This window comes from Eurosta solidaginis, chromosome 3 (assembly GCF_040869045.1).
Source record: "Eurosta solidaginis isolate ZX-2024a chromosome 3, ASM4086904v1, whole genome shotgun sequence".
NCBI lineage: Eukaryota > Metazoa > Arthropoda > Insecta > Diptera > Tephritidae > Eurosta > Eurosta solidaginis.
This window is the reverse complement of record NC_090321.1, coordinates 89,424,004-90,577,436: the sequence shown is the minus strand read 5'-3', so window position 1 is coordinate 90,577,436 and position 1,153,433 is coordinate 89,424,004. Positions and strand designations below refer to the sequence as shown.

The 1,153,433-nt window shown below is 39.0% G+C and overlaps 13 protein-coding genes, 5 long non-coding RNA genes, 20 other non-coding genes and 3 pseudogenes across 89 annotated transcripts; 10 read left to right on the top strand and 31 right to left on the bottom strand.

The window, feature by feature from the left end:
* The first annotated feature begins 84,627 nt into the window (after positions 1-84,627).
* LOC137246527 (uncharacterized) lies at positions 84,628-85,777 on the top strand. The gene is made up of 2 exons (XR_010951535.1): positions 84,628-85,232; positions 85,287-85,777. It is a non-coding gene; the product is annotated as an uncharacterized lncRNA (long non-coding RNA).
* A 2,246-nt stretch (positions 85,778-88,023) lies between these two features.
* ocm (over compensating males) lies at positions 88,024-247,022 on the bottom strand. Of its 7 annotated transcripts, none has more exons than XM_067772736.1 (9): positions 246,917-247,022; positions 130,665-133,245; positions 125,183-125,241; positions 121,086-121,246; positions 115,928-117,161; positions 106,266-108,136; positions 102,094-104,492; positions 101,896-102,016; positions 88,024-89,635 (listed from the first exon to the last, which is right to left on the bottom strand). In XM_067772736.1, the coding sequence occupies exons 2-9, from the start codon at positions 133,202-133,204 to the stop codon at positions 89,468-89,470; spliced, it is 8,553 nt and encodes a 2,850-aa protein (XP_067628837.1). In that variant the 5' UTR covers positions 133,205-133,245; positions 246,917-247,022; the 3' UTR covers positions 88,024-89,467. The 7 variants fall into 7 exon arrangements, with proteins under 7 accessions (XP_067628837.1, XP_067628834.1, XP_067628836.1 ...); XM_067772733.1 differs by lacking the exon at positions 246,917-247,022 and adding an exon at positions 246,534-246,840; XM_067772735.1 differs by lacking the exon at positions 246,917-247,022 and adding an exon at positions 179,813-179,888.
* Positions 146,916-149,241, bottom strand: LOC137246526 (uncharacterized). The gene is made up of 3 exons (XM_067777628.1): positions 148,072-149,241; positions 147,841-147,987; positions 146,916-147,596 (listed from the first exon to the last, which is right to left on the bottom strand). Exons 1-3 carry the CDS (start codon positions 148,118-148,120, stop codon positions 147,469-147,471), a joined length of 324 nt encoding a protein of 107 aa, XP_067633729.1. The 5' UTR covers positions 148,121-149,241; the 3' UTR covers positions 146,916-147,468.
* Positions 247,023-257,020: 9,998 nt separating the features above from the next.
* On the top strand, positions 257,021-260,572 carry LOC137245926 (T-complex protein 1 subunit eta-like; annotated as a pseudogene).
* A 13,368-nt stretch (positions 260,573-273,940) lies between these two features.
* Positions 273,941-356,645, top strand: LOC137244145 (uncharacterized). Of its 2 annotated transcripts, XR_010950823.1 has the most exons (4): positions 273,941-274,056; positions 355,356-355,754; positions 355,820-355,964; positions 356,018-356,645. It is a non-coding gene; the product is annotated as an uncharacterized lncRNA (long non-coding RNA). The 2 variants fall into 2 exon arrangements; XR_010950822.1 differs by having other exon boundaries at positions 355,820-356,645.
* Positions 298,752-299,774, top strand: LOC137246525 (uncharacterized). The gene is made up of 3 exons (XR_010951534.1): positions 298,752-299,224; positions 299,325-299,494; positions 299,549-299,774. It is a non-coding gene; the product is annotated as an uncharacterized lncRNA (long non-coding RNA).
* On the bottom strand, positions 306,906-346,166 carry LOC137244142 (uncharacterized). 7 transcript variants are annotated; one of them, XM_067772729.1, is made up of 4 exons: positions 344,956-346,166; positions 344,729-344,900; positions 312,273-312,329; positions 306,906-307,636 (listed from the first exon to the last, which is right to left on the bottom strand). In XM_067772729.1, exons 1-4 carry the CDS (start codon positions 345,063-345,065, stop codon positions 307,508-307,510), a joined length of 468 nt encoding a protein of 155 aa, XP_067628830.1. In that variant the 5' UTR covers positions 345,066-346,166; the 3' UTR covers positions 306,906-307,507. The 7 variants fall into 7 exon arrangements, 1 of the variants encoding a protein (XP_067628830.1); XR_010950818.1 differs by lacking the exons at positions 306,906-307,636; positions 344,729-344,900; positions 344,956-346,166 and adding exons at positions 309,274-310,176; positions 311,996-312,071; positions 313,414-314,588; XR_010950816.1 differs by lacking the exons at positions 306,906-307,636; positions 344,729-344,900; positions 344,956-346,166 and adding exons at positions 309,274-310,176; positions 311,996-312,071; positions 313,151-313,326.
* Positions 312,144-312,229, bottom strand: LOC137247361 (small nucleolar RNA Me28S-Gm1083). The gene has a single exon (XR_010951826.1). It is a non-coding gene; the product is annotated as a small nucleolar RNA Me28S-Gm1083 (small nucleolar RNA).
* On the bottom strand, positions 312,399-312,487 carry LOC137247369 (small nucleolar RNA Me28S-Gm1083). Its single transcript, XR_010951834.1, has one exon. It is a non-coding gene; the product is annotated as a small nucleolar RNA Me28S-Gm1083 (small nucleolar RNA).
* Positions 343,251-344,348, bottom strand: LOC137244146 (uncharacterized). The gene is made up of 2 exons (XR_010950824.1): positions 343,525-344,348; positions 343,251-343,470 (listed from the first exon to the last, which is right to left on the bottom strand). It is a non-coding gene; the product is annotated as an uncharacterized lncRNA (long non-coding RNA).
* Positions 346,910-442,130, bottom strand: LOC137244138 (uncharacterized). Of its 10 annotated transcripts, XR_010950802.1 has the most exons (22): positions 441,837-442,130; positions 428,093-428,149; positions 427,828-427,892; positions 420,298-420,386; positions 418,426-418,840; positions 416,600-416,655; positions 416,349-416,404; positions 402,730-402,818; positions 400,969-401,376; positions 399,764-399,819; positions 399,513-399,568; positions 387,683-387,805; positions 383,854-383,942; positions 382,086-382,501; positions 380,881-380,936; positions 380,630-380,685; positions 365,073-365,161; positions 363,306-363,721; positions 362,132-362,187; positions 361,881-361,936; positions 348,262-348,350; positions 346,910-347,325 (listed from the first exon to the last, which is right to left on the bottom strand). XR_010950802.1 is itself a non-coding variant. In XM_067772710.1 (18 exons), exons 16-18 carry the CDS (start codon positions 373,731-373,733, stop codon positions 372,731-372,733), a joined length of 876 nt encoding a protein of 291 aa, XP_067628811.1. In that variant the 5' UTR covers positions 373,734-376,549; positions 380,630-380,685; positions 380,881-380,936; positions 382,086-382,501; positions 383,854-383,942; positions 399,513-399,568; positions 399,764-399,819; positions 400,969-401,376; positions 402,730-402,818; positions 416,349-416,404; positions 416,600-416,655; positions 418,426-418,840; positions 420,298-420,386; positions 427,828-427,892; positions 428,093-428,149; positions 441,837-442,130; the 3' UTR covers positions 371,130-372,730. The 10 variants fall into 10 exon arrangements, 4 of the variants coding, with proteins under 4 accessions (XP_067628811.1, XP_067628813.1, XP_067628815.1 ...); XR_010950800.1 differs by lacking the exons at positions 399,513-399,568; positions 399,764-399,819 and adding an exon at positions 406,440-406,563; XR_010950801.1 differs by lacking the exon at positions 387,683-387,805.
* LOC137247350 (small nucleolar RNA snoR639/H1) lies at positions 347,423-347,561 on the bottom strand. The gene has a single exon (XR_010951816.1). It is a non-coding gene; the product is annotated as a small nucleolar RNA snoR639/H1 (small nucleolar RNA).
* LOC137247347 (small nucleolar RNA snoR639/H1) lies at positions 347,676-347,810 on the bottom strand. The gene has a single exon (XR_010951813.1). It is a non-coding gene; the product is annotated as a small nucleolar RNA snoR639/H1 (small nucleolar RNA).
* Positions 362,002-362,085, bottom strand: LOC137247364 (small nucleolar RNA Me28S-Gm1083). The gene has a single exon (XR_010951829.1). It is a non-coding gene; the product is annotated as a small nucleolar RNA Me28S-Gm1083 (small nucleolar RNA).
* On the bottom strand, positions 363,820-363,960 carry LOC137247353 (small nucleolar RNA snoR639/H1). The gene has a single exon (XR_010951819.1). It is a non-coding gene; the product is annotated as a small nucleolar RNA snoR639/H1 (small nucleolar RNA).
* Positions 364,075-364,207, bottom strand: LOC137247358 (small nucleolar RNA snoR639/H1). The gene has a single exon (XR_010951823.1). It is a non-coding gene; the product is annotated as a small nucleolar RNA snoR639/H1 (small nucleolar RNA).
* On the bottom strand, positions 380,751-380,834 carry LOC137247363 (small nucleolar RNA Me28S-Gm1083). Its single transcript, XR_010951828.1, has one exon. It is a non-coding gene; the product is annotated as a small nucleolar RNA Me28S-Gm1083 (small nucleolar RNA).
* LOC137247352 (small nucleolar RNA snoR639/H1) lies at positions 382,600-382,740 on the bottom strand. Its single transcript, XR_010951818.1, has one exon. It is a non-coding gene; the product is annotated as a small nucleolar RNA snoR639/H1 (small nucleolar RNA).
* LOC137247357 (small nucleolar RNA snoR639/H1) lies at positions 382,855-382,987 on the bottom strand. The gene has a single exon (XR_010951822.1). It is a non-coding gene; the product is annotated as a small nucleolar RNA snoR639/H1 (small nucleolar RNA).
* LOC137247366 (small nucleolar RNA Me28S-Gm1083) lies at positions 399,634-399,717 on the bottom strand. The gene has a single exon (XR_010951831.1). It is a non-coding gene; the product is annotated as a small nucleolar RNA Me28S-Gm1083 (small nucleolar RNA).
* LOC137247351 (small nucleolar RNA snoR639/H1) lies at positions 401,475-401,615 on the bottom strand. The gene has a single exon (XR_010951817.1). It is a non-coding gene; the product is annotated as a small nucleolar RNA snoR639/H1 (small nucleolar RNA).
* Positions 401,730-401,862, bottom strand: LOC137247356 (small nucleolar RNA snoR639/H1). The gene has a single exon (XR_010951821.1). It is a non-coding gene; the product is annotated as a small nucleolar RNA snoR639/H1 (small nucleolar RNA).
* Positions 416,470-416,553, bottom strand: LOC137247362 (small nucleolar RNA Me28S-Gm1083). The gene has a single exon (XR_010951827.1). It is a non-coding gene; the product is annotated as a small nucleolar RNA Me28S-Gm1083 (small nucleolar RNA).
* LOC137247348 (small nucleolar RNA snoR639/H1) lies at positions 418,939-419,079 on the bottom strand. Its single transcript, XR_010951814.1, has one exon. It is a non-coding gene; the product is annotated as a small nucleolar RNA snoR639/H1 (small nucleolar RNA).
* LOC137247355 (small nucleolar RNA snoR639/H1) lies at positions 419,194-419,317 on the bottom strand (annotated as a pseudogene).
* Positions 427,964-428,049, bottom strand: LOC137247360 (small nucleolar RNA Me28S-Gm1083). Its single transcript, XR_010951825.1, has one exon. It is a non-coding gene; the product is annotated as a small nucleolar RNA Me28S-Gm1083 (small nucleolar RNA).
* LOC137247368 (small nucleolar RNA Me28S-Gm1083) lies at positions 428,217-428,305 on the bottom strand. The gene has a single exon (XR_010951833.1). It is a non-coding gene; the product is annotated as a small nucleolar RNA Me28S-Gm1083 (small nucleolar RNA).
* LOC137247367 (small nucleolar RNA Me28S-Gm1083) lies at positions 441,707-441,790 on the bottom strand. Its single transcript, XR_010951832.1, has one exon. It is a non-coding gene; the product is annotated as a small nucleolar RNA Me28S-Gm1083 (small nucleolar RNA).
* Positions 442,131-442,281: 151 nt separating the features above from the next.
* Nop60B (dyskerin pseudouridine synthase 1 Nop60B) lies at positions 442,282-470,213 on the bottom strand. Of its 2 annotated transcripts, XM_067772708.1 has the most exons (6): positions 470,078-470,212; positions 469,569-469,937; positions 469,249-469,500; positions 468,742-469,016; positions 443,090-443,512; positions 442,282-442,859 (listed from the first exon to the last, which is right to left on the bottom strand). In XM_067772708.1, exons 1-6 carry the CDS (start codon positions 470,088-470,090, stop codon positions 442,632-442,634), a joined length of 1,560 nt encoding a protein of 519 aa, XP_067628809.1. In that variant the 5' UTR covers positions 470,091-470,212; the 3' UTR covers positions 442,282-442,631. The 2 variants fall into 2 exon arrangements, with proteins under 2 accessions (XP_067628809.1, XP_067628810.1); XM_067772709.1 differs by lacking the exons at positions 442,282-442,859; positions 443,090-443,512 and having other exon boundaries at positions 468,806-469,000; positions 470,078-470,213.
* On the bottom strand, positions 443,610-443,750 carry LOC137247349 (small nucleolar RNA snoR639/H1). The gene has a single exon (XR_010951815.1). It is a non-coding gene; the product is annotated as a small nucleolar RNA snoR639/H1 (small nucleolar RNA).
* LOC137247346 (small nucleolar RNA snoR639/H1) lies at positions 443,861-443,998 on the bottom strand. Its single transcript, XR_010951812.1, has one exon. It is a non-coding gene; the product is annotated as a small nucleolar RNA snoR639/H1 (small nucleolar RNA).
* A 4,610-nt stretch (positions 470,214-474,823) lies between the features above and the next one.
* On the top strand, positions 474,824-482,254 carry LOC137244144 (uncharacterized). 2 transcript variants are annotated; one of them, XR_010950821.1, is made up of 5 exons: positions 474,824-474,994; positions 475,915-476,053; positions 476,115-476,203; positions 480,163-480,547; positions 480,607-482,254. It is a non-coding gene; the product is annotated as an uncharacterized lncRNA (long non-coding RNA). The 2 variants fall into 2 exon arrangements; XR_010950820.1 differs by having other exon boundaries at positions 474,835-476,053; positions 480,607-482,252.
* On the bottom strand, positions 482,064-1,107,451 carry LOC137244139 (protein transport protein Sec24C-like). 19 transcript variants are annotated; one of them, XM_067772726.1, is made up of 12 exons: positions 825,165-826,273; positions 824,895-825,084; positions 824,604-824,822; positions 489,416-489,642; positions 489,139-489,355; positions 488,940-489,025; positions 488,726-488,833; positions 488,402-488,672; positions 488,166-488,349; positions 487,977-488,110; positions 484,144-484,529; positions 482,064-484,084 (listed from the first exon to the last, which is right to left on the bottom strand). In XM_067772726.1, the coding sequence occupies exons 4-6, from the start codon at positions 489,559-489,561 to the stop codon at positions 488,969-488,971; spliced, it is 420 nt and encodes a 139-aa protein (XP_067628827.1). In that variant the 5' UTR covers positions 489,562-489,642; positions 824,604-824,822; positions 824,895-825,084; positions 825,165-826,273; the 3' UTR covers positions 482,064-484,084; positions 484,144-484,529; positions 487,977-488,110; positions 488,166-488,349; positions 488,402-488,672; positions 488,726-488,833; positions 488,940-488,968. The 19 variants fall into 19 exon arrangements, 11 of the variants coding, with proteins under 11 accessions (XP_067628827.1, XP_067628819.1, XP_067628824.1 ...); XM_067772718.1 differs by adding an exon at positions 486,752-486,831 and having other exon boundaries at positions 488,726-489,355; positions 825,165-826,274; XM_067772723.1 differs by having other exon boundaries at positions 488,940-489,355; positions 825,165-826,274.
* Positions 580,992-670,327, top strand: lolal (lola like). Of its 2 annotated transcripts, XM_067772703.1 has the most exons (5): positions 580,992-581,371; positions 581,440-581,503; positions 652,603-653,432; positions 669,900-669,986; positions 670,044-670,327. In XM_067772703.1, the coding sequence occupies exons 3-5, from the start codon at positions 653,331-653,333 to the stop codon at positions 670,236-670,238; spliced, it is 384 nt and encodes a 127-aa protein (XP_067628804.1). In that variant the 5' UTR covers positions 580,992-581,371; positions 581,440-581,503; positions 652,603-653,330; the 3' UTR covers positions 670,239-670,327. The 2 variants fall into 2 exon arrangements, with proteins under 2 accessions (XP_067628804.1, XP_067628803.1); XM_067772702.1 differs by lacking the exon at positions 581,440-581,503.
* adp (adipose) lies at positions 755,830-796,731 on the bottom strand. Its single transcript, XM_067772699.1, has 3 exons — positions 796,449-796,731; positions 795,486-796,334; positions 755,830-757,254 (listed from the first exon to the last, which is right to left on the bottom strand). Exons 2-3 carry the CDS (start codon positions 796,249-796,251, stop codon positions 756,026-756,028), a joined length of 1,995 nt encoding a protein of 664 aa, XP_067628800.1. The 5' UTR covers positions 796,252-796,334; positions 796,449-796,731; the 3' UTR covers positions 755,830-756,025.
* Positions 833,573-899,885, bottom strand: LOC137244134 (sterol O-acyltransferase 1). 4 transcript variants are annotated; one of them, XM_067772707.1, is made up of 4 exons: positions 867,625-867,962; positions 847,305-847,791; positions 847,089-847,237; positions 833,573-833,813 (listed from the first exon to the last, which is right to left on the bottom strand). In XM_067772707.1, the coding sequence occupies exons 1-4, from the start codon at positions 867,686-867,688 to the stop codon at positions 833,806-833,808; spliced, it is 708 nt and encodes a 235-aa protein (XP_067628808.1). In that variant the 5' UTR covers positions 867,689-867,962; the 3' UTR covers positions 833,573-833,805. The 4 variants fall into 4 exon arrangements, with proteins under 4 accessions (XP_067628808.1, XP_067628806.1, XP_067628805.1 ...); XM_067772705.1 differs by lacking the exons at positions 833,573-833,813; positions 867,625-867,962 and adding exons at positions 843,828-844,974; positions 899,810-899,885; XM_067772704.1 differs by lacking the exon at positions 833,573-833,813 and adding an exon at positions 843,828-844,974.
* On the top strand, positions 898,751-900,381 carry LOC137244137 (histone acetyltransferase type B catalytic subunit-like; annotated as a pseudogene).
* On the top strand, positions 918,676-1,005,121 carry Mdr50 (Multi drug resistance 50). 2 transcript variants are annotated; one of them, XM_067772696.1, is made up of 15 exons: positions 918,676-918,878; positions 959,066-959,297; positions 968,385-968,635; positions 983,348-983,519; positions 986,740-987,060; positions 988,796-989,350; positions 989,414-989,584; positions 990,041-990,577; positions 990,644-990,805; positions 994,119-994,322; positions 1,002,148-1,002,249; positions 1,002,324-1,002,463; positions 1,002,564-1,003,125; positions 1,004,225-1,004,371; positions 1,004,446-1,005,121. In XM_067772696.1, the coding sequence occupies exons 1-15, from the start codon at positions 918,769-918,771 to the stop codon at positions 1,004,641-1,004,643; spliced, it is 3,864 nt and encodes a 1,287-aa protein (XP_067628797.1). In that variant the 5' UTR covers positions 918,676-918,768; the 3' UTR covers positions 1,004,644-1,005,121. The 2 variants fall into 2 exon arrangements, with proteins under 2 accessions (XP_067628797.1, XP_067628798.1); XM_067772697.1 differs by lacking the exon at positions 1,002,564-1,003,125 and having other exon boundaries at positions 1,004,446-1,004,603.
* On the top strand, positions 1,008,839-1,013,435 carry LOC137244130 (phosphatidylcholine translocator ABCB4-like). The gene is made up of 6 exons (XM_067772698.1): positions 1,008,839-1,010,037; positions 1,010,317-1,010,418; positions 1,010,493-1,010,632; positions 1,010,733-1,011,294; positions 1,012,394-1,012,540; positions 1,012,615-1,013,435. Exons 1-6 carry the CDS (start codon positions 1,009,831-1,009,833, stop codon positions 1,012,810-1,012,812), a joined length of 1,356 nt encoding a protein of 451 aa, XP_067628799.1. The 5' UTR covers positions 1,008,839-1,009,830; the 3' UTR covers positions 1,012,813-1,013,435.
* Positions 1,107,452-1,107,870: 419 nt separating the features above from the next.
* LOC137244141 (protein RER1) lies at positions 1,107,871-1,132,762 on the top strand. Of its 3 annotated transcripts, none has more exons than XR_010950813.1 (5): positions 1,107,871-1,108,570; positions 1,108,637-1,108,847; positions 1,130,028-1,130,242; positions 1,130,301-1,130,635; positions 1,131,257-1,132,762. XR_010950813.1 is itself a non-coding variant. In XM_067772728.1 (5 exons), the coding sequence occupies exons 1-5, from the start codon at positions 1,108,502-1,108,504 to the stop codon at positions 1,131,259-1,131,261; spliced, it is 561 nt and encodes a 186-aa protein (XP_067628829.1). In that variant the 5' UTR covers positions 1,107,871-1,108,501; the 3' UTR covers positions 1,131,262-1,132,762. The 3 variants fall into 3 exon arrangements, 2 of the variants coding, with proteins under 2 accessions (XP_067628829.1, XP_067628828.1); XM_067772728.1 differs by having other exon boundaries at positions 1,130,301-1,130,361; XM_067772727.1 differs by having other exon boundaries at positions 1,130,301-1,132,762.
* Positions 1,132,763-1,141,473: 8,711 nt separating this feature from the next.
* Positions 1,141,474-1,148,977, bottom strand: LOC137244127 (protein transport protein Sec24C-like). 3 transcript variants are annotated; one of them, XM_067772693.1, is made up of 10 exons: positions 1,148,781-1,148,977; positions 1,148,242-1,148,719; positions 1,147,951-1,148,177; positions 1,147,661-1,147,890; positions 1,147,264-1,147,603; positions 1,146,922-1,147,210; positions 1,146,683-1,146,856; positions 1,146,506-1,146,623; positions 1,142,722-1,142,983; positions 1,141,474-1,142,662 (listed from the first exon to the last, which is right to left on the bottom strand). In XM_067772693.1, exons 3-4 carry the CDS (start codon positions 1,148,094-1,148,096, stop codon positions 1,147,719-1,147,721), a joined length of 318 nt encoding a protein of 105 aa, XP_067628794.1. In that variant the 5' UTR covers positions 1,148,097-1,148,177; positions 1,148,242-1,148,719; positions 1,148,781-1,148,977; the 3' UTR covers positions 1,141,474-1,142,662; positions 1,142,722-1,142,983; positions 1,146,506-1,146,623; positions 1,146,683-1,146,856; positions 1,146,922-1,147,210; positions 1,147,264-1,147,603; positions 1,147,661-1,147,718. The 3 variants fall into 3 exon arrangements, with proteins under 3 accessions (XP_067628794.1, XP_067628796.1, XP_067628795.1); XM_067772695.1 differs by having other exon boundaries at positions 1,146,506-1,146,596; XM_067772694.1 differs by having other exon boundaries at positions 1,146,506-1,146,656; positions 1,146,714-1,146,856.
* Between the last annotated feature and the right edge of the window lie 4,456 nt (positions 1,148,978-1,153,433).

Genomic DNA, 1,153,433 nt, shown 5'->3' with positions numbered 1-1,153,433 from the left:
TTGATAAGATTGCTGTCGGAATTAGATTTTAAACCAATCAATACTCCTGCTAAGGGTTGCAGAATTATTGTTTGAATGATTAGATTTATAACAATGATAAGTCTGACTCAATTAATAGTCGTACATTTTTAAGTTCTTCAATTACGACAGCAATCGGATCCACGACACCTTTGAATATTCTTGATCTGAATTTCTACTAAGCTTTAAGTTGTAGATTATTCAAATAATTGGAGTTTTTTCTAAAGCTTAATATTATTTTTTTGCTCGCTTAGAAGAAGAGATTTCAATTGGAAAACAAAAACCAACTAAGCGAGTTTATTTATTATTAAAGTTCTTCTGTTTTATATGAACTGGATAAATATAAGTTCCAATTTCATGTACATATATAATAATATTGAAAATAATAAATATTGAAAATTCAATTTTTTTGGTTCATATTTTATTCATATGGCTGCTCCAGGTAAAGTAAATCTGCAGGTAAAATTCACGTTATATGGCGGTTATATAAATGGGAAAACCGCAGTAAAATTGATTGTCAAATTACTCGAAAATGTAGAGTGAAATGACGGAAAAATTACCGCCATTTGACGAGCATTGTGACGTGTGTGAGCAGCACAGTACTATGGTCACATCCTATAGGTGGGAGCGGAATGCACGATCACATTAATAGGAACGAAACGGAAAATTTGGTCACAAAACCTAATCCGCCCATGCAAAAATGACTATGAATATAACCGCTGCAGAAAGTCACAATGACCGTAAAATGACTAGTAAAACGACGTGGAGCTTGTAGGGTAGCTTCCCAGCAAAAATCTAGTGACCAAAGATGCCCTGCAAAAACGCTCCACGTCATTTGACTAGTCATTTTACGGTCATTGTGACTTTTCCCAGCGGTTATATTCATAGTCACATTTGTATGGGCGTGATTAGGTTTTGTGACCAAATTTTCCGTTTCGTTCCTATTAATGTGATCGTGCATTCCGCTCCCACCTACAGGATGTGAGCATAGTACTGTGCTGCTCACACACGTCACAATGCTCGTCAAATGGCGGTCATTTCTCCGTCATTTCACTCTACATTTTCGAGTCATTTGACAATCAATTTTACTGCGGTTTTCCCATTTATATAACCGCCATATAACGTGAATTTTACCTGCAGATTTACTTTACCTGGAGCAGCCATATGAATAAAATATGAAACAAAAAAATTTAATTTTCAATATTTATTATTTTCAATATTATTATATATGTACATGATATTGGAACTTATATTAATAGTTCATATAAAAGAGAAGAACTTTAATAATAAACAAACTCGCTTAGTTGGTTTTTGTTTTCCATTTGAAATCTCTTCTAAGCGAGCAAAAAAATAATATTAAGCTTTAGAAAAAACTCCAATTATTTGAATAATCTACAACTTAAAGCTTAGTAGAAATTCAGATCAAGAATATTCAAAGGTGTCTTGGAATCCGATTGCTGTCGTAATTGAAGAACTTAAAAATGTACGACTATTGAGTCAGACTTATTATTGTTCTAAATCTAATCATTCAAGCAATAATTCTGCAACCCTTAGCAGGAGTATTGATTGGTTTCAAATATAATTCCGACAGCAATCGTATCACATCCCTTATTATATATGTACGTGATATTGCAACTTAAATTAATACAGTTCATATAAAGAAAATTAAGTATTTTGATAACAAATAAACTCGCTTAATTGGTTTTCGTTTTCCAATTTAAATCCTTTCCAAGCGAACAGAAAATAATTTTAAGCTTTAGAAAAACTCCAATTATTTGAATAATCTTCAACTTAAATCTTAGTAGAAATTCAGATTAGGTTTACTCCTTTTTCAGATCAAGAATATTCAATTCAAGCAATAATTCTGCAACTCTTAGCAGGAGTATTGATTGGTTTCAAGTCTAATTCCGACAGCAATAGGATCCCGTCATACCTTATTATATATATACATGAATTTGCAACTTAAATTGATACAGTTGATATAAAGAAAAGTAAGTATTTTAATAATAAATAAACTCGCTTAATTGGTTTTTGTTTTCCAATTGAAATCTTTTCTAAGCGAGCAGAAAATAATTTTAAGCTTTAGAAAAAACTCCAATTATTTGAATAATCTACAACTTAAAGCTTAGTAGAAATTCAGATTAGGTTTACTCTTTTTTCAGATCAAGATTATTCAAAGTTGTCGTGGAATCCAATTGCTGTCGTAATTGATGAACTTAAAAATGTACGACTTGTAATTAAGTCAGACTTATTATTGTTCTAAATCTAATTACTCAAGCAATAATTCTGCAACCCTTAGCAGGAGTATTGATTGGTTTCAAATCTAATTCCGACAGCAATCGTATCACATCCCTTATTACATATGTACGTGATATTGCAACTTAAATTAATACTGTTGATATAAAGAAAAGTAAATACTTTAATAATAAATAAACTCTCTTAATTGGTTTTTGTTTTCCAATTGAAATATTTTCCTGTGCAAGCACATCGCTAACCTGTGTTGGCAAAAGATATAATTATACTGTCTTCGATAGATAGTCGGACGAGCCGCTACTCGGCGAAGTAGAGATGACCGTTGTGTCGGTGGCAGCTGTTACAACAGCAGTTTCTAACTTTACACCATCCGTACAGTGTGATGAATGCTTCACTGCCTTTCCAATTGCTTGGCGCCAGCAATTTTTGCTGTTTGTAAAGCTTTAGCTGTATTGCAAATATATAGATGGGTTAAAGTGGTTTTCGTATGTTATTCAACAACTCACCCTATACCATCATCACAGCCTCCTCATCGATTTTGAATATGTGTACTGTTTCAGTATTCACACCCAGTTCGTTTGGTGCAATATTTTCGATTTGATGAATATGTATACTATCCGTTAGGCAGACAATTAGGTGCAATCGATTCATTCATATACTGTGGGTATTTGAGCCGTAGACGCAATGGCAGATATTTTGCTTCTTTTTGAAGTGTAACATTTGTAAACAGTTGGGTTTCTCTGCTGTCACCATCACCACTAGAGAGCTATTGAAGAAACGCTCGACCAAGATAATATGTGAGATTTACACGCATAGATTTCTTCCACCTTTTCACAGTTATTGATGGAGAAAATGCGAAAGCCATATTTACCATCCAATACCGAAAAGAACTGTACAGGAAGAAAAATTTTATAAAATTTAATAAAATCAAAAAATGATAGTTGTGCTGAAATGGGGTAACGTATTGTATGTTAAAGTATAGCGAAGTCGAAATTGAGTTTGAATAGGTTTTATTCTTCATTCTTAGAAACATGTACGAAGGTACCTGGTAAGATATTAAAAATCCTCAACGCTTTTTTTGCTATAACTTAAAAAAACTCATATTCAAACTTCTGCTTAACTTCTACATATCAATAGCTACTTTTACCACCAGGAGTCGCTATTGCTTCTACGCCTATGCTATTGTTTCCTACATCGATGAGCTTTGTAATAAAATAAACAGCTATCTCCCCAATCTCCCCAGTTTTGTCGCCTCGCGAAACCTGATATTGTCACCAACCAAATCATCGGTGACCTTATTTAAAACATGACCGCGCCAAATGTCGACCATATGGCATTACCCTACCGACTGTCTTACACCCTAAAATTTTGGGTGTGACTTTCGATCAGGATCTACATCTTGGAGAGCATGCACTAGCAATTGTAACGAAAATCGTTGTTTGTGTGAGGGCTTAGCCGATCTCCATAGCGCCCGACTATGAGGAGGAGCTGTTTAGGACTGGCATCTATGCCGTTTCGCCTCATAGGAGGGCGGCGGGATGTCGGTGACCAAGAACTGCCAACCCCCTAATCCAGGGTGTTATGCGGACCGTGCCTATTGGACGATTTGTAGCCAGGGGATAAATTCGGCTGTATTCGAACGGAGCCTTCCCGATACCGGACCACCTCGGGAAGTATTGATGGCCTTACCACAGTAAGGGGCGCTGCTGTAGCTGACGGTTCTTTCCCCGTATATAATACTGGACCGCTGAGCCCGCCTTTTCGGGCTGGTGGTCGTACGACCAAGATGAACGACTCATTACCTAATTTTCATAAGGACGATGATAAGAAGAGGACTGAGCCCCAAGCCAAGGACGACAAATATGCATTAAGCGATGCGTCGGACTCGGGGAGCGAGAGTAGTGCTAATTCAATGAACTCCGTGTTGGAGAAGCACACAAATGAAAAAGGAGTAGAAGAGTGGAGAAGGGTACGGAGCAAAGAGCTCTCTCGATGTACCGTGCAGTACTAAGAATTTTACAACGCTTGGGAGCAGTGGTGGACCCAACAGAAGAGGATATCGAGCGCTTGGCATGGGCTCATGAGGCGGTAGAAGTAGGTCGAAGGCAGTTCAAAAGGTTTGCTGCGAGAAACCCTCGTTTCTGCAACCGGTATGAAGAGGAAGAAGCGTCGAATGGCAGAATGAAAAGGCAACGTTCGGCGGAAGGCGACAAGCCTGCTTTCAAGAGGCAGAAAGGGCCCAGTCCCAGAGCCGCGACGCAGGGCAGTCCCATAGACAAGACAAGTAGGCCCAAAGCTGTAAGACTGATGGGCCCCAATAGCGAGGTAGCAACTACCTCGAAGGCTGCGAGTCAGAGGGAAGTTCCAACTATGGAAGTAGGAGATAAGCCAAAGGGAGATAACGCTAAGACTCCGACTTTCTCGGAGGTGCTAGAGGGAGCTAAGACTCCGGCTTTCTCGGAGGTGCCAAAGGGAAATAACACTAAGACGCCGGCTTTTCCCGAGAAGATGAGTGATGTGGCAAAGCAGTCACTGTCTGTGGCGCTGGTTGATCGTAGCAGTCCTTTCGAACAGATGACTAGTGAAAGGTGGAGATCTGTAGAAAAGGAGCTTATTAGCTTAATGCTTAAGATGATGCGGGAATAACCAAGTAAGCTCCTTCCAACCTTTGATTCGGGGGATGGTATAATGGTGTGAAGATGATAGCGTGCGACAACATCGCGAGCTTGCGGTGGCTGGAGGAAGTGGTTCCAAACCTCCAAAGGCAGGGCACGAACGCGCGTTTTGAGATGGTGGATAAAGCGCAAATCCCCAAGGTACCAAAAGTTAAGGTATGGATACCATGCGTGATGAAGTCGGAGGATACACTGCGACTTTTGCAGAATCAGAATCCGAACATACCGACACAGGATTGGAAGGTACTTATTTTATCTCGGCCTACGGAGGAAGGTCAGTTATACATTTTCCAAATAAACAAGCAGGCGGAGGATATATTGTACGCGCAGCTTGGAAAAATGTCCTTAGGTACAGGCAAAATTTATATGCGACTCAGGAAAAGAAGTCGCGTGTATTCCTAACACGCTGGACGTGGGTGAAGTCGAAAAGGACCTTAAAAGCTTAAGGGAAAAAAGACAGGTGGAGGTAGCCCACGTCACCCCGAATGTGTTAGAAGGGGACCAACAGCCAGATGGTGCTGTGAGTCGCACAGAGGAACACACGGCACAACAGGTACAAGAAGGGGGATTCGATCACTCTAAACCAAAAGGGCTAGGGGAGGACTACGACGTCACGATGAAGGTGCTGGAGGGGGACAAGCAGCCCATTGGTGCTGCGAGTCCTACAGATAAACCTCCAACACAGTAAAGTGGCGCCGAGCGAACTCCTCCTCCTAACGCGCTGATCCAGGAGCCGTGGCTTCCATCGGGAGGAAAGGTTTCTGGACTTAGCGCGCGCGGATTTGGCGTTTACTATGCGCAACGGAAGGACGGGTGCGAGCTGTAGTAATGGTAAGGAAACAGCTGCATTCATATATGCTGCCTAATTACACTACTGAGGATCTCGTAGTGGTGGTGAAATCGCCGGGCTCAGATGGTACATGTCCGGCCATGCTACAAGTTTCAAGTAGGGCGGTCGTGGGATGGCTTAAAATAATATTCGATGGGTGCATAAACTGAATCATGTACCGCACTCTTGGAGAACTGCTCGTGTAGCTTTCCTACCAAAGGCGGGGAAGATCGGTCACGTGTATCCCAAAGATTATAGACCCAATAGCTTAACATCATTTCTGCTCAAAACCTTTGAGAGGCTGATAGATGTGTACATATCGTCCAACGTGGATGAAAATCTGCTCTCCACAACACAACAGTCGTACACCAAAGGCAAGTCAGTAGACACCGCATTGCATAGGGTGGGAATAAGCATAGAAAAAGCCCTGGAATATAAGGAATATGCTCTAGAAGTCTTTTTAAGCATTGCCGGGGCTTTCTACATGGGCGATTATTGATGGTCTTAATTACGTTAAAGTACATCCAGCCTTCCCAGATGGATCGACTGCATGTTAAACTGCAGTAAGATTACATCGCAATGGGGATTGTACGCGGCCACGAAATTAGTGGACAGGGGCACTCCGCAGGGAGGGGTGCTATCACCTCTGCTGTGGACGCTGGTCATTAACCAACTACTTAGGGGATTCTACGAGGGACCAGAAAAACTTACGGTTTACGCAGATGACGTTGCATATGGTCTTGTTTACAAAGAGGTACAAGGTCCCTAATTGGACCAGGCCTAAGTTAGGAGGGGCGACCCTACGTGAGAAATCTGCACAAAATATCTAGGAATGATCCTAGACAGTAAGCTGTCATGGAAGCTCAACGTGGAGGAGAGGGTGAGGAAGGCTTCAACGGCACTTTATGCATGTAAAATAATGCAAAAGAACCGGCATATACGATCAGAAGGAACTCGATGACGATGCCTCAGAACTAAAAACCAAAAGCAATAATTATCATTTCACTGACACAAATTTTATAGTTTTTTTTTCGGGATTTGGACACAATGTTGTTGTTGTTTTTGTAGCGATAAGGTTGCTTCCCGAAGGCTTTGGGGAGTGTTATCGATGTGATGGTCCTTGTTACGCTCCGGTAACACAGCACCATTAAAGTGCCAGCCCGACCATCTCGGGAACGATTTATGTGGCCAAATTAAACCTTCAGGCCATCCCTCCCTTTTTTAATTTGTATTTTGACTTACCAGCAACAACAGAATCATGTTTAATTGTACGCCGCACAAGCATTATAGCATCATGTAACGAAGCTCAGTTTCTTCCAAAAATTGTTCAACACTGCCACGTAAAATCAATGTACTTGTTCTAGCATTAACGCAACCTTTAAATAATTATAAACTATAAAAATGAAATTAATCCCAAACCTTGGAAAATGTTGAAACGTTCACCACCAACAAAATGCAAAAACTTTTCACCCTCCTCCCGTGACCATTCTGTCTTTACCCCAGCGGGTAAGGGGGTCAGAATATACCCGCGGTAGGTATGCCTGTCGTAAGAGGCGACTAAAATACCAGATTCAAGGGGTGTGTAGCGCAACCCTTCAGGTTGCCAGCGCAATATATAGCTTCTCCAAATCCAATTGTCAACCTCACCTATCCGCGGCGAATCCTGTTTCACTAACAGACGAGGCTCTGGCGACCCCAAGCTCCTCATGGATCTTGGGGGTGAGGAGGGAGGGGATGGCCTGAAGGTTTAATGTGGCCACATAAATCGTTCCCGAGATGGTCGGGCTAGCACCTTATTGGTGCTGTGGTACCGGAGCGTACCGGATCTGCATCCGGCAAAGGACCATCACATCGATAACACTCCCCAAAGCCTTCGGGGAGCAACCTTATCGCTACAACAACAACAACAACAACAACCATTCTGTCTTCTTTATGATAGGATCAAGCCATTCATACCAGCGTGCCTTACATTGCTTGGCAGATTTGCGGTGCAGCAGTGATGCAATACGTGACCACTGGTTTTTGCCATATTTCATTACAGCTGCTTTGAGGATTTCATCCTAAAAGTTATCAATTTAGTTAATAAATGGCCAAGAGTAACCAGTCGCGTCAAATGCTTACCTCAGTGTTTCTACACACACCACCTTTTATCATAATTCGCGGCATGGTGCTATATAATTGTGAATTCGGGAAAATTTTAGAATAGCACCCCCGAGTTCGGGGTAAAACTTGGTATCAAATGAAAGAGGGAGTTCTCCCGATCACAAATATATATATATTAAAGTGCGAAAACTTATTATTTAAAAGTTATTTGTTGTTAAAGTTTGCAAATTTCTATAGCACTTTAAATTACAATTTACACATCTTTCAAAACCTTAATCCACATACATATCTATATAAATTGGCAACGATAAACTTAAATTGCATTTTTGTATTTTTCACATTTCGCTTTTGCATTGTTTTCACTTATTATAAATGTTTTTATTAAATCATTCGCGCTTTTGTAGCAACATGCACATATATATATACATATATTTTATTGATGGCATTACAAAGCTGTGCTGCCACATATATATACGTATACACATATAAAATTTGTATAGAAATTTGCAAACTTTAACACCAAATAACTTTTAAATTATAAGTTTGCGCACTTTAAAATATATATATATATGTGATCTGGAGAACTCCCTCTTAATTTTAAATCTTTCCGGAGATATTCCATTTAAAACTCTCAAAATTGAAAAAATTTTCGACCGCCAAATGTTTTGCTGTCTCTGCTGAATTAGAAATGGTGGATTTTTTTGCACGCAAAAATGACGTATTTTGCTATCCCTATAAAAATAATAGGTGCGAGAGAGCACGATACATTGTGGGAAAGCTAAATTTGTCAACATGCTATTTCATTTGGAGAATTTTTCATTCCAAATCGTCACCCCTGTCAAAAATTCGTGTGTCTGTGTGCGTTTTTGGTCACACGATTTTTGCAGGGTGGCGACCAACAACAAAATATCCCACATTGTTCCACAATTGTTAGTATGGCAGAATGAGATGGCCTAATTGAAATGCCCGATACATATATGCTTGCCTTTTCTTACATGCTATGTACCCTCAAATACGTCACAAAAATTTTCTGCGAATCAGCCATTCCGTTTACCATAGTTGCACGCAACATCAAATCTTCCAAAAATTGTATGCATAAATTGTACAGATAATTTGCAAGCAGCATATAATTTCAAACAAGTAAATTGTACAGATAATTTGCAGGCAGCATATAATTTCAAACAAGTAGCTCGTCGTTCAGATGAAGAATTTAAGAAATTGTCGGCTACGCAGAAAGTGGAGACAAAATTAATTTATGCTTCTGCTGAGACTTCTAATGCTTTGCAGGTAAGTTTGCTAAGGAATTTCTTTCTTGCAAAAAAATGCTCTAATTAAAATAATACTCGAATTTCAGAACCTGCCTGAATATTCAACAATCGCACAAAGTTTGCAAAGATTTTTAAAGCAATCTAATTGCAACGAATTTGTCAATAATTTTTAACCAAAATTTATAAAATAGATGTATAACAAAAAAATATTTTGAATATAAATAATTGCTGATGAATTTAACTGACAGTACCAATACCATCAACTAAATAGTCCTTATAAATATTGTAATCACATAATTCAAAACAAAAAATTACTATGAGTACCTACGTTTATTATTGCAAAATCACGAAGAAAGAAAATTGCATGAAGTACATTCAATCTAAAATTATGCCACAGAATGCATATATCGCATTTTAAACTAAAAAATATGAAAACTTAAAAAAATTTCAGATCGGTATTTAAGTGTAAATCGATCCATGAAAACATCGTGAAATACCTTTTTTTTTTGGTAGTTAACGTTATCGTTTAGCCTGGTTTTGTTACCAATTTAGTTATTTTCGTGGTATAAATCAACATTCAACACAAATCTTCTCTGATTATGAGTTGAAATACTTTTTGGTTTAGGTTGTGATATGTAAAATTACATATTTTTGTACACAGTTCTAAAATGTAAAGGGAAAAAATTTATATTTGTGTATTAATTGAATTATTAAAAAGATATTGTTATATTAATGATATAGAGAAGCGCCAATACGAATGTAAGTGGTTTCAAACCACTGGTAGGCAATTCACCAATTTAACTGTCAAAAAAATGTTAAATTGTTCATTTTATGTAAAAAAAATTTGAAAGTTGCAATTGAAGTTCTGAAAGCTCGGAAATTTCAATTGAAGTTCAAATAATTACAATTGAAGTTCACAATTTTCAATAGAAGTTCAGTAAATTATAATTGAAGCTCAGGAATTTCAACTGCAGTTCAGCAAATTACAACTGAAGTTCAGAAAATAACAATTTAAGTTCAATTATAATTTTCTGAACTACAAACAGAAATTCTGAACTTCAATTTTAATTTTCTGAACTACAAATTGAAATTCTGAGCTTGAATTTAATTTTCTGAACTTGAATTGAAATTTTTGAACTTCAATTGTAACTTTCGAACCTCAATTGCAGCTTTCTGAACTAAAATAAAAAAGTTATAGCATTAAAATTGGCGAATTACAAGTCAACTTACCCAAATTGTGAATTGCCTACTCACGATTTGATGGTTTACTGCAACAAATAGTTCTGTTAGTTCTTTTCTTTTGTTTTCTATATCATTAATTAATTTATTTAAGTTTCCCTTAACTTTGTATGCATACAATCGCATACAATCGCATACAATAAAATTTGTATTTATGGGTCACCAACAAGACTGAAAAACTATTCCTTAAGACTTATAGTTAATAATTTACAACTATTATAAATAATGTAATATATTGTAAAAATGTTTAATAAAAGAAATGTTAATAGATTTGAATTAAAGAAATATTTTATTTATATAGCAGTATAATCCAAGTAAAAAAACGGTCATAACACTAGTAAAAAGACGGTCATATTAACGTAAAAATACTCGTAAAGTTACAGGTATATAACTCAAAAAATGATTGCCAGAACGTGAATGTAAGAACAGTACAGCACTATAGTTTGTTTACTTTTCGATAACCTAAAACCGTATATGTGTGAGCAGTATGGACAATCACATAAATAGGTACGACGGAATGGACTGGTCACAAATGTTACTGCTGCCCTGTACAAATGCTACTTAGCGATTTACGTGTTCCATCGACACAGCTGTTAGTCATTTTCCTAGTCAATTTACGGGCACATTTTTGCTGGGTTGTCACTCACGATGAGGAGCTACCAGATCTTTCTCAACACTCTCCCCTGGTGACCAGGTTCCACCAACTCCTTTTCCTCAATAACGGCTAACTTGGTTGCCGGTGTCTCATATATCCCGGCAGTTCCAAGCAGTTCTTAAAATTTTTCTTGCTAACTCTTGTTGCATTCCGTGTTTTATTTAACGCTTTCTTTTAAGAGTAATTCGCAAATGTAAAAGGGAATAGAAGACACAAAAGAAAATGCCAGTAGAATTGAATTCAAGAATTCTGTAATGTAATTCAATAATTAAAAGTCGGAAATAAGAAATTGTTCTTTTATTAATAGATATTCACAAAAAACTGAATAATTACCCTCAAACGGCTGCGAAACTGGTGAAAATTCTATTAGCGCAAAACGCCTTTTTAGTTAATTCTTTTCTGAGTACAACAATATCACCAAAATTACATCAACCACATGAAAGTCTTAAACTTTTTTTTTGCAAAAATATCTTGACAGAGTAAAAGTACTACTTTGCCGCCTTCGGATTATTGCTTCCGAAATTAAAACGCGTCATTTGACACAAATTTTTATTTAAACAATAATATACATATATGACATCCCCTCAAAAACGCGAGTACTCCATAAATAATGTAAGGAATACTCCTTTGGGAGTATAGGAGTATTCCAAAACTAATCTGTATTCATACAAAAAATGTGCTCCAATTAACATTGCGATGTCCTAGGAGAGGAGTAGGTGATCCCACTCTCGCTTTGTTTGTGAGTATCCATAGAGTACATACGTGAGAGTACTTTCCAAAGTACTTTCACTGTAGTACTCCATGGAGCACCCACAGAGGATCATATGCCAAAGTACTAAAGAGGAATTGTGTCGGAAAGAATTATCGGAGTGAATTTAATTTAAAATTAAAGTAAATGAAAAGTGGCAATACAACTTTTATATTTTTACTACGAATATTCTTATGTTATTTAGCATTTGCGTGAATAAAGAAACTAATATTTCTCTATACATACTATAGTATTTATACATAAAACCAGTGCGCTGTTGTATTTTATCAGAGTTGCCAAAGTAAAATTTTATTATTAGTTACTTGCAGGCAATATTTTACTTTTGGTAACTCTGTTCGATCGTCATCGTGTTGTGAACACTGTCGTTAAAAACGAGCTATGATCGGCTGATGGTGGTCCGCAAACGCTTCGCAAAGGAGTATTGTTAGAGTACTCCAACATGAAGAAAATGGAACACGTAATCCAACAATTTTTGCAGGGTATGTATACATAAAACCAGTGCGCGGTGGAATTTTATCAGCGTTGCCATAGTAAAATTATATTATCAGTTATTTGTATGCAATATTTTACTTTTGGCAACTCTGTTCGATCGTCATCGTGTCGTGATCACGGTCGTTAAAAAACGAGCAATGATCGGCTGATGGTGGTCCGCAAACGCATTGCAAAGGACTATTGTTAGAGTACTCCAACATGAAGAAAATGGAACACCCCTGCAAAAATTGTTGGATTACGTGTTCCATTTTCTTCATGTTGGAGTACTCTAACAATACTCCTTTGCAATGCGTTTGCGGACCACCATCAGCCGATCATTGCTCGTTTTTTAACGACCGTGATCACGACACGATGACGATCGAACCGAGTTGCCAAAAGTGAAATATTGCATACAAATAACTGATAATAAAATTTTACTTTGGCAACTCTGATAAAATGCAACAGCGCACTGGTTTTATGTATACATACTATAGTATAGAGAAATATTAGTTTCTTTATTCACGCGAATGCTAAATAACATAAGAATATTCGTAGTATAAAATATAAAAGTTGTATTGCCCCTCTTCATTTACTTTCATTTTAAATTAAATTCACTCCGATAATTCTTTCCGACAACACAATTCCTCTTTAGTACTTTGGCATATGATCCTCTGTGAGTGCTCCATGGAGTACTACAGTGAAAGTACTTTGGAATGTACTTTCACGTATGTACTCTAGGAATACTCACAAACAAAGCGAGAGTGGGATCACCTACTCCTCTCCTAGGACATCGCAATGTTAATTGGAGCACATTTTTTGTATGAATACAGATTAGATTTGGAGCAGTCTTATACTCCCAAAGGAGTATTCCTTACATTATTTATAGAGTACTCGCGTTTTTTGAAGGAGCGCACTAGCCTTTCCCAAACACCACCTATGTGCGACGATGCTGGTGAGATGAATTTCCAACTCATAGCTGGACCAGTAAACTCCTTGATGATCTTATCTTAATCCATTAAATCGAATATGGTACGTAGCTCCCTTTCTGCTCCTTTAAAATTGGTGCCGTTGTCACTATAAATCTCCACTGGATTACATCGTCGTGCTATGAAATTCCTTATTGCGATTATACAGGAATCAGTCGAGAGGCTGTGAGCGATTTCAATATGAACTGCCCTTGTCGTAAGGCACGTAAAAAATGCACCATAACGCTTCTCTTGGCTTCTTCTAATGGATACCGCCAGTGGTCCAAAGTAGTCTACTCCAACGTCATAGGGAAGTGGGTGGGGTGGGCTATAGGGCCAATCTAGGCAGGGTAGGGCTGAGAGAGAATCCAGCCTGTGGAGTCCGAAGGCCGGTACCTCTCGGGGAGGGGCCACCGGCCGGGAGGCCTTTGGGACGGCTGACGCCCATCCCGTATCCCCCACCAGCATGGCTGTCACTCAGCATCAAGTGTCTGGTGGGTTGGCTGTTGGGGGTTCCAGGGATGTGAGGGTGGCCGGCTCTAGGGCCAAGGGACTAAAAAAGCCCAGTCACCAAGACAAGCGCTGGGCTTCCCGGATCCTGCTCAGGAATGCCTCCTCGCCGATAAGGGAGGGGGAAGTGTCTGCGGACGACTGGGCGAAGGCCCAGCGTGATCGTGGTTGGGCGACACAAATGTTGCCGGACTTCAGGCTGGACTGGGTCGAGAGTGATGAAACTTCGAAACGCCAGCGGTCCATGGATGAATCCAACCCCACCGAAAGGGCCAAGAAGCAGGGAGGCTGGACGCGGTCCTTCGGCGAAATTTCCAAAGGTCGCCAGATCATTGCCATTATTGATGAGAGCAGCGAAGATGGCAGGATCCCGAAACAACAGTGGAAATGGATCGAGGCCGCGCTCGCTACGGTAAAAAAGACAACCCTGGTCCACCGCCATCTTACACCGATGCAGGGTGGTTTCAGGGCAATGTCAAGCTAATTGCCTGTGACGACGCCAGGTCGGTAAACCTCTATAGAGCCGCCGTCACGCTGATAGGGGAGATATATCCGGGCGCGCGCCTCAAGGTAGTGGAGGCGCGTGATATCCCCTCACGACCAAGGGATATAGCCTGGGTTCCAGTGACACCAACGGACCCAGCTGACATTCTGGAGATGCTCCAGGAGTACAACCCGGGTCTACCGACCAAGAGTTGGAAGGTGGTCAACGTGGAGAAATCTGAACGGGCCATGATGCAGATAGTCCTGTTGCTCGACAGCGCTAGCGTCGAAGCGCTGAAAAGGCAGGACTTCAAAGTAAGCTACGGCTTCAAAACTATAAGCCTTAAGGTTTATAAGGCTGACGTCGAAGCCTTGGTCAACCTTCAGTCTCGCACGGAGGTGGCTGAACTCCCCCCAGTGAAGACGAGATGGAGGTAGGCGAGGGCGAGAAAGGTAGTGGCTACGCTTCGTCAGGCTCGGCTGGAAGCTTGGCTCTCAGGAGGTTGTACTCTGAGGGTCAGCTTCTTGGGGATGGCGACTCGGATGCAACGCTCACGGAGGAAAGCGCAAACATTCTATGATCAGGGTCCTCCAAATTAACCTGCATCATTGTAAAGAAGCATCAGCTGCACTCCTACTGCACCTGTCATCAGGTGCGGTAGACATCGTACTAGTCCAGGAGCCGTGGATCACTGGCAATAGGATCTGTGGCCTCGGACGCTAGCGTATAAGCTCTGTAGCGTTCAGGAAAAGGGTAAGCCTCGCACATGTATATTGGCTAAGTCTACTGAAATATTTAAATTTATAAAACGAAAATGTTCGTGGTTTAAATGTCTGAACATCAATCTTATTTATTAAACAAATTCTTTCTCTTTTATAGATACATTCTTAACCTACACATTCATAATTACCTTAATACTTAAAATATGTACATTTGTATTAACACTAATCATACATGTAAATTTGTATACACGGTATGCATACATGTAGATTTGTAAGCATGGTATGCTTACCTGTAGATTTGTATGCATAGTCTGCATACATGTAGATTTGTATGTACGCATGCATATATGTATATTTGTATGCATAGTCTGAATGCATGTAGATTTGTATGCATGCTATGCATATAAGTAAATATGTATGCATTCTCCAGCAAATCGATATTCTGTCGGTCAATTCTCATGATTGGTTGTATGTAGAAATTTTGGCGAGAAACTAAAATTGATAATAAGCAGAATTTATTATTTGTGAACAGACAAGAGTTTCATATTCGGCATTCCATTGATGTTAGGTAACCGCTGTGTTAGGTCAATAATTTGTATAATATGGTAATATGATTGAGCTGTTAAAAATGTATTGCATAGGAGTTCATGATGCGCAATGCCGCAAAATGTATTGCATAGGTGGGCATAGAAGCTTAATGATACACTAATCCTAATGTTTTTCTTCTACCCAATTTTAGCGACGGGGATCTGACAGCGGTTATCGTCGAGGTGCTAAGGAGAAGCTTCAAACTGGCTTCTTTCTACCTAGCGCACGATCACCAAGGCTCACTACCACCGCATAATTTCAGGGAGGTCGTGAGAGCAGCAAATCCACGAAATGATTTCATCCTACTAGGAGGCGATGCCAATGCTCACCATGCCCAGTGGGGCAGCAGTGATACAAATGACCGAGGTGAGTCTTTATTTAACTATATTTTAGGCACTGATCTAAGTATATGTAATAGGGGAAATAACCCCACCTTCATTACGAGGACCCGCGAAGAGGTCCTTGACATAACCCTGGTCACAGACTCTGTGATGAAATGACCACCGGAACAAACCTTGTCATGAATTGTTATAAATTGTGAATGTGAAACCCCCGGTTTTCTTGCCTTCTGCCATTCTTCATTCTTCTACTATTTATATGCCAATCATGTGCCAACAATGGCCAATCATATTTTGGCGCCTAGTTTGACAGTCAATCACATTTATTTATCATTTGCAAGAAGGAGGTCGAGAAAGCTGCGGTGATTTAAAATGTTTAAATGTATATGTATTTTGTACTTATAATGTGTTTTTATAGAAATAAATTAAACCTTAACTCTGTCTCTACGGCTCACACTCTATCGATTGTTATACTAAAGTATTTAGTGTATTTCCTGTTTGCGCCATATATGAACAGAGGAGTTAGATTCGCAAGACCCCTGGCAAATGCCAATCTTTATTTCGCACTTTGTAAGACAATTCTAAAGTGCATATATGCCGCCATTTTGTGACTGCCGTTCAATTTGCAACTAAATTGTGCCATTTGTGTTCGATCTGCTGTTGCTTTGTGGATGTCTTAATGCAGCGCACTCCACCTCGCCGGAGCGCCAGAAATAAGTCGTCAAGCAATAAAAATTTGTTATGGATACGCATTTTCGGTGGAAGCAGTAAGGAAGACGGTCGGCATGATGTGGTGGTGCACAGTGGCTAGTCATTGTCGGCTGGGGCGGGTCGCTTCCCAAGGCAGTCGGTTCTATGTACCGGAGCGACTCGGGATTTTTCCCGACCAAGGACTGTCATCTCAGTGTGACCCCATTTAATTTGTTTCGTCCCTCCCACAAATTTTCATCCTCCCAGCAGCTCCTTGCAGCAGGACTGCTACATATTCTCTTACTCCGGGAAGGTATCGAACCCAATCCGGGTCCGTCTCCTGACCCCGGTCCTGAGAAATGGTTTTGCTGCATTTGCCAGAAAATAATCTTTTTAGGACGGTCATACTCTGTTCAGTGTGTCTCGTGCAAGGGATGGTTGCATCGGACAGGTTGTTCTGGGCTTGATCCCAAAACCCGACGTCCACGTAACTTTTATAAATCTTTTGTGGCTCCTTGCTGCTCACGCCCAAGGGCGTCCCGTAGTCTACGCCTAAGCGCCCCCACTACCTTCCAGCAGCCTCGCTGCTCAGCAAGCCACAACAAGTACCCGCTGCTGCTCACGCCCCACGGCGCCAACAACTCAAACAGCTGATACCACTCATAACTACTACCTTCGTAGTAGAGTTGGTAGCAATGCTGAGCATCAGCCCCTGCCCCCGTCTTCTTCTCCCCCCTCTTTTCTGGCAGCAATCGTGCAGGTCAGGGAAACAGACTCTTAGTCCCTACCTCCGTTTGCACCGTCTTCCAGCACAAAATATATAGGTTTGCGACATACGCTCAATGCAGCTGCTGCCTTGGGTGGTGCCACTTTCCTAGATGTTCTGGTATCCGCGACGGCAACCCCTCGACGGGTTTCATCGCGCCATGTTGCCAGGTGGCAAACCCAAATCATCCGGGTACCCCAATGCTTGCCCAAGGGCGCCCAGTCCCAAGGCCACAACAGCAATTGCGTCCTGGCCTTCCACAACCTAGGCGTAGTCACCCGTCACTTACCCCTAGAGTGGCGGCGTCACCCCTCATGCACTTCAGAATTCTGAAGTTAAACTGTAATGGACTAACTGGGAAGATTACGGAGATAGTCGATTTCATGAAGCGGCACAACATCCGCATTGCTGCGATTCAAGAGACTAAACTCACAGCAAGATCTGCATTGCAGACCTGCTCTGGATATAATGTCCACAGGAAAGACCGCGGGACAATGTCTTAGAACGTCAAGGCCTATCTGTTCGGTCAGGCGATGCAAATCTAGAAATCATCAACATCTACATCCCTCCTGTCACCTGTTGCCCCAGTGGATACCGCCCTAATATAGAGGCCTTACTCACTGGCAACAATCGCATTATCTTAGGCGATTTCAATGCCCATCACGACCTATGGCATTCAAACTTGCGGGCGGACAGTAGGGGTGAGATGTTGGCGGATCAAATAGAAGAAACGACGTTCTGCACAATAAACGGAGACGCCCCCACACGTATGGTAGGAAGCTGTCATAGCTCGCCAGATATCTCAATCGTGAGCGCAGAACTTGTAAACTGCGTCAACTGGCAGCCGATGGTAACATTGGCATCCGACCACCTGCCCATACTTATTTCGTTCGAGCGTACCGCCGACTTCATCGTCACCGAAAAACGCACTTTCATAAACTTCAAAAAAGGAAAGTGGGAAGAATATAAATCTGCAACAGACAGCAGCTTTGCTGCCCTCCCTATCGCGACTGATGCCCGCCAAGGGGAGCGTGCCTTCCGTAAGGTCATTGAATCCGCCTCGGCACATTTCATTCCCGCCGGGAGAATTCCCGAAATCCGGCCCACTTCCCGGCGGAGGCCGCGAGCTTAGCGAGGGAACGCGACCTTATAAGACAGCTTGATCCAGGCGACCCCCAAATAAGGGATATAAACCAACGCATCAGATTGCTTGTGGACGAACACAAGCGGGCGAAATGGGAAGAGCACCTAAGAGGTTGTAACCTCTCTACCGGTGTAGGTAAACTTTGGTCCACCGTAAAGTCCCTATCGAATCCGACTAAGCACAAAGACAAAGTTTCCATCGCCTTGGCGATAAGGTGCTGTCGGATGCGAAAAAATGCGCGAGCGCTTTCTGCCGACAATATATAATGCATCCTACGGTTGACAAAGATAGACGGAGAGCCAATAGACACGCACATAAACACAAATTCAGCGCGTCACCAATCACCATCACCGCTAGAGAGGTTGAGGACGCCATTGGTCGCGCTAAACCATCCAAAGCAGTGGGCCCAGACGGCATAGCCATGCCGATGCTTGAAAACCTAGGGAAAGAGGGTTTCAAATATTTAGCGCATGTTTTTAACCTGTCTCTTTCCACCTTTGTCATACCCGAGAAATGGAAAATGGCCAAGGTGGTCCCGCTACTAAAGCCTGGGAAACCAGCTAACATAGGTGAGTCATATCGTCCGATATCTCTCCTATCGCCAGTGGCAAAGACGTTTGAAGCCATTTTGCTCCCTTATTTCCAAGCACATTTGCAGCTAGCACCTCATCAGCATGGCTTCAGAAAACTCCATAGCACTACCTCCGCGCTAAATGTCATTGGCACCCAGATAAATTGCGGTTTGAATCAATACCCCCACCATAGAACAGTACTCGTAGCGCTAGACCTATCAAAAGCCTTTGATACGGTCAACCATGGCTCGTTACTGCAAGACCTGGAAGGGTCTACCCTTCCCCCATGTCTTAAAAGGTGGACCGCAAATTATCTGGGTGGTCGGCAGGCATCGGTGCAATTCAGAAACGAAACATCAAAACCAAGGAGAATTAAACAAGGGGTGCCACAGGGTGGTGTCCTATCCCCACTTTTGTTTAATTTCTACATATCCAAGCTACCTTCACCACCGGAAGGAGTCACAATCGTTTCCTACGCCGATGACTGCACAATAATGGCCACAGGCCCAGGCCCAGAGATCGATGAGCTATGCAATAAAATAAACGGCTATCTCCCTGATCTCTCCAGTTTTTTCGCCTAGCGAAACCTGGCATTGTCACCGACTAAATCTTCCGCGACCTTATTTACAACATGGACGCCCCAAATGTCGACCATATTGAACATCCACGTCGATGGCACTACGCTACCGACTGTCCTACACCCCAAAATCTTGGGTGTGACGTTTGATCAGGATCTACATTTTGGTGCGCACGCAACCGCAATTGTTCCGAGAATTCAGAGCCGTAATAAAATCCTCAAATCCCTTGCTGGCAGTACCTGGGGAAAAGATAAAGAAACGCTCATGACCACATACAAAGCAATTAGCCAGCCGATTACGTGCTACGCGTCACCCATATGGTCGCCAAGCCTAAAAACTACCCACTGGAAGAAACTACAGGCCTGCCAAAATACTGCTCTCAGAATCGCCACGGGCTGTCTTCTTATGTCCCCAGAACACCATCTGCATAATGAGACGAGAATACTCCCCATCAGGGAGAGAAATGAGATGCTGACCAAACAGTTTCTGTTGAATACCCAGAAACCTGGGCATTCCAACAGACATCTGATCGACGAACCAGCACCGCTTAGGGGCCTAAGGAGTCATCTCCGTAAGCATTTTGAGGAAATACGGCACCTGAGAACCCAACCGTATGAAGGGAAAAAACACAAGCAGGTCCTTGGTGAACTCCATAGACAGGCGTCGGACCTTTATGTCGGGAATTGCCCGGTGAATCCAGTACTTGAAGAAAAATATCCAGAACTCGCGGAAGAGGAACGCATACTCCCCAGGGAAACGCGTGTCACTCTTGCTCAACTTCGTTCTGGATACTGTAACAGGTTAAACTCTTACCTATCCAGAATCAACCCCGACATACAAAATGTATGCCCCGCTTGCAATGTGTCCCCACATGACACCAACCATCTCTTTAATTGTAATGTGGAACCAACGCCTCTAACACCCCTTTCCTTATGGTCCACCCCTGTTGAAACGGCAAGTTTCCTTGGACTCCCGTTAGAGGATATTGATGACAATTTGTGATCGGTCGCGGCTATTAGGTGGGGCGAGCATTGCTACAACAACAACAACAACAGCTGGGGCGGGTTCTTGCCAACCTTACTGTTCCTGCGTCATAAACAGAAAAAAAATTTCATATCATGCCTTAAAAAAAACTCAGCTGTCAATTTCAAAAAAAACCGACAGAAGCGCAGAGACCGACTCAAAACGTTTATAAATTCAAAATAAAACAACATCCGGCCGAACCGGATGTCACGGACAGACCGTTAACATTCAAAAATTTTAATTCAAATTCAAAAAAGGCTGACGCAAAAAAAATTACCGAACCGGACACGGCCGGTTACTAAAGCTGAAATTCAAAAGGACAAAAAATAGCTGAAAAGTAAAAGAAAGGGAAAAGGGACGAATATATAGAGGGGCGCCGCGGGTGTTGTTACGACGCCCGGTGCTTAGCCCACCCTCAAAAACCATGGCCACCGACGCACCTAAATTTCGGTGGCCCCTTACCTGGTAACCCTACGTGCCTTCTAAATAAATGGCGACGCCAGCATTCCCATATTATTTACAAGTTTATTCAAATTTCATTTTTACTAACGTATGTTTGCTATAAAAGAAATATTTAAAGCTATACCTATATTTATGTCACCCCCTTTTTTCTTGACAAGGGTTATAAGCGCTTGGTGTGAAAAAAAAATTGTAAACAAATGTGCTTATGAATAGTAGATATATTACATACAAAGTAAGAATTTGGTTAAATGCCCGTTTTCGTTTCATTCACAAACCTATTCTAGGGCTATACAGTTTGGATACAAATTCCGATAACTGGGGATAATATGTTGTTGTAGTAGAACTTATTTTGAGTTTAACAAAATATCAAATTGGTATAACGCATAGTATAATGACACTAATATGTAATATGTACTAAGAAAATTTGTTATAAAAGCAATTAAGATTAAATTCATAGTAAATCATACTCGTCAACGAAATCGTTTTACATATTCGAGTAAAACGTAAACTTTTAAATTTATAGTAAAATTAACGGAATCGTTTTACATGCTCAGGTAAAACGTGAACTTTTAAATTTATAGTAAAATTAACGAAATCGTTTTACATGTTCAAGTAAAACGTGAACTTTTAAATTTATAGTAAAATTAACGAAATCGTTTTACATGTTCAAGTAAAACGTAAACTGTTTTGCATTTACCAGTCAGTGCTGGTATTGTTTTTTTTTTTTTCTTGCTTCTAAGTTAATTAAACCTCTTTAACTTAACATTACGCTACGTCTACTTTTTTAACTTTACTACAAGTGGATGCTGCTTGCTCTCTTTACTTAGGTATATGCATGTATGTATGTATTACATGTTAAGATTCTATACTAGGGTTGTAGCCTTAAATTTGAATATGTTGGTATATTAATACTATATGTTGTTGCAGAGTCATAAAAAAAAATGAAAGCACAAGGTTGAGGCTACAAATACGTATATTTAGTCAGCATCGGAACGAACTCACCGCTTTAACCGCTGATATTCGTTGTCGTAATCGGGATGGCCGCAGGCCTAGGTTCGCTGCCCTGCGGTTGTTGTTGTAGCTGGTATTGTTACGCTGGTATCGTTGTAGCCTGAATGGTCGTGGCTGATAATGTTGTAGCCTGCTGTTGGTGTTAACATTAGTGGCCGCAGGCCTATGGTCGCGGCCCCGCTACGTGCGTTGCAACTGGTGGTGGCGGTACGTCTGGTGGTTGTTGCGCCCGTGGCTGGCGCTAATGAAGGGGTTGGGGGAGGTACTACCGATGGTGATGCCCGTGGTAATAGTAGGCGCCGTTGGTGGTGGTTGGCGCTTTGGTCCGAGGTAACCGAATGACCCTGGTGGCGATAAAGCTTCGTGCTGGCCTTTACGAGCCGGATGACTTGGCCATTTCGACGTTAGTTGTATTACGCCGCAGCGTACTGCTGACCCTGGAGGCGGAGGTGGTGTCGGACGCTTTTCCGCAGGTGGTAGTGTTCTTCGTAAACGTAGAGGAAGGGGTTTACCTCACTAGGTGTGACTGTGAACACCGACCTACATTCAACTGGATCTTGTGTCAACACAACACAACCGGTGTAAGGTTTATTACCACACAAAATAGACGCGTAGAAACGAGATTTGTCGGGATGAACGGTTTCGGTACTTTGCGCTATCGACTCCTTCCTAGTTTCTGGGCATTTACCTGTTTTTTTCTTGCCGGAAACTCGTGGCAATTTTCGCTAGCGATCGCAGATCGGTCCTTTTCTTGTTTTCGATATTTTTGTATCGCAACTTTCGCCCCATCACCAGTCACTAGGTGTGTTCGCACGAAAATGCTCCCAAGTGGATCGTAACCGTAGACCATAACAGCAGACCGTAACAAACCTGTTTCGCTTCGAAGACCTGACGATGAAGCGAACAGGAAACCGGATCCGCTGTGGGAAGCCACTGTCAGGGATCTCCGACGACAAGCAACGTGGGGCACGATTCACCCCTGAGATAAGAGTCTCAAAGTCCTACTACGAAGCTAGCCGGGCAACATAGGGCCATCAAAAAAATTTAGTCAAGTTGGGAACTAATTCTGTCTCCTAGTTTAAAAGGGCTTTGCGGCAATTAGACATTTGTTATGGAGAACTCGTCAAAACTACGAAAAATGATTTCTAGTGGGTATCGCCCCCACAGAAAGGCAAAGCAAAAAAAAAGGTGTAGACATCTTGATATGGAGAACTCGTCCAAACTCCGAAAGGCTAGTGGTTATCGCCCCCACAGAAGGCCAAAAAAAAATTTGGGTAGACATTTTGATAAAGGAGAACTCGTCCAAACTCCGAAAGGCTAGTGGTCATCGCCCCCACAGAAGGCCAAACAAAAAAATTTGGATACTAAATGGAACGCTGACATCTCCTGTTTCCCGAAGGCACTCGGCTCCAAAAAATATATAAAAAAAACACAAACTCATTCATTCTTGTCCCTAGTGCTCCCAACCGCAACGCATAAGGGGGTCTTAAGGACCGGCCTCTGGGACTGGTTGGGCCCACTAGGGTCAATTTCCTACACACTCAGGTTGGTCCCAAGCCACCCAGCCGCAACGCAGAGGCGATCTCCAAGGACGCGCTAGTGGGACTGGCTGGGGGTGTTGAGGTCTCCCGTCATTCACCCTGGACACCCCTCCTGCCTCCACCGCTATGGGTGGAGCGGCTTCAATGCCCGCTCCCCAGACTGGTGGGACAGGTAAGGGTGCCGCTTGGGATACCAGCTCAACCCGTCATAATCCAGGTGGTATTCTGTGGTACAACCTGAGACGTGGGCTGAGCTGGGGTCCTACGATTCGCTCACACACTCACACTAACATCACAAATTCGGCTAAAGAAAAGTTATATAAAAAAAAATTAAACCTTACAAAAAAAAATATAAAAATCCCAATTAGCGGACAAAATTATACCTAGCCGACTATGGACAACATTCCGGCAACATAAAAACCCCTAATCTACAAAAAAAAATTAAAGTGCGTGCAGCACTGCCTCATCGGGTGAATACAAAAATCCGGATAACTTGACGTAAAGTCCGTGGATCCCTCAGCTACCGGAGACGATGATCACTCCGGACACCCTGATCCGTCTAACCATCACACCGCAACGTAGGTGGCAGCTCCTGTGGCTGCTCACTCGGACTGGTGGGATGGTCAACTTCACAATTTGACCTGGAGTGACCCTCGCACCCGGCGCCTCAGGAACCACGTTGGGCGCCATCTGTTATGGCGCCCTCAGCAACTGTCAACGATGATCATTCTGGACAACTTGATCCGTCCAACCATCCCACCGCAACGCAGGTGACTGCTCCTGCGGCTGCGCACCTCGGACTGATGGGATGGTCAACTTCACAAGTTGACCAAAATGACCAGCGCGATAGCGCCTCGGGCACCAAGCCACGTTGGGCGCCATCTGTTATGGGTACGCATTTTCGGTGGAAGCAGTAAGGAAGGCGGTCGGCATGATGTGGTGGTGCACAGTGGCTAGTCATTGTCGGCTGGGGCGGGTCCTTGCCAACCTTACTGTTCCTGCTCCATAAACAGAAAAAAAATGTCATATCATGCCTTAAAAAAAACTCAGCTGTCAATTTCAAAAGAGACCGACTCAAAACGCTTATAAATTCAAAATAAAACAACATCCGGCCGAACCGGACGTCACGGACAGACTGTTAACATTCAAAAATTTAAATTCAAATTCAAAAAGGCTGACGAAAAAAAAATTACCGAACCGGACACGGCCGGTTACTAAAGCTGAAATTCAAAAGAACAAAAAAATAGCTGAAAAGTAAAAGAAAGGGAAAAGGGCCGAATATATAGAGGGGCGCCGCGGGTGTTGTTGCGACGCCCGGTGCTTAGCCCCCCTCAAAAACCATGGCCACCGACGCACCTAAATTTCGGTGGCCCCTTACCTGGTAACCCTACGTGCCTTCTAAATAGATGGCAACGCCAGCATTCCCATATTATTTACAAGTTTATTCAAATTTCATTTTTACTAACGTATGTTTGCTATAAAAGAAATATTTAAAGCTATACCTATATTTATGTCACCCCCTTTTTTCTTGACAAGGGTTATAAGCGCTTGGTGTGAAAAAAAATTGTAAACAAATGTGCTTATGAATAGTAAATATATTACATACAAAGTAAAAATTTGGTTAAATGCCCGTTTTCGTTTCATTCACAAACCTATTCTAGGGCTATACAGTTTGGGTACAAATTCCGATAATTGGGGCCCCCTTACAAAATTAATATTTCGTTGTAGTAGAACTTATTTTGAGTTTAACAAAATATCAAATTGGTATAACGCATAGTATAATGACACTAATATGTAACATGTACTAAGAAAATTTGTTATAAAAGCAATTAAGATTAAATTAGGGGTAAATCATACTCCTCGAAGAAATCGTTTCACATATTCAAGAAAAACGTAAACCTTTAAATTCATAGTAAATCATACTCGTCAACGAAATCGTTTTACATATTCGAGTAAAACGTAAACTTTTAAATTTATAGTAAAATTAACGGAATCGTTTTACATGCTCAGGTAAAACGTGAACTTTTAAATTTATAGTAAAATTAACGAAATCGTTTTACATGTTCAAGTAAAACGTGAACTTTTAAATTTATAGTAAAATTAACGAAATCGTTTTACATGTTCAAGTAAAACGTAAAATGTTTTGCATTTACCAGTCAGTGCTGGTATTGTTTTTTTTTTTCTTGCTTCTAAGTCAATTAAACCTCTTTAAGCCGGAGTCATTGGTGCCGTATGTCGTATCGCTGTATCCGTATCCCTAACGTAATCAGCTGTTTATCGTTACGACAAAACACAATTGGTTGGCTACGATACGGTTACGACCTTAGCGGCACCAATAATCGATTGCATTGATTCTCATAAGATTGGTCGAATCAGCTGTTATAAGTTTACCGATACGGTTACCGATAAAGCACCAATGTCTCCAGCTTTAACTTAACATTACGTTACGTCTACTTTTTTAACTTTACTACAAGTGGATGCTGCTTGCTCTCTTTACTTAGGTATATGCATGTATGTATGTATTACATGTTAAGATTCTATACTAGGGTTGTATCCTTAAATTTGAATATGTTGGTATATTAATACTATATGTTGTTGCAGAGTCATAAAAAAAAATGAAAGAACAAGGTTGAGGCTACAAATACGTATATTTAGTCAGCATCGGAACGAACTCACCGCTTTAACCGCTGATATGCGTTGTCGTAATCGGGATGGCCGCAGGCCTAGGTTCGCTGCCCTGCGGTTGTTGTTGTAGCTGGTATTGTTACGCTGGTATCGTTGTAGCCTGAATGGTCGTGGCTGATAATGTTGCGGCTAGTATTGCTGTAGCCGGTATGGTCGTAGCTGATAAGGTTGCGGCTAGTATTGTTGTCGGTGGTACCGCCTGCTGTTGGTGTTAACATTAGTGGCCGCAGGCCTATGGTCGCGGCCCCGCTACGTGCGTTGCAACTGGTGGTGGCGGTACGTCTGGTGGTTGTTGCGCCCGTGGCTGGCGCTAATGAAGGGGTTGGGGGAAGTACTACCGATGGTGATGCCCGTGGTAATAGTAGGCGCCGTTGGTGGTTGGCGCTTTGGTCCGAGGTAACCGAATGACCAGGGTGGCGATAAAGCTTCGTGCTGGCCTTTACGAGCCGGATGACTTGGCCATTTCGACGTTAGTTGTATTACGCGGCAGCATACTACTGGCCGTGGAGGCGGAGGTGGTGTCGGACGCTTTTCCGCAGGTGGTAGTGTTCTTCGTAAACGTAGAGGAAAGGGTTTATCTCACTAGGTGTGACTGTGAACACCGACCTACATTCAACTGTATCTTGTGTCAACACAACACAACCGGTGTAAGGTTTATTACCACACAAAATAGACGCGTAGAAACGAGATTTGTCGGGATGAACGGTTTCGGTACTTCGCGCTATCGACTCCTTCCTAGTTTCTGGGCATTTACCTGTTTACGCGCACAGCCGGCGAGGGTGTTTCGTGATTAGTTGAGTATCGTTGGCAGGCGCAGTTGAAGAGAGCAATAAAGTTACTGAAGCAGTATATTAACTGAGCTTGACGCCTTTGCTGTTGAAGTTGTGTCCCTTCCTCCTTTTTTTCTTGCCGGAAACTCGTGGCAATTTTCGCTAGTGATCGCAGATCGGTCCTTTTCTTGTTTTCGATACTTTTGTATCGCAACTTTCGCCCCATCACCAGTCACTAGGTGTGTTCGCACGAAAATGCTCCCAAGTGGACCGTAACCGTAGACCATAACAGCAGACCGTAACAAACCTGTTTCGCTTCGAAGACCTGACGATGAAGCGAACAGGAAACCGGATCCGCTGTGGGAAGCCACTGTCAGGGACCTCCGACGACAAGCAACGTGGGGCACGACTCACCCCTGAGATAAGAGTCTCAAAGTCCTACTACGAAGCTAGCCGGGCAACATAGGGCCATCAAAAAAATTGAGTCAAGTTTGGGAACTAATTCTGTTTCCTAGTTTAAAAGGGTTTTGCGGCAATTAGACATTTGTTATGGAGAACTCGTCAAAACTCCGAAAAATGATTTCTAGTGGGTATCGCCCCCACAGAAAGGCAAAGCAAAAAAAAAAAGGTGTAGACATCTTGATATGGAGAACTCGTCCAAACTCCGAAAGGCTAGTGGTTATCGCCCCCACAGAAGGCCAAAAAAAAATTTGGGTAGACATTTTGATAAAGGAGAACTCGTCCAAACTCCGAAAGGCTAGTGGTCATCGCCCCCACAGAAGGCCAAACAAAAAAATTTGAATACTAAATGGGAACGCTGACATCTCCTGTTCCCCGAAGGCACTCGGGCTCCAAAAAAAATATAAAAAAAACACAAACTCATTCATTCTTGTCCCTAGTGCTCCCAACCGCAACGCATAAGGGGGTCTTAAGGACCGGCCTCTGGGACTGGTTGGGGCCACTAGGGTCAATTTCCTACACACTCAGGTTGGTCCCAACCCACCCAGCCGCAACGCAGAGGCGGTCTCCAAGGACGCGCTAGTGGGACTGGCTGGGGGTGTTGAGGTCTCCCGTCATTCACCCTGGACACCCCTCCTGCCTCCACCGCTATGGGTGGAGCGGCTTCAATGCCCGCTCCCCAGACTGGTGGGACAGGTAAGGGTGCCGCTTGGGATACCAGCTCAACCCGTCACAATCCAGGTGGTATTCTGTGGTACCACCTGAGACGTGGGCTGAGCTGGGGTCCTACCATTCGCTCACACACTCACACTAACATCACAAGTTCGGCTAAAGAAAAGTTATATAAAAAAAAATTTAACCTTACAAAAAAAATTATAAAAATCCCAATTAGCGGACAAAATTATACCTAGCTGACTATTGACAACATTCCGGCAACATAAAAACCCCTAATCTACAAAAAAAAAATTAAAGTGCGTGCAGCACTGCCTCATCGGGTGAATACAAAAATCCGGATAACTTGACGTAAAGTCCGTGGATCCCTCAGCTACCGGAGACGATGATCACTCCGGACACCCTGATCCGTCTAACCATCACACCGCAACGTAGGTGGCAGCTCCTGTGGCTGCTCACTCGGACTGGTGGGATGGTCAACTTCACAATTTGACCTGGAGTGACCCTCGCACCCGGCGCCTCAGGAACCACGTTGGGCGCCATCTGTTATGGCGCCCTCAGCAACTGTCAACGATGATCATTCTGGACAACTTGATCCGTCCAACCATCCCACCGCAACGCAGGTGGCTGCTCCTGCGGCTGCGCACCTCGGACTGATGGGATGGTCAACTTCACAAGTTGACCAAAATGACCAGCGCCTCGGGCACCAAGCCACGTTGGGCGCCATCTGTTATGGATACGCATTTTCGGTGGAAGCAGTAGGGAAGGCGGTTGGCATGATGTGGTGGTGCACAGTGGCTAGTCATTGTCGGCTGGGGCGGGTCCTTGCCAACCTTACTGTTCCTGCGCCATAAACAGAAAAAAAATGTCATATCATGCCTTAAAAAAAACTCAGCTGTCAATTTCAAAAGAGACCGACTCAAAACGCTTATAAATTCAAAATAAAACAACATCCGGCCGAACCGGATGTCACGGACAGACCGTTAACATTCAAAAATTTAAATTCAAATTCAAAAAGGCTGACACAAAAAAAATTACCGAACCGGACACGGCCGGTTATTAAAGCTGAAATTCAAAAGAACAAAAAAATAGCTGAAAAGTAAAAGAAAGGGAAAAGGCCAATATATAGAGGGGCGCCGCGGGTGTTGTTGCGACGGCCGGTGCTTAGCCCCCCTCAAAAACCATGGCCACCGACGCACCTAAATTTCGGTGGCCCCTTACCTGGTAACCCTACGTGCCTTCTAAATAAATGGCGACGCCAGCATTCCCATATTATTTACAAGTTTATTCAAATTTCATTTTTACTAACGTATGTTTGCTATAAAAGAAATATTTAAAGCTATACCTATATTTATGTCACCCCCTTTTTTCTTGACAAGGGTTATAAGCGCTTGGTGTGAAAAAAAAATTGTAAACAAATGTGCTTATGAATAGTAGATATATTACATACAAAGTAAAAATTTGGTTAAATGCCCGTTTTCGTTTCATTCACAAACCTATTCTAGGGCTATACAGTTTGGATACAAATTCCGATAATTGGGGCCCCCTTACAAAATTAATATGTTGTTGTAGTAGAACTTATTTTGAGTTTAACAAAATATCAAATTGGTATAACGCATAGTATAATGACACTAACATGTAACATGTACTAAGAAAATTTGTTATAAAAGCAATTAAGATTAAATTAGGGGTAAATCATACTCCTCGAAGAAATCGTTTCACATATTCAAGAAAAACGTAAACCTTTAAATTCATAGTAAATCATACTCGTCAACGAAATCGTTTTACATATTCGAGTAAAACGTAAACTTTTAAATTTATAGTAAAATTAACGGAATCGTTTTACATGCTCAGGTAAAACGTGAACTTTTAAATTTATAGTAAAATTAACGAAATCGTTTTACATGTTCAAGTAAAACGTGAACTTTTAAATTTATAGTAAAATTAACGAAACCGTTTTACATGTTCAAGTAAAACGTAAACTGTTTTGCATTTACTAGTCAGTGCTGGTATTGTTTTTTTTTTTTCTTCCTTCTAAGTCAATTAAACCTCTTTAACTTAACATTACGTTACGTCTACTTTTTTAACTTTACTACAAGTGGATGCTGCTTGCTCTTTTTACTTAGGTATATGCATGTATGTATGTATTACATGTTAAGATTCTATACTAGGGTTGTAGCCTTAAATTTGAATATGTTGGTATATTAATACTATATGTTGAGTCATAAAAAAAAAAATGAAAGAACAAGGTTGAGGCTACAAATACGTATATTTAGTCAGCATCGGAACGAACTCACCGCTTTAACCGCTGATATTCGTTGTCGTAATCGGGATGACCGCAGGCCTAGGTTCGCTGCCCTGCGGTTGTTGTTGTAGCTGGTATTGTTACGCTGGTATCGTTGTAGCCTGAATGGTCGTGGCTGATAATGCTGCGGCTAGTATTGCTGTAGCCGGTATGGTCGTAGCTGATAAGGTTGCGGCTAGTATTGTTGTCGGTGGTACCGCCTGCTGTTGGTGTTAACATTAGTGGCCGCAGGCCTATGATCGCGGCCCCGCTACGTGCGTTGCAACTGGTGGTGGCGGTACGTCTGGTGGTTGTTGCGCCCATGGCTGGCGCTAATGAAGGGGTTGGGGGAAGTACTACCGATGGTGATGCCCGTGGTAATAGTAGGCGCCGTTGGTGGTTGGCGCTTTGGTCCGAGGTAACCGAATGACCAGGGTGGCGATAAAGCTTCGTGCTGGCCTTTACGAGCCGGATGACTTGGCCATTTCGACGTTAGTTGTATTACGCGGCAGCATACTGCTGGCCCTGGAGGCGGAGGTGGTGTCGGACGCTTTTCCGTAGGTGGTAGTGTTCTTCGTAAACGTAGAGGAAGGGGTTTATCTCACTAGGTGTGACTGTGAACACCGACCTACATTCAACTGTATCTTGTGTCAACACAACACAACCGGTGTAAGGTTTATTACCACACAAAATAGACGCGTAGAAACGAGATTTGTCGGGATGAATGGTTTCGGTACTTTGCGCTATCGACTCCTTCCTAGTTTCTGGGCATTTACCTGTTTACGCGCACAGCCGGCGAGGGTGTTTCGTGATTAGTTGAGTATCGTTTGGAGGCGCAGTTGAAGTGAGCAATAAAGTTACTGAAGCAGTATATTAACTGAGCTTGGCGCCTTTGCTGTTGAAGTTGTGTCCCTTCCTCCTTTTTTTCTTGTCGGAAACTCGTGGCAATTTTCGCTAGTGATCGCAGATCGGTCCTTTTCTTGTTTTCGATACTTTTGTATCGCAACTTTCGCCCCATCACCAGTCACTAGGTGTGTTCGCACGAAAACGCTCCCAAGTGGACCGTAACCGTAGACCATAACAGCAGACCGTAACAAATTCAACTGCCGCCATGCCTCAAAGTGGGGATTCTGCCTCAGAACACAAGACCACAACTGCCAGCACTAGCATCACAACCACAAGCAGTGCTATTACCGCTGTTGCTGCGCAGCTACCGTCGACTTGCCAGGTAAGCCTTGAACATACTTTGTACATTCCCCCTGCCACCACCACAACGGCCCCTAGCCAACAGTCAGTTAACAACAATTTTATGAATTTTCGCCCGCAACAAAATTGTCCCGCTCAGTCATTGCACAAAGCGGAGAACTGAATGCCCGCTTAACAGATATCACTACCGCCGATAAATTAGTAGAAATTTTACTTATGCCAGCCACTGAAATCGCCGCCGGCAATCCACAATCAGCACCACCAATAGTGCATGCAAGCATACCGTCTTCGTCGAATAAAACTGCGCTAATTTCAATGCAGAATCAAATTGCCATTCTGCAACGCCAACTTAAAGAAGCTGAGGTTAGGTTAGGCAAATCAGATTCAGGGAAAAATAAAGAAGTACCAACTAGGTCAACTAATGCTTTGTCAGTTGGGCAAGCAACATCGGTGGGCAGTGATACCATATCAACCATGCCAATATCGATGTCAAGGGAATCGCATGTAGGTTCGTACGCGTATCTGACAAGTCAAACCAGCAACATGTTGCCGAATGTATAGCAACATCCGATGTACCTACCAAGTCAAACCAGCAACATTTTGCCGAATGCGCGGCAACATTCGATGCATCAACAAGTCAAACACATGCCAGTGCATTTACACAACAGCGTGATGCCAGCAACATGTTCTTAAACTCGTTGCAACCGCCAATTAATACAGTAAGGAGTCAAGCACATCTCGTGATAGTAATATAACGTCGTATGCATTGCAACAAAGTGCGCTTCCGCAACCAGTGTATATGCACCCGACGACATTTGCATTGAACTCTAACAATCGCGCTTCATCGTACACCAATTTGCCGGCACGCAATTCAGTAGACCCAGCTATACAGCTGCAAAGAGCAGCGATGAATGATTTAAATGCCCTTGGTTCTACAATGTCGCGTAAAAAACTGATTGATCTTCACCTATGTCGAGTCGACAGTTGCCTACGGGTATACGAAATTTGAAAATAATCAACGTTTATATAGGTTAGGTTAGGTTAGAGTGGCTGCCTCCGCTGTCCGAGCGGAGACTCGTGTAGGCCGTTGTGGCCCGTTGTGCTACCACGCGGGGGGCCCCTATTTCCCATTACCCTACTTTCGAAGAAGAGGAGAGTTTAGACCCCAGTGAGGCTAAACCAGCGCGTTTGCCTAATGAAACGCAAGATATCGTTTGGGTTTATAGATTCAAGCTCCGCAAGGCACCCAAAAGAGTGTCTGTGGAGGCATTGGCACCTGGTTTTTGACAGTGCGGGACAGTGGCACAGATAGTGCTCAACGCTTTCTATCTCCTCCTCGTCCCTACAGCTGCGGCAGAAGTCATTTGTCTGCAGGCCCATATAGGCACCGTGAGTGCCCATGAGACAGTGACCTGTAAGAAGGCCCACTAGTGGGCTTATAGAGATACGGTTTAACAATATCACCGATCGCGATCTCTTTTCATCCAGCTTAGGCCAGATTTGCTTGGATATACTACATGTAGGTTCCCTCGCCCATCTGGCGTTTGCCTGATCCGTGAAAAGAGATCGCAGGTGGTATTTGCAAGTGTTTAGAGGAGGGCTGGCCCAATCAGCGGAGGTTGTTGTTTGCAAGTTGGTGCCTTCCCTAGCTAGCTCATCCGCAGCGTAGTTTCCTGAGATGTCACAGTGGCCAGGAACCCATATTATGCTTAGGTTTCAATTTTCAGCTAGTTTGTTGAAGGTTTCTCTGCACTTCAATGCCACTAGTGACGAGGTGTTACTGCATTGCAGGGATTTTATGGCAGCTTGGCTGTCAGAGAAAATTGAAATAGAATTGGTTACCTGCAGGTTAGCAAGATAGCGGGCTGCTTCCCAGATAGCTATGAGTTCAGCCTGAAAAACACTGCAGTGATCAGGTAGGCGAAAGCTCTCGCTTAGATTGAGCTTCTCCGAGAATATCCCGCTGCCGACTCTGTTGTTTAGTTTAGAGCCATCTGTAAAAACGGATATTTCGTGTGATCCCGGCTCTACGCCGTTTGCCCACTCGTTCCTCTCTGGGATTCTTGTGGAAAATTTGTTGTCCCAGCAAGGGAGCGATGTTGTATGGTCCAATTTCAAGAAGGTTTCAGGGACTTGCTTCAGGATCCGGGTGTGACCAAACCTGCAATCCCTCCATGGTTCGATAGCGTTGAGCCTCGCCGCGTTGCAGGAGGCACAGTATCTACCATATAGATCAGTTGGGAGAAGGAATAATATGGTTTCAAGAGCTTTGGTGGGAGTGGAGGGAAGGGCACCGCTGGTGAGCATTGCCGCCATCTTCTGCACTCTCGTTACTTTACTCCTGTTAGATTCGATATCGAGTGCCGTCCACCATACGGTGACGGCGTAGAAGAGTATGGGTCTCACCACTGCCGTATAGATCCAATGGACTATGCGTGGCTGGAGACCCCACCTTTTTCCGATTGCCGACTTACAAGCGTAGAGAGCCATTGTGGCTTTCCTGGATCGTTCCTCCACATTTCGCTTCCAGTCAAGCTTCCTGTCTAGAATAACTCCGAGATATTTAACCTCGGTAGAGAGTTTGATTTCCTTCCCGTTTAGGGATGGGAGGGTAAATTCCGGTATACTGCGTTTGCGGGTAAAAAGCACCATCTCAGTTTTTCACTGCTGATGCTGAGTCCGCATTCCATAGACCATGTGTTTGTTAGATTAAGAGCATTTTGCAGGAGTTCGCCAAGCACCGGAAGGTGTTTGCCGGTAACTGTCAAGGCTATGTCGTCGGCATATGCAATGACTTGCCATCCGGTGGGCTGTAGTATAGATAACAGAGCGTTCACCGTCAGGTTCCATAGTAGAGGAGAAAGAACGCCCCCTGGGGGGTTCCTCTGTTGGTATACCTTATTAACGATGAGCTGCCCAGCTCAGAGATAATGATTCTCTTGTTTAGAAGGAGCTCGACGAACTTCACAAGAGGCTCTTCCACCCCTAAAGAACGTAGAGATTTTGTGACCGCTGCTGGGAGAACGTTGTTGAAGGCTCCTTCTATGTCGAGAAAGATACCCAGCGTAAATTCTTTAAAGGCAAGACCCTTCTCTATCTTAGTAGTGATAGCATGTAGAGCTGTCTCTACGGATTTGCCCTTAGAGTAGGCGTGTTGGTTGTTGGAGATGAGTGCCTTATTTGCCGATCGTCTAATGTAGGCGTCCAGCAATCGTTCTAGAACTTTTAGGAGGAAGGAGGTCAGACTTATTGGTCTGAAATCCTTTGGACTGTTGCCCGATATCCTGCCTCCTTTGGGTATGAAGACTACCTTTGCCTTGGTCCATTCCGTGGGGATATAGACCAGGTTGAGGCAAGCCTTGTAGATTTTAGCTAGCAGCGGGCTTAAAAAATCGCTTGCAGGACTTGATTGCACAGATAACTCCTTTTTCACTTACAATGTGGTCCAGGGGTTGAAATGGCTCTGGGTTAGATTGTGTGTTTAAGATGTATGGTTGAGATCTGCAGCCCGGAAAGTGAGTGCTGATCAGGGTTTCGAGAATTTCCGTACTAGAAGTGGCCCATTCTCCGCTCGTTGTGCGAATGCAGCTTGGAGGTATGGGGTTTTTGGAGAGGACCTTTCGTAGGCGATTGGCCTCTGAGACTTCTTCGATGTCATTAGTGAAGTTCTTCCAGGAGTCCCTTTTGGCCTTCTGGATTAACTTCTTAAAAGATTTTAAAGGCGTCCCTATAATGGGACCAGAATCCCGTACGCTTAGCCTCGTTAAAGAGTTTTCTGCTGTTTTCCCTCTGCTCGGAGATTTCTTGGTTCCACCAATAGGGTTTCTTCTTACCCCTCACCTTAATATCCGGGCAGGCTACTGTGAAGGCAGCGTTACAAGATTTGGTGATAATATCTACTGCTTTTTCTATTTTTGACGATGAGTCTAGCTCACCGAGAGAAGCAAATGTCGTGTCTAAAGGAGGCGGTTCATCAGTTTTTAGCGGTAGGCTCGGCCTACCGTAAGAAGCGTTCTTTAGGAGAGTAGAGCATAGCGCTTCCCAAGGCAGTCGGTTCTATGTACCGGAGCGACTCGGGATTTTTCCCGACCAAGGACTGTCATTTCAGTGTAACCCCATTTAATTTGTTTCGTCCCTCCCACAAATTGTCATCCTCCCAGCAGCTCCTTGCAGCAGGACTGCTCCATATTCTCTTGCTCCGGGAAGGTATCGAATCCAATCCGGGTCCGTCTCCTGACCTCGGTCCTGAGAAATGGTTTTGCTGCATCTGCCGGAAAAGAATCTTTTTAGGACGGTCATACTCTGTTCAGTGTGTCTCGTGTAAGGGATGGTTGCATCGGACAGGTTGTTCTGGGCTTGATCCCAAAACCCGACGTCCACGTAACTTTTATAAATCTTTTGTGGCTCCTTGCTGTTCACGCCCAAGGGCGTCCCGTAGTCTACGTCTAAGCGCCCCCCCATTACCTGCCATCAGCCCCGCTGCTCAGCAAGCCACAACAAGTACCCGCTGCTGCTCGCGCCTTACGGCGCCAACAACTCAAACAGCTGCTACCACTCATAACTACAATCTTCGTAGTAGAGTCGGAAGCAATGCTGAGCAACAGCCCCTGCCCCCGTCTTCTCCCCCCCTCTTTTCCGGCAGCAATCGTGTAGGTCAGGGAAACAGACTCTTAGTCCCTACCTCCGTTTGCACCGTTTGCCAGCACAGAATATATATGTTTGCGACATCCGCCCAATGCAGCTCCTGCCTCGGGTGGTGCCACTTTCCTAGATGTTCTGGTCTCCGCGACGGCAACCCCTCGGCGGGTTTCATCGCGCCATGTTGCCAGGTCGCAAACCCAAATCATCCGGGTACCCCAATGCTTGCCCAAGGACGCCCAGTCCCAGGGCCACAACAGCAATTGCGTCCTGGCCTTCCTGAACCCAGGCGTAGTCACCCGTCACTTACCCCCAGAGTGGCGACGTCTCCCCTCATGCACTTCAGAATTCTGCAGTTAAACTGTAATGGACTAACTGGGAAGATTACGGAGATAGTCAATTTCATGAAGCGGCACAACATCCGCATTGCTGCGATTCAAGAGACTAAACTCACAGCACGATCTGCATTGTAGTCCTGCTCTGGGTATAATGTCCACAGAAAAGATCGCGAGAGCGGAAATGGAGGCGGCCTCGCGTTTATAATACACCACTCTGTGCAATATCACATATTTGATCCTGGCATCGACCGAAGGCCTATCTGTCCGGTCAGGTGATGCAAACCTAGAAATCATCAACATCTACATCCCCCCTGCCACCTGTTGCCCCGGTGGATACCACCCTAATATTAGAGCCTTACGCACTGGAAACAATCGCATTATTTTAGGCGACTTCAATGCCCATCATGATCTATGGCATTCAAATTTGCGGGCGGACAGTAGGGGCGAGATGTTGGCGGATCAAATAGAAGAAACGACGTTCTGCACAATAAACGGAGACGCCCCCACACGTATGGTAGGAAGCTGTCACAGTTCGCCAGATATCTCAATCGTGAGCGCAGAACTCGTAAACTGCGTCAACTGGCAGCTGATGGTATCATTGGCATCCGACCACCTGCCTATACTTGTTTCGCTCGAGCGTACCGCCGACTTCATCGTCACCGAAAAACGCACTTTCATAAACTTTAAAAAAGGAAAGTGGGGAGAATATAAATCCTTTACAGACAACCTCTTTGCTGCCCTCCCTATCCCGACTGATGCCCGCCAAGGGGAGCGTGCCTTTCGCAAGGTCATTGAATCCGCCTCGGCACGTTTCATTCCCGCCGGGAGAATTCCCGAAATCCGGCCCCACTTCCCGGCGGAGGCCGCAAACTTAGCGAGAGAACGTGACCTTATAAGGCAGCTTGATCCAGGCGACCCCCAAATAAGGGATATAAACCAACGCATCAGATTGCTTGTGGATGAACACAAGCGGGCGAAATGGGAGGAGCACCTAAGAGGTTGTAACCTCTCTACCGGTGTGGGTAAACTTTGGTCCACCGTAAAGTCCCTATCGAATCCGACTAAGCACAAAGACAAAGTTTCCATCGCCTTTGGCGACAAAGTGCTGTCGGATGCGAAAAAATGCGCGAGCGCTTTCTGCCGACAATATATAATGCATTCTACGGTTGACAAAGTTAGACGGAGGGCCAACAGACACGCACATAAACACAAATTCAGCGCGTCACCAATCACCATCACCGCTAAAGAGGTTGAGGACGCCATTGGTCGCGCTAAACCATCCAAAGCAGTGGGCCCAGACGGCATAGCCATGCCGATGCTTAAAAGCCTAGGGAAAGTGGGTTTCAAATATTTAGCGCAGGTCTTCAACCTGTCTCTTTCCACCTTTGTCATACCCGAGAAATGGAGAATGGCCAAGGTGGTCCCGCTACTAAAGCCTGGTAAACCAGCTAACATAGGAGAGTCGTATCGTCCGATATCTCTCCTATCGCCAGTAGCAAAGACGCTCGAAGCCATTTTGCTCCCTTATTTCCAAGCAAATTTGCAACTAGCCTCCCATCAGCATGGCTTCAGAAAACTCCATAGCACTACCTCCGCGCTAAATGCCATTAGTACCCAGATAAATTGCGGTGTAAATCAAAACCCCCACCATAGAACAGTACTCGTAGCGCTAGACCTATCAAAAGCTTTTGATACGGTCAACCACGGCTCGTTACTGCAAGACCTGGAAGGGTCTACCCTTCCCCCATGTCTTAAAAGGTGGACCGCAAATTATCTGGGTGGTCGGCAGGCATCGGTGCTATTTAGAAACGAAACATCAAAGCCAAGGAGAATTAAACAAGGGGTGCCACAGGGTGGTGTCCTATCCCCACTTTTGTTTAATTTCTACATATCTAAACTACCTTCACCACCGGAAGGAGTCACAATCGTTTCCTACGCCGATGACTGCACAGTAATGGCCACAGGCCCAGGCCCACAGATCGATGAGCTATGCAATAAAATAAACGGCTACCTCCCTGATCTCTCCAGTTTTTTCGCCTCGCGAAACCTGGCATTATAACCGACTAAATCTTCCGCGACCTTATTTACAACATGGACGTCCCAAATGTCGACCATTTTGAACATCCACGTCGATGGCTCTACGCTACCGACTGTCCTACACCCCAAAATCTTGGGTGTGACGTTTGATCAGGATCTACATTTTGGTGAGCACGCAGCCGCAATTGTTCCGAGAATTCAGAGCCGTAACAAAATCCTCAAATCCCTTGCTGGCAGTACCTGGGGAAAAGATAAAGAAACGCTCATGACTACATACAAAGCAATTAGCCAGCCGATTACGTGCTACGCGTCACCCATATGGTCGCCAAGCCTAAAAATTACCCACTGGAAGAAGCTACAGGCCTGCCAAAATAATGCTCTCAGAATTGCCACGGGCTGTCTTCTTATGTCCCCAGAACACCATCTACATAATGAGGCGAGAATACTCCCCATCAGGGAAAGAAACGAGATGCTGACCAAACAGTTCCTGTTGAATACCCAGAAACCTGGGCATCCCAACAGACATCTGATTGACGAGCCAGCACCGCCTAGGGGCTTAAGGAGTCATCTCCGTAAGCATTTTGAGGAAATACGGCATCTGAGAACACAGCCGTATGAAGCGAAAAAACACAAGCAGGTCCTTGGTGAACTCCACAAACAGGCGTCGGACCTTTATGCCGGGAATTGCCCGGTGAACCCAGTACTCAAATTAAAGTATCCAAAACTTGCGGAAGAGGAACGCATACTCCCCAGGGAAACGCGTGTCACTCTGGCTCAACTTCGTTCTGGATACTGTAACAGGTTAAACTCTTACCTATCCAGAATCAACCCCGACATACAAAATGTATGCCCCGCTTGCAATCTGTCCCCACATGACACCAACCATCTCTTTAATTGTAATGTGGAACCAACGCCTCTAACACCCCTTTCCCTATGGTCCACCCCTGTTGAAACAGCAAGTTTCCTTGGACTCCCGTTAGAGGATATTGATGACAGTTTGTGATCGGTCGCGTCTGTTAGGTGGGGCGAAGCACTGCTACAACAACAACAACAAGAGTAGAGCATAGGACTTTTTTTATAAAGGTTCCAGTCCATACGTCTCCTATTCCTGTAAGCCACCCTAGGCGGTGTACGCAAGAGCAGAGTGAAAATGATATACATATGATCAGAGTAGGAGTTTTCGTTGGAAACTCTCCATTTTTTGACAAGGTCAGATAATGTCCCAGAAACTAGAGTAACATCTAGAACTCCTTCCTATTTGAGGTGATGAAAGCTGGTTTGTCTCCAGAGTTGAAGTATATGTTACTTATAATAGAATCAAAAAGAGACTCACCCCTACTGTTAATGTCGGTAGAGCCCCAAGCAGTGTGATGTGCATTGGCATCGGCCACAATTATTATCGGGAACCCTTTACTGTGGGCCTCCCGTACCGCTTTGCAGAGCCGGTCCTGCACAGAAGTTGGGCGATCGTGAGATAGATATGCGGGCATCAGCCAGATTGTTTGCCCCTGTAGCTCGAGGCTAATACAGGTAAAGTCCTCGTCGCTAAAAAGAGATAGTAAAATAAATACTAGATTTTTCTTTACTAGAATACAAGATCTGATTCTACCTGTCACGGGCGGTGTCACCAGCCGGTAGTCCTTAGAAAAGAGTCCACAGACCTTGCTGTCAACGACCCAAGGCTCCTGGACTAGAACGACGTCCTCATACGTAGTGCTGAGGCGTAATATTAGGGCAGCCGAGGCTGCCTTAGAATGGTGCAGTTTTATCTGTAGTACCTGCGCGCCCGTTACGATTCGTTTGTGGCATCGACGTCCATCCTCTGCTGATCCGCATCGTCGGATGCCTCCTCTACGATTGTATCGTCGAATTCGGCATCCGACGGGTCGGATTCCAGCAAAAGCTGCTCGTCCATGCCCGTAAAGAACTGGCCCGTAAACTCAGATACCGAGAGTGTATCGCTCTCGGCATCCGGAGTGCTGCGTGCCAGTTCGATATCGGCCGCACGTCCACTCAAGGTGTTGCATGGGTCCGTGACGTTTATATAAGTGCCTTAAAGGTGAAGCGCGGGATGTAGTCAAGTCTCTTTTGATTCATCCAAATAATGTTAATGATACTGTTGAGCATCTGCGTACACGTTTCAGTCGACCTGAATTTTTAATTCGTAGCCAATTAAAGCTAATCCGAGAAGTTTCCCGATTTCAGAAAATAGCGTAGGTAAACTTGTGCAGTTCGCAACAACAACAAAAAATCGTGCCATATTTTTGCAATCCATTAATGAGGAGCACCATATAGCTAATCCAACTTTATTAGGGCACAAAATATATGTATGTAAGCAATTTTTAGATGCAAACGTAACCGATCGTTGGTCTATAGTAAAACGACATAAACTTTGTTTCAGCTGTCTTAACTATGGTCACTCTACACGAGATTGCCACAGACGAAAGGCATGTTCAATAAATAATTGTGGAAAGAAGCATAATAAGCTTTTACATGAAACCCATTATGCCAAGCAGCGAAGTGGAGATAGTCCCACGACAAATCCCTCAAACCAGGTTTCGAAATCAACCAATGACGCGGTCCTTAGCTGCAATGTTAGTATAAGTTCAAGCAACAAATTACTTTTTCGAGTAGTTCCCGTGACACTTCATGGTCCAACCAAAAGTGCGGATGCCTACGCATTACTGTATGAGGGCTCGTCGGTAACAATGGTCGACTGGGACTTATTGGAGAAGTTAGGTGTCAGCGATCAATGGAAGGGACTCGATATGCAATGGTTTGGAGGCAGAGCGGTTCAGGAGTCGACAGTATTGGTCGACCTCTACATAAATGGTCGCGGGATGAAGAAGAAGCATATTGTAACGAATTTACTGCAAATCCTCTTATTTGCAACCTTCTGCTAAGTTCGAATCACTAAACTGTTGAATAAATAACTGCAATATTTAATAATGCAAAATGGCATTTATTAAAGTACTTCAATATAAAAACTCTACTATTGCCCGACAGATAGCGTGCTTAATCGAAACTGATTGTAGCGCCTCTACGGTTGCTGCCTTATATACTCTGATTTCCTCGTTTCATCTTCTAGGCGCTTCTGTTCTAGAATCTACTAGTTGGTTATCTGCTATAATTATAACTACAGATGTACGTATATAGATCTCACATGCGCGTGTGTTTGTGAGCGACACTTCCACAATTATAATTGCATAGCTCAGATAAGATATGTGCATGTGTTTGTGCGTTGCTTCTCCGCTGCGTGTACGTACATATGTGTAGACATCATGATTGATTCGTTTATGTAGATACATAATGACGGATTTATGGATGTGCATACAATCACTGCTTAGCATCGGCTTAGAGATGGCAGTACTCCTTAGTGTTGCTAATATTCGTAATAATATGTTGCGTAATATTTATGGCGTAAATAATCTCAATCTACCCACGCAAACCTTGTCAGGGAAAGATGTGGATAATTTGAAATTTGGTAAAAAATTCACACAGCCGCTATATTCTAACGCTACGCCGAATGTGCTTATTGGATTAGATCACTGCCATCTGGGGTTACCTTCGAAAATCATGGGACGAAATGGAAACGGGCCATATGCAGCACATACTGAGCTTGGTTGGGTGATTTTCGGACAGATTAATAGGGCGTATAAGCCAAACGCTACATGTTTACTAACACGTTCGCTAAATGATTCGGAGCTTCACGATATCGTATCTGACTATTTTAAAACAGAAAACTTTGGAGTGAAATCTGTGCCACCTGTATTAAGTGACGATGACGAACGAGCTAACGCAATGTTGGAAGCCAATACTATAGAGATCAACGGGAGGTTCCAAGTAGGTTTGTTATGGAAGTCCAATGATAGTGTTCTGCCCGAAAGTTATTCAATGGCACTCAAGCGGTTAGTTGGTATTGAACGAAAGATGAAACGCAATGAGGAATTCGCCGAAGCATATAGTTGAATCATCGACAGTTACGTGCAGAAGGGATACGCTCGTAAGGTTAACGCTGACGAAATAGCCTCTTATCATCCAAAGACTTGGTACTTGCCGCACTTCGCCGTGGGGAACCCAAATAACCCGATGAAATTGCGCCTTGTCTTCAATGCAGCAGCTTGCTCGAATGGGACCTCACTCAATTCGCATTTGTTAAAAGGGCCTCAGCAGTATCGCCCGCTGGCCGCAATATTATTTCACTTTCGCGAGGGTCAGGTTGCAGTATGCGGCGATATAATGGAAATGTTTCACCAGGTGGTGGTGCAACCTAGCGATCGATGCGCACAACGATTCCTTTGACGAGGAGGCAATAAGACAAAACCACCCGACGTATATGAAACGATAGTAATGACTTTTGGGGCAGCTTGTTCACCATGCTTAGCTCATCATGTGAAGACAGTGAACGGTTTGAGACACCGTCAAGAGGATAACTTACGAGCAGTAAAGGCCATACTCGAGTACCACTATATGGATGAAGCCATTAAGGTCACTAATTATAAAATTATATCGAATTCGCCCGAAGTAATGAAGTCGCTGGGTGCTAAAAGTGTTGCGCTGGGCATTAATCGCAAGGAAACATTCGCTTCCGAAAAGGTTTTAGGGATGTATTGGCAACCTAGTACTGATGATTTTAATTTCGAAGTAAAGTTTAATTACACTGATAAAATCGTCCTGGATGGATTAAGATGTCCAACAAAAAGAGAGATTCTTAGTATCGTTGTGTCTATATTTGATCCTATAGGTTTTTTATCCCACTTTACTATAAGCGCCAAACTCTTGCTGAGAGAAGTCTGGAGACGCCAGATTAGATGGGATGAACAAATTCCAGCCGAAGTGAACGCAGCCTGGGTGAGGTTCCGCCAGCAACTTACCAATGTTACACAATGCCATATCCCGCGCCATTATTTTAATAATACAACTATGAAACAATTGCAGCTACATGTATTTGTCGACGCAGTGAGGACGCGTTCGCAGCAGCCTACTGGAGGTCCATCACAGTTCATGATGTGATTGGAGTTTCATTTGTTTGCGCGAAGACCAGAACCGCTCCGTTGAAGCCTCTTACGATGCCGCGCCTTGAACTGCAGGCAGCAGTTCTGGGAACGAGGTTGATGAATACTATTTTAAATGAACATTCTTTCAAAATTAATGACTTTTTTATATGAAGCGCTTCAAGTACCGTGTTACATTAGATCAATAGTAAGAATCGCCGGTACAAGCCCTTCATTGCGTATAGGATTGCGGAAATTCTGGACGGATCAAAGCTATTGGAGGTGGGTGTCTACGAAAGACAATGTAGCAGATGAAGCCACTCGTGCTAAGTGTCCTACAGATTTCTCGCCATCATCGCGCTGGTTCAACGGTCCGCATTTTCTTAAAACTCCACAGGACAACTGGCATGACGGAAACTCTCTTGGAAAAAAATCGACATGAATCGTTTGATGAAGAAGAAATTAAACCAAAGTTCGGGTTAATGGTTGCACGTAAAATATTTATTGACTTTAGTCGTTTTTCATCCTTTGCCAAACTTAAACGCACTATCGCTTGGATTCTTAGATTTATCTCAGCATGCAGAAAACGGAAGACGTCCGAGCAAATGTATGGCTTAACAGCAGAGGAACTCGAGAGATCACAGTTAACATTATGCCGTCTAATCCAAGAAGAAAAATACGTTGCTGAGATGAAAGATATTGCTGACAAGGAACCTTTTTTTTCTTTTTTGCGGGGAGGCTGAAAAATGCCTAATGCACCATAATTGCTGCCGTCGCAGCAACCGTGTGTCCGTAGACTAAAAAACAGCCCAGTTCTGGAAGCGTCGCCCACCCCGGCACCACTTTCTCATTACTTCAGGGTGGCGTTCCATATTTCTCATGTTTTAAGAGCCTACTGTTGTCCCTGCGTCCAGGTTCCCGCTATTTGCTCTGAGTGGTCATTTAATCGCCACTGCTTCGCATGCGCATTTCCCTGCGCTCCCTCTCAGCATCCATCAGGCGTGTCATTACTATAAATGCCATTTTGATCACTGCAGTCCAGCAATCTTTCCTGTTGCACATATGTGATACTAAATTTCTCGTGGTAGGTTCCTCCCCAAAGACTCCATGCAAGGTGAGTCTTTCTTCGTGGAAACGGGGGCAGTGGAACATGACGTGTTCTGCGTTTTCTAACTCCGTGGTACACATTGGGCAATGAGAATCTTCCTCTATCCTACGCTTCCATAAATACTCTTTGAAACCGCCACGTCCACTCATTATCTGCGTGAGATAGTAGTTCAGTTCGCCGTGCTTCCGCTCATTCCATTGAGCTACGTTCCAAACTAGTGTGAAAGTCCAACGCCCTTTACTCGAGGCCTCCCACCGTTCTTGCCCCTTAGCTATTGTTTGTGTCCTTGCTCTTTTCTTGTCTTCTTCAGATGGTCGCTCGATATTAGTGTTATACAGATCGGCCATTTCGCCTGCCAGTAAGTCCACCGGGATTTTCCGGGTTAGAACCAGGATCGCGTCGTCGGACACCGTCCGATAAGCACTTGCTATTCTTAAAGAAGCAAGTCGGTACGCTGCTAATATATATTTTTGATGGGTCGGTTTAGATCCATACCACACTGGTGCTGCGTATAGTATTATTGAGCTGGTTACTGTGGACAATAGCTGACGTGTAGCTTCGCTCGGACCACCAATGTTAGGCATTATTCGCATAAGTGATCCATTAACTTTGGTAATTTTCTCCCCCACCGCTCTGAAGTGCTCTTTGAAAGTTAACTTAGAGTCAATGTGCACTCCTAAGTATTTTAAGGAATCCTTTGAGGTGATTTGGTGATCCCCGACAGTTAAGACTAACTCGTTCGCCGACCGTTTGGAGCTTACTAACACCACTTCCGTCTTTTGGCTAGCCAACTGCAGTCCCGTATAGGTCAGCCATTCCTTTATTCTTGCTACGGCGTCATTACATAATGCTTGAAGCAGGTCCAGTTTCTTGGCCACTACTACCACTGCAATATCATCAGCATATCCCACAATTTGCGTGTTTTCTGGTAAATCAATCCCTGTGGGACGCCTCCTGTGATTTTGTACTCTTTTGCTCCTTGGTCCGTGTCAAAAAGAAGTACTCTGTCTTTCAGATAGCTACCTATTATTCTGCGTAGGTAAGCTGGAATGTCGAAGCTTTGCAGTGCTGCCATTATCTGCATCCAGTTCGCAGTGTTAAAAGCATTCTTGATGTCCAACATAATCAGTGCACAGAACCTCCTTTTATTTTGGCCTCCGGAGATAGCTTCTCTAGCTATATTGACGACTGTTTGTATTGCATCTACTGTGGATCTTGATTTGCGAAATCCATATTGACTATTCGATAAGCCACCTGGTCTTTCTAGAGTCAGCTGTAGGCGCTCACTAATTATACGCTCGAAAATCTTCCCTAGGGAATCCAGCATACAAAGTTGCCTATATGAGGATGGTTGGTCCGGCTGTTTACCACGTTTCACAATAGGACAAGTCTTTGTCGCTTCCACGGGCGAGGGAACACGCCTTCTTGCATACAGGCATTAAAAAGATCATTAAATAATGTAGCCCTAGTTGTAATCGCGGCTTTAAGAGCTATGTTCGGTACTTCGTCGGGTCCTGGGGATTTGTTATCAGCAACTCTTTTTGCAGCGTCCAGCACCTCTTGCTCTGTAATTTCCGTACTTTCTATATCCTCGCTTGGATAAACCCAGCGATCTTGCGCCGGGAAAAGTGTTTCAACAATAATATTCATCAATATCGGGTACGTAGGTTGCTGTGATATCGGTCCTTTAACTTTGGCCATCACAGTTCTGTAGGCTGATCCCCAAGGATCTAGGTCGATACTATCCAGCAGTTCCCTAAAGCATAACTTCTTGCTCTTTTTTATGGCATTTTTAAGTGCCTTTCTTCGTGCGACATAGGTGCTGTGTAGCTCCGCATATCGTGGTGATGATCGTGCCCCCTGCGCTATTCTTCGTGCTTTGTGACATTTTCTACGCTCTTCCGCAATTTCGTCATTCCACCAATATACCGGAGTGCGCTGTGCTTTTCCGCGACTTCTGGGCATGGCAGCATCACATGCCATACATAGCAACTTAGTGATTTGAACCGACTGGTCTTCCGCGTGCGATTCTCGTACTATGGCGTCCTTCCAGATAATGTCAAATATTTGTGGGTCGAAAAGGTGCTGTTTCCATTTCCTACTTTGTCGATGTCTTGCTGCTACCGTTCGTGGAGTTTCGAGCAGCTCTACGCTAATAGCTTTATGGTCGCTGTGTGTGTAGACGTTGCTTATGGACCATTTTGCTCGTCTTGATATTTCGCTGCTAGCGAAGGTGAGATCTATAATGGATCGTCTGGTACCTGTATCGAAGGTATGTATCCCTGGTTCATTTAGGAGTTCTAGCCTCAAAGAAGTAAGGCTTTCGAGAACTCTTCCTCTTTCGTTGGTTCGTCTACTTCCCCACACAGATGACCATGCATTGAAGTCTCCACACACTAAAAGCGGGTGTTTACCTCGTGCTTCAATGGTGATCCCGTATATCATATCTTCCAACTTGGCGATGGTCATGCTCGGAGGGGCCTAGCAACTGAAGACGTATATACCGTTGATTTTTGCCCACGTGAATCCTGCTACCGTTGGCGTCATAATTTCCTGTGGGAGAAATTTCCCTGGTGCCCAAATTGAGGCTTTCCCTGCTGAATCTGAGAGCCAACCCTGCTCCTGGCGATTTTTGTATTGTTCAGAGAGTACCACTATGTCATATCCTCCTTCATAGACTGTTTGGGATAATAGCTCTTGGGCTGCCTCGCAATGGTTTAAATTGAGCTGCAATACCCTCATGAGACAGTCATTTTGCTGCCCTCTCGTTGTGGGCATTTAAAACTGCCTGCTGAATGTTGTCCCCCACATAGCGCGCATTTCGGTGCGTTTTCGCAACTTGCAGCCTTATGACCTTCCTGGCCGCATTTCCTGCATAGGCTAGACCTATGTACAGTCTCCTTACATTTCTGAGCTATATGCCCGTAGCACCTATAACAGCGTTTCTCTTGCTTGAGCTCTCTAATTCGGCAGGAAACCCATCCTACCCGGATTCTTTGCGTATTAAGAACCGCCTTGGCATCATCCGCTGTAAGGCTTATAAGTGCCGACTTCGTGCCACTGTACCCTGTGCGTATGCTTTTTATGGCAGCCACATCAGGAAGTTTGATGTTGCATTGCTGGTGGAGGGCGTTGCAAATCTCCTCGGGCGTAGTAATCTCATCGAGATCTCTGCACTGTAGTGTGACCATTTGGGACTTTGTTTTAACTTTAGCCGAGTCCTTTAGTGCCGCTTCAATTTCTGCTTAGTACGTGCTTGTTTTCCCATCTTGCGATTTTTTCAGCTCTAGTAACAGCTCTCCTTTCGCCGTTCTTCTAATAGTTTTGACGTCGTCACCCAGGGATTTTAATTCGTCGCATCTTCTCACTTTACGCAATATGTCGGCGTACGTCGCATCCCCCGCCTTGGAAATGATGATTGCATCCGGCCTAGCCCTAAGTGTTTTTTCTTGCTCTTCTTTTTAGCTAACTGCCACTCTCCCGTCTTTTGGGCTGCAGTTTCCTCTTTCCGCTCCGTCTTCTCTTGCGTTTCTTGCCGTCGTTTGTGACCACCCACGTGCCCTGGCAAGACGTCTTTTAGTTTAGTAGTGGGTTTTACCACGTTGTTCTCCTTGGTCGAATACGAATTATTCCTCGGTCGCTTTCCTGGGGGTGATGGACTTCTATCCTTGGCACATTCGCTTGCACGCAATTTATGTTCTAAATTCTTTACCTCTAGGGCCGACTCGATGTACAACACTTTTATTACGGAGGCAAAGCGCTTGATTTCCGCGTGTATATTATTACGCCCTATGAAGAACTGCATCAAGTCCTCAATCGCCTTGCCTAGCTGGGTCATATTTTTTTCTCCAGGGGGGTTTTGCTGATTTAACGCAGCTGACGCCTGCTTAATTAGCTCACTTAATAATTGTGTGCCCGTTTGAGCCTTGCTGTCGGAGTTCTTTATGCAAAGCTTCGGTGTAGCACCCGGCGACAATGCTCCTTGCTTGCTTTCGGCCTCCGCTCCTTTGGGTTTCGTTACAACTTGCGAAGAATTGTTAAGGCCCCCAGCCGATGGGCCACGCCCTCCTGGAGAGCGAGCTAGCTTCCTTCCTACGAATGGATTGAACGCCATTTCATTCTCCTGTGTTTGGTTTTTTATTTTAGTATTGTTGTTGCTCATCATTTATTTAATTGGGTCCCCACTTGAGGCCGCTATCTTGGTCCGAGTGTGCAGTTACCTATATAGATCCCGTGGTTGTCTATGCGAAGCCAGGGAGGCCACGTGAAGGTTGACGCAGTCCCTCATGAAGACTGCGTTCAGAGCCAGATCAGTATTAATCGGGAGGATCTCAACCGAACCTGCACCACCAACTTAATGATGACAGACTTTGAACGTACCCCAAGGCCTGCCAAGGTTTTAACGGGACGGAGACGAATGGGACATTAACCGGAAAGTCATTTCGACGGTGTGTCAAGCCGTGTACTGAGATTTCCGAATGCCATATTCGCCAGCCCTTAACAAACATATCCGAGTCGTTGATTCCAGTATATCTTAATTAAGACCTTACTGGGCTCAGTCTTAATGTGACAATCACCTTAAATTTACAAATAATTTACCTCTTTACCTTCCTGAGTGTGTATCCCACGTCGTATAGTTGCCTCCCTATCTTGGGTAGGTATTCCCTCGAAGCAACCCCGTACTAGGCTGTGGATGCTTAATTCAGGGCGGCATCTACTCGCCCTGCCACTGGAGGTTCTCAGGGTGCTTTAGGCCTTTTAAGCCAAACCCTCCTCACCAGCCGCCCTTGGTCGAGGGCTGCTTATTTGATATTCGCAGCTAACCTAATTAATAGGCCGTTCACTGTCCGCCAGCAGTGGCCCCCTTGGCCTGAGCTCAGCCAAAAACAAGCAACCTATTGCCGCAACAGTGAGCTATACCAACTCTGTCCTTATATGGATGAAAACGGGTTACTAAGAGTTTACGGAAGATTCGATGCTGCGGTTTGCTTTCCATATGATGCCAAACCTTCGATTATTCTGCCAGCCGGTCACATCGTAACAAAATTAGTAGTTGCCGATAAACACGGCAAGATGATGCATCAAAATATTGAAGCAACTATCACGGAGATTCGGCGTAAATTTTGAATTCCGCGTCTTCGTCAAATTTTGCGCGCAGTCGTGTCCAGTTGCTCTGTTTGTAAAATTTTAAAGGCGAAGCCGGTTGTCCCATTGATGGGCTCTCTTCCGCGAGACCGTCTGACGCGAGTTATCCCTTTTTTTAAATTAACTGTGTCTTTTAAATATTTCCACATAAGCTTATTATTTTGTCTATTAGCTAAGATTTTACTTTCCAGGTACCTGTTTTCCTTAATCTTAATTAGTTTTTTGTAGTGTCTGTTAATGCGTTTGTACTGCCTCCAGTCACCACTCATTTGACTACTTTTATAGAGACCATTTTTGCGTCTGTTTAGATCAGTTAACTCGCGATCATACCATTTATTCATTAGTTTCACTTCAATTTGTTTTTCAAACTTTAGAACTTTCACTGCTTGAACCATAACATAATTTAAAGCTTTGATTTTATCTTCAAGTGATAAATTGTTTAATATACTCAAGTTATAGTACCTAAAGATATGAAGAAAGTTTTCAGCATTGTAGCACTCCCAAGAAGTTATAGTTTTTGTTACACGCATGTGGTACTCTTTCTCTGATTCTAAATTAAACCCAATTGTTTCATGGTGAGAGATTTTATTTTCTTCAAGCCTCATACAGTTAATTTTATCACTATTTGAGTAAAGTAAATCAATTCTTGTTTGAGAAGTTTCTGTTATACGGGTATTGAAATCGATTTCCTGAGTCACATACATTTGCCATAATGTCATTTAACTGATTTCGGATGGAAGTGTTCCTGTTCATGTCTATATTGAAATTGTAAGGTTGGCTTTTCATCGCCAACCATTTTGCAATTTTTATACCCACGCTTGTGGATTGGATACTCGCCCTAGCGGGTATGCAGCCCATTTGTTGAACTGGACACACAAACCTTGTTTCCTTTTTTGCTTATTTCCAATAATAGTACACTTAGTTTAGTTCTTTTAATTTTTGTCTTTATTTACGTGTAACTTTAGTCTTTTTAATTTTTTTCAATAAATTCGCTATCGTTTCATTTCTTTATGTTTCAGCCGTAAAATATAGTTACACTTTAATTTCTCAACTCAGTTACTTAGACTTTTAACTTTTTAGTTACAACCGCACAACCACCACATAGTTTTGTTCAATTTACTTTTTTCTCTTTTTTGGTTTTTAATCACTAGCGCGTTCTGATGGCTTGGCCGGTTACTTTGCTTGTCCTCACGAAAAAACCGTCGGGCTCGTTTTTTTGGCCCAGCTCAGCGGCCATCATTTTTTACCGCTGATGATTGGTTCTGCTGAGTGCAATTGGCATTGCTGTTCAGCAACAGCTGACGGCGATGCCACTTGCACGCAGGGGTGTGTTTTGTTGCGTAAAGCGGGTAACGCAGTGCGGTTATAAAATCCCCCATAAGTAAGTTATTATTGCTTGGTTCAAACTTATGTAGAACATTTTCAAACAAGTAATTTATAAAATCGCTGTCATTACTATTAGGTGAATGATATAAGAGTCCCATACACCATTTGTTTTAATTTTAATAATTATACACCACATATTTTGGTCAAAGTTGTTGTTGTAAATCACTTTATACTCAATTGTTTCGTGAACATATATTAACACACTGCCTGTGTGACGGCTATGTGAATCACATCTTATACTGTTTTCACACAGAAACTTAATGATCTCATTTCACCTTCTGATGAAATCGTAAATTTTTTGCTTTCACACAGAAGTAACTGCTCGATTAGTCTGAAGGATGAAATGTCAAGCGAATAAAATGACAATGCTATATGACAGACAATCATGGCGGAACGATACAAGGTGGCAGCATGGTGACATCTACATACATAAATAAGAATTCCATGTACTTTGTTTTTGTAAATTCGATGGACAAATGTCAAAATCGTACTGCGCCGGAAGTTGATGTATCAAATCAAATAAAAAAAGGTTATAATCAGCTGTTCGATGCGGCCACCTTGTATCGTTCCGCCAAGCAGACAATGACATTTACTTTGACAAATAACATTTTTAAGCACTGAACACACCAAAAACTAAGAAATTGAACGCTCCCAACGGAGTTGCATTGTGCTTTTGACTTCATTAGGCATTCGATTAGCTACTAATGAAATAATTATAGATTCGAATATTGTAGGGAAGATTGAGCTCAATAAGCGTGCACATAGTGTACAAGTACAAGTGTGTTGACTTCTTTCTGACAGGCACTCGCTTAAGTGAGCATACCGGGAAAATCTGGGTTGCCATTGTTGTCTCGGTTGAAAACGGTCAATTAGGGTTCTGTGCAGAGACGTAAAAGATTGAAACAGGGTTTATGTAGTCACAAAAGTGCTCCTGTTCCACAGCATTTTAATTTTATATCATGGCGAAAAATGTTCAGTTCAGAGTTATTGATTTTCATTAAAAGTTTAATTTATTACGGAGGGTTACTGCTTTAAGTGTAAAAAGCAGAGAAAACGTAGAGTTTTTCAAATTATTGTGAAAAACTTTTTAATTTGAATTTCTGTACCCAAGTTCACTATATTTGTATAACACAAGAATCTGGAGGTCAATTCCTTAACTACGAAAAACTGAAAAATGTACACTTATCGAAAACTCATATGCACACACAATTTACACTTTGTATTTAGTTGTGTTTTTATGGACGAAATTTCGAAACTAAAAACAAAAGTTTCATTTGTCAGAAAAAATAAAGAAAAAACGGCCTAATGTTAAAAAAGCCTATCGAAATACAAACTAGCTTGTCTTTAATCATTGTTTACTATATAGTTTGGCAGCTTAAATTGAGGTTATGTTGCGAATAGAGTGGAAGGCACTCGAATTCAGTGAAAGAAGGCAAATGGAGTGGAATGAAGAACAGTAGGAAGAGCAGAGTTGCATTGGATTAATATACCTTCAATCATTGTATCAATATTAAAGATAAATTTAGAAAAAATAATTAAATACTTGAGTATAAGCAAACATTTTCTTTCAATTACTACAATTAAGGTGTCCTAGATGCTATATATTCCAAAATTATAAAATTGTATGTCTGTTTAAAAATGTAACTTGAATTTCTCTAAAGATTTCCGTAATATCGCCATTAGTGATGTTTGTGTGTGTGTGCTAATTTTGAGCTATCAGATGTTAGTTGCGCTACTTGGGAAGATTTACAATATTTTTAATGAACTACGTTGTATTTTTCTTTTATTTCGTTAGTTTTTTTTAAATATAGTCCACACACTTACACCATTACTGAAACCTTATTGGCTCCCTCGACAAAAAATAAAGAGAAAATACAAGAAAAATTCATGGAAAATAAAATAGGGTCATATAGGAGTTTGATTTGTTTGCACTTACAGCACCATTTTATTTGCAGGAGACTTTCACAGCTACAAAAATTAAGGCGGATTTACACAGACTCTTTTATTGTTTTGCATTCATTAATTCATCTGTGGGGCGAAGTATCAAAAAATTTACATAAATGCTTTGGTTGCGTGTCTACGCTTTGACAACGCCATACGAAAAACAATGAAACGTCGTACTTTATCTTAGCTTTGAAGCGACCAAAGCGTTTATATAATTTCGCCCTTATGCATGTGTGTAAACAGCCTTAGAAGTGCAATTTTTCCATGTTACACGTGCGGTGCTTTATATTTTGACTCTAATTTAAACAAAATTTGCTTTCCGTATGTTTCCGCATTGTTGCAGGCTATAAATCTTCTAGTATTCTTATTTCCGCGGAAATATATGCAACTATTTCATCTGTAAATACTACAAAGTTTTATTAAACTAACAAATGCAACTTAGCTTGAAGTACCAAAAATGCAACTCTAGACCTGAGATTTGCATCAGGTGAGCGAGGCTGTTTGTAGTTTTGACGTTTATCGCTTAGTTGACACACTTGTATAGGTACACTATGCTAGTGCATTGCCGTCGACGCACCCAACAATTATACCGCCACTGTTTATTGCTCTCACTTCACTTATTAAACCTTCTGTCGGCTCTATCACTGATTTATGAGCATTTTTTTTCTCTATTATTTTTGTTTACATTCGCCTTTGGTTTAATCACTACTTTGTTCGCATTTTTTTTTTGCTGCTTGTGCATATGTTGGCTTTTTATTTGGATTATTTGCATTCACTTTAGCACTGTTATGGTCATGCGATACACTAATTTTTGCAATATTATTGCTTAGTTCTTTCGTTACTTCTTCAACTATTTGCTTTTTCATTTCCTCATACTTCGTTTGTAATTGTTGGTCTAAAACAACACTTAGTTCATCTACAATGTCTTTCTTAAATTTTTGATACTTCTTTGTAAAGATATCGTCCATAACCTCTCTAACCTCACTCTTCTTCAATTTATTCTGTTCTGCATTTTGAATTATGTATTTAATTTCCAAAAACTTCATATTTGTACTTGATACATGTACATTCATTACAAAACCAATTAATGTTTATATTTCCATTTATGACTTTCAAATCGCTCTTCCAATTTTACTGCTTTTAAGGCAGTAGCTTTTACCACATCCCCCCTTACACTCCACCGTCTCTTCTATAATCGTCAATTTCGCTGTGCATTCGCAGCACTCAGAGGGCATTTTAAACCGGAATTCTGGTGACTTTTTTATTTTTTTAACTTTTATATATAAATTTCCACTGATTTTATAAGGTTACCACTTTAAATTCGAGTCAAGGTCTCATTATACACTTTGTTTGATTGATTATGCATGCATTTGTTATAGCCATAGTAGTATAGTGTCATCAATCACAAGACGAACAGACTACCTAATTCTCTATTTGCGCTTCGAGGGAGGCCACAATAGAGGTGGACGGTTGGTGCATGGGTGCGCAAATGGCGGACGAGGCGATAAGTGTGTACACAGATGGTTCCAAAGTAGTGGAAGGAGTAGGGTCTGCTGTATACTGTGCTGATCCGGAAATAAGCAGATCCTAAGGGCTGCGGTATTACTGTAGCGTTTTCCAAGCGGAAATATTAGCCGTAACCAAAGCAGTAGAAACCCTGGAAGAGAATAGCTTACGCTGCAACCGTGTTAACTTTTATATTGACAGTCAAGCAGCAATTAAGGCAATAATCTCGCATAGCACAGCATCTAAATGCGTGTTAGAGTTTAAGCAGTCTCTGGAGAGAATCGGTACAGGGAGAAGCATACATCTGTATTGGGTCCCAGGGCATATGGGAATAGATGGGAATGAAAAAGCGGACGAACTAGCTAAAATGGGCGCATTCCCTGAAGCTTGCTCCGTAGACGTCCCAATTAGACTAGACGAGATTAAACGAAGGCGAGAGGTGCATATGATCGACCAAGCGGGAAAGGCGTGGGTTCAAGCGCGGTCTTACAACCTTAGACTAACAAAGCTTCTATCATTAAAAAGAAAGGACTGTAGAATCATGACGGGTATTCTGACTGGACACAGCCTCCTGGCGTCACATGCCTTTAAATTAGGCTTGGTCAGTGATAGCAGATGTAGGAAGTGCGAGCTAGATGAGGAAACGATCGAGCACGTTCTGTGCCCGTGCCCTGCACTTTCCAGGCTAAGACTCCAGCTATTAGGAGTGATACAGCTGTCAGATCTAGAAGCAGCAAATGGCTTAAGTCCTAGGAAGCTTCTAGTATTTTCCAAGAGGACGGAGTAATTTTATAACATGTGTCCTGTTTTTTGATAGGGTTTTTCAGTTTGGTCGTTAAAACAAACTTCTGGTAACACTACGGACTCAATCAGTCTATGTGAGGTCCTCATGGGCCGGCCAGTTCAACCTAACCTAACCTAAGTATAGATGAATGGATTTGTTCTTTGTTTCGAGAGAGCGCTGTCAAAATGCACATTTTTGTGAATGATGCCGCTCCAAACAAAAATTAATAGATCTGAATATGGGGATTTGTGACATACATTTCGGCGAATTTATAGTTTCAATCTCTAATAAAATCATAGTCGAAAAATGTTCATTTATTTAAACTTATTGGGCTTATCTTATATGTCTGACGTTCCAGGTTTTGTGATCAAAATGGACTGCCTGCACCGGGACTTCATATTTACAAAACCTGTTTTTAGTGATAACTTTTTAATGGGAAATAATATTTACCCTCTGCCTTCGAAATAATAATATTTACACTAAAACAAGTATTTTTATCTTTTTTCCCATAATTTGTGGACCTTTTCTACAGTTGTAGGTCAAACTAAAGTTAACCGAAATTTTTGGTCCGTTTTTCGTTTTAGCTGGCACATTTTTTGCTGATCGAACCTACCTTATGGAAATCAATGTAATCGATTAATGCTGCCATACCATAACGCTAACGCCATAACCATACCATAGCCAACCACCCTGAAAAAATCGCGAGTACTCCATGTATGCATGTATGGAGTACTCGCTATGGACCAAGCGAGTGCTCCAAAATTAACCACAATCCATACAAAAAATATGGTCCAATTAACATTGAGATGTCCTAGGACTGGACCATATACTCCAGCTCCGCATTACATTAGAGTAATCCATGGAGTACCCACAGTCCATTAAACATCGTGTAGTTATTACAATCGTTAAAAACGAGCAATGATCGGCTTACAATATGTCCGTGTAGAAGCATGAGTTGGTCCATTGCTGCATTACAGTGGAGTATAATTGTAAGTACTCCAGTATAACACAAGTGGACCACATCATCCAACGATTTTTGCAGGGCAATTCGTTTTTGGTTTCTCGCCATATCGTTATGACTAAGAGACTTATTTTTTGTGGAATGTGGTCGCATTTTTTTTGCGTTTTCTTCATTTTTATGAAATTTTTAAGATTTTTAGGTTAAGGCACCATTAATCGATCACATTGGAGAAGGTTATGGATGTGGCTATGGCTACGACTATGGCGTTAGGGTTAAGGAAGTTTAATTAGCCCTTCCCTGCAAAAATCGTTGGATCATGTGGTCCACTGGAGTACTTACCATTATACTCCACTGTAATGCAGCAATGGACCAACTCAAGTTTCTACACGAACATATTGTAAGCCGATCATTGCTCGTTTTTGACGATTGTAATCACTACACGATGTTTATTGGACTGTGGGTACTCCATGGATTATTCTGATGTAATGCGGAGCTGGAGTATATGGTCCAGTCCTAGGACATCGCAATGTTAAATGGGCCATATTTTTTGTATGAATTGTGGTTAATTTTGGAGCACTCGCTTGGTCCATAGCAATTTTTGCAGGGTTATAGTTCGCGAAAGTAAAAGTAGAAGAAGTGATGATAGAAAATAATCGGAACTAGTAGTTTAAAGTTCTTCTTAGCCTAGTGTTGCCGTGTCAATGGAATATAAAAGTACCATTTCTCAAGACGCCTCCTACGATTATATTCCCTGTATACATATACAATCATTTCGTATCTTAGTTCATATAAACTTATTATAATAAGATATCTCTAAATTTAATAAACTTAACTGTTCCCAATGCTTTTGTAAAAATGTCTGCATCATCGTTCTCAGATGCAATTTTTACAATTTCAATAGTTCCATTTTTTACATTTTCGTGAACATAATGGTAATGCACTTCAATGTGCTTTGAGTTTTTTTGTAAATTTTCCATACTTCGCTATAGTCAAAGCCCCTGCGTTATCTTTATATATTTTTATAGGTTTATAAACTTTTATGAATATATCACTCGTTACACTAAGCAGAAAAATAATATCTGTTACAGCTTCTCACATAGCAATATATTCGGCAAATGTTGACTTTGTTACATTATTTTGTTTCTTATACTTCCAATATATTACGTTTCCAAATAATCGAATAACAAGACCTGAGGTTGACTTCCTGTCCACAATATCTCCTGCAAAGTCTGCGTCTGCATAGCAGTCCATTACATCAGCATTACTATTTTTACTATACGTTAATTGAAGTGTTTTGGTTAGGTATAAATATTTAAGAACTCGCAATGCATACTTAAAATGTGTCATTGTAACAATTATGAAATCTACTTAAAAAATTCACACTGTAAGCAATATCAGATCTAGTACCGGAGCTTATGTACAATAGTGCACCCATTAAGTTCCCATACCTTACACCTTCATTTAGCTCAGATTGTTCTAATTTCAAATTTATTTCCATTGGTGTCTTATACAATTTTGCTTCTTGAATGTTATACCGTTTAGCCCATGATTCTATATAACGCTCCTGGCTTAAAAACATTTTATTACGTATTCCATATTCATATTCAATGTCAATTCCTATATAGGTTTTAACTTTTCCCTAATCTTACATTTTAAATTTTTTACTTAGTTCGTTTTTAATATTAATGATTTCTTGTATATCTTCGCAATAGTAAATATGTATTAAAGTTATTTCCGGTTTTAACATAAAGACAGTAATCATATTTGTTACGGTCTGCTGTTATGGTCTACGGTTACGGTCCACTTGGAAGCGTTTTCGTGCGAACACATCTAGTGACTAGTGATGGGACCAAAAAGTTGCGATGCAAAAGTATTGAAAACAAGAAAAAAAAGATCTGCGATCACTAGCAAAAAAATTTGCCACAAGTTTCCGGGAAAACGTCGAAAAGAAGGCCGCTGCAAAAAGGGCTGATAGGAGAAAGAATTGCCACGAGTTTCTGGAAAAATTTGGAGGAAGAAGGCCGCTGCAAAACGGGCGTAAAAAAACACCAACTGAAATTAAAACGCGAGGGTAACCAAAAGGGAACCATAAAGTCGCCGCTAAAACGTTTATATGCAGCACAACCTTTTGATGAAGACAAATTCAATGCTACTGTAAACGACGATAACATAAGGAAATTGCAAAGGGTCTTAAGAATACTTCTTAAATGTGGCTGGCTTTAAAATCCCCAATGTACCCAAACGAGTTGTAAAGCCAAACTTGAAGCATTCTTCGGTGGATAAAGACGATGACGCAGCTGTAATTGTATCCGATCTGCAACGTGGCGCCAAAGTTGATTATGGTCCCACAATTCAACATTATGAGGATATATTCCGTGAAGCCGGCATTGAAGGCCTAACTATTATACCATTCAGTAAGTTGCAAAATGAGTGCAAGCTGTTTGAAACTGTACGCAAATTTGGCAATACATATGACTACTTTGTTGTGGCGGTCGTTTGGTAGGACATGCATCCGGTTTTTGTGGCAAGGTATTCCAAAAAACCACGCACCTCCTTCCACACAGTTCGCATGGAAAGTCAGAAATTTTGAAACGCGAAATTGAGAAATCCTTAAGTCTTACTGCTCATAAACAATTGCAAAAGGGAAAGAATCTCCAATAACTGGCGACCACAATAACCACCCGCTGCGCAATAACCACCAGCGCGCCACCTCGCGCACGCTACCATACTTGTTGGGCGCCATCTGATATGGAATCGCATTTACAATGGAAGCAGTAAGGAAGGCGGTCGGCATGATGTGGTGGTGCACAGTGGCTAGTCATTGTCGGCTGGGGCGGGTCCTTGCCAACCTTACTGTTCCTGCGCCATAAACAGAAAAAAAGTCATATCATGCCTATCAAACTAACAGCTGTCAAATTCAAAAAAAACCGACAGAAGCGCAGACACCGACTCAAAACGCTTATAAATTCAAACTAAAACGACATCCGGTCGAACCGGATGCCACGTAAAGACCGTTGACACTCAAAAATTTTGAATTTCAAAAAAAAAACGTTAATTAAAAAAAAAAAACTGTTCAAAAAAAAAAAACTAACCGAACCGGAAACGAACGGTTACTAACTCGGAAATCAAAATCAAAAAAAAAACTCCTGAAAATTAAAAGAAAACAAAAAGGAAAATAACAAAGAGGGCCGAATATATATAGGGGGCGCCGCGGGTGTTGTTGCGACGCCCGGTGCTTGTCTCACCCTCAAATCCATGGCCACCGACGCACCTAATTTTCGGTGGCCCCTTACCTGATTTACCTAGTGCCTTCTAAATCAGAAAGACTGTCAGTATTCCCATTTTAGAATACACAATTTATTGACAATTCATTTCTATTAACGTATGTATTCAACTAAAAAAATAAGATAGTGCAAGGTTCTTAGCCAGGGGGCTACAGCATAGGCTCCAAAGCCAAAACAAGGCTGCTTATAGCATCGTCCCAAGACAAATTCAGACCGAGAAAAAAAAATGTTGAACTACGAATAGCTATCTACACTATGAAAATGTATGTAAGTGTGTGTAGTGTATAAAGTGAGAGAAAAAAAATGATCCAACAGTTCACACTTTATTAGGCCGAAATCGAAAACGATATCTAATATGAATACTTAAGTCTGGCTAAGCTTGTTCTGTTGGGGTTCTTTTCTTTTCCTTACTTTTGCTCGTAATATTTCAAATTATACATATATTTATGTCTCTTTTTTTTTTTGATAATCGTTATAAACGCTTTGTGTGAGAAAAATTATGTAAATAAATGTGCTTATGTATAGTAAATATACTACATACAAAGTAAGAATTTGGTTGAATTTTTTTTCCATTCACAAAACATATTTTAGGACTATAAAGTTTGGATACAAATTTCGATAATTGGGGCTCTCTTACAAAATTATTATGTCGTTGTAGTAGAACTTATTTTTGAGTGTAACAAAATATCAATTTGTATAATGCGCATAGTATAATGATAATAATATGTAATATGTACTAAGAAAATTTGTCACAAAAGCAGTAAAGATGAAATTGCGATAGCAATATACATGCACGTATATTGGTTTCTTCTTGTTGTTCGAAAGATATTGCAAGCAATAGTGATTCATATGTATATATATATATATATATATATATATATATATTGTATTTGTATGATATAAGAAAAAAGTTGAAATCCTTTTAACCAATTCGTGCATAATCGACCAATGGCTGCTGTCGCAAAATTTATTTTTTTTTTAAATTTATGGTTGAGCTCCAAAAATGGAACACTAAAACTTTTCATATGATACAGACAGCTTTTTTATGACTAAAAACTTATCGAGCTAACTTCAATCATTTTAAAGCAAAAAATATAAATATTATTAAAATGATAAAAAAAATGTATGCCCCTTGTTGTAAAGCTAACAATTTCAAGTATTCAATAATACACCGTGGTGTGATGGTAGCGTGCTCCGCCTACCACACCAGATGCCCTGGGTTCAAACCCCGGGCAAAGCAACATCAAAAATTTTAGAAATAAGGTTTTTCAATTAGAAGAAAATTTTTCTAAGCGAGGTCGCCCCTCGGCAGTGTTTGGCAAGCGCTCCGGGTGTATTTCTGCCATGAAAAGCTCTCAGTGAAAATGCATCTGCCTTGCAGATGCCGTTCGGAGTCGGCATAAAATCATGTAGGTCCCGTCCGGCCAATTTGTAGGGGAAATCAAGAGGAGCACGACGCAAATTGGAAGAGAAGCTCGGCCTTAGATCTCTTCGGAGGTTATCGCGCCTTATATTTATTTATTTATTTTGTTAAATAGTTCAACCGGACTGTATAAAACCCTCTAAGTACCAGTTAGAAGCTTCTTTGACTAATTATATCTAAGTTTATACATTGCTGGTACTTACATAGCCGCCAGAGTACGTACCATGGGCCTCTGTCAGCGTGGTTACTGGTGATGTTGTGGATGCTGGTGAAGTTGTCGCTGTTGTTGGTTATAGCGTGCGGTCTTGGGCGCGCTGTATTGGTACTGTTGGTGGTTGTTGCGCTCTGGTCCGAGGTGATCGAGTGAACCTGGTGGCAATAAACTTCGTGTTGACCTTTACGATCTGGATGACTTGGTGCTAATTTTGGCGTCGTTGTATTACGCTGCAGCGTACTGCTGGCCCTGGAGGTGGAGGTAGTGTTGGACGCTTTTCCAAAGGTGGTGGTGTACTTCGTAAACGTAGAGAAAGGGGTTTATCTTCGGATACCAAGGGTTTTTCATCCACAATTAGTTTAGTGCCGTCCGAATCGGAATCGGAATCACTAGAACTTTCCTCACTAGGTGTGACTGTGAAACGCCGACCTACTTCAACTGGATATTCTTTACGTTGAGCTTGTGTCAACACGACACCACCGTTGTAAGGTTTATTACCACCCAAAATAGACGAGTAGAAACGAGGTTTGTCGGAATGAACTATGTCGGTACTTTGCGCTATCGACTCTTTCCTAGTTTCTGGGCATTTCCCTGTTTGTTCTTTTGGTAGTTGGGTTAAGGAATCGGCCTGCGATTCCTCGTTGCAGTCTTTTGGTTCTTCAACAATACTGTCTTGAATATGTGCACAGCACGGCGAGGGTGTTTTGCGATGAGTTGAATATAGTTGGGGACGTGCAGTTAATGTAAGTAATAGTGCTAATGAAGCAGTATCTCAGCTTGACGCCTTTGCTGTTGAAGTTGTGTCACTAGATGTTATACGATCCTTTTGTATAATCGAAGGGCCGCCAAAATCAAATCACAAATCTTCTCGTTGGTATAACGCCTTAAAGGACTAGTTTTACGATAAACCTTTTTGGTTTTATAAAAATTTCCGATTAACTGCGCAAAAAAAGCCAATTCTTGCTTTTTTTCCCGGCCGGAAACTCGTGGCTATCTTTTTCTAAATTTTTCCACTCCTTGGTGTTTCTACGGCCGGAAACTCGTGGCAAATTTTTCGCTAGTGATCGCAGATCTTTTCTTTCTTCTTTTCGATACTTTTGCATCGCAACTTTTGGTTCCCATCACTAGTCACTAGGTGTGTTCGCACGAAAACGCTTCCAAGTGGACCGTAACCGTAGACCATAACAGCAGACCGTAACAAACCTGCTTCGCTTTGAAGACCTGACGATGAAGCGAACAGGAAACCGGATCATCTGTGGGAAGCCACTGCCAGGAACCTCCGATGCCAATCAACGTGGGGCACGACTCACCCCTGAGATAAGAGTCTCAAAGTCCTACTACGAAGCTAGCCGGGCAACATAGGTCCATCAAAAAAAAAAGTTAAGTCAAATTTGGGAATTAATTCTGGTTCCTAGTTTAAAAGGGCTTTGCGGCAATTAGACATTTGTTATGGAGAACTCGTCAAAACTCCGAAAGATGATTCCTAGTGGTTATCGCCCCCACAGAAAGGCAAAACAAAAAAAGGTGTAGACATTTTGATAAGGAGAACTCGTCAAAACTCCCCCACAGAAGGCAAAAGAAAAATATGGGTGTAGACATTTTGATAAGGAGAACTCGTCCAAACTCCAAAAGGCTCGTCCACCCCAAGCGTGGACTGCCAGGGTGTTCACGGTCCTCGGTGAGTACGCGTGTGAACATCCTGTGAGGTCAGTGCTCGGGGAGAATACTGGGCGAGAGGTCCCCGACCGGCAAAGCGCCCAGACAAAAAAAAAGTCCGATTGGTAGGTAGATATAAAAAAAATCAAATTGTAATTTGGCAAAGACACGTTCTTTCTGGTTCATTGCGGACGGATATCCGAAGCGTGGAAGAGACCTATCAATTTCTCGTTTAGGTCTTCGAGATCATACAATGCATTGCCTATTTTTCGAAGCACGCGACACTTCAGGTATTTTGGCAGGAATTTGGCGTTAATGCCCTGTTTGAAGTTACTTAAGGCAAAGTTTTTCCGAAAAACTTCCCGACCTTCCTTATAGTTGACTTGCCTAGAGCGCTTGTTATAGGTGGTTACTCCCCTATCCTTGGCCTGATCTAAATTTCTACGGATCTGCTCACGAATATTAGTCAACTTGTCAGTTCTGCTTACTATCGTAACCTGGTATTCCCGAAGGCTGCCGAGTTTCTCTAAAATTTTGTACGTTGAGGCATGTTGAACCATATTTTGGCCATATTATGCAAAGTATGGAGAGCACTGAATCGCCGTATGGAAATCACTTCTCAAAACAGATAAAATCTCGGGTATATGCTTATCCCAATCGGTATGGTCAGGTTAATCTTTCAGGAAAATCCTAATCTTCGAAACAATTTCTCTATTAACGCGCTCGGATGCGTTTGCTTGAGGAGAATATAACCCCGTCCTCACGTGCGTCACCCCGTAATTTGAAAAAAAAAAAAAAAAATGGTTCATTTCCTTCGAGATAAACTGCTTACCATTGTCACTGTGAATAAATTCAGGGACCCCTACAGCTGGAAAAATTTCGGAAGCGAAGTAATTTATAACGTTAACAGTGGTGGCTCTCTGCATGGGCTTTAGCCAAACGTATTTTGAAATATGGTCTAATACTATAAAAAGAAATTGATTGCGCCGTTTAGATCTTGAATAAGGCCATAGGAAATCACAATATAATCGCTGAAATGGCCTTTCGGATGCAAAGGTATTTTCTATAGGCGGTCTCGACTGCTGATTAGTGGGTTTTACCGCTTTGCAGGTGTCACAACGCTGGACATAGTCCCTGACGTCCTTAGCCTGCTGCGGCCAGAAGTACTTCTGCCTAACACGTTCTAAGGTTTTCTGCCACCCGCCATGGTAACTCCGGTTAGCGTCATGTGCTAATCTCACTGCTTCCTCAGTCAACCCTTTCGGCAACCATAATCGCCACAGCGAGTCTTCTTCCCCTTCCACTCCCTTACGAAATTTAACTCGTTTGAAAATTACCCCGTCCACCACTCGTAAATCCGGAAGCGATTCCTCGTTTTCGGTGACGGTCCGAATCAAGTCTAAATACTCGTTGCTGCTAAATTCGGGAGAGACTAAATCTATTTCCCCGGGTGTGGTAGTGAAAGTCAACTCATCGGCATCAAACCATTCCATTTTAAAGTCGTATCTTTGCAGTAAGAGCGACCACCTCGCCAACCTCCCGCTCAAGTCCTTTTGTTTCATTAACCACTTGAGACTGGAGTGGTCCGTGATAATCCGAAACGGTAATCCCTCACCATAGGGTCGGAAACGCTTCACACTGATTATGGCGGCGAGACATTCCAGCTCGGTTACCGTGTAATTGCGTTGAGCATTATTCAGCCTTTTCGACACAAACGCGATTGGATGCTCAGCGCCCTCGTCATCGACCTGGAACAACACTCCGCCAACACCTATTTTAGACGCGTCGTATTGGATTACGAATTCTCGGGAAAAATCAAGTTGGGCCAAGACAGGAGCGGAACTCAAAGCTACTTTTAGTTTTTCGAAGGCCTCTATAGCTTCAGAGGTAAGCTTGAACGGGCCTGCTGACTTGCGGAGACAGTCGGTCAAGGGACCTGCCAAGTCAGCAAAATTGGTAATAAACGCCCTGTGCCAATTCGCCATGCCCACAAACCTACGCACTTGCCGAGGGGATTTAGGGATCGGGAAGTTTTGCATTGCTTCTATTTTTCCCGGATCCACTTTCAAACACCCGCTGCCTATCAAGTACCCTAAGTAGCGTATTTCCTTCTGACAAAATTTACTTTTCTTCACGTTTATTGTCAGCCCTGCGTCTCTCAAACATTGGGCCACTTCCGCTAGCAATTTCAGGTGGTCTTCAAAATTAGTGCTGCATACCATCAGGTCGTCCAGGTAGACAAAGACGTTTTCTCGCAGACGCGAAGGGATGGCCTTGTCCATCAGCCTACTCATAGTCTGCGGTCCGTTGCACAGACCAAATGACATTACCTTGAAGTGGTACAGAGGCCTCCCCGGAACTGCGAATGCTGTTTTTTCCTTGGAGGACTCTGTCAATTTGATCTGGAAGAACGCGTCCTTCAGATCAATGCCACTAATAAAATGCGTATCTTTCAGTCTGCTCAATAAGCCGTTGATATGAGGCAGGGGGTATGAGTCCTTCTTAGTCACCGCGTTGACCTTCCTGGAATCTATGCACAGCCTAGCTTTGCCTGGTTTCCGAACCAGTACCACAGGACTACACCACGGAGAGTTTGATTCTTCTATTACTCCTAATTCGAGTAACCTGTCTAGTTCGTTAAAGGCTTCGGCTTGCCTCGGTGGCGAAAGAGGGAAATGTTTGCTTTTTATGGGAACTGCATCACCGGTGTCAATGTGATGCTCCACTAATTTAGTTTGCCCTAGGCCTAACTTCTCGTACGAAGGACGTCTCGATGACCTTTTGCAATTCTAATTTCCGGTCTGGTGACAATTCATGGAGGTTAAGTTCTTCTTCCTTTTCAGGTCTAATCTCTATGCACTCTACGCTTGGGAATATTTCGGGAGCTAGCGCAAATGCTCTACAAAAATCTACCCCGAAGTACGCCTCTTGGAGCAGTGAGGGAACAAGGTAAAAACGAATATCCTTTGTGATATTTTTGAAGGTGACCGGCAGATATACTGAGCCTAAAATTGTTTGCTTGTTGCCGCCCGCTGTATATACGAACGCATGTAAGGGCTGATAATCGAAGCCGTTATCCTCTAGGAATTCTAATCCATTTTTCCCTAAGATGGAGATGTTGGCTCCCGAGTCCAACAACCCTACGAGAAAACTATCCTTAATCTTAGCCTTTACGAGGGGCCTTTCATCCTCTGTAAGCGTTAACGTGGTGGCTTGCAGTAGTATACGCTCCTGTACTCTCCTGTGGTATCTCTTCCTGCACTTCAAAATATTGTCCGATACCGGGTATTGTTCAAAAATGGTATGTCTTATTTGTTCATACCTATGATCCCTTTCTTCTAGGTTTGGTGAAAATTGCGTTTGGCAAGCGACATCCCTGTGCTGGCGTCGCAGAATCTTGATCGGCTCGCCCATCGCGGATGAGGACGTTTGACTCTCGGATTCAGAACTTCTCGAATTGTCCGTACTGTCAGGGTAAGTTATTATCACGTTTGAGGGTTCTTCTGCCAGGGTAGTACTGCACCTCGGAAGCTCGCCACCTCCATGCAGAGATTCACCCTCTGGCTCAGTGCACGGGACGACGCCTCGAGCACTGGCTGGTGTGGGAGCTATGATGCCGAACGAGGTTCCCCGCCTTCTCGCTCGGGTACTGGTTTCCCTGCCTGCGATGGTCCCTATGGCATTTTGGAGTTAATACTCCCCTCTGGCCACATTTAATACAAAAAGGATTCCTAATGGGTTCCTCGCAGTATATGTATGAGTGGCCCATTGCCTGGCAATTCCAGCACTGGATTCCCGAATAGTCCGATCTCCTGTTGCGTCGATATTCCAGCGTCTCTATCTGCGTATCCATTTCGCAATCCTCGCCTTCCATCCTCATGTCCGGGGTTGTCACGCGTGCTTCGTTTACATGCCGTCCTGGGTAAGTGGCTCCCAACAGTTTGTTTTCTTTCAGCACTTGTTCACCTCTGCGTGCTACATCGCGTAGATCATGAAGGGTCCTTACATCTGCGTTGAAAAGCATCAGCTTAAGGCTACTGTTGACGTTTCTTTTTATTATGGCAATCAGTAGAACCTCCGACATGGGTTCTCTTAAGCGCGCGTTCAAAGAAATGATGTCCGTGTGGAACACGTCATAGCACTCGCTTTCTTTCTGCTTGCGCATGGAGATCTCCATCATGATCTCGTGGTCAGTTTTCAAATTACCGAACTCTCTTTTTAATGAGTAGCACAAAAAGGCGTATGTCGCATTTGGGTTTTCTTTCGTGAACAGCCAGTACCATTCTTCGGCCCGCCCGGAAAGAAACAGGTGGAAACTAGGCATTATTTGTTCGTCCGTGCATTGTGTGCGCTCACACAAGGTGTTCAGCTTAAAAAGGAAATCTGTTACGCTCCCAGTGCCGTCGAACGAGATTTTCCACTCCTGCGGTTTCACTACTATGCTGCTCGGAGCCGGGTACATTGGTGGTATTACTGTTGGAAGTGGGTTACGGTCCATCCTATTTGCGTTCCGGTTCTGATGAATTGATTGCTGCGCAGATTCGAGAGCGGCGTTGAGCTGGTCCGTATTGTTTCTGATTGACCCCATCTCCCTCCGCATTTCCTCCTGCGAAGCCTGGAACAGTCGGTGTAGCACTTCCACCCACGAGTCTCCACGAGTAGCTTCGTTCTGTATTCCTGGGGTATTCGCCCGGTCACCTGCAGCTTCTCTAAAGTTTCCAACTCCTTGGTGTAATGGTAAGGCACCAGCTCCATCCGGTGCGTAGGTCGACACATTGGTCATTAGCCCCGAGATATCATGCGCGTTTAATAGGGGCGCATCAAGATTACTGGTGCTTACAGGTCTGTCCATTTTATCGCGAGGGTCATTCAGGTCCGAGCCCATGTTCATTCCCGCGGGATTTCCGTATTGCCCCCCTACTGGGGTGTGCACCACCAAGGGACGCCTGGCCTTGAGGAAAGCCCCCCTATTATTACCGCCCAGGTGCTGGCTTCCCCGGAAACTCCCCGCACTTCCAAACGGAGTATTCCGGCCCGGTTGGCCGTACGACTGCTCGCGCGACATAGTCAGAGAAAAAAGTTGGTCAAGTAGTAGATAACAAAAACTTTTGCCACGTAAGGCAGTTAGGGACTAGGAAAAAAAGTTAAAATACACCCCCTTTCCCCTATACCCTAAACGTTGAAGGGTAAAAAAAATGGTTATACAAAAAAAAGTTTGCAAAAAAAATTCGCGAGAATAACTGCTGTAGAAAAAAAAGTAAAAAATCAGCAGAAAAAAAAATAATTATCGGTTATGTGTATATCTTGGGTACTCAATGGGAACGCTGACATCCCATTCCCCGAAGGCACTCGGGCTACAGAAGAAAAAAAATCACACAGATACATTCATACATGTCCCTAGTGCTCCAAACCGCAATGCGAGGGGGCCTTAAGACCCCTTCCGAGACTGGTTGGAGCCACTAGGGTCAGTTCCAGACACTCACGGGTTGGTCTCAACACGCCCAGCCGCAACGCAGGGGCAGTCTCCAGGGGCTCGCCCCTGCGACTGGCTGGGGGTGCTGAGGCCTCCCGTCCATTCTCTCTGCACACCCCTCCTGCCACCGCCGAAATGGGTGTAGCGGTTTCGGAGCCGCTCCCCCAGTCTGGTGGGACAGGAAGGAGTGTCACTTTGAATCCCGGCTCACCCCGTCACAGTCCAGGTGGTATTCTAAACTACCACCTGGGACGTGGGATGAGCTGGGGTTCTTTCACCACATACACCCACGCACTCACACTAACAACACAAATTCGGCTAAAAAAAAAATTTTACATTAAAATAAAAAATCCCAATTAGGGGACAAAATTATTCCTAGCCGACTACGGACAACATCCGGCAAACTAAAATCCCACTTACAAAAAAGGTAAGTGCGTTCAGCACTGCCTCATCGGGTGAATATAAAAATCCGGAGGACTTGACGTGTAGTCCGTAGCTCCGTCAGCCACTGCCCCCGATGACCAGCCCGGACAACCTGATCCGTCCAACCATCCCACCGCAACGTAGGTGGCAGCTTCTGTGGCTGCTCACTCGGACTGGTGGGATGGCCAACTTCACAGGTTGACCCGACTGACCCTCGCGACCAGCGCCTCAGGTGCCACGTTGGGCGCCATCTGTTATGGATACGCATTTTCTGTGGAAGCAGTAAGGAAGGCGGTCGGCATGATGTTGTGGTGCACAGTGGCTAGTCATTGTCGGCTGGGGCGGGTCCTTGCCAACCTTACTGTTCCTGCGCCATAATCAGAAAAAAAGCCATATCATGCCTTAAAAAACTCAGCTGTCAGATTAAAAAAAAAACTGACAGAAGCGCAGAGACCGACTCAAAACGCTTATAATTCAAAATAAAACAACATCCGGCAGAACCGGATGTCACGGACAGACCGTTACAACATTCAAAATTTAAATTCAAAAAAAAATAACTTCAAAAAAAAACTAAACGCAACAAAAATTACCGAACCGGATATGACCGGTTACTAACTCTGAAATAAAAATAAAAAACCGCTGAAAATTAAATTAAAACAAAAAGCTGAAAATGGAAGAAAAAAACAAAGGCCGAATATATATAGGGGGCGCCGCGGGTGTTGTTGCGACGCTCGGTGCTTGTTCCACCCTCAAATCCATGGCCACCGACGCACCTAATTTTCGGTGGCCCCTTACCTGATTTACCTAGTGCCTTTTAAATCAGAAAGACTATCAGCATTCCCATTTTAGAATGCACAATTTATTGACAATTCATTTTTATTAACGTATGTATGCAACTAAAAAAATAAGATAGTGCAAGGTTCTTAGCCAGGGGGCTACAGCATAGGCTCCAAAGCCAAAACAAGGCTGCTTATCGCATCGTCCCAAGACAAATTCAGAACGAGAAAAAAATGTTGAACTACGAATAGCTAGGGTAGGCACCTTGTCGTTGGTGTGAGGGCTTAGCCGAACTCCATAGCGCCCGACTATGAGGCGGAGCTGTTTAGGACTGACATCTACGCCGTTTCGCCTCATAGGAGGCGGCGGGATGTCGGTGACCAAGAACTGCCAACCCCTAATCCAGGGTGTTATGCGGACCGTGCCTATTGGACGATTTGCAGCCAGGGGATAAATTCGGCTGTATTCGAACGGAGCCTTCCCGATACCGGGCCATCTCGGGAAGTATTTATGGCCTTACCGCAGTAAGGGGCGCTGCTGTGGCGGACGGTTCTTTCCCCGTATATAATACTGGACCGCTGAGCCCGCCTTGTCGGGCAGGTGGTCGTACGACCAAGATGAACAACTCATTACCTGAACGTAATAAGGAGGATGTAAAGAGGAGGACTGCGTCGCAATCCAGGGACGACAAATACGAATTAAGCGATGCGTCGGACTCGGGGAGCGAGAGTAGTGCTGATTCAATGAACTCCGTGTTGGAGAAGCACACAAATGAAAACGGAGTAGAAGAGTGGAGAAGGGTACGGAAGGGCAGAGGAAGTAAAAGAGCTCTCTCGCAGTACCGTGCAGCACTAAGAATTGTACAACGCTTGGGAGCAGTGGTCGACCCAACAGAAGTGGAGATCGAGCGCTTGGAATGGGCCCATGAAGCGGTAGAAGTAGGTCGAAGGCAGTTCAAAAGGTTTGCTGCGAGAAACCCTCGGTTCTGCAACCGGTACGAGGAGGAAGAAGCGTCGAATGGCAGAATGAAGAGGCAACGTTCGGCAGAAGGCGACAAGCCTGCTTTCAAGAGGCAGAAAGGACCCAGTCCTAGAGCCGCGAGGCAGGGCAGTCGCATAGACAAGACAAGTAGGCCCAAAGCTGTAAGACAGATGGGTTCCAATAGCGAGGTAGCAACTACCTCGAAAGCTGCCAGTCAGAGGGAAGTTCCAACTACGGAAGTAGGAGATAAGCCAAAGGGAGATAACGCTAAGACTCCGGCTTTCTCGGAGGCGCTAAAGGGAGTTAACGCGAAGACTCCGGTGTTCTCGGAGGTTCCAAAGGGAGATAACACTAAGACTCCTGCTTTTCCCGAGAAGATGAGTGATGTGGCAAAGCAGTCACTGACTGTGGCGCTGGTTGATCGTAGCAGTCCGTTCGGACAAATGACTACTGAAAGGTGGAGATCTGTGGAAAGGGAGCTTATTAGCTTAATGCTTAAGATGATGCGGGAACAACCAAGTAAGCCCCTTCCAACCTTTGATTCGGGGGGATGGTATAATGGTGTGAAGATGATAGCGTGCGACAACATCGCGAGCTTGCGGTGGCTAGAGGAAGTCGTTCCAAACCTCCAAAGGCAAGGCACGAACGCGCGGTTTGAGGTGGTGGATAAAGCGCAAATCCCCACGGTACCAAAAGTTAAGGTATGGATACCATGCGTGATGAAGTCGGAGGATACACTGCGACTTCTGCAGAATCAGAATCCGAACATACCGACACAGGATTGGAAGGTACTTACTGTATCTCGGCCTACCGAGGATGGTCAGTTCTACATCTTCCAAATAAACAAGCAGGCGGAGGATATTTTGTACACGCAGCTTGGCAAAATGTCCTTTGGCACTGGCAAAATTTACATGCGACTCAGGAAAAGAAGTCCCGAGGATAAAAATCCTAACACGCTGGAAGTGGGCGAAGTCGAAAAGGACCTCAGAAGCCTAAGGGAAAAAAGACAGGTCACCACGAACGTGCTAGAAGAGGACCAAACGCTAAATGGTGCTGTGACTCGCACAGAGGAACACACGGCACAACATTCACGAGGGGCTGAAGGGCGCCTCGAATACTCTAAACCAAAAGGGCAAGAGGAGGACGACGACGTCAAGACGAAGGTGCTGGAGGGGGACAAACAGCCCAATGGTGCTGCGAGTCCTACAGATAAACCTCCAACACAGTAAAGTGGCGTCGAGCGAACTCCTCCTAACCCTTGAGGAGGGTTCGTTTGACGTGGCGCTGATCCAGGAGCCGTGGCTCTCATCGGGAGGAAAGGTTTCTGGACTTAGCGCGCGCGGGTTTGGCGTTTACTACGCACAAACGGAAGGACGGGTGCGAGCTGTAGTAATGGTAAGGAAACAGCTGCATTCATATATGCTGCCTAATTACACCACCGAGGATCTCGTAGCGGTGGCCGTTGAGCAAAAGAATAAGCAGGCATTTATCCTGGCGTCCTGCTACATGGCCCATGCTGCGGAGGTTCCACCGATGGAGTGCAAAAGGCTAGTACAGGAGGAAGGGCGCAAAGGGCGGTTGGTCATAGGCGCAGATGCAAATGCGCACCACAATGTGTGGGGAGGAGCAGATACGAACGAGAGAGGCGAATCTCTATTTTGTTACATCCTGCAAACCAATTTGCAGATAGCCAACAGGGGAAATGTTCCTACATACATTGGTCCAACATCCAGCAATGTTCTGGATATTACATTGAGCTCCGAGCGTGATATATCAAGGTATGATTGGATGGTTCTCGATAGACCATCCTTCTCCGACCATGCGTATATAAGCTTCAGCATCCCACTAAAGAGGGTAGAGAAGGGAGGAACCTTTAGAAACCCTAGGGCAACGAATTGGACTAAATTCCAGTAACATGTAGAAACGAAACTGGGACAACCCAAAGAGGTTGCTAATGTAGAGGAACTGGAGGAGTCAAATGAATTCCTAACAAGGACGCTTATGACTGCGTATAACAAAGCTTGCCCTCTAAGAAGATTCAGAGGAAAAGCAAAGCCGCCATGGTGGAGCAATGAGCTGAGTCTTCTAAGAAGACAGGTAAAAGAAATGTTTAAACTCGCAAAGACCGCGGAAAGCGAAGCGTGTCGGGACGAGTACAGGGATCTACTGAGGATCTACAAGCGTGAAATTACCAGGGCGAAGAGAAACTCATGGAAAAGTTTCTGTACGGACATAGAGTGCTCCAGTGAAATAGCACGGTTGAAAAAAGTCCTAGCAAAGGGAAACATAGTCCAGGGACTAATAAAGAAAGAGAACGGGGAATGGTCACGTGATAGTGAGGAATCCCTTGAGGTGCTTCTCGATACACATTTCCCATCGGGAGACGGTTTAGAAGAACCAGCAGACATCACTCACACTTCGATCACGGAGCTAGTGGTGCCGGGCTTGGTGACCGATACCAAGATCGAGTGGGCAGTGAAGACGTTTTCTAAGTTTAAATCGCCGGGCCCAGATGGTATATTCCCGGCCATGCTACAAGTCTCAAGTAGGGCGGTCGTGGAATGGCTTCAAATAATATTCGATGGGTGCATAAGACTGAATCATGTACCGCACTCTTGGAGAACTGCTCGTGTAGCTTTTATACCAAAGGCGGGGAAGATCGGTCACGTGTATCCCAAAGACTATAGACCCATTAGCTTAACATCATTTCTGCTCAAAACCTTTGAGAGGCTGATAGATGTGTACATAAAGTCCAACGTGGATGAAAAGCTGCTCTCCACAACACAGCATGCGTACACCAAAGGCAAGTCGGTAGACACCGCATTGCATAGGGTGGTAATAAGCATAGAGAAATCCCTGGAATATAAGGAGTATGCTCTAGAAGTCTTCTTGGACATTACCGGGGCTTTCAATAATGTTGCAAAATGGGCGATTATGGATGGTCTTAATTACATTAAAGTACATCCTGCCATAATCAGATGGATCGGCTGCATGTTAAATTGCAGGAAGATTACATCACAATGGGGATTGTACGAGGCCACGAAATCAGTGGACAGGGGCACGCCGCAGGGAGGGGTGCTATCACCTCTGCTGTGGACACTGGTCATCAACCAACTGCTCAGGCAATTCGATGAGGGACCCGTAAAACTTACGGCTTACGCAGATGACGTTGCAATTGTCATAAGTGGAAAATGCCTTCCAACGATTAGTTCTTTGATGGATCCGGCGCTTCGGGATATTCATACCTGGGCATCTAATGTCGGGCTGAAAGTCAATGCGGAGAAGACGGATATGGTCTTGTTTACAAAGAGGTACAAGGTCCCAAATTGGACCAGGCCTAAGTTAGGAGCGGTGACCTTACAGGAGAAACCTTGCACAAAATATCTAGGAATCATCCTAGACAGTAAGCTGTCATGGAAGCTCAACGTGGAGGAGAGGGTCAAGAAGGCCTCAACGGCACTCTATGCATGTAAAAGAATGCTGGGGTGTACGTGGGGCCTATCGCCCTCTCTTTCTCATTGGGTTTTTACAGCGATTGTAAGCCCTATTCTATACTATGGAGTTCTTGTTTGGTGGAAAGCCACACAAAAAACAACATACCTCAAAAAATTAGAGGGGGTATGCAGACTATCGATGCTTTGCATTACGGGAGCCCTGAAAACAACCCCGACGGCTGCACTGTATGCCATTCTGCACATTCCACCTGTAGACCTGGTAGCAAAGAACAAAGCGTTAACGACCGCAACCAGGCTCGATGCTTCGGGGCAGCTTGAGCGCCGACCATATGGCCATAGTAGTATAGCGTCCTCAGTCACAAGACGAACAGACTACATGATTCCCTACCTGCACTTTGAGGGAGATCTTAAGGCCACAATAGAGGTGGACGGTTGGCGCAAGGGTGCGCAAATGGCGGACGAGGCGATACATGTGTACACCGATGGTTCCAAAATAGTGGAAGGAGTAGGGTCTGCGGTATACTGCGCTGATCCGGAATTAAGCAGATCCTACAGGCTGCCGGATTCCTGTAGCGTTTTCCAAGCGGAAATATTAGCCGTAACCAAAGCAGTAGAAACCCTGGAAGAGAATAGCTTAAGCTGCAACCGTGTTAACTTTTATATTGACAGTCAAGCAGCAATTAAGGCAATAATCTCGCATAGCACAGCATCTAAATGCGTGTTAGAGTGTAAGCAGTCTCTGGAGAGAATCGGGACAGGGAGAAGCATACATCTATATTGGGTCCCAGGGCATATGGGAATAGATGGGAATGAAAAAGCGGACGAATTAGCTAAAAAGGGCGCATCCCTTGAAGCTTGCTCCGTAGACGTCCCAATTAGATTGGGCGAGATTAAGCGAAGGCGAGAGGTGCACATGATCGACCAAGCAGGAAAGGCGTGGGTTTAAGCGCGGGGCTGTAAAGTGTCGAAGATTATGTGTAGGTCTTACAACCTTAGACTAACACAGTTGCTTCTATCATTAAAAAGAGAGGACTGTAGACTCATGACGGGTATTCTGACTGGACACTGCCTTCTGGCGTCACATGCCTTTAAATTAGGCTTGGTCAGTGATAGCAGGTGTAGGAAGTGCGGGTTGGAGGAGGAAACGATCGAGCACGTTCTGTGCTCGTGCCCTGCACTTGCCAGGCTAAGACTCCAGCTATTAGGAGTGATACAGCTGTCAGATCTAGAAGCAGCAAGTGGCTTAAGTCCTAGGAAGCTTCTAGTATTTGCCAAGAGGACGGAGTTATTTTATAACATAGGTCCTGGTTTTTGATAGGGTTTTTCAGTTTGGTCGTTAAAACAAACTTCTGGTAACACTACGGACTCAATCAGTCTATGTGAGGTCCTCATGTACCGGCCAGTTCAACCTACCTACCTACCTACGAATAGCTATCTACACTATGAAAATGTATGTAAGTGTGTGTAGTGTATAAAGTGAGAGAAAAAAATGATCCAACAGTTCACACTTTATTGGGCCGAAATCGAAAACGAAACCTAATATGAATACTTAAGTCTGGCTAAGGTTGTTCTGTTGGGGGTTCTTTTCTTTTCTCTTACTTTTGCTCGTAATATTTCAAATTATACATATATTTGTCTCGTTTTTTTTTTTGATAATCGTTATAAACGCTTTGTGTGAGAAAAATTATGTAAATAAATGTGCTTATGTATAGTAAATATACTACATACAAAGTAAGAATTTGGTTGAATTTTTTTTCCATTCACAAAACATATTTTAGGACTATAAAGTTTGGATACAAATTTCGATAATTGGGGCTCTCTTACAAAATTATTATGTTGTTGTAGTAGAACTTATTTTTGAGTGTAACAAAATATCAATTTGGTATAATGCGCATGTATAATGATAATAATATGTAATATGTACTAAGAAAATTTGTCACAAAAGCAATAACGATGAAATTGCGATAGCAATATGTATTACATGCACGTATATTATTTTCTTCTTGTTGTTCGAAAGATGTTGCAAGCAATAGTGATTCATATATATATATATATATATATATATATATATATATATATTGTATTTGTATGATATAAGAAAAAAGTTGAAATCCTTTTAGCCAATTCGTGCATAATCGACCAATGGCTGCTGTCGCAAAAATTTTTTTTTTTTTTAAATTGATGGTTGAGCTCCAAAAATGGAACACTAAAACTTTTCAAATGATACAGACATCTTTTTTATGACTAAAAACTTATCGAGCTAACTTCAATCATTTTAAAGCAAAAAAAAAAAAATATTATTAAAATGATAAAAACAAATGTATGCCCCTTGTTGTAAAGCTAACAATTTCAAGTATTCAATAATAAAATTTGACAAAAAAAAATCGACCCTTGTTAAATAGTTCAACCGGACTGTATAAAACCCTCTAAGTACCACTTAGAAACTTCTTTGACTAATTATATCTAAGTTTATACATTGCTGGTACTTACATAGCCGCCAGAGTACGTACCATGGGCCTCTGCCGGCGTGGTTACTGGTGATGTTGTGGATGCTGGTGAAGTTGTCGCTGTTGTTGGTTATAGCGCGCTGTGTTGGTACTGTTGGTGGTTGTTGCGCTCTGGTCCGAGGTGATCGAGTGAACCTGGTGGCAATAAACTTCGTGTTGACCTTTACGATCTGGATGACTTGGTGCTAATTTTGGCGTCGTTGTATTACGCTGCAGCGTACTGCTGGCCCTGGAGGCAGAGGTGGTGTTGGACGCTTTTCCAAAGGTGGTGGTGTACTTCGTAAACGTAGAGAAAGGGGTTTATCTTCGGATACCAAGGGTTTTTCATCCACAATTAGTTTAGTGCCCGTCCGAATCCGAATTGGAATCACTAGAACTTTGCTCACTAGGTGTGACTGTGAAACGCCAACCTACTTCAACTGGATATTCTTTACGTTGAGCTTGTGTCAACACGACACTACCGTTGTAAGGTTTATTACCACCCAAAATAGACGAGTAGAAACGAGGTTTGTCGGAATGAACAATGTCGGTACTTTGCGCTATCGACTCTTTCCTAGTTTCTGGGCATTTCCCTGTTTGTTCTTTTGGTACTTGGGTTAAGGAATCGGCCGGCGATTCCTCGTTGCAGTCTTTTGGTTCTTCAACAATACTCTCTTGAATATGTGCACAGCACGGCGAGGGTGTTTTGCGATGAGTTGAATATAGTTGGGGACGTGCAGTTGATGTAAGCAATAGTGCTAATGAAGCAGTATCTGAGCTTAACGCCTTTGCTGTTGAAGTTGTGTCACTAGATGTTATACGATCCTTTTGTATAATCGCAGGGCCGCCAAAGTTTTGGCTGAAGCAAATCACAAATCTTCTCGGTATAACGCCTTAAAGGACTAGTTTTACGATAAACCTTTTTGGTTTTATAAAAATTTCCGATTAACTGCGCAAAAAAAAGGCCAATGCTTGCTTTTTTTCCCGGCCGGAAACTCGTGGCTATCTTTTTCTTTCTTTTTCTAAATTTTTCCACTCCTTCTTGGTGTTTCTACGGCCGGAAACTCGTGGCAAATTTTTCGCTAGTGATAGCAGATCTTTTCTTTCTTCTTTTCGATACTTTTGCATCGCAACTTTTGGTTCCCATCACTAGTCACTAGGTGTGTTCGCACGAAAACGCTACCAAGTGGACCGTAACCGTAGACCATAACAGCAGACCGTAACATATTCTATGTGTGTCCACAATTCATCGGAACTGATTCAGCTATATGTTATACCCTATGGCCATCAGATGGTTGCGTCTCCGCTTTCGGTACACCCTGTGCTGTAGCTGTAGTTATTTAACCACTGCCGCTAGATGGGTCTCCTAAGCATTATCTAAGCGAGGATAGGCGTTTTTTTTTCACGCGCAAACGTAAACGTATACGCGTGTAAAAAAAAAAACGGTTATTATAAAATTACGAAGAAATATCCTTATTTACTTTCAAACGAGCACTTAATTAAATCTCTCTTTAAAATCCATATGTTTTGGACAATTTTAATTAACAAATTGTGATACTTGATACGAGAGATATTAATATACCTCTACCGATGGTTTTGGTCGTGTTTTAGCAATCGTCCCCGGTAATAAAGTATCACAATTTGTTAATTAAAATTGTCCAAAACATATGGATTTTAAAGAGAGATTTAATTAAGTGCTCGTTTGAAAGGAAATAAGGATATTTCTTCGTAATTTTATAATAGCCGTTTTTTTTTACACGCGTATACGTTTACGTTTGCGCGTGAAAAAAACGCGTTTTTGTCTCGCTTACAATAATTCGAATACTTTTTCGCCTTTGGACTATTGATAACAGGACAAAACGCGTCTTTTCATATCTCTTTCCACATTTTTGGACGGGTTATTGCAGTCGACCTCCGTTTCAAACTGTTTTTCGCGGAAAACGTTTGAACGGGTAGAAAAACTTAGCACCCGTGTTTGTATTATTAATGCTGAATAACTACGCGTCCTCAGATACCCCAATTCAAGACTTTTGTATAATTTTCTGTAGGACCCATATAGGTGCACTACATTTTCTCATACTAAATTCGTTCAAAAAAATTTACCATCACAGCAACTCTTTTCTGATATTCCGCTCCTTTTTTTGTTTCCCTGACCGAAGTGTCAAACGGCAATTTTAACGGCAAATTACATCAGGAACATATGTCATCGCTAAGCTTAGATGGACAAATACCATACACATTATGGACAGGTCGCAGTCCTGTGGTTACTTTCCTTGATGACCAAGGAAATTGTTAACAGGCAAGCGGGGTAGACCAAGGAAGTTATTTAACATGGTTACAACAAACGAAGAAGCGGATTGGGTTGATTTTAATTTTGCTGGTTTAGCAGAAGACAATGAGTTGTTGACTGTAAAAAAAGCAATTTCTGGGAACGATGCATACGAATGGAAGAAAGCAATACGAAAAGAATTTGATGCACTGAAAAAGAACGAAGCTTGGGAAATTATTGATCGACCTAAAGCAAAGAAGACTGCAAAATGTAAGTGGGTTTTACGTACAAAATTTAAAGCTGATGGGTCAATTGAATGAAGCTCGATTAGTTGCAAAAGGTTTTACCCTAAAACCAGGTATAGATTATAACGAAACGTTTTCCCCTGTAGCTAGAATAGGTTTGATTCGAATGTTAAGGGCACTGGCAGTGGAATTGGGACTACATGTACACCAATTGGATTTTGTTTGCGCATATTTAAACGGGGAAATCGGAGAAGAAATTTTCATGGAAATACCAGAGAATTTAAATGAAATCCTTGACCAAAAAGAGAAGATTGAGTACTCGGGAAATAAGGTTTGTAAAATTAAAATGGCATTGTATGGACTCAAACAATCAGGAAGACAATGGTAAAAGAAGTTGAACGAAAAACTTAAAGAACTTAGCTTGAGCCCAATGAAAAAAGATCCTTGTGTTTATATTAGGAAAACAATATTATTATCTTAACAATCTACGTAGACGATCTTATATTGGCGTCAGATAATTTGTATGAATTAGATAAATTAAAATTCGAACTTGCCAAATCATTTGAAATGAAAGATCTGGGAATTTTAGACTACTGTTTAGGAATTGAATTTAAAGGGCCTATTACCATAGTACAGGTTTACAAGTATGATATGTATGAGAGGGAAGCAATTCCTTTCTCTTTCTAACACATTGCAGTTTGACACTTCGGTCAGTGTCAAACTATTGTGGAACTCAGTGAAACCTGCGTGGAACATGCGTTTGACACTGAACGAAGTGTCAAAATTACCGGGGTTGCTGTCGTTGGAAGCGACGCAGGGAAACAAAAAAAGGAGCGGAATATCAGATATGGGTTGCTGTGATGGTAAATTTTTTGAACGAATTTAGTATGAAAATGTAGTGCACCTATATGTGCCCTACAGAAAATTATACAAAAGTCTTGAATTGGTATATCTGAGGACGCGTAGTTATTCCAGTATTAAGAATACAAACACGGGTGCTAAGTTTTTCTACCCGTTCAAAAGTTCTCCGAGAAAAACTGTTTGAAACCGAGGTTGACTGCATTAACCCGTCCAAAAATGTGGAAAGAGAAATGAAAAGACGCGTTTTGTTCTCTTATCAATAGTCCAAAGGCGAAAAAGTATTCGAATTATTGGAAGCGAGGCAAAAACGCGTCTATTAATATCTCCCCCCCCCCCCCCCCCCACGGTTTTGGTCGTGTTTTAGCAATCGTCCCCGGTAATAAAGTATCACAATTTGTTAATTAAAATTGTCCAAAACATATGGATTTTAAAGAGGGATGTAATTAAGTGCTCGTTCGAAAGTAAATAAGGGCATTTATTTGTAATTTTACGATAAAAGTTTTACGCATTTTTCGTTAGCAGCTACTACACTTTTCTTGGACCTAAGAAGTACAACAGTGCCAAATAGCATCCACAAAAAAAACGAACAAGCATTTTATCAGGTGAGCGTGGCTGTGTACATTGTACAGGTTTACAAGTATGATATGTATGAGAGGGAAACAATTTCTTTCCCTTTCTAACACACGGCAGTTTGACACTTCGGTCAGTGTCAAACTAGCGTGGAACCCAGTGGAACCTGCGTGGAACATGAGTTTTGACACTGAACGAAGTGTCAAAATTTCCGGGGTTGCTTCGTCGAAAGCGACACAGGGAAGCACAAAAGGGATCGGAATATCAGATATGGGTTGCTGTGATGGTAAATTTCTTTTAACGAATTTAGTAGGAAATTTTAAGTGCACCCATGTGGGTCCTTCAGAAAATTATAAAAAAGTCTTCAATTGGGGTATCTGAGGACGCGTAGTTATTTCAGTATTAAGAATACAAACACGGGAGTTAAGTTTTTCTACCCGTTCAAAAGTTCTCCGCGAAAAACAGTTTGAAACCGAGGTCGACTGCAATAACCCGTCCAAAAAAGCGGAAAGAAAAATGAATAGACGCGTTTTGTCCTGTTGTCAATAGTCCGAAGATAAAAAGTATTCGAATTATTAGAAGCGAGGCAAAAACGCGTCTATTAATACCTCCCCCGACGGTTTTGGTCGTGTTTTAGCAATCGTCCCCGTAAAAAAGTATCACAATTTGTTAATTAAAATTGTCCAAAATATATGGTTATTAAAGAGAGATGTAATTAAGTGCTCGTTTGAAAGTAAATAAGTATATTTCTTTGTAATATAAGAAAAAAAAATTTTAAGCAGTTTTCGATAGCAGCTACTAAACTTTGTTTGGTCCTAAGAAGTACAACAGTGACAAATAGCATCCACAAAAAAAACGAACAAGAACAAGCATTTTATCAGGTGAGCGTGGCTGTGTATGTGCGTGCTGCTACATATCCTACTTGTAGACCTGTACTATGCCTATTACGATATACAACTCAACTTAGTTGGGTTGTAATTAAAACAACTCAACTTTCAGACAACTCAACTCCTGTTTGGTATTACGAATTACAACTTATTTCAGTTGAAGTTGAAATGGTGCTGCCAAGCTAAGAAAGTGATGATTTGACAGATAAATGAACAGCTGATCAATTTGTGGCAAAAATTTAAGCATTTTCAAATGTGATTTTTTTTATTAATATTATATGAAATCTATTTTATAATGGCGAAAATGTTTGTGATTGACATGTCGCGAATACGGAAAACATTCGCGTGATCATTCCAATCCCTTGGAACTACCAAGCACCAAGTAAGAAAATGTTTAAGTGACAAATAATGAGCTTCATATGAAGTTATTTTGCAGATTTGAAAGGAAGCATTTTACTCAGTACTAAACAAAATTAAGGACTATTTCCGCATACGCCTTCGTATTTTAAAATTATGCGCCACACTCCGATTCCTTGCTGACGGCAGCTATCAAATATGCTGTGGAAATGATTTTGGTGTTGGACTGGTATTAAATATTATTGAGGAGCGTATTTGTGCGAAGTAGATTAAAACCCAAACAGAAAAAACTGTATTTTACTCAAATAGGATTCCCAGGAGTAGTGATTAGTATCAATGGGACTCGCATAATTTCACCTATTTTGGCTGCATCCGAACTGCGACCAGCCTCGTACAACTATGGAATGTGGCTACATAAAGTCAAAAAGATATTCAATGTAATTCGTTTAAACATTGTTTTTTCTAGAAATGTGTACAAAATTGTTAATTATTGTTTGATTAAAAAAGGTTTAACTACGGGCTTTAAATTTTTTGTTTTTTTGTAACGTTTTATAAGCCCGTGCACCATATAACTCTTATCAAAGGTGGTATCAAAAGACGGGTTTCCACCTACGTTTTTAGGATTCGAAAGCGGAAATTAAAAATTTTATTTCTTTCGAAAGATATTTACAAAGACCCACAAAATGGCCCGAGAGGGTCAGAAATATGAGGCCAACTTCAACTGAAAATATCTCCGGACAGAGATAAACAGACCAATTCTAAATATTCTCGCGGAATTTTGTTCTCGCGGATTTTTTTATTCCCGCGGAAAAATTCCTCCAATTCTGTTCTCCTAGGGAGAACAATAATTGGGGAATAGGAATTTCGAATTTTCGAAGTCAGCTGTTTTGTCAATTGAAATTTCGTTGCACATTTCTTATTTTGTTTAAAAAATTGAAAAGTTTAATTATTGTTGCAAATTTGTTGGAAATTAAGAAATAAAATATAAACATTGCACAGTATTTATTGCATTTCATGTGGTATTCACTGAAATGAGTAATGAATTGGTGCCACAGCAACATCAACAGCGGAACATAAGAAGAAGACGGCCGCACACAAATCTGCCGGAGATGCCTGCTTTCATTCAGCAAAGCAATTTTCTGGCGGCCAAGTTGAGTTGAATTCGTCCTTCATCATATGCCAAAATCTATTTAAGCCTTATTAAAAAATCCTTGCGCAATTTCTGGATGGCTGCATCAAATTTGTATACCAAGAGCTCTACCATTGCTTATGATATACTTTTCAACTTAAAATAAAGAATATTGTGGTTGTAGTTGTTGTTGTATTAGAAGTGAGAATATTGTGGTAGAATATAAATACATCTTTTAGCACAAATTTGTACAAATAAGTGTTCTTTCTTAAAATAACCAATTTCCTTTAACTATTTTGATGCATTCCCTTTAATTTAACAAGTGAAAAAACTCCTATGAAATGGCAGAGAAATCTCCCTCCCCTCACATTCATAATACCTACTTTTCTCCCATAACCGGTTTCCGCTTTTTTGAACATTGTTCAGAATAGGAGGAAAGGGAGAAGTGAAAAAACTCACAAGGAATTTTTATTTAGAATACGAGGAATGGGAGAAGGGAGAAAACTCGCACGGAATTTTCGTTTAGAATTGGGCTGAAAATGTTTCTTTTCCTTCTAATCCTTCGGATTATTGTTCTCGAGATTAATACGCGTCCTTTGACACCTCTCTCGATATTTTTGGACGCGTATTAGCAGTGTCATGCTGTCGTAAAGAATTACAATTTTTGATTTCGGATTCTTTAATCGGAGGTCGAAACGTGTCTTTTGATACCAACTTCGAAAATTTTTGTTAAAAATTAGGTGGTGAACCGTCTTCTAAAACGTAACATTTTTTCAAAACAACTGCAAAATTGTATGAGACAACTGCTAGTAAGCAGTTGTTAGATTTTGACGTCTTTGACAACTACACCAACACAAGGTTGTAAACGGCAATGCCACAAAAAGTTGTAAGACTAGACAACTCAACCGAAATTTTTTTTGACAGGTTGAGTTGTAATCTGTATACCAAAGTGCGAAATTTCAACCCAACCAGAGTTGTTGTAAACGGTAATAGGGGCATAAATGTAATTTTAAGCGAAGCCAGATTTTAATGACGCAAACTAAATATATTACAAGATATATTGAATCATTTTAGCATGAATGACTGCAAGGCCGTTAGTACTCCAATGAATATAGATGAAAATCTTTCGAAGAATATGTGTCCAAAAAGTGATCAAGAGGAGGAAGAAGTTGAAAAATTACCTTATCAAAATCTAATCGGATGTCTAATGTACTTACTCTGCAAAAATTGTTGGATTACGTGTTCCATTTTCTTCATGTTGGAGTACTCTAACAATACTCCTTTGCAATGCGTTTGCGGACCACCATCAGCCGATCATTGCTCGGTTTTTAACGACCGTGATCACGACACGATGACGTTTGAACAGAGTTGCGAAAAGTAAAATATTGCATGCAAATAACTGATAATAAAATTTTACTATGGCAACTCTGATAAAATGCAACCGCGCACTGGTTGTATGTATACATACTCACCCCTATTCTGCACTTCAGATACGTTCCCGTTCTACGCTCCGCTTTAAACGAAGTTGGGTATTCTGCATTACGACAGAATCGTAACGAGAAGAGGAAGAGCAAATGATTTTTCGAAATCAGCTGTTTGTACGGAATGTATGAACATCGGAACAAAATAAATTAAAGACAATTTGTAAAAAACCTTGATAAACGTTTATATTTTATTATCCACGCCATTTTGTACAAAAAAAAGTAATAGGATATATTGCCGCAGTGTTATATTTTTTTTGAGTGAAGTGCTTTCATAATTGTGTGTTTTTGTCGTTCTTTTGGCGAATTCCCTGCCGTGGCCACCAAGTTTTGTTACAACGGATTTCTGCACGAATATAGTTAACATTTTCTGAATTTTATGGATGCTAATTTCATTGCACTGGCGTAGAATACTTTATAAAAATTTATTTATTCTTTCCACAAGAATTGTTTACGTTTTCACTTCATCTTCCTCTACACCGGCAGCTTGCTTTGGCATATAACTGGACCCAACGAACAGACCCAAATTATAGCTGTCTATTATAATGGAATCAATAGCCGCGACATTATTTGTGGAGTTGGAAAGCAACGCATACGAAAACGGCCAGGCGATAATGGAAAGACAAATATTGCGAGATTTGTGTAATCTATTTGAGATGAATGACGAATTGTAAGAAATTGAACTTAAAAGTGGTAAAGTTTAACGACTTATTTTCTTATTTAGGTTCAAAAAAAACTTTCGACTTAATAAGGATGCTTTCAAGTATGTGTTAGATACTTTTGCGGGGCAAATTCGTCCAAGGACTTCGGCATCGACATCTGCCTTTAATATTGTAGTAGCTGCTTTGAGATTTTTTGCAGAAGGCAGTTACCAGCATAGAATATGGGCGGATTATATTGTAGGAATGGGAGAGTCAAAGTCACTGTCTACGTTTCTGGATGTAATATAACCAAATTTATGCCCTCAGTGGATAAAATTTGGACAAAGTGAGAGGAGAAAATACAAGCGAAGAAAGAATTTTATGCGAAGGATGGCTTCCCAGGAGTCATCATGTCTCGCTGTGTTACCATTAAATTAGCCAACGTCTCATACTGCACTTGTGTTGGAAACTTATAAAAACAACCACCATCAAGCCTTTTGCGTTTCTCAACAAGCTTTACTTACATTTTTGTTAAAATTCTGTTATAAATTAATAAAAAAAAATAAAAATAAAATATTTTTCCGCCAACAAATTTGCAACGTAGAAAAACGGAACTACGATCGAAATGCAGAATACATAAAATCGAACGATTCGAAGTTGGATCGAAACAGATTGGAGCACAGAATACCAAAGTTGCCAAATCGAAAAAATTCAATCCAAGTCGAAATGCAGAATAGGGGTGATCAACTTTCATTGGATAACGGTTGGTTGTACAGGTATAAAGGAATCGAGATAGATATATACTTCCATATATCAAAATCATCAGTATCGAAAACAAATTTGATTGAGCCATGTCCGTCCGTCCGTTCGTCCGTCCGTCTGTCCGTTAACACGACAACTTGAGTAAATTTTTAGGTATCTTGATGAAATTTGGTATGAAGGTTCCTGGCCACTCATCTCAGATCGCTATTTAAAATGAACGATATCGGACTATCGCCCACTTTTTCGATATCGAAAAACCGAAAAAGTGCGATAATTCATTACCAAAGAGGGATAAAGCGATGAAACTTGGTAGGTGAGTTGAACTTATGACGCAGAATAGAAAATTAGTAAAATTTTGGACAATGGGTGTGGCACCGCCCACTTTTAAAAGAAGGTAATTTAAAGGTTTTGCAAGCTGTAATTTGGCAGTCGTTGAAGATATCATGATGAAATTTGGCAGGAACGTTACTCCTTTTACTATATGTATGCTTAATAAAAATTAGCAAAATCAGAGAACGACCACGCCCACTTAAAAAAAAAAAAAATTTTTTTTAAGTCAAATTTTAACAAAAAATGTAATATATTTACAGTATATAAGTAAATTATGTCAACATTCGACTCCAGTAATGATATGGTGCAATAAAATACAAAAATAAAAGAAAATTTCAAAATGGGCGTGGCTCCGCCCTTTTCATTTATTTGTCTAGGATACTTTTAATGCCATAAGTCGAACAAAAATTTACCACTCCTTGTGAAATTTGGTAGGGGCTTAGATTCTAGGACGATAACTGTTTTCTGTGAAAAAGGGCGAAATCGGTTGAAGCCACGCCCAGTTTTTATACACAGTCGACCGTCTGTCCTTCCGCTCGGCCGTTAACACGATAACTTGAGCAAAAATCGATATATCTTTACTAAACTTATAATTCTATACCAAATACGAAAGAAGGGATGAAACATGGTAATTGGATTGGTTTATTGACGCAAAATATAACTTTAGAAAAAAAATTTGTAAAATGGGTGTGACTCCTACCATATGAAGTAGAAGAAAATGAAAAAGTTCTGCATGCGAATTCAAAAGACCTTGGAATCTTGGCAGGAATACTCTTCGTGGTATTACATATATAAATAAATTAGCGGTACCTGACAGATGATGTTCTGGGTCACCCTGGTCCACATTTTGGTCACTATCTCGAAAACGACTTCACATATACAACTGCCACCACTCCACACTTTTAAAATACTCATTAACACTTTTCGTTTGATACCCATATTGTACAAACGCATTCTAGAGTCACCCCTGGTCCACCTTTATGGCGATATCTCGAAAAGGCGTCCACCTGTAGAGCCAAGGCCCACTCACTTTTAATATACTCATTAACACTTTTCATTTGATACCCATATCGTACAAACAAATTCTAGAGTCACCCCTGGTCCACCTTTATGGCGATATCTCGAAAAGGCACCACCTATAGAACTAAGGCCCACGCCCTTTTAATATACTCCTTAACACCTTTCATTTAATACCCATATCGTACAAACAAATTCTAGAGTCAGCCCTGGTCCACCTTTATGGCGATATCTCTAAATGGCGTCCACCCATTGAACTATGGCCTACTCCCTCTTAAAATACTCTTTAATACCTTCCATTTGATACACATGTCATACAATCACATTCCAGGGCTACCCTAGGTTCAATTTCCTACATGGTGATTTTCCCTTATTTTGTCCCCATAGCTCTCAGCTGAGTATGTAATGTTCGGTAGCACCCGAACTTAGCCTTCCTTACTTGAATTTATTTAAAATTTTTGTAACTGACTATATATTTCAATTATCAGAGTTTAGATTAAAATTTCCGCGCCTACGCCTGCAGTGCTGCCAACGGAAAAATCATTTACAGTTTTGTGTACGTTGGTCAACCCAATAACACACAAATGATATTGATAATTCTGTATTTTTATCTACTCGATTCCTTATTTGGGCGTCTTCGCCAAAAACTTTATAAATTTTACATCTACATATGTATGTATATATCAAACAAATTAAAAAAAAAACTAGACCTCAATTTATATTCATTTAAAATATACTTTATTTTATTATTTCACAAGCGCCTCTCTCTCTGTTTGGTACACGTTTCCACATGTACTCAATTTTAAAAGAACAAAATAAGGACACCAACAATCAGGGCTGTCATGGAATCCAATTATTGTCGGAATCGGATTTAAAACGACAAAATAATTACTTTGGTGTCATGAAATCCAATGTTATCGGTTTAATGTTCGAATTGGAATTAATGTCGGTTTTAGGTGTCACAGAATCCGATAATATCGATTTTGCTATCGGAAACAATCCAATCAGTTAAATGCTGTTGGATTTCATTTTTTCCTAGTTGTATTTCTCTTGCAGTTGAGTATTTTCTAATAATGTAAGTAAATAAAGGTTTGTTTTATAAAAATAAAAGTAAATTTACATATATTTTCATACATAATAGGGGAAAACATAAAAATTCAATGCAAAACAGTATTTTGACTGAATTTGTGGAGAAACATCCAGATATTGCGAAGGGCTTCACGAAGCACATCATCTAAAATCGTTGACACCATGCTCCTACCTACACTCATGCTAGAATCCCTGCCAACTGATCCTTGTTGGGATCATTCAGCTAAAAATCGTAACGTAGCTGCTAGTTGCAGCCGTGGCAGAACTTTCGACCCAGTTAAGCGTCCTTCAATGGTGTCCAATACCATTCGGATAGCCTCTTTGTTTATGCGATAGTATGCAATGTAACTGCAAATGCACTATAAATATTTAGAAACTCACTATAAGAAATATTTTTAATTACGCTGTCTCTGGCAACTTAAATGGATTGCTGCGATCTCGCAAAATTTTCCTTTTGACCCTCTCGCAACTTCTTCCAATAATATAAATGCTACAACTGCTGATGCCATTTTGATATCAATGAATTAGTTTATTTCTGATTAAATGCACAAAACTACTATTTTATAAAATTTTGCCAAAAGAATTACCATCAAAATTGCCGGTGCATCGCAAAACAGCTGATTCGAACATCGCTTTTATTTACATTCGAAAAGAGCAAAACCAATACGGTTTTATGACACCAATTTAAATCAATATTGGTTTGTAATTCCGCCAAAACCGACTTGGATTCCATGACAGCCCTGAATGATTCATAAAAATAATCTATAATATTCAGAGCGAAACACAGCTTGTATTAAAAAGAAGATTAACAAAAGAAACACTAAGTTTTCGAGTTTATTAATTTTAACAAATCATACCAATATACTTTAAACAGCATAAGGCGACTATAATTATTTTCACGCCTAACCTAATTTAAATACTATTTTATGTTTAATTTTACTCAAATAATTTATAAAAAAAAATATAATAATGAGATGCTATTTTTTTCGAAAGTAGATAAAATTCATTAAAATTAATTATTAATGTGCATATTTAGCTACTTTAATACAAAATTACATCATTTTATTTAATCTTCAATTAAAATTGTTTCGCTACAATTTTTATCCGTCCTTTGATTTGAAGCAATCGGATCATCTTTTAGGAAGTTACCAGCAGTGCTATTTGATGATGATGCAGGCGCGGTAGATGTACTACTTCCTTGTGCTTTGAAACGCCCAATCAAAATTTTCTCGGACTAAAAAAATTAAATATGAATATTTTTACTAGAAGCGCTTCTTGCTGGAGTTACACTCCAGGAGTAAATCGGAGAATGTATTTTTGTGATATCATCATGGCATTTAGATAAGTGAATTAAACCGATTCAGACTAAAAAACAAAAGGGGTGTGTGCTATCAGGAAGTTTAACCGTAGCTTTCATTGAACCGATAATTATAGAAATATATAAATTGTATAAAACCGCTTGCAGTGTTCTCTGCGTTCACCTAACAAAAGCTACGGAAGAGAGTCGGTTTAACCATAATTTAACATCTTTTCTGGAGACCCAAGATTTGTTGTTGCTTTGTTGTTGTTGTTGTAGCAGTGCTTCTCCCTATCCAATAGGTGCGACCAATCACAAATTGTCATCAATGTCCTCTAACGGAAGTTCAAGGAAACTTGCTGTTTCAACAGGGGTGGACCGTAGTGTGAGGGGTGTTAGTGGCGTTGGTTCCACATTACAATTGAAAAGATGGTTGGTGTCATGTGAGGATACATTGCAAGCAGGACATACATTTTGTATGTCGGGGTTGATTCTGGAGAGGTAAGAGTTTAACCTATTACAGTACCCAGATCGAAGTTGAGCTAGAGTGGCGCGCGTTTCCCTAGGGAGAGTGCGTTCCTCTTCTGCTAGTTCTGAGTATTTTTCTTTAAGTACTGGATTCGCTGGACAATTCATGGCATAGAGGTCCGACGCCTGTTGGGGATATACATAACTGAGCACCTGCTTCTGCTTTTTTGCTTCATACGGCTGTGTTCTCAGGTGCCGTATTGCCTCAAATTGCTTACGGAGATGACCCCTTAAGCCGCCGGGAGGTGTAGCCTGTTGGGATGCCCAGGTTTCTGGGTATTCAACAGAACCTGTTTGGTTAGCATTTCATTTCTCTCCCTAATGGGGAGTATTCTCGCCTCATTATGTAGATGGTGTTCTGGGTACATAAGAAGACAGCCCGTAGTGATTATGAGAGCAGTATTTTGGCGTGCCTGTATTTCATTCCAGTGAGTAACCTTTAGGCTTGGCGACCATATCGGGGACGCGTAGCATGCAATCGGACGGTCAATTGCTTTATAAGTAGTAATGAGCATTTCTTTGTGTTTACCCCAAGTGCTACCGGCAAGAGATTTAAGGATTTTATTATGGCTCTGGATTTTCGGTACAATTGCGGTTGTATGCTATCCAAAATTAAGATCCGGATCGAACGTCACATCCAAGATTTTGGGGTGTAAGACAGTCGATAGCGGGATGCCATCGACGTGGATGTTCAATACAGTCGACATTTGGCGCGTCCAGTTGCAAATAAGGTCGCCGATGATTTGGTCGGTGACAATAGCTGTGTTTTTTTTACATCTATCTACGTTTACGCTTAAACTTTATGTGGACTGCTAAGCGTGAAACTATATCTGCTCTTCTAAAATTGCTGTGCATAAAATTGGTACTCCCAAATTTCAATACGCATTGTACTCAGATGCAACTGAAATATGTGTCTATGTTTCACCTTTACAAATGGTGTGTGCCCACTATTCATCCCAACCATTTAGCTATATGTTATACACTATGACCACTAGAGGTTTGTGTCTGCGCTTTTCGGTACAACATTTTTTGTAGCTAGTTGCCGCTAGATGGGTCTCCTAAGCATTATCTAAGCTAGGATAAGCGTTTTTCTACGCGCAATCGTAAACGTATACGTATGTAAAAAAACCCGGCTAATGTCAGGTTTCGCGAGGCGAAAAAACTGGAGAGATCAGGAAGATAGCTGTTTGTTTTGTTACAAAGCTCATCGATCTGTTGGCCTGGACCTGTGGCCATTATTTGGCAGCCATCGGCGTAGGAAGCGATAGTAAGTCCTTCTGGAGGTGAAGGTAGCTTTGATATGTGGAAATTAAACAGAAGTGGGGATAGGACACCACCCTGTGGGCACCCCTTGTTTAATTCTTCTTGGTTTGGATGTTATGTTATTGAATTGCACCGATGCTTGCCGACCAGACAGATGTTGTTGTAGCAGTGCTTCGCCCCACCTAATAGCCGCGACCGATCACAGATTGTCATCAATATCCTCTAACGGGAGTCTAAGGAAACTTGCTGTTTCAACATGGGTGGACCATAAGGAAAGGGGTGTTAGAGGCGTTGGTTCCACATTACAATTAAAGAGATGGTTGGTGTCATGTGGGGACACATTGCAAGCGGGGCATACATTTTGTATGTCGGGGTTGATTCTGGATAGGTAAGAGTTTAACCTGTTACAGTATCCAGAACGAAGTTGAGCCAGAGTGACACGCGTTTCCCTCGGGAGTATGCGTTCCTCTTCCGCGAGTTTTGGATACTTTTATTTGAGTACTGGATTCACCGGGCAATTCCCGGCATAAAGGTCCGACGCCTGAGGTCGCGGAAGATTTAGTCGGTGATAATGCCAGGTTTCGCGAGGCGAAAAAACTGGAGAGATCAGGGAGGTAGCCGTTTATTTTATTGCATAGCTCATCGATCTGTGGGCCTGGACCTGTGGCCATTACTGTGCAGTCATCGGCGTAGGAAACGATTGTGACTCTTTCCGGTGGTGAAGGTAGCTTAGATATGTAGAAATTAAACAAAAGTGGGGATAGGACACCACCCTGTGGCACCCCTTGTTTAATTCTCCTTGGTTTTGATGTTTCGTTTCTAAATTGCACCGATGCCTGCCGACCACCCAGATAATTTGCGGTCCATCTTTTAAGACATGGGGGAAGGGTAGACCCTTCCAGGTCTTGCAATAACGAGCCATGGTTGACCGTATCAAAAGCTTTTGATAGGTCTAGCGCTACGAGTACTGTTCTATGGTGGGGGTTTTGATTTAAACCGCAATTTATCTGGGTGCTAATGGCATTTAGCGCGGAGGTAGTGCTATGGAGATTTCTGAGTGTAACCCTACCAGACAGATAATTGGCGGTTGTGGTTGACCGTATCAAAAGTTTTTGACAGGTCTAACGCAACGAGTACTGTCCTATGGTGGGGGTTTTGATTCAATCCGTAATTTATCTGTGTGCTTATGGCTTTTAGCGCGGTGGTAGTGCTATGTAATTTTCGGAAGCCATGCTGATGATTGGCAAGACGCAAATTTGCATTGAAATAGGGAAGCAGAATGGCTTCAAATGTCTTGGCTTCTGACGATAAGAGAGATATCGGACGATAAAAATCTCCTATGTTAGCTGGTTTCCCAGGTTTAATAGCGAAACCACCTTGGTCATTTTCCATTTTTCGGATATGACGAAGATGGATAGGTACAAGTTGAAGACATGCGCTAGATAATTAAATCCCTCTTTGCTTAGATTTTTAAGCATCGGCATGGCTATGCCGTCTGGGCCTACTGATTTAGATGGTTTAGCATGAACGATGGCATATTCAACCTCTTTGGCGGTGATGGTAATTGGGACGTGCTGTGTTTATGCTTGTGTACGCATCAGTTGGCATTACATATTACCGGCAAAAAGCTCTGGCGCATTTTTTAGCATTCGACAGCACTTTATCGCCAAAGGTGATGGAGATTTTGTCATTGCGCTTAGACGGATTCGATGGGGACTTTACGGTGAACCAATGCTCACCCACACCGACAGACAGGTTAAAATTCTTTAAATGCTCCTCCCATTTCGCCCGCTTGTGTCATCCACAAGCAATCTGTTGCGTTGGTTGCTATCCCTTATTTGGGGGTCGGCGCGTCGTGCTGTCTTATAAGGTCACGTTCTCTCTAAATTTGTGGCCTCCGCCGGAAAATGTGGCCGGATTTCCGGAATTCTTCCGGCGGAAATAAAACGAGCCGAAGCGGATTCGATGACCTTGCGGAAAGCACGCTCCCCTTGAGGGGCGTTAGTCGGGATAGGGAGGGCAGCAAAGCGATTGTCGATATCCCACTTTCCTTTCTTAAAATTGATGAAAGTTCGTTTTTCAGTTGTGATGAAGTCGGCAGATCGCTCGAGCGAAAGGAGTATGGGTAGGTGGTCAGATGACAATGTTACCATCGGTTGCCAGTTGGCGCAGTTTACTAGACCTACGATCACGATGGATAGATCTGGCGAGCTGTGACAGCTTCCTACCATACGAGTGGGGGCGTATCCATTTATTGTGTAGAGCGTCGTTTCCTCTATTTGGTCCACCAACATCTTACCCCTGCTGCCTATAGGTTAGAATGCCATAGATTGTGGTGGGCATTGAAATCGCCTAAGATAATGCGATTATCGCCAGCGAGTAGTGCTCTGATATCAGGGCAGTGTCCACTGGGGCGACAGGTGACAGGAGGCATGTAGATGTTGATAATTTCTAAGTTTACATCGCCTGACCGGACAGATATGCCTTGGCGTTTCAGGACACTGTCCCTGCGGCCGGTGTCGGGATCAAATATACTATATTGCACTGAGTGGTGGCTGATAAACGCCGCCTCCATTTCCGCTCTCGCGATCTTTTCTGTGGACGTTATACCCAGAGCAGGTCTGCGGAGCAGATCTTGCTGTGAGTTTGGTCTGGATCGCTGGAATGCGGATGTTATGTCGCTCCATGAAATCAACTATCTCCGTGATCTTCGCAGTTAACACATCACAGTTTAACTGCAGAATTCTGAGGTGCACCGGGGGAGACGTCGTCACTCTGGGGTAACCACGCCTGCGTTGAGGGAGGCCAGGACACAATAGCATTGGGATATCCGGAGTAGTTGAGTTTGCGGCCTGGCAGCATGGCGTAATGAAACCCGTCGGGGGGTTGCCGTCGCTGAGACCAGAACATCTATGAAAGTGAGGGGGATGAGGGTGGGGGGGAGGGGGTGGTCCGATACAACCATCCCTTGCACGTGACACTGACAAGAGTGTGACCGTCCTAAAAATATTCTTTTCCGTCAAACCCATTTCTCTGGACCGGGGCCATTGGGTTCGATACCTTCTCGGAGCTGCAGGGATCTGCTGGGAGGATGAAAATTTGTGGGAGGGACGCAACAAATTAAATGGGGTTACCCTTAAATGACAGCCCGACAGAAAAATTCCGAGTCGCTCCGGTACATAGAAACGGCTGCCTTGGGAAGCGTCCAGGCTTTGTTAAACTCAACTCGTATCAGAGCACAACATCCAGCGCTTTCTTAGCTCTTAATGTAAAAATTAACACGATCGCTTCCTATCTAGAAGTATTCCAAGACACCCAGCCTTCAATTAAAGAGCGCTATATCTAAGATTCAAGCAGTTGTGTAGCGCAACCCTTTCAGGTTGCCAGCGCAATATATAGCTTCTCTGAAACCAATTGTCAACCTCACCTATCCGTGGAGAATTATGTTACATTAACAACTGAGGATCTGGCGACCCCGAACTCCTTATAGATCTCGAGGGTGGGAGGGCGGTATGGCCTAGAAGGTCGTATGTGGTCATAGCAATTCGATCCCGAGATGGTCGGGCTTGGTACCGGAACGTACCGGATCTGTATCCGGCAAAAGACCATCAACATCGATAACACTCCCCAAGACCTTCGGGGAGTGTCCTTATCGCTACAATAAAAACAAAAAAATACCTATAGGATTCAAGGAGTTATATGGCTTCTCCAACTCAATTTTCAGCCTGCCACGGCGAATGCTGTTTCTTTAGCAGGCAAGGATTCCGCTACCCCAAGGTCCTCATAGAACAAGGCAGTCGGTTCTATGTACCGGAGCGACTCGGGATTTTTCCCGACCAAGGACTGTCATTTCAGTGTGACCCCATTTAATTTGTTTCGTCCCTCCCACAAATTGTCATCCTCCCAGCAGCTCCTTGCAGCAGGACTGCTACATATTCTCTTAGTCCGGGAAGGTATTGAACCCAATCCGGGTCCGTCTCCTGACCCCGGTCTTGAGAAATGGTTTTGCTGCATTTGCCAGAAAAGAATCTTTTTAGGACGGTCATACTCTGTTCAGTGTGTCTCGTGCAAGGGATGGTTGCATCGGACAGGTTGTTCTGGGCTTGATCCCAAAACCCGACGTCCAAGTAACTTTTATAAATCTTTTGTGGCTCCTTGCTGCTCACGCCCAAGGGCGTCCCGTAGTCTACGCCTAAGCACCCCCCCCCCCCCCCCCCCCCCCTAACTTCCAGCAGCCTCTCTGCTCAGCAAGCCACAACAAGTACCCGCTGCTGCTCGCGCCCCACGGCGCCAACAACTCAAACAGCTGATACCACTCATAACTACTACCTTCGTAGTAGAGCTGGTAGCATTGCTGAGCATCAGCCCCTGCCCCCGTCTTCTTCTCCCCCCTCTTTTCTGGCAGCAATCGTGCAGGTCAGGGAAACAGACTCTTAGTCCCTACCTCCGTTTGCACCGTCTTCCAGCACAAAATATATAGGTTTGCGACATACGCTCAATGCAGCTGCTGCCTTGGGTGGTGCCACTTTCCTAGATGTTCTGGTATCCGCGACGGCAACCCCTCGACGGGTTCCATCGCGCCATGTTGCCAGGTGGCAAACCCAAATCATCCGGGTACCCCAATGCTTGACCAAGGGCGCCCAGTCCCAAGGCCACAACAGCAATTGCGTCCTGGCCTTCCACAACCTAGGCGTAGTCACCCGTCACTTACCCCTAGATTGGCGGCGTCACCCCTCATGCACTTCAGAATTCTGCAGTTAAACTGTAATGGACTAACTGGGAAGATTATGGAGATAGTCGATTTCATGAAGCGGCACAACATCCGCATTGCTGCGATTCAAGAGACTAAACTCATAGCAAGATCTGCATTGCAGACCTGCTCTGGGTATAATGTCCACAGGAAAGACCGCGAGAGCAGAAATGGAGGCGGCCTCGCGTTTATTATACACCACTCTGTGCAATATTATATATTTGATCCTGGCATCGACCGCAGGGACAATGTCTTAGAACGTCAAGGCCTATCTGTCCGGTCAGGCGATGCAAATCTAGAAATCATCAACATCTACATCCCTCCTGTCACCTGTTGCCCCAGTGGATACCGCCCTAATATCGAGGCCTTACTCACTGGCAACAATCGCATTATCTTAGGCGATTTCAATGCCCATCACGACCTATGGCATTCAAACTTGCGGGCGGACAGTAGGGGTGAGATGTTGGCGTATCAAATAGAAGAAACGACGTTCTGCACAATAAACGGAGATGCCCCCACACGTATGGTAGGAAGCTGTCATAGCTCGCCAGATATCTCAATCGTGAGCGCAGAACTCGTAAACTGCGTCAACTGGCAGCCGATGGTAACATTGGCATCCGACCACCTGCCCATACTTGTTTCGTTCGAGCGTACCGCCGACTACATCGTCACCGAAAAACGCACTTTCATAAACTTCAAAAAAGGAAAGTGGGAAGAATATAAATCTGCAACAGACAGCAGCTTTGCTGCCCTCCCTATCCCGACTGATGCCCGCCAAGGGGAGCGTGCCTTCCGTAAGGTCATTGATTCCGCCTCGGCACATTTCATTCCCGCCGGGAGAATTCCCGAAATTCGGCCCCACTTCCCGGCGGAGGCCGCGAGCTTAGCGAGGGAACGCGACCTTATAAGACAGCTTGATCCAGGCGACCCCCAAATAAGGGATATAAACCAACGCATCAGATTGCTTGTGGACGAACACAAACGGGCGAAATGGGAAGAGCACCTAAGAGGTTGTAACCTCTCTACCGGTGTAGGTAAACTTTGGTCCACCGTAAATTCCCTATCGAATCCGACTAAGCACAAAGACAAAGTTTCCATCGCCTTTGGCGACAAAGTGCTGTCGGACGCGAAAAAACGCGCGAGCGCTTTCTGCCGACAATATATAATGCATCCTACGGTCGACAAAGATAGACGGAGAGTCACTAGACGCGCACATAAACACAAATTCAGCGCGTCACCAATCACCATCACCTAAAGAGGTTGAGGACGCCATTGGTCGTGCTAAACCATCCAAAGCAGTGGGCCCAGACGGCATAGCCATGGCGATGCTTAAAAACCTAGGGAAAGAGGGGTTCAAATATTTAGCACATGTCTTCAATCTGTCTCTTTCCACCTTTGTCATACCTGAGAAATGGAAAATGGCCTATCGCCAGTGGCAAAGACGCTTGAAGCCATTCTGCTCCCTTATTTCCAAGCAAATTTGCAGCTAGCCCCTCATCAGCATGGCTTCAGAAAACTCCATAGCACTACCACCGCGCTGAATGTCATTAGCACCCAGATAAATTGCGGTTTAAATCAAAACCCGCACCATAGAACAGTACTCGTAGCGCTAGACCTATCAAAAGCTTTTGATACGGTTCAACCATGCCTCGTTACTGCAGGACCTGGAAGGGTTTACCCTTCCCCCATGTCTTAAAAGGTGGACCGCAAATTATCTGGGTGGTCGGCAGGCATCGGTGCAATTTAGAAACGAAACATCAAAACCAAGGAGAATTAAAGAGGGGGTGCCACAGGGTGGTGTCCTATCCCCACTTTTGTTTAATTTCTACATATCTAGGCTACCTTCACCACCGGAAGGAGTCACAATCGTTTCCTACGCCGATGACTGCACAATAATGGCCACAGGCCCAGGCCCGAAGATCGATGCGCTATGCAATAAAATAAACAGCTACCTCCCTGATCTCTCCAGTTTTTTCGCCTCGCGAAACCTGGCATTATCAAAGACTAAATCTTCCGCGACCTTATTTACAACATGGACGCCCCAAATGTCGACCATTTTGAACATCCACGTCGATGGCACTACGCTTCCGACTGTCCGACACCCCAAAATCTTGGGTGTGACGTTTGATCAGGATCAACATTTTGGTGAGCACACAGCCGCAATTGTTCCGAGAATTCAGAGCCGTAACAAAATCCTCAAATCCCTCGCTGGCAGTACTTGGGGAAAAGATAAAGAAACGCTCATGACTACATACAAAGCAATTAGCCAGCCGATTACGTGCTACGCGTCACCCATATGGTGGCCAAGCCTAAAAATCACCCACTGGAAGAAACTACAGGCCTGCCAAAATACTGCTCTCAGAATCGCCACGGGCTGTCTTCTTATGTCCCCAGAACACCATCTTCATAATGAGGCGAGAATACTCCCCATAAGGGAGAGAAATGAGATGTTGACCAAACAGTTCCTGTTGAATACCCAGAAACCTGGGCATCCCAACAGACATCTGATTGATGAACCAGCTTCGCCTAGGGGCTTAAGGAGTCATCTCCGTAAGCATTTTGAGGAAATACGGCACCTGAGAACACAGCCGTATGAAGTGAAAAAACACAAGCAGGTCCTTGGTGAACTCCATAAACAGGCGTCGGACCTTTATGCCGGGAATTGCCCGGTGAATCCAGTACTTAACGAAAATTATCCAAAACTTGCGGAAGAGGAACGCATACTCCCCAGGGAAACGCGTGTCACTCTTGCTCAACTTCGTTCTGGATACTGTAACAGGTTAAACTCTTACCTATCCAGAATCAACCCTGACATACAAAATGTATGCCCCGCTTGCAATGTGTCCCCACATGACACCAACCATCTCTCCAATTGTAATGTGGAACCAACGCCTCTAACACCCCTTTCCTTATAGTCCACCCCTGTTGAAACGGCAAGTTTCCTTGGACTCCCGTTAGAGGATATTGATGACAATTTGTGATCGGTCGCGGCTATTAGGAGGGCGAGCATTGCTACAACAACAACAACAACAAAGTTTCCATCGCCTTTGGCGATAAGGTGCTGTCGGATGCGAAAAAATGCGCGAGCGCTTTCTGCCGACAATATATAATGCATCCTACGGTCGACAGAGATAGACGGAGAGCCAATAGACACGCACATAAACACAAATTCAGCGCGCCACCAATCACCATCACCGCTAGAGAGGTTGAGGACGCCATTGGTCGCGCTAAACCATCCAAAGCAGTGGGCCCAGACGGCATAGCCATGCCGATGCTTAAAAATCTAGGGAAAGAGGGTTTCAAATATTTAGCGCATGTCTTCAACCTGTCTCTTTCTACCTTTGTCATACCCGAGAAATGGAAAATGGCCAAGGTGGTTCCGCTACTAAAGCCTGGGAAACCAGCTAACGTAGGTGAGTCATATCGTCCGATATCTCTCCTATCGCCAGTGGCAACGACGCTTGAAGCCATTTTGCTCCCTTATTTCCAAGCACATTTGCAGCTAGCCCCTCATCTGCATGGCTTCAGAAAACTCCATAGCACTACCTCCGCGCTAAATGTCATTAGCACCCAGATAAATTGGGGTTTGAATCAATACCCCCACCATAGAACAGTACTCGTTGGGCTAGACCTATCAAAAGCCTTTGATACGGTCAACCATGGCTCGTTACTGCAAGACCTGGAAGGGTCTACCCTTCCCCCATGTGTTAAAAGGTGGACCGCAAATTATCTGGGTGGTCGGCAGGCATCGGTGCAATTCAGAAACGAAACATCAAAACCAAGGAGAATTAAACAAGGGGTGCCACGGGGTGGTGTCCTATCCCCACTTTTGTTTAATTTCTACATATCTAAGCTACCTTCACCACGGGAAGGAGTCACAATCGTTTCCTACGCCGATGACTGCGCCCAGGCCCAGAGATCGATGAGCTATGCAATAAAATAAACGGCTATCTCCCTGATCTCTCCAGTTTTTTCGCCTCGCAAAACCTGGCATTGTCACCGACTAAATCTTCCGCGACCTTGTTTATAACATGGACGCCCCAAATGTCGACCATTTTGAACATCCACGTCGATGGCACTACGCTACCGACTGTCCTACACCCCAAAATCTTGGGTGTGACGTTCGATCAGGATCTACATTTTGGTGCGCACGCAACCGCAATTGTTCCGAGAATTCAGAGCCGTAAAAAAATCCTCAAATCCCTTGCTGGCAGTACCTGGGGAAAAGATAAAGAAACGCTCATGACCACATACAAAGCAATTAGCCAGCCGATTACGTGCTACGCGTCACCCATATGGTAGCCAAGCCTAAAAACTACCCACTGGAAGAAACTACAGGCCTGCCAAAATACTGCTCTCAGAATCGCCACGGGCTGTCTTCTTATGTCCCCAGAACACCATCTGCGTAATGAGGCGAGAATACTCCCCATCAGGGAGAGAAATGAGATGCTGACCAAACAGTTTCTGTTGAATACCCAGAAACCTGGGCATCCCAACAGACATCTGATTGACGAACCAGCACCGCCTAGGGGCCTAAGGAGTCATCTCCGTAAGCATTTTGAGGAAATACGGCACCTGAGAACCCAGCCGTATGAAGCGAAAAAACACAAGCAGGTCCTTGGTGAACTCCATAGACAGGCGTCGGACCTTTATGTCGGGAATTGCCCGGTGAATCCAGTACTTGAAGAAAAATATCCAGAACTCGCGGAAGAGGAACGCATACTCCCCAGGGAAACGCGTGTCACTCTTGCTCAACATCGTTCTGGATATTGTAACAGGTTAAACTCTTACCTATCCAGAATCAATCCCGACATACAAAATGTATGCCCCGCTTGCAATGTGTCCCCACATGACACCAACCATCTCTTTAATTGTAATATGGAACCAACGCCTCTAACACCCCTTTCCTTATGGTCCACCCCTGTTGAAACGGCAAGTTTCCTTGGACTCCCGGTAGAGGATATTGATGACAATTTGTGATCGGTCGCGGCTATTAGGTGGGGCGAGCATTGCTACAACAACAACAAGGGGGTGTTCCCGAGACGCCCAGGCTTGTATATATATGAATCTATATCCGGCAAAGGATCCTCAACATCAATCACTCCCTAAACCCTTCGGGGAGAGTCTTTATCGCTACATGAACAAAAAGAAAAATCAACGTGTGCTATTATGCGTCACGTAAGTGATGGCCGATGTAGATTGTGGGAAGAAACTGTAAAGCACGTTCAGTGCTCGTATCCTGCGCTCGGCAGATTGCGCTGCTACTATTCGCCAAGAGAACACTTTAGAACATAAATCCTGATTCTTAACAAACTTTCAGTTTGGTAATTAACTAATCAACTGTATACTACAGCTTTTAATGGCCTTAGCAGCGTCCAGTTCCACCAAGAAGTATACTACTTGAATTTTCAGCTTCTTTTCTACAGGCAAATTGCATGTAAATGCTTCGACATCAAATTTATGCTATAATAAAACTAAAATAAGCGTCTTTCTCGCATTATCTATGAACTATCGGTATAGCATTCATTGCATACAACGGATAAAATACGATCCTACCACGCTTACAATAAATCTAGTTTTGCACTCCCAGAACTTGTTAGCGTGTGCGAAAGTTCTAAGAAGCATGACTTCTGCCTATGAAGCTTTTTATACTTACAGTGCTGCCATCGTGGTTCGCTTTTAACATTTTGATTGGCAAATTTAATTGATCAGATGGCACGAACTTCCATTTAATTGGAAGCTTTGATTTCATGGCGGGACTTTGAGACATAAGATGCCTTTAAAAAAATATATATAACAATTGTAAGTTCAGTAGTCAAGTAGACATATTAATAAATAAAGCAACATTACTCACTGATTTAAATATGTACCGACACTTTCCAAATCGGCACGATGCACAACGCTGCTTAAGCCCGGGACCTTCACAATATATGAATTTTTCACACGTTTCGCCCAAAATCTAGGCGAACTATCGCTCGCGCTAGAACAAAAAACTCCATACTGCTCGTCGAAATTCTTAGCTGATTTTGTTATGCCCATTTTTAAGGTAGTATTGTTGTTGTTAGTATTTGCACTTGGCGTCGATGTGGTAACAGCTAACTGCGGGCGTGAGGCAAATGACGTTGTAACTGTTGTAGATTTGTTTGGAACAACAGAAGCAGTAGTTGCTGTAGTGCCACCACCACAACTACTTACTCTGCTATTGCCTAGAGACGATGCCAAAAGTGCAGAGTCGCTATAGCGTTTTGTTACTGGATTTGCTGGACTTATACGTTGTGGGATTGGAATTGCTGGCCTAACATTTATTAAAGGCTTGGGGGGTGTCGCTGCAACACCACCAGTCACACTTGCTATCGTTAAATTTGATGTAATGTTTGTAGCGGTGGCAGATGTTGAAGTCGCCAAAGATGGCATTGATAAACGTGGTGCACTAAATGGTTTCATCGTAAATGGCCTTAACGGCTGTGGTGGCGCTTTAAGCCGCTGCACTAAAGATTGATTCGTGGCTTTAGCATTTGTGAACGTAATACGCGTTGAAGTAGGTAATGCCGCAGCTGTATTTGTTGTTAGTTTAACTGTATTATTTGTAACGATTGTTGTTGTTGTTGTAGCAGTGGTTCGCCCCATCCAATAGGTGCGACCGGTACTTGATGTTGAGCTATATGGCAGTGTCGTTGATTTAGCTTTAGTAACAGCTTTTACTATTAATTTATTTGATTCATTGCTAGGCGCTATCTTTCGATACGGCAAGGTCATAACTTGTGCCTTTGTCGACATATAGGGGGTTTTTTGAACAACAGTGGACGCCTCTGGCGCCAGGGAAAAAGGTTGTGACAATACCATTGGTGTAGATGGTTTCATGCTCTTACTCTTAGCGGTTATTGTAGTAGTCGCTGCCGCTGTTGTTGCTGTATGTATTACAGATATTTTATCATTCAATGTTGCGTGATATTGATGAGTCACATCGACTGACGATGCGGTTTGTGATTCATTTGGCATATTAGCTGTGGAAACTGCCGCCTTAGGTTTAAAAACGATTGATGCTGCTGGCTCAAATTCAGTTTCTTGAATGGTTAAAGGTATTTGCAAATCACTCACAGATATGCCGTTAACAGCACATTCCAGGTTTTCTACCATTTTGGTTATTGTTGTAGCGCCTATAGTTGATGTTTTTGACTTTTCATCCATCAGAAAACGTTTCCAATCGTCCGGAATTTGCGCGTTTGCCTGCTCCGTCTTTGTTATTGTACCCGTTGTATCAGGTGCAGGTAACGACTGACTTGATGATATGGCAATGTTGGTTGTAACATTTTCTTGTTGAGTTGTTGAAGATGCACATTTGATTGAACTGCTTACAGTTTTTTGCGTAGCTGTGGTGAGCGAATCGGAGGCACCTGTAGCTGTCACTCGTACATCTGGTGTAATGTAACGAATAGTGGGTGTACCAACAACGACCGTTGAATCAGCGTTGCTATTACAGTTTGCGTCTGTACTGGAAATTATTGAAGCGGTGGCGGGTGATATGAATGCTAATGAATTTGAGGTTGTAACATTTGCAACTAGATTTGGCGGCAATTGTGAGCCATTAACGTCTGTTGCATTTGTTGTTGGTAGACTGGAAATAAATATTGTGGTTCCGTAAGAGGCGTCTTGTGGCGCAGGTGCTACACCTGTAATAACGGCATTCTGTGGAATGCCACATAAAATAGAATTCGACTCTTTTTCCGTCAAAGGTATTATTTGAGTTTGAGATGACGTATTAGGTGAAACTGGTACCAATTGGGTACTCAATGGCAAACTTAATGGTATTACTGACATTTGTGTTCCCGCTAGTATATCATTATCATTAGAGTTTGTTATCATTTGAAATTGCGTGGCGGGTGTCTCTGTTGGTGTGGAATTATTATTGTTTGAGTTAGGTGTAGTTCCTAGGTTTGTTATTTGCAAACGGTTCGATTTACTGCTCGTTTGTATTGTAAAATTGGTGCGAGAAACTGGCAATGCTGATTGACTGGTTTGTGGTTGTAATTCAGCTAAGGGTTTTACTGTAATATTTGGCTGAGATTGTGGTACAAGTGGTGCAAATGTAGACCGAGTTTCGTTATTCTCTACAATCATGCAATCATCATCATCGGATTCGGAATTGTTGAATTTTTGTGTGGTTTGTATTGGCAATCGGTTACCCATCACGGTTTCATTATCAGGTGCACTACTTGCTGTACCAACGTCAGTTATATCAAAATCAAAATGAACCTGGTAAAATAGGGAAGAGGAATTCATGACTTATCTTAGAAATAACAAATAACTACAAACAAGGAAAATAATTTACCAGACCTGTTAAATAATAATTACTAACGTAAAGATTATCCTTTAAATTGATTATTTTCTTTAATGATTACTTTCAAATTGATTAAAAAAATATGTTTTTTTCTAATGGTAATCAATTAGTATTTCCTTTTTTTATCAATTGTTTACTAATGCTAATTCAAATTTAACAGTTCTGCTCTGCACTTAGTTTATTGGTACAAATTAACCTCATCATCATTAAATGCCACTTAACCGCCTAAGAGATTTTGGTTGTTGCACAACAATTCACGCCTGCTATCCCAGTCGATAACTGACGCCCTTTGGGAGCACCAGGGGAGATCAAGTCTTCTTCCACCTGCCTCTCCCTACTCAGTGAAGGTACTCGCCTTCCTCTCCTTCCTAATACGGGTGTCGATAGAAATACTTTCTAAGCCGGATCGTCTTCATTTATTCGTATAACATGACCTTCCTAACGAAGCCCTTGGGATTTTATTTGTTGTATTATCTGCGTAAAGATCATACATACAGCACTGCGTAAAGCTCATACCTCCTTCCAGACAAGCCATCGGCATCACCGATATAACCATAATTCTACCTAATTTTTTGAAGTACGACTTGTAGACCATAATTTTCGTTCGCCGAGAGGATTTTGCTGTTGGTCCTTTTGATTTCTAAGCTGACATTGCTTTCCATTTTGGCACTTCGAATTTCGGGGATTACATTTATTAAAATCCCTGGATATCTGGATTTCTTCGGGGTCTCATATTGCAAATTTAAATAACCTTGATTGGTGAATGGTGTCCTTTTTTTATATTTTTATAATTATCAATTTCAATCCCCCTTTCCTGGTAAAGTTCAGCCTTCTTTAGACGTTACAAATCTCAATGATCCGATTTCGAAGGAAACAAAATTTTTTCTATCCGATGGATCACTAAATGTATACTCAACTGTCGGTTATGTATGTAACAAGGATCTAACATTTCAAGGATATTTTTTTTAATAAAGAAGTATTTTGAACTGGCTGAAGTTTCTATGTAACACATGTGTAAAAGTGTACACAACAAATTTTTGATGTTTGTTTAAAACGAAACAAATTTTTTATTTGTTTATAAAATTTGTTTTGAATTCATTTGGAAACATATGATATAGATAAATATTTTTTGGTAAGCTACTCATATTTTTATACATTTACAAAAAGTCGAGGAATTCTCATTGCAAAAGATCTTCGGGATTTGATGCCTTGGTGGCTATCGACGCGCGGGTGCGTCGATTTTTTCTTGTAGCAAACTCTTGTCTCATTAACATCAAGACCCACAAATGAAAGGCGCGATAACACCCGAAGAGAATTAAGGCCGAGCTTCTCTTACAATTTGCGTCATAATCCTTTATAAGTTACCTACGAATTGGCGGGACGGGACGGGACCTACATGTTTTATGCCGATTTTGAACGGCATCTGCATGGCAGATGAGTTTTCATGGCAGAAATACCGTCACAGCACTTCCCAGGAGCGACAACGCTCAGAAAACCTTTTTTTTTCAATTGAAAAAACTTGTTTCTAAATTTTTGATGTTTGCCCGGAACTTGAAACCAGGATCTTCATATGAGGAGTAGGCAATGCTGGTTGTGCATTAAGGTATCTATGTACATAAATTTTTGAAATGTCGACATTGATGTTCGCGTAGGAACGAGGAGGAATGAGTAAATATTAAATTAATTACCTGTCCATTCTTTCGCACCATCCAAAACGCTGTAGTACTCTCATTTGTGTCACTTTGTATATTATGCATTTGTTGATACACTTCTCGCAGCATCATTTTTCCATCGACACTTTGTAACAATATCAATGAAGGCGGTGGTAAATTTAGCTTCAAAGGTCCGAAGTAAAGTTTACTTTCAGAAACGGGTGTAACAAAGGCATCATATGCTGCATTTTGGAAGAATTGTAATTTAACAATCTTTTGCTTTTGCCTACTAAATGCCATTACTTTCTGAATACGATCAAGAGATACTAGTTCTTGAAAATCTGGAACATATATATGGGAAAAGTCTTTACAAAGATCCAGCACCAGCCAACGATGCGGCTCTGCTTTTACATCAAGACCATGCAACTCTTCAATATCAGCTGGATTGACTTTACGAAAAGCAATGTTTGTTTTCATTTGCGTATATAAGCTGTTATTCTCAACCAATTCTTGCAGTAATGAAGCGGTGGAACTTGATTTTGATTTATCCACATTACTAGTTGTGCTATCACGAATCATACTGGACGCATTGGTACTTTTACCCTGTATTTTAGATTCACTAGTACCTCTATTCAACTTGTGTATCTTAAGAATACTTTTATTCTTGCTTTGACCGTTCTTCGCTGCCATTATTTTTGGTCCACGATGAATTAGTGGCGGTGGCTTATGTTTCAATTGAGGTTGATTTGTTGAATTAGCGTTTTGAGTTAATACTTCTGTGCCTTCCTTTATCTCTATCGTATCTGGCAATGACTCGTTTTGTTTTTGCGCTGCCTTTTTATTAAGCTCCCGAATATGTTGTTTGGCCAGCAAACTTGATAACACATTAATTTTACGTGTAAGCAATGGATGTGATTTTGGTGTTGGCTTTGCACATGCACTAGATTTGTCTGCCCGTAGGAAACCCTTAACGAGCCAATACTTTGTACGACCCTGCATTACAATAGCCAAATCGCTTGTTTCCTGATTTCGACATCTTTCCATAAGCATTCGACCCAGCAATGGGAGTTGTTTAATTGGTAATGCTTCTATATTCACCACACCAACTGCATTCAATACCATTGGCATTACATTACTTATGGTGGCAGCATAGAATGATTGATCGTCACGAAGTTTTACTTGCCAAATAAAAACAAATCCTTCAACAAACGCGTCCAAAAAATTTGACCATTTAATAATACATAATATTTCGTTGTTCGGTGCCGGAATTACTTTACTTTCACGTTTCAATGCTAAACCAATATCTTGCATTTTTTTATTCACCAAACTGTTCATGCTACGTACTACATCTCTAAAGAAATCCATTCTTGTACTTGAAAGTGTAGATGACGATTGAATATTATTTAGAGACAGTGCAGCCGAACATTCCGTGTCAGCCGTACTAATATCTGCTGTGGCACTATCTGTTCCACCTTTACTTGCGGAAGCAGGTAATGCTGAGGGTTCAGCATCATCGCTTAAAGTTATTTCATTATCGGATTTTTGAATTTCAGATAATTTCGCTTCTTGTATTAAATTTTGAACAGTTTGTTCGTTCATCTCGATATTGGTTAAGTTGCCAGGAGCTGTGATTGTATTTGATAAATTACTATTTTCCTCAACAACTGAGTGACGCTTATCAAATTCATTTGCATGCTTCTCGTTGGTTTGGCTACTAACTAAGCTTCGCTTTTGCCGACGACTTTTCTTCTTCAACTTTTTGCTAAATGTTGGTTTCGCTGATGATGTTGAATGCAGCGAGGAAAGTGAGGATTGGCATGACTCTTCATCAGCTAAATCAACAATTTTGTGTTCTTTTTCACTTAACGATTTCTTTTGCACTGGCTCGTTTTGCTCTTTGCAGGATTCTAAAGGGAATAAAAAAAGATTAAGATATGTTTATATTGGACTTAGAAATCATGACTACATTTATAGGGAGAAATAGCGCGTGAAGGTGGGATTGTGAATGATAAATAAATAAATATTATAGGAATATTTATGAATCCTTTTGTTTTAGGGCTTTGAGTGTAATGGCAGGAGCCAGAGTATCCCCCTTCTTTTATGAGTTAAATTCTAGATACAAGAATTAGGAGGACAATGGTTTCTCAACAGGTTGTTCCTCTTAAATGTTGTATTCCAATCTTGACATTCCAATTAATGTATATGTGACCCGGTCTATGAAAAGGTGGCTTAAGTCTAAAAAAAAACAGCTGTTTAAAGCTGTTTCTCGCAAAAAAACAGCTGTTAACAGCTGTTTCTCGCAACTTCTTTTTTGAGTCATAAGCCACCTTTTCATATGTTGCTTCGCGATTAAACAGATGGTAATGATATAGAGGCGAGAGCTGAGTGTGACAGCTTTGTACCTACATACGTATTTACGTATAATTTGTGTGTCTAACTTTTTATTTTGTGTTTTTTATCGAATGACTACGTTTCAATAAGTCGTTATATATAGTCGTTTGATGTATAACCAACAAGTGTGATATCTTATCCGTCAACTGTCCGACAGGAAGTTCAAGATGGCAACTTTTTAGCGTTTTGACAGGATGTTCAATAGGGTCGGCTATATTCAGCGGGTGATAGAACGAGATGCAGGTTGAGACCACGATAGTCAATTTAAAAATTAGGCGATCGGTTCCATTTCTTATTTTGGACGTACATGCAGAAGTTATCAGACTTGTCTTATCCACCATGTGTATAGCGACAAAATGTTTGTAACAAAAATGAAAGAGCGTGGTGGACGATATGAAAACCAAGAATAAACAAAAGAACTAAATTTGTAAAAACTTTTTGTTTTAAAATTTTGCTTTAATTTATTTATATAGAAACTTGGATTGTTGTGTGATTTTGTTTATATATCAAAGTTTTCAAACCATTGGCTTAGGTTAGTGTTGTCAGTTGGGATTTTGAAATCTTTTCGATTGTTGTTATGTATGTTGCATTGAAATATTTGATGATTGAAATTGAGTATTCTGTATCATATGTGTATCCGGTGAGGATTCTAAGTGTGCATTTGTGAAACCATGGATGTAGGGGTCTATTTTTAAACGTTTCTATGAAGACATATCTGTGGTTATACTGTTCGATAAAGAACGTGTATCATTTGTCTTTTATTTCATTTCGAATGTGTCTTAACTCTTTTTCAGGTGATAATTTAATATGTATGCATTCGTCTAGGTTGAGCCCGCCTTTTGCCAGTACGTGAGCTTTTTCATTTCCTGAAATACCTTTGTAACTACGGTCTTTAAATGAGGTTAAAAGGTGGACCGCAAATTATCTGGGTGGTCGGCAGGCATCGTTGCAATTTAGAAACGAAACATCAAAACCAAGAAGAATTAAACAAGGGGCGCCACAGGGTGGTGTCCTATCCCCAATTTTGTTTAATTTCTACATATCTAAGCTACCTTCGCCACCAGAAGGCCTTACTATCGTTTCCTACGCCGATGACTGCACAATAATGGCTACAGGCCCAGGCCCACAGATCGATGAGCTTTGCAACAGAATAAACGGCTACCTCCCTGATCTCTCCAGTTTTTTCGCCTCGCGAAACCTGGCATTATCACCGACTAAATCCTCCGCGACCTTATTTACAACATGGAAGTCCCAAATGTCGACCATTTTGAACATCCACGTCGATGGCACTACGCTACCGACTGTCCTACACCCCAAAACCTTGAGTGTGACGTTTGATCAGGATCTACATTTTGGTGAGCATGCAGCCGCAATTGTACCGAAAATCCAGAGCCGTAATAAATTCCTCAAATCCCTTGCTGGCAGTACTTGGGGAAAAGACAAAGAAACGCTCATTACCACAAACAAAGCAATTGGCCAGCCGATTGCATGCTACGCGTCCCCTATATGGTCGCCAAGCCTAAAAACTACCCACTGGAAGAAGCTACAGGCCTGCCAAAATACTGCTCTCAGAACCGCCACGGGCTGTCTTCTTATGTCCCCAGAACCCCATCTACATAATGAGGCGAGAATACTCCCCATCAGGGAGAGAAATGAGATGCTAACCAAACAGTTCCTGTTGAATACCCAGAAACCTGGGCATCCCAACAGACATCTGATTGATGAGCCAACACCGCCTAGGGGCCTAAGGAGTCATATCCGTAAGCATTTTGAGGAAATACGGCACCTGAGAACTCAGCCGTATGAAGAAAAAAAACACAGGCAGGTCCTTGGTGAACTCCACAATCAGGCGTCGGACCTCTATGTCAGGAATTGCCCGGTGAATCGAGTACTCAAAGAACAGTACCCAAAACTTGCGGAAGAGGAATGCATAATCCCCAGGGAATCGCGAGTCACTCTAGCTCAACTTCGTTCTGGATACTGTAACAGATTATACTCTTACTTATCCAGAATCAACCCCGACATACAAAATGTATGCCCGCTTGCAATGTGTCCCCACATTACACCAACCATCTCTTTAATTGTAAATGTGTATAGTTCTTCTTCAGTAATTGGCAAGTGACAAGGCTATCTGTAAAAATAGAAACTTTACTCTAAGAGACTTTGCGCCATATACATTTATGGCTTGATAGATGGTATCAGTTTCGCCAAAGCATCCGCTTTAAACAATTTTTTGTATGCCTTTTTAATGGGAGTGACCAAAGTGGGTAGGTTTCGACCCTGGACATCTGGCGCAAGGTAAAGTTCCAAAAATTATACCAGAGCAGAAGAGAAATATTATCCGAAGTAAGGTACTTATATGCAATTCGGGGCTAAACGGGTTGAATCCTTTTTTTTACTTTTTGAGTGATCGGGCTTATTCCGCGACACAAAGCATTGTTGCAGGGGCTATCCAAAGCTTCTTAAAAATAAAATACTTGGCTTTTCTTCCAATTTGCGACGTGATTTTTTTAATTTTTCCTACAATTTGTCGGGACGGGATCTACATGTTTTATGCCGACCCCGAGGCAGATGAGTTTTCACTGTGAAGCTTTTCATGGCAGAAATATCTACACTTGGGTGTTTGCCGAATCTCTGCCGAGGCGACCCCGCTTAGATAAACTTTTCAGGATCTTTGGCGGAGCAGTAACAAAAATTCAAAATAAAATAAATCGTGTGAAAATTTGTGTGCAATATATGTAATGTTTGACAATATTGAGATCACCAACACGTAATGAGAGTATGGTGGATCATGAACAGATCGTGCCAGGTCTTTCGCCTTTAACACCAACTCAAACTGTATCATCCGCAGATAGTCCTGTATCATTCTGAATATTAACACCTTTTAAGTGGTCAAGTTATGGGTGATCAACAACCTTCACATTTTTTGCGAACGATGCCGAGCTTAGGTCGTGGACAAGTTGATTAAACGCCCTAAAACTGCTATTTTTAGAACAAATGGTAACCAAATTAAAACTTATGGTACTAAAATATATCGAATACCTGTCCTGCTATATAGTGCAGAAGCATGCACTATAACACCATCAGATGAAGCGGCTCTGGGAGTGTTCGAGAGAAAAGTTCTTCGAAAGATTTACGGACCTCTACGCATTGGCGACGGCGAGTACCGAATGCGGTTTCAATGCAAATTTGTGTCTTGCCAATCATCAGCATGGCTTCCGAAAATTACATAGCACTACCAACGCGCTAAACGCCATTAACAAACGGATAACTTACGGATTAAATCAAAACCCCCACCATAGAGCAGTACTCGTTGCGTTAGACCTGTCAAAAGCTTTTGATACGGTCAACCACGGCACGTTACTGCAAGGCCTGGAAGGGTTACCCCTTCCCCACGTCTCAGCCGCAAATTATCTGCCTGGTCGGCAAGCATCGGTGCAGTTCAGGAACATAATATCCAAACCAAGAAGAATTAAACAAGGAGTGACACAGGGTGGTGTCCTATCCCCACTTCTGTTTAACTTCTACATATCAAAGTTACCTTCACCACCAGAAAGAGTCACTGTCGTTTCGTACCCCGATGACTACACAATAATGGCCACAGGCCCAGGCCCACATATCGATGAACTTTGTAACAAAATAAACAGCTATCTCCCCGATAACTCCAGTTTCTTCGCCTCGCGAAACCTGCCATTGTCACTCACCAAATCATCGGCGACCTTATTTACAACATGGACGCGCTAAATGTCGACCATATTGAACATCCACGTCGATGGCATCACTCTGCAGACTGTCTTACACCCTAAAATCCTGGGTGTGACGTTCGATCAGGATCTACATTTTGGAGAGCATGCAGCCGCAATTGTACCGAAAATCCAGAGCCGTAATAAAATCATCAAATCTCTTTCCGGAAGCACTTGGAGTAAAGATAAAGAAACGCTCATTACTACTTATAAAGCAATTGGCCGGCCGATTGCATGCTACGCGGACCCCATATGGTCGCCAAGCCTAAAGGTTACTCACTGGAAGAAAATTAAGGCCTGCCAAAATCCGGCCCTCGGAACCGCTACGGACTGTCTTCTTATGTCCGCAGAACACCACCTGCACAATGATGCGAGAGTACTCCCCATTATGGAGAATAATGAAATGCTAAACAGTTTCTGTTGAATACTCAGAAACCTGGGCATCCCAAAAGGCATCTGATTGAAGAGGCTACACCTCCCAGGGGCTTAAGGGGTCATCTCCATAACCATTATGAGGAAATACGGCACCAGAGAACACAGCCGTATGAAGGAAAAAAGCACAGCAGGTCCTCAGTGATATCCACAAACAGGCGTCGGCCAGCAGAACTAGCAGAGGAGGAACACACTCTCTTGGGTTCCGGTTAGAGGACATTGATGACAATTCGTGATTGGTCGCACCTATTGGATGGGGCGAAGCACTGCTACAACAACAACAACAACAGTACCGAATGAGATTTAATGATGAGCTGTACGAGCTTTACGCAGACATCAGCTAATTAAAACGCAGCGGCTGCGCTGGCTAGGCCATGTTATGCGAATGAAAGACAACGCTTCGGCTAAGAAAGTGTTTCTATCGGAACCCGCCTATGGAAGCAGATGGAGAGGGCAGCCGCCACTCCGCTGGAAGAACCAGGTGGAAAACGATTTACGACGGCCCTAACCGTTTAAATGGTTAAGCGCCAATTAAGTAAGTAAGTGTCTATCATAAATTATTAGAATTTCCTGATATTCACAATGTAGCACTTTCGCAGTGGAGCAAGAATAATAATGTTTTTATCATATGAAAACTTCAGGTCCTCCAGTTCGGACAAAAGTAGACCAAATTGTTTAGCCATTGCAAAAATGGAGTTTGAATATATGTAAGACAATCATATTATTCGATCATCAAAAAGCAAATGGAGAGTTGAGTCCCTGTGGAGACTGTGGATTGTTTTATAAAATAACCTTTCCAGATCGGTACCCTATTGCCGTCATCACACTGCCTTCCCAGACGCAAAGTTTTCTCGAAGTTATATCTTATACGGGCGTACCATCAAGGGAATGTTAATCGACAGGATATAAAAAAAACGGCAATTATTAACCTGTTCTGTTTGAGTTTCTCAAAAACTCCTTCGGATTGAGGAATGCTACACGTAGTTTCGAACGCCTGATGGATGAGGTATGTCGGGGGTTAGATTTCGTTATTGACGATGTCTTAATTGCATGAACAACGAAGGTCAAATTTACCACACGTGCGAATACTTTATGAGCGATTTCATGAGTTTGAGATGATCATTAACTCTTCAAAGTGTAAATTTAAAGTACAGGAAATCTACTTTCTTCGTTTTTACAGTATATCTTTAGGCAGTCCGCCACCGGTAAACAAAGCGCAACACATTGCCAACTTTCAAAATCTCCATACAATTTTCGTATTGCGTCCGTTCATTTGTATGCTGAGTTTTTATCGGCGTTTCCTACCTCATGGTTTACTAAGTAAAAGAAGTGAAAACGTCCGATCGGTGAACTTCCGTATAGGTAAAATGCGATCTTTGGCCAACAATTGGCATCGCTACAAAAGTCAAACTGTTATAGTCCCCGATACTTCTTTATGAATCATTAACACAACATTTGTATGTATATAGTTTTCATAAGGCCATATTATATTTTACTGGATACGCTGTAGAAATCGAATTTTGCATTTTTTTGTTTTTCATGACATATTGAAATTTACTTTTGACTGCACTAGTTATTTCATTAGCCCTCTGTGAAATTGGCATAAATGTAGAAAACTTTACTAATTATTTCGTTAACTCTTGGTATGAAATTGGCATAAAATGCTTCAAGTAAACATCAAATTTAAAACCTTGTTCTATCTTTCAATGTCAATTTTAAATAAGTATTTGTTATTTAGTAAGTTCTAACAGCAGAAATTTATTGACATTAAAATTCCTAAAACGTTGTAAGTGAATTTTACTGCCTTTTTACTACGGACGCACGGTGGGGTATTTGATCAATCTAGCTGGCCAAAAGTCGATTTTTCAAAGTATTCCAATTTTTTTTTTTAATATACTCCTAGGCGTTCCTAGAGGTCCACTGAATAGTATACATACCCCAAAACCCATCTGCAACGTCAACGGGAGCTAACCGCGCACATCTAACGTTGTATAAAAATTGTGTGCAGTTCGATGTATTTTTGGATTAAAAACCAATATACCCTTCTAACCTAAATACTTGTTCACTTGTTTAGCCTTAATCAAATCTAGTTACATTTTATTTTAGGACAGGTAAATGTTTTTTTAATTCATATGTTAGAGTTTTTATACCACATGTTTTAACTGAGTTATTTTACTTGTAAGACTACTACTTTTCAATATTAATTTGTTTAAAAACCATGCAAATAAAAAGATATATCTTTTTTCATGGCATATCGTGTCAATAATTTTTTGGCAATACATAAACTTGTGCCCGCGATTTTTTGAGTGGTGACGAATTTTGTAAGAGACTGATACCCTTATTGGCAAAAGGTGGCAACCTTGTGAAAACATCCTCAGTGGCAACAGCTAGGTGAAAAGTCTTGAAATGTAATGCTATATCGATGTACCAAATTTGATTCAAATCGCTTAAGCCGTTACCGAGATGGTAGTGGATATACAAAGAAATATAAAAAAGGTGAGGTGACAACCCTTCTTAAAAATGTCAATAGAAATGCGGAGTAAAATACTTTTCGTTTGATGCCCATATTGACATATCTCATGTAATGCCAAAAAATTACCCCAGGTCCATCCGAAATCGGGGGCCCGATCCATAGTAATTCTGCGCGGAATACCGTGCATTTACTGTCAAATATTTCCTTTCATAACAATGAAGTCAGACAACCACTTTTTGAACAGAAATAACTGCTGTTTTAATTTTGGCCAGTTAGATTGATCAAATACCCCACCGTGGGACGGTAGTATTGACCGTGTCCATACACTGAAACTCTACCTCGGCAACAGATTGCTTATTCGCCGATCACTAGATGAGAGGGCGACAATGAAAGGTGATAGGTACCAACTTGCCCATACTCATTTCCTTTTTTCAAGGCTCTCTCGCCCATATATCCGTAAAAGTAGTTGGGATGCTTTCAAATTTTTACTGGGGTTGTACTTTAATATACTTATTATTCCAAAATCTGGGAAAAATGCAGTTTCGAAAAATCTGTTGGTTAGAGTCTTTGGGAATTGAGCTAACGATATATGCATTAATATCTAATTTATAGCTACGAATAGATAATTTGTTTAAGGACATTACGATTTTAAATAATACCTTTCTTTGACACGTTCTCTACTTCGGAGTTTTCTGCGTCTCTTAATTTCCGTTTATTTCGTGACAACAATGAATCCTGTGCCTCTTCTTTCCGTTGTTTTTCCAACTCGTTTTTGTGATAATAAACTGAGCGTAAAATGTGTTCATTTAACAACAACATGCTTTGTTTGTTTTCATGCTTAGCAATATATTCGTGAATTTGTTTACGCCGTTTGCGGTTAAGTCGCAGATAAGTTTTACGTGGAACCGCAACTATTCTGCGGCAACCATTCGGATTTGCCTTAAAATACTTATTTATAAAAGTCATCTCAGATGGACGACCACGCGTTTCTTGACGTTCAGCATTAGTAATTTTCGGCCTCTTTGGCAGGTAACGTTCACCATCATAATCTGAATCTGTTAAGTCATCATTATTATGATCTTCATCATCGTCACTCTCACTTTTTTCATCATCTGTGCTGGCATATATCAAAGCACCACCATGAGATTTGTGATCAGTACTTTTCCGTTTTTTAACATTTGCATATTTCCCTCGAGTTTCTTCTTTGCCTCTTTCTTCGTCACTATTATCATCATCCTCGTCTTCATCTGCTATATCAATTTCTGCTTCCACTTTATCAAACGAGTATCGTGCTTTAGTTGAGGGAATTACAAATTCTCTCTCAATAGATGCAGTTTTAGTGCTAACTAAGTTATTTGATTGATCGCTTGAAGTTGTATTATTGTCCTTTTCGATAATGAGCGGTTTACCTTCGATTGCACGACCACCACAATAACATTTATATAATTCATGTACCATACACCAAACAGCCATATTTTGAACGCCTTCGAAACGAACTAATGGGACAGTAGAATGTTTTAGTTTTTCCAAAACTTTATCCATAACATATATGGGTTCACGTAGTTCTGTAGTTGTTTCTGAAAACCCAGAGTTTAATGCGGTATCCGTTGGTGTGGCAGTTTCAATAGCAACAACTGCAGTATTTTGCGTTTTCTGTGGTGAGATACTAGCTGTGGATCGACCTGCAAAGTCATCGTCGGTATCACCACGGTCTTCGTAACGTTTTGGTGCTTTCGTGCAACGACGCTTCTTATCATATTGTGATTCGTTGATGAGTAAAGTTTCATTTTCTGTCAAAACGATTGTAGATGTAAACTCTTTCTCCATACGTGCCAGCCGTGCTGTAGCTTGTCTACGTAGCATAAATGCATCTTCCGTGGTAATTGAACGACCCTAATTATTTATAATAAACGAACATATACAATATGATTTAAATATGATAACTATTAAGAATGCATACATTCTGCGAAATACCATTAATGGATTGCTACTTTTTTCAGATAACAATTTAAAAATATATAATTTTGGCATATTAGACTGGACATATTTTGTATGAAAAAAATTTTAGTTAATGAAAAAGCTGTAGCCATATTATTCCTTTGTATGTAGGTAATTAATTTCCAAACTCTTGGGTAGATAACTTCAGGTTAAGGTATGGGACATTTCCATGCCCATAATCGGGTCTTTTGTAATTTTCGGGAGTCATGCTCCACAAAACCTTATCAAAAGGTGTTAATATGCTATTTCTCTTCTTAGGCGTATTTACAAAAATTAAATGAATGTAAATTTTTTTTAATGGGTGTGGCACCGGCTCTTATTTAATCTTGCATTGGTTACCGTTTCTGCAGCCAGAACTCGAAGACCGATTGACGTAACTTAAAACATTTGAAATGGTTGTGACAACCTCTTTTGACCAATAAGACGAAGAATTGAACTGCTGTGAAGAAAGTTTCGAAAATACTTAGGGCCATAAAGAACTAAATGAACTATACTATAGATCTCTAGCTGAGTAAATGATGTTCGTTTACACCTGAACTTAAACAACCTTTCTTGTTTTTCTACCATGTTTGTTAAATCTGGGCCGGTATCGTGTGTAACGATTCGTATCGGAATCAATTCTTCACCCAATTTTTAAATATGAACCTGCCAAACTATTTATACAAATTATGATAAATTATAAATCTAACTAGTACGCGAAGCCTCTAGTTCACATATGTAGTTTTCGGACTCACGATTTCAAAGCTATTTTGATTTAATGTTTGAGTACAAAACTTGATTTCGATACGATTTAACACGCGGGCCCTGTATCATGGTTCTCCATTAATTTAAAAAAAAAACACTCATTTGCATCAGGTTAATTCTTAACAGCATTTATTTCTCTTTTTGATCCAACTTTCGAGAAATAAGTGGGAGTTGAAAATCTTTTTTTTTCGTTTTAGAAATATGAAATAAATTTTTGCTCAACTATATTTTTCTCCTCTTCAAGATCTGCATATGTATATTCGTATCTAAAGATAAAAGAGGTGCTTCGGGTGGCAGGTCCCACAAGTGTCTATAAAACTCGTTCGTTATTTCCATGTTGTTGTTGTTGTAGCAATAATGACACTCCCTGAAGGCCTTGGGGCGTGTCGATGTCGATGATCTTTTGCCGGATGCAGATCCGGTACGTTTCGGTAGCAAGCACCATAAAGGTACTAGACAGACCATCTCGGGAACGATTTGGTATGACTACATGAAACCTTCTAGGCCCCTAGATCCATGAGGAGCTCGGGGTCGCCACAGCCTCGGCTGTGAATGAAAATTGGATTGGAGAAGCTATATATTGCGCTGGCAACCCCTTGAGAGGGTTGCGCTACACAACCCCTTGAATCAATTTGGTACTTTAGTCGCCTCTTACGATAGGCATACCTACCGCGGGTATATTCTAAGCCCCCTTACTCGCTGGGGTTCCGTTATTTCCATAGGTATTTCTTACATTTATTCAAATAATAAACTTTAAATCACAAGACGTTCCCGAGATGGTCGGGCCAGCACCTTAATGGTGCTGTGGTACCGGAGCGTACCGGATCTGTATCCGGCAAAGGACCATCACATCGATAACACTCCCCAAAGCCTTCGGGGAGCAACCTTATCGCTACAACAACAACAACAACAACGCGCCAGTCGCTCCTTCTGGTCGTAAACTAGTGAAATAATTATTCGCGCTCAATTCACACATATTAGCAATCATCCAGTGAATTTTCTAGCTCCGTATCAAGCTCAATTCTCCCGGGAATGCTCAGATTCATTGGGAGACTGGAGAAACAGGGGTCGTTATATTTTTGTACAAATGAGTTGTGATGTTGCCGTTGTGTTTCATTTAACACATACAGCTAAAAGCCAATCGGCGACATCAATTTTTGAAAAAATTGGTTTATTATAGGCAGCGTGACCAAACTAAAGACAAGAAATTAAAATTGCTCACAAATTGAACCGGACTTCTATCTGAATTTATCTGGTTCAAATCGTTGTTGTTGCATTTACATGCAAAATAATTTATCTAGCTCAGAATCCTTGCGACGGGATGATGGCAATTATTATACTCTGTCGTTTAGTCGTCGCTGAACAATCAGAGTAGCAACATCAGAGGAGGCTATTATTTATTTGCGCATTTCCGAAAAGATATTTTGCAAACAGGCGTTCATGCGCAGATTGTTTTCATAGTTTAATGTTAACAATTTATTTTGTTTAAAGTTTTAGTTAGACTCAAGCAATAAAATAGTATTTGTATGTGCATATTTTTCGAATTATTTTTTGAGTGTTAACAGACATGAGCGCATTTCGTCCTACCTCAACAACTTAACCACTACCACTACGATGATTTAAGTCTTACTAACACAGCCACAGTTTCAATTTTGGTGACCACTGGTCTTAAGTAAATTTTTATAATAAATAGTAAAATAACAAATTGTTCTGATAACATAGAGATTTTCAACGTGTATATTACTTTAGCCAATAAATATAAGGACGTTGGTGGAAACAGTTATCCGCGAAATCGACTTGTTTACCTTGTTCAGCAACGCTAAACGCTATACCACTTTTAAAATATTTCCTAATTCAGATTAGGCCAAGATGGCTAGTGTCGGTCCACTTGAGTGCAAGATTTCGTGAACCAAAAAAGGAATTTCGTTTTTCGAAAGATTTTTTAGTCCCACCAATTTTTTGAAAATTTACCTATCCAAATGGCATAATGAGTCTGGATTTAAAATAGGAATTCTTGTTTTTGAGAATTACCTGTTGTAAATGATTCCGAAGACCGGTTTAGTTTCAGTTTTTGACACTAAGTGTTGTCAAAAGGGGGGTGTTTATTAAATGATCTTGGCCGATTTTATAAGAAATGTTCATATTAATAAAAAAAGCATATAGACATTCTTCACAATAGTTTAATTCTTCTTCCAGTAATGGATATCGAAACGCAGAATAATGAATGATCGAAATACGATTGATATAAAAATATTTTTCACAAAGATAATGCCCTTTACATGGTCTATGATGTTTTATTGAAAAAGAAAAAGGTTTATAAAAAGGGCGTGGTTCTTAACCAATGTGGGAGATATATGTGTACTGAATTTTGACTTGATACGTCAATTAGTCTCCCGAAACGTTGGAAAATGCTTGATTGAAAAAACTATAAGTAAAACAGCATAATTACAATAATAGGATTTTGTCGGGTATTATTCTTGAAAATTGAAAAAAATGGTTTTGGGCATTGTGAATGGGAATGTGCCACGTCTTAAGCTGGTGTAATCTGCCTAAGAGTTGTGATACTTATTAATTATATGCAAAGGAATAATATGTCGGGTCGGTACAGTTTTTTTTTGCGGAAAAGAAATTTTTAAGACCACTCTAATGTACATGCTACATTGTTACTATTTTTTTATTTTAAGCTAATTAATAATTAAGGGAGTTCAGGATTTTGTGCAAATAGTCTAGCATAATTGCATTTCAAACTTATGATTTAAGTCTGTTCAAAGTTTTGTGCATTTGATACTGCAAACGTTGCCATACCAAAGAGAAGCTACGGACCATTAACAACTTTTTTCATTTTCAATTTTTTCTTTGCACATTTTGTTCTGTATTGAGAACTGCTGAATTTCTATTCTATGTTGGAAAATATGCTACAGTTTTATTTGCTTCAGGATACGTTTCCTCTACACATGCACAAAACTCTGAACTCCCTTATTTTTTATATATATTGGTACAACAAACTTAAAGGAATTTTTGGGCTTGTTATTCAATTTCGCAAAGTGTATGCGTATGTTTGTCTATATAACCTACATCGGTTTCTAGGCGCATAATACGCGACTGATTTGTCCCTTTGCACGTACATTCAATGACGCATTTCGATTTACCACAGTGTTGGCGTAAAGGATAATCAGCTGCAAGACTTTGGCATACACAACCAAGCGCACAGAATTCCTTTGTACATGGTTTCGTTCCTAGAATTCGCAAATAAATACGTAAATAAAAAAGGTCAAATAAACTAACGACCTTTTCTTTTCTGAAAATAATGACGCCCTGTTGCGTTTTCTAAGATCTCGCGTAAGTTTGCATGTCAATTTCACTTAATATTTCCCATGGACTAAGAAAAGGAGTATTATTACCTACAAGTACTGCCATTTTGAAAAGCGCTTGCTGACCTTGTTCAATAGTTACAATTTAAAAGTGCAACAAGGAGGTAACATTTTTTCCAGAAAAGAAAAAGCCATAAGAAACGAATATCAGATTGATTAAGGAGTTGTGTGCAAGAAACTGTCAAGGTGCAATATTCCCTATATGCGTAAAACGGCTTAACTGAAAGACTGGGCCCAGTTTAATGGCCACGCAAATTATTAATCTAATATCTCTTAAACAGAATTCGTGGCTACAAAAAATGTTAAGCGTTATGCTAGTTTTTTGCTTTGTTTTTCAAAATAATTTTAAGTGACTCATACTGTAGTACGGTGTATTTTCCCATATAACTATGTAGTTCTGCAGGTCTGCCACAAGGCATGATAAATCTTATACCCTTTGTAGCAGGGGGAACCCCCACTTTATAAGCCCATTTAACTTTGGCTTGTCATTGGAAGCCCTGCCACATACTACTGACTTTAGGGTATACTTTTTCTCAACATTCCCCAAATTGTAAACCAAATTGCTTGAGAAATATCCACCGAAAAAGCTAGATATTGGGCTTGATAATACCAGAAACGATATAATATAGAGACATTGCATAGACGAAAAATCGTGTGAGGCAAGCTTCACAAAATTCTAGTAGGTCACATTCACCACTTACCACAGCAGAATTTGTTAAACTACCACTGTCTGTATTTGTTATTTAATAATTATTTGTACACTTTTTTTCAGCTAATGTGTTCAGAATTTTAACTTTTACTCACTAAAACTCCAATCAGTGTATTTCTGTGCTTAAATTATGTTAAAAATTGTGTTAAATTTTTTGGTGTGGTGAAAGTGACCTACTAGAATTTTTTTACGCTCCGCTGCTTTCCATCGAAGTTCGCGCATGCAATAACTTTATATTCCAAAATTTTTGATAATACCGTCATGAGAAAGTGCTTGTCGAATTCGTTGATAAACATCAAAGCAAGCTGCCACACATGCATGTAAACTGCTAAGCTAACTGCAAAGAGAATATTTCACATACATATATGTAGTCTGCAGCTAAGAACAGCAGTTCTCACTCACGCATACACACGCATATAACTAGAAGAGAAACGCAGATATCAGATACATAAATAAGTAGCTATTCACGAAAAGTCTGTTCGCGAAAAGTGCACATTTTGCTGTACTGAATATTAGTTAGTTACTATTCAACAGTTCAACTTTAAATGTTTAAAACACGAATTTCTCAAAGAAGTTTCCATTTTTGGACGCAACTCATCTATTTTCTTTATCGACTTCGAGTCAGTAATGTCGCCTTTGATCCCAACTCACCGTGGCCAGTTGCAGGCAGTAATTTTGACATTAAGCATTCACCCTTATCGCGAGTTTTTTTTTCACCCGAAAATATTCTCCTTTTTTGTTCACCCTATCGCAGAGGGTGGCGAAATAATTTTTTGTGTTCGATAAAGATTTCGCCTTATTGGCAACTCTTTGTTCGGGCGAAATGAAAAGCGGGGAAACACAAATTTATTCACTTACATATATTTTACAGACGAACGAGAGAAAAACAAAATATAAGTAATTTTTTGTTTAGAAATTTGATATTCTTATAATTACATGTACTTTTATTATTAGGAGTACATCAATAAATAATGCACAATCGGAAATGCTGCTTGACAAGATGATCGGGGAAAAGTGCCGGACTTTTCCAAGCAACTTACTTTATGTTTAAATATCCCTGGTTAAGAGTGAAGCTGAGTGGAAAAAAGTAAAATTCTCTTATTGCTAAGTAAGTAAATTCAATTTTTTATGAAAAAGTATCTTTTTCTAGTTATGGAATGACCAAAAAAGATATGTACGAAAGAAGGCGTCCAAAAATCCAATTAATGCGAAGGGGACAGGAGCCGGGTCCAACTCTTACAACTCCTGGTATTCCGAACTTTGTATAAAAATCGTGTGCAGTTTGACGTTGCTCTTCTAAAGTCGGTCAAGTTATCCATTGTGGACAAAGCAACGGTTCCAAAATGTTCAGAACCTCTGAAAGTACCTTACTGAAACAATATTGGCTAAGACCCACCTCATGGACCTTTCCAACGCCTTTTTCATTTCCTCCCTCTGCGAAAAAACGAAGACTTTTGGTGGAACTCCAAATTTTTGCTTCAATGGTGGCAAGGAGTTGGTAAGAATATCTAGCAAATATTTGAATGCTTAGCATGTAATATTGCCGAAAACTAATTGAAAAAAATTAACTTTTTATTCAAAAGTGCTGAAAATAGTAATTTTTAACTTACAGTGAATCACTTAGCTCCAAAGTGTTAGAACTGTCCCTTAATTGCCTCCGACTCGCTTTCACATTTATATTCTCCTCGCGCTCAATCAATACCAACCTAAGTGCAATACTAAACATTTTTTATGCATTTTTAATCTCTATTTTTGCTGTATTTTAAAGAAATATGTACTTGGTTACAAAACTTACACAGTTGCAAGTAAATTATTTGTTCACTGCTAATTCACAATAGAGCATCAGCTGTTTTGAAGTTCACCCGAACAAAAAAAGTGAAGGCGAACACTTTTCCGTGTGTACTTTGCGATAAGGGTGATTATATAATATTAAAGTGAAAAGTTGATACAAAAACGCTCAAGAGATCCTCAAGAAATGTTCCGTTTGCCAAATGGTATCCACCGGCCAAGAAAACGCTTTCTACTACCTTTTTCTAAAGATTTTCTAGAAAAAGTGCACAGGAGAGCCGTTGATTTTTTTGAATGGGTTTTGCAATTCTATTTGAGCAGAAGTGTTTTTTATTGACATTGAGTGTGCTGGAAGATAAAGGAAATACACAATTCATGCAAGAGAAGGTTAGGTTAGGTTAGGTGGTAGCTGCCCTGATAAGGATAGCTCACTTCGCTAACACGAAGGTCCATTTTGATACCACATACACCACAAATAACGGTGACTTAGATCTAGTTACTTAGAGGATCGTTGTGTAGCAACGATAAAGCTCCGAATGATACCCATCTCAACTTTCTATAAATCCTCGGGAGATCCAAGTGAGTCGCGACCGAAGTACTTTCGCCTAGTTCTGGCAAAAGCTGGGCAATCAAGCATAAAGTGATTTGGTCATCATCCTCCATACAGCTGCAGCATGATGGAGTTTCCAGTATATTGAGACGTACCGCATGGATACCCATGGGACAGTGCTCTGTCAAAACCCCAATGACCATTTATAAGTGAGCCTTAGTGAACCCAATTATTTCGGCAGACCTGCCATCCACTTTCGGCCAGAAAGATCTTGCTACCCTGCAAGACGTGGTGTCCGCCCAACGTTTGCTGAGCTGACTCGAGGCCCAGCTATGGAGGAGCAAACCACAGTGGCCAGCGGGATCACGAAATCCCTACAGCCATCTTCATCCGGTTCAGTTGCACCGATGCGGGCTAAGAAATCCGCTTGACAGTTACCCGTGATATCACTATGGCCCGGGACCCAGATAATCTTAATTGTAAAATAATTCGATGCAATTGCAAGCGAGGTCAGGCACTCCCAGACCCATGCAAGAGAAAGGGCACACAATTTTTTCTTGAACTTTTTCTATAGATGTGGATACTTAGCTTAAAAATGTAACAATTTGGTACTAAAACCTTCACTTTTTTTTATAGAGTTCAGTGATCATAATGATTTTCCTAGTATTTTTCAGACAGGTAGTTTTAAATTGACAGTTTCCACGTGCATTAATCATTGGACCTTCTTTTCACTGAACGAGTTCAAATACTTTACCTTTTTCCGCTTTTACAGCCGCATCAATTATTGTTGCATTTAGGCGACGTAGCTCTAATCTGTGTACGAAAAAGAAATTACAGTTATTCAATAAAGAGAAAATTTCGGTTCATTAAGAATGACGGGCATCATTTTAAGTATCGGAAGGCTGCCCAGGGGCTTCAAAGTATATCGAACTATCCTAATTTGAATTGATGAGGAAGGTAGTTAAAATAGCCTTTGGAACTTCCCACCTATTAAACGTAATTTAATTAGATTTGCAATGTTTAATAAATACATACATTTAGCTCAGTTTTGCAAACAACGTTACACTGTTCTGAGACTAAAATTTCATGACTTAAGTTTATCTAAAAGATAATTTTTTTTATCGTATGAACTTTACGAAGACATCGCCGTTGCTCCGAATTCTTATCACCTTTCAAAAAGAACTGTTCCACCAAAGCGAAAGACATTTAGAAACTATTTCAATGGGAATGGAAGTCGAGAAAGACAGTATTTTTGTATGATAGTAACAATTTCGATAGGAAATTTTAGGGACGCTGAAATGGGACAAGGTAATTCATACTGACGTGAGAGAATCTTTTGAAAATAATGGACAGAAACCTAGGAAGCTATTTGTGAGACAGAGGGAGAAATAATTGCCAATGTCTTGGGAAGTCAAGTAATCTAAATGTTTTTGGGAGATTATAAGGTACAGTTAAATGTAGGGTTTATCTCAATTGATGAAACTTTAGTGGGTTGCCTTCATGCCGAAAAGAATAAGTTTAGAAACAGTTTGAAAAATGTGTGCGGCATCGCCCACGTTTATAAGAAGAAAGTTTAAATCTTTTGCAAGCCGTAAATCAATATAAAATAGTCGTGGCGCCGCCCACAGTCAGAATAAGAAATTTCTCAAGTTCTGCAAGTCGTAAATCAAAAGCCGTTGATGATATCATGTTGAAATTTGGCATGGAGTTTTCCTTGCTAATATATATACACTTTTTTCTAACTAACAAAATGGGTTGGCAATTACGCCCACTTAAAAAAAATGTGTTTCAAAGTCTTACGGTAAAAAAATCCAATTATTTGTGCTTTCTTACTAAATTATTAAGATATTTCAGCTTGGTAGTGCTGAGCGGGTTGTGTGCCGGGCTTGGGAACCGGCACGTCAAGCCACACTCCTATGAAAACCAACAAAGGGCATCGGATAAAAAGACAACCCTTTACTGATGACGACCTCTGCAAACGTTTACAGGACTATGATTTGAGGACATGAACCTGGAATGTCCGTTTCCTTAATGGGATTGGTGCAGATACCCGGCTGGTTGATGTCCTCGTGGAGGGAAAAGCTGACGTCTGAAATGCGATGGACAAAGAGTGGCAAGAAAACTATCAATAAATGTGGCATATACTGGAGTGGTTTTGAAAAAAGCCCAATTTCGGTGTTGTAGCCAAGTACTGACGTCAACGCCTCAGGCAGGGTGGACAAAAAAGTTGGGGTCAGGTCGGAAAGTTCAGCATCCACAATGAAACCTCGCCTAATGGAAACTGAGGCTGATGTTGTTGTTGTAGCGACAACAGGCATACCTTCGGCGGGTATATTCTAAGCCCCCTAACCCGCTGAGGCTGATCGACTTCGCGGGTGCTCGAAACATGATCATATCCGGCACGAGGTAAGTACATGCATAACAATATACATCAAGGTACAAAGCTGTCCCCCGATCGAAATACACGCAAACAAGAAGCAAAAAACACAAGGAAAGCTAGACGCCGAAAGGCTGCAAGCGCAACAGATACTCAATGATTTCGCAACTCGACGATCACACTTGCTCTCTAAGAGCACAACTCAACCCGACATAATGCAGAAACCGTGGGAGCATATCGCTAAAGCACTTCGTACCGCCGCCGAGGAAAAAAATTGGTTACCGCTGAGCGAGAAAAAGCAACTGGTACGGTGAAGAATGCTACCGAAAAAAAAGTCGCATACCTAAAATAAATAAATACAAGGCGCGATAAACTACGAAGAGATTTTAGGCTGATCTTCTCTTCCAATATGTTTTGTGTCCTTTTTAATTTTTCCCACAAATTGGCGGGACGGGACCTACCTGTTTTATGCCGACTCCGAACGGCATCTGCAAGGCAGAGGAATTTTCACAGAGAAACTTTTCATGGCAGATATACACTCGGAGTGTTTGCCAAATCATCACCGAGGGGCGACCCCGCTTAGAAATACTTTTTTCTAAATGAAAAAACTTCTTTCTAAATTTTCGATGTTGCTTTGCCCGGGGCTTCAATCCAGAATCTTTGGTGTGGTAGCCAGAGCACGCTACTACTACACGACGGCGGCCACCTTTCCTACCGCGGGTAAGTTCTAAGCCCCCTTATCCACAGGATAATAACCTTGTATGTGCGCACGGATTTAGACCTGGTTTTTCAGCGCGAGTTAAAGTTAACTAGAGTTTAGTCCTGCCACTGCGGGCGCTTAAACTGAGAGCAGTGAAATTTTATGTAAACCACCAAAGCCAGAAGGTTAAACTGAGCTCAGCTTTAACTGCAGCTTAGACCCGCGCAGAAAGTCTAATCATTTAAACTTCCACTGAAAACCCGGCCTTCGAGTAAACGATGGTTTAAATCACTTTGGATAGGACAAGTGTGATATAGCATTTTCAGGTCAAATGAAACTTTTTTCATTTTAAATGAAACTTTTTTCATTTCAAATGAAACTTTTTCAAGTCAAATGAAAATTTTTTCATTTCAAATGAAACTTTTTTCATTTCAAATGAAACTTTTTTCATTTCAAATCAACCTTTTTTTCGTTTTAAATGAAACTTTTTTCATTTTAAATGAAGCTTTCTTCTTTTTAAATGAAACTTTTTTCATTTCAAATGAAACTTTTTTCAAGTCAAATGAAACCATACTACTAAGGTAATTGTCAATATATTTATATCGTACTTTATAACACTATTTATCAAATTTTTCTTTAATAAAACTATTTCTAATTAGCCACATTGAAGGCAAAATTTTTGCTTAAATTTTCTTTGTGAATTTAAGCTGCAGTTAAGGTCGGCTTAGTTTAACCTTGCCGTTTGATCATTTCAATTTTTTAATAGATAAAGTAGCAAGGTTATACGCTAGGCAACTTATATACTACAGTTTAACCACACACTGAAAACAAGCACCTATATTTTTTACTTGTATCTACTCCTCTTATATATAAAGCACATTCTTCTTCTACATATACTTCGTTAATAACGCAGGAATAAAGCAACGTAGAGAACAAAGAGAAGGAACCAAAGAGCATGATGTAAGCGTATTTCCTATTCACTGTCTGACACCAACTAACACATCGGTTGAATCCTCTGTATCATGCTTTTCTCTTTGACCAACGTCTTACCAAACAACATAGAACGATAGCAAGGTATTGAGAGAAACATTACTTTTACCAACTATATAGTAGAGCATGTGGACTGTGGAGAGATCTTTTTTAGCTATGCTGAAAAACATAACCGTAAAAAGTGATCTTTTCTACTCTATGGCGCGGTTACATTGCACTTCACTCGTTTGGGCCTTTGAGAACATATATATTTGTTTTTATTCCATTATTTTTCATTGTATATTGTATTTAAATGTAATACTTAGAATATATATATTAGAATGGTTCGATTTATTAACTGATATCGCGCCATCGATTTTTCGAGGGGATTTGGGGTCAGGAAAAAAGTCACTACGCATACACAAAAAAATAATATTCGAGCCTGCGAGATTTAATTTTTTTTTTTTTTTTTACTTTGATTTTTAAGGGTTTTTTCATGACCTACTAAAAAAAAATTTCGGAGATTAAGTTTCCTTTAAACTATTCTGATCTATTTCGTTGTAGTGCGAATAAAAACAAAGTTTATTCCACCTTACGGCCCAACGTTTCGCCAAATTACCTTGGCATCAGCAGAGTCGTAATATTTTTAGATGTGGCGGTTGACAAAATTACAAATGAAAAATAAATAAAATTTACAAAAATTACACCATTAATTACATAGAAAATCGGTACCATCGATTTGTAGTACACTTTGTCACATTAAACACTATGAACACTATAAAATTTTCATTTGATTGTATAATTTTCATGTATATCAACGTTTTTAGCAGATGTTTTTGGGTCGGACAGGGTATCATATGAAAATTTTTTTAGTAGGTCATGAAAAAACCCTTAAAAATCAAAGTCAAAAAAAGTAAAAAAAAAAATGAAATCTCGCAGGCTCGAAAATTATTTTTTTGGGTATGCGTAGTGAAACTTTTTTTCCTGACCCCAAATCCTATCGAAAAATCGATGGCGCGATATCGGTTAATAAATCGAACCATTCTAATATATATATTCTAAGTATTACATTTAAATACAATATACAATGAAAAATAATGGAATAAAAACAAATATATATGTTTTCAAAGGCCCAAACGAGTGAAGTGCAATGTAACCGCGCCATAGAGTAGAAAAGATCACTTTTTACGGTTATGTTTTTCAGCATAGTTAAAAAAGATATCTCCACAGTCCACATGCTCTACTATATAGTTGGTAAAAGTAATGTTTCTCTCAATACCTTGCTATCGTTCTATGTTGTTTGGTAAGACGTTGGTCAAAGAGAAAAGCGTAATACAGAGGATTCAACCGATGTGTTAGTTGGTGTCACACAGTGAATAGGTAATAAGCTCACATCATGCACTTTGGTTCCTTCTCTTTGTTCTCTACGTTGCTTTATTCCTACGTTATTAACGAAGTATATGTAGAAGAAGAATGTGCTTTATATATAAGAGGAGTAGATACAAGTAAAAAATATAGGTGCTTATTTTCAGTGGGTGGTTAAACTGTAGTATATAAGTTGCCTAGCGTATAACCCTGCTACTTTATCTATTAAAAAATTGAAACGATCAAACGGCAAGGTTAAACTAAGCCGACCTTAACTCCAGCTTAAATTCACAAAGAAAATTTAAGCAAAAATTTTGCCTTCAATGTGGCTAATTAGAAATAGTTTTATTAAAGAAAAATTTGATAAATAGCGTTATAAAGCACGATATAAATATATTGACAATTACCTTAGTAGTATGGTTTCATTTGACTTGAAAAAAGTTTCATTTAAAAAGAAAAAAGTTTCATTTAAAATGAAAAAAGGTTAATTTGAAATGAAAAAAGATTCATTTGAAATGAAAAAAGTTTCATTTGACTTGAAAAAAGTTTCATTTGAAATGAAAAAAGTTTCATTTAAAATGAAAAAAGTTTCATTTGACCTGAAAATGCTATATCTTCAACATAGACGTCAAACTAATAAACTCTTTCTATCACCCGCTGAAGATAGCCGACCCGTATTGAACATCCTGTCAAAACGCTGCCAAAACGCTAAAAAGTTGCGATCTTCAACATCCTGCCAGGCAGTTGACGGATAAGATATCACACATGTTTTGTACACAATGATTTATACATATATCATTCATATTTTATTTTATTTTTACTTACAGAAGACGATTCTGCTTTTTATTCGCCGTAGCTTGACTGCCCAATTTCGCGTCGTCGCCTGTTATTTTACTTTTTTCATCTTTAAGAACTTTTTCATTTTTAGTCTCAGCATAATCACTTTCGTTCTGCAGACCATCTGGATCTACCTTAATGAATGAGTTCTCGCTGCAACTGATAGCGACACTATTTATTATCTCACCAAGCACATCTGCACATTCCACTAACACATTATCGTTCTCATTGATGTCTTTACGAAAGGAAAAATCAGCTGTGGGCGATGTCGTCGCCGTCTCGAACGTTTCGTCAAGTTTTTCTGAACGATCAACAACGCGACGTACCAAGATATGACTACGATCATTAAGATATGGAATTGGAAATGCATATGATTCATTTGTTGGGGCGCAAGTTGAATTTATTTTATCATTCGGTGGTGCATTTGATGAATTTTCCTTTTTATTACAATCCGCAGATTTTTGCAGTGTAGACACACTAAATTCCGCCCATTCACGTGTAATATCACCATGTGGTAGTATGCACTCTAAATAACGTTTAGCTACTTCATGCAGAGGTTTACCAAGAGCTGGAAAAACTTCCAATTCTACAATTGGCATACGCACCACTGCCATACTGCCACCTGCAAGCAACAATGGCGCTGTTTCATCGTCCAAAGGCTTTTGAAAAGGTTTATGAGATAGTGGGCAAGGTTTGAACACAGTTGGTAGCGGTGACTCATTTAGTCTTTTCTTATCGGGTTCCGTTTTCAGAGGTTTGAAGTCACGCCATACTAAAGCATCACCACAAATTTCGGCATCACATTGATTTGATAGAGCATTTTTTGGTACACGGCTTAAGTATGGTTGCTTATTACGTTCGTCATTGTTACCGCGTACACCTGGTAGACGTACAAGCTCCTGTTCGTTGCCATCATTAACTTTTAATGTTTGATAATAGTAATGATTGAATTCTGTAGTAACAAATGATGCCGCTTTCCAGCCTTGACGTGTGAATGGCATTTGTGAATTTGGCGCTTGTAATACTTGCTGTGATACGCTTTTCGACTTTCGATGTCGCATTTTTCTTTGTAACTCACGACAAATGGCTGCTTCATTATTAATGATTGCCAATTTATGGTTCTTATTAAATTTCTGCAAATATTGACGTCGCTCGGCAACTGTACGCAATTTTTGTAAACTTTCTGGTACTAATGGCATTTCAATTCGTGGTGGTACACAATCGGGTGTAACCAGACCGTCCAATGTAGTCTGTCGATGTCTACGCCCAGTCGTACTTTCAGCTACATAATTATTATTTTCCAGCGAATTTTCACGCATAAACTCATTTAACGATTCACTAATAAATGCACCATTTGCCCCGCCTTTCGATTGCGCCGAAAATGGTACGATTGGTGTAAGCATCATACCAGGTAAACGCTCAGTCTCATCGAAACCGAAAAATTCTTCACCAGAATCGGTGAGGTGTTCGTTATCATGGGTTTTATCTATATGCCTATCAGGGGTTATAGCCCTTTCGGATGAAGGCTTGTGAACACTTTTTACATTACCGGATATTTCAGTCAATATGCTCTTACCCCCACGTACCTTATTCATAAGCATATCCAAGAAATTGCTTTTATTGCTTGGAGTCTTCTTCGTTGCTTCACTACTATTTGATATTTCCGACCGAGACGATATGGCTTTTGAACCAGTTACAATTTTATTATTATTATCGATGGGAGGTAATTCAACAGTCTCACCATCAGCATATATGTTTTTATCGGCTTTGTAATTATGTTTTGGCTGCTCTGATCGGGTTTCAACGCTACCCATTATTTGTTTTTCTGGGGTCGTTTCTATTGATTTCCGTACGGCACTTTCAGTCTTATCTAATACTGCTGATGGTGTAATATCACACATTTTTGTAACAGTCACATTTCCTTTAGCGCTTTGGGTGTTACTAACTGATTTAGATGTTGTTGGTATTTCCTCTTCTGTCTTATTCTGTCTCGATACTCCATCAATCGACTCAGTTTCATTGAAACTGTTTTCCGCTGATTTATTCTCATTTTCTATGAGTGGTACAGTACGCTTTCCAGTACGCAATAATTCCAATTGCTCTTTGAGTTGTTTGCTTACATCTTCCGATGCCGAATTACTACAAATAGGTGTATTCTCCTCTGATTTGTCTTTCGCATCTGTATTATCATTAAACGAGGTTATTTCTATACGTTCTTTGATACCATATTTTTTACGCAAATATGAAACCATCTGTCGGGACCATTGTTGTACATTTCGCCTGCGCGTTTTTATAACCTTACGTTCCGCTTTATCGAATAAAACTCTCCTCAAGTGGTAGTAGTTTAAGATAACACGCTGTTTGCTACCTTTGCGTATAGCGACTCGCTTAATGACAAGACGAGGACTCAAAGCATACCACAGAAACTTTTCTATGTTTGGCAAATTTGACTTTAAAAATTCGATAGATACATTATATTTCCGTCGAATACGTGGAATTATCTTTATCTGATGTTTAGACAACCTCATTGCGAAAGTGTAGCGATGTAACTTTTATCCTTCAAAGTAAACTGAAATGGAAGTATATAAAAATATATTAATACCTATATGTGTTTGAAAGGACATTTATGCTCAAAAACATGTACATATATAATACTCCTTACACATATACTAAAAAACCTATTTTTTAACATGTGGCTCATTCTACATTGAGGTGTGACATTACAGTTTACGTTCTAAGATTTATTAAGTAATTCTTAAACAATCAGACATGTTTTACAAATCGTTTGCGGCTGATATTTTCGAATTTTCTCTTTTTCTCCACATGTTCTTCAAATCCTATCGTTTGTATGGTTTGAACGCGGGCAAATCGGGTTATATACTTGTCCATGATTCAATCACAAGAGGTTTGCTTGGTTGAGAAAATTCTTGACAAATCGAATTGCCCTCACCCCCAACTGTGTGGTTTCTTTGGGAATTAACAGTAGAAGTAGGTCAAAATTGACAACTGCCTACTTTGTACTAAACTGCATAATTCCGTAGTATTAATTTCCTGATTCTATGGTAAATTTATTAAACATACTAATGTGTCTGCAAAGTGGAAAGTTTACGAAGACTGGGCTTCATGAACACTGACACCAAGGAACGATGCATTCTCTACTGATAAATTTTTCCGTAAAGCTACCATTGGAAAAGTTTACAAGTAAGATATATATCAGATATTCTCTCACAGCTGCGCTCTCCTGACCATAATGCTTGTTCTATCTTCTGTAGGAGTAGCTGTAGAACTGTTTTTCGCGGATAATCAAGGTTCGATTCGAGCTCAAGGCCAGAACAATAATTTTTTTCTAATGATAATTATTTTATTTTTTAATTTTTCTAAATTTGAAAAATTGTATTTTGTTTTTGGAATAGTAAGTTGACAATTTTTCAGACAACCTGCCATAGCTGCGCAGATAGATCAATTTCGAAGGGTGCTAAGCTTTACGCACGCTGCGCTAATCATTTAACAAAATCAATTGTTTCGCGGATAACTTTTGAATGGATGGAAAAACTTTACTTGGTACAACTTGGTACAACTACGCGTCTTTGGATACCCCATTCTACGACTTTTGTAAAATTTTCAGTAGGTTCCATTAAATGCATTACATGTTTCATACAAAATTTGTCCAAAAGAATTTACAACGAAACCAACCCATATCTGAAATTCCGCTCCTTTTGCGCTAATTATTGCATCCCTAGGTCGATTCCGACGGCAGCAGCCCCGGTAATTTTGACACTTCAGTCAGTGCCAAACCAAGACGAATTCAGTACCAGGTGTTGTTATCCCAACAACAATATGCCAGTTATCGAAATCAATGAGAATTTTCCTTTGACTTGACATTCTTCTGCACGACGAATTGGTTGAATTTACTTTGCCAGTACGTTAGTATAGATTCGCCTTGGATCTAAACAAATGCAGAGTCGCAGAAAAGAAAATTAAATGACTTCAAAAGCTGGTTGCCTACCAACTTTTTTGTACGTAATTATCGCACGCCCGTTTACACGATTCAATTTTCAGATATTGGCTTGGACATTATCGATGGAAACGCTTTTTAAATTGTAATATTTCGAGATGATTTTGTCTTTTGTTTAAGTTAACCAACGATTGGCAAAAAATGCACTATCGGCAGCTTAGTGGCAGCTGTTAAGAATGGATTAACTTTATTCTTCCGTTTTACGACCTATAAACTAAGATTGCACCTAAGCAGTACATTGAACTCTTCGGCCGAAATCAAATTCTAAATTTAAAGTTCCATGAAAATCGGCAATTTTTTCATTTTTTGTGAGATCTAGCACGGTTTTATTATTTTCAAAATAGAAAGGCAATATAACTTAAAATGATAAATACGAATTTGACCCATTATAGTATCCATATCGAAGTTTAGCTAGAGTGGCGTGCGTCGCGGAAGATTGCTCTCTTCAACTGCGAGTTTATAGTATTTGTCTTCAAGAACCGTGCAATCCCTGACATAGCAGTCGACGCCTTTTTTAGGATGCCTCTGAGGGCCTTAAAATTCTTATTTTTTTCATACGCCTGAATTCTTAATTGCCGGATTTCTTCATAGTGCTTACAGAGATTACTTCTTAAGTTCTTGGAAGTCATCAACCTGATGTCTGTAGGGATGCACAGGTTTCTTGGTATTCAGCAGAAACTGTTATGGGAAGAACTTTCGCCTCACTGTGTAGATGATGTTGTGGAGACATAACAAGACAGCCCATGGGAGTTCTGAGCGCGTTGGTTGACAGGCCAGCCGTTTCCTCCAGTGTGTTTCTTTCAAGCTCGGCGACCTACATTCAGTTTCAATCGTGTTTTGTTTTTATCTGTTGTTTGTGAGCATCGACTAATATTGCATCAAATTTACGCGTAATTTTGATAAAATATTACGTTTATATCTAAGTGCCTTTGATTTTCTATAGAAAATTATTATTCTTATACTGGTAAGTGGAAATACATACTTTTATAGGTGTTTTGTGAAAAATATTCAGTGAAAATGAGTTTTGGGACGTATTTGTCCCAATAAGGTTTTATATCTGGGCATATATGTCCCAGCAGTATGTTACACACAATGTTTAATACAGTTATATTTTTCCTTTTGCTACGTTATAGACTGCAATAATGTCGAATTTATATTGCGACGAAATAAGTGCACTTCTTCAAGAAGAAGACGATGAGGCCAGTGAATCAGGAACTGATTTCAGTGACGGTGGTGATGGTATTTATAGTCCTTCGTCAGCTAAAACCACTCACAGTGACGATACTCCCAGTAATGCTGAGGATAGCCAGTTGAGTGACGAGGAGTCTATTGATGTCATACCCGATCAACCTGCACGCGGAAACGCTACATGTGAGCAGCTTGTAGCCACGTTTCTTTGAGGCACACCGGATGTATCGTTTATTCCAAAATAATCGGTTAGTAACCATCGCGAATGCAATATCTCAGAAAGTATTACGCGTCACTCAACACCCTATCAAAATTTTCGCAAATTGTTTTCAAGAAGCATGCCTTCGTACATCGCTCAATGCACTAACGAACAAACAAAAAATTCCTCAAACAGACTCCGAAGAAATCGATATAATACTTGGATGCATGTTTATAATGTCATATAACCATGTGCCATCAATAAAACACTACTACAACGTAAAGACGTACCGCGCTATAATGGGTGGTGTGGACTAGGGTCGTCTGGATTGTATGATATTAAGAAAAAATCAAGCAAATGGTGGAAAAAAGTATTTTATCGTGGAATGATAATAGCTGCCATAGAAGAGAATCGGCTTAACATTCATATTGCACGGCGAATTGGTTGAATTCGCTTTTCCACCACCTGGTATGGATTCTCCTTGGTTTAGAGCTTAAAATATTTCAAATTATCGGTACACATAAGTTTAATTCAAAAATGTCAAACGTCTTTATGCGGTAGAAGTTTTTGACGTTTACGATTTGTAAGCTACATTCACTGAACTCACAATCAGTGTTGCGTTTTAGCTTTTTTCAAGCTAGATTTAGGTTTTTTTTCTCCGTTTAGCTTGAAAAGCTCCGATTTAGCTTTAAGCTTTTTTTCAGCTTCTTTCAGAAATTGTTTACATAGCTCTTTTTCAAAATTTTAGAAAATCTCGATAAACAGTTTGACGTAGATTCAATTTTAAGAACAAATTTGATGAATTTCGGCTAGATGTTAAAAATTCGAGGGGCTAAGGAACAGATAATGCTGGCATTATGGTAGGCAGAAATCGAGGCGTAGTAACTTTATTAAGGCAACATTGAATTTTTGATTTCAGAAACATTTATGTAACTGGCTTTCTAAGTCTACATGTAGACAAAAGAGCTATGAAATGATACGCAGCCTTAAACGACGGTATCGACCTTTTTGCAAATCGCATCCACGCGAATGGGAAAATTACTTGTTTTCTGTATTTATGTCAACAGGCATAACATTTATTTCAAATATACCGTTCTGTGAAATACCTAAATGACTCGACTTTATTTTGTCTTGGATTCCAAGCTAAAAAAACTGACGAAACTTTATCCGAACTTTAAAATACAAAAAAAAAATGTCTACCATGAGAAGCGAGATCATTATTCCCCCAAAATTAGTGAGTTTGAGATGTTTTTGTTTATGTTTTTAATTATATTTTTACATTTATATTTTTAACAATTTTTGTTGTTATATCGGCCTACTGACTTGTAGAATCGCGGGTTCGAATGGAGCTCAAGGGCTAACAATAATTATTTTATCTTATTATTGTTATCGATACACTTTTTCTTAAATGAAAACATTTTTTAATTAGAATAGAAGGAAGGAAAAATTTATCATAACAATAATAAGATAAAATAATTATTGTTAGGCCTGGAGCTCGACTCCAACCCGCGATTAATATTTTTAACAATAAAAACAATGCAAATAACACGGGGAAAATTATTCCGGTCTCAGATGGTTCACTTTTTTCACAAGAAAGTTGGTTTTAATGGTGTTTTTATGCACAAAATTGTCAAACTAAAAACCAAATAAAAAATAAAACCTATCGAAATAAAAACTGGCTCGTTTGTTTTTAATGAACGAGGTTGTATCTTTCTTATGTTTCGTTAGTTGAGAGAAAATAAAGTAGTGTCATATATAAACAAAATAAGCCTAACATAAGGAATTATTATAAGCCATAAGGTAGAATATAACAACTTATGGACCAACAAAAATAAGGCTTACTTACATAAGGCCTTATCAAAAAACCACTTAAGGCTTATATATAGCCCTCCCAAAATCAGGCTTACATAAGCTGTTATAGTAACGAGGTTGAATAAGGATTAGTGCACCATAGTATTACCTTATTATAAATTTTATTGCACATATTAAATTTGCTTGGACTTATAATAACACACCATCTGACTTCAAATTCCTGTATTCATATTCTTGTTTTTGTAGCGATAAGGGCACTCCCCGAAGGCCTTGGGGAGTGTTATCGATGCTGTGGTCCTTTTCCGGATGCAGATCCGATTTGTTTTATATGGGTATTGTTAGAACGGTTTATGCAATGAATGGTCCCCTTAGGAGGACACTTTCTCAATTTAATGCTTATTCCCATTCCTTGGCGTTTGATTTTAGTTGTAGTAAATTTACATTTAAGCACCTAATCATTAGACACTTGTCATAAAGTTAACTATACTTTTTATATAAGCTATATAAACTTGAAGTTTTGTACACTGACAGTCTGTAAACATCTTGTTTGTTGATTAATTAAATAAATAAATAAATAAAGAAACAGGATTCGCCACGGGTAGGGGGGGTTGACAATTGGGTTGAAGAAGCTATACATATATTGCGCTGGCAACCTCTTGAAAGGGTTGCGCTACACAACCCCTTGAATCAATTTGGTTTTTTAGTCGCCCTTTGGGACAGGCATATCTGCCGCGGGTATATTCTAAGCCCCCTAACCTACTGAGATGATTCATATTCTTAATAACCCATTTCAAAACTTTATTTAAACGGGGGTCACTCATCACCTGTGGTTCGGCCAGCCCTGAAAGTGTCATGAAAATATTCCCTCCAAAAATGCATTTGCTAGATGTCATTTCCGAGATATCGTTTGGAGTCGGTGTAAAACACATACCAAAAACTTGAAAAAGAGCTATTCAGACAGTGTAGAATGTAGTATTTACATTTTTCATGTGTTCTTTGAAAGGACAAAAAGTAGATTTCTTTATTAAAAATAGTTGTATCGGCCTCAAACATATTACGAAAACTTATAGACTAGTTATAGTGGAGTTTTATTTATGTTGTTGTTGTTGCAGCGATCCAATAGGTGCGACCGATCACAAATTGTCATCAATATCCTCTAACGGGAGTCCAAGGAAAGTTGCTGTTTCAACAGGGGTGGACCATAATGAGAGGGGTCTTAGAGACGTTGGTCCACAACTATATTTATTATTTATTATGAAATTGGAGTAAAAATTAATTTAAATTGTTTATTCTGCTATGTCTTTTATTAAAAAAATTAATAAAACACATAGAAAGTTGCCTTAAACTTTTAGCTTTTTTTCTTAGCCTTAAAAATTTTTATTTAGCCTTTTTTAGCTTTTTATTTTTGTCAATCTAGCCTTTCTTCTGGAAAAGTTCTGGCAACATTGCTCATAATGCCGAAGAACGATAGCAGCTATTTTTTTTAATTTGAATACTCCTCGGTGCGGAGCCATTGTATAGGTTTACGAGTAAGATATGTAGCTTCCTTCCATTGCGTACCATATTAGGTGTGTCAACTGAGCGACAAACGTCAATATTACAAACAGCGTCGCTCACCTGATGCGAATCTCAGGTCTAAAGTTGCATTTTTTTTTTTGCGTAAGACTATTTTAAGCTGAGTTGCATTTGATAGTTGTAAGGTATTGGACAGCAATATATTTAACATGAGTGTACACATAGGTATACCAGAAAACACATACAGTGTAACTATTAACTATGCTCTCTCTTATACTATATACTGTAGGCTCGTACTCACTGGAATATATACATAAAATCACATTTGGAGCACTGCTCAATTACTTGAAGTTTAGTCGTAAGTTTAGTCTGTAAGCAACGTGAAATGAATAAAGATCATTACAGTGGCGACGAGGCAAAGCAGAACTCACAAAATCATACGACAGCAAGTAAAATGGCCGTTCAAATTATTGGTAGTGTACCACATTATAGGCACGAGGATAATAATTGGAATGTATTCCGTCAACAATTGAACCAATTCTTTATCGCAAATGAAATTACGGACGATAAAAGAAAAAAAAGCAATCTTTCTAACGTCAATCGGTGAGGGATCTTATATTCTCCTGCAAAATTTAATGTGCCCACAAAAGGTAGACGATGCAGCGACGACGTTTAAAAGTTGCGTAGAGGTTATGGATGCGCATTTTAAGCCACCGGCGTCAGCGTTTGCAGAGCGTTATAAATTCTATGAGGCAAAGAAAATGACAACAGAGTCCATAAACGAGTGGGCCGTCCGGGTAAGGTCGTTATCATTAAATTGTGAATTTGGTGCATGTTTGAGCGACGCACTGAGAGACAAATTTATCATGGGGTTGGAGAAAGGTCCAGCGCGTGACAAAATTTTCATGGAAACGATAGCGTGTGATTTTAAGAAGGCGGTGGACATTGCAAACACCACCGAGTATATATATACTCAACGCCTCGGTGACTCGATTAAGCAAGAACCGCAAGAAGCATTGAACTATGTACAAAGCAAGGGCAAAAAGGTACAGCAGCAGCAACAGCCACCGCAGCAGAGCAACGAACAGCGACGGCAACAGAAACAGCCGCAGTCAGCGAACAAAGGCAGCAAAGAAAAACGCGTACAGCAAAGACAAGGGAAGCAGTGCACGGTATGTGGAAAATCGAACCATGTAAGCAGAGAATGCAGGTATAAAAACTTTAAGTGTCATAACTGTAAGCGAATAGGGCATTTAAAAAAGGTGTGTACGGTTAGGGAAACACAACTAAAATTTGCGGAGGATTGCGAAATGAATTTGTTCGCACTGCAATCTGCAAACGATGGTCCACACGGTTCACAACCTTAGTTAGCAGAAGTGAGCTTGTAAGTACAAACGTTATATTAAAAACGTATAATGGCGTAGCAATATACCCTGTTGGTAGTTATGACGGACTGGTGGAGTTTAAAGGCAAACGCGAAGTGGTAAAATTCTTAGTAGTTGATAATGGGGGACCACCATTACTAGGCAGGAATTTTTTAAGAGCGTTTGGGTTAAATATCGCTAATTTAAACTTCACACTGCCCAGCGAAAGTATAGGAGTGCCTAGGGTGGTGGAAAAATTTCCGTTACTGTTCGATGGAACTTTAGGTTGTTTCAACAAGGGCCAAGCGAGGTTGCAGTTGATCGAAAAAGCGACACCAAGGTTTTTTAAGCCAAGGCCGGTACCGCTGGCGATCCAAGCAAAGGTGGAGAAAGAAATCAACAACCTAGTACAATTAAAAGTCCTTGAGCCAGTGGTGTTCTCCGAGTGGGCTACACCGATAGTGCCTATTCTCAAAAAAGATGGGGGGGTTAGAATCTGTGGAGATTTCAAAGTGTCGGTTAATCCAAATTTAGTAGTAGAACAGTACCCGTTACCGAAGATTGAAGATCTCTTTGCGAAACTTCATGGGGGCGAAGAGTTTACGAAACTCGACTTATCTACGGCTTATCAACAAATTGAACTTAACCCCGAATCACGCAAGTTGACTACAATCGCGACAACAAAAGGGCTTTTTCAGTACACGAGGCTAGTGTATGGGCTGGCATCGGCCCCAGCAATTTTTCAAAGAATGATAGAAGGTCTTTTGATGCATTTAGAGGGTGTAGTAATCTTCTTGGATGACATATTAATCACGGCTCCGAATAGGGCAACACATATGAAAAGGCTTGAGGGAGTTTTGAAAATACTAGAAAATGCCGGATTAAAATTAGCTAAAAATAAATGCCAGTTTTGCTGCAAACGGGTAGAGTACTTAGGGCACATAATAGACAAAGAAGGTTTACATCCAAATCCGGCAAAGACGCGCGAAATAGATGGCATGCCGTACCCAAAATCAGTTAAGGAACTTCAAGCATTTCTAGGCGTGGTTAATTTTTATCGTCGCTTCTTACCCGATGTAGCAAAGACATGTGCCCCGCTGTATGACTTGCTCAAGGCAAACACCAAATTCCTTTGGTCCAAGCAATGTGAGAGTGCGATAGACATGTTAAAGGCAGGGTTAAAAAAGGAAACGTGCTTGGCACATTTTAACCCACAGCTTGAAACCAAGCTAACTGTAGATGCTAGCCCGGTAGGAGTTGGGGCAGTATTGTCACAAATTACGTCCGATGGCATTGAAAGACCTATAGAATTTGCATCGCGTAGGTTATCTGAAACAGAACAGAGATATTCGCAACTTGATCGGGAGGCTGTGGCAATTCTATACGGTGTAAAGAAATTTCACCATTTTCTCTACGGGCGCCATTTCACTTTGGTGACGGACAATAAACCGTTGCATCATATTTTCGACCCAAAAAAGGGTATCCCAATAATGGCGGCTAATAGACTGCAGAGGATAGCATTGACGCTATCTGGGTATTCCTTCGATATAGTCAACATTAAGTCGAAGACCAACATCGCGGACTATTTTTCTAGAAACCCTTCGGCAAAGGAAACCGAGGAGGAACACTGTCCGGATGGAGTATTTTTAAATTACGTTCAACAAAATAGTGTGGTGCCCTTGAATATTGAAAAAATTCGGACAGAAACCCAAAACGATAAACTGTCACAGCTAGTGTGCGAATCCATAAAGTCTGGGTGGCCCAGCTGTTGTACCGATACGGCCATGCGCCCGTTCTTTGACAGAAGGCTGGACTTGTCTTCAGATTCCGGATGTGTGTTCTGGGGACATAGGGTGCTAATACCTAGAGCGCTGCAACCTGATGTCATGCAATATCTTCATGCTTCCCATCTGGGGGTTGCTAAAATGAAAGCGATGGCTCGAGAGTGTTGCTGGTGGCCAACCCAAAGTGCAGACATTGAGAAAGAGGCGAAGTCCTGTGAGGCATGCCTAATGTCACGACCAGAACCGGCGAAGCAAACTCTTAAGTCTTGGCAGTGGCCAGAAAAACCGTGGACTAGGGTGCATATAGACTTTTTCGGACCTTTTATGAAGCGTTGGTGTCTAATTGTAGTGGACAGCTATAGCAAATGGGTTGAGTGTGTTGACATGGGCAAAAACACCACGAGCAAAGCGACAATAGGGGTGTTAAAGCAAATTTTTGCTCCGTTTGGATTGCCGGAAACCTTAGTCTCGGATAATGGGACAGCTTTCGTATCACGAGAATTTAAAGTTTTTTTTAGAAAGAAATGCAATTAAGCACATAACTTCGCCAGTCGGTCATCCTGCCAGCAACGGTCAAGCCGAAAATTGTGTAAAACTAATAAAAACGGCGTTAAGGAGAGGCTTGTATAAAACTACGGAAACCAATTTCCATGTTTTGAATAGATTTCTATTGGACTATCGTAATGCAGTGCACAGTACTACAGGCATATCTCCAGCCCAGCTTATGTTTGGCAGACAACTGCGTACTCGCTTAGACGTACTGAACCCCAAAAGAAAAACTGATAGCAATTCATATCAGTCAGTAAGAAATAAAGTAAGAGATCAGCAAAATAAGCAGAGGAGATATTATTGTGGAAATAGGGAAAACCAATTTAGAAAAGGCGACAAAGTTATTGTTAGAGATTACTCCATACCGGGGAAGGTTAGTTGGACCAAGGCTGAAATTTTAGAAAAACTAGGCCAACAGACCTTCAAGGTAAAAATCATAGCTTCGGATAAAATTTGGAAGCGTCACGCAAATCAAATCATAGCATGTAACGCCTCAAACGAAGGCGATACATACAATTCTAATGATTCGCGTGATCTGCTACCGCATCAAAGCTTAGATTCCAATAAAGGTATAACCGTTGGAAGCTATGGAAATTCAGTAGACACACATGAAGCCGAAAAAGAGCTAGAAACGAAAAATTCTGAAAATGTACCAACCACGGAAAACGAAAACCCAGATTATAAATATAAGCTGAGAAGTAGAGTAATTCACTAAGAAAATGATAAGGAATAAAACTAAATTATCACTGATAAATGGAAACTTTATAATACAAATGTAAATTATTAAATATGGGAAGGCATATTTAAGTTAAGAAGGGGGTATTGTAGGTATTGGACAGCAATATATTTAACATGAGTGTACACATAGGTATACCAGAAAACACATACAGTGTAACTATTAACTATGCCCTCTCTTATACTATATACTGTGGGCTCGTACTCACTGGAATATATACATAAAATCACATTTGGAGCACTGCTCAATTACTTGAAGTTTAGTCGTAAGTTTAGTCTGTAAGCAACGTGAAATGAATAAAGATCATTACAATAGTTAAATAAAACTTAGTAATATTTACAAATGAAATAAATAAATGTATGGCGCGATAACCTCCGAAGAGATTTTAGGCAGAGCTTATCTTCCTGTTTGCGTCGAACACGCTACCATCACACCACGGCGGCTGCGAAAACATAGGAAAAGCAAAATTTATTTAATTAGAGTCAAAAAAGTCAAGAGAAACTTAACGAAATATAAAACGCCACACGTGTAAAATGTTTCCCTCATAAAAAATTTCACTTCTATGGCTGTTTTCACAAATGCATATATACATATGTAGAAGAGGAAATCCTAAAATGGGTTTTCCAACAGGATAACGACCCACAACATACGAGCAAGCGAGCAAAGGATTTCTTTCGGGAGAACAAAATTGCAGTAATGGCGTGGCCAGCTTAATCCTCGGACTTGAACCCCATTGAAAACTTATGGGGGGATATAAAGCACGCCGTTGATGAAAAAAATGCAAAGTTATTGTGGGAAGTAGTGAAATCAGCTTGGGCCTTACTTTACTTTAGATATATCCACTTTTTAGGGTTCTAAGAAAGCACTGCTATTAATATGAACATAACTGTATATTATAGGGTTATCTACTTTATTTAAATATACTATATTTTTGTAAATTATTTTTGAATTACTTTATATTGATTGTATTAAATCATCAACTAATTTATTTTTTTTTTTATTATTTTATATTTACATTTTTAAATATTAATATTCACATTGAAAATTTATAAACACTGAGAAGAAAATTTTCTTTTTGAAATAATATTCAAAATAAAGTAATTCAAAAATAATTTACAAAAATAGATAACCCTATAACGCCCCCTCCAGTGAAACGAATAAATAGTTGTTTTTAATTTTAATGTTAATTTATATTGTATATTGATTATTATAAGTTTTTGTTGTAATTAAAAAGAAGTTAGACTTTTGTTGTATATATTCTATAAAATTTGGAAATGTATTTTTGTGTTAATTGCGTTCAAAATTTATGTTGGTATTGATGTAAGTACATCTGTTGCAGAATGGATGTTAAAATTGGACTTGTTTGATGGCAGTGCTGCCATAGCGTCATATTTTATTGACACTTTTTTCCCCGTGCTCTGGGATGTATTAACAATTTTTGTTGTTATATCGGCCTACTGATTTTAAGATCGCGGGTTCGAATCGAGCTCAAGGCCTAACAATAATTTTTTATTATTATTATTATGATAAATTTTTTCTTAATTGAAAAAATTTTTAAATTAGAATAGAAGAAAGAAAAAATTTAGACAACTGGCAAAGCTCGTTGTATAGATCCATTTCGGGAACTGCTAAATTCCTTCATCGGCAACGTTTAGGCACCGCTGCTATAACCATTCAGCCATCACAGCGGTGTTTTGTTTGTCTTCATTAATCCTACTTCTATTCTGGTTCGTGCCAATTGATATTCACAACACTGCGACATCTGTTGCAGAATGGATGTTAAAATTGGACTTGTTTGATGACAATGCTGCCAATTAAGAAAAATTTTATCATAATAATAATGATAAAAAATTATTGTTAGGCCTTGAGCTCGATTCGAACCCGCGATCTTAAAATCAGTAGGCCGATATAACAACAAAAATTTTTATAATTAATTTTAGAGACATAAATCTTAGTATCTATTGTTTGTAAGGTGAATTGTCATAAAAGTAGTGACAAGCTGAAGGAATTACATGTTTCAATTCTTGTAAGTGCTGTATTTAGATTTTTGTATTGGTATACGAGACAAATAAAGAGCGTGAGGGTTGTTTTTATTCCATTTACGTTTAGGTCGGTGTGGAAGCTCTAGAAAAGTGCTTTCGAAAGACAACTTATAATTGATTGATGCATCGGAAGAGTATTTCAAGACACGTAAATCGAAAACGACTTTATCCCCTTTTTTGCGACCTGGGCGTATGGATTCATATAATTGATATTCTTTATTATCATAGTCTTTACAAAATGTGTAGTCCAACTCTCGTGCGATATATGGAAACGGATTGCGTCTGGATTTCTGTGTTGCCGAAATACATTGGCTAGGTAAATATATTTTCCGATTCTTTAATTTTCGCTCAATTACAGAGTGAACCGAATCTACCTCAATCTGTGTATGCCCCTCTACTAAAAATTTTTGAGTTATGTCAACAATGTATTCAATGGCAAGTTTAAGGAGTGCATTGTCGACAACAGAAATTCGATTCTGATATGTGCAACCATCGGAATAAATCACCACAGGTTTTACATCTTTACGAAGTATTGATGATATATAGTCCACATAAAAGTTGGCAAACGTTGAAGACTTTAAGTCGGCTGCGGTTTCATCAAACCAATAGCAAACAACTTCTTTAGTAACTAAGTTGTAAGCTGTGAAGTTATTAGTTAGTTAGTTAGTTTTATAATAAGCAGCGCTGGCGCTTAATTTTGGGCATAGTTTAACAGCCTGTAGGTCAACGGTAATTAAATGAATTTCTCCAGAATTGGCAAGAATGGTATCATTCTTTTTTTATATTCCACTTCGGATATATTTCCGGTCTTAAAAGCAATGCAAGTATCGCACTCATCTTTTTTAGGTTTAAAAAGAGATATATTTTCTTCGGAGAAGATATTATCAAAATAACATCTTGAGACTACGGGTAGAGAAAGTTCGAGAGTGTTATTCTTATAAAGAGAGTACAACTGTGATTTTGTTTCAATGACTGGCTCTAAATAGAATTTGCCTGATGTTGACGTGCAGTAGGTAATGTGACGGGAGCTTTGGCAAAGATGCCAAAAAATTTTTTACACGTTTTTTTTGAAATTTTTCTTGGAATTGCGTTTCTTTTTAGAGCTGCACGAAACCTGTGTATTAGTGAGCCACGAACGTACAGTCCATGCCTTTAGTCCTAAGTTCGATAAAAACATATTTTTGCAAACCCTTCGGCTTTCGGCACCCTATTTGAGAAAATACGCTAAAGAATTTGATTTATTTAATTTGCTGCGCTTAGTTGCTTTTGTATTTTGAACGTGAACCAGCGAGCAAACATATTTTTGTTTTTGTCGCCAATTAATGTTTTTCCAAAAGTTTGCAAAAATGTGTTCCCTTTGCTGCTCACTAAACTTTTTACAATCAAATGTTTTACTCTTTTTGCAAGCTTTAGCAAAAGTTGACTTATTAAGCACTCTCTTCATTCGTGGCACATATTGGACTATTTTGTTTTGTGTTTTGCGAAACCCTATGTACTCTTCTCCAAGCATTCTTTTCTTTTTGTTGATCTCTCTTTTCCAATTGTCTGTGTTCCGTTTTCGTCATTTATTTTTGTTTTCTTCCAAAATTTATATTTCTGGAAGGTCTTCATTGCTGGGGGAAGTATGAATATCACAGTCACCTTTGATAGAATCGTTGCTGTGTTTTTTTGATTCCGCCGTATTGTTATCTGTGTCGCTCTTCGCTCTTGCCGTAGCTGGAAAAAACACATACAACATTTCTTTACATGTAACCAAATAGCAAAGAGGCTAGAATATAAGAGGATCTAATGCAATTCAGCACCTCGCGGGTAAAGAATTCGCCGCATAGTGTATTTCTTATGGAGGTGGAGGAATTTTCTTACCACGCGGTGAATTCCTTACCCGCGACCTTCTGAATTGCGTAGGTTCCTCTTATGTATATTCTGGACTCTTTGCAACTAGTTTTGGTTTTGGTTATACCTTTCTTAACAGGAGAATTGAACATACTGGGAAAATTGAAAAATTCTTCATCATTCTCTATTGAGATGCGCATCCCATGCGTGTACGGCGGCAAATCCAACTCTGAATAGGAAGTTCCAGGAGAACTTGGTGGAGTCGCCCAAGCATCTAAATTTATATTTTAATGTACATACATGCAAACACTTTGATATTATATATGTATATAAAGCATATTATTTCTTTTTTTGTTACCTTTCAAAAACTTTTCCATAATTATAACAGATCCTTCATTTGAAGCCATTTCTGGTATGTATGTACATATATTATATTCACAAAAAGTTAAAATTTGAAGGAAATTGAAAAGCAAAGAACACAAAGAAATTAGCCCACTCTCCGTCCGTAGTATTGACACTTGGTTGATCAACTTGCTGAGCAGGGCTAAATGATGGTTGGTTTTGCAAATAAAATTTGACTACACACTTTACATGCGGGTTTGCATTTACCGTTTTTTAATGGAATTTTCTGTTGGAATACGAAATTTTTTATTTTTATAGATGAAACTCGATGCCTGGAATGCAGGGTTACCAAATCTAATTTTTGCCACTTTGTCAGTTGGGAGGTTTTGCAGTTGGTTGTTGTTGTTGTTGTAGCGATTAGTTACTCCCCGAAGGCTTTGGGGAGTGTTATCGATGTGATGGTCCTTTGTCGGATACAGATCCGATACGCTCCGGTAACACAGCACCATTAAGGTGCTGGCCCGACCATCTCGGGAACGATTTATATGGCCACATTAAACCTTCAGGCCATCCCTCCCTCCCCACCTCCAAGTTCCATGAGGAGCTTGGGGTCGCCAGAGCCTCGTCTGTTAGTGAAACGGGATTCGCCGCTCGAAGGTGAGGTTGACAATTGGGTTGGAGAAGCTATATATTGCGCTACACAACCCCTTGAATCCCGTTTTGCAGTTGGTAGATGGTGGTATTGCATATGCATCAACGAGAGGTTTTTATTGGTTGTTTTATTTTTGTTGTCACTATTATGATACAATTTTAAGAATCTTAATTTAGTGTTGTATTAATGGGGCTTTTACAACTCTGATCATATATTCGATATGTATCTTGCTGTATTTTCATTTATTTAGTTCATTGTTCAAATTTGTTTAAAAGTTGATTTGTATTTATTTGTTTCACTAATTTGTATGCGTTCTTAGTTAAGAGGAACAATTATTTGTCGTTGAAAATATGTTTACAACTATGATTTTTTTTGTATGCACATTCCTCTCTTATTTTTCTTCTGTAGTTCATATTGTCTAATAGGGAATTCCAGATAAGATGCAGGATCGCCAAATGTATTAAATCATCAACTAATTTATTTTAAAAAAATTGTATTTTATATTTATTTAAATTTTTAAATATTAATATTCACATTGAAAATTTATAAAAACTGACAAGAAAATTTTCTTTTTGAAATAATATTCAAAATAAAGTAATTCAAAAATAATTTACAAAAATATAGTATATAAATAGTATATGTAAATAAAGTAGATAACCCTATATATATGTCCACATAGAGCTTTAACTGTGAAGAATTATTAAATCTCATATTTTAACCTGCAATGTCTCAACCAGGGATGCACCTTAACGTTAAGCTAATCGTTTATCAACAAATTTCCACCGTTTCCGTTGAAACACTTCGAAATATTATCGATAAGGAAATTATCAAGATAAATTGTATCTCGTTTTTAACCGAAACGAAAAGCTTTCGTTAACGTTAAAAACGTTAACAAAAACGTGATACTTTATGTTTGAATTGTGCTGGCAATGCTATAGCCATGTTGAAGCCGTAAGGTGGTAACAGCGAGCGGACATACACACAAACTCCGTGTAATTTGTTTGTGTAATTCGTTGGTGGTAATGTCAAAAATACTCTGAGAAATGTTCGTACTGTCAAAATTCATGAGAAAAGTTGCAATCAGCTTGGCTAATGCTTTCACCTTTAATGACTCCGCCATCAATCAGCTTTACCAGCATAGTTTGAAATTAATAATCAACTTAAACGATTTGATTTCGTTTTGATATGGCAGAAAACGAAACAAAATCATTTCGTTAATTTGACGTTCTTAACGTTATTAAACGAAACGAAATGACTTTGTTTCGTTTATTAACGTTAATTATCGTAACGAAATGATATCGTTTCGTTGGTTAAGCATGCCTGGTCTCAACTATAGTTTTATTCATGATGTAATAATAAAGGTGATGTCAACAGCACAACCTCACATTTTCGGTAGCTCTATTTTCCAGTATTTACTTGTATTACAAAAGTATTAAATTTTGATTGGTTAATTTTTCGTACAAAATTCCCCAAAAAATTTGTTTTCTACAAACATTTTTCTATATTCTTTTGGGAAACACAAAGTTATGTTAATCTTTTTGGCTAAAGAATTCAATTAGCGGCTAATATAATTATAATATTTCTAAACGTATAGTAAAATCTACTCCGCTGGTCTAGACGGTTTCACCTTCTAGAACTGTTGTATATCCTGCTTGCTGATTTAGCTATATGCGTGTGTATGTGTGAGTACAACTTCTGCACTTAGCTTATGACTACATGTGTGTATGTCAGCGGTCCTCATTTAGTGAACTAATTATTGGCGCCACTTCACACGTATTATTATTCTCTTTCGCCTTTAGTTGTCGTCGAACAAGCAGAGTAGCAACGTCGGCTGAGGTTATTGTTTATTTGCGCATTTGCGAACGGATATTTTGCAAAAAAACGATCATGCGCAGAATGTTTTCATGGTTTAATGCTAGGATAGGATAGTATAGGTTAGGTGGTAGCTGCCCTGATAAGGATAGCTCTCTTGGACAACACGAAGGTCCGTTGTGATACCACATACACCAAAAATAACGGTGACCTAGATCCAGCTACTTAGAGAATCGTTGGGTAGCAACGATAAAGCTCCGAATGATACCGATCTCAACTTTGGATATATCCTCGGGAGATCCAAGTGAGTCGCGACCGAAGTACTTTCGCCTAATTCTGGCAAAAGCTGCACAATCAAGCATAAAGTGATTTGGTGATTCCACCTCATCATCCTCCATACAGCTGCAGCAGGATGGAGTTTCCAGTATATTGAGACGTACCGCATGGATACCCATGGGACAGTGCCCTGTCAAAACCCCAATGACCATTGATAGGTGAGCCTTAGTGAACCCAATTATTTCAGCAGACCTCCTGCCATCCACTTTCGGCCAGAAAGATCTTGCTTTAATGCTAACAATTTATTTTGTTTAAATTTTTCCTTAGACTCAAGCAATAGCGTAGTATTTATATGGCATATTTACGAATTACTTTTTGTGTGTTAACAAGCATGCGTGCATACGTTCTACCTCATTGATTTGTCATCAACAACTAAACCACTACCAATAAGATTATTTTAGTTTTACTCACACAACCACAGTTTTGATTTTGGGGACCACTGGTCTAGACCTTAGGAGAAATATGCAGACAAGGCAACAGAGAGTAAAAAAAACAGCTCAAGCTGAGGAATGACGAATCAGTTTGATTTAAACACGGTTTTGTGAAGTACGTGATATTGAAGTATCATTGTACTGCTCCCAAAGTAGTCTAAATAAAGACCATTTTGCAATACTGAATATTGGAGTTATTTATTCGACAGTTCAGCGATTCGAACGTTAGCAGAAGGTGCATAATATCAGGAACTCCCAAAATTCGTTACAATATGCATGCCGAACTTGTCAGAATAAGGAAAACGTTAACGGTATGCATGATTCAATTACTAGAGGTTTGTTCTCCAACGATGACAGAGCTTTGACACTCCCAAATTTAGAAATCTGGACCGGTTCCTTTTACGAATTAAGGAAAACGGGGAATAATTCAATCACCTTCAGCAAAAATTGTAGTAGAAAAGTACCTTTAGTAGTATATTAGTAATGATAATAAATTTGTAAATTCCAACAGGTTTTGGGGAAATAATTCATTTTCTAATTAATATTTCGTGAATTGGTAGTTATGTTAGTTTGGTCACTCTTTCAGAATTTGTTGGAAGAATGTCGTACGTTAGAATTTTATTCAAAAATACAAAATTTGTTTTAAAAAACTCCCTATTCTGCGATAAGGCGTTCTTCAATCTAATTCTAATATAGGGCGTTTTTATGACAAATTAAATGGGAAATTTTTGAAAAATATTTTGGAGATTCGACGATTTTGAACAGGCAGCCGACATGGGGTGATACTCTACGCAGCAGCCGCAATGAAAAAAAGAAATTGGCTTATTGTCTTAGAACTTTATATGCCGGCCTTGACTTGGCTACACAGGGAGTATTCACCTTTTTATTCTGAAATTTCGGAAAGCTCTTTTCTGAAGTATATACAAAATATTCCAAATATAAACCGATTACAAATATGGAGATGAATTGTTCCGAACATACGGAATGAATAAATTAGCATGCTGAATGAGTACATTTCGTTATGGCATCTCCATTATTTAATAATGACATTTTTACGTGAATCGATTTACTAGTCCAGTTTGTGACGTTGAACGATGAATTTTGAATTGGTTTAGGTTTCGTATGTTAATAGGTATACGAATGTGTGTGGTGTCCGTACTTTTGATAAAATTACCTACATATGCTCAGTCACACTAATAGATATAGTTAATAAATTCATGATAAAATTAAAAGAATTGTAAGGTATTATGCAGTTCAGTACTTATCGGGTATTTGTTAACTGATTGCTTCCTTTAGTAGTAGAAATTAATATGTTTCGAAAACTCGCAAAGAAACCACACAGTTAACGGACGTCAATTCGATTTGGAAGCACAATGACTGCAATTGTCAAAAAATTTGTCAGCCGAGCAAACCCCTGTTGATTGAATCATGAACGTGAATTACTTACTTACTTAATTGGCGCTTAACCGTTTAAACGGTTATGACCGTCCAACAAGGCGCACCAGTCCCTCTTCTCTCTGCCAACCGGCGCCAATTGGTAACACCAAGGGAGTTTAATTCGTTTTCCACCTGGTCCTTCCAGCGGAGTGGGGGCCGCCCTCTACCTCTGCTTCCATAGGCGGGTTCCGATAGAAAGAACGTGAATTGGCTCCCAGAATATTCATTTCATCATGAGTTTTATTTGAAGTTTTATTTTTTCGTATTGAAAAAACTATAAAGTGGGGCCACTAGCACAGCTTCAACTTTTGTTAAGTTTTTCAGTCCAAAAGAATTTTACAATTTCGAGTTAAACACATACATTTCATATGTTCTACATATGAAAAACATATCTTAATATTCTTTTTTGATACATTGTTTTATTTTACTCACATTTGGCCACAAAAATCCTAACTTGAAAATCTTTAAAAAAACAATCTGTCATACATGAAAAATCAACTGAAATTCAATATTCTATGTGTATTGTGCGTTCACCATGCGTCATCAATCATTTTAAATATATTGGTTGTTCTCATTTCTATTTAAAAGAAATAAATCTAAATATTTCTTATGCGTTTACTTGAGAGCTGCGTAGGGCCCTTTAACATTTAAGTAAATGCTAAATTTTTACTTCTTTGATACTAAAATATAAATCGAATAGTTTTTTTACAAAATAAAACTCTTTCTTCCGTGGTGCATTATAATCATGCTCTGCTTCAAATAAAATAGGTCTTTTCAATCAATGGTTATATGTAGATAATTTGTTAGCACTCTGCCCGACCATTTATTTAAATTTTGTTACAAATGCATTTTATATTCGGTTATTAATAATGTTACGAATATTAGCAAAACTAAGGGGTGTTGCTATCTCTAAGCCGATGCTGAACAGTGATATTATGCACATCCATAGATCAATCATTATGTATCTACGTAAACGAAACAATAACTGCGTCTACACATATGTACCATGTACGTATACGAGCAGCGGAGAGTCAATGCACAAACACATGCATATATCTCAGATACTCCTGAAAGTATGCAATAAGAGAAGCTATAAAATCGTGCAATTGTAGTTACAGCTGAGAAGTTTGAGAGCTGATGGCAACTAGTATATTCTGGAAGCGCATAGAAGATGCGAACGTTGAAATCAGAGAGTATAAAAGGCAGCAAATGTAGAGACATTGGAATTCAGTTTGATTTGAGCTATCAAGCATTTTCGATTAAGACGCTATCTAGCGAGCCATAGCAGATTATTTTGAAAGTCAGTTTCATTTAAGCTATCAGTTTGGCTATTAAGCCAGCTAGTTGCAAAGTATAAGTGTTATTGTGAAGTACTTTAATAAAAAGGCCATTTTTCCATTATTCAATATTGGAGTGATTTATTCAACAGTTTAGTGATACGAACTTAGCAAAAGGGCAAATAAGAGGATTTGCAGTAAATTCGTTACAATTGGTGTCAGAAGAGGAATTGTTGAATAAATTCCGGAGGAAAACTTGAAAATGGCAAAATTGAGTGAGTTGAGGATCCAGCAACTGAAGAAGGAGTTGGAGAGCCGTGGATTGAATACAACCGGCAATAAGATTGAACTTCAAGCACGGCTACGAGAGGTAATGGAGTCGCAAGGAATTGATGTGGACGAGTATGTCTTTTATCCTGATGGGGACGAGACAACAACAAAAATTGAAGAGAATAACGGAAATGCGAGTCCAGTCGCAAGCAGCGAGAATAATGCGATATTGGCTTTGTTATCACAGATATCGGCAAAAATGGAAACCCAGAAAACACGCATAACAGAAATGTCATCACAAATATGCACAAATATGGCATCCCAACTGGAATCCCAAGAGACACGTATAACATCGAAGATTGAAGCATAAGAAACGCGTATGTCGGAAATGTCGACACAGATTACATCTAAGATTGAAGCACAAGAAACGCGTATGTCAGAAATGTCGACACAGATTACATCCAAGATGGAAACTCAACTGGAAGAGCAAAAGACATATATGACATCTCAGTTGGCTGAGCAGCTGCAAGCACAGGAGGCCCGCATATCCTCGCAGCTGGAGGCACAGGAGATAAGGGTAACATCAAAGCTGGAAGCACAGGATACAAAAATTGTGCAGCTCGAGGACAAAATTGATGCCGAGATAGAAGCTTTGAGAGGTCGTATATAGGAGTTGCAAATGAATCGCCCAGCTGTTTCAGCGAGTAATCCAAAGGTAAAAACACCATCCTTTGACGCTTCTGTTCCTTTCCAGGTGTTTAAGATTCAGTTTGAGAAGACCGCAGCAGTGAACAACTTGAGTGCTGAAGATAAAGTTGCTGCACTATTTGTGGCATTGAAAGGATCTGCTGCTGAAATCCTACAGACTATTCCCGAGGGAGAGCGGAACAACTACGAAACATTGATGAGCGCTAGAGAGGCGATACGGAGGCGAACACAGGAAGCAGATACACCAAATGGAGTTGCAAAACCGCTACCAAAAAGCTAATGAAACTGCCTCACTATTGAGTAAACCAGCATACAAAGCTCATCGTGTGGAAGTGGAAAGACCAGATTGGGTAGACACAAGTTTGGAAGCACTGAAGGGATCACAACAGAAGAATACCGGAGTTATTAAATGTTTCAAGTGCGGCAACCCAGGGCATATTGCACGACATTGCAGCACCGGTCCCAATAGCTCCAACAATGTGGGTGGCCGTAAACGCAGAGCTGAAGGAGATGAGCAAATCTCCAAGTCCACTCAATCGTTAAACTAAAGCGAGTCAGCCGCAAGGGGCGACAGCTGGCTCCCTCAATTGAATGCCCCATAATCTCTATCTCACAAATTGGAAGAAGGTCAAGCAATCTTACTGTCGGAGGACATGTGGATGGAAAGGAACGTTTACTGACTGTAGAAACGGGTGCATCCCATTCCATTATTCGAGCGGATTTAGTCAACAAGAAGATAATACCATTGCATGGAGAAAGGTTGCGTACAGCCACTGGAGAAGACAGCACGGTTCTAGGAGAAGTATCATGTGAAGTCGCAATTGGGAACGTCACGGTAGTACACAATTTTATAGTGGCAGAGATTGTTGATGAAATCATAATTGGAGTGGACTTCTTAATCGACCAGGGCATTAAGATCGACATGCAAAGCAAGACGATGCGATATAAAAACATGAATGTACCACTTAATTTCGGCTACGAGAGAGGCTACAGCTGTAAACGAGTGCTGATGGGAGAGAGTCAGTAAATACCACCAAAATCAGAAGCAGCCGTCTGGGCGAAGGTTGATGGAGATTGTGGACAAACAAATTGTGGGTTGACGAAGCAGCAAACAGATCAACACCGAACGTACTTGTCGGAAAAACCCTGGCTATGACAAAACAAGATAGTCGTATTCCAGTAAGGGTACCCAACCAGTCCAAGTCACCACTCAAGCTGACGAAAGGAGCTATATTGAGAAGATGCCAAGAGGCTGAAGTAGTTACTAACTGTGACTAGCTCCAGGAAAACGTTTCAACTAGCAAGATTAATGTTTCAACTGACATCACGGCATGGACGGAGGGACTAGAGGAAGACTATCAAAGGAAAGCAAAACAATTGCTTCTAAAATACGCAAACATATTTGAGCAAGATGGTTCCAAACCAGGCCGCACCAACGTTGTGAAACATCAAATTGACACTGGAGATGCGAGGCCGATCCGTCAAGCTCCCCGTAGTGTTCCACTGGCGAAGCGGGAAGATGTGAGTCAAATCGTACAAGAAATGAGCGACAGCGGCGTCATCGAACCATCAGCAGGTATTGAAAGGACTACATTGGAAAACATGCTTGGTGTACCTGGACGACATCATCTTATTGGGCAAGAACTTTGATGAACATCTTAAAAACTTAGAGGAAGTTTTCCAGAGAATAGCTGGCGCTGTTTGGGTCACAAGGTAACGACAGAAGGCATCTGTACTGCGAATGAAAATATAGAGGCAGTAAAGGATTGGCCAAGACCACAGAATCTGCATGAATTGAGAAGTTTCCTTGGCTGTGCACATATTACCGCCGATTTGTGCCAAACTTTTGCAGCATAGCCCATAGCCGCCATGAGCTTACAAGAAAAAATAAAGCTTTTGAATGGAAGAAGGAGCAAGAAGTGGCTTTCCAAACATTGCAGGAGCGTTTGTGCACTGCCCCAATGTTGGCATATCCGATTCCAGGAACCACGTTTATTCTAGATACAGATGCGAGCGGATATGCTATAGGAGGCGTTTTATCACAACTGGTCGATGGACAGGAGAAGGTAGTTGCATATTACAGCCGTTCAATTGGAAAACCAGAGAAGAACTATTGCGTTACACGGAGAGAGCTGTTGGCATTGATAGAGTGCATTAAACATTTCCACAAATACCTCTACGGCCAGCGATTCCGCGTCAGGACAGATCACGCAGCGTTGAAATGGCTTCTGCAGTTCCGTAATCCGGAAGGACAATTGGCACGGTGGATCGAGCGACTACAAAGCTATGACTTTTCCATTGAGCATCGAAAAGGTAGTACCCATGGAAATGCTGATGCAATGTCACGAAGACCATGTAGTTTGGAATGCAAGCACTGTTCAAAGGCTGAGGCTAAAGAAGACATTATAGATGTTCGGCTAATGACTATAACAGGTACAGGTGAATGGGACAAGGAACAGCTACGAAAGTGTCAGCTAGAAGATACAGATCTGTCACGTGTTATGCAAGGGCTCGAACGAAACGAAAGACCAAACAGAGAAGAGATCTCAGCAGAGAGTCTTATTGCGTAGTCATATTGGGCACATTGGAACAGTTTAGAATTGATATCCGGTTGCCTTCATCGAGTATGGGAAAGTGAGGATGGTAAATGCAAGAAGAAACTGATAGTTGTTCCCAGAAAGAGGATTCCTGACGTGCTCAACGAGCTGCATAATGGTCCAAGTGGAGGTCATCTTGGAATCACGGAGACGCTCGAGAAAATTAAGCAGAGATTCTATTTGGTTGGTTGCCGTCAGTCGGTCACCGAGTGGATTGCCAACTGCGAAAGGGCCCAAAACACGAAGTCATGGCCAAATGAAGCAGTAGATTTCAGGTGCACCATTTGAAAGGATCGCCATGGATGTCGCAGGTCCATTTCCTACTAGCAACCACGGAAACAAATACGTACTGGTGGTTATGGATTATTTCAGTAAATGGCCAGAGGTATACCCAATCCCAAACCAAGAAGCAGAAACAGTAGCAGAAGTGTTTATAAACAATTGGGTTGCAAGGTATGGCGTACCAATGGAGTTACATTCTGACCAAGGCAGGAATTTCGAATCAGCTGTGTTCCAGAAAATGTGTAAATCATTGGACATTCGAAAAACACGGACAACTGCATTACATCCTGTAGCGGCAGCCTGTGGGTTAATGCGATGGTAAGGATGTTCAAACATTTACGTATGTATCTGTGTGCGTATACCAGCATAGCTACGTTTACATGTGTTAGTAACTGGTAGAAAGCAAACACTTGGATAGATGTTCGAACATGTTTCTGTTAATATGCGTAAAGTTAGTTCGTGAAAGTTTATGTCCCGCCAAAATAGGATTATATGTATTGGTGTCTTTCGTTCTTGAGTGAAAGTGGTGAGAAAGAAAGGCTTTCGATTTATGGGGTACGACCGCCAAACGATTGCAGAGAATGTCTCAAAAAAAGAAAAGTTGACTTAAGTGAGTGCGGAAGCAAGTTTTAATTATATATATTTTTTTTGCGAAAAAAAAAGGTTCGAAATTTTTCTTCATAAAACCGTGCTAACGGGTAATTTAGCGGAATCCCAAGGAAGAACCGGGATCCCATACCCTGCTTGACAACAGCCCCAGATTGCTGCGTAAAAATTTGAAGTTGCCACCATCACGAGCCACAAACGCTAAAACAAGGCGGGGTAGTATTAAAATTAAAGGACCTTGCCATACCAGGCACCAATACAGTCCTAAATACACAAAATCAAAAGTTGAGCAAAGGTGTGCGGACACCTTTACCCGTTTATGTAGAAAGCGTTGAAAAGAAACGGTCCGTAAGGAATACCGGTCGCCGAAGGAACCAGAGTACAGTACACAGAACTGCAGCTTTCTAGGAAACCGCCAGACATACCGCAAAGGCCTCAAAAACGCCACTACATAAATTTGCACACTGCATATACTCAAATATTTTGGGGTAGCAAACCAAAGAGGAGTAAAGGGGGAGCATAATCTTCGGTGCTAGGCTCCACGTACAAAGTCAGCCAGAGTGCCTCTGAACGCTCCTGCCACAGCAACCATCACATATCATCATACCGAAATAGTCACCAGAACTAGCCCAGAAGAACGAGAAGATATAGAAGAAAGGAGTCATCGCTGCTACTTACGATCTTTACCTTTCATTTGAATTAAATAATTTTAGCCATTTGTTTTTCCTTGCTTCGATAGTTAAATTTTCTTTGCCCTTTTTTGTTTGCATCTCAATAATCCGAGTTTTTTTGTTTCTTCGTAGTACTCTTTAATTTTCTTAGTTCATAAGTTAGTTATTTTCTTACTCGTTTTAAATTTCGATCTGCCCTAACATTAATTTTAGACTAAGTCATCGCCCTTTTCATTAACTTAGTTTCTCCTTTTCCTTAGTTATTTTCAATCCCTCATATTTTTCCAATTATTATTATTATTTTTTTTTGCTTTTTTGTGCTTAGCTCCTTTTTCTTTCTATAATCTTCCCAAACTCGATTTTCGTGCTTTTCCTTTTTGTTCGGATTTTTTCACCATAGTTATTTTTGTGTTTTCTTCAGTTTCATTTAACTAAATTTTTTTTATTCAATAGATTTGTTTTTACGAAAATTGGGAAAGACAATTTTTTTTGTAAACACTTCTTGTTATCTTACCTCAAAGTAAGTTTTTTTTTTGTCTCTTTATTTCGCACCCGATTCCCTTTCTTTTTACTTAATAGAAATTTTTTTTGTTTCCTAAATTCGGTTTGTTTCGTTTTAAATATTAAATTTTATTTTAGCCGTATTCCTGTCTAGCCTTTTGTATTCCCCTTTCCACCTCCCTTTACATTTCATCTGTTCCCTTGATCACCTCCCCCCTTTCCGTTGCATCACGCTTCGTTTTCTTCACCAGCAAAAGGTTAAACACTTTTAGCTTCATCTTCTTATTTCGCGTTTTTCTTGTTTTTATTTCCATTTCTTTTTGGTGAACTTAAATTATTAGTCTTCACTTTATTGGCCCCATTGCTTTCTTTATTTTTTTGTTGCCGCAAGACAGTCATTTTTTCTTATAATTTAGGGTACATTATTTTCCTTTGATTCGGACGGCACCCGCGTATCCGAATAACTTCCTAGTTTTGGTTAGCTCTCCCACCTTCTAGTGGGCACTGGAACAACTTCCAGCATTTAGATGTGCATATGTATGCGCGTTGTTTTTTTTTTTGTTTTCAGCAACCCTCTCTCCGCGACGCAGGCGCCTCTGTCACAGGAAAGATCGGTGAGTACTAGATGATAAGGTATATTTACCAAAACAAAAATTGCTTGCCTACGTATATAACATTGAAAGTATTGGAAGCTGAGTGCGGTAGAGAAGCTATCGGCGCACGAGGGTCGTCCGATATGCCACGGTTTTATCACTTGTCATAAATTTTTTTGCTTTTTTTATTATTTTTAATCGAGTAAATTTTACTTTTGCATTTTAGTTTATAAATTGATTTTATATTGCATTGCGCTTTAGTCCTTTTTTCATCTTTGCACATTTTTTTTATTTGTCGTTCTAGTTTTCTTTCCTTCATTTATTCCCCATTGTTTTTTTATTTTTATTTTGCATCAAAATTTCGTAGTCCACTTTAATTATTTTTTGATTTCATTGAATTCCTTTTGTTGAATTTTTGATATCATTGCTTTATTTGGGTTCCTATTAGTTTAGTTATTTAAGAGATTTTATCAAACTTTAGAGCGGTAAGATTTGTTGAAGTTATACCTACCTGAAGGTAGATTACCTTTTTGAATTCGTATATTTAAGTTTAGGTGTTTAAGTTAGATTAGACCTTGATTTTTTTTATTCCCCCTTCATCACGTTTTTTTCTTTTTCATTTTTGTATATATTATTGTCTAAAATAAATTAAGCTTGAGAAGTTTTATAACGAAACCCTCCTCACTTTGTTTACTTATTTTTTTGGTTTTTTTATGGGGTGAGAGATTAAAGCCATGTCCGGCTAGTTAAGCAACAGATTGGTGTGGGTGTTGCACTGGTACATTAGAGGGGGGGGGGGGGGGGGGGGGGGGGGTGAATGTGGGGCGACTAGGACAGACAGAACTGGATAGGAACATGGGACGATAACGGACAACAGACCAATGTCAGGCTAAGGGGACGTTGCTAAATTTAGGAGTCACAGCGACGTCCAAGGCTGCGTCTAGGTTTTACGCAGAGTGGGAGGGATGACTCCACCTGACACGGACAGACTTTTTCTTCCAGCTTTCCTTTTCATAGATTTCAGGCATGAACCTCTCTCTTGTTTGTATAACTGTAGGTAAGGCGAGTGAGCAAAAACTCACCCCGCCCGACGAGCTAGCAGGGGCTTGCCAGCATGCCAAATGCCACCTCCGCCTTACCCCAACAGTCAGTCATGCAACAATGGCGCCCAACGAAATAGCCCAGTTCGTTTTTTTTGTTTCATTTCTCCCATTTTTAATCTTAGTTTCAGTTTTTAACGCTTTTGCAATTCCCGTTTCTTTACGTCTTTCATATGCTTTAATTCTCTATTCCATTTAGCGTTTTGGTAATTCTTCCTTATATCATTTCTTTCACACCCTTCTTTATTATGACAGGACAGGCGACCGTTGTAGCAGCAGCATCGCTTGGACAAGTCCGATGCAATTTGTGTCACTACAACCAATACGAGGGGGGATACTCAGCTTACCGTGGGAGTTTCTTATAGGAGCTGCAACGCTTGTGTAAGTGGGATCCTACGGTAAAGCTAGTATGATAGGAGGTAGACGTTTTCGGTTGCAGGCCACTGTTCAAGCTACCGTGCAAATAGTCCAGCACGGTTTGCACGTGAGGTTTACAGTGCGCCTGCGCCACGGACATTTCAAGAGATTATGGCAGCCAAGTTTAGGGCCAAGGCCTGTCAACTTGATGTGCCATACTCGACTGACTTGAATTGTAGGAGAGACGTAGTTGAATTGGACTTGGACAAAGTATGGACGGACAGCTCACATTCATTACGACCTTGCCGAGGTGCAACACCAACACACACCAAGCGTATTGATACATAAAAGAAAAAAATATATATAGCAACATCAAAAAAAAAAAAAAAAAAAGGGAGAATTACACATAAGCACAAAATATCAACACATTGCTACTATACACATACATATATATACGTATATAACTTTTTTTTGCAATTTCATTTTGTTATTATTTTTGTTGTTTAACAAAGTTTGCTGAATTCGGATTACTTTCAAGATTCATATGTTTGTATTTCGGTAATATCAAACTTTGAAATTCTGAATTGTATTCTTTTTGGATCTTTCTACTTAGTTCTTAAGTTACCTTATTGAGAAAATCACTTTTGGCTTACTTCGAAATAGGATTCTAAAAAGGTTTTAATCATTAATTGTTCTTTGGTGTTATCTACTAAACAACTTTATTAGTGAATTTCTATATTTTTTTTTTTATTCCGAATTATTTTTGAAGTTTTGAAGTCGGAATTGAATTTTTATTATTTTATTTTATTGTATTTTTGAGTTCTATACCTTTTTGAGTTTTTGGAATTTTCGTACCTAAATACGGAGTTCGATCTCTACATATTCCGTTGTATTTTTTTTATATTACCATAGATTGGGAATATCTTGTGTGTTGAATTTTTAGGTTAACCCACTGAGCTTATTTTTTTTGCTAAATATTTCTGTTTTATATTAAGAAACTTTTATTTTTATTTTTTTGGGTTTTTTTACTTTATTCCCTTTCTTTCTTTTTTGGATACATTTTTTTACTCTTGAGTTTATCAACCCTTAACTGCGTAGCAACAAATTTTTTTGAAATTTCCTTTTTTGAGTTTTGTTTGAATTTTAAATCTAGGGTCCTTTCTTCGGTTTTAACCCCCCGTGGGCTGGTGTAAAGTTTTAGTTTATAAACCGTTTTCTTTTTGGATTTCTTTGTTTAATTCCTTCGATTTTTCTTTTCTCAAGGAAGAACATTATTTTTTTTTTTTTTGTGCTAACCACCCTTATTTCCCCAACCTTAACTCGCACACTAGTGGTGACTGTTGGAGTCTTTTTATAGTTAGGCTCTACCAACTCTGTATTTGGGATTTAGTTCTGTTTGGTACCACATCCCTGTAGGTCAAGAAAGTTTTCCTTTCCTGAGCGATTGTTGTCGTGTATGGAGGGGGAAGACGCACCGGAACGAGTTGCTGGTGGATTGGGGTTGTTCAACAAGAACCAGAGGGTCACAAGGAGTGTGAGCAGAGCGCTGCAGAACCAGGTGGTCGGATCAATCTTTACGCAGATCGACACGGGCGTACCCCATCCCGTAGATTTTTTGCCAACAGACTTTTTTAACAGGTGCACTTCGCGGGTTTTTAGGTCGACTAGTCGGGAGGAGGTGATACGTCCGGTTGCGATTAGGAGATCAGACAGTTTCTATTTCAGCGAGGAGGAAAAGAGTTCGAGCTTTTCCAGGAAAATAGACCAACTAGTTGAGATGACGGATACGGAGGAGCCAGGTGCTGTTGGAGGGGGCAGTCCCTAGGAGAATTGAGCCACCAGCAAACGCGGGTGCTGGGGCAGCGGAACCCCGGAGAAGCGGACCTAGTTCCACAGCCGCCAGCATCGAACAGTTAAGCCAGATGATGGCGATGATGGCACAGCAAAACCAGGTGATGGCACAATACATGAACGAGGTCCGTCATATCCGGGATAACGTGTCGAACCTCAGCAACCGCGTCGCTGATATGGAGAACTCGGCACAACCGTTAGGGCACCGGACTGAGCGCGCGTCTACACCCGAGCCTAGGGATGCGAGAAATGACACAGCCAACCAGCGTGTCAGTCCAGGCGCAGCAGGGGGGGTTTCAGGTAGCGATAGGAACACCCAGGACCCACCAAGATGGAAGAAGTTGGACCTGGATAAGTGGCATGTGAAGTTTGACGGGACGACTAAGGGAATTACGGCGGAGAGCTTCATTTTTAGGATTGAAAAGTTGAGGCAACAACACAACATATCCCACTTTCAGCTCTTCACCGATTTCCATTGCCTCGTAACGGGCTCTGCCTTGAAGTGGTACTGGCAAGTTCTTGAAGATCACGCCGACGTACCCGAGTTCGGGTATTTTGAGCTCAAAGCAGAACTGCTAGCCCACTTCAAGACTGCAGAGTCCGATTACGAGATTATAAGAGAAATTATGGAGCGCAAACAACAGCCACAAGAAGGGTTCGACGACTTCTACGGTGAGGTCCATAACCTGACATTCCGCCTGCGGAAAAAGATCCAGGAGAAGGAGCTAGTGGGGATCATTAGGGGCGACCTGAAATCCTACCTTGCGAACTTAACCTTCGCATCAAAGATTGACTCGTTGGCGGAGCTGAAGGCTGAGTGTAGGAGGGCAGAGCGGCTCATAAAGGAGAACCGAACCCGTCCCAAACCGGTCAACGAATTAGAATATCCCGAAGTGACACCTGGGGATGAGGGGATCAATAGGCAACCCGTGGAGGCGATCACGAATCCGGCCAAACCAACAACCATATCGCCCAGTGCCGGGAGCTACGAACCAACACAAACCTTTGAGCAACTCCAAACCCACCACCAATTCGTTTTGTGCGTCCCCCTTTCACCTCATGTTATGTTTTTCGTGTGGAATGCCTGTAGATTTTTTTGTCAAGAATCCGTCCGAATTGAAGAGAGATAATCGTTGTAGATCGTCCTTTCATGATATGGTATGTTTTGCGTGTGGGGGTGATATGTCTTTTTGTGTTTACAAAGCCTGTAAGGGAAACTCCCAACTGGCGGAGATTGCCGGGAAACCTCGCCAGGGAACAGACTACCCGGAGACCAACCCAGCTTCAGAATTTTAGAAAGGGCGGACGACAATGCGTGTAGAGTCAAGTTATGTGTAGGGAAAGCCGAGCCAAAAAGTCTACATCAAAGGAAGCTGGAGTACGAAGCAGCTAGGCAAAGAATTTTTTGCGAAGAGTTTCTTGCTAAGAAAAGAAATAAAAATTTTAAAAAGATAATGAAGATGCGATCAAAGAAAAAAAATATGAGAAGACTTATTAATAAAATAGTAGCGACAATTGTCACCATGAAAGGCGACAACCGTTTCTTTGCGCAGACAAAGATCGGGGATAGGGATGTCGTAGCCTTGCTGGATTCAGGTGCTGGCGCGAGTTGTCTAGGTAAAAATTATGAGAAGCTGATAGAAGGCAGGGAGGATAGCATCATCCCAACGCCAGTGGTTGGTGCTATTACTCTGTCTGTCTTCTGGGATGGAATATATAAGGACCTAGAGTTTCTCATCGTGCCAGGCCTCCAGCAAGAGGTGTATTTAGGGGTAGACTTTTGGCAGGCTTTCGATCTGCAGGTTGTTAGTCGTGGGGTTCTATCGCATCCAACTCACACTGGCGTTGCAGAACTTGTACCCGCCGAGGGCGACTTATCATTTGAAGCGGTACAGCATGTTCTGACAAGAGAGCAAAGTGTGGCGTTGGAGAAGGCCAAGGCGCAGTTTCCCTCATTTGCGGTCCTAGGTTTAGGGAAAACGAATGTGGAGGAACACGTGATAGAAGTCACAAATGAAAACCTCTCAGTCAAGCAAAGGCATTACCCCTATATCACCAGCGATCCAAAAGCTAGTTTTTGAAGAGCTCGATAGGATGCTTGGTTTAGGCGTGATAGAGGAGAGCAATAGTAGCTGGAGCTCCCCTGTGTCGCTGGTGATAAAGGGAGAAAAGAAGCGTCTGTGCCTCGACGCACGAAAAATTAATGAACGCACCATCAAAGATGCATATCCACTGCCAAATATCGACGGGATCATTAGCCGACTGCAGAACACTAGGTTCATTTCGGCCATTGATTTGAAAGATGCCTTTTGGCAGATCCCGCTCGAAAAGAAATCTAGGGAAAAGACAGCATTTACAGTGCCAGGGCGTCCCCTATACCAATACACAGTCATGCCGTTTGGACTGTGTAACGCAGCGCAAAGAATGTGTAGACTTATGGACAAGGTTATACCCGCTTCTTTACGTGATTCCGTGTTTGTGTATTTAGATGATTTGTTGGTATGTTCCGTAGATTTTTCGTCTCATTTATGGTTTTTGGAAAGGTCGCTAGATGTTTACGTGAGGCTAACCTTACCATTAACGTGGAAAAGAGTAAATTTTGTTTTAAAGAAGTTAGGTACTTAGGTTATGTAGTGGGCGATGGATGCATCCGTACCGATGCGAACAAAGTTGCTGCTGTGAGGGATTTCCCCGAGCCGAAAACACCAAAGCAGCTCCGACGGTTTCTAGGGATGTCAGGCTGGTACCGTCGTTTTATTCAAGACTACGCAACCATTGCAGCTCCGCTGCACGACTGTCTCACTAAAGACAAAATAAAAAGGTTTACGATGACTGATGAGGCTAGAGATTCGTTTGAGCAACTAAAACAAAGCCTAATTTCGGCTCCCGTACTGGTACACCCTGACTTTGACAGACGATTTTATATCCAGTGCGATGCTTCGGCAGACGGTATGGGCGGGGTACTCTTCCAGTTGGACGACGAGAACAACGAACGACCGATAGCTTACGTTTCCGCCAGACTAAATAAAGCACAGCGAAACTACAGCATAACCGAGCTGGAGTGCTACGCGGCAGTGATAAGCGTGAAGAGATTTAGGCCGTACGTCGAAGGGTTGCCGTTCACAATCATCACCGATCACGCGAGTCTCAAATGGTTGATGAACCAGAAAGATCTTTCTGGGAGACTCGCCCGATGGAGTTTGAAATTGCAGGCATACGATTTTGAAATAGAGCATAGGAAAGGAGCACTTAACGTCGTTCCAGATACACTGTCGCGAGCACACATGGACGAAATTAAGCTATCTGACAGACTAATGGACATCGACTTGGACTCACCATACTTTAAAACGGAAGAGTATGACGAACTTAAGAAAACTGTGACAAAGAATCAAGATATACTACCAGAGTTGTGCGTATCAGACGGGTATGTCTATAGACGGACGCAGTTTAACCGGGGGACGATCTTCAGCAGGACCAAGCCTGGAAACTCTGGGTGCCGTCGGAATTGCGTGCAGGATTGGTGGAAGCCTCCCACGGCTCACCTTCTGCTGGGCACGGAGGCATCCATAAAACGTTAGCCCGAATACGCGAAAAATACTACTGGCCTGGTATGGTAACAGAGGTTCAAAATTATGTCAGGGAATGCGAAGTCTGTAAGGGAAATAAAACCCAAAACTCTTTTCACAAACCACTCATGGGAAAGCGACACATAACTGAGAGACCTTTCCAACGATTGTTTATAGACTTTATGGGCCCTTATCCACGTACGAGTGATGGTAATGTGTATGTGTTTGTTTGTCTTGACCATTTTTCCAAGTTTGTCTTTTTGAAACCTATTCGTAAAGCCACGTCTGTAGATGTTATTAAGTTTTTAGAGAAAGAGGTTTTTCACATCTTTGGAGTCCCAGAATACATCCACTCAGATAATGGCAAACAGTTTGTATCCGATGTTTTTGCAAAATTTTTAGAAAAGTATGGCACAAGACATATCCGGACTGCATTCTACTCTCCACAAGGGAATGCAGCGGAGAGGGTGAATCGCTCAGTACTACAGATAGTAAGATCCTTCATTAAAGAGAATCAAAAGAGTTGGGATAGGTGCATCAGTGATGCGGCCTTTGCCCTTCGTAGCGCGATACACACATCAATAAACTGCTCGCCATATTATGCCACTTTTGGCTTACCGATGATGCAACATGGCACGTCTTATGAAGTATGCCGCAAATTAGGCACCGTGAAAGATACTGATCTACAGATAGAGGCGCGAGCAGATAGGTTGCAAGGAATTAGGGACTCGATAATGAAGGAGCTGAAGTTAGCACATGAGCGAAGCCAAAAGGTTTACAACACCAGATCCAAAGATGTGAAATTCCAAATTGGACAAGTGGTATATCGCCGAAATTTCAAACAGAGTTCACAAATAAACAACTATAATGCTAAGCTTTCTCCAAAGCAAGTAAAGTGTGTCGTTCTTAAAGCAATCGGCAACTCGATGTATGAACTCGGCGATACCAGTGGCAAGAAAGTCGGCGTATACCACGCTAAGGATATTTTTGTTGCTTAATCATATGTTGAATCTTAGTCTTGGTGACCTATGTTAAATGTAGATGTGTGCAACGTTTCTAGCTTTAGTTTTAGCTTGACCATTAGAGTAATTATTTATGCAATTATTTATTTCTTTGACCATGTTTATAGTTGACCTTATTTATTCATTTATTTATTGTTTTTTATTATTTATTTATTTTTTTTATTTTTTATTATTATTTTTATAGATTCTGTGATATTTTATTACTAACATACTAAAACCTGTGACATAGATTTAGGTAGATAGATATCTGTGATATAGGCTTAAATACTTACCAGTGATATAACTTTAGATTTAACCCGCATGCCATTCTAGTCATTAATATAAGTAGATATCTGTGATATTAGGTTAGTAGTAGAAACACTTTTTTTATTCCGCGTGCTGCCCTTATACGAGTTAACATAAACCCTACATAATCGGAAGAATAGGCAATAGCCCGGCTTTAGGTCGTGGGTCGAGGCCACACGTTAGGCGTTTGAAGGTAGCTTTAGGACAGACTGCGTATTGAATTTTTTTTTACGCCCATGCTCCATGTTGCATGCAACATCGGCGGTTGCGAGCCTGTAGCGGCAGTCTGTGGGTTAATGCGATGGTAAGGATGTTCAAACATTTACGTATGTATCTGTGTGCGTATACCAGCATAGCTACGTTTACATGTGTTAGTAACTGGTAGAAAGCAAACACTTGGATAGATGTTCGAACATGTATCTGTTAGTATGCGTGAAGTTAGTTCGTGAAAGTTTATGTCCCGCCAAAATAGGATTATATGTATTGGTGTCTTTCGTTCTTGAGTGAAAGTGGTGAGAAAGAAAGGCTTTCGATTTATGGGGTACGACCGCCAAACGATTGCAGAGAATGTCTCAAAAAAAGAAAAGTTGACTTAAGTGAGTGCGGAAGCAAGTTTTAATTATATATATTTTTTTTTGCGAAAAAAAAAGGTTCGCGATTTTTCTTCATAAAACCGTGCTAACGGGTAATTTAGCGGAATCCCAAGGAAGAACCGGGATCCCATACCCTGCTTGACAACAGCCTCAGATTGCTGCGTAAAAATTTGAAGTCGCCACCATCATGAGCCACAAACGCTAAAACAAGGCGGAGTAGTATTAAAATTAAAGGACCTTGCCATACCAGGCACCAATACAGTCCTAAATACACAAAATCAAAAGTTGAGCAAAGGAGTGCGGACACCTTTACCCGTTTATGTAGAAAGCGTTGAAAAGAAACGGTCCGTAAGGAATACCAGTCGCCGAAGGAACCAGAGTACAGTACACAGAATTGCAGCTTTCTAGGAAACCGCCAGACATACCGCAAAGGCCTCAAAAACGCCACTACATAAATTTGCACACTGCATATACTCAAATATTTTGGGGTAGCAAACCAACGAGGAGTAAAGGGGGAGCATAATCTTCGGTGCTAGGCTCCACGTACAAAGTCAGCCAGAGTGCCTCTGAACGCTCCTGCCACAGCAACCATCACATATCATCATACCTAAATAGTCACCAGAACTAGCCCAGAAGAACGAGAAGATATAGAAGAAAGGAGTCATCGCTGCTGCTTACAATCTTTACCTTTCATTTGAATTAAATAATTTTAGCCATTTGTTTTTCCTTGCTTCGATAGTTAAATTTTCTTTGCCCTTTTTTGTTTGCATCTCAATAATCCGAGTTTTTTTGTTTCTTCGTAGTACTCTTGAATTTTCTTAGTTCATAAGTTAGTTATTTTCTTACTCGTTTTAAATTTCGATCTGCCCTAACATTAATTTTAGACTAAGTCATCGCCCTTTTCATTAACTTAGTTTCTCCTTTTCCTTAGTTATTTTCAATCCCTCATATTTTTCCAATTATTTTTTTTTTTTGCTTTTTTTGTGCTTAGCTCCTTTTTATTTCTATAATCTTCCCAAACTCGATTTTCGTGCTTTTGCTTTTTATTCGGATTTTTTCACCATAGTTATTTTTGTGTTTTCTTCAGTTTGATTTAACTAAATTTTTTTTATTCAATAGATTTGTTTTTGCGAAAATTGGGAAAGACAATTTTTTTTGTAAACACTTCTTGTTATCTTACCTCAAAGTAAGTTTTTTTTGTCTCTTTATTTCGCACCCGATTCCCTTTCTTTTTACTTAATGGAAATTTTTTTTGTTTCGATTTTATTTTAGCCGTTTTCCTGTCTAGCCTTTTGTATTCCCCTTTCCACCTCCCTTTACATTTCATCTTTTCCCTTGATCACCTCCCCCCTTTCCGTTGCATCACGCTTCGTTTTCTTCACCAGCAAAAGGTTAAACACTTTTAGCTTCATCTTCTTATTTCGCGTTTTTCTTGTTTTTATTTCCATTTCTTTTTGGTGAACTTAAATTATTAGTCTTCACTTTATTGGCCCCATTGATTTCTTTATTTTTTTGTTGCCGCAAGACAGTCATTTTTTCTTATAATTTAGGGCACATTATTTTCCTTTGATTCGGACGGCAACCGACTTAAATAGCCGAATAACTTCCAACCAAGTTTTGGTTAGCTCTCCCACCTTCTAGTGGGCACTGGAACAACTTCCAGCATTTAGATGTGCATATGTATGCGCGTTGTTTTTTTTGTTTTCAGCAACCCTCTCTCCACGACGCAGGCGCCTCTGTCACAGGAAAGATCGGTGAGTACTAGATGATAAGGTATATTTACCAAAACAAAAATTGCTTGCCTACGTATATAACATTGAAAGTATTGGAAGCTGAGTGCGGTAGAGAAGCTATCGGCGCACGAGGGTCGTCCGATATACCACGGTTTTATAACTTGTCATAAATTTTTTTGCTTTTTTTATTATTTTTAATCGAGTAAATTTTACTTTTGCATTTTAGTTTATAAATTGATTTTATATTGCATTGCGCTTTAGTCCTTTTTTCATCTTTGCACATTTTTTTTATTTGTCGTTCTAGTTTTCTTTCCTTCATTTATTCCCCATTGTTTTTTTATTTTTATTTTGCATCAAAATTTGGTAGTCCACTTTAATTATTTTTTGATTTCATTGAATTCCTTTTGTTGAATTTTTGATATCATTGCTTTATTTGGGTTCCTATTAGTTTAGTTATTTAAGAGATTTTATCAAACTTTAGAGCGGTAAGATTTGTTGAAGTTATACCTACCTGAAGGTAGATTACCTTTTTGAATTCGTATATTTAAGTTTAGGTGTTTAAGTTAGATTAGACCTTGATTTTTTTTATTCCCCCTTCATCACGTTTTTTTCTTTTTCATTTTTTTTATATAATATTATTGTCGAAAATAAATTAAGCTTGAGAAGTTTTATAACGAAACCCTCCTCACCTTGTTTACTTATCTTTTTGGTTTTTTTTATGGGGTGAGAGATTAAAGCCATGTCCGGCTAGTTAAGCAACAGATTGGTGTGGGTATTTGCACTGGTACATTAGAGGGGGGGGGGGGGGGGGGGGGGTGAATGTGGGGCGACTAGGACAGACAGAACCGGATAGGAACATGGGACGATAACGGACAACAGACAAATGTCAGGCTAAGGGGACGTTGCTAAATTTAGGAGTCACAGCGACGTCCAAGGCTGCGTCAAGGTTTTACGCAGAGTGGGAGGGATGACTCCACCTGACACGGACAGACCTTTTCTTCCAGCTTTCCTTTCCTTTTCATAGATTTCAGGCATGAACCTCTCTCTTGTTTGTATAACTGTAGGTAAGGCGAGTGAGCAAAAACTCACCCCGCACGACGAGCTAGCAGGGGCTTGCCAGCATGCCAAATGCCACATCCGCCTTACCCCAACAGTCAGTCATACAACAATCCTCAATCCGATGGTATGGTAGAACGATTCAATAGAACATTGGAGGAGCACTTAAGGAAAGGAGTAGACAAGTACCATAAAGAGTGGGATACCCGCATACCATTATTATTGATGGCTTACCGATCAGCAGTGCATGAGACAACGGGCCAAACCCCTGTAAAAGTAATTTTTGGCAAAGAGAAATACATGATCTGATAAGGCAACGAACAAAGATTATGAGTGACAAGATGAAAGCCAGATACGATAAAGCAATTAATTCGGAAGGTTTTCAGGAAGGAGATTTGGTGCTGTTATACAACCCACAACGTAAAAAATGTTTGTCCCCGAAATTGCAGTGTAATTGGGAAGGCCCATACAAAGTTGTAAAACGGATCAACGATGTAGTGTACCGCATACAAACCATCGGTAAACCACGAACCAAAATGAAAGTGGTCCATTTGGAAAGGCTAGCAGCGTTTAGATCGAGAGATTTGTCTGATTGGGACGATCAGACTTAGGTGGAGGGCAGTGTTACGAATATTAGCAAAACTAAGGGGTGTTGCTATCTCTAAGCCGATGCTAAACAGTGATATCATGCACATCCATAGATCAATCATTATGTATCTACATAAACGAAACAATAATTGCGTGTACACATATGTACCATGTACGTATACGAGCAGCGGAGAGTCAATGCACAAACACATGCATATATCTCAGATACTCCTGAAAGTATGCAATGAGAGAAGCTATAAAATCGTGCAATTGTAGTTACAGCTGAGAAGTTTGAGAGCTGATGGCAACTAGTATATTCTGGAAGCGCCTAGAAGATGCGAACGTTGAAATCAGAGAGTATAAAAGGCAGCAAATGTAGAGGCACTGGAATTCAGTTTGATTCGAGCAATCAAGCATTTTCGATTAAGACGCTATCTAGCGAGCCATAGCAGTATTATTTTGAAAGTCAGTTTCATTCAAGCTATTAGTTTGGTTATTAAGCCAGCTAGTTGCAAAGTATAAGTGTTATTGTGAAGTACTTTAATAAAGCCCATTTTTCCATTATTCAATATTGGAGTTATTTATTCAACAATTTAGCGATACGAACGTTAGCAGAAGATTGCAAATAAGAGGATTTGCAAGTAAATTCGTTACAATAAAAAAGAAAATTACATTTTCATACGCATTTCCAATTATAAGAGTTTCTAAGCCAATTTTGATTTTTGTAAAAAATGTGGATAGTTTTTAACCAATCGCATCCCGTAATGCCGATTGTCCAATGTTATAAACATTTTCACTATACCAAAAAAATACTTGTTTACATCGTATATTTGTGTCGTAATCATTTGTTAAATTACAGTTTTTAACTGTGAGAAATGTTAGAAAAGTACCATCGAGTGGTAAAAATAATTTCACTTGCAAAGTGTGAAAGCACCCTAAGCAAAGGCAATTGTCATATTCTTCTTCTTATGCTTTGCTTGCAACAAAAGTTGGCAGTTGGGTACCTTTCCATTTAAGATGGCGCCAGTGCCGCTCAATCCACCGTCCTCCTCCAAAATACGTGCAATCTAGTCATGATGCATAATATTATGTTAAACGCATTTATATGAAAAACTGTACCTGGAATATGCAAACGGGAGCTAATTCCATGTATATACACCGACTTAAATAGTCACTGCGTACATTTTTCTATACGGGATGTGAGAAAACCAAAGTTTAACAACTGAATTTTGTAAGTGTCCCCTACAAACAAATTAATTAAGTAGTAGTTTTTTTTTTATATCATGAGTTGAAATTTCACCTGACTCAATGTGACCACAAAACCCTGTTATTCTTTGCTGTCCAGTACAAACGCATGTGTATTTTGGATTTTTCACGCATTGACAAATACATGATGAAATTAATATTCAAGTGTTCTCATCCCGTTGACGTTTTCCCTTATTTTGACAAGTTCGGCATGCATAATTTAGAGGGTAGTCTATCATACATAACTGCCTTTGAATTCTACTACGATCGGAGTAGATTTTACTATACGTTTAGAAATATTATAACTATATAAGCCGCTACCAGAATTTTTTAGACATACACATAAACATGACTTTGTATTCCCCAAAAGATTATAGACAAAATTTTGCAGAAAACTTAATTTTTTGAGGAAATTTTTATGAAAAATTTTGTACTTTTGTAGTACAAGTAAATACTGGCAAATAGAGCTGCCGAAAAAGTGAGGTTATGTTGTTGACATCACCTTTATTATTTCATCATGGTCAAATAATTCAAAAGCAGGTTTTTATTTTCTTTTGTCTCATGCAGCAACAGCTGATTTTTTGACAGTATTCTGACTGACTGACACTTAAATTTGTTTCCTTTTCGGGATAGTCCATGATTCAATCACAAGAGGTTTGCTCGGCTGACAAATTTTTTGCAATTACAGCCATTTTGCTCCGAAATCGATTGACATCCATTAACTGTGTTGTTTCTTTGTGTTCTTTCGCAAAATTTTATGTAGCAGAAATAGGAGAAACCAGTTTTTTTAATTTTATGATAAATTTATTAACTATGCCATGATCTATTAGTGTGGCTGAACTCCCCAGGATGTTAGGGGGCTTAGAATATACCAGCGGTAGGTATGCCTGTCGTAAGAAGCGACCAAAGTACCAAATTCGTTCAAGGGGTTGCCAGCGTAATATATAGCTTCTCCACCTAATTGTCAACTTCCTCCAGCCGAGGCTCTGGCGACCCCAAGTTTAGCCTGGATCTATCTAGGGGGTGGGAGGGCGGTTTGGCCTTGAAGGTTTCATGTGGTCATACTTTATCGTTCCCGAGATGGTCGGGCTAGTGCCTTGATGGTGCTTGTTACCGGAACGTACCGGATCTGCAGCCGGCAAAGGACAATCAGCATCGATAACACTGCCCAAGGGAGCTCAAAAGCTTAACTCCTCTGTTAAAGTCAAGGCCGGAATATAAAGTTATAAGACAATAAGCCATTTTTTTATTTTATTTTTTTTTTGTCAGTTCATTGCGGCTACCAGTTTGAAATCGTCCTATCTCAAAATGATTTTAAAAAATTTCCCATTTCAGGATTTGTCACAAAAACGCCCTATATCAAAATTAGGTCGAAGAACGCCTTATCTCAGAATTCTGTTCTTTAACTCCTTCTTACGTCAAAATGCATAGAACTTACGCTCAGATAGGCAGTTTTTGAAACAAATTTTGAGATAGTGTATTTTTGAATAAAATTCTGACGTATGGCATTCTTTGAAAAAATTCTGAAAGAATGACCAAACCAACATTTATCACTACTAATATACTACTAAAGGTACTTTTCTACTACAATTTTCCCTGAAAGGGATTGAATTATTGTCCGTTTTCCGTACTTCATAAAAGCAACCCGTCCAGATTTTTAAATTTAGGGGTGTCAAAGCTTTGTCATCATTGGAGAACAAACCTCTAGTAATTGAATTATGGTCTTTCTGTATTTTCTATTAGGAAACGGAGCTAACAATAGAAGCAAAATTTATTAGTGATACAGAGGACAAGACGCGTCTTTTGACACATTTACCGACGTACATATATGAACGGTCGGCACCTCTTGAAACCTGTTACTATAGTTTGTATTGTGAACAGTTTAGTTTCTTAAGGCCCCGTCACATGAGATTTTTTATGCAGCATTGTGCGCTGACTAACGAGTATATTGCATGTATTTGGTTGGAGAGCGAAACCACCAATGCTATCTGACGTGAAAAAGTAGCAAACTGAAAACTTTGGTTGCTAGCAAATCATAAGAATATGGGTAATTTTTTACGACCGCATGACACTGCTAATACGCATAAAAAAATATCGAGAAGTATCAAAAGACGCGTATTAATCTCGAGAACAATAATCCAAAGACGGAAACGAAAAATTTTATCTTTATCAGTTAAAGTTGGCGATTTTCATGTGGTTGTTGTAATGCTGTAGTACCCACCAAAAAAATTGTGAACATACGTATTTTGCGCGGATATACTTTTGTTTTCCAAACCGGTGTTGGACCCAGGGTAAGGTAATTGTGCAGTTTAGGGGCCCACCCTAAAATAAGGACTTTTTTTTTTGAGTGAGGTATCAAAAGACGCGTATTCACGTCTAGATCAAGAATCCGAAAGCGGAAGTTACCCTGTCAAAAGATATTAACGAAAAACCGAAAAAAGACCCGCGGGTTCTTCCGAAACCGGGGGTGGGATCCATAGTATTTTTGCGCAGAACACCTTTCTGCGTTGGCGGCCTTCGGCCGCGCTTATAAAAAATGGTAATAGTCTAGTTGAGGGGTCGACTGCTAATACGCTACCAAAAATATCGAGAGGTGTCAAAAGACGCGTATTAATCTCGAGAACAATAATCCGATGGCGGAAAAGAAAAAATTTATATCTGTCCGGAGATATTTGCAGTTGAAGTTGGCGATTTTCATGTGGTTGTTGTTTGTACCCACCAAAAAAATTGTGCATCACCGTGGCGGTAGCCACGGTTATACCACACACCCGGACTTGGCATGGCGTAGCCCAGGGTTATTTTTTATAAGCGCGGCCGAGGGCCGCCAACGCATAAAGATGTTCTGCGCAAAAATACTATGGATCCCACCCCGGTTTCGGAGGTACCCGCGGGTCTTTTTCCGGTTTTTCGTTAATATCTTTTGAACGAGTTAAAAGTTTTATTCTCCACCTTCGGATTATTAATACTGATATCAAGACGCGTCGTTTAACACCTCTCTCGATATTTTTGGTAGCGTATTAGCAGTCGACCCCTCAACTAGACTATTACCTAAAAAATAACCCTGGGTTACGCCATGCCAAGTCCGGGTGTGTGGTATAACCGTGGCTACCGCCACGGCGATACACAATTTTTTTTGTGGGTACGACACATCAACAACCACATAAAAATCGCCAACTTCAACTGCAAATATCTCCGGACAGAGATACAATTTTTCTTTTCCGCCTTCGGATTATTGTTCTCGAGATTAATGCGCGTCTTTAGATACCTCATTCGAAAATCTTAGCCCAACTTTATGGTGGGGCCCCGAAACTGCACTACTACCCCAGGGTAATTTTTTATAAGCGCGGCCGAAGGCCGCCAACGCAAAAAGGTTATTATTATTTTCCGCCTTCGGATTATTGTTGTCGAGGTCAATACGCGTCTTTTGACACCTATCGATATTTTTGGTAACGTCGACCCCTCAACTAGACTATTTATTACCATAATTACAAACAAATTAAAGAATTTGGTTATTCTTTACTTTAGCTCACAACTGTTAAAACTCGTCCATAATTATCAGGAGAGGTGTCAAAAGACGCACCCACGATCACGAATCCGAAAGCGGAAATTCCAAAATTTATTTCGTTTCGGAGTTATTTGCAAACAAAATTGAAAATTTTCAGGTGGTTGTTGTTGTTTTGATGATTTTGGTGAACCAACAAGAAATACTGTGGGTAAAACTGTTTTGCGCGGATATAGTTTTGGTCGCCAAACTTGTGTTGGACCCACCCAGGGTAATTTTTTATAAGCGCGGCCGAAGGCCGCCAATGCAGAATGGTGTTCTGCGCAAAAATACTATGAATCGCACCCCGGTTTTGGAACGTAACGGGGCCATTTTTAGGTTTTTTTGACAGAAATAAAATTTTGAATTTCTGCTCTCGGATTCGTGGTCCGGGATGTTGTTGTTGTTGTTGTAGCGATAAGGTTGCTCCCCAAAGGCTTTGGGAGTGTTATCGATGTGATGGTCCTTTGCCGGATACAGATCTGGTACGCTTCGGTACCATAGCACCATTAAGGTGCTAGCCCGACCATCTCGGGAACGATTTATGTGGCTACATTAAACCTTCAGGCCAATCCCTCCCTCCCCATCCCCAAGTACATGAGGAACTTGGGGTCGCCAGAGCCTCGTCTGTTAGTGAAACAGGATTCGCCGCGGATAGGTGAGGTTGACAATTGGGTGTGGAGAAGCTATATATTGCGCTGGCAACCTGAAGGGTTGCGCTACACAGCCCCTTGAATCTGGCATTTTAGTCGCCTCTTACGACAGGCATACCTACCGCGGGTATATTCTGATCCCTGACCCGCTGGGGGGTCCGGGATCAAAATGCGTCTTTTGACACCTCTCCCGGTATTTTTGGGAGGGTTTAGTAGTTGTGATCTAAAGTATTACCAAGAATTTGAGGTAATAGTCTAGTTGAGGGGTCGACTGCTAATACGAAAAATATCGAGAGAAGTATCAAAAGACGCGTATTAATCTCGAGAACAATAATCCGAAGGCGGAAAAGAAAAATTTTGTCTCTGTCCGGAGATATTTGGAGTTGAAGTTGGCGATTTTCATGTGGTTGTTGTTGTGTTAGTACCCTCAAAAAAAGGTAAGTCTAGTTGAGGGGTCGACTGCTAATACGCTACCAAAAATATCGAGAGAGGTGTCAAAAGACGCGTATTAATCTCGAGAACAATAATCCGATGATGGAAAAGAACAATTTTATCTATGTCCGGAGATATTTGCAGTTGAAGTTGGCGATTTTCATGTGGTTGTTGTTGTGTTTGTAGACACCAAAAAACGTGTGCATCACCGTGGCGGTAGCCATGGTTATACCACACACCCGGACTTGGCATGGCGTAGCCAGGGTTATTTTCAATAAGCGCGGCCGAAGGCCGCCAACTCAGAAAGGTGTTCTGCCCAAAAATACTATGGATCCCACCCCCGGTTTTGGAGGTACCCGCGGGTCTTTTTTCGGTTTTTTGTTAATATTTTTTGAACGCGTTAAAATTGTTATTTTCCGCCTTCGGATTATTAATACTGATGTCAAGACGCGTCGTTTGACACCTCTCTCGATATTTTTGGTAGCGTATTAGCAGTCGAGCCCTTAACTAGACTATTACCAAAATTTGTGCATCACCGTGGCGGTAGCCACGGTTATACCACACACCCGGACTTGGCATGGCGTAGCCCAGGGTTCTTTTATAAGCGCGGCCGAAGTCCGCCAACGCAGAAAGGTGTTCTGCGCAAAAATAATATGGATCCCACCCCCGGTTTCGGAGGTACCCGCGGGTCTTTTCCGGTTTTTCGTTAAGATCTTTTGACCGAGTTAAAATTATTATTTTCCGCCTTCGGATTATTAATACTGATGTCAAGACGCGTCTTTTGACACCTCCGTACCTCCGAAACCGGGGGTGGGATCCATATTATTTTTGCGCAGAACACCTTTCTGCGTTGGCGGCCTTCGGCCGCGCTTATAAAAGAACCCTGGCTACCGCCACGGTGATGCACAATTTTTTTTGGGGGACAAACACAACAACAACCACATGGAAATCGCCAACTTCAAATATCTCCGGACAGAGATAAAATTTTTCTTTTCCGGCATCGGATTATTGTTCTCGAGATTAATACGCGTCGTTTGACACCTCTCTCGATATTTTTGGTAGCGTATTAGCAGTCGACCCCTCAACTAGACTATTACCAAAATTGTATCTACCACCCACTTAGGTAAAGCAGTGCCAACAGCTGTTTAATCTAAATAAACTGGCTTTTTAGTTACAACAGATATTAGTTGTACACATGAAAATATCGATAAGGAAAACACACTCACCAACAGGGCATTGCATATGTATGGCAATGAAAGTTATACGTTCTCTGGTTAAAACCATTCAATTCAAACAATGTGAATATGACAATCGTAAACTCTGATGCTCAACTTTGCTGGTTAATTGCTAAAGAATTCAATACCGCCACCATATTTTGGTACACACACCCTCACACATACAATGCACAAACACGAATTAAAGCATTTGTATATTACCATCCACACCGGCTAATATTGCATAACTAATAATGCTCACATGAATTCAACTATTCCAACATTATTTACTTTGAAATAGTCACATGTATTTCACTAAATTAAAGGATTATCAAATAAAAAAATTACTTTTTGTGTCCAAATGAACTTTTATGTGATCGCAATGCTATGACGTTTTTTCATTTCTGTTTCAACTTTCTATCGTTTCGTGTACTGATGAAAAAAAAATCACCAAATGGACGAGCGAACGAAACATCGTGAATTGTATGTCGATACCATTGAGCTGTGCATATGTATGTATTAAAGAAAAATAATGGGAAAATATTCGATTTAAAACATTTAAAAAAATACCGTAGCGTGTGTATATAAACAATAGGAAGCAGTAACGATTTTATGTTAAAAAAGGATGTTCCTGCATTGTCAGGTATCCTTTCTCAAAATTTAAAAAGTACTGGATTCTAAATATGTACATACATATCTACTTGCGTTCCACCATTCTTCGCATGCTCATAGATTGGCGTCAAATGGGCGTTTCATTTTCTCTACCTAAACCATTTGCAACCCTGTTTAAAAATACTGGTTTTTATGAGTTGAATTGAAAATGAAACTACGGGTTTTTGATTTTTAATACAATTCTACAAACGAGTCGAGTCAAAACAATAATTTATGGGCTCGAATTAAATCCAAGGAGTTTGGATCGAGCTTCATGCACATATGTAGGATACCAAATGAATTTTTGTTGTTGAACTTTACAAGGCAGAAATAGGCTGTATTCGGCCAGCAAAAATTTTAACAAAAACATTTTAACGAGAGAGTTCATGGCATTCAATTTGGCTGGGAAGTTGCAAGTTCGTGCTCGGAATATTTCGTCTAGCATAGTAAGCACGAAAACATCAGCTGTATTGCTTTTTTGGCCTCGAAACCATGCATTTTTTTAAATTCAAATATTGCAATGGCGTTTCTATAAGTGATTTCATAGAAATAAATAAGTCAGCGAATCTCAGAAATAAGTTTATATGGTTAATTTCAATGATTTAATAATAAAAGTATCTACAAAGGAATACATTAAAGCAAACAGTGCAATAATAGAGGTGATGTCTATCACATAACCTCACTATTTCAGCAGTTCTATTTTGCCTCTGTTTACGTGTATTACAAAAGCAATAAACTGCTACATTTTTCGTACAAATTCCCTGAAAGAAAATCAGTTTTCTGCAAAATTTGTTCGAACCGTTGAGAATATAAAGTTACTTTAATATTTTTATCTAAAAAATTCTTGTACCGGCATATGTATATAGTTTATAAAAAAATTGATTGGAAAAGGCGGCAGAAGTCGATTTTTTTATTTCCTTTTTTTTTTAAGTAACCCGGCGTTCACACTTTTCTCAAATGAGAAGCTGTCAAGCAAGACGTGCCATTTGCTGCCCTTTTGATGTTGAACGTCAATGAATTTTTCTTTTTTTTAAGGATTAGAACCAAATTTGCTAGAGCTATGCAAAGATATACACTTGGAAGAAGATGTTAAAAAGTTTTTTTTAGATGCCGAATATTTTTTAGAATTAAGCATTTAAACAAAAAATTGAGGATGCAAAAACATAAAAAATTTGCATTTTAAAATAAAAAAAAAATGGCAAAGACTATTGTATAAAAAAAGAACGTTGTTTTAATCATTTTCATAAAGCTAAAATCCTTAAATCGGTACATATTTTCTAAACTAGGTCTTGGTGGCAAAAGTGGCTCCGTTAGATTTCTAGGGGACGCCTAGAAATTATTGTTTAGCCAAGAGTCTCTTGCCTGACCCAAATACTAAGGCATCAAAAAGGTAGATTCTAATTTTTTTTATACACTTTTGTCACCTCACCCTTTCGCCTTTTGCATTTTACTACCTCCAGCGCCTTTTCGAGATATCGCCATAAAGGTGGACCAGGGGCCCTATTAACTGTAACTGTGAGTTTTAAAATGTACAGTTTTTCTTCATATAATTTGTATGAAATAAAAACGTACATTTCAAAACTCATAGTTACTGAATAGGGCCCCAGGGGTGACTCTATAATTGCCGTCTTTCAGTGAGTTTTACAGCTCCGGCTCACGCTCAATTCTCACGGGAATGCTCTGGATCATTGAGAGACTTGAGAAGCAGATGTCGTGAAATTTTCGCAGACGTGAAATGTGATAGGCAGATGTCGCTGCTATTTTTCATTTAACTCATACAGCGAAAGGCAAAGCAGCGACATCTATTTTTGAAAAAGTAGGTATATTAAAGGCCGCGTTTCCAACCTAAAAAGAAGTAATTAACAAATTATCTGGCTCACAAATTGAACCAGACTTCTATCTGGATTTATCTGACTCAAATCGTTGTTGTTGCATTTACATGCAAAATTATTTATCTGGCTCAGGATTTTGCCACCGGATGATAGCTAATGTGTTTGTACGATATGGGTATCAAATTCACGGTATTAATGAGCGTTTTAAAAAGGGAGTGAACCTTAGTAGTATATGTGAAGGCGTTTTCGAAATATCGGACCAGGGTGGCCCAGAACATCATCTGTCGGGTATCGCTAATTTATTTATATATGTAATACCACGAACAGTATTCCTGTCATGATTCCAAGGACTTTGGATTTCGCCCTGCAGAACTTTTTCATTTTCTTCTATTTAATATGGTAGATGTCACACCCATTTTACAAAGTTTTTTCTAAAGTTATATTTTGCGTCACAAAAACCAATCCAATCACCATGTTTCATCCCTTTTTTCGTATTTGGTATAGAATTATGGCATTTTTTTTTCATTTTTCGAAATTTTCGATATCGAAAAAGTGGGCGTGGTCATAGTCGGATTTCGCCCATTTTTAATACCAAGATAAATTGAGTTCAGATAAGTACGTGAAATAAGTGTAGTAGAGATATATCGATTTTTGGTCAAGTTATCGTATGAACGGCCGAGCGGAAAGACAGACGGTCGACTGTGTATAAAAACTGGGCGTGGCTTCAACCGATTTCGCCCATTTTCACAGAAAACAGTTATCGTCATAGAAGCTATTATGCCCTTACCAAATTTCACAAAAATTGGTAAATTTTTGTTCGACTTATGGCATTAAAAGTATTCTAGACAAATTAAATGAAAAAGGGCGGAACCACGCCCATTTTGAAATTTTCTTTTAGTTTTGTTTTTTGCTGCACCATATCATTACTGGAGTTGAATGTTGACATAATTTACGTATATACTGTAAAGATATTCAATTTTTTGTTAAAATTTGACTTTTAAAATCATTATTTTTTTAAGTGGGCGTGTTCGTTATCCGATTTTGCTAATTTTTATTTAGTACACATATGTGACCCGATCTATGAAAAGGTGGCTATTGACCGGGTCAAATATATTAATAGGAGTAACGTTCCTGCCAAATTTCATCATGATATCTTCACCGACTGCCAAATTACAGCTTGCAAAACCTTTAAATTACCTTCTATTAAAAGTGGGCGGTGCCACACCCATTGTCCAAAATTTTAGTAATTTTCTATTCTGCGTCATAAGGTCAACCTACCTACCAAGTTTCATCGCTTTATTCGTCCTTAGTAATGAATTATCGAGTTTTTCGGTTTTTCGAAATTTTCGATATCGAAAAAGTGGGCGTGGTTATAATCCGATTTCGTCCATTTTTAATAGCGATACGGGATGAGCGCCTAGGAACGTACATACCAAATTTCATCAAGATACCTCAAAATTTACTGAAGTTATCGTGTTTACGGACGGACGGACGGACATGGCTAAATGAATTTCTTTTTTCGTCCAGATCATTTTGATATATAGAAGTCTATATATATTTGGAGGTTTGTTGAGTTTACCTCGCAAAACTCGGTAAAATGACAAAGTTTAAACGATTAAAGTTTTTACTAACTTTATTTAATTAAACAAACTTAAAACTTAAAGAAATGAATTGTTTTATATCGATGTTCAGATTTTTGTTTCAGCAAGCACGTCCGATCAGGTTGGTTGTTCGCAAGAAAAAGGAATGATGAAAATTGCTAGGGATGCCAGATCGGAATTTTTTATTTTCCAATGGTACATCTCTGAAGGGTTGTATTGAACTCGTTGGTAATCGAAGTGCTGCCACAATACTCCCCGCCTAGACGAAACTACCGGTATCGTAAAGGAAAATTTACTTGCCTGCCACAACGCGTAGATTTCGTCGATACAGGAGGCGGTGCCTCCATTCGATCATGTTCAGGAGGAACGTGGCTTGTCGTTGAGATGGGGTCCGGTGTATCCGAAAGCTCTTCTGGCTATATACTATCCCTTGCCGTAGGAATGGGCTCGGGTGTATTCGTCGATGTTTCCGTCTCATGAGTATGGCTTGAATTTTCATAGTCGTCGCTGGCTAAGAATGCGGGCTTTAGGCGATCAATGCTTATGTTGTTGTGTCGTCCTTGTATGAGGAGTTTGTAAAATTTTGGCGATCTCTTAATGACTCGGAAAGGTCCGTCGTACGGATGCGTTAGCGATGGGCGGATCGAATCGTTCCGAACGAAAACGTGAGACGCAGAATGTAATGCAGGTGACACAAACATTTTGGGCGATGAATGGTGTGTTGTTGTTGTCGGACGGATTTTTTGCATTGATGACCGAAATTGCGATACCATATCCTGAGTTACTTGTTTCGTATTAGTAGTTTGGAAAAATTCGCCTGGTAGTCGTAACGATGAACCATAAACAAGCATAGCTGGGCTTGCGTGTATGTCGGGCTTGTAAGCTGCACGAAGGCCAAGTAGAATCGATGGCAAGTGATGCACCCACCTGTTCGGGTCGAGGCAAAGTATGGCAGCTTTAAAACTTCGATGCCATCTTTCAATAATGCCGTTGGACTGCGGGTGGAATGGTGTTGTGCGAAGGTGAACGGTACCAATCGTACTCATCCACTCGGTGAAAACAGCAGAATAGAACTGCCGACCACGATCTGAAGTGATTCTTGCTGGAACGCCAAATCGCGAAATCCAATGCGAAATGAGTGCTTTGGCGACCGACTCAGCGGACATGTCTGGAATCGGTGCTGCTTCTGGCCAGCGAGTGAAGCGGTCAATCCTTGTTAGGCAATAGCGTTGTCCTTCGCATAGAGTGAACGGACCAACAATGTCAATGTTTACATGCGCAAAACGTTTTTGTGGCGGTACGTAGCTCGCTGGTGCAGATGTTGTGTGTCGATGGATTTTCGATCTTTGGCATGATTCGCAGTTTCGAACGAATATTGTTGTATCTTTCCTTATGCCTGGCCAAACAAACCTTTCAGACATGAGATTGATGGTTGAGCGAATGCCTGGTTGCGATAAGCCGTGAATCTTCGCCAACAATGGCGTACGAAATTCGTGTGGTATGTAAGGGCGAATGTTCGATGTTGAGGTATCACATGCGAGTTTCGCCGTGCTGTTAGGAATATCAAATACTTTAGTTTAAGTGAATTACTATTCGTACCTGGTTCGTTAAGAAGCGTTTGTAAATGTAAATCAGCTTGCTGCGCTGCTGCAACCTTTACGTAGTCAATCTCCTGGCCGACTAATTGTATGCGTGAGAGCAGGTCTGCTGTGGAGTTTTCAGAGCCGGGTATGTGTCGGATGTCGGTCGTGAATTGGCCGATGAAGTCCAATTGCCTTACTCGACGAGGTGAAGCTTTTTCTAGCTTTTGACGGAAAGCGTATACTAGCGGTCGATGATCGGTGACGATATGGCATTTGCGACCTTCAACCATGACACATACCTTGATATGCTGCTGTGAGCTCGCGGTCGTATGTACTATATTTGCGTTGTGAGTTCGTCAGTTTTTTGGAATAAAACCCGAGAGGTTGAAGTTCCCCGTCTACAATTTGATGTAATGCAGCTCCCACGGCTGTATCTGATGCATCAACATGGAGTGCTAATTCTGCGCTGGATGACGGATGAACTAACAGTGTCGCGTTTGCCAACTCGGATTTGCAACTATCAAACGCAGCTTCGGCTTCCTTGTTCCATTTAATAATGGTACGATCGTTTTTATTATTGCCTGTAATGAGTTGTTGCAGATGTGACTGGTACTCAATGGCGTTGGGTAAAAACTTGCGGTAGAAGTTTACCATTGCGATGAAACATTTTAGCTCTTTTGCTACTGCCGGCTTGGGATAATCGCGAATAACTACTATGCGCTCGGGTAGAGGACGGATGCCTTTCGCGTCGACGAGATGTCCCAAAAATCTGAGTTATTTTTTACCAAATTCGCACTTTGAAACGTTTATTGCCAAATTATTATCCCGAAGGCGTTTGAATACTTCGCGTAAATCTTTTTTATGTTGTTCGAGCGACGAAGAACCGATGCAGATGTCATCGATGTAAGGGAATACGTAGTCGAGGCCACGCAAGAATTCATTTATCAACCTTTGGAAGGTCTGCGCGGCGTTGCAGAGGCCGAAGGTCATAAACTTAAATTCGAACATCCCGAATGGCGTAGTGATAGCGGTCTTCGGTATATCATCCTCGTGAATCGGAACTTGGTGGAATGCACGTTGTAGGTCGATCTTCGAGAAAACTGTCTTGCCTCGTAAATTGCACATGAAATCGGTTAGAAACGGTAATGGGTACCTGTCAGGTAACGTTTGAGCATTGAGCGCGCGATAGTCGCCGCAAGGCCTCCAAGTGCCATCATTCTTTCGCACCATATGTAGCGGGCTGGACCAGTTGCTACTGGAGGGTTGACAAATGCCTGCCTTTAGCAGGAAGTTGAATTCGTAACGTGCGGCTACGAGCTTGTCGGGAGCAAGACGTCGTGGTCTAGAAAAGACTGGCTGACCTGTAGTCAAAATACGATGGACGACTGTTGATTTTGTTAAAGAACCGTGAGGTGCAAGCTTCGTGATTTGAGAAAATTCGGAGAGAAGATCAGCGAATGGGCCTGTTGTGTCGAACGTCTTAATCTCAGTAGCCTTACACAACGTTGGAGCAGTTACGGATGATTTTAATTTGGTTAAATTGTCGATGAGCCTGTTGCGGCGCATATCGATTAGCAAATCATAAAATCGAATAAAGTTAGCGCCGATTATCGGCGTTGTTACGTCAGCGATAATAAAGGACCAGGGAAAATCTCGACGCAACCCAAGGTCCAGGCTAATTCGCCTTTCTCCAAAAACCTTAATGGCAGAACCATTTGCTGCGTACAATTTTGTGGCCGTTGGTCGGATGTCGTATAATTTTGAGGTTATGGGAAGCACGGATACATCAGTACCAGTGTCAACGAGAAACTTTTTCCCGGTTTGTCGTTCGTGTACTTGTAGACGAAGTACGTTGCGTTCGATGACAGGTCCTTCGTTGCAACCTGCCACGCGCTTTGACAGTCAAGAAGATTCTGACGTTATTGATTGGGTGTGCTTGCCATGACGACAAGGACTACGACATTTTTTGGCATTGCTACCATATTTTTGGTGATACCAACAGTCTTGGGAAGTTGATGATTTTCGTGAGGTATCAGTACGGTCGCGAGCCTTTGAATTGTGTCGAGAGTGTGTTCGCCTGCGGCTACGGGATCGTGAACGTATTGTGAGTTTGTCGAATTTCTTACCAAGCTTTTTATCGCCAAGTGGTAGTTCAGATAAGACACAATTAAGCCGCCGCTGTCCACTGTCCGCAAAATGCTCGATGATTTTTTGTTTGACAAAGTCGAATCTGTCGTTTTGTGGTAGAGCTGTGATGACGTCACACAATTGGCTTAAAACATTGGGATCCAGAGCTGCTAGTACTGTTGAAGTTTTCTGCTTATCAGCAGTGATGCCCGAAGCTGTGAACCAAAATTCCATAGAGGTAGACCATGCCTCTATGTTTGTGCTTGCCATTGGTGGAATTGGCAGGCGCGCGTATACTAATGCAACGGAATTCGCCGGAGCTGTCGTTTCTGACGCATTTTGTGTTTGAGCTGGTGCAATCGCCGCTGGTACACCATTTCCCACCATTTTGAATTACTTACGTTAATATGTAGTTAAAGATGTATTCTTGCGCTGCACGTGCTTGCCGATCACGTCGGGGTCACCAGTTTGGAGGTTTGTTGAGTTTACCTCGCAAAATTCGGTAAAATGACAAAGTTTAAACGATTAAAGTTTTTACTAACTTTATTTAATTAAACAAACTTAAAACTTAAAGAAATGAATTGTTTTATATCGATGTTCAGATTTTTGTATCAGCAAGCACGTCCGATCAGGTTGGTTGTTCGCAAGAAAAAGGAATGATGAAAATTTCTAGGGATGCCAGATCGGAATTTTTTATTTTCCAATGGTACATCTCTGAAGAGTTGTATTGAACTCGTTGGTAATCGAAGTGCTGCCACATCTATCTCGATTAGTTTATGCCGTTATTACAGGGTACCGTTATGCGAACAAAATTAATATACTCTGTGAGCTCTGCTCAGCTGAGTATAAATATGGACGCCGATCTTGTCAGAGTAAGGGATCACGTCAACGGGATGAGAACACCTGGGTATTCATTGCATAATGAAAGTAAACCGCTGTTTCCGCAGGTTGCTGACAAATGTTTGCTAATTCGTGTTGAAAGCTTAGCTAGTTTCACCCTTCATGCAAGTAACTTCCTTGAGAGCACATTTTTTGTTGGACAATTCGCCCCAGAACATCTTTATATACTGGGAGGGTTTGATGCCCGGAAACAAGTAGATACGCTATTTTAAAAACTTTTTCTGAAGCATTTCTTGATGCTACATTCTTTGGGCCTTAAACCTGGCAACTTTGATGCTGTTACAACGACGTACCCAATTTTTAACTGGCGTTTAACTGCCTACGTGATTTTGGTAATTGCGTATCAAGTCATGCCAAATATCCTCATTTCGGGGCAGCTGACGCCAATCGGAAGACCAAATAAGTGTAGGTCGCCCTCTTCCTTTGCATTTCAATACGGAGTAGATAGAAATACTCTTTGATCCAAAGCTTCTTTTATCCTCATAACTTTGCCTAGCCAGCCTTTTGGTTTTTTTCCTTGCAGTATGCCCATGTCTGCGTACTATGTCCTTCACAACCACGAATTTATATCCCTCAACGTGGCTGTAACAGCGCTAATACCGATTCAATCTTTGATGACAGTAAGTACTTCGTCTTTATCCAATCCAGATAAAGCTCAAAGTGGTCCTATCCTTACGGAGCTGGGATGTTGTTCCACGTCACTTGGTAAAGCTTTATTAGCTTTGCAGTGAACTTCAAGTCAAAATATCAGTATACAAGGAGGGACTTGTGGCTTCAGCACTATCAAAACTGAGTTGAAGTCAATGAAAAGACGGTGCGTAGTGATTATCTTATCGCGAGTCTTCTCTAGGGTATGATGTATCGTGCAAGTTTGGCCGATAATACATAGATTTACCAGGTCTGATGCCGCACTATTAAAGTACAATCGGTTCGTTGACTTTGGGCTTCAATCTTTCCACAATGCGCCAGATAGTCTTAGAATCTTAGAGGACACTCAAGCATGTGCTCTTGTGACTAAATTTTGTCTTTAAACATTCTATAATTCGCCGGACTTTTTTGTAGAATTTTTGGATTTTGTTCCTATTGGTCAGCGTCTAAAGCTCCTCGCACTCAAACACCGCCTCACTTGTTTTTTTTCTAAGTAATGCCTACTTCTACTACTGCCCTCAAGAACGATGAAAACGCACCCCTTGGTTCGAATACTTAGTCCATGCAGTTTTACAAATAAAAAAAAAAGGTTTAGCATCCTGTAAGAGCAACTCAATTACCTGCACACCAACGCTAGCCAAAACCACCAATACAGCTACAACTTTCGAATACCAATATACCCTTTAAAATTTCATAAATTAAAAATTAATTGCGAAATTCACAAGAGTGTCGTATTCATGTAAAAGTTTAAGATTTGAGTGGTTTCCATGGTTTCCTATATAAGATTTCATTAAACATAGTACGGCGAATAGGAGACCTTGTGAATTGCCAAATAAGTCAAGAATGAAGTATGTCCCACCCGTTTCCGCAGAAACAGTTGTCAGAAGTGAGTAGGCATTGCTACTACGCCCTATAATCTTAATAGGACATCAACTAATAACGCCCAGCATGAATCTGAGTCAAAGTAAAAATTGTAAGGAAATAAGGCCCATGGGGAAGAAAAATGTTCGCCACAGAAGCGCCCCTTACTGTGGTCAGGACATCGTTTCTTCCCGAGGTAGCCCGGTGTCTGGGAGGCTCCGTTGGAATACAGCCGAATATATCTTATGGCTGCAAGCCATCTAATAGGGGGGTTGGCTGTTGCTGATCACGGACATCCCACCGCCCTCCTAAGAGGTTAAACCGGGTAGATGCGAGCTCCAAAGCCGCTCAGCCACAAAGATCACACCGTCGACAAGCTGCCTGGTGAGGAATAAAAGAAATGAAAATAAAAATAAATTAAGAAAACTACAATAAAAGAAAATAAAATAAATAAATTTAAATAAAAAATAACAAAACTAATAAAAATGCTTAAATTCAATCAAGATAAAAGAAGATAAGGTAAATTAAAATTAAAATAAAATAATGCTATTAAAAGAGGTAAGGTTAGGTTGAACTCGTCGTTCCGTGAGGAAAGCATGTGCGCTAGAAAGCAGTGTCCAGTCAGAGTACCCATCATACGCCTAAAGTCACCTATTTTCAATGATAAGAGTAATTTTTTTAATCTAATATTGTAAGACCTGCACATGATCCTCGACATTTTGCAGCCCAGCGGTTGGTTCCACGCCTGTTTTGCTTGGCCGATAGTGTGCAGCCCTCGCTTGTTTTAATCTCGTCCAATCTAATTGGGACGTCTACGGTACAGGCACAAAACGATCGACTCCTGAGACAAAAAAAATTTAAGGCGCGATAACCTCCGAAGAAATTTTAAGCCGAGCTTCTCTTCTAATTTGCGTCGTGTTCCTTTCAATTTGTCCTACTAATTGGCGCGATGGGACCTACATATTTTATGCCGACTTCGAACGGCATCTGCAAGGCAGATGAGTTTTCACTGAGATTATTTTCATGGCAGAAATACACTCGGAGTGCTTGCCAAATCACTGCCAAGAGGCGACCCCGCTTAGAAAAATGTTCTTTTAATTGAAAAAACTTGTTTCTAAAACTTTGATGGTGCTTTGCCGGGGCGTGAACCCAGGATCTTCCGTGTAGTAGACAGAGAAAGCTACCACCACACCACGGCGGCCGCCTAGACAATATAAATAACAAGAAAACAAATATAAGTTTAAAAACAAAATTTAGATTAAAAACTATATTAACAAGTAAGGGAGTCTAAGAAACCGAACATTACCTACCCAGCTGTACACTTGAAATGCTGTTGTTGTGTTTTGTGTGCTTAATAGCGCTACAAGGCTGCGAAATAATACATATACATATGGTTCTATTCTGAACTAATTTTCGTTTAAAAGAAGCAAAAAGGATACAGAGCCTAACACCAATGACCTTAAGCGGGTAATAATGCAGTTCTCCTTCAGATATGGGGATTTCCCTACTGTTTATTTTAAAATAAAGATATAACAGAGCAATAACAATACGATTGGTACAAAACTATTTTTCGCTAAGATTTTTGCCTACGACCCTTTTTAACCAATCTTATCCATTTTTACTAGAAATACTTCTTGCTATATGGAAAATATGTGTACCCAATTTTGTTACGATATGTAAATTTTTCTTCGAGTTATGGCTCCCGAAACAGAAAATTGCTTAGTCATAAAAGGGGCGGTGCCACACCCAGATATAACATTATTTTATTCGTCCACGACCCTTTTAAAAATCTTTTATATATTTAATCACGTTTTTTTGTTTTGCAAAATGTTATATACAAATATAAAAACTGGGCGCGGTTATCATCCGATTTCGCTCATTTTCAATACCAATCTATTCTGGGTCCAGATAAGCTCGTGTACCAAATTTGGTGAAGATATCTCAATATTTACTCAAGTTATTGTGTTAACGGACAGACGGACGGACATGGCTCAATCAAATTTTTTTTCGATACTGATGATTTTGATATATGAAAGTCTATATCTATCTCGATTCCTTTATACCTGTACAACCAACCGTTCTCCAATCAAAGTTATAATACCCTGTGTATAAGTACAGCGGCTATAAAAACAATCAAATTAAATAAAGAACTTAAATTTTAATCAATACATTTGATTGCTTATATCTTTTTTAACTAGATATTTAAAAAAGCTTGAAAAATATCATGCCAGACGCGAGAGTATTTCCTTACGGATAGTAGCAAGCGAATACTCAAAACTAATACAGCTGTACGGTTCATTATAGCGCGAGCGCTAATTGCGTAGAGGGCTATATTTCGCAAAATTTTGCAGGAGAATGGGTAAATGTAATAGTACATTGTGTCTAGAAGTTATCACAGGAACAGGAAAATTTAGTCTGCTCACAAGGTCAGTGGAATCTATCTCAGCGATAGTCAGTTTATGAAGGAACATTACCCCGAGTAATCTTCTTATATTCTCTAAAGTTGGTAAACTAATGAGAAAAAATCTCTCTCTACATGGCGGAAGATGAAGACTTGATTCTCAGTTAAGGCCACGCAATGCGAAGATTAGCTACTGCTTCTGTATAGATTAAATTCGATCTATATGATTTGTATATCCCGGAGACCAAATACACGCACATTACTCAATTATTGGGCATACAAATGATATGTTAAGGGTCTTGTTTAGATAAGGATCATCAAATTATTTAGCCCATCTTTTAATAAATCCGAGTGCACCCGGTGCTTTGTTTATGATAAATGTATATAGATGAATATTTCTCCCTATACCGATTCTTTCCAGTATTGCGTACATTCTAACACACCTTCAGACGTTGGGCCATGAGAAATGTTTATTACTTCTTAGCTGTAAATATAAAAATTGACGTGGCTACAGTTTAAGCTATTTTTCTCTAGTTTTTCTACTGCTGTAGTGACGGCTATTACTTCCGCCTGAAAAACACTTACTGGACACGTGTATCACCTCGTCTGCCAATTTAGCGCGCCTGCGCCAACCTTCCATCTTTATGGAGGCTCTTGCAGTTGTTGGCGTTCTGTTCTTCGCCACCAGGTTTACAGGTGGAATGTGCAGAATGGCATACAGTGCAGCCGTCGAGGTTGTTTTCAGGGCTCCCGTTGTTGTTGTTGTTGTTGTAGCGATAAGGTTTATCCCCGAAGGCTTTGGGGAGTGTTATCGATATGATAGTCCTTTGCCGGATACAGATCCGGTACGCTCCGGTAACACAGCACCATTAAGGTGCTAGCCCAACCATCTCGGGAACGATTTATATGGCCACATTAAACTTTCAGGCCATCCCTCCCTCCCTACCCCCAAGTTCCATGACGAGCTTGTGGTCGCCAGAGCCTAGTCTGTTAGTGAAACAGGATTCGCCACGGATAGGTGAGGTTGAAAATTGGGTTTGAAGAAGCTATATATTGCGCTGGCAACCTGAAAGGGTTGCGCTACACAGTCCCTTGAATCTGGTATTTTAGTCGCCTCTTACGACAAGCATACCTACCGCGGGTATATTCTGACCCACTAACCCGCTGGGGTCAGGGCTCCCGTAATACCTAGCATTGATAGCCGCCTGCATACCCCCACTAATTTTTGGACGAAGGCACTCTTTTGTTGCGATCGACCACCACACAAGAACTACATAGTATAGGATAGGAATTACAATCGTGGGGTGATAGACCCCACGTACACCCCAACATTCTTTTACATGCATAAAGTTTCGTCGAGGCCTTCTTCACTCTCTCCTCCACGTTGAGCTTCCACGACAACTTACTGTCTAAAATGATTCCTAGATATTTTGTACAATGTTTCTCTTGAACAGTTTCAACGCGATTGAAGTTCATCCGGCCTTAACAAATTGGATCGGATCCATGTTTAGCTACGGCTCTATATTATGCGAACCAACATAACCTGTAAACAGGGGAGCGCCACAGGGTGGGGTTTTATCATCAATGCTGTGGACGCTTGTTATCAACCAATTGCTTAGGCGGTTCAACAGCCACACAAAAGGCAATAATCTCACACAGAACTTCATCAAGAAGTGTCCTGGAAGGCAAAGAAGCATTGGAAAAACTTCGCTCAGGCGTGACAATGCATCTATACTGGGCTCCCAGTCAGAAAGAGATAGAAGGTAACGAAAAGGCCGATGAGTTGGCAAAGGAGGGTGCAGCGCTCACTAGACGTCCCAATTCGGTTGGGAGAGATCAAAGGGAGGCAGGATTTGCATATGATCTGCATTGCTCGCCAGGTCAAGGTTCCAGCTTTTAGGGGCGGTAGAGTTTCCAGATCGCGAGGCAGCAATTAAGCTAGGTCCTAGAAAATTTCTAAGTTTAGCCAAGAGGGCGGAGTTAATCTAATCTATAACATAAGTCCTGGTACCTTATTGACGTTCTTCGTTTGGTCGTCAAACGAATTCTGGTAACGCCTAGTTCAACCTAACCTCCCGAAAGGCACCGCTACTCGCCAAGGTCTAGTCTGGACCTTATGCTATGAACAGAACTGAATAATAACACAAAAGTAAAATAAAATAAATTATATGTAAATTAAAAACAGAAAAAGGCGAAGTTAAATAAGAAAATAGCTTTTACATTATGTTAGGGGTATTCTCTTTGTCTAGAAACCATAGAAAACGTAGAAAATTTTTCATTGTACAGTCAAAAGTTTTCTACACTTAACAACAAAATACATTAGTGAAAAATTTTCTACGGCTTCTACATTTGCTTTACTCAAATCCAAGGCGAATCTACAAGGCGCTGTATGGAAAATAATCAAGAAGAAGCAATCAGCTGTTGGCAAAGCGAATCCATACCAGGTGGTGGCAAAGCGAATTCAACAAATTCGTCGTGCAGAAGAATGGCAAGTCAAAAGAAAATTTTCATTGATTTCGATTAACTGACATATTGTTGTACAAGGCTTTGTATGGAAAATTATCAAGAAGAAGCAATCAGCTGTTGGGATAACACCTCCTCTACTGAATTCGCCTTGGATGTTGGGATAATAATACCTGGTACCAAGGCGAATTCAGTACCAGGTGTTGTTATCCCAACAGCTGATTGCTTCTTCTTGATTATTTTCGCTTTGACACCTCTTGGTATAGATTCGCCTTGCCTGGTACCATATATGTAATACTCCTATATTGCTACAAAAGGTTAGGTACATTCCCAAACATCAGAGTGCCGATATATTGCTGTTTAAACGTTTTTGTTTTTGTATTCAATAGTCGAATGTACCTAAATTTAAATTTTTTCTTGTCACACTTATGCTGCTACAATCACAAACATTTTATAGGCTGTATTGTTTTGATTTCGAATTCAAAACACATTGCGAGCATTTTCTATTAGCAATATAGGAGTATTACATATATGCCTGGTACTGAATTCGCCTTGCAACAAGCTGTTCGGATAACAACACCTGGTACTGAATTCGCCTTGACCCATATACATGCATATATTTGAAAAGCAAATATTGTAACGAATTTGCTGCAAATCCTCTTATTTGCAATCCTCTGCTAAGTTCGAATCACTAAACTGTTGAATAAATAACTCCAATCTGAATAATGGAAAAATGGCCTTTATTAAAATACTTCACAATAACGCTCAAACTGTGCAACGAATAGCTTAATAACCAAACTGATAGCTTAAATGAAACTGACTTTCAAAATAATACTGCTGCTATTGCTCGCTAGATATCGTCTTAGTCGTAACTGCTTGACAACTCAAATCAAACTGAATTACAGCGCCTCTACAACTGTCGCCTTTTAAACTCTTTGGTTTCCTCGTTCGAATTTTCTAGAATCTACTAGCATTGTCCATGAGCTCTCAAACTTCTCAGCTATAACTAAAATTGCACAATTTTATAGTTTTTCTCATTGCATACTTATAGGAGTATCTCAGATATATGCATGTGTTAGTGCATTGACTCTCCGCTGCTCGTATACGTACATGGTACATATATGTAGACGCAGTTATTGTTTCGTTTATGTAGATACATAATGATTGAATTATTGATGTGCATTCACGTCATTGCTTAGCATCGGCTTAGAGACGGCAGCACTCCTTAGTTTTGCTAATAGTTGTAACACTGCCCTCCACCTAAGTCTGATCGTCCCGATTAGACAAATCTCTCGATTTAACCGCTGCTAGCCTCTCCAAATGAACCACTTTCATTTTGGTTCGTGGTTTGCCAATGGTTTGCATGCGGTACACTACATCGCTGATCCGTTTTACAACTTTGTATGGGCCTTCCCAGTTACACTGCAATTTCGGGGGCAAACCCTTTTTTCGTTGTGGGTTGTATAGCAGCACCAAATCTCCTTCCTGAAGCCCTTCCGAATTAATTGCTTTATCGTACCTCGCTTTCATCTTGTCACTCATAATCTTTGCTCGTTGCCTTACCAGATCGTGTATCTCTCTCAACTCTTCTTCCAAGACACCAGTGGATTTCTTGACATTCCTCTCCGCATCGGCATCTATCCCATACTTCAAATCAGCTGGCAGTCGAAGGTCATTGCCAAAAATTACCTTTGCGGGAGTTTGGCCCGTTGTGTCATGTACTTCCGATCGGTAGGACATCAAGAATAATGATATGTGTGTACCCCAGTCCTTATGGTACTTGTCTACTACTATTGAAGCGTTCAACCATACCATCGGACTGAGGATGCAATGCAGTTGTCCGTGTTTTTCGAACGCCCAACTTCTTGCACATTTCTTGGAACACAGCTGATTCAAAATTCCTGCCTTGGTCAGAATGTAACTCCATTGGTACACCATACCTTGCAACCCATTCATTTTTAACCACTTCTGCTACTGTTTCTGCTTCTTGGTTTGGGATTGGGTATACCTCTGGCCATTTACTGAAATAATCCATAACCACCAGTACGTATTTGTTTCCGCGGTTGCTAGTAGGAAATATACCATGCTTCATCTGGCCATGACTTCGGGTTTTGGGCCCTTTCGCTCTGTTGCATACCTCGCAGTTGGCAATCCACTCGGTGACCGACTGACGGCAACCAACCCAGTAGAATCTCTGCTTAATTTTCTCGAGTGTCTTCGTGATTCCAAGATGACCTCCACTTGGACCACTGTGCAGCTCGCTGAGCACGTCAGGAATCCTCTTCCTGGGAACAACTATCAGTTTCTTCTTGCATTGACCATCCTCACTCTCCCATACTCGATTCAAGCAACCGGATATCAATTCTAAACTGTTCCACTGTGCCCAAAATGACTTCGCAATGGGACTCTCTGCTGACATCTCCTCTCTGCTTGGTCTTTCGTTTCGTTCGATCCCTTGCATAACATGTGACAGATCTGTATCTTCTAGCTGACACTTTCTTAGTTGTTCCTTGTCCCATTCATCCGTACACGTTATAGTCATTAGCCGGACATCTATAATGTCTTCTTTAGCCTCGGCCTTTGAGCAGTGCTTGCATTCCAGACTACATGGTCTTCGTGACATTGCATCAGCATTTCCATGGGTACTACCTTTTCGATGCTCAATGGAAAAGTCATAGCTTTGTAGTCGCTCGATCCACCGTGCCAATTGTCCTTCGGGATTACGGAACTGTAGAAGCCACTTCAACGCTGCGTGATCTGTCCTGACACGGAATCGCTGGCCGTAGAGGTATTTGTGAAAATGTTTAATGCACTCTACCAATGCCAACAGCTCTCTCCGTGTAACGCAATAGTTCCTCTCTGGTTTTCCAATTGAACGGCTGTAATATGCAACTACCTTCTCTTGTCCATCGACCAGTTGTGATAAAACGCCTCCTATAGCATATCCGCTCGCATCTGTATCTAGAATAAACGTTGCTCCTGGAATCGGGTATGTCAACATTGGGGCAGTGCACAACCGCTCTTTCAATGTTTGGAAAGCTACTTCTTGCTCCTTCTTCCATTCAAAAGCTTTATTTTTTCTTGTTAGCTCTTGGAGACTATGGGCTATTCTGGCAAAATTTGGTACAAATCGGCGGTAATATGTGCACAGCCCAAGGAAACTTCTCAATTCATGAAGATTCTATGGCCTTGGCCAATCCTTTACTGCCTCTATCTTTTAATTCGCTGTACAGACACCTTTTGTCGTTACCTTGTGGCCCAAATAATTTACTTCCTTTTTAAACAGCGTACGCTTTTTGGGACTTAAATTCAGACCAGCGCCAGCTATTCTCTGGAAAACTTCTTCCAAGTTCTTAAGATGTTCATCAAAACTCTTGCCCAATACGATGATGTCGTCCAGGTACACCAAGCATGTTTTCCAATGTAGTCCTTTCAGTACCTGGTCCATGAGTCTCTCAAAAGTAGCTGGTGCATTACAAAGTCCAAAAGGCATCACTGTAAATTGCCAAAGAACATCACCGACACTGAATGCTGTTTTCTCTTTATCTTCCTCCTTCACCATAACTTGCCAATAGCCGCTTTCCAGAGTGTCGTCAATTCTTGGCAATGGGTAGCTATCCTTTTTCGCAACGTTTTTCAACTTCCGGTAGTCCACGCAAAACCTTATTTTTCCATCCTTCTTCTTTACAAGTGAGCTCCATGGGCTAGTTGATGGTTCGATGACGCCGCTGTCGCTCATTTCTTGTATGATTTGACTCACAACTTCCCGCTTTGCCAGTGGAACACTACGTGGAGCTTGACGGATCGGCCTCGCATCTCCCGTGTCAATTTGATGTTTCACAACATTGGTGCGGCCTGGTTTGGAACCATCCTGGTCAAATATGTTCGCGTAATTTAGGAGCAGTTGTTTTGCCTTACTCTGATAGGCTTCCTTTAGCCCCTGCGTCCATGCCGTGATGTCATTTGAAAGATCAGTATTACTAGATGAAACGTGTTCCTGGAGCTGTTCACAGTTAATAACTATTTCGGCCTCTTGGCATCTTCCCAAAATAGCTCCTTTGGTCAAGTTGAATGGTGGCTTGAACTCATTGAGTACTCTTACCGGAATACGTCCATCTTGTTTTGTCATAGCCAGGGTTTTTCCTACAAGTATGTTCAGTGCTGATTTATTTGCTGCTTCGACAACCCACAATGTGTTTGTCCCACAATCTCCATCAACCTTTGCCCAGATGACTGCTTCTGATTTTGGTGGTATTTGCTGACTCTCTTCCACCAGCACTCGTTTACTGCTGTAGCCTCTCTCGTAGCCGAAATTAAGTGGCACATCCATGTTCTTATATCGCATCGTCTTGCTTTGCATATCGATCTTGATGCCTTGGTTGATTAAGAAGTCCACTCCAATTATGATTTCATCAACAATACCTGCCACTATAAAATTGTGTAGTACCGTGACGTTCACAATTGCTACTTCACATTCTACTTCTCCAATTACCTGGGTGTCCTCTCCCGTGGCTGTACGTAATCTTGCTCCAAGCAATGGTCTTATCTTCTTGTTGACTAAATCTGATCGAATGGTGGAATGGGATGCACCCGTATCTACAGTCAGTAAACGTTCCTTTCCATCCACATGTCCTCCGACAGTAAGATTGCTCGATCTTCTTCCAATCTGCGAGATAGAGATTATGGGGCATTCAATTGCGGGAGCCAGCTGTCGCCTCTTGCGGCTGACTCGATTTAATTTAACGATTGAGTGGTCTTGGAGATTTGCTCATCACCTTCTGCTCTGCGTTTACGGCCACCCACATTGTTGGAGCTATTGGGACCGGTGCTGCAATGTCGTGCAATATGACCTGGGTTGCCGCACTTGAAACATTTAATAACTCCGGCATTCTTCTGTTGTGATCCCTTCAGTGCTTCCAAAATTGTGTCTACCCAATCCGGTCTTTCCACTTCCACACGATGAGCTTTGTATGCTGGTTTACTCAATAGTGAGGCAGTTTCCTGAGTCAATGCATGTGATACCGCTTCTGCAAATGTTGGCTTTGGGTTTGCGTATGTGGCTCGCTTCGTTTCGACGTCCCGTATGCCATTTATAAAGCTCTGAATTTTTACCCTTTCGGTGTATTCCACGGGTGCGTCGGCATTCGCCAAATGTGCAAGCCTTTCGACATCTGACGCAAACTCCTGCAAAATCTCATTAGCTTTTTGGTAGCGGTTTTGCAACTCTATTTGGTGTATCTGCTTCCTGTGTTCGCTTCCGTATCGCCTCTCTAGAGCGCTCATCAATGTTTCGTAGTTGTTCCGCTCTCCCTCGGGACTAGTCTGTAGGATTTCAGCAACAGATCCTTTCAATGCCACGAATAGTGCAGCAACTTTATCTTCAGAACTCCAGTTGTTCACTGCTGCAGTCTTCTCAAACTGAATCTTAAACACCTGGAAAGGAACAGAACCGTCAAAGGATGGTGTTTTTACCTTTGGATTACTCGCTGAAACAGCTGGGCGATTCATTTGCAACTCCTGTATACGACCTCTCAAAGCTTCTATCTCGGCATCAATTTTGTCCTCGAGCTGCACAATTTTTGTATCCTGTGCTTCCAGCTTTGATGTTACCCTTATCTCCTGTGCCTCCTGTGCTTTCAACTGCTCAGCCAACTGAGATGTCATATATGTCTTTTGCTCTTCCAGTTGATTTTCCATCTTGGATGTAATCTGTGTCGACATTTCGGAAATACGCGTCTCCTGTGCTTCAATCTTAGATGTTATGCGTGTTTCTTGCGATTCCAGTTGAGATGCCACTGTCGATGTTTGAGCAGTTATTGCAGCCAATATCATGTTCAAGTCTGTACTCGTAACTGTCTGCGATCTTTCGGTTTTCTCTTCAATTTTTGTTGTTGCTTCGTCCCCATCAGGATAAAAGACAAGCTCGTCCACATCAATCCCTTGCGACTCCATTACCTCTCCTAGCCGTGCTTGAAGTTCGATCTTATTGCCGGTTGTATTTAATCCACAGTTCTCCAACTCCTTTTTCAGTTGCTGGATCTTCAATTCACTGAACTTTGCCATGTCCTTGTTGTCCTCTGGAATTTATTCAACAATTCCTCTTCTGACACCAATTGTAACGAATTTTCTGCAAATCCCCTTATTTGCAATCCTCTGCTAAGTTCGAAGCACTAAACTGTTGAATAAATAACTCCAATACTGAATAATGGAAAAATGCCCTTTATTAAAATACTTCATAATAACACTCAAACTGTGCAACGAATAGCTTAATAACCAAACTGATAGCTTAAATGAAATTGACTTTCAAAATAATACTGCTGCTATTGCTCGCTAGATATCGTCTTAGTCGTAACTGCTTGACAACTCAAATCAAACTGAATTACAGCGCCTCTACATCTGTCGCCTTTTAAACTCTTTGGTTTCCTCGTTCGCATTTTCTAGAATCTACTAGCATTGTCCATGAGCTCACAAACTTCTCAGCTATAACTAAAATTGCACAATTTTATAGTTTTTCTCATTGCATACTTATAGGAGTATCTCAGATATATGCATGTTAGTGCATTGACTCTCCGCTGCTCGTATACGTACATGGTACATATATGTAGACGCAGTTATTTTTCGTTTATGTAGATACATAATGATTGAATTATTGATGTGCATTCACGTCACTGCTTAGCATCGGCTTAGAGACGGCAGCACTCCTTAGTTTTGCTAATATTCGTAACCATATACTTAAGTATAAATGTGACATGAGTGTTGGAACTGAAATTTCAACGCAAAATCCAAAAATGGTGCTTTTTTTAATTCAGAAAATATGTAGACATTTTATATTTAACTTTTTGCGCTATATGCCTTATCAGATGAAAAGGATATTACAAGTGTAAGTGGTGCATTCTCTGAGCGTTGTATATTTGGTCTAGAAAACGTGGAACATTTTTAACGTTTGATACTTTTTCTAGACTGAGAGAATTGCCTTTCTGTATATAAATAAAAAACATTTTTTTAGTTATATATTTTTCTATGCGCCTTCATCTTCATTTAAATTTTTAGTTTCTGAAAGAGAAATTGAGCTGCGGTTGTAATTTCTTAATAATAGTAATAATTTCTCTCCCTTTCAAAACAAAAAAAAACGGTCGCCGACAGAAGGAAATAAAGCTTTCTGGCGTGGACTATCACTATATCTCAGCTGGCGGCAACGAAAACGCCATATTCCCCCAGCGGGTTAGGGGGTCAGAATATACCCGCGGTAAGTATGCCTGTCGTAAGAAGCGACTAAAATACCAGATTCAAGGGGCTGTGTATCACAACCCTTCAGGTTGCCAGCGCAATATATAGCTTCAAACCCAATTGTCAACCTCACCTATCCGCGGCGAATCCTGTATCACTAACATACGAGGCTCTGGCGACCCCAAGCTCCTCATGGAACTTGGGGGTGGGGAGGGAAGGGATGGTCTGAAGGTTTAATATGGCCACATAAATCGTTCCCGAGATGGTCGGGCTAGCACCTTAATGAAGCTGTGGTACCGGAGCGTACCGGATCTGTAGCCGGCAAAGGGCCATCACAGCGATAACACTCCCCAAAGCCTTCGGGGAGCAACCTTATCGCTACAACAACAACAACAAAACCCCATATCTCAGAAAATTTTGGAAACCCGCCTTAGCAGAGCATAAATGAGGAGCTGAATTTCAAAAGATTATCTTTTTATTATTTATTAGTTTTTTCAATACAAGTAAAAAATTGTTTACTTAAAGCCATGATGAAATGAATATTTAGGGAGGGCAATTCGCGTTCTATGAAGTGATAAAATGAAAAACAATTTCAAAAAAAAATTTGTTCAAATGTTTGAAAACTCATTTTCATTTTATCACTTCACAGAACGTGAATATTTTTTTTTTGTCAGCCGTGTGTCAATTTTTATTAAGCAATGTTTTTTATTCCTAAATAAATAAAAATAAATGTAAGGCGCAATAACCTCCGAAGAGATTTTAAGCCGAACTTCTTTTCCAATTTGCGTTGTGCTTCTTTTAATTTTTTCCTAGAAATTGACGGAACAGGACCTACTTGTTATAAGCCGACTTCGAACGGCAGCTGCATGGCAGATGAGTTTTCACTGAGAAGCTTTTCATGGCAGAAATACACTCGAAGTGCTTGCCAAACAGTGCCGAGGGGTGACTCCGCTTCGAAAAATTATCTGCCAACTGAAAAAACTTGTTTCTAAAATTTTGATGTTGCTTTGCCCGGGGCGTCAACCCGAATCTTCGGTGTGGTGGGCGGAGCACGCCATCATCACACCACGGCGGTCGCTGTGTGTGTCCGTGCTACTCTATTACGTCCATATATGTATGTATAATTTGTTCCAATAAAATTTAATCAGGTCTTTGTTAAAACAAACTATTTGTAATCACGTCATATCCAACTAAGGATTTTCTCCTGTGCAGCGCTACTGAAGACTTTCGAGGAATGTTTTTGTCATTCCTACAACAAGAACACCAAAACTGTCGTATTACACCATATCTATGTAAAAATTTCGCTAAAGCAATGGAATTCTAAATATAGCTTCAAAAAATTGTAACTCACTGTTGTTGTTGTTTTGGCCTAAAAATCAGACCAATAAGATAAGAGGAATGTTACAGCTATGGATTGTAATTTAGAATATACAAATCCGGCTCGATCAGATCAGCATCTGATGGTTAGGGGAGAGCGGGGTACATTTCCCCCAGCGGGTTAGGGGGGGGGGGGGGGGGGGGTCAGAATATACCCGCGGTAGGTATGCCTGTCGTAAGAGGCGACTAAAATACCAGATTCAAGGGGCTGTGTAGCGCAACCCTGCAGGTTGCCAGCGCAACATATAGCTTCTCCAAACCCAATTGTCAACCTCACCTAGCCGCGGCGAATCCTGTTTCACTAACAGACGAGGCTCTGGCGACCCTAAGCTCCTTATGGAACTTGGGGTTGGGGAGGGAGGGGATGGCCTGAAGGTTTAATGTGGCCACATAAATCGTTCCCGAGATGGTCGGGCCAGCACCTTAATGGTGCTGTGGTACCGGAGCGTACCGCATCTGTATCCGGCAAAGGACCATCACATCGATAACACTCCCCAAAGCCTTCGGGGAGCAACCTTATCGCTACAACAACAACAACAACAACAACAGCGGGGTACATTTGACACTGGGGAACATTTGACTTTACTGTCTGTAGTGTGTACGGGGGCGTTTATGAAAAATATACAGATGTGGAAAGGACCTTAAGCTGGAGACATTGGTGCTTTATCGGTAACCGTATCGGTAACCTTTTAACAGCTGATTCGACCAACCTTATGAGAATCAATGCAATCGATTATTGGTGCCGCTAAGGTCGTAACCGTATCGTAGCCAACCAATTGGGTTTTGGTTAACCGTCGTAACGATAAACAGCTGATTACGTTAGGGATACGGATACAGCGATACGACATACGGCACCAATGCGTCCGGCTTTAGTCTAATGAAAAGAAACAGCAAAAAAATTCACTATTATATTTCAACGCGTACGGAAGTAACACGTGTTTTTACATTTTCGCGATCTTTGTTGTAATTTTTCGTAGATCGGACGCTTTCTTCAAAACAATAAGAACCGGTAATTTTGTGGCATCCTTTGAAATAGGTCCCCCTGCACGGGTCTTTACAAAATTAAATAGTATTTTTTTCTGAAGTGAAATACAGTTTGCAAAATTCAAGAAAACGAAACGGTAAGTAGAATGGGGCACCTTTGACATTCGCCAAAGGGGCAAATTTGACAAATGTCAAATGTTCCCCATTAAACATATGTTGATAAATAATAATACAAATAGTTTTCTATTGCCCAGTTCTAATATAATAATGGTTCGTAACTACAAGAGAAATACCAACCGATGCCAGATAAATGAGAACGATATGAAGAAAGCATTTCAGACATTAGGCATAAGCGCGAAACAGTTACGTTCGTAGCGGCGAAGTACGAGTATAATATAAAAAGAATAACTTTGATCATGCGAATGAAGAAAGTAGATCCTTTGAGGAACGATTCGGGCTCTGGAAACGACAGTAGTTGTGATAGAATTTTAGTTATTACTCTAAAAACATAAGCCATCAAACGCTAACAAAATTTCAAGAAGAACAATTTGTTGAATATGCATAGAAGTGTGCTTTTTTTGCATATGTCTTACGACACATTGTCTTACGATACATTTCGAAGATTTGTTTATGAGTTTGTGGTCGCAATAACATATCATGTACATCTAGTTGGATAACTAAAAAGGCGGCTGGAGAAAGCAGGCCCTATGGATTTTTGAAGGGAAATCCTTGGCTTACACTAAGAAAGCCTGAAAAAAAAACAAGCCTGGCTAGGCTTGAAAAAAAAGCTTCGCTAGACATTTCAAAATTCAAGTTATTGGACGACGAGGTATTAAAGGTTGGAGAATAACTTTTGGCCGACTTCGGGAAAAATTGCAAGAAGCCATTTTATTTGAAGAGATATTTTGCGATTCCACCCACAATATAAATTATTTGCGTAGTCTATCTCCAGACAACTGATTTTTTATACAACCTGTTATAAAAGACATATCTATAACACTTAGAACCAAGATTGAGTTTAAACTTCCGATTCCAATAACCCAGCATCAATTTGTCGCAGCAGCACCAAATAATTATTTGATGTTAAATTTGACAGCTTATACATAAAATAGTTTTTCTAAACTTCAATTCTATCTTTTGTTATAATAAGTATAAATACCTACACTGAATCTAAACTTGAATTTTCTTTTTTTTATAATAAGACTAAATAGTACAAACAAACTGAGTCTTTTTTTAACAAAATATTCACAAATAAATTATTGAGAAAACAGCAGAAAATATGGTCAAATGTGACTCGAAAAAAGTCAAATGCGCCCCACTGTGGGGCACATTTGAATAATTATATAACAATTTTCAAATGCAAATAAAAATTAGCTACACTTTTTTTCTAATTTTTTATTTTCATTATTGCACATGTAAACCCCGGAGCTTCTACACATTTAACTCTTTTAAAATTATATTATATGTTATAGAAAATAAACGCCTTTTAAGTGAAAGTGTCAAACGTACCCCGTCCTCCCCTATATGCCGACTGCCGCGGGCTAGTATATCACCTGAGATACTTTGGTAAATAATAACCTGGTAACATTAGTGATACACCATGAATTCAACTGTCAGGAGTTTTTGGTGGATCTTCTGATCAAGTTTGTCAGAGGTCAGTTTACTTTAGACGCATTCATCGAATTTTACTGCTCATCACAGTTTAAGTTTTTTATGTAACCTCACACTGGTCCTGTGTATCCCTTCTGCATTAGGGTTAGGTGGCACTGATATGCCGAAAAAACACAGTCACCCCTATTCTTCATTTCGATTATGTTCCCGTTCTACGCTCCGCTTTAATCGAAGTTGGGTATTCTGTATATTCGTAACGAGAAGAGGAAGAGCAAAAGATTTTTCGAAATCAGCTGTTTGTACGGAATGTGTGAACATTGGAACAAAATAAATTAAAGAAAATTTTTAAAAAACACTGAAAAACGTTTATATTTCATTATCCACGCCATTTTGTACAAAAAAGCAGTAGAATATATTGCCGCAGTGTTATATTTTTTGGAGTGAAGTGCTTTCATAATTGTAAGTGTGTTTTTGTCGTTATTTTGGCCAATTCCCTGCCGTGGCCACCAAGTTTTGTTAAAACGGATTCCTGCACGAATATAGTTGACATTTTCTGAATTTTATGGATGCTAATATCATTGCACTGGCCTAAAATACTTTATAAAGGTTTATTTATTCTTTCCGCAAGGATTGTTTACGTTTTCGCGTCACCTTCCTCTACTCAGGCAGCTTGCTTTGGCATATAACTGAAACCAACGAACAGACACAAATTATAGCTGTCTATTATAATGGAATCAATAGCCGTGGCATTATTTGTGGAGTTGGAAAGCAACGCATACGAAAATGGCCAGGCGAGAATGGAAAGGCAAATATTGCGAGATTTGTGTAATCCATTTGAGATGAGTGACGAATTTTAAAAAATTGAACTTAAAAGTGGTAAAGTTTAATGACTTATTTTCTTATTTAGGTAAAAAAAAAACTTTCGACTTAATAAGGATGCTTTCAAGTATGCTTTAGATACTTTTGCGGGGCAAATACGTCCAAGGACTTCGACATCGACGTTGTTTTTGACCTGGAAACATATAAAAACAATCATCATCAAGCCTTCTTCGTTTCTTAACAAGTTTTACTTACATTTTTGTTAAAATCCTGTTATAAATCAATAAAAAACAGAAAAAGAAAATATTTTTCCGCCAACTAATTTTCAACTTAGAAAAGCGGAACTACGATCGAAATGCAGAATACACAAAATCGAACGATTCGTAGTTGGATCGAAATAGATTGGAACACAGAATACCAAAATTGCCAAATCGAAAAAATTCCAATCCACGAAATGCAGAATAGGGCTGAGTGTCTGTAATTCGAAGCAATATATTTATTTTTCTACTGTAACTTTTTCAAAGCGGGTAAAAATTTTACCCTGTTCTGAACGTTCCAAAGACATCAGTACCCTTTTCAGATAGCGTCCATCTTCTATATTTTATATTTACTTCACCTGGTGATGCACCATAGTAGCGGATAATGAAATACGACAAAGACACTTAACACTGAGTTACCGAACTTAGGTTAGGTTAGGTTGAACTGGCCGGTCCATGAGGCCCTCACATAGACTGATTGAGTCCGTAGTGTTACCAGAAGTTTGTTTTAACGACCAAACCGAAAAACCCTATCAAAAACCAAGACCTATGTTATAAAATAACTCCGTCCTCTTGGAAAATACTAGACTCTTCCTAGGACTTAAGCCACGTGCTGCTTCTAGATCTGACAGCTGTATCACTCCTAATAGCTGGAGTCTTAGCCTGGCAAGTGCAGGGCACGAGCACAGAACGTGCTCGATCGTTTCCTCTTCCAACCCGCACTTCCTACATCTGCTATCATTGACCAAGCCTTATTTAAAGGCATGTGACTCCAGAAGGCAGTGTCCAGTCAGAATACCCGTCATGAGTCTACAGTCCTCTCTTTTTAATGATAGAAGCAACTGTGTTAGTCTAAGGTTGTAAGACCTACACATAATCTTCGACACTTTACACCCCCGCGCTTGAACCCACGCCTTTCCCGCTTGGTCGATATGTGCACCTCTCGCCTTCGCTTAATCTCGCCCAATCTAATTGGGACGTCTACAGAGCAAGCTTCAAGGGATGCGCCCTTTTTAGCTAGTTCGTCTGCTTTTTCATTCCCATCTATTCCCATATGCCCTGGGATATAGATGGCCAATATAGATGTATGCTTCTCCCTGTCCCGATTCTCTCCAGAGACTGCTTACACTCTAACACGCATTTAGATGCTGTGCTATGCGAGATTATTGCCTTAAATGCTGCTTGACTGTCAATATAAAAGTTAACACGGTTGCAGCTTAAGCTATTCTCTTCCAGGGTTTATACTGCTTTGGTTACGGCTAATATTTCCGCTTGGAAAACGATACAGTAATCCTGCAGCCTGTAGGATCTGCTTATTACCGGATCAGCGCAGTATACCGCAGACCCTACTCCTTCCACTTCTTTGGAACCATCGGTTTACACATGTATCGCCTCGTCCGACATTTGCGCACCCTTGCGGCAACCGTCCACCTCTATTGTGGCCTTAAGATCTCCCTCGAAGCGCAGATAGGGAATCAGGTAGACTGTTCGTCTTTGACTGATGACGCTATACTACTATGGCCATATGGTCGGCGCTCAAGCTGCCCCGAAGCACCGAGCTTGGTTGCGGTCGTTAATGCTTTGTTCTTTGCTACCAGGTCTACAGGTGGAATGTGCAGAATGGTATACAATGCAGCCGTCGGGGTTGTTTTCAGGGCTCCCGTAATGCAAAGCATCGATAGTCTGCATACCCCCTCTAATTTTTTGAGGTATGTTGGTTTTTGTGTGGCTTTCCACCAAACAAGAACTCCATAGTATAGAATAGGGCTTACAATCGCTGTAAAAACCCAATGAGAAAGAGAGGGCGATAGGCCCCACGTACACCCCAGCATTCTTTTACATGCATAGTGCCGTTGAGGCCTTCTTGACCCTCTCCTCCACGTTGAGCTTCCATGACAGCTTACTGTCTAGGATGATTCCTAGATATTTTGTGCAAGGTTTCTCCTGTAAGGTCACCCCTCATAACTTAGGCCTGGTCCAATTTGGGACCTTGTACCTCTTTGTAAAGAAGACCATATCCGTCTTCTCCGCATTGACTTTCAACCCGACATTTGATGCCCAGGTATGAATATCCCGAAACGCTCCATCCATCAAAGAACTAATCGTTGGAAGGCACTTTCCACTTATGACAATTGCAACGTCATCTGCATAAGCCGTAAGTTTTACGGGTCCCTCATCGAATTGCCTGAGCAGTTGGTTGATGACCAGCGGCCCCACCAGAGGTGATAGCACCCCTCGCTGCGGTGTGCTCCTGTCCACTGATTTCGTGGCCTCGTACAATCCCCATTGTGATGTAATCTTTCTGCAATTTAACATGCAGCCGATCCATCTGATTAAGGCAGGATGTACTTTAATGTAATTTAGACCATCCATAATCCCCCATTTTGCAACATTATTGAAAGCCCCAGCAATGTCCAAGAAGACTCGTAGAGCATACTCCTTATATTCCAGGGATTTCTCTATGCTTATTGCCACCCTATGCAATGCGGTTTCTGCCGACTTGCCTTTGGTGTACGCATGCTGTTTTGTGGAGAGCAGCTTTTCATCCACGTTGGACTTTATGTACACATCTATCAGCCTCTCAAAGGTTTTGAACAGAAATGATGTTAAGCTAATGGGTCTATAGTCTTTGGGATACACGTGACCGATCTTCCCCGCCTTGGGTAGAAAAGCTACACGAGCAGTTCTCCAAGAGTGCGGTACATGATTCAGTCTTATGCACCCATCGAATATTATTTTAAGCCATTCCACGACCGCCCCACTTGAGACTTGTAGCATGGCAGGGAATATACTTCGGCGATTTAAACTTAGAAAACGTCTTCACTGCCCACTCGATTTTGGTATCGGTCGCCAAGCCCGGCACTACTAGCTCCATGATCGAAGTGTGAGTGATGTCTGCTGGCTCTTCTAAACCGTCTCCCGATGGGAAATGTGTATCGAGAAGCCCCTCAAGGGATTCCTCACTATTACGTGACCATTCCCCGTTCTCTTTCTTTATTAGTCCCTGGACTATGTTTCCCTTTGCTAGGACTTTTTTCAACAGTGCTGTTTCGCTGGAGCACTCTATGTCCGTACAGAAACTTTTCCATGAGTTTCTCTTCGCCCTGGTAATTTCATGCTTGTAGATCCTCAGTAGATCCCTGTACTCGTCCCGACACGCTTCGCTTTCCGCGGTCCTTGCGAGCTTAAACATTTCTTTTACCTGTCTTCTTAGAAGACTCAGCTCATTGCTCCACCATGGCGGCTTTGCTTTTCCTCTGAACTTTCTTAGAGGGCAAGCTTTGTTATACGCAGTCCTAAGCGTCCTTGTTAGGAATTCATTCGACTCCTCCAGTTCCTCTACATTAGCAACCTCTTTGGGTTGTCCCAGTTTTGTTTCTACATGTTTCTGGAATTTAGTCCAGTTCGTTGACCTAGGGTTTCTAAAGGTTCCTCCATTCTCTACCCTCTTTAGGGGGATGCTGAAGCTGATATACGCATGGTCGGAGAAGGATGGTCTATCAAAAACCATCCAATCATACCTTGATATATCACGCTCGGAGCCCAATGTAATATCCAGAACATTTCTGGAAGTTGGACCAATGTATGTAGGGACATTTCCCCTGTTGGCTATCTGCAAATTGGTTTGCAGGATGTAACAAAATAGAGATTCGCCTCTCTCGTTCGTATCTGCTCCTCCCCACGCATTGTGATGCGCATTTGATCTGCGCCTATTACCAACCGCCCTTTGCGCCTTCCTCCTGTACTAGCCTTTTGCACTCTATCGGTGGAACCTCCGCAGCATGGGCCATGTAGCAGGACGCCAGGATAAATGCCTGCTTATTCTTTTGCTCAACGGCCACCGCTACGAGATCCTTAGTGGTGTAATTAGGCAGCATATATGAATGCAACTGTTTCCTTATCATTACTACAGCTCGCACCCGTCCTTCCGTTTGCGCATAGTAAACGCCAAACCCGCGCGCGCTAAGTCCAGAAACCTTTCCTCCCGATGAGAGCCACGGCTCCTGGATCAGCCCCACGTCAAAAACGAACCCTTCTCAAGGGTTAGGGGGAGTTCGCTCGACGCCACTTTACTGTGTTGGAGGTTTATCTGTAGGACTCGCAGCACCATTGGGCTGTTTGTCCCCCTCCAGCACCTTCGTCTTGACGTCGTCGACCTCCCCTTGCCCTTTTGGTTTAGAGTATTCGAGGCCCCCTTCAGCCTCTCGTGACTGTTGTACCGGGTGTTCCTCTGTGCGAGTCACAGCACCATTTAGCGGTTGGTCCTCTTCTAGCACGTTCGTGGTGACGTCGGGGACCTCCACCTGTCTTTTGGTACCGTGGGGATTTGCGCTTTATGCACCACCTGAAACCGCGCGTTCGTGCCTTGCCTTTGGAGGTTTGGAACCACTTCCTCCAGCCACCGCAAGCTCGCGATGTTGTCGCACGCTATCATCTTCACACCAGTATACCATCCCCCGAATCAAAGGTTGGAAGGGGCTTACTTAGTTGTTCCCGCATCATCTTAAGCTTTAAGCTAATAAGCTCCCTATCCACAGATCTCCACCTTTCAGTAGTCATTTGTCCGAAAGGACTGCTACGATCAACCAGCACCACAGTCAGTGACTGCTTTGCCACATCACTCATCTTCTCGGGAAAAGCAGGGGTCTTAGTGTTATCTCCCTTTGGCACCTTCGAGAAAGCCGGAGTCTTAGCGTTAACTCCCTTTAGCGCCTCCGAGAAAGCCGTAGTCTTAGCGTTATCTTCATTTGGCTTATCTCCTACTTCCGTAGTTGGAACTTCCCTCTGACTCGCAGCTTTCGAGGTAGGTTCTACCTCGCTATTGGAGCCTATCTGTCTTACAGATTTGGGCCTACTTGTCTTGTCTATGCGACTGCCCTGCCTCGCGGCTCTAGGATTGGGTCCTTTCTGCCTCTTGAAAGCAGGCTTGTCGCCTTCCGCCGAACGTTGCCTCTTCATTCTGCCATTCGACGCTTCTTCCTCCTCGTACCGGTTGCAGAACCGAGGGTTTCTCGCAGCAAACCTTTTGAACTGCCTTCGACCTACTTCTACCGCTTCATGGGCCCATTCCAAGAGTTACCGAACTTACCTTTATAAGGGAAATCATGGTTTTGTGCAAAAGGCCGAGCATAACATAACTCCAACTGCGGTAGTATATTTACACAATACAAATGTCTTAAACTATAGTAAGAAAAATTTTTATCGCAGTGGAGTGAGGCAGGCTAATGACAGTAGAACGACAAGCGTTGTTATAATATATAGAAAGCTGTAAACATTATTCTTATACAACATTTTTGAAGCTGATAGTGCCAAAAACGTTTCAAGATTCTAAAATATGTATATAAAAAACAAATATTGCTTCTCTCCTAGCATGGTTTAAAGCGAGCGCTCTGCAGTCAGCCGAAGCAAATTAAATAAATAATTCGAAAGTACAGTTTACCTATAAATCTGTCTAAACACTATAGGAAGCCTGGCTCGTGTTTTATTGTTTCGATTACTCGAAAATGGCGTATGCATGTGTACGAATACGAATAAATGTGGGACAAATGCACAAGGCTATGTACATATGTATATCAATCATATGGTGAGAGGTGGAACAATAAGATATACAATTCTATGAAACGTTTGGAATATTTGGAATGTATTATTTGATACGAATTATAAAACTTCCGCATTTTTGGTACTTATGAAAAAGTTTTCTTAATTTGAAGCAAATTTCATGGCCACCTGTAAGACAATGGAGCTATGTTATAGAGAAGGAAACGAAAATCAATTGAATTGTGTGATACACACTGTATAAACCAAAGAACGTGTAACTAATATAAATTTACGTCTCTGGTATAAACATGATATGTATACATATGTACATGAATATGTACATTAGAGTGACTACAAAAAATGGAATCCTAATTTTTAGCTTTAATATGTATAATTACGGCACGTCATTGACCTTATGTTCACCAAAAAAAAGGGAGATGTGTCAACCATAGCGGAACGATACAAGGTGGCAGCATGGTGACATACCTACAAACATAAATAAAAATTTCATGAACTTTGTTTTTGTAAATTCGATGGACAAACGTCAAAATCGTACTGCGCCGTATTTTGATGTATCAAATCAAATAAAAAAAGCATAAAATCAGCTGTCCCATGCTGCCACCTTGTATCGTTCCGCCATGGTGTCAACTTACAAAAAACACATGGTTCAGAACCAGTGTGGCCAGGAAAAAAATTTCTTAAGGGCTAGAATCTAGAAAAAAGGGCTAGAAAGAGCTAAATTTCTTCAAGAAAATCCAAAACACGTTGCAAAAAGAGCTAAAAGTATATGTATATTTTTCAATATAAGATTTCACATTTAGATTGATTTGAGATCTTAAACAAAGTTATAAAAAAGGTAATGTAAAATCACAACAAAAAAATAAGGTACAATAGAGGTACATAAATAATACTGTTTTTATAGTGCATTTTATACTTTTTAACAACAAAGATACGTTTTATTTTCTAACTTTTGTTTTGCCATTTGGAGGTAAGGTATCATTAAAAAGTAGGAAGTATTTTTCACACTACTACAATCACGGCACGGCTATAGGTTCGCCAAAAATACGACTTGCCAAAATGTTGGCCGATGAAAATTAATTTAAATTTTTTCCAATTTTTTCTTAAATTTTTAACGTCCTACGGGTGATCGAATCACCATTAACATACACGTGTGCGATATTCAAGTTTATGTTGGGACGAGATATGTTTGAAGGGCCTTAGACTTCAAAATCTATGATTTCGTCCTCAGAAGATGAATTATTATTATTGCTACATTCATAAATATTTTTTGTGTTCATTAATTTTAAGAGATCGTTGTTTATTTCAAAGTCATGACAGCATTTATTCAGTCGTTTAAGCCCACTTCTTATTGTCAGAAGCGAAATCAACATAACTAAATTCATTTTGTTTCTGTGTTTGCTTTTAATTAAACTCATGTTTGAAAACATTCTTTCAACTCCAGCATTACTTATTGGCAGCAAAAAAAAAATGTAAGCACAAAATCGAAAAGCTCTTGCAAAGAGTTTTCATTTAACGCGTTCTTAAACTCTTTAACCTCAAACCAAAAACTTAAAGTTGAAGTCACATTTTTCCAATTTTGGAGATAGATATTCTTCCACTGCATTTCTAACCTAGTTATTTCATCAGTGCTATACTTGTTTTTTTCATTTGTGAAATATGAAAACAATTGAGATTCACAATTCTCAATGTGTTTTCAACTGAAAAGAAATCTATTTTGCTAAGCGTTTCTATATTTTGCGGCAAGCGTTGCCTTAAGTGCTCTATTAATTTAAGAAGTCGCGACATATATTACGTATCTTTCTTTCAATAAATTCGTCTATACATTTATCTTCTTTTTTAGTTCGTATATATTCTTCAAAGGTATAATGAAAATAAGGTACGGGAGACAAAAATTTATTATAATCTGAAGTTAAAGGGACGAAACCCTTAGAAGGTGACACTATGCTGTTGCACAAGCTGGAAAAGCAAATGTACAACCTCATGACACATTTTATTGATTAAAGTTTTGGTTATCAGTTGAGTACCGAGTTGCAACATCATACATAAAGAAACAAATAAAACAAAACTTCGACACACATAAAACACATTACAAATTTCACAATACGTATTGCCGAAATAGATTTGGAGCCAAAAAAGAGCTAGGAGCTAAACCGGAATTTTTGGAGTTAAACGCAAAAAAGGGCTAGATCTGGCTCCAAAAGCACCAAAATAGCAAACACTGTTCAGAACATGCAAAAAACAAGTGCGTTAAGTTAGCAGAGCAGGGTCAGCAGAACAAAAAACCTTTATATACAAAGTTAGGTGCTCATTAAGTGTCGCATTTGCGAATAAAGTGCTCTTATATTTTTCGAGAAATTAAGTGCTCTGCCAGCTTAACGTTAAGCTAGCCGCCACTATGCGAAAAAAGGTTAAGAGCATCTCAAAAACATCTAATTATGTATAGAAAATTAAGTGCTCTACGAATTGTCATAAATATTACAACATTTTCCTACATTTTTCCAGAAAATAAACAAATTTTATTTTCATATAAAATTCTAATTTTGTCGTAATTCGTAGAGCACTTAATTTTCCATACATAAGTTAGTATTTTGGAGGTGCCTTTAACCCTTTCTCAAACAGATTAATGTTAAGCCAGCTTACTTACTTACTTACTTAATTGACGCTTAACCGTTCCTCTGCCAACCGGCGCCAATTGGTCACACCAAGGGAGTTTAAATCGTTTTCCACCTGGTCCTTCCAGCGGAGTGGGCGCCGCCCTCTACCTCTCGAAAAATATATGAAAACTTTGGAATATTTTTGACAATTCGTAGAGCACCTAAACAGCACTTAATTTTATATACATATTTTGATGATTTTGAGGTTCTCTTAACCTTTTTCACATAGTGCGCTGCTAGGTCAACGTTAAGCTAGCAGAGCGCTTGTTTTCTCGAAAAATATAAGAGCACTTAATTTAGGAAAGCAGCACTTAATTAGCCCCTATTCAGTTCTTTATTTATCATATATAACAATCGTGTTCCTAGCATTATGTAACATGTTATATGATGAAAGGGGTTAATTTCATACAAAAAAAATAAAAATGTTTTTTCATAAAAATTTCAAATTTCCGTCATAATTCGTAGAGCACTTAATGAGCACATAATTTTCTATGCATAATTTGGTATTTTGGAGGTGTCTTTAACCTTTTCTCAAATAGTGCGCCGCTAGCTTAACGTTAAGCTGGCAGAGCACTTAATTTCTCAAAAAATATAAGATCACTTAATTCGCGAATGCGGCACTTAATGATCGCCCCATTTAGTATATAAAGGTTTTTTATTCTGCTGACCTTGCTCTGCTAACTTAACGCACCTGAAAAAACTATATAGAATATTTCGTAACAAATACATTTGAAAGATACAGGAAAAACGTATGGGTGTGCTGGAACGGTTTTGCTTAATTTGTACAACGGTTCAACTATATGGTTGGCTCATCTCTACAGCAACAACCTACCTTTGTACAGATTGTCAAAATCTGTGTGTTGGCGTTAGACGAATAGAATAGAAATAAAACATTAAACATTGCTAGTCTTATGTGTTGTGGTAAATTATAAATTAGATGCATTCACTATTATAATAACTTAAATCGATCTGAAACTACCTATTAATAAATAACTGACCTCCACAGCAGTAAATAATTTTCAACGTGTTGCGTTTGTCATTTCCTTTTGACATTCCCAACGCCAGTGCAATGAAAAAATAAAATAAGATGATGAAATGAACCAACCATATAATTGAGTCATGATTTGTACTATTTCAGTTTTTGTTTAAAATATGTTTCGGATTTTCCGCTCCTTAATCATCTGACATGTTTTGTAAATTGTGCAGTTACCATTTTTTCAGCTTGTTCTGAGAAGAAAAATAATTTTCTTTAACAATTTTGAGACTGCAATTTTCCAAACCTTTTTGTACTAATGTCAATATTTTGGCGCTCGGGAATGAAAATTGTTATAGTTTTGTTTGCATTGAAGCATTATAAATTATATGAACAGTTGAATTTTTTTATATCAATTGTCAGTCACTCAGAGCCGGCATATGGTAAAGAAATCTCGCATGTGTTTTATCTATGATCCGTCTGAAATTTTAACACAACTTAACATAAAGTTTTGAATCTTAAAACTATTTTAAATCAAACGAAACAGTTAAACAATTGAGAGAATTGAAACTTATACATATACACTTCTGGTTTTAAAACGAAACCAAAATGCATTGTGAATTCATACAAGTGAAAAATCTTTCTATTCCTCCATTGCCATACCTACCTGTCAAATAATAGCTGACAGCGAGAACGGCTGTCGCGAATGGCCAGAGAATGGAAGAAAGGTTTGTTGTATGCTCGCGGTTAATAAATTGAAATGCCATGAATTGCCCATTTGTGTTTCAAATCAGCTTTTCTTCAAAATGTGTATACAGAAAAACAGACTACATTTTAATATTTTATCTCTAAAATCTAGTTAATAGAGAATATATGAGCAGCCAGTTCAGCAAACATTTTAAAATTTGTAAATAATCCAATGTACCAATCGCTTACAAAAATGGTTGAAAAACACTATTGAGCAAATGATTTGAGGAATCGAACAGCGATTTAACAGGTGATCCAGGCTGTTTATTATTGTGAACGTTTTTGTCAAAGATTCGCCACTTGTATGAATTCACAATGCCAAAATGTTTCAACTTAAAATCTAAGAGTAAAAAAAAGTGCAAGTCGTCAGATATTCTTTCACAGCATTTTGCTATACATCTGAAGTAGAGTTGTGCTTTTTCGTTCATTTCAGAGATTCGAATCTTTCGTTCTGTTTCTGATGAACGAACAAGTTGTTCTTTTTGTTCATCTGTTCTTTTTTGTTCATGTTTTTCATAAATAGTCCATATATATATTGTTGTAGCAGTGCCACACACAAAGATGACCACACATATCTTTAGTGTAAGAGGCATCATCGACATTTGTGCTCACTGTGAATTTCTGCGAATGTATGTATGAATTTACAATGTTCGCGATCGAGAAGAGAGAAAGAATAAGATTAGATAAAACGAACTAAATGAACAAATGAACTAAAAGAACAAATAGAACCGAAATCGAAGATCTAGTTCACTTGTTCAGTTGAGAGACCCGGTCAATTGAACAAGTTCAGAACGAAACGACCCAACTCTAATCTGAAGTGTTATGATACTTATCTTTTGTTATATGTACCTCAGCGGTAGACCTCAAATTTTTTTTTTTTTAAAATACGTGCAGACTTCTCTTGTTTAAAATTGGATCATAAATGCAACACAAAGAAGATTTAAGAGCCCTATGCAGTTCTTAAGAAAACCAAATAATCAATATAAAATCGCACTCAAAAACTGCTTAAGAAACATTTGGTCTGTCAAATTTCTTTTGCAATACGCACCTATAAAGAGATTTCTTTGTATTTCACCTGGCAACTCAGGTTTTGTTAAGAAACAATTGACTGTGCATTGTTTCTTAAAGAAAAGGTGAAATTCCGAAAAGCGAGGAGACAACAAAAACTGAAGAGAAAAATGAAACATCGCAGACAGTTACGAGCACATACTTGAACACGATTTTGGCTGCAATATCTGCTCAAACATCGACAATGGCATCTCAACTAGAATCCCAGGAGACACGTATAACATCAAGATGGAAACACAACTAGAATCACAGGAGACACGTATAACATCCAAGATGGAAACTCAACTGGAATAACAAAAGATATATATAGCATCCCAACCGGAATCACAGGACGCACGTATTTCAGAAATGACGTCGCAAGTGTCATCTCAACTGGAAGACCAAAAGACATATATGGTATCTCAATTGGAAGCGCAAGAGGCAATTATATCTGAAATGTCGGCAGAAATTTTGGAACAGGTATAATCAAAACTGGAAGCGCAGGATGCAAAAATGGCTCAATTTCAGGCAGAAGTAGATGATTTAAAAGGTCGTATGGAGCAGTTACAACTAAATCGCCCAGATGTTTCAGCAAGCAATCCGAAGGTAAAAACTCCATCTTTTGACGGCTCTGTTCCATTCAAGGTCTTTAAGCTTCAATTTGAGAAGACATCAGCAGTAAACAACTGGAATACTGAAGATAAAGTTGCTGCACTGTTCGGGGCATTGAAAGCGCCTGCAGCTGAAATCTTACAGACTATTCCAGAGTACGAACGGAACAGTTATGAAACATTGATGGCCGCTGTCGAGAGACGTCACGGAAGCGAGCATAGGAAACAGATCTACCAAATATAATTGCAAAACCGCTACCAAAAATCTAACGAGACTTTGCAGGAGTTTGCTTCAGACATTGAAAGATTAGCTCATCTTGCAAATGCGGACGCACCTGTGGAATACACTGAAAGGGTAAAGATTCAGAGTTTTATAAATAGCATACGGGACGTCGAAACAAAGCGAGCTACATACGCAAGCCTAAAGCAAACATTTGCTGAAACAGTATCCCATGCACTAACTCAGGAATCTGCCTCACTTTAGAGTAAGCCAGCGTACAAAGCTCATCGCGTGGAAGTGGAAAGGCCAGACTGGGTAGACACAATTTTAGAAGCATTAAAAGGAACGCAGCAGAAAAACGATGGTGCCGTCAAATGCTTTAAGTGTGGAAAGCCAGGGCACATTGCACGTTATTGCAATACCAATCCCAATAGTTCCAACAATGTGGGTGGCCGTAAACGCAGAGCTGAAGGAGATGAGCAAATCTCCAAATCTACTCAGTCGTTAAACTAAAGCGAGTCAGCCGCAAGGGGCGACAGCTGGCTCCCTCAATTGAATGCCCCATAATCTCTATCTAGCAAATTGGAAGAAGGTCAAACAATCTTACTGTCGGAGGGCATGTGGATGGAAAGGAACGTTTATTGGCTGTAGATACGGGTGCATTTAATTCCATCATTCGAGCAGATTTAGTCAACAAGAAGATAAGACCATTGCATGGAGCAAGATTGCGTACAGCCACTGGAGAAGCACGGTTCTAGGAGAAGTGGCATGTGAAGTCACAATTGGGAAGGAACGTCACGGTAGTACACAATTTTATAGTGGCAGAGATTTTTGATGAAATCATAATTGGAGTGAACTTCTTAATCGACCAGGGCATAAAGATCGACATGCAAAGCAAGACGATGCGATATAAAAACATGAATGTACCACTTAATTTCGGCTACGAGAGAGGCTACAGCTGTAAACGAGTGCTGGTGGAAGAGAGTCAGTAAATACCACCAAAATCAGAAGCAGTCATCTGGGCGAAGGTTGATGGAGATTGTGGACAAACAAATTGTGGGTTGACGAAGCAGCAAACAGATCAACACCGAACGTATTTGACGGAAAAACCTTGGCTATGACAAAACAAGATAGTCGTATTCCAGTAAGGGTACTCAACCAGTCCAAGTCACCACTCAAGCTGACGAAAGAGGAGGCTGAAGTAGTTATTAACTGTGACTAGCTCGAGGAAAACGTTTCAACTAGCAAGATTAATCTTTCAACTGAATCACGGCATGGACGGAGGGACTAGAGGAAGACTATCAAAGGAAAGCAAAACAATTGCTTCTAAAATACGCAAACATATTTGAGCAAGATGGTTCCAAATCAGGCCGCACCAACGTTGTGAAACATCAAATTGACACTGGAGATGCGAGGCCGATCCGTCAAGCTCCCCGTAGTGTTCCACTGGCGAAGCGGGAAGTTGTGAGTCAAATCGTACAAGAAATGAGCGACAGCGGCGTCATCGAACCATCAGCAGGTATTGAAAGGACTACATTAGAAAACATGCTTGGTGTACTTGGACGACATCATCGTATTGGGCAAGAACTTCGATGAACATCTTAAAAACTTAGAGGAGGTTTTCCAGAGAATAGCTGGCGCTGTTTAGGTCACAAGGTAACGACAGAAGGCATCTGTACTGCGAATGAAAAGATAGAGGCAGTAAAGGATTGGCCAAGACCAATGAATCTGCATGAATTGAGAAATTTCCTTGGCTGTGCACATATTAGCGCCGATTTGTGCTAAACTTTTCCAGCATAGCCCATAGCCTCCATGAGCTTACAAGAAAAAATAAAGCTTTTGAATGGAAGAAGGAGCAAGAAGTGGCTTTCCAAACATTGAAGGAGCGTTTGTGCACTGCCTCAATGTTGGCATATCCGATTCCAAGAGCAACATTTATTCTAGATACATATGCGAGTGGATATGCTATATGAGGCGTTTTATCACAACTGGTCGATGGACAGGAGAAGGTAGTTGCATATTACAGCCGTTCGATTGGAAAACCTGAGAGGAACTATTGCGTTACACGGAGATAGGTGTTGGCATTGGTAGAGTGCATTAAACAGTGCCACAAATACCTCTGCGGCCAGCGATTCTGCGTCAGGACAGATCACGAAGCGTTGAAATGGCTTCTGCAGTTCCGTAATCCAGAAGGATAATTAGCACGGTGGATCGAGCGACTACAAAGCTATGCATTTTCCATTGAGCATCGAAAAGGTAGTACCCATGGAAATGCTGATGCAATGTCACGAAGACCATGTAGTTTGGAATGCAAGCACTGTTCAAAGACCGAGGTTAAAAAAGACATTATAGATGTCCGGCTAATGACTACACCGTGTACGGATGAATGGGACAAGGAACAACTAAGAAAGTGTCAGCTAGAAGATACAGATTTGTCACATGTTATGCAAGGGCTTGAACGAAACGAAAGACCAAGCAGAGAGGAGATGTCAGCAGAGAGTTCCATTGCGAAGTCATATTGGGCACAGTGGAACAGTTTAGAATTGATATCTGGTTGCTGCATCGGGTATGGGTGAGTGAGGATGGTCAATGCAAGAAGAAGCTGATAGTTGTTCCCAGAAAGAGGACTCCTGACGTGCTCAGCGCGCTGCATAATGGTCCAAGTGGAGGTCATCTTGGAATCACGAAGACGCTCGAGAAAATTAAGCAGATATTCTACTGGGTTGGTTGCGTCAGTCGGTCACCGAGTGGATTGCCAACTGCGAGATTTGCAACAGAGCGAAAGGGCCCAAAACACAAAGTCATGGCCAGATGAAGCAGTATATTTCAGGTGCACCATTTGAAAGGATCGCCATGGATGTCGCAGGTCCATTTCCTACTAGCAACCGCGGAAACAAATACGTACTGGTGGTTATCGATTATTTCAGTAAATGGGCAGATGTATACCCAATCCCAAACCAAGAAGCGTAAACAGTAGCAGAAGTGGTTACAAACGATTGGGTTGCAAGGTATGGTGTACCAATGGAGTTACATTCTGACCAAGGCAGGAATTTTGAATCAGCTGTGTTCCAAGAAATATGTAAGAAGTTGGGCATTCGAAAAACACGGACAACTGCATTGCTTCCTCAGTCCGATGGTATGGTGGAACATTTCAATAGAACATTGGAGGAGCATTTAAGGAAAGTAGTACCATACACATATCATTATTCTTGATGGCCTACCGATCGGCAGTACATGAGACAACGGGCCAAACTTCCGTAAAGGTAATTTTTGGCAATGACCTTCGACTGCCAGCTGATTTGAAGTATGGGATAGATGCCGATGGGGAGAGAAATGTCAAGAAATCCACTGGTGTCTTGGAAGAAGAGCTGAGAGAGATACACGATCTGGTAAGGCAACGAGCAAATATTATGAGTGACAAGATGAAAGCGAGGTACGATAAAGCAATTAATTCGGAAGGGTTTCAGGAAGGAGATTTGGTGCTGTTATACAACCCACAACGAAAAAAAGGTTTGTCCCCGAAATTGCAGTGTAACTGGGAAGGCCCATACAAAGCTGTAAAACGGATCAACGATGTAGTGACCGCATACAAACCATTGGCAAACCACGAATCAAAATGAAAGTGGTTCATTTGGAAAGGCTGGCAGCGTTTAGATCGAGAGATTTGTCTGATCGGGACGATCAGACTTAGGTGGAGGGCAGTGTGACGAATGTTAGCAACACCAAGGGATACTATCATCTCTAAGCCGATGCTAAGCAGTGACTTGTATGCACATCAATAAATCAATCATTATGTGTGCACATATGTACGTACACGCGGCGGAGAAGAGACGCACAAACACATGCAGATAACTTATCTGATATGCTCCCAAAAGTATGCAATTATAATTGTGCTCACATACACACGCGCATATGAGAAGCCATAAACGTAGTAATTTGATAGCTAATAACCAAATAGTAAATTCTAGAAATGGAAGCGCCTAGAAGTATGCGAACGAGAAATCACTGAGTATAAAAGGCAGCAACACTAGAGGCACGACAATCAGTTTGATTTAAGCAAGCTATTAGTTGCGACGATAAGTTTTATTGTGAAGTACATTAATAAAGGCCATTTTGCATTATTGAATAGTGGAGTTATTTATTCAACAGTTTAGTGATTCGAACGTTAGCAGAAGGTTGCAAATAAGCGGAATTTCAGTAAATTCGTTACTATATTGTGGCGAATTTTAGCATGACTAAGCTGTTAGTAAATAAAGGCAAAACAACAAAAACATTAAAGCATGCTACACTTGTGTACATAAACAAATAAATGCTCATTTACACAAATGCATAGAAGGCGACGAAGAGCTATCTCACACACACACACGTAGTCTCAGCCGAAGTAGTTACTCACGCATACACACGCATATGGCTACAAACTACAAATATACATGTATATAGCTGGTAACCAAGCATGAGGTACAACTGTTCGCGAAATTACTAGACCTTAGGAGAAATGGGTGAACGCGGAAACCGAGAGTTTAAAAGCAGCGCAAGCCGAGTAATAACTAATCAGTTTGATTTAAACATGTTGTTGCGAAGTGCAATATAAATGTACTATTCCCAAGATAATCTAAATAAAGACCAGTTTGCAATACTGAATACTGGAGTGATTTATTCAACAGTTTAGCGATTCGAACAATAGCAGAAGGTGCATAAATCCGAAATATCAGAAGAGGAATTGTTGAATAAATCCCAGAGCGCAACAAGGACATGGCCAAATTGAATGGATTGGAGATTCAGCAACTGAAAAAGGAGTTGGAAGCCCGTGGATTGAATACTACTGGCAATAAATCCGAGTTGCAAACACGACAAAGGAAAGCTATGGAATTGGATGTGGAAGAGACAACAACAAAAATGGAAGAGAAAAATGAGACATCGCAGACAGTTACGAGCACACACTTGAACATGATATTGGCTTATCTGCAGGAGACACACATAACATCAAAGATTGAAGCACAAGAAACGCGTATTTCAGAAATGTCGACACAGATTACATCCAAGATGGAAACACAACTAGAAAACCAGAAGACATATATGGCATCCAAGTTGAAAGCACAAGAAGTTCGCATATCCTCGCAGCTGTCAGAACAAGAAGGAAGAGTATCATCAAAACTGGAAGCGCAGGATGCAAAAATCGCTCAATTTCAGGCAAAAGTCGATGATTTAAAAGAACGAGTACACGCGTCGCAGCTACATCGCCCAGCAGTCTCAGCGAATAATCCAAAAGTAAAAACACCATCCTTTGACGGTTCGGTTCCTTTCCAGGTCTTTAAGCTACAGTTTGAGAAGACCTCAGCAGTGAACAACTGGCTTGCAGACGATAAAGTTTCTGCTCTATTCGTAGCATTGAAGGGGCCAGCAGCCGAAATCCTACAGACGATTCCCGAAGGAGAGCGGAATAACTAGGAGGCGTGGATGGCTGCTGTAGAACGACGTTACGAAAGCGAACACAGGAAACAAATCTACCAAATATAATTACAAAACCGCTACCAAAAATCGTACGACACCTTTCACGAGTTTGCTTCGGACATTGAAAGATTGGCTCATCTTGCAAATGCGGACGCACCCGTGGAATACACTGAAAGTGTAAAGATTCATAGCTTTATAAATGGCATACGGGCCGTCAAAACGAAGCGAGCCACATACGCGAAACCAAAGCAAACATTTTCTGAAACGGTATCCCATGTACTGACTCAGGAAACGGCGCCACTATTGAGTAAACCAGCATACAAAGCTCATCGTGTTGAAGTAGAAAGGCCAGAGTGGGTAGACACAATTTTGGAAGCACTAAAGGGATCACAACAGAAATATGCCGGAGGTATGAAATGTTTCAAGTGCGGCAACCCAGGTCACATTGCACGTCATTGCAGCACCGGTCCTAATAGTTCCATCAATGTGGCCGTAAACGCAGAGCTGAAGGAGATGAGCAAATCCCCAAGTCCACCCAATTGTTAAACTAAAGCGAGTCAGCCGCAAGGGGCGACAGCTGGCTCCCTCAATTGAATTCCCCAGAATTTCTATCCCGCAAATTGGAAGAAGGTCAAGCAATCTTACTGTCGGAGGACATGTGGACGGAAAGGAACGTTTGCTGACTGTAGATACGGGTGCATCTCATTCCATCATTCAATCAGGTTTAATCAAGAAAAAGATAAGACCATTGCTTGGATCAAGATTACGCATTTTATAGTGGAAGAGATTGTTGATGAGATCATAATTGGAGTGGACTTCTTAATCGACCAAGGCATCAAGATCAATATGCAAAGCAAGACGATGAGATATAAGAACATGGATGAGCCACTTAATTTCGGCTACGAGAGAGGCTACAGCTGTAAACGAGTGCTGCTGGAAGAGAGTCAGTAAATACCACCAAAATCAGAAGCAGGCATCTGGGCGATGGTTGAAGGAGATTGTGGACAAACAAATTGTGGGTTGACGAAGCAGCAAACAGATCAACACCGAACGTACTTGTCGGAAAAACCCTGGCTATGACAAAACAAGATAGTCGTATTCCAGTAAGGGTACTCAACCAGTCCAAGTCACCACTCAAGCTGACGAAAGGAGCTATATAGAGAAGATGCCAAGAGGCTGAAGTAGTTATTAACTGTGACTAGCTCCAGGAAAACGTTTCAACTAGCAAGATTAATCGACTAGAGGAAGACTATCAAAGGAAAGCAAAACTATTGCTTCTAAAATACGCAAACATATTTGAGCAAGATGGTTCCAAACCAGGCCGCACCAACGTTGTGAAACATCAAATTGACACTAGAGATGCGAGGTCGATCCGTAGTGTTCCACTGGCGAAGCGGGAAGTTGTGAGTCAAATCGTACAAGAAATGAGCGAGAGCGGCGTCATCGAACCATCAGCTAGTCCATGGAGCTCACCATGGAGTACCGGTGGTGAAGAAGAAGGATGGACAAATGAGGTTTTGCATGGACCACCGCAAGTTGAAAGACGTTACGGTAAAGGATAGCTGCCCATTGCCAAGAATTGACGATACTCTGGACTCGCTATCTGGTACGAAATGGTTTTCCACACTGGGTTTGAAAAGCGACTACTGGCAATTGGAGGTGAAGGAGGAAGGCAAAGAGAAAACAGCCTTCAATGTCGGAGATGGTCTTTGGCAGTTTACAGTAATGCCCTTTGGACTATGTAATGCACCAGCTACTTTTGATAGACTCATGGATCAGTTATTGAAAGGACTACATTGGAAAAAATGCTTGGTGTACCTGGACGACATCATCGTATTGGGCAAGAACTTTGATCAACATCTTAAGAACTTGGAGGAAGTTTTCCAGAGAATAGCTGGCGCTGGTCTGAAACTAAGTCCCAAAAAGTGTTCGCTGTTTAAAAAGGAATTGAATTATTTGGGTCACAAGGTAACGACAGAGGGCATCTGCACTGCGAATGAATAGATAGAAGCTGTAAAGGATTGGCCAAGACCACATAACTTGCATCAATTAAGATGTTTCCTTGGGCTGTGCACATATTACCGTCGGTTTGTACCAAACTTTGCCAGCGTAGCCCATAGCTTCCACGAGCTTACAAGAAAAAATAAAGCTTTTGAATGGAAAAGGGAGCAAGAAGTGGTTTTCCAAACATTGAAAGAGCATTTGTGCACTGCCCCAATGTTGGCATATCGGATTCCAGGAGCAACGTTTATTCTTTAGACAGATGCGAGCGGATATGCTATAGGAGGCGTTTTGTCACAACTGGTCGATGGACAGGAGAAGGTAGTTGCATATTACAGCGGTTCAATTGGAAAACCAGAGAGGAACTATTGCGTTACACGGAGAGAGCTGCTGGCATTAGTTGAGTGCATTAAACATTTTCACAAGTACCTCTACGGGCAGCGATTCCGCGTCAGGACAGATCACGCAGCGTTGAAATAGCTCCTGCAGTTCCGTAATCCAGAAGGTCATTTGGCACGGTGGATCGAGCGACTACAAAGCTATGCCTTTTCCATTGAACATCGGAAAGGTAGTACCCATGGCCGATGCAATGTCACGAAGACCATGTAATTTGGAATGCAAGCACTGTTCGAAAGCTGAGGCTATGGAAGACATCATAGATGTCCGGCTTATGACTATAAATGTAATCTGTGCTTCGTTGCGTACAGACGTGTTTCAATTCGCTCGCACAACTCTTTTTTTCTTCTTATTTTGCTATGGCTAAGTGCATAATTTGTGACAATAAACTCTTGGAGGATACCGGTATCTCCTGTAATATTTGTTGCCAACAAGTGCATTTAAAATTTGCAAAATTAAGCTCGAACTGTTTAAAACTTTTAAAATCAAATGCAAACATTTTGTATAGTTGTGACGTTTGTGTTAACAAAACTCTACCTTTCTACATATTCAAACTTGACGAACTCTTTTCATCTTTGAGAGAAATCAAAAAAGTTTTGGTGGTGTTAATAGTGTTAGTGCAAATCTCACTCCCTCTATTGTTGAAAAGTGTGCTAACACAATCGTCACGCGCTCACAAAAAAAGGGTAATGAACCCTCTCCCACATCATCTCAGCCTAAGCGCGCTCAGCCGGACCAACTACAAACAGTTGACAATAGCGCGGCAGCACATATGCTTGTTGTTACAGACAGTGAGAATCATTCTGCTTCTGCTGGCGTCGCTTTAGCTGAAGCTACTGAGCATCAAGCCTCTGCTGATGGGTTATCGCCTATTTTGCCTACTCCTATTCGTAATCAACAAAGTATTGATACTGCACTCGCTACCTCGATGAATAACAACAACTCAATATCTAATGAAAATGTGAATAATGTAAGTGATGGGTCAAACAACAACAAACCAACGTACTCTAGGAGAAGACAAGTGAATAACCGAAAGCAAAATAAATCAGGTGTTGTATTTGGTTCGAACAACAACAATGGATCTTAATGTTGCTGTTCGCAAATCTTGGCTTCATTTATCTTCTTTCGCATCTTCTGTTACTAAGGATGATATTATTAAATACGTCTCTCAGAAAACTGACATTAGTGTGGAGGAGCTAATGTGTTTCAAACTTCTTAGAAAAGGTGAACACGAAAATAATGAGCGAAAGTTTTTCAATTTTAAACTTGGCGTACCAACAGATTATGTCGCTATGGTCCTTAATGAGTCACTATGGCCTAAACATGGAGGAGCTAATGTGTTTCAAACTTCTTAGAAAAGGTGAACACGAAAATACTGAGCGAAAGTTTTTCAATTTTAAACTTGGCGTACCAACAGATTATGTCGCTATGGTCCTTAATGAGTCACTATGGTCTAAACATGTCAGGATCAAGCCTTTTTTCCAAAAGCCAGGGCTGGGAGCAGAGAAAACCTAGCTTGTAGAGATTTTACTAATTTGCAACGTCCTACGGCCTCTATCGCTTCTTCTGGTCTTAAGATCTACTTTCAAAATATTTCCGGTTTAAGAACTAAATCCCACATTGTTAACTCATTCAGCGCCCAAATGGACTTTGATATTATTGTCATATTCGAGACGTGGTTAAACTCTGATTTTTTCGATGGTGAATTCTTCGATTTAAACGCCTACGATGTCTTCCGTAAAGACCGAGATCCTGCCAAGACTGGCTCTCGCAGAGGTGGAGGCGTTCTTATCGCGGTGAAACACAAGTACGGTGCCTGCTTAATAACTCTATTAAATATATACGAATCTTTGCTTGACCAGCTATGTGTCTGCCTAAAAGGCTCTTCCAGATCCGGATCGCTCTATATCGTAGCTTCATACATTCCTCCTAGTAGTGATTTTGAACTTTATAAAATGCATGCTGACAATATCACATCGCTTATCGAAAACAATGTATTAGATGATAACTTATGTATTTTAGGTGATTTTAACTTGAGTAACGTCCGCTGGACTGATAGTGCTTGTAACTCTTGTCTCATGCCATCTAATGTAACAGCCTCTCACGAGACTCATCTTATAGATTGTATTTTAAATGTTAATTTGAAGCAAATCAATTTATTTTTTAACGAGCTAGGCAAAATCTTAGATCTCATATTTGTGACTGATAATATTAACTACGTTATTTCTGAGTGCATGTCGCCCATGAGTCAATGTGATAAACATCATAAGGTCATAACTCTAAGCGTTTAGTCTTATGAACACCTTCCGACTTTTCTAAATACTAATGATAAAATCATTTACAAATATGATACCTGTGATTTTGTGAATCTCAATAGTTTATTATTGGATGTTAACTGGACTGCTCTAATAGCAAATTCAAGTATCGATGAGTGCTTTTCCAGCTTCAAAGCATTTATGCATGAGTTCTGTATGAATAATATATCCATTAAAAAGAAGCGACCACATAGTATTCCATGGTACACAAAAGAATTAAAAAAGCTTAAAAACCTAAGAAACAAATTTCACAAACGTTTTCTGCTCACTAATAATATATATTTTTATTATAAATATAAAAACTTTGCTGTCGAGTTCAATCGCCTAGATAAATATCTGTACAATAAATTCATTCGTAGCGCCGAGTGGAGTATTAAAAGTAATCCGAAATATTTTTGGACGTTTATCAAATCAAAAAGATCACGTTCTTTTATTCCAAAGTCAGTGTTTCTTGATGATCAGTTCGCTGATTGGCCCAATGATGTAGCTAATCTGTTTGCTAACTTTTTAAGTCTAATTTTACTACTGAAAATGATGTCCCCTCATCAAGCTTTTCTTCAAATTTCTCACACCTTAATTTTGGGTCTCTGACCCTATCTTCAGAAGACATTGGCAAAGGGCTTGCCACACTTAAGCCGTCTTCTCAAACCGATGTTGATGGCCTGTCGGCACTCCTTTTAAAAAAATGCCCTGCTCTAATTGCACCATTGAAAATTATTTTCGATAAATCTCTTGCTACAGGGACCTTCGTTATTGATTGGAAAGTTGCTCACATAATCCCAATCTTAAAATCAGGTAAGAAAAACGATGTTCGCAATTATAGACCTATCTCAAAACTCTCTACCATTTCTAAGCTTTTTGAGTGCATTGTAAAAGAAAAACTGTATTTTGCAACCAAATCCCTTATTTGCCAAGATCAACATGGGTTTGTGTCTGGGCGATCCAGAGCCACGAATTTAGCTGTATTTGTAGATTACTGTCATACTGATTTCTCAGCTGGACTACAGGTTGATTGCGTATATACAGACTTCTCGAAGGCCTTTGACAAAGCTTGCTCATATGGGTTTCCATTCCTGCTTTTTGAAATGGATACAATCATACCTCTCTAATAGACGCTGTGTTGTTACTATCGATGGTGTTTCGTCAGAACCTTTCATTGCTTCATCCGGTGTCCCGCAAGGAAGCGTTCTAGGCCCTCTACTATTTGTTCTTTTCATCAACGACATAAGTAGTTGCTTTTTATTTGCAAATTATTTACTGTATGCAGATGATCTCAAAAATTTCGCGGTAGTCAGGGATACTTCTGATGAAGCTAAGTTTCAACGTGATATTGACGCTGTTCATTCGTGGTGTCTACGTTATAGACACCCTTTAAATATTAAAAAATGCTTTAAGATGACGTTTGCTAAAATTTTGAATGTTCGTATTACGAACTATAGCATTTCGAACACTTTCTTGCGCAATGTTACTGAAGTAAAAGATCTTGGGGTTATCTTTGACCCGAAGTTGAACTTTAATAATCATGTTGACTTCATCATTGCAAAGTCCTACTCAGTACTTGGTTTTATCCGTCGGAATTCCACTAGGTTTTCTGACCCTTACACTCTGAAAATGTTATATATAACATTTTACGCTCGCGTCTTGAGTACGCAGTTTTCATATGGAGGCCCTATAGCCAAGTTTCTAAAGGAGTTTCTTAAATTCGCTCTAAGAACCTTAAAATTCGACGATCCTGTCCCTTGGTATGCTTCGCGTCTTATGCTTATTGACCTACAATCTTTGGATAGTAGTAGGTCTATGTTGTCGCTGACTTTTATATTCAATATTATTCAAGGGATCCTTGATTGCCCTTCTCTCATGGATAGGATTACTTTTAATGTTCCTAGGCGTAACCTCCGAGTCACTTACCCTTTTTACTGCAAAAAGGTTAAAACTAATTTCGCCAGCAATGCTCCTCTTGCAAGATCTATGCGAGAATTTAATATTTTGTCTCAAACAATCGTCACTGATTTTTCAATGACCACTGAAGCTTTCGTAAATCTTTTTCGCTCGTTATCTATAAATCTTTAAACTTGTTTTAAATGCTTAGCATATTAACGTCTTAAGTTTAGTATGTAACATACTTGTATTTTTATATAAAAATGTATGTACTTGTTGTTAGTAGTCTGTAAGAAACTTTGTTTCATTGACGGTATTACAATAAATATAAATATAAATATAAATATAATGTGTTCAGATGAATGGGACATGGAACAACTAAGGAAGTGTCAGCTGGAAGATACAGATCTGTCACATGTTATGCGAGGGCTCGAGCGAAACGAAAAACCAAATAAAGAAGGGATGTCAGCAAAGAGTCCTATTGCGAAGTCATACTGTAGACAGGGAACAGTTTAGAATTGATATCCGGTTGCCTGCATCGAGTATGGGAGAGTGAAGATGGTCAATGTAAGGGAAAACTGATAGTTGTTCCCAGGAAAAGGATTCCTGACGTTCTCAGTGAGCTACATAACGGTCCAAGTGGAGGTCATCTTGGAATTACGAAGACGCTCGAGAAGATTAAGCAGATATTCTATTGGGTTGGTTGCCGCCAGAAAGTCACTGAGTGGATTACCAACTGCGAGGTTTGCAGCAGAGCGAAGGGGCCCAAAACCCGAAGTCATGACCAGATGAAGCAATATAACACAATTGCACCATATGAAAGGATCGCTATAGATGTCGCAGGTCCATTTCCTAATAGCAACCGGGGAAACAAATATGTACTGGTGGTTATGGATTATTTCAGCAAGTGGCCAGAGGTATACCCAATCCCAAATCAAGAAGCGTAAACAGTAGCAGAAGTGGTTACAAACGATTGGGTTGCAAGGTATGATGTACCAATGGAGTTACATTCTGGCCAAGGGAGAAATTTTGAATCAGCTGTGTTCCAAGAAATGTGTAAGACGTTGGGCATTCGAAAAACACGGACAACTGCAGTGCATCCTCAGCCCGATGGTAAGGTGGAACGTTTTAAATGGAAATTAGTTGACAAGTTCCATAAAGAGTGGGATACACGCATATCATTATTCTTGATGGCTTACCGATCGGCAGTGCAAGAGACAACGGGCCAAACTCCCCCAAAAGTAATTTTTGGCAATGATCTTCGATTGCCAGCTGATTTGAAGTTTGGGATAAATGCCGATGCGGTGAGAAATGTCAAGAAATCCACTGGTGGCTTGAAAGAAGAGATGAGAGAAATACACGATCTTGTAAGGCAACGAACAAAGATTATGAGTGACAAGATGAAAGCCAGATACGATAAAGCAATTAATTCGGAAGGTTTTCCGGAAGGAGATTTGGTGCGGTTACACAACCCACAACGAAAAAACAGTTTGTACCCGAAATTGCAGTGTAATTGGGAAGGCCCATACAAAGTTGTAAAACTGATCAACGATGTAATTTACCGCATACAAACTATTGGCAAACCACGAAACAAAATGAAAGTGGTTCATTTGGAAAGGCTGGCAGCGTTTAGATCGAGAGATTTGTCTGATCGGGACGATGAGACTTAGGTGGAGGGCAGTGTGGCGAATGTTGACATCACTAGGCTGTTAGTAAATAATCACGCAACAACAAAAACATGAAGCAGCCACACTTGTGTACATGAATACATCAGTCATCATTTACACACATACATACAAGGCAACGAAGAGATATCTCACACACACACATGTGGTCATCAGCCGAATTAGTTACTCACACATACACACGCATATGGCTATGGGAGAGGCGTGGACTACAGATGTACATGTATATAGCTGTTTACAAAGCAGGAGATACAAGAGTTCTAGAAGGTGAACGTCTAGACCTTTGGAGAAATATGCGGACGACGAGGCAACAGAGAGTATAAAAGCAGCGCAAGCTGAGTAATAACTAAACAGTTTGATTTAAACACGCTACTAGTTGCGAAGCGAAGTTGTTAAGTATAATTGTACTACTCCCAAAGTAGTCTAATAAAGGCCATTTTGCAATACAGATATTGGAGTTATTTAGACAGTTCAGCGACACGAACGTTAGCAGAAGGTGCAATAGTAACCAGGATTTTCCCAAATTCGTTACAGTATAATAAGATGTTTTATAATTTTAATAATAGCCATATATATTGTTTTAAATATGTTTTCACAGCTTTATTTACAGGTCTTGGTGACGATAATGCTTGAGGCCAGACGTCGTGCAAACAGTCGGGCACATAAACACAAACGACGTGCCATCCATTGCCATCACCTCCACAGAGATTGGAGAGGCCATCAAAAAGGTCAAGCCCTCTAAATCCATAGGCCCAAACGTTATAGCCATGTCAGTACTAAAACACCTTTGCGATGAGAGAGTAGACTACCAACCTTTCGTTGAAATCCTTTGCCATTCCCAACAGTGGAAAATGGCAAGAGTAATGCTATACGATGCTGTCCAAAAAGGGAAGGGTGTCAAAAGACGTTTTTGGTCCCAGAATCGCTAATCCAAATTCGAAAAACAAAAATTTTCATTAGTTCAAAACATATTAACGAAAAACCGAAAAATAACCGCGGGTCCCTCCAAAACCGGGGGTGTTATTCATATTTTTTTACGCAGAACACCTTTCTTCGTTCTGCAGTCCAATGGGTTTGGATCAAAATTAAATCCGTGCAAATGCCTTTGTACAGAAAATATTTTCCTGTGTACAATATAACAACCACCACATGAAAAGTTTCAATATCTTTTGCAAATATATCCTCACGAAGCTAAATTTTAATATTCGCGATCCTATGTCCAAAACGCAATGATAATTCCACAACTAAAGCCTGGGAAGCCAGCTAATAAAGGTCAGTCATATCACTCCTTTCGCCAGTTGTAAAGACAGGGGAACCCGTCCTGCTCCTTCATTGCACAGCGAATCTTCGCTTAGCCTCTCATCAGCATGGCTTCCGCAAAATGCATCGCACTACCGCCGCGCTAAACGCCATAAACACACAGCTATACATATAACGGACTGAATTAGCAATAACCCCATCAACCACGCCACGTTACTCCAAGACACAGAACGTTCACTCCTTCCCCTTTGTCTTAAAATATGGACCGCAAATTATCTGCACAGTCAACAAGCGTCGGTTAAATTAAGGAACGAAACCTTACGGTGTTGTCCTATCCCCGCTTCTGTTTAATTTCTTCATATCAAAGCTCCCAACCCCACCCGAAGGAGTTACTATCATTTTCTACGCCGACGACTGCACGATATTGGCAACGGGATCTGACAGTCCAGTAGACGAATAAGTTTTTAGAATAAACAGCTATCTCCCGAGTTAAGTTTCTTCACCTCGCGCGGCCTGGTACTATCACCGCCCAAACCGACGGCCACTCTGCTTACGACTTTGAAGGAACAGATGACGCAAATATTGGACTATCACGTCGATGGTGTTACGCTACCGACTGTCAGTCACCCAATGATCTTAGGGGTAACGTTCAATAATACTCTCACCTTCAACGCGTATGCCACCGAATTTATATCTAAAGTACACAAGTGCAACAAAATCCTCAAATCGCTTGCGGGCTGCACTCGGGGAAGAGAGAAAGACACATTCCTAACCAGTAAGAAGCAATCGTGTGCTACGCGTCACCAGTTTGGAAGCCTGATCCTAAAGCACACACTGGAAAAGGCTGCAGACCTGCCAAAATGCTGCACTCAGAACTGCCACAGCATAACGAAATGCGGACAGTTTTTGCTTAGTTGTCACAAACTGGGCACCCTAGCAAACAACTGATTGATCTAGCCCCGCCTCAAAGAGGCTTAAGGGAACATCTCCAGCACTATGATGAAATCCGGCACCTGCCAACACAGTCGTTTGATCCAGACAGGCATAAGGAGGCCGTAGGCAAAATCCACACAGAATTGGTAAACGCTTTTGCCAGGATGCGCCCGGTGAACCACGTTATCAATATACACTATCCTACCCTTTCATAGGAAGAGAGCAGTCTACAAAGAACTTGGTTCTGGATACTGGTACAGGTTAAACTCTTACTTCTCCAGAAACAGCTCCGACATACGTAATGTATGTCCTACATGCGACGTGCCTTCACATGACACCAACCATCTTTTCAATTGTAATGGGGAGCCTACGCCTCTAACACCAACTTCCCTATGGTCCACCCTTTTTGAAACTGCTAGTTGCCTTGGATTTCCGTTAGAAGACTTTGACGACAATTTGTGAGTGGTCACACCCAACAACAACATGACGTGGGCAGTGCCTGTCCATTCCCGCGGCACCATCAGCAAGAAGGCTCTGAAGAATGAATTATGAAAGGTTAATCAGCTTTTTAAAATCAGGACGAGACTTTCGCCTCTAAATACTACAAGCGTGCGAGCGAAGTATCTTACCACAAATCTGACATAAAATCTGCACTTTTCAATTCAATGGCGATGGTGTCACTTGCAGAAAATTGATTTCTTTGAAGAATTTATACGAAAAATGAAGCAATAAAAATTTGTTATTTTTGTAATACACGTAAATACTGGCAAATAGAGCTGCCGAAAAAGTGAGGTTATGTTGTTAACATCACCTTTATTATTGCATTATGATGTATGCTGTCTGTGCCGAAGACTTTATACCTTTCATGAATGGTGCTAAGCAATAATCCCATCCTTTTCGGTCTATCCGAATAACCTTGTATGTATCCATCGTTTTTGAATCCAAGGTCAATTGACCTTATGACCACTTGAAATAAGGTCAATTTTAATTTTGCGCACGTATCAAGGTCCGATGGCAATAAAATAATTTGATGGTGAGATGACTTAAATTCAAAGGACACAATGTATGTCCTACATGCGACGACCTCATGGACACTTTTAATGGCATTAATGTCAGTCGAAACTTTACACATGCGTCAAGGACCATAACAATGCAATCACTTTATGCCGAAGTGGCATAAGGTCAACAAACATAAGATCAATCGACCTTATGACCACTTCAAATTGCCATAAGGTTAATAAAAACTTTGCACACGTATCAAAGACCGATGCAATAATTTGATGGTGGAGTGGCATAAAGTCAACCGGTATAAGGCCAATTTAGCTTATTGGAATATAAATTCTTCATTGGGACAATTAGCCATTTAAATTTAGTTTCGAGGAAAAAAAAAAACCATATTTTTAACGAATTAAGACCAGCACAGAAACAAGAACTAAAAAATTTAAAATAAATAATTGTTAGAAAAAACCTAAAGCCCTTTTATAGCTGACCGAACTAAAAATGTGAAAATAATTTTTTATCACAAATAGTTTATGTTACAGTGGGTGAAGATCGAATAAATTACCATAAATAATTAGCTCAAAATAACTTTACTTATAATAAAATTTATGTTATTAACAGAATAATTAAATTCAGACTAAAAGGGGTGGGGCTCAATTTACTCTATTTTCATCACTCTCTTCTAATGGATAGTTGCAAATAGAATAATTGTAGAATTTAGAAAGAGACCTGTGATTTGACATTAAGCAACTCTCGCCATTTTTGCGAAAAGCATTTCAGTTCAAAGGATTTTATTGACTTCTAAGCACAGGCAAGTGCTTTTAAGAAGGCGGCGTTTGCTCCCCAGTGCGGCACCTCCACCTTACCAGTCGCAAGTGTCTGAACTGTCAACAGTATTTATATGTACCGCTTCTATACGTAAATAAAGATACAAGTTGACGAGCTCCAGCAACAAAAATTTGCGATTGTAAACACCTTATGCATACTTTGAAAATGTTAACATATTTTTCCTGGTTTGTTTTTAGTTTTCACATTCAATTAAATTTTCAATATCGAATATGACCTTTTTTTGCATTTAATATCCGTATGGCACTAGTTTATTTTTGCTTGCGTTTCATGCTTGAAATACACAAGGGTGTCGTATTCATGAAAAATTATAAGATTTCAGGTGTTTCCATGGTTTCCAATATAATTTGATTAAGGTAAAGCACATACGGCGAATAGGAGACCTTGTGAATTGCCCATCTGCCTTTATAGGAAAATTTAACAAACAATTTTCCAATAGCCTAGAGCGGGACCAATAGAACCATGGCTCAATTTTATCGTTGCCTCATCTCATCAGCTGATTTTATTTTTTTCATTCCACTGCTATAGGGATTGCCAAAAGGAGATGGAAAACGCAAAATGTAACCAACACATTGATAATTATTTACTGCCGTAGTGGTAAATTTTTTATAAAAAAGTAGTTTCACAACACTTTAAGTTATTTTTTTTAGTAAATGCTTCTAATTTAGCAACTTTATTTTCTTGCAAGTATTGTTTTCTTTCCATTCCATTCGCCTAACGCCAACACGCAGATTTTGACAATCTGAACAAAGGTATGTTTTGCTGTACAGATGAGCCAACCATATAGTTGAGGAATGAATAGAACGTACAAAATAAATTATTTACTTTTAAAATTTTATTTTTCAATACATTTTTTTTACAATAAAAAGAATAAATACGGAGCGGAAAATGTATTGGATGCACTTTTCGTTGATTATTTCACTTGCACGTTGATTTTCCTAACGCACAATGCTCAAAACCCAAATTTTGATATGTCAGAGACAAACAAAGAAATAACGGCTGGACCCATAATGCAATAACAAAGGTGAAGGTCAACAACATAACCTCACTTTTGCGGCAGCTCTATTTGCGAGAATTTATGTGTATTTCAAAAGTAATATATTTTGATTGCTTAATTTTTCGTACAAATTCTTACGTTAATCTTTTTGTCTAAAAAATTCTGCTAGTGGCTTATATAGTTATTATATTTCTAAACGTATAGTAAAATCTAATCCGATCGTAGTAGAATTTAAAGGTAGTTATGTATGATAGACAACCCTCTAAAATATGCATGCCAAACATGTCAGAATAAGGGAAACCGTCAACGATTTGAGAACGCCTAAATATTAAATTCATCATGGACCGAAACATGATTCAATCGCAAGCGGTTTGCTCGGCTGACAAATTTTTTGACAATTGCAGCCATTTTGCTCCCAAATAGAATTGACATCCGTTAACTGTGTTGTTTCTTTGCGATTTTTCGGAAAATATTAGTAGAAATAGGAACCAATCAGTTTACAAATACCCGATAAGTACTGAACTGCATAATTCCTTAAAACAATTTTATTTTTTCATTTTATGATGAATTTATTAACTATGCCATGATCTATTGTGCGGCTGAATATAGGTAATTTTATGAAAATTACGGACACCAAGGAATCGTGTACTTTCGTAAACCTATGAACATGCGAAACCTAAACCAATTCAAAATTCATTTTTCAACGTCTAAAACTCGATTAGTAAACATTACATTAGTAAATAAAAAATGTAATTGGGATAAAGTTTACAACAACTAAGGCATGACGTGGCTGAATGCGTTTGTAACACTACCATCGTAGGAGTGCGGGTTCAAATCTCACTCCCGGGAGAAAAGGCTTTGAAGAGATTTAAAAGGTATAATCGAAACAGATGTCGCCTTGTCCGTCCTGATGTCACGTTGTTTAAATTTTTCCCAAATTATTAAATAAATTATAAACTAAAAATTGCTTCAAATAAATGTTTTCATCAGGGGCTGAAACTGTTATTCCTTTTATAATATAATTCGTTGCAAAACTATTAATTTTGGACTTTAAATATATTTGGATCAATATAAAAATTATTTTCGGAATTTTATTTTTTGAGTCCGATAGAACTAGTTACACTCGGACTTTTAAAAATAAAAGTCCGGAAATAAAAGTTAAATCAAGACTTTTATTTTATAAGGCCGAAATAAAAGTCCCGCTTGATAACAAAGAAACGGCTTATGGGAAATAAAATTTGTTTTTTAATTCGGATAAGCCATTTCTTTGTTACCAAGCGGGACTTTTATTTCGGCCTTAAAAAATAAAAGTCTTGATTTAACTTTTATTTCCGGACTTTTATTTTTAAAAGTCCGAGTGTAACTAGTTCTATCGGACTCAAAAAATAAAAATACAGATTTTACTTTTATATGCGGACTTTTATGGAAAAAGTTCGAAAAATAAAAAGGATTGATGATTCGACATGATATTGCTATAGAGATACCTGGAAACTCAAACATTTTCACCTAGGACATTTTTTTGACCAAGACTTTTTCGAATACGAAAAAAAAAAATTATTATTTTCCGTCCCTGGTTTTCATACTGCTACGAATATTAGCAACACTAAGGGGTACTGCCATCTCTAAGCCGATGCTAAGCAGTGATTGTATGTACATCCATAAATCAATCATTATGTATCTACATAAACGAATCAATCATTATGTCTACACACATGTACGTACACGCAGCGGAGAAGCAACGCACAAACACATGCAGATATCTTATCTGAGATATGCAATTACAATTGTGGAAGTGTCGCTCACAAACACACGCGCATATGAGAGCTATACACGTACATCTGTAGTTATAATTATAGCAGATAACCAACTAGTAGATTCGAGAACAGAAGCGCCTAGAAGATGCAACGAGGAAATCAAAGAGTATATAAGGCAGCAACCGTAGAGGCGCTACAATCAGTTTCGATTAAGCACGCTATCTGTGGGGCAATAGTAGAGTTATTTATTGTGAAGTACTTGAATAAAGGCCATTTTGCATTATTAAATATTGGAGTTATTTATTCAACAGTTATTGATTCGAACTTAGCAGAAGGTTGCAAATAAGAGGATTTGAAATAAATTCGTTACAATTGGTGTCAGAAGAGGAATTGTTGAATAAATTCCGAAGATTGGGAATACAACTTCCACATGGCAAAGTTGAGTGAATTGACGATCCAGCAACTGAAGGAGGAGTTAGAAGTCCGTGGATTGGCAACTTTTGGCAATAAATCCCAGCTAAAAAAACGACTAATGGTATTTGAAGGAATCATCAATGCTGAGGAGTATATCTTTCATTATGATAGCGACAAAACAGATTCTTACTCAAAATTACTGCGTTCTTCCTTGTCCAGTTGTTTTGTGTAGATGTTTTGTTTTCTACATTGTGCAGAAATGGTCATATATAAAATTTTTAAATTATAGGACTTATTTATAAATTTGAATAAAATTTAAAAGAAATAAGTAATAAAATGAACATAATGTAAAATTCAAACAACAAACTATATATATATGCGTATTTAACGTTTGTTGATATTTTGTCAGCCGGTTCGTGCTTGATGGACTATGTAGAGCAGCTGATGATTGTTGACATTGTTAGAAAATACACGTATAGATGTCGCTGATGTTTTTAGCTTCTACGCTTCTTTTATTAACACAGTTTTTATCAGCTTTAATAAATATTTCTTCTAATAGGATTCTTTTTCCCCAACTTTTCTCTCTAGCCAATACTTTAGTTCCTTCGAAGTCAAATCTATGTCCAAAAGTAATAGCGTGGAGGGCGAGTGCACTTTTTTCTGTTTCTTTCTTCTCAACAGTTTTTCTATGTTGATTTAGGCGTTTGTATAAATGTTGAGATGTAGTGCCTATGTAACTTTTTCTTCGCTGGCAGTCAATACAATCTATTTTGTATACAACGTTCTTTTCTTTATTTGTTGGTATTTTGTCTTTAATCTTGTTGTACATTTTCCCAACATTGTTTTTATTTTTGTACGCAAAACGGACGTTGGCAGTGAACTCTTTGAATTTGTTTGTAATACATTTTGTAATATACGGGAAATATGAAATTGTCATAGTTTTAATTTCTGCTAATTGTTGTTGAGCGTTGGTGCTCGTTAATATTGGGTCGGTGTTTTTGTTGTTGATGGATATTTTATAATGATTCATTTTATGATATTTTATAATTATTCAAATTTATAAATAAGTCCTATAATTTAAAAATTTTATATATGACCATTTCTGCACAATGCAGAAAACAAAACATCTATACAAAACAACTGGACAAGGAAGAACGCAGTAATTTTGAGTAAGAATCTGTGATTTCAATAATTGTGTTATATATGTACTTTTGTGTGTATATGTAATTAATAATTATTAACCCTCTTTTGCAATGCAAGGCCTTATATACTAAGTTTTATATTTTTTGTCATTAGGCCCTGAAGAAGACCAAAATAAAAGGTCGAAACGTTGGCGATAAAATAAAAAAGGCGTTTTTCTGATTCATTGGACTGTAAACCCGAAACCAAAAAAAACAAACATCAACAATGGCATCTCAGCTGGAGTCACAGGAGGCACGCCTTTCAGAAATGGCGTCGCAAATGTCATTTCAATTGGAAGAACAGAAGACATATATGTCATCTCAACTGGAAGCGCAAGAGGCACGTATATCTGGAATGTCGACAAAAATTTCGGAACAGGTATCATCGCAGCTCTTTGCGAAACTGGAAGAGCAGGATGCAAACATTTTACAACTCGAGGAGAAAATTGATGCCGAGATAGAAGCGTTGAAAGGTCTTATGCAACAGTTACAACTAAATCGCTCAGCTGTTCCAGCGAGCAATCCGAAGGTAAAAACTCCACCTTTTGACGGCTCTGTTCCTTTCGAGGTATTCAAGCTTCAATTTGGGAAGACGTCAGCAGTGAACAACTGGAATGCTGAAGATAAAGTTGATGCTCTATTCGTAGCATTGAAGGGGCCAGCAGCCGAAATCCTACAGACGATTCCCGAATGAGAGCGTACTAAAAATAAAAGTCCGAAAATAAAAGTTAAATCAAGACTTTTATTTTATAAGGCCGAAATAAAAGTCCCGCTTGATAACAAAGAAACGGCTTATGGGAAATAAAATTTGTTTTTTAATTCGGATAAGCCATTTCTTTGTTACCAAGCGGGACTTTTATTTCGGCCTTAAAAAATAAAAGTCTTGATTTAACTTTTATTTCCGGACTTTTATTTTTAAAAGTCCGAGTGTAACTAGTTCTATCGGACTCAAAAAATAAAAATACAGATTTTACTTTTATATGTGGACTTTTATGGAAAAAGTTCGAAAAATAAAAAGGATTGATGATTCGACATGATATTGCTATAGAGATACCTGGAAACTCAAACATTTTCACCTAGGACATTTTTTGACCAAGACTTTTTCGAATACGAAAAAAAAAAATTATTATTTTCCGTCCCTGGTTTTCATACTGCTACGAATATTAGCAACACTAAGGGGTACTGCCATCTCTAAGCCGATGCTAAGCAGTGATTGTATGTACATCCATAAATCAATCATTATGTATCTACATAAACGAATCAATCATTATGTCTACACACATGTACGTACACGCAGCGGAGAAGCAACGCACAAACACATGCAGATATCTTATCTGAGATATGCAATTACAATTGTGGAAGTGTCGCTCACAAACACACGCGCATATGAGAGCTATACACGTACATCTGTAGTTATAATTATAGCAGATAACCAACTAATAGATTCGAGAACAGAAGCGCCTAGAAGATGCAACGAGGAAATCAAAGAGTATATACGGCAGCAACCGTAGAGGCGCTACAATCAGTTTCGATTAAGCACGCTATCTGTGGGGCAATAGTAGAGTTATTTATTGTGAAGTACTTGAATAAAGGCCATTTTGCATTATTAAATATTGGAGTTATTTATTCAACAGTTTAGTGATTCGAACTTAGCAGAAGGTTGCAAATAAGAGGATTTGAAATAAATTCGTTACAATTGGTATCAGAAGAGGAATTGTTGAATAAATTCCGAAGATTGGGAATACAACTTCGACATGGCAAAGTTGAGTGAATTGACGATCCAGCAACTGAAGGAGGAGTTAGAAGTCCGTGGATTGGCAACTTTTGGCAATAAATCCCAGCTACAAAAACGACTAGTGGTATTTGAAGGAATCATCAATGCTGAGGAGTATATCTTTCATTATGATAGCGACAAAACAACAACAAAAATGGAAGAAAAAAACGAAACACCGCAGACAGTGACGAGCACAACATCTGTACAAACATCAACAATGGCATCTCAGCTGGAGTCACAGGAGGCACGCATTTCAGAAATGGCGTCGCAAATGGCTTCGCAAATGTCATTTCAATTGGAAGAACAGAAGACATATATGTCATCTCAACTGGAAGCGCAAGAGGCACGTATATCTGGAATGTCGACAAAAATTTCGGAACAGGTATCATCGCAGCTCTTTGCGAAACTGGAAGAGCAGGATGCAAACATTTTACAACTCGAGGAGAAAATTGATGCCGAGATAGAAGCGTTGAAAGGTCTTATGCAACAGTTACAACTAAATCGCTCAGCTGTTCCAGCGACAATCCGAAGGTAAAAACTCCACCTTTTGACGGCTCTGTTCCTTTCGAGGTATTCAAGCTTCAATTTGGGAAGACGTCAGCAGTGAACAACTGGAATGCTGAAGATAAAGTTGATGCTCTATTCGTAGCATTGAAGGGGCCAGCAGCCGAAATCCTACAGACGATTCCCGAATGAGAGCGGAACAACAATGAAGCATTGATGACCACTTCCCCCAGCGGGTTAGGGGGGGTCAGAATATACCCGCGGTAGGTATGCCTGTCGTAAGAGGCGACTAAAATACCAGATTCAAGGGGCTGTGTAGCGCAACCCTGCAGGTTGCCAGCGCAACATATAGCTTCTCCAAACCCAATTGTCAACCTCACCTATCCGCGGCGAATCCTGTTTCACTAACAGACGAGGCTCTGGTGACCCTAAGCTCCTTATGGAACTTGGGGTTGGGGAGGGAGGGGATGGCCTGAAGGTTTAATGTGGCCACATAAATCGTACCCGAGATGGTCGGGCCAGCACCTTAATGGTGCTGTGGTACCGGAGCGTACCGGATCTGTATCCGGCAAAGGACCATCACATCGATAACACTCCCCAAAGCCTTCGGGGAGCAACCTTATCGCTACAACAACAACAACAACACTGTCGAGAGACGTTATGGAAGCGAGCATAGAAAACAGATATACCAAATTGAGTTGCAAAATCGTTACCAAAAAGCAAATGAGACATTACAAGAGTTTGCTTCGGATGTTGAAAGATTGGCTCATCTTGCAAATGCGGACGCACCCGTAGAAAACACTGAAAGGGTAAAGATTCAGAGCTTTATTAACGGCATACGGGACGTCGAAACGAAGCGAGCTACACACGGGAACCCAAAGCCAACATTTGCTGAAACGGTAGCCCATGCACTGACTCAGGAAACAGCGTCACTTTTGAGTAAGCCCGCATACAAAGCTCATCGCGTGGAAGTGGAAAGGCCAGATTGGGTAGACACAACTTTGGAAGCACTGAAGGGATTACAGGGATTACGGAGTTATGAAGTGTTTCAAGTGCGGTAACCCAAGTCACATTGCACGTCATTGCAGCACCGGTCACCTATCTAGCAAACTGGAAGGAAATCTAGCAGTCTTACCGCCAAAAGAAATGTGGATGGCAAGGAGCGTGTACTGACTGTAGATACGGGCGCATCTCAGTCCTTAATCCGATCTGACTTGGTCAACAGGAGAGTAAAACCGTTACCTGGAGCAAGGTTGCGTACGGTCACTGGCGAGTATAATCAAGTCCAAGGCGAAGTGGTATGTGAGGTATTACTTGGAAAAGTCATGGTTCTACACAAATTCGTTGTGGCGGAGATCGTTGATGAAGTCATATTGGGAGTGGACTTCTTGGTTGACGATGACATCAAGATCGATATGCAGAGAAGGGTGATGCGTTATGAGAACCAGGATATATCACTTAACTTCAGTTTGGAGAAAGGGTTCAGCAGTAATCGAGTACTGGTGGAGAAGACTCGACAAAGACCACGAAAGTCAAAGGTAAAGGTTGATGGATCGAATGGGCCAAATAAAGCGAAATCAAAAGTACCTGCGAGAGAAACACTGGCATTGACAAAACCTAATGGACGCACTAAAACGACTGAAAGAATTTTCCAGAAAGAATGCAAGGGTGGTTTCAAGCCAGCGCGCATTTCTGTTGGGAAACGTCGGAACGATACTGAGTATATGAAGCCAATCCTTCAAGATCAAGCTCTGCGAAGTAGTTCTTCATTGATCAAACAACAGAGTGCGAGGGAACGATCCAGGATAATGAGTAGTAAGATGAAACGCAGGCACGATGAGAACAATAATTCGGAAGGTTTCTTGGTGGGAGATTTGGTACCTACTGTTATACAACCCTCACCGGCGGAAAGGTGTTCCATCCAAGATTCGGTGCAGTTGGGAAGGCCCGTGCAAAGTTGTGAAGAAGATCAGTGATACCATCTACCGCATACAAACCATTGGGAAACCACGGAGTAGAAGAGTGGTACATTTGGAGATGCTAGCGGCGTTTAGATCGGGAGATTTGTCTGATCGGGACGATCACACACAGATAATTGAAGAAAAAATACGAAGCAATACAAGAAAAAAACTTGTGTCATATTTCCTAGGAAACTTTAAAAGTTTTTCATATAATCACACAGATTAATAACTAGAGCTTATGAAAGTGAGGTTGAAATAGGTGACCGACCGAACCCCGATTTTTTATCTGACAATTCGTGTAAATTATATTCCAAGGCGAATTCATTACCAGGTGTTCAAGGCGAATCTATACTAGGTCGTAGCAAAGCGAATTCAACCAATTCGCCGTGCGGAAGAATGTCAAGTCAAAAGAAAATTTTCATTGATTTCGATTAACTGACATGTTGTAGTACAAGGCGCTGTATGGAAAATTATCAAGAAGAAGCAATCAGCTGATGGGGTAACACCACCTGTAATGAATTCACCTTGCAGGTGTTGTTATCCCAACAGCTGATTGCTTCTTCTTGATTATTTTCCATACAACGCTTTGTACAACAATCCTCGTGTTCCAATGGTACATGAACCAGATATGGATAGAGATTTAACTTGGAAATGCAACAACAATGTGAACAATGTGTTAAATCCCTATCCGTATTAATCCCTATCCGCGATTGAATTCGCTTTGCCACCACCTGGTACAGAGATAATTTTAAGATAGAGATGTTGTAGGGACGAAAAATAGTGCGAAGCAAGCTTCCTAAAATTTTAGGTCACATTCGCCACTTACCACAGCAGAATTTATTAAACTACCACTGTCTGTATTTATTATTTAACAAGTATTTGTATACTTTTTATGGTGTTCAGAATTTTAATTTTTACTCTCTAAAACTCAAATTAGGGTGTTTTGTGTCCTTAAATTATGTTAAAAATCGTGTTAAAGTTTGTGGTGTGGTGGAAGTGGCCGTCTAGAATTTTGTGAAGCTCCGCTGCTTTCCACTGAAGTTTGCGCATGCAACATCTTTATCTTCAAAAATTTTTGTCTGGCATGGATTCGCCTCGGGTATAATAAACATTGTAAAATTTCGAAATACTTACGTATGTACACACATACAACATACACACGTAGCTTCATAACATCAAAACATCCAATTTACGTAGTTACACGTAAATATTTACGTATGTAAACATGTACATACATACACATATGAATAGATATATTACGCTAAGAAACCCTTATCAGAATGGATCAGTAATTTAGGATGTCAGATTTTTAGGTAGTTTCAAGAAATGTGTTGCAAGCAATAAATAACAAAACGAGCACGACGAAGGTTCAAAATAAAAACCGATTCGACAACACACCACATATGCATTAACATCACATCCTCACATATGTACATACATTTTGTACTTGGGTATACATGCATGCAAGTAGATACGAATAGCAACGCTCGTACTACGTCACTAAACGTAAAAAATTCAATCAGCAAAACTTTTTCCTCTATGAAACACAAATCGAATGCAAACTTACCAACATAAAGTATTTTTCGATATAAATCTAAATATTTGTTGCATATATTTATATATTTTTTAAAACACAAGAGCACTTAAATTATCCATTACTATTTAATGGCCATCTCGCTTGGGCTTACACGAATGTGTGATAGGACGTTGATTTTCGAGGTGGAAAAAAAAAAACAACCACGTATCATGTGAAACGAAACGGCATGCCTTCGTTAACTGTGCATGGACTAAAAATTTTTTGGTTAGATTTGGCATTTTCAAATTCGGCAACAAACGTTCTTTTGTAAACAGCAGAATTGCTGTACCTAAATTATGTGAAATCACTTTGCTTATTTGCATATTTATTATATAGTCCTAGTATTATAGCCAATTGAGGTTGCCCGTACTTACATCAAATATTATACAACTGTATTGTACTAATATCAAATTTTCGGACGCATATTTAATGACTAGTAATACTAAATTAAATAGTTTGATTGGGTTTGGCTTCGCAATCGATCAGTATGAGGTACATAGAACACCAATCGATAACTAAAATAATGGGAAATTTAATGAAAGCGGAATGTGTGACTAACGAAACACGAAATCGAAATGCAATATTTAAAATACAAAATGGCTGCCAGTTAACCATGGCGGAACGATACAAGGTGGCATCATGGTGACATACCTACAAACATAAATAATACTGTTTTCACACAGAAACTTAATGATCTCATTTCACCTGCTAATGAAATCGTAAATTTTTTGCTTTCACACAGAAGTAACTGCTCGATTAGTATGAAGGATGAGACAGACAATCATGGCGGAACGATACAAGCAGCCCAATTCTAAACGAAAATTCCGTGCGAGTTTTCTCCCTTCTCCCATTCCTCGTATTCTAAATAAAAATTCCTTGCGAGTTTTTTCACTTCTCCCTTTCCTCCTATTCTGAACAATGTTCGAAAAAGCGGAAACCGGTTATGGGAGAAAAGTAGGTATTATGAATGTGAGGGAGAGGGAGATTTCTCTGCCATTTCATAGGAGTTTTTTCACTTGTTAAATTAAAGGGAATGCATCAAAATAGTTAAAGGAAATTGGTTATTTTAAGAAAGAACACTTATTTGTACAAATTTGTGCTAAAAGATGTATTTATATTCTACCACAATATTCTCACTTCTAATACAACAACAACTACAACCACAATATTCTTTATTTTAATTTGAAAAGTATATCATAAGCAACGGTAGAGCTCTTGGTATACAAATTTGATGCAGCCATCCAGAAATTGCGCAAGGATTTTTTAATAAGGCTTAAATAGATTTTGGCATATGATGAAGGACGAATTCAACTCAACTTGGCCGCCAGAAAATTGCTTTGCTGAATGAAAGCAGGCAACTCCGGCAGATTTGTATTATGCGGCCGTCTTCTTCTTATGTTCCGCTGTTGATGTTGCTGTGGCACCAATTCATTACTCATTTCAGTGAATACCACATGAAATGCAATAAATACTGTGCAATGTTTATATTTTATTTCTTAATTTCCAACAAATTTGCAACAATAATTAAACTTCAATTTTTTAAACAAAATAAGAAATGTGCAACGAAATTTCAATTGACAAAACAGCTGACTTCGAAAATTCGAAATTGCTATTCCCCAATTATTGTTCTCCCAAGGAGAACAGAATTGGAGGAATTTTTCCGCGGGAATAAAAAAATCCGCGAGAACAAAATTCCGCGAGAATATTTAGAATTGGTCTGAAGGTGGGAGCATGGTGACATACCTACAAACAAACAAAATTCCATGTACTTGTAAATTCGATGGACAAATGTCAAAATCGTATTGCGCCGGTAGTTGATCTATCAAATCAAATAAAAAAGGTTATAATCAGCTGTTCGATGCGGCCACCTTGTATCGTTCCGCCATGCAGACAATGACATTTGCTTTGAAAACTAAGAAACGGGAACGGAAGCGGACGCTGCCAACAGAGTTGCATTGTGCTTTTGACTTCATTAGGCATTCGATTAGCTACTAATGAAATAATAATAGATTCGAATTTTGTAGGGAAGATTGAGCTCAATAAGCATCTTAATGTAGAAAATTGCCTTTATTATTCAATAAGCCGTCTGTGTGAAATTAGTATAACAATTTCATGTACTTTGTTTTTGTAAATTCGATGGACCAATGTCAAAATCGTATTGCGCCTGAAGTTCATGTATCAAATCAAATAAAAAAAGTTTATAATCAGCTGTCCCGTGCTGCCACCTTGTATCGTTGCGCCATGCAGTTAACCCTTTGATGTCATAATTAAAGTGGGCGCGATTAAAAATATGTTTAATATATAGGGTTATTAGTTGAGCTTTGAATATGAACTGATATCTCTTTCAAGTATCTATCCCTTTTGGAATCACCGTTATAAGATGTTGCTTATAAGCAACATTGCGCCATGGTGGTTCATTTTAGAATAAAACCGAATTTTGAACTTTATATCATTTTTATTAAGTTTTATTACATTTTATGTGTGGTATGAAACAAAACAATTTGATGGTGGGTTACAACACAAGTGTACCTGACATTTTGACATTATAATGCCGGTTTGGCATAATCGGTACCTCCCTTTTGCTCCCCATTCCAGCCAATGGCGGTATCGATCTAGACGCATTGATTTTGGAGGTTTCTATATGTATGATCCGTGTTGCTGAAGATGGTGGACTTGGTGATCCAGTATTCGAAACATTAGATGGTATTGGAGAAGTTGATGGCGGTGAATCTGATTCCATACTTGAAAGGGTTGTCGACGGACGACCCGTTGTTGTTGTTGCTGTAGCAATGCTTCGCCCCATCCAATAGGTCTGACCAATCAAAAACTGTCATCAATGTCCTCTAACGGGAGTCCGAGAAAACTTGCTGTTTCAACAGGGGTGGACCATAATGAGAGAGGTGCTAGAGGCGTTGGTTCCACATTACAATTGAAGAGATGGTTGGTGTCATGTGGGGACACATTTCAAGCAGGGTATACATTTTGTATGTCGGGGTTGATTCTGGATAGGTAAGAGTTTAATCTGTTACAGTATCCAGATCGAAGTTGGGCTAGAGTGACTCGTGTTTCCATAGGGAGTGTGCGTTCCTCTTCCGCAAGTTTAGGGTATTGCTCTTTGAGTACTGGATACACCGGGCAATTCCTGACATAGAGGTTCGACGCCTCTTTGTGGAGTTCACCAAGGACCTGCTTATGTTTTTAGGCTTCATACGGCTGTGTTCTCAGGTGCCGTATTTCCTCATAGTGCTTACGGAGGTGACTCCTTAAGCCCCTGGATGGTGTTGGCTCATCAATCAGATGTCTGTTGGGATGCCCAGGTTTCTGGGTATTCAATAGAAACTGTTTGGTTAGCATTTCATTTCTTTCCCTTATTGGGAGTATTCTCGCCTCATTATGCAGATGGTGTTCTGGGGACATAAGGAGTCAACCCGTGGCGGTTCTGAGGGCAGTATTTTGGCAGGCCTGTAGCTTCTTCCAGTGGGTAATCTTTAGGCTTGGCGACCATATCGGGGACGCGTAGCATGAAATCGGCTGGCCAATTGCTTTGTAAGTGGTAATGAGCGTTTCTTTATCTTTTTCCCAAGTACTGCCAGCAAGAGATTTGACAAATTTATTACGGCTCTGGATGTTCGGTACAATTGCGGCCCTATGCTCACCAAAATGTTGATCCTGATCGAACGTCACACCCAAGATTTTGGGATGTAGGACAGTCGGTAGCGTAGTGCCATTGACGTGGACGTTCAAAATGGTTATTTGTTGGTTATTTGTTTTATTTCAGATTCTGCGAGACCTTTTGGGTGCATTTCTAAAAAAAATCTAATTGTTGATAATAGTTTCTTCCTGAGCTACTACAGACAAATGTTGCCTATAAGCAACATTGTGTTCATAAAATTCCTCACAAAACAATACACAATTTTTTAAAGTTTTGCAAACGTTATTTAATTTACTTACCTTTTATTTATAATAGTATTCAGTTTTTAAGAAAAAATTTCGAGTCTTGGCTTTTTTATATGAACTTTGGTAAAACCTTTTTTTCACTTTCTTTTGCACACGCTTGAGCCTTATTTCAACTACCTCGCAATTAAACACTTGTAAAGCTCTTCAAAATATAACTTCTTAAAGAAATACTTATACACACAAATTTCATCGGAAAAAAACCGTTAGCAAAAATAACATACCCTGTAGCAATATGCGTTAGGTAATCGAGAACAATTGACATTTTTTCAATTAAGCATGGGTTCACTTTATCAATTCTTGATATGCTGAAAACTTGTAATTGAATAAATAAATACTTATTTTAATATTATGTTTGGTTGGTTTATTTCAAACTGGACAGTCAGCAACGCCCTCACACAAATGCCTGCATGCAAACTAACTACCGGCTAATGGCAGAATTGAGCAATATGTGTTTCGAAATTTCCTTCCAGCTCCCGCTGATTAGGGGCCTAGGATATACTCGCGGCAGGTATGCCTGTCTTAAGAGGCGACTAAAATACCAAATTGTTTCAAGGGTAGCGCAACCCTTTTAGGGGTTTGCCAGCACAATTTTTGCTTCTCCAACCCAATTCTCAACCTCACCTACCCGTGTCGAATACTGCTTCTTTAACAGCCGAGGCTATGGCGACCCCAATTTCCTCAGGCATCTAGGGTGTGGGAGGGCGGTATGGCCTAGTGGTCATACTAAATCGTTCCCGAGATGGTCGGGCTAGTACCTTAATGGTGCTTGTTAACGGAATGTAGCGAGTCTGCATCCGGCAAAGGACCATCAATCCCAAAACCTTTGGGGAGTGTCCTTATCGCTACAACAACAACAAATTTCCTTCCGTCAAAAATTTCCACTTAAATTGTATCGTATGAAGAAAATCGTTGAATAATAAATAGAAAGTAGAGATTAAAATGTATGGTTTTCTTCGAAACACTTTCCAGGGCAAAGAGCAACCTTATCTGGACAGGTTTTGCCTCTGTACCAAGTTTCTCTACGAATTTTAGAATTTTACACTGGTTACACCTTAAGTAAACCTTTTTCGTTTTCTTTTATCGGAGAAGCTCCTGCAAGATGACGATTCGAAGTTGCTGATTTTTTTGCAAATCGTATAATATTAAGCAATTGAATCAAAAACCTGATTAGGATACATCGAAATTCGACGAATGATATTTTTGAATTAGACTCTTGTTTGAAAATAAAGTATGAGTTTCAAACGGCAACATCCAATGAGTGGAAGATGGCTTTTTTGTACCAGCGGATAGTCTTTCTAGGTGACGAATAGTACGCCATTTGGTCGACTCTGTCAATTCCAGTCATATAGTTGTTATAAACAACAAGCTCTTTTGTTTTGATTCTGCGACCAGTTTGATTAAGTTCAGGGCTATTTACAGTTGTTATGAAAAGTACTTCTCGCTTATCACGCCATTTCGTTACATACACTTGGTCTTGTGGACGCCATATGTAATCTCCTATAGAAAGTTTATTGCCACTAACAATCTTAGGATTACCTTTACGATTTCCTCATAAGGTGCCTGTAACATGCGTTTTGTATGATTGATAGGAGTTCTTTAGAGAGCTCGACGCTGTTGTAAAAGTTGATAAGGTGGTATCCTTGCCAACATGCGTTTTGTATGATTGATAGGAGTTCTTTAGAGAGCTCGACGCTGTTGTAAAAGTTGATAAGGTGGTATCCTTTGCATAGGTACGGGGAAATAAGCCGGTAAACGATATTTCCGACTTTTGCTTATCGTCTGCGCCTTGATATATTTCAATATTCAGAACATTTTCATCGGTTGTTGTTAGCTCGTACAAATTAATCCCATATTAAGCATTTTTTCTTTGATATATTGCCGCAAATGTAACCGTCCCAGAAGAAAGAAAGCGATTCATCTAAGGAAAGGTACTCTCCAGGACTTAAAGCATTTTGAAAGCTTTGCAGAAAACCTTCAGTAACGACTTGATTTTTCTAAGTTTGGTTTCATCTCTAGTTTCTTATGAGCAGCCTAAAAGCTGTTCAAAGCTGGAACCAGTCATCATGTGCCTAAATATAAGATGGAAATATAAAGGATCTCTCTTCAATATCAGTAGGTTTAAAAACAGCAAAACATGCATTTCCGGTATGGTGACGAGTAGCTTCACAAAGATTGGACCTGTTGTCGTTGTAGCAATATCGTCTAACGGGAGTCCAAGGAAACTTGCTGTTTCAACAGAGGTGGACCATAATGAGAGGGGTGTTAGAGGTGTTGGTTCCATAATACAATTGAAGAAATGGTTGGTGTCATGTGGGGACACATTACAAGCAGGACATATGTTATGTATGTCGGGGTTGATTCTGGATAGGTAAGAGTTTAACCTGTTACAGTATCCAGATCGAAGTGGAGCTAGAGTGACTCGTGTTTCCCTGGGGAGTGTGCGTTCCTCTTCTGCAAGTTTTGGGTATTGTTCTTTGAGAACTGGATTCACCGGGCCATTCCTGGCATAAAGGTCCGAAGCCTGTTTGTGGTGTTCACTGAGGACCTGCTGGTGTTTTTTGGCTTCATACGGCTGTGTTCTCAGGTGCCGTATTTCCTCATAATGCTTACGGAGATAACTCCTTAAGCCCCTGGACAGTATTGGCTCATCAATCATATGTCTGTTGGGATGTCCAGGCTTCTGGGTATTCAACAGGAACTGTTTGGTTAGCATCTCATTTCTCTCCCTGATGGGGAGTATTCTCGCCTCGTTATGTAGATGGTGTTCTGGGGACATAAGAAGACAACCCGTGGCGGCTCTGAGAGCAGTATTTTGGCAGGCCTGTAGCTTCTTCCAGTGAGTAGTTTCTAGGCTTGTCGACCATATAGGGACGCGTAGCATGCAATCGGCTGGCCAATTGCTTTGTAAGTGGTAATGAGCGTTTCTGTGTCTTTCCCCAAAGTACTGCAAGCAAGAGATTTGAGGATTTTATTACGGCTCTGGATTTTCGGTACAATTGCGGCTGCATGCTCACCAAAATGTAGATCCTGATAAAACGTCACACCCAAGATTTTGGGGTGTAGGACAGTCGGTAGCGTAGTGCCATGTTCAAAATGGTCGACATTTGGGACGTCCATGTTGTAAATAAGGTAGCGGATGATTTAGTCGGTGATAATGCCAGGTTTCACGATGCGAAAAAACTGGAGAAATCAGGAAGTTAGCCGTTTATTCCGTTGCAAAGCTCATCGATCTGTGGGCCTGGGCCATTTAAAGATTGGACCTCATTCCGTTCTAGTCAGTTCGTCGAAGTGGTCGTGCAGTGTCATCCTCGGCTCAACTGCAATTTTTCGGGCTTTTTTTTTGGTTGAGCTGAAAATTTAAATAGGTCTCAAGGTTGGCTTTGTACTTCCTATTGGCGTTTTGACGGGGTTGGGAGATGCAATGCTTCTCTTCTGGCGGTTTTGCACTCCCAACAGGAATCAATGAATTTATAATTGATCGCATTGCCATATAAAAACCAAATTACTATGGATATTGTGCCTGGCGTGGTGCCATTTAAAAACCAAATTACTATTGATTTTGTGCCTGGGGTGGTGCCATTTAAAAACGAAAAAATTAACATATCGAGAAATAACGGAATTTAAATATTGTTTAATAACGGCCCAGTAAAAATCTAGTGACCGAAAATGGCGACCTACAACAAAATATCCCACATTGTTCCGCAATTGTTAGTATGAAAGAATGAGATGGCCTAATTGAAATGTCCGATTCATATAATACAATTCAATTACAAATTCAATTGCGTGACTAGTGTGTTGTTGCAAATCGAAAATTGAATGGATAATAGGAAAAGAAGAAATTATAAATATTAAATGCTATTAAACAATTTTGTTAGCTGCAAATAGTGACGGAACAAACGCCATTTATGGCGTCCACCAGCAAATAATCAGCGGAAATATTGAAAAAATAACAGAAATGTCAGTGTATTAGTGCCGACTGAAAATTGTCTACATTTAATTAAAGTAAAATTAAGAAAGAAGAAGGAATTCGCAATTGGCATTGGCAGCGACGTCGGCTTCCAATTGCTCTGGTAAAGCAAGCAACAGGAATTTGGAAGTATACCATCTTTGAATAATTTAATTACAAGTGAGTACAATAGTATTAAATATACATAATATATGAAGGGATTATTGTTATTAGTACGTACGCACGCATGTTTGTACATATGTATATATGGTAATTGTTTACTTTAGCTTACAACTGCTAAAACTCGGCCAAAAATATCAGGAGGTGTCAAAAGACGAGCTTTGCACCCAGGATCAAATTCAAAATTTTATTTCGTTTCGGAGATATTTGCAAACAAAATTGAAAAATTTCATGTGGTTGTTGTTGTTTTGATGATTTTGTAGTACCCACAAGAAAAATTGTGTTTTGCGCGGATATAGTTTTGGTCTCCAAACCGGTGTTGGACCCACCCGGGGTAATTTTTTATAAGCGCGGTCGAAGACCGCCAATGCAGAAAGGTGTTCTGCGCAAAAATACCCTCGGGTTCGGAGCACTCCGGGTCATTTTTCGGTTTTTTGGAAATAACTTTTGACAGAAATAAAATTTTGAATTTCCGCTCTCGGATTCGTGGTCCTGGGTTCAAAACGCGTCTTTTGACACCTCTCCCGATATTTGGTCGGGTCTAAAATACCTAAATGATTCAATGGCTCTACAAGAATACTGACTATCATCTGATTGTCAGCAATGTCAACTTAACGATCAGCGCCTCATACAAACTTTCTATCACAAACTTAAGGGGACTTGCGCAAATGTGATGTAAACAATTGCGTACGTGTGAGTTTTTGTCTCCTTCTTATACACCAACATGGCCTACTGATTAATATATAGCCGTACTGCTCACTCTCATTCCTTTTCCTGGATCAGTGCTGGCACTCTAACTATCAAAATGTGTCATAAATGATAGTTTACTGTAGATATCAGGTTTGACTGTTATACTATCATAAATGATCATTGTTATATTCCGCCAAAAATGAAACAATGCTTTTTGCTTTTTATTTACTTTATTTCATTACGTTTTTAATTTTGTACGTGATAAAAGCATACGTGTTTCTTATTTGTTTAAAATAAATAGTTTTATAAGAATTCGAGTTCAGAATGTCCAATTTAAATTCAGAAAATAACAAAACAACAGAAGAGCGCTTTCCTCATGCGGAAACACATTTAAAAATGAATCACCACTCACCACTATTATTTTTCGCGTATCAATTTTTTGAGTGCGCCCCACACATTCCGACAGCTTTTGGTATTTTTTAATATTATTTTCTATTTTTTTTTTCTTTTAGCATGGAGCTTTGAAATGCTCTCTTTTTCATTTTTTAAAATTATTTTTTATATGGTTTTCGTCGGTTGAAAATGGCGGAATTTAAAAAATAACAAAACAACCGTGATAATTTGATTGTCATATGACAGTCAGTAGTGACAACATGATTAAATCGGATAAACTGTTCTCGCATACATAAAATTCTGTTGAGAATTATGTATCTGTCTCACATGCATAATGGTATCTGCTGTATGTTCTTTTGTTCTGTACCAGGTGTCCGAAGCTTTCCCAGTTTGAGTCCTTTTTCATGATTATAGGCTGTCGTTGGGCACATGCGGACATGCGTGAGCGAACAAAGGAACATACATAAATTTGAGTATCAATGTTTACGTCATCGCAGGATCAGCATTGTCAATTACAAGTGTGAATGTATTAGTAAAACTATCAGCGTTTCTTGTAGGGGGGTTGTGTAGCGTAAGCTTGCTCCTGCGCAATTGTGGAGGTCCACACCAAAAAGCAAAAAAATTATCTTTTAACGCAGCTCCCTTCCACTTGTTGATTTCTATCGAAATTTCGAATAGCGAATTTAAGAACGCAACCAAGTCTTCATTATGTTGACTTAAAACCATCATAAAGACTATTTCTGACTAATATTTGCAACAATCTTCCTCATTGTATGGAGATTCATATCAAAAAAAACACATTTACAAACTCGTCGCACCAAAACGTAACATTTACATTTTTCAATGTTGTTGTTGTTGTTGTAACCCCATACATTTTTCAATAGCTTATAATGGCTAAAGTGACATATTAATTTAAAATACAAGTAGCTTCTTCGTTTTGTATCCATGGTAAAATAAACAGCCCTATTCTTGAATCCATCGTATACTCGCTTTTCGTAAATTCTACGAAAGTACGTTTACTGAATCCATCGTAAGTTCGAAATTCGTAGAAAGCCTTCACTGAACACACTCGAACTGTGAAATCGTAGAGTTTCGTACAAATTTTCTAAGACGTGTATCAGTTTGCGGGAAAAAGTAAAATCATTAAAAATTCAGAATAAAAAGGGATATTAAACAAATAAAATATAAGTATATTATTAAATGTGATATGTATACTAATTTAATTACAATCTATTGTTATAAAAGGTCAAAAATTCTCACAACTCGCCAACAATGTTCCTGCTTACTTGAGCTATTGCAGCAGCACCCTGTAATGGCGCTAGGCTTTACAAAGTGCCCAACGGAGGAGGTTAAGAAATTTTTGGAAAACATTGCAAATAGTATTGCGCCACCAACAAAAGATGCAACTATCTGGAAAAAAGTAATGCTTTTGTAATACGTATGCATATCGGCAACATAGCTTCACAGATTTGGAAGAAGGCTTAAAAGAATTAAATTAAAATTAAATTACTAAAATATTTATTTTAACTTTTAAGGGTCTTATAATAATGACAATTATTGCAAAAACTATAAAAAATGATTACACCCTGAAACCTATATTTTTCATAGAACGCCCTTTTTACGCTACGTTTCTCTTCGTTGGTCATATCTAAGTATATCAATTGTGGACATAGCCGCGTTTGGAAAATTAGTAAGGCATCTTTCAAAACTTTGGAAAATGTGGTCTGACACATCGGAAAGTCAAAATTTTTTCCAACTCCGTGCTGATAGCTACCTTCCGCAAAAAAAAAAAGTTTTACTGATGCTAAGCGAATTATAGGACTCATTGAACATGACCCACCGAACGGTGTACTTCCTTCATTTATAACACCGAGCACGTAGGTAAACTCAGCCTTGTTTAGGCGGAAAGTTTTTATAAAACACAATTTTTTAAAACCTTTATAAGTTCATTAAAACAGGGATCCTTTCACATACATAGCCTCTTCTAATTTCAAGACTCCGCGCAATTTTTAAATCACGCCTTTCTTGCTCATTTTCTTCTAACAAAGCTGCAAATGATATGGAATCCATTTTAAGCCAGTGATAGCAAATTCTTCGTATTCGTAGCGGAGGGTTGTATTCGTAGATTTTCTACGATGGATTCAAGAATAGGGCTGAAACTTTGCCAATTTTATCGAAACTATTTATGATGTAAATGTTTATTTGGCAGCCGAGGCTCTGGCGACTCCAAGTTTCAAGGAACTAGGGTCGACTGCTAATACGTGTCAAAAAATATCGAGAGAGGTGTGAAAAGACGCATATTGACCTCGACAACCATAATCCGAAGGCGGAAAAGAAAAATTTTATCTCTGTCCGGAGATATTTTCAGTTGAAGTTGGCGATTTTAATGTGGTTGTTGTAATGTTGTTGTACCCACAAAAAAAATTGTGAGCATAAGTGTTTTGTGCGGATATAGTTTTGGTCTCCAAACCGGTGTTGGACCCACCCAGGGTAATTTTTTATAAGCGCGGCCGAAGGCCGCCAACGCAGAAAGGTGTTTTGCACAAAAATACTATGGATTCCACCCCCGTTACGGAGGTACCCGCGGGGCATTTTTCGGTTTTTCGTTAATATCTCTTGAACGAGTTAAAATTTTTATTTTCCGCCTTCGGATTATTAATACTGATATCAAGACGCGTCGTTTGACACCTCTCGATATTTTTGGACGCGTATTAGCAGTCGACCCCTCAACTAGACTATTACACAAATAAATACTGTTCTTCCGCCTACTTGTTTATTTGGAGGATTTCGTTCTGACTCTCCACCGCCGGCCGAGATACGCGAAGTACACCCCCAGTGGGTTAGGGGCTAAGAATATACCCACGGCAGGTATGTCTGTCGAAAGAGGCGATTAAAATACCAAATTGATTCAAGGGGTTGCCAGCGCAAAATATATAGCTTATCCAAGCTGTTGTTGTTGGTCGCCATTTTCGGTCACTCGATTTTTGCTGGGATGGTCCTTCAGGTATGCCGCCCGCATCTACTGGACCAGGTGGGGCAATGACACCACATCCAGTTATGTTAAGGTATATACCTCACCAGCAACCGGGCTGTGCAATGCCACGACAACAGCAGCAACAACCTATCTGCCAATGCCAAAACAGTCGGGCTATCCACCACAACCTTATCCACCTGGTTGTCCTCCATAACCTCAACAGCCAGGTTATCCTCTACAACAACCAGGTGCACCAGGTGGTTACATGGGTCAAATGATGCCACCAACACAACCTGGACAGGCGCCAATGCCCAGTCAGCAACCCATGCCGGGTCAACCCCCAATACCCACACGCCCTGGTTATAATGTTTGCTAATAAAACTGTAGTGACTACCCAAATTTAACCCTGCAGCATAATATAATTTGGGACTTTCCCTTTGAAGATACGACATTGTTCTTTTTAGTTTTAGTTTAAGTTTTATTTGAGTTAAGAAATATAGAATAATAAACATAACATTCTATACAACTAATATATTTCAAATATTGCTGATGATTATTTTTGTATTATTTTCTTTAGCAACCACCTGCACCTGGTACTGGTATATATCAACAGCCGCAACAGTATGACCAAGCCCAACGCCGTTTAGATCCCGATCAGATGCCAAATCCGATAAGCGTTATCATTGAAAATCAGCGCTGGTGGTGCTTTTATTACTAATCAACAAGGTTTATTGCCACAATTGGTGACCACAAAATATGTGGTACAAGATCAGGGTAACTCCTCGCCACGTTACGTTAGGTATTGATATTCCAAATTAATGTTTTGTTTGGCAATTACATTGATCTTTCTCGTTTGCAGGCCTTTTTGTATTGCATACCTGCAACAGCTGATTTATTAAAAACAACAGCTTTGGCCTTTACACTTACCATCTCACCAATGGCACGCACGGTTGAGGATGAATATGAGCCACCCATTGTAAATTTTGGTGAATTGGGTCCAATTAGATGTAATCGTTTGCAAGGCTAAAATGCAATTTGTAGATGCTGGTCGTCATTTCCAATATCTAATGTGTAAAATAACAACAGATGGTAAAAAAAAAACTTTCACTTTTACTCGTGTTCATTGATCCATATTTTTTTTCAACAGTGCCAACTGCATATTTCCAACATTTGGGCCACACCGGACAGCGTGTCGATAAATATGAACGTCCTGAACTCGTATTGGGTACATGAGTTTTTGTGTAAAAAATGTTTGGGTACCGATAGCTCTCAAGGTAAACCTCAACTCATATCCAACATCAATGCCTCGCATTCAATTGTGGACGCTGTACGCACTACATTGGGTTCACGCAGTATGGACAAGCATATTGTTGATTCCAGTGGTAAGGCTACAATTTCAAATGGGGCAACCATTATGAAACTATTGGCTATTGTGCATCCAGTCGTAAAACTCTAGTCGACATCGCCAAATCTCAAAATGCTGAGGTAAGTTTTTTTGTTATATTAGAATGTGTAGAATAAAAATGTTTCTCTTATCAGGTTAGCGATGGCACCACTTCAGTAGTACTTTAAGCATGTGAAATTTTAAAACAAGTTAAGCCATATCTTGAGGAAGGTGTGCATGCACGTATCATCATTAAAGCTATACGTAAAGAATTACAATTATGCATGATAAAATATGGCATGGCTGTACATGTCGAAGCGTCGTTCAAAGGAACAACAACGTGCTTTATTGGAAGAATGCTCTGCCACAGCAATGTCCTCCAAACTTATTCATCAAAAAAAAGATTTCTTTTCTAAAATGGTTGTGGACGCTGTACTTTCCTTTGATGGACGCAAAGTCATACAAAAAATATAAAATCGCATTATTAAATATAGAATTGGAATTGAAGGCTGGGCGTGTACCAGAAGAAGATTTGAAACGAACAATGAAAGCTGGTGGTGGTGCTGTTATGACTGCAGCTAATGATATTAATTCAAGTGTTTTGGGTTGTTGTTGTTGTAGCGATAAGGTTGCTCCCCGAAGACTTTGGGGAGTGTTATCGATGTAATGGTCCTTTGCCGGATACAGATCCGATACGCTCCGGTACCACAGCACCATTAAGGTGCTAGCCCGACCATCTCGGGAATGATTTATGCGGCCAGATTACACCTTCAGGCCATCCCCTCCCTCCCCACCCCCAAGTTCCATGAGGAGCTTGGGGTCGCCAGAGCCTCGTCTGTTAGTGAAACAGGATTCGCCGCGGATAGGTGAGGTTGACAATTGGGTTTGGAGAAGCTATATATTGCGCTGGTAACCTGAAGGGTTGCGCTACACAGCCCCTTGAATCTGGTATTTTAGTCGCCTCTTACGACAGGCATACCTACCGCGGGAATATTCTGACCACCTAACCCGCTGGGGTAAGTTTTTTGGGTCAATGTGATTACTTTGAAGAACGCCAAGTTGGTGGTGAACGTTTCAACATTTTCCAAGGTTTGATAGTGGGTTTGACATTAATTTTATTTTCATAGTTTATAATTATTTAAAGGTTGCGTTAATGCTAGAACATGTACATTGATCTTACGTGGCAGTGCCGAACAATTTTTGGAAGAAACTGAGCTTCGTTACATGATGGTATAATGATTGTGCGGCGTACAATTAAACATGATCCTGTTGTTGCTGGTAAGTCAAAATACAAATTGAAAAAAATGTCTAATCTTAACCCTTTCATTGGATTTGCCCAATATAATGGACACATCTTCTAAAAATTGTAAAAATTACTTTGCTTCATATTTTTATACTCAGTTGAGCAGAGCTCACAGAGTATATTAAGTTTGATTGGATAACGGTTGGTTGTACATATATAAAGGAATCGAGATAGATATAGACTTCCATATATCAAAATAATCAGGATCGAAAAAAAATTTGATTGAGCCATGTCCGTCCGTCCGTCCGTCCGTCCGTCCGTCCGTTAACACGATAACTTGAGTAAATTTTGAGGTATCTTGATGAAATTTGGTATGTAGGTTACTGAGCATTCATCTCAGATCGCTATTTAAAATGAACGATATCGAAATATAACCACGCCCACTTTTTCGATATCGAAAATTTCGAAAAACCGAAAAAGTGCGATAATTCATTACAAAAGACCGATAAAGCGACGAAACTTGGTAGATGAGTTGAACTTATGACGCAAAATATAAAATTAGTAAAATTTTGGACAATGGGCGTGGCACCGCCCACTTTTTAAAGAAGGTAATTTAAAACTTTTGCAAGCTGTAATTTGGCAGTCGTTGAAGATATCATGATGAAATTTGGCAGGAACGTTACTCTTATTACTGTATGTACGCTTAACTAAATTAGAAAAATCGGAGAAGGACCACGCCCACTTTTAAAAAAATTTTTTTTAAAGTAAAATTTTAACAAAAAATTTAATATCTTTACAGTATATAAGTAAATTATGTCAAGATTCAACTCCAGTAATGATATGGTGCAACAAAATACAAAAATAAATGAAAATTTAAAAATGGGCGTGGCTCCGCCCTTTTTCATTTAATTTGTCTAGGATACTTTTAATGCCATAAATCGAACAAAAATTAACCAATCCTTTTGAAATTTGGTAGGGCATAGATTTTATGGCGTTAACTGTTTTCTGTGAAAATGGGCGAAATCGGTTGATGCCACGCCCAGTTTTTATACACAGTCGTCCGTCTGTCCTTCCGCATGGCCGTTAACACGATAACTTGAGCAAAAATCGATATATCTTTACTAAAGTCAGTTCACGTACTTATCTGAACGCACTTTACCTTGGTATGAAAAATGAACGAAATCCGACTATGACCACGCCCACTTTTTCGATATCGAAAATTGCGAAAAATGAAAAAAATGCCATAATTCTATACCAAATACGAAAAAAGGGATGAAACATGGTAAGGTAATTGGATTGTTTTATTGACGCGAAATATAACTTTAGAAAAAACTTTATAAAATGGTTGTGACACCTACCATATTAAGTAGAAGAAAATGAAAAAGTTCTGCAGGGCGAAATAAAACACCCTTAAAATCTTGCCAGGTATTACATATATAAATAAATTAGCGGTATCCAACCGATAATGTTCTGGGTCACCCTAGTCCACATTTTGGTCGATATCTGGAAAACGCCTTCACATATACAACTACCACCACTCCCTTTTAAAACTCTCATTAATACCTTTAATTTGATACCCATATCGTACAAACTCATTCTAGAGTCACCCCTGGTCCACCTTTATGGCGATATCTCGAAAAGGCGTCCACCTATAGAACTAAGCCCCACACCCTTTTAAAATACTCATAAACACCTTTCTTTTGATACCCATATTGTACAAACAAATTCTAGGGTCACCCCTGCTCCACCTTTATGGCGATATCTCGAAACGGCGTCCACCTATGGAACTAAGGAATACTCCCTTTTAAAATACTCATTATCACCTTTCTTTTGATGCCCATATTGTACAAACAAATTCTAGGGTCACCCCTGGTCCACCTTTATGGCGATATCTCGAAACGGCGTCCACCTATGGAACTAAAGATTACTCCCTTTTAAAATACTCATTAATACCTTTAATTTGATATCCATATCGTACAAACGCATTCTAGAGTCACCCCTGGTCCACCTTTATGGCGATATCTCGAAACGGCGTCCACCTATGGAACTAAAGATTACTCCCTTTTAAAATACTCATTAATACCTTTAATTTGATATCCATATCGTACAAACACATTCTAGAGTCACCCCTGGTCCACCTTTGTGGTGATATTCCGAAAAGGTGTCCACCTATGGAACTAAGCCCCACACCCTTTTAAAATACTCATAAACACCTTTCTTTTGATACCCATATTGTACAAACAAATTCTAGGGTCACCCCTGCTCCAACTTTATGGCGATATCTCGAAACGGCGTCCACCTATGGAACTAAGGAATACTCCCTTTTAAAATACTCATTATCACCTTTCTTTTGATGCCCATATTGTACAAACAAATTCTAGGGTCACCCCTGGTCCACCTTTATGGCGATATCTCGAAACGGCGTCCACCTATGGAACTAAGGATTACTCCCTTTTAAAATACTCATTAACACCTTTCATTTGATACCCATATCGTACAAACGCATTCTAGAGTCACCCCTGGTCCACCTTTATGACGATATCTCGAAACGGCGTCCACCTATAGAACTAGGGCCCACTCCTTTTTAAAATACTCATTAACACCTTTCGTTTGATGCCCATATTGTGCAAACGCATTCTAGAGTCACCCCTGGTCCATCTTTACGGCGATATCTCGAAAAGGCGTCCATCTATAGAACTTAGGTCCACGCCCTTTTAAAATACTCATTAATACCTTTCATTTGATACCCATATCGTACAAACGCATTCTAGAGTCAACCCTGATCCACCTTTATGGCTATATCCCTAAATGGCGTCCACCTATAGAACTATGGCGCACTCCCTCATAAAATACTCTTTAATGCCTTTCATTTGATACACATGTCATACAAACACATTCCAGGGTTTCCCTCGATTCATTTTCCTACATGGTTATTTTCCCTTATGTTGTCACCATAGCTCTCAACTGAGTATGTAATGTTCGGTTACACCCGAACTTAACCTTCCTTACTTGTTAGAATTTGCTTTATAGCAAGCCTTGAAATAGAATGTTGTCAACGTAAAAATCGTTGATTAAAAAAAAAAGTGAAATTTTGCTAGTTTTATTTGCGGTTTTCTGGCGAGCTGAAGCGTTTTTTTGTGTGTGTTGCGATTTTAAACGTTTTATCCCAAAAAAAAAAGAGGTTAAAATTCTTTATGTGCTTTATAAATTGATCTATTTGGTAAAATATTATATAAATAACACATTTGTACCGGTATCATTCTAATACAGTGTATGGTAAGTAAACTAGGACTGCTTATGTCCTGTCCATTATAATGGACAAAAGCAATCAACGGTTGTTATTCAGTACTTTTTTTATTGATTTTTTAAAATTTGTTCGTAAGTTTTGTTGCCACTTCTATGTGTTTCAATTACATTATTTAATTTATTTATATACATATTTATAAAGTAATAAGTGTCATAAAGGAAAGTGCCTTCCAACGATTAGCTCTCTGATGGATCGGGCGCTTCGGGATATTCATACCTGTGCATCAAATGTCGGGTTGAAAGTCAACGCGGATAAGACGGATATGGTCTTGTTTACGAAGAGGTACAAGGTCCCAAATTGGATCAGGCCTAAGTTAGGAGGAGTGACCCTACAGGAGAAACCTTGCACAAGGTATCTAGGAATCATCCTAGGCTGTAAGCTGTCATGGAAGCTCAACAAGGAGGAGAGGGTGAAAAAGGCTTCAACGGCACTTTATGCATGTAAAAGAATGCTGGGGTGTACGTGGGGCTTATCGCCCTCTCTTTCTCATTGGGTTTTTACAGCGATTGTAAGCCCTATCCTATAGCATGGAGTTCTTGTTTGGTGGAAAGCCACACAAAACGCAACCTACCTCAAAAAATTAGACAGCTGCACTCTATGCCATTCTGCACATTCCACCTGTAGACCTGGTAGCAAAGAACATAGCGTTAACAACTGCAACCAGGCTCGGTGCCTCGGGGCAACTTGAGCGCCGACCATACGGCCATATTAGTATAGCGTCATCAATCACACGACGAACAAGCTACCTGATTCCCTATCTGCGCTTCGAGGGCGATCTTAAGGCCACAATAGAGATGGACGGTTGGCGCAAGGGTCCTCAAATGGCGGACGAGGCGATACATGTGTACCCAGATGGTTCCAAAGGAGCGGAAGGAGTAGGGTCTGCCGTATACTGTTCTGATCCGGAAATAAAAAGATCCTACAGGCTTACGGATTACTGTAGCATTTTCCAAGCGGAAATAATAGCCGTAACCAAAGCAGTAGAAACCCTGAAAGAAAATAGCCCAAGCTGCAATCGTGTTAACTTTTATATTGACATTCAAGCAGCAATTAAGGCAATAATCTCGCATACCACAGCATCTAAATGCGTGTTAGAGTGTAAGCAGTCCCTGGAGAGAATCGAGACAGGGAGAAGCATACATCTATATTTGGTCCCAGGGCATATGGGAATAGATGGGAATGAAAAAGCGGATGAATTAGCTAAAAAGGGCGCATCCCTTGAAGCTTGCTCCGTAGACGTCCCAATTAGACTGGGCGAAATTAAGCCAAGGCGAGAGGTGCACATGATCGCCCAAGCAGGAAAGGCGTAGGTTCAAGCGCGGGGCTATAAAGTGTCGAAGATTATGTGTAGGTATTACAACCTTACACTAACAAAGTTGCTTCTATCATTAAAAAGAGAGGACTGTAGGCTCATGACGGGTATTCTGACTGGACACTGCCTTCTGGCGTCACATACCTTTAAATTAGGCTTGGCCAGTGACAGCAGATGTAGGAAGTGCGGGCTGGAGGAGGAAACGATCGAGCACGATCTGTGCTCTTGCCCTGCGCCTGCCAGGCTAAGACTCCAGCTATTAGGAGTGATACAGCTGTCAGATCTAGAAGCAGCAAGTGGCTTAAACCTTAGGAAGCTTCTAGTATTTGCCAAGAGGTCGGAGTTATTTTATAACATAGGTCCTGGATTTTGATAGGGTTTTTCAGTTTGGTCGTTAAAACAAACTTCTAGTAGCAATACGGACTTATTCAGTCTATGTGAGGTCCTCATGGACGGGCCAGTTCAACCTAACCTAACCTTCTGTTTTGTTTACAACTAATATTTCTATATTATTATATTTATATATTTGTTTTCAATAAAAAGTCCATAAGGGCATTTACGCAGCAATCAATAACCTTATTTTCTATTATATCATCCTCCATACACTAATATTGGGCGAAAATGGGTTTGCATTAACGTTTTCTATAACATTGGATGTACATTGCTCTACAACCCTTGAATGGCTGTGTCCATTATAATGGACCACCCACAAAAAAGTAACCCGAGCAGGTAAAAATCAAATGCCATTTTTTTTATATCTTCTTAGGACCTAAGTGGTGGGAATATTGCCCTAAAAAAATTATTTCACTGCTAGTTTGGTTTAGCCATTGAAAGGGTTAAATTGTTAAGTAATATTATGAAAAGATTGTGTCCAACTCCGGAAGAAAAAACTATAAAATGTGTGTGGGTGAAATGATAATTATTACTTTTGATTGTTAGTTTTGAGGCGTCGTCTTCGGATGCCTTCTGATCGTATATGTCGTTTCTTTTGCCAACTATCTCTAAGGCGTTAAACTGATCAGTAACGTCGCCGTGGACTCGTTCAGTGTAATGTAGATGGTGTTCTGGGGACATAAGAAGACAGCCCGTGGCGGTTCTGAGCGCAGTATGTTGGCAGGCCTGTAGCTTCTTCCAGTGCGTAGTTTTTAGGCTTGGTGACCATATAGGGGACGCGTAACACGCAAACGGCTGGCCAATTGCTTTGTATGTGGTAATGAGCGTTTCTTTGTCTTTTCCCCAAGTACTGCCAGCAAGGGATTTGAGGATTTTATTACGGCTCTGGATTTTCGGAACATTTGCGGCTGCGTGCTCAACAAAATGTAGATCCTGATCAAACGTCACACCCAAGATTTTGGGGTGTAGGACAGTCGGTAGCCATCGACGTGGATGTTCAAAATGGTCGACATTTGGGACGTCCAAGTTGTAAATAGGGTCGCGGATTATTTAGTCGGTGATAATGCCAGGTTTCGCGAGGCAAAAAAACTGGAGAGATCAGGGAGGCAGCCGTTTATTCTGTTGCAAAGCTCATCGATCTTTGGGCCCGGGCCTGTGGCCATTATTGTGCAGTTATCGGCGTAAGAAACGATAGTAACTCCTTCTGGTGGCGAAGGTAGTTTTGATATGTAAAAATTAAACAAAAGTGGGGATAGGACACCACCCACCTTGTTTAATTCTTCTTGGCTTTGATATTTCGTTTCTCAATTGCACCGATGCCTGCCGACCACCCAGATAATTTGCGGTCCACCTTTCAAGACATGGGGGAAGGGTAGACCCTTCCAAGTCTTGCAGTAACGTGCCATGGTTGACCGTATCAAAAGCTTTTTTTGATAGGTCTAGCGCTACGAGTACTGCTCTATGGTGGGGCTTCTGATTTAAACCACAATTTATCTGGGTGCTAATGGCATTTAGCGCGGTGGTGGTGCTATGGAGTTTTCTAAAGCCATGCTGATGACAGGCTAGGTGCAAATTTGCTTTGATGTGGGGAGCAAAATGGCTTCAAGCGTCTTGGCTACTGGCGATAGGAGAGATATCGGGCGATATGACTCTCCTATGTTAGCTGGTTTCCCAGGCTTTAGTAGCGGGACCACCTTGGCCATTTTCCATTTCTCTGGTATGACAAAGGTGGAAAGAGACAGGTTGAAGACATGTGCTAAATATTTGAAACCCTCTTTCCCTAGGCTTTTAAGCATCGGCATGGCTATGCCGTCTGGGCCGACTGCTTTGGATGGTTTAGCATGACCGATGGCATCCTCAACCTCTTTGGCGGTGATGGTAATTGGTGACGCGCTGAATTTATATTTACGTGCGTGTATGTTGGCCCTCCGTCTATTTTTGTCGACCGTAGAATGCATTGTGTTGAATAAAAGAATGCAAAATGTTGAATAAAAGAAATGTTAATGGATTTGAATTAAAGAAATATTTTATTTATATAGCAATTTCAGATATAATCCAAGTAAAAAGACGGTCGTAATACTAGTCAAAAGGCGGTCATATTAACGTAAAAATACTCGTAAAGTTACAGGTATATAACTTAAAAAATGACGGCCATTTGCCAGTTAACGTGGATGTAAGAACAGTACAGCACTATAGTTTGTTTAAATTTCGATAACCTAATACCGTATATGTGGGAGCAGTATGGACAATCAAATAAATAGGTACGACGGAATGGACTGGTCACAAAAGTGCCCGACGCCCTGTACAAATGCTACTTAACGATTTACGTGTTCCATCGACACAGATTTTAGTCATTTACTGGTCAATTTACGGGTACATTTTTGCTTGGGGAGCTATTTTCCATCATCCGGTGGCAAAATCCTGAGCCAGATAAATAAATTTGCATGTAAATGCAACAACAACGATATGAGCCAGATAAATCCAGATAGAAGTCTGGTTCAATTTGTGAGCCAGATAATTTTTTAATTACTTCTTTTTAGTTTGGCAACGCTGCCTTTAATAAACCTACTTTTTCAAAAATAGATGTCGCTGCTTAGCCTTTCGCCGTATGAGTTCAATGAAAAACAGCGGCGGCATCTGCCTATCACATTTCAGGTTTGCAAAAATTTCACGACATCTGCTTTTCAAGTCTCTCAATGATCCAGAGCATTCCCTGAGAATTGAGCGAGCCGGAGCTGTAAAACTCACTGAAAGACGACAATTGTGAATAACGGAGGAACATGTGAAATGAAACGACAATCTAGAAAGACCATTTTGATTTTGTACCTGGCGCTATGGTCATAGAACCCTGCCATTAATCCCAAATTCCAAAATTTTTCTTCAACATTAGTTTTCACTTCACAGTTTCTAGAATCAAAATTAAATTGAGATATATCTCTAACATTTTCAAAGCACTCTTCTTCAGGGACTGTCTCAAAAAGATTAGGCTCCTCTGCTGAGTAATCATCTGAACTCTCATTGCAACTCACAACTGCGTCATCGGGGACACACAAATCAGCATCGTCCTGCCCGATTTCATTTTCACAAACGTCAGTACTTGTAGCTCTCGGTGTGCTACATTGTGGCCTATTTTCCTTATCGGACTCCTTATCTGAACTTCGAGATCTTTCGTGTTCCTTACTTGGCCCATAATCTGGATCATTGTCATGCTCTCCGTCATCGCTGAAGGGATCAACTTCAGCTTGAGCGTCAGAATCGAGTTCCTTAAAAAGCTTAAAAACTCGATCAATAACTCAACTAGGGTATAATTTTATTTCGATTTGTAAATTTTTCCTTTTCTTCATATAATTTTCACTTTACTTACGATTAAAAATTTTCCTTTTTCCCACCGAAAAACTAAACCGTTCTGGTAGGACGCAACTCCCTGAATGCATGAAAAACTGACGTGATATACCGCATGGATTTTATGAAAAAGTGCATGTTCAAATTTGCATAAAATAACTGTTACTTGTTTTCTGTATAACATATATTTCAAACAGGGGCGCACCCAGAAATAAATTTTGGGGGTGTTTAGACTAAACAGTTTTTTATTTAATAATTTGGGAAAATTTTAAACAACGTGACATCAGGACGGACAAGGCATAAATTAAAAATTGCTTCAATTAAATGTTTTCATACATTTAAAGCAATAAGAGCAACTCCCGCTTAATTAATATAAACATTTTTTTATTTATTTAGTTACAGAATATTGTCCAATCTTCTTTTATTATTTGCCTCCATATTTTTAACTCCTGTATTGGCAAAATATTTTCAACTTTTGCGAGCAAAGTGCGATGCTTCAAAAATCGTTATTGAAGTTGTTCCAGAAAATGACCCTAAACGGTATATGAACCGACCGTCGGAAGTATTCTTCGGGTTCGCCTTCGTAGATATCTCAATGATTGACGGTTGTTTCTAAACGATTTATAAACAAGAAATCAAGGTTTTGTAAGCTTACTGGTTTTTTGAGAAAACTTATTAAAAACTTACATTACGTTTACTTTGTTTGCTGGGTTGTAATCCAGACGTGTATGTTGAAAGTCAGCTGCATGGTTCAACTATATACAGGTTGGCTCATCTGTAAAGCAACAAAATATGTCTGTTCAAATTGTCAAAATCTGTGTATTGGTGTTGGTGCGAATGGTATGGAATGGAAACATAAAACTTAGCAGTTTTTGTATGTGTAAGTAAAATGTTGCCAATGTGTTGGTTTCATTTTGAGTTTGCCATCTCCTTTTGACAATCCCTTCGACCATGTAATGACATAAATAAAATCAGCTGATGAGATGAGCCAACCTGTACATAATTGAACCATGGTCAGCTGTTTGCGCAACGCAAACGCCAAAACGACGCAAAAGCCAAATGTGTACCGGCTTTAAGAAAAACTACCAAATTTATGTGTTCCCTTCAAAAAACGCGAGTACTCTATAAATAATGTAAGGAATACTCCTTTGGGAGTATAGGACTGCTCCAAATCTAATCTGTATTCATACAAAAAATGTGCTCCAATTAACATTGCGATGTCCTAGGAGAGGAGTACGTGATCCCACTCTCGCTTTGTTTGTGAGTATTCCATAGAGTACATACGTGAGAGTACATTCCAAAGTACTTTCACTGTAGTACTCCATGGAGCACCCACAGAGGATCATATGCCAAAGTACTAAAGAGGAATTGTGTTGTCGGAAAGAATTATCGGAGTGAATTTAATTTAAAACGAAAGTAAATGAAGAGGGGCAATACAACTTTTATATTTTATACTACGAATATTCTTATGTTATTTAGCATTTGCGTGAATAAAGAAACTAATATTTCTCTATACTATAGTATGTATACATAAAACCAGTGCGCTGTTGCATTTTATCAGAGTTGCCAAAGTAAAATTTTATTATCAGTTATTTGTATGCAATATTTTACTTTTGGCAACTCTGTTCGATCGTCATCGTGTTGTGATCACGGTCGTTAAAAACGAGCAATGATCGGCTGATGGTGGTCCGCAAACGCATTGCAAAGGAGTATTGTTAGAGTACTCCAACATGAAGAAAATGGAACACGTAATCCAACAATTTTTGCAGGGTTATTGTGATAACAAAATGCAAAACTCTTTTCAATGTCATTATTGCTGTTTTTTGCCTAGCAACTGGCAATTATGGCAATTAGAAAACTCGACATAACAAAATATACATGTACGTATTTTTAAAATTCCTTTTACTCAAATAATGACCAGGGATCAAATTTTGGGGGTGGGGAGAGAGGGTGGAGGCTGGGTTTAACCGCTCCCCCTGGTTGCGCGCCTGATTTCAAACGATTAAAATATATAGGAGCACATGTTTTGCGAAATTAACATCGAATTGGCTGCGGGAGCTGATACCCATATCGTACAAACTCATTCTAGAGTCACCCCTGGTCCACCTTTATGGCGATATCTCGAAAAGGCGTCCACCTATAGAACTAAGCCCCACACCCTTTTAAAATACTCATAAACACCTTTCTTTTGATACCCATATTGTACAAACAAATTCTAGGGTCACCCCTGCTCCACCTTTATGGCGATATCTCGAAACGGCGTCCACCTATGGAACTAAGGAATACTCCCTTTTAAAATACTCATTATCACCTTTCTTTTGATGCCCATATTGTACAAACAAATTCTAGGGTCACCCCTGGTCCACCTTTATGGCGATATCTCGAAACGGGTGGACGGGTGGAACTAAAGATTACTCCCTTTTAAAATACTCATTAATACCTTTAATTTGATATCCATATCGTACAAACGCATTCTAGAGTCACCCCTGGTCCACCTTTATGGCGATATCTCGAAACGGCGTCCACCTATGGAACTAAAGATTACTCCCTTTTAAAATACTCATTAATACCTTTAATTTGATATCCATATCGTACAAACACATTCTAGAGTCACCCCTGGTCCACCTTTGTGGCGATATTCCGAAAAGGTGTCCACCTATGGAACTAAGCCCCACACCCTTTTAAAATACTCATAAACACCTTTCTTTTGATACCCATATTGTACAAACAAATTCTAGGGTCACCCCTGCTCCACCTTTATGGCGATATCTCGAAACGGCGTCCACCTATGGAACTAAGGAATACTCCCTTTTAAAATACTCATTATCACCTTTCTTTTGATGCCCATATTGTACAAACAAATTCTAGGGTCACCCCTGGTCCACCTTTATGGCGATATCTCGAAAATGCGACCACCTATACAACAACCACCACTCCCTTTTAAAACCCTCATTAATACCTTTAATTTGATACCCATATCGTACAAACACATTCTAGAGTCACCCCTGGTCCACCTTTGTGGCGATATTCCGAAAAGGTGTCCACCTATGGAACTAAGCCCCACACCCTTTTAAAATACTCATTAACACCTTTCTTTTGATACCCATATTGTACAAACAAATTCTAGGGTCACCCCTGGTCCACCTTTATGGCGATATCTCGAAACGGCGTCCACCTATGGAACTAAAGATTACTCCCTTTTAAAATACTCATTAATACCTTTAATTTGATATCCATATCGTACAAACGCATTCTAGAGTCACCCGTGGTCCACCTTTATGGCGATATTTCGTAAAGGCAACCACCTATACAACAACCACCACTCCCTTTTAAAATCCTCATTAATACCTTTAATTTGATATCCATATCGTACAAACACATTCTAGAGTCACCCCTGGTCCACTTTTATGGCGATATTTCGAAACGGCATCCACCTATAGAACTAAGGCCCACTCCCTTTTAAAATACTCATTAACACCATTCGTTTGATGCCCATATTGTACAAACAGGGTCCACCTTTATGGCGATATCTCGAAACGGCGTCCACCTATGGAACTAAGGATTACTCCCTTTTAAAATACTCATTAACACCTTTCATTTGATACCCATATCGTACAAACGCATTCTAGAGTCACCCCTGGTCCACCTTTATGACGATATCTCGAAACGGCGTCCACCTATAGAACTAGGGCCCACTCCTTTTTAAAATACTCATTAACACCTTTCGTTTGATGCCCATATTGTGCAAACGCATTCTAGAGTCACCCCTGGTCCATCTTTACGGCGATATCTCGAAAAGGCGTCCATCTATAGAACTTAGGTCCACGCCCTTTTAAAATACTCATTAATACCTTTCATTTGATACCCATATCGTACAAACGCATTCTAGAGTCAACCCTGATCCACCTTTATGGCTATATCCCTAAATGGCGTCCACCTATAGAACTATGGCGCACTCCCTCATAAAATACTCTTTAATGCCTTTCATTTGATACACATGTCATACAAACACATTCCAGGGTTTCCCTCGATTCATTTTCCTACATGGTTATTTTCCCTTATGTTGTCACCATAGCTCTCAACTGAGTATGTAATGTTCGGTTACACCCGAACTTAACCTTCCTTACTTGTTAGAATTTGCTTTATAGCAAGCCTTGAAATAGAATGTTGTCAACGTAAAAATCGTTGATTAAAAAAAAAGTGAAATTTTGCTAGTTTTATTTGCGGTTTTCTGGCGAGCTGAAGCGTTTTTTTGTGTGTGTTGCGATTTTAAACGTTTTATCCCAAAAAAAAAAGAGGTTAAAATTCTTTATGTGCTTTATAAATTGATCTCTTTGGTAAAATATTATATAAATAACACATTTGTACCGGTATCATTCTAATACAGTGTATGGTAAGTAAACTAGGACTGCTTATGTCCTGTCCATTATAATGGACAAAAGCAATCAACGGTTGTTATTCAGTACTTTTTTTATTGATTTTTTAAAATTTGTTCGTAAGTTTTGTTGCCACTTCTATGTGTTTCAATTACATTATTTAATTTATTTATATACATATTTATAAAGTAATAAGTGTCATAAAGGAAAGTGCCTTCCAACGATTAGCTCTCTGATGGATCGGGCGCTTCGGGATATTCATACCTGTGCATCAAATGTCGGGTTGAAAGTCAACGCGGATAAGACGGATATGGTCTTGTTTACGAAGAGGTACAAGGTCCCAAATTGGATCAGGCCTAAGTTAGGAGGAGTGACCCTACAGGAGAAACCTTGCACAAGGTATCTAGGAATCATCCTAGGCTGTAAGCTGTCATGGAAGCTCAACAAGGAGGAGAGGGTGAAAAAGGCTTCAACGGCACTTTATGCATGTAAAAGAATGCTGGGGTGTACGTGGGGCTTATCGCCCTCTCTTTCTCATTGGGTTTTTACAGCGATTGTAAGCCCTATCCTATAGCATGGAGTTCTTGTTTGGTGGAAAGCCACACAAAACGCAACCTACCTCAAAAAATTAGACAGCTGCACTCTATGCCATTCTGCACATTCCACCTGTAGACCTGGTAGCAAAGAACATAGCGTTAACAACTGCAACCAGGCTCGGTGCCTCGGGGCAACTTGAGCGCCGACCATACGGCCATATTAGTATAGCGTCATCAATCACACGACGAACAAGCTACCTGATTCCCTATCTGCGCTTCGAGGGCGATCTTAAGGCCACAATAGAGATGGACGGTTGGCGCAAGGGTCCTCAAATGGCGGACGAGGCGATACATGTGTACACAGATGGTTCCAAAGGAGCGGAAGGAGTAGGGTCTGCGGTATACTGTTCTGATCCGGAAATAAAAAGATCCTACAGGCTTACGGATTACTGTAGCATTTTCCAAGCGGAAATAATAGCCGTAACCAAAGCAGTAGAAACCCTGAAAGAAAATAGCCCAAGCTGCAATCGTGTTAACTTTTATATTGACATTCAAGCAGCAATTAAGGCAATAATCTCGCATACCACAGCATCTAAATGCGTGTTAGAGTGTAAGCAGTCCCTGGAGAGAATCGAGACAGGGAGAAGCATACATTTATATTTGGTCCCAGGGCATATGGGAATAGATGGGAATGAAAAAGCGGATGAATTAGCTAAAAAGGGCGCATCCCTTGAAGCTTGCTTCGTAGACGTCCCAATTAGACTGGGCGAAATTAAGCCAAGGCGAGAGGTGCACATGATCGCCCAAGCAGGAAAGGCGTAGGTTCAAGCGCGGGGCTATAAAGTGTCGAAGATTATGTGTAGGTATTACAACCTTACACTAACAAAGTTGCTTCTATCATTAAAAAGAGAGGACTGTAGGCTCATGACGGGTATTCTGACTGGACACTGCCTTCTGGCGTCACATACCTTTAAATTAGGCTTGGCCAGTGACAGCAGATGTAGGAAGTGCGGGCTGGAGGAGGAAACGATCGAGCACGATCTGTGCTCTTGCCCTGCGCCTGCCAGGCTAAGACTCCAGCTATTAGGAGTGATACAGCTGTCAGATCTAGAAGCAGCAAGTGGCTTAAACCTTAGGAAGCTTCTAGTATTTGCCAAGAGGTCGGAGTTATTTTATAACATAGGTCCTGGATTTTGATAGGGTTTTTCAGTTTGGTCGTTAAAACAAACTTCTAGTAGCAATACGGACTTATTCAGTCTATGTGAGGTCCTCATGGACGGGCCAGTTCAACCTAACCTAACCTTCTGTTTTGTTTACAACTAATATTTCTATATTATTATATTTATATATTTGTTTTCAATAAAAAGTCCATAAGGGCATTTACGCAGCAATCAATAACCTTATTTTCTATTATATCATCCTCCATACACTAATATTGGGCGAAAATGGGTTTGCATTAACGTTTTCTATAACATTGGATGTACATTGCTCTACAACCCTTGACTGGCTGTGTCCATTATAATGGACCACCCACAAAAAAGTAACCCGAGCAGGTAAAAATCAAATGCCATTTTTTTTATATCTTCTTAGGACCTAAGTGGTGGGAATATTGCCCTAAAAAAATTATTTCACTGCTAGTTTGGTTTAGCCATTGAAAGGGTTAAATTGTTAAGTAATATTATGAAAAGATTGTGTCCAACTCCGGAAGAAAAAACTATAAAATGTGTGTGGGTGAAATGATAATTATTACTTTTGATTGTTAGTTTTGAGGCGTCGTCTTCGGATGCCTTCTGATCGTATATGTCGTTTCTTTTGCCAACTATCTCTAAGGCGTTAAACTGATCAGTAACGTCGCCGTGGACTCGTTCAGTGTAATGTAGATGGTGTTCTGGGGACATAAGAAGACAGCCCGTGGCGGTTCTGAGCGCAGTATGTTGGCAGGCCTGTAGCTTCTTCCAGTGCGTAGTTTTTAGGCTTGGTGACCATATAGGGGACGCGTAACACGCAAACGGCTGGCCAATTGCTTTGTATGTGGTAATGAGCGTTTCTTTGTCTTTTCCCCAAGTACTGCCAGCAAGGGATTTGAGGATTTTATTACGGCTCTGGATTTTCGGAACATTTGCGGCTGCGTGCTCAACAAAATGTAGATCCTGATCAAACGTCACACCCAAGATTTTGGGGTGTAGGACAGTCGGTAGCCATCGACGTGGATGTTCAAAATGGTCGACATTTGGGACGTCCAAGTTGTAAATAGGGTCGCGGATTATTTAGTCGGTGTAATGCCAGGTTTCGCGAGGCAAAAAAACTGGAGAGATCAGGGAGGCAGCCGTTTATTCTGTTGCAAAGCTCATCGATCTTTGGGCCCGGGCCTGTGGCCATTATTGTGCAGTCATCGGCGTAAGAAACGATAGTAACTCCTTCTGGTGGCGAAGGTAGTTTTGATATGTAAAAATTAAACAAAAGTGGGGATAGGACACCACCCACCTTGTTTAATTCTTCTTGGCTTTGATATTTCGTTTCTCAATTGCACCGATGCCTGCCGACCACCCAGATAATTTGCGGTCCACCTTTCAAGACATGGGGGAAGGGTAGACCCTTCCAAGTCTTGCAGTAACGTGCCATGGTTGACCGTATCAAAAGCTTTTTTTGATAGGTCTAGCGCTACGAGTACTGCTCTATGGTGGGGCTTCTGATTTAAACCACAATTTATCTGGGTGCTAATGGCATTTAGCGCGGTGGTGGTGCTATGGAGTTTTCTAAAGCCATGCTGATGACAGGCTAGGTGCAAATTTGCTTTGATGTGGGAAGCAAAATGGCTTCAAGCGTCTTGGCTACTGGCGATAGGAGAGATATCGGGCGATATGACTCTCCTATGTTAGCTGGTTTCCCAGGCTTTAGTAGCGGGACCACCTTGGCCATTTTCCATTTCTCTGGTATGACAAAGGTGGAAAGAGACAGGTTGAAGACATGTGCTAAATATTTGAAACCCTCTTTCCCTAGGCTTTTAAGCATCGGCATGGCTATGCCGTCTGGGCCGACTGCTTTGGATGGTTTAGCATGACCGATGGCATCCTCAACCTCTTTGGCGGTGATGGTAATTGGTGACGCGCTGAATTTATATTTACGTGCGTGTATGTTGCCCTCCGTCTATTTTTGTCGACCGTAGAATGCATTGTGTTGAATAAAAGAATGCAAAATGTTGAATAAAAGAAATGTTAATGGATTTGAATTAAAGAAATATTTTATTTATATAGCAATTTCAGATATAATCCAAGTAAAAAGACGGTCGTAATACTAGTCAAAAGGCGGTCATATTAACGTAAAAATACTCGTAAAGTTACAGGTATATAACTTAAAAAATGACGGCCATTTGCCAGTTAACGTGGATGTAAGAACAGTACAGCACTATAGTTTGTTTAAATTTCGATAACCTAATACCGTATATGTGGGAGCAGTATGGACAATCAAATAAATAGGTACGACGGAATGGACTGGTCACAAAAGTGCCCGACGCCCTGTACAAATGCTACTTAACGATTTACGTGTTCCATCGACACAGATTTTAGTCATTTACTGGTCAATTTATGGGTACATTTTTGCTTGGGGAGCTATTTTCCATCATCCGGTGGCAAAATCCTGAGCCAGATAAATAAATTTGCATGTAAATGCAACAACAACGATATGAGCCAGATAAATCCAGATAGAAGTCTGGTTCAATTTGTGAGCCAGATAATTTTTTAATTACTTCTTTTTAGTTTGGCAACGCTGTCTTTAATAAACCTATTTTTTCAAAAATAGATGTCGCTGCTTAGCCTTTCGCCGTATGAGTTCAATGAAAAACAGCGGCGGCATCTGCCTATCACATTTCAGGTTTGCAAAAATTTCACGACATCTGCTTTTCAAGTCTCTCAATGATCCAGAGCATTCCCTGAGAATTGAGCGAGCCGGAGCTGTAAAACTCACTGAAAGACGACAATTGTGAATAACGGAGGAACATGTGAAATGAAACGACAATCTAGAAAGACCATTTTGATTTTGTACCTGGCGCTATGGTCATAGAACCCTGCCATTAATTCCAAAATTTTTCTTCAACATTAGTTTTCACTTCACAGTTTCTAGAATCAAAATTAAATTGAGATATATCTCTAACATTTTCAAAGCACTCTTCTTCAGGGACTGTCTCAAAAAGATTAGGCTCCTCTGCTGAGTAATCATCTGAACTCTCATTGCAACTCACAACTGCGTCATCGGGGACACACAAATCAGCATCGTCCTGCCCGATTTCATTTTCACAAACGTCAGTACTTGTAGCTCTCGGTGTGCTACATTGTGGCCTATTTTCCTTATCGGACTCCTTATCTGAACTTCGAGATCTTTCGTGTTCCTTACTTGGCCCATAATCTGGATCATTGTCATGCTCTCCGTCATCGCTGAAGGGATCAACTTCAGCTTCAGCGTCAGAATCGAGTTCCTTAAAAAGCTTAAAAACTCGATCAATAACTCAACTAGGGTATAATTTTATTTCGATTTGTAAATTTTTCCTTTTCTTCATATAATTTTCACTTTACTTACGATTAAAAATTTTCCTTTTTCCCACCGAAAAACTAAACCGTTCTGGTAGGACGCAACTCCCTGAATGCATGAAAAACTGACGTGATATACCGCATGGATTTTATGAAAAAGTGCATGTTCAAATTTGCATAAAATAACTGTTACTTGTTTTCTGTATAACATATATTTCAAACAGGGGCGCACCCAGAAATAAATTTTGGGGGTGTTTAGACTAAACAGTTTTTTATTTAATAATTTGGGAAAATTTTAAACAACGTGACATCAGGACGGACAAGGCATAAATTAAAAATTGCTTCAATTAAATGTTTTCATACATTTAAAGCAATAAGAGCAACTCCCGCTTAATTAATATAAACATTTTTTTATTTATTTAGTTACAGAATATTGTCCAATCTTCTTTTATTATTTGCCTCCATATTTTGAACTCCTGTATTTGTTCGTCATTCAGATTTATGCATTTGTTTGGCAAAATATTTTCAACTTTTGCGAGCAAAGTGCGATGCTTCAAAAATCGTTATTGAAGTTGTTCCAGAAAATGACCCTAAACGGTATATGAACCGACCGTCGGAAGTATTCTTCGGGTTCGCCTTCGTAGATATCTCAATGATTGACGGTTGTTTCTAAACGATTTATAAACAAGAAATCAAGGTTTTGTAAGCTTACTGGTTTTTTGAGAAAACTTATTAAAAACTTACATTACGTTTACTTTGTTTGCTGGGTTGTAATCCAGACGTGTATGTTGAAAGTCAGCTGCATGGTTCAACTATATACAGGTTGGCTCATCTGTAAAGCAACAAAATATGTCTGTTCAAATTGTCAAAATCTGTGTATTGGTGTTGGTGCGAATGGTATGGAATGGAAACATAAAACTTAGCAGTTTTTGTATGTGTAAGTAAAATGTTGCCAATGTGTTGGTTTCATTTTGAGTTTGCCATCTCCTTTTGACAATCCCTTCGACCATGCAATGACATAAATAAAATCAGCTGATGAGATGAGCCAACCTGTACATAATTGAACCATGGTCAGCTGTTTGCGCAACGCAAACGCCAAAACGACGCAAAAGCCAAATGTGTACCGGCTTTAAGAAAAACTACCAAATTTATGTGTTCCCTTCAAAAAACGCGAGTACTCTATAAATAATGTAAGGAATACTCCTTTGGGAGTATAGGACTGCTCCAAATCTAATCTGTATTCATACAAAAAATGTGCTCCAATTAACATTGCGATGTCCTAGGAGAGGAGTACGTGATCCCACTCTCGCTTTGTTTGTGAGTATTCCATAGAGTACATACGTGAGAGTACATTTCAAAGTACTTTCACTGTAGTACTCCATGGAGCACCCACAGAGGATCATATGCCAAAGTACTAAAGAGGAATTGTGTTGTCGGAAAGAATTATCGGAGTGAATTTAATTTAAAACGAAAGTAAATTAAGAGGGGCAATACAACTTTTATATTTTATACTACGAATATTCTTATGTTATTTAGCATTTGCGTGAATAAAGAAACTAATATTTCTCTATACTATAGTATGTATACATAAAACCAGTGCGCTGTTGCATTTTATCAGAGTTGCCAAAGTAAAATTTTATTATCAGTTATTTGTATGCAATATTTTACTTTTGGCAACTCTGTTCGATCGTCATCGTGTTGTGATCACGGTCGTTAAAAACGAGCAATGATCGGCTGATGGTGGTCCGCAAACGCATTGCAAAGGAGTATTGTTAGAGTACTCCAACATGAAGAAAATGGAACACGTAATCCAACAATTTTTGCAGGGTTATTATGATAACAAAATGCAAAACTCTTTTCAATGTCATTATTGCTGTTTTTTGCCTAGCAACTGGCAATTATGGCAATTAGAAAACTCGACATAACAAAATATACATGTACGTATTTTTAAAATTCCTTTTACTCAAATAATGACCAGGGATCAAATTTTGGGGGTGGGGAGAGAGGGTGGAGGCTGGGTTTAACCGCTCCCCCTGGTTGCGCGCCTGATTTCAAACGATTAAAATATATAGGAGCACATGTTTTGCGAAATTAACATCGAATTGGCTGCGGGAGCTACAGGTTTGCCACATTTCCTAAAACAGTTCATGACGGCAAACCCCGTCAAGTCCCTGTATTTTTACACAAAATTGACGGTATTGGTTTTGCCCGCGAATGGGTTCAGTTTTCATTTATTATTCCTTCTTGAATTTTTTCGAAGAATATTTTTTCTTCCAATTTTTATGGGATTGTCTGAACCGTTCCCAATTTTGACAGCATTTAAGAACTTGTTATTTTAAAACGTACTATTTCGAGTTTTTGTTACTGATGTAGCCACAAAAACACTCCGCGAAGATTTTAGTGGATGATTTCCCGAACTTTCGACTCGTCTCACTTTGTGTATCTGGTATTATTTGGAGGCGTTGAGGTATGCATAGAAGTATCGATTTCGGGTTTCAGGTATGAATAAATAAATAAATTTTAGTTTTTTAGCTCCATACGCAAAATCGTTACTTTTACCTCTGTGCGACATCCTTTACCGTATCCAACCGGGACCATAACATTAATGTGACATTTTTGACCCTGTCATTACCATACAAAATCCCTTCCAAAAGAACCGGCGGATAACGAAAGGTTTCAATAACGGGGAAGACTCTTGCAGGAATGATAATGACGACCTGGTAACTGACATAAACAGTGTGTTTAATCTGTTGAGGGATCACTTCTCCTCATTGCTACCTAGCGAGGGAGAAGACGAACCCGATGCCTTTATTGTCGATGGCGCTCCGGCACCCGACTACGTTAAAGTGATATTGGCAATATCCCGGTTAAAGAATAACAAAATTCCGTTTAGCGACGGACTTCCCGTGGATCTGTTAAAGGACGGAAGCGAACAGTTGGTAAAAAGCATGCAACAACTCCCACGCTAAACAAGATCGGACGAGCGTATGCCTCCAAATTGAAATTTAAGTGTTCTCTACCCAATCCACAAGAAATGCGATAACGCAGACCGTGCTAATTATCGCGGAATCAGCCTGTCCAATAAGGCGAATAAAATTCTATCTGGCGTACTGTGCGAAGACTGAAGCCAAAAGTCAACGAACTTACTCGACCTTATCAGTGCGCTTTACACCTCGATCAGATCTTCACGATGTGCCGGCTACTGGAGAAGACTCACGATAATCGACACTCACCATTTTTTGTCGACTTCAAAGCAGCCTTCGACAGCGGTAAAAGAAGTTGCTTGCATGCTGCAATGCCTGAATTTAGGTTCCCTTCAAAGTTAATAAGGCTCTGCCAAATGACATTGTGCAACACCACCGCGCTAATACCACGGAATCAGATGTTCAATAAGGCGAATAAAATTCTATCTGGCGTACTGTGCGAAGACTCTGTTTTGTTACATCCTGCAAACCAATTTGCAGATAGCCAACAGGGGAAATGTCCCTACATACATTGGTCCAACATCCAGCAATGTTCTGGATATTACATTGAGCTCCGAGCGTGATATATCAAGGTATGATTGGATGGTTCTTGATAAACCATCCTTCTCCGACCATGCGTATATCAGCTTCAACATCCCCCTAAAGAGGGTAGAGAAGGGAGGAACCTTTAGAAACCCTAGGTCAACGAACTGGACTAAATTCCAGAAACATGTAGAAAAAAACTGGGACAACCCAAAGAGGTTGCTAATGTAGAGGAACTGGAGGAGTCGAATGAATTCCTAACAAGGACGCTTATGACTGCGTATAACAAAGCTTGCCCTCTAAAAAGATTCAGAGGAAAAGCAAAGCCGCCATGGTGGAGCAATGAGCTGAGTCTTCTAAGAAGACAGGTAAAAGAAATGTTTAAGCTCGCAACGACCGCGGAAAGCGAAGCGTGTCGGGACGAGTACAGGGATCTACAAGCGTGAAATTACCAGGGCGAAGAGAAACTCATGGAAAAGTTTCTGTACGGACATAGAGTGCTCCAGCGAAACAGCACGGTTGAAAAAAGTCCTAGCAAAGGGAAACATAGTCCAGGGACTAATAAAGAAAGAGAACGGGGAATGGTCACGTAATAGTGAGGAATCCCTTGAGGTGCTTCTCGATACACATTTCCCATCGGGAGACGGTTTAGAGGAGCCAGCAGACATCACTCACACTTCGATCACGGAGCTAGTAGTGCCGGGCTTGGTGACCGATACCAAGATCTAGTGGGCAGTGAAGACGTTTTCTAAGTTTAAATCGCCGGGCCCAGATGATATATTCCCGGCCATGCTACAAGTCTCAAGTAGGGCGGTCGTGGAATGGCTTAAAATAATATTCCATGGGTGCATACGACTGAATCATGTACCGCACTCTTGGAGAACTGCTCGTGTAGCTTTTCTACCAAAGGCGGGGAAGATCGGTCACCGCTTCCCAAAGCAGTCGGTTCTATGTACTGGAGCGACTCGGGATTTTTCCCGACCAAGGACTGTCATTTCAGTGTGACCCCATTTAATTTGTTTCGTCCCTCCCACAAATTGTCATCCTCCCAGCAGCTCCTTGCAGCAGGACTGCTACATATTCTCTTACTCCGGGAAGGTATCGAACCCAATCCGGATCCGTCTCCTGACCCCGGTCATGAGAAATGGTTTTGTTGCATTTGCCAGAAAAGAATCTTTTTAGGACGGTCATACTCTGTTCAGTGTGTCTCGTGCAAGGGATGGTTGCATCGGACAGGTTGTTCTGGGCTTGATCCCAAAACCCGACGTCCACGTAACTTTTATAAATCTTTTGTGGCTCCTTGCTGCTCACGCCCAAGGGCGTCCCGTAGTCTACGCCTAAGCGTATCCCCACTACCTTCCAGCAGCTTCGCTGCTCAGCAAGGCACAACAAGTACCCGCTGCTGCTCGCGCCCCACGGCGCCAACAACTCAAACAGCTGATACCACTCATAACTACTACCTTCGTAGTAGAGCTGGTTGCAATGCTGAGCATCAGCCCCTGCCCCCGTCTTCTTCTCCCCCCCCTCTTTTCTGGCAGCAATCGTGCAGGTCAGGGAAACAGACTCTTAGTCCCTGCCTCCGTTTGCACCGTCTGCCAGCACAGAATATATAGGTTTGCGACATCCGCTCAATGCAGCTCCTGCCTTGGGTGGTGCCACTTTCCTAGATGTTCTGGTCTCCGCGACGGCAACCCCCCGACGGGTTTCATCGCGCCATGTTGCCAGGTCGCAAACCCAAATCATCCGGGTACCCCAATGCTTGCCCAAGGGCGCCCAGTCCCAAGGCCACAACAGCAATTGCGTCCTGGCCTTCCACAACCTAGGCGTAGTCACCCCTCACTTACCCCTAGAGTGGCGGCGTCACCCCTCATGCACTTCAGAATTCTGCAGTTCAACTGTAATGGACTAACTGGGAAGATTACGGAGATAGTCGATTTCATGAAGCGGCACAACATCCGCATTGCTGCGATTCAAGAGACTAAACTCACAGCAAGATCTGCATTGCAGACCTGCTCTGGTTATAATGTCCACAGGAAAGACCGCGAGAGCGGAAATGGAGGCGGCCTCGCGTTTATTATACACCACTCTGTGCAATATCATATATTTGATCCTGGCATCGACCGCAGTGACAATGTCTTGGAACGTCAAGGCCTATCTGTCCGGTCAGGCGATGCAAATCTAGAAATCATCAACATCTACATCCCTCCTGTCAACTGTTGCCCCAGTGGATACCGCCCTAATATCGAGGCCTTACTCACTGGCAACAATCGCATTATCTTAGGCGATTTCAATGCCCATCACGACCTATGGCATTCAAACTTGCGGGCGGACAGTAGGGGTGAGATGTTGGCGAATCAAATAGACGAAACGACGTTCTGCACAATAAACGGAGACGCCCCCACACGTATGGTAGGAAGCTGTCATAGCTCGCCAGATATCTCAATCGTGAGCGCAGAACTCGTAAACTGCGTCAACTGGCAGCCGATGGTAACATTGGCATCCGACCACCTGCCCATACTTATTTCGTTCGAGCGTACCGCCGACTTCATCGTCACCGAAAAACGCACTTTCATAAACTTCAAAAAAGGAAAGTGGGAAGAATATAAATCTGCAACAGACAGCAGCTTTGCTGCCCTCCCTATCCCGACTGATGCCCGCCAAGGGGAGCGTGCCTTCCGTAAGGTCATTGAATCCGCCTCGGCACATTTCATTCCCGCCGGGAGAATTCCCGAAATCCGGCCCCACTTCCCGGCGGAGGCCGCGAGCTTAGCGAGGGAACGTGACCTTATAAGACAGCTTGATCCAGCGACCCCCAAATAAGGGATATAAACCAACGCATCAGATTGCTTGTGGACGAACACAAGCGGGCGAAATGGGAAGAGCACCTAAGAGGTTGTAACCTCTCTACCGGTGTAGGTAAACTTTGGTCCACCGTAAAGTCCCTATCGAATCCGACTAAGCACAAAGACAAAGTTTCCATCGCCTTTGGCGATAAGGTGCTGTCGGATGCGAAAAAATGCGCGAGCGCTTTCTGCCGACAATATATAATGCATCCTACGGTCGACAAAGATAGACGGAGAGCCAATAGACACGCACATAAACACAAACTCAGCGCGTCACCAATTACCATCACCGCTAGAGAGGTTGAGGACGCCATTGGTCGCGCTAAACCATCCAAAGCAGTGGGCCCAGACGGCATAGCCATGCCGATGCTTAAAAACCTAGGGAAAGAGGGTTTCAAATATTTAGCGCATGTCTTCAACCTGTCTCTTTCCACCTTTGTCATACCCGAGAAATGGAAAATGGCCAAGGTGGTCCCGCTACTAAAGCCTGGGAAACCAGCTAACGTAGGTGAGTCATATCGTCCGATATCTCTCCTATCGCCAGTGGCAAAGACGCTTGAAGCCATTTTGCTCCCTTATTTCCAAGCACATTTGCAGCTAGCCCCTCATCAGCATGACTTCAGAAAACTCCATAGCACTACCTCCGCGCTAAATGTCATTAGCACCCAGATAAATTGCGGTTTGAATCAATATCCCCACCATAGAACAGTACTCGTAGCGTTAGACCTATCAAAAGCTTTTGATACGGTCAACCATGGCTCGTTACTGCAAGACCTGGAAGGGTCCACCCTTCCCCCATGTCTTAAAAAGTGGACCGCAAATTATCTGGGTGGTCGGCAGGCATCGGTGCAATTCAGAAACGAAACATCAAAACAAAGGAGAATTAAACAAGGGGTGCCACAGGGTGGTGTCCTATCCCCGCTTTTGTTTAATTTCTACATATCTAAGCTACCTTCACCACCGGAAGGAGTCACAATCGTTTCCTACGCCGATGACTGCACAATAATGGCCACAGGCCCAGGCCCAAAGATCGATGAGCTATGCAATAAAATAAACGGCTATCTCCCTGATCTCTCCAGTTTTTTCGCCTCGCGAAACCTGGCATTGTCACCGACTAAATCTTCCGCGACCTTATTTACAACATGGACGCCCCAAATGTCGACCATATTGAACATCCACGTCGATGGCACTACGCTACCGACTGTCCTACACCCCAAAATCTTAGGTGTGACGTTTGATCAGGATCTACATTTTGGTGCGCACGCAACCGCAATTGTTCCAAGAATTCAGAGCCGTAATAAAATCCTCAAATCCCTTGCTGGCAGTACCTGGGGAAAAGATAAAGAAACGCTCTTGACCACATACAAAGCAATTAGCCAGCCGATTACGTGCTACGCGTCACCCATATGGTCGCCAAGCCTAAAAACCACCCACTGGAAGAAACTACAGGCCTGACAAAATACTGCTCTCAGAATCGCCACGGGCTGTCTTCTTATGTCCCCAGAACACCATCTGCATAATGAGGCGAGAATACTCCCCATCAGGGAGAGAAATGAGATGCTGACCAAACAGTTTCTGTTGAATACCCAGAAACCTGGGCATCCCAACAGACATCTGATTGACGAGCCAGCACCGCCTAGGGGCCTAAGGAGTCATCTCCGTAAGCATTTTGAGGAAATACGGCACCTGAGAACCCAGCCGTATGAAGCGGAAAAACACAAGCAGGTCCTTGGTGAACTCCATAGACAGGCGTCGGACCTTTATGTCGGGAATTGCCCGGTGAATCCAGTACTTGAAGAAAAATATCCAGAACTCGCAGAAGAGGAACGCATACTCCCCAGGGAAACGCGTGTCACTCTTGCTCAACTTCGTTCTGGATACTGTAACAGGTTAAACAATTACCTATCCAGAATCAACCCCGACATACAAAATGTATGCCCTGCTTGCAATGTGTCCCCACATGACACCAACCATCTCTTTAATTGTAATGTGGAACCAACGCCTCTAACACCCCTTTCCTTATGGTCCACCCCTGTTGAAACGGCAAGTTTCCTTGGACTCCCGTTAGAGGATATTGATGACAATTTGTGATCGGTCGCGACTATTAGGTGGGGCGAGCATTGCTACAACAACAACAAGATCGGTGACATGTATTCCAAAGACTATAGACCCATTAGCTTAACATAATTTCTGCTCAAAACCTTTGAGAGGCTGATAGATGTGTACATAAAGTCCAACGTGGATGAAAAGCTGCTCTCCACAACACAGCATGCGTACACCAAAGGCAAGTCGGTAGACACCGCATTGCATAGGGTGGTAATAAGCATAGAGAAATCCCTGGAATATAAGGAGTATGCTCTACGAGTCTTCTTGGACATTGCCGGGGCTTTCAATAATGTTGCAAAATGGGCGATTATGGATGGTCTTAATTACATTAAAGTACATCCTGCCTTAATCAGATGGATCGGCTGCATGTTAAATTGCAGAAAGATTACATCACAATGGGGATTGTACGAGGCCACGAAATCAGTGGACAGGGGCACACCTCAGCGAGGGGTGCTATCACCTCTGGTGGGGCCGCTGGTCATCAACCAACTGCTCAGGTAATTCGATGAGGGACCCGTAAAACTTACGGCTTACGCAGATGACGTTGCAATTGTCATAAGTCGAAAGTGCCTTCCAACGATTAGTTCTTTGATGGATGGGGCGTTTCGGGACATTCATACCTGGGCATCTAATCTCGGGTTGAAAGTCAATGCGGAGAAGACGGATATGGTCTTCTTTACAAAGAGGTACAATGTCCCAAATTGGACCAGGCCTAAGTTATGAGGGGTGACCTTACAGGAGAAACCTTGCACAAAATATCTAGGAATCATCCTAGACAGTAAGCCGTCATGGAAGCTCAACGTGGAGGAGACGGTCAAGAAGGCCTCAACGGCACTCTATGCATGTAAAAGAATGCTGGGGTGTACGTGGGGCCTATCGCCCTCTCTTTCTCATTGGGTTTTTACAGCGATTGTAAGCCCTATTCCATACTATGGAGTTCTTGTTTGGTGGAAAGCCACACAAAAACCAACATACCTCAAAAAATTAGAGGGGGTATGCAGACTATCGATGCTTTGCATTACGGGAGCCCTGAAAACAACCCCGACGGCTGCATTGTATCCACCTGTAGACCTGGTAGCAAAGAACAAAGCATTAACGACCGCAACCAGGCTCGGTGCTTCGGGGCAGCTTGAGCGTCGACCATATGGCCATAGTAGTATAGCGTCATCAATCAAAGACGAACAGTCTACCTGATTCCCTATCTGCGCTTCGAGGGAGATCTTAAGGCCACAATACAGGTGGACGGTTGGCGCAAGGGTGCGCAAATGTCGGACGAGGCGATACATCTGTAAACCGATGGTTCCAAAGTAGTGGAAGGAGTAGGGTCTGCGGTATACTGCGCTAACCCGGAAATAAGCAGATCCTACAGGCTGCAGGATTACTGTATCGTTTTCCAAGCGGAAATATTTAGCGTAAAGCGTCGAAATTTATGTGTAGGTCTTACAACCTTAGACTAACACAGTTGCTCCTATCATTAAAAAGAGAGGACTGTAGACTCATGACGCGTATTCTGACTGGACACTGCCTTCTGGCGTCACATGCCTCTAAACTAGGCTTGGTCAGTGATAGCAGATATAGGAAGTGCGGGTTGGAGGAGGAAACGATCGAGCACGTTCTGTGCTCGTGCCCTGCACTTGCCAGGCTAAGACTCCAGCTATTAGGAGTGATACAGCTGTCAGATCTAGAAGCAGCAAGTGGCTTAAGTCCTAGGAAGCTTCTAGTATTTGCCTAGAGGACGGAGTTATTTTATAACATAGGTCCTGGTTTTTGATAGGGTTTTTCAGTTTGGCCGTTAAAACAAACTTCTGGTAACACTACGGACTCAATCAGTCCGTAGGTCCTCATGGACCGGCCAGTTCAACCTACCTACCTACTGTGCGAAGACTAAAGTCAACGAACTAACTCGACCTTATCAGTGCGCTTTTGACCTGGTAAATCTACTAAAGACCAGATCTTCACGATGCGCCGGATAGTGGAGAAGATTCACGATAATCGACACTCACCATTTTTTATCGACTTGTTCTTGTGCTTTCTTCTTCTGCAAGAGTAAAGTATTGTGTATTGAAAATATGGTTCACCGGGCTAGTCCAGGCTTGTCTGGATCAAACGGCTGTGTTGGCAAGTGCCGGATCTCGTAATAGTGCTAGTGGCGGTGGGGCTAGATCAAGCAGGTATTTGCTAGGATGTCCTGGTTTGTTCAGCAAAAACTGCCTGCTCAGCATTTCGTTTTACTCTTTAGTGTTGAGCTCTTTGGCCTCACTATGTAGGTGGAGTCCGGGGGTCATAAGGAGACATCCCGTGGCAGTTCTGATTGCAGCATTTGAACAGGGCGGCAGTCTTTGCCAGTATGTGTTTCTAAGACTAGACGACCAAACTGGTGACGCGTAACGCTTGAACGGCCGGCCAATTGCTTTTTACGAGGTTTGCAAAGTTTCTTTATATATTCTCCAGGTGCTGCCGACAAGCGACTTGAGGATTTAGTTGTGGCTTTGTACCTTGAAGGTCAGAGTATTATCGCACGTACGCCTTATATCTTTGGGTGACTTACAGTCGGTAGCGTGACACTATCGACGCGAACGTCCAATATTTGCCGTCATTTGTTCCTTCCACGTCGTAAAGAGGGTGGCCGGGGATTTTTGCGGTGATAATGCCAGGTTGCGCGAGGTGAAGAAGCTTGAAAGATCGGGGAGATAGCTATTTTAGAACCTAATTCATCTATTTAAGGGCCAGGTCCCGTAGAAACTCCTTCTGGTGGGGAAGTGAGCTTTGATATGTAGAAATTAAACATAAGTGGGATAAGACACCACCCTGTGGTATCCCTTGTTTAATTTTCGGTTTGGAGATTTCATTTCTAAATTGAACCAACGCTTGCCGACTATTCAAATTATTTGCATTCCATTTATGCCTTTGAGTAGCGTTCCGTGATTGACTGTGTCAAAAGCTTTTGACAGGTCAAGTGCCCTGGCACCGTCCTATGATGAAATTTTTCGTAACATAGTCCGTAATTTAGATGAGTGTTTATGGCGTTTAGCGCGGTGATGGTGCTATACATTTTGCGGAAGCCATGTTGGTGGGTGGCTAGGCGAAGATTCGTCGTGAAATGAGGGCGCAAGACGGTTTCCAATATCTTCGCTACTGGCGAAAGGAATGATGTCGGTCGGTCCTCTTCGTTAGCTGATTTACCAAGGTTTTGTATTGAAATTATCCTTTCCATTTTCCATTGTTCGGGAACGACAAAGGACTTCAGCGACAGGTTGAAAATGCGCATGAGATGGATTATTCTCCCAGCGCCAAGGCTTTTTAGCATTGGTATGACTATTCCGTCTGGGCCTATTTATTTAGTGGGCTTGGCCTTGTGGATGGTTTCTTCAACCTCTGTGGGGGTGACGGTAATAGGAGGCACGTCGTGTTCATATTTATGTGCCCGTCTGTTTGCCCGACATCTGGCCTTGTCTACTGAAGAATGCATTATAAATTGTCGACAAAAGGCGCTCGTACATTTATTTGAATCCGCTAAAGTTTTATGGCCGAAGGCTATGGATACTTTATCATTGTGTTTTGTTGGATTGGACAAGGATTTGACGGTTGACCACAATTTACCGACACCCGCGGAGAGGTTGCAGTGTTTTAGATTTTCCTCCCATTTGGCACGTTTGTGTTCATTTCCAGGTTGTGACTCCTTATATGGGGGTCTCTAGGATCGAGTTGTCTTCCCAGGTCACGTTCTATTGCTAAGTTTGCAGCTTCAGCCGAGAAATGCGGTATGATTTCAGGTATTCTACCGTTAAAACAAACTTCTGGTAACACTACGGACTCAATCAGTCCGTAGGTCCTCATGGACCGGCCAGTTCAACCTACCTACCTACTGTGCGAAGACTAAAGTCAACGAACTAACTCGACCTTATCAGTGCGCTTTTGACCTGGTAAATCTACTAAAGACCAGATCTTCACGATGCGCCGGATAGTGGAGAAGATTCACGATAATCGACACTCACCATTTTTTATCGACTTGTTCTTGTGCTTTCTTCTTCTGCAAGAGTAAAGTATTGTGTATTGAAAATATGGTTCACCGGGCTAGTCCAGGCTTGTCTGGATCAAACGGCTGTGTTGGCAAGTGCCGGATCTCGTAATAGTGCTAGTGGCGGTGGGGCTAGATCAAGCAGGTATTTGCTAGGATGTCCTGGTTTGTTCAGCAAAAACTGCCTGCTCAGCATTTCGTTTTACTCTTTAGTGTTGAGCTCTTTGGCCTCACTATGTAGGTGGAGTCCGGGGGTCATAAGGAGACATCCCGTGGCAGTTCTGATTGCAGCATTTGAACAGGGCGGCAGTCTTTGCCAGTATGTGTTTCTAAGACTAGACGACCAAACTGGTGACGCGTAACGCTTGAACGGCCGGCCAATTGCTTTTTACGAGGTTTGCAAAGTTTCTTTATATATTCTCCAGGTGCTGCCGACAAGCGACTTGAGGATTTAGTTGTGGCTTTGTACCTTGAAGGTCAGAGTATTATCGCACGTACGCCTTATATATTTGGGTGACTTACAGTCGGTAGCGTGACACTATCGACGCGAACGTCCAATATTTGCCGTCATTTGTTCCTTCCACGTCGTAAAGAGGGTGGCCGGGGATTTTTGCGGTGATAATGCCAGGTTGCGCGAGGTGAAGAAACTTGAAAGATCGGGGAGATAGCTATTTTAGAACCTAATTCATCTATTTAAGGGCCAGGTCCCGTAGAAACTCCTTCTGGTGGGGAAGTGAGCTTTGATATGTAGAAATTAAACATAAGTGGGATAAGACACCACCCTGTGGTATCCCTTGTTTAATTTTCGGTTTGGAGATTTCATTTCTAAATTGAACCAACGCTTGCCGACTATTCAAATTATTTGCATTCCATTTATGCCTTTGAGTAGCGTTCCGTGATTGACTGTGTCAAAAGCTTTTGACAGGTCAAGTGCCCTGGCACCGTCCTATGATGAAATTTTTCGTAACATAGTCCGTAATTTAGATGAGTGTTTATGGCGTTTAGCGCGGTGATGGTGCTATACATTTTGCGGAAGCCATGTTGGTGGGTGGCTAGGCGAAGATTCGTCGTGAAATGAGGGCGCAAGACGGTTTCCAATATCTTCGCTACTGGCGAAAGGAATGATGTCGGTCGGTCCTCTTCGTTAGCTGATTTACCAAGGTTTTGTATTGAAATTATCCTTTCCATTTTCCATTGTTCTGGAACGACAAAGGACTTCAGCGACAGGTTGAAAATGCGCATGAGATGGATTATTCTCCCAGCGCCAAGGCTTTTTAGCATTGGTATGACTATTCCGTCTGGGCCTATTTATTTAGTGGGCTTGGCCTTGTGGATGGTTTCTTCAACCTCTGTGGGGGTGACGGTAATAGGAGGCACGTCGTGTTCATATTTATGTGCCCGTCTGTTTGCCCGACATCTGGCCTTGTCTACTGAAGAATGCATTATAAATTGTCGACAAAAGGCGCTCGTACATTTATTTGAATCCGCTAAAGTTTTATGGCCGAAGGCTATGGATACTTTATCATTGTGTTTTGTTGGATTGGACAAGGATTTGACGGTTGACCACAATTTACCGACACCCGCGGAGAGGTTGCAGTGTTTTAGATTTTCCTCCCATTTGGCACGTTTGTGTTCATTTCCAGGTTGTGACTCCTTATATGGGGGTCTCTAGGATCGAGTTGTCTTCCCAGGTCACGTTCTATTGCTAAGTTTGCAGCTTCAGCCGAGAAATGCGGTATGATTTCAGGTATTCTACCGTTAAAACAAACTTCTGGTAACACTACGGACTCAATCAGTCCGTAGGTCCTCATGGACCGGCCAGTTCAACCTACCTACCTACTGTGCGAAGACTAAAGTCAACGAACTAACTCGACCTTATCAGTGCGCTTTTGACCTGGTAAATCTACTAAAGACCAGATCTTCACGATGCGCCGGATAGTGGAGAAGATTCACGATAATCGACACTCACCATTTTTTATCGACTTGTTCTTGTGCTTTCTTCTTCTGCAAGAGTAAAGTATTGTGTATTGAAAATATGGTTCACCGGGCTAGTCCAGGCTTGTCTGGATCAAACGGCTGTGTTGGCAAGTGCCGGATCTCGTAATAGTGCTAGTGGCGGTGGGGCTAGATCAAGCAGGTATTTGCTAGGATGTCCTGGTTTGTTCAGCAAAAACTGCCTGCTCAGCATTTCGTTTTACTCTTTAGTGTTGAGCTCTTTGGCCTCACTATGTAGGTGGAGTCCGGGGGTCATAAGGAGACATCCCGTGGCAGTTCTGATTGCAGCATTTGAACAGGGCGGCAGTCTTTGCCAGTATGTGTTTCTAAGACTAGACGACCAAACTGGTGACGCGTAACGCTTGAACGGCCGGCCAATTGCTTTTTACGAGGTTTGCAAAGTTTCTTTATATATTCTCCAGGTGCTGCCGACAAGCGACTTGAGGATTTAGTTGTGGCTTTGTACCTTGAAGGTCAGAGTATTATCGCACGTACGCCTTATATCTTTGGGTGACTTACAGTCGGTAGCGTGACACTATCGACGCGAACGTCCAATATTTGCCGTCATTTGTTCCTTCCACGTCGTAAAGAGGGTGGCCGGGGATTTTTGCGGTGATAATGCCAGGTTGCGCGAGGTGAAGAAACTTGAAAGATCGGGGAGATAGCTATTTTAGAACCTAATTCATCTATTTAAGGGCCAGGTCCCGTAGAAACTCCTTCTGGTGGGGAAGTGAGCTTTGATATGTAGAAATTAAACATAAGTGGGATAAGACACCACCCTGTGGTATCCCTTGTTTAATTTTCGGTTTGGAGATTTCATTTCTAAATTGAACCAACGCTTGCCGACTATTCAAATTATTTGCATTCCATTTATGCCTTTGAGTAGCGTTCCGTGATTGACTGTGTCAAAAGCTTTTGACAGGTCAAGTGCCCTGGCACCGTCCTATGATGAAATTTTTCGTAACATAGTCCGTAATTTAGATGAGTGTTTATGGCGTTTAGCGCGGTGATGGTGCTATACATTTTGCGGAAGCCATGTTGGTGGGTGGCTAGGCGAAGATTCGTCGTGAAATGAGGGCGCAAGACGGTTTCCAATATCTTCGCTACTGGCGAAAGGAATGATGTCGGTCGGTCCTCTTCGTTAGCTGATTTACCAAGGTTTTGTATTGAAATTATCCTTTCCATTTTCCATTGTTCGGGAACGACAAAGGACTTCAGCGACAGGTTGAAAATGCGCATGAGATGGATTATTCTCCCAGCGCCAAGGCTTTTTAGCATTGGTATGACTATTCCGTCTGGGCCTATTTATTTAGTGGGCTTGGCCTTGTGGATGGTTTCTTCAACCTCTGTGGGGGTGACGGTAATAGGAGGCACGTCGTGTTCATATTTATGTGCCCGTCTGTTTGCCCGACATCTGGCCTTGTCTACTGAAGAATGCATTATAAATTGTCGACAAAAGGCGCTCGTACATTTATTTGAATCCGCTAAAGTTTTATGGCCGAAGGCTATGGATACTTTATCATTGTGTTTTGTTGGATTGGACAAGGATTTGACGGTTGACCACAATTTACCGACACCCGCGGAGAGGTTGCAGTGTTTTAGATTTTCCTCCCATTTGGCACGTTTGTGTTCATTTCCAGGTTGTGACTCCTTATATGGGGGTCTCTAGGATCGAGTTGTCTTCCCAGGTCACGTTCTATTGCTAAGTTTGCAGCTTCAGCCGAGAAATGCGGTATGATTTCAGGTATTCTACCGGCCGGAATAAAGCGTGCAGAAGCTGAAGCGATGACCTCGCAGAACGCATGCTCGCCTTGCCGGACATAAGTCGGAATGGGGAGAGCAGGAAAATATTGATTTGTGAAGGTTGTGTGCTTTCCCAGTTAGCTTTTTTTAAATTAATAAGTCATATTTTTCTACTCATTTAAGACTGCTTAGGTCATTTACTGTTCATGTCGAAAATTGGTCGGATATGATCGAAAGTGGTATCAACGGATGCGCATCACTGCCAGTTATAAGAAACTAATTGTGAAATTTAACTTGTCTAACTGTTCAAAAGTTACTTTAAAAAACAGGCGCTTTCGATGTCAGCTTAACACGGACTTTGCATCAACCAATTCACCAAGTTATTAAAAGAAAAGATATATAATAAATTTATATGCTCACTTTGCATATTTTTTTTTCAAAAAATTAATAATGAACAATGAATTCAAATAAAATAACCCAAACATAACATGTTTTCAAATTGTCCTCAAGTTGTTAAAAAAGCAAAATACCCAAAAAGGTGCTGATTTTTTTAAAATTTTATATTGAGATTGGCTGAAAGAATAAGCGAAATCAGTGAAGCAAAATACTTTACTAGGTTCTAGGGGCATAAACACTCCTTTGAAATGATCCTTACCACATACTTAAGTTGAGGACATATGTACGTATGGGAAGGGTTTGAAAAATCACTTGGGCTTAAATTAAACATCTGTTGTTTATTTGCGAAACTATACAATAGCGTCTGAAATGTTAATTTTTATTTTCACACTTCATCCTTCAACACCCATGTCTACCGGTTTGACATTTCCTAAAGTTGGCGGCCCTATCCAAAACTAGTCCCTTCGAGTGAACCGCATTGATTATAGCCTATCAACCAAGCCTAAATATCACCTACACGTTACAGCTCCTTTTACAAATGTGAATACGCAGGCACATATATTTACTTGTCCTTCGCAAGAACACTCAAAGTGGTGAAGCAAAAGCTTTCTTAATACAGTCGAACTCATGACCGTGTGTGCTACTACTCTAATATAGTGCACAGTCGAACTAGTCTGAAAACTGAAGCTACGCGGTCATCCATAATGAGCTATTTAGCCCTATTCTTGAATCCATCGTAGAAAATCTACGAATACAACCCTCCGCTACGAATACGAAGAATTTGCTATAACTGAACTCATGTGAAACCGAAAAGTGCTGCCAACATAAAATGACAAATTTATTCGAAGTCAGCTGAGCGATTGTAAATAAAAAATTTCAACTTAAATTTTAGTTTAAAATTGCATTATATCATTTAAAATGGATTCCATATCATTTGCAGCTTTTTTAGAAGAAAATGAGCAAGAAAGGCGTGATTTAAAAACTGCGAGAAGTCTTGAAATTAGAAGAGGCTATGTATGTGAAAGTTTCCGTGTTTTAGTGAACTTATAAAGGTTTTCAAAAATTGTGTTTTATAAAAACTTTCCACCTAAACAAGGAAGTACACCGTTGGGTGGGTCATCTTCAATGACTCCTATAATACGCTTAGCATCGGTATTACGTTTTTTTTGTTTTTTGCCGAAGGTAGCTATCAGCACGGAGTTGGAAAAAATTTTGACTCTCCGATGTGTCAGACCACATTTTCCAAAGTTTTGAAAGATGCCTTATTAATTTTCCAAACGCGGCTATGTCCACAAATGATACACTTAGATATGAGCAACGAAGAGAAACGTAGCGTAAAAAGGGATTTCTACGAAAAATATAGGTTTCAGGGTGTAATCATGTTTTATAGTTTTTGTAATAATTGTCATTATTATAAGACCCTTAAACATTTAAATAAATATTTTAGTAATTTAATTTTAATTTAATTCTTTTAAGCTTTCTTCCAAATCTGTGAAGCTCTGTTGCCGATATGCATACATGAATATATTACAAAACCATTACTTTTTTCCAAGAAGTTGCATCTTTTGTTGGTGGCGCAATACTATTTGCAATGTTTTCCCAAAATTTGTTAACCTCCTCCTTTGGGCACTTTGTAAAACCTAGCACCATTTCAGGGTGCTGCTGCAATAGGTCTAGTAAGCGGGAACATTGTTGGCGAGTTGACAATTTTTTACCTATTATAACAATAGATTGTAATTAAATTAGTATAAATATCACTTTTAATAATATAATTACATTTTATTTCTTTAATATTCCTTTTTATTCTGAATTTGAGACAATTCTACTTTTTTCCGCAAGCTGATGCGCGTCGTAGAAAATTTGTACGAAACTCTACGATTTGACAGTTCGAGTGAGTTCAGTGAAGGCTTTCTACGAATTTCGAACTTACGATGGATTCAGTGAACGGACTTTCGTAGAATCTACGAAAATCGAACATACGATGGATTCAAGAATAGGGTTGATTATATCATAAGACCGGAAAACAGCAGTTAACATCTATCAACTTAAAATAGGTCGACTTTCATTCTAAAATATCCAGGGCTGTCATGGAATCCAAGCCGGTTTTGCGTTTTGTCGGAATTACAAACCAATATTGATTTAAATTGGTGTCATAAAACCGTTTTGGTTTTGCTTCTTTCGAATGTAAATAAAACCGATGTTCGAATCAGCTGTTTTGCGGTGCACCTGCAATTTTGATGTTAATTTTTTTTGGCAAAATTTTATAAAATAGTTGTTTTGTGCATTTAAACAGCAATAAACAAATTGATTGACATCAAAATAGCATCAGCAGTTGTAGCATTTATATTATTGGAAGAAGAAAGTTGCTAGAAGGTCAAAAGGAAAATTTTGGAGAGATCGCAGCAATCCATTTGAGTTTCCAGAGAGAGCGTAAATAAACTGTTTCTGTGGGTTTCTAGATATGTATAGTGTATTTGCAGTTACATTGCATACTACCGCATAAGCAAAGAGGCTTTCCGAATGGTATTGGACACCATTGAAGGATGCGTAACTCGCTCGAAAGTTCTGCCAGTGCTGCAACTAGCAGCTACGTTACGATTTTTAGCTGAAGGACCCTATCAAAGATCAGTTAGCAAGGATTCTAGCATGAGTGTAGGTAGAAGCACGGTGTCAACGATTTTAGATGATATGCTTTGTGAAGCCCTTCGGAATATCTGGATGTTTCTCCATAGATTCAGTCGAAATACTGTTTTGCATTAAATTTTTATGTTTTCCCCTATTAAGAATGAAAATATATGTAAATTTACATTTATTTTTATAAAATAAACTTTTATTTACTTACATTTTTCGAAAATACTCAACTACAAGAGATATACAACTATGAAAAAATTAAATCCAACAGCATTTAACTGACTGGATTGTTTCCGATAGCAAAACCGATGTTATCGGATTCTGTGACACCTAAAACCCGACACTAATTCCAATTCGAATATTAAACCGATAACATTGGATTTCATGACACCAAAGTAATTATTTTCTCGTTTTTAAATCCGATTCCGACAACAATAGGATTCCATGACAGGCCTGATCGTTTTGATTTAACGAAGACTATTGAAATCAATCACCACTATTCTGCATTTCGATTACGTTCCCGTTCTACGCTCCGCTTCAATCGAAGTTTGGTATTCTGCATTACGACGGAATCGTAAAGAGAAGAGGAAGATCAAATGATTTTTCGAAATCAGCTGTTGGTACGGAATGTGTGAACATTGGAACAAAATAAATCAAAGAAAATTTGTAAAAAGCACTGAAAAACGTTCATATTTTATTATCCACGACATTTTGTACAAAAAAAAGCAATAGAATATATTGCCGCAGTGTTATATTTTTTTGAGTGAAGTGCTTTCATAATTGTGTGTTTTTGTCGTTCTTTTGGCCAATTCCCTGCCGTGGCCACCAAGTTTTGTTAAAACGGATTCCTGCGCGAATATAGTTCACATTTTCTGAATTTTAAGGATGGTAATTTCATTGCACTGGCCTAAAATACTTTATAAAGGTTTATTTATTCTTTCCGCAAGGATTGTTTACGTTTTCTCTTTACCTTCCTCTACGCCGACAGATTGCTTTGGCATATAACTGGACCCAACGAACAGACACAAATTATAGCTGTCTATTATAATGGAATCAATAGCCGCGGCATTATTTATGGAGTTGGAAAGCAACGCATGCGACAATGGAAAGGCAAATATTGCGAGATTTGTGTAATCCATTTGAGATGAGTGACGAATTGTAAGAAATTGAACTTAAAAGTGGTAAAGTTTAATGACTTATTTTCTTATTTAGGTTCAAAAAGAATTTTCGACTTAACAAGGATGCTTTCAAGTATATGTTAGATACTTTTGCGGGGCAAATACGTCCAAGGACTTCGACATCGACATGTTGTTTTTGACCTGCAAACATATAAAAAACAATCATCATCAAGCCTTCTACGTTTCTTAACAAGTTTTACTTACATTTTTGTTAAAATTCTGTTATAAATTAATAAAAAATAAAAATAAAATATTTTTCCGCCAACTAATTTGCAACTTAGAAAAACGGAACTACGATCGAAATGCAGAATACAAAAAATCGAAGGATTCGAAGTTGGATCGAAAGAGATTGGAACACAGAATACCAAAATTGCCAAATCGAAAAAATTCCAATCCAATTCGAAATGCAGAATAGGGCTGAATGTTGTGAACACAAAAGTCTGCAAACTTTGGGCCTTGTAAAATTTTAATTATGTAGATGCGCCGAGGATTATACGATTTTCACCCATGAGTTACGCAATGAAATCCACTTAGACTGCTTATGATTTCGAGGGCGGCACCCTTGGCCGAATAGTCACTCCCTAACGTTTCAAGGTGTTTCTTTGGTTGGCAGCATATCGCGACGAAAACATCCGTCTTCGGAGCTACACCTGCAGCTTCTAGGAAAGTGACGTCGACGAAGGTATGAGTTCGCAGTCCCAGTCGTATAACTTCTGTGCTGGCATATGGTGAGGGTCAACAGGCGTGGTAGCGACTGGTAGCCGGGATTGCTACTGTTCGCACATCGGGAATTGGAGCTCTTAGAAACAGCCGAAAAAACTGGAGGCGCCCTGTGCCACGAGAGTCATGAGTATTAATAGACCATTAATATCAACCGTAAGTCGCTTTTGTGCGTGACCGCCAAGGAGCCACAAATTTTTTAAAGAAATTGTGTTCGCGACGATTATTAGGAGTTAAACCCAGGTGTAAGAACGATTTGCACGAGATATACAGACAAAGGTGTGACCATTTTATGTATCTCTATTTATTTTCAGCAGGCGCAGCGGTACCAATTCCAAAGACCGGGGTTAGGTTCGAAGTCTCTCTGGAGTAAGTGAACGAGGGACAATCCCTCCGCAAGGAGCTACTCCTGAACATTTTTGAACGATCTGCGAGATTTTGAGGCAAAACCCCCGGATCTTTCCGAAATGGCAAAACGTTGATTTCCTTAAATACATACAAACAAAACCTTTCCTAAATATTAAATAGAAAAAATCAAGCTTTTTATAGTAAGAACACCGGCGCGCCGCCACCGCCGCCGATAAAGTGATCGCCGTAAAACTTTATTACATGCAGCCAGAATTTAGATTCCCTGCAAAGTTAATAAAGCTCTTCCAAATGACATTGAGCAACACCACCGCGCTAATTACCGCGAAATCAGCCAGTTCAATAAGGCGAATAAAATTCTATCTGGCGTACTGCGCGAAGACTGAATCCAAAAGGCAACAAACTTACTCGACCTTATCAGTGCACTTCTGACCTGGTAAATCTGCTATCGACGAGAACTTCACGATGTACCGGATAGTGGAAAGGCTCACGATAATCTACACTCACCATTTTTTTTTTAGACTTCAAAGCGGCCTTCGACATCGCTAAAAGAAATTGATTGCATGCTGCTATGCCTGAGTTTAGCTTCCCTGCAATGTTAATAAGGCTCTGCAAAATGACATTGAGCAACACCACCAGCTCCGAAAGAATTGGGAAGGATATCTCTGAGTCATTCGAAACCAAACGAGGCTTGAAACAAGGAACTCCTTTTCGTGCGATTTCTTTAACCTAATGCTGGAGAACATAATGCTAGCAACTAAGCTAAACCGTGATGGCATAATCTATCTACGGCGTACAATTGTTGATGATATTGTAACGAACTTGGGGATTCTGCTTATTTTGCACCTTCTGCTATCTTTCGAATCCGTAAACTGTCGAATAAATAACTAAAATATTCAGTATAGAAATATATTCTTTATTTATAACTCTACTGTAGATGCAGTATTCAAAACTGATTGATTATCGCTTGCACAGCGCGGCTTTTATACTCTCCATTAGCATCGTTCGCCTATTTCCCCCAAGGTCTAGACTTTTCACGAACATGCCTTCTGGAACAGTTGTTTCTCATACTTGGTTAATTTGCTATATGCGTGTGTATGTGTGAGTAACAACTTCTGCTCTTTGCTGATGATAACGTGATGTGTATATGAAATAATCTCTTAGATTCAAGTTACTGGTTGTGTGTATGTGTGGCTGCTTGTTTGATGTGTTCATGAACATGAGTGTGGCTGCTTGCTTAATTGCTGTTGTGCGCTTCTTTAGTAGCAGCATAGTGATGTATAAAACTGCTAATAATCGCCACAATATTTTTTGTATCTTTTTTGGTGGCGTATTTATAAAATAATACAAAGGTTTTCTCGAAAAAATACATTTTGTATAAGAAAATAGCTTAATGTTGTAGGTCATATTGGCTTGCTACGCTGTCAACTGCGTTAGTTACATATCTCAAATTGACATTTAGAGTAATTTATAAATAAGTATATGTGGTTTGTGCAAGTTTTTATAATTAACCGATAAATTAAAGATTGATTTCAAGTGAGTATGTATGTATTAAGTTATTACCTATTAAAGTGGTAACTTTTGCAGTTAATGTGTTATTCTATGGTTTACAAATCAAAATTATAATTATGTAATAGGAGAATTTTAACTTTACTCTTGAAGTCGATCATATTAACACATATCTTAACATTATAAGGCAGTTTATTAAACAATCTTACACCATAACTGCGTATAGAGTTTGTGCTTCTTTGCGTTCGGAAATACCAACTCCTTATATTCAATGTGTTTCTGAATTGATATGTTGGATTCTCTGTGAAGTTTAGGTCAAGATTATGTTTAATTAGATTATTTTTGATTTTGAAAACAAGTATCAAAGTTTGCAAGCTGCTATGCTGTTTGATATTTAGCCTATCTTCATATAGACTAATTGTAGGTGTAATTTTTTGGCAGGAATAGAATATTTTTAATTTTTATTTTGTAACATTTGTAATTCACTTATTTTGTTATCTGCGCACCGGCTCCAAATTGGGTTTAAATATTCTATTTGAGACATGAAATATGCATCGTAAAGTAACCAGAGTTGCTTTCTGGGTATATTATTTCTATTTCGATATACGGCGAAGTTTAATGGCATCAACTTAAGTTTCAGTTTGCTTATATGTTCGTTCCAATTTAAGTTAAGAGTCGAACCATACTCCTGTATATTTCAACTTATCAGCTTTTTTAATGGAAGTGTTTTCAAAGTCGAAACTAGGCAAATCACTAATGGTTGGAATCGGTTTATAGTTGTTAAAAATAATGAAATTGGCTTTTGCTAAATTTATTTTTAGCAAATTACAATCGAACCACTTGTTTATCTCATCCAAGTCCATCTTAATGTTTGCTACCAATTCCTCTAATGTACTTGCAGAGTACATAAACGTGCCACCATCAGCATAGAACCGGGGGTACCTTTAAGTTTTAGTATGTTATTTATATAGATTATAAATAATGTTGCCGCTAGTTTTATTCCTTGCGGAATACCCGTTTTAATTTCCATAGTAGAGCTTCTAATATTATTTATTTGTACGAACTGTTTTCTTTTTGTTAAAAAAGTTTCAAATATTTTTCGTTCTTTGCCTTTCAACCCTAAATCAGCCAACTTCCGAACCATTATTTCTAGATTGATTGAATCGAAAGCCTTCTATAAATCTATTGCTAATAGAGAAACATAATTCTTTTTATCGAGGTTTTCATATATGAATTCTGTGCACGACAGTCATGTTGCCATTGTATTTGAGCTTTCCACAAAGCCGAACTGGTTTTTATCAATTATCTCATTTTGAGTCAGAAATTGTTTGAGACAGTTAAGTAGCATGCTTTCAAATATTTTATCGATGGTGCTAAGCTTGGTTATGGGCTGGTAGTTTGAGCACAATTCCTTAGTTCCTCCTTTATGTACAGGAACCACTGAGTCAATCTTAAGCTCATCGGGATACTGGCCTGATCGAAAACAATCGTTAATGAATTTGCTGATCGGACCAGCAAGATTATCTTTATATTTTGTCATAAATTTCGCAGAGATTTCATCTGGACCATTGGCGGACTTTACATTCAAACTATCTATCGCTTTTGTAACTTCCAGGGTATTACACTCTGCTACAGTGAATGGATATCTTATATTATTTGATGATTTTGATTGTATCTTTCATTTCAACAACTGTGACAAAGTATTCATCAAGATTATTAGCAATCTCAATGCTATTTATAATAGTTTTTTTTATGTATAATTTGGCCTATATCAGTAATATTATCAATCTTCTTTCCATAAATAATTTCCTTTATAATTGACCACGTTTTATTTCCAGAATGTATGTTTTCTGTTATTTTATTACCATAGTATTGTTTTTTCAGATAGTTGGTCATGTTTCGAACTATGATTTTTAGGGAGTTATACTGACTATACTTTATTTTCATTTTATAATACTTACTAGCAGACCCGGCAGACGTTCTGCCCCAAATTTGGCCTATTTGCATACATTTTAATAAGCTTTTTCCGTCCAGTCCCACTCCGGGTCTCAGTCCCAGTCCTAGTCCTAATCCCAGTCCCAGTCCGTCTCTGGTCAACTTCCCGGAAAAAAAGGATCGTAAGTACTAATATAGGCAAATTTATATACCAAATTTCAGGCAAATCGAATAGGACGTATGTAAATAGGTATGTGGGTGTTATTAATTCATGTCTCTATTTCGGCTATATCCGGGTCCACGTTATGAGACCCTAGTCACCAAGCGGTATAATATATTACTCTGTACTAAAGCACTCATCAACAGATTTCATTTGATATCCATATTATATAAACACATTCTAGGAGTACCCGGGTTCACGTTTGAACAAACTCGACCGACGCATCTCTTCAAACACCGGCGACCAACTAACACACATTTTAGCCTTTCCTTTTATATATATAGATTTTTATTTTTCACATTTCACTATAATATTAACACGAAATGCAGATATTCGTTGCTTTTGTAATTCGGCTTAAAAATTGCACATGGAACAACTTAAGACTCTCCTGAATTAGAAACCCCGGGTCCGGGGATAATTCCCGGGACTGGTGATGTGCTATACTTGATATCATTCACTATAATATTTATTGATAAGCATGTTGTTTAATTAAACACGAACGTACATATATCCGCACCACCTGAAAATATGAGTGCCGGTGCGTATACGTATAATTTTATTATTACGTATAAACAAAAAAATTTGCAATATAATAATATTGCGACTATAAACTGAGATATAACCTATCCTATATTTCAAGTTAGATCAAACTACACACGGGGTGCAAAACAAATTCAAAATCGGTTCAGTAGTTTAGGAGTCCATCGCGAACAAACAATGTGACACGTGATTTTTACGTATAAAGATTTTTATCTCTAATCATGTTAGCAAGTTTTGAATTCATCCAGGGATTCCTGCAATTGATAAAGAGGCATAGAATATTGATATCCGTGCCTAACGATTCGCGACAAAACAGATGAGGATTTGAGTTTAAAAATTATAAAAAAGCAAGTTGTTACATTTCTTGTAAAAACATTTCAATTCTTGGTGCAAATTTATTCAGAATAAAATTATAAATGTTCCTTTTCCTGTTCGCACCTTGGCAACCACGTCACTATTGACAGATATAAATTTAAGACGAATAAAGGATTTCGTGTATCTGGGAACCAACGTTAACAGTGAAAACAGTGTCAGCTTTAAGGATGTGCTGACACACTATTTTTTCTTCTTTAAATTAATAAAAGTACGCTTTTCAGAAGTCAAGAAATTTTCTGATCGCTATGCAGGTGTCTAAATGCTAAGGTTGTTTTTGTTATAGCGATAAGGTTACTCCCCGAAGGCTTTTGGGAGTGTTATCGATGTGATGGTCCTTTGCCGGATACAGATCCGGTCGCTCCGGTAACACAGTTCCATTAAGGAACCGACCATCTCGGGAACGATTTATATGGCCACATTAAACCTTCAGGCCATCCCTCCCTAGCCACCCCCAAGTTCCATGAGGAGCTTGGGGTCGCCATAGCCCCGTCTGTTAGTGAAACGGGATTCGCCGCTCGAAGGTGAGGTTGACAATTGGGTTTGGAGAAGCTTTATATTGCGCTGGTAACCTGAAGATTGCGCCACTAAACCCCTTGTATCTGGTATTTTAGTCGCCTCTTACGACAGGCATACCTACCGCGGGTATATTCTAACTCCCTAACCCGCTGGGAATAAAATGCTAAGGTAAGCATCGACTGCAATTCAACGCAATTTATGAGGCGCTGGCAATATACATGTCTGGTGAGCTGTTACAATTTCATACCATTAACCGTGCATCGTATTGTCTCTTTGCTTTACCAGCTCCCTGCCTCTGGTGTCAGCTAGCAGGCTGGAATGCCAGAGATCATGGGGTGCGTTAAAATCGCGAAGAATAAAACGGGTTTCACCACTAAATAGCGCACTGATATCAGGGCGGTAGCCATTTACACAGCAGGTGGCAGTGAGGGACCTCCACCATTACCCTTCACGCGATCTTTCATATGGATGGTGTAACCCGGTCTGGCAGTTAGCTTTGTTGAATTGCGGCTACACGGATATTTATCTTTATTCATGTAATCATTTATCACCGCGATGGGGGCAGTCGTCACTTTGGGGGTTGGAGATGGGTGGACATCCCTTGAAGGATTTAGGCTTTGTCGCGCGTGCTGCGCTACTGTTGCTGGTGTTGATAGTATTTGTGTTTTGGCAGCACTGTGCAACGAATGCTCCTTCCTTGATTGTTGGGTCCATGCCAATTAGGGCTCTGAGGATGCAAAGAAACCTCTCCACAATGTCTTTTCGAATCCCAGAACTCATTTAAAATTATAAAAAATACTGAGGGCTGTCATGGAATCCAAGTCGGTTTTGCGTTTTGTCGGAATTACAAACCAATATTGATTTAAATTGGTGTCATAAAACCGTATTGGTTTTGCTCTTTTCGAATGTAAATAAAAACGCCCCTCGGCAGTGTTTGGGAAGCGCTCCGGGTGTATTTCTGCCATGAAAAGCTCTCAGTGAAAACTCATCTGCCTTGCAGATGCCGTTCGGAGTCGGCATAAAACATGTAGGTGCCGTCCGGACAATTTGTAGGGAAAATCAAGAGGAGCACGACGCAAGGTAGGTAGAAGCACGGTGTCAACGATTTTAGATGATGTGCTTCGTTAAGCCCTTCGCAATATCTGGATGTTTCTCCATAAATTCAGTCAAAATACTGTTTTGCATTGAATTTTTGTTTTTTTTATTAAGAATGAAAATATATGTAAATTTACATTTATTTTTTATAAAATAAACCTTTATTTACTTGCATTTTTAGAAAATACTTAACTGCAAGAGAAATACAACTAGGAAAAAATGAAATCCAGCAGCATTAAACTGATTGGATTGTTTCCGACAGCAAAATCGATATTATCGGATTCTGTGACACCTAAAACCTACACTAATTCCAATTCGAACATTAAAACGATAACATTGGCTTTCATGACATCCGATTCCAACAATAATTGGATTCCATAACAGCCCTGACTAACTATTCAAATAGTCGAACCTTTCACAATTGACTAAAAAATGCAAACAACTAGTCGATTAGTGATAATCGATTATTTTACTAAACAACTTTTGCCAATCAAATAGTCGATTATTAAGAGGTCTACTGCCAATATCCCACGTTGGCAACAATGAGGTAGCCGAACTTTAAGTACTAATAGTTCCACATCTGTTCTCCCATTTGCTTGCTGACGGTGATAGAAATTCCAATACTGCCGACACCGTTGGCTGATAAAGAGAAAGTTTCTTGCTTAACAGAACTCATACCATATTGGCTTACTGTACTGCTTCAGTGTTGTTGTTGTGTCAAGTGTTTTCCGATAACGATGCTAAAATATGTGGCAGAAAATCCACCGACGCTTGTTTGCCAATGATAGCTACCCTGATAATCTGCCTGCAATTAGGGCTAGCCACTTCCATGCCGGGTGATATTCCCTGAAAGGAGAAAGTAGAGGATGGATATTTCTTTCTAAGAAAAATTCACAAGGTTATCATTACAAAGTGGAAACCAAGATCGTGATGACCAATTTGGTACTTCCAATGCAAAACTGGACCTCATATACACTGAATGAGCCCATAATACGACCAAAATACCCCCTAATCTGTCATTAATTGTTTATAATGCGACTTTCAAAATAAGCGCAAATGGAATAAAAGCATAAAATTCAACATTGATCTAATCTACTGTGAAGATATCTATTTTAGTAGCTTCGGGGTGCGGAAACAAAGAAAAGAAAATTGAACATTTTTTGTTTACATTTGCTGCGAACAAATCGACCTTTGGTGGGCCAAACTTAAGTACAATTATTTCAAAGGCCAACTCCTATTCCATTTCTTCTGTGATGATTTAATATATGGCCAGAGTGTACATCAGCACAATTCATTTGTGTAGTATTCGACTGTACGATGCACAGTACAAAACACAACATAATAAAATATTGGCGGAGCTCGAATTGTTTATGTGTATTCTACCGTGCGTACACAATACTACACAAAAACTTAGTGTGCATTGACATATACAAAAAATACAACTTAGGCCGGGTTTTCCGTGCGAGTTTTTACCAGCCAAATTGCAAATATTCCCTCGGAATTTTGTTCTGCGGATTCTTTTATTCCAGCGGATATATTCCTCCAACTTTTTTCTCCTAGGGGGAACAGTAATTGGGGAATAGGAATTTCGAATTTTCGAAGTCAGCTGTTTTGCTAATTGAAATTTTGATGCTCATTTCTATTTTTGTTTAAGAAACGGAAAATTATAGTTATTGTTGCGCATATCATATGGTATTAACTGAAATTTGTAGATAATGAATTGGTTCCACAGCGACATTCACAACGGAGCGCATAAAAAGAATACGGTGCTTATTTATATACTTGTCGACTTAAAATAAAGAGTACTAGCAAATAGTATCGCCCCTGGTCGAAATTCGATCAACTTTTATTTTTTTCAGCTCACTCTATGCATCCAGTTCATTAATGCGTTATTAGTTGAGCAGTTAGTGGAAAAATAGCAGCCTCACTCAGTAGTAGTGGTGGTAGAGCTGAAAATAATTTCACTATAAGGGAGTTAAGGGTTTGCAAATGGCCTACCATCATTGCATTTGCAAACGGGTGTAGTATTTTTACACAAAACGCCAACAAATTATACGGCTTAGCATTTGCTACGTCATGGCAAATACGCAACATCAAAAACCATCAGCCTTATTGTAAACTTCATGTGAATAAATCAATCCCATGAATTTTTTTTTTCCCATGAACAAAAAATTCGTATCGTTAATTTCATGTGAATCAATCCTTATATTCGAATTTCGAATATGCTATTGTGAACATCACTCATGTTTTGCTGGAATGCGCCAGCTAACTCAGTAGGTGGGGTCGCGGTTCTGAACCCTCTTCCACCTTGATGCAGGGAGGATGTTACAATCATCTTTATTCCTACTTTATGCACACACCTCTCGATCTTAGACCGTTCGATTATTCTGCATTTCCGCAGGTCACATTTTCTTTTTCTCCAAATGACTCCCTCTTACTTACACTAAAGCCATCTTTCCCCTCCCCAGCCGATTAAATTAGTAGACCATATTTAGTTCTTTTCTCACTTCAAAATGACATTTTTAATATAAATTTATCTAACAAACTATACATGGACTAAACATTTTGTTTTTAATTAATATCTCAAATAAAGGACATACATATGTATGAGTCAAAATTTTCCATCAACAAAAATTCGCAATAAAACAAAAAATTCTGTATGGATTCTAACAATGACGAATATTACATGAAAGCAAAAATTTAAATCATCTAACATCCAAAAATTAGATCTTATTACAATATTGCGTATCTCTCGGGACAAAATTATACATACGTATATGTTAATACAACAACAACAATGAAGACTTATATGAAAAAAAATCGTATTACACACAAAATATTATTATACAAAAATCAATTTTATGAATATTCTTGGATCTTAGCGGGAAATTATGTATATGCAATAAATATCTACAAATTTTACAAAAAAAATATTTCTCTATGTAACAAAGAGTCCTATTACAAGAAACATACGTATTCACGTATTAAAATAAAAAAATTATATGTATATTTATTTACGCGTCTTTCGATCACTAAAAATTCATCCGAACGATTAAAGCTAGATTGGAGCCAGTAGTTTAATCTAAAATCACCCGTTTGTTAGTTTTTTAAGTGATCTATTATCTAGTTATTTATAAATGTATATGTAAAAAGACATAAAACGGCCTATTGTACAAAAAAGGCTTTGCTTCTGATATTTCCGCTTTTTATAGATTTCGGGTGCACTGCAGTAAAACTTCATGTAGTTGTTGCAGTCACCACTACTCGAATTCACGTTGGTGATACAAGATGATCAATAGATGAAGACAATTATTTATGGAACAGTTAAAAATTTTCCTGGAGCTCGCAAAGCTTTAGGTTACTAGAGATGACAAGATGACATTCCACTAGAGGAGAAAAATGTATAATCAGCGCGACTTTAAATTGGTTAATGTGCATTTCATGCCAATTTGGCGTTCACGCGTCTAAGACCATTACTGGTACCATGGCCAAACACAAATATTCGTAACACAAAATAAAATAATTAAATTTATCCCACAGAAATAAAATTTAAATAAAAAAAAGTTTATACAACAAAAAGAGAATTGCGTTTAGGAAAATATTAAAGAGTTGAGTGGGGATTTGAGCTCATTAAAACCAGTACCCGCATACGCATTATGCCGGTTTCGGAGTTTTCGGGAAGATTAGTGACCGAAGTCGACATTGGAAAAAACCACTTCTCGTCCCTGGCACTTATCGATTAATAATATCCCACATTCATATGCTGCGTGGTTGGGGTTTCCTTAACCCTGCGTTTCAAGCTTTGCTCTTATTTTGTCGCCCGAAACGGAATTGTGTTTGGAGGTTTTTGGCCTTATAACACTTTCTCACAAAATCTTTCAACTTATACCCTTATAACACTTTCTCACAAAATCTTTCAACTTATACGGTTCTTATTAATTTTTCGCGCCCAGGAAAAAAAATTTGGATAAACTATCTAAAATACGTTTTTCCTTTTCGGACAGCGCACTGTAGGAAGTTTAATGCAATATCACATACAACAAATCTCTTTTCAACAGTTACCCCGTTTTACAGAGAGAATCCAAAGGAGACACTGTTTTCCTGTGCTGTTTCTCATTGTCATCCTTAACATTGAACCGAAACCATTAAAACCCTATATCCATCACTTTCCTATTCACCACCGCGGGGTTTCCATCTGGCAACCCTGGGAATACACCTTTTAAAATACCCTTTGGGACTTTCCGAATTCTTACTACTGTTGGACAGTTCGCTGTTTAAATTAAATAAATTAAATTAAATAATTAAACTCCGCGTTTAGTTAAACGTTTAACGAGGCACAAGGCTCTGTAGTACCATTTGGATGTACGTTACATGTAAGTTACGCATCTGAAGTGGCTTAAAAGAAGCCACTTGAAGATATGGTTACAAGGGCAGAAACCCACAAACTACCTAAGTGTTTGCCAAGTCTAAAGCAGTGGTCGACTACGGATAGCGTTCAAAAATTTGGGGCGTGACATCAAACACGCGTATTGACCTCGGAAACGTTAATCCAAAGGTAAAAAATAGATATTTTGACAGTCAAGAAATATATTTAACTGAAGTTGACAATTTTCATGTGGGTTTTGTATCTTTATTCTACGCAGAGAAGAAATTTTTTGTTCAAAGGGATTTGACCATTGCTGGGCCAGATCATTTGATGTGTTGGTGTCTTTTACCAATTTGGAGATCCAGATGTTTGAATTTATATAACTGTGCAAAAGGTTTTATGTAATTTTATTTCGGGTCGTTACGCGATTATACGGCAAAGATATTTGAGATTCATTATAAAATTTCTTGAATGTTCTTTCAAGTTAAGAAGTATTAAAAGTGTCTGACTGGACACTGGACAATGCCTTTATAGAAAGTGTCTGGCTAGCGACTTTTTATATCTTTACGAAGAAAATATATATAAATCAGCCTTATTAAAATTACGAAAGTAAGGTCTATTTCTGTAAATTTTTAGCACGATATCTGCTAAAGCCACAATGACTCAACCTTCGTAGTGTACCAACATTCCTACTTCAGGAGTAAGTATGCACTGACGAAATTTCAACTTGTATAAAATGACGAAGGTCTGGCTGTCACGGGTTCTTACACTTTTTACAAGGGATACAAAAACTCTTACGTTTAATAGTAAATATAAATTATGATGCTAAAAAATCTTACCTATAATAAACCAAAGATAGTATCAAATCTCTTTATAACAACATTATTGAATAGGAACATTACACACACATCGTAGCTAAAACAAAATAGAAATAGTAATTATTATTCTAAGTCTTAAATTACTGATTAAAAAATTTTTGTTGGCATTCAACTTCAGTAAGACCAATCAATCGCAATCAACATTAAATGTTTTGTTTTCAGTTAGGGGCGAAAGTAATTGTTCATCATTTCGAGTTTGGTTTCACTTATTAAATTTCAATTAGCTTTGTTAACTTACATTTCCCTTTTGAGAATGCCCTGTTAAAAACAACAATCCGCTGATGTGTTTCTTCACCTGTAAAAATAAACTTTAATAAGTAATAGCAACCAAATATCAAAAAAAAAAAAACACCCAAATGTATGGAATTGGGGTTCAGTAAGACCAATCAATCGCAATCAACAGTAAACAATTTTTTTCAGTTAGGGGCGAAAGTATTTGTTCATCATGTTAAATAGAGTTGGGTCGTTTCGTTCTTAACTTGTTCACTTAACCGGGTGTTTGAACTTAATAGTAAACTAAATCTTTGATTTTGCTTCTATTTGTTCTTTAAATTTTTTGTCTGCGAGATTCTTAGTTCATAAAAATTGTATGTACATATATACGGACAAGTTAAAACTAAACATCAATGACGATGAAAAAAAAAACTCACTAATATCAACAGACGTCATAGTTAGAGGCATCCCACAAACTAGAGAAGAGAGAGTTGGAGTTCAAACACCTCCCACTCGCGCCATATTCCGAATCCCCAGCAAAAACAACAACAAAACATCGGGAATATTAATAAAACTATGTTCTGCTAGTGACCGCTCGCTCTTACTAAGCTCAGTGGCGCATTACTGCAAATTATTGAAGAGACCAATTATGCTCTTTGATATTGGGCACTTTACAAACGGTAGAGTGGATATGTACGAAAGTCTGACTCAGCGCAACAGCCAAATTCCACAATTTGCACTACAACTCAAAAGGAAGCAACAAATACAATCTGTGTTCACAATGCGCGGTTATGTGCATGTAAGAGACAAAGCGAATGAGAAATCCATCAAGGTATCAAGCGTTGAACACGTCAGTCAGGTGGCAGAAACTGACAAAATGACCTGCTAACCGCTTCAGCACACCTTCAATGAGAACCTGTCTCCGCTTCAAGAGCACGTATGCTTTTTATCTACACATGAACACATATATATATGTATACACTTTTTTATTTTTTTAAAATCAGCCTTCAGCAATCAGCAAACTTTTTTCTCTTCCACCTTCTCTTAAGAAATTGCGAGAATGCCTCCAAGCTACCATATTTATAGATTTTATTAGTACCTTCGGTCTTTTTCTTTTTTCTTTTCTTTTTCTTGGGTTTTTTCAATGCAATGATCCATGCTCTTACGTTTTTTCACCCTTTTGGCACTAGATAATTGTTGTTGGTCCAATGGCAACACATTTAACATGATTCGAGTACTATGTAAACAAAAGCAGGGACTGAAAATATGTCACATTAATGCGCAAAGCTTGCCTAAAAAAATTGATGAATTTAGAAATTTGTTTCGAGTTTTCCGAAGTCGATGTAATATGTGTCTCCGAGACATGGTTCTCTTCGTGGCATGATGATGACACGATACGAGTTCATGGTTATGAACTAGTCCGAGCAGATAGAATCGAGCGTGGTGGCGGGGTTGCTATATTTATTAAACAAGGTATCTCGTACAAAATTACGGCCAAATCACCTGAAGTGAGCCCTACCGAGTACTTCTTATTCGTTGAAATCATATCCAAAGCGGAAAGAATTTTATTAGGGTGCGTTTATAGGCCAAACAAAAATATTAAATTTGATCAGTTCATTGGCATCCTTGAAGAAATATCTCTTTACTCAAACAATATAGTTATTACCGGTGATTTCAATTCTAACCTACTTACAGATTGCAGTTTCAGGCAATGTGTGAACAACCTGGGTTTATTTTCTGTTAATTGTTCCATACCTACTCATTTTACACGGACAAACAGTTCGTTATTGTATGTTTTTTTCGTTAGTGACATTTATAAGAAGTTACTTTATGATCAACTTGCAGTTCCAGCCTTCTCTAACCATGACCTAATATTTCTGGTCTATGATTTCACCTTCATTTGCAAACCAAACAAATATTCGTACCGCGATTTCGCTCATATTGATTACGCCAAGCTTGAAGAATGTGTCGATAGAATTCACTGGGCATCTATCCGCAGTATGACGTCATCAAATGAACAAATTGATTACATTCAGGGTAATATTCTCAGTCTTTTTGATAACTTTGTTCCACTTGTGACAAAGTTTGTACGGAATAGTAAGCGTCCCTGGTTCAATAATCATATCAAGACACTGATCTCGAAAAGAAATTGGGTATACAATAACTGGAAACGAACAAGAAGAGACACTTTATATGAGGAACTAGCTTTACCAGGCGCACGTTGTAACGCCCGAGATCGAATGGATGTTGCGTTATTTTTGCTGTTTTGTTTGTTGATAATTTAATTTATTGTTCTGTAAATTGAATTGAATTTTGTACGCATATTTGGTGAAATTTTCTGTTAAAACATTTTATTCTTGTATCTTATTTTATATTATTGTATTGCTTTTACCGCTGATGATTGTTGCTTTGGTTACATTCCGAGGAAGCATGACTGGTGAACCAATTTTCAAAGTTGATATATGCGCAGGCATTCCTTTTGGTTCTAAGGAGTATAGAAATTCATTTGGATAATTCAGAATTTTATCTTCTAAAATAGTTCTTTCGCATAGCCAAAAAACAAAAACATTTAAATTTAAAATTCTTAATTCTGAAATATGAAAAACTTTCGTCTTGATTGAAGGAAGCTCGAGCCAAAATTTGGTGATGATCGAAGTATAGCAAACACGTTTTCATAGGGAACACACACACAGAATTTGATTTTTATAGAAGATGTAGATAGACTGAAGCTGAACAATTTGTTCAACAGCGGCAGATTACTAAACGTCCAAAAGGCATAATAGCTAAACTCAACAATGCAGTCAAACTTTAGGTGCTAAAATAACTTAAGTTTGTACGGCAGCCATAGTTTTTCCCCATTCCACATTTTACTGGAGGTTTTAGGACTTAACGTCACATAGCTCCTTACCAATTTTAATTATCCTACCATTACGACATCCAGATATATGCAGTATAATATATTCCATTTGTATGGGAGGTGCCACGCCCTTTTTCCCAATTCCATATTTTCTTGGTGGTGTTAAGGATTGACCTCAAATAACTCCGTACTGAATTTCAATGTTCTGGCATGTATACCTTCAAAGTTATGCAGTACCAAAGATTCCATTTGAATGGGAGGTTCCAAGCCCCTTTTTTCCCAATTCCGCCTTTTTTTGGTGGTGTTAGGGATTGACCTCATATAACTCCTTACTGAATTTCAATGTTCTGGCATGTATACCTCCAAAGTTATGCATTACTAAAGATTTCATTTGTATGGGAGGTGCCACGCCCCCTTTCTCCAAATTCCGCATTTTCTTGGTGGTGTTAGGGATTGACCTTTTATAACTCCTTACTGAATTTCAATGTTCTGGCATGTATACCTTCAAAGTTATGCAGTACCAAAGATTCCATTTGAATGCGAGGTTCCACGCCCCCTTTTTCCCAATTCCGCCTTTTCTTGGTGGTGTTAGGGATTGACCTCATATAACTCCTTACTGAATTTCAATGTTCTGGCATTTATACCTTCAAAGGTATGCAGTACCAAATATTCCATTTGTATGGGAGGTGCCACGCCCCTTTTATATATCGAAATTATTTTAAGCCTAAAACCTTCCCGTTGATCGAAGAAATCCATAACCAAAATTTGGTGATGATTGATGTGTGGGAAATACGTTTCCATAGCGAACACACACACACACATGGAGTGACAATCAAAATGTACACTTCTTTTTATATATATATAGATATTAAGACCTAAAATACGAGGTAAACAAGGAAATCAAGACCCAAAAATGTAGGTATTATGAAAACAAGTTCGGGATGGCAATAGGCTCCAAACAAACCCGACAGCGATATATCCTACGATAGATACAGTGTGGGTGCTAACGAGTCAATCCAGGGATTCGGTTTCGTGTGCATTGATGAGTGAGACGTTATCCAGTCTGTACTATCCATTAAGTCTAACGCTGTTGGGTTTGATGGCATTCATCCAAAGTTCGTCAAATGCCTCCTGCCTAAAGTTCTACCCTATATAACTTACTCTTTGAATACTATCCTAACGTCTGGCAACTTTCCAAAATGCCGGAAAGTGTACAAAATAATACCTGTCACGAAGCCCAACGGAGAATATAGACCTATATCTATACTGCCGCTTCTCTCTAAAGTTTTGGAACGGATTATGTATGATCAGATAAACAGGTATGTTCATGAAAAGTCATTACTATGTTGCCAGCAATCAGGTTTTAGACCGAGAAAGAACTGTACCACTGCTCTATTAAGAGTATCCGATGGCATACGGTTGAGTATTGATAAAAACTTTTTAACCATACTCACTCTTATTGATCATTCCAAGGCTTTTGACCTTGTGAACCACAAATTGTTGTATATCAAATTGAAAAATATTCTTGATTTCGAGTCGCCTGCCCTTAATCTTATTCGCTCTTACCTTTTGGACCGATCGCAAGCAGTTAGCTCAGAAGGCAGAGTTTCTAATTTTCTTCCTGTAACCAGGGGTGTCCCACAGGGGTCGATTCTCGGTCCTTTACTTTTTGTATTATACATTAACGATCTCCCCAAAATAATCAAGTATGTATAGTAATATCCACATCTACGCAGACGACGTCCAACTGTATATGAGCTGCCCTAAATCGACGCTAAACTCCTATATACATGAGCTTAACTATGACTTGGAACTTGTATGTGAATGGGCCAATAAAAACGGGTTGGTTATTAACCCTGGCAAATCAAAGTGCGTGGTGACCCACACAAAATATTTTAATCTTAACGAGTACGACCATATACTACTGAATAAATCTGTTATACCCTTTGTCTCCTCTGCTAAAAATCTTGGCATACTATTCAACAGAACTCTGACTTAGAGTGATCATATCATTCATACTAAGTAATGGCACGCTCCGATCGCTTTGGTGTACTCAAAATTTCACTCCACTTGATGTTCGATTACTGCTGGCTAAAACATATCTATTGCCTAAACTGTTGTATGGTTGCGAACTCTATGCAAGCTCTGGTGCTTTGTGTCATAAAAAACTCAATGTAATCTACAATAACATCGCACGTTATGTCTTTGGTAAAAGACGTAACGATCACATTTCAGAGTGGGCGCTGAAGATATCTTCGATTTCATTCGACAACGTACTAAAGCTTAAGTGCCTTACAATGTTACATAAAATTTTAACCGTAGAGGAACATCAACCGCTCAGAGAACGGCTTCAGTTTACTCATTCGACAAGATCCCGTCAGCTTTTATACATTAGACACAATAAATATATATCTGAACATCAATTTCTGGTATTTGCTGTTCGCGTTTGGAACCAACTTCAATTTCAACTCAGGAGTATAAAGGGCACATTGCATTTTAAGACTGCACTACATAGATTTTATACTAATTGAAAATAATGGTTTTGTTTCTACATATTACGCTAATCTTATTCTACGAAACCCAAGTATTTTTTTCTATTTTCGCCCTCTTTCTCATCTTTAAACCTCTAATAAAGATATTTTTATTTTCTTTGTGATAAATATGTATTAAGTTTATATTGTTAAGCTATTATATGTTCCACTGATTTACAATTTGTACTCAGAATTCTAGCACTGAAATATAACCTATGGTTGTTGTGTTAGGAATGAATAAATAAATAAAATAAATCAATAAAAAAATCAAGTTACAATAAATAAATAAGAGAATTTCCACGACAATTTGAGAGCGATAGCTTCTATTAGAAACACTGCTACAAGACGTGGAAAAAAACGACATTAATACCTAGACTACCGATGATACCTACACATTAAAAACGTTTAGGCCGGGTTTTTCAGTGCGAGTTTGAACTTCAGTTAAAGTCGACTAGAGTTTAACCCTGCCACTTCGGCCGCTTAAGCTGAGATGAGCAGCAACATTTTATGTTATCGAACAAAGTGGCAAGGTTAAACTCCAGTCAACTTTAACTAGAGTTTGAACTCGCACTAAAAAAACAGGCATAAATGTAACCGGCTTCTCGTGCTGGTCGCCTTGTCGCTGGCGAGGGGGCTTATACGACTGCCTGAGGAATCTCTCTATTAGAGAACCTCAGACGGTGGTGAACTAAGAGGAAAGCCTCTCGTGGCTTGCAACCGTGGGATTGTAAACAGATCAGTATACGTCTCCTGCGACTGTAAGCGATGGGAGGATTGCCGCACCAGCACCACCCCAATCCAAGGTGCTGAGGTCTGAAGAGGAGACGCTTCTCGCCTCTAGTCAGGAAACGATTACCAGCGCTGGCGGTAGTACCATCCACAGTACACCAAAGGCTCAATCAGTACCAACAACAACAGTAACAAAAGGTCCAGAAGGGTACCAACCACACCACCCAGGGACCAACTTGCAACCCTAAAGAGGCTGGTGGTACCAACCTCAGTACACAGGCTTTCAAAGGAAACAGAGGAAAAAAGTCAAGCACAGATTAGGCGTAACAGGTACAATCGAGCGCTGTATACTCTACGGAGAATACAAAGTGGCGAGATCGCAAGCGGTTCTGTTGACGTCGCATCTCTCACATCGGTTGTGGAGGAGTACGAACGCTTCCAAAGGAAGCATCCGACTCCTCAACAACCTAGACAACCAAGCTCGGCTCAGGACGAGAAACAGATCCGGCCATGTAAATAGCAGTGAGGCTGTTTCGAAAAAGCCCAAACGGGCGGACACGGAACAGATATCCAAGAGACACTTCAGTGAAGTCGCCAGAGACCACCTGCATGCTGCCATGCGGCACGTGCGCGACAACCCGACTGGACCTCTCCCAGTGTTTGATTTCTCCGAGACCCTGAGAGGATACAGGATAATCAGGTGCGCGGACCAGGGGGCCTACTCTGTATTGCGATGCGAAAGAAAAAATACGCGAAATCGCAAAATCGGTACTCTGTATCTTGACATTCGCATGTATATTTTGACTTTCGCATTCACATTTTGCCCATTCGCAATTTTTCTCCCTTTTCGCATTGCCGGCACTCTGTAAAGCGAAAGCGAATGTCAAATAGCATTCATTTTCGCATTTTTCTTGCTACAAGTAATAGGCATTCGCATTGTTCAAATATGTAAGTATTAATTGATGATTTTATAAATTGATATCTTTATATTCATTTAAAAATATATAGGACAACTCAAAAAATAAAACAAACACAAAAGCAAGAAATTTGTAATCCTACTGGACTTAAAATACATAAATAAATAACAATTAAATCGAAACCACTTTTTTATAAAGCATTTCTATTGGAAGTCATGTCATTTTTTATTTGTTCTCTGATACAACTAGCAATATTTCCCATTCTATGATTTTCCACGTTTTCTGTAACGTTCACTTCTTCCAGTTCAATTTCTGAACTGGGAGGATTTCTTTATTTAAATCAATCCTTTCTTCATTTAAACCGTTCCATAATGCTACAGAATCCTTTTTTTAATTTGTTCAACAAAAATTAATCGTTTGCCGAAATTGTAATCGCCTTGTTTCTTTTGTTCTCTTTCTTTGAGTTTGGTCAGTGATGCATACTCAAGCAAAAAATTTGCGAAAAATAAAAAAGCGACATTGTTAGCGATGCGATAGCGCTACAGAGTTCCAATTACCTTTCGCATCGCAATTTATTTTCGCATCGCACTGCCTTTCGCATCGCAATACAGAGTAGGCCCCCAGGTCTCGTTGGAATTTCTGACAAGGTGTGTAGCACAAATTAGCGGAGAGGTAAACAACCTCCAGCTAAGGCTAATACCTGCCTCAGAGGTTCCAAAAACACCTCGTGCGCGCATTTGGCTCTGGCCAAGGCGGACTACAAAATCGCCTTTGCTTTTCGCATGGCCAAGGTAAAAGTATTCCGCGGCGACACAATCCCTGCTGAAGACGACCCTGATGAAGTTGAAGGGGCAGGTAATCTGCTGCAGGGTGTCAATATCAGGGACGGGGACACAACTGAAGTCTAAGTGTATGCAGATTAATCTGCAGCACTCTAAAAGTGCTACTAATCTTAAAATCTTTCTCGGTGAGGAGGACATCCACATCAGCCTAATCCAAGAGCCCTGGGTCCACAATCAGGAAATCAGGGGGCTAAACATCAGCACACACAATCTGGGGGCCTACTCTGTATTGCGATGCGAAAGAAAAAATACGCGAAATCGCAAAATCGGTACTCGGTATCTTGACATTCGCATGTATATTTTGACTTTCGCATTCACATTTTGCCCATTCGCAATTTTTCTCCCTTTTCGCATTGCCGGCACTCTGTAAAGCGAAAGCGAATGTCAAACAGCATTCATTTTCGCATTTTTCTTGCTACAAGTAATAGGCATTCGCATTGTTCAAATATGTAAGTATTAATTGATGATTTTATAAATTGATATCTTTATATTAAAAATATATAGGACAACTCAAAAAACAAAACAAACACAAAAGCAACAATTTGTAATCCTAGTGGACTTAAAATACATAAATAAATAACAATTAAATCGAAACCACTTTTTTATAAAGCATTTCTATTGGAAATCATGTCATTTTTTATTTGTTCTCTGATACAACTAGCAATATTTCCCATTCTATGATTTTCCACGTTTTCTGTATTTATCACGTTCACTTCTTCCAGTTCAATTTCTGAACTGGGAGGATTTCTTCATTTAAATCAATCCTTTCTTCATTTAAATCGTTCCATAATGCTACAGAATCCTTTTTTTAATTTGTTCAACAAAAATTAATCGTTTGCCGAAATTGTAATCGCCTTGTTTCTTTTGTTCTCTTTCTTTGAGTTTGGTCAGTGATGCATACTCAAGCAAAAAATTAGCGAAAAATAAAAAAGCGACATTGTTAGCGATGCGATAGCGCTACAGAGTTCCAATTACCTTTCGCATCGCAATTTATTTTCGCATCGCAATACAGAGTAGGCCCCCTGTTCTTCAAAACGAATGCAGGTAAGCCAAGAGCAGGCATTTTAATCATAAAAGGTATAAATGCTTTCTTATGTTCAAATTACAGCACAGCAGACCTAACAGTGGTAAAGCTAGAGGGCATGTCCAAACAGGCCATCTACGTGGTAGCGGCTTACATGGCCCATGACAGGATGGCTCCACCTCCAGAGCTGGCACACTTTATAAACAATAACGGCGGGTGCAGCATAATTATCGGCTGCGACGCCAATGCAAGAAACACGATATGGGGCAGCTCCTCAACCAATGAGAGAGGTGGTCCCTTCTACACTTTATTCTTAATTCTAACCTCAATATTTGCAACAGCGGCCACAAGCCCACTTTGATATTCCCTAGTTCAGACAGGCTTCAGGGCTGGGATGAAGTCCTGGATCTAACTTTGACAACCGACGATGACCCGGCGCTAGTGGAAAACTGGAGAGTATCAGACAAAGCCTCTCTCGGACCACCGCTGGATCTTCTTCGACATCAAATTTGGATCTGGCCAGACTCACCGTTACAGAAACCCAGGAAGAACAAAGTGGGATAAATTTGTAAGGCTATCAACGCCAGCTTTAGAAATAAGCGAACCTAACATAAACTGCCCGCAAAAGCTCGATGAGCTAGTCGGCCAGGTAGAGCTAGCGTTAACTACCTCTTATAACAAGTGCACCCCATTTATGGCCGTTTTCACACTGGCGAGTTAACTCAAGTTTTACTTTAACTCAGTTGCAAGAGTTAACCTACACTTCAATAAACTTCAATTTCACAGTGAAGAGTTAACTTTCCAATGAAGTCAAATAAAATCAGCTGATTTTAGTAATAAAGTATGGCAACATTATTTATTAGTGAGAAAGAAGAATAATAATCAAAACAAAATAGCAAAATGTCTGACCAGAAGCGCGCATCAAATTTTTCCTCAGCAGAAATTGACAAATTATTATTAATTGTCGAAACAAAGAAAAGCATTATAGAATGCAAAAAAACCGACCCCGTTAGTGTCGATATGAAGGAGAAGTGTTGGGATGAAATATCCCTTCGTTTCAATGCCGAGTTTGGTACGGGACGCTCGAAGAAAGTGCTGAAGGATAAATATAGTAATTTAAAGAAATCGTTAAAAAAAAACAAATCAGAAGTGCGAAAATCCTTATATACTACTGGTGGAGGCCCAGCATCAAGCCATACATATTCTCCATCAGATGAGCATTTAATGCGTATAGTGCACGATACGCAAACAAGCGGTAGGGGATCGCAATACGATGGCGACCACACTCTGGAAGATGATAAGCATACTTAATATTCTATAGGATGAGCTGGTAATTATTTCTGTTTATTTTCAAACAGTTCATGCAAATAGTGGCGAAGATTTTGAAAACACCACACAAGTAGTGACTGAGGAAGGGATAGAGGAAGTGTTAGAGGACTGCGAAGACAAGGAAGGTATTTCTAATATTAATTTCAAATTTGACGACGATGTGACTTTTAACTATGTAATTTTTCTAGATAATGTAAACTGGAGCAAATATACTCCTAGTATGCTTAAAAGCGCTAAAAACGCCAAGCTGGCACCAAATTTAAGACAAAGCTCGAAGTCCAGCTGGGACGATTTGGCTGAAACCAAGAAAATATGCGCTGAAAAGGACTTGGAAATGCGTATAAAGGAACATGACATGAATGTTAGGCGGGAGGAAGAGGGACGTGCTCAACGGCTATTAGAGCATGAACAGCGAATGAGGCACGCAGAAGAAGAGCATCAAATCAGGATGAAGATTTTAAAAAGTGATTTGCAAGAAAAACAGCTACGTCTGCAAAGCCCAAAAAACGATTTGGAGCAGCTCTAGAGATTTTGGGAGTAGGAGGGCGTGTATGAGCGGGCACAAGAGTAGGAGTGTAAGTTGGGAGTGGGAAGTGGTAGTGGAGTGGGGAGTGTGGGGTGGAGTGGGAATTGGGGAGTGTGGAGTGGAGTGGGAATTGGGGAGTGGAGTGGGAATTGGGGAGTGTGGAGTGAAGTGGGAATTGGAGAGTGGGGAGTAGGGAGTCTGGTGGATTGTGGGGAGTGGTAGTGGAGTGGGGAGTGGGAAGTGTGTGGTGTAGTGGGAATTGGGGAGTGTGGAGTGGAGTGGGAATTGGAGAGTGTGGGGTGGGGAGTGGGGAGTCTGGTGGATTGTGGGGAGTGGTAGTGGAGTGGGGAGTGGGAATAGGGGAGTGGGGAGTGGGGGTCTGGTGGATTGTGGGGAGTGGTAGTCGAGTGGGGAGTGGGAATTGGGGAGTGTGGAGTGGAGTGGAAATTGGAGTGTGTGGAGTGGGGCTGGCGGATTGTGGGGAGTAGGGAGTGTGTGGTGTAGTGGAAATTGGGGAGTGTGGAGTGCGAAGTGGGGAGTGGTAGTGGAGTGTATTGGTGAATGTAGTGGAGTTGGGAGTGGGAGTGGAGTGGAATGGGAATGAAGAGTGGAGGGGTAGTGGAGTGTATTGGGGAATGGAGTGGAGTGGGTAGTGGGAGTGGAGTGGGAAGTGGGAGTGTGTGTGCGAATGCGAAAAATGTATAAATATATGAAAGCCAAAGTTCGGAAGGGACAAAGACGCAAATATACAACCTTGAAAATAATTTTAAATTTGTTTTATTTAACTGAATATGTTATTTTAGAGTTTAGCTCATCAGACGACTGCTCATCTGCGTAGGAATGTATCCTTCCGGCTATTCAAATAGTTGGTGGTCCACTTCTTAAGGCGCGGGGAAGCGTTGACTCTTCTATGTGCTGGAGTAGGATGCTGTGATCTACTGTGTCAACAGTTTTGACTGGTCAAGCGCTACGATTACTGTCCTATGATGCGATTCTTGCATTAGCGCTAATGGTGCTATGCAATTTACGGAACCATGATGGCTGTCCAGCAAAAGGGGTTGTTGTTGTTGTAGCGGTACTTCGCCCCGTTCAAGCGAGACCACTACCACTGTTGTTGTTGTTGTAGCAGTGCTTCGCCCCACCTAACAGCCAGTGAGTAAGGCGCTGATATTAGGGCGGTATCCACTGGGGCAACAGCTGGCAGGAGGGATGTAGATGTTGATGATTTCTAGGTTTGCATCACCTGACCGGACAGATAGGCCTTCGGTCGATGCCAGGAGCAAATATATAATATTGCACAGAGTGGTGTATGATAAACACGAGGCCGCCTCCATTTCCGCTCATGCGATCTTTTCTGTGGACATTATACCCAGAACAGGTTTGCAGTGCAGATCTTGCTGTAAGTTTAGTCTCTTGAATCGCAGCAATGCGGATTTTGTGCCGCTTCATGAAATCGACTATCTCCGTGATCTTCCCAGTTAATCCATTACAGTTTAACTGCAGAATTCTGAAGTACAGCGCGGGAGACGTCGCCACTCTGGGAGTAAGTGACGGGTGACTACGCCTGGGTTGAGGAATGCCAGCACGCAACTGCTGTCTTGGCCCTGGGACTGGGCGTCCTTGGGCAATCATTGGGGTACCCGGTAGATTGGGGTTTGCGACCTGGCAACATGGCGCAATGAAACCCGTCGGGGGGTTGCCGTCGCGGAGACCTGAACATCTAGGAAAGTGGCACCGCCCAAGGCAGGAGCTGCATTGGGCGGATGTCGCAAACATATATATTCTGTGCTGGCAAACGGTGCAAACGAGGTTAGGGACTAAGAGTCTGTTTCCCTGACCTACACGATTGCTGCCGGAAAAGAGGGGGGGAGAAGACGGGGGCAGGAGCTGATGCTCAGCATTGCTACCGACTCTACTACGAAGATAGCAGTTATGAGTGGTAGCAGCTGTTTGAGTTGTTGTCGCCGTGGGGCGCTTGCAGCAGCGGGTACTTGTTGTGGCTTGCTGAGCAGCGGGGCTGCTGGAAGGTAATGGTGGGGCGCTTAGGCATAGACTACGGGACGCCCTTGGGCGTGAACAGCAAGGAGCCACAAAAGATTTGTAAAAGTTACATGGACGTCGGGTTTTGGGGTCAAGCCCAGAACAACCTGTCCCTTACACGAGACACACTGAACAGAGTATGACCGTCCTAAAAAGATTCTTTTCCGGCAGATGCAGCAAAACCATTTCTCAGGACCGGGGTCAGGAGACGGACCCTGATTGGATTCGATACCTTCCCGGAGCAAGATATTATGGAGCAGTCCCGCTGCAAGGAGCTGCTGGGAGGATGACAATTTGTGGGAGGGACGCAACAAATTAAGTGGGGTTGCACTGAAATGACAGTCCTTGGTCGGAAAAAATCCCGAGTCGCTCCGGTACATAGAACCGACTGCCACTACCACTCATAGGTTTTCATCGAAATCATCTAACGGGAGTCGAAGGGAAACAGCTGCTTCGAAAGGGTTGGACCATACAATGTGCCATTAGATCTGTTGGCTCCACATCACAGTGAAAAAGATGGTTTGTGTCATGCGGAGACCCATCGCAGGCTGATTGATTCTGGATAAGTATGAGTTTGCTCTACTACAGTATGTATGTACATGTCATTATTTACAATAAGTTCGAAAAATGCTGATCAATTAAAGTAAGTCTCATATGATTATTTCGGCTAATGCTTGGTAAATGATTGTAAGCTGGAAATTCTAGGCTGCTTCTTATTATGTCTTCAACGCCTGGCGACAAAGGTGGAGGCTCCCAATCTCTATTCAAACAGCAAATATTGTGCAAAACTGCAGTGGCGACAACAATACTCTCAACTTTTGCTATATTTATTCGCAACCCTAGCTATAGTACTGGAAATCTACGTTTCCATACGCCATACGAATGCTCAACGCAGTTTCTTGTTCTAACTAAGGACTCGTTATAAAGATTTTCTTCTGGACTATTGCATTGTGACAAAGGTGTTAATACCCAATTTGTATTTTGATAACCACTATCAGCTACAACGATTCCATTTTGGAACTCCCCATTTTCAAGACGTGCGCATATACGAGAATTTCGAAAAATGGTTGCATCATGTGCGGATCCTGGCCACCGCGCTACAATATCCAATATCTTGAGAGTGCTATCACAAAGGGTTTGAACATTGAAAGAAAACCACCCTTTTCGATTCCGATAAAGTTCAGCCTCATCTCCTCCTGTAATAATACATTTCCAATAACTAATGAAGGAAACAATTTTCGAGTTAGTTTACCAGGTGAACTAATTTTTATATGAGTACAGTCCATAGCAGCTATAACCCGGGGGAATTTAGCTATCATATAAAACTGCTTTTGAATACTTCGAAGTTCTTCATCAGAGGGAAAACAGATGATTTCTTTGGCAAGTAGCGCTAAGTTGTGGGAGACAACTGTAACTACGCGCGAAGTTGTTGTTGTAGATACTCCACATAGATCGCCTACTGTTTGCAGAAAACTTCCAGTTGCATAAAAGCAAAGAGTAACTAGCAGCATTGTTTCAGCGGTTAAGGCACTATTCCTACGTTTATAAAAATTGGAGTGATTTCTGCAATGCTACCAAAGTAGCTGCTTACCATTTCGTTTTGTGTTCCAGTTTATCCTTAATTTTAGCTAATACAGCCCAAGCTACTTCTTTAGTCAATCTAAACCGATCACGAAAATCCTTCTCATCATAGTTTGAGAACACAGTTCTTTCGCGAATAGTTTTGCTCCTACGGACAATTATTCTTCTAGCAACACTATGATCTTCTGTATCGTTCATATCCTGCAATTCCTGATAGTCAAAACGGTCCATTTTATTCCGGGCAACGTAAAATAAAATTTGCATTTAAAATTTCTATTTCAAAGTCAACGTCAAATTAATAAATAAATAAATATGTTTTTCAAAGTCAATCAGCTGATTTCTAACTAGAGTTTAACTCGCCAACATTGGGCAGTAAACTTTTAGTTAACTCGCTACAGTGAAATTGAGAATCAATAGTTAACTGTGGAATGTAAGTTAACTTGCCACTGTGAAAATAGCCCTTAGTATTCGTAAAAAGAAGTCCCCACCCTGGTGGAGCGGAGACCTTAGGAAACTTAGAACGACAGTACGGAAGGCATTTAATGAGTGCCTCATAACCAAGGAGTGGCAGCCATATAGGGAGGCGCTCAAAGCATACAAAAAAGCTATAAGGGTAGCGCAGGCTGTGTCCTGGCAATCCTTTTGCTCCTCAATAGAAAACACTCGTGAGTCCTCCAGACTGAGTAAAATTCTGTCCAAAGAACACCACAACAATCACTTCGTAAGAAGTGAGGCAGGCCTATGGACAAACTCAGCAGAGGACTCCCTGGGCACACTCATCAATACTCACTTCCCTGGACGCGATCTAGCACCAGGAAAAGAATCTCTCTGCAGGGACTCTTAGCCCTCAGAAGGCTTACTGGACAGGATAATAGACAGTGAAATGATCAGGTCTGCCATAAATGGCTTCTCTCCATTCAAATCGCCCGGTATGGGTGGCATTATCCCGGTAATGCTACAAAAGCTAGGTGATCCAATGATCCTCTGGCTGAAAGTGATATACAGAGCGAGTATCGCCCTGACCTATATCCCACAAAGCTGGAGAAAAACAAAAGTAATCTTTCTGCCAAAAGCGGGCAAACGCACACACGAAAATGCCAAAGACTACAGGCCAACAAGCCTCACATCCTTCATCTTGATATATATATTAGATCAATAATAACAGGACCAAACCTGTCAAAGGCACAACACGCCTACATGAAGGGAAGATCTACGGAGACCGCTCTCCATGAGCTAACGGGTTTTGTGGAAAGATCACTACACTACACACAATTCACACTAGCAGCTTTCCTAGATATAGAAGGCGCCTTCAACAACATCGAAACCGGCACAATTGTGAAAGCCCTGCAAAGGGCCGGAGTTGACAACCACATTTGTGGATGGACTCAATCAATGCTGGAAAACAGAACCATACAAGCGGATATGGGCTCAGTGACAATGACCCGCAAAGTGGGTAGAGGTACACCCCAGGGCGGGGTCCTCTCGCCACTGCTCTGGGTCATTGCACTGAACGAGATACTACTCGAACTCGACAAGAATGGTGTCAAGGCAGTAGCATATGCAGACGACGTGGTCATTGCAGTCTCGGGAGCTTTTCCCTCCACGCTAAGCGACATCCTTCATGGTGCGCTAATCAGGCTACACACCTGGGCGGCATCGTGCGGCCTCAACATCAACTCTAGCAAAACAGGACTGATACTGTTCAGTAACAGAACAAAAATACCACCATTTCTACTACCCTCATTAGATGGTACGAAACTCTCGTTCAATTACCTAGGCGTCGTAATAGACAACAAGTTAAATTGAAAACCAATATCGAAAAAAGAGTAGAGAAGGCGTATATCGCATACTACTCGTGTAAGAGAATAGTCAGCAGAAATTGGGGACTAAAGCCAAAACGAATGATGTGGCTCTATGCGGCGATCATAAGGCCCATCCTGACGTACGGAGCCGTAGCATGGTGGCCTGCCCTGAACAAGCAATACAACACTAAAAAAACTAGACAAAATACAAAGGGCAGCATGCGCAGGGGTAACAGGTGCACTTAGATCGTGCCCGACGGACGCACTAAATGTTATACTTAACCTGCTGCCACTGGCCCTCCACATCAGATATACAGCGATCAGCTCAGCCATCAGGCTAAGGGAGTCTAGATGCTGGACAGAAAAACGATATGGCCACAGTAACATCCTAACAAGGCTCGCCGATGTGGATCCGACAACAGATTACCTCTCAAAAACACTGATCTTCGACAGAAATTACAAAGTGCAGATACCCTCTAGAACGGATTGGTCGGCCGGCAAATTTGGCAGGGAGGGGGTCACCTCACTCTACACTGACGGATCCAAAATGGACTGCGGCGTCGGCACAGGTGTCTTCTCCAACCAACTAAATGTCGCAATCCCCATCCGCCTTCCAACCAGAGCTGCAAGGAATAGAGAGGGCCTGCATCTTCCTGCTGCAGAACGGGATAGACGGTGAGATAGTCATATACAGTCAAGCGGCGCTAAAATCACCGTACACATCCTCAAAAGCCGTCGATAACTGTAAGAGGGTGCCACGTGAAGCAGCTAACCAGGCAGATATCACACTCAGCTGGGTACCCAGCCAAATGAACATTGACGGCAACGAAATAGCGGATGAAATAGCAAAGGAGGGAGCATCGTTAGACATCACGGAAGCAGTCGCGGTGCATCGACCACTCACATCAATTAAAAGGAACATTCTCAGCTATCTTAGGAAAATAGCAATCCGTGATTGGTATATCAACATTCAAGTTGATATTTTAAAAAAATCTTTTATTTTGATTTTAAGTATAAAAATTTATTTTTGTTTATTTTTGAGTTTAGATATTTTCCAACTAATTAGAATTTTCTTTTTTTGAAGTTATTCAAAATTTTAAGTTAACACGAAAACCCAATTAAAATTATTTTAAAAATTAAAGTAAAGAGTACAAAGTAGTTAACACTATATTTACTCCCCCTCCAAGAAAATTTGAAACAAACAAATTATTAATTAATATTAAATGTAACCTTTTTTTGTTTTTTGTTGTTTAATGTATTTGTATTTAAATTAGTGTTAATAAGTATGTTTGCTGGTTTAAGTAAATCAATTGAAATATTTTTAATAGTATTATTGTATTGAATTGTAAATGTTTTATGTTTCTTAGATATAACTTTAAAAGGTCCTTCATAAGGTGATTCTAAATTAGATTTACGAAGAACTTTAACAAAAACATACTCACAATTTTCTAATTGTTTAGGAACGAAAAAATTTTCTTTGTTATGATGAAAAACTTTAGAACGAACAAGCGAAAAATATTCTCTTATTTTATGAAGAGCGTCATTAGAAAAATCATGTTCTTTATTACTATTTGAAATAATTAATTCACCAGGTATTCTAAGTGTTTGGCCATAAACAAGTTCAGCAGATGAACATTTTAAATCTTCTTTAATAGAAGTTCGTAAACCAAGTAGAATGAATGGTAAAATGTCAGACCAGTGAACCGAGTCGTTTGATGCTATAATTGCTGCTTTTAAAGTTCGATGAAATCTCTCTATCATGCCATTTGCTTGGGGATGGTAAGGAGATGTATGAATTTTATGAGAACCTAAAAGTTTAGTTAATTCCGTAAAAAATTTTGAGGTGAATTGTGAACCTTGATCTACTGTAATATTCAATGGTATACCAAATCGTGGTATATAATTTTGAATAAAAGTTTTTACTATAGTATTTGTTGAAATATCTTTAAGCGGATAAGCTTCAGGCCAACGTGAAAATCTGTCAATAATTGTTAAAATATAAGAATTTTCATTTGAAACTGGAAGAGGTCCAACAATATCCATATGAATATGTTCAAAACGGCCTGATGGTATTTGAATTTTTTGGATAGGAGATTTAGTATGTCTTGAAATTTTGGATTTTTGACAATTGATGCAAGATGAAGTCCAATCGTTAATCTCTTTACGCATGTTAGGCCAATAATATTTATTTTGAATTAATTTTCTAGTTGTTCTTATACTTGGATGAGATAATGAGTGAATTTTGTCAAATATAATTCTTCTCATAGAATGTGGAACATAAGGTCGAAAAGGTTGTACAGAAACATCACACCATATATTTAAATTAATAACTGGAATATGAATTTCCTTTAAATTATTTTTAGAATTTTGATCAGAAATGGTTTTTTGTAAAAATGTATCAGTTTGCTGTTCTTTATATAAAGTTTCTAAATTTATATCTTGAGTTGAAATTGCATTTATTTCTGGAATACGGGAAAGTGTGTCGGCAACTATGTTGTCTTTTCAACGTATATATTGAATATCATTTGTAAATTGAGCAATATATTCAAGATGACGTAGTTGACGAGGAGATCTATCTACTTTAGAATTTAGAACATGAATTAAAGGTTTATGATCAGTATAAATTGTAAAAGTTCTACCTTCAAGAAAATGTTTAAAATGTTTAATTGAATTATAAATTGCCAAAAGTTCACGATCAAATGTTGAATATTTAGTTTCTGTTGTAGTTAATTTTCTTGAAAAATAAGCTAAAGGTTCTAGTATATTATTGCTAGTTTGTTGAAGAACTGCTCCAATAGCAACATTTGATGCATCTACTGCTAATGATAAAGTACCATTTTTGTCGAAATGTGTAAGTAAAGTATTTTTAGCAAAAAGTTTTTTAACATTTTCGAAAGCTGTTGTGGTTTCATTTGTCCAATTTAATTGTTTGAGTTTGTTTTTAATTGCATGTGTTAACATTTCATGCAGAGGACTAAGTTCTGTTGCTAACATTTTAATATATCTGTGATAGTAATTTATCATACCTAAAAATTTTTGTAATTTATTTATAGAAATTGGTTTTTCAAAATTTGTTATGATTTCAATTCTATCTAAAGATGGTTTAATACCTTCGCCTGAAATTTCGTAACTTAAAAAATTTAATTTATTTACACCGAGAGTACATTTTGAAGGTTTGATATTTAAATTATATTCTTCAAGTCTTTTGAAAACTGATTTTAAATGATTTATATGTTGATCTTCATTATCACTGGCAATAAGAATGTCATCAATGTATGTAAATACAAAATCGAAATCAGAAAATACTTCATTAATAAAGCGTTGGGAAGTTTGAGCACTGTTTCGTAAACCGAAAGGCATTCTTACGAATTCAAACATTCCAAAAGGGGTAGTTATTGCAGTTTTATGAATGTCTTCTTCTGCCATTGGAATTTGGTGGTAAGCACGCACAAGATCAATTTTGGAAAAAAATTGTTTGTTTTTTAAATAAATTGTTAAATCGTGAATATGTGGTAAAGGATACCGATCTGGTGTAGTAATAAAATTAAGTCTTCGATAGTCTCCGCAAGGTCTCCAATCATTTGGTTCTTTTTTAGGAACGAGATGAAGGGGAGATGCAATAGGAGAATTTGATGGTCTGCATATACCCGTTTTAACTAAAAATTCAAATTCAGCTTTAGCAATTTTAAGTTTGATTGGATCAAGACGTCTGGGTTTCGAAAATGGTAAAATACCTTTTGTTTCTATCCTGTGAACCGTATGGTGTTTAACTTTTTTAGTATAATCTGGTTCACAGGTAATAAATGGAAATTCAATAAGTAATTTTGAAAACTTATTTTCGACAATAGGAATTTTGAGTGAGAAAATATCAGAAAATCCAGAAGATCCAGTAACAATAATTCCGAATTTTTCTAAAAAGTTTGCTCCTAAAATTGGTGTATCAATATTCGCAATAATGAATGGAAATTCAAAATCTCTTCTTAAACCTAAATCAATTTTAAGTAGTTTTGTACCGAAAGTTTCAATTGAAGAACCGTTTGCTGCGGTCAAAGTAAGATCCGAATTTCTTTTATAAATTTTAAATTTAGAAAAAGGAATAACTGATACAACTGCGCCGGTATCGATAAGAAAATTAAGTTTATTGAATTTATCAAATATGAATAGGCGACGAGTAGGTTTAATAATAGTTCCATTATCCGTCACCGTCATAATGGATCGTTTCAGTTTAAATTTTGTTCGGAATTTGAATTATGATTTTGATTGAAATTGCATGGGGGTATACATTTAAGAGCGTTATTCTTAAATTGTGATACCAACAAATATTTGTTTGCAAATTAAAATTATGATTGTTTGAAAAATTTCTGGATCTTGAAAAATTTCGAGATTTAGATCTATTTCTATCTTTAGATCTTGAACGAATATATAATTGATTAATATCATTAGAAATTTTATTTAAATTTTGATAAATAGCCGTAGTTAATTTAGTTAAATTTTTAACGCATTGTTCTAAAATATTATTATTTATATTTGAGACTACAGGAGATTTGGAAGAATGAGGTTTATTGATTAAATCAAAAAGTTTGTCAGCTAAAATAATAATTTCATCTCTGTTTTGATTATTATTGGAAGTCAAATGAATTTGTATTTCTTGTGGTAATTTACGAATCCACAATTTAAAGAGTAATTCTTGGCTAACTATGGAGGCAGAACCTATAAGTGATTTCATAAATCTGAATAATTCAGATGGTGAACGATCATCAAGTTCAGTTTTTGAAAATAATTGTTCTAATCGTTTTTCTTCGCTAAGAGAAAATCTTTCACATAGAATTTTTTTGATTGTATCATATTTATTAAAAAGAGGAGGAGGGTTAATAACATCTAAAATTTTAGAAATAGTATCTCGTTGAAGAGTAATTAGAACATTTTGAAATTTTAAATTATCATCAGTGATATTATTAATTTCAAATTGTCCTTCAACAAGTAAAAACCAGGCATCAGGAGAATCTTGCCAAAATTGTGGTAATTTAATAGATTTAGTAGAAGGAAAATTTGTAAAGTTATCTTGTCTTGAAGTATCTTGTGTTATATTAGAGATGATGTTTTGTGTTGTATTAATGTTAGAATTTTGAGTTGTATTGTGAGTCATTGTGTTATTTGTATGGTTGATATTTTGATTTTCTGAATTTGTAAAATTACGAGTTCGTATTGGTGAACGTAGAACCATATGAAAATAAATTTAAATGAAAATTTGAAAATAAGAAAATATTTAAGATTTTTTTTGGAAAGGGAGTTAACAATTTAAATAAAATATTTAATTTTATATAAAAAATAAGTAAATTTAAATAATTGTTAAAATATAAAAATAATCTTAAAATAAATTTGAAAGTTAAAAGGTTTAAAATTTTAATTTAAATTATAATTGAACAATTTTAAATTTAATATTAGAATAAAAATTATACTTACATAAAATTAAATTTAATAAAAAAATATTAAAATTAATAAGTAGTTGATTGATGATTGTTTAAAAATATCTTGAAATTAATATCTGGATTGTTTGATATCGTAATGCTTTTAAAATATGCAATGGTTTGTTGTTTTCTTTGTAAATCTCTTAATTTTCATCGTGATGTCTTCATTTTAAATCTGTTCTTGTGTGTATTGCGTGCAAAATTGTTGTTGTGGCTTGGATAACCCAATCGTTGCTTTTAAGAGTATTAGGTTGTAAATGTTTTTATTTTGTTTACACACACGTTTTTAGAGTTTTTTATGTTTTTAATTTGATTTTCAACATTTATTCTTTGTTTTAATGTTTCGTATATATAATTTACAGCGACTTTTATATGAAATTTGCACAGAATATTGTTGTGTTGCTTCTTGTTCACAAATGTATAGGGAACACAAATATAGTTAAATTATATGCACAAGAATTTCAATAGTGCTATTTATTAAATTTTTATATAGTTAATTCTTCAGCGCGTACTGCATTATGCTATTTTAGATATAACAAATATGGAGGGATAGTTATGTACATTAATGATCCCAGTTTTCTTTAATTACATCACGTTACTATATATTGCGAAATGACATAAAAGCAAAATAAATTCGTCTATGATCCAAGTTGATTTTAGTTTTAAAGTTCGGTTTAAAGTTCGTTTTAAAGTTGTAGGATCATTGGTAGGATCGCCAATATATTAACATTCAAGTTGATATTTTAAAAAAATCTTTTATTTTGATTTTAAGTATAAAAATTTATTTTTGTTTATTTTTGAGTTTAGATATTTTCCAACTAATTAGAATTTTCTTTTTTTGAAGTTATTCAAAATTTTAAGTTAACACGAAAACTCAATTAAAATTATTTTAAAAATTGTTTTTTGTTTTTATCGGCCTGTTGATAAATGAGTCAAGGTTCGATTCGAGCTCAAGGCCAGAACAATAATTTTTTTCTAATGATAATTATTGTTATTTTTTAATTTTTCTAAATTTGAAAAATTGTATTTTTGTTTTTTGGAATAGTAAGTAGAAAATTTTTCAGACAACCTGCCATAGCTGCGCAGATAGATCCATTTCGAAGGGTGCTAAGCCTTCATCATCAGTACGCTTTAGGCATGCTGTGCTAACCATTTAGCTATACAGCGGTGGTGTGTTTGACTGGCAAATTTGCTACTTCTATTCCTTTTTACCAACCATATTTATTCAGCGTTGCGCCATCTGGTGCAAATCACTGATAATGTTGAATTTTTGTTTATTGTCAATTACTTTGTTTGACATTCCCAAGTGCTCATGGTTTATTAACAATTGTTTTTTGTTTTTATCGGCCTGTTGATAAATGAGTCAAGGTTCGATTCGAGCTCAAGGCCAGAACAATAATTTTTTTCTAATGATAATTATTGTTATTTTTTAATTTTTCTAAATTTGAAAAATTGTATTTTTGTTTTTTTAAAAAATAACAATAATTATCATTAGAAAAAAATTATTGTTCTGGCCTTGAGCTCGAATCGAACCTTGACTCATTTATCAACAGGCCGATAAAAACAAAAAACAATTGTTAATAAACCATGAGCACTTGGGAATGTCAAACAAAGTAATTGACAATAAACAAAAATCCAACATTATCAGTGATTTGCACCATTTTTTGGCGCAACGCTGAATAAATATGGTTGGTAAAAAGGAATAGAAGTAGCAAATTTGCCAGTCAAACACACCACCGCTGTATAGCTAAATGGTTAGCACAGCATGCCTAAAGCGTACTGATGATGAAGGCTTAGCACCCTTCGAAATGGATCTATCTGCGCAGCTATGGCAGGTTGTCTGAAAAATTTTCTACTTACTATTCCAAAAAACAAAAATACAATTTTTCAAATTTAGAAAAATTAAAAAATAACAATAATTATCATTAGAAAAAAATTATTGTTCTGGCCTTGAGCTCGAATCGAACCTTGACTCATTATTTTAAAAATTAAAGTAAAGAGTACAAAGTAGTTAACACTATAATTGGTACTCTAGGGACACCTGTAGAATCACCAAACTGATCTGGCCAGAGTACAACCAGAAAAGAACCGATGATCTACTAAATAGGTCTAGGCAGGAAATATACAGAATCACGGCAACTATTACAGGGCACAGGCCGTTTGGCCCGCACGCGAGTAGAATGGGTATCCCCTACAATGAGAGGTGTAGGAGCTGTAGGCAAGAGGGTGCCGAGGAATCGGTTACTCACTTCCTCTGCGAGTGCCCAGCCCTCGCGAACTTTCGGTCCCGAACTCTAGGCAACTATGTGTTTCTCGACTTAAGGGCGGTGTCAAACTGCCGCATCAAACACATCAGTAGGTTTATAGTTTTAACCAAGTGGTTTGAGTAAAGCAATACGCAGGGTACATCAGCCAACATATAATTGGTTCCAGGAGAAAGAGCATCAAATACAAAATGGCGCCTAGAGCGCTACTTGGGCCCGGCTCCATAGCCGGACAGCACAGCAACCAACCAACGTAACCGGCTTGTATCGTGTTTTTCACACGGACAACTATACGCAGCTCTGTAGCGTGTTAAATTGAAATAGACCTTATATTCTTTGATGGGGAGGTAATACACATAATATTCAACCCAATTCTAAACAAAAATTCGGTGCGAGTTTTTTCCCTTCTCCCATTCCTCGTATTCGAAATATAAATTCCTTGTGAGTTTTTTCACTTCTCCCTTTCCTCCTATTCTGAACAATGTTCGAAAAAGCGGAAACTGGTTATGGGAGGAAAGTAGGTATTATGAATATGAGTGAGAGGGAGATTTCACTGCCATTTCTTAGCAGTATTTTCACTTGTTAAATTAAAGGGAATACACCAAAATAGTTAAAGGTAAATTCGTTTCTTTAAGAAAGAACACTTATTTGTACAAAATTTGTGCTCAAATATGTACATTCTACCACAATATTCTTTATTTTAACTCGAAAAGTATATCATAAGCAACGGAAGAGCTCTTGGTATATTTGATGCAGCCATTCAGAAATTGCGCAAGGATAGATTTTGGAATATGACGAATTCAACTCGACTTTGCCGCCAGAAAATTGCTTTATTGAATGGAAGCAGGCAACTCCGGCGGATTTGTGTTATGCCGCCGTCTTCTTATTAGTATGCTCCTCTGTTGATGTTGCTGTGGCAGCAATTCATTACTCATTTAAGTGAATATCACATGAAATGCAATACTGTGCATTGTTTATGTTTTATTTCTTAATTTCAAACAAATTCGCAACAATAATTAAACTTTTCAATTTTTTAAACAAAATAAGAAATGCGTAACGAAATTTCAATTGACAAAGCAGCTGACTTCGAAAATTCGAAATTCCTATTCCCCAATTACACTGGATAACAAATTCCAATTTTTTTTCTGCACCAGAGACGCCATTCGAAAAAGTGGCCGTGGTGATAGTCGGATTTCGGCCATTTTTTATACCAATACGAAGTGAGTTTAGATAAGTACGTGAACTGAGTTTAGTAAAGATATATCGATTTTTGCTCAAGTTATCGTGTTAACGGCCGAGCGGAAGGACAGACGGTCGACTGTGTATAAAAACTGGGCGTGGCTTCAACCGATTTCGCTCTTTTTCACAGAAAACAGTTTCCGTACTAGAATCTAATACTATTTTCACACAGACGGCTTATTTAATAATAAAGGCAATTTTCTACATTAAGACGCTTATTGAGCTCAATCTTCCCTACAAAATTCGAATCTATTATTATTTCATTAGTAGCTAATCGAATGCCTAATGAAGTCAAAAGCACAATGCAACTTTGTTGGCAGCGTCCCACTTCCGTTTCCGCTTCTTAGTTTTTGGTGTGTTCAGTGCTTAAAAATGTCATTTGTCAAAGCAAATGTCATTGTCTGCATGGCGGAACGATACAAGGTGGCCGCCTCGAACAGCTGATTATAACCTTTTTTATTTGATTTGATATATCAACTACCGGCGCAGTACGATTTTGACATTTGTCCATCGAATTTACAAGTACATGGAATTTTTTTTGTTTGTAGGTATGTCACCATGCTCCCACCTTGTATCGTTCCGTCATGATTGTCTGTCTCATCCTTCATACTAATCGAGCAGTTACTTCTGTGTGAAAGCAAAAAATTTACGATTTCATTAGCGGGTGAAATGAGATCATTAAGTTTCTGTGTGAAAACAGTATTAGGCCCTACCAAATTTCACAAGGATTGGTAAATTTTTGTTCGACTTATGGCATTAAAAGGATCCTATACAAATTAAATGAAAAAGGGCGGAGCCACGCCCATTTTGAAATTTTCTTTTATTTTTGTATTTTGTTGCACCATATCATTACTGGAGTTGAATGTTGACATAATTTACTTATATACTGTAAAAATATTAACTTTTTTTTTAAATTTGACTTAATCTCTTCATGATATCTTCAACGACTGCCAAATTACAGCTTGCAAAACTTCTAAATTACCTTCTTTTAAAAGTGGGCGGTGCCACGCCCATTGTCCAAAATTTTACTCATTTTCTATTCTGCGTCATAAGTTCAACTCACCTACCAAGTTTCATCGCTTTATCCGTCTTTGGTAATGAACTATCGCACTTCTTCGATTTTTCGAAATTTTCGATATCGAAAAAGTGGGCGTGGTTATAGTCCGATATCGTTCATTTTAAATAGCGATCTGAGATGGGTACCCAGGAACCTACATATCAAATTTCATCAAGATACCTCAAAATTTACTCAAGTTATCGCGTTAACGGACGGACGGACGGACGTGGCTCAATCACATTTTTTTTCGATACTGATGATTTTGATATATGGAAGTCTATATCTATCTCGATTCCTTTATACCTGTACAACCAACCGTTATCCAATCAAAGTTAATATACTCTGTGAGCTCTGCTCAACTGAATAAAAAAATGTGGTCCACTTAATCATATATATCTCAAGAACGAATTGAGCAGTTCCAAAACGGTTTGAAGCTTTTAAAAGGTACTAAAATTTGCTATAAACTGTGCATACAACTCTTTTTGCTAGGCCGTGCAGATTCAAAGATAACGAACAATCATTACGGATTTTTCCATTTTTTTTTTTTTTGTAATAATATAAAAAAATTGTACTTTGCGAGGAAGGATCTCGAAAACTTTTTATTTTTTGCAAATTTTTTTTTCTCTCTAAGCTCTGTTTTATTACAAAAAAATAAGCTTTCATTAAACAAAATCGATGAACTAATACAATAGTTGTAAGCATTCAAGTAAATATATCCATTTAATACTTAAGTACCCTACTGGTACATATGTGTTAGTATTCGTATATCAGTTAGTTAGCAGGTAGATTTTCGAAGGGTTATTAGATACAAAAAACTGTTAGTGTCGTTTTCTCAAACCCAGGTATATTTCAAGCAAGAGCATATTTTTAAGGCAGGTAGTGTTTTCTTTGTAGAACTAGGGAAATTTTTGTGTAGGTAGGCTTGAATTTTTACTTGATCTAAGTATAAATAATAGTACATGCGACTTGTTCCTTCATAATCACCCCCATTCTGCATTTCGACTTTGATTGGAATTTTTTCGATTTGGCAACTTTGGTATTCTGTGTTCCAATCTCTTTCGATCTTCGAATCGTTCGATTTTGTTTATTCTGCATTTCCGTTTTTCTAAGTTGCAAATTTATTGGCGGAAAAACATTTTTTATTTTTTTCTTCTTTTATTTTTTTTATTAATTTATAACAGAATTTTAACAATAATGTAAGTAAAGCTTGTTGAGAAACGTAAAAGGCTTGATGATGATTGTTTTTTATATGTTTCCAACACATGTTCAGTATGAGACGTTGGCTAATTTAATGGCAACAAAGCGGGATATCATGACTTCTAGGAAGCCAGCCTTCGCATAAAATTCTTGCTTCGCTTGTATTTTCTCTTCTTCACTTTGTTCAAATGTTATCCACTGAGGGCATAATTTTGGTTGCATTACATCCAGAAACGTAGACAGTGACTTTGACACTGCTGACTCTCCCATTCCTACATTATAATCCGCCCCATTCCATGCTGGTAACTGCCTTCTGCAAAAAATCTCAAAGCAGCTACTACAATATTAAGGGCAGATGTCGATGCCGAAGTCCTTGGACGAATTTGGTCCGCAAAAGTACCTAACACATACTTGAAAGCATCCTTATTAAGTCGAAAGTTTTTTTTTGAACCTAAATAAGAAAATAAGTGATTAAACTTTACCACTTTTAAGTTCAATTTCTTATAATTCGTCACTCATCTCAAATGGATTACACAAATCTCGCAATATTTGCCTTTCCAACTCCACAAATAATGCCGCGGCTATTGATTCCATTCTAATAGACAGCTATAATTTGTGTCTGTTCGTGGGGTCCAGTTATATGCCAAAGCAAGCTGCCGGAGTAGAGGAAGGTGAAGCGAAAACGTAAACAATCCTTGCGGAAAGAATAAATAAATCTTTATAAAGTATTTAAGGCCAGTGCAATGAAATTAGCATCCATAAAATTCAGAAAATTTCAACTATATTCGTGCAGGAATGCGTTTTAACAAAACTTGGTGGCCACGGCAGGGAATTGACCAAAATAACGACAAAAACATACTTACAATTATGAAAGCACTTCACTCAAAAAAATACAACACTGCGGCAATATATTCTTTTGCTTTTTTTGTACAAAATGGCGTGGATAATAAAATATAAACGTTTATCAAGGTTTTTTTACAAATTTTCTTTAATTTATTTTGTTCCAATGTTCACACATTCCGCACAAACAGCTGATTTTCGAAAAATCATTTGCTCTTCCTCTTCTCGTTACAATTCCGTCGTAATGCAGAATACCCAACTTCGATTAAAGCGGAGCGTAGAACGGGAACGTAATAGAAATGCAGAATAAGGGTGAATATCTGCAAGGCTCGCCGGATACTGTTCAGTTTATAATTGCAGTTTAGAGTACCTGCGGGTATCGTGGTATAGGCGGGTAATGTGGTACACCAGCTTTTCTCGGAAACTATAAATGTGAACGTAACGGGACCTATCCAAATAGCTCGGCGTTCTCAGAATAAAAGCAACGCATGATGTACTCGCGCTTTGTAGGCATTGTTGTGAGTTAGTTGTAATGAATGTGCATGGTTGTGCGGTTGACTTTTTTTCTTGATCAGATAAAACGATTTTTTACAAAAAATTTAAAAATTCAACATTCGTTAAAAGGTAAGTAATGTACGAGTATTGAACTAGTGAACTGTTAATGCAATATTTTGCATATATTTGTGTTTAATTAATTATTGAAAAATGATACTCTATTTCGGCTATTGTGGTATAGATAAGGCCGGGTAAAGTGGTATAGTATACCAAATAACCCTCCCGATCACAAACATGCCGAAAAAAGGTGAAATACGAAAATGGAGAGCAGAGGATATGAAAAAAGCTATACAAAAAGTAAGAAAACGAGAACTGGGTATTCTTTTGGCTTCCAAAACGTTCAACGTCCCTCATACTACTTTGCAGCGCATCTCATGAAGTGCGAAACCCATCGACGAGTTATTGGAAACTAAACTGGGCGGGCTCCAATTTTAACTGCAGCAATTGAGGAAGACTTGGTGAAATATTTGTTAGAGATGGAAGCGAAGTATTGGGCACTAACACGTGTAGAGATCAGGTCTCTGGGCTATCAAGTTGCGAAAAAGAACAATACTCCCAATAAATTTTCTGTCATGAATGAGTATGCTGGTAAGGATTGGCTAAAAGGCTTTTGCAACCGACATCGAAACATTGTAAGCTTTCGAAAGCCAACTGGTACAAGCGCCGACCGTGTGCGCGGGTTTTCTCGATAAAATGTGGCACTTGAACAAGAAAACATGAAACATAACCAACTCGTATTTGGAACGTGGACGAAACCGGAATATCAGTAGTGTCTTCATATAAACCACAAATAATCGCTCGTAAGGGAAAAAGACAAATTGGAGCAATCACTTCAGCTGAGCGAGGCTCACTTGTAACCGTCATTACATGCATGAGCGCAGTAGGTGGGTTCGTTCCACCATTTTTTATATATCCGCGTAAAAACCACAATGCTCTTCTCATGAAGGATGCTCCTCCTGGTTCGGCCTCGGGTTGTCATTTGTCAGGATGGGTTCAGATTCTCATCTTCACAAACTGGTTCAGACATTTTTTAAGTTTCACAAAACCATCTGCTTCTGCACCTGTGCTGCTTATATTGGACGGATATTATAGTCATACTCGTAATATAGAAGTTATTGATCTAGCACGCGAACACAATGTCACCATTATTACATTGCCTCCCCATTCATCGCACAAACTTCAACCGTTAGATAAAGAATTTATGGGGCCTTTTAAAACATATTAAAATGAGGAAATAAGGAGATTTAGCGCGAACAAGGTAGAAAAGTTACATACTTTGATGTAGTCGGCCTATTTGCTAAAGCTTATTTGAAAGTTCAAAATGATCAAATCGCATTAATAGGTTTTAAGACCACGGGATGCAGATTTCATTGCTAACATTTGTTCAGTTATTAAAAAAATACTTAAATTTAAAAAAAGGACGTTTGGCACTCGGGGACTGCCGCGGTAAAGCTATTGCATATTATCACTTATGCAATTATAATATTTATGCAACATTTTTTCTTTGATATAAATTCAAGTTTTGTCTTTGATATTAATTCAAGTTACACTTTTTAAGCGTGGTGACCGATAAGAAAACAAATTTTTTACTTTTATTGAATAAATGAGAAGTTAATATTGGTTAAATAATTTTTATTATTATCTTACAAGATATGTACATATATAGGTTATTCAGGAATATTTATAATTGAAATTATGGGTTTATAGTAACTGAAATAGGAAACATACGTTTGAGATTGATATCCTCTAAATATCTTGAAAATACCGCGTCAATGGTGGTTCCATATTTTGTTATGGATTCTTTTAGATCATTATTTATCTTCAAATTGAATTTTTCAAAAAAAAAAAAAACTTGTCAACCGCTCTGATTTTTTATCAGCGAAATTGTACCAAGTATTTTTGCCCCTTCTTCAGAGTACTCCAGTAAAGTGCGATGAATAAAATGATCTACCTCGTCCAATTTTGGATTCGGAGAAATGTAAATTGCTACCATGACAATGTGTAGACCATTTCTAAGTTTGCATAAGCACGCACAAATCAGCCCTATTCTGCATTTCGACTTGGATTGGAATTTTTTCAATTTGGCAATTTTGGTATTCTGTGTTCCAATCTCTTTCGATCCAACTTCGAATCGTTCGATTTTTTGTATTCTGCATTTCGATCGTAGTTCCGTTTTTCTAAGTTGCAAATTAGTTGGCAGAAAAATATTTTCTTTTTATTTTTTTATTAATTTATAACAGAATTTTAACAAAAATGTAAGTAAAACTTGTTAAGAAACGTAGAAGGCTTGATGATGATTGTTTTTTATATGTTTGCAGGTCAAAAACAACATGTCGATGTCGAAGTCCTGGGACGTATTTGCCCCGCTAAAGTATCTAACACATACTTGAAAGCATCCTTGTTAAGTCGAAAGTTTTTTTTGAACCTAAATAAGAAAATAAGTCATTAAACTTTACCACTTTTAAGTTCAATTTCTTACAATTCGTCACTCATCTCAAATGGATTACACAAATCTCGCAATATTTGCCTTTCCATTCTCGCCTGGCAATTTTCGTATGCGTTGCTTTCCAACTCCATAAATAATGCCGCGGCTATTGATTCCATTATAATAGACAGCTATAATTTGTGTCTGTTCGTTGGGTCCAGTTATATGCCAAAGCAAGCTGCCGGTGTAGAGGAAGGTGAAGCGAAAACGTAAACAATCCTTGCGGAAAGAATAAATAAACCTTTATAAAGTATTTTAGGCCAGTGCAATGAAATTAGCATCCTTAAAATTCAGAAATGTCAACTATATTCGTACAGGAATCCGTTTTAACAAAACTTGGTGGCCACGGCAGGGAATTGGCCAAACGAACGACAAAAACACACTTACAATTAAGAAAGCACTTCACTCAAAAAAATATAACACTGCGGCAATACATATATTATATTGCTATTTTTTGTACAAAATGGCGTGGATAATAAAATATTGCCGTTTTTCAGTGTTTTTTTTACAAATTTTCTTTAATTTATTTTGTTCCAATGTTCACACATTCCGTACCAACAGCTGATTTCGAGAAATCATTTGCTCTTCCACTTATCTTTACGATTCCGTCGTAATGCAGAATACCAAACTTCGATTGAAGCGGAGCGTAGAACGGGAACGTTATCGAAATGCAGAATAGGGGTGAATATCTCCAACAAATGAGCGCCTAACATTAACATCGCTAACGTGTGCAATATTTATTTCAATATTCGGAGTCATAATATTCAGGGCTGTCATGGAATCCAATTGTTGTCGGAATCGGATTTAAAAACGACAAAATAATTACTTTGGTGTCATGAAATCCAATGTTATCGGTTTAATGTTCGAATTGGAATTAGTGTCGGCTTTAGGTGTCACAGAATCCGATAATATCGATTTTGCTATCGGAAACAATCCAATCAGTTAAATGCTGTTGGATTTCATTTTTTCCTAGTTGTATTTCTCTTGCAGTTGAGTATTTTCTAAAAATGTAAGTAAATAAAGGTTTATTTTATAAAAATAAATGTAAATTTACATATATTTTCATTCTTAATAGGGGAAAACATACAAATTTAATGCAAAACAGTATTTTGACTGAATTTATGGAGAAACATTCAGATATTGCAAAGGGCTTCACGAAGCACATCATTAAAATAGTTTACACCGTGCTTCTACTTACACTCATGCTAGAATCCTTGCTAACTGATCTTTGATAGGGTCCTTCAGCTAAAAATCGTAACGTAGCTGCTAGTTGCAGCACTGGGAGAACTTTCGAGCGACTTGAGCGTCCTTCAATGGTGTCCAATACCATTCGGAAAGCCTCTTTGTTTATGCGATAGTATGCAATGTAACTGCAAATACACTATAAATATTTATAAACCCACATTAAGAAATATATTTAATTACGCTGTCTCTGGAAACTCAAATGGATTGCTGCGATCTCTCAAAATTTTCCTTTTGACCTTCTCGCAACTTTCTTCTTCCAATAATATAAATGCTACAACTGCTGATGCCATTTTGATGTCAATAAATTTGTTTATTTCTGTTTAAAGGCACAAAACAACTATTTTATAAAATTTTGCCAAAAAAATTAACATCAAAATTGCCGGTGCACCACAAAACAGCTGATTCGAACATCGGTTTTATTTACATTCGAAAAGAGCAAAACCAATACGGTTTTATGACACCAATTTAAATCAATATTGGTTTGTAATTCCGACAAAACACAAAACCGACTTGGATTCCATGACAGCTCTGATTAGTAACCTTTAACTTTAACATTCACTTTAACTTTAACTTTATTTTTAACTTTAAATTTCACTTTAACTTTAACATTCACTTTAACTTTAACTAGACAGTAAGCTGTCATGGAAGCTCAATGTGGTGGAGAGGGTCAAGAAGGCCTCAACGGCACTCTGCATGTAAAAGAATGCTGTGGTGTACGTGAGGCTTATCATCCTCTCTTTCTCTTTGGGTTTTTACAGCGATTGTAAGCCCTATTCTATACTATGGAGTTCTTGTTTGGTGGAAAGCCACACAAAAACCAACATACCTCAAAAAATTAGAGGGGGTATGCAGACTATCGATGCTTTGCATTACGGGAGCCCTGAAAACAACCCCGACGGCTGCATTGTATACCATTCTGCACATTCCACCTGTAGACCTGGTAGCAAAGAACAAAGCATTAACGACCGCAACCAGGCCCGGTGCTTCGGGGCAGCTTGAGCGCCGACCATATGGCCATAGTAGTATAGCGTCATCAATCACAAGACGAACAGACTACCTGATTCCATATCTGCGCTTCGAGGGAGATCTTAAGGCCACAATAGAGGTGGACGGTTGGCGCAAGGGTGCGCAAATGGCGGACGAGGCGATACATGTGTACACCGATGGTTCCAAAGTAGTGGAACGAGTAGGGTCTGCGGTTTACTGCGCTGATCTGGAAATAAGCAGATCCTACAGGCTGCCGGATTACTGTAGCGTTTTCCAAGCGGAAATATTAGCCGTAACCAAAGCAGTAGAAACCCTGGAAGAGTATAGCTTAAGCTGCAACCGTGTTAACTTTCAATCTAGCAAAGCACAGCATCTAAATGCGTGTTAGAGTGTAAGCAGTCTCTGGAGAGAATCGGGACAGGGAGAAGCATACATCTATATTGGGTCACAGGGCATATGAGAATAGATGGGAATGAAAAAGCGGACGAACTAGCTAAAAAGGGCGCATCCCTTGAAGCTTGCTCCGTAGATGTCCCAATTAGATTGGGCGAGATTAAGCGAAGGCGAGAGGTGCACATGATCGACCAAGCGGGGAAGGCGTGGGTTCAAGCGCGGGGCTGTAAAGTGTCGAAGATTATGTGTAGGTCTTACAACCTTAGACTAACACAGTTGCTTCTATCATTAAAAAGAGAGGACTGTAGACTCATGACGGGTATTCTGACTGGACACTGCCTTCTGGCGTCACATGCATTTAAATTAGGCTTGGTCAGTGATAGCAGATGTAGGAAGTGCGGGTTGGAGGAGGAAACGACCGAGCACGTTCTGTGCTCGTGCCCTGCATTTGCCAGGCTAAGACTCCAGCTGTTAGGAGTGATACAGCTGTCAGATCTAGAAGCAGCAAGTGGCTTAAGTCCTAGGAAGCTAGTATTTGCCAAGAGGACGGTGTTATTTTATAACATAGGTCCTGGTTTTTGATAGGGTTTTTCAGTTTGGTCGTTAAAACAAACTTCTGGTAACACTACGGACTCAATCAGTCTGTGAGGTCCTCATGGACATGCCAGTTCAACCTAACCTAACCCAACATTCCGGACGATTAGGGACAGCCTATGTGCAAATTGAGTTAGTACTTGGGAAATCTGATTCTTACCTTTTTACCATCCTCTGTACTAGCACCATTCGTTGGTGCTGCGCTTTGTTCTGCAAGAGCTGCAGCTGGCTTCTTTGCATTGTAATCGACAAAGCCAGTCAACCACTCCTTGGCAGTGTCCTCATTAGGACGCCCATATTTGTCTAGTTTTCCTGAATCAATTAGAGCTTTCTTTGCACATGCTTTAGGCGCTAGGCCCCATTTACGTGGACAAGTATAATAATGACTCGCTTGATTTTTGCCACACCACCATGATCACTCGATGCCATTGTTGCTGTGGTCATTTGCGCTACAGCTAAACAAATTGCTTCAACCTTTGTTGTTACAATAACAATTTCTTGATCAATCTCGATACCATCTTCGTACCTCGATACACCAGGCAACATAATCTTAGCACCGTAACAAACGGCATTCACCTAGACAACAAAAAATTTAAAACAAATTGATGCAATTATAAAACAACTTAAGTTCTATAGTTAATAGCGATTTTTTTAATTTTATTTTGCATTGCAATGTACACCAAATTCAATCTTTGTAACAATCTATAAAATTATCTTGCCACACACACATCGGAGAATATTTGTGTTCCCAATCGTAGTCACAGAGAAAACTCGATAAAAAATATTTGCCCTGCCGGCTTATGTCATGGGGTATTGAGTAAATATATACATAGATAAACTTGTTTTGTTTTTTCGTGGTACATATGTATGTATAATTTTTATTGTGATGTTGATTCGGAATATTAACATTTTTAATAATAAGTAACTGTTGTCTGAATAAATCTTTATTTCAAAGCAGAGACAGCTTTTCGAAATATACACACATCGGATTAAAATTATTGTTCCCAATTATAGTCACAGAGAAAACTGAAAATGTTTATTGCCGGCTTATATCATGGGGTTGAGAACACACAAATTTATTATTTTACACGAAATAATATACATTTTTATTTTGTTCTTAATGGTATTGCTAGATAAGGGTGTTTTGGGCACCAATCTTTTGCAGTATCAAAGGAATTAATTAAAAGAATTGGAAATTGACGTGGCACCGCCCTTCAGTATTTCATACGTATATGTATGTATGTATATGTCAGTAACAATTTTTTTCGACTGGTTCTTCTAAAAAAAACAGTGAAACATTTTTTACGGAAATACATATAGTTAGCTCAATTCACGAAGTCCCTACCCAATTTTCAAAATCAAAATATCAGTCAAACAAACCACCCTGTATAGCTAAATGGTTAGCGCAGCATGCCTAAAGCGTACTGATGGTGAAGGCCCAATTATTAAAAAATATTTCTCTGCATGTCTATGCTTTAATGCAAAAAAAGATCCATGGTTATATGCACTCACCTATGACACTATCAAGTCATACAGGTCCGACTTCGAGCCTTATCGATTGTTGCATAACTGGACATTTTAATCCTTAAGTTCACTGCGCACTGCAATAAAGTAGTTTTTTTTTATTATTTCGTACAAAAAACTTTCCGATTAAATTTGTTGATATACAAATTTCAGTAGGACCTATTTTTCGAGGAAAGTGTTGTTGCGGTTAAAGCGAATCATTTCACTTAAATCAGAATCCTTTTCTCATCATTCAAATAACAAATATTTATAATAAGAGCAAAGACATACAAAAAGTTATTTAAATATTGTAAAGAATTCTGGGCAATTCGGATTATTTTGCACCTTCTGCTAACGTTCGTATCGCTGAACTGTCGAATAAAGAACTCCAATATTCAGTATTGCGATATCGTCTTTATTTAGTTTACTTTGGGAGTAGTACAATTATATTTCGATATCACGTACTTCACAAAGCGTGTTTAAATCAAACTGATTCGTCATTCCTTAGCTTGCGCTGCTTTTATACTCTCGGTTTTCTCGTTCACCCATTTCTCTTAAGGTCTAATCGTTTCGCGAACAGTTCGAGAACAATTGTATCTCATGCTTGGTTACCAGCTATATACATGTATATTTGTAGTTAATGCTTTTCTTATAGCCATATGCATGTGTATGTGTGAGTAACTACTTCGGCTGATGACATTTGTGTGCACATGTACAAATGTTCTGAACATACGGAATGAATAAGATAACACGCTCAAACAGTACAACACATCGTTATGGCATTTCTAGTATTTACTAGCAGTATTTTTGCTTGACTCGCTATTTTAGTCGGCCATGAATTTAAATTTTGATTTAGGTTTAGTTTCATAAAATATTTGCTGCATCCCCACCAGTGCATCCTGATATATCTAATAAATTTGCCATAGTCACAAAAATAATACCAAGGAATGATGCAGCACTTATCTAACAATTGTAAATTATTTCCCTGCTTCTCTACTACTATGTTTAAAGGTTTGCAAAGAAACTACACCGTTAATAGATGTCAATTCGAATTGGGAGAAAGATGGCCGCAATTGTCAAAAATGGTGTCAGCCGAGCAAACCTCTTCTGATTGAATAATGGAATAGTCCCTTATTTGAGATTCATATACAACTGTCAATCTCACTTTGTTGAATACACTTTGGTTCATATAATTGGAAATTTGTATGGTAATGTAAATTTGAAAAGCTTTATAAATCTTTTGTAGTTTTCATGAATAACGACGTAAATGTATAATAAAAAAGGTAAAAATACATTTTTAAATAAATTAACTTAATGCCCCTATTACCGTTTACAACTCAACTTAGTTGAAGTTAATTTGCAGATTTAAAGGAAGCATTTTGCTCATTACTAAACACAATTAAGGACCATTTCCGCAAACGCGTTCGAGGGAAGGCTTTATCCCTATTTTAAAATTATGCGCCACACTCAGATTCCTTGCTGATGGTAGCTATCAAAAATGCTGTAAATGATTTCGGTGTTGGACTGGTTTTAGATATTATTGAGGAGCATATTTATGCGAAGTGGATTTAAACCTAAACAGCAAAAATTGTATTTTACTCTAAAACAGGATTCCCAGGGGGTGTATACCATAATACAGAAAATCAAAATCCCGAAATTCAAAATGTCGACATTCAAAATGCAGACACATCAAAATACAGACAAATCGAAATGAAGACAAATCAAAATAAAGATAATTTAAAATACAGACAAATAAAAATGCAGACAAATCAAAATACAGACAAACCAAAATTCAGACAAATCTAAATACTGACAAATCCAAATGCAGACAAATCAAAATACAGATAAATACAGATAAAATACCGACAAACCAAAAAATAGTATCTTGTTGGTCCCAAAATCTGATTCTTCTATTAAGAACACCTTTCTGCGTATGCGGCTACGCGATCCACAAAATTTCTACCCAGAAGACCTTTCCGCGAAGGCGGCCTTCGGCCGCGCTTCAAAGAAATAACCCTTAGCCGATCCAACACCGGCTACGCGTTCCCCAGTATTTCTGCCCATAATACCTTTCCGCGTAGGCGGCCTTCGGCCGCGCTTCAAAAAAATAACCCTTAGCCGATCTAAGACCGGCTACGCGATCCGCAGTATTTCTGCCCAGAACAACTTTCCGCGTAGGTGGCCTTCGGCCGCGCTTCAAAAAAATAACCCTTAGCCGATCCAAGACCGGTTACGCGTTCCCCAGTATTTCTGCCCAGAACACCTTTCCGCGTAGGCCTTCGGCCGCGCTTCAAAAAAATAACCTTAGCCGATCCAACACCGGCTACGCGGTTCCCTCGCTGAGCATATTTAAACATACATGGGTTTATCTTCATTTATAAGATACAAAATATTAATTGAAATAAAAATCCATAGTGCTGTAATGGGTAATTCTTTACGACAGCATGACACTGCTAATACGCGTCCAAAAATATCGAGAGAGATATCAAACGACGCGTCTTGACATCAGTATTAATAATCCGAAGGCAGAAAATAAAAATTTTAACTCGTTTAAAAGATATTAACCGAAAAAAGACCCGCGGGTACCTCCGAAACCGAGGGTGGTATCCATTGTATTTTTGCGTATTTTTGATTCGTCTAAATTAAGATTTGTCTGCATTTTGATATGTCTATTTTTCGATTTGCCTTAATTTTTGTTTGTCTGTATTTTGATTTGTCTGTATTTTGACTTGTCGGAAATTTTGAATTTTGTCTGTATTTTGGTGTGTCTGGGTCTTGATTTTCGACATTGTGAATGTCTCCCATTCCCAGGAGTAGTGATTAGTATCAATGGGACTCACGTTCAATTAATTTCACCTAGTTTGGTTGCAACCGAACTGCGCCTTGCCTCGTCCAACTTCGGAATGTCGCTCCATAAAGTCAAAAAGTTATTCAATGTAATCCTTCATTTAAACGTTGTTTTTTCTATAAATGTGTACAAAATTGTTGATTATTGTTTGATTAAAAAAGGTTTAACCACCGGCTTTCAATTTTTTGTTTTTATGGAAGCAGGCAACTCCAGCGGGTTTGTGTTATCCCGCCGTCTTCTTATTATTATGCTCCTCTGTTGATGTTGCTGTGGCACCAATTCATTACTCATTTAAGTGAATACCACATGAAATGCAATACTGTGCATTGTTAATTTCAAACAAATTCGCAACAATAATTAAACTTTTCTATTTTTTAAACAAAATCAGAAATGCACAACGAAATTTCAATTGACAAAACAGCTGACTTCGAAAATTCGGAACTTCTATTCCCCAATTACACTGGATAACAAATTCCAATTTTTTTCTGCACCAGAGGCGCCATTATGAAATTCCCATGTAAAACCACCCCTGATTCCGAAAATCAATGTTATTTTTAATTCTATGGTAACACTTTTGAGATATTCACGAATTAAAGTTTAAAAAAAAAAAAAATTGGGTCCACTTAATCATATATATCTCAAGAACGAATTGAGCAATTCGAAACGGTTGGAAGCTTTTAAAAGGTAATTAAACTGTGCATACAACACTTTTACAACACTAGGACATGCAGATTCAAATATAAAGAAGAATCATTACGGATTTTTTAAATTTTTTTTGTAAAATTATAAAAAAAATTGTACTTTGCGAGGAAGGATCTCGAAAACTTTTTATTTTTTTGCAGACTTCTTTTCTCTATAAGCTCTGATTTATTACAAAAAAAATAAGCTTTCATTCAACAAAATCGATGAACTAATACAATAGTTATAAGCATTCAAGTAAATATATCCATTTAATACTTAAGTACCCTACTGGCACATATGTGTTAGTATTCGTATATCAGTTTGTTAGCAGGTAGATTTTCGAAGGGTTATTTGATGCAAAAAACTGTTAGTGTCGTTTCCTCAAACCCAGGTACATTTCAAGCAAGATCATATTTTTAAGGCAGGTAGTGTTTTCTTTGTAGAACTAGGGAACCGTTTTTTCTAGGTAGGCTTGCATTTTTACTTGATCTAAGTATAAATAATAGTACATGCGCCTTGTTCCTTCATAATATCTGCAAGGCTCGCCGGATACTGTTCGGTTTATAATTGCAGTTTATAACCCGTCATTTACTTAAAAATATAATCACCCTTATCGCGAGTTTTGTTTTCCCCCGAAAATATTCACAGTTTTTGTTCACCCTATCGCAGAGGATGGCGAAAAAATGTTTCGTGTTCGAAAAAGATTTCACCTTATCGGCAACTCTTTGTTCGGGCGAAATGAACAGCGGGAATACCCAAATTTGTTCACTTATATTTTACAGGCGAACGAGAGGAAAAGAAAATGTTAAATATTTTTTTTGTTTTGAAATTTAATACTCTTATAATTACTTTTATTATTAGAAATAAATCAATAAATAATGCACAATCGGAAGCTGAGTTGGAAGAAGTGAAATTCCTGTATTGCTACGAATGTAAATTCTATTTTTTATGACAACGTATCAGTCGGCCAAGTTATCCATTGTGGACAAAGCAACGATTCCAAAATGTTGAGCACCTCACTGAAACAAGATTGGCTAAGGCCCACTTCATGGTCCTTTCCAACGCCTTTTCCCTATGCGAAAAAACGAAGACATGTACTCAATTTTACAATTGGTGGAACTCCAAATTTTAGCTTCAATGGTGGCAAGGAGTTGGTAAGAATCTAGTAAATATTAGAATGCCGGCTTGTTTAGCCTGTAATATTGGCCAAAGCTAATTAAAAAAATTAACTTGTTATTCAAAAGTGCTGAAAATAGTAATTATTAGCTTACAGTGAATCACTTAGCTCCAAAAGGTTATAACTGTCTCTTAATTGCCTCCGAATCGCTTTCATATTTATATTCTCCTCGCGCTGAATCAATCACCCTTATCGCGAAGTTCACGCGGAAAATTTTTCGCCTTCACTTTTTTTGTTCGGGTGAACTTTTTCCGCCTATCGGCAATTTCGGGCGAACAAAAGTTCACTTCGAAACAGCTGATGCTCTATTGTGACTTAGCAGTGAACAAATAATTTATTTGCAATTGCGTAAATTTTGTAAACAAGCATATATTTCCATAAAATACAGCAAAAATAGAGATAAAAAATTTTGAAAAAAATGTTTAGTATTGCACTTAGGTTGGTGTTGATTGAGCGCGAGGAGAAAATAAATGTGAAAGCGATTCGGAGGCAATTAAGGGACAGTTCTAACCCTTTGTAGCTAAGTGACTCACTGTAAGTTAAAAATTACTATTTTCAGTACTTTTGAATAACAAATTAACTTCTCTTCAACTAGCTTTCTACAATGTTACAGGCTAAATAAGACGGCATTCAAATATTTGCTAGATATTCTTACCAACTCCTTGCCACCATTGAAGCAAAAATTTGGAGTACCGCCAATTGTAAAGTTGAGCGCATGTGTTCGTTTTTTCGCAGAGGACATCAAAAAGGCGTTAGAAAGGATCATGAGGTGGGTCTTAGCCAATCTTGTTTCAGTGAGGTATTTTCAGAGGTGCTGAACATTTTGCAACCGTTGCTTTGTCCACAATGGATAACTTGGCCGACTTTAGAAGAACAACGTCAAACTGCACACGATTTTTATGGAAAGTTCGGAATACCAGGAGTTGTAGGATGTGTTGATGGAACACACGTTAACATAGCAACCCCTTCCAAGAACGTTCACCAATTTTACAATAGAAAAGGCAAATGCAGTTTAAATGTTATGCTGGTGAGTGCTGTGCATATAACTAAAGCAAAATTAAATATAAATTATATACATAAATATTTTTCCAGGTATGTGACAGCAATCTGAGAATTCGTGCTATCGATGCTACACACCCTGGTGCTTGCCACGATGCCTTTATATGGAACATAAGCGACTTAAGATCAGAAATTGAACAAAATTATTTGCAAATTCACAGCAATGTACGTCTACTAGGTAATAGCTTAAAACCAATGAAACGAATGCAAATGAAATCAACAAGTTTTCAGGTCACGTTGGTTACCCTCTAGAGCCTTGGCTACTTACTCCATACAGAAATCCAGAAAGTGGATCACATGAGTCAAAATTTAATGAAGTTCACACGCGTTGTCGAAATATAATCGAAAGAACAAATGGTGTTCTTAAAAATCGATGGAGGTGTCTTTTAAGTGCAAGAGAGTTGTATTATTCTCCTGCAAAGGCAATAAAAATATTAACGTTTGCGCAGCTTTACATAAAATTTGCATTCATTACAAAAGTGAAGCAAATTTGCCAACGCCATCTGACAACGGATATTTGAACGAAATTCCTACATTAGAAAATCAACATATTGGCGAAGAAAACAGTACCTATATGGGGGCAGGTCAGGGTATTCGTACCGAAATCACAAACACCAGCAGTTGGTATATTGCCTCTTCTGCAGTCGAAAGCTTTTGTGTTTTGTTGGGCCCGCCTCCTGTCCCCCTCGCGTAAATAGCATTTTTTGATGCCTTCTTCCGTACATATCTTTTTTGGTCATTCCATACCTAGAAAGAGATACGTTGTGATAAAAAATTGAGTTTACTTACTTAGCAATAAAGGAGCTTTACTTTTTTCCACTCAGTTTCACTCTTAATGGGTGGACTAAGGCTATTTAAACATAAACTTAGCTGCTTCCATAAGTCCACGTCTTTTCCCCGATTTTCTTTTGAAAACCCTCTTGCAATTTCGGGATTTTGCATCATTTTTTTAAGTAGCATTTCTGATTGCGCATTATTTATTGATTTAGTCCTAATAATAAAAATACATAAAATTATAAGAATATCAATATGCAAAAAAAAACAAAATTACTCACATTTTTATTTTCTTTCGTTCGCCTGCGTTCGCCTGTAAAATATAAGTGAATAAATTTGGGGTTTCCCCGCTGTTCATTTCGCCCGAACAAAGAGTTGCCAATAAGGCGAAATCTTTTTCGAACATGAAACATTTGTTCGCCACCTTTTGCGATGGGGTGAACAAAAACTGTGAATAATTCGGGTGAAAATAAAACTCGCGATAAGGGTGAATACCAACCTAAGTGCAATACTAAACATTAATTTATACATTTTTTATCTCTATTATCTTTGTTGTATTTTAAGGAAATATATGCTTGGTTACAAAATTTACACAATTGCAAGTAAATTTTGTTCGCTGCTAATTCACAATAGAGCATCAGCTGTTTCGAAGTGAACTTTTGTTCGCCCGAAATAGCTGATAGGCGGAAAAAGTTAACCCGATCAAAAGAGAGAAGGCGAACACTTTTCCGCGTGAACTTCGCGATAAGGCTGAACATTTTGCAACCGTTGCTTTGTCCACAATGGATAACTTGGCCGACTTTAGAAGAACAACGTCAAACTGCACACGATTTTTATGGAAAGTTCGGAATACCAGGAGTTGTAGGATGTGTTGATGGAACACACGTTAACATAGCAACCCCTTCCAAGAACGTTCACCAATTTTACAATAGAAAAGGCAAATGCAGTTTAAATGTTATGCTGGTGAGTGCTGTGCATATAACTAAAGCAAAATTAAATATAAATTATATACATAAATATTTTTCCAGGTATGTGACAGCAATCTGAGAATTCGTGCTATCGATGCTACACACCCTGGTGCTTGCCACGATGCCTTTATATGGAACATAAGCGACTTAAGATCAGAAATTGAACAAAATTATTTGCAAATTCACAGCAATGTACGTCTACTAGGTAATAGCTTAAAACCAATGAAACGAATGCAAATGAAATCAACAAGTTTTCAGGTGACGTTGGTTACCCTCTAGAGCCTTGGCTACTTACTCCATACAGAAATCCAGAAAGTGGATCACATGAGTCAAAATTTAATGAAGTTCACACGCGTTGTCGAAATATAATCGAAAGAACAAATGGTGTTCTTAAAAATCGATGGAGGTGTCTTTTAAGTGCAAGAGAGTTGTATTATTCTCCTGCAAAGGCAATAAAAATATTAACGTTTGCGCAGCTTTACATAAAATTTGCATTCATTACAAAAGTGAAGCAAATTTGCCAACGCCATCTGACAACGGATATTTGAACGAAATTCCTACATTAGAAAATCAACATATTGGCGAAGAAAACAGTACCTATATGGGGGCAGGTCAGGGTATTCGTACCGAAATCACAAACACCCTTTGAATGAAAAATATTAATTTAAATTCTTTCATTATTTTTATTTTAAAGTATTAAGGTACCTTTGTTATCAAACTTATTTTTAGAAAAATCAAACATCAATACTTCATTTCATGGTACAAAAAAAGGAACACAAATACCGTATTGCACTAAACTATATACATATATATAAAAATGAAAATATTTAACTAAATAAATAACTATTTCAATCATTGAAATTTGCTTAAATAAATTGGAAAAAATTTAAAACTCAGTATTTGGTTTTTCGTCTTAGAATTTCGATTTTTAATTCTTTTAACTCTAACGTCCGTCGATTAAATTCAATTTGCTCCTCAAATTCACGTTTTCGCAACTTTTCCATTTTTAGGTTATGCTTTTTCAATTCAACAAATTGTTTTTCTTTTACATATATCGCACATACGATCCAGAGTACGGCACAATCTATCGTTATTTGGTTTAATTTCTGCTAAAATTTCGCCCAATTAGGTCTTGTTGAGTCTCTAGTTCCTTGCGAATTAACTCTGTGTTTGTCAATTTTTTGTTGGACTTAGGTCTTCTTTGCAGAACCGGCTGAGTGTTGCTATCGCTTGGTGGACATTCCCGTTCATCAGCAACAAGATCAACAGGTTCGCTGTCCGCCATGCTTATAGGCAAATCCGTACTACAACCAGGAACGTCATCGCTACTACAACCAGGACCGTCGCATAGTACAATGTTCGATACTATTTCGATTGGCGAACTAATTTTGGCCTTTTTTGAAGGAACTCCGTAGCTATGTGAGTCTTGAATACCTTCAACTGAATCTTTTAAATCCAGCAGTTGGTATATTGCCTCTTCTGCAGTCGAAAGCTTTTGTGTTTTGTTGGGCCCGCCTCCTGTCCCCCTCGCGTAAATAGCATTTTTTGATGCCTTCTTCCGTACATATCTTTTTTGGTCATTCCATACCTAGAAAGAGATACGTTGTGATAAAAAATTGAGTTTACTTACTTAGCAATAAAGGAGCTTTACTTTTTTCCACTCAGTTTCACTCTTAATGGGTGGACTAAGGCTATTTAAACATAAACTTAGCTGCTTCCATAAGTCCACGTCTTTTCCCCGATTTTCTTTTGAAAACCCTCTTGCAATTTCGGGATTTTGCATCATTTTTTTAAGTAGCATTTCTGATTGCGCATTATTTATTGATTTAGTCCTAATAATAAAAATACATAAAATTATAAGAATATCAATATGCAAAAAAAACAAAATTACTCACATTTTTATTTTCTTTCGTTCGCCTGCGTTCGCCTGTAAAATATAAGTGAATAAATTTGGGGTTTCCCCGCTGTTCATTTCGCCCGAACAAAGAGTTGCCAATAAGGCGAAATCTTTTTCGAACATGAAACATTTGTTCGCCACCTTTTGCGATGGGGTGAACAAAAACTGTGAATAATTCGGGTGAAAATAAAACTCGCGATAAGGGTGAATACCAACCTAAGTGCAATACTAAACATTAATTTATACATTTTTTATCTCTATTATCTTTGTTGTATTTTAAGGAAATATATGCTTGGTTACAAAATTTACACAATTGCAAGTAAATTTTGTTCGCTGCTAATTCACAATAGAGCATCAGCTGTTTCGAAGTGAACTTTTGTTCGCCCGAAATAGCTGATAGGCGGAAAAAGTTAACCCGATCAAAAGAGAGAAGGCGAACACTTTTCCGCGTGAACTTCGCGATAAGGGTGAATATGAATAAAAGGCGGCGAGAGTTTGAGTGTACAAATGATCCGGATATGTTGTTTCATCTGCGGTCAATTTATCGTTAAAAGGATGCGACGTGTGTTTTCAAATCCTTTGAAAGTTACATATTCACCCTTATCGCGAGTTTTATTTTCACCCGAAAATATTCACAGTTTTTGTTCACCCTATCGTAGAGGGTGGCGAAACAATTTGTCATGTTCGAAAAAGATTTCTCGTTATCGGCAACTCTTTGTTCGGGCGAAATGAACAGCGGGGAAACCAAAATTTGTTCACTTATATTTTACAGACGAACGAGAGGAAAACAAAATGTAATTAATTTTTTGTTTTGAAATTTGATACTCTTATAATTATATGTACTTCTATTATTAGAAATAAATCAATAAATAATGCACAATCGTGAGCTGGGCGGAAAAAAGTGAAATTCCTGTATTGCCAAGTATGTAAATTCTATTTTTTCACAACGTATCAGTCGGCCAAGTATCAGTGGACAAAGCAACGGTTCCAAAATATTGATTACCTCACTGAAACAAGATTACCTAAGACCCACTTCATGGTCCTTTCCAACGCTTTTTCCCTTTGCGAAAAAAACGAATTTAGCTCCAAAGGGTTAGGACTGTCCCTTAATTGTCTCCGAATCGCTTTTACATATATATTCGCCTCGCGCTCAATCAATACCAACCTAAGTGCAATACTAAACATTATTTTATTAATTTTTTATTTATATTTTTGTTGTATTTTAAGGAAATATTGTAAGTAAATTATTTGTTCACTGCCAATTCTCAATAGAGCATTAGCTGTTTCGAAGTGAACTTTTGTTCGCCCGAAATTGCCGATAGGTGGAAAAAGTTCACGCGAACAAAAGAAGTTTTTTTGGCCAGCCGTTTAGGTGCTACGCGTCACCCATATGGTCGCCAAGCCTAAACATTACCCATGGGAAGAAGCTACAGGCCTGCCAAAATACTGCTCTCAGAATCGCCACGGGCTGTCTTCTTATGTCCACAGAACACCATCTACATAATGAGGCGAGAGTACTCCCCATCAGGGAGAGAAATGAGATGCTAACCAAACAGTTCCTGTTGAATACCCAGAAACCTGGGCATCCCAACAGACATCTGATTGACGAACCAGCACCGCCTAGGGGCCTAAGGAGTCATCTCCGTAAGCATTTTGAGGAAATACGGCACCTGAGAACCCAGCTGTATGAAGCAAAAAAAAACAAGCAGGCCTTGGTGAACTCCACAAACAGGCGTCGGACCTTTATGTCAGGAATTGCCCGGTGAATCCAGTACTCAAAGAAAAGTACCCAAAACTTGTGGAAGAGGAACGCATACTCCCCAGGGAAACGCGTGTCATTCTTGCTCAACTTCCTTCTGGATACTGTAACAGGTTAAACTCTTACCTATCCAGAATCAACCCCGACATACAAAACGTATGCCCCGCTTGCGATGTGTCCCCACATGACACCAACCATCTCTTTAATTGTAATGTGGAACCAACGCCTCTAACACCCCTTTCATTATGGTCCACCCCTGTTGAAACAGCAAATTTCCTTGGACTCCCGTTAGAGGATATTGATGACAATTTGTGATCGGTCGCGGTTGTTAGGTGGGGCGAAGCACTGCTACAACAACAACAACAACGCGGCATCATGTTGTACTGGATTTCAAAAGGAAAACGAAAGAAACTCTTTGTCACAAGCACAACTCAAATTAATCAAATACGACGAACATGACTGGAAAATATGTGCCGATCTTAAAGTCGTTGGAATGCTATGTAGTCTACAAAGTGGATACACAAAATACTGTTGCTATCTATGCAAATGGGATAGCCGAGCTCGTCAAGACCACTACATCATAAAAAACTTGCCAGAACGAATCGAGTTTCAAGTTGGGGTGGATAACATAAAATACTCCCCACTTATAAAGAAGGAAAAAATAATTCTATCTCCGCTCCACATCAAGTCCGGCCTTATCAAAAACTTTATCACGGCTTTGGACAAAGAAGGCGAATCTTTTCATCATTTGAAGGCAATCTTTCCAGAGATTTCAGAAGCAAAAATAAAGGAAGGGATTTTTGTGGGACCGCAAATAAGGAAAATGATGACCAATAACTATTGTCACCAGTGGAGGCAGCAGCGTGGGTTTCTTTTGAAAAGATCGTTACCTCTTTTTTAGGCAAACACAAAAATCCTAACTACGAGATGATAGTGAAGGACTTAATCAAAAACTATAAGGAAATGGGTAAATAAAAAAACATATTTAAGACCGTTTTCTCAGTTAACTTTAAAACCTATCTGCCCGATAAACAAAAAATGTGTATGAAAATTTTTTAATTTACATGAGAATATATAGCCCTAAATCTGAATTCATCGTCCAGTTCCGAACAAACAAGAACGAGAAAAATGTAAACAAAAAATTTGTTCTGAATTGAAAGATAAATCCAGCCTAAGAAAATTATATACTAATATGTCACTTACGTAATTATCTAAAATACTTTCAGGAGTAAATATGTCTTTAAAAATTCATTTTCTACACTCCCATTTAAATTTTTTTCCGCAAAATCTTGGCGATGAAAGTGACGAGCATGGCGAAAGGTTTCACCAGCAAATGAAAATGATTGAAAGTCGGTATCAAGGATTCTGGGATGTCGCTATGAAGGGTGACTACTGTTGGTTTCTCATAAGAGAAACCGATCCTAATCTAAATAAGCGTCAAAACGAGACACATAATTTTTTCAATTATAAAATAAGATCATGGAGTTAAGACAGAATCATATGTACATATGCTATTATTTGTATGGTACTTAAGTTTTACTATATGGATATATTTATTTGAATGCTTATAACTTTTGTATTAGTTCCATCGATTTTGTTGAATGAAAGTTTATTTTTTTTTTTTTTGTAATAAAACAGAGCAAAGTACAAATTTTTTTTGTATTTTTACAAAAAAAATTTAAAAAATCCGTAATGATTGTTCGTTATCTTTGAATCTGCAGGGCCTAAAAAGTGTTGTATGCACAGTTTGTGGCAAATTTTATTACCTTTTAAAAGCTGCAAACCGTTTTGGAATTGCTCAATTCGTTCTTGAGATATATATGATTCAAGTGGACCCAATTCGTAAATATCTCAAACCCGTGACCATAGAATTAAAAATAACCTTGATTTTCGTAATCAGAAGGTGATTTTACATAGGAATTTCATAATGGCGTCTCTGGTGAGAGATCGCACCTATTGGATGGGGCACTGCTGCAAGTGTTTTTGGTGATTTTAAGAGTTTTAGTCTTAACAGAACATGTTTCTTTCCTTCTAAATAAGAAATCATTCCTTAAATAATCACAAAAGCATTACACAATTTAAGTTTACATGTAGGCAAATCGACATCTAATTTGTTACCGAACAGTATTTGTCGAAAGCTTGATAAGATTCGTCGTTTTTTGAGTTGCGGAAATTAAAAACGATAATATCACGTTCTTGCTCGATAACAAATTATTACGAACCGAAGTAAGTGATCGTAAATGAAAAACACAACTTTAATAATAAGTCCCGTTTTTTTTTTTTTCAATATCAAGATATTGTGGCTAATGTGTAATTGTACTAAGGCCACAGTAGACTTGTAAATACAGAAAATTTGACATACTGAACATTTGAGTTTTTTATTCGACAGATCAGCGATTCGAACGGTAACGGAAGGTGCACAATATCAGGAATTTCATAAAAATCGTAATATTATGATTACTTACTTTTTTAGTCATCAGTGCCCTTAGAAACACCCAACACCAATCCAAATACGCTCCGCCTAAAAATTACAATTTTATAAATTAGTAATAAATCAAAGAGAAGAAAATATGTTATTAAATAATTTCGACATCAGTAAGACCAATCAATCGCAATCAACAGTTAAATTTATTTCAGTTAGGGGCGAAAGTAATTGTTCATCATTTGGATCTGGGTTTCACTTATTTTATTAACATTATTAAGTTTTGATACTTACATTTCCCTTCTGTGAATTCCTTATCACAGCAACAATCAGCTCATGTGTTCCTCCACCTGCAAAAGTAACTCATATTAACAACAAATCAAATATAACAAGTAAGGAAGTCTAAGTTCGGGTGAAACCGAACATTACATACCCAGCTGTACACTTGATATGCTGTTGTTGTTTGCTTTGTGTGCTTAATAGTGTTACAAGGCTGCGCAATAATACATACACATATGGTTCTATTCTGAACTAATTTTTCTTCGAGTTATGGCTCCTGAACCATAGAAAATTAGCTTTTCGAAATATATACACAATTAGTCATAAAAGGGGCGGTGCCACGCCCATTTTTAAAAATTTGAAGTTTTTCCTATTTATTGTTATAAATCCACTTGGGAAATGAAATACCATTGATACATAACTCTTTTTTGCAAAGATATAGCTTATTTTATTCGTCTAGGACCCTTTTAAAAATCTTTTATATAAAAGTGGGCGTGCTCCTTAACCGATTTCGTTAATTTTATTCAAAGCATTCCTTATAGTAAAGGCAACCTCTCTGCCGAATTTTGTTACGATAGGTTAAACGACTTTTGATTTATGATTAATATTTGTAAAATTTAGCTTATCACAAGTGGGCAGTGGCACGACCATTTGAAAAAATTTTTTCAAATTTTTATCAAGAGTCTCAATATCAGTCCACACGTCAAATTTCAACATTCTAGGTGTATTATTTACTAAATAATCAGGTTTTTTGTGTTTTTCAAAATGTTATATATATAAAAAGTGGGCGTGGTTATCCGATTTCGCTCATTTTCAATATCAATCTATTCTGGGTCCAGATATGCTCGTGTACCAAATTTGGTGAAGATATCTAAATATTTACTCAAGTTATCGTGTTAACGGATAGACGGACGGGCGGACATGGCTCAATCAAATTTTTTTCGATACTGATGATTTTGATATCTATGATGATTTGATATCTATGATGATTTGATATCTTGATGAAGTCTATATCAATCTCGATACCTTTATACCTGTACAACCAACCGTTATCCAATCAAAGTTTTAATACAATGTGCAGAAGTACAGCTGGGTATAATTAATTCGGAAATTTTTTTATTGAACTTTCCGGACGATTAGGGACAGCCTATGTGTAAATCGAGTTAAACTTTGGAAATCTGATTCTTACCTTTTTAACATCCTCTGTACTAGCACCATTCGTTGGTTCTGCGCTTTGTTCTGCAAGAGCTGCAGCTGGCCTCTTTGCATTGTAATCGACAAAGCCAGTCAACCACTCCTTGGAAGTGTTCTCATTAGGACGCCCATATTTGTCTAGTTTTCCTGAAGCAATTAGAGCTTTCTTTGCAGATGCTTTATGCCCTAGGCCCCATTTTCGTGGATAAGTATAATAATGACTCGCTTGATTTTTGCCACAACACCATCATCACACGATGCCATTGTTGCTGTAGTCATTTGTGCTACAGCTAAACAAATTGCTTCACCCTTTGTTGTTACAATAACAATTTCTTGATCAATCTCAATACCATCTTCGTACCTCAATACACCAGGCAACATAATCTTAGCACCGTAACAAACGGCATTCACCTAGTCAACATAAAAGGAAAAAACCAATTGATGCAATTATAAAACAACTTAAGCTCTATAGTTAATAGCGATTTTTTTAATTTTATTTTGCATTGCAATGTACACCAAATTCAATCTTTGTAACAATCTATAAAATTATCTTGCCACATACACACATCGGAGAATATTTTTGTTCCCAATCGTAGTCACCGGGAAAACTCGATAAAAAATATTTGCACTGCCGGTTTATGTCATGGGGTATTGAGTAAATATATACATAGATAAACTTGTTTTGTGTTTTCATGGTACATATGTATGTATAATTTTTATTGTGATGTTGATTCGGAATATTAACATTTTTAATAATAAGTAACTATGGTCTGAATAAATCTTTATTTCAAAGCAGACAGCTTTTCGAAATATACACACATCAGATTAAAATTATTGTTCCCAAGTATAGTCACAGAGAAAACTGAAAATGTTTATTGCATGGTTCAACTATATGGTTGGCTCATCTGTACAATAACAAAATATGTCTGTTCAAATTGTCAAAATTTATGTATTGGGGTTGGTGCGAATGGTATGGAATGGAAACATAAAACTTAGCAGTTTTTGTATGTGTAAGAAAATGTTGCCAATGAGTTGGTTTCATTTTGAGTTTGCCATCTCCTTTTGGCAATCCCATCGACCATGCAATGAAATAAATAAAATCAACTGATGAGATGAGCCAACCATATAATTGAGCCATGGTTTATTCCCTGCCGGCTTATGTCACGGGGTTGAAAAACACAAATTTATTATTTTATAAGAAATAATATACATTATTTTGTTCTTAATGCTATTGCTAGATAAGGGTGTTTTGGGCACCAATCTTTTGCAGTATCAAAGGAATTAATTAAAAGAATTGGAAATTGACGTGTCACAGCCCGTTCAGTATTTCATAAATGTATGTCAGTAAAAAATTTTGTTTTCCACTGGTTCTTCTAAAAAAACAGTGAAACATTTTTTACGGAAATATATATAGATCGCGGGTTCGAATCGAGCTCAAGGCCTAACAATAATTTTTTATCATTATTATTGTTATGATAAATTTTTTCTTAATTGAAAAAAAAAATTTTTAATTAGAATAGAAGAAAGAAAAATTTAGACAACTGCCAAAGCTCGTTGTATAGACCCATTTCGGGAACTGCTAAATTCCTTCATCGGCAACGTTTAGGCGCCGCTGCTATAACCATTCAGCCATCACAGCGGCACACAACAATCAATTGGAAATATATATAGTTAGCTCAATTCACAAAGCCCTTAACCAATTTTCAAAATCAAAATATCAGTCAAAGAAACCACCCTGTATAGCTAAATGGTATGCACTCACCTATGACACTATCAAGTCATACAGGTCCGACTTCGAGCCTTATCGATTGTTGCATAACTGGAAATTTTAATCCTTAAGACCACTGCGCACTGCAATAAAGTAGTTTTTTTTTATTATTTCGTACAAAAAACTTTCCGATTAAATTTGTTGAGATATACAAATTTCAGTAGGACCTATTTTTCGAGGAAAGTGTTGTTGCGGTTAAAGCGAATCATTTCACTTAAATCAGAATCCTTTTCTCATCATTCAAATAACTAATATTTATAATAAGAGCAAAGACATACAAAAAGTTCTTTAAATATTGTAACGAATTCTGGGTAATTCCGATTAATTTGCACCTTCTGCTAACGTTCGTATCGCTGAACTGTCGAATAAATAACTCCAATATTCAGTATTGCGATATGGTCTTTATTTAGTTTACTTTGGGAGTAGTACAATTATACTTCGATATCACGTACTTCACAAAGCGTGTTTAAATCAAACTGATTCGTCATTCCTCAGCTTGCGCTGCTTTTATACTCTCGGTTTTCTCGTTCACCCATTTCTCCTAAGGTCTAATCGTTTCGCGAACAGTTCGAGAAAAATTGTATCTCATGCTTCGTTACCAGCTATATACATGTATATTTGTAGTTAATGCCTTTCTTATAGCCATATGCATGTGTATGTGTGAGTAACTACTTCGGCTGATGACATGTGTGTGCACATGTACAAATGTTCTGAACATACGGAATGAATAAGATAACACGCTCAAACAGTACAACACATCGTTATGGCATTTCTAGTTGTTGTTGTTGTTGTTGTAGCAATGCTCGCCCCACCTAATAGCCAAGGAAACTTGCCGTTTCAACAGGGGTGGACCATAAGGAAAGGGGTGTTAGAGGCGTTGGTTCCACATTACAATTAAAGAGATGGTTGGTGTCATGTGGGGACACATTGCAAGCAGGGCATACATTTTGTATGTCGGGGTTGATTCTGGATAGGTAAGAGTTTAACCTGTTACAGTATCCAGAACGAAGTTAAGCAAGAGTGACACGCGTTTCCCTGGGGAGTATGCGTTCCTCTTCTGCGAGTTCTGGATATTTTTCTTCAAGTACTGGATTCACCGGGCAATTCCCGACATAAAGGTCCGACGCCTGTCTATGGAGTTCACCAAGGACCTGCTTGTGTTTTTCCGCTTCATACGGCTGGGTTCTCAGGTGCCGTATTTCCTCAAAATGCTTACGGAGATGACTCTTTAGGCCCCTAGGCGGTGCTGGTTCGTCAATCAGATGTCTGTTGGGATGCCCAGGTTTCTGGGTATTCAACAGAAACTGTTTGGTCAGCATCTCATTTCTCTCCCTGATGGGGAGTATTCTCGCCTCATTATGCAGATGGTGTTCTGGGGACATAAGAAGACAGCCCGTGGCGATTCTGAGAGCAGTATTTTGGTAGGCCTGTAGTTTCTTCCAGTGGGTGGTTTTTAGGCTTGGCGACCATATGGGTGACGCGTAGCACGTAATCGGCTGGCTAATTGCTTTGTATGTGGTCAAGAGCGTTTTTTTATCTTTTCCCCAGGTACTGCCAGCAAGGGATTTGAGGATTTTATTACGGCTCTGAATTCTTGGAACAATTGCGGTTGCGTGCGCACCAAAATGTAGATCCTGATCAAACGTCACACCCAAGATTTTGGGGTGTAGGACAGTCGGTAGCGTAGTGCCATCGACGTGGATGTTCAATATGGTCGACATTTCTAGTATTTACTAGCAGTATTTTTGCTTGACTCGCTATTTTAGTCGGCCATGAATTTAAATTTTGATTTAGGTTTCGTTTCATAAAATATTTGCTGCATCCCCACCAGTGCATCCTGATATATTTAATAAATTTGCCATAGTCAGAAAAATAATACCAAGGAATGATGCAACACTTATCTAACAATTGTAAATTATTTCCCTGCTTCTCTACTACTAATATGTTTAAAGGTTTGCAAAGAAACTACACCGTTAATAGATGTCAATTCGAATTGGGAGAAAGGTGGCCGCAATTGTCAAAAATGGTGTCAGCCGAGCAAACCTCTTGTGATTGAATAATGGAATAGTCCCTTATTTCATATACAACTGGTAATCTCACTTTGTTGAATACACTTTGGTTCATATAATTGGAAATTTGTATGGTAATGTAAATTTGAAAAGCTTTATAAATCTTTTGTAGTTTTCATGAATAACGTCGTAAATGTATAATAAAAAAAGGTAAAGATACATTTTTAAATAAATTAACTTAATGCCCCTATTACCGTTTACAACTCAACTTAGTTGAAGTTAATTTGCAGATTTAAAGGAAGCATTTTGCTCATTACTAAACACAATTAAGGACCATTTCCGCAAACGCGTTCGAGGGAAGGCTTTATCCCTATTTTAAAATTATGCGCCACACTCAGGATTCCTTGCTGATGGTAGCTATCAAAAATGCTGTAAATGATTTCGGTGTTGGACTGGTTTTAGATATTATTGAGGAGCATATTTATGCGAAGTGGATTTAAACCTAAACAGCAAAAATTGTATTTTACTCTAAAACAGGATTCCCAGGGGGTGTATAACATAATACAGAAAATCAAAATCCCGAAATTCAAAATGTCGACATTCAAAATGCAGACAAATCAAAATACAGACAAATCGAAATGCAGGAAAATCAAAATAAAGATAATTTAAAATACAGACAAATAAAATTGCAGACAAATCAAAATACAGACAAATACAGACAAAATACCGACAAACCAAAAAATGGTATCTTGTTGGTCCCAAAATCTGATTCTTCTATTAAGAACACCTTTCTGCGTAGGCGGCTACGCGATCCACAAAATTTCTACCCAGAAGACCTTTCCGCGAAGGTGGCCTTTGGCCGCGCTTCAAAGAAATAACCCTTAGCCGATCCAACACCGGCTACGCGTTCTCTGCCCATAATACCTTTCCGCGTATTTTAGCCCATAATACCTTTCTGCGTAGGCGGCCTACGGTCGCGCTTCAAAAAAATAACCCTTAGACGATACCACACCGGCTACGCGATCCACAGTATTTCTGCCCAGGACAACTTTCGGCGTAGGTGGCCCTCGGCCGCGCTTCAAAAAAATAACCCTTAGCCGATCCAACACCGGCTACGCGTTCCCCAGTATTTCTGCCAAGAACACCTTTCCGCGTAGGAGGCCTTCGGCCGCGCTTCAAAAAAATAACCCTTAGCCGATCCAACACCGGCTACGCGAATCTCTCGCTGAGCATATTTAAACATACATAGGTTTATCTTCATTTATAAGATACAAAATATTAATTGAAATAAAAATCCATAGTGCTGTAATGGGTAATTCTTTACGACAGCATGACACTGCTAATACGCGCCCAAAAATATCGAGAGGTATCAAACGACGCGTCTTGACATCCGAAGGCGGAAAATAAAAATTGCAACTCGTTCAAAAGATATTAACCGAAAAGAGACCCGCGGGTACCTCCGAAACCGGGGGTGGTCTCCATAGTATTTTCGCGCATTTTTGATTCGTCTAAATTAAGATTTGTCTGCATTTTGATGTGTCTATTTTTCGATTTGTCTTATTTTTGGTTTGTCTGTATTTTGACTTGTCGGAAATTTTGAATTTTGTCTGTATTTTGGTGTGTCTGGGTCTTGATTTTCAACATTGTGAATATCTCCCATTCCCAGGAGTAGTGATTTGTATCAATGGGACTCACGTTCGCATAATTTCACCTAGTTTGGTTGCATCCGAACTGCGCCTTGCCTCGTCCAACTTCGGAATGTCGCTCCATAAAGTCAAAAGTTATTCAATGTAATCCTTCATTTGAACGTTGTTTTTTCTATAAATGTGTACAAAATTGTTGATTATTGTTTGATTAAAAAAGGTTTAACCACCGGCTTTCAATTTTTTGTTTTTATGAAGGCAGGCAACTCCAGCGAATTTGTGTTATCCCGCCGTCTTCTTATTATTATGCTCCTCTGTTGATGTTGCTGTGGCACCAATTCATTACTCATTTAAGTGAATACCACATGAAATGCAATACTGTGCATTGTTTATATTTTATTTCTTAATTTCAAACAAATTCGCAACAATAATTAAACTTTTCTATTTTTTAAACAAAATCAGAAATGCACAACGAAATTTCAATTGACAAAACAGCTGACTTCGAAAATTCGGAACTTCTATTCCCCAATTACACTGGATAACAAATTCCAATTTTTTTCTGCACCAGAGGCGCCATTATGAAATTCCCATGTAAAATCACCCCTGATTCCGAAAATCAATGTTATTTTTAATTCTATGGTAACATTTTTGAGATATTCACGAATTAAAGTTTAAAAAAAAAAAAAATAAAATAAATTGGGTCCACTTAATCATATATATCACAAGAACGAATCGAGCAATTCGAAAACGGTTGGAAGCTTTTAAAAGGTAATTAAACTGTGCATACAACACTTTTATAACACTAGGCCATGCAGATTCAAAGATAAAGAAGATTACGGATTTTTCAATTTTTTTTGTAAAATTATAAAAAAAATTGTACTTTGCGAGGAAGGATCTCGAAAACTTTTTATTTTTTTGCAGATTTCTTTTCTCTATAAGCTCTGATTTATTACAAAAAAAAATAAGCTTTCATTCAACAAAGTCGATGAACTAATACAATAGTTATAAGCATTCAAGTAAATATATCAATTTAATACTTAAGTACCCTACTGGTACATATGTGTTAGTATTCGTATATCAGTTTGTTAGCAGGTAGATTTTCGAAGGGTTATTTGATGCAAAAAACTGTTAGTGTCGTTTCCTCAAACCCAGGTACATTTCAAGCAAGATCATATTTTTAAGGCAGGTAGTGTTTTCTTTGTAGAACTAGGGAACCGTTTTTTCTAGGTAGGCTTGCATTTTTACTTGATCTAAGTATAAATAATAGTACATGCGCCTTGTTCCTTCATAATATCTGCAAGGCTCGCCGGATACTGTTCGGTTTATAATTGCAGTTTATAACCCGTCATTTACTTAAAAATATAATCACCCTTATCGCGAGTTTTGTTTTCCCCCGAAAATATTCACAGTTTTTGTTCACCCTATCGCAGAGGATGGCGAAAAAATGTTTCGTGTTCGAAAAAGATTTCACCTTATCGGCAACTCTTTGTTCGGGCGAAATGAACAGCGGGAATACCCAAATTTGTTCACTTATATTTTACAGGCGAACGAGAGGAAAAGAAAATGTTAAATATTTTTTTGTTTTGAAATTTAATACTCTTATAATTACTTTTATTATTAGAAATAAATCAATAAATAATGCACAATCGGAAGGTGAGTTGGAAGAAGTGAAATTCCTGTATTGCTACGAATGTAAATTCTATTTTTTATGACAACGTATCAGTCGGCCAAGTTATCCATTGTGGACAAAGCAACGATTCCAAAATGTTGAGCACCTCACTGAAACAAGATTGGCTAAGGCCCACTTCATGGTCCTTTCCAACGCCTTTTCCCTATGCGAAAAAACGAAGACATGTACTCAACTTTACAATTGGTGGAACTCCAAATTTTAGCTTCAATGGTGGCAAGGAGTTGGTAAGAATCTAGTAAATATTAGAATGCCGGCTTGTTTAGCCTGTAATATTGGCCAAAGCTAATTAAAAAAATTAACTTGTTATTCAAAAGTGCTGAAAATAGTAATTATTAGCTTACAGTGAATCACTTAGCTCCAAAAGGTTATAACTGTCTCTTAATTGCCTCCGAATCGCTTTCACATTTATATTCTCCTCGCGCTGAATCAATCACCCTTATCGCGAAGTTCACGCGGAAAATTTTTCGCCTTCACTTTTTTTGTTCGGGTGAACTTTTTCCGCCTATCGGCAATTTCGGGCGAACAAAAGTTCACTTCGGAACAGCTGATGCTCTATTGTGACTTAGCAGTGAACAAATAATTTATTTGCAATTGCGTACATTTTGTTAACAAGCATACATATATTTCCATAAAATACAGCAAAAATAGAGATACAAAATTTTGACAAAAATGTTTAGTATTGCACTTAGGTTGGTGTTGATTGAGCGCGAGGAGAAAATAAATGTGAAAGCGATTCGGAGGCAATTAAGGGACAGTTCTAACCCTTTGGAGCTAAGTGACTCACTGTAAGTTAAAAATTACTATTTTCAGTACTTTTGAATAACAAATTAACTTCTCTTCAACTAGCTTTCTACAATGTTACAGGCTAAATAAGACGGCATTCAAATATTTGCTAGATATTCTTACCAACTCCTTGCCACCATTGAAGCAAAAATTTGGAGTACCGCCAATTGTAAAGTTAAGCGCATGTGTTCGTTTTTTCGCAGAGGACATCAAAAAGGCGTTAGAAAGGATCATGAGGTGGGTCTTAGCCAATCTTGTTTCAGTGAGGTATTTTCAGAGGTGCTGAACATTTTGCAACCGTTGCTTTGTCCACAATGGATAACTTGGCCGACTTTAGAAGAACAACGTCAAACTGCACACGATTTTTATGGAAAGTTCGGAATACCAGGAGTTGTAGGATGTGTTGATGGAACACACGTTAACATAGCAACCCCTTCCAAGAACGTTCACCAATTTTACAATAGAAAAGGCAAATGCAGTTTAAATGTTATGCTGGTGAGTGCTGTGCATATAACTAAAGCAAAATTAAATATAAATTATATACATAAATATTTTTCCAGGTATGTGACAGCAATCTGAGAATTCGTGCTATCGATGCTACACACCCTGGTGCTTGCCACGATGCCTTTATATGGAACATAAGCGACTTAAGATCAGAAATTGAACAAAATTATTTGCAAAGTCACAGCAATGTACGTCTACTAGGCAATAGCTTAAAACCAATGAAACGAATCCAAATGAAATCAACAAGTTTTCAGGTGACGTTGGTTACCCTCTAGAGCCTTGGCTACTTACTCCATACAGAACTCCAGAAAGTGGATCACATGAGTCAAAATTTAATGAAGTTCACACGCGTTGTCGAAATATAATCGAAAGAACAAATGGTGTTCTTAAAAATCGATGGAGGTGTCTTTTAAGTGCAAGAGAGTTGTATTATTCTCCTGCAAAGGCAATAAAAATATTAACGTTTGCGCAGCTTTACATAAAATTTGCATTCATTACAAAAGTGAAGCAAATTTGCCAACGCCATCTGACAACGGATATTTGAACGAAATTCGTACATTAGAAAATCAACATATTGGCGAAGAAAACAGTACCTATATGGGGGCAGGTCAGGGTATTCGTACCGAAATCACAAACACTCTTTGAATGAAAAATATTAATTTAAATTCTTTCATTATTTTTATTTTAAAGTATTAAGGTACCTTTGTTATCAAACTTATTTCTAGAAAAATCAAACATCAATACTTCATTTCATGGTACAAAAAAAGGAACACAAATACCGCATTGAACTAAACTATATACATATATATAAAAATGAAAATATTTAACTAAATAAATAACTATTTCATTCATTGAAATTCGCTTAAATAAATTTGAAAAAATTTAAAACTCAGTCTTTTTTTTTTTCGTCTTAGAATTTCAATTTTTAATTCTTTTAACTCTAACGTCCGTCGATTAAATTCAATTTGCTCCTCAATTTCACGTTTTCGCAACTTTTCCATTTTCAGGTTATGCTTTTTCAATTCAACAAACTTTTTTTCTTTTACATAGATCGCACATACGATCCAGAGTACGGCACAATCTATCGTTATTTGGTTTAATTTCTGCTAAAATTTCGCCCAATTTAACACATAGGTCTTGTTGAGTCTCTAGTTCCTTGCGAATTAACTCTGTGTTTGTAAATTTTTTGTTGGACTTAGGTCTTCTTTGCAGAACCGGCTGAGTGTTGCTATCGCTTGGTGGACATTCCCGTTCATCAGCAACAAGATCAACAGGTTCGCTGTCCGCCATGCTTATAGGCAAATCCGTACTACAACCAGGGACGTCATCGCTACTACAACCAGGACCGTCGCAAAGTACAATGTTCGATACTATTTCGATTGGCGAACTAATTTTGGCCTTTTTTGAAGGAACTCCGTAGCTATGTGAGTCTTGAATACCTTCAACTGAATCTTTTAAATCCAGCAGTTGGTATATTGCCTCTTCTGCAGTCGAAAGCTTTTGTGTTTTGTTGGGCCCGCCTCCTGTCCCCCTCGCGTAAATAGCATTTTTTGATGCCTTCTTCCGTACATATCTTTTTTGGTCATTCCATACCTAAAAAGAGATACGTTGTCATAAAAAATTGAGTTTACTTACTTAGCAATAAAGGAGCTTTACTTTTTTCCACTCAGTTTCACTCTTAATGGGTGGACTAAGGCTATTTAAACATAAACTTAGCTGCTTCCAGAAGTCCACGTCTTTTCCCCGATTTTCTTTTGAAAACCCTCTTGCAATTTCGGGATTTTGCATCATTTTTTTAAGTAGCATTTCTGATTGCGCATTATTTATTGATTTAGTCCTAATAATAAAAATACATAAAATTATAAGAATATCAATATGCAAAAAAAAAAAAAATTACTCACATTTTTATTTTCTTTCGTTCGCCTGCGTTCGCCTGTAAAATATAAGTGAATAAATTTGGGGTTTCCCCGCTGTTCATTTCGCCCGAACAAAGAGTTGCCAATAAGGCGAAATCTTTTTCGAACATGAGACATTTGTTCGCCACCTTTTGCGATGGGGTGAACAAAAACTGTGAATAATTCGGGTGAAAATAAAACTCGCGATAAGGGTGAATACCAACCTAAGTGCAATACTAAACATTAATTTATACATTTTTTATCTCTATTATCTTTGTTGTATTTTAAGGAAATATATGCTTGGTTACAAAATTTACACAATTGCAAGTAAATTTCGTTCGCTGCTAATTCACAATAGAGCATCAGCTGTTTCGAAGTGAAGTTTGTTCGCCCGAAATTGCTGATAGGCGGAAAAAGTTAACCCGATCAAAAGAGGTGAAGGCGAACACTTTTCCGCGTGAACTTCGCGATAAGGGTGAATATGAATAAAACGCGGCGAGAGTTTGAGTGTACAAATGATCCGGATATGTTGTTTCATCTGCGGTCAATTTATCGTTAAAAGGATGCGACGTGTGTTTTCAAATCCTTTGAAAGTTACATATTCACCCTTATCGCGAGTTTTATTTTCACCCGAAAATATTCAGTTTTTGTTCACCCTATCGTAGAGGGTGGCGAAACAATTTTTCATGTTCGAAAAAGATTTCTCGTTATCGGCAACTCTTTGTTCGGGCGAAATGAATAGCGGGGAAACCAAAATTTGTTCACTTATATTTTACAGACGAACGAGAGGAAAACAAAATGTAATTAATTTTTTGTTTTGAAATTTGATACTCTTATAATTATATGTACTTCTATTATTAGAAATAAATCAATAAATAATGCACAATCGTGAGCTGGGCGGAAAAAAGTGAAATTCCTGTATTGCCAAGTATGTAAATTCTATTTTTTCACAACGTATCAGTCGGCCAAGTATCAGTGGACAAAGCAACGGTTCCAAAATATTGATTACCTCACTGAAACAAGATTACCTAAGACCCACTTCATGGTCCTTTCCAACGCTTTTTCCCTTTGCGAAAAAAACGAATTTAGCTCCAAAGGGTTAGGACTGTCCCTTAATTGAGCAAAGTTTTGAAGCGGAATTATATAAGTAAATTTGAAGACGATATTAAAGTGAATCCGAAGGCTTTTTGGCGTTATGTGAAGTCAAAGAGATCGTGTTCTAGTATTCCCTCTGCTGTATTTTACAAAGATACACAAGCGGATTCGGCTCTAGATGCTGCAAATCTTTTTGCAGATTTTTTCAGCACGAATTTCGAGGCTGACCCTGTCTTGAGTAGGGGTGGTTTTTTTAGTGCCTTGGATGCTAGTGGTTTTTCACTAAACTTTGGGGCTCTTGAACTCTCGTTAGATGATATTGAACTTGGGATTCGTCAAATCAAGATGTCGTCTCAGACTGATGTCGATGGGTTGTCGTCTCACCTTTTTAAAAACTGCGCAGCTCTCGCCTACCCGATCTGGCTGCTTTTCAATAAATCCCTTGAGCAAGGCGTCTTCATTGATGCATGGAAAATCTCCTTTATCACGCCAGTTTTTAAATCTGGCAATAAAAACGATATTTCCAATTATCGCCCTATTTCTAAAATTTCCACTGTCTCAAAACTTTTTGAATGCATAGTGAAAAATAAAATTCTTTTCTCCATTCATCGTCTCATCTCTGTTGATCAGCATGGATTCATGTCTGGGAGATCAACCACTTCTAATTTAGCAGTTTTCTCCGAATACTGCATTGAAGCCTTTAGTAACCGCGCCCAAGTTGACACAGTGTATACGGATTTTTCGAAAGCGTTTGATAAAGTTAACCATCGTATTTTGTTATCAAAGTTACAAAGTTTTGGTTTTCATTCAAATTTTTTAAATTGGATTAAATCGTATCTTTCTAATAGATCATGTGAAGTTGTAGTTGATGGGGTGTCCTCGTATTCTTTTATTGCCTCCTCTGGGGTTCCTCAGGGAAGTATATTGGGTCCGATTCTTTTTGTGATGTTCATCAATGATATTACTACTTGTTTTAAATATTCTAAATGTCTCTTGTATGCTGATGACATGAAGATTTTTAGCAAAATAACGTGTTCCTCTGACTCGACGAAACTTCAGAGTGATCTTGACAATGTTGTAGCTTGGTGTCAGAAAAATATGCTTCCCTTAAATATAAAAAAATGCTCCCATGTCTCCTATTCCAAGTCCCGTACTCTTATCCCTACTTCATATTTTATTGGTGGCTCACAACTAGACATTGTTTCTAAAATCACTGATCTTGGGGTGGTCTTTGATTCCAAGTTTACTTTTCATAGCCATCTTAACTATACCATAGCTAAGTCGTACTCTATGCTGGCTTTTGTCAGACGTTTCAGTTCAGATTTCTCCGATCCGTATACTTTAAAGACACTCTTTACTTCACTGGTACGCTCGAAACTAGAATATGCTGCTTTTATTTGGCGTCCGTATTATTCTTGTCATATTGTTCGATTGGAGAGAGTTCAGAAAATCTTTATTAAGTATGCTCTGCGACCCCTTCATTTTGAACTTCCGGTTCCCGCTTATGAGTCTAGATGTTTGCTTATCGGTCTTAATACACTAAATTGTAGGAGAACCTTCTTATCCCTAACTTTCATTTTTAATTTGATATCTGGGGTGGTGGACTGCCCCTTTTTACTTGAACGTATTTTCTTTGTTATTCCTAATATTTGTTTAAGGAATCATGCCACATTTTATGTGGGGCTGGCGAGGACTAATTATGCTGCCAATGCTCCTGTTGTCAGAGCTCTTAAAGAGTTTAATTTGCTTCCGAAATCTTCAGTTTTGGATTTCTCCTTTTGTGAAAATAGGTTTAAAATGCTACTTAATGACCAGTTAAGTTAGTTGGTATTTGCCTACATTTGTAATTAGTCTGTAAGAAATGTAACAATTTCAAGATTAAATAAATAAATAGATAGATAAATAAATAGATAGATAAATAATTGTCTCCGAATCGCTTTTACATATATATTCGCCTCGCGCTCAATCAATACCAACCTAAGTGCAATACTAAACATTATTTTATTAATTTTTTATTTATATTTTTGTTGTATTTTAAGGAAATATTGTAAGTAAATTATTTGTTCACTGCCAATTCTCAATAGAGCATTAGCTGTTTCGAAGTGAACTTTTGTTCGCCCGAAATTGCCGATAGGTGGAAAAAGTTCACGCGAACAAAAGAAGTGAAGGCGAACACTTTTCCGCGTGAACTTCGTGATAAGGGTGACTATAAGTATTTTGGAATTGAGCCTAAAAACAACGAAAAACCATGGACACCGAATACTGTGTGCACTACATGTCGAGTTGAATTGATTTTTTCGGAAACCGGAACAAAAAGGTGCGTTGTAAAAATTAGCAATTTGCTCCCTTTTAATGCATAGCTGACTAATTTCTGAAACTATCTATTTAGGCGACATATGAAATTTATTACACCAATGAAGTGGAGGGAACCAACTTGCCATTCAACGGACTGCTATATTTGTACTACAAAAGTACTTGGGGTTGGAAAGTCAAGAAAAGTAACCTATGCGAGCGTATCTACAGTGTCATTACCAGAACTAAATTCAACGGAAGCTACATTGCCAGAATCAAATTTAATTTTAGTTCCGGCTCCAGTTTCATTGTCAAAAGCAGTATCTGATTACGCGGCATCACTTTCATTTCATACGCCGATGACTGCACAATATAATGGCCACAGGCCCACAGATCGATGAGCTCTGCAACAGAATAAACGGCTACCTCCCTGATCTCTCCAGTTTTTTCGCCTCGCGAAACCTGGCATTATCACCGACTAAATCTTCCGCGACCTTATTTACAACATGGACGTCCCAAATGTCGACCATTTTGAACATCCACGTCGATGGCACTACGCTACCGACTGTCCTACACCCCAAAATCTTGGGTGTGACGTTTGATCAGGATCTACATTTTGGTGAGCACGCAGCCGCAATTGTTCCGAAAATCCAGAGCCGTAATAAAATCCTCAAATCCCTTGCTGACAGTATCTGGGGAAAAGATAAAAAAACGCTCATTACTACATACAAACCAATTGGCCAGCCGTTTAGGTGCTACGCGTCACCCATATGGTCGCCAAGCCTAAACATTACCCATTGGAAGAAGCTACAGGCCTGCCAAAATACTGCTCTCAGAATCGCCACGGGCTGTCTTCTTATGTCCACAGAACACCATCTACATAATGAGGCGAGAGTACTCCCCATCAGGGAGAGAAATGAGATGCTAACCAAACAGTTCCTGTTGAATACCCAGAAACCATCTGATTGATGAGCCAACACCGCCTAGGGGCTTAAGGAGTCATCTCCGTAAGCATTTTGAGGAAATACGGCACCTGAGAACCCAGCTGTATGAAGCAAAAAAAAACAAGCAGGCCTTGGTGAACTCCACAAACAGGCGTCGGACCTTTATGTCAGGAATTGCCCGGTGAATCCAGTACTCAAAGAAAAGTACCCAAAACTTGTGGAAGAGGAACGCATACTCCCCAGGGAAACGCGTGTCATTCTTGCTCAACTTCCTTCTGGATACTGTAACAGGTTAAACTCTTACCTATCCAGAATCAACCCCGACATACAAAACGTATGCCCCGCTTGCGATGTGTCCCCACATGACACCAACCATCCCTTAAATTGTAATGTGGAACCAACGCCTCTAACACCCCTTTCATTATGGTCCACCCCTGTTGAAACAGCAAGTTTCCTTGGACTCCCGTTAGAGGATATTGATGACAATTTGTGATCGGTAGCGGTTGTTAGGTGGGGCGAAGCACTGCTACAACAACAACAACAACGCGGCATCATGTTGTACTGGATTTCAAAAGGAAAACGAAAGAAACTCTTTGTCACAAGCACAACTCAAATTAATCAAATACGAAGAACATGACTGGAAAATATGTGCCGATCTTAAAGTCGTTGGAATGCTATGTAGTCTACAAAGTGGATACACAAAATACTGTTGCTATCTATGCAAATGGGATAGCCGAGCTCGTCAAGACCACTACATCATAAAAAAACTTGCCAGAACGAATCGAGTTTCAAGTTGGGGTGGATAACATAAAATACTCCCCACTTATAAAGAAGGAAAAAATAATTCTATCTCCGCTCCACATCAAGCCCGGCCTTATCAAAAACTTTATCACGGCTTTGGACAAAGAAGGCGAATCTTTTCATCATTTGAAGGCAATCTTTCCAGAGATTTCAGAAGCAAAAATAAAGGAAGGGATTTTTGTGGGACCGCAAATAAGGAAAATGATGACCAATAACTATTGTCACCAGTGGAGGCAGCAGCGTGGGTTTCTTTTGAAAAGATCGTTACCTCTTTTTTAGGCAAACACAAAAATCCTAACTACGAGATGATAGTGAAGGACTTAATCAAAAACTATGCGGAAATGGGTAAATAAAAAAACATATTTAAGACCGTTTTCTCAGTTAACTTTAAAACCTATCTGCCCGATAAACAAAAAATGTGTATGAAAATTTTTTAATTTACATGAGAATATATAGCCCTAAATCTGAATTCATCGTCCAGTTCCGAACAAACAAGAACGAGAAAAATGTAAACAAAAAATGTGTTCTGAATTGAAAGATAAATCCAGCCTAAGAAAATTATATACTAATATGTCACTTACGTAATTATCTAAAATACTTTCAGGAGTAAATATGTCTTTAAAAATTCATTTTCTACACTCCCATTTAAATTTTTTTCCGCAAAATCTTGGCGATGAAAGTGACGAGCATGGCGAAAGGTTTCACCAGCAAATGAAAATGATTGAAAGTCGGTATCAAGGATTCTGGGATGTCGCTATGAAGGGTGACTACTGTTGGTTTCTCATAAGAGAAACCGATCCTAATCTAAATAAGCGTCAAAACGAGACACATAATTTTTTCAATTATAAAATAAGATCATGGAGTTAAGACAGAATCATATGTACATATGCTATTATTTGTATGGTACTTAAGTTTTACTATATGGATATATTTATTTGAATGCTTATAACTTTTGTATTAGTTCCATCGATTTTGTTGAATGAAAGTTTATTTTTTTTTTTTGTAATAAAACAGAGCCTAGAGAGAAAAAAATTTGCAAAAAAATAAAAAGTTTTCGAGATCCTGCCTCGCAAAGTACAAATTTTTTTTGTATTTTTACAAACAAAATTTAAAAAATCCGTAATGATTGTTCGTTATCTTTGAATCTGCAGGGCCTAAAAAGTGTTGTATGCACAGTTTGTGGCAAATTTTATTACCTTTTAAAAGCTGCAAACCGTTTTGGAATTGCTCAATTCGTTCTTGAGATATATATGATTCAAGTGGACCCAATTCGTAAATATCTCAAACCCGTGACCATAGAATTAAAAATAACCTTGATTTTCGTAATCAGAAGGTGATTTTACATAGGAATTTCATAATGGCGTCTCTGGTGAGAGATCGCACCTATTGGATGGGGCACTGCTGCAAGTGTTTTTGGTCATTTTAAGAGTTTTAGTCTTAACAGAACATGTTTCTTTCCTTCTAAATAAGAAATCATTCCTTAAATAATCACAAAAGCATTACACAATTTAAGTTTACATGTAGGCAAATCGACATCTAATTTGTTACCGAACAGTATTTGTCGAAAGCTTGATAAGATTCGTCGTTTTTTGAGTTGCGGAAATTAAAAACGATAATATCACGTTCTTGCTCGATAACAAATTATTACGAACCGAAGTAAATGATCGTAAATGAAAAACACAACTTTAATAATAAGTCCCGTTTTTTTTTTCAATATCAAGATATTGTGGCTAATGTGTAATTGTACTAAGGCCACAGTAGACTTGTAAATACAGAAAATTTGACATACTGAACATTTGAGTTTTTTATTCGACAGATCAGCGATTCGAACGGTAACGGAAGGTGCACAATATCAGGAATTTCATAAAAATCGTAACAATATTATGATTACTTACTTTTTTAATCATCAGTGCCCTTAGAAACACCCAACACCAATCCAAATACGCTCCGCCTAAAAATTACAATTTTATAAATTAGTAATAAATCAAAGAGAAGAAAATATGTTATTAAATAATTTCGACATCAGTAAGACCAATCAATCGCAATCAACAGTTAAATTTATTTCAGTTAGGGGCGAAAGTAATTGTTCATCATTTGGATCTGGGTTTCACTTATTTTATTAACATTATTAAGTTTTGATACTTACATTTCCCTTCTGTGAATTCCTTATCACAGCAACAATCAGCTCATGTGTTCCTCCACCTGCAAAAGTAACTCATATTAACAACAAATCAAATATAACAAGTAAGGAAGTCTAAGTTCGGGTGAAACCGAACATTACATACCCAGCTGTACACTTGATATGCTGTTGTTGTTTGCTTTGTGTGCTTAATAGTGTTACAAGGCTGCGCAATAATACATACACATATGGTTCTATTCTGAACTAATTTTTCTTCGAGTTATGGCTCCTGAACCATAGAAAATTAGCTTTTCGAAATATACACACAATTAGTCATAAAAGGGGCGGTGCCACGCCCATTTTTAAAAATTTGAAGTTTTTCCTATTTATTGTTATAAATCCACTTGGGAAATGAAATACCATTGATACAAAGCTCTTTTTTGCAAAGATATAGCTTATTTTATTCGTCTAGGACCCTTTTAAAAATCTTTTATATAAAAGTGGCCGTGCTCCTTAACCGATTTCGTTAATTTTTATTCAAAGCATTCCTTATAGTAAAGGCAACCTCTCTGCCGAATTTTGTTACGATAGGTTAAACGACTTTTGATTTATGATTAATATTTGTAAAATTTTGCTTATCACAAGTGGGCAGTGGCACGACCATTTGAAAAAATTTTTTCAAATTTTTATCAAGAGTCTCAATATCAGTCCACACGTCAAATTTCAACATTCTAGGTGTATTATTTACTAAATAATCAGGTTTTTTCAAAATGTTATATATATAAAAAGTGGGCGTGGTTATTATCCGATTTCGCTCATTTTCAATACCAATCTATTCTGGGTCCAGATATGCTCGTGTACCAAATTTGGTGAAGATATCTAAATATTTACTCAAGTTATCGTGTTAACGGATAGACGGACGGGCGGACATGGCTCAATCAAATTTTTTTCGATACTGATGATTTTGATATCTATGATGATTTGATATATATGATGATTTTGATATCTATGATGATTTGATATATATGATGATTTGATATCTTGATGAAGTCTATATCAATCTCGATACCTTTATACCTGTACAACCAACCGTTATCCAATCAAAGTTTTAATACAATGTGCACAAGTACAGCTGGGTATAATTAATTCGGAAATTTTTTTATTGAACTTTCCGGACGATTAGGGACAGCCTATGTGTAAATCGAGTTAAACTTTGGAAATCTGATTCTTACCTTTTTAACATCCTCTGTACTAGCACCATTCGTTGGTTCTGCGCTTTGTTCTGCAAGAGCTGCAGCTGGCCTCTTTGCATTGTAATCGACAAAGCCAGTCAACCACTCCTTGGAAGTGTTCTCATTAGGACGCCCATATTTGTCTAGTTTTCCTGAAGCAATTAGAGCTTTCTTTGCAGATGCTTTGTGCCCTAGGCCCCATTTACGTGGATAAGTATAATAATGACTCGCTTGATTTTTGCCACAACACCATCATCACACGATGCCATTGTTGCTGTAGTCATTTGTGCTACAGCTAAACAAATTGCTTCACCCTTTGTTGTTACAATAACAATTTCTTGATCAATCTCAATACCATCTTCGTACCTCAATACACCAGGCAACATAATCTTAGCACCGTAACAAACGGCATTCACCTAGACAACAAAAAAGGAAAAAACAAATTGATGCAATTATAAAACAACTTAAGCTCTATAGTTAATAGCGATTTTTTTAATTTTATTTTGCATTGCAATGTACACCAAATTCAATCTTTGTAACAATCTATAAAATTATCTTGCCACATACACACATCGGAGAATATTTTTGTTCCCAATCGTAGTCACCGGGAAAACTCGATAAAAAATATTTGCACTGCCGGTTTATGTCATGGGGTATTGAGTAAATATATACATAGATAAACTTGTTTTGTGTTTTCATGGTACATATGTATGTATAATTTTTATTGTGATGTTGATTCGGAATATTAACATTTTTAATAATAAGTAACTATGGTCTGAATAAATCTTTATTTCAAAGCAGACAGCTTTTCGAAATATACACACATCAGATTAAAATTATTGTTCCCAAGTATAGTCACAGAGAAAACTGAAAATGTTTATTGCATGGTTCAACTATATGGTTGGCTCATCTGTACAATAACAAAATATGTCTGTTCAAATTGTCAAAATTTATCTATTGGGGTTGGTGCGAATGGTATGGAATGGAAACATAAAACTTAGCAGTTTTTGTATGTGTAAGAAAATGTTGCCAATGAGTTGGTTTCATTTTGAGTTTGCCATCTCCTTTTGGCAATCCCATCGACCATGCAATGAAATAAATAAAATCAACTGATGAGATGAGCCAACCATATAATTGAGCCATGGTTTATTCCCTGCCGGCTTATGTCACGGGGTTGAAAAACACAAATTTATTATTTTACAAGAAATAATATACATTATTTTGTTCTTAATGCTATTGCTAGATAAGGGTGTTTTGGGCACCAATCTTTTGCAGTATCAAAGGAATTAATTAAAAGAATTGGAAATTAACGTGTCACAGCCCGTTCAGTATTTCATAAATGTATGTCAGTAAAAAATTTTGTTTTCCACTGGTTCTTCTAAAAAAACAGTGAAACATTTTTTACGGAAATATATATAGATCGCGGGTTCGAATCGAGCTCAAGGCCTAACAATAATTTTTTATCATTATTATTGTTATGATAAATTTTTTCTTAATTGAAAAAAAAAATTTTTTAATTAGAATAGAAGAAAGAAAAATTTAGACAACTGCCAAAGCTCGTTGTATAGACCCATTTCGGGAACTGCTAAATTCCTTCATCGGCAACGTTTAGGCGCCGCTGCTATAACCATTCAGCCATCACAGCGGCACACAACAATCAATTGGAAATATATATAGTTAGCTCAATTCACAAAGCCCTTAACCAATTTTCAAAATCAAAATATCAGTCAAAGAAACCACCCTGTATAGCTAAATGGTATGCACTCACCTATGACACTATCAAGTCATACAGGTCCGACTTCGAGCCTTATCGATTGTTGCATAACTGGAAATTTTAATCCTTAAGACCACTGCGCACTGCAATAAAGTAGTTTTTTTTTATTATTTCGTACAAAAAACTTTCCGATTAAATTTGTTGAGATATACAAATTTCAGTAGGACCTATTTTTCGAGGAAAGTGTTGTTGCGGTTAAAGCGAATCATTTCACTTAAATCAGAATCCTTTTCTCATCATTCAAATAACTAATATTTATAATAAGAGCAAAGACATACAAAAAGTTATTTAAATATTGTAACGAATTCTGGGTAATTCCGACTAATTTGCACCTTCTGCTAACGTTCGTATCGCTGAACTGTCGAATAAATAACTCCAATATTCAGTATTGCGATATGGTCTTTATTTAGTTTACTTTGGGAGTAGTACAATTATACTTCGATATCACGTACTTCACAAAGCGTGTTTAAATCAAACTGATTCGTCATTCCTCAGCTTGCGCTGCTTTTATACTCTCGGTTTTCTCGTTCACCCATTTCTCCTAAGGTCTAATCGTTTCGCGAACAGTTCGAGAAAAATTGTATCTCATGCTTCGTTACCAGCTATATACATGTATATTTGTAGTTAATGCCTTTCTTATAGCCATATGCATGTGTATGTGTGAGTAACTACTTCGGCTGATGACATGTGTGTGCACATGTACAAATGTTCTGAACATACGGAATGAATAAGATAACACGCTCAAACAGTACAACACATCGTTATGGCATTTCTAGTTGTTGTTGTTGTTGTTGTAGCAATGCTCGCCCCACCTAATAGCCAAGGAAACTTGCCGTTTCAACAGGGGTGGACCATAAGGAAAGGGGTGTTAGAGGCGTTGGTTCCACATTACAATTAAAGAGATGGTTGGTGTCATGTGGGGACACATTGCAAGCAGGGCATACATTTTGTATGTCGGGGTTGATTCTGGATAGGTAAGAGTTTAACCTGTTACAGTATCCAGAACGAAGTTAAGCAAGAGTGACACGCGTTTCCCTGGGGAGTATGCGTTCCTCTTCTGCGAGTTCTGGATATTTTTCTTCAAGTACTGGATTCACCGGGCAATTCCCGACATAAAGGTCCGACGCCTGTCTATGGAGTTCACCAAGGACCTGCTTGTGTTTTTCCGCTTCATACGGCTGGGTTCTCAGGTGCCGTATTTCCTCAAAATGCTTACGGAGATGACTCTTTAGGCCCCTAGGCGGTGCTGGTTCGTCAATCAGATGTCTGTTGGGATGCCCAGGTTTCTGGGTATTCAACAGAAACTGTTTGGTCAGCATCTCATTTCTCTCCCTGATGGGGAGTATTCTCGCCTCATTATGCAGATGGTGTTCTGGGGACATAAGAAGACAGCCCGTGGCGATTCTGAGAGCAGTATTTTGGTAGGCCTGTAGTTTCTTCAGGATATACGTGGAATGACATCACAAGAACTGCACCTAACAGAATAAGATTTAAGTCGGTGGTCGAGGCCCTATGCTCCAATAGGAGTTGAGGAGGATGATGATGATGATGATGTAGTTTCTTCCAGTGGGTGGTTTTTAGGCTTGGCGACCATATGGGTGACGCGTAGCACGTAATCGGCTGGCTAATTGCTTTGTATGTGGTCAAGAGCGTTTTTTTATCTTTTCCCCAGGTACTGCCAGCAAGGGATTTGAGGATTTTATTACGGCTCTGAATTCTTGGAACAATTGCGGTTGCGTGCGCACCAAAATGTAGATCCTGATCAAACGTCACACCCAAGATTTTGGGGTGTAGGACAGTCGGTAGCGTAGTGCCATCGACGTGGATGTTCAATATGGTCGACATTTCTAGTATTTACTAGCAGTATTTTTGCTTGACTCGCTATTTTAGTCGGCCATGAATTTAAATTTTGATTTAGGTTTCGTTTCATAAAATATTTGCTGCATCCCCACCAGTGCATCCTGATATATTTAATAAATTTGCCATAGTCAGAAAAATAATACCAAGGAATGATGCAACACTTATCTAACAATTGTAAATTATTTCCCTGCTTCTCTACTACTAATATGTTTAAAGGTTTGCAAAGAAACTACACCGTTAATAGATGTCAATTCGAATTGGGAGAAAGGTGGCCGCAATTGTCAAAAATGGTGTCAGCCGAGCAAACCTCTTGTGATTGAATAATGGAATAGTCCCTTATTTCATATACAACTGTCAATCTCACTTTGTTGAATACACTTTGGTTCATATAATTGGAAATTTGTATGGTAATGTAAATTTGAAAAGCTTTATAAATCTTTTGTAGTTTTCATGAATAACGTCGTAAATGTATAATAAAAAAAGGTAAAGATACATTTTTAAATAAATTAACTTAATGCCCCTATTACCGTTTACAACTCAACTTAGTTGAAGTTAATTTGCAGATTTAAAGGAAGCATTTTGCTCATTACTAAACACAATTAAGGACCATTTCCGCAAACGCGTTCGAGGGAAGGCTTTATCCCTATTTTAAAATTATGCGCCACACTCAGATTCCTTGCTGATGGTAGCTATCAAAAATGCTGTAAATGATTTCGGTGTTGGACTGGTTTTAGATATTATTGAGGAGCATATTTATGCGAAGTGGATTTAAACCTAAACAGCAAAAATTGTATTTTACTCTAAAACAGGATTCCCAGGGGGTGTATAACATAATACAGAAAATCAAAATCCCGAAATTCAAAATGTCGACATTCAAAATGCAGACAAATCAAAATACAGACAAATCGAAATGCAGGAAAATCAAAATAAAGATAATTTAAAATACAGACAAATAAAATTGCAGACAAATCAAAATACAGACAAATACAGACAAAATACCGACAAACCAAAAAATGGTATCTTGTTGGTCCCAAAATCTGATTCTTCTATTAAGAACACCTTTCTGCGTAGGCGGCTACGCGATCCACAAAATTTCTACCCAGAAGACCTTTCCGCGAAGGCGGCCTTTGGCCGCGCTTCAAAGAAATAACCCTTAGCCGATCCAACACCGGCTACGCGTTCTCTGCCCATAATACCTTTCCGCGTATTTTAGCCCATAATACCTTTCTGCGTAGGCGGCCTTCGGTCGCGCTTCAAAAAAATAACCCTTAGACGATACCACACCGGCTACGCGATCCACAGTATTTCTGCCCAGGACAACTTTCGGCGTAGGTGGCCCTCGGCCGCGCTTCAAAAAAATAACCCTTAGCCGATCCAACACCGGCTACGCGTTCCCCAGTATTGCCAAGAACACCTTTCCGCGTAGGAGGCCTTCGGCCGCGCTTCAAAAAAATAACCCTTAGCCGATCCAACACCGGCTACGCGAATCCCTCGCTGAGCATATTTAAACATACATAGGTTTATCTTCATTTATAAGATACAAAATATTAATTGAAATAAAAATCCATAGTGCTGTAATGGGTAATTCTTTACGACAGCATGACACTGCTAATACGCGCCCAAAAATATCGAGAGGTATCAAACGACGCGTCTTGACATCCGAAGGCGGAAAATAAAAATTGCAACTCGTTCAAAAGATATTAACCGAAAAGAGACCCGCGGGTACCTCCGAAACCGGGGGTGGTCTCCATAGTATTTTCGCGCATTTTTGATTCGTCTAAATTAAGATTTGTCTGCATTTTGATGTGTCTATTTTTCAAATAAGACAAATTTTGTTTGTGTGTATTTTGACTTGTCGGAAATTTTGAATTTTGTCTGTATTTTGGTGTGTCTGGGTCTTGATTTTCAACATTGTGAATATCTCCCATTCCCAGGAGTAGTGATTTGTATCAATGGGACTCACGTTCGCACAATTTCACCTAGTTTGGTTACATCCGAACTGCGCCTTGCCTCGTCCAACTTCGGAATGTCGCTCCATAAAGTCAAAAGTTATTCAATGTAATCCTTCATTTGAACGTTGTTTTTTCTATAAATGTGTACAAAATTGTTGATTATTGTTTGATTAAAAAAGGTTTAACCACCGGCTTTCAATTTTTTGTTTTTATGAAAGCAGGCAACTCCAGCGAATTTGTGTTATCCCGCCGTCTTCTTATTATTATGCTCCTCTGTTGATGTTGCTGTGGCACCAATTCATTACTCATTTACGTGAATACCACATGAAATGCAATACTGTGCATTGTTTATATTTTATTTCTTAATTTCAAACAAATTCGCAACAATAATTAAACTTTTCTATTTTTTAAACAAAATCAGAAATGCACAACGAAATTTCAATTGACAAAACAGCTGACTTCGAAAATTCGGAACTTCTATTCCCCAATTACACTGGATAACAAATTCCAATTTTTTTCTGCGCCAGAGGCGCCATTATGAAATTCCCATGTAAAATCACCCCTGATTCCGAAAATCAATGTTATTTTTAATTCTATGGTAACATTTTTGAGATATTCACGAATTAAAGTTTAAAAAAAAAAAAAAAAATAAATTGGGTCCACTTAATCATATATATCTCAAGAACGAATCGAGCAATTCGAAAACGGTTGGAAGCTTTTAAAAGGTAATTAAACTGTGCATACAACACTTTTATAACACTAGGCCATGCAGATTCAAAGATAAAGAAGATTACGGATTTTTTCAATTTTTTTTGTAAAATTATAAAAAAAAATTGTACTTTGCGAGGAAGGATCTCGAAAACTTTTTATTTTTTTGCAGATTTCTTTTCTCTATAAGCTCTGATTTATTACAAAAAAAATAAGCTTTCATTCAACAAAGTCGATGAACTAATACAATAGTTATAAGCATTCAAGTAAATATATCAATTTAATACTTAAGTACCCTACTGGTACATATGTGTTAGTATTCGTATATCAGTTTGTTAGCAGGTAGATTTTCGAAGGGTTATTTGATGCAAAAAACTGTTAGTGTCGTTTCCTCAAACCCAGGTACATTTCAAGCAAGATCATATTTTTAAGGCAGGTAGTGTTTTCTTTGTAGAACTAGGGAACCGTTTTTTCTAGGTAGGCTTGCATTTTTACTTGATCTAAGTATAAATAATAGTACATGCGCCTTGTTCCTTCATAATATCTGCAAGGCTCGCCGGATACTGTTCGGTTTATAATTGCAGTTTATAACCCGTCATTTACTTAAAAATATAATCACCCTTATCGCGAGTTTTGTTTTCCCCCGAAAATATTCACAGTTTTTGTTCACCCTATCGCAGAGGATGGCGAAAAAATGTTTCGTGTTCGAAAAAGATTTCACCTTATCGGCAACTCTTTGTTCGGGCGAAATGAACAGCGGGAATACCCAAATTTGTTCACTTATATTTTACAGGCGAACGAGAGGAAAAGAAAATGTTAAATATTTTTTTGTTTTGAAATTTAATACTCTTATAATTACTTTTATTATTAGAAATAAATCAATAAATAATGCACAATCGGAAGGTGAGTTGGAAGAAGTGAAATTCCTGTATTGCTACGAATGTAAATTCTATTTTTTATGACAACGTATCAGTCGGCCAAGTTATCCATTGTGGACAAAGCAACGATTCCAAAATGTTGAGCACCTCACTGAAACAAGATTGGCTAAGGCCCACTTCATGGTCCTTTCCAACGCCTTTTCCCTATGCGAAAAAACGAAGACATGTACTCAACTTTACAATTGGTGGAACTCCAAATTTTAGCTTCAATGGTGGCAAGGAGTTGGTAAGAATCTAGTAAATATTAGAATGCCGGCTTGTTTAGCCTGTAATATTGGCCAAAGCTAATTAAAAAAATTAACTTGTTATTCAAAAGTGCTGAAAATAGTAATTATTAGCTTACAGTGAATCACTTAGCTCCAAAAGGTTATAACTGTCTCTTAATTGCCTCCGAATCGCTTTCACATTTATATTCTCCTCGCGCTGAATCAATCACCCTTATCGCGAAGTTCACGCGGAAAATTTTTCGCCTTCACTTTTTTTGTTCGGGTGAACTTTTTCCGCCTATCGGCAATTTCGGGCGAACAAAAGTTCACTTCGGAACAGCTGATGCTCTATTGTGACTTAGCAGTGAACAAATAATTTATTTGCAATTGCGTACATTTTGTAAACAAGCATACATATATTTCCATAAAATACAGCAAAAATAGAGATACAAAATTTTGACAAAAATGTTTAGTATTGCACTTAGGTTGGTGTTGATTGAGCGCGAGGAGAAAATAAATGTGAAAGCGATTCGGAGGCAATTAAGGGACAGTTCTAACCCTTTGGAGCTAAGTGACTCACTGTAAGTTAAAAATTACTATTTTCAGTACTTTTGAATAACAAATTAACTTCTCTTCAACTAGCTTTCTACAATGTTACAGGCTAAATAAGACGGCATTCAAATATTTGCTAGATATTCTTACCAACTCCTTGCCACCATTGAAGCAAAAATTTGGAGTACCGCCAATTGTAAAGTTAAGCGCATGTGTTCGTTTTTTCGCAGAGGACATCAAAAAGGCGTTAGAAAGGATCATGAGGTGGGTCTTAGCCAATCTTGTTTCAGTGAGGTATTTTCAGAGGTGCTGAACATTTTGCAACCGTTGCTTTGTCCACAATGGATAACTTGGCCGACTTTAGAAGAACAACGTCAAACTGCACACGATTTTTATGGAAAGTTCGGAATACCAGGAGTTGTAGGATGTGTTGATGGAACACACGTTAACATAGCAACCCCTTCCAAGAACGTTCACCAATTTTACAATAGAAAAGGCAAATGCAGTTTAAATGTTATGCTGGTGAGTGCTGTGCATATAACTAAAGCAAAATTAAATATAAATTATATACATAAATATTTTTCCAGGTATGTGACAGCAATCTGAGAATTCGTGCTATCGATGCTACACACCCTGGTGCTTGCCACGATGCCTTTATATGGAACATAAGCGACTTAAGATCAGAAATTGAACAAAATTATTTGCAAAGTCACAGCAATGTACGTCTACTAGGTAATAGCTTAAAACCAATGAAACGAATGCAAATGAAATCAACAAGTTTTCAGGTGACGTTGGTTACCCTCTAGAGCCTTGGCTACTTACTCCATACAGAACTCCAGAAAGTGGATCACATGAGTCAAAATTTAATGAAGTTCACACGCGTTGTCGAAATATAATCGAAAGAACAAATGGTGTTCTTAAAAATCGATGGAGGTGTCTTTTAAGTGCAAGAGAGTTGTATTATTCTCCTGCAAAGGCAATAAAAATATTAACGTTTGCGCAGCTTTACATAAAATTTGCATTCATTACAAAAGTGAAGCAAATTTGCCAACGCCATCTGACAACGGATATTTGAACGAAATTCGTACATTAGAAAATCAACATATTGGCGAAGAAAACAGTACCTATATGGGGGCAGGTCAGGGTATTCGTACCGAAATCACAAACACTCTTTGAATGAAAAATATTAATTTAAATTCTTTCATTATTTTTATTTTAAAGTATTAAGGTACCTTTGTTATCAAACTTATTTCTAGAAAAATCAAACATCAATACTTCATTTCATGGTACAAAAAAAGGAACACAAATACCGCATTGAACTAAACTATATACATATATATAAAAATGAAAATATTTAACTAAATAAATAACTATTTCATTCATTGAAATTCGCTTAAATAAATTTGAAAAAATTTAAAACTCAGTCTTTTGTTTTTCGTCTTAGAATTTCAATTTTTAATTCTTTTAACTCTAACGTCCGTCGATTAAATTCAATTTGCTCCTCAATTTCACGTTTTCGCAACTTTTCCATTTTCAGGTTATGCTTTTTCAATTCAACAAACTTTTTTTCTTTTACATAGATCGCACATACGATCCAGAGTACGGCACAATCTATCGTTATTTGGTTTAATTTCTGCTAAAATTTCGCCCAATTTACCACATAGGTCTTGTTGAGTCTCTAGTTCCTTGCGAATTAACTCTGTGTTTGTAAATTTTTTGTTGGACTTAGGTCTTCTTTGCAGAACCGGCTGAGTGTTGCTATCGCTTGGTGGACATTCCCGTTCATCAGCAACAAGATCAACAGGTTCGCTGTCCGCCATGCTTATAGGCAAATCCGTACTACAACCAGGGACGTCATCGCTACTACAACCAGGACCGTCGCAAAGTACAATGTTCGATACTATTTCGATTGGCGAACTAATTTTGGCCTTTTTTGAAGGAACTCCGTAGCTATGTGAGTCTTGAATACCTTCAACTGAATCTTTTAAATCCAGCAGTTGGTATATTGCCTCTTCTGCAGTCGAAAGCTTTTGTGTTTTGTTGGGCCCGCCTCCTGTCCCCCTCGCGTAAATAGCATTTTTTGATGCCTTCTTCCGTACATATCTTTTTTGGTCATTCCATACCTAAAAAGAGATACGTTGTCATAAAAAATTGAGTTTACTTACTTAGCAATAAAGGAGCTTTACTTTTTTCCACTCAGTTTCACTCTTAATGGGTGGACTAAGGCTATTTAAACATAAACTTAGCTGCTTCCAGAAGTCCACGTCTTTTCCCCGATTTTCTTTTGAAAACCCTCTTGCAATTTCGGGATTTTGCATCATTTTTTTAAGTAGCATTTCTGATTGCGCATTATTTATTGATTTAGTCCTAATAATAAAAATACATAAAATTATAAGAATATCAATATGCAAAAAAAAAAAAAATTACTCACATTTTTATTTTCTTTCGTTCGCCTGCGTTCGCCTGTAAAATATAAGTGAATAAATTTGGGGTTTCCCCGCTGTTCATTTCGCCCGAACAAAGAGTTGCCAATAAGGCGAAATCTTTTTCGAACATGAGACATTTGTTCGCCACCTTCTGCGATGGGGTGAACAAAAACTGTGAATAATTCGGGTGAAAATAAAACTCGCGATAAGGGTGAATACCAACCTAAGTGCAATACTAAACATTAATTTATACATTTTTTATCTCTATTATCTTTGTTGTATTTTAAGGAAATATATGCTTGGTTACAAAATTTACACAATTGCAAGTAAATTTCGTTCGCTGCTAATTCACAATAGAGCATCAGCTGTTTCGAAGTGAACTTTGTTCGCCCGAAATTGCTGATAGGCGGAAAAAGTTAACCCGATCAAAAGAGGTGAAGGCGAACACTTTTCCGCGTGAACTTCGCGATAAGGGTGAATATGAATAAAACGCGGCGAGAGTTTGAGTGTACAAATGATCCGGATATGTTGTTTCATCTGCGGTCAATTTATCGTTAAAAGGATGCGACGTGTGTTTTCAAATCCTTTGAAAGTTACATATTCACCCTTATCGCGAGTTTTATTTTCACCCGAAAATATTCAGTTTTTGTTCACCCTATCGTAGAGGGTGGCGAAACAATTTTTCATGTTCGAAAAAGATTTATCGTTATCGGCAACTCTTTGTTCGGGCGAAATGAACAGCGGGGAAACCAAAATTTGTTCACTTATATTTTACAGACGAACGAGAGGAAAACAAAATGTAATTAATTTTTTGTTTTGAAATTTGATACTCTTATAATTATATGTACTTCTATTATTAGAAATAAATCAATAAATAATGCACAATCGTGAGCTGGGCGGAAAAAAGTGAAATTCCTGTATTGCCAAGTATGTAAATTCTATTTTTTCACAACGTATCAGTCGGCCAAGTATCAGTGGACAAAGCAACGGTTCCAAAATATTGATTACCTCACTGAAACAAGATTACCTAAGACCCACTTCATGGTCCTTTCCAACGCTTTTTCCCTTTGCGAAAAAAACGAATTTAGCTCCAAAGGGTTAGGACTGTCCCTTAATTGAGCAAAGTTTTGAAGCGGAATTATATAAGTAAATTTGAAGACGATATTAAAGTGAATCCGAAGGCTTTTTGGCGTTATGTGAAGTCAAAGAGATCGTGTTCTAGTATTCCCTCTGCTGTATTTTACAAAGATACACAAGCGGATTCGGCTTTAGATGCTGCAAATCTTTTTGCAGATTTTTTCAGCACGAATTTCGAGGCTGACCCTGTCTTGAGTAGGGGTGGTTTTTTTAGTGCCTTGGATGCTAGTGGTTTTTCACTAAACTTTGGGGCTCTTGAACTCTCGTTAGATGATATTGAACTTGGGATTCGTCAAATCAAGATGTCGTCTCAGACTGATGTCGATGGGTTGTCGTCTCACCTTTTTAAAAACTGCGCAGCTCTCGCCTACCCGATCTGGCTGCTTTTCAATAAATCCCTTGAGCAAGGCGTCTTCATTGATGCATGGAAAATCTCCTTTATCACGCCAGTTTTTAAATCTGGCAATAAAAACGATATTTCCAATTATCGCCCTATTTCTAAAATTTCCACTGTCTCAAAACTTTTTGAATGCATAGTGAAAAATAAAATTCTTTTCTCCATTCATCGTCTCATCTCTGTTGATCAGCATGGATTCATGTCTGGGAGATCAACCACTTCTAATTTAGCAGTTTTCTCCGAATACTGCATTGAAGCCTTTAGTAACCGCGCCCAAGTTGACACAGTGTATACGGATTTTTCGAAAGCGTTTGATAAAGTTAACCATCGTATTTTGTTATCAAAGTTACAAAGTTTTGGTTTTCATTCAAATTTTTTAAATTGGATTAAATCGTATCTTTCTAATAGATCATGTGAAGTTGTAGTTGATGGGGTGTCCTCGTATTCTTTTATTGCCTCCTCTGGGGTTCCTCAGGGAAGTATATTGGGTCCGATTCTTTTTGTGATGTTCATCAATGATATTACTACTTGTTTTAAATATTCTAAATGTCTCTTGTATGCTGATGACATGAAGATTTTTAGCAAAATAACGTGTTCCTCTGACTCGACGAAACTTCAGAGTGATCTTGACAATGTTGTAGCTTGGTGTCAGAAAAATATGCTTCCCTTAAATATTAAAAAATGCTCCCATGTCTCCTATTCCAAGTCCCGTACTCTTATCCCTACTTCATATTTTATTGGTGGCTCACAACTAGACATTGTTTCTAAAATCACTGATCTTGGGGTGGTCTTTGATTCCAAGTTTACTTTTCATAGCCATCTTAACTATACCATAGCTAAGTCGTACTCTATGCTGGCTTTTGTCAGACGTTTCAGTTCAGATTTCTCCGATCCGTATACTTTAAAGACACTCTTTACTTCACTGGTACGCTCGAAACTAGAATATGCTGCTTTTATTTGGCGTCCGTATTATTCTTGTCATATTGTTCGATTGGAGAGAGTTCAGAAAATCTTTATTAAGTATGCTCTGCGACCCCTTCATTTTGAACTTCCGGTTCCCGCTTATGAGTCTAGATGTTTGCTTATCGGTCTTAAGACACTAAATTGTAGGAGAACCTTCTTATCCCTAACTTTCATTTTTAATTTGATATCTGGGGTGGTGGACTGCCCCTTTTTACTTGAACGTATTTTCTTTGTTATTCCTAATATTTGTTTAAGGAATCATGCCACATTTTATGTGGGGCTGGCGAGGACTAATTATGCTGCCAATGCTCCTGTTGTCAGAGCTCTTAAAGAGTTTAATTTGCTTCCGAAATCTTCAGTTTTGGATTTCTCCTTTTGTGAAAATAGGTTTAAAATGCTACTTAATGACCAGTTAAGTTAGTTGGTATTTGCCTACATTTGTAATTAGTCTGTAAGAAATGTAACAATTTCAAGATTAAATAAATAAATAGATAGATAAATAAATAGATAGATAAATAATTGTCTCCGAATCGCTTTTACATATATATTCGCCTCGCGCTCAATCAATACCAACCTAAGTGCAATACTAAACATTATTTTATTAATTTTTTATTTATATTTTTGTTGTATTTTAAGGAAATATTGTAAGTAAATTATTTGTTCACTGCCAATTCTCAATAGAGCATTAGCTGTTTCGAAGTGAACTTTTGTTCGCCCGAAATTGCCGATAGGTGGAAAAAGTTCACGCGAACAAAAGAAGTGAAGGCGAACACTTTTCCGCGTGAACTTCGTGATAAGGGTGACTATAAGTATTTTGGAATTGAGCCTAAAAACAACGAAAAACCATGGACACCGAATACTGTGTGCACTACATGTCGAGTTGAATTGATTTTTTCGGAAACCGGAACAAAAAGGTGCGTTGTAAAAATTAGGAATTTGCTCCCTTTTAATGCATAGCTGACTAATTTCTGAAACTATCTATTTAGGCGACATATGAAATTTATTACACCAATGAAGTGGAGGGAACCAACTTGCCATTCAACGGACTGCTATATTTGTACTACAAAAGTACTTGGGGTTGGAAAGTCAAGAAAAGTAACCTATGCGAGCGTATCTACAGTGTCATTACCAGAACTAAATTCAACGGAAGCTACATTGCCAGAATCAAATTTAATTTTAGTTCCGGCTCCAGTTTCATTGTCAAAAGCAGTATCTGATTACGCGGCATCACTTTCATTTCATACGCCGATGACTGCACAATATAATGGCCACAGGCCCAGGCCCACAGATCGATGAGCTCTGCAACAGAATAAACGGCTACCTCCCTGATCTCTCCAGTTTTTTCGCCTCGCGAAACCTGGCATTATCACCGACTAAATCTTCCGCGACCTTATTTACAACATGGACGTCCCAAATGTCGACCATTTTGAACATCCACGTCGATGGCACTACGCTACCGACTGTCCTACACCCCAAAATCTTGGGTGTGACGTTTGATCAGGATCTACATTTTGGTGAGCACGCAGCCGCAATTGTTCCGAAAATCCAGAGCCGTAATAAAATCCTCAAATCCCTTGCTGACAGTATCTGGGGAAAAGATAAAAAAACGCTCATTACTACATACAAACCAATTGGCCAGCCGTTTAGGTGCTACGCGTCACCCATATGGTCGCCAAGCCTAAACATTACCCATTGGAAGAAGCTACAGGCCTGCCAAAATACTGCTCTCAGAATCGCCACGGGCTGTCTTCTTATGTCCACAGAACACCATCTACATAATGAGGCGAGAGTACTCCCCATCAGGGAGAGAAATGAGATGCTAACCAAACAGTTCCTGTTGAATACCCAGAAACCATCTGATTGATGAGCCAACACCGCCTAGGGGCTTAAGGAGTCATCTCCGTAAGCATTTTGAGGAAATACGGCACCTGAGAACCCAGCTGTATGAAGCAAAAAAAAACAAGCAGGCCTTGGTGAACTCCACAAACAGGCGTCGGACCTTTATGTCAGGAATTGCCCGGTGAATCCAGTACTCAAAGAAAAGTACCCAAAACTTGTGGAAGAGGAACGCATACTCCCCAGGGAAACGCGTGTCATTCTTGCTCAACTTCCTTCTGGATACTGTAACAGGTTAAACTCTTACCTATCCAGAATCAACCCCGACATACAAAACGATGTGTCCCCACATGACACCAACCATCTCTTTAATTGTAATGTGGAACCAACGCCTCTAACACCCCTTTCATTATGGTCCACCCCTGTTGAAACAGCAAGTTTCCTTGGACTCCCGTTAGAGGATATTGATGACAATTTGTGATCGGTAGCGGTTGTTAGGTGGGGCGAAGCACTGCTACAACAACAACAACAACGCGGCATCATGTTGTACTGGATTTCAAAAGGAAAACGAAAGAAACTCTTTGTCACAAGCACAACTCAAATTAATCAAATACGAAGAACATGACTGGAAAATATGTGCCGATCTTAAAGTCGTTGGAATGCTATGTAGTCTACAAAGTGGATACACAAAATACTGTTGCTATCTATGCAAATGGGATAGCCGAGCTCGTCAAGACCACTACATCATAAAAAACTTGCCAGAACGAATCGAGTTTCAAGTTGGGGTGGATAACATAAAATACTCCCCACTTATAAAGAAGGAAAAAATAATTCTATCTCCGCTCCACATCAAGCCCGGCCTTATCAAAAACTTTATCACGGCTTTGGACAAAGAAGGCGAATCTTTTCATCATTTGAAGGCAATCTTTCCAGAGATTTCAGAAGCAAAAATAAAGGAAGGGATTTTTGTGGGACCGCAAATAAGGAAAATGATGACCAATAACTATTGTCACCAGTGGAGGCAGCAGCGTGGGTTTCTTTTGAAAAGATCGTTACCTCTTTTTTAGGCAAACACAAAAATCCTAACTACGAGATGATAGTGAAGGACTTAATCAAAAACTATGCGGAAATGGGTAAATAAAAAAACATATTTAAGACCGTTTTCTCAGTTAACTTTAAAACCTATCTGCCCGATAAACAAAAAATGTGTATGAAAATTTTTTAATTTACATGAGAATATATAGCCCTAAATCTGAATTCATCGTCCAGTTCCGAACAAACAAGAACGAGAAAAATGTAAACAAAAAATGTGTTCTGAATTGAAAGATAAATCCAGCCTAAGAAAATTATATACTAATATGTCACTTACGTAATTATCTAAAATACTTTCAGGAGTAAATATGTCTTTAAAAATTCATTTTCTACACTCCCATTTAAATTTTTTTCCGCAAAATCTTGGCGATGAAAGTGACGAGCATGGCGAAAGGTTTCACCAGCAAATGAAAATGATTGAAAGTCGGTATCAAGGATTCTGGGATGTCGCTATGAAGGGTGACTACTGTTGGTTTCTCATAAGAGAAACCGATCCTAATCTAAATAAGCGTCAAAACGAGACACATAATTTTTTCAATTATAAAATAAGATCATGGAGTTAAGACAGAATCATATGTACATATGCTATTATTTGTATGGTACTTAAGTTTTACTATATGGATATATTTATTTGAATGCTTATAACTTTTGTATTAGTTCCATCGATTTTGTTGAATGAAAGTTTATTTTTTGTAATAAAACAGAGCCTAGAGAGAAAAAAATTTGCAAAAAAATAAAAAGTTTTCGAGATCCTGCCTCGCAAAGTACAAATTTTTTTTGTATTTTTACAAACAAAATTTAAAAAATCCGTAATGATTGTTCGTTATCTTTGAATCTGCAGGGCCTAAAAAGTGTTGTATGCACAGTTTGTGGCAAATTTTATTACCTTTTAAAAGCTGCAAACCGTTTTGGAATTGCTCAATTCGTTCTTGAGATATATATGATTCAAGTGGACCCAATTCGTAAATATCTCAAACCCGTGACCATAGAATTAAAAATAACCTTGATTTTCGTAATCAGAAGGTGATTTTACATAGGAATTTCATAATGGCGTCTCTGGTGAGAGATCGCACCTATTGGATGGGGCACTGCTGCAAGTGTTTTTGGTGATTTTAAGAGTTTTAGTCTTAACAGAACATGTTTCTTTCCTTCTAAATAAGAAATCATTCCTTAAATAATCACAAAAGCATTACACAATTTAAGTTTACATGTAGGCAAATCGACATCTAATTTGTTACCGAACAGTATTTGTCGAAAGCTTGATAAGATTCGTCGTTTTTTGAGTTGCGGAAATTAAAAACGATAATATCACGTTCTTGCTCGATAACAAATTATTACGAACCGAAGTAAATGATCGTAAATGAAAAACACAACTTTAATAATAAGTCCCGTTTTTTTTTTTCAATATCAAGATATTGTGGCTAATGTGTAATTGTACTAAGGCCACAGTAGACTTGTAAATACAGAAAATTTGACATACTGAACATTTGAGTTTTTTATTCGACAGATCAGCGATTCGAACGGTAACGGAAGGTGCACAATATCAGGAATTTCATAAAAATCGTAACAATATTATGATTACTTACTTTTTTAATCATCAGTGCCCTTAGAAACACCCAACATCAATCCAAATACGCTCCGCCTAAAAATTACAATTTTATAAATTAGTAATAAATCAAAGAGAAGAAAATATGTTATTAAATAATTTCGACATCAGTAAGACCAATCAATCGCAATCAACTGTTAAATTTATTTCAGTTAGGGGCGAAAGTAATTGTTCATCATTTGGATCTGGGTTTCACTTATTTTATTAACATTATTAAGTTTTGATACTTACATTTCCCTTCTGTGAATTCCTTATCACAGCAACAATCAGCTCATGTGTTCCTCCACCTGCAAAAGTAACTCATATTAACAACAAATCAAATATAACAAGTAAGGAAGTCTAAGTTCGGGTGAAACCGAACATTACATACCCAGCTGTACACTTGATATGCTGTTGTTGTTTGCTTTGTGTGCTTAATAGTGTTACAAGGCTACGCAATAATACATACACATATGGTTCTATTCTGAACTAATTTTTCTTCGAGTTATGGCTCCTGAACCATAGAAAATTAGCTTTTCGAAATATACACACAATTAGTCATAAAAGGGGCGGTGCCACGCCCATTTTTTAAAATTTGAAGTTTTTCCTATTTATTGTTATAAATCCACTTGGGAAATGAAATACCATTGATACAAAGCTCTTTTTTGCAAAGATATAGCTTATTTTATTCGTCTAGGACCCTTTTAAAAATCTTTTATATAAAAGTGGCCGTGCTCCTTAACCGATTTCGTTAATTTTTATTCAAAGCATTCCTTATAGTAAAGGCAACCTCTCTGCCGAATTTTGTTACGATAGGTTAAACGACTTTTGATTTATGATTAATATTTGTAAAATTTTGCTTATCACAAGTGGGCAGTGGCACGACCATTTGAAAAAATTTTTTCAAATTTTTATCAAGAGTCTCAATATCAGTCCACACGTCAAATTTCAACATTCTAGGTGTATTATTTACTAAATAATCAGGTTTTTTCAAAATGTTATATATATAAAAAGTGGGCGTGGTTATTATCCGATTTCGCTCATTTTCAATACCAATCTATTCTGGGTCCAGATATGCTCGTGTACCAAATTTGGTGAAGATATCTAAATATTTACTCAAGTTATCGTGTTAACGGATAGACGGACGGGCGGACATGGCTCAATCAAATTTTTTTCGATACTGATGATTTTGATATCTATGATGATTTGATATATATGATGATTTTGATATCTATGATGATTTGATATATATGATGATTTGATATCTTGATGAAGTCTATATCAATCTCGATACCTTTATACCTGTACAACCAACCGTTATCCAATCAAAGTTTTAATACAATGTGCACAAGTACAGCTGGGTATAATTAATTCGGAAATTTTTTTATTGAACTTTCCGGACGATTAGGGACAGCCTATGTGTAAATCGAGTTAAACTTTGGAAATCTGATTCTTACCTTTTTAACATCCTCTGTACTAGCACCATTCGTTGGTTCTGCGCTTTGTTCTGCAAGAGCTGCAGCTGGCCTCTTTGCATTGTAATCGACAAAGCCAGTCAACCACTCCTTGGAAGTGTTCTCATTAGGACGCCCATATTTGTCTAGTTTTCCTGAAGCAATTAGAGCTTTCTTTGCAGATGCTTTGTGCCCTAGGCCCCATTTACGTGGATAAGTATAATAATGACTCGCTTGATTTTTGCCACAAGCAAACGATGCCATTGTTGCTGTAGTCATTTGTGCTACAGCTAAACAAATTGCTTCACCCTTTGTTGTTACAATAACAATTTCTTGATCAATCTCAATACCATCTTCGTACCTCAATACACCAGGCAACATAATCTTAGCACCGTAACAAACGGCATTCACCTAGACAACAAAAAAGGAAAAAACAAATTGATGCAATTATAAAACAACTTAAGCTCTATAGTTAATAGCGATTTTTTTAATTTTATTTTGCATTGCAATGTACACCAAATTCAATCTTTGTAACAATCTATAAAATTATCTTGCCACATACACACATCGGAGAATATTTTTGTTCCCAATCGTAGTCACCGGGAAAACTCGATAAAAAATATTTGCACTGCCGGTTTATGTCATGGGGTATTGAGTAAATATATACATAGATAAACTTGTTTTGTGTTTTCATGGTACATATGTATGTATAATTTTTATTGTGATGTTGATTCGGAATATTAACATTTTTAATAATAAGTAACTATGGTCTGAATAAATCTTTATTTCAAAGCAGACAGCTTTTCGAAATATACACACATCAGATTAAAATTATTGTTCCCAAGTATAGTCACAGAGAAAACTGAAAATGTTTATTGCATGGTTCAACTATATGGTTGGCTCATCTGTACAATAACAAAATATGTCTGTTCAAATTGTCAAAATTTATCTATTGGGGTTGGTGCGAATGGTATGGAATGGAAACATAAAACTTAGCAGTTTTTGTATGTGTAAGAAAATGTTGCCAATGAGTTGGTTTCATTTTGAGTTTGCCATCTCCTTTTGGCAATCCCATCGACCATGCAATGAAATAAATAAAATCAACTGATGAGATGAGCCAACCATATAATTGAGCCATGGTTTATTCCCTGCCGGCTTATGTCACGGGGTTGAAAAACACAAATTTATTATTTTACAAGAAATAATATACATTATTTTGTTCTTAATGCTATTGCTAGATAAGGGTGTTTTGGGCACCAATCTTTTGCAGTATCAAAGGAATTAATTAAAAGAATTGGAAATTAACGTGTCACAGCCCGTTCAGTATTTCATAAATGTATGTCAGTAAAAAATTTTGTTTTCCACTGGTTCTTCTAAAAAAACAGTGAAACATTTTTTACGGAAATATATATAGATCGCGGGTTCGAATCGAGCTCAAGGCCTAACAATAATTTTTTATCATTATTATTGTTATGATAAATTTTTTCTTAATTGAAAAAAAAAAATTTTTTAATTAGAATAGAAGAAAGAAAAATTTAGACAACTGCCAAAGCTCGTTGTATAGACCCATTTCGGGAACTGCTAAATTCCTTCATCGGCAACGTTTAGGCGCCGCTGCTATAACCATTCAGCCATCACAGCGGCACACAACAATCAATTGGAAATATATATAGTTAGCTCAATTCACAAAGCCCTTAACCAATTTTCAAAATCAAAATATCAGTCAAAGAAACCACCCTGTATAGCTAAATGGTATGCACTCACCTATGACACTATCAAGTCATACAGGTCCGACTTCGAGCCTTATCGATTGTTGCATAACTGGAAATTTTAATCCTTAAGACCACTGCGCACTGCAATAAAGTAGTTTTTTTTTTATTATTTCGTACAAAAAACTTTCCGATTAAATTTGTTGAGATATACAAATTTCAGTAGGACCTATTTTTCGAGGAAAGTGTTGTTGCGGTTAAAGCGAATCATTTCACTTAAATCAGAATCCTTTTCTCATCATTCAAATAACTAATATTTATAATAAGAGCAAAGACATACAAAAAGTTATTTAAATATTGTAACGAATTCTGGGTAATTCCGATTAATTTGCACCTTCTGCTAACGTTCGTATCGCTGAACTGTCGAATAAATAACTCCAATATTCAGTATTGCGATATGGTCTTTATTTAGTTTACTTTGGGAGTAGTACAATTATACTTCGATATCACGTACTTCACAAAGCGTGTTTAAATCAAACTGATTCGTCATTCCTCAGCTTGCGCTGCTTTTATACTCTCGGTTTTCTCGTTCACCCATTTCTCCTAAGGTCTAATCGTTTCGCGAACAGTTCGAGAAAAATTGTATCTCATGCTTCGTTACCAGCTATATACATGTATATTTGTAGTTAATGTCTTTCTTATAGCCATATGCATGTGTATGTGTGAGTAACTACTTCGGCTGATGACATGTGTGTGCACATGTACAAATGTTCTGAACATACGGAATGAATAAGATAACACGCTCAAACAGTACAACACATCGTTATGGCATTTCTAGTTGTTGTTGTTGTTGTTGTAGCAATGCTCGCCCCACCTAATAGCCAAGGAAACTTGCCGTTTCAACAGGGGTGGACCATAAGGAAAGGGGTGTTAGAGGCGTTGGTTCCACAGTACAATTAAAGAGATGTTTGGTGTCATGTGGGGACACATTGCAAGCAGGGCATACATTTTGTATGTCGGGGTTGATTCTGGATAGGTAAGAGTTTAACCTGTTACAGTATCCAGAACGAAGTTAAGCAAGAGTGACACGCGTTTCCCTGGGGAGTATGCGTTCCTCTTCTGCGAGTTCTGGATATTTTTCTTCAAGTACTGGATTCACCCGGCAATTCCCGACATAAAGGTCCGACGCCTGTCTATGGAGTTCACCAAGGACCTGCTTGTGTTTTTCCGCTTCATACGGCTGGGTTCTCAGGTGCCGTATTTCCTCAAAATGCTTACGGAGATGACTCTTTAGGCCCCTAGGCGGTGCTGGTTCGTCAATCAGATGTCTGTTGGGATGCCCAGGTTTCTGGGTATTCAACAGAAACTGTTTGGTCAGCATCTCATTTCTCTCCCTGATGGGGAGTATTCTCGCCTCATTATGCAGATGGTGTTCTGGGGACATAAGAAGACAGCCCGTGGCGATTCTGAGAGCAGTATTTTGGTAGGCCTGTAGTTTCTTCCAGTGGGTGGTTTTTAGGCTTGGCGACCATATGGGTGACGCGTAGCACGTAATCGGCTGGCTAATTGCTTTGTATGTGGTCAAGAGCGTTTTTTTATCTTTTCCCCAGGTACTGCCAGCAAGGGATTTGAGGATTTTATTACGGCTCTGAATTCTTGGAACAATTGCGGTTGCGTGCGCACCAAAATGTAGATCCTGATCAAACGTCACACCCAAGATTTTGGGGTGTAGGACAGTCGGTAGCGTAGTGCCATCGACGTGGATGTTCAATATGGTCGACATTTCTAGTATTTACTAGCAGTATTTTTGCTTGACTCGCTATTTTAGTCGGCCATGAATTTAAATTTTGATTTAGGTTTCGTTTCATAAAATATTTGCTGCATCCCCACCAGTGCATCCTGATATATTTAATAAATTTGCCATAGTCAGAAAAATAATACCAAGGAATGATGCAACACTTATCTAACAATTGTAAATTATTTCCCTGCTTCTCTACTACTAATATGTTTAAAGGTTTGCAAAGAAACTACACCGTTAATAGATGTCAATTCGAATTGGGAGAAAGGTGGCCGCAATTGTCAAAAATGGTGTCAGCCGAGCAAACCTCTTGTGATTGAATAATGGAATAGTCCCTTATTTCATATACAACTGTCAATCTCACTTTGTTGAATACACTTTGGTTCATATAATTGGAAATTTGTATGGTAATGTAAATTTGAAAAGCTTTATAAATCTTTTGTAGTTTTCATGAATAACGTCGTAAATGTATAATAAAAAAAGGTAAAGATACATTTTTAAATAAATTAACTTAATGCCCCTATTACCGTTTACAACTCAACTTAGTTGAAGTTAATTTGCAGATTTAAAGGAAGCATTTTGCTCATTACTAAACACAATTAAGGACCATTTCCGCAAACGCGTTCGAGGGAAGGCTTTATCCCTATTTTAAAATTATGCGCCACACTCAGATTCCTTGCTGATGGTAGCTATCAAAAATGCTGTAAATGATTTCGGTGTTGGACTGGTTTTAGATATTATTGAGGAGATTATTTATGCGAAGTGGATTTAAACCTAAACAGCAAAAATTGTATTTTACTCTAAAACAGGATTCCCAGGGGGTGTATAACATAATACAGAAAATCAAAATCCCGAAATTCAAAATGTCGACATTCAAAATGCACACAAATCAAAATACAGACAAATCGAAATGCAGGAAAATCAAAATAAAGATAATTTAAAATACAGACAAATAAAATTGCAGACAAATCAAAATACAGACAAATACAGACAAAATACCGACAAACCAAAAAATGGTATCTTGTTGGTCCCAAAATCTGATTCTTCTATTAAGAACACCTTTCTGCGTAGGCGGCTACGCGATCCACAAAATTTCTACCCAGAAGACCTTTCCGCGAAGGCGGCCTTTGGCCGCGCTTCAAAGAAATAACCCTTAGCCGATCCAACACCGGCTACGCGTTCTCTGCCCATAATACCTTTCCGCGTATTTTAGCCCATAATACCTTTCTGCGTAGGCGGCCTTCGGTCGCGCTTCAAAAAAATAACCCTTAGACGATACAACACCGGCTACGCGATCCACAGTATTTCTGCCCAGGACAACTTTCCGCGTAGGTGGCCCTCGGCCGCGCTTCAAAAAAATAACCCTTAGCCGATCCAACACCGGCTACGCGTTCCCCAGTATTTCTGCCAAGAACACCTTTCCGCGTAGGAGGCCTTCGGCCGCGCTTCAAAAAAATAACCCTTAGCCGATCCAACACCGGCTACGCGAATCCCTCGCTGAGCATATTTAAACATACATAGGTTTATCTTCATTTATAAGATACAAAATATTAATTGAAATAAAAATCCATAGTGCTGTAATGGGTAATTCTTTACGACAGCATGACACTGCTAATACGCGCCCAAAAATATCGAGAGGTATCAAACGACGCGTCTTGACATCCGAAGGCGGAAAATAAAAATAGCAACTCGTTCAAAAGATATTAACCGAAAAGAGACCCGCGGGTACCTCCGAAACCGGGGGTGGTCTCCATAGTATTTTCGCGCATTTTTGATTCGTCTAAATTAAGATTTGTCTGCATTTGGATGTGTCTATTTTTCGATTTGTCTTATTTTTGGTTTGTCTGTATTTTGACTTGTCGGAAATTTTGAATTTTGTCTGTATTTTGGTGTGTCTGGGTCTTGATTTTCAACATTGTGAATATCTCCCATTCCCAGGAGAAGTGATTTGTATCAATGGGACTCACGTTCGCATAATTTCACCTAGTTTGGTTGCATCCGAACTGCGCCTTGCCTCGTCCAACTTCGGAATGTCGCTCCATAAAGTCAAAAAGTTATTCAATGTAATCCTTCATTTGAACGTTGTTTTTTCTATAAATGTGTACAAAATTGTTGATTATTGTTTGATTAAAAAAGGTTTAACCACCGGCTTTCAATTTTTTGTTTTTATGAAAGCAGGCAACTCCAGCGAATTTGTGTTATCCCGCCGTCTTCTTATTATTATGCTCCTCTGTTGATGTTGCTGTGGCACCAATTCATTACTCATTTAAGTGAATACCACATGAAATGCAATACTGTGCATTGTTTATATTTTATTTCTTAATTTCAAACAAATTCACAACAATAATTAAACTTTTCTATTTTTTAAACAAAATCAGAAATGCACAACGAAATTTCAATTGACAAAACAGCTGACTTCGAAAATTCGGAACTTCTATTCCCCAATTACACTGGATAACAAATTCCAATTTTTTTCTGCACCAGAGGCGCCATTATGAAATTCCCATGTAAAACCACCCCTGATTCCGAAAATCAATGTTATTTTTAATTCTATGGTAACACTTTTGAGATATTCACGAATTAAAGTTTAAAAAAAAAAAAAATTGGGTCCACTTAATCATATATATCTCAAGAACGAATTGAGCAATTCGAAAACGGTTGGAAGCTTTTAAAAGGTAATTAAACTGTGCATACAACACTTTTACAACACTAGGCCATGCAGATTCAAAGATAAAGAAGAATCATTACGGATTTTTTCAATTTTTTTTGTAAAATTATAAAAAAAATTGTACTTTGCGAGGAAGGATCTCGAAAACTTTTTATTTTTTTGCAGATTTCTTTTCTCTATAAGCTCTGATTTATTACAAAAAAAATAAGCTTTCATTCAACAAAATCGATGAACTAATACAATAGTTATAAGCATTCAAGTAAATATATCCATTTAATACTTAAGTACCCTACTGGTACATATGTGTTAGTATTCGTATATCAGTTTGTTAGCAGGTAGATTTTCGAAGGGTTATTTGATGCAAAAAACTGTTAGTGTCGTTTCCTCAAACCCAGGTACATTTCAAGCAAGATCATATTTTTAAGGCAGGTAGTGTTTTCTTTGTAGAACTAGGGAACCGTTTTTTCTAGGTAGGCTTGCATTTTTACTTGATCTAAGTATAAATAATAGTACATGCGCCTTGTTCCTTCATAATATCTGCAAGGCTCGCCGGATACTGTTCGGTTTATAATTGCAGTTTATAACCCGTCATTTACTTAAAAATATAATCACCCTTATCGCGAGTTTTGTTTTCCCCCGAAAATATTCACAGTTTTTGTTCACCCTATCGCAGAGGATGGCGAAAAAATGTTTCGTGTTCGAAAAAGATTTCACCTTATCGGCAACTCTTTGTTCGGGCGAAATGAACAGCGGGAATACCCAAATTTGTTCACTTATATTTTACAGGCGAACGAGAGGAAAAGAAAATGTTAAATATTTTTTTGTTTTGAAATATAATACTCTTATAATTACTTTTATTATTAGAAATAAATCAATAAATAATGCACAATCGGAAGCTGAGTTGGAAGAAGTGAAATTCCTGTATTGCTACGAATGTAAATTCTATTTTTTATGACAACGTATCAGTCGGCCAAGTTATCCATTGTGGACAAAGCAACGATTCCAAAATGTTGAGCACCTCACTGAAACAAGATTGGCTAAGGTCCACTTCATGGTCCTTTCCAACGCCTTTTCCCTATGCGAAAAAACGAAGACATGTACTCAACTTTACAATTGGTGGAACTCCAAATTTTAGCTTCAATGGTGGCAAGGAGTTGGTAAGAATCTAGTAAATATTAGAATGCCGGCTTGTTTAGCCTGTAATATTGGCCAAAGCTAATTAAAAAAATTAACTTGTTATTCAAAAGTGCTGAAAATAGCAATTATTAGCTTACAGTGAATCACTTAGCTCCAAAAGGTTATAACTGTCTCTTAATTGCCTCCGAATCGCTTTCACATTTATATTCTCCTCGCGCTGAATCAATCACCCTTATCGCGAAGTTCACGCGGAAAATTTTTCGCCTTCACTTTTTTTGTTCGGGTGAACTTTTTCCGCCTATCGGCAATTTCGGGCGAACAAAAGTTCACTTCGGAACAGCTGATGCTCTATTGTGACTTAGCAGTGAACAAATAATTTATTTGCAATTGCGTAAATTTTGTAAACAAGCATACATATATTTCCATAAAATACAGCAAAAATAGAGATACAAAATTTTGAAAAAAATGTTTAGTATTGCACTTAGGTTGGTGTTGATTGAGCGCGAGGAGAAAATAAATGTGAAAGCGATTCGGAGGCAATTAAGGGACAGTTCTAACCCTTTGGAGCTAAGTGACTCACTGTAAGTTAAAAATTACTATTTTCAGTACTTTTGAATAACAAATTAACTTCTCTTCAACTAGCTTTCTACAATGTTACAGGCTAAATAAGACGGCATTCAAATATTTGCTAGATATTCTTACCAACTCCTTGCCACCATTGAAGCAAAAATTTGGAGTACCGCCAATTGTAAAGTTGAGCGCATGTGTTCGTTTTTTCGCAGAGGACATCAAAAAGGCGTTAGAAAGGATCATGAGGTGGGTCTTAGCCAATCTTGTTTCAGTGAGGTATTTTCAGAGGTGCTGAACATTTTGCAACCGTTGCTTTGTCCACAATGGATAACTTGGCCGACTTTAGAAGAACAACGTCAAACTGCACACGATTTTTATGTAAAGTTCGGAATACCAGGAGTTGTAGGATGTGTTGATGGAACACACGTTAACATAGCAACCCCTTCCAAGAACGTTCACCAATTTTACAATAGAAAAGGCAAATGCAGTTTAAATGTTATGCTGGTGAGTGCTGTGCATATAACTAAAGCAAAATTAAATATAAATTATATACATAAATATTTTTCCAGGTATGTGACAGCAATCTGAGAATTCGTGCTATCGATGCTACACACCCTGGTGCTTGCCACGATGCCTTTATATGGAACATAAGCGACTTAAGATCAGAAATTGAACAAAATTATTTGCAAAGTCACAGCAATGTACGTCTACTAGGTAATAGCTTAAAACCAATGAAACGAATGCAAATGAAATCAACAAGTTTTCAGGTGACGTTGGTTACCCTCTAGAGCCTTGGCTACTTACTCCATACAGAACTCCAGAAAGTGGATCACATGAGTCAAAATTTAATGAAGTTCACACGCGTTGTCGAAATATAATCGAAAGAACAAATGGTGTTCTTAAAAATCGATGGAGGTGTCTTTTAAGTGCAAGAGAGTTGTATTATTCTCCTGCAAAGGCAATAAAAATATAAACGTTTGCGCAGCTTTACATAAAATTTGCATTCATTACAAAAGTGAAGCAAATTTGCCAACGCCATCTGACAACGGATATTTGAACGAAATTCCTACATTAGAAAATCAACATATTGGCGAAGAAAACAGTACCTATATGGGGGCAGGTCAGGGTATTCGTACCGAAATCACAAACACTCTTTGAATGAAAAATATTAATTTAAATTCTTTCATTATTTTTATTTTAAAGTATTAAGGTACCTTTGTTATCAAACTTATTTCTAGAAAAATCAAACATCAATACTTCATTTCATGGTACAAAAAAAGGAACACAAATACCGCATTGCACTAAACTATATACATATATATAAAAATGAAAATATTTAACTAAATAAATAACTATTTCATTCATTGAAATTCGCTTAAATAAATTTGAAAAAATTTAAAACTCAGTCTTTGGTTTTTCGTCTTAGAATTTCAATTTTTAATTCTTTTAACTCTAACGTCCGTCGATTAAATTCAATTTGCTCCTCAATTTCACGTTTTCGCAACTTTTCCATTTTCAGGTTATGCTTTTTCAATTCAACAAACTTTTTTTCTTTTACATAGATCGCACATACGATCCAGAGTACGGCACAATCTATCGTTATTTGGTTTAATTTCTGCTAAAATTTCGCCCAATTTACCACATAGGTCTTGTTGAGTCTCTAGTTCCTTGCGAATTAACTCTGTGTTTGTAAATTTTTTGTTGGACTTAGGTCTTCTTTGCAGAACCGGCTGAGTGTTGCTATCGCTTGGTGGACATTCCCGTTCATCAGCAACAAGATCAACAGGTTCGCTGTCCGCCATGCTTATAGGCAAATCCGTACTACAACCAGGGACGTCATCGCTACTACAACCAGGACCGTCGCAAAGTACAATGTTCGATACTATTTCGATTGGCGAACTAATTTTGGCCTTTTTTGAAGGAACTCCGTAGCTATGTGAGTCTTGAATACCTTCAACTGAATCTTTTAAATCCAGCAGTTGGTATATTGCCTCTTCTGCAGTCGAAAGCTTTTGTGTTTTGTTGGGCCCGCCTCCTGTCCCCCTCGCGTAAATAGCATTTTTTGATGCCTTGTTCCGTACATATCTTTTTTGGTCATTCCATACCTAGAAAGAGATACGTTGTCATAAAAAATTGAGTTTACTTACTTAGCAATAAAGGAGCTTTACTTTTTTCCACTCAGTTTCACTCTTAATGGGTGGACTAAGGCTATTTAAACATAAACTTAGCTGCTTCCAGAAGTCCACGACTTTTTCCCGATTTTCTTTTGAAAACCCTTTTGCAATTTCGGGATTTTGCATCATTTTTTAAAGTAGCATTTCTGATTGCGCATTATTTATTGATTTAGTCCTAATAATAAAAATACATAAAATTATAAGAATATCAATATGCAAAAAACAAAAATTACTCACATTTTGAGTTTCTTTCGTTCGCCTACGTTCGCCTGTAAAATATAAGTGAATAAATTTGGTGTTTCCCCGCTGTTCATTTCGCCCGAACAAAGAGTTCCCAATAAGGCGAAATCTTTTTCGAACATGAAACATTTGTTCGCCACCTTTTGCGATGGGGTGAACAACTGTGAATAATTCGGGTGAAAATAAAACTCGCGATAAGGGTGAATACCAACCTAAGTGCAATACTAAACATTATTTTATACATTTTTTATCTCTATTATCTTTGTTGTATTTTAAGGAAATATATGCTTGGTTACAAAATTTACACAATTGCAAGTAAATTTTGTTCGCTGCTAATTCACAATAGAGCATCAGCTGTTTCGAAGTGAACTTTTGTTCGCCCGAAATTGCTGATAGGCGGAAAAAGTTAACCCGATCAAAAGAGGTGAAGGCGAACACTTTTCCGCGTGAACTTCGCGATAAGGGTGAATATGTTTCATCTGCGGTCAATTTATCGTTAAAAGGATGCGACGTGTGTTTTCAAATCCTTTGAAAGTTACATATTCACCCTTATCGCGAGTTTTATTTTCACCCGAAAATATTCACAGTTTTTGTTCACCCTATCGTAGAGGGTGGCGAAACAATTTTTCATGTTCGAAAAAGATTTCTCGTTATCGGCAACTCTTTGTTCGGGCGAAATGAACAGCGGGGAAACCAAAATTTGTTCACTTATACTTTACAGACGAACGAGAGGAAAACAAAATGTAATTAATTTTTCGTTTTGAAATTTGATACTCTTATAATTATATGTACTTCTATTATTAGAAATAAATCAATAAATAATGCACAATCGTGAGCTGGGTGGAAAAAAGTGAAATTCCTGTATTGCCAAGTATGTAAATTCTATTTTTTCACAACGTATCAGTCGGCCAAGTATCAGTGGACAAAGCAACGGTTCCAAAATATTGATTACCTCACTGAAACAAGATTACCTAAGACCCACTTAATGGTCCTTTCCAACGCTTTTTCCCTTTGCGAAAAAAACGAATTTAGCTCCAAAGGGTTAGGACTGTCCCTTAATTGTCTCCGAATCGCTTTTACATATATGTATATTCGCCTCGCGCTCAATCAATACCAACCTAAGTGCAATACTAAACATTATTTTATTCATTTTTTATTTATATTTTTGTTGTATTTTAAGGAAATATTGTAAGTAAATTATTTGTTCACTGCCAATTCTCAATAGAGCATCAGCTGTTTCGAAGTGAACTTTTGTTCGCCCGAAATTGCCGATAGGTGGAAAAAGTTCACGCGAACAAAAGAAGTGAAGGCGAACACTTTTCCGCGTGAACTTCGTGATAAGGGTGACTATAAGTATTTTGGAATTGAGCCTAAAAACAACGAAAAACCATGGACACCGAATACTGTGTGCACTACATGTCGAGTCGAATTGATTTTTTCGGAAACCGGAACAAAAAGGTGCGTTGTAAAAATTAGGAATTTGCTCCCTTTTAATGCATAGCTGACTAATTTCCGAAACTATCTATTTAGGCGACATATGAAATTTATTACACCAATGAAGTGGAGGGAACCAACTTGCCATTCAACGGACTGCTATATTTGTACTACAAAAGTACTTGGGGTTGGAAAGTCAAGAAAAGTAACCTATGCGAGCGTATCTACAGTGTCATTACCAGAACTAAATTCAACGGAAGCTACATTGCCAGAATCAAATTTAATTTTAGTTCCGGCTCCAGTTTCATTGTCAAAAGCAGTATCTGATTACGCGGCATCACTTTCGTTTCATACGCCGATGACTGCACAATATAATGGCCACAGGCCCAGGCCCACAGATCGATGAGCTCTGAAACAGAATAAACGGCTACCTCCCTGATCTCTCCAGTTTTTTCTCCTCGCGAAACCTGGCATTATCACCGACTAAATCTTCCGCGACCTTATTTACAACATGGACGTCCCAAATGTCGACCATTTTGAACATCCACGTCGATGGCACTACGCTACCGACTGTCCTACACCCCAAAATCTTGGGTGTGACGTTTGATCAGGATCTACATTTTGGTGAGCACGCAGCCGCAATTGTTCCGAAAATATAGAGCCGTAATAAAATCCTCAAATCCCTTGCTGACAGTATCTGGGGAAAAGATAAAAAAACGCTCATTACTACATACAAACAAATTGGCCAGCCGTTTAGGTGCTACGCGTCACCCATATGGTCGCCAAGCCTAAACATTACCCATTGGAAGAAGCGACAGGCCTGCCAAAATACTGCTCTCAGAATCGCCACGGGCTGTCTTCTTATGTCCACAGAACACCATCTACATAATGAGGCGAGAGTACTCCCCATCAGGGAGAGAAATGAGATGCTAACCAAACAGTTCCTGTTGAATACCCAGAAACCATCTGATTGATGAGCCAACACCGCCTAGGGGCTTAAGGAGTCATCTCCGTAAGCATTTTGAGGAAATACGGCACCTGAGAACCCAGCTGTATGAAGCAAAAAAAAAAAACAAGCAGGCCTTGGTGAACTCCACAAACAGGCGTCGGACCTTTATGTCAGGAATTGCCCGGTGAATCCAGTACTCAAAGAAAAGTACCCAAAACTTGTGGAAGAGGAACGCATACTCCCCAGGGAAACGCGTGTCACTCTTGCTCAACTTCCTTCTGGATACTGTAACAGCTTAAACTCTTACCTATCCAGAATCAACCCCGACATACAAAACGTATGCCCCGCTTGCAATGTGTCCCCACATGACACCAACCATCTCTTTAATTGTAATGTGGAACCAACGCCTCTAACACCCCTTTCATTATGGTCCACCCCTGTTGAAACAGCAAGTTTCCTTGGACTACCGTTAGAGGATATTGATGACAATTTGTGATCGGTCGCGGTTGTTAGGTGGGGCGAAGCACTGCTACAACAACAACAACAACGCGGCATCATGTTGTACTGGATTTCAAAAGGAAAACGAAAGAAACTCTTTCGTCACAAGCACAACTCAAATTAATCAAATACGAAGAACATGACTGGAAAATATGTGCCGATCTTAAAGTCGTTGGAATGCTATGTAGTCTACAAAGTGGATACACAAAATACTGTTGCTATCTATGCAAATGGGATAGCCGAGCTCGTCAAGACCACTACATCATAAAAAACTTGCCAGAACGAATTGAGTTTCAAGTTGGGGTGGATAACATAAAATACTCCCCACTTATAAAGAAGGAAAAAATAATTCTATCTCCGCTCCACATCAAGCTCGGCCTTATCAAAAACTTTATCAAGGCTTTGGACAAAGGAAGCCGAATCTTTTCATCATTTGAAGGCAATCTTTCCAGAGATTTCAGAAGCAAAAATAAAGGAAGGGATTTTTGTGGGACCGCAAATAAGGAAAATGATGACCAATAACTCTTGTCACCAGTGGAGGTAGCAGCGTGGGTTTCTTTCGAAAAGATCGTTACCTCTTTTTTAGGCAAACACAAAAATCCTAACTACGAGATGATAGTGAAGGACTTAATCAAAAACTATGCGGAAATGGGTAAATAAAAAAAACATATTTAAGACCGTTTTCTCAGTTAACTTTAAAACCTATCTGCCCGATAAACAAAAAATGTGTATGAAAATTTTTTAATTTACATGAGAATATATAGCCCTAAATCTGAATTCATCGTCCAGTTCCGAACAAACAAGAACGAGAAAAATGTAAACAAAAAATTTGTTCTGAATTGAAAGATAAATCCAGCCTAAGAAAATTATATACTAATATGTCACTTACGTATTTATCTAAAATACTTTCAGGAGTAAATATGTCTTTAAAAATTCATTTTCTACTCTCCCATTTAAATTTTTTTCCGCAAAATCTTGGCGATGAAAGTGACGAGCATGGCAAAAGGTTTCACCAGCAAATGAAAATGATTGAAAGTCGGTATCAAGGATTCTGGGATGTCGCTATGATGGGTGACTACTGTTGGTTTCTCATAAGAGAAACCGATCCTAATCTAAATAAGCGTCAAAACGAGACACATAATTTTTTCAATTATAAAATAAGATCATGGAGTTAAGACAGAATCATATGTACATATGCTATTATTTGTATGGTACTTAAGTTTTACTATATGGATATATTTATTTGAATGCTTATAACTTTTGTATTAGTTCCATCGATTTTGTTGAATGAAAGTTTATTTTTTTTTTTTGTAATAAAACAGAGCCTAGAGAGAAAAAAATTTGCAAAAAAATAAAAAGTTTTCGAGATCCTGCCTCGCAAAGTACAAATTTTTTTTGTATTTTTACAAAAAAAATTTAAAAAATCCGTAATGATTGTTCGTTATCTTTGAATCTGCAGGGCCTAAAAAGTGTTGTATGCACAGTTTGTGGCAAATTTTATTACCTTTTAAAAGCTGCAAACCGTTTTGGAATTGCTCAATTCGTTCTTGAGATATATATGATTCAAGTGGACCCAATTCGTAAATATCTCAAACCCGTTACCATAGAATTAAAAATAACCTTGATTTTCGTAATCAGAAGGTGATTTTACATAGGAATTTCATAATGGCGTCTCTGGTGAGAGATCGCACCTATTGGATGGGGCACTGCTGCAAGTGTTTTTGGTGATTTTAAGAGTTTTAGTCTTAACAGAACATGTTTCTTTCCTTCTAAATAAGAAATCATTCCTTAAATAATCACAAAAGCATTACACAATTTAAGTTTACATGTAGGCAAATCGACATCTAATTTGTTACCGAACAGTATTTGTCGAAAGCTTGATAAGATTCGTCGTTATTTTGAGTTGCGGAAATTAAAAACGATAATATCACGTTCTTGCTCGATAACAAATTATTACGAACCGAAGTAAATGATCGTAAATGAAAAACACAACTTTAATAAGTCCCGTTTTTTTTTTTTTTTCAATATCAAGATATTGTGGCTAATGTGTAATTGTACTAAGGCCACAGTAGACTTGTAAATACAGAAAATTTGACATACTGAACATTTGAGTTTTTTATTCGACAGATCAGCGATTCGAACGGTAACGGAAGGTGCACAATATCAGGAATTTCATAAAAATCGTAACAATATTATGATTACTTACTTTTTTAATCATCAGTGCCCTTAGAAACACCCAACACCAATCCAAATCCGCTCCGCCTAAAAAATACAATTTTATAAATTAGTAATAAATCAAAGAGAAGAAAATATGTTATTAAATAATTTCGACATCAGTAAGACCAATCAATCGCAATCAACAGTTAAATTTATTTCAGTTAGGGGCGAAAGTAATTGTTCATCATTTGGATCTGGGTTTCACTTATTTTATTAACATTATTAAGTTTTGATACTTACATTTCCCTTCTGTGAATTCCTTATCACAGCAACAATCAGCTCATGTGTTCCTCCACCTGCAAAAGTAACTCATATTAACAACAAATCAAATATAACAAGTAAGGAAGTCTAAGTTCGGGTGAAACCGAACATTACATACCCAGCTGTACACTTGATATGCTGTTGTTGTTTGCTTTGTGTGCTTAATAGTGTAACAAGGCTGCGCAATAATACATACACATATGGTTCTATTCTGAACTAATTTTTCTTCGAGTTATGGCTCCTGAACCATAGAAAATTAGCTTTTCGAAATATACACACAATTAGTCATAAAAGGGGCGGTGCCACGCCCATTTTTAAAAATTTGAAGTTTTCCCTATTTATTGTTATAAATCCACTTGGGAAATGAAATACCATTGGTACAAAGCTCTTTTTTGCAAAGATATAGCTTATTTTATTCGTCTACGACCCTTTTAAAAATCTTTTATATAAAAGTGGGCGTGCTCCTTAACCGATTTCGTTAATTTTTATTCAAAGCATTCCTTATAGTAAAGGCAACCTCTCTGCCGAATTTTGTTACGATAGGTTAAACGACTTTTGATTTATGATTAATATTTGTAAAATTTAGTTTATCACAAGTGGGCAGTGGCACGACCATTTGAAACAATTTTTTCAAATTTTTATCAAGAGTCTCAATATCAGTCCACACGTCACATTTCAACATTCTATGTGTATTATTTACTAAATAATCAGGTTTTTTGTGTTTTTCAAAATGTTATATATATAAAAAGTGGGCGTGGTTATTATCCGATTTCGCTCATTTTCAATTTGGTGAAGATATATAAATATTTACTCAAGTTATCGTGTTAACGGATAGGCGGACGGAAGGACATGGCTCAATCAAATTTTTTTCGATACTGATGATTTTGATATCTATGATGATTTGATATCTATGATGATTTGATATCTATGATGATTTGATATCTTGATGAAGTCTATATCAATCTCGATACCTTTATACCTGTACAACCAACCGTTATCCAATCAAAGTTTTAATACAATGTGCACAAGTACAGCTGGGTATAATTAATTCGGAAATTTTTTTATTGAACTTTCCGGACGATTAGGGACAGCCTATGTGTAAATCGAGTTAAACTTTGGAAAAACCCGATTTCGTTAATTTTTATGCAAAGCATTCCTTATAGTAAAGGCAACCTCTCTGCCGAATTTTGTTACGATAGGTTAAACGACTTTTGATTTATGATTAATATTTGTAAAATTTAGTTTATCACAAGTGGGCAGTGGCACGACCATTTGAAACAATTTTTTCAAATTTTTATCAAGAGTCTCAATATCAGTCCACACGTCAAATTTCAACATTCTATGTGTATTATTTACTAAATAATAAGGTTTTTTGTGTTTTCCAAAATGTTGTATATATAAAAAGTGGGCGTGGTTATTATCCGATTTCGCTCATTTTCAATACCAATCTATTCTGGGTCCAGACATGCTCGTGTACCAAATTTGGTGAAGATATTTCAATATTTACTCAAGTTATCGTGTTAACGGACAGACGGACAGACGGACGGGCGGACATGGCTCAATCAAATTTTTTTTCGATACTGATGATTTTGATATCTATGATGATTTGATATCTTGATGAAGTCTATATCTATCTCGATTCCTTTATACCTGTACAACCAACCGTTATCCAATCAAAGTTTTAATACAATGTGCACAAGTACAGCTGGGTATAATTAATTCGGAAATTTTTTTATTGAACTTTCCGGACGATTAGGGACAGCCTATGTGTAAATCGAGTTAAACTTTGGAAATCTGATTCTTACCTTTTTACCATCCTCTGTACTAGCACCATTCGTTGGTGCTGCGCTTTGTTCTACAAGAGCTGCAGCTGGCCTCTTTGCATTGTAATCGACAAAGCCAGTCAACCACTCCTTGGAAGTGTTCTCATTAGGACGCCCATATTTGTCTAGTTTTCCTGAAGCAATTAGAGCTTTCTTTGCAGATGCTTTAGGCCCTAGGCCCCGTTTACGTGGATAAGTATAATAATGACTCGCTTGATTTTTGCCACAAACCATGATCACACGAAGCCATTGTTGCTGTAGTCATTTGTGCTACAGCTAAACAAATTGCTTCACCCTTTGTTGTTACAATAACAATTTCTTGATCAATCTCAATACAATCTTCGTACCTCAATACACCAGGCAACATAATCTTAGCACCGTAACAAACGGCATTCACCTAGAAAACAAAAAAGGAAAAAACAAATTGATGCAATTATAAAACAACTTAAGCTCTATAGTTAATAGCGATTTTTTAAATTTTATTTTGCATTGCAATGTACGCCAAATTCAATCTTTGTAACAATCTATAAAATTATCTTGCCACATACACACATCGGAGAATATTTGTGTTCCCAATCGTAGTCACAGGGAAAACTCGATAAAAAATATTTGCCCTGCCGGCTTATGTCATGGGGTATTGAGTAAATATATACATAAATAAACTTGTTTTGTGTTTTCATGGTACATATGTATGTATAATTTTTATTGTGATGTTGATTTGGAATATTAACATTTTTAATAATAAGTAACTATGGTCTGAATAAATCTTTATTTCAAAGCAGAGACAGCTTTTCGAAATATACACACATCAGATTAAAATTATTGTTCCCAATTATAGTCACAGAGAAAACTGAAAATGTTTATTGCATGGTTTAACTATATGGTTGGCTCATCTGTACAATAACAAAATATGTCTGTTCAAATTGTCAAAATTTATGTATTGGTGTTGGTGCGAATAGTATGGAATGGAAACGTAAAACTTAGGAGTTTTTGTATGTGTAAGAAAATGTTGCCAATGGCTTGGTTTCATTTTGAGTTTGCCATCTCCTTTTGACAATCCCATCGACCATGCAATGAAATAAATAAAATCAACTGATGAGATGAGCCAACCATATAATTGAGCCATGGTTTATTCCCTGCCGGCTTATGTCACGGGGTTGAAAAACACAAATGGATTATTTTACAAGAAATAATATACATTTTTGTTTTGTTCTTAATGCTATTGCTAGATAAGGGTGTTTTGGGCACCAATCTTTTGCAGTATCAAAGGAATTAATTAAACGAATTGGAAATTGACGTGTCACAGCCCGTTCAGTATTTCATAAATGTATGCCAGTAAACAATTTTGTTTTCCACTGGTTCTTCTAAAAAAATAGTGAAACATTTTTTACGGAAATATATATAGATCGCGGGTTCGAATCGAGCTCAAGGCCTAACATAATTTTGTATCATTATTATTGTTATGGTACATTTTTTCTTAATTGAAAATTTTTTTTTTAAATTAGAATAGAAGAAAGAAAAAATTTAGACAACTGCCAAAGCTCGTTGTATAGATCCATTTCGGGAACTGCTAAATTCCTTCATCGGCAACGTTTAGGCGCCGCTGCTATAACCATTCAGCCGTCACAGCGGCACACAACAATTAATTGGAAATATATATAGTTAGCTCAATTCACAAAGCCCCTATCCAATTTTCAAAATCAAAATATCAGTCAAACAAACCACCCTGTATAGCTAAATGGTTAGCGCAGCATGCCTAAAGCGTACTGATGGCGAAGGCCCAATTATTAAAAAATATTTATCTGCATGTCTATGCTTTAATGCAAAAAAAGATCCATGGTTATATGCACTCACCTATGACACTATCAAGTCATACAGGTCCGACTTCGAGCCTTATCGATTGTTGCATAACTGGAAATTTTAATCCTTAAGTTCACTGCGCACTGCAATAAAGTAGTTTTTTTTTATTATTTCGTACAAAAAACTTTCCGATTAAATTTGTTGAGATATACAAATTTCAGTAGGACCTATTTTTCGAGGAGAGTTGTTGCGGTTAAAGCGAATCATTTCACTTAAATCAGAATCCTTTTCTCATCATTCAAATGACTAATATTTAATAAGAGCAAAGACATACAAAAAGTTATTTAAATATTGTAACGAATTCTGGGGAACATATTAAATAGATAAACTAGTGGACGATGATCTGACTTAACTTTGAAGTGAAATATATGCACGAAATTGCTTTATTGCAAAATATATTGCCAAAAGTTCTAATTCTATTATTGCTTTGTTTTGTTCCGATTTGCTAAAGGCTTTTGAAGCAAAACAAATTGGCAAGTCGTTACCATTATGATTTTGACTCAGTATCGCACCACAACCCAACTTTGAAGCATCTACCGAAATTAAAAATTCTTTGGTGAAATTTGGATATTGTAATAGTTTTGGAGAAATCAGACTTTTCGCTAGTTTTTCAACCTTTTTTCTACTCAAACGATTCAATGGAGCTGCCAAAGAAGCAAAATTTGGAATGAATCTCCTATAATAATTTGCAAATGCCACGAATCTTCGGTCAGCGTCTTTATCGCGTGGCTTAGGATACCTTTTAATTGCTTTAATTTTTGAATCGTCTGGTAGCAATCCATTTGCTGAGCATTTATGTCCTAAGAAAGTTACTTCAGGTCTAAGAAAATTACATTTTTTTGGGTTAAGTCGCAAGTTGAACTTCCTACAGGTCTCGAAAACTTTTTTTAGATTCGTGAGATGATGTGCTTCGCTACATCCAATTACTATTATATCGTCTACATACATAAAGGCTTGGTTGGGTGAAATGCCAGAAAATTCAATTGACATCATTCTTGAAAATGAATTTGGAGCCACGTTTAAGCCAAATGGTAACACCTTCCATCGAAAAGCTCCGCGGTCAGTACTAAAAGATGTTATGTCTCGTTGAATATTTGTGAAGTAGAATTTGGTGAAAACCCGAAAAAAGATCCAAAGTAGAAAAGAATTTCGCACGGCCAAGGTTATCCAAAATATCGTCTACACTTGCCAAAGGAAATTTATCGGCAATTAACTTTTTATTTACAGCCCTAAAGTCAACGCACATTCTATACGATTTTTGGCCATTTAGGTCCTTTTCGGTACCAAAATCAAAGGACTGTTGTAATTTGAACAACTATTTTCGATCAGATCGTTTTCCAATAATTTATTAACCTGTTTAGTTATTTCTTCGCGTTGAGAATACGGTAGGCGGTAATTTTTAATGTATACTGGCGTCGTATCGTTTAGTCTTAGTTTTTGTTCATAAAAATTGTTTATTGTCATTTTATCATTGTCTAGCGCAAAAATATCGGAATATTGTAAACATAAGTTAATAAGCTTATTTTCAGCATAATTAGGTATTTGTTTCTCTAAAATGCTTTTAAGTTCTTTGATACGACTATCTTGTTTTACTGGGTTATTGATTTTATAAACGTGATAATTAGAAAGTTTTTCTGTTTGAATGTTGCAGTTATTTACGTATTTTACGCTATTTGTGGTGATTATTACTTTAATGATCGGATTACTAGTATCAATTATACATTTCGCTGTGAAAACACCGTCAGAAATCTCTTGAGAATCCACGAAAAGTGGTTCTGAGTCTTTTTCCAAGGCGAAAATTCTATAAACTTCGCAACGAGGTGGTATAACAAATGTATCGCTTTCCATTCCGTGATAGATGGGAAGTGCGATCTTTCTATTGCCTATCCAGAAGGAAATGCAATTTTTTGCATAGCTGATATCGCATTTATTTGTTTTTAGGAAATCCTTACCAAGTATTCCATCTGATGGAATGTTGAAGTCATTGTCTACCACGTGCAACGTATGTTTGATATAAAAATTTGAAAAGTGTAAGTTATTTGTAAAAGTACCTAATGCAGAAACTGTATCTGTAGTTACTCCAGTAATATTAATTGTATCATTGTTATTAATTGACAAATTTTTATTAAGAGAAGAATTTTTAATTAACGAAATGTCGGCTTGTGTATCGACTAGAAATGTACAAAATTTGTTAGAGCCAGTAATATTTATTTGTATAAAATCGGAATAATTTAAGTTAAGACAATAAACGTTTTTAGAAGAAAAACTGTGAGATGAATCAGTTAGTAATTTGTCTCGTCCTCCCTCAGTGTTCGCTCCTGAGGGGCTTCCCTGTTTAAAGTCCGGACACTTGCATTTCTATCTCTATTGTTGGGAGTGTTCGAACCATTATTATTGCTAGTACGACTATTGCTGCTATTATTATTATTATTAGACTGATGCCGATTTCCGCCTCCGGAACGGAAATTTTGCCTTTGATTGCCGCGATTGTTGCCATAGTTACTGTTACTAAAAGATGGTCTATTTTGTCTATAACTGTTAAAGTTACGACTTTGATTTTGGAAATTTCGACCTCGGTTATTACTTTGAAAATTTCTGAAATTGTTATTGTTCCACGCCCTAAATGCTAAAACTTGGCGTTCTTTTATTTCATTTGATTTCTCTTCAATCAGTTTAGCTACTACGTCCTTGGAATCAGAAAAATTGGTTGAAGCGAGGATTGATTTGACTAAACTGGTTTTTGCGTTCAATCGGCAAACGTTAACTGTTTGCCATTCAAGGTTCGAATCGAGCTCAAGGCCAGAACAATCATTTTTTTCTAATGATAATTATTGTTATTTTTTATATTTTCTAAATTTGAAAAATTGTATTTTTGTTTTTGGAATAGTAAGTAGAAAATTTTTCAGACAACCTGCCATAGCTGCGCAGATAGATCCATTTCGAAGGGTGCTAAGCCTTCATCATCAGTACGCTTTAGGCATGCTGCGCTAACCATTTAGCTATACAGCGGTTAATGGTTAGCGCAGCATGCCTAAAGCGTACTTATGATGAAGGCTTAGCACCCTTCGAAATGGATCTATCTGCGCAGCTATGGCAGGTTGTCTGAAAAATTTTCTACTTACTATTCCAAAAACAAAAATACAATTTTTCAAATTTAGAAAAATTAAAAAATAACAATAATTATCATTCGAAAAAAATTATTGTTCTGGCCTTGAGCTCGATTCGAACCTTGAATGATTTATCAATAGGCCGATAAAAACAAAAACAAATGTTAACTGTTTGCTCGATGGCCATTTCATGGGCTTTGGCCTAAGTAATCCCTTCGATAATGAGCGAACGCTCTAAAGAATCAGACAATTCCTCGACGCGTTTTGCAAAATCGGTGTAATTATTATTATTAACTTGCAAAGCCGCAATTTTTCCGGCCACAACTTTGGAGTTGTCGGGTTTTATACGGTTACGTAGTGCTATTTTTATGTCATTAACTGAAAGTATTTGAGTTGGTATCGCTTCTCGAGCTTTACCATCGATTTGGATTTAATATATGAAATACAAGTGCCAGTTAAATTTTCGTCGACAAATTCTTCGATTAACTCAATTTTAGTAATGAAAGATTCAAGACCCAGGGGCTCGCCGCTATAATTTTCACGCATAATACCAGCACACATGCTGATAAACGATCTTTTTTCCTCAGGAGTTGCCATATTTGTATCGGAATTAGCAGGAATTGAGATATGTGTTTCGGGCAATTCCTCAAATCCGTGAAATTCTCCGGACAAAGAAAGTCTAACAACAAGGTTTTTAATTGTACTGGGCGAATATGTGGTTGAGCCTTCCGAAACTGGGCTTTTAAAGTCAAGATTTTCGGAATCGGAACTTTCGGAATTAAAATTTTTGGAATTGGAAACTGAATTTTTGGAATTAAAATCTGAATTTTCGGAATCTGAGTCTTGCTCTGAAATTCTGGGAACAAATTTTTTGTTTCTAAGAAACATATGTAGTAGGAAGCAAAGAAGAAATATTTAAACTGATTAAAGTCGAATTTGTAGAAATTGCTTACGAAAATTTAACCGAAATTGAAATTGAATTGAATGTTGATGTGAAATTGAAAGAATCATCCGGCAATTTAATGAAAGACTAAATATTTAATGATAAATTGAATGTATATTGAAGTAATTTAATTTAAATTGATTTCAAAGGAAAATATTTTATTTTGGTAAAAAGACTTGGCTGTTGATAACGGACGCACCGCTTTATTAAAAAGATCTCAATGTGTTTGTGTTATTACGGACGCACCGTTTTTATTAAAATTGTATGGTTTTATTTTTATAGATACGGGCGCACCCCATATTTTGAAACTTGTAATATGAATGTCCTTGGACGCACCGGGATTAAAAAAAAAATATTTCGTTGGTTGTTCACGGAGCCACCGTTTACGCAAAAAAAATCTTTTTGGTTAATTACGGAACCACCGCTTTATGCAAAAAAAAAATGTATGTATGTTTGTTTACGGACGCACCGTATTTCCAAAAAAAAATTAAAAATCTCATATTTGTGTTGCCATGAAAGGTTGGCAAAATAAATTGTTACACTTGAAACCTAAGTACGTATATGGGGTAGTTGGGCAAAAACCAAAAAAAGAAATTTTTCACCAACGAAAATTTCACACAGCAATATTTTAATGAAAGTTTACAATGTTTAGGATTTTTTATTAATTGTATTTAGAATCAACGGAATTGAATTTTGCATATTTTTGAAGTTATGATTAGAACCGTTGAAATTGCCGAATGGTAAAAAGTAGAAAAAAGGAAATTTATTTGACCGAATGTATTAAATTGAATTTTAAGTTTGGTTTTGTTCAACTTTGACCCTTATTATTTCGAAATAAATTTATAGAAAATTTTTATAAATGTATTTTTTTTCGTGTTTTGTAATGTTTTAATAATTTTTCTTGGACAATAGTGATTAAAACTACATAGCTACATATAGATAATGTTACAGTATGATATGAAGAATAAAGATTTCAAAACTAAAATGTGTTTTAAAGAAGTAAAATTAAGAGATTTTTAAATTTTAAAGTTGAAGAGATTTGCAATTGTCTACATGTAACATGTAGTTACACTGTGCACACTGCGCGCCATACCCATATTTGAACTGCCGAATTTCTGTGATGCCGAATGTTGAATAATAACCTCCTCTGCTGCTGTATAATAACCTCCTCTGCTGCTATTTGCTGCCAGATGCAGTAATTTCCTCTGCTGGCGTTTTGCTGCTGCGCCACTCCATGGCATCGGTATAGTTGTATAAGTAACTGTAGTTATTGATGGCGTGGTTTGTCTGAGACCGTTATGTCTATAGCTGTATACACTTATTGGTGGCGTGTTTTAGCTAGCACCGTTATGTCGAATATTCGCTGTACAGTACTCATTATTAGATTTAGTTTTTTCATTATTTCCGCTTTTATTAATTTGTATCTTTATGTTATTATAAATTATCTCCGTTTTTTAAATTATCTCCGTTTTGTATTAAATTTGTAGATTTTTCGTATTTAGTATTGTAGATTATCACTGCTTTTGTTAATTTGTGATTTATCTCTGCATTTTTTGAAAGTTCTTTAGCTATTAGGTATTTTTATTATCTCCGTATAAATTAGTTTTACGTATTATTATTTTGCACTTTACTGTACCCTATGCATGGTTGTACCACCACCATATATGTATGAGCCGTATTAAAAATTTGGAAATTAGTCCATGGTAGTTTTATTTTACACTACCATATGAAAAATGTCTAAGTAGAAAAGTTTGTAAATTAGTTCATTTTGCTTTTACAGCATTTGACTTTTTTTTTGATATTTTTTTGTAAAGTTTTGCACATTTTTAAATTTTTTTTGTAGGGTTTTTTTTAATTTTTTTTAGAATTTTGGTTTTTTATATTTATTAAACGATTTGAAATTTTTAAATTTTTTGAAAGAATTTTAAATTTTTTCAATTATTGAAACGGCCACGTATTTTGTTTCGAAATTTTTTTTGCAAGTGACCCATTTTGCAGCACGGCCCACGGTCGCCATTTAAGGTGTCCATTTTAGACACCATGAAAATTGTTGTGCACACACACACTCGCTGCTGCTGTGCGCCCACACTTACTTTTAACTTTTTATTTTCTTTTGTTTAAATAAATAAATGTTGTTTTAAAGTTTTATAACATAATTTTTCTTTATTACACATTAACTTCTTACAACACTAGTACTTTTAGTTTTCACTTCGTTTTTTATATACTATTTCTTTTAGCACGACCGGCCTCTCTTCTTCACATCAACGAATTGAATTCAATCTTCATTTTTTCTAAACTCGCTGAATGCAACAGCTGACAGTGATGCCAGTTGCACTCGGAAGTGTGTTCAATTTTTGAAGGCTGGGTAACGCAGTGCGGTCATTAACATTGAACCGAAACCATTAAAACCTTACAGCCATCCCTTTCCCATTCACCACCCCCGGGATTTCTATCGGGCAACCTTTGGAATAGAGCTTTTAAAATTTCCCTTTGGGACTTTCCGAACTCTTACTACTTTTGGACAGTTCGCTGTTTAAATTTGTTTTATGTTTGCAAATAATTAAACTCCGCGTTTAGTTAAACGTTTAAAGGAAGGCACACAAGGCCCTGTAGTACCATTTGGATGTACGTTACGTGTAAGTTACGCATCTGAAGTGGCTTAAAAGAAGCCGCTTGAAGATATGTTGTAAGGGGCAGAAACCCACAAACTACCAAAGTGTTTGCCAAGTCTAAAGCAGTGGTCGAGGTCGACTACGGATAGCGTTCAAAAATTTCGGGCGAGTCGTCAAACACATGTATTGACCTCGGGAACGTTAATCCAAAGGTAAAAAACAGATATTTTGACAGCCAAGAAATATATTTAGCTGAAGTTGACAATTTTCATGTGTTTTTTGTATCTTTATTCTACACAGGGAAACAATTTTGTTTTCAAAGGGATTTGACCATTGCTGGGCCAGATCATATGATGTGTTGGTGTCTTTTACCAATTTGGAGACCCAGATGTTTGAATTTACATAACTGTGCAAAAGGTTTTACGTAATTTTGTTTCAGGTCGTCACGCGATTATACCGCAAAGATATTTGAGATTCATTATAAAATTTCTTGAATGTTCTTTCAAGTTAAGAAGTATTAAAAGTGTCTGGCTGGACACTGGACAATGCTTTTATAGAAAGTGTCTGGCTAGTGACTTTTTATATCTTTACGAAGAAAATATATATAAATCAGCCTTATTAAAATTACGAAAGTAAGGTATATTTCTGTAAATTTTTAGCACGATATCTGCTAAAGCCACAATGACTCAACCTTCATAGTGTACCAACATTCCTACTTCAGGTGTAAGTATGCACTGACCAAATTTCAACTTGTATAAAATGACGAAAGTCTGGCTGTCATGGGCTCTTCCACTTTTTACAAGGGATAGAAAAACTCGTACGCTTAATAGTAAATATAAATTATGATGCTAAAAAATCTTACCAAAGTTAGTATCAAATCTCTTTATAACAACATGATTGAATAGGAACATTACACACACATCGTAGCTAAAACAAAAAGAAATAGTAATTATTATTCTAAGTCTTAAATTACTGATTACAAAATTTTTGTTGGCATTCAACTTCAGTAAGACCAATCAATCGCAATCAACATTAAATGTTTTGTTTTCAGTTAGGGGCGAAAGTAATTGTTCATCATTTCGAGTTTGGTTTCACTTATTAAATTTCAATTAGCTTTGTTAACTTACATTTCCCTTTTGAGAATGCCCTGTTAAAAACAACAATCCGCTGATGTGTTTCTTCACCTGTAAAAATAAACTTTAATAAGTAATAGCAACAAAATATCAAAAAAAAAAAAGCCCAAATGTATGGAATTGGGGTTCAGTAAGACCAATCAATCGCAATCAACAGTAAACAATTTTTTTCAGTTAGGGGCGAAAGTATTTGTTCATCATGTTAAATAGAGTTGGGTCGTTTCGTTCTTAACTTGTTCACTTAACCGGGTCTTTGAACTTAATAGTAAACTGAATCTTTGATTTTGCTTCTATTTGTTCTTTTAACTTTTTGTCTGCGAGATTCTTAGTTCAAAAAAATTTTATGTACATACATATATACGAACAAGTTAAAAATGAACATCAATGATGATATACATAAATATACTCTTTTAAGAGTGCTGCAAGTTACAATAAACGAGGCCGTCGGCTCTATGTACCGGAACGACTCTGCGCCTTAGCGCCGCCCCCCCCCCCCCCCCCCCCTACCTTATGTTACGTATATACCTACGCACATACATATGTATATGTATTATCAATACATTAGTATACTCATTTGAATATTAAATAAAGTTCAGTCTTCTCTCAACTATCGTTCGTTCATGACATGGTGTCAGAATCGGTCAAATACGATTAAAAATAAATCGAAAATAAATCGTGAAAGTACCACACGTGTTTTAATCTATGCCGGAAAACGAAGCAACATCCAGCAGTGGCGGTTTCGTTAGACCACCAAAGCATCTACAAATCACAGGTAATAATGTATCAAACACGTGGAAGGAATGGCTCCAGCAATACAATTGGTTCGCAACGGCGGCACAATTGGAAAATAAAAGCGCCGAAATACAGATCGCCTCATTCATGTCCAGCATTGGTAGTGATGACATCAATATATTCAACTCATTTTCGCTTACAAGCCAACAGGCAAACAACGTGGAGGCAATAAAAGCTAAATTTGAGGAATACTTCGCTCCCAAAATAAGTGTAACATTTGAACGTTATATATTTAATACGATGGCGCAAAACGAAAATGAGCCATTCGAAGAATTCTTTACGAAAATAAAAAACCAAGCAAAAAAATGTGCATTCGATAATCTGGAAGACTCCCTCGTGCGCGACAAAATTGTGGTAGGCATAAAAAACGACACAATCAGAGAAAAATTGTTAGCAGAAGATGACGTCACTTTACAGAACGCCATTAAAATTTGCAAAGCCAGCGAAATGGCAACTCAACAAATTAGAGAGCTACATAAGACGGAGGAAACAAAAGTCGAAGCTATAAAAAAATATCACACACGTAAAAGCAACCACAACGAAAACAAAACGTACACGAGAAACCAATCCAGGTATAATTGTGTTTGCTGCGGTGAAATACATCAAAGAGGAGAATGCAAAGCATATAATGTAAAATGCAAATATTGCGGAAAAAAGGGACATTTACCGCAATTGTGTATTCGCCGCAATAACAATAAAAACAACACCAATAAAAAAGTGAACACGCTGTACAAAGAAGACGAAAACAGTGATGACTACGATAGTGATTTACTTGTTTTCAGCATTAAGAAAAGAGCAACAAATAAAGATGATGCACTTAACTGGTATGAGCAAATATTAGTAAGTGGAAATAGTCTTAAATTCAAATTAGACTCCGCTGCTCAGTGTAATGTGATTCCGTTTAGCTCGCTTAATAGAAATTCTATAAAACACATTCATCCAGTAAACCAAAAACTAATAGCCTTCGGTGGCACCAAGCTCAACGTTCGTGGAGAAGTTTACCTGCCATGCGCTGTCAGGGAAAAAACAAACACATTAAAATTCCTCGTAGTGAATGACTTCGTTGGTTGCGAACCTATATTAGGTAAAGAAGACTGCGAGAAATTGGGTTTGTTAGCAAGAATAGACGAACTTAAAATAGACAATTCAATCTTCAATGGGCTAGGCAAACTCCAAAATTTTACTTATGACATAGACCTTGTCGAGAAACCTAAATTCGAACAATATGCTGCAAGAAAGATTCCGCACACTATAAAAACAATTGTTAAAGAAGAAATCGACAACATGGTTAAACTTGGCGTACTGAAAAAAAATGAGGGAGCTACTCCAGCCGTCACCCATGGTGGTGGTAAAACAAAAAGGTAAAATCCGCCTATGCATGGATCCAACGGACGTTAATACGAATATAAGAAGACGGTATCATCCACTGAACACAATCGAAGAAATTACCGCTAAAATAAAAGGTTCGCGTTTCTTTACAATTCTAGATTGCAAAAAAGGCTTTTGGCAATACCGGTATCAGAACGCACCAAACCGTACCTCACCATGGCAACACCATGGGGTTGTTATGGTCTACGGTTACGGTCCACTTGGGAGCGTTTTCGTGCGAACACACCTAATGACTAGTGATGGGACCAAAAAGTTGCGATGCAATAGTATCGAAACAAGAAAGGAAAAGACCGGCGATCACTAGCGGAACCGGCCGTAGGAACATCATTTTACTTGCGCAGTTAATCGGAAATTTTTATAAAACCAAAAAGGTTTATCGTAAAACTACTCCTATAAGGCGTTATACCAACGAGAAGATTTGTGATTTGCTTCAGCCTAAATTTTGGCGGCCCTGAGACCATACCAAAAGGATCGTATAGCATCTAGGACACAACTTCAACACCAAAGGCCTCAAGCTCACAGACTGCTTCATTAGCACTATTGCTTACCTCAACTGCACGTCCCCAACTATATTCAACTCAACGCAAAACACCCTCGCGTGCTGGGCATATTTCCAAGAGAGTATTGTGAAGAACCAAAGGGCTGCAACGAGGAACCGCAGGCCGATTCCTTAACCCAACTACCAAAGAATAAACCGGGAAATGCCCAGAAACTAGGAAGAGTCGATAGCGCAAAGTACCGACACAGTCCATTCCGACAAGCCTCGTTTTTACTCGTCTATTTCGGGGTGGTAATAAACCTTACAACGGTTGTGTGGTGGTGACACAAGCTCCACGTATAGAATATCCAGTTGAAGTAGGTCGGCGTTTCACAGTCACACCTAGTGAGGAAAGTTCTAGTGATTTCGATTCGGATTCGGACGGCACTAAACTAAATGGTGATGAGAACCCTTGTTATCCGAAGATAAACCCCTTTCTCTACGTTTACGGAGTACACTACCACCTTCGGAAAAGCGTCCGACACCACCTCCGCGTCAAGGGCCAGCAGTACGCTGCAGCGTAATACAACGAACGCCAAAATTACCAAGTCATCCAGATCCTAAAGGTCAGCACGAAGTTCTATCGCCACCAGGTTCACTCGATTACCTCGGACCAGAGCGCAACAACCACCAACAGTACCAACACAGCGCGCCCAAGACCGCGCGCCATAACCGACAACAGCGACACCTTCACCAGCAACAACAACATCACCAGTAACCACACCGGCAGAGGCCCATGGTACGTACTCTGGCGGCTATGTAAGCACCAGCAAAGTATAACCTTAGAGATAAATAGTTAAAAGAAACTTCTAAGCAGTACTTAGAGACTTTTATACAGCCCGGTTAACCCATTTAACAAGGGTCAATTTTGTTAGCTCTATAAATTTTATTCATAATAAGCCGTCTTTATCACGTGAATCGTGTTAGCGATCCATTTTTGGAGCTCAACCATAAATTGTTAGAAAAAAATTTGCGGCCGCAGCCATTGGTCGATTATGCACGAACTGGCTTAAAGATTTAAACTTTCTTTTCTTATATCATACAAATACAATGTATATATATATAATTTGAATTTCAAGCGTTTTGAGTTGCCTCTGCGCTTTTTGACAGCTGAGTTTGAAAGGTATGATATGACTTTTTTTCTGTTTATGGCGCAGGAACAGTAAGGTTGGCAAGGACCGCCCCAGCCGACAATGACTAGCCACTGTGCACCACCACATCATGCCGACCGCCTTCCTTACTGCTTCCAACGAAAATGCGAATCCATAACAGGGTAGATACTCATTCCAGCGGCTACCCTTCGGCTTGGCATCAGCCCCCGAAGTCTATCAATCTTTAATGTCAAACCTTCTCGAAAATTGTGAAAATACAGAAGTTTCAATGGATGACATCCTCGTGTATGCTAAATCGAAGAACGAACTGCAAAAACACACAAAAAAGGTACTCGACATATTGCAAACATCCGGTCTTAAATTAAACAAGGAAAAATGCAAATTCAACGTCAACACAGTTAAGTTTTTAGGGCATATTCTTTCCAGCTCCGGCGTTTCACCGGATCCAGAAAAGACAAAAGCTATAGAAAATTTAGAAACACCTAAAAACCAAAAACAACTACAAAGGATAATTGGAATGGCCACATACCTTGGAAAATTTATAAAAAACCTTTCAGAAATAACTTCGCCCTTTCGTAAGCTACTTCAAAAAAATGTAGCATCGTGTTGGACTATTGAACACGAAAACGCATTTGAGAAATTAAAAAAATCGATAGCCTCAATTCCCGTACTTAAATTCTACGACCCAAATCTAGATGTGACACATCAAGTGGACGCCAGCAAATTTAGTATAGGCGCAGCACTACTTCAAAACTGCCAACCAGTAGCGTACGCATCAAAAACATTAACTGCAACACAAGAAAGGGTTCAAAAAACCCATACACGCAGCATCGCCTCGGCTGCAAAAAATTATACTCAACGTTATTCCATATGATCCAAAGATAATATACAGGAAGGGTGCTGAGATAAAATTAGCAGACGCACTAAGCAGAGATTGCAAAAATGTTGAAAATAACAAACCAGAAGATGATGTTGAAGTTTTAGCAATTTCACAAGCAACACCAGCAACCGTCAGAAAGCTAATTATAGAAACTTCCAAAGACGCAGAGCTGCAATTATTAATTCACTTCATAACCTCCGGCTGGCCATCATCCATTAAGGACGTAAGTCAATCAGTGCGACCGTACTGGAACTTTCGCGAGGAGCTGACCGTGGAAGACAAAATCGTTAGAAAAGGAATGAAAAAAATTATACCGAAATCGATGCAGAAAGATATAATACGCAAGATTCATGAAGGACACTTAGGCATACAACGCTGCTTAAATCGTGGCCGGGCAGTCGTATTCTGGATTGGCGTGCAAAAGGATATACAAGACTTCATCGAACATTGCCGCATCTGTCAGTCACATCAGTCATCGAATGCAAAGGACCCATTATTGATGAAGAAAATTCCAACACTCCCATGGGAAATCGTTGCGACAGACCTTTTCACATTTCACGACAACACCTACCTACTAGTAGTAGACAGCTACTCCGGCTAACTAGACTTCGCAAAACTAAGTCACGCAACATCCGCAGAGGTGATAAGCACATTAAAGAACTGGTTTGCAACACACGGAATACCGGCAATACTGGAATCCGACAATGGACCGCAGTTCTCATCGAGGCAATTCGCCGAGTTCATTATGTTATGGGAGATCGAACACCAGACATCCAGTCCACATTATCCACGCTCGAATGGCTTGGCAAAGCGTTACGTACAAGTTGCAAAAAATATGCTGAAAAATTGTTACAAGGATAAATCCGACATACATTTAGCGCTTTTAAACTACAGAAATACTCCACGTAATGAAAGTCTGCTCTCCCCGAACCAACGTTTAATGAGAAGAGTGACGCGCTCAAGACTGCCCACAACCAGCGAAGCTCTAAAACCAGCAATTGTAAAAAACGTTCAGCGATCGATAGAAAAATCACGGTGCAATGTTAGCGCCCAGTTACACACAAAACGCAGCCCAAAAACGTATGCTCCTGGTGACCGAGTCAGAATAAAACGCGGTCATAGGGACTGGATAACCGGCATAGTCGAAAAAGCACATCACAGTGCTCCACGATCTCTAGTGGTCAGAACGGATGACGGAAAACTTCTAAGGCGAAATACGATTCACATTCATCCGACAAAATCTACGATTAAAACAGCACCGACGGTAGTAGTAAACCCCAGATCTGCTTCAAACTTCAGCACAAGCATATCATCGTCACAGCAACGTAAAGCAGCACCACCAGTGTCAACACAAAACCTACAAAGCGAATCGCCTACGGTAACACCCTCGCCCGCATCAGAATGCAAAGAAGCACAACCTATAGACAAGCAGAAAACTTCCAAATATGGGCGGTCTATTAAGCAAACAGAATTTTATAAAGCATAGAAAATAATGAAGTCAATTATAAGAGTACAAACATTTAGTACATGCACTTCGTAGAACGTTAAATTTGCGCAAACTCGCAATAAGTCAATTACACTGAAGTATAATTTCAATGAATTTTGCTATTTACTTATCAATTACATATTATTATTACATATTAACAAAAAAAATATATAAAACTGGAAAGATGTTACGTATATACCTACGCACATACATATATATATGTATTATCAATACATTAGTATACTCATTTGAATATTAAACAAGTAAAGAAGGTTAAGTTCGGGTGTAACCGAACATTTCATACTCAGTTGGGAGCTATGGTGACAACATAAGGGAAAATAACCATGTAGGAAAATGCACCGAGGGAAACCCTGGAATGTGTTTGTATGACATGTCTATCAAATGAAAGGCACTAAAGAATATTTTATGAGGGAGTGGGCCATAGTTATATAGGTGGACGCCATTTAGGGATATCGCCATAAAGGTGGATCAGGGTTGCCTCTAGAATTTGTTTGCACGATATGGGTATCAAATGAAAGGTGTTAATGAGTATTTTAAAAGTAAGAAATCCTTAGTTCCATAGGTGGACGCCGTTTCGAGATATCGCCATAAAGGTAGACCAGGGGTGACCCTAGAATTTGTTTGTACAATATGGGTATCAAAAGAAAGGTGTTAATGAGTATTATAAAGGGAGTGACCCTTAGTTCCATAGGTGGACGCCGTTTCGAGATATCGTCATAAAGGTGGACCAGGGGTGACCCTAGAATTTGTTTGTACGATATGGATATCAAATTAAAGGTATTAATGAGGGTTTTAAAAGGTAGTGGTGGTAGTTGTATAGGTGGTCGCCTTTTCAGAGATATCGCCATAAAGGTGGACCAGGGGTGACTCTAGAATGCGTTTGTACAATATGGGTATCAAACGAAAGGTGTTAATGAGTATTTTAAAAGGGAGTGGGCCTTAGGTCTATAGGTGGAAGCCGTTTCGAAATATCGCCATAAAGGTGGACCAGGGGTGACTCTAGAATGTGTTTGTACGATATGGTTATAAAATTAAAGGTATTAATGAGGGTTTTAAAAGGGAGTGGTGGTCGAGATATCGCCATAAAGGTGGACCAGGGGTGACTCTAGAATGCGTTTGTATAATATGGGTATCAAAAGAAAGGTGTTAATGAGTACTTTAAAAGGGAGTGGGCCTTAGTTCTATAGGTGGACGCCTTTTCGAGGTATCGCAACTTAGACTTTGTTTGTACGATATGGGTATCAAATGAAAGGTGTTAATGAGTATTTTTAAAAGGGAGTGGGTCTTCGTTCTATAGGTGGTCGCTTTCTCGAGATATCGCCATAAAGGTGGACCAGGGGTGACTCTAGAATATGTTTGTACGATATGGGTATCAAATGAAAGGTGCTAATGAGTATTTTAAAAGGGATCGGGGCTTAGTTCTATAGGTGGACGCCTTTTCGAGATATCGCCATAAAGGTGGACCAATGGTGACTCTAGAATGTGTTTGTACGATATTGGTATCCAATTAAAGGTATTAATGAGAGTTTTAAAAGGGAGTGGTGGTAGTTGTATATGTGAAGGCGTTTTCCAGATATCGACCAAACTGTGGACCGGGGTGACCCAGAACATCATCTGTTGGATACCGCTAATTTATTTATATATGTAATACCTGCCAAGATTTCAAGGGTTTTTTATTTCGCACTGCAGAACTTTTTCATTTTCTTGTACTTAATATGGTAGGTATCACAAGCATTTTACAAAGTTTTTTCTAAAGTTATATTTCGCGTCAATAAACCAATCCAATTGCCATGTTTCATCCCTTTTTTCGTATTTGGTATAGAATTATGGCATTTTTCGTAATTTTCGATATCGAAAAAGTAGGCGTCGTCATAGTCGGATTTCGTTCATTTTTTATACAAAGATAAAGTGAGTTCAGATAAGTACGTGAACTAAGTTCAGTAAAGATATGTCGATTTTTGCTCAAGTTATCGTGTTAAGGGCCATGCGGAAGGACAGACGGACCACTGTGTATAAAAACTGGGCGTGGCTTCAACCGATTTCGCCCATTTTCACAGAAAAGAGTTAGCGTCATAAAATCTATGCCCCTGCCAAATTTCAAAAGGATTGGTACATTTTTGTTCGACTTATGACATGAAAAGTATCCTAGACAAATTAAATGAAAAAGGGCGGAGCCACGCCCATTTTGAAATTTTCTTTTATTTTTGTATTTTGTTGCACCATATCATTACTGGAGTTGAATGTTGACATAATTTACTTATATACTGTAAAGATATTAAATTTTTTGTTAAAATTTTACTTAAAAAATTTTTTTTTTAAAGTGGGCGTGGTCCTTCTCCGATTTTGCTAATTTTTATTAGGCGTACATATAGTAATAGGAGTAACGTTCCTGCCAAATTTCATCATGATATCTTCAACGACTGCCAAATTACAGTCTGCAAAAATTTTAAATTACCTTCTTTTAAAAGTGGGCGGTGCCACGCCCATTGTCCAAAATTTTACTAATTTTCTATTCTGCGTCATAAGTTCAACCCACCTACGAAGTTTCATCGCTTTATCTGTCTTTGGTAATGAATTATCGGACTTTTTCGGTTTTTCGAAATTTTCGATATCGAAAAGTGGGCGTGGTTATAGTCCGATATCGTCCATTTTAAATATCGATCTGAGATGAGTGCTCAGGAACCTACATACCAAATTTCATCAAGATATCTCAAAATTTACTCAAGTTATCGTGTTAACGGGCAGACGGACGGACGGACATGGCTCAATCAAATTTTTTTTCCATCCTGATGATTTTGATATATGGAAGTCTATATCTATCTCGATTCCTTTATACCTGTACAACCAACCGTTATCCAATCAAACTTAATATACTCTGTGAGCTCTGCTCAACTGAGTATAATAAAGTTCAGTCTTCTCTCAACTATCGTTCGTTCATGACACCTTCCACCAGCCCCGCTGCTCAGCAAGCCACAACAAGTACCCGCTGTTGCTCGCGCCCACGGTGCCACCAACTCACACGGCTGCTCCCACTCATACCTACAATCTCCGTAGTAGAGTCGGGAGCAATACCGAGCATCAGCCCCTGTCCCCGTCTTCTTCCCCCTCTTTTCCGGCAGCAATTGTGTAGGTCAGGGAAAGAGACTCTTAGTCCCTACCTCCCTTTGCACCGTTTACCAGCACAGAATATATACGTTTGCGACATCCGCCCAATGCAGCTTCTGCCATGGACGGTGGCACTTTCCTAGATGTTCTGGTCTCCGCGACGGCAATCCCCCGACTGTTTTCAGTGCGCCATGTTGCCAGGCCGCATACCAAAATACACCGGGTACCCCAATGCCTACCCAAGGACGTCTAGTCCCAGGGCCTCAACAGCAATCGCGTTCTGGCCTTCCACAACCCAGGCGTAGTCACCCGTCACTTACTCCCCCCCCCCCCCCCCCCCCACCCTATGCACTTCAGAATTCTACAGTTAAACTGTACTGGATTAACTGGGAAGATCACGGAGATAGTCGTCTTCATGAAGCGGCACAACATCCGCATTTCTGCGATTCAAGAGACTAGACTCACAGCAAGATCTGCATTGCAGACCTGTTCTGGGTATAATGTCCACAGAACCACACAGAACACCACACTGTGCAATATCATATATTTGATCCCGACATCTACCGCAGCGACAGTGTCTTAGAACGTCAAGGATTATCTGTCCGGTCGGGCGATGCAAATCTAGAAATCATCAACATCTACATCCCTCCTGTCACCTGTTGCCCCAGTGGATACCGCCCTGATATCAGCGGCGTACTCAATGGAAACAATCGCATTATCTTAGGCGATTTCAATGCCCATCACGATCTATGGCATTCAAACTTGCAGGTGGACAGTAGGGGTGAGATGTTAGCGGATCAAATAGAAGAAACGACGTTCTGCACTATAAACGGAGACGCCCCCAAACGTATGGTAGGAAGCTGTCACAGTTCGCCGGATATTTCAATCGTGAGCGCAGAACTCGTGAACTGCGTCAACTGGCAGCCGATGATAACATTGGCATCCGACCACCTGCCTATACTTATTTCGCTCGAGCGTCCCGCCGACTTCATCGTCGCAGAAAAACGCACTTTCATTAACTTTAAAAAAGGAAAGTGGGACGAATACAAATCCTTTACAGACAACCGCTTTGCTGCCCTCCCTATCCCAACTGATGTCCGCCAAGAGGAGCGTGCTTTCCGCAAGGTCATTGATTTCGCCTCGGCTCTTTTCATTCCCGCCGGTAGAATTCCCGAAGTTCGGCCCACTTCCCGGCAGAGGCCGCAAGTTTAGCGAGAGAACTTGACCTTATAAGACAGCTCGATCCCGGAGAGCGCAGAACTCGTGAACTGCGTCAACTGGCAGCCGATGGTAACATTGGCATCCGACCACCTGCCTATGCTTATTTCATTCGAGCGTCCCGCCGACTTCATCGTCGCAGAAAAACGCACTTTCATTAACTTTAAAAAAGGAGAGGGACGAATACAAATCCTTTACAGACAACCGCTTTGCTGCCCTCCCTATCCCAACTGATGCCCGCCAAGAGGAGCGTGCTTTCCGCAAGGTCATTGATTTCGCCTCGGCTCGTTTCATTCCCGCCGGTAGAATTCCCGAAATTCGGCCCCACTTCCCGGCAGAGGCCGCAAGTTTAGCGAGAGAACTTGACCTTATAAGACAGCTCGATCCCGGTGAGCGCAGAACTCGTAAATTGCGTCAACTGGCAGCAGATGGTAACATTGGCATCCGACCACCTGCCTATACTTATTTCATTCGAGCGTCCCGCCGACTTCATCGTCGCAGAAAAACGCACTTTCATTAACTTTAAAAAAGGAAAGTGGGACGAATACAAATCCTTTACACCGCTTTGCTGCCCTCCCTCCCTATCCCGACTGATGCCTGCCAAGGGGAGCGTGCTTTCCGCAAGGTCATTGAATCCGCCTCAGCTCGTTTCATTCCCGCCGGTAGAATTCCCGAAATTCGGCTCCACTTCCCGGCGGAGGCCGCAAGTTTAGCGAGAGAACCTGACCTTATAAGACAGCTCCATCCCGGCGACACCCAAATAAGGGATATAAACCAACGCATCAGATTGCTTGTGGATGAACACAAGCGGGCGAAATGGGAGGAGCACCTAAGCGGTTGTAACCTCTTTGCCGGTGTAGGTAAACTTTGGTCCACTGTAAAGTCCCTATCGAATCCGTCTAGGCACAATGACAAAGTTTCCATCGCCTTTGGCGACAAAGTGCTGTCAGGTGCGAAAAAATGCGCGAGCGCTTTCTGCCGACAATATATAATGCATTCTATGGTCGACAAAGATAGACGGAGGCCAACAGACACGCACATAAACACGAATTCAGCGCGTCACCAATCACCATCACCGCTAAGGAGGTTGAGGATCCCATTGGTCGCGCTAAACCATCTAAAGCAGTGGGCCCAGACGGCATAGCCATGCCGATGCTTAAAAGCCTAGGGGAAAGAGGGTTTCAAATATTTAGCGCATGTCTTCAACCTGTCTCTTTCCACCTTTGTCATACCAGAGAAATGGAAAATGGCCAAGGTGGTTCCGCTACTAAAGCCTGGTAAAACAGCTAACATAGGACAGTCGTATCGTCCGATATCTCTTCTATCGCCAGTAGCAGACGCTTGATGCCAATTTGCTCCCTTATTTCCAAGCAAATTTGCAGCTAGCCTGTCATCAGCATGGCTTCAGAAAACACTACCACCGCGCTAAATGCCATTATCACACAGATAAAATGCGGTTTAAATCAAAACCCCCACCATAGAACAGTACTCGTAGCGCTAGACCTATCAAAAGCTTTTCATACGGTCAACTATGGCTCGTTACTGCAAGACCTGGAAGGGTCTACACTTCCCCCATGTTTTAAAAGGTGGTCCGCTAATTATCTGGGTGGCCGGCAGGCATCGGTGCAATTTAGAAACGAAACATCAAAACCAAGGAGAATTAAACAAGGGGTGCCACAGGGTGGTGTCCTATCCCCACTTTTGTTTAATTTCTACATATCTAAGCTACCTTCACCACCGGAAGGAGTCACATTCGTTTCCTGCCCACAGATCGATGAGCTATGCAATAGAATAAACGGCTACCTCCCTGATCTCTCCAGTCTTTTCGCCTCGCGAAACTTGGCACTATCACCGACTAAATCTTCCCCGACCTTATTTACAACATGGACGTCCCAAACGTCGACCATTTTGAACATCCACGTCGATGGCACTACGCTACCGACTGTCCTACACCCCAAAATCTTGGGTGTGACGTTTGATCAGGATCTACATTTTGGTGAGCACGCAGCCGCAATTGTTCCGAAAATCCAGAGCCGTAATAAAGTCCTCAAATCCCTTGCTGGCAGTACTTGGGGAAAAGACAAAGAAACGCTCATTACCACATACAAAGCAATTGGCCAGCCGTTTGCGTGCTACGCGTCCCCTATATGGTCGCCAAGCCTAAAAACTACCCACTGGAAGAAGCTATAGGCCTGCCAAAATACTGCGCTCAGAACCGCCACGGCTTGTCTTCTTATGTCCCCAGAACACCATCTACATAATGAGGCGAGAATACTCCCCATCAGGGAGAGAAATGAGATGCTAACCAAACAGTTCCTGTTGAATACCCAGAAACCTGGGCATCCCAACAGACATCTGAGCAAGCACCGCCTAGAGACTTAAGGAGTCATTTCCGTAAGCATTTTGAGGAAACACGGCAACTGAGAACTCAGCCGTATGAAGCAAGAAAAACACAAGCAGGTGCTTGGTGAACTCCACAAACAGGCGTCGGACCTTTATGCCGAGAATTGCCCGGTGAATCAGTACTCGGGGAACAGTACCCAAAACTTGCGTAAGAGGAACGCATACTCCCCAGGGAAACGCGAGTCACTCTGGCTCAACTTCGTTCTGGATACTGTGACAGGTTAAACTCTTACATATCCAGAATCAACCCCGACATACAAAATGTATGCCCCGCTTGCAATGTGCCCCCGCATGACACCAACCATCTCTTTAATTGTAATGTGGAACCAACGCCTCTAACGACCCTTTCATTATGGTCCACCCCTGTCGAAACAGCAAGTTTCCTTGGACTCCCGTTAGAGGATATTGATGACAATTTGTGATCGGTCGCGGCTGTTAGGTGGGGAAAAGCACTGCTACAACAACAACATCGTAAATGAAAAGACCAACTTTATATTAAGTCCCGTTTTTTTTTTTCAATATCAATATATTGTGGCAAATGTGTAATTGTACTAAGGCCACAGTAGACAGTAGACACCCAACAATCGAAATCCGCTCCGCCTAATATATAAATTTTATAAATTAGTAATAAATCAAAGAGAAGAAAATATGTTATTGAATAATTGCGACATCAGTAAGACCAATCAATCGCAATCAACAGTTAAATTTGTTTCAGTTAGGGGCGAAAGTAAGTTTTCATCATTTGGATCTGGGTTTCACTTATTTTATTAGCATTAGTAAGTTTTGATACTTACATTTCCCTTCTGTGAATTCCTTAACACAGCAACAATCAGCTCATGTTCCTCCACCTGCAAAATTAACTCATATTATTGAATTCGGTAAGATTAGATTGTAAATGTTTGCTTTAGTGTTTCAGTTAAGGGTGAAAGTTAATTGTTCATCATGGAAATAGATGTGTTTTTTCAGTGGAATACGTACCTATATACGTACATTAACCTGGGTCGATTTGTATGGACGAAAGTTAACCTATATCGCGCCATCGATTTGTCGATAAGATTTGGGCTCAGGAAAAAAAAGTTCCACTACGCATACCCAAAAAAATAATTTTTGAGCCTGCATTGCTAAAATAACCAAATATAAAATATTAACGCATTTTATTCATACCTTCATGTAAACTTCTTTTATATATATTTTATAGAACATCCCTAATGTAACACAACCCTAAATTAAACATTTAAGTATATTCACATCAGCCAAGGCATGGATATTTATTTCGAAAACTAAAAAAATAGCTCGACTTATTTTTATCCTTATATCAAGTACAATATTTTTATCATAATATTTCAACTGAGGTCGCCTCAAGATGTACATACTTGTTCGATACGTACAAAAATATATTTATGTATATGTATAGGGTTAAACCTCCTGGAACTTTAGGTTATTAAAAAAAAATTAATATTAAACAAAATAAAAATTGTAAACTACAGAAACTACAGCTCAGTTGAAGCATAAAATGGGATACTCTACGAAATGCATTGTGAAAATAACTCGAAAAAATACGAATTGTGATTATATCTTAACAACTGTCACTACTCTTGCTCACTTCTTTCCCTATCTTTATCTTTTTTCTTCTTCTTCTTCTTTTCTTTCCTTTCAGTTTTTTCCGTCTCTTCAGTATCTACGACCTGTGAATTTTCTTCATGTGCTTCTTTATCGGCTTTGTGTTTTTTCTTCTTCTTTTTTTCAGACTTTTCAATACTAACAGCCTCCGTTCCGGCCTTTATATTTTCATCTTCGCTAGACGCACTCAGTTTTCGCTGAAAAAAAAAGGAAGTTTTTTTTCGATTATAAGTTATAAAGTGACTATTTGTCCAGAAAAAAAGGTTATTCATCGTTCAGAATTAAGTAAAATAATAACGCTACAAGAAGTGAAATTAATAAAAGCAGCAATTTAAATTAAATAAATAGGAAAAAAATTGAACATTCCGGACGATTAGGGACAGCCCATATATAAATCGAGTTAATACTTGGGAAATCTGATTCGTACCTTTTTACCATCCTCTGCACTAGCACCATTCGTTGGTACTGCACTTTGTTGTGTAAGAGCTGCAGCTGGCTTCTTTGCATTGTAATCGACAAAGCCCGTCAACCACTCCTTGGGAGTGTTCTCATTAGGACGCCCATATTTGTCTAGTTTTCCTGAAGCAATCAGAGCTTTCTTTGCAGATGCTTTAGGCCCTAGGCCCCATTTACGTGGATAAGTATCTCTTTCCATAATGACTCGCTTGATTTTCGCCACAACACCATGATCACACGATGCCATTGTTGCTGTAGTCATTTGCGCTACAGCTAAACAAATTGCTTCACCCTTTGTTGTTACAATAACAATTTCTTGATCAATCTCAATACCATCTTCGTACCTCAATACACCAGGCAACATAATCTTAGCACCGTAACAAACGGCATTCACCTAGACAACAAAAAATTTAAAACAAATTGATGCAATTATAAAACAACTTAAGCCCTATAGTTAATAGCGATTTTTTAAATTTTATTTTGCATTGCAATGTACACCAAATTCAATTTTTGGAGCAATCTATAAAATTATCTTGCCACATACACACATCGGAGAATATTTGTGTTCCCAATCGTAGTCACAGGGAAAACTCGATAAAAAATATTTGCCCTGCCGGCTTATGTCATGGGGTATTGAGTAAATATATACATAGATAAACTTGTTTTGTGTTTTCATGGTACATATGTATAATTTTTATTGTGATGTTGATTCGAAATATTAACATTTTTAATAATAAGTAACTATGGTCTGAATAAATCTTTATTTCAAGCAGAGACAGCTTTTCGAAATATACACACATCGGATTAGAATTATTGTTCCCAATTATAGTCACAGAGAAAACTGAAAATGTTTATTCCCTGCCGGCTTATATCATGGGGTTGAAAACACACAAATTTATTATTTTACACGAAATAATATACATTTTTATTTTGTTCTTAATGCTATTGCTAGATAAGGGTGTTTTGGGCACCAATCTTTTGCAGTATCAAAGGAAGTAATTAAAAGAATTGGAAATTGACGTGACACTGCCCCTTCAGTATTTCACACATATATGTATGTATATGTCAGTAACAATTTTTTTCGACTGGTTCTTCTAAAAAAAACAGTGAAACATCTTTTTACGGAAGTATATATAGTTAGCTCAATTCACAAAGCCCCTAACCACTTTTCGAAGCTGCTTTTTTCGAAGATTTTGGTATATGTACAGTGCTGGAATTGAAAATAACAATACATGTACAAAATTGCATGTAACTGAATTTTTTTTTTGTTTTTGTTTAAAAAAAAAAAATAAATTTAAAAAACTTGAATTATTTGAGGTCAAAAATGTTTAAGATTTGGTTTCAAGTTACAAAATGTTTGCTTAAAATATTACGTAAATAGTTAAATTCTGGAAGTTGCGAAAAAATTACGTTGACCTATAGCCTCAGTTAATGTCGGAACATATTTTATATACATATGTGACACGGCCTATGGAAGGTGGCTTATGACTCAAAAAAGAAATTGCGAGAAACAGCTGTTTGTTTTTTTTTTTTTTTTTTGAGTTATAAGCCACCTTTTCATAGGCCGGGTCACATATATCATCGGAAGTTCCTTTTCAATAATCATTAAACTCCTGCGAAGACAGTCACCTTGTAGCGGTGCAGGGGCTTACGCCGATCGCATATGATACTAATTGGTCAGATGGGAGCGGGGCAACCGCGCTCACCTGACAGATGTGGTCGAATGCGATCGGGAACCAGGAACTGTCACCTCCTAGTTCAGGGTGTCATGCGTCACCGTGCCCATTGGACTGGTTTGCAGCCAGGAGGTCCACAACACCGGCTGTATTATAACGGCGCCTCCCCAACACCGGGCCACCTTGGGGAGTAGCCATGGCCTTACCGCGTCAAGGGGCTCTGCCGCGGCGGACCAACCCAGTTCCCCAAATTAAAACATTGACAACAACGCTTGCCACGTCAAGCAAGTTGTCGTAAGAAAAAAATGAACAACAACAAAAAAAACGAACAACAACAAAAAACGATCAACAACAACAATAAAAGCACACTCTTTACTTCACTGGTACGCTCGAAACTAGAATATGCTGATTTTATTTGGCGTCCGTATTATTCCTGTCATATTCGTCGATTGGAGAGTTCAGAAAATCTTTATAGTATGCTCTGCGGCCCCTTCATTTTGAACTTCCGGTTCCCGCTTATGAGTCTAGATGTTTGCTTATCGGTCTTAAGACACTAAATTGTAGGAGAACCTTCTTATCTCTAACTTTCATTTTTAATTTGATATCTGGGGTGGTGGACTGCCCCTTTTTACTTGAACGTATTTTCTTTGTTATTCCTAATATTTGTTTAAGGAATCATGCCACATTTTATGTGGGGCTGGCGAGGACTAATTATGCTGCCAATGCTCCTGTTGTCAGAGCTCTTAAAGAGTTTAATTTGCTTCCGAAATCTTCAGTTTTGGATTTCTCCTTTTGTGAAAATAGGTTTAAAATGCTACTTAATGACCAGTCAAGTTAGTTGGTATTTGCCTACATTTGTAATTAGTCTGTAAGAAATGTAACACTTTCAAGATTAAATAAATAAATAGATTAGATTAAATTAAATAAATATACAACGAAAAAAACGGGCTCCAAGAAGAGCAGCGGGCAGAGAAGCGGTAGGCCACGCACGTACTCCAGGCAATTCCTGGACAGCCTAACGAGAGAGGAGGCAATGCTCTTCTTAGAGCATCAGAGGGATGAATCCCCCTCCACAAGCACTGGAGTATACAGAGAACCGGCTCTTAAAACCGCGAACCCCAAGGGCAACACCAAAACCCAAGGAGAGCAGCGCGGGCCCGAAGAGCATTCCAACCAGGAAGCAGAGAAACCCGCGATTGCCAGTGGACCCCTATCCACTGGTGAGCAGCGCGGGCAAGGTAAACAAGGAGAGCAGAAGGCGACGGCAGGCAACAAACCCGCGATCCATGGAGGGCCCAGTACCTCCATTGCGCAGCGCGGGTCGCAAGGGAAAGCAAAAGAATTGACTGCCGGAGAGCGAGAAAAGCTGACAAAGAGAGGCTACGACGGTGCATCCAAGCACGAAAACCACCACCCTAGCAGTCCCTCTAGAGGGACGAGTAAGTCTAGGCGCTCACCGTCGGAGCATGACTCAGGTAGCAGCTCACAGAGCAACTATGGAAAGTCCGAGGAAGGGAAAAGTAAAGAGCGGAACCCGGAGGAATGGAAGCGGCCTAACAGAAGACACAACAGGCAGGCTACCTGCACTTCCACCACGGGGCAGTCAAGGAGCGCTGGATGATAAGAGGCGCTTTGGACTAAGTGGGGCTGGGGTAAAAAGATATCTCCGATATCTCGAGGAAGGCCTGTCGCCCAGGGAGACAAGAGCCAGTGCAGATGAGCGCAGGCATGAACCAGACCACGGACAAAGAAAAGCCAATGCTCAAAGAGGAAGCAAAGAAGGAAGAACACAGCCAGCGGCAGCTGACCAGCATACGCCCGCTCCCGCTGAAAAGCGCAGGATCGGGCAAATTACGCCGGAGGAAACTCCAAGTTCAAAGAGGCAACGGGCCCAAGCTCCCAGGAACACTGCACCCACGGGCAGGGAGAATCAAGCCAGGGCAACTGGGGTACCCGCTGAGATGGCACCAAGGCAGCAGAGCTATTCGGAAGCCCTTAGGGGTATCCGAATAGCTGTTCTGCCCAGTAACTACCAAGCGGAGGCCCTAAGTCAAGAGGACCTGAGGAATCGCCAAGAGCTCATAATGGACGGAGTGTTCAGGGGATGTGGGCATACCCCAGTTTTTTGCGGGGTATACTTCCGAGCAGGGCTCCTCCTCGTAGACTGCGAGGACGAGAAAACGGTTAAGTGGCTCGTTGAAGTGATACCGACGCTTGAGGGGTGGACAGGGCCACAATTATGCACGAGACGCGGGGATGAAATACCGCTAACGCATAATGTGACTATGTTCCTCCCCAGAAGTGCGGAACGCCCCAAAGAGTTTGCGTTACGGCTCCTCGCCAACCAAAATGAGGGCCTCAGGAGGCAGAGATGGCGCGTTATTAATTGTAGCGCAGAGGAAACAGGCCTACGTCTCGACGTGGGCATAGACGAGGAATCGTATCAAATTATACGCAGAAACGGACTTAAGCTGCACTATAGGTACGGCCTGGTCCTAGTGAGACCCTGGAGGCAGAGGCAACCAGGGAATAATGAGCAGCCGGAAGACAAGGCGGAGGCAGAGGCACCGACAGAGGCGAGCTGTCGGAAGAGAATATGACGGACACGAGCACCGATACCATCAGAGCTCGCGAGACCACAAACCCTCCCTTCGCAGCAAGCAAGAAGGACACAATCGTGCAGCCTGGGGATGAAAGAGAAATCCCCACCACACAAGAGCTCATCGAGGGCTTGGACCTCCAGGAGCTGGAGCTGAATAGGCGGGACGAAAGCGAGAGCGGATTGTCGGATGACGATGATCCGATGAGGCCGGCCGGGCCAAAATGACCGGCACAAGCATAAAAATAGTCCAGATCAACCTCCATCACGCCATTGCAGCCTCGGATGTACTGGTGAGGAGGTTCGCCTCGGATGATCTGGGCATCGCCCTCATACAAGAACCTTGGGCTTTCAAGGGACAGGTGAGGGGCCTTAATGTGAGTAATAACAAAGTTATTTGGGATCTCTCACAGCAGAGACCAAGAGCATGTGTAATGCTTAAAGCAAATATTAACAATTTTTGTATTACAGAATTTTTAAGTCGGGATCTGGTGACGGTGCAGATCAAGGCAAAGGTGAATGGAGACAACACCAGCATTGTGCTGGCCTACTTCCCGGGGGACGACAGCACAGTCCCTCCACTTAACGTGCAGAAGCTAGTGGAGCACTGCAGAAGAGCGAAACTTCCGTTGATCATAGGAAGCGATGCTAACTCCCACAACACGGAGGGGGGCAGCAGTGATACCAACCAAAGGGGTGAGTGTTTACTAGAATATATAGTCAGCAACGATTTGAATATATATAACGTCGGGAGCAAACCGAGGTTTGTTACGAGAGTCAGGGCAGATGTCCTAGATATAACACTTGGCAACAACCTAACTGAGAATATGATCTCGAAATGGAGAGTCTCAGAAGAACCCTCCCTATCGGATCGCAGGATCATAAGGTTTGAGCTGGGTGCTGTATCGGGGCAATCAAGCCCTAAAAGAAATCCCAGGAAAACAGACTGGGGCAGCTACAAAAGTATCATAGAGGCTAACGCGGATAGTCTCAGAAATAAGAGCAGAAGCACTAACTGTACTGAGTTACAGGGCAGAGTGGATAGAGCAAATCAGATAATGATAGATGCCTACAACTCCAGTTGCCGAGTCTCCCTAGTTGAGGGTAAGAAGGCAACCCCCTGGTGGTCGCATGACCTGACACTACTAAGAAAGAAAGTCAGGAAACTCTTTAACGGGGCAAGAACAACCGGCAACTGGGAGGAATACACTCAAAATCTAACAAAGTACAATAAAGAGATAAGGAAAGCTAAGAGGGAAAGTTTCAGAAATTTCTGTGAGGGAATTTCTAGCACACCTGCAGCGGCAAGGCTCCACAAGGCCCTAACCAAAGAGCAGAGGGAGATTAACCTAGCGATTAGGCTCCCAGGCGGTACCTATACCGGAACGGTGGAGGAGCGAGCGAAGGCCCTGCTACAAACGCATTTTCCGGGTGCCTCTCTGCAAGTACTTCCAGTACGCTCCCGTGATGCATACACATGCCAGTCGCTGAAGTTTTGATAGTGCTTGCCTCGTCGTCGCCCGAGTTGTTCTCGATGCCCAGGCTATCGAACCGTATGTATGTAATGTATGTATGTATGTATGTATTTATTTGAAAATTTGTTCCCAGCACAACAATTTTACAAATTATTTAACATTGCTAGTCATGAATAGCATTAGCTATAAAAAATTGAACATTTATAATAATAATAAATTAGATTAATCAAATTAAATTAAATATAACGGATAATAGTGAAATATTTATGTATGTAAATGTAAATCTTAAAACTAAATAAAAGTTATTAATAAATATTAAAAGACAGCAGTAGTGATGATAACTTTTGGCTGGTTATAGATCAAATAGTATTTAACAAATGAAGATAGAAGACACAGAGAAAGGAAAAGGACTTAGAAATGAACATTTTAACAACATCAATTTGAGATCCAGTTTAAGAGTCGTTAAAAAATGATGTTAGCTCTTTTTTGAAGTGCAGAGCATTACTTAAGAGTCGAAGACTTGTAGGTAGGGAGTTCCAAAGACGTATTGCAGTAACAAAGAATTGGCGCTCAGAGGTTAGCGTGCGGTATCTAATGTGCTTAAGAAGAAGCACCGATCTTGATGATTGCAGAAAAATAAGCTTACGATATAGATAGTCAGGTTCCTTCGTGTGTATCAACTTATGGAGGAGGGACAGTGTTTTGACTTTTAAACGATTTTCGAAAGAAATGTTTAGCAACCTTTCAGCATGTTGTGATACGTGGTCAAGTCTTTTCAACCCATAAACATATCTAGCAATGTTGTTGTAAACAACATTTAGTTTGTTCTTGCACAGATAGTCACAGTTTGAGTAAATCACACAGCCATGGAGTAGCGTAGGTATTAAGTACGCTTTAGCGAGAAGTAGTATTATGTGCAAAGGCGTGAAATACTGTGTTAACCATAGTGTACGAAGCATTCCATACACTTTCCATGTCAATGTTTTGTTAAAAATTACACCTAAGTTTTTCGCCGTATCTACGTATTCTATAACGGAATTGTCGAACACTACATTCTCTAAATCATTAGTGGGAAAGGACCTTCTATGAATAACAATACATTTTGACTTATTCGGGTTTATACATAAGCCATTCATAGCAGCCCATGAAAATATTTGATTCAAATCGTGGTTTAAGTTACTTATGCACAAGCTAGTTTGATCACGAGGACAACACGTAAACAACTGCACATCATTAGCGTAGATATGAACATTACAATACTTAAGGACATCGGGTAAGTCATTGATGTACAGAACAAATAACAGAGGACCCAGGATAGAGCCTTGAGGGACGCCTCTTAAGACATGTAGGGAGTCAAACTTTTCACCATCTATACATACTGCTTGAGTCCTATCGCCAAGATATGATCTTATAAGGGCAACTGCATGACCAGAGAAGTTAAATAGGTTTTCCAGCTTCCTACAGAGCAGAGTGTGGTCCACAAAATCGAAAGCTTTGAAGTGGTCAAGAAGTGTTAAGAAGGCAATGTAACTTTCATCCACTCGCTCATGAATTTCGTCTGTCACAGATAATAGTGCCGTTGTAAAGCTCCGTTTTGACCTGAAACCGGACTGACTGTCTGGCAGGAGCTTGTATTCATGTACATATGATACGATTTGCCCATGTAGAATACGTTCAACGACCTTAGAGAGGAAAGGGAGTATGGCTATTGGTCGATACTCATTATTTTGTTTACGGATTGGAATAACTTTTGCAGCTTTCCAGTATATTGGGAAGACACCGGTCGTCAAAATTGAGTTGATCAAGTAAGTAATGTAGGGAAGGATTTTTGGAAGAATGACTTTTAAAAACTTTGAACATATACCATCAAGCCCCATTGCGTTAGACTTCGCAGAAAGTATGGCTTGGACAGCATCACAATTATCGACACAAACTCGAAAGGGCTAGTGTTAACATTAACACGCGCGGAGTAGTTATCAATGCACACATTGTCGGCTGAGTTTGGTAGTCTTACAAAAGTATTATTTATTTCGTTGATGTCGACATCAGGGGGATGAGACAGGTCACTTTTGGGCTTACCAATTCCTATTTGTTTGATTTTGTTCCACTTTTCTTTTGTATTCAAAGTAGAACTAAACTTATACTTAAAATAATTTGCATTGGCCAGCCTTATGGCTTTGTTTGCAGTAAGCCGAGCTGTTTTAAAGCAACTATGCGCTTCCACTGTTTTGTACCTTTTCCACCGTGAGTAGGCTTGGTTACGAAGGTGGATAAGGTGTTTTAATGTAGCATTGAACCAAGGGCTATTCTTGTATTTAGGTGTTTTTATTCTTAGTGAAACGTGATCATCGAATAACTTATTTATGTTATCCTGCAGAAACTTTGTCTGGTCATCAACCGATGTCAACGTACGAATCAAGCTCCATTCAACCGAATCAACGGACTCAGAAAGAGAATAATAATCTATACTTCTGTAATCGCGATACGCGAACGAACTTGGTCTACATGATGTTTGGAAGTTGTAGTTTAGGAATATCAGGTCGTGTTTTGAGAAGCAGGAGGCGGATAGTTGCGTGTAGTGAATCATTTTATGAAGATCATTGACATAAAATAAATCTAATAGAGAAGAGTTAGTATTTGTGAAATGCGTTGGTATAGCACAGTTTGTGGGAAAAAAGTCCCAGAGATTCCATGGTTTGTTTTAAAGTGGCATCCACCAGTAGGTTACTATTAAAATCTCCAGCGATGATATTGTCATAGTCTATTAGTAACGATTGAAGAAATTCAATAAATGCGCAAAAATCTACTAGTCGATTCGGTCTGTATGCACAACCGATAAGAAGCCTACTATTATTTTCAGAAAACATATGAACAAACACATATTCCACAGGATCACTTGGACTAGAACAACAACACAATTTACAGGACATACTACTTTTTACATATATCGCAACACCACCACCATGACCACTTCTATCAACTCTGAAAAGTTGGTATCCATTTATCTTCACCATGTCATTTTTATGAAACGAAGAAAACCATGTTTCTGAAACACATATGACATCAATATAGGAGCCTTCTGACAGAAACCTCAACTCGTCAAGCTTTTTATAAAGGCTTTGCGCATTGATATGGACAACTTTCAGCCCGTTGGCTTTTTCTGACTATGCGCAACAAAGTAGATAGACAGTCTTTGGAACTCGGGGACTCACTATCGGAGACCAACATTATAAAATTATCATAGGTTTTACTATCATGGTATACATCCATCTTAGCGCATGCGGGCTACAGTCCCATGATTTGCCTGCTAAACGTTTGCATATCATGATGGACCTCGTGGCCCTATCTCTCATGGAGTCGAAGTGCGGTTTCCATAGGAGCTTGGTGTCAAAAGTATTTCACCGCGGTTCCATGTTCTAGTGCCACGCCATCTATTGTAATTGCTCTCAGGGCTGGTAGGGTCCTTCTTCTGGTGAAAGGGATGATGGTCGTTTTAGATGGGTTGATGTTAAGCCCCACACTGCATACCATCCCTTTGTAATATTCAATGCTCTTTGTATTATGTCACAGAGCGTACTCTCGAATTTACCCCTTGCAGTTATGACGATGTCGTCAGCATATCCCTGGCATCTTATGCCACTGTCAGATAGCTTTTGCGGTTTCCATAGGAGCTTGGTGTCAAAAGTATTTCACCGCGGTTCCATGTTCTAGTGCCACGCCATCTATTGTAATTGCTCTCAGGGCTGGTAGGGTGCTTCTTCTGGTGAAAGGGATGATGGTCGTTTTAGATGGGTTGATGTTAAGCCCCACACTGGCATACCATCCCTTTGTAATATTCAATGCTCTCTGTATTATGTCACAGAGCGTACTCTCGAATTTAGCCCTTGCAGTTATGACGATGTCGTCAGCATATCCCTGGCATCTTATGCCACTGTCAGATAGCTTTTGCAGGAGTTCATCCACTACTAGGCTTCACAGAAGGGGTGATAGAACACCTCCTTGAGGGCACCGCCTCGTGGTATTAACCTTAACTGCGCTGTTGCATACATGGACTTCAGCGATTCTTGTGTGGAGTAGATTGTCAATCCATCTCTGGATATGCAACTGAATTCCTCTTCTCTGCAGTGATATGTTTACGCTTTCGTGAGATGTGTTGTCAAAGGCACCCTCGATGTCATGTCCTATCCCCACTTTTGTTTAATTTCTACATATCTAAGCTACCTTCACCACCGGAAGGAATCACAATCGTTCTTCGTAAATCTTCCGCGACCTTATTTACAACATGGACGTCTCAAATGTCGACCATTTTGAAAATCCACGTCGATGGCACTACGCTACCGACTGTCCTACACCCTAAAATCTTGGGTGTGACGTTTGATCACGATCTATATTTTGGTGAGCACGCAGCCGCAATTGTTCCGAGAATTCAGAGCCGTAACAAAATCCTCAAATCCCTCGCTGGCAGAACCTGGGGAAAAGATAAAGAAACGCTCATGACTACATACAAAGCAATTAGCCAGCCGATTACGTGCTACGCGTCACCCATATGGGCGCCAAGCCTAAAAATTACCCACTGGAAGAAACTACAGGCCTGCCAAAATACTGCTCTCATAATCGCCACGAGCTGTCTTCTTATGTCCACAGAACACCATCTGCATAATGAGGCGAGAATACTTCCCATCAGGGAGAGAAATGTGATGCTGACCAAACAGTTCCTGATGATTACCCAGAAACCTGGGCATCCCAACAGACATCTGATTGATGAACCAGCACCGCCTAGGGGCTTAAGGAGTCATCTCCGTAAGCATTTTGAGGAACTACGGCACCTGATAACCCAGCCGTATGAAGTGAAAAAACACAAGCAGGTCCTTGGTGAACTCCATAAACAGGCGTCGGATCTTTATCCCGGGAATTGCCCGGTGAATCCAGTACTTAAAAAAAATTATCCAAAACTCGCGGAAGAGGAACGCGCACTCCCCAGGGAAACGCGTGTCATTCTTGCTCAACTTCGTTCTGGATACTGTAACAGGTTAAACTCTTACCTATCCACAATCAACCCCGACATACAAAATGTATGCCCCGCTTGCAATGTGTCCCCACATGACACCAACCATCTCTTTAATTGTAATGTGGAACCAACGCCTCTAACACCCCTTTTCTTATGGTCCACCCCTGTTGAAACTGCAAGTTTCCTTGGACTCGCGTTAGAGGATATTGATGACAATTTGTGATCCGTCGCGGCTATTAGGTGGGGCGAGCGTTGCTACAACAACAACAACAACAACAACAACAACAACAACAACAACAACAACAACAACAACCGGACGGCCGGCCGGCGGAATCGTAGCACCATGCTGCCCAAACACAAGTACCAACCCATAACACCAGGTACTCCAGACCCCAGCGGGTTAGGGGTCAGAATATACCCGCGGTAGGTATGCCTGTCGTAAGAACCGACTAAAATACCAGATTAAAGGGGCTGTGTAGCGCAGCCCTTCAGGTTGCCAGCGCAATATATAGCTTCTCCAAACCCAATTGTCAACCTCGCCTATCCTCGCGAATCCTGTTGCACTAATAGACGAGGCTCTGTCGACCCCAAGCTCCTCATGGAACTTGAGGGTGAGGAGGGAGGGGATGGCCTGAAGGTTTAATGTCCACATAAATCGTTCCCGAGATGGTCGGGATAGCACCTTAATGGTGCTGTGGTACCGGAGCGTACCGTACAACAACAACACCAACAACGACAACAACACAAAGACCACCAACAACAACAACAACACCAACAACAACAACACCAACAACAACAACACCAACAACAACAAACAGGTACTCCAGCAGTTGGACAGCACGCACGACAAAGCCTAAATCCTCCACGGCGTATCCACACTTCTCTAACCCCCAGAGTGAAGATTGGCCTCAATTCAAGAAACAAAACTCTCTGCCAGATTGGAGCTCCGAGCTTGTGATGGCTACAACGCAAGACATAACTATCCGGTCAGCTAATGTTGACCTAGAAATAATCAACATCTATATTCCTCCTGCAACCTGCTGTCCAAGTGGCTATCGCCCTGATGTCAGCGCGCTACTTAGTGGCGAAAACCGCCTTATTCCTGGCGATTTCAACGCACACCGCGACCTCTGGCATTCCAGCTTACCAGTCGAGAAGTTAGGCAGCTAGCGCAGCAAATAGAAAATACGACTTTCTGCACGATAAACGGCGATTCCCCACTCTAATCGTAGGTAACTTGCCCTACTTACATATATTTCCTTCGAACGGCAGCCAATGCTTACTTTATCATCTGACCACTTGTCCATACCCAGGGGGTTAGGGGGTTTGGAATATACCCGCGGCAGATATGCCTGTCGTAGGAGGCGTCTAAAATACAAAATTGATTCAAGGGGTTCTGTAGCGTAACCCTTTGAAGGGGATGCCAGCGCAATATATGTATAGCTTCTCCAACCCAATTGTCTCGACCTCACCTACCCGTGGCGAATCCTGTTTCTTTAACAGCCGAGACTCTGTCGACCCCAAGTTCCTCATGGATATGGAAGTTTGGCAACTCTGGCTAAGCAAGTCGAAAGTTTCTTTGCTCTCTATTTGAAAATTTAATTAATTGATTTAAAGTGTCAAACAATTGCTAAATATATGGTTATATCCTTTCTATTGATCGGAAGTTAATGGACGTATTTTGCTCTCTGGCGTATTTCTTGTAGAAATAGATAATTGCGATTCTAAAATTAAATTGCTGTGCAACAACAATAACTAGTGAATTTAAAATTGAATTGCATGCAACAACAACTAGTGCAAGAACAAGTAAATACACTTTACTAGTCTGACACTTGCCAAGCGGTCAACTGCGCCACCTGTGTGTGAAGACATCTGTCCATTCATTCATTCATTCATTTATTGCAAAAATAGTATTAGTACAATAAGATCTAGGATCAGTTTATATTAAGGTGACCAGACGTTCATTATTGAATCTAAAAGTATCTTAAGACTTAATAAAATTCTTATATATTGCGATGTACTTTGCTGCTCCCACCTCTGTTGCACCCAAGCGTAAACTGAGCACTGTTTCTCCAACAGCTAAGGTGGTTAAGCTCGATGAAAGTAACATTCTTGAGAAGGTCTTTGCCAAGCTGACCGAACTTGAAGTGACAGTTCAACAGCATACTGAACAATTGCGGCCTTTAATTCAAAGTGTATGTCACGTACACGTACATTTGTGGATCCGCCCCTTTGCGCAATCAAGGTGGAATTGCCCCAGCTAGCTCAGTACATGGAGTCGCGGTTCTGAACCCTTTTTCCACCTTGATGCGGGGCGGATGTCACAATCACATTAATCATTTCCTCTCCCACCTCACCCCACAAGAAGCCCACCCTTCCTTGGACCGCTCGCTTCGCATCGCTCTGCAGGTCCCCTTATCTTACCTTTGCTCCATTCCGTTCCAAACCTCCTACCCTTTGTTCATCTTCCCCCTCCCCACCTTATTAATTTAGAACGCCATCTTAAATTTCTTTTTCACTTCAATATAACAGTTTTAATTATATAAAATATAGCTAAATACATACATCTACTGCTTACTCAAAACTGCAATAAAAATTGGCTTACGACAGGCGATTTGAACAATAAAAAAAATTTGACTTTATTTCAAACAAAATTTTCTTACATACATATATCAGTAAAATATGGAATTTCTGGGAAATTTTTACTTTGCCTTATTCGGCTTACACGAAATCATTTTTTTAAATTTATTAATTATTATTAATTCCGCAAATTACTTCGGGACTTCCCGCCAACGCTACCAAAAACCAAACATTAGAACCGCTCAAAATTTTATATTCCCTACCAGGGTCCTATCCTACCTAAAAGAGCTCTCTTTGGTGGTCAAGGGACTCCTAGGGGCTGGGCTTTCTCGCCGCTATTTACAAAAAAAAACGGTATATTTGAATAAACGTTTGGGTTGACGCGTAGACGTTCGCCACGAATTAATATTCAAAAATTTAATATTTTGACACTATAATCAAATACAAATCTTATAACTAAACGAAATATATATAAAACATATAAATGTACAAATAATCAAATGAGGTTCCAAATGTAGTTTGTTCGCTGGGATTCCGGCACGCAATAGTTTTATGGCAATGTTTCTTGAACGAATTATGGGTGAAAATTATAGCATAGTTTGGTGAATACTAGTGTGTCGGCTTGAAGAATTTCCCTGTGCTCGCCAGAGCTTTCGTTATGGGAGAAGGTACCCCAGCTAGCGGAACAAAAAGGTACAATTTACCATAAGGTACAATGGTGTGCCTGAGCGCCAAGTTGGCATTCACGCCTCATAGATTAGGTAGATTACATTGCTATAAAAGCAAATATATGTATGAATGCGACATGGAAATTTAAACCGAGAAATAATAAAACAAAAAAAAAATAAGGAAAACATTCTTTTATAAAAGAAAACAGGAAGAGAATCGAAATTTACTTTGCATAGAAATCTGCACCTGTAGACGCAATGCGCTGGGTCAGATTTTTAGCAAAATTTGTTGACACAAATTTGGAAACTGGGTTGGCGTGAATCACCAAAGAGGCGCAAAGCCAAAAACAAAAAGTTGCATAGGGCCTAAACAAAGGGTTTTGGATCTTGATCGACTTACCACTTTCGCTCCGATGACTTATCACCATTTAACTTTAGATTTATGGTCTCCCCTCGATTTGCTCGTTGTTCTTTTAATTTCGACTTGTACGACCGATTATTTTAGATTTATGGGCATCCTGCCCCACAGCACATACAGATTTTGAACACTACGGATTTGGTCCTTACTAGACTTTGCGCGCACAGGGAAAACAGTTTTATTTACCGTTCACGGACTATCACCACAAAAAAAATTCACCGCGCACTCACGACGTGCATATGCCCACAGTTAAAATCTTTCTTTTCTTCTGCCACAGTTATGCCCTATATATATACCAGCAGAAACAAACCGCAACGCCGGTTCTACATACCGTTTCCTATTGTCCTCATTTCCAATCTTAATAGCACTTTCTTTACTCTATATCCATCCTTTTCCTGGATTGATCCTATTTTCCTTCATCATCCCTTTCGCTGCGGTCCGGCAACCCTCACCAAAAAGCTTTTACAAATTTCACCATATTGGGAATTTTGTTGTTTTCTTTAATTTGACGTTTCTCGCTTGTTTACATTTTTGTATCGTGAGTGCATGTTAAATTCCGCGACCAAAAAAAATAAATTTCGCGTTTAAATTAAATAATTTCAGTGCGCGAGTGTTATTTTTATGAAAGAAGACCAACGTGGCTCTTCTTTGCCAAATAAATAGTTTAGGTTGCGGTGCCTGAAGTGGCTGAGCAAAGAACACTTCTTGCTTATGGTCCCCAGGCGTCCGGGCCTGGAATATAAAACAAAATTACAAGTTTGGAGCATTGGTGGACTGCTAATAGAGTCCAACAATTACCGAAAGCCTCAGGAATGATTATAAGAGGTAATAAATGTGAAAATTTTAATAAAGAATATTTATAGTGACGGTGGGCAATTTGCATTTGGTTGTTGTACTTTTGAGTGTTTGATTACCCAACAGAAAAAATGTGCACTTATATAAGTGATTTCGCTATTTATGCCCAAACTAATTTAAATTAATTTCTTGTTCTTTTTGCTTTTTTCCAGTGCGGAAACTAGGATGCTTAGGAGGCGAGGTGTTGGGACCCTGGAATGTTGAGTTTACGGGAAGTATACATACATAAATTACACGCTGCTTATAAGAACTTTTTACTTTAGGGTACTTTTCTTTTGTCTTTTTCAGGTGAATTTCGGTGACACTCTTGAGAGCGGCCTCCGGCTTTATGCCCTTTTATACCATCTAATATCCCTCGAGCGGGACAAGGTACGCCCAACGCGGGGAACACCCACCCCTGACATGTAGCGAATAGGTTAACAGAGGTGGAAAATAAGCTTTCTAAGCGAATGGAGGAAGAAGTATCAGTGCTTAATGCTACGATTGCTGAATCGTCCGCTCGAATCTGTTTTGGAAGCTAATGCGATGAAATTTGAAGAAGACATGGCATGCATGAAAAATATGTTAGCTGGTGTCATTGAACAGAGTGCTGCGCCGGATATCTCAGCTGATGCGGTTGCTTTCGGCGTCCCGTATCTTGAAGGTGAAGACTTAAAACGTGTATTTAACCTGTTGCGTAAATCTATCGACTTCCATTCTCCTCAAATAAGAGATATTTTTCGCACAAAACCTTCAAATTCAAATCCAAATAGTGCTATTATTATTAACTTTCACTCGCCTCTCGACCGTAACCGCACCCTGCGAGCTTTTCGTGAGCATCGGAAAAGAACAAAGTCGGCTATTCCCCTAAATCCTCTTGGTTGTGAGGGTTTTTTTTTCATATTTATGAAAGCCTCTCTAAAGAGAATAGACTTCTGCTGCAAGAAGCTGTCAAATTGCGACGAAATGGGAAGCTGAAGTCAGCATTTACAATTAGAGGTGCAGTGTATGTGAGGAGTGACAGCGCTGCGAACAGCCCGCCAACTGCCATAAGCTGCGTAGACGACTTACATCAGTTTCGCTAGTTTAGTCTTAAGTATTTGTCCTAGTTGTAGTGAATTAATCTTTGTAAGGGTAGTTAAACTCAGTCAGGCATGAAATAAAGGATGTGCACTTTGAGATAGATGGGTATACGATGTATCGAAATGATCGAATGAATAAAAAGGGTGGTGGGGTAGCCATTTTCTGCAAAAAAAATATCTAAAATCGAGCATGGTATCCCATGCAGGCCTCCTGTCTAAAGTCCTCTTGTCATGTGTGTACAATCCCAATAGATGTTTTAGTGTAAATCATTTCTTTAATACGTTGTCTGTAGTAGCTGTTGATCATGATGAAATAATAGTATGTGGTGATTTTAATGTAAATATGTTATCCCGTGATTTGTACAGCTCCCGTCTTTTAGATGACATGTCTAGTGTTGGTCTTTCTTTAGTAAATTCCTCTGTACCGACTAGATATGGGAATAATTGTTGTCCTAGTCTACTAGATTAATTCATTGTCTGTTTTGTCTTCTGTCTTAAAGTTCGACCAAATTTCGTTTGTGTCTGACCATGATTTAATTTTCTGTTCCTTTGACATTACTTTTGATCATGGTAATTTAGTTTCGGCTCCTTCAAATTTTCCTGACTATCGCTCGATCAATTTTAACAATTTGAGTACTGCGATGTCTTGGGTAGACTGGACTTATTGCTGGAGCTTCCCATCGGTAAATGACAAGCTAAACTTTTTAAATAATATATTGTTATCTTTTTATAATGCTCATGTACCGATGCGCACAGTTCAGAGAAAATCTCGATCTTGCCCATGGTTCAACAAAACTGCTCGTGACATAATATGTAAACGTAACAAGGCCTATGTAGTATGGAAACGGAATCGCACTGATATAAACTGGTGTTTATATACGAATATACGGAATGTAGCTACTGCAACTATAAAACATGAGAAGCAGGCATACTTTCGAAAAATGTTAAATTGTGAACTTCCCAATAATGTGCTGTGGCGTAACTTGAAAAGTCTTCGTGTACATGTTAAGGACAATCCTGATTGCTCGCTCGACCCTGAAGATCTGAATGCAGTATTCGTTAATTATGCTACCTCTTCCAATGACCCAATTACCCACCCGATACATTGTCCTGTGAATTTTTCCCAGAAATTTGATATTTGTGTTGTGTCGGAGCATGATGTGGTGAGATGCATTTATAAGGTACGCTCAAATGCTATTGGTGAAGGTGGTATTCCTGTAAAATTTATAAAAATTGTTCTTCCACAGATACTGCCAGCCCTGACCCATATTATCAACCACTGCATCACAACCTCGTGCTTTCCTGATGTCTGGAAGATCGCATCTGTCCTTCCTGTAGCTAAAAATAAGTCCGCCTGCCGTCTAAGTGATTTTCGTCCCATTAGCATCCTTCCTGCGTTGTCGAAGACCTTTGAGAGCTTGTTATCAGAACAGATCCATGCTTATATTGACAAGTTCAATCTACTTTCCCCATTCCAGTCTGGATTTACAGCAAAGCATAGCTGTTCAACTTCAATATTCAAAATCTTGGATGATATTCGGGCGCCCTATGACAGTAACAAGATAAATATGTTGTCTGCTCGACTTTTCCAAAGCGTTTGATTCTGTCAACCACACGTTGTTATGCATGAAGCTAGTCTTATTTTGGTTTTGGGGACTCTGCCTTAGGTCTCTTGAAGAGTTACTTGGGTGGTAGAGCGCAACGAGTGAAGGTGGGATCGCAAGTCTCTAGTCTTAAGATGTTATCTAATGGTGTCCCCCAAGGTTCTATACTTGGACCGTTATTATTTAGCCTATTTATTAATGACATATCTACCACCTGCAGGTATGCTCAAATGCATGCTTATGCAGATGATATTCAACTTTATATGTCTGGAACACATGCGCAAGTATCTGAACTTTGTGCCAAGTTTAATAGTGATTTGTCAGCTATTTCGTCTTGGGCGCAAAAAAATTATCTTTCCCTTAATAGTGATAAATGCACGTTTGAGAGTCTACTTTCAAAATGTCGGCGGCATGCGCACCAAATCTAATGATTTTCTTTTGTCTTCGTCTCGTATGGACTATGACGTTTATGTCATTGTGGAAACGTGGCTCAATGAAGACTTCTTTGATGAAGAATACTTTGACTTTAAGTTATTCCTAACCTTCCGGAAAGATCGAGACTCCGTGAAAACTGGTCAAAAGAAAGGGGGTGGAGTGTTGATTGCAGTTAACAGAAACCTGCATTCATCGAGGTGTCAACTTCTACATCATGATTCATTACTAGATCAGCTGTGCGTCTGTATTTCCAGTTCCTCTAGTTCAACTTTCATATGTTGCTCGTACATACCGCCGAACAGTGGTGATTCCTTATACTCATCTCATGTCGAGAACATCGTCAATCTATGCGAAAGCCACCCTGATGCGAGTTTTTGCATACTTGGTGATTTCAATCTGCCTAATAATGTTTGGTCAGACTTTCAATGTAATGGTATTCTAACTCCTACGAATGTCACCCGTTCTTATGAAATCAATCTTATAGATAATATTTTAAGTTGCGATTTGATTCAAATCAATAATTTATTTAATACTCTTTCGAGGTTGCTTGATCTAGTGTTTGTCGATGAGAATTTAATATTTGATCTCTCTGAGAGTACTCTTCCTGTGTGTCCATCTGATAGATATCACTTACCGCTTGTCATTCAATTAAATACCTTTGCTGCTATCCCTACGCTGACGCCATTGGATAACTCTCCTTTTAACTTTCGTCTTACTGATTTCTGTGAGTTGAACAATGTCTTACTTGCACTTAACTGGACAAATATATTTCTCTCTAATGACGTCAGCATGTGTTATGACCTTTTCTTATCGAAGTTGTCTGAGATATTTCATAGTACAGTGCCTCGTTTTAGGCCTAGGTTGCATAAATTACCTTGGTATAACATAACGCTTAAGAGGTTGAAGAACAAGCGTAACAAATTCAATAAATTATATAAGGCAAATAGGGAAAACATTTCTCTTAGGGAACAGTACATTAATAGTGTGCGGCAGTTTAATGTTCTCGATAAATTTCTTTATAATCGCTACATGCGTAGGCTCGAAGATGAGCTTAAAGAAAATCCAATAGCCTTTTGGAACTTTATCCGCTCCAAACGTGGTTCAACGAATATTCCGATCTGTATGACCATTAATGGGGTAAGCTCCCAGTCGCTAACTGAAACAGTTGAGCTTTTTGCGGAATTCTTTAAATCTAACTTTGATGATGCCAATGTAGGTTTGGCTGGCTCTCATTCGCGCTCAGGACTTCGTGATCAGATTGATTTTGGCTCCCTCATTATCTCAGAGGATGATGTTCGCAATGCTATGCTTTCCCTTAAACCCTCGCTAAGATGTGACACTGATGGCCTTTGCGCCTTTTTCTTAAAGCACTGTAGTTTAACTCTCTGCGCTCCCATTTGCCATATCTTCAATTTATCTCTGTCCTCTGGAACTGTTATCGATAGATGGAAAAGCAGCTCAATTTGTCCTATTTTTAAATCTGGTAATAAAAATGACATTTCTAACTATAGGCCGATTGCCAAACTCACAGTATGCTCAAAGCTTTTCGAAAAAATCATAAAGGAGAAGTTGTCTTTTATCATTAAAAGGGTGATTGACCCGCGTCAACATGGGTTTGTTGCTGGACGCTCTACTGTCACTAATCTAGGGTCGTTTTCTGATTTCTGTATCTCTGCATTTAAGGATGGCTGCCAGGTTGATACCATATATACCGACTTCTCAAAGGCTTTTGATAAAGTTTCAGATCAAATCTTACTATCTAAACTTGAGTATATTGGATTTCACTCTGTATTCTTATCTTGGTTAAAATCGTATCTATCGAACCGGTCTCTATGTGTTGAAATCGAGGGCTACAAGTCCCTACCTTTTTATGCAACGTCTGGAGTTCCACAGGGTAGCATTCTCGGGCCTTTGTTGTTTGTGCTTTTTATAAATGATATTGGTTCCTATTTTTTTTCGTCCTCTTTCCTTCTAAATGCAGATGATTTAAAGTTATTTCATAGAGTTAATGGCGAGTCGGATTCCCTACTCCTACAAAATGACCTAAATAATCTTATTGAATGGTGTATGCCAATAATCTCTTCCTCAATGTGAATAAATGTTTCCACATATCGTTTACTAAATCATCTAACTTATATTCCACCCTCTACGATATCGCAGGTGCTCGACTGGTTTCGGTTAATGTATTTATTGACTTAGGTGTTGTTTTTGATTCCTCTTTATCTTTTGTCAATCATATCTCTTATATGCTTCCCAAGGCTTACAGAAACCTTGCCTTTCTTCGTAGATATGCAAAAGACTTTAAGGATCCTTATACAAGGAAGGCTCTTTATACCTCTCTCTCTCAATTGTTTGGAATCCTATCTATAGCTGCAATGCTGCCAGAATTGAAAGGGTTCAAAGAAAATATACTCGTTTTTTCTATTTTCACTCAACTTTGACGACCCAATTCCATCCTATCACTCGCGCTGCTTACTCATAAATCTCCAACCTCTCGAATCCAGAAGGATAGAACATCTAATGTTCGTCTATGATCTAATAGTTGGCTCTCTTGACTGCCCAGTTCTCTTAGCGAAGGTGTCATTTAATGTACCTAATCGGAGTCTTCGAACATTTTTTCCATTTTACATGAGTGCTTGCAGGGCTAATTATTGTAATTTTGACCCAATTTTTCGGGTACTAAATGAATTTAATAGACTCTCAAGGTTTTTTATTGATTTTTCTTTGTCGAGAAGCTTCTTCATGTCAACTTTGCAAGAGTTCCTATAATATTTACTTGCATTATCTTTTTATCTTTTGTTTTCGCTAGTCATGTTACTTACGTTATTCGTTGTGGTTTTCAGTTGATTATTTGTTTAAGTATTTATTTGCTTTTGTATTCTAGTCTGTAAGATTGTTTAATCATAGACTGAATAAATTATACATACATAAATACATACATACATAAATCGTATGTGCTACCTATATCTAAAAGGCAAATTAATTCATCAAATCTACCAGCTTTATATATCTATAATAAATGCCTTAAGTACTTGTCTAAAGTAAACAATCTGGGGGTTGTTATTAACTCTAGTCTCTCTTGTGATGATCATATTAACGCTGTTATCAGTAAAGTTTACTACACTCTACGTAATCTACGAATGTCTGCCTCCTTCACCCCACTTGGAATTAGGAAGCGGCTTGCTATACAATTAATACTACCAATTATCTGCTATTCGGAGTGTATATACAGCAAATTAGATTCAAAGTCGGCACATAAGATTGATGTCGCCTTTAATCTCGCGGTATGTCTTCGGGTTGTCTAAGTATGATCATATATCAGCGTGGCGAACGAGTCTCTTGGGTTGTGAAATATCTGAGTATCTTAAGGCAAGGAACTGTATATATTTGTGTCGTGTGATTGCTGATAAAATGCATACTTATTTATATAACAAGCTTACATTCTCTAGATCTGCTCGCATAAATGACTTGATCGTGCCCAGCTACAATTATTTAAACTCTGCAAGACTTTTCTTTGTCAATGCTCTCCGCATTTGGAACTCTATCCCCAACTCGGTTCGCAATAGCTTAAGTAGAAGCAACCTTAAGAATGTTATATTTTCTTTCTTTGGTAAAGTTTATACAAATTAGAATCTGAGTTTAGCTACTTATTAATCTAGTCAATCATTGTTGCTAAATGTTTTTGTCACAATTCTTGTTAAACTTATATATTTTCACTTTTGTTACGTTAAGTTTTAAAGTTAAGTTTTAAAAAATTATACTCATTATTGTGTAACCATTGTTGCACTATAAAAGATCATACAAGATCTTATTGTGCTAATACTGTCAATAAATAAATGAAATGAAATATAGGAGGTGGGAGGGTGTGATGGCCTAGAAGGTTGGGCTAGTACCTTAATGTTGCTTGTTACCGGAACATACCGGAATCTACATCCGGCGAAGGACCATCAACATCGATAACACTCTCCAAAGCCTTCGGGGTGTAGTTGTTGTTGCGGGAGTGTCATCATTACTGCTACAACAATACTGCGTCGAGCCAGTTTTATCACTTCTGAAAACTTTTATTAATTTCAAAACCCTAACTGGGAAGACTAAGCAACCTTCACAAATCAACGTTTTGCTGCTCTCCCCATTCCGACTGATGTCCGGCAAGAGGAGCGTGCGTTCCGTAAGGTAATCGCTTCAGCTTCGGAACGCTTTATTCCGACCGGTAGAATACCCGACTGAAGCTGCAAAGACAGCCTAGAAGGTTTAATGTGGTCCTATTAGACGTCCCTGAGATGGTCGGGCTAGTACAATGCGGCCTGTTACCGGAACGTACCAGATCTATGTATATTCGGCAAAGGACCATCAACATCGATAACAATTCAGAAAACCTTCGGTGATTGTCTTTGTTGTTTATCCAACAACAAAAGCACGCTACTCCAAAATATAAAATCTTTCCCAGAAAAACAGCCTCACAAATAAGTTATCAAGAACTCTGGACCTTGTCTTCGTTAATGATAATGTCAACCGTACTCTTAGTGAATGTCTTGACCCGTTGTCTTGCTCAAGTTTGCATCACATCGCTTACCTTTGGAATTTTATACCTTTTATGGTTGTTGTTGTTGTTGTTGTTATAGCGATACGGTTGCTCCCCGAAGGTTTAGGGAGTGATCGATGTGATGGTCCTTTGCCGTTTACAGATCCGGTACGCTCCGGTAACACAGCATCGTTAAGGTGCTGGCCCGACCATCTCGGGAACGATTTATATGGCCACATTAAACCTTCAGGCCAATCCGGTATTTTAGTCGCCTCTTACGACAGGCATACCTACCGCGGGTATATTCTAACCCCCTGACCCGCTGGGATACCTTTTATGGTGGTATCCGTCCATATGACGATACCCATAGCTTTCCATTTAAACGCGGAAACTTTGATATGGTTTTTCTGGAAGTTTCGTCCATTGACTGGGAGTCTCTTTTTCGGGGAAAGGATCTTTCTAGTAGTGTCAACATTTTTAAAACTGATGGTATCCAAATTTGTAGTGAGAATATACCTCGGAAAAAAGCGCGTCGTTACAAGATTCCGTGGTATACTAGAAAGCTGAAGCGGCTAAAGAATTTTAGAAAGATTCTTCAAAAAATTCAAACTCACTAAGTCCTTGGTCTATAGATCTAAATGCCTTCATTATTCTAAAAAATTTTAAGTATTGGGCAAAAGACCACAGGAATTTTGTTCGTAACTTTGAACTTGGTATTAAAGAAAATCCTAAGACGTTTTGGAATTACGTAAAATCCAAAAAGCTATGCTCTTGTATTCCGGCATCAGTTTTTTATAATACTGAACTTACCTCTTCACCAGCTGAAGCGGCTAATCTCTTTGCAGATTTTTTCCGCTCCAACTTTTTTGCTCAAAGGAATTCCGGCCGGAGGTCCCTGTTTGGGCTGAATCTTCTATCAACTTTGGCGCTTTGACCTTATCCCTTAAAGATGTTGTGGAAGGAATCCAAAACATAAAATCATCCACCTTTACCGATATTGACGGCCTATCGTCTTATCTTCTTAAAAATTGTTTGGCATTGGCGATCCCACTCCTTACTTTTAACATATCTCTCGAGTGTGTCGAGAGTGTCGATGCATGAAAGACAACTTCCATTAGCCCTGTTTTCAAGAGCGGTTATAAAAATAACGTCGCTAATTATAGACCCATAGAAAAGTTGTCGACTAATTCTAAACTTTTTGAGTATATTGTGTTGTTGTTGTTGTTGTTGTTGTTGTTGTAGCGCCCGAAGGCTTTGGGGAGTGTTATCGATGTGATGGTCCTTTGTCGGATACAGATCCGATACGCTCCGGTAACACAGCACCATTAAGGAACCGACCATCTCGGGAACGATTTATATGGCCACATTAAACCTTCAGGCCATCCCTCCCTCCCCACCCCCAAGTTCCATGAGGAGCTTGGGGTCGCCAGAGCCTCGTCTGTTAGTGAAACGGGATTCGCCGCTCGAAGGTGAGGTTGACAATTGGGTTGGAGAAGCTATATATTGCGCTACACAACCCCTTGAATCCCTTGAGTATATTGTGGGGAGTGTTATCGATGCTGATGGTCCTTTGCCGGATGTAGATTCAGTACGTTCCGGTAACAAGCCCCATAAAGGTACTAGCCCGACCATCTCGGGCACTTCTGACCTCTGAACATAACCTAGCGACACCAAGAGCATGACGAATTAGAGAAAAAGTAACTAGTTTAGTTATCAAATGAGGGGACACATTCCCACATCGGAATCAGTCCCTTGAAATATCCCCGAGTAATAAGTCTCGGCTCATTTCGATTTGCATATATTAGCTTCAACCGTGTTTAAAAATATCGGGATAGGTGTAAAAGGACGCGTTCAAAATTAAAATTAGAAATTAAGTTAAAACTTTTGCTTTTGCTTCTGTGAAGAGATATTTGCAAAATTTAACTTTTTTATTTGGTTGTTGTTGTCATAGTAGTTATGTGGTTGCTGTAATTTTGTTGCACACTGGAAAAAAATTATGTAAAAAGGATTTAATCTTGCTTTCAAACCATTGATGGACGGGTGTGAGTAATTTTTAAACTACAGCAAAATGTTTTTGTGGAATATATTGTACAACAGATCAATATTTTTTATAAATAAGAGTGTCATTCTGTCGTATAGAATTACTAGCTTTGAGCCTCTTCGCGATCCTAAACCCTAATAGGGCAACCAGTCTCAAAATGTGTACCAATTTGTACATTTCTAATATTTTCCCATAACAAATAAGAATTTTTTGACCCCCTGCGGGTCAAAGTGGGCTTAGATTATACCCGCGGCATGCATGCCTGTCGTAAGAAGCAGCTAAAATACGAAATTGATTCAAGAGGTTGTGTAACGCAACCCTTTCAAGTTCCTTGCGGATCTAGGGGTGTCCTTATCGCTACACCATCACCAACATTTTTTGACCGAGATCTTGTTTAACTCTCCAGGGCCGTATCTTTGCATACGTTCCGTGGTCGTAAATAGATTTGCATCCTGACCCTGCCAAATTCAGTTTTTGTTTGCCTTTAATTTCAAAATTACCGTTACCACCAAACGGCTTTCAAACCCACAACACATTGTGGAATCTCCATACGCACGACATATACAAAACTGCCCCATGCACATATACATACATATATAAAAAATAGACAAGAAACTTACCGAACTATCTTTCATAATAATACGCACATATACATATATAAAAAATAGACAAAAAACTTACCGAACTATCTTTCATAATAATACGCTTATGATTGACAAGTAAACCTTCCAATGGTTTTATTACCCGCCGCAGCATAGACTCGTCTTTATGATTTTCATACAGGTACATAGCGTCTAAAACATCATGCATGGTAACCATACCGTCACGCTCAGATTGTATTCCAGAACGCACTCGTCTAAGTTCCAACATTTGGCCTCCTACACCCAAAACCAAGCCCAAATGTACGCACATTGTTCGTATATAAGATCCAGCTTCACAGCTAACCCAAAAAACACCTTTAGAATATGACGCAAATCAAGAGAAAAAAGATTATACATACAATAAAATGTACTTCTGGTCCAATATGAGTTACAGAAGTTATCAAATATTTAATATAGCATTTATAAATAATATAACAATGACTGAACTAACAACACTCATTTAAAGAAGTGTTGTTATATCCATTTCAACAATGCCTTTATGTTCATACATAAAATATATACGCATACAACTATTTATTAACCTTACCCATATTACGCGCTTCATCATAGTCCAGTAGTTTGCTATCATAAACTGTACGTACGCGTAGCTGTCTTTTCACAGCTGAGATCAATGGAGGCCTTTGGAAAAGCGCTCCACGTAATTTTTCTAAACCTTGACGCACTTTTGCTACGGATTCAACGGGAGAATGTAATTTAAAAATGGCAACATACTCTTTACCAGCGCTTTGTTGAGACTTTACTAGGCGGGTGGCGCGATCAATACACACTATGAGGCATCCTAATAAATTAATATACATATAAGGAAAGTTTAACATGTATTTTGATAAGTAAAATTAAATGGCGTACCTGTAACCTTTGGATCAAGAGTTCCCGAATGTCCGGTTTTATCAACTTTTAAAATCTTTTTTATCCATGCAACAACTTCATGAGAACTTGGATTAGATGGTTTATCTAACTTAATAAAACCAGTTTTCATATATTCTTTGATATCTCTATGAAGTGGAGATGATCCATGTGGTAATGGCGTATAATGGTTGGTGCGTACGTTCAGCTTATCGAAATTTTTCAATAGTAAAGGCCATTGGGACGCATCGAGTTTTGCAAATTTCTCCGAGGGCTTAACCGAGAAGTCACCCGTTTTCTGGAGCACACCAACATCTTCAATGTCAATGGGCTCTTCCTTAATCTTCTTCTTTTTCTTTTCCTTTTTAATTTCTGAAAGTATTGGATGAAACCACGCGGTACTTTAATGCACGCATATATATTTGAATGTGATAAATACTATCTTGCCATTAAAATCTCAGCTTTTTCTTATCAACTTTTATTAAATGACTGTATTTATATGTTTTTCTTACCAACTTCTGCCATTACTACCAATAAAAATTAAAATTAGTATAATTCAAACAGCAAACACGTTTTATAAAGCCACACGTCCGGCAAATAAAAGAAAGGTTAGGATTTGCCGGGTTTGCCATCATTTGCGCCCGTAAAGCAAGCGTGTGTCTTACGTTACGTTAATCTTCATATACGCTCTGGTAACGATCAAATTAGTGGACCGAACTTTGTGGGCATGTTTTTATTCAAAATTAATTAAGTTATATACGTTAAAAGATTGATCAAATCCTTCAAATTATATATTCACAATTCAAAGATGTACAATAGATAAAAAGATGCTCACATGTGAAATTACATAAAGGTTTTCAGAATTAATAGACCCGTTGTCACCGCGTAACAGTCAACTTTTTCACAAAGATGCGTTCAACGCAATTATACATGATGAATTGATTTCATGTATTTTTATGGAAAAAGGATCGAGCGAAACTAAAAACCCCGTCACGTAAGCAGATTTTCATATAGATGCATATAACTCAATCTTGAGCTGCAGACATCGGTGCTTTATCGGTAACCGTATAGCGGGAGTCATTGGTGCCGTATGTCGTATCGTGTAGTCGTATCCCTAACGTAATCAGCTGTTTATCGTTACGACGGTTAAAGCCTTCTGCGATTTACAACCAGATTAACTGAATTTTGTGTGTGTTAGTGCAGTCGGGTGGCTTCGTGACACACGTATTTGTTGTCGGATACACTTTGATGAAAATCAAAAATTTTTGATTTTTTCATTTGACGCTAGCTTATTTGATAGTCGCGGGGTGTGATTGACAAAACGCAGTGTTGTATTTAGTTTGTGTCGACATTCAAAATGAACAAGTGCTCGGAAGAACAGCAATTCATATTAAAATTTATTGAAAATTATCAATGTTTACCAGCTTTATGGAATGCAAAGCTTTTATTATTATTTAATAAAATTTTTATTAATTTTTTATTATTTAATAAAACTGCTGTAGTTGCAAGTAAAAAAAAGTCATCATCCGATGACGACATATTCACGTCCGAACGCTACGGTTTCTCAATGCACATGTTGATTGATGGCTTTTCATTTGATAGTCGCGGGGCAAGCGTCAAATACCCGACACGCACACATACAAAAATTCAGTCAATCTGGTTGTAAATCACGGAAGGCTTAAAGCTGGAGTCATTGGTGCCGTTTGTCGTATCGCTGTAGTCGTATCCCTAACGTAATCAGCTGTTTATCGTTACGACGGTAACCAAAACCCAATTGGTTGGCTACGATACGGTTACGACCTTAGCGGCACCAATAATCGATTGCATTGATTCTCATAAGATTGGTCGAATCAGCTGTTATAAGGTTACCGATACGGTTACCGATAAAGCACCAATGTCTCCAGCTTAAGGGCGAATTAATGGTGACTTATAACCATAAAGCCATAACCAGATAAATCAGCTGATCGAACCTACCTTATGGAAAGGAATGTAATCGATTAATGGTGCCATACTATAACGCTAACGCCATAGCCAATCAATTGGTTTTTGGTTTCTCGCCATATCCATAACCTAAAAATATTTGAGTTGGTGAATTTAATAACTTTTTTTAGATTTTCTTCATTGTTTTGGATACGTTATGACTAAGATACTTATTTTTTGTGGAATATGTTTGTAATTTTTTGCGTTTTCATCATTTTTATGAAATTTTCACGATTTTTAGGTTAAGGCACCATTAATCGACCACATTGAGATGGTTATGGATATGGGTATGGTTACGACTATGGCGTTAGGGTTAAGGAAATTTAATTTGGCTTTTAAAACCCAATTGGTTGGCTACGATACGGTTACGACCTTTGCGGTACCAATAATCGATTGCATTGATTCCCATAAGGTTGGTCGAATCAGCTGTTATAAGGTTACCGATACGGTTACCGATAAAGCACCAACCTTTTAGCTGGAGTCATTGGTGCCGTATGGCGTATCGCTGTATCCGTATCCCTAACGTAATCAGCTGTTTATCGTTACGACGGTAAACCAAAACCCTATTGGTTGGCTACGATACGGTTACGACCTTAGCGGCACCAATAATCGATTGCATTGATTCTCATAAGGTTGGTCGAATCAGCTGTTATAAGGTTACCGATACGGTTACCGATAAAGCACCAATGTCTCCAGCTTTTGGTTGACCATCGTAACGATAAACAGCTGATTACGTTAAGCCGGAGTCATTGGTGCCGTATGTCGTATCGCTGTATCCGTATCCCTAACGTAATCAGCTGTTTATCGTTACGACGGTAACCAAAACCCAATTGGTTGGCTACGATACGGTTACGACCTTAGCGGCACCAATAATGGATTGCATTGTTTCTCATAAGGTTGGTCGAATCAGCTGTTATAAGGTTACCGATACGGTTACCGATAAAGCACCACTGTCTGCAGCTTTAGGGATACGACTACAGCGATACGACAAACTGCACCAACTACAGCTTTAAGCCGGAGTCATTGGTGCCGTATGTCGTATCGCTGTATCCGTATCCCTAACGTAATCAGCTGTTTATCGTTACGACGGTAAACCAAAACCCAATTGGTTGGATACGATACGGTTACGACCTTAGCGGCACCAATAATCGATTGCATTGATTCTCATAAGGTTGGTCGAATCAGCTGTTAAAAGGTTACCGATACGGTTACCGATAAAGCACCAATGTCTCCAGCTTTATGCATTATGAGCAGATTGCACGTATTTTATGGAGAACCGTGTATTGAGCGACACTGGCGCCATCTGACATGAAAAAGTAGCTAACTTGCAACTTTTGTTTCAAGGAAAGCAAATGAAGAAGAGTTCGACATTTGCAAATGAATTTATTTTAACAAAAGAATATGAGAAAATATAAGTGTGTAAATTATATTGTAAAAGACTGACGAAATACAGAAAAATACAACCTAGTTTATTAAAAATTTACGAGTCAGTTTGTGTTTCGATAGGTTTTCTTGACATTCGGCCGTTTTTTCTTTATTTTTTCTGACAAAAGAAAATTTTGTTTTTAGTTTGAAAATTTTGTGCATAAAAATACAACTAAAATCTACTTTTTTGTGGAAAAAGTGAACCATCAGACACCGAAATAATTTTCCCGTGTTATTTGCATTGTTGAAAATGTTAATGTAAAAATAAAATTTAAAACATAACCAAAAACATGTCAAACTCACTAATTTTCGGGGGATGATTGCGCATTACGCATGTAAACATTAGGGCAGCTGTTTTTTCTGACGTATGAACTGACTCTTTTCCTTTAGCTCTGTATTTTATTCGCTCAAGAGTCAACTATGACGTATTTGCGTAGAACGAAGCAATTTTGAACTCGTGAACATTGTGAATGATGACTAAGTTGGATATCTTCTGCATAAACGTCAAAATTCCAAAGTGATTGGATCACCTGATTTGTAAATAACTATCGCTGCCTCATTCTGTATCTCTTTCTATCACCTGCTGAAGATAGGCACTGCCATATTGAACAGCCTGTCAAAACGCTGAAAAGTAGCCATATTGAACAGCCTGTCAGGCAGTTGACAGATAAGATAACACACTTAGTCATTATTCACAATGCTCGTGAATGCGCAATCTAGGTTGGTGATTTGTGCTAGCTTGACTTGACTTGGTCTGATAACTGTAAGTTAGGGTTTTGTTCATAGTACAGGTCTACAAGTAGGATATGTAGCAGCGCGCACATACACAGTCACGCTCACCTGATAAAATGCTTGTTCTTGTTCGTTTTTTGTGTGGATGCTATTTGGCACTGTTGTACTTCTTAGGTCCAAGAAAAGCCTAGTAGTTGCTAGCGAAAACTTTGTAAAAATTTTATTGTAAAATTACAAAGAAATATCCTTATTTACTTTCAAATGAGCACTTAATTACATTTCTCTTTAAAATCCATATGTTTTGGACAATTTTAATCAACAAATTCTGATACTTTATTAACGGGGACGATTGCTAGAACACGACCAAAACCGTCGGGGGAGGTATTAATAGACGCGTTTTTGCCTCGCTCCCAATAATTCGAATACTTTTTCGCCTTTGAACTATTGATAACAGGACAAAACGCGTCTTTTCATTTCTCTTTCCACATTTTTGGAAGGTTTATTGCAGTCGACCTTGGTTTCAAACAGTTTTTGTTTCCTTCTCATACATATCATACTTGTAAACCTGTACTATGGTTTTGTTTAATAAGCTTTGCACGTCGTGTTTGCGTTTATGTGCCCGTCGGTTTACAAATAGTATAATTAGTTTTACTTAACATTGGAACAAAAACAACATAGTGTAACTTCTATCTTGGATGGTTAATAAAACAGCAGAAACGTCCGGAATAATTAACTTAATACTTTATTTTTCAGTCTTCAATCCAATAATGAACCGGAAGTCCACCATCTTCTCTTTCTTCCATTTCTTTACTATACAGTGATTTTTTTTTTTGCTTCCCTGCAAAAATTGTTGGATTACGTGTTCCATTTTCTTCATGTTGGAGTACTCTAACAATACTCCTTTGCAATGCGTTTGCCGACCACCATCAGCCGATCATTGCTCGTTTTTTAACGACCGTGATCACCCTGCAAAAATCGTGTGACCAAAAACGCACACAGACACACGAATTTTTAACAGGGGTGACGATTTGGAATGAAAAATTCTCCAAATGAAATAGCATGTTGACAAATTTAGCTTTCCCACAATGTATCGTGCTCTCTCGCACCTATTATTTTTATACGGATAGCAAAATACGTCAAAAAATTCGGCCATTTCTAATTCAGCAGAGACAACAAAACATTTGGTGGTCGAAAAATTTTTCAATTTTGAGAGTTTTAAATGGAATACCTCCGGAAAGATTTAAAATTAAGAGGGAGTTCTCCAGATCACATATATATATATATATTTTAAAGTGCGCAAACTTATAATTTAAAAGTTATTTGGTGTTAAAGTTTGCAAATTTCTATACAAATTTTATATGTGTATTCGTATATATATGTGGCAGCACAGCTTTGTAACGTCATCAATAAAATATATGTATATATATAAATATATATATATGTGCATGTTGCTACAAAAGCGCGATTGATTTAATAAAAACATTTATAATAGGGGGACTCATGAAAGCATATAAACTTATAAGGTGTAAAATTATATCCATTTACACACGCTGTTATATGAACGCACCTAGTAATACTCTTGATAAACTTGATTGTTTATCAGCGGTATTATTGCCAAATTAAATTTTTCTGATTGTTATGCAAATTAAAAAATGCCAAGATTAAGTGAAATATCAAAACTAAAACGCTTTTACTTGCTGATGTTGGAGATTTCTGATGAAAATGCCTGCTGTAATGTCTGCAAGGTTGCATTCCTTTGAGTTTACCGTGTTTACACAATGAAATGTGCGCGTAAATTTATCCAAATTGTGTAAATGATTTTTCATACAAAATTTGACAGCTCGTTTACGCACTAGATAAATTTATTCGTTTACACACTTTATAAGGCATTTATACGGTTACATGAGTCCCCCTAATAAGTGAAAACAATGCAAAAATGAAATGTGAAATACACAAAAATGCAATTTAAGTTTATCGTTGCCAATTTATATAGAAATGAATGTGGATTAAGGTTTTGAAAGATGTGTAAATTGTAATTTAAAGTGCTATAGAAATTTGCTAAATTTGCAAACTTTAACAACAAATAACTTTTAAATTATAAGTTTTCGCACTTTAAAATATATATATTTGTGATCGGGAGAACTCCCTCTTTCATTTGATACCAAGTTTTACCCCGAACTCGGGGGGGTGCTATTCTAAAATTTTCCCAAAGTCTTTAATATACAATGATTTTTGCTGTTTATTTCGACAAAAATTTTTGATTTGATTTTTGTTCTCATCGAAAGAATTCACAATTATATAGCACCATGCCGCGAATTATGATAAAAGGTGGTGTGTGGAGAAACACTGAGGTAAGCATTTGACGCGACTGGTTACTCTTGGCCGTTTATTAACTAAATTGATAACTTTCAGGATGAAATCCTCAAAGCAGCTGTAATGAAATATGGCAAAACCAGTGGCCCGTTTTGCATCACTGCTGCACCGCAAATCTGCCAAGCAATGTAAGGCACGCGGGAGGCAACCTTATCGCTACAAAAACAACAACAACATTGTGTCCAAATCCCGAAAAAAAACTATAAAATTTGTGTCAGTGAAATGATAATTATTGCTTTTGGTTGTTAGTTTTGAGGCATCGTCATCGAGTTCCTTCTGATCGTATATGCCGGTTCTTTTGCATTCTTTTACATGCATAAAGTGCCGTTGAAGCCTTCCTCACCCTCTCCTCCACGTTGAGCTGCCATGACAGCTTACTGTCTAGGATCATTCCTAGATATTTTGTGCAAGGTTTCTCCCGTAGAGTCGCCGCTCCTAACTTAGGCCTGGTCCAATTAGGGACCTTGTACCTCTTTGTAAACAAGACCATATGCAACGTCATCTGCGTAAACCGCAAGTTTTTCTGGTCCCTCGTAGAATCCCCTAAGCAGTTGGATAATGACCAGCGTCCACAGCAGAGGTGATAGGACCCCTCCCTGCGGAGTGCCCCTGTCCACTAATTTCGTGGCCGCGTACAATCACCATTGCGATGTAATCTTACTGCAGTTTAACATGCAGTCGATCCATCTGGGCAAGGCTGGATGTACTTTAACGTAATTAAGACCATCAATAATCGCCCATTTAGAAAGCCCCGGCAATGCTTAAGAAGACTTCTAGAGCATATTCCTTATATTCCAGGGCTTTTTCTATGCTTATTACCACCCTATGCAATGCGGTGTCTACTGATTTGCCTTTGGTGTACGCCTGTTGTGTTGTGGAGAGCAGCTTTTCATCCACGTTGGACTTTATGTACACATCTATCAGCCTCTCAAAGGTTTTTAGCAGAAATGATCTTAAGCTATTGGGTCTATAATCTTTGGGATACACGTGACCGATCTTCCCCGCCTTTGGTAGGAAAGCTACACGAGCAGTTCTCCAAGAGTGCGGTACATGATTCAGTTTATGCACCCATCGAATATTATTTTAAGCCATCCCACGACAGCCCTACTTGAAACTTGTAGCATGGCCGGACATGTACCATCTGAGCCCGGCGATTTCACCACCACTACGAGATCCTCAGTAGTGTAATTAGGCAGCATATATGAATGCGGCGGCCACCGTGGTGTGATGGTAGCGTGCTCCGCCTATCACACCGTATGCCGTGGGTTCAACTCCCTGGCAAAGCAACATCAAAATTTTAGAAATAAGATTTTTCAATTAGAAGAAAATTTTTCTAAGCGGGGTCGCCCCTCGGCAGTGTCTGGCAAGCGCTCCGATTGTATTTCTGCCATGAAAAGCTCTCAGTGCAAACTCATCTGCCTTGCAGATGCCGTTCGGAGTCGGCATAAAACATGTAGGTCCCGTCCGGCCAATTTGTAGGGAAAAATCAAGAGGAGCACGACGCAAATTGGAAGAGAAGCTCGGCCTTAGATCTCTTCGGAGGTTATCGCGCCTTACATTTATTTATTTTTTATTTTATATGAATGCAGCTGTTTCCTTACCATTACTACAGCTCGCACCCGTCCTTCCGTTTGCGCATAGTAAACGCCAAATCCGCGCGCGCTAAGTCCAGAAACCTTTCCTCCCGATGGAAGCCACGGCTCCTGGATCAGCGCGTTAGGAGGAGGAGTTCGCTCGACGCCACTTTACTGTGTTGGAGGTTTATCTGTAGGACTCGCAGCACCAATGGGCTGCTTGTCCCCCTCCAGCACCTTCATCGTGACGTCGTCGTCCTCCCCTAGCCCTTTTGGTTTAGAGTGTTCGAAGCCCCCTTCAGCCTCTTGTACCTGTTGTGCCGGGTGTTCCACAGCACCACGTGGCGACTCACAGCACCATCTGGCTGTTGGTCCCCTTCTAACACATTCGGGGTGACGTGCGCTACCTCCACCTGTCTTTTTTCCCTTAGGCTTTTGAGGTCCTTTTCGACTTCGCCCACGTCCAGCGTGTTAGGACTTTAATACCCGCGACTGATTCTGATTCTGCAAAAATCGCAGTATATCCTCCGACTTCATCACGCATGGTATCCATACCTTAACTTTTGGTACCTTGGGGATTTGCGCTTTATCCACCATCTCAAAACGCGCGTTCGTGCCCTGCCTTTAGAGGTTTGGAACCACTTCCTCCAGCCACCGCAAGCTCGCGATGTTGTCGCACGCTATCATCTTCATACCATTATACCATCCCCCGAATCAAAGGTTGGAAGGAGCTTACTTGGTTATTCCCGCATCATCTTAAACATTAAGCTAATAAGCTCCTTTTCTACAGATCTCCACCTTTCACTAGTCATCTGTTCGAAAGGACTGCTACGATCAACCAGCGCCACAGTCAGTGACTGCTTTGCCACATCACCCATCTTCTCGGGAAAAGCCGGCGTCTTAGTGTTATTTCCCTTTGGCACCTCCGAGAAAGCCGGAGTCTTAGCTCCCTCTAGCACCTCCGAGAAAGTCGGATTCTTAGCGTTATCTCCCTTTGGCTTATCTCCTACTTCCATAGTTGGAACTTCCCTCTGACTCGCAGCCTTCGATGTAGTTGCTACCTCGCTATTGGGGCCCATCTGTCTTACAGCTTTGGGCCTACTTGTCTTGTCTATGGGACTGCCCTGCGTCGCGGCTCTGGGACTGGGCCCTTTCTGCCTCTTGAAAGCAGGCTTGTCGCCTTCCGCCGAACGTTGCCTTTTTATTCTGCCATTCGATGCTTCTTCCTCATACCGATTGCAGAACCGAGGGTTTCTCGCAGAAAACCTTTTGAACTGCCTTCGACCTACTTCTACCGCCTCATGAGCCCATGCCAAGCGCTCGATCTCCTCTTATGTTGGGTCCACCACTGCTCCCAAGCGTTGTACAATTCTTAGTACTGCACGGTACTTCGAGAGAGCTCTTTGCTCCGTACCCTTCTCCACTCTTCTACTTCTTTTTCATTTGTGTGCGTCTCCAACACGGAGTTCATTGAATTAGCACTACTCTCGCTCCCCGAGTCCGACGCATCGCTTAATGCGTATTTGTCGTCCTTGGCTTGCGGCTCAGTCCTCTTCTTATCATCGTCCTTATGAAAATTAGGTAATGAGTCGTTCACCTTGGTCGTACGACCACCAGCCCGACAAGGCGGGCTCAGCGGTCCAGTATTATATACGGGGAAAGAACCGTCAGCCACAGCAGCGCCCCTTACTGTGGTAAGGCCATCAATACTTCCCGAGGTGGTCCGGTATCGGGAAGGCTCCGTTCGAATACAGCCGAATTTATCCCCTGGCTACAAATCGTCCAACAGGCACGGTCCGCATAACACCCTGGATTAGGGGGTTGGCAGTTCTTTGTCACCGACATCCCGCCGCCCTCCAATGAGGCGAAACGGCGTAGATGCCAGTCCTAAACAGCTCCTCCTCATAGTCGGGCGCTATGGAGATCGGCTAAGCCCTCACACCAACGATGATTTTCGTAACAATTGCTAGTGCATGCTCTCCAAGATGCAGATCCTGATCGAAAGTCACACCCAAAATTTTAGGGTGTAAGACAGTCTGTAGGGTAATGCCATATGGTCGACATTTGGCGCGGTCATGTTTTAAATAAGGTCACCGATGATTTGGTTGGTGAAAATATCAGGTTTCGCGAGGCGACAAAACTGGAGAGATTGGGGAGATAGCTGTTTATTTTATTACAAAGCTCATCGATGTAGGAAACAATAGCATAGGCGTAGAAGCAATAGTGACTCCTGGTGGTAAAGGTAGCTATTGATATGTAGAAGTTAAGCAGAAGTTTGAATATGAGTTTTTTTAAGTTATAGCAAAAAAAAGCGTTGAGGATTATTAATATCTTACCAGGTACCTTCGTACATGTTTCTAAGAATGAAGAATAAAACCTATTCAAACTCAATTTTCACCAGGACAAAGCCGCTGAGACTTCGCTATACTTTAACATACAATACGTTACCCCATTTTAGCACAACTATCATTTTTTATTTTATTAAATTTTATAAAATGTTTCTTCCTCTACAGTTCTATTTCGGTATTGGATGGTAAATATGGCTTTCGCATTTTCTCCATCAATAACTGTGAAAAGGTGGAAGAAATCTATGCGTGTAAATCTCACATATTATCTTGGTCGAGCGTTTCTTCAATAGCTCTCTAGTGGTGATGGTGACAGCAGAGAAACCCAACTGTTTACAAATGTTACACTTCAAAAAGAATCAAAATATCTGCCATTGCGTCAACGGCTCAAATACCCACAGTATATGAATGAATCGATTGAACCTAATTGTCTGCCTAACGGATAGTATACATATTCTTCAAATCGAAAATATTGCACCAAACGAACTGGGTCTGAATACTGAAATAGTACACATATTCAAAATCGATGAGGAGGCTGTGATGATGGTATAGGGTGAGTTGTTGAATAACATACGAAAACCACTTTAACCCATCTATATATTTGCATTACAGCTAAAGCTTTACAAACAGCAAAAATTGCTGGCGCCAAGCAATTGGAAAAGGCAGTGAAGTATTCATCACAATGTACGGATGGTGTAAAGTTAGAAACTGCTGTTGTAACAGCTGCCACCGACACAACGGTCATCTCTACTTCGCCGAGTAGCGGCTCGTCCGACTATCTATCGAACACAGTATAATCAAATCTTTTGCCAACACAGGTTAGCGATGTGCTTGCACAGGAAAAGATTTCAATTGGAAAACAAAAACTAATTAAGAGAGTTTATTTATTATTAAAGTATTTACTTTTCTTTATATCGACAGTATTAATTTAAGTTGCAATATCACGTACATATATAATAAGGGATGTGATACGATTGCTGTCGGAATTAGATTTGAAACCAATCAATACTCCTGCTAAGGGTTGTAGAATTATTGCTTGAATAATTAGATTTAGAACAATAATAAGTCTGACTTAATTACAAGTCGTACATTTTTAAGTTCATCAATTACGACAGCAATCGGATTCCACGACCCCTTTGAATATTCTTGATCTGAAAAAGAGTAAACCTAATCTGAATTTCTACTAAGCTTTAAGATGTAGATTATTCAAATAATTGGAGTTTTTTCTAAAGCTTAAAATTATTTTATGCTCGCTTAGAAAAGATTTCAATTGGAAAACGAAAACCAATTAAGCGAGTTTATTTATTATTAAAATACTTACTTTTCTTTATATGAACTGTATTAATTTAAGTTACAATTTCATGTGCATATATAATAAGGGATGTCGTGATACGATTGCTGTTGGAATTAGATTTGAAACCAATCAATACTCCTGCTATGGGTTGCAGAATTATTGCTTGAATGATTAGATTTAGAACAATAATAAGTCTGACTCAATTACTAGTCGTACATTTTTAAGTTCATCAATTACGACAGCAATGGGATTCCACGACACCTTTGAATATTCTTGATCTGAAAAAAAAGAGTAAATCTAACCTGAATTTCTAATTAGCTTTAAGTTGTAGATTTAAATTGATTCAAATAATTGGAGTTTTTTCTAAAGCTTAAAATTATTTTCTGTTCGCTTGGAAAAGATTTCAATTGGAAAACGAAAGCCAATTAAGCGAGTTTATTTATTATTAAAATACTTACTTTTCTTTATATGAACTGTATTAATTTAAGTTACAATTTCATGTGCATATATAATAAGGGATGTCGTGATACGATTGCTGTCGGAATTAGATTTGAAACCAATCAATACTCCTGCTAAGGGTTGCAGAATTATTGCTTGAATTATTAGATTTAGAACAATAATAAGTCTGACTCAATTAATAGTCGTACATTTTTAAGTTCTTCAATTACGACAGCAATCGGATCCACGATACCTTTGAATATTCTTGAACTGAATTTCTACTAAGCTTTAATTTGTAGATTATTCAAATAATTGGAGTTTTTTCTAAAGCTTAATATTATTTTTTTGCTCGCTTAGAAGAGATTTCAATTGGAAAACAAAAACCAATTAAGCGAGTTTACTTATTATTAAAGTTCTTCTGTTTTATATGAACTGGATTAATATAAGTTCCAATTTCATGTACATATATAATAATATTGAAAATAATAAGTATTGAAAATTAAATTTTTTTGGTTCATATTTTATTCATATGGCTGCTCCAGGTAAAGTAAATCTGCAGGTAAAATTCACGTTATATGGCGGTTATATAAATGTTAAAACCGCAGTAAAATTGATTGTCAAATGACTCGAAAATGTAGAGTGAAATGACGGAAAAATGACCGCCATTTGACGAGCATTGTGACGTGTGTGAGCATCTATGCTCACATCCTATAGGTGGGAGCGGAATGCACGATCACATTAATTGGAACGAAACGGAAAATTTGGTCACAAAACCTAATCCGCCGCAAAAACGACTATGAATATAACCGCTGCAGGAAGTCACAATGACCGTAAAATGACTAGTAAAATGACGTGGAGCGTTTTTGCAGGGCACGACACGATGACGATCGAACAGAGTTGCCAAGAGTAAAATATTTCATACAAATAACTGATAATAAAATTTTACTATGGCAACTCTGATAAAATGCGCACTGGTTTTATGTATACCCTGCAAAAAAAAAACTACAATTTTGAGTCATTTGACAATCAATTTTACGGCGGTTTTACCATTTATATAACCGCCATATAACATGAATTTTACCTGCAGAATTACTTTACCTGGAGCAGCCATATGCATAAAATATGAACCAAAATAACTGAATTTTCAATATTTATTATTTTCAATATTTTTATATATGTACAGGAAATTTGAACTTATATTAATACAGTTCATATAAAAAAGAAGTAGGTACTTTAATAATAAATAAACTCGCTTAATTGGTTTTTCTTTCCAATTGAAATATTTTCTAAGCGAGCAGAAAATAATTTTAAGCTTTAGAAAAAACCCCAATTATTTGAATAATCTACAACTTAAAGCTTAGTAGAAATTCAGATTAGGTTTACTCTTTTTTCAGATCAAGAATATTCAAAGGTGTCGTGGAATCCGATTGCTGTCGTAATTGATGAACTTAAAAATGTACGGCTATTAATTGAGTCAGACTTATTATTGTTCTAAATCTAGTCATTCAAGCAATAATTCTGCAACCCTTAGCAGGAGTATTGATTGGTTTCAAATCTAATTCCGGCAGCAATCGTATCACGACATCCCTTATTATATATGTACAGGAAATTGCAACTTAAATTAATACAGTTCATATAAAAAAGAAGTAAGAACTTGAATAATAAATAAACTCGCTTAATTGGTTTTTGTTTTCCAATTGAAATATTTTCTCAGCGAGCAGAAAATATTTTTAAGCTTTAGAAAAAACTCCAATTATTTGAATAATCTACAACTTAAAGCTTAGTAGAAATTCAGATTAGGTTTACTCTTTTTTCAGATCAAGAATATTCAAAGGTGTCGTGGAATCCGATTGCTGTCCTAATTGATGAACTTAAAAATGTAGGACTAGTAATTGAGTCAGACTTATTATTGTTCTAAATCTAACCATTCAAACAATAATTCTGCAAACCTTAGCAGGAGCATTGATTGGTTTCAAGTCTAATTGCGACAGCAATATGATCACGACATACCTTATTATATATGTACATGAAATTGCAACTTAAATTAATACAGTTGATATAAAGAAAAATAAGTACTTTAATAATACATAAACTCCTTAATTGGTTTTTGTTTTCCAATTGAAATATTTTCCTGTACAAGCACATTGCTAACCTGTGTTGGCAAAAGATATGATTATACTGTCTTCGATAGATAGTCGGACGAGCTGCTACTCGGCGAAGTAGAGATGACCGTTGTGTCGGTGGCAGCAGGTACAACAGCAGTTTCTAACTTTGAACCATCCGTACAGTGTGATGAATGCTTCACTGCCTTTTCCAATTGCTTGGCGCCAGCAATTTTTGCTGTTTGTGAAGCTTTAGCTGTAATGCAAATATATAGATGGGTTAAAGTGGTTTTCGTATGTTATTCAACAACTCACCCTATACCATCATCACAGCCTTCTCATCGATTTTGAATAATTGTACTGTTTCAGTATTCAGAGCCAGTTCGTTTGGTGCAATATTTTCGATTTGATGAATATGTATACTATCCGTTAGGCAGACAATTGGGTGCGTTCCATTCATTCATATACTGTGGGTATTTGAGCCGTAGACGCAATGGCAGATATTTTGATTCTTTTTGAAGTGTAACATTTGTAAACAGTTGGGTTTCTCTGCTGTCACCATCACCACTAGAGAGCTATTGAAGAAACGCTCGAACAAGATAATATGTTGCGATTTACGCGCATAGATTTCTTCCACCTTGTCACAGTTATTGATGGAGAAAATTCGAAATCCATATTAACCATCCAATACGGAAATGGAACTGTAGAGGAAGAAACATTTTATAAAATTTAATAAAATCAAAAAATTATAGTTGTGCTAAAATGGGGTAAAGTATTGTATGTTAAAGTATAGCGAAGTCCCAGCGCCTTTGTCCTGGTGAAAATTGAGTTTGAATAGGTTTTATTCTTCATTCTTAGAAACATGTGCGAAGGTACCTGGTAAGATATTAAAAATTCTCAACACTTTTTTGCAACAACTTAAAAAAAAAAACTCATATTCAAACTTCTGTTTAACTTCTACATATCAATAGCTACCTTTACCACCAGGGGTCACTATAGCTTCTACGCCTATGCTATTGTTTCCTACATCGATGAACTTTGTAATAAAATAAACAGCTATCTCCCCAATCTCTCCAGTTTTGTCGCCTTGCGAAACCTGATATTGTCACCAACCAAATCATCGGTGACCTTATTTAAAACATGGCCGCGACAAATCTCGACCATATGACATTACCCTAACGACTGTCTTACACCCTAAAATCTTGGGTGTGACTTTCGATCAGGATCTATATTTTGGAGAGGATGCACTAGCAATTGTAACGAAAATCCAGAGCTGTAACAAATATTTAATATAATTCGATAAATCGGCAGTACTTGGGGTACATATAAATAGACGTTTGCATGGTACGCGTCTCCGATATGGTCGCCAAGCCTAAAGGTTACTCACTGGAAGAAAATACAGGCCTGCCAAAATGCTGCCCCCAAAACCGCTACGGACTGCCTTCTTATATCCTCGGAACACCACCTGCACAATGAAGCGAGAAAACTCACAATAAGGGAAAGAAATGAAATGCTAACCAAACAGTTTCTGTAGAATACCCAGAAACCTGGGCATCCCAACAGACATCTGATTGATGGCACCGCTTTGGGGCTTAAAGAGTCATCTCCGTAAGCATTATGAGGAAATACGGCACCTGAGAACTCAGCCGTATGAAGCAAAAAAACACAAGCAGATCCTCAGTGAACTCCACAAACAGGCGTCAGACCTTTATGACGGGAATTGCACGGTGCATCCAGTACTCAAAGAAAAGTATCCAAAACTTGCGGAAGAGGAACGCATACTCCCCAGGGAAACGCGTGTCATTCTTGCTCAACTTCGTTCTGGATACTGTAACAGGTTAAACTCTTACCTATCCAGAATCAACCCCGACATACAAAATGTATGCCCCGCTTGCAATATGTCCCCACATGACACCAATAGATGGGTTAATTGTAATGTGGAACCAACGCCTCTAACACCCCTTTCATTATGCTCCACCCCTGTTGAAACAGCAAGTTTCGTTGGAATCCCGTTAGAGGATATTGATGACAATTTGTGATCGGTCGCACCTATTAGGTGGGGCGAAGCACTGCTACAACAACAACAACCATCTCGGGAATGATTAATATCATCACTTTAAACCTTCTAAGCCATCCCGCCTACCCCCTATTTCCACGAGGAACTTGGGGTCGCCATTACACATTACACTGAACGAGTCCACGGCGACGTTACTGACCAGTTTAACGCCTTTCAGGTAGTTGGCAAAAGAAACGGCATATACGACCAGAAGGCACTCGAAGACGATGCCTAAAAACTACACCCAAGAGCAATAATTTATTTATTTATTATTACGGCTGTTTAGGCCTAAAACTTAAACTATTAAGTACAATTCATTATTATATTATTTATTTCTATTGAATATGCTGTTGGAATGCCATGAGATTCCGATCAGCATATTTACTGGCGTAACAAACGGACGAGTCTGGGAGCCAGTTATTTAAGGAAGCTTGGAAAAGACGCGTTTCCAATCCTCCAGGGCTCCCAGCTTAAGGCAACAAAATTTGGAACTTATATTTTTCAATTATATTTGTAATTTAAGCTGTCGGAATGTATTGGTCTCCGATCAACACAGCTAAACATGTCTTTGGATGTTGGAAATTGAAGTGTACCCAATCACCCCTCAACTTTGTTTAGTAAAGACGCTGTCGGAACGCATGAAGATTCCGATCAGCACATCTCAAAATATATTGGGAGGTTGAAAAGGACGTGTTTCCAATCCCCCCTGCTCCAACTTTTGTTTGACCTTATTTTGGTTACACATCATATAATTTTATTGTTATATTAATGCTGTCGGAATGCGAGTGATCCCGATCAGCAACAGTAAATATAGGCTGAAAATACCGAATTCCAGCGAAATTTGTTGTTGGAACTGTCTGGACTTACAGGTGGCGACTGATTTTCTTTTCCGTAGGGCCGGGTGCATTGTATTTTGCTGCTACCAGTATTACCATTCCCTTTTCGCGCTCCAGTATCGGTATGTCATGTAAAAAATAAAAGAAAAAAAAAAACTTTATCTTATTGGAAGGGTTTTACAATGCTCCAATAAACCTTTTTTAAAGGTATTGAAGTTATTACTACTTTTTATGTGATTAGGAAGTTCATTGAAATATTTCAGGCCGCTACGGGCTGCCTTCTTATGTCCTCGGAACACCACCTGCACAATGAAGCGAGAAAACTCCCAATAAGGGAAAGAAATGAAATGCTAACCAAACAGTTTCTGTAGAATACCCAGAAGCCTGGGCATCCCAACAGACATATGATTGTTGATCCAACACCGCTTAGGGGCTTAAAGAGTAATCTCCGTAAGCATTGTGAGGAAATACGACCCCTGAGAACTCAGCCGTATGAAGCAAAAAAACACAAGCAGGTCCTCAGTGAACTCCACAAACAGGCGTCGTACCTTTATGCTAGGAATTGCCCGGTGAATCCAGTACCCAAAACTTGCGGAAGAGGACCGCATACTCCCCAGGGAAAAGCGACTCACTCTAGCTCAACTTCGTTCTGGATACTGTAACAGGTTAAACTCTTACCTATCCAGAATCAACCCCGACATACAAAATGTATGCCCGCTTGCAATGTGTCCCCACATGACACCAACCATCTCTTTAATTGTAATGTGGAACCAACGCCTCTAACACCCCTTTCATTATGCTCCACCCCTGTTGAAACAGCAAGTTTCCTTGGACTCCCGTTAGAGGATATCGATGACAATTTGTGATCGGTCGCACCTATTAGGGCGAAGCACTGCTACAACAACAACAACCATCTCGGGAACGATTAATATCATCACTTTAAACCTTCTAAGCCATCCCGCCCCACCCCCTATTGCCACGAGGAACTTGGGGTCGCCATTACACATTACACTGAACGAGTCCACGGCGACGTTACTGATCAGTTTAACGCCTTACAGGTAGTTGGCAAAAGAAACGGCATATACGACCAGAAGGCACTCGAAGACGATGCCTCAAAACTACAACCAAAAGCAATAATTATCATTTCACTGACACAAATTTTATAGTTTTTTCTTCCGGAGTTGGACACAATCTTTTCATAATATTACTTAACAATTTAAGATTAGACATTTTTGTCAATTTGTATTTTGACTTACCAGCAACAACAGAATCATATTTAATTGTACGCCGCACAATCATTATAGCATCATGTAACGAAGATCAGTTTCTTCCAAAAATTGTTCGGCACCGCCACGTAAAATCAATGTACATGTTCTAGCATTAACGTAACCTTTAAATAATTATAAACTATAAAAATTAAATTAATGTCAAACCCACTATCAAACCTTGGAAAATGTTGAAACGCTCAGCACCAACCTGACGTTCTTCAAAGTAATCACATTGACCCAAAACACTTGAATTAATATCATTAGCTGTAGTCATAACAGCACCACCACAAGCTTTCATTCTACGTTTCCAATCTTCTTCTGGTACATGAACAGCACAGAACATATCACGATCTGCAAAATACTGTGTACCAAAATCAATTGGTAGTTTAGAAAACACAAAATTGGCGCCTTACTTAGCTAGTTTATTGTACAGTAGACGCCATTCCGCATCAACAATTTTCTGGCATTGCTGTCGCAGAGCATTTTTCCAATAAAGCACTTTGTTGTTCCTTTGATTGGCGCTTCGACATGTACAGCCGTGTCATATTTTATCATGCATAATTGTAATGCTTTACGTATAACTTTAATGATGATACCTGCTTGCACGCCTTCCTCAACATATGGCTTAACATGTTTTAAGATTTCACATGCTTAAAATACTACTGAAGTAGTGCCATCGCCGACCTGATAAGAGAAACATTTTTATTCTACACATTCTAATATAACAAAAAATTTACCTCAGCATTTTGATATTTGGCGATGTCTCCTAGAGTTTTACGGCTGGATTCACAATATCCAATAGTTTCATAATGGTTGCCCCATCATTTGAAATTGTGGCCTTACCACTGGAATCAACAATATGCTTGTCAATACTACGTGAACCCAATATAGTGCGTACAGCGTACACAATTGAATGCGAGGCATTGATGTTGGATATGAGTTGAGGTTTACCTTGAGAGCTTTCGGTACCCAAACATTTTTTACACAAATATTCTTGTACCCAATACAAGTTCAGGACGTTCATATTTATCGATACGCTGTCCGGTGTGGCCCAAATGTTGGAAATATGCAGTTGACACCATTGAGAAAAAATATGGATCAATGAACACAAGTAAAAGAGAAAGATTTTTTTTTTACCATCTCTTCTTACTTTACACATTAGACATTGGAAACGACGACCAGCATCTACAAATTGCATATGAGCCTTGCAACGATTACATCTAATTGCACCCAATTCACCAAAATTTACAATGGGTGGCTCATATTCACCCTCAACCGTGCGTGCCATTGGTGAGATGTAAAGTGTAAAGGCCAAAGCTGTTGTTTTTAATAAATCAGCTGTTGCAGGTATGCAATACAAAGACGACCTGCAAAGAAGAAAGATCAATGTAATTGCCAAACAAAACATTAATTTCGGTTATCGATACCTAACGTAACGTAGCGAGGAGTTACCCTGATCTTCTAACACATATTTTGTGGTCACCAATGATGGTAATAAACCCTGTTCATTAGTAATAAAAGCACCACCAGTGCTATTTTTATTTTCAATGATAACGCTTATCGGATTTGGCATCTGATCGGGATCTAAACGGCGTTGAGCTTGATCATACTGTTGCGGCTGTTGATATTTACCAGTAACAGGTGCAGGTGGTTGCTAAAGAAAATAACACAAAAATAATCATCAGCAAATTTGTAAATTATTAGTTGTATTAGCATACATTATAACCAGGACGTCCGGACGTGTCCGGGTATTGCGAGTTGACCCGGCTTGGATGGTTGACTGAGCATTGGCGTCTGTCCAGGTTGTGTTGGTGGCATCATTTGACCCATGTAACCACGTGGTGCACCTTGTTGTTGTAGAGGATAACCTGGATGTTGAGGTTGTGGTGGATAGCCCCGATTTTTTGGCATTTGCAGATAGCCAGCCTGGGGAGGTTGTTGCTGCTGCTATCGTGGCATTGCATAACCCGGTTGCTGTTGTGGTATATAGCTTGGTATAACTGGATGTGGTGTCATTGCCCCACCTGGTTCAGTTGATGCGGGCGGCATACCTGGAGGACCATGTTTCTCATGGCCACAAAATGGCTGGTGCATATGGTGTTGAGATGGCATTTGACCGGATTGTGACTGCAGTAGACCAGACTGTCGTGGCATTGGACACGATTGCGGTGGAACTTGCTATTAACCTGTGTGCTGGTGTGTAGCTGCAACACCGCCTGCACTTGATGACTGGTGGTTGACCAGTCTAGAAAAATAACAAAATGTATTAAACACAAAGTATGAGGCAAGCCAGGTATATTTGCCCTATTTATAGTCATCTGATTGGGACCACCATGTACAGCTTTCCCTGGCGGTGTCGTTGCTGGAGGCGATGGCGAATCCATGGAAGTTGGCGCATTAGCTTGAGGCGGCGGCTTAGCTGTTTCACCATATTGACCAGCTATAAAGTTATTGTTCGGTTGTTGTTGTTGCTTGTTGTTTTAATTTAATTTAATGCTCCAAAATTAGCACAGGCCTACAGCTCAATTCGCGGAAAATGGCGGACTCGCAGAAAATTTTTTCCACACAAAAATTACATATTTCACAATACCTATGAATATAGTAGGTGCGAGAGAGCACGATACATTGTGGCAAAGCTAAATTTGTCAACATGCCATTTCATTTGGAGAATTTTTCATTCCAAATCGTCACCCCTGTCAAAAATTCTGACTGTGTGCGTTTTTGGTCTCACGATTTTTGCAGGGCACCCTCTCCTCCACGTTGAGCTTCCATGACAGCTTACTGTCTAGGATGATATATTGTGCACGGTTTCTCCCGTAGGGTCGCCCCTCCTAACTTAGGGACTTTGTACCTCTTTGTAAACAAGACCATATGCAACGTCATCTGCGTAAACCGTAAGGTTTGCTGGTCCCTCGTAGAATCCCCTGAGCAGTTGGTTAATGGCCAGCGTCCACAGCAGAGGTGATAGCACCCCTCCCTGCGGAGTGCCCCTGCCCTATAATTTCGTGGCCGCGTACAATCCCCATTACGATGTAATCTTGCTGCAGTTTAACATGCAGTCGATCCATCTGGATACGGCTGGATGTACTTTAACGTAATTAAGACCATCCATAATCGCCCATTTAGAAACACTGTTGAAAGCCCCGGCAATGTTTAAGAAGACTTCTAGAGCATATTCCTTATATTCCAGGGCTTTTCTATGCTTATTACCACCCTATGCAATGTGGTGTCTACTGACTTGCCTTTGGTGTACGCCTGTTCTGTTCTGGGGAGCAGCTTTTAATCCACGATGTACTTTATGTACACATATATCAGCCTCTCAAAGGTTTTAAGCAGAAATGATGTTAATCTATTGTGTCTATAATCTTTGGGATACACGTGACCGGCTTCCCCGCCTTTGGTAGGAAAGCTACACGAGCAGTTCTCCAAGAGTGCGGTACATTATTCAGTCTTATGCACACATCGAATCACTCAACTTCTCGGGAAAAGCCGGCGTGCACCTCCGAGAAAGTCGGAGTCTTGGCGTTATCTCCCTTTGGCTTATCTCCTACTTCCGTAGTTGGAACTTCCCTCTGACTCGCAGCCTTCGAGGCAGTTGCTACCTCGCTATTGGGGCCCATCTGTCTTACAGCTTTGGGCCAACTTGTCTTGTCTATGCGACTGCCCTGCTTCGCGGCTCTGGGACTGGGTCCTTTCTGCCTCCTGAAAGCAGGCTTGTCCCTTCCGCCGAACGTTGCCTCTTCATTCTACGATTCGACGCTTCTTCCTCGTACCGGTTGCAGAACCGAGGGTTTCTAGCAGCAAACCTTTTGAACTGCCTTCGACCTACTTCTACCGCCTCATGGGCCCATTCCAAACGCTCGATCTTCACTTCTGTTGGGTCGACCACTGCTCCCAGGCGTTGAAAAATTCTTATTGCTGCACGGTACTGGGAGAGAGCTCTTTTAATTCCCCTGCTCTTTACCCTTCTCCACTCTTCTACTTATTTGTGTGCTTTTCCAACACGGAGTTCATTGAATCAGCACTACTCTCGCTCACCGAGCCGACGCATCGCTTAATGCGTATTCGTCGTCCTTGGCTTGCGACTCAGTCCTCTTATCATCCTTATTACAATTTGGTAATGAGTCGTTCATCTTGGTCGTACGACCACCAGCCCGACAAGGCGGGCTCAGCGGTCCAGTATTATATACGGGGAAAGAACCGTCAGCCACAGCAGCGCCCCTTACTGTGGTAAGGCCATCAATACTTCTCGAGGTGGTCCGGTATCGGGAAGGCTCCGTTCGAATACAGCCGAATTTATCCCCTGGCTGTAAATTGTCCAATAGGCACGGTCCGCATAACATCCTGGATTAGGAGGTTGGCAGTTCTTGGTCACCGACATCCCGCCGCCCTCCTATGAGGCAAAACGGCGTAGATGCCAGTCCTAAACAGTTCCGCCTCATAGTCGGGCGCTATGGAGATCGGCTAAGCCCTCACACCAACGACGAGGTGCCTACCCTAGTGAGGGAGAGATTGTGGAGATAGCTGTTTATTTTATTACAAAGCTCATCGATGTACGAAACAATTGCATAGGTGTAGAAGCAATAGTAACTCCTTCTGGTGGTAAAGGTAGCTATTGATATGTAGAAGTTAAACAGAAATTTGATGAACATGAGTTTTTTTTAAGTTATTGCAAAAAAAGCGTTGAGGATTTTTAATATCTTACGAGGTATCTTCTTACATGTTTCTAAGAATGAAGAATGAGACCTATTCAAACTTCGCTATACTTTAACATACAATACTTTACCCCATTTTAACACAACTATCATATTTTGATTTTATTAAATTTTATAAAATGTTTCTTCCTCTACAGTTCCATTTCCGTATAGGATGGTAAATATGGCTTTCGCATTTTCTCCATCAATAACTGTGACAAGGTGGAAGAAATCTATGCGCGTAAATCGCATCATATTATCTTGTCGAGCGTTTCTTCAATAGCTCTCTAGTGGTGGTGGTGACAGCAGAGAACCCCAACTGTTTACAAATGTTACACTTCAAAAAGAATCAAAATATCTGCGTCTACGGCTCAAATATCCACAGTATATGAATGAATCGAACGCACCCAATTGTCTTCCTAACGGATAGTATACATATTCATCAACGAACTGGGTCTGAATACTGAAACAGTACGCATGCTTGCACAGGAAAATATTTCAATTGGAAAACAAAAACCAATTAAGAGAGTTTATTTATTATTAAAGTACTTACTTTTCTTTGTATCAACTGTATTAATTTAAGCTGCAATTTCATGTGCATATATAATAAGGGATGTCGTGATACGATTGCTGTCGGAATTAGATTTGAAACCAATCAATATTCCTGCTAAGGGTTACAGAATTATTGCTTAAATGATTAGATTTAGAACAATAATAAGTCTTACTCAATTACTAGTCGTACATTTTTAAGTTCATCAATTACGACAGCAATCGGATTCCACGACACCTTTGAATATTCTTGATCTGAAAAAAGAGTAAACCTAATCTGAATTTCTACTAAGCTTTAAGTTGTAGATTATTCAAATAATTGCAGTTTTTTCTAAAGCTTAAAATTATTTTCTGCACGCTTAGAAAAGATTTCAATTGGAAAAGAAAAACCAATTAAGAGAGTTTACTTATTATTAAAGTACCTACTTCTTTTTTATATGAACTGTATTAATATAAGTTCCAATTTCATGTACTTATATAATAATATTGAAAATAATAAATATTGTAAATTCAATTTTTTTGGTTCATATTTTATTTATATGGCTGCTCCAGGTAAAGTAAATCTGCAAGTAAAATTCATGTTATATGGCGGTTATAGTTACGTTCCATTGAGACTTGAGCGAGATACGGATAGAAATTTAACATGCAAATGCAACAACAAAGTTGTGATCCTGATATTATCTGGTTCAATTTCTGATCCGTATAGCAGTTCTGTTCGTTTCGTTTTCTGTAGTCGATTTTTTGACAGCTAAGAAATTAGCTTGTTGGTGTTGGACGAATGGAATGGAATGAAAACATAAAACTTAGCAGCATTTGTAAGTAGTAAGAAAATGTTGTAAATTCGTTGGTTTCTTTTTAAGTTTGCTATCTCTTTCTGACAATCCCTACTCCAGTGAATTGAAAAAAATAAAATCAGCTGGTGAAATGAGCCAACCATATAGTTGAGCCATTGTAGCACTGAACTAAATACGTGTACATTTGTGTATACATAAAAGATCTCGCCATATTTAAAAGCAAAAACACTGAAAGAGTAAACAACTTGAAGATGATGTAAGGAAAATAAATAGTTTGCTTACGTGTGAAACTAACTTAATGTTAATAATTCTATCAGTATCTTAAAATTTTGTGTACGTTTCTTCTTATTTTCTACAAAACAGATGTTTTATGTTAGTGCTGCAATCTCTCATAAAGTTGATCCAGATCCAGAGCTCGATAAACCAATGGAACGACCATTATATAAATGGTAAAACCGCAGTAAAATTGATTGTCGAATGACTCGAAAATGTAGAGTGAAATGACGGAGAATATGACCGCCATTTGACGAGCATTGTGACGTGTGTGAGCAGCACAGTACTATGCTCACATCCTATAGGTGGGAGCGGAATGCACGATCACATTAATAGGAACGAAACGGAAAATTTGGTCAGAAAACCTAATCACGCCCATACAAATGTGACTATGAATATAACCGCTGGGAAAAGTCACAATGACCGTAAAATGGCTAGTCAACTGACGTGGAGCGTTTTTGCAGGGTGTATCGACTTCGATACCTTATCTTAATTTCTATTTTCACTGTCGTACATTTCTAAAGCTGTAGTCATTGCTGCCGTTTGTCGTATCGCTGTAGTCGTATCCCTAACGTAATCAGCTGTTTATCGTTACGACGCTAAACCAAAAACCAATTGGTTGGCTACGATACGGTTACGACCTTAGCGGCACCAATAATCGATTGCGTTGATTCTCGTAAGGTTGGTCGAATCAGCTGTTATAAGTTTACCGATACGGTTACCGATAAAGCACCAATGTCTGCAGCTTTATCTGATACAATTCGCTATTTGTGTTCAGAGCATGGTTCAATTATGTACAGGTTGGCTCATCTCATCAGCTGATTTTATTTATGTCATTGCATGGTCGAAGGGATTATCAAAAGAAGACGGCAAACTCAAAATGAAACCAACACATTGGGAACATTTTACTTACACATACAAAAACTGCTAAGTTTTATGTTTCCATTCTATACCATTCGCACCAACACCAATACACAGATTTTGACAATTTGGCCAGACATATTTTGTTGCTTTACAGACGAGCCAACCTGTATATAGTTGAACCATGGTTCAGAGTTACTGCTCGCACTGTATTGACCTTGATACATTATAACTTAATTTCTATCTTCACTATCGTACATTTCTTAATCTAATACCTAGTCTAAATCTAATACCTAATCTAATACAATTCCCTATTTGTGTTCAGAGTTACAATAGCAACATGCAAGTGGTTAGCAACGTTTCAAAACATATAAAGAAAGTGCACATGCATTGCATAAAGCAAAAAAAAAACTCGATGGTTATTTTATAAGAATTATATTTCTCAGTAGACACCATTTATATGCGGAGCAGGAACATTACTGTTCTGCGATTCACGTCTTCGTAGTTCTGTCGTTGACGATGAAGTAATGGATGGAGTGCTAGAGACTGTAATTATTTTCGCTTCGGTTCGGCCATCAAGATGACAATAAGTTGTTCCAAACTCACAGGACGTGCCCGCTTTTCTGGCTCATCCTATTAAATTTATATTATAGAACACCAAACCAGGACACCGCAATCCAAATAAACCAATCCTCCACAGCAACCAGACCACCACAGCCAGCAATTCTTATGCAACAGAGATAACAACAGCAACCAAGATTTCCTTTATATTAATCAAACTTTAAGGAACACTTTGTACACCATCGTACAGAGACAATAAAAATCACAACACATTAGCTATTTATCAAAATTTATTGATTCCACTTAAATTTCTTTTATCTTTTCTTATTTAATTCTTTCAGAAAACTTGTCACACCGGCGTTACAAAACTGAATCAAACTTTCAATGTTAAGTTTTACATAGCATATAAACTTAACATTGCTATAATGAATATTGCAATTTGCTTTTGTCATGCAATGTAGAACATTCTCGAATATTTTCTGTGTTAACTAACATAGCTTCACATGTATGCTTGCCATGTATCTTCAAAAGTCAATATCAAATACATGAGTTGCCAACACACCTCCTCAAATTGCAATAATCATATTAAAGTTTAGATAAATATATATATCTATGAGTTAAATTACATATACTATCAGTCCAAATTCATTGTTTTTAATCTTATAATTAAAATATAGATGTGACAAGCCTGATATTATCTGGGAGTAATAATAATAGTCCAACATTTGTTGCAAGGATTAGGAAAAACCCAGAAAAACCTAATCAGACCAAAATAAAAAAAATTACATATATTATATAAAATATTAATTGAATACTGTATATGCCAAGTTCAGTCTCATAGTTTTCTTCAGTAATATCCATTATTCAGTTAAACCCATTTGGCATCTTAGTTCATTGAAACGTGGAGCTGGAAGTGGTTTAGTTAATATATCTGCAATCTGTTTCTCTGTGGAAATATAAACAACTTTTATTAGTTTATTTTCAATTTGTTCTCTAGTAAAATGATATTTTATATCTATATGATCGTTTGTGACTAGAGGGGTGATTTGCAATACTTATACAACCCTGGTTATCTTCAAAAAATTTAATTGATTTTGTAAATTCTATTTTCAAACTTTCTAATAATGATTTAACCCACAGTGCTTCCCTAACTGCCTCGAATAAAGCCATATACTCTGCTTCAGTAGATGAAGCAGCTACAGAATTTTGTTTTCGTGTATTCCAACAGATCACATTCGAATCAAACATTTTGAATAAGTACCCTGTTGTGCTCTTTCTATCACTCTCACTACCACCCCAATCTGAGTCTACGTATCCAATTAAGAGATTTTCATAGTTAATATTCTTTCTATATACTAATTTTGAATCTATTGTTCCTTTTAAATATCTTAAAACTCTTTTCAACATTGCCATAGTTCTTGGTTATTTTTCTGACAATATCGACTTAACAAGCTAACAGATGTACTTAAGTCCGGTCTTGTACATATCATAACATACATTAAGCATCCTATCAAACTACGACACGGTGCATCATACTTATTATCAGAAGTCAATGCTTCCTGATTTAGTTTGCTTGGAAGTGGAGAATTTACTGGATTACATTCAACCATTCCAAATTTATTTAAAACCTTATTAATATAAGCTGATTGACTCAATCTTATTTGATTATCATCTCTATCAATTTTTATTCCGACAAAATATTTAATTTCTAAAAGATCAGTCATCCCAAATTTATTCTTCAAATAATATTTAAAATTGTTCATTGTATGAATATTTTCTGTTGATATAACTAAATCATCAACATACAATAAAACATATATATTCTTTTTAATATTCCCTTTTACTAATATATATATACATCGATCCACAGGCGAATTTATGAAACCAATTTCTTTTAAAGCTTGTTCAAATACCTCGAACCAACATCTAGCAGCTTGCTTTAGCCCATAAATAGCTTTATTCAACTTACATACTTGATCTTTTTCACAATCTACTCCTTGGGGAACTGTCATGTATATTTCTTCTTTTAAAACACCATTCAAAAATGCAGTTTTTACATCCATATGATGTACTTTCAATCCATATTGATTTGAAAAAGACATCATAAGCCTAAAACTCGAAATTCGAGCAACTGGCGCAAATGTTTCATCATAATCAATCAAGTATTCTTGCGTAAATCCACGCGCAACAAGCCTTGCTTTATACTTAATTGGTTCGCCAACTTCATTTTGCTTAATTGTAAATACCCATCTGCAATCTACTATATTTTTGTTATCTGGTATCTTAACCAATGACCACGTTTCGTTAATCAAATGGGAGTCTAGCTCATCCCTAATTGCTTCTTCCCAACTTTTCTTATCACTTCTATATTTTATCTCATCAAAAGAAAGAGGGGTATTCTCTATAGAAGACTGAGCATTCATAATACAATTTTCCAAAAGATCTTTATATGAAATTTGTGGTTTATCTTTTAACCTATCACTTTTTCTTATATTTGTCAACAGTTTATTATTACCTGGTTCACCTATATCTTCACATATAGTATCACCAGTCGAAACTGGATCGGCATTTAATTCTTCTGTTACCATATTTCTAGGCTGTTCATCTAACTGTTTATTATTTTTCTTATTTACAGTTTTATTCTCACAGATACCTGAGGAAGTACCCATATCTGAGAGTGTATTCTCGTTTCCAATATCAACCATGCTTTCTTCATTATTTAATTCAGCATTCTTATGGTCAAACACAGCTCTAGAATTAATCATATTTGCTTCATCTACAATGACATCTCTAGCAATCTCAAATTTTCCAGTTTACGCATCCCACACCTTATAACCATTTGGTTCATATCCTACCAGTATACCTTTCCATGATTTTTCATCAAAATTTCCTTTTCTTATTTTTTTTATGAACGTATACTGTTGAACCAAAAACTTTTAAATATTTGAGACTTAGCTTTTTATTATGCCACATTTCATATGGTGTTTTATTGCATTCTCTCAATGCATTACTTGGGCCTCTATTAATTAAATATGTAGCTGTCAATACAGCTTCGCCCCAGAAATATTTAGGTAATTTCGCTCCTATAACCAAAGAACGAGCTTTTTCGGTTATAGATCTAATCATCCTTTCGGATACACCATTCAATTGCGGGGTATGCGGAACTGTTAAATGGTAACTAATGCCTTTTTGAATACAGAACTCCCTCATTTCATTCGACAAATATTCCCCTCCATTATCAATATATAGATTTACAACTTTAAGGTTAAAATGTGCTTCACTTTTCGCAAGGAAGTCTTTAAATATAGCAAAAACATCAGACTTATAAGTTGGTAAATATGTAACACAGTAATGGGTATATTCGTCAACAAAAATTACATAGTAATTTCTTTTATTCATAGTTGAAGGTGATATCGGTCCACATACATCCGAATGAACTACGAACAACGGTCTATTTATGTGGTCTTTATTCTTGTATTTTTCAAAACTTAGCCTAGCCTGTCTTCCTTTTATACATACCTCACATAAATCATCATTAGGTTGTATATTTTCAATTAACTCAATGTTATCAACCATTTTCTTTGATTTCATTTCTACAAATTTTCCTTTACTCATATGACCTAACCTCTCATGCCATAAACTATAATTATTTTTATTTGCAGTCGATACGTATGCCCTATTTGGTAAATTAAAATTAACAATAGCAACATTGTTACTATATTTACCCTCCATAATAGTTGTATGACCTTTATTGATCATTACACCTCCTGGATGAAACATAACTGTCAAACCAGCATCCTGCATCTTTTTAACAGATATTAGATTGTGAGGAACCTCAGGGCAGAACAATACCTCCTTTAAACAAATTTTAGCTTGAGTACTACTACATAGCTCAATTTCTCCTTTCTTTGATGCATATATAAATTCACCACATTTTGCCACAGAGATTTTGATAGGTGAATCCAAATACGTAAAAATGGTAAAAAGATTTTCGTCATTAATTATATGATCTGACGCTCCGGAGTCCAAGAGAAAAGAAATATTGTCATTTGCATAACACACACGTTTTAGCATAAATGCAAAGCCTGACTGGCCTGACTGGCCTGCCTCTGGTTGAATAGACACCATTTGCACTTGTTTGTGGCTTGCCTGACTATCTTCTCCACCTTTTTCTTTTTTATATATAAAGCAATTCCTTTTTAAATGTCCTGCTTTGCCGCAATGAAAACATTTTAGTTTACTATTAAATTTAGTTTTATTAAACTTGTATTTGTTCTTTTGAAAATTTTGATTTCTGTGTTTTGTTATTGCGTGTTTATTTTCGTTTCTAGTCCCTTGCAAAACTTTAAGACTAGTGTCCTTACAAGATTGCTTTAATTTAATTTCCTGATCTAATAATCTGTTCTTCACGAAGGCTAAAGTCAAATTGCTTTCAGACAAAGTTTCGATCGCTGTAATAATCCCATCATATGGGGAAGGTAGGGTTAAAAGCAAATGGGATATTTTATCCATTCCATCCACTTGAGCTCCGGATGCCAGCAATTCTGTTACTAAATCATCAAATGTATTAAAATGATTTAGCAATGTTGTTTCACCCTTTAGTTTTAATGATAATAATTGTTTGCGTATAGACAGCTGTGAAGCTAAGCTTTTCCTTTCATATATTGCATCCAGATTTTTGAAAATTTCTCTAGCACTGCTTTCGCTTTTAGCAAAACCAAGAAAAGAATCACTTAGATACTCTATAATCAAACTTTTAGCGCATCTATTTAGTTTCTCCCACTCATCCGTTTTTTTCACCATCTTGATCAACAACTTGAAGCGCGTCATTTTCACTTAAAAGTGCTCTAACACGAAATTTCCATATGGAATATTTTCCCCCATCAAATGGTTTAATATTGCGCTTACCTTTCTCCATTTCTATTTATAAATTGTATTGATACTTATCTGCAGTTCCTAGGCATGGACTGGGCCCATAACCTATTAAATTTATATTATAGAACACCAAACCAGGACACCGCAATCCAAATAGACCAATCCTCCACAGCAACCAGACCACCACAGCCAGCAATTCTTATGCAACAGAGACAACAACAGCAACCAAGATTTCCTTTATAATAATCAAACTTTAAGGAACACTTTGTACACCATCGTACAGAGACAATAAAAATCACAACACATTAGCTATTTATCAAAATTTATTGATTCCACTTAAATTTCTTTTATCTTTTCTTATTTAATTCTTTCAGAAAACTTGTCACACCGGCGTTACAAAACTGAATCAAACTTTCAATGTTAAGTTTTACATAGCATATAAACTTAACATTGCTATAATGAATATTGCAATTTGCTTTTGTCATGCAATGTAGAACATTCTCGAATATTATCTGTGTTAACTAACATAGCTTCACATGTATGCTTGCCATGTATCTTCAAAAGTCAATATCAAATACATGAGTTGCCAACACATCCTTACTTAGGTAATCCCACAGCTCTTTACCTCTTTCGAAACCCAATTTTGGATCGGTGGCATTCAAATCAGCTGCATTCAGCTTTGCGTCTGGTTTCTTGCGTCGCCGCCAACAAAACCTATAAATAAAATTATAAGAACTTATTTAAAATAATATCTATCAGTATTATATAAATTATAAAACATCTCACTATCATTTAACGCCAAAAATTTGGCAAATTTAAATAATTTTGTTGAATAAACATACCATATATTTAGAAATGTCACTAGTTTGAACGATAGAAAAGTCAACACAAAATAGAGTTGGAGAAAAAAAGTGATGCCGTTTCATACTTTTCTAGGAAAATAAAATTGTATGGTTTTTACTACAATTTTTCCTCTGAATGAAAAAGTAGTTTTGCAAAGAAGCAAATCGAGTTTCATAGCGGGAGTTCAAAATGGCGGATTAGAAAGAGAAGCTGCCAACGTCAGTCACCTTGTAATTGCATCATGACTCAGAACTTGGAAATACTTGACTTATACCTACCTATATGACACTACCTTATTGAATAAAGTTTATTCTTGTATTTTATCTCCAATTTTTTGTCGCACTCCCTCCTAATACGGCTTCAGTACTGGTGTAAGTGTGTAAACTATATTTCAAAAAACTAACGATATACAAGGAAAATGCAATGTAGTTCATTAAAAACAAACGAGCCAGTTTGTATTTCGATAGGTTTTTTTGACATTCGGCCGTTTTTTCTGACACATGAAAATTTTGTTTGGAAAGTTGATGCATAAAAACACAATTAAAATCAACTTTCTTGTGAAAAAAGTGAACCATTAGAGACCGAAATAATTTTCGCGTGTTATTTGCATTGTTTTTATTGTTAAAAGTGTTAATGTAAAAATAAAATGTAAAACATAAACAAAAACATGCCAAACTCACTAATTTTGGGGGAATAATGGTCTCGCACCTTCATGATAGAAATTGTTTTTGTGTTTTGAAGTTCCGATAAAGTTTCGTCAGTTTTTTAGCTTGGAATCCAAGCAAAAATAAAGTAGTGTCATATATGCTTTATGACCTGTTTTTCGTTAAAGCCCCGTCACATGCACTTTTTCATATAGAACCGTTTAACTCAACCTTATGAATTGTGAGTAGATTGCACCTATTTTTACGGAGAGCGGTAGATTTAGCGACACTGGTGCCATCTGACATGAAAAAATAGCAAACTTCCAACTTTTGTTGCAAGCAAAACATAAGTAGAAGAATTTGACATTTAATTTGGTTAAGGGTGTTTTCACACTTTGCAAGTGAAATTATTTTTCCCACTCGTTGGTACTTTCCAACATTTTTCACAGTTAAAAACTGTAGCTTAAGAAATGAATAGGACACCGAATATGTTAGCAAGTATATTTCTTGTATAGTGAGAATGCTTATAACAGTGATTCGCAAAATGTTGTACGTAAATGGGCAAAGCTAAATAAACTTCAATTGCCAAGTGTGAAGTTCCTTTATATTTACAAACGCAGCATCTTGTGTGATTGTGGCGATTTTATGAAATACTTTATTGTGCCTCGGTCATTACTATTTTATTTTGCCTTGGATTCCAAACGGAAGAAACTGACGAAACTTTGTCGGAGCGTCAAGTTACAAGTGCAATATTACACAAGAGAAAGCGAGACCAATATTCCCCCAAAATGAACGATTTTGACATGTTATTTACATTTAGAATCTTATTTTTCATATATTTTTTCTCAATAGAAACAATGCATGCATAAGTAGAAGAATTTGACATTTAATTTGGCTAAGGGTGTTTTCACACTTTGCAAGTGAAATTATTTTTCCCACTCGTTGGTACTTTCCAACATTTTTCACAGTTAAAAACTGTAGCTCAAGAAATGAATAGGACACCGAATATGTTAGCAAGTATATTTCTTGTATAGTGAGAATGCTTATAACAGTGATTCGCAAAATGTTGTACGTGAATGGGCAAAGCTAAATAAACTTCAATTGCCAAGTGTGAAGTTCCTTTATATTTACAAACGCAGCATCTTGTGCGATTGTGGCGATTTTATGAAATACTTTATTGTGCCTCGGTCATTACTATTTTATTTTGCCTTGGATTCCAAACGGAAGAAACTGACGAAATTTTGTCGGAGCGCCAAGTTACAAGTGCAATATTACACAAGAGAAAGCGAGACCAATAAAATAAAAAAATAAATGTAAGGCGCGATAACCTCCGAAGAGATCTAAGGCCGAGCTTCTCTTCCAATTTGCGTCGTGCTCCTCTTGATTTTCCCTACAAATTGGCCGGACGGGACCTACATGTTTTATGCCGACTCCGAACGGCATCTGCAAAGCAGATGAGTTTTCACTGAGAGCTTTTCATGGCAGAAATACACCCGGAGTGCTTGCCAAACACTGCCGAGGGGCGACCCCGCTTAGAAAAATTTTCTTCTAATTGAAAAATCTTATTTCTAAAATTTTGATGTTGCTTTGTCCGGGAGTTGAACCCAGGGCATACGGTGTGATAGGCGGAGCACGCTACCATCACACCACGGTGGCCGCCAGAATCTTATTCAAACATTACAGTACAGATATACAACGAGAGAAAGAGACAAAATCTCAAGGCTGTCGTTAAATTTTTTGTAAAAAAGGGGCCTAAATATATGTATATTGCAACAAGCCGTCTTGCTTCTATCAATATTGTATATTAGGCATGTCCAATGGGAAATGCAAAATTAAGTTTAATAAATAAAAATTTTCAAAATACAAGTGATGCAATAGTATCATGGACGATCAAATATCCATCGAAAATTTATTTAGCAATGACATCTTTAATAATCACCGGACAGAGCTGTGCAAAGAAGTAATAAGTTTTTATTTGGATATTCGTTTGTTTTTTGAAACGAAAAAAAGCACGGACGAAGAAGAGTATGTTAGAAAAAATTTGTTCAAAGTTGATATTATTTCAACCCCAATAGCAGCCTGCCCATTTCTCATATTTTGTTTACTTCATCAAAAATTTACTTCATTAAAATCTCAAACTAAGTAAAATTTTGAAAACGTTTATATATCGTTTCAAGCTAACTCACTTTAAGTTATTTTAAAAACAAAACGTTTAAAGAAATGCTTGTTGGGATGTATGTATAAGTATATTTTTATACATGTATATTTGAATTTTTTTCATTTCAAAAATATGAATTCTTGGCCTTGTTTTTTTTTACTATTTATGTAAATAATGTACTTTGTATGGCTGCAGCCAATGTTCAAATAATAAATACATCAAGCCTTGTATTGTATTTGCTGGCCTTTTCATTGTTTAATCGATTTTATAACAATTAGTATGCAGAAGTTTGGTAAAGGCGATAGTGACCCGTTGTTACCCCTTTAATGCTTTTTTTACACACGCTACTACAATTCACTAAAGCATATATGAAACTATTTTATTTTTGCTTGGATTCCAAGCTAAAAAACTGACGAAACTTTATCGGAACTTCAACACACAAAAACAATTTCTATCATGAAAAAGCGAGACCACTATTCCCCCAAAATTAGTGAGTTTGACATGTTTTTTTTTATGTTTTACATTTTATTTTTACACTAACACTTTTAACAATTAAAACAATGCAAATAAGACGCGAAAATTATTTCGGTCTCTAATGGTTCACTTTTTTCACACGAAAGTTGATTTTAATTGTGTTTTCATGCACCAAATTTTCAAACTAAAAACAAAATTTTCATGTGTCACAAAAAAATAAAGAAAAAACGACCGAATATCAAAAATTCTATCGAAATACAAACTGGCTCGTTTGTTTTTAATGAACTAGAGTGTATTTTCCTTATATTTCGATAGTTTTTTGAAATATAGTTTACATACTTACACGAGTACTGAAGCCGTATTAGGAGGGAGTGCAACAAAAAATTGAAGATAAAATACAAGAAAAAATACACGAAAATAAAATAGTGTCATATAGGTATAACACTAACAAAGCCCGCGCATGCGCAGAAAATACATTTGCACAGTTCAGCAAATAACTCCTCCGAAACGGCTGAACCGATTCTCATGAAATTTTGTGAGCATATTGGGTAGGTCTGAGAATCGGCCAACGTCTGCCTTTTTTTTCGCTACGTGACTAGGGTCGCGAGATATATCCCAAAACGTGGACCCGGGAATGAAAGTTGTTGATGAGTGCTATAGTACAGGATAATTTTCATCCCCCTGGGTGACTAGGGTCCCGAGATATAGACCAAAACGTGGACCTGGGTACCCCTAGAATGTGTTTATACAATATGGATAACAAATGAAAGCTGTTGATGAGTGATTTAGTACAGGATAATTTTCATACAACTGGGAGGATAGGGTCTCGAGATATAGCCTAAAACGTGGACCCGGGTACCCCTAGAATGTGTTTATACAATATGGATATCAAATGAAAACTGTTGATGATTGCTTTAGTATAGATATAGCCCAAAACGTGGACCCGGGTACCCCTGGAGTGTGTTTATACAATATGGATATCGAATGAAACCTGTTGATGAGTGCTATAGTACAGGATAATTTTCATACCCCTGGGTGACTAGGGTCCCGAGATATAGGCCAAAACGTGGACCTGGGTACCCCTAGAATGTGTTTATACAATATGGATAACAAATGAAAGCTGTTGATGAGTGATTTAGTACAGGATAATTTTCATACAACTGGGAGGCTAGGGTCTCGAGATATAGCCTAAAACGTAGACCCGGGTACCCCTAGAATGTGTTTATACAATATGGATATCAAATGAAAGCTGTTGATTAGTGTTGTAGTACAGGATAATTTTCATACAACTGGGAGGCTAGGTTCTCGAGATATAGTCCAAAACGTGGACCCGGGTACCCCTGGAATGTGTTTATACTATATGGATATCAAATGAAAACTGTTGATGAGTGCTATAGTACAGGATAATTTTCATACAAGTGGGAGGCTAGGGTCTCGAGATATAGCCCAAAACGTGGACCCGGGTACCCCTAGAATGTGTTTATACAATGTGGATATCAAATGACAGCTGTTGATGAGTGCTATAGTACAGGATAATTTTCATACCCCTGGGTGACTAGGGTCTCGAGATATAGGTTATGCAATATGGATATCAAATGAAAGCTGTTGATGAGTGATTTAGTAGACGATAATTTTCATACCCCTGGGTGACTATGGCCTGGAGATATAGGCCAAACGTGGCCCGTAGGCCCGTGAGCGCCTAGACAATGTTTTTACATTGTGGGTATCAAATTGAAGCTGTTGATGAGTGCCTTAGTACAGGGTAGTTTTCATACCTATTGGTGACTAGGGTCTCGAGATATAGGCCAAAACGTGGATGAATGTGTTTTTACATTATGGGTATCAAATTGAAGCTGTTGATGTGTGCTTTAGTACAGAGTAAGTTGTATGCCGCTGGGTGACTAGGGTCTCGAGATGTAGGCCAAAAGGTGGACCCGGATACACCTAGAATGTATTTTTACATTATGGGTATCAAATTGAAGCTGTTGATGTATGCTTTAGTACAGAGTAAGTTTTACACCGCTGGGTGACTACGGTCTCGAGATATAGGCCAAAACATGGACCCGGATACACCTAGAATGTGTTTTTATATTATGGGTAACAAATTGAAGCTGTTGATGTGTGCTATAATAAAAAATAAGTTTTACACCACCGAGTGACTAGGGTCTCGAGATATAGGCCAAAACATGGACCCGGATACCCCTAGAATGTGTATGTATTATGGATATCAAATGAGAGCTGTTGATGTGTGCTATAATAAAAAATAAGTTTTACACCACCGAGTGACTAGGGTCTCGAGATATATGCCAAAACATGGACCCGGATACCCCTAGAATGTGTGTGTATTATGGATATCAAATGAGAGCTGTTGCTGAGAGCTCTAAAGTTCATTGTGATATTCGAGTTAGTCGCATCAACCTGGCAAAACTGATAAATATGCATGCGAAGCCGAAATAAAGACAAGAATTAATAATTGCCACATACCTATTTACATACGTCCTATTCGATTTGCCTGAAATTTGGTATATAAATTTGCCTATATTAGTATTTACGATGCTTTTTTCCGGGAAGTATACCAGTTCCGGCTGGGACTGGGATTAGGACTAGGACTTGGACTAAGACTGAGACTCGGAGTGGGACTGGGACTGAGATTAGGACTAGGACTGGGACTGAGACTGAGACTCGGAGTGGGACTGGGACTGAGACTCCGAATGGGACTGGAACAAAATATATACCATCCTCTGGGACTGGCAATAAGAGATGAAGAAGAAGGAGAAAAACTTGAGAGAAGAGAAAAGAGAGAAGGAGACTGAGAAAGAGATAGAATTGAGACGAAGATGGAGATGAAGCGAAAAAGACGGAGGGAGGAGTGAATAAAAAGATTAGGAAAAAGTGTAGAGGGGTAGGGCAGAGTTAGGCGGAAAAAGCTTATTAAAATGTATGCAGATAGGCCAAATTTAGGGCAGAACAACGTCTGCCGGGTCTGCTAGTATATATGCATTTTTCTTGATTTCGTTAGTTTTTTGAAATATAGTTTATACCCTGACACCAGTACTGAAACCGTATTAGGAGGAAGGGCGACAAAAAATATAAGAGAAAATACAGGCAAAATACAGATAAAATAAAGTGCTGTCATATAGGTATAAATTTGTTCGATCACATAAAATTTTGCTGCTCATCTCAGCTTAAGCGGCCGAAGTGGCAGCGTAAACTGTAGTCAACTTTAACTGTAGTTTAAACCGCACTGAAAATCCGAACATTAACTAAGAATTCTGTTGATTTTTGATTTTCTACCAGTTTATGCTTTTAAACATTATTTTGGGCAAATACGTTCTTTTGCGGTTTTCTTTTAAAAAAAAAAAAAAAAAAAAAAATAAATGTAAGGCGCGATAACCTCCGAAGAGATCTAAGGCCGAGCTTCTCTTCCAATTTGCGTCGTGCTCCTCTTGATTTTTCCCTACAAATTGGCCGGACGGGACCTACATGTTTTATGCCGACTCCGAACGGCATCTGCAAGGCAGATGAGTTTTCACTGAGAGCTTTTCATGGCAGAAATACAATCGGAGCGCTTGCCAGACACTGCCGAGGGGCGACCCCGCTTAGAAAAATTTTCTTCTAATTGAAAAATCTTATTTCTAAAATTTTGATGTTGCTTTGCCCGGGAGTTGAACCCAGGGCATACGGTGTGATAGGCGGAGCACGCTACCATCACACCACGGTGGCCGCGGTTTTCTTTTAATTTTGGGAAAAATTAAGTACAAGCAGATCGTATATGCGAAGTCAAGTATAATCAAGGCTAAGTTGCCAAGTAAAGTCTATGCTAAGTATGAGTAATGGAAACTTAAGCCTTATTACATTAGATATATCTATAGTTCCAATAAAGAATGGCATTACTGATGATTTCGGCATGGACGAAATTCCGAGCACCATAATAGAAGTTCGTTTATAGGTTACAAATGATTAGTTTTAACTCTTTCATGCCTTTCTCGCAGTTGGTTTCATTTTACATTTTATAATCGTTTTGTATATTATTGAATATGTTGTCCGAATGACAAACAATTATCATGCAAAGATTAGGGCTAGACCGAGTGGGAGGTTGGAAGGAACATGTAAGTATGTGCTTTTTAATTAGGAAGAGCGAGTCAGTGGTATCAACGGAATGGTACGCGCATTTCAAAGACATTTCTTGATCCAAACTACTAGCTTGTGGACGGTTTCCAGTGTCTTTGCTACTGGCGGTAGATGAAATATCGGACATTACGATTCTAAATAGTTAAGTGGCTTCCCCAAGCTAGACCAAAAATTCCCGTTTGGATGGTTTAGTATTCTTGGTGGCATCTCAAATTGCTAATGCGCACAAGTCTCTGTGATTTTCTTCGCGTCCCACAGCATTTTATCACCAATGAATATAGATATTTAGTCATTGTGCTTAGTAGAATGTCAAAGGGACTCTTGTATTGACCGTAAATTATTTCTTTCCCTTGATTATTGACAAGCTATCTGCTGAGCAAGAATTTCCCTGATTTGAGGATCACCAGGGTCCTGCTGTCTCACAAGATTTTTTTCTCTCGTCACGATTGCTGGATCCGCTTCGACCGGATTAAAGAGAAACGTGAAAGCTTAACAGAAAATAATCCTGCGTAGATTATCTCTTTATGATTTATTGTAGATTAAAGAATGTCTTTTTTCCTTGTTTTCCTTGCTTATATATAACGAGATTATCTTCATTTTCGTAGTTAACTTCTAATCGTTAATTAAATAATTAGTACCCCTATTACGGGTAACAACTCAACTCCCTATCAGTTGAAATTTTGCAATTTGGTATTGCATATTACAACTCAACCTGTTAAAAAAAATGTTGGCTGAAGTTGCCAAGTCTAACAATTTTTTGTGGCATTACCGTATACAACCCTGTGTTGGTGTAGTTTCCAAAATATGACAACTGATTATTAGCAGTTGCCTTCGAAAATTTTGCAGTTGTTTGAAAAAAATAATTTTAAAAAATTTAAAGCGGGTAATTAAACCTTTTAGAATTAATTTCAACAAATTTCATAATCAGAAATTTACACATTTATAGAAAAAACAAGTTTCAATGAAGGATCGCATTGAACAACTTATTAACCTTGTTATGGAAACGCATTTTGAGTGGAGCAGCAAGGAAGGCAGTCGGCATGATATTGCGGTGCACTGTGGCTAGTCATGTCAGCTAGGCTGGGTTCTTGCCAACCTTGCTGTCCTGCGCCATAAACAGAAACAATTCCTATCATGCCTATACAAAATCAACTGTCAGAAGCGCAGAGACGATTCAAAACGCTTATAATTTCAAAATAAAACGCCATCCGGCCGAAGCGGATGCCACGGACAGACCTTTTAATTCAATTCAAAATTCAAAAAAAAATCAAACCTATAATAAAATTAACCGAAAATAAGATTGGAATTTATATTTAACTATGACTGAAAACTACTAACTGAAATTTTAAAGCAACTAAAACCACAAAAAAAATCCGAACCGGATACGACCGGTTACAACGCTAAGAACCAAATAACAAAAAAAAAAAAAAGACGTGTGGCACTCGGGGACTGCCGCGGTAAAGCTATTGCAAATTATCAACTTATGCAATTATAATATTTATGCAACATTTTGTTTTCTTTGATATTAATTCAAGCTTTGTCTTTGATATTAATTCAAGTTAACCTTTTCAAGCGTGGTGACCGATAAGAAAACAAATTTTTTACTTTTATTGAATAAATGAGAAGTTAATATTTAACTGTCACTTTAACTTTAACTTTATTTTAACTTTCACTTTAACTTTAACTTTATTTTTAACTTTAACTTTAACTTCAACTTTAACATTCACTTTAACTTTAACTGTAAATTTAACTTTAAATTTAACTTTAACTTTAACCTTAACTTTAACTTTCGCTTTAAATTTAACATTCACTTTAACTTTAACTTTAACTTTAACCTTAACTTTAACTTTAAGTTTAACTTTAATTTTAAATTTAACTTTAACTTTAGCTTTAACTTTAACTTTAACTTTTACTTTAACTTTAACCAAAGAGGATAAATATAATAAGAGCCGTCACTCGTTATTTTTTAAGCATTTACTCGATGTAAACTGTGAGGTAGTCGCTACTTTTTTTTTGAGCGAAATGTTTATAAATGTCTTCTATACATTTTCGTGGGGAATTTGTGTTTATTTTTCCGACTGTATTTGCTTAATTATTTAATTCTCTTTCCAAAAAACACGTTTGCATAACGTGACAACACCGCATCGATAAATGGGAGGCAATTGAAAAATATCCCTCATAAAACAAAAGTAGCGACTACCTCACAGTTTAGATCGAGTAAATGCCAAAAAAAATAACGAGTGACGGCTCTTATTGTATTTATCCTCTTTGCTTTAACTTTAACTTCAAATTTAACTTTAACTTTAACCTTAACTTTAACTTTAACTTTAACTTAAACCTTAACTTTAACTTTGACTTTACCTTTAACTTTAACTGTAGCTTTAACTTTAACTTCAACTTCAACTTTAACTTTAACTTTAACCTTAACTTTAACTTTAACTTCAACTTTAACTTTAACTTTAACTTTAAATTTAACTTTAACCTTAACTTTAACTTTAACCTTAACTTTAACTTTAACTTTAACTTTAAATTTAACTTTAACTTTAACCTTAACTTTAACTTTCGCTTTAACTTTAACATTCACTTTAACTTTAACTTTAATTTTAACTTTAACTTTAACTTTAAATTTAACTGTAACTTTAACTTTAAATTTAACTTTAACTTTAACTTTCGCTTTAACTTTAACATTCACTTTAACGTTAACTTTAACTTTAACTTTAACCTTAACTTTAACTTTAACTTTGACTTTAACTTTAACTTTAACTTTAACCTTAACTTTAACTTTGACTTGAACTTTAACTATAACTTTAAATTTAACTTTAACTTTAACCTTAACTTTAACTTTAACTTTAGCTTTAACTTTAACTTTAACTTTAACCTTAACTTTAACTTTAACTTTAACTTATTTTTGACTTTAACTTTCGCTTTAACTTTAACATTCACTTTAACTTTATGATCCGGGGTGGGCGTGAGCTTAGCACCTGCTAACAAGCCAACCTAATATAAACGCACGCAAGTCATTTTCTGTCAAAAATGTCTCATGCACATACAACTGGTATGAGAGCAACTCAAATTGAATTTGCTGCGTGAAAACCTAACTCGATTTCCAATTTTGGTTCTGCGTGACATTTAGATTGGACGTTTGCACACATGCTTTACATTGTCGCAACGCATGCTTATTTGGGTTAGGGCAAAAAACGCCGGTTGTTTGCGTGCGCTAAAAAACGCAGTGCGGTTTTATTAGGTTGGCTTGTAAGCGACCATATATGTATACGATAAGCGATAACACAATGGCTACTTCGTGAAATTCAACGACAGCTCTTTTAGTTTGATTTCGACCCAAGGCGAATTCATTACAGGTGGTGTTATCCCAACAGCTGATTGCTTCTTCTTGATTATTTTCCATACAACGCCTTGTACTTCAACATGTCAGTTAATCGGAATCAATTAAAATTTTCTTTTGACTTGACATTCTTCCGCACGGCGAATTGGTTGAATTCGCTTTGCTTGGGTCGAAATCAAGGCGAATCTATACTAGGTGGTGGCAAGGCGAATTCAATCAATTCGCCGTGCAGATGAATGTCAAGTCAAAAGAAAATGTTCATAGATTTCGATTAACTGACATTTTGAAGTACAAGGCATCGTATGGAAAATAATCAAGAAGAAGCAGTCAGCTGATGGGATAACACCACCTGGTACTGAATTCGCCTTGATTTCGACCATAGTGTACAAGCAACAGCGAACCTTTACGAACCTTTTCGAACCTTTTCGAGCCCTTTCGGATCTTTTTTGACAAATAGCCGTTACGTGTTTTTTGATTTAGTCGCCAAGCCCGCGATAAAATCTGTACAATAGCTTAAAGAGCTGAAAATTAGAAAGGGAAAAAAAAACAAAAAAAAAAGGCCGAATATACATAGGGGCGCCGCGGGTGGTATTGCGACGCCCGGTGCTTTTCCCACCCACAAATCCATGGCCACCGACGCACCTAATTCTCGATGGCCCCTTACCTGTGTTACCCTATGCCTTCTAAATGAATAAGGACATCAACATTCCCATTTTACTTAGAAATTTTATTTAGGGTTCATTATGTATGTAAAAATAAGATGAACAAAGGTTATTAAAAGAAAAGGTGCACTGCATGGGCTATAAAGACAAAACCAAATTGCTTATAAGCGTCGTTCATAAATAGCTTTCTTTTCCACAGAAGTAAAATACTGTAAGCGGATGTTAGAAATGGAAACAATGTCTTGAACGAGTTCGAAAAATTTAGGAGTTCGAAGAATTTACGACTACGAATACTGCAAGTTGCACAGTAAATAAAAGAAGAAAAAAGTGCAGGTTTCAGCTAGAGCCAAAATTTTCTAAGTTTCGAAATAGTTAATTAGGGAAATTTTATATTGTTGTGATTAATTATGAACTTGACGAACCACTTTTCAAAGACAATCTGTCCTTGACATTAAAACCCACGGTTCACGGTTTGTTTCAATTTGTTTAATTTTGGCAAACCTTTTCTTCATAGCTTGTGAAGGTTTTACTATTTTTAGCAATAACAAAAGGGGAAAAATCTCTTAAATGGAGCTTTTATTAGAGCACAAGTTCATCGAACGTACTTGAGCAAGGGCCTTATAATTAAGTGCAATTGTTATATAATGTTACCAACTTAAAAGTAAAGTAAGTAGTTTATTAGAAAAAAAATTTTCTTTTGAAGAAAAGGTTGATGGTTCCATAATTTTAGGAAGTTTGAATTTTTCGCTCTTATTGCCTATGTTAGATAAATGGTAAGGGGTTACAATTGTTTTCCCATTTCCTAGCTTACACTTAACGAATTCAAAAGTTCTCCAAAAGTGTATTATTGTGTCAAAATAATATAAGATATAAGGGCAGTGTCAGTTAAAATTTTACGCCATACTTTAACTTCTACAGTCAAGTGCCGCAGAAATTTTACTGATTTTATTTTTATCTTTTAACATTGTTGTCAAAATAAAGTAGGACGTAAAGTTTTTTATCTGTTTTCAGAACGGATTTTATACTTTATTGGCTGTGTTTATAGCTACGTATTTTATGTAATTTATTCATTTATTTATTTATTTATTTAAGTATTTATTTATTTTAATTAATTCTTATTTTATTTTATTTTGATTTAGATTAATTTTAAATCTTATTTTCCTTTATATCTATTATTTTATAATCTGTACTATTTTATTAAACCTTATTTTATTATAGTTCATCTATTTTTTGGTACAGTTAGTTTAATTTTATTGTAATTGATTTCATCTTATTTTATTTTAGTTTAGGTTTATTTCTTTTTATTTTCTTTTAGCGCAATTTTATTCTATCTTATTTCATTTTGATTTAGTATTATATGTCCCTCCCTTTTCTATGTTAAGTATATAAGTTGTACTTTCGCAAAAAAGGCAAATGAAAAATTTTATGTTTATACGCGTACGTATATAACTGCCACGCCCAAAGTTACTTAATTCATAAATGCTCAGTAAGGTAGTCAAACGCATACTAGGAATTTATGATGAAATAGGAAATGCGGGCTTATCTAAATCTTACTAAGTACTTATATTATTTACTTTTGTCGTAGTGTTTAGCTTAAAAAAAATAGGCATTTATATATATTTATATATATAGGCTACATCATGTGTGTAAATACATTTGCTATTACGTTATATGCATGTATGTACGCACTTGTAATAACTAATACCCTACATTCTATTTACTGTAATTAAACATTCCTTTTTCTATTAGGTATATAATTCATTCTTATTTAATACAAAGAGGTAAATTATTATAATTTTCTTTTTGTTGTTGTTAATTTTCTCTCCTATTTTGAATCGCCATTATCTACGTAGTAGTAGTAATAACGCACTGTATTCGCGCCGGCCTGGTTATACGGTTAACTAAATAACTTAATAACCAAGTTGACGTTTATAACCACATAGTGTACACTTTGCAATTTTTGTTTGTTTTTTTTTTTTGTAGTTAAAGATAAACTAAACTAGAGAGCTCTGTGCGGATATAATGCAGGGAGTTGTCTAAAGAAAGGTTGCTGACATTTCAATGGAGCAAATGCAAATGTATTATGTTTAAGTGGAAATTGTCTAATTGTGTTGAAGCCTTATGTTTAAATATGTTTTTATATTAATATTTATGTTGTTGCAGAGTCGAAAATAAAAAAATTAATAGTACAAATACGTATATTTTGCCGTATCCGGAACGAATTCACCGCTTTAACCGTAGTTATTTGTTGTCGTAGTCGGTAAGTTGTTTTAGCCGGTAGGTTGTTGTATCCGGATAGTTCTTGTTGCCGGTAGGTTGTTTTAGCCGGTAGGTTGTTGTAGCCGGTAGGTTATTTTTGCCGGTTGGTTGTCGCTGCCGGTTGGTTGTCGCTGCCGGTGCAGTCAGAGGCCGTTGGTGTGGGCCTCTGCTGTTTTGTTGTCGCTGTTGGTTATGGCCAGAGGCCGTTGAGGTGGGCCTCTGCCTTTTGTGGTCGCTGCCGGTGCAGTCAGAGGCCGAAATTCGCAAGAAGCTTGCGGTAAGCTAACACCCTTTTTGTTTGGATTTATCGCTCTATTAAGGAGTAAAACCGACGTTGTACTGAAGGTTTCATATAATACCTCAGTTGGCCTTCAAACAATACTTACTTCCACTTTATCGATATGTATGGCTTGCGAAATAGCTTGGCGTGAATTTTCTCTGTGTTTTTTTGTTGGGTGTTGAACCTCTTTAATGCCAATTTCCGCTCCGACGATTCTCACGTGTCCTTTATTTCATAACACACGCATACAATCGGAAACTAATTATTTATTGCTTAATAGCGCAATTCATTTAACCAAAAGTTTTAAACTCTCAGTGTAAGCCGCGTTATTTGAATTTCTTTTCTTTAATTGTAATAGAAAGAATTTTTCTTTTATGCTTCCCGACACAATAATTGTTTCGTTGTTCCGATGATTTCGCGGCTGACCACACTTAGCGCACTTTTCCTTTTAATCTTTCCAAATGGCGCACCACGCCGTCATGCCATTTTTTAGAAAAAATTTTCCGCATTCCATCATAGTGATAGAAAAATGCAGTTGTCTAACTGTGGTGGAGATTATCGAATGGCTCAATGTTATGGTTAGCTCATCTCTACATCGTTACACATGCCGCGTTCCGACTGTCAGAACCTTTGTGCTGATGTTAGGCGAATGTAGAGGAAGCATACCATTTGCAACTCTTATGTCGTGGGGGCATTGTACGCTAATTTAGATGGATTTGTTAATAGAAGTAGTTTTAAATGCGATGGGGCAATTTTTCTAATAAAAGAAAATTTGCCGCCACGCCGTAGTTAGTTATCAATGTGTTGTTTACATTTGCGCTTGCCATCTCCGTTTGACAAACTCTATGCTGGCACAATGACAGAAACCCAAGTCAGCTGATGAGATGAGCCACCTACACAATTGAGCCGTGTGATATTGAAAAATCGTCAATGTCATTGGAATTTTTTTGGCGATGCCAATAGTATGAAAGAAAAAAATCGTTTTAACGACCCCAGGCAGACATGAATGAGGTGAATGCCGACCTTTTCACCTATCACTAGCCACAGGTTCAACTGTGGGAAGCCACTTCCAGGAACCTCCGAGGCCAGTTAACGTGGGGCACGACTCACCCCTAAGATAGGAGTCTCAAGGATCTACTGCAAGCTAGCCGGGCAACAAAAGGTCCATCAAAAACAAAAATCAAGTCAAATAGTAAATTAACTTTGTTTCTTAGTTAAAAGGCTTTGCGGCAATTAGGCATTTGTTATGGAGAACTCGTCAAAACTCCGTACGGTATTTTCTAGTGGTTATCGCCCCCACAGAAAAGGCTAAAAAAAATATAGATAAGTAATAGTATAGTAAGGCTAGTCCAACCCAAGCTTGGACTGCCAGGCTGTTCACAGTTCTCGGTGAGAACGCGTGTGAACACTCTATGCATATCGTTTCTCGGTAGGCGAGATGTCCCCGACAGCCAAAACGCCCAGACAGGGAAAAAAAAAAATCATATTTGTAGGTTTAAAAGAAAATCAATGTGTAAGTTTAGCAAAATTGAGTAAATTCCTACTTGAGTATTAGTGTTACAAAAAGCTTCTATCTAAAGAAAAAGCGTAGGGCAGTTAGGGGTAAAAAAAAGGTAAAAATTCACCCCCTTCACCCTATATTATAGACGATTGTTTTTGATAAAGAGAATTTTATGTGCGAGAAAAAAAAAATCGCGAGGATACAATCAATATGAATTCGATAATCGTATCGAATAATAAAAAGGAAATTCAAAAAGCTGGGAATAAAGTGATTATGTGAAATATACGTGTTATATATACCATAAATAGCATGTATAAGTTTTGCAAAGCTACTTTGTATTTTGAAGTTAAAGGGAATGCTGCCATCCCATCATTAGAAGGCACTGGTTTCCAGGCAAAAAAAAAAATTTAGTTACAAAAAAAAATTCACTCATACTTGTCCCTAGTGCTCCCAACCCCAGCGCAAAAGGGGGTCTTAGGGACTCGCCTCTGGGACTGGTTAGGGCCACTAGGGTCAGTTCCAGACATACACAGTTTAGTCCCAGCACACCCAGCCGCAACGCAGGGGCGGTCTCCAGGGACTAACCTCTGGGACTGGCTGGGGCTGCTGGGGCCTCCCGTCCAGTCAAACTGGACACCCCTCCTGCCTCCGCCGCAATGGATGGAGCGGTTTCAAAAGCCACTCCCCAGACTGGTGGGACAGGAAAGGGGGCCGCTTTGAATCCCAGCTCAACCCGTCGCAATGCAGGTGGTATTCAGTATTACCACCTGGGACGTGGGATGAGCTGAGGTCCTTGTAACACACACACACACTCATACCAGACAACACAAATACGGCAAAAAGAGAATTGAAGAACAAAAATTATGAAATTTAACGAGAAAAAATCAAACCCAAAGAGCGGACATAAATATTACCAAGCCGACTAACGGACAACATCCGGCAAAACTAAACCCCAAATCTACAAAAAAACTAAGTGCGTGCAGCACTGTCTCACAGGGTGAAATACAAAATCCGGAGGACACGACGTTCAGTCTCGTCGATCCCTCAGCTACCGGCGACGATGATCAATCCGGACACCCTGATCCGTCCAACGATCCCACCGCAACGCAGGGGCGGTCTCCAGGGGCTCACCCCTGGGACTTGTGGGATGGTCAACTTCACAAGTTGACCCGGAATGACCCTCGCGACCAGTGCCTTAGGAACCACGGTGGGCGCCATCTGTTATGGCGCCTTCAGCAACTGTCATCGCGACAGTGCCTCGGACACCAAAACGTTGGGCGCCATCCGTTATCGAAACGCATTTTCAGTGGAGCAGCAAGGAAGGCAGTCGGCATGATATTATGGTGCATTGTGGCTAGTCATGTGCTGGGCTGGGTTCTTGCCAACCTTGTTGTCCTGCGTTATAAACATAAAAAATGCCTATCATGCCTATTCAAAATCATCTGTCAGAAGCGCAGAGACGACTCAAAACGCTTATAATTTCAAAATAAAACGACATCCGGCCGAAGCGGTTTGCCACGGACAGACCGTTAAATTCAATTCAAAATTCAAAAAAAAAATCAAACGCAAAAAAAAATTTACCGAAAATAAGATTGGAATTTAAATTTAACTATGACTGAAAACTACTAACTGAAATTTTAAAACAACTGAAACAACAAAAAAAATCCGAACCGGATACGACCGGTTACAACGCTGAGAACTAAATAACAAAAGAAAGCTGAAAATTAGAAAGGGGGAAACCACATAAAAAGGGCGAATATACATAGGGGGTGCCGCGGGTGGTGTTGCGACGCCCGGTGCTTTTCCCACCCTCAAATCCATGGCCACCGACTCACCTAATTCTCGATGGCCCCTTATCTGTGTGACCCTATGCCTTCTAAATGAATAAGGATATCAACATTCCCATTTTACTTAAAAAATTTATTTAGGATTCATTATGTATGTAAAAATAAGATGAACAAAGGTTATTAAAAGAAAAGGTGCACTGCATGGGCTATAAAGACAAAACCAAATTGCTTATAAGCGTCGTTCATAAATAGCTTTCTTTTCCACTGTAGTAAAATACTGTAAGCGAATGATGGAAATGGAAACAATGTCTTGAACGAGTTCGAAAAATTTAGGAGTTCGAAGAATTTACGACTACGAATTTTGCAAGTTGCACAGTAAATAAAGTTGCACAGTAATAAGTTTCGAAATTGCAGTTAAATAGGGAAATTTTATATATTTGTGATTAATTATGAACTTGACGAACCACTTTTCAAAAACAATCTGGCCTTGACATTAAAGCCCACGGTTCACGGTTTGTTTCAATCTGTTTAATTTTGGCAAACCTTTTCTTCATAGCTTGTGAAGGTTTTACTATTTTTAGCAATCACAAAAGGGGGAAAAATTCTTAAATGGAGCTTTTATTAGAGCACAAGTTCATCGAACGTACTTGAGCAAGGGCCTTACAATTAAATGCAATTGTTATATAATGTTACCAACTTAAAAGTAAAGAAACTAGTTTATTAGAAAAAAAAATTTCTTTTGAAGGCAAGGTTGATGGTTCCATAATTTTAGGAAGTTTGCCCTTTTCGCTCTTATTGCCTAAGTTAGATAAATTGGTAAGGGATTAAAATTGTTTTCCCATTTCCTAGCTTACACTTAACGAATTCATGAAAGGATAAGAAAAAAATATTTTGAAAGGAATCCGTCTTTTGATAATTTCCTTAAACGAGGTATTTCAAAAGTTCTTAAAAATTGTATTATTGTGTATATTATAGATATAAGGGCAGTGTCATTTAAAATTTACGCCATACTTTAACTTCTACAGTCAAGTGCCGCAGAAATTTTACTGATTTTATTTTTATCATTTGACATTGTTGTCAAAGTAAAGTAGGACGTTAAGTTTTTTATCTGTTTTCAGAACGGATTTTATACTTTATTTGCTGTGTTTGTTGTAGCTACGTATTTTATGTAATTTATTCATTTATCGTATTTATTTATTTAAGTGTTTATTTATTTTAATTTAATCTTATTTTATTTTATTTTGATTTAGATTAATTTTAAATCTTATTTTCTTTTATATCTATTATTTTATAATCTCTACTATTTTATTAAACCTGTTTTTATTATTGTTCATCTATTTTTGGTACATTTAGTTTAATTTTATTGTAATTGATTTGATCTAATTTTATTTTAGTTTAGGTTTATATTATTTTATTTTCTTTTAGCGTAATTTTATTCTATATTTAGCCACTCCTAAAGTTACTTAATTCATAAATGTTCAGTAATGTAGTCAAACGCATACTAGGAATTTATGATGAAATAGGAAATGCGGACTTATCTAAATATTACTAAGTACCTATATTATTTACTTTTGTCGCAGTGTTTAGCTTAAAAAACAAAACTAGGCATTTATATATATTTATATATATAGGCTACATCATGTGTGTAAATACATATCGTTAGCTTAATTTGAAAATTTGCTAAGTCACTTTTTTTGAAAAATTGTATTTTAATGCAGTTTTAAAACTGAATTCAAAATACATCGATCACAAAAAAAAAAATATTTATATTTTTCATTTTTACATGCTGTGGGCAATGATGTGTAAATGTGCAAGTCGTCAGCTGTTAAAAAAAAAGTGCTAACTCAACCTGTCAATAGTATCAATCTGAATTACTAGTCCATTTCTTTGTGCGCGCATTTTATTTATTTATTTAATTCATCCAGTCTAAAAGTACATACTTTGTTGTTGTTGTTGTATTAACGATAAATACACTCTCCGAAGGCTTTGGGGAGTGTTACCGATGTTGATGGCCCTTTTCCGGATATATATCCGGTACGTTCCGGTAACAAAGCACTATTAAGGTACTACTAGCTCCACCATCTCGGGAACGATTTATATGTCCACATTAAAGCTTCTAGACCATACCGCCCTCTCCACCCCATAGTTCCATGAGAAACTTGGGGTCACCAGAGCCTCGGCTGTCAATGAAACAGCATTCGCCACGGTTATGTGAGGTTGGCAATTGGGATGGAGAAGCTATATATTGCGCTGGCAACCCCTTGAGAGGGTTGCGAACACAACCTCTTGAAATTGGATTCATCTAATTGAGACATGCCTTTGGTGTTTGATGAATGCTTTGCGCTGACCATAATCTACTTCAATTCTTACATGTCGATAACTATATGCTTTCTTACAGACTAGTTAAAAATAGAAAATAATTCAAGCTTAAACTTATATAAGTTGTTATTAAAATTAGTAACACTACTGAATCGATTTGCTAGATGTATAGTCCAATCCTATTTATAGGTTCATTCATAGCATAATTCGTTTTATGAGTTATTTCGATAAATAATCTATTATGCCGAAGATCACGCAGTGGAATATATGGAATGAACCAAGTAGATAAATCAGAGCAATTCGTGCTAAAGTTTATTACATTATAGGCAAGCATGAGTGAGATAAAAGTTCTTCTGTCATGCAAAGCCTGAAGACCAAGCAATTTGTGACTGCTGGTATATGATGGGAGGCCGTCTGGCCAGTGAAGCATACGTAAAGCAATTTTGTAAAAATTTTTGGAACTTTCTCAATTTTATAGGAGTTAGATTCATAGAAAGGATTCCATATTATTGAGCAATATTCGATACCACTTCTGACCAAGGATATATAAAGTGCCTTCAACGTCATAGGGAGCTTAAAGTCACTGGTGTTACGTCTACTACCCAACCATTGCAACGAATTTTGAAACAACGAAAGCAATGTGACTAGAAAAAGAGAGTTTGGAGTCAAAAATTACACCCAAGTCTTTACTCTGTTGACAACGATTAAGAGATTTAGCATTTAGTTTGTAGATAAAGTATGTGGCAGTTGCCTTTATGGAATAAGACACAACACAGAATTTGTTTGAATTTAAGAATAAGTTATTATCTGCGCACCATCCGGCAAAAGAGTACAGATCAGAACCCTTATAAATAAAATAAATAAATAAATGTAAGGCGCGATAACCTCCGAAGAGATTTTAGGCCGAGCTTCTCTTCCAATTTACGTCGTGCTCCTTTTTTTTTAATTTTTCCTACAAATTGGCGGGACAGGACCTACTTGTTGTATGCCGACTCCGAACGGCATCTGCGAGGCAGATGAGTTTTCACTGAGAGCTTTTCATGGCAGAAATACACTCGGAGTGCTTGGCAAACAGTGCCGAGGGACGACCCCGCCTAGAAAAATTGTCTTCTAATTGAAAAACCTTATTTCTAAAATGTTGATGTTGCTTTGCCCGGGGTATGAACCCAGGGCATTCGGTGTAGTAGGCGGAGCACGCTACCACCACACCATGGTGGCCGCCAATAGTTAGAAATAGTTTGACAAATAAATAGTATTTTTTGTGAGATATATAGTTTTAGTGTTGTATTTCAATCATTAATGGGGAGGAGTAATGGGGAAACATATTGAGTAAAAAGTGCTAAGTCAGGAGAAAAAATTTGTTTTGAGTGAGGAAATTGTGCTAAGTCATAAAATAGCTGCTGGGTTAGCATACACGATTTTTATTTATCTTTTTCAAAGCTTCTACACTCAAAAGTATTGCAACTAAGGTATCCTCATTCACAATTTAAAAAAAAAAGGTTATTTCAAAAATTATTCAGTTTTTTTCGTCTCCTGTAAAATTCGTAAAAAGTGACTTAGCACATTTTCACATTAAGCTAACGATATGCTATTACGTTATATGCATGTATGTACGAATTTGTAATAACTAATACCCTACATTCTATTTACTGTAATTATTAACGTAGGTAGTGCGGCGCAGCGGTGGCGTTTTCTTAAGCTTCGAATCCAGCAGAAATAAAAGACTTCGCAACTTGTTTGCAAGATATCGAAATGCTGAAAACTTTATTTAAGTCTATCAGATATACAATTCATTAGAATTCATTAAGAAATTTACTTACACTTTGTATTTATACTGGGCCCATGCGCTTTCGTTAACTATCAAAATGGAAAAGAACTAAATTTAGTATAACATGACAGATGTAAATTAGCGAGTATAAATTGGAGATTAAGAAGGATAGAGGATGAAAGTAAAAGGCGAAATGGGTTGCCAACGCGACTTTTCGCACCACCCCCCTCCGTTAATCTCATGCAGCTCCATGCAGCCTCTACGTCGAGCTTCGCCAGCTTTACTATCGGTCGCGTGCACGATTCGTTCGCAGTCTTTACTACTGCGCTTCGAGCCTGGCCATCTTTACCGAAATGGAGGTCAATCACGATTCCTTTAGCCCACGTATTTCGTTTCGAGTTTTCGTCCGCAATAACTACAACGTCGTTTAATTTAATTGGATTCGGCGGTGGCTGAAACCATTTTGCCCGTCTTGTAAGGCAAGGCAGGTATTCCCGAACCCAGCGCTTCCAAAATTGATCAGCCAGCTGACAGGATATTCGATAATTTCTACGAAGCGAAGATCCGGAGTCGTCGAAGTTCTTTGCCGCACGAATTCCACTGGAACAACCGATAAGAAAATGGTTCGGTGTAAGAGCTTCGTGTTCGGCGGATTCGATCGGAACATAAGTTAGTGGTCGCGAATTGATTATATTCTCGACGTCGGCTAACACTGCCCGTAGTACCTCCTCACGCAAACTCGCACCCGGAAGAAGGTCCATCAATATCGACTTCGTTGAACGTATCATGCGCTCCCATGCACCTCCCATATGCGGCGAAGCTGGCGGTATAAATACCCACTCGATTTCAGGATACTTTCTCTCTAAATCCTCAGATGATAACTTTTCGATTTCAGTCAGGATAAGCTTGCTAGCACCCCTAAAATTTGTTCCGTTATCCGAGAGAATTCGCTTAGGTACGCCGCGACGGCTCACAAATTGTTTAAATATTAAGAGGAATGACTCGGTAGATAAAGACGGCGAAATTTCGATGTGAACTGCTCGAGTGGTAAGACATGTAAATAAAGCGCACCAGCGCTTTTCCCTCCTGCGTCCAACGTCCACATCAATGGGTCCAAAATAGTCCACACCGGTAAATGTAAAGGGTCTGGTAAATGATGATAGGCGTTCAATGGGTAGGGCGCCCATCTGAAGAGGTTGTGGTCTAGCTTTGCGATTGCGACAGGTTTGACATTTGGCCGCGCATTCTTTTACCTATCTTCTCAACGCAGATATACAGAACTTTTGCCTTATTTCATTTAAAACGATTTCTTTGAAGTGGTGATGAAATTTCTGATGATAATAATTTACAATTAGTCGAGTCACGTCGTGATTTCGCGGGAGAATAATTGGCCACTTCGAGTCGATCTCCACAGCATCGATTTTTTCCTTTACGCGGAGTAAACCCGTCATATCGAGGTACGCACAGAGTTTGAAGAGGGGAGATCTTCTAGTGACTCGTCTATCCTTATTCAGCTGGCTGATTTCTTCACCATAAACATCTCTCTGACATTTAAGCATCAATGCGAGCTCAGCTGTGACCAGGTCGTCCATCTCGATAAGCTTCTTCACCGCTTGTGAGCATTGCTTACCCTTTGTAACTAAACGAATGAATCGTAATACAAAGCGCTGAGTGGTGCGTAATTTCTGCCAAGAACTAAATCTTCTTGCGTCTGGCGTAATTACGGATATCTGAAATGGTGTAATATTCTCAGAAGCGGCGTGGTGCAACGCATCTATCATGTCGCCATCGTCATTTGAAATTATCGTTTCAGGCCAATGCGGCTCATCCTCGAGTAAAAACTTAGGTCCGCTGAACCAACGCTGGTTGCCATCGAAATCACGGTTATCATTCCATTTAGTTCCTTCGTCCGCGATATTTTCTCGAGATGGCAACCACGTCCATTCCTTGATGTTGGAGTCTTCAAGAATTTATCCTACTCTCAACGCGACGAATTGATTAAACTTCCTGGTGTCGGAGCGCAGCCAAAACAAAACGTTCTTGGAATCAAACCAGAAAAATCGGCAGTTTACTTTGATGGACAATTCTGATTCTATGAAGTTACCTAGTCGTAACCCTAAAACCGCAGCTAATAGCTCAAGCCTTGGCACGGAAATTGGTTTCAATGGCGCGACGCGAGTTTTCGATGCTACGAGAGTGCAGCATATCTGGTTATCTGCTTCTGAACGTATATAGGCAAGTGCTGCGTAGGCTTTCAAACTAGCGTCTACGAATATATGGAGTTGTATTTTCTTGGTTTTACCAACCAAGAGGCGGCGGGGAATTTGCATATCATTTATCGATCGAATACGTTTTACCCATTGTAACCAGCAGTGACGTTCACCTTTTTTTATTGGATCGTCCCAGCTGACTCCAGAGCGCCACACGTCTTGTAAAATAATCTTTGCTTGAATGATAACGAAGCCAAGTAGACCGAGTTTGCTTATATGCGTATGCGTTCGATTCTTTTCTTTCAAAGTATAAGTTTCGAGTGGATCGAAAATCGTCATTATGGTGCGCAGAATTTGACGCTTCGATACGATCGCGTTAGGATCAAAGGTTTTCGTTCAAAAAATGTCAGTTCATCTGAATTTGGCAACCAAAACATCCCAAGTACTTTATCTATTACGGCTTCTGGTTCATCAAAGCATTTATTACGTGCGGTACGACTAGCATCGAGTGCCGACATCACCGACTTGAGTTGGATACGCAATTTCTCATTTCAAAACCGCCCTCTTGATAAATCCAACGAACGGTAGTTGCAAGAGAAGCTAAGGCGTTTTCAGAATCAGCGCTCTGAAGCCAGTCATCGACGAAAGTATTTTCGATAATAGCCTGAACGGATTCAGGGTGTTTGTCAGAGAATCGTTCAGCGTTTACATAATTTGCTAAAGACGGAGAACACGAAGCACCGAACGTCATCACGTTCATCACGTATACGTCGTAGTCGCGGGATTGATCGCCATTCCGCCACAGGAATTTTTGCGCTTCTAGGTCTTCTGTTACGACCTTGATTTGATGGAACATTTCGCGTATATCTCCGCAGACTGCGAAATGCCGTTCGCGGAAGCGCAGAAGTATTCCCATCAAGGATTTTAATAGATCTGGTCCCTTAAGTAACATGTCGTTGAGCCCTATGCCCTTAACCTTTACCGCAGCATCCCAAACCAATCTCATTTTATTTTTGTTAATATTTAAAACAGTAAAAATGGGTAGTTACCATGACCTCGCGCTATCCATTATCTCATTTTTGGCTAGCTTTCTTACGTACCCCTTTTGTTTGTAATCTTTTATTTTATCAACTAAAAAACGGTTTAGTGACACATCCCTCCTCATTTTGCTATCCAGGCATGAAAGACGCCTGATTGCCATAGGAAGGGAGTCTGGAGGTTGAAAAACATCGTATTTCCAAAGCAGTCCCGTTTCCCTATTTTTTCCGTATCAAGAAAACGTGTAGTCGTTTTCATAATTTGAAGAGCGCGCTCATCGTCATCAGAGATGAGAGGCTTCGTTGGCGCGTACACTCCTATTGATTCGATTGAAAAATATGATTTCATCTCCTGGTCCATGCGGCCTTCTACAGATGCACTGCACTCACAAATATGAAGCAATGAATGTTTGGTGGAGCTATGTGCATCGCGTCCGTATACGCTCCAACCTAGACGGCACCTAGCAGCGATAAGATGTGACTCAGTATTTTCTTTTATTTCCATAGGGACCCCAATTTTCACGTTATCTAGACCTATTAAAATTCGTGCCCTAGATGCTTCATATGGTCGAATAGGCAAAACCGTTAAAATGTGCGTGATTAGTAATCGCGTCTTTGTGAAGTGACTGCAAAGGAAGCCCGAGATTTACGATGGTACCAACATTTGAAAGTGTATACTTTTGAGAGGGTTTATCAATGGGGGAAATATGAAGGTTAACAAATTTTGAGTCTACTTCGCTTTGAGTGATTTGGTTAGTCCAGCGCAAACATAAGGAACCAGTTGGCCCTTCCAAATTGAGATCTTCTGCTAGTTGAGTCTCAATCAACGTACACGATGCCCCCTCGTCGATCAACGCAAGCGTATTTATTGATTTCGTTTTACTATAAAAAGTAACTTCCACATACCTGAAAAGTGTTTTTTGTTGTTCTTTCTCAGCTGTATTACTAGGCTGGTGGTATAACGTTGTTTGCTCTCGCTTTTCAACCGCTTCCGAAGTTGTAGTGTGTAGTAGAGGGTGATGAGCCATTTTACAGCCTTCAGAGGAGCACCACCGAATGAAGTGTGGCTTGAAGCAGCGCAAACATAATCTCTTTTCACGTATTAATTTCTACCTATTACTTGGAGAGAGCACAATGAATTCACAACAATCGGCAAGCTTATGACTGGCACTACATTTTACACCGCTATTTGTCTTGTCACTTGACGTACCATTATTCTTGCCTTATGTGATTCGCGACTGCCCTTTTTCGTTTCGCTGTTGGTTTGCAAAGACGCTGGCGACAACGGCTGCAGATACGTCACTTGGTTTGCACATATGGCGAGACTGAAAAGCCACTCATCAAAGGCAGCAATATCAGTGCGATTCAGCGACATGCATCGCTGCCCCCAACTCAATCTTTGACTGCATGGCAACTTAGAGACTAACTTATTGAGTAGAACTGGGTCGTTTAAATAATTTGTTAAGCCGATTGCTTGCATCGTAGAGCAATAATTTTGCACGGCTAAAGAAAATGATACGAGTGTTTCTAATTTATTCGGCTGGACCGCTGGCTCCTCTCTCAGTTTACGCTGCATTGCCTGATGGATGACATCTGGTCTGCCATATAACATACGGAGGGTGCTGATTGCTAACCCAACAGTTGACGGAACCATCAGTCTCCCACGAACTGCTTCTAAAGCTGGTCCCTTAAGGCACTTTTGCAATCTGATGAGGTTTTCCTGATCGCTGAATCCGCACCGAATTGTTGATTGCTCGTAGTTGGTAATAAATAATGGCCAGTCTTCAGGTCGACCTGAAAACATTGGAAAATCTTTCGTGAGCACTTGACGATTTGCTATGTGCATAGCTGTTAAATTAACTTCGGCTGTGCTAGACAATGCACAGCAGTATGGAGTAGTATTTAACTGCACTCCGAATTGCGTAGTTTGATTCGGCATATAATTCCGGTACGAAAATCCTGCTGCGCCAGTAGAAGTAAATGGGTGGTACATGGAAGTGTACGAGGTAAATTGCTGAGTAGCTGGTGCTACATTGAAAAACGTCGAATTTGAGGTTAGGTTGGGCAGCATGGTTGGCATGGTACCAGATGAAGAAGTGGCATAAGGAAATGTCAACACATTATTGAGGTTAGGGGAGACATTGTGCATGCTGGACGGTGCAAATATACCTGTTTGTTCCATAGTGTGAGAACCAGTGAATGTATAAAACGGCGACGAGCCGTACAATGAAGAAAGCGTGTTACTCGTTGTTCCTAGGTTACCCGTTGGTACAAATTGAGCGGATTGTTGGACGGGCGTAGATGCGTGACGATTAGGCGCGGTGCCGGTGGTGGGTGTGGTAATACCTACGCTGGCGGCATGGTCGAATTTGTCAGCCTCATCTGCGGGAAATTCCTGCTGGTTTCCACTCTGCGCGGGCGATGTTAGAATTCATCAAGAAATTTACTTACACTTTGTATTTCTATATATTCTTTTATAACATGACAGATGTAAATTAGCGAGTATAAACTGGCGAATAAGACGGATAGAGGATGAAAGTAAAAGGCGAAATGGGTTGCCAACGCAACTTTTCGCAACAGTAATCAAACATTCCTTTTTCTATTAGGTATATAATTCATTCTTGTTTAATACAAAGAGGTAAATTTTTATAATTTTCTTTTTGTTGTTGTTAATTTTCTCTCTTATTTTGAATCGCCATTATCTACGTAGTAGGCAGTGCGTTATTCGCGCCGGCCTGGAAATACGGTTAACTAAATAACTTAATAACCAAGTTGACGTTTATAACCACATAGTGTACACTTTGAAATTTCTTTTCTTTGTAGTTAAAGATAAGAGACTAAACTAGAGAGCTCTGTGCGGATATAATGCAATGAGTTGTCTAAAGAAAGGTTGCTGACATTTCAATGGAGCGAAAGGAAATGTATTATGTTTAAGTGGAAATTGTCTAATTGTGTTGTAGCCTTATGTTTAAATATGTTTTTATATTAATATTTATATGTTGTTGCAGAGTCGAAAATAAAAAAATTAAGAGTACAAATACGTATATTTTGCCGTATCCGGAACGAACTTACCGCTTTAACCGTAGTTATTTGTTGTCGTAGTCGGTAGGTTGTTTTAGACTGTAGGTTGTTGTTTCCGGGTAGTTATTATTGCCGGTTTATTGTTGCTGCCGGTGCAGTCAGAGGCCGTTGGTGTGGGCCTCTGCTGTTTTCTTGTTGTTGTTGGTTATGGCCAGAGGCCGTTGAGGTGGGCCTCTGCCTTTTGTGGTCGCTGCCGGTGCAGTCAGAGGCCGTTGGTGTGGGCCTCTGCTGTTTTGTTGTCGCTGTTGGTTATGGCCAGAGACCGTTGAGTTGGGCCTCTGCCTTTTGTACGATGCAGGGTGATGGTGTTGGCGCCTTTTACTTTTGCGCTGGGTTTCTATAATTTCATAATGGCTGTAGTGTGCGCGCGGGGATTTTTTGGATACTATCCAATGTACACGTACGCACGTTGACACCCTCTTCCACGCAAGTAATCCCAAGTCACCCAACTATGTAGTTGTTGGATTTTTGGTTAGCAAACCACGATCTCAATCAGATTCTCTCCACTTATTGCAGGACAACGTTTCGATGTTGGTACAACGTCGCACGAGGACGACAGCGTTAGCTCCACGAAATTCGCAAGAAGCTTGCGGTAAGCTAACACCCTTTTTGTTTGGATTTATCGCTCTATTAAGGAGTAAAACAGACGTTATACTGAAGGTTTCATATAATACCTCAGTTGGCCTTCAAACAATACTCACTTCCACTTCATCGATATGTACTAGCTGGCGCAATAGCTTGGCGTGAATTTTCTCTGTGTGTTTTTTGTTGGGTGTAGAACCTCTTTAATGCCAATTTCCGCTCCGACGATTCTCACGTGTCCCTTATTTCATAACACACGCATACAATCGGAAACTAATAATTTATTGCTTAATAGCGCTATTCATTTACCCAAAAATTTAAAACTTTCAATGTAGGCCGCGTTATTTGAATTTCTTTTCTTTACTTGTAATATAATGAACTTTTCTTTTATACTTCCCGACACAACAATTTTTTCGTTGTTCCGATGATTTTCCCCATTCCATCATAGTAATGGAAAAACGCAGTTGTCTAACTGTGGTGGCGATTATCGAATGGCTCAATGTTAGGGGGACTCATGATAGCATATAAACTTATAAGGTGTAAAATTATATCCATTTACACACGCGGTTATATGAACGCACCTAGTAATACTCTTGATAAACTTGATTGTTTTTCAGCTGTATTATTTCCAAAAAAATTTTTTTGATTGTTATACAAATTAAAAAATACCAGGATTAAGTGAAAAATCAAAACTAAAACGCCTTTACTTGCTGATGTTGGAGATTTTTGATGAAAATGCCGTCTGTAATGTCTGCAAGGTTGCATTCCTTTGAGTTTACCGCGTTTACACAATGAAATGTGCGCGTAAATTTATACAAATTGTGTAAATGATTTTTCATACAAAATTTGACAGCTCCTGCGTAAACTAGATAAATTTATACGTTTACACACTTTATAAGGCATTTATACGGTTACATGACTCCCCCTGTTATGGTTACACATGCCGCGTTCCGACTGTCAGAACCTTTGTGCTGATGTTAGGCGAATGTACCCTGCAAAAATCTTGTGACCAAAAACGCACACATCCACACGAATTTTTGACAGGGGTGGCGATTTGGAATGAAAAATTCTCCAAATGAAATAGCATGTTGACAAATTTAGCTTTGCCACAATGTATCGTGCTCTCTCGCACCTACTATATTCATAGGTAGTGTGAAATATGTCATTTTTGTGTGGAAAAAAATTTTCAGCGAGTCCGCCATTTTCCGCGAATTGAGCTGCAGGCCTGTGCTAATTTTGGAGCATTAAATTAAATTAAAATAACTTAGCGATGTTGGATGTAAGTGTTTGGAAAGTGAATTTAATATGTATTTATGTTTGTAGTTATACAATATTACAAATTCTAATATTTTTCCAGAAAACAATTGTTGCACTTCGTGCACGCCTCCGACAAATTGAATCAACAACACAATATGCTTCGTTGCCGGGAAATCGAGCACAAATGGAAAAAAGTAACCAACTCCAAGAAACCACCAACGGATATGCCTGCAGAAAAGTGGTTAACGAAATCTTACAGCGTAATAGGGCCCATACATTACACCAGCTTGCATGCACAATCATGAATGAAGCATATACGATGCCATCTTGATTGTACAATTATCATTTGTTTAGAGGCATTCAGCGTGTTAAGATGAGGCTTTTGGTTAATAGATATGGATGACGATGTTATTTGTGCAGCAATTATTATTGCTATTGTCTTTAAAAAAATAAATGTCTTTAAAAAAAATAAATAAATAAAAATAATTTAAAAAAAATAAAATGGTATAAATCTAAAAATTCACTCCAAACCTGTTTTACTTTTGCCATGTTTATTATGCGTTGTTGATGTTCTCTCAAAATATTTAAGTAGACTGTGCTAATTTCAACACCCACGACGCCATTCTGAGTGCACAATCATAAAAATATCAAACTCGTTTTGATTTAGCACAATCGGCTGGCACAATCACACCACTGTCCCACGCACGGTCAATCAGCTGGCGCAATCACATGATTGTGCATGCAAGCTGGTGTAATGTATGGGCCCTATAAAGAACAACGTAAAGCTCACCGACAAGAAATAGGAAAAAGAAATACTGCAGCGGCTCAAGAATGTATGCGTATTATTTCTTTATTGGCCGACAATGATAAAGATATCGATACATTTGCCGTAAACGACAATGATTGGGATGTGTATAAATCAATAAATAAGGATAACGAAAGCGGCAGTAAAAGCACAGAGGATAAATATAATAAGAGCCGTCACTCGTTATTTTTTAGGCATTTACTCGATGTAAACTGTGAGGTAGTCGCTACTTTTGTTTTATGAGGGACACTTTTGAATTGCCTTCCATTTATCCATGCGGTGTTGTCACTTTATGCAAACTTGTTTTTTGGAAAGAGAATTAAATAATTAATTAAATACGGTCGGAAAAATTAACACAAATACCCCATGAAAATGTATAGAAGACATTTATAAACATCTCGCCCAAAAAAAACGTAGCGACTACCTCATAATTTACATCGAGTAAATGCCTAAAAAACGAGTGACGGCTCTTATTATATTTATCCTCTTTGACGTGACTAAAATTTAACAAGGGGAGTGACCGCACAGTGACGGTAAAATGAATAGTCAGATGACGTGGAGCGCTTTTGCAGGGTAGGGGAAGCATACCATTTGCAACTCTTATGTCGTGGGGGCATTATGCGCTAATTTAGATGGATTTGTTAATAGAAGTAGTTTTAAATGCGATGGGGCAATTTTTCTAATAAAAGAAAATTTGCCGCCACGCCGTATTTAGTTATCAATGTGTTGTTTACATCTGCGCCTGCCATCTCCGTTTGACAATCTCTATGCCGGAACAATGAAAGAAACTCAAGTCAGCTGATGAGGTGAGCCACCTACAAAATTGAGCCATGTGATATTGAAAAATCGTCAACGTCATTGGAATTTTTTTGGCGATGCCACTAGTATGAAAGAAAAAAAATCGTTTTAACCACCCCAGGCAGACACGAGTGAGGTGAATCCTGGGCCCGAATCGTAACTTTCGATCACGGATCGGCAACCATACGAAAGAAAATTACGTGATACATCAAACGTATAAACAATTCACAATAAATTCTGCGATCCACATTAGGTTTAATTGTGTTTTTAGCTCACAATAGATTTTGAACTGTCAAATTGGTTGCCAAAATATAAAAAATAAAGTAAATAATTGCAATGGATCAAATTTTATTGTTTTGTTTGAGCTCCAGTAATAGCGAAGGCGATGAAAAGCTAGTCCAAAGGCGGTTAAGAGAGCGCAGTAACCCTTTGGACTTATCGAACAAAGCGTAAGCATATCATTTATGTATTATTCCTTCGTAACAAAAAATTATTGCTGTTTCTTGAAGAGATTTCGCTTAACTTAAGAAGCTTTTAGTTGCTTTCTGGAGAAGTTAAATTCGAAGCAAGCCGATGCCAAAGCGGGTGTCACGCCATGAATTCCGCCAATATTTTCTTTTAGCTGGGATTAATCTTGTTTGATTTCGGCCTTTGGTAATAATAAGAGTTTGAAATTTGTTAATATATTTTACTCGTTCATCTATTTTAACAATTTTCTTACATTTTCATTGAAATTTGTGTTTATACGATCGCCAGTTTGTATTCGAATGAAAGTCGAACGGAACGTGAACGTTCAGCCATTCGTTACGTGTGTTGCGATCCAAATTACTATCGAAGTAGTACGTTCACGTATGTCATAATCCGAAAATTATATTTTTACGTGACGAGTTATACGATCGCGGATGCTATGATTTGGCCCCTGACCTTTTCACCTATGACTGACCAACTAGTACGTTCAAAGGGCGAGTCTCCCAAGTGGACCATAACAACCTTATGGAGCGACATCCCGAAGTTGAACGAGGCAAGCCGCAGTTTGGATGCAGCCAAAAATAGCTGAAATTATGCGAACGTGAGTCCCATTGATATAACCCACTTCTCCTGGGAATCCTGTTTTAAAATAAAATACGAATTTGTAAGCGCTTTGCTCCTCTGCAGTCATTTGGATTTTAATCCACTTCGAACGAATGCGCTCCTCAATAATATCTAAAACTAGTACGTTCAAAGGGCGAGTCTCCCAAGTGGACCATAACAACCTTATGGAGCGACATCCCGAAGTTGAACGAGGCAAGCCGCAGTTTGGATGCAGCCAAAAATAGCTGAAATTATTCGAACGTGAGTCCCATTGATATAACCCACTTCTCCTGGGAATCCTGTTTTAAAATAAAATACGAATTTGTAAGCGCTTTGCTCCTCTGCAGTCATTTGGATTTTAATCCACTTCGAACGAATGCGCTCCTCAATAATATCTAAAACTTCTTTAATAACTATACATGTTGAAGGTTGTACCAGTCCAACACTTAAATCATTTCCAAAGCATTTTTCATATCTGGAATCAGCAAGAAATCGGAGTGTAGCGCATAAATTTAAAATAGCAGGTACAGCCATCCCTCGAACACGTTGTTGGAAGTGGTCCTTCATCTCGTTTAGTAAGGAACAAAATTCTTCCATACTTAACCGAAAATAACCCACAAATCTGCAAAATAACTTCATTTAAAGCTCGTCAATTGTCACTTGAACGTGTAGTTGATTGTAGTGATCACGCCAATTTTCCCGTATTCGTAAATTTTGTCACCAACATTTTCTTCGTTGTAAAATAAATCTAAGCTAATATCCATTTGCTATTTTAAAAAATCTCTTTTGCAAATACTTAAAATACCGCCACAAATTGATCAGCTATACATGCATTTGTCAAATCATCACTTTTTTAGGTTGGCAACACCAATTCATCTTCGACTGAAATAATACAGAAATCACCTACCCAGATTGCGCATTTACGAGTTCAAAATTGTTTCGTTCTGCGCATATACATCACAGTTGCCTGCTTGAGCGAATGAAGGAAAGAAAGAAAAAACAAGAGCTGAAGGAAAATGACATATGAATAGCCCATAAAAAACAGCTGATCTTTTGTTTACATGCGCAATGCGTAATCTTCTGTGTGTGATTTGTGGAAATAATACACAATTCACACACATAAGATTGTGCATTCACGAGTTCAAAATTGCTTCGTTCTGTGCAACTACGTCACAATTGACTTCTTCAGCGAATGAAAGAAAGAGATAAAACACAAGAGCTAAAGGAAAATTACTTAAAAATTGCCTTTAAAATAATGTTTACATGGGCAATGCGCCACCTTCTATAATTCCATCATGGAAATAATACCCATGGCGGAACCATACAAGGTGATATACCTACAAATATAAATAAAAGTTCTATCTGCTTGGTTCTTGTAAATTCGATGGACTAATGTCAAAATCGCAATGCGCCGGAAGTTGATGTATCAAATCAAATAAAAGAAGTACAAATCAGCTGCGTTTAAAAGCCCCGACACATAAGCAGTTTTTCATATAGATGAGTTTAACACAAGCTTATGCATTATGACTAGATTGCACGTATTTTTATGGAGAACGGCAGAATGAGCGACACTGGCGCCATCTGATATGGAAAAGTAGCCAACTCCCAAACATGTCCGACGGCGGCAATAGAGGTGCTGCTTGAGTTAACGCCTCTACATATAATAATTGAGCAGGCAACCAGGAGTACTTTAGTAAACATAGCTAAAGAGGGATGTGGAAGAGGCAAAGTGATACAGTCACGGAGCATGGCGAAGCTGTAAGAGCAGATTCCTCTTATGCAACTTCCCAGAGATGACACGAGGAGTATAATTAAGTTTGAGAAGCGCTTCAAAATAGAGGTGGGGAACAAATGTGCGTGGGACACCTCCAGGATTGAAGCGCTTCACTAGGAGCACACTATAATATGGTACACCAATGGCTCGATGACACCGGAGGGCATAGGGGTGGGGATCTTCGGCCCCGAACCAAAATATCCCTACCACTCGAAAAATATTTTGGAGTTTTTGCATTCTATCTATAATTGACATTGTGCTTAAGAAAAGGATAGTGGAACAATATTCAAAATGTGGTTTAACGATCGTGTTGTAAATATTTATTGCACACATAGTTGAAACTTGTTTCCATATTCTTTTAACGAAATTTATCTTTTTAGCTATTTTTTTGCAAACATAATCTATATGCAGATTAAACTTAAGTTTGCCATCAATAATAACTCCTAGATACTTTATTTGGTCTACTCTCTCTACATATTCACAATTTATAGAAATATTTTTGTTGGATCTACCATTGATCAACATCCATTTTGTCTTCTTTACATTAAGTTTTAGTTTTTTCATTTTTAAATAACTTTCAACTCTGATAATGTCTGTATTAAGTTTATCTATACACTCATCACCTGAATTAGCTGATATATATAATAACGTATCATCAGCGAACAAACATACATTTGAATTCTGCAAGACTTTTTCGATATCGTTAACGTAAATTATAAATAATAATGCACCTAATGTAGAGCCTTGTGGCACACCAAGGTTCGCCAAAATAGTGTTCGATACACATTCTCCCACCTTAGTCCGTTGATATCTGCCAGTAAAATAGCTTTCAAACCATTGAAGCTCCGGCCCGGATATTCCGTATTGTTGCAGTTTTTCTTATTAATATTCCTCTATCCAAGGTTTCAAACGCTCCTTGAAAATCGGGAAATACTGCTGCTATTGTTTTTTTCTATCAACATGTGTTTTCCATTTGCTACTCACTAAATTTATGAGTGATTCACAGCTATGTTTTTTTCTGAACCCAGATTGATATTCGGAGAATAACTCGTTTCTTTCAAAATATTGCACCAGTTGCTCATGAACAATTGTTTCAATGATTCTACTTTCCACTATCAATGTGTTAATTGGTCGAAGATCTTCTGGCTTGATCGCGTTCTTTACTTTCTCTATTGCACCAACTCTGGATTCTTTCCAATTTTCTGGGAAAATGCCTTTCGTGAATGGTTCATTAATCAGCGCAACCATTATTGGTCCTACATATTCAAACGCCTGCAATAGTATAGGCGCTGAGAGACCATTAAAATCTTTCTTTTTATTCATACTTTGAACATAACTTTTGAGCTCATTTAACGTTATTTTTCTGAATTGGAAACTGAAACTTTCATTTGGTGTTTGTGCCCAATTAACAAAAGGCATTGCTGGTATAGATTCCTTAATAGCTTTAATGCTGTCCACAAAAAAATTATTAAGCTGATCCGCTATCTCGTACTTTTCAGTTACTACTGTTTCACTAAAGTTTACTTTTTGTATTTCTTTATAATCTTTTTTTAATACCAATTTTTTTTTATTTTTTGCCACATTGACTTTTGATCTTTGCACTGCTCAATTTTTTTCTCAATATATTTATTTCTCTCTCTATCCAATTTTAATGAGTATTCGTTCCTTACTTTTTTATATTCAGCCCAATCAGACGGATTCTTTGTCCATACAGCGCGTTTATAGCAATTAATTTTCTTGTATTTCACTTCACGTAATGATGTGTTAAACCATTCACATCTGATTTCATTACTCTTTAAGATTTTATTTTTTGACCTTTTGATGCCACTTATTTTTGGGTTTGCAGCCCCACGCTCACACACCAACAACAAACAAACGCAGCTATTTTTAATTTTAAATTTTATTTATTTTGTCTTTTTAATAGTTCAATAAAATGTTTTTAATTGTTTTATTGTTTGTTTTATATAAATTAACACTTATTAGTTTTTAGCGTGTTCACTTCAGTCGTGTAAAATTGATTGATTAAAAATATGTATCTCTTGTGCAAGCCGCTCACAGGCCGGGTTGCATTTTCGACATCAGCTTATGTGTGCTTGATGTGTTGAGTTTGACCGTGGGGTGCCATTACATCACCCTCTTTTGGAAAAGAAGGAGTCGGCAGGGTGATCAATTCTGCCGGCTTCTTCTTGCCCAAAATCAATTGATGTGTAAGATGTTTTAAATGGATGAACTCAAACACATATCAGCTTGTTTCAATTAATAATAAGTACATTTATTTTTACAATGCTATTGAACCTATTTAATATGTAAAAAGAGTTTTAATTAATGCTGATTAAATTTATTTATACAATGTTATTGAAAAAGATATTTTTTTTGCATTGCATTGCACTATGCAAATATTAGTTATATGATATAATATATTATATATACAGATTATGTATAAAATTTTGATACAAAATTCAGTTCATTTTTGTACTATTAATTTAACTATAGTTAAAGTTTTGTAAAGTTTTAAATATCATAAAGTACAATATATTCTTTTTTTTACTTTTACATTAGATAAGGAAATTGTTGCTTTTAATTAAAAATTATTTTGTATGTTGTATATATATAATTATAATAATAATAAAGTGAAAAACTTATAATTATATAATTTGGATTAGTTTTTTGAAGGTTAATAAAATAGGAAATTTTTTGTGTTCAGTTTAGTGTACGGATAAAAATGGTCTATGTTACTTTTTGTACACACAATCCATAGTTTTTGATTTTTTTGTTTTTCTGTCAAAAATTGCTACATTTACGCCATCCATTTGCTTAACTACGCATGGACACTCGTAAATGCTTGCGTGTTTATCGAGCGGTTCTTTTTCTACTAGGACCGTATCGTTTAATTCAATGTCTGCAGGACGTATATTTATATCGTAATGCAATTTATTACTTTCCTTGTGTTTAGTTATGAGCTCTTTTGCCAATGCATGGGATTTTTGCATGCGGTACTTCACTTCCTTTGAGTAATTCTCTACATTATATATTGGATCAATGGTTTCTTTTTTTAGTTCATTTGGTAACACTGGCTTCCTGTTGTTGTTGCTGTTGTAGCAATGTTCGCCCCACCTAATAGCCGCGACCGATCACAAATTGTCATCAATATCCTCTAACGGGAGTCCAAGGAAACTTTCCGGTTTAACAGGGGTGGACCATAAGGAAAGGGGTGTTAGAGGCGTTGGTTCCACATTACAATTGAAGAGATGGTTGGTGTCATGTGGGGACACATTGCAAGCGGGGCATACATTTTGTATGTCAGGATTGATTCTGGATAGGTAAGAGTTTAACCTGTTACAGTATCCAGAACGAAGTTGAGCAAGAGTGACACGCGTTTCCCTGGGGAGTATGCGTTCCTCTTCCGCGAGTTTTGGATAATTTTCGGTTAATACTGGATTCACCGGGCAATTCCCGGCATAAAGGTCCGACGCCTGTTTATGGAGTTCACCAAGGACCTGCTTGTGTTTTTTCACTTCATACGGCTGGGTTCTCAGGTGCCGTATTTCCTCAAAATGCTTACGGAGATGGCTCCTTAAGCCCCTAGGCGGTGCTGGTTCATAAATCAGATGTCTGTTGGGATGCCCAGGTTTCTAGGTATTCAACAGGAACTGTTTGGTCAGCATCTCATTTCTCTCCCTGATGGGGAGTATTCTCGCCTCATTATGCAGATGGTGTTCTGGGGATATAAGAAGACAGCCCGTGGCGATTCTGAGAGCAGTATTTCGGCAGGCCTGGAGTTTCTTCCAGTGGGTGATTTTTAGGCTTGGCGACCATATGGGTGACGCGTAGCACGTAATCGGCTGGCTAATTGCTTTGTATGTAGTCATGAGCGTTTCTTTATCTTTTCCCCGAGTATTGCCAGCGAGGGATTTGAGGATTTTGTTACGGCTCTGAATTCTCGGAACAATTGCGGCTGCGTGCTCACCAAAATGTAGATCCTGATCAAACGTCACACCCAAGATTTTGGGGACAGTCGGAAGCGTAGTGCCATCGACGTGGATGTTCAAAATGGTCGACATTTGGGACGTCCATGTTGTAAATAAGGTCGCGGAAGACTTAGTCGGTGATAATGCCAGGTTTCGCGAGGCGAAAAAACGGGAGAGATCAGGGAGGTAGACGTTTATTTTATTGCATAGCGCATCGATCTTTGGGCCTGGGCCTGTGGCCATTATTGTGCAGTCATCGGCGTATGAAACGATTGTGACTCCTTCCGGTGGTGAAGGTAGCTTAGATATGTAGAAATTAAACAAAAGTGGGGATAGGACACCACCCTGTGGCACCCCTTGTTTAATTCTCCTTGGTTTTGATGTTTCGTTTCTAAATTGCACCGATGCCTGCCGACCACCCAGATAATTTGCGGTCCACCTTTTAAGACATGGGGGAAGGGTAGACCCTTCCAGGTCTTGCAGTAACGAGCCATGGTTGACCGTATCAAAAGCTTTTGATAGGTCTAGCGCTACGAGTACTGTTCTATGGTGGGGGTATTGATTTAAACCGCAATTTATCTGGGTGCTAATGACATTTAGCGCGGTGGTAGTGCTATGGAGTTTTCTGAAGCCATGCTGATGAGGGGCTAGCTGCAAATTTGCTTGGAAATAAGGGAGCAAAATGGCTTCAAGCGTCTTTGCCACTGGCGATAGGAGAGATATCGGACGATACGACTCACCTATGTTAGCTGGTTTCTCAGGCTTTAGTAGCGGGACCACCTTGGCCATTTTCCATTTCTCAGGTATGACAAAGGTGGAAAGAGACAGCTTGAGACATGCGCTAAATATTTGAAACCCTCTTTCCCTAGGCTTTTAAGCATCGGCATGGCTATGCCGTCTGGGCCCATTGCTTTGGATGGTTTAGCACGACCAATGGCGTCCTCAACCTCTTTAGGTGATGGTGATTGGTGACGCGCTGAATTTGTGTTTATGTGCGTGTCTATTGGCTCTCCGTCTATCTTTGTCGACCGTAGGATGCATTATATATTGTCGGCAGAAAGCGCTCGCGCATTTTTTCGCGTCCGACAGCACTTTGTCGCCAAAGGCGATGGAAACTTTACGGTGGACCAAAGTTTACCCACACCGGTAGAGAGGTTACAGCCTCTTAGGTGCTCCTCCCATTTCGCCCGCTTGTGTTCATCCACAAGCAATCTGATGCGTTGGATTATATCCCTTATTTGGGGGTCGCCTGGATCAAGCTGTCTTATAAGGTCACGTTCTCTCGCTAAGTTTGCGGCCTCCGCCGGGAAGTGGGCCGGATTTCGGGTATTCTCCCGGGGTGAATGAAATGTGCCGAGGCGGATTTAATGACCTTACGGAAGGCACGCTCCCCTTGGCGGGCATCAGTCGGGATAGGGAGGTCAGCAAAGCGGTTTTCTGTAAAGGATTTATATTCTTCCCACTTTCCTTTTTTGAAGTTTATGAAAGTGCGTTTTTCAGTGACGATGAAGTCGGCGGTACGCGAAATAATTATGGGCAGGTGGTCGGATGCCAATGTTACCATCGGCTGCCAGTTGACGCAGTTTACGAGTTCTGCGCTCACGATTGAGATATCTGGCGAGCTGTGACAGCTTCCTACCATACATGTGGGGGCGTCTCCGTTTATTGTGCAGAACGTCGTTTCTTCTATTTGATCCGCCAACATCTCACCCCTAGTGTCCGCCCGCAAGTTTGAATGCCATAGATCATGATGGGCATTGAAATCGCCTAAGATAATGCGATTGTTGCCAGTGAGTAAGGCGCTGATATTAGGGCGGTATCCAATGGGGCAACAGGTGGCAGGAGGGATGTAGATGTTGATGATTTCTAGATTTGCATCGCCTGACCGGACAGATAGGCCTTGACGTTCTAAGACATTGTCCCTGCGGCCGATACCAGGATCAAATATATAATATTGCACAGAGTGGTGTATGATAAACGCGAGACCGCCTCCATTTCCGCTCTCGCTGTCTTTCCTGTGGACACTATACCCAGAGCAGGTCTGCAATGCAGATCTTGCTGTGAGTTTAGTCTCTTGAATCGCAGCAATGCGGATGTTGTGCCGCTTCATGAAATCGACTATCTCCGTAATCTTCCCAGTTAGTCCATTACAGTTTAACTGCAGAATTCTGAAGTGCATAAGGGGAGACGTCGCCACTCTGGGGGTAAGTGACGGGTGACTACGCCTGGATTGTGGAAGGCCAGGACGCAATTGCTGTTGTTGTGCGTCCTTGGGCAAGCATTGGGGTACCCGGATGATTTGGGTGTGCGACCTGGCAACATGGCGCGATGAAACCCGTCGGGGGTTGCCGTCGCGGAGACCAGAACATCTAGGAAAGTGGCACCACCCAAGGCAGGAGCTGTATTGGGCGGATGTCGCAAACCTATATATTCTGTGCTGGCAGACGGTGCAAACGGGGGTAGGGACTAAGAGTCTGTTTCCCTGACCTGCACGATTGCTGCCTGAAAAGAGGGGGGGGGGGGGGGGAGAAGGCGGGGGCAGGGGCTGATGTTCAGCATTGCTACCAACTCTACTACGAAGGTAGTAGTTATGAGTGGTATCAGCTGTTTGAGTTGTTGGCGCAATGGGGCGCGAGCGGCAGCGGGTACTTGTTGTGGCTTGCTGAGCAGCGGGGCTGCTGGAAGGTAGTGGGGGGGGGGGGGGGGGCGCTTAGGCGTAGACTACCGGACGCCCTTGGGCGTGAACAGCAAGGAGCCACAAAAGATTTATAAAAGTTACGTGGACGTCGGGTTTTGGGATCAAGCCCAGAACAACCTGTTCGATGCAACCATCCCTTGCACGAGACACACTGAACAGAGTATGACCGTCCTAAAAAGATTCTTTTCCGGCAGATGCAGCAAAACCATTTCTCAGGACCGGGGTCAGGAGACGGACCCGGATTGGATTCGATGCCTTCCCGGAGTAAGAGAATATGGAGCAGTCCTGCTGCAAGGAGCTGCTGGGAGGATGACAATTTGTGGAAGGGACGAAACAAATTAGATGGGGTCACACTGAAATGACAGTACTTGGTCGGGAAAAATCCCGAGTCGCTCCGGTACATAGAACCGACTGCCTTGGGAAGCGAACACTGGCTTCCTACCAAATGTTAGTTCAAATGGAGTGAATTTGTTGTCGAAAACAGTATTGGATATTGTATTGTGTAAGAAAGTAAAGTACTTTAAATATGTATCCCAATCAGAGAAGTTTTCGTTAAGATATGCCCGTAGGTATTCGTTAAATACTCTATGGTTACGTTCTATTGAGCCAACTGTTTGGTGATGATACGCTGTTGAAAAGTCATGTTTGATATTCAAAAGTTTCATAAGTTCTGCAAGAATTTCATTCTTATATTCGGTACCTAAATCTGACCTGATGGATTTCATAGGACCATATATCAAAATAAAACTCTCGGAAATTGCTGAAGCTATTGTTTTTGCGCTCGTACTGCTATTGTTACCAGGTATTTTGTTAAATCGCATACGATGATAACTGCGAACTTGTTACCGTAACTCGGCGTTGGAATCAGTACTAAATTTTCTTTGATTTTTGGTTTGACTTTGTTTACTAAAAATTTTTGACAACTTTTGACTAATTTAGCAATGTCACGAGTCATGTTTTTCCAAAAGTATTTAGTACGAATTTTTGCATAAAGCTTTTTAACACCGCAGTGACCGCCTGATATGGGGTCCTGTCACGCAGGTATTTTTAATTGTAGATTTTATTTATTTTGTCTTTTTAATTATTCAATAAAATATTTTTAATTGTTTTATTAATGTTTGTTTTATATAAATTAACACTTCTTAGTTTTTAGCGTGTTCACTTCAGTCATGTGTAAAATTGATTAATTAAAAATATGTATCTCTTGTGCAAGCCGCTCACACGCCGGGTTGAATTTTCGACATCAGCTGATGTGTGCTTGATGTGTTGAGTTTGACCGCACCCTACGGTACATTACACACTAAACATTTTTGCCTTTTGCTCGAAGTTATCTTACGAATGAATGTCGTTTACGTTATCCTGGCTGAAGACGTTAGCAATTATTCTCTACTAAATCTTATTATTTTTAGTGATACAATTTTATCTTCCTTTTTATGCTGGTTATTGTTGCTACCAATTTCTATACAAATCGTTTCGTGATCACTTATTTTATGTTCAGTTACAATTTCTGCTTTTGCTATGAGCGCATTTGTAACAACATAATCAATTAGTGTTACTGATGTAGCAGAAATTCTCGTCGGGTCCGTAACTATTTGCTTAAACGCGTTATCTTCGAATACTTGCTTTAGTTGCCTCTTATATGAAGAATTCTCCAGCCAATTAATATTAAAGTCACCATTCACTAGCACATCAGTCATGTTCGATAGATGGTAACGAGCGAGCGGACTAGCTTTCCAGGTTGGTAGCGGCCGAAAAGCCACTAGGACCCGAGCCTATGGTGCCTATAAGGTCACATACAATAAGGGAGGAGTTAGACAAAAGGAGGCTCGCCTCAGAGAACAACATTGGCGCGAAAGTCCAGGACTTCGGCAGGCAAAGGCACTAATAGGAGTGTACAACTCAAAGCGATATAAGGCTATGATTAACCTCTCAAAAAGTAGCCTTAGGATTTTAACAGGTATACTCACAGGTCACTGTAGGCCAGAGCTGTGAAAAGAGTGAATCAATTGAGTGTGCATTCTCTCAGCATTCTTTTAAAAAATTGTGATTTTTTGGTTGCATATTATAAATCTCCATTCCTGGCGGCCACCGTGGTGTGATGGTAGCGTGCTCCGCCTATCACACCGTATGCCCTGGGTTCAACTCCCGGGCAAAGCAACATCAAAATTTTAGAAATAAGATTTTTCAATTAGAAGAAAATTTTTCTAAGCGGGGTCGCCCCTCGGCAGTGTCTGGCAAGCGCTCCGATTGTATTTCTGCCATGAAAAGCTCTCAGTGAAAACTCATCTGCCTTGCAGATGCCGTTCGGAGTCGGCATAAAACATGTAGGTCCCGTCCGGCCAATTTGTAGGGAGAAATCAAGAAGAGCACGACGCAAATTGGAATTAGATCTCTTCGGAGGTTATCGCGCCTTACATTTATTTTTTTTTTATTCCTGATGGCGCGAAATACTTTAACTCAAAGCTACAGTGTGTGTGTTATAGAATGGTAAAATGTAATTCAATATAGAGTGGGAATGTAGGAACCATTCCCAATCTTTAATGATTGTAAACTTTAAATGCATGCACACTTTTTTCCATTCAGTACTAAATACTTTTCCCCAAGGTTATTTTTTGGTATTCTTTCATTGCCATCAGATATGTTAAATCAATTAAGGAGTTGGGTGCAAAAAAAGCGTAAAATTTATCAATAAAAATAATAACCCCTCCTAATTATTCATCAAGTAGTTTAATATTTAAGAATTCATGAGCTAAACACCGGCTTATAATAATTTAATATTCAATCATTATTTTTGAAAAGAAACATTAACTGGCATACTGCGATTTTAACATTTCGAAAACCGCCACATAATCATCATCAGTCAATTTCGAATGTTATCAAAGGTTTTACCGAGAATCGAACCGCGAATCCCACGGTGAAACTACAGTTGCCTTAAATCATCGCAATATGCCAGTAAATGTTTCTTTCTTTTCAGTTTCTCTTAAACTTTGCAAAGACAATCTATTGCTTTCTTGCTATATGTCAAAATGGTTCTATATGTCCTACTTATTTTGCTATTGTAGTCAGGCGCGGATCTACGGGGGGAAGGACACGGGGAGAAATAGGGGACATTTCCCCCCCAAAAGGTCGATAAATTTGTTTTTTCAAATACTTTACAGAGCAAAAATGAAATATCAAAAGAAAACAAATATTCAAATGTTCAATACTTAATTTTGGCATTTCACGATGCACGGAAATTTTTACATGAATACCGCTTTTATAAAAATAAAACCAAAATTTATGAAACTTTTTGATACCATTTCCGGGAGAAACTCTTCATGTGTGATTTGTGGAATGATGAGCCAACCACATAGTACAGGTTTACAAGTATGATATGTATGAGAAGGAAACAATTCCTTTCTCTTTCTAACACACTGCCGTTTGACACTTCGGTCAGTGTCAAACTATTGTGGAACTCAGTGGAACCTGCGTGGAACATGCGTTTGACACTGAACGAAGTGTCAAAATTGCCGGGGTTGCTGTCGTTGAAAGCGACGCAGGGAAACAAGGAGCGGATAGGGTTGCTGTGATGGTAAATTTTTTTTGAACGAATTTAGTATGAAAATGTAGTGCACCTATATGGGTCCTACAGAAAATTATACAAAAGTCTTGAATTGGGGTATCTGAAGACGCGTAATAATTCCAGTATTAAGAATACAAACACGGTGCTAAGTTTTTCTAGCCGTTCAAAAGTTCTCCGCGAAAAACAGTTTGAAACCGAGGTCGACTGCAATAACCCGTCCAAAAATGTGGAAAGAGAAATGAAAAGGTGCGTTTTGTCCTGTTATCAATAGTCCAAAGGCGAAAAAGTATTCGAATTATTGGAAGCGAGGCAAAAACGCGTCTATTAATACCTCCCCTGACGGTTTTGGTCGTGTTTTGGCAATCGTCCCCGGTAATAAAGTATCACAATTTGTTAATTAAAATTGTCCAAAACATATGGATTTTAAAGAGAGATGTGCTCAATTGCTCGTTTGAAAGTAAATAAGGATATTTCTTTGTAATTTTACAATAAAAATTTTACGAAGTTTTCGTTAGCAGCTACTACACTTTTCTTGGACCTAAGAAGTACAAAAGGGCCAAATAGCATCCACAAAAAAAACTTACAAGAACAAGCATTTTATCAGGTGAGCGTGTCTGTGTATGTGCGTGCTGCTACATATCCTACTTGTAGACCTGTACTATGGCCAACCATATAGTTGAGCAATGAGTGAAGCCCGCATTACTGATACTTAGCATAGACTTGACTTGGCTTGGCTTAAACTTGCAACTTAGCCACGATTATACTCCACTTGGCGCATACAACCTGGCATCATAATCAGCGTTGCAATTTATTTTTAAATAAATTTCAATTTGTATGACAAAATGTCAAAATGAAATGGAAACAAACAAATGGCATCTCAAAATGTAAACGTCACTTAGAACTTACATAAAAAATCAAAATTCATTAGACTTCTAAGTCAAGTTAAGTGTTGCTAAGTTTTGAGTAATCAGTAACATGCAATGCTCATTTAACAGAACTGTAAGTGACAGTTCTCAAGCCAAGTCAAGTCTATGCTAAGTATCAGTAATGGGCCCTTGATACCAACTCAAAAGTGGTTAGCTGTCAAAAAATTTACTACAGAAAACGAAACGAACAGAACTGCTTTACTGAAACTGAACCAGATAAATATCACGATCACAACGTTGTTGTTGCATTTGCATGTTAAATTTCTATCCGTATCTGGTTCACGCGTCATTGGAACGTAACAAATGACAACAAATACCATCTTTCAGTGAGTTTTACAGCTCCGGCTCACGCTCAATTCTCACGGGAATGCTCTGGATCATTGAGAGACTTGAAAAGCAGATGTCGTGAAATTTTCGCACACGTGAAATGTGATAGGCAGATGTCGCCGCTGTTTTTCATTTAACTCATACGGCGAAAGGCTAAGCAGCGACATCTATTTTTGAAAAAAGGGACGTGTGGCACTCGGGGACTGCCGTGGTAAGGCTATTGCATATTATCAACTTATGCAATTATAATATTTATGCAACATTTTGTTTTCTTTGATATTAATTCAAGTTTTGTCTTTGATATTAATTCAAGTTAACCTTTTTAAGCGAGGTGACCGATAAGAAAACAAATTTTTTACTTTTATTGAATAAATGAGAAGTTAATATTTAACTTTCACTTTAACTTTAACATTCACTTTAACTTTAACTTTATTTTTAACTTTAACTTTAACTTTAACATTAGCTTTAACTTTAATTTTAACTTTAACTTTAAATTTGACTTTAACCTTAACTTTAACTTTAACTTTAAATTCAATCTTGACTTTAACTTTAACTTTAAATTTAAATTTAACTTTGACTTTAACTTTAATTTTCATTTTAACTTTAATTTTAACTTTATTTTTAACTTTAACTTTAACCTTAACTTTAACCTTAACTTTAACTTTGACTTTAACTTTAAGTTTTTACGGTCTGCTGTTATGGTCTACGGTTACGGTCCACTTGGGAGCGTGTTCGCGTGAACACACCTAGTGACTGGCGATGGGGCGAAAGTTGCGATACAAAAGTATCGAAAACAAGAAAAAAACAGACCGGCAATCACTAGCGAAAATTGCCATGAGTTTCCGGCATGACAAAGCAAGGAGAAGTCTGAAAAATTTTGAGGAACCACAACGAGCGAAAATTGCCATGAGTTTCCGGCATGAAAAGTAAAAAGAAGGCGACACATTTTTAAAGAACGAGAAAAGAAAAGTTAACCATGCGTTTTCGGGCTTAAAAAAACGAAGAAGACAAGGAAACCTTAAATTGTAACGAGAAAAGCTGCATTCACCAAAAAAAAAGGAAGAGAAGCGACATATAAAGCCGGCAGCAGTGAAAACCACCCATGCGGAATTGTAAGGTGCTCCTATTAATTGCACACTGCTTGCTGTTTAACTGAGTCCCACGTACTTATCAACCAACTGCCCGGTCAGAACACTGGCAAAATAATTTTCGTGAATAGTTTTATGCCTTCTAATTGTGGCGAAACTTTTAACTAGTATTGAACAGGTTGGAATCTTCGTTTTTGCAATTTCCTGCGGACCCAAAAAGAACTTTTAAGAACCATTTAACTAATCTTGCTGATACGACAGCATCGACAAGTCCGAATTCACATACCAACCTCATAGTAGTACAGGCACAAGCGAATTGCTAGAAGACCCTTAAACCAACACCTCCGCCTTTAGGGCCAGCAGTACGCTGCAGCGTAAAACAACGGAGGCCAAAAATTAGCCCCAAGTCATACAGGTCGTAAAAGTCAACACGAAGTTTTATTGCCACCAGGTTCACTCGATCACTTCGGATCAGAGCGCAACAACCACCAACAGTACCAACACAGCGCGCCCAAGACCGCGCACCTCAACCAACAACAGCGTCAACTTCCCCAGCAAAATCAACATCACCAGTAACCACGCCGGCAGAAGCCCACGGTACGTACTCTGGCGGCCATGTAAGTACCAGCCATGTATGAACTTCAAAATAATTACCCTACAAAAAAAATTTGGTCATAAAACTTACCCACGCCCATGCAAATGTGACTATGAATATAGCCTATGACTGTAAAATAGCTAGTCAAATGACGTGGAATGACGAGAGCGTTTTTGTAGGGTAGTTAAAGAAACTTCTAAGTGGTACTTAGAGGGTTTTATACAGTCCGGTTGAACTATTTAACAAGGGTCGATTTTTTGTCAAATTGTATTATTGTATACTCGAAATTGTTAGCTATACAACAAGGAGCATACATTTCCCTTTCTTTCATTTTAATGATATTTTTCTTGCTTCACAATGATTGAAGTTAGCTCGATAAGTTTTTAGTCAAAAGAAAAGCGGTCTGTATCATTTGAAAAGGTTTAGCGTTCCATTTTCGGAGCTCAACCATAAATTTAAAGAAAATTTTTTTTGCGACAGCAGCCATTCGTCGATTATGCACAAATTGGCAAAAGGATTTCAATTTTTTTTCTTATATCATACAAATGCAATATATATATACATATGAATCCCTATTGCGGGTAATATCTTTCGAACAACAAGACGAAAGTAATATACGTGCACGTAATACATATTTCTATCGCAATGTCATCCTTATTGCTTTTGTAACCACTTTTCTTAGTACATATTACATATTAGTATCATCATACTATGCGCATTATACCGAATTGATATTTTGTTACACTCAACATTAACAATTTTGTAAGAGCTCCAAATATCGAAATTTGTATCCAAACTTTATAGTCTTAAAATATGTTTTGTGAATGTGAATGAAAAAGAAAAAAAATTCAACCAAATTCTTACTTGGCAGGTAGTATATTTACTATACATTATTACATTTAATTACATATTTTTCTCACACATAGCGTTTATAACGATTATCAAAAAAAGGGAGACATAAATAATTGCATAATTTAAAATATTACGAGCAAAAGTAAGAGAAAAGAAAAGAACCTCCAACAGAACAAGCTTAGTCAGACTTAAGTATTCATATTAGATTTCGTTTCGATTTCGGCCCAATAAAGTGTGATCTGTTGGATCATTTTTTTTTCTTTCACTTTATACACTACACACACTTACCTACATTTTCATAGTGTAATTAGCTATTCGTAGTTCAACAATGCTGTAGCCCTGGTTAAGAAACCTGCATTATCTTATTTTTTTTGTTGCTTATATACGTTAATAGAAATGAATTGTAAATAAATAAGTATTTAAAATGGGAATGCTGGCGTCGCCATTTATTTAGAAGGCACGTAATGTCTACACCGAAATTTAGGTGCGTTGGTGGCCATGGATTTTGAGGGTAGGTTAAGCACCGGACGTCGCAACATCACCCGCGGCGCCCCTCTATATATTCGGCCCTTTTCGCTTTTCTTTACTTTTCAGCTTTTTTTTTGTTCTTTTGATTTTCAGAGTTTGGTAACCGGTCGTTTCCGGTTCGGTAAATTTTTTTTTGCGTTTAGTTTTTTGAAGTTTCTTTTTTTTTTTTTGAATTTTAAATTGTTGAATGTTGTAACGGTCTGTCCGTGACATCCGGTTCGGCCGGATGTTGTTTTAATTTGGATTTGTAAGCGTTTTGAATTCTTTCTGCGCTTTTTGTCAGTTTTTTTTTAAAGGCATGATAGGAACTTTTTTTTGTTATGGCGCAGGACAGCAAGGTTGGCAAGAACCCAGCCCAGCCGACATGACTAGCCACTGTGCACCACAATATCATGCCGACTGCCTTCCTTGCTGCTCCCATAGGAAATGCGTTTCCATAACAGATGGCGCCCAACGTTTTGGTGTCCGAGGCACTGTCGCGATGACAGTTGCTGAGGGCGCCATAACAGATGGCGCCCAACGTGGCGCCTGAAGCGCTGGCCGCGAGGGTCAGTCGGGTCAACCTGTGAAGTTGACCATCCCACCAGTCCGAGTGAGCAGCCACAGAAGCTGCCACCTACGTTGCGGTGGGATGGTTAGACGGATCAGGTTGTCCGGGCTGGTCATCGGGGGCAGTGGCCGAAGGAGTCACGAGACTGAACGTCAGTCCTCCGGATTTTTGTATTCACCCGGTGAGGCAGTGCTGAACGCACTTAGTTTTTTTGTAAATTTGGGATTTTAGTTTGCCGGAATGTGGTCCGTTAGTCGGCTTTGGAAAATATACGTCCGCTAATTGGGTTTCTATTTTTTTTAATGTTTAAATTTTTTATAGTTTTTGTTTTTTTTTTTAGCCAAATTTGTGTTGTTAGTGTGAGTGCGTGGGTGTATGTGGTGAAAGAACCCCAGCTCATACCACGTCCCAGGTGGTAGTTTAGAATACCACCTGGATTGTGACGGGTTGAGCTGGGTTTCAAAGTGGCACTCCTTCCTGTCCCACCAGACTGGGGAGCGGCTCCGAAACCGCTCCACCCATTGCGGCGGAGGCAGGAGGGGTGTCCGGTAAGAATGGACGGGAGGCCTCAACACCCCCAACCAGTCCCAGGGGCGAGCCCCTGGAGACTGCCCCTGCGTTGCGGCTGGGCGTGTTGAAACCAACCCGTGTGTGCCTGGAGTGACCCTAGTGGCCCCAACCAGTCTCGGAGGGGGGCCTTAAGACCCCCTCGCATTGCGGTTGGGAGCACTAGGGACAAGTATGAATGAATTTGTGTGATATTTTTTTTTAACTTACGGAGATCCCGTGGGAATGAACATGGGCTCGGACCTGAATGACCTTCGCGAGAAAATGGACAGACCTGTAAGCACCAGTAATCTTAATGCGCCCCTATTAAACGCGCATGATATCTCGGGGTTAATGACCAATGTGTCGACTTATGCACCGGATGGAGCTGCTGCCTTACCATTACACCAAGGAGTTGGACACTTTAGAGAAGCTGTAGGGGACCAGGCGAATACCCCAGGAATGCAGAACGAAGCTACTCGTGGAGACTCGTGGGTGGAAGTGCTGCACCGACTGTTCCAGGCTTCGCAGGAGGAAATGCGGAAGGAGATGGGGTCAATCAGAAACAATATGGTGCAGCTGAACGCCGCTCTCGAATCTGCGCAGCAATCAATTCATCAGAACCGGAACGCAAATAGGATGGACTGTAACCCGCTCCAAACAGTAGTACCACCAATGTACCCTGCACCGAGCAGCATAGTAGTGAAACCGCAGGAGTGGAAAATCTCATTCGACGGCACTGGGAGCGTAGCAGATTTCCTTTTTAAGCTGAACACCTTGTGTGAGCGCACACAATGCACGGACGAACAAATAATGGCTAGTTTCCACCTATTTCTTTCCGGGCGGGCCGAAGAATGGTACCGGCTGTTCACGAAACAAAACCCAAATTCGACATATGCCTTTTTGTGCTACTCATTGAAAAGAGAGTTTGGCACTTTGAAAACTGACCACGAGATCATGATGGAGATCTCCATGCCAAAGCAAAAACAAGTGAGTGCTATGACGTGTTCCACACGGACATAATCTCCTTGAACGCACGCTTAAGAGAACCCATGTCGGAGCTTCTACTGATTGACATAATAAAAAGAAACGTCAACAGTAGCCTTAAGCTGATGCTTTTCAACGCAGATGTAAGGACCCTTCATGATCTACGCGATGTAGCACGCAGAGGTGAACAAGTGCTGAAAGAAAACAAGCTGTTGGGAGCCACTTACCCAGGACGACATGTAAACGAAGCACGCGTGACAACCCCGGACATGAGCATGGAAGGCGAGGGCGGCGAAATGGATCCGCAGATAGAGGCGCTGGAATATCGACGCAACAGGAGGCCAGACTATTCAGGAATCCAATGCTGGAATTGCCAGGCAATGGGCCACTCCTATATATACTGTGAGGAACCCATTAAGAATCCTTTTTGTTTTAGATGTGGGTATAAGGGTGTATTTACTCCTAAATGCCCTAGGAACCATCGCAGGCAGGGAAACCAGTACCCGAGCGAGAAGGCGGGGGAGCCTCGTTCGGCATCATAGCTCCCACACCAGCCAGTGCTCGAGGCGTCGCCCCGTGCACTGAACCAGAGGGTGAATCTCTGCATGAAGGTGGTGAGCTTCCGAGGTGCAGTAGTACCCTGGCAGAAGAACCCTCAAACGTGATAATAACTTACCCTGACAGTACGGAAAATTCGAATAGTTCTGAATCCGAGAATCAAACGTCCTCATCCGCGATGGGCGAACCGACCAGAATACTGCAACGTCAGCATAGGGATGTTGCTTGCCAGACGCATTTTTCACCAAGACATACCATTTTTGAACAATACCCGGTATCGGACAATATTTTGAAGTGCAGGAAGAGATACCACAGGAGAGTACAGGAGCGTAGACTACTGCAAGCCACCACGTTAACGCTTACAGAGGATGAAAGGCCCTTCGTAAAGGCTAAGATTAAGGATAGTTTTCTTGTAGGGCTGTTGGACTCGGGAGCCAACGTCTCCATCTTAGGAAAAAATGGATTAGAATTCCTAGAGGATAACGGCTTCGATTATCAGCCCTTACGTATATACCGCGGGCGGCAACAAGCAAAAATTTTAGGCTCAGTATCTCTACCGGTCACCTTCAAAAATATCAAAAAGGTTATTCGTTTTTACCTTGTCCCTTCACTTCTCCAAGAAGCCTACTTCGGGGTAGATTTTTGGAGAGTATTTGCGTTAGCTCCCGAAATATTCCCAAGCGTAGAGTGCATAGAGATTAGACCTGAAAAGGAAGAAGAACTTAACCTCCATGAATTGTCACCAGACCGGAAATTAGAATTGCAAAAGGTCATCGAGACGTTTCCTTCGTACGAGAAGTTACGCCTAGGGCAAACTAAATTAGTGGAGCACCACATCGACACCGGTGATGCCGTTCCCATAAAAAGCAAACATTTCCCTCTTTCGCCACCGAGGCAAGCCGAAGCTTTTAGCGAACTAGACAGGTTACTCGAATTAGGAATAATAGAAGAATCAAACTCTCCGTGGTGTAGTCCTGTGGTACTGGTTGGGAAACCAGGCAAAGTTAGGCTGTGCATAGATTCCAGGAAGGTCAACGCGGTGACTAAGAAGGACTCATACCCCTGCCTCATATCAACGGCTTATTGAGCAGACTGAAAGATACGCATTTTATTAGTGGCATTGATTTGAAGGACGCGTTCTTCCAGATCAAATTGACAGAGTCCTCCAAGGAAAAAACAGCATTCGCAGTTCCGGGGAGGCCTCTGTACCACTTCAAGGTAATGCCATTTGGTCTGTGCAACGGACCGCAGACTATGAGTAGGCTGATGGACAAGGCCATCCCTTCGCATCTGCGAGAAAACGTCTTTGTCTACCTGGACGACCTGACTGTATGCAGCACTAATTTTGAAGACCACCTGAAATTGCTAGCGGATGTGGCCAAATGTTTGAGAGACGCAGGGCTGACAATAAACGTGAAGAAAAGTAAATTTTGTCAGAAGGAAATACGCTACTTATGGTACTTGATAGGCAGCGGATGTTTGAAAGTGGATCCGGGAAAAATAGAAGCAATGCAAAACTTCCCGATCCCTAAATCCCCTCGGTAAGTGCGTAGGTTTGTGTGCATGGCGAATTGGTACAGGGCGTTTATTACCAATTTCGCTGACTTGGCAGGTCCCTTGACGGACTGCCTCCGTAAGTCATTAGGCCCGTTCAAGCTTACCCCTGAAGCTATAGAGGCCTTCGAAAAACTAAAAGTAGCTTTGAGTTCCGCTCCTGTCTTGGCCCAACCTGATTTTTCCCGAGAATTCGTAATACAATGCGACGCTTCCAAAATAGGTGTCGGCGGAGTGTTGTTTCAGGTCGATGACGAGGGCGCTGAGCATCCGATCGCGTTTGTGTCGAAAAGGCTGAATAATGCTCAACGCAATTATACGGTAACCGATCTGGAATGTCTCGCCGCCATAATCAGCGTGAAGCGCTTCCGAACCTATGTTGAGGGATTATCGTTTCGGATTATGACGGACCACTCCAGTCTCAAGTGGTTAAAGACACAAAAGGACTTGAGCGGGAGGTTGGCGAGGTGGTCGCTCTTACTGCAAAGATACGACTTTAAAATGGAACATCGTAAGGGCACCCTGAATGTAGTACCCGATGCGCTGTCGTGGTTTGATGCCGATGAGTTGACTTTCATTACCACACCCGGGGAAATAGATTTAGTATCTCCCGAATTCAGCAGTAACGAATATTTAGACTCGATTCGGACCGTCACCGAAAATGAGGAATCGCTTCCGGATTTACGAGTGGTGGACGGGGTAATTTTCAAACGGGTTAAATTTCGTAAGGGAATGGAAGGGGAAGAAGACTCGCTGTGGCGATTATGGTTGCCGAAAGGGTTGACTGAAGAAGCAGTGAGACTAGCACATGACGCTAACCGGAGTTACCATGGCGGGTGGCAGAAAATCTTAGAACGTGTTAGGCAGAAGTACTTCTGGCCGCAGCAGGCTAAGGACGTCAGGGACTACGTTCAGCGTTGTGACACCTGCAAAGCTGTAAAACCCACCGATCAGCAGTCGAGACCACCTATAGGGAGTACCTTTGAATCCGAAAGGCCATTTCAGCGGCCATTGCGACTTTCGAGGGCCGTATCCGAGATCTAAGCGGCGCAATCAATTTCTTTTTATAGTACTAGACCATCTTTCGAAATACGTTTGGCTAAAGCCCATGCAGAGAGCCACCACTGTTAACGTTATAAATTACTTCGCTTCAGAAATTTTTCCGGCTGTAGGGGTCCCTGAATTTATTCATAGTGACAATGGTAAACAGTTTATCTCGAAAGAAAAGAACCAATTTTTAGCAAATTACGGGGTGACGTACGTGAGGACGGGGTTATATTCTCCCCAAGCAAACGCATCCGAGCGCGTTAATAGAGAAATTGTTTCGAAGATTAGAATTTTCCTCAAAGATAAACCTGACCATACCGATTGGGATAAGCATATGCCCGAGATTTTATCTGTTTTGAGAAGTGATTTCCATACGGCGATTCAGTGCTCTCCATACTTTGCATTATTTGGCCAAAATATGGTTCAACATGCCTCAACGTACAAAGTTTTAGAGAAGCTCGGCAGCCTTCGGGAAGACCAAGTTACGACAGTAAGCCGAACTAACAAGTTGACTAATATTCGTGAGCAGATCCGTAGGAATTTAGATCAGGCCAAGGATAGGGGAGTAACCACCTATAACAAGCGCTCTAGGCAAATCAACTATAAGGAAGGTCAGGAAGTTTTTCGGAAAAACTTTGCCTTAAGTAACTTCAAACAGGGCATCAACGCCAAATTCCTGCCAAAATACCTGAAGTGTCGCGTGCTTCGAAAAATAGGCAATGCATTGTATGATCTCGAAGACCTAAACGGGAAATTGATAGGTCGCTTTCACGCTTCGGATATTCGTCCGCAATGAACCAGAAAGAACGTTTCTTTGCCAAATTACAATTTGATTTTTTTTAACTACCTACCAATCGGACTTTTTTTTTGTCTGGGCGTTTTGACGGTCGGGGACATCTCGCCCAGTATTCTCCCCGAGCACTGACCTCATAGGATGTTCACCCGCGCACTCACCGAGGACCGTGAACACCCCGGCAGTCCACGCTTAGGTCGGACTAGCCTTTCGGAGTTTGGACGAGTTCTCCATATCAAAATGTCTACACCTTTTTTTTTGTTTTGCCTTTCTGTGGGGGCGATAACCACTAGAAATCATCTTTCGGAGTTTTGACGAGTTCTCCATAACAAATGTCTAATTGCCGCAAAGCCCTTTTAAACTAGGAAACAGAAAAAATTCCCAACTTGACTTAACTTTTTTTTTGATGGACCTATGTTGCCCGGCTAGCTTCGCAGTAGGACTTTGAGACTCTTATCTCAGGGGTGAGTCGTGCCCCACGTTGATTGGCATCGGAGGTCCCTGGCAGTGGCTTTCCCCCAGCGGATCCGGTTTCCTGTTCGCTCCATCGTCAGGTCTTCAAAGCGAAGCAGGTTTGTTACGGTCTGCTGTTATGGTCTACGGTTACGGTCCACTTGGGAGCGTGTTCGCGCGAACACACCTAGTGACTGGCGATGGGGCAAAAGTTGCGATACAAAAGTATCGAAAACAAGAAAAAAACAGACCGGCAATCACTAGCGAAAATTGCCATGAGTTTCCGGCATGACAAAGCAAGGAGAAGTCTGAAAAATTTTGAGAAACCACAACGAGCGAAAATTGCCATGAGTTTCCGGCATAAAAAGTAAAAAGAAGGCGACAAATTTTTAAAGAACGAGAAAAGAAAAGTTAGCCATGCGTTTTCGGGCTTAAAAAAACGAAGAAGACAAGGAAACCTTAAATTGTAACGAGAAAAGCTGCATTCACCAAAAAAAAAAGGAAGAGAAGCGACATATAAAGCCGGCAGCAGTGAAAACCACCCATGCAGAATTGTAAGGTGCTCCTATTAATTGCACACTGCTTGCTGTTTAACTGAGTCCCACGTACTTATCAACCAACTGCCCGGTCAGCACAATGGCAAAATAATTTTCGTGAATAGTTTTACGCCTTCTAATTGTGGCGAAACTTTTAACTAGTATTGAACAGGTTGGAATCTTCGATTTTGCAATTTCCTGCGGACCCAAAAAGAACTTTTAAGAACCATTTAACTAATCTTGCTGATACGACAGCATCGACAAGTCCGAATTCACATACCAACCTCATAGTAGTACAGGCACAAGCGAATTGCTAGAAGACCGTTAAACCAACACCTCCGCCTCCAGGGTCAGCAGTACGCTGCAGCGTAATACAACGAAAGCCAAAAATTAGCCCCAAGTCATACAGGTCGTAAAAGTCAACACGAAGTTTTATTGCCACCAGGTTCACTCGATCACCTCGTACCAGAGCGCAACAACCACCAACAGTACCAACACAGCGCGCCCAAGACCGCGCACCACAACCAACAACAGCGTCAACTTCACCAGCAAAATAAACATCACCAGTAACCACGCCGGCAGAAGCCCGCGGTACGTACTCTGGCGGCCATGTAAGTACCAGCCATGTATGAACTTCAAAATAATTACCCTACAAAAAAAATTTGGTCATAAAACTTACCCACGCCCATGCAAATGTGACTATGAATATAACCTATGACTGCAAAATAGCTAGTCAAATGACGTGGAATGACGAGGGCGTTTTTGCAGGGTAGTTAAAGAAACTTCTAAGTGGTACTTAGAGGGTTTTATACAGTCCGGTTGAACTATTTAACAAGGGTTGATTTTTTGTCAAATTGTATTATTGAATACTCGAAATTGTTAGCTATACAACAAGGAGCATACATTTCCTTTTTTTTCATTTTAATGATATTTTTCTTGCTTCACAATGATTGAAGTTAGCTCGATAAGTTTTTAGTCAAAAGAAAAGCGGTCTGTATCATTTGAAAAGGTTTAGCGTTCCATTTTCGGAGCTCAACCATAAATTTAAAGAAAATTTTTTTTTGCGACAGCAGCCATTCGTCGATTATGCACAAATTGGCAAAAGGATTTCAATTTTTTTTCTTATATCATACAAATGCAATATATATATATATATATATATATATATATATACATATGAATCCCTATTGCGGGTAATATCTTTCGAACAAGACGAAAGTAATATACGTGCACGTAATACATATTGCTATCGCAATGTCATCCTTATTGCTTTTGTAACCACTTTTCTTAGTACATATTACATATTAGTATCATCATACTATACGCATTATACCGAATTGATATTTTGTTACACTCAATCTTAACAATTTTGTAAGAGAGCCCCAAATATCGAAATTTGTATCCAAACTTTATAGTCTTAAAATATGTTTTGTGAATGTGAATGAAAAAGAAAAAAAAATTCAACCAAATTCTTACTTTGCAGGTAGTATATTTACAATACATACATAAGTACATTTAATTACATATTTTTCTTACACATAGCGTTTATAACGATTATCAAAAAAGGGAGACATAAATAATTGTATAATTTAAAATATTACGAGCAAAAGTAAGACAAAACAAAAGAACCTCCAACAGAACAAGCTTAGTCAGACTTAAGTATTCATATTAGATTTCGTTTCGATTTCGGCCCAATAAAGTGTGATCTGTTGGATCATTTTTTTTCTCTCACTTTATACACTACACACACTTACCTACATTTTCATAGTGTAATTAGCTATTCGTAGTTCAACAATGCTGTAGCCCTGGTTAAGAATCCTGCATTATCTTATTTTTTTTGTTGCTTACATACGTTAATAGAAACGAATTGTAAATAAATAAGTATTTAAAATGGGAATGCTGGCGTCGCCATTTATTTAGAAGGCACGTAGGGTCTACAGGTAAGGGGCCACCGAAATTTAGGTGCGTCTGTGGCCATGGATTTTGAGGGTGGGTTAAGCACCGGGCGTCGCAACAACACCCGCGGCGCCCCTCTATATATTCGGCCCATTTCGCTTTTCTTTACTTTTCAGCTTTTTTTTTTGTTCTTTTGATTTTCAGAGTTTGGTAACCGGTCGTTTCCGGTTCGGTAAATTTTTTTTTGCGTTTAGTTTTTTGAAGTTTCTTTTTTTTTGAATTTTAAATTGTTGAATGTTGTAACGGTCTGTCCGTGACATCCGGTTCGGCCGGATGTTGTTTTAATTTGAATTTGTAAGCGTTTTGAATTCTTTCTGCGCTTTTTGTCATTTTTTTTTAAAGGCATGATAGGAACTTTTTTTTTGTTATGGCGCAGGACAGCAAGGTTGGCAAGAACCCAGCCCAGCCGACATGACTAGCCACTGTGCACCACAATATCATGCCGACTGCCATCCTTGCTGCTCCCATAGGAAATGCGTTTCCATAACAAACTTTAACTTTCACTTTACAGTTAACTTTAACTTTATTTTTAACTTTAACTTTCGCTTTAACTTTAACATTCTCTTTAACTTTAACTTTAACTTTAACTTCAACTTTAACTTTAACTTTATCTTTAACCTTAACTTTAGCTTTAACTTTAGGTAGCGACTACCTCACAGTTTACATCGAGTAAATGCCAAAAAAATAACGAGTGACGGCTCTTATTGTATTTATCGTCTTTGCTTTAACTTTAATTCAAATTTAACTTTAACTTTAACTTTAACCTTAACTTTAACTTTAACATTAACTTTAACTTTAATTTTAACTTTGACTTTGACTTTAACTTTAACTTTAACCTTAACTTTAACTTTAACTTTAACTTTAACTTTAATTTTAACTTTAACCTTAACTTTAACTTTAACTTTAAATTTAACTTTAACCTTAACTTTAACTTTCGTTTTAACTTTAACATTCACTTTAGTTTTAACTTTAACTTTAACATTCACTTTAACTTTAACTTTATTTTTAACTTTAAATTTAACTTTAACATTAGCTTTAACTTTAACTTTAACTTTAATTTTAACTTTAACTTTAACCTTAACTTTAAATTTAACTTTGACTTTAACTTTAACTTGGACTTTAACTTTAACTTTCATTTTAACTTTAACTTTAACTTTATTTTTAACTTTAACTTTAAATTTCGCTTTAACTTTAACATTCACTTTAACTTTAAATTTAACTTTAACCTTAACTTTAACTTTCGTTTTAACTTTAACATTCACTTTAACTTTAACTTTATTTTTAACTTTAACTTTAACTTTAACATTAGCTTTAACTTTAACTTTAATTTTAACTTTAATTTAACTTTGACTTTAACTTTAACTTTGACTTTAACTTTAACTTTCATTTTAACTTTAACTTTAACTTTATTTTTAACTTTAACTTTAACTTTAATTTTAACTTTAACTTTAACCTTAACTTTAAATTTAACTTTGACTTTAACTTTAACTTTGACTTTGACTTTAACTTTAACTTTCATTTTAACTTTAACTTTATTTTTAACTTTAACTTTAACTTTCGCTTTAACTTTAACATTCACTTTAACTTTAAATTTAACTTTAACCTTAACTTTAACTTTCGTTTTAACTTTAACATTCACTTTAATTTTAACTTTAACTTTAACATTCACTTTAACTTTAACTTTATTTTTAACTTTAACTTTAATTTTAACATTAGCTTTAACTTTAACTTTAATTTTAACTTTAACTTTAACCTTAACTTTAAATTTAACTTTGACTTTAACTTTAACTTTGACTTTAACTTTAACTTTCATTTTAACTTTAACTTTAACTTTATTTTTAACTTTAACTTTAACTTTCGCTTTGACTTTAACATTCACTTTAACTTTAACTCTAACTTTAACTTTACCTTTAAGTTTCACTTTAACTTTAACTTTAACATTCACTTTAACTTTAACTTTAATCTTAACTTTAACTTTCGCTTTAAATTTAACATTCACTTTAACTTTATAATTTTGTTAAATTTTAATGAGCTCGAGGCAGTTTAAAACATTGAAACACAGTTTAAATTTTTATATTTCAATTTTATTTGGTCGATATTTCGATCTCATTCTGAGATCATCCTCAGGAAACAATTGAATATGTTTTACCACTTTAACTTTAATTTTAACTTTAACTTTAACCTTAACTTTAACTTTGAATTTAACTTTAACTTTATTTTTAACTTTAACTTTAACTTTAACTTTAACTTTAACTTTCGCTTTAACTTTAACATTCACTTTAACTTTAACTTTAAATTCAACTTTAACTTTAACTTTAACCTTAACTTTAGCTTTAACTTTAACTTCAACTTTAACTTTAACTTTAACTTTAACTTTAACCTTAACTTTAGCTTTAACTTTAACTTTAACTTCAACTTTAACTTTAACTTTAACCTTAACTTTAGATTTAACTTTAACTTTAACATTCACTTTAACTTTAACTGTAACTTTAAATTTAACTTTAACTTTAACCTTAACTTTAACTTTCGCTTTAAATTTAACATTCACTTTAACTTTAACTTTAACCTTAACTTTAACTTTAACTTTAACTTAAACTTTAACCTTAACTTTAACTTTGACTTTAGCTTTAAATTTAATTTTAACTTTAACTTTCACTTTAACTATAACTTTATTTTTAACTTTAACTTTAACTTTCGCTTTAACTTTAACATTCACTTTAACTTTAACTTTATGATCGGGGGTGGGCGTGAGCTTAGCACCTGCTAACAAGCCAACCTAATATAAACGCACGCAAGTCATTTTCTGTCAAAAATGTCTCATGCACATACAACTTGTATGAGAGCAACTCAAATTGAATTTGCTGCGTGAAAACCTAACTCGTTTTCAAATTTTTGTTCTGCGTGACATTTGGATTTGACGTTTGCACACATGCTTTACATGCTTTACATTTTCGCAAAGCAAGCTTATTTGGGTTAGGGCAAAAAACGCCGGTAGTTTGCGTGCGCTAAAAAAACGCAATGCGGTTTTATTAGGTTGGTTTGTAAGCGACCATAAATGTATACGATAAGCGATAGCACAATGGCTACTTCGTGAAAATCAACGACAGCTCTTTTAGTTTGATTTCGATGGTCGTACGGTGAGGAAGTGTCGCACGCGCGCTTAAAACAGAGTAACAAAGAGTGCGTGTGACACGTGTTCACCGTTCAAGCCATAGTACAGGTTTACAAGTATGATATGTATGAGAAGGAAGCAATTCCTTTCCTTTTCTAACACATTGGATTTTGACACTTCGGTCAGTGTCAAACTATTGTGGAACTCAGTGGAACCTGCGTGGAACATGCGTTTGACACTGAACGAAGTGTCAAAATTAACGGGGTTGCTGTCGTTGGAAGCGACGCAGGGAAACAAAAAAAGGAGCAGAATATCAGATATGGGTTGTTGTGATGGTAAATTTTTTAACCAATTTAGTATGAAAATGTATGGCACCTCTATGGGTCCTACAGAAAATTATACAAAAGTCTTGAATTGGGATATGTGAGGACGCGTAGTTATTCCAGTATTAAGAATACAAACAGGGGTGCCAAGTTTTCTACCCGTTCAAAAGTTCTCCACGAAAAACAGTTTGATTGCAATAACCCGTCCAAAAATGTGGAAAGAGAAAGGAAAAGACGCGTTTTGTCCTGTTATCACTAGTCCAAAGGCGAAAAAGTATTCGAATTATTGGAAGCGAGGCAAAAACACGTCTTTTAATACCTCCCCCGACGGCTTTGGTCGTGTTTTAGCAATCGTCCCCTGGAATAAAGCATCACAATTTGTTAATTAAAATTGTCCAAAACATATGGATTTTAAAGAGGGATGTAATTAAGTGCCCGTTTGAAAGTAAATAAAGGCATTTCTTTGTAATTTTACGATAAAAATTTTACGCAGTTTTCGTTAGCAGCTACTACCCTTTTCTTGTACCTAAGAAGTACAACACTGCCAAATAGCATCCACACAAAAAACGAACAAGAACAAGCATTTTATCAGGTGAGCGTGGCTGTGTATGTGCGTGCTGCTACATATCCTACTTGTAGACCTGTACTATGGGTGGCACAATGACATTTTTCATATAGATGCGTTTAAAGCTGGAGACATTGGTGCATAGTACAGGTTTACAAGTATGATATGTATGAGAAGGAAGCAATTCCTTTCCTTTTCTAACACATTGGATTTTGACACTTCGGTCAGTGTCAAACTATTGTGGAACTCAGTGGAACCTGCGTGGAACATGCGTTTGACACTGAACGAAGTGTCAAAATTAACGGGGTTGCTGTCGTTGGAAGCGACGCAGGGAAACAAAAAAAGGAGCAGAATATCAGATATGGGTTGTTGTGATGGTAAATTTTTTAACCAATTTAGTATGAAAATGTATGGCACCTCTATGGGTCCTACAGAAAATTATACAAAAGTCTTGAATTGGGATATGTGAGGACGCGTAGTTATTCCAGTATTAAGAATACAAACAGGGGTGCCAAGTTTTCTACCCGTTCAAAAGTTCTCCACGAAAAACAGTTTGATTGCAATAACCCGTCCAAAAATGTGGAAAGAGAAAGGAAAAGACGCGTTTTGTCCTGTTATCACTAGTCCAAAGGCGAAAAAGTATTCGAATTATTGGAAGCGAGGCAAAAACACGTCTTTTAATACCTCCCCCGACGGCTTTGGTCGTGTTTTAGCAATCGTCCCCTGGAATAAAGCATCACAATTTGTTAATTAAAATTGTCCAAAACATATGGATTTTAAAGAGGGATGTAATTAAGTGCCCGTTTGAAAGTAAATAAAGGCATTTCTTTGTAATTTTACAATAAAAATTTTACGCAGTTTTCGTTAGCAGCTACTACCCTTTTCTTGTACCTAAGAAGTACAACAGTGCCAAATAGCATCCACACAAAAAACGAACAAGAACAAGCATTTTATCAGGTGAGCGTGGCTGTGTATGTGCGTGCTGCTACATATCCTACTTGTAGACCTGTACTATGGTTCAAGCATTGAAATCAAACTAAATAAATAATTGATTTTGCTTTCGTGCTCGCTACGGGTTCGTATTTACTAACACATTTTCAATTTGGTAAATGTAGTGGTGCCCACCGCTCTTTATGATAGAGATCCAATTTTATGTATTTGGCCTGTTGCTAACACCAAAACTTTACGAACCTTTTCGAGGCTTTTCTGATCTTTTTTGACAAATATCCGTTACGGTTTTTTTTTGATTTAGTCGCCAAGCCCGCGATAAAATCTATGCAATAGCTTAAAAAGTAGGTATATTAAAGGCCGCGTTGCCAACCTAAAAAGAAGTAATTAACAAATTATCTGGCTCACAAATTGACCAGACTTCTATCTGGATTTATCTGGATCAAATCGTTGTTGTTGCATTTACATGCAAAATTATTTATCTGGCTCAGGATTTTGCCACCGGATGATAGCTAAAGAGTACATCATAAGCATGAACCAATGACTAAAGATCCCGGAATGCCACAACCGTGTATTTGTATTTAATTTAGGAAAAAAGTTACTGTCAAATGACGTAACGCTTTTGAAGTTTTTAGGTTTCTTCAATTATTATTTTTCTTTAAATTGTCATTGACGATTTTTATTAACGAACAAAAATTTTAATTTCGTAAAAGTTTATTTTTTCCTTGAGATTGTTTATTATTTTCAATCAAATTCTAAGCCAAGAGACTTTTAATCGTTTGTGGTGATGCATAGCATTCGGTCCAGTTCAGGAACCTAACACCAAAACCAAGAAGAATTATTTAAGTGATGTCACAGGGCGTGTTTCATCCCCACTATTGTGTAATTTTTAAATATCGAAGCTGGCTTTCCCACCCGAAGTACTTACCATTGTTTTCTACGCCAATGATTACACGATACTTGCAACAGGTCCTACCCTTTCATCTATGGACTTTAATTTAAAATTAACAACTATTTTCCGAGTCTAGGCTAATTCTTCAGCGACCATATTCACCACGTGAACCAAAAAAGAGTCGGAAATGTCCTAGTCGATAAATGCCAGGCGAACCCCGCTCTCAGTGTCCAATATCCGAAGCTCCCAGTTGAAGAAAGCCGAATCCCCAGGGAATCGCTGTGGCACATCTTCCAGCTGAACACCGTATAGGTGAAACTCTTATCTACCCAGAATCAACCCCTATATACATAATGTATGTCCTGAATGTACGCCACCAACGCCCTTAACTTTCTTTGGTACAAAATTGTTGAAACACCAATTTTCGTGGAATTCTGTTAGAGGATATGGCAATTTATAAGTGATCGCACCAATTGGATGGGGCAAAGTATTGCTATAACAACAACCAAACGGAAATGCACGACATTTAAGGCGTTCGGCAGCGATTTAGTTTAGCACCCCCCGAGTTCGGGGTTTAACTTGGTATCAAATGAAAGAGGGAGTTCTCCCGATCACAAATATATATATTTCAAAGTGCGCAAACTTATAATTTAAAAGTTATTTGTTGTTAAAGTTTGCAAATTTCTATACAACTTTTACATATGTATCCGTATATATATTTTATGACATTACAAATCTGTGCTGCCACATCTATAAAACGGAACAAGTGCAGAATCGAAAACTAACTTATAAAAATACCTTTCATCTGATGTATATATATCTTTAAATTTTCTAGTCTTTATTTACCAAAAATTTGGCTTAAGTGCAGTATACGGACAATTCCAAAATCAAAAAAAGAAGTATGAAGATTGATAGACATGGTCAAGGTGAGTATAACTACCCAATTTTTTTTGTGGGCAAATGACAATAACAGGAGTTATTTGACCCTTAATAACTCCTGTTATTGTCATTTGCATTCATATGAAGCATTTTTTTAAATCTAAATTTCCCTTTAAGTATCGAACCGATTTTCAAATTTTTTTTCATTGTATAGGTAGTAAAATTACCTTTCATTTGATATGCTGTTTGTATTCCTATACCGTAAAATACTTAAAAAATTCGATGTTTAAAAGTGCTATATTTACTAAGTAAATTACGCATACTTATTTGTACATATGTATGTATGTGTATGTATATTTCGTTAATACGTTGGTATTTAAAGCTTAAATTAATTTTCTATAGCATTAAAACAATTTTATTGAAATAAATGTATTCGATATTGCGTTATGGTAAGGCGCCATTAATCGATTTTATTGATTTCTATAAGGTTGGTTGGAAGATTAGCTGGACCTTAACACATCCCACTAAACAATTTGTTCCGACTTTTTTTCGAAATCGTTAAGTTGTGTCTAAAGAATTTGCCGAAATCGGAACCGATTTTCTTTGGAAGTACTAAAGAAATTTTTATGACAGGGTTGACGCGACTTCGTAAAGAAACGTCGTAACGATTTTGTTAAGAACTTTCTTTACGAAATCTTTTTAGAAAAGCCTTAACGATTTCGCAAAGTAATATTTTCACGAAATCTTTAAGAAATGTCTTAACGATTTCGTAAAGTACGATCGTTACGAAATCTTTAAGAAATGTCTCAACGAGTTCGTAAAGCTTTGTGCTTACAGAATCTTGAAGAAATTTCCTAAAGAAATCTATTTAAATATCCAATTAAAAACAATTTTTTTTTATTTAATTAATACAATTTAATTTATTATGTTTAAATAGTTTAAATTAAATTACATATAAACATATATGTATAAAATTCAATATTGAGAAAAAAAATCAGAGATTTCCTAACCATTCAAAAGTTGCATATAAAATAAAATAAAAAAGATAAATGGCTAAAATTCTTTAGCTGCGTTAATACTTTTTTTTAGCTTTTAGCTTCGATGGCATTCCTCATATTAAGCGATATTTTTAAACACAAGTTTAAGCCAAAATATAATAAAATAAAAAAGATAAATGGCTAAAATTCTTTAGCTACATTTCTTGGCTTTTATCTCCCTCAAGTTGTGTACTTGTTCTTTTCGATAATTTTGCGAACCGGTCCTTGGCACTATTAAAAAATTTTTTCAAAGTCTCGTCTATTTTAGAGTAGTTTGTTTGGGGTATGTTTTCCATAGCCGACTCTATAATTAGTACATAAATGAATTAGGAATTTACTGAATAAGTTTAATAACGTACCTTTAAGAAGTTTAATACATATAAAATCCTTCACAGAAATATTGTTATTGACATTTGTCCATGAAAAATTGCGTGCCAAATAATCGTCATTAAATATATATTTCAAGTTCGCAACGATAAATTGTTTGAGGTCATCTGTCGGTTGTCTAGCGAACTTCGTTATCTGTTGAACCAAAAAAAGGGAAAAAACATTTTAATGTAGTTAGTAGTTAAAAGGGGTGTAAAGAGGTGTGATTATAGTCCTGTGATAATAACTTCAATTGCCTGAGAAAGCGTTGAAAAATACTGTCCTCTAAACCTCTAACGGCTTACATTTTCAACTAAACTACTTATCATATTTACCAATTCCTGTCGCATTTCTTCATCGTTTTGCAAAATTTTTTCAAAATCAAATATTCCATTCACATCGTTGAAGGGAAGGTTTGGCAGCTTGGAACATAAAGTGCGTTGGCGTTTAAAGGCAGCTAAGGTTTGGTCTATTGATCGTATTAAACCGACAAATTCTTCTACAAGGTGTTCATAAATTTTATTGTTCACTTCGCGAAGTTTTTTATTTTCTTCTATCAGCTCCTTATTTTGATTTACAATAACTTCTAACAAATGTTCGCTATCTGCAAAAGTATAAAAAATAAAATCTTAAAATTTCTGCCACTGCACTAGTACCAAGAAAAGTTAAGTTTTTTTAGGTAGATAAGTGACTCACATGGTTTGTTCTCAGTGATATTCTCCGTATATCCTTGAGTTTGCCCCATTGAAGAAGGAATGCATTGCTCCTCTTGTGTTAATATTACTATTTCATTGGCGGGGTAAATAGCTGCAGAAATATAAATTCCATTCATAAATTAAATGTTTATAGGAGCACATGTGATAAAACTTACCACTTTCTTCACCTTCTACGGGGACATTCGTGTAATGGCTACTCATTTTTCAGCAGTGGTATAAAGCAGTGTTTTGAATACCCTTCTATACAAAAATAAAGATATTTACAGTCGATGTTAGTTAGATTAAAGTTCTCTTCGTTGTCAGAAATTAGCAAACAATTTGTCTCGTAAATATTCAGAACCCAACTCCTGGATTCAAAGTCATTACGTTGGAGGTTTTTAACTTCCTTTGCGAAGATGCATATGTCATTATTGATCGCTGTTATTTTTGTTAAAATATAGACCCTTTTATTAACGCAGAAATAATTATCTGGAAGTCGTGCCGACAATTTTAAGTGCTCACATATGATAGCTCGGAAAGTGTTGTCCTTTAGAACCCCTTTTAGAATAGGAAACAATTCCCGATGTGTCTCTTGTTTTATTATGGAACTTTTTTCAATAACTCTGTTGGATATTTGCGCCAACACATTCGATCACTTTTTTATTGTTTTTTTCATTTGATAAAGATAATTTTCATATTTAAACGCGCTAAAGTTATTAAGAGATACATATTTTAAATCATCGCCATATAAATGTTTTAGACTGTGGCAATTATAGGTTACAAATTCTTGGCCATAGAGGTGCACAAAGTCGTTTACGAATTTTTCAAGGAGCTCTTTAGCCACGTTATTGAATTGACAGCATAGCTCCGGGTGACATAAGATCCTCGTCGCAAAGTGCAATTTGCAAAAGTGACGGTAACGTTTTTCATCGAGTTTGTTTTGTAGCACATAAAGTCCACTATACAACAGAAAAGATCGGTACTCGGTTGCTTTCCATCTATCTAATTCATCAATTGTTCTCGGCACTCGAGGAAACTCAGAAGAAAACTGTTTTTTTAGCACAATGTTTTCGAAGGACAAGTTTTCTATTTGCGATTTTGATAACGAATAACTTTCATTTTTATTTTTTACCCAGAGTTTAACAAGCTGACGAGTAACTCCCAAGCAAACGCAATGCATGTTATCTATCGGGAATTGAGTGACGCAGCCAACATTTATAGTTTCTAGCAAATTTTGATCGAGAGTTAAGTGATGCTCTTTTTGTAATTTTTCCTTAAATGAAGAATCTGTTCGCATACTCGCTGCGTTAGAAGGGAAGGTTATTCTTCTCATGTACCTTTCACCTCTGTGTGTACACTTCGAGCAGCAATAGTAACCTGAATGGCTTTTGATATTTAAAATAAATGCTCTAGCGGGAGAATCGCAAACAAAAGCTCCAATCGAGATGGAAAATACGTTCTCATCATAATAAAAGCCTTGTTGTAGCAACACCTTCAAGTCGTCTACTAAAGGCTGTAAAAATATATTGGAAGCTTCCGGCTTTGTTTTTGGACTTCGCACCCCCTCTACATCCGAGTTCACATAACACCCAACCAAAAAAAACGTCTTCATAATTAGAAACACTCATCATTATAGGCCAAACAGTTTGCTTTGATGACTTAAATATCTGTAATCCGTCGATACCGAAGTTTAGCTCTAAAGTGTCTGTATTCGAATTGCGCAATTTTATATTTTTGTATAAGAAATCGGTGAGAGAATTCTTTAATCCATAATGGTAATATGATCCGCTACCCATGATTGCAATTTGAGTTTCTCTGGAAGTTCCTCTCAAGGTGCGTACATCGCATGGCACATCATGCCCTTCGACTTTATGAAGTCTACTGAGAAGTTCGTTACCGGCTATTTGCGAAATACCGTGTCTGATTGTCCAAGACTTGAGGAAACTCCTTAGACTCTCAGGTTCGTTTCCTGGTTCTGGTTCTTTGACTTGCGAAGAACTCTGGCAAACAGATAGCAAGTCAAAATCACTATCAATGTCCATTTTGTTTTCACTTTCCACTTGCACGCCTTCAAAAATGTCTGTGCTATATTTCTGCGCATTTTCAGCGCGATTTTAAGTTTCATTGTTAAAAATGGAGTCCAGTATTTTTTTTGTTTCTCTTTTAATGCTTTTGTGCTGAGCTTGACGCGACATGATTTTACTCACACTTACTTTTGTATTTCACTCACTGCAGCAAGTATATGTATAAATTTTATTATTTAATTTTTATGCACAACAATTTTTTTTTCTACTCACAATCTGAAAAGATCTGAAATTTAAAAATATTTCAACGCCTACTGAGTTTAAAAATCTATTTACGTTTTTCTCTTTTCGAAATAGATACGAAGTTGTTAAATAAAATTTTCATTTTCAAAATTGTAGCTTTCGCGTATTTATGGATTAAAAACACTACCCTCGATTTCATTATGGATGAGCTCACGATAGCAAAACATACGGCGGTCGATTGGAGCAGCTTTTGTCGCGAGGTGGTGTTTGATGGTATGATCATAAATAAGACTAATATTGGCGGGGACGGGGTGATTGTTGAAATCGACGAAAGTAAGTTTGGTCGTCGGAAATACCACCGCGGTCATCGTGTAGAAGGGCAAGGGGTGTTCGGTGGGGTGGAGAGGGGAACTAACCGATGTTTTATGGTACCTGTGGAGAAAAGGGACAAAGATACTTTGCTGCAAATCATAAAAGAATGGATTTTACCCGGTAGCATAGTTGTGTCCGATTTGTGGAAGGTTCGTTGATTTGATAATTATATATTTCATTCATTTATAAATATACATTTATGTGTATCGTTTATAGGCATATGATTGCTTACAGGATAAGGGTTATGTACATTTTAAAGTGAACCACTCGCTCAACTTTAAAGACCCCGAAACTGGCCAGCATACAAATACGATCGAAGGGTTATGGAGGCATGCCAAGGTCTTTATGCCCCAATTCCACCGCAAAAAGCAATTCATTTGCGGCTATTTGGCAAAATTTATTTTTTTGCGGCATTGCAAGGCTACTAATATTGACCCTTTAACAACATTTTTTAAAATGGCGGGGAACCTTTACAACCCATGCAACCCACGACTTGTAGAGGAGGAAGATGAAGATGAATAATAGGAGTTATTAAGGGTCAAAGTTCATATGAAGCATTTTTTTAAATCTAAATTTCTCTTTAAGTAACGAACCGATTTTCAATTTTTTACCTTTCATTTGATATGCTGTTTGTATTCCTATCCCGTAAAATACTTAAAAAATTCGATGTTTAAAAGTGCTATATTTACTAAGTAAATTACGCATATTTATTTGTACATATGTATGTATGTGTATGTATATTTCGTTAATACGTTGGAATTTAAAGCTTAAATTTATTTTCTATAGCGTTAACCAACAATTTTATTGAAATAAATGTATTCGATATTGCGTTATGGTAACGCGCCATTAATCGATTTTATTGATTTCTATAAGGTTGGTTGGAAGATTAGCTGGACCTTAACAGATGTTTTGAAAATAACCGTTATTTCAATTTAAGTGTTAATTTAAACTGTTAATTACAAGTGCAAATTATTATGGCAAATATAAAGTTGTTGCAAATTTATCAAATATTTGAGTGATGTGAAAGTGGTCCCATAAGTGAGTCAGCCCTGCATACACTGCAAGAATGAGGATTGATTCCCAGCGAAGGCGAGTATTTGTGTAGTGCAGGCCATGTTCTCAAGTTAATTGAAAATGCTGATAGCGGTGACGGTTACTCTTGGAGGTTAGCTTATATATGCTAGCATGTGATTATGTGTATGTAACAAGTTAATTTTTAAAATTATTTAGGTGTTGTGCTCTCAAGAAGGGCCAGGGAAAACGTAGATGTAACGTTAAAGTCTCGTTAAGAAAGAATACATTTTTCGATAAATCAAAGCTTCCCATTTTCAAAATTGTAGCTTTCGCGTATTTATGGATTAAAAACACTACCCTCGATTTCATTGTGGATGAGCTCACGATAGCAAAACATACGGCGGTCGATTGGACCTGCTTTTGTCGCGAGGTGGTGTTTGATGGTATGATCATAAATAAGACTAAGATTGGCTAGGAACGGAGATGTAACGTTAAAGTCTCGTTAAGAAAGAATACATTTTTCGATAAATCAAAGCTTCCCATTTTCAAAATTGTAGCTTTCGCGTATTTATGGATTAAAAACACTACCCTCGATTTCATTATGGATGAGCTCACGATAGCAAAACATACGGCGGTCGATTGGAGCAGCTTTTATCGCGAGTCGGTGTTTGATGTTATGATCATAAATAAGACTAATATTGGCGGGGACGGGGTGATTGTTGAAATCGACGAAAGTAAGTTTGGTCGTCGGAAGTACCACCGCGGTCATCGTGTAGAAGGGCAAGGGGTGTTCGGTGGGGTGGGGAGGGGAACTAACCGATGTTTTATGGTACCTGTGGAGAAAAGGGACAAAGATACTTTGCTGCAAATCAGAAAAGAATGGATTTTACCCGGTAGCATAGTTGTGTCCGATTTTTGGAAGGTTCGTTGATTTGATAATTATATATTTCATTCATTTATATATATACATTTATGTATATCGTTTATAGGCATATGATCGCTTACAGGATGAGGGTTATATACATTTTAAAGTGAACCACTCGCTCAACTTTAAAGACCCCGAAACTGGCCAGCATACAAATACGATCGAAGGGTTATGGAGGCATGCCAAGGTCTTTATGCCCCAATTCCACCGCAAAAAGCAATTCTTTTGCGGCTATTTGGCAAAATTTATTTTTTTGCGGCATTGCAAGGCTACTAATATTGACCCTTTAACAACATTTTTTAAAATGGCTGGGAACCTTTACAACCCATGCAACCCATGGACTTGTAGAGGAGGAAGATGAAGATGATTATGAGGTCGATATGTCGGCGTGAGTTAAACGTAAGTTTCAAAATAAATACTTATTTTTTAAGGGGCTATGTATGTATGAAAGTATTCTGCAGAGAAATACTGTGGATGGCGGTGGGGTGCAATAAAGCCATACGCAATAACGCCATACGGCTTTATTTCCAATCAGTTTGAGAAATAAAGCCATATGGCCTTATTTCCAATTGCTAATGGAAATAAAGCCAGTATGGCCTTATTGCCATTTTCAAAACATGGTTGTGGTAATTTTATTAGGCTGTACCTAAAAACGCGCAAAAGAGTGCGTACTGTGGCATGTTGCCACGGTTCAGACAACCACCCGGACTTGGCATGGCGTAGCCCAGACTTATTTAAAAAAGGGCGGCCGAAGGCCGCCAACTCGCAAAGGTGTTCTGCACATAAAGGAAACAAATACCAGGTGTTCTGCGCAGAATTACTGTTAATTTGCCCAAAATTAAGTTTTGGTATACCAGGAACAGGACAGTTGGTATTGCATTGATGGGACTATGGATATTATATATAATTTTAAATGAAAGCTTAAATAATTTCCAATATACAAAACTATATTTTCATATATTTAATACAGCAATTAAATTTAAAAAAAATTTAGTTTTTAAAAACAACAAAAATTTTGATATGTTTTTTAAAAAATTATATTATTTCAGGAAATTCTTTGCAGTTATATACTTAAGATATACATCAAATGAAATGTGTGAATAACGAAGGCCACTGTATGGATTAGGCTCCTCGTCATTTTTCTTTCACATGAAGGTAGAACTGCGTAAATCATTGTGTGTTATTTGCTAGGATGTCTTGTTTTTCGCAATTAATTACAATATTTGGCAGTGAGCACTTTTAGCGTCACTATGGACTTTGAACGCAGTATTCTAACAGGCCTGCAACCTTCTCCGTTGAGTTTAATTTAAGTCAGGCGGCTGACCAGTTGCCTTGAAAACAATGCTTCTTTATCATTCCCTCAAGCGCTGGCAGCAAGTAACCTAAGATTTTATTGCGCCTTAGAAATGTGGAGGAAATAACACTAACCACTGGCAGTTTTTCGTCGGGGTTTCTGAAATCCATGGCTAATGTCTTATAATAAAGTTTTGTGTAGTTTTTATTTAAATTTTTGTCAAAAATTAATAATTTTAATTTAGTTTTTCCTATAGAAATTTCAAAAAATAACAATAAAAGTCCAATTCAAACAATTTTCTTTGTTTTTCGTCTTTCCCTTTTATTACATTTCAATTCATTTGAAATGAACAATTGTGGTGTGTCGCAAACTCGGCAACGGAGTGGAGGCACCACAATTGAGTTAGGATTATATTTAAAAAGAAAGAAAGAAAGGCGAGAGATATTTCTCGTTATAATAATTTCTTTATTATAGTGAGAGTTAAATTAGAACAATAATTTACCTTTTATAAGAATGTGTGGCCGGGCTCCTCGGACGGCGGTAGCTGTGGTTCGCTCAACGATCGCTGGAAAAGTAGACGGTTGCCTTGTCGAGGACAATCGTTGAACCGCGGAAAAAGTCTCCCGTTTTAAGGGGAAGCTTCCCCACATAGTTGTACCGGCATGCATGTATATGTGTACGGACAACATAACCCTACCTATGTACACATATACATGCATGTGGGCGAACCAGTGGTCGATAAAGAGGTGCTATTAGGGTGGCGCGAGTTGATATGGATTTAGGCTTCGGGCCTAAACAGAAACATATTTCAAAATCGTGACGTAACAGCAGAAGTTTTACTTTTTGTTGCTGTCTTTAATGCGAGATCTGTTATTTGGTTCATGCATCATAAGGTTGCCTGCAAGCAGAGATGCACCTTAACGTTAAGCTAATCGTTTATCAAAAAATTTCCACCGTTTCCGTTGAAACACTTCGAAATATTATCGATAAAGAAATTATCAAGATAAATTGTATCTCGTTTTTAACCGAAACGAAGAGCATTCGTTAACGTTAAAAACGTGAACAAAAACGTGATACTTTATGTTTGAATTGTGTTGGCAATGCTATAGCCATGTTGAAGCCGTAAGGTGGTAACAGCGAGCGGACATACACACAAACTCCATGTAATTTGTTTGTGTAATTCGTTGGTGGTAATGTCAAAAATACTCTGAGAAAAGTTCGTACTGTCAAAATTCATGAGAAAAATTGCAATCAGCTTGGCTAATGCTTTCACCTTTAATAACTCCGCCACCAATCAGCTTTGCCAGCATAGTTTGAATAATAGTCAACATAAACGATTTGATTTCGTTTTGATATGGCAGAAAACGAAACAACAAAATCATTTCGTTAATTTGACGTTCTTAACGTTAATAAACGAAACGAAATGACTTTGTTTCGTTTATTATCGTAACGAAATGATATCGGTTCGTTGGTTAAGCATGCCTGCCTGCAAGCGAGCTGCCACAGTTAGGCAAGGTGCACACGAGGCTACGCGTCGTAGACGCTGCAGGCGAAATTTGTACGCTTTGATGCCGAACACATGTATTTGAATGGAGAGCTGCATACGAGGCGTCAGCTGCATGAAAGCGACAAAGCATGAAATTTTCGTGTAGCTAAGCGTACAGCAATGTTAGTAGCTGAGCGTACGTACGCTTGAAAAAAAGGAAGAACAAAATGTTTGTTTACATCTTTTTGTATGCAAATTTGTGTAATTAGTTAAAAAATGTTACTTTAGTTAATAAAAGTGCGTGAAAGGTATATTACCAAAGCGAAAAAGAGTATTAAACACCATAACAGCTTGGTTAGACATTGTTGAAGCGTTTAAAAGGCTAAAAAGTGTTGGAAACTAAAAATCACCCTTTTCTCTAGTTTAAAATTGCCTTTCATAATTTACAAAGGCACGGGGATGCAAACAACGTTGAATACCTATTTTCCTTTGGTTTCGGGGACGGATATAGCTAAAGAAATTTATTTTTTTTCAATAATTGTTTGCTTTTTGTAGCGACGCTCGAAAGTAGCTTCATGTGCAGATCTTGAGGCGTAGAAAATTGTAGCTAAATGAAATATCTTGTAAGCGTCTATGACGCGTAGCCTCGTGTGCACCTTGCCTTATATTTCAGTTTTTAATTGCGAAAAATGATAGAAAAGTTAAGCTGTAGTCACTGGTGCCGTTCGTCGTATCGCTGTAGTCGTATTTCTAACGTAATCAGCTGTTTATCGCTACGACGGCAAAGCAAAAACCAATTGGTTGGCTACGATACGGTTACGACCTTAGCGGCACCAGTAATCGATTGCATTGATTCCCATAAGGTTGGTCGAATCAGCTGTTATAAGGTTACCGATACGGTTACCAATAAAGCACCAATGTCTCCAGCTTTTACGCCAATTGCACGGCTCAAGTATCCTTGTGCCAATTATCAATTTGCACAAGGATTTGCCCCGTGTGTGCACTGGTTGCGCTATTTACGCTGAGAACTGCGCTAATATCAAAACGATTTTGATATTTAGACGGCCCATACATGACACAAAAGCCATGAGCAAATATAAAACGACGGAATTTGTACAAATGAAAATTTTGACATACACGGCTCAAAAACACTGCGCAATATTTTATAAAAAAAAAAACACTATTTATTTTCCACAGTGCTGGTAATTTACAGTATAAGTCCAAAAACCCGCACCAGGGGCCCTATTCAGTAACTGTGAGTTTTAAAATGTACACTTTTTCTTCATATAATTTGTATGAAAGAAAAATGTACATTTCAAAACTCATAGTTACTGAATAGGGCCCCAGAAGCGTTTATTTTCCATTGTAATAATAATATATATTTTTGAGTTGCAAGACCAGCTCAACTCATTGCAGCACTGCGCAATATTAATCATTGTAAATTTTACCAAGTAGCGCAACTAACAGAGGTTCGGTGAAAATTCGCACATTCACACGCACAGTTCTCGACTCAGTTTCAAAAAAAAATTTTAGATTATTTAACTCTAATTTTAAAGTGAGATAATCATTACGAATTTATGTATATAAAATATATAAGGCGTTTTTGTTGTTATTAAAACAATAGTTTTATTTATATTAAAGCTTTTATCATTTTTTTTTTTAACTTCGAAAAAACTCCGAACACCATTCCTTCATTATATGACATTCGACTGCCTAGTCCACTGCCTTCCACTCTATTCGCAACATAACCTCTACTTAAGCTGCCAAACTATATAGTAAGCAATGATATTAATTTTTCAACTAGCGTAACAATTGGAACATGTGTTCTAATTGTATAAAAAATTATTATGTATTGAATTTATGTGAATTCCTGTTACAAGCTAGAGATGGTCCTTACGCCTTCGATATTAACATTTTTAAGCAACAATTACTGATGTTATATTATCAGAAACCACAGGTAAACTATATAACATTCACCACACACGAAGAAAAAAGCATGTGCAATATTTGCAGACATGCGTAAATATCAAAATCGTTTTGATTTTAGCGCAGTTCTCTGCGCAAATAGCGCAACCAGTGCACACACCGGGCAAATCCTTGTGCAAATTGGATACTTGAGCCGTGTAATTGGCGTATTACGCATGTCTGCAAATATTGCACATGCTGTTTTCTTCGTGTGTGGTGAATGTTACACAGTTTACCTGTGGTTTTTGATAATATAACATCAGAAATTGCTTAAAAGTGTTAATATCGAAGGCGTAGGGACCATCTCTAGCTTGTAACAGGAATTCACACAAATTCCATAATACATAATAATTTTATATACAATTAGAACACGTTTCATTTGTTGCGCTAGTTGAAAAATGAATATTGCGCAGTGTTGCAATGAGTTGAGCTGGTCTCGCAACTAAATATAAAAACTATAAATTCAATGGAAAATAAACGCTTCTGGTGCGAGTTTTTCGACTTATACTGTGAATTACCAGCACTGTGAAAAATAAATAGTGTTTTTTTATACAATTAGTGCCTTTTTTATACAATTAAAACACATGTTTCATTTGTTGCGCTGCATTAAAAATGAATATTGCGCAGTGTTTTTGAGCCGTGTATGTCAAAATTTTCAATTGCACAAATTCCGCCGTTTTATATTTGCTCATGGCTTTTGTGTCATGTATGAGCCGTCTTTATCAACAATTGAGAAAAATAATTTCACTTGCAAAGTGTGCCAGCACCCTTAAAGCTGGATACATTGGTGCTTTATCGGTAACCGTATCGGTAACCTTTTAACAGCTGATTCGACCAACCTTATGAGAATCAATACAATCGATTATTGGTGCCGCTAAGGTCGTAACCGAATCGTAGCCAACCAATTGGGTTTTGGTTTACCGTCGTAACGATAAACAGCTGATTACGTTACGGATACGGATACAGCGATACGACATACGGCACCAATGACTCCGGCTTAAGGCTCCATTACTGATACTTAGCATAGACTTGACTTGACTTGAGAACTGTCGCTTACAATTCTGTTAAATGAACATTGCATGTTACTGATTACTCATAACTTAGCAACACTTAACTTGACTTAGAAGTCTAATGAATTTTGATTTTTTATGTAAGTTCTAAGTGACGTTTACATTTTGAGATACCATTTGTTTGTTTCCATTTCATTTTGACATTTTGTCATACAAATTGACATTTATTGATTGTGATGCCAGATTGTATGCGCTAAGTGGAGTATAATCCTGGCTAAGTTGCCAAGTTTACGCCAAGTCAAGACTATGCTAAGTATAAGTAATGGAGCCTTTAGCCAAAGCAAATGTCAAATTCTTCTTATGCTTTGCTTGCAACAAAAGTTTTAAGTTGGCTAGTTTTTCATGTCAGATGGCGCCAGTGTATCTCAATCTACCGTTCTCCTTAAAAATACGTACAATCTACTCATTTAGATAATTATTTGGAGACCCATCTAGCGGCATTGGTTAAATAACTAGCTCCTGAAGGGGTTGTACCGAAAAGCGGAGAGACACGCCTCTGCTGGCCATAGTGTGTGTATAAAAATAGCTAAAGGCGGTGGCACAATGACATTTTTCATATAGATGCGTTTAACACTAGCTTATGCATTCCAATAACATCGCCACAATCAACCAAGATGTTGCGTTTGTAAATATGAAGGAACTTCAGACTTCGCAAGTAAGTTTATTACGCCTTGCCCATTCACATACAAAATTTCGCGAAGCACTGTTGTAAACATTCTCACTATACAACACAAATACTTGCTAACATATTTTGTGCCGTATTCGATTGTAATATTGCAGTTTATAATTGTGAAAAATTTTAGAAAATTTACCAACCAGTGGGAAAAATAATTTGACTTGCAAAATGTGCCAACACCCTTAGCCAAAGCAAATGTCAAATTCTTCTTCTTATGATTTGCTTGGAACAAAATTCAATTCAAATTTTCAATATCAGATGGCGCTAGTGTCGCTCATTCTAGCATTCTCCATAAAAATACACGCAATCTACTCACAATGCATAAACATGTGTTAAACTCATCTATATGAAAACTGCGTATGTGTCGGAGCTGTAAATGGATTGCGATGAATAGTGGACACACGCCAATTGTAGAGGCAGTGTAGAGGTAAAACATAGACACACATTTCGGTTGCATCTGAGTATAATGCGTATTGAAATTTTAGAGTACTTATTTTCTGCGCAGCAAGGTAATAGTCTAGTTGAGGGGTCGACTGCTAATACGCTACCAAAAATATCGAGAGAGGTGTCAAAAGACGCGTATTAATCTTGAGAACAATAATCCGAAGTCTGAAGATATTTGCAGTTGAAGTTGGCGATTTCCATGTGGTTGTTGTTGTGGTTGTTGTTGTGTTTGTACCCACAAAAAAAATTGTGCATCACCTTGGCGGTAGCCACGGTTATACCACACACCCGGACTTGGCATAGCGTAGCCCAGGGTTATTTTTTAGGTAATAGTCTAGTTGAGGGGTCGACTGCTAATACGCTACCAAAAATATCGAGAGAGGTGTCGAACGACGCGTCTTGACATCAGTATTAATAATCGGAAGGCGGAAAATAAAAATTTTGACGCGTTCAAAAGATATTAACGAAAACCGAAAAAAGACCCGCGGGTACCTCCGAAACCGGGGGTCGGATACATAGTATTTTTGCGCAGAAGACCTTTCTGCGTTGGCGGCCTTTGGCCGCGCTTATAAAAAATAACCCTGGGCTACGCCATGCCAAGTCCGGGTATGTGGTATAACCGTGGCTACCGCCACGGTGATGCGCACTTTTTTTGGGGGTACAAACACAACAACAACCACATGGAAATCGCCAAGTTCAACTGCAAATATCTCCGGACAGAGACAAAATTTTTCTTTTCCGCCATCGGATTATTGTTCTCGAGATTAATACGCGTCGTTTGACACCTCTCTGTTGTTGTTGTTGTTTTTGTAGCGATAAGGTTGCTCCCCAAAGGCTTTGGGGAGTGTAATCGATGTGATGGTCCTTTGCCGGATACAGATCCGGTACGCTCCGGTACCACAGCACCATTAAGGTGCTGGCCCGACCATCTCGGGAACGATTTATGTGGCCACATTAAACCTTCAGGCCATCCCCTCCCTCCCCAACCCCAAGTTCCATAAGGAGCTTAGGGTCGCCAGAGCCTTGTCTGTTAGTGAAACAGGATTCGCCGCGGATAGGTGAGGTTGACAATTGGGTTTGGAGAAGCTATATGTTGCGCTGGCAACTTGCAGGGTTGCGCTACACAGCCCCTTGAATCTAGTATTTTAGTCGCCTCTTACGACAGGCATACCTACCGCGGGTATATTCTGACCCCCCCTAACCCGCTGGGGGACACCTCTCTCGATATTTTTGGTAGCGTATTAGCAGTCGACCCCTCAACTAGACTATTACCCGCAGCAATTCCAAAAGAGTAGATAAAGTTTAACGCTTATCAGTCCATATAAACTTTAAAGCTGGAGACATTGGTGCTTTATCGGTAACCGTATCGGCAACCTTATAACAGCTGATTCGACCAACCTTATGAGAATCAATGCAATCGATTATTGGTGCCGCTAAGGTCGTAACCGAATCGTAGCCAACCAATTGGGTTTTGGTTTACCGTCGTAACGATAAACAGCTGATTACGTTAGGGATACGGATACAGCGATACGACATACGGCACCAATGATTCCGGCTTAAGCGTATACGTATATAGATGTAAAAAAACGCAGCTATTATTCAAGTATTTTTGTTTTGTATGCACTCAATAACTATTTTTCATTTCTAAATATGTGGAGAAAACTATTTAGGGTTTTATATCGTACGAAAATTGCAACCCTGAAAAACTGTTCTCAGCAAAATCATGATTAATCAAAAGGAGAGAAGAATAACTTTCATTTTGTTTTTCTCGTTGATGCAGAAAGGCGGTGTTCGTGCGCGATTGTTGTTAATCTTTACTTGAGTTAATCAAGGAATCAAATTGTGCAAAATAAGCGGAATTATTTTCTATTGCATTGTGAAAACATTATAGTATTATAAATTGTTCGCCTTTTTAGTAAATTAATCGTGGAAGAGCAACCGAAAAGTAAATGTTGAAAGAGGAAAAGAAATGTATAGATAGCCGATACGAAATCTTGAAGAAAAGTGACGTCGAAAGAAAAAATTGTGTGGTGTGCATTTTTTTGAACAACGTGAAAGGCGAAAGAAAAAGCAAGCCAACTAGCTTTGAAGAAAGGAGCAGAGCAGCGTGGACGTAAAAAGAAAAAGTATTGAAAAAGGTATGCTTGAAATAAACTGCGGAACTGTGAAAGCAAAAAATGCATATTAAATTTTCATGTACGCATAGATATAGATGAAATTTCGTGTAACAAAGGGAGGCAGAAATATTTCGTGCGTACTTAATTCCTAAGGTTGGTTTGATTGGGATATTATTTATTATAATACTATAGATCTTAAATTAAGCTAAAAATTTGTTTTAATTGTAATCCATATAAAAACAATTGCAAAGAAATAGACATTCACTTGGGCGAAACTGGAAAATTGCGAAAGGAAGGTGTTTTGAGTAGAAAAATCAAGTACGATTACATACGTGCTTGTTTGTGTTTGCTTTTAACTTTGGATATAAGTATATATACGATTGTACCGCAATGGAATATAGTCGCCGTCACTGATCGACAGCGGATTTGTTGAAGAAAAAGCAAAAGCGCCAAGAAATTCAAAGAGAAAAAAAAATAACCAGACAATTGCGCGAAGAAGCAATACACTGCACACAAAAAGAGAAGAGAGCGTGACGTAGATGGAAAAAACGAAAAATGAGTCCAAGGCGACCTAAAAAACAATTTCTATGAAAAAGTGGTTTTTCTAGAAATGTAAGTTGGGCTTTTATTGTGCATTTTGTTGCTATATACCTCAACTACTATGATGATATTTTTTCGTTGTGTGCCACCATCCGATGGCCATGTTGAAGCAGTTGGCTTATTGGTTGTGTTGTACAATAGTAGTGAGTAGTGCAAGTGCACAAGTAATTTCTTTAGGGTAATAATATATGCAGTAAATCGAAGGTGTCGGCGAACAAGAGGTTCATTACACAATTGGGTTTGCATTTTTAACCGCTGCTGATGTAGGCAAGACATATTGTCGGTACCATGTGAAAATTTTGTATTTAAATGTTAGAATGATTGGTAAAAGTGAAGAGAATATTCAAAATATATTCGGATGGCTCAGAAGATGATCCACGGAAACATACACCTATGGACAAAATAGTAGGTGTACACAGCTTTTGTTGGCTAGCTTTATAAGATTTCGCAAATGCAAACAAAATTTGCTAAAATTCTAGTTGAGGGGTCGACTGCTAATACGCTACCAAAAATATCGAGAGTTGGTGTCAAAAGACGCGTATTAATCTCGAGAACTATAATCCGAATGCGGAAACGAAAAATTTTATCTGCCCGGAGATATTTGCAGTTGAAGTTTGCGATTTTCATGTGGTTGTTGTTGTGTTGTGCCTACAAAAAAAATTGTGCATCACTGTGGCGGTAGCCACGGTTATACCACACACCCGGACTTGGCATGGCGTAGCCCAGGGTTATTTTTTTTATAAGCGCGGCCGAAGGCCGCCAACGCAAGTTGGTGTTCTGCGCAAAAATACTATGGATCCCACCCCCGGTTTCGCAGGTACCCGCGGGTCTTTTTTCGGTTTTTCGTTAATATCTTTTTGGTAATAGTCTAGTTGAGGGGTCGACTGCTAATACAGGTAATCGAGAGAGGTGTTAAACGACGCGTCTTGACATCAGTATTAATAATCCGAAGGCTCACAACTGCTAAAACTCGTTCAAAAATATCGGGACAGGTGTCAAAAGACGCGCTTTAGACCCAGGACCATGAAAGCGGAAATGGAAAATTTTATTTCTTTCCACAGATATCCAGAGATATTTGCAAACAAAATTGAAAATTTTCATGTAGTTGTATTTTGTTGATTTTGTGTACCCACAAAAAAAACTGTAAAAGTATTTTGCCCGGATATAGTTTTGGTCTCCAAACAGGTGATGGACCCACCCAGGATAATTTCTTATAATCGCGCCGCCAATGCAGAAAGGTGGTCTGCGCAAAAATACTATGGATCACACCCCCGATTTCGGAGCTCTCCCGGGGTCATTTTTCGGTTATTTGGAAATATCTTTTGACAAATAAAATTTTTAATTTCCGCTTTCGGATTCGTGGTCCTGGGCCAAAACCCGTCTTCTGACACCCCTCTCGATATTTTTGGACCAGTTTTAGCATGGTGAGCTAAAGTAAAGAATTACCATCATTTTATTTACTAATATAAAAAATATGGGTAAAAGTCTGGAACAGGGACGACTTATAGTCCCCGTCCATTTGGGCCAGTAATTTTAACCTTGTTCATTAATGACTTACTACAGGTCCGGTACCATTTAAAAGCTTTTGTCCATTAAATTTACTTTTTTTTTTTTTTTGAATTGCTCTACATGGGCTGGGTATAAACTCCGAAGCTCCGTTTTATTTAATGCATCGCTGACGAAACGGAATTACGAAATATTCAAGGCAGCGATCCGCTTTAAAAGAAGGAAAAAATAGCCGCTGTGTTCACAATCAGGGGCATAGTTCACATAAAGCGTAAAGCCAACGATAACTCTGAAACAATCCCTTGTTTTGAGTCACTCAAGGACCTTGAGAATTCAACTCCAGATAATGGTAGCTCGTTTCAAGACGAATGCATTAATCGATCTACTAATGCACAGAACGGGCTACTAGATTGCTCGTAGATCATTCCACGTATTTAGTGTATTTAGTATATTATGTATAAGTTATTTCTCTTGTTTCTGTCACTTTTCTTCTTTCACCTTCATATGCCATAGCACATTGTATTTAATCATAAATAGTGCAAAGCTTATTGCCAAATTATTATAAGTCCCCGAGTTTCAAGGACTGCTCTCGAACGTTGCTGCGCATACTTAGCAGGCGTGCTAAAGGTATAAACATACACATCAACCCGCAAAGCTTCTATAGAAAACTTGATGAGTTAAGATATCTTTGCGAGGTCTCCGATATAGATATTATCTGCTTCTCCGAAACCTGGTTTTCTTCAGGCCATAACGATTAGATAGTTAAACTAAATAGCTATCGACTTTAAGTAAAAAGTCAAACTTGTTAGAGCTGACAGAAGTGGTCATGGTGGTGGTGTCGCTATATATGTTAAAATTAGTTTGTCCTGTAAATTACGGTGTAGTTCTTGTACTGGTGATTCTGTAGAATTTGTGTTCATTGAAGTTTTTTCATCAAAGGGTGATAAGCTGTTGTTGTTGTTGTAGCGATAAGGTTGCTCCCCGAAGGCTTTGAGGAGTGTTATCGATGTGATGGTCCTTTGCCGGATACAGATCCGGTACGCTCCGGTACCACAGCACCATTAAGGTGCTAGCCCGACCATCTCGGGAACGATTTATGTGGCCACATTAAACCTTCAGGTCGCGCAAATTGATACTCTGAAAGCTGATATGAACATAGTGCCGTTGCATTACAACAACGAAACCAATAAAAGTAATGTGACTGACAATAATCGTGCAAAAAATAACAAAAAACACCAAAAAAGAGCAAAACAACACGAAAATAATATTAATACGGCTTTATTAGCCGCAGAAATAAATGCCCCAAAGACAGATGTAGTTAGCTCTCGTACTTTTAGTGCTAAAAGCAATCATAATATTAATTGTGATAGTTTTCGCTCTGCAGATGTCGATTTCTTGGCATTCTCGCCTTTGTCCAGTACCTCACACACTCCCTACTCCACATCTGGTTACCACTCCTGCTAATAAACCTGTTAACACCGATCCTAAAATTAATGCTGCTACAAATACAGACAATACTAATACTGCCGCGATCAGTAGTGCGCTGTCAATTAACCATTCTACTAATACGGTTGAATCTATTTCTGCTGCTCCGTCTGCAGGGCCTGCTGCTGTTTCTACTGACGGCTGCCCTGTCACTCCAGCTGCGTCCCGACGAATAGACTCTGCAAACATCATTGGCATAACTGCTGCTGGCATTTTGGGCCAGGATCTTAATCATTTGGCCTCCATTTCAACACAGCCTTAAATAAATTAAATCACTATCGGAAGAAGAATTTTCTAATTATATCTGCACTAAGCTTGGAGTTGAAAATAGAGGCATCAATGTCTTCAAGTTTACTCTTAAATATGCGAGAGATATATCTTCCTTCAAAATATCGGTTCCTGATAAATATTTTGATAAGGTACTGAATACTTCCTTTTGGCCGACTCATTCTGTGGTTCATGTATACTCTAAAAAGCATGTCAATACGTCAAAAAACTAAGAGTCCTGTGCTGTGAGAGCAGCACATACCTTGATAGCTGTCTACCGTCCTGTTCAAAAGGTCAAGGAGTTGATAATATTTCCATAAATGGCACCCAAAAGCAATTGAGTGTCTACTTTCAAAATGTCTCCGGAATGCGAACTAAGTCTAACGTAATGTACAATATGAGTTCGCTTGTGGACTATGACGTGTTCGTTCTTATTGAAACATGGCTAAATCCTGAGTTCCTTGATGCTGAGTTTTTTGACTCTAATCTGTACACTGTTTATCGCAAGGATCGCGATTTTTCCAAAACTGGACTCTCTAGAGGCGGGGGAGTTTTAATTGCCATACGCCGGCATATCAACTCGTCGCTTGTGGAGCTGAAGGATCAAGACTCGCTTTTGGACCAACTGTGTGTCTCAGTTCGCGGCATCTCTGAAATTTGTATACATACATTCCACCGTCTAGTCTAGACTCACTTTATAACTCTCATATAGATAATATTACTGATTTAGTTCGTTCTTGTGATAGTGGTAACTTTTGCATATTGGGTGACTTTAATTTACCTAATATTGAATGGTCTTACGTCGATAATAACTACTCATTAGTTCCGAACAATGTAAACACCACGTCTGAGATTTACCTTATTGACAGTTTCTCAAGTGTTAGTCTTTCTCAGATCAACTGCTTCACCAATCAACTGTCGAGAATTCTTGATCTTGTCTTTCTTAATGATAATTTTAGCTGTACGGTCACCGAATGCCTGGAACCGTTGTCGTGCTCTGGTTTGCACCACATTCCGCTTATCCTCGAAGTAGAATTCTATAACTTCGAAAGTATTGGAACTCTGAATGAGGATCCTACTTTTTCATTTAGACGTGGAAATTATGACTGTATATATCAGGAAGTTTCTTCCGTTGATTGGGAAGCCCTGTTATGGGGATGTGATCTTGCTCGATGCTTCAGTTTATTTAAAAACGTTGTAAATCAAATCTGCATAAACAATATACCTTAGAAAATGAAGCGGTGTTACAGAATACCATGGTATACTAGAAAACTAAAGAGGCTTAATAATCAGAGGAATAGGTTTTACAAAAAGTGCAAGGCTACTAAGCTAATGGCGTATAAAGAAAAATACCTGCGTTATTCCAAATCGTTCAAAGCGTTAGGCAAGAGGCTCCATGGTAACTATGTTCGTAATTTTGAATCCGACATTAAGGAAAACCCTAGGGCATTCTGGACTTATGTAAAGTCCAAAAAATGATGCTCCAGTATCCCTGCCTCAGTCATCTATAATTCTGAGCATGCTTCATCAACAGCTGAAGCGGCCAAACTTTTTGCAGCCTTCTTCTGCTCCAATTTCGTGACACCACCGGAAGACCCGCAGGAGTTGCCCACTGTGGTTGACAGTCCCATTAACTTTGGTGCGCTCACTCTATCAATTGAAGATATGGTCGATGGAACCCAGAATATTAAATCATCTACCCATACTGATATTGACGCCTTATCGTCTTATCTTTTGAAAAATTGTTTGGCTCTGGCATTTCCCCTCCTTTTAATTTTCAACAAATCTTTAGAGTGCGGCGAATTTATTGATGCGTGGAAGATAACCTTCATCAGCCCTATTTTCAAGTGTGGTAGCAAGAACAATGTCGCGAATTATAGGCCCATTGCAAAATTATCATCTGTTTCAAAATTATTCGAGTACATTGTGAAACAAAAAATGTACTTTGCTGTTAAACCTCTAATCACTGAAAATCAGCATGGTTTTGTGGCCGGTAGATCCACTGTAACAAACCTATCTATCTTCTCTGATTTTTGCATATCTTCTTTTAATGACCGTTGTCAAGTTGATACTGTGTACACCGACTTCTCAAAAGCATTTGATAAAGTTAATCATTATATACTGATTTCTAAATTGACTCGCGTGGGCTTCCACTCGATGTTTTTATCATGAATTAAATCATACCTCCACCAGCGTAGCTGTGTTGTGGTTATTGACAATAACTCTTCAAACACATTCACAGCCACCTCCGGGGTGCCATACTTGGCCCATTACTTTTTGTAATTTTTATAAACGATATTTCCACCTGCCTCCAGCACTCTAATTTTCTATTATACGCTGATGACCTAAAGATTTTTAATACCATCGCAAACTCAGACGACGTGAGTAAAATACAATCTGATTTAGATAACGTTGCTGTTTGGTGTCGTGCCAATAACTTGCCACTAAATGTTAGCAAATGCTTTCTTGTAAGCTTTTCTAAATCACGTGGCCTCATTCCCACTTCCTACTCTCTCGATGGTACCCACTATAGTGTTAACTACTTTGTACTCTTTACTTTAATTTTTAAAATAATTTTAATTGAGTTTTCGTGTTAACTTAAAATTTTGAATAACTTCAAAAAAAGAAAATTCTAATTAGTTGGAAAATATCTAAACTCAAAAATAAACAAAAATAAATTTTTATACTTAAAATCAAAATAAAAGATTTTTTTAAAATATCAACTTGAATGTTGATATATTGGCGATCCTACCAACGATCCTGCGCAAATATTTTATTTCATTAATGACTGTAATGATTACGAAAATTTCCATTCGCTAATTTTTAATTAAAATACATTTATTATCTGAATCTATATCTGTCCGTGCTTGTATATATAATACCTCGTGCTTATGATAAATGATTTTTGAACAAAAAATTTCGCAATTTTAAAGTAACTACTCCGTCATATTTACAACGACTTAAATAGTTGTGCGAAACAGACTAAACGTTTGTATCAGTTTGTTTACTTAAAATCCAATTTGGAAATACATTCGGCATCAACAAAAAACAAAAATTATTTGAGAATCAACACTTGAAAACAGAAACAAAAAATTATGAATTTAGTGATTATAATACGAAGCTATAATTAACTTTAAAAGTATTTCGTTTTGAAAGTGCCTAAAACATTTACTATTGTGAAAATAAGTGAAAGTCCATAGACATTCGTAGATGTGACTGTGTGGAAACACCCGAAAACGGAAACCAAATTTTAGCAGATTTGATGAACAAAATAGTTTAACCAACTGTTAAAACTTTTAAAGAAACAATAAAAAATTAAAAAGTAAAATCATAGTACCATAATTGTAAATCGCACATCGATAAAAAAAAAATGAAACTTAAATATACTTCAATTAATAAACAATATTTTGTGCAAATTGCATATAACAGTCGCTGTAAATTCTATATACGAAACAAAAACAAAAAATAAGTGCGGACAATCAAATAAAAACATAAAGTACTTATAGCAGAAATTTACTAGTAGACATACTATAAATTTTATGCAACATAAATAAAAATAAAATTTTTCTACGAATCGTTAATTAATAAAGAACTCTAAAAAACAACATACTACGCTTAAAACAATGGTTAAGTTTTCCACTTCACTACAACAAGAGCTATTACAACAATTTTACGCAAAATACACACAAGAACGGATTTAAAGTATAAGACATCACGATGAAAATGATGAGATTTATAAAGAAAACAACAAAGCCATTGCATAAACAGCAACAGCAATGAATTTAATTTTTATCACGTCCAAAAAACGCCATTTATTCCCTCAAAATCTCTAAAATCATCAATCAACTACTTATTAATTTTAATATTTTTTTATTAAATTTAATTTTATGTAAGTTTAATTTTTATTTTAATATTAAATTAAAAATTTTTCAATTATAATTTAAATTAAAATTTTAAACCTTTTAAATTTTCAAATTTATTTTAAGATATTTTTATATTTTAACAATTTTAATATAAATTATTTAAATTTATTTTTTTTTTTTATATAAAAATAAATATTTTATTTAAATTAACTCCCTTTCCAAAAAATATTCTTTAATATTTTCTAATTTTCAAATTTTTCATTTAATTTTTTTTTTTTTTTTCATATGGTTCTACGTTCACCAATACGAACCCGTAATTTTACAAATTCGGAAAATCAAAACAACAACTATACAAATAACACAATGACTCACAATATAACTCAAAATTCTAACATTAATACAACACAAAACAACATCTCTAATACAACACAAAATACTTCAACACAAGATAACTTTACAAATTTTTCTTCTACTAAATCTATTAAATTACCACAATTTTGACAAGATTGTCCTGATGCCTGGTTTTTGCTTGTTGAAGGACAATTTGAAATTAACAATATCAATGATGATAATTTAAAATTTCAAAATATTCTAATTACTCTTCAACGAGATACTATATCTAAAATTTTAGATGTTATTAACCCTCCTCCTCTTTTTAATAAATATGATACAATCAAAAAAATTCTATGTGAAAGATTTTCTCTTAGCGAAGAAAAACGATTAGAACAATTGTTTTCAAAAACTGAACTTGGTGATCGTTCACCATCTGAATTATTCAGATTTATGAAATCACTTATAGGTTCTGACTCCATAGTTAGTCAAGAATTACTCTTTAAATTGTGGATTCATAAATTACCACAAGAAATACAAATTCATTTGACTTCCAATAATAATCAAAACAGAGATGAAATTATTATTTTAGCTGACAAACTTTTTGATTTAATCAATAAACCTCATTCTTCCAAATCTCCTGTAGTCTCAAGTATAAATAATAATATTTTAGAACAATGCGTTAAAAATTTAACTGAATTAACCACGGCTATTTTTCAAAATTTAAATAAAATTTCTAATGATATTAATCAATTACAAATCCGTTCAAGATCTAAAGATAGAAATAGATCTAAATCTCGAAATTTTTCAGGATCAAGAAATTTTTCAAACAATCGTAATTTTAATTCACAAACAACTATTTGTTGGTATCACAAAAAATTTAAGAATAACGCTCTCAAATGTATACCCCCATGCAATTTTAATCAAAATCATAATTCAAATTACGAACAAAATTTAAACTGAAACGATCCATTATGACGGTGACGGATAATGGAACTATTATTAAACCTACTCGTCGCCTATTCATATTTGATAAATTCAATAAACTTAATTTTCTTATCGATACCGGCGCAGTTGTATCATTTATTCCTTTTTCTAAATTTAAAATTTATAAAAGAAATTCGGATCTTACTTTGACTGCAGCAAACGGTTCTTCAATTGAAACTTTCGGTACAAAACTACTTAAAATTGATTTAGGTTTAAGAAGAGATTTTGAATTTCCATTCATTATTGCGAATATTGATACACCAATTTTAGGAGCAAACTTTTTAGAAAAATTCGGAATTATTGTCAATATTAAAAATAAAGAAATAATTGATTCTACTACAAAAATTAAAGTTGCTGGATCTTCTGGATTTTCTGATATTTTCTCACTCAAAATTCCTATTGTCGAAAATAAGTTTTCAAAATTACTTAATGAATTTCCGTCTATTACCTGTGAACCAGATTATACTAAAAAAGTTAAACACCATACGGTTCACAGGATAGAAACAAAAGGTATTTTACCATTTTCGAAACCCAGACGTCTTGATCCAATCAAACTTAAAATTGCTAAAGCTGAATTTGAATTTTTAGTTAAAACGGGTATATGCAGACCCTCAAATTCTCCTATTGCATCTCCACTTCATCTCGTTCCTAAAAAAGAACCAAACGATTGGAGACCTTGCGGAGACTATCGAAGACTTAATTTTATTACTACACCAGATCGGTATCCTTTACCACATATTCACGATTTAACAATTGATTTAAAAAACAAACAATTTTTTTCCAAAATTGATCTTGTGCGTGCTTACCACCAAATTCCAATGGCAGAAGAAGACATTCATAAAACTGCAATAACTACCCCTTTTGGAATGTTTGAATTCGTAAGAATGCCTTTCGGTTTACGAAACAGTGCTCAAACTTTCCAACGCTTTATTAATGAAGTATTTTCTGATTTCGATTTTGTATTTACATACATTGATGACATTCTTATTGCCAGTGATAATGAAGATCAACATATAAATCATTTAAAATCAGTTTTCAAAAGACTTGAAGAATATAATTTAAATATTAAACCTTCAAAATGTACTCTCGGTGTAAATAAATTAAATTTCTTAAGTTACGAAATTTCTGGCGAAGGTATTAAACCATCTTTAGATAGAATTGAAATCATAACAAATTTTGAAAAACCAATTTCTATAAATAAATTACAAAAATTTTTAGGTATGATAAATTACTATCACAGATATATTAAAATGTTAGCAACAGAACTTAGTCCTCTGCATGAAATGTTAACACATGCAATTAAAAACAAACTCAAACAATTAAATTGGACAAATGAAACCACAACAGCTTTCGAAAATGTTAAAAAACTTTTTGCTAAAAATACTTTACTTACACATTTCGACAAAAATGGTACTTTATCATTAGCAGTAGATGCATCAAATGTTGCTATTGGAGCAGTTCTTCTACAAACTAGCAATAATATACTAGAACCCTTAGCTTATTTTTCAAGAAAATTAACTACAACAGAAACTAAATATTCAACATTTGATCGTGAACTTTTGGCAATTTATAATTCAATTAAACATTTTAAACATTTTCTTGAAGGTAGAACTTTTACAATTTATACTGATCATAAACCTTTAATTCATGTTCTAAATTCTAAAGTAGATAGATCTCCTCGTCAACTACGTCATCTTGAATATATTGCTCAATTTACAAATGATATTCAATATATACGTGGAAAAGACAACATAGTTGCCGACACACTTTCCCGTATTCCAGAAATAAATGCAATTTCAACTCAAGATATAAATTTAGAAACTTTATATAAAGAACAACAAACTGATACAAAAAACCATTTCTGATCAAAATTCTAAAAATAATTTAAAGGAAATTCATATTCCAATTATTAATTTAAATATATGGTGTGATGTTTCTCTACAACCTTTTCGACCTTATGTTCCACATTCTATGAGAAGAATTATATTTGACAAAATTCACTCATTATCTCATCCAAGTATAAGAACAACTAGAAAATTAATTCAAAATAAATATTATTGGCCTAACATGCGTAAAGAGATTAACGATTGGACTTCATCTTGCATCAATTGTCAAAAATCCAAAATTTCAAGACATACTAAATCTCCTATCCAAAAAATTCAAATACCATCAGGCCGTTTTGAACATATTCATATGGATATTGTTGGACCTCTTCCAGTTTCAAATGGAAATTATTATATTTTAACAATTATTGACAGATTTTCACGTTGGCCTGAAGCTTATCCGCTTAAAGATATTTCAACAAATACTATAGTAAAAACTTTTATTCAAAATTATATACCACGATTTGGTATACCATTAAATATTACAGTAGATCAAGGTTCACAATTCACCTCAAAATTTTTTACAGAATTAACTAAACTTTTAGGTTCTCATAAAATTCATACATCTCCTTACCATCCCCAAGCAAATGGCATGATAGAGAGATTTCATCGAACTTTAAAAGCAGCAATTATAGCATCAAACGACTCGGTTCATTGGTCTGACATTTTACCATTCATTCTACTTGGTTTACGAACTTCTATTAAAGAAGATTTAAAATGTTCATCTGCTGAACTTGTTTATGGCAAAACACTTAGAATACCTGGTGAATTAATTATTTCAAATAGTAATAAAGAACATGATTTTTCTAATGACGCTCTTCATAAAATAAGAGAATATTTTTCACTTGTTCGTTCTAAAGTTTTTCATCATAACAAAGAAAATGTTTTCGTTCCTAAACAATTAGAAAATTGTGAGTATGTTTTTGTTAAAGTTCTTCGTAAATCTAATTTAGAATCACCTTATGAAGGACCTTTTAAAGTTATATCTAAGAAACATAAAACATTTACAATTCAATACAATAATACTATTAAAAATATTTCAATTGATTTACTTAAACCAGCAAACATACTTATTAACACTAATTTAAATACAAATACATTAAACAACAAAAAACAAAAAAAGGTTACATTTAATATTAATTAATAATTTGTTTGTTTCAAATTTTCTTGGAGGGGGAGTAAATATAGTGTTAACTACTTTGTACTCTTTACTTTAATTTTTAAAATAATTTTAATTGAGTTTTCGTGTTAACTTAAAATTTTGAATAACTTCAAAAAAAGAAAATTCTAATTAGTTGGAAAATATCTAAACTCAAAAATAAACAAAAATAAATTTTTATACTTAAAATCAAAATAAAAGATTTTTTTAAAATATCAACTTGAATGTTGATATACCCACCTCTCAACTCTTAACGAGATAAAGGACTTGGGGGTTGTCTTCGATTCGAAATTTTCTTTCACGACTCATATAAATTCTACTATTGCTAAAGCGTATTCACTTCTGGCTTTTATTAGGCGTTCCTGCACAGACTTCACGGATCCCTACACCCTCAAGTTATTGTTCACTGCACTAGTTCGTTCGAAGCTGGAATATGCCTGTTTTATTTGGAGGCCGTATCATGAATGCCATATTGTTAGGCTTGAACGTGTGCAGAAAGCGTTTGTTCGGTTCGCGCTGCGCTCGATGAACTTTTCTGAACCGATTCTCATTTATCAAATTAGAGTCCCTGGAATGCAGAAGAACTGTCCTATCGCTCACGTTTGTTTATGACATCATTAATGGTGTAGTTGATGCACCTTGTCTCCTCAGGAGTCTCCAATTCCATATCCCTATAAGGCCTCTTCGCAATATACCGATTTTCTATACGGATTGTGTCCGAACCCTCTATGCCTCAAACGCACCTTTGCTTAGAGCTATGACCGACTTTAATCGCATCTCTGATTCTTCAGCTATTGATTTTGCTCTTTCTAAGTTTACTTTTAAAACTATACTTACTGATATCTTTTCAAACAGATAAATGTACGGGTCAATCTCGTTATAGCATGTAAGTTTTATTGTGTATACTCAACTTATGTACTATACTATTAAATAATTATCTAATTTTAATTCAACATTGTTATCTAGTCTGTAAGGGCTTCAAATGCCATAGACTGAAATAAAGAAATAAATTATATATAGTTCGAGCTGGTGACTTCAACAGCAACCTGCTCGTAGATTCAAGTCTTAAGCTAAGTATGGAATCTCTGGGACTCTTCCCTGCTAACATTACGGTACCAACACATTTTACCAACACTAGTTCCTCGCTGCCAGACCTATTCTTTGTAAACGACTCAGAGAAAGTACTTCTTTACGATCAGCTGTCTGTTCCCAATTTTTCTAAACACGACCTATTCATTACTTACAACTTTCAAACGTTGTTTACACCGAGCTCGTTTACATATCCTGACTTTAAAAGTATAAATTATAGTTCACTTGCTGAAGCAGTGGAGTCAGACGACTGGAGAATGATTCGACCGATGGCATCCGTGGATGGGCAAATTAACTTCCTTCAAACAGCATAAGTAAGCTCTTCGACGACCACGTTCCTACGCAACTTAAGGTGACGAAAAACAATAGCAATCCATGGTTTGACGCGAGTATTAAGCATCTTATTCACTTCCATAACCTAACTTACTCTCGGTGGAAAAGATACAGAACTTTGGAAATGCACATGCGCTTCAAAGCTGCACCACTCACTGCCAATAAAGCCCTCAAGATCGGCTAAAGCACATTTCTACAAAAATAAGTTCAGCACCGCTTTAAATTCAAAAGAAACTTGGAATACGATCAAGAAAATTGGAATTGGCAAATCTAAAGCCAATCTCTCTGTCTCCCCGATATCAATCATAGTTTTTTAAAGTTACCTTCCACGGTTGCTAATGTATGTATTGACAAATACTGTGATTGTGTAAATGTTGATGCAAGTCCCCTCGAGTTTGTTCATGTCGATGACTGTGATGTTGTGAAAGCCCTACTTTCTGTGAAGTCCAACGCTATGGGTTTAGACGGAATTTGTGCAAAATTTGGGAAAATTATTCTACCGTAATCCTGCCCCATATAATCTATTTAATAAACTCTATCCTAATCACCTCTGTCTTTCCAAAATGTTGGAAAGCTGTTAAAGTTATCTCTATTCTCAAACAAAACAAAGAGTACAGGCCGATAGCCATACTGCCTTTTCTTTCGAAGGTCGTTGAGCGCATCCTATTATTTTGTTTAAAGAAAATTAAAAGTTTAATTATTGTTGCGAATTTGTTTGAAATTAAGAAATAAGGTATTAACAATGCACATTATTTCATTTCATGTGGTATTCACTGAAATGAGTAATGAATTGGTGCCACAGCAACATCAACAGAGGAGCATAAGAAGAAGACCGGCGGGATAACACAAATCCGCCGGAATTGCCTGCATTCATTCTGCAAAGCAAATTCATATTCCAAAATCTATTTAAGCCTTCTTAAAAAATCCTTTCGCAATTTCTGGATGGCTGTATCAAATATACGAACAGCTCTTCCGTTGCTTATGATATACTTTTCGACTTAAAATAAAGAATATTGTGGTTGTTGTTGTTGTTGTATTAACAGTGAGAATATTGTGGTAGAATGTAAATAAATATTTTAGCACAAATTTGTACAAATAAGTGTCCTTTCTTAAAAGAACCAAATTCCTTTAACTATTTCGATGCATTCCCTTTAATTTAACAAGTGAAAAAACTCCTATGAAATGGCAGAAAAATCTCCCTCTCCCTCACATTCATAATCAGCCCAATTCTAAACGAAAATTCCGTGCGAGTTTTTTCCCTTCTCCCATTCCTCGTATTCTAAATAAAAATTCCTTGTGAGTTTTTTCACTTCTCCCTTTCCTCCTATTCTGAACAATGTTCGAAAAAGCGGAAACCGGTTATGGGAGAAAAGTAGGTATTATGAATGTGAGGGAGAGGGAGATTTCTCTGCCATTTCATAGGAGTTTTTTCACTAGTTAAATTAAAGGGAATGCATCAAAATAGTTAAAGGAAATTGGTTCTTTTAAGAAAGAACACTTATTTGTACAAACTTGTGCTAAAATATGTATTTACATTATACCCCAATATTCTCACTGTTAATACAACAACAACAACAACCACAATATTTATTTTAAGTCGAAAAGTATATCATAAGCAACGGTAGAGCTCTTGGTATACATATTTGATGCAGCCATCCAGAAATTGTGCAAGGATTTTTTAATAAGGCTTAAATAGATTTTGGCATATGAAGAAGTAGGAATTCAACTCAACTTGGCCGCCAGAAAATTGCTTTGCTGAACGAAAGCCGGCAACTCCGGCAGATTTGTGTTATGCGGCCGTCTTCTTCTTATGTTCCGCTGTTGATGTTGCTGTGGCACCAATTCATTATTAATTTCAGTGAATACCACATGAAATGCAATTAATACTGTGCATTGTTTATATTTTATTTCTTAATTTCCAACAAATTTGCAACAATAATTAAACTTTTCAATCTTTTAAACAAAATAAGAAATGTGCAACGAAATTTCAATTGACAAAACAGCTGACTTCGAAAATTCGAAATTCCTGTTCCCCAATTATTGTTCCCCCTAGGAGAACAGAATTGGAGGAATTTTTCCGCGGGAATAAAAAAATCCGCGAGAACAAAATTCCGCGAGAATATTTAGAATTGGTCTGAATACCTACTTTTCTCCCGTAACAGGTTTCCGCTTTTTCGAACATTGTTCAGAATAGGAGGAAAGGGAGAAGTGAAAAAACTCACAAGGAATTTTTATTTAGAATACGAGGAATGGGAGAAGGGAAAAAAGTCGCACGGAATTTTCGTTTAGAATTGGGTTGCATATCTTTAGTACCGTAGGAAAAGTGTACGGTATGCTCCGTACATTGTGGTTGACACAGTATTTCACTCCACTACATATTCGACTACTTTTATCCAAAGAGTACTTAATACCTACGCTCCTCCACGACTGTGAGATTTTTTCCAACTGTGACGCTGTGAGTAAAAAGAAGCTTAATATTGCCTACAATCAGGGCCATGGAGAGGGGGGGGGGGGCAGCCAGGCAATTGCCCCGGGCCCGGAAGGTTTTTGGGGGCCCGGCAAGGCAAAGCAGTATTGACGGTACTCTAACTAGGATTTCATAGATACATACATATTTTGTTGCTACAAAAAATTGTTTTAAAATTGAAAATCACTTAACTAAAATCATAAGCATCCGATCAAATATGGGGCATAGTCATAGTCGAAATAAAATCAGACCAATACTAAATATTCTCGCGGATTTTTTTATTCCCGCAGAAAAATTGCTCCCATTCTTTTCTCCTAGGGAGAAGAAAAATTGGGGAATAGGAATTTCGAATTTTCGAAGTCAGCTGTTTTACCATCTGACAGTTCATTACGCATTTCTGCTTTTGTTTAAGAAAATAAAGTTTAGTGTCTTTTGACGAATTTATCGTAAATTAAAGAAAAAATATACATAAAAAATGAATAGTATTGCATTTCATATGGTTGTGAACGAAATGATTGATGAAGAAGGTTCCCAGCAACACCAACAGAGGACTATAAGAAGAAGGTTGCGCGATAGTACCAATCCGTTGGAGTTGCCACAATCGTTGTAAGTATTAGAACATCTTCTGTTTTGCTTTTATATTTCATTAAATTTCTGGAATTTACAGATTTCAAAAGTATTATAGCGTTAACAAACCTGCATTTCGGTATTTGTTGGAATTTCTCATCGCACACACGGCATCGCAAAAAAAAATTTGCGATATCGCCGCTTGTTAAACTGAGTGCAGTTTTAAGATTTTTTGCTGAAGGTGGGTATCAAACAGGAATCGGAAAAGATGTGGACGATTCTTTAGCATAACCCACCTTCAGCAAAGTTCTGGACGAAGTCGTTGAGACCTTTGAAAGTGAGCTGTGCGAAAGATGGATAAGTGTGCCAATGAGCAGCGACGAAAGAAGAAGAATTTCACGTGCATTTTACGTGAAGCATGGGATTCCCAGTGTTATCGGCTGCATTGATGGAACTCATGTCCGTATCATCGCACCCGCGGAAAACAAGCATCTCTACTACAATAGGAAGGGCTACTACAGCTTAAATGTAATGTTGCTAAGCTATTTATAATAGTTCAATTGAAATATATTTGACTATGTCATTGTATTTTCTTAGATGTGTGACGATGAGCTGAAAATTCGGTACGTTGATGCTTCCCATCCCGGTGCCTCGCATGACTCCTTTATTTGGAATGTGAGTGAATTGAGAACTCACCTTGAAGACCAGTATTTGCAACGTGAAGCCAATTTTTGGTTACTGGGTAATAATAAAATATTCAAAATGTAAATATTTGTATTGATATAAGACTTTTTAAACTAGGTGATGCCGGGTATCCTTTAGAACCATGGCTTATGACACCACATCGGAGTCCCGACGAAGGCTCTATACATATGAAATTTCATGAAGCCCATTCGAAGTGTCGCAACATTATTGAACGAACCAATGGGGTGCTAAAAATCGATGGAGGTGTCTCCTTGGTGCAAGGGAATTACATTACACTCCAAAAAAAGCAGCAAAAATTGTAAACGTGTGCTGCGCGCTGCACAACATATGCATACATTTCAAGGCATACACAGATATGACAGAAGTACAATCCACAGAAGAGCAGGCAACTCAAAACAGAAATCAAGATTTAATACCCTTGACTTCGCCTCAGTATTTGAACGCAGCGCAAAACATACGAAACAACATTGGAAGCTCGCTATAAATTTTAAGGAATGAAAACACATACTTTGAGTTAAATATTTTATTTTCTGTTTTAAATTCATTTTTTCTGCCTTTAAATTCAGGTATCACAATTTAGTACATTTTACTTAATTCCTACTAAAGAGTTTCAGTCTCATTTTCTTACAAAAAATAGAAATATCACAAATAGTTTTTTTTTGCTCGTCATAACACAGTCTTAAATTAAGTAATATTATAGTCTACAAAATAAAAATAGTTCACGTAAGCATGTATAATACTGATATTTATACTACTATGAAATAAAATAAAAAATAGTTCATATTAAAAAAAGTTACTAGTCTTATATTTTAGTTAATATTAAAAAGGACTATTAAAAAAATCACAAATTCAGGTAGCTTGTATATAGCGATTAGGTATTTTTCTATTATTTTTCTAGCTGGTGGAGCATAAGATTTTCCATTGCTAAATTATGCATTTTCAATTCATCTATTTCCTCTCTTTTTAATTTTTCCATTTCCTTATAATGCTTTTTATTAATTGCATATATTTTGTCAATCGCCCTATATATTTTTTTAATATTTTCTTTTTGATCAGTGGAATCTGACACTGCACCTTTTATGGTATCACAGAGCTCGCGTTGAATTGACAATTCTTCTTGAAGAATGTCAGAGGAAGATCTCTTAGATGGGACTCTTTTTGAGGAAGTGGGCCTTTCAATCAAAGCATTTGGGGGGCTCTCATTCATACAAACACTAATAACTGGGTCCTCATGCAATACCTGACAATCATTCCCTACCACAGTCTCACTCAATACCTCAAATCCGTTAGCTAACTCACATTCACTCACTTGGACAATGTCGTCCACAACACCACTTTCCCTAACTGTAGTTCCATCTTCAATTTGAATGTTGCCATCAATTTGCTGCAATATCTTCTTCCTAGATGGCAGTCCAAATTTATTTCCCACTTCCTCCACGGATTCCTTCATACCGATCAACTCAAATATTGCCTTTCTGTTGTGGAAAACTTGTATTCGTTATTTGGGCCACCGCCAGTGCCTCTGGAACTCTTATGGTTGTTTGCTGCTTTTTGACGCACGTATTTTTTTTGATCAGCCCACACCTAGAACACATAAGTTTTAGTCAGCTTGTATGTATACAACTTTTCCATGAAAACAAGCACCTTTTTCCATTCTGCAATGCATTTTGCTGGTGGTCCGGCTGAGTTCAGCTCTTCCTCAGCTTTACGCCAAAATCTGTGTAAGGCTTCTTTGCCTCCTTTAAAACAACCTTGCGCAATTGCCGGATGACTTTGCATCAAATCGATTAGTAGTTCTATCTGTTGCTTATTTGTACTTTTAGACCTGAAATCAAGAGTAATATAAGAGAATATTATTTTATTTATTACATACCTAATAAAATAAGTAATTTTCAATACAAAAAATACAATTTACTTACATTTTTATGAAGCGTTCCTTTCAGCTTATCAAGTGAACAATTTCTTTTAAAATGAAGGAAAAATCTCCTTCTCACTCACATTCATAATACCTACTTTTCTCCCATAACCGGTTTCCGCTTTTTCGAACATTGTTCAGAATAGGAGGAAAGGGAGAAGTGAAAAAACTCACACGGAATTTTTATTTAGAATACGAGGAATGGGAGAAGGGAAAAAACTCGCACGGAATTTTCGTTTAGAATTGGGCTGAATGTGATTTTAAGTTAGATAAACGTTTTTGACACAGTTTTATAAGCGCTATTTGTCAAAAATGCTTCAACTAACTTAAAATCAAATTTTATTTCGACTTCCCAACGACTTAAGTGGTCGCCATTTCCTTCAAATCATACTACATACTACTCTAAAAAAACGTAGAAAAAGTAAAGCGTGATTGGCTCGTTTGGAGTGCAACAAAGGAAGCGCTTTTTTTGTTTTCCATGCCGGCTTTTCAGCAAAAATACCCGATCAGCTTTGACAAAATCTTCAGGTTATTCTAAAGAAAAAGGTTGGAAAAGGTTACACGACTAAATTCCTTAACATGAAAATAGGCAAAGTCATAAAACTTGCTATATAGAGTGGCGCAAATATGAAATGAGAATTCGAAATGCAAGTTCAGTGGATTTTCTCTTAGCGGAAAGCCTTAAAAATGAAGCAGCTCGCTGGAGAGAGATACTTTGCAGAACTCTTGATGTTGTTTTATTTCTTAGAGAAAAAGGATTGGCATTTAGAGGGGATAATTCATTGATCGGAAATCTAAAAAATTGTAACTTTCTTGGTATTTTGGAACTGATCAGCAATTATGACCCGCTATTGCATGAACATTTGGAGAAGGTGAGGGAATCTCAAAGGAAAAATAATCGTCTCCAAGCACATTATTTGTCTGATGGAATACAAAATGAGTTCATAGAAATCTGTGCAAGTCCAGTAATTAGAAAGATAGAAGGCGAGAGAAAGTCCGTCAAGTATTACACAGTAATAGTGGATGCAACCCCTGATTCGGCGCATATTGAGCAGACTGTTTTTATATTGCGTTATGTTTTCTTAGACAGGGACTCCGGAAAATGGAAAGTCTAAGAATGCTTCTTAGAGTTTGTCGATTGTAACGGAAAAACAGGAGAAGCTATCGCTGAGCTGATTCGCAGCACTCTAAAAAAGCACAATATTCCACTGGATGACTGACGTGGGCAAGGGTAATGGCAGTAATATGAGCGGTCATTACCAAGGAGCGCAGAGTCATATCCTGAGAGATAACTTCCTGGCAATATTTGTACCTTGTGCTTGTCATAGTTTAAATTTATGTGGAGTGCAAGCTGCTGAATGTTGTGCAGGTCATCACATTTTTAGGTATTATGCAGAAATTGTATAATATCTTTAGCGCAAGCCCTCAGATGGGAAATTCTCAAGGAAAAAACTAATTGCTCCTTGCACAGCATGTCACAAACACGATGGTCTGCTCGTGTGAATAGTGTGAAACCTTTCGCAACTCACATTCCCCAAATATTGAAAGCTATTGATGAAATCAAGCTTTTGAATCTGAGTTCAGAAACAGTGACGGATTTGAAAGGTATTGAAGCATATATGGGGAATTTGAGTGTATCATCTTAGCCTCCATTTGGTTCAAAGTTTTGACGGTAAGCAACCATCGAAATCTGGTACTGCAACCTAGAAATGCACACTGGACGTGTAAACAGAAAATATACGTAGCCTGATTGATGAGTTGAAGAAGTTCAGGGATCAATGGTCGATCATACTTCAAGAATGTAAGGTTCTGGCAGGGAGTATAGGACTTATGAATACCTTCGCAGGGAAAAGAACGAAGATAAGAAAGCGCCAGTTCTATGAATTACCTGCGGATCACCTGAGTGTTATTCCGAAACTCAATTCAAACAGCAAGTTTTTTACGTTCTTTTGGACTGCTTGATTGGTAACATGACAAGACGTTTCGAAGCCGTAAATGACATTGCGATTAAATTTATTTTTTTGTGGAAGTATCAGGATCTGACGGAAGAAGAGCTCAAGAAAAGCAGCGTCATCCTGCCCGATTTATGGTATCGATATTTCTACGGATCTAATAGATGAAATCATTCATCTCAAAGCCATCCACTTAGCAAATTTGGGATGTGATTCGCTGCTACCATTTCAACTTCTGAACAAATTTCATGACTTGAAGATGGAAGTATTATTTCCGAACAACTGCATAGCATTAAGAATATTTTGCACACTTCCAGTCAGTGTGGCGTTCTTTTAGTCTATTGTCTCGCGTGAAAAATTTTTTACATTCTACTATGAGCCAAAATCGCATGACAAGCCTTGGAACATTGGCGTTGGAGTCCAGCCTTGCTCGCAGCATTAGGTTTGAATCGGTAATTTCCATATTCGCAGACCATAAAGCACGGAAGGTTTTCCTTGGCTGATTCAAGCTCTTAAAATGTACATATTTAGAAAAAGTTAATGTAAGCAAATCACACAATGAAATCTAACATTTCATTTATGTAAGTGCTCCAGTAAATCTTATTTTATGTGAAATAAAACTGAATTGAAAAAATTATATATGTTATGTTATTTTTTTTTTTACTGGATTGAGTATATTTTTTAGGGGACCCGTAAACGCGAACTGTTCCATGGGCCCGGCTCGGCTCTCTGCGGCCCTGCCCTGCTTGATACGTTTGCGGGCTGAATAGACTTGATCACGTTTCCTGTTATTCTGCAAAGTTGCTAGACATTTCTTTTGACAACCTTTTAAAGGTTAGAACACTTATTACCTTACATAAGATAATCTACATGAAGGAGCCTTATTACCTATATCGAAGGCTTCAATTTCTTCATTCTACGAGGACAATGGTTCTTGCACATGTTAAACACCGTATGCTAATTTCTGAACGACAATTCTTCGTTACTTCGATCCGTCTTTCGAACTCCCTTCCGGCCAGAATAAGACAAATAAGTAATGCACTGTATTTCAAAAAAGAAATAATCTTGTTTTATAATTGACTCACCTCACCTTCTTCAACTGACTCTTTTTACTGGTCTTCCATCCGTTTTTCTTGCCACCTATTTTCTCTAAGGATAGAACCTAATAATTATTACTGTACTACCATTGCAAAGTCCACTTTATTCTTATTTCTGTTCTGCGTCCCTAGGCTAAGTTCTATAAAATTTATTGTAACCATTATTTCTTAGTTTACAAATTATCTATTTTTTATCTAAGTTATTGAAATATTTTTGAATTTTCGCTTTTGTTCTCTGTCACTGTTCTGACTAGCACTATAAAATAATTTGGGAAATCGTTGTGTTAGGAAAAATTTAATAAAATACAAATACAAAAACAAATGTAGGCAAATGATATTTCACCATGACATCTTAATTACTAAACGGCAGCCCATTGGTGCGGATATCTGTTGTAACCGATCTAGGCGTTATTGTTAAGTTTTACCATGCATATATCAACTACTATAAACAACGGGCTAGAGATTTTGATGACTCTTATTTCACCAAAATCTTTTATACCTCACAGGTACGCCCTAGTCTCTAGTATTTTTCGTAAGTACGGTCTCCAACTATCAAAATCATATAAACTGGATTGAGACAGTAAAGAAACCGTTTTGAAATTTTTGCATTACGTAGTCTCAACTGGGAATGAAATCTTCATGTTCCATCTTACAGGCTTCTTCTAATTTATTTGACATCTTTAGAAAATCAGAGATTATTACTCGGCGTTATGTCTTTAACAAGCTCATCATCGGCGTGATTGACTTCCCTGACCTGATCAGTCGACTAAACTTTCCTGTGCCTGCTAAGACCTCCAGACACTTCGTGCCTTTTCATTTACCTGCATTTCGGCAAAATTTTGCAAGAAATAATTTCCTGCGTTATATTGCTCACGTTACAATGATTTGTATATCTGTATCAGCTTTGAATGTTCGTTTACCGCTTTACATACTGCCATACGCTTATGTTTAGACTGATATTTTAATATTTTTCTTACTCAATGCGATGTCAAATTTGTACAACATATTAATTTCTATGTATCTTATTTTAATTCATTTATTTTAATTGAGGCTTTGTTATTACGTGCATATTTATTCTATTACAATCATTAGTCGACGGCTTTGTGTTCGCGTTGACTTTAAATAAATAAAAAAGATTAAAATTAAATAATAGTCTAGGGACGACGAACAGAAATCAAGGATAAAGGAAAGTTTACAATAGTTGTTCGATGCTAAATTTTAATCCTTAGACAAGGAAAACCGGACACTTCACTTTAACCGTTTGAAATAAGCAAACCGTTTCTAATTTTAAAATTTCAGTCGAAATAGCCAGTAATTTATAACGGTTTCGCCGATTGCGTTTTGCTTTGATTTTAAAAGAAAATGTGTTGTTTGTGGCATGATGTGTTAAGTCGTGCAATATTTTAATTTTTTTCTTGGTTGTACTTATATTGGTTTAGGTGAGTTATTATTCAAAAATTGATAACAAACAGTATGAAATCACTAAAAATGTTTATAAATTTTTGTTAATGCACCTGTCCGGATACTGGAATGAAAATAAAAGTGTTTTTCAGAATGAGAACAAAGTTTCCGGTTACTATTTATTTATTTATTAGTCTACAAATTTAACAATTAATCAGACTAAATACAGTTACGGATTACAGATAAATTACAGAAGCATACAAAGTGAAATGACTACCAGCCCAACAACAACAACAACAACAACAACAACAACCAGCACAAGCACAATTCCAGTATCCGGATATGCTGCTACTTAAGACCAACAACAACAACAACCTACATTTAATCCCCCAGCGAACTGGGGGACTAGCGACCCCAAGCTCTTTATATGGATCTAGTGGGAGGGAGGGCGGGATAGTCTAGATGGTTTCATGTGGTATACTAAATCGTTACCGAGATGGTCGGGCTAGTACCTTAATGGTGCGTGATATCGGCAAAGGACTATCAACATCGAAACACTCCTCAAACCTTCAGGAATCGTCATTAGCGCTACAACAACAACAATCTGCATTTAATTATATTTTTATAATCAGCTGAGCAAAGCTAACAGAAAATAATAACTTTGTTGACACAACGATGGAATATAACGACAACGACTAATCGGGAAAAATATATACTGCCATAAGATCAGGATTAAAAAAAGATTAATTCGCCATATCCGCCCGTCCATCTTTAAACAACAACTTTAGTAAATTTTTAGATATATTGTGGAAATTTGGTATGTGCGCTCCCTGTCACTCATCTCCCATGTTGTTGTGTTAACAGTGCTTCGCCCCATTCAATGGGCACGAATAACACCTCACAAATTGTCATCAAAATCCTCTAACGGGAGTCCGAGGAAACTGGCTGTTTCAACAGGGCTGACCATATGGAGGTTGGTGTTAGAGGCCTAGGTCCCACATTAAAATTGAAAAGATGGTTGGTGTCATGTGGGGACACATCGCATGCGGGACATACACTGTTGTTGTTGTTGTTGTTGTTGTAGTGATAAGGACACTCCCCGAAGGCCTTGGGGAGTGTTACCGAGTTGATGGTCCTTTGCCGGATGCAGATCCGGTACGTTCCGGTACCAAGCCCAACCATCTCGGGAACGATTTGTTATGACCACATGCGACCTTCTAGGCCATCCCGCCCTCCCATCCTCCCACCCCCTTGATCCATGAGGAGTTCGGGGACGCCAGAGCCTGGGCTGTTAATAAAACAGGATTCGCCACGGATAGGTGAGGTTGACAATTGGGTTTGGAGAAGCTATGTATTGCACTAGCAATGAAAGGGATGCGCTACACAAACCCTTGAATCCGGTATTTTAGTCGCCTCTTACGACAGGCATACCTACATTCTAACCCCCTAACCCGCTGGGGGCCAGGACATTTACTCATCACCCATCGCTAGTTATTCTGAGTGAAGTGGAACGATAACCCCAGCAATAACAAACAATTTTTTTTTATGTACATATATACAATTTTGGAAAACACCAAAAGCACCAAAATAACCAAATTTATTTATGGGTTGAAATACTATCTTCTAATTTACATTTTTAAAATGTCCAAAAAGGGCACCTCCCACTTCCGAAAAAGTAAAATTTTCAAATATTATTGGCGTAGATGAATATAATAGGCTATACATATGCACTTCTACGGTGTATTTATAACAAGAAAATGAATATTAAAAAAATAAAAAGATGTAAAGGGGCGTTTCGGGAGCCACAACTCGAAGGAAAGTTGATGTATCTTGATGAACTTTGGTACACAAATTTTTCTCATAACCCCAAATGTATCGGTAAAAAATGGACGAAATCGGATAGGGGCCACGGCCACTTTTGTATTAAAAAGGCTTAACGAATATAATAGGCTTTATCTTTGCCAAAAATAACTTATATTACTTTTCGAAAAATTTTCCACGCAACAAATATATTATTAAATTGTACTTAGCTGCAAATTTTAAATAGCGAATATGTTAGAGATAGTACTAGTTGTTACTCATTTGTAGTCGAGAATATAACCTCCAATCTTTTGACTTAGCAGCAACTGTTATTGCCACAAAGTGGCGGTGCTGTTAGGAAATCCAAATCAAGATTATCATCTGTAGTATATCATCTTCATCATTATGTAACATCACTATTATACTTACATATATCATCATCATCTACCAAAATAGTTAGCAAAATATACATTCATAGATGTTTATGAGCCACGGAGTCATGCAAGCTTTCTGTTACTGCTTTTAACGCTGTCGTATGAATACAAAATTTTATGAGAGAATTCTGTCGCTCTTGGGATTTTATAGAAATCTTTGTTATTACAACAACTCGAGCAGCAGCAGTTGTTGCTAACCTGAGTGTCGCAATTTAAAGGCAGCCACAACATCGATGGTAGTTGAGTAGAAAAGGTAATTGGTGGTAAATAAATAAACGGCAGCCACACTTAAACTAAATAAAAATGCGATTTCTGTTGTTTACAATGAAGTTAAGTTGTGAAAGAACTGAGTGACGGAAGATAACTCTCTAACCTACGAACACACTAATAAACGAATACTAAAAAATTTAGTATTTCTCGATTCTCCGAAGATTTGTGCCATGTGTGTTGGATCGTCGCCTGGGTAGTAAACAGCAGTAAGTGGGCAATTAGGACATTAAAATGGAGGCCGCACACTAAAACTTGCGATTGCTACTTAGTTACATAACACTTTTTATTTAGGCCTGGTTCGCTGGTTCGTTTTGTTCTGTACAAAAATTTGTTTTAGGTAGTGCCAGTTTCTGCTAACTACGATTTCTATAAAATCAACTTAACTTGACAATCATGTAGCGACCTAGCAGGCTCTTTGAAATAAAGAATGCCTTCACATATCGAAACTTTTTATGAAAAGCACTAATCGGAAAAAGGACTTATAAGCATGTCCTTAAATGAGACGATTATATTGTGAGGGCGATGAGAAGCATAAGATAAGGGACAGTTGTGCCGTGACTATTTCGTCCTCAGTATACACTACTGCTTCACAGATTTCACAGCTTTTAATTTCCTTTCCTGCAAGTTGTTACTAAAGTAAATGCAAATCGTCACTACCAACAAAAACTAGCACGTTTCAAACTCCCTTGGAAGACCAACACGTTTCATTATTCGCGTGCAAGACGTAACACATTTCGCTTTTCTGCGTGGAAGATGGGAGATGCATGGTTAAATCGTGTAGGTTTTCGACCCAGATAAACGAAATGGTTTACTTATCCACGAATAAAACGAAATGTGTTAGTCTTCGACGCGAACAACAAACGAAAGACTAGTACATAGACCAACGAAACGACTTAATGGGTTTCCTAGGATCACTATGGGCATCAGCATACGGCCTAAGCGTATTGTTATTCTTAAGTATAGTAACTCATTGTCAGATCGAAATATACCTGTAAATCAGAAGACAGTACTATTGCTTATCAGAGGCAAAACAATGTCTCCTATTTTTTTTTTTTATCAGCCCCATGTGCTCAGAAACACTAAGGGATACTATCATCTCTAAGCCGATGCTCAGCAGTGACTTGTATGCACATCAATAGATCAATCACTATGTCTACACATATGTACGTACACTCAGCAGAGAAGAGACGCACAAACCAATGCAGATATATTATCTGAGATGCTCCCAAAAGTATGAAATTATAATTGTGGAAGTGTCGCTCACAAATACACGCGCATATGAGAAGCTCTACACGTGCATCTGTAGTTATAATTTTATAGCAGTAACTAAGTAAATTCTGGAAGCGCCTAGAAGTATGCGAACGAGAAATCACATAGTATAAAAGGCAGCAACAGTAGAGGCGCGACAATCAGTTTGATTTAAGACGCTATCTGGCGAGCAATAGGAGTGTTATTTTGAAAGTAGTCTAATAAAGGCCATTTTGCATTATTGAATAGTGGTGTTATTTATTCAACAGTTTAGTGATTCGAACGTTAGTAGAAGGTTGCTAATAAGAGGAATTGCAGTAAATTCGTTACAATATTATTCATATAATACTATTCATACCAAATTTCGATCCCGAATTAAAATTAAGTGTGACAATATGCGTTCCAAGTAGACATCTAAGGCCCACTTGCAGAGCGGCAAGTTATTTGTCTAACTCAGAGTTAGCTTTTCATGCAATTTTGATACATTTTAAAATTCACCTTGTGCTAAAAAGTTTTTTTCTAAGCGAGAAGAAAAAATCTTGAATCTTTAGAAAAAACGCTCATTATTATTATTAGGCCTCTATACCTATTCAGCCTATTACTGTATGTGGAGGCGTTTTAATGCACTAGTAAGAGTCACTCTTCCTAGATTGGAGAGTATCTATCTTGCCAGAGCGAGAAATTCGCAGAGAATGTAAACTGTCATGTCATCCTCCAGCTGACAAAATCGATAGATTTAAATATATAAAGCTCAGACTTAGGCAAGAGGTTAATCCCTTCCTTATCGAGAATCAACTCCGACATAAGCAACCAACCGTCTTTTCAAATGCAATGCGGAACCAACGCCACTTACACCCATATCTCTTTTGCTAAACCAGATTGAAACTACAAGTCTCCTAGGACTTCCGTTAGAGAATATCGATGACAATATGTCAGTATATGTATATGTGAATGATCTATTTTAATAACTAATTGATTACATTATGATGATATTACACCCAATGAGATAAAATGGCGGAAATAGATGCCTTTGCATATTTTGTTTAATACATTTTGCTTATTGAAAATGCTTTAATTTTAGCTCTGAGAATTCAACTGCCGAAACCACAAAACGAAATGTACATTTTAACATTGTAACTAATTTTGGGATTTCCCTATTATTATGCACCTTCTGTTAACGTTCGAATCGCTGAACTGTCGAAGAAATAACTCCAATATTCCATATGGCAAAATGGTCTTTATTTACAACTCTACTTCACAATTACAATTATCACGGATTTCACTGATGGCGTGCTAAAATCAAAACGATTGATTATTCCTCAGCTTGCGCTGCTTTTATACTCTCTGTTGCCTCGTTCGCATATTCTCCTAAGATCTAGACATTTTTCGAACAGCTGCTTATTTATTTCTCCTGTATGTATCTGATATTCACGCTTTGTCTTGTAGTTATATATGTGTGTGTGTGCAATAAATTGTGCTCTTAGCTGCTGCCTTAATGTATGTATGTGAAATATTCTCTTCGCTGTTTATATGTATGTGTGGCTGCTTGCTTTGATGTTTACATGTACATAGGTGTTGCTGCTTACTTTATTGTTGTTGTGTATTTATTTAGTAGCAGCATAGTGATGAACCGAAATGCTAATATTCGCCACACTGCCCTCCACCTAAGTCTGAACGTCGCGATTAGACAAATTTCTCCATTCCACCGCTGGGGGGACTACCAAATGAACCACCCTTCTGTTTCAAGGTAATATTAATCATTTATGTCTTTGCCAATTTTGGAATATATAGCATTTATTACACCTTATTTGAAGTAAAAAGGGGAGATTTTTGTTTAAATTCCAGTATTTAGTTATATTTTTACATTTACCTATAATACTGAGGCAAAGATTGAAGGTATATTGAAGCAATGCAACTCTGTTTTTCCCTCTGTTCGTCATTTCACTACATTCGACTGCTTTCATTTACTGCCTCAATTTAAGCTGCCAAACTATATAGTAAACAATGAATATATTCCCAATTTTTTGGAGGTCAAAACTTTAGGCTAAAACAAATTTGCTCATATCAATCAAATTTATTTTCTTACCCAAAATTTTTCTAATTCTCATCTAATTATTTCGATCCGTGCGCCACCTAACGGATTTTTTTTCTCAGTTTGTTCCTTTTCACGGTGTCTTAAGTTATCTGTGAAGTTTCACGTTTTTAGCTATGAGAAGTTGCTTAAAAATCTCTCTCAAAATTCTAAATTTCCAAATTCTTATCTAATTGTTTCGATCTGTGCGCCACCTAACGGAAATTGTTTACTTTTTGTTGCATTGTCCCGGTGTCTTAACCTATCTGTGAATTTTCACGTTTGTAGATCAATGAGAAGTTACTTAAAAATTGATCGCAAGATTCCCACTGTTCCGTACGATTTTTCCAAATATTTCGATCCGTGCTCCCCCTAGTGAAACTTTTTGTTATGTGTTTTATACTGTAACGAATTCTGTGAGATTCCGATTAAATATGCACCTTCTATTAACGTTCGAATCGCTGAACCGTTGAATAAATAACTCCAATATTCAGTATTTCAAAATGGTCTTTATTTAGACTACTTTGGGGAGTAGTACAATTATACTTCACAACTTAATTACTCTCGTGCTTCACTAAAAGCGTGTTAAAATCAAACTGATTACTGATTCCTGAGCTTGCGCTGCTTTTATACTCTTGGTTATCTCGTTCATCCATTTCTCCCAAGGTCTAGTCATTTCGCGAAACTCTTCGAGAACAGTTTTATCTCATGCTTAGTTACCAGCTATATACATGTATATTTGTAGTTTATGCTTTTCTTATAGCCATATCCGTGTGTATGTGTGAGTAACTACTACGGCTGATAACTACATGTATGTGCGTGAGATATTTCTTCGTTGCCTCGTACATTAGTGTTGCCGCTTGCTGTGTTTTGTTGTTGCGATTATTTACTGACAGCGTAGTGATGCTAATATTCGCCACAATACTGTCATCCACCATACAAGTTATAATACCTCCGAGAATGTTAAGGTATTCTCTTCTAATTTGTGGTGTGCCGCATTATTATTTCTGATATATTAACTATACCATTTATTTCGTTTGTTGTATTATTTGAGCCATAGCTCCTTGGAACATATGTACGTACTTATCGTTCACAACGGCCATAACTAACAAATTTAAAATTTTGATTTTTACATTCAATGATTCTAACTCTATAAAATTTTTACTGAGGATGTACTTTAATGTACCATACCAAAATCTGTGAAAAACGTAGTTAGGAAAAATTTGTAGTTTAGGGCCGTTGTGAATTAAGCTAACGATATGTACATACATATATAACTGTCGACATGAGGCAATGTTTTGCTCTAACGAAGTTGAGTCACTGCTTGGTTGCACTGTGGGCTCTATGCATGGGGATTCAGCGTTTTGTACATAGTAGAACAGTTATAAGCAGCACAGAAATTGCCTTGAAAAGTGAAAGGTATGTTTTTCGCTTGGTCGGTTTGTCGTCGTTCAGTCGCTGTTCACTATTTATCGCTTCCTAGCATTCGGTTACAGTCTGTATAGTAAAAATGCGACCGATATTATTTAAAAGTAAAACTTTTTTAAAACTAAAAACGGATTGTGAGATAACTCAAATTCACAATACTTTTCAAAATCAACAGTAGTTTGGATACTATTTTAAAGTCGTAAAGTTGTAAAACTGTCGAACTTGTTGAAAAAATAATACCAAAATCAACTTTTTTATCCTGTTACTGAGTTCCGTTTGTCATCTTAAAATCAGATATGATATGGGTGTTTCTTGGGCCTTGGACCAGAAAGTTGTATTTTTTATAAACGATATTTGTATACCCTTTCTCCAAAGCATGGGCGGATTCATAAATTAGTTTACACACTCATATAGCTAAGGTTTTCCAATATTTATTTATTTTCTATCAATCTAGAAAATATAAACATTTTCGCACAGATTACAGTATGTATTACATTTATACCGCAAAACTGTTGAACTTCTTTTTGACCATTTGACTTCGATAATTTGTATTTTAAAGTGGGCGTGGTCGCCAGCCGATTTTTTTATTAGCACAAGGTGTATATGAGGAGTTTCAAACCAAAACACAATAAGTGATGCATAACCAGTTTCTAGATAAATGAGAAAAAGTGCCCAGTCTTAAATGGAGACACATTTTTAAATTATACTTTCGATATTATAGTAGTTATAAAAGAACATGTATACAGCCAAAGAATCACATGTATCGGACAACTAGATTTAAAGTAAAATATTGTAACGAATTTTTTGAAAATTCTGATTATTTTGCATCGCTGAACTGTCGAATAATTAACTCAAATATTCAGTATAGCGGCCACCGTGGTGTGATGGTAGCGTGCTCCGTCTACCACACCGTATGCCCTGGGTTCACACCCCGGGCAAAGCAACATCAAAAATTTTAGAAATACGGGTTTTCAATTAGAAGAATTTTTTTCTAAGCGGGGTCGCCCCTCGGCAGTGTTTGGCAAGCGCTCCGGGTGTATTTCTGCCATGAAAAGCTCTCAGTGAAAACTCATCTGCCTTGCAGATGCCGTTCGGAGTCGGCATAAAACATGTAAGTCCCGTCCAATTTGTAGGGAAAAACAAGAGGAGCACGACGCAAATTGAAAGAGAAGCTCGGCCTTAGATCTCTTTGGAGGTTATCGCGCCTTACATTTATTTATTTTATTCAGTATAGCAATATCTACTTTATTTACAACGTTACTGTACCGTACTTCACAATAACAATACTCGCGTACTTCACTAATAGCGTGTTAAAATCAAACTGATCCATTGTAAATTTTACCAAGTAGCGCAACTAACAGCTGATCGGTGAAAATTCGCACATTCACACGCACAGTTCTCGACTCAGTTTCAAAAACAAAAAAAAGAATATATAAGGCGTTTTTGTTGTTATTAAAACAATATTTTTATTTATATTAAAGCTTTTATCATTTTTTTTTTAACTTTGAAAAAACTCCGAACACTATTTCTTCATTATATGTCATTCGACTGCCTGGTCCACTGCCTTCCACTCTATTCGCAACATAACCTCAAAATAAGCTGCCAAACTATATAGCAGGCATGCTTAACGAACGAAACGATATCATTTCGTTACGATAATCAACGTTAATAAACGAAACGAAGCGTTGATTATCGTAACGAAATGATATCGTTTCGTTCGTTAAGCATGCCTGCTATATAGTAAACAATGAACTGATCCATTATTCCTCAGCTTGCGCTAATTTTATACTCTCTTTTGCCTCGTTCGCATATTTCTCCCAAGGTCTAGACTTCGCAAGCAGCTGCTTATTTATTCCGTATGTATCTGATATTCACGTTTTGTCTTCTAGTTATATGGGTGTGTATGTGTGAGTAATAAATTCTGCTCTTAGCTGCTGCCTACATGCATGTATGTGAAATATTCCCTTTGCTGTTAGCTTCGCTGTTTAAATGTATATGTGGCTGCTTGCTTTGATGTTTACATGTACATATGTGTGACTGCTTGCTTTATTGTTGCTGTGCATTTATTTTTTAATTTTTAAATTTTCGTCTTCTTAATGTGGGCAGTCCAAGCTCATCCGCCATAATTTTACGAAATTTATATTTCGGGTGATGATGTCAACCTACGTATCAAGTTTCATAATTTCATCGGTCTTTTCTGGGTCTAGATAAGCCAGTTTACAAAGATATCTCAATTTTTACTGAACTTATCGTGTTATAGTACCCTTGTGTACAAGTACAAGACGTGAGAACCAAGTACTCGTGAAGTTCGACGTGTAAACATACAGGTGTACGTCTAGGAAACTAATTTTTTTTAAGTTAACAAGAGCTTTGTCTGCTTCTTATCTGTAACAACTAGTACCGACAAAATATTTATATAAACTCATTTCACAAGCAAAAAAATACTTGTACGGAATTTTTCCTCCAAACAGATGTTTAGGCGAATTTTTACTGTAACGTCTGAAATTTCCTTTATTTCAATCATTTTTCAGAACTCTTTTTTTCAATTAAAGCCAAAAATATAAATGCAGAATTGCTGCGCAGCTAAATTTTAAACACACTGGTTTATACAACACAAAACGCATGTATCGCTGCATGCTAAGCAGTGCGCTGCATGGCCTGTTCAAGCAAAATTTTCTGCATAAACTTAGTGTAAAAACCCAAACAGTCACGAACATTCACAAAGCAAAATGCCAAATCTTAATATATATAAATGTCATGATAAGTGTCACGTTGTTTGTCCGCTACGGACTCCTAAGCTACTTAACTGATTATATTCAAATTTGCACTCCGTGTGTAGTTTGATCCAACTTGAAAGATAGGATAGCGTTCCTGTGAAGTTTCTTTCCGGGAAGTAGACCAAGGACCGATCTATTCGAACGAATTCTATCCACGCGTTGATTTGCCTGAAATTTGGTATATTTATGACACTTTTTTTTTGGGAAATGTATCAGGGCGGTCCCTGGGACTGGGAGCGGCACTGAGACTGGGACTTGGACTGGACCTGGAGTACGACTGAGGTTGGGGCGGCACTGAGACTGGGACTTGGACTTGGGGTGGGACTGGAAGTGGGAAAAAGGGATAGAGAAGAACAAGAACTAGAGAGAAGAGAAAGTATGGACAGAGAAGGAGAGAGTTAGACGAAGGTAGAGAGATATGGATAGATAAACCGGAAAAGATGTGAGGGAGAAGGATACGCAGAAAAAGAGAAATGCTAAACAAATTCAATATTTAGTGCCTTTGAAAAATATTTTCTACTCGAGCAGCAACAAAACTAGCAGCTCTGATGAAAAATTGCTGCACATATAATTTGGGCATATATGTTTTCCAATTCTTGAGCTTTATTTTGATGAATGGTCCATACAGAGTTGTTTGCAAATATTAAAAAAGGAGCAAAACTCAAAATTTTTCTCTAATCTACATTTATATTCGCAAGAACATACTTTCCCGTTGTAATTTATATATTAATTTTTTTGATTACTTGACTTCACAGAGGCGCTTCTTGTTAAACCAGATTTGGCAAGATATTGGCGAAGGTATCTCTTTGCCTCACAAATAGGTTTCTATCCCATTCTGCCGAAAGATTTTCTTTGCCAATTCCAACTTCCCGAAATATTGTATCCAATTAGTTACTATCGTGACCCAAAAATACTATCTTCTACGATACTTTTTGTCTTATCGCTTTAGTAAGAAGTTCTATAAGCCTGATTATATTCACGACGGCGGCTACAATGCGACATCTGTCAAATTTGCTTTCAACACATGTTCTTATGAGAGTCGTTATTTTATTTTAGGCGCAACAGAGCAACACGACAATCAATCACGAATGCCGTTGGAGTCAGATTAAACCTAGTCCTATTTTTGGGTAGCGACTGTGGATGGGGTCCTTTTTATATCAGATAATAAAATAATAGAATCATTCTTTTCGGTTTTTTTAAATAAATTATTATTGTTTTCTAAACTTCTTGCCATTGTTTTCTATAATTTATTTTTGTGACTGCCGCGTTCAAAGTAGTCAAGCTTTGGTTTATTGTGGTTGTGGTCTTTAGACGCCGTGTTGAATGTAATCGAAATTGTTTCCAAATGCTGTGCCGTTTTCGTATCTAAATCAAAGAATAAATCAAAACAAGAAACGTCAGTCTGCTACTCATTGTAGCCAATTGCACGATGTTTTCTATGAGGTAGTCGCTGTTTTTTTGGGCTAGAAGTGCGTATGTATTTGTGTTTATTTTAAGGATTGTATTTAATTAATTACCATTGCAAAATTTCATAAGGTGATGTAGTCATGAGTAAATAGGGGGTAATTCAAAAAACTCCATCATAGAAAACATTCGGCATACATTTTTTTAATTTACAGCGAGTTACTCACCACTCGTAGCAAACTGGTGGCTCCTTTTTCAATTTATCCTCTTTGTCTAAATGTCGTTTCGCTTTGAGGGAAAAGTTCTTCCCGAAAGCTGATAAGAATTCGGAACAACGGCGTTATCTCCGGCAATCATTTCTTTTGAAATGTCTGATCGAATAAGTGACTTGCGCCATCGAAAATGCTGACAAGGTAACTGCAAAACGTATCGAATTAGTTTTGTCTTGGCGAAAGACGGTAAATCTATCAGAAAACTGCTGGCAGGGCAGCATATCAATACCACACACTAGTACTCTATACAGTACATATACCATACATCTCTTACAAATACTACGCTTACCCTTACGCTTACAATAAGGATTCCCCCCTACCCTGAGTTAAGATGTTTCCACATAAAAAAATTGTATCGTACAAGGCGAAGACTCATGCTATTGCTGTATGATAGCCGTTATGAAGTATACATGCTCCGACTAGTACTAGAAACGCTGACTTTCGGGGCTCTTTATTTAAATAGTCGTATGCGATGGCGGGACGGAAAAGTTTGAATTTTGTCGGTTACACTTCTATTAGGCAGACTGTTACTCTTGATAATGTTTTTTGTTTGCTATTATTCCTCTTACTTTTAATGCTTTCATACATAATACTTGTGTTGAACGACTGTAATGTAAGTAAGTAACCTATTACGTGGGTTTTGTGCTTTGCTTATGTCTGCATATAAGTTTTGTGTAAGTTTCATCGTATGGAGCATATCTTTTTCTTGATGTATATGGATTTAAATGTGAATGTATTAATAGATGAGCTGCTTTTTGCCTTAAGTGTAATTTCATTGCGGCTCTTGGCATTTTTTGTTTAAAATTGCACACACATCTACTAGGGAGGTTTTCTCGTAAATAGTATATGTTCTGGCCAATACGGTTTACTCAATCAATTTGGAAAAACCACCCATAACCATGAAATCGCGGAAGGGGAATGAAAAGCTCATTCGTGCGCGTTCATACTTTTATGTGGGTGCGCATGCGCTCGTGTTGTAGAAGAAAGCAACGAAAGCAAAAGTTAGCAGCAAACCCTCATAAGCACGGTTGCCACACCATGTTTTCATTTGGGACCAAAATTTATCGAAAAAAACGACCAAACCCAAAGAAATGGACCAAATTTTTTTAGTTTTAATTGGCTTACAAACAATTCGGCAATTCACGAATGTGTCGAATTCTTTGTAAAATCTTTGATTTCAGGTTGTGGTAAAGCACACAGTCACACACACTTTCATTCTAACAAAAAGCCTTATATAAATAATTGTTTTAACGAAAAACCATAGAGCAAACCCGTGCCGCAAGCCAAACTAGTTCTGTTTAATGATTCAAGGTTCGATTCGAGCTCAAGGCCAGAACAATAATTATTTTCTAATGATAATTATTGTTATTTTTTAATTTTTCTAAATTTGAAAAATTGTATTTTGTTTTTGGAATAGTAAGTAGAAAATTTTTCAGACAACCATTTCGAAGGGTGCTAAGCCTTCATCATCAGTACGCTTTAGGCATGCTGCGCTAACCATTTAGCTATACAGCGGTGGTTTGTTTGACTGGCAAATTTCCTACTTCTATTCCTTTTTACCAACTATATTTATTCAGTGTTGCGCCATCTGGTGCAAATCACTGATAATGCTGGATTTTTGTTTATTGTCAATTACTTTGTTTGACATTCCCAAGTGCTCATGGTTTATTAACAATTGTTTTTGTTTTTATCGGCCTATTGATAAATGATTCAAGGTTCGATTCGAGCTCAAGGCCAGAACAATAATTATTTTCTAATGATAATTATTGTTATTTTTTAATTTTTCTAAATTTGAAAAATTGTATTTTGTTTTTGGAATAGTAAGTAGAAAATTTTTCAGACAACCTGCCATAGCTGCGCAGATAGATCCATTTCGAAGGGTGCTAAGCCTTCATCATCAGTACGCTTTAGGCATGCTGCGCTAACCATTTAGAAATTTGCCAGTCAAACAAACCACCGCTGTATAGCTAAATGGTTAGCGCAGCATGCCTAAAGCGTACTGATGATGAAGGCTTAGCACCCTTCGAAATGGATCTATCTGCGCAGCTATGGCAGGTTGTCTGAAAAATTTTCTACTTACTATTCCAAAAACAAAATAAAATTTTTCAAATTTAGAAAAATTAAAAAATAACAATAATTATCATTAGAAAATAATTATTGTTCTGGCCTTGAGCTCGAATCGAACCTTGAATCATTTATCAATAGGCCGATAAAAACAAAAACAATTGTTAATAAACCATGAGCACTTGGGAATGTCAAAAAAAGTAATTGACAATAAACAAAACTCCAGCATTATCAGTGATTTGCACCAGATGGCGCAACACTGAATAAATATAGTTGGTAAAAAGGAACAGAAGTAGGAAATTTGCCAGTCAAACAAACCACCGCTGTATAGCTAAATGGTTAGCGCAGCATGCCTAAAGCGAACTGATGATGAAGGCTTAGCACCCTTCGAAATGGATCTATCTGCGCAGCTATGGCAGGTTGTCTGAAAAATTTTCTACTTACTATTCCAAAAGCAAAATACAATTTTTCAAATTTAGAAAAATTAAAAAATAATAATAATTATCATTAGAAAATAATTATTGTTCTGGCCTTGAGCTCGAATCGAACCTTGAATCATTTATCAATTGGCCGATAAAAACAAAAACAATAGTTCTGTTTAATTTACATACAAATTGAATTTTTAAACTAAATTTCTCCCGGGCTCGGTTGTATCAATTTTATTATAAAATCAGACAAAAAGTTGAAAAAAAATAGTTTTCAATAGCTGGGTGCTCCACTTTTTTTAATTCAATACTTTACTCCTCCGTTTACCAGTGCACCATCAAGCTTCAATTTTGCCATCTATGGCCTAGATTCAGTAAGTACGGGTTTTGAAATGTACATTATTTCCATGTAATTTGTGTTAGAGAAAAATGTACATTTCAAAACTCACATTAATTGAATCTAGCCACAGTCCTCAGATTTACTATTGAAAAGTCTTAAAAGTTTGAACCATTACTACACAGGTCGAATTTCAATTTGACGAGGTACGAGAAATTAGTTATTATTCTGGGGTTCTGCTGTCCAACGGGAATAATTTGGCACAAAGCGTTTATACTCGTATCAGATCTGCGTTGAGCATTTTTTAAGTTATCGCTTTAAATTTTTCCGATTGAACTCTTTAGCGCGGGTCGGAAATATATAGAAACTTTTAATTGTGTAACTGGTATTGAATTTGACGTTTGTATAGCAGAAATGCTATTAACTTCCAGACACAAAAATAGAAAATATAGCCTCATCGCGGTGTGAAGACCATAATAGCATTGGAATTCCTAAAACTCATCAATTTGTTTTGTGCTGTGTGAGAAAAATCTAAAAACTCTCATTACCTATCGAAGCATATCGCATGACTTGATCATAAAACAGTTGTAAGTGCACTTAATATAAAACAAATTAGTCTCATTAATATATTGTAACGAATTTGCTGCAAATCCTCTTATTTGCAACCCTCTGCTAAGTTCGTATCGCTAAACTGTTGAATAAATAACTCCAATATGTAATAATGCAAAAAGGCCTTTATTCAAGTACTTCACCATAACATTTATACTTTGCAACGAATAGCTTGCTTAATAACCAAACTGATTGACAGCTCAAATGAAACTCTACTATTCAAAATAATACTGCTATAGCTCGCTAGATAGCGCTTAATCCAAATCTCAAATCAAACTGAATTACTTCTTACTCGCTTGCCCCGCTTTTATAGTTTACGCTGCATACTTCTAGGCTCTTCGATTTCCAGAACTTACTAGTTGTTTCGGCGACAAAATCGCCAGCCACAACTACGTGCACAAATTATTGCTCTCTCTTGTGACAACTCAGATAAGATATATGCATGTGTTTGTGCATTGCCGCTCCGCTGCTCGTATACGTACATATGTGTAGACGCAATTATTTATTCGTTTATGTAGATACATAAAGATTGAATTATTGATGTGAATGGTTGTAGTTTACAGTCTCTGGCGCGCACATAGGTATATAAGTAAATGCATCTGTGTGTGACATCTCTCTGGGCTGCCTTATATATGTGTATACTTGATTTAATTATTAACGTAAATACTGCTTGGCATGGCCTTAGCATCGCCTTAGTGATGGGATAATTTAGTGATGCTAATATCCGTGACACTGCCCTCCACCTAAGTCTGATCGTTCCGATCAGACAAATCTCTCGATCTAAACGTTGCTAGCCTTTCCAAATGGACCACCTTCATTTTGGTTCGTGGTTTACCGATGGTTTGTATGCGGTACACTACATCGTTGATCCGTTTTACAACTTTGTATGGGCCTTCCCAATTACACTGCAATTTCGGGGACAAACCTTTTTTACGTTGTGGGTTGTATAACAGCACCAAATCTCCTTCCTGAAAACCTTCTGAATTAATTGCTTTATCATATCTGGCTTTCATCTTGTCACTCATAATCTTTGTTCGTTGCCTTATCAGATCATGTATTTCTCTTAGCTCTTCTTCCAAATCACTAGTGGATTTCCTAACATTTCTCTCCGCATTGGCATCTATCCCAAACTTCAAATCAGCTGGCAGTCTAAGGTCATTGCCAAAAATTACTTTTGCAGGGGTTTGGCCCGTTGACTCATGCACTGCTGATCGGTAAGCCATCAAGAATAATGGTATGCGGGTATCCCATTCTTTATGGTACTTGTCCACTACTTTCCTTAAGTGCTCCTCCAATGTTCTATTGAATCGTTCTACCATACCATCGGATTGAGGATGCAATGCAGTTGTCCGTGTTTTTCGAATGCCCAATGACTTACACATTTCCTGGAACACAGCTGATTCGAAATTCCTGCCTTGGTCAGAATGTAACTCCATTGGTACACCATACCTTGCAACCCAATTGTTTATAAACACTTCTGCTACCGTTTCCGCTTCTTGATTTGGGATTGGGTATACCTCTGGCCATTTGCTGAAATAATCCATAACTACCAGTACATATTTGTTTCCGTCGTTGCTAGTAGGAAATGGACCGGCGACATCCATAGCGATCCTTTCAAATGGCGCACCTGAGTTATATTGCTTCATCTGGCCATGACTTCGTGTTCTGGGCCCTTTCGCTCTGCTGCAAACCTCGCAGTTCGCAATCCACTCAGTGACCGACTGACGGCAACCAACCCAATAGAATCTCTGTTTAATCTTCTCGAGCGTCTTCGTGATTCCAAGATGACCTCCGCTTGGACCATTATGCAGCTCGCTGAGCACATCAGGAATCCTCTTTCTGGGAACAACTATCAGTTTATTCTTGTATTTACCATCCTCACTCTCCCATACTCGATGAAGGCAACCGGATATCAATTCTAAACTGTTCCACTGTGCCCAATATGACTTCGCAATGGGACTCTCTGCTGACATCTCTTCTCTGTTTGGTCTTTCATTTCGTTCGAGCCCTTGCATAACACGTGACAGATCTGCATCTTCTCCTTGTCCCATTCATCTGTACATGTTATAGTCATTAGCCGGACATCTATAATGTCTTCTTTAGCCTCGGCTTTTGAACAGTGCTTGCATTCCAAACTACATGGTCTTCGTGACATTGCATCGGCATTTCCATGGGTACTACCTTTTCGATGCTCAATGGAAAAGTCATAGCTTTGTAGTCGCTCGATCCACCGTGCCAATTGTCCTTCCGGATTACGGAACTGCAGTAGCCATTTTAAAGCTGCGTGATCTGTCCTGACACGGAATCGCTGGCCGTAGAGGTGTTTGTGAAAATATTTAACGCACTCTACCAATGCCAACAGCTCTCTCCGCGTAACGCAGTAGTTCCTCTCTGGTTTTCCAATCGAACGGCTGTAATATGCAACTACCTTCTCCTGTCCATCGACCAGTTGTGATAAAACGCCTCCTATACCATATCCGCTCGCATCTGTATCTAGAATAAATGTTGCTCCTGGAATCGGATATGCTAACATTGGGGCAGTGCACAAACGCTCCTTCAATGTTTGGAAAGCCACCTCTTGCTCCTTCTTCCATTCAAAAGCTTTATTTTTTCTTGTAAGCTCATGGAGGCTATGGGCTACGCTGGAAAAATTTTGTACAAATCGGTGGTAATATGTGCACAGCCCAAGGAAACTTCTTAATTCATGTAGGTTCTGTGGTCTTGGCCAATCCTTTACAGCCTCTATCTTTTCGTTCGCAGTGCAAATGCCCTCTGTCGTTACCTTGTGACCCAAATAATTTACTTCCTTTTTAAACAGCGCACATTTTTTGGGACTTAACTTCAGACCAGCGCCAGCTATTCTTTGGAAAACTTCCTCCAAGTTCTTAAGATGTTCATCGAAATTCTTGCCCAATACGATGATGTCGTCCAGGTACACCAAGCATGTTTTCCAATGTAGTCCTTTCAATACCTGATCCATGAGTCTCTGGAAAGTAGCTGGTGCATTACATAGTCCAAAGGGCATTACTGTAAATTGCCAAAGACCATCTCCGACGCTGAAGGCTGTTTTCTCTTCGTCTTCCTCCTTTACCTCCACTTGCCAGTAGCCGCTTTTCAAGTCCAGTGTGGAAAACCATTTCGTACCAGAGAGCGAGTCCAGAGTGTCGTCAGTTCTTGGCAATGGGTAGCTATCCTTTTTCGTAACGTCATTCAACTTCCGGTAGTCCACGCAAAACCTCATTTTTCCATCCTTCTTCTTTACAAGTACTACCGGTGAGCTCCAGGGACTAGCTGATGGTTCGATGACGCCGCTGTCGCTCATTTCTTGTATAATTTGACTCACAACTTGCCGCTTCCCCAGTGGAACACTACGTGGAGCTTGACGGATCGGCCTCGCATCTCCAGTGTCAATTTGATGTTTCACAACGTTGGTGCGGCCTGGTTTAGAACCATCCTGGTCAAATATGTTCGCGTACTTTAGGAGCAGTTGTTTTGCCTTACTCTGATATGCTTCCTCTAGCCCCTGCGTCCATGCCGTGATGTCATTTGAAAGATTAGTATTACTAGCTGAAACGTGTTCCTGGAGCTGTTCACAGTTAATAACTACTTCAGCCTCTTGGCATCTTCCCAAAATAGCTCCTTTAGTCAGTTTGAGTGGTGAATTGAACTCATTGAGTACTCTTACCGGAACACGTCCATCTTGTTTTGTCATAGCAAGGGTTTTTCCTACAAGTATGTTCAGTGCTGATTTGTTTGCTGCTTCGACAACCCACAATTTGTTTGTCCCACAATCTCCATCAACCTTTGCCCAGATGACTGCTTCCGATTTGGGTGGTATTCGCTGACTCTCTTCCACCAGCACTCGTTTACTGCTGTAGCCTCTCTCGTAGCCGAAATTAAGTGGAACATCCATGTTCTTATATCGCATCGTCTTGCTTTGCATGTCGATCTTGATGCCCTGGTCGATTAAGAAGTCCACTCCAATTATGATTTCGTCAACAATCTCTGCCACTATAAAATTGTGTACTACCGTGACGTTCCCAATTGCGACTTCACATGATACTTGTCCTAGAACCGTGCTGTCTTCTCCAGTGGCTGTACGCAATCTTGCTCCATGCAATGGTGTTATCTTCTTGTTGACTAAATCCGCTCGAATGATGGAATGAGATGCACCCGTATCTACAGTCAGTAAACGTTCCTTTCCATCCACATGTCCTCCGACAGTAAGATTGCTTGACCTTCTTCTAATTTGCGAGATAGAGATTATGGGGCATTCAATTGAGGGAGCCAGCTGTCGCCCCTTGCGGCTGACTCGCTTTAGTTTAACGATTGAGTGGATTTGGAGATTTGCTCGTCTCCTTCAGCTCTGCGTTTACGGCCACCCACATTGTTGGAACTATTGGAATTGCTACTGCAATGACGTGCAATGTGACCTGGGTTACCGCACTTGAAACATTTCATAACTCCACCATTTTTCTGTTGTGATCCCTTCAGAGCTTCCAAAATTGTATCTACCCACTCTGGCCTTGCTACTTCCACACGATGAGCTTTGTATGCTGTTTTACTCAATAATGACGCCGTTTCCTGAGTCAATGCATGGGATACCGTTTCAGAAAATGTTTGCTTTGGGTTCGCGTATGTGGCTCGCTTCGTTTCGGCGTCCCGTATGCCATTTATAAAGCTCTGAATCTTCACTCTTTCCGTGTATTCCACGGGTGCATCCGCATTTGCAAGATGAGCCAAACTTTCAATGTCCGAAGCAAACTCCTGCAAAGTCTCGTTAGCTTTTTGGTAGCGGTTTTGCAATTCTATTTGAAATATCTGTTTCCTGTGTTCGCTTCCGTATCGCCGTTCTACAGCAGCCATCAATGCGTCATAACTGTTCCGTTCGTACTCTGGAATAGTCTGTAAGATTTCGGCAGCTGGTCCTTTCAATGCTACGAAGAGTGCGGCAACTTTATCTTCCACATTCCAGTTGTTCACTGCTGCGGTCTTCTCAAACTGTAGCTTAAAGACCTGGAAAGGAACAGAACCGTCAAAGGATGGTGTTTTTACCTTTGAATTACTAGTTAAAACTGCTGAGCGATTTAGTTGCAACTGCTCGATACGTCCTCTCAAAGCATCCACCTCGGCCTCGATTTTTTCTTCAAACTGTAAAATTTTTGTATCTTGCGCCTCCAACTTCGAGGAAATACGTTCTTCTTGATCTTCCAGTTGAGCAGAGATCTGCGATGATATCTGTGCTGAAATTTGCGCCGACATTTCGGATATCCGTGCCTCTTGTGCTTCAATCTTCGCTGTTATACGGTTCTCCTGCGATTCCAGCTGAGTTTCCATCTTGGATGTTATGCGTGTCTCTTGCGATTTCAATTGTGATGACATGTTGGTAGATATTTGTGATGACATTTCGGACATTTGTGCCGATATTGCAGCCAACATCATGTTCAGGTCTGTGTTCGTCATTGTCTGCGGTGTTTCATTTTTCTCTTCAATTTTTGCTGTTGTCTCGTCCTCATCAGGATAAAAGACATACTCGTCCACACAATTCCTTCTGCTTCCATTGCCTCTCGTAGCCGTGCCTGAAGTTCGAGTTTAACGCCACTTGTATTCAATCCACGGCTCTCCAACTCCTTCTTTAGTTGCTGGCTCTTCAATTCACTGAACTTTGCCATGTCCTTGTTGTCCTCTGGAATTTATTCAACAATTCCTCTTCTGACACCAATTGTAACGAATTTGCTGCAAATCCTCTTATTTGCAACCCTCTGCTAAGTTCGTATCGCTAAACTGTTGAATAAATAACTCCAATATGTAATAATGCAAAATGGCCTTTATTCAAGTACTTCACAATAACACTTATACTTTGCAACGAATAGCTTGCTTAATAACCAAACTGATTGACAGCTCAAATGAAACTCTACTATTCAAAATAATACTGCTATAGCTCGCTAGATAGCGCTTAATCCAAATCTCAAATCAAACTGAATTACTTCTTACTCGCTTGCCCCGCTTTTATAGTTTACGCTGCATACTTCTAGGCTCTTCGATTTCCAGAACTTACTAGTTGTTTCGGCTACAAAATCGCCAGCCACAACTACGTGAACAAATTATTGCTCTCTCTTGTGACAACTCAGATAAGATATATGCATGTGTTTGTGCATTGCCGCTCCGCTGCTCGTATACGTACATATGTGTAGACGCAATTATTTATTCGTTTATGTAGATACATAAAGATTGAATTATTGATGTGAATGTTTGTAGTTTACAGTCTCTCGCGCGCACATAGGCATATAAGTAAATGCATCTGTGTGTGACATCTCTCTGGGCTGCCTTATATATGTGTATACTTGATTTAATTATTAACGTAAATACTGCTTGGCATGGCCTTAGCATCGCCTTAGTGATGGGATAATTTAGTGATGCTAATATCCGTGACAATATTTAGTTTTCAATACAAGAATGTCTTCATCAGTGGACAACTCCGTCAAATTACTTTGAGATGTACCTACGTGCATTTGCAACAACTTTTTTTAAGCTCAAACAGTGACAAAAGTCTGTTACGAAAAGTTTTTGATAAACGATAGAAATATCTAGCCACCAGAACAAGATTTTCTGATTGACCGCTTGTTTCACCAACAATTAACGAGAATTGGTCTGCTTCAAGATCCAACACTCTTCTAAACTATCTGCTAGGTGAAGTGCCATTGTTCTGTTACATTTTGTTGACATATTATATAAGGGTTAATGAAGGTGTGGAAAATTTTGTGGGCAGTGTTGAACATTATTTCCTCAGTGAAAGCAAACAATCTTGATTACAGCCTAAAAAGGACCAAAATTGGAAAAAAGTCGCAGCGCACCAAATTGGGTTAGAAAGGAGCATTTTTGGTCCAAATGGACCAAAAGTGGCAACCGTACTCATAAGTAGTATATTCCTGCCGTTAAAAGATAGAGAAAACTACGTTAATAGGCTTGATTACATTCACCACGGCGGCTACAAAGGACATCTGTAAAATTATTTTTACACATGCACGAAGCACGACAATGAATTATGAATGCCGTTGTAGCCATAATAATCCTAATTATATTTTTGGGTCACGACAGTGAGTGGCGTCCTTTTAATGTGTCAATAAAAACTAAAATAGAAGTAAATGACAGATAACAAAAGCTAAACTAAATCTTTTGGGTGTTTTTTAACCTAATTAATATTTTTTTCTAAATTCTTCGCTACTGTTTGCTATAATTTATATTTGTGACTGCCGCGTTCAAAGTAATAAAGTGGCCATAGCTCGGCTCCGGTTGTCGTTAAGCTTTGCTTTATTGTGGTTGTGGCCTGTAGACGCCGTGTTGAATGTCTGTACACCACGTAAGTACATTTGGATGCTGTTGGATGCTTGCACAACTATAAAGGTGGGGCGCAAATTACCGCTTATGTATATAAAGAAGTATTTAAAAAAGTTTGTATTCTCTTTTTGCTTTCTCCTTTTGTTGCATTGTCTTGATCCCGAGGACTATATACATATTGTAACGAATTTACTGTAATTCCCCTTAGTTGCAATCTTCTGCCAACGTTCGTATCGATAAACTGTTGAATAAATAACTCCAATATTGAATAATGGAAAAATGGCCTTTATTAAAGTATTTCACAATAACACATACTTTGCAACTAGCTGGCTTAATAACCAAACTGATAGCTTAAATGAAACTGACTTTCAAAATAATACTGCTATGGCTCGCTAGATAGCGTCTTAATCGAAACTGTTTGATAGCTCAAATCAAACTGAATTCCAGCGCCTCTACATTTGATGCCTTTTATACTCTCTGATTTCAAAGTTCGCATCTTCTAAGCGCTTCCATTTCCAGAATCTACTAGATGCCACCAGCTCTGAAACTTCTCTGCTGTAACTACAATTGAACGATTTTATAGCTTCTCTCATTGCATACTTTCAGGAGTATCTCAGATATATGCATGTGTTTGTGCATTGATTCTCCGCTGCTCGTATACGTACATGGTACATATGTGTAGACGCAATTATTGTTTCGTTTATGTACATAGATACATAATGATTGATCTATGGATGTGCATAATATCACTGTTTAGCATCGGCTTAGAGATAGCAGCACCCCTTAGTTTTGCTAATATTCGTAACAATGCCCTCCACCTAAGAAGTCTGATCATCCCGATCAGACAAATCTATCGATCTAAACGCCGCTAGCATCTGCAGATGTACCACTCTTCTACTCCGTGGTTTCCCAGTGGTTTGTATGCGGTATATAGTATCACCGATCTTCTTCACAACTTTATACGGGCCTTCCCAACTGCACCGAAATTTGGCTGGAACACCTTTCCGCCGGTGAGGGTTGTTTAACAGTACCAATTCTCGCTCCAAGAAACATCAGAATTTTTGTTCTCGTTGTACCTGCGTTTCATCTTACTACTCATTATTCTTGATCGTTCCCTCGCACTCTGTTGTTTGGCCAATGAACTTCTTCGCAGAGTTTGCACTTGACGGATTGACTTTGCATCATCAATATCGTCTTGATGTTTCACAACAGTAGTGCGCGCTGGCTTGAAACCACCCTTGCATTCTTTCTGAAAAATTCTTTCAGTCGTTTTAGTGCGTCCATTAGGGTTTGTCAATGCCGGTTTTTTTCTCGCAGGTACTTTTAATTTCGCTTTATTTGGCCCATTCGATCCATCAACCTTTTCTTTTGACTTTCGTGGCCTTTGTCGAGTCTTCTCCACCATTACTCGATTACTACTGAACCCTTTCTCCAACTTGAAGTTAAGTGGTATATCCTGGTTCTCATAACGGATCACCCTTATCTGCATATCGATCTTGATGTCATGGTCAACCAAGAAGTCCACTCCCAATATGACTTCTTCAACGATCTTCGCCACAACGAATTTGTGTAAGAACCGTGACCTTTCCAATCAAGACTTCACATATCACTTCTCCCTGAACTTGGTTGTTGTTGTTGTTGTAGCAATGCTCGCCCCACCTAATAGCCGCGACCGATCACAAATTGTCATCAATATCCTCTAACGGGAGTCCAAGGAAACTTGCCGTTTCAACAGGGGTGGACCATAAGGAAAGGGGTGTTAGAGGCGTTGGTTCCACATTACAATTAAAGAGATGGTTGGTGTCATGTGGGACACATTGCAAGCGGGGCATACATTTTGTATGTCGGGGTTGATTCTGGATAGGTAAGAGTTTAACCTGTTACAGTATCCAGAACGAAGTTGAGCAAGAGTGACACGCGTTTCCCTGGGGAGTATGCGTTCCTCTTCCGCGAGTTCTGGATATTTTTCTTCAAGTACTGGATTCACCGGGCAATTCGCGACATAAAGGTCCGACGCCTGTCTATGGAGTTCACCAAGGACCTGCTTGTGTTTTTCCGCTTCATACGGCTGGGTTCTCAGGTGCCGTATTTCCTCAAAATGCTTACGGAGATGACTCCTTAGGCCCCTAGGCGGTGCTGGTTCGTCAATCAGATGTCTGTTGGGATGCCCAGGTTTCTGGGTATTCAACAGAAACTGTTTGGTCAGCATCTCATTTCTCTCCCTGATGGGGAGTATTCTCGCCTCATTATGCAGATGGTGTTCTGGGGACATAAGAAGACGGCTCGTGGCGATTCTGAGAGCAGTATTTTGGCAGGCCTATAGTTTCTTCCAGTGGGTAGTTTTTAGGCTTGGCGACCATATGGGTGACGCGTAGCACGTAATCGGCTGGCTAATTGCTTTGTATGTGGTCATGAGCGTTTCTTTATCTTTTCCCCAGGTACTGCCAGCAAGGGATTTGAGGATTTTATTACGGCTCTGAATTCTCGGAACAATTGCGGTTGCGTGCGCACCAAAATGTAGATCCTGATCAAACGTCACACCCAAGATTTTGGGGTGTAGGACAGTCGGTAGCGTAGTGCCATCGACGTGGATGTTCAATATGGTCGACATTTGGGGCGTCCATGTTGTAAATAAGGTCGCGGAAGATTTAGTCGGTGACAATGCCAGGTTTCGCGAGGCGAAAAAACTGGAGAGATCAGGGAGATAGCCGTTTATTTTATTGCATAGCTCATCGATCTCTGGGCCTGGGCCTGTGGCCATTATTGTGCAGTCATCGGCGTAGGAAACGATTGTGACTCCTTCCGGTGGTGAAGGTAGCTTGGATATGTAGAAATTAAACAAAAGTGGGGATAGGACACCACCCAGTGGCACCCCTTGTTTAATTCTCCTTGGTTTTGATGTTTCGTTTCTGAATTGCACCGATGCCTGCCGACCACCCAGATAATTTGCGGTCCACCTTTTAAGACATGGGGGAAGGGTAGACCCTTCCAGGTCTTGCAGTAGCGAGCCATGGTTGACCGTATCAAAGGCTTTTTATAGGTCTAGCGCTACGAGTACTGTTCTATGGTGGGGGTATTGATTCAAACCGCAATTTATCTGGGTGCCAATGACATTTAGCGCGGAGGTAGTGCTATGGAGTTTTCTGAAGCCATGCTGATGAGGGGCTAGCTGCAAATGTGCTTGGAAATAAGGGAGCAAAATGGCTTCAAGCGTCTTTGCCACTGGCGATAGCAGAGATATCGGACGATATGACTCACCTATGTTAGCTGATTTCCCAGGCTTTAGTAGCGGGACCACCTTGGCCATTTTCCATTTCTCGGGTATGACAAAGGTGGAAAGAGACAGGTTGAAGACATGCGCTAAATATTTGACACCCTCTTTCCCTAGGTTTTTAAGCATCGGCATGGCTATGCCGTCTGGGCCCACTGCTTTGGATGGTTTAGCGCGACCAATGGCGTCCTCAACCTCTCTAGCGGTGATGGTGATTGGTGACGCGCTGAATTTGTGTTTATGTGCGTGTCTATTGGCTCTCCGTCTATCTTTGTCAACCGTAGGATGCATTATATATTGTCGGCAGAAAGCGCTCGCGCATTTTTTCGCATCCGACAGCACCTTATCGCCAAAGGCGATGGAAACTTTGTCTTTGTGCTTAGTCGGATTCGATAGGGACTTTACGGTGGACCAAAGTTTACCTACACCGGTAGCGAGGTTACAACCTCTTAGGTGCTCTTCCCATTTCGCCCGCTTGTGTTCGTCCACAAGCAATCTGATGCGTTGGTTTATATCCCTTATTTGGGGGTCGCCTGGATCAAGCTGTCTTATAAGGTCGCGTTCCCACGCTAAGCTCGCGGCCTCCGCCGGGAAGTGGGGAATTCTCCCGGCGGGAATGAAATGTGCCGAGGCGGATTCAATGACCTTACGGAAGGCACGCTCCCCTTGGCGGGGATAGGGAGGGCAACAAAGCTGCTGTCTGTTGCAGATTTATATTCTTCACACTTTCCTTTTTTGAAGTTTATGAAAGTGCGTTTTTCGGTGACGATGAAGTCGGCGGTACGCTCGAACGAAATAAGTATGGGCAGGTGGTCGGATGCCAATGTTACCATCGGCTGCCAGTTGACGCAGTTTACGAGTTCTGCGCTCACGATTGAGATATCTGGCGAGCTATGACAGCTTCCTACCATACGTGTGGGGGCGTCTCCGTTTATTGTGCAGAACGTCGTTTTTTCTATTTGATCCGCCAACATCTCACCACTACTGTCCGCCCGCAAGTTTGAATGCCATAGGTCGTGATGGGCATTGAAATCGCCTAAGATTATGCGATTGTTGCCAGTGAGTAAGGCCTCGATATTAGGGCGGTATCCACTGGGGCAACAGGTGACAGGAGGGATGTAGATGTTGATGATTTCTAGATTTGCATCGCCTGACCGAACAGATAGGCCTTGACGTTCTAAGACATTGTCCCTGCGGTCGATGCCAGGATCAAATATATAATATTGCACAGAGTGGTGTATAATAAACGCGAGGCCGCCTCCATTTCCGCTCTCGCGGTCTTTCCTGTGGACATTATACCCAGAGCAGGTCTGCAATGCAGATCTTGCTGTGAGTTTAGTCTCTTGAATCGCAGCAATGCGGATGTTGTGCCGCTTCATGAAATCGACTATCTCCGTAATCTTCCCAGTTAGTCCATTACAGTTTAACTGCAGAATTCTGAAGTGCATGAGGGTTGACGCCGCCACTCTAGGGGTAAGTGACGGGTGACTACGCCTAGGTTGTGGAAGGCCAGGACGCAATTGCTGTTGTGGCCTTGGGACTGGGCGCCCTTGGGCAAGCATTGGGGTACCCGGATGATTTGGATTTGCGACCTGGCAACATGGCGCGATGAAACCCGTCGAGGGGTTGCCGTCGCGGAGACCAGAACATCTAGGAAAGTGGCACCACCCCAGGCAGGAGCTGCATTGAGCGGATGTCGCAAACCTATATATTCTGTGCTGGCAGACGGTGCAAACGGAGGTAGGGACTAAGAGTCTGTTTCCCTGACATGCACGATTGCTGCCAGAAAAGAGGGGGGGGGGGGGGGGGGGAGAAGAAGAGGGGGGCAGGGGCTGATGCTCAGCATTGCTACCAGCTCTACTACGAAGGTAGTAGTTATGAGTGGTATCAGCTGTTTGAGTTGTTGGCGCCGTGGGGCGCGATCAGCAGCGGGTACTTGTTGTGGCTTGCTGAGCAGCGAGGCTGCTGGAAGGTAGTGGGGGGGGGGGGGGGCGCTTAGGCGTAGACTACGGGACGCCCTTGGGCGTGAGCAGCAAGGAGCCACAAAAGATTTATAAAAGTTACGTGGACGTCGGGTTTTGGGATCAAGCCCAGAACAACCTGTCCGATGCAACCATCCCTTGCACGAGACACACTGAACAGAGTATGACCATCCTAAAAAGATTCTTTTCTGGCAAATGCAGCAAAACCATTTCTCAGGACCGGGGTCAGGAGACGGACCCGGATTGGGTTCGATACCTTCCCGGAGTAAGAGAATATGTAGCAGTCCTGCTGCAAGGAGCTGCTTGGAGGATGACAATTTGTGGGAGGGACGAAACAAATTAAATGGGGTCACACTGAGATGACAGTCCTTGGTCGGGAAAAATCCCGAGTCGCTCCGGTACATAGAACCGACTGCCTTGGGAAGCGCCCTGAACTTGGTTATACTCGCCAGTGACCGTACGCAACCTTGCTCCAGGTAAGGGTTTTACTCTCCTGTTGACTAAATCAGATCGAATCAAGGAATGAGATGCGCCCGTATCTACACTCAGTACACGCTCCTTGCCATCCACATTCCCTCTGACGGTAAGACTGCTCGATTTTCTACCAACTTGCGACACACATATCACAGAACATTCAATAGCTGAAGCTAGCTCTCGATTTTTCCATCTGGCACGCTCTTGCTCATCTCCTCCAGCTTTGCGTTTACGGCCACCCAAGTTGGAACTACCAGGACCAAGATCGCAATGACGTGCAATGTGACCGGGCTTCCCGCATTTGAAGCATTTGATAACTCTTCCACTCCGCTTTTGCGACCCTTTCAGCACCTCCAATATTGCGTCTAACCACTCTGGCCTTTCTACTTCCACACGGCGTGCTTTGAAAGCTGGCTTACACAGAAGCGACGCTGTTTCCTGAATCAGAGCTTGTGATACCGTTTCTGCGAATGTTGGCTTTGGGTTTGCGTATGTAGCTCGCCTTGTTTCGACGTCCATTTATAAAGCTCTGAATTTTTACTCTTTCGGTGTATTCCACGGGTGCGTCGGCATTCGCCAAATGTGCAAGCCTTTCGACATCTGACGCAAACTCCTGCAAAGTCTCATTAGCTTTTTGGTGGCGGTTTTGCAACTCTATTTGGTGTATCTGCTTCCTGTGTTCGCTTTAGTATCGCCTCTCCAGAGCGCTCATCAATGTTTCGTAGTTGCTCCGCTCTCTCAGCAGCAGATCCTTTCAGTGCCACGAATAGTGCAGCAACTTTATCTTCCGCACTCCAGTTGTTCACTGCTGCGGTCTTCTCAAACTGAATCTAAAACGCCTGGAAAGGAACAGAGCCGTCAAAAGATGGAGTTTTTACCTTCGCATTGCTTGCTGAAACAACTGGGCGAACTAGTTGCAACTCCTGTATACGACCTCTCAAAGCATCCACCTCTGCCTCGAATTTTTCTTCAAACTGCGTTATTTTCTCGTCCATACGCGCTTCGAGTTGTGCAGAGATCTGCGATAATACCTGTGCTGAAATTTGTGCCGACATTTCGGATATTCGTGCGTCTTGTGCTTCAATTTTAGACGTTATTTCTGACGATATCTCTGAGATACGTGTCTCTTGTGATTCCAGTTGGGATGCCATATATGTCTTTTGCTCTTCCAGTTGGGATGCCATATATGTCTTCTGCTCTTCCAGTTGTGATTACATATTTGTGGATATTTGTGACGACATTTCTGAAATGCGCATTTCTTGTATCTCCAATTGTGATGCCATATATGTTTTCTGTTCTTCCAGTTGGGATGCAATTTGCGACGACATTGATGTTACTGTCGATGTTTGTGCAGATATTGCAGCCAATATCATGTTCAAGTCTGTGCTGGTAACTGTCTGCGATGTTTCATTTTTCTCTTCAATTTTTGCTGTTGTGTCGTCCCCATCAGGATAAAAGACATACTCGTCCACATCAATTCCTTCTGCTTCCATTGCCTCTCGTAGCCGTGCCTGATGTTCGAGTTTAACGCCGCTTGTATTCAATCCACGGCTCTCCAACTCCTTTAGTTGCTGGATCTTGAATTCACTGAACTTTGCCATGTCCTTGTTGTCCTCTGGAATTTATTCAACTATTCCTCTTCTGACACCAATTGTAACGAGTTTACTGTAATTCCCCTTAGTTGCAATCTTCTGCCAACGTTCGTATCGCTAAACTGTTGAATAAATAACTCCAATATTGAATAATGGAAAAATGGCCTTTATTAAAGTAATTCACGATAACACTTATACTTTGCAACTAGCTGGCTTAATAACCAAACTGATAGCTTAAATGAAACTGACTTTCAAAATAATACTGCTATGGCTCGCTAGATAGCGTCTTAATCGAAACTGTTTGATAGCTCAAATCAAACTGAATTCCAGCGCCTCTACATTTGCTGCCTTTTATACTCTCTGATTTCAAAGTTCGCATCTTCTAGGCGCTTCCATTTCCAGAATCTACTAGATGCCATCAGCTGTCAAACTTCTCAGCTGTAACTGCAATTGCACGATTTTATAGCTTCTCTCATTGCATACTTTCAGGAGTATCTCAGATATATGCATGTGTTTGTGCATTGATTCTCCGCTGCTCGTATACGTACATGGTACATATGTGTAGACGCAATTATTGTTTCGTTTATGTAGATACATAATGATTGATCTATGGATGTGCATGATATCACTGTTTAGCATCGGCTTAGAGATAGCAGCACCCTTTAGTGTTGCTAATATTCGTAACAATATGTATCACGTTGCAGTAAAACTTGGTCGCAAAATTCCCCTGTTTGTACCTATAGTGTTAACTACTTTGTACTCTTTACTTTAATTTTTAAAATAATTTTAATTGAGTTTTCGTGTTAACTTAAAATTTTGAATAACTTCAAAAAAAGAAAATTCTAATTAGTTTGAAAATATTTAAACTCAAAAATAAACAAAAATAAATTTTTATACTTAAAATCAAAATAAAAGATTTTTTTAAAATATCAACTTGAATGTTGATATATTGGGTGTTAACTACTTTGTACTCTTTACTTTAATTTTTAAAATAATTTTAATTGAGTTTTCGTGTTAACTTAAAATTTTGAATAACTTCAAAAAAAGAAAATTCTAATTAGTTTGAAAATATTTAAACTCAAAAATATACAAAAATAAATTTTTAAAAATAAAATAAATATTTGGCTTATTACCAAAGTACCAAATTTCAAAATATTTTGCACCGGGCGCCTTCTAACGAAACTTTTCCCATTTCATAGTGCATTATCATAGGGATATCAGGTATTGAGTTCGTAGGTCAAAGGGAAGTATCTCAAAAGTTCATCGAAAAATTGTCGTTTTTCGCACGCCGCCACCGAATGTCATAAATTTTGACGTTGCGGGGCGTTTGGCGCGTTACTATATTTTCCACTGTCTAGGCCGTGTGAATGAAGGACATTCACACTTCAAGAGGTTGTCCTATGCGGGATTGTCGCTTCATAGCTAGTTGGCTGTCACTTGTAAAGTTCACTTACTACCTTTTAGAAAGTTTAATGTCAATAATAAGACAAAACAAAGATTTAAGTTTGATGTTTACTTGAATGATCTTAAATTTTCCAAATAAAGATTAAATTTTCTTCGATTTTACTTTTTGCTATGGACGGCTACAGTTTGTGATGTTTTCCTCCAGTATTTGCAATACTTTGCTCGCAGCTCTACTTCAAAGAGTTTAGCAGGAAATAATAGCAAATGAGTACTTTGTGGTTACTGTGCCATCTTCTAAGCAGATTTCGCAATATTTATCAAGCGGCCATTGAAGCGTGGTGTTCGACCTCCCGATTACGATCAGATCGAGTAAAAACAAGCGGGTCAGTGGACTTGACCCGAACAGGAGCTTTTAATCCGGACGTGGCGTGCTGCAGCGTGGACTTTGGAACTTCACTCACCACTTATGATCTTGTATACTTTGTTTCTTGTGAGACAGGAAATTTTCAATTTAATGCCTTCATTCATAGTTAGAACTGTATTCTTTTGCAAAAATAAATTTTTCATTAGCAGCCTATGTACGTACGTACATATGAACAGCGGCGGTCAACTTATTAGCACAAAAATTTGAAATGAGGTTTTGAGCAAATTATGGTTATTTATTTGTTTTTAGTGTTATTAGTAATAACTTGGCTCGGTTACGCTCCTAGGAATAGGAGGCCGATCTTGCCTCGTATTTGTTTTAAGCTTTATCTAATTTTTTTCTACAAATTGGCGGGGCCTATGTATATATTTTATGTAGATTCTGACAGACATCCGCTAGGCAGATGAATGCTAAGAAGCTTTTAATTGCAGTAATACAATCGAAGGTTTTCGAATTAAATTATTACATTTCGAGCGAAATTCTTCTTAACTTGAAATTTCGTATTGATAGTTTTTAGAATGTTAAACACCCCAATTTTTAGACTATTCAATTCCACTACTACAAAGGGAAATTTTGAAAGTTCTTTGAATTTTGAGTGTTTTTTGTCGAGTTTGCTGAGGTGAAATAAAGCAGTCTTCACTTAAACTGACACCTATAAGCCAAAAACCCCATTTCGCCTTGTTTCATGCGGTGGTCGATCTAAATAAATAAAAATAAATGTAAGGCGCGATAACCACGGAAGAGATATTAGGTCTAGCTTCTCTTCGAATTTTCGTCGTGCTACTTTTTGGATTTGGCGGTCCCAGATGTTTTATGCCGACTTCGAATGGCATCTACAAGGCATATGAGTTTTCACGGAGAAGCTTTTCATGGCAGAAATACACTCTGAGTGCTTGCCAAATCGATTAGAAAAACTTTCCTTTAATTGAAAAAATTTGTTTCTAAAATTTGGATGTTGCTTTGCCAGGATCAGAAAGTGTAAAATAAAATGTTACGCTATTTTTTGTCCCGCAGTTTTATTTTACTTTATGTGTTGTTTTTGTTCCATTTTGGGTGCTAACTAGGTGACCAGCTCTATTAATTTGTACATACATTCGAGGGGACTAACAATACTTCGGTTAAATGGCCATCCTTATTGCGAGTGTTGATTAGCAGTAGAATATACTTTTTCGATCGAGTATCTTGTTTTCGTATTGTATAACTTGATCGACCAAAAATTGTCCACTTGTGAATAGTTCACCGTAGAACTCTTGATGCCCGGGTATCGAGCAGTGAGAGTAGCTCGATGCTCGATCGAAACTTGTTCGTTGCTCAACTACTCCAATTTTTATTAAAAATTTGCAAACGATCTGAGGAACTCAAGCTGCCAAACAAAATTGGAAGTTTTATTTCTCATATTTTTGTTTTGGAAGAACTGTTCCCCCAAAGCGTAACGACATTTCGCTCCGAAAGCGACATAGCACTTGGAAGCTATTTTGATAGGAATTGTTGTTACTAAAGCGATAAAGCGAAAAGTGTCGAGGAAGATAGTATTTTAGTGTCACGAAAGTAACTAATGATAGGATATTGTGTGAAATTGAAATTGGCACAGAATATTCATACTGATGTGAGAAAATCTTTCGGCAGAAGTGGATAGAAACCTAGGAAGCCATTTGTGAGGCAAAGAGATATTTTTGCCAATGTCTTGCCAAAGCTGGGTGAACACGAAGCGTCTCTGGGAAGTAAAGTAATCGAAAAATGTGCTAAGGTATGTTCTTGCGAATAAATTCATCAGAAATATTTTGTTTTTTGCTCTACTTTTTTAATCTCTGTTTGCACCATTCATCACAATAAAGTTTTTAATAAAGTTCAGGAAATGAAAACCATTTAATTGAAAAGAGAGTTCTGAAAAATTATTGAAATAGAGGGAATCTCAAAATCTCTGCGATTCATACAAGTGGTGAATGTTTGAAAAAGCGTTCACAATAGTTAACAGCCTGGAGCACATATATGTAATACTCCTATATTGCTACAAAAGGTTATACTATGTTCAAACAGAAAAATAAATTTAGGAAATTTCGATTTGAATTGAGTGCTGTTCATACAACTCGATTTAGCTTGCACAATAGTAATTTCATAGCTGGTTGGCTCATCTCTACAGCAAGAGCATACCTTTGTTCAGACTGTCAAAATAAACACACACATTATTAGGCGAATGAAAACATAAAACTTTGCAATTTTCGTGTGTTGTAAGAAAATGTGTTCAATGTTTTGGTTTCATTTTGAGTTTTCCATCTTCTTTTGACAATCCCTACTCCAGTGAAATGAAAGACATAAAATCAGCTGATGAGATGAGCCAACCATATAGTTTAGCCATGCGTAACTGACGTTTAACTATACTCAATAAACACACTTTACAATGTTGCATTTGCAGTTTGAAACAATTTGTTACGCAATTTTTTTTAAATTGGCAATTTATTATTACAATTTATTATATGACAAATTGCGTAATAAATTGCCCAAATAGTATAAATTGCCAATTTGGTGTGTGTTTGAACCTAGTATTAGGTACATTCCCAAACATCAGAGTGCCGATATATTGCTGTATGAAAGTCTTTGTATTTGTAATCAATAATCAAAAAAAATTATTCAAGGTTAGAATCGAGCTCAAGGCCAGAACAATAATTTTTTTTTCTAATGATAATTATTGTTATTTTTTAATTTTTCTAAATTTGAAAAATTGTGTTTCGTTTTTGGAATAGTAAGTAGAAAATGTTTCAGACAACCTGCCGTAGCTGCGCAGATAGATCCATTTCGAAGGGTGCTAAGCCTTCATCATCAGTACGCTTTAGGCATGCTGCGCTAACCATTTAGCTATACAGCGGTGGTTTGTTTGACTGGCAAATTTGCTACTTCTATTCCTTTTTACCAACCATATTTATTCAGTGTTGCGCCATCTGGTGCAAATCACTGATAATGCTGGATTTTTGTTTTATTGTCAATTACTTTGTTTGACATTCCCAAGTGCTCATGGTTTATTAACAATTGTTTTTGTTTTTATCGGCCTATTGATAAATCATTCAAGGTTAGAATCGAGCTCAAGGCCAGAACAATAATTTTTTTTCTAATGATAATTATTGTTATTTTTTAATTTTTCTAAATTTGAAAAATTGTGTTTTGTTTTTGGAATAGTAAGTAGAAAATGTTTCAGACAACCTGCCATAGCTGCGCAGATAGATCCATTTCGAAGGGTGCTAAGCCTTCATCATCAGTACGCTTTAGGCATGCTGCGCTAACCATTTAGCTATACAGCGGTGGTTTGTTTGACTGGCAAATTTCCTACTTCTGTTCCTTTTTACCAACTATATTTATTCAGTGTTGCGCCATCTGGTGCAAATCACTGATAATGCTGGATTTTTGTTTATTGTCAATTACTTTTTTTGACATTCCCAAGTGCTCATGGTTTAGTAACAATTGTTTTTGTTTTTATCGGCCTATTGATAAATGATTCAAGGTTCGATTCGAGCTCAAGGCCAGAACAATAATTATTTTCTAATGATAATTATTGTTATTTTTTAATTTTTCTAAATTTGAAAAATTTTATTTTGTTTTTGGAATAGTAAGTAGAACATTTTTCAGACAACCTGCCGTAGCTGCGCAGATAGATCCATTTCGGCCATAGGCCGATTCAAACAAACCACCGCTGTATAGCTAAATGGTTAGCGCAGCATGCCTAAAGCGTACTGATGATGAAGGCTTAGCACCCTTCGAAATGGATCTATCTGCGCAGCTATGGCAAGTTGTCTGAAACATTTTCTACTTACTATTCCAAAAACAAAACACAATTTTTCAAATTTAGAAAAATTAAAAAATAACAATAATTATCATTAGAAAAAAAAATTATTGTTCTGGCCTTGAGCTCGATTCTAACCTTCTTACCTGCAGCTTAAATTCACAAAGAAAATTTAAGCAAAAATTTTGCCTTCAATGTGGCTAATTAGAAATAGTTGTCTTAAAGAAAAATTTGAAAATACTTAGCGTTATAAAGTACGATATAAACATATTGACCTTAGTAGTATGGTTTCATTTGACTTGAAAAAAGTTTCATTTGAAATGAAAACAGTTTCATTTGACCTGAAAATGCTATATTCAAACATTTTTATACGAGTGGTTCATTGCATTATTTAGATATTTTAAAACGTTTTCTTAACTGGTTGCTCATATTTTCTCAATTAAATAGATTTTAAAATGAACATAAAATATGTAGTCTGATTTTCTGTCGACACATTTTAAAGAATGGTTGAAACACAAATGGGCAATTCATTGCACTTCAGTTTATTAAAAGCGAACAAAAACAAACCTTTCTTCGATTCTCTGGTCATTCACGACAGCCGTTCTCTGTGTCAGTTTTATTTCGAATTTAATTAATATGCCACTTATCTGCGGCAAATTCACCTGCAAGAATTATATTCCCAACTGGTCTCTAAGGTGGTTTTCGAAAAGTGGCACGCTAACTTCACATGAAGTTGGCTCGATATTTTCTAAAATATAGTTGCGTCACATTTTTTTGTTTAACGGATAAATTAAGGCAAATTCGCGGCAATTTACCCAATAGTTAATTTTTTTCCACGGTAAAGTTGTCTTGCCAACTTCAGAGAGTTTGAAAAAGGCAAGCAATAAGGCCATCAAAGAGGCTTCCTTAAAATTCGATATTGCCCATATATGTATGTTTTTGATTTTCAATAAGAGAGGACAATCTGGTATACCAGGCGTTTGAACGAACGTCAGTATGGTGTGTTGACTGGTTTGAAAAAAGCGGAAACTGCTGCCAAGTACGGCGAGGAACAAGTACAAATCTGGCGGGGTAGCTTTGATACACCATAAACCAAGGAAAACTGACCATCCTTACCAAAATGTTATCGTTAAGGATCCAATTCCAATTGGATCTTTTGTTTAAATCGAGAAAACTAAGCCTTATTAATTTATTAATGATGTTGGCTCATGCATAAAAAATTTGCATTATTAGCTTTATGCTTACGATTTACAACTCTTCCGTTGGATCTCTTATACTTCTGATGAATTGCGTCTGCAAGAAGATGTGATTGCTATTAATAATTGGGCTTTCCAAAATAATCTGCGTCTCAATATTAGTAAATGCTGTCACAAAACGTATGCTAAGTCTACGAATGTGGCTTCTTTCGTATATTCAATTTCAAATGCAACTCTTGCGTCGATTAATGAGTTTAGCGTATTCTACCTTGGTGCGTTCAAAACTAGAGTATGCTTCAGTCATCTGGAATCCGATATACTCTTCACCATTGTTTACTATATAGTTTGGCAGCTTATTTTGAGGTTATGTTGCGAATAGAGTGGAAGGCAGTGGACTAGGCAGTCGAATGACATATAATGAAGGAATGGTGACGTCCCTTATTTTAGCGGTGATAGGTTGGCGGAATAAGTTGAAAATTTTACATAATTAGTAGCTAATTAAATGCAAATTAAGTGCGAGAAAAAAAAAATTATAGCTTTACAAATTTTTTTTTATGACATTCTGCGCTAAAATAAGACTGAAGTTAGCGAAACCAATCGGCGAAAGGTTGGCGGAATAAGTTGAAAATTTTACATAATGAGTACCTAATTTATTGCAAATTAACTGCGAGAAAAAAAAATTTATAGCTTTACAAAATTTTTTTTTATGACATTCTGCGCTAAAATAAGACTGAAGTTAGCGAAACCAATCGGCGAAGGGTTGGCGGAATAAGTTGAAAAGTTTACATAATGAGTACCTATTTATTGCAAATTAACAGCGAGAAAAAATATTTATAGCTTTACAAAATTTTTTTTTTATGACATTCTGCGCTAAAATAAGACTGAAGTTAGCGAAACCAATCGGCGAAAAGTTGGCGGAAGAAGTTGAAAATTTTACATAATGAGTACCTAATTTATCGCTTCAATCGCTTATCCAGAAGCCTTCATCTGGACTTTGCCATGCCAAGGTCTCTGTCTTGAGACTTATTACTTATCTCAGTAAAGCTCACTTTAAAATTGGTAAACTAGTACTAATTAACCTGTAAACTAGTCAGTAAGGTTGGTACCATTTATCTTACGGCGTTATTATGTATAACGCAAAGTGACGCGAGGAGTCACTTTCACCCAAGTGAAACGAATTTCGTATCATGTAAGAGCATTCATTCACTTCAGTGACTCTCAGTGACTATCGATGACTGCAGGTGATTGTCTTACGTTTTTTCGTATTATATACCGACGCAAAGTGTCACGAATACTTATTTTTGCTGTCAAAATATTCACTTGATCCTGGGTCGCGTTTGCTTCATTCACTTCGTTTTTTTACTATCCTTTTTTCATGATTTTTGAAAAAAAAAAAAAAATTAAGAATCTTTACACTTCGTGAAAAAAAAAGATTGAAATTTTTCATAGACAGCCGATAATGGTTATATTTACAGCTGCGTTCATATTTCGTCAAATTTTACAAGAATAAAAAAAAAAATAATCTAAACCTATAAAATCTATAGCCAGGGACCCAATCTCTCATTCCATTTGTAATAACCGTCCTTAAGATAAAATTGTTTCGGGATTTTAATTATTAAATCCGGACTTTTATTTTTTTAAACAGACAGAATAAAAGTTCGGCCTTATAACTATGGAACGGCTCATCCAAATGAAACGTATTTTTTTATACAGAATCTTTCTTGTCACAACAAAAAGCGGTGTATAGAATTTCAAGAGGGGGCATACTTTAAGGCGAAAAACAGGCGCAAGCTTCTTATGGAAAAGTATAAGTATAGTACTATGAGAGTTAGTTTTGGTGGTGATTGAAGGGGTTGTGTAGTGCAAACCTTTCAAGGGGTTATCAGCGCAATATATAGCTTGGGGTGCGGGGGTTGGTATATTAAATCGTTCCCGAGATGGTCGGGCTTGTACCCTAATGGTGCTTGTTACTTGAACGTACTGGATCTATATCACTAAAAAAACAGCAACAACAACAAAAGTTGGTTATAGTTTTTCGATAACAAGTTTCTAGTATACTAATACGCAAATATTGTAAAGTCCCTGTAGGGACAAGTTTTCAAATCCAGATATTTACAAGAATGGATTGGTAAAAAATTCGTTTTATTTGGTTGAACCGTATCTTAGTTATGGGGCAGTACTTTTATTCTTTTCCTAAAAGGATGAATGATTCGTCATGAAAATGCTGTGGGTATCCCCGGAATCCCATGCATTTAAACGAAAATAAAAAAAAATAAGTAGAAAATGTTTCAGACAACCTGCCATAGCTGCGCAGATAGATCCATTTCGAAGGGTGCTAAGCCTTCATCATCAGTACGCTTTAGGCATGCTGCGCTAACCATTTAGCTATACAGCGGTGGTTTGTTTGACTGGCAAATTTCCTACTTCTGTTCCTTTTTACCAACTATATTTATTCAGTGTTGCGCCATCTGGTGCAAATCACTGATAATGCTGGATTTTTGTTTATTGTCAATTACTTTTTTTGACATTCCCAAGTGCTCATGGTTTAGTAACAATTGTTTTTTGTTTTTATCGGCCTATTGATAAATGATTCAAGGTTCGATTCGAGCTCAAGGCCAGAACAATAATTATTTTCTAATGATAATTATTGTTATTTTTTAATTTTTCTAAATTTGAAAAATTTTATTTTGTTTTTGGAATAGTAAGTAGAACATTTTTCAGACAACCTGCCGTAGCTGCGCAGATAGATCCATTTCGGCCATAGGCCGATTCAAACAAACCACCGCTGTATAGCTAAATGGTTAGCGCAGCATGCCTAAAGCGTACTGATGATGAAGGCTTAGCACCCTTCGAAATGGATCTATCTGCGCAGCTATGGCAAGTTGTCTGAAACATTTTCTACTTACTATTCCAAAAACAAAACACAATTTTTCAAATTTAGAAAAATTAAAAAATAACAATAATTATCATTAGAAAAAAAAATTATTGTTCTGGCCTTGAGCTCGATTCTAACCTTCTTACCTGCAGCTTAAATTCACAAAGAAAATTTAAGCAAAAATTTTGCCTTCAATGTGGCTAATTAGAAATAGTTGTCTTAAAGAAAAATTTGAAAATACTTAGCGTTATAAAGTACGATATAAACATATTGACCTTAGTAGTATGGTTTCATTTGACTTGAAAAAAGTTTCATTTGAAATGAAAACAGTTTCATTTGACCTGAAAATGCTATATTCAAACATTTTTATACGAGTGGTTCATTGCATTATTTAGATATTTTAAAACGTTTTCTTAACTGGTTGCTCATATTTTCTCAATTAAATAGATTTTAAAATGAACATAAAATATGTAGTCTGATTTTCTGTCGACACATTTTAAAGAATGGTTGAAACACAAATGGGCAATTCATTGCACTTCAGTTTATTAAAAGCGAACAAAAACAAACCTTTCTTCGATTCTCTGGTCATTCACGACAGCCGTTCTCTGTGTCAGTTTTATTTCGAATTTAATTAATATGCCACTTATCTGCGGCAAATTCACCTGCAAGAATTATATTCCCAACTGGTCTCTAAGGTGGTTTTCGAAAAGTGGCACGCTAACTTCACATGAAGTTGGCTCGATATTTTCTAAAATATAGTTGCGTCACATTTTTTTGTTTAACGGATAAATTAAGGCAAATTCGCGGCAATTTACCCAATAGTTAATTTTTTTCCACGGTAAAGTTGTCTTGCCAACTTCAGAGAGTTTGAAAAAGGCAAGCAATAAGGCCATCAAAGAGGCTTCCTTAAAATTCGATATTGCCCATATATGTATGTTTTTGATTTTCAATAAGAGAGGACAATCTGGTATACCAGGCGTTTGAACGAACGTCAGTATGGTGTGTTGACTGGTTTGAAAAAAGCGGAAACTGCTGCCAAGTACGGCGAGGAACAAGTACAAATCTGGCGGGGTAGCTTTGATACACCATAAACCAAGGAAAACTGACCATCCTTACCAAAATGTTATCGTTAAGGATCCAATTCCAATTGGATCTTTTGTTTAAATCGAGAAAACTAAGCCTTATTAATTTATTAATGATGTTGGCTCATGCATAAAAAATTTGCATTATTAGCTTTATGCTTACGATTTACAACTCTTCCGTTGGATCTCTTATACTTCTGATGAATTGCGTCTGCAAGAAGATGTGATTGCTATTAATAATTGGGCTTTCCAAAATAATCTGCGTCTCAATATTAGTAAATGCTGTCACAAAACGTATGCTAAGTCTACGAATGTGGCTTCTTTCGTATATTCAATTTCAAATGCAACTCTTGCGTCGATTAATGAGTTTAGCGTATTCTACCTTGGTGCGTTCAAAACTAGAGTATGCTTCAGTCATCTGGAATCCGATATACTCTTCACCATTGTTTACTATATAGTTTGGCAGCTTATTTTGAGGTTATGTGGCGAATAGAGTGGAAGGCAGTGGACTAGGCAGTCGAATGACATATAATGAAGGAATGGTGACGTCCCTTATTTTAGCGGTGATAGGTTGGCGGAATAAGTTGAAAATTTTACATAATTAGTAGCTAATTAAATGCAAATTAAGTGCGAGAAAAAAAAAATTATAGCTTTACAAATTTTTTTTTATGACATTCTGCGCTAAAATAAGACTGAAGTTAGCGAAACCAATCGGCGAAAGGTTGGCGGAATAAGTTGAAAATTTTACATAATGAGTACCTAATTTATTGCAAATTAACTGCGAGAAAAAAAAATTTATAGCTTTACAAAATTTTTTTTTATGACATTCTGCGCTAAAATAAGACTGAAGTTAGCGAAACCAATAACCGTCCTTAAGATAAAATTGTTTCGGGATTTTAATTATTAAATCCGGACTTTTATTTTTTTAAACAGACAGAATAAAAGTTCGGCCTTATAACTATGGAACGGCTCATCCAAATGAAACGTATTTTTTTATACAGAATCTTTCTTGTCACAACAAAAAGCGGTGTATAGAATTTCAAGAGGGGGCATACTTTAAGGCGAAAAACAGGCGCAAGCTTCTTATGGAAAAGTATAAGTATAGTACTATGAGAGTTAGTTTTGGTGGTGATTGAAGGGGTTGTGTAGTGCAAACCTTTCAAGGGGTTATCAGCGCAATATATAGCTTGGGGTGCGGGGGTTGGTATATTAAATCGTTCCCGAGATGGTCGGGCTTGTACCCTAATGGTGCTTGTTACTTGAACGTACTGGATCTATATCACTAAAACAACAGCAACAACAACAAAAGTTGGTTATAGTTTTTCGATAACAAGTTTCTAGTATACTAATACGCAAATATTGTAAAGTCCCTGTAGGGACAAGTTTTCAAATCCAGATATTTACAAGAATGGATTGGTAAAAAATTCGTTTTATTTGGTTGAACCGTATCTTAGTTATGGGGCAGTACTTTTATTCTTTTCCTAAAAGGATGAATGATTCGTCATGAAAATGCTGTGGGTATCCCCGGAATCCCATGCATTTAAACGAAAATTTTTTTACCCGAATTTTTCGACGCAACAAAGAAAAACCTATTAAAATGAGTCTCTGATTATAACTAAGTTATACTATATTTTCGCCTTTCATCAAGATCCTTATTTTCGCAGTTTTATTTCAGCAACTAATTCTGAGTAAAAGGCAAATTAAAATTATTAATTTGATTGTGGACTTTTTTAGTAACTATAATAACTAGGAGATATACCTCCGTGCCATGATTCGATCACAAGAGGTTTGCTCGAAGACAAATTGTTTGACAATTGCAGCCATTTTGCTACCAAATCGAATTGGCATCCGTTAACTGTATTGTTTCTTTGCGATTTTTCGAAAAATATTAATAGTAGAAATAGGAATCAATCAGTTTACAAATACCCGATAAGTACTGAAGTGCATAATTCCTTAGAACATTTATTTTAATTTTATGATTAATTTATTAACTATGCCATGATCTATTAGTGTGGCTGAACATAGATTTTATGAAAAGTACGGACACCAAGGAATCGTGCACTTTCGTAAACCTATGAACATACGAAACCTAAACCACTTCAAAATTCATCTTTCAACGTCAAAAACTCGACTAGTAAATCGATTCATGTAAAAATGTCTTTAGTAAATAATGGAGATGCCATAACGAAATATTGGTACATTGAGCATGGTAACTTGTTCATTCCGTATGTTCGGAACATTCGCCTCCATTTAAGAATTTGGGGAATCGGTTTATATTTTGAATATTATGTACATTCGCACCTCGTGAGGTAGTATCAAACGAACGTGTTCCGAATATTCTAAATTACCGTTTTATCCGGAACATTTTCATGAATACTTAACGTAAAGGAGCTTTCCGAAATGTCAGAATAAAAAGGCATAAAAGCTGAACTCTTCGGTCACAGTCAAGACCGGAATATAAAGTTCTAAGACAATAAGCCATTTTCTTTTTTTTTTTTTTATCTGACCATGTCGGCTGCGTTTTCAATATCGTCCTATCTCAAAATATTTTTCAAAAACTTCCCATTTCATGATTTGTTACAAAAACGCCCTATATTAGAGTTAGATTGAAGAACGCCTCACAATGCTTTTCACTAACTCCCTCTAATGTCAAAATGCATTGAACTTATGCTCATATAGGCAGTTTTAGAAACAAATTCTGACATAGTGTATTTTTGAATAAAATTCTAAACCAACATAGCTCTTTATCAATTCACGAAATATTTAGTAGAAAATGAATTATTTCCTCAAAAACCTGTTGACATTTACAAATTTATTATCAGTACTAATATACTACTAAAGGTACTTTTCTACTACAATTTTCGCTAAAGGGGATTGAATTATTACCCGTTTTCCTTACTTCGTAATAGCAACCCGTCCAGATTTTTCAATATGGGAGTGTCAAAGCTCTGCCGTCATTGAAGAACAAACCTCTAGTAATTGAATCATGACTCCGTATTACTTTTTTTTTTTAAATTTCCTATAAATGGGTGATTTCGAACGCATCAGCAAGGCAGGAAGGTAAGGAGATATCACCACTAGTACTTCGATGAGATTTGGTACTTACAAACGCAGCCGTTAAATCTAAAAAAGCACGAGGAGGTCTTCTATATAATCCACACGGGGAGGGTAAACATCTTTGTCAGGTACCGCCCTGCCATCCCCGCTATCAATGAAGGGAATGCAACTCTCGCAGAAATGGAAATCAGACTAGATTGTAACGTTCCAGACACCTCCCTGATCTAAGTAATGTAGGTCCAGCATGCGATGTGTCCCCACATGTCACCACCAATCTTCTTAATTGTAATGTGGAATCAATGCCTCTATAAACAATGTCTCTATGCTACTGATAATTTGTGAGTAGTCGCTCTTAAAGGATGAGGCAAAGCACTGACTACAAAACAACAAAAGTGCTTATTTACATAATTAAACACTCATATGGTTTTGTACAAACTACAAGATAACAAACTTCCAAGCATTGCTAATTCACGGTAACGTTTTACAACCTAATTTTTATCGAAAATTATCAAAGGTGTTATCAAAAGACGCATCTCGACCTCCGTTTTTAGAATCTGAAAGCGAAAATTTAAAGTTTTATTTCTGTTAAAAGATATAGGCAAAAAATCGGTTGAAATTTTCATATGGTTGTTGTTTTTTGGCAGATTTGTTGTACACACACACATATTATGCAGAAAGGTGTTCTGCGCGCATTTAGTTTTGATCCCCAAACCGGTGTCGGACCCACCCAAGGTAATTTTGTATAAGCGCGGCCGAAGGCCGCCAACACAGAAAGGTTTTCTATGCAAAAAAACTATGTATCGGGCCCCATATTTCGGACCCTCTAGGGGTCATTTTACAGTTTTTTGTAAATAACTTTCGACAGAAATAAAATTTTTGATTTCCGCTTTCGGATTCTTAAAACGGAGGTCGAGACGCGTCTTGATACCACCTTTGATAAATTTCGATAAAAATTAGGTGGTGCACAATCTTGTAAAACGTTACCCAACGAACTTCCTTCGACTTTATATCACTTTTAAAACACGTCTAAAATGTTTAGTTTCCTCGGTGTCAATAATATCAAGGCGGATATAAAACTCATTGCTTCGATCAAAAGATATTTACTAAAACCCGGACCGTTCTGAAGTCGATGCTGTGATCCATGGTATTTTAGCATTGAACACCTCTCTGCATTCCGAGCAGCGCCTTACAAACATAACCTAGGATGGGTTCAACACCAGATACGCGATCCAAAGTATTTCAGCATGGAAACCTTTTTGAATACTTTTTTTTGCAAATATCTCTGCACTGAAGATTCGTATTTCGGCCGTGGAATTATTGATACGTAGTCAAATCAAGTATTTTCACACTCCTATACTTTTGGACGTGTGTTCGTGGTCGACCCCTGCCCTGGAGTATTCACCTTTCTAAACAAACACTATTTTTTTTAAGGCAGCTTACATTTTATTTAGAAACAAACACTAAGGAATTTTCAAGTTATAAATAAAGAATGCACTTCCCGCTATTATTTTTGTTTTGCAATTATCATATGGTCGACTGCATTACTGCCAGATCATTTACAAGCTGTTCTTCCGAAAAAAATGCACTAGAATGAGTTCCGAAATAATAAATAAACCAACGGGCTACATCGGCTACGTAACGTGTTAGACAGTCTCAGTGATACGTAGTGAATACGTAAGAGGACAAACGCGAATACGTAAGAAGTTATAAAATACGAATTCGAGGTGAATGTGAATGTGAGTGAAGGCGACGCAAACATTCACGGTGACATACATAATACGGGCCTTAATAAAGATATATGAAATTTCCCAAACTCGAATCACTTAAACTATTCAACATTCACTACCCTATTGGAATATGTACTGTGATTATACCACAATTGAAGGAAGGCAAACAATTATAGCTGCTCTTGGTAACGGTTGACTTGTTTAGCATTTGAAGATGACATTACAGTACTTAATTTGCCAATATTCCATTCATTGGCGAATTCCATGAGAACTTCAAGCTAGTTGTTTCACTAAAATTTCTTGGTGACAAAGACACAGTAAAAAGGAGAAGTTTGTTGAATCTGTGGCGGCACAAGGCAAAGCCGACTCTTATTCATGTAGGCAAATTCAAATGGAATTGGAAATACAATTTTACCGCAAGAAAATATTGATTAACATACCCTGTAGTTCCGCAGGTCTGACGCTAGGCTAGATAATTCTTATATCTTGTAGAAGGGGCCACCCCGTTTATACACATTATATGCCCTTTTAACATTGGCATGTCAGTGGACATCGCCCACATTGTAAAGTAATGCTTTAAGAAGTATCCGCTGAAGAGGCTTGATAATGGGCATGGAAATATGGCCATGACAAACGGCTTGTCGAATTGGGTATCTTGCCACTGCTAGAACAACCGGGTAATATATTCGTAATACGAAGTTAAAAAAAAAACATCTATAAAATGCTTTTCCATAGAAGGGATTTTGTAGACAAGATATGCAAATTTAGAAATATTACACCGAAAGAATTCATGCTAGTAAAATCAACAAATTGGGTTTGTTGTGCTTCAATTAACAGACATTCAGAAAAAATTTTCAAAAACAATGGTAGAAACCGCAGTTAAGTGGATTCCCCGGGGTGAAATACGTAGCAGAAAACCAAAAATCACACCGATTATAAAAAAAATGGGCTGTATAAAGAAGAATGATGCCGAATCGTCAACTATTCGCGAAATGCCTATTAAAGAAAATATGAAGTCCAGGAGCCCTAGAAAAGTGCCTATGTTGTCCAAAAAGAATGTGCAACAAAGACTAAACTTTGCGGAGGAGCATGTGTTTTGGTCTGAAGAAAAGTGGCGTAACATTTTTCAGACAAAACAAAAATAAATTTGTTTAACTCAGACCGAGTTATTCATCATGTAAGAGAACCGCCAAACACAGCTTTTAATCCTAAATATACCGTAAAGACCGTAAAATTTGGTGGCCGAAACATTATCGTCTGGGGAACATTTTCATACAATGGTGTGGTACCACTCCACCGCATACATCGGTGTACACATGTATCGCCTCGTCCGCCATTTGCGCATCCTTGCGCCAACCGTCCACCTCTATTGTGGCCTTAAGATCTCCCTCGAAGCGCAGATAGGGAATCATGTAGTCTGTTCGTCTTCTGATTGATGACGCTATACTACTATGGCCATATGGTCGGCGCTCAAGCTGCCCCGAAGCACCGAGCCTGGTTGCGGTCGTTAACGCTTTGTTCTTTGCTACCAGGTCTACAGGTGGGATGTGCAGAATGGCATACAGTGCAGCCGTCGGGGTTGTTTTCAGGGCTCCCGTAATGCTAAGCATCGATAGTCTGCATACCCGCTCTAATTTTTTGAGGTATGTTGTTTTTTGTGTGGCTTTCCACCAAAAAAGAACTCCATAGTATAGAATAGGGCTTACAATCGCTGTAAAAACCCAATGAGAAAGAGAGGGCGATAGGCCCCACGTACACCCCAGCATTCTTTTGCATGCATAGAGTGCCGTTGAGGCCTTCTTGACCCTATCCTCCACGTTGAGCTTCCATGACAGCTTACTGTCTAGGATGATCCCTAGATATTTTGGGCAAGGTATGCCCAGGTATGAATATCCCGAAGCGCCCGATCCATCAAAGAACCAATCGTTGAAAGGCACTTTCCACTTATGACAATTGCAACGTCATCTGCGTAAAGCAAGAAGTGTCCTTATTTTTTTCACATGTCAAAATCGTAAGTTGCATTAAAAATGAAAATAAAACCAAAATTTTCACCTTTATGAAGCTGCATCAGATTCATAAGCTGTCCTTATTATATTTCACATAACTATATATGACGGGATTATGTTATACACCTGAAAAAATTTACAAATTTCCTAATTTAGGGATTCCTCGTCTCCATATTTCAAGCAAAACAATGCCAAGGCATTTGTATTTTTTTTTTGTTTATAAGATTTAGGCGAACTTTTGTTGGTTTCCTCGTACGTTACATATGTAATATGCATATTTTTAATTTTTGCGTTTTATTGTTTTCAGAATTTTCTAACGCATACCGACACAACAGCAATAATCAAATAAAAGCAGCGGAAACGCTCTTGTGAGTTGAATTACTGAAGACAAAACGGCATGCACATTTGATCGTAACTGCTCGCCGAGCAAAGTATATTGAAAAGAAAGAGCTAAAAAAACTAACGGGAGAGCGACTTGTTTTTGTATTATTGCAAATTCTTTTCGCCAGAAGTGAAAGAAAAAAATAAAAATATAAACTTTAAAAACATCAACAACACTTCGATCAGCGAGACACAGCGATCCAATCATTAACATATACCTACATACATAGAACGCGTATTTAATTGAATTCGGAGCAGTGGACACAACAACTAAAACTAAAAAATACCAATAACAGTGCCAACTGAGTAGTTCTGTATGAATTTAATGGATCACCAATGAGTATGAAATTATTTGTATGGTAGTAAAGCACTGATATCTTTTTTCAAACATTTCTTATTTTGTCGTCTCTTGACCCATATTGGACTATTACAAAGCAATTGCATTCGTTTTTTTACAAGCCAAACATTGTAGAATGAAAATTGGAAAATTTCAATGAAGGGAGAAGGACTACTGCACAACTAAACTTTTGGAAAGCAGCGGAGTGCATTTTAAAAAACTACTATCAGACTTCGAGTGGCATTTTATTGCTAACATACAGAAAAACTATTTAAATTTTCTTGTGGTGAGTGCGTGTCAAAACAAAAGCCGCTTTAATGATGTCGTCTGATCAACAATTTTTCCTAAAATGGAACGATTTTCAAACGAATATGGTGACTTCGTTCCGGCACCTAAGGGACGAGAAGAGTTTTACAGATGTGAGTAGAATCAATATTTGTAAGAATTTATACGCTTATTTAAATAAGATTAATAGATAGCAGAAACTACAAACAAAAGTTATAAACAACTTTTATGAAAATTTTATGCCCCTATTACGGTTTCAACTCAACTTTCAGACAACTCTTGTTTGGTATTACGAATTACAACTTATTTCAGTTGAAGTTGAATTGATGTTGCCAACCTAAAGGAGTGATTATTTGACAAATAAATGAACAGCTGATCAATTTGTGGCTAACATTTAAGCATTTGCAAGTGATTTTTTTTTATTAATAGCAAAATGGATATTAGCATAGATTAATTTTATAACGACGAAAATGTTGGTGACAAAATTGGCATGCCGCGAATAGCGAAAAAATTCGCGTGATCACTCCAATCTCTTGGAACTACCAAGCACCAAGTAAGAAAACGTTTTAGTGACAAATTATGAGCGGGAGCGTGTCATTATTCTGTATTACAAAGTTCTGTAAATTGCAAAAAAAAATTCTGCTTGAACAAAAGTCTGCTTTTTAAAATTCTGCTTTCTAAAATTTTGCTTTCTAAAATTCTGCTTTTTCAAAATTCTGCATGTTTAATTCTGGAAGTCAACATTCCGGAATCATGGCATGGCATAGCTGGTGTTGGATCGGCTAAGTGTTATTTTTTTAAAGTGCGGCCGAAGGCCCCCTACACAGAAGGACATCACCGTGGCGGGTAACCAGCGGGTTAGGGGGTCAGAATGTTCCCGCGGTAGGTATGCCTGTCGTAAGAGGCGACTAAAATACCAGATTCAAGGGGCTGTGTAGCGCAACCCTTCAGGTTGCCAGCGCAATATATAGCTTCTCCAAACCCAATTGTCAACCTCACCTATCCGCGGCGAATCCTGTTTCACTAACAGACGAGACTCTGGCGACCCCAAGCTCCTCATGGAACTTGGGGGTGGGGAGGGAGGGGATGGCCTGAAGGTTTAATGCGGCCACATAAATCGTTCCTGAGATGGTCGGGCTAGCACCTTAATGGTGCTGTGGTACCGGAGCGTACCGGATCTGTGTCCGGCAAAGTACCATTACATCGATAACACTCCCCAAATCCTTCGGGGAGCAACCTTATCGCTACAACAACAACAACAACAACCACGGTTATACCACACACCCGGACTTGGCATGGTGTAGCCCAGGGTTATTTTTTATAAGCGCGGCCGAAGGCCGCCTATGCAGAAAGGTGTTCTACGCAGAATTACTGTTCATGGCGCACTTTTTCAAAATAATTACATGACCTCTTTAACATTGTTAACATTATCAGCCCAATTCTAAACGAAAATTCCGTGCGAGTTTTTTCCCTTCTCCCATTCCTCGTATTCTAAATAAAAATTCCTTGTGAGTTTTTTCACTTCTCCCTTTCCTCCTATTCTGAACAATGTTCGAAAAAGCGGAAACTGGTTATGGGAGAAAAGTAGGTATTATGAATGTGAAGGAGATTTCTCTGCCATTTCATAGGAGTTTTTTCACTAGTTAAATTAAAGGGAATGCTATAAAATAGTTAAAGGAAATTGGTTATTTTAAGAAAGAACACTTATTTGTACAAATTTGTGCTAAAATAGGTATTTACGTTCTACCAAATATTCTCACTTTTAACACAACAACAACAACCACAATATTCTTTATTTAAAGTCGAAAAATATATCATATAGGCAACGGAAGAGCTCTTCGCATATTTGATGCAGCCATCCAGAAATTGCGCAAGGATTTTTTAAGAAGGCTTAAATAGATTTTGGCATATGGCGAAAGGCGAACTCAACTCGACTTGACCGCCAGAAAATTGCTTTGCAGAATGAATGCAGGCAACTCCGGCGGATTTGTGTTATCCCGCCGGTCTTCTTATGCTCCTCTGTTAATGTTGCTGTGGCACCAATTCATTACTCATTTCAGTGAATACCACATGAAATGCAATAATGTGCATTGTTTATACCTTATTTCTTAATTTCAAACAAATTGGCAACAATAATTAAACTTTACAATTTTTTAAACAAAATAAGAAATGCGCAACGAAATTTCAATTGGCAAAACAGCTGACTTCGAAAATTTGAAATTCCTATTCCCTAATTATTCTTCTCCCTAGGAGAAAAGAATTGGAGGAATTTTTCCGTGGGAATAAAAAAATCCGCGAGAACAAAATTCCGCGAGAATATTTAGAATTGGTCTGTATATTTTAATACAGAATTTTGTAATACAGAATTTTGAAAGCAGAAGTTTAGAAAGCAGAATTTTAAAAAAGCAGAATTTGGTTTTTAGAATTTTGTACATACAGAATTTCGACACCAACCCATGGGCTTATAATGAAGTTATTTCGCAGATTTCTAAATTATTTTCGGTTAAGTAAGGAAGCATTTTGTTTCTTACTAAACAAACTGAAGGACCATTACCGCAAACGTATTCTATTTTAAAATTATGCGCTGCACTCTGATTCCTTGCTGACAGCAGCTATCAAAAATGCTGTGGAAATGATTTAAGGGTTGCACTGGGAAACATCTACAGTTTTTATAGACGTTTTAGATATTATTTAAGAGCATATTTGTGAGAAGTGGATTAAAACCCAAATGATTACAAAGGAGCAAAGCGCTTCAAAAATCGTATTTTACTCTAAAACAGGATTCCCAGGATTAGTTGGTAGTATCGATGGGACTCACGTTCGCATAATTTCACCTATTTTCGCTGCATCCAAACTGCGGCTTGCGGCCATCATCGGGATGTCGCTCCATAAGGTCTATAAGTTTTTCAATGTAATCCTTCTTTAAAACCTTGTTTTTTCAATAAATTTGTATAAAATTGTCTATTATAAAACTTTCTTCAATTCATTTTAAAAGGTTTAATTACCCGCTTTCCATTTTTTTATAATATTTTTTCCAAACAAGTTCAAAATTTTCTGAGACAACTGGTAGTAGGTAATCAGTTGTCAGATTTTGATGTCTTTGACAACTACACCAACACAAAGTTGTAAACGGTAATGTCACAAAAAAAAAAAAAAAAAACTAGACAACTTCAACCGACATTTTTTTTAATTTTTTTTTTGACAGGTTGAGTTGTAATCTGTAATACCAAATAGCAAAATTTCAACTCAAAGAGAGTTGGGTTGTAAACCGTAATAGGTGCATTAGTCTCTAACTCAGGTGTAGATTACATGACCCAATTTTGCAAGAATTTCGCCTTCTGATGCATTAACATCGAACTTAGGACCATTTTCTTAGTTTCAACACTACAGCTTACAGAAAAGTTACCTAAAAATCGGTCGCTAAATTCCTCAATTATTGCAGGAATACATATCCGTATTCACCTAGCAAGTTCCAATGGCTACTCAACATCTGCATTGTAATAAGGTTCTGAAGCTTCCAATTTTCAAGCACGTAGCTTACCTTAAAAGATTCTCTGTTTAGCACTGTATCCTCAAGTAACTGTTAACAGATTTCCTTCACGACGCTTGGGACTGTGATCACGACTTATCTCTCATTGGTCACTTGCAAAGCAAATTCCTTAGGAAATTTTATGGCGCAACGGGAGTTCAAAGCTTGTAAGATTTTTACTCTACGAACGAATTGGTCTCTTATGTACATGAATATCCTCTGGACTGTTACTTACGTGGCGCTTAACCGTTTAAACGGTTATGACCGTCCAACAACGGCAGTCGCTTCTTCGATGGGTTAACTGGCGGCAATTGATCACACCAAGGGAGTTTAAACCGTTTTCCACATGGTCCTGCAAGCGTATTGCGGCGCCTTCTTTCTCTGCCTTCATTGGCGGGTTCCGTTAAAAATACTTTTATCATCTTTCATTCGCATAACATGGCCTAGCCAGTGTAGCCACTGAGTTTTAATCCTCTGGAACCTACTTACTGAGATCTAATATATTTATCAAATCTCTGGCGCTAAGAATCATAGCATTCTCAAAAAAAAAAAAAAAAAAAAAATACGTTTTATCCCCGGACATTATAATACTTCAAAATTTAAATTTCAATACCGTTTCTTTAAAATTTTGCGCTCAACCGTCTTTTCTTTTTTTCTTTTAGACATTGGAGATCACCTTGAAAATTATAGTTTTGTTTATTGAGCTGCTCTAGATTACTCTAAGTTGAAATATTCCAAGTAATTGTGTTTAACGACGAACCTTCTTGCTCTGAGTTGCTCTACTTTTTGTTTCATAAGTTTTCTCAAAATTGAACTAGAGCAATTAGAAATAATTCATTTCTGTTTTAAATTCAAGTTCCCTTTTCACATCTTACAGTTTTTTCTTTGCTCTAACAAACAAGCTGGTGCAGAAACTTGTGACCTAAATTGCTCTAGTTTAATTTTGAGAAGACTTATGAAACAAAAAGTAGAGAAGCTCAGAGCAAGAGGGTTTGTCGTTAAACACAATTATGTATGTGAAATATTTCAACCTAGAGTAATCTAGAGCAGCTCAATAAACAAAATTATAATTTCCAAGGTGATCTCCAATAAAAAAATCAAATCAAATATAGAATTTTAAAAGCTAACAGTTTATTGAAGTGCTTTCATATTTTAGTACAATTTTTATACCAAATCTAATTTTGTAATAAGCCCCGAATCGGTTGCTTTCAAATTTTTTTTCCTGAAAAGTGTTTCATGAGATGTTTGCTCTGGGTTACACTTGCTTGCTCTATTTGCTATTGGCAGCTGTTCTACTCTGCTCTGGCCTGACCTGCTCTGCACTTATTTTAGGTTCGATAAACAGACCTTATATAAAGTTGGATACCAAATTGAGCAATTTTAGAATTTGGATAAATATTGTAACGAATTTACTGCAATTCCCCTTATTTGCAATCTTCTGCTAACGTTCGTATCGCTAAATTGTTGAATAAATAACTCCAGTATTGAATAATGGAAAAATTACCTTTATTAAAGTACTTCACAATAACACTTATACTTTGCAACGAATAGCTTGCTTAATAACCAAATTGATTGATAGCTCAAATGAAACTGACTATTGCCCGACAGATAGCGTGCTTAACTGAAACTGCCCATAGCGCCTCTACCGCTGATGCTTTTATACTTTGTGATTTCCTCGTGGCATCTTCTAGGCGCTTCCAGAATTTACTTAGTTAGTTATAAATTTCTCAGCTATAACTACAGATGTATAATTTGTATAGCTTCTCTCATACCCCATGCGCTTGTATGTGTGAGCGACACTTCCACAATCACAATTGCATACCTTTAGGAGCATTTCAGATAAGATATCTGCATGTGCTTGTGCGTTGCTTTCAGCTGCGTGTACCTACATATGTGTAGACATAATGATTGATTCGTTTCTGTAGATACATAATGATTGATCTATGGATGTGCATGCAAGGCGCTGCTTAGCATCGGCTTAGAGATGGCAGCACCCCTTAGTTTTGCTAATATTCGTAACACTGCCCTCCACCTAAGTCTGATCGTCCCGATCTGGGAAAATCTCCTCCACCAGCACTCGCTTACTGCTGAACCCTTTTTCCAAACTGAAGTTAAGTGGCCCATCTTGGTTCTCATAACGCATCACCCTTCTCTGCATATCGATCTTGATGTCATGGTCAACCAAGAAATCCACTCCCAATATAACTTCATCAACAATCTCCGCCACAACGAATTTGTGTAAAACCATGACCTTCCCAATTAAGACTTCACAGATCACTTCTCCCCGGACTTGGTTATACTCGCCATTGACCGTACGCAACCTTGCTCCAGGTAATGATTTTACTCTCCTGTAGACCAAATCAGATCGAATCAAGGAATGAGATGCGCCCGTATCTACAGTCAGTAAACGTTCTTTACCATCCACATTCCCTCTGACGGTAAGGCTGCTCGATTTTCTACCAATTTGCAACACAGATATCACAGGGCATTCAATAGCTGGATCTAGCTCTCGATCTCTACATCTTACTCGCTCTTGCTCATCCCTTCCATCTTTGTTATTAAGACCACTCATGCTGTTGCAACCACTAGGATCAATATCGCAATGACGTGCAATGCGACCGGGCTTCCCGCATTTGAAGCATCTGATAACTCTCTCACTCCGCTTTTGCGATCCTTTCAGCGCCTCTAATATTGCGTCTACCCACGCCTTTCTACTTCCACACGGCGTGCTTTGAAAACTGGCTTACACAGAAGCGACGCTGTTTCCTGAATCAGAGCTTGCGAAACCGTTTCTGCGAGTGTTGGCTTTGGGTTTGCGTATGTAGCTCGCTTTGTTTCGACGTCCCGTATGCCATTTATAAAGCTCTGAATCTTTCCCTTTCAGTGTATTCCACGGGTGCGTCCGCATTCGCTAAATGTGCCAGCCTTTCAACATCCGACGCAGACTCTTGCAATGTCTCACCAGGCTTCTGGAAGCGGTTCAGTAACTCCATTTGGTATATCTGTCTCCTATGCTCAGTTCCGTATCGTCTCTCTAAAGCACCCATCAATGCTTCATAACAGTTCCCGTTATCTTCAGCATTCCAGTTGTTCAATGTTGCGGTCTTCTCAAACTGTAGCTTAAAGACCTGGAAAGGAACGGAAACGTCAAATGATGGTGTTTTTACCTTTGGATTGCTTGCTGAAACAGCTGGGCGGTTTAGTTGTAACTGCTGAATACCATCTTTTAAAGCATCTATCTCGGCCTCCATTTTATCTTGTCGACCACTGAACCCTTCCTGAAACTGCGTTAGTTTCTCTTCCATACTCGATTCTAGTTGTGCAGAGATGTGCGATGATACCTGTGCTGAAATTTGTGTCGACATTTCTGATATACGTGCCTCTTGCGCTTCAATTTTAGATGTTATTTCTGACATTTCTGTGATTCAATCTTCGCTGTTATACTGTTCTCCTGCGATTCTAGTTGAGTTTCCATCTTGGATGTTACTGTCGACGTTTGTGCAGATATTGCAGCTAATATTGTGTTCAAGTCTGTGTTCGCCATTGTCTGCGGTGTTTCGTTTTTCTCCTCAATTTTTGTTATTGTCTCGTCGCCATCAAGATGAAAGACATATTCTTCCACGTTAATTCCTTCTGCTTCCATTGCCTCTCGTAGTCTTGCCTGAAGTTCGAGTTTATTGCCGGTTGTATTCAATCCACGGGCGTCCAACTCCTTTTATCAGTTGCTGGATCCTTAATTCACTTAACTTCGCCATGTCCTTGTTGTGCTTTGCACCTCTGGAATTTATTCAACAATTCCTCTTCTGACACCAATTGTAACGAATTTATGCAATTCCCCTTATTTGCAATCTTCTGCTAACGTTCGTATCGCTAAATTGTTGAGTAAATAACTCCAATATTGAATAATGGAAAAATGGCCTTTATGAAAGTACTTCACAATAACACTTATACTTTGCAACGAATAGCTTGCTTAATAACCAAACTGATTGATAGCTCAAATGAAACTGACTATTGCCCGACAGATAGCGTGCTTAACTGAAACTGCCCATAGCGCCTCTACCGCTGATGCTTTTATACTCTGTGATTTCCTCGTGGCATCTTCTAGGCGCTTCCAGAATTTACTTAGTTATAAATTTCTCAGCTACAACTACAGATGTATAATTTTTATAGCTTCTCTCATACCCCATGCGCTTGTGTGTGTGAGCGACACTTCCACAATCACAATTGCATACCTTTAGGAGCATTTCAGATAAGATATCTGCATGTGCTTGTGCGTTGCTCTCAGTTGCGTGTACCTACATATGTGTAGACATAATGATTGATTCGTTTATGTAGATACATAATGATTGATCTATGGATGTGCATGCAAGGCGCTGCTTAGCATCGGCTTAGAGATGGCAGCACCCGTTAGTTTTGCTAATATTCGTAATAATATGTTTTCTGTGTTTGTTGGGTTGAATTGGTCTCGCAAATAAAAACAACGTGTGAAACTGAATCGAACGTAACTTTCTTGGGTTTAACATTTTTAACGCAATTGAGTCTATTTAATTTCTTTTAAGTTGTGCAGCTTGCTCAACGCGGCTTATTGGCTGTGTCGTAATAAAAATAAAACAAGAATCACCTTGGCTATAGTTTGTTTGTCATTGTTACAAAAAACAACAAAATTTTACTATTTTGCTCTGTCATTGAGTCGATGAGTTTCACTTTATTATCCAATGCTATTTTGAATGTTTCGCCGTCGAAAAGTTTTTTGTTGTTTGTTTTAGTTTGTAATGCAGATGTGAATTTAATATGTATTTTGACTTTTGAAAACGTGTAATGAGTGTAGAAATGCTTAATTAAACATCGCATGCCTTTGCAAAGCCAAGCCGACTCTGACTGAAATCAGTAACTCGCGCCAGTTCTTCCTTTACAATAAATACATACAAAAGTTAAACTTATTACTGTAGCTTAATCGAAATTGATGCGGTGTAGAGCTTACGATTTCTTCTCGAACACAAGCGAGATTTTCGAGACCCGAGAAATTGAGAACTCGACTTTTGTTTAATTTCTACATATCTAAGCTACCTTCGCCACCAGAAGGAGTTACTATCGTTTCCTACGCCGATGACTGCACAATAATGGCCACAGGCCCAGGCCCAAAGATCGATGAGCTTTGCAACAGAATAAACGGCTACCTCCCTGATCTCTCCAGTTTTTCGCCTCGCGAAACCTGGCATTATCACCGACTAAATCCTTCACGACCTTATTTACAACATGGACGTCCCAAATGTCGACCATTTTGAACGTCCACGTCGATGGCACTACGCTACCGACTGTCCTACACCCCAAAATCTTGGGTGTGACGTTTGATCAGGATCTACATTTTGGTGAGCACGCAGCCGCAATTGTACCGAAAATCCAGAGCCGTAATAAAATCCTCAAATCCCTTGCTGGCAGTACTTGGGGCTCATTACCACATACAAAGCAATTGGCCATCCGATTGCATGCTACGCGTCCATAGGGGTCGCCAAGCCTAAAAATTACCCACTGAATAAGCTACAGGCCTGCTAAAATACTGCTCTCAGAAACGCCACGGGCTGTCTTCTTATGTCCCCAGAACACCATCTACATAATGAGGCGAGAATACTCCCCATCAGGGAGAGAAATGAGATGCTAACCAAACAGTTCCTGTTGAATACCCAGAAACCTGGGCATCCCAACAGACATCTGGTTGATGAGCCAACACCGCCTAGGGACTTAAGGAGTCATCTCCGTAAGCATTTTGAGGAAATAAGGCACCTGAGAACTAAGCCGTATGAAGCAAAAAAACACAAGCAGGTCCATGGTGAACTCCACAAACAGGCGTCGGATCTTTATGCCAGGAATTGGCCGGTGAATCCAGTACTCAAAGAACAGTACCCAAGACTTGCCGAAGAGGAACGCATACTCCCCAGGGAAACGCGAGTCACTCTGGCTCAACTTCGTTCTAGATATTGTAACAGGTTAAACTCTTACATATCCAGAATCAACCCCGAGATACAAAATGTATGCCCCGCTTGCAATGTGTCCCCACATGACACCAACCATCTCTGTAATTGTAATGTGGAACCAACGCCTCTAACACCCCTTTCATTATGGTCCACCTATGTTGAAACAGCAAGTTTCCTTGGACTCCCGTTAGAGGATATTGATGACAATTTGTGATCGGTCGCAGCTATTAGGTGGGGCGAAGCATTGCTACAACAACAACAACAGAAGAAGAACATTTGGAAGTTTAAGAACCCGTAAAGCAAAACCCGTTAAAGATATTACATTGAAATATGCCAAATAATATAGACTGAGTGAAGATAACCAAAATCGGTTAAAGGCGACGACCACTTTTCGTAAAGGTCTTAAAATGCAGCCTTATAACACTATTAACCACACAAAGCAAACAACAACAGCGTTTCAAGTACAACGCTGGGTATATAATGTTCGGTTTCACCCGAACTTAGATTTCCTTACTCTTTTTTTTTATAAAACTGGAAACAGTGTGGAGACAAATGTTGTAAAAACTTAATCAGCCTAAATATATTAAATTTAATCTTTAAATGAATTTTCAATACCTTTTTTTACTCTTAAAGTAAAGTGCTCATTTTACAATTTAAATTAGGATGAAAAAGCCGGTTTTGAAAAAGCTGTCAAACAATTTCCAATTTACCACTCGAGTGTGGTCGGATTCGTATGCAAAATCGTATTTTTGCTTGAGGTCGTAGCAGGCTACCAAAATTCAAATCCCGCTTCTTGGTTGTGCTACGTTAAAACGCTTTCCAGCGAAATGATGTAATAACCCTCGAATGAGACCTCCTTTTTCTGGTGACGACCACGGGCCTTAAATACTTCATAGCCGAACCATTGGTACCATATTAGGTTGTAATTGGGTGTTTCGATCTCAAGGTCTTACCTTGGTACGATATGGAGTCAATTCAAGCTCCCACCATTTTAGGATATTGGCATCCGGTTGCAAGGCAACTGTACCTTAATTCCATTACTATTCTATTCCAAGCACAAATATTTCGCTTTATAATGCTTTGGCTCATCAGATACATGATACGATTCCACAATTTTAATACAAGTATTAAGAGATGTGAACAACCTTTTCTGAGTACCAGGATAACCTGCATGACGATAAAGGGATGTGATTACACCCTTGCCAACACATCATGATTGAAATGTCCGTCAATGTGAACAACTACTTCGACGTCCTTCGTTTCGACGACTTCTCGGTCCCTTGACGAAGCGATAAGATACAGATACATCTTCATTAATCACAGCTACTGATCACATTTACTCTAGATCAGATGCCATCGTTCAGCATAGCCTAATGCATTTTCAAACAAAAAAAAAACCTGAGCGCAAACCTCTTACAATTATCGATTGTTATCTACAAACGATAGACATCCGTTCACCATTTACTCAGCAGATTTACTACGGGGTCACAATTTTGCGATGTGTTCTTTGATCTTCCACAGAAGAATATTTGAAATATACATTTAGAGGTTAGAATATGCAAAGAGGCTGTTCACCCTAGTGGGTGGACCAAGAGTTATCTCTTTGCCAACTTTCAAACGAAGAAGACCTGAATATGTGAGCTGAAGTGACCGCATTACTCCAAGGAGAATGCTATATGGCCAACTCCAGCGAAGAAGGGACTGCATAGCTTCGTTAAGTATGCTTTTTTGTCAGTCAACTTATCCGAAAGTGAATTCATCGCATTAAGGAAAAAGTCGAAAGCAAACACCAAAGGAAAAAGCCGACCGCACACGCCAAAATACGATATGTAACCACAACCCCCGCGTTTCATCAGAATCCTCAAGGTAGAAATCAAGATCCTGCAATACATTGTATCAGGCCACAACGCTTGTCCTACTCCCCGCGGTACAGTTTTTATCGACCGTGATAGAGTCGTGCAGGTGTTACACCGCATCCACACCTCTTCCTTTTTTAATAAACACCAATCCAGGATTGGTTAGCCTGGTAATAATAAGATGACGGCAATTCGCTACAACGCGTCACTATTAAGATGACGTAAATTTGCTACTAAGCCTTACTAAGAATATGACGGAAATCGACTACATGCCATTATGATCGCCTTTCACGATCGGTGTACCTAACGCGGGTACATTCAATATCCCCTCGCCCGCACGGGGAATAATTTGAGGAATGTCCGAATTCGTGGGAGAAGGTGCCGATTCACTGGAAGCTCGATGAACGGGGCAAGGCAGAAGAGTGATGGAACTTGTGACATTTACTACAATCGCGAAATCCAGAGCCAAGGTGTTGGGTTTGTGGTGGAAAAGAAACTTCGCCGCCAAGTTATTTCGTTTACGGCAGTGAACGAGCGTCTCGCCGCTATCCGCATTAAGGCGAAATTTTTCAACATTTCGTTTATATGTGCTTACTCACTTCAGACGAAAAGGACAAAGACTCCTTCTATGAAAAACTAGAAAATACATTCGATGGCTGCCCCCGCCATGATATTACAGTCTAACTGGGCGACTTTGACGCCAGGGTGGGGAAGGAAGGGGTCTTTGGTCTTACAATCGGTTAATTTAACGCCTCCACGATGGACCATCTCCCAACGGGTTGAGGCTGATTGACTTCGCCGCGCCTCGAAATATTGTCATCTGCAGTTCCAGGTTCCAGCATAAAAAGCCACACCAAGCTACTTGGCTGTCTCCTGATCGAAGAACACGAAACCAAACCGAATACCTAGTGATGGACGGCAGTGTCCTGGATGTGGGCACTCTACGAGGTCCAAATATCGACTTGGCCCACTTCCTTGCGGCACCCACGTCACGTATATGACTCTATGCAGCAAATAAAGTGCGCGCAGTGATACAATGAATGCTTACCCTCGGAAAGGTGCTCACGAAGCAGACAGCTGATGATTATTCCATGCGGCTCTCACACCTGCTCACCGAGAATAAAGTGAGGCAGAATGGCGTGAGTACGAGGAGCTTCAGATGCTGGCTGATAGGAATAATGCCCGAAAATTCTATCAAAAAATCCCACGGATGACGGAAGGTTTCAAGACCAGCGAGGATTCCTGCAGGGACGTTAATGGTGACCTGATAACTGATGAACAGAGTGCGCTTAAGTTGTGGAGGGAACATTTCTCTTCATTGCTAGCTACCAAAGGAGAAACCGAACCCGATACCCCAATCGCTGATGATGGAAAACACGTTCCAGCATCCGACTATGACGAAGGGAGAATGGCAATATCCCGTCTAAAAAATCACAAGGCGCCAGGTATTGACGGAATACCCGTCGAGCCGTCCAAACACGGAGGCTAAGAGTTGGCAACTCCTATGCAAAGTATGGTCGGATGAGCGCATGCCTCCAGATTGGAATTTATGTGTGCTCTGTCCACAAGAAATGATATCCTGCAATCTATTATCTGGCCCGGTTTTTAAGTAGTTGATTAAGCAAAACTTAAACTAAGTTTGCTTAAACTCCAGTTAAACTACAGAGCAGTTTTTCAGTCACCGTTTAAGGCCGGCTTTGGGGTAGACTTTTTTGTACGCCAACACTGGTTTTTTATTACCTATATAATTCGTAGATACGGCACCAGCTAGATTTTGTCTCCTATTCTAGAGAAATATACATCTTATTCTCAAGTTGATATCCAACATCAATCTCCAATCACTATCCAACCTTTGGGAATTTTTGTAAGATTCGTATTTCTCGAGTTGATCTCCAACATCATTCTCAAATTATTTTTCACCCTCTGAGAGATTTTGAGAAATGTGTGGTTGGGTTGGAGTTGAAAAAAAATCCTCTCTAAGGTGGTACTACCAAGCGAACAGCTTTTTTTTGTGGAAAATAAACACCTGGTTGGTAGCAATAATAAAGCATTACACTGCGTTACAAAAACGAGCTTTAGTTCTGTCCTATGAACCAAATATAATTTTTCGGAAAGGGGAGAAAAGATAAAGATACACGTGTATCGGCGATTTTCATGTACACGTCAGAATTTTTTTTAAGTATAAAGTATAAAATTCGTAGTGTCCGTCTGTCCGATTTTTAACCCTTTTTCCGTGATCCAATCGAGCTGAATTTTTGCAGGCAGACTCGCCTGTATCACGTCAAATTAAAAAAAAATAGATTTTTAGCAATTCTTAGATTTTGCTGAGTTGTTTTTTTTTTTTTTTTTTTTTTTAATGGTTATCGGTTTTTTGTAACGGTTTCAGCTCATTAAAAAACCGAATTTTTTTATTAATTTTATTATATTAAAATTAAAAATTGTTACATTAATAATTTCAATGCTTTTAAAGAAACTTAGGCCTTTTATTTTTGCGTTTGTAAACCTTTGTGTCAGTATTGCGACAAATAGACCAACACTATTCGCCAAGCATATGCGTAATGTCTTGTCCTTTAAAGTGACATCTCCATCGCTTAATTCGGGAACATCATCAAAAATCTCCATTGAAGCCGCTATACCTTCTTCTGGTGAGTACATAACCAATTCTACATTAGCGTAGCGAATTTTATTGCGGCGAAAGTATTGGTACCCTTTATTTTGAGTAAAAGTTACGCAAAAGTAGCACAATTTATTGCAGTGCTCCGTACGTGGTAGCCAAATTGTTGGTACAGCGTACTTTATTGTTGACCTTCCATCAGTAAACTTTCATAAATTTCTATAGCAATAGTCGCACACGACTTCCGGAGTATACCACAAACAAGGAACATAAGCAGTCTTGAATATTTTCTGAAACGAATTAACCACTGTTTTCGTAATATTTTTAAAATTTTTACTTGGTGCGAATAAGCTACAAACGTAACAAAAGTTATTTCGAGTCGGGCACTGCATTTTTTCTCAGATGAAATATATCTATACATAGAAATGCGTTTTCGCACAACAGAACTTCAAACAATTGTCAAAGTATACGTCTCCTAGTAGCGCAACTGTCAGCTGATCGGAACAAACACACAAACGGCACAGAGTGTCTTGTATCAAACAATAAATTAAACGAATTTAAATGATGCAATGTTTGTGAATGAAACTAGGTGTGATATCTTATCTGTCAACTGCATGACAGTATGTTCAATATGGCTACTTTTTAGCGTTTTGACAGGGTGTTCAATATGGCGGCGCATATCTCCAGCGGGTTATAGAAAGAGATACAAAATGAGACAGCGATAGTCATTTACAAATCAGGTGATCCAATCACTTTGGAATTTTGACGTCTATGCAGAAGATATCACACTTAGTTTCATTCTCAATGGATGCAAAATTGATTGTGCAATTCAATGTTTCATCTGTCATACCAGTTTTAAGTGTTGTAAAAGTCATAAACAGTTTAGTGTTAGAAAGTTACTACTGATAAACTACAAATATATGGAGTGGGATGGGTAGAAAAACAATTTTTTTTTTCGTAACGCTTTAGTATTTAAAAATTTGGAGTCCCTTCAAGTAATGCCGAAAAAAGTGAAAAAAAATTCAGGAAAATCTGAAAATTGATAAAAATCTATTTTTTTTAAATTTGACGTGATACATTTCCATGAGTCTGCCTGCAAAAATTCAGCTCGATTGGATTTATATATAAAAAAAAAAAAATTCTGACGTGTACATGAAAATCGCCGATACACGTGTACCTATTTTTATTTTTTCTCCCCTTTCCGAAAAAGTATATTTGGTTCATAGGACAGAATGTGTGTTAACGCGGTGTTATCAATTAGAAATAAATTTTTCATGTTTTATTTAATCATGCTTGTGTACAAGGTGGGAACTATCTACTATTTTTAACTTATATAACAACATTTTTTGCTTTAGAAAAAACTCTCTTTTTTGCTGAGAACGCGATGAACGAATGTTTATCAAGTTGAGCCACTGTTTCGAAACAACTCTTGAGATTTTAGAAGTATGCTAGTTATCGGTTATCAACATGAGCTCTAATGGTACTCAAGCCCAAATGCTTGTTGGGTATATTCGACGCCATTGTAAATGAACGCAAATAATTGATAGGTTAACTAGACAAACTGATTTGAACTTGTACCGATAAACCGGGCATTAGGGCGTAAAATTATTAGCGTATGCTGATGATATTGATATTATTGGCTTGAACAAATGGAAATGGCCAAGAATTGACCACGGAAGAAGCACGAAATAGTCCCCAAATAATCTCGAAGTAGCTCCAAAATAACCCCGAAATAGCCCCTAAAACATACCGGGAGTGACCGAACAAATAGCATATCGTTCGTAGTTTTTATTTTGCTGTGCTTTAGACACGATATAGCTGATAGCAATGCCAGATCATTACTATAACTTTTTATGGAATGGCTCTACTCTCTACTTTTATCATATTCGGAGCCGGAGCAGTAGTAAAGCTATTTTTCGTTGCTTCTGCTGCTCTGGCGTAGCAAATACAAACTTTGGTTTAAAATTAAAAGTATTGAGTTTTTGTCCGTAAAGTTAATCTATGTATGTATATTTCAACATTCGAATAAACGTTCTACAGCGATATTTTGAATAATCGACGAGTAATTATTAAAACAGTCGACGCTGCTTCGAAGATTATTCGATTTTAACTAATCGAATATTAGAGCGTTCGAATATTCGATTAATCGAATATCACGTGCTCTAGTAGATTCATGACGGGTGTTCTGACTGAACACTGCCTTCTGCGTCACATGCTTTTTAATTAGGCTTTCTCAGTGATGGCAGATGTAGCAAGTGCGGGTTGGAGGAGGAAACGATCGAGCACGTCTTGTGATCGTGCCCTGCGCTTGGCTAAGACTCCAGCTATTGGAGTGGTACAGCTGTCAGATCTAGAAGCAGAAAATGACATTGTTCCTAGAAAGCTTCTAGTATTTGGCAAAAGGACGGAGTTACTTTACAACATAGGTCCTGGTTTGTGATAGGGGTTTTCAGTTTGGCCGTTGAACAAACTTCTGGTAACACTGCGGACTGGTTGTGTGAGGTCCTCATGAACCGACCAGTTCAACCTAACCATACCTCTAATTCCTACATTTAATTTTTAAAATTCTTTTAAATATTATAATGATATGAGGATGGTTTAATGTTTCCTTTTTTTAATTTGTTTTATAGGTGACACTTGCCTGCGAGGGACAAACTTGCAAAGCGCACAAAATGGTTCTATCTGCATGCAGTCCGTATTTCAAAGCTCTCTTGGAGGTAAGCAATTATGCAAATACGTTGAAACAAATATTTCAAAACATAAATTTCTCATAGGAAAATCCTTCAAAGCACCCCATCATTATATTGAAAGATGTCTCCTATATACATCTGCAAGCAATATTAGAATTCATGTACGCCGGCGAAGTGAATGTTTCACAAGAACAATTACCGGCCTTTCTAAAAACTGCTGATCGTCTTAAAGTGAAAGGTCTGGCAGAAACACCCAGTTCCATAAAGCGAGAAGGTTGATGGTGTTAAATAATAGTTTTAAATAACTTACGACTATACATAAATATACATATATACATTATATATATATATATATATATATATATATATATATATATAAATAAAAATACGCCTACAACTAAAAATAAGCTATGATTATACATATACATTTAAATGAGCATTGAAAGCAGATAAAATTATAATTTAAAAAAATAATTTGTAATTGCTTATTAATAATTTAGTAAACTGCTAAAGATACAAACATAATTTTACGATAGTGATTAAATATAAAAAATGAATGAATAAATAAAAAAGGGAGCGTGCTAAAATTTTATTCTTTCAGTTTTGTAGCTTAATTATTTCGGAAAAACTTTTCTGAATTGAACTTTACACTGTAGTCAATGTACTTAGTTACAAAAGATATTCAAGCCATTACTGACCAAGATAAAACTACAATGGGTCCGATTCCGGGAGATAACTTCCAAAACAAATATCGATTTTTTCTCAATGAACTTGTCTTATGAACACAAAAATATGCCTTCCATAGCTATTGCAGCAATATTTTGCCATGGAAAGGAGAAAATGCAACCCAACACCCTTGGCTGCTAACACTGGTACACACCACCGGTGATTACAAAAAAAGTTGGTCCCCACACGCCAGTGTATCACTGTTGACGCATGCATAGATTTTTAAAATAGGTATCTACACAAGATTTGCGGTTATAGTTATGATTGTTGCCAATAGCTTCATCATGTTTTGATATTACTTATATTCTTGGTGATATAAATCACGCTGTCAACACTACGCTGGGTATTGAACCAAATATTTTTGAAGAGAATGATCCACAAGCTCAAAAGTGATTTCCAGTTTTTCGAAGTTAGCCTCCAAAAACAGGTTTTGGCCTTCGAAAATCCAAAATTTCGGCTGCCTTCTTTTCATATTTGAATTGTGTCATTTTCTTTTTGTTCTCAAGCTATATAGCAGGTATTAAAAGGGTCAAGGGGCAGATCTGCGAAAAAATTAACAGCCGTTATTAAATTACACAGATTCGCTCCTTATAAGTATACATAGCAGCCATCCGGGGTAATGGGCATTCGTGATATATGTATGTCCTGCACGCGGTGTGTCCCAACATGTCACCAACCCTATGGTCCTCCAACATTGTTGAAACTGGACGTTTTCTTGGATTCCCATAAGAGGACTTTAATAATAATTTGCGAGTGACCTCGCCTATTGGATGGGACAAAGCACTTTTACCACAACAACAACTAAATTACTGCGGGACCTACCTCTGTCAAAATAATGCAATTTAAATACAAAAAAACTAAGTACACCATTTTGTATGAGTATTTTATAAAAGGTTTATTATTTCTGTTTTAAATTTTCATCATTTCCACTAGCACATCGCTCATTATAAGTAGCATGAAAAAAATTGCACCTAAAAGAAGCCACAAATTGAAAGTATAAAGAATTTTGTAGAAAATAAATTGAAGTAATAAATAGTAAATATGAATATTGCTGTAGAATCCTAAAAATCAAAATTGGCTTTGTGTAAAAAGGCGAATGTGAGAGAGTTACATAAATAAGGATTGATATGTACTTCCAGTTTAGTACTAGTATACTAGGTCTATACTTTTAGAGGTGTAATTAATCGTAAAGTTATACAATCTCTACAGACATTAATACATACACAAATAAGTAATGCATACAAAAAAAAAAAAAAAAAAAATTAATTAACAAAAAAGTCATAAGATTGTAAATAAGTCGGTGCATCTAAACAATTGAAGAAGTAATTTGAGTTTCTAGAAAAATCTTCGACAAGTAATCAGCCCTATTCTGCATTTCGACTTGGATTGGAATTTTTTCGATTTGGCAATTTTGGTATTCTGTGTTCCAATCTCTTTCGATCCAACTTCGAATCGTTCTATTTTTTGTATTCTGCATTTCGATCGTAGTTCCGTTTTTCTAAGTTGTAAATTAGTTGGCGGAAAAATATTTTCTTTTTCTTTTTTTATTAATTTATAACAGAATTTTAACAAAAATGTAAGTAAAACTTGTTAAGAAACGTAGAAGGCTTGATGATGATTGTTTTTTATATGTTTCCAGGTCAAAAACAACATGTCGATGTAGAAGTCCTTGGACGTATTTGCCCCGCAAAAGTATCTAACACATACTTGAAAGCATCCTTGTTAAGTCGAAAGTTTTCTTTGAACCTAAATAAGAAAATTAAACTTTACCACTTTTAAGTTCAATTTCTTACAATTCGTCACTCATCTCAAATGGATTACACAAATTTCGCAATATTTGCCTTTCCATTCTCGCCTAGCAATTTTCGTATGCGTTGCTTTCCAACTCCATAAATAATGCCGCGGCTATTGATTCCATTATAATAGACAACTATAATTTGTGTCTGTTCGTTGGGTCCAGTTATATGCCAAAGCAAGCTGCCGGCGTAGAGGAAGGTGAAGCGAAAACGTAAACAATCCTTGTGGAAAGAATAAATAAACCTTTATAAAGTATTTTAGGCCAGTGCAATGACACTAGTATCCTTAAAATTCAGAAAATGTCAACTATATTCGTGCAGGAATCCGTTTTAACAAAACTCGGTGGCCACGGCAGGGAATTGGCCAAAAGAACGACAAAAACACACAATTATGAAAGCACTTCACTCAAAAAAATATAACACTGTGGCAATATATTTTATTGCTTTTTTTTGTACAAAATGGCGTGGATAATAAAATATAAACGTTTTTCAGTGTTTTTTTTACAAATTTTCTTTAATTTATTTTGCTCCAATTTTCACACATTCCGTACAAACAACTGATTTCGAAAAATCATTTGCTCTTCCTCTTCTCTTTACGATTCCGTCGTAATGCAGAATACCAAACTTCGATTAAAGCGGAGCGTAGAACGGGAACGTAATCAAAATGCAGAATAGGGGTGAATGTCCCAAGTCTACTCTAAGTGAATATAACAAAGTGTGATTGAAAGTTGAATATGAATATCTTGTGAGGGGCTATTATTTCAAATAAATGTAAACTCATGAATTAATTCTAGGAAATGCATGTATCATTTTACCACTTATATTTTCTTTTTTTGCACTTAACCTTGTAGTACTTGGGCGACGAGCTTTGCTCGGCAATCTTCGAGTATGCCGCATAAAATACTTTGTTCTACATGTCATCATTAATCAAACTCTACTTTTTTTTTATATGCAAATATATTTTATATTTTTACTTACCAATATTTTATTTCCTTAAAAATAGATTTCAAAAACATATCAAACACTAACCGCAAAATGAACTGAAATGAAAAGTTTGAAATGGGTAATTCCAGCCTATAGTATATGGGATTGTTATGGCAATTTGTGAAATCGAATACTAAGTTATTTAGGTCGAGTATCTTCATGCGCCGAATTATTAATTTCAAACATTTTTTTAGTTATATATACACTATGAAAGTCTCACAATTTATTACATTCCAAACACTTGTAAATTTCACGAATGACAACTATCAGTTAGTTTAATTAAATGTCAACTTACTTTCCTAAGCGCCATCTGTTGCTAAAAGAGGTTTACGCCGATCACTTTATCGGCGGCGCACACCATATGCCAGCACAAAAGCTATAGGACAGCGACTTCGAACTCATATGTACCTTCGTCGATGTCACTTTCCTATAAGCTCTAGGTATAGCTCCGAACACTTTCTAACGGACGTTTTTGTCGCGCTATGCTGCCGAGCTACACAAGAGAAAGGCCTTGAAACGTTAGGGAGTGACTATTCGGATGCCATTGCGTAACTCATGGGTGAAAATCGTATAATCATCGCCGCATCTACATTATTAAAATTTTACAAGGACCCTGGACAAAATTTTTAAAATGTAGGCCAAAGTTTGAAGACGTTTGCGTTCACAACATTGATTTCAACGATATTTTAGAATGAAAATCGAAAGATTTTAAGTTGAAAGATGTTAATGCTGTTTTCCGGCCTTATGATATAAGAGCTCATGGAGCTTGGGAGAGGGGACGGAGGGAATGACATGAAGGTTTAATGTGGCCACATAAATCGTTCCCGAGATGGTCGGGCTAGCACCTTAATGGTGCTATGGTACCGGAGCGTACCGGATCTGTATCCGGCAAAGGACCACCACATCGATAACACTCCCCAAAGCCTTCGGGGAGCAACCTTATCGCTACAACAACAACAACATGCGTATCCGTTGATACCGCTTTTGGCCATGTCCGACCAATTTTCGACATGAACAATAATTGGCCTAAACAGTCTTAAACGAGTAGAAAATATAGTATTTATCGCTATTCTTTCAGCAATGTAAATTTTTTTAAAAATCGGCACTTTTTTGTATAATTTGCTTTTTTAACAACTTGAGGACAATTTGAGAACATGTTCGCCTTGGGTAATTTTATTTGAATTCATTGATCATTATTAATTAAAAAAAAAATATATATATGCAAAGTGAGCATATAAATTTATTATAAAACTTTTCTTTTAGTGTTTTGTTTTAATAACTTGGTGATTTGGGTGATGCAAAGTCCGTGTTATGCTGACATCGAAAGCGCCGGTTTTTTTACATAACTTTTGAACAGTTAGAAAGAGTTAAATTTCGCAATTAGTTTCTTATAACTGGCAGTGATGCGCATCCCCCAGCGGGTTAGGGGGGTCAAAATATATCCGCGGTAGGTATGCCTGACTTAAGAGGCGACTAAAATACCAGATTCAAGGGGTTGTGTAGCGCAACCCTTTCAGGTTGCCAGCGCAATATATTTGGAGAAGCTATATTGCCCAATTGTCAACCTCACCTATCGGTGTGCCAAAAACGACCAAAATCGGCGGCGGCGGCGTTTGTCGGCGGCGTATATCTCTAGTTGGTAAGTAGTTGAATGGTTAGATTCGTTTTCAAATTGAACGTATGCCTCTAGTGTTCAACGGTAGCAAATTACCAAGGGGAGATATCTTTTTGCTATGGTGAGAAATCTTTCTAATAGTAATCTATGAAAAATATGCAATTAAATATGTATAGTTTGTTAGAATTTGCCACGGTGCCTCGATATTGAATTTCAATTTTATTAGCGTTTGTGAAATTAAGAATATTAAGTCGAATCATGTGATTTTTCATGAAGATTCATCATAAAGATCTATGATGATTGATCATGAAGATTTTTTTACGAAGATTTTTAACGAAATTGGTTTTATGTGTACCGGCTCGAGGTCAATATATTTAGTAATAAAAACACAAGTTTTTATTTTTTATTCCGATATATTTCGGTTACACGTCGGTAACCGTCTTCAAGGGACTATACAAAACAATGTAAAAACATGATAATTTGTCCGACCAATTACCGACGTGTAACCGAAATATATCGGAATAAAAAATAAAAACTTGTGTTTTTATTACTAAATATATTGACCTCGAGCCGGTACACATAAAACCAATTTCTTTATATAAAAAGGTCGCCAAAACGAATATTATTTGAAGATTTTTAACTTTAATGTTCTCCTTTAAAGCTTTAATAGAATATGAGTAAGTAGAGTACTATTTCGTCTAACTACCCCAACCCTAAATGGCAACCCTACTCAAAAATTTCCCTATTGTAATGCGGAGTGAAATACCTTTAGTTTGATACCCATATCGGCATATCATGCATTTTTTTTTTAATTTCGAATTGGAGGCAACCCTAAATGACAACCCTTCTCAAACATATCCCTATTGTAATGCGGAGTGAAATACCTTTCGTTTGATACCCATATCGGCATATCTCATACATTTTTTTTTTAATTTCCAATAGATGGCAACCTTGTGAAACATGCTGAGTGGCAACACCTAGGTAGAAAATGTTAGAACGTGGTATATTTGCCGTCATCCAGAGAGTTTTACAGCTCCGGCTCACGCTCATTTCTCACGGGAATGCTCTGGATCATTGAGACTTGAGATGCACATGTGATATTTTCGCACACGTGAAATGTGATAGGCAGATGTCGCCGCTGTTTTTCATTTAACTCGTACGGCGAAAGGCTAAGCAGCGACCTCTATTTTTGAAAAAGTAGGTTTATTAAAGGCAGCGTTGCCAAACTAAAGACAAGTAATTAACAAATTATCTGGCTCACAAATTGAACCAGACTTCTATCTGGATTTATCTGGCTCAAATCGTTGTTGCATTTACAGGCAAAATTATTTATCTGGCTCAGGCTCTTTGCCACCGGATGATGACTATTATCTCTGTGCCAAATTTCATTTAAATCGGTTGAGCAGTTCCCGAGATCGTTCGGCTATACAAACATACAAATATACGAATATATAAGAATTGCTCGTTTAAAGCATAGCGGAATGATACAAGGTGGCAGCATGGGGACATACCTACAAACATAAATAAAAATTCCATGTACTTTGTTTTTGTAAATTCGATGGACAAATGTCAAAATCGTACTGCGCCGGAAGTTGATGTATCAAATCAAATAAAAAAAGTTTATAATCAGCTGTTACATGCTGCCACCTTGTATCGTTGCGCCATGGTTTAAAATTATAAGATAATAGCATTATCTATGAATACATAGAAAAAGATATGAGAACTTCAAAAACCGACTTATTTCAATAAAAGAAAACACACAAGTTACAGTTGTTTATCTAACATTTTATTAACAGATATTTTGCTAAAAACAAAACATCTGTTACCAAAACCGGGTTTAGCCATTTTTTGTAGTTAATTTCCCAAGATTTATAGTTTTCTACATTAATAATCTTTCCACTTCCAAAACTACTTTGAAAGCTGGTCTCTAAAGGGCTTACTGTCTGAGTTCCCAAACCTGAAACATTGGTCTTTTATATAATTGTGCTCACACTTGGAAGACTCGGTTCAATTGGCATGGGAACAGCTCCGGAATACAACCGAGCACGAGGAAATTCCTGCCAACCCAGCGGGTCAGGGGGTTAGAATATACCCGCGGTAGGTATGCCTGTCGTAAGAGGCGACTAAAATACCGGATTGGCCTGAAGGTTTAATGTGGCCATATAAATCGTTCCCGAGATGGTCGGGCCAGCACCTTAATGATGCTGTGTTACCGGAGCGTACCGGATCTGTAAACGGCAAAGGACCATCACATCGATCACTCCCTAAACCTTCGGGGAGCAACCGTATCGCTACAACAACAACAACAACAGGAAATTCCTGCCACAAATATGAATGTATCATACAAATATTTATCAGGCGAGGCTCTGGCGATCCCAAGTTCCTCATGAAGCTAGGGGGTGGTAGGAGGGATTGCCTAGAAGGTTCAATGTTGTCATATTAAATCGGAACGTACCGGATTTTTATTCGGCAAAGGATCATCAACATCGATAACACTTCGGGAAACCTTTGGGGAGTGTCTTGACACAACTACAACAACATGGACTTGTAAGCTGAGAAATGTCATAAGTAGTAAACTCTACTCCGATCGTAGTAGAGTTCAAAGCAGTTATGTATTATAGACAATAAACCCCTGCAACTTTTCATCCATTCGTCGTTTTAAGCCACATGCATAAATCAAAAGCCGTAACTCGATACAAATTACTCGATGTAATACTAACATCTGCAGTAACACTTTAATTAACTTTAATAGACAACAGACAACCAGCTAAAATATGCCTGCTGAACTTCTGAGAAAAAGGGAAACGTCCAAGGGACGAGAACACCTGCATATTCTTTTTTTTCCGTTTTAGGAATTGAATGTTCCAATTCCAATAAATGGCAAGAGGACTTTTAAATTGCCTCTTATATCGCCAGGTTAACAAACGTATAAGGGTAATATACTTGCAACATTTAGACGTGCATAAGCACTAACATATGTCGCAAAGTAAAAACCCGTAGCACAAATTTTCTCCTTGTAATTGCTAAATATATGGCTTGTTGCCATGTGCTTTTTCAAAATTTGCAATTCATCATGAATTATATTATTACGTATGTATGTATCATAAATTTTTTTTTTTTTTCTATTTTCCAATCTCCAATATCACTTTATGATTGTATGATTCAAATCCAGTAATTTTTATAATCCGGTGAGGTTTAATATAATATGTGCAACATTGTGGTGTGAAAAACTTAGTACTTTATATAGAGTTTTGTTATATTTTAAACATTTGGAACCCATGTGAAGAAGCTCAGGACGCATCATACAAATTTCCAAATTTTGCCCAAGATTTATGGTTGTATGATTCGAATCCAGTAATTTGTATAATCCGGTGAGTTTTAATATTGTAACGAATTTGCTGCAAATCATCTTATTTGCAATCCTCTGCTAAGTTCGAATCACTAAATTGTTGAATAAATAACTCCAATATTGAATAATGGAAAAATGGCCTTTAATAAAGTACTTCACAATTACACTTATACTTTGCTACTCGCTGGCTTAATAACCAAACTGACTGATAACTCAAATGAAACTCTACTATTGGCCGCCAGATCGCGTGCTTAATCAAACTGATTGATAGCTCAACTCAAACTGAATTACTTCTTACTCGCCTGCCCCGCTTTTATAGTTTACGCTGCATACTTCTAGGCTCTTCCATTTCCAGAACTTACCAACTATATTCGTGTGTGTATAGTTCTCATATAGTTTCTACTTGTTTACAATTGTCTACTTTTTAGCGCTTCTCAGATGTACATATGTGAGTTTGTAGTTTACAGTCTCCCGCACACACATAAGCGTATAAGTAAATTCATCTGTGTGTGACATCTCATCTCTCGCTGCCTTGTATGTAAATGTTGCTCGTCGGAATGTGTACATATGTGTAGACGCAATTATTGATTCGTTTATGTAGATACATAATGATTGAATTATTGATGTGAATTCACGTCACTGCTTAGCATCGGCCTGGAGATGGCAGCACTCCTCAGCTTCGCCAATATTCGTAACAATATAATATGTACAGATGCTCTAGTCCATTCAATTGTGGCAATTATTTTTCGTTTATTTCATTTTTGTAAAAGTATTTTCGTCTTTTCAGGTGTTATATTTTATATTTATTCTGGTTATGTGTACATGACATGCAAATATGTGACCTCTCAACTAGTCCACCATTTGGTAATTTCAGTCTTTATTTTTAAATTGTTTTGTTTTAATAAGAAAATTTTTGCCATAAAATGTTTTATATTATAACACGTTTATGTGGATTGATTATATGTACATTACTGTACATTTATGTTAGGTTTTTTTTTTTTTCTCGTTTTCGTTACAGTTATATGTTCCGTTTGTCCTCGGTGACATTATATATTTCCAAATCAGTATGTATGTACATAGCAAGATAGATTTATGTATATATAAATTTGCATTGTTTTAAATTTATTATTTTAACATAATAATACTGATAAAATTTATTATATTGGATAATTGCCCGCTAGCAATTGTCCGTGTTTGACACTGAAAAGCGTATAAAACGAAGGTTTTATACATATATGTTTGCACATCACATGTGGTTTATTTATTCCTTTGAATTTTTAGGCACGATAGCACCTGGATATTTTTAAACAATTTCGCAAAATGATGTTTAGATATATTTTGATTTAATGGTTTACTCCAAATACGATAATATTTAATTTGATTTGATTTGATTTGATTTAATTTGATTTAATTTGATCTTTGCCACTTCGATTTCCGCACCATCCTCCATTTTGTTCTCAGCCGCATGCATCACGTCCTATTTTTTGCACACGGTTGAGCTATGGGGAAAAACGAACTTAACGCGACGACGTTACAAACCGAAGTACACCTGCATATTCATTTCATAATGGTACAAACCAGGGATGCACCTTAACGTTAAGCTAATCGTTTATCAAAAAATTTCCACCGTTTTTGTTGAAACACTTCGAAATATTATCGATAAAGAAATTATCAAGATAAATTGTATCTCGTTTTTAACCGAAACGAAAAGCTTTCGTTAACGATAAAAACGTGATACTTTATGTTTGAATTGTGCTGGCAATGCTACAGCCATGGTGAAGCCTAAAGGTGCTAACAGCGAGCGAACATACACACACAAACTCCATGTAATTCGTTGGTGGTAATGTCAAAAATACTCTGAGAAATGTTCGTACTGTCAAAATTCATAAGAAAAGTTGCAATCAGCTTGGCTAATGCTTTAATGAATCAACCAGCTTTGCCACCATAGTTTGAAATTAATTATCAACATAAACGTTTTGATTTCGTTTTGATATGGCAGAAAACGGAACAAAATAATTTCGTTAATTTGACGTTCTTAACGTTAATAAACGAAAAGAAATGACTTTGTTTCGTTTATTAACGTTAATTATCGTAACGAAATGATATCGGTTCGTTGGTCAAGCATGCTTGGTACAAACTATCTTTCACAAATCTTTGTAAATTGTCGACTCGAGGCCGTACAATATTAAATAACAAACAAAGAAAGCTTTTTGCCATTGCAAGAACGGACCATATTGAGAACATGCTGGCTAACTTAAATGAATACAACAGATCTAAAAAATTTACGTTAGATGTTGAGAAAGATGGAGAATTGCCATTTCTGGACACACTGGTAATAAAAAACAACAACTACCTCACGTTCGATTGGTATAGAAAGCCTATTGCCTCCGGTAGATTATTAAACTTTTATTCGAAACACGACAAGTCTGCGATTGTAAATACGGCCAAAAATTTCGTAAGACGTGTTCTCACAATTAGCGACGCGATGTACCATAAGAAAAATATTGAAATAATTCAAAAAGTTCTTGAAAATAATGAATTTCCTGCTCAACTTATAAAACAATTCATACATAGCCATTTCAAGACGACTAGAGACAAGAAAGCTAAACCAGATAAAATATATAAATCCACCCCTTTTGTACCAGGTTCGTCGAATAGGATAAAGCATTCGAATTTGTACGACAGGGACAAATTTCAAATTGCCTTCACATATAACAACACTTTACAAAAAATATTTACAAATACAAAAAACAAAATCGGAAAATATGAGAAATCTGACGTTATATATAAAAATAAATGCAACGGCGACGGGTCCAAACTAAAGACAAGGATTTCCGCTCACAAATCAAACATAAAAAATAGGGACCACACTAATGATAACAAAACGGCCCTCACTCAGCATTGCAAAACAACTGGACACTCCGGATTTCGATGAGGTAGAAATTCTACAACAAGAAAAACATTATACGAAACGCTATATTTTGGAGATGATTCACATAATCAGCACACCCAACGATAAAAGAATGAATTTTAAGTCAGACACAGACCAATGCGCTCACGCATACAGACAATTGGTAAAGAAAAATTGCAAAAATTAATGCTGAGAGTGTTATACAACGACATTTACCTGGTGGGAATTTAATACATACTTATGCTATGGGTGTGGCTCACGGTTTAACTTTTTATGCTATATTGTTGTTAGTTAAGAATTTTGTTTATAATTACGGTTCTTTATTTGTTTACTTTTTATGTTTATTTTCGTTTTTGTCATATCAAATTTTAAATTAGTCGATCTGGTACATCCAACGATGTAAGTCAAATGTATACATGTACTTTATGTTTTTTATTATAATAGGTACTTGTATTTGTGTATTTCTAGTCCTGAAGATGACCTCTATTTGATGTCGAAATATCGATAAATAAAAAAACAACAATATATAACATATACAAATAAAAAAGTTTTCTTTGTTTGTTATTTAATATTGTATGGCCTCGAGCTCGACAATTAACAAACATTTTTACAAACTAAAAGCCAAAAAACCAACAAAAAAAATTAATCTTTCACAAATTTAAAATTTTAAAACGAAACAAAATAAAATAATTTAAAAAATTACTTTTGTATTTTCATGTTGTTTGTTTGAAAATAAATATACTTCCTGATGATGACGCGGATGCGTCGAAATGCATAGAAGAGAAAAGTAAAAACTCTTGGTTTTTTCTTTATACATATCGACCAAAACAGCTCCAACCCAGCAAACATAATTTAAAAAAAATTTATGATAAAAGGTTAAACGGTTTTATTGAAAACAATATTTACATTAAGTAATAATAATACTAAAAGCTAGAAAATAATTAGGTAGGTACTAGGTAGAAATTTGACGCGACCAACTTACTTACTTACTTAATTGGCGCTTAACCGTCTAAACGGTTATGGCCGTCCAACAAGGCGCGCCAGTCGCTCCTTCGCTCCGCCAACCGGCGCCAATTGGTCACACCAAGGGAGTTTAAATCGTTTTCCACCTGGTCCTTCCAACGGAGTGGGGGCCGCCCTCTACCTCTGCTTCCATAGGCGGGTTCCGATAGAAACACTTTCTTGGCCGGAGCATCATCTTTCATTCGCATAACATGGCCTAGCCAGCGCAGCCGCTGCGTTTTAATTCGCTGGACTATGTTGATGTCTGCGTATAGCTCGTACAGCTCATCATTAAATCTTCTTCGGTAATCGCCAACGCGTAGAGGTCCATAAATCTTTCGAAGAACTTTTCTCTCGAACACTCCCAAAGCCGCTTCATCTGCTGTTGTCATGGTCCATGCTTCTGCCCCATATAGCAGGACGGGTACGATAAGTGACTTGTAGAGTATGATTTTCGTTCGCCGAGAGAGGACTTTACTTTTCAATTGCCTACCTAGTCCAAAGTAGCATTTATTGGCAAGATTGATTCTTCGCTGGATTTCAGTGCTGATGTTGTTGCTAATGTTGATGCTGGTTCCCAAATAAACGAAGTCTTTTACTATTTCGAAATTATGGCTGCCAACAGTAGCGTGGTTGCCAAGGCGCTGACTCTTTGCTCGATGACAGCAGGTACTTCGTTTTGTCCTCATTCACCATCAAACCCATCTTTACCGCTTCTTTTTCCAGCTTGGAGTAAGCAGAACTAACAGCGCGGGTGTTTAGGCCGATGATATCAATGTCATCAGCATATGCCAGTAATTGCACGCTTTTATAGTATATTGTTCCAGTGCGGTTAAGTTCTGCAGCTAGTATAATTTTCTCCAGCATCAAATTAAAGAAATCGCACGATAGGGGGTCACCCTGTCTGAAACCTCGTTTAGTTTCGAACGGCTCGGAGAGGTCCTTCCCAATTCTGACTGAGCTGATGGTGTTGCTCAACGTCATTTTGCACAGCCGTATAAGTTTTGCGGGGAAACCAAATTCAGACATAGCGGCATATAGGCAGCTCCTTTTCGTGCTGTCGAAGGCGGCTTTAAAGTCGACGAAGAGGTGATGTGTGTCGATTCTCTTTTCACGGGTTTTTTCCAAGATTTGGCGCATTGTGAAAATCTGGTCGATGGTAGATTTACCAGGTCTGAAGCCGCACTGATAAGGTCCAATCAGCCGGTTCACGGTGGGCTTCAATCTTTCGCACAATACACTTGAAAGGACCTTATATGCGATATTAAGAAGGCTGATTCCACGATAGTTGGTGCATTTTGCAGTATCCCCCTTCTTGTGGACTGGGCAAAGAACACTTAGATTCCAACCGTCGGGCATGCTTTCGTCCGCCCATATTTTGCTAAGAAGCTGCTGCATGCGCCTTACCAACTCCTCGCCGCCGAACTTGAATAGCTCCGCAGGCAATCCATCAGCGCCCACGGCCTTGTTGTTTTTCAATCTGGTTATTGCTATTCTAACTTCGTCATAATCGGGCGGGGGGACATATATTCCATCATCATCGATTGCGGGATCGGGTTCTTCATCTCTGCGCGGTGAATTGCTGCCTCCATTTAGGAGAGCAGAGAAGTGTTCCCTCCATAATCTAAGCACTCTCTGGACATCAGTTACAAGGTCGCCGTTTTCATTCCTACAGGAGTTTGACGCGACCAACGCTTTTATTTAAATGCCTGATCAACGTCCTAGATTGATGGGGAGTGTGATGACTAGTACCTAGGACCTACCTAATTATTTTCCAGCTTTTAGTATTATTATTACTTAATGTAAGTATCGTTTTCAATAAAACCGTTTAACTTAAACATTTTATTTTAAATTATTTTATTTTCAAGTTTTTAGTCTTTATTTAATTGCCTATTATTTCTCATTCTATTTAGTTCATTTAGTAACTCATTATTACAAGGACTCTTCCCTGCCAATTTGCTACGATCTAAGTCCTTAATACATAATCCTTCCAAAGACTTTACTCGACTAAGCGCCACGTATGCTTGTCCCTCGAACACCAAAGTATTTTGATGTCACTTCTACCGGACAATGTAATATGTGTTCCCAATATGAGACAAACCGGACCACAAATACGATTTTTTTGAATATCTCGATCCTTGCGCCACCCAGCGGCGATTTTTTTCATAGGTCGCTTTCTATTCATGTGTGAATTATGTGTTCCAAATATGAGCCAACTCGGCCCACAAATACGATTTTTTTGAATATCTCGATCCTTGCGCCACCTAGCGGCGCTTTTTTCTCATAGGTCGCTTTCTATTCATGTGTGTATTATGTGTTCCAAATATGAACCACATCGAACCACAAATACGATTTTTTGAAATATTTCGATCAACGCGCCACCTTTCGGAGTTTTTTCTTTCTTATTATTGCCATGTCATGGGGTTCCGAACTATATTCTAAGTTTTAAGCTTGTAGCTTATCGGGAAGTTACTTAAATTTTAATTACAAAATTCGCTACAAAAAGTCAAGCTCAATATGTAAAACCGTTTAAAAATAACTAAAATGGGTTATGTTTTTTTTTTACATTGTAGTCCAATTCTATATGAGAAAACTGTCAAATGCAATCACACTTTGCTGCTACTCACCTCCCAAGAAATCGGCAATTTCTTATAAGTAAAGCTCCCATTACTGATACTTAGCATAGACTTGACTTGGCGTAAACTTGGCAACTTAGTCACGATTATACTCCACTTGACGCATACAACCTGGCATCATAATCAGCGTTGACATTTATTTTTAAATAAATGTCAATTTGTATGACAAAATGTTCAAATGAAATGGAAACAAACAAATGGCATCTCAAAATGTAAACGTCACTTAGAACTTACATAGAAAATCAAAAAGGCTCCATTACTGATACTTAGCATAGACTTGACTTGGCTTGCGAACTGTCACTTACAGTTCTGTTAAATGAACATTGCATGTTACTGATTACTCAAAACTTAACTTGACTTAGAAGTCTGTTGAATTTTGATTTTCTATGTAAGTTCTAAGTGACGTTTACATTTTGAGATGCCATTTGTTTGTTTCCATTTCATTTTGACATTTTGTCATACAAATTGACGTTTATTTAAAAATAAATTTCAACGCTGATTATGATGCCAGATTTTATGCGCCAAGTGGAGTATAATCGTGGCTAAGTTGCCAAGTTTACGCCAAGTCAAGTCAAGTCTATGCTAAGTATCAGTAATGGGGGCTAAGTTCAACAGACTTCTAAGTCAAGTCAAGTGTTGCTAAGTTTTGAGTAATCAGTAACATGCAATATTCATTTAACAGAACTGTAAGTGACAGTTCTCAAGCCAAGTCAAGTCTATGCTAAGTATCAGTAATGGGCCCTTAAGCGGTCAAAAGATCGTCAAATCTCATTCTGTCAAATTATCTTAGGGCGATACTCCATTATGAATCAAACTAAGCGTGGTATCTTATCTGTCAACTGCCTGACATAATGTTGAATATGGCTACTTTTTAGCGTTTGGACAGAGTGTTCAATATGGCGGCGCATAGGGCCGGCTTATATTCAGCGGGTGATAGAAAGAGATACAGAATGAGACAGCGATAGTCAATTACAAATCAGGTGATCCAATCACTTTGGAATTTTGACGCGTATGCAGAAGATATCACACTTAGTTTGATTCACAATGCGATACTCAACTTAGAAGTAAAAATATTAAATATATTAGCGCATGGTCAAAGTCAAAATAATAAGGGTTTTAAATTAACTTGCAGCGTTTTCAAAGAGTTTTTATTTGTTAGGAGCTGGCACTCGATACTTTGGCAAATTACTCGATGTTTTCTCAAGGCAGTCGCTGCTTTTGTCATATATTTATAAAAATGCCTTCTATACGTTTTGTGGCGTGTTTGTTTATTTTAATTATTGCATTAAATTAACGAATTAATTCTCTTTCCAAAAATCGCAATTACGCAAAGTCACTACACCGCATAAATATATGGGCAAATCCCAAAAACTTTTACTTTTTTGGATACTCGGGTTTTACACACGGGCAAAAAACTTAAGGCCAGAAAAAAGTACAAGGGCATTAAGTTTAACCTTTTGACTATCCGATCTGATGATTTTAAAAATCAAGGAAGTTGATAGTAAGTTTTTGCAGAACTTCGATCGATTTTTACACTTTTTCAAGCGATACCCTTAATTTTTTTTTTTTTTTTTTTGTAATTTTGAGGCATTGGTGAAACACTATTAAATTCAAACTTAATGTTGTTTTTGAGACGGAGATTCTAAAGGTATGGGCAAAATTAATGTGCCACTCCAATCAAAGCGGAATGATACAAGGTGGCAGCATGGTGACATACCTACAAACATAAATCAAAGTTCCATGTACTTTGTTTTTGTAAATTCGATGGACAAATGTCAAAATCGTACTGCACCGGAAGTTGATGTATCAAATCAAATAAAAAAAGTTTATAATCAGCTGTTCCATGCTGCTACCTTGTATCGTTGCGCCATGCCTCCAATACTCAAAACTATCATCAATCAAAGTAGCGATACTTTTTTTTTGTCATCTTCAATATTGACAGTTTTTTGCTTATAGCTTTTTGAGGCAACTGAGTATTGAAATTTGGATTATGCACGATAATAGCCTATCAGGGACTAAAAATACGTGGGGCTTCAAATTCGATGTGCCCCTTTCAGTTTTGAAGGTAGAGGCAGAAAAGTGGACGCACTTGGTTGCGTAAATTTGTTTCAGGAGCATGTTTTTTTGTGGGCACAGCTACAATTTTACTTTTATCACTTCATACCCGTTTGTTAATTTTTTAATTATAACTTTCCTTGCGTGAATATTCCAAGATGAGGCAATTGATGGTGTACTACTGTGGTGTAGAGAAAAAATTAACAAACGGGTATGAAATATTTGACGGTTACCCGGTTTCATATTTTTGCCGATATCTCTAAAACCGGGTTTCGGGTATCAACAAAATTTTACCTAAATATACCCCATATAGGTATGTACATCCTGATAAAATTTCAACACAATCGGTTAAGAAGTGTTTAAATAAGTAAAAAAATTTAAGGTTTTCCGGGTTTATATTTTTATCAATATCTCCAAAACCGGCTTTATGACAAAATTTTCAAGAGCTACATATCTGCGAAAAGAGCTGCAACTAAATATAAAACCCCTTTATTTTGACTATGACTATGCGCCATTAATTTTTACGGTTATATGTATGTATATACAAAATGCCTGAATTTAAGCGTTAACACTGTTTGATGAACACGTCTTGTCTAATGGCAGTTGATAACAAAAATTAATCAATTAACTGAAGGCAAACTTGCTGAAAATTGCAAAAAAATGCCTCTCTTGATAGTATTTTTTATGACTTTTTTTTTTTAATTAAAATGAAATCTAAGGATTCGGAATTTCAGTACTTTTTTGAATTTTCACAGCGAAAAATATTTAGCAAACTACGTCGTGAAAAAATGTCATATGCTGTTCATTACGGTCGTTCAAAAGTGTTTTAAAATGATATTTAGGCAACTTGCCAAATATTCCACAATACAGACTAAACCAAAAAACTTCAAATCCACCAACTTAATCGGACTATTTTTGATGCCCTCGTACTGGATAACTTTATTGGATTGGAATTAACATGGCCTAACCCATACATATATTCAAATCCTTACCATAATCGAACCGAAATTTTCAATAGCTTTTGTAAAATAATTAGATCTTGTAATTTATGATATTTACGTGAATTTGTGTTCATCGTTTAATGTTTGGTTTCAATAAAAATAAAATAAACAATTCCATAAAAAATAACGTGATTATCATGTTTTTTTATATCTAATTTATTTACAAAAACGGTATTATATTTAATAGACACCCGAGAGGACAGTTCATGTTCTGTGAAGCATGTTGGAATCATGATTCAATTACTAGAGGTTTGTTATCCAATGATGACAGAGCTTTGACACTCCCAAATTTAAAAATCTGGATGGGTTGCTTTTACGAAGTAAAGAAAACGGGGAATAATTCAATCCCCTTCAGCGAAAAGTATATATTCAGTAGTTTATTAGTAGTGTTTATAAATTTGTAAATGCGAACAGGTTAAGGGTGAAATAATTCATTTTCTACTAAATATTTCGTGAATTGATAAAGAGCTATGTTGGTTTGGTCATTCTTTCAGAATTTGAAGAATTCCGTACGCCAGAATTTTATTCAAAAAAACTATCTCAAAATTTGTTTCAAAAACTCCCTATCTGATCATAAATAAGTTCAATGTATTGTAACGAATTTACTTGCAAATCCTCTTATTTGCAATACTCTGCTAAGTTCAAATCACTAAACTGTTGAATAAACTCCAATTTGTAATAATGCAAAATGGCCTTTATTAAAGTACTTCACAATAACACTCAAACTGTGCAACGAATAGCTTGCTTAATAACCAAACTGATTGATAGCTCAAATGAAACTCTATTATTCAAAATAATACTGCTCTTGCTGGCTAGATAGCGTCTTAGTCGAAACTGCTTGACAACTCAAATCAAACTGAATTCCAGCGCCTCTACTACTTGCAAATCCTCTTATTTGCAATCCTCTGCTAAGTTCAAATCACTAAACTGTTGAATAAACTCCAATTTGTAATAATGCAAAATGGCCTTTATTAAAGTACTTCACAATAACACTCAAACTGTGCAACGAATAGCTTGCTTAATAACCAAACTGATTGATAGCTCAAATGAAACTCTATTATTCAAAATAATACTGCTCTTGCTCGCTAGATAGCGTCTTAGTCGAAACTGCTTGACAACTCAAATCAAACTGAATTCCAGCGCCTCTACAATTGCCGCCTTTTATACTCTCGGATTTCAACTACTAGTGCAGCAGCTCTCAAACTTCTCAGTTGTAACTACAATTGCATGATTTTTATAGTTTTTCTCATTGCATACTTTCAGGAGTATCTCAGATATATGCATGTGTTTGTGCATTGACTCTCCGCTGCTCGTATACGTACGTGGTACATATGTGTAGACGCAATTATTGTTTCGTTTATGTAGATACATAATGATTGATCTATGGATGTGAATTCACGTCACTGCTTAGCATCGGCTTAGAGATGGCAGCACTCCTTAGTTTTGCTAATATTCGTAACAGTGTTTTGATATAAGAGACAGCTAATGTAAAACATTCTGAGATAAGGCGTTCTTCAACCTAATTTTGATATAGGGCGTTTTTGTGACAAATACTAAAAGGAGTATTTACCATTTATTCTGAAGTTTCGAAAGCTCTTTTCCGTTTAAGTATTCATGGAAGTGTTCCGGATAAACCGTTAATTAAGAATATTCGGAACACGTTCGTTTGATACTACCTCACGAGGTGGCTGGCGAAAATCATTGGGCTGAACCCTCCCAGAGGGTACCGGCTGGAAATAGCACAACAGTTTCCACTTCCAGGGGAGTGCTAGCTAAGTTTGGGAATCATTTCCATTTGTGCCCCAGCTCCTTAATAGCTCAGGCATAGAAATGGGTTTTAAACGTGGCTTCAGTGTGGGAACCGGACCACGCCCAGTTGAAAAGGTGGTCCACCCCTAATCCAGAGTTTTATGCGTTTCCGTGCCCATTGGATGGTTTGCAGTCAGGGGTATCCCACTGTATTTTTACGAAGCCTCCCGGATACCGGTCAACTGCGGGATTAACGGCGACTTGCTGCGGTATGGAGCTCTACCGCAGCCGACCGCATTGTTCCCCTTTCCATTTTTTCAGGCGGCCGAACGGTCTCATCTTAGTAGACAGCTGACGAACCAGATATTATGAATCGACAAAAAAACCAAGCCTCGGATTCCTTCACGGGTAAAGATGCCGCCCTTGGACTAGGCGTTAAAAAAGTAACCAATCCGTCGGGAACCGCACAGATGGCGCCGACCAGGCCTCCACGTGCTCAAAATACTTCGCGGCCACCTGTCCAAGCTATTGGAAGGACTAAACCCCTTGAGGGAAAGTGTAATCCCGCAGCAGCCGGTAAAGCTAGCCCCAAAGAGGGAAAGCAGCGTCCGACTGAGCAAGCACAGGAGGCCCGTCCCACGTCCGTACCGGCCACCTCTCGCCAGCAGGGTGAAAACAGCAATAAGTCCTACACGGATAAAAGTATTGCCTCTACCGCTGCAAAGCTATCTAGCAAGCCGGCTGAACCTCTTGAGGGTTCCAAGGCAAACAAGCGAATCCCGATTTCCGTCCGCAACCAGCGGAACATCCGCAACGCCGCCAAAATTGGTGAGAGATTTGGCAACTCTCCCATCGACAAGTTGACGGCAGAGCAATAAAGTTCTCTGGCTTGGGCCAGACAGAATATTGCTGCAGAAGAGCAGCAATAACAACCCCTTCCCCAAGGTACTGCGACTACCTCTTCTGCCACCAACCAATCTTCTGACTCGAAGATGCCGGCCTTTAAAAGACAAAGGTCTATGGGAAATCCCTCGAGCGTTCCCAAAAGGCACAAGCCTTCGGCCTCTACTCTCCCTGCCCTGACCAAAACCTTCAGCGAGGCGGCTAAGGCCAACTTTATGCTGGCGGTTTTGAACCGCGGTCACCCGGATGGGAACATGACCCCGGATAACTGGAAGGATGTCCTTAACGGCCTTCTCAAGATCTTTAGGGACATCATGACCAAGTATCCGGGGCCGGCTCCCACTATTCGTGATGCCGGATGTTACCAGGACAGGGTCAACCTTGTCTCCTGGGCCGATGAGCGCTCGTTCAAGCTTTACAAACTCGCCATAGCTTCGCTAGGACAGCTGTGGCCTGAGGTCAGCCTGGATGCGGTCGGTTTGGAAGAAATTCCGAACAGACCGAGAGCTTGGGCCTGGGTCCCAGACGGCATAGCGGATCCTGGCAAGATTTTAGAAACCATCGCGGAATCAAACAAGGGGTTACCTTCGAGTGATTGGAGGATAGTCCGGGTCGGCGAGACAAGGGCGAAGCAGCGTTGTTGATTTCATCATAAACGAGGCTTCTCTCCCTTGGCTTGACGAATGTGATGGAGTTTTAAGCTACGGCTTCTACTCCATCACGTTTAAGATTCGAAGGGATGGTACTAAAGAAGAAGCACCGGACGAAGGTGAGCCTGTACCTCAGGGCTAGGAGTTAGACGGAAACACCCCGAGTGGATCTACTGCCCCTGGCTCTGAGGAAGGTACCGCCTCCGCACCGGAAGATCTGGTCGGTGGGGATACAGCCTCGAGTGAACCCGCAACCGCCACACGGAATCTCGAGGACCCATGCAACACATTGAGTGGACGTGGGGCCGACATTGAACTGGCACGCAGCACTCCGGATGCCGAGAGTGTATCGCTGAGTTTGCGGGTCAGTTCTTTACTGGCATGGACGAGCAACTTCTGCTGGAATCCGACGATACTATCGTCCGACGTTGCGGATCAGCAGAGGATGGACGTCGATGTTGAAGCCAACATTTAACGGGCGCGGAGATACTGCAAATAAACCTGCACCACTCTAAGGTAGTCTCGGCTGCCCTAATCTTAAGCCTCAGCACAACATATGAGGACGTCGTTCTAGTCCAGGAGCCTTGGGTCGTTGGCAGCAAGGAAAACTTCTACTCTGATCATATGTATATCACTTTTACTCTGCTTTTGCGTACACCGCCTAGGGTGGCTTACAGGAATAGGAGACGTACGGACTGGAACATTTATAAAAAAGTCCTATCCTCTACTCTCCTAAGAAACGCTTCTCACGGTATGTCGAGCCTACCGCTAAGAACTGATGAAGCGCCTCCTATAGACACAACATTTGCTTCTCTCGGTGAGCCAGACTCATCGTCAAAAATAGAAGAAGCAGTAGATCTTATCACCAAATCTTGCAACGCTGCCTTCACAGCAGCCTGCCCGGAGATTAAGGTAAGGGGCAAAAAGAAACCCTATTGGTGGAACCAAGAAATCTCCGAGCAGAGGAAAAACAGCAGAAAACTTTTTAACGAGGCAAGCGCTTACGAAAGGTCCTCTCCAAAAACTCATACCTCCCAGCTGCATTCGCACAGCGAACGGAGAATGGGCCACTTCTAGTACAGAAATTCTATATACCCTGGTCAGCACTCACTTTCCAGGCTGCACCCCTCAACCATACCTCTTAAACGCGCAATCTAACACAGGGCCGTTTCGACCCCTGGACCACATTGTGAGCGAAAAAGGAGTTATCTGGGCAATCAATCCCTTCAAATCTCCGGAAATATTTCCCGCTGAATTACAAGCTGCAAGCGATCTTATAAGCCCGCTGCTAGCTAAAATCTAAAAGGCTTGCCTCAACCTGATCTATATTCCCACGGAATGGACCAAAGCCAAGGTAGTCCTCATACCTAAAGAAGGCAGGATATCGTGCAACAGTCCAAAGGACTTCATACCAATTAATCTGACCGCCTTCCTTCTAAAAGTTCTAGAACGACGCCTATATTAGACGATCGGCAAATCTAGCCCTAATCTCCAACAACCAACACTACTACTCTATGGGCAAATCCGTAGAGACAGCTCTACATGCTATCGTTACTAAGATAGAGAAGGGACTTGCCTTTAAAGAATTCACGCTGGGTATCTTTCTCGACATAGAAGGAGCCTTCAACAACGTTCTCCCAGCAGGGGTCACAAAATCTCTACGTTCACTAGGGGCAGAAGAGCCTCTTGTGGAATTCGGTGAGCTCCTTCTAAACAAGAAAAGCATTATTTCTGAGCTGGGCAACTCATCGTTAAGAAGATATACCAACAGAGAAACCCCCCAGGGGGCGTTATTTCTCCTCTACTATGGAACCTGACGGTGAACGCTCTGTTATCTATACTACAGCCCACCGGATGCCAAGTCATTGCATATGCCGATGACATAGCCTTGACAGTTACCGGCAAACACCTTCCGGTGCTGGGCGAACTCTTGCAATATGCTCTTAATCTAATAAATACTTGGTCTAGGGAATGCGGACTCAGCATCAGCAGTGAAAAAACTGAGATGGTGCTTTTTACCCGCAAACGTATTATACCAGAATTTACCCACCCGTCCCTAAATGGGAGGGAAATCAAACTCTCTACAGAGGTTAAATATCTCGGAGTTATTCTAGACAGGAAGTTAGACTGGAAGCGAAATGTGGAAAGTCCCGGAAAGCCACAATAGCTCTCTACGCCTGTAAGTCGACAATAGGAAAAAGGTGGGGTCTCCAGCACCGCATCGTCCATTGATCTACACGGCAGTGGTGAGACCAATACTTTTCTACGCCGTCACCGTATGGTGGACGGTGCTCGATATCGAATCTAATAAGAGCTAAGTAACGAGAGTGCAGAGGATGGCGGCAATGCTTACTAGCGGTTCCCTTCCCTCCACTCCCACCAAAGCTCTTGAAACCATATTATTCCTTCTCCCCACTGATCTATATGGAAAATACTCTGCCTCCTGCAACGGGCAAGGCTCAACGCCATGGAGGGACTGCAGGTTTGATCACACCCGGATCCTGAAGCAGGCCCCAGAAACCTTAAAGTTGGATCATACAATACCGTCCCCTTGCTGGGACAACAAATTCTCCACAAGAATCCCAGAGAGGAACGAGTGGGCAAATGGCAGGGAGCCGGGATCTCACGAAATCTCCGTTTTTACAGATGGCTCTAAACTGAACAACAGAGTCGGCAGCGCAATATACTCAGAGAAGCACAATCTTAGCGAAAGCTTACGCTTACCCGACCACTGCAGTGTCTTTCAGGCTGAAATTATAGCTATCTATCTTGCTAGCCTGCAGGTGACCAATTCTATTTCAATTTTTTCGGACAGTCAGGCTGCCATAAAATCCCTGCAATGCAGCAAGACCTCGTCACTAGTGGCGTTGAAGTACAGAGAAACCCTCAACGAGCTAGCTGAAAAATGCAACCTGAGCAATATATGGGTTCCTGGCCACTGTGACATTTCAGGAAACTGGGCTGCGGACGAGCTAGCTAGAGAAGGCACCAGTCTGCAAACAATAACCTCCGCTGGTTGGGCCAGCTCTCCTCTAAACACCTGCAAGCACTGCTTGCGATCTCTATTCAGGCATCGGGCAAACGCCAGATGGGCCATGGAACCTACATGTAGAATATCCAAGCAAATCTGGCCTAAGCTGGATGAAAAGAGATCGCAATCGGTGATACTGTTAAACCGTATCTCTATAAGCCCACTAGTGGGCCTTCTCACAGCTCACTGTCTCATGGGCACTAATGGTGCCTTTATGGGCCTACAAACAAATGACTTCTGCTGCAGCTGTAGGGGCGAGAAGATAGAAAGCGTAGATCACTATCTGTGCCACTGTCCCGCACTGTCAGAAACCAGGTACCGAAGCCAATCCAGACACTCCTTCGAGGGTCTTGCGGAGCTTGAATCTGCACACACAAACGACATCTTGTGTTTTGTCAGGCAAACGCGTTGGCTTAGCCAAACTGGGGTCTAAACATTCTTCGGAAGTAGGGAAATAGGTAATAGGGCCCCCCCGCGTGGTAGCACAAAGAGCCACAGCGGCCTACGTGAGTCTCCGCTTGGACAGCGGAGGCACCCACTTCAACCTAACCTAACCTACCTCACGAGGTTTGAATACTCCAAATAAGTATATAAGTTAACTTATTTCACATTTAAGTTTCAAAAAAAATATATTTTCGGGAGCTTAGCTCCTTTATTCGTTCAACTTCAACTTAAGACTAACTTTACAAAATTTGTTATTACTTAAATCTAACTTGCTCTGCTACTCAGCTCTGCCACTGACTCTGATGTTGTTTTACTCGCTTGACGATTTCCATCGCTTGTTGCAGATGGCCTTTTGCTGACGGTGTGCTTCTCATCAATTGTTGCATTCACATTTGCTTATTTCCGAGTACTCGCTTGACGATTTCCATCGCTTGTTGCAGATGGCCTTTTGCTGGCGGTGCCCTTCTCATCAATTGTTGCATTCCCAATTGCTTATTTTCAAGGAGTCATATTTCAGTACGTGACTTTTACCTTATTTACTTTTCTGTGGAATGTGGTGTCTTCTTGTATTTGTAAGCTTTGAATAAATATCTTTTGAATGTGTGTCGTGCTCTCCGCATTAGAAAAACTTTTTCCTTTAATTTTTATTGAAGCGTTATTAAAATGAATTAGGAAAGTACCGCCAAGTGGTATAAGATCTTCGTTCAACTGTATGTTTCCTCTAAAGGCATTCAGGAATAGGATGTCCGGTGATATTTGTTCGACTTCTGGGATATGCTGGCTGTTGGTCACAGTGCAGTTTGGCAGGCGGCTTTTTAAAAGATTGCTTATGCAGTATTCTTTGCTTAAATCTACTAACCAATTTTTTGAACATATTCGTAAGGAGTTATATGTTCTGAAATCGTTTTTAATTCCAAATGTATTATTTTGGCAACTGAGAATTGAGTTAAACTTTATTCTATTAATTTTTCCATTCTTTTTTACTGCTTTTATTTCTATTACTTTACAAATTTGGTCTTCTACCGTGGGTAGACTCATAATGTAGATTATCAAGTTTCGATTAGTTGCTATTTTTATTTCTGCGAATTCTAAAGCTTCGTCCAAATTAACGAAAGGAATGTTATCTCTGTCGAAAATTGTTTTTGCAATATTTATTTCTTCATTTGACAATATGTATGAATTAATTGTGTTGGCTTTTGCCCAATGTATTGCGTACACAATATTTACAATTTCTTCTTTCAGAATTTCCAATTTGTATTTTAATTTTAAAAATAATTCCATCTCTTCTTTTATTCCTTTTTGGACCTCTTTTAATATGTGGTTTGTAATATTTGTAATTTCATTAACTTTTTCGATTGTAAGCTTATTGATAAGGACCTAGTTGTTGTTATTCTCAAGGGCATTGTTCACTTTATTTAAAACTATTTCGTGATCTTCATGGTCCGGACTGCCGGAAATCCATTTCCAGGCGCTACCCAAGAAATTCAGTGATCTTTTAAATTTTTTCTGTGTTTTTAAGTTACTTATGTGTATTTTTATTTGAGATATTAGGTGGGAGAGAAACGGGTAATTTGGGTTTTTGTCTAGGATTTCCGCTTTTGACTCAATATGTCAATTTCATGTATTATCCTGAACGTTCCGGTCTGTAGCTTTGCCAGTCCTTTTTCTATAGTGATTAGTTGTGAGTTTGCATAATCTAGTATTTGAACCTCGGCGAGGCATAATTTTATCAGAAGTAGTCTGTAATGAAATGTTTTTGGTCGTTAGTTTCGTATCCTGCTTTTATGTATTATTTGTCCTTTCTCTGTTATGAATGTACTATTCCTATTTTCCCTAACTACTTCCTTACTATATAACTTACTTAACTTAGTTCCTAATCTTCTATTTTTTTTACGTAAATTACCTGTCCTGGCAGGTAAGATTTCGCAATCTGTTTTTTCCTGTTGTGATATTCGATGTCTTTACTTTGCTTTTGCGCCAGCTTATGTAGGTTTTCATGTCTTGTCTTTTCTATGTCATCGGGTGTAAATGTAACGTTTCTCCCGAAAAACAAGTCGACTGGTCTTTTCGTGTCACCGAATGGATTGAGTGGTTATATTCTGACACTGCCTTTTCCAACAATTCCTCGAAATTTCCTTAATGCAACGCATTATTTCGCTTAAAGTTTTTACCGTGCAAACGAAAAATTGATCGCACTAGTATTTTTCAAAATATTCCTAAAAATGCTGTTTTGACCGTCAAGTTAGCACTACCACCCCTGCAACTTGGAATTGGCAACAGCTAGCTTAAAACAAAAAACGCCAGTAATTGCCGCTTGTTAACCGTAACTGATATCCCAAAACAGATTTTGGATCTCATTATTATTTTTTAAACTATGGCCCAAAATGTGCCAACAAGGCGTCAAGTTAGCACTACCACCCTAGTAACTTTTGAGTGGGTGGGTGGAAATGAAGAAAAAGTATGCCAATAGTTCCCGTTTTTTTACCGTTTTTCACCGTGGAAACGAAAAATTTACCGTTCGACTTTTTTAAAAAATAACCCCTGGTAGTGCTAACTTGATGCGTACATAGCACTACCACCCTAGTAACTTTTGAGTGGGTGGGTGAAAATTAAGAAAAAGTATGCCAATAATTCCCGTTTTTTTACCGTTTTTCACCGTGGAAACGAAAAATTGACCGTTCGACTTTTTTAAAAAATAACCCCTGGTAGTGCTAACTTGATGCGTACATAGCACTACCACCCTAGTAACTTTTGAGTGGGTGGGTGAAAATTAAGAAAAAGTATGCCAATAATTCCCGTTTTTTTACCATTTTTCACCGTGGAAACGAAAAATTTACCGTTCGACTTTTTTAAAAAATAACCCCTCGTAGTGCTAACTTGATGCGTACATAGCACTACCACCCTAGTAACTTTTGAGTGGGTGGGTGAAAATTAAGAAAAAGTATGCCAATAATTCCCGTTTTTTTACCGTTTTAAACCGTGGAAACGAAAAATTGACCGTTCGACTTTTTTAAAAAATATCCCCTGGTAGTGCTAACTTGATGCGTACATAGCACTACCACCCTAGTAACTTTTGAGTGGGTGGGTGAAAATTAAGAAAAAGTATGCCAATAATTCCCGTTTTTTTACCGTTTTTCACCGTGGAAACGAAAAATTGACCGTTCGACTTTTTTAAAAAATAACCCCTGGTAGTGCTAACTTGGTGCGTACATAGCACTACCACCCTAGTAACTTTTGAGTGGGTGGGTGAAAATTAAGGAAAAGTATGCCAATAATTCCCGTTTTTTTACCGTTTTTCACCGTGGAAACGAAAAATTGACCGTTCAAATTTTTTAAAAAATAACCCCTGGTAGTGCTAACTTGATGCCTACATAGCACTACCACCCTAGTAACTTTTTTTGAGAGGGTGGGTGAAAATTAAGAAAAAGTATGCCAATAATTCCCGTTTTTTTACCGTTTTTCACCGTGGAAACGAAAAATTGACCGTTCAAATTTTTTAAAAAATAACCCCTGGTAGTGCTAACTTGATGCCTACATAGCACTACCACCCTAGTAACTTTTGAGTGGGTGGGTGAAAATTAAGAAAAAGTATGCCAATAATTCCCGTTTTTTTACCGTTTTTCACCGTGGAAACGAAAAATTGACCGTTCGACTTTTTTAAAAAATAACCCCTGGTAGTGCTAACTTGATGCGTACATAGCACTACCACCCTAGTAACTTTTGAGTGGGTGGGTGAAAATTAAGAAAAAGTATGCCAATAATTCCCGTTTTTTTACCGTTTTTCACCGTGGAAACGAAAAATTGACCGTTCGACTTTTTTAAAAAATAACCCCTGGTAGTGCTAACTTGATGCGTACATAGCACTACCACCCTAGTAACTTTTGAGTGGGTGGGTGAAAATTAAGAAAAAGTATGCCAATAATTCCCGTTTTTTTACCGTTTTTCACCGTGGAAACGAAAAATTGACCGTTCGACTTTTTTAAAAAATAACCCCTGGTAGTGCTAACTTGATGCGTACATAGCACTACCACCCTAGTAACTTTTGAGTGGGTGGGTGAAAATTAAGAAAAAGTATGCCAATAATTCCCGTTTTGTTTACAGTTTTTCACCGTGGAAACGAAAAATTGACCGTTCGACTTTTTTAAAAAATAACCCCTGGTAGTGCTAACTTGATGCCTACATAGCACTACCACCCTAGTAACTTTTGAGTGGGTGGGTGAAAATGAAGAAAAAGTATGCCAATAATTCCCATTTTTTTTTTACCGTTTTTCACCGTGGAAACGAAAAATTGACCGTTCGACTTTTTTAAAAAATAACCCCTGGTAGTGCTAACTTGATGCCTACATAGCACTACCACCCTAGTAACTTTTGAGTGGGTGGGTGAAAATGAAGAAAAAGTATGCCAATAATTCCCGTTTTTTTACCGTTTTTCACCGTGGAAACGAAAAATTGACCGTTCGACTTTTTTAAAAAATAACCCCTGGTAGTGCTAACTTGATGCCTACATAGCACTACCACCCTAGTAACTTTTGAGTGGGTGAGTGAAAATAAAGAAAAAATATCACAATAAATATCATATTCAGATATTATGTTTTCTTAAAAAAGTTGACATGTAAAAATTAATAATAATGTTTACTTATTTGCTACATAAATTAGCAGATTATGTTGGGCCCTAAATTTTGCGTCGCATATTTTGGGCTTATCGGATAAGTCATCGTACATCATCCATTTTCCTCTATTTCGATGACAAATAGCCTATGGATTTTCTTGTTTGGACCAATGGTCCTGTGTAATTTATTATGCCGGCAAGTTTGTACTCCGACTCAATTGCTCGATTTTCTAGGGTTGTAGGGATCCTATCTAATGGTATGCTTGTGGAATCGAACTTTTCGAATGCGAGAATTTTTGCTAAAAAGAGAGATGATATTCTGTTATTAGAAACTTCTATCAACTGGCTTTGTTTAAATAGTTGAGGAGTTCCAAACCAAAACGCAATAAGTATCTCGTAAAAAGTTTCTAGATAAATGAAAAAAATATGTTCAGTGAATCTAGAAATTGTATGAAATTATTGCGTTTTGTAATTTTTAAGAACATACCACATTGGCTAAATCTTCTCCTCATAAAAATTTTTAGGTAGATTTTAGGAAACTAAGTTGAATCCTATCAATAGCCTTGTTCATTATCAGTTAATATCTCAAAAAAAAAGATATTTTTAATTTGAAATTGAAAAAACGTTACCTGCTTTCTCTATTTCGAGTTCTTCTTCATTTTTTCCTTGGCAGTTAGGGCACGGTCGCCGTTTCCTCGGTATAATGGCATCAAAGGCATTTACATGAAAATTATCGTGTAATAAGTCATCGTCGCTTATTGATGTCATTATGATATTCATTTTTCGTCGTGGACATTCTCCACGGCATTTGGACGACTGCACAAAACTGGGAGTTTGTGCAAATATTTTCGAAAATAAATTTCCAACGTTAAACTGGCAGTCCATGTTTATAATTTGATTTTTAATTTCCCTAACCCCCAGAATTTCAGCAAGGACTTCAGCTCGCAGAGCATAGGTTTTAGCAGAGATGCCTTTATCCAGTATATGACTTACCAGGGAAAATGAATGGTTTTGCGTCTTGTTTTCGCGTATGTAGGCCTCGATTTGTTGACGGTCTGTTGCTGCGGCCAAAAGAATTTGTAAAATGCTATCAAAAGCACATGTGTTTTGCAGTGACATTTTACATATATTGATTTCAACGAATTTCAATCCCATGGTGTTGCCGTTTTTAGAATTGGTATTTTGCGGTGCTTTTCAAAAGCCATTCTTTCTTTTAGGGTATTTTTGTTTTCGCCAAAATACATGGCCGTTCTCCGTGTTTTGGAGGGATCTGCTTGACCCCTCCAATTCTCCTTCTCCTGTAAATCGAGCCGTTCGTTTTTTCTTTTGTCCTCAAAACAGTTTATGCACAGCCTTTCCTCACCATATCCTTCCTCATTTCCCACTGGTTTTGAACATTCTTCAAGTGCATGCACTTTTGTAAAGCATAAAATACAACAGTGAGCACCATCTGGAGAGTCTCCTTCAATACAGGCTGGACAATCCTTGTTTGCATCAAACGTTAAATATTTTCGTTTATTCGATACAGGTGGCTTAATATTTTCCTTTTCCTCTTCAATATCTTGTTTTTTTGCTCTCCATTCATCTTCAATTAGTTTTCTTTCCGAGCCGTCAATCTCATCAAAATCGTCACCAAATCCAAACTCATTACTTTTTTGAATGTTGCTAACATCTTCCAGCGAATCTTTGGGATGGGTGTGTGTACTTTCATTACTCGATGCATCAGAGGAAAATTCTTTATTATGCTGGTAAGCTTTCACTCCCTCAGCTGCTCCATCTTTCATTATGTGTGCTTCAAATATTGCTAATCTTCCTTCGTCTTGCTTTATTAATGTTTGAACCAGCAGGTCTACTCTAAGCGGTTTTTTATTTAAAATATGATTTTTAACCATATTAAACTCTCCCTCTACTGCTGCACTCATCGCTGGAATTCTTCCATATCCAAAAGAGTTATGGCAAACATTTCCCCACAGAGCAATAGTTTCAATTTTTGATAACAGTCTGTGCGCTATTTCGGGACAAAACCTTGCATTGTCATTTTCTCCTTCTTCCTTTTCTAAAATTAAATGCACTTCCGACTCGATATTGGTTTTCCATTCATGCCAAAATCATCGATCCCTGCTAATTTTTACGTCAGATGTATCAACCACTTCTTCGAGGGCTCCATCAACTGCACACTCTTCTTCACTAACCCGGTGAATAATATTTCGAATTTTGATAATGTCAGGAGTTTCGTTTGTGGATATTTCCTTAATAAAGGCTTCTCCTGCGCGGAGTGTTGGTGTGCCATCACCCATAGTTTCGCTTTGAGCTATTATTAAAATTGCCTTGATTATTTTTCTAGCGACTTCCATGTCAACGGTGATCATCAGCATTCCAATACCGGCAAGATAAAAGGTTTTAATCCTTGGACGGACAATTTTTAAAAAATCGGACCAGCCCCTCATGAAATGGTTTGCGTCTATTCTAACGTAGACATTGGCTGGATTTTCCCCTGGCAGGCAAGCATTCGCGTATTGTTGCAAAGTCGCGAACGGTGGAAAACTCCAGATTATAGCATTTAGTAAAGCTTTCGACTCATCGCAGACCTATATATATGGAAAAGGAAATGGTCTGATCATTGTAGGTCACTAACTTTGTCTGCCTTGTATTAACATTACACTTTTACAGTGGCCTAGTTTCCTTTGTTTAAAAATTATCGAACATTACAACCTTCAGGTCCTAGTCAGTACTCCACTCTTCTAGTATTGCCTGCATAACCACTTCGTGCCTCCGTCATTTTTTAACAGATTTTAGGTTAATTTTTGTAAGTAGAAATATATAGGGCCCAGTGGATGCGGGACATGATTTATGTTTTCGATAAAACTCAAATATGTTGTTTATTGGTCGATTTGATTTGACACGTGTTTTTTCTTACGGCCCAAACAACAATTTTTTACGAGTTTTGGGCAATGCAGTTTTTTCGTCCAATATCGATTTTTTCATCATTCTCAGGTTTTTATTTTCGATTACGATAACTTTACAAAAATCAACCGATTGCGATTTTTTTTTAATTTCAGAAGAAAAAAATCGCATTTTGAGAAAACGAATTCCGAAAATTTGTTCATATATATTTTCTTTTTTTTGATTTAATAAAAAACGCAATAACAGTTATAAACAATTACCAACGATCTTGTCTGATAGCTATGACAAGTACAAGTATTTAAAAAATCGGTTGATTTTTGGTAAAATTATGCGTAATCGAAAATAAAAAACCTGAGATGATGATTAAAACTCGTAAAAAATTGTAATCCTTTGGCCACTCATTTCTTTAGAAAGAGTTTTTATTTTCTTTTTAAAAAGCCTTAAGTGAGTCTAAATGTTGTACCTGCGATTGCGGAATCGCCCTACTTATACATCGGTTTCAATACGACAGCTAAATCTTCCTGCACACGAAAAGTGTTGTTGTTTAATAATTTTCTGTTTATACTCAAAGTAGACTATTTTAGACTGTTTGGAAAAAAGTTTTTAAGTACCAAAAATAAAAGGCGTCATCAAACTTTGAAAACCAAAACCATTTTAGATAACTTTAAACATTTTTTTAATTTCGCAATATTGACAGGTTAATATATTCCAAAAATTCAATCCTTCAGCTTTCTGAAACCATCTTATCTAATATTGGTAAGGAAATGACGGACCGGCGAGTTTTTGAATGAGGCAAAGACACAAAAACAGTTTTTTGACTATAACTTGAAAATTTTGTTGTGTTAGAAAATTTTGTAACATGCTATCATGATCTACCCAAGACCTACAAAGTCGCTATAAAAGTGTAGAATCACTTTCACAGAATGTAATAAAAAATTATTTATATAAAGATATTTCTCATTTTGGTTACTTTTAAACTACTTCGTCAAATGAAAAAAGTTACTGAAATTTGAAATAAAAAAAAAATTTACAAGACAATATTTATACAGAAGCATCGATTTAGCGCACTACTATTATCATAGTTTATTATTACCACTTCTTTCGGGAATTCAGCTCCTGATTGCAACCATGTTTTTAGCCAATGGCTGACAGACAATGCATCATGGCTTTCTGTTAGCTGCCTACTCACAGGGAACGGCCCGGCTCGGTTCTGCAACGTAGATGTGTACAAAAATATATGCTTCGATTTCTTTCCATCCATGGCCTATCCCATGAATAATGTTCTGACCAATAACAGTCATTATTTTCATAATTGATAGGACAGTCCTGGGATCGGCGTGCATATATTTAGATTTTTGTAATTCATACTTCGCATTGTGGAGAATGTTTAAATCGTTTAGTCCCGCTAAGGATATGTCCCCTATTTTCGGTAATTCGGAAGCCTTTTCATTCCGGTAAGCAAACGCTGATTTTGATTGCAATGCATTCGTCACCTTGGCACGGGTTGGTTGTCTAAGCTGCCGTTTTCCACATTTCTCATCTCCTTTGCTGATTTGACAATGTATTTTTATGAACGGCTCATGGTGAGATGATTCAAAAACACAAGAAATTTTTGCGCCGCACGAACAGCGACCTGAAATAGCGTGACCAGAGGAACACATTATTTAATCCAAAATAGCGTTTTTTTAGAAGATCTGAAAAAGGCTTATGACGAGAGCTTACATTCAAAATTTCAGCTTAGCAAAGATAGTTTTGAAAAGGTTTCAAATTGAGTAATGAAAACTTGGATAAATTAAAAGTACCTAAAAGAGTTACTAACACTCTGCAGCGAGCAAAAAGCAAAAAATAATTGAATCGGCATAAAATTTAAAAAAAATGGGCGTGGCGACGCCTTTAGAACGCGATATATTTCTATTGAATTATCAAAGAATTAAATTTATGGGAAATATTTGATATATAAAAAGTGGGCGTGGTTACAAACCGATGACGTCCATTTTTAGTGGAAATCTTTCTCGAAGCTAGCAGAACTGGTATACCAAATTTTATTGCAATATCTATGTATGTATATTAAAATAAAAGTTATTGCAAAAATATATGTGAGGATGAGCCTTCGGACGGATAGGCTGACGGATGGATGAGATGCGCAATGTTGAATTTGAACATTTTTCTGTTGAGGCAGCAGATCACCTCAACAGATTTTTTTCTGTTGCCCCAACAAATCTGTTGCCACAACAGGTTTTTTTCAATGTGGTGGTTCTCAAGATATTAAGAAAAAAATTAAGCAACTTGGTTTTTTTTTAATATTCGCACAGCTCTCCAATTTTGAATCTGAGTTTTCATCATAAGCCTTTTTCAGATTTTCCAAAGAATTGAACTTGTGTATGTCATTGCAAAGTCCAATATTATTCGAAGTCTTTTTCGATACAAATTTATGGTCAGCCTACCTATTAGCCGAATTTCGTTAATTTTGAGATATGAATTTTTGAATAATAAATATTTTGTTTCGACATATATTTATACAATACATATCAGTAGACAAGGTGATCATTGCCAAATACTTGAAAATAATAATAGTACCACATTTATTATTGAAAACATTAAATATTTGTTATGTTTTATTATTTAGCATATCCTCCACTTCGTAGGAATAGCAAGCGTAATCCAAACCAGGTGGATGAATAAAGATGTAATTTCAAGCAATAACGGTATACGTACAATTTGTATAGACTCCTACGATGTGAAGGATTTGCTAAATAATCACTGTAATTCCGAGACACGAAAAAATTGAATGTTTTCAATAATAAATGTGATATTATTATTATTTCGAAGTATTTGGCAAAGATCACCTTGTCTACTGATATGTATTGCATCAATATACGGCGGAAAATGTTTATTTTTCAAAAGTTCATAGCTTCAAAACAACGAAATTTGGCAACAGCCATAAATTTTGAAAACAGTCCTAAACTTATACTAAATGCTAAAAAAATTTTTTTTAAAAGTTGCATGCTATTGTTTATAATCTGAAAGTGAAAGTAATAGCGAACATTTCAAAGAAAAAATCATGAGAATCGATTAATTTTTGACAAAGTTATTGACAGTTGAAAAAATATTGCTTACATTTTATGGAATTCAATTGCCGATAAATACGAAAAAACAATTTTTTGAGGCAAAAAAAAAAAAAGAAAGTCATGTCCTGCGCGGACCGTTTGTCTTGAAATGGAATGAGCCTATATAAAAATAAATTTTGTTCATGCGGTGTATGAAAAAAATGCGAACATGCTTTGGAACAAAAATTCTAAAAAATCAATGGTAATTCTCACCTACTTGAAACTTGCACATTATTACACTACAACTCAACGAAAATTTGTAAATAAAAAGTTTGAAAAAATTCCGAAAATTTGATCAACTTTTATGAACATTGTGTAAGCGGCTGCAGACTCCATTAGTGCCCCATTAACGATTCCGGACGAAATAAAAGACGTTTTTTTAATTGGTAGAGATATTAGCGGACGGATCCTTTTGTTAAAAAAATTTTTAATTGTAACACTTGAGTAATTTTTTGGTGACTTTGATGCATTTTTATCACTAGGTGGGGAAAAAAAGTCAGAAATGACCAGAAGTAAATAAAACTGAATATTGAATTGAAATATTAATTTTATGAATTTAGGAGGCTTCCTCTAGCAAACCTTATTTATCTTTTTTTCTAATCATGGTGCACTAATGGAAAATTGTACCGTCTAAGCTTTAAAATTTTTATTTGTGTGCCATCTGTTAAAGTTCTAACTTATTTTAAATGAAAATTATTAAAACCTAATAAATAAACAGAATTCGCGAACAATACCGCTTTAAAGGGTTTCCCTATTATTTTTCACATAACTGTTTTCTGATTTTTATATCGCACCTCGAATGCAAGACCAACATAGCTCAAACATTTTTTGAATTGAATCAGTTTTTTTTTAATTTTTTTTTTAAATAAATTGGTTCATTTTATCATGTGATTAATAAACATATGTGATAATATAACTTAAAATAAACAAGTAAGGAAGGTTAAGTTCGGGTGTAACTGAACATTACATACTCAGTTGAGAGCTATGGTGGCAACATAAGGGAAAATAACCATGTAGGAAAATGAACCGAGGGTAACCCTGGAATGTGTTTGTATGACATGTGTATCAAATGAAAGGTATTAAAGAGTATTTTAAGAGGGAGTGGGCCATAGTTCTATAGGTGGACGCCATTTAGGGATATCGCCATAAAGGTGGATCAGGGTTGACTCTAGAATTTGTTTGTACGATATGGGTATCAAATGAAAGGTGTTAATGAGTATTTTAAAAGGGAGTGATCCTTATTTCCATAGATGGACGCCGTTTCGTGATATCGCCATAAAGGGGACCAGGGGTGACTCTAGAATGCATTTGTACTATATGGGTATCAAATGAAAGGTGTTAATGAGTATTTTAAGAGAGCGTGGGCCTTAGTTCTATATGTGGACGCCTTTTCGAGATATCGCCATAAAGGTGGACCAGGGGTGACTCTAGAATTTGTTTGTACTATATGGGTATCAAATGAAAGGTGTTAATGAGTATTTTAAAAGGGAGTGGGCCTTAGTTCTATAGGTGGACGCCTTTTCGGAATATCGTTATAAAAGTGGACCAGGGTTGACTCTAGAATTTGTTTGTACGATATGGGTATCAAATGAAAGGTGTTAATGAGTATTTTAAAAGGGAGTGGGCCTTAGTTCTATAGGTGGACGCCTTTTCGGAATATCGTTATAAAAGTGGACCAGGGTTGACTCTAGAATGCGTTTGTACAATATGGGTATCAAACGAAAGGTGTTAATAAGTGTTTTAAAAGGGCGTGGGTCTTAGTTCTATAGGTGGACGCCTTTTCGAGATATCGCCATAAAGGTGGACCAGGGGTGATCTAGAATTCGTTTGTACGATATGGGTATCAAATGAAAGGTGTTAATGATTATTTTAAAAGGGAGTGGCCCTTAGTTTTATATGTGGACGCCTTTTCGAGATATCGCTATAAACGTAGACCAGGGGTGACTCTAGAATGTGTTTGTACGATATGGGTATCAAATTAAAGGTATTAATGAGGGTTTTAAAAGGGAGTGGCCCTTAGTTGTATATGTGAAGGCGTTTTCGAGATATCGACCAAAATGTGGACCAGGGTGATCCAGAACTTCATCTGTCGGGTACCGCTAATTTATTTATATATGTAATACCACGAACAGTATTCCTTCCAAGATTCCAAGGCTTTTGATTTCGCCCTGCAAAACTTTTTCATTTTCTTCTACTTAATATGGTAGGTGTCACACCCATTTTACCAAGTTTTTTTCTAAAGTTATATTTTGCGTCAACAGACCAATACAATTACCATGTTTCATCCCTTTTTTCGTATTTGGTATATAATTATGGCATTTTTCGTAATTTTCGATATCGAAAAATTGGGCGTGGTCATAGTCGGATTTCGGCCATTTTTTACACCAATACGAAGTGAGTTCAGATAAGTACGTGAACTGAGTTTAGTAAAGATATATCGATTTTTCCTCAAGTTATCGTGTTAAAGGCCGAGCGGAAGGACAGACGGTCGACTGTGTATAAAAACTGGGCGCGGCTTCAACCGATTTCGCCCTTTTTCACAGAAAACAGTTATCGTCCTAGAATCTAAGCCTCTACCAAATTTCACAAGGATTGGTAAATTTTTGTTCGACTTATGGCATTAAAAGTATCCTAGACAAATTAAATGAAAAAGGGCGGAGCCACGCCCATTTTGCAATTTTCTTTTATTTTTGTATTTTGTTGCACCATATCATTACTGGAGTTGAATGTTGGCATAATTTACTTATATACTGTAAAGATATTAACTTTTCTTTTAAAATTTGAATTTAAAAAAATGTTTTTTTAAAAAGTGGGCGTGGTCGTTCTCCGATTTTGCTAATTTTTAGTAAGCAGACATATAGTAATAAAAGTAACGTTCCTGCCAAATTTCATCATGATATCTTCAACGACTGCCAAATAACAGTTTGCAAAACTTCTAAATTACCTTCTTTTAAAAGTGGGCGGTGCCATTTTTCTATTCTGCGTCACAAGTTCAACTCACCTACCAAGTTTCATCGCTTAATCTGTATTTGGTAATGAATTATCGCACTTTTCCGATTTTTCGAAATTTTCGATATCGAAAAAGTGGGCGTGGTTATTGTCCGATATCGTTGATTTTAAATAGCGATCTGAGATGAGTGCCCAGGAACCTACATACCAAATTTCATCAAGATACCTCAAAATTTACTCAAGTTATCGTGTTAACGGACAGACGGACGGACGGACGGACATGGCTAAATCGAATTTTTTTTCGATACTGATGATTTTGATATATGGAAGTCTATATCTATCTCGATTCCTTTATACCTGTACAACCAACCGTTATCCAATCAAAGTTAATATACTCTGTGAGCTCTGCTCAACTGAGTATAAAAAAAACGGCTTTAGAATCTCACATGGAAAACTTAAAATGTCGGTGATTTTGATGTTGAGTTATGTTGGTCTTGCATTCGAGGTGCGATATAATCATTATATTGGTGGGCACTCATTTTTACCACAAACAAGGTTAAAGTATTATATTAGATTATTGTTTATGGTTTTACTTAGGTATATTAAAATTAAATATATTTTTGATGTAAAAATTAAAAAAAAAAACACATATCTACAATTTAAACGAAGTAAGTATGGAAGTAATATTTCATTTTACTAAGGATACTCCTCACTATTTCTTTTTGAAATCTGGAACTGAGTACTTCCGATATGACGACTTAGCTGAGCAGGTGCCGTTTATTCCATCACGATGATTGTAGTGATTTTTAAAATGAAATCCATGTTTCATTCGCGTTTCGTCGTAAATTTTTTTTGCAATGAGTTCAGTCCATTCTTTTGGTTTCAAGAGTATATTTGCGTAAACGTTGTTTTTTTTTTAATTTTAACTTTTGCTTCAATAAATACGACGTTTCGCTTAAGAGTTCACAAAAAACACTTTTCTCCACAGTAACGGTAAAAGCGAACACATTTGGCACTTCATATTCTACTACGGACTCATTTGTTGTATCAAAGAGTTGGTTTTTACCGTTATCAATAATCGACGTATCAGGTTAAATACCGAGCAAAATATTGCGAAAGGGTTGACGGCAGTCCACCGCAAAGGAGTGAAGCGTGGTAGGTTTTAGCCTATTCTCTAATTCCTCCTCTGCAATTTTTTTCCAAATTGGATTGGAAAAAGGAACGATGCGATCGGTCGACACTAAATCATTTTTAAACTTTGTGAAAACTTCGGTCAAAGAAACTTTACCGAAAATAGCGGTTTTTCCGCGAGCGAGGTTCTGCATTTTCACTTTTCAAATCCGTTATTTTATGAACGAGCTAAATGTGTCGACGTCAATGATTTTACGATTAGTAAGATGCTGGCTATTGAAAACTACTTTGGCAAAATGTAACACTTATATTAGGGGGACTCATGTAACCGTATAAATGCCTTATAAAGTGTGTAAACGTATAAATTTATCTAGTGCGTAAACGAGCTGTCAAATTTTGTATGAACAAGTAAGGAAGGTTAAGTTCGGGTGTAACCGAACATTACATACTCAGTTGAGAGCTATGGTGGCAACATAAGGGAAAATAACCATGTAGGAAAATGAACCGAGGGTAACCCTGGAATGTGTTTGTATGACATGTGTATCAAATGAAAGGTATTAAAGAGTATTTTAAGAGGGAGTGGGCCATAGTTCTATAGGTGGACGCCATTTAGGGATATCGCCATAAAGGTGGATCAGGGTTGACTCTAGAATTTGTTTGTACGATATGGGTATCAAATGAAAGGTGTTAATGAGTATTTTAAAAGGGAGTGATCCTTATTTCCATAGGTGGACGCCGTTTCGTGATATCGCCATAAAGGGGACCAGGGGTGACTCTAGAATGCGTTTGTACTATATGGGTATCTATTGAAAGGTGTTAATGAGTATTTTAAGAGGGCGTGGGCCTTAGTTCTATATGTGGACGCCTTTTCGAGATATCGCCATAAAGGTGGACCAGGGGTGACTCTAGAATTTGTTTGTACTATATGGGTATCAAATGAAAGGTGTTAATGAGTATTTTAAAAGGGATTGGGCCTTAGTTCTATAGGTGGACGCCTTTTCGGAATATTGTTATAAAAGTGGACCAGGGTTGACTCTAGAATGCGTTTGTACAATATGGGTATCAAATGAAAGGTGTTAATGAGTATTTTAAAAGGGCGTGGGCCTTAGTTCTATAGGTGGACGCCTTTTCGAGATATCGCCATAAAGGTGGACCAGGGGTGACTCTAGAATTCGTTTGTACGATATGGGTATCAAATGAAAGGTGTTAATGATTATTTTAAAAGGTAGTGGGCCTTAGTTCCATAGGTGGATGCCTTTTCGAGATATCGCCATAAAGGTGGGCCAGGGGTGACTCTAGAATTTTTTTGTACGATATGGGTATCAAATGAAAGGTGTTAATGAGTATTTTAAAAAGGAGTGGGCCTTAGTTTTATATGTGGACGCCTTTTCGAGATATCGCTATAAACGTGGACCAGGGGTGACTCTAGAATGTGTTTGTACGATATGGGTATCAAATTAAAGGTATTAATGAGGGTTTTAAAGGGAGTGACCCTTAGTTTTATATGTGAAGGCGTTTTCGAGATATCGACCAAAATGTAAACCAGGGTGATCCAGAACTTCATCTGTCCGGTACCGCTAATTTATTTATATATGTAATACCACGAACAGTATTCCTTCCAAGATTCCAAGGGCGTTTGATTTCGCCCTGCAAAACTTTTTCATTTTCTTCTACTTAAAATGGTAGGTGTCACACCCATTTTACCAAGTTTTTTTCTAAAGTTATATTTTGCGTCAACAGACCAATACAATTACCATGTTTCATCCCTTTTTTCGTATTTGGTATATAATTATGGCATTTTTTTCATTTTTCGTAATTTTCGATATCGAAAAATTGGGCGTGGTCATAGTCGGATTTCGGCCATTTTTTACACCAATACGAAGTGAGTTCAGGTAAGTACGTGAACTGAGTTTAGTAAAGATATATCGATTTTTCCTCAAGTTATCGTGTTAAAGGCCGAGCGGAAGGACAGACGGTCGACTGTGTATAAAAACTGGCCGCGGCTTCAACCGATTTCGTCCTTTTTCACAGAAAACAGTTATCGTCCTAGAATATAAGCCTCTACCAAATTTCACAAGGATTGGTAAATTTTTGTTCGACTTATGGCATTAAAAGTATCCTAGACAAATTAAATGAAAAAGGGCGGAGCCACGCCCATTTTGAAATTTTCTTTTATTTTTGTATTTTGTTGCACCACATCATTACTGGAGTTGAATGTTGGCATAATTTACTTATATACTGTAAAGATATTAACTTTTCTTTTAAAATTTGAATTTAAAAAAATGTTTTTTTAAAAAGTGGGCGTAGTCGTTCTCCGATTTTGCTAATTTTTATTAAGCAGACATATAGTAATAAAAGTAACGTTCCTGCCAAATTTCATCATGATATCTTCAACGACTGCCAAATAACAGCTTGCAAAACTTCTAAATTACCTTCTTTTAAAAGTGGGCGGTGCCACGCCCATTGTCCAAAATTTTACCATTTTTCTATTCTGCGTCACAAGTTCAACTCACCTACCAAGTTTCATCGCTTAATCCGTATTTGGTAATGAATTATCGCACTTTTCCGATTTTTCGAAATTTTCGATATCGAAAAAGTGGGCGTGGTTATTGTCCGATATCGTTCATTTTAAATAGCGATCTGAGATGAGTGCCCAGGAACCTACATACCAAATTTCATCAAGATAACTCAAAATTTACTCAAGTTATCGTGTTAACGGACAGACGGACGGACGGACGGACGGACATGGCTAAATCGAATTTTTTTTCGATACTGATGATTTTGATATATGGAAGTCTATATCTATCTCGATTCCTTTATACCTGTACAACCAACCGTTATCCAATCAAAGTTAATATACTCTGTGAGCTCTGCTCAACTGAGTATAAAAAAAAACGGCTTTAGAATCTCACATGGAAAACTTAAAATGTCGGTGATTTTGATGTTGAGTTATGTTGGTCTTGCATTCGAGGTGCGATATAATCATTATATTGTTGGGCACTCATTTTTACCACAAACAAGGTTAAATTATTATACTAGATTATTGTTTATGGTTTTACTTAGGTATATTAAAATTAAATATATTTTTGATGTAAAAATTAAAAAAAAAAAAAACACATATCTACAATTTAAACGAAGTAAGTATGGAAGTAATATTTCACTTTACTAAGGATACTCCTCACTATTTCTTTTTGAAATCTGGAACTGAGTACTTCCGATATGACGACTTAGCTGAGCAGGTGCCGTTTATTCCATCACGATGAATGTAGTGATTTTTAAAATGAAATCCATGTTTCATTCGCGTTTCGTCGTAAATTTTTTTTGCAATGAGTTCAGTCCATTCTTTTGGTTTGAAGATAGTATATTTGCGTAAACGTTGTTTTTTTTAATTTTAACTTTTCCTTCAATAAATACGACGTTTTGCTTAAGAGTTCACAAAAAACACTTTTCTCCACAGTAAACGTAAAAGCGAACACATTTGGCACTTCATATTCTACTACGGACTCATTTGTTGTATCAAAGAGTTGGTTTTTACTGTTATCAATAATCGACGTATCAGGTTAAATACCGAGCAAAATATTGCGAAAGGGTTGACGGCAGTCCACCGCAAAGGAGTGCAGCGTGGTAGGTTTTAGCCTATTCCCTAATTCCTCCTCTGCAATTTTTTTCCAAATTGGATTGGAAAAAGGAACGATGCGATCGGTCGACACTAAATCATTTTTAAACTTTGTGAAAACTTCGGTCAAAGAAACTTTACCGAAAATAGCGGGTTTTCCGCGAGCGAGGTTCTGCATTTTCACTTTTCAAATCCGTTATTTTATGAACGAGCTAAATGTGTCGACATCAATGATTTCACGATTAGTAAGATGCTGGCTATTGAAAACTACTTTGGCAAAATGTAACACTTATATTAGGGGGACTCATGTAACCGTATAAATGCCTTATAAAGTGTCTAAACGTATAAATTTATCTAGTGCGTAAACGAGCTGTCAAATTTTGTATGAACAAGTAAGGAAGGTTAAGTTCGGGTGTAATCGAACATTACATACTCAGTTGAGAGCTATGGTGGCAACATAAGGGAAAATAACCATGTAGGAAAATGAACCGAGGGTAACCCTGGAATGTGTTTGTATGACATGTGTATCAAATGAAAGGTATTAAAGAGTATTTTAAGAGGGAGTGGGCCATAGTTCTATAGGTGGACGCCATTTAGGGATATCGCCATAAAGGTGGATCAGGGTTGACTCTAGAATTTGTTTGTACGATATGGGTATCAAATGAAAGGTGTTAATGAGTATTTTAAAAGGGAGTGATACTTATTTCCATAGGTGGACGCCGTTTCGTGATATCGCCATAAAGGGGACCAGGGGTGACTCTAGAATGCGTTTGTACTATATGGGTATCAAATGAAAGGTGTTAATGAGTATTTTAAAAGGGAGTGGGCCTTAGTTCTATAGGTGGACGCCTTTTCGGAATATCGTTATAAAGGTGGGCCAGGGGTGACTAGAATTTTTTTGTACGATATGGGTATAAAATGAAAGGTGTTAATGAGTATTTTAAAAAGGAGTGGGCCTTAGTTTTATATGTGGACGCCTTTTCGAGATATCGCTATAAACGTGGACCAGGGGTGACTCTAGAATGTGTTTGTACGATATGGGTATCAAATTAAAGGTATTAATGAGGGTTTTAAAAGGGAGTGACCCTTAGTTGTATATGTGAAGGCGTTTTCGAGATATCGACCAAAATGTAAACCAGGGTGATCCAGAACTTCAACTGTCGGGTACCGCTAATTTATTTATATATGTAATACCACGAACAGTATTCCTTCCAAGATTCCAAGGGCGTTTGATTTCGCCCTGCAAAACTTTTTCATTTTCTTCTACTTAATATGGTAGGTGTCACACCCATTTTACCAAGTTTTTTTCTAAAGTTATATTTTGCGTCAACAGACCAATACAATTACCATGTTTCATCCCTTTTTCGTATTTGGTATATAATTATGGCATTTTTTTCATTTTTCGTAATTTTCGATATCGGAAAATTGGGCGTGGTCATAGTCGGATTTCGGCCATTTTTTACACCAATACGAAGTGAGTTCAGGTAAGTACGTGAACTGAGTTTAGTAAAGATAAATCGATTTTTCCTCAAGTTATCGTGTTAAAGGCCGAGCGGAAGGACAGACGGTCGACTGTGTATAAAAACTGGCCGCGGCTTCAACCGATTTCGCCCTTTTTCACAGAAAACAGTTATCGTCCTAGAATCTAAGCCTCTACCAAATTTCACAAGGATTGGTAAATTTTTGTTCGACTTATGGCATTAAAAGTATCCTAGACAAATTAAATGAAAAAGGGCGGAGCCACGCCCATTTTGAAATTTTCTTTTATTTTTGTATTTTGTTGCACCATATCATTACTGGAGTTGAATGTTGGCATCATTTACTTATATACTGTAAAGATATTAACTTTTCTTTTAAAATTTGAATTTAAAAAAAAATTTTTTTAAAAAGTGGGCGTGGTCGTTCTCCGATTTTGCTAATTTTTAGTAAGCAGACATATAGTAATAAAAGTAACGTTCCTGCCAAATTTCATCATGATATCTTCAACGACTGCCAAATAACAGCTTGCAAAACTTCTAAATTACCTTCTTTTAAAAGTGGGCGGTGCCACGCCCATTGTCCAGTATTTTACCATTTTTCTTTTCTGCGTCACAAATTCAACTCACCTACCAAGTTTCATCGCTTAATCCCTATTTGGTAATGAATTATCGCACTTTTCCGATTTTTCGAAATTTTCGATATCGAAAAAGTGGGCGTGGTTATTGTCCGATATCGTTGATTTTAAATAGCGATCTGAGATGAGTGCCCAGGAACCTACATACCAAATTTCATCAAGATACCTCAAAATTTACTCAAGTTATCGTGTTAACGGACAGACGGACGGACGGACGGACGGACGGATGGACGGACGGACATGGCTAAATCGAATTTTTTTTCGATACTGATGATTTTGATATATGGAAGTCTATATCTATCTCGATTCCTTTATACCTGTACAACCAACCGTTATCCAATCAAAGTTAATATACTCTGTGAGCTCTGCTCAACTGAGTATAAAAATCATTTACACAATTTGTATAAATTTACGCGCATTTCATTGTGTAAACGCGGTAAACTCAAAGGAATGTAACCTTGCAGACACTACAGCAGGCATTTTCATCAGAAATCTCCAACAGCAAGTAAATGCGTTTTAGCTTTGATTTTTCACTTAATCTTAGCATTTTTTAATTTGTATAACAATCAAAAAAATTTTTTTCGGCAATAATACAGGTGATAAACAATCGAGTTTATCAAGAGTATTACTAGGTGCGTTCATATAACAGCGTGTGTAAATGGATATAATTTTACACCTTATAAGTTTATATGCTTTCATGAGTCCCCCTATTATATGTACATATATAGAAACTTTAAGTCCAACCAATTGTCTTTAGAAAAATTAGCCACATCTATTCACGCGAAGATACACACACATTTAATATGCATCAGCATTGAGATTGAGCATGATCCATCACAAATATGAAAAGCGAAATGAAAAAGAATAGAACTTTGCTATGTAAAAACGAAACAGATATTTGTCTAGTGCCAGAATAGCTGGCGCCAGCGTGGTTAAGAAGCTTGCTTATGTATGAACACGCGCATGCGCAGAACTAAAAATAAGAATAGATATTTGCAACAAGAAAACATCTATTTTTCAAGAGCCACAATAGCTGGCGCCAGCGTGGCTAAGGAACTTGCTTATAGTTTGTAAATGAAAATGTGCACGCGCAGTACAAAAAAATAGAAAACTTAATACATATGTATATCTCAAAAGCTACTAGGGGGGTTGTGCTATGTAGGCATCAAGTTAGCACTACCAGGGGTTATTTTTTAAAAAAGTCGAACGGTCAATTTTTCGTTTCCACGGTGAAAAACGGGAATTATTGGCATCCTTTTTTCCACCCACTCAAAAGTTACTAGGGTGGTAGTGCTATGTAGGCATCAAGTTAGCACTACCAGGGGTTATTTTTTAAAAAAGTCGAATGGTAAATTTTTCGTTTCCACGGTGAAAAACGGTAAAAAAAACGGGAATTATTGGCATACTTTTTCTTCATTTTCACCCACCCTCTCAAAAGTTACTAGGGTGGTAGTGCTATGTAGGCATCAAGTTAGCAGTACCAGGGGCTATTTTTTAAAAAAGTTGAACGGACAATTTTTCGTTTCCACGGTGAAAAACGGTAAAAAAAACGGGAATTATTGGCATACTTTTTCTTCATTTTCACCCACCCTCTCAAAAGTTACTAGGGTGGTAGTGCTATGTAGGCATCAAGTTAACACTACCAGGGGTTATTTTTTAAAAAAGTCGAACGGTCAATTTTTCGTTTCCACGGTGAAAAACGATAAAAAAAAAATTGAATTATTGGCATACTTTTTCTTCATTTTCACCCACCCTTTCAAAAGTTACTAGGGTGGTATTGCTATGTAGGCATAAAGTTAGCACTACCAGGGGTTATTTTTTAAAAAAGTCGAACGGTCAATTTTTCGTTTCCACGGTGCAAAACGGAAAAAAACGGGAATTATTGGCATACTTTTTCTTCATTTTCACCCACTCACTCAAAAGTTACTAGGGTGGGAGTGCTATGTACGCATCAAGTTAGCACTACCAGGGGTTATTTTTTAAAAAAGTCGAACGGTCAATTTTTCATTTCCACAGTGAAAAACGGTAAAAAAAAACGGGAATTATTGGCATACTTTTTCTGCATTTTCACCCACCCACTCAAAAAAGTTACTAGGGTGGGAGTGCTATGTAGGCATCAAGTTAGCACTACCAGGGGTTATTTTTTAAAAAAGTCGAACGGTCAATTTTTCGTTTCCACAGTGAAAAACGGTAAAAAAAAACGGGAATTATTGGCATACTTTTTCTGCATTTTCACCCACCCACTCAAAAGTTACTAGGGTGGGAGTGCTATGTAGGCATCAAGTTAGCACTACCAGGGGTTATTTTTTAAAAAAGTCGAACGGTCAATTTTTCGTTTCCACGGTGAAAAACGGTAAAAAAACGGGAATTATTGGCATACTTTTTCTTCATTTTCACCCACCCACTCAAAAGTTACATGGGTGGGAGTGCTATGTAGGCATCAAGTTAGCACTACCAGGGGTTATTTTTTAAAAAAGTCGAACGGTCAATTTTTCGTTTCCACGGTGAAAAACGGTAAAAAAACGGGAATTATTGGCATACTTTTTCTTCATTTTCACCCACCCACTCAAAAGTTATTACGGTGATAGTGCTATGTAGGCATCAAGTTAGCACTACCAGAGGTTGTTTTTTAAAAAAGTCGAACGGTAAATTTTTCGTTTCCACGGTGAAAAACGGTAAAAAAAACGGGAATTATTGGCATACTTTTTCTCGTTTTCACCCGTCCACTCAAAAGTTACTAGGGTGGTAGTACTATGTAGGCATCAAGTTAGCACTACCAGGGGTTATTTTTTAAAAAAGTCGAACGGTCAATTTTTCGTTTCCACGGTGAAAAACGGTAAAAAAACGGGAATTATTGGCATACTTTTTCTTCATTTTCACCCACCCACTCAAAAGTTATTTGGATGGTAGTGCTATGTGGGCATCAAGTTAGCACTACCCGGGGTTATTTTTTAAAAAAGTCGAACGGTCAATTTTTCGTTTCCACGGTGAAAAACGGTAAAAAAACGGGAATTATTGGCATTCGTTTTCTTCATTTTCACGCACCCACCCAAAAGTTACTAGGGTGGTAGTGCTATGTAAGCATCAAGTTAGCACTACCAGGGGTTATTTTTTAAAAAAGTCGAACGGTAATTTTTTCGTTTCCACGGTGAAAAACGGTAAAAAAACGGGAATTATTGGCATACTTTTTCTTCATTTTCACCCACCCTCTCAAAAGTTACTAGGGTGGTAGTGCTATGTGGGCATCAAGTTAGCACTACCCGGGGTTATTTTTTAAAAAAGTCGAACGGTCAATTTTTCGTTTCCACGGTGAAAAACGGTAAAAAAACGGGAATTATTGGCATTCGTTTTCTTCATTTTCACGCACCCACCCAAAAGTTACTAGGGTGGTAGTGCTATGTAAGCATCAAGTTAGCACTACCAGGGGTTATTTTTTAAAAAAGTCGAACGGTAATTTTTTCGTTTCCACGGTGAAAAACGGTAAAAAAACGGGAATTATTGGCATACTTTTTCTTCATTTTCACCCACCCACTCAAAAGTTATTTGGATGGTAGTGCTATGTGGGCATCAAGTTAGCACTACCCGGGGTTATTTTTTAAAAAAGTCGAACGGTCAATTTTTCGTTTCCACGGTGAAAAACGGTAAAAAAACGGGAATTATTGGCATTCGTTTTCTTCATTTTCACGCACCCACCCAAAAGTTACTAGGGTGGTAGTGCTATGTAAGCATCAAGTTAGCACTACCAGGGGTTATTTTTTAAAAAATTCGAACGGTCAATTTTTCGTTTCCACGGTGAAAAACGGTAAAAAAAACGGAAATTATTGGCATTCTTTTTCTTCATTTTCACCCTCTGAAAAGTTACTTGACGCCTTGTTAGCACATTTTGGGCCATAGTATAAAAAATAATAATGATATCCAAAATCTGTTTTGGGATATCAATTACGGTTAAAAAGCGGCAATTACTGGCATTTTTTGTTTAAGCTAGCTGTTGCCAATTCCAAGTTGCAGGGGTGGTTGTGCTAACTTGACGGTCAAAACAGCATTTTTAGGAATATTTTGAAAAATACTAGTGCGATCAATTTTTCGTTTGCACGGTAAAAAACGGTGAAAAAATGGCAATTATTGACATAATCGGCTTGATTGTAAGAATAGTTGAAATCGGTTTTTCGGGGTGGTAGGTCTAACTTGACGTCAAGTTAGCACTACCAGGCGTTAACTTGAAAAATATTCGAGCGGTATTTTTTCGATTCCATGGTAAAAAAACGGTTAAAAAACGGTAATTAATTAGCTATATTTGAGTTTGAAATTTCAAAGTGGTAGTGCTAACTTGACGGACATAACTTTTGCGTGTACCTACACTTAATGCTGCTGAAATGATGTGGGTAAATACTCTGGATCATTCCCATAGTTCTTTCGTCCGTATGAATTCCGTTAACAACTGATGGGTTCAAGTATCTTTTGAAGTATCCTATAATATTTTGCTCGTTAAATTGTGGTTCCTCGATTATATGGCGGTGAATAGTTCGAAAAACAATTTTGAATTGGTAGGAGGCTGTGTCCGCCTGTTTGAAAAAGATTTGGTTTTTAAAGACATTTATAGGCACCTCTGCACAGGGTATCAAGTTATGATTCGAGCTTTCATCGCTATGAATGGTCGGTGTAAGTGTATAGATTTGGTTTGGTATCCTAGAGAGTGCGTCGGCCACTACGTTCGATTTTCCTGGTCTGTAAGCTATTTCGTGGTTATACTCTTCTAATATTGCCTTCCAACGTTTCATTTTGCTATTTGCGTTTTTATGACTAAGGGCGTACGTTAGAGGTTGGTGATCAGTGCTTATTTTAACTTTATTTGAACCGTAAAGGTAACTGCTCAGAGTACTTAATGCCCAAATTATGGCCAACATTTCTTTTTCGTTGGTTGCATAATTCTCTTCGGTCTTGTTAAATGTCCTAGAGATATATGTTATCGGCCGATTGTCTTGTGACAGGACTGCCCCGATGGCAAAATCGGATGCGTCTGTTGTGAGCTCAAAATCCCTCTTAAAATTTGGGTGAGCCAGTGTAATATCTCTTGATACCAAAGCGGTTTTTATCCTGTTGAATGCTTCGATGGCATCTTCTTTGAGTTCTATATCCATTTTCTTAGATTGTCTTTTTGAGACATTGCCGGCTTCTCCTCGAAGGAGTGCGGTCAAGGGCTTAGCTATCCTTGAATAGTCTTTTATGAACCTTCAGCAGTATCCTGACATTCCCAGGAAAGACCTTAATTCCTTCAAATTGCGGGGAATTGGGAATCGTGATACGGCCTCTACTTTTTTAGGGTTGGTTTTTATTCCTTCAGAACCAAAAACGTATCCTAGCAATTCGACTTCTCCTTTTGCGAATTCGCATTTATCCAATTGTATTTTCATATTAACCTTCTCTAGAGTTTTAAATACTACTTCGACATTATTCAAATGCTCTTCTTCGTCCTTTCCGAATATTATCACATCGTCAATGTAAACGTAACATCTTTTGCCAATGTGTTCTCGAAGGATATCGTCCAGAGCTCTTTGAAATGTCGACGGAGCGTCCTTAAGTCCAAATGCCTTTATTCAGAACTGAAATAGATCAGCAAAATATTTTTTATAAAGGTCTAAAAAGTTTCAATGAACTGCCTATAGATATAAAAAGGTGTAATGAAATCGTAGCTTTTAAAGCAAAACTTTATGAATATTGTAAAACCTTAGCAATAAGATGGTAAATTGTAATATAATTTAATTTATGAATTAGGCTTTTTTGCCGTAATAAATAAATGAAATGAAATGCCGTTTTCTCTATGTCGCACTCTCGAAGTGGTATCTGGTGGAACCCACTTTTGGGGTCAAAGACAGTAAATAGTTTGTTGTTTCCCAGGTTCGCTAAGACCTCATTTATCTCCGGTATGGGGTTCTTATCGGGAATAGTGACCGAATTAAGTTTTCGATAATCGATCACCATTCGGTACATCTTCTCACCGGAGGCATCCGTCTTCTTGTCAACAATCCAGACGGGCGATTTTTAAGGTGATTTTGATCTTCTAATGATACCATTATCAAGAAGTTCTTCTACCTGTCGTTCGATTTCTTCCTTTAGGGCCATGGGATAAAGGTAAGGTCTGGAATACACCGGTTTGTCGGTAGTAGTCCTAATTTCGACCTTAACTAGAGTGGTGAATGTGAATTTTTCATCGGGGTTGGAAAACAAATTTGGGCACCTCATGATAATATTGTTTATGTTTCGTTGTTTTTCTACAGAGATATGTGGTATTTCCAATTTGACATTATTAACCTGCTGGGATATTCGCTGTTGTAGTGGGATAATGATCCCCGGAAAGATAGTCATTGTGCTTCCCTCAGTGTCTATGACAGCTTTTAGTTTCCTCAAGGTGTCGTTACCTATAATACCATGAAAGGAATTCAGGGGTGGCAGAATAAAGAATTTGGTTTTTTCTACGTTTGGTCCGAAGATATCTATAAATGCATGGTGGGTAAGCCCTATAGTACCCGCGACTGATTCCACCTTAAATGGTTTATTGGGTATTGGGTTTCTTATTCTAGTGGATTGAATATAGTTTTTATTGGATCCCGTATCGATCAGGAAATCCAATGAGTCACCGCGCCTTGATGTAAATTTCTAGTAAGGGAGCGAAGACGGAGTTAGTCTAAAAAATTAATCAAGTCGGGATTGGCGTGATTTTGTTCGCTGGTAGTCAAGTTAATTTGTCCTTCGGGAGCTCCGTCCGGTTGTTGCGTTGCTCCGTAATAGTCGTCATAAGAATTGTTGCAATAAATCTGATTTGGATCCGGAGTCGTGAGGTAAGTATTTCCGTCAGATGCCCCAGCGTTCGCGTTGAAGTTGCGGCGCTTTTTGTTAGGAGGGCGCGTATGTTGCGATGAGAGAGGGCGCTTCGGCGGTTGAGTATTTTGATTAGCACTGGGTCTATTTTGATAATTAACTTGTCTAGAATGTAGAGAAGGGTCCACATCCATTGGGACTGGTGGCTTTTGGGGTAGATTGGAACGGTTATTGAATCCCGGATTATATTGTTGAGGGCGTGTGCCGATGCCAGTGTTAGGCTGGAAATTAAAATTTGGTCGATTATTAATAATTCGTTGGACCGTTCTGATTGTGTTGGATTCGGGGTGTCGTGTTGAATAGTCGATTGTGGTAATTGTTCATATGTCTTAGAGGATAATTATACCGCTGTGGGGATGCCGCATAGGTAAGTTCGGGATAGAATGGTCGGTGATTTGTTGCAGTCTGTCGTGGAGGTCGCGGTGGTGGTTGATTTAACGATTTATGCACGTTATGTGCGTGGTTCATCCGGAAAGCCATGTTGTCTAGCTTTTGGCATAGATGAAGGGCTTGAGGCAAGGTTGCGGGCTCCCGAATACTAAGAAGTCGAGGTAAATCGCCGTTAAGTCCCCTAATAAATGTATCGAGAGCTTTCTCCCAATACGAGTTTGTCATCGTTCTTATGGACTCGTCGCCAAGATCCAGGCATGATATCTTATCTAGAATAAGTGAAAGGTGTTGATACACCTTTTGATAAAAGGTCGGAATATCATCGTTACGCTGGGCCAACGTAGTCATTTGGTATTCGAGGGTACCGATATCCCTCTTATCCGAATAATGCATCATGAGGCATTTACGAATTTGGACCCAGTCGAGTGGAGTACTGTAGGACTCCAGAGCAGTGTCGGCATCGCCAACAATTTTATGTCGTATGGTATGAAGGATTGAAAAGTATTTAGGCGTGTCCTTCAATGCTTCATTTGCTTTTAAAATTCTATCCACTCTTTCGCCAGGAGCTGAATTCTCGCGGTTTACCCGAAAATTTCCGTAGACATTTAACCATGTCGGGAATCCTGTCCAAGTCATTCATATTCACTGGTCTCAGGGCTACATTACAATCGTGACCTCTGAAATCAGTAACGTTAGGTTGGTTAATTCGGTCGAGCACCTCGCGCACGATTGTTTCAACGAAGGTGGGGTTACTAGTAGCAGGGTTAGGGGCGACAGGATTTGTAGGATTTTCAGGATTACCCGCTCCGTAATCTAGCCGGAGCTGGCTTAGTTGTTCAACTAACTGCTCTGCTGTACCTGGCTTTTTAACTATGTGTTTTATTACCTTTGTTCTTCGATATTATTCAAAAAGAAGGAAAGTTCCCTCGCATAAGTTATTAACTCCTTTAATTAGTTAATCTTCTGCAAGATTCACTGATTTAATACTTCTTTGCACATTTATCAACTTCGTAAGGTATTTACCTATTTTTTTCTTCTTATTTAGTAATAAATTCCCTTTGAACCATATGAATTTTTAATTTTCTTTTGTTGCCTTTCTAGCAATACACTTGTTTCAATGATATTATAAAAACCTTCTCAAAATCTTTCAATTAATTCTTTCGACAATACAATTTTTAAGTTTTATTTTTAACCAACATATTCAAATACTCAATAAATTCTCAAAGTTTATTTACTTATTTTTTCTTCTCGGAATTTATCATTAAAATTTTCGTATAAATGCTTTCCAAGTTTCAACGACTTTTTCTCCAATAATTTTCACTTTCTTTTTTCTTTTTACAAATTTTACAGTAAGTTTATTTTTCTTTTACTCTTTATTATTTTTTTTGTTTAGTTTTCCCTAAATTTTAAATATTCCCAGGATTAGAATGTTTCACTTTGTTACGGATATCTTAAAAACTAGATTTACATAAGAGTCCAGCGCTGCATGTGGAAGTCTTGAATGCTTCGGAGTTATCCCTTTCCGTTTATGTACTTGGGTCCTTGACGTCGCTCGGTATTCCACTTCTATTTGCCGCTTGTTAGTCGTTCTTTATCCTACGATCGGATATTTAGTGAAACGAAAACTTTATTATTTTTTTCCTTTCAGGCCACGCACTTTTTTATTTTCAGGCACTTAACTTTTTCGGCAATCGCGCTGGTCCCTGCTCGGGCGCCAGTTAACTTATTTCACATTTAAGTTTCAAAAAAAATATATTTTCAGGAGCTTAGCTCCTTTATTCGTTCAACTTCAACTTAAGACTAACTTTACAAAATTTGTTATTACTTAAATCTAACTTGCTCTGCTACTGCCTCCGCTGTTGTTTTACTCGCTTGACGATTTCCATCGCTTGTTGCAGATGGCCTTTTGCTGGCGGTGCGCTTCTCATCAATTGTTGCATTCACATTTGCTTATTTCCGAGTACTCGCTTGACGATTTCCATCGCTTGTTGCAGATGGCCTTTTGCTGACGGTGCGCTTCTCATCAATTGTTGCATTCCCAATTGCTTATTTTCAAGGAGTCATATTTCAGTACGTGACTTTTACTTTATTTACTTTTCTGTGGAATGTGGTGTCTTCTTGTATTTGTAAGCTTTGAATAAATATCTTTTAAATGTGTGTCGTGCTAACATATATACAATACTCCAAATATAAAACGATTCGACAAATTCTTTAATAGGGACGAATATTCCGAACATACGGAATGAATAAACTAACATGCTCAATGAGTACATTTCGTTATGGCATTTCCATTATTTACTAATGACATTTTTACGTGAATCGATTTACTAGTCGAGTTTTTGATGCTGAACGATGAATTTTAAATTGGTTTAGGCTTCGTGTGTTCATAGGATTATGGAAGTGCACGATTCCTTGGTGTCCGTACTTTTCATCAAATGGTTTAACCACAGTAATAGATTACGGCTGTGCCGAAGACTTCATACCTTTCATGAATGGATGAATGAATCTCCAAATAATCGGACGTATAAGATAAGAAATATATAGTGAACAGATGTACATACCTAAACGATTTTTAAGATAAATATAAAATACAAAAATAGGTAGGTACTTTGTGTGAGGATGCAAAGTTTCACTTTTTTGTGGTATGCATGTAAAAACTATGACTACGAATCACGTATTTCAACAATATATGACGTAAACGTAAGTATTTAATAAAATTTGAAGCTTCTAGTCCTAAAAAAGGGGCAAAAATGACAGTTTATATGGGGTATGTAATATATTATATACCACCGATCTGTATGATTTTTTCAGACAACAATATATGCTAAGCATTTGGTGAAATTTGAAGCTTCTAGCTGTTAAAATGGGGCAGAAAGTCTGAAAGGTTTCTTATCTGAACAATCGGTTGTATGAGATATATACTATATATACCACCGATCTCTATGATTTTTTCACACAACAATATATGCTATATACGTAAGCAATTGGTGAAATTTGAAGCTTCTAGCTGTTAAAATGGGGCAGAAATTGCGAAAAGTTTCTTATCTGAACAATCGGTTGTATGAGATATATACTATATATACCACCAATCTCTATGATTTTTTCAGACAACAATATATGCTATATAGGTAAGCATTTGGTGAAATTTGAAGCTTGTAGCTGTTAAAATGGGGCTGAAATTGCGAAAAAAAAAATATATATATACTATATACATATACTACATATACCACTGATCTCTATAATTTTTTCAGACAACAATATATGCTATATACGTAAGCATTCGTTGAAATTTGAAGCCTATAGCTCTTAAAATGGGGCAGTAATTACGAAAAGTTTCTTATCTGAACAATCGGTTGTGGGGGATATATACTATATATACCACCGATCTCATCCATTTTTTCAGACAACAATATGTGCAATATGCGAAAGCATATGGTGAAGTTTGAAGCTTCAATCTGATATATTGAGGAAGATATGGCAAAAATCCCCTTTTTCTGAAAAATCGGTTGTATGGACTATATACGCTATAGTGATATAGACAAATGTCTAATCGGACACCTAAATACCTCCGCTCACCAAATTTTATCAAGACATCTCAAAAATTGAGGGACTAGTTTGCATACAGACAGACGGACAGACGGACATGGCTAACTCAACTCAGCTCTTCGTACTGATTATTTTGGTATACTTAATGGTGGGTCTATCTATTTTCCTTTAAGGACTTACAATTTTGAGATTCGTGCCAAAGTTAATATACCATTTCCAGGCACGACGAGGGGGGGGGGGGGGGGGGGCGCTGAGTGGGTCATTTACCCCGGGCCCGGCCTTGGAGGAGCCCGGGAATCTCAAAATGCTATCAAAGTTTTTTGCGTACATACAATAAACAAACCACACCTTTAATCACCTTTCGTAGATAGCAATCATGTTAAATTTCAACAAATTTTTTAAATCTCATAACGGGTCTGCACCCCGCATAAGGTGTTGCTGGTTTTTGGCGTCGGCTTTGTAGCATAAAGTTGAATTCGTTTTCTGTTGCAGCAGAAAAATTCGGAATGATGCAAATTCCTATACAGCGATATACATTAGACTGGGTCGATTTATTAACCGATATCGCGCCATCGATTTTTCGATAGGATTTGGGCTCAGAAAAAAAAGTTCTACTACGCATACCCAAAAAAATAATTTTCGAGCTTGCGAAAAAAATGGCGAAAGGGTAAATTTTTCGACCAGCGCACTCCCCAAAACCCAAAAATATTTTTTTTTTTGTAAAAAACTGTTATCGCCAACGTTTTTACAACAGTTTTTTGAAAAAAAAAAATACTTTTTGGTTTTGGGGAGTGTTTTGGTCGGAAACTTTACCCTTTTGCGATTTTTTTCGCAGGCTCCAAAATTATTTTTTTGGGTATGCGCAGTGGAACTTCTTTTTCCTGAGCCCAAATCCTATGGTGCGATTTCGGTTAACTTTCGCCCATACAAATGGGCCCAGGTTAATATGCATGTATTCATGTATACGCTAAAACATACATGTATATACAAATGCATATAAATATGTAAAAGGTGGTAATTTTGATTTTGAGAATTTGTTCATTTCAGTATGGGGGCCCGTATTTTTTGCCCCCGGGCCCAGATTTTCTCTCGGCGGCCCTGACTATTTCATTTTCATGAAAGGTTTAAAAATTGTTCTAAGCAATTATGAAGCTAAGTACTTATCGGGTATTTCTGAACTGATTGCTTCCTATTTCTACTACTAATATTTTTCGAAAAATCGCATAGAAACAAAACAGTTAACGGATGTCAATTCGACTTGAGAGCAAAATGGCTACAATTGTCAAAAAATTTGTCAGCCGAACCATGGCGGAACGATACAAGGTGGCAGCATGGTGACATACCTAAACCTCTTGTGATTGAATCATGTGGTGGAATCACCAGGGGCCCTATTCGCTAACTGTGAGTTTTAAAGTGTACACAAGAAATTGTGTAAAGTTTGAAATTCTGATTCTGTAAAGCAAAACTGTGAACAAAAAACTCACTGATAAAAACTTCGTGAGTTTTCTTGGCAGCCAGTGTACACTATTGTGACATTTAAAACTCATACGCACTGTTGTAGAATGACATTTTTGTTTTCATGGCGTTTGATGAATAATTTCTCACTGACATAAGGCTTTTTTTTACATTCAGCGCTCAAAAACAATGTACACAATAATTTACAGAATCGCATGAAAATTTAAAGTGTAAATTACGTGTGCAAATCAGTTTTCAATGAGTGTACATTTTTCAGTTTTTTACAGTTACAGAATTGAACCCCAGGTGAAGTAAATAAAAAAAGACAGAAGATGTGCGCTATCTGAAACTGTAGGGTTGTATCTTCAACGGTGAGAAGAGGGTACAATTTTTACCCGCTTTGAAAAAATAGGAGAAGAAAAATAAATACCCTGCTACGAAAGCCATTACAGAAACTGTTCTTTTTAGCATATCAGAGAAACAGTGCGAGCTTATATTACTTTTGGCATGGAATAAAATTAAAAAACGTACACTGTAATGAGCAGTAAACTTCAATAATGCGTCCAGCCCTTATTTAGGCAACAACTTATTTACGTGACCCCGTAGAATGTAATGTAAAGCGTACCCTGCAAAAATTGTTGGATTACATGTTCCATTTTCTTCATGTTGGAGTACTCTAACAATACTCCTTTGCAATGCGTTTGCGGACCACCATCAGTCGATCATTGCTCGTTTTTTAACGACAGTGATCACGACACGATGACGATCGAACAGAGTTGCCAAAAGTAAAATATTGCATGCAAATAACTAATAATAAAATTTTACTTTGGCAACTCTGATAAAATGCAACAGCGCACTGGTTTTATGTATACATATTATATTAGTTTCTTTATTCACGTATGCGTATGCGTATTATATTAGTTTCTTTATTCACGCAAATGCTAAATAACATAAGAATATTCGTAGTATAAAATATAAAAGTTGTATTGCCCCTCTTCATTTACTTTCATTTTAAATTAAATTCACTTCGTGTCGCGTAGCAAATAATTCGGATTTGGGATGAACATGAATTGCCAGAAGATTCAAACTATGTTCATGTTCGTATATTCAAGCTTATTCAAGTTTATTTCTGTGTAAAAAAGGTTATGTAACATTCAATTTGACAATAAATTAGACACATTACTTAACCCAGTATCTTTCTCCGTCCGTTCGCTACGCGTGGTAATTTTCCAATGACGGAATCATTGTTTACTATATAGTTTGGCAGCTTAAGTAGAGGTTATGTTGCGAATAGAGTGGAAGGCAGTGGACTAGGCAGTCGAATGTCATATAATGAAGGAATGGTGTTCGGAGTTTTTTCAAAGGTGAAAAAATAAATGATAAAAGCTTTAATATAAATAAAACTATTGTTTTAATAACAACAAAAACGCCATACATATTCTGTATACATAAATTTATAAGGATTATCTCACTTTAAAATTTGATTTAAATAATCTAAAGTTTTTTTTTTGAAACTGAGTCGAGAACTGTGCGTGTGAATGTGCGAATTTTCACCGATCAGCTGTTAGTTGCGCTACTTGGTAAAATTTACAATGGACGGAATTTTGTAGATCAATTTATACCGCTCAAAGTAACGGAATATGCGAATGACGAAACAAAGAGGAAAGAAATGGGGTGAGCAAAGGACAACTAACAGAGATGCATTTATGGTGAAGTATGCATTTGGTAACTTAAGGTTGCCAGCTAGTTTACATTTCAAATAATTCAATCTATTACACTTCGATAATTCTTTCCGACACAATTCCTCTTTAGTACTTTGGCATATGATCCTCTGTGGGTGCTCCATGGAGTACTACAGTGAAAGTACTTTGGAAAGTACTCTCACGTATGTACTCTATGGAATACTCACAAACAAAGCGAGAGTGGGATCACCTACTCCTCTCCTAGGACATCGCAATGTTAATTGGAGCACATTTTTTGTATGAATACAGATTAGATTTGGAGCAGTCCTATACTCCCAAAGGAGTATTCCTTACATTATTTATAGAGTACTCGCGTTTTTTGAAGGGTAATATAACCAATTGACAGCACAAGCCGAGAAATAATGAAGCGTGTCTCGCTCTCTTCACTGCACAAGTCCGAAAAGTTCTCTGGGACGTCAAGGTCTCAAAGACAATTGGAACAAGCGGTATATTTATGTTGATGCTATACGCTCTTTGGCCCGCCAGTTAAAATTTTTAACGATGATCCTTAGTTTTAATTCCCATGTGATTCCTGACATAAATATATATTAAAACCCATGATAAAAATGTGGTAAAACCTTAATAGAGTTACTTTTACCCCAGAAAAATTACAACTTTTATAGTTCATGAAAAGAACATAAACGGATAGCCTGTGTATCAGCTGATTTTCACAAACGCGTTGTCAATAACAATAATAATTCATTAGCAATTATTACCTCTATTTCAATTTTCTTCGCTGAGCATTTGTGAAGTTACGAAAATAAATTGTCACGATCAGCTGGGTTACACTGCCGCACCGCCATTTTATGCAGGGTAAAAGTGTAACGTTTTTGCGTTGCGAGCAGGCAACAATTTTCACAACAGAACGAAATATACTGTAAAGGCGTTGCCTGCTTTTTAGAATATAACAAAATAGGCAGCGTACAAAAAGGTAAGACTTTTTCCAGAAAATAAAACGCTGAATGCGTTTGTAACACCTCAACCACTCCCGAGAGAAAAGGCTTTGAAAAGATTTACAAGGTATAAGCGAAACAGCTGTCGCCTTGTCCATCCAGATGTCACGTTGTTTAAAAACTTTTCCCAAATTATTAAATAAATTAAGCTTAAAAACAAATTTGCTTCAAATTCCTTCACATAAATGTTTGCATACATTTAAAAGCAATTAGGGCAATCCCCGCTTAACTCATACAAATAAAACGTCGATTTAAGTCGGTTTGTGCTGTCAATTGGTTATATTACGCTTTACATTACATTCTACGGGGCCACGTAAATAATTTGTTGCCTAAATAAAGCGGAAGTCATTGGTGCCGTATGTCGTATCGCTGTAGTGGCATCCCTAACGTAATCAGCTGTTTATCGTTACGACGGTAAACCAAAAACCAATTGGTTGGCTACGATACGGTTACGCTTTAAGGGCGAATTAATGGTGACTTATAACCATAAAGCCATAACCAGATAAAGCAGCTGATCGAACCTACGTTATGGAAATTAATGTAATCGATTAATGGTGCCATACCGTAACGCTAACTCGATTTCATTGATTTCTATAAGGTAGGTGTGATCAGCTGTTTTACCTGGTTATGGCTTTATGGTTATAAGTCACAATTAATTCGCCCTTAAAGCTGCAGACATTGGTGCTTTATCGGTAACCTTATAACAGCTGATTCGACCAACCTTATAGGAATCAATGCAATCGATTATTGGTGCCGCTAAAGCGGCAATTACCCACCGACGTGTGCCGTACGTACGGACGTCTGTCGTACGAAACACGTTTGAGCGAACCCTCAAGCCCGTAGGAATCAATGTGTGCGTCTTTTTTTTTTTTTTTGCGGGGAGGCTGAAAAATGCCTAATGCACCATAATTGCTGCCGTCGCAGCAACCGTGTGACCGTAGACTAAAAAACAGCCCCGTTCTGGAACCGTCGCCCACCCCGGCACCACTTTCGCATTACTTCAGGGTGGCGTTCCATATTTCTCATTTTTTAAGAGCCTACTGTTGTCCCTGCGTCCAGGTTCCCGCTATTTGCTCTGAGTGTCCATTTAATCACCACTGCTTCGCATGCGCATTTCTCTGCGCTCCCTCTCAGCATCCATCAGGCGTGTCATTACTATAAATGCCATTTTGCTCACTGCAGTCCAGCATTCTTTCCTGCTGCACATATGTGAAACTAAATTTCTCGTGGTAGGTTCCTCCCCAAAGACTCCATGCAAGGTGAGTCTTTCTTCGTGGAAACGGGGGCAGTAGAACATGACGTGTTCTGCGTTTTCTAACTCTGTGGTACACATTGGGCAATGAGGATCTTCCTCTATCCTACGCTTCCATAAATACTCTTTGAAACCGCCATGTCCACTCATTATTTGCGTGAGATGGTAGTTCAGTTCGCCGTGCTTCCGCTCATTCCATTGAGCTACGTTCCAAACTAGTGTGAAAGTCCAACGCCCTTTACTCGAGGCCTCCCACCGTTCTTGCCACTTAGCTATTGTTTGTGTCCTTGCTCTTTTCTTGTCTTCTTCAGATGGTCGCTCGATATTAGTGTTATACAGATCGGCCATTTCGCTTGCCAGTAAGTCCACTGGGATTTTCCGGGTTAGAACCAGGATCGCGTCGTCGGACACCGTCCGATAAGCACTTGCTATTCTTAAAGAAGCAAGTCGGTACGCTGCTAATATATATTTTTGATGGGTCTGTTTAGATCCATACCACACTGGTGCTGCGTATAGTATTATTGAGCTGGTTACTGTGGACAATAGCTGACGTATAGCTTCGCGCGGACCACCAATGTTAGGCATTATTCGCATAAGTGATCCATTAACTTTGGTAATTTTCTCCCCCACCGCTCTGAAGTGCTCTTTGAAAGTTAACTTAGAGTCAATGTGCACTCCTAAGTATCTTAAGGAATCCTTTGAGGTGATTTGATGATCCCCGACAGTTAAGACTAACTCGTTCGCCGACCGTTTGGAGCTTACTAATACCACTTCCGTCTTTTGGCTAGCCAACTCCAGTCCTGTATTGGTCAGCCATTCCTTTATTCTTGCTACGGCGTCATTACATAATGCTTGAAGCAGGTCCAGTTTCTTGGCCACTACTACCACTGCAATATCATCAGCATATCCCACAATTTGCGTGTTTTCTGGTAGATCAATCTTTAGCACCCCGTCATACATTACATTCCAAAGCGTTGGACCGAGAACAGATCCCTGTGGGACGCCTCCTGTGATTTTGTACTCTTTAGCTCCTTGATCCGTATCAAAAAGAAGTACTCTGTCTTTAAGATAGCTACCTATAATTCTGCGTAAGTAAGCTGGAGTGCCGAAGCTTTGCAGCGCTGCCATTATCTGCATCCAGTTCGCAGTGTTAAAAGCATTCTTGATGTCCAACATAATCAGTGCACAGAACTTCCTTTTATTTTGGCCTCCAGAGATAGCTTCTCTAGCTATATTGACGACTGTTTGTATTGCATCTACGGTGGATCTTGATTTGCGAAATCCATATTGACTATTCGATAAGCCACCTGGTCTTTCTAGAGTCAGCTGTAGGCGCTCACTAATTATACGCTCGAAAATCTTCCCTAGGGAATCCAGCATACAAAGTGGCCTATATGAGGATGGTTGGTCCGGCTGTTTACCACGTTTCAGCAATAGGACAAGTCTTTGTCGTTTCCACGGGCGAGGGAACACGCCTTCTTGCATACAGGCATTAAAAAGATCAGTAAATAATGTAGCCCTAGTTGTAATCGCGGCTTTAAGGGCTATGTTTGGTACTTCGTCGGGTCCTGGGGATTTGTTATCAGCAACTCTTTTTGCAGCGTCCAGCACCTCTTGCTCTGTAATTTGCGGAATTTCCGTACTTTCTAGATCCTCGCTTGGATAAGTCCAGCGATCTTGCGCCGGGAAAAGTGTTTCAACAATAATATTCATCAGTATCGTGCACGTAGGTTGCTGTGATATCGGTCCTTTAACTTTGGCCATCACAGTTCTGTAGGCTGATCCCCAAGGATCTAGGTCGACATTATCCAGCAGTTCCCTAAAGCATAACTTCTTGCTCTTTTTTATGGCATTTTTAAGTGCCTTTCTTTGTGCGACATAGGTGCTGTGTAGCTCTGCATATCGTGGTGATGAGCGTGCCCTCTGCGCTGTTCTTCGTGCTTTGTGGCATTTTCTACGCTCTTCCGCAATTTCGTCATTCCACCAATATACCGGAGTGCGCTGTGCTTTTCCGCGACTTCTGGGCATGGCAGCATCACATGCCATACATAGCAACTTAGTGATTTGAACCGACTGGTCTTCCGCATGCGATTCTCGTACTATGGCGTCCTTCCAGATAATGTCAAATATTTGTGGGTCGAAAAGGTGCTGTTTCCATTTCCTACTTTGTCGATGTCTTGCTGCTACCGTTCGTGGAGTTTCGAGCAGCTCTACGCTAATAGCTTTATGGTCGCTGTGTGTGTAGACGTTGCTTATGGACCATTTTGCTCGTCTTGCTATTTCGCTGCTAGCGAAGGTGAGATCTATAATGGATCGTCTGGTACCTGTATCGAAGGTATATATCCCTGGTTCATTTAGGAGTTCTAGCCTCAAAGAAGTAAGACTTTCGAGGAGAACTCTCCCTCTTTCGTTGGTTCGTCTACTTCCCCACACAGATGACCATGCATTGAAGTCTCCACACACTAAAAGCGGGTGTTTACCTCGTGCTTCAATGGTGATCCCGTATATCATGTCTTCGAACTCGGCGATGGTCATGCTCGGAGGGGCATAGCAACTGAAGACGTATATACCGTTGATTTTTGCCCACGTGAATCCTGCTACCGTTGGCGTCATAATTTCCTGTGAGAGAAATTTCCCTGGTGCCCAAATTGAGGCTTTCCCTGCTAAATCTGAGAGCCAACCCTGCTCCTGGCGATTTTTGTATTGTTCAGAGAGTACCACTATGTCATATCCTCCTTCATAGACTGTTTGGGATAATAGCTCTTGGGCTGCCTCGCAATGGTTTAAATTGAGCTGCAATACCCTCATGAGACAGTCATTTTGCTGCCCTCTCGTTGTGGGCATTTAAAACTGCCTGCTGAATGTTGTCCCCCACATAGCGCGCATTTCGGTGCATTTTCGCAACTTGCAGCCTTATGACCTTCCTGACCGCACTTCCTGCATAGGCTAGACCTATCTACAGTCTCCTTACATTTCTGAGCTATATGCCCGTAGCCCCAGCACCTATAAAAGCGTTTTTCTTGCTTGAGCTCTCTAATTCGGCAGGAAACCCATCCTACCCGGATTCTTTGCGTATTAAGAACCGCCTTGGCATCATCCGCTGTAAGGCTTATAAGTGCCGACTTCGTGCCACTGTACCCTGTGCGTATGCTTTTTATGGCAGCCACATCTGGAAGTTTGATGTTGCATTGCTGGTGGAGGGCGTTGCAAATCTCCTCGGGCGTAGTAATCTCATCGAGATCTCTGCACTGTAGCGTGACCATTTGGGACTTTGTTATAACTTTAGCCGAGTCCTTTAGTACCGCTTCAATTTCTGCTTGGTACGCGCTTGTTTTCCCATCTTGCGATTTTTTCAGCTCTAGTAACAGCTCTCCTTTCGCCGTTCTTCTAATCGTTTTGACGTCATCACCCAGGGATTTTAATTCGTCGCATCTTCTCACTTTACGCAATATGTCGGCGTACGTCGCATCCCCCGCCTTGGAAATGATGATTGCATCCGGCCTAGCCTTAAGTGATTTTTTCTTGCTCTTCTTTTTGGCTAACTGCCACTCTCCCGTCTTTTGGGCTGCAGTTTCCTCTTTCCGCTCCGTCTTCTCTTGCGTTTCTTGCCGTCGTTTGTGTCCACCCACGTGCCCTGGTAAGACATCTTTTAGAGTAGTAGTGGGTTTTACCACGTTGTTCTCCTTGGTCGAGTACAAATTATTCCTCGGTCGCTTTCCTGGGGGTGATGGACTTCTATCCTTGGCGCATTCGCTTGCACGCAATTTATGTTCTAAATTCTTTACCTCTAGGGCCGACTCGATGTACAGCACTTTTATTACGGAGGCCAAGCGCTTGATTTCCGCGTGTATATTATTACGCCCTATGAAGAACTGCATCAAGTCCTCAATCGCCTTGCCTAGCTTGGTCATCTTTTTCTCTCCAGGGGGGTTTTGCTGATTTAACGCAGCTGACGCCTGCTTAATTAGCTCACTTAATAATGGTGTGCCCGTTTGAGCCTTGCTGTCGGAGTTCTTTTTGCAAAGCTTCGGTGTAGCACCCGGCGACAATGCTCCTTGCTTGCTTTCGGCCTCCGCTCCTTTGGGTTTCGTTACCACTTGCGACGAAATGTTAAGGCCCCCAGCCGATGGGCCACGCCCTTCTGGAGAGCGAGCTAGCTTCCTTCCTACAAATGGATTGAACGCCATTTCATTCTCCTGTGTTTGGTTTTTTATTTTAGTATTGTTGTTGCTCATCATTTATTTAATTGGGTCCCCACTTGAGGCCGCTATCTTGGTCCGAGTGTGCAGTTACCTATATAGATCCCGTGGTTGTCTATGCGAAGGCAGGGAGGCCACGTGAAGGTTGACGCAGTCCCTCATGAAGACTGCGTTCAGAGCCAGATCAGTATTAATCGGGAGGATCTCAACCGAACCTGCACCACCAACTTAATGATGACGGACTTTGAACGTACCCCAAGGCCTGCCAAGGTTTTAACGGGACGGAGACGAATGGGACATTAACCGGAAAGTCATTTCGACGGTGTGTCAAGCCGTGTACTGAGATTTCCGAATGCCACATTCGCCAGCCCTTAACAAACATATCCGAGTCGTTGATTCCAGTATACCTTAATTAAGACCTTACTGGGCTCAGTCTTAATGTGATAATCACCTTAAATTTACAAATAATTTACCTCTTTACCTTCCTGAGTGTGTATCCCACGTCGTATAGTTGCCTCCCTATCTTGGGTAGGTATTCCCTCGAAGAAACCCAGCACTAGGCTGTGGATGCTTAATTCAGGGCGGCATCTACTCGCCCTGTCACTGGAGGTTCTCAGGGTGCTTTAGGCCTTTTAAGCCAAACCCTCCTCACCAGCCGCTCTTGGTCGAGGGCTGCTTATTTGATATTCGCAGCTAACCTAATTAATAGGCCGTTCACTGTCCGCCAGCAGTGACCCCCTTGGCCTGAGCTCAGCCCTTGTGCGTCTATGTACATGTACATAACATATTTGTGTGTGTATTGTTTACAGATAAGCACTGTTGCCATTGACCATTTTACATGCATGCTTATGGAAACATCAACTTTTTCCAATTTAATTTTTGATGTTGTAAAAGGCTGGAATTATTATTAAATAAATATAAATAGATTACATATTTATAATCTGCACTTTTACATAATTATTTCGAATAATTTTCACAATTTTTCAAACTTTAATTAGGTGTTTTTGCATAAAACTGCAAACGGTCAAAAATTAGCGCACAAAAGTTTACTAGGCAACTCTGTCTAGTGAGAGAGCGATCAGCTGGCACGTTTTTACGGAAAAAAATCAAAATTGTTTTGATTTCTACGTTCCGGGCAACGTACGTACGGGCGTTGCACGTCGGTGAGTTTTCGTTTACATTGCACACTCATAAGATAGGTCGTGTCAGCTGACACGTTTTTGGTACGTACTTTCGTGAGTAACTGCCGCATAAGGTCGTAACCGTATCGTAGCCAACCAATTGGTATTTGGTTTCCGTCGTAACGATAAACAGCTGATTACGTTAGGGATATGACTACAGCGATACGACATATGGCACCAATGACTCCCGCTGACATCGTAAATGCATATTGCAGAGCATAAGCTGCGATTTATTGCGCAATCTATGTAAAACAAAAATGACAACCGATGCGTATGAAAAAGAGATGCCCTGCAAAAATGAGCACTTTGCATCATCAATAAACAAAGCTGTGTTGAAAACGAACATTATGCATTATCACACTGCATTGCAATATGCATTTACGAGGTCAGCCACGTTCACTCATCGGTTGGGACGGACACCACATACTAACCTCAAACGATTAGCATTTAGGACCTGTTCGAAGCTCCAACCACTGCCGCGGTATTACTGAAAAAAGAAATTTTATTTCTAACAACAAAAGGAAATCATGTTTTCACTGATACAGCCAAACAGGGATTTTGTGTAAATTTTGGAAAAGTGGACGTTTCCATAAGTTGTAGTTCTAAATTAAAATGGTTTCCTTGCTGCAATACCGCGGCACTGATCTAAGCTTTAAACCAGACCTTATTTTTTGTGTTTCGACAAGTTGGAACAGGATTTTACTTACTCCAGCGTAGAAGTTGCAGACCCTGAAGCATTCTTCCCAACTGATTCGTTCATGCAACGGCTTAAGTTTCGTTAAGTTCGAACTGCTCTCTTTATTGACTTTTAATGCTAATATATTTTAAATATATCACATCTCAACGTACCAAGGAGGAAGACTTTAAAATTAGTATCAGCTTGAGAACAAAAAAATAAATAAAATTGGTATAGAAAAATTAAATAATTCTCAAACATTGCTTAGCAACCATTTATTTTATTCTTTCATATTAATTAGTTGAAAAATTACAACTTCTGCTTGAACCCAGGTATTTTGGAGGAAACGGAGCTCGCTACGATATATAGTATAGGGGAAATCAAAATTTAAAAAGTGAATTGCACGCGCGTCCCGTAAAAACAATTTATATTTAATCACAATTTTTTTCGAATAAACCTATTTAAATTTTGCTTGTTACCAAATGTAGTATTTGTTTTTGTTTTTTTTTTTTTTTAAATATTAATAGTTTCTTAATTGAAAAAAAAATAATGATAAAAAATTATTGTTAGGCCTTGAGCTCGATTCGAACCCGCGATCTTAAAATCAGTAGGCCGATATAACAACAAAAATTATTAATAGTTTCGTTGAAGTTTCTCCTGACTGACTGTTGTCCGGAACACACGGATGCTGTTTTGCGATTTTCAAGAGCAGGTTTCTACTTTAAATTTACACTTGTACCATACAATCCTAATGCACTAAAAACTTTGTCTGAAAAAGTTATAGTTTTTCTCTGGTTAAGGCCTAAAAATTAAAAAAATGTGTACGATTTGTCCCGTACCAAACGTGAAATGCTCCAGTGGCAATTATTGTGAAGAGCGGGTGGAACATTATCAACATCGCTGGGTGCTTCAACGCTACATCCGTTTACGAAAACGTAGACGGCTTTTCTTTAGAATATGAGCATTTCCTGAACATTGGTTACCAGATTGCCTTTTCGTTCTGGCAGAAATTTGACCCGTGTTTGAAACCTTCCGTGCTTGAAGTTTTTCCTATACTCTGTGCCGTATTTGCCGATCGGGTGAATGGATGTTTAAATGTTTAAACTTTGAGGTGGATATGAAAATATTTAGCGAGGTCGATCGTCCTCACTCCATTTATTATTATCTAAAATTCGTTAGCTTAATGTGAAAATGTACTAAGTCACTTTTTTTGAAAAATTGTATTTTAATGCAGTTTTAAAACTGAATTCAAAATACATCGATCACAAAAAAAAAAAAATATTAAAAATTTTCATTTTTACGTGCTGTGGGCAATGATGTGTAAATGTGCTAAGTTGTCAGCTGTTAAAAAAAATGTGCTAAGTCAACCTGTCAATAATAGCCGTGTTTTTTAACACGCGTATATCCGTTTACGCTTAAACTTTATATTGACTGCTAAGAGACAAACTATAAATACACCTCTGAAATTGCTGCGCATAAATTTTGTCCTACTAAATTTCAATACGCATTATACTCAGATGTAACTGAAATATGTGTCTTTGTTTCACCCTGTACACTAATTCTATGTATTATATGTGTGTCCACAATTCATCGCAACTGATTCAGCTATATGTTATACCCTATGGCCATCAGAGCGTTGCGTCTCCGCTTTTCGGTACACCCTGTTGCTGTAGCTAGTTGTTTTACCACAGCCGCTAGATGGGTCTCCTAAGCATTATCTAAGCGAAGATAGGCGTTTTTTAACACGCGCAAACGAAACATATACGCGCGTGTTAAAAAACACGGCTAATATCAATCTGAATTACTAGTAATTTTTTTGTGCGCGCATTGTATTTATTTAATTAATTCATTCAGTCTAAAAGTCTAAAAGTGCATGCTTTGTTGTTGTTATTGTCAATAATTTAATCTAAATTACTAGTCATTTCTTTGTGCGCGTATTTTATTTATTTATTTAATTCATTCAGTCTAAAAGTACATGCTTTGTTGTTGTTATTGTATTAACGATAAAGACACTCCCCGAAGGCTTTGGGGAGTGTTACCGATGTTGATGGCCCTTTGCCGGATATAGATCCAGTACGTTCCGGTAACGAAGCACTATTAAGGTACTACTAGCTCGACCCGACCATCTCGGGAACGATTTATATGATCACATTAAACCTTCTAGGTCATCCCGTCCTCCCCACCCCCTAGTTCCATGAGGAAATTGGGGTCGCCAGAACCTCGGCTGTCAAAGAAACAGGATACGCCACGGTTAGGTGAGTTGACAATTAGGTTGGAGAAGCTATATATTGTGCTGGAAACCCCTTGATAGGGTTGCGAACACAACCCCTTGAAATTGGATTTACCCAATTTGGACATGCCTTTGGTGTATGATAAATGCTTTGCGCTGACTATAATCTACTTCAATTCTTACATGTCGATAACTAAATCTTTTCTTACAGACTAGTTAAAAATAGAAAACAATTCAAGCTTAAACATATATAAGCTGTTATTAAAATTAATAACACTACTGAATTGATTTGCTAGATGTATAGTCCTAGTTATAGGTTCATTCATAGCATAATTCGTTTTATGAGTTATTTCGATAAATAATCTATTATGCCGAAGATCACGCAGTATGGAATGAACAAAGTAGATAAATCAGAGCAATTCGTGCTAAAGTTTATTACATTATACGCAAGCATGAGTGAGATAAAAGTTCTTCTGTCATGCAAAGCCTGAAGGCCAAGCAACTTGCGCCTGCTGGTATGTGATTGGAGCCCGTCTGGCCAGTGAAGCATACGTAAAGCAATATTTGTAAACATTTTTTGAACTCCCTTAATTTTATAGGAGTTAAATTCATAGAAAGGGTTCCATATTATTGAGCAATATTCAATACCACTCTGACCAAGGATATATAAAGTGCCTTTAACGTCATAGGGTCCTTAAAGTCACTGGTGTTACGTCTACTGAACCCAACAATTGCAACAAATTCTGAAACAACGAAGTCAATGTGACTAGAAAAAGAGGTTTGGAGTCAAAAATTACACCCAAGTATTTACTCTCTTGGCAACAATTAAGAGATTTAGCATTTAGTTTGTAGATAAAGTATGTGGCAGTTGTCTTTATGGAATAAGACACAACACAGCATTTGTTTGAATTTAAAAATAAGTTATTGTCTGCGCACCATCCGGCAAGAGTCCAGATCAGAACCGTTAGAAATAAAAAAATAAATAAATGTAAGGCGTGATAACCTCCGAAGAGTTTTTAGGCCGAGCTTCTCTTCCAATTTACGTCGTGCTCCTTTTTTTCCTACAAATTGGCGAGACGGGACCTACTTCTTTTATGACGACTCCGAACGGCATTTGCGAGGCAGATGAGTTTTCACTGAGAGCTTTTCATGGCAGAAATACACTCGGAGTGCTTGCCAAACACTGCCGAGGGTTGACCCCGCATAGAAAAATTTTCTTCTAATTGAAAAACCTAATTTCTAAAATTTTGATGTTCCTTTGCCCGGGGTGTGGACCCAGGGCATTCGGTGTTGTAGGCGGGGCACGCTACCATCACACCACGGTGGCGGCCAATAGGTAGAAATAGTTTGACAAATTAATAGTATTTTTTGTGAAATATATAATTTTAATGTTATATTTCAATAATTAAAGGGGAGGAGCGATGGGGAAACATATTGAGTAAAAAGTGCTAAGTCAGGAGAAAAAATTTATTTTGAGTGAGGAAATTGTGCTAAGTCATAAAATGGCTGCTGGGTTAGCATACATGATTTTTATTTATCTTTTTCAAAGCTTCTACACTCAAAAGTATTGCAACTAAGGTATCCTCATCCACAGTTTTGAAAAAAAAGTTCATTTAAAAAATTATTCAGTTTTTTTCGTCTCCTGTAAAATTCGTAAAAAGTGACTTAGCACATTTTCACATATTTCAGTAGACGTAACACCAGTGAGTTTAAGGACCCTATGACGTTAAAGGCACTTTATATATCCTTGGTCAGAAGTGGTCTTGAATATTGCTCAATAATATGGAACCCTTTCTAACTCTACTTTCTAACTTTCTTTTAACTCCTATAAAATTGAGGGAGTTCAAAAAATGTTTACAAATATTGCTTTACGTATGCTTCACTGGCCAGACGGGCTCCCATCACATACCAGCAGGCGCAAGTTGCTTGGCCTTCAGGCTTTGCATGACAGAAGAACTTTTATCTCACTCATGCTTGCCTATAATGTAATAAACTTTGGCACGAATTTCTCTGATTTATCTACTTTGTTCATTCCATATATTCCATTGCGTGATCTTCGGCATAATAGATTATTTTTCGAAATAACTCATAAAACGAATTATGCTATGAATGAACCTATAACTAGGACGGGGGCGTGTCATTATTCTGTATTACAAAATTCTGTAAACTGAAAAAAAAATTCTGCTTGAACAAAATTCTGCTTTCTAAAATTCTGATTTCTAAAATTCTGCTTTTTCAAAATTCTGCATGTTTAATTCTGGAAGTCAAAATTCCGGAATCATGGCATGGCGTAGCCGGTGTTGGATCGGCTAAGGAGTATTTTCTTAAAGTGCGGTATACTACGCAGAAGGACATCACCGTGGCGGTAGCGACGGTTATACCACACACCCGGACTTGGCATGGCGTAGTCCAGGGTTATTTTTTATAAGCGCGGCCGAAGGCCGCCTATGCAGGAAGGTGTTCTACGCAGAATTATTGTGCATGGCACACTTTCAAAATAATTACATGACCTCTTTAACATTGTTAACATTATATTTTAATACAGAATTTTGTAATACAGAATTTTGAAAAGCAGAATTTTGTTTTTGGAATTTTGTACATACAGAATTTCAACACCAACCCAACTAGGACTACTTACTTACTTAATTGGCGCTTAACCGTCTAAACGGTTATGGCCGTCCAACAAGGCGCGCCAGTCGCTCCTTCGCTCCGCCAACCGGCGCCAATTGGTAACACCAAGGGAGTTTAAATCGCTTTCCACCTGGTCCTTCCAACGGAGTGGGGGCCGCCCTCTACTTCTGCTTCCATAGGCGGGTTCCGATAGAAACACTTTCTTGGCCGGATCATCATCTTTCATTCGCATAACATGGCCTAGCCAGCGCAGTCGGTGCGTTTTAATTCGATGGACTATGTTGATGTCTGCGTATAGCTCTTACAGCTCATCATTAAATCTTCTTCGGTACTCGCCATCGCCAACGCGTAGAGGTCCATAAATTTTTCGAAGAACTTTTCTCTCGAACACTCCCAAAGCCGCTTCATCTGCTATTGTCATGGTCCATGATTCTGCCCCATATAGCAGGACGGGTACGATAAGTGACTTGTAGAGTATGATTTTCGTTCGCCGAGAGAGGACTTTACTTTTCAATTGCCTACCTAGTCCAAAGTGGCATTTATTGGCAAGATTGATTCTTCGCTGGATTTCATTGCTGATGTTGTTGCTAGTGTTGATAATGGTTCCCAAATAAACGAAGTATTTTACTATTTCCAAATTATGGCTGCCAACAGTAGCGTGGTTGCCAAGGCGCGTATGCGCTGACTCTTTGCTCGATGACAGCAGATACTTCGTTTTGTCCTCATTCACCATCAAACCCATCTTTACCGCTTCTTTTTCCAGTTTGGAGTAAGCAGAACTAGCAGCGCGGGTGTTTAGGCCGATGATATCAATGTCATCAGTATATGCCAGTAATTGCACGCTAGGACTATACATCTAGCAAATCGATTCAGTAGTGTTATTAATTTTAATAACAGCTTATACATGTTTAAGCTTGAATTGTGTTCTATTTTTTAACTAGTCTTTAAGAAAGCATGTAGTTATCGACATGTAAGAATTGAAGTAGATTATAGTCAGCGCAAAGCATTTATCATACACCAAAGGCATGTCTCAATTGGGTAAATCCAATTTCAAGGCGTTGTGTTCCCAACCCTATCACGGGGTTTCCAGCACAATATATAGTTTCTCCAACCTAATTGTCAACTCACCTAACCGGGGCGAATCCTGTTTCTTTGACAGCCGAGGCTCTGGCGACCCCAATTTCCTCATGGAACTAGGGGGTGGGGAGGGCGGAATGGCCTAGAAGGTTTAATGTGATCATATAAATCGTTCCCGAGATGGTCGAGCTAGTGGTACCTTAATAGTGCTACGTTACCGGAACGTACTGGATCTATATCCGGCAAAGCGCCATCAACATCGGTAACACTCCCCAAAGCCTTCGGGGAGTGTCTTTATCGTTAATACAATAACAACAACAAAGCATGTACTTTTAGACTGACTGAATTAAATAAATAAATAAAATGCGCGCACAAAGAAATTACTAGTAATTCAGATTGATATTATTGACAGGTTGACTTAGCACATTTTTTTTTACAGCTGACGACTTAGCACATTTACACATCATTGCCCACAGCACGTAAAAATGAAAAATTTAAATATTTTTTTTTTTGTGATCGATGTATTTTGAATTCAGTTTTAAAACTGTATTAAAATACAATTTTTCAAAAAAAGTGACTTAGTACATTTTTACATTAAGCTAACGAAATGTAAGTTGCCAAATACATGGGAAAATGCGATAGATGCTAGAAATCTCGAATTTGTATGTGTGTTCTATATGTGTATTTTTCCTTCTTATATAGGAAGTGGGCGTGGTAATCAACCGATTTTGTGATTCTTGTTGTAAATAATATCAAAACATCTTCAACCGTTTTTGAAGTCGATGAAAGGATTTTCAAAAGATTCGACCGCCCTTATTAGGCGTCGCACGCGATTCTTTCAAGATAGTCAGGTTTTAGGACTTAACGTCACATAGCTCCTTTCCAATTTTAATTATCCTACCATTACGACATCCAGATAAATGCAGTATAATATATTCCATTTGTATGGGAGGTGCCACGTCCCCTTTTTCCCAATTCCATATTTTCTTGGTAGTGTTAAGGATTGACCTCAAATAACTACTTACTGAATTTCAATGTTCTGGCATGTATACCTTCAAAGTTATGCAGTACCAAAGATTCCATTTGAATGGGAGGTTCCACGCCCCCTTTTTCCCAATTCCGAATTTTCTTTTTGGTATTAGGGATTGACCTCATATAACTCCTTACTGAATTTCAATGTTGTGGCATGTATACCTTCAAGTTATGCAGTGCCAAAGATTCCATTTGAATGGGAGGTTCCACGCCCCCTTTTTCCCAATTCCGCCTTTTCTTGGTGGTGTTAGGGATTGACCTCATATAACTCCTTACTGAATTTCAACGTTCTGGCATGTATATCTTCAAAGTTATGCATTACTAAAGATTCCATTTGTATGGGAGGTTCCACGCCCCCTTTCTCCAAATTCCGCATTTTCTTGGTGGTGTTAGGGATTGACCTCATATAACTCCTTACTGAATTTCAATGTTCTGGCATGTATACCTTCAAAGTTATGCAGTACCAAAGATTCCATTTGAATGGGAGGTTCCACGCCCCTTTTCTTGGTGGTGTTAGGGATTGACCTCATATAACTCCTCATTGAATTTCAATCTTCTTGCATGTATACCTTCAAAGGTATGCAGTACCAAAGATTCAATTTGTATGGGAGGTGCCACGCCTCTTTTATATATCGAAACTATTTTTAGCCTAAAACCTTCCCGTTGATCGAAGGAACCCATAACCAAAATTTGTTGATGATTGATGAGTGGGAAATACGTTTCCATAGCGAACACACACACACACAGAATTTGATTTTTATATATATATGGCTAAACCGATTTGGAATTTTAAAATCAACTAACCATCATCTCTCCTTCCTGTATCTTTCCTAAAAATTTCATGGCAATCTGTCGAGCCGTTCTCGAGTTATGGAGTGACAATCAAAATGTACACTTCTTTTTATATATATAGATTATTCGTGGTCAGAAAAAATAGTGTGTTGAATTTCATTACAGTACATTTCTTTAAATGACAGTTATTACAAAAAAAAAAAAAACAAGTAAGGACGGGACTATCTTCGGCTGGGCCGAAGACTTCATACCTTCCATGAATGGGGCTGAACAATAATCTTATCCCGTTCGTAATCTCCAAATAATCGGATGCATAAGATAAGAAATATATAGTGAACAGATGTACGTACCTAAACAATTTTTGAGATAAATATAAAATAAAAAATGGCAGAAAACCCCTTATCTGAACGATCGCTTGTATGGGATATATATTATATATAGCTCCGATCGAAATGATTTTTACAGGAATATATATCACCAAGTGTCACGTTTTTATATTGGAATGTCCAAAAATTTTTCTATCTGAACGATCGGTTGTATGGGATAGGTATATACTATATACATATAGCTCCTATCAAAGTGATTTTTTTAAGAAATCTTCTATGATATATTAGAATAACTATCACCTAGTTTAACGTTTTTATATTGGAAATTAAGGGAGAAATGGCTAAAGATCTTTCTATCTGAACGATCGGTTGTACGGGATATATATTATATATAGCTCCGATCGAAATTATTTTTTGATGAAATCTTCTATGATATATTAGAATAAATTTCACCAACTTTAACGTTTTTATATTGGAAAGTAAGGGAGAAATTGCCAAAAATCTTTCTATCTGAACGATCGGTTGTATGGGATAGGTATATACTATATACATATAGCTCCGATCAAAGTGAATTTTTTAAAGAATATAATAAATATCACCAAGTTTAACGTTTTTATATTGGAAATTAAGGGAGAAATGGCTAAAAATCTTTCTATCTGAACGATCGGTTGTACGGGATATATATTATATATTTTCATGAAATCTTCTATGATATATTAGAATAAATATCACCAACTTTAACGTTTTTATATTGGAAATTAAGGGAGAAATTGCCAAAAATCTTTCTATCTGAACGATCGGTTGTATGGGATAGGTATATACTATATACATATAGCACAGATCAAAGTGATTTTTTTTAAGAAATCTTCTATGATATATTAGAATAAATATCACCAAGTTTAACGTTTTTATATTGGAAATTAAGGGAGAAATGCTAAAAATCTTTATATCTGAACGATCGGTTGTACGGGATATATATTATATATAGCTCCGATCGAAATGATTTTTTCATGAAATCTTCTATGATATATTAGAATAAATATCACCACTTTTAACGTTTTTATATTGGAAATTAAGGGAGAAATTGCCAAAAATCTTTCTATCTGAACGATCGGTTGTATGGGATATATACTATATATAGCTCCGATCAGTGATTTTTTCAGAAAATCTTCTATGATATATTAAAATATATATCACCGAGTTTCACGTTTATACTTTCTAAATTAAGGGAGAAATGGCCAAAAATCGTTCTATCTGAACGATCGATTGCATGAGATATAACTATCAGGATATCTTCTATGATACATTAGAATATATATCACCGAGTTTCACGTTTATACTTTCTAAATTGCGGCAGGAATGACCAAAATCGTCTTATCTGAACGATCGGTTGTATGGGAGATATATGTTATAGTGGTCCGATCTTACCGGATCCGACAAGTGTCTAATATAATACAAAAATACATCCTTGTGCCAAATTTCATTGAGATATCTCAAAGTTTGAGGGACTAGTTTGCGTTCAAACAGACAAAAGGACGGACGGACAGACGGACATGGCTATATCAACTCAGTTCGTCGCACAGTGTTTCGTGTAGAACAAGCTAGCTGGACAAAATTATTTTATGAGATTTTCCGTTTCATATGCAGTCATTTATTACAACTACGTCATTTTTTTCAGCTATATGTTCTTTTTTTTATTGTTTTCCAAAATTTTAATTCATATGCATACATTTGCTTATTTCATATACAGTAACTCATGTGAATAAGTGACATAGATCCAAAAAAATTTAAAGGACTTAAGAATATTACTTTATTGTACTTAAATTGAATGGACTACAAATCTCAATACTCGGAAAAAAAATTTAAATTTTGTATGAAAATTCGTCGAAATTTTCAAAAATTTTTTAAATAAATAAAATAAAAATAAAAACACAATTTTTTAAATATAATTTAGTTTTTGTTATAGATCGTGACAAATTTTCTTATGGGAAATTAGTTAAAATATGAAAATTCGTCGAATTTTTCAAACATTTTCTTATGGGAAATTAGTTAAAATAAATTTGCGAAAGCGAAAATTGTAAGAATTGTCCAAAAATGGGTGTCTACTTATTTATGTGAGTCACTCACATGTACATACATATTTTGTATTTATTTGAGTATTTATCCTGGAACTACAATTTTTACAAAATTATCTTATAGTACCAGTCAGGAATGTAAAAGTGAATTACAATAATAATAATAACAATGTAAATAATTAAATTAATTATGTAAAAATTACTTATTACAAAAACATAAAAGTAAAGTATCATACAAAGTAGAAAAGACAATAGATTTAAATTAAATAAAACCTGATCCAACAAAAAGTTATAGGGTAGGTTATCTTTTATAATTATATTATTATTCGCTATCATCACTTTCATTCGATGAGTCACTTGTGGAATAGTTTTGTAAACCATGGATAGAGATCTATGTATAGTTTTTTAGTTTCGACCGCAAATTTTTCAAATCTTTGGATATTTATATTGTACCCAGATGCTAATGCGCGAAGAAGAGTGTCGAATATTTTGATGAGCGTTACATCCAATCCCGTAATCTCAGCACTAGCCTCAGAATTTTCGAAAAACCTACGAGCTGTGTTGCCGTCATTGGTATTGCCGAAACCTAGTTTTGGTTTATCTACTATCAATCCAAGTACACTTTTAAATTTATTCTGGATTTCGTTGGAACGTAGCTTTACACTCTCTTTATCTGCCTCATTCCTAAGCTGCCATTTTTTTTACTTCGAGGCGATAACTTATGTGAAGCAAGCATTCAAAGCATCTTATCCATGCATGGAGAGTAGACAAACCAAAACCAAGATTATCTCGGTTAGGCGTAAAGTCCCGTAACTCATTATTCATATCTTTTGGAGTGGCACCACAAATATAAGCATTGCAAACTTTTCCGTCAATCATTGTTAGAAACATATTGTAATTTACGGAAGCTTCGTATTCTCCGAGCATGTACTTTGTTGGCAACAACGCATTTATCTCCTCTAAAACTTTGTCGTTTCAAAAACAATAAAATCTCTTGTTTCTTTAGAAAAAATAAATTTAATTGGACGACAATACATGGTAGAAGAAGGTCGAGGATTCTGCCAAACAATGTTACCTTTTTCATCCTGTAATTGAAGAGGAACGAAAGAAAATATAAACAGAAACTCATCAGTGTTAGAACTGCATGTAAACTTTTGCTTATATGTGCTATGGCCAGAGCTTCCATCGCAACCCCAATTGCTGATTAAAGTATACGTCAAGTTTGTAGGTAATAAACTAACAAAAACTTCTTGATTTCCTAAAACTATACGCTCAACAGTTTTATCTAATACGGACTGGACTTTAATTTCCGCACGTGTTTCACCCACATCAATTTCATTTGGATAGCATTCTACCTTAGCTTTTCTTAGACTATAAAATGATGGATAAACCTTATGGCCTGTCTTGATGCTCCACTTCCGAGCCGTTTTGTACCCATGAGTCGTCGACTTGCTATCTACGTAGTATGCTAAAGCTTCTACATTGCTCAAGCATCTTGCATCTGGCTCACATGTCATCTTTTTGCCGGATATTTGAGTGTTTTCCTGTGATTTTTTTTATAATGTTAGCAACATTTCTGTTGCCGGACATACGCGTTGATACTTCTGCCGCATAAGGTAACTCACCAGGACTTCTAGATTGCAAGAGGTCATCCACTCGACGCCGTTTGTTTTTTTTTACTGCAGCTAACAAAGTCCTTCTTTCGTCTTCCGGGCCGGGGTTACCTGAAGAAGTGGTTGGTTGGTCTGATGGCAACTTTGAATCCACCGTTATTGTAAATGTGAAGTCTGGACCCGAAAGCCACTCCGAGTTTTTATTTAAAAATCGCTCCTTATGTCTTCCACTTTTGATCCAGCTTCGACGAATATGCCGATATTTGCAAGCTTAAACTTTTTATGGAATACTCGGCTGCTTCGCTTAAATTGTACTTAAGTACAACAACACTCAATATTTCTTTATATCTGGTTTCCTTCGAATGTTGAACCCAAATGTCAAAAAACTCCGTTCTTGGTACGGTTATAACTAAACTGCTTTGTGTTGTTGATTTTCCGACAGGATGAATAGTTGATGATTGTTGTGCTGCCATCTTAAGTGTCGTTGATCGTTCTGATTTTTTTATCAGTTGTGCAGTATTTATATTACATTCAGGTATTGCCGTAGATGCTACCAAATGGGGTTGTTTTGTGTAGCGTTCCTGTGTGGTTATACCTGCATTAGGATTGCTTTGTATGTACCTGTTTTTATGCCTTGGTGACTAGTGCGGTGGCAGGTTGAAGTCAGTGATCTTCGCCTTTTTGCTTTTGGTGTGCTCTTGTTGACCTTGCCCGTTTATTTTTGTGTGTTTTATGGCTACGTGTTTGTTCCCTGTACCTGTGAATTGGTTTTGCCATTTGTAGAACAGCTTTAAAGGTTCGAATATCTCGTCGGAGCTAGTACGTACATACATCCTATTTTATATGTAGAGATAACTAAATCTACAAAAAAAAAAAAAAATTTAAATAGATGTGCAAAGAATTCGCAATGGTTTTTTCTTTCGAATATTAGATAATACTTGCGACTATAACATATGTAAAATTTAGCCCGGATGTCCGCGGATGTATGTAACTTTTTTGTCCCTAAAGTTAAAAATATAGAGAAAAAATACCGTTTCTTCTTAATAACGGAGTGTTAAATATATTGAAAATACTCTAATTTCGAAAGAATTACTATTAAGAAATTTTACTTACCTTCGAGCTTAGAATTCATCAAAAAAATTATATAAAAGTGTTCACTTAAAAAAAATATGAAGCTTAATATTCAACAAGAATTTTGCAAATTAATCAATGCATTTTACGGCCACTCCTACCTTCTTACTTCAATTACTCAATATATGTGAGGAAAAATATCAAAAAAAGCAAAAATCCCGTTATTTTGTTTATTTTCTTTCATTTCTCATTAAACTTTTCTTGGAATAAGAACTTTGTTTTTGTCCAGCTAGCTTGTTCTACACGAAACACTGTGCGTCGCTCTGATCAATTCGGTATACTTAATGGTGAGTCTATCTTCTATATTTCTCAACGTTACAAACATCGGACCAAAGTTAATATACCATTTCATGTTCATGAAAGGTATAAAAACGTGTGATGATGTATATATAAAAAGTGGGCGTGGTTATCATCCGATTTCGCTCATTTTCAATACCAATCTATTCTGCGTCCAGATAAGCTTGTGTACCAAATTTGGTGAAGATATCTCAATATTTACTCAAGTTATCGTGTTAACGGACGGACGAACGGACATGGCTCAATCAAATTTTTTTTCGATACTGATGATTTTGATGTATGGAAGTCTATATCTATCTCGATTCCTTTATACCTGTACAACCCACCGTTATCCAATCAAAGTTAATATACTCTGTGTGCCAAGCACTCTGAGTATAAAGGTAAATGTAAGGCGCGATAACCTCCGAAGAGATTTTAGGCCGAGCTTCTATCCAATTTGCGTCGTACTCCTTTTTTAATTTTCCCTACAAATGGCGGGATGGGACCTACTTCTTTTTATGTCGATTCGGCATCTGCAAGGCAGATGAATTTTCACTGAGAAGCTTTTCATGGCAGAAATACACTCGGAGTGCTTGCCAAACACTGCCGAGTGACGACCCCGCTTAGAAACACTTTCTTCTAATTGAAAAAACTTGTTTCTAAAATTTTGATGTTGCTTTGCCCGGGGCGTGAACCCAGGATCTTCGGTGTGGTAGGCGGAGCACGCTACAATCACACCACGGCGGCCGCCACTGTGTTGCATTTAGCTCTAACAATATTAACCCAAATAACGAGTTAGAGGAACAATATAACTCGCATTTTTAAGAAAAGGATCCAAGTAGAGTCGAAATGATCAATGAGCGTAATAAGGTAAAAAATATCTTAAAAGTAGCTGTGTATTATTTGGAGGCCGTCGTACAATGTTTGAGAATGAAATTGATAAGGTATTTTAACCCGATAGGTGTTGTCGTCAAATATGTAACATCTTTATTTATAATTGCCGTAGAAAATTAAAAGCATAACACATAAGTATTTTATAAGAGGTCATACTCAAAACGAGGTCGAAAGTGTTTGTAGAATTTAGAGGGAAGTAAAAGGGAACTTTAAATAGGACCCACTGTAAGTATACCCCCGCGCAGTATGCGTTTTTAATTAACAACGCCGTAAAAAACGAAAACACCTTTAAAAGTACACGAGCTCACATTTGAATTATATATGATGCTGCCACAACGTCCAATTAAAAAAAAAACTGTGCAAGGAGAAGGGGGGGTACAATTGTAACAACAACGCTGATAACGATTTTAACTGCAATAAAATAAAAGTCCTAAAAATTACTAAAGAGGGTAAGTACTACCTGGAGAGAACTCCTGGAAAAAGGGCTGATATCATCTTTCCATTGAGTTTTTTATAATTCAATCTAATAAATATTTTGTATTTCATTTATATGAACCCTTGCTTTAACTCTTTTAACATTGATTAAAGACGTTGTTGTTGTTGTGTTAACATTGCTTCGTCCCATTCAATGGGTGCGACCACTCACAAATTGTCATCAAATTCCTCTAACGGGAGTTCAAGGAAACTAGCAGTTTCAACAGGGGTGGAGCACAAAGAAGTTGCTGATTGAGGGGAAGGTTTCACATTTCAATTGAAAATATGGCTACGTATGTCGGGGTTGAATTTGAAAAAGTAAGAGTTTAAACTGTAAGAGAACGCAGAACAAAGTTGGGCCAGGGGGACTCGTAGCTACCTTGATGATCTGTTTTCTTCTTCGGCAAGTGTAGCATAGTGTATATTCCCACGATAGCCCGTTCTATGTACCATAGCGGCTAGGGATTTTTTTCCCAACCAAGGGCTATCATTTCAGAGTACCAATGCAGGCACGTTTGAACACATTGGCGAGTAGTGCATAATTTCCTGGGCCAGTGGTATTTGCCAACCGACATATTACCATTTTCATTTTCTCATAGTCTGACGGTACGTTCCATATTACGGAATTGGGAATCGGCCTCACTATCTCCCCTGCTGCTTAGAAATGAGAAAAAAGTATTACCTCCCAAACTTAAATACACTGTGCACATCGGCCTTGAGACATTCCGTCATTCGGCGTATTTAGTGCATTTTCGTTCATTGTATCGATCAGCATCCAAATCATGTTTATGAGAAACATTTTTTTTTTTTGATATGATGGTTCTAGTCGATATTCGGACCTTTTAGAGTCCGTTAAATGCGGTCTTTGGAGTTATCCCCGACATCGATCAATTTGTCATTGAGCCATAGATTTTTGATTTTTGGTCAGGGCAAAGCCAAGTAGCTTGGTGGGTTTACCGATCTGGATCCTGATAATACTGATACCCATAGATAAAGGTGCGTCAAAGGTGAAGCGACTTTACTTTTAAAGTCCTTTACTTTTTCGAAATTATGGAAGCGAACATGAACGTGGTCACTAAGACGAGATTTCGATGATGAGACTTTTCATAACGTAAGCCAGATTTCAGAAATCCTAGTGTATTACAAAGGCTGAACCAAACCGTAAATGAACCTATTCGGCAAGATTTTCTCCATACTAAAAATCATTGGGAGCATCCGCCATCTTGCTCAATAAAACAGTAGATAGCCCGAAAACAAGCAGTTTAGAAACTGGTATATCATCTTAAATTATACAAAACACAGCAAATGACAGTTCGAAGGCTTTGCTGGATAATTGATATTGGTAAACTCTCGTGGAATTGGGATAAAAAGGTTTTTAAAAACTTGATTTGCCGGCTAATCAATTAGCGCTAGCCACATACATATGTATGTATTTCGAAGAAGAGATTGCTGACGTGCTTTGTTGGGGCCGGATAAAAGCTAGAAGCCATGAAGCAAAGAAAGAAATAATATCTACTATGAGTTCTATTAAAATTACAACGATTATTGCAAACGAAAAAACATACATACATACATATTTACTGATCATAATAATTATCAGCCAATGTAAAAAATAAACGTTGACAAATAAAAATTGGAGGAAAAACAAAACCTAAATGGTGACAAGAAATTATTATTGAACAAAGATTTGTTTATTCAAAAATTATTATGAAGCAAGGTTTATGCGATAAAAGTTATAACTAGTATGTCCCTGTTTTTTAATGAAACTATAGTATTCAGAAATACTCCGCATGAAATTACTTTTTACTTAATAAAATTCTATAGTTAAGTGAATGAATTCGAAATTAAATAAGATAAATATAGTTTAAAAAACACGCAAATATAGTGCCGTTTTAGTATCTACAATCCACTTAAATATTTGATGGTGACAGCACCGTAGCACAGAGGTACGTGTCTCCGCTATTAAGCACAACTCGTTTTGTAGCGAGTTATTTAACCACTGCCGCGAGTCTTCAATAATTCCCGCTAGATGGATCTAGAGTTACAAACAAGTGAAGCTAATATGAGCGTGTTAAAAAATAAAGCTTGGATAAAAAACTTTCTTCTAACTAATATGAGAATATTTTTTAACCATCTACTAATTAGCTTAATAATTGTAGTTTATCGTAATGTCAGCCAGCACTTCCGAGCTATTGTTATTAGCCGGAGAATTCAACTCCTGAAAATGAAAACAACTTTGGCAGCGTTTTCCCGAAAAATGAATATTTTGCTTTACATCTGTTTACAATAAAATGTGCAACGTGGTTGTATCTGCATGCTTTTTATTTATTTAAAAAACGCGCAGTTTGGACTATATATTTATTACTGCAAGCAGAAAGATTGGAATATTCTGTTCCTTTCCTCTCGGAAATACATACGACGTACTCGTCAAATTATTTCGGGAATGATATCAGCGAAACTTGTAACAAGATTCGTCTCGCGTGAGGTTGATAATTGCTTTGGAGAAGCTGTAGGGCTATATAACTTAGTATTCAATCCTTGTATCCGAAATATAGTTGGTAAGAAGGAATAGAAGCAGCAATTTGTCAGTCATACAAACCACCGCTGTATAGCTAAATGGTTAGCGCAGCTTAGCGCCCTTCGAAGTGGATCTGTCTGCGCAGCTATGGCAGGTTGGCTAAAAAATTTTCTACTCTATTCCAAAATAAAATTTTTCAATTATAGAAAAATTAAAAAAAAAACAATAATCATTACAAAAAATTATTCTTCTGGACTTGAGCTCGTTTCGAGCCTTGAATACTTTGTCAATAGGCCGATAAAACAGAAACAATTGTTTTACATTTATTTTAACATTTTTACTGAATGATCTTGACCAACTCACGAACAAAATAATAGCTCTACTGTAAACGTAATTGGAAGCCTTTTTGTTAATTTAATATTTGTCATTTTCATTTTGCCTAAATTACGATATGAGAAATATTAGGGGGACTCATGATAGCATATAAACTTATAAGGTGTAAAATTATATCCATTTACACACGCGGTTATATGAACGCACCTAGTAATACTCTTGATAAACATGATTGTTTTTCAGCTGTATTATTGCCAAACAAATTTTTTTCATTGTTATACAAATTAAAAAATACCAAGATTAAGTGAAAAATCAAAACTAAAACGCCTTTACTTGCTGATGTTGGAGATTTCTGATGAAAATGCTGGCTGTAATGTCTGCAAGGTTGCATTCCTTTGAGTTTACCGCGTTTACACAATGAAATGTGCGCGTAAATTTATACAAATTGTGTAAATGATTTTTCATACAAAATTTGACAGTTCGTTTACGCACTAGATAAATTTATACGTTTACACACTTTATAAGGCATTTATACGGTTACATGAGTCCCCTAATTAACTAAACAAAGCTGAATTTGCGATTTTGGCAATCGATTGTAACATAATCCTTATCACTTTAACTTGTTTGTAGTAACACACAGGCTTTTCCGTAAACTTTCCGCTGAAAATTGGTCGACAAATCCTACTAAGCTTTTACAATTGGAACAAGTCGCTAAGTTAGAGTATTTCGAATGCAGTTATTGAGCTTAAAATGTCATTTCTTGGAGTCTCTACCTGAAATAGGGCTGAGTTTAGTGTTTGAAACGAATGTCGAGAATGCCTTATTCAAACTAGTTCTTAAATAATAAGTTTTTAAGCGGATTCTAAGATCAATCGCGTATCGGACGAAATGTGCTTGCAAAAACTAATTATAGCTAATGCACTGTACATTAATCTAACATTTTTATTCTGTCATAATTTTTAATTAGGATATATAAATTTCATATTGTGGCACTTCCAAACTACATTAACGTATTTCCTTTACAATGTCGTTAAATGTAGTTGAACCATCTTCATACAAATTTTCAATAGTCATTACAATTATGATTACTATTATCACATACATACATACACATTAACCATTAAGGCAGAATGCATTCATACCCGCATTCATATTAAACGGATCCATTTTCATCTTTTGCTGATTGTCTTCAACAGTCTTATCCACATATTCGACTAAATTGGGACGTTCGTCGGGCGATGGCGCAACTGGCGACCAAATTTTAACATCATGATCAATACCACTAGTCGCCAGTAAACATATTTCTGGATGCGGTTGTACACAGTTAACTATTGAAACATCTGCTTTATATATTGCGCGTATTTTACAAGTATTACGTTCCCAAATGAAAAAGCTCTCATTATCTGAACCAGCTACAATATATTCGCCATCATTACCAAAATAATTGGCCTCTTTAATATCTGTTGTTGTATTGCAATGTCCCACATAACGTTTACTATAATCTTTGGCTTTACTTCGCCATTGGTGTTCAATATCGGTACGTTCTAAACTATTATATCGTTGATCGGTATTGCTATGCTGTTGGTGTTGTGGTTGTTGTTGAGATTGTGACATTTGGCGATTTTCTTTAATGTCCTTATGCAACATCATAATACCATGATTACTCGCATAGCTAGGAAAGCGAGCAATTAGCTCTTTAAGGCACTCATCCGCCTCTTGCGGTCTACCGAGCACAAGAAGTGCACGTGCTAAACGAAAATGAGCTTTAATATAAGCAGGATCTAAAAGCAATGCTTTATGACAGTCGCGCAATGCAGCATATACATCACCAAACCATAGACGTCGCATATATGCGGTAGCTCGATTTAAATATAACACTGAGCAACTGGGTGCTAATTCGATTGCTTCAGAATATTTTTCAACTGCACGTAAATATTTTTCATTTTCAAGAAAATCATTACCCATTTTCTTATAACGTTCAATATATTCTGGTAATTTGCGTCGATTACTATGAGACAGTGTTATTTCTCCAGGGCTACTGCTAATTTCATCAGCATTGTTTGAATTATTCAACCCGGACATATCTATGTCAGACTCTGTTGTTGGTGGTGATGGTTTGTACTCCGGTAGACTCAGAAACACAGGTTGTTCCGCATTTAGGAGGTCATATAGATATATATGTTCACCACCCATGTTAACGAGCAACTCAGTGCCGCTTGCATTGAATGTAAGGTACGTGATGGCACGTGAGTCGTGTTCGATTAGTTTTGAATTATCTTTACTAATGTGACCGGGACAATAATAGGTGACGCAGTCCTTAGGTATGACTCCAGCAATTGAATCTGGGATAAACAATTTATTGATTAATAAATAAATTATGTCATTGTTAAATAGTATCTTGGATTATACAGGAAACTATTGAATGACCTTAAAAGATCATAAAGTAAGAAATTCATACTCTTACTGCTGTGTAAGTATCTTTGCTGAGGCTACATGTTCGGTACCACAGATTTTATAAATTTTACTTTGTAAAACTACATAATTGAGTTATAATGATAAGAGTGTTATTAGATAATGAGAAAAAACCCCCACCATGGTCGCGTTTTTACCCACGGTCGCGAAGTCCCACTCACACTCAAATGTTGCTCAAGTGTGTTGCCGGATATTACTCCGGTATGCACCGGCACTAGCTATACTGCCGGGGGATCCATTTATGTTGTTGTTGTTTTAGCAGTGCTTCGCCCCACCTAACAGCCGCGACCGATCACAAATTGTCATCAATATCCTCTAAGGGGAGTCCAAGGAAACTTGCTGTTTCAACAGGGGTGGACCATAACGAAAGGGGTGTTAGAGGCGTTGGTTCCACATTACAATTAAAGAGATGGTTGGTGTCATGTGGGGACACATTGCAAGGGGGCATACATTTTGTATGTCGGGGTTGATTCTGGATAGGTAAGAGTTTAACCTGTTACAGTATCCAGAACGAAGTTGAGCAAGAGTGACACACGTTTCCCTGGGGAGTATGCGTTCCTCTTCCACAAGTTTTGGGTACTTTTCTTTGAGTACTTGATTCACCGGGCAATTCCCGGCATAAAGGTCCGACGCCTGTTTGTGGAGTTCACCAAGGACCTGCTTGTGTTTTTTTGCTTCATACGGCTGGGTTCTCAGGTGCCGTATTTCCTCAAAATGCTTACGGAGATGACTCCTTAAGCCCCTAGGCGGTGTTGGCTCATCAATCAGACGTCTGTTTGGATACAAAGGTTTCTGGGTATTCAACAGGAACTGTTTGGTTAGCATCTCATTTCTCTCCCTGATGGGGAGTATTCTCGCCTCATTATGTAGATGGTGTTCGGTGGACATAAGAAGACAGCCCCTGGCGATTCTGAGAGCAGTATTTTGGCAGGCCTGTAGCTTCTTCCAGTGGGTAATTTTTAGGCTTGGCGACCATATGGGTGACGCGTAGCACGTAAACGGTTGGCCAATTGCTTTGTATGTAGTAATGAGCGTTTCTTTATCTTTTCCCCAGGTTCTGCCAGCAAGGGATTTGAGGATTTTATTACGGCTCTGGAATTTCGGAACAATTGCGGCTGCATGCTCACCAAAATGTTGATCCTGATCAAACGTCACACCCAAGATTTTGGGGTGTAGGACAGTCGGTAGCGTAGTGCCATCGACGTGGATGTTCTAAATGGTCGACATTTGGGACGTCCATGTTGTAAATAAGGTCACGGAAGATTTAGTCGGTGATAATGCCAGGTTTCGCGAAGCGAAAAAACTGGAGAGATCCGGGAGGTAGCCATTTATTCTGTTGCAGAGCTCATCGATCTGTAGGCCTGGGCCTGTGGCCATTATTGTGCAGTCATCGGCGTATGAAACGATAGTGACTCCTTCTGGTGGTGAAGGTAGTTTAGATATGTAGAAATTAAACAAAAGTGGGGATAGGACACCACCCTGTGGAACCTCTTGTTTAATTCTTCTTGGTTTTGATGTTTCGTTTCTAAATTGCACCGATGCCTGCCGACCACCCAGATAATTTGCGGTCCACCTTTTAAGACATGTGGGAAGGGTAGACCCTTCCAGATCTTGCAGTAACGTGCCAGACGATATGACTCTCCCTATGTTAGCTGGTTTCCCAGGCTTTAGTAGCGGGACCACCTTGACCACTTTTCGGGTATGACAAAGGTGGAAAGAGACAGGTTGAAGACATGTGCTAAGTATTTGAAACCCTCTTTCCCTAGGCTTTTAAGCATCGGCATGGCTATGCCGTCTGGGCTCACTGCTTTGGATGGTTTAGCGTGACCAATGGCATCTTCAACCTCTCTGGCGGTGATGCTAATTGGTGACGCGCTGAATTTATGTTTATGTGCGTGTCTGTTGGCCCTCCGTCTATCTTTGTCGACCGTAGAATGCATTACATATTGACGGCAGTATCGCCGAAGGCGATGGAAACTTTGTCATTGTGCTTAGACGGATTCGATAGGGACTTTACGGTGGACCAAAGTTTACCCACACCGGCAGAGAGGTTACAACCTCTTAAGTGCTCGTCCCATTTCGCCCGCTTGTGTTAATCCACAAGCAATCTGATGCGTTGGTTTATATCCCTTATTTGGGGGTCGCCTGGGTCGAGCTGTCTTATAAGGTCACGTTCTCTCGCTAAATTTGCGGCCTCCGCCGGGAAGAGGGCCGAATTTCGGGAATTCTCCCTGCGGGAATGAAACGTGCCGAGGCGGACTCAATGACCTTGCAGAAAAAACGCTCCCCTTGGCGGGGATCAGTCGGGATAGGGAGGGCAGCAAAGAGGTTGTCTGTAAAACATTTGTATTCGTCCCACTTTCCTTTTTTAAAGTAAAAGAAAGTGCGTTTTTCTGTAACGATGAAGTCGGCGGTACGCTCGAACGAAATAAGTATAGGCAGGTGGTCGGATGCCAATGTTACCATCGGCTGCCAGTTCACGCAGTTTACGAGTTCTGCGCTCACGATTGAGATATCCGGCGAACTGTGACAGCTTCCTACCATACGTGTGGGGGCGTCTCCGTTTATTGTGCAGAACGTCGTTTCTTCTATTTGAACCGCCAACATCTCACCCCTACTGTCCGCCCGCAAGTTTGAATGCCATAGATCGTGATGGGCATTAAAGTCGCCTAAGATAATGCGATTGTTGCCAGTGAGTAATGCGCTAATATTAGGGCGGTATCCACTGGGGCAACAGGTGACAGGAGGGATGTAGATGTTGATGACTTCTAGGTTTGCATCGCCTGACCGGACAGATAGGCCTTGACGTTCTAAGACATTGTCCCTGCGGTCGATGCCAGGATCAAATATATGATATGGCAAAGAGTGGTGTATGATAAACGCGAGGCCGCCTCCATTTCCGCTCATGCGAGCTTTTCTGTAGATATTATACCCAGAACAGGTTTGCAGTGCAGATCTTGCTGTGAGTTTAGTCTCTTGAATCGCAGCAATGCGGATGTTGTGTGGCTTCATGAAATCGACTATCTCCGTGATCTTCCCAGTTAGCCCATTACAGTTTAACTGCAGAATTCTGAAGTGCATAGGGGGAGACGTCGCCACTCCGGGAGTAAGTGACGGGTGACTACACCTGGGTTGAGGAAGGCCAGGACGCAATTGCTGTTGTGGCCCTGGGACTGGGCGTCCTTGGGCAAGCATTGGGGTACCCGGTAGATTGGGGTTGGCGACCTGGCAACATGGCGCAGTGAAAACCGGTGGGGGGTTGCCGTCCAGAGACCAGAACATCTAGGAAAGTGGCACCACCCAAGGTAGGAGCTGCATTGGGCGGATGTCGCAAACATATATATTCTGTGCTGGCAAACGGTGCAAACGGGGTTACGGACTAAGAGTCTGTTTCCCTGACCTACACGATTGCTGTCGGAAAAGAGGGGGAAGGGGGGGGGGGAGAAGACGGGGGCAGGGGCTGATGCTCAGCATTGCTACCGACTCTGCTACGAAGATAGTAGTTATGAGTGGTAGCAGCTGTTTGAGTTGTTAGCGCCGCGGGGCGCGAGCAGCAGCGGGTACTAGTTGTGACTTGCTGAGCAGCTGGGCTGCTGGAAGGTAGTGGGGGGCGATAAGGCGTAGACTACGGGACGCCCTTGGACGTGAACAGCAAGGAGCCACAAATGATTTATAAAAGTTACGTGGACGTCGGGTTTTGGGATCAAGCCCAGAACAACCTGTCCGATGCAACCATCCCTTACACGAGACACACTGAACAGAGTATGACCGTCCTAAAAATATTATTTTCCGGCAGATGCAGCAAAACCATTTCTCAGGACCGGGGTCAGGAGACGGACCCGGATTGGATTCCATACCTTCCCGGAGCAAGAGAATATGGAGCAGTCCCGCTGCAAGGAGCTGCTGGGAGGATGACAATTTGTGGGAGGGACGCAACAAATTAAATGGGGTTACACTGAAATGACAGTCCTTGGTCGGGAAAAATCTCGAGTCGCTCCGGTACATAGAACCGACTGCCTTGGGAAGCGGATCAATTTGCGATACCATCAATCAATTTATGCGATACCATTGTAATTATCTAACATAATTAACTTATTAATTAACAACTTTTATTTTGTTGATATTTTAAGTTATTTTTTTTAAATAATCAAAAAATTTATATTTTGAATGCAAAAATTTTAATGAACAATAGTGTACATGATAAAAATTATTTTATAAATTTAACCCTTCTTTGCATGATTTTTTATTTTTTTGTAAAACAAATCTGGGTGATATAATTCAAGCTCTATTTTCACAGAAAAATGTTTAAAAAATCCTAGTGTATTTTTTTTTTCTGAAATAACAAAAAAAAACTGTATGATGGAAATCTCCATCATCATGCAAATGAGCATGTTAACCTTAGTACAAAACATATAAAACTTATGTATGCAATATATTTTTGTATCACATTTTATTGATGATGATAATTATCAAAACAATTGTTTTTCTTACTAAGACACAAATTAACTCCACATTTGCTGCAAGAAATTGTAGAATAACCCTTGCAGTTAGGGTATTTGCACCGAAGTGGGCCACCTACTTTCGGCATATGATCGAAACCATCCTCTCTAATATCTTTTGGGGGTGGAGAAGCTGGGGAACCCTTTTTTCTCTTTGTTGTCATTCCTCTTCAAGAGTACTGTTGCTTGGGCGCCCTCTTTTAGCATTTGTACAGGGTCCTTTGTTACATAACACAAAGGCGACTTCATTTCGAAACTAAGCCAATGTAAGCAAATTTTTCTTACGTACATTCATTTCTTGAGAGTTTTTTTGCAAGGAATCCAAGAATTTGTTGCCGCAAGATCCAGTAAATGAAAAAATATACGCAGCTACCACTTTTTAGACCGCACAGTGATATGGTTTTTGCCAAGAAAGCTATCCATAAGGTCTACTCCTCCCATATGTTTATTGTACTCTTAAACGATGAACGGGCAAGTAATACCAATTTTCTCCTTTTTTGACTTATCATATCTATTAACTTCTGTGACTGGCAAGGATCCAGCATATGCGGATAATAGAGTTACCACCTTCTTATCCTTCCACGCCACGCAGCTCAGATCATCACCATCTACTGTAGATACTCTTTCTTCATAACTACCCCTAGCGACTGACTTGTTCATAAAACTAACTTTTTTTTTTGTCATCAAGATCATCTTCTGATAGCCCACCGTCTTCTAAATAGTTAAAATAAAGTTCAATTTCCCGATCGGTTAGGTTTCTCTAAAATAAAAAAAAAATTTTACATAATAAAAGCACACCACAATTTGACTCGCACTAAAGGTAGAGTAACTGCACAGTGATGTAAATTTCGGTCACATCGTTTTGGTCAGATTATGTGGAAGGCGCCTTATATAATTTACAGAAAGTAATGAAAACATAAATACAAACCTTTTTCACACTCATAATTGTTTTTTTTTTATTGAAATATCTTTCAAATTATTTTTAAAAAAAATCACGAAATTGCACTTAGCTTCCAACCACAAAAAACTGTAGAACGTCAACTTTAAACCGTCATATTAATGGCGTGGATAGCTTTTTATTTAACAGGGATGTTACCAACTGTTTATAAGATGTCTACAGATATGCCAAATGCAAAAAAAACTACAATACATATGTTTGGTGCTAAATTTTTTGATCGCTATTTGTTGTGATGGAAATTTCCATCACCATGCAAAGAAGGGTTAAAGTAGATCAACTTTTACTTTGTTGATATTTTCAGAGTTAATTTTTTTAAATAATCAAACAATTTTGTATTTTGAATACAATTATAATTGTATTTTGAATACAATATATTTTGAACCTATTTATAAATTTAAAGTATATAAATTTAAAGTAGATAAATTAAAAGTAGGTACATAATAATGAACCCTATAACTATGATCCGTCGGGTGATCTCAATTTACTTATCCGTATTCCAAAAGAAGTTTGGAGCTAACAGTGCCATCTAACCTGAAGAAAAGAGGGGATTTATATTGAGAAAGTTGAGGCGGTCAACAGAGATATACGCCGCCGCCGCCGATTTTCGTCGTTTTTCGCACGCTGCCATCGAATGGCAAAAAAATCGGCACGGCGGTGTCGGCGTTCGGGCCGTTTATTGTTCATGTCGAAAATTGGTCCGATATGGTCGAAAGGGATATAAGCGGATGCGCATCACTGCCAGTTATAAAAATCCAATTGCGAAATTTAACTATTTTTAACCGTTCAAAGGTTATTTAAACAGGCGCTGTTAATGCCAGCTTACAAGGATTTTGCATCACCGAATTCAAAGTTATTAAAACAAAACACTAAAAGAAAAATTATATAAAAAATTTAAATGGTCACTTTGCATAATTTTTTCAAAATGAAGTCGAACATGTTTTCAATTTGTCTTTAAGTTGTTAAAAAAGCAAGTTACCCGAAAAAGGTGCACATTTTTTCAAAAATTCTATATTCCGATTGGCTTAAATAATAAGCGAACTCAGTGATGCAATATCCTTTAATAGGTTCCAGGGGTTTAAACACTCCTTTGAAATGATTCTCACCCCATTCTTAAGTTAAAGATATATATATGTACGTATGAGAAGGGTTTGAAAAATCACTTAGCCGTATATTCAAACGTCTGTTGTTTATTTGCTAAACTTTAAAATAGCGTCTAAAATGTCAATTTTTATTTTCACACTTCATCATTCAACACCCAAGTATCCGGGTTTGACTTTCCTAAAGTTGGACTTCCTGTCCTAACTAGTCCCTTGGAGTGAATCACATTGATTATAGCCTATCAATCAAGTTTAAATATCACCTACACGTTATGGCTCCTGTTACATATGTGAATACGTAGGCACATATATTTACCAGGTGAGGCTTTGTTGTTGTTGTGGGCATGCAGTAACGTGCCATGGTTGACCGTATCAAAATCTTTTGACAGGTCTAGCGCAGCGAGTACTGCTCTTTGGTGGGGGTTTTGATATAAACCGCAATTTATCTGTGTACTAATTGCATTTAGCGAGGTCTTAGATGTACGAAGACAAAAGCAACGAATATCTGCATTACGTTTTAATATTATAGTGAAGTGTGAAAAATAATTTGAAAAGTGCTGTCCTTAAAATTAAGAATAAATATTTCATTTGGAAGCTGGCTCAAAACGCTGTTTATAAAGCATAATTTATATTACTCAACTGACGCAAACATGCTTTCAACGTATCACTAATCAGTTGAGTTTGCTGAAATCGCCCAATGATACCTAACGACTGTGCAGTGATTTTCCCGTTTCAGCTGCAAAATTCGTTAAATCAAATCGCGAGCGTTCAATATCCCGTTATTCAGATGTGTGTATGTCATCGTTCTATTAAAATGGTACATCGAAGTGAAGGCTTTGTTTTCAAGTAAAAGTGAATGAGTTAAAGTACGCAAAATATAATTGCAAGTAAATAAATAAAAAAATATTGAAGTGACACCACATAAAAGAGTATTGCACGTAAGTATAGGCATATATTTTTGTACTGTTCGTACCATGGTTCAACTATATGGCAGGGATGCACCTTAACGTTAAGCTAATCGTTTATCAAAAAATTTCCACCGTTTCCGTTGAAACACTTCGAAATATTATCGATAAAGAAATTATCAAGATAAATTGTATCTCGTTTTTAACCGAAACGAAAAGCTTTCGTTAACGTTAAAAACGTTAACGAAAACGTGATACTTTATGTTTGAATTGTGCTGGCAATGCTATAGCCATGGTGAAGCCGTAAGGTGGCAACAACGAGCGCACATACACACACAAACTCTATGTAATTTGTTTGTGTAATTCGTTGGTGGTAATGTCAAAAATACTCTGAGAAATGTTCGTACTGTCAAAATTCATGAGAAAAGTTGCAATCAGCTTGGATAATGCTTTCACCTTTAATGACTCCGCCATCAATCAGCTTTGCCAGCATAGTTTGAAATTAATAATCAACATAAACGATTTGATTTCGTTTTGATATGGCAGAAAACGAAACGAAATCACTTCGTTAATTTGACGATCTTAACGTTAATAAACGAAACGAAATGACTTCGTTTCGTTTATTAACGTTGATTATCGTAACGAAATGATATCGTTTCGTTGGTTAAGCATGCCTGCTATATGGTTGGCTCATCTATACAACAACAAAATATGTCAGTTCAGATTGTCAAAATCTGCGTGTTGGTATTATGCGAATGGTATAGAATGAAAACATAAAACTTAGCAGTTTTTGTATGTAGTAGGAAAATGTTGCCAATGTGTTGAAAAAAATAAAATCAGCTGATGAGATGAGATGAGATAATTGAGATGTGTTCGTACCTCCAGAGTGATATTTGACAAGTTGTAAGTTGTGAATAGAAAATATTACACAGTGTTACAAAAAAGACAAAAGTGAAAATACATGGGAAATGACGGCATTTTTCTGGTAAATGTTGAAGAGCTAAGCAATACTGCATACAAGAAATTTGCCGGACACCCTCAAAATATTAAGTTATGGGTAAAAAACCGGCTTTTCGTACCTTTGGACACTTATGACCCTATAACTTAGTTGGTTATAGACTGATTTTCTTTCCGGATCTTATAACAAAAGATGTAGGCCTTTCTATCAATGGATAAATCAATTATGATAACATAATAAAACTGTGATAATTTGTCCAACAAACACTTTTTTGTCAACTTTTTTCGGATTTTGTCAACTTTGGCGCTATCTGTATGCGCTACTTTATACAGAGCCCCATACCTATCTTGAATGAGCATAAAGGTAGTGTTTATTAGCAAGTCCAACCATAGTAAATTTTTAAAATTTGGTTTAAAATTGACAGAGTTATTCAAGTTTTATAGCAATTGACGAATACCGAAAATTAGTACCAAATAGGCTCCTTGCATTAAAAGTTGAATAACTCAGTAAATTTTTTTCCGAGTACGGCGAACTACTCGGGTCGGGAGGAAGTCCTTGATATACACTAACCTCTGACTCCCAGGAGCTTACGGTAAGAAACTGGCAGGTGTCGAAAAAACTTTCCCTGTCGGATCACCGGTTGGTCCTTTTCAACATAGACCGGGAAAAATAAAAAAGTCAGCCGCACAGAAAACCTAAACGGACGTCCTGGAGCCTATTTGACAAGATAGTCAGGGATAGGATCCATAGAAGTAGGACCCCTATTCAATCTACAGACAGTCTTGACGACCGAGTCCGGTCTCTGGAAAAAAGTTTTCAGGTGGCCTTTAAAGTCGCCTGTCCAATTTCGAGGAGCAAAAAGACCTTCCACCATGGTGGGACAAAAATCTCAGCGACCTGAGGTCAGAGCTGAGGAGGGTCTTCAACGACTGTCACTTCAGGAACGATTTCCAGGAGTACAGGACGGCTCTGAGGGAGTATAAGAAAGCCATAACCATATGGACAGCAAAATCAAGCTCCTGGCGAGAACACTGCGAGTCGATTGAGTCTACGAAGGATTCAGCCAGGCTGGGGAAGATTCTTGCCAAGAGTCGAACAAGACATTTGTCAAGCGCGCCGATGGAACATGGGCAGGATCGGCGGCTGAGACTCTAAACATCTTTATAGATGCTCACTTCCCGGATAGATCGGCGGAGGGAGTACGCGATAAAGAGACGGCACATCAGGAAGTACCTGTTGGCCTCATAGACAACCTTTTAGCGGAGAAGAAAATTGCCTGGGCAGTAGATAGCTTCTCTCTATATAAATCACCGGGCGTGGAAGGTGTTCTACATATTAGAGATATACGCCGCCGATAAACGCCACCGCAGCCGCCGATTTTGGTCGTTTTTCGCACGCCGCCGCCGAATGTCAAAAATATCGGCGCGACGGCGCGGCGCCCGGCGCGTTACTATATTTTCTACTCGTTTAAGCCATTTATTGTTCATGTCGAAAATTTTTCGGATATGGTCGAAAGTGGTATCAACGGTAGCACATCACTGCCTGTTATAAGAAACTAATTGCGAAATTTAACTCTTTATAACTATTCAAAAGTTATTTAAAATAACAGGCGGTTTCAATGTCAGCTTAACACGGACTTTGCATCACCCAATTCAGCAAGTTATTAAAACAAAACACTAAAAGAAAATTTATATAATAAATTTATATGCTCACATATGTATTTTTGAAAAAATTAAGAATGAACAATGAACTCAAATAAAATGACTCAAGGCGAATATGTTTTCAAATTGTCCTCAAGTTGTTAAAAAAAGCAAAATACACAAAAAAGGTGCCGATTTTTAAAAAAAATTTATATTGCGATTGGCTCAAAGAATAAGCGACATCAGTGATGCACAAAATTCCTTTAGTAGGTTCTAGGGGCATAAACACTCCTTTGAAATGATTCTTACCTCATACTTAAGTTGAGGATATACATATATGTACTACGTATGAGAAGGGTTTGAAAAATCACTTGGGCTTACATTCAAAAATCTGTTGTTTATTTGCGAAACTATACAATAGCGTTTGAAATGTTAATTTTGATTTTCTCACTTCATCCTTCAACACCCAAGTCTCTCGGTTTGACATTTCCTAAAGTTGGCGGCCCTATCCAAAACTAGTCCCTTGGAGTGAATCACATTGATTATAGCCTATCAACCAAGTTTAAATATCACCTACACGTTACGGCTCCTTTTACCAATGCGAATACGTAGGAACATATATCTACCAGGTGAGGCTTTGTCCTTCGCAAGAACCCTCAAAGTGGTGAAGCAAAAGCGTGTGTGCTACTACCCTAACGTAGTGGACAGTCGAACTTGCCTGAAAACTGAAGCTACGCGGTCATCTATAATGAGCTCCTATATCATAAGGCCGGAAAACAGTAGTTAACATCTTTCAAATTCAAATCCGTCGACTTTCATTCTAAATCTTTGGTCTACATTTTAAAAATTTTATCCAGGGTGCTTGTAAAATTTTAATTACGTAGATGTGCCGAGGATTATACGATTTTCACCCATGATGAAATGACATCCACTTAGACTGCATCCTTGGCCGAATAGTCACTCCCTAACGTTTCAAGGTGTTTCTCTGGTGTAGCTGGGCAGCATAGCGCGACAAAAGCATCCGTTGGAAAGTCTTCGGAGCTACACTTAGAGCTTCTAGTGACGTCGACGAAGGTATGAGTTCGAAGTCGCAGTCCTATAGCTTTTGTACTGGCATATGGTGTGAGGCTCAGGAGGCGTGGTAGCGACTGGTGGTAGGGATTCCTACTGTTCGCACATCGCGAATTGTAGCTCTTATAAACAGCCGAAAAAACTGGAGGCGCCCTGTGCCACGAGAGTTATTAGTATTAATAGACTATTAATAGCAACCCTAAGTCGCCTTTGTGCGTGACCGCCAAGGAGCGACAAATGATATAAAGAAATTGTGTTCGTGACGATTATTAGGAGTTAACTCTAGGTGCAACTACGCTTTGCACGAAATATATAGACAAAAGTGTAACTATTTTATGTATCTCTATCTCTATTCAGCAGACGCAGCAGTACCGATTCCAAAGACCGGGGTTAGGTTCGAAGCCCCTCTGGAGCAAGCCAACGAGGGACAATCCCTTCGCAAGGAGCTACTCCTGAAAATTTTTGAAGGGTCTGCGAGATCTTGATGCAAAAGACGTTGATTTACTTAAATACATACAAACAAAACCTTTCCTAAATATTATTTTTTTAAATAGAAAAATCAAGTTTTTAAAGTAAGAACACCGGCGTACGCCGGCGCGATAAAGTGATCGGCGTAAACCTCTACTACCTATTATGCTGCAGAAGACTCAGAAATCTTTGGTTAAGGATCTAAAGGAGATCTTCGAGGCATGCACTCGTCTTAACCACATTCCAATCTCGTGGACGAAAACAAGGGTGGTTTTCATCCCTAAGGCCGGCAGAAGGGGGCATGAAGTAGCCAAAGACATTCGGCCAATAAGTCTCACATCCCTTGTTCTGAAAACGTTCGAAGGGAGGTTCTAGGCGAGGCTCCACTTTCCACGGCTCAGCACGAGTACCTGAGAGGGAAATCCACAGAAACTGCACTACATGAGGTAGTTCAAACGGTGGAAAAGTCACTTCATCACAAGCAGTTCACTCTGGCTGCGTTTATTGATGTGGAAGGAGCGTTTAACAATGTAAGAGCCGAAACGATTGAGGCTGCCCTCGGTGGAAACGGGTTGAAGAACCACTACGGCTTTGGATTTCAACCCTGCTTCGCAACCGCGAAATAACAGCAGGGCTAGGCGGAGCTAGTGTTGGCAAGCAGGTATGTAGAGGCACACCAAAGGATGGAGTGCTTTCACTTCTGTTTTGGTTGATCACCATGAATGAAATCCAAGAAAAACTTAACGCAGGGGGGGTTAAGATCGTGGCGTATGCCGACGACGTTGCGATCTTGGTTTCTGGTCCTTTCCCCTCCATAATAGCGAAATCATGGAAAGAGCCTTGGCTAAACTTAGCAGGTGGGCACAGGAATGTGGCCTTAGGTTAAATTCCGAAAAGACGGACCTGCTTCTCTTCACGAGGCCAGCAACTAACCCTGTCATCGAGTACCAAGTATCTGGGACTAACAATTGACTGCAAGTTGAATTTGAAAGTAGGCATCGAATAGCTGGTATGGAAGGCCTGCATCGCCTTCTATGCCTGCAAATCAATGTTTGGTAAGAAATGGGGGCTCAAGCCAAGCATGGTACTTTCCCACTCAGCATTTAGGTGATTCAATTTTGAATTTCCATACATATCAATACAATTTGATTACTCTTTCTGACTAAATAATGAGTTATCATACAATTGAACAAAAGAAATAATCAAATATGAATACTTTTGATGATGAAAAACTAAAAAGCATTTTTCGATCACTTTTTGGAATCATTTTTGAAGTCCTTTAATGACTAAGTTTTAATATTTCATAAAGAGGTTGTGAGCTATTTGAACCCCAGGTAAGTGAAACTATCTTGACATACCTGGATACGGCTTCAACATCCCGTATCGTATCCGTATTTTAAGATGCAGACGATAATGATGTTGGATGTTGTAGTCTCAGGTGTATATCGGTCAAGTTTGTTCACAAGTTAGCTGTGGTTCGAAAAGCTCACTTTCGCATGCTTTCTTCCCCTGATGAAATGAGATTATTATGTAGTATCATATTTTGAATGGGATATGAAGAATAAATGCATTATAATGGCATTCAAAAATGATTCAAAAATCTCAACCAAAACGATTGAAATATATTCACGAATATGATCAGAAAATGACTGTGAAAAGCAGTCAAATATTACTCTAAAACTATTCAAGCTCAATTTTACAATGATATCAAATATGAATAAAAAGCGTTTCGAAATAAGAATCATAAATGATTATTGAAGAATAATCACATTTATGGTACATTTTTCTCCCGACGATACGTTAATTTTCGAACAGAAAATGCTTTTAAATTTGAACGTTTTTAATCATCTTGGGGTATGATATTTAAATATTTTTTGATCAAAATTTTCAAAAAATGCTGGCTGGGTTGGATGTACGAGGCGGTGGTGCTATCGGTGCTACCTATGGTTCCATAGTCTGGTGGGAAGTTTTAAATAAGAGCTACAATCTCACCAGCCTGCAAAAAGTCCAGCGCACTGCGTGTGTTGGTGCCATAGGGGTCGGACGCACTTGCCCCACAGCTGCTTTAGACCCCATATTGCACCTGCTCTCGATCGACTTGCAGATACTTTGTACATCGTCACAAACCGCACTGAGACTCATGGAGTCTGGGTGTTGGAAGGATAATCAGCAAGGGCATAGTAGTATCCTAAATAAACTTCCAGATGGTACATGTAGTACCGAGACAAATTACTACCCTTCCCAAGGCAGTCGGTTCTATGTACCGGAGCGACTCGGGATTTTCCCGACCAAGGACTGTCATTTCAGTGTAACCCCATTTAATTTGTTGCGTCCCTCCCACAAATTAAGCTCTTTGCAGCGGGACTGCTCCATATTCTCTTGCACCATTGCTACAACAACAACAACTACCCTCGCAAACTGAAGTTTGAGTACGGTTGTAATACCGCCATTCCAAGCAGGAACGAGTGGAAGAGGAACCCGGGCATAAGGGTCAACAACATCCAAATCTACACTGACGGCTCCAAGATGGAATCGGGAGTGGGCCGGAGTTTACTCTGAGTCCCTAGATGTATCTGCATCATTCAGACTCCCATCGCACTGCAGCGTGTTTCAAGCAGAAATCCTCGCGATTTGGCAAGCTTGCAAATCACTGGAGGCCTTGAACGTAGCTGGCTGTCCGATAGCCAAGCGGCGATAAAAGCGCTTTCCTCGCCACACATAAGCACGTAGCACGTAAACGGCTGGCCAATTGCTTTGTATGTAGTAATGAGCGTTTCTTTATCTTTTCCCCAGGTACTGCCAGCAAGGGATTTGAGGATTTTATTACGGCTCTGGATTTTCGGAACAATTGCGGTTGCGTGCTCACCAAAATGTAGATCCTGATCAAACATCACACCCAAGATTTTGGGGTGTAGGACAGTCGGTAGCGTAGTGCCATCGACGTGGATGTTCAAAATGGTCGACATTTGGGACGTCCATGTTGTAAATAAGGTCACGGAAGATTTAGTCGGTGATAAGCCAGGTTTCGCGAGGCGAAAAAACTGGAGAGATCCGGGAGGTAGCTGTTTATTCTGTTGCAGAGCTCATCGATCTGTGGGCCTGGGCCTGTGGCCATTATTATGCAGTCATCGGCGTATGAAACGATAGTGACTCCTTCTGGTGGTGAAGGTAGTTTAGATATGTAGAAATTAAACAAAAGTGGGGATAGGACACCACCCTGTGGCACCCCTTGTTTAATTCTTCTTGGTTTTGATGTTTCGTTTCTAAATTGCACCGATGCCTGCCGACCACCCAGATAATTTCCGGGCCCCCTTTTAAGACATGGGGGAAGGGTAGACCCTTCCAGGTCTTGCAGTAACGTGCCATGGTTGACCGTATCAAAAGCTTTTGATAGATCTAGCGCTACGAGTACTGTTCTATGGTGGGGGTTTTGATTTAAACCGCAATTTATCTGGGTGCTGATGGCATTTAGCGCGGTGGTGATACTATGGAGTTTTCTGAAGCCATGCTGATGACAGGCTAGCTGCAAATTTGCTTGGACGTAGGGGAGCAAAATGGCTTCAAGCGTCTTTGCTACAGGCGATAGGAGAGATATCGGACGATACGACTCTCCTATGTTAGCTGGTTTCCCAGGCTTTAGTAGCGGGACCACCTTGACCATTTTCCATTTTTCGGGTATGACAAAGGTGGAAAGATACAGGTTGAAGACATGTGCTAAGTATTTGTAACCCTCTTTCCCTAGGCTTTTAAGCATCGGCATGGCTATGCCGTCTGGGCCCACTGCTTTGGATTGTTTAGCGTGACCAATGGCATCTTCAACCTCTCTGGCGGTGATGGTAATTGGTGACGCGCTGAATTTATGTTTATGTGCGTGTCTGTTGGCCCTCCGTCTATCTTTGTCGACCGCAGAATGCATTACATATTGACGGCAGAAAGCGCTCGCGCATTTTTTCGAATCCGACAGCACTTTATCGCCCAAGGCGATGGAAACTTTGTCATTGTGCTTAGACGGATTCGATAGGGACTTTACGGTGGACCAAAGTTTACCCACACCGGCAGAAATTTTACAACCTCTTAGGTGCTCCTCCCATTTCGCCCGCTTGTGTTCATCCACAAGCAATCTGATGCATTGGTTTATATCCCTTATTTGGGGGTCGCCTGGGTCGAGCTGTCTTATAAGGTCACGTTCTCTGGCTAAATTTGCGGCCTCCGCCGGAAAGTGAGGCCGAATTTCGGGAATTCTCCCGGCGGGAATGAAACGTGCCGAGGCGGACTCAATGACCTTGCGTAAAGCACGCTCCCCTTGGCGGGCATCAGTCGGGATAGGGAGGGCAGCAAAGAGGTTGTCTGTAAAATATTTGTATTCGTCCCACTTTCCTTTTTTAAAGTTTATGAAAGTGCGTTTTTCTGTAACGATGAAGTCGGCGGTACGCTCGAACGAAATAAGTATAGGCAGGTGGTCGGATGCCAATGTTACCATCGGCTGCCAGTTGACGCAGTTTACGAGTTCTGCGCTCACGATTGAGATATCCGGCGAACTGTGACAGATTCCTACCATACGTGTGGGGGCGTCTCCGTTTATTGTGCAGAACGTCGTTTCTTCTATTTGATCCGCCAACATCTCACCCCTACTGTCCGCCCGCAAGTTTGAATGCCATAGATCGTGACGGGCATTAAAGTCGCCTAAGATAATGCGATTGTTGCCAGTGAGTAAGGCGATAATATTAGGGCGGTATCCACTGGGGCAACTGGTGGCAGGAGGGATGTAGATGTTGATGATTTCTAGGTTTGCATCGCCTGACCGGACAGATAGGCCTTGACGTTCTAAGACATTGTCCCTGCGGTCGATGCCAGGATCAAATATATGATATTGCAAAGAGTGGTGTATGATAAACGCGAGGCCGCCTCCATTTCCGCTCATGCGATCTTTTCTGTCCTAATGATGGTGGGTAATGATGCGAATAGCATTGGCGATAATAGTCTTGTACCTATGAATATTTTATGCAGTCGGCAAAAGGGTTTTAATGTCGTACACTTTAATGCGAGAAACCTAAATATTGAGAAAATGGATCAGGTTAGGAGAACATTTGAGCAATCTTCGGTGGATGTTATATGTGTGTCGGAGACATGGCTCAGGCATGAGATAAAGGATGCGCACTTTGAGATAGATGGGTATACGATGTATCGAAATGATCGAATGAATAAAAAGGGTGGTGGGGTAGTCATTTACTGCAAAAATATCTAAAATCGAGCATGGTATCCCATGTAGGCGGAGTTACAACTGAGTACTTGTTGGTTCAGGTGTCCAGTCCCCTGTCTAAAGTCCTCTTGTCATGTATGTACAATCCCAATAGATGTTTTATTGTAAATGATTTCTTTAATACGTTGTCTGTAGTAGCTGTTGATTATGATGAAATAATAGTATGTGGTGATTTTAATGTAAATATGTTATCCCGTGATATGTATAGCTCCCACCTTTTAGATGACATGTCTAGTGTTGGTTTTTCTTTAGTAAATTCCTCTGTACCGACTAGATATGGGAATAATTGTTGTCCCAGTCTACTAGATTATTTCATTGTGTCTGATTTGTCTTCTGTCTTAAAGTTCGACCAAATTTCGTTTGTGTCTGACCATGATTTAATTTTCTGTTCCTTTGACATTACTTTTGGCAATTTAGTTTCGGCTCCTTCAAGTTTTCCTAACTATCGCTCGATCAATTTTAACAATTTGAGTACTGGGATGTCTTGGGTAGACTGGACTTATTGCTGGAGCTTGCCATCGGTAAATAACAAGCTAAACTTTTTAAATAATGTATTGTTATCTTTTTATAATGCTCATGTACCGATGCGCATAGTTCAGAGAAAATCTCGATCTTGCCCATGGTTCAACAAAACTGCTCGTGACATAATCTGTAAGCGTAACAAAGCCTATGCAGTATGGAAACGGAATCGCACTGATATAAACTGGCGTTCATATACGAATATACGGAATGTAGCTACTGCAACTATAAAACATGAGAAGCAGGCATACTTTCGAAAAATGGTAAATTGTGAACTTCCTAATAATGTGCTGTGGCGTAACTTGAAAAGTCTTCGTGTAAATGTTAAAGACAATCCTGATTGCTCGCTCGACCCTGAAGATCTGAATGCAGTATTCGTTAATTATGCTACTTCTTCCAATGACCCAATCACCCACCCGATACATTGTCCGGTGAATTTTTCCCAGAAATTTGAATTTTGTGCTGTGTCGGAGTATGATGTGGTAAGATGCATTTATAAGGTACGCTCAAATGCTATTGGTGAAGATGGTATTCCTGTAAAATTTATAAAAAATGTTCTTCCACAGATACTGCCAGCCCTGAACCATATTATTAACCACTGCATCACAAACTCGTGCTTTCCTGATGTTTGGAAGATCGCATCTGTCCTTCCTGTAGCTAAAAATAAGTCCGCCTGCCGTCTAAGTGATTTTCGTCCCATTAGCATCCTTCCTGCGTTGTCGAAGACCTTTGAGAGCTTGTTATCAGAACAGATCCATGTTTATATTGACAAGTTCAATCTACCTTCCCCATTCCAGTCTGGATTTAGAGCAAAGCATAGCTGTTTAACTGCAATAATCAAAATCTTGGATGATATTCGGGCGCCCTATGACAGTATACAGATAACTATGTTGTGTCTGCTCGACTTTTCCAAAGCGTTTGATTCGGTCAACCACACGTTGTTATGCATGAAACTAAAGTCTTATTTTGGTTTTGGGGACTCTGCCTTAGGTCTCTTGAGGAGTTACTTGGGTGGTAGAGCGCAACGAGTGAAGGTGGGATCGCAAGTCTCTAGTCTTAAGATGTTATCTAATGGTGTCCCCCAAGGTTCTATACTTGGACCGTTATTATTTAGCCTATTTATTAATGACATATTTACCACCTGCAGGTATGCTCAAATGCATGCTTATGCAGATGATATTCAACTTTATATGTCTGGAACACATGCGCAAGTTTCTGAACTTTGTGCCAAGTTTAATAGTGATTTGTCAGCTATTTCGTCTTGGGCGCAAAAAAATTATCTTTTCCTTAATAGTGATAAATCGTATGTGCTACCTATATCTAAAAGGCAAATTAACTCATCAAATCTACCAGATTTATATATCAATAATAAGTGCCTTAAGTACGTGTCTAAAGTAAAGAATCTGGGCGTTGTTATTAACTCTAGTCTCTCTTGTGATGGTCATATTAACGCTGTTATCAGTAAAGTCTACTACTCTACGTAATCTACGTATGTCTGCCCCCTTCACCCCACTTGGAATTAGGAAGCGGCTTGCTATACAATTAACACTACCAATTATCTGCTATTCCGATTGTATATACAGCAAATTAGATTCAAAATCGGCACATAAGATTGATGTCGCCTTTAATCATATCACGCGGTATGTCTTCGGGTTGGCTAAGTATGATCATATATCAGCGTTGCGAACGAGTCTCTTGGGTTGTGAAATATCTGAGTATCTCAAGGCAAGGAACTGTATATTTTTGTGTCGTGTGATTGCTGATAAAATGCTTACTTATTTAGTATATAACAAGCTAACATTCTCTAGATCTGCTCCCATAAATGACTTTATCGTGCCCAGCTACAATTATCTAAACTCTGCAAGACTTTTCTTTGTCAATGCTATCCGCATTTGGAACTCTATCCTCAACTCGGTTCGCAATAGCTTAAGTAGAAGCAACCTTAAGAATGTTATATTTTCTTTCTTTGGTAAAGTTTATACAAATTAGAATCTGAGTTTAGCTACTTATTAATCTAGTCAATCAGTGTTGCTAAATGTCTTTGTCACAACTCTTGTTAAACTTATATATTTTCACTTTTGTTACTTTATGGAATAATATATACATTTTTAAGTTTTAAGTTTTAAAAAATTATACTCATTATTATGTAACCATTGATACACTATAAAAGATCATACAAGATCTTATTGTGCTAATACTGTCAATAAATAAATGAAATGAAATGAAATTATACCCAGAACAGGTTTGCAGTGCATATCTTGCTGTGAGTTTAGTCTCTTGAATCGCAGCAATGCGAATGTTGTGCCGCTTCATGAAGTCGACTATCTCCGTGATCTTCCAGTTAGTCCATTACAGTTTAACTGCAGAATGCTGAAGTGCATAGGGGGAGACGTCGCCATTCTGGGAGTAAGTGACGGGTGACTACGCCTGGGTTGAGGAGGGCCAGGACGCAACTGCTGTTGTGGCCCTGGGACTGGGCGTCCTTGGGCAAGCATTGGGGTACCCGGTAGATTGGGGTTTGCGACCTGGCAACATGACGCAGTGAAACCCGTCGCAAACATAAGGTCTGCGTTTGAAAAAATTGTCACCTTTATTTAATCAAATAACTCATTTCCAAATTGATGTATTTAAATTACTTTTTTGTGGCATGCTTTGCTATAAATGTCATAAATATTTTTTACACAAATATTTTCTCTAAACACTTTTATTCGATTAAAAATGGCAAGCGAATTGGAAGTACGTAAAAAAATTGTGCAAGTTTATCAAGACCATCCTCAGTGGACTTTCAAAAAAATTGCGAGGGATGTAAAAGTGTGACCAAAAACTGTGTCGAGAGTTTTAAAAAGCTTCAAGGAGGAGTTGGCTGTCACTCGAAAACCTGGTTTATAACGAGTGATTATAACGAGTTTACGGAGAAACCCCAGTATTTCGGGCAGAAAATTGGCGCAGAAACTAGAATGTTCCGAGTTTTTGGTTCGCAAAGCTAAAAGAGAGGCTGGTCTCAAGACATTTAAAGTTCGAAAAGTTCCACACAGAAACTCTCTGAAGAACATTGAAGCAAAACAACGTGCCAAAATATTAAAAACAAATTTTTTTCAAAAGTTCAGTTGCTGTGTTATGGTCGACGAAACTTATGTTTTAGCCCATTTTTCGCAGCTTCCAGGCCAAGAATTTTATACTGCAGACTCGCGGGGTAATGTAGACGAAAAAAGACAGTCAAAATTTCCCCGAAAATTTCTGGTTTGGCAAGTAATATGCAGCTGTGGCGAAAGAAGCAGATCGTTTGTCACAACGGGAACCATAAACACGAAAATTTATGTTAAAGAGTGCTTGGAGAAAAGGCTGAAACCTTTTCTAAGGCAGCATAAGGCTTCAGCCTTCTTTTGGCCGGACCTAGCCTCATGCCATTACAGCAAATTGTCTTTGGAATGGTACTCAAAAAATAATGTGATTTTAGTACCTAGAGAAGCAAATCCGCCGAACTGCCCAGAACTGAGACCAATCGAAAGATACTGGGCTTTGGTAAAGAGGGAAATCAAAGCGACCAAGAAAGTGGCCCGGAACGCTGAAGATTTTCAGGAGAAATGGCGTTCTGCAACTCAAAAAGTAGGAAATAGTACAATAAAATCATTAATGGAAGGGTACCCGAAAAATTAAAAAATTTTACAAAATAAAAATAAATGAAAAAGTTTAAACATTTAATAAAAATTGTAACTAAATAAACACATAATTATGACATTTACTTCTAAAATCGGTCTACTGATTTAGAAAGTTTTTCGTATTTAGTGATGGACAATTTTTTCAAACGCAGTCCTTATATATTCTGTGCTGGCAAACGGTGCAAACGGGGTTAGGGACTAAGAGTCTGTTTCCCTGACCTACACGATTGCTGCCGGAAATAGCAGCTGTTTGAGTTGTTGGCGCCGCGGGGCGCGAGCAGCAGCTGGTACTAGTTGTGGCTTGCTGAGCAGCTGGGCTGCTGGAAGGTAGTGGGGGCGCTAAGGCGTAGACTACGGGACGCCCTTGGACGTGAACAGCAAGGAGCCATAAAAGATTTATAAAAGTTACGTGGACGTCGGGTTTTGGGATCAAGCCCAGAACAACCTGTCCGATGTAACCATCCCTTACACGAGACACACTGAACAGAGTATGACCGTCCTAAAAATATTCTTTTCCGGCAGATGCAGCAAAACCATTTCTCAGGACCGGGGTCAGGAGACGGACCCGGATTGGATTCGATACCTTCCCGGAGCAAGAGGATATGGAGCAGTCCCGCTGCAAGCAGCTGCTGGGAGGATGACAATTTGTGGGAGGGACGCAACAAATTAAAAGGGGTTACACCGAAATGACAGTCCTTGGTCGGGAAAAATCCCGAGTCGCTCCGGTACATAGAACCGACTGCCTTGGGAAGCGGATCAATTTGCGATACCATCAATCAATTTATGCGATACCATTGTAATTATCTAACATAATTAACTTATTAATTAACAACTTTTATTTTGTTGATATTTTAAGAGTTAATTTTTTTAAATAATCAAAAAATTTTGTATTTTGAATACAATATATTTTGAACATATTTATAAATTTAAAGTATATAAATTTAAAGTAGATAAATTCAAAGTAGGTACATAATAATGAACCCTATAACTATGATCCGTCGGGTGATCTCAATTTACTTATCCAAAGATGTTTGGAGCTAACAGTGCCATCTAACCTGAAGAAAAGAGGGGATTTATATTGAGAAAGTTAAGGCGGTCAACAGAGATATACGCCGCCGCCGCCGGTTTTCGTCGTTTTTCGCACGCTGCCACCGAATGGCAAAAATATCGGCGGGCGGCGTCGGCGTTCGGGCCGTTTATTGTTCATGTCGAAAATTGGTCCGATATGGTCGAAAGGGATATCAGCGGATGCGCATCACTGCCGGTTATAAAAATCCAATTGCAAAATTTAACTATTTTTAACCGTTCAAAGGTTATTTAAACAGGCGCTGTTAATGCCTGCTTACAAGGATTTTGCATCACCGAATTCAAAGTTATTAAAACAAAACACTAAAAGAAAAATTATATAAAAAATTTAAATGCTCACTTTGCATAATTTTTTCAAAATGAAGTCGAACATGTTTTCAATTTGTCTTTAAGTTGTTAAAAAAGCAAGTTACCCGAAAAAGGTGCAAATTTTTTCAAAAATTCTATATTCCGATTGGCTTAAATAGTAAGCGAACTCAGTGATGCAATATCCTTTTATAGGTTCCATGGATTTAAACACTCCTTTGAAATGATTCTCACCCCATTCTTAAGTTAAAGATATATATACGTACGTATGAGAAGGGTTTGAAAAATCACTTAGCCTTATATTCAAACATCTGTTGTTTATTTGCTAAACTTTAAAATAGCGTCTAAAATGTCAATTTTTATTTTCACACTTCATCATTAACACCCAAGTATCCGGGTTTGACTTTCCTAAAGTTGGACTTCCTGTCCTAACTAGTCCCTTGGAGTGAATCACATTGATTATAGCCTATCAATCAAGTTTAAATATCACCTACACGTTATGGCTCCTGTTACATATGTGAATACGTAGGCACATATATATACCAGGTGAGGATTTGTTGTTGTTGTGGGCATGCAGTAACGTGCCATGGTTGACCGTATCAAAATCTTTTGACAGGTTTCGCGCAGCGAGTACTGCTCTTTGGTGGGGGGTTTTGATATAAACCGCAATTTATCTGGGTACTAATTGCATTTAGCGCGGCGGTTGTGCTATGAAGTTTTCTAAAGCCGTGTTGATCATAGGCTAGTTGCAAATTTGCTTTGAAATAGGGGAGCAAATTGGCTACTGTTGTTGTTGTTGTTGTTGTAGCGATTAGGTTACTCCCCGAAGGCTTTGGGGAGTGTTATCGATGTGATGGTCCTTTGTCGGATACAGATCCGGTACGCTCCGGTAACACAGCACCATTAAGGTGCTGGCCCGACCATCTCGGGAACGATTTATATGGCCACATTGAACCTTCAGGCCATCCCTCCCTCCCCACCCCCAAGTTCCATGAGGAGCTTGGGGTCGCCAGAGCCTCGTCTGTTAGTGAAACGGGATTCGCCGCTCGAAGGTGAGGTTGACAATTGGGTTGGAGAAGCTATATATTGCGCTACACAACCCCTTGAATCCCCAAATTGGCTACTGACTCTCCTATGTTAGCTGGCTTCCCAGGCTTTAGTAGCGGGACCACCTTGGCCATTTTCCATTTTTGGGGAATGGCAAAGGTGGGAAGGGACAGGTTGAAGCAGGCCGACGAGAGGGGAGGGGGAATGGGGGGATTCCCCCAGGCCCGGGCTTTCTGAGGGGTCCCGCGATTTAGATGTACTAAGACAAAAGCAACGAATATCTGCATTACGTTTTAATATTATAGTGAAGTGTGAAAAATAATTTGAAAAGTGCTGTCCTTAAAATTAAGAATAAATATTTCATTTGGAAGCTGGCTCAAAACGCTGTTTATAAAGCATAATTTATATTACTCAACTGACGCAAACATGCTTTCAACGTATCACTAATCAGTTGAGTTTGCTGAAATCGCCCAATGATACCTAACGACTGTGCAGTGATTTTCCCGTTTCAGCTGCAAAATTCGTTAAATCAAATCGCGAGCGTTCAATATCCCGTTATTTAGATGTGTGTATGTCATCGTTCTATTAAAATGGTACATCGAAGTGAAGGCTTTGTTTTCAAGTAAAAGTGAATGAGTTAAAGTACGCAAAATATAATTGCAAGTAAATAAATAAAAAAATATTGAAGTGACACCACATAAAAGAGTATTACACGTAAGTATAGGCATATATTTGTGTACTATTCGTACCATGGTTCAACTATATGGTTGGCTCATCTATACAACAACAAAATATGTCAGTTCAGATTGTCAAAAAGTGCGTGTTGGTGTTATGCGAATGGAATAGAATGAAAACATAAAACTTAGCAGTTTTTGTATGTAGTAGGAAAATGTTGCCAATGTGTTGGTTTCATTTTGCGTTTGCCATCTCCTTTTGACAATCCCATCGACCATGCAATGAAAAAAATAAAATCAGCTGATGAGATGAGCCAACCATATAATTGGGATGTGTTCGTACCTCCAGAGTGATATTTGACAAGTTGTAAGTTGTGAATAGAAAATATTACACAGTGTTACAAAGAAGACAAAAGTGAAAATACCTGGGAAATGACGGCATTTTTCTGGTAGATGTTGAAGAGCTAAGCAATACTGCATACAAGAAATTTGCCGGACACCCTCAAAATCTTAAGTTACGGGTAAAAAACCGGTTTTTCGTACCTTTGGACACTTATGACCCTATAACTTAGTTGGTTATAGACTGATTTTCTTTCCGGATCTTATAACAAAAGATGTAGGCCTTTCTCTCAATGGATAAATCAATTATGATAACATAATAAAACTGTGATAATTTGTCCAACAAACACATTTTTTTCAACTTTTTTCGGATTTTGTCAACTTTAGCGATATCTGTATGCGCTACTTTATACAGAGCCCCATACCTATCTTGAATGAGCATAAAGGTAGTGTTTATTAGCAAGTCCAACCATAGTAAATTTTTAAAATTTGGTTTGAAATTGACAGAGTTATTCAAGTTTTATAGCAATTGACGAATACCGAAAATTAGTACCAAATTGGCTCCTTGCATTAAAAGTTGAATAACTCAGTAAATTTTTTTTCCGAGTACGGCGAACTACCCGGGTCGGGAGGAAGTCCTTGATATACACTAACATCTGACTCCCAGGAGCTTACGGTAAGAAACTGGGAGGTGTCGAAAAAACTTTCCCTGTCGGATCACCGGTTGATCCTTTTCAACATAGACCGTGAAAAAGAAATGTCAGCCGCACAGAAACCCTAAACGGATGTCCTGGAGTCTATTTGACAAGATAGTCAGGGATAGGATCCATAGAAGTAGGACCCCTATTCAATCTAGAGACAGTTTTGACGACCGAGTCCAGTCTCTGGAGAAAAGTTTTCAGGTGGCCTTTAAAGTCGCCTGTTCAATTTCGAGGAGCAAAAAGACCTTCCACCATGGTGGGACAAAAATCTCAGCGACCTGAGGTCAGAGCTGAGGAGGGTCTTCAACGACTGTCACTTCAGGAACGATTTCCAGGAGTACAGGACGGCTCTGAGGGAGTATAAGAAAGCCATAGCCATATGGACAGCAAAATCAAGTTCCTGGCGAGAACACTGCGCGTCAATTGAGTCCACGAAGGATTCAGCCAGGCTGGGGAAGATTCTTGCCAAGAGTCAAAAAAGACATTTGGCAAGCGCGCCGATGGAACATGGGCAGGATCGGCGGCTGAGACTCTAAACATCCTTATAGATGCTCACTTCCCGGATGGATCGGCGGAGGGAGTACGCGATACAGAGACGGCACATCAGGAAGTACCTGTTGGCCTCATAGACAACCTTTTAGCGGAGAAGAAAATTGCCTGGGCAGTAGATAGCTTCTCTCTATATAAATCACCGGGCGTGGAAGGTGTTCTACCTATTAGAGATATACGCCGCCGGTAAACGCCACCGCCGCCGCCGATTTTGGTTGTTTTTCGCACGCCGCCGCCGAATGTCAAAAATATCGGCGCGACGGCGCGGCGCCGGGCGCGTTACTATATTTTCTACTCGTTTAAGCCATTTATTGTTCATGTCGAAAATTTGTCGGATATGGTCGAAAGTGGTATCAACGGTAGCACATCACTGCCTGTTATAAGAAACTAATTGCGAAATTTAACTCTTTATAACTATTCAAAAGTTATTTAAAATAACAGGCGCTTTCGATGTCAGCTTAACACGGACTTTGCATCACCCAATTCAGCAAGTTATTAAAACAAAACACTAAAAGAAAATTTATATAATAAATTTATATGCTCATATGCATTTTTGAAAAAATTAAGAATGAACAATGAATTGAAATAAAATGATTCAAGGCGAACATGTTTTCAAATTATCCTCAAGTTGTTAAAAAAAGCAAAATACCCAAAAAAGGTGCCGATCTTTTAAAAAAATTTATATTGCGATTGGCTCAAAGAATAAGCGACATCAGTGATGCACAAAATCCTTTAGTAGGTTCTAGGGGCATAAACACTCCTTTGAAATGATTCTTACCTCATACTTAAGTTGAGGATATACATATATGTACGTATGAGAAGGGTTTGAAAAATCACTTGTGCTTACATTCAAAAATCTGTTGTTTATTTGCGAAACTATACAATAGCGTTTGAAATGTTAATTTTGATTTGCACACTTCATCCTTCAACACCAAGTCTCTCGGTTTGACATTTCCTAAAGTTGGCGGCCCTATCCAAAACTAGTCTTGGAGTGAATCACATTGATTATAGCCTATCAACCAAGTTTAAATATCACCTACACGTTACGGCTCATTTTACCAATGCGAATACGTAGGCACATATATCTACCAGGTGAGGCTTTGTCCTTCGCAAGAACCCTCAAAGTGGTGAAGCAAAAGCGTGTGTGCTACTACCCTAACGTAGTGGACAGTCGAACTTGCCTGAAAACTGAAGCTACGCGGTCATCCATAATGAGCTCCTATATCATAAGGCCGGAAAACAGTAGTTAACATCTTTCAACTTCAAATCCGTCGACTTTCATTCTAAATCTTTAGTCTACATTTTAAAATTTTATCCAGGGTCCTTGTAAAATTTTAATTATGTAGATGCGCCGAGGATTGTACGATTTTCACCCATGACGAAATGACATCCACTTAGACTTCTTATGATTTCGAGGGCGGCATCCTTGGCCGAATAGTCAATCCCTAACGTTTCAAGGTGTTTCTCTGGTGTAGCTCGGCAGCATAGCGCGACAAAAGCATCCGTTGGAAAGTCTTCGGAGATACTCTTAGAGCTTCTAGGAAAGTGACGTCGACGAAGGTATGAGTTCGAAGTCGCAGTCCTATAGCTATAGTTGCACCTAGGGTTAACTCCTAATAATCGTCACGAACACAATTTCTTTATATCATTTGTCGCTCCTTGGCGGTCACGCACAAAGGCGACTTAGGGTTGCTATTAATGGTCTATTAATACTAATAACTCTCGTGGCACAGGGCGCCCCCAGTTTTTTCGGCTGTTTATAAGAGCTACAAATCCCGATGTGCTAACAGTAGGAATCCCTACCACCAGTCGCTACCACGCCTCCTGAGCCTCACACCATATGCCAGTACAAAAGCTATGCTAGGGAAATTAAGATCGTGGCGTATGCCGACGACGTGGCGATCTTGGTTTCTGGTCCTTTCCCCTCCATAATAGCGAAATCATGGAAAGGGCCTTGGCTAAACTTAGCAAGTGGGCACAGGAATGTGGCCTTAGGTTAAATTCCGAAAAGACGGACCTGCTTCTATTCACGAGGAAGTACAAGCCACCTGCCTTCAGACTACCATTCTTAAACGGCCAGCAACTAACCCTGTCATCGAGTAGCCAGTATCTGGGACTAACAAGTGACTACAAGTTGAAATGGAAAGTAGGCATCGAATAGCGGGTTCGGAAGGCCTGCATCGCCTTCTATGCCTGCAAATCAATGTTTGGTAAGAAAGGGGGGCTCAAGCCAAGCATGGTACTTTGGATGTACGAGGCGGTGGTGCTATCGGTGCTTACCTATGGTTCCATAGTCTGGTGGGAAGTTCTAAGTAAGAGCTACAATCTCACCAGCCTGCAAAAAGTCCAGCGCACTGCGTGTGTTGGTGCCATAGGGGCCGGACGCACTTGCCCCACAGCTGCTTTAGACCCCATATTGCACCTGCTCTCGATCGACTTGCACATACTTTGTGCATCGTCACAAACCGCACTGAGACTCAGGGAGTCTGGGTGTTGGAAGGATACTCAGCAAGGGCATAGTAGTATCCTAAATAAACTTCCAAATGGTACATGTAGTACCGAGACAGATTACTACCCTTCCCAAGGCAGTCGGTTCTAATTTGTTGCGTCCCTCCCACAAATTGTCATCCTCCCAGCAGCTCCTTGCAGCGGGACCGGGTAGTCTACGCCTTAGCCCCCCCCCCCCCCCCCCCCACTACCTTCCAGCAGCCCTGCTGCTCAGCAAGCCACAACTAGTACCCGCTGCTGCTGCTGTTGTTGTTGTTGTTGTAGCAATGCTTCGCCCCACCTAACAGCTGCGACCGATCACAAATTGTCATCAATATCCTCTAACGGAAATTTCCAAGGAAACTTGCCGTTTCAACAGGGGTGGACCATAAGGAAAGGGGTGTTAGAGGCGTTGGTTCCACATTACAATTAATGAGATGGTTGGTGTCATGTGGGGACACATTGCAAGCGGGGCATACATTTTGTATGTCGGGGTTGATTCTGGATAGGTAAGAGTTTAACCTGTTACAGTATCCAGAACGAAGTTGAGCAAGAGTGACACGCGTTTCCCTGGGGAGTATGCGTTCCTCTTCCGCGAGTTTTGGATACTTTTCTTTAAGTACTGGATTCACCGGGCAATTCCCGGCATAAAGGTCCGACGCCTGTTTATGGAGTTCACCAAGGACCTGCTTGTGTTTTTTCGCTTCATACGGCTGGGTTCTCAGGTGCCGTATTTCCTCAAAATGCTTACGGAGATGACTCCTTAAGCCCCTTGTTGTTGTTGTAGCAATGCTCGCCCCACCTAATAGCCGCGACCGATCACAAATTGTCATCAATATCCTCTAACGGGAGTCCAAGGAAACTTGCCGTTTCAACAGGGGTGGACCATAAGGAAAGGGGTGTTAGAGGCGTTGGTTCCACATTACAATTAAAGAGATGGTTGGTGTCATGTGGGGACACATTGATACATTTTGTATGTCGGGGTTGATTCTGGATAGGTAAGAGTTTAACCTGTTACAGTATCCAGAACGAAGTTGAGCAAGAGTGACACGCGTTTCCCTGGGGAGTATGCGTTCCTCTTCTGCGAGTTCTGGATATTTTTCTTCAAGTACTGGATTCACCGGGCAATTCCCGACATAAAGGTCCGACGCCTGTCTATGGAGTTCACCAAGGACCTGCTTGTGTTTTTCCGCTTCTTACGGCTGGGTTCTCAGGTGCCGTATTTCCTCAAAATGCTTACGGAGATAACTCCTTAGGCCCCTAGGCGGTGCTGGTTCGTCAATCAGATGTCCGTTGGGATGCCCAGGTTTCTGGGTATTCAACAGAAACTGTTTGGTCAGCATCTCATTTCTCTCCCTGATGGGGAGTATTCTCGCCTCATTATGCAGATGGTGTTCTGGGGACATAAGAAGACAGCCCGTGGCGATTCTGAGAGCAGTATTTTGGCAGGCCTGTAGTTTCTTCCAGTGGGTGGTTTTTAGGCTTGGCGACCATATGGGTGACGCGTAGCACGTAATCGGCTGGCTAATTGCTTTGTATGTGGTCAAGAGCGTTTCTTTATCTTTTCCCCAGGTACTGCCAGCAAGGGATTTGAGGATTTTATTACGGCTCTGAATTCTTGGAACAATTGCGGTTGCGTGCGCACCAAAATGTAGATCCTGATCAAACGTCACACCCAAGATTTTGGGGTGTAGGACAGTCGGTAGCGTAGTGCCATCGACGTGGATGTTCAATATGGTCGACATTTGGGGCGTCCATGTTGTAAATAACGTCGCGGAAGATTTAGTCGGTGACAATGCCAGGTTTCGCGAGGCGAAAAAACTGGAGATCAGGGAGATAGCCGTTTATTTTATTGCATAGATCATCGATCTTTGGACCTGGGCCTGTGGCCATTATTGTGCAGTCATCGGCGTAGGAAACGATTGTGACTCCTTCCGGTGGTGAAGGTAGCTTAGATATGTAGAAATTAAACAAAAGCGGGGATAGGGCACCACCCTGTGGCACCCCTTGTTTAATTCTCTTTTGTTTTGATGTTTCGTTTCTGAATTGCACCGATGCCTGCCGACCACCCAGATAATTTGCGGTCCACCTTTTAAGACATGGGGGAAGGGTAGACCCTTCCAGGTCTTGCAGTAACGAGCCATGGTTGACCGTATCAAAAGCTTTTGATAGGTCTAACGCTACGAGTACTGTGCTATGGTGGGGATATTGATTCAAAACGCAATTTATCTGGGTGCTAATGACATTTAGCGCGGAGGTAGTGCTATGGAGTTTTCTGAAGCCATGCTGATGAGGGGCTAGCTGCAGTACTCGTAGCGCTAGACCTATCAAAAGCTTTTGATACGGTCAACCACGGCTCGTTACTGCAAGACCTGGAAGGGTCTACCCTTCCCCCATGTCTTAAAAGGTGGACCGCAAATTATCTGGGTGGTCGGCAGGCATCGGTGCTATTTAGAAACGAAACATCAAAGCCAAGGAGAATTAAACAAGGGGTGCCACAGGGTGGTGTCCTATCCCCACTTTTGTTTAATTTCTACATATCTAAGCTACCTTCACCACCGGAAGGAGTCACAATCGTTTCCTACGCCGATGACTGCACAGTAATGGCCACAGGCCCAGGCCCACAGATCGATGAGCTATGCAATAAAATAAACGGCTACCTCCCTGATCTCTCCAGTTTTTTCGCCTCGCGAAACCTGGCATTATCACCGACTAAATCTTCCGCGACCTTATTTACAACATGGACGTCCCAAATGTCGACCATTTTGAACATCCACGTCGATGGCTCTACGCTACCGACTGTCCTACACCCCAAAATCTTGGGTGTGACGTTTGATCAGGATCTACATTTTGGTGAGCACGCAGCCGCAATTGTTCCGAGAATTCAGAGCCGTAACAAAATCCTCAAATCCCTTGCTGGCAGTACCTGGGGAAAAGATAAAGAAACGCTCATGACTACATACAAAGCAATTAGCCAGCCGATTACGTGCTATGCGTCACCCATATGGTCGCCAAGCCTAAAAATTACCCACTGGAAGAAGCTACAGGCCAGCCAAAATACTGCTCTCAGAATTGCCACGGGCTGTCTTCTTATGTCCCCAGAACACCATCTACATAATGAGGCGAGAATACTCCCCATCAGGGAAAGAAACGAGATGCTGACCAAGCAGTTTCTGTTGAATACCCAGAAACCTGGGCATCCCAACAGACATCTGATTGACGAGCCAGCACCGCCTAGGGGCTTAAGGAGTCATCTCCGTAAGCATTTTGAGGAAATACGGCATCTGAGAACACAGCCGTATGAAGCGAAAAAACACAAGCAGGTCCTTGGTGAACTCCACAAACAGGCGTCGGACCTTTATGCCGGGAATTGCCCGGTGAACCCAGTACTCAAAGTAAAGTATCCAAAACTTGCGGAAGAGGAACGCATACTCCCCAGGGAAACGCGTGTCACTCTGGCTCAACTTCGTTCTGGATACTGTAACAGGTTAAACTCTTACCTATCCAGAATCAACCCCGACATACAAAATGTATGCCCCGCTTGCAATGTGTCCCCACATGACACCAACCATCTCTTTAATTGTAATGTGGAACCAACGCCTCTAACACCCCTTTCCCTATGGTCCACCCCTGTTGAAACAGCAAGTTTCCTTGGACTCCCGTTAGAGGATATTGATGACAGTTTGTGACCGGTCGCGTCTGTTAGGTGGGGCGAAGCACTGCTACAACAACAACAACAACAACAGGGGCTAGCTGCAAATGTGCTTGGAAATAAGGGAGCAAAATGGCTTCAAGCGTCTTTGCCACTGGCGATAGGAGAGATATCGGACGATATGACTCACCTACGTTAGCTGGTTTCCCAGGCTTTAGTAGCGGGGCCACCTTGGCCATTTTCCATTTCTCGGGTATGTCAAAGGCGGAAAGAGACAGGTTGAAGACATGCGCTAAATATTTGAAACCCTCTTTCCCTAGGTTTTTAAGCATCGGCATGGCTATGCCGTCTGGGCCCACTGCTTTGGATGGTTTAGCGCGACCAATGGCGTCCTCAACCTCTCTAGCGGTGATGGTAATTGGTGACGCGCTGAGTTTGTGTTTATGTACGTGTCTATTGGCTCTCCGTCTATCTTTGTCGACCGTAGGATGCATTATATATTGTCGGCAGAAAGCGCTCGCGCATTTTTTCGCATCCGACAGCACCTTATCGCCAAAGGCGATGTAAACTTTGTCTTTGTGCTTAGTCGGATTCGAAAGGGACTTTACGCTGGACCAAAGTTTACCTACACCGGTAGAGAGGTTACAACCTCTTAGGTGCTCTTCCCATTTCGCCCGCTTGTGTTCGTCCACAAGCAATCTGAGAGACCTAAGACCTTATTTGGGGGTCGCCTGGATCAAGCTGTCTTATAAGGTCGCGTTCCCTCGCTAAGCTCGCGGCCTCCGCCGGGAAGTGGGCCGGATTTCGGGAATTCTCCCGGCGGGAATGAAATGTGCCGAGGCGGATTCAATGACCTTGCGGAAGGCACGCTCCCCTTGGCGGGCATCAGTCGGGATAGGGAGGGCAGCAAAGCTGCTGTCTGTTGCTGATTTATATTCTTCCCACTTTCCTTTTTTGAAGTTTATGAAAGTGCGTTTTTCGGTGACGATGAAGTCGGCGGTACGCTCGAACGAAATAAGTATGGGCAGGTGGTCGGATGCCAATGTTACCATCGGCTGCCAGTTGACGCAGTTTACGAGTTCTGCGCTCACGATTGAGATATCTGGCGAGCTATGACAGCTTCCTACCATACGTGTGGGGGCGTCTCCGTTTATTGTGCAGAACGTCGTTTCGTCTATTTGATCCGCCAACATCTCACCCCTACTGTCCGCCCGCAAGTTTGAATGCCATAGGTCGTGATGGGCATTGAAATCGCCTAAGATAATGCGATTGTTGCCAGTGAGTAAGGCCTCGATATTAGGGCGGTATCCACTGGGGCAACAGGTGACAGGAGGGATGTAGATGTTGATGATTTGTAGATTTGCATCGCCTGACCGGACAGATAGGCCTTGACGTTCTAAGACATTGTCACTGCGGTCGATGCCAGGATCAAATATATGATATTGCACAGAGTGGTGTATAATAAACGCGAGGCCGCCTCCATTTCCGCTCTCGCGGTCTTTCCTGTGGACATTATAACCAGAGCAGGTCTGCAATGCAGATCTTGCTGTGAGTTTAGTCTCTTGAATCGCAGCAATGCGGTTGTTGTGCCGCTTCATGAAATCGACTATCTCCGTAATCTTCCCAGTTAGTCCATTACAGTTGAACTGCAGAATTCTGAAGTGCATGAGGGGTGACGCCGCCACTCTAGGGGTAAGTGAGGGGTGACTACGCCTAGGTTGTGGAAGGCCAGGACGCAATTGCTGTTGTGGCCTTGGGACTGGGCGTCCTTGGGCAAGCATTGGGGTACCCGGATGATTTGGGTTTGCGACCTGGCAACATGGTGCGATGAAACTCGTCGAGGGGTTGCCGTCGCGGAGACCAGAACATCTAGGAAAGTGGCACCACCCAAGGCAGGAGCTGCATTGAGCGGATGTCGCAAACCTATATATTCTGTGCTGGCAGACGGTGCAAACGGAGGCAGGGACTAAGAGTCTGTTCCCCTGACCTGCACGATTGCTGCCAGAAAAGGGGGGGGGGGGGGAGTAGAAGACGGGGGGCAGGGGCTGATGCTCAGCATTGCTACCAGCTCTACTACGAAGGTAGTAGTTATGAGTGGTATCAGCTGTTTGAGTTGTTGGCGCCGTGGGGCGCGAGCAGCAGCGGGTACTTGTTGTGGCTTGCTGAGCAGCGAAGCTGCTGGAAGGTAGTGGGGATACGCTTAGGCGTAGACTACGGGACGCCCTTGGGCGTGAGCAGCAAGGAGACACAAAAGATTTATAAAAGTTACGTGGACGTCGGGTTTTGGGATCAAGCCCAGAACAACCTGTCCGATGCAACCATCCCTTGCACGAGACACACTGAACAGAGTATGACCGTCCTAAAAAGATTCTTTTCTGGCAAATGCAGCAAAACCATTTCTCAGGACCGGGGTGAGGAGACGGACCCGGATTGGGTTCGATACCTTCCCGGAGTAAGAGAATATGTAGCAGTCCTGCTGCAAGGAGCTGCTGGGAGGATGACAATTTGTGGGAGGGACGAAACAAATTAAATGGGGTCACACTGAAATGACAGTCCTTGGTCGGGAAAAATCCCTAGTCGCTCCGGTACATAGAACCGACTGCCTTGGGAAGCGTCCTTAAGCCCCTAGGCGGTGCTTGTTCATCAATCAGATGTCTGTTGGGATGCACAGGTTTCTGGGTATTCAACAGGAACTGTTTGGTCAGCATCTCATTTCTCTCCCGGATGGGGAGTATTCTCGCCTCATTATGCAGATGGTGTTCTGGGGACATAAGAAGACAGCCCGTGGCGATTCTGAGGGCAGTATTTTGGCAGACCTGTAGTTTTAGGCTTGGCGACCATATGGGTGACGCGTAGCACGTAATCGGATGGCTAATTGCTTTGTATGTAGTCATGAGCGTTTCTTTATCTTTTCCCCAGGTACTGCCAGAGAGGGATTTGAGGATTTTGTTACGGCTCTGAATTCTCGGAACAATTGCGGCTGCGTGCTCACCAAAATGTAGATCCTGATCAAACGTCACACCCAAGATTTTGGGGTGTAGGACAGTCGGTAGCGTAGTGCCATCGACGTGGATGTTCAAAATGGTCAACATTAAATAAGGTCGCGGAAGATTTAGTCGGTGATAATGACAGGCTTCGCGAGGCGAAAAAACTGGAGAGATCAGAGAGGTGGCCGTTTATTTTATTGCATAGCGCATCGATCTTTGGGCCTGGGCCTGTGGCCATTATTGTGCAGTCATCGGCGTAGGAAACGATTGTGACTCCTTCCGGTGGTGAAGGTAGCTTAGATATGTAGAAATTAAACAAAAAAGGGGATAGGACACCACCTTGTGGCACCCCTTGCTTAATTATCCTTGGTTTTGATGTTTCCTTTCTAAATTGCACCGATGCCTGCCGACCACCCAGATAATTTGCGGTCCACCTTTTAAGACATGGGGGAAGGGTAGACCCTTCCAGGTCTTGCAGTAACGAGCCATGGTTGACCGTATCAAAAGCTTTTGATAGGTCTAGCGCTACGAGTACTGTTCTATGGTGGGGGTATTGATTTAAACCGCAATTTATGTGGGTGCTAATGGCGTTTAGCGCGGTTACAACCTCTTAGGTGCTCCTCCCATTTCGCGCGCTTGTGTTCGTCCACAAGCAATCTGATGCGTTGGTTTATATCCCTTATTTGGGGGTCGCCTGGATCAAGCTGTCTTATAAGGTCACGTTCTCTCGCTAAGTTAGCGGCCTCCGCCGGGAAGTGAGGCCGGATTTCGGGAATTCTCCCGGCGGGAATGAAACGACGCCTGTTTATGGGGTTCACCAAGGACGTGCTTGTATTTTTTCACTTCATACGGCTGTGTTCTCAGGTGCCGTATTTCCTCAAAATGCTTACGGAGATGACTCCTTAAGCCCCTAGGCGGTGTGCTGGTTCATCAATCAGATGTCTCTTGGGATGCACAGGTTTCTGGGTATTCAACAGGAACTGTTTGGTCAGCATCTCATTTCTCTCCCTGATGGGGAGTATTCTCGCATCATTAAGCAGATGGTGTTCTGGGGACATAAGAAGACAGCCCGTAGCGATTCTGAGAGCAGTATTTTGGCAGGCCTGTAGTTTCTTCCAGTGGGTAATTTTTAGGCTTGGCAACCATATGGGTGACGCGTAGCACATAATCGACTGGCTAATTGCTTTGTATGTACTCATGAGCGTTTCTTTATCTTTTCCCCAGGTACTGCCAGCGAGGGATTTGAGGATTTTGTTACGGCTCTGAATTCTCGGAACAATTGCGGTTGCGTGCTCACCAAAATGTAGATCCTGATCAAACGTCACACCCAAGATTTTGGGGTGTAGGACAGTCGGCAGCGTAGTGCCATCTACGTGGATGTTCAAAATGGTCGACATTTGGGACGTCCATGTAGTAAATAAGGTCGCGGAAGATTTAGTCGGTGAAAATTCCAGGTTTCGCGAGGCGAAAAAACTGGAGAGATCAGAGAGGTAGCTGTTTATTTTATTGCATAGCGCATCGATCTTTGGGCCTGGGCCTGTGGCCATTATTGTGCAGTCATCGGCGTGGGAAACGATTGTGACTCCTTCCGGTGGTGAAGGTAGCTTAGATATGTAGAAATTAAAGAAAAGTGGGGATAGGCACCACCCTGTGGCACGCCTTGTTTAATTCTCCTTGGTTTTGATGTTTCGTTTCTAAATTGCACCGATGCCTGCCGACCACCCAGATAATTTGCGGTCCACCTTTTAAGACATGGGGGAAGGGTAGACCCTTCCAGGTCTTGCAGTAACGAGCCATGGTTGACCGTATCAAAAGCTTTTGTTAGGTCTAGCGCTACGAGTATTGTTCTATGGTGGGGATTTTGATTTAAACCGCAATTTATCTGGGTGCTAATGGCATTTAGCGCGGTGGTAGTGCTATGTAGTTTTCTGAAGCCATGCTGATGAGGGGCTAGCTGCAAATTTGCTTGGAAATAAGGGAGCAAAATTGCTTCAAGCATCTTTGCCACTGGCGATAGGAGAGATATCGGACGATGCGACTCACCTATGTTAGCTAGTTTCCCAGACTTTAGTAGCGGGACCACCTTGGCCATTTTCCATTTCTCGGGTATGACAAAGGTGGAAAGAGACAGGTTGAAGACATGCGTTATATATTTGAAACCCTCTTTCCCTAGACTTTTAAGTATCGGCATGGCTATGCCCTCTGGGCCCACTGCTTTGGATGGTTTAGCACGACCAATGGCATCCTCAACCTCTTTAGCGGTGATGGTGATTGGTGACGACAATTTGTGTTGTTGTTGTTGTAGCGATAAGGTTGCTCGCCGAAGGCTTTGGGGAGTGTTATCGATGTGATGGTCCTTTGCCGGATAAAGATCCGGCACGCTCCGGTACCACAGCACCATTAAGGTGCTAGCCCGACCATCTCGGGAACGATTTATGTGGCCACATTAAACCTTCAGGCCATTCCCCCCTCCCCACCCCTAAGTTCCATGAGGAGCTTGTGGTCGCCAGAGCCTCGTTTGTTAGTGAAACAGGATTCGCCGCGGATAGGTGAGGTTGACAATTGGTTTCGGAGAAGCTATATATTGCGCTGGCAACCTGAAGGGTTGCGTTACACAACCCCTTGAATCTGGTATTTTAGTCGCCTCTTACAACAGGCATACCTACCGCGGGTATATTCTGATCCCCTAACCCGCTGGGGCAACAATTTGTGTTCGGTCGCGGCTGTTAGGTGGAGCGAAGCACTGCTACAACATCAACATGTGGAATCACCAAATCACTTTATGCTTGATTGCCCAGCTTTTGCCAGAACTAGGCGAAAGTACTTCGGTCGCGACTCACTTGGATCTCCCGAGCATTTATCCAAAGTTGAGATCGGTATCATTCGGAGCTTTATCGTTGCTACCCAACGATTCCCTAAGTAGCTAGATCTAAGTCACCGTTATTTTTGGTGTATGTGGTATCACAACGGACCTCAGAGTTGTTCAAGTTAGCTATCCTTACCAGGGCAGCTACTACCTAACCTGATCTAACCTAGGGGGCAGGAGGCGTAGAAGGTTCAATATGGTAATATTAAATCGTTCTCGAAATGGTCGGGCTTGTACCTTAATGGTGCTTGTTACCAGAACGTACCGGATCTATATCCGGCAAAGGACGGTCAACATCGATAGCACTCCCATTCGTTTTGATACCACGTACTAAAGAAAACAGTTTAGAAAATAAATTTATGTCGCTACTTACCAACACCATTCACGAGTAAATCACCACCATCACTTACATATGACGAAATAGGATTTAGCATACGTCGATCATAAATACGCGCATATGGATCATTGGCGCCAACTGCTAATAGTTCTGTACGACGTGGATTTATAGCCAAACATTTCGCCTCTGCATTTGTATCTATATATTCTAAATTAACTAATCGTACACGATTCCCTTCGCTATTACATCGATGTTGCTCACGTGTGTCCAATTGTAAAACTCCGCCATCTTCACCTGCTGACCAAAATACAAAAGGCGAATCTGGGGCAGTGGCTAAACGTTTTACACGCGCCACATGACAACTACAACTTAGTATTGCCTCATTATGTCGGTTTACATCAAATACATAAATATATCGGTCTGCTGCTGCAGTCGCTATTAATGCATTATTGTGACGTGGTAAAAATTTTACGGAAAATATATTTCCACTATGTTTTGTTGGTATATTACGTAGGCATTTCTTTCGAAATGGATCCCAAAGCATTATGGAAAAGTCATCGGAGCCGGATGCAAGAATACGACCATTACTACTCCATTCAAGACAATTCACGCAACCTTGATGGCCACGTAAAACAGTTTCCTGTTCAAGCCGATCGATGTATGCTGAAGAGACATGTAAACGTCGCTGAACATAACGCTCGAGATTTCCATATTGACGTTGAAGAATTAAGGCTGTAGCATTGGTGGTTTGACGCAAATCGTCCAAATCGCATTGGTAACGCGACCAGCGCGATCCAATCATTATTTTATTAAAACTCTTGATGTCTATCTTATAGTGCAGTGCTTTTCTATTTGATAATTCTGTATGCCGCGATAATTTAGCAGCTGTTATGGTATTTTGTCGTGTTTTTGTTTGCATTGTATTTGGAAAAGTTAAATACTTTTTATTGCAATCGTCTATATACAGTGGTTCGGTTATCAATTTTAAGTTTCATTTACCTTTATTGTTGTTGTTCTATTTTGTATTTTTTTTGTCGCAAGCCATCTAATACAAAGAACTTCTCTTATTGCGTGGTTTTTGGGAAACTATTCTTATTGCCCTCTAATCAATGTGATTATAAGTCGTCCCTCTGGCTTATTTTTTATCAAATTAATTAATCAATTTGTGCCTTGAATTACTTGGTTGCTTATTCAAAAACAAATAAATCATTTTATTTAAACTATTTCCGAAAAACTTAATTCAATTTGCTCCTAATATTTCTTTTATGACGTTCGTTCCGGTTTATTTATTTACTTTTTATCACTGGAGTTGCCGGATCGTTTTCAAAATCAGTCAAAGTTAAAGCCCCGTCCATAAGCAGTTTTTTATATACTACCCTTCAAAAAACGCGAGTACTCCATAACTAGTGTAAGGATTACTCCTTTAGGAGTATAGGAGTGTTCCACAACTAAGCTGTATTCATACAAAAAATGTGCTCCAATTAACATTGCGACGTCCTAGGAGAAGAGTAGGCGATCCCACTCTCGCTTTGTTTGTGAGTATTCCATAGAGTGTATACGTGTGTTATGGAATCGCATTTTCGGTGGAAGTAGTAAGGAAGGTGGTCGGCATGATGTTGTGGTGCACAGTGGCTAGTCATTGTCGGCTGGGGCGTGTCCTTGCCAACCTTACTGTCCCTGCGCCATAAACAGAAAAAAGTTCCTATCAAAACGCTTATAAATACAAAATAAAACAACATCCGGCCGAACCGGATGTCACGGACAGACCGTTAAGATTCAAAAATTTAAATTCAAATTCGAAAAAAGACTGACGCAAAAAAAATTACTGAACCGGACATGACCGGTTACCACTCTGAAGTTAGGATTCAAAAAAAAAAACTGCTGAATAATAAAATTGCAAAAAAAAAGCTGAAAATTAAAATAAAAAAGAAATGGGCCGAATATATATAGGGGGCGCCGCGGGTGGTGTTGCGACGCTCGGTGCTTATCCCACCTTCAAAAACCATGGCCACCGACGCACCTATATTTCGGTGGCCCCTTACCTGTTCCTAGGTGCCTTCTAAATAAAGGGCGACGTCAGCATTCCCATTTTATTATTTATTTATAATACATTATGCAAGTAACTTAAGCAAAAATTTTAAACTTTAAATTTGAAAGTTCTAGTGTTTGAGAAAAATTTCAAGATACTCAAGAAAATGTCGCTTTTTGTTTAATTCGGATGAAAAATAAGTTTCTTTGATTTCGTTGCAAAAATATAAGCGTGCAAAAATAAAATTTTTTTTTTATAAATTATTTCCGAAATTCTTCTTAAACACGTTTTACTATTTTCGGAGGTGTACAAAATAAAATTTTTTCTACTTATGCGATGGCGCAAAATTAATCTCAAAAATACTGGAAAATATAAAAAAAGCCGTGCCATTTTGACTAACAATAACTGTTGCATACAAAAGTGGAGCGATGTAAAAAAAAATGTATAGAATTTTAAGCTTATAAAAATTTGAATTTTAAACAGCAGCTCTTGAGAATTATTCATAAATGCAGTTTAAAAAAAAATTAAGTGAAAACGAAAAAAATCCACTCCACTTAAATTTGCACTGAAAAAAAAATAAATACAACCAATTTAACTTTTTGCGCATTTATTACATTGCTGTTTTCTTTTTAAACTACATATGCTTCTGTATGCAGTACGTACTATATTTTTTTAATATTTATCGCACAAATTGTATATTTCGGCATTTGCCTGCTAATTGACATGCTTTACAAATTATTTTATTTTCCATTTAAAACGGAAATGGCTGCACCATATATGTACATACATACTTGTGTATATACATACGCATTTACTTAATATTTTTAGAAAGTTGATACATCTTTAAAGATCGTGCTTCTTCTGTAATATTTTTTATTTTTTTTAATTTTTTTTGTTTTCTTATTGATTTTAGTTATTTAGTTCTAATGTTCAGCTTTTGGTTTTGCCGGTGCGCAGGTCCAGCCGGTGTTTTTAATTCGTCGTATCTTAGTTTTAAATTCATTATAATAATTTGTCTAAATATATATGTATATATACTATATAGATATATATTTTTATATAAGTATATAATAGTAATAATATATATATTTTTGTCATTATCAATATCAATATACATGTATGTGTATTTAGAGTTATGTATAATATTTATATTTATTTAGTTATATAATTGAAATCAATAAATAAAATACACTTGCGCGTAAAAAAATAACAAAAATGATTTGCAAATATTTTTTTTCGTTTCTTCACATCTGATTTGAAAAGCAAAAAATATTGAATTGTTTAGCGCCTTACTATATAAACCCCTTTAGAAACCATTTCCGATAAAAAAAAACGAAATGTGTGTTTTATTTAACACTTAGCGCTTGTACAACACACGTTGACTTCTCAAACTAAATTCTAGTAAAACAAAACTATGTAAACCAGTTCGAAAACGTTTTCGAAGAGAAATAAAATCCAAAGTTGGGAAAATGTTCATGGAAGTTTCGCAGTTTTATCTGGAAGTATTTCAAAACGAGCAATGATCCGCCCCCCCCCCCCCACTTTTTTCTCAAAAAAAAACTGTGAAACATCCAACAAAACTTGATGGTCAAAGAAAAGAGTCTGGAAACCCACGTAAAACTTCGAAACTTTCATAAAACACTCCTCAAAAAAAAAAAGCCGACCCTTTTTCAAATATTTTGACCGCTTTTATGAAAATCTCTAAGGCTTACTTAGAGTTTCTTTAACTAATTATATCTAAGTTTATACATGCTGTTACTTACATAGCCGTCAGAGTACGTACCGTAGGCCTCTGCCGGCGTGGTTACTGGTGATGTTGTTTTGCTGGTGAAGTTGACGCTGTTGTTGGTTGTGGTGGGTGGTCTTGGGCGCGCTGTGTTGGTATTGTTGGTGGTTGTTGCGCTCTGGTCTGAGGTGATCGAGTGAACCTGGTGGCAATATAACTTCGTGTTGAATTTTACGACCTGGATGACTTGGTACTAATTTTGGCGTTCGTTGTATTACGCTGCAGCGCACTGCTGGCCCTGGAGGCGGAGGTGTTGGTTTAAGAGTCTTCTAGCAATTTCGCTTGTGCTGGTACTATTATAAAAATGGTTATTTGAATTCGGACTTGTCGATGCTGTCGTATCAGCAAGATTCGTTAAATGTTTCTTAAATGTCCGTTTTGGTCCGCAGGAAATTGCAAAAAACGGAAGATTCCAAACTGTTCAATACCAGTTAAAAGCTTCGCCACAATTGGAAGGCGTAAAAATATTCACAGAAATTATTTTGCCAATGTGCTGACCGGGTAGTTGGTCGATAAGTATGTGGAACGGCAAGCAGTGTGCAATTAATAGGAGCACTTTTACACACCAGTATTGGTGGTTTTCCTGCTGTTGGCTTTATGTGTCGCTTCTTTTCTTTTTTCGGGGAATGCAGCTTTTCTCTTTATATATAATTCACGTTTCTTTGTCTGCGTTATCGTTGAGCAAAAAGAATATGTATATGCTCTATCTTTTTGCTTCACCAATTTTTTTTAGTTTTCAAGCCCGGAAACGCATGGCAATTTTTCGCTCGTGATCGCAGATCTTTTCTTTCTTGTTTTCGATACTTTTGCATCGCAACTTTTTGGTCCAATCGCTAGTCACTAGGTGTGTTCGCCCGAAAACGCTCCCAAGTGGACCGTAACCGTAGACTATAACAGCAGACCGTAACAAACCTGCTTCGCTTTGAAGACCCGACGATGAAGCGAACAGGAAACCGGATCATCTGTGGGAAGCCACTGCCAGGGACCTCCGACGACAAACAACGTGGGCACGACTCACCCCTGAGATAAGAGTCTCAAGTCCTACTACGAAGCTAGCCGGGCAACATAGGTCCATCAAAAAAAATTAAGTCAAGTTGGGAATTAATTCTGTTTCCTAGTTTAAAAGGGCTTTGCGGCAATTAGACATTTGTTATGGAGAACTCGTCAAAACTCCGAAAGATGATTTCTAGTGGTTATCGTCCCCACAGAAAGGCAAAACAAAAAAAAGGTGTAGACATTTTGATACGGAGAACTTGTCCAAACTCCGAAAGGCTAGTCCGACCTAAGCGTGGACTGCCAGGGTGTTCACGGTCCTCGGTGAGTACGCGTGTGAACATCCTATGAGGTCAGTGCTCGGGGAGAATACTGGGCGAGATGTCACCGACCGCCAAAACGCCCAGACAGAAAAAAGGTCCGATTGGTAGGTATATAAAAAAAATCAAATTGTAGTTTGGCAAAGAAACGTTCTTTCTGGTTCATTGTGGACGAATATCCGAAGCATGGAAGCGACCTATCAATTTCCCGTTTAGGTCCTCGATATCATACAATGCATTGCCTATTTTTCGGAGCACACGATACTTCAGGTATTTTGGCAGGAATTTGGCGTTAATGCCCTGTTTGAAGTTACTTAAGGCAAAGTTTTTCCGAAAAACTTCCTGACCTTCCTTATAGTTGATTTGCCTAGAGCGCTTGTTATAGGTGGTTACTCCCCTATCCTTGGCCTGGTTTAAATTTCTACGGATTTGCTCACGAATATTAGTCAACTTGTCAGTTCTGCTTACTATCGTAACCTGGTCTTCCCGAAGGCTGCCGAGTTTCTCTAAAATTTTGTACGTTGAGGCATGTTGGACCATATTTTGGCCATATAATGCAAAGTATGGAGAGCACTGAATCGCCGTATGAAAATCACTTCTCAAAACTGATAAAAACCCGGGTATAGGCTTATCCCAATCGGTATGGTCAGGTTTATTTTTGAGGAAAATTCTAATCTTCGAAACAATTTCTCTATTAACGCGCTCGGATGCGTTTGCTTGGGGAGAATATAATCCCGTCCTCACGTGCGTCACCCCGTAATTTGCAAAAAATTGGTTCATTTCTTTCGAGATAAACTGCTTATCATTGTCACTGTGAATAAATTCAGGGACCCCTACAGCTGGGAAAATTTCGGAAGCGAAGTAATTTATAACGTTAACAGTAGTGGCTCGGCATGGGCTTTAGCCAAACGTATTTTGAAAGATGGTCTAATACTATAAAAAGAAATTGGTTGCGCCGCTTAGATCTCGGATACGGCCCTAGGAAATCGCAATATAGTCGCTGAAATGGCCTTTCGGATTCGAAGGTACTCCCTATAGGTGGTCTCGACTGTTGGTTAGTAGGTTTTACCGATTTGCAGGTATCACAACGCTGGACGTAGTCCTTGACGTCCTTAGCCTGCTGCGGCCAGAAGTATTTCTGGAGAACGCGTTATAAGGTTTTCTGCCACCCGCCATGGTAACTCCGGTTAGCGTCTTGTGCTAGTCTCACTGCTTCCTCAGCCAACCCTTTCGGCAACCATAATCGCCACAGCGAGTCTTCTTCCCCTTCCATTCCCTTACGAAATTTAACACGTTTGAAAATTACCCCGTCCACCACTCGTAAATCCGGAAGCGATTCCTCATTTTCGGTGACGGTCCGAATCAAGTCTAAATATTCGTTACTGCTGAATTCGGGAGAGACTAAATCTATTTCCCCGGGTGTGGTAGTGAAAGTTAACTCATCAGCATCAAACCGCGAAAGCGCACCAGGTACTACATTCAGGGTGCCCTTACGATGTTCCATCTTAAAATCGTATCTTTGCAGTAAGAGCGACCACCTCGCCAACCTCCCGCTCAAGTCCTTTTGTGTCATTAACCACTTGAGACTGGAGTGGTCTGTGATAATCCGAAACGGTAATCCCTCAACATAGGGTCGGAAGCGCTTCACGCTGATTATGGCGGCGAGACATTCCAGCTCGGATACCGTATAATTGCGTTGAGCATTGTTCAGCTTTTTCGACACAAACGCGATCGGATGCTCAGCGCCCTCGTCATCGACCTGGAACAACACTCCGCCAACACCTATTTTGGAAGCGTCGCATTGTATTACTAATTCCTTGGAAAAGTCTGGTTGGGCCAAGACAGGAGCGGAACTCAAAGCTACTTTTAGTTTTTCGAAGGCCTCTATAGCTTCAGAGGTAAGCTTGAACGGGCCTGATGACTTACGGAGACAGTCGGTCAAGGGACCTGCCAAGTCAGCAAAATTGGTAATAAACGCCCTGTACCAATTCGCCATACCCACAAACCTACGCACTTGCCGAGGGGATTTATGGATCGGGAAGTTTTGCATTGCTTCTGTTTTTCCCGGATCCACTTTTAAACACCCGCTGCCTATCAAATACCCTAAGTAGCGTATTTCCTTCTGACAAAATTTACTTTTCTTCACGTTTATTGTCAGCCCTGCGTCACTCAAACATTTTGCCACTTCCGCTAGCAATTTCAGGTGGTCTTCAAAATTAGTGCTGCATACCATCAGGTCGTCCAGGTAAACAAAGACGTTCTCTCGCAGACGCGAAGGGATTGCCTTGTCCATCAGCCTACTCATAGTCTGTGGTCCATTGCACAGACCAAATGGCATTAACTTGAAGTGGTACAGAGGCCTCCCCGGAACTGCGAATGCTGTTTTTTCCTTGGAGGACTCAGTCAATTTGATCTGGAAGAACGCGTCCTTCAGATCAATGCCACTAATAAAATGCGTATCCTTCAGTCTGCTCAATAAGCCGTTGATATGAGGCAGGGGGTATGAGTCCTTCTTAGTCACCGCGTAGACCTTCCTCGAATCTATGCACAGCCTAACTTTACCTGGTTTCCGGACCAGTTCTACAAGACTACACCATGGGGAGTTTGATTCTTCTATAACTCCTAATTCGAGTAACCTGTCTAGTTCGCTAAAAGCTTCGGCTTGCCTCGGTGGCGAAAGAGGGAAATGTTTGCTTTTTATGGGAACGGCATCACCGGTGTCAATGTGGTGCTCTACTAATTTATTTTGCCCTAGGCCTAACTTCTCGTACGAAGGAAACGTCTCGATGACCTTTTGTAATTCTAATTTCCGGGCTGGTGACAATTCATGGAGGTTAAGTTCTTCTTCCTTTTCAGGTCTAATCTGTATGCACTCTACGCTTGGGAATATTTCGGGAGCTAACGCAAATGCTCTCCAAAAATCTACTACGAAGTACGCTTCTTGGAACAGTGAGGGAACAAGGTAAAAACGAATAACCTTTGTGGTATTTTTGAAGGTGACCGGTAGAGATACTGAGCCAAAAATTTTTTGCTTGTTGCCGCCCGCGGTATATACGAACGCATGTAAGGCCTGATAATCGAAGCCGTTATCCTCTAGGAATTCTAATCCTTTTTTCCCTAAGATGGAGACGTTGGCTCCCGAGTCCAACAACCCTACGAGAAAACTATCCTTAATCTTAGCCTTTACGAGGGGCCTTTCATCCTCTGTAAGCGTTAACGTGGTGGCTTGCAGTAGTCTACGCTCCTGTACTCTCCTGTGGTATCTCCTCCTGCACTTCAAAATATTGTCCGATACCGGGTATTGTTCAAAAATGGTATGTCTTATTTGCTTATACCTATGTTCCCTTTCTTCTAGGTTTGGTGAAAATTGCATTTGGCAAGCGACATCCCTATGCTGGCGTTGCAGAATTCTGGTCGGTTCGCCCAACGCGGATGAGGACGTTTGCCTCTCGGATTCAGAGTTATTGTCCGAATTGTCCGTACTGTCAGGGTAAGTTATTATCACGTTTGAGGGTTCTTCTGCCAGGGTACTACTGCACCTCGGAAGCTCACCACCTCCATGCAGAGATTCGCCCTCTGGTTCGGTGCACGGGACGACCCCTCGAGCACCGGGTGGTGTGAGAGCTATGAAGCCGAACGAGGTTCCCCCGCCTTCTCGCTCGGGTACTGGTTTCCCTGCCTGCGATGGTCCCTAGGGCATTTTGGAGTTAATACTCCCCTATGGCCACATTTGAAACAAAAAGGATTCCTAATGGGTTCCTCGCAGTATATGTATGAGTGGCCCATTGCCTGGCAATTCCAGCATTGGATTCCCGAATAGTCCGGCCTCCTGTTGCATCGATATTCCAGCGCCCCTATCTGCGGATCCATTTCACAATCCTCGCCTTCCATCCTCATGTCCGGGGTTGTCACGCGTGCTTCGTTTACATGCCGTCCTGGGTAAGTGGCTCCCAACAGCTTGCTTTCTTTCAGCACTTGTTCACCTCTGCGTGCTACATCGCGTAGATCATGAAGGGTCCTTACATCTGCGTTGAAAAGCATCAGCTTAAGGCTACTGTTGACGTTTCTTTTTATTATGTCAATCAGTAGAACCTCCGACATGGGTTCTCTTAAGCGCGCGTTCAAGGAAATTATGTCCGTGTGGAACACGTCATAGCACTCGCTTGCTTTCTGCTTCCGCATGGAGATCTCCATCATGATCTCGTGGTCAGTTTTCAAAGTACCGAACTCTCTTTTCAATGAGTAGCACAAAAAGGCATATGTCGCATTTGGGTTTTGTTTCGTGAACAGCCAGTACCATTCTTCGGCCCGCCCGGAAAGAAACAGGTGGAAACTAGTCATTATTTGTTCGTCCGTGCATTGTGTGCGCCCACACAAGGTGTTCAGCTTAAAAAGGAAGTCTGCTACGCTTCCAGTGCCGTCGAACGAGATTTTCCACTCTGCGGTTTCACTACTATGCAGCTCGGAGCCGGGTACATTGGTGGTACTACTGTTGGAAGTGGGTTACGGTCCATCCTATTCGCGTTCCGGTTCTGATGAATTGATTGCTGCGCAGATTCGAGAGCGGCGTTGAGCTGGCCCATATTGTTTCTGATTGACCCCATCTCCCTCCGCATTTCCTCCTGCGAAGCCTGGAACAGCTGATGTAGTACTTCCACCCACGAGTCTTCACGAGTAGCTTCGTTCTGCATTCCTGGAGTATTCGCCCGGTCACCTGCAGCTTCTCTAAAGTTTCCAACTCCTTGGTGTAATGGTAAGGCACCAGCTCCATCCTGTGCGTAGGTCGACACTTTGGTCATTAGCCCCGAGATATCATGCGCGTTTAATAGGGGCGCATTAAGATTACTGGTGCTTACAGGTCTGTCCATTTTATCGCGAGGGTCATTCAGCTCCGAGCCCATGTTCATTCCCGCGGCATCTCCGTGTTGCTCCCCTACTGGGGTGTGCACCACCAAGGGACGCCTAGCCTTGGGGAAAGCCCCCTATTATTACCGCCCCGGTGCTGGCTTCCCCGGAAACTCCCCGCACTTCCAAACGGAGTATTCCGGCCCGGTTGGCCGTACGACTGCTCGCGCGACATAGTCAGAGAAAAAGGTTGGTTAAGTAGTAGATAACTAAAACTTTTGCCACGTAAGGCAGTTAGGGATTAGGGAAAAAGTTAAAATCCACCCCCTTTCACCCTATTCCCTAAACGTTGAAGAATAATAAAAAATGGTTACACAAAAAAAAGTTTGTGAGCGAAAAAAAATCGCGAGAATAACTGCTGTAAAAAAAAAAGTAAAAAATCAGCTGAAAAAAAGAAATATAATTATCGGTTATGTGTATCTTGAGTACTCAATGGGAACGCTGACATCCCCTTCCCGAAGGCACTCGGGCTACAGATAAAAAAAAAATTCACACAGATATATTCATACATGTCCCTAGTGCTCCCAACCGCAATGCGAGGGGTCTTAAGGCCCCCCTCCGAGACTGGTTGGGGCCACTAGGGTCCGCTCCAGGCACACACGGGTTTGTCTCAACACGCCCAGCCGCAACGCAGGGGCAGTCTCCAGGGGCTCGCCCCTGGGACTGGATGGGGGTGCTGAGGCCTCCCGTCCATTCTCTCTGGACACCCCTCCTGCCTCCGCAGCAATGGGTGGAGCGGTTTCGGAGCCGCTCCTCAGTCTGGTGGGACAGGAAGGATTGTCACTTTGAATCCCAGCTCAACCCGTCACAGTCCAGGTGGTATTCTAAACTACCACCTGGGACGTGTGATGAGCTGGGGTTCTTTCACCACATACACCCACGCACTCACACTAACAACACAAATTCGGCTAAAAAAAATTTTTACATTAAAAGAAAAAAATCCCAATTAGCGGACAAAATTATTCCTAGCCGACTACGGACAACATCCAGCAAACTAAAATCCCATTTACAAAAAAAACTAAGTGCGTTCAGCACTGCCTCACCGGGTGAATGCAAAAGTCCGGAGGACACGACGTTAAGTCTCGTGGCTCCTTCGGCCACTGCCCCCGATGACCAGCCCTGACAACCTGATCCGTCCAACCATCCCACCGCAACGTAGGTGGCAGCTCCTGTGGCTGCTCACTCGGACTGGTGGGATGGTCAACTTCACAGGTTGACCCGACTGACCCTCGCGACCAGCGCCTCAGGCGCCAAATCCCGTTGGGCGCCATCTGTTATGGAATCGCATTTTTGGTGGAAGCAGTAAGACGGTCGGCATGATGTTGTGGTGCACAGTTGCTAGTCATTGTCGGCTGGGGCGGGTCCTTGCCAACCTTGCTGTTCCTGCGCCATAAACAGAAAAAAGTTCATATCATGTCTATTCAAAACTCAACTGTCAAATTCAAAAAAAAAACCGACAGAAGCGCAGAGACCGACTCAAAACGCTTATCAATACAAAATAAAACAACATCCGGCCGAACCGGATGTCACGGACAGACCGTTAACATTCAAAAATTTAAATTCAAATTCAAAAAAAGACTGACGCAAAAAAAAATTACCGAACCGGACATGACCGGTTACCGCTCTGAAGTCAAGATTCAAAAAAAACTGCTGAATAATAAAATTGCAAAAAAAATTTGAAAATTAAAATAAAAAAGAAATGGGCCGAATATATATAGGGGGCGCCGCGGGTGGTGTTGCAACGCCCGGTGCTTATCCCACCTTCAAAAACCATGGCCACCGACACACCTATATTTCGGTGGCCCATTACCTGTTTCCTAGGTGCCTTCTAAATAAAGGGCGACGTCAGCATTCCCATTTTATAACTTATTTATTTATAATTCATTATGCAAGTAACTTAAGCAAAAATTTTAAACTTTAAATTTGAAAGTTCTAGTGTTTGAGAAAAATTTCAAGATACTCAAGAAAATTTCGCTTTTTGTTTATTTCGGATGAAAAATAAGTTTCTTTGATTTCGTTGCAAAAATATAAGCGTGCAAAAATAAATTTTTTTTTTATAAAGTATTTCCGAAATTGTTCTTAAACACGTTTTACTATTTTCGGAGGTGTACAAAATAAATTTTTTTCTACTTATGCCATGGCGCAAAATTAATCTCAAAAATACTGGAAAATATAAAAAATAGCCGTGCCATTTTGACTAACAATAACTGTTGCACACAAAAGTGGAGCGATGTAAAGAAAAATGTATAGAATTTTAAGCTTATAAAAATTTGAATTTTAAACAGCAGCTCTTGAGAATTATTCATAAATGCAGTTAAAAAAAAAAAAATTAAGTGAAAACGAAAAAAATCCACTCCACTTAAATTTGCACTGAAAAAAAATAAATACAACCAATTTAACTTTTTGCGCATTTACTACATTGCTATTTTCTTTTTAAACTACATATGCTTCTGTATGCAATACGTACTATATTTTTTTAATATTTATCGCACAATTTGTATATTTCGGCATTTGCCTGCTAATTGGCATGATTTACAAATTATTTTATTTTCCATTAAAAACGGAAATGGCTGCACCATATATGTACATACATACTTGTGTATATACATACGTAGTTACTTAATATTTTTAGAAAGTTTGATACATTTTGTTCTTTAAAGATCGTGCTTCTTCTGTAATATTTTTGTTTTTTTTTGTTTCTTATTGATTTTAGATATTTTGTTTTAATGTTCAGCTTTTGGTTTTGCCGGTGCACAGGTCCAGCCGATGTTTTTAATTCGTCGTATCTTAGTTTTAAATTCATTATAATAATTTGTCTAAATATATATGTATATATACTATATAGATATATATTTTTATATAAGTATATAATAGTAATAATATATATATTTTTGTCATTATCAATATCAATATACATATATATGTATTTAGAGTTATGTATAATATTTATATTTATTTAGTTATATAATTGAAATCAATAAATAAAATACACCTGCGCATAAAAAAAATAACAAAAATGATTTGCAAATATTTTTTTTCGTTTCCTCCCATCTGATTTGAAAAGCAAAAAATATTGAATTGTTTAGCGCCTTACTATATAAACCCCTTTAGAAACCATTTCCGATAAAAAAAAAAACGAAATGTGTGTTTTATTTAACACTTAGCGCTTGTACAACACAGAAATTATTTTGCCAATGTGCTGACCGGGTAGTTGGTCGATAAGTATGTGGAACTCAGTTAAACGGCAAGCAGTGTGCAATTAATAGGAGCACTTTTACACATTAGTATTGGTGGTTTTCCTGCTGTCGGCTTTATGTGTCGCTTATTTTCTTTTTTCGGTGAATGCAGCTTTTCTCTTTATTAATTTCACGTTTCTTTGTCTGCGTTGTCGTTGAGCAAAAAGAATATGTATATGCTCTATCTTTTTGCTTCACCAATTTTTTTCCCACCTTCTTAGTTTTCAAGCCCGGAAACGCATGACAATTTTTCGCTCGTGATCGCATATCTTTTCTTTCTTGTTTTCGATACTTTTGCATCGCAACTATTTGGTCCCATCGCTAGTCACTAGGTGTGTTCGCCCGAAAACGCTCCCAAGTGGACCGTAACCGTAGACCATAACAGCAGACCGTAACACGTGAGAGTACTTTCCAAAGTACTTTCACGGTTGTACTCCATGGAGCACCCACAGAGGATCATATGCCAAAGTACTAAAGAGGAATTGTGTCAGAAAGAATTATCGGAGTGAATTTAATTTAAAATGAAATTAAATAAAGAGGGGCAATACAATTTTCATATTTTATACTACGAATATTCTTATGTTATTTAGCATTTGCGTGAATAAAGAAACTAATATTTCTCTATACTATAGTATGTATACATAAAACCAGTGCGCGGTTGCATTTTATCAGAGTTGCCATAGTAAAATTTTATTATCAGTTATTTGTATGCAATATTTTACTTTTGGCAACTCTGTTCGATCGCCATCGTGTCGTGATCACGGTCGTTAAAAACGAGCAAAGATCGGATGATGGTGGTCCGCAAACGCATAGCAAAGGAGTATTCTTAGAGTACTCCAACATGAAGAAAATGGAACACGTAATCCAACAATTTTTGCAGGGTATAACGAATTTACTGCAATTCCCCTTAAGCGGGAGTCATTGGTGCCGTATGTCGTATCCCTAACGTAATCAGCTCTTTATCGTTACGATGGTAAACCAAAAACCAATTGCCCTACAAGACAGGTACCCGTTACCTAATCGATTACTTAATCGTTACCAATAACTTGGTCACCAATTATCGTCTTACCGACTTTTACATTGCTGTCGTGAAAAAAGTAACGCATGCGCTCTCTCAAAATAGTGTACGTGTGACCCGCTTTCACGCTCTTACCTATTGTGTTTTCGACATTCCTTCTCGCTCGATGTTATTTACATTTTTAAGTTACTTCATTAGGTGTTTTCGTTATCGCTAACCAAAACATATGCAACAACAACAACACGGGTAACTGGCCTATCGGTTACCCGTACCGGTTACCTTCTGTATATTCGCTTTTTATATGAATGAAACGCGTCCCTTTTGTTTAAATAATATTAGTTATGAATAAATTATGTATACAATGGTTTTTACAAATAATTTCTTTAATTTTCTAGTAAACCTAACATATGTGCATATTTATATGTACAAACTACATATGTAAAGACATAAACTCATTCGTAGTCGTGCCCTTTCTGAAACCATTTTGAGTTTCGAAGCTCACACTGATGGTGCTAGATTTTTCCTGCGCGGGTGGTGTTGTTAGTATCAGTTTGCATAGATATGAGTGTTGTAGATATAATACCGGAATATATGCAGCCCCATTTCGTGCTATCAAAGTCGATTTGCAGGTGATGTTGAGCCTTTGAACTTGACCCTTTCCCACAATATGCGTGGTAGGGCCTTATATGTGATACTAAAAAGGCCGAGGGACAGTTGTCGCAGTTTTCTTGTAGTTTGAGCAAATGTACGTTCTTCTTACAGCCACAGCTGGAATATTGATATGCCCACATCGTCAAATCGAATTACCTAGAATGAAAAAGAAACGAATATCAGTAAGGATAGATAATAAGTTTTTAATATAACCGGAAGTGCTTAATAAATACAAGATACTCAAGGGGATTTCAGATAACCAGGATCAGGACCTGTAAAGTAAATTCAAGTGAACCTCTACCATGCCAAGGCATCTTCCGGTAGCGGGGGTACCCGAAGATTATAACAAGGGATAATTGATAGATGTTAGGGTAATAGATAGTAAATTAGGCGTGCTACAAAAACAAAAACGAGTAAATGCAGATGACTGTTTAATCCATTATGCGAAGTTCTTTGAATGGATGTGCAAATTGAAACGGCAAAGTACTGCTAAAACTGCTTTCACCGAGTAACCCAGGAACGAATTGATATGACTACGTCTATTCTTCTTTAGCAGCAGTGCCGAGCACCAATTCCCTTTTGGACAGGAAAGTAAACGTTTGGTTGTCTGCAAGTTTATCATATGCCAGTACAGAACATACTCGTTTGCTGGATCTGAGCAGTACAGCGAAGGTATCCTCCTGAATGGGCATGTGTACCCTGCTGCCTTGCCTGGCCGCTCACCCAACAACACCAAGCACGACGGAATTTGCATTGCGACACCCAAAGTGCACTCACGCTTCTCATGGCTCCAGCGGGTTAGTGGGCTTAGAGTATACCCGTGGTAGCTATGCCTGTCGTAAGAGGCGACTAAAATACCAAATTGATTCAAGGGGTTTTGTAGCGCAATCCTTTCAATGGGTTGCCAGCGCAATATATAGCCTCTCCAACCCAATTGTCAACGTCACCTACCCGTGGCGAATCCTGTTTCTTTAACAGCCGAGGCTCTGGCGACCTCATGTTCCTTATGGATCTAAATTTGAAGGCGCTTAGTTAGCTGACATCGCTTACTTAAGCGGTAGATTCTAAAGTAAAAACCAAAACACAAAATATAGGTTAGGTTGAAGTGGCCGGTTCATGAGAATCTCACATAGACTGAATGAGTCCGTAGTGTTGCCAGAAGTTTGTTTTAACGACCAAGCTGAAAACCCTATCAAGAACCAGGACCTATGTTATAAAAAAACTCTGTCCTCTTGACAAATTTCCTAGGACTTAAGCCACTTGCTGCTTCTAGATCTCACAGCTTTATCACTCATAATAGCTGGAGCCTTAGCCTGACAAGCGCAGGGCACCATATTTCTCAGGGGGCCCGGTATTTCTCGGGGGGCCCGCGATTTAGAGGTACTAAGACATTTTTTTTAATTCAGGAGAGTCTTTAGTTTTTAACATTTTAAGCCGAATTTCAAAAGCAACGAATATTGATAATGATTTTTTACCTGGTCCCTCGAACAGTGAGGAGACAATAAAAACATCAAACAAAAATATATGTTTACATGAATCCGAAATCGTAAAGTTTTCGTGGTAACACTGATGTAGGTTCATCTTCAAAAAGCCTTCCAACAATACCACCAACTCTGTATCAAAGTCTAGATTATTTAAACGACTTCGATATCGGTACCGTGAATAATGAGTTTTTGCGATCTGAAGAAGTCAACGAAATAATTCGTCGAGGTCATCAAAAGTGCCCTGTTATTTTTCCACGTGATTGTCATGACGAGCCATTTCCTACCTCGTTGTTAAACAGAATCTTGCCAAATGGAGAGAAAGTGGAGCGTCACTGATTGGTTGTTGTTGTTGTTGTTGTAGCGATACGGTTGCTCCCCGAAGGTTTAGGGAGTGATCGATGTGATGGTCCTTTGCCGTTTACAGATCCGGTACGCTCCGGTAACACAGCATCATTAATGAGCTGGCCCGACCATCTCGGGAACGATTTATATGGCCACATTAAACCTTCAGGCCAATCCGGTATTTTAGTCGCCTCTTACGACAGGCATACCTACCGCGGGTATATTCTAACCCCCTGACCCGCTGGGTCCACTGATTGGTGTGGAGTGCCAGTAGCAATGCTTTTATTGCCTACCATTTCGTCTGTTAAGCACCAATACTTTAAATCGACATAAAATTTGTTGTCCTGGCGAATATTCGAAATTCCAGGTATGGAAGAAGCTATACGCTAAACTGCCATCACACGAAAAAACTGAAGATCACATCAAATGTTATATTCAATGGCGATCTTTACAAAACCTAATTCGAAAGGAGGCTACAATTGATACACTTATCAATGAACAGCTAATCACTGAAACTCAAGTGGAAAGACATTTTATATAGAATTTTGGACACTATTTTTTTTTTCAAAAAGCGAAAGGATGGACATTTTTTGGGCGTCTAAGATCTCATAAGCCATTATGATCCGATACGTAGAGATCATTTGGAGAAAGTTAGGATTTCACAATAGCAGCACAAACGTTTACAAGTTCACTATCTCTCCCCAGACATTCAGAACGAGTTTATAGAAATTTGTGCAAAGCATGTGAGGGAAACTATATTAGATCAAGGCAAGAAAGCTAAGTATTTTGCTATTATCGTTGATGCTATGCTTGATGCTAGTCACGTTGGATACGTTCATTTTGCGCTCACTCCATTTCAATTCGAAAGCAACAAAATTACAATTCCAGAACAGATTTTGGCTTTCGTGAATTGAAACCAAAAAACTGCTCAGAAAATCGCTGATCTAATTTGCCATACATGATTGAAGATTGTCGTGCACAAGGGTACGATAACGGCGCCAATATGAAAGGAGCTTACAACGGAGCACTACGTCACATTCTCGACAAAAACTCGAATGCTGATTAATCGCCTTGTGCAACCCGCAGCTATGATAGCGTTTTCTTTTCTGGATAAAGTGTTACGCAAGCGCTGTTGTTCTATTCTAAAAACAGGCAACGCCTTTACGGGGTATTTCGTTCTTTTGTGAAAATTCTTGCCTGCTCGCAACGCAAAAGCGTTACACTTTTACCCTGTATAAAATGGCGGTGTGGCAGTGCAACTTTGTGAAACTCTCAATTCGCTCTTAAGTTCCACATATACTCTGTTAATATGAGTGAATTTGGTGAGTTGAAATGTTCTTTGTATGCACTATAAATGTTGACCATTTTCTGGGGTAGGAGTAACTCTATTGTTGTTGTTGTTGTAGCGATAAGGTTGCTCCCCGAAGGCTTTGAGGAGTATTATCGATGTGGTGGTCCTTTGCCGGATACAGATCCGGTACGCTCCGGTACAACAGCACCATTAAGGTGCTAGCCCGACCATCTCGGGAACGATTTATGTGACCACATTAAACCTTCAGGCCATCCCCTCCCTCCCCATCCCAAGTTCCATGAGGAGCTTGGGGTCGCCAGAGCCGAGTCTGTTAGTGAAACAGGATTCGCCGCGGATAGGTGAGGTTGACAATTAGGTTTGGGGAAGCTATATATTGCGCTGGCAACCTGCAGGGTTGCGCTACACAGCCCCTGGAATCTGATATTTTAGTCCCCTCTTACGCATACGACAGGCATACCTACCGCGGGTATATTCTGACCCCGTAACCCGATGAGGTAGAGTATTACCATTTACTTAGGCAACAATTTATTTCAGAAAAGAAAACGCTATCAATTTATGTGGTGTTGATGCTGCAGAATGTTGTACGGCTGCAATTATTTTCTTCGGCAGCACTCCACAACGATGTGACATCCTCAAAAAAAATGTACCTAGCTCTCTTCATAGTCTTTCAGCCAAAAGCCAAATTTGACTGCGCAAGCATACGGCGATGTTACCGGCATTCTCAAGTACATAAACGGCTACCTCCCTGATCTATCCAGTTTTTTCGCCTCGCGAAACCTGGCATTATCACCGACTAAATCTTCCGCGACCTTATTTACAACATGGACGTCCCAAATGTCGTCCATTTTGAACATCCACGTCGATGGCACTACGCTACCGACTGTCCTACACCCCAAAATCTTGGGTGTGACGTTTGATCAGGATCTACATTTTGGTGAGCACGCAGCCGCAATTGTTCCGAGAATTCAGAGCCGTAACAAAATCCTCTAATCCCTCGCTGGCAGTACTTGGGGAAAAGATAAAGAAACGCTCATGACTACATACAAAGCAATTAGCCAGCCGATTACGTGCTACGCGTCACCCATATGGTCGCCAAGCCTAAAAATCACCCACTGGAAGAAACTACAGGCCTGCCAAAATACTGCCCTCAGAATCGCCACGGGCTGTCTTATGTCCCCAGAACACCATCTGCATAATGAGACGAGAATACTCCCCATCAGGGAGAGAAATGAGATGCTGACCAAACAGTTCCTGTTGAATACCCAGAAACCTGGGCATCCCAACAGACATCTGATTGATGTACCAGCACCGCCTAGGGGCTTAAGGAGTCATCTCCGTAAGCATTTTGAGGAAATACGGCACCTGAGAACCCAGCCGTATGAAGCGAAAAACACAAGCAGGTCCTTGGTGAACTCCATAAACAGGCGTCGGACCTTTATGCCGGGAATTGCCCGGTGAATCCAGTACTTAACGAAAATTATCCAAAACTTGCGGAAGAGGAACGCATACTCCCCAGGGGAACGCGTGTCACTCTTGCTCAACTTCGTTCTGGATACTGTAACAGGTTAAACTCTTACCTATCCAGAATCAACCCCGACATACAAAATGTATGCCCCGCTTGCAATGTGTCCCCACATGACACCAACCATCTCTTCAATTGTAATGTGGAACCAACGCCTCTAACACCCCTTTCCTTATGGTCCACCCTTGTTGAAACGGCAAGTTTCCTTGGACTCCCGTTAGAGGATATTGAAGACAATTTGTGATCGGTCGCGGCTATTAGGTGGGGCGAGCATTGCTACAACAACAGCAACAGGTCCGACATCTAGATGCCTTATTAGCTGATTTGAAGTTGATCAGGAACCAATGGGAAACAATTTTAAACGAAGGCAAAACAGTTGCTATTCAATTGAACATCTCGCCAAAGTTTCCGGACATTCGAAAGAGAAAACCCAAAAGGCGTTCTGAAGATAATTTAAATGAGATGATTACGGATGATTCAGAGTCTGATTTCAAAAACAATACATTCATGGTGATCGTTGATTCGGTAATCACTGGCATTACTGAACGATTTGCAGCCAAGAGAAATTTGAACGAAGTTTTCCTTTTTGTGGCAATTTAAGACATGGATGAAACTACGGTTCGGGCGAGCGCAGCAAAATTTGTCGAAAAATACAAGTCGGATATTTCTCAAAGCTTAGAATGTGAAATATAGACGTGGTCATGGTGGTGGTGTTGCTATATATGTTAAAAGTAGTTTATCCTGTAAACTTTGCTGCAGTGCTAGGCCAAGTGATTCTGTCGAATATATGTTCGTAGACGTGTTCTCTGTAAATAATGAAAGGCTTTTTATCGGCTGTGCATACAGACTTAATCGTGGAGTTGACTTCTCTGGCTTTATTGAATTTCTCGAGCCTCTACTTATAAGCTATGATAATATAATCATCGCTGGGGATTTCAACTCCAACCTTCTCGTCGACTCAACTCTAAAGCTAAGTATGGAGCCTCTTGGACTTTTTCCCACCAATTTAACTTCACCTACACACTTTACTGACTCAAATTCTTCTTTGCTGGATTTATTTTTTGTGAATGATCCCCTGAAATTGCACCACTACGATCAATTGTCGGCATCTTGCTTTTCAAAACACGATCTGATATTTCTTAGTTACAACTTTCAAACGTCACACATCCAATGTTCCTTTACGTATCGTGATTTTAGAAGCAGATTACAGTTCCCTTAATGCTGCGATGGAGTCGGTCGAATGGAGCTTGAATCATACGCTGACATCGGTCGATGATCAGGCATCATTCCTACAGAACCATATTATTAGGCTTTTCGACAACCATGTGCCAGTGAAACTCAAGGCTGCTACACACAATAACACCCCTTGGTTTAGTGCAAATCTAAAACACTTAATTCACCAGCGTAACCTTGCTTACTCACGATGGAAAAGATACAAAACCCTGGAGGCTCACAACTGCTTCAAAGCAGCTAGGATCGCTGCAAACAAAGCCATTAGGTCAGCTAAGCAGAAATTTTATAATAACAAGTTTAGTGCTGCTTTGAGTTCGAAGGAAACCTGGAAGTCGATTAAACATATTGGTATCGAAAAATCCAAATGCGATATTTCTGTCCTCCCTGATGTAGACATTAACGAGATAAATATAAATTTTGTAAATCTGCCAATCTCAACTGACAATATATGTGCTGACAATTATTGTATTCGCGCTAATGTTGATTTTGGTCCTCTTGAGTTTGCTAGTGTCGATGATTGTGATGTCGTTCAAGCCATTCTTTCAGTAAAGTCTAATGCTATGGGGTTCGATGGTATATGTCCGAAATTTTTAAAAATAATTCTTCCTAAAATCCTTCCTCACTTAACCTACTTGGTTAACTCTGTGCTGACGTCCTGTGTATTTCCCAAATGTTGGAAAGTTGCTAAGGTAATCCCAATCCCCAAGCAAAACAAGGAGTATAGACCTATAGCTATTCTGCCTTTCCTTTCCAAGGTCGTCGAACGAATTTCGCACTGCCAGATAAATACTTATGTGCAGGATAATAACCTTCTCACAGATTCCCAGTCTGGATTCAGGTCAAATCGTATTTATTAAATTTTATTATTTATTGTAACCTTTTCTTAGCCATAGTCATTAGCTTTAAGTTTCAAGTTTAAATTGTTCCTATTTTATGCCTTTTACCGACTAGCACTATAAATTAATGTTTGCCAAATTGTTGTGCTGGGATGAATTGCCTAATAAATACAAATACAAATACAAAATAGTTCACTTGAAACACATTTACGAAGCAAATTTTGATAAAGGTCTGTCACCATTGGAATTGCTAAATGCCGTCTATTTTCAAAATATGTATACAATTTTCCCCCAACTTTTGTATTGGTTTACGTACCTTTTGCACTTTACCTGTCACTGTATCTAGGGCAGAACGTTCCTTCAGCGTCCTTTAAAGAATGGACGTGGTCATCTAAAGAGCGAGTTTTAGGACTTGCCACGCTTTGTGTTGCATCCGTTTTGGCAAGACAGCTAAATTTTGATATTATTATAAAAAATTTTGCAGCGAAAAAAGCAAGTAAAGCCACTCTTTGATATCCGAACATTCTATATTGAATAATTAAAATTTATAATCATCATTAAATTTATCAGAAATGTATGAAAATGTTACCAAATAACTAGAAAAGATTATTTGAAATAATATGTGGCTGTTAAAAGAGAATTTTATTTCTACGTTACAATAAAATAAAACAAATAGTAAATATTCTGTGTTAATTTTATTGTCAGCTCTTAGCCAAAAATCATTTAGTTGATGTGGCAAAAATTTTTTTTGATGTAATCCATCAATAATGATTTATGAATGAAACGTCATTTGTATTTGTATTTGTATTTATTAGGCAATTCATCCCAGCACAACAATTCGACAAAAATTATTTTACAGTGCTAGTCGGTAAAAGGCATAAAATAGGAACAATCTAATCTTGAAACTTAAAGCTAATGACTATGGCTAAGAAAAGGTTACAACAAATAATATATTTAATAAATAGTAAATAGATAAATAAAGGAATGATAGAGTACATTTGCTTAGAAGGAATCAGTATTTTAATTGTCTAGGTTATTATAGAAACTTGTTAATTCTTTATTGAAGAGCAGAGCATTGCTTATAAGCCTAAGTCTAGAAGGGAGCGAGTTCCAAAGACGTATGGAATTAATGAAGAACTGGCAATCAGATATTAGCATACGATGTCTGAAGTGGGTAAGGAGAACAGATCTAGACGACTGGAGAAAATTTAGCCTCCGATACAGATAGTCAGGTTCCTTTATATATATTAATTTATGTAGCGTAGTGAGCGTTTTAAGTTTAATAAGGTTATCGAAAGAAATGTTTAGCAACCTGTAAGCATGTTGAGAGACGTGGTCAAGTCTTTTCAACCCATAGACGTATCTAGCAATGTTGTTATACACAACATTAAGTTTCCTATTACATACATAGTCACAATTGGAGTAAACCTCACAACCATAAAGGAGCGTAGGTATTAAGTACGCTTTTGCTATTAGTAGACGAATATGTAACGGAGTAAAATATTGTGTAAGCCAGAGTGTACGAAGCATCCCATACACTTTTCCCACTGTGCGGAAGATGTGATCTTTCCATGTCAGGGTTTTGTTAAAAACTATACCTAGATTTTTTGCCGTGTCAACGTATTCTATAATAGTGTTGTCTAAAATTAAATTTTCCATTCCACTTTTATCTAGTGACCTTCTATGAATGACTATACATTTCGACTTCTTAGGGTTAAGACATAAGCCGTTCATAGAAGCCCACGTACCAATTTGACACAAATCGTAATTTAAGTTATTAATACATGAACTGGTACGATCACTAGGACAGCACATATACAATTGTACGTCGTCAGCGTAAATGTGAATATTACAATACTTGAGAACACCAGGCAAATCGTTTATATACAAAACAAATAACAGGGGACCAATGATTGAGCCTTGTGGGACTCCTCTTAAAACACTGACAAAGTCAGACTTTCTGCTACCAACACTTACTGCCTGAGTTCGGTCGGCCAAATACGATCTGATTAGGGCTGTTGCACAGTTGGAGAAATTAAATAGGTTGTCCAGCTTCTTGCAGAGAACGGTGTGGTCGACCGAGTCAAACGCTTTTGAATGGTCGAGAAGAGTCAGGAAAGCAGTAAAATTTTTGTCAACTTGTTCTCGAATATCCTCTATCACCGATAGGAGCGCCGTTTTACAGCTACGATTTGACCTGAATCCAGACTGGGAATCTGTGAGAAGGTTATTATTCTGCACATAAGTATTTATCTGGCAGTGCAAAATTCGTTCGACGACCTTGGAAAGGAAAGGCAGAATAGCTATAGGCCTATACTCCTTGTTTTGCTTGGGGATTGGGATTACCTTAGCAACTTTCCAACATTTGGGAAATACACAGGACGTCAGCACAGAGTTAACCAAGTAGGTTAAGTGAGGAAGGATTTTAGGAAGAATTATTTTTAAAAATTTCGGACATATACCATCGAACCCCATAGCATTAGACTTTACTGAAAGAATGGCTTGAACGACATCACAATCATCGACACTAGCAAACTCAAGAGGACCAAAATCAACATTAGCGCGAATACAATATGTATCAGCACATATATTGTCAGTTGAGATTGGCAGATTTACAAAATTTATATTTATCTCATTAATGTCTACATCAGGGAGGACAGAAATATCACATTTGGATTTTCCGATACCAATATGTTTAATCGACTTCCAGGTTTCCTTCGAACTCAAAGCAGCACTAAACTTGTTATTATAAAATCTCTGCTTAGCTGACCTAATGGCTTTGTTTGCAGCGATCCTAGCCGTTTTGAAGCAGTTGTGAGCCTCCAGGGTTTTGTATCTTTTCCATCGTGAGTAAGCCAAGGTTACGCTGGTGAATTAAGTGTTTTAGATTGGCACTAAACCAAGGGGTATTATTGTGTGTAGCAGCTTTGAGTTTCACTGGCACATAGTTGTCGAAAAGCCTAATAATATGGTTCTGTAGGAATGATGCCTGATCATCGACCGATGTCAGTGTACGAATCAAGCTCCACTCAACCGACTCCACCGCTGCATTAAGGAAACTGTAATCTATGCTTCTAAAATCACGATATGTAAAGGAACATTGTATGTGTGACGTTTGAAAGTTGTAACTAAGAAATATCAGATCGTGTTTTGAAAAGCAAGATGCCGACAATTGATCGTAGTGGAGCAATTTCAGGGGATCATTCACAAAAAATAAATCCAGCAAAGAAGAATTTGAGTCAGTAAAGTGTGTAGGTGAAGTTAAATTGGTGGGAAAAAGTCCAAGAGACTCCATACTTAGCTTTAGAGTTGAGTCGACGAGAAGGTTGGAGTTGAAATCCCCAGCGATGATTATATTATCATAGCTTATAAGTAGAGGCTCGAGAAATTCAATAAAGCCAGAGAAGTCAACTCCACGATTAGGTCTGTATGCACAGCCGATAAGAAGCCTTTCATTATTTACAGAGAACACGTCTACGAACACATATTCGACAAAATCACTTGGACTAGCACTGCAGCAAAGTTTACAGGATAAACTACTTTTAACATATATAGCAACACCACCACCATGACCATGTCTATCAGCCCTGAAAAGTTGATATCCATTTACTTGCACCAAATCATTTTTGTGACATGAAGAAAACCAGGTTTCGGAAATACATATAACATCTATATCAGAACCCTCAGATATGAATCTCAATTCATCCAGCTTTTTATATAGGCTTTGCGCATTAAGATGGATGACTTTGAGCCCTTTAGTACGTTTGTTGAATACGCGCAACAGTGTATGTAAGCAGTCTTTGGAACTAGACAACCTATAGTCTAGGACCATCACTATATATGGGATATAAAGACAACATAAGTGATTGTTTACAAGTATGATAGGGAGATATAAAGACAGAAACGAAGAGACTCAAGAACTTAAGTAATATACCATACATAGAAATTAATTTATTGATCATTATTCGTTGGCGCAGCATCAACTCGAAAGGAACACGCGCTTTCTTCGCCGGTATTCTCAAGAGGCTCTAGAAAATCCAAGCTATGTATTGCTTCAGGGCTGGCGTTGGCTGTTCGTCTGATATGTACCAGACCCTTCTTAGAAAAAACCGCCACTACCTTCCTTTTCTTCTTTAGACGGATCGCTGCCTTGAAGATCGCATAATTTTGCCTAGACAGCGAAGCATTTACATAAATCGGAGCATTTGAATTTATGCCCACATGAACTAATTGCAGACCCTTGATGTTTGGATTGTTTTGGCGCCTAAAGGTGCCTATACTTTTTAGCAATTTGTTTCTGTCTGTCGGCGACTGAAATTTGATTATTACGGCCGGATCTGTCACGCTGTTGTCTATTTTCCGTAGCCGAAAAATGCTCATTATAGGTATTGGTTGCAATCTAAGAGTGGAACAGAGGTGATGAAAGACACTTGCTAAGTTTTCTCCTTCCTTAAAGGGAATTCCGTGTACACGGACTTCACTTGCGGCAATATGGCTCTCTTGCTTTGACGCATTGTTTTTGAGTTTTTTTACTTCCTCTTCGAGATAACCAACGCGCTCGAACACACTCTCCAGCTGAGTAACTCTTGCATTAAGCTCACTGACCTCTTTCTTCAGCACCACAAATTTGTCTTCTAGTTTTTTGCATACGAATTCGATGAGCCTTTTTTCCGAGTCCAAAATTTGCTTAGCAATCAGATCGTTGAACTTAGCAAATCACTGATCCATGCTTTGCATTAAACTAGGAGAGAAGCCGCTGATCCGTTGCACCTTTTTGGCGCTATCAACCTCGTTATTAAGGTCGTCACCACGACGTTTACCATTGACTTGATCCATGGTGTTCGAAAAAAACGGGCCAAAAAATATTGCTCCAAGAAACTGGGTGGCAGCTCTAACGCAGCTTAGATTATTATGACGCAGGCTTCAAAGTTTAGCATAGACGCAAACCACAAAATAAAGCTTGAAGCACAAACAAACTTCAGTGACTACAAAACTTTTGGCGGGAAGATACACAGTTGATGGTGTCAAAGAAAAACAAGTTTGACAACAACAAAGCAGGAGCACCAATCGCAATATACTGCCAAGTTAGTAAAGTTGAATTGGAGATCACCTGGACAGAGGATCTTACTTTCCACAGACAAATGTCACGTTTATTAATGTTTAGACACAGGTTGTAAGAATTAAGACTCACAATAAACAATGAATTTGAAAATTTAAAGAGGAGCACAAATTACTTTAGCTTTCACACACCAGGGTTGCCAATTAATCACGTTTATCGAATGTATTAATGGATTTTTTATAGGGGCCCGTACATTTTTTTTAGTCCCGGGCCCGGATTTTCTCTCTACAGCCCTGGTTCGAAGACGCCAGAGGGGATTGAAGCCAGAGTCTCCGGACCCAGAGCCAAAATATCAGTACCTCTAAAAGCACATACGAGCAGCTTTCAAGCGGAAGTATTCGCCATATGTTGGTGCGCTAAGCTGAACCTTCAGCGCTGATACTCCAATGAAACAATTGCCATACTCAGTCAGACAGTCAGGCCCCACTAAAGGCAATTGTGGCGTTCGAAATAAAGTCAGTCCTTGGGTACACAACGTAGTACTGTTGCACTGGGTCCCAGGCCACAGGGGAGTAGAGGGTAATGAGAAGGCGGACTCTAGTGTTTAGTTTGTTGCGTCCCTCCCACAAATTATCATCCTCCCAGCAGATCCATGCAGCGGGTCTGCGCAATACTCTCCTCCTCCGGGAAGGTATCGTACCCAATCCGTGTCATTCTCCTGACCCCGGTCATTAGAAATGGTTTTGCTGCGTTTGCCGGAAAAGAATCTTTTTAGGACGGTCATACTCTTGTCAGTGTGTCACGTGCAAGGGATGGTTGCATCGGACAGGTTGCTCTGGCCTTGATCCCAAAACCCGACTTTACAAATCTTTTGTGGCTTCTTGTTGTTCACGCCCTCATTACATTATGAGAAAATACGGCACCTGAGAACACAGCCGTATGAAGCTGAAAAACACAAGCAGGTCCTGAGTGAACTCCACAAACAGGCGTCCGACCTCAATGCAAGGAATTGCCCGGTGAATCCTGTAATCAAAGAAAAAAACTAGCAGAGTAGGAACGCACTCTCCCTAATGCAACGGGAGTCACTCTAGCCCAACTTCGATCTGGATACTGTAACAGGTTAAACTCTTACCTATCCAGAATCAACCCCGACATACAAAACATATGTCCTGCTTATAATGTGTCCTCACATGACACCAACCATCTCTTTAGCTGTATTGTGGAATCAACGCCTCTAACACTCCTCTCATTATGGTCCACCCCTGTTCAAACTTTCTGTTTCTTTGGACTACCGTTAGAGGACATTGATGACAATTTGTGATCTGTCGCACCTATTGGATGGGGCGAAGCACTGCTACAACGAAAGAAGCAGGCGGACAACCCGAAAAGAGAGGCAGGAACTGCATGACCCATCGATCCCGAGCCGTTCCTGTCAGTTGGCTCACAGGGGCATTTATTAGGAGAAGGGGAGGGGGGGGGGGAGAGAAGAACACTGGAGCAATACGCCAGGTTTGAGACAATCTAAGTTACTGTTAGGAAGTTATAGCACAAGTCGCTACAGGGCAATAATAGACCTATCGAAAGATAACCGAAGAATCCCAAGAGCTATTCTTACAGGGCATTATAGACTGAGCAGCCGTATGCAGAAAGTGGGCATACTATCGAATAACACATGCCGATTTTGTGATCGATCAGCAGACGGCGGACCATATCCTCCAAGAATACGAAGCAATCTCAAAACTTAGGGCTAAGTTTATGGGCTCACCATGGCCAGTGCATTCCCACATTTAATCCCTCAAGCCAAGAACTCTGCTAGGGTTCATCAAAGAAGTCGGCTACGATGAGGTGCTGTGAAGGAGATGTGCAAGTCACTGTGCAATCCTCAATAAATTATCTATCTACGTTCCGGTAACAAGCACCATTGAGGTACTAACCCGACCATCTCCGGACCTATTGATATGACTACATTGAACCTTCTAGGGATTGAATATTAATAATGACCACAATGCGAAAGTCTGCTAAAATTTACCATTCTCCATGGAATGCTACATATATAACTTCCCACGTTTTGAATCAGTAATGCAAAGAGCAAAATTTACTAAAATTTTAACTGGTTGTGGGTAAGGTGTTGATGTCCTCCTTTAACGCAATGTAATGGCAACGGCGACGCAGGGAAAATAATAAAAATCCTATAAATCTACTGATCATAATTAATTAATCCCTTCCTTTCTATGCAGTTGTATGCATACATACATATGGGGTTTGTTCTCCAAACGCTATTTAAAGAAATCAATTGGTATTACACATGAACTTCGAACTCTTTGGTATTTGCCTTCTTCAGTTGATTATCAACAAAAGCATGACAAATTATCACTAACAAATTCATATATGTTGTTTATATATTTAATATGGTAGGCAATTTACTTACCCTTTCTGGTGCGATGATCCTGGACAATCGGGCCTGACTAGACGAGATTTATTTTGCTTTAACATAGCGTGCTTAACGCGAACCATATCATGTTAGGGCACAATTTCGATTATGCAACCAATCAAAGAAATGTCGTGCTTGTAATACTGCTATGATAGCAGCAGCAGCTCCCGGTGGCGGCACATAAACAACAGTTGCATGCATTTTTGCTTCGGCTACCTATTCAATTTTAATTCACATTACATTATCTACTATTGCAATTTTTAATCAATACAAATCAATATAAATTACCGAAGCAAATACTGGCAAACCAAGATGCGTAGTTCCACCCTTTTTTGGGAAAATACATCCAACCAATTTTGTACCGTATTCCAAAGCATGTTGGTTGTGGAAAGTACCTTGTTTACCGGTAAATCCTTGGCAAATGACACGTGAATCTGCATTTAATTGTGGGTTTCTTGTTGTTTTGGCATATCCTGAGCTGAATCGCACCCCGGCAGAGATGATATATATTAGAATAATATAACATTTTTTTTATTATTTAAAAATACACATACATACGTATGAATGAAAAGCAGAGAGTAAAAAATGTTGCTTTGGTTGTAGCGATAAGCACACTCCTCGGGAGCGATTTAGTATGACCACCTCAAACCTTCTAGGCCATACCGTCGATTCTATACAACTTGCAGGTTCTAAAAACGGATCTCGACACGCGTCTTTTGATACCACCGTTGTTTAGGTTGTGCACTGTCTTGAAAATATTACCTTTTTTGGTTTTGGAAATCGAATCTTCCAATTCCAATTGGTGGCAAGAGGACTTGGCTGCCTCTAGTTAATGCGCCAGGTTAATTTATAAGTGCCTAAACAGCTAACACACGTCACACCTAAAAGCCCGTAGCACAAGCACTTTTTTAGTTTAACTACCACAATTATAGTTTTTCATCGTTTTAAAATTTTCCCGGAATAATTAATAAATTGTCGTATTAAGATGACGCTGTCATGTCATCAGTGGCTGTCATTTCGATGACAGCAAGAAACGTCGATGTGTTAGTGGAGAGCGAAAAAAGCTTTGAATGTGTGGGTGAACTAGTTACCTCCGTCTTGTAGGGTGGTTGGATACGATACGGTTACGACCTTAGCGGCACCAATAATCGATTGCATTGATTCGCAAAGGGGTTGGTCGAATCAGCTGTTATAAGGTTACCGATTAAGCACCAATGTCTCCAGCTTTATTTGTAATCTTCTGCTAACGGTCGAATCACTAAACTAAAACTCCACTATTCAATAATGCAAAATGGCCTTTATTAAAGTTCTTCACAATAACACTACTAATGCTCGCCAGATAGCGTCTTAAATCAAACTGATTGTCGCGCCTCCACTGTCTCTGCTTTTATACCAGGGCTATTCATTTCATAGCACAATTGTGCCCTCTCAATTCACACGCATATGATTTGCTCTATCGTCGTTAAATGAGTTAAGGCTCCATTACTGATACTTAGCATAGACTTGACTTGACTGGAGAACTGTCACTTACAGTTCTGTTAAATGAACATTGCATGTTACTGATTACTCAAAACTTAGCAACACTTAACTTGACTTAGAAGTCTGTTGAATTTTGATTTTCTATGTAAAGCTGGAGACATTGGTGCTTTATCGGTAACCGTATCGGTAACCTTTTAACAGCTGATTCGACCAACCTTATGAGAATCAATGCAATCGATTATTGGTGCCGCTAAAGTCGTAACCGTATCGTAGCCAACCAATTGGGTTTTGATTTACCGTCGTAACGATAAACAGCTGATTACGTTAGGGATACGGATACAGCGATACGACATACGGCAACAATGACTCCAGCTTAAGTTCTACGTGACGTTTATATTTTGAGATGCCATTTGTTTGTTTCCATTTCATTTTGACTTTTTGTCATACAAATTGACATTTATTGATTATGATGCCAGATTGTATGCGCTAAGTGGAGCATAATCGTGGCTAAGTTGCCAAGTTTACGCCAAGTCAAGTCAAGTCTATGCTAAGTATCAGTAATGGAGCCTTTAATCGTCGCTTGGCACTTGGCGCAGCAACATCGGTGATGGGTATCGGCTGATCGGTATCAAAATATTGTTACGAATATTAGCAAAACTAAGGGGTGCTGCTATCTCTAAGCCGATGCTAAGCAGTGACGTGAATGCACATCAATAATTCAATCATTATGTATCTACATAAACGAAACAATAACTGCGTCTACATATATGTACCATGTACATATACGAGCAGCGGAGAGTCAATGCACCAACACATGCATATATCTGCGATACTCCTATAAGTATGCAATGAGAAAAACTATACAATTGTGCAATTGTAAATACAGCTGAGAAGTTTGAGAGCTACTGGACTAGTAGATTCTGGAAGCGCCTAGAAGATGTATAAAATTGTGCAATTGTAGTTACAGCTGAGAAGTTTGAGAGCTGCTGGACTAGTAGATTCTAGAAGCGCCTAGAAGATGCGAAGGTTGAAATCAAAGAGTATAAAAGGCAGCAATTGTAGAGGACCTGGAATTCAGTTTGAATTGATTTGTCAAGCAGTTTCAACTAAGACGCTATCTAGCGAGCAAGAACAGTATTATTTTGAATGGTAGAGTTTCACTTGAGCTATCAATCAGTTTGGCTATTAAGCAAGCTATTCGTTGCACAGTTTGAGTGTTATTGTGAATTACTTTAATAAAGGCTATTTTGCTTTATTACAAATTGGAGTTATTTATTCAACAGTTTAGTGATTCCAACTTAGCAGAAGATTGCAAATAAGAGGATTTGCAAGTAAATTCGTTACAATTGGTGTCAGAAGAGAATTGTTGAATAAATTCCAGAGGACTACAAGGACATGGCAAAGTTCAGTGAATTGAAGATCCAGCAACTGAAGAAGGAGTTGGAGAGCCGTGGATTGAATACAACCGGCAATAAGATCGAACTTCAAGCACGGCTACGAGAGGTAATGGAGTTGGAAGGAATTGATGTGGACGAGTATGTCTTTTATCCCGATGTGGAAGAGACAGCGACTAAATTGGAAGAGAAGATAGAGACTCCGAATCCATTGGCGAGTGTAGACACTAAAGCCCCCATTACTGATACTTAGCACAGACTTGACTTGCCTTGGCGTAAACTTGGCAACTTAGCCACGATTATACTGCACTTGGCACATACAATCAGGCATCATAATCAGCGTTGAAATTTATTTTTAAATAAATGTCAATTTGTATGACAAAATGTCAAAATGAAATGGAAACAAACAAATGGCATCTCAAAATGTAAACGTCACTTAGAACTTACATAGAAAATTCAACAGACTTCTAAGTCAAGTTAAGTGTTGCCAAGTTTTCAGTAATCAGTAACATGCAATGTTCATTTAACAGAACTGTAAGTGACAGTTCCGAAGTCAAGTCAAGTCTATGCTAAGTATCAGTAATGGAGCCTTAACGCGATACTAGCAGTGCTGAAGCAAATGTCGTCACAAATATCAACCGATATGTCAACACAGCTCGAAGCGCAGGAGACACGTATAACATCGAAGATTGAAGCACAAGAAACGCGTATTTCAGAAATGTCGACACAGATTACATCTAAGATGGAAGCACAAGAGGAGCGCTTATCATAGCAGGTGGCACAAATGTCTTCGCAGTTAGAAGCACAGAATACAAAAATTGTACAGCTCGAGGACAAAATGGATGCCGAGATAGAAGCTTTGAGAGGTTGTATACAGGAGTTGCAAATAAATCGCCCAACTCTTTCAGAAAGCAATCCGAAGGTAAATACACCATCCTTAGACGGTTCTGTTCCTTTCCAGGTCTTTAAGCTACAGTTTGAGAAGACCGCAGCAGTGAACAACTGGAATGTGGAAGATAAAGTTGCGGCACTCTTCGTAGCATTGAAAGGACCAGCTGCCGAAATCTTACAGACTATTCCAGAATACGAACGGAACAGTTATGACGCATTGATGGTTGCTGTAGAACGGCGATACGGAAGCGAACACAGGAAACAGATATTTCAAATTACAGTTTGAGAAGACCGCAGCAGTGAACAACTGGAATGTGGAAGATAAAGTTGCGGCACTCTTCGTAGCATTGAAAGGACCAGCTGCCGAAATCTTACAGACTATTCCAGAGTACGAACGGAACAGTTATGACGCATTGATTGCTGCTGTAGAATGGCACAGGAAACAGATATTTCAAATAGAATTGCAAAACCGTTACCAAAAAGCTAATGAGACTTTGCAAGAGTTTGCTTCGGATGTTGAAAGGTTGACACATTTGGCAAATGCGGACGCACCCGTGGAGTACACCGAGAGGGTAAAAATCCAGAGTTTTATAAATGGCATACGGGACGTAGAAACGAAGCGAGCGACATATGCAAACCCAAAACCCACATTCGCAGAAACGGTATCCTATGCACTGACTCAAGAAACAGCGTCGCTATTGAGTAAACCAGCATACAAAACTCATCGTGTGGAAGTGGAAAGACCAGATTGGGTAGACACAATTTTGGAAGCACTGAAGGGATCACAACAGAATAATGCCGGAGCTATTAAATGTTTCAAGTGCGGCAACCCAGGTCACATTGCACGTCATTGCGAACTTGGTCCTAATAGTTCCAACAATGTGAGTGGCCGTAAACGCAAAGCTGGCGGAAATTAGCAAGAGCGTGTCGGATGTAAAGAACGAAAACTTGCCCCGGCTATTGAATGTCCTGTGATATCTGTGTCGCAAATTGGAAGGAAATCAAGCAGTCTTACCGTCAGAGGGAATGTGGATGGCAAGGAACGTGTACTGACTGTAGATACGGGCGCATTTCATTCCTTAATCCGACCTGACTTGGTCAACAGGAGAGCAAACCGTTACCTGGAGCAAAGTTGCGTACGGTCACTGGCGAGTATAACCAAGTCCAGGGAGAAGTGGTATGTGAAGTCTTGATTGGAAAAGTTCTACACAAATTCGTTGTGGCAAAGATCGTTGAAGAAGTCATATTGGGAGTGGACTTCTTGGTTGACCATGACATCAAGATCGATATGCAGAGAAGGGTGATGCGTTATGAGAACCAGGATATACCACTTAACTTCAAGTTGGAGAAAGGGTTCAGTAGTAATCGAGTAATGGTGGAGAAGACTCGACAAAGGCCACGAAAGTCAAAAGAAAAGGTTGATGGATCGAAAGGGCCAAATAAAGCGAAATTAAAAGTATCTGCCCCGTACAAAGTTGAGAAGATGATCCGTGATACTATCTACCGCATACAAACCACTGGGAAACCACGGAGTAGAAGAGTGGTACATCTGGAGATGCTAGCGGCGTTTAGATCGGGAGATTTGTCTGATCGGGACGATCAGACTTAGGTGGAGGGCAGTGTTACGAATATTAGCAAAACTAATGGGTGCTGCTATCTCTAAGCCGATGCTAAGCAGTGACGTGAATGCACATCAATAATTCAATCATTATGTATCTACATAAACGAAACAATAACTGCGTCTACATATATGTACCATGTACGTATACGAGCAGCGGAGAGTCAATGTATCAACACATGCATATATCATTATGTATCTACATAAACGAAACAATAACTGCGTCTACATATATGTACCATGTACGTATACGAGCAGCGGAGAGTCAATGTATCAACACATGCATATATCTGCGATACTCCTATAAGTATGCAATGAGAAAAACTATAAAATTGTGCAATTGTAGTTACAGCTGAGAAGTTTGAGAGCTACTGGACTAGTAGATTCCGGAAGCGCCAAGAAAATGTATAAAATTGTGCAATTGTAGTTACAGCTGAGAAGTTTGAGAGCTGCTGGACTAGTAGATTCTAGAAGCGCCTAGAAGATGCGAAGGTTAAAATCAAAGAGTATAAAAGGCGGCAATTGTAGAGGCACTGGAATTCAGTTTGATTTGATTTGTCAAGCAGTTTCGACTAAGACGCTATCTAGCGAGCAAGAGCAGTATTATTTTGAATAGTAGCGTTTCATTTGAGCTATCAATCAGTTTGGTTATTAAGCAAGCTATTCGTTGCACAGTTTGAGTGTTATTGTGAAGTACTTTAATAAAGGCCATTTTGCATTATTACAAATTGTAGTTATTTATTCAACAGTTTAGTGATTCGAACTTAGCAGAGGATTGCAAATAAGAGGATTTGCAAGTAAATTCGTTACAATATGTATGAAAAATTATGCGCGATACATATGTTTGTTGCTAGCTCGTTGCTTGCTAGTAGCGACTAAATGAAAAATTAATTCCCCCCCCCCACACGATCATCGCTACGATTGCGCTCTCACTAATACAGGTGCACTTTCAGTTTTGAATAGCCCTGTTTTATACTGTGCGATTTCTCGTTTGCATACTTCCCTCTTCCAGAATTTACTTAGATACCTACTGCTATATAATTATAACCACAGATGCACGTGTATATCTTCTCATATGAGCGTGTATTTGTGAGTGACACTTCCAAAATTATAATCATTGTAAACTTTACCAAGTAGCGCAACTAACAGCTGATCGCTCAAAATTTGCACACACACACAAACATCACTAATGGCCATATTACGGAAATCTTAGGGAAATTGAAGTTAAATTTTTAAACAGACATAAAATGTTATAATTTTGGAATATATAGCATCTAGGACACCTTAATTGCAGTAATTGAAAAAAAATGTTTGCTTATACTCAAGTATTTAATTATTTTTTCTAAATTTATCTTTAATATTGATGCAATGATTGATCCAATGCAACTCTAGTCTTCCTACTGTTCTTCATTCCACTCCATTCGAGTGCCTATTTTCACGGCCTGCGAGTGCCTTCCACTCTATTCGCAACATAACCTCGAATTAAGCTGCCAAACTATATAGTAAACAATGATTATAATTGCATACTCTTGGGAGCATCTCAGATAAGGTAACTGCATGTGTTTGTGCGTCTCTTCTCCGCTGCGTGTACGTACATATGTGTAGACATAATGATTGATCTATTGATGTGCATACAAGTCACTGCTTAGCATCGGCTTAGAGATGATAGTATCCATTAGTGTTGCTAATATTCGTCACAATACATTCTTTTAACGCATTTTAATGAATCTGAGTAGATTGCACGGTAATAATTTGCAACGGGGGTCGACTGCTAATACGCGGCCAAAAATATCGAGAAAGGTGTCAAACGACGCGTATTGACCTCCACTACAATCTGAAAGAATTATTGAAGGAGAAAGAAATATTTTTGTAATTCTATACAACAGCATGACACTCTTAATACACGTCTAAAAATAACAAGAGGGATATAAAAATACGTGTTTTGGATCCAGGTTCGCGAATCCGAAAACGGAGGTATCGTTTTAGATATAGGTTTGGTCTTCAAACTCCGGGGTAATTTTTCGGCTTTTCGTTAATATCTTTTGAACGACCCAAAATTTTGTTTCCGTCTTCGGATTATAGTTGCCGAGGTCAATACGCGTCGTTTGACACCTCTCCCGATACTTTCGGAGGCGTATTAGCAGCCGACCCCTATTGTAAATTAATACTAATTGAACGTATTTTTATGGGGAACGGCAGATCGAGCGACACTGGCGCCAACGACATTTCAATAAATTTATAGGAGAGAAAATACGCAAGCAAGTATTGTTCTAGTACAGTGATGTCTAAAAAAAAGCTTATCGAATTTTTATATGTGAAAGTCTGAAATCCCTTCATATGTACAAACATACAAACATCATGCGTGATTGTGGCGATGTTACTGGCACCATTGTAAATCTTACAACGTAAAAAAGCCTAAAGCCATGTACGAAGTTTCAGGTCACTGGATTATTGGGAAGTTCCTTAAAACTCGAAAGCGAAATTTCAAAGAATTTTCACGATTCTTGGACCACCTAGCAAAGTTTTTTCCCTCTTGTTGACACATTAACATCGTGTTTCGATATATGCTCCAAGTTTCAAGAATCTAGCTTTCCGGTTATGGTTGAAAATTGGCGGAAAGACATCAAACGAAACTAATATAAAGCTAGTAAATATACCGTTGAAGCTCAGCAAAGCCCGGACAAATCAAGCATTTGTTATTGGTATTGTGAATTTAAACACGGTCGTCGAAATGAGGCAGTTACTCCAGAAAATATACAAAAGGTTTTTTTTTTTGTATAAACTTAAAAGTTTTGAAAATAGTTCGAAATGATCTTAAGTCTAAATTGAGTTAAATTGTTGACATTGTGATGATATCAAAAGAACGTGTGCGTCATAATTTACGCGAATGCTTTGGAGAAAGCTGAAAAATTGTATGAATTGAAGTTCAAAATGCTGTCCAATCCACCGTATTCTTCAGATCTGACCCCCAGCGACTGTTATCTATTCAAAAAACGAGTTTCGTGGATAAGATGAAGAAGTGATTGCCGAAACTAAAGCATATTTTGAGGGCTTTGACACATCGTACTACAAAAAAGGTATTGAAACGTCAGAGGGTCGTTGGACTGATTGTATCACCCTCAAAGGAAGCTACATTTATGAATAAAATTTGCCAAAAAAAAAATGATGTTTTCTTATTTAGTCCAAGACTTGGTGGTAGAAGTGGCTAAAAAGTTGGCAGATCTACCAATAAAGTGGCAAAGTCCGTGCACTGCACTGACCCATGCTGCACCATTAACCAATCAACCAACATGAATAGTTGTACTATTAAGGCACATAGTGGTAGTTAGGTATATACTGAAGAAATCTCATTAAAACCATGCATCTGTTTATTTAATTATTTAAATAAGTTTTAACAAAAAAATATACATCAGTGATATTTAAACAATAAACGCTATAAATGTAATTGATACCCATTCTGATTTGTGTAGGAATGTAATAAATAAACATGAAAATTGTCTAAATAGATAAGACACTCCATTGTTTTAATATACAATTTTATTTCTATTTCTGACATTAAAACACTTAAAGCTATTACATAGAGTCGAATATTAGAAACCTTTCTCCTAAGCGACGATCTGGATATATAGGGTAAACGCACTACTATCCCACCAGTGTTAGTGTGCGGACACTATGCCCTTCTTTTGTCATTAAAATAATAATCACCTATTATTGATATATTTAGTAAGTATGCTCAACAATTTCAGTTATATCGAATTCATAGCTTGAGAGATACGCGACATTTTATTGGCTGTGGTCGAAGATGCAGTTCTCATGCCTATTTAGCTAAAAAGAAAAAAAATAGTGGGAGCGCTGTATAATAGTAAAAAAATAAAGAAGTATTTTTAACACGCTATATTAGCTTCACTTGTATATATGCTTGTTTGTAACTCTCTAGGCTAGGCGTACAAAGGAGAGTTTGTTATGGATTCGCATTTTCGATGGAAGCAGTAAGGAAGGCGGTCGGCATGATGTGGTGGTGCACAGTGGCTAGTCATTGTCGGCAGGGGCGGGTCCTTGCCAACCTTACGGTTCCTGCGCCATAATCAGAAAAAAATTCCTATCATGCCTATCAAAACTAGCTGTCAATTTCAAAAAAACCGACAGAAGCGCAGAGACCGACTCAAAACGCTTATAAATTCAAAATAAAACAACATCCGGCCGAACCGGATGTCACGAACAGACCGTTAAACATTCAAAATTTAAATTCAAAAAAAATCCAAGCAAAGAAAAAAAAATTACCGAACCGGAAATGACCGGTTACCACAAGTTCAAAATCAAAATAAAAAAAAACGCTGAAAAATAAAAATACAAATAAAAGGCCGAATATATCTTGGGGGCGCCGCAGGTGGTGTTGCGACGCCCGGTGCTTATCCCACCCTCAAAAACCATGGCCACCGACGAACCTATTTTTCGGTGGCCCCTTACCTGGTAACCCTACGTGCCTTCTAAATGAGCCAGAACACCAGCATTCCCATTTTAATTACAAAGTTTATTCAAATTTCATTATTATTAACGTATGTATGCTACAAAAAAATATTTTACGGTAGTACAGGTTTCTTAACCAGGGCTACCGCCTAGGCTCCAAAGCCAAAACAAGGCTGCTTATAGCATCGTCCCAAGACAACTTCAGAACAAAAAAAAAAAAAAAATGTTGAACTACGAGCAGCTATTTACGCTATGAAAATGTATTTAATTGCGTGTAGCATATAAAGGGAGAGAAAAAAAATGATCCAACAGTTTCCCACTTTATTGGGCCGAAATGGAAAACGAAATCTATTATGAATATTTAAGTCTGGCTAAGTTTGTCCTGTTGGGGGTTCCTTTCTTTTCTCTTACTTTTGCTCGTAATATTTCAAGCTATACCTATATTTAGCTCACAGAGTATATTAACTTTGATTGGATAACGGTTGGTTGTACAGGTATAAAGGAATGGAGATAGATATATACTTCCATATATCAAAATCATCAGTATCGAAAAAAAATTTGATTGAGCCATGTCCGTCCGTCCGTCTGTCCGTTAACACGATAACTTGAGTAAATTTTGAGGTATCTTGATGAAATTTGGTATGTAGATTCCTGCGCACTCATCTCAGATCGCTATTTAAAATGAACGATATCGGACTATAACCACGCCCACTTTTTCGATATCGAAAATTTCAAAAAACCGAAAAAATGCGACAATTCATTGCCAAAGGCGGTTAAAGCAATGAAACTTGGTAGATGGGTTGACGTTATGACGCAGAATATAAAATTAGTAAGATTTTGGACAATGGGCGTGGCACCGCCCACTTTTACAAGAAGGTAATTTAAAAGTTTTGCAAGCTGTAATTTGGCAGTCGTTGAAGATATCATGATGAAATTTGGCAGGAACATTACTACTATTACTATATATGTGCTAAATAAAAATTAGCAAAATTGGATGAAGAAAACGCCCACTTTTTAAACAAAATTTTTTTAAAATTCAAATTTTAACAAAAAACTTAATACCTTTACTGTATATAAGTAAATTAAGTCAAATTCAACTCCAGTAATGATATGATGCGACAAAATATAAAAATAAAAGAAAATTTCAAAATGGGCGTGGCTCCGCCCATTTTCATTTAGTTTGTCTAGAATACTTTTAATGCCATAAGTCGAACAAAAATTTACCAATCCTTCTAAAATTTTGTAGGGGCATAGATTCTATGACGGTAACTGTTCTCTGTGAAAATGGGCGAAATCGGTGGAAGCCACGCCCAGTTTTTATACACAGTCCACCGTCTGTCCTTCCGCTCGGCCGTTAACACAATAACTTGAGCAAAAACCGATATATCTTTACTAAACTTAGCCCACGTACTTATCTGAACTCACTTTATTTTGATATAAAAAATGGCCGAAATCCGACCATAACCACGCCCACTTTATCGATATCGAAAATTACGAAAATTGAAAAAAATGCCATAATTCTATACCAAATACGAAAAAAGGGATGAAATATTGTAACTGGATTGGTTTATTGACGCAAAATATAACTTTGGAAAAAACTTTGTAAAATGGGTGTGACACCTACCATATTAGGTAGAAGAAAATGAAAAAGTTCTACAAGGCGAAATCAACAGCCCTTGGAATCTAGGCAGGAATACTGTTAGTGGTATTGCATATAAAAATAAATGAGCAGTACCCGACAGATGATTTTCTGGATCACCTGGTCCACATTTTGGTCGATATCGCGAGAACGCCTTCACATATAAATCTAAGGGCCACTCGCTTTTAAAACCCTCATTAATACCTTTAATTTGATATCCATATCGTACAAACACATTCTAGAGTCACCCCTGGCCCACCCTAATGGCGATATCTCGAAAAGGCGTCCACCTATAGACGTAATGCCCACTCCCTCTTAAAATGCTCAGTAACACCTTTCGTTTGATACCCATATCGTACAAACATTCTAGAGTCACCCCTGGCCCACCCTAATGGCGATATCTCGAAAAGGCGTCCACCTATAGACCTAATGTCCACTCCCTCTTAAAATGCTCAGTAACACCTTTCGTTTGATATCCATATCGTACAAACATTCTAGAGTCACCCCTGGCCCACCCTAATGGCGATATCTCGAAAAGGCGTCCACCTATAGACCTAATGCCCACTCCCTCTTAAAATGCTCAGTAACACCTTTCGTTTGATACCCATATCGTACAAACATTCTAGAGTCAACCCTGGCCCACCCTAATGGCGATATCTCGAAAAGGCGTCCACCTATAGACCTAATGGCCACTCCCTCTTAAAATGCTCAGTAACACCTTTCGTTTGATACCCATATCGTATAAACATTCTAGAGTCACCCTTGGTCCACCTTTATGGCGATATCTCGAAAAGGCGTCCACCTATAGAACTAAGGATTACTCCCTTTTAAAATACTCATTACCACCTTTCATTTGATACCCATATCGTACAAACACATTCCAGAGTCACCCTGGCCCACCCTAATGGCGATATCTTGAAAAGGCGTCCACCTATAGACCTAATGCCCACTCCCTCTTAAAATGCTCAGTAACACCTTTCGTTTGATACCCATATCGTACAAACATTCTAGAGTCACCCTTGGTCCACCTTTATGGCGATATCTCGAAAAGGCGTTCACCTATAGAACTAAGGATTACTCCCTTTTAAAATACTCATTACCACCCTTCATTTGATACCCATATCGTACAAACACATTCTAGAGTCACCCCTGGCCCACTCTAATGGCCATATCTCGAAAAGGCGTCCACCTATAGACCTAATGCCCACTCCCTCTTAAAATGCTCAGTAACACCTTTCGTTTGATACCCATATCGTACAAACATTCTAGAGTCACGCCTGGCCCACCCTAATGGCGATATCTCGAAAAGGCGTCCACCTATAGACCTCATGCCCACTCCCTCTTAAAATGCTCAGTAACACCTTTCGTTTGATACCCATATCGTACAAACATTCTAGAGTCACCCTTGGTCCACCTTTATGGCGATATCTCGAAAAGGCGTCCACCTATAGAACTAAGGATTACTCCCTTTTAAAAGACTCATTACCATCTTTCATTTGATACCCATATCATACAAACACATTCTAGAGTCACCCCTGGCCCACCCTAATGGCGATATCTCGAAAAGGCGTCCACCTATAGACCTAATGCCCACTCCCTCTTAAAATGCTCAGTAACACCTTTCATTTGATTCCCATATCGTACAAACACATTCTAGAGACACCCCTGGTCCACCTTTATGGCGATATCGCGAAACGGCGTCCACCTATGGAACTAGGGATCACTCCTTTTCAAAATACTCATTAACAGCTTTCATTTGATACCCATATCGTACAAACATATTCTAGAGTCACCCCTGGTCCACCTTTATGGCGATTTCTCGAAAAGGCGTCCACCTATAGAACTAAGGATTACTCCCTTTTAAAAGACTCATTACCATCTTTCATTTGATACCCATATCATACAAACACATTCTAGAGTCACCCCTGGCCCACCCTAATGGCGATATCTCGAAAAGGCGTCCACCTATAGACCTAATGCCCACTCCCTCTTAAAATGCTCAGTAACACCTTTCATTTGATTCCCATATCGTACAAACACATTCTAGAGACACCCCTGGTCCACCTTTATGGCGATATCGCGAAACGGCGTCCACCTATGGAACTAAGGATTACTCCCTTTTAAAATACTCATTACCACCTTTCATTTGATACCCATATCGTACAAACACATTCCAGAGTCACCCTGGCCCACCCTAATGGCGATATCTTGAAAAGGCGTCCACCTATAGACCTAATGCCCACTCCCTCTTAAAATGCTCAGTAACACCTTTCGTTTGATACCCATATCGTACAAACATTCTAGAGTCACGCCTGGCCCACCCTAATGGCGATATCTCGAAAAGGCGTCCACCTATAGACATAATGCCCACTCCCTCTTTAAATTATCAGTAACACTTTTCGTTTGATACCCATATCGTACAAACATTCTAGAGTCACCCCTGGCCCACCCTAATGGCGATATCTCGAAAAGGCGTCCACCTATAGACCTAATGCCCACTCCCTCTTAAAATGCTCAGTAACACCTTTCATTTGATTCCCATATCGTACAAACACATTCTAGAGACACCCCTGGTCCACCTTTATGGCGATATCGCGAAACGGCGTCCACCTATGGAACTAGGGATCACTCCTTTTCAAAATACTCATTAACAGCTTTCATTTGATACCCATATCGTACAAACATATTCTAGAGTCACCCCTGGTCCACCTTTATGGCGATTTCTCGAAAAGGCGTTCACCTATAGAACTAAAGCCCATTCCCTTTTAAAATACTCATTACCACCTTTCATTTGATACCCATATCGTACAAACACATTCTAGAGTCACCCCTGGTCCACCTTAATGGCGATATCTCCACCGATAGACCCAAGGCCCAATGTAATTAAATGTGGTTATGGATAGTAAATATACTACAACCAAGTAAAAATTTGGTTTAATGCCCCTTTTTTTTTTCTTTTCACAAAACATATTTTAGGGCTATAAAATTTGGATACAAATTCCGATAATTGGGGCCCCTTACAAAATTATTATGTTATTGTAGTAGAACTTATTTTGAGTTTAACAAAATAGCAAATTGGTATAACGCATAGTATAATGACACTAATATGTAATATGTACTAAGAAAATTTGTTATAAAAGCAATTAAGATTAAATTTGGGGTAAATCATACTCCTCGAAGAAATCGTTTCACATATTCAAGTAAAACGTAAACTTTTAAATGTATAGTAAAATTAACGAAATCGTTTTACATGTTCAAGTAAAACGTAAACTGTTTTGCATTTGCCAGTCAGTGCTGGTATTGTTTTTTTTTTTTTTTTCTTGCTCCTAAGTTAATTAAACCTCTTTAACTTAACATTACGTTACGTCTACTTTTTTAACTTTACTACAAGTGGATGCTGCTTGCTCTCTTTAACTTAGGTATATGCATGTATGTATGTATTACATGTTAAGATTCTATACTAGGGTTGTAGCCTTAAATTTGAATATGTTGGTATATTAATACTATATGTTGTTGCAGTCATAAAAAATGAAAGAACAAGGTTGAGGCTACAAATACGTATATTTAGTCAGTATCGGAACGAACTCACCGCTTTAACCGCTGGTATTCGTTGTCGTAATCGGGATGGCCGCAGGCCTAGGTTCGCTGCCCTGCGGTTGTTGTTGTAGCTGGTATTGTTACGCTGGTATCGTTGTAGCCTGAATGGTCGTGGCTGATAAGGTTGCGGCCAGTATTGTTGTAGCCGGTATGGTCGTAGCTGATAATGTTGCGGCTAGTATTGTTGTAGCCGGTTTGGTCGTAGCTGATAAGGTTGCGGCTAGTATTGTTGTAGCCGGTATGGTCGTAGCTGATAAGGTTGCGGCTAGTATTGTTGTCGGTGGTACCGGCTGCTGTTGGTGTTAACATTAGTGGCCGCAGGCCTAGGGTCGCGGCCCCGCTACGTGCTTTGCAACTGGTGGTGGCGGTACGTCTGGTGGTTGTTGTGCCCGTGGCTGGCGCTAATGAAGGGGTTGGGGGAGGTACTACCGATGGTGATGCCTGTGGTAATAGTAGGCGCCGTTGGTGGTGGCTGGCGCTTTGGTCCGAGGTAACCGAATGACCCGGGTGGCGATAAAGCTTCGTGTTGGCCTTTACGAGCCGGATGACTTGGCCATTTTGACGTTAGTTGTATTACGCGGCAGCGTACTGCTGGCCCTGGAGGCGGAGGTGGTGTCGGACGCTTTTCCGCAGGTGGTAGTGTTCTTCGTAAACGTAGAGGAAGGGGTTTATCTCACTAGGTGTGACTGTGAACGCCGACCTACTTCAACTGGATCTTGGGTCAACACAACACAATCGGTGTAAGGTTTATTACCACCCAAAATTAGACGCGTAGAAGCGAGGTTTGTCGGAATGAACGGTTTCGGTACTTTGCGCTATCGACTCCTTCCTAGTTTCTGGGCATTTACCTGTTTACGCGCACAGCCGGCGAGGGTGTTTCGTGATTAGTTGAGTATCGTTGGGGAGGCGCAGTTGAAGTGAGCAATAAAGTTACTGAAGCAGTATATTAACTGAGCTTGACGCCTTTGCTGTTGAAGTTGTGTCCCTAGGTGTTATATGATCCCTTATATATAATTGCAGGGCCGCCAAAAATTTTGCTCAAGCAATTTACCAACCTTCCTCCTTTTTTTCTTGCCGGAAACTCATGGCAATTTTTGCTAGTGATGACCGGTCTGTTTTTTTTTCCTTGTTTTTCGATACTTTTTATCGCAACTTTCGCCCCATCACTAGGTGTGTTCGCGCGAATACGCTCCCAAGTGGACCGTAACCGTAGACCGTAGCAGCAGACCCTAACAAGTTAGACCCATCTAGCGGCAATTATTGATGTGGTATATGGCTACAAAACGAGTTGTGCTTGCCTGTCCCCTTACTAAATAAAATAATAAAAAAAAATTGTTTAACTTAAACGGGTTTATTGAAAACAATACTTACCCTAAGTAATAATGATACTAAAAGCTAGAAAATAATTAGGTAGGCCCTAGGCAGGGCCGTAGAGAGAAAATCCGGGCCCGGGACAAAACAATTTACGGGCCCCCTATAAAAAATCCACTAATACATTTGAATTAATGACGCCTCATTCATGAATCATTATTGATGTATTACGTCAAAACAAAATTTTTGCAACATCTACTAAATGATTTTTGGACTAAGAGCTGAAAATAAAATTATCACAGGATATTTACTATTTAAACTGTTTTATTGTAACGTAGAAACAAAGTTCTCTTTTAACAGCCACGTATTGTTTTAAATATGTAATCTTTTCTAGTTATTTGGTAAAATTTTAGTACATTTCCGATAAATTGAATGATGATTTTAAATTTTAGTTATTCAATATAGAAGGTTCGGATATCAAAGAGCGGCTTTTCTTGCTTTTTTCGCTGCACAATTTTTTATAATAATATCAAAATTTAATTGTCTTGCCAAAACGGATTCAACACAAAGCGTGGTAAGTCCTGAAACTAGCTCTTGAGATGAACACGATCTATGAAAGTTCTTGATTCTTGCAAGGACGCTGAAAGAACGTCCTGCACTAGCTAAAGTGACAGGTATAGTGCAAAAGATACGTAAAGCACACAAATGTTGGGGAAAATTGTATACATTGTTTATTGATTCCAATGCTAACCGACCTTTATCAAAATTTGCTTCGTAAATGTGTTTCAAGTGAATTATTTCGCATTCTAAGCTTTGAGAAAAGTCCGACTTGTATTTTTCGACCAATTTTGCTGCGCTCGCCCGAACCGTAGTTTCATCCATTTCTTCAAATTGCCACAAAAACGAAAACGTCTCGTTCAAATTTCTCATAGCTGCAAATCGTTCAGTAATATCAGTGATTACCGAATCAACGATCACCAAGAATGTATTGTTTTTAAATCATCCGTAATCATCTCATTTTCATTATCTTCAAAACGTCTTTGGGGTTTTCTCTTTCGAATGTCTGGAAACTTTGGCTAGATGTTCAGTTGAATAGCAACTGTTTTGCATTCGTTTAAAATTTTTCCCATTGGTTCCTGATCAACTTCAAATCAGCTAATAAGGCATTTAGATGTCGGACCTCAACATCTATGGTGGCGTCTCTAGCTTGGAGTACGACGTTTCTTTCATTAATGGTAGTATGTGTTTTGAACCAAATTGAGGATACATTCGAACTTGTTGATGTACTTGACAATGCCGGTAACATCTCCGTATACTTGTGCAATCAAATTTAGCTTAAGTATTGCGTTTAGTGCTTGTATTAATCCTGGAACATGGTTTGCGAATGGTCTGATTGCCTCAATTCTAGCCAACCACCTAGTGTCTGAAAGACTGTGAAGAGAGCTGGGTACATTTTCTTGAGGATGTCCCATCGGTGTGAACTGCTGCTGAAAATAGTAAAACATCGCATAAGGCGAGTAATCAACATTCGAATTTTTGTCGAGAATGTGACGTTGTGCTCCGTTGTAAGCTCCTTTCATATTGGCGCCGTTATCCGCGATTTCCTTACCAGTTTTTGGTTACAATCCACGAAAGCCAAAACCGTTCTTAAATTGTAAAATTTGTTGCTTTCGAATTGAAATGGAGGTAGCGCAAAATGAACGTAGTCTGTTCAACGTGACTACCATCACGCGTAGCATCAACGATAATGAAAAAATACTTGACTTTTTAGCGTTGATCTAATATAGTTTCCCTCACGTGTTTTGTACAAATTTCTATAAACTCGTTCTGGGAAAGAGAGTGAACTTGTAAACGTTTTTGCTGCTTGTGAAATCCTAACTTTATCCAAATGATCTCTAAGTATCGGATCATAATGGGTTATAAGTTCTAAGATGCCCAAAAAATTTCCATTGTTTCGTTCACCAAGATATGTATATACTTTCGCCTCTGAAAGCTAGGCCTCTGTCACCCAAAAAGAAAATAGTGTCCAAAATTCTATATAAAATTTCTTTCCACTTTTGAGTTTCAGTGATTAGCTGTTCATTGATAAGTGTATCAATTGTTGCCTCCTTATGAATTAGATTTTGTAAAGAACGCCATTGAATATAACATTTAATGTGATCTTGAGTATTTTCGTGTGTGGCAGTTTATCATATAGCTTCCTCCACACTTCGAATTTCGAATATCCGCCAGGATAACAAATTTTAGGTCGATTTAAAGTATTAGTGCTTAACAGACGACATGGTAGGCTCCACTTTCCATGAAAACCTGTTTGCGTCAGTTGAGTAATATAAATTGTGCTTTATAAACAGCGTTTTGAGCCAGCTGCCAAATGAAATATTTATTCTTAAATTTTAAGGAAAAGCACTTTTCAAATTATTTTTCACACTTCAGTATAATATTAAAACGAAATGTAGGTATTTGGTGCTTTTGAAATTCGGCTTAAAAATTGCACAAGGAAAAACTAAAAACTCTCCTGAATTAAAAAAAAAATGTCTTAGTACATCTAAATCGCGGGCCCCCTCAGAAACCCCGGGCCCGGGGGAATCCCCCCATTCCCCCTCCCCTCTCGTCGGGCCTGGCCCTAGGTACTAGTCATCGCAATCCTCATCAATCTAGGACGTTGATCAGACAATTAAATAAAAGCGTTGGGCGCGTGAAATTTCTAAACATATGAGGCGTAGCATAACGTGATTAAGGTTCAGTTGGTCTTACTTATTACTATCAATACGCCCAAAACCTTCGGGGAGTGTCCTTATCGCTACAATAACAATAACAACGCCGTATTTGTAAAAAATGCATGCTGTTTTTATTTTATTTTATTTTTAATCATAGTACAAAGATCCTATCTACTATACATATGTAACTTATGCTCGTATTAGTGGTAGCATTTCCACATTGTTGGCACAAAATAGTCCATCCATTTTTCATACACTCTTGGACAGTTCTGACGCGCATGATATTCCATACTATATAAGGAAAAAAGCAATGTATTGCCAAGTATCAAACTTAACCAAACACAAAAGTTTCCAACCCTTTTAGGTGCATCACGAACAGCATAAACCGTTATAACACCACATCCCCCAAAGAGTGTAAACATGATTGGACAAAAAAATCCTAAAGCATATCCAATTATATATTCATGTACCACAGCCGACGTATAAAATACCAATAAAGTTGCTAATAATTTTGAGCCTTTAAAAATATTTGTATATGCCTCCTTATAGATATATTCGTATAACCAATCATGTACCACAACATTCCAATTGCGATAGAACGCATCGAATTGTGTTGACGTCCACCAATCTTTATAGAACATGCGATCACCGAAGCGCAACAATTCGCTAGTAAAATTTAACCACGCATGCAAAAGCAAATAGAAACCACATAAATAAATAATATTACATGGCATTATCATACTATACAATTTAATTATTAAAGTATATGTGGTCAATTCCTCACGTCCGATATTACCAAAATGAACTTTAATGTGACGCTCATAAATGTAACTGTAAAGGAAAGCGATTGCAACCACCTCCATAAAACGCGCTAATGCGAATTTCCAACGGATGTGTGTTGTGCGCGGATAGTGATCGCGATATATTAGCGTGGGTGCGAATAGAAAATATAAGTAAGTGTGGAATGGTGCTAAGCAGTGATGACACTGAAGTGTTGTAACTTCATTATTCTTTGTGTTTTCATTGCCACTTGAAATGACAACTTTCAGTTTACCGGAGAGAACTCGGGCGGCATTCGTGCGTACGAAGGCATGCATTTTCATAAGTAATCTTGTAGACTCGAGTAGTAAAACTGAGGAAGGTATGAAACCTAGTTCCAATCTCCGACATAGCACAGAAGCTACATAACCAAAAACCAGCTGTGAACTTATGTATGTTATAAGGCAGGAATGTGACCAAAAACACTGCAGTGCATCTGAAAAGTTAACAGAAAACAGAAATTATCGATAAAGAGTATTTCCGTGTACTTAGTGCCACCAAGGAATGAGAAAGAAATGGAGACAAGGCTCTTATCTGAACAATCGGTTGTATTGGATATCTACTATATATTGTGACGAATATTAGCAACACTAAGGCACGACAACAGCAACAGTTGAGGCACGAAAAGTCATTTTGATTTAAGCAAGCTATCAGTTGCGAAGTATAAGTGTTATTTTGAAGTAGTCTAATAAAGACCATTTTGCATTATCGAATATTGGAGTTATCTATTTAACAGTTTAGTGATTCCAACGTTAGCAGAAGGCTGGAAATAAGAGGAATTTCAGTAGATTCGTTACAATATGTATATAGCAATCTTGAAAATGTTTTCAGGCAACAATGTATGCTTTATATGCAAGCATCCTGTGAAATTGTAAAATGTAGCGGTTAAAATGAGGAAGAAATGTTTAAAATACTCTTTTCCGAAAAATCGGTTGCTTGGGAATATATGCTATTGTGGTCCGACCCGGTCAGTCCCGACAAATGAATAATAAGACACTCAAATATACCTCTGTACCGAATTCCATTAAGATATCTCAAAAATTGAGGGACTAGTTTGAATTCAAACAGACAGACCGAGAGATGAACATAAGTAAATCTACTTAGCTCCTTATGCTGATCATTTCGATATACCTATTGGTGGCTTTTTTTCTTCTCCTTTAAGGAATTTCGTTTTGGGACTCGAGTCAAACTTAAATATTACATTTCATTTTGGTAAAAGATAAGAAATAAGATTCCAGGTAGCTTTCCCTGATAAAAATGTCATGACCCAAGGGCCAAAATTTTTTTAAAAACAATATATCGTCGGCTTAGAGTGCAAACCTGGTAATCTTGGTAAAAAAAATGTCACATGTCATGCAAGCAGCTATTTAAATTTTTCCTTAAAAGCACAGGAAGTGAAATCATCATAAACTGGATTTACTTTGTGTCTGGCCAATAAATGATGTTCCAGGTTCTTGGCCGACGATATGAGACTTTTCTGATTTATAAATGGCTTCAAAAAGCTTCAATAATGAGTCTTTTCGGAATTCGAAAGCCCGGAGACAGGCTGTGTATGAGGCTAATATACGGCATATATGTATGTATAATATATCGGACGACCGCAAGAAGGGAAATGCATTCATTTCGGCTACTCAAATGAGGTAAAAAATAGCGCAAACGCTCCGATTTAGGACTAATTTTCGATTCTTTAATAACTCCGAAAATTTGCTGAAATCACTCGATACAGTTTTTGAAATTTCATATGATTGATTTGTATGTATGATTGAGCCCAATATATGTATGTATATCAGAAATCGGAGCTTCCGAAATTATAAAAACATACGATAAGAGAAAATTGTATATCTAATAACCATCGGGTTTGTTTTGCATTCTTATGGGCCTTTTCTGTTATAGTCGTTATTGCTGCCAGCCTGCAATCATCTGTAAGGGATATTTTGCTATATTCCGAACGATCAACGGCAACGGTTTTTTGATTGATTGTTTAGTATAAAGACGGTAATGTCCTCTTAGATTTTCCTCCTTAATATTTTGTCCTTCGGATATATTAACCGCTCTAAACGGGCCAAAAAGGTGTCATATAAGTATAAGAAAAGAGCAGTATATGATGAGGCCAATGAGGCACATAAATGATACCGGAAAGACCCTTGCTGGAGTCATTTAAGAGGCAATTATGAGCAGTTTATAAGCCTATTTTTTAGCTCAGAATTAATTTAAAAAATGTGCCAAAAATGTATGGGTGGATAAACTCAGGTCAGGTTAGCTCTGAGTGAAAAAGTTAACTTGCCGTTCTGCAAGTGGGTCTCAGGATATTGAATTATCATAATTGAATTATCATTAGAAACAAGAAAGCATATTAAATTTATTGAGGCGACAGGTTTATCAATTTTTATTTAATGTAGGATGCATAGTTGTGGATGATCTAGTTATAGATTTCCCTAAGTGAAGACTTAAGTGAGGCGATGAGAAAACGGATCTAACTATAGGGTACTCCTCTGGCATTTTATATGATATGCATAAAATTAGTTATGTGTGGGATGAGTAGTTACTTACGTTGTCTCCAGAGTTTTAGTCGTACGTTGGCCCACATTTTGAAACCGTAGTAAAGTAAGAACACCAGCAAATGCTCTATCAGCCAAACACAGAGGACATAATCAATTTTTTCTAACCCCTTTCTAACTGTACCTAGTCCAAAATAAACTCTGGAAAGAAAAAAAATGGTTATATTTATTTTAATGAACCATTTTTTGTTATTGAGGGAATACCAACCTTCCTTCCGTTAAATAGTCATAAATAACGGTATTCAGGAAGAAACATAAAAATACTATCAGAAATATATTGTAAATGGAGCGCATATGATTGACTTCTAGCAATGCCGTTAGATATGATTCACGCGTTACGAACACTTTGTCCGGCAGAGGCCGTGGGTGGTTTTTACTTTGTTTGCTATCAGAGCTTGAGCCAGTCGTTGATGCTGTATGAACCTCTTTTGAGTTGCTTGTTACACCGTCGGTAATCCATGGTTCCCACTTCTCTGTCAGTGAGATCCGATTACTCCATGTGTTGGTATTTTGAGTTTTGGCAAAAGCTTTGAATTCGTTAAGCCGAAGTTCATTTTGCCGAAGCTCTTGCATAACACTTTCAATTTCTTCGTTTATTCTCTTCTTAAAATCCTTAAGTAAAACAGTTTGTAATATTTGTAAACGTTCAAGTAAGAAACTCGACTCCCAAGAATCTTTAGGCACTGGTGAAATATCTGAAAATAAATAAAAATGTGAATTAAGTCAGGTTATCTTGATGGAACTTGTCAAATTAAGCAAAAAAGCAAGTGAAAAAGATTAATTTAGAATCCCCCACTTACGACGAAATTTATTTATAGAACTTATACCTAAGGAAAAAGAGGTTGTGTAATTACAAGACGAAATTTTTATAATCATCTTGTTGCCTTCTATCAGGGTTCTAGATAAGGTTGGATCATAAATAGGCCCATAAATGTTTCGGGGAACTTTCCGCCAAAATAATTTCAGGGTTATTTTATTTGAATATATCTGAAAATCACGGTCCTGCAGGAACACGACACAAATCGGAAGATAAGCTCGGCCTATAGTCTCTTCGGAGGTTGTTGTTGTTCTTGTAGCAGCGCTTCGTCCCATCCAATAGATGCGACCAATCACAAATTGTCATCAATGTTCTCTAACGGAAGTCCAAGGAAACTTGCTGTTTCAACAGGGGTGGACCATAATGAGATGGGTGTTAGAGGCGTTGGTTCCAAAATACAGTTGAAGAGATGGTTGGCGTCATGTGGGGACACATTGCAAGCACTATATACGTTTTGTATGTTGGGGTTGATTGGGGGGATAGGTAAGAGTTTAACTTGTTACAGTACCCAGATCGCAGTTGAGCTAGAGTGACGCGCGTTTCCCTAGGGAGAGTGCGTTCGTCCTCTGCTAGTTTTGGGTTTTGTTCTTTAAGTATTGGATTCCCCGGGCAATTCCTGGTCCGAAGCCTGTTTGTGGACTTCACTGAGGAGCTTCATACGGCTGTGTTCTCAGATGCCGTATTTCCTCATAATGCTTACGGAGATGACCCCTTAAGCCCCTGGGCGGTGTAGGCTCATCAATCAGATGTCTGTTGAGATGCCCAGGTTTCCGGGTATTCAACAGAAAGAGTTTCGTTAGCATTTCATTTCTCTCGCTAATGGGGAGTATTCTCGCCCTATTATGTGGATGGTGTAGCCTGTAGCTGTTCTAAGGGCGGTCATTTGGTAGGCCTGTATTTTCTGCCAGTGAGTAGTCTTTAGGCTTGGCGACCATATCGGGGACGCGTAGCATGCAATCGGCTAGCCAATTGCTTTGTAAGTGGTAATGAGCGTTTCTTTATCTTTACCCCAAGTACTGCCGACAAGAGATTTGAGGATTTTATTACGGCTTTGGATTTTTGGTACAATTGCGGCTGCATGCTCTCCAAAATGTAGATCCTGATCGAATGTTACACCCAAGATTTTGGGGTGTAAGACAGTCGATAGCGTAGTGCCATCGACGTGGATGTTAAAAATGGTAGGCATCTGGAGCGTCCGTGTTGTAAATAAGGTCGCCGATGATTTAGGAGGTGACAATGTCAAGTTTCCCGACGCGAAGAAACTGGAGAGATCAGGGAGATAGCTGTTTATTTTGTTACAAAGCTCATAGATCTCTGGGCCTGGGCCTGTGGTCATTATTGTGCAGCCATCGACATAGGAAACGATAGTGACTCCTTCTGGTGGTGAAGGTACCTTTGATAGTGGGGATAGAACACCAGCCTGTGGCACGCCTTGTTTAATTCTACTTGGTTTCGATGTTACGTTCCTGAATGGCACCGATGTTTGCCGACCACCTTTTAAGACATGTGGGAAGGGTAGACCCTTCCAGGTCTTGCAGTAACGTGCCATGGTTGACCGTATCAAAAGCTTTTGACAGGTCTAACGCAACGAGTACTATCTTATAGTGGAGGTTTTGATTTCATCCGCAATTTATCTGAGTACTAATGGCATTTAGAGCGGCGGTTGTGCTATGTAATTTTCGGAGCCATGCTGATGATTGGCTAGTTGCAAATTTCCATTAAAATAGGGAAGCAGAATGGCGTCAAGTGTCTTGGCTACTGGTAATAGGATTGATATCGGACGATATCGGTCGGCGGGGTCGAGCTGTCTTATAAGATCACATTCTCTTGCTAAATTTTGCGGCCTCCGGCGGAAGCAAAGGCCGGATTTCCAGTATTCTTCCGGCGGGAAGTAGTGCTCTGATATCAGGGCGGTACACACTGGGGCAACAGGACAGGAGGGATGGAGATGTTGATGATTTCTAGGTTTACATCGCCTGACCGGACAGATATGCCGTGACGTTCTAGGCCACTGTCCCTGCGGCCGATGTCGGGATCAACAATATTGTATTGCACTAAGTGGTGATGATAAACGCGAGACCGCCCCAATTTCCACTCTCGCGATCTTTACTGTGGACGTTATACCTAGAGCAGATATTGCTGTGAGTTTGGTCTCTTGAATCACAGCAATGCAGATGTTATGCCGCTTCATGAAATCGACTATCTCCGTAATGTTCCCAGTTAATCCATTACAGTTTAACTGCAGAATTCTGAAATGCAACGGGGGAGACGTCGTCACTCTAGGGGTAAGTGACGGGTGACTACGCCTGAGTTAAGGGAGACCAGGACGCAATTGCTGTTGTGACTCTGGGACTGGACGTCCCTGGGTAAGCATTGAGGTAACCGGTGTAGTTGGGTTTGTGGCCTGGCAGCATGGCGCAATGAAACCCGTAGGGGGATCGCCATCGCGGAGATCAGAACATCTCAGTCCAAGACAGGAGCTGCATTGGGCAGATGACGCAAACATATATATTCTGTGCTGACAGACGGTGCAAAAGGTGGTAGGGACTAAGAGTCTAATTCTCTGACCTACGCGATTGCTGCCGGAAAGGAGGAGAGAAGAAGACGGGGGCGGGGGATGATGCTCGGCATTGCTACCAACTCTACTACGGAGATTGTAGTTATGAGTGGGAGCGGCCGTACGAGTTGGTGGCGCCGTAGGGTGCGAGCAACAGCGGGTACCTGTTGTGGCTTGCTGAGCAGCAGGGCTGCTGGAAGGTAGCGGGGGCGCTTAGGCGCAGTCTACGGGACGCCCTTGGGCGCGAACAGCAAGGAGTCACAAAAGATTTATAAAAGTTACGAGGGCATCGAGTATGGGGTCTAGCCCAGAACAACCTGTCTGATGCAACCATCCCATGCACGTGACACACTGACAATAGTGTGACCGTCCTAAACATAATCTTTTCCGCAAACGCAGCAAAAAGCATTTCTCACGACCGGGGCCAGGTGAAGGACCGGGATTGTGTTCGATACCTTCCCGGAGCAGCAGAGCATGGCTTAGTCCCCTGCAAGGAGCTGCTGGGAGGATGACAATTTCTGGGAGGGACGCAACAAATTAAATGGGATTACACTGAAATGACAGCTCTTGGGCGGCAAAAATCCCTAGTCGCTCCGGTACATAGAACCAGCTGCCTTGGGAAGCGATCTCTTCGGAAGTAATCGAGCTTAGTATTTAATTGTTTTTTTATATCTGAAAATCATTCGCAAATGATCCTAAATCACTCACGAAAAGGTTCGTGAAAATGGTTCCGAAAGTCGCGAAAGAAGTCCCGAGCTAGTTCAGTAATAATCCTGAAAACAATCCTGAAGTCGAAAACATCCCGAAAACAATTTCGAAACGGGTACGATAGGATTCCAAATGGTCCCTACAAGGTGGCAACATTATTTAAATTATTTAAAAAAAACTACTACATATGACCATACTTTGTGTAGCGGCGAAGGCGACTAATCACAAACCATAAGGGGATGTTGTATGAAGGCTGAATTTTGGAGCTGTAAAACCAAAGGCCGCGGTATTGTGTCGGTAGGGTGCTCGCCTACAACACCGAAGGTCATGGGCTCAAGTCCCGGGGAGAAAAGCCCCAAAATACTTTACAAACAGGTTTTTAAGCGCAGTCGTTTCTCGGAAATGGTTTGGCAAACATGCCAAATGTATTTCTGCCAAGAAAAGCTTTTCAGCGAAAATTTACCTGCTTGCAGATGCCGTCCGCATAAAACAGGTAGGTTCCGTGCCGCCAATTGGTACAAAGAATTAAAGTAGCATGGCGCAAATTGGAAATAAGGTCAGTAGCCAAGTATTTTTTTGTTAAGACCAAAGACCCTTCCTTACCTACACCCGCGATAAAAGTGCGAAGCATGATTTGGTGCCATGCCAATCATCATATGTCTATTCTAGTTTATCCTAGAAAGAGTACTTATCTACATAATCTAATGCTGCGTAGTCGCCGACAATTTTTAAAATAAAAAACATTGTTTTGATGATGATTGCCCGAGACGTTCGTTCATAGTCGAGCTCTCTTCCCCACACCATGTATAATAATTAAATTCAGTTTTGAGAATGTCTTGTACTTATTTAATAACTTATTTTGGATGCCGTTAAACTTGGAGGAGGGAGGAGGTCACCTATTGGCGCACAGAAATTTATGCGCATCTGTTAAGATCACTGACTATACAATATACAGTGTACATACCTAAAATCATGAACGGGTGCAACCTAGCGATGGAAATTTATTCTGTTATTTGCAAGATTTCATAAGACAATCAAAAGATTTAGGTACTTTAATATAACTTCCTTTCCTACAGTCTTGAAACGTGGAACACGCCTTAGAACCCGATAAAAATGCTACTGAGGGAAAAAAACGTTGGTCAGATGTGTGCGTGGTCTTAATCTGATTTCGTCTTTTTTTGGCAGAAATATTTGGGGTTAAGCGACAAGTACGTGTACCTGAACTTGTCAGGATATATCTACTGATCTTCGAGTCAATGCTTCTGAAACGTGAGAGAATGCTAGATGAAAAATAATATTTGAAACATTTATTCTGTCAGAAGTGGGGAATGCAACACCCCTTTTGAAAATTATAAAAAAATTAAATTAGTAGATAGTATTTCAACCTACACATGAAATTTGGTTGTTGAAGCTGCATTATTTATGAAATACTCATGTTTATGGTGGTTTAAAAATTTTTATATTCATATGTATGTACATAAAAAGTAGGCGCGATTATAATCCGATTTCGTTCATATTTAATAGCCACGGGAGATGAGTGCCAAAGGACCCACATACCAAATAATCTCAAAATTTACTCAAGTTATCGGCATGGCTAAATAAATTTCTTTTTTCATCCTGATCAATATGATTTATGGAAATACTAGCCTTTACCCGCGGCCCCGTCCGCAAGGAGGAAATGAAATATATGGGCTATTCACGTTGGCCCGCTTATCAAGTTATCTGTTTAAAAAATTTTTTTCTGTCTAATGCATTTTATTTTTGTAATTGACTAAAAAAAAGAACTAAATGAGCTAATAACCTAATAGGATCCCCAAATGATCCCGAAATTATCCAGAAGAAGCCACGAAATGACCCCGACGCTATCGCGGACGGATCCCGAAAACCGTCCAGAAATGCCCCGGAAGGGTCTCCAAAAGTTCCCCGAATAGTCCCAAAAAAAGCCGAAATTACAACGACACGATTCTAGAGTTATCCAGAGAACCACACCGAAATGATCCCTGAAGGGTACCAAAATTATCCCGAAATATTCCCGAAATGACCCTGACGGGCTCCCGGACGGATCTCAAAAACCATCCAGAAAGGGTTCCTAAATTATCCCGACATATTCCAGAAAAAGTTCTGCTTGCTGTACACTCTTCAATACCATCTGAAGAGATTTGCGTAACCGCCACCGATACAACTGAGTTCTTGTGCATACGCACACAACTAGCAAATATCCACATTTATTTGGCCATCTGTTATATCCCGCCATCTTCTGAACTGTCCGTTTATATGAATCACATTTCCTTGCTAAGAACTGTTAATTCGATGCTAAAGCCTTCCGATTCCATTATTGTCTTGGGTGACTTCAATATGCCACACATATCATGGTGCATCTCTGACTTTAATATCGTACCAGTTTCGTCAAAGTCTTCCAACAATGAATTTCTAGACGGAATGTCTGAGCTGTGCCTTCAACAAATCAACATCCAATCGAATAAATTCGGAAGAGTGTTGGATTTAGCCTTTGTGGATGATGAATCTAAATATTCCATTAGTCGATGCGAACCCATTATTGAACCTGAAGATGCTTACCACCCTTCCCTCAAAATAGTTTACGAAGTTGTAAATTATGCTTGTAACAGCGGAAATAAACGATACGACTCCAGTTATCGCTTCGACTTTGCGAAGTCCAATTTTAAAAAATTAAATCGTGATCTATCTCGAATAGTGAGGCCAACATTTAATGCTGATGTGGAGCAAAGCGTTTCTCACTTTTACAATACCATTTACTGTCTTTTTGAAAAATACGTACCTAAGCGGATTTGTGTACATTCCGATACAAGCCAAGTATGGTTCACTAAAGAGCTGAAAATTTTAAAGAATAAAAAGTCTCGATCTTTCAAGTTGTTCAAAAAGACGGGTTTACATAACCATTACTTACAGTACTCGATTCTACGCTGCAAGTATTTTCAATTGAACAAAAAGTGTTACAAAGCTTATCTTTATAAAATGAAAAGAAATATAACTTGCAACCCGAAGGCATTTTACGGATTCGTAAACTCTAAACGCAGGGTGAAAGGGTTTCCATCATCCATGAAATTCCAAGATAATATTTCCAGCGATGATCAAGAGATCGCCGACTTCTTTGCGGAATTTTTCAAATCAAATTACTCTATTGAGACCAACGTTCCACCTAATGAATACCCATACCATATTGATTCATGTTATTCAATCAGGGCTCCATTTATATCTTCAGAAGATGTATTATCTTATTTAAAAACTTTAAAAGTATCATATTCATACGGCCCCGACAGGATCCCGACACACTTTCTTAAAAAATGTGCCGCAAACATCTATCAGCCGCTAACAGATTTATTTAATTTATCTTTAATTTATGGCGTTTTCCCAACAATATGGAAGGAATCTTTTCTTATTCCGCTTCATAAAAATGGAAGCAGGTCTTCAATAGAAAACTACCGGGGCATAGCAAAGTTATCCGCTATCCCAAAGTTATTTGAGGCTATTGTTACCCACCACCTAACATTCCCTATTTCCCCCATAATTGCAAGCTCGCAGCATGGGTTCTGTAAGGGCAAATCACCTATCACCAATTTACTAGAATTTACCACCCACGTTTCTAATGGATTTAGAAAAGGCCTTCACACTGATGTAATTTACACCGATTTCAGTAAAGCTTTCGACAAAGTATCACACCCATTACTTATTCATAAGCTCAGTCAACTCGGTTTTCAACCCCGTCTTATATGTTGGATTTCTTCGTATCTTGGTTATCGTACGCAAAAAGTAATCTTTAAAAATACACTTTCTGGGGTCATCAATGTTTCTTCTGGTGTTCCTCAGGGCAGCCATCTTGGTCCGATTCTGTTCTTGTTGTTCATAAACGATATATCTGGTACAATTAAATACTCAAAAATCTTGATGTACGCAGACGATGTAAAACTTTTCAAATCATGTGCCTCGGTTAAGGAACATTCCTTGCTTCAAATGGATTTAAATCACTTGGTTACCTGGTGCAATGTAAATTATATGCCGCTCAATCTCAAAAAATGTAAATTCATGTGTTTTTCTCGGAGAGTTTCGCCACCAGCTGCATATACAATTAACAACTATAGTCTAGAAACTGTAAATAATTTTATTGACTTGGGAGTCATGATGGATTCCAAACTTAGTTTCAATCTTCATATTAATGCTACAGTGAATAAAGGCAAAGGTGTTTTTGCATTTGTTAAACGGTGGTCAAAAGAATTTAACGACCCTTACATAACTAAAGCACTTTTTACAACATTAGTTAGGCCAATATTAGAATACGGCTCGATAATTTGGAATCCGCGTTATCAAGTCCATGCAGACAGTCTCGAATCAATACAAAAACAATTTTTACTATTTGCCTTAAGAAATTTCCAATGGGACTCTTTAACTAATCTTCCACCTTATACTAATCGATTAAAGCTTATCAATCTTCCAACTCTTGCTAGTCGAAGGGAAATGCTTGGTGTGATATTTATGACAAAACTTTTAAATGGATCAATTTCGAGCCCATTCCTTCTGAATGAAGTGAACTTTTGCGTTCCCTCTCGGACATCGAGACACTTCAAACCTCTTCTACTGAAACAATGTAGAACGAATTTCGAACAAAATGAACCTTTTCGGCGTTTATGCCAAGATTATAACTCTCACTCAAACACATTTGATAGCTCGGACTCCCTTTTTTCTATAAAAAAGATTGTTCTCACCTCTCTAAATTAATGTATAATACGTTTGCTTCTGTTCTCTTTAAGTATTACGCTTGGCTGATGAAATTTCTTCTGTAGCTGAGCAGTCTCAGATCGTGACGCTTGACAAACCGCTGCCCATCAAAGACTCGGCAAAAAAAAAAAAAAAAGTTATTATATATATATATATAAATCGATCGCGTGAACAGGATTAGCCTGGTTTCATTGGGCCACTTGAGGGCAGCGCGCTGCCACAACGTCCATTAAAAAAAAAAAAAAAAAAAATGACCCCGAGGGGATCCACGACGAATCGCGAAAACCATACAGAAATGATTCCGGAAGGGTCCCAAAGTCCGGAAATAGTCCGGAAATGACCCCGATGGGATTCCGCACTGATCCAGAAATGATCCCGGAAGGGTCCCAAAAATGTCCCGAAAAAGTAACAAAAAAAATTTCGAAATGACTCCTACGGCATCCCGGATGGATCCAGAAATGACTTCGGAAGGGTCGCCAAATGATCCCAACATGGTTCCGAAATGACCCTGATGGATCCGGCAAACCATCAAGAATTTATGCCGGAAGGGTCCCCAAATGATCCCGAAATAATACAGAAAAAGTCATGAAATGACCCCTAAAGGGTTCTCAAAAGATCCCGAAATAGTCCCGAAAAAGTCCCGAAATTACCCTGATGTGTTCACGTACAGATACCGAAATCCATCCAGAAGTGATGCCGGAAGGGTCCCCAAATGATCCCGTATTAGCCCCGAAAAAGTCCCGAAATGACCCCGACGGGATCCCGGACGGATCCCCAAATCCATATAGAAATGATGAAGGAAGGTACCCCAAATGATTGCGAAAAAGTCCTGAAATCACCAGAAATTATGCCGGAAGGGACCCCAAATTATCCCGAAAAAGTCCCGAAATGAACCCGACAGGATCCCGGACGGATAACGAAAAACGTTCAGAAATGGTTCCGAAAGGGTACCCAAATGATCCCGTATTAGTCGAGAAAAAGTCCCGAAATGACCCCGACGAGATCCCGGATGGATCCCGAAAACCATCCAGAAATGATCCCGAAATAGTCCCGAAATGACCCTGACGAGATCCCGTACGGATCCCGCAAACCATCCAGAAATGATGCCGAAAGGCTCCCCAAATGATACCGTATTAGTCCCAAAAAATTTCCGAAATGACCCCGACACTGTCCAGAAATGATGTCGGAAATGTCCCTAATGTTCCCCTAATAGTCCCGAAATAACCCCGACGGGATCCCGGACGGATACCGAAAACAATCTAGAAATGATGCCGAAAGGCTCCCCAAATTATCCCGTATTAGTCCCAAAAAATTTCCGAAATGACCCGACGGGATCCCGGACGGATACCGAAAACCATCCAGAAATTATGCCTGAGGGTACCCTAAATGATCCCGAAATGACGACGACGGGATCCCGGACGGATCCCGAAAACTGTCCAGAAATGATGCCGGAAATGTCCCCAAATGATCCCCTAATAGTCCCGAAATGACCCCGACGGGATCCCGGGCGGATACCGAAAACCATCTAGAAATGATGCCGAAAGGCCCCCCAATCAATGTTTCTTCTGGTGTTCCTCAGGGCAGCCATCTTGGTCCGATTCTGTTCTTGCTGTTCATAAACGATATATCTGGTACAATTAAATACTCAAAAATCTTGATGTACGCAGACGATGTAAAACTTTTCAAATCATGTGCCTCGGTTGAGGAACATTCCTTGCTTCAAATGGATTTAAATCACTTGGTTACCTGGTGCAATGTAAATTATATGCCGCTCAATCTCAAAAAATGTAAATTCATGTGTTTTTCTCGGAGAGTTTCGCCACCAGCTTCATATACAATTAACAACTATAGTCTAGAAACTGTAAATAATTCTATTGACTTGGGAGTCATGATGGATTCCAAACTTAGTTTCAATCTTCATATTAATGCTACAGTGAATAAAGGCAAAGGTGTTTTTGCATTTGTTAAACGGTGGTCAAAAGAATTTAACGACCCTTACATAACTAAAGCACTTTTTACAACATTAGTTAGGCCAATATTAGAATACGGCTCGATAATTTGGAATCCGCGTTATCAAGTCCATGCAGACAGTCTCGAATCAATACAAAAACAATTTTTACTATTTGCCTTAAGAAATTTCCAATGGGACTCTTTAACTAATCTTCCACCTTATACTAATCGATTAAAGCTTATCAATCTTCCAACTCTTGCTAGTCGAAGGGAAATGCTTGGTGTGATATTTATGACAAAACTTTTAAATGGATCAATTTCGAGCCCATTCCTTCTGAATGAAGTGAACTTTTGCGTTCCCTCTCGGACATCGAGACACTTCAAACCTCTTCTGCTGAAACAATGTAGAACGAATTTCGAACAAAATGAACCTTTTCGGCGTTTATGCCAAGATTATAACTCTCACTCAAACACATTTGATAGCTCGGACTCCCTTTTTTCTATAAAAAAGATTGTTCTCACCTCTCTAAATTAATGTATAATACGTTTGCTTCTGTTCTCTTTAAGTATTACGCTTGGCTGATGAAATTTCTTCTGTAGCTGAGCAGTCTCAGATCGTGACGCTTGACAAACCGCTGCCCATCAAAGACTCGGCAAAATAAAAAAAAAAAAAAAAAAAAGTTATTATATATATATATAAATCGATCGCGTGAACAGGATTAGCCTGGTTTCATTGGGCCACTTGAGGGCAGCGCGCTGCCACAACGTCCATTAAAAAAAAAAAAAAAAAAAAAAAAAAAATGATTCCGTATTAGTCCCAAAAAATTTCCGAAATGACCCCGACGGGATCCCGGACGGATACCGAAAACCATACAGAAATGATGCCGGAAGGTACCCCAAATGATCCCGAAATAGTCACGAAATGACGCCGACGGGATCCCGGACGGATCCCGAAAACTGTCCAGAAATGATGCCGGAAATGTCCCCAAATGATTCCCTAATAGTCCCGAAATGACCCGGACGGGATCCCGGACGGATACCGAAAACCATCTAGAAATGATGCCGAAAGGCTCCCCAAATGATCCCGTATTAGTCCCAAAAAATTTCCGAAATAACCCCGACGGGATCCCGAAAACCATCCAGAAATGATGCCGGAAGGGGCCCCAAATGATCCCGAAAAAGTCCCGAAATGACCCCGACGGATCCCGAAAACCATCCAGAAATGATTATGGAAGGGGTCCAAAATGACCCCGAAAGAGTCCCGTAGTGATCCCGGAAATCATCAAGAATTTATCTCTCAAAGGTACGCAAATGATCCCGAAATTACCCTTGATCCCGGAAGGGTCTCGATATAACCCCAACGAGATTACAATTAAAAAAAAAAAAAAATAAATATAAGGCGCGATAACCTCCGAAGAGATCTAAGGCCGAGCTTCTCTTCCAATTTGCGTCGTGATCCTCTTGATTTTCCCTACAAATTGGCCGGACGGGACCTACATGTTTTATGCCGACTCCGAACGGCATCTGCAAGGCAGATGAGTTTTCACTGAGAGCTTTTCATGGCAGAAATAAACCCGGAGCGCTTGCCCAACACTGCCGAGGGGCGACCCCGCTTAGAAAAATTGTCTTCTAATTGAAAAACCTTATTTCTAAAATTTTGATGTTGCTTTGCCCGGGGTGTGAACCTGGGGCATACGGTGTGGTAGGCGGAGCACGCTACCATCACACCACGGTGGCCGCCAACGAAGCTAATTGTATAACATGGTTAATAAGGCAGCAGGCGCGTTGGAGCGAATGAAGAGTTACATAGAAACATACAGGTAAAGCTAATAAAAGTGTGCAAAACAATTGAATGAAGGCGGATGGCGGGAGGAGAAGGAGAGGGCCACTGATCGTTTTTCCAAAATTGTTTAGGTCTCGGTCTGTATGTGCCAGATACCAAAAACTATTGATTTTGGAGAAAATTTATATTGAAATATAACAATTATAGATTTTACAACAGAGGGGGTGAGAAGGCCGCCCCCCTTCCCGCATCTCTTCAAACACCGGCGACCAACTAACACACATTTTAGCCTTTCTTTTCATATATATAGATTTTTATTCTTCACACTTCACTATAATATTAAAACGAAATGCAGATTTTCGTTGCTTTTGAAATTCGGCTTAAAAATTGCAAATGGAACAACTAAAGACTCTCCTGAATTAAAAAAAATGTCATAGCACCTCTAAATCGCGGGCCCCTCTTCGTTTTATACGCGTTTTCAGTGGCAAAAACATATAACTGCTATCGGGGAAATATTCGAAATAATTAATTCTAACAACATTATTATAATGTTAAAAAATAAATTTAAAACAATGTGTTAAGTTGAGCATACATAAAACTATCGTTTTATATACATGCATACCGTTTTGGTAAATATAATACATAGTGGACATATACCGAACATATAACTATATAGAAATTAACCTAATACATAAATGTACAGTCATGTACATATAATCATATCTCAATTAAACTGGTTATAATCACCCTTATTCTGCATTTCGATTACGTTCCCGTTCTACGCTCCGCTTTAATCGAAGTTGGGTATTCTGTATATTCGTAACGAGAAGAGGAAGAGCAAATGATTTTTCGAAATCAGCTGTTGGTACGGAATGTGTGAACATTGGAACAAAATAAAATAAAGAAAATTTGTAAAAAACACCGAAAAACGTTTATATTTTATTATCCACGCCATTTTGTACAAAAAAAAAGCAAAAGAATATATTGACGCAGTGTTATATTTTTTTGAGTGAAGTGCTTTCATAATTGCAAGTGTGTTTTTGTCGTTCTTTTGGCCAATTCCCTGCCGTGGCCACCAAGTTTTGTTAAAACGGATTCCTGCACGAATATAGTTGACATTTTCTGAATTTTAAGGATGCTAATTTCATTGCACAGGCCTAAAATACTTTATAAAGGTTTATTTATTCTTTCCGCAAGGATTGTTTACGTTTTCGCTTCACCTTCCTCTACGCCGGCAGCTTGCTTTGGCATATAACTGGACCCAACGAACAGACACAAATTATAGCTGTCTATTATAATGGAATCAATAGCCGCGGCATTATTTATAGAGTTGGAAAGCAACGCATACGAAAATTGCCAGGCGAGAATGGAAAGGCAAATATTGCGAGATTTGTGTAATCCATTTGAGATGAGTGACGAATTGTAAGAAATTGAACTTAAAACTGGTAAAGTTTAATGACTTATTTTCTTATTTAGGTTCAAAAAAAACTTTCGACTTAACAAGGATGCTTTCAAGTATGTGTTAGATACTTTTGCGGGGCAAATACGTCCAAGGACTTCGACATCGACATGTTGTTTTTGACCTGGAAACATAAAAAACAATCATCATCAAGCTTTCTGCGTTTCTTAACAAGTTTTACTTACATTTTTGTTAAAATTCTGTTATAAATTAATAAAAAACTAAAAAGAAAATATTTTTCCGCCAACTAATTTGCAACTTAGAAAAACGGAACTACGATCGAAATGCAGAATACGCAAAATCGAACGATTCGAAGTTGGATCGAAAGAGATTGGAACACAGAATACCAAAATTGCCAAATCGAAAAAATTCCAATCCAAGTCGAAATGCAGAATAGGGCTGAATATAAAACTAAATACGACGAACATTTCTACTAAAATAAAACAACCTAAAAACTAAAGATTGGCTAACAGGATTGGACTATATGCGAGGAGATACATGTGCTTTACAACAAAAAATTACATAATTATACCAAATTGACCATAATTCTTGGATAAAACGAATCACCGATAATACATAACGCCACCGAGGACAAACGGAACAATTAACGGGATAGTAATTGACCTTATATATAAATGTACAGTCATGTACATACAAAACCAAATATGGCAACCTTTTTTTACAAATACCAAACAAAGAAAAATTGAACATATTGTGATCTTGAACATTGGAAAAAATATCCACAAATCTAAACCAAAAATTAATAACTCAACTAATTTCAACTTGAAATAACTTGGCTTATAGAGATTCACAATCTCTGACATATCCTTACCTGAAGATTGGACAAAAACTACCAACAAATTTAAATGGAAAATTAATAACTCAAGTCAACTTGGAAATAATCTGGCGTGGTGCCATTTAAAAACCAATTTAAATTGAAAAATACTTGAAAAGAAAGATCAACAATTTTTAAATAGAAAATTAATAACTTAATTACAAAAATTAATACCGAATCGCAAGCTCTCGACCCTTGCGCCACCTAGTGGCGTTTTTTCATAGGTCTCTTTCTATTCTTGTATGTATTATGTGTTCCAAATATTAGCCAAATCGGACCACAAATACGATTTTTTTGAATATCTCGATCCTTGTGCCACCTAGCGGGAACTTTTTTCATAGGTTGCTTTCTATTCTTGTATGTATTATGCGTTCCAAATATGAGCCAAATCGGACCACAAATACGATTTTTTTGAATATCTCGATCCTTGTGCCACCAGCGGCGATTTTTTCATAGGCCGCTTTCTATTCTTGAATGTATTATGTGTTTCAAATATGAACCAAATCGGACCACAAATACGATTTTTTTAAATTATTCGATCCATGCGCTACCTATCGGAGTTTTTTTCTTCTTATTATTGCATTTTCATCGGGTTCTGAACTATATTCCAAGTTTCAAGCTTGTAGCTTATCGGGAAGTTACTTAAATTTCAATTACAAAATTCGTGCCGGCCAACCAGCCTGTCAAGTGAAGCTAAATAAGGCTCGGTTTTCAGTAGTTGGTTAAGCTAAGCTTAAACTAAGTTTGCTTAAACTCTAGTCAAATTTAAAATCCAGTTAAACTACTGAGCAGTTTTTCAGTCACAGTTTAAGGCCGCCTTTGGGGTACCCTTCAAAAAACGCGAGTACTCTATAAATAATGTAAGGAATACTCCTTTGGGAGTATAGGACTGCTCCAAATCTAATCTGTATTCATACAAAAAATGTGCTCCAATTAACATTGCGATGTCCTAGGAGAGGAGTAGGTGATCCCACTCTCGCTTTGTTTGTGAGTATTCCATAGAGTACATACGTGAGAGTACTTTCCAAAGTACTTTCACTGTAGTACTCCATGGAGCACCCACAGAGGATCATATACCAAAGTACTAAAGAGGAATTTTGTCGGAAAGAATTATCGAAGTGTAATAGATTGAATTATTTGAAATGTAAACTAGCTGGCAATCTTAAGTTACCAAATGCATACTTCACCATAAATGCATCTCTATTTAGTTGTCCTTTGCTCACCACATTTCTTTCCTCTTTGTTCCGTCATTCGCATATTCCGTTACTTTGAGCGGCATAAATTGATCTACAAAATTCCGTCATTGGAAAATTACCACGCGTAGCGAACGGACGGAGAAAGATACTGGGGTAAGTAATGTGTCTAATTTATTGTCAAATTGAATGTTACATAACCTTTTTTACACAGAAATAAACTTGAATAAGCTTGAATATACGAACATGAACATAGTTTGAATCTTCTGGCAATTCATGTTCATCCCAAATCCGAATTATTTGCTACGCTACACGAAGTGAATTTAATTTAAAATGAAAGTAAATGAAGAGGGGCAATACAACTTTTATATTTTATACTACGAATATTCGTATGTTATTTAGCATTTGCGTGAATAAAGAAACTAATATAATACGCATACGCATACGTGAATAAAGAAACTAATATAATATGTATACATAAAACCAGTGCGCTGTTGCATTTTATCAGAGTTGCCAAAGTAAAATTTTATTATTAGTTATTTGTATGCAATATTTTACTTTTGGCAACTCTGTTCGATCGTCATCGTGTCGTGATCACTGTCGTTAAAAAACGAGCAATGATCGGCTGATGGTGTTCCGCAAACACATTGCAAAGGAGTATTGTTAGAGTACTCCAACATGAAGAAAATGGAACATGTAATCCAATAATTTTTGCAGGGTATGCTTTTTTGTGCGGCAACATTGGTTTTTAAACGGTTTTATTTAGCTGCATGGCCACATGCACGGCTGCACGGCCGTTGTGAACGAATCTTGTAATTGAAATTTAAGTAACTTCACGATAAGCTACAAGCATGAAACTTGGAATATAGTTCAGAATCCGATGACAATGCAATAATAAGAAAAAAATGGCCGCTAGGTGGCGCATGGATCGAGATATTCGCAAAAATCGTATTTGTGGCCCGATTTGGCTCATATTTGGAACACATAATACATAGATGCATGAATAGAAAGCGACCTATGATGCCCGATTTGGCTCATATTTGGAACAAATATTGCATACAGTCCGGTAGAAGTGACATCAAAATATTTTGGAGTTGGAGGAGGGACAAGCATACGTGGCGCAGAGTCGAGTAAAGTCCTTGGAAGGATTATGTATTGAGGACTTAGGTTGTAACAAATTGTCAGGAAAGAGTCCTTGTAATAATGAGTCACTAAATGAACTAAATAGAATGAGAAATAATAGACAATTAAATATAGACTAAAAACTTGAAAATAAAATAATTAAAAAAAATGTTTTAAGGTAAACGGTTTTATTGAAAACAATACTTACATAAAGTATTAATAATATGAAAAGCTAGAAAATAATTAGGTAGGTCCTAGGTACTAGTCATCACACTCCTTATCAATCTATGGCGTTGATCAGACAATTAAATAAAAGCGTTGGACGCGTCATATTTCTACTGATAGTCATAAGTAAAACTAACTGAACCTTAATCAGTCACATTTTTAGAAATTTCACGCGCCCAACGCTTTTATTTAATTGTCAACGCCATAGATTGATAAGGAGTGTGATGACTAGTACCTAGGACCTACCTAATTATTTTCTAGCTTTTCGTATTATTATTACTTTATGTAAGTATTGTTTTCAATAAAACCGTTTAACTTAAAAAATTTTTTTAATTATTTTATTTTTATTATCTAGATAATTTGTAGATACGGCAACAGCTGGATTTTGTTTACCCAACAACCATGGAAAAAAATTCTCCAATGAAATTATATATATAGTTCCGGAAGTGATATCCAACATCATTATTTAAGTATTCACAGTTCCTGAGTTGATATCCAACTTCATTCTCCAATCACTACCCAACCTTTGAGAAATTTTGTAAAATTAAAAGTTTTCGAGTTGATTCCAACGTCATTAATATTTTCCAATTAATAACCTAAGTTGATATCCTACATTGGATATCGAGTTGAGTTGAAAAAATTCTCCAAGGTGGTGTCACCAAAGCAAATAGCTATTTAATTTAATTTAAGCTAATTGGTAGCAGTAATGAGGCGTAAGTTATCAAAAATAAACTATATAGGCGGTTGCCGTGGTATGATGGTAGCGTGCTCCGCCTACCAGACCGAAGATCCTAGGTTCATGCCCCGGGCAAAGCAACATCAAAATTTTAGAAACAAGGTTTTTCAATTAGAATCCACTTTTTCTAGGCGGGATTGCTCATCGGCAGTGTTTCGCAAGCACTCCGAGTGTATTTCTGCCATGAAAAGCTTCTCCGTGAAAACTCATATGCCTTGCAGATGCCGTTCGGAGTCGGCAACTATGTAGGTCCCGTCCGGCCAATTTGTAGGAAAAATTAAAAGGAGCACGACGGAAATTGGAAGAGAAGCTCTGCCTAAATTCTCTTCGGAGGTTAGCGTGTCACATTTATTTATTTTTTAAATTATATATATTTATTAAAAAAAATAAAAAATATAAAAATTAATATTTATTTTATTTTCGTGAAAAAACTGTAGTATGGAATCTTACTTTTGAGCCCAGTTAAAGAACCACAAGTTGTTAATTAAATTTGTTCAGCTTAAACTTCAGTTAAAGTAGACTGAAAAACTGCAGAATAAGTTTAAGCGTAGTTTTACTGACAAACTGAGTTGAACTTGTACTGAAACACCGGGTCTAAAACCGTTTAAAAAACTAAAAAAACGGGCCAGAAGAACAAATTAGAGGAGTTTACACCACAATTTTTGGTGAGTCGAGAAGAATAATTAGAGGAGTTTATACCACAATTTTTCGTTTGGTGAGTCCAGAAGAACAATTAGAGGAGTTTACACCACAATTTTTCGTATGTTGGGGTCGATTCCGGTTGTGCGTTATCGTAAAGTGAAAAGTATTAACACTAATTCACCACGATTATTGATTCTCGTTTTGCGTTAAAACTTCAAATTGAAGTGAAGTGAAAACAAAGTTAACGCCGATATAAATTTTGTGTTAACATTTGAATTTAAAAAAATTGTCAAACAAATAACATCAAACAAAAAGAAAACAAAATTAAAAGAAATCTGTCATAATTTATCGTTCAGCAAAGAAAACTTCACACATCGTAAATTCAAATGTTATTCAGCTAACAGTGAAGTGAAAAAATGAAAACATTAAGTGATAACCAAATTGATAAATTTTTTTTCACTTCACTATAACGCTCAACCGGAATCGACCCCCTGAGTTCTGAGTCTAGAAGAACAATTAGAGGAGTTTACACCACAATTTTTCGTTTGGTGGGTCTAGAAGAACAAATTAGAGGAGTTTACACCACTATTTTTCGTTTGGTGAGACCAGAAGAACAATTAAAGGAGTTTACACCACTATTTTTCGTTTGGTGAGACCAGAAGAACAATTAAAGGAGTTTACACCACTATTTTTCGTTTGGTGAGTGCAGAAGAACAAATTAGAGGAGTTTACACCACAATTTTTCGTTTGGTGAGTCCAGAAGAACAAATTAGAGGAGTTTACACCACAATTTTTCGTTTGGTGAGTCCAGAAGAACAAATTAGAGGAGTTTACACCACTATTTTTCGTTTGGTGAGACCAGAAGAACAATTAAAGGAGTTTACACCACTATTTTTCGTTTGGTGAGTGCAGAAGAACAAATTAGAGGAGTTTACACCACAATTTTTCGTTTGGTGAGTCCAGAAGAACAAATTAGAGGAGTTTACACCACTATTTTTCGTTTGGTGAGTCCAGCATAACAAATTAAGGAGTTTACACCACATTTTTCGTTTGGTGAGTCCAGAAGAACAACTTAGATGAGTTTATATCACAATTTTTCGTTTGGTGAGTCCAGAAGAACAAATTAGAGGAGTTTACACCACTATTTTTCGTTTGGTGAGCCCAGAAGAACAATTAGAGGAGTTTACACCACTATTTTTCGTTTGGTGAGTTCAGAAGAACAAATTAGAGGAGTTTACACCACATTTTTCGTTTGGTGAGTCCAGAAGAACAAATTCGAGGAGTTTACACCACTATTTATCGTTCGGTGAGTTAACAGAGGTTCATGTCTCCGCTATTAAGCACCACTTGTTTAATTGCCGCTAGAGGGGTCTCTATCCGCGCCTAGACTAGATAGTTCCAAACATACAAGTGAAGCCAATATAAGCGTGTTAATAATAACAGCCCGATAAAATAACCTTTATTTCACAGATATGTTTGAGTTATTCCACGAACTAGGAAGACTGGAAATACACAAATTCACTGATTAAATAGTTTTTAAGTAACTGGATTTATAATTCAAATCGCAATGGGTTCTCACTTCTTTCAATTTGTTATGACGTTGGCATGTGTGAGTTTTAATTTAAAATAATCATATTTTAAAGTTGCTCTCTTAATATTCAACTATTGAAAACGAGTATTTTTCACTGATTTTAAGTACTTGTTCAAACTAAAATTTTAAATTAACTCGTCGAATAAATTAATTATTACCTTCCTGTGTCAATTTATGGTTTAATTCATTTTGATTACTTTTGTTTATTAAACGATTCGCCATAATTGGTTTTTGTTCATTTATTGAGTTTTTGCTGTTTCAAATTAACATTCATTAAATACGTCTTCGCAAATCTGCGCAGGTTATATTGCGACTCCAGTTAATCTTTCTTGTTTATGTATTGTATTGGTGGCGCGGCGCAATCGAATTGATTGGTTAATCCTTGAATTTAAACGATTTCCATATGTACCGATGTGGGATTGACAAGCGTTTTGCGCGTATTAATATATTATTTGCGACATGAACTGAATTTTATACCCCATACCTACTGTAGAGCAGCTGAGGTGATAACGATCACTGATTTCCAAGTGCAAAACATTGGGTTTTTTTTTTATTACACTCGCTATCATGTTGGTTGTTGTTTTCAGAACGCTCTCCGGACATTTCCTCAGGACTGAACGTGAAATGAAAATACGCATTAAACCGATAAAAAAAATAGTTTTCAGACTTATGAATATCGAAAATTCAGGCCGCCGTAGCAGAACTTTTTCTTAGCGACATAAACAAAACTGAAAGATCCATTACATATAAAATTTGTAGCTATTCGATTAACCCGTCAATCAATGTTCCATTCAGTGAGGCAACTCTCGTCCGAAGAATGATTTTTGATCTTAAAAACCTAAACACTTTAATTTTTTCAGGTAAGTCTAATACGTCTGTAGATTAATGCTCTTCCTTCTGTTACACTGTGTAACAATTTGAAGGGGACTGAATATTTCCAATTCTAGATGAGAGACCTGAACATATAATTAAACCTCCAAACCATTGTGGATAAGACAAGTGTGATATCTTCGGCATAGACGTCAAAATGGCAAATAAAGTGGATCACCTGATTTTTAATGTGATTATCGTGGCCTCATCCTGTATCTCGTTTCATCAGTCGGTCGTATGGCCCGCCATATTGAACATTCTGTCAAAACGCTGCCAAAACGCTAAAAAGTCGCCATATTGATCATCCTGTCAGGCAGTCGACAAATAAGATATAACACTTGTTTTATCCACAATGCTCCAAACCGTTTTGCACCCTTTGGTCAAATGTCATTGCTATGGTCATTTTAAATTTGGAAAATTTTAGAAAAAAGTCAAGAAATAGTTATGTAGTTAAAGTTCATGAGGAATATTTTTGTGCAACATTTAACACTATAGATCTCGCATGAAGTGACGTCCCCACAATGTTAAAATTTCCTTGAAAAATATGCGCTGATACTCTCGTACAAAGAACGTAAAAATACAAGAAAAATATAAAATGAAATTTGCGCCTTCAAATATGCAACGTATATTTAAACAACCTATATTTGAACACTTCTAGAGAAATGCTCCGGAAAATACTGTAACGAACTTTTTTAAAAAAGCAGCCAATGGAAGCCTTACGTGAGAGAGGTAACGGTAAAAATATTCTACAAAATTAATCCTTAACAATTTTACTTTACATACATATATGTATATACTTAATCTATGTAGGTATTTCGTTCCTTTATATAATTTGGCCGTTTTTCCACATACTCCAAAAACTCCTTAGACAAAATATTAATTAGTTAGTTTATCAATTATTGCAAGACGCTATATACGTCATTGGAGATTTAGGTCTAGTCTTTCTTTCATTTTGACTCGCGATACTTTTTAATTTTTTCTACAAATTAGCTGGGCGGGACCTACATTTTTTACGCCGACTCCTAGTGCAAGGCAGATGAATTTTCCCTAAGCGAGTTTTCTTGGCAGAAATACACTCGGAATGTTTTTCTAATGACTGCCGATGGGCGACCCCGTTGAGAAAAACTTTTTCTACAGCATTTTGATGTTGCTTTCCACGAGCTTTAAATCCAGGACCATTAGAGTAGTAAGCGAGCGCGCTGATTTAAAATAACTAAAGCAAAGCAATTTGACCACAGAATGCAAAACTATTTTTTACCATATTGGTCTGGGTGTTTCATTCTGAGATGGAATTATTGCGTCCCAAAAATTGGTGTTGCACAGTGTTATCAATTATATGTACATATTTTGTTCTTTTTTGTTTAGCAAAGATTATGATAATCCAAGTACAAATGAGAGGGTTCGCGTTAATAGTCATAAATTACATATATTAACTTGGAGTGCAAAGTAATCAAAAGCTCTGTACTTAAAGAGCTTGCACTGAGGGTTTTTGGAGAGCGCGTGTGCCGCTTTAGTTATGCGTATCTGCTCGTGCTTCTAATGATGATGTACGTTTACCACATAAACTCACATGTAAGTAATGTAGCCAAATCGAATTCTTAATAATACAATACAATTATTCCAGGGATGCACCTTAACGTTAAGCTAATCGTTTATCAAAAAATTTCCACCGTTTCCGTTGAAACACTTCGAAATATTATCGATAAAGAAATTATCAAGATAAATTTTATCTCGTTTTTAACCGAAACGAAAAGCTTTCGTTAACGTTAAAAACGTTAACAAAAACGTGATACTTTATGTTTGAATTGTGCTGGCAATGCTATAGCCATGGTGAAGCCGTAAGGTGGTAACAGCGAGCGGACATACACACACAAACTCCATGTAGTTTGTTTGTGTAATTCGTTGGTGGTAATGTCAAAAATACTCTGAGAAATGTTCGTACTGTCAAAATTCATGAGAAAAGTAGCAATCAGCTTGGCTAATGCTTTCACCTTTAATGACTCCGCTATCAATCAGCTTTGCCAGCATAGTTTGAAATTAATAATAAACATAAACGATTTGATTTCGTTTTGATATGGCAGAAAACGAAGCGAAATCATTTCGTTAATTTGACGTTCTTAACGTTAATAAAAGAAACGAAATGACTTTGTTTCGTTTATTAACGTTAATTATCGTAACGAAATGATATCGGTTCGTTGGTTAAGCATGCCTGAATTATTCTATGCCCCCGATTAATTTATGCAGAGCCTCGCTTCCAATTTGTGTTGTTGTTGTTGTTTTAGCAGTGCTTCGCCCCACCTAATAGTTGCGACCGATCACAAATTGTCATTAATATCCTCTAACGGGAGTCCAAGGAAACTTGAGGTTTCAACAGGGGTGGATCATAATGAAAGGGGTGTTAGAGGCGTTGGTTCCACATTACAATTAATGAGATGGTTGGTGTCATGTGGGGACACATTGCAAGCGGGGCATACATTTTGTATGTCCGGGTTGATTCTGGATAGGTAAGAGTTTAACCTGTTACAGTATCCAGAACGAAGTTGAGTTAGAGTGACTCGCGTTTCCCTGGTGAGTATGCGTTCCTCTTCCACAAGTTTTCGGTACTGTTCTTTGAGTACTGCATTCACCGGGCAATTCCGTATTTCCACAAAATGCTGTAAAGAGCACCAGTTTCATTTTATTTGGGCGTACGCCCAGACCATTATCAGCGGCCCATGCTTCGACCCTTCTTAATTCCATCTGCATCATATTGCAGATAGTTTGTGGAAACTTCCCACTTATCACCAAGGCAAGGTCGTCAGCATATTCTATAACTTTACAGTCCCTCTCCTCCTCTATGTCCCTTAGCAGTTGATTCACCGCCATGACCCACAGCAGAGGGGATAGGACTCCACCTTGGGGAGCTCCCCTACTGACGAACCTGCTCACCGATACCCCTGCAAGGTTTGCCTGTACTATCCTGCATAGTTCTTCTAGACAAGTTTTCAAACGTTTTAAGGCATTTAGACTGAAGTGTTTTACATGCTGCAACCATAGTAAGTAGGATCTTGCAATGGAAAACCAATAACATAACAAAATTGTAGTTTTCGATCTTCTTTCTGAGTAAAACAGCTTCATTTTTTCACCTGATTTGCGATTTAACATAGTGCTTTCGCGCGCGCATTTTGGACTTCAACATACCAAACTTTTAAAGAAATAACGACATCACAACATCCTGCCCATCTAGTAGGGTTTAATGTTTTTAATGTTATTGAAGTTAGATACTCACTTTCTTTATTAGATATAAAACTTGATAAAATATTCCATCTTTTGATACTAAAACATTTATCGTTCATAATAATTATTACGCAAGGTATAAAATAAACGTTGACGTATTAATTATTGTTAAAAAATATTTGTATTTTCTTTTGAAAATTATTACAAATCAACTTGTTTGACAAATTTTTGAATTTGCGTAAGGTCTTCAATTTAAAAATTTGAAATAGCAATTAAACTTGGTCTCTCGTGGGGTCATTCCGCCAGAAAATACACCACGGATAAAAAGATGGAATTAAATTATTGTCTTTTAATGCATGAAACTCGTAAAGCAGTTATTCAAATCTTTTTTTAATTAAGTTTCTTATAAAAACGCACTGCAACAGTTTTCTGTCAAAAATGTCTCATGTAAATACAGATGGTATGAGAGCAACCGAAATTGAATTTACCGCGTTAAGGCCGATCCACAATAAATTTTTATTCTCAGCTGAGCAGAGCTCACAGAGTATATTAACTTTGTTCGCATAACGGTAATCCGTAACGGCATAAACTAATCGAGATAGATATAGACTTCTATATATCAAACTTATCTGGGCGAAAAAAGAAATTCATTTAGCCATGTCCGTCCGTCCGTATGTCCGTCCGTCCGTAAACACGATAACTTGAGTAAATTTTGAGATATCTTAATGAAATTTTGTATGTAGGTTCCTGGGCGCTCATCTCAGATCGCTATTTAAAATGAACGAAATCGGACTACAACCACGCCCACTTTTTCGATATCGAAAATTTCGAAAACGGAAAAATTGCGATAATTCATTACCAAAGACGGATAGAGCGATGAAACTTGGAGGATGCGTTGAACTTATGACGCAAAATAGAAAATTAGTAAAATTTTGGACAACCGGCGTGGCACCGCCCACTTTTAAAAGAAGGTAATTTAAAAGTTTTGCAAGCTGTAATTTGGCAGTCGTTTAAGCTATCATGATGAAATTTGGCAGGCGCGTTACTCCTACTACTATATGTGTGCTAAATAAAAATTAGCAAAATCGGATGACGAACATGCCCACTTTAAAAAAAAAAAATTTAAGTCAAATTTTAACAAAAAATTTAATATCTTTACAGTATATAAGTTAATTATGTCAACATTCAACTCCAGTAATGATATGGTGCAACAAAATACAAAAATAAAAGAAAATTTCAAAATGGGCATCGCTCCGCCCTTTTTCATTTAATTCGTCTAGGATACTTTTAATGCTATAAGTCGAACAAAAATTTACCAATCCTTGTGAAATATGGTAGGGGCATAGATTCTATTACGGTAACTGTTTTCTGTGAAAATGGGCGAAATCGGTTGAAGCAACGCCCAGTTTTTATACACAGTCCACCGTCTGTCCTTCTGCTCGGCCGTTAACACAATAACTTGAGCAAAAATCGATATATCTTTACTAAACTTAGTTCGCGGATTTATCTGAACTCACTTTATCTTGGTATAAAAAATATCCGAAATCCGACTATGACCACGCCCACTTTTTCGATATCGAAAATTACGTAAAATGAAAAAAAAAAATGCCATAATTCTGTACCAAATATGAAAAAAGAGATGAAACATGGTAATTGGGTTGGTTTATTGACGTAAAATATAACTTTATATAAAACTTTGTAAAATGGGTGTGACACCTACCATATTAAGCGGAAGAAAATGAAAAAGTTCTGCAGGACGAAATCAAAAGCCCTTGGAATCTTGTCAGGAATACTGTTTGTGGTATGACATATATAAATAAATTTCCGATAGCCGAAAGATGATGTTCTGGGTCACCCTGATCCACATTTTGGTCGATATCTCAAAAACGCATTCACATATACAACTAAGGGCCACTCCCTTTTAAAACCCTCATTAGTACCTTTCATTTGATATCCATTCGTACAGACATATTCTAGAGTCATCCTGGTCCATCTTTATGACGATATCCCTAAATGGCTTCCATCTATAGAACTATGGCCCACTCCCTTTTAAAATACCCTTTAATACCTTCCATTTAAAACCAATATCATACAAACACATTCCAGGGTTACCCTAGGTTCATTTTGCTAAATGGTGACTTTCCCTTATTTTGTCTCCAAAGCTCTCAGTTGAGTATATAATGTTCGGTTACACCCGAACTTAGCCTTCCTTACTTGATTTTTGTGTAAGAACATTCATTTTTATGACGCAAACTATGTAAACACAAAATGAAGTGTGCAAATTAGGTGCCTTGTTCTATTTTTTCTAGTCATGTAATATGACAAACAAACAAGTTGCGGCCGGTAAGCAAACAAAAATTTAAATGGCTAAAATTGGGAAAGGCACACGTCACAGCGTAGTGGTTTCAGGGGCAGACCCAGAAAAACATTTTGGAGGTGAACTTCATGAAAACAAATCTGATTTTTTGGTAGCCTCTTTCAACTTAATCGGTGTTAGCGTCTAGCGATTTTTTTTCTATAGCGTATTAAAGTCAACTTTCTATATGCAAATAAAAAATACACACACATAAAAATTCGCGATCCGTACGTCTGCCGATTTTTTACCATAAATCTGGCTATGAAAAAATGTGTATATTGTTCATAAAATAAGCATAACCACTGTACATATTTTTTGAAGAACAAAAATATAAAGGTGGAGCGCATATTGCAGGACTAAGGTAAAGATCATATCGAAAGCATATTTATTGCAAGGGGCGGCTCTTCCTCCTTGTCTCCAAAGGTGGAGAATTAAACAAGAGCTGCCATAGGGTGGTGTCCTATCCCCGCGTTGGTTTAACTTCTACAAATGGAAACTCCTTTCGCCACCAGGAGTATTAAACACTGTATCCTACGCCGATGACTGCCCAATAACTGCTAAAGGTCCCGGCCCACCCACTAATTCGCTATGTAATAAAATGAACAACTATCTCCCTTGCCTCTCCAGTTTTTTCGCCTCCCGAAACCTTAAATTGTCACCGCCCAAATCATCGGCGACCATATTTACAACATGCACGCAACAAATGTCGACCATATTGGACATCCGCGTCGATGGCGTGACGTTCCATCAGATCTACATTTTGGAGAGCATGCATCCGCAATTGTTCCTTAAATCCAGAGCCGTAATAGTATCCCCAAATCTCTTGCCGGCAGTACTTGGGTAAAGATATAGAGACGCTCATTACCACTTACAAAGCCGACCGCCTGCATGTTACGCGTCCTGGATATGGTCGCCGAGCCTAAATGTTACTCACTGGAATATGTCCTCAGAATACCATTTACACTGTGAGGCGAGAGTACTCCCCATTAGGTAGAGAAATGAAATGCTGAATAAAAAGTTTCTGCGGAATACCCAGAAACCTGGGCATCCCAACAGGCATCTGATAAAATTCAGCTTAGTTATCTACTTAGCTGGTTAAGGATTATTTTGTTCTAGAGTATTTGTATGTGATGTGTAAAAATTATAACTTATTAACCAGGTAACCTGATATGAAGGCCCACATGAACAACCTTTCAGTATTATAAATTTTTATATAAGATATTAGTTTGTAAAATATCATGCACTGTAAATAGGATGTTGTGTGTGATTAAAGAATAAAGAAAGAATTGAAGAGTCACCGCCTCCCAGGGACCTACGAAGTCATCTCCGGAAGCACCCTCCCCAAGGAGACGCGCGGCACTCTAGCTCAACTTTATATATATATACTAGCAGACCCGGCAGACGTTGTTCTACCCCAAATTTGGCCAATCTGCATACATTTTAATAAGCTTTTTCCGTCTAACTCTGCACTCCCCCACCTCTCTTTACTTTTGCCTGATCCTTTTATTCACTCCTCCCTCCGTATTTTTCGCTTCATCTATCTCCATATTCGTCTCATTCTATTTCTTTCTCAGTCTCCTTCTCTCTTTTCTCTTCTCTTCTCTCACGGTCTTCTCATTCTTCTTCATCCCATATTGCCTGTCCCAGAGGGTGGTATGTATTTTGTTCCAGTCCCAGTCCCACTCCGAGTCCCAGTCCCAGTCCTAGTCCTAATCCCAGTCCCAGTCCGTCTCTGGTCTACTTCCCGGAAAAAAGGATCGTAAATACCAATATAGGCAAATTTATATACCAAATTTCAGGCAAATCGAATAGGACGTATGTAAAATGGTATGTGGGTATTATTAATTCATGTCTCTATTTCGGCTTCGCATGCATATTTATCAGTTTTGCCAGGTTGATGCGACTATATCGAATATCACAATGAAAATTACTTTAGAGCTCTCAGCAACAGCTTTCATTTCATATCCATATTACCCACACATAGGGTGCCTTTCATGGGGCTGTTGCGCCTTGCACTCACCGGCGTCATCCCAAATCGTCGACTCGTAGGTGTTTTTACAACCTCCCCCCCTCATGTAGGGGCGGAGTCTCCTCGTGGTAGCACCTGGTAACGCTTCGGCGGCTAATTCGAGCGGCAACCTTTTTTCCCACCCCTTTTAACCCTATCTTCCTTTCTTTTTTCTCTTCCCTTTTCTCTCCCTTCCTCCTTAATGGGCTGGATCAAGGTGTTATACCACCGGTGCCGAGGATCAGCCTGGCGGGGGGCCCATAAATAGCCCAGTCGCTAACGGAGTGCATCGAATACCGGGCGACCTTCAATGCTATTATGCCTTACTCGGACATAGCGGATCTTTGTCCGGGTGGACCTTTTCCCTTCTCCGCTACTCGTGGGATGTAATTTAGTATGGAGGAAATTTATAAAAATAATAAGAGGGCGTCTCTCCAAATAAGAAGCCAACAGGAGCTTGCTCCGCAAAAGCTACGGCTCAGTCGGGCCTCAAGATAGCTGAGAGAACTCCTCAGAAGTTCGCTGCTGCAGCGGCAGACAGACAGAAAAGGGCAGAGAGATTATCCGTTTCGAGTAGTCCGAGGGCCAGTACCTCTCATGGAGGGGGTACTGACCGGGAGGCCACCAGTGCTACTACCGCCCCTCTCTTGGCCCCCACCAGCAGGCCCTTCACCCAGCGACAAGCGTCTGGTGGGTCGACTGCTGGTGTCCTCAGGGAGATGGGGGGTCGGCTATAGAGCCAAGGGGCAATCTAGGCAGGAAAGGGCTGAGGGAAAATCCAGCCCGGGTATTCCAAAGGCCGGTACCTCTCGGGGAGGGGCCACCGACCGGGAGGCCTTTGGGGCAGCTGCCGCCCATCTCGTAGCCACCAGCACGGCTGCCACTCGGCGTCAGGCGTCTGGCGGTTTGGCTGCTGGGGGCTCCAGGGGTGTGGGGTGGCCGGCACTAGGGTCAAGGGAGTTAAAAAGCCCAGTCACCAGGACAAGCGCTGGGCTGCCCGGATCCTGCGAAGGAATGCCTCCTCGCCGATAAGGGAGGGGAAAGTTTCCGCGGAGGACTGGGCGAAGGTGCAGCGGGACCTTGCTTGGGCGAAACAGATGTTGCGAAGTTCAGGCTGGACTGGGTCGAGAGTGATGAAGCCTCGAAGCGCCAGCGGTCTATGGATGAATCCAACCCTACGGTACCGAAAAGGGCCAAGACGCAGGGAGGCTGGACGCGGCCTTTCGCCGAAATAGCCAACGATCATTGGTGTTATGGACGAGAGCAGCGAAGATGGCAGGATCCCGAAACAGCAGTGGAAGTGAATTAAGGCAGCGCTCGCTACTGTGGCCGTTAAGGTCAAAAAAGACAACCCTGGTCCGCCGCCTTCTTATACCTACGCGGGGTGGTTCCAGGGAAATATTAAACTAATTGCATGTGACGACGCCAGGTCGGCGAAACTTTACAAAGCCGCCGTATCGCTGATAGGAGAGGTATATCCGGGCGCGCGCCTCAAGGCTGTGGATGCGTGTGATATCCCCTCACGACCAAGGGCGAGAGCCTGGGTTCCAGTAACGCCAAAGGACCCCGCTGATATCCTGGAGCTGCTCCAGAAGTACAACCCGGGTCTACCTACCCAAGACTGAACGGGCCACGATGCAGATAGTCCTGCTGCTCAACAGCGCAAGCGTCGAAGCGTTGAAAAGGCAGGATTTCATGGTAAGCATGCCTGAATTATTCTATGCCCCCGATTAATTTATGCAGAGCCTCGCTTCCAATTTGTGTTGTTGTTGTTGTTTTAGCAGTGCTTCGCCCCACCTAATAGTTGCGACCGATCACAAATTGTCATTAATATCCTCTAACGGGAGTCCAAGGAAACTTGAGGTTTCAACAGGGGTGGATCATAATGAAAGGGGTGTTAGAGGCGTTGGTTCCACATTACAATTAATGAGATGGTTGGTGTCATGTGGGGACACATTGCAAGCGAGGCATACATTTTGTATGTCCGGGTTGATTCTGGATAGGTAAGAGTTTAACCTGTTACAGTATCCAGAACGAAGTTGAGTTAGAGTGACTCGCGTTTCCCTGGTGAGTATGCGTTCCTCTTCCACAAGTTTTCGGTACTGTTCTTTGAGTACTGCATTCACCGGGCAATTCCGTATTTCCACAAAATGCTGTAAAGAGCACCAGTTTCATTTTATTTGGGCGTACGCCCAGACCATTATCAGCGGCCCATGCTTCGACCCTTCTTAATTCCATTTGCATCATATTGCAGATAGTTTGTGGAAACTTCCCACTTATCACCAAGGCAAGGTCGTCAGCATATTCTATAACTTTACAGTCCCTCTCCTCCTCTATGTCCCTTAGCAGTTGATTCACCGCCATGACCCACAGCAGAGGGGATAGGACTCCACCTTGGGGAGCTCCCCTACTGACGAACCTGCTCACCGATACCCCTGCAAGGTTTGCCTGTACTATCCTGCATAGTTCTTCTAGACAAGTTTTCAAACGTTTTAAGGCATTTAGACTGAAGTGTTTTATATGCTGCAACGATAGTAAGTAGGATCTTGCAATGGAAAACCAATAACATAACAAAATTGTAGTTTTCGATCTTCTTTCTGAGTAAAACAGCTTCATTTTTTCACCTGATTTGCGATTTAACATAGTGCTTTCGCGCGCGCATTTTGGACTTCAACATACCAAACTTTTAAAGAAATAACGACATCACAACATCCTGCCCATCTAGTAGGGTTTAATGTTTTTAATGTTATTGAAGTTAGATACTCACTTTCTTTATTAGATATAAAACTTGATAAAATATTCCATCTTTTGATACTAAAACATTTATCGTTCATAATAATTATTACGCAAGGTATAAAATAAACGTTGACGTATTAATTATTGTTAAAAAATATTTGTATTTTCTTTTGAAAATTATTACAAATCAACTTGTTTGACAAATTTTTGAATTTGCGTAAGGTCTTCAATTTAAAAATTTGAAATAGCAATTAAACTTGGTCTCTCGTGGGGTCATTCCGCCAGAAAATACACCACGGATAAAAAGATGGAATTAAATTATTGTCTTTTAATGCATGAAACTCGTAAAGCAGTTATTCAAATCTTTTTTTAATTAAGTTTCTTATAAAAACGCACTGCAACAGTTTTCTGTCAAAAATGTCTCATGTAAATACAGATTGTATGAGAGCAACCGAAATTGAATTTACCGCGTTAAGGCCGATCCACAATCAATTTTTATACTCAGCTGAGCAGAGCTCACAGAGTATATTAACTTTGTTCGCATAACGGTAATCCGTAACGGCATAAACTAATCGAGATAGATATAGACTTCTATATATCAAAATTATCTGGGCGAAAAAAGAAATTCATTTAGCCATGTCCGTCCGTCGGTATGTCCGTCCGTCCGTAAACACGATAACTTGAGTAAATTTTGAGATATCTTAATGAAATTTTGTATGTAGGTTCCTGGGCGCTCATCTCAGATCGCTATTTAAAATGAACGAAATCGGACTACAACCACGGCCACTTTTTCGATATCGAAAATTTCGAAAACTGAAAAAGTGCGATAATTCATTACCAAAGACGGATAGAGCGATGAAACTTGGAGGATGCGTTGAACTTATGACGCAAAATAGAAAATTAGTAAAATTTTGGACAACCGGCGTGGCACCGCCCACTTTTAAAAGAAGGTAATTTAAAAGTTTTGCAAGCTGTAATTTGGCAGTCGTTGAAGCTATCATGATGAAATTTGGCAGGCGCGTTACTCCTACTACTATATGTGTGCTAAATAAAAATTAGCAAAATCGGATGACGAATATGCCCACTTTAAAAAAAAAAATTTAAGTCAAATTTTAACAAAAAATTTAATATCTTTACAGTATATAAGTTAATTATGTCAACATTCAACTCCAGTAATGATATGGTGCAACAAAATACAAAAATAAAAGAAAATTTCAAAATGGGCATCGCTTCGCCCTTTTTCATTTAATTCGTCTAGGATACTTTTAATGCTATAAGTCGAACAAAAATTTACCAATCCTTGTGAAATATGGTAGGGGCATAGATTCTATTACGGTAACTGTTTTCTGTGAAAATGGGCGAAATCGGTTGAAGCAACGCCCAGTTTTTATACACAGTCCACCGTCTGTCCTTCTGCTCGGCCGTTAACACAATAACTTGAGCAAAAATCGATATATCTTTACTAAACTTAGTTCGCGGATTTATCTGAACTCACTTTATCTTGGTATAAAAAATATCCGAAATCCGACTATGACCACGCCCACTTTTTCGATATCGAAAATTACGTAAAATGAAAAAAAAAAATGCCATAATTCTGTACCAAATATGAAAAAAGAGATGAAACATGGTAATTGGGTTGGTTTATTGACGTAAAATATAACTTTATATAAAACTTTGTAAAATGGGTGTGACACCTACCATATTAAGCGGAAGAAAATGAAAAAGTTCTGCAGGACGAAATCAAAAGCCCTTGGAATCTTGTCAGGAATACTGTTTGTGGTATGACATATATAAATAAATTTCCGATAGCCGAAAGATGATGTTCTGGGTCACCCTGATCCACATTTTGGTCGATATCTCAAAAACGCATTCACATATACAACTAAGGGCCACTCCCTTTTAAAACCCTCATTAGTACCTTTCATTTGATATCCATTCGTACAGACATATTCTAGAGTCATCCTGGTCCATCTTTATGACGATATCCCTAAATGGCTTCCACCTATAGAACTATGGCCCACTCCCTTTTAAAATACCCTTTAATACCTTCCATTTAAAACCAATATCATACAAACACATTCCAGGGTTACCCTAGGTTCATTTTGCTAAATGGTGATTTTCCCTTATTTTGTCTCCAAAGCTCTCAGTTGAGTATATAATGTTCGGTTACACCCGAACTTAGCCTTTCTTACTTGATTTTTGTGTAAGAACATTCATTTTTATGACGCAAACTATGTAAACACAAAATGAAGTGTGCAAATTAGGTGCCTTGTTCTATTTTTTCTAGTCATGTAATATGACAAACAAACAAGTTGCGGCCGGTAAGCAAACAAAAATTTAAATGGCTAAAATTTGGAAAGGCACACGTCACAGCGTAGTGGTTTCAGGGGCAGACCCAGAAAAACATTTTGGAGGTGAACTTCATGAAAACAAATCTGATTTTTTGGTAGCCTCTTTCAACTTAATCGGTGTTAGCGTCTAGCGATTTTTTTTCTATAGCGTATTAAAGTCAACTTTCTATATGCAAATAAAAAATACACACACATAAAAATTCGCGATCCGTACGTCTGCCGATTTTTTACCATAAATCTGGATATGAAAAAATGTGTATATTGTTCATAAAATAAGCATAACCACTGTACATATTTTTTGAAGAACAAAAATATAAAGGTGGAGCGCATATTGCAGGACTAAGGTAAAGATCATATCGAAAGCATATTTATTGCAAGGGGCCGCTCTTCCTCCTTGTCTCCAAAGGTGGAGAATTAAACAAGAGCTGCCATAGGGTGGTGTCCTATCCCCGCGTTGGTTTAACTTCTACAAATGGAAACTCCTTTCGCCACCAGGAGTATTTAACACTGTATCCTACGCCGATGACTGCCCAATAACTGCTAAAGGTCCCGGCCCACCCACTAATTCGCTATGTAATAAAATGAACAACTATCTCCCTTGCCTCTCCAGTTTTTTCACCTCCCGAAACCTTAAATTGTCACCGCCCAAATCATCGGCGACCATATTTACAACATGCACGCAACAAATGTCGACCATATTGGACATCCGCGTCGATGGCGTGACGTTCCATCAGATCTACATTTTGGAGAGCATGCATCCGCAATTGTTCCTTAAATCCAGAGCCGTAATAGTATCCCCAAATCTCTTGCCGGCAGTACTTGGGTAAAGATATAGAGATGCTCATTACCACTTACAAAGCCGACCGCCTGCATGTTACGCGTCCTGGATATGGTCGCCGAGCCTAAATGTTACTCACTGGAATATGTCCTCAGAATACCATTTACACTGTGAGGCGAGAGTACTCCCCATTAGGTAGAGAAATGAAATGCTGAATAAAAAGTTTCTGCGGAATACCCAGAAACCTGGGCATCCCAACAGGCATCTGATAAAATTCAGCTTAGTTATCTACTTAGCTGGTTAAGGATTATTTTGTTCTAGAGTATTTGTATGTGATGTGTAAAAATTATAACTTATTAACCAGGTAACCTGATATGAAGGCCCACATGAACAACCTTTCAGTATTATAAATTTTTATATAAGATATTAGTTTGTAAAATATCATGCACTGTAAATAGGATGTTGTGTGTGATTAAAGAATAAAGAAAGAATTGAAGAGTCACCGCCTCCCAGGGACCTACGAAGTCATCTCCGGAAGCACCCTCCCCAAGGAGACGCGCGGCACTCTAGCTCAACTTTATATATATATACTAGCAGACCCGGCAGACGTTGTTCTACCCTAAATTTGGCCAATCTGCATACATTTTAATAAGCTTTTTCCGTCTAACTCTGCACTCCCCCACCTCTCTTTACTTTTGCCTGATCCTTTTATTCACTCCTCCCTCCGTATTTTTCGCTTCATCTATCTCCATATTCGTCTCATTCTATTTCTTTCTCAGTCTCCTTCTCTCTTTTCTCTTCTCTTCTCTCACGGTCTTCTCATTCTTCTTCATCCCATATTGCCTGTCCCAGAGGGTGGTATGTATTTTGTTCCAGTCCCAGTCCCACTCCGAGTCCCAGTCCCAGTCCTAGTCCTAATCCCAGTCCCAGTCCGTCTCTGGTCTACTTCCCGGAAAAAAGGATCGTAAATACCAATATAGGCAAATTTATATACCAAATTTCAGGCAAATCGAATAGGACGTATGTGAAATGGTATGTGGGTATTATTAATTCATGTCTCTATTTCGGCTTCGCATGCATATTTATCAGTTTTGCCAGGTTGATGCGACTATATCGAATATCACAATGAAAATTACTTTAGAGCTCTCAGCAACAGCTTTCATTTCATATCCATATTACCCACACATAGGGTGCCTTTCATGGGGCTGTTGCGCCTTGCACTCACCGGCGTCACCCCAAATCGTCAACTCGTAGGTGTTTTTACAACCTCCCCCCCTCATGTAGGGGCGGAGTCTCCTCGTGGTAGCACCTGGTAACGCTTCGGCGGCTAATTCGAGCGGCAACCTTTTTTCCCACCCCTTTTAACCCTATCTTCCTTTCTTTTTTCTCTTCCCTTTTCTCTCCCTTCCTCCTTAATGGGCTGGATCAAGGTGTTATACCACCGGTGCCGAGGATCAGCCTGGCGGGGGGCCCATAAATAGCCCAGTCGCTAACGGAGTGCATCGAATACCGGGCGACCTTCAATGCTATTATGCCTTACTCGGACATAGCGGATCTTTGTCCGGGTGGACCTTTTCCCTTCTCCGCTACTCGTGGGATGTAATTTAGTATGGAGGAAATTTATAAAAATAATAAGAGGGCGGCTCTCCAAATAAGAAGCCAACAGGAGCTTGCTCCGCAAAAGCTACGGCTCAGTCGGGCCTCAAGATAGCTGAGAGAACTCCTCAGAAGTTCGCTGCTGCAGCGGCAGACAGACAGAAAAGGGCAGAGAGATTATCCGTTTCGAGTAGTCCGAGGGCCAGTACCTCTCATGGAGGGGGTACTGACCGGGAGGCCACCAGTGCTACTACCGCCCCTCTCTTGGCCCCCACCAGCAGGCCCTTCACCCAGCGACAAGCGTCTGGTGGGTCGACTGCTGGTGTCCTCAGGGAGATGGGGGGTCGGCTATAGAGCCAAGGGGCAATCTAGGCAGGAAAGGGCTGAGGGAAAATCCAGCCCGGGTATTCCAAAGGCCGGTACCTCTCGGGGAGGGGCCACCGACCGGGAGGCCTTTGGGGCAGCTGCCGCCCATCTCGTAGCCACCAGCACGGCTGCCACTCGGCGTCAAGCGTCTGGCGGTTTGGCTGCTGGGGGCTCCAGGGGTGTGGGGTGGCTGGCACTAGGGTCAAGGGAGTTAAAAAGCCCAGTCACCAGGACAAGCGCTGGGCTGCCCGGATCCTGCGAAGGAATGCCTCCTCGCCGATAAGGGAGGGGAAAGTTTCCGCGGAGGACTGGGCGAAGGTGCAGCGGGACCTTGCTTGGGCGAAACAGATGTTGCGAAGTTCAGGCTGGACTGGGTCGAGAGTGATGAAGCCTCGAAGCGCCAGCGGTCTATGGATGAATCCAACCCTACGGTACCGAAAAGGGCCAAGACGCAGGGAGGCTGGACGCGGCCTTTCGCCGAAATAGCCAACGGTCATTGGTGTTATGGACGAGAGCAGCGAAGATGGCAGGATCCCGAAACAGCAGTGGAAGTGAATTAAGGCAGCGCTCGCTACTGTGGCCGTTAAGGTCAAAAAAGACAACCCTGGTCCGCCGCCTTCTTATACCTACGCGGGGTGGTTCCAGGGAAATATTAAACTAATTGCATGTGACGACGCCAGGTCGGCGAAACTTTACAAAGCCGCCGTATCGCTGATAGGAGAGGTATATCCGGGCGCGCGCCTCAAGGCTGTGGATGCGTGTGATATCCCCTCACGACCAAGGGCGAGAGCCTGGGTTCCAGTAACGCCAAAGGACCCCGCTGATATCCTGGAGCTGCTCCAGAAGTACAACCCGGGTCTACCTACCCAAGACTGAACGGGCCACGATGCAGATAGTCCTGCTGCTCAACAGCGCAAGCGTCGAAGCGTTGAAAAGGCAGGATTTCATGGTAAGCATGCCTGAATTATTCTATGCCCCCGATTAATTTATGCAGAGCCTCGCTTCCAATTTGTGTTGTTGTTGTTGTTTTAGCAGTGCTTCGCCCCACCTAATAGTTGCGACCGATCACAAATTGTCATTAATATCCTCTAACGGGAGTCCAAGGAAACTTGAGGTTTCAACAGGGGTGGATCATAATGAAAGGGGTGTTAGAGGCGTTGGTTCCACATTACAATTAATGAGATGGTTGGTGTCATGTGGGGACACATTGCAAGCGAGGCATACATTTTGTATGTCCGGGTTGATTCTGGATAGGTAAGAGTTTAACCTGTTACAGTATCCAGAACGAAGTTGAGTTAGAGTGACTCGCGTTTCCCTGGTGAGTATGCGTTCCTCTTCCACAAGTTTTCGGTACTGTTCTTTGAGTACTGCATTCACCGGGCAATTCCGTATTTCCACAAAATGCTGTAAAGAGCACCAGTTTCATTTTATTTGGGCGTACGCCCAGACCATTATCAGCGGCCCATGCTTCGACCCTTCTTAATTCCATCTGCATCATATTGCAGATAGTTTGTGGAAACTTCCCACTTATCACCAAGGCAAGGTCGTCAGCATATTCTATAACTTTACAGTCCCTCTCCTCCTCTATGTCCCTTAGCAGTTGATTCACCGCCATGACCCACAGCAGAGGGGATAGGACTCCACCTTGGGGAGCTCCCCTACTGACGAACCTGCTCACCGATACCCCTGCAAGGTTTGCCTGTACTATCCTGCATAGTTCTTCTAGACAAGTTTTCAAACGTTTTAAGGCATTTAGACTGAAGTGTTTTACATGCTGCAACGATAGTAAGTAGGATCTTGCAATGGAAAACCAATAACATAACAAAATTGTAGTTTTCGATCTTCTTTCTGAGTAAAACAGCTTCATTTTTTCACCTGATTTGCGATTTAACATAGTGCTTTCGCGCGCGCATTTTGGACTTCAACATACCAAACTTTTAAAGAAATAACGACATCACAACATCCTGCCCATCTAGTAGGGTTTAATGTTTTTAATGTTATTGAAGTTAGATACTCACTTTCTTTATTAGATATAAAACTTGATAAAATATTCCATCTTTTGATACTAAAACATTTATCGTTCATAATAATTATTACGCAAGGTATAAAATAAACGTTGACGTATTAATTATTGTTAAAAAATATTTGTATTTTCTTTTGAAAATTATTACAAATCAACTTGTTTGACAAATTTTTGAATTTGCGTAAGGTCTTCAATTTAAAAATTTGAAATAGCAATTAAACTTGGTCTCTCGTGGGGTCATTCCGCCAGAAAATACACCACGGATAAAAAGATGGAATTAAATTATTGTCTTTTAATGCATGAAACTCGTAAAGCAGTTATTCAAATCTTTTTTTAATTAAGTTTCTTATAAAAACGCACTGCAACAGTTTTCTGTCAAAAATGTCTCATGTAAATACAGATTGTATGAGAGCAACCGAAATTGAATTTACCGCGTTAAGGCCGATCCACAATCAATTTTTATACTCAGCTGAGCAGAGCTCACAGAGTATATTAACTTTGTTCGCATAACGGTAATCCGTAACGGCATAAACTAATCGAGATAGATATAGACTTCTATATATCAAAATTATCTGGGCGAAAAAAGAAATTCATTTAGCCATGTCCGTCCGTCCGTATGTCCGTCCGTCCGTAAACACGATAACTTGAGTAAATTTTGAGATATCTTAATGAAATTTTGTATGTAGGTTCCTGGGCGCTCATCTCAGATCGCTATTTAAAATGAACGAAATCGGACTACAACCACGGCCACTTTTTCGATATCGAAAATTTCGAAAACCGAAAAAGTGCGATAATTCATTACCAAAGACGGATAGAGCGATGAAACTTGGAGGATGCGTTGAACTTATGACGCAAAATAGAAAATTAGTAAAATTTTGGACAACCGGCGTGGCACCGCCCACTTTTAAAAGAAGGTAATTTAAAAGTTTTGCAAGCTGTAATTTGGCAGTCGTTGAAGCTATCATGATGAAATTTGGCAGGCGCGTTACTCCTACTACTATATGTGTGCTAAATAAAAATTAGCAAAATCGGATGACGAACATGCCAACTTTAAAAAAAAAATTTAAGTCAAATTTTAACAAAAAATTTAATATCTTTACAGTATATAAGTTAATTATGTCAACATTCAACTCCAGTAATGATATGGTGCAACAAAATACAAAAATAAAAGAAAATTTCAAAATGGGCATCGCTTCGCCCTTTTTCATTTAATTCGTCTAGGATACTTTTAATGCTATAAGTCGAACAAAAATGTACCAATCCTTGTGAAATATGGTAGGGGCATAGATTCTATTACGGTAACTGTTTTCTGTGAAAATGGGCGAAATCGGTTGAAGCAACGCCCAGTTTTTATACACAGTCCACCGTCTGTCCTTCTGCTCGGCCGTTAACACAATAACTTGAGAAAAATATATATCTTTACTAAACTTAGTTCGCGGATTTATCTGAACTCACTTTATCTTGGTATAAAAAATATCCGAAATCCGACTATGACCACGCCCACTTTTTCGATATCGAAAATTACGTAAAATGAAAAAAAAAAAATGCCATAATTCTGTACCAAATATGAAAAAAGAGATGAAACATGGTAATTGGGTTGGTTTATTGACGTAAAATATAACTTTATATAAAACTTTGTAAAATGGGTGTGACACCTACCATATTAAGCGGAAGAAAATGAAAAAGTTCTGCAGGACGAAATCAAAAGCCCTTGGAATCTTGTCAGGAATACTGTTTGTGGTATGACATATATAAATAAATTTCCGATAGCCGAAAGATGATGTTCTGGGTCACCCTGATCCACATTTTGGTCGATATCTCAAAAACGCATTCACATATACAACTAAGGGCCACTCCCTTTTAAAACCCTCATTAGTACCTTTCATTTGATATCCATTCGTACAGACATATTCTAGAGTCATCCTGGTCCATCTTTATGACGATATCCCTAAATGGCTTCCACCTATAGAACTATGGCCCACTCCCTTTTAAAATACCCTTTAATACCTTCCATTTAAAACCAATATCATAGAAACACATTCCAGGGTTACCCTAGGTTCATTTTGCTAAATGGTGATTTTCCCTTATTTTGTCTCCAAAGCTCTCAGTTGAGTATATAATGTTCGGTTACACCCGAACTTAGCCTTCCTTACTTGATTTTTGTGTAAGAACATTCATTTTTATGACGCAAACTATGTAAACACAAAATGAAGTGTGCAAATTAGGTGCCTTGTTCTATTTTTTCTAGTCATGTAATATGACAAACAAACAAGTTGCGGCCGGTAAGCAAACAAAAATTTAAATGGCTAAAATTGGGAAAGGCACACGTCACAGCGTAGTGGTTTCAGGGGCAGACCCAGAAAAACATTTTGGAGGTGAACTTCATGAAAACAAATCTGATTTTTTGGTAGCCTCTTTCAACTTAATCGGTGTTAGCGTCTAGCGATTTTTTTTCTATAGCGTATTAAAGTCAACTTTCTATATGCAAATAAAAAATACACACACATAAAAATTCGCGATCCGTACGTCTGCCGATTTTTTACCATAAATCTGGATATGAAAAAATGTGTATATTGTTCATAAAATAAGCATAACCACTGTACATATTTTTTGAAGAACAAAAATATAAAGGTGGAGCGCATATTGCAGGACTAAGGTAAAGATCATATCGAAAGCATATTTATTGCAAGGGGCCGCTCTTCCTCCTTGTCTCCAAAGGTGGAGAATTAAACAAGAGCTGCCATAGGGTGGTGTCCTATCCCCGCGTTGGTTTAACTTCTACAAATGGAAACTCCTTTCGCCACCAGGAGTATTTAACACTGTATCCTACGCCGATGACTGCCCAATAACTGCTAAAGGTCCCGGCCCACCCACTAATTCGCTATGTAATAAAATGAACAACTATCTCCCTTGCCTCTCCAGTTTTTTCACCTCCCGAAACCTTAAATTGTCACCGCCCAAATCATCGGCGACCATATTTACAACATGCACGCAACAAATGTCGACCATATTGGACATCCGCGTCGATGGCGTGACGTTCCATCAGATCTACATTTTGGAGAGCATGCATCCGCAATTGTTCCTTAAATCCAGAGCCGTAATAGTATCCCCAAATCTCTTGCCGGCAGTACTTGGGTAAAGATATAGAGATGCTCATTACCACTTACAAAGCCGACCGCCTGCATGTTACGCGTCCTGGATATGGTCGCCGAGCCTAAATGTTACTCACTGGAATATGTCCTCAGAATACCATTTACACTGTGAGGCGAGAGTACTCCCCATTAGGTAGAGAAATGAAATGCTGAATAAAAAGTTTCTGCGGAATACCCAGAAACCTGGGCATCCCAACAGGCATCTGATAAAATTCAGCTTAGTTATCTACTTAGCTGGTTAAGGATTATTTTGTTCTAGAGTATTTGTATGTGATGTGTAAAAATTATAACTTATTAACCAGGTAACCTGATATGAAGGCCCACATGAACAACCTTTCAGTATTATAAATTTTTATATAAGATATTAGTTTGTAAAATATCATGCACTGTAAATAGGATGTTGTGTGTGATTAAAGAATAAAGAAAGAATTGAAGAGTCACCGCCTCCCAGGGACCTACGAAGTCATCTCCGGAAGCACCCTCCCCAAGGAGACGCGCGGCACTCTAGCTCAACTTTATATATATATACTAGCAGACCCGGCAGACGTTGTTCTACCCTAAATTTGGCCAATCTGCATACATTTTAATAAGCTTTTTCCGTCTAACTCTGCACTCCCCCACCTCTCTTTACTTTTGCCTGATCCTTTTATTCACTCCTCCCTCCGTATTTTTCGCTTCATCTATCTCCATATTCGTCTCATTCTATTTCTTTCTCAGTCTCCTTCTCTCTTTTCTCTTCTCTTCTCTCACGGTCTTCTCATTCTTCTTCATCCCATATTGCCTGTCCCAGAGGATGGTATGTATTTTGTTCCAGTCCCAGTCCCACTCCGAGTCCCAGTCCCAGTCCTAGTCCTAATCCCAGTCCCAGTCCGTCTCTGGTCTACTTCCCGGAAAAAAGGATCGTAAATACCAATATAGGCAAATTTATATACCAAATTTCAGGCAAATCGAATAGGACGTATGTGAATTGGTATGTGGGTATTATTAATTCATGTCTCTATTTCGGCTTCGCATGCATATTTATCAGTTTTGCCAGGTTGATGCGACTATATCGAATATCACAATGAAAATTACTTTAGAGCTCTCAGCAACAGCTTTCATTTCATATCCATATTACCCACACATAGGGTGCCTTTCATGGGGCTGTTGCGCCTTGCACTCACCGGCGTCACCCCAAATCGTCGACTCGTAGGTGTTTTTACAACCTCCCCCCCTCATGTAGGGGCGGAGTCTCCTCGTGGTAGTACCTGGTAACGCTTCGGCGGCTAATTCGAGCGGCAACCTTTTTTCCCACCCCTTTTAACCCTATCTTCCTTTCTTTTTTCTCTTCCCTTTTCTCTCCCTTCCTCCTTAATGGGCTGGATCAAGGTGTTATACCACCGGTGCCGAGGATCAGCCTGGCGGGGGGCCCATAAATAGCCCAGTCGCTAACGGAGTGCATCGAATACCGGGCGACCTTCAATGCTATTATGCCTTACTCGGACATAGCGGATCTTTGTCCGGGTGGACCTTTTCCCTTCTCCGCTACTCGTGGGATGTAATTTAGTATGGAGGAAATTTATAAAAATAATAAGAGGGCGGCTCTCCAAATAAGAAGCCAACAGGAGCTTGCTCCGCAAAAGCTACGGCTCAGTCGGGCCTCAAGATAGCTGAGAGAACTCCTCAGAAGTTCGCTGCTGCAGCGGCAGACAGACAGAAAAGGGCAGAGAGATTATCCGTTTCGAGTAGTCCGAGGGCCAGTCCCTCTCATGGAGGGGGTACTGACCGGGAGGCCATCAGTGCTACTACCGCCCCTCTCTTGGCCCCCACCAGCAGGCCCTTCACCCAGCGACAAGCGTCTGGTGGGTCGACTGCTGGTGTCCTCAGGGAGATGGGGGGTCGGCTATAGAGCCAAGGGCCAATCTAGGCAGGAAAGGGCTGAGGGAAAATCCAGCCCGGGTATTCCAAAGGCCGGTACCTCTCGGGGAGGGGCCACCGACCGGGAGGCCTTTGGGGCAGCTGCCGCCCATCTCGTAGCCACCAGCACGGCTGCCACTCGGCGTCAAGCGTCTTGCGGTTTGGCTGCTGGGGGCTCCAGGGGTGTGGGGTGGCCGGCACTAGGGTCAAGGGAGTTAAAAAGCCCAGTCACCAGGACAAGCGCTGGGCTGCCCGGATCCTGCGAAGGAATGCCTCCTCGCCGATAAGGGAGGGGAAAGTTTCCGCGGAGGACTGGGCGAAGGTGCAGCGGGACCTTGCTTGGGCGAAACAGATGTTGCGAAGTTCAGGCTGGACTGGGTCGAGAGTGATGAAGCCTCGAAGCGCCAGCGGTCTATGGATGAATCCAACCCTACGGTACCGAAAAGGGCCAAGACGCAGGGAGGCTGGACGCGGCCTTTCGCCGAAATAGCCAAGGATCATTGGTGTTATGGACGAGAGCAGCGAAGATGGCAGGATCCCGAAACAGCAGTGGAAGTGAATTAAGGCAGCGCTCGCTACTGTGGCCGTTAAGGTCAAAAAAGACAACCCTGGTCCGCCGCCTTCTTATACCTACGCGGGGTGGTTCCAGGGAAATATTAAACTAATTGCATGTGACGACGCCAGGTCGGCGAAACTTTACAAAGCCGCCGTATCGCTGATAGGGGAGGTATATCCGGGCGCGCGCCTCAATGTTGTGGATGCGTGTGATATCCCCTCACGACCAAGGGCGAGAGCCTGGGTTCCAGTAACGCCAAAGGACCCCGCTGATATCCTGGAGCTGCTCCAGAAGTACAACCCGGGTCTACCTACCCAAGACTGAACGGGCCACGATGCAGATAGTCCTGCTGCTCAACAGCGCAAGCGTCGAAGCGTTGAAAAGGCAGGATTTCATGGTAAGCTACGGATTCAAGAATATAAGCCTTAAGGTTTATAAGGCTAACGTTGAAGCCTTGGTAAACCTTGCGTCTCGTACGGAGGTGGTTGAAAAGGATAGATTGGGCTTTACAGACCTTCAAGCCCTATAAATCGCCGGACCTGATGGAATTTTTCCGGCTCAGCTACAGTATACTGCCGAATTTATAAGGCCCTGGATTAAAGAGGTGTTTATAGATTGTCTTAGGCTCAATTACGTACCAGTATCGTGTAGGGAAGTCAACGTGGTCTTTATCCCCAAGGCAGGGAAACCCTCCCACTCTAAACCAAATGATTAGAGGCCTATAAGCTTATCTTCTTTTCTGCTTAAAGCACTGGAAAGACTCCTAGAGGACTACATCAGGAGGAGGATTGAGCCGTCGCTTTTTTCGCAAGCTCAGCATGCCTATACTAAGGGCAGGTATCCGTTAACGAAATGTCACTAGACCTCAAGGAATACACATTGGTGGCATTTCTAGATAAAGCGGGTGCCTTCAACAACGTTCTCCAGGAGGCCATCACCTCGGCGCTGACCGATCTGGGGCGGACGCGTGCCTGGTGGAGTTTATATACAATCTGCTTACGCGTAGGCAGTTTAAAACTAAGCTAGGTGGATGCGTGATCCGCAGACCGGTCGGCAGAGGCACTCCGCAGGGAGGTGTTCTCTCTCCGCTACTTTGGGTGGTTACCGTCAACCAACTACTACGCCTCATGCAATCAGAAGGTCACCACGTGATCGCGTATGCAGATGACATCTGCGTCACCATGGGGGGGGGGGGGGGGGGGGGGGGATTTCCGCAAACTCTTTGCAACCTAATGGAAGGGGCACTATCCAAAATCTCGCACTGGGCCACAGCCACAGGTTTGGAAGTCAACCCGGTCCTCTTCACGAGGAGGTACAAAGTACCAAATCTAACACCGCCAAGAATTGGGGGTACGTTTTTAGAGTTTAGCGATCAATTCAAGTATTTGGGAGTCATTCTGGATAGGAAGCTATTATGGAGTGACCATATAGTGGAGCCATGCAAGAAGGCAGCAGCAGCGCTGTTCACCTGCAAGAGGGCAATTGGCACCTTCTCGGGATTCTCCCCTAAGGTGACCTACTGGATTTATACAGCCATTGTGCGCCCGATTCTTCTTTATGGTGCCTTGGTCTGGTGGCCTGCACTAGCTAAAACTACCTATCTTAAAACGCTTCAAAAGGTGCAACGGAGTTCGGAGCTCTGCATCACCGGGGCTCTCGGCTCCACTCCATCTGAAGCACTCAACACAATGCTATACCTTCCACCTCTTGACCTGGTGGCGAAGGAAATAGCGGTCATCGCCGCTTTACGCATAAGGAAAACAGGTCTCTGGTAAAATAGATCTAGTGGACACGCAACAATCCTGGGCACGAATGCCCCAGTCCCAATACCGGTGCGCACTGACTACTGCACGCCAAAGAACGTCTTCGTTAAAAACTGTAGTATATATATACCATCGCGACAGGCCTGGAATACCAGACAACATACAGTACCGGGCGCCATCAACATATTCACGGATGGTTCTAAGTTTGGCGGGAAGATGGGAGCAGGCCTCTTTTCGCCGGATCTGGGTCTAGAGGTCTCTTTTCGCCTACCAGATCACTGTAGTGTTTACCAAGCGGAAATGCTGGCAATACACAGGGCTGTGAACCATCTCGGGTCTATGCCTAAGGATGGTAAACGTGTGTTTATTTTCTCAGACAGCCAGACCGCATTAAAGGCCCTGGACTCATTCGTCGACTACGCAAAGTCGGTCACTGAATGCCGCAGATCTCTTAGATCTTTTAACGAGATGGCTCAGCACTTCAGTATCAGCCTTATATGGGTACCTGGGCACAGGGATATTGAAGGCAATTGCAGAGCAGACGAGCTGGCCAGACCATATCCTTCCGGGAAATGATTCGGTAGGTATACCCACGGCCGCTTTCAGGCTTCGTGTGAACACAAGCATTATAAGAATTGCAAATGGACTATGGTCAGCCATATCATCGTGTGAGACATCCAGGCAAACCTGGCCCTCATATGACAAGGGGTGCACAGAAGCGGTTATGATTTTAAACAAATCAGTTCTATCGTCCCTGATAAGGGTTCTAACAGGGCATTGCTTAATAGGCACGCATGGTGCTAGAATGGGGGTAACGACCTTCGACTATTGTCGCAGATGCAGATGTACAGAAGAGGAAGAGAGTGTCCAGCACCTTCTCTGTCATTGTCCAGCGCTTAGTAGGCGCAGGTTGGCCATCCTTGGTAAACCTTTTCTACATGACCTCGCTGAGGTTTCTAGCTATGAAGTAAAGGCTCTAGCAAAATTTGTAATTTCCACGAGGTGGTTAGACCCGCTTTAGGCAGGGTAGGGGTCCTCTTTGAGACCGTATAGGGTATTACAATGGGCCAATTGGAGACCTAAGTAGTGAGCTGTTACCATAGTGTCCAGCTCATCCCTTGCAACCTAACCTAACCTACCCACACATTCTAGGGGTATCCGGGTCCACGTTTTGGCCTATATTTTGAGACCGTAGTCACCAAGCGGTATAATATATTACTCTGTGCTCAAGCAGTCATCAACAGCTTTCATTTGATATCCATATTATATAAACACATTCTAGGGCTACCCGGGCCCACGTTTGAACAAAATTGACCGACGCATCTCTTCAAACACCGGCGACCAACTAACACACATTTTAGTCTTTCCTTTTATATATATAGATTTTTATTTTTCACACTTCACTATAATATTAAAACGAAATGCAGATATTCGTTGCTTTTGAAATTCGCCTTAAAAATTGCACATGGAACAACCAAAGACTCTCCTGAATTAAAAAAAATGTCTTAGTACTTCTAAATCGCGGGCCCCCTCAGAAACCCCGGGTCCGGGGGTAATCCCCCATCCCCCCTCTCTCGCCAGGTCTGGTGAAGTGCTATACTTGATATCATTCGCTATAATATTTTTTTTTGATAAGCACGTTGTTTAATTAAACACCAACCAATTACACGGAAGTATGTATATCCGCACCACCTGAAAATATGAGTGCCGGTGCGTATACGTAACATTTTATTATTACGTATAAACATATAAAAACATTTGAAATAAAATAATATTGTGACTGTAAACTATCCCATATTTCAAGTTAGATCAAACTACACACGGGGTGCGAAACAAATTCAAAATCGGTTCAGTAGTTTAGGAGTCCATCGCGGACAAACACTGTGACACGTGATTTTTATATATAAAGATATATCAAGTTTATTAACAAAGATAATTAGTTGTAAACTCAATAAACAACAACATCTAAGCAAGTACATAGTTAGGTGCCTCCACGCCGTATTGGATTGAAAGACGATAACTGGCATGTACAAATGTTAGGTTGGATAATCATCATACATATACATACATATGTATGTAAAAGTAAAAAATTTATATAGAGATTAAAATATACATAAAATTAAAAGATACAAATTTCAAATCAATAACGATTACTTAGCATTTTACATGACATTTACATAAGAAACGATTCGACATTCTCTTGAAGATTGAGCTTTAATTCATTTTAAAATTGGATATACGCTCCACAGTTTTAATATTATTGGGTAATTTATTCAATTGATTAGGTCTAGCATATTCTATTCTTTGTTTAGATATCTCCAACCGGCATCTAGCTACTCTAAGCATTTCACAGATTCGTGTCTGAAATATTGACTGATTTCTGAAAAATGTTACAACATGCAAGTCCAGACTGTGGATTTTTATAAACAAAAATAAAGAGTTGCTTTTTATGTAAGTAGGCTTAAGTAGGCAGTCGGTTCAATGTTCCGGGGCGACTCGGGATTTTTTCCGACCAAGGACTGTCATTTCAGTGTAACCCCATTTAATTTGGTACGTCCCTTCCACAAATTGTCATCGTCCCAACAGCTCCTTGCAGCTGGACTGCTCCATATTCTCCTGCTCCTACTCCGGTCCTGAGAAATGGGTTTGCTGCGTCTGCCGAAAATTATATGTTTAGGACGGTCATACTCTCGTCAGTGTGTCTCGTGCAAGAGATGGTTGCATCGGACATGTTGTTCTGGGCTAGATCCCAAAACCCGACGTCCACGTAACTTTTATAATTCTTTTGTGGATCCTTGCTGGTTCACGCCCAAGGACGTCCCGTAGGCTACGCCTTTGCGCCCCCAATACCTTCCAGCAGCCCTGCTGCTCAGCAAACCACAACTAGTACCCACTGCTGCTCGCGCCCCACGGCACCACAAACTCATTCGGCCGCTCCCACCCATACCTACAACCTCCGTAGTAGAGTCGGGAGCAATGCCGAGCATAAGCCCCTGCCCCGTCTTCTTCCCCTCTCTTTTCCGACAGTAATCGTGTAGGCCAGCGAAACGGACTCTTAGTCCCTACCTCCTTTTGCACCGTTTGCCAGCACAGAATATATATGTTTGCGAAATCCGCTCAATGCAGCTCCTGCCTTGGACGGTGCCACTTTCCTAGATGTGTTGGACTCCACGACGGCAACACCCCGACTAGTGTCATTCCGCCATTGTGAGGACCACATATAAACCATTAATTTGGCCCATACAAAACCACCGCCCCACAACACAGGATCAGTAACACAGACAACGCAACACAAATAAAACTCTACATAAGAACACGATCAGCAACATAGCCAACACAACACGGGACACAAACAAATCTCTGAAAGATCACTAGCGCAACAAGTTGCCACAACACTCCACAGCAACACCGTAACCATGGCAACGCAACGAACTAAGCTAGCAACATCAAGGTCATTAGGGCTTGCCACATTGACGACGGCGGTGCAGCCGCCACATCTGTCATATTATTTTTACTCATGTTCTTATGGCGATGGTTTTTTTAACGACAACATGGCAACACGCCAATCAACCACGAATGCCGCTGTCGCCAGATTAACGGCTGAATTCTGTAATTCAGTCTCATCTCAAGTCTCTAACGGCTGAATTCTGTAATTCAGTCTAATCTCAAGTCTCTAAATTTGAGATTTTCCTTTAGAGACAATTTTTGTGACTTGAGATGATTTCGGTATTCAGTAAACGAAAGTCACAAAAACAATTCACCATATCGACGAAATTCACCAAAATGACAATGTACTCATACATTGAACAAATAATATAGCATTGCATTTTGTCAACGTGGTGTCGGGTGGTATTGTGGCTGAGCTTGCCAAGACGCCGATGATAATTTTTATAGAAAATTTCAAAGTGTGTAGGTTCGAATCTCAGCGGCGCCACATATAGTTCGATTTTTTTTTAAGTATTTTCTGTTTTTTAATTTTGTCTATGCTTATTTTAATTTTAGGAATAAAAAAAATATATTTAAATCGTTTTTCGGAAATAATTGTCATACTTTTTCTGAAATTTTCACGTTTGTGATCTGCCCCGGCCCAGCTCACAAATTAGTGATTGCTTTTGTGAGGCTGGAGACACGAGACAGCTTACAGAATGGCAAATTGTCTCAAAAGTGATTTTCACCCCAATTAGTCTCTAATAGTGACTAGAGACGGCTTACTGAATTCAGCTGTAAATTTGAAATTTTCTTTTAGAGACAATTTTTGTGACTTGAGATGATTTCGGTATTCAGTAAACGAAAGTCACAGAAACAATTCACCATATCAACGAAATTCACCAAAATGACAATTTACTCATACATTGAACAAATAATATAGCATCGCATTTTGTCAACGCAATGTTGAGTAGTGTTGTGGCTCAGCTCGCTAAGACACCGTTCACAACATTTATAGAAAATCCGAAAGTGTGTAGGTTCGAATCTCAGCGGCGCCGCTAGAGTTCTTTAATTAAGTATTTCTGTTTTTTTAAGTATTTTCTGTTTTTTATTTTTTTCTATGCTTATTTTAATTTGAAGAATAAAAAGAATATATTTAAAGCGTTTTTCGCAAATAATTTTCATACTTTTTCTGAAATTTTCACGTTTGTGATCTGCCCCGAACCAGCTCACAAATTAGTGATTGCTTTTGTGAGGCTGGAGACGCGAGACAGCTTACAGAATGGCAAATTGTCTCAAAAGTGATTTTCACCCCAAATAGTCTCTAATAGTGACTAGAGACGGCTTACTGAATTCAGCTATAAATCTGAAATGCTTCTTCTTAACTTTTCTGACAAGTAATTTCGCGCGTGTTTATTGAAAGTTTTTCTTGGGTAAAATTGGTAAAATAATAAAATTAATTATAATCTCACGGTTTTATAATAATAATAATTTATTTGACATTATATTAAGCGATATAGAAACAGTTTAAATTATTGGTAAGAAAAATCTTCGACTGAAAAAAAGTAATTGCTTACTTTAGGGTACAACTACTAAAACTCGTCCAAAAATATCGGGAGAGGTGTCAGAAGACGCGTCTTGTTCCCTGGACCACGAATCCGAAAGTGGAAATCAGACCTTTTATTTCTTTTCGGAGACATTTGCAAACAAAACCGGAAATTTTCATGTGGTTGTTGTGATTTTGATGATTTTGTTGTACCCACAAGAAAAACTGTGGGTAAAAGTGTTTTGCGCGGATATAGTTTTGGTCTCCAAACCGGTGTTGGACCCACCCAGGGTAATTTTTTATAAGCGTGGCCGAAGGCCGCCAATGCAGAAAGGCGTTCTGCGCAAAAATACTATGGATCCCACCCCCGGTTTCGGAGTGCTACGGAGCCATTTTTCGGTTTTTTGGCAATATCTTTTCACAGAAATAAAATTTTTCATTTCCGCTTTCGGATTCGTGATCCTGGGTCCAAAATGCGTCTTTTGACACTTCTCCCGATATTTTGGGACGAGTTTTACAGTTGTACCCTAAAGCAAACAATTACCTGAAAAAATATGAAAAAATTGTTTCTTCATAAACTTTAATTACATACATACATAGATTGCTACAATTTCAACAAATTAAATATGGATATGGATGAATTAATTGAAGAGGTGCGGAAAATGCCCATTATATATAATCTGGGCTTGGAGGACTATAAAAACATAAAGAAAAGGGAATTGCATGGAGGCAGGTCTCCTCTGCTATGCAAAGTGAAGGTTAGTATACATATTAGAGATTTATTTCTTCATGTGGTGTAAATTTCAATTTAAAATGTAGAGGAACAATGCAAAAAGCGGTGGAAGGGTTTGCGAGACTCCTACAAACGAATTAAAAGGTATACACGAATATGTGGACCTCGTACTGGATGCAGTCCAAGCTGTGGAATTTAAATTAAGTAAGTCATCCGCATTACACAAAATATTTAACATAAACAGCACGAAAGTTATATGTTTCGCATATTCAAGTACGCCGCAAACAAGATTTGGAAGATGACACCCTTGTATTTCATACCATGATGGCACATCACATATTTGGTGAATCTGAAAGCATATTCGGATATAAAGGTATATGTGTGCGTATTTTATACACTGCTGGTCCTCTACATATTTATATTGGCATTGAATATAACAGTCGAGTTGATGAACTATCAGGCGGAGATATAAAGGCTAATGTAGTTGTGCGACCGATAGCGGAAAAATTACCTGATGGCTGTTTTTTTGTTAATATGGATGAGTTTTTGAAAAGACTAGATAAAGCAGATAAGTTTCAACCATTTGGTGAAAAAATAACCGAACACAGTGTTACTGATGAAGACGGACAAGAGCACTTCTTCGAACTATATCATTCTTAAAATTCTTCAGTCGTTTGTAGACATTTAAATTATGTTTCGTTGATGCAGCATCCTATATTGATGTTGATGATCCGCAATGGAGCTTCTTTGTATGGTATGTTGACTAAATATGCTACTTTCAATAAGTAACTTATATCAATTTTTATATTCCTACAGCTATGAAAAGTATAAAAATGATAATGGTGATTATCAGTCTGCAACCACTGGCTACACCACTGTAAATGAGTACTACGCATATCCTCAACACATACGACCGCGCATTAGTCAATTTGGCACAAAATTCATTGAAACTGTCTATAAACATTACTTACCAATCACTAATGTCATTGATATGGCAGTGGAAGATCCATCGGGTGATTTTCAGCGTTTACGCAACTATATTGATGCTCGTCTGTGTATGGGCCTAAAAAGTTTTGGAAGTGATGTCATCAGAAAAGGATTTAACAAAGAAATGGTTCATGAGGCGCGCGAAACGTACAAGGTAAACTAATTTAACTAATAACTATTAAAAACCACCTGTTGAACTGATGCTCATCTCTTTCCAGCTAAATCCACGTCAGTGTCGCCTGGTTTATGGATTACTTCGACTATATTATACACACATTTATGATAATGACGATTATCATGCTTATCGTTTGGATGTAAAGCGTCGGTTAAACGCAATTTATTATAAACATATAAATGATATTAAGAAAATGGAAAAAGCTAAAGTGGATACGGAATGGATGAGAGCGCGTTTACCTACACCAAGTCAACGTATGGAGCAATTGCATGAGGAATATGAAAAAGAAGAGAACGCATACAAACAAATTGTTGAAAAGTTACGTGATTAAGCTTATGAACCTAGAAAAGTTTTTGTATGTGTTACAGTAAATGATATAGATTTTAAGTGCCATTTAGCTGGTATTGTTCTACATCTGATTATTATTTTTTATGTAATAAAACCTAAATTATTAATTGTACAATAAGATTTCCGAATTTATTCGTGTATGACGTCTTTTACCTCCTCCATCTGCTGCGTAGCTTTATATACAGAGAACATGAAAATATAGATACGAAGAAGTTACGATCGTCAATTTGAATCGGTTACAGGAATGTCATGATACTGCCTGGGCTTAGTTGGTTAATATCCCGCAAAAGACGGAGGATGGTTTATTTTTCGCTATAACAAAAACTATTCTGGGTATATCTTTGACAGGATGTTTTGTGTAGACGTCACCAAGTGAGTGAACTTGCAGATGATATGACTTTTAGCACGCTGAATGGGGACGCCCCAAACGCGAGTCAGTGCAGGACTTATAAGCTACGTCATCGGGGAACCAATGCTTACTTTTGTATCACCCTCTTGCAATCATTTTGAACACCTCACTTTCTTGGCTTTATGAATCTATGGCCAGGAAAGAAAGATAGTAGTCGTGGTGCATAATTTGTCAAAAGCCTTTGACACGGTTATCCAGAACGAAAAAGAGGAACGCACACTCCCTAGGGAAACGCGATTCACTCTAGCTCAACTTCGATCTGGATACTGTTACAGGTTAAACTCTTACAAAACATATGTCCTGCTTGCAATATGTCCCCACATGACACCAACCATCTCTTTAACTGTATTGTGGAACCACTGCCTCTAATACCCCTCTCATTATGGTCCACGCCTGTTGAAACAGCAAATTTCCTTGGACTCCCGTTAGAGGATATTGATGACAATTTGATGGGGCGATGCACTGCTACAAGAACAACAACAACAATATGCCCAGGTTTCTGGGTATTCAACAGGAACTGTTTGGTTAGAATTTCATTTCTCTCCCTAATGGGGGATATTCTCGCCTCATTGTGTAGGTGTTGTTCTGGGGACATAAGAAGACAACCAGTAGCGGTTCTGAGGGCAGTGCTTTGACAGGCCTGTTGTTGTTGTTGTAGCGATAAGGTTACTCCCCGAAGGCTTTGGGGAGTGTTATCGATGTGATGGTCCTTTGCCGGATACAGATCCGGTACGCTCCGGTAACACAGCACCATTAAGGTGCTAGCCCGACCATCTCGGGAACGATTTATATGGCCACATTAATCCTTCAGGCCATCCCTCCCTCCCCACCCCAAGGTTTGGCGACCATATCGGGGACGCGCATGCAATCGGCTAGCCAATTGCTTTGCAAGTGGTAATGAGCGTTTCTTTATCTTTTCCCCAAGTACTGCCAGCAAGAGATTTGAGGAGTTTATTACGGCTCTGATAAGATAATGCTGGGTATTACTTGTAAAGATAGAGACCATCACCATTGCCTCCTTCCTGGTTCATTCGGTGAGCGTAATTGATACCATAAAGCGGTTAGCTGCAAAGACCCCCCCAACCAGATTAGATTGTTAGATGTTAAAATACATCAGCTGTTCGAAACAGCGCTGCCACTGTAGCTGTGGTTTCCATTGTAACCATGTAGCCAATGCATGGCTACGATTGTGGTCAAGTTTTGCTTTGCTGTAGCTGTGGTCTGTATCCGCCGTGTTGAATGTGGCCAGCCCTATTGGCTATGAAAAGGGTAACAGAAGAAGACAGCAGTGAGTCAGCACACAGTTGTGGTTGCAACCGGAGCTACTATTGAAGCGTTCTGGAAGGCATATCGGTTTTAACCATTGCAAGCCAGTGCGTTTCATAGGAGAAAGTCGTGGCCTGAGAATTGTGGGTAAGCTGGTTTTAACCGATCTACAACGCTTTAGCCCACGCTCGCTCCGTCGTAAGCAAACGTCCTCCACCGCATTGTGATCCCGCGCTCAGCCAAACGCCAACCGCGGCAGAAGTACGTCGGCATCCGCAGTACAAGTGAAACGTCAAACGTGTATGTACCGAGGCTAATGGATTCCACCTAACGGGACGCGAAGTACGATCGTCACCGGAGCAGCAATTGAAGGGCTTCTGAAAGGCGTATCGGTTTTAACCATCGCCACACATTGCGTTTATAGGAGAGAGCCGTGTGTTGAGGATTGTGGGTAAGCTGGTTTTAACTGCTCTACAACGCTTTAGACCACGTTCGCCCCCTGCTAAGCGAAGGTCCACAGCGTCACGAATCCGCGCTTCACCACCGTAAGCCTCGGCAGAGATAGCCTAAGCCGCTACCATTGGCCGCAGCAGAGTCACACAAGCATATGACGTTGGCCGCAGCAGAGTTACGCAAACATACGACCTTGGCCACAGCAGAGATACACAAGCATACGGCATTGGCCGCGGCAGAAGCACGCAAACATACGACGCTGGCCGCAGCAGAATTACACGAGCATACGACGTCGACCACAGCAGAGTCACGCTAACATACGACGTTGGCCGCAGCAGAGCGGCGCAAACATACGACGTCAATCATACCAGAGCTACACTCATGCAGACGCACCGACATAAGCCGCATCAGAGACAGCGCAGTCGCTAACAGTAGGAGAAACACGCCGACGCAAGGCGTCAATGAGATACATTTACACATACCCAGGCAGCGACCAGTAAGGCGTCCTAACGGAACGGTCCTAACAGGACACGAGGGACCGTTAGCCCACCACTAATCATATAGCAAGCATCAAACGAAGTGAAGAATACATACACATCTTTTTATACTCAGTTGAGCAGAGCTCACAGAGTATATTAACTTTGATTGCATAACGGTTGGTTGTACAGGTATAAAGGAATCGAGATAGATATAGACTTCCATACATCAAAATCATCAGTATCGAAAAAAAAAATCGATTTAGCCATGTCCGTCCGTCCGTTTGTCCGTTAACACGATAACTTGAGTAAATTTTGAGGTATCTTGATGAAATTTGGTAAGTAGGTTCCTGGGCACTCATCCCATATCGCTATTTAAAATGAACGATATCGGACAATAACCACGCCCACTTTTTCGATATCGAAAATTTCGAAAAATCGAAAAAGTGCGATAATTCATTACCAAATACGCATTAAGCGATGAAACTTGGTAGGTGAGTTGAGCTTATGACGCAGAATAGAAAACTAGTAAAATTTTGGACAATGGGCATGGCAACGCCCACTTTTAAATGAAGGTAATTTAGAAGTTTTGCAAGCTGTAATTTGGCAGTCGTTGAAGATATCATGATGAAATTTGGCAGGAACGTTACTCTTATTACTATATATCTGCTCAATAAAAATTAGCAAAATCGGAGAACGACCACGCGCACTTTTTAAAAAAAATTTTTTTTTAAATTCAAATTTTAAAAGAAAAGTTAATATCTTTACAGCATATAAGTAAATTATGCCAACATTCAACTCCAGTAATGATATGGTGCAACAAAATACAAAAATAAAAGAAAATTTCAAAATGGGCGTGGCTCCGCCCTTTTTCATTTAATTTGTCTAGGATGCTTGTAATGCCATAAGTCGAACAAAAATTAACCAATCCTTGTGAAATTTGGTAGAGGCTTAGCTTCTAGGACGGTAACTGTTTTCTGTGAAAAAGGGCGAAATCGGTTGAAGCCACGCCCAGTTTTTATACACAGTCGACCGTCTGTCCTTCCGCTCGGCCGTTAACACGATAACTTGAGCAAAAATCGATATATCTTTACTAAACTCAGTTCACGTACTTATCTGAACTCACTTTGTATTGGTATAAAAAATTGCCGAAATCCGACTATGACCACGCCCACTTTTTCGATATCGAAAATTACGAAAAATGAAAAAAATGCCGTAATTATATACCAAATACGAAAAAATGGATGAAACATGGTAATTGTATTGGTCTATTGACGCAAAATATAACTTAAGAAAAATGGGTGTGACACCTACCATATTAAGTAGAAGAAAATGAAAAAGTTTTGCAGGGCGAAATCCAAAGCCCTTGGAATCTTGGAAGGAATACTGTAGGTGGTATTACATATATAAATAAACTAGCGGTACCCGACAGATGATGTTCTGGATCACCCTGGTCCGCATTTTGGTAGATATCTCGAAAACGCCTTCACATATACAACTAAGCGTCACTCCCTTTTAAAACCCTCATTAATACCTTTAATTTGATACCCATATCGTACAAACACATTCTATAGTCACCCCTGGTCTACGTTTATGGGGATATCTCGAAAAGGCGTTCACATATAGAACTAAGGCCCACTCCGTTTTAAAATACTCATTAACACATTTCATTTGATACCCATATCGTACACAAAAATTCTAGAACTAAGGCCCACTCCCTTTTAAAATATTCATTAACACCTTTCATTTGATACCCATATCGTATAAACAAATTCTAGAGTCACCCCTGGTCCACCTTTATGTCGATATCTCGAAAAGGCATCCACCTATAGAACTAAGGCCCACGCCCTTTTAAAATACTCATTAACACCTTTCATTTGATACCCATATCGTACAAACAAATTGTAGAGTTACCCCTGGTCCACCTTTATGGCGATATCTTGAAAAGGCGTCCACCTATAGAACTAAGACCCACACCCTTTTAAAATACTCATTAACACCTTTCATTTGATATCCATATCGTACACAAAAGTTCAAGAGTCACCCCTGGCCCACCTTTATGGCGATATCTCGAAAAGGCATCCTATAGAACTAATGCCCACTGCCTTTTAAAATACTCATTAACACCTTTCATTTGATACCCATATCGTACAAACAAATTCTAGAGTCACGCCTGGTCTACCTTTATGGAGATATCTCGAAAAGGCGTCCACCTATAGAACTAAGACCCACGCCCTTTTAAAATACTCATTAACACCTTTCATTTGATACCCATATCGTACAAACAAATTCTAGAGTCACCCCTGGTCCACCTTTATGGCGATATCTCGAAAAGGCGTCCACCTAGAGAACTAAGGCCCACACCCTTTTAAAATACTCATTAGCACCTTTAATTTGATACTCATATTGTACAAACGCATTCTAGAGTCACCCCTGGTCCACGTTTATGGCGATATCCCGAAAAGGCGTCCACCCATAGAACAAAGGCCCACTCCCTTTTAAAACACTTATTACACTTTTCGTTTGACACCCATATTGTACAAACGCATTCTAGAGTCAACCCAGGTCCACTTTTGTAACGATATTCCGAAAAGGCATCCACCTATAGAACTAAGGCCCACTCCCTTTTAAAATACTCATTAACACCTTTCATTTGATACCCATATAGTACAAACAAATTCTAGAGTCACCCCTGGTCCACGTTTATGGCGATATCTCGAAAAGGCGTCCACATATAGAACTAAGGCCCACGCCCTCTTAAAATACTCATTAACACCTTTCATTTGATACTCATATCGTACAAACAAATTCTAGAGTCACTCCTGGTCCATCTTTATGGCGATATCTCGAAAAGGCGTCCATCTATAGAACTTAGGCCCACACTCTTTTAAAATACTCATTAATACCTTTTATTTGATACCCATATCGTACAAAATAAATTCTAGAGTCACCCCTGGTCCACCTTTATGACGATATCTCGAAAAGACGTCCACCTATAGAACTTAGGCCCACTCCCTTTTAAAATTATCATTAACACATTTCATTTGATATCCATATCGTACAAATTCTCGAGTCAGGCCTGGTCCACCTTTATGGCGATATCCCTAAATGGCGTCCATCTATAGATCTATGGCCCACTTCCTCTTAAAATACTCTTTAATACCTTCCATTTGATACACATGTCATACAAACACATTCCAGGGTTACCCTAGGTTCCTTTTACAACATGGTGATTTCCCTTACTTTCTCTCCACAGCTCTCAACTGAGTATATAATGTTCGGTTACACCCGAACTTAGCCTTCCTTACTTGTTTTATTACATTTTGTATTATAGTTTAAGAAGTTAAAGCAATAAAGTGAATTTTATATGAAAACGATTTGCAAGGTGCCCCGAAATACAAATTTATTGTAAGCGAACTTTGGACACGGCGAGTATACCCCAGCACTTATTGAAGAAGCACCAGGGCAAGGAAAAGCTTCGTTACACCATGTTGCCAGCCGCAAACACAAACACAACGGGTACCCCAATGCTTACCCAAGGACGCCCAGTCCACGCAGTTGCGTCCTAGCCTTTCACAACCCAGGCGTAGTCATTTACTCCCAGAGATCACGGAGATAGTCGATTTCATGAAGCGGCACAACATCCGCATTGCTGCGATTCAAGAGACTAAACTCACAGCAAGATCTGGTCTGCAGACTTGTTCTGGGTATAATGTCCACAGAAAACATCGCGAGAGCGGAAATGGAGGTGGTCTCGCGTTTGTCATACACCACCCTGTGCAATATCATTTATTTGATTCCGACATCGGACGAAGGCACAGTGTCTTGGAACGTCAAGGCGTATCTGTCCGGTCATGCGATGCAAACCTAGAAATCATCAACATCTACATCCCTCCTGCCAACTGCTGCCCCTGTGGATACCGTCGTAATATCCAGCGCCTTACTCACTGGCAATAATTGCATTATCTTAGGCGATTTCAATGCCCATCACGATCTATGGCATTCAAACTTGCAGGCAGACAATAGGGGTGAGATATTGGCGGATCAAATAGAAGAAACGACGTTCTGCACAATAAACGGATACGCCCCACACGTATGGTAGGAAACTGTCAGAGTTCGCCGGACATATCAATCGTGAGCGCAGGACTCGTAAACTGCGTCAACTGGCAGCCGATGGTAACATTGGCATCCGACCACCTGTCTATACTTATTTCGCTCGAGCATACCGCCGACTTCATCGTCACAGAAAAAGGCCCTTTCATAAACTTTAAAAAAGGAAAGTGGGATGAATACAAATCCTTTACAGACAACCGCTTTGCTGCCCTCCCTATCCCGACTAATGCTCGCCAAGGGGAGCGTGCTTTCCGCAAGGTCATTGCATCCGCCTCGACTCGCTTCATTCCCGCTGGTAGAATTCCCGAAATTCGGCCTCACTTTCCGGCGGAGGCCGCAAATTTAGCGAGAGAACGTGACCTTATACGAGAGCTCGATCCCGGCGACCCCCAAATAAGGGATATAAACCAACGCATCGGATTGCTTGTGGATGAACACAAGCGGGCAAAATGGGAGGAGCACCTAAGCGGTTGTAACCTCTCTGCCGGTGTAGGTAAGCTTTGGTCCACCGTAAAGTCGCTATCGAATCCGTCTAAGCACAATGACAAAATTTCCATCGCATTTGGCGATAAAGTGCTGTCGGATGCGAAAAAATACCCGAGTGATTTCTGTCGACAATATATAATGCATTCTACGGTCGACAAAGATACACGGAGGGCCAACAGACACGCGCATAAGCATAAATTCAGCGCGTCTCCAATTGCCGTCACCGCCAAAGAGGTTGAGGATGCCATCGGTCATGCTAAACCATTCAAAGCAATGGGCTCCGACGGCATAGTCATGCCGATGCTTAAAAGCCTAGGGAAAGAGGGTTTCACATATTTAGCGCATGTCTTCAACCTGTCTCTTTCCACCTTCGTCATTCGCGAAAAATGAAAATGGCCAAGCTGGGCCCGCTACTAAAGCCTGGGAAACCAGCTAACATAGGAGAGTCATATCGCCCGATATCTCTCCTATCGCCAGTAGCCAAGACGCTTGAAGCCATTTTGCCCCCCCCCCCTACCACTGCATTTAGCCTGTCATCTGCATGGCTACAGAAACTCCATAGCACCACCACCGAGATAAATGCCATTAACACCCAGATAAATTGCGGTTTATATCAAAACCCCCACCATAGAACAATACTCGTTTCGCTAGACCTATCAAAAGCTTTTGATACGGTCAACCATGGCACGTTACTGCAAGACCTGGAAGGGTCTGCCCTTCCCCCATGTCTTAAACGGTGGATCGCAAAACATCAAACATCAAAACTAAGAAGAATTAAACAAGGGGTGCCACAGGGTGGTGTCCTATCCCCACTTTTGTTTAACTTCTACATATCAAAGCTACCTTCGCCACCAGAAGGAGTTACTATCGTTTCCTACGTCAATGACTGCACAATAATGGTCACAGGTCCGTGCCCACAGATCGATGAGCTTTGCAACAGAATAAACGGCTACCTCCCTGATCTCCCAGTTTTTTCGCCTCGCGAAACCTGGAATTATCACCGACTAAATCCTCCGCGACCTTATTTACAACATGGACGTCCCAAATGTCGACCATTTTGAACATCCACGTCAATGGCACTACGCCGCCGACTGTCACACACCCCAAAATCTGGGTGTGACGTTTGATCAGGGTCTACATTTTGGTGAGCATGCAGCCGCAATTGTACAGAAAATCTAGAACCGTAACAAAATCCTCAAATCTCTTGCTGGCAGTACTTGGGGAAAAGACAAATAACCGATCATTATCACTTACAAAGCAATTGGCCAGCCGATTGCATGCTACGCGTCCCCTATATGGTCGCCAAGCCTAAAAACTACACTGGAAGAAGCTACAGGCCTGCCAAAATACTGCTCTCAGAACCGCCACGGGCTGTCTTCTTATGCCCCCAGAACACCATCTACATAGTGAGGCGAGAATACTCCCCATCAGGGAGAGAAATGAGATGCTAACCAAACAGTTCCTAGTTCCTGTTGAACACCCAGAAACCTGGGCATCCCAACAGACATCTGATTTATGAGCCAACACCGCCTAGGGGCTTAAGGATTCATCTCCGTAAGCATTATGAAGAAATACGGCACCTGAGAACTCAGCCGTATGGAGCAAAAAAACACAAGCAGGTCCTCAGTGAACTCCACAAACAGGCGTCGGACCTTTATGCCAGGAATTGCCCGGTGCATCCAGTACTCAAAGAACAGTACCCAAAACTTGCGGAAGAAGAACGCACACTCCCCAGGGAAACGCGAGTCACCCTAGCTCAACTTCGATCTGGACATTGTAACAGGTTAAACTCTTACCTATCCAGAATCAACCCCGATATACAAAATGTAAGCCCTGCTTGCAATGTGTCCCCACATGACACCAACCATCTCCTTAATTGTAATGTGGAACCAACGCCTCTAACACCCCTCACATAATGGTCCACCCCTGTTGAAACAGCAATTTTCCTTGGACTACCGTTATAGGATATTGATGACAATTTGGGATCGGTCGCACCTATTGGGTGGGGCGAAGCACTGCTACAACAACAACAACAACATGTAATCCTACTATGTATTTGTTTTGACGTGACATGAGATCTAATTCCGTTGCTTATCTCATAAGTATATACAATCGGGAGATATGCTTATTGACTATGAATGAGAGATCTGGATACTGTAACAGTTTAAACTCCTACCTATCCAGAACCAACCCCGACACTCGTAATGTACGTACAGCTTGCAACGTGTCCCCACATGACACCAACCATCTTTTCAATTGCAATGTGGAGCCAACGCCTCTAACACCGCTCTCATTCTGGTCGACCCATGTGTAACATGTCCATTGAAATGGACATGGATTTTAGCCGATTGACTTCTGTTGTAGCACTCGACGTTTTTTTTCGGCTGGTAAGCCACATCAGCCACTTTAATGCCGCTTGTTAGTAACAAGTTGCTACGAACCAAAAACAATGTTTTTAGAAAAATCAAAGGGGTCGGTCACCAATTTCCAATAAAAAGTAAAACTTTACACTTGCACTTTATGAGTATCTTTATTTTAATATATATTATGCAACTCGTGCAAAATTGTCTGACTTGTCGGGTCGAATGCGCGAAATTAATTAGCGTCATTCAAAGTGACGTTTGTTAAGGTAACCCTCATTGTGAGTGATTGATGTGGTCAAAAAAACTGACGTGGTTAATATTTAATGATTGATGTTATGGTCACTCAACACTTATTATAAGGGTTGCCTTACATCATCCCCCTTTGGAAAAGAAGAATTGGCCAAATTCTTCTGTCCCAAAAGCGATGTAAGTTATCTTAAAAATTTTAAGTCTTTTAAAATTTAAATCTAAATCTATGTTTAGATCTAAATTAAGAATTAAATTCTAAAGTCTAGTTCTAAAGTAGGACTTAAATTTAATTTTTATAATTAGAAAACAAATTTTTTTTGTGTTTTAATTCTACTGTATGAATTCAGTTCTTAATTTTTAATGATTGTTTAAATTTATTTGATTTCATTATCTTTTTTCAAATTTGGAAGAAAAAACATTTTATTTCTTATTTAACAATACAGATTAACATTAAATAATATTGAATTTAAAAATTTAATTTAATTAATTTTTCTTATTCTATTTTTATGTACTATTTTTTCCTTTTTCGTTCAGTCATCAATTAACGTGACGTTTACACCGTCAATACCTATTACGGTATAAGGACCAATATAGATATTACTATGCTTGTCGCGGGGTTCTTTTTCAAGCAATACCTTGTCAAATACCTTGACAGATATTGGTTGTGAACGTTTGTTATATCCGGTTTGATTTTTTAATTTGTGTTCTGTAACTGCTTTTTTTTGCTAATTCGTGAGTTTTTTGAAAACGAAATTTAATTTCTTTCGAATAATTTTCTATGTTATAAATCGGGTCTATTTTATCGGTTTGCAGTTCCTTTGGTAAATTAGCTGCTTTGCCAAAGACTAATTCATATGGTGAGAATTTATTATCGAATACTGTGTTTGTTGTTGTGTTATGAAGAAAAGTGAAATATTTCAAGTAAACATCCCAGTCGGAAAAATTGGGATTTAGAAAAGATCTTAAATATTCATTGAAAACTCTGTGGTTTCGCTCTACTGTGCCAAGAGTTTCATGATGGTACGCTGTGGAAAATTTGTGTTCGATTTCTAATAGTTTTGTTAACTCTGAAAAAATTTCATTTTTGTATTCGGTACCTAAATCAGTTTTAATTGTTTTCATAATGCCATATATTAGTATGAAATTTTCAAAAATAGCTGATGCAACCGTTTTTGCACTTTTATCAGGTATCGCAATCGTTACTAAGTATTTGCTGAGATCGCATATAATGGTTACAGCCAACTTGTTACCATTATCGAATTGAGGTAGAGGTCCTATAGTGTCAATTACAACAATGTCGAATGGCTTACAGGGTGTTTCGGTTAGGACTAAATTTTCCTTTGTTTTTGTCTTAACCTTATTCAAAAGACATTTTTCGCAGTTTTTAACAAATTTCGCTATATCGCGCGTCATGCCTTTCCAATAATATTTGGTTCCGAGTTTTGCATAAACTTTTTTGCTACCAAAATGTCCTCCTAAAATTGGGTCGGTATGGTAAATTGTTATTAATTGTTGTTTTTTGTCCTCGTCTGTCACAGTTTCTACGGGTTCGGTTAGGATGATTTCTAAATATTTTAAAATTTTATTCCCAGTGGTTTTCAGATCTGATATCGAAAAATATTTAAAAAGGTTATCATTTTTTTTCAATTCGATTATATTAATATTGCGCTTGCCAGCTTCTTTTTGTAGCTTCAAAAGTAATTCATCTAAATGTATTATTTTGTTAGCACACGCAACCTTAATTAACTCAATTTTTTTGTGTTTTAAATGCGCATTTATCTCAAAATTCGTAATTTTACCACTTTTATCATAATTTATTTGGGATTTTACTCTAGGTATTTTCTTTGAAAATTTGTTTGAAAAAATATTATAAACTTGTACTTTTATGTTTTTCTTTACTTTTTCTTCTTTGACTATTTGTTGTTGCGTTAATTGTTCTTGTTTTGTCAGTGATCTTGTCTGTACTGCTAAAATTGATTTGCCTGAATTTTTAATTTCTTCTATTGTGATGCGAGAGAGTGCATCTGCTCCTACGTTCGTTTTACCTTTTATGTATTCAATAGTGAAGTTGTATTCTGCCAGTTCAAGTCTGATACGTGAAAGTTTTGAAGAGGGATCTTTCATATTAAACAAGTAAACTAATGGACGATGATCGGACTTGACGGTAAAGTGTGTGCCATTTACGTATGGTCTGAATTGTTTTATTGCAAAAAATATAGCTAAAAGCTCTAACTCAATTATTGATTTCTTTTGTTCTGAATTATTAAATGATTTGGACGCGAAACAAATCGGTAAGTCAATGTCATCTTTTTTTTGACTTAAAATGGCACCACAACCAATTTTTGAAGCGTCGACGGTAATTATAAATTCCTTTTTGAAGTCTGGGTATTGGAGAATTTGAGGAGAAATTAAAGATTTTCGAAGTTTTTCAAATGCTATATCACATGACTCATCCCATTTAAATTCTACTCTTTTCCTGCTAAGTTTATTTAAAGGTGCTGCTATGGAAGCAAAATTTGGTATAAACCTTCGGTAGTAATTGGCGAATGCCACGAATCGTCTTACTGCATCTTTATCGCAAGGTTTCGGATATTTCTTTATTGCAATTATTTTGGAATCGTCTGGAAGTAGACCTTTTGACGAACATTTGTGTCCTAGGAAAGTGACTTCTGAACGCATGAAGTTGCATTTTTCGGGATTAAGACGCAAATTAAATTTTTTGCATGTTTGAAAGACTTGTTCTAAATTTTTAAGATGGTGAGCATCGCTACACCCAATGACTATAAGATCATCGACATATAAAAGGGCTTGGTTTGGAGAAATTCCTGAAAAGGCAATTGACATCATTCTTGAGAATGAATTTGGAGCTACGTTTAAACCGAATGGTAAAACTTTCCATCTAAAAGCACCACGATCAGTGCTGAATGAAGTGATGTCTCTAGAATCTTTATTTAATGGGATTTGGTGGAAACCTGAATACAAATCCAATGTAGAAAAATATTTGGCTCTGCCTAAATTATCAAGAATATCGTCTATTCGTGCAAGTGGGAATTTGTCTGCTATCAATTTTTTGTTTACGGCTCTAAAGTCGACACACATGCGGTAGGATTTCTGTCCATTTGGATTTTTCTTTGGCACAAGTATCAATAGGCTATTATAGTTGGAATAACTGTGTTCTATAAGATCGTTTTGTAACAAATTATTAACTTGTCTATTAATTTCCTCTCTCTGACAATATGGTAAGCGGTAATTTTTTATGTAAACAGGATTTGTATCTGTCAACTGTAGTTTCTGTTCATAAAAGTTGTTAAGCGTCATACGATCGGTCTTTAGTGCAAAAATATCATCATATTTTAGACATAAATCGAGAAGTTTTGGTTTGGCATAATTTGGCATTTGTTTTTCTAAAATTGATTTTAATTCCTCTGACCTTTTCGAATCTTTTGAAATATCATTGATTTTATACACGTTATATTTGGTGATTTCATCCGTAACTATGTTACAATTTCTTACGTATTTTACCTCGTCGGTGACGTTTAAAACTTTTATTATCGGATTGTTAGTGTCAACAATACACTTTGCGGTGAACACACCACTACAAATTTCCTGTGCGTCTATAAAAACTGGATATTTAGATTTTTTCAGCGTAAATGAGCGATAAACTTCGCATCTAGGAGGAATTACCAATGTATTATCGGTTGTATTGTGTAAACTTGAAATTTTATGAATGCTTTTGCCAATGCCAATTGTTATGCTCTCGTTTGCATAGTCTATTATGCAATTGTATTGTTTCAAAAAGTCTATGCCTAAAATACCATCTGACGGTATGTTGAATTTGTCATCTACTACATTTAATGTATGTGGAATTGAAAAATCTGAATAAAAAAGTTCTGTTTTAATGGTGCCCAATGTTGAAACTGTATCTGTCGTAACACCCGTTATATTTATAATATTGTTGTTATTTATAGAAATATTTCTATTGTTGGCGAATTCAGTATGATTATTATTAAAAACTTTTAAAGATGCAATTTTTCCTGCAACAACTTTTGAGTTGTCAGGTTTTATTCTACCTTTTAACGCACCTTTTATTTGTTGAATTGTTGTTACTTCATTTGGAATTGCCTCACGCGCTTTCCCTTCTAGCTTGGATTTTATAAACGAAATGAAAGTGTTTGTCAAATTTTCTTCCATCAAATCTTCTATCAAAACTATTTTATCTATAAAGGATGCAAGTGAAAGCGGATCGCCGCTGTAGTTTTCTCTAATTATGGATGCACACATAGTAATAAAAGTTTTCTTTTGCTCTGGAGTCGCCATTGTTGGTTGCTCTTCGCTAATTGTATCTAAATTATTATTGTGAAGTGAATTGGAAAATCCAGGGAAATCCTGAAGACAAGATACGGTACTTTTTTTTAATAATACTAGCTTTGTATGCTGAAGTTGTCGATGCGTCAGAGAATTCTTCCTCAGTGTCAAAATCAGAACTTGATTCGCTTTCTTGTATTAATTCAAAAAGATCTTTGGGTATTTTTATATTGCAGTTAATTCTAGAAAAACATTTATTGAGTTGTTCTCTGCACTTTGACAAACTTTCGATTATTGAACTAGGCTTATCTCGATTTTCAAAATATGAATTTACTTGTATTATAATTTCGTTATAGCTTTTAATTAAAGCATCTTCATATTCTATTGACTTTTTCGCTGAGATAGATCGGTTATTTAAAACTCGTTTAGTAACTTTAGTGAAATTAGAGCGTAAATTTTTGAAATTGGAATCAAAATCTGACATTTGACAACTGACATCTGAAAACTTTATTACATTTATTGAAAATGTTTACCTCCGTAGCAGAAAAAATTGTTTTATAAAAAGGAATTCGAAAAAAAAAAATGTTAAGATTAACGCTGTAGTCACTGTTTATACAAAAATGAATTTGAAACTATTCATTCACTCAGTAATTGTGGTTTGCAAATTAAAAATTTTATTTTTTTTGTAAAATCAGCGAAGATTCGAAATATTCAAAATCGATGAGTTAATTGGCAAATGGTAAAGAAGATTCGCATCTTCGAAAGGCACTGTATTCGTGACTTAATTTGTAAATGCAAGCGAATGTTGAAATATTTTAACCGCACTGTATTCGTTTAATAATGCAAAGAAAAAAAAACTGTTGGAGTATTTGAAAGACACTGTATATGATGCATAGTTTGAAAAGAATCGCAAATGTAAAATATGTTGAAATATTTGAAATACACTGTATTCGTGTGATACTTCGAAGGAGTTGTTAAAATATTTGATTAGCACTGTATTTGTTTAGAGAAATATGTAAATATTTATGATATTCACTATGTTCAATTTCCGAAGAAATAATTGGAAAAAGAGAAAAGTAAGCTTTCACCGATAAAAATAAATTTTCACCATTACTTTGATTGACTGTAACCCGTCTATGTTGATATTTAAAGTCAATGAGAATTTTTCAAAATTGATAAGGTTTGAATAATTATCGCTAAATTTTGGCAAATAGATTGGAAATTTTTGGTATTATATATATAAAATTGATGTATAATTTGCGTTTCAAAACGGTTTAAAAAAAAGTGTTTAAATTTGAAAAAATATTTTTCCGATTGTATTTATTACGAAGCAATGTTCGCATTTTAGATAAAAAAATTCAAGTTCCATATTAAAGTTCGAAAAAGAAAGAATATAGTAATATATGCGTGATAATATGCATGTGATGGCCGTATATTTAAAATTATTTTTAATGTACATTCAAAAAATTTTCGATATTTAAATGTTTATATTTCAATATAATAATTTTATGTATGTAAGTAATTTGAAAAATTCAATTTCTTAATTTAATTAGTTTAACATGTTATTGTCTTTAAAGTAGAAAAAGTGTGTTGTTACATGCGTAGTAAACAAATGTTTAAGAAAAGTATGTTTATAATCAAAAGTGTCAAATTGTGTTGCTACATGCGAAGGCAAAAGTTGTTGCTACGTTTATAGTATACATGTATATATATATTGAGAAAGCCAAAATGTCTACGTATGTACAAAGTTAAAATCTTATATACGTATATATTAAGGTACTGTACCGCCCTTTTTCTGCTTTGCTTGCTGCCTTCGCTTGTATACTGCTGAAATTTGTTGTTGTTGGTGTTGTATTCCGCTGCTGCTGTTACCAAGTGAATTTTTCCTATTTGCCTCTCTCTTCCGCTATGCTTTTTTTTCTTTCTCAGGTTGAGTTGGTGGTGTTGGTGGAGTAAATGGCGTGAATAATTTACCGCACTTAACGGTGCTTGGTAATAGCGTCACTGGTGGTTGTGCTTATCATCACCGTTATGGCATAGTACAGCCAGTTCAAAAATTATTTTTCGCACATATGTATGTATATATGTAACGCCACAATTTTGCCCATAACTTTTATTTCTTTCTAGTTTTTTAAAATGTATGTATATTTTGGATTTTGTTCCAAAAGAAATTTTATGTAATAGTCCGCTTTTATTTTTAAATTTGGTTTTATCTTAACCATTTAAAAATTTTTTTTTTTGAAATTTTATGAATTTTGTAGTTTTTCTTTTGATATTTTATGTATTTTTTGTACTTTTGTAAAATTTTGTAATTTTTGTAGTGTTTGAAATTTTTTAAATTTTTTTTTGTAGTCTTTTTTTGTAATTTTGTAGAATTTTTTTTTGTAGTCTTTTTGTAATTTTATATTTTTTTTGTATTTTTTTTGAAACTTTATATTTTTTGTATTTAGGTTTTGTATTTTGAAATTAGAGTTTATTCCATGTAATTTTTTTTTTAAATTTTGTTGCAATAAACTTTTTTGTAATTAAATGATTTTATGTAAACTTTTTGTTGGAAAAAAAATTTTTACTTTATGTAATTCTGATTTTATGTATTTTTTTTGCATCTTTTTGTATTAACACAACCACCACGTGCTTTTTTCACAACCATCACGCACATATTTTATTTTAAAAATCTTTAGTAAATTTATTTTGTAGTGCGGGGAATTTTTTCCTTCCCCGGCGCCACCTTTTGCCGCAGGCATGACCACGGTCGCCATGTAACATGTCCATTGAAATGGACATGGATTTTAGCCGATGGACTTCTGTTGTAGCACTTGACGTTTTTTTTCGGCGGCGTTGTTGAAACGCTGGTAAGCCACATCAGCCACTTTAATGCCGCTTGTTAGTAACAAGTTGTTACGAACCAAAAACAATGTTTTTAGAAAACCCAAAGGGGTCGGTCACCAATTTCCAATAAAAAGTAAAACTTTACACTTGCAATTTATGAGTATCTTTATTTTAATATATATATTATACAATTCGTGCAAAATTGTCTGACTTGTCGGGTTGAATGCGCGAAATTAATTAGCGTCATTCAAAGTGACGTTTGTTAATGTAACCCTCATTGTGAGTGATTGATGTGGTCAAAAAAACTGACGTGGTTAATATTTAATGATTGATGTTATGGTCACTCAACACTTATCATAAGGGTTGCCTTACACATGTTTGAAACTGTACGTTTCCTTTCCCGTTAGAGCATATTGATGACAATTTATGAGTGGTCGCACATATTGCATTGGGCGAAACACTGCTACAACAACATCAAATGAAGCGGCTCTGGCTGTGTTCGAGAAAAAAGTTTTTGGAAAGATTTACGGACCTCTACGCGTTAACGACGGCGAGTATCGAAGAAGATTTAATGAAGAGCTTTACGCACACATCAACATAGCCCAGCAAATTAAAATGCAGCGGCTAGCTGGCTAGGCCACGTTATGCGAATGAAAGATGATGCTCCGGCAAAAAAGGTATTCTAATCGGTTGGGGAAGAAATCGTCTTATCAATCCTGCATTTAAGTGCAGATATAAAATCACTTTCTTGTATCCGTACCGTTAATATTAAGAGCCAAAATTTGTTGACTGTATACAATGGCAACTTAGGAAGAAGTTTTTCTGTGGCCTACTGAAGAAAACAAGCTTAGCCCACCCTAATGTGTAATGTGGTTTTGATGTGCTAATAAACGCTTAGTATTTGAAAATTCCTTTACATAATTCCAATTACGGTATCACTTTAAGCGACTAGTGGATATTTGGATGTATTAATATCAGGATTGTCGATATCGATATTTTTATTTTTATACTATTTATACTCAATCCCACTGATGAATGGAAATATCGCTCTTTCAAACACCAAAAACGGACATTTGCTTTTGCATTTTTTTAATTTACTTCATCTACATACATATTTGCATATATTCACAACTAAAATTTGCCATACGTTGATTCCCTATAGCTCAGGCACAAAAAACAACGATTTATTATTATATTGGTAATAAATTGAATGTTCGCCAATTAATTGAGTAGATTGTACAATGTAAATAAGACTTAAACACTAAAGCGCTTGTGATAAGATATCTACACATTGGGAACTCGGCTGGTTGTAAAAATAATTTCCAATATTAATAATTTGCCCAAGTCCAAAATAGTTCAGTCGGTAGGTGAACTTAAATGTGAAAACATTCAAAGGAAAACGAAACGAAAATAAACTTTTTTTTTAAATTTTTCGGTGGCGCCGCGGTAGATAGCGGTAAACAATTTCACCATGTCCAAGTCAAATAATGAATTTAAGGACGACGAAGCCTTTTATGAAAGTAATTTGATGTTTGCAGAGCCCATTCATGTAAATGGCAAAAGTAATACGAAACCGGTGATGTAAGTTTGAATTATCAGTGATTCATTCATCGATTTAACATAGTGAATGTATGTACTTACATATGTACATATCGCTACCTGAGAACACCGATGTCGAATGCGAAAATTTTCAATTTTAGGATTATTGCAATTTCATAGTATACTCCTCATGTTCTATCGAACGGTACCATTAGGTTCTCCCTGAACGCTATAGATTTCCAGATATCCATCATGAATTTTGTCGTATGTCACATGATTTTAACGTCCTGTGTGTGTATTTTGTCGTATGTGCAACAAATAACGAACATACGACATTTTTATATTCAAATTGATTATTTATTATACTCAGTTGAGCAGAGCTAACAGAATATATTAACTTTAATTGGATAACGGTTGGTTGTACAGGTAAAAAGGAATCGAGATAGATATAGACTTCCATATATCAAAATCATCAGGATCGAAAAAAAATTTGATTGAGCCATGTCCGCCTGTCCGTCTGACCCTTAAAACGATAACTTGACTAAATTTTAAGGTATCTTGATGAAATTTGGTATGTAGCTTCCTGAGTACTCATCTCAGATCGCTATTTAAAATGAACAATATCGGACTATAACCACGCCCACTTTTTCGATATCGAAAATTTCGAAAAACCGAAAAAGTGCGATAATTCATTACCAAAGACGGATAAAGCGATGAAACTTGGTGGGTGAGTTGAACTGATGACACTGAATAGAAAATTAGTAAAATTTTGGACAATGGGCGTGGCACCGCCCACTTTTAAAAGAAGGTAATTTAAAATTTTGCAAGCTGTAATTTGGCAGTCGTTGAAGATATCATGATGAAATTTGGCAGGAACGTTACTCGTATTACTATATGTATGCTTAATAAAAATTAGCAAAATCGGAGAATGACAAAAAAATTTTTTTAAGTCAAATTTTAACAAAAAATTTAATATCTTTACAGTATATAAGTAAATTATGTCAACATTCAACTCCATCAATGATATGGTGCAACAAAATGCAAAAATAAAAGAAAATTTCAAAATGGGCGTGGCTCCGCCCTTTTTCATTTAATTTGTCTAGGATAATTTTAATGCCATAAGTCGAACAAAAATTTACCAATCTTTGCGAAATTTGGTAGGGGCTTAGATTCTGGGACAATAACTTATTTCTGTGAAAAAGGGCGAAATCGGCTGAAGCCACACCCAGTTTTTATACACAGTCGAACGTCTGTCCTTCCGCTCGGCCGTTAACACGATAACTTGAGCAAAAATCGATATATCTTTACTATACTCAGTTCACGTACTTATCTGAACTCACTTTGTATTGGTATAAAAAATGGCCGAAATCCGACTATGACCACGCCCACTTTTTCGATATCGAAAATTACCAAAAACGAAAAAATGCCATAATTCTATACAAAATACGAAAAAAGGGATGAAACATGGTATTTGGATTGCTTTATTGACGCAAAATATAACTTTAGAAAAAAACTTTGTAAAATGGGTGTGACACCTACCATATTAAGTAGAATGAAATGAAAAAGTTCTGCAGGGCGAAATAAAAAACCCTTGAAATCTTGGCAGGAATACTGTTCGTGGTATTATATATATAAATAAATTAGCGGTATCCAACATATGATGTTCTGGGTCACCCTGGTCCACATTTTGGTCGATATCTGGAAAACGCCTTCACATATACAACTACCACCACTCCCTTTTAAAAGCCTCATTAATACCTTTAATTTGATACCCATATCGTACAAACACATTCTAGATTCACCCATGGTCCACCTTTATGGCGATATCTCGAAAAGTCGACCACCTATAGAACTAAGGCCCACTCCCTTTTAAAAAGACTCATTAACACCTTTCATTTGATACCCATATCGTACAAACAAAGTCTAGAGTCACCCCTGGTCCACCTTCATGGCGATATCTCGAAAAGGCGACCGCCTATACAACTACCACCACTCCCTTATAAAACCCTCATTAATACCTTTAATTTGATACCGATATCGTACAAACACATTCTAGAGTCACCCCTGGTCCACCTTTATGGCGATATCTCGAGAAGGTGTTCACCTATAGAACTAAGCCCCACGCCCTTTTGAAATACTCATTAACACCTTTCGTTTGATACCCATATTGTACAAACGCATTCTAGAGTCACCCCGGGTCCACCTTTATGGCGATATCTCGAAAAGTCGACCACCTATAGAACTAAGGCCCACTCCATTTTAAAAATACTCATTAACACCTTTCATTTGATACCCATATCGTACAAACAAATTCTAGGGTCACCCCTGGTCCACCTTTATGGCGATATATCGAAAAGGCGACCACCTATACAACTACCAACACTCCCTTTTAAAACCCTCATTAATACCTTTAATTTGATACCCATATCGTACAAACACATTCTAGATTCACCCATGGTCCACCTTTATGGCGATATCTCGAAAAGGCGTCCAACTATAGAACTAAGGCCCACTCCCTTTAAAATACTCATTAACACCTTTCGTTTGATACCCATATTGTACAAACGCATTCTAGAGTCACCCCTGGTCCACCTTTATGGCGATATCTCGAAAAGGCGTCCACCTATAGAACTAAGGCCCACTCCCTTTATAATACCCATTAACACCTTTCGTTTGATACCCATATTGTACAAACGCATTCTAGAGTCACCCCTGGTCCACCTTTATGCCGATATCTCGAAAGGCGACCACCTATACAACTACCACCACTCCCTTTTAAACCCCTCATTAATCATTTGATCAGGTGTGTTACACGAACATAAATTCCCCAATAAATTTTGGATCGCTAACCCTAACGCTCGCTGATATTGAAAAAGGAATCCTACAACTGAAGATGTCTACTAAAACCGATGTGGATGGGTTGTCTCATACCTATTAAAAAAATGTTCTGCCCTTGCTTCCCCATTGTTAGTTCTATTCAATAAATCACTTGAACGAGGAGTGTTTATTGATGCGTGGAAAGTCAGTTCTATCACTCCAGTGTTTAAAAGTGGTAATAAGAACAATATTGCGAATTATCGGCCAATTTCAAAGATATCCTCAGTCTCAAAACTATTTGAGGCTATAGTTAAAAATAAAATTTATTTTACGGTAAATCACTTGATCTCCGCTCAACGACACGGTTTTGTTAAAGGTCGCTCAACAGTCTCAAACCTCGCCGTATTTTCGGAATACTGCATTTCTGCGTTTCAAAATCGCCTTCAAGTTGATTCAGTTTACACTTACTTTTCAAAAGCTTTTGACAAGGTGAACCACACAATTTTATTATTGAAACTGACAGCTCTAGGATTTCATTCCACTCTTTTAAAATGGCTTGAATCCTATCTCTCCTCTCGTAAATGTGTGGTTACGGTTGATGGGGCATCATCTGATCCTTTCATTGCGACTTCTGGGGTTCCACAGGGTAGCATACTGGGCCCGCTTCTCTTCGTAATTTTCATCAACGATATAACCAGCTGTTTCAATTACGCAAATTTTCTGTTGTACGCTGATGATCTTAAGATTTTTTCGACAATTACGAGCAATGAAGACATGGTAAGGCTACAATCTGATATAGATAATGTTGCCGACTGGTGTAAACGTAATAAGTTGAATCTTAATATAAAAAAGTGCTCAAATGTTTGCTACTCAAAGTCTCGCTGTCCGTTACCCACATGGTATAAAATCGATGGTCTTCGATTATCCACTTTAAGTGAAATTACTGATCTTGGTGTTGTATTCGATTGTAAATTTCTGTTTCAAACCCATTTGAATTACATAATAGCGAAGGCATATTCAACACTTGCCTTCATCAAACGATTTAGCTCTGATTTTACCGATCCTTACACATTAAAATTGCTATACACCTCTCTTGTGCGGTCTAAATTAGAATACGCCGTCTTTATCTGGAGGCCATTCTATAATTGTCACATTACCATGCTTGAACGTGTGCAAAAAGTTTTTGTTCGCTTTGCCCTACGGTCGTTGCATTTCAATGACCCGATTCCTTCTTACAGTAGTCGCTGTTTGCTCATAAACCTAAAATCGTTAAACAGCAGACGTTCTATTCTGTCTCTCACCTTTGTTTTTGACTTGATAAGTGGAGCGATTGACTGCCCATTTCTGCTGGCCAGAATTTGTTTCAACATCCCACAGAGGAGTCACCGCAATCACGATACTGTCTGGTTGGACACGGTTAGAACAAATTACGCGTCTAATGCTCCAATTTCAAGAGCTTTAAAAGAGTTTAATATGCTATCAAATCCTGTGGCTCTGGACTTTTCCTCCACAAAACATATGTTTAAATCGATATTAAATGACTTATGTACGTAAACTTTTAGGTAACTTTTAGTTTTTACGATTAAATAACTGTGTGTCTTTTTTTTTCTTGTAATCTGTATGAAAATGTTCACATTTTCTAGATTAAAACGAGATAAATAAATAAATAAATAATACCTTTAATTTGATACCCATATCGTACAAACACATTCTAGAGTCACCCCTGGTCCACCTTTATGGCGATATCTCGAAAAGGCGTTAACCTATAGAACTAAGCCACACGCCCTTTTAAAATACTCATTAACACCTTTCGTTTGATACCCATATTGTACAAACAAATTCTAGAGTCACCCCTGGTCCACCTTTATGGCGATATCTCGAAAAGGCGTCCACCTATAGAACTAAGGCCCACTCCCTTTAAAATACTCATTAACACCTTTCATTTGATAGCCATATTGTACAAACGTATTCTAGAGTCACCCCTGGTCCACCTTTATGCCGATATCCCGAAAAGGCGACCACCTATACAACTACCACCACTCCCTTTTAAAACCCTCATTAATACCTTTAATTTGTTACCCATATCGTACAAACACATTCTAGATTCACCCCTGGTTCACCTTTATGGCCATATCTCGAAAATGCGTCCACCTATAGAACTAAGCCACACGCCCTTTTAAAATACTCATTACCACCTTTCGTTTGATACCCATATTGTACAAACGCTTTCTAGAGTCACCCCTGGTCCACCTTTATGCCGATATCTCGAAAAGGCGACCACCTATACAACTACCACCACTCCCTTTTAAAACCCTCATTAACACCTTTAATTTGATACCCGTATCGTACAAACACATTCTAGAGTCACCCCTGGTCCACCTTTATGGCGATATCTCGAAAAGGCGTCCACCAATAGAACTAAGACCCACGCCCTTTTAAATACTCATTAACACCTTTCATTTGATACCCATATTGTACAAACGCATTCTGGAGTCACCCCTGGTCCACCTTTATGCCGATATCTCGAAAAGGCGACCACCTATACAACTACCACCACTCCCTTTTAAAACCCTCATTAATACCTTTAATTTGATACCCATATCGTACAAACACATTCTAGAGTCACCCCTGGTTCACCTTAATGGCGATATCTCGAAAAGGCGTCCACCTATAGAACTAAACCCCACGCCCTTTTGAAATACTCATTAACACCTTTCGTTTGATACCCATATTGTACAAACAAATTCTAGGGTCACCCTGGTCCACCTTTATACCGATATCTCGAAAAGGTGACCACCTATACAACTACCACCACTCCCTTTTAAAACCCTCATTAACACCTTTAATTTGATACCCGTATCGTACAAACACATTCTAGAGTCACCCTGGTCCACCTTTATGGCGATATCTCGAAAAGGCGTCCACCTATAGAACTAAGACCCACGCCCTTTTAAAATACTCATTAACACCTTTCATTTGATACCCATATTGTACAAACGCATTCTGGAGTCACCCCTGGTCCACCTTTATGCCGATATCTCGAAAAGGCGACCACCTATACAACTACCACCACTCCCTTTTAAAACCCTCATTAATACCTTTAATTTGATACCCATATCGTACAAACACATTCTAGAGTCACCCCTGGTCCACCTTAATGGCGATATCTCGAAAAGGCGTCCACCTATAGAACTAAACCCCACGCCCTTTTGAAATACTCATTAACACCTTTCGTTTGATACCCATATTGTACAAACAAATTCTAGGGTCACCCTGGTCCACCTTTATGCCGATATCTCGAAAAGGTGACCACCTATACAACTAGCACCACTCCCTTTTACAACCCTCATTAATACCTTTAATTTGATACCCATATCGTACAAACACATTCTAGAGTCACCCCTGATCCACATTTATGGCGATATCTCGAAAAGGCGTCCACCTATAGAACTAAGCCCCACGCCCTTTTAAAATACTAATTAACACCTTTCGTTTGATACCCATATTGTACAAACGCATTCTAGAGTCACCCCTGGCCCACCTTTATGCCGATATCTTGAAAAGGCGACCACTTATACAACTACCACCACTCCCTTTTAAAACCCTCATTAATACCTTTCATTTGATACCCATATCGTACAAACACATTCTAGAGTCACCTCTGGTCCACCTTTATGGCGATATCTCGAAAAGGCGTCCACCTATAGAACTAAGCCCCACGCTCTTCTAAAATACTCATTAACACCTTTCATTTGATACCCATATCGTACAAACATATTCTAGAGTCACCCCTGGTCCACCTTTATAGATATATCTCGAGAAGGCGTCCCACGCCCTTTTAAAATAATAATTAACACCTTTCGTTTGATACCCATATTATACAAACGCATTCTAGAGTCACCCCTGGTCCACCTTTATGCCGATATCTCGAAAAGGCGACCACCTATACAACTACCACCACTCCCTTTTAAAACCCTCATTAACACCTTTCGTTTGATACCCATATTGTACAAACGCATTCTAGAGTCACCCCTGGCCCACCTTTATGCCGATATCTCGAAAAGGCGACCACTTATACAACTACCACCACTCCCTTTTAAAACCCTCATTAATACTTTTAATTTGATACCCATATCGTACAAACACATTCTAGAGTCACCCCTGGTCCACCTTTATGGCTATATCTCGAAAAGGCGTCCACCTATAGAACTAAGCCCCGCGCCCTTTTATAATACTCATTAACACCTTTCGTTTGATACCCATATTGTACAAACGCATTCTAGAGTCACCCCTGGTCCACCTTTATGGCGATATCTCGAAAAGGCGACCACCTATAAAACTACCACCACTCCCTTTTAAAACCTGCATTAATACCTTTGATTTGATACACATATCGTACAAACAAATTCTAGAGTCAACCCTGATCCACCTTTATAGCGATATCCCTAAATGGCGTCCACCTATAGAACTATGGCCCACTCCCTCTTAAAATACTCTTTAATACCTTTCATTTGATACCCATGTCATACAAACACATTCCAGGGTTACCCTCGGTTCATTTTCCTACATGGTTATTTTCCCTTATGTTGTCACCATAGCTCTCAACTGAGTATGTAATGTTCGGTTACACCCGAACTTAACCTTCCTTACTTGTTTTGTTAAGAATACAGTTCTCGTATGTCATACAATTTTAAATGCACTTATATACATTGAGCATGTCAAGTAACAAAAACAGAAAATAGATGTGAGTTTAAATAAATATATTGGCTTTGTTTATACTCCATACCATCTATTGCTTCTTTTGGTGAAGGAATCGAACCAAGTAAAAGAAAATGTGATTTCACTTGTGGAAAATAACTACTTTGGCCGAGAAATATTTTTAAAATAGGTACCGGTTTAATATAAAATTCAGTTAACTATATTTTTGCTTGTTGCCGCGCTTGTGATTAAAAAAGTGAATTTTATTTCAAACAAAAATAATGAATAGTCACATGTCCGCAAGCAATTTTTTATCGGATGATGAAATTTTAGATCCTTCCTTTAATATTGAGGACTAGATTGGCATGGTTCGTTCTAGTATTCGTGTTAACTCTAACCTGGAACAAAGTGCTAACAATTGTGAAAAAGGAACATCTTCAGGCACTGGGTAAATTAGGGCACGAAAGAGTCAGATACATCCAGAATCATGGAAAATTAACGTACGAAAATCCTGTCGCGAAAAAGGAAAGAAATATGTAAATAGGAAAGGTGTAGAACGCCCTGCAGTAAGTATGCGACCACCCTGTTAGGAAAACTGCATTCGTGATTGCAGAAATAAAATTACATGGTTATTGGTGAAAGAAGCGAAATACATTCACAATTTTGGCAGTTAAATTCCATCGAAAAACGTTTATTTTATGCTTTGTCAAACCAACAGTACTAAAAAGGCGTCGGCGCATATCTAAAAACATCGCAAAAACAAGAGGAAACTCTATTTTTTTTCAAGTAAACGCTACTACATTTGCAGTATGTGAAATTTTTTTTCTAAATACTTTGGGAATATCTGAAAGAAAACTCTATTATTGTTTAACATTTTTGAATGACCCTGAACAAGGACTGCGAAATGAACGCAGAAAGCACCATGGTAGACCAAAAACCTTATTCGTTTATGTAGATACATAAAGATTGAATTATTGATGTGAATGTTTGTAGTTTACAGTCTCTCGCGCGCACATAGGCATATAAGTAAATCCATCTGTGTGTGACATCTCTCTGGCTGCCTTATATATGTGTATACTTGATTTAATTATTAACGTAAATACTGCTTGGCATGGCCTTAGCATCGCCTTAGTGATGGGATAATTTAGTGATGCTAATATCCGTGACACTGCCCTCCACCTAAGTCTGATGGTCCCGATCAGACAAATCTCCCGATCTAAATGTTGCCAGCCTTTCCAAATGGACCACCTTCATTTTGGTTCGTGGTTTACCGATGGTTTGTATGCGGTACACTACATCGTTGATCCGTTTTACAACTTTGTATGGGCCTTCCCAATTACACTGCAATTTCGGGGACAAACCTTTTTTACGTTGTGGGTTGTATAACAGCACCAAATCTCCTTCCTGAAAACCTTCTGAATTAAGTGCTTTATCATATCTGGCTTTCATCTTGTCACTCATAATCTTTGTTCGTTGCCTTATCAGATCATGTATTTCTCTTAGCTCTTCTTCCAAATCACTAGTGGATTTCCTGACATTTCTCTCCGCATTGGCATCTATCCCAAACTTCAAATCAGCTGGCAGTCTAAGGTCATTGCCAAAAATTACTTTTGCAGGGGTTTGGCCCGTTGTCTCATGCACTGCTGATCGGTAAGCCATCAAGAATAATGGTATGCGGGTATCCCATTCTTTATGGTACTTGTCCACTACTTTCCTTAAGTGCTCCTCCAAAATTGTGTCCACCCACTCTGGCCTTTCTACTTCCACACGGCGTGCTTTGAAGACTGGCTTACACAAAAGCGACGCTGTTTCCTGAATCAGAGCATGCGATACCGTTTCTGCGAATGTGGGTTTTGGGTTTGCATATGTCGCTCGCTTCGTTTCTACGTCCCGTATGCCGTTTATAAAACTCTGGATTTTTACCCTCTCGGTGTATTCCACAAGTGCGTCCGCATTTGCGAGATGAGCCAACCTTTCAACATCCGAGGCAAACTCCTGCAAAGTCTCATCCGCTCTTTGGTGACGGTTTTGCAACTCAATTTGGAATATCTGTTTCCTATGCTCGCTTCCATAACGTCTCTCGACAGCGGCCATCAATGCTTCATAGTTGTTCCGCTCTCCTTCGGGAATCGTCTGTAGGATTTCGGCTGCTGGCCCTTTCAATGCCACGAACAGAGCTGCAACTTTATCTTCAGCATTCCAGCTGTTCGCTGCCGACGTCTTCTCAAATTGGAGCTTAAATACCTGGAATGGAACAGAACCATCAAACGTTGGGGATTTTACCTTCAGAGTAGACATTGAAGTGATTGGACGGTTCAATTGTAACTCCTGAATCCGATCCTTCAAAGCATCTATTTCGGCCTCCATTTTATCTTGTCGCCCACTGAACCCTTCCTGAAACTGCGTTAGTTTCTCTTCCATACGCGATTCTAGTTGTGCCGAGATCTGCGATGATACCTGTGCTGAAATTTGTGTCGACATTTCTGATATACGTGCCTCTTGTGCTTCAATTTTAGATGTTATTTCTGACGACATTTCTGAGATACGTGTCTCCTGTGATTCAATCTTCGCTGTTATACGTGTCTCTTGGGATTCCATCTGTGATGACATATACGTTTTCTGTTCTTCCAGTTGTGATGACATGTTGGTGAATATTTGTCATGACATTTCTGTTATACGTGCCTCTTGTGCTTTCAGTTGAGATGACACTGTCGATGTTTGAGCAGATATTGCAGCTAAAATCATGTTCAAGTCTGTACTGGTAACCGTCTGCGATGTTTCGTTTTTCTCTTCAATTTTTGTTGTCTCCTCGCCATCAAGATGAAAGACATACTCTTCCACATCAATTCCTTCTGCTTCCATTGCCTCTCGTAGCCGTGCCTGAAGTTCGAGTTTAACGCCGCTTGTATTCAATCCACGGCTCTCCAACTCCTTCTTCAGTTGCGGGATCTTCAATTCACTTAACTTTGCCATGTCCAAGTTTATTCGAAGTCTTCGGAATATATTCAACAATTCCTCTTCTGACACCAATTGTAACGAATTTACTTGCAAATCCTCTTATTTGCAATCCTCTGCTAAGTTCGAATCACTAAACTGTTGAATAAATAACTCCAATATTGAGTGATGGAAAAATGGCCTTTATTAAGTACTTCACAATAACACTTATACTTTGCTACTCGCTGGCTTAATAACCAAACTGATTAATAACTCAAATGAAACCCTACTATTGGCCGCCAGATCGCGGGCTTAATCAAACTGATTGATAGCTCAACTCAAACTGAATTACTTCTTACTCGCTTGCCCCGCTTTTATAATTTACGCTGCATACTTCTAGGCTCTTCGATTTCCAGAACTTACTAGTTGTTTCGGCTACAAAATCGCCAGCCACAACTACGTGCACAAATTATTGCTCTCTCTTGTGACAACTCAGATAAGATATATGCATGTGTTTGTGCATTGCCGCTCCGCTGCTCGTACACGTACATATGTGTAGACGCAATTATTTATTCGTTTATGTAGATACATAAAGATTGAATTATTGATGTGAATGTTTGTAGTTTACAGTCTCTCGCGCGCACATAGGCATATAAGTAAATGCATCTGTGTGTGACATATCTCTGGCTGCCTTATATATGTGTATACTTGATTTAATTATTAACGTAAATACTGCTTGGCATGGCCTTAGCATCGCCTTAGTGATGGGATAATTTAGTGATGCTAATATCCGTGACAATAGCATACATGCATTTTTATTCTAACATTTTTATCAATCATTTTGAAGTGTTGCTCACAGTTTTATTTTACTTTGAATAAAGAATCATTCAAGGTTCGAATCGAGCTCAAGACCAGAACAATAATTTTTTTATAATGATAATCATTGTTATTTTTTAATTTTTCTAAATTTGAAAAATTGTATTTTGTTTTTGGAATAGTAAGTAGAAAATTTTTCAGACAACCTGTCATAGCTGCGCAGATAGATCCATTTCGAAGGACGCTAAGCCTTCATCATCAGTACGCTTTAGGCATGCTGCGCTAACCATTTAGCTATATAGAAAAATTAAAAAATAACAATAATTATCATTATAAAAAAATTATTGTTCTGGCCTTGAGCTCGATTCGAAGCTTGAATGATTTATCAATAGGCCGATAAAAACAAAAACAATTGTGAATAAAGAATGTATTGTAGTGAAAACCAATAATTTTATTATCGGAAAATTCTTCTTCTTGATAATGATAATAAATATTAATTAATTAATTTATTTATTTTTTATATTTATTTTTTTGTATACATATATTTTCATGTCTTTTTCCTGGGGCTTTCGGTATGAAGGCCAGCATACTGTCCGCCCTTTTCCCTTATTAGAAGGGCTGGATTCTTTTTTGAGAAAATTAGTATAACAGCTGTCTCCTGAACACAGTCAGCCTCTGACTTCTGACTTTTCACCTCGTATAACAGCTGTTATACTAAATTTCTCAAAAAAAGAATCCAGCCCTTCTAATAAGGGAAAAGGGCGGACCACGCCCACCTCAGTTCAATTTGCTGAACGCGTTAACAAAAAAATAAAATACAATTTCGAAATGTAGAATTTTGAACTTCGAACTTCGTAAGCCGATATCTATTTTTTGAAGGCTAAGTTCGAAAAACGGAGATAGTACTTTGTTTACTTAAGCCTCGATCTCTACGAAAAAGTGGGTTTGTCCAATACCCAGAAAAAAGTTGATTTTGCCGCATAGTGTTATTATTATAAATACGAAATAACAGGTTTGACTCACTTATTTACTTTGACTTCCCCTATTCATGATATTTGGCATATCTTTATTAACTTTTCAATGCAAACCCTGAAATTTTTCCTCCAAAAATACCATGAGTTTCAGGTCTAAGTATAATAAGAATCAGGTAAAATAACAGTTGCAATAAATATTGAAAGTGCTATAACTTCTTTGTTTATTATTTTAGTAATATGGTTTCAAAGCAAAATTTTCTTGAATTTTTAAGTACTTTCGTTTGGTAAGGAAAAAAAACATACATTAGGGGGGGGGGGGGGGGGGGGGGGTAAAGTTTTGTTAGCTGACCTAATCATGTGAAAACGACTTCATAGCTTAATAGGACATTAAGCGGAAGCGGTGAAGCTTCTCAAGGCCAAAATAATGACATATCATATTTAAAAATCGCACGTCAAATAACCAAGTTACACCGAAATAACCGTTTTGGCTGTATTTCGAAGGATCAAAAAAAATTAAAAAAAATTTTTCCGAAACCCTCTCAACATTATCTTCAAATTTAGGGGCGGACATTAGCAACTTTTTTTTTGGTATGGGGACCAACCCAGTCTAATGTACATCCATAGATAAAGTTAAAGAGTTTTTAATGCAATGTCATGGGAATAAATACATAGTACATACATACACGCGGTTTAACGGTCAACCAGAAAAAGAGATTTGGTTTTCTCATTTAGATATGTTTATTTATGAACTTTTTCGTTTTTTTTTTCAGTGTTGAATTTTTAATTGCAAATGGTTCGGTGTGATTTGTTGCCTTAAGTGCTTTTTAAACCATTAGTTTGCGACCGAAATACTTTTCGGAAATGGTATATCTCTCGTTTGTTAGAATTTACCATAATGTAAACTTAACATTAGGTTTTATAGTTTGCGGGATTATATTTGCGAAAATTTGGGGATCATTTTGGTACTATTTTGGAAATTATCGAAACTATATTATTCCGATAACTAATCGATACTTTTTCGAGAACACATCGGTAAAATGTTGAATAAAAAAGCTGTCTTTTATGGATGAAAAATCGATAACAAACCGGTAACTCATCGACAACAGATTGCTAACTCGTCTATAGCTCGCTGATAACAAAAAATGTACAACAAGCCCATGAACCGTAGATAACATTCCAACAGTTGTTATCCTTTCTCTTTCCTTTACTTTTTATACTTTCATGAAAATGAAATGGTATATTAATTTCGTCACGAAACCCAAAATTGTAAGTCATTAAAGGAAAATAGATAGACCCACCATTAAGTATACCGAAATAATCAGGTTGAAGAGCTGAGTTGATTTAGCCATGTCCGTCTGTCTGTTTGTATGCAAACTAGTCCCTCAATTTTTGAGATATTTTGATAAAATTTGGTGAGCGGGTGTATTTGGGTGTCCGATTAGACATTTGTCGGAACCGGCCGGATCGGACCACTATAGCATATATCCTCCATACAACCGATTTTTCAGAAAAAGAGGATTTTTGTAATATCTTACTCAATTTAACAGATTGAAGCTTCAAACTTCACCATATACTTTCGTATATTGCACATATTGTTGCCTGAAAAAATTGATGAGATCGGTCGTATATATAGTATATATCTCCACAACCGATTGTTCAGATAAGAAACTTTTCGTAATTATTGCCCTATTTTAAGAGCTAGAGGCTTCAAATTTCACCGAATGCTTACGTATACGGTATATGTTGTTGTCTGAAAAAATCATAGAGATCGGTTATATATATAGTATATATCTCATACAACCGATTGTTCAGATAAGAAACTTTTCGCAATTTCTACCCCATTTTAACAGCTAAACGCTTCAAATTTCACCGATTGCTTACGTATATAGTATATATTGTTGTGTCCAAAAAATCATAGAGATCGGTGGTATATATATTATATACTTCATATAAAACTGTCATTTTTGCCCCTTTTTTACGGATAGAAGCTTCAAATTCATAAAATTTCATCAAATAGTTACGTTTACATCATATATTTTTGAAATACGTGATTCGTAGTCATAGTTTTCACTCGCAGACCACAAAAAACCTGAAACTTTGCATCCTCACACAAAGTACCTACCTGTTTTTTATTTTATATTTAACTTAAAAATCGTTTGGGTATATAGATCTGTTCACTATATATTTCTTATCTTATATATCCGATTATTCGGAGATTACGAACGGGATAAGATTATTGTTCAGCCCCATTCATGAAAGGTATGAAGTCTTCGGCACAGTTGAAGACAGGCCCGTTCTTACTTGTTTCTATTCCTATTCTTTCTTTTCCTTTATCCTCTCCTCTAAATTCATCTCTGCTTATGTTATTCGTTTACAGTGAACCCTATTAGCTAACATATACATATGTACGTCTTAACAGAACGTGATTATACTTTTTTTTGGTAATCGGGTTTTCGCCTTCCCTGACCATTCCCTTTATATTGCTTGCATAACGATCGTTCTCTGTGAAAACCCGAAACCAACAGAGCTCTTATTTAACAGTTATTTAATGGGTGGACATAAAAAAACTCTTTCAATTTAAAATATCGGTTTCGGCTATGCAAATAACCGGAAAAATTGTTTTTAAAAATCAACGGCCGTCTTTAAGACCTTGTTACCTTGTTTCAAATTTGTACTGATTTTTTTGATTAAATAATTTTTTTTCTTTTTATATGCATTTATATTTGTGTTCAGGTTATCAGTGCAAAATTAATTGAACTACATACATAGATTTCATATACCAAAATTATCAGTGTCGAAAAGGTGGATTGACAATCAAGTCACAGTTCAAATACTGATAAACTCATGATAAAACACGTATCTTCTATATATATAAAAAGAAGTGTACATTTTGATTGTCAGTACATAACTCGAGAACGGATAGAAAGATTGCCATGAAATTTTTAGGAAATATACAGGAAGGAGAGATAATGGTTAGTTCATTTTGAAATCCCAAATCGGTTTAGCCATTCTTGAGTTATGATTTTTTTTTTAGAAAAAATTCAATATTTGAAAATTTGGTATATAAATTTGCCTATATTAGTATTTACGATCCTTTTTTCTGGGAAGTTAACCAGAGACGGACTGGGACTGGGATTAGAACTAGGGCCGGGACTGAGACTCGGAGTGGGACTGGGACTGGGACTGGAACAAAATACATACCACCCTCTGGGACAGGCAATAAGGGATGAAGAAGAATGAGAAGACGGTGAGAGAAGAGAAAAGAGGGAAGTAGAAGGATACTGAGAAAGAAATAGAATGAGACGAATATGGAGATAGATGAAGCGAAAAAGACGGACGGAGGAGTGAATAAAAGGATCAGGAAAAAGTGAAGAGGGGTGGGGGAGGGCAGAGTTAGACGGAAAAAGCTTATTAAAAAATGCAGATAGGCCAAATTTAGGGCAGAACAACGTCTGCCAGGTCTGCTAGTAAGGTATAACCGCTCTCTCTTCTGATAGGCTAAGATTTTTTTTAAGTTTTTGAGCAATATAATATTTAAAAATCAATCTCAGAACAAAAGTAAATCATTAAATAAACATAGTAAAATAATCAAACATGTTTTTATTTGAAAAAAATAAGTACGTATGTGTGCAGTTGAGAAATTTGAAATTTTTTTCATTACGAAAAAACTCCAATAATGTCAGAAACGGTTTTCCCTGATAGGCGTTTTTATAATGAATATACTCATGATAAAAAACTTATAAGGTATAACCGTTCCCTTTTCTGATCGGCCATGATTTTTTTAATTTTGCGCAATTTAATATTTAAAGAAAGCAACCTCGAAACAAAAGGAGATGTAATAAATAAAATATTAAAATTTGTTTTTGTTTGAGAAAAACCATAAATATGCATGTGTGCAATTGAGAATTTATCTTTTCTTCAATTCGGAAAAACGTCAATAAAGTCAGAAATGGTTATAACGGTGTTTTTTCATGGATAAACTTGGCAGGTGGATTTATTTTATGAAGCATTGTGAATTCTTACAAGTAGCGAGTGTTTGAAAAAAAATGTTAAATCGCTGCTTTATGACATACATCATTTTCTCAATAGTGTTTTCAAACATTTTTGTCGCAGTTCATCGAGGCCTAATAACGATAGAGAGCTTACGTAAGTAAAACTATGTGTTTTATATACAACACTCTTCTTAGCGTCTCTTCCACGTTTAAAATCCCTATTTCGCCTGAAGGAGTTTGCTGACTATCACGATCAGTGATAGAACGATACAAGTACTAAGTGAGTAGTATCGATACTTTTCCAAAAAATACTGGAGCATTTCGTACTCGATGCTTTTTTCCAGGTACTGAGTAACGTATCCATACTTTACCTCAAAACTTCCCCGATACTTTTCCAAGTGCCGATGGTCTACATGTTTAAGATCAACAAAGTTCAGTCAATTAACATCACAACTTGAGCATAATTTGAGATCGAGGACGATGCATTAAAATCTCCGCATTTAACTTAAACCGACTTTTTGATAATGGTGGAATGGGACACAATTTCTGCATATGATGGTAAAAGAACACATATCTACGTGTTTATTGTCCAGAATCACTAACTCAAACAAAATTATGAAAAGTCGCTAACTCCATAAAATTTCAATACATTTTAACTTGTCATGTAATATAGGTTTTTCGTTCTATGGCGAAATTTTGGTGGATGGAGTTAGCAGATTTTGTAAAAAATTGAATGCAAGTCGCGATAACCTCCGAAGAGATTTAAGGCCAAGCTTCTCTTCCAATTTCCGTCAGGCTCCTTTTAATTTTTTTTACAAATTTCTCCGAACGGCATTTGCAAGACAGATGATTATTCACTGAGAAGCTTTTCATGGCAGGAATACACTCGGAGTGTTTGCCAAACCACTACAAAGAGGCGACATCGCCCGAAAACTTTTTAAACGGTTTTATTTAGCTGGACTTGACAGCACGGCCGTTGTGAACGAATTTTGTAATTGAAATTTAAGTAACTTCTCGATAAGCTACAAGCTTCAAACTTGGAATATAATTCAGAACCCGACGACGATGCAATAATAAAAACAAAAAACTCCGATATGTGGCGCATGGATCGAACTATTTCAAAAAATCGTATTTGTGGTCCGATTTGGTTCATATTTGGAACACAATACATACATGGATAGAAAGCGAGATATGAAAAAAAAATCGCAGCTAGGTGGCGAAAGGATCGAGATATTCAAAAAAATCGTATTTGTGGTCCGATTGGGCTCATATTTGCCAGCCCACAAGAAGGGGAATACTGCAAACTGCACCAACTATCGCGGAATCAGCCTTCTTAATATCGCATATAAGGTCCTGTCAAGTGTGTTGTGCGAAATATTGAAGCCCACCGTGAATCAACTGATTGGACCTTGTCAGCGCGGCTTCAGACCTGGTAAATCTACCATCGACAAGATTTTCACAATGCGCGAAATCTTGGAAAAAACCCGCGAAAAAAGAATCGACACACATCACCTCTTCGTCGATTTTAAAGCCGCCTTCGACATCACGAAAAGGAGCTGCACATATGCCGCTATGTCTGAATTTGGTTTCCCCCAAAACTTATACGGCTGTGCAAAATGACGTTGAACAACACCATCAGCTCAGTCAGAATTGGGAAGGACCTCTCCGAGCCGTTCGAAACTAAACGAGGTTTCAGACAGGGTGACCCCCTATCGTGTGATTTATTTAATTTGTTGCTGGAGAAAATTATACTAGCTGCAGAAATTAACCGCTCTGGAATAATATTCTATGAAAGTGTGCAATTACCGGCGTATGCTGATGACATTGATATCATCGGCCTAAACACCCGCGCTGTTAGTTCTGCTTACTCCAAACTGGAAAAAGAAGCGGTAAAGATGGGTCTGATGGTGAATGAGGACAAAACGAAGTACCTGCTGTCATCGAGCAAAGAGTCAGCGCATATGCGCCTTGGCAACCACGCTACAGTTGGCAGCCATAATTTCGAAATAGTAAAAGACCTCGGTTATTTGGGAACCAGCATAAACACTAGCTACAACATCGGCTCTGAAATACAGCGAGGAATCACTCTTGCCAATAAATGCTACTTTGGTCTAGGTAGATAATTGAAAAGTAAAGTCCTCTCTCGGCAAACGAAAATCATACTCTACAAGTCACTTATCGTACCCGTCCTGCTATATGGGGCAGAAGCATGGACCATGATAACAGCAGATGAAGCGACTCTTGGAGTGTTCGACAGAAAAGTTCTTCGAAAGATTTAAGGACCTCTACGCGTTGGCGATGGCGAGTACCGAAGAAGATTTAACGATGAGCTTTACGAGCTATAGGCAGACATCAACATAGTCCAGCGAATTAAAACGCAGCGGCTGAAAGATGACGCTCTGGCCAAGAAAGTGTTTCTATCGGAACCCGCCTACGGAAGTAGAAGTAGAGGGTGGCCCCCACTCAGTTTTAAGGACCAGGTGGAAAACGATTTAAACTCCCTTGGTGTGACCAATTGGTTCCGGTTGGCACAGAGAAGGAGCGACTGGCGCGCCTTGTTGGGCGGCCATAACCGTTTAAACGATTAAGCGCCAATTAATTAAGTAAGTAATACATACAAGAATAGAAAGAGACCTATGAAAAAATCGCCGCTAGGTGGCGCAAGGTCGAGATATTCAAACAAATCGTTTTTGTGGTCCGATTTGGTTCATATTTGGAACACATAACACATACATGAATATAAAGTGGCCTGTGAAAAAATCGCCGCTAGGTGGCGCAAGGATTGGGATATTCAAAACATCGTTTTTGTGGTCCGATTTGGTCTATATTTGGAACACATAATACATGTAAGTCGGGTGAGGAGGCACTGTGACAGCACGCATATACCAACACATATGGCAGCGCAAACGTAAAACACTCAAGGCGAATAACGAGCGCACAGCCTGAGTAAATTAGCTCGGAGAAAATCTAATAGCGAGCGGACAAGTCAGTCGTAATCAGCCGTCGACCAAAGCAGCCGTCGTTACTATAATTATTCGCTGTACCAACCTACTTTAATTGTAATCCACTTTAAACCATAACTTTAATTGTACTTATTTTTGAATACTCAACTTTGAATTGAATAATAAACGTTATTAATTGCATAACTTTACATTTGGGGGCTCAACCTGCCGAACCTTAATACAAATTGAATCAAACTTATGTAAGTTGCAGCCGAATTGAAGAACAATAGGCAAGCAGTGCAATAAAGTGAAGTTGGCAAAACAGTACTTCTACAGTTGCAGTTCAGTCGCAAAAAAAAAAAAATAGGGTCGTTGATCGGTCAAAAAAAAATTCCGTTCAACGCATATGACTCGTGCTAGTCGCCAAAGCGCAGGCGATTCAAAAAACACCACCAAAGTCAAAAAGCAGACAAAGCAGGTAGAGGAAGTGAGACGGCGTTACAACACACGCTCAACAAAGCAGGCAACGAGGTGGAGAGAATACGCTCAGACAGCTTCCAAGAAAGTCATGGCCGAAGCAGAGCAGCAGAAAGCAGTAAAAGAAGCAGCGGCAATGGCAGAACAAAACAAAACAGTGGAATGTAAGAATAATGAATTGCTACAACAGCTGGTGCAATTGCTTACATTGAAAATGCAAGCAGACGAAACAAAGCAGGCCGAAACCAAAATTACGGCAGAAAGTTTTGGCAAAATTATACCCGAATTTGATGGAGGAAATATGCCAGTGAAACACTGATTTACTAACTTTGAATTAAACGCAGCTGCATACGGTTTGAACAATGTACAGAAGTACGTGCAAGCAAGGGCGAAAATGACGAAAACTGCGAAACTTTTTCTTGAATCGGTAGCTGTTTACGAATATGGTGCAATGCGCACAATGTTGGAAGACGAATTTGACAAGTCAAAAATGTGTAGTGCTGATGTTCACGCAGAGCTACGAGAACGGAAAAAACAAAAGAATGAGAGTTTGCACGAATATGTGCTGCAGATGAAGAAATTGGCTACACGTAGTAATATAGACACGCAGTCGGTGATTCGTTATATAGTTGGTGGACTGCAATTAAAAGACGAATTTAAATACAACCTTTGGAGCTGTAAGTCATATAAGGAATTGCAAGATCAATACGAAGTTTACGAGAAAATAGTTTTGCGGGAAAAAAGCAACAAAGAGCATAAAGGGCAAGTACACGTAAACGAGAAGCGTTCGCACATTTCAAGCGAAAAGAAAACACATTGCTTTAACTGTGGCGCTACGGATCATATGCGGAAAAATTGCGCAGAAACAAAGTGTTTTCCTTGCAATAAAAGTGGGCATATGTCGAAAGACTGTCCAACTGTAGCTGCTGCTGTAAACCTGGTTCATAATTCGAAACGCTGTAAAAACATAAAGATTAACAACGTCGAAGTAAACGGGTTAGTAGACACGGGCGCAGATATAACTATTATGAAAAAAAGTACATTCGAAAAAGTTGGTGGAGGTGTGCTGCAAACATATATGCAACAGCTTCGCGGCCTCGGTACTAAATCTACAAAACCAATTGGGTGTTTCGTTGCTGAAGTAGGTGTTGACGACTTACTGACGCAGCAAAAATTCATTGTAGTATCTGACAAAGACGTTATGTATGATGCGCTACTGGGTTACGATTTTATTTCGAAGTTCAACTTGGCGGCGACGGCAGATGGATATAAGTTTTCTCCACTAAACGTGGGGGAAACTTATGAGGATCTTAATCAGATAAGTATTTATAATGTAACCGACACAAATTCTCATGTTGATCATCCTCCGCAGTACGAAGCCGAAATTCGCTCCTTGATTGCCAACTACAAGCCAATCGATTATGTTGAGGAATGTCCAGTTGTATTGAAGATCATTCCGGATGGTAACGTTGTCCCGTTCAGGCACGCTCCAAGTCGCATACCATTCCACGAAGTTGAAGCAGTCAGCAAGCAAATTGATGAGTGGCTTAGAGCTGGAATCATAAGACAGTCTACGTCCAACTTCGCCAGCCGCATGGTTATCGTGAAGAAAAAGGACGGTACGTGCCGCATTTGTGTGGATTTTCGAAAACTTAACTCGGCTGTACTAAAAGATTGTTTTCCGGTCCCTATAATTGAGGACGTACTCGAAAAGTTGCAGAAGTCGAAATTTTTTACGGTTTTGGATTTGGAAAATGGGTTTTTCCACGTCCCCATTGAAGAGAGTGGCAAAAAATACACCGCCTTCACAACAACAAGGGGGCTTTACGAATTTAATAGGGCTCCGTTTGGCTTCTGCAACTCTCCCGCCGTTTTTATACGTTTCGTTAACTACGTCTTCCAGAATCTAATAAATAATAACGTATTAGACTTATATATGGACGATATTATCATTCACGCAGAAACAGCTGATGATTGTCTTCGTAAGACAAAGCTGGTTTTTGCAACGGCAGCAGAACAAAATGCCATTTTATGCAGGCATCTGTAAGTTTCCTGGGTCACTTTGTTAAAGATGGATGCGTGTGGCCAGGCAAAGAGAAAACGGATGCGGTTAATAAGTTTGCAATCCCAAAAAATGTTAAGGCCGTGCAGTCGTTTTTAGGCCTAACGGGATTTTTTCGAAAGTTCATTAAAGGATACTCACACATCGCCAGACCATTAACAAATCTACTACGTAAAGACTCTGTGTTTGCTATCGGTCCAGCTGAAGTCGAAGCTGTACAAACGCTGAAAAATTGTTTGACTAAAGAGCCAGTACTAAGGTTGTACAACAGAAATGCAAACACTGAGGTACATACAGATGCGTCGAAGGATGGTTTCGGTGCAACACTATTGCAATGGTATAGCGGCCAGCTATACCCAGTGTACTTCTGGAGCAAAAAGTCGACGGGGGCAGAAGCGCGACAGCACAGTTATGTTTTGGAAGCGAAGGCGGTATACCTCGCTTTTAAAAAGTTTCGTCACTACCTGTTGGGTATTCATTTTAAGCTAGTGACTGATTGCGCGGCGTTCAAACAAACGTTAAGTAAAAAGGATGTACCCCGAGAAGTTGCCTCGTGGGTGGTTTATTTGCAAGACTTCGACTTTAGTGTAGAACACCGAGCAGGCGAAAGGTTAAAGCACGTTGATTGCCTCAGTCGATACCCACAGCAGGTTATGATAGTAGCGTCGGAGTTGGCGGCTCGTATTAAAAAAGCACAGCAAGAGGATACAATGACTAAAGCAATCGCAGATCTACTGGATAGCTGACCATACGGAGCTTTTAAAATAAAAGGTGGGCTGTTATATAAAAATATTGAGGGTAACGATCTTTTGGTGGTTCCAAAGCAGATGGAAAAAGAAATTATTGTCGATGCTCATAATGTTGGTCACTTTGCGGTGCAAAAAACTATGCATGCTATACAACAAAATTATTGGATACCACACCTGGAACAAAAAGTTACGCAGGTAATCAACAATTGTGTGAAATGTATCATTTATAATAAGAAGTTGGGTAAAAAAGAGGGTTATCTGCACGTAATTGATAAAGGTGACCAACCATTGCATACGTTGCATATTGACCATCTGGGACCAATGGACACTACCTCAAAGCAGTATAAATATATCTTGGCAATCGTCGACGCGTTTACCAAATTTGTGTGGCTGTACCCCACAAAGAGCACAGGTTGCGAAGAAGCGGTTCAGAAGCTGGAGTCATGGTCTGCGGTTTTTGGAAACCCCGCACGCATAGTTACCGATAGAGGTGCCGCGTTCACGGCACATATGTTTTCCGAGCACGTAAAGGAGAGGGGTATTGATCACATCTGGAGCACTACCGGGGTCCCACGTGGAAATGGACAGATCGAAAGAGTGAATCGAACGGTTATGTCGATTATTGCAAAGCTCTCGGCAGAAGAACCTGCAAAATGGTTCAAGTTAGTTCCAAAAGTACAGCAAGCTATTAATTCACATACTCATGCGTCTACAAAGCGGCCGCCGTTTGAACTTATGTTTGGTGTCAAAATGAACCACACATGCAGTGATCAGATACAACTTTTACTCGAGCAGGAGCTATATGATGCATACGACGAAGGGCGGCACAATTTGCGGCAAGAGACGAGGCATGAAATCGAGCGCGTTCAGAATCAATACAAAAAGCAGTTTGATAGCAAACGAAAGAAGGAATACGGGTACAAGATCGGCGATTTAGTAGCAATACGACGCACGCAGTTTGTAGCCGGACGAAAGCTGGCTAGCGAATATCTCGGCCCGTACGAAATCACACAAGTTAAACGAAATGGCCGGTTCAACGTTAGAAAGGCGGCAGATGTAGAGGGGCCCTGTAATACGTCCACGAGTTGCGATAATATGAAACTTTGGAAGTATACAGTCAACAACGAAGAGCTTTTGTCATCTGAGGCAGATGACTAATCAGGGTGGCCGAATGTAAGTCGGGTGAGGAGGCACTGTGACAGCACGCATATACCAACACATATGGCAGCGCAAACGTAAAACACTCAAGGCGAATAACGAGCGCACAGCCTGAGTAAATTAGCTCGGAGAAAATCTAATAGCGAGCGGACAAGTCAGTCGTAATCAGCCGTCGACCAAAGCAGCCGTCGTTACTATAATTATTCGCTGTACCAACCTACTTTAATTGTAATCCACTTTAAACCATAACTTTAATTGTACTTATTTTTGAATGCTCAACTTTGAATTGAATAATAAACATTATTAATTGCATAACTTTACATACATACAAACTATCAATAGAAATTTGACGCGTCCAACGCTTTTATTTGTCTGATCAACGCCTTAGATTGATGAGGAGTGTGATGACTAGTACCTAGGACTTACCTAATTATTTTCTAGCTTTTAGTATTATTATTACTTCATGTAAGTATTATTTTCAATAAAACCGTTTAACTAAAATTTTTTTATTTCCTTTTGACAAAACTTGTTTCTAAATTTTTGATGTTGCTTTGTCTGGGGCTTGAACCCAGAATCTTCAGAATGGTAGGCGGAGCATGCTACCACCAAATCACGGCGGCTGCCAATATAAGTTTTTTGCATTAAGCTGAAGAAAATTTAAAAGTTTTGCAATTTGTTATTCAAAAGCCGTTGATATCACTTTGCAATATGGCGAAAATATGGTCCTTGATATTACATATTGTTCCAATCAAAAGCGGTGAAGAGCCTTCCCTACTTTGAAAAAATGGGGCTTATATTTTTAATCTTGAAACAATTTTCAATATATATTTATTCAAAATATATATGTAGTGCTGGACGTGGTTTGACGTAAGCATAATAGTAACGCAGACTGGATAATACGTGTGTATCCTAACCTTTACACTTAACGAATACAAATGACAAAACACAACGAATAACAGGCGTCGACAATTTCAAACGAGAGACGAACGGACAGTATGACTCGGACTTCAAATAAGATAAGATCGCTCTAAAAGGTGTAAACTAAGTTCATATCTATATGTACAAAAATTAACCTAAACCTAAAATTATCTACTTATTACTATCAATTAAATACATTAAAGCTAAAAGAAGAGTGTTTAATTAACTGTGGAAAAGTAAAGGTGAGAATTCCTACAAAATTGGGGACTCAACCAAAATTGTTACTTATTGAGCCAAATGAATAAGCAACGCTGGCAGTGAAAAGAAAAAGTTGCATATCGTCTAAGACAAAGAAAAGGCAGCAGAAGTGCAAAAGAATATTCGAGTGACTTGAAAGCAGGCAAAAAAATTAAGAAAATTGGGTGCAATTAGTTAAAATACACCCAAGTTTGGATTGCATAAAAGAAGTTAGTACTTCGTTTCCGCGAAATTGAAATAGACGCCAAAAAGCAGCGCAGTCAACGCCTTAGAGCAGAGAAATCCGAGAAAAGGTAGCAACAAGTCAGCGATTCAAACTTGGAAACAGCTTTAAAGCAAAGTACCAAGCCGAAAAGCATATTGCAAGCTAACAAGCAGAACGTCATACAGAGCATTACCGAGTTGTAGCAGCAGAAGCAGAGAACTTTTGATTTGAATACCAACCGACCGTTCGCATCGGCAATATACGAAAGCAAGCGTCGGTAAAAAAGGCGAGACCAGAAAGAAAGAATCCGAAGAGAACAAGAAGTGAGAGGGAGAGGAAAATAGTTCGTGTGCTAAGAAGAGAGGCAAGAAGTGTTTAATAAGGTGTCGAAAGAAATTGAGTATGAAGTTGTTTAGAAAAAAGAAGAAGATTTAAAGAAGTTTAATAAAGTTGTATGAAATAAAGAAGGAAGTTGTTTAACACAGAAAATTTTAAGAAGTGTACTACTTAAACAAAGGTTTAGTAGGAAATGGAAAATATGTTGTAAATCAAAAATAAAAGAAGTTATAGCTTTTGCATTGGCAAGATAAGTTGTTACAAGAAATGTCTAATATGATCGCCATGTCAAAACATATGGAAACAAAACCACAATTTATGTGTATGTAAGAAGAAAAATGTGAGAAAGTGAAATAAGAAGAAGCAATAATTATAGAGCGTCGAAGTACAGTGAAAAATAATAGAATAGAGATTAAGAAGGAAAAGATATCAAAGTGTCTGTTAAAATATGAAATTAAAATATATTGATGGTTGTGAAATTTCAAAACCAAAAGGAATGAAGTAAGTAAATTAAAAATAGAAGAAGGTAACATAAATAAAATGTCAAATGTGCAACAAATATGTATGCATGTTTGTGAGCAAAAAGAAGTAAAAGGTATTGTAAAGTACAAGAATTAGAGAAAAACTATGCATTAATTTGAGAAAGCTGCCAGAATTTGAGAGAATTATAAGAATAAAGAGTTCCAATGATAATAATTTTATATTGTAAGAGAAATCTAATTAGAAAATATTTATAAGAATCTAAGAGGTAACATTTAATACGTATATATGCATAGAACTTAAACCAGAAAAACAAACAGTATCTCTGACGAAAAGTAAATTTATAAATAAGTTGACAAATACTAAAAGTCTAGTAATATACTGTCGTGAACAAGTGCACATTAAATATTTTAAAATGAACGTTGACGAAGTAGTTTCCTTGACAGTTAACGGCTTAAAAGATAAGTTACGGACTTTGGGACTACAGACTACAGGACAAAAGAAAGAGCTCCAGGATAGATTACTCCAGCACTACGGTTTGTCGCGCAACGTGTCCAGTGACAACGAGTCGGTGTATGGCGATGTTGAAAACAACAATATGCTTCCCCGGTCCTTCGTAGTAAACCAACAACAATTCACTTTAAAAGACTTAGGCGATTGTATAGCTCCCTTCTCCGGAGAGGGGTCAGTAGACATTCGATTTTGGATAAATGAGTTTGAAATGAACTCGGATATCGTTAAATGGAATGAGTTACAAAAATTTGTGTATGGCAAGCAACTTCTGCGTGGGGCTGCTAAGTTATTTGTTAGGAGTCAGACCGATATAAAAAATTGGGAAGATGTAAAAAGGGCCTTGATCAGTGAATTTGGTCAAACCCTATCGTCATCTGAGGTCCATAATATGCTTAAAAATCGGCGTAAATATACCAGTGAAACACTTCGTGAATACCTGTATAATCTGATGGAAATTGGTAAACAAATTCACTTAGACGAAGCTAGTATTATATATTATTTTATCGAAGGCATCCCAGATTCGAAATTTAATAAAAGTGTGTTATATCATGCACGTAACATTGCCAGTTTAAAAGAACAGATTAAGGTTTACGAAAAGATAAGCAAACCTAACACGAATTATGGTAGAGCTCTGACAAATAATGCAGCGAAAGATAACAAATCGGGTGACGGTAAATCCAAAGAAGAGATAGGTAAAAGATGCTTCAAATGTGGCGATAAAGCTCATTTAGCTGCACAATGTACAAAAAAGGAGTTTAAATGCTTCAAGTGCAATGAATCAGGCCACCGTTCGTTTGAGTGTAAGGGTAAGGGATCCAAACCGATCAAGAAAGAGCCTAGTTCAGTCAATACACTAGGTGACGAGATTTTTCAACACTTCGTGAGTAGTGTTAGGGACGAGTTGCATTTCAAAACCATACAAGTGGATGAATTTAAATTTGAAGCATTGATTGATTCTGGGTGTTCGCTTAATTTGATGCGCTACGATACCTTATTAATGAGTGGATGCAAAACAAAGTTGAACAATGACAAGAGAAGGCTTTACACTGCCTGTGCTAATGTAATAGAGACAATTGGTAGCTTTGATACATTTATTAAAGTAGACGATTTAGTGATTGATGTCACGTTTCACGTAGTAAGAGAGCAAGATATTCAGTTCGCAGGCATGATAGGCAAGGCTATTTTAAAAAGGGTAGACATTGTCTTAACTGAAAATGAAGTGGTCTTTAAAAACAAGGATACGGCCGGTAAGCCGGTACCAGAGGAAAAGCAGGGAGAAAGAAGGGAGGGAAACGTAGAATCCGACATCAATGACACATCAAAAAAATGGATCAAAGAGTTTGATGTCATGAATTTGACAGAAATAAAAAGAACACGCAAGTTGGATTTGGAACATTTAAACAAGAGTATGGCAGGAAAAGTAGAGAGTTTAGTTAGTGATTATAACCCAGTAGGGAAATGCATAGCACCTGTTAAAATGGATATTATCCTTTCAGACGAAATACCAGTGTATCAACGACCTCGTCGATTGACTTTCGAAGATAGAGCGTTCGTTGAGAAGCAAGTCGAAGATTGGTTGCGCGAAGGAATTATTCAACCAAGCAATTCCAACTATGCTTCACCAGTCGTAGTAGTTCCCAAAAAAGACGGTAAAAAACGGCTATGCTGTGATTACCGAAAATTAAACCAAAAGATTGTTAGGGATAATTTTCCCATGGTGTTAATGGATGACGTACTTGATAGACTTCAAGAAGGTAAAGTTTTCACTACCTTAGATCTCTCCAATGGATTCTTCCATGTTCAGGTGGACCCGCAGTCCAGGAAGTTTACTGCATTTGTAACCAGCAACGGGCAATATGAGTTCTGTTTCGTACCATTCGGTATCTCGAACTCGCCTGCAGTATTTTGCAGATATGTAAATGCTATCTTTCGAACATTAATTCAAAAGGGCACAGTTATAACATATATGGACGATTTGATAATACCGGCGAAAGATGAAAACGAGGGCTTAGAGAAGCTAAAAGAAGTTTTAAAGAAGTGTTTTGAATACGGACTAAAAATCAAATGGTCTAAATGTCAATTCCTTAAGAAAAAGGTGGAGTTCTTAGGCTATATAATTGAGAATGGGACCATGAAAATATCAGAAGAAAAAACTTCTGCAGTACAGAACTTCCCCTTACCTTCAGATAGGAAAGGCGTACAGAGATTTCTAGGGCTGACGTCCTATTTCAGACGCTTTATTGCTAATTTTGCATTAATAGCCAGACCTTTGTCGAATTTATTGCGGAAAGACGTCGTTTTTAAGTTAGGTGAGGAACAGTTAGCAGCTTTTATGCAGTTGAAGGCGCAATTACAAAAAGCCCCTGTATTGCGTCTATTTTCACAAAACGCAGTTACAGAGATCCATACCGATGCCAGCAAGTACGGCTATGGGGCCATGTTATTGCAAAAGGACCCAGACGATCAACAACTACACCCAGTTCAATATATGAGCCGTAAAACAAAACCAGCTGAAGAAAACTACCCATCATATGAGCTGGAAGTTTTAGCCATAATCGAGGCTTTGAAAAAATGGAGAATATATTTGTTAGGCATTAAATTTAAAATTGTGACGGACTGCAATGCCTTTACGATGACACTTAAGAGAGATGATGTGCCACCCAAGATTGCGAGATGGGCGTTGTTCTTGCAGGAATTCAATTATGAAATTGAGCACCGAGCTGGATCTAAAATGGCCCATGTGGACGCGTTGAGTAGGGTGTATTGTTTAATGCTCGAGGACTCGTTAAAGTATCGACTTAAACAAGCACAGCTTAACGATGATTGGACAAAGGCAATACGTACAATTTTGGAAAAAGACAGCTACGAAGACTTCTCCATAAAATATGATATCCTTTTCAAAGATCCGGAGAAAGAATTGATAGTAGTACCAGTAGTTATGGAGGATGAAATTATAAAGATGGCACATAGGCAGGGTCATTTTTCAGTAAAGAAAACTCAGGATGTGCTAGATAAATCTTTTTATATCCCTCAAATCAATTCTAAAGTTACTCAAGTAGTCCGAAGTTGCATAGAATGCATTGTTACTGAAGCAAAAGCAGGTAAGAAGGAAGGATTCCTTAAGTCCATTGATAAAGAAGACGTGCCGTTAAGTACGTACCACATCGACCACGTTGGGCCACTAGAAGCCACCAGTAAGGCATATAACTATATTTTAGTAGTAGTGGATGCATTCAGTAAATTTGTGTGGCTATATCCCACAAAAAACACGGGTGCAGAAGCGGTGGTGGAAAGGCTAAAGAAGCAAGCTGCAGTATTTGGTAACCCGAAGCGCATTATCACGGACAGGGGGACTGCCTTTACATCGAATCTGTTTACACAGTACTGCGAGGGGGAACAAATTCAACACTTGACTATAACTACAGGTGTCCCGAGGGGAAATGGCCAGGTAGAAAGGATGCATAGGATCATTATACCCATGTTATCTAAACTATGTGCTGAAACACCCACGAACTGGTATAAGCATACAGATCGAGTTCAACAATTCATTAACATTTCACCACCAAGAAGCACGAAAGTGTCACCCTTTAAGGTATTAACGGGACTCGAAATGCGTCTAGCAAATGAGCCTGAACTTAAGGACATTTTGGAAGGTGAAGCTATTGAGGAGTTGAACACGAATCGAGACATAATACGCGAAAGGGCTAAGGAAAGTATTGGGGAAATTCAGCAGGAAAATCGCAAATCGTATAACCTCCGTCGTAAAAAAGAAAGCAACTATAAAGTTAATGATTTAATCGCTATTAAAAGAACACAATTTGGGTCTGGTTTGAAGTTGAAACCGAAATTCCTAGGTCCTTATAAAATCGTTAAAAAGCTTAACCACGGTCGATACGAAGTTGAAAAGGTTGGGGATCACGAGGGACCGCAGAAAACTTCCACAGTTGCGGAGTACATCAAAAAATGGGCCGACTCGTTCGAGGGCGAACGAGTGCAGGACGGCCAAATGTAGTGCTGGACGTGGTTTGACGTAAGAATAATAGTAACGCAGACTGGATAATACGTGTGTATCCTAACCTTTACACTTAACGAATACAAATGACAAAACACAACGAATAACAGGCGTCGACAATTTCAAACGAGAGACGAACGGACAGTATGACTCGGACTTCAAATAAGATAAGATCGCTCTAAAAGGTGTAAACTAAGTTCATATCTATATGTACAAAAATTAACCTAAACCTAAAATTATCTACTTATTACTATCAATTAAATACATTAAAGCTAAAAGAAGAGTGTTTAATTAACTGTGGAAAAGTAAAGGTGAGAATTCCTACATATATATATATATATATATGGTACGTAATAATACTACCAGTAGAGATAGACTTATCAACAGATTTTGATACAGTCAACCACGGCACGTTACTGCAAGAGTTGTAAGGGTCCTCTCTTCCTCCTAAAAGGTGGACCGCAAATTATCTGTCTGGTCGGCAGACATCGGTGCAATCAGGAACATAACCCAGAAGAATTAAACAAGGTGTGGTTCTATACCCGATTTTGTTTAACTTCTACATTTCGAAGCTCCCTTCGCCACCAGCAGGAGTTACCATTTTTTCCTACCCCGAAGATTCACGATAATGGCTACAGCTCGCGGCCCACCCATTGCTAAGCTATGTAATAAAATAACCAACTATCTACCTAATTGCTCCAGATTTCCCCCCTCGCATACCTGACATTGTCACTGGCCAAATCATAGGCGGCCTTATTTACAACATACACAAAACAAATGTTGACCATATAAGACATCCACGTCGATGGCATTACGCTACCGACTACCAAATATATTGGGTGTGACGTTCGATCAGGATCTACATTTTGGCGAGCACGCATCCACAATTATACCTAGAATGGAATATCCTCTAATATCTTGCCGGCAACAGATAAAGAGAAACTCATTACCACTTACAAAACAATTGGCCGACCGCTTGCATGCTACCCTGGTATGGTCGCCAAGCCTAAAGTTTACTCACTGGAAGAAAATACAGGCCTGTCAAAACACCGCTCTCAGAACTGGTAAGGACTGTCTTCTTATGTCCAGTCAGCACCACCTAGATTGTTAGGCTACAGTACCCCCATTAAGGAGAGAAATGAAATGTCTAACAAACAGTTTCTTTTGAATACACAGAGACCTGGGCATCCCAACAAACAATTTATTAAAGAAGCCCCTCCACCGAAGGTTTCAAGAAGTCACCTCCGCAAACATTATAAGGAATTGCGGCACCTGAAGAAGAACACAAAGAGGTCTACGGTGATATCCACGAAAAAGTGGCGGACCTCAATGCCAGGAATTGCTCAGAGAACCCCGTTCTTAAAGCTAAATACCCTGGACTCGCAGATGAGGAAAGCAATCTCCCTACGGAGACGCGCTTCACTCTAGCTCAACTTCGATCTGGATACTGTAACAGGTTAAACTCTTACCTATCCAAAATCAACCCCCACATACATGTGTATGTTCTGCTTGTGAAGTGTTCCCACATAACACCAACCATCTTTTCTCTCTGGTCCTCCCCTGCTGAAACTGCAAGTTTTCTTGGACTCCCGTTAGAGGATATTGATGGCCATTTTTGAGTGGTCGCACCTATTAGATGGGGCGAATCACCGTTGCAACAACAACAGATAAACAGTAGAGATATGGCAGTGCAAAGTACATAAGTTCTATTTAGTTAATCTATCCAAAAATCGTTTGATGCCATAAAAAAATACTTGACTCGATTTACTTCCGAGGGGACTTAAACCCAGCTTCTCTTCATTGGGAAGATTTTCATGGGAGAAATGCACTCGGAGTGCTTGCCAAACCACTGCCGAGGGACGGCCCCGGTTAGGAGAACTTTTTTCTAACGGAATTTTTTTTTTTGTTGTTAACGCCATAAGTCGATCAAAATTCTTTAAAATCATTTAATGTTCGTGACGTTTCTTTTTAAATGTATCCCTAAAATATATGTAAGAGCACACAAATGGGTATATACTGTCCGATTTCGTTCAAACTTTAACTTCCATTCTTGTTATACTCAGTTGAGCAGAGCTCACAGAGTATATTAACTTTGATTGCATAACGGTTGGTTGTACAGGTATAAAGGAATCGAGGTAGATATAGACTTCCATATATCAAAATCATCAGTATCGAAAAAAAATTCGATTGAGCCATGTCCGTCCGTCCGTCCCTCCGTCTGTCCGTTAACACGATAACTTGAGTAAATTTTGAGGTATCTTGATGAAATTTGGTATGTAGGTTCCTGGGCACTCATCTCAGATCGCTATTTAAAATGAACGATATCGGACAATAACCACGCCCAATTTTTCGATATCGAAAATTTCGAAAAATCGAAAAAGTGCGATAATTCATTAGCAAATACGCATTAAGCGATGAAACTTGGTAGGTGAGTTGAGCTTATGACGCAGAATAGAAAACTAGTAAAATTTTGGACAATGGGCGTACCACCGCCCACTTTTAAATGAAGGTAATTTAGAAGTTTTGCAAGCTGTAATTTGGCAGTCGTTGAAGATATCATGATGAAATTTGGCAGGAACGTTACCCTTATCACTTTATGTCTGCTTAATAAAAATTAGCAAAATCGGAGAACGACCACGCCCACTTTTTAAAATTTTTTTTTTTTAAATTCAAATTTTAAAAGAAAAGTTAATATCTTTACAGCATATAAGTAAATTATGCCAACATTCAACTCCAGTAATGAAATGGTGCAACAAAATACAAAAATAAAAGAAAATTTCAAAATGGGCGTGGCTCCGCCCTTTTCCATTTAATTTGTCTAGGATGCTTTTAATGCCATAAGTCGAACAAAAATTAACCAATCCTTGTGAAATTCGGTATAGGCTTAGCTCCTAGGACGATAACTGTTTTCTGTGAAAAAGGGCGAAATCTGTTGAAGCCACGCCCAGTTTTTATACACAGTCGACCGTCTGTCCTTCCGCTCGGCCGTTAACACGATAATTTGAGCAAAAATCGATATATCTTTACTAAACTCAGTTCACGTACTTATCTGAACTCACTTTGTATTGGTGTAAAAAATGGTCGAAATCCGACTATGACCACGCCCAGTTTTTCGATATCGAAAATTACGAAAAATGAAAAAAATGCCATAATTATATACCAAATACGAAAAAAGGAATGAAACATGGTAATTGTATTGGTCTATTGACGCAAAATATAACTTTAGAAAAAAACTTTGTAAAATGGGTGTTACACCTACCATATTAAGTAGAAGAAAATGAAAAAGTTTTGCAGGGCGAAATCAAAAGCCATTGGAATCTTGGAAGGAATACTGTACGTGGTATTGCATATATAAATAAATTAGCGGTACCCGACAGATGATGTTCTCGATCACCCTAGTCCACATTTTGGTAGATATCTCGAAAACGCCTTCACATATACAACTAAGGGCCACTCCCTTTTAAAACCCTCATTAATACCTTTAATTTGATACCCATATCGTACAAACACATTCTAGAGTCACACCTGGTCCACGTTTATGGCGATATCTCGAAAAGGCGTCCATATATAGAACTAAGGCCCACTCCTTTTTAAAATACTCATTAACACCTTTCATTTGATACCCATATCGTACAAGCAAATTCTAGAGTCACCCCTGGTCCACCTTTATGTCGATATCTCGAAAAGGCGTCCACCTATAGAACTAAGGTCCACGCCTTTTTAAAATACTCATTAACACCTTTCATTTGATGCCCATATCGTACAAAAAAAACCTCATTAATACTTTTAATTTGATACCCATATCGTACAAACACATTCTAGAGTCATCCCTGGTCCACCTTTATGGCGATATCTCGAAAAGGCATCCACCTATAGAAGTAGGGCCAACTCCCTTTTAAAATACTCATTAACACCTTTCATTTGATACCCATATCGTATAAACAAATTCCAGAGTCACCCCTGGTCCACCTTTATGTCGATATCTCGAAAAGGCGTCCACCTATAGAACTAAGGCCCACGCCCTTTTAAAATACTCATTAACACCTTTCATTTGATACCCATATCGTACAAACAAATTCTAGAGTCACCCCTGGTCCACCTTTATGGCGATATCTCGAAAAGGCGTCCACCTATAGAACTAAGGCCCACACCCTTTTAAAATACTCATTAATACCTTTCATTTGATACCCATAACGTACACAAAAATTCTAGAGTCACCCCTGGCCCACCTTTATGGCTATATCTCGAAAGGGTATCCACCTATAGAACTAAGGCCCACTGCCTTTTAAAATACTCATTAACACCTTTCATTTGATACCCATATTGTACAAACGCATTATAGAGTCACCCCTGGTCCACGTTTATGGCGATATCCCGAAAAGGCGTCCACCCATAGAACAAAAGCCCACTCCCTTTTAAAACACTTATTACACTTTTCGTTTGACACCCATATTGTACAAACGCATTCTAGAGTCAACCCAGGACCACTTTTATAACGATATTCCGAAATACGTCCACCTATAGAACTTAGGCCCACGCTCTTTTAAAATACTCATTAATACCTTTTATTTGATACCCATATCGTACACACAAATTCTAGAGTCACCCCTGGTCTACCTTTATGGAGATATCTCGAAAAGGCGTCCACCTATAGAACTAAGACCCACACCCTTTTAAAATACTCATTAACACCTTTCATTTGATACCCATATCGTACAAACAAATTCTAGTGTCACCCTGGTCCACCTTTATGGCGATAACTCGAAAAGGCGTCCACCTATAGAACTAAGGCCCACACCCTTTTAAAATACTCATTAGCACCTTTCATTTGATACCCATATTGTACAAACGCATTCTAGAGTCACCCCTGGTCCACGTTTATGGCGATATCCCGAAAAGGCGTCCACCCATAGAACAAAAGCCCACTCCCTTTTAAAACACTTATTACACTTTTCGTTTGACACCCATATTGTACAAACGCATTCTAGAGTCAACCCAGGTCCACTTTTATAACGATATTCCGAAATGCGTCCACCTATAGAACTTAGGCCCACTCCCTTGTAAAATACTCATTAACACCTTTCATTTGATACCCATATAGTACAAACAAATTCTAGAGTCACCCCTGGTCCACGTTTATGGCGATATCTCGAAAAGGCGTCCACATATAGAACTAAGGCCCACACCCTCTTAAAATACTCATTAACACCTTTCATTTGATACTCATATCGTACAAACAAATTCTAGAGTCACCCCTGGTCCACCTTTATGGCGATATCTCGAAAAGACGTCCACCTATAGAACTTAAGCCCACTCCCTTTTAAAATTATCATTAACACATTTCATTTGATACCCATATCGTACAAACAAATTCTCGAGTCAGGCCTGGTCCACCTTTATGGCGATATCCCTAAATGGCGTCCATCTATAGATCTATGGCCCACTTCCTCTTAAAATACGCTTTAATACCTTCCATTTGATACACATGTCATACAAACACATTCCAGGGTTACCCTAGGTTCCTTTTACAACATGGTGATTTCTCTTACTTTGTCTCCACAGCTCTCAACTGAGTATGTAATGTTCGGTTACACCCGAACTTAGCCTTCCTTACTTGTTTTCTATTAAGTTCAAACCACCCGATTTCAATTTAAACAAGTAAGAACGGGCCTGTCTTCGGCTGTGCCGAAGACTTCATACATTTCATGAATGGGGCTGAACAATAATCTTATCCCGTTCGTAATCTCCGAATAATCGGATTTATATGATAACAAATATATAGTGAAGAGATCTATATACCTAAACGATTTTTAAGATAAATATAAAATAAGAAACAGGTAGGTACTTTGTGTGAGGATGCAAAGTTTCAGGTTTTTTGTGGTCTGCGTGTAAAAACTATGATTACGAATCACGTATTTCAAAAATATATGACGTAAACTTAACTATTTGATGAAATTTGATGAATTTTGAAGCTTCTAGCCGTAAAAAAGGGGCAAAAATTACAGTTTATATGGGGTATATAATATATATACCACCGATCTCTTTGATTTTTTGGCACAACAATATATGCTATATACGTAAGCATTTGGTGAAATTTGAAGCTTCTAGCTGTTAAAATGGGGTTAAAATTGCGAAAATATATATATATACTATATATTTAGCGGCGCGGCCGGTGAATATAAAATAGAACCATAACGCGTAAGCTAAAATACGAACTGGTCTTTATTGGTACAGTAAAGAAAGTAAAACTAAAATTACATTTGACTAAAGCCAAACGATAGTGTAGAGCGTTAGAACCGTATGATTTTTAATAACAGGACTTAAAAATCAAACCAGTCTTAACTGCATTATGAGAGTGTACGAATTTGAGTAAATAAAAGAAGAGGTAAAAATACAATGTACATAATATGATTTGACTGTCGTGGGAATTAGCTAAAGGTGATACGTGAAAACGATAACACCTTCGATAGTACTCGATTGTGTTTGATAACTAATGATCTATTTGTGGCTGTCGCCACAATACTCCCCTTGGTTTTTTTTTTAGTTTACTTAAAAAAAAAATCACTATTAAAAAATTGTACATTGAAATGCGAAGAAAGAAATTAGCTTCAAAAAAAATGTACATACATTGAAATGATTGTATGTTATGAAATGTATGTTATGAATGATTATAAATGTATTAATTAATAGTATAATGTTTTGATACTAGAAATCTTAATATCTTTGGGTTGCTTATCAGGTTTGGATGATTCTTGATCGCCATAAACTTCGTCGCTGCAAGCTTCGTACACAGGTTTGAGTCTGTCGATCGAGATTGCTGTTGGCGAGCGTTTGAAATCGACGACGAAATACTTTTCATGGCGACTGATAACGCGGTAGGGTCCCTCGTAAGGTCGTGAAAATGACGGCCTTATGAGGTCGTTGCGTACTAAAACATGAGTGCACTTTTGAAAGTTTCTGTAAAGAATAACTGATTTTTTCCGTGGCGCGACATTTCGGTCGGTGCCAACGTATTAAAATGATTTTTGAGGATACTTAACAGATTAGACGGCGATATATTCTTCTTTGATGGTGTAAGAAGTTCACCTGGTAGGCGTATGGGTTCGCCATAAACAAGCTCAGCCGGTCTTGCGGCGATATCTTCCTTCCATGCAGCTCGTAAACCTAACAAAACTGCTGGTAATGCGTCGTACCATGACTCGTTGTGGCATAGAAGTGCAGCTTTCAGCTGTCGGTGAAAGCGCTCCACAAGTCCATTTGCTTGTGGATGAAACGCTGTCGTACGTAAATGCTTTATTCCAAATAATTCAGTGAGAGTGCGAAATAAAGTAGATTCAAATTGACCGCCTTGGTCAGATGTAATTCGTTTAGGTACTCCGTAGCGTACAATCCAGTGATGAATCAAGGCGCGTGCTACAACTTCGGTTGATCCGTTTTCAAGCGGAATTGCTTCTGGAAAGCGTGTGAAGCGGTCGACTATAGTAAGGCAACGGTTGAAACCTTTTGACACTGGCAGTGTTACGAGGTCGATGTGGATGTGCTCGAATCTTTCGGATGGTAGTTGGAGGTTAGCAATCGGAGATAAAATGTGTCGTTGTATCTTGTTGCGTTGACAAGCGATACATGCTCTTGCCCATTCGCGGCAATCTTTGTCGATAGACGGCCAGACATACCGTTTTGCTACTAACTGTTGTGATGCCCTAATGCCAGGGTGTGCGAGTGAGTGGAGGGAATTAAAAACTTGTTTCCTAAGTTGCGCCGGGACGTATGGACGCACTGTACCTGTCGCAATGTCACAATACACTGCTGGTCCGATATAGGTTGTGAATTGACCGATAAAGTCAAGCCTACGGAATTGCTACGGCGATGCTCGTTCCGTGCGTTGTTGGAATGCGTGCTGTAACGGCTTATGATCAGTATAGATCGTAATGTACCGTCCTTCAAAAATGTGACGGAAATATTTTACAGCATCGTAAATTGCATGCAATTCCCGGTCGTATGTCGAAATCTTCTGAATAGGTGTCAATTTTCGGCTGAAAAACGCCAGGGGTTGCCATTTCATTCACTCGTTGTTGCAAGACGGCTCCGTTTCCGTATTCGGACGCATCCATAAAAACAGCCCATTTTGCGTTGTTGTTTGGATGAACTAGCAGGTTAGCATCGGCAAGAGCTTGTTTGGCAGCGTCGAAAGCGCGTTAAAGATTCGGAGTCCAGTCGACAGGATGAGAACCTTTTAAGTTAGGGCCTTCAAGAACTTTGTTTAAAGGAGACAAAATTTCTGCTGCGTTCCTAATAAATTTCCTATAAAAATTAACGGTGCCAAGAAATCCACGTAAAGATTTAATGGTTTTGGGGGGTTCCATCTTGATGATGGCCTCGACTTTGTCCGGGAGAGGTCTTATTGCATCTTTATTGATAAGGTGGCCTAAAAATTTTTACTTCTGGTTGCGCGATTTGACATTTTGGCAAGTTAATAACCAACCCATAGTCTCGGAGGCGTTTAAACAAAATTTTTAAATGTACGAGATGTTCAACCTCTTCCTTGGATACGACAAGAAGGTCGTCAATGTACGGGAAAACGAAATTCAAGTCTCTCGTGACCTCGTCGATAAACCTTTGGAAAGTTTGAGCGGCGTTCCTAAGACCAAAAGTCATATACATAAACTCGAATAGGCCAAAAGGTGTAATAATTGCCGTTTTAGGAACGTCTTCGGGGGCCACGAGAATTTGTAGAAATGCGTGAACTAAATCGAAGACGGAGAAAACGTTCCTATTATACAAATTTGCAGCAAAGCCTTCAATGTAACATAAGGAGTAGTTATCCGGTATCGTTCGGGCATTTAAAGGGCGGTAATCGCCACACGGTCTCCATTCTCCAGACTTCTTCTGCACAAGATGCAGTGGTGAAGACCAGGGACTACCCGAGGGTCGGCAGATTATCGGTTGTGGGGGATATATACTATATATACGACCAATCTTATAAATTTTTTCAGGCAACAATATGTGCAATATACGAAATTATATGGTGAAGTTTGAAGCTTCAATCTGTTAAATTTAGTAAGATATGACAAAAATCCTCTTTTTCTGAAAAATCGGTTGTATGGAGGATATATGCTATAGTGATCCGATCCAGCCGGTTCCTACAAATGTCTAATCGGACATCCAAATACATTCGCTCACCAAATTTTATCAAGATATCTCAAAAATTGAGGGACTAGTTTGCATACAAACAGACAGACGGACATGGCTAAATCAACTCAGCTCTTCATCCTGATTATTTCGGTATACTTAATGGTGGGTCTATCTATTTTCCTTTAAGGACTTACAATTTTGGGTTTCGTGACGAAATTAATATACCATTTCATTTTCATGAAAGGTATAAAAAGTTGTTTCACTTTTGGTATAAATTCCGAGGTACTCACTTGGTTCGAGTATACTCGATACTTTGATTATTTTATATGAGTACTGGTATCGATACTTTTTCTAAAAGTTCCTTCACTAATCACCGCGCGCCACCTTATGGATTTACTTAAAAAAAAATTAGTTCAGCTCACCAAATTTCTCTCCTTTGCATACAAAATTATCTGTTCACAATTCCTATCAACTGTCCATGTTTAATTAACAAGTTTATAATCAAAAATGTTACATTTTTTAAAATGTGAAAGTCTTATATTATTTCGTACTAAATAAGTACTGAACGAAATGGGCATACATTGGAACACCGCGACATATTTCTTTCTTCTCATTTGTAACACTATATCCATAGGTAAATGAAGGTTCATTATGAACATTAATACTATTTGCGTGCTAGATACGTATTGTTAAACATTTTCAGATATTTTAACTTAACTGATATAAATCCATATGACTATCTTTGTATGTGAATAGTGAAACGCCTAACGGAACATCAGATGCTGGTTTCACAGACAAAAGGAAGAGAAAATCCAAAGATAAAGATAATAAAGAGAAGAAAGATGATGTTGAGTCGGTTTCATTTTTTAAAATGTTTCGATATTCATCGACCAAAGATCGTCTGTTATATGCATTGGGACTCGTATGTGCTGTAGCCACTGGTTTGACGACACCTGCCAATAGTTTCATATTTGGTAATTTAGCAAACGTAAGTACAAATCGCAATATTTATACTAATTGATGTCAACAAGAAATACGAGAGTTCGCAGATAATAATTATATAGTGGAATTCACTACCTTTAAAGAGTGCCTAGCGGGTTAGGGGGCTTAGAATATACCCGTGGCAGGTATGCCTGTCGCAAGAGGCTACTCAAATACCAAGTTCATTCAAGGGGTTGTGTAGTGCAAACCTTTCAAGGGGTTGCCAGCGCAAATTATAGCTTCTCCAAAAAAAAGGGCTAGTATCTCAATGGTTCTTCTACCGGAACGTACCCGATCTATATCCGGTAGAGGACCATCAACATCGACAACACTCCTCAAAACCTTCGGGGTGTCCTTATCGCTATAACAACAACCTTTAAAGGGTGCCGCTTATCAAAGTAATAACCAACGATTTAATCATTATACTCAGTTGAGCAGAGCTCACAGAGTATATTAAGTTTGATTGCATAACGGTTGGTTGCACAGGTATAAAGGAATCGAGATAGATATAGACTTCCATATATCAAAATCATTAAAATCGAAAAAAAATTTGATTGAGCCATGTCCGTCCGTCCGCCCGTTAACACGATAACTTGAGTAAATTTTGAGGTATCTTGATGAAATTTGGTATGTAGGTTCCTGATCACTCATCTCAGATCGCTATTTAAAATGAACGATATCGGACTATAACCACGCCCACTTTTTCGATATCGAAAATTTCGAAAAACCGAAAAAGTGCAATAATTCATTACCAAAGATAGATAAAACGATGAAATTTGGTAGGTGAGTTGAACTTATGACGCAGAATAGAAAATTAGTAAAATGTTGGACAATGGGCGTGGCACCGCCCACTTTTAAAAGAAGATAATTTAAAAATTTTGCAAGCTGTAATTTGGCAGTCGTTGAAGATATCATGATGAAATTTGGCAGGAACGTTACTCCTATTAATATATGTACGCTCAATAAAAATTAGCAAAATCGGAGAAGGACCACGCCCACTTAAAAAAAAAATTTTTTTTTTAAAGTAAAATTTTAACAAAAAATTTAATATCTTTACAGTATATAAGTAAATTATGTCAACATTCAACTCCGGTAATGTTATGGTGCAACAAAATACAAAAATAAAAGAAAATTTCAAAATGGGCATGGCTCCGCCCTTTTTCATTTAATTTGTCTAGGATACTTTTAATGCCATAAGTCGAACAAAAATTTACAAATCCTTCTGAAATTTGGTAGGGGCATAGATTTTATGACATTAACTGTTTTCTGTAAAAATGGGCGAAATCGGTTGAAGCCACGCCCAGTTTTTATACACTGTCGTCCGTCTGTCCTTCCGCATGGCCGTTAACACGATAACTACAGCAAAAATCGACATATCTTTACTGAACTTAGTTCACGTACTTATCTGAACGCACTTTATCTTGGTATAAAACGCCTTCACATATACAACTACCACCACTCCCTTTTAAAACTCTCATTAATATCTTTAATTTGATACCCATATCGTACAAACACATTCTAGAGTCACCCCTGATCCACCTTTATGGCGATATCTCGAAAAGGCGACCACCTATAGAACGAAGACCCACTCCCTTTTAAAAATACTCATTAACACCTTTCATTTGATACCCATATCGTACAAAAAAAGTCTAGAGTCACCCCTGGTCCACCTTTATGGCGATATCTCGAAAAAGCGACCACCTATACAACTACCACCACTCTCTTTTAAAACTCTCTTTAATATCTTTAATTTGATACCTATATCGTACAAACAAATTCTAGGGTCACTCCTGGTCCACCTTTATGGCGATATCTCGAAACGGCGTCCTCCTATGGACCTAAGGATCACTCCCTTTTAAAATACCCATTAGCGCCTTTTTTTTTTGATACCCATATTGTACAAACAAATTCTAGGGTCACCCCTGGTCCACCTTTATGGAGATATCTCGAAACGGCGTCCACCTATGGAACTAAGGATTACTCCCTTTTAAAATACTCATTAACACCTTTCATTTAATACCATATCGTACAAACAAATTCTAGAGTCAACCCTGATCCACCTTTATGGCGATATCCCTAAATGGCGTCCACCTATAGAACTATGGCCCACTCCCTCATAAAATACTCTTTAATGCCTTTCATTTGATACACATGTCATGCAAACACATTCCAGGGTTTCCCTCGGTTCATTTTCCTACATGGTTATTTTCCCTTATATTGTCACCATAGCTCTCAAATGAGTATGTAATGTTCGGTTACACCCGAACTTAACCTTCCTTACTTGTTTTCACTATCGATAAGTCAGTATTGACTGAGCAAAAAGTAATTCGTGATCTCCGCATGAAGAAGAAGTTTAGTTAAAAACCAACAACTGCCACGCCCCTAAACCAACCTTTATGTTTAATAATTTAAACAACATAACAAAAATTACTAAAATAAACATAAACATCCAAACATAAAGCCGAGAGATGGCGAATCTCGCCCCGGCGGGTGTTGATGCCGTTGGATGCGGGTACTTGTTGTATTTTGCTGAGAAAGAGTGATGCTAGAAGATAGTGGGGGTGCTAAGGCGCAAACTACGGGGCGTCCTAGGGCGGGGACAGCAAGATGCCACAGAATTTTAATAAAAATTACGGGGTTGACGAATGCTGCGATATAGTACAGAACAGTTAGTTCCATGCAACTATCCGGCAAACGCAGCCGTGGTAAGGCTCAACACCTTCCCGGAGCAAGAGTGTATAGAGCAGTTCAGTTGCAAGGATCTGCTCCGAGGGTGACCATTTGTGTGAGGAACGCAATAAATTAAAAGTAGTTATACTGAAATTACATAACTTTGGTGGAAAAAAATAGAGGTGGCTGCCATGGGAAGTTTTATATACTCCTCATTTGTCTTAAGTGAACCCTAACAAATATAGTCGTTATTGCTATAGTCGTTATTGCTATACTTAGTAAAAGCCCCGTGCTTATTCGGTCCGTGTGGTTTCCATAAAAGTCTAGAAGGCATCACAGGTTTGACCGTATCGATGGTACATGTACGCCCGTTGAGCATGGTAGACATCGGCGTGTGATTCGAGAAGTATTTTGAAATAACCCCACCCCAGTCTTCACCCCAATTTACTATTTGTCTGCCTTTACTATCTCCTACCCAAGCTTTGGAAGAACGAAAGTCGCACGAAAGGAATCTGAAACCATAAATCAATGAGTAGCTCCCTAATCTATAGGGCAGCGCTACGTACGCTCGCAATGCGAGGTGTATATGAGAGTTAGCGTGACGCGGAGAAGGAAGAGGGAAGTTGTGGAGAGGTCCTCTCTCCTAGCTGCCGGGCAGTTATTCAAACACGAAGGCAAAGAGCCGGTAAGGATATTGCCAATACCTTCAGTTTAAAATTTAAGGGCATTCTGCTCAATCTGAAAAAAAAAGCGTTCTTACAGATTAGGTATGAGGTTCCATCTACCGTATTTTGCTAAAGGCTAAAGCTCAGAGTTGACGAATTGATCATAAGATCCAAAAGTGTGGCTTCACATCTGGTAAGTCGACTAGATTTCCGCAATAGCTCTTTCCTAGACACGGCTATCGATAAAGTCAATTCTGGTTTTTGATCGCTCTGCGAATAGTTATTATTTTTTACTTTTCTAAATAACCTTTATTTTTCATATAAACTCATTTATATACATAATGTAAAGCAGGGCCCGAATCATGTTTTCCGTGAACGAATCGGCAATCATATGGGAAATGTTTACGTTACTGATCGAATGAAAGGCAGTATTGGTCATGGTATAAAAAAGAAGGAAGTTCAATTTAAAGATTGACGTATTTCGGGATTTTTGAAGTTTAATAATGTTTGGCGGCCACCGTGGTGTGATGGTAGCGTGCTCCGCCTACCACACCGTATGCCTTGGGTTCGCACCCGGGCAAAGTAACATCAAAATTTTAGAAATAAGGTTTTTTAATTAGAAGAAAATTTTTCTAAGCGGGGTCGCCCCTCGGCAGTGTTTGGCATGCGCTCCGGGTGTATTTCTGCCATGAAAAGCTCTCAGTGAAAACTCATCTGCCTTGTAGATGCCGTTCGGAGTCGGCATAAAAAACATGTAGGTCCCGTCCGGCCAATTTGTAGGGAAAATCAAGAGGAGCACGACGCAAATTGGAAGAGAAGCTCGGCCTTAGACCTCTTCGGAGGTTATCGCGCCTTACATTTTTTTTCCTGTTTTGGGAATTTAATCTTTCAATTCCAATAAATGACAAGAGGACTCTTAAATTGCCTCTTCTTAAATCGCCAGGTTAACAAACGTATAAGGGTAATATACTTGCAACAATTAGACGTGCATAAGCAGCTAACATATGTCGCAAAGTAAAAACCCGTAGCACAAATTTTTTCCTTTTAATTGTTAAATATATGACTTGTTGCCATGTGCTTTTTCAAGATTTGTAATTCTTGGCAAATTATATTTATATATCGGTATTATAAATTCACTCTCCTCCAGCAAGTGGTACTCCCATCATGCCCAAGCCAGTGGTCTCAGACATCCTCCAATTGTTATGGAAATATTCATGTAGGAAAAAACACTACATTCATTTAGTCACTTTATGTTGAATAAATTAAAATAATTAATGTCACTTTAAGTTTGACCATGTGAACATTGCATGTGTATGTATTCATTTATATAGCAGCTCATATTTGTTGTTAGAAATGTGTCATGTTGATTTGTTAAATAATCCAGCTGGTACCATATGTGATAATTTGTTTTATACATGTGATTATTAATTTTTATACAATGTTTCATGTATTTGTATTAAATGTTGCATAGAAATTATATAGAATCTTTCAATTTTTATAGAAATATTTTCATTTTACAGTATTGTAACGCCATTGATAAATTTACCGCTTAGTCACTCCATTTTATCATACTACATTTAGCTTCATACAAAGACTGGGAAGTTGAAATAAGTTTTGGATACCTAAGTCATGTTGCTGTGTCAAAATTTTTGTATCTCTTTCCTTTATTCTCAGTGTCTCCGAAATTTAGTTAAGTCTTAATTTTTCCTTCCATTTACATAGTAACATAGATTTTAAGTTTAGTATACTTTCTCCTTGTGAATAATCCATGTGCATGTCTAATTTAACCGCTTTGTAACTCCATTTTATAATACATGTATAATAGTAGCAAATATGTTTGTTTGTATTTTAATCCAATTCAGTTTATTAATATTTTTCATAAATATAATGTCTTAGTTAACCATTTAGCTTCATACAAAGACTGGGAAGTTGAAATAGATTTGTACTCATGTCATGTTGCTGTGTCTATATTCTTGTTTCGATAATAGCATAGACTTTAAGTTTAGTAAATTATAGGTTACATAGTCACACGTTAATTTCATTTTATGTTAAACTAAGTATAATGCATGTGTATGTGTCCATATATAAATTAGCCCATGTCTGTGATCACAAATATGTCACTTTTATTTCTTAAAAACTCCAGCTGGTGCATTATTTATGTCGATTAATGATTTTTATAACATATTTTATGTATTTATTTAAAATATTGTATTAATTGTTGCATATATTTAATCACTTAATTTATTTTTCTTTTTCTATTATGAATGTTCCGTTAGTCATCAAATAATTTTCATTTTACAGTTTTATAGCTCCGTTATATCATGTATTTATGATAAGTTTACCGCTTTGTATCTCCATTTTATCATACGATTATGATAATATCTTTATAGTAAATTTGATTTTAATATTTCACATAAGTACAACATTTCTATAATCATAAACGAAAGTTTATTTCTTTAAACCATAATTCTTTAAAGTTCCACAAATCATTTTTTCTTAGCACAATATTACATTAAACGAAAATGTAATAATTACACTGACATTTTAAAACGAAACACGAAGTTGCTTCTTCAGCGATATACTTGCGAGTGCGCTTTATTTTTTTTTATAATAATATTTGTTCGTTTGCTAGAAGCGTTGCCATACCGTTACTGTTTAAGGCGGAATTGTGCTTTTTTGGGATGGGAATTTCTTTCGGGATGAAAACGCAATAATCATCTGAAACAATAATAATATGCTTTATCACGATTTGTGTGCATACATATCGATTGAAAATACATTAAAACAAGCAAAAATCGTGAATGAATCATATATTAGTTAATGACTCATATCTTTATTGCAACTTGACGCCAAGACAGAAAGAAATACACGAAAGACCCTGTTGTTCTAGCATGGCCCTATTATCATTCCTCTTCAGTGGATATTTCTCAGGGCATGTTGAGAAAAATCGTACCTCCAAAGTATGCAGTGAGTGGCAGGTATTTAGTTTGTTACGTTTCTGGGACGCCACATCCATGTCAATGCTAAAAGTGCACAGAATGTACATATATAGGCGTGGCTTGCCCCAAGATGACCCCTGGTACAACAGGCATAAGAATTTTCACAACTAGTGGCTACCGGCTGCAGAATTATAAGGCAATGTTATCCCTAAAAATGTTTTACAATAAATAAAAAAATGAGTTGTAGTTAATTTATCACCATTCAATTTCGTAAAAATTGCGTTTAGGTATCGTTAGAGGATATTGATGACAATTTGTGATCGGTCGCGCCTATTGGATGGGGCGAAGCATTGCTACAACAACAACAACAACGGATAACGTTCGATAACGCTCTCGCCTTCAAGGCGCATGCCACCGAAATTTTATCTAGACAAGCCGCAACAAAATCTTCAAGTCGTTTGCCGGCAGAACTTGCGGAAAATATAAAGAAACGTTGCTAACCACGTACAAAGCAATATGCCGGCCGCTCATGCGCTACGAGTCACCAATTTGGTTGCTTGGTCTTGTGCAGGCCTGTAAAGATGCTGCAATCAGAACTGTCATGGAATGTCTCCTTATGACCCGTGAACACCGCCTACACAGTGAGACCAAAGCGCTCAACATTAAAGAGTACATTGAAATGGTGAACAGGCAGTTTTTTCTAAACTGCCACAAATCAGGACACCCTAGCAAAGAACTGCTTGATTTAAGTAACTTGAGGGAACATCTCCATAAGCTCTATGATGAGATCAGATAACTGCCAACACAGCCGTTTGATCCAGGGAAGCATAAAGAGGCATTAGTCAAAATCCACACAGAGTCGGTAAAACCCCTCTGTCTGCACGCGCCCGGTGAACCTTGTTTTCAAAAAGAAGAGGAAAGCACACTACCAAAGGAGGCACGAGTCACCCTGGTCCAACTTTGTTCTGGATACTGTAACAGGTTAGACGCGTACTTCTTCAGAATCAACCCCAGCATTCGTAATGTATGTCCTGCATGTGATGTGTTCCTACATGACACCAACCATCTTTCCAATTGTAGTGTGGAATCTACGAGTAAAGTTGTCTTCCTAAGGTTGTCCTTAAATTGCGCTGACCAATCCGAACACGCCTGCCAAAGACGTTGCGATCAATGCTGCTCAAGTATGTTTATCTACAACGCTCGTTCGAGTCTTCTAGCAAGACGATCTCTGGTCAAGTTAATGATGTAACAGCTAATAGGGGTAACTTTGCGGCTGTCTGTTCCACGTCATCAATGTTGATTTTACTGACCTGTATCTTTAGCACCAACAACAACGTTTACTTCTACTGCGGTTGTTTCATCTGATACAGGTGTGGCTGCCACCAATCATAAATCATTGACAGTTTCGATGACCAATGCTAGGTCAAGCAAAGCGCTATCTGTCAATTGTCCTACAACGGCCCAGTTTCCCAGCGTTCTGTGCGCTACCTGCTGATCCGTTGCAGCTGACCGCCGTGCCAACTCGTAGGGCCTTATTTGTGTCCCGACAACACGCCTCGCTATCCGAAAATGATACTGCTCATAATTTTTGCTCTAAACTTGGTTTTTTACGCACTAGCAACAGCAATGAGAGAGACATCTCATTAAAAATAAATCTTCCTCAGGTACTTAATCCCTTTTTTCGGCCTAAGCATACTGTGGTTTACTTGTTCACAAGAAATAAATATATAATTTATTATTAATTAATAAATAAAAAAAGTTATGAACAATCCAAAAAACGTTATGACGAACAACACAATTAAAGTTTACTGCAAGGTTAATAAGGCTTTGGCAAATGACGTTGATCAACACCCCCGCTCCTTAAGGAATGGGAATTCTTTCCGAGCTGTCAAAAATGTTGCGATTTATTTTACCCGACGCTGGAGAAGATAGTTTTAGCAGCAGATTTAAATTGCCGTGGTACAATGTATTTAAGAGCGTAGCATTAGCCCTAATAAATGCGGCAAAATGTCTGCCATTTAAAAATTGGATAAAGTCGCAGGGATGGCTCCTCAAGAATAAGTTTCTCCTCGCACTTTTCGGCACCGTCCATTAGAATTAAGAACATATCCCAGCTCAATGGTAACTCCTTTTGGCTCCCTTATTTTGAAACAGAAGATGTGGGCCCTCCACTGATTTCAGAGAAATTGGGTAGATGGCCAGATTTGTTATGCATCGTCTAGGCGCCAAATTAAAAAGCTCCAAAATCCATCTTTATCAGCTGGGATAATTCTGCGGTGTTTAATGGCCAGTAAGTCGGGATTCATTATGAAATCGAAAATTATCGGTTAACCGAATAGTTGAAAGTGAGCGATTAATCGTTTAGTCGCAAGCTTCAACTACTCGAATGTTTCTAATTGTATAAAAATAGTCGACTACTTCAAAATCAAATTATTCGGTTAATCGATTAGTCTGAGCTATTATCAAAGAAAGTTTTAAAACTTTTTTTTTTGTGTTGCCAGATGTATGCAATAACATTTTTCAACCGATCTACTAGGAATAATTCGAATTCACTAGTTTTGTACAACGATTCAATATGAGTGGGAGTGTGAAAAGTATATTGAGAGAGAAATAAGATAAAGGAAATAAGGGGAGGACAGAAATAAGAAGGATAAATGGATGTAATGTTAGACGAGGATTGTGTTAAGATTGATAGGTTCAAAGGAAGGACGTTAAATATAGGCAAACCAATTTTGGAGCAGGACTATGCCTGCCGGATATGCTAGTATTTTTTACCTAAAATTGAGCTGAATATTTTTTTAATAGTTGGTTGTATTTTAGTCAATGATCGGGTTTGGTTCAAGCATGGATTCGCAATCTTTATTGGATGCGGTAGAACAATTTGCTTTCCTAAATAGTATAATCGGCGCAGTGATGCTTGTTTGCAGTTGTATATCGATTACGACATTCAATTATGCTGCCATTGATCAAATTCTAAGTATACGTGGAAAATTTCTTAGATCGGTATTACATCAGGATATGAGGTGGTATGACTTCAATCACAGTGGAGAAGTTGCAAGCAGGATGAATGAGTGAGTAAAGATGATTTTTCTTACTTTCACATTAAAAAGGCGAATTTTTCATACTTTCAAGCATTTATGTGTATCAGAGTTTTTAAAAATCATATGATGTTATCAGCGCAAAAGTGGTTCATATCCAAAATACAAAGTGGTGTACCCGTCTTTGCCATTCTTGGTCTGCAACTTTGATAAAGTGCTGAGGGCTTACGCCCTTACTGTTGTGGTTTACACCTCCAGGCTCCTTACATATCTACAACTTTTTCAAGCGTGCTTCAGAAACCATAAAATTTCAGAATAAACATTACAAATTCAGAAACGATAAATTAAAATGTATTTCAGAGTAGTCAAGTATGGATCTCACGCGTTTTCTCATATGTATTTTAGAATACTCAATTTCAATTCAGAAACCGTAAATTGTATTTCAGAAAAAGTTAATTATACTTCGGAATAATCAAATCAGTTTCAGAAACCGTAAACTTTACTTAATAAACCACTTATTGTGCTTCATTTGCACATCAATAGTCTTATACTGTACTTCGGGATCAGGAAATGCTCCTCAGTGAAAATTCATCTGTCAGTTATGAGTCAACATTTTGTAGGAAATATTAAAAGAAGAGGAGCTCCAATATATTTACTCTTTATTTGTATGTCAAAATACGTTTACAATGAATGCAGTTTATGCACCAACTGGCACATTGATTACAAAGAGATAACGCATCTGGAGGACTGCTGAAGAATGTTGAATAGCTCTTCAGCAATCTCCAGCAACAATGGTTGCTTTTGCCTGATCAATAATTTGCTCCGAGTAAGAGTGCCTTTTCTGTACAACGGCTGGCCCAAATGTAGCCTGAGTCCCAACTTTCTTCGAAAATAATTCCCTATTTTCGTCTTAATCTGCTGTAGCGTAACTGTGCAATCCTCTTCTACCCACTGAACAGCTCTTTCCAATTCTCCATCTGGGAATAAAGTGGACGACAAACAAGTTTTTGTCGATCTCTACGTTCATTCTGAAACACATTTTTTGTTTCTGAAGTATAATTGACTATTCTGAAGTCCATATTACGAGTTCTGAAGTACAATTGATTTTTCTGAAATTAGTTTCACGGTTTCTGAACTACAACTGACTCTTCTGAAGTACATTTACAGCTTCCGAAGTTCAGTTGTTTATTCTGAAGTACAATTTGCGTTTTCTGTTATTACATCACCCATACGTATAACGTATTTTCGTCGAAAGAGAGGCGAACAGTGCCCTATGAAAGAAAAACCCTTACAAAGTATAACCGTTATCTATTCTGGTCGGCCATGATTTTTTTGTAAGTTTTTGCGCAATGTAATATTTAAAAATCGAGCTCTGAACAAAAGGAAATAAAAAAGAGTAGACGTAAGTATAGGCGTTATGGTTTGAGACAAGGAATATAAAGAGGTTAACAAGAATAGTAAGAATAACACAAATGTAAGTTTAAGAGTAATAGTGAGATTTAGGCTTGGATAAGAGAAATAGCGGGAAGAGTAAGAGAAAAAGCGGGAAGGTTTATTGAATGAGGCGACTAAGGTTAGCGAGAAAATGCATAGGGGAGTGGAAATAAGAGAGGAAGGAGGCTAGACAGAGGAGAAACAGGTGGATATATAGAGCAAATCATAAGAAAGTCTATCGGGTTCGATCATATGGTTGAGAGAATTTCATGTTTGTCCAAACGTTTCCAAGGTTATCTAGAGCTGCTTAAAATAAAGTTCTGATAAGCCATATATTTATTTGTTGCCATCAGGTAAATCTATAAGCTATGATATTTTGAAGTATCGTTGCTGTAAAAACTCGGCCACTATATATTTTTAAGCAGCCGCGGTGGTGTGATGATAGCGTGCTCCGCCTACCACACCGAAGATCCTGGATTCACGCCCAGAGCAAACAACATCAAAATTTTAGAAACAAGTTTTTTCAATTAAAATAAAATGTTTCTAAGCGAGGTCGCCCCTCGGCAGTGTTTGGCAAGCACTCCGAGTGTATAGCTGCCACGAAAAGCTTCGCAGTGAAAAGTCATCTGCCTTGCAGATGCCGTTCGAGTCGGCATTAAATAAGTAGGTCCTGTCCCGTCAATTTGTAGGAAAAACTAAAAGAAGCACGACGTAAATTGGAAGAGAAGCCCGGCCTAAAAACTCTTCGGAGGTTATCGCGACTTGCATTCATTTTATTTATATATTTTTACACCAGCTACCTCTTTCTGCTCAATGAGCTGACCGTACGCTATCATTCCCGGGTTTTCGTATTACAAGGCTCCCAGATACCCATCCGCATCTTCGTGATATTGTTCTAGATCGTTAATCAGCTCACTTATGTTAGCAGTATGTTTCCACATTCCTTTGTTGTGGACTTTTTAATTACCACTCAGGAAAAGCAAATAAAACCCCCTAACAAAACGGAATACAGACCACAGGCGTTTTCCCTGTACGTTACTTCATAATTCAGAAAGGCATTAATGTAGTATTATTTATGATACTGAAAAAGTCAATGCTGCGGATAAGTCAAAAACAACACTTAAATGTATGAGGGCGACTCCGTTCCAAGGCGAATCCATACCAGTTGGTGGCAAAGATAATTAAACCAATTCCCCGTCCAGAAGAATGTCAAGTCAAAAGAAATTTTAATTGATTTCGATTAACGTACTTATTAAAGTACAAGGCATTGTATGGAAAATAATCATGAAGAAGCAATCAGCTGGTGGGGGAACAACACCTGGCATTGAATTCGCCTTGGTTCTGTAATATTGACTCAACCTGTCTGGTTTATAGCATGGGATGCCCTAATTATGAAAACTTTAAATATGAAATGTCATACAAGAAAATTGCTCTTTTAATTTTGTTGAGAAATTATATGTTCCCTTGGAGGTGACACAACGAATAAGCAACCGACGTGTTCTAGAAAGCCGAAGAGCAAACAATACAGCGCTTGGTGTTGGTGGAATCGAAACATACTATTCTTAAGAAAAGATTGCGTCAATAGAAAAAGCATTCTAGTATGCAAAGCTAACTTCAAAAATGCGTCGAAAGCACTGAAGACTGCAATAAAGGCTAGCAAGCGGCAATGTTTAAGTAATCTTTGCAATCATGCTGAGATCGATCCTAGGGCAAAGCTTACAAAGTGGTCCTAAAAAGTTAAAAATAAAGCTGAAGCGATGGCAACATGCCCATCCTTTCCTAAGAACTTGGTTTCTGCTATGTCTATTGCTTCTGCACCCTATACATTTGATGAAGTGACCGTGAATGAAGTCCTGCAGGATAACTGGGCCAGGCAGCGTGCCCAACAAAGCAGTTAAAAAGAAATTTAGTCATGACATCCCAACTTTTGCAAACTTGTTGACTTATGCATGCTTAGCTGGAAAGCAGTTAAGATTCAGAAAAGGAAGACCCACCATTGATGCAGTTAATTTGGCTAAAAAGATGGCTGAAGAGGCAATTAGTGGTACTCGATTAGTACTACCTTGCACATTCGTTAGATGTGAAGACTGCCTTCGACATCGGCAACAAAAAATGTTGGATACACTGGATCGCATAGGTATGTATGTATATTAGACTGGGTCGATTTATTAACCGATATCGCGCCCTCGATTTTTCGATAGGATTTGGCTCAAGAAAAAAAGTTCCACTACGCATACCCAAAAAAATAATTTTCGAGCCTGCGAAATTTAATTTTTTTTACTTTGATTTTTAAGGTTTTTTCCATGACCTACTAAAAAAATTTCATTTGATGGTAAAATTGTCTTGTATACCCTGTCCGACCCAAAAATTTCCGCTAAAAACGTTGGTGGTAACAGCTTTTGAAAAAAAAAAAAAAAAAATTATATATATATATTTTACAGACGCAATGCTCATATCAAGTAGGAAGAAACTAGAGCAAGTCGTTATAAAAATTGGCAGCCATAATGTAGACACGCAGGAAGCAATAAAGTATTTGGGGATTATGATAGACAGGAGGCTATAATTCAAAGCCCAACTGCAGTATGCTTATGAAAAGACATCAAAACCCGTTATATTATAATCAAGAATAATGTTCAGTGCACGAGGCTAAAGCAAAGACGGCGCCAAATACTGGTGGGAGCTGTAAAGAGCCAAAAACTCTACGGTGCTGCTCTTTGGCACTAGGCTACAGAGTATGTATCATATTTCCGGGTAGTAAAGTCAACGCTAGGCGCGCTCCGAGTTTCCAGCGCGTTCAGAACCGTCTCAAGCCAGGCAGTGCCTGTAATAGCAGGAATGTATCCCATCGATATATTGGCAGTGGAAGCAGCGATTATATCCAAAAAAGAAAACACACTTTCCCGGGAACAAATAATAAGCATACAAAACTGGCAGCTAAGATGGAATAATTGGGCAAATGGGCGCTGGGCACTTCGGTGTTTTCTCCACAAAGTGAACTTCAACCTAACACAGTTCTTAACCGGGCATGCTTTAAGGAATACCTTCTCCGGTGCAAGCACGATGAAATTAACATATGCGGTAATGAAACAATAGAATATATGAACCATACCTGTTTTTGCCAGAGATCCTATAGATATACATAGGTGTAGACGATGCAGCATATTCAGGGCAGATTACTCTCCATTCGTGGATTGTATGCTCCAAATTGACGAAAAAATGGAGGGAAGCATGTAATGTCATCGCAGACATAATGAAGTGGTCAAGAACTTAAATGGCTGGACCTAGTAGTATCGACTAGGCAACGGAGCCACAAGCATATTGCTTGTTGTGCTGTCATTTTTTCCATCAGAAGTTTATCTGAAATATATGTACATCTATTAGGATGTACTTTTAAAAAAATTACCTTGATTCAAAATGAGGCTCCTCGAGATCGCCCGCATAGAAAATTGTAGTTAATAGTAACCATCTACCTCGAAAACGCCTTAGTTTTAAGTTCCGTACTAATAACTTAAAGCTATGCGAGGATGTTGAGTATTTCCGGTCAACCTAAGAAAGACACTGTACGGCAATGCCGGTATGACCAAAAATGTTGCTCATACGACATGTTGCACATCTATCATATTTTGGGTTGGCGTTGAAAGGTTTGTCATGCGTTGTATACATCTTTCTTAGGAAGCGTTTGTCATAGTGAATATGCTTTATAAGTGTACTACTGAGTGCGGCCCCAGTCCACTGGAAGGACCACGTGAAAAACGATTTAATATGGTGTTACCATTTGGCACCAGTTAGCCCAACGAAGAATCAACTGGGGTGACTTATTGGACGGCCAAACCCATTTAAATAGTCCGGAGCCAACCAAATAAGTCGGAAGTAAAATTTATGAAAAAACGTGAGACAGAACGGCGTGATTGCGAGGAGCTTCAGATGTTAGCTGATAGGAATAATGCCGGAAATTTGGCAGATGACAGAAGGTTTTAAGACCGGGCAGATTCCTGCGGTAATGTTAATAACGACCTGGCGACTTACGTACAGAAAGTGCTTAAGTTAAGCACTTCTCATTCTAACAAGCGAGGGAGAAGACGAACCTGATACCCCAATCGTCGACGATGGAAAACACGTTCCAGCACCCGACTATGACAAAGTGAGATTGACAATAAATATCCTGGCTAAAAAATCACAAGGCACCAGGTAATGACGGAATACCCGCTGACTTGTCAAACACGAAGGCGAAGAGTTGGTTGCATCAACTTCAATTCAAAATAAGGTCGAATAAGCGCATGCCTCCATATTGTAACTTAAGTGTGCTCTGCCCAATCTCCAAGAAAGACGATTCCGCAATCCCTGCCAATTACTGCGGTATCGCCCAGTTTTATATCGTGTATAAAGTTCTATCCAGCGTAATGTGCGAAAGACTGAAGCCCATAGTAAAAAAACTGAGTAGACCTTATCAGTGCAGCTGCAGACCTGGTAAATCTAGTATTGCTCAGATCTTCACGATGAGCCAGATCCTGGAGAAGACTCACGAAAAGATAATCAACTCCCAACATCTTTTTGTCCGTTTCAAAGCAGCCTTTGACAGCGCGAAAAGAAATTGGTTGTATGCTGCTATGTTTAGTTGAAGTTCCCTGCAAAATTATGCAAAATGACGTTGATCAATACCGCCAACTTCGTAAGGATTGGGAAGGACCTCTCCAAGCCATTCGAAACTAAACGTACAATCTATTATAAGAGCGTACAACTACTACTGGCGCATGCTAATGACATTGATATTGTGGCGAATTTTTGCATCACTAAGCTGTTAGTAAATAAAGGCACAACAACAATAAAGCAAGCTGCCACTCTTGTGTACATAAACAAATCAATCATCATTTACACACATACATACAAGGCAACGAAGAGTTATTCACAAACATATATAATCATCAGCCAGCCGAAGTAGTTACATACACATGCACCCGCATATGGCTATAAGATAAACATAAACTACAAATATACATGTATATAGAAATTACTAAGTAGGAGATAGAGGTTTACGCCGGTCACGTAATCGGCGGCGGCGGCGTAGGCTCTATTATATACCGGCGGCGGCGGCGTGGCCGGCGCGCCGACAAAGTGATCGGCGTAAACCTCTTAATTGAATGGCTGGACTTCAGAGTATCACATTGTCCACAACTAATGAATATGGAAACATACTGCTGACGTCAATAGTGTATTTGACGATCTTGAACAATATTTTTAACTTGCGGATTAGTATCTGGGAGGCTTGTAAAGCAAAAATTAAAAAAAAAATATTTGGAAAGGTTTTGTTTATATGTATACATATGTTTATATGTATTTACAGTAGCAATCCCTACAACCAGTCGCTACCACGCATCCTGGCCCTTATACCATATGCCAGCACATAAGCCACAGGACTGTGAACTCATACCTTCGCTGACGTCACTTTCCTAGAAGCTCTAGGTGTAGCTGCGCAGACTTTTTGACGGATGCTTTTGTTGCGCTATACTTTCGAATTACACCAAAAAAACACCTTTAAACGTTAGGGAGTAACTACTCGGCCAAGGATGTCGCTCTCGAAATCATAAGCGTTCTAAGTGGATGTCATTGCGTAACTCATGGGTGAAAATCCTATAATCCTTGGCGCATCTACATAATTTAAACTTTACAAGGACCGTGGAAAAAACTTTTAAAATGTAGACCAACATTTGCAGATGTTTGTGTTGGATACGTTGACTTCAATAGTCTTCGTATACGGCCTTATGATATAACAGCTTATTATGGATGACCGCCCGCTTCCCAAGGCAGTCGGTTCTATGTACCGGAGCGACTCGGGATTTTTCACGACCACGGACCGTCATTTCAGTGTGACCCCATCTAATTTGTTTCGTCCCTCCCACAAATTGTCATCCTCCCAGCAGCTCCTTGCAGCAGGACTGCTCCATATTCTCTTACTCCGGGAAGGCATCGAATCCAATCCGGGTCCGTCTCCTGACCCCGGTCCTGCGATATGGTTTTGCTGCATCTGCCGGAAAAGAATCTTTTTAGGACGGTCATACTCTGTTCAGTGTGTCTCGTGCAAGGGATGGTTGCATCGGACAGATTGTTCTGGGCTTGACTCCAAAACCCGACGTCCACGTAACTTTTATAAATCTTTTGTGGCTCCTTGCTGTTCACGCCCAAGGGCGTCCCGTAGTCTACGTCTAAGCGCCCCCCCAACTACCTTCCAGCAGCCCCGCTGCTCAGCAAGCCACAACAAGTACCCGCTGCTGCTCGCGCCCCACGGCGCCAACAACTCAAACAGCTGCTACCACTCATAACTACAATCTTCGTAGTAGAGTCGGAAGCAATGCTAAGCAACAGCCCCTGCCCCCGTCTTAGGTCAGGGAAACAGACTCTTAGTCCCTACCTCCGTTTGCACCGTTTGCCAGCACAGAATATATATGTTTGCGACATCAGCCCAATGCAGCTCCTGCCTTGGGTGGTGCCACTTCCCTAGATGTTCTGGTCTCCGCGACGGCAACCCCACGACGGGTTTCATCGCGCCATGTTGCCAGGTCGCAAACCCAAATCATCCGGGTACCCCAATGCCTGCCCAAGGACGCCCAGTCCTAGGGCCACAACAGCAATTTCGTCCTGGCCTTCCCCAACCCAGGCGTAGTCACCCGTCACTTACCCCCAGAGTGGCGACATCTCCCCTTATGCACTTCAGAATTCTGCAGTTAAACTGTAATGGACTAACTGGGAAGATTACGGAGATAGTCGATTTCATGAAGCGGCACAACATCCGCATTGCTGCGATTCAAGAGACTAAACTCACAGCAAGATCTGCATTGCAGACCTGCTCTGGGTATAACGTCCACAGGAAAGACCGCGAGAGCGGAAATGGAGGCGGTCTCGCGTTTATCATGCACCACTCTGTGCAATATTGTATATTTGATCCTGGCATCGACCGCAGGGACAATGTCTTAGAACGTCAAGGCCTATCTGTCCGGTCAGGCGATGCAAACCTAGAAATCATCAACATCTACATCCCTCCTGCCACCTGTTGCCCCAGTGGATACCGCCCTAATATCAGGGCCTTACTCACTGGCACCAATCGAATTATCTTAGGCGATTTCAATGCCCATCATGATCTATGGCATTCAAACATGCGGGCGGACAGTAGGGGTGAGATGTTGGCGGATCAAATAGAAGAAACGACGTTCTGTACAATAAACGGAGACGCCCCCACACGTATGGTAGGAAGCTGTCACAGCTCGCCAGATATCTCAATCGTGAGCGCAGAACTCGTAAACTGCGTCAACTGGCAGCCAATGGTAACATTGGCATCCGACCACCTGCCCATACTTATTTCGCTTGAGCGTAACGCCGACTTCATCGTCACTGAAAAACGCACTTTCATAAACTTCAAAAAAGGAAAGTGGCAAGAATATAAATCCTTTACAGACAGCCGCCTAGCTGCCCTCCCTATCCCGACTGATGCCCGCCAAGGGGAGCGTGCCTTCCGTAGGGTCATTAAATCCGCCTCGACACATTCCATTCCCGCCGGAAGAATTCCCGAAATCCGGCCCACTTCCCGGCGGAGGCCGCAAACTTAGCGAGAGAACGTGACCTTATAAGACAGCTCGACCCAGGCGACCCCCAAATAAGGGATATAAACCAACGCATCAGATTGCTTGTAGATGAACACAAGCGGGCGAAATGGGAGGAGCACCTAAGAGGTTGTAACCTCTCTACCGGTGTGGGTAAACTTTGGTCCACCGTAAAGTCCCTATCGAATCCGACTAAGCACAAAGACGAAGTTTCCATCGCCTTTGGCGACAAAGTGCTGTCGGACGCGAAAAAATGCGCGAGCGCTTTCTGCCGACAATATATAATGCATCCTACGGTCGACAAATATAGACGGATAGCCAATAGACGCGCACATAAACACAAATTCAGCGCGTCACCAATCACCATCACCGCTAAAGAGGTTGAGGTCGCCATTGGTCGTGCTAAACCATCCAAAGCAGTGAGCCCAGACGGCATAGCCATGCCGATGCTTAAAAACCTATGGAAAGAGGGGTTCAAATATTTAGCGCATGTCTTCAATCTGTCTCTTTCCACCTTTGTTATACCTGAGAAAAGGAAAATGGCCAAGGTGGTCCCGCTACTAAAGCCTGGGAAACCAGCTAACATAGGTGAGTCGTATCGTCCGATATCTCTCCTATCGCCAGTGGCAAAGGCGCTTGAAGCCATTTTGCTCCCTTATTTCCAAGCAAATTTGCAGCTAGCCCCTCATCAGCATGGCTTCAGAAAACTCCATAGCACTACCACCGCGCTAAATGCCATTAGCACCCAGATAAATTGCGGTTTAAATCAATACCCCCACCATAGAACAGTACTCGTAGCGCTAGACCTATCAAAAGCTTTTGATACGGTCAACCATGGCTCGTTACTGCAGGACCTGGAAGGGTCTACCCTTCCCCATGTCTTAAAAGGTGGACTGCAAATTATCTGGGTGGTCGGCAGGCATCGGTGCAATTTAGAAACGAAACACCATAACTAAAGAGAATTAAACAGGGGGTGCCACAGGGTGGTGTCCTATCCCCACTTTTGTTTAATTTCTACATATCTAAGCTACCTTCACCGCCGGAAGGAGTCACAATCGTTTCCTACGCCGATGACTGCACAATAATGGCCACAGGCCCAGGCCCAAAGATCGATGCGCTATGCAATAAAATAAACGGCTACCTCCCTGATCTCTCCAGTTTTTTCGCGAAACCTGGCATTATCACCGACTAAATCTTCCGCGACCTTATTTACAACATGGACACTCCAAATGTCGACCATTTTGAACATCCACGTCGATGGCACTACGCTACCGACTGTCCCACACCCCAAAATCTTGGGTGTGCCGTTTGATCAGGATCTACATTTTGGTGAGCACGCAGCCGGAATTGTTCCGAGAATTCAGAGCCGTAACAAAATCCTCAAATCCCTCGCTGGAAGTACTTGGGGAAAAGATAAAGAAACGCTCATGACTACATACAAAGCAATTAGCCAGCCGATTACGTGCAACGCGTCACCCATATGGTCGCCAAGCCTAAAAACCACCCACTGGAAGAAACTACAGGCCTGCCAAAATACTGCTCTCAGAATCGCCACGGGCTGTCTTCTTATGTCCCCAGAACACCATCTGCATAATGAGGTGAGAATACTCCCCATCAGGGAGAGAAATGAGATGCTGACCAAACAGTTCCTGTTGAATACCCAGAAACCTGGGCATCCCAACAGACATCTGATTGATGAACCAGCACCGCTTAGGAGCTTAAGGAGTCATCTCCGTAAGCATTTTGAGTAAATACGGCACCTGAGAACCCAGCCGTATGAAGTGAAAAAACACAAGCAGGTCCTTGGTGAACTCCATAAACAGGCGTCGGACCTTTATGCCGGGAATTGCCCGGTGAATCCAGTACTTAACGAAAATTATCCAAAACTTGCGGAAGAGGAACGCATACTCCCCAGGGAAACGCGTATCACTCTTGCTCAACTTCGTTCTGGATACTGTAACAGGTTAAACTCTTACCTATCCAGAATCAACCCCGACATACAAAATGTATGCCCCGCTTGCAATGTGTCCCCACATGACACCAACCATCTCTTCAATTGTAATGTGGAACCAACGCCTCTAACACCCCTTTCCTTATGGTCCATCCCTGTTGAAACGGCAAGTTTCCTTGGACTTCCGTTAGAGGATATTGATGACAATTTGTGATCGGTCGCGGCTATTAGGTGGGGCGAGCATTGCTACAACAACAACAACAACAACATGGATGACCGCCTTCAGTTTTCAGACTAGTTCGACTATCCCCTACGTTAGGCTAGTAGAACACCCGGTCATTTGTTCCACTGTCTTGAGAAAGCTTTTGATTCGCCAATTTGAGTGTTCTTTCGAAGGACAAGTCCAAAACTGGTTAAAAAATGTGCCTACGTTTTCACATTTGAAAGAGGAGCCGTCACGTGTTGATCATATGTATTTAAACATGGTTGATAGGCTATATGGGTCATTATTTTACAAATCGTACATCTTTTAGGATTTCATAATTTTGATTTAGCTCAAACTTTTTTTCTAAATTGTTTGCACGAAATTAGTAAACACCTACATATATCAGGATTTCGTCGAAAAAAAATTTCTTTCAAAGATATGCATGTTTTTTGATACGACGGTTAAGCAAATTTAAGCAAACTTGTCCACATTCAAAATTCTATAACTTTGGTTGTACTAGTCGTATCTTACTAACTTTTGTTTTATTTTGAAGGTAACAATATTTACTTTATAACTGCGTTCAAGAAATACTAAATTTTTTTTAACAATTATTACAAACATGTCCAACGAATATTTTTGAAAAAATATATGTAATATGCGCTGAACTTTCATCTAAACGAATAATGTTTTCCAGGATGGAGACTTTTGTAGTTAAAAAAAATATTAACTCATTTTTGATGTGACATCGAGCGGCTTGCCTATACTTGTAGCAAGCAATACGTGCGTCACACACATCCATTAATTTTGCGTCACACACATCCACAAATTTTCTTTCTTAACGAATGTATTTACATACATATATAGATATAAGGATGAAAATAAATAAATGTTTTCTATTCTTTTCGTGATTTCATAAATTTTATTTTTATTGACAAATATAATAGGGCTGCAGATACATTTGTAATTCAAGTAAAATACATCAAATACAAAATATTTTTTAATTTACATAATTTAAATTTATATTTCATAAAAATTATTTCATAATTTGAACTTCAATTGAATGTTCATCCAAAAAAAGTGCTTTGCTATTACTCTTCCTTCTGCCACTAGAATCATGCAGTGGTATGTCAACGTCCCTTTCACTGCTACAGCTTTTTTAAATCTATCTTCAAGGTTCTTTTCTTCTTCGTAGTACTCCTCGTTTTGCACATATTTAAATGAAATATTAGGTATGGCCCCTTTTGCCCATTCAAATAATTCTTTTGGCTTTTGAATTGGATCATTCACTCTCTGAAGACTTGCTCTAGCAGCAAATCTATTCAAAGTCCCTCCCAAGCAATCGCATGCATTTTTTCCATGTGAAGTGGGGAAAAAGTGCCACTCCGCAGTCAAACCAAAATCTTTTTGATGATGGGTAAGATTAAGAAAATTCTTTTTGTTTTTATATTGTGCACTTGCCCCATCAGAGAAATATGTAATTTTGAAAATATTTTCGAAGTTATTTTTTACATATTCCACTAAGTATTTTTGAAATAAATGCACGGCAATTGTGTTGTGATGTAAGCAGTCAGAAATCACAACAAAGCTTTTCATACGAGTTTCTCCGCTTGAATGTCTGTAACAAATGGCAAATGGATGAATTGTTGCCTGATTGTTATTCCAGTGAATTCCTTCTATGGATTTGTAGGTTTAATTACATTAACATATGTATGTATATTGCAGTTAACTAACATGCACGCGTTGGTTGTATTACCTACCATTAATGGATGTGTGTGACGCACGTATTGCTGGCTACAAGTATAGGCAAGCTGCTCGATGTCACATCAGAAATGAGTTAATATTTTTTTAAACTACAAAAGTCTCCATTCTGGAAAAAATTATTCGTTTAAATGAAAGTTCAGCGCATATTATATATATTTTTTTAAAAATATTCGTTGGACATGTTTGTAATAATTGTTAAAAAAAATTTTACTTTTTAAAAAAAAAATTTCGTTTTGTAAAATATTGTTGCCTTCAAAATGAAACAAAAATGAATTAGATACGATAAGTGTAACCAAAGATATGAAATTTTGAGTGTGGGCAAATTTGCCTAAATTTGCTTAACCATCGAATCTGAACACATGCAGATCTCTGGAAAAAATGTTTTTTCTCAAAATCCTGATATAGGTGTTAACTCAAATTACGAAAAGATTCCCAGAAATAAATTTGGTGACTTTTAAAAAAGTGAAATTTTTTTTTCTACAAATCCGTACGATTTGTAAAATAATGACCGTGTGAGCTTAGATTCATTTCAAAGGAGAATTTAAACCACTGGAGCCTACTAAAGGATTTTGCATCACTGATTTCGCTTATTCTTTCAGCCAATCGGGATATAAAATTCCGCACCTTTTTCGGGTAACTTGCTGTTTTAGCAACTTGAGGACAATTTGAAAATATGTTCGACTTGGGAAATTTTATTTAAAATCATTGTTCTTTATTAATTTTTGAAAAACTTATGCAAAGTGAGCATTTAAATTTATTAAATAACTTTTCTCTAAGTGTTTTGTTTTAATAACTTGGTGAATTCGGTGATGCTAAATCCGTGTTAAGCTGGCATTGAAAGCGCTTGTTTTCTCAAATAAATTTTGAACGGTTAGAAAGTGTTAAATTTCGCAATTATATTTTTATAACTAGCAGTGATGCGCATCCCCTTTCGACCATATCGGACCAACTTTCGAGATGAACAATAAATGGCCTAGACAGTCTTAAAAGAGTAGAAAATATAGTAACGCGCTGAACGCCGCCGCCGCCGCCGCGCCGATATTTTTGACATTCGGTGGCGGCGTGCGAAATCCGTCGCGAATCGGCGGTGTATATCTCTAGTAGGAGATACAAGGAATCGGCTTGGTAGCCACGTCACTGTTAAAGGATATAAATTTGAAACTGTGAAGGATTTCGTATATTTTGAAACCAGCATAAGCAGCAAAAACAATGCCAGCTTAGAAATAAAACGGAGAATAACTATTGCCAACAGGTGAAAGTAAAATCCTATCTCCACGAATAAAAGACTGGAGCCCCTTTGGTGCTACGAATTGGCGCCAATTATCGCGAAACAGGGATAGGTGGCATGACTTGTTACAAAAGGCCAGAATCGCTCAGGCGGTTAAGCGCCAATTAACGGTTATGATGAGTTAGCTTTTTGAACTAGATACTTTAAGACAACCTATACTCACATAAGTGCCCCATGTCCAAGAAATGAAAAGCGAGGAAGTTTCAAAGTAGCCTGACACTTTTCTCTTGCCGCGCTTTGTGTTATCGTTTGATAATAAATTCCCAGAAACGCGCCCAATTGAACGATATTGCGTTATTGGCATGCACAACATGTCCAAATACCGTCAAACGATTTAAAAAAAAAGTAAGGAATAGGAAAAGAAGGGGCAGCATGAACCTTATTTCCCTCCGTACGGCCGCGCCATATCACCACGACATGTTGAACCTATTCAAAAGAGCGGCAGTGTATTTGAAGTAGTTAATGTATAACTTGAAATTTTATAATTTACTTATAACCATTCGTTTATTAACAGAGACTTGTCTAAAATGGAGGATGGAATAGCCGAAAAGGATGTGATATTCGTACATTATATTGTGGCCTTTGTTGGATCGCTGGCATTAGCATTTTATAAAGGATGGCAGCTGGCTTTAGTCTGTTTGACCAGTTTGCCCATTACCTTCATATCGTTGAGTATTGTATCGGTTGTAAGTTTCTAAGTATTTATGTATGCCTGTATAAAAACGAACACCTTTTTATACTCAGTTGAGCAGAGCTCACAGAGTAAATTAACTTTGATTGCATAACGGTTGGTTGTACAGGCATAAACGAATCGAAATAGATATAGACTTCCATATATCAAAATCATCAGTATCGAAAAAAAATTCGATTGAGCCATGTCCGTCCGTCCGTCCGTCCATCTGCCCGTTAACACGATAACTTGAGTAAATTTTGAGGTATCTTAATGAAATTTGGTATGTAGGTTCCTGGGCACTCATCTCAGATTGCTTTTTAAAATGAACGATATCGGACAATAACCACGCCCACTTTTTCGATATCGAAAATTTCGAAAAATCGAAAAAGTGCGATAATTCATTAGCAAATACGCATTAAGCGATGAAACTTGGTAGGTGAGTTGAGCTCATGACGCAGAATAGAAAACTAGTAAAATTTTGGACAATGGGCGTGGCACCGCCCACTTTTAAATGAAGGTAATTTAGAAGTTTTGCAAGCTGTAATTTGGCAGTCGTTGAAGATATCATGATGAAATTTGGCAGGAACGTTACTCTTATCACTTTATGTCTGCTTAATAAAAATTAGCAAAATCGGAGAACGACCACGCCCACTTTTTAAAAATTTTTTTTTTTTAATTCAAATTTTAAAAGAAAAGTTAATATCTTTACAGCATATAAGTAAATTATGCCAACATTCAACTCCAGTAATGATATGGCGCAACAAAATACAAAAATAAAAGAAAATTTCAAAATGGGCGTGGCTCCGCCCTTTTTCATTTAATTTGTCTAGGATGATTTTAATGCCATAAGTCGAACAAAAATTAACCAATCCTTGTGAAATTTGGTACAGGCTTAGTGCCTAGACCCATAACTGTTTTCTGTGAAAAAGGGCGAAATCCGTTGAAGCCACGCCCAGTTTTTATACACAGTCGACCGTCTGTCCTTCCGCTCGGCCGTTAACACGATAACTTGAGCAAAAATCGATATATCTTTACTAAACTCAGTTCACGTACTTATCTGAACTCACTTTGTATTGGTGTAAAAAATGGCCGAAATCCGACTATGACCACGCCCAGTTTTTCGATATCGAAAATTACGAAAAATGAAAAAAATGCCATAATTATATACCAAATACAAAAAAAGGAATGAAACATGGTAATTGTATTGGTCTATTGACGCAAAATATAACTTTAGAAAAAAACTTGGTAAAATGGGGGTTACACCTACCATATTAAGTAGAAGAAAATGAAAAAGTTTTGCAGGGCGAAATCAAAAGCCCTTGGAATCTTGGAAGGAATACTGTACGTGGTATTACATATGTATATAAATAAATTAGCGGTACCCGACAGATGATGTTCTGGATCACCCTAGTCCACATTTTGGTAGATATCTCGAAAACGCCTTCACATATACAACTAAGGGCCACTCCCTTTTAAAACCCTCATTAATACCTTTAATTTGATACCCATATCGTACAAACACATTCTAGAGTCACCCCTGGTCCACGTTTATGGCGATATCTCGAAAAGGCATCCACATATAGAACTAAGGCCCACTCCTTTTTAAAATACTCATTAACACCTTTCATTTGATACCCATATCGTACAAACAAATTCTAGAGTCACCCCTGGTCCACCTTCATGTCGATATCTCGAAAAGGCGTCCACCTATAGAACTAAGGCCCACGCCTTTTTAAAATACTCATTAACACCTTTCATTTGATGCCCATATCGTACAAAAAAATTCTAAAGTCATCCCTGGTCCACCTTTATGGCGATATCTCGAAAAAGCATCCACCTATAGAACTAAGGCCAACTCCCTTTTAAAATACTCATTAACACCTTTCATTTGATACCCATATCGTATAAACAAATTCTAGAGTCACCCCTGGTCCACCTTTATGTCGATATCTCGAAAAGGCGTCCACCTATAGAACTAAGGCCCACGCCCTTTTAAAATACTCATTAACACCTTTCATTTGATACCCATATCGTACAAACAAATTCTAGAGTCACCCCTGGTCCACCTTTATGGCGATGTCTCGAAAAGGCGTCCACCTATAGAACTAAGGCCCACGCCCTTTTAAAATACTCATTAATACCTTTCATTTGATACCCATAACGTACACAAAAATTCTAGAGTCACCCCTGGCCCACCTTTATGGCGATATCTCGAAAGGGCATCCACCTATAGAACTAAGGCCCACTCCCTTTTAAAATACTCATTAACACCTTTAATTTGATACCCATATCGTACAAACAAATTCTAGAGTCACCCCTGGTCTACCTTTATGGAGATATCTCGAAAAGGCGTCCACCTATAGAACTAAGACCCACGCCCTTTTAAAATACTCATTAACACCTTTCATTTGATACCCATATCGTACAAACAAATTCTAGTGTCACCCCTGGTCCACCTTTATGGCGATAACTCGAAAAGGCGTCCACCTATAGAACTAAGGCCCACACCCTTTTAAAATACTCATTAGCACCTTTCATTTGATACCCATATTGTACAAACGCATTCTAGAGTCACCCCTGGTCCACGTTTATGGCGATATCCCGAAAAGGCGTCCACCTATAGAACAAAAGCCCACTCCCTTTTAAAATACTCATTAACACCTTTCATTTGATACTCATATCGTACAAACAAATTCTAGAGTCAACCCTGGTCCATCTTTATGGCGATATCTCGAAAAGGCGTACATCTATAGAACTTAGGCCCACGCTCTTTTAAAATACTCATTAATACCTTTTATTTGATACCCATGTCGTACAAAATAAATTCTAGAGTCACCCCTGGTCCACCTTTATGTCGATATCTCGAAAAGACGTCCACCTATAGAACTTAAGCCCACTCCCTTTTAAAATTATCATTAACACATTTCATTTGATACCCATATCGTACAAACAAATTCTCGAGTCAGGCCTGGTCCACCTTTATGGCGATATCCCTAAATGGCGTCCATCTATAGATCTATGGCCCACTTCCTCTTAAAATACTCTTTAATACCTTCCATTTGATACACATGTCATACAAACACATTCCAGGATTACCCTAGGTTCCTTTTACAACATGGTGATTTCTCTTACTTTGTCTCCACAGCTCTCAACTGAGTATGTAATGTTCGGTTACACCCGAACTTAGCCTTCCTTACTTGTTTTATGTTAACTTAATACCTCCTGATTTTAAGGCCACATCAAAGATTTCGAAAAAGGAGTCAAATGTTTATGCTTCAGCAGGAAATATCGCCGAAGAGGCTTTCAGCGGCATTCGTACTGTGAAAACCTTTGAGGGAGAATATAAAGAAGTGGCTGCATATAAAACACAAATTGTGGATGCACGAAAATTAAATATCAAACGAAATATGCTATCGGGAATTGGATTTGGCCTACTTTGGTTTTTCATTTACGCTTCATATTCTTTAGCGTTTTGGTATGGTGTTGGTTTAGTTCTGAAAAATTATGCAAACGTTGAAGGTTACGCAAATTATGATCCCGGCACGATGATTACGGTAAGTTTACTATGACTTACAATTCGTATCTACTTCTGATATTCAAATTATGCCAATTTTTGGAAGAGGTCGCATCCTACGCATGCGCAGTGTGTCAAATTTAAAATTATGTGACATTTTTTCTCGTTGTCTTTCCCTTTGAAGCGGCTTGCTCGTAAGATCCAGAGAAGTCGGGTGTAATTATGACGTTGAGTACATCAATGATGAGCACGCTTGTAAATTTAATTAGTATCGTTTGATCGGTTTATTTATATTCATCTTTTATATTTTAGTAAATTATTTAGTTCTCTCCTGATGCAGTTTAACTGTTCCCATCTATCTTGCGTTTGACCGGAAAACTTCGGAGCGTTGTGATGAAAGAACTTATCGGGATAGAACTTTCCTTCTATACTTTCGAAACATTTAAAGAAATCAGATTGATTCTCAGTTGGATTTCTATGCTGACACTTATCAATGAACTTCTCCACGGTTTCAAATTCGAAAATTCCTCTCAGCTGTTTCGATTCTTGGTACGTCCACAGACCAGATCAGCATGGAGGTAAGGCATGGATGAGTTCTTGTATGACTAGAAGAATTTACAGAGGAAATCAGTGCAGTTTATGTTGAACTGGCCTGTGTATCCTGATATTAAAGTTCCTGTGTATGTTTCGTTGATGCGTCCTGTATGAACATGGGAATTGTAATTTCATATGCCTAGATATGCCGTGGTATGATGATAGTGTGACAACACCGAAGATCTTCAATGTTTGGCAAATACTCCGAGTGTATTTCTGCCATGAAAAGCTTCACAGTGAAAATTTATCTGCCTTGCAGCTGCCGTTCGGAGTCAGCAAATGTCAAGTTGGTCCCGTCCCGCTAATTTGTAGGAAAATTTAAAAAGAAGCACGCCAAAAATTGGAGAAGAAGCTTGGCCTGGGTCTTATATTTAGTATTTAGTTTTTTTTCGGTATCCATGTCTGTTGGACGTAATATAACGTAATATAAAAATAGAGCGATTACTCTCTAAAGAGAGCTGTGTCCTGGGATACACACTGAAGAGCACAATCGGGCTTTAAATTTTGCCTAATTCATACCTTTTGGGTACCACCGGGCATTATTTTCAGGCTGATATTTACAGTTCCTCTGCAGCTATTTTTTTTTTTTCTTGTAAGAAAGCTAAATTTATATTTAAAAGCAGAGCTGTTCAACCCCTATACACTTATAACACTTTTGTTTTTGTTTTGCCCTGAAGAATAGACACAGATACAAATTCACACTTTGAATATAAAAAGAAAAATGTTAAAATAAGTGTTCCTGTGGCATTTTTAGTGATAGCATTTTTAAATTAATAATTTAGCGCTTTATTTAACTTTTTTGAAACTTTTTTAATGACCTGTACTGCTTTTTGAGAGAACCTTTCGATACGTAATTTTGAAGGCCTTAGAACCAGGCATGCTTAACCAACGAAACAATATCATTTCGTTACGATAATCAACGGTTATAAACGAAACGAAGTCATTTTGTTTCGTTTATTAACGTTAAGATCGTCAAATTAACGTTAATTTTACGTTCTTAACGTTAATAAACGAAACGAAATGTCTTCGTTTCGTTTATTAACGTTGATTATCGTAACGAAATGATATCGTTTCGTTCGTTAAGCATGCCTGCTTAGAACTATAGTTTAGTCATAAAAGGGGCGCAAAATTATAAATCAAGACCACTTGTTTATTTATTTATTTTTGTTATTATTTTGCAGGTATTTTTCTCGGTAATGATGGGCTCGATGAACATCGGTATGGCTTCGCCTTATATTGAGGCTTTTGGCATTGCGAAAGGAGCATGTGCTAAGGTATTTAAAATCATAGAGCAAGTGCCTACAATAAACCCAGTTGAACCAAAGGGAAAGAATTTGAACCAACCTTTGGTGCACATCGAACTACGTGACGTCAGTTTTAGGTATCCATCACGGGAAGAAGTACAAATCCTTAATAAATTGAATTTGAAAATACAACGCGGTCACACTGTAGCATTGGTTGGATCTTCGGGTTGTGGCAAATCAACGATTATTCAGCTTGTGCAGCGTTTTTATGATCCACAAGAGGGTGGCGTTTACTTTAACGATGTCGACTTGAAAGATTTAAACATCACTTGGCTGAGGGAGCGAATTGGTGTAGTCGGTCAAGAGCCCATATTATTTGGTACAACAATTTATGAAAATATTCGTTATGGCAGAGAAGATGCCACTCCAGAGATGATTGCCGCAGCTGCCACAGCAGCTAATGCTTATATTTTTATAAATAAATTGCCAAAGGTATAAACTATGAGTGGTCTCGAGCTTACTGAACAATAGTTATGTATCTATTTATTTATATAGGGGCTTGACACTTTAGTTGGCGAACGTGGTGCTCAGTTATCGGGTGGACAAAAGCAGAGAATCGCTATTGCACGAGCTCTTGTGAGGGATCCTCAAATATTATTGCTTGACGAAGCAACTTCGGCATTAGACACAGCCAGCGAAGCGAAAGTGCAAGCGGCACTAGAAAAGGTAATTCAAAATCAGCTACAGCCATCATTTTTACTAATTGATTCTTAATCGCCTAAGTGATTAAGGTCTTTTCGTAACAAGTCATGCCAGCTTTCCCTGCTTCGCGCTAACTGACGCCAATTGCGATCACCAAGGCGTCCTCCACCTGCTCCTCCCAACTCAGTGAAGGTCTCCCCCTTTCTTTGCTTCCCAATAACGTGGGATGGCTTAGATATCTTATATTTGATAGAAGTAGTGTTTCAGAGTGGACTCTCATATAGTGCATACCCAAAACACCAGGGAAAAAGATATTCACGAAATTCGTAAAGAGCTTTCATTGCCTATGGTTCCATCCTCGGCTACTTACTAGGTAGGAGTTATGTACTCCCGAGCTTTCCTCAAATAGCCTTTGTATTAAGTAGTTGGTCTGTACGCTGTTCAGTGAAATGAATTAATTTGATGCGTTTTCATTTCAAGGCAAGAAAAGGTCGTACAACCATCATCATTGCCCATCGCTTGTCAACCATACGACGAGCTGATCGCATTGTCGTAATTAACAATGGCGAAGTTGTAGAGAGTGGCACACATCACGAATTGATGGAACTTAAGTCTCAGTATTATGATTTGGTAACAGCTCAATTGGGAGACGAACTCTTAAGTGCAGACACAACCCATAACGAAAAATCTGAAACTTTTTTCGCCACCAAAGATGAGGATGAGGGATTAATTGAATTCAAGGAAATCGAAGAAGATGTAATTGAGGAAAAAGAGGAAGAATCCTCACTATGGCCTATCTTAAAAATGAATAAACCCGAATGGCCGCAGCTGGTATGTGGAATACTTTCCTCGGCTATAACGGGCTTTGCTATGCCTATTTTTGCCCTTCTTTTTGGAGGGATCCTTGAAGTTTTAGCAGCCAAAGATGATCCGGAATATGTGCGTGAAAATACAAATAAATATAGTTTATATTTTTTGATAACGGGAATTATTGTAGGATTTGCAGCATTTTTACAGGTAATCGTTATTTTATTTTCATTATTATTGATTAAGCATAATGTTATTAAATTTTTAAATGCGTAGATATTCATGTTCGGTATTGCGGGTGAAAAGTTAACCGAGCGTCTTAGAGGACTACTGTTTGAATCGATTCTGAAGCAAGATATCGCGTGGTTTGACGACAAAGTTAACAGTACGGGTAGTCTTTGCGCGAGGCTTTCGGGTGATGCTGCTGCTGTTCAAGGTGTAAGTATTCGTCAGAACTCTTGTATAACGTTATTCTATTTACGAAGACCGCACAGTGGTTCAAGAGCGGAAAAATTTATATATATAGGATATAGTAAAACTGTGCTTGCCATATTTTTTCTGATTAGCTGATTGTATGGGTGTTTGGAGCCACGAATTGAAGCTTAATCGCCTAGGCGACTTTAGCCATTGCGAAGCATGTCACACCAGCTATCTCTGTTTCGACATTATTTTTTTCAGACAACAATACATGTCACATACGTAAGAATTTGATGAAAATTCGAAGCTGTTAAAATGAGGCAGAAATTAGAAAAGCTTCTTACTTGAACAATTGCATGTATTGTCATAAGCCACCTTATATACCACCTATATAGTTTATAATATGTGAAGGTGGCTTATGACTCAAAAAAGAAATTGTGAGAAACAGCTGTTTTTTTTAAGTCATAAACCGGGTCACATATACCAGTCGATCTCTACAAAATTGGGAAAAACTTCTTACTGAACAATTAGTTGTAATCTCTACAATTTTTTTGGACAAGAATATACGCATACGTAAGCATATTAGGTGAAGTTTGAAGCTTCTATCTGCTAAATTACGAAACGCTTCTGATCTGAGCAATCGGTTGTATCGGGTGTAAACTATATACACTAGGATGATCCTCATGCGGGTGCAAGCTTTTTTTATTTTTTGGCGGGGCACCATCTCAATTGATTCTCTATTCTGAGAAACTATTTCAATATTTTTTTTAATTTTTTGAAGAATATTTAGAGAGCGTTACCTAGGATTGAATTTTAATTGGTTGTTGTTGTAGTGATAAGGCCACTCCTGGAAGGCCTTCGGGAGTGTTATCGATATTGATGGTCCCTTGCCGGATCCAATACGTTCCGGTAACAAGCACCATAAAGGTACTAGCCCCACCATCTCGGGAACGATTTGATATGAACATATGAAACCTTCTAGGCCATACCGCCCTCCCACCCCGTAGATCCATCAGGTGTTTGGGGTCGCCAGAGCCTCGGCAGTTAATGAAACAGGATTCGCGACGGATAGGTGAGGTAGAAAATTGGGTTGGAGAAGATATATATTGCGCTGGCAACCCCTTGAATCAATTTGGTATTTTAGTCGCCTCTTACGACAGGCATACCTAACGCGGGTATATTCTAAGACACTTAACCCGCTGGGATCAATTTTAGTTGGTCATTTCCATGTGTGACGCATCGTCCTCTTAAGGTACTATTTTTTCAAGTAACTTGTCACGATTTTTTCGTCCCAAAATAACTTAAATGATCTTTAAGGTTAAGAAAATTAACCTTTTGGAAAACCTGCATTAAATATTTATTTTGGGTTTTTTCCTCTTTTATCCGTTCAATAAAGTTGTGCTGAGCATGGACGTTAAATTAAAATATTATTGAGGAATTTCAGATTTTTTAAAGAATTCTGTGCAACTGACAAGAGGGCATTTCCATAATTTCAACGATAAAGGTCGTGCGGCAAGAGGAACAAATCTTATCTGATTTTTCTACATATTTGTTGCAGAATATAAAAGTTGATTTGATTTATTCCTACTTTTTGTATATATTACAGGATATAAAATACATATTTCCATTACTCCGAAGAAGTTTGAGTCTAAATTTTAAACGTTCATCGGTTTAAGCACTTTTTGAAACTTTTTCGAATTAAATTCGAAACCTCTCAATTTAATACTGCGTTTTTTTAATTTTAAACTTATTTGAACAATAAGTCTCAAAATCTAAATAAATAAAAATAAGTCTTAAATCTCAAAGTTGTTTTAGAACAAAACCAAAAAATATTAAAAATATAAAAGCAGAAATTTATAGGTTCTTCTGGATTTAAAACAAAATCCATGGGTTTAAACTTGTGGCTGAACATTTAAAATAAAAAATTTCATTTATTAAAGATGATTCAAGTCATAGATTCTTTTTCTAAACATTTTGATAAACTTATATTTTTTTAATTTAAACCTAGCTCTGTGAACCCATTTCACGAAGACCGGTATAATCTATATTTTAAACGAAAATGGGTTTGTCATATTTGTAGTACAAAAAAGTATACGTCATCAGTATTTTTGAGTAAAGAATGATTTGACGGGGTGCCCCGTTAACTCTTTAAAAGTCGAAAAATAAGGACCGCTCTAATAAATACGACCAATTTTTTCAGAGAAGAATACGTGCCATAAACAAAAGCATCTGGTGAAATTTGAAGCTTATATCACTAATAAGATACCTAAATATATCCGCTCACAAAATTTTTTTAAGATATCTTAAAAATTGAGGGACTAATTTGCGTTCAAACAGACAGACGGACATGGTTAAATCAAACCAGATTTTTAACCTTATCAATTCGGTTTATTTATTGGTGGGTCTATATCCTTTCCTTTAAGGACTTACAACTTTGAGATTCGTGTCCCCTAATATACCGTTTCATTTTCACGTATAATCATGATTGAATAAAGAAGCGAACAAGTGCGCCGACGACTCCTTCATTCTGAAATTGAAATAAGAGTGGGAGATGAAAATAGTAATACTATTAACTGTCAAACCTAAACAAGAGCGGCCATTTTTCGTTGCCGCCAAAATCGCACAACTCCTTCGAGTACTCCAAAACTCAGATATGTTTCTTATACGCCGAATAAGAACTTAATTTCATTTCTACTCAGTTCAAAGTTAAACCAAACCTTTGAAAACGAAGTGAAATTTATATTTTTTTGTTTGTTTAATGGTGTGTTCAATTTAAAACTTAATATTTAAAACTAATTCATGAGCTTAACACCGGCTTATAATAATTGAACATTCAATTGAATTCATTTATTATATTTGTTTAAGATAAACTGAAAAGAAAAAAACATTTACTAGCATATTGCGATGGTACCATTTCGAAAAATGCCACGTAATCATCTTCAGGCAATTTCGTAATGTTATCAAAGGTTTCACCGAGATTCGAACAGCGAATCTCACACGGTGAAACTGCAGTTGCCTTAACCACTAGCCTATCCTGCTTGTATTTGTTTTCTTGCTTATTTCAGTTACCTCATATTTACACTTACAATCCAATTGAGACATTCTGTCCCTATATTAATTTGTGTGTTACGTAAATTTATTTTGTTAACTGCTTAAGCAAAAATGTTCCCAAGTGTTTGAACGGAAACGATAGATTATCATGAATGTAAAAGGTATTATGCATTCTTGCCATATACTCCTTGTAGCTTTATAAAAAAAAATATGTTACTTTTTTGCTAAATATTAATAACTAAGTAATTCGTAATATGTATGTTACATGTTTTATCCTTTCCAGGCAACTGGCCAGCGCATTGGAACCATTGTACAGTCAGTTTCTACTATAATATTGGGCATTGGCGTGTCCATGTACTATGAGTGGAGTTTGAGCTTATTGGCTTTAGCATTCTCTCCGCTTATTTTGATTGCCTCGTATTTTCAGCGAAAAGTTATGGCTCAGGAAAATATGGGGACTGCTAAAAGTATGGAAAATTGTACAAAGGTTTGTATTATAATTAACTTGGTTTAGTAGGCATCAGAGCCCTTTTGAAATGTTTATTTTAGGAATTAAATAACATTCAATAAGAAGTAATTTTAACTATTTATCGAATCAAAGCCTTAATTTGTGAAAATGTATTGCTTCCGCAAATGGATCGTTTCATTTGGATATACATAAAACGAAAAAAAATTGCAATAAACTAAATTTCATATCGTTAGCTTAATTAACAAAGGCCCTAATAAACAAATTTTTTCGAAACTGCGTTTTTCTAGATAGATATTAAAATACGTCCCCAGTAAAAATTTCAAGTGTTAGAACCAAGGTAGTTATGTCATTTCTACGTGTAGTGAGTGCGACAAAAAGAAATTTGTTTTTCGGTAAGGGCCTATGTAAATTAAGGTATGCACCCTTTAAACCTCAAAACAATATTTAATTCAACATCATTCTCTAAATATTCTTCAACTTTCTATAAATTTTGAGAACCTTGGTGAAATTTTGAGAGCTTAAATGAGTTTGAATTTGCCTTAAACAGTACAAAATATTGGGCAATTGCTAAACAAAATCGCTTTCGTTAGAAGGGATAATTTAATAACAATATTCTCAAGTTATATTTCATGCTGTTATTCTTGTTCTCAATAAGAATCAGTAGTTTCATTGTCATAAGAAGATGCTCTTGAAACATACAGTTTGATTATTAATTTTTGTAAAAATTACAGGCTTAAATTTGTTGAGGTGTTGTGGTTTTCTTGTGATCATCCAGATGGCTTTTTGACATTAAACCGATTATTAAGATATACAATATCACATCAAGTCTAAAAAGTATTTATTAAGGGCAGTATGCATTTCAAAAAAACCAAGAAATCCATATATAAAACTGTTTCTTTAAATCATGATTACACTGTGATAGTTGATTTCATGAACGGAGATAACGTGTTTGCCCTATTTTGGATATAAGGAATGGAACTGTATTATTAGTTGTTTATGCTTCGTCCAACCCCTTATACACATTTTTTGTTTCGTTTTTCCTCTACCAATTGTTTTTCAGGTATTTTCTGGGTTTAAGCTTTTGATTTGTTGTTTCCAAAACGTTTGAGCTTCTTAAGTGGAAATTCCAAAAACTTCCAGTCCAAAGGGCAACCATTTGCTATTTTTATGCCTATATATTAGACTGGGTCGATTTATTAACCGATATCGCGCCATCGATTTTTCGATAGTATTTGGGCTCAGGAAAAAAAAGTTCCACTATGCATACCCAAAAAAATAATTTTGTTACAAAAATTGTGGCACATAGTACTAAACGATAAAAATTGTCATAGTACTATTTATATTGTAGTCCTACTATTTATATTGTATTCCTACAATATAAATTGTGTGATAACAATTTTAATGGTTTAGTACTACCACAACTTTAGATACAATAAAATTTTTTGTAGAATAGTTAAAATAACATTAAAATCTTTGTAGTTACATATCTACTTTAATTTAAATATCAATGTTTTAAAGATTAAAACATAAAATTCATATTTCATTCACGAAAACTTAGTTATTCCTTTTAAATAGATAATAATAAAAATAATTCTCAAAAAGTTACAATGTTCAAGCTTTTTCCGCTCTTCTTAAGTTATCCATAACAGTCTTTTAGATAAAGTAGAATACGTGTACGTTCAGTTTAAAAAAAAACCAAAAATAAGGTTAAACCAGAATCTATTCTAAATCTCTTCAAGCATACTTTTTTTAACATCGTTTCAGCCACAAGGTTTCAGTTTAATGCCTAAATTTTATTTATTCAGAAATCTCTTTCTCAGAGAACTTAATATTAATAAATAGGTTCATATAGTATAAATAAATATACATTAAATTTTCTCCAGAAAAAGTAGACACACTTAACTTCTAAAAAAAATATACAGCGTAGTAAAAGATTTTAAAGCGTATTTTAAATTATCCATAACAGTCTTTACAAAAATTACATACCGTTTGCATGAACCTTTTTGCAAAACATATTTTATAAAATGACTTGAATTTAAGGATAGAATGTGTTTAAAACACCTATGTCTCAAATTTCCTTAAAGAGGTCATTAATTTTTCTTAGCCTAAACATGTTTTTTTACTAGAATATGTATATATGTGTACAAACATACATTTGGTGTATTCACGAGAGCCTGCTTATCAGGTTATCTTTTTATGTGCTTATATTTCGAACACAGTTTACAAAAACAAAATACACTGGGGAGAAATAATTTTTAAACAGATAACTTTATATGCAGACTGTCGTGAATTGCCCAATTGTATTAATAGAATTTCGGTCTCATATATAAATTTCCATTTGGAGAACGATGTATATGTAAAGGTGACTTGTAAAATTCGGACGGCTGTAGAATTGTAAAATTACTTTCTTTCAGTGAAACCAAATATGACTGGAAGTGTTAAGAAAAACATTCAATTTTGTGCTTGATGCAAAGAAAACCTACTTCGTAACTTTCTAGTAAAATTATGTCCTTAATCTCGAAAATATCTAAAGTTTTGGAAAGTAAAAAATAACTCAGTTTGTACAAAGTACTTTTTATAGTGATTCTATTTGTAAAATTATACGAACTATTTACAGCTATATTTTGTGAAAGAAATTCAATATTCGAAACATTGCTTATAAAATAAAAAAATAAATGTAAGGCGCGATAACCTCCGAAGAGATCTAATGCCGAGCTTCTCTTCCAATTTGCGTCGTGCTCCTCTTGATTTTCCCTACAAATTGGCCGGACGGGACCTACATGTTTTATGCCGACTCCGAACGGCATCTGCAAGGCAGATGAGTTTTCACTGAGAGCTTTTCATGGCAGAAATACACTCGGAGCGCTTGCCAGTCACTGCCGAGGGGCGACCCCGCTTAGAAAAGTTCTATTCTAATTGAAAAACCTTATTTCTAAAATTTTGATGTTGCTTTGCCCGGGAGTGGAACCCAGGGAATACGGTGTGATAGGCGGAGCACGCTACCATCACACCACGGTGGCCGCCGTTACTGAAATATGTCTTACTTAAAATTGTGCTGTTATTAACAAATCCTGTTGTACACTTATCTTCAAAACCTTTTTCGAGCAATACTCTATTAGAGAATTTAAATAAAGATTTAGTTGCAATTGAAATGCTCGTATTTTTTCTCGATGTTATTGAATTCATGTATGTTTTTAATGCCCTGTATTTAGATTCGAATTTAAAGCACCATAGATTTTTTAATGGTCCAACATTTTTTATAAATTTTGGGTAGTGAATCAGGAAATGAAATTTGAGTTTTAATGAAGATCTAAAAAGTTCAATGTAAAGCCTATGGTGTTTCTCGATTTTTTCCTGCATTTCGTTTAAAAGATTGTCATCAAATTCTGTCCTGAGCAATAAATCTAATATTGGAATTAATAGACATAGCAATTGCCAATGCTTGTTATCTGTTGAAATTAAATCACCTATCATTAGTGGAGCAGACATGCTTAATTTACTTCTTTTTAAATGAGAAATGTTTATATTAGGAGATATATTACCAATTTCGGTTTCGCCATATTGAAATATACTCTTTCTTGAATTCAAAGTAGCTGTATCTAAGAATTTTTTTGTTTCAATAAAATGAAGCAAGATCTTACAGATGTCATAGTGGCAAATTCCTTCGAAAACATCATGCATGATGTCTCCATACATATTTTGAATAACATGAAAGGAGCTTATGGAATTATAAATATATTCCTCTGATATACCAGATAATTTAATTCGCTTTTCGTATGTCTCATTTAAATGTAATCCTTGCATATAGTTTAATTCTGTTCGAAGCTTATCCTCACTTTCGCGTACCACGTAAGAATATTCTGTCTTGTTATATAAGCAACGCCTGCAGTAAAATATTGAAGAAAAACTTTTTGTGAAGCCGAGAACATTATTCTGCCCTAAAGTATCCCCAGTGATAAGCATTAGTACAAAGAAATATCGCCTTTCTGTGCCATTTACTTTAATACATATAACATTCTCCTCTAGATCTTTTATTTCTTCCACTAAAAATTTTAGAGAGGCTTCATTTCCGTGGATTTTATATCTACTTTTAAAAAAGAGAGCTGGAAATATATTTTCCAGTGAAGAAAGATGGTGCTCAGGTATTGAAGGAAAAGTATAATAGAAAGCAGCAACAGATTGATCTCCTTTATGAGAGCCTAGAGGGTAATTCATTTCGAAGTCATCAAAATAAATAATATAGGTAATGACATCTTTGTTCGGAAAAACTTAATTTTTTCATTCCATAATGCCCTTTTCAAAATACTGCTCAATTTTTCTTCACTTTATAAGTAATGCATAAAGTACCTTTCAGAACGTTAGGTAGCTCAAAAAACTTTTTTATCTGACATTTTATTGGCATGATAATACCTTTGCTTCGCTTTTCCATGAAAACTATTTCATATTTCGAAATAAGGGTTGGACTCTATTATCAATTTCGAATTCTTTACCATCTTCCTAAGCATATTTATCTCTAAGAACTTTAGCAACTTATGAAAAGTTTTAAATTTATAAAATGGATCTTTTAGGAATGATCGTTGTTGAGTACATCTTTCTCTAAAAAGGTCGCTATTGGTAAAAATAAAAGTTCAGTTAAATCATTCACAAGCATTTCTATATCTTTTCTGGTAAAATTTGATTTGCTGTGCAATTTAGTAAGAAATTTTAGAACAATATTTTCAAAAAAATCTGTTGAAAATATAGTTTCACTGGGAAATTCTGCTTGACTTATACTTTGAGTATCTATAGTTTCATTGATGTTATTCAATGAGTTCTTGCTTATCAATGAATTAACCTAATGAGAAATACATGTATGCGCGTTTTTAAAATGTTTTTTAAGTGGCTTTAGCCCTTAAAATGGTGACTACAATGTACACACAAGAAGGTGCTTGAAGATGTTAAATTATGTATAACTTTAAAGTGAATTGCGAGAAAATCCACATTTTGAAAAACTTGGTGACACACAAAGCACGATACCATACTGAATTATTATACATATGCATATATATATATATATATATATATATATATATATATATATATATATATATATATATATATATATATATATATATATGTACGCTTATTAACAAAGTTTTCTTATCATATTATTTTAGATCGTTAATTAAACACAGTACATTTGGAGATACCTTGTCGTCTTCTAAATTTATCGAATAAAAATACTTTTGAACAAACAACCTGTTGAAGACATGATCCAATTTTCGGACTAAGTCCGCCCCCCTCCGTCTGGCAACACCCGGCCAATGCGACCAAGCGCAGGCAGTGCAGCTCAACTGCCAACCACCACCGCTCTCACTCTCATTTTTTTAGTTTAGTAAAAACCATTGTTTACTATATAGTTTGGCAGCATAATTCGAGGTTATGTTGCGAATAGAGTGGAAGGCACTCGCAGGCCGTGAAAATAGGCACTCGAATGGAGTGGAATGAAGAACAGTAGGAAGACCAGAGTTGCATTGGATCAATCATTGCATCAATATTAAACATAAATTTAGAAAAAATAATTAAATACTTGAGTATAAGCAAACATTTTCTTTCAATTACTGCAATTAAGGTGTCCTAGATGCTATTTATTCCAAAATTATAACATTTTATGTCTGTTTAAAAATTTAACTTCAACTTCCCTAAGATTTCCGTAATATGGCCATTAGTGACGTTTGTGTGTGTGTGCAAATTTTGAGCGATCAGCTGTTAGTTGCGCTACTTGGTAAAGTTTACAATGGTAAAAACTACCCGCCGTTACGCATCGTGCCAGCACCGCTCGCTTCAGTTTTTATTTTATCGCCTGCCCGCCGTCGCGCATATCTTCCATTTTAATTTTGTTTTCAATAATAATTAAATTCTTTTTATAACTTTGTTTACATTTTAAAAAATTTGTAATTTGAGTGAATTCTAAACACAGATAAATATTTGAATAAAGTGCCTAGTGCTAAAATTATACACAACCAAAATTCTAAGCTATCACTGGGGTATTTCAAATTCAGCACATGAAATGTCTTAAAACACGTATCAAACGCACTTAAAAAACAAGGCATCTCATACTTGATTTCATCAAAGTAAACATAAAATTTAGCGTCACATAAATTATAGCCAACTGTAATAATTACTGGTTGTAAGGTCTCACCGTGATTATAGAGGGAAGTCTTCAGCTTGTTTAAACAGTTTTCAACATCATTTGCCGTAACATTGGCTGCAGTTTAAATATGGTCAATTTTCAATGTCTTCCAGGAAAGTCGTATCAACAGATATTGTATCGCAGGCTTTAGCATCCGCATATCCCTTAAATAAAAAAGTTTTATTTTGTTTACCGAATAAAATTCTAATTTTATGTTTGTACTTACATTTGCGATTTTCCATTGCTGAAGCTTGAAACGAAACTCCACTTTTTCTCCTAATTTACGTACACGGAATAAGTATGTCAAGTCCTGCTCTTCCAAATATCTTAGCCGTTTAAGTGTAATAGGTTCGTCTACAATTCGTCAAAATATTACACATTTAATAAGTTTTAATTATTTCTTTTACAAACTACAATCGATGCATGTAATTATTTCCACACTTTTTATGTGAGCAATAAAACAACAAACCAACCAAATCCAAATAACAGAACGGTTGCATGACGCTGTTTCAGCAGCATATTTGTTAATTTACAAAACTAATTATTAATAAACTTATCTTGTAAATTTTGCAAAATGTCGCTGAATCCCCAAGTTTCTAATAAAGATTCTATTCCGTCCTTTTCAGAAGATTCTAAAATATTCTTTTCCATTGTTGTAATTTTGCACACAATACTCACGCACGACCGGCTTCCTCAAAGTTTTCAACGAACTGATTGCAATGAGCGTCGGCTTCTATTATTGCAATCGTTTATTTTGTAACTGCTGTATCAATGGTTACTTTAACACAAGGAATAGTAGTGACACAATTTTCCTTTGTCCAAATACCTTTTAAATTAGTTAAAAAGCAACGCCAATTTCAGGGACAAATATTTTAACCGATTAGTACTGGTATAATTAACCCAGGTTTATGGTTGGTTTAACGATTTTTTGAAATGAACAATTTCATAGTAAAATTAACCAAATAAGATCAGTTAAATCACACTACCAAAATAACGTTAGAAAAAAAATTCGATTTAAGTAGGTTAATTTTACACACGAAATAGTAAGCGAAGAAAGCAGCAATTTTTGATTTTATTAATTCTACTATATTTATTCGTAAGAAAAAAAAACAACAAATTATAAAGAAAAATTTAACTTTTTCCAATAGTTAATATAACAAGATAAAATTGTTTAAATTACAACAACAAATTATACAGAGTATGCACTAACCGAAAAAAAATTGTTAATTTGACCAACGTTTGCAGTTAGCTGAACATTTTTGCAACAACAATTTGCATTGTAGTAAAATTAACCACGGAAATTGTTAGATTTAACCAATGTTATTTTTCTGGGTGTATGTCAAATTGATAAGTTCTGTCAAGTATCGTGTTTTGTAAAAAAGAAAAAAAGGTAGGTTGGATATCATTTTTAAGCCATTAGAACCTATTAAAAAATTGCGCGGCGAAACGAAACGAAATCATTTCGTTACGTTAATTTTGAGTTTTAAAGAAGGAATGGGATAATTGTATTACATTTTTTTAACAAGGGTTTTAGAAAAAAATTAGGACTAAAGTATGTCATAAGTATTTAAAGCTACTGATAATTGTAACGAAAATTGTAAGGTAACCGCAATTAGCATTTTTAATTTAATAATGAGAGTTTCACTTTCCTATATATATATACATACATAGCTTGCTGTTGAAGTTGTCTCGAATATACGCACAGTCGCTTCGTTAGGCAGAGAAGAGATGTTCTATCACCAATACATGGATACTGTTAGTCCTGAAATTGCTGTAAGTCATTCAAAGTAATATGATTTTATTCGCCCAACATTGTTAAATGTATCTCTTATGTGTTATCATTTTAGCAAGCTAAAAAGAATACCCATTTCCGTGGTCTTGTCTATGGTATGGCGAGATCCCTTATGTTCTTCGCATATGCAGCTTGTATGTATTACGGTTGTTGGTGTGTGGTACACAAAGGTATGGAATTCGGCAATGTTTTCAAGTAAGTGTTCGAAATTGAACTTTAGTGACTAATTCTGCAATATCCGGCATCCTCACACACTGCTTCTTATTAAAATTGTATAATTGTATGTTTACTTTAGGGTCTCACAAGCTTTAATAATGGGCACCACTTCAATAGCCAATGCTTTAGCCTTTGCCCCAAATTTCCAAAAGGGCATTACAGCGGCAAAGAATATATTTTTGTTACTCAGCCGTGTTCCGAAAATTGGCGATAAGCCTGGAGTTTCGAAAGACCTTTGGTATGCGGAAGGAAAGGTTGATTTTACTGAAGTCCAATTTAGTTATCCTACACGTGCGGAAATTCAAGTACTTCGAGGTATACAACTTAGTGTGGAAAAAGGTCTAAAAGTAGCATTAGTCGGTTCATCCGGTTGTGGCAAGTCGACGTGTATTCAGCTACTACAACGGTTTTATGATGTTGATGGGGGTTCAGTGTCCATCGATTGTATCGATTTACGTAATTTATCGATAGCAAATCTTCGTCGTCAACTAGGTATTGTGTCACAGGAACCCACCTTATTCGACAGAAGCATTAAACAAAACATCGCATATGGTGATAATAAACGAGAAGTAACTGAGCAGGAGATAATTGCATCAGCTAAAAAAGCGAATATACACAATTTTATTGCAACGTTACCATTGGTAAGATACTCCCCATAAGTTAACCTTTGGATATATTCATTTAGTTCGACCATATATGTAATGACTACCACTACGACAGGATACAATTAGGACTTTGTTCGAAACATTTAACAGTTTGAAACTTAGAAAGGTATTGAGGAGTTTATAATATCAAGGGGAAGCTAGACTGCTGTAGTCTTTGGGAAGCTGTCCAACGTAGTGCATATTGATTCCCTCGTTTATCAAATTGTTATCGTTCGGATAGAACAGCTAAACATATTGTAACGAATTTAGTGAAACTCCGCTTATTTTACACCTTCTACTAACGTTCGTATCGCTAAATTGTTGAATAAATAACTCCAATATTCAATTATACAAAATGGTCTTTATTATACTACTTTGAAAGTAGAATAACACTTATACTTCGCAACCAATAGCGTGCTTAAATCAAACTGATTACGGACTACTCAGCTTCTGTTGCTTTTATACTCTCTGCCCAAATGCCTAGACGTTTCTTCTTCTAGAATTCTCTACCTGGTCACTAGCCATACGCGCGTGTATTTGTAGTGTGTAACCATATGCGTGTGTATATGTGAGTGAAGTAGTAGCTGATGATGACATGCGTTTGTGAGTATCTCTCTGCTGCTTGTATGTATGTGTGTACATGATGATTAATTTGTTTACGTACATACAAGTGTGGCAGCTTGCTTTATTGTTGTTGTGGCTTTATTTACTTAGTATCAGATTAGTGATGTGAGTTACACTTAGTGTTACTAATATTCCTCACAATATGAATTCTTGTTGATAGACGGGATGATTCCACTATAATTTTTTGTTTGGGATTTTGGTGTTGGGACGAGAGCGTATTGTTCTTCTATTGACAAATGAGTCCCTTGATGGCGATAGTCGCCGCGAAATAAATGAACATAAAGTTCATTCGAGGTTTGTTTTGACTCGTACTGCTTTATTGACTTCGAGTCAGTTTTGCGACACAATTAAAACGCATTCGACACAAAATGGTCATCTTGCCAGTTCTACGCAGTTTTGATGCTTCATCGTGCTTGCGTCATTATTAAATTTTTAACTTAATTATATGGACTTAAGAGTTCTCAAATTGCAGGGTTACGAAACGCGCATGGGTGAAAAGGGAACGCAATTGTCGGGTGGCCAAAAGCAGCGCATTGCGATTGCTCGAGCAATGGTTAGAAATCCGAAAATCTTACTGCTCGATGAAGCTACTTCCGCTCTTGATGCTGAAAGTGAGAAGGTAAAAAGTTTTATTTTCTATTTATTTATATATACAAATTATGCATTTTTCGATTATTTTTTATTTACTTTTAGACTGTTCAAGAAGCTTTAGATGCGGCTAGCGAAGGACGTACCACGATCACTATTGCTCATAGGCTATCGACAATTGTTGATTCTAATGTCATATATGTGCTTGATAATGGTCATGTTGCGGAAAGCGGTTCACATAAAGAACTATTGAAATTGCGTGGTATCTATTACACCCTGTGGAAGTTACAAACTGGCTGTTAGTTATGGTTAAGGCATCGAGTCCCGGAATCCCGATCCCGAGACACCCGAGTCATTTTGCCATCCCAAAACCCCGGGATTACGTTGAGTAAAATCCCGGGATTACGGAGTTCCTCCGTGAGCTCATATTTCAAACTAAAATATCTTTAAGTGGTTTCTTTTTGCAAGTTTTAATTTCAAAGCGCAGGAAATCCCCCTTTCCTTGTAAAGTACAGCTTCTTTAGAAGTAACAAATTTCAATCATCTTATATCAAAACAAAGACATTATTCTATCCGATAGATCTCTAGATGTTCATCTGCCGGTTACAAGTTAAGATATTACATTTTAAATATTACTTTAGATCATGGATATCCAAAACCTGAAAGTGATTGTCCTTTCGCATAGGCAGTTGGCGCAGAATTGTGCTATGGGATGCAGACACCTGCTATAGATGATTTAATAGTTTAAGGATATTTTTTTAAATAAACAAGTATTTTGAATTAGCTGAACGTTTATATGGATACTCTAAAGCGAAAATCGTAAATTTACTACCAAAATGATAGGCAACACTTTAACCACTATAAATGTGTAATTGTTGAATTATACGAAAAAAATGTGTAATGCTTTAGATATTATATGCATAAAATTGTACGCACCAGTTGGCTTATATTTACACCCCAAGAGCGTGATTTTAAACACTAAGGGCCTCATTTTTTGTAGCGAAAAAATAGTGTTGTTGTTGTTGTAGCAGTGCTTCGCCCCACCTAATAGATGCGACCGATCACAAATTGTCATTAATATCCTCTAACGGGAGTCCAAGGAAACTTGCTTTGTCAACAGGGGTGGACCGTACTGAAAGTGGTATTAGAGGCGTTGGTTCCACATTAGATTTAAAGAGATGGTTGGTGTCATGTGGGGACACATTGCAAGCGGGGCATACATTTTGTATGTCGGGGTTGATTCTGGATAGGTCAGAATTTAGCCTGTTACAGTATCCAGAACGAAGTTGAGCTGGAGTGACTCGCGTTTCCCTGGAGAGTATGCGTTCCTCTTCCGCAAGTTTTGGGTACTGTTTTTTTGAGTACTGGATTCACCGGGAAATTCCTGGCATAAAGATCCGACGCCTGTTTGTGGAGTTCACTGAGGACCTGCTTGTGTTTTTTTGCTTCACACGGCTGAGTTCTCAGGTGCCGTATTTCCTCAAAATGCTTACGGAGATGACTCTTTAAGCCCCTAGGCGGTGTTGGCTCATCAATCAGATGTCTGTTGGGATGCCCAGGCTGCTGAGTATTCAACAGGAAGTGTTTGGTTAGCATCTCATTTCTCTCCTTGATGGGGAGTATTCTCGCCTCATTATGTAGATGGTGTTCTGGGGACATACGAAGGCAGCCCGTGGCGGTTCTGAGAGCAGTATTTTGGCAGGCCTGTAGCTTCTTCCAGTGAGTAGTTTTTAGGCTTGGCGACCATATAGGGGACGCGTAGCATGCAATCGGCTGGCCAATTGCTTTGTATGTGGTAATGAGGGTTTCTTTGTCTTTTTCCCAAGTACTGCCAGCAAGGGATTTGAGGATTTTATTACGGCTCTGGATTTTCGGTACAATTGCGGCTGCATGCTCACCAAAATGTAGATCCTGATCAAACGTCACATCCAAGATTTTGGGGCGTAGGGCAGTCGGTAGCGTAGTGCCATCGACGTGGATGTTCAAAATGGTCGACATTTGGGACGTCCATGTTGTAAATAAGGTCGCGGAGGATTTAGTCGGTGATAATTCCATGTTTCGTGAGGCGAAACAACTGGAGAGATCAGGGAAGTAGCTGTTTATTCTGTTGCAAAGCTCATCGATCTGTGGGACTGGGCCTGTGGCCATTATTGTGCAGTCATCGGCGTATTAAACGATAGTAACTCCTTCTGGTGGCGAAGGTAGCTTTGAAATGTAGAAGTTACACAAAAGTGGGGATAAGATTAGTTCTTCTTGGTTTAAATGATTTGTTTCTAATTTGCACCGATGCCTGCCGACCCGGGCCGTAAAGAGAAAATCCGGGCCCGTGACTAAACAATTTACGGGCCCCCTATAAAAAATCAACTAATACATTTGATTGATTTGAATTAATGACGCCTCATTCATGAATCATTATTGATGTATTACATCAAAACAAAATTTTTGCAACATCAACTAAATGATTTTTGGACTAAGAGCTGAAAATAAAATTAACACAGGATATTTACTATTTAAACTGTTTTATTGTAACGTAGAAACAAAATTCTCTTTTAACAGCCACGTATTGTTTTAAATATGTAATCTTTTCTAGTTATTTGGTAACATTTTAGTACATTTCCGATAAATTGAATGATGATTATAAATTTTAGTTATTCAATATAGAAAGTTCAGAAAGTTCGGAGTGGCTTTACTTGCTTTTACGCTGCAAAATTTTTATAATAATATCAAAATTTAACTGTCTTGCCAAAATGATTCTTGAAAGGACGCTGAAGGAACGTTCTGCACTAGCTAGAGTGACAGGTATAGTGCAAAAGATACGTAAAGTAACACATATTTTGGGGAAAATTATATACAGATTTTGAACATATGTAGATGGCATTTAGCAATTCCAATGATGACAGACCTTTATCGAAATTTCCTTCGTAAATAGGTTTCAAGTAAATTATTTCACATTCTAAGCTTTGAGAAATATCCGACTTGTATTTTTCGACAAATTTTGCTGCGCTCGCCCGAACCGTAGTTTTATCCATGTCTTCAAATTGGCACAAAGAGGAAAACAACTTACTCGTTCAAATTTCTCATAGCTGCAAATCGTTCAGTAATACCAGTGATTACTGAGTCTACGATTACCAAGAATGTATTGTTTTTAAAATCAGACTCAGAATCATCCGTAATCATCTCATTTTAATTATCTTCAAAACGTCTTTTGGGTTTTCTCTTTCGAATGTTGGGAAACTTTGGCGAGATGTTCAATACCCGTCGGGAGGTTGCCGTCGCGGAAACCAGAACATCTAGGAAAGTGGAACCATCCATAGCAGGAGCAGCATTGGGCGGATGTCGCAAACATATATATTCTGTGCTGGCAAACGGTGCAAAGGTAGGTAGGGACTAAGAGTCTGTCGCCCTGACCTACACAATTGCTGCCGGAAAAGAGGGGGAGAAGACGGGGGCAGGGGCTGATGCTCGGCATTGCTCCTGACTCTACTACGGAGATTGTAGGTATGAGTGAGGGCAGCCGTATGAGTTAGTGGCGCCGTGGGCCGCGAGCAGCAGCGTGTACTTGTGGCTTGCTGAGCAGCGAGGCTGATGGGAGGTAGTGGGGGGCTAAGGCGTAGACTACGGGACGTCCTAAGGCGTGAACAGCAACGAGCCACAAAAGATTTATAGAAGTTGCGTGGACGTCTGGTTTTGGGATCTAGCCCAGAACAACCTGTCCGATGCAACCATCCCTTACACGAGACACACTGACAAGAGTATGACCGTCCTAAAAAGATTCATTTCCGGCAGATGCAGCAAAGCCATTTCTCAGGACCGTGGTCAGGAGACGGACCCGGATTGGGTTCGATACCTTCCCGGAGCAAGAGAATATGGAGCAGTCCCGCTGCAAGGAGCTGCTGGGAGGATGAAGGGACGCAACGAATTAAATGGGGTTACACTGAAATGACAGTCCTTGGTCGGAAAAAATACCGAGTCGCTCCGGTACATAGAACCGACTGCCTTGTGAAGCATAGCGAAAAAGTCGCAAGAAGCCATTGAACAATTAAATTTGTGGTACACAGTGGTGACACCTTCAACCACGGCGTTTTTAGCAGAATGGTTTTTGAAAAATGGACTGCATACACACCGGGCAGCGGAGAGGGGGGCAGCCAGGGCAATTGCCCTGGGGCCCGGAAGGTTTTTGGGGGCCCGGCAAGGCAAAGCAGTATTGACAGTACTCTAACTAGGATTTCATAGATACATACATATTTTGTTGCTACAAAAAATTGTTTTAAAATTAAAAATCACTTAACTAAAATCATAAGCATTCGATCAAATATTATGGGGCATAGTCATAGTCGAAATAAAATGTGATTTTAAGTTAGATAAACGTTTTTGACACAATTTTATAAGCGCTATCTGTCAAAAATGTTTAAACTAAAAATCACATTTTATTTCGACTTCCCAACGACTTAAGTGGTCGCCATTTCCTTCAAATCATATTCCATACTACTCTAAAAAAACGGAGAAAAGTAAAGCGTGATTGGCTCGTTGGGAGTGCAACAAAAGAAGCGCTGTTTTGTTTTCCATGCCGGCTTTTCAGCAAAATTTCCGAAAATACCCGATCAGCTTTGACAAAGTCTTCAGCATATTCTAAAGAAAAAGGTTGGAAGAGGTTACACGACAAAATTCCTGAACATGAAAATAGTCAAAATCATAAAACTTGCTATATAGAGTGGCGCCAATATGAAATGAGAATTCGAAATGCAAGTTCAATGGATTTTCTCTTTGCGGAAACCCTTAAAAATGAAGCAGCTCGCTGGAGAGAGATACTTCGCAGAATTCTTGATGTTGTTTTATTTCTTGGAGAAAAAGGATTGGCATTTAGAGGGGATAATTCATTGATCGGAAATCTAAAAAATGGAAACTTTCTTGGTATTCTGGAGCTGATCAGCAATTATGACCCCTATTTTATGAACATTTGGAGAAGGTGAGAGAATCTCAAACGAAAAAGGATCGTCTCCAAGCACATTATTTGTCTGATGGAATACAAAATGAGTTCATAGAAATCTATGCAAGTCAAGGAAAAAAAAAGATAGAAGTCGAGAGAAAGTCCGTCAAGTATTTCACAGTAATAGTGGATGCAACCCCTAATTCGGCGCATATTGAGCAGTCTGTTTTTATATTGCGTTATGTTTTATTAGACAGGGACTCCGGAAAATGGAAAATCCAAGAACGCTTCTTAGAGTTTGTCGATTGTAACGCAAAAACAGGAGAGCTATCGCTGAGATGATTCGCAGCACTCTAAAAAAGCACAATATTCCACTGGATGACTGCCGTGGGCAAGGGTATGATAATGGCAGTAATATGAGCGGTCATTACAAATGAGCGCAGAGTCATAACCTGAGAGATAACTCCCTGGCAATATTTGCACCTTGTGCTTGTCATAGTTTAAATTTATGTGGAGTGCAAGCTGCTGAATGTTGTGCAGAAGTCATCACATTTTTCGTTATTATGCAGAAATTTTATATCTTTAGCGCAAGCCCTCAGAGACGGGAAATTCTCAAGGAAAAAACTAATTGCTCCTTGCACAGCATGTCACAAACACGATGGTCTGCTCGTGTGGATAGTGTCAAACCTTTCGCAACTCACATTCACCAAATATTGAAAGCTATTGATGAAATCAAGTCAAGTATCGTGTTTTGTAAAAAAGAAAAAAAGGTAGGTTGGATATCATTTTTAAGCCATTAGAACCTATTAAAAAATTGCGCGGCGAAACGAAACGAAATCATTTCGTTACGTTAATTTTGAGTTTTAAAGAAGGAATGGGATAATTGTATTACATTTTTTTAACAAGGGTTTTAGAAAAAAATTTGGACTAAAGTATGTCATAAGTATTTAAAGCTACTGATAATTGTAACGAAAATTGTAAGGTAACCGCAATTAGCATTTTTAATTTAATAATGAGAGTTTCACTTTCCTATATATATACATACATAGCTTGCTGTTGAAGTTGTCTCGAATATACGCACAGTCGCTTCGTTAGGCAGAGAAGAGATGTTCTATCACCAATACATGGATACTGTTAGTCCTGCAATTGCTGTAAGTCATTCAAATTAATATGATTTTATTCGCCCAACATTGTTAAATGTATCTCTTATGTGTTATCATTTTAGCAAGCTAAAAAGAATACCCATTTCCGTGGTCTTGTCTATGGTATGGCGAGATCCCTTATGTTCTTCGCATATGCAGCTTGTATGTATTACGGTTGTTGGTGTGTGGTACACAAAGGTATGGAATTCGGCAATGTTTTCAAGTAAGTGTTCGAAATTGAACTTTAGTGACTAATTCTGCAATATCCGGCATCCTCACACACTGCTTCTTATTAAAATTGTATAATTGTATGTTTACTTTAGGGTCTCACAAGCTTTAATAATGGGCACCACTTCAATAGCCAATGCTTTAGCCTTTGCCCCAAATTTCCAAAAGGGCATTACAGCGGCAAAGAATATATTTTTGTTACTCAGCCGTGTTCCGAAAATTGGCGATAAGCCTGGAGTTTCGAAAGACCTTTGGTATGCGGAAGGAAAGGTTGATTTTACTGAAGTCCAATTTAGTTACCCTACACGTGCGGAAATTCAAGTACTTCGAGGTATACAACTTAGTGTGGGAAAAGGTCTAAAAGTGGCATTAGTCGGTTCATCCGGTTGTGGCAAGTCGACGTGTATTCAGCTACTACAACGGTTTTATGATGATGATGGGGGTTCAGTGTCCATCGATTGTACCGATTTACGTAATTTATCGATAGCAAATCATCGTCGTCAACTAGGTATTGTGTCACAGGAACCCACCTTATTCGACAGAAGCATTAAACAAAACATCGCGTATGGTGATAATAAGCGAGAAGTTACTGAGCAGGAGATAATTGCATCAGCTAAAAAAGCGAATATACACAATTTTATTGCAACGTTACCATTGGTAAGATACTCCCCATAAGTTAACCTTTGGATATATTCATTTAGTTCGACCATATATGTAATGACTACCACTACGACAGGATACAATTAGGACTTTGTTCGAAACATTTAACAGTTTGAAACTTAGAAAGGTATTGAGGAGTTTATAATATCAAGGGAAGCTAGACTGCTGTAGTCTTTGGGAAGCTGGCCAACGTAGTGCATATTGATTCCCTCGTTTATCAAATTGTTATCGTTCGGATAGAACAGCTAAACATATTGTAACGAATTTAGTGAAACTCCGCTTATTTTACACCTTCTACTAACGTTCGTATCGCTAAATTGTTGAATAAATAACTCCAATATTCAATTATACAAAATGGTCTCTATTAGACTACTTTGAAAGTACAATAACACTTATACTTCGCAACCAATAGCGTGCTTAAATCAAACTGATTACGGACTACTCAGCTTCTGTTGCTTTTATACTCTCTGCCCAAATGTCTACACGTTTCTTCTTCTAGAATTCTCTACCTGATCACTAGCCATACGCGCGTGTATTTGTAGCGTGTAACCATATGCGTGTGTATATGTGAGTGAAGTAGTAGCTGATGATGACATGCGTTTGAGAGTATCTCTCTGCTGTTTGTATGTATGTGTGTACATGATGATTAATTTGTTTACGTACATACAAGTGTGGCAGCTTGCTTTATTGTTGTTGTGGCTTTATTTACTTAGTATCAGATTAGTGATGTGAGTTACACTTAGTGTTACTAATATTCGTCACAATATGAATTCTTGTTGATAGACGGGATGATTCCACTAAAATTTTTTGTTTGGGATTTTGATGTTGGGACGAGAGCGTATTGTTCTTCTATTGACAAATGAGTCCCTTGATGGCGATAGTCGCCGCGAAATAAATGAACATAAAGTTCATTCGAGGTTTGTTTTGACTCATACTGCTTTATTGACTTCGAGTCAGTTTTGCGACACAATTAAAACGCATTCGACACAAAATGGTAATCTTGCCAGTTCTACGCAGTTTTGATGCTTCATCGTGCTTGCGTCATTATTAAATCTTTTAACTTAATTATATGGACTTAAGAGTTCTCAAATTGCAGGGTTACGAAACGCGCATGGGTGAAAAGGGAACACAATTGTCGGGTGGCCAAAAGCAGCGCATTGCGATTGCTCGAGCAATGGTTAGAAATCCGAAAATCTTACTGCTCGATGAAGCTACTTCCGCTCTTGATGCTGAAAGTGAGAAGGTAAAAAGTTTGTTTTTCTATTTATTTATATATACAAATTATGCATTTTTCGATTATTTTTTATTTACTTTTAGACTGTTCAAGAAGCTTTAGATGCGGCTAGCGAAGGACGTACCACGATCACTATTGCTCATAGGCTATCGACAATTGTTGATTCTAATGTCATATATGTGCTTGATAATGGTCATGTTGCGGAAAGCGGTTCACATAAAGAACTATTGAAATTGCGTGGTATCTATTACACCCTGTGGAAGTTACAAACTGGCTGTTAGTTATGGTTAAGGCATCGAGTCCCGGAATCCCGATCCCGAGACACCCGAGTCATTTTGCCATCCCAAAACCCCGGGATTACGTTGAGTAAAATCCCGGGATTACGGAGTTCCTCCGTGAGCTCATATTTCAAACTAAAATATCTTTAAGTGGTTTCTTTTTGTAAGTTTTAATTTCAAAGCGCAGGAAATCCCCCTTTCCTTGTAAAGTACAGCTTCTTTAGAAGTAACAAATTTCAATCATCTTATATCAAAACAAAGACATTATTCTATCCGATAGATCTCTAGATGTTCATCTGCCGGTTACAAGTTAAGATATTACATTTTAAATGTTACTTTAGATCATGGATATCCAAAACCTGAAAGTGATTGTCCTTTCGCATAGGCAGTTGGCGCAGAATTGTGCTATGGGATGCAGACACCTGCTATAGATGATTTAATAGTTTAAGGATATTTTTTTAAATAAACAAGTATTTTGAATTAGCTGAACGTTTATATGGATACTCTAAAGCGAAAATCGTAAATTTACTACCAAAATGATAGGCAACACTTTAACCACTATAAATGTGTAATTGTTGAATTATACGAAAAAAATGTGTAATGCTTTAGATATTATATGCATAAAATTGTACGCACCAGTGGCTTATATTTACACCCCAAGAGCGCGATTTTAAACACTAAGGGCCTCATTTTTTGTAGCGAAAAAATAGTGTTGTTGTTGTTGTAGCAATGCTTCGCCCCACCTAATAGATGCGACCGATCACAAATTGTCATTAATATCCTCTAACGGGAGTCCAAGGAAACTTGCTTTGTCAACAGGGGTGGACCGTTCTGAAAGTGGTGTTAGAGGCGTTGGTTCCACATTACATTTAAAGAGATGGTTGGTGTCATGTGGGGACACATTGCAAGCGGGGCATACATTTTGTATGTCGGGGTTGATTCTGGATAGGTCAGAATTTAGCCTGTTACAGTATCCAGAACGAAGTTGAGCTGGAGTGACTCGCGTTTCCCTGGAGAGTATGCGTTCCTCTTCCGCAAGTTTTGGGTACTGTTTTTTTGAGTACTGGATTCACCGGGCAATTCCTGGCATAAAGATCCGACGCCTGTTTGTGGAGTTCACTGAGGACCTGCTTGTGTTTTTTTGCTTCACACGGCTGAGTTCTCAGGTGCCGTATTTCCTCAAAATGCTTACGGAGATGACTCTTTAAGCCCTAGGCGGTGTTGGCTCATCAATCAGATGTCTGTTGGGATGCCCAGGCTGCTGAGTATTCAACAGGAAGTGTTTGGTTAGCATCTCATTTCTCTCCTTGATGGGGAGTATTCTCGCCTCATTATGTAGATGGTGTTCTGGGGACATACGAAGGCAGCCCGTGGCGGTTCTGAGAGCAGTATTTTGGCAGGCCTGTAGCTTCTTCCAGTGAGTAGTTTTTAGGCTTGGCGACCATATAGAGGACGCGTAGCATGCAATCGGCTGGCCAATTGCTTTGTATGTGGTAATGAGGGTTTCTTTGTCTTTTTCCCAAGTACTGCCAGCAAGGGATTTGAGGATTTTATTACGGCTCTAGATTTTCGGTACAATTGCGGCTGCATGCTCACCAAAATGTAGATCCTGATCAAACGTCACATCCAAGATTTTGGGGCGTAGGGCAGTCGGTAGCGTAGTGCCATCGACGTGGATGTTCAAAATGGTCGACATTTGGGACGTCCATGTTGTAAATAAGGTCGCGGAGGATTTAGTCGGTGATAATGCCAGGTTTCGTGAGGCGAAAAACCTGAAGAGATCAGGGAGGTAGCTGTTTATTCTGTTGCAAAGCTCATCGATCTGTGGGACTGGGCCTGTGGCCATTATTGCGCAGTCATCGGCGTATTAAACGATAGTAACTCCTTCTGGTGGCGAAGGTAGCTTTGAAATGTAGAAGTTACACAAAAGTGGGGATAAGATTAGTTCTTCTTGGTTTAAATGATTCGTTTCTTTATTGCACCGATGCCTGCCGACCAGGGCCGTAGAGAGAATATCCGGGCCCGTGACTAAATAATTTACGGGCCCCCTATAAAAAATCAACTAATACATTTAATTGATTTGAATTAATGACGCCTCATTCATGAATCATTATTGATGTATTGCATCAAAACAAAATTTTTGCAACATCAACTAAATGATTTTTGGACTAAGAGCTGAAAATAAAATTAACACAGGATATTTACTATTTAAACTGTTTTATTGTAACGTAGAAACAAAATTCTCTTTTAACAGCCACGTACTGTTTTAAATATGTAATCTTTCTTAGTTATTTGGTAACATTTTAGTACATTTCCGATAAATTGAATGATGATTATAAATTTTAGTTATTCAATATAGAAAGTTCAGAAAGTTCGGAGTGGCTTTACTTGCTTTTACGCTGCAAAATTTTTATAATAATATCAAAATTTAACTGTCTTGCCAAAATGATTCTTGAAAGGACGCTGAAGGAACGTTCTGCACTAGCTAGAGTGACAGGTATAGTGCAAAAGATACGTAAAGTAACACAAATTTTGGGGAAAATTGTATACAGATTTTGAACATATGTAGATGGTGACAGACCTTTATCAAAATTTGCTTCGTAAATAGGTTTCAAGTGAATTATTTCGCATTCTAAGCTTTGAGAAATATCCGACTTGTATTTTTCGACAAATTTTGCTGCGCTCGCCCGAACCGTAGTTTTATCCATGTCTTCAAATTGGCACAAAGAGGATCACAACTTACTCGTTCAAATTTCTCATAGCTGCAAATCGTTCAGTAATACCAGTGATTACTGAATCTACGATTACCAAGAATGTATTGTTTTTAAAATCAGACTCAGAATCATCCGTAATCATCTCATTTTAATTATCTTCAGAACGTCTTTTGGGTTTTCTCTTTCGAATGTCCGGAAACTTTGGCGAGATGTTCAATACCCGTCGGGAGGTTGCCGTTGCGGAGACCAGAACATCTAGGAAAGTGGAACCGTCCATAGCAGGAGCTGCATTGGGCGGATGTCGCAAACATATATATTCTGTGCTGGCAAACGGTGCAAAGGTAGGTAGGGACTAAGAGTCTGTTGCCCTGACCTACACAATTGCTGCCGGAAAAGAGGGGGGAGAAGACGGGGGCAGGGGCTGATGCTCGGCATTGCTCCTGACTCTACTACGGAGATTGTAGGTATGAGTGAGGGCAGCCGTATGAGTTAGTGGCGCCTTGGGGCGCGAGCAGCAGCGGGTAATTGTGGCTTGCTGAGCAGCGTGGCTGATGGGAGGTAGTGGGGGGGGGGGGGGGGGGGGGCTAAGGCGTAGAGTACGGGACGCCCTAAGGCGTGAACAGCAAGGAGCCACAAAAGATTTATAGAAGTTACGTGGACGCCTGGTTTTGGGATCTAGCCCAGAACAACCTGTCCGATGCAACCATCCCTTACACGAGACACACTGACACGAGTATGACCGTCCTAAAAAGATTCTTTTCCGGCAGATGCAGCAAAGCCATTTCTCAGGACCGTGGTCAGGAGACGGACCCGGATTGGGTTCGATATCTTCCCGGAGCAAGAGAATATGGAGCAGTCCCGCTGCAAGGAGCTGCTGGGAGGATGACAATTTGTGGGAGGGACGCAACAAATTAAATGGGGTTACACTGAAATGACAGTCCTTGGTCGGAAAAAATCCCGAGTCGCTCCGGTACATAGAACCGACTGCCTTGTGAAGCGTAGCGAAAAAGTCGCAAGAAGCCATTGAACAATTAAATTTGTGGTACACAGTGGTGACACCTTCAACCACGGCGTCTTTAGCAGAATGATTTTTTGAAAAATGGACTGCATATACACCGGGCAGCGGAGAGGGGGGGGGCAGCCAGGGCAATTGCCCTGGGGCCCGGAAGGTTTTTGGGGCCCCGGCAAGGCAAAGCAGTATTGACAGTACTCTAACTAGGATTTCATAGATACATACATATTTTGTTGCTATAGAAACTTGTTTTAAAATTAAAAATCACTTAACTAAAATCATAAGCATTCGATCAAATATTATGGGGCATAGTCATGGTCGAAATAAAATGTGATTTTAAGTTAGATAAACGTTTTTGACACAATTTTATAAGCGCTATCTGTCAAAAATGCTTAAACTAACTTAAAATCACATTTTATTTCGACTTCCCAACGACTTATGTGGTCGCCATTTCCTTCAAATCATACTCCATACTACTCTAAAAAAACGGAGAAAAGTAAAGCGTGATTGGCTCGTTGGGAGTGCAACAAAAGAAGCTCCTTGCACAGCATGTCACAAACACGATGGTCTGCTCGTGTGGATAGTGTGAAACCTTTCGCAACTCACATTCCCCAAATATTGAAAGCTATTGATGAAATCAAGCCTTTGAATCTGAGTTCAGAAACAGTACCGGATTTGAAAGGTATTGAAGCATATATGGGGAAATTTGACTGTATCCTCTTAGCCTCCATTTGGCTCAAAGGGTTGACGGTAATCAACCATCGAAATGTGGTACTGCAAGCTAGAAATGCCACACTGGACGTGGAAACAGAAAATATACGTAGCCTGATTGATGAGTTGAAGAAGTTCAGGGATCAATGGTCGATCACACTTCAAGAATGTAAGGTTCTGGCAGGGAGTATAGGAGTTGTGAATACCTTCGCAGAGAAAATAATGAAGATAAGAAAGCGCCAGTTCGATGAATTACCTGGCGAATCACCTGAGTGTAATTCTTAAACTCAATTCAAACAGCAAGTTTTTTACCTTCTTTTGGACTGCATGATTGGTAACATGACAAGACGTTTCGAAGCCGTAAATGACATTGCGATTAAATAAAGTTTTTTGTGGAAGTATCAGGATCTGACGGAAGAAGAGCTCAGAGAAAAGGCAGCGGCATTCTGCACGATTTATGGTATCGATATTTCTACGGATCTAATAGATGAAATCATTCATCTCAAAGCCATCCACTTAGCAAATTTGGGATGTGATTCGCTGCTACCATTTCAACTTCTGAACAAACTTCATGACTTGAAGATGGAAGTATTATTTCCGAACATCTGCATAGCACTAAGAATATTTTGCACACTTCCAGTGAGTGTGGCCGAAGGGGAGCGTTCTTTTAGTCTATTGTCTCGCGTGAAACATTTTTTACGTTCTACAATGAGCCAAAATCGATTGACAAGCCTTGGAACATTGTTTTGAATCGGTAATTGCAGACCAAAAAGCACGGAACGTTCTCCTTGGCTGATTCAAGCTCTTAAAATGTACATATTTAGAAAAAGTTAATGTAAGTAAATCAAACAATGAAATCTAAAATTTCAGTGATGTAAGTGCTCCAGTAAATCTTATTTTATATGAAATACAACTGACAATTTGAATTGAAAAATTTATGTATGTTATGTTATTTTTTTTACTGGATTGAGTTTATTTTTTAGGGGGCATGTAAACGCGAACTGTCACAGGGGCCCGGCTCGGCTCTCTGCGGCCCTGCATACACATTGTAGCTTGAAAACTTTTTATTTCATTCTGGAAACAAACATTCAAACAAATTGGAACTCAGTTCCCTATGCGCATATAAATGCAAATGATAACTCCTTAATTTGCAATACTGCTTTGCACACACTTTACACACAAACATTTCCAATATATTTGTAAAGCTTATTCACCTATTTAGATTTATATTTTAAAGCTTATTCACTTTTTTACACCACAAGGCAAGAAGCGCGACGATTTTACAGAAAATGAAAATTTACAATTACTTGAAGCAAAAAACGATAACAAGTGCCCGAAATTTACACATTGCTTTGTGAAATTACAAAGCATGTGTACTTTTGCACACTTCTTGCGTAAAACTACGTACTTTTCGAGTGTAAATCAAAATATTACACGTTTTTTTTTAGGGTAATATCATCCATTTTTTTATTTTTATAATGAATACGTAAAAAAATGGGCATTTTTACACCAAAAAATTATTTCAACAGGAAGTTACCCCCTTTTTATACTCAGTTGAGCAGAGCTCACAGAGTATATTAAGTTTGATTGGATAACGGTTGGTTGTACATATATAAAGGAATCGAGATAGATATAGACTTCCATATATCAAAATAATCAGGATCGAAAAAAAATTTGATTGAGCCATGTCCGTCCGTCCGTCCGTCCGTTAACACGATAACTTGAGTAAATTTTGAGGTATCTTGATGAAATTTGGTATGTAGGTTCCTGAGCACTCATCTCAGATCGCTATTTAAAATGAACGATATCGGACTATTACCACGCCCACTTTTTCGATATCGAAAATTTCGAAAAACCGAAAAAGTGCGATAATTCATTACCAAAGACAGATAAAGCGACGAAACTTGGTATATGAGTTGAACTTATGACGCAGAATAGAAACCTAGTAAAATTTTGGACAATGGGCGTGGCACCGCCCACTTTTAAAATAAGGTAATTTAAAAGTTTTGCAAGCTGTAATTTGTCAGTCGTTGAAGATATCATGATGAAATTTGGCAGGGACGTTACTCCTATTACTATATGTACGCCTAATAAAAATTAGCAAAATCGGAGAAGGACCACGCCCACTTTTAAAAAAAAATTTTTTTAAAGTAAAATTTTAACAAAAAATTTAATATCTTCACAGTATATAAGTCAATTATGTCAACATTCAACTCCAGTAATGATAAGGTGCAACAAAATACAAAAATAAAAGAAAATTTCAAAATGGGCGTGGCTCCGCCCTTTTTCATTTAATTTGTCTAGGATACTTTTAACGCCATAAGTCGAACAAAAATTAACCAACCCTTTTTAAATTTGGTAGGGGCATAGATTTTATGATGTTAACTGTTTTCTGTGAAAACGGGCGAAATCGGTTGATGCCACGCCCAGTTTTTATACACAGTCGTTCTTCTGTCCTTCCGCATGGCCGTTAACACGATAACTTGAGCAAAAATCGACATATCTTTAATGAACTTAGTTCACGTACTTACTTGAACTCACTTTATCTTGGTATGAAAAATGAACGAAATCCGACAATGACCACGCCCACTTTTTAGATATCGAAAATTACGAAAAATTAAAAAAATGCCATAATTCTATACCAAATACGAAAAAAGGGATGAAACATGGTGAGGTAATTGGATTGGTTTATTGACGCGAAATATAACTTTAGAAAAAACTTTATAAAATGGTTGTGACACCTACCATATTAAGTAGAAGACAATGAAAAAGTTCTGCAGGGCGAAATAAAAAACCCTTAAAATCGTGGCAGGTATTACATATATAAATAAATTAGCGGTATCCAACAGATGATATTCATCACCTGGTCACCCTGGTCCACATTTTGGTCGATATCTGGAAAACGCCTTCACATATACAACTACCACCACTCCCTTTTAAAACTCTCATTAATACCTTTAATTTGATACCCATATCGTACAAACACATTCTAGAATCACCCCTGGTCCACCTTTATGGCGATATCTCGAAAAGGTGAACACCTATAGAACGAAGGCCCACTCCCTTTTAAAAATACTCATTAACACCTTTCATTTGATACCCATATCGTACAAACAAAGTCTAGAGTCACCCCTGGTCCACCTTCATGGCGATATCTCGAAAAGGCGAACACCTATTGAACGAAGGCCCACTCCCTTTTAAAAATACTCACTAACACCTTTTATTTGATACCCATATCGTACAAACAAAGTCTAGAGTCACCCCTGGTCCACCTTTATGGCGATATCTCGAAAAGGCGAACACCTATAGAACTAAGGCCCCCTCCCTTTTAAAATACTCATTAACACCTTTCGTTTGATACCCATATTGCACAAACTAATTCTAGAGTCACCCCTGGTCCACCTTTATGGCGGTATCTCGAAACGGCGTCCACCTATGGAACTAAGGATTACTCCCTTTTAAAATACTCATTAACACCTTTCTTTTGTTACCCATATTGTACAAACAAATTCTAGGGTCACCCCTGCTCCACCTTTATGGCGATATCTCGAAACGGCGTCCACCTATGGAAGGATTACTCCCTTTTCAAATACTCATTAACACCTTTATTTTGGTACCCATATTGTACAAACAAATTCTAGGGTCACCCCTGGTCCACCTTTATGGCGATATCTCGAAAATGCGACCACCTATACAACAACCACCACTCCCTTTTAAAACACTAATTAATACCTTTAATTTGATACCCATATCATACAAACACATTCTAGAGTCACCCCTGGTCCACCTTTATGGCGATATTTCGAAACGGCGTCCACCTATAGAACTAAGGCCCACTCCCTTTTAAAATACTCATTAACACCTTTCGTTTGATGCCCATATTGTACAAACAAATTCTAGGGTCAACCCTGGTCCACCTTTATGGCGATATCTCGAAACGGCGTCCACCTATGGAACTAAGGATTTCTCCCTTTTAAAATACTCATTAACACCTTTCTTTTGATACCCATATTGTACAAAACAAATTCTAGGGTCACCCCTGGTACACCTTTATGGCGATATCTCGAAACGGCGTCCACCTATGGAACTAAGGATTACTCCCTTTTAAAATACTCATTAACACCTTTCTTTTGATACCCATATTGTACAAACAAATTCTAGGGTCACCCCTGCCCACCTTTATGGCGATATCTCGAAACGGCGTCCACCTATGGAACTAAGGATTACTCCCCTTTAAAATACTCATTAACACCTTTCTTTTGATAACCATATTGTACAAACAAATTCTAGGGTGACCCCTGGTCCACCTTTATGGCGATATCTCGAAAAGGCGACCACCTATACAACAACCACCACTCCCTTTTAAAACCCTCATTAATACCTTTAATTTGATACCCATATCGTACAAACACATTCTAGAGTCACCCCTGGTCCACCTTTATGGCGATATTTCGAAACGGCGTCCACCTATAGAACTAAGGCCCACTCCCTTTTAAAATACTCATTAACACCATTCGTTTGATACCCATATTGTACAAACAAATTCTAGAGTCAACCCTGATCCACCTTTATGGCGATATCCCTAAATGGCGTCCACACATAGAACTATGGCCCACTCCCTCATAAAATTCTCTTTAATGTCTTTCATTTGATATACATGTCATACAAACACATTCCACGGTTTCCCTCGGTTCATTTTCCTACATGGTTATTTTCCCTTATTTTGTCACCATAGCTCTCAACTGAGTATGTAATGTAATGTTCGGTTACACCCGAACTTAACCTTCCTTACTTGTTAATCTTAATTTTATACACAAGTTTTAGAGATTACACATGTGTTAAAGCGACAACACAAGTTATTAAGAATTGTGTAAAACTAAACTAATAATTTATTTGTTTATACAATTTCTTTTGAGTTCGTTTAAAATCATATTTGTACATACAACGTAATTATTTTAGAATCAAAATTCAAAGGTAACAGTCTCTGGATGATCCCAAAATTTGGAAATTTTTGAAATTGAAAATCTCGGTATTGCTAGAAATTTTCAGAATTCGATGCCCTAGCTGTGATACACCATAAGAAATAAGTCAAGAAATATATATTGAAGTTCAAAGGTTAATTGCTTTAAGTCCGTTTCACCGTCTCCAGTTAACGGCAGCTGTCACTTTATCTATCTATTTATTTATTTAATCTTGAAATTGTTACATTTCTTACAGACTAATTACAAATGTAGGCAAATACCAACTAACTTAACTGGTCATTAAGTAGCAATTTAAACCTATTTTCACAAAAGTAGAAATCCAAAACTGAAGATTTCGGAAGCAAATTAAACTCTTTAAGAGCTCTGACAACAGGAGCATTGGCAGCATAATTAGTCCTCGCCAGCCCCACATAAAATGTGGCATGATTCCTTAAACAAATATTAGGAATAACAAAGAAAATACGTTCAAGTAAAAAGGGGCAGTCCACCACCCCAGATATCAAATTAAAAATGAAAGTTAGGGATAAGAAGGTTCTCCTACAATTTAGTGTCTTAAGACCGATAAGCAAACATCTAGACTCATAAGCGGGAACCGGAAGTTCAAAATGAAGGGGTCGCAGAGCATACTTAATAAAGATTTTCTGAACTCTCTCCAATCGAACAATATGACAAGAATAATACGGACGCCAAATAAAAGCAGCATATTCTAGTTTCGAGCGTACCAGTGAAGTAAAGAGTGTCTTTAAAGTATACGGATCGGAGAAATCTGAACTGAAACGTCTGACAAAAGCCAGCATAGAGTACGACTTAGCTATGGTATAGTTAAGATGGCTATGAAAAGTAAACTTGGAATCAAAGACCACCCCAAGATCAGTGATTTTAGAAACAATGTCTAGTTGTGAGCCACCAATAAAATATGAAGTAGGGATAAGAGTACGGGACTTGGAATAGGAGACATGGGAGCATTTTTTAATATTTAAGGGAAGCATATTTTTCTGACACCAAGCTATAACATTGTCAAGATCACTCTGAAGTTTCGTCGAGTCAGAGGAACACGTTATTTTGCTAAAAATCTTCATGTCATCAGCATACAAGAGAAATTTAGAATATTTAAAACAAGTAGTAATATCATTGATGAACATCACAAAAAGAATCGGACCCAATATACTTCCCTGAGGAACCCCAGAGGAGGCAATAAAAGAATACGAGGACACCCCATCAACTACAACTTCACATGATCTATTAGAAAGATACGATTTAATCCAATTTAAAAAATTTGAATGAAAACCAAAACTTTGTAACTTTGATAACAAAATACGATGGTTAACTTTATCAAACGCTTTCGAAAAATCCGTATACACTGTGTCAACTTGGGCGCGGTTACTAAAGGCTTCAATGCAGTATTCGGAGAAAACTGCTAAATTAGAAGTGGTTGATCTCCCAGACATGAATCCATGCTGATCAACAGAGATGAGACGATGAATGGAGAAAAGAATTTTATTTTTCACTATGCATTCAAAAAGTTTTGAGACAGTGGAAATTTTAGAAATAGGGCGATAATTGGATATATCGTTTTTATTGCCAGATTTAAAAACTGGCGTGATAAAGGAGATTTTCCATGCATCAATGAAGACGCCTTGCTCAAGGGATTTATTGAAAAGCAGCCAGATCGGGTAGGCGAGAGCTGCGCAGTTTTTAAAAAGGTGAGACGACAACCCATCGACATCAGTCTGAGACGACATCTTGATTTGACGAATCCCAAGTTCAATATCATCTAACGAGAGTTCAAGAGCCCCAAAGTTTAGTGAAAAACCACTAGCATCCAAGGCACTAAAAAAACCACCCCTACTCAAGACAGGGTCAGCCTCGAAATTCGTGCTGAAAAAATCTGCAAAAAGATTTGCAGCATCTAAAGCCGAATCCGCTTGTGTATCTTTGTAAAATACAGCAGAGGGAATACTAGAACACGATCTCTTTGACTTCACATAACGCCAAAAAGCCTTCGGATTCACTTTAATATCGTCTTTAAATTTACTTATATAATTCCGCTTCAAAACTTTGCTCAATGATTTAAATTCTTTCAAATATTTTAAATACAATTCCTTGGAAGTAGGAGACCTAGATTTTTTAAATTTTTTGAAAAACTTGTTTCGCAAATTCTTCAGTTTTTTCAACTCTTTTGTGAACCAAGGAATTTTGTAAACCTTTTTTCTTACACTCGGAATATGTTCACAACAAATGCAATTTAAATTATTCTTAAAAATATTAAAACAACTGGTAACTTCAACCTCAGCAAATAGCGAATCCCAATCAATAGACTCAATTGCCGCATTAACAGCATCAACATCGTAATTTTTAAAACAAAACTTGGAAAGGGAATCTTCTACGTAAGAATTAAACTCATAAAATTCCAAATGAAGAACAAGCGGTACATGATGGGGACCAGGAGTGGACAAAGGGTCTAGACATTCCTGGAGGCAAAAATTCATATTATCACTTAAAAATATGAGATCTAATATTCTATTAAGACTGTTATTAAAACTGTTAATCTGACTAAGGTCACATCTTGAGAAGCCGTCAATCAAATAGGTTTCAGCAAACGCATTTGAAGACATAGGAAGAAGCCCCCGACTATTATCAAAAGCAGACCATTCTAGGTTACTGAGGTTGAAGTCGCCAAACACGCAAACATTTTCATGACTAGGTGCTAAGGGTAAAATATTATCAACATGCTCTTTATAAAGTAAATCGCTACTAGTAGGCGGTACATAAGAAACACAAATTAAAAGTTTAGAAACTCCATGTACAGAAACGCAAAGCATATCTAAAAGAGCATCAGCATTCGGCAATGGCACCAGAGTCGCTCGATATTTTCGCCGAATCGCAATTAAAACGCCTCCTCCTCTAGACAGACCAGTTTTTAATGCATCGCGATCTTTTCGAAAAACGCAGAATAAATTTTCATCGAAAAATTCACCATCCATAAAAGTGTCATTTAGCCAGGTCTCGATAATAACAAAGATGTCAAAATCCAAGTTTGAACTCATCGTATATAGTGAGTCAGACTTGGTTCTTAGGCCAGATACGTTTTGAAAATAAATTTTAAGATCCTTGTAAGAATGAATATTAGCTACATCCCGCGTCGAGGTTTGTATAGAAATGTTTAAACGGTTCCTTGTACCATCTGACCCAACCGATTGCCATTGGACATCGGTTGGACCTTGTCGTTTTTTGAACGAAAATTAAAAGGACGCACGGCAATGTTTGAAGGCCATAAGTCAGGCACCAAAAGCTTAGGTAGTACACTTTCATCAACACCCAATTTAAAATTAATATAACGCAGAGAATTGGAATCCACGCCAATCTTCACCAACGGAAAACAAACAATGGAGTTAACATCAATGCCAGTATGTTGAGAAATATGAAGTTTTATTTTATCGGATGTGACCGAGGCAGAGAAAGGCGAAATATGCAGCCACTTCCTTTTAGAAGCAGCACTTAAGTCACTATTAATGCCCGACCCAAGAACTAAAGGTGGCGCTAGCAGGCGCGAATTAATTTTATTACCATAATTGGGGGAGGGTCTAATGTTATCATTAGCATTGGCAGCGTTATTGTTGCTTATTCGGAATTGAACTAGTACCTGTGGTACCTGCATCAGCATTATCATTGTTAGAAGCGCTTTCTTTGTTATGTTGAGTTTTATTTCTTCGTTTGATTTTTTTTTTATTTTGCACTGTCTTCCATTCGTTTTGATTACCAACAACTGCAGGAGACGAAGTAGGCGAAGAAGATTGCAAAGCAACGGCGTTAGAAATTGGCGCCACAGTTGAAACATTGTTAACAACAGCAGCATCATTAGGCAACAACAACAACGATGGTTGAGCAGCAGTACAAATACCAGCTGATAATACGTCGGCAATAGAAGCGACGTCGACAGAGCCAGTAGCAACCGTTGGGGCGCACGCAGAGGCTGGCTGCATTGATGTAGCAAAGTTTTTTTTGTTTACACTACAAAAACTTTCAAATTGCGTGAGCAATTGAGATAATAAAGAATTATTTTCGTTGAGCTTACAGTGCAAGTCACTAACTTCAGCTTGAAGAGAATCGGTTTTATGACGTAAGCACTCATTATCTTCACGCAAAGCAGTCACAGCAGAAAGAAGTTTATATGACAGATCAACGAACGATTTCTGTCAAATAAAGTCGAACATCTTTTTTAGCTCAAATGGGATGAATGGGGACTTTTGAATTTTTATTTTTTATGGTAAACTAAAGGTCCTCATCAAAATTTGGCTTTGCGGTAATTTTTGTTATTTTAATTTTCTAAATTGACCGGACTTAAAAGCTGCTTCTGACCGAGTGATAAGTTGATAAAATAATACACCGTAAACTGACAACATCACTTTGTTCGGGTGTGTCTTCTGATAATAAGTATGTTTTAGTTCACCTATTTTGGACTCAATTGCAAACAGCATACGAGAAAAAAAACTATAGGTAGAGCGCTATTACCGAACCTTGGAGAACAATAAGTTAACAGTCCATCTAGATTGGAAACTTGCAGTAGGTAAGATTTTCAATTGCGCTATACTTTTATAGCTTTGTTTCTCATAACCTGTTTACAAAAGATGTTGTTATAATTTCAAAATAAAAACTCAACAACAATATTATGTGTTATGCATAAAAACACAACTAAAATCAACTTTTTTTTGAAAAAAGTGAACCATCAGACTCCGAAACCATTTTCCCGTGTTATTTGTATTGTTTTTATTGTTAAAACTGTTTATAAAAATTAAATTTAAAACATAAACAAAAACATGTTAAACTCACTAATTTTGGGGGGAAGGGTGGTCTCGTTTTCTCATAGTAGAAATTGTTTGTGTATTTTGAAGTTCCGATAAAGTTTCGTCAGTTTTTCTAGCTTGGAATCCAAGACAAAATAAAATAGTGTCATATAGGCATAAGAGACATCCGTTTTGACCCATTTATATAAAGAAAGCGTTAAAAAAATGTATCTCCTTTTTAATAGCCAACGCCCACCCCTCATGATGCAATAAAGACAGAGAATGAAATCAGTATTACAAAATCGATTCGCATTTAACATAACATGCCCTAAAAAATTTAAGTGTTGCTTCTTGACTTATCTGCATCATTGATTTTTTCTGTATCATAAAAAGAATACTACACTACGACTTTGTATGTATTTCCTTTTGGTGTTAAGGTTTATTTCTTTTTCCTGAGAGGAAATGAAAAAATTTTAGTCAACGGAATTGAATGGCTGAATCTTCAGAATATCGCATTGTCCACAACTAAGGAATATGGAAAGATACTGCTGACGTCAGTGAGATGAATGCCGATCTGGAACGGTATCATGAAGTTGCGGATGAGTAACTGGGAGGTTTTGACTGTATACGGATCAAAGACCAAACCTTTATCTATGTAACTCAAGCGTTGAGGTGGCTGGTGTAAAAATATACAGCGGCAGAGGTTTTACAGGAACGAGGCTTCAACAAATCAGAGCTTTTCCTGATGGCAAAAAAACGGCTTATCAGAATTTTATTTTAAAAAGCCCTGGCTATCCCTGGAAACATTTAGACAAACATGAAATACTCCCAGCCTTATGTTCAAACCCGACAGATATTGTTTTGAATTTCTCTTTCTATTCATACCCCTACTGTGTCTAACCCTCTTCCTCTCTTATTTCCCCTCCCCAATACATTTTCTATTTGACTTTATTCGGCTCATTCAACTTCCCTATCCCTTTCATTCTTCCGTAAATCTTCCCACTTTTCCTCTTACTCGCCAGCTATCGCTCCTATCCAAGCCTATCTCTCACCATTAGCCTTAATCTTAATCTTCCTGGTAACCTCTTTTACTACTTAGTCTGAAACTATGCCCCTTATCCTTACTTTTACTTTCACTCTCCATCTTTCTCTTGTTCTTTTTACTTTCTTTTCACTGACTTCCTCTCTTTTTATACTCAGTGTGCTTTGAACACAGAGTATATTAACTTTGATTGGATAACGGTTGGTTGTACAGGTATAAAGGAATCGATATAGATATATCAAAATTATCAGTATCGAAAAAAAATTTATTGAGCCATGTCCGTCCGTCCGTCCGTCCGTTAGCACGATAACTTGAGGAAATATTGAGATATCTTCGCCAAATTTGGTACACTAGCTTATTTGGATCCAGACTAGATTGGTATTGAAAATGAGCGAAATCGGATGATAAACACGCCCTCTTTATATATGTATATAACACTAGCGAACCCGGCAGACGTTGTTCTGCCCTAAATTTGGTCTATCTGCATAAATTTTACTTAAACTTTTTCCGTCTAACTCTGCCCTTGCCCCTCTACACTTTTTCCTAATCTTTGTATTCACTCCTCCCTTTCCTTCTCCTTCTCTCTTTTCTCTTCTCTCAAGTTTTTCTCATTCTTCTTCATATCTTATTGCCAGTCCCAGAGTGTGGTATGTATTTTGTTTCAGTCCCATTCCGAGTCTCAGTCCCAGTCCCACTACGAGTCTCAGTCTCAGTCTCAGTCCCAGTCCTAGTCCTAATCCCAGTCTCAGTCCGTCTCTGGTCTACTTCCCGGAAAAAGCATCGTAAATACTAATATAGGCAAATTTATATACCAAATTCCAGGCAAATCGAATAGGACGTATGTAAATAGGTATGAGGATATTATTAATTCAAATATTATATTCGGCGGCCACCGTGGTGTGATGGTAGCGTGCTCCGCCTACCACACCGTATGCCCTGGGTTCGCACCCCGGGCAAAGCAACATCAAAAATTTTAGAAATAAGGTTTTTAAATTAGAAGAAAATTTTTCTAAGCGGGGTCGCCCTCGGCAGTGTTTGGCAAGCGCTCCGGGTGTATTTCTGCTATGAAAAGCTCTAAGTCAAAACTCATCTGCCTTGCAGGTTCCGTTCGGAGTCGGCATAAATCATGTAGGTCCCGTCCGGCCAATTTGTAGGGAAAATCAAGAGGAGCACGATGCAAATTGGAAGAGAAGCTCGGCCTTAGATCTCTTCGGAGGTTATCACGCCTTACATTTATTTATTTTTTTTTTATATTTATTTCGGCTTCGCATGAATATTTATCAGTTTTGACAGGTTGATGCGACTAAATCGAAATTTACAATGAAAATTACTTTAAAGCTCGCAGCAACAGCTTTCATATGATATTCATAATACACACACATTCTAGGGGTATCCGGGTCCATGTTTTGGCCTATATCTCGAGACTCTAGTCACCCAGCGGTGTATAACTTACTCTGTACTAAAGCACACATAAACAGCTTCAATTTGATATCCATAATGTAAAAACACATTCTAGGTGTATCCGGGTCCATGTTTTGGCCTACATCTCGAGACCCTAGTCACCCAGCGGTGTAAAACTTACTCTGTACTAAAGCATACAGCAACAGCTTCAACTTGATACCCATAATGTAAAAACACATTCTAGGTGTATCCGAGTCCACGTTTTGGCCTATATATCGAGACCCCAGTCACGCAGCGGCATAAAACTTACTCTGTACTAAAGCACGCATCAACAGCTTCGATTTGATATCCATAATGTAAAAACACAACCTAGTGTTACCCTGATCCACGTTTTGGCCTATATCTCGAGACCCTAGTCACCAATATCTAGGTATGAAAACTACTCTGTACTAAAGCACTCAGCAACAGCTTCAATTTGATACCCATAATGTAAAAACACTATCTAGGCGTTCACGGGCCCACGTTTGGGCCTATATCTCGAGACCCTAGTCACCAATAGGTATGAAAACTACCCTGTATTAAAGTACTCATCAACAGCTTCAATTTGATACCCATAATGTAAAAACACTATCTAGGCGTTCACGGGCCCACGTTTTGGCCTATATCTCGAGACCGTAGTCACCCAGGGGTATGAAATTTACCCTCTACTAAAGCACTCATCAACAGCTTTCATTTGACATCCATGTTCTATAAACACATTCTAGGGGTACCCGGGTCCACGTTCTCGAGACCCTGTGCGTCGATCCTGAATTTTTTGCTATGAACCTCACGGAGCCCGAGACCTTTCCGACGAAAGCAAAACTGTGGAAATCGGTTCGTGCGTTCTGGAGTTATAGCGTCAGGAAGGAAAACCCGACAAATTTTTATATTATAGACTAGCAGACCCGTCAGCCGTTGTTCTGCCTTAAATTTGGTCTGTCTACATAAATTTTAATAAGCTTTTCCCGTCTAACTCTGCTCCCCCCTCACTTTTTCTTAATCCTTTTATTCACTCCTCACTCCGTCTTTTCGCTTCATCTATCTCTATCTTCGTCTCACTCTATCTCTTTCTCAGTCTCCTTCCATCTTTTCTCTTCTCTCAAGTTTTTCCCATTCTCCTTCATCCCTTATTGCCAGGCAAATCGAAAAGGACGTATGTAAATAGGTATGTGGGTATTATTAATTCATGTATTTATTTCGGCTTCGTATGCATATTAATCAGTTTTGACATGTTGATGCGGTTAAATCGAAATCTACTATGAAAATTACTTTAAAGCTCTCAGCAACAGCTTTCATTTGATATCCATAATACACACACATTCTAGGGGTATCCGGCTCCATGTTTCGGCCTATATCTCGAGACTCTAGTCACCCAGTGGTGTATAACTTACTCTATACTAAAGCACACATCAACAGCTTCAATTTGATACCCATAATCTAAAACCACATTCTGGCTGAATTCGGGTCCATGTTTTGGCCTATATCTCGAGACCCTAGTCACCCAGCGGTGTAAAACTTACTCTGTACTAAAGCATACAGCAACAGCTTCAATTTGATACCCATAATGTAAAAGACATTCTAGGTGCTTCCGAGTCCACGTTTTGGCCTATATCTTGAGACCCTAGTCATCCAGCGGCATAAAACTGACTCTGTACTAAAGCACACATCAACAGCTTCAATTTGATATCCATAATGGAAAAACACATCCTAGTGTTATCTTGGTCCACGTTTTGGCCTATATCTCGAGACCTTAGTCACCAATATCTAGGTATGCAAACTATTCTGTACTAAAGCACTCATCAACAGCTTCAATTTGATACCCATAATGTAAAAACACTATTTAGGCGTTCACGGGCCCACGTTTTGGCCTATATCTCGAGACCTTAGTCACCAATAGGTATGAAATTTACCCTGTACTAAAGCACTCATCCACAGCTTTAATTTGATACCCATAATGTAAAAACACTATCTAGGCGTTCACGGGCCCACGTTTTGGCCTATATCTCGAGACCATAGGCACCCAGGGGTATGAAAATTACCCTCTACTAAAGCACTCATCAACAGCTTTCATTTGATATCCATATTCTATACACACATTCCAGGGGTACCCGGGTCCACGTTTTGGCCTATATCTCGAGACCCTGTGCGTCGATCCTGAATTTTCTTTGCTATAAGGAAAACTTTGAAGAAAAATTAAGGAAATTGGTTAAGGACCACGCCCACTTTTATATACAAGATTTTTAAATGGGTCATGGACGAATAAAATAAGCTATATCTTTGCAAAAAAGAGCTTTATATGAATGGTATTCCATTTCCCAAGTGGATTTTTAACAATAAATAGGAAAAACTTAAAATTAAAAAAAAATTGGCGTAGCACCGCTCCTTTTATGACTAAGCAATTTTCTTTGGTTCTGGAGCCATAAATCGAAGAAAAATTAACGGATCGTAATGAAATTGTGTACTCATATTTTCCCTATAGCAGGAAATATTTCTAGTAAAAATGGATAAGATTGGTTAAGGACCACGCCCACTTTTATATAAATGACTTTAAAAAGGGTCGTAGGCAAAAATAATAAGTTAAAACTTAGCGAAAAATAGTTTTGTACCAATCGTATTTTTATTGGTCTGTTATATCTTTATTTTAAAATAAACAGTGGGGAAATCCCCATATCTGAAGTTAAACTGCATTATTATTCGCTCAAGGTCATTGGTGTTGGCCTCTGTATCCTTTTTGCTTCTTTTAAACGAAAATTAGTTCAGAATAGAATCATATGTATATGTATTATTGCGCAGCCTTGTAACACTATTAAGCACACAAAACAACAACAGCATTTGAAGTGTACAGCTGGGTACGTAATGTTCGGTTTCATCCGAACTTAGACGTCCTTACTTGTTTAATATCAAAAATGCGAGTTTTATGAAATTGTCAAAAGTGTGAAAATGTCGCGTAAACGGTAAGAAAAAAATATTTAAGCACATTTTGTTTTGTTCTGTTTTTTGTATATTTTAATTAACAATAGTTGTAGAAATTGAGGTACACCAGTAGTGGAAGTGTAAAACCCAATTATATGTGATTTTTGTTGATTTATTTGCTGGTGTACTACCAACGGTACTACATGTAGTACGCTACGCACTAGGTACAAAAAAAAAAAAAAATAAAAAAAAAAACTATTTTTTTCAGTTTTTAACTTTAAATGAAATAATAAGTACTCTAGAAGAATAAAAACGATGTTTCCTATATAACCAAAAATTACTACTTTTTCCTTGTGTATGCATGTATGCATGCGAGCGTACTACATGTAGTAGGTACATCCTACAAAATCGTTTAAAAGACATTTTTCTTTTTAATTTATCTTAATTACTGTAATCTATATATGCGTATATATATATATATATATATATATAAATCTTATAAAATAAAGTCGCTAAATGCCATGCATGCACATAACTTCACACAGAATGCTCCGATTTTAAAACGGTTTCTTGCATTTGAAAGCTTAGCTACGTGAGATGGTACAGTTATTATAATTTGAAGATGTATATTATAGGGGCATGGCAAATTGCCAAAATGTAGTAAATAATCATAAAATTTTTGTTTACACAGCTATAACTAATAAACGGATGGATGGATTTAAAAAATCTACTTTTCATTAAAACTTGAAATATTTACCTTCGATCTGCATCAAAAAAAATACTTGATTCCTATCTTATATCAGCCAAATTATTTAAACAAAAGTAACATTTTTCCCAAAAAATTCGTGTGTGTGATTGTTCGGTGTCAACTGTGCGAGCAAATTACTTTTGAGTGAGACATGATGCGACACATACGCATATACACATAGCATTCGCTGCGTTATTTAACTTCGGCCGCAGGTTTATAGGTATGTATGTGTTTTTTTTTTTTTTTTTTTTTTTTTGCGGGTAGGCTGAAAAATGCCTAATGCACCATAATTGCTGCCGTCGCTGCAACCGTGTGTCCGTAGGCTAAAAAACAGCCCCGTTCTGGAACCGTCGCCCACCCCGGCACCACTTTCGCATTACTTCAGGGTGGCGTTCCATATTTCTCCTTTTTTAAGAGCCTAATGTTGTCCCTGCGTCCAGGTTCCCGCTATTTGCTCTGAGTGTTCATTTAATCGCCACTGCTTCGCATGCACATTTCTCTGCGCTCCCTCTCAGCATCCATCAGGCGTGTTATTACTATAAATGCCATTTTGCACACTGCAGTCCACCACTCTTTCCTGTTGCACATATGTGATACTAAATTTCTCGTGGTAGGTTCCTCCCCAAAGACTCCATGCAAGGCGAGTCTTTCTTCGTGGAAACGGGGCAGTGGAACATGACGTGTTCTGCGTTTTCTAACTCCGTGGTACACATTGGGCAATGAGGATCTTCCTCTATCCTACGCTTCCATAAATACTCTTTGAAACCGCCATGTCCACTCATTATCTGCGTGAGATGGTAGTTCAGTTCGCCGTGCTTCCGCTCATTCCATTGAGCTACGTTCCAAACTAGTGTGAAAGTCCAACGCCCTTTACTCGAGGCCTCCCACCATTCTTGCCACTTAGCTATTGTTTGTGTCCTTGCTCTTTTCTTGTCTTCTTCAGATGGTCGCTCGATATTAGGGTTATACAGATCGGCCATTTCGCTTGCCAGTAAGTCCACTGGGATTTTCCGGGTTAGAACCAGGATCGCGTCGTCGGACACCGTCCGATAAGCACTTGTTATTCTTAAAGAAGCAAGTCGGTACGCTGCAAATATATATTTTTGATGGGTCTCTTTAGATCCATACCACACTGGTGCTGCGTATAGTATTATTGAGCTGGTTACTGTGGACAATAGCTGACGTGTAGCTTCGCTCGGACCACCAATGTTAGGCATTATTCGCATAAGTGATCCATTAACTTTGGTAATTTTTTCCCCCACCGCTCTGAAGTGCTCTTTGAAAGTTAACTTAGAGTCAATGTGCACTCCTAAGTATTTTAAGGAATCCTTTGAGGTGATTTGGTGATCCCCGACAGTTAAGGCTAACTCGTTCGCCGACCGTTTGGAGCTTACCAATACAACTTCCGTCTTTTTGCTAGCCAACTCCAGTCCCGTATTGGTCAGGCATTCCTTTATTCTTGCTACGGCGTCATTACATAATGCTTGAAGCAGGTCCAGTTTCTTGGCCACTACTACTACTGCAATATCATCAGCATATCCCACAATTTGCGTGTTTTCGGGTAAATCAATCTTTAGCACCCCGTCATACATTACATTCCAAAGCGCTGGACCGAGAACAGATCCCTGTGGGACGCCTCCTGTGATTTTGTACTCTTTTGCTCCTTGATCCGTGTCAAAAAGAAGTACTCTGTCTTTAAGATAGCTACCTATTATTCTGGGTAGGTAAGCCGGAGTGCCGAAGCTTTGCAGCGCTGCCATTATCTGCATCCAGTTCGCAGTGTTAAAAGCATTCTTGATGTCCAACATAATCAGTGCACAGAACCTCCTTTTATTTTGGCCTCCAGAGATAGCTTCTCTGGCTATATTGACGACTGTTTGTATTGCATCTACGGTGGATCTTGATTTGCGAAATCCATATTGACTATTCGATAAGCCACATGGTCTTTCTAGAGTCAGCTGTAGGCGCTCACTAATTATACGCTCGAAAATCTTCCCTAGGGAATCCAGCATACAAAGTGGCCTATATGAGGATGGTTGGTCCGGCTGTTTACCACGTTTCAGCAATAGGACAAGTCTTTGTCGTTTCCACGGGCGAGGGAACACGCCTTCTTGCATACATCTATTAAAAAGATCAGTAAATAATGTAGCCCTAGTTGTAATCGCGGCTTTAAGAGCTATGTTTGGTACTTCGTCGGGTCCTAGGGATTTGATATCAGCAAATCTTTTTGCAGCGTCCAGCACCTCTTGCTCTGTAATTTGCGGAATTTCCGTACTTTCTATATCCTCGCTTGGATAAACCCAGCGATCTTGCGCTGGGAAAAGTGTTTCAACAATAATATTCATCAGTATCGGGCACGTAGGTTGCTGTGATATCGGTCCTTTAACTTTGGCCATCACAGTTCTGTAGGCTGATCCCCAAGGATCTAAGTCGACATTATCCAGCAGTTCCCTAAATCATAACTTCTTGCTCTTTTTTATGGCATTTTTAAGTGCCTTTCTTCGTGCGACATAGGTGCTGTGTAGCTCCGCATATCGTGGTGATGAGCGTGCCCTCTGCGCTATTCTTCGTGCTTTGTGACATTTTCTACGGTCTTCCGCAATTTCGTCATTCCTCCAATATACCGGAGTGCGCTGTGCTTTTCCGCGATTTCTGGGCATGGCAGCATCACATGCCATACATGGCAACTTAGTGATTTGAACCGACTGGTCTTCCGCGTGCGATTCTCGTACTATGGCGTCCTTCCAGATAATGTCAAATATTTGTGGGTCGAAAAGGTGCTGTTTCCATTTCCTACTTTGTCGATGTCTTGCTGCTACCGTTCGTGGAGTTTCGAGCAGCTCTACGCTAATAGCTTTATGGTCGCTGTGTGTGTAGACGTTGCTTATGGACCATTTTGCTCGTCTTGCTATTTCGCTGCTAGCGAAGGTGAGATCTATAATGGATCGTCTGGTACCTGTATCGAAGGTATATATCCCTGGTTCATTTAGGAGTTCTAGCCTCAAAGAAGTAAGGCTTTCGAGAAGAACTCTTCCTCTTTCGTTGGTTCGTCAACTTCCCCACACAGATGACCATGCATTGAAGTCTCCACACACTAAAAGCGGGTGTTTACCTCGTGCTTCAATGGTGATCCCGTATATCATATCTTCGAACTCGGCGATGGTCATGCTCGGAGGGGCATAGCAACTGAAGACGTATATACCGTTGATTTTTGCCCAAGTGAATCCTGCTACCGTTGGCGTCATAATTTCCTGTGGGAGAAATTTCCCTGGTGCCCAAATTGAGGCTTTCCCTGCTGAATCTGAGAGCCAACCCTGCTCCTGGCATTTTTGTATTGTTCAGAGAGTACCACTATGTCATATCCTCCTTCATAGACTGTTTGGGATAATAGCTCTTGGGCTGCCTCGCAATGGTTTAAATTGAGCTGCAATACCCTCATGAGACAGTCATTTTGCTGCCCTCTCGTTGTGGGCATTTAAAACTGCCTGCTGAATGTTGTCCCCCACATAGCGCGCATTTCGGTGCGTTTTCGCAACTTGCAGCCTTATGACCTTCCTGGCCGCATTTCCTGCATAGGCTAGACCTATCTACAGTCTCCTTACATTTCTGAGCTATATGCCCGTAGCCCCAGCACCTATAACAGCATTTCTCTTGCTTGAGCTCTCTAATTCGGCAGGAAACCCATCCTACCCGGATTATTTGCGTATTAAGGACCGCCTTGGCATCATCCGCTGTAAGGCTTATAAGTGCCGACTTCGTGCCACTGTACCCTGTGCATATGCTTTTTATGGCAGCCACATCTGGAAGTTTGATGTTGCATTGCTGGTGGAGGGCGTTGCAAATCTCCTCGGGCGTAGTAATCTCATCGAGATCTCTGCACTGTAGTGTGACCATTTGGGACTTTGTTTTAACTTTAGCCGAGTCCTTTAGTACTGCTTCAATTTCTGCTTGGTACGCGCTTGTTTTCCCATCTTGCGATTTTTTCAGCTCTAGTAACAGCTCTCCTTTCGCCGTTCTTCTAATAGTTTTGACGTCATCACCCAGGGATTTTAATTCGTCGCATCTTCTCACTTTTCGCAATATGTCGGCGTACGTCGCATCCCCCGCCTTGGAAATGATGATTGCATCCGGCCTAGCCCTAAGTGATTTTTTCTTGCTCTTCTTTTTAGCTAACTGCCACTCTCCCGTCTTTTGGGCTGCAGTTTCCTCTTTCCGCTCCGTCTTCTCTTGCATTTCTTGCCGTCATTTGGGACCACCCACGTGCCCTGGCAAGACGTCTTTTAGTGTAGTAGTGGGTTTTACCACGTTGTTCTCCTTGGTCGAGTACGAATTATTCCTCGGTCGCTTTCCTGGTGGTGATGGACTTCTATCCTTGGCACTATCGCTTGCACGCAATTTATGTTCTAAATTCTTTACCTCTAGGGCCGACTCGATATACAGCACTTTTATTACGGAGGCCAATCGCTTGATTTCCGCGTGTATATTATTACGCCCTATGAAGAACTGCATCAAGTCCTCAATCGCCTTGCCTAGCTTGGTCATCTTTTTTTCTCCTGGGGGGTTTTGCTGATTTAACGCAGCTGAGGCCTGCTAAATTAGCTCACTTAATAATGGTGTGCCCGTTTGAGCCTTGCTGTCGGAGTTCTTTTTGCAAAGCTTCGGTGTAGCACCCGGCGACAATGCTCCTTGCTTGCTTTCGGCCTCCGCTCCTTTGGGTTTCCTTACCACTTGCGACGAGTTGTTAAGGCCCCCAGCCGATGTGCCACGCCCTTCTGGAGAGTGAGCTAGCTTCCTTCCTACGAATGGATTGAACGCCATTTCATTCTCCTGTGTTTGGTTTTTTGTTTTAGTATTGTTGTTGCTCATCATTTATTTAATTGGGTCCCCACTTGAGGCCGCTATCTTGGTCCGAGTGTGCAGTTACCCATATAGATCCCGTGGTTGTCTATGCGAAGGCAGGGAGGCCACGTGAAGGTTGACGCAGTCCCTCATGAAGACTGCGTTCAGAGCCAGATCAGTATTAATCGGGAGGATCTCAACCGAACCTGCACCACCAACTTAATGATGACGGACTTTGAACGTACCCCAAGGTCTGCCAAGGTTTTAACGGGACGGAGACGAATGGGACATTAACCGGAAAGTCATTTCGACGGTGTGTCAAGCCGTGTACTGAGATTTCCGAATGCCACATTCGCCAGCCCTTAACAAACATATCCGAGTCGTTGATTCCAGTATACCTTAATTAAGACTTTACTGGGCTCAGTCTTAATGTGACAATCACCTTAAATTTACAAATAATTTACCTCTTTACCTTCCTGAGTGTGTATCCCACGTCGTATAGTTGCCTTCCTATCTTGGGTAGGTATTCCCTCGAAGCAACCCCGTACTAGGCTGTGGATGCTTAATTCAGGGCGGCATCTACTCGCCCTGCCACTGGAGGTTCTCAGGGCGCTTTAGGCCTTTTAAGCCAAACCCTCCTCACCAGCCGCTCTTGGTCGAGGGCTGCTTATTTGATATTCGCAGCTAACCTAATTAATAGGCCGTTCACTGTCCGCCAGCAGTGACCCCCTTGGCCTGAGCTCAGCCAAGTATGTATGTGTTTTCATATCAGCTTGACATACATATGTATGTATGTACATACACAAATAATAATAAATGGTTAAGAATGCATACATCTCTCGAAAAATACTCTTTCGTTAAAAATATTGAACATTTCCTTAAAATTCTTAAACAAAAGTTTTATTTTTTGGTATTTTTGCATGTATCACTATCACTACGTAGTATAAAACAGAGTCGCTTTTTTGTCCCTATGTCCCTTTGAATGCTCAAACCTTTAAAACTACGCAACGGATTTTGATGCGCTTTTTTTTAGTAGATAGAGTGATTGAAGAGGAAGGTTTATATGTATAATAACATCTATTAAATAGTCGAGAAATGCTGTAATCCTGGGATATGTTTGTCCAATATGGGTATAAAATGGAAGCTGTACTCATAGTACTTTGATACGTGGTATTTTTCGTACCCGTGGGTGACTAGGTCCGAGATATAGGCCAAAACGTGGACGCGGGTACCCCTAGAATGTGTTTATAGAATATGGATAACAAATGAAAGCTGTTGATGAGAGCTTTAGTACAGGGTAGTTTTCATACCTATTTGTGATTAGGGTCTCGAGATATAGGCCAAAACGTGGACCCGGATACCCCTAGAAGGTGTGTGTAATATGGATAGCAAATGAAAGCTGTTGATGTGTGCTTTAGTACAGAGTAATTTTTATATCGCTGGGTGACTAGGGTCTTCAGATATAGGCCAAAACGTGGGCCCGGATACTCCTACAATGTGTGTGTAATATGGATATCAAATGAAAGCTGTTGCTGAGAGCTTTAAAGTAATTTCCATTGTCATATTCGATTTAGTCGCAAAAAAAATAAATAAGCATGCGAAGCCGAAATAAAGACATGAATTAATAATACCCACATACCTATATACATATGTACGTCCTATTCAATTTTCCTGAAATTTGGTGTATTAATTTGCCTGTATTAGTATTTACGATCCTTTTTTCCGGGAACTAGACCAGAGACGGACTGGGATTGGGATTAGGACTCGGAGTGGGACTGGGACTCGGAATAGGACTAGAACAAAATACATACCACCCTCTGGGACTGGCATTAAGGGATGAAGAAGAATGAGAAGATCTTGAGAGAAGAGAAAAGATGGAAGGAGAAGGAGACTGAGAAAGAGATAGAGTGAGACGAAATAGCGATAAGATAGAGATTAATAAAAATATAAGAGGGAGGAGGCAGATTTAGACGGACCACGCTTATTAAGATGTATGCAGATAGACCAAATTTAGGGCAGAACAACGTCTGCCGGGTCTGCTAGTAAATCTTATAAAATAAAGTCGCTAAATGCCATGTATGCACATAACTTCACACAGAATGCCCCGATTTTAAAACGGTTTTTTGCATTTGAAAGTTTAGCTACGTGAGATGGTACAGTTAATATAATTTGAATATATTGTAACGAATTTACTGCAAATCCTCTTATTTGCAACCCTCTGCTAAGTTCGAATCACTAAACTGTTGAACAAATGACTCCAATATTTAATAATGCAAAATGGCCTTTATTAAGTACTTCACAATAACACTCAAACTTTGCAACGAATAGCTTGCTTGATAACCAAACTGATTGGTAGCTCAAATGAAACTCTACTATTCAAAATAATACTGATCTTGCTCGCTAGATAGCGTCTTAATCGAAATCTCAAATCAAGCTGAATTCCAGTGCCTCTACAATTGCCGCCTTTTATACTCTTTGATTTCAACCTTCGCATCTTCTAGGCGCTTCTAGATTCTACTAGTCCAGCAGCTCTCAAACTTCTCAGCTGTAACTACAATTGCACAAGTTTATAGTTTTTCTCATTGCATACTTATAGGAGTATCTCAGATATATGCTTGTGTTTGTGAAATGACTCTCCGCTGCTCGTATACGTACATGGTACATATATGTAGACGCAGTTATTGTTTCGTTTATGTAGATACATAATGATTGAATTATTGATGTGCATTCACGATACAGCTTAGCATCGGCTTAGAGACGATAGCATCACTCAGTGCTGCTAACATTCGTTACACTGCCCTCCACCTAAGTCTGATCGTCCCGATCAGACAAATCTCTCGATCTAAACGCTGCTAGCATCGCCAAATGTACCACTCTTCTATTTCGTGATTTCCCAATTGCTTGTATGCGGTAGATGACATCACTGATCGTCTTCACAACTCTGTACGGGCCTTCCCAACTGCACCGATATTTGGATGGAACACCTTTCCGCCGGTGAGGGTTGTATAGCAGTACCAAATCTCCCTCCTGGAGACTTTCCGAATTATTTTCCTTGTCGTACCTGTGTTCCAGCTTACTACTCATTATTCTGGATCGTCCTCTCACACCCTGTTGCTTGGGCAATGAAGAACTACTTTGTAGAGCTTGTTCTTGACGGATTGGCTTCACATACTCAGTATCGTTCCGACGTTTCCCAACAGAAGTGTGCGCTGGCTTGAAACCATCCTTGCATTCTTTCTGCGAAATCATTTCCTTCGTTTAGTACGTCCGTTAGGGCTTTTCAATGCCAGTGTTTCTCTCACAGGTACCTTCGGTTTTGATTTGTTTGGCCCATTTGTTCCATCAACCTTTACCTTTGAATTTCATGGCCTTTGTCGAGTCTTCTCCATCAGTACCCAATTACTGCTGAACCCTTTTTCCAAACTAAAGTTAAGTGGTATGTCCTGGTTCTTATAGCGCATAATTTTTCTCCGCATATCGATCCTGATGTCATGGCCAACCAAGAAGTCCACTCCCAATATGACTTCATCAATGATCTCCGCCACAACGAATTTGTGTAAAACCATGACCTTCCCAATTAGGACTTCACATATCACTTCTCCCTGGACTTGGTTATACTCGCCTGTGACCGTACGCAAATTTGCTCCAGCTAACGGTTTTACTCTCCTGTTGACCAAGTCAGATCGGATCAAGGAATGAGATGCGCCCGTATCTACAGTCAGTACACGCTCCTTGCCATCCACATTCCCTCTGACGGTAAGACTGCTTGATTTCCTTCCAATTTACGACACAGATATCACAGGAAATTCAATAGCTGGAGCTAGCTCTCGATTTTTCCATCTGGCACGCTCTTGCTCATCTCCTCCAGCTTTGCGTTTACGGCCACCCAAGTTGGAACTACCAGGACCAAGATCGCAATGACGTGCAATGTGACCGGACTTCCCGCATTTGAAACATTTGATAACTTTTTCACTCAGCTTTTGCGATCCTTTCAGCGCCTCCAATATTGCGTCTACCAACTCTGGCCTTTCTACCTCCACACGGCGTGCTTTGAAAACTGGCTTACACAGAAGCAACGCTGTTTCTTGAGTCAGTGCATGGGATACCGTTTCTGCGAATGTGGGTTTTGGGTTTGCATATGTCGCTCGCTTCGTTTCTACGTCCCGTATGCAATTTATAAAACTCTGGATTTTTATCCTCTCGGTGTACTCCACGGGTGCGTCCACATTTGCCAAATGAGCCAACCTTTCAACATCCAAAGCAAATTCTTGCAAAGTCTCATTAGCTTTTTGGTAGCGGTTTTGCAACTCAATTTGGAATATCTGTTTTCTATGCTCGCTTCCATAACGTCGTTCTACAACAGCCATCAATGCTTCATAACTGTTCCGTTCGTACTCTGGAATAGTCTGTAAGATTTCGGCAGCTGGTCCTTTCAATGCTACGAAGAGTGCATCAACTTTAGCTTCAGCATTCCAGTTGTTCACTGTTGCGGTCTTCTCAAACTGTAGCTTAAAGACCTGGAAAGGGACAGGACCGTCAAAGGATGGTGTTTTTACCTTTGGATTACTCGTTGAAACTGCTGGGCGATTCAGTTGCAACTGCTTGATACATCCTCTCAAAGCATCCACTTCGGCCTCGATTTTTTCCTCAAACTGTAAAATTTTTGTATCCTGGGCCTCCAGCTTCGATGTTACCTTTATCTCCTGTGCCTCCAGCTGCGAGGTTGCTGTGCTTTCAACTGCTCAGCCAACTGAGATGTCATATATGTCTTTTGCTCTTCCAGTTGTGTTTCCATCTTGGATGTAATCTGCGTCGACATTTCTGACATACGCGTTTCTTGTGCTTCAATCTTCGATGATATTTCTGACGACATTTCTGCAATATGTGCCTCCTGTGCTTCCATCTAGGATGTTATCTGTGTCGATATTTCTGACATACGCGTTTCTTGTTCTTCAATCTTCGATGTTATTTCTGACGACATTTCTTTTACTGTCGATGTTTGTGAAGATATTGCAGCCAAAATCATGCTCAAGTCTGTGCTCGTAACTGTCTGCGATGTTTCGTTTTTCTCTTCAATATTTGTTGTTGTCTCGTCCCCATCAGGATAAAAGACATACTCATCCACATCAATTCCTTCTGCTTCCATTGCTTCTCGTAGCCGTGCCTGAAGTTCGAGTTTAACGCCCCTTGTATTCAATCCACGGCTCTCCAACTCTTTCTTCAGTTGCTGGATCTTCAATTCACTGAACTTTACCATGTCCTTGTTGGCCTCTGGAATTTATTCAACAATTCCTCTTCTGACACCAATTGTAACGAATTTACTTGCAAATCCTCTTATTTGCAACCCTCTGCTAAGTTGGAATCACTAAATTGTTGAATAAATAACTCCAATATTTAATAATGCAAAATGGCCTTTATTAAAGTACTTCACAATAATACTCAAACTTTGCAACGAATAGCTTGCTTAATAACCAAACTGATTGATAGCTCAAATGAAACTCTACTATTCAAAATAATACTGCTCTTGCTCGCTAGATAGCGTCTTAATCGAAATCTCAAATCAAACTGAATTCCAGTGCCTCTACAATTGCCGCCTTTTATACTCTTTGATTTCAACCTTCGCATCTTCCTTGCGCTTTTAGAATCTACTAGTCCAGCAGCTCTCAAACTTCTCAGCTGTAACTACAATTGCACAAGTTTATAGTTTTTCTCATTGCATATTTATAGGAGTATCTCAGATATATGCTTGTGTTTGTGCACTGACTCTCCGCTGCTCGTATACGTACATGGTACATATACATATGTAGACGCAGTTATTGTTTCGTTTATGTAGATACATAATGATTGAATTATTGATGTGCATTCACGTCACTGCTTAGCATCGGCTTAGAGACGATAGCATCGCTCAGTGCTGCTAACATTTGTTACAATATATATTATAGGGGAGTGGCAAATTGCCAAAATGTAGTAAAAAATCAAAAAAATTTTGTTTACACAGCTATAACTCATAAACGGATGGATGGATTTAAAAAATTCAAATTTCCAGTAAAACTTTGAAATATTTACCTTCGATCTGCATAAAAAAATACTTGATTCCTTTCTTATATCAGCCAAATTGTTTAAACAAAAGTAACATTTTTACCAAAAATGTGTTTGTGTGATTGTTCGCTGTGAACTGTGCGCGCTAATTGCTTTTGAGTGAGGCATGATGCGACACACACATACGTACATATATGTATAGCATTCGCTGCGTTATTTAACTTCGGGCGTAGGTTTAGAGCAGGGATGCACCTTAACGTTAAGCTAATCGTTTATCAAAAAATTTCCACCGTTTCCGTTGAAACACTTCGAAATATTATCGATAAAGAAATTATCAAGATAAATTGTATCTCGTTTTTAACCGAAACGAAAAGCTTTCGTTAACGTTAAAAACGTTAACGAAAACGTGATACTTTATGTTTGAATTGTGCTGGCAATGCTATAGCCATGGTGAAGCCGTAAGGTGGCAACAACGAGCGCACATACACACACAAACTCTATGTAATTTGTTTGTGTAATTCGTTGGTGGTAATGTCAAAAATACTCTGAGAAATGTTCGTACTGTCAAAATTCATGAGAAAAGTTGCAATCAGCTTGGATAATGCTTTCACCTTTAATGACTCCGCCATCAATCAGCTTTGCCAGCATAGTTTGAAATTAATAATCAACATAAACGATTTGATTTCGTTTTGATATGGCAGAAAACGAAACGAAATCATTTCGTTAATTTGACGATCTTAACGTTAATAAACGAAACGAAATGACTTCGTTTCGTTTATTAACGTTGATTATCGTAACGAAATGATATCGTTTCGTTGGTTAAGCATGCCTGGTTTAGAGGTATGTATGGATGTACGTCACTACATAGTATAAAACAAAGTCGCTTTTCTGTCCCCATGTTCTTTTGAATGCTTAAACCTTTAAAAATACGCAACGGATTTTGATGCGCTTGTTTTAATACATAAAGAGTGATTGAAGAGGAAGGAACGGATAAACACATTTCGCTGAAAATTGGTGGAGGGGTAGCTTATAACCATGAGACACACATAGGAAAATTTTTATCCTCTGCTGGCTAGGGTCTTGAGATCCAAACGTGGACCTGTGTAATCCTGGGATATGTTTATACAATATGGATATCAAATGGAAGTTGTTTATGAGTACTTTGATACGGGGTATTTTTCGTACGCGCGGGTAACTAAGGTCTCGAGATATAAGCGAAAACGTGGACGTGGGCACCTCTAGAATGTGTTTATACAATATGGATACCAAATGAAAGCTGTTGATGAGTGCTATAATATGTAGTGAACCGAGATGATAGGCTTCAACTCGTGCGCGCGGAAATCATGAACAATATACAAACGTGCTTTGAAAACTCTGCGAAGAGATACAACCTCAGAAGTAGGTCGCAAACGTTTGCAGTAGGTGAAAATGTTTATCGTAGAAACTTTTCTCTTAGCGATCGTTCAAAAAAATTCAATTCTAAATTTGCCCCAGTTTTTATTAAAGCCAAAGTTATTAATAAAAAGGGAAACAACATGTATCAATTGCAAGATAAAGAGAATGGTAGGATAGGTTGGTATCATGCGAAAGATATCAAGACTTGTCTAACCCAATGTTAATGTTTGTGCCAACTCTAGGCGAAAAGGGGCGAAATGCTGAAAACAGAGTTGCTTTATATGGGCATAAATTGGTATCCACTTGGGCTTGTAGCCATTTTCCTTCGCTCTAAAAGTTCTTTTTGGATTTGGCGATCATCAAGAGCAGTTCATCTTAAGTATATTCCTGGAGATAAAGTATTTCTTTCAAAGTTTAAACTTAACTCAAGTAAAGTTTTGAAATAACTAAATTTAATATAAATAAAGCTGATACGTTTCAATTATTGTGAATCAAATCAATATACCAATTGTACAACATACATATGCGAGGAGGCAGGTGGAGGATTTCGCTCTTGAGCCTATAATCCACCATACACATTTTCATCGGAAATAACATTCTTGCTCCAGAGGAGGAAGCCCGCAAGCATAATTTAGCTTATAAAAATACCTTTTATATACATATATATATATTTGGGAAAACTCTTTAAGTGAAAGAACACTGAAGAATGCAGGCAGTTTGACGTTCCAAAAGCAAAAACAATTTCTATCCAACAAAAAAAAAGGGGGAAGAAAGAACTTTTTGCAAAATTTTGAGAGTCAGCCAACGACTCACTTAGTATTTCCTTACCACTTGTGAAAAGCAGTAGATTTCAGTTTTGTGCTGACTGTACAGCGTCTATCTAATTTAAACTATGAATTAATTAATAGTTAAATAATATTAAAAGTGAAGTGAGGAAGATATTAAGAAATAGTTATGTAAACCATCGTGGTTGAAAAATAAGTTTGTAGAGGAAAGGAGTATTTGAATGAAAAAAAAAATCTGTAAATAATTATTGTTAAGTATTCACAGAAAAAAGAAAAGAAAAAAAAAACCAGAAAAGAAGAGAGCTCAAACTAGAGTTATTACTGTGAGAAAAATTTTGTGTAATCAATGAAAAGAAAAATCAAAGTTCAAAGAAATTCCATAAATAAATTCAGTATTGTAATAAAGTCCGAGAGAGGGAAAAGTCAAACGAGAGGAAGTTAAGAATTCAATGTGCCCGGTTTTTTTTTTTTGCTTTAACTAAACGTGCAGGAATAATTTAATCAACTTGATAAAATCAAAATAGGTGTTACTATCAAAAATATAAACTCATCGAAATAAGCGAATTTCCACTTGCTTCAAATGGCATATCTACAGTGTGCGGAATCTACGAAGGCCTTCAACAGATCCAGTATCTCTGTAAGTATTAATCGTTGTTGTTGTGGTGATTTTATCATTTTTATATTTATTTAAACCTGCTATAATTTCGGATTTCGGTTGGCAATGTGTTTTTTTTTGCTCGACGATTTCTCCATAACTAATGTAAACTAATTAATCTTTCAATTGGATAATAATTAAATATAAATCTAGTTTTGCTTTTCATAGAACTTATTTTCTATCAGGCAATATATTTATGTATTGAGAATAATAGAAATTTGCTACTCAGAAATTCATTTGCGATCAGAGGAATCTCTTTGACTTTTCTTCTACATACATACATACATACGAATCGAATCCCTCATTACATTTATTTCTCTCGCATGCGACAAATTAAATATATGTAGTCTTTCATTAGACTCTATGATTTTTTTTTGATTCTCTCTTGTTTTGACGAGTAGTTAAGGAATTTAATTTGGTCTGTATTTAAATGGAAATATATTATAAGTATAAGAAAAATGTAGGGAGATACATTTATGCTACACGATAATTAAATAAAGAAATGAATTGTTAAATAAGTCATATTTGGTCTGAAAATCAGTTGTTGTTTATTTATTTGGGACTTTTATGAGCATCAAAAAAAGTCATGGAGGGAGGGTATAGAGCGGCTAAGAGAACGCATGAGTATAGCCGCCAATCTTAGAGAGTTTTCTTTGTTTTTTTTTCTTCGAATACAAATATCTAAGTACGGTAATGTAAATCAGTGCGATAGTGTTTAACCCTAGTGTGCATACAAATTTTTCTGACTAAAACTCACTGGTCTTTTAGAGTGATGAGGATATCATAGCTACTTTTTATGAATCCACGACAACTGAAGCTACGGGACTAAGCCAGATGCACACGAGTAGTTATGATTAGCCTTCCCCTCATCAAAAATCATAGTAAAATCTTTAAAACCCCAAAAAGTAAGCCAGTAAGAAGAGTTCCATAACAAATACAGGGCAGTTTTCGTACCTATTTGTGAAGGGTTTCAATATATGGGCCAAAACGTGGATCAGGGTAACACTAGGATGTGTTTTTACATTATGGTTATCAAATTGACGCTGTTGATGAGTGCTTTAGTACAGAGTAATTTTATACCGCTGGGTGACTAGGGTCTCAAGATATAGGCCAAAACGTGGACACGGATACCCCTAGAATGTGTGTGTAATAGGGATATCAAATGGAAGCTGTTGGTGAGAGCTTTAAAGTAATTTTAATTGTGATATTCGATTTAGTCGCATCAACCTGGCAAAACTGATAAATATGCATGCGAAGCCGAAATAAAGGCATGAATTAATAATATCCACATAACTATTTACATACGTCCTTTTCGATTTGCCTGGCAATAAGGGATGAAGGAGAATGGGAAAAACTTGAGAGAAGAGAAAAGATGGAAGGAGACTGAGAAAGAGATAGAGTGAGACGAAGATAGAGATAGATGAAGCGAAAAGACGGAGTGAATAAAAGGATTAAGAAAAAGTGAGGGGGGAGCAGAGTTAGACGGGAAAAGCTTATTAAAATTTATGTAGACAGACCAAATTTAAGGCAGAACAACGGCTGACGGGTCTGCTAGTCTATAATATAAAAATTTGTCGGGTTTTCCTTCCTGACGCTATAACTCCAGAACGCACGAACCGATTTCCACAGTTTTGCTTTCGTCGGAAAGGTCTCGGGCTCCGTGAGGTTCATAGCAAAAAATTCAGGATCGACGCACAGGGTCTCGAGAACGTGGACCCGGGTACCCCTAGAATGTGTTTATAGAACATGGATATCAAATGAAAGCTGTTGATGAGTGCTTTAGTAGAGGGTAAATTTCATACCCCTGGGTGACTACGGTCTCGAGATATAGGCCAAAACGTGGGCCCGTGAACGCCTAGATAGTGTTTTTACATTATGGGTATCAAATTGAAGCTGTTGATGAGTACTTTAATACAGGGTAGTTTTCATACCTATTGGTGACTAGGGTCTCGAGATATAGGCCCAAACGTGGGCCCGTGAACGCCTAGATAGTGTTTTTACATTATGGGTATCAAATTGAAGCTGTTGCTGAGTGCTTTAGTACAGAGTAGTTTTCATACCTAGATATTGGTGACTAGGGTCTCGAGATATAGGCCAAAACGTGGATCAGGGTAACACTAGGTTGTGTTTTTACATTATGGATATCAAATCGAAGCTGTTGATGCGTGCTTTAGTACAGAGTAAGTTTTATGCCGCTGCGTGACTGGGGTCTCGATATATAGGCCAAAACGTGGACTCGGATACACCTAGAATGTGTTTTTACATTATGGGTATCAAGTTGAAGCTGTTGCTGTATGCTTTAGTACAGAGTAAGTTTAACACCGCTGGGTGACTAGGGTCTCGAGATGTAGGCCAAAACATGGACCCGGATACACCTAGAATGTGTTTTTACATTATGGATATCAAATTGAAGCTGTTTATGTGTGCTTTAGTACAGAGTAAGTTATACACCGCTGGGTGACTAGAGTCTCGAGATATAGGCCAAAACATGGACCCGGATACCCCTAGAATGTGTGTGTATTATGAATATCATATGAAAGCTGTTGCTGCGAGCTTTAAAGTAATTTTCATTGTAAATTTCGATTTAGTCGCATCAACCTGTCAAAACTGATAAATATTCATGCGAAGCCGAAATAAATATAAAAAAAAAATAAATAAATGTAAGGCGTGATAACCTCCGAAGAGATCTAAGGCCGAGCTTCTCTTCCAATTTGCATCGTGCTCCTCTTGATTTTCCCTACAAATTGGCCGGACGGGACCTACATGATTTATGCCGACTCCGAACGGAACCTGCAAGGCAGATGAGTTTTGACTTAGAGCTTTTCATAGCAGAAATACACCCGGAGCGCTTGCCAAACACTGCCGAGGGCGACCCCGCTTAGAAAAATTTTCTTCTAATTTAAAAACCTTATTTCTAAAATTTTTGATGTTGCTTTGCCCGGGGTGCGAACCCAGGGCATACGGTGTGGTAGGCGGAGCACGCTACCATCACACCACGGTGGCCGCCGAATATAATATATGAATTAATAATATCCTCATACCTATTTACATACGTCCTATTCGATTTGCCTGGAATTTGGTATATAAATTTGCCTATATTAGTATTTACGATGCTTTTTCCGGGAAGTAGACCAGAGACGGACTGAGACTGGGATTAGGACTAGGACTGGGACTGAGACTGAGACTGAGACTCGTAGTGGGACTGGGACTGAGACTCGGAATGGGACTGAAACAAAATACATACCACACTCTGGGACTGGCAATAAGATATGAAGAAGAATGATAAAAACTTGAGAGAAGAGAAAAGAGAGAAGGAGAAGGAAAGGGAGGAGTGAATACAAAGATTAGGAAAAAGTGTAGAGGGGCAAGGGCAGAGTTGGACGGAAAACGTTTATTAAAATGTATGCAGATAGACCAAATTTAGGGCAGAACAACGTCTGCCGGCCCTATAAGTATTTTATGTTAAAAGAATGGTTTTAAAAAAAAATTGTGGAAATTGCTTCACCAGGAGGTCAGTCGGCATATGTATCTAGCAAGCAATGCCCCCCAATTGCAAAAAAGGAGTTAGAGGGTTCAAAGTTCTCGAAAATTACAAAAACATCCAAAAGGGCTAATCCATAAGCACCCGTGGGAAATGTATTCGGCTATTTAGTAGCCAAAGCATGGCAATGATAAATTATGCAGCGAAATAAAAAAAAATGGTTTTAAAAAATTTCAGATAGGATTAAAATTCGGAAAGATTTGTTATCAGGATAAAACCCGAAGAAAGTGGGGTTTTCAGGCGTTTTTGGGTCTATTTTTGACGTAGCATCCACTCATTAAGGAGCAGTGTAGTGTGTTCATTGGCTTATTTTCATTTGAGCCTTAGGTAGACGGTATAGATTATATAAGTATTGTAACGAATTTGCTGCAAATCCGCTTATTTGCCCCTTTTGCTAGGTTCGTATCGCTAAACTGTTGAATAAATAACTCCAATATTGAATAATGGAAAAATGGCCTTTATTAAAATGCTTCACAATAACACTCAAACTGTGCAACGAATAGCTTAATAACCAAACTGATAGCTCAAATGAAACTCCACTAATCAAAATAATACTGGTATTGCTCGCTAGATATCTTCTTAGTCGTAATTGCTGATCAACTCAAATCAAACTGAATTACTTCTTACTCGCCTGCACTGCTTTTATAGTTTACGCTGCATACTTCTAGGCTCTTCGATTTCCAGAAGTTACTAGTTGTTTCGGCTACAAAATCGCCAGCCACAACTACGTGCACAAATTATTGCCCTCTCTTGTGACCACTGAGATAAGATATATGCATGTGTTTGTGCATTGCCGCTCCGCTGCTCGTATACGTACATATGTGTAGACGCAATTATTTATTCGTTTATGTAGATACATAAAGATTGAATTATTGATGTGAATGTTTGTAGTTAACAGTCTCTCGCGCGCACATAGCCGTATAAGTAAATGTATCTGTGTGTGACATCTCTCTGGGCTGCCTTATATATGTGTATACTTGATTTGATTATTAACGTAAATACTGCTTAGCATCGCCTTAGTGATGGGATAACTTAGGGGTGGTAATATCCGTGACACTGCCCTCCACCTAAGTCTGATCGTCCCGATCAGACAAATCTCTCGATCTAAACGTTGCCAGCCTTTCTAAATGGACCACTTTCATTTTGGTTCGTGGTTTACCGATGGTTTGTATGCGGTACACTACATCGTTGATCCGTTTTACAACTTTGTATGGGCCTTCCCAATTACACTGCAATTTCGGGGACAAACCTTTTTTACGTTGTGGGTTGTATAACAGCACCAAATCTCCTTCCTGAAAACCTTCGGAATTAATTGCTTTATCGTATCTGGCTTTCATCTTGTCACTCATAATCTTTGTTCGTTGCCTTATCAGATCATGTATTTCTCTTAGCTCTTCTTCCAAATCACTAGTGGATTTCCTGACATTTCTCTCCGCATTGGCATCTATCCCAAACTTCAAATCAGCTGGCAGTCTAAGGTCATTGCCAAAAATTACTTTTGCAGGGGTTTGGCCCGTTGTCTCATGCACTGCTGATCGATAAGCCATCAAGAATAATGGTATGCGGGTATCCCATTCTTTATGGTACTTGTCTACTACTTTCCTTAAGTGCTCCTCCAATGTTCTATTGAATCGTTCTACCATACCATCGGATTGAGGATGCAATGCAGTTGTCCGTGTTTTTCGAATGCCCAATGACTTACACATTTCCTGGAACACAGCTGATTCGAAATTCCTGCCTTGGTCAGAATGTAACTCCATTGGTACACCATACCTTGCAACCCATTCGTTTTTAACCACTTCTGCTACTGTTTCTGCTTCTTGGTTTGGGATTGGGTATACCTCTGGCCATTTACTGAAATAATCCATAACTACCAGTACATATTTGTTTCCGCCGTTGCTAGTAGGAAATGGACCGGCGACATCCATAGCGATCCTTTCAAATGGCGCACCTGAGTTATATTGCTTCATCTGGCCATGACTTCGTGTTCTGGGCCCTTTCGCTCTGCTGCAAACCTCGCAGTTCGCAATCCAATCAGTGACCGACTGACGGCAACCAACCCAATAGAATCTCTGTTTAATCTTCTCGAGCGTCTTCGTGATTCCAAGATGACCTCCGCTTGGACCATTATGCAGCTCGCTGAGCACATCAGGAATCCTCTTTCTGGGAACAACTATCAGTTTATTCTTGTATTTACCATCCTCACTCTCCCATACTCGATGAAGGCAACCGGATATCAATTCCAAACTGTTCCACTGTGCCCAATATGACTTCGCAATGGGACTCTCTGCTGACATCTCTTCTCTGTTTGGTCTTTCATTTCGTTCGAGCCCTTGCATAACACGTGACAGATCTGCATCTTCTAGCTGGCACTTTCTTAGCTGTTCCTTGTCCCATTCATCTGTACATGTTATATTCATTAGCCGGACATCTATAATGTCTTCTTTAGCCTCGGCTTTTGAACAGTGCTTGCATTCCAAACTACATGGTCTTCGTGACATTGCATCAGCATTTCCATGGGTACTACCTTTTCGATGCTCAATGGAAAAGTCGTAGCTTTGTAGTCGCTCGATCCACCGTGCCAATTGTCCTTCCGGATTACGGAACTGCAGAAGCCATTTCAACGCTGCGTGATCTGTCCTGACACGGAATCGCTGGCCGTAGAGGTATTTGTGAAAATGTTTGACGCACTCTACCAATGCCAACAGCTCTCTCCGCGTAACGCAGTAGTTCCTCTCTGGTTTTCCAATCGAACGGCTGTAATATGCAACTACCTTCTCCTGTCCATCGGCCAGTTGTGATAAAACGCCTCCTATAGCATATCCACTCGCATCTGTATCTAGAATAAATGTTGCTCCTGGAATCGGATATGCTAACATTGGGGCAGTGCACAAACGCTCCTTCAATGTTTGGAAAGCCACTTCTTGCTCCTTCTTCCATTCAAAAGCTTTGTTTTTTCTTGTAAGCTCATGGAGGCTATGGGCTACGCTGGAAAAATTTGGTACAAATCGGCGGTAATATGTGCACAGCCCAAGAAAACTTCTCAATTCATGTAGGTTCTGTGGTCTTGGCCAATCCTTTACAGCCTCTATTTTTTCGTTAGCAGTGCAGATGCCCTCTGTCGTTACCTTGTGACCCAAATAATTGACTTCCTTTTTAAACAGCGCACACTTTTTGGGACTTAACTTCAGACCAGCGCCAGCTATTCTCTGGAAAACTTCCTCCAAGTTCTTAAGATGTTCATCAAAGTTCTTGCCCAATACGATGATGTCGTCCAGGTACACCAAGCATGTTTTCCAATGTAGTCCTTTCAGTACCTGGTCCATGAGTCTCTCAAAAGTAGCTGGTGCATTACATAGTCCAAAGGGCATTACTGTAAATTGCCAAAGACCATCTCCGACGCTGAAGGCTGTTTTCTCTTTGTCTTCTTCCTTTACCTCCACTTGCCAGTAGCCGCTTTTCAAGTCCAGTGTGGAAAACCATTTCGTACCAGAGAGCGAGTCCAGAGTGTCGTCAATTCTTGGCAATGGGTAGCTATCCTTTTTCGTAACGTCATTCAACTTCCGGTAGTCCACGCAAAACCTCATTTTTCCATCCTTCTTCTTTACAAGTACTACCGGTGAGCTCCAGGGACTAGCTGATGGTTCGATGACGCCGCTGTCGCTCATTTCTTGTATAATTTGACTCACAACTTGCCGCTTCGCCAGTGGAACACTACGTGGAACTTGACGGATCGGCCTCGCATCTCCAGTGTCAATTTGATGTTTCACAACGTTGGTGCGGCCTGGTTTAGAACCATCCTGGTCAAATATGTTCGCGTACTTTAGGAGCAGTTGTTTTGCCTTACTCTGATATGCTTCCTCTAGCCCCTGCGTCCATGCCGTGATGTCATTTGAAAGATTAGTATTACTGGCTGAAACGTGTTCCTGGAGCTGTTCACAGTTAATAATTACTTCAGCCTCTTGGCATTTTCCCAAAATAGCTCCTTTAGTCAGTTTGAGTGGTGAATTGAACTCATTGAGTACTCTTACCGGAACACGTCCATCTTGTTTTGTCATAGCCAGGGTTTTTCCTACAAGTATGTTCAGTGTTGATCTGTTTGCTGCTTCGACAACCCACAATTTGTTTGTCCCACAATCTCCGTCAACCTTTGCCCAGATGACTGCTTCGGATTTTGGTGGTATTCGCTGACTCTCTTCCACCAGCACTCGTTTACTGCTGTAGCCTCTCTCGTAGCCGAAATTAAGTGGTACATCCATGTTCTTATATCGCATCGTCTTGCTTTGCATGTCGATCTTGATGCCCTGGTCGATTAAGAAGTCCACTCCAATTATGATTTCATCAACAATCTCTGCCACTATAAAATTGTGTACTACCGTGACGTTCCCAATTGCGACTTCACATGATACTTCTCCTAGAACCGTGCTGTCTTCTCCAGTGGCTGTACGCAATCTTGCTCCATGCAATGGTGTTATCTTCTTGTTGACTAAATCCGCTCGAATGATGGAATGAGATGCACCCGTATCTACAGTCAGTAAACGTTCCTTTCCATCCACATGTCCTCCGACAGTAAGATTGTTTGACCTTCTTCCAATTTGTGAGATAGAGATTATGGGGCATTCAATTGAGGGAGCCAGCTGTCGCCCCTTGCGGCTGACTCGCTTTAGTTTAACGATTGAGTGGACTTGGAGATTTGCTCATCTCCTTCAGCTCTGCGTTTACGGCCACCCACATTGTTGGAGCTATTCGGACCGGTGCTGCAATGTCGTGCAATATGACCTGGGTTGCCGCACTTGAAACACTTAATAACTCCGGCATTTTTCTGTTGTGATCCCTTCAGTGCTTCCAAAATTGTGTCTACCCATTCTGGCCTTTCTACTTCTACACGATGAGCCTTATATGCTGGTTTACTTAATAGGGAGGCAGTTTCCTGAGTCAATGCATGTGATACCGTTTCAGCAAATGTGAGCTTTGGGTTTGCGTATGTAGCTCGCTTCGTTTCCACGTCCCGTATGCCATTTATAAAACTCTGGATTTTTACCCTCTCGGTGTATTCCACGGGTGCGTCCGCATTTGCGAGATGAGCCAACCTTTCAACATCCGAGGCAAACTCCTGCAAAGTCTCATTCGCTCTTTGGTGACGGTTTTGCAACTCAATTTGGAATATCTGTTTCCTATGCTCGCTTCCGTAACGTCTCTCGACAGCGGCCATCAATGCTTCATAGTTGTTCCGCTCTCCTTCGGGAATCGTCTGTAGGATTTCGGCTGCTGGCCCCTTCAATGCCACGAACAGTGCAGCAACTTTATCTTCAGCATTCCATTGGTTCACTGCTGCGGTCTTCTCAAACTGTAGCTTAAAGACCTGAAAAGGAACAGAACCGTCAAAAGATGGAGTTTTTACCTTTGTATTACTCGCTGAAGCAGCCGGCCGATTAAGTTGCAATTCCTGTATACGACCTCTCAACGCATCCACCTCTGCCTCGAATTTTTCTTCAAACTGCATTATTTTTTCGTCCATGCGCGCTTCGAGTTTTGATGATATACGCGCCTCTTGTGCTTCTAGTTGTACTGTTATGCGTGCCTCTTGTTCTTTCAGTTGGGTTGCCATATATGTCTTTTGTTCTTCCAGCTGTGATGACATATTTGTGGATATTTGTGATGATATTTCTGTTATACGTGCCTCTTGTGCTTCCATCTTGGATGTTAAAAGTGTCTCCTGCGATTCTAGTTGTGATGCCATATATGTCTTCTGTTCTTCCATCTTGGATGTTATACGGTTCTCCTGCGATTCTAGTTGTGATGCCATATATGTCTTCTGTTCTTCCATCTTGGATGTTATACGGTTCTCCTGCGATTCCATATATGTCTGCTGTTCTGCCAGTTGAGATGACACTGTCGATGTTTGAGCAGATATTGCAGCTAAAATCATGTTCAAATCTGTACTGGTAACCGTCTGCGGTGTTTCGTTCTTCTCTTCAATTTTTGTTGTCTCCTCGCCATCAAGATGAAAGACATGCTCTTCCACATCAATTCCTTCTGCTTCCATTGCTTCTCGTAGCCGTGCCTGAAGTTCGAGTTTAACGCCGCTTGTATTCAATCCACGGCTCTCCAACTCCTTCTTCAGTTGCGGGATCTTCAATTCACTTAACTTTGCCATGTCCTTGTTGTCCTCCGGAATTTATTCAACAATTCCTCTTCTGACACCAATTGTAACGAATTTGCTGCAAATCCGCTTATTTGCCCCTTTTGCTAGGTTCGTATCGCTAAACTGTTGAATAAATAACTCCAATATTGAATAATGGAAAAATGGCCTTTATTAAAATGCTTCACAATAACACTCAAACTGTGCAACGAATAGCTTAATAACCAAACTGATAGCTCAAATGAAACTCCACTAATCAAAATAATACTGGTATTGCTCGCTAGATATCTTCTTAGTCGTAATTGCTGATCAACTCAAATCAAACTGAATTACTTCTTACTCGCCTGCACTGCTTTTATAGTTTACGCTGCATACTTCTAGGCTCTTCGATTTCCAGAAGTTACTAGTTGTTTCGGCTACAAAATCGCCAGCCACAACTACGTGCACAAATTATTGCCCTCTCTTGTGACCACTGAGATAAGATATATGCATGTGTTTGTGCATTGCCGCTCCGCTGCTCGTATACGTACATATGTGTAGACGCAATTATTTATTCGTTTATGTAGATACATAAAGATTGAATTATTGATGTGAATGTTTGTAGTTAACAGTCTCTCGCGCGCACATAGCCGTATAAGTAAATGCATCTGTGTGTGACATCTCTCTGGGCTGCCTTATATATGTGTATACTTGATTTGATTATTAACGTAAATACTGCTTAGCATCGCCTTAGTGATGGGATAACTTAGGGGTGGTAATATCCGTGACAGTATATATTTTACTTTAAAAGAAATTTAATATTTTTGTAAGAAAATAGTATGTAGTCGGTATCGCTTCATCACGTGAAACGGATAAACGGTATTTATACATATGTATATAAATAAAAGTTTTATAAATATATATTTACATATATGTATATAAATTCAACGCAGTTGATTATTTGCTGAATATTGTGTCGTATATGTAAATGTTACTTTTGACGAACACTGTCTTTAAAAATGTAAATATTACATTTAAGGGTAAGATACCTTAAAAATAGACGAGATATAATATGTGTTTATTTAATGTGTTTTAATAATAATAACAATATACCCCTAACTATTTCCTGGTCTCTCGTTTTAATTTCTTCCTAAAAATTGCTGATACTTACAGTTCTTTTGCCGTCTCCGATCGATATCTACGAATAAGCTTTTCATTGCAGAAAAACAATTTTCCAAAACATTGCCGAGGAGCAACCCGACTTTGAAAAAACTCTTTAAAAACCATTTAATTTTTAATGCAGCTGATACCGTAGGGCAAGGGCAAAGGCAGGCAAACACAGGTTAACCTCCGAAGAGATTTAAGGCCGACCTTCTCTTCCAATTTGCGTCATGCTCCTTCTAATTTTTTACAAATTGACGGGACGCTTTTCATGGCAGGAATACACACTGCCAAGGGGCGATCCCGCTTTGGAAACACTTTTTTCTAATTGAAAAAACTTGTTTCTAATTTTTTGATGTTGCTTTGCCCGGGAATTGAGCCCAGGAACTTCGGTGTTGTAGGTACGACTACCACACCACGGCAGCCGCTTTTGAATAATGTAGCAAATTTACAGATATATTCATAAAAAATGGATTACAATATCATTTCATTCAGGACTTTAAGAATCACTTTGACTAAATCAAGGGCAGTTTAACGTTCACCTGTTTTACCTACGTATTATTGCGAGTGTTATCAAGTATTGCTAATCACCAGAGCAACCAAAACTATGCAAATACATATTTGTTGTGTTACAAGCTGTGATGTAATAGATTGAATACGTATGCGATTTACATACATAGAAAGAGTTTAAGCTACATTTGTTAGCGCATATTTTTGAATATTTCATTATAAATGCATATTTTTGCATATTTCGTGATAAATTCTTATATTTGAATTTGAAAGGTTTTTTTAAATTTTAGTCCCCTATTATGAGCATTATTCGATCTTCGCTGGCTATCGAACATCGAAAATCGAATTTGAAATTGGTATTATGACACCTCATCTCTGTGGAAATTTTCGTTGTGTATCTAATTTTCAAGCGAATAGAAATTTGTTTTCGACGCTGTATCGAATAGAAAAAGAATTGTTTAAAATGTATATTCTACTTTTTTACTACCTAGTAGTAATTTTAAACTATTTGAATTAATTTTATATAGGTCCAAGGTCGTGAGTACAAAACAACAGCTTGAAAGAATGGTTTCAATTATGGAACAAAATCCCCATATAGCAAAAGGAACTTGCAAATTATATAAATGCAACTTTGGTTGATGCAGCTCAGCCTCCTCGTAATTCAATTTGATCCACATTTCACAAATACAATTTTCCAAGACATTCAACACCTCTGATAGTACCACAGACACACTCGGGTGGGTAATTCCGAGTGCATTTTCGTTTCCAATGCTCATTTGGTAGGATCCCTGAGCACAAAATTGGAGAACTGTTGCCAATTTTAGAATATTAGGAATAGACTTGGCTCTTGTGCATTGCTGCAGCAGTTCATATGTACTGCAATTTTAAATAAATCTATAAACAAAACTTATAATTTCAGCAATTTAACAACTTATTTAGAAAGCTACACTTACGTGGTGGAATTCATTTCCAAAGTATTCTTCTTCTGGCTATCTCCAGTAAGCTTTCCTCTTCATCTGACGTATCATCAAACCACAATTCCGTCGTAGTCATATTTTTATTTTTAATATTTGCATTTAATAACTAGATCTGCTTCTGTTTATTTATTTTATTTTATTTGGCAGGGTAGGGGCCTTAAATTTAGTTCCAGCTGCGATAAAAATTAAAATCGCCTTTAACTTTTGCGCTTCCCAACACTTGTCGAAAGCTAAAAATGAGCTAATGTAAAATTGGTATTTTTGTGTTACTCTTTCTTATAAGCATACATGTGAGCTAGAAAGAGAAAAACACTTAATTTCGTTTTTGTTCTTGCCCGTTTTGAAAAAGGCGAGTTAATACAAGTGGTGGTAAAGGAAAGTAAGTGAGTAATGTCAAACTCAACGCGAGTTCAAATTGATAAAGAATGCGAATGATGATTTTGACATTTAGCCTCCAGCATTACCAAATGTGTACGTATGTATGTAGGGGTGCAAACACTTTTAAATATTCGTTGGCTTTGAACTTTAATTTGTCAGTTCGCGGAATTCGAACAGTTTGTTGGCACTTGTTAAAAACACCTGCACATTTTCAGATAGCGTCTTAAATCAAACTGATTCTCGTGCCTCTACTGTTGCTGCCTTTTATATCTGTGATTTCTCATTCGCATATTTCTAGGCGCTTCCAGAATTTACTTAGTAACTGCTATAAAATTATAACTACAGATGCACGTGTATAGCTTCTCATATGCGTGTGTATATGTGAGTGGCACTTGCACAAACCATTGTTACTGAATTTTGCTACTGAAAATTGCAAGTGAAACAAATTAAAAAGTTTGAATAAATTTTCGTCTGAATATTATTTTTTCACCTCTTTATGGAACAATAGATTCCCCGGTAAACGTCTTTAACAGGGGCCGACTGCTAATATGCGTCCAAAATTATGGAGAGAGGTATCAAAAGGCCCTTATTGACCTCGACAACAATAATCCGAAGGCGGAAAGAAAAGGTATGCGGTTGAAGTACCTAGGCAATTTTTATGTGGTTGTGCACTGAAAAAAATTTTGTGTACAAAAGCATTTTGCACGCATTTAATTTTGATCCCACCCCATTGGTGGACCGGCCAGGGTAATTTTTTATAAGCGCGGCCGAAGGCCACCAACGCAGAAGGTCTTCTGCGCAAAAATACTTAAACTCTTACCTATCCAGAATCAACCCCGACATACAAAACATATGTCCTGCTTGTAATGTATCCTCACATGGCACCAACCATCTCTTTAACTGTATTGTGGAACCAATGCCTCTAACACCCCTCTCATTATGGTCCACCCCGTTGAAAGAGCAAGTTTCCTCGGCCTCCCTGTTATGGTCCCCTTGTGAGGATTTACACTTTGAACGTACTAGTTGGCTAGTGATAGGTGAGAAGGTCAGGATTCCCCTCACTAATGTCTGCCAGGGGAGGTTAAAACGATTTCTTTCCTATTTTCATGCGGGTGGTACCGCCAAGAATTCCAATGACATTGGTTTTCTTTCATTGTACTGGCATACAGATTGTCAAACGGAGATGGCAAGCGTAAAATGTAACCAACACATTGACAATTAAATACGGAGTGGTGGTAAATTTTCTTTTAGTAGAACAATTGCCCTATCGTATTTAAAATTACCTCTATTAATAAATTCATCTAACTTAGCGCATAATGCTCCCACGACACAAGAGTTGCAAATGGCATGCTTCCTCTACATTCGGCTATCATCAGCACTGTAAATCCTACCAAGTAGCGCAACTAACAGCTGATCGGTGAAAATTCGAACATTCACACAAACAGTACTCGACTCAGTTTCAAAAAAAAACTTTAGATTATTTAGCTCAAACATACATATATGTAGTACTCCTTTATTGCTACAAAAGGCTAGGTACATTCCCAAACATCAGAGTGCCGATATATTGCTGTTTAAACGTTTTTGTTTTTGTATTCATGAATTTAATGTACCTCAATTTAAATTTTTTCTTTTCACACTTGTGCTGCTACAATCACGAAAATTTTATAGGCTGTCTTGTTTTGATTCCGAACACTTACATATGCACGCGCATATGAGAAGCTATAAACGTAGTTATAGTTGGTAATTTTATAGCTGCGAACTAACTAGTAAATTCTAGAACAGAACCGCCTAGAAATATGTCAACGAGGAAACAAAACACTATAAAAGCAGCAACAGTTGAGGCACGACAATCAATTTGATTTAAGGCGCTATCTGGCGAGCAATAGAAGTGTTATTTTGCATTATCGAATATTGGAGTTATTTATTCAACAGTTTAGTGATTCGAACGTTAGTAGAAGGTTGCAAATAAGAGGAATTGCAGTAAATTCGTTACAATTGGTGTCAGAAGAGGAATTGTTGAATAAATTCCGAAGATTACGAATACAACTTGGACATGGCAAAGTTGAGTGAATTGAGGATCCAGCAACTGAAAGAGTTGGAGAGCCGTGGATTGAATACAACCGGCAATAAGATCGAACTTCAAGCACGGCTACGAGAGGTATTGGAGTTGGAAGGAATTAATGTTGACAAGTATGTCTTTTATCCTGATGTGGAAGAATCAACAACAAAAATTGAAGAGAAAAACGAAACATCGCAGACAGTTACGAGCACACACTTGAACACGATTTTGGCTGCAATATCTGCTCAAACATCGACAGTAACATCCAAGATTGAAGCACAAGAAACGCGTATAACAGAAATATCATCACAAATATCCACTAACATGTCATCGCTACTGGAATCATAGGAGACACGTATAACATCCAAGATGGAATCACCACTAGAATCCCAGGAGAATCGTATAACATCCTAGATTGAAGCCCAGAAAGACAAATTTCATCTCAACTGGAAGAACAGAAGACATATATGACATCTCAGTTGGCTGAGCAGTTGAAAGCACAGGAGGCCCGCATATCCTCGCAGCTGGGGGCACAGGACATAAGGGTATCATCGAAGCTGGAGGCCCAGGATACAAAAATTTTACAGTTTGAGGAAAAAATCGAGGCCGAGGTGGATGCTTTGAGAGGACGTATCGAGCAGTTGCAACTAAATCGCCCAGCAGTTTCAACGAGTAATCCAAAGGTAAAAACACCATCCTTTGACGGTTATGTTCCTTTCCATGTCTTTAAGCTACAATTTGAGAAGACCGCAACAGTCAACAACTGGAATGCTGAAGATAAAGTTGCTGCACTCTTCGTAGCATTGAAAGGACCAGCTGCCGAAATATTACAGACTATTCCAGAGGACGAACGGAATAGTTATGACCCATTGATGGCTGCTGTAGAACGAAGGTACGGAAGCGAACACAGGAAACAGATATATCAAATAGAATTGCAAAACCGTTACCATAAAGCTAATGAGACTTTGCAAGAATTTGCTTTGGTTGGCTCATTTGGCAAATGTGGACGCACCCGTGGAATACACCGAGAGGGTAAAAATCCAGAGTTTTATAAATTCCATACGGGACGTAGAAACGAAGCGAGCGACATATGCAAACCCAAAACCCATATTCGCAGAAACGTATCACATGCACTGACTCAGGAAACAGCGTCACTTTTTAGTAAGCCCGTATACAAAGTTCATGGCGGGGAAGTTGAAAGTTGAAAGGCCAGACTGGGTAGACACAATTGTGGAAGCATTAAAGGGAACGCAGCAGAAAAACGATGGTGCAGTCAAATGCTTTAAATGTGGAAAGCCAGGGCACATTGCACGTCATTGCAGCACCGGTCCTAATAGTTCCAACAATGTGGGTGGCCGTAAATGCAGAGCTGAAGGAGGTGAGCAAATCTCCATGCCCACTCAATCGTTTAAACTAAAGCGAGTCAGCCGCAAGGGGCGACAGCTGGCTCCTTCAATTGAATGCCCCATAGTCGCTATCTCGCAAATTGGAAGAAGGTCAAACAATCTTACTGTCGGAGGACACGTGGATGGAAAAGAACGTTTACTGACTGTAGATACGGGCGCATCTCATTCCATCATTCGATCAGATTTAGTCAATAAGAAGATAAGACCATTGCTTGGAGCAAGATAACGTACAGCCACGGGAGAGGACACCCAGGTAATTGGAGAAGTTGCATGTGAAGTAGCAATTGGGAACGTCATGGTACTACAAAATGTTATAGTGGCAGAGATTGTTTGATTGAAATCATAATTGGAGTGGACGTCTTAATCGACCAAGGCATCAAGATCGACATGCAAAGCAAGACGATGCAATATAAGAACATGGATGTGCCACTTAATTTCGGCCACGAGAAAGGCTACAGCAGTAAACGAGTGCTGGTGGAAGAGAGTCAGCAAATACCACCAAAATCAGAAGCAGTCATCTGGGCAAAGGTTGATGGAGATTGTGGGACACACAAATTGTGGGTTGTCGAAGTAGCAAACAAATCAGCACTGAAAATACTTGTAGGAAAAAACCCTGGCTATGACAGTACAAAATGGACGTATTCCGGTAAGATTACCCAATGAGTTCAAGTCACCACTCAAACTTACCAAAGGAGCTATTTTGGGAAGATGCCAAGAGGCTGAAGTAGTCATTAACTGTGAACAGATCCAAGAACACGTCTCATCTAGTAATACTGATCTTTCAAATGACATCACGGCATGGGCGGAGGGGCTAGAGGAAGCCTATCAGAGTAAGGCAAAACAAATGCTCCTAAATACTGGAGATGCGAGGCCGATCCGTCAAGCTCCACGTAGTGTCCCACTGGCGAAGCGGGAAGTTGTGAGTCAAATTGCCCAAGAAATGAGGGACAACGGTGTCATCGAACCATCATCTAGTCCATAGAGCGCACCGGTAGTACTTGTAAAAAAGAAGGATGTAAAAATGAGGTTTTGCGTGGACTACCGAAAGTTGAGTGACGTTACAAAAAGGATAGCTACCCATTGCCAAGAATTGACGACACTCTGGACTCGCTCTCTAGTACGAAATGGTTTTCCACACTGGACTTGAAAAGTGGCTACTGACAGGTAGAGTTAAAGGAGGAAGACAAAGAGAAAACAGCCTTCGGCGTCGGAGATGGTCTTTGGCAATTTACAGTAATGCCCTTTGGACAATGTAATGCACCAGCTACTTTCGAGAGACTCATGGATCAGGTATTGAAAGGACTACATTGGAAAACATGCTTGGTGTACCTTGGACGACATCATCGTATTGGGTAAGAACTTTTATGAACATCTTAAAAACTTGGAGGAAGTTTTCCAGAGAATAGCTGGCGCTGGTCTGAAACTAAGTCCTAAAAAGTGTGCGCTGTTTAAAAAGGAAGTAAATTATTTGGGTCACAAGGTAACGACAGAGGGCATCTGCACTGCGAACGAAAAGATAGAGGCTGTAAAGAATTGGCCAAGACCACAGAACCTACATGAATTGAGAAGTTTCCTTGGGGTGTGCACATATTACCGCCGATTTGTACCAAATTTTGCTAGCCCATAGCCTCCACGAGCTTACAAGAAAAATAACGCTTTTGAATGAAAGAAGGAGCAAGAAGTGGCTTTCCAAACATTTAAAGAGATTTTGTGCACTGCCCCATTGTTGGTATATCCGATTCCAGGAGCAACATTTATTCTAGATACAGATGCGAGTGGATATGCTATAGGAGGCGTTTTATCACTACTGGTCGATGGACAGGAGAAGGTAGTTGCATATTACAGCCGTTCGATTGGAAAACCAGAGAGGAACTATTGCGTTACACGGAGAGAAGTGTTGGCATTGGTAGAGTTCATTAAACATTTTCACAAATACCTCTACGGCCAGCGATTCCGCGTCAGGACAGATCACGCAGCGTTGAAATGGCTTCTGCAGTTCCGTAATCCGGAAGAACAACTGGCACGGTGGATCGAGCGACTACAAAGCTATGACTTTTCCATTGAGCATCGAAAAGGTAGTACCCACGGAAATGCCGATGCAATGTCACGAAGACCATGTAGTTTGGAATGCAAGCACTGTCCAAAGGCCGAGGCTAAAGAAGACATTATAGATGTCCGGCTAATGACTATAACATGTACGGATGAATGGGACAAGGAACAACTAAGGAAGTGTCAGCTAGAAAATACTGATCTGTCACATGTTATGCAAGGGCTCGAACAAAGACCAAATAGAGAGGAGATGTCAGCAGAGAGTCCCATTGCGAAATCATATTGGGCACAGTGGAACAGTTTAGAGTTGATATCCGGTTGCTTGCATCGAGTATGGGAGAGTGAGGATGGTCAAAGTAAGAGGAAACTGATAGTTGTTCCAAGGAAAAGGATTCCCGACGTTCTCAGTGAACTACATAACGGTCCAAGTGGAGGTCATCTTGGAATCAAGAAGACGCTCGAGAAAATTAAGCAGAGATTCTTTGGGTTTGTTGCCGTCAGTCGGTCACCGAGTGGATTGCCAACTGCGAGCTTTGCAATAGAGCGAAAGGGCCCAAAACCCGAAGTCATGGCCAGATGCAGCAATATAACTCAGGTGCGCCATTTGAAAGGATCGCCATGGATGTCGCAGGTCCATTTCCTACTAGCAACTGCGGAAAAAAATATGTACTAGTGGTTTTGGATTATTTCAGCAAATGGCCAGAGGTATACCCAATCCCAAATCAAGAAGCGGAAACAGTAGCAGAAGTGTTTATTAACAATTGGGTTGCAAGGTATGGTGTACCAATAGAGTTGCATTCTGACCAAGGCAGGAATTTCGAATCAGCTGGAAATGTGTAAATCAATGGGCATTCGAAAAACACGGACAACTGCGTTGCATCCTCAGTCCGATGGTATGGTGGAACGATTCAATAGAACATTGGAGGAGCACTTAAGGAAAGTAGTGGACAAGTTCCATAAATAGTGGGATACCCGCATACTATTATTCTTGATGGCTTACCGATCAGCAGTGAATGAGACAACGGGCCAAACCACTGCAAAAGTAATTTATGCAATAACCTTCGACTGCCAGCTGATTTGAAGTTTAGGATAGATGCCGATGCGGAGAGAAATGTCAATAAATCCACTGGTGTCTTGGAAGAAAAGATGAGGGAGATACACGATCTTGTAAGGCAATGATCAAAGATTATGAGTGACAAGATGAAAGCCAGATACGATAAAGCAATTAATTCGGAAGGTTTTCAGGAAGGAGATTTGGTACTGTTATACAACCCACAGCGAAAAAAAGGTTTGTCCCCGAAATTGCAGTGTAATTGGGAAGACCAATACAAAGTTATAAAACGGATCAACGATGTAGTGTACCGCATACAAACCATTGGCAAACCACGAACCAAATTGAGAGTGTTCATTTGGAAAGGCTGGCAGCGTTTAGATCGAGAGATTTGTCTGATCGGGACGATCAGACTTAGGTGGAGGGCAGTGTGACGGATATTAGTGACACTAAGTGATACTCACATCACTAGTCTGATGCTAAGTAAATGAAGCCACAACAACAATAAAGCAGGCAGTCACTTGTATACACATAAACGAATCAATCATCATGTCTACACATATGTACGTACACGTAGCGGAGAGAAAACGCACAAACACATGCATATATCTTATCTGAGATGCGCTCAAAAGTAGGTAATAATTTGTACAAGTAACACTCACATATGCACGCGCATATGAGAAGCTATAAACGTAGTTATAGTTGGTAATTTTATAGCTGCTAACTAACTAGTTAATTCTAGAATAAAACCGCCTAGAAATATGTCAACGAGGAAACAGAACACTATAAAGCAGCAACAGTTGAGGCACGACAATCAGTTTGATTTAAGACGCTATCTGGCGAGCAATAGAAGTGTTATTTTGAAAGTAGTCTAATAAAGACCATTTTGCATTATCGAATATTGGAGTTATTTATTCAACAGTTTAGTGATTGGAACGTTAGTAGAAAGTTGCAAATAAGAGGAATTGCAGCAAATTCGTTACAATATTCATAGTACTCAATAATTAATCGCGTTTGTTATACATTGCAGCTCCCGGCCTTCGTGTGACATATTTTGTTATTTTGCAAATAATTAAAATTTTCACTACTTGTGTTGGGTCGGTTTTAAAAGTATACCTTTTACCATTGTAAAAGCATTGAAGGTGTAAAGTGCAAGCTAATATAACCACTGCCGGCACAACAGCGAACAGACCGTTTAATATAGGCCCACTGGATTGACCCTACATCAACAGCGCCACCAACACACGCAGCCACCATCGACAGCGCCAATCACCTTGCGCAGCCACTATCAATAGCTCCAACACCAAGCGCCAACAACACCGCGCGCTACCACCAACCTACCAGCCACCTTTAATAGCGCTACGATAACAACCACCATCAACCTCGCGCGCAACCATTATCAAAAGCGCCAACAACACCACCGGACGTAACCGCAACCACCAGCCGGAACAACGACAGAAAGGCCGCTTCATATAGGCCCAGCAAATTGCATCTTGCCCTAACAGCCGACACAACAGCAGAAAGTCCGCTTCATAATGGCCCAACGAATTGCATCTTGGCATAACAGCAGCAAGGCCGCTTCATAAGGGCCCAACGAATTGCATCTTGCACACAACAGCGGGCACAACAGCACAAGGCCGCTCCATATAATCCCAACGAATTTTCACCTGGGTATAACAGCCGGCGTAACAAGAGCAGAACGGCCGCTTTATATAGGCCCAGCAAATTTCGCCTGACATAACAGCGAACATCAACGACAGGATCAGCGGTGAGTTCGTTCCGTAATACGCAAGGCGAATTCATTACAGGTGGTGTTATCCCATCAGCTGATTGCTTCTTCTTGATAATTTTCCATACAGCGCCTTGTACTACAACATGTCAGTTAATCGAAATCAATGAAAATTTTCTTTTGACTTGACATTCCTCCGCACGGCGAATTGGTTGAATTCGCTTTGCCACCACCTAGTATAGATTCGCCTTGGTAATACGGAAACCAAATTTTTTTTTCTATTTACATTTAATTTAATAAACAACTGTTTGGTTTTGAAATAATACTACATATTTAAAATATACATAGATGTATGTATATGCACGAACCGTAGAAAGGAAATTACATAAAATTATATGAACTTCATTTAAATTTCTTTTGTCCATAAAAAATATTCTTTACATGCTATATATGTACATCTATGTACGGCGTATTCGTTTTAAATATATTTAGATGGTAAGGAACGTACCTTTGAAAGGTGTGAACTATTGTCGTTGACGACCAATAAGTTTTGAATTTTTTCACTATCTGTTCATGATTATCGAAACGTTAACATCTACGGTGAACCCAATTTTAAAATTTCGGATTATTAAATTTAAAATCCAAAACGAATACAAGTGAAGATTTGACATCAAATGTATAAGTATGATAAATACTTTGACTATATATGTATATTTAGCTTTAAAATACTAGACATGCAAATTTGTATGTTGTATACACTGGATTGAAATGTAAAGCTAAATATATTATTTAAAAAGCGTCCAGCTTTTCCGTTTGCCCTTAGTGGAAATTAGTACATAAGTATACTAGAGTTTTATTTATTTTTCGACTTCACAAGTAAACATACTATATATTTGAGATAACTAATTTAGACAAATTCGGTCTGTATCCTTATATATATTTTTTTATTCTTAAATGAAAGCCTAATTTACATAGTACACCTAAGTAAAAATGTAAATTTTAAGTACGGACGTTAAAGTGCTACGTCAGCGTTAAAACGTTATCGGTCAGCTCTAACTAGCATATGTATCAGGGTATTTTGAAGGAAGTTCGTCTTTTAAAACTTAAATGATTTGTAAGAATACATTTGTCTGTATTCACGTATAACTAAGCATACTCATTTAAAATAATGGATGCTCGAAAGCGAGATCATGTTATCATTATAAAGTTTCTTCTATTTAATACCTGCAATAACGTTAAGTCAACTGATGAATGCACATAAGTTGTATTGAATAACTTTAAAAGAATTTTTTTTTTTTTTAAGTGAGAAAAACAAATTTAAAGCGAACTGAACTCAATTAAATAAAATAGAAAGGGAAAGTTTATAAATAGGGAAATAAAAGAGGAAAAATATGAACAAATGAAAGTAATATTAAACTAAGTAACATTAAAATTAAATAAAGAAAAAAATTTAAAATAAAGTAAAATTACCTAAAATAGGATAAACTGAAATAAAATAAAATTACATTAAAATAAATAAATCCAACCAAAACGGAAATAAAATAAACTATAACGAAATAAAATTCGGTGAAATAACAAATATTATAAATATGCAATAATAATAAAAACAAAATGAAATTAAATACGCTAAAAATTAAACTAAATATACCAAAAATAAAATAAAACAGAATAAAGTAAAATAAAATACGATAAAAATTTAGCTAACATACCACTTAATTACATATATCTAAGGTTTATAAACAAACTTACAACCAAAGCTTATACTTCAATTACCATTTTTTTAATAATTTAAAGCTCATTTTATCTGTGAGTTAATATTTTTTTTATATCAAAAATGAATATCAGACAAAGGGAAAGAAAAAAAATTAAATTTGTTTCATATATATTTGTAATTTATATTTAAAGATTAATATAAGTTACACGCATAGGTACCATAATACCACGCAACGGCACACCCTACGATCACGTTGCTAAGCGTGTGACTTATTTAGTTCAATAGGATAAAGTCGCTGACGCGGCACACGCGCAACCATCGATCAGGTCACCTTACGTTAGTTATGGGAATCGCACGCTAAGCAATTCCTGTCTACACGCGCGAGCAGTTCTGGGTAAAGAATGGGAACTACAACGTTGCAACGTATGTTTAGGGCAGTAGTTAATTAGCGTGCAAGTGGAACGAATAAAGAATTTGTGACGTTTAATCTGAAATCGTTCCTTGTTTCAATTTACAAGTATCGGAGGACAGTGAGTTCCTCCGCACCTTTAAATTTTTTACATCTCCCCCGAGACGGAAGATAACTGGCGCCCTAGCTTCGGAGTGCAGGGTTCGAGTCGCGTGTGTTAAGTGAAAAGTGCAAGAAAATAGAGAAAATTGAAAATTCCCCAATCTAACAGGGAAAAGTGAAAGAGAAAGAGAGAAAATTGAAAATTCTCCAATCTAAACGCGAAAAGAATCCTCAAATGAGACATTGGATTGTGTAGGTCACACGTATATTTTCTTACAGTTCTTATCTTTTCAGCATACCTAATCATGAACGCCGACTAAATGAAGAAGTCGCTGACTGAAATGAATGGCGCCGTGAACGCCATCCTCGCTCAGCTGAGGAAAGCCTCAAAAGCGTAGAATCGACAAACGCTGACGAGTCCATACAAGGACTTAGCCAAACCCTAGAGAGACTAGAAAGTAGGGTAGAAGAGGTTCGTCGGCAATCTGTCGATAGCGAGGCAACACCAGTAGAAGAGCCTCTTGTGACTCCTCAGACGGAGGAGGATCTCAAAGAAATAGCGAGGTTACCAGATTACGTGAAATAACTTCAAGTGTTTGATGGATCTCGGGAGCACTATACCTCCTGGATCCATAGTGTAGAACAAGTCTTAAGTGATTATAAGCCCGTTCGGCAAAAGCCAATATATAGGTCAATTTTAAGGCACATAAGATGCAAGATTAGGGGAGCGGCAGATGCCGCCTTGGTGTCTCACAATATTCTAGATTCGGATTGGAAGAAAATCAAGGAGATTCTCTCCTTGCATTATGCGGACGTTAGGGATATCGAAACCCTTGATCAGCAACTTACCCTCATGACCCAGGGGCGACAAAAGTTGTCCGAATTCTATGCCCAAATCAACAAGCAATTGCCACTCACGATAAATACGATAAGCACTGATAAATATGTGCGCACAGAAACCAAACCATTCAAGGTACAATAATGCAACCCACTCCAATGGGAGCTTTGCAGACCGACATCAAAATCAGAGGGGATTCAACTCCCCATACGCTAGGTCAGGGCAAACCAGGAATAGCCAACAATCTGCGCAAAGCTGGCGCAAAAACAGTGACCCCCCCCCCCACGGCTTTAATAGTGGATGCCGGTGCATCCTCTCAAACCCGCCAGACAGGAAATTCCAGGTTCTCTAGGTACGACGGGCCAAGGAAAAGTCAGTTTCCAACAAAATTTTCAAACAACGAAACAAACAAGAAACAAAAATTGTTTCATCTAGTGGCCGTAGACGAAGAGGGGGGAGAAGATGCCTCCAGTGAACAAAAAGATTCAACAGTTGACCAACTAAATTTTACAATGGGAGCCTCGTGTCCGGCGTACCATATTTAGAGTACGTCACTCAGGGTCAACGTATATTAGAGTTCTTAGTTGACACCGGCGCAAACAAAAACTACATTAGCGAGCGCGTAGCTTTAAACACTACCCCAGTGGAAAAATCATTCCACGTAATCTCGGTGGGGGGAAGAATCAAGATCGACAAGAAAGTTTGCGGAAACTTTTTTCAGTTTGTTGGTAGGGATCTGCCGACTACATTCTTTGTCCTTCCCGGTCTAGAATCATTTGACGGGATAATAGGGAATGATACTCTCTCTCAGAAATTAAAGCGGTGTTAGATAGGGAGCTCAATACCCTCATCCTTAAACCAGACATCCTTCTGCCTCTTAAGCGAAAGACTGCGCAACAGGTTAACTCCATTAATATAGACATCCCCCTTGACAACTATGTCACCGAATATACGAAAAGCAAGCTATATGGGATACTAGAAAAGTACGAAACTTTATTCGGTCCAGTCGACCAATTCACGGAAATTCAAACCGACCTCCAGGCTGAGATAAAAACAGTAACCCAAAACCCCATTTACACCAAAAGCTATCCCTACCCCGTCAATATGCGTGGAGAGGTCGAAAGGCAAATTCAGGAACTGCTTTCACAAGGCATCATCCGTCCGTCAAAGAGTCCCTAAAACTCACCCCTATGGATTGTCCCAAAGATCCGGCTCGGATGAAGAAAAGAAATACCGGATGGTCATTGATTTTAAACGCTTAAACGCCGTAACGATTTCCGATACATATCCCATACCAGACATTAACGGGACTATTGCCAGCCTTGGCGAAGCCAAATATTTTACCACACTGGACTTAACGTCAGGATTCCATCAAATCCCAATGAAAAAGTGCGACATCCCTAAAACGGCATTTTCCACCATGAATGGAAAATATGAATTTCTGCGACTTCCTTTCGGGCTAAGGAATGCGCCCTCTATCTTCCAAAGAATTATAGACGACATCCTCAAAGAATTTATATGTCGAATTTGTTTTGTACATATCGACGATATAATTATCTTCAGCAAGGACGAGGTCACCCATTTGGAGGACATCGAAACAATTCTTTTTAGACTACTAGACGCGGGACTCAAAGTTAACCTACAAAAAAACACAGTTTTTAAAAAGAAGCGTTGAATTTCTGGGTTATATTGTAACCTCCGAAGGAATCCTGCCAGATCCTAAGAAAATAAATTCGATAAGAAATCTGTTGCCACTCTCAAATCTAAAAGAGCTCAAAAGTTTTTTAGGTTTAACTTCTTACTATAGGAAATTTTTTCGGGACTACGCCAAAATTGCGAAACGGCTCACTAACCTCACAAGGGGCGAACACGCACAAGTTAAGGCTACGCAGTCCAAAAAAAATGCCAATATCACTAAATAGGGACGCCCTTAGGGCATTCGATGACCTTAAGGAAATGTTGACAACCTCAGAAGTCTTCAGAAGGTTTCAGAAACCAAATTGTGTTCGGGGTCAGACTTCAAATCTACGAAGAACCGCACCCTGGACACTCACGCCACTAGGTAGGGATAGAAAACATTAGTGAAAACGAACTAATTAGCATTTTGAAAGAAAAACTGAGCCCAAATGTCATCAATGGTATCAAAATACCGGAAGATCAGTTAGGCCTATTACAGAGAGTTTATTTAGACCATTTTACCAACTATAAGGTATGAATAGCGCAAACCCTTGTGGAGGACTTAAGAAATCCAGATAGTGTGTGTGAGGCAATAACAAAGGAGCACAATAGGGCTCACCGTTATGCCACGGAGAATAGGAAACAACTTCTTGAGCGTTGCTATTTTCCCAAGATGAGCAGTCAAATTAGGAAATATGTACTGGCTTGTGAGACGTGTAAACTCAGTAAGTACGACAGGCACCCTCATAGGTCAGAATTACAGGCTACACCAATCCCATCGCGACCATGCGAGATCCTTCACTTAGATATATTCGAAATTCAGGGGGAAACTTTTTTAGTTGCATCGATAAATTTTCTAAATTCGCAAAGCTTTTCCACATCAGAAACAAAGGAACCCTGCACCTTAGGCAAAAAATAGTGAAACTTCTGCACTATTTCACCACCTCTATAATTCTAGTCACTGATAGCGAAGGCGGATTGATTAGCCCTGTTATACAAAGCTTGTTAGAATCTCTAGGAATTCAGCTTTACCACACCCCAACTCAGAGGGGTGAGGTGAACGGCCAAATCGAGAGATTTCACTCTACGTTATTTGAAATTTTTAGATGCCTAAAGGCGGAGAATGAAGCACTCAGGACCAAGGAACTTGTTATCGTACCTGTAGATCGCTATAATAATTCAGTTCACTCGGTAACGAACAAAAGACCAACAGACATTTTTTTTAATCGCTCACAAGCTTCCAACTTCCAAGAACTCCTTGACCAGAGCAGAAAAATGAATATCCAAATTAAAGCACTATTGAGGGAAAAGCAAATGGCTCAGATAAAAAGACACAATAAAAAAAAGGATGCTACCGGAGCGTTATGACGAAAATGACGTCATATACGTGAAGGATAAGCAAACAAAGGGGAAGCAAAAACCTCTATACAAAAAAGAAATCCAATATACATCAAAAAAAAATCGTTTCAAAAGACAATAAAGTTTCAGTCACCACACTCAGTGGGAAAAAATGCATAAACTCCAAATTAAAAATATAAAAAGAAGGGGACAAACTACCCCCACACAATAAAACAAACAAACATACAAAAAACATGAAAAGAAATTATAAAAGATCTGTCACCAAGAGGGAGTTTATCTAACAAGAGCGGGCTTGTAAGTGGGACAAATCGTGCCTTAGTAGGCTCGTAGTGCCATCGAACTTGACAAATGGCTACACTACTTCCAAACGGGATTCTGGCGATCTCCCCATAGCTGGTTCGAGAAATTTTAACACCTCTGGTCCAGGAGAAGAAAAAAAATTTGAGTTTATGCGCCTAACCCGCTAAGCAAATATTTATTTAATTCTCTGCGCCTAGATGAAAAAGAGAAAAGAAAAAGTTGAGCTTATGTGCCTAATCCGCTAAGCAAATATTTATTTAATTCTCTGCGCCTAGTCCGTAGATGAAAAAGAAAAAAAGAAAAATTTGACCTTATGCGCCTAATCCGCTAAGCAAAAATAAAACAAAAAACTTTTTAACAAAAACAAATAAACAAATAAAAATAAAATTAAAATATTAATCCAAAGAAAAGAAGAAAAACGAAAAATTTGTTAACAATGAAAAAGAAAAAAAAGAAAACCAAAATTTTTCACCTTTTTAATTTTCCAAATTTTTTGTTCCTTTTTTATTTTTGAAACCTTTAGTAATAACAGTATAAAGTAAAATTTTTAAATTTTATTTTAATCTTCCCCACTAATCATAATTTGTAACCCACTGACACATTAAAAAATTAGCATCGCTAGAAAGACGAAACTCCTAAACTAAAACAGTAACGCTAGTTTAATGATAACCAATCTAATCTTAAGAATTCCGCTTACTAATAATACCTTCCTACTATCAATAACATGTTTCCTTTTTATTAAATAGATAACCGTAACTTACTTAGAACATAACAACTACTAACTACATTAAATTAGAATTAACATCTTGCGTTGCAGATTCCCACTGCTGGCACCAGCCATCAGCGCACTACACATATTTTTTTGTTTCTTTATTGCCAACAAAATTTGATTTGCTTTACAACAATTATCTAAAAAAAAAAACAATGTTTTAGTGCGAGAAGATAGCTTATCTCTTATGTAAAACTATATGCCATCAATATTAATGATACATAGAGAGTGCAGCAGTAAGAAAAATAAATAAATTAATTAAAAGAAAAGAAATTAGTTTAGCTGTGAAATAACGTATTATAAGTAATGTTTGATTTAAATTTGTATGATTTAAATAAATACATAACTTATTACAAGTAATGTATGATTTAAATACCATTTCCGTATATCAGTAAAAATAAGAAGAAAATTAACAATTACATTTTACAGCTGAATATTAAAATTATAGTTTAACTACAAGGCCCCAATAATAACCATCCAAATCGGAGATGGACGTCATCGACCTACAAATATATACCACGATGGTGACTCAAATGGATAAATTAGCAAGCCATCTAATCAAACGAACCGACGAGCAACTCTTAGCCCAGCACTACATCAACCAAACACTCGAACGACTCGGAGAGTTGATGGGAAGCACAAGCAAAACTAGTCACCCGATCCATTAACTGGATTGGGTCAGCATGGAAATGGCTGGCAGGATCGCCTGACGCAACAGATTGGAATAACATCCTCCACAGCCAAAACCAGATAATAGCGAACAACAACCATCAATATAAGGTCAATAGAAATCTATTCACAACCACCGAAGAAGTATTGAAACAAATTGAAGAAGTGGTGAACCGCACCAACTACGTAGTAAAGGAAACAGAAGGAATCTAATTCGAGCAAAGCGCACTTCGCAACATCGTCCTCGTTCGCAAAGAGGTCAATGAATTTGTGCGAACATGTCAATTGGCAAAGCGAGGAATTGTTAATACCAACTTGTTAGACATAGACGAGGTGAACCAAATCCTATCCGAAACAGAAACCCTCCCATGCCAGAATGTAATTGAGGCAATCGAATATGGCCAACCATCGGTCCTCACAAATGGGACACTTCTACTCTACGTCTTATCGATGCCGAAAGTGACGGCCAGTAAATACAATCTTCTGATTACCCGCGCTGGAACCTACGCTGGTAAACAAGTGGACCTACCGTTCGACAGAATGCTGGTCAATCAAGAGGAGACATACGGGTTGACGAAGGATTGCATGGTTATCGGCTCATCCACAATATGCAGCTCCGAGTCCTTGATTGCGCTGGAAGAAAACAGCTGCCTGCCACGACTCTTAAAAGGTAGGGCTGCTAGACGAAACGGATCCCATATAGAGCTGGTAAACGAAAACACCATTTTCATTTCAAACTCCCAGGGCATAATAAGGAGCAACAATGCCACAAATACTATTAATGGCACATACGTAATTCAATTCAACAACGAGACAATCAAGATTGGCGATCAGGAATTTTCCAGCAATGAAGCTGTTACCGCACACGCCTTCCAAGCCGTACTTTCTAACATAAAAAAGCATACCATGAAAGTCAATTTGGAGTACATCACAATGGAGAATGTTAAGTATCTAGGCTATGTTAATGAAAAAATCAATTTTTCTATCGTTACAGAGGCTATCTCGATTTGCGCAATAGCCCTTATTGCCGGAACGCTGTGGAGATCTTACACAAAGAAACTAGACCTTCCACCGGTTCAAATTCCTACGCATTGGACGGGAAACATTAGCATAAATAGGATCCCCAAAGGCAAATCTGCACCTGAATTTTATCGCTCAGATCCTAGCCTGCCAGTCACAAGCGTCAGTACTAAATCATCACCAGAAGGTCGCAATCACTCCTTACAAAATTTCTCCCCCTCACGCTTTTCGACATTTGGTCTACGAGACGCAGATCTTTAAACCATCGATCAGGTCACCTTACGTTAGTTATGGGAACGGCACGCTAAGCAATTCCTGTCTACACGCGCGAGCAGTTCTGGGTAAAGCATGGGAACTGCAATGTACACATTTTAGTTAGGCTAAGAAGTTATTTAAGCCGGAGTCATTGGTGCCGTAGGTCGTATCGCTGTATCCGTATCTCTAACGTAATGTTATGGAACTCTTCTTACTGGCTTACTTTTTGGGGTTTTAAAGATTTTACTATGATTTTTGATGAGGGGAAGGCTAATCATAACTACTCGTGTGCATCTGGCTTAGTCCCGTAGCTTCAGTTGTCGTGGATTCATAAAAAGTAGCTATGATATCCTCATCACTCTAAAAGACCAGTGAGTTTTAGTCAGAAAAATTTGTATGCACACTAGGGTTAAACACTATCGCACTGATTTACATTACCGTACTTAGATATTTGTATTCGAAGAAAAAAAAACAAAGAAAACTCTCTAAGATTGGCGGCTATACTCATGCGTTCTCTTAGCCGCTCTATACCCTCCCTCCATGACTTTTTTTGATGCTCATAAAAGTCCCAAATAAATAAACAACAACTGATTTTCAGACCAAATATGACTTATTTAACAATTCATTTCTTTATTTAATTATCGTGTAGCATAAATGTATCTCCCTACATTTTTCTTATACTTATAATATATTTCCATTTAAATACAGACCAAATTAAATTCCTTAACTACTCGTCAAAACAAGAGAGAATCAAAAAAAAATCATAGAGTCTAATGAAAGACTACATATATTTAATTTGTCGCATGCGAGAGAAATAAATGTAATGAGGGATTCGATTCGTATGTATGTATGTATGTAGAAGAAAAGTCAAAGAGATTCCTCTGATCGCAAATGAATTTCTGAGTAGCAAATTTCTATTATTCTCAATACATAAATATATTGCCTGATAGAAAATAAGTTCTATGAAAAGCAAAACTAGATTTATATTTAATTATTATCCAATTGAAAGATTAATTAGTTTACATTAGTTATGGAGAAATCGTCGAGCAAAAAAAAACACATTGCCAACCGAAATCCGAAATTATAGCAGGTTTAAATAAATATAAAAATGATAAAATCACCACAACAACAACGATTAATACTTACAGAGATACTGGATCTGTTGAAGGCCTTCGTAGATTCCGCACACTGTAGATATGCCATTTGAAGCAAGTGGAAATTCGCTTATTTCGATGAGTTTATATTTTTGATAGTAACACCTATTTTGATTTTATCAAGTTGATTAAATTATTCCTGCACGTTTAGTTAAAGCAAAAAAAAACCGGGCACATTGAATTCTTAACTTCCTCTCGTTTGACTTTTCCCTCTCTCGGACTTTATTACAATACTGAATTTATTTATGGAATTTCTTTGAACTTTGATTTTTCTTTTCATTGATTACACAAAATTTTTCTCACAGTAATAACTCTAGTTTGAGCTCTCTTCTTTTCTGGTTTTTTTTTTCTTTTCTTTTTTCTGTGAATACTTAACAATAATTATTTACAGATTTTTTTTTTCATTCAAATACTCCTTTCCTCTACAAACTTATTTTTCAACCACGATGGTTTACATAACTATTTCTTAATATCTTCCTCACTTCACTTTTAATATTATTTAACTATTAATTAATTCATAGTTTAAATTAGATAGACGCTGTACAGTCAGCACAAAACTGAAATCTACTGCTTTTCACAAGTGGTAAGGAAATACTAAGTGAGTCGTTGGCTGACTCTCAAAATTTTGCAAAAAGTTCTTTCTTCCCCCTTTTTTTTTTGTTGGATAGAAATTGTTTTTGCTTTTGGAACGTCAAACTGCCTGCATTCTTCAGTGTTCTTTCACTTAAAGAGTTTTCCCAAATATATATATGTATATAAAAGGTATTTTTATAAGCTAAATTATGCTTGCGGGCTTCCTCCTCTGGAGCAAGAATGTTATTTCCGATGAAAATGTGTATGGTGGATTATAGGCTCAAGAGCGAAATCCTCCACCTGCCTCCTCGCATATGTATGTTGTACAATTGGTATATTGATTTGATTCACAATAATTGAAACGTATCAGCTTTATTTATATTAAATTTAGTTATTTCAAAACTTTACTTGAGTTAAGTTTAAACTTTGAAGGAAATACTTTATCTCCAGGAATATACTTAAGATGAACTGCTCTTGATGATCGCCAAATCCAAAAAGAACTTTTAGAGCGAAGGAAAATGGCTACAAGCCCAAGTGGATACCAATTTATGCCCATATAAAGCAACTCTGTTTTCAGCATTTCGCCCCTTTTCGCCTAGAGTTGGCACAAACATTAACATTGGGTTAGACAAGTCTTGATATCTTTCGCATGATACCAACCTATCCTACCATTCTCTTTATCTTGCAATTGATACATGTTGTTTCCCTTTTTATTAATAACTTTGGCTTTAATAAAAACTGGGGCAAATTTAGAATTGAATTTTTTTGAACGATCGCTAAGAGAAAAGTTTCTACGATAAACATTTTCACCTACTGCAAACGTTTGCGACCTACTTCTGAGGTTGTATCTCTTCGCAGAGTTTTCAAAGCACGTTTGTATATTGTTCATGATTTCCGCGCGCACGAGTTGAAGCCTATCATCTCGGTTCACTACAACATCCCCCCCCCAAAGACTCGAGCGTGCGGAGGAGCTGATACTCTTCGGCATGGTTAACCATTTGTTGGCCAAACATGGAATAATAGGGCGTAGTGCCAATGCTCTGATGGAAAGATGAACGCAATCCTTCAGCTATGAGCTGCAAGTTCTTATCCCATTCAGTTTGTTCTTTCTTTAGGTATGAACGAATCCCAGCAATCACTGAGCGATTGACCCTCTCGCTAGCGTTAGCTTGTGGACTATAAAGTGCCGTAAATAAATGTTTTATTCCTCTAGCAGAAAGAACCTTTTCAAATTGGGAAGATGTAAATTGACTTCCGTTATCGGACAAGATGTACTCGGGAGTACCGAAAATTGGAAAAATATGTTCCTGTAGGTAATCGCAGATAACTGGTGAAGTAAACTTTTTGACAGCTTTCAAAAATGGAAACTTTGTCAAATGATCGAGGATAACAATGGCACCAATATTGCCTGCTTTTGATCGTGGATAAGGTCCTATCAAATCGATATATAATCTTTGGCATGGCCGCGAGGTTTTAAAATTACCGGCCATTGGCGGTCGCAATACAGTGTTTGGATATTTATTTTGCTGACAAATGTCGCAGCACGCTATGAAGTTTCGTACATCATTTATCATTGAAGGCCAATAAAAATTTAGTCGTAATCTTTCGAGAGTTTTAGAGATACCTCCATGGCATTTATTTGGTGGGCAATGAGCATTTTCAATGGTGGTTTGGACTAACTCCTTGGGAATCCATAGTTTCCAACAGAATGATTCACGCATTTCGTTACCATCGCGACGTTCAGTACGTTTGTATATTTTGCCTTCTTTTACTTGTAAATCTGGCAAACTGGATTGATTTGTCTCAATTTGTGTGTTCAGTTTTACATAATCTTCCGATTTAAAGGCATCTGAGTTGAGATCAATTGACGGAAATAGGGTTATTTCACTGATCTCTTCGAAATTTTGCCTTGACAAAGCGTCCGGAACCACATTCTGCGAGCCACGCCTGTGCTGAATTTTGAACCGGAAGCCCTGTAGCTTCAGAGACCAACGCGCCAGTCGACCACTCAAATCTGTTTGCTTCATTAGCCATTGTAAGCTTGCATGATCGGTTATGATCGTGAAGTCTTGACCCTCGACATACGCGCGAAACTTGCGCAAGCTTAAAATGGCTGCAAGACATTCCAGCTCGGTTACACTATAATTTCCCTGTGCCTTGTTGAGCTTTTGTGAAAAATAAGCCACAGGTACTTCAACCCCTTCTTCGTTTAATTGGCCTAAAACAGCACCAATGCCAAGTTTAGATGCATCACATTGTATGAAAAATGGTTTATCATAGTTAGGGTTAGCTAGTATAGGAGCAGATGATAACAAATGCTTAAGTCTATCGAACGCTTCTTGGGCACTATCATTCCACTTAAATACTTTAGCTTTCTTGAGTAAATCAGTGAGAGGTGTAGTAATAGTTGCATAATTGGGTACAAATCGCCGATACCAGCCAGCCATGCCAAGGAATCTTCGCAACTGTTTGATGGTGGTAGGTGATGGATAATGCGTTACTGAGGATATTTTGTCTGGATCAGTCCGAAGAGTACCGTTTCCCACGATATAACCAAGATATTTGACCTCTTTCATGCAAAATTTGCTTTTTTCAATGTTGATAGTTAATCCTGCTGTTCTGAGATTTAGCGCTACTTCTGCTAACGTTTTAAGGTGGTTGTCAAAGCTTTCTGATACTATAAGCAAATCGTCGAGGTATACGAAAACTTTATCCTTTAGGTAAGCAGGTATGACGCGGTCCATGAGTCTGCAAAGGGCTTGGGGTGCATTGCATAACCCGAAAGGCATAACACAATATCTATACATTGGCCGATTGGGCACTGTAAAACAGGTAAAATCGCGACATTTCTCCGCTAATGGAATCTGCCAGAAAGCTCGTCTGAGATCTAGAGAGGAGATGAATTCGGCTTTTGGAAGACGACTTAGTATGCCTTCAATATGTGGTAAAGGATACGCATCTTTGATGGTGTAACTATTAACCTTGCGTGAGTCTAGGCATAAGCGAACTTTTTCTCCTTTTCTTACTAACACTACTGGGCTTGACCAAGGGCTGTTTGGTGACTCCTCGATAACTCCTAGCTTCAACATTTCATCTATTTCAGAGTGAACAAGTTTTTCTATAGCTGGAGAAATGGGAAAATAGCGTTGTTTGATAGGGCGTACGTTTGGCTCTAATTCAATAACATGCTCCATAAAATTTGTTTTACCTAAGCCTTCTTTAGCATACGAAGGAAATAAATCTTTTACATTCTTCAATTTAGTCTGCTGCTCGTATGATAACTCGTGCATATCTGTCCTTTTCACTCCAATATCCTCACTGCAGGTAATCTCACTGATCAAATGAGGGGCTATTTGAAATTTTGACCAAAAATCTATTCCAAGGATAAGGTTTTGTTTGAGACTCGGTACAATAAAAAATTCTATTTCAGTTGATTTCCCTTTATAAACTACATTGAGTTTGCATGTACCAAAAACAAATTGTTCTTTGCCATCAGCAGTGCTGACTGGAAGTTGGTGTTTGAGGACCAGTTTCCTGTCGGAGCAAACCTTATCAGCAAGCTTATGGCCTATACAGGATATTTGTGCACCGCTATCTAGCAATCCTAGTTGCATTTCCCCAAAAATCTGGATTTCGGCATAGGGTCGTAGATCAAATGATTGTTTCTTATTGGCCGAGACAAGATTATTAAGGAACATTTGTTGGGTTTTGACTTTTTTCCAAAATCTATTCATTCTTAGAGAAGATCGTGTTTTTGTCGTAGGGACATTGATTATCTCAGCATCACCGAAAATCTCCTTTCGTTTTTTTGTTATAATGTTCTAATCGCTTTTCATACGGCAATAAATGTTTTAACTCAGGCTTATAGTCACTAGTCTGGGTATTTTTCTTACAAAGTATAGGTTCGTTTAATTCCCGCGAGGAGCAGCTTTCTGTTCCTCGCGCGCATTCGGGTTTCCCGGATTGCACTTTGAACAATTGGGTTTGTATATGCCGATGCTTCCGCAGCCGTAACAGAATATTGTTCGGTCCTTCAGGCAATCGAAGTATCTGTGGCCTTCTTGCCTGCAATTCCAGCACACTAACTTGTGAGTGGAAAGAATATCTATTTCTGGGACTATATCTGACTCTATCACTGTTTCATTCTTAACATCAATTTCATTAATTTGTTTCGAATGCATATTATTTCTATTTGGCAAAGATATACCAGAACTATTATTGCTTTGTTTTGATATTTCTTGCAGGAGAATCTCATGCTTTAAGCACAATTCTCGCAACTTCGCTACCGAAGGGATGTTAACATACAGCAGCTGCTGTCGAAGAAGTGGTCTTAATCCTCGTTGGAGAATTTCTACCAACTCAATTTCAGATATAGGGTTGTGTAAGTTTTCAGAGATTTTAAAAATGGCATTTCTAAAATCGTCAAAACTTTCGTTCGTTCCTTGTCTACGCATTCTCATAGTCTCTCTTATATCTGTGTCTGTTCGATGTTCTGCAAAATTCGTACGTAATGCTTGACATAAGCTAGGCCAGGTTACTCGATCGACTGTGCGTCGATAACGCCAGTACCAATCTTTGGCATCGTTAACGAATACGATTTGTGCATGTTCGCAGAAGAGATTAAAATTGCCTGCGAGGGTGTCAATCACTTGTGACTCTATTCTATAGATAAAATTCTCTACCGACAGACGCGATGTTCCATCGAACTTAATCGACCAGTTCGAAATGAGACCAGCTACCTTGCCTGAATTCATAAATGTCGACACGTTGCTAAGCCGTGAGTTTAATGGGACAAACGGTGGTGGTTGTATGTTAATATTTGGGTTCGCTCGAACATCGTTATGTAAGCTAAAGTCGGGGGCATCTTGTGGCCAGTCAAGCTGTGGTTGTGGTTCTATGTTCGGTACATCATTTCTTTGTTCACGTGAAGTGATATTTATTTGACTAAGTCGTTCGACAATAGTGTTCACCGTTTGATCAAAATGGCTATCTAACATATTAGCTATCCGAGTATCAAAGTTTTCGAGTATAGAGGCCTGTCGTGCTGAAATTACAGCATTAACTAAGGTGCGTATGCGATCCTCCTCAGAACGGGAATTGCTGGTATCATTAGCATTGTTTGTTAAATCTGGGTTCGGAGTCTGGGTTTGAGGTTGTTGGGGCTGTTGAGCCGTAGAACCACCTTGACCTGTTGCTTTCAACTGCCTTTGCAATTGTTGTGAAGTAGAGCTCTGGTCAGGGTCTTCGGCGTTGTTGTGGACATTCGACTGCGAACGAGTGACAACAGTTGTTGAGCGAACATCTTTATTAGAACATACAGCCCGACATAGTGGGCATGTGTTATTCTTTTTCAACCAGTTTAGCAGACAACCGCGATGAAATTTGTGATTACACGTAGTTCGAATTGTGTCACCGTTTGGACCTAAATTATCCTTACATATAGCACAAGTATTCGAATTCATCAATGGTGGAGGAAAATTATCATTACTATGACGAAGCATTTCGTTTATGTAAAAAAAATTGTAAGATAAAACTCTTAAATGATTTGAATATTATCTGGTCTTACTCATCAGTTATTGTTGTTTAAAGAAAATCTCGAGGTTATCTTTCTATTACGAATATGAAATTGTTTTCGCTCATCTGGAAGAGAAGGCCGTAGGAAAACATCCACGAATTCCACTCTCAACCAAAGCTACTAGGTTTAAACTAGGCAATGTAGTTGAATACAAATTTAAAATATTTTAGCGGTATTCAAGAATATCATTTAGACTATCAAGAAAATATTCAGCAAAAATGTTTTAAAATAGTTAATTTTAATTTTTCTATTATATATGTATACTTTGTGTATATTTAACCTTTATGACCTGGTTAGCGCGTTATGCATTTAGCTTACCGCAAAACTAAAATTCTCACATCTAAAGGGAAAATCTACTGCAAAGTCAGAAAACTAAAAGCAGGTAGGGGTAAGGGGACAAAAATTTGGAACCCTTTCGAAAAAAAATTTAAAGAAAACTACCTTCGTCGGGGGCCCCACGTTGGGCGCCATTTCTGTTATGGAACTCTTCTTACTGGCTTACTTTTTGGGGTTTTAAAGATTTTACTATGATTTTTGATGAGGGGAAGGCTAATCATAACTACTCGTGTGCATCTGGCTTAGTCCCGTAGCTTCAGTTGTCGTGGATTCATAAAAAGTAGCTATGATATCCTCATCACTCTAAAAGACCAGTGAGTTTTAGTCAGAAAAATTTGTATGCACACTAGGGTTAAACACTATCGCACTGATTTACATTACCGTACTTAGATATTTGTATTCGAAGAAAAAAAAACAAAGAAAACTCTCTAAGATTGGCGGCTATACTCATGCGTTCTCTTAGCCGCTCTATACCCTCCCTCCATGACTTTTTTTGATGCTCATAAAAGTCCCAAATAAATAAACAACAACTGATTTTCAGACCAAATATGACTTATTTAACAATTCATTTCTTTATTTAATTATCGTGTAGCATAAATGTATCTCCCTACATTTTTCTTATACTTATAATATATTTCCATTTAAATACAGACCAAATTAAATTCCTTAACTACTCGTCAAAACAAGAGAGAATCAAAAAAAAATCATAGAGTCTAATGAAAGACTACATATATTTAATTTGTCGCATGCGAGAGAAATAAATGTAATGAGGGATTCGATTCGTATGTATGTATGTATGTAGAAGAAAAGTCAAAGAGATTCCTCTGATCGCAAATGAATTTCTGAGTAGCAAATTTCTATTATTCTCAATACATAAATATATTGCCTGATAGAAAATAAGTTCTATGAAAAGCAAAACTAGATTTATATTTAATTATTATCCAATTGAAAGATTAATTAGTTTACATTAGTTATGGAGAAATCGTCGAGCAAAAAAAAACACATTGCCAACCGAAATCCGAAATTATAGCAGGTTTAAATAAATATAAAAATGATAAAATCACCACAACAACAACGATTAATACTTACAGAGATACTGGATCTGTTGAAGGCCTTCGTAGATTCCGCACACTGTAGATATGCCATTTGAAGCAAGTGGAAATTCGCTTATTTCGATGAGTTTATATTTTTGATAGTAACACCTATTTTGATTTTATCAAGTTGATTAAATTATTCCTGCACGTTTAGTTAAAGCAAAAAAAAAACCGGGCACATTGAATTCTTAACTTCCTCTCGTTTGACTTTTCCCTCTCTCGGACTTTATTACAATACTGAATTTATTTATGGAATTTCTTTGAACTTTGATTTTTCTTTTCATTGATTACACAAAATTTTTCTCACAGTAATAACTCTAGTTTGAGCTCTCTTCTTTTCTGGTTTTTTTTTTCTTTTCTTTTTTCTGTGAATACTTAACAATAATTATTTACAGATTTTTTTTTTCATTCAAATACTCCTTTCCTCTACAAACTTATTTTTCAACCACGATGGTTTACATAACTATTTCTTAATATCTTCCTCACTTCACTTTTAATATTATTTAACTATTAATTAATTCATAGTTTAAATTAGATAGACGCTGTACAGTCAGCACAAAACTGAAATCTACTGCTTTTCACAAGTGGTAAGGAAATACTAAGTGAGTCGTTGGCTGACTCTCAAAATTTTGCAAAAAGTTCTTTCTTCCCCCTTTTTTTTTTGTTGGATAGAAATTGTTTTTGCTTTTGGAACGTCAAACTGCCTGCATTCTTCAGTGTTCTTTCACTTAAAGAGTTTTCCCAAATATATATATGTATATAAAAGGTATTTTTATAAGCTAAATTATGCTTGCGGGCTTCCTCCTCTGGAGCAAGAATGTTATTTCCGATGAAAATGTGTATGGTGGATTATAGGCTCAAGAGCGAAATCCTCCACCTGCCTCCTCGCATATGTATGTTGTACAATTGGTATATTGATTTGATTCACAATAATTGAAACGTATCAGCTTTATTTATATTAAATTTAGTTATTTCAAAACTTTACTTGAGTTAAGTTTAAACTTTGAAAGAAATACTTTATCTCCAGGAATATACTTAAGATGAACTGCTCTTGATGATCGCCAAATCCAAAAAGAACTTTTAGAGCGAAGGAAAATGGCTACAAGCCCAAGTGGATACCAATTTATGCCCATATAAAGCAACTCTGTTTTCAGCATTTCGCCCCTTTTCGCCTAGAGTTGGCACAAACATTAACATTGGGTTAGACAAGTCTTGATATCTTTCGCATGATACCAACCTATCCTACCATTCTCTTTATCTTGCAATTGATACATGTTGTTTCCCTTTTTATTAATAACTTTGGCTTTAATAAAAACTGGGGCAAATTTAGAATTGAATTTTTTTGAACGATCGCTAAGAGAAAAGTTTCTACGATAAACATTTTCACCTACTGCAAACGTTTGCGACCTACTTCTGAGATTGTATCTCTTCGCAGAGTTTTCAAAGCACGTTTGTATATTGTTCATGATTTCCGCGCGCACGAGTTGAAGCCTATCATCTCGGTTCACTACAGTAATCAGCTGTTTATCGTTACGACGGTAAACCAAAACCCAATTGGTTGGCTACCCTACAAGACAGGTACCCGTTACCTAATCGATTACTTAATCGTTACCAATAACTTGGTCACCAATTATCGTCTTAATGACTTTTACATTGCTGTCGTGAAAGAGGTAACGCATGCGCTCTCTCAAAATAGTGTACGTGTGACTCGCTTTCTCGTTCTTACCTATTTTCGACATTCCTTCTCGCTCGATGTTATTTACATTTTTAAGTTACTTCATTAGGTATGTTTTCGTTATCGCTAACCAAAACATATGCAACAACAACACGGGTAACTGGCCTATCGGTTACCCGTACCGGTTACCTTCTGTCAATTCGCTTTTTATATGAATGATACGCGTCCCTTTTGTTTAAATAATATTTAATTATGAATAAATTATATATACAATGGTTTTTAAAAATAATTTCCTTAATTTTCTAGTAAACCTTACATATGTGCATATTTATATGTACAAACTACATATGTAAAGACATAAACTCATTCGTAGTCGTGCCCTTTCTGAAACCATTTTGAGTTTCGAAGCTCACACTGATGGTGCTCAGTTTGCATAGATATGAGTGTTGTAGATATAATACCGGCATATATGCAGCCCCATTTCGTGCTATCAAAGTCGATTTGCAGGTGATGTTGAGCTTTGAACTTGCCCCTTTCCCATAATATGCGTGGTAGGGCCTTATATGTGATACTAAAAAGGCCGAGGGACAGTTGTCGCAGTTTTCTTGTAGTTTGAGCAAATGTACGTTCTTCTTAGAGCCACAGCTGGAATATTGCTATGCCCACATCGTCAAATCGAATTACCTAGAATGAAAAAGAAACGAATATCAGTAAGGATAGATAATAAGTTTTTAATATAACCGGAAGTGCTTAATAAATACAAGATACTCAAGGGGATTTTAGATAACCAGAATCAGGACCTGTAAAGTAAATTCAAGTGAACCTCCACCATGCCAAGACATCTTCCGGTAGCGGGGGTACCCGAAGATTATAACAAGGGATAATTGATAGATGTTGGGGTAATAGATAGTAAATTTTGCGTGCTACAAAAACAAAAACGAATAAATGCAGATGACTGTTTAATCCATTATGCGAAGTTCTTTGAATGGATGTGCAAATTGAAACGGGCAACGTACTGCTAAAACTGCTTTCCACGAGTAACCCGGGAACGAATTGATATGACTACGTCTATTCTTCTTTAGCAGCAGTGCCGAGCACCAATTCCCTTTTGGACAGGAAAGTAAACGTTTGGTTGTCTGCAAGTTTATCATATGCCAGTACAGAACATACTCGTTTGCTGGATCTGAGCAGTACATCTAATTTTCCCAGATTTTCTGGGCTCAGCGAGGGTATCCTCCTGAATGGTGCATGTGTACCCTGCTGCCTTGCCTGGCCGCTCACCCAACAACACCAGGCACGACGGAACTTGCCTTGCGACACCCAAAGTGCACTCACGCTTCTCATGGCTCCAGCGGGTTAGTGGGCTTAGAGTATACCCGTGGTAGCTATGCCTGTCGTAAGAGGCGACTAAAATACCAAATTGATTCAAGGGGTTTTGTAGCGCAATCATTTCAATGGGTTGCCAGCGCAATATATAGCCTCTCCAACCCAATTGTCAACGTCACCTACCCGTGGCGAATCCTGTTTCTTTAACAGCCGAGGCTCTGGCGACCTCATGTTCCTTATGGATCTACATTTGAAGGCGCTTAGTTAGCTGACATCGCTTACTTAACCGGTAGATTCTAAAGTAAAAACCAAAACACACAAAATATAGGTTAGGTTGAAGTGGCCGGTTCATGAGGATCTCACATAGACTGAATGAGTTCGTAGTGTTACCAGAAGTTTGTTTTAACGGCCAAGCTGAAAACCCTATCAAGAACCAGGACCTATGTTATAAAAAAACTCCGTCCTCTTGACAAATACTAGAAGCTTCCTAGGACTTAAGCCACTGGCTGCTTCTAGATCTGACAGCTTTATCACTCCTAATAGCTGGAGCCTTAGCCTGGCAAGCGCAGGGCACGATATTTCTCAGGGGGCCCGGTATTTCTCGGGGGGCCCGCGATTTAGAGGTACTAAGACATTTTTTTTTATTCAGGAGAGTCTTTAGTTGTTCCATGTGGAAATTTTAAGCCGAATTTCAAACGCAACGAATATTGATAATGATTTTTTACCTGGTCCCTCGAACAGTGAGGAGACAATAAAAACATCAAACAAAAATATATGTTTACATGAATCCGAAATCGTAAAGTTTTCGTGGTAACACTGATGAAGGTTCATCTTCAAAAAGCTTTCCAACAATACCACCAACTCTGTATCAAAGTCTAGATTATTTAAACAACTTCGATATCGGTACCGTGAATAATGAGTTTTTGCGATCTGAAGAAGTCAACGAAATAATTCGTCGAGGTCATCAAAAGTGCCCTGTTATTTTTCCACGTGATTGTCATGACGAGGCATTTCCTACCTCGTTGTTAAACAGAATCTTGCCAAATGAAGAGAAAGTGGAGCGTCACTGGTTGGTGTGGAGTGCCAGTAGCAATGCTTTTTATTGCCTACCATGTCGTCTGTTAAGCACCAATACTTTAAATCGACCTAAAATTTGTTGTCCTGGCGAATATTCGAAATTCCAGGTATGGAAGAAGCTATACGCTGAACTGCCATCACACGAAAATACTGAAGATCACACTAAATGTTATATTCAATGGCGATCTTTACAAAACCTAATTCGAAAGGAGGCTACAATTGATACACTTATCAATGAACAGCTAATCACTGAAACTCAAAAGTGGAAAGAAATTTTATATAGAATTTTGGACACTATTTTTTTTTCAAAAAGCGAAAGGATGGACATTTTTTGGGCACCTAAGATCTCATAAGCCATTATGATCCGATACTTAGAGATCATTTGGAGAATGTTAGGATTTCACAATAGCAGCACAAACGTTTACAAGTTCACTATCTTTCCCCAGACATTCAGAACGAGTTTATAGAAATTTGTGCAAAGCATGTGAGGGAAACTATATTAGATCATGCCAAGAAAGCTAAGTATTTTTCTATTATCGTTTATGCTATGCTTGATGCTAGTCACGTTGACTACGTTCATTTTGCGCTCACTCCATTTCAATTCGAAAGCACCAAATTTACAATTCCAGAACAGATTTTGGGTTTCGTGAATTGTAACCAAAAAACTGGTCAGAAAATCGCTGATCTAATTTGCCATATATGATTGAAGATTGTCGTGCACAAGGGTACGATAACGGCGCCAATATGAAAGGAGGTTACAACGGAGCACTACGTCTTATTCTCGACAAAAACTCGAATGCTGATTACTCGCCTTGTGCAACCCGCAGCTATGATAGCGTTTTCTTTTCTGGATAAAGTGTTACGCAAGCAAACAGGCAACGCCTTTACGGGGTATTTCGTTCTTTTGTGAAAATTCTTGCCTGCTCGCAACGCAAAAGCGTTACACTTTTACCCTGTATAAAATGGCGGTGTGGCAGTGCAACTTTGTGAAACTCTCAATTCGCTCTTAAGTTCCACATATACTCTGTTAATATGAGTGAATTTGGTGAGTTGAAATGTTCTTTGTATGCACTATAAATGTTGGCCATTTTCTGGGGTAGGAGTAACTCTATTGTTGTTGTTGTTGTTGTAGCGATAAGGTTGTTAAGGTGCTAGCCCGACCATCTCGGGAACGATTTATGTGACCACATTAAACCTTCAGGCCATCCCCTCCCTCCCCATCCCAAGTTCCATGAGGAGCTTGGGGTCGCCAGAGCCGCGTCTGTTAGTGAAACAGGATTCGCTGCGGATAGGTGAGGTTGACAATTAGGTTTGGGGAAGCTATATATTGCGCTGGCAACCTGCAGGGTTGCGCTACACAGCCCCTGGAATCTGATATTTTAGTCCCCTCTTACGCATACGCCAGGCATACCTACCGCGGGTATATTCTGACCCCCTAACCCGATGGGGTAGAGTATTACCATTTACTTAGGCAACAATTTATTTCAGAAAAGAAAACGCTATCAATTTATGTGGTGTTGATGCTGCAGAATGTTGTACGGCTGCAATTATTTTCTTCGGCAGCACTCCACAACGATGTGACATCCTCAAAAAAAATGTACCTAGCTCTCTTCATAGTCTTTCAGCCAAAAGCCAAATTTGACTGCGCAAGCATAAGGCGATCTTACCGGCATTCTCAAGTACATCAACAAGTTCGAATGTATCTTGCTGTCCTCAATTTGGTTCAAAACCCTACCATTAATGAAAGAAGCGTGGTCCTCCAAGCGAGAGACGCCACCACAGATGTTGAGGTCCGACATCTAGATGCCTTATTAGCTGATTTGAAGTTGATCAGGAACCAATGGGAAACAATTTTAAACGAATGCAAAACAGTTGCTATTCAATTGAACATATCGCCAAAGTTTCCGGACATTCGAAAGAGAAAACCCAAAAGGCGTTCTGAAGATAATTTAAATGAGATGATTACGGATGATTCAGAGTCTGATTTCAAAAACAATACATTCTTGGTGATCGTTGATTCGGTAATCACTGGCATTACTGAACGATTTGCAGCTATGAGAAATTTGAACGAAAAGTTTTCCTTTTTGTGGCAATTTAAGACATGGATGAAACTACGGTTCGGGCGAGCGCAGCAAAATTTGTCGAAACATACAAGTCGGATATTTCTCAAAGCTTAGAATTGAAATAGTTCACTTGAAACACATTTACGAAGCAAATTTTGATAAAGGTCTGTCACCATTGGAATTGCTAAATGCCGTCTATTTTCAAAATATGTATACAATTTTCCCCCAACTTTTGTATTGGTTTACGTACCTTTTGCACTTTACCTGTCACTGTATGTAGTGCAGAACGTTCCTTCAGCGTCCTTTCAAGAATGAAAGACTTTCATAGATCGTGTTCATCTAAAGAGCGAGTTTTAGGACTTGCCACGCTTTGTGTTGCATCCGTTTTGGCAAGACAGTTAAGTTTTGATATTATTATAAAAAATTTTGCAGCGAAAAAAGCAAGTAAAGCCACTCTTTGATATCCGAACATTCTATATTGAATAATTAAAATTTATAACCATAATTAAATTTATCAGAAATGTATGAAAATGTTACTAAATAACTAGAAAAGATTATTTGAAATAATATGCGGCTGTTAAAAGAGAATTTTATTTCTACGTTACAATAAAATAAAATATTCTGTGTTAATTTTATTGTCAGCTCTTAGCCAAAAATCATTTGATGTGGTAAAAATTTTTTTTGATGTAATCCATCAATAATGATTTATGAATGAAACGTCATTAATTCACGTTAATCAAATGCATTAGTGGATTTTTCATAGGGGGCCTGTAAATTTTTTTAGTCCCGGGCCCGGATTTTCTCTCATATGTTGTGATGCTGATATTGATGCCCTATTATGAGACAAATTCGATCTTCGACCGTGGTCGAAAGAGCTGATCGAACGAATTTTCATTCGGTATTACGACGCGCGTTCGATGAAGGCAAGCATTATTGTGAATTTCGATAAATTCAAAAGTTCACAATAGCACATTTCCAATACTCTGTCAAATAAAATAGAATAAATAAACAAAAGCAGAACTATTTATTAAATGCAAATATTAAAAATAAAAGTATGACTACAACGGAATTGTGGTTTGACGATTCGTCAGATGAAGAGGAAAGCTTACTGGAGCTAGCCAGAAGTAGGAGACGGGTAAGATGCTTCAAATCCTTTGGAAGTGAATTCCACCACGTAAGTGTGGCTTTCTAAATAAGTTGTTAAATTGTTGAAATTATAGGTTTTGTTTATAGATTTATTCAAAATTTCAAACTGTCCAAATAAGCGTTCATGGACTTGTTGTCCAGTACAGATGAACTGCTGCAGGAATGCACAAGAACCGAGTCTATTCCTAATATTTTTTTAATTTTGGCAACAGTTCCCCGATTTTGCGCTCAGGGATCCTACCAACCGAGCGTTGGAAACGAAAATGCACTCGGACTTGCCCAGCCGACTGTGTCTGTGGTGCTATCAAAGGTGTTGAATGTCTTGGAAAATTTTATTTGTGAAAGATGAATAAAATTGAATTACGAGGAGGCTGAGCTGCATCAAGCAAAGTTACATTTCTATAATGTGCAAGTTCCTTTGCTATATGGGGATTTTGTTCCATAATTGAAACCAGTCTTTCAAGCTGTTGCTTTGTACTCACGACCTTGGACCTATATAAAATTAATTCAAATAGTTTAAAATTACTAGTAGGTAGTAAAAAAGTAGAACATAAATACAAAAAACTTCCATTTTAAACAATTCTTTTTCTATTCGATACAGCATCGACTACAAATTTCTATTCGCTTGAAAATTAGATACACAACGAAAATTTCGACAGAGATGAGTTGTCATAATACCAATTTCAAATACGATTTTCGATGTTCGATAGCCAGCGAAGATCGAATAATGCTCATAATAGGGGCCAATAAAATTAATTCTAAGGAACTAAAGATAACAGATATTAAAGCTGGTAATAATGGTATTATGGTGATCGATAGTGTTGATGAAAATGAAAGAGAGAAAATAAAAGAAATAATGGACAAAGAAATTAGCAATGAATATGAGATAAAGATACCTCGTGAATATAAACCAAGACTATTTATAACAGGTATGCAATTTGAAAAGAATGGTGATGAATTAACTGAATGTCTACGAAAACAAAATAAATGCTTTGAACAGGGTGAAGTAAAAATTATTAAGCAATATAATGTTAAAGTTAGTCACAAAAATTATTATAATGCAATAGTTGAGGTGGATGTGGAAATATTTACTGAAGCGTTAAAATTAGATAAACTGAATATAGGATGGAAAAGGTGCAAAGTATACGATGGTGTTGATATAACAATGTGTTTTAAATGTAAAGGATACAACCATAAAGCTAGTGAATGCAAAAATGAAGATGTTTGTAGCAAATGCTTGGGTAAACATAAACCCATGGAGTGCAAGGAACAACCAAAAAACATGTGCATAAATTGTATTAGAGCTAATGAGAAATTAAATATAGGGATTGATACCAATCACCCGTGCAATAGCAGACATTGCCCTGTCTACTTAAAACACTTAAATGTAAAAAAACAGAGGCTAGGATATTAGCAACTAACAATCAGGCCACTGGCTCACCTGGACCATGCTAATGTTATGCAACGTAGAGTATCAAAGTACCAAAAAAGATCCACAAAGGACATCAACAATGACTTTAAATGCATCTATTTAAACATAAATAGCCTAGTAGCTAACAAATCAGAGTTGGAAGTGTTGGCGGAAGTTCATAGACCAGGCATCATACTGTGCTCTGAAACATGTACAACCAAAGATATTCTAGACAATGAATTAAAAATAGCAACCTATAAAATGATAAGATGTGATTCCCATAGCAGGCACACAGGAGGTGTGTTAGTTTATGTACATAGTACAATTGATGTTAAAGTAATCTATAATGATAACATAAATGAAAACGTTTGTTGCATTGTAATAAAACTGAAGAAGGTTGATAAAAAGTGGCAGATTGGAGTTCTGTACCACTCGCCGAGCACTAGTGATGCAGCTTTTGTTGAATACCTAAATGAAATTCTAATTGATAAATATGAGAAAAGTAACCATAATATAGTAGTCGGTGATTTTAATATTAATATTGTTACGAATATTAGCAAAACTAAGGAGTGCTGCCAGCTCTAAGCCGATCTAAGCAGTGACGTGAATGCACATCAATAATTCAATCATTATGTATCTACATAAACGAATCAATAATTGCGTCTACACATATGTACACATTCCGACGAGCAACATTTACATACAAGGCAGCGAGAGATGAGATGTCACACACCGATGAATTTACTTATACGCTTATGTGTGTGCGGGAGACTGTAAACTACAAACACATGCATATACCTTATCTGAGTTGTCACAAGAGAGAGCAATAATTTGTGCACGTAGTTGTGGCTGGCGATTTTGTAGCCGAAACAACTAGTAACTTCTGGAAATCGAAGAGCCTAGAAGTATGCAGCGTAAACTATAAAAGCGATGCAGGCGAGTAAGAAGTAATTCAGTTTGATTTGAGTTGTCAAGCAGTTTGATTAAGACGATATCTAGCGAGCAATAGCAGTGCTATTTTGAATAGTAGAGTTTCATTGAGCTATCAATCAGTGTGGTTATTAAGCAAGCTATTCGTTGCACAGTTTGTTATTGTGAAGTACTTTAATAAAGGCCATTTTGCATTATTACAAATTGGAGTTATTTATTCAACAGTTTAGTGATTCGAACTTAGCAGAGGATTACAAATAAGAGGATTTACAAGCAAATTCGTTACAATTGGTGTCAGAAGAGGAATTGTTGAATAAATTCCAAAGGACAACAAGGACATGGCAAAGTTCGGTGAATTAAAGATCCAGCAACTAAAGAAGGAGTTGGAGACCCGTGGATTGAATACAAGCGGCGTTAAACTTGAACTTCAGGCCCGGCTACGAGAGGCAATGGAAGCAGAAGGAATTGATGTGGAAGAGCATGTCTTTCATCTTGATAGCGAGGAGACAACAAAAATTGAAGAGAAAAACGAAACATCGCAGACGGTTACCAGTACAGACTTGAACATGATTTTAGCTGCAATATCTGCTCAAACATCGACAGTGTCATCTCAACTGGCAGAACAGCAAACATATATGGAATCGCAGGAGAACCGACTAACATCGAAGATTGAAGCACAACTTGAAGAACAGAAGACGTATATGGTATCCCAACTGGAGTCGCAGGAAACCCGTATAACATCCAAGATGGAAACGCAATTGGACGAACAGAAGACATATATGGCATCCCAACTGGAATCGCAGGAGACACGCATAACATCAAAGATGGAAGAACAAGAAGAGCGCTTATCATTACAGGTGGCACAAATGTCTTCACAGTTAGAAGCACAGGAAGCAAGGGTAACATCAAAGCTGGAAGCGCAGGATGCAAAAATCGCTCAATTTCAGGCAGAAGTCGATGATTTGAAGGGTCGTATGGAGCAGTTACAATTAAATCGTCCAGCAGTTTCAGCGAGTAATCCAAAGGTAAAAACACCATCCTTTGACGGTTCTGTTCCTTTCCAGGTCTTTAAGCTACAGTTTGAGAAGACCGCAGCAGTGAACAACTGGAATGTGGAAGATAAAGTTGCCGCGCTCTTCGTAGCATTGAAAGGACCAGCTGCAGAAATCTTACAGACTATTCCAGAGTACGAACGGAACAGTTATGACGCATTGATGGCTGCTGTAGAACGACGTTATGGAAGCGAGCATAGAAAACAGATATTCCAAATTGAGTTGCAAAACCGCTACCAAAAAGCAAATGAGACATTGCAGGAATTTGCTTCAGATGTTGAAAGGTTGGCTCATCTCGCAAATGCGGACGCACCCGTGGAATACACCGAGAGGGTAAAAATCCAGAGTTTTATAAATGGCATACGAGACGTAGAAACGAAGCGAGCTACATACGCGAACCCAAAACTGACATTTGCTGAAACGGTATCACATGCATTGACTCAGGAAACTGCCTCCCTATTAAGTAAACCAGCATATAAGGCTCATCGTGTAAAAGTAGAAAGGCCAGAATGGGTAGACACAATTTTGGAAGCACTGAAGGGATCTCAACAGAAGAATGCCGGAGTTATTAAATGTTTCAAGTGCGGCAACCCAGGTCACATTGCACGTCATTGCGATCTTGGTCCTAATAGTTCCAACAATGTGGGTGGCCATAAACGCAAAGCTGGAGGAGATGAGCAAGAGCGAGTAAGAGGTAGAGAGCTTTATCCAGCTGTTGAATGTCCTGTGATATCTGTGTCGCAAATCGGAAGGAAATCAAGCAGTCTTACCGTCAGAGGGAATGTGGATGGTAAAGAGCGTGTACTGACTGTAGATACGGGGGCATCTCATTCCTTGATTCGATCTGATTTGGTCTACAGGAGAGTAAAGTCATTACCTGGAGCAAGGTTGCGTACGGTAACAGGCGAATATAATCAAGTCCAAGGCGAAGTGGTATGTGAGGTATTAATTGGAAAAGTCAAGGTTCTACACAAATTCGTTGTGGCGGAGATCGTTGATGAAGTCATATTGGGAGTGGACTTCTTGGTTGACCATGACGTCAGGATCGATATGCGGAGGAAAATTATGCGCTATAAGAACCAGGACATACCACTTAACTTTAGTTTGGGAAAAGGGTTCAGCAATAATCGGGTACTGGTGGAAAAGACTCGACAAAGACCACGAAAGTCAAAGGCAAAGGTTGATAGATCGAATGGGCCAAATAAATCAAAATCAAAAGTACCTGCGAGAGAAACACTGGCATTGACAAAACCTAAAAGACGCAGGAAAACGAAGCAACGAATTTCCGAGAAAGAATGCGAGGGTAGTTTCAAGCCGGAGCGCACTACTCTTGTGAAATGTGGGAACGATACCGATTATGCAAAGCAAATCCGTCCAGCGCAAGCTCTACGAAGTGGTTCATTGACCAAACAACAGAGTGTGAAGGAACGGCCCAGGGTAATGAGTAGTAAGATGAAACACTGGCATGACAAGAACTCTAATTCGGAAGGTTTCTTGGCGGGAGATTTGGTACTGTTAAACAACCCTCACCGGCGGAAAGGTGTTCCAGCCAAATTTCGGTGCAGTTGGGAAGGCCCGTACAAAGTTGTGAAGAAGATCAGTGATACCATCTACCGCATACAAACCACTGGGAAACCACGGAGTAGAAGAGTGGTACATTTGGCGATGCTAGCAGCGTTTAGATCGAGAGATTTGTCTGATCGGGACGATCAGACTTAGGTGGAGGGCAGTGTTACGAATATTAGCAAAACTAAGGAGTGCTGCCAGCTCTAAGCCGATCTAAGCAGTGACGTGAATGCACATCAATAATTCAATTATTATGTATCTACATAAACGAATCAATAATTGCGTCTACACATATGTACACATTCCGACGAGCAACATTTACATACAAGGCAGCGAGAGATGAGATGTCACACACCGATGAATTTACTTATACGCTTATGTGTGTGCGGGAGACTGTAAACTACAAACACATGCATATACCTTATCTGAGTTGTCACAAGAGAGAGCAATAATTTGTGCACGTAGTTGTGGCTGGCGATTTTGTAGCCGAAACAACTAGTAACTTCTGGAAATCGAAGAGCCTAGAAGTATGCAGCGTAAACTATAAAAGCGATGCAGGCGAGTAAGAAGTAATTCAGTTTGATTTGAGTTGTCAAGCAGTTTGATTAAGACGATATCTAGCGAGCAATAGCAGTGCTATTTTGAATAGTAGAGTTTCATTGAGCTATCAATCAGTGTGGTTATTAAGCAAGCTATTCGTTGCACAGTTTGTTATTGTGAAGTACTTTAATAAAGGCCATTTTGCATTATTACAAATTGGAGTTATTTATTCAACAGTTTAGTGATTCGAACTTAGCAGAGGATTACAAATAAGAGGATTTACAAGCAAATTCGTTACAATATGAACTGCATTTCAACATATAGTACTAAATTAAATGAGATATTTGCTGTGATGGGGATGAGCCAAAAAATAGAATTTAATACGCGAATCACAGATACAAGTGAATCGAAAATTGATCTATTATTTTCAAACTCGGATGAAATTCTCTGTAATAATTTGCAGGAATACAAAATATCTGATCATGAAACTATAAAATTTAATATTAAAACGTCCAAAGTATACAAGATGAGACTGACCAAGAAAATCATAGCATGGGACAAATATAATAGTGATATTTTAATAAGCATCCTTAGATCATTTAACTTCAACTTTACTATAAACTTATCAATTGATGTAAAAGTCGAATTAATTAATAATATAATGATTCAGGCTATGGAAAGTTTAACCTACGAGAAAGAAGTGCATATCAAGTTAATGAATAAATGGTATGACAGAGAATTGGCACAAATGAATAAATATAAATACAATATGTACACGCGTTCGTTACAAACTGGAGAGTGGGATGAATATAAAAATATAAATAGGTCTTACAAAAAATTAGTCAAATTAAAAAAAAATAAAGTATATGGAGAATAAAATCATGTTGAATGAATATAATGCTAAAGAAATGTGGAAATATCTCAAACAAACGGTCAACCAAACTAAAGATAGCGAAGGGATAAAAAAGGTGATACTGGATGGCATACTGGTTGAAAACGAAACCGATCTGGCGAATGGTCTAAATAGATTTTTTGTAAACAGTGTGATTGAAATTAATAATAACATCGAAACCTGTCAAGTAGCACTAGAGGATACACAAGTCCATTCAAAATTAAAGTTTGCTGAAATTACCACCGATGATGTTATTAATATCCTAACAGACTTTAAATATAAAATAGGTGGAAGAAAACTGCTATCCGAAGGTGTACTAAAAGATTGTATATTGTATACCGGATATTTCTATGCTCAAATAATCAATAACAGCTTAGAAGATGGTGTAGTACCTGAAATGTGGAAAACGTCAACAATAATACCTGTGGAAAAAGTTAAAAAGACAATGCAACCTGAAGAACTTAGACCCATAAATACCCTGCCAAGTGATGCTAAAATTCTCGAAGTCGTTGTTAAGAATCAGTTGGTGAATCAGCTTGAAGTAAATAATATACTAGTCTACCAACAGTCAGGATTTAGGAAAAAACACTCCTGTGAGACAGCGCTGAATTTGGTGATATCTGATTGGAAAGAAGAGCTAAACAACAAAAAAGTAGTGGTTTCAGTTTTCCTTGACCTCAAAAGAGCTTTTGAAACGGTGGATAGAGAGATATTAATAAAAAAAATGCAGCGGATTGGTATAACTGGTATTGAACTTAAATGGTTCCGCAGCTATTTGAAGCAGAGAAAGCAGAAAACAGTTATAAATGCTGTGACGTCGGATGAATTAGAGGTACCCATAGGGTTACCTCAAGGCTCAGTATTGGCACCTATATTATTTCTTATATACATAAATGACATAGTAAATGCTATCAAAGGTTGTGAAATTAGACTTTTTGCGGATGATGCATTAATTATGATAAGTGAAAATAATATTAATACTGCTCTCGCCAAAATTCAACATGAACTAAATAACTTGTATAAATGGTTGTGTGGTAATAGACTGAAACTAAACATAAATAAAACTAAATATATGATAATAACAAGGAGGAATATCAATGAGGAGGATATAGCCGAGCTAAAAATAAATGATGAAATCATACAAAGAGTTAACAGTATAAAATACTTAGGAATAATAATTGATAATAAACTCTAATTTGAAGATCATATAAATTATACAATTAAAAAAGTTGCCAATAATATAGGAGTGATGCAGAGAACAACTAAATTCATTCTGAAAAAGTACAAAAAAATCTTATATAAAACAGTTATAGAACCGCACTTCGTGTACTGCCCGTCCATTCTATTCATAATATCGGATAAAGAAGTAGACAAGCTCCAAAAGCTTCAAAATAGATGCATGAGATTTATTCTTCAGAAACCTAGAGATACACGAACGGCTGACATGTTGAAGACTTTAGACTGGTTAAGTGTGAAACAAAAGATTTTTTTCCACTCCACGAAATTCATATTTAATATCAAACATGGAAATGTACCTGATTATTTAAATAAAAATATAGCATTAGTTGAGCAAACTCATAACATAAATACGAGGAGCAAACATAATTTCAAATTGCCGTTTTTTAGAACTGAAATTGATCAACAGAACATTTTCTACAAGGGTCTGAAAAGTTATGATCTGCCTATGGATATAAAAAGTTGCAACCAAATAACAAAACAAAATTATATGAATATTGCAAAACCTTAGCTATAAGATAAAAAACTGTAATATTTTCAAATTTATGAATTAGGCTTCTGGCCGTAATAAATAAATAATCTAATCTAATCTAATCTCTCTACGGCCCTGGTTCGAAGACGCCAGAGGGGATTGAAGCCAGTCTCCGGACCCAGAACCAAAATATCAGTACCTCTAAAAGCACATACGAGCAGCTTTCAAACGGAAGTATTTGCCATATGTTGGTGCGCTAAGCTGAACCTTCAGCGCTGATACTCCAATGAAACAATTGCCATACTCAGTCAGACAGCCAGGCCCCACTAAAGGCAATTGTGACGTTCGAAATAAAGTCAGCACTGGTCCTTGGGTGCACAACGTAGTACTGTTGGACTGGGTCCCAGGCCACAGGGGAGTACAGGGTAATGAGCAGGCGGACTCTAGTGTTTAATTTGTTGCGTCCCTCCCACAAATTATCATCCTCCCAGCAGATCCATACAGCGGTCTGCGCCATACTCTCCTCCTCCGGGAAGGTATCGAACCCAATCCGTGTCCTTCTCCTGACCCCGGTCATGAGAAATGGTTTTGCTGCGTTTGCCGGAAAAGAATCTTTTTAGGACGGTCATACTCTTGTCAGTGTGTCACGTTCAAGGGATGGTTGCATCGGACAGGTTGCTCTGGGCTTGATCCCAAAACCCGACGTCCTCGTAACTTTTACAAATCTTTTGTGGCTTCTTGTTGTTCACGCCCTCATTACATTATGAGAAAATACGGCACCTGAGAACACAGCCGTATGAAGCTTAAAAACACAAGCAGGTCCTGAGTGAACTCCACAAACAGGCGGCGGACCTCTATGCCAGGAATTGCCCGGTGAATCCTGTACTCAAAGAAAAAAACTAGCAGAGTAGGAACGCACTCTCCCTAAGGAAACGGGAGTCACTCTAGCCCAACTTCGATCTGGATACTGTAACAGGTTAAACTCTTACTTATCCAGAATCAACCCCGACATACAAAACATATGTCCTCCTTATAATGTGTCCCCACATGACACCAACCATGTCTTTAGCTGTATTGTGGAATCAACGCCTCTAACACTCCTCTCATTATGGTCCACCCCTGTTGAAACTTTCTGTTTCCTCGGACTCCCGTTAGAGGACATTGATGACAATTTGTGATCTGTCGCACCTATTGGATGGGGCGAAGCACTGCTACAACAAGAGCAGGCGGACAACCCGGAAAGAGAGGCAGGAACTGCATGACCCATCGATCCCGAGCCGTTCCTGTTAGTTGGCTCACATGGGCATTTATTAAAGAAGGGGGGGGGGGGGGGGGGGGGGGAGAGAGAGGAGAAGAACACTGGAGCAATACGCCAGGTTTGAGACCATCTAAGTTACTGTTAGGAAGTTATTGCACAAGTCGCTGCAGGGCAATAATAGACCTATCGAAAGATAACCGAAGAATCCCAAGAGCTATTCTTACAGGGCATTATAGACTGAGCAGCCGTATGCAGAAAGTGGGCATACTATCGAATAACACATGCCGATTTTGTGATCGATTAGCAGACGGCGGACCATATCCTCCAAGAATACGAAGCAATCTCAAAACGTAGGGCTAAGTTTATGGGCTCACCATGGCCAGTGCATTCCCACATTTAATCCCTCAAGCCAAGAACTCTGCTAGGGTTCATCAAAGAAGTCGGCTACGATGAGGTGCTGTGAAGGAGATGTGCAAGTCACTGTGCAATACTCAATAAATTATCTATCTACGTTCCGGTAACAAGCACCATTGAGGTACTAACCCGACCATCTCCGGACCTATTGATATGACTACATTGAACCTTCTAGGGATTGGATATTAATAATGACCGCAATGCGAAAGTCTTCTAAAATTTACCATTCTCCATGGAATGCTACATATATAACTTCCCACGTTTTGAATCAGTAATGAAAAGAGCAAAATTTACTAAAATTTTAACTGCTTGTGGGTAAGGTGTTGATGTCCTCCCTTAACGCAATGTAATGGCAACGGCGACGCAGGGAAAATAATAAAAATCCTATAAATCTACTGATCATAATTAATTAATCCCTCCCTTTCTATGCAGTTGTATGAATACATACATATGGGTTTTGTTCTCCAAAGCTATTTAAAGAAATCAATTGGTATTTACATGAACTTCGAACTCTTTGGTATTTGCCTTCTTCAGTTGATTATCAACAAAAGCATGACAAATTATCACCAACAAATTCATACATGTTGTTTATATATTTAATATGGTAGGCAATTTACTTACCCTTTCTGGTGCGATGATCCTGGACAATCAGGCCTGACTAGACGAGATTTATTTTGCTTTAACATAGCGTGCTTAACGCGAACCATATCATGTTAGGGCACAATTTCGATTATGCAACCAATCAAAGAAATGTCGTGCTTGCAGCAGCTCCCGGTGGCGGCACATAAACATCAGTTGCATGCGGATCAGTTGCATTTTTTGCTTTGGCTACCTATTCAATTTTAATTCACATTACATTATCTACTATTGCAATTTTTAATCAATACAAATCAATATAAATTACAGAAGCAAATACTGGCAAACCAAGATGCGTAGTTCCACCCTTTTTTGGGAAAATACATCCAACCAATTTTGCACCGTATTCCAAAGCATGTTGGTTGTGGAAAGTACCTTGTTTACCGGTAAATCCTTTGCAAATGCCACGTGAATCTGCATTTAATTGTAGGTTTCTTGTTGTTTTGGCATATCCTGAGCGGAATCGCACCCCGCAGAGATGATATATATTAGAATATAACATTTTTTGGTAGTAGTGCAGTTTACGGTACCCACCCTAAAAATGGGCTAAGATTTTCGAGTGAGGTATCAAAAGACGCGTATTAATCTCGAGAACAATAATCCGAAGGCGGAAAAGAAAAATGATATCTCTGTCCGGAGATATTTGCAGTTGAAGTTGGCGATTTTCATGTGGTTGTGTTGTGTTTACCCACAAAAAAATTTGTGCATCATCGTGGCGGTAGCGACGGTTATACCACTCACCCGGATTTGGCATGGCGTAGCACAGGGTTATTTTTTATAAGCGCGGCCGAAGGCCGCCAACACAGAAAGGTGTTCTGCGCAAAAATACTATGGATCCCACCCCCGGTTTCGGAGGGACCACGGGTCTTTTTTTGGGTTTTTCGTTAATATCTTTTGAACGGGTAAAAAAAGTTAACTTCCGCTTTCGGATTCTTGATCTAGACGTGAATACGCGTCTTTTGATACCTCACTCGAAAATTTTGGCCCAAATCTCGGTGCGTACCGTAAACTGCACTATTACCAAAGTTAACTTCCGCTTTCGGATTCTTGATCTAGTCGTGAATACGCGTCTTTTGATACCTCACTCGAAAATTTTGGCCCAAATTTGGGTGGGTACCGTAAACTGCACTATTACCAGCACTTTTTTAGTTTAGTTACCACAATTATAGATTTTCATCGTTTTAAAATGTTTCCCGGAACATAGTGTACACTATGTCCCCGAATAATTAATAAATTGTATTAAGATGACGCTGTCATTTCGATGACAGCGAGAAACGTCGATGTGTTAGTGGAGAGCGAAAAAAGCTTTGAATGTGTAGGTGAACTAGTTACCTCCGTCTTGCAGGGTACGATACGGTTATGACCTTAACCGCCAAATACACGACACGAACATTTCGGCGAACATTCCGCAATCTTGTTCGCAGCTTTGGCCATACACCATACGAACTTTTGGCCAAACATTAGTTCTCTTTCAGACAGCGATGAATACGGACAACAATTGTGCTGCAGCAATATTGCTCGCTGTGGCAATTAAGCGTAAAAAAAATTTATACATTTCAATAAATTCACTCAGAAATTTTTTATTGTCCATTTTACTTTTGCGCGCACGTCTGTTCCGTTCAGAAATTACTACGATTATGAGCTATTTCGCCATACACGCACGAACAGTTCGCGCAAATGTTCGCCAAAAATTAAAATATTTTAATTTTTGGCGAACATTTGCGCGAACTGGCAAACACCACCATACACGACAGAAAAGATCGGGGATTCAAGGGGTTGTGTAGCGCAATATATAGCTTCTCCAACCCAATTGTCAAGTTCACCTTCGAGCGGCGAATCCCGTTTCACTAACAGACGAGGCTCTGACGACCCCAAGCTCCTCATGGAACTTGGGGGTGGGGAGGGAGGGATGGCTTGAAGGTTTAATGTGGCCATATAAATCGTTCCCGAGATGGTCGGGCCTGCACCTTAATGGTGCTGTGTTAACGGAGCGTATCGGATCTGTATCCGACAAAGGACCATCACATCGATAACACTCCCCAAAGCCTTCGGGGAGTAACTAATCGCTACAACAACAACAACAACAACAGAAAAGGTCGCAGAAACATGACATAACGGGAATGTTCGCGAAAATGTTCGTGTCGTGTATTTGGCGCTTTAGCGGCACCAATAATCGATTGAATTGATTCTCATAAGGTTGGTCGAATCAGCTGTTAAAAGGGTACCGATACAGTTACCGATAAAACGCCAATGTCTTCAACTTTAAGTAAGTTGCAACGCATGTTTAGGGCATTAGTTAATTAGCTTGCAAGTGGCACGAATAAAGAAATTGTGACGTTTAATCTGAAATCGTTCCTTGTTTCAATTCACAAGTATCGGAGGACAGTGAGTTCTTCCGGATGTCGTTTTCTTTTGAATTTTGAGCATTTTGAGTCATCTCTGCACTTTTGTTGTTTTTAAAGGCCTTTTTTCTGTTTATGGCGCAGGACAGCAGAGTTGGCAATAACCCCGCTCAGTCGTCATGACTTGCCACAGTGCACCACTAGATCATGTCGACTGCCTTCCTTGCTGCTCCACTGTAGATGCGTTTTCATAACATCCCGTTGGAGGATATTGATGAAAATTTGTGATCGGTCGCGCCTATTGGCAAAGATTTTTGAAGAATAAAGATGTTGCATGCGCGAAAAATAGTGTGAAGCAACCTTCACAAAACTCTAGTAAGTCACATTCACCACTCACCATAGACGAATGTTGTTGTTGTAGCGATAAGGTTGCTCCCCGAAGGCTTTGGGGAGTGTTATCGATGTGATGGTCCTTTGCCGGATACAGATCTGGCACGCTCCGGTAACACAACACCATTATGGTACTAGCCCGACCATCGCGGGAACGATTTATATGGCCACATTAAACCTTCAGGCCATCCCTCCCTTCTCACCACAAGTTCCCTGAGCAGCTTTTGGTTGCCAGAGCGTCGTCTGTTAGTGAAACGGGATTCGCCGTTCGAAGGTGAGGTTGACAATTGGTTTGGAGAAGCTATATATTGCGCTACACAACCCCCTGAACCCCACCATAGCAGAATGTGTTAAACTACCACTGTCTGTATTTATTATTTAACAATTATCTGGGCAGTTTTTATTCATATAATATGTTCAGAATTTATATTTTCACACTCTAAAACTACAATCAGTGTATTTTGTGTGCTTAAATTATGTTAAAAATTGTGTTAAAGTTTGTGGTGTGTTGAAAGAGACCTATTCGATTTTTGTGAAGCTCCGCTGCTTTCCACCGAAGGGGTTAGCAAGTGAAATTATTTTTCCAACTCTTTGGTAATACTGTTTTCACACAGAAACTTAATGATCTCATTTCACCTGCTAATGAAATCGTAATTTTTTTGCTTTCACACAGAAGTAACTGCTCGATTAGTATGAAGGATGAGACAGACAATCATGGCGGAATGATACAAGGTGGGAGCATGGTGACATACATACAAACAAAAAAAATTCCATGTACTTGTAAATTCGATGGACAAATGTCAAAATCGTACTGCGCCGGTAGTTTATCTATCAAATCAAATAAAAAAGGTTATAATCAGCTGTTCGATGCGGCCACCTTGTATCGTTCCGCCATGCAGACAATGACATTTCTTTGACAAATGACATTTTTAAGGACTGAACACACGAAAAACTAAGAAGCGGAAACGGAACGCTGCCAACAGAGTTGCATTGTGCTTTTGACTTCATTAGGCATTCGATCAGCTACTAATGAAATAATAATAGATTCGAATTTTGTAGGGAAGATTGAGCTCAATAAGCGTCTTAATGTAGAAAATTGCCTTTATTATTCAATAAGCCGTCTGTGTGAAAATAGTATAACTTTTCTAACATTTTTCGCAAGTAAAAACTGCAATATAACAAATGAATACGACACAAAATATGTTAGAAAGTATTTCTTTTGTATAGGCAGAATGTTTATACCAGTGCTTCGCGAAATTTTTTATGTGAATGGGCAAGGCGAAATAAAGTTCAATTGATAAGTCTGAAGTTCCTTCATATTTACAAACACGAATTTTGTAGGGAAGCTTAAGCTCAATAAGCGTCTTAATGTAGAAAATTGCCTTTATTATTCAATAAGCCGTCTGTGTGAAAATAGTATAACTTTTCTAACATTTTTCGCAAGTAAAAACTGCAATATAACAAATGAATACGACACAAAATATGTTAGAAAGTATTTCTTTTGTATAGGCAGAATGTTTATACCAGTGCTTCGCGAAATTTTTTATGTGAATGGGCAAGGCGAAATAAAGTTCAATTGATAAGTCTGAAGTTCCTTCATGTTTACAAACACAACATTTTGGTTGATTTTGGCGTTGTTTTTGGAACGCATAAGCTTGTGTTAAACCATCTATATGAAAAATGTCGTTGTGCCGCGGTCTTAATTAACAATGATTGGCAACGCAAGCATAGTTGAACTGTCACTATCACTGTCATTTTCTCGTTAGTGACGTGTATTGTGAATTTGGAAAAATTTTATGAAAATCTGTGAAATTCTGAACGTAAATTCACCTCAAGGGGTTAATCTTGGCCAATGATAATGTCATTATAAAGCAGAAAATGTTTTCCCAATTTCATAGTAAAAGTGTAAATTTGCAATACGACACAAGAAAGCAATAAAAAATTGTTTAACCAACAATTGGTTGTTACCAAGAAACAAGGGGGCTGCCTAGAAGAACAGCTTATGGTCGTAGCGCCGGTTGAGGTGGGGATTGTATGGAACAATAAGATAAGTGTCATACGAAATGAAAAAGTAAAGTGCGAAACTATATTAGGGCTGAAGAAAATAAAATTTCACAAATACGCCCGGGTTGAGTGCATCAGCAACGACTGAACGGGATAGAAATCTTGGCGCACGTTTTCTTAATTTTTAGTTTATAATTGTATTTTATTTTTATTTTTTTCTACGAGAAGTTTTGTACTCTCATCTTCGTAATAAGTTTGAATTTGCTGTCGCTAAAGTGTTTGGTCAACTAAATAGCGGTTGCAATTGCTACTGTCACCACTTAAACGACAAGCCTAAAAATTGTGGCTACTAACGGACAACACTTAGAAGAACAACAATGATGAATGAGGAGACGAGCACGTCATCTAGCGGTGGTGTGAAGCTTTTCTTCGTAAGGCTATCACAAGTGAGACAAATTTCTCAATTCCGTATTTAGCAAAGCCTATTTCTAAACAATGTTTGTATCATACAGATGTACCAATCTACTTTGGATCGTTGGACCCCACATACTAGACTGCGTTGGGCGGGAGCGGTTGTGCTGATATTATTATTTCTGCTACGAATCTTTATTTACCAAGGCTGGTATATAGTATGCTATGCGCTGGGGATATATCATTTAAATTTGTTTATTGCATTTCTAACACCAAAAATCGATCCAGAGTTCGATCCTTACGAAAATGATGGTAAGTTAATGACTTATTGAGACTTAGTTACCAGCAAGCTATATGCTACTGTATAAAAATCTTTTCAAGTTTGTCGTCTATCGATTTTCCTTGTGGTCGCCGCTTATTTGTGATGACCATGAATTACATTCCTTTACATTCTTTATTTATTTGATTTTGGCGTACAAGTTATAAAGAAATTCATAGTCTGAAAATGCATATTAAACATTTACATACACCTATGTATGTATATTTCCTTTTAACACATTTATCGTTTTTTTCCATTTTTTGAATAAACTTACGAGTTCTCAAACATTCTCGAAGCGCTCATGATTTAAGAATCTGATATGAGTCAATAAATCTGAATCTGATTTTGTTCAATAAACTTAGAGCACTCTTACATTCTCGGCGCGCTCATAATTTAGGAATCTGAATAAGTCCGAAGTATGTTAAAAATATGAGCCCCAGGAATATGTTGTTGTTTTAGTGATAAGGACGCTCCCCGAAAGTTTTGGGGGAGTGTTATCAATGTTGATGGGCCTTTTCCTACTAGCCCGACCACCTCGCGAACGATTTAGTATGACAACATGCCGTGGGTATATTCTAAGCCCCGTAAAACGGGTTTCTTGGTTGTTGCTTTCATTCATAAATTGTTGTGGATGTCATCTAAAGGTAATCGTAGAAAGTGGGCTACACGTGGAAATTGAATTGAATAACCATTAAATAATGGTTCTACTCATAGAGATCGTAGCGTGTGCCTACGGTAGTAGTCCTACAATTTGTTAGTAACTGTAGGCGACAGCGCCTCTGAAACTGCTTGTTAAAATTAACTTGGGCCCGTTGTGTTATGCTTTTCCTCTTGCAAGGTAGGTTGAGCATTTACGAGTGGGGCCAAGTATTTTTGAGATGGTGAAAAATCGTATATTGATGGACTCATGTTTACAAAAACGTTTGACAAATGTTAGGGTCAAGAGATAAACAGCGCTGCAAATCAAATTGATAATTAACATATTCTTACACATTCGAGCTTATTGTTGTTGTTGTTGTTGTAGCAGTGCTTCGCCCCATCTAATAGGTACGACCACTCACAAATTATCTTCAATATCCTCTGACAGGACAGGAAGTGGACCAGAGGGAGAGGGGAGTTAGAGGCGTTTGTTCCACATTGCAATTAAAGAGATGGTTGGTTTCATGTGGGGATACATTGGATAGGTATGAGTTTAACCTGTTACAGTATCGAGATCGAATTTGGGCTGGAGCAACGCGCGTCTGGCTAGGGAGAATGTTTTCTCTTCTGCGAGTTGTTGTTGTTGTTGTAGCAGTGCTTCGCCCCACCTAACAGCCGCGACCGATCACAAATTGTCATCAATATCCTCTAACGGGAGTCCAAGGAAACTTGCTGTTTCAACAGGGGTGGACCATAATGAAAGGGATGTTAGAGGCGTTGGTTCCACATTACAATTAAAGAGATGGTTGGTGTCATGTGGGGACACATTGCAAGCGGGGCATACATTTTGTATATCGGGGGGATACTGGATAGGTAAGAGTTTAACCTGTTACAGTATCCAGAATGAAGTTGAGCAAGAGTGACACGCGTTTCCCTGGAGAGTATGCGTTCCTCTTCCACAAGTTTTGGGTACTTTTCTTTGAGTACTGGATTCCTGACATAAAGGTCCGACGCCTGTTTGTGGAGTTCACCAAGGACCTGCTTGTGTTTTTTTGCTTCATACGGCTGGCTTCTCAGGTGCCGTATTTCCTCAAAATGCTTACGGAGATGACTTTCGCATTCACATGCCCATTCGCAATTTTTATCCCTTTTCGCATTGCCAGCACTCTGTATAGCGAAAGCGAATGTCAAACAGCATTCATTTTCGCATTTTTCTTGCTACAAGTAATAGGCATTCGCATTGTTCAAATATGTTAGTATTAATTGATGATTTTATAAATTGATATCTTTATATTCATTGTACATTCTTTTAAAAATATATAGAACAACTCAAAAAACACAAAAGCAACAATTTGAAATCCTAGTGGACTTCATGGCAATACACCCAGATTTGGCCAAAGGGTTACTTAAAACACCCAACGCGAAAACAACTTCAACGTTGTAGAAACTTTTATTATTTCAGAAACTGCCGTTGCTCTCCGTGGAGTTTTCAACTCACTTTTAATGCTATTTAGCACATACAAAAAGGCTTCCTTATTAAGCCGAAAATTCTGCACAAAACTAATGAATAGAACATAAAGCAATAGTATATGATTAATTTTGTAACGTTTAAATTACCTTTGATCGCTGAGACTCATAATGTTGGAGTTGTCTCTTATAATCCTCCTATCAATCCTTTCTTCATTTAAATCGTCCCATAATGCTACAGAATCCATTTTTTAATTTGTTCAACAAAAATTAATCGTTTGCCGAAATTATAATTGCCTTGTTTCTTTTGTTCTCTTTCTTTGACGTTTGGTCAGTGATGCATACTCAAAAATTAGCGAAAAATAAAAAAGCGGCATTGTTAGCGATGCGATAGCGCTACAGAGTTCCAATTACCTTTCGCATCGCAATTTATTTTCGCATCGCACTGCCTTTCGCATCGCAATACAGAGTAGGCCCCCTTGTTTAATTCTTCTTGGTTTTGATGTTTCGTTCCTAAATTGCACCGATGGCTGCCGACCCCCCAGATAATTTGCGGTCCACATTTTAAGACATGGGGGAAGGGTAGACCCTTCCAGGTCTTGCAGTAACGTGCCATGGTTGACCGTATCAAAAGCTTTTGATAGGTCCAGCGCTACGAGTACTGTTATATGGTGGGGGTTTTGATATAAACCGCAATTTATCTGGGTACTGTTGGCATTTAGCGCGGTGGTGGTGCTATGGAGTTTTCTGAAGCCATGCTGATGAGAGGCTAGTTGCAAATTTGCTTGGAAGTGGGGGAGCAAAATGGCTTCAAGCGTCTTTGCTACTGGCGATAGGGGAGATATCGGACGATACGACTCCTATGTTAGCTGGTTTCCTAGGCTTTAGTAGCGGGACCACCTTGGCCATTTTCCATTTTTCGGGTATGACAAAGGTGGAAAGAGACAGGTTGAAGACATGTGCTAAGTATTTGCAACCCTCTTTCCCTAGGCTTTTAAGCATCGGCATGGCTATGCCGTCTGGGCCCACTGCTTTGGATGGTTTAGCGTGACCAATGGCATCTTCAACCTCTATGTTTATGTGCGTGTCTGTTGGCCCTCCGTCTATCTTTGTCGACCGTAGAATGCATTACATATTGACGGCAGAAAGCGCTCGCACATTTTTTCGAATCCGACAGCACTTTATCGCCGAAGGCAATGGAAACTTTGTCATTGTGCTTAGACGGATTCGATAGGGACTTTACGGTGGACCAAAGTTTACATACACCGGCGAAGAGGTTACAACCTTTTAGGTGCTTCTCCCATTTCGCCCGCTTGTGTTCATTCACAAGCAATCTGATGCGTTGGTTTATGTCCCTTATTTGGGTCGAGCCTGGGTCGAGCTGTCTTATAAGGTCACGTTCTCTCGCTAAATTTGGGCCTCCGCCGGGAAGTGGGGCCGAATTTCGGAAATTCTCCCGGCGGGAATGAAACGTGCCGAGGTGGATTCAATGACCTTGCGGAAAGCACGCTCCCCTTGGCGGGCATCAGTTGGGATAGGGAGGGCAGCAAAGAGGTTGTCTGTAAAAGATTTGTATTCCTCCCACTTTCCTTTTTTAAAGTTTATGAAAGTGCGTTTTTCTGTAAGGATGAAGTCGGCGGTACGCTCGAACGAAATAAGTATAGGCAGGTGGTCGGATGCCAATGTTACCATCGGCTGCCAGTTGACGCATTTTACGAGTTCTGCGCTCACGATTGAGATATCCGACGAGCTGTGACAGCTTCCTACCATACGTGTGGGGGCGTCTCCGTTTATTGTGCAGAACGTCGTTTCTTCTATTTGATCCGCCAACATCTCACCCCTACTGTCCGCCCGCAAGTTTGAATGCCATAGATCGTGATGGGCATCAAAGTCGCCTAAGATAATGCGATTGTTGCCAGTGAGTAAGGCGCTAATATTAGGGCGGTATCCACTGGGGCAACAGGTGACAGGAGGGATGTAGATGTTGATGATTTCTAGCTTTGCATCGGCTGACCGGACAGATAGGCCTTGACGTTCTCAGACATTGTCCCTGCGGTCGATGCCAGGATCAAATATATGATATTGCACAGAGTGGTGTATGATAAACGCGAGGCCGCCTCCATTTCCGCTCATGCGATCTTTTCTGTGGACATTATACCCAGAACAAGTTTGCAGTGCAGATCTTGCTGTGAGTTTAGTCTTTTGAATCACAGCAATGCGGATGTTGTGCCGCTTCATGAAATCGATTATCTCCGTTATATTCCCAGTTAATCCATTACAGTTTAACTGCAGAATTCTGAAGTGCATAGGGGGAGACGTCGCCACTCTGGGAGTAAGTGACGGGTGACTACGCCTGGGTTGAGGAATGCCAGGACGCAGCTGCTGTTGTGGCCCTGGGACTGGGCGTCCTTGGGCAAGCATTGGGGTACCCGGATGATTGGGGTTTGCGACCTGGCAACATGGCGCAATGAAACCCGTTGGGGGGTTGACGTCGCGGAGACCAGAACATCTAGGAAAGTGGCACCGCCCAAGCAGGAGCTGCATTGCGCGGATGTCGCAAACATATATATTCTGTGCTGGCAAACGGGGTTAGGGACTAAGAGTATGTTTCCCTGACCTACACGGTTGCTGTCGGAAAAGAGGGGGGGGGGGGGGGGGGGAGAAGACGGCGGCAGGGGCTGATGCTCAGCATTGCTACCGACTCTACTACGAAGATAGTAGTTATGAGTGGTAGCAGCTGTTTGAGTTGTAGGCGCCGCGGGGCGCGAGCAGCAGCGGGTACTAGTTGTGGCTTGCTGAGCAGCTGGGCTGCTGGAAGGTAGTGGGGGGGGGGGGGGGGCGGTCGCTAAGACGTAGACTACGGGACGCCCCTGGACGTGAACAGCAAGGAGCCACAAAAGATTTATAAAAGTTACGTGGACGGCGGGTTTTGGGATCAAGCCCAGAACAACCTGTCAGATGCAACCATCCCTTACACGAGACACACTGAACAGAGTATGACCGTCCTAAAAAGATTCTTTTCCGGCAGATGCAGCAAAACCATTTCTTAGCACCGGGGTCAGGAGACGGACCCGGATTGGATTCGATACCTTCCCGGAGCAAGAGAATATGGAGCAGTCCCACTGAAAGGAGCTGCTGGGAGGATGACAATTTGTGGGAGGGACGCAAACAATGGGGTTACACTGCAATGACAGTCCTTGGTCGGGAAAAATCCCGAGTCGCTCCGGTACATAGAACCGACTGCCTTGGGAAACGCTCTTCTGCGAGTCCAGTATATTTATCGGGTTCGCCGGGCATATCCTGGCATACAGTACCCACTCCGTTTTGTGGATATCACTGAGCACCTGTTTGTGTTTTCCTCTATATACGGCTGTGTAGTAATCTAAATGGGAATGTAAAAAATGGATTTTGATTGACATTCTCCCATTTCTTCATACGCCTTTAAAAACCCATTTACTAATTCCATGTGTTGCTTTCACTGGATATCAAAAAATACGGCTATTAACAGGATCTTCATAAATCCGGATATCCGGATAGTTTCACAAACGAATATTAACTGGACATCCATGCCGTCCGGATATCCTGATATTCGATTATGCGGATAGTCCCAGCTCTAGTTACTACAGCAGCATATTTTATGGTTATATGAGGTTATATTTATAGTGATGACCAACGGTGTTTGTTTGGCGTTTGTTTGGCAGAAATAGCAGTATTCTTCCTTATGGAAAATTTGACGATACCAGACGATTGGGGTTGAAAATGGTAAAGGCCGCTTGTTGCATTTTTCAGTTTTCCTTTTTTTGAGTGCACTGGAGCACGTTAGACAGGCGTATTCTGATTCATACCACACACTTATCATACGCGCGGTCGAAGAAATTGTTAAAAGCTTTTTCACGGCTTTGTTCGTCTCTAATTTTATGCGATGTTGCTTGTCAGCGAACAACCTACATACATAAAAAAACTTGTTACGATTATCACATATTGTATAAAAAATAAAAGAGTGATAGACCTTTACAACAACGACAACAACCACTGACTAATGTAATTGTGCTAAAACTGCAGTAGCCTATTTCGAATTATCACGTGTCTATAGAATTTAATCTAGACTCCCCAAAAAAGACAAACAAATGATATGAATCACTATTCCAGTTTTCATCTCCAAAAAAGTACCGTGTCTCTGATCGCCGATAGATACAGCAAATCAATCGAAATACGTATTTTTTAACTTTTAAGCCATAGGTTTCGTCTACAAGCTGAACAAACGAAAATTTTTTTTGTTTACAATAAGCATCGTAATTTAAACATTTATCAACCGATTTTGATAAACCATGGCTTTTCTTACTCGGAATAAATATTTCTTTGAGAATAAATGTAAAAAAAGAAATTTTTTTAAATGATATGTTACATAAAAGGACGTCAAACTGTAAAAACGGGGAAAAAGGATATATCTTAGATAACTTTTAGAAAATGTGCCAATTTTTTTATAAAGTACTAGCAGACTCGGCAGACGTTGCTCTGCCCTAGCATTGGTCTATCTGCATAACTTTTAAGCAGTTTAAACCTCTTACTCTCCCTTTCTCTCCCCTTTTTCCTTATCTTGTTATTCGCTCTTCCCTCTACCATTCGCTTTTTCTGCATCTCTTTCTCCCTATACCATCCTTTCCCTCATTTATTTTCCGCTCTTCCGCTCTATCTTCGTCTAACTCTATCTCTTTTCCCTTCCCTCTAGTTCTTCTCCACCCCTTTTTTCCAGTCGCAGTTCCACCCCAAGCCCAAGTCCCAGTTCCAATCCCAATCCCAGTCCCTGTAGGTCCCTGCTCCATTTTCCGAAAAAAGTGTCCTAATGACTAATCTGTATGCCCAATTTCAGGTAAATCAACCGTGAAGAGAATTTTTCGAATAGATCGCTCCCTGGTTCACTTACCGGAAAAAATCTTCACAGAAACGCTATCCTATCTTCAAGTTGGATAAAACTGCACACGGTGTGCAAATTTGATTAAGTACCCTTAAGTTACTGCGCGGACAAATAACGTGGCACGTAATTAATATATATTAAGATTACAACTGGGAAACACTTACTTTGGTGCTCTCAAAAGCGTTTTGGTACGAAAAGAAATTTATTTAGGGCGACATCTGACAAAATTATTTCCATCCACTCTGATTCATATTCAATATTTTTTAATTGAACTTTTTTAAATAAATATTTCAGGGATAATAGAAAAAAAAAAAATATTGCAATCGGTGTAGCCGTTTTTCAGTTTTGAATGAGCTAACGCACACAAATTCATTTTTATATATATAGATAAACAAATGTACATCAGCTTAAAGCTTGAATCTTAAATCGGTTAAAACATGACGACGTTATTATTGTTAGAGTGCGCGCAGTAGACGAAATAATGGTTTAACAATAACTTGAAAATTTGGGGGTGTTAGTCAATTTGGAAACACATTATCATGATGTACTCGTCAAGACCTACAACATACACTAGGTCACTTGAAAAGTGCAAAATCACAGTAGCACCGTGTTCATGAAAGTAAAAAAACGTATATTTTGGAAAAGACTAAATCTTTTACAAGATGCTCCATTTAACTATTTACTCTGATATACGGTGGACTATATCACACGGGTAGAAATTATATTTGAACAATGAAATTGAAGATACTAACGGTAATCTGCAAGTCACCTACTCCTTTGTTCTGTTTTTTTTGGGACGGTTATGACTTCTGTTGTTGTTTTAGGGACAAAAATACTCCCGAAGGTCTTGGGGAGTGTTATCGATTTTGGAAACGATTTAATATGACCACACACACAGGTTCAATCTGGGCCATGAAAAAATTAAATAAATAAAATAAATACGCTTATAGCTAACCGAACTTAAAATTAAAAAAATAATATTTAATCATAAAGATATTATGTTACATTAGTAGAAGGTGAAATAATTTACCATAAATAATTTACTCAAAATAAAATTACCTATAATAAAATTTAAGTTATTAAGTTATACGATCACGGATCGAAAGCTATTTTCACTCAAGCGATAAAAATGCGGCTATCAAATTATTTCAAAAAAATTATAATATATCATGGATCTAGTGAGTATGCGTTGTCCCTAGTTCAAATATTTCATTAATCCGATATACCATTTGGGAGCTATTGTGATTTAAAAAATGGCATTCGATCACAGGTGGTATTATGGTGTTTGCTAGTTTATTCTTACGTTAAGGTTGGAAAACTAGCTGGCAACTCCCCTACTCGCAACTAAAATGGGTTGAGAGTGGCACCACCGCACATGAAGGTGTCGAATGACGGAGTCCATGCTGATTGGCCGAATCCTCCGTTATTCGACGCCGTAATGCTATTTTACCGCTATGAATTTTTAGCATCGCGACGCCGGTCGATTTGTATTGCAGCTAGAGTTTGAATTGAGGACTAGCGCAATTAAAGCGCTACTCACGCGAATGAAGGAAATGTGAAATTAGCTTAGATTAAAAAGAAACCCAAAGAAAAAAGAAGAAAGAAATTAATAAAACAAAAAAAAACTTATTAAATTTAAAAAAAGACAGGACTCGAACCTGCAGTTTTTTTTTACTTTTGATATGGATTACGATAAATAAAAAAATTTATCTGGTTAAGCTTGTAAAACAAGTCCGATTGTTTTTTAAATATTTTTTATCCAATAGTCCACAAAAAAATATACCAGCTTAGGTTTTCACAAAATAAATTTTGATTTAAAAAATCGAACACGCTTGCCTATTTCCTTTTGTAAAGCCCATTCTGCGGGGCGAGAAATCACAGACCAAGTTGTCCGTTTTAGGTCAGTAAGCGGGTCTAATCTAGTAGGGGGACAGTCGGTAAGTCCGGCTAAGAACGGCATGGAAGGGGGGTAAGCATTCCTCTAGCCTATAATTTAGAGGAAATCCATCTGATTGTTTTCACAAAAAAAAAAAAAAAACGAAATATATATACAATTTTTTTAACCAGATTTACATAAAATGTATCCCAAATGCGCCAAATATTAACCAGATCTACATATGTATATTACTTGGATTTATAAAATATTTACCTGATTTAAAAAAAAAAATTGTTTTCTCTTAAAATAATGATTTTTATTAATTATTATTATCCTGCCATTAAATACGTGTTCGATTCTGAGGGCAATTCCAGCGATAAATCAAGCACCAAAGGAAGGTGTTCGCTAGATTTTTTAGGATTTATGAACTCAGATATCGTAGCAACTAATAATTCAAATTTTCAGTCAATAACTTATCTTATAAATTCTCAGCCTTCACCACATTCGTCTAATAATTCAAGCAACTTACAAACTATTATTTTCGGTGAGAAACTGGCTTTTCTAATTCTCATTCTACTTCAAATTCTTCTAATTTGCTTTCAACAAATTACTCTTCAAATTACCAATTTTCAAATAATTCTTCAAATTCACAATCGAATAATAATAATCTTTCAATTAAGGCAATATCAGAACAGAAAAAATCATTTATTACCACTTCCGCGTCAATTACACTGGATCACAAATTCCAACTTTTTTTCTGCACCAGAGACGCCATTATGAAATTCCTATGTAAAATTACCCCCTGATTCCGAAACTCAGTGTTGAGATATTTACGAATTACCGTTATTTCAAAAAAAAAAAAAAAAAAAAATTGGGTCCACTTAATCACATGTATTTCAAGAACGAATTGAGCAATTCCAAAACGGTTTGAAGTTTTTAAAAGGTAATAAAAATTGCTATAAACCGTGCATACAACACTTTTTCCGGGGCCCTGCAGATTCAAAGATAACGAACAATCATTACGGATTTTTTAAATTTTTTTTGTAAAAATATAAAAAAATTTGTATTTTGCGAGGAAGGATCTCGAAAACTTTTTTATTTTTTTGCAGAGTTTTTCCCTTCTCTCTAAGCTCTGTTTTATTGCAAAAGAAATAAGCTTTCATTCAACAAAATCGATGAACTAATACAAAAGTTATAAGCATTCATGTAAATATTCCCATTTAATACTTATGTAAGTACCCTACTGATATACGAATACTAATACTATACATATTGTCACGGATATTAACATCACTAAGTTATACCATCACTAAGGCGATGCCAAGGCCACGATAAGCAGTATTTACGTCAATAATCAAATCATGTATACACATATATAAGGCAGCCGAAAGATGTCACACACAGATGCATTTACTTATACGCCTATGTATGCGCGAGAGACTGTAAACTACAAACATTCACATCAATAATTCAATCATTATGTATCTACATAAACGAATAAATAATTGCGTCTACACATATGTACGTATACGAGCAGCGGAGCGGCAATGCACAAACACATGCATATATCTTATCTGAGTTGTCACAAGAGAGAGCAGTAATTTGTGCACGTAGTTGTGGCTGGCGATTTTGTAGCCGAAACTAACTAGTAACTTCTGGAAATCGAAGAGCCTAGAAGTATGCAGCGTAAACTATAAAAGCGGGGCAGGCGAGTAAGAAGTAATTCAGTTTGATTTGAGTTGTCAAGCAGTTACGACTAAGACGATATCTAGCGAGCAATAGCAGTATTATTTTGAAAGTCAGTTTCATTTAAGCTATCAGTTTGGTTATTAAGCTATTCGTTGCACAGTTTGAGTGTTATTGTGAAGTATTTTAATAAAGGTAATTTTTTCCATTATTCAATATTGGAGTTATTTATTCAACAGTTTAGCGATACGAACCTAGCAAAAGGGCAAATAAGAAGATTTGCAGCAAATTCGTTACAATTGGTGTCAGAAGAGGAATTGTTGAATAAATTCTAGAGGACAACAAGGACATGGCAAAGTTAAGTGAATTGAAGATCCCGCAACTGAAGAAGGAGTTGGAGAACCGTGGATTGAATACAACTGGCATTAAACTCGAACTTCAGGCACGACTACGAGAGGCAATGGAATTAGAAGGAATTGACGTGGAAGAGTGATGGCGATGAGACAAAAAAATCGGAGGAGAAAAATGAAACACCGCAGACAATGGCGAACACAGACTTGAACATGACATTGGTTGCAATATCGGCACAAATGTCCGAAATGTCATCACAAATATCCACCAACATGTCATCTCAACTGGAATCGCAAAAGACAGATATAACATCTAAGATGGAAACACAACTAGAAGAACAGAAAACGTATATGTCATCACAGATGGAATCCCAAGAGACACGTATAACATCAAAGATTGAAGCACAAGAAACGCGTATTTCGGAAATGTCAGCACAAATTTCAGCACAGATATCATCTCAGATCTCCACACAACTAGAAGAGCAGGAAGCCCGTATATCATCTAAACTGGAAGCGCATATGGAAGAAAAACTAACCCAGTTTCATGAAGGCTTCAGTGGTCGACAGGATAAAATCGAGGCCGAGGTGGATGCTTTGAGAGGACGTATCGAGCAGTTACAACTAAATCGTCCAGCAGTTTCAGCGAGTAATCCAAAGGTAAAAACACCATCCTTTGACGGTTCTGTTCCTTTCCAGGTCTTTAAGCTACAGTTTGAGAAGACCGCAGCGGTGAACAACTGGAATGTGGAAGATAAAGTTGCCGCACTCTTCGTGGCATTGAAGGGGCCAGCAGCGGAAATCTTACAGACGATTCCCGAAGGAGAGCGGAACAATTATGAAGCATTGATGGCTGCTGTAGAACGACGTTATGGAAGCGAGCATAGAAAACAGATATTCCAAATTGAGTTGCAAAACCGCTACCAAAAAGCAAATGAGACATTGCAGGAGTTTGCTTCAGATGTTGAAAGGTTGGCTCATCTCGCAAATGCGGACGCACCCGTGGAATACACCGAGAGGGTAAAAATCCAGAGTTTTATAAATGGCATACGAGACGTGGAAACGAAGCGAGCTACATACGCAAACCCAAAACTGACATTTGCTGAAACGGTATCACATACATTGACTCAGGAAACGGCCTCACTATTGAGTAAACCAGCATACAAAGCTCATCGTGTGGAAGTGGAAAGACCAGATTGGGTAGACACAATTTTGGAAGCACTGAAGGGATCACAACAGAAAAATGCCGGAGTGATTAAATGTTTCAAGTGCGGCAACCCAGGCCATATTGCACGACATTGCAGCACCGGTTCCAATAGCTCCAACAATGTGGGTGGCCGTAAACGCAGAGCTGAAGGAGATGAGCAAATCTCCAAGTCCACTCAATCGTTAAACTAAAGCGAGTCAGCCGCAAGGGGCGACAGCTGGCTCCCTCAATTGAATTCCCCATAATCTCTATCTCACAAATTGGAAGAAGGTCAAACAATCTTACTGTCGGAGGACATGTGGATGGAAAGGAACGTTTACTGACTGTAGATACGGGTGCATCTCATTCCATCATTCGAGCGGATTTAGTCAACAAGAAGATAACACCATTGCATGGAGCAAGATTGCGTACAGCCACTGGAGAAGACAGCACGGTTCTAGGAGAAGTATCATATGAAGTCGCAATTGGGAACGTCACGGTAGTACACAATTTTATAGTGGCAGAGATTGTTGATGAAATCATAATTGGAGTGGACTTCTTAATCGACCAGGGCATCAAGATCGACATGCAAATCAAGACGATGCGATATAAGAACATGGATGTACCACTTAATTTCGGCTACGAGAGAGGCTACAGCAGTAAACGAGTGCTGGTGGAAGAGAGTCAGCGAATACCACCAAAATCCGAAGCAGTCATCTGGGCAAAGGTTGATGGAGATTCTGGGACAAACAAATTGTGGGTTGTCTAAGCAGCAAACAAATCAGCACTGAACATACTTGTAGGAAAAACCCTGGCTATGACAAAACAAGATGGACGTATTCCGGTAAGAGTACTCAATGAGTTCAATTCACCACTCAAACTGACTAAAGGAGCTATTTTGGGAAGATGCCAAGAGGCTGAAGTAGTTATTAACTGTGAACAGCTCCAGGAACACGTTTCAGCTAGTAATACTAATCTTTCAAATGACATCACGGCATGGACGCAGGGGCTAGAGGAAGCATATCAGAGTAAGGCAAAACAACTGCTCCTAAAGTACGCGAACATATTTGACCAGGATGGTTCTAAACCAGGCCGCACCAACGTTGTGAAACATCAAATTGACACTGGAGATGCGAGGCCGATCCGTCAAGCTCCACGTAGTGTTCCACTGGCGAAGCGGAAAGTTGTGAGTCAAATTATACAAGAAATGAGCGACAGCGGCGTCATCGAACCATCAGCTAGTCCCTGGAGCTCACCGGTAGTACTTGTAAAGAAGAAGGATGGAAAAATGAGGTTTTGCGTGGACTACCGGAAGTTGAATGACGTTACGAAAAAGGATAGCTACCCATTGCCAAGAATTGACGGCACTCTGGACTCGCTCTCTGGTACGAAATGGTTTTCCACACTGGACTTGAAAAGCGGCTACTGGCAAGTGGAGGTAAAGGAGGAAGACAAAGAGAAAACAGCCTTCAGCGTCGGAGATGGTCTTTGGCAATTTACAGTAATGCCCTTTGGACTATGTAATGCACCAGCTACTTTCGAGAGACTCATGGATCAGGTATTGAAAGGACTACATTGGAAAACATGCTTGGTGTACCTGGACGACATCATCGTATTGGGCAAGAATTTCGATGAACATCTTAAGAACTTGGAGGAAGTTTTCCAAAGAATAGCTGGCGTGGTCTGAAGTTAAGTCCCAAAAAGTGTGCGCTGTTTAAAAAGGAAGTAAATTATTTGGGTCACAAGGTAACGACAGAGGGCATCTGCACTGCGAACGAAAAGATAGAGGCTGTAAAGGATTGGCCAAGACCACAAAACCTACATGAATTAAGAAGTTTCCTTGGGCTGTGCACATATTACCGCCGATTTGTACAAAATTTTTTCAGCGTAGCACATAGCCTCCATGAGCTTACAAGAAAAAATAAAGCTTTTGAATGGAAGAAGGAGCAAGAAGTGGCTTTCCAAACATTGAAGGAGCGTTTGTGCACTGCCCCAATGTTAGCATATCCGATTCCAGGAGCAACATTTATTCTAGATACAGATGCGAGTGGATATGCAATAGGAGGCGTTTTATCACAACTGGTCGATGGACAGGAGAAGGTAGTTGCATATTACAGCCGTTCGATTGGAAAACCAGAGAGGAACTACTGCGTTACGCGGAGAGAGCTGTTGGCATTGGTAGAGTGCGTTAAAGATTTTCACAAATACCTCTACGGCCAGCGATTCCGTGTCAGGACAGATCACGCAGCTTTAAAATGGCTACTGCAGTTCCGTAATCCGGAAGGACAATTGGCACGGTGGATCGAGCGACTACAAAGCTATGACTTTTCCATTGAGCATCGAAAAGGTAGTACCCATGGAAATGCCGATGCAATGTCACGAAGACCATGTAGTTTGGAATGCAAGCACTGTTCAAAAGCCGAGGCTAAAGAAGACATTATAGATGTCCGGCTAATGACTATAACATGTACAGATGAATGGGACAAGGAACAGCTAAGAAAGTGCCAGCTAGAAGATGCAGATCTGTCACGTGTTATGCAAGGGCTCGAACGAAATGAAAGACCAAACAGAGAAGAGATGTCAGCAGAGAGTCCCATTGCGAAGTCATATTGGGCACAGTGGAACAGTTTAGAATTGATATCCGGTTGCCTTCATCGAGTATGGGAGAGTGAGGATGGTAAATACAAGAATAAACTGATAGTTGTTCCCAGAAAGAGGATTCCTGATGTGCTCAGCGAGCTGCATAAAGGTCCAAGCGGAGGTCATCTTGGAATCACGAAGACGCTCGAGAAGATTAAACAGAGATTCTATTGGGTTGGTTGCCGTCAGTCGGTCACTGAGTGGATTGCGAACTGCGAGGTTTGCAGCAGAGCGAAAGGGCCCAGAACACGAAGTCATGGCCAGATGAAGCAATATAACTCAGGTGGAAACAAATATGTACTGGTAGTTATGGATTATTTCAGCAAATGACCAGAGGTATACCCAATCCCAAATCAAGAAGCGGAAACGGTAGCAGAAGTGTCTATAAACAATTGGGTTGCAAGGTATGGTGTACCAATGGAGTTACATTCTGACCAAGGCAGGAATTTCGAATCAGCTGTGTTCCAGGAAATATGTAAGTCATTGGGCATTCGAAAAACACGGACAACTGTATTGCATCCTCAATCCGATGGTATGGTAGAACGATTCAATAGAACATTGGAGGAGCACTTAAGGAAAGTAGTGGACAAGTACCATAAAGAATGGGATACCCGCATACCATTATTCTTGATGGCTTACCGATCAGCAGTGCATGAGACAACGGGCCAAACCCCTGCAAAAGTAATTTTTGGCAATGACCTTAGACTGCCAGCTGATTTGAAGTTTGGGATAGATGCCAATGCGGAGAGAAATGTCAGGAAATCCACTAGTGATTTGGAAGAAGAGCTAAGAGAAATACATGATCTGATAAGGCAACGAACAAAGATTATGAGTGACAAGATGAAAGCCAGATATGATAAAGCAATTAATTCAGAAGGTTTTCAGGAAGGAGATTTGGTGCTGTTATACAACCCGCAACGAAAAAAAGGTTTGTCCCCGAAATTGCAGTGTAATTGGGAAGGCCCATACAAATTTGTAAAACGGATCAACGATGTAGTGTACCGCATACAAACCATCGGTAAACCACGAACCAAAATGAAAGTGGTCCATTTGGAAAGGCTGGCAACGTTTAGATCGGGAGATTTGTCTGATCGGGACGATCAGACTTAGGTGGGGGCAGTGTCACGGATATTAACATCACTAAGTTATACCATCACTAAGGCGATGCCAAGGCCACGATAAGCAGTATTTACGTCAATAATCAAATCATGTATACACATATATAAGGCAGCCGAAAGATGTCACACACAGATGCATTTACTTATACGCCTATGTATGCGCGAGAGACTGTAAACTACAAACATTCACATCAATAATTCAATCATTATGTATCTACATAAACGAATAAATAATTGCGTCTACACATATGTACGTATACGAGCAGCGGAGCGGCAATGCACACACACATGCATATATCTTATCTGAGTTGTCACAAGAGAGAGCAGTAATTTGTGCACGTAGTTGTGGCTGGCGATTTTGTAGCCGAAACTAACTAGTAACTTCTGGAAATCGAAGAGCCTAGAAGTATGCAGTGTAAACTATAAAAGCGGGGCAGGCGAGTAAGAAGTAATTCAGTTTGATTTGAGTTGTCAAGCAGTTACGACTAAGACGATATCTAGCGAGCAATAGCAGTATTATTTTGAAAGTCAGTTTCATTTAAGCTATCAGTTTGGTTATTAAGCTATTCGTTGCACAGTTTGAGTGTTATTGTGAAGTATTTTAATAAAGGCCATTTTTTCCATTATTCAATATTGGAGTTATTTATTCAACAGTTTAGCGATACGAACCTAGCAAAAGGGCAAATAAGATTTGCAGCAAATTCGTTACAATATGTACCAGTAGGTTATTTAAGCATTAAATGGGAATATTTTCTTGAATGCTTATAACGTTTGTATTAGTCCATCGATTTTGTTGAATGAAAGCTTGTTTTTTTGTAATAAAACAGAGCTTGGAGTGAAAACAAAAAATCTGCAAAAAAATAAAAAGTTTTCAAGATCCTTCCTCGCAAAGTACAAATTTTTTTATATTTTTACAAAAAAAATAATATTCTTTTTTGGCGACCTTTTTATTTAAAGATATTGGTTTTATGTGTACGGCTCGAGGTCAATATATTTAGTAATAAAAACAATGTAAAAACAAATTTTCATACATGTAATATGCCATATTTTATAAACATACATGCATTTTTGAGTTAAACGTCCGTTCGCGTTGGCGTGGAGTTTTGTACTGTCGATACAAAAAAAATTGAAAAAATCCGTAATGATTGTTCGTTATCTTCGAATCTGCAGGGCCTAGCAAAAAGTGTTGTATGCACAGTTTATATCAAATTTTATTACCTTTTAAAAGCTTCAAAATTTCAATTCGTTCTTGAGATATATATGATTAAGTGGACCCAATTTTTTATTTTTTTGAAATAGCAGTAATTCGTAAATATCTCAAAAACGTTATCATAGAATTAAAAATAACCTTGATTTTCAGAATCAGGGAGTGATTTTACATAGGAATTTCATAATGGCGTCTCTGGTGGATTTTGGTTGTAAACCAGTGTTATTAGAGAAAACTACAGCTGCGATCCGCTGGAACTAGAATCTTTAATCGATAAAGTAAATTTAATTGAAGACCTATCAGATAAAAATTTAAATATTACTTTTATGGCATTTTTGAAATCAAAACTTGAGGGAAAAGCATTCGAATCATTGCTAACCGTGATATATTCAGTTTATTTATTTATTGAAAGTCGACAACAAACGTAAAATAATCGACTACATGATATAAAAGTATATATGTACATATATACAACTCAAAAGTTTAAATTTAAATACGAAATTTCAACAATGTTATATTAGAAACATAGAAATTCCTTAAATAACATTACAATTTAATTTCAGAATATAATAGTAAGAAATAAGAGCAATAATAAGATCTTATACTGGTGGAATGCATCAGATTCCGCTCAGCATGATTTCGGAATGCACTGGCTTCCAATCGACTTGCTGTTGGAATGCAACAAGATTCCAATCAGCATGTCGTGGGAATTCAGCAGAACTCCGAGTAGTGTAATGTGCTATGCCATTACAATGCATATAAAAGTAACATGAGGCCTGACCCATAAAATTTTACTGCCGGAATGCATACGATTCCGGTCAGTATCTCGTGAGAAAGCATGTTTCTAACGTTATTGGAATGCACCAGCTTCCAATCAACGGAGTACTGTCTTGTTTCTTTTTAATGATTCAGGTTGAAGAACCCATGTATCCAATCCATCTTTATAGGATATCATGCCTGTTTTTTACGGAAGAAATAATGCCGGCATATTAAACAATAAATTCGCTTGTATCTCTAGGTGAGATATGCGAGTATTGCAGAATAACAGAGGATTATTTTTAGCAAAGTTTCGACGACAAAGGGGTAAATAAAAAGTAAGTAACGTAGTGTCTGGATACTTTAGGAGGAACCGCAAAATACAATCGGCTGAGAAGGTCCAATAATAAGCTTATGTATGAACAATACCCCAGTAATATTCTCCGGTTTTCCAGAGTGGGTAATCTAATAAGAAGTCTACTTCTGTATGGAGGAAGGTGGACCAATTAAGGCCACGTATTGCGAATGTCAAAAAAATTGCTTTTGAACTGACTAGCGATGTGTACAGAAACTTATTGAGGTACGGATCATCTTTTAACAAATCCAAGTACACCCAACGCTTTGTTGGTAAATATGCGTGTTAAAACTCAGTTTCGGATCAAAAAGGACACCTAGATCATTTGCAATAGATATGCGCTCCAAAGGCGTACCATCTATTACATAAGGTTTCAAAACGCTTCACTCGGTGAAATGTCATATGATTACATATAGAGCAGCTTAATACTGTTTTCACACAGACGGCTTATTGAATAATAAAGGCAGTTTTCTACATTAAGACGCTTATTGAGCTCAATCTTCCCTACAAAATTCGAATCTATTATTATTTCATTAGTAGCTAATCGAATGCCTAATTAATTCAAAAGCACAATGCAACTCTGTTGGCAGCGTTCCGCTTCCGTTTCCGCTTCTTAGTTTTCAAAGCAAATGTCACTGTCTGCATGGCGGGACGATACAAGGTGGCCGCATCGAACCTTTTTTATTTGATTTGATACATCAACTACCGGCGCAGTACGATTTTGACATTTGTCCATCGAATTTACAAGTACATGGAATTTTGTTTGTTTGTAGGTATGTCACCATGCTCCCACCTTGTATCGTTCCGCCATGATTGTCTGTCTCATCCTTCGTACTAATCGAGCAGTTACTTCTGTGTGAAAGCAAAAAATTTAGGATTTCATTAGCAGGTGAAATGAGATCAAAAAAAATTCCATGTACTTGTAAATTCGATGGACAAATGTCAAAATCGTACTGCGCCGGTAGTTGATGTATCAAATCAAATAAAAAAGGTTATAATCAGCTGTTCGATGCGGCCACCTTGTATCGTTCCGCCATGCAGACAATGACATTTGCTTTGAAAACTAAGAAGCGGAAACGGAAGCGGAACGCTGCCATCAGAGTTGCATTGTGCTTTTGACTTCATTAGGCATTCGATTAGCTACTAATGAAATAATAATAGATTCGAATTTTGTAGGGAAGATTGAGCTCAATAAGCGTCTTAATGTAGAAAACTGCCTTTATTATTCAATAAGCCGTCTGTGTGAAAACAGTATAAAACTAGTAAATTTGTTGTGCACGAACATCGGAACGAGTCCAAATCGGCATGAAGACGATCCAAGCAACTCAAATCGGTAGGACAATAAGTGTAGCAAAGTTTTACATCATCCGCATACATTATAGTAAGGGAATGTAATATTATCTGTGGCAAGTTATTAATGAATAGGTTAAAAGAGCAAAGTGCTAGATGACTTACCTGAGGTACACCGGAGGAAACTCCAAACGATTCTGAGAGATTGCACTTTTTGGGTCCGGTTAGAAAGATAGCTTTTCAGCCACATTAATAGGTGAAACGAAAAGCCCAGTAAATCAAGCTTATGAACAAGTTGCTTGTGGTTTACGGTATCGAATGCCTTGCTCATTAGCATTTTCAGGCATTTCGTCAAATCAAGCTTTTATGTACATTGACGATGTTACCGTCTTCGGTTGTAGCGAGACACATAACCTCAAAAATTTGGAAAAACTTTTCGAAACTTGTAGAAAATTCAGTTTAAAGTTAAATCCCTAAAAATTGCAATTTCCTTCGTTTCGAAGTAACTTTCATAGGGCATAAATGTACCTCGAGAGGCCTGCTGTCAGACGACTCAAAAATCGAGGCAATTAAAAGGTACACTAAGCCTTAATATAAAGAAACTGTTAGGCGATTTGCTGCATTTGCAAATTATTATAGGCGTTTTATACCTAACTTCTCGTCCTGGCAGCCCCTTTAAATCGTTTAAATCGGAAAAGCGTTGAATTTCTTTGGGATGATGCTTGCGAAAATGTTTTCGAAAAACTAAGATTTACATTAATGTCTCCTCAACTATTACAATACCCTGATTTTACCAAAGAATTTGTTATCACTGTAGATGCTCCTAAGAGTTCTTTGCATCAAAATCTTTCAATAAAGCCGAACAGAAAAAATAATAGGATTAGAACTTTTAGCAATACATTTTGCTATTAAACGTTTTCGGCCGTATGTTTACGGTATACATTTCAGACCATAGACCAGTACTTTATCTATTTAACAAGAAATATCCTTTTTCGAAACTCTCTAGAATTAGATTAGAATTATCGGAATATAACTTTACAATTGAATATATTAAAGGAAAATCTAATGTTGTGGCTGATGCCCTTTCATGAATTAGAATGGATGAAATTAAAGATTCGACAAAGCACGTTTTAGCCGGTAAAACGCGATCACAGCCTAAATTTTCTTATAACGAAATCTCAAATTTACAAATAAATGCGCATTTAAAACATAAAAAATATAATTTACTTAATTTTGTGACTGTTAACGAAATAACTAATTTAGATGAGTTACTTTTGAGGCTTGAACAAGCAGCCAACAATCACAATATTAAGGAAGTAGAATGGCCAAAAACTGATATATTTTTCAACAACTTTTCAATTACAAATTTTAAAATCCTCGGAACTGAAATTTTAAAATTATTACAAATAATATTGACGGGCCCTGTATAGACCGTAACAGACAATGAACAGAAACAAAAACTTATGACAACAATTATCACGAAGATCCACTTTTAGGCGGACATTGTGGTACAAAACGATTATATGTAAAATTAAGTAGAACATAGGACATAGCGAAATATGTAAATAATAAATAATTAAAAAACTAAAAGCGTTAAGGGCAAATGTTAAAGTTTACTGATTCCCCCAACGACAACTCAAAAAACAATGCATTTTTTTTGTTAAATAACACCTTTTATTATTTTCTTTCAGAGGAAGGTCCCAATTTGCCAACACGTAGTAATGAAGAATTTCGGCCGTTCATTCGACGTTTGCCAGAGTTCAAATTTTGGCTGTCCATTACGAAAAGTACGCTTATCGGTGTTATATGTACATTCTTTGAATTTTTCAATGTGCCCGTCTTTTGGCCTATACTAGTGATGTATTTCATTACACTCTTCTGCATAACAATGAAGCGACAAATTAAGGTAGGCTGCGTTATTCTAGGTACTCACAGAGACACTCACGTTTCGTTTCCCTTTGCAGCATATGATTAAGTACAAGTATCTGCCATTCACACGCAATAAGCCGCGTTATCAACGTGTTGGTGAGTCACACGCTTCGACAAAGTGACAATTAGCCGCACAGACACTGCAAAAAACAAACGACAACCAATCGACAACGGGTATTACGTCGATTCATGAGCAAAGAACAACAACAGCAACTGTAGGAGCAATGGCAACGACGACAACGATTGCCTCAACGGCGTCATCATCGTCCTCGTTAATAGCTGCGCCTTTGGTGGCTGCGACTACAATAACTACAACCGCAAACATAGCAAAACCACCGCAAATTATAACTATTGAATAAATTCAACTAAAGTATGATTACAAGAACTTAAATTACAAAACATTTATACTAACACACAAGCATATAAATTCAAAAGGAAAATTTGAAGCAGATAATTTTATATTAATTAAAAAACGCGAATTCGATCTACCTATTAATTCAAAAGATTTATCTGATTTCGTAAATTACATTACACACAACAGTATTCTTTGCGGTTATACTATTACACCCTTATAAAACATACACAGTTTAATCGATTCCATATTGATAATTTTGAAGTTCTTTAAAATACTTGCTAATTTGCGCCAGTCAAGTCTTCTGTACATTTATTTCATTTGCTTGACACATTTGTTGTTAGAGTTTGCTTAAGTTTATATAAAAATACTTGTTGTTCTCAGCGGCATCAACGACTTAAAGTCCAAATGTATGGCCTTTGTCATCCATGAACGCCAGGAGCTATAGTTATGAAAAGATTAATTTGGAGTTTAAATCGTTGCTGTTTTTTTTGTCGTGCAGTGTCCTGTGCAAAAAATTATGTTCTACTTTGTCCTACATATAAACATTATAACTAAGGATAATTTTGATTTTATCTCTATTTAATATATACAATTTATAAGTTGTATTCCATGCTAACTTTTTGTTATTATTTTTAGTTTAATTTGAACTGGTCATTGGTCGAGGCACATTCTTCACTCATACAAAGCACATTGTATTTGTTACCACTGTATTAAATTGCGAGCAATAACACACATATAAATACATACATACATAAAAATGCTAAAGGGAGTGATGATGTAGCAAATCCTCTGGAAGAGCTGTTTAAAATTCCCTATTGTCTGTTTTTGTTCCTTTTTAATCCGCTTTCCGTAGACAATTTGGTTTGTTTTTCTTTAAGTAATCTATTTAATCTAAGATGTATGCAAATATTATAATTATAAATACTATAGATGCTTGTGTATGGTATGTACTAACATAATACGCATACCTACATAGATTAGGTACATATGTACTTGGAAGCTATAAATTTAGATTACCATAAATATTTTTGGTGTTTCAAAAGGTTGTCACCAATTAATGTAGTAAGTTACTTTCATTGTACCGTTTCTTTTTTTTTTGGAATGATCAATTTATTTTAATATTCAAAATATTTTCTTATGCCAATTTCACGCAGAGGCTTAATGAAATAACTTGTCAAGTTTTGTACATTAAATCCTTTATTAAGCTCAATCTTCCATGCAGAATATAAATTCTTAGTTATATAATTATGGCTTTATTGAATGTCTAATGGAGTGAGACATCTAGTCGGTTTTGCTTGGTGTTTCAGACTTCATTGTCAATGTAACAAATGACAATGAAAAATAAACTATTTTCAATAATTTACGAAAAATATAAACACCCGTAAAATTTAAATTTTTATATTTGGAGCAGCGGGGTATTCATATGGCTGAGTGGATAAAGGAACCTTCCTTTACACTAGTATAAAGTATGAATGTTGGAGATTTCGAGTTCAATACTCAGCTACCGAAAAGCTAGCTGATGAAGTGAAATTCAGAAACATGTCGTAGTAAAAAGCGCCATTTGTAAACTTTGTAATTTTTCTCTAATATCAATGATAATATGGCTTTTTATAAAATAAGCAAATATGTATTTCGTTAGGTGCAACATCTATGAAGAGTTCCGCACGTACTTAATTTTGATTATCTTTAAAGTTAAAAAGAAAGTGGTTGCTATCCATTTTAACTATTATAAAAATCGTAATAATTTTGAGGCTGCTGAAAGATGTTCGTTATAGCAAGTCTTCCTGTGTCAAAAGGAAAAAAATAATTATTTCAGTAAACAAAATTGTGACTCCATTAAGTTTCTATGTGAAATTGGTATACACTGATTTGTTACAAAATAACATTATTTTTAGCTTATACCTAATAGAAACCATTTGAAAATGTTTTCATTTATAAATCAATATTTGTATTATTAAGTTAAAGAGAGGTTAAGCGCTGATGTTGGTGGTTTGCGTGTTGTAAAATACCTAATGAAAATGAATTGATAGGGAAAAACAAATAAGTGCATCGTAAGTGCGAAGTTCGACGAACCAATGGACGATTGTAATAAATAAAAATACCAAATTATTTGAATAAAACAAAAAAAAAAAGACTTAAAAACATTTTTTATTTTATTTTTGAATTCGGTGTTTCATCACTAATTGTGTTGTTCTGGAACGGGTGCGGGAGGACACCGAGTACGAATGCAAAGTTCAACGGATGTGAAAGGCTGATAAGTGACTTACCCCTAGCAAGGATTTTAAGAAGGAGGCGGTAAAAGGCTTCAACCTCTGTTCGGTGCTTAAGTATCCCCCTTTATTGCTGTAACTTAGCCACATCCATTAACACCATGTTAACAAGATAATCTAACGGAAGGGCCAGGAAATATGCTGCTGCGATGAGTATTGCGGTGTTGCTAATAATGTTGTTGTTGTTGAAGCAATAAGGACGCTCCCCAAAGGCCTTGGGGAGTGTTTTCTATTTTGATGTTCCTTTGCCGGATGCAGATCCGGCACGTTGCGGTAACGAGCACAATAAAGGTACTAGCCCGACCATCTCGGGAACGATTTGGTATGACCACATCCAACCTTCTAGGCCATACTGCCCTCTCAACTCCTACACCGAAAGAAAAAGAATAGTAAAATCAACCGAAATACGGGTCAATTCAACCGAAAGTTCTGTTAATTTTTATCGATCGCATCAAGATGTTGAATCAACTGCGCACAAATCGTTGATTCGTAATTGACCGTTCTAGTAGTCAAATAAACAAAAAAAGTTGTTTCAATATACTTTACCTATAGTTTTGTTAAATTAATAATTATTACTGTCGCTCTATGAATACCGATCAAAACTGTTAATATGAAGGGATTTCTGTTCTTTTGAAATTACCAGTGCGAACTGTTAAATTAACAGAGTTTATTGTCGAAATGACACTACCAGTGAAATGTATTGAAATAACAGATATTTTTGTTTTTTCTAGATTAATAGCGTAAACTTTTACATCAACAGAGTTTTCTGTTCATATGACATTAATACCTGTGGAAAAAATAAAAGCCGGATAAATATATATTGAAACTTACGTAGTTTTTTTAATTTGTATAAATTACACATAAGTACATTTCGTTTCTAATGATTTTATTGCTATATTTAGTAATATTAATTGAAATAATAATAATAACTTAAATCTGAATTCAAGTAAACAAAACTTGTTCCGAATTTCCATCGACGGCTTTGTACGAAAGTATGTTGCCATATATATACGTAAATATGTGAATACATAAATACGCATGATTGGGACATATATAGTTGCTACATACATATTCACACACGCGTTAGTACATGCTCTAGCGAACCACATTGGCGTCGGTTTCAAGAGCTTTATTTCAACTTTTTCTTCAAAAATGTTCACCATATTTTTATATTATAATTATATTTGATATAAAATGTTTCCACTTTCTTTGAATTTAAAACAAAAAATCGGACAAATAAGTACATATAAAAGTACTTACTAACCGAAGGCAGTCGGTTCTATGTACCGGAGCGACTCGGGATTTTTCCCGACCAAGGACTGTCATTTCAGTGTGACCCCATTTAATTTGTTTCGTCCCTCCCACAAATTGTCATCCTCCCAGCAGCTCCTTGCAGCAGGACTGCTCCATACTCTCTTACTCCGGGAAGGCATCGAATCCAATCCGGGTCCGTCTCCTGATCCCGGTCCTGAGAAATGGTTTTGCTGCATCTACCGGAAAAGAATCTTTTTAGAACGGTCATACTCTGTTCAGTGTGTCTCGTGCAAGGGATGGTTGCATCGGACAGGTTCTGGGCTTGATCGCAAAACCCGACGTCCACGTAACTTTTATAAATCTTTTGTGGCTCCTTGCTGTTCACGCCCAAGGGCGTCCCGTAGTCTGCGCCTAAGCACAATATATAGGTTTGCGACATCTGCCCAATGCAGCTCCTGCCTTGGGTGGTGCCACTTTCCTAGATGTTCTGGTCTCCGCGACGGCAACCCCCCGACGGGTTTCATCGCGCCATGTTGCCAGGTCGCAAACCCAAATCATCCGGGTACCCCAATGCTTGCCCAAGGACGCCCAGTCCCAGGGCCACAACAGCAATTGCGTCCTGGCCTTCCACAACCCAGGCGTAGTCACCCGTCACTTACCTCCAGAGTTGCGGCGTCTCCCCTTATGCACTTCAGAATTCTGCAGTTAAACTGTAAGGGAGTAACTGGGAAGATTACGGAGATAGTCGATTTCATGAAGCGGCACAACATCCGCATTGCTGCAATTCAAGATACTAAACTCACAGCAAGATCTGCATTGCAGACCTGCTCTGGGTATAATGTCCACAGGAAAGACCGCGAGAGCGGAAATGGAGGCGGCCTCGCGTTTATCATACACCACTCTGTGCAATATTATATATTTGATCCTGGTATCGACCGCAGGGACAATGTCTTAGAACCTCAAGGCCTATCTGTCCGGTCAGGCGATGCAAACCTAGAAATCATCAACATTGCCACCTGTTGCCCCAGTGGATACCGCCCTAATATCAGGGCCTTACTCACTGGCAACAATCGCATTATCTTAGGCGATTTCAATGCCCATCATGATCTATGGCATTCAAACTTGCGGGCGGACAGTAGGGGTGAGATGTTGGCGGATCAAATAGAAGAAACGACGTTCTGCACAATAAACGGAGACGCCCCCACACGTATGGTAGGAAGCTGTCACAGCTCGCCAGATATTTCAATCGTGAGCTCAGAACTCGTAAACTGCGTCAACTGGCAGCCGATGGTAACATTGGCATCCGACCACCTGCCCATACTTATTTCGCTCGAGCGTACCGCCGACTTCATCGTCACTGAAAAACGCACTTTCATAAACTTCAAAAAAGGAAAGTGGGAAGAATATAAATCCTTTATAGACAACCGCTTTGCTGCCCTCCCTATCCCGACAGATGCCCGCCAAGGGGAGCGTGCCTTCCGTAAGGTCATTGAATCCGCCTCGGCACGTTTCATTCCCGCCGGGAGAATTCCCGAAATCCGGCCCCACTTCCCGGCGGAGGCCGCAAACTTAGCGAGAGAACGTGACCTTATAAGACAGCTTGATCCAGGCCACCCCCAAATAAGGGATATAAACCAACGCATCAGATTGCTTGTGGATGCGTAAAGTCCCTATCGAATCGGACTAAGCATAAAGACAAAGTTTCCATCGCCTTTGGCGACAAAGTGCTGTCGGATGCGAAAAAATGCGCGAGCGCTTTCTGCCGACAATATATAATGCATCCTACGGTCGACAAAGATAGACCGAGAGCCAATAAACACGCACATAAACACAAATTCAGCGCGTCACCAATCACCATCACCGCTAAAGAGGTTGAGGACGCCATTGGTCGTGCTAAACCATCCAAAGCAGTGGGCCCAGACGGCATAGCCATGCCGATGCTTAAAAGCCTAGGGAAAGAGGGTTGCAAATATTTAGCGCATGTCTTCAACCTGTCTCTTTCCACCTTTGTCATACCCGAGAAAAGGAAAATGGTCAAGGTGGTCCCGCTACTAAAGCCTGGGAAACCAGCTAACATACGTGAGTCGTATCGTCCGATATCTCTCCTATCGCCAGTGGCAAAGGCGCTTGAAGCCACTTTGCTCCCTTATTTCCAAGCAAATTTGCAGCTAGCCCCTCACCAGCATGGCTTCAGAAAACTCCATAGCACTACCTCCGCGCTAAATGCCATTAGCACCCAGATAAATTGCGGTTTAAATCAATACCCCGACCATAGAACAGTACTCGTAGCGCTAGACCTATCAAAAGCTTTTGATACGGACAACCATGGCTCGTTACTGCAATACCTGGAAGGGTCTACCCTTCCCCCATGTCTTAAAAAGTGGACCGCAAATTATTTGGGTGGTCGGCAGGCATCGGTGCAATTTATAAGCGAAACATCAAGGAGAATTAAACAAGGGGTGCCACAGGGTGGTGTCCTATCCCCACTTTTGTTTAATTTCTACATATCTAAGCTACCTTCACCACCGGAAGGAGTCACAATCGTTTCCTACCCGATGACTGCACAATAATGGCCACAGGCCCAGGCCCAAAGATCGATGCGCTATGCAATAAAATAAACGGCTACCTCCCTGATCTCTCCAGTTTTTTCGCCTCGCGAAGCCTGGCATTATCACCGACTAAATCTTCCGCGACCTTATTTACAACATGGACTTCCCAAATGTCGACCATTTTGAACATCCACGTCGATGGCACTACGCTACCGACTGTCCTACACCCCAAAATCTTGGGTGTGACGTTTGATCAGGATCTACATTTTGGTGAGCACGCAGCCGCAATTGTTCCGAGAATTCAGAGCCATAACAAAATCCTCAAACCCCTCGCTGGCAGTACCTGGGGAAAAGATAAAGAAACGCTCATTACTACATACAAAGCAATTAGCCTGCCGATTACGTGCTACGCGTCACCCATATGGTCGCCAAGCCTAAAAATTACCCACTGGAAGAAGCTACAGGCCTGCCAAAATACTACTCTCAGAATCGCCACGGGCTGTCTTCTTATGTCCCCAGAACACCATCTGCATAATGAGGCGAGAATACTCCCCATCAGGGAGAGAAATGAGATGCTGACCAAACAGTTCCTGTTGAATACTCAGAAACCTGGGCATCCCAACAGACATCTGATTGATGAACCAGCACCGCCTAGGGGCTTAAGGAGTCATCTCCGTAAGCATTTTGAGGAAATATGGCACCTGAGAACCCAGTCGTATGAAGTGAAAAAACACAAGCAAGTCATTGGTGAACTCCATAAACAGGCGTCGGACCTTTATGCCGGGAATTGCCCGGTGACTCCAGTACTTAAAGAAAAGTATCCAAAACTCGCGGAAGAGGAGAAACGCGTGTCACTCTTGCTAAACTTCGTTCTGGATACTGTAACAGGTTAAACTCTTACCTATCCAGAATCAACCCCGACATACAAAATGTATGCCCCGCTTGCAATGTGTCCCCACATGACACCAACCATCTCTTTAATTGTAATGTGGAACCAACGCCTCTAACACCCCTTTCCATATGGTCCACCCCTGTTGAAACGGCAAGTTTCCTTGGACTCCCGTTAGAGGATATTGATGACAATTTGTGAAGGGTCGCGTTTATTAGGTGGGGCGAGCATTGCTACAACAACAACAACAACAACCGAACTTCAATTGGGCGTACATCAAATGTGCTCTTTTATTAAACGCACTTTCACCGAATTTTATTTTTTGTAATTTATAGTTTTGAACTTTTTCAAATACAAATGAAAATAGTAGTCACGAAACTGATTCTCAATTCTTTCAGTTGCAGCTCATTCTCAATTTCTTCTCTCGCATGAAAATTTCCCACACTTGATTGTTTCGAACAAAACTTGTAGTATGAATGTTTGACATAACATTTTAAATAGAGAACTTGTAAGTTATAGAAAAGTAAATAATGAAATTGCGGGAAGGTAATTCACAACTGGAGTAATTTTACATGTAATTCGGCAAGTTTAATTCCCGTAACACTTTATCTTGAAACGACTCCAAAGCAACTCAAACTTGTATGCTGTCGGAAACATCAACATTAAAGAATTGTTTTTTATATCTTATTAGATTCGTTCGCGTGAGTGAAAATTCGTAAAAACTTTAACAAAATGTTACAAACTTTGGAGAAATCCTGTTCATTCAAACAAAACTTTTGCAACAAGAGGGCGCAATTTTGCATTTTGCTTGGAGGAGAAGTTGCAAAATTATACCCTATAAATAGGTGTCCCGGTATTGCATAATTTTTTGCACAGTGAAATTCAAGAAAGGGTTTTTTCGTTTTGTATTGATAACTGAAAAACAAATTTTTTGTTGTTTTCCCAATTTGTGTGTTTTTTTCGATTTGGTCGTTTTCTTATTTTGGTGTTTTTTTTTTAACAAGTGGCACCATCGACATAAGTAAAAAGCAGAGACCGCTGTGAGCGTAAAATTCTCTTTGAAATTTGCTCATGCATTGACTGTTGTTCGCTGTTGAAATGACCTGTGAGATCAATTGTGTTAACAGAAAAATAAGTTAGATTGATTACGAATCTGTAAATTTTACAGAATTTTGTTAACTTAAGAGCGACAATTTATCTTCTGTTGAAATGACTAAACTAATTTGTTCTCTTGACAAAGAACTCGGTCGAATTAACCATAAGGCTAAGTTTATGATCGAGCGTAATTGCATCGCGCGATGCGACGAGAATCGCTGTTAGCGATAAATTATATTAGTGCATGTTAAAATATGGGTAAATTCAGCTATCATATGAGAGTAAATATATATATGTATACATATGTATGTATGTATGCATGTATAAGAGAAATCAATTAGATGCTATACAAAGTCATTGTACAGGTCTACAAGTAGGATATGTAGCAGCACGCACATACACAGCCACGCTCACCTGATAAAATGCTTGTTCTTGTTCGTTTTTTTTGTGGATGCTATTTGGCACTGTTGTACTTCTTAGGCCAAAAAAAAGTTTAGTAGCTGCTATCGAAAACTGCTTAAATTTTTTTCTTCTTATAGTACAAAGAAATATACTTATTTACTTTCAAACGAGCACTTAATTACATCTCTCTTTAACCCTACAAGAATACTGACTATCATATGACTATCATCTGATTGTCAGCAATGTCAACCTAACGATCAGCGCCTCATACAAACTTTCTATCACAAACTTAAGGTTACTTGCGCAAATGTGATGTAAACAACTGTGTACGTGTGAGTTTTTGTCTCCTTTTTATACACCAACTTGGCCTACTGATTAAGTATATAGTCATACTGCTCACTCTCATTCCTTTTCCTGGATCAGTGCTGACACTCTAACTATCAAAAAGTGTCATAAATGATAGTTTACTGTAGATATCACGTTTGACTGTTATACTATCATATATGACCATGGTTATATTCCGCTAAAAATGAATCAATGCTTTTTCTTTTTATTTACTTTATTTCATTACGTTTTTAATTTTGTACGTGATAAAAGCATACGTGTTTCTTATTTGTTTAAAATAAATATTTTTATAAGAATTCGAGTTCAGAATGTTCAATTTAAATTCAGAAAATAACAAAACAACAGAAGAGCGCTTTCCTCATGCGGAAACACATTTAAAAATAAATCACCACTAACCACTATTATTTTTCGCGTATCAATTTTTTGAGTGCGCCCCACACTTTCCGACAGCTTTTGGTATTTTTTAATATTATTTTCGATTTTTTTTTCTTTTAGCATGGAGCTTTGAAATGCTCTCTTTTTCGATTTTTAAACTTATTTTTTATATGGTTTTCGTCGGTTGAAAATGGCGGAATTTAAAAAATAACAAAACAACCGTGATAATCATTTGATTGTCATATGACAGTCCGTAGTGACAACATGATTAAATCGGATAAACTGTTCTCGCATACATAAAATTCCGTTGAGAATTATGTATCTGTCTCACATGCATAATGGTATCTGCTGTATGTTATTTTGTTCTGTACCAGGTGTCCGAAGCTTTCCCAGTTTGAGTCCTTTTTCATGATTATAGGCTGTCGTTGGGTACATGCGGACATACGTGAGCGAACAACATAACAACATTAATTTGAGTATCAATGTTTACGTCATCGCAGGATCAGCATTGTCAATTACAAGTGTGCGTGTATTAGTAAAACTATCAGCGTTTCTTGTAGGGAATAACCATATATTTTGGACAATTTTAATTAACAAATTGTGATACTTTATTACCGGGGACGATTGCTAAAACACGACCAAAACCGTCGGGGGAGTTATTAATAGACGCGTTTTGGCCTCGCTTCCAATAATTCGAATAGTTTTTCTCTTCGGACTATTGACAACAGGACAAAACGCGTCTATTCATTTTTCTTTCCGCTTTTTTGGACGTGTTATTGCAGTCGACCTCGGTTTCACACTGTTTTTCGCGGAGAACTTTTGAACGGGTAGAAAAACTTAACTCACGTGTTTGTATTCTTAATTCTGAAATAACTACGCGTCCTCAGATACCCCAATTGAAGACTTTTTTATAATTTTCTGAAGGACCCATATGGGTGCACTTAAAATTTCCTACTAAATTCGTTCAAAAAATTTACCATCACAGCAACCCATATCTGATATTCCGATCCCTTTCTTGCTTCCCTGTGTCGCTTTCGACGAAGCAACCCCGGTAATTTTGACACTTCGTTCAGTGTCAAAACTCATGTTCCACGCAGGTTCCACGCTAGTTTGACACTGACCGAAGTGTCAAACTGCCGTGTGTTAGAAAGGGAAAGAAATTGTTTCCCTCTCATACATATCATACTTGTAAACCTGTACAATGATACAAAGTGAACTTGCATATTGGAATGACAGTTAAAATGCAGTCAGTTGAATTGAGCTCCCGGCGAGAACATAGTGTACAAGTACAAGTGTCCCTGCAAAAACGCTCCACGTCATTTTACTAGTCATTTTACGGTCATTGTGACTTTCTGCAGCGGTTATATTCATAGTCACGTTTGCATGGGCGTGATGAACTTTTGTGACCAAATATTCCGTTTCGTTCCTATTAATGTGATCGTGCATTCCGCTCCCACTTATAGGATGTGAGCATAGCACTGTGCTGCTCACACACGTCACTATGCTCGTCAAATGGCGGTAATTTTTCCGTCATTTCACTCTACATTTTCGGGTCATTTGACAATCAATTTTACTGCGGTTTTACCATTTATATAACCGCCATATAACGTGCATTTTACCTGCAGATTTACTTTACCTGGAGCAGCCATATGAATAAAATATGAACCAAAAAAATTGAATTTTCAATATTTATTATTTTCAATATTATTATATATGTACATGAACTTGGAACTTATATTAATCCAGTTCATATAAAACAGAAGAACTTTAATAATAAATAAACTCGCTTAATTGGTTTTTGTTTTCCAATTGAAATCTCTTCTAAGCGAGCAAAAAATAATTTTAAGCTTCAGAAAAAACTCCAATTATTTGAATAATCTACAACTTAAAGCTTAGTAGAAATTCAGATCAAGAATATTCAAAGGTGTCGTGGATCCGATTGCTGTCGTAATTGAAGAACTTAAAAATGTACGACTATTAATTGAGTCAGACTTATTATTGTTCTAAATCTAATCATTCAAGCAATAATTCTGCAACCCAAAGCAGGAGTATTGATTGGTTTCAAATCTAATTCCGACAGCAATCGTATCACATCCCTTATTATATATGTACGTGATATTGCAACTTAAATTAATACAATTGATATAAAGAAAAGTAAGTACTTTAATAATAACATAAACTCTCTTAATTGGTTTTTGTTTTCCAATTGAAATCTTTTCTAAGCGAGCAGAAAATAATTTTAAGCTTCAGAAAAAACTTCAATTATTTGAATAATCTACAACTTAAAGCTTAGTAGAAATTCAGATTACGTTTACTCTTTTTTCAAATCAAGAATATTCAAAGGTGTCGTGGAATCCGATTGCTGTCGTAATTGATGAATTTAAAAATGTACGACTTGTAATAAAGTCAGACTTATTATTGTTCTAAATCTAATTATTCAAGCAATAATTCTACAACCCTTAGCAGGAGTATTGATTGGTTTCAAATCTAATTCCGACAGCAATCGTATCACATCCCTTATTATATATGAACGTGATATTGCAACTTAAATTAATACTGTTGATATAAAGAAAAGAAAATACTTTAACAATAAATAAACTCTCTTAATTGGTTTTTGTTTTCCAATTGAAATCTTTTCCTGTGCAAGCACATCGCTAACCTGTGTTGGAAAAAGATATGATTATACTGTCTTCGATAGATAGTCGGACGAGCCGCTACTCGGCGAAGTAGAGATGACCGTTGTGTCGGTGGCAGCTGTTACAAGCAGTTTCTAACTTTACACCATCCGTACAGTGTTATGAATGCTTCACTGCCTTTTCCAATTGCTTGGCGCCAGCAATTTTTGCTGTTTGTAAAGCTTTAGCTGTAATGCAAATATATAGATGGGTTAAAGTGGTTTTCGTATGTTATTCAACAACTCACCCTATACCATCATCACAGCCTCCTCATCGATTTTGAATATGTGTACTTTTTCAGTATTCAGACCCAGTTCGTGCAACCGATTCATTCATATACTGTGGGTATTTGAGCCGTAGACGCAATGGAAGATATTTTGATTCTTTTTGAAGAAACGCTCGACCAAGATAATATGTGAGATTTACACGCATAGATTTCTTCCACCTTTTCACAGTTATTGATGGAGAAAATGCGAAAGCCATATTTACCATCCAATACCGAAATAGAACTGTAGAGGAAGAAATATTTTATAAAATTTAATAAAATCAAAAAATGATAGTTGTGCTAAAATGGGGTAACGTATTGTATGTTAAAGTATAACGAGGTCTCAGCGGCTTTGTCCTGGTGAAAATTGAGTTTGAATAGGTTTTATTCTTCATTCTTAGAAACATGTACGAAGGTACCTGGTAAGATTTTAAAAATCCTCAACGCTTTTGCTATAACTTAAAAAAACTCATATTCAAACTTCTGCTTAACTTCTACATATCAATAGCTACTACGCCTATGCTATTGTTTCCTACATCGATGAACTTTGTAATAAAATAAACAGCTATCTCCCCAATCTCTCCAGTTTTGTCGCCTCGCGAAACCTGATATTTTCATCAACCAAATCATCGGTGACCTTATTTAAAACATGCCAAATGTCGACCGTGCTTGGGAGCAGTGGTGGACCCAACAGAAGAGGAAATCGAGCGCTTGGCATGGGCTCATGAGGCGGTAGAAGTAGGTCGAAGGCAGTTCAAAAGGTTTGCTGCGAGAAACCCTCGGTTCTGCAACCGTTATGAGGAGGAAGAAGCGTCGAATGGCAGAAAGGGCCCAGTCCCAGAGCCGCGACGCAGGGCAGTCCCATAGACAACACAAGTAGGCCCAAAGCTGTAAGACAAATGGGCCCCAATAGCGAGGTAGCAACTACCTCGAAGGCTGCGAGTCAGAGGGAAGTTCCAACTATGGAAGTAGGAGATAAGCCAAAGGGAGATAACGCTAAGACTCCGACTTTCTCGGAGGTGCCAAAGAGAAATAACACTAAGACGCCGGCTTTTCCCGAGAAAATGAGTGATGTGGCAAAGCAGTCACTGACTGTGGCGCTAGTTGATCGTAGCAGTCCTTTCGAACAGATGACTAGTGAAAGGTGGAGATCTGTAGAAAAGGAGCTTAAGATGATGCGGGAATAACCAAGTAAGCTCCTTCCAACCTTTGATTCGGGGGATGGTATAATGGTATGAAGATGATAGCGTGCGACAACATCGCGAGCTTGCGGTGGCTGGAGGAAGTGGTTCCAAACCCCCAAAGGCAGGGCACGAACGCGCGTTTTGAGATGGTGGATAAAGCGCAAATCCCCAAGGTACCAAAAGTTAAGGTATGGATACCATGCGTGATGAAGTCGGAGGATACAATGCGACTTTTTCAGAATCAGAATCCGAACATACCGGCACAGGATTGGAAGGTACTTACTGTATCTCGGCCTACGGAGGAAGGTCAGTTATACATCTTCCAAATAAACAAGCAGGCGGAGGATATATTGTACGCGCAGCTTGGAAAAATGTCCTTAGGTACAGGCAAAATTTATATGCGACTCAGGAAAAGAAGTCGCGGGTATTAAAGTCCTAACACGCTGGACGTGGGCGAAGTCGAAAAGGACCTCAAAAGCCTAAGGGAAAAAAGACAGGTGGAGGTAGCCCACGTCACTCCGAATGTGTTAGAAGGGGACCAACAGCCAGATGGTGCTGTGAGTCGCACAGAGGAACACCCGGCACAACAGGTACAAGAGTCTGAAGGGGGCTTCGAACACTCTAAACCAAAAGGGCTAGGGGAGGACGACGACGTCCCGATGAAGGTGCTGGAGGGGAACAAGCAGCCCATTGGTGCTGCGAGTCCTACAGATAAACCTCCAACACAGTAAAGTGGCGTCGAGCGAACTCCTCCTCCTAACGCGCTGATCCAGGAGCCGTGGCTTCCATCGGGAGGAAAGGTTTCTGGAATTAGCGCGCGCGGATTTGGCGTTTACTATGCGCAAACGGAAGGACGGGTGCGAGCTGTAGTAATGGTAAGGAAACAGCTGCATTCATATATGCTGCCTAATTACACTACTGAGGACCTCGTAGTGGTGGTGAAATCGCCGGGCTCAGATGGTACATGTCCGGCTATGCTACAAGTTTCAAGTAGGGCGGTCGTGGGATGGCTTAAAATAATATTCGATGGGTGCATAAACTGAATCATGTACCGCACTCTTGGAGAACTGCTCGTGTAGCTTTCCTACCAAAGGCGGGGAAGGTCGGTCACGTGTATCCCAAAGATTATAGACCCAATAGCTTACCATCATTTCTGCTCAAAACCTTTGAGAGGCTGCTAGATGTTTACATAAAGTCCAACGTGGATGAAAAGCTGCTCTCCACAACACAACAGGCGTACACCAAAGGCAAGTCAGTAGACACCGCATTGCATAGGGTGGTAATAGGCATAGAAAAAGCCCTGGAATATAAGGAATATGCTCTAGAAGTCTTCTTAAGAATTGCCGGGGCTTTCTAAATGAGCGATTATGCATGTTAAACTGCAGTAAGATTACATCGCAATGGGGATTGTACGCGGCCACGAAATTAGTGGACAGGGGCACTCCGCAGGGAGGGGTGCTATCAGCTCTGCTGTGGACGCTGGTCATTAACCAGCTGCTTAGGGGATTCTACGAGGGACCAGAAAAACTTACGGTTTACGCAGATGACGTTGCATATGGTCTTGTTTACAAAGAGGTACAAGGTCCCTAATTGGACCAGGCCTAAGTTAGGAGGGGCGACCCTACGGGAGAAACCTTGCACAAATTATCTAGGAATGATCCTAGACAGTAAGCTGTCATGGAAGCTCAACGTGGAGGAGTGGGTGAGGAAGGCTTCAACGGCACTTTATGCATGTAAAAGAATGCAAAAGAACCGGCATATACGATCAGAAGGAACTCGATGACGATGCCTCAAAACTAACAACCAAAAGCAATAATTATCATTTCACTGACACAAATTTTATAGTTTTTTTTTCGGGATTTGGACACAATGTTGTTGTTGTTTTTGTAGCGATAAGGTTGCTCCCCGAAGGCTTTGGGGAGTGTTATCGATGTGATGATCCTTTAGCCGGATACAGATCCGGTACGCTCCAGTAACACAGCACCATTAAAGTGCTAGCCCGACTATCTCGGGAACGATTTATGTGGCCACATTAAACCTTCAGGCCATCCCTCCCTATCCACCCCCCCCCCCCCCCCCCCCCCAGATCCTTGTCTGTTAGTGAAACAGGATTCGCCGCGGATAGGTGAGGTTGATAATTGGGTTTGGAGAAGCTATATATTGCGCTGGCAACCTGAAGGGTTGCGCTACACAGCCCCTTGAATCTGGTATTTTAGTCGCCTCTTACGACAGGCATACCTACCGCAGATAAATTCTGACCCCTAACCCGCTGGGGGTATTTGGACACAATCTTTTCATTATATTACTTAACAATTTAAAGGCTTCATTCTGTATTGCGAACGATAGCTCAGACGAAGGATTCGCCTCCAAACGATATCGTCTAGCAATGGTATTCTCTATCATTTTCGTTCGGTCTTTACCTTTCTAACTAACAGGAAGGCAAAAGTAATTGTCAAGTGATAAGTTGCCATTGTTTAACATAGTGCAAATACACTAGCGATTCGTCTCTGATCCGCATCGAAAGTTCGTTTCGTAATAGAGAATGAGGCCCTAAGATTAGACTTTTTTGTATTTTGACTTACCAGCAACAACAGAATCATGTTTAATTGTACGCCGCACAAGCAATTTAGCATCATGTAACGAAGCTCAGTTTCTTCCAAAAATTGTTCAACACTGCCACGTAAAATCAATGTACTTGTTCTAGCATTAACGCAATCTTTAAATAATTATAAACTATAAAAATGAAATTAATGTCAAACCTTGGAAAATGTTGAAACGTTCACCACCAACCTGACGTTCTTCAAAGTAATCACATTGACCCAAAACACTTGAATTAATATCATTAGCTGTAGTCATAACAGCACCACCACAAGCTTTCATTCTACGTTTCCAATCTTCTTCTGGTACATGAACAGCACAGAACATATCACGATCTGCAAAATACTGTGTATCAACATCACCAATTGGCAATTTAGAAAACACAACATTGGCGCCTTACATAGCTAGTTTATTCTACAGAATACGCCATTCAGCATCAACAATTTTCTGATACTCTTGGACATTAGAGGACATTGCTGTGGCAGATCATTTTTCCAATAACACTTTGTTGCTCCTTTGATTGGCGCTTCGACATGTACAGCCATGTCATATTTTAGCATGCATAATTGTAATGCTTTACGTATAGCTTTAATGATGATACGTGCATGCACGCCTTCCTCAACATCTGGCTTAACTTGTTTTAAGATTTCACATGCTTAAAATACTACTGAAGTGGTGCCATCGCCGACCTCATAAGAGAAACATTTTTATTCTACACATTCTAATATAACAAAAAACTTACCTCAGCATTTTGAGATTTGGCGATGTCTACTAGAGTTTTACGGCTGGATTCACAATATCCAATGGTTTCATAATGGTTTCCCCATCATTTGAAATTGTGGCCTTACCACTGGAATCAACAATATGCTTGTCAATACTACGTGAACCCAATGTAGTGCGTACAGTGCCACAATTGAATGCGAGGCATTGATGTTGGATATGAGTTGAGGTTTACCATGGGAGCTATCGGTACCCAAGCATTTTTTACACAAATACTCATGTAACCAATACAAGTTCAAGACATTCATATTTATTGACACGCTGTCCGGTATGGCCCAAATGTTGGAAATATGCAGTTGGCACTGTTGAGAAAAAATATGGATCAATGAACACAAGTAAAAGTGAAAGATTTTTTTTACCATCTCTTGTTACTTTACACATTAGACATTGGAAACGACGACCAGCATCTACAAGTTGCTATTGAGCCTTGCAACGATTGCATCTAATTGCACCCAATTCACCAAAATTTACAATGGGTGGCTCATATTCACCCTCAACCGTGCGTGCCATTGGTGAGACGGTAAGTGTAATGGACAAAGCTGTTGTTTTTAATAAATCAGCTGTTGCAGGTATGCAATACAAAGACGACCTGCAAAGAAGAAAGATCAAGGTAATTGCCAAGCAAAACATTAATTTCGATTATCGATACCTAACGTAACGTGGCGAGGAGTTACCCTGATCTTCTACCACATATTTTGTGGTCACAAATGGTGGTAATAAACCCTGTTCATTAGTAATAAAAGCACCACCAGCGCTATTTTGATTTTCAATGATAACGCTTATCGGATTTGGCATCTGATCGGGATCTAAACGGCGTTGGGCTTGATCATACTGTTGCGGCTGTTGATATTTACCAGTAACAGGTGCAGGTGGTTGCTAAAGAAAATAACACAAAAATAATCATCAGCAAATTTGTAAATTATTAGTTGTATTAACATACATTATAACCAAGACGTCCGGACGTGTCCGGGTATTGGAGGTTGACCGGGCTTGGGTGGTTGACTGAGCATTGGCGTCTGTCCAGGTTGTGTTGGTGGCATCATAAAAGCCATCAATAACAAGTGCCAAGAATATATCCGCGGCATACCTGCCGACCAAAATGATTCAGGGGGTTGTGATTGCCAACCTCACCTACCCGTGGCGAATCCTGTACCTAACAATTTGGTGTGAACAATTGGTGCCAGTTAACCCTCTGAAATAATCGGCGCAATTGTACGCCATTGTGTTGGCATTAATTTGGCAAAATGCAAAAGCTTTTCATCTTTCTCCCATGACCATTCTGTCTTCTTTATGCTAGGATCAAGCCATTCGTACCAGCGTGCCTTACATTGCTTGGCAGATTTGCGGTGCAGCAGTTATGCAATACGTGACCACTGGTTTTTACCATATTTCATTACAGCTGCTTTGAGGATTTCATCCTGAAAGTTATCAATTTAGTTAATAAACGGCCAAGAGTAACCAGTCGCGTCAAATGCTTACCTCAGTGTTTCTCCACACACCATCTTTTATCATAATTCGCGGCATGGTGCTACATAATTGTGATGTCTTTCGATGAGCACAAAAATCAAATAAAAAATTGTCGAAATAAACAGCAAAAATCATTGTATATTAAAGACTTTGGGAAAATTTTAGAATAGCACCCCCCGAGTTAGGGGTAAAACTTGGTATCAAATAAAAATTAAAATATATATATATGTGATCTGGAGAACTCCCTCTTAATTTTAAATCTTTCCGGAGATATTCCATTTAAAACTCTCTAAATTGAAAAAATTTTCGACCACCAAATGTTTTGCTGTCTCTGCTGAATTAGAAACGGCGGATTTTTTTGCACGAAAAATGACGTATTTTGCTATCCCTATAAAAATAATAGGTGCGAGAGAGCACGATACATTGTGGGAAAGCTAAATTTGTCAACATGCTATTTCATTTGGAGAATTTTTCATTCCAAATCGTCACCCCTGTCAAAATTTCGTGTGTCTGTGTGCGTTTTTGGTCACACGATTTTTGCAGGGGTGTTGACTTCTTTCTGACAGGCACTAGCTTAATGCGGCAATTACCCACCGACGTGTGCCGTACGTACGGCCGTTTGTCGTACGAAGCACGTTTGACCGAACTCTCAAGCCCGTAGGAGACATTGTGTGCGTCTGTGTACATGTACATAACATATTTGTGTGTGTATTGTTTACAGATAAGCACTGTTGCCATTGACCATTTTGCATGTATGCTTATGGAAACATCAACTTTTTCCAATTTAATTTTTGATATTGTAAAAGGCCGGAATACTATTAAATAAGTATAAATAGATTTAATATTTATAATCAGCACTTTTACATAATTATTTCGAATTATTTTCACAGTTTTTCAAACTTTAATTAGGCGTTTTTCCATAAAATTGCAAACGGTCAAAAATTAGCGCACAAAAGTTTACTAGGCAACTCTGTCTAGTGAGAGAGCGATCAGCTGACACGTTCTTACGGAAAAAATCAAAATTGTTTTGATTTCTACGTTCCGGGCTACGTACGTACGGGCGTTGCACGTCGGTGAGTTTTCGTTTACATTGCACACTCATAAGATAGGTCGTGTCAGCTGACACGTTTTTTCTACGTACGTTCGTGAGTAACCACGGCTTATGCGGCAGTTACCCACCGACGTGTGTCGTACGTACGGACGTTTGTCGTACGAAACACGTTTGACCGAACTCTCAAGCCCGTAGGAATCAATGTGTGCGTCTGTGTACATGTACATAACATATTTGTGTGTGTATTGTTTACAGCAAAGCACTGTTGCCATTGACCATTTTGCATGCATGCTTATGGAAACATCCACTTTTGGAATTACAAATTTTCATGGTGCAAATGGCAGAAACAAATACTGAAAAAGAATTTCTAGTTCATTTATTTGTAACCTACAATTTTATATAATAATTTTAGGATATTTCAACAAAATTTTAAACAATCTTTAGGCCTTTTTGTATAATAACTGCAATCGGTCAAAAATTAGCGCACAAACGTTTACTAGGCAACTCTGTCTAGTGAGAGAGCGATCAGCTGACACGTTCTTACGGAAAAAATCAAAATTGTTTTGCTTTCTACGTTCCGGGCTACGTACGTACGTGCGTTGAACGTCGATGAGTTTTCGTTTACATTGCACACTCATAAGTTAGGTCGTGTCAGCTGACACGTTTTTTCTACGTACGTTCGTGGGTAACTACGGCTTTAAGTGAGCATAACGGGAAAATCTGGGTTGCCATTGTTGTTTTGGTTGAAAACGGTCAATTAGGGTTCTGTGCAGAGACGTAAAAGATTGAAACAGGGTGTATGTAGTCACAAAAGTGTTGCTCCTGTTCCACAGCGTTTTAATTTTATATCATGGCGAAAAGTGTTCATTTCAGAGTTATTGATTTTTATTAAAAGTTTAATTTATTACAGAGGGGTTTTAAGTGCAAAAAGCAGAGAAAACGTCAATTCCTTAACTATGAAAAACTGAAAAATGTACACTTATTGATAACTCATTTGCACACACAATTTACACTTTGAATTTAGTTGTGTTTTTATGCACAAAATTTTGAAACCAAAAACAAAATTTTCATTTGTCCGAAAAAATAAAGAAAAAACGGCCTATTGTCAAAAAACCCTATCTAAATACAAACTGGCTTGTTTGTTTTTAATGAACTACTTTGTATTTTTCTTGTATTTCGTTAGTTTTTTTAAATATAGTTCACACACTTACACCGGTACTTAAACCTTATTGGCTCCCTCGACAGAAAATATAAGAGAAATTACATAGAAAATAAAGCAGTGTCATATAGGAGTTTGATTTGTTTGCACTTACAGCACCATTTTATTTTCAGGAGACTTTCACAGCTATAAAAATTAAGGCGGATTTACACAGACGCTTTGGTTGTGTTGCATTAATTAATTCATCTGTCTGGCGAAGTATCGAACAATTTCCATAAATGCTTTGGTTGCGTGCCTACGCTTTGACAACGCCATACGAAAAACAATGAAACGCCATACGTTATCTTTGCTTTGAAGCGACCAAAGCTTTTATATAATTTTGCCCTTATGCATTTGTGTAAACAGCCATAGAAGTGAACTTTTTCCAGGTTACACGTGTGGCGCTTTATATTTTGACTCTAATTTAAATAAACTTTGCTTTCCGTGTGTTTCCGCATTATTGCAGGCTACAAACCTTCTAGTATTCTTATTTCCGCTGAAATATATGCAACTATTTCATCTGTAAATACTACAAAATTTTATTAAACTATCAAATGCAACTCAGCTTGAAGTACTCTTACGTACCAAAAATGCAACTCTAGACCTGAGATTTGCATCATGTGAGCGAGGCTGTTTGTAGTTTTGACGTTTATCGCTTAGTTGACACACTTGTCTAGGTACATTGTAAAGGTCTACAAGTAGGATATGTAGCAGCACGCACATACACAGCCACGCTGACCTGATAAAATGCTTGTTCTTGTTCGTTTTTTTTGTGGATGGTATTTGGCACTGTTGTACTTCTTAGGTCCAAGAAAAGTGTAGTAGCTGCTAACGAAAATTGCGTAAAATTTTCATCGTAAAATTACAAAGAAATATCCTTATTTACTTTCAAACGAGCACTTAATTACATCTGTCTTTAAAATCCAAATGTTTTTGACAATTTTAATTAACAATCTGTTATACTTTATTACCCGGGACGATTGCTAAAACGCGACCAAAACTGTCGGGGAGGTATTAATAGACGCGTTTTTGCCTCGCTTCCAATAATTCGAATACCTTTTCGCCTTTCGATTATTGATAGCAGGACAAAACGCGTCTTTTCATTTCTCCTTCAACATTTTTGGACAGTTTATTGCAGTCGACCTCGGTTTCAATCTGTTTTTCGCGGAGAACTTTTGAGCGGGTAGAAAAACTTAGCACCCGTGTTTGTAGTCTTAATACTGGAATAACAACGCGTCCTCATATACCCCAATCGAAGACTTTTGTATAATTTTCTGTAGGACCCATATAGGATTATACATTTTCATACTAAATTCGCTCAAAAAAATTTACCATCACAGCAACCCATATCTGATATTCCACTCCGTTTTTTGTAAGTAATTATGTTTAATAATACACTTTTATTGACTAATCTGTATACTTTGCTTTCGTTAAATACAGCTCATTAACAAAAAGTACATTGTTTTAATTAATTATAATCTATATAATTTAATACTAATTCTTTGGACTGACAGTTTTCAAACTATGTATTAATATATGCATATTCATATTTGTGTATATAACTGAACCTTAAATAGTTTTATATTTATGACTATTTTCTTGTTGGGATTTTTTTAACTTCAACTTAAGCTAAAATAAGTAAGTACTACATATTTATATACAGTTCGTGTTTATATGTTTTTTGAGTTACGTTAATGGACTTTTAAGAAGAAGCTATTCTTAGAAAGAAAGTTTATTATTTAATATCCATAAAGTTGATCTCGAATTTCCGAATGGACTTATTTTCGCACATAATACAGGACAGTACTTAAATTTTAATATCTCCAAAGGGTTCATTTAATTCGGGTAAAAACGAAATGAGCTAATGTTGTTGTTGTAGCAGTGCTTCGCCCATTTCAATATGCGCGACCGATCACAAATTGTCATCAATATCCTCCTCTAACGGGAGTCCATGGAAACTTGCAGTTTCAACAAGGTTGGACCATAGTAAGACGGGTGTTAGAGGTTCCACATTAAAATTGAAGAGATGGTTGGTGTCATGAGGAAACACATTGCAAGCAGGACATGCATTTTGTGTGTCGGGGTGACTCTGTATAGGTAAGAGTTTAACCTGTTACAGTACCCAGATCGAAGTTGAGCTAGAGTGACGCGCGTTTCCCTAGGGAGAGGGCGTTCCTGCGAGTTTTGGGTATTTTTCTTTTCAGTGAAGATTAGCTTTCAAAATGTCTTTGGGCTTCTTTGCAGTTGATTATTTTATAATAAGTCTTCTACGGTTAAATGATATTTTCGATAAAGTTTTGTTGTTGGTTAAGGCGTTATGTTGTTTCATATATGACAGTTATAATATTGGGTGTGTTTGAGCCGCTTAATAATTGGAGCAATATTGCAACAAAGCTACCTAATTGGTTTTTCTTGC

Bases quoted from the DNA above. Each gene is read 5' to 3' on its own strand.
- adp (XM_067772699.1), bottom strand. From the start codon at position 796,251: ATGATTGGATCGCGCTGGTCGCGTTACCAATGCGATTTGGACGATTTG. The intron at 757,255-795,485 runs GTAAGTAGCGAC...TGTTTATCCCAG, and splicing joins TTTACTCGTGAATGGTGTTG to ATTCAATTGCTGGAGTCATA.
- lolal (XM_067772702.1), top strand. From the start codon at position 653,331: ATGATGTCGTCTGATCAACAATTTTTCCTAAAATGGAACGATTTTCAA. The intron at 653,433-669,899 runs GTGAGTAGAATC...TTTGTTTTATAG, and splicing joins ACGAGAAGAGTTTTACAGAT to GTGACACTTGCCTGCGAGGG. The intron at 669,987-670,043 runs GTAAGCAATTAT...AATTTCTCATAG, and splicing joins ATTTCAAAGCTCTCTTGGAG to GAAAATCCTTCAAAGCACCC.
- LOC137244141 (XM_067772727.1), top strand. From the start codon at position 1,108,502: ATGATGAATGAGGAGACGAGCACGTCATCTAGCGGTGGTGTGAAGCTT. The intron at 1,108,571-1,108,636 runs GTGAGACAAATT...TGTATCATACAG, and splicing joins TCTTCGTAAGGCTATCACAA to ATGTACCAATCTACTTTGGA. The intron at 1,108,848-1,130,027 runs GTAAGTTAATGA...ATTTTCTTTCAG, and splicing joins CGATCCTTACGAAAATGATG to AGGAAGGTCCCAATTTGCCA.
- Nop60B (XM_067772708.1), bottom strand. The intron at 469,501-469,568 runs GTACGCCATTTA...TTAATTTATTAG, and splicing joins TCTTGATCCAAAGGTTACAG to GATGCCTCATAGTGTGTATT. The intron at 443,513-468,741 runs GTAAGTTTTTTG...TTTGTTGTCTAG, and splicing joins TTATTATGAAAGATAGTTCG to GTGAATGCCGTTTGTTACGG.
- LOC137244139 (XM_067772719.1), bottom strand. From the start codon at position 489,561: ATGCCAAATCCGATAAGCGTTATCATTGAAAATAAAAATAGCACTGGT. The intron at 489,356-489,415 runs GTATCGATAACC...TCTTCTTTGCAG, and splicing joins TCCTCGCTACGTTACGTTAG to GTCGTCTTTGTATTGCATAC.
- Mdr50 (XM_067772696.1), top strand. From the start codon at position 918,769: ATGTCCAAGTCAAATAATGAATTTAAGGACGACGAAGCCTTTTATGAA. The intron at 918,879-959,065 runs GTAAGTTTGAAT...GTATGTGAATAG, and splicing joins AGTAATACGAAACCGGTGAT to TGAAACGCCTAACGGAACAT. The intron at 968,636-983,347 runs GTGAGTAAAGAT...GTTTATTAACAG, and splicing joins GTTGCAAGCAGGATGAATGA to AGACTTGTCTAAAATGGAGG.
- LOC137244142 (XM_067772729.1), bottom strand. From the start codon at position 345,065: ATGGCATCAGCAGTTGTAGCATTTATATTATTGGAAGAAGAAAGTTGC. The intron at 344,901-344,955 runs GTAATTAAATAT...GTGTATTTGCAG, and splicing joins TTTGAGTTTCCAGAGACAGC to TTACATTGCATACTATCGCA. The intron at 312,330-344,728 runs GTAAGTAGAAGC...TTATTTTTACAG, and splicing joins GCAAGGATTCTAGCATGAGT to GTGAAGAAACACATCAGCGG.
- LOC137244130 (XM_067772698.1), top strand. From the start codon at position 1,009,831: ATGCAGAAATTTTATATCTTTAGCGCAAGCCCTCAGAGACGGGAAATT. The intron at 1,010,038-1,010,316 runs GTAGGTTGGATA...ATACATACATAG, and splicing joins TTTGTAAAAAAGAAAAAAAG to CTTGCTGTTGAAGTTGTCTC. The intron at 1,010,633-1,010,732 runs GTAAGTGTTCGA...TGTTTACTTTAG, and splicing joins GAATTCGGCAATGTTTTCAA to GGTCTCACAAGCTTTAATAA.
- LOC137246526 (XM_067777628.1), bottom strand. From the start codon at position 148,120: ATGGCTTCAAATGAAGGATCTGTTATAATTATGGAAAAGTTTTTGAAA. The intron at 147,988-148,071 runs GTAACAAAAAAA...ATATAAATTTAG, and splicing joins TATGGAAAAGTTTTTGAAAG to ATGCTTGGGCGACTCCACCA. The intron at 147,597-147,840 runs GTATAACCAAAA...TGTTTTTTCCAG, and splicing joins CAATTCTCCTGTTAAGAAAG to CTACGGCAAGAGCGAAGAGC.
- LOC137244127 (XM_067772693.1), bottom strand. From the start codon at position 1,148,096: ATGCCAAATCCGATAAGCGTTATCATTGAAAATCAAAATAGCGCTGGT. The intron at 1,147,891-1,147,950 runs GTATCGATAATC...TCTTCTTTGCAG, and splicing joins TCCTCGCCACGTTACGTTAG to GTCGTCTTTGTATTGCATAC.
- ocm (XM_067772736.1), bottom strand. From the start codon at position 133,204: ATGAGGTTGTCTAAACATCAGATAAAGATAATTCCACGTATTCGACGG. The intron at 108,137-115,927 runs GTATTATTTAAA...TATTCCCTTTAG, and splicing joins AGAGAACGTGTCAAAGAAAG to AATCCTGCAAAGAGCAAAAC. The intron at 89,636-101,895 runs GTAAGTATAAAA...TAATTTTTTTAG, and splicing joins CGAACCACGATGGCAGCACT to TCCGAGAAAATTTTGATTGG.
- LOC137244138 (XM_067772710.1), bottom strand. From the start codon at position 373,733: ATGTTCGAAAAAGATTTCGCCTTATTGGCAACTCTTTGTTCGGGCGAA. The intron at 373,545-373,608 runs GTGAGTAATTTT...TTTTATTATTAG, and splicing joins GAACGAAAGAAAATAAAAAT to GACTAAATCAATAAATAATG. The intron at 373,301-373,363 runs GTAAAGCTCCTT...ATCTCTTTTTAG, and splicing joins GTGAAACTGAGTGGAAAAAA to GTATGGAATGACCAAAAAAG.
- LOC137244134 (XM_067772704.1), bottom strand. From the start codon at position 867,688: ATGGCGAATCGTTTAATAAACAAAAGTAATCAAAATGAATTAAACCAT. The intron at 847,792-867,624 runs GTAATAATTAAT...ATTTATTTTCAG, and splicing joins CCATAAATTGACACAGGAAG to ATATTTCACCAGTGCCTAAA. The intron at 847,238-847,304 runs GTTGGTATTCCC...TTTTCTTTCCAG, and splicing joins GACTATTTAACGGAAGGAAG to AGTTTATTTTGGACTAGGTA.